This window comes from Ranitomeya variabilis, chromosome 1, assembly GCF_051348905.1.
Source record: "Ranitomeya variabilis isolate aRanVar5 chromosome 1, aRanVar5.hap1, whole genome shotgun sequence".
Lineage (NCBI taxonomy): Eukaryota > Metazoa > Chordata > Amphibia > Anura > Dendrobatidae > Ranitomeya > Ranitomeya variabilis.
This window is the reverse complement of record NC_135232.1, coordinates 447,248,200-448,401,632: the sequence shown is the minus strand read 5'-3', so window position 1 is coordinate 448,401,632 and position 1,153,433 is coordinate 447,248,200. Positions and strand designations below refer to the sequence as shown.

Genomic DNA, 1,153,433 nt, shown 5'->3' with positions numbered 1-1,153,433 from the left:
GGTTTCCTTTCCCTCATGTGACTGTGTCTATGCACCATAACTCCACCTAGTCCGCTGAATATATTTTTTTCTGTGGGTGTGAGGAGGAGATGGCTCAATTAGGAACTTTGTTGTAGGGCAGCATGATTTTTATATCCATCCCTGATTAATACTACTACAGTATATAATACTACCATTGTGTCTATTCTATATCTAGAAATGGCTACTGCTTTCTTCTTACTAGGGACTCATAATTTAACTGACCTTTAATGCTGTAATATATTGCTATGTAGTGTGTTACTAGACAAAGCAAAATGTAAAATATTAGTAAATACTTGAAAAGTAATAATATGCCTTTAAGTGTTTAGACATGACTGACAAAAGTTACAAGACAGAAACCGAGGCTTCCTTCTGACATAAGTACATTACGTCACATTCCATGGCATGTCTGAAAGGGCTTTACTTTTTAGCTGAAAAGCTTCTTATAATTGACGAATATATCTGAATCAGGTTTTTCCAACAAATGTGTTATAACATGAACCTATTGTTACTTTTTATGGAAAGGGTGGTAACATGTTAACTGTGCGGTGTAACTAATTTATCCTCTCGTCTTCTATTAAGAGATTCCATTGAGAACTCTTAGCTTTCTCTTGGTTTCAGTTTTCATAATAGTTTATGGATAAGTTGCTATTTTTGTATTTTTGTCATGAAATAAAGACCTCTCTGTTCTTAATATGTTTATAATTTGCTGCATTAGAGCTAAAAGTCCTCCAACTGTTACATTATAATATAAACCACTTCCTTCCGAGCGGTAAATATCAGACAGACAATACTGAAACAGTAGTCGTAAGCATAAACATCATACAGTCTATTTTCAACTATTCCACTTATTTTGTTATAGTTAGAAGGTAAAAGTGGCTGAATATAATAGTTTGTTGAACTAAATGACGTGTTCCATCATTGCATAATGCGAGCATGGCATGCAACCTCATCTGTAGCATTTATAGTAGCGGATTTAGTCTGGGGGTTTCCACTGAGGTTCTGGAATATAAGGGTAGATTCAATAATACTGTCTTAAATGATCACATTTAGAGCTCATGCAGAAGACTGTATTTTCGGTCTGACATAACATTTGGGCCTTGCACATGTCCGCAGCATACACTATTTGCATCCGGTATTCGGATAACACTTGGCCATGCAAGCCAATGGGGTCTGTCAAAAAAATCGGACGGTATTTGGATGACATCCTTGTGCATTCCGATCTTCACGGACTGACAGAATTGAGAAGATGGAGAATTTTTTTTCCCATCTTCTCCACATGCAAGAAAATTGAATCACACTGTGATCACAGTCTGATCAAACTCTGATCAGCATAGTCAGACTGATTTTTCTAAACGTTAGACACTTTTGCTTTCCTAACACTACCACTTTGCTGCCATACTTTAGACCAATATTCTGCAACAAAATTTTGAAGAAAACTTGCAACAATTTGCCATGTTTTATGCTATGTGCACTTTTAAGGCTTAGATCTCTTTTTAGGCAGCCTAGAGAAGCATCAAAAGTGTATAAAACATATATAATAAATCTAGTCCAAGGCATGCGCTTCATTGTTTTGGCACAATATGAGCCAGTATTCTCAAGCATTTCTCTTACTATGATAACCCTCCCCATTTTCTCCTTTTAATGAAATGTTAATTGTTGCACAAGTAAAAGGTTTTAGACAACAGCTCACTGTCAATAAGGTATGGGATCTATATTTCCTGACATTCCTGTTGCACAATTATAAATTTTTGCTCTCAGACTGATTTTCGTAAAAAATGGGGATTGAATCCTATTTCACATATGGTCCATGCAAAAATGCAATTTTCTGTTTCAACTCATATATTTGGCTTATCTATCACATTTGTAATAATTCAGTGCATGGCCATAATGATTCATTAGATATCAGCAGATCCAACCAAGTTTGAACAAATCTACTAATAAAAGTCCACCGCAAACATATATTAGACACACATTGTACAAAAAATTGGGTCTACCAAGAACCGATTAGCATGGACTGGTATATGAGTTTTGTTCTTGTCCTGTCAAACATACTGCTGTATTCTATCATTTTTAAATACTTCGGACAATTGTAATGCAGGTGATTTTACTTTTATCGGCTAATATCAGATCATTTCTATCCATTAAGAAATGAATTACATTGAGAATGAGACCTCTAGTCAACACAGAAGAGTCTACGTGAATTGGCAGCAGTCATGTGATGCAGGAGCGGACCGGAGCAGCAGTATTTTCTTTATTCCAAAAAAATGAAAGGGAGCACATATTGCCAGAGATCTCCAATCACCCCGGTCAAAAATGTTAAAATACCCAGAGCACTTAGACTTGGTAATGGTGCTGACCGCAAAGATATTGCAGACAATTTTATCTAATACACATTGCAACAAATTTCCCTCCTTACCAATGAGGCAGGTACATAATCAGCAGGAGACTTAATCACTCAGAACTTCATTTAAATGGGCTAAAAGTATAAGACTAGGGTATACAAATTTAGAATATTGCCAATACATACTTGCTTTTCTATCTTTACCTTGAGCAAGACCCAGCATCTTGATTAGGACCTGTGATGGAGCACGCAACCCATGGGGGCATCAGACCACAGAACATGAGCAGATTTCTTATTTCTGAAAATTAGTGATGACAATGTCCTGTATCGTACTGCTCCTTCTATACAGTAATGTTTATACCAAAGAAAAGTTCATGGCTTCTTAATCAGCTGCAAATGTGGTACAGCATGTCGAGTTAAAGAAGTCTAGAGCCTTGACGATATGATCATTTGGGTGTCTTTATGCACGTGCCTAATAACTGTTAAACTGCTCTGCCAGCTTTCCAGAGCCAAGTTCTCTTCCAGGAGCCTCTCTGTCTTCAGGAGTATTTCCTGCTATTTCCATTACAAATTATGATGCTCCTATTTTTTTAAGACATATAAGGTTACAAATGTAACTCAGACCTATTAGACCCCAGGGATACATGCATTTAAATCTTACAGAAATTTGATATTTTAAGTGTTCATGTCTCTTGAATCAATTTCAGATTAAAAAAAAATATAATATTGCAAAGAGAATTAAATAGTGATTACTACAGAGGGTCACTTTATGTTAACATAACAAAGCAAATATTTATATATTATAGAAATAATGGAAATATAAGCACCCTAAGCCTTGGAATGCATAAAGCCACAACCAACATCTGACGACCATTTATAATCGCAGACCATATTACTGGTCTGTATGTTAGATTGTGGCAGAAACAACTGTGATACATTTAGGATTTCATACACCTATAGAATATGCAAATTGTTTATTCAGAGAGGAAGAGGACTCTAGTGCCACCTATTGGAAGTAGCATTCGTACAAGTCAATATCAACCCTTTAGAGAGCCTTGTCACATGACTTAGAATAAAAGCCAAACCAGAATCCCAATTTGTAGACACTGTGGTTCAGGGTATTGCCCCTCATCAGTGCCAGGTATGAGATCTAGTTTGGCCTAGGTGAGAGGCTAAAACTTGGACCTAAGGGGTAAGGTTTCTCCTTGTGGAAAGTGACAAGTCAGGTCTGGCATGCCAATATGAGGAGATTTATATGCCATTCATACACCTCTGGTAAATTAAATGTTGGAACCAGCAATCCTCCAAGTCATTATTGACCCTTTAATGAGCCTTGCAATATAACTTAGGATAAAAGCCAAACCAGAATCCCAATTTGCAGACACAGTGTTTTGTAACTATTAGTAGTGAACCATTACATTTTGACAGGGTTTGTATAGTTAGAAAGGATCTGCTACTCATGTCCATAGGTAGTATGCGGCATTGCTGTTCAATCCCATTTATGTAAGCAGATATAGTACCTCCAAATGAACAACCTCACCTCATAACATTGCTGGAGGTTAGGAAGGGGTTTGGGTTTTGTAATTTATTAATTACTTGATTAGGGTTATTATTACTGGTCTCATAAAGAAACATTATTCTAAAAACTGCACCCCTCAATGTGCACAAAACCGTATTCAAGAAGTTTATTAACTCTTCAGTTGCTTCATGAGAACTAAAGCAATGTGGAAGGAAAAAATGAGCATTTTACTTTTTTACACAAAAAATTCACTTTGGAACCAAACCTTTTTATTTTCACATGGGTATCAAGAGAAAATGGACCCCAAATTTGTTGTGCAATTTCTCCTGAGTATGCCGATACCCCGTATGTGGGGGAAAGCCACTGTTTGGGCGCATGGCAATGACTTGTGCCATGTCATGTTTGGAGGCCCCCTGATGTACCTAAACAGTGGAAAGCCCCCAATTCTACCTTCAGCCCTAACACAGTCCTAACCCCAACCCTAAATCCAACCCTAACTATAACCCTAACCACAACCCTAACCCTAGCCCCAACCCTAACCCTAGCCCCAACCCTAGCCCTATCCCCAACCCTAACCCAACCCTAACCCTAGCTCTAACCCCTAACCCTAGCCCAACCCTAAACCTAGCTCTAACTCCAACCCTACCCTATCCCCAACCCTAACACTAGCCCCAACCCTAATCCTAGATCTAACCCTAACCCCAACCCTAGCCCAACCCTAACCCTAGCTCTAACCCCATCCCTAACCCTAGCCCAAACCCTAACCCCAACCCTAACGCTAGCTATAACCCCAACCATAACCCTAACCTTAGCCCTAACCCTAACCCCAATGGAAAAATGTAAAAAAATACATTTTTTTATTTTATTATTTGTACCCAAATAAGGGGGTGATATAGAGGGGGTTTTACAATTTTTTTTTATTTTGATCACTGTGAAAGGGTCTATCACAGTGATCAAAATGAACCAATAAGAAAAATCTCTTATTGTTGCCAGGTGCCGGTTGGCAGATCTCGGCAGGCGCAGTGCGCATGCGCCCACCATTTTCTTCCCTGAAGAAGACGTCGAGGGCCGGGGGACACAGTCAGAGGGACCGGGGCACACTGGAGGTACTGGGGAGGGCTCGGGTGACCCCATTTCTCTCTCCTTTGATGTGCTAATTCATATCAGAAGAGAGAGAAATAAATAGGACTTTTTCTCTTTTCTTTTGCGGTCTCCATTATTCCGTGAATAACAGTGATCGCAACACTGAGGTCGGTAAAAACGAACCAAATCATGTTCCAACGCTGGGTTGCGCTATAACCTTATTCTTTAAAGCCGTTAAAATACGGTGCTGAGGAATAGGTACCCTTAACTGCCGCCATTAAAAGGCATATCAGCAGTCATTAAGGGGTTAATAAAGTTAGTTTAATTCACCAAAAATTCATGGTTGCGTATTTTGCCGCATTTTTGCACTTCCTCATTGCGTTCTATGGTCAAGAAACGCTGCAAAAACACTAAAAGAAGTGACACGCTGCAGTTTTCAAAAAATAAACCGTTTTCCAATTTAGTCAGGGAAAAAAAAGCAATTCTGTGCCTGAGATTTCTGAAATCTCATTGCTTTTGCTGGTGCTGTAAAAAAATAGTTTTTAATTTGCATAAAAAAGGCATTAAAAAATTTTGCCAAAACTCAACGTGTGAACATACCCTTATACTCACATCTGAACTTGGCCAAGTTAAGGTCTATTTACGCTAGCCAACTGGCAGTACTATAGGACCACTGAACTCATTTGCTGATCGGCTGTCATTTAATAGCCTGTTTACACAGACAGACCACGCTTCAGGTGTGCATTGAACAATCTGGGATAGATTGTTCAGTGCACATAAGCTGCCATTGCTCTGTGAAGTGAAATGAAAAAGCTTGGATCAGAACAGATGCAGACTGTATTACGTCTGTACCTCACCTGGTATCAGAATTATGAAGCTTGTGTCACTAGCTAGAACTAGCCAAGACAAGAATGGCGTTTTAAATCTGCATGTGTCTATATTTTATATATGTGTCTCCCTTATTAAAGAGATGACTTGGAATCCAGGAGAAAATGTGAGATCACATATACATAATCAAAGAATCATATTAAAGCTATCTACAACACTTTGGAGTCATAATTAAAAATTAGATATATTTATTTGGAGATGTTTGCCCAGAATTCTGTATGGATATCAATCAAAGAAAATTAGACTAAGTCAAAATGTCTCTAGTGACCTGAAGCCATCTGGTAACCCAGGGTTCACCCTTTCTGTAAAAGCTCTTTTCTAGTTCAGAAAGTGGTGACAGAGAACTGGCTGTAGACTGGGCCTAAAAGCCTGTTTGAATAATTCACTATGCTACAGTTTGCATATAGTAAATGTGCTCTTTCACGGGAATCAGCTTGGAAGGACATTGTTCTCCAAAAAGAATTTCGCTCTTCAAAAAAATGTCTTTACAGCTACTATTAAACACATTTAGATAATTAACATGTACATACTGCAACATATGGTACAGATATATCACTGGCAGTGCTTGAGTTACATTTCCAAGAACACTTAACTCTAGTCAACACCAGTCAAGTGTAATGGTGATGTATTGTTTAGGTTACCCATCTTCTGTTCTAGATCTGTTCTTTTAGGGAAGATTAGCAGAACTGTCTCTGCAAGCTCTCTGCTATTTGGCAGGCAGCTATCTCTCCCAACTATTCCATGTACATGAGCACTCGATCGGGATTTCATTCAATTTCAGAGAGAGGAGATAGTCACTTCTAACCCATGCATTATAATGTAGCATCTGAAACCCCATTCACAAGCATCTGAAAGTTTCTCCTAGTTTTAGAATCTTCTCATGTGGGTGTGCCCTTCTCAGTATTACATGCTAAGGGTACGCTCATACTGGTGTTGATTCTCTCGTGAGAAAAGCGGGTCGATTATACAACTTATACTCAGCTCAAACTCTCTTGGAGTGTCGTCTTAGTGTGTTCCAATTCTCTTGCATGAGAGAATCACATCAGAAGTGTGGAGAAGATGGAGAACTAAATTTAGCCATCTTCTCCATTGACTGCTCTCTGATGTCTTACACAAATCCATTGACTTGTATGGGTGTGTGTGGTCCGAATATTGGAAAATTGGCATGAGAAAATAATCACAGATCTGCACCGCCCCATAGTATAACATTGTAGTATAACATTGGGTCGAGTGCTATACGATAAAAGATTGGATAGGACTCGACCTTGTCAACCGACATTGTGGGCGTACCCTCAGTCTGAGGTCTGTGTTTCCATCCTCTAGCTCTCATCTACCAATGTACCCCAGATCTTTTAATGTACCCTTTGAAGTAAAACTGACTATTACTGAAGTATTTTTGTTCAACTTTGATTCAAGTTAAACGGATACTGGCAAGTTAAAGAAAAGTTGTGATGCAGCAGCAGCAGTACAGTTTCTATAAATTGTAATCTAAACCGAAATTTGGTCTCTGTAAATTGAAATCCAATGACAGCATAGTGTCTAGAAATTGTAATCTAGCAGTAGCACAGTTTCTGAACATAGCTAACACTGAACAATTGTCTGAGTACTTGTTTGACCCTATCTCAGTCTTTAATGGTGGTCCCTCATAGAACAAATGCACGTTATTATTGACCCTTGAAACAACTACTAACTTTCTGTGCATAGCCTTTACTTTTTATATTGCACAAAACTGAACAGCTCTCATGATGAGATAGAATGTGGACATCTGAATGAGACATAGCACAGATAGAAAAGAGAGGGGTAGCAGAGAGAGGACACAAGCAGGACCAGTGTTCTATCAGATTTGTGTCAGAAGCAGCAGGATAACCATCTATGTGAAGTAGCTACACAGATGCTACAATAACAAAACAGCATATTTTAAAGGTAGGCTACTTAGAAAGTTGTTAATTTTGCATTTAGGAAGCAAATAAACAAGCATATTAAAGGATATGGGATACCTTCCAGGAATATAGTAATATCACAAGATATGGTTATTGGATGGATGGAGATGGGTCATTTATCTAGGCTTTTATTTGTAATATACCTATGTTATTTATTTAGGGATTGCTCTGAAGGAATTTTTATCTCTAAGTTGAGGAAAATTGTCTTCTGCGTCATGACATCACAGCACTACAAAATACCAGGCTGAATTGGAAGGACTTGCCAGTTATTAAACAATGTTACTATGTCCCAAATGATAATAGTGGATAGATTGCTCACTATGACTATTAAAAATCTTCTTTCTTTAGGATCATTTTTACTGTACAAAGGATGTTCAAAGGGAATTCAAGAGTTAACTTGAAGAAAATATTTTTATTAGCTATTTTTTAAATAGCTGTTTTACATCATAATGATTATTAGTTGACAAATTAAAAAATAAGTGACTTAAACATAAGGACATGTGATAGTGTTTATTTCCATAACTGTATGTACTTATGACCTGAAAGCGAAATGAAGTTTCTACTGTATTATGGCTGGTGCTCCATATTATGGCTCAGCAGGGTATTAAACTCTAAACCCTTTTTTCAGTAGCTCATAAGTTTGAGGAAAATGTATAGGCCTGGAAGAAAATTACTAGCTTTAAATTGATCCTATAATCATAGGTGAGGCTAAGGAAATGAACTGGGTTGCATTTTGGGCTTATTGCAAAAAAAGGAGGGGGCTAACTTGTGGGTTTCAATTATGGTTGATCAAGGTTCCGAGACTCTTACCAAAGGACCTCTCTGTTTGATTTCACTTATATTTATTTCCCTAGTATGCATGTGTTATTAATGTAGAAAATCTTTAAAGTCATTACATTTTCTTGGCTTATTGTTGCATACGCTGACAATTACATATTTTTCTATTTTTTTCTTGAAGGCTTAATCCTTAAGAAAGTTATAGGTTGATTACGTGAAACATCATGTCAGAACATATCTCAGTTATAGCATATTAATCCTTCTATGAAATAAATATGTCATATTTACCAGTGCACAGAATATAGTTTGACAAATTAACATTCATTATATGATGTGTTATTTGGGAGATAAATGAAAAAATAGGGGGATGTGAGAGAACAAAGTGGTGTAAAGTGCTGAGTATCAGATAGGAAGGTTTTAAATGTATAATAAATAGAACATGCTTAGTGTTTTCAAATAACTGCAGACAATGGATTGGTAATGTGGTTTTTTAGCCTCATAAAAAAAATGCTCAAATAAGCTAAATATACTTTAAAATTAGAATCGAATTTAGGTTTTCCTTCACCCAGGGCAAAAATTCAGTAAGGCGCCACCTCCTATGCACAGCTTAAGCGGTTTGAGTAGTTGTCATGTGACCGCTCATATGTGATTTGCATGCTTAGTCACATCCTGACCAGCTTCTATTCCTGATTCTCTCAATATTTCAATGTTCAGCGAAAACCACCGTGCCTGCTTCATTGAGAGAAGCAGCAAGAGAAGTTAGTTGGCATGTAACCGTATGTGTGAAAGGTGAATGGTGGTGTGGTCACATGATGACTGCTGGAATCGACATGCAGAGCCGAATCCTGACAGGAGCATATTACACACTTTTAGGGGAAAGGATGAAGAGAGCGGCACTTCTATGTGGTAAGTAAAATTCAATGATGCTTTGTTCTTGATCCATTAAAATGATAAACAAGGATTAAAAAACTGTCGCGTTTCAGGCATGTTACACGCCCTTAATCATGGTGTATTAGACAAATAGCAGTAGTCTCGTTTTAAACTAAATGGAACCAATCACAGTAAACCTATGGGTGGCGCATGTACAACCAATAGTAAAGACATGTACATTGTTCATACACTTAGACAATAAGTCAAACATAAAAGTTTAGAATATATAGAATAAATCATATCTATAGTTCATTCCTCTCGGGTAATCAAGATTTAAAACCCAGAAGGTTTCCTACAGTATGAGGCGTTTCTGCCAGCTGGCTCCTCTGATAGGGTAAGTGACTTTTTCTATCCCCAAAAAAATTGAAATGCATCATGTCACCTCTCATAAATAGTCATTTGGACAGTGTTCTGATTCTCACGCCATCTGTATTATCAGCCACCCAGATCGAAGTTCTGGCTAAGGTCTTCATTTTGTCCCTAGCCAGAACTTTGATCTATTTCACACTATACAGGGTGTGAACAAATTTGTCCATAATCTAACAGTCAACAAACATTTCTTCAAGGAGGTTGATGACAATTTTGATTCCTTAAATGTACCATATAGGAGCAATACATTTTCCAACTTGTCTTTCCAGAAACAAAATGCATCGGTTTGTCTACTGCAATTACAAACAGAAAACCGTAACATAGACAGTATACAAGATATTGATGTGACATTCAAAATAAAAAAAAAACAACATATTATCAAGAATCAAGAACTTCAGCCCTAGATTGCTTTCAAACTTTGGTTGAACAAGACTCAAAAAGTCTTGATGCCCAACTGACAAAATCAACCATACACAAAAATCTCTCTATGGACAGCTCTCTAGTTCACAGCTATCAATCAAATTTGTTTTAATTCCAATCTAGTAGTCTGACAATTGCACAAGGCAGGCTGTGTGGTAGTCCTGGATGCTGCACTTTATGTGAAACAAGTTCTATCCATTTTGGACGATACTAGTACATGTAGGAAACTTATAGATTGCCAAAAGTATTAGTTGAGGGAGTTGTAATGGGTATTATAAATAATTATTACTCACAGATCATCCCATAACCCTCATATTCCATGGTTTGCCAAAAACCTATAAAAACATGTTTCCTTCCACTCTATCATCTCAGGGATTGGATCACTAAAGGAGAGTCTCATTGATTAGTTAGACAACTATTTACAACCATTAACCACTAAGATACCGTGTTATTTGAAAGACAGTTCATCTGTCATGCATTTTTTTGATAATTTCAGTTATAAGTTCATTACATCTGAGGTAGTTAACCTATATTCTTCCATCCCCCACACTCTTGCACAAACATCACTTGGAAAACTATCATTCCATTATTTGTTAAAACACTATTTTTTATGTTTAACAAAGATTTTTTTTACAAATTGTCTATATTTTCGCCTTCTTTAGCTATCCTGTTTTTGACTTGGTGGGAGGAGAAGTTTATTTTCAATCCAATTAACTATTATATTACTCACATCAAATGGTATGGGTGATATGTAGATGACCTCATTGTGGTGTGGGGTGGCAAGCTATCTGATGTTTCAAAATTCACTACATATCTCAATAATAACAAATTTAAGTTACAGTTTATTGTTAATTCTCTAACAACTCAAATTCCTTTTCTGGATATCCTACTTACAGGTGATAATGTCAAAGGGCAAGTACACACATCCCAATATAGAAAAAGTATATCTGGAAATAAGATTTTACAGTCCACCAGCTGTCATCCAAAACACACTACTAAAGCCATCTCATGCAACTAATTTATCCGGGCAAGATGTATCTGTTCAGATGATAGTAGTTTCATTGCTGAAAGTGCCAATATTCATAATAGACGACTACCTAAAAGGGGTTACAGGAATCAGTCCGTGTTGCATTTAGGAAAGTCAAATATAAACCAAGGAATACAGTATTAAAGGATAATGTGGATATTTACCAAATGATAAACCCTCCTTACCTATCACCTTTTCCACACCCTATAGCCTACAATTATCCAGTTAAAAAATATTATTCAGAAGAACCTTTCTGTTGTCAGTCAAGAGTAAGACGACACTTTAAGGAAAATTATATCAAATGGATGTAGACATGTAGCGAGAGGGGGATGATCCCTTGGTAACATGTTATCATCTAGTTTGTTCCAAAGTTCCATCAACAGAACAACCTGGTTGCAAACAAAAGATGTCTTCAAATGTGCGGGAAGTAGATGCAACATGCTGCGGATAAAATCAAGTTTTTTTCACAATCACAGTGTCAATCATTTTATTAATGAGTTCATAAATTGTGAAAGTCATCAAATTGTATATTGCAGTGAATGTGATCTATGCAAGATAAGGTAGGCTGCACAGCCACAAAAGTAAAACAATGGATTTCTGAACACCTAGCTAATATTTCAAACAATAACAGCTCTTTGTCTGATGCAAATAAACATTTTGTCACTGTACACATTGGCGACATGATGCATTTCAAATTTTTGAAGATAGAAAAAGTCACTTACCTTATCAGAGGTGACAGCTGGCAGAAACTCCTCATTCTGCAGGAAGCCATCTGGATTTTAAACCTTGATACTTGAAGTACCAGAGAGGAATGCAATGCAGAAGTTACATCAGCAGTGTGATCACGTGACCGTATCATGCTTTTGTACGTTGCCTCAACCCCAGAATTGCCAGTGGTCAGAGATTCAATTGTATTCACAATTACAATTCAATACATAGACTCATCCTTTTACCTGTTCTCCGAGCTGGCGAAATGTTGCCTCATGGGAGAAACCCAGACTGACATTTGAGATAACCTGAAAGTGCCTTCTTGCTGGCAGCACCCAGGGTACATGCCCTGCAGGCCACTGAGATAAGTCCTTGGTTATAACAATAAAATAAGAATCTCCCACTGCTTAATACCAACCAAACCCTAGGGCATGAAGATAGTTGAGTGCTGCACTCGGTAATATTTGGTAATATTTGAGCTTGACATGCTCCCTACCAAACGATTTATCTCCAGGAAAGAAGCAGAGGTCAGACCCACTGTAAATCTGGTAATCAGTGGGATCCCAGTGGACTCACACCTCACGATCTTATAGTTATCACCTAAACACATACCTAGTTATTAGTCACCTACCGTTGAAAAGAGGTGCTGTTAGAGTGGTTACCACTTTCGTAGACAAGCCTATCAATGCACAACCTGGTTGAAAAACCAAAACTGTGGTAGCATGTTGCGCCTGGTTGTGTCGTATTTAAAACCTGGTTGTTTTTATAGAACAACCCCTTATCACAGCACCTGAAAAGGAATGATTTAATTACACCTTAGTTTCCCTACTGTCACATCTGTGTCTGAACACACTGTTACTTTGGCCTGGTCGTTAGGCAGTATCACACTAATACCACTGTTATTACTGGTCACTGGCAGTGAGTGGTATTTTTGCTTTTAGATTGCTGAGGCTAGTTGTCCCTTTCCTGTCCATCTGTGTTTTGCTGCAGTGAGCTGGTGTGTAATTAGCTCTCAGCTGAAAGCCATGGGTGGGGCTCCATTCTAAATAAACCCCAGAAATCAGTTTGTAGCTGTCAGTTATTTACTGTAGTTGGTTCAGTTAGATCTGGTCAATCTGATCCTTTGTTCCTGTGTGCTATTTTGTATATCCTGTTTTCAGACCTCTGCTTGTATTTCAACCACCTGCTTGCCTGATTTTGTCTCTGATATGACTTCTTGGTTTTGACCACACGTGACAACTCCTAATGCTTCTACTTCACTTCTTCAGTCAGCAGTCCTTCCATTTAAGTAAAAACTATAGACACAACCCAGGAGTTGTAGCAGTAGCCATACACATCCACATTTTCTGCCTTAAAATAGATGTAATTTCATGAGAAGTTGACAAGATATAACAGAGAAAAGTGCTTTCATACTGCGCTGGACTTTTATCCTTCCATAATTGACCTACGGAATCCTACTACAACATGAATACAGCTAAAGGGTTTGACCTCCAACTAGTAGCCAAGTGGATGGAATCATTTTTTTTTCTTTAAATGGAAGAAATATTGCTTGTTCTATCTCACGCTTCCATATCCCAACAGCACAGCATGGATACTCCAAGATGATATGAGTTCTGTTAAAACATTTCCTTCTCTGCCAGTTCACAGCTGCACCTCAAAAGTACTAAGGAAAAATATATGGTCCATGTATCCTAATAAAAATATACAGTCTCTGGCATTGTGCATGTTCTCATAATGCTGCTAAATCACTGTTCAGTGAACTCTGTAAAGTTCTCTGCTTAGTGGAAGAATTGTTTGGCCCTTGTTATTGTATTTTTTCTTACTTAAATACTCCATAAATGTGCCAGTAATTTCCAGTTTACTATTAGTTTTTCAACTTTGTGCACTTATCCACTAAAAAACAACTACACCGATGCCAAAAATTCAGTTGGCCAAAAAACTATACTTTGTATATAATACTAAAAAATCAATGCTGTTGTTTTGTTTTATACACTTATGAAATCATGTGTGACCTTTTCTCAATTTTACCACGTTTTTATAGAAAACTTTGAATTTTAGTGTGTAACACTCATTAGTAGTGTTGAGCGATACCTTCCGATATCGGAAAGTATCGGTATCGGAAAGTATCGGCCGATACCGTCAAAATATCGGATCTAATCCGATACCGATACCCGATCCCAATGCAAGTCAATGGGACGAAAATATCGGAATTAAAATAAACCCTTTCTTTCCTTGTAGGTTAATTCTACATGAAGGAAAACAACTAAGAATAATGTAGGCTGTATTGGGGGACGTGGCGGAGACATTAAAGGCACAGAGGTTTAGCCCAATCTAATAGAGTAGCAGGATTTTTTTTTTTTTTTTATGACGTTCGGCGTTAGAAAGATTTTGACTATGTTAATTTTTTTTTTATTTTGTCAGATATTGATGTTTCACTACTTCCACGCCCTTCACCTTCTTTTTTACTTCTCCCACACTTTCTTCTTCATTATCCTCATCATCAGCTTCTTTGACATCAACTTCTTCACCTTATTCATCTTCTTCTTCATCTTCTACCTATTATTTTTTGGGTTACATTGTTCATATTCTTTTTATTTTACTATTATCTTCATCATATTCTACTTCTTCATCATATTCTTATTTGTGTCAGGCATTCCCGTAGTTGTTATCTTTAAAAGTTTGAAGATTACACCTTCCGTTCTGCCTGTCACAAAACAGTTACATTTGTCCGCGTTCAGTTTGGCCTGCAGCATCAGGCTTTATCCAGGGGCACCACGAGGAGGAACGGACTCACCCCCATACACTGCTTAGTCTTCTTCTGCTTATAATTTAGATAATATTTTTTGCTCTGATATTTAGTGTTATGCTTAATGATCTTCTGCTCTTTGTTCTGCAGCCTCTTGTTCTTCTGCTTCTCGGTCTTCCAGGTCGTCGTCGTCTCCAGGGTTGTCGTCTCTGGGGTCGTCGTCATCGGGGTGGTCTTCAGGGTCGTCGTCTCCGGGGTCGTCGTCATCGGGGTGGTCTTCAGGGTCATCGTCTCCATGGTCGTCGTCATCACGGTGGTTGTCGTCTCTGGTGTCGTCGTCATCTTAGGGGTGGTCTTCCGGGTCATCGTGTTTAGTCTCTTGAACTTGGAAATGTAGCAGAAGGTACAAGAAGGCTGAGAAAATGCCGAGAACCAGCTGATGGAACTGGAACTCGGATGGCTACCCGAAGGTCCAAGAGCCAATGGAACTACGAAGGACCAGCTGACGTTACTGGAACCCGGTTACTAAGCAGGAGGTACCCGTGCCTGAAAGCACTACCAAGGACCACCTGACGTTGGTGGAACTCGGATACCCAGAGGGAGGCACCTAAGCCAAAGGCTCTGCCCGGAACCAGCTGACGGTACTGGAACCAGGATGGGGAGCAGAAGGTACAAGAGCAAAAGACACTGCCGAGAACCAGCTGACGGTGCTGGAACCCGGATGGGTAGCCGAAGGTCCAAGAGCCAATGGAACTACCGAGGACCAGCTGACGTTACTGGAACCCGATTACTAAGCAGGAGGTACCCGTGCCTGAAAGCACTACCAAGGACCACCTGACGTTGGTGGAACTCGGATACCCAGAGGGAGGCACCTAAGCCAAAGGCTCTGCCCGGAACCAGCTGACGGTACTGGAACCAGGATGGGGAGCAGAAGGTACAAGAGCAAGTGTCTGCGTGGCTTTTGCAGGACACGATGCCGGCTGCACAGCAGGGGAACAGCTGGCGGTGCTGAACCCCACTGACACATTGGCTGGTGTTTTTCTCTGTGCAGCTAGCAGTCCTGGGCCCCAACTGGCGGTGTTAGAGCCGGGGTCAGCAGGAGGAGGAGATGGAGCAGAGTGTAGGCCGAAGCCTGCACTGGCGGCAGCTTTGGGTCTGTTGTGCCTGCGTGGCAGTTGCAGGACACGTTGCCGGCTGCACAGCAGGGGAACAGCTGGCGGTGCTGAACCCCACTGACACATTGGCTGGTGTTTGGCTCTGTGCAGCTAGCAGTACCGGGCCCCAACTGGCGGTGTTGGAGCCCGGGCTTTGCAGGGGGAGCAGAGTGTAGGCCGAAGCCTACTTGAACCAATTTCAAAGGTAACCTTTAACCCCCCCTCAGGGGTTACAAAGTAGAAGAGCCACAGCTTATGCAGCAGTAGTGCTGCACAAGTCAAAGGTTGCTCTTTTAATTTTGCTCCTTGCACACGCTGAATGAAACACGTATAACATTTAGCCCTTTATACAGTCAAACTGTGTTGGAGGCGCGAGTTCCCTTTGTAATGAGACGCAGCACAGATGTCGAGAATCCCACCTTGGTGCTGGGTGCAGCCTCCTGAGCGTTGTTATTTGCTGTACAGGAGTCTGCGCTGTCGTGTTATCCCCTGGCCTAGCGCTGTTAGCGCTGCCCATCTTCTGACATCATTTAATGTCGGCCGGTGCGGTTCGCGATGACCATGAATCCCAGCCCCGCAGTGTCTTAACATTGTTAAAACCCTGCGGGGCTGGGATTCATGGCCTGGCGCAGCACATATGTTCGCCTCTCACACTCGGGTCCTTACACCCGCTTCAGACTGTGCGGCGTCAGCTGATCCCTTATCGCATGCCACGGCCATGAAGCCGCACAGTCTGAAGAAGGCGGAAGGAGATGAGGGACAGGCGAAGTGATGCACTGCTCATGCCCATCAATCACACCCTCGCAGTCCCAAGAAATAAGACACCGAGGGGCGTTGTGTGGGTCAGGGCGGCCGCAGAGGCGCAGGCAACCAAACAATGATGCCAGAAGACGGGCAGCGCTACCAAGGGGGTTGCAGCGTGTCATTACAAAGGAAAGTCACACCACCGAGACGGTTAAATGGTCACACAGAGGACACATTTTAGACGTGTTTTCAGTTCCACATGTGCGAGGAGAATACGTTTATGAGCCACCTTGCACACATGCAGCATTACCGCTGTACAAGGTGGCCTTAAAAACGTACAAACGCCTGGGGGAGGGGGGACAGGTTCCCTTCAATTTCAGTTCTTGTGTCTGCGTGGCTTTTGCAGGACACGATGCCGGCTGCACAGCAGGGGAACAGCTGGCGGTGCTGAACCCCACTGACACATTGGCTGGTGTTTTTCTCTGTGCAGCTAGCAGTACCGGGCCCCAACTGGCGGTGTTAGAGCCCGGGGTCAGCAGGAGGAGGAGATGGAGCAGAGTGTAGGCCGAAGCCTGCACTGGCGGCAGCTTTGGGTCTGTTGTGCCTGCGTGGCAGTTGCAGGACACGTTGCCGGCTGCACAGCAGGGGAACAGCTGGCGGTGCTGAACCCCACTGACACATTGGCTGGTGTTTGGCTCTGTGCAGCTAGCAGTACCGGGCCCCAACTGGCGGTGTTGGAGCCCGGGCTCTGCAGCGGGAGCAGAGTGTAGGCCGAAGCCTACTTGAACCAATTTCAAAGGTAACCTTTAACCCCCCCCTCAGGGGTTACAAAGTAGAAGAGCCACAGCTTATGCAGCAGTAGTGCTGCACAAGTCAAAGGTTGCTCTTTTAATTTTGCTCCTTGCACACGCTGAATGAAACGCGTATAACATTTAGCCCTTTATACAGTCAAACTGTGTTGGAGGCGCGAGTTCCCTTTGTAATGAGACGCAGCACAGATGTCAAGAATCCCACCTTGGTGCTGGGTGCAGCCTCCTGAGCGTTGTTATTTGCTGTACAGGAGTCTGCGCTGTCGTGTTATCCCCTGGCCTAGCGCTGTTAGCGCTGCCCATCTTCTGACATCATTTAATGTCGGCCGGTGCGGTTCGCGATGACCATGAATCCCAGCCCCGCAGTGTCTTAACATTGTTAAAACCCTGCGGGGCTGGGATTCATGGCCTGGCGCAGCACATATGTTCGCCTCTCACACTCGGGTCCTTACACCCGCTTCAGACTGTGCGGCGTCAGCTGATCCCTTATCGCATGCCACGGCCATGAAGCCGCACAGTCTGAAGAAGGCGGAAGGAGATGAGGGACAGGCGAAGTGATGCACTGCTCATGCCCATCAATCACACCCTCGCAGTCCCAAGAAATAAGACACCGAGGGGCGTTGTGTGGGTCAGGGCGGCCGCAGAGGCGCAGGCAACCAAACAATGATGCCAGAAGACGGGCAGCGCTACCAAGGGGGTTGCAGCGTGTCATTACAAAGGAAAGTCACACCACCGAGACGGTTAAATGGTCACACAGAGGACACATTTTAGACGTGTTTTCAGTTCCACATGTGCGAGGAGAATACGTTTATGAGCCACCTTGCACACATGCAGCATTACCGCTGTACAAGGTGGCCTTAAAAACGTACAAACGCCTGGGGGAGGGGGGACAGGTTCCCTTCAATTTCAGTTCTTGTGTCTGCGTGGCTTTTGCAGGACACGATGCCAGCTGCACAGCAGGGGAACAGCTGGCGGTGCTGAACCCCACTGACACATTGGCTGGTGTTTTTCTCTGTGCAGCTAGCAGTACCGGGCCCCAACTGGCGGTGTTAGAGCCCGGGGTCAGCAGGAGGAGGAGATGGAGCAGAGTGTAGGCCGAAGCCTGCACTGGCGGCAGCTTTGGGTCTGTTGTGCCTGCGTGGCAGTTGCAGGACACGTTGCCGGCTGCACAGCAGGGGAACAGCTGGCGGTGCTGAACCCCACTGACACATTGGCTGGTGTTTGGCTCTGTGCAGCTAGCAGTACCGGGCCCCAACTGGCGGTGTTGGAGCCCGGGCTCTGCAGCGGGAGCAGAGTGTAGGCCGAAGCCTACTTGAACCAATTTCAAAGGTAACCTTTAACCCCCCCCTCAGGGGTTACAAAGTAGAAGAGCCACAGCTTATGCAGCAGTAGTGCTGCACAAGTCAAAGGTTGCTCTTTTAATTTTGCTCCTTGCACACGCTGAATGAAACACGTATAACATTTAGCCCTTTATACAGTCAAACTGTGTTGGAGGCGCGAGTTCCCTTTGTAATGAGACGCAGCACAGATGTCAAGAATCCCACCTTGGTGCTGGGTGCAGCCTCCTGAGCGTTGTTATTTGCTGTACAGGAGTCTGCGCTGTCGTGTTATCCCCTGGCCTAGCGCTGTTAGCGCTGCCCATCTTCTGACATCATTTAATGTCGGCCGGTGCGGTTCGCGATGACCATGAATCCCAGCCCCGCAGTGTCTTAACATTGTTAAAACACTGCGGGGCTGGGATTCATGGCCTGGCGCAGCACATATGTTCGCCTCTCACACTCGGGTCCTTACACCCGCTTCAGACTGTGCGGCGTCAGCTGATCCCTTATCGCATGCCACGGCCATGAAGCCGCACAGTCTGAAGAAGGCGGAAGGAGATGAGGGACAGGCGAAGTGATGCACTGCTCATGCCCATCAATCACACCCTCGCAGTCCCAAGAAATAAGACACCGAGGGGCGTTGTGTGGGTCAGGGCGGCCGCAGAGGCGCAGGCAGCCAAACAATGATGCCAGAAGACGGGCAGCTCTACCAAGGGGGTTGCAGCGTGTCATTACAAAGGAAAGTCACACCACCGGGACGGTTAAATGGTCACACAGAGGACACATTTTAGACGTGTTTTCAGTTCCACATGTGCGAGGAGAATACGTTTATGAGCCACCTTGCACACATGCAGCATTACCGCTGTACAAGGTGGCCTTAAAAACGTACAAACGCCTGGGGGAGGGGGGACAGGTTCCCTTCAATTTCAGTTCTTGTGTCTGCGTGGCTTTTGCAGGACACGATGCCGGCTGCACAGCAGGGGAACAGCTGGCGGTGCTGAACCCCACTGACACATTGGCTGGTGTTTTTCTCTGTGCAGCTAGCAGTACCGGGCCCCAACTGGCGGTGTTAGAGCCCGGGGTCAGCAGGAGGAGGAGATGGAGCAGAGTGTAGGCCGAAGCCTGCACTGGCGGCAGCTTTGGGTCTGTTGTGCCTGCGTGGCAGTTGCAGGACACGTTGCCGGCTGCACAGCAGGGGAACAGCTGGCGGTGCTGAACCCCACTGACACATTGGCTGGTGTTTGGCTCTGTGCAGCTAGCAGTACCGGGCCCCAACTGGCGGTGTTGGAGCCCGGGCTCTGCAGCGGGAGCAGAGTGTAGGCCGAAGCCTACTTGAACCAATTTCAAAGGTAACCTTTAACCCCCCCCTCAGGGGTTACAAAGTAGAAGAGCCACAGCTTATGCAGCAGTAGTGCTGCACAAGTCAAAGGTTGCTCTTTTAATTTTGCTCCTTGCACACGCTGAATGAAACACGTATAACATTTAGCCCTTTATACAGTCAAACTGTGTTGGAGGCGCGAGTTCCCTTTGTAATGAGACGCAGCACAGATGTCAAGAATCCCACCTTGGTGCTGGGTGCAGCCTCCTGAGCGTTGTTATTTGCTGTACAGGAGTCTGCGCTGTCGTGTTATCCCCTGGCCTAGCGCTGTTAGCGCTGCCCATCTTCTGACATCATTTAATGTCGGCCGGTGCGGTTCGCGATGACCATGAATCCCAGCCCCGCAGTGTCTTAACATTGTTAAAACACTGCGGGGCTGGGATTCATGGCCTGGCGCAGCACATATGTTCGCCTCTCACACTCGGGTCCTTACACCCGCTTCAGACTGTGCGGCGTCAGCTGATCCCTTATCGCATGCCACGGCCATGAAGCCGCACAGTCTGAAGAAGGCGGAAGGAGATGAGGGACAGGCGAAGTGATGCACTGCTCATGCCCATCAATCACACCCTCGCAGTCCCAAGAAATAAGACACCGAGGGGCGTTGTGTGGGTCAGGGCGACCGCAGAGGCGCAGGCAGCCAAACAATGATGCCAGAAGACGGGCAGCGCTACCAAGGGGGTTGCAGCGTGTCATTACAAAGGAAAGTCACACCACCGGGACGGTTAAATGGTCACACAGAGGACACATTTTAGACGTGTTCAGTTCCACGAGTGCAAGGAGAATACGTTTCTGAGCCACCTTGCACACATGCAGCATTACTGCTGTACAAGGTGGCTGTAAAACATAGAAACACCTGGGGGAGGGGGGACAGGTTCCCTTCAATTTCAGTTCTTGTGTCTGCGTGGCGGTCGCAGGACACGTTGCCGGCTACACAGCAGGGGAACAGCTGGCGGTGCTGAACCCCACTGACACATTGGGTGGCGTTTTTCTCTGTGCAGCTAGCACATCTGGGCCAAAACTGGCGGTGTTAGAGCCCAGGGTCAGCAGAAGGAGCAGGGGGAGCGGAGTGTAGGCCGAAGCCTGCACCGGAGCAAGTTGAAAGGAAACCTTTAACCCCCCCCCCCCCCCCCAGGCGTTTGTAGCTGAAAGAGCCATTGTGTACAGCACTAATGCTGGAAAAGGTAAACTTAGCTCTTTTAATTATGGTCCTTGCACATGCTGAACCTAACACTTATGAAATGTGTCCCCTCACAGCGTTAAACCGTCCGGTAGGTGGAACTTTCCTTTGTCGTGTGACGCAGCACAGCCATCATTTTTACCCCCTTGGCGCCGTGCGCCGCCTCCTCAGCGTTGTTTGAATCTGTCCCGGAGTCTGCGCTGTTAGGTTAGCCCTTGGCCATGCACACATTTTGCGCTGCCCGTCTTCTGACATCATTTGGTGTCAGGCTGGCTGCGCCTGTGCGGGTGCGCTGGCCGAGATCCCGCCTCGCAGTGTCGTCTAATGTAATCCCACCGCGGGCCTGGGATCCGTGGCCATGCGCAGTGCATATCCTCGCCTCTCACTCCCCTCCCTACGGCTTCTTCAGACTGTGCGGTGTCACGGCCGTGGCATGCTATTAGGGATCAGCTGACACCGCACAGTCTGAAGAAGCCGTAGGGAGGGGAGTGAGAGGCGAGGATATGCACTGCGCATGGCCACGGATCCCAGGCCCGCGGTGGGATTACATTAGACGACACTGCGAGGCGGGATCTCGGCCAGCGCACCCGCACAGGCGCAGCCAGCCTGACACCAAATGATGTCAGAAGACGGGCAGCGCAAAATGTGTGCATGGCCAAGGGCTAACCTAACAGCGCAGGCTCCGGGACAGATTCAAACAACACTGAGGAGGCGGCGCACGGCGCCAAGGGGGTAAAAATGATGGCTGTGCTGCGTCACACGACAAAGGAAAGTTCCACCTACCGGACGGTTTAACGCTGTGAGGGGACACATTTCATAAGTGTTAGGTTCAGCATGTGCAAGGAGCACCACGAAAAGAGGCACTTTTTCCCTTTGCATCATTACTGCTGCACAAGGTGGCTCCTTCAGTAACAAACGCCTGGGGGGGGGGACAGGTTCCCTTAAATTTAACTTGTTGTGCCTGCGTGGCGGTCGCAGTACACGTTGCCGTATACACAGCAGGGGAACAACTGGCGGTGCTGAACCCCACTAACACATTGGCGAGGTGTTTGGCTCTGTGCGTACAGCACTTCTGGACGGCAACTGGTGGTGTTGGAGCCCAGGGACAGGTGGAGGAGGAGGAGGTAGGAGGAGGTAGGAGGGATTGCCACACACACAGCTGGGGAACAGCTGACGTTACTGAACCCCAATAACAGAGGAGGGACTGTTGACTGTGCGTACAGCACTTCTGGACGGCAACTGGCGGTGTTGGAGCCCAGGGACAGGTGGAGGAGGAGGAGGTAGGAGGAGGTAGGAGGGATTGCCACACACACAGCAGGGGAACAGCTGACGTTACTGAACCCCAATAACAGAGGAGGGACTGTTGACTGTGCGTACAGCACTTCTGGACGGCAACTGGCGGTGTTGGAGCCCAGGGACAGGTGGAGGAGGAGGAGGTAGGAGGAGGTAGGAGGGATTGCCACACACACAGCAGGGGAACAGCTGACGTTACTGAACCCCAATAACAGAGGAGGGACTGTTGACTGTGCGTACAGCACTTCTGGACGGCAACTGGCGGTGTTGGAGCCCAGGGACAGGTGGAGGAGGAGGAGGTAGGAGGAGGTAGGAGGGATTGCCACACACACAGCAGGGGAACAGCTGACGTTACTGAACCCCAATAACAGAGGAGGGACTGTTGACTGTGCGTACAGCACTTCTGGACGGCAACTGGCGGTGTTGGAGCCCAGGGACAGGTGGAGGAGGAGGAGGTAGGAGGAGGTAGGAGGGATTGCCACACACACAGCAGGGGAACAGCTGACGTTAGTGAACCCCAATAACAGAGGAGGGACTGTTGACTGTGTGTACAGCACTTCTGGACGGCAACTGGCGGTGTTGGAGCCCAGGGACAGGTGGAGGAGGAGGAGGTAGGAGGAGGTAGGAGGGATTGCCACACACACAGCAGGGGAACAGCTGACGTTACTGAACCCCAATAACAGAGGAGGGACTGTTGACTGTGCGTACAGCACTTCTGGACGGCAACTGGCGGTGTTGGAGCCCAGGGACAGGTGGAGGAGGAGGAGGTAGGAGGAGGTAGGAGGGATTGCCACACACACAGCAGGGGAACAGCTGACGTTACTGAACCCCAATAACAGAGGAGGGACTGTTGACTGTGCGTACAGCACTTCTGGACGGCAACTGGCGGTGTTGGAGCCCAGGGACAGGTGGAGGAGGAGGAGGTAGGAGGAGGTAGGAGGGATTGCCACACACACAGCAGGGGAACAGCTGACGTTACTGAACCCCAATAACAGAGGAGGGACTGTTGACTGTGCGTACAGCACTTCTGGACGGCAACTGGCGGTGTTGGAGCCCAGGGACAGGTGGAGGAGGAGGAGGTAGGAGGAGGTAGGAGGGATTGCCACACACACAGCAGGGGAACAGCTGACGTTACTGAACCCCAATAACAGAGGAGGGACTGTTGACTGTGCGTACAGCACTTCTGGACGGCAACTGGCGGTGTTGGAGCCCAGGGACAGGTGGTGGAGGAGGAGGAGGTAGGAGGAGGTAGGAGGGATTGCCACACACACAGCAGGGGAACAGCTGACGTTACTGAACCCCAATAACAGAGGAGGGACTGTTGACTGTGCGTACAGCACTTCTGGACGGCAACTGGCGGTGTTGGAGCCCAGGGACAGGTGGAGGAGGAGGAGGTAGGAGGAGGTAGGAGGGATTGCCACACACACAGCAGGGGAACAGCTGACGTTACTGAACCCCAATAACAGAGGAGGGACTGTTGACTGTGCGTACAGCACTTCTGGACGGCAACTGGCGGTGTTGGAGCCCAGGGACAGGTGGAGGAGGAGGAGGTAGGAGGAGGTAGGAGGGATTGCCACACACACAGCAGGGGAACAGCTGACGTTACTGAACCCCAATAACAGAGGAGGGACTGTTGACTGTGCGTACAGCACTTCTGGACGGCAACTGGCGGTGTTGGAGCCCAGGGACAGGTGGAGGAGGAGGAGGTAGGAGGAGGTAGGAGGGATTGCCACACACACAGCAGGGGAACAGCTGACGTTACTGAACCCCAATAACAGAGGAGCGACTGTTGGGACTGTGCGTACAGCACTTCTGGACGGCAACTGGCGGTGTTGGAGCCCAGGGACAGGTGGAAAAGCAGAGGAACACAATGTAGGCCGAAGCCTGAGAAAGTCGAAAGGGAACCTTTAAACCCCCCCCAAGGCGTTTGTAGCTGAAAGAGCCAGCTTGTGCAGCACAAAAGATGCAAAAGGAAAAGGTGGCTCTTTTCATCATGCTCCTTGCAAACACAGAACTAAACACTTATAAAATGTGTCCCCTGAAACCGTGAAACCGTCCCGGAGGTGGGACTTTCCTTCGTAATATGACGCAGCACAGCCGTCATTCCTACCCCCCCGGCGCCGTGCCCCGGCTCCTCAGCGTTGTTTTATTCCGTCCCGGAGCCTGCGCTGTTATGTTATCCCGTGGCCAGGCACACTTAGCGCTGCCCATCTTCTGACATCATTTGGTGTCAGGCTGTCTGCGCCTGTGCGGCCGCGCTGGCCGAGAGCCCGCCTCGCAGTGTCTTCTGATTTAATCCCACTGGGGGCCTGGGATCCATGGCCATGCGCAGTGCATATCCTCGCCTCTCACTCCCCTCCCTACGGCTTCTTAAGACTGTGCGGTGTCACGGCCGTGGCATGCTATTAAGGACCAGCTGACACCGAACAGTCTGAAGAAGCCATAGGGAGATGAGTGAGAGGTGGAGGTTCAGATATGCACTGCGCATGTCCATGGATCCCAGGCCCCCAGTGGGATTAAATCAGAAGACACTGCGAGGCGGGCTCTCGGCCAGCACGGCCGCACAGGCGCAGCCATCCTGACACCAAATGATGCCAGAAGACGGGCAGCGCTAAGTGTGCCTGGTCACGGGATAACATAACAGCGCAGGCTCGGGGACGGAATCAAACAACGCTGAGGAGCCGGGGCACGGCGCCAAGGGGGTAGGAATGACGGCTGTGCTGCGTCATATTACGAAGGAAAGTCCCACCTCCGGGACGGTTTTACGGTATCAGTGGACACATTTTATAAGTGTTAAGTTCTGCGTGTGCAAGGAGCTAAACAAAAATAGCTACCTTTTCCTTGTGCAGCATTACTGCTGCACAAGGTGGCTCTTTCAGTAACAAACGCCTTGGGGGGGGGACAGATTCCCTTACATTTCAGTCGTTGTGTCAGCGTGGCGGTCGCAGGACACATTGCCGGCTACACAGCTGGGGATCAGCTGACGTTACTGAAACCCAATAACACTGGGTCGTATGTTTTGACTGTGCAGACGACACTTCTGAGCCTCAACTGGCGGTGTTGGAGCCCAGGAATTACAGTTCAGGTGGTAGAAAGATGAACACAACAGGAGACCTGGATACTGTAGACAGTCACCTAATTATTTAATCAGGAAGAGGAGTGGCAAATTCCTGCGAGATCCAGGCCTTGTTCATTTTCAGGAAAGTAAGCCGGTCAACGTTATCGGAGGATAGTCGCATGCGACGGTCAGTTAGTACACCACCTGCAGCACTAAAGACACGTTCCGATAATACACTGGCCGCAGGGCAAGACAGCACCTCCAATGCATACTGGCTTAGCTCTGGCCATGTATCCAGCTTTGAGACCCAAAACTTGAAAGGGGAAGAGCCGTCTGGGAGTACAGCAAGAGGGCAAGACATGTAGTCTGTCACCATCTGACTGAACCGTTGCCTCCTGCTGACTGGAGCCGTCTGTGATGGTGTAGACTTTTGTGGCGGGCACAGAAAACTGTGCCACAGTTGGGCCATACTGGTCTTGCCTTGGGCAGAGGCACTGCTTCTGCTCCCTCTTTGTGCAGAGCCTCCACCACTGCCTGGACGCACTGAGCTGCTTTGGAATGCACTAGCAGCACTTCTCTCAGTTGGAATGGAGAAGATGATGGAATTGACCAGTGTGTCTTGGTACTCCCGCATTTTTCGCTCCCGGTTCAACGGTGTGATGAGGCTTTCTACGTTGTCCCGGTAGCGAGGATCGAGGAGGGTGAACACCCAATAATCAGACACGTTGAGAATGTGGGCGATGCGGCGGTCGTTTCTCAGGCACTGCAGCATGTAATCCACCATGTGCTGCAGACTGCCAACTGCCCAAGAAACGCTGTCCCCTGCTGGAGGCGTGATCTCTGCCCGCTCGTCATCACCCCACCCTCGCTGTACACACTGAGTACTGGACAATTGTGTAAATCCCTCCTCTGGACGGATGTCTTCCTCCTCCATTGACTCCTCCTCATCCTCCTCACAAACTGTCCCCTGCCTACGCGTTTGTGAGGAACCACGTGGCGCTGACTGTCCAGAAGATGATGGAAATGGTGAATCCTCATCCTCCACTTCTTCCACAACATCATCCCTTAGCGCTTGCAGTGATTTTTCAAGCAGGCAGATAAGGGGGACAGTCATGCTGACTAGTGCATCATCTGCACTCGCCATCCGCGTGGAATAATCAAAGGGACGCAAAACCTGGCAGACGTCATTCATAGTGGCCCACTCTGTGGTTGTGAAGTCTGTACGGCGCTGACTGCGACTTCTTTGCGCCTGAAGCAGCTGGTACTCCATTACAGCTTGCTGCTGCTCACACAACCGCTCCAACATATGTAACGTGGAATTCCACCTGGTAGGTAGGTCACATATGATGCGATGTTCCGGCAGGCGGTATCGGCGCTGCAGAGCCGCAATGCGTGCTTTTGCCGTGCTGGAATGCCGCAAGTGAGCACACTCTAGGCGGACCTTGTGCAGCAGTGCATCAAGATCCGGATAGTCCCTCAAAAAGCTCTGCACGACCAAATTGAGCACATGTGCCAGACATGGGATGTGAGTGAGGTTGCCGAGGCCCAGAGCTGCCACCAGATTTCGGCCATTATCACACACTACCATGCCTGGCTGGAGATTCGCTGGCACAAACCACACATCGCTCTCCTGCTTGATGGCATTCCAGTGCTCCTGCGCTGTGTGGCTATGATTCCCCAAAAAAATTAATTTCAAGACGGCCTGTTGACGTTTGGCCACGGCTGTGCTCATGTCGGTCGTAACAGGTACACGTTCATCACGGGTCCATGTGGAGGTGGACTGTGACGGCTCCTGCAGCGATGATTCTGAGGAACTGGTGTAAGAGGAGGAGTCAATGCGTACAGAATGGATTCCTGCAATCCTTGGAGTGGGCAGGACACGTCCTGCGCCACTCGCACGGTCTGTACCCGGCTCAACGACATTAACCCAATGGGCAGTGAGGGAAAGGTATCGCCCCTGTCCATGTTGACTGGTCCACGCATCGGTGGTGAGGTGGACCTTGCTACTGACGGCGTTCAGTAGCGCGTGTTTTATGTGTCCCTCCACATGCTTGTGCAGGGCAGGGACGGCTTGCCTGCTGAAGTAAAAGCGGCTGGGCACATTGTACTGTGGGACTGCCAATGACATCAAGTCACGGAAGCTGTCAGTCTCCACCAGCCTGAATGACAGCATTTCCAGTGACAGAAGTTTGGCAATGCCTGCAGTCAGAGCCTGTGCTCGTGGGTGGTTTGACGAGAAAGGCCGCCTTTTCTCCCATGCCTGTACTACCGATGGCTGTAGACTGGGCTGGGAGTGTGTGGATGACTGGGAAAGTGGTGCTGCGGGTGGAATTACAGCGGGTCTCTGGACAACAGGGCCAGAGGTTCTTCCACGGCGATCCTGGGAGGAAGCCGAACCAGCTGCGTGTGAGCTGGAGGAAGAGGCAACACGAGCTGAAGAGGTGGTAGCTGCCGCTGTTCGTTGGCCTAGCTCTTCAGTGTGTTTTTCTAACTCCGCTGGGTGCCTGGTGCGCACATGTTTCCACATGTTGGAGGTATTGAGGTTGCTGACATTTTTCCCTCTTTTGACTTTTTGATGACACACCTTGCATCTGACATAGCAAATGTCATCTGCAACTGTGTCAAAAAAGGACCAGGCACTGCAAGTCTTGGGAGCGCCCTTTTTGGCTTTTGGAAGAGACATGCTCCTAACGGGTGCCAAAGCGGAGGCTGCAGGATCCGCAGTCTTCCCCCTCCCTCTCCCTCTTTGGGCCGTACGGGGAATCTCTTCCTCAGAGCTGCTCCCACCACCTTCCTGTCCCTCACGCCAAGATGGGTCAAGGACCTCATCATCTACACTACCCTCTGCCCCCAACTGCTCCTCCTGGGTAGTCTCAGCAGCAGAGCACGCACCAGTAAGTGGCACCTGAGTGTCATCATCAGCTGATGCGGCCTGCGATGTGGTGACCGGAGCCACTGGCCCACCCGCCTCTTCAGAGGAAGAGAGAAAAAGCTGTTGGGCATCACTGCACCCTGCCTCTTCTTCCATTTCTCCAATGCTGCTTGGCTGGCCCCCTGTTTCCAAGCCAAGAGATTCAGAGAACAGAAGTAGAGATGGCTCCTGCCCTGGGCTCTCTGTCTGCCTGGGCAATTTGGCAGGTGGTGAAGAGACAGATGGCTGCTCTCCAGTGCTCTGTGTCTGAGAGGATGTGGCACTAATTGAAGTTGATGCATTAGCTGCCATCCATCCGACAACGGCTTCAATTTGTTCTTCACGCAGCAGCGGTGTACGGCGCTCTGACACAAAGCTGCGCATGAACGACTGTTGCCTGGTGAAAGTGGGTGCTGATGAGTCACCGGTGCCCGCAGCAGGCACAGAATCCCCACGTCCCCTCCCTGCTCCGCGCCCACGCCCACGTGCCTTACTCACTGCCTTCTTCATCTTGGTTGACTGATAAAGATAAGCAGAAAAGTACTAACGGCTTTGTGTGCTTATTCCTGAACAACTCCTCCTAACAGGTATAAGAAACACTAATTTTCTAAAGTGTGGACTAGACTTTAATATGAGCTAATGTGGCCTACACAAATGTAAAGTGGTGTAACTGGTGTGTTTGGTGAACTTTATTATTTATTTATTTTTTGGGGGCTGAACTGACAACGGATAGAGCTGCAGTCACACGGAGACCGTGCAGACAGCCGTAAACGGCGCTGCAAGGCCCAAAAACCCTCCTCTACGTTATCCTATCTAGTGTTTTTCCACAAATTAGCTGGAGACGGGTGGAAAGACACTAATAGGAATTTTTTGAAAAAATGTGCAGCAGCCTGTGCACTACTTAAAACAAAATGAAAATTGATTTGGCGGTATGACGCAGTGAACAACCCTGAGCTGGAGACAACCAGGCTATGGCTGCTCACAGACTACAGGGCGAGCTGCAGTCACACGGAGACCGTGCAGACAGCCGTAAACGGCGCTGCAAGGCCCAAAAACCCTCCTCTACGTTATCCTATCTAGTGTTTTTCCACAAATTAGCTGGAGACGGGTGGAAAGACACTAATAGGATTTTTTTGAATAAATTAGCAGCAGACTACACTACTTGGAAAAAAAAAAAAAAAGGACAGTATGAGGCAATGAACCACCCTCCCTGAACTGAATACAACCAGCTATGGATGGCCTATGTGGCTGCACTCAGACTAGAGAGTGGGCTGCACTCACACACACACACACACACACAGACCTTGCAGATCGCTGTGAAAACAGCGCTACAAGGCAAAAGCAAGGTGAATAGTAGGTGAACACAGCGGTTGCTAAATTAGCCTTTGGAAAGCACAAAGAAGCAAATCGCTATCTCTAAATTGGCCCTCAGTCAGCAAACAGCGTCCTGTCACTAACTGAATTCACAGCAGAGTGATCGCAAAATGGCGCCAGCGATTTTTAAACTGCATCATGACATCATTTCAGCAGCCAATCACAGCCTTGCCAGTAGTTTCATGCCCTCCATGCTGAACAGGATGTGCCCACACTTGAAATCATTCTCATTGGCTGAATTTCTGCATTTTGAATCTGGGAACTTCCGATTCCGGTATCCGATACGCGGCAAGTATCGGAATCCCGGTATCGGAATTCCGATACCGCAAGTATCGGCCGATACCCGATACTTGCGGTATCGGAATGCTCAACACTACTCATTAGGTTACAGTAAAACGGAGGTATGTTTGTTTGCCAGTTGAACATAGGGCTAGTCAGCAAGGTCCATTCATAAAAATAGGACACTTTTTTGCCCTGTCCGTAAAAAAAAGCGAAGGCGTCTATGATTCTTTTGAAGCGAAAGAAACTTGGACAGATTATTTTGACTGTAATTATAATAATTTTTCAGTTTACAGTGAATGCCACTTGTGTCTTCACATCAGAATTCTGGGTTGTATCATTTGTAATCATAATGGTTTATTGTAGTTTTCCAATGTGTCCGTAAAAACTATTGTCTGTCCAGTGTGCCAATACAGTTGCCTTCTGCGGCAGAGCAGGGGGAATCAATCTCCCTGCTCTGTCGCCCGCTATGGGGCACTGAGCAGGCCGGGGGAGGGCTCGGTGTCAGTAGTGGGCCCCCTGCCCGTCACCGCACTGATGAGGGAAGGAGCGCTGCGCTGCGCTCCTTCTCCCATCATCCCCTTGTCAGCATCTGGTGTCACCGACGCTGACTGTGGGCGCGATGATGTCACCACCCGGCGCCCACTGTCAGAAGATGAGCAGGAGGTCGGAGCACCGCTGGAACAAGAAGGATGAGAGGGGAGTATTTATTTATTGTTTTTTATGGGGGCTGCCTTATACTTCAGGATCTGCCTATAGGGGTGCTATCTTATACTTCAGGATCTGCCTATAGGGAGGCTGCCTTATACGTCAAGATCTGCCTATAGGGGGGCTGCCTTATACTTCAGGATCTGCCTATAGGGGGGCTGCCTTATACTTCAGGATCTGCCTATAGGGGGCTGCCTTATACTACAGGATCTGCCTATAGGAAGGCTGCCTTATACTTTAGGATCTGCCTATAGGGGGGCTGCCTTATACTTCAGGGTCTGCCTATAGGGGGCTTCCTTATACTTCAGGGTCTGCCTATAGGGGGCTTCCTTATACTTCAGGATCTGCCTATATGGGGGGCTGCTTATACTACAGGATCTGCCTATGGGGGGCTGCCTTATACTACAGGATCTGCCTATAGGGGGGCTGCCTTATACTTCAGGATCTGCCTATAGGGGGGCTGCCTTATACTTTGGGATCTGCCTATAAGGGGGGGCTACCTTATACTTCAGGATCTGCCTATAGGGGGTCTGCCTTATACTTCAGGATCTGCCTATAGGGGGGCTGCCTTATACTTCAGGATCTGCCTATAGGGGGGCTACCTTATACTTCAGGATCTGCCTATAGGGGGGCTGCCTTATACTTCAGGATCTGCCTATAGGGGTTGCCTTATACTTCGGGATCTGCCTATAGGGGGTTGCCTTATACTTCAGGATCGGCCTATAGGAGAGCTGCCTTATACTTCAGGATCTGCCTATAGAGGGGCTGCCTTATACTTCAGGATCTGCCTATAGGGGGCTGCCTTATACTTCAGGATCTGCCTATGGGGGGCTGCCTTATTCTTCAGGATCTGCCTATAGGGGGCTGCCTTATACTTCAGGATCTGCCTATGGGGGCTGCCTTATACTTCAGGATCTGCCTATAGGGGTTGCCTTATACTTCGGGATCTGCCTATAGGGGGTTGCCTTATACTTCAGGATTGGCCTATAGGAGAGCTGCCTTATACTTCAGGATCTGCCTATAGGGGGCTGCCTTATACTTCAGGATCTGCCTATAGGGGGGCTACCTTATACTTCAGGATCTGCCTATAGGGGGCTGACTTATACTTCAGGATCTGCCTATAGGGAGGCTGCCTTATACTTCAGGATCTGCCTATAGGGGGGCTACCTTATTCTTCAGGATCTGCCTATAGGGGGTCTGCCTTATACTTCAGGATCTGCCTATAGGGGGCTGTCTTATACTTCAGGATCTGCCTATAGGGGGCTGCCTTATACTTCAGGATCTGCCTATAGGGGGGCTACCTTATACTTCAGGATCTGCCTATAGGGGGCTGACTTATACTTCAGGATCTGCCTATAGGGGTTGCCTTATACTTCGGGATCTGCCTATAGGGGGTTGCCTTATACTTCAGGATTGGCCTATAGGAGAGCTGCCTTATACTTCAGGATCTGCCTATAGAGGGGCTGCCTTATACTTCAGGATCTGCCTATAGGGGGCTGCCTTATACTTCAGGATCTGCCTATGGGGGCTGCCTTATACTTCAGGATCTGCCTATATAAGTGCTGCCTTATACTTCAGAATCTGCATATGGGGGTACTGCCTTTTACTACAGGGTCTGCCTATGGGCTTCTGTCTTATACTACAGGGTCTGCCTATGGGGTGCTGCCTTTTACTAGAGTCTGCCTATGGGGTGCTGCCTTATACTACAGGGTCTGCCTATAGGGTGCTGCCTTTTACTAGAGTCTGCCTATGGGGGGCTGCCTTATACTACAGGGCCTGCCTATATTGGTGCTGCCTTATACTACAGAGTCTGCCTATGGGGTGCTGTCTTATACTACAGGGTCTATCTATGGGGTGCTGTCTTATACTACAGGGTCTGCCTATGGTGGTGCTGTCTTGTCCTATAGAGTCCGCCTATGGGTTCTGCCTTGTGCTATAGAGTAGGCCTATGGGGAGTGCATTATACTATATGGAGTCCTATGGGGAGTGCATTATACTATATGGAGGCTTATGGGGAGTGCATTATACTATATGGAGACCTATGGGGAGTGTATTATACTATATTTAGGATGATCTGGTGCATTATACTATATGGAGGCCATCTAGTGGGCCATCATACAGTGTGGAGATTACAGTGAAGGGACCATCATACAGTGTTGGAGCCATCAAACAGTTTGGGGGCTACTAAGGGGTCAGTATACTGTGTGGATGGTACTATACAGTGAGGGGGCATTATACTGTATAGGGGAGCTGTACAGGGGGGTAGGCTCGGGGCATTATTAAATGTAAAGTGGGCACTTCTTGTTATAGGGGATCTCAGGTTACTGTGACTATCAAAGGGGCACGCATGGCAATATTACTTTGTAGGGAGCAAAATGTGGGCACTGTTTTCTAGGGCACTTGTTCCCGGCATTACTATATTATAGAGGGGTGCTTTGGAATTTAGAAGGCACAGAGCACCACACAGCAGGTGTAGTAATGGAGCGCCCCCACACCGCCGCAGGGCCGAGGGGGTACCCGGAGCCGGGCCTCTAGGTCTCAGTCCTGGGGTTGTCACGGTGGCTAGACCCGGTCCGTGGCCCTGTCTGTCAGTGGGGGACGTCCGGTGCAATAAGTGGTGTTGTAACGGTGCAGTTGTGGGGTGCAGGTCGCGGTAAATAACGAGGACACCAGGTTGCAGTCTCTTTACCTCTTTACTGGAGATCTCTGAGTCCTCAGTCCAGAATACGGTTCACCAGGCTGCGCAAGTCCGGCCGGTCCAATGGCACTTCCAGAGTTCTCTTCACAGGTGGAAATCGGTGCCTTCCTTCTTAGCGCTATGTGTTGTAGTCCTCCCCTGCTGTGCTTACGGAAAGTACCCCACAACTGTTGTGTCTGTTTCTTAAGTTCCCTCACAACTCGATTAAATGATGTTCTTCTAATCGTCCGTCCCTCCCTGATGTTACGGTTAGAACGGCACCCGTTTGTCGGGTAGGCCTGGAGTTCTTCCGGGACCCTAGAGACGCCCCTCTCCCGCAATTGCCTCCCAAGACTTCATAGGTGATATGTGTTAGACAGCCCGCCTTAAACTGACTGTCCTGCTGCTGTTTAGAGTATTGCTTGAAGCTGAATGTTATAATACTCCCTCGGCGTTCCGGCCACCGGTAGTGCGCCTCAGTAGGGTGTTGCTTCGGTCTTACAGCACGACCCCTACTGGAATTCTCCTATTGCTTGATCTCGTTTCTCACTCAGCACAATCTATCTCGCTTCTAGTCCTTTCTTGAATCCCGCCGCTTCCCGGAGCTGGCGCGGACCCGTTACGTTCTTTCCAATGCCAAGCCTCTGCCAGGATCCCACCCCTGGCAGAGACCCTACTGTCTCTTCCTCCACAACACCCTCTGCCACCAGGTGTTGCTTCATTCAATCCAGTCAGCTTTCTCTTCTAACTTCCTGCCTGACCCCCAGTTTACCCACTATGGTGGGGAGTGGCCTAATGAATAGAACCCTTAGCTCCCCCCGGAGGCCCGGCTGTGAAATGTATTGGTGTCTGTGATACCTGATCAGATGAACTCCTTCAGTGCCATCGGACGCACCATGGCTCCCCATAGTGGCGGAGCCACAGTACTGCAACGACCAGGACTCTGGGGCGCTGCACTCCCCCCTGGTTAAACACAGTACTCCGGGACTGGGAAGAAAACAACAATACAGGTTAGCAAAAAGACATACAATTTTTGTTGAGTGCAAAACAATAAGTATACTTGAACAGGCTTCCCTTTATGGGAGGTGAGGACACTTTAACGTTACAAACATAATTAAATATCATAGCAACAGGCTACAATTAACTCTCATTACCCAACCGGGTATTCTACCAAGTGCAATTTAATGAACAATAATTTAACATTGCCTTCAAGGAACATACACTCTTAGCTCGCTAAAGGCCTTCCCATAATCACATTACAGGGCAAGTTAACTTTTCATTCTCCTACTTTGAACCTGCAGGACCGCCTGTCCCTATGGCACCAGACCTACTGCCTCTCCTTTCTTTTACAGGACCGCCCCGTTCAGCCAGGGCCTACTGCCTTTCTCTACTATACATGGTATAGACATAACATTCCTTTCAATTAGAGAACATGGAGCCGGCTCTACTTGGCTCCTATTAGGACTTACTCACTAACCCCTACGGGTTCACTTTCTGTCCTTAGTAACACATTATTAACTTTCTATGGGGACTCAGGGTTTACCTTCTATCCTCACCTTCATTATTACTTTCTTACTTTCACTTAAGCAGAACTCTAAATCTACCCCTACGGGCTTTCTGCATCTTTCTTTTTCAAAGAACATTATCTAGATTTCACATTTTAAACAAATTGAACACACATAACTTTCCTATATGCAAAACAGTTACATTTCTTCCAGAGCATCATCATCAGTATTTCTTTACATTTAACTAGTTAAAACACATACAACTTTTCTCATTCCAACATTACCATGGCATTCCTGTTCTTAAAACAGTATCTCTCGTAAGTACGCTGTTGGACATCCCCTTTAAAAGAGGATCAAGTCTTTCTGAGGTAGCTCGTCTTCTCAGCCTACCAGTCTTTGTTCAGCAAAGGTTCCAGAACGGTATCTTCGCAAAGAGTCTTTAAATAAAACCAGTAGGAAGCGCCTTTAATAAGGTGCAAACTATTTACAAGAAAGTTTGGATCATGCACTGTTCATGATTTCTCAGTTTGTAAAACTTGTGCAAACTTGTAGAAAAACAAACAATAAGGATCCCGGGTCAACTAAGGGATCCATAAAAAGTTAACCCTGGACGGGTTTAGCAGCAAACAGTAACCAAACAGTTAAAAGGAGAACTATTTACATTTTCAAAAGAAACAGTAAAACCTTACTGTGGTGAAGCGGAAGGTGGTCTCCTATCCGGCCTCACCAGGCCAACAGATCGCACTGGTGAGCCAGGACGCCGTTCCGGTCCCAGCAGTGATAAAATCCCTCGCCGGGAGGCCCTTCTTACTGGCAGGCGCACACGTTCCTCCGGGGCACGGCGAGGTCGGGCTTCTTGTGGTTCCGCGGGGCCGGGCTCCGCTGCTTTTCCCTTGGGATCACCTTCTTCCGGTGCTTCAGCAGCAGCCTGGAGGGCGATGCACCGCTGAACACCTCGCGCCACCCAGCCAGCTTCTCCCATAGCCCTCCTCCATCGGGTGTACGTCACCGCATCACCTGGCTCCAGGTCGCGGGGAAATCTTCCGCTGCAGGGCTCCACTTCTTCCCGTTCCACGTGGATTTGCAGCGGCTCCCCAATCTCCTGGATGACCCCGCGTCCATGTTGGGGGTTGAATGAGACCACTACCCCCCAGTGGGATGAAGGAACCTCCGCGTTGATGGTCAGGTCAACCTGCACGGCCGGCTGGGGTCGGGTTCGCCATGCAGTCATCAAGCGCCGCAGGTGTTCGGCCGCGGGCATTATCTTCAGGCCTGATGTCTGCAGCGCATTTTCAGCCGCGGCCGGGTTGGGAGAAGCAGAGGACACTGGAGCCAAGCAGATCTCCGTGGGCTGGCCCAGCCTAGCAACCACGCGGGCATCGGCCTCCAGGCGGGCGCCAATCTGCCGGGCCTCGGCCGCGGCCATGCTCTCTTCCGACGGCGGCCGGGGAGGTCGGCCCATCGTTGGTCCTGCTAGGGTCAGTCCCCGCAGCGACGGCGTACCCTGGTCTACATTGGGCTGTCCAACCTTTCTCCGCGCCCGATCCTTCTCATGCGGGGCTTCTCGTGCGGCCATCTTTGTCGCTTCTCCCGCGTCTTCTTCCCGCGGTCTCTTCCGTGGGCGGCCCCGTCCCCATGGTCTCCACCCTCCGACCAGGATCAGGAGGCGGACCTCGGCTGTTGACGGGCACGTCCTCAGGACACAGAAATACTTAGACTGGGCGGCCATTGCTGTTCGCGCTCTCCAGCTTGCCTACGCCCCCTTCACGCCCCTCTTCTCTCCCTGCGCTCTCCTCAGCGCTACAATGGCGGCGGATTTTGGCGGCAAATGGCACAACACACAGTCCTCTTAATAAAGTACAGTCCAAGCACAACAAATCACAGTCTCTAGGCACACATGACCTGATTCTTCAGGCTTAAGTAGATCCTGTTCGTGACGCCAAGATTTGGAGCGCCCCCACACCGCCGCAGGGCCGAGGGGGTACCCGGAGCCGGGCCTCTAGGTCTCAGTCCTGGGGTTGTCACGGTGGCTAGACCCGGTCCGTGGCCCTGTCTGTCAGTGGGGGACGTCCGGTGCAATAAGTGGTGTTGTAACGGTGCAGTTGTGGGGTGCAGGTCGCGGTAAATAACGAGGACACCAGGTTGCAGTCTCTTTACCTCTTTACTGGAGATCTCTGAGTCCTCAGTCCAGAATACGGTTCACCAGGCTGCGCAAGTCCGGCCGGTCCAATGGCACTTCCAGAGTTCTCTTCACAGGTGGAAATCGGTGCCTTCCTTCTTAGCGCTATGTGTTGTAGTCCTCCCCTGCTGTGCTTACGGAAAGTACCCCACAACTGTTGTGTCTGTTTCTTAAGTTCCCTCACAACTCGATTAAATGATGTTCTTCTAATCGTCCGTCCCTCCCTGATGTTACGGTTAGAACGGCACCCGTTTGTCGGGTAGGCCTGGAGTTCTTCCGGGACCCTAGAGACGCCCCTCTCCCGCAATTGCCTCCCAAGACTTCATAGGTGATATGTGTTAGACAGCCCGCCTTAAACTGACTGTCCTACCGCTGTTTAGAGTATTGCTTGAAGCTGAATGTTATAATACTCCCTCGGCGTTCCGGCCACCGGTAGTGCGCCTCAGTAGGGTGTTGCTTCGGTCTTACAGCACGACCCCTACTGGAATTCTCCTATTGCTTGATCTCGTTTCTCACTCAGCACAATCTATCTCGCTTCTAGTCCTTTCTTGAATCCCGCCGCTTCCCGGAGCTGGCGCGGACCCGTTACGTTCTTTCCAATGCCAAGCCTCTGCCAGGATCCCACCCCTGGCAGAGACCCTACTGTCTCTTCCTCCACAACACCCTCTGCCACCAGGTGTTGCTTCGTTCAATCCAGTCAGCTTTCTCTTCTAACTTCCTGCCTGACCCCCAGTTTACCCACTATGGTGGGGAGTGGCCTAATGAATAGAACCCTTAGCTCCCCCCGGAGGCCCGGCTGTGAAATGTATTGGTGTCTGTGATACCTGATCAGATGAACTCCTTCAGTGCCATCGGACGCACCATGGCTCCCCATAGTGGCGGAGCCACAGTACTGCAACGACCAGGACTCTGGGGCGCTGCAGTAATAGGGACACATACGGCAGCAGCGGCTCAGTATTGGGGTATCAGGGGCAGTAATAGGGACACATACGGCAGCAGCTCAGTATTGGAGTATCAAGGGCATTAATAGAGACACATATGGTAGCAGCGGCTCAGTATTGGGTATCAGGGGCAGTAATAGGGACACATACGGCAGCAGCGGCTCAGTATTGGGGTATCAGGGGCTATAATAGGGACACATACGGCAGAAGCAGCTCAGTATTGGGATACTGAGGAGCAGGATGAGGAGTTTGTGCAGGTTGGGAATAGATGGTGATGGCTGGAATATGAGAAGTGAAATGTGTCTTTGTTGTATTCTCTGCAGACGAGTCCTGGCTGGAAGAAGTTGTCATGTCGGTCGTTGCCAGATGGAAAAGACGGGAAAAGTGAACTATTCCATCAGAGAACATCAGCAGTAAGTCATTATCTGTAACTGTGCTGTGGCCTCTTATATGTTCTGTAGGGCTGGTATTTACCACTGACCATATGGCGGTGATATCCATGTTGGTCGTTATATAGAGATTATTTTCAGTAACAGCGCGGTCATCTAATGAGGTTCTCCTCCACTATTAGGGGGCGTCACCGAATTGTAATGAAGGTTACTTGGTTAGGGGCCCACTCAGAAGCTTCACCCCCTTGAACCAAAACCCTAGCTACGCCTCTGTATACCATACATAATAGGAATAATATAATTTATTTTATTACGGGTTTTTAACTGGGAATACTGTAGATTTTGGAAAATCTAGTGATACTGAGCTGCTCTCATATCCCATTTTAGCAAGTAAATTGTATTACATGATATTTGAATTTTTGGGACGTGTAGGATCATGCTATATCTTATTGCATGACTTATTCTGATCGAATATGTCTTATCAATATTCGATCAAAAAATATCCGACTCTTGGCATCCCTGTTAATCAGCTGTTTGATGGGAGCACTGTACTGACATGTTTTAAATGCTCAATTAATTGGTTTCTTGAAAATACAGCCAGTATTGCAAGTGCCATAGACCTTCCTAATAACAACATAATACTATCTGCTGCTGATACATGTGAGTGCACAGAGACCTGAACATACGAGTTACATGAGGTTAGATTTTCCAAAGTATGTGATTATGCCGTCTATGTGTTTTTACTATGTAAAATTATACAAAATTGGTGCAAATTTGTGGGGAAAACTAAATTTGTTTGTAATTTCAGATAGTTTTTAATGTTCAGGAATAATTATTTTCTTATTATGATTAGACTGCATATAGGCTCCATAGTGTATTCATTGATTTCACTAGCTTTGATCATAAATTACACCACTCTTTTCTACATCCAAAATGACAACATAGTTATAGAGTAGCAATTTATATGTGCTACTTAGCAATTATGACATTCAGCATAATAATCAAATCATACCATTTATGTTCCACATGACAGGGACATTTATTCCAAAATGTTAACTTCGCAGTCAGCCCAGTCATAGGCATTTACAATTCACTGAGCAACATTTTTGCCAACAGTAGTTTAAATATCACGCTTTCACATAAAACCAAAGGGTCACAAAGACTATGTAGACTTAACCCCTTAACCCCCAAGGGTGGTTTGCACGTTAATGGCCAGGCCAATTTTTACAATTCTGCCCACTGTCCCTTTATGAGGTAATAACTCTGGAACGCTTCAACGGATCCTGATGATTCTGACACTGTTTTCTCGAGACATATTGTACTTCATGATAGTCATAAAATTTCTTTGATATCACCTGTGTTTATTTGTGAAGAAAACGGAAATTTGGCAAAAATTTTGAAAATTTCACAATTTTTCAACTTTGAATTTTCATGCCCTTAAATTACAGAGATATGTCACACAAAATACTTAATATGTAACATTTCCCAAAAGTCTACTTTACATCAGCACAATTTTGGAGCCGACAGTTTTTTTGTTAGGGAGTTATAAGGGTTAAAAGTTGACCAGCGATTTGTCATTTTTGCAACACCATTTTTTTTTAGGGACCACATCACATTTGAAGTCACTTTGAGGGGTCTATATGATAGAAAATACCCAAAAGTGACCCCATTCTAAAAACTGCACCCCTCAAGGTGCTCTAAACCACATTCAAGAAGTTTATTAACCCTCCAGGTGTTTTACAGTAATTTTTGGAATGATTAAAAAAAATTAACATTTAACTTTTTTTCACAAAATTTTACTTCACATCCTAATTGTTTTATTTTACCAAGGGTAACAGGAGAATTTGGACCACAAAAGTTGTTGTGAAGTTTGTCTTGAGTATGCGATACCCCATATGTGGGGGTAAACCACTGTTTGTGTGCATGGCAGGGCTCAGAAGCGAGGGAGCGCCATTTGACTTTTCAATGCAAAATTGGCTGGAATTGAGATCGGATGCCATGTCGCATTTGGAGAGCCCCTGATGTGCCAAAACATTGAAACCCCCCAGAAGTGACCCCATTTTGGAAAGTAGACCTCTAAGGAATGTATCCAGATGTGTGGTGAGCACTTTGAACCCCCAAGTGCTTCACATAAGTTTATAATGTAGAGCCGAAAAATAAAAAATCACATTTTTTTTCCAAAAAATGATATTTTTGCCCCCAATTTTTATTTTCCCAATGGTAACAGGAGGAATTGGACCCCAAAAGTTGTTGTCCAATTTGTCCTGAGTATGCTGATACCCCATACGTGGGGGTAAATCACTGTTTGGGCACATGTCGGGGCTCAGAAGGAAAGTAGTTGTGTTTTCATATGCAGACTTTGATGGAATGGTCTGCAGGCGTCATGTTGCATTTGCAGAGCTACTGATGTGGCAGAGCTCGGAAGGGAAGGAGCGCCGTTTTCAAATGCATGATATAGAAAATGTTCAGCACAGCCTAAAAGAGGAGGTACATAGATATAGGTTCTCAAACCTTAATACGTGGAATAGTTACAACTAGCACACTCCAATGTGATGCAAAAACGGGGGTTTTTAATATACATACAGTAGTCACAAACATTTCGGTCTGCAATGGACCTTCATCAGTGTGCTAAATATAGCGTGAATGGTATACAGTATATAGTAGAACCCCGGTAGGAATTAATTGATTCGCATCAAAATGTAAGTTTCACTGGAAAAATTGCACTGAAAACAGTTTTGAATGGTAGGTCAGTCCGGCTAGCGGGAGAGGAAGAGGCACGAGAGCCACGCGGTATCCGCCCCCCTTTTTGCATCACATTGGAGTGTGCTAGTTGTAACTATTCCACGTTTTCAAATGCAGACTTTGATGGAATGGTTTGAGGGCGTCATGTTGCATTTGCAGAGCCCTGATGTGCCTAAACAGTAGAAACCCCCCACAAGTGACCCCTTTCTGGAAACTAGATCCCCCAAGCAACTTATCTAGATGTGTTGTGAGAACTTTGAACTCCCAAGTGTTTTATTAAAGTTTATAACGCAGAGCCGTGAAAATAAAAACTCATTATTTTCCCACAAAAATTATTTTTTAGCACCTAATTTTTTTTTTTTCGCAAGGGTAAAGTTGTTGTCCAATTTGTCCTGAGTACACTGAAACCCCATATGTGGGTGTAAACTGCTGTTTTAAACAGCTGACATGTGCTTGCAATATACGTGGGTGGAATCGCAATCCACCCACATCTATTAACCAGTTAAATGCCTCTGTCAAACTCTGACAGCTTCATTTAAATCGTGCTTCCGGCAATCGCGCCGGAAATACGCACACCAGTGACCCCATCACATGATCGCGGGTCACCGGTGTGTTGGCCTGAGGTCTCCTGGAGACCTCTATGGTTGTCAGTGCCAGCTTGCTGTCAGCTCCACCCAGTGGTCAGCGCTCATAGCAAGTGAGTAAATCTGCTATATAGAGGCGATCTGAACATCGCCTCTATGTAGCAAAGCTGATCGGGTTGTGGCATCTTCTAATGTCCTATGGAAACTATTGAAGCAGGCCAAAAGTAAACAAAAATGTTTTTTAAAAATATTAAAAAATAAAAAAATACAAAAGTTCAAATCTCCCCCCTTTCGCCCCATTCAAAATAAAAAAATAAAAATAAAATCAAACCTACACATATTTGGTATCGCTGCATTCAGAATCACGCAATCTATCAATAAAAAAAAGTATCAACCTGATCGCTAAACGGCATAGAAAAAGTCAAAATGTCAGAATTACGTTTTTTTGGTTGCGGTGGCATTGCATTAAAACTCAATAACGGGCGATTAAAAGATTGTATCTGCACCAAAATGGTATCATTACAATCATCAGCTCGGCACACAAAAAAATAATTCTTCAACCAACCCGAGGTCACGAAAAATGAAGACGTTATGGGTATCGGAAAATGGCACAATTTTTTTTATTTTTTTTCAAAGTTTGGCTTTTTTTTTTCACCACTTAGATAAAAAATAACCTAGACACATTTGGTGTTTATGAACTCGTAATGACCTGGAGAATCATAATGGCAGGTCAGTTTTAGCATTTAGTGAACCTAGCAAAAAAGCCAAACAAAAAAACAAATGTGGGATTGCACTTTTTTTTTGCAATTTCACCGCACTTGGAATTTCTTTCCTGTTTTCTAGCACCCGTCATGGTAAAACCAATGATGTTGTTCAAAAATACAACTCGTCCCCCCAAAAAAACAAGCCCTCACATGGCCATATTGATGGAAAAGTAAAAAAATTATGGCTCTGGGAAAAGGGGAGCGAGAAACGAAGATGCAAAACCTAAAAAACTCCAGGGGTTAAGGTGGCCACACACATGCAATAATTGTCAGTCAAACACTTTTTTAATTGTCAGCTATCTCCCAATAATCCCCACAACAGCGTTTTGCTTGGCATGACTGGGAATAGAGGAGAATGCCCCTGTCACAATATGTAACAACCCAATAGGGGGTCGGTCAGCGGATGGTATAGGGATGGAATGGGATGGTATAGGGAAGAAGAAGGCCCTACCAATAGGAAACGAGGGATAGTCACCTGCTGCTCAAACCTGAGCATGTCTATTCACTCCCCTAAGACCCTAAGTGGGTCCTTCCCCCCACTGCCATCAGGAACCTTGTCCATCACTGCCACCTAGCACTGCCCTGACTAGTGCACTGGCCCACAAGGGTGCTAGCCTCACCACTGCAAATGGTACAACACAGGGGATAGTGACAAACATGAGACAGACAAGTAATAGAAACAACACTTAGCTTCCAGACTCCGCTGCCAAGCTCCACACCACAGATGACACAGTAACAGAACTCCAAACTACAGAAGTAGCTGACACCAGACACTTGCAACTCCAAGGCTGGTCTCCATAGAGAAACTCTATCACCAACAGACAGCTGATGCATCACATTTCTATTTAATGGATGGTGGGAGTGGTCACCACCCACATCAGCTGACCTAGCAACTCTGCAACTCCAGTTCACAGCCAGCAAGGGAAACTGACATTACCCCCTGCTGGCCTGAAAAGAAAAAGCAACATTTAAATCATAGTGGAACCAGAGCTGCCACGCATCCAAAAATGGATCGTGACAGCCCCTGGCAGAAAGCTACAGCAGTTTCTGATCTCGCAGAGAACAAAATTGTTGGAAGTTTGAATTCAAACCTCCCAATCATCATCTTACACTACATTATCTGTCAGGGAACAGACCTCCATACATATTAGATGGTCTGCCAATCTCACCTATATCAGTGTGTTTAGAGGACTTTAATCTCATTTATTTTGGGGCCTTTACTCCCACTTCTCACTGAGGGGTTCATAAATTATCAGATAACCACCATAAAGCTAGAACTAGATAATAATGCTGATGGTGCATTCTTACTTTTTTTTGAATTGCATTGAATTTGCATTGAAATTGCATTGAATTGTTGCAAAAGTGTGATTAAATCAAAGTAAGCTTTTGCTAAATTCTGCAATTTGCAATTGTTTAAAGGGCATAAATCACCAGGTTTTTGCTGACTAAGCTGAGCTCGGCGTAATGCAGAGGCAGAGACCTTGATTCCAGTGATGTGTCACTTATTAGTCTGAGTAATGTAGTTTTTATAAAATCATTGTTTTATTAGCAGGACATTATCTTGAGAGGAAAACTTGGCCTTCTGTCATGTAGTCCTATCACACCCCTATCACTGATTGGCAGCTTTCTGCTTATGCATAGTGTACAGAGAAAGCTGCCAATCATACACTGCTCAGTATTTAGAAAACTGATAGATCTGCTGCAGTTCTTCATCAAAAGAGCAACAACCAGTAAAGTTAGTGGTACATCAGTGGAATCAGGGTCTTTGCCCCATGAAGCTCTCAGATGGGGTAGAAAAAACCTTCTGTCACATATTCGCTTTCAGTTGTAGCCCCTGAAAGTTGAGCACAATATTGTGTGATGCTAGCTGATGATTTATTGATATTTTCTACCTACATTTTTACCTTCTCACCTATTTGTAAAAAAAAAAAATTGTTAAAAACCAGCATGTAATTTGAGACTTACAATTCAATGTAAATGAATGGATGGGAACAACCAGTGTTTATATCTTGAGCCTTTTAAACTTTTTACAATTTTTGCATCCCCCACATGGCTATAGTGACAGAAAAATAAAAAAGGTATGGCTCTGGGAAGAAGGGGAGCAAAAAACAAAAATGGAAAATCACAAGGTGGTGAAGGGGTTAAAAATAATATAATTTTCAAATCCATATATATATATCTTGTAGACTGTAGCAGATTTACATTGAGATACAACTGGCATGTGCAGTCTCTTCTATTTTAGCCATGGCAGCTTGTAACTCTTTGGTCTGTTGGTGGCCTTCATCACCTTCCTTAGCTTACAAGGTCAGGAAGATTGAAAACAAAGTTCCCTACAAAGATTTATAGCTGTGCCATATTCTTGTTCAATGCTTCACTTGACTCTGAAGCTTCTGTTTATCTCCTGACCAGTACTTATTACACTAACTTTATCACTGAGTTCATTCATTGTTTGTTTGTTTGTTTTTTAGTATTGTTTTAGCCAGCAGTAAAATCTTTTATTTTTTATTAATTTAGCACATTTTCAGCTGTTACCACATTACTTTATTTTTAATCTCGGATAACTTTTTCATGATATTCATGTTCTTGTATCTTGTTTGTATTCCAAACTAAAGCATTTAAGATGTTTGATCGCACTTATTTCTCCCATACTGCTGCAGAAAGCTTGAGTGAATTGTATCTTTGGTGACATGAGAAGCTATTGCACCACTTACTTCTGTACCAGGGAAATAGCAATGTACTATGGTACATCACACTGTCTTACGAAATAGAGAAGTCAATAGTAGTGTTGAGCATTCCGATACCGCAAGTATCGGGTATCGGCCGATACTTGCGGGTATCGGAATTCCGATACCGAGATCCGATACTTTTGTGGTATCGGGAATCGGTATCGGGATTAATATCAATGTGTAAAATAAAGAATTAAAATAAAAAATAGGGATATACTCACCTCTCCGGCGGCTCCTGGACTTTACCGCCGTAACCGGGAGCCGTTGTACCTAAGAATGCGCGCTTGAAGGGCCTTAGATGAGGTCACTGTGCTCTGATTGGTCGCGTAGCGGTCGCGTGACCGCTACGCGACCAATCACAAAGCAGTGACGTCACCTAAGGTCTTTCAAGCGCTTGAAATACCTTAGAAGACGTCACTGCTTTGTGATTGGTCGCGTAGCGGTCACGCGACCGCTACGCGACCAATCAGAGCGCAGTGACCTCATCTAAGGCCCTTCAAGCGCGCATTCTTAGGTACAACGGCTCCCGGTTACGGCGGTAAAGTCCAGGCTGCGTCGGAGGGTGAGTATATCCCTATTTTTTATTTTAATTCTTTCTTTTACACATTGATATGGATCCTCTCCTTCAGACCCTGGGAACCATACAGGATACCGTCCGATACTTGATGTCCCATTGACTTGTATTGGTATCGGGTATCGGTATCGGATTAGATCCGATACTTTGCCGGTATCGGCCGATACTTTCCGATACCGATACTTTCAAGTATCGGACGGTATCGCTCAACACTCAACAGTGTTCTTAACACTCAATTGGTGTCCGTGTGCGCCAGTCCTCCAAGAAAAATGTTGAATACTTTGAGTAATTAAATTACTAGCATTTGCTGTGAATATATTAAAATTATTTTCTCTGAATTGTTTGTCATTTCTACACACACACATATATATACAGCTCTGGCAAAAATTAAGAGACCACCACCTCAAAACCCTGTCATGGGCAGCCCAATCTCCAGACCTGAACCCCATTGAAAACCTCTGGAATGTAATCAAGAGGATGATGGATAGTCACAAGCCATCAAACAAAGAAGAACTGCTTACATTTTGCCAGAAGCAGTGTGAAAGACTGGTGGAAAGCATGCCAAGACGCATGAAAGCTGTGATTAAAAATCATGGTTATTCCACAAAATATTGATTTCTGAACTATTCCTGAGTTAAAACATTAGTATTGTGGTTTCTAAATGATTATGAACTTGTTTTCTTTGCATTATTTGAGGTCTGAAAGCACTGGGGGGGGGGGTTATTTTGAACATTTCTCCTTTTCAGAAAAGAAATACAAAATTTATTGCTTGGAAATTCGGAGACGTTGTCAGAAGTTTATAAACTAAAAGAACAATTTACATTTTACTCAAAAATATACCTATAAAGAGAAAAATCAGACAAACTGAACATTTTGCAGTGGTCTCTTTAATTTTTGCCAGAGCTTTACATATATATACAGTATTAGACTCAGACTACACCAATAAGTAATTCAAAAGTTATTTTCACTCTCCCTCTCCTGTGTATGCAGCACGGTGGGTCAGTGGTTAGCACTGCAGCCTTGCAGCACTGGGGTCCTGGACTCAAATCCCACCAAGGACAACATCTGCAAAGAGTTTGTATGTTCTCTCAGTGTTTGTGTGGGTTTCCTCCGGGTTCTCTGATTTCCTCCCACACTCCAAAGACATTCTGATAGGGAATTTAGATTGTGAGCCCCATCGGGGACAGAGGTGATAATGTGTGTAAAGCCCTGTGGAATTAATTAATTAATATGGGCAGCACGGTGGCGCAGTGGTTAGCACAGCAGCCTTGCAGCGCTGGAGTCCTGGGTTCTAATCCCACCTTGGACAACATCTGCAAAGAGTTTGTATGTTCTCTCCGTGTTTGCGTGGGTTTCCTCCGGGCACTCCGGTTTCCTCCCACATTCCAAAGACATACTGATAGGGAATTTAGATTGTGAGCCCCATCAGGGACAGTGATGATGATGTGTGCAAACTGTAAAGCGCTGCGTAATATGTTAGCGCTATATAAAAATAAAGATTATTATTATTATAATTAATGGCGCTATAAATGCAAGGCATAATAAATAAGAAAAAAGTAATATATGCAGCATATTAACACTGAAAGAGAGGGAGAGACAGTGAAAAACACCTGAATTACTTATTATTGTGGTCTGAGTCTGATCTGTACTGGTTTCTTTGCATGTTATGCCAGTGATATGACTAACAAGACCTGAAGGCCTCACTTCTCACAGCTTTTAGGACATCCTCTTCCTCCTCTGTTTCTCTCATTTCCAGTAATACCCTGGATGGTTTTTGTCATGACTGAGAAGGTTTTTGAGCAGTCGAGTCTGGGGCAGTAAAAGGAAACTACTATCTGCTGAAGAAGATGCTACTTCTGATTAATTATTTGCTATGTATTGTAATAATAATAATAATCTTTATTTTTATATAGTGCTAACATATTCCGCAGCGCTTTACAGTTTGCACACACATCATCACTGTCCCTGATGGGGCTCACAATCTAAATTCCCTATCAGTATGTCTTTTTGAATATATATATATAATATATTACAAATAAGTGCTAAAAAGTATAACAATAGAATCAGATTAGAAATATTTGTAGAGCAACATATCAAGGGCCCTCTTCTGTTTGTGTCCACCATATGCATGACCACAAATTAGTGAAACAAGGTAGTTTCCAACTTAGCACTTTTCAACTGGTGATGGTGACCTTTTCCTTCTCGGTTGTCATGCTTGACTAGTGTGACTGGTGTATTGTGTATGAGTCTTTAAGGTGATGGAAATGTCACAAAATAAATGCTGACATCATACAGTAACCCTTTAGCATCTTGCACAACCTAATTTAAGACCCCCCAAAAGCAGCCGCATCTCAGCACAGTCAATGCTTAATTGTATCTATCACTCGAGAGATTTCTATTGTGGATAACATGGTACTTTACATACAGAAGATATTTATATATGAGCTATGTCAATAAATACCTTTTAGGCTGTGTGCACACGTAGCATATTTTTTGCGTTTTTTTAGCGGTTTTTCGCTATAAAAACGCTATAAAACCGCGAAAAAAACGCTACCATTAAGCATCCTATGTAATAGAATGCATTCCGCATTTTTTGTGCACATGCTGCATTTTTTTCCTGAGCGGAATCGCATTCCAGAAAAAAACGCAGCATGTTCATTAAAATTGCAGAATCGCGGCGATTCTGCACCCATAGGAGTGCATTGATCTGCTTACTTCCCGCACGGGGCTGTTCACACCATGCGGGAAGTAAGCAGATCATGTGCGGTTGGTACCCAGGGTGGAGGAGAGGAGACTCTCCTCCACGGACTGGGCACCATATAATTGGTAAAAAAGAAAAGAATTAAAATAAAAAATAGCGATATACTCACCTTCGATGTCCCCCGCAGTCTTCCGGCCTCTCCGCTGCACGCTGCCGCTTCGGTTCCTATAGCTGCTGGGCAGTGAAGGACCTGCGATGACGTCACGGTCTTGTGTTTGGTCGCGAGACCGCATGTGACCGGTCACGTGACCAATCACAAGATCGTGACGTCATCGCAGGTCCTTCACCGCCCAGCAGCTATAGGAACGGACGCCGCTGAGGTCTGCAGGTGAGTATAACCATGTTTTTTATTTTTTTATTATTTTTTTAACATTCTACCTTTTACTATAGATGCGGCATAGGCAGCATCTATAGTAAAAAGTTGGTCACACTTGTCAAACACTATGTTTGACAAGTGTGACCAACCTGTCAGTCAGTTTTCCAAGCGATGCTACAGATCGCTTGGAAAACTCTAGCATTCTGCAAGCTAATTATGCTTGGAAAACGCTAGTTTTCTGCGGGTATATGCATGCAAATTCTGCATGCGATATACCCTCGGCAGGAGGCACAGAATTGCCGCAGAAATTTCCGCGGCAATTCTGCAACGTGTGAACTTAGCCTTAGGCAACTTTGACGATCTGACAACATATGCATCTGTCCACTCAGTATATAAGATTCACAAGGCTTTATTATGCTAGCTTGCAATCGTAATACATACTATATGTTAAGGGGATGTGAATTCTTTTAGGTTGTTTGTTTCCTCTATGTGATATGTGGGTGGTAGAAACCAATTGAATTAATAGCCTGACAATGCAAAATATTCCTCTTAAGGAGCAATAAGGAAAACAATAAGGCATGGAAGAAAAGGCAAAGTAGCTGTTCACAGTAATAATGGTAAAGCATTGCACGCTATATCGCCCGTCTGCAAAGTGAAAGTGTAATAATAATACAGCAGAAGGGATAAAATGCACTTATTAAAAGTTACAACAATCTGCTTCCTCTTTAGGATACAGTATTTTTGCCAATTGCCATCAGCTTTATACTTATGTTGTGCCAGCAAATAATTGTGTCAAACTGTTTACTTACAATTTGCCTTTGATCATTCTATATTAATATACATTCTTCTGATGCTAGGGAGGTAAGCTTGACTTTCCTCCTTCACAGGCAACATGACATTATTAAGGCACAAGTTTTTCATTTTCTTTACTACTATACGGATGAGATTAAAGAATTCTATTCTTCATTGCTGAAACTGTTAGGTTTTTCTTGGCAAATTTCCCTAAAGTGAGAAAATATAATTGAAAGTATGATTTATACTTTGATCAACCTATCCATTTTTCATATTCTTGTTTTCAGAGAGCTGAAATTTTAGGCTCCAGTTCAGTCTGAGATATTTATTGTTCTAACTGTTCTAAGGGCCAGCTCTTTCAAGATGGCTACCTCGGTCATTTTGCAACATACCCACGTGGGTTTATAGAACTCAGTGATCCCATAAGAGAAACATACTTTACAAAAATTAGAATTTTGCACATTACATTAATTGGACTTATGATCAAAGTAGGTACTTTCAAACGCTACTTCCAATAGGTGGCACTATAGAGTTCAAGGCCTCTAAAGAGGTAATTTGCAGATCAAAGTAGTTCTCACCCAATTTCTCAAAAAGTACCATGTGAAGAAACCCATCATAGAGCTTAATATCTTCATCTAACAGCAAACACTTAAAGGAGAATAAAATGTTATCACTTATAAGGAAGGTAGCTCTTCGTTGGATGAAAATTTTATGTAGCTTTTCCTGTTCTGATGCATGAAAAGTAATTTCATAATTGTCAAATTACTATCAATGAAAGGCAGATGCAGCTTGATGTAAATCAGCAGGTTACTGCAGCCCGTCTTATACTTACACTCTACAGGAGAAAGAGACAGAGGGTCTTGCTAACTATAAGAGCTTACACACTACAGGAGAGAGAGGACTCTGCTGATCATAGGAGCTTATACTCTACAGGAGAGAGAGGGGACCTCGCTGACCACAAGAGCTTACACTCTACAGGAGAGAGAGAAGACCATGCTGACCATAAGAGCTTACAATACAGGAGAGAGAGAGGACCCTGCTGACCATAAGATCTTACACTCCTGGAGATAGAGAGAACCCTGCTGACCATAAGAGCTTACACTCTACAGGAGAAAGAGAGGACCCTGCTGACTATAAAAGCTTATACTCTACAGGAGATAGAGAGGACCCTGCTGACCATAAGAGCTTACACTCTACAGGAGATAGAGAGGACCCTGCTGACCATAAAAGCTTACACTCTACAGGAGAGAGGACCCTGCTGACCATAAGAGCTAACACTACAGAAGAGAGAGAGGACCCTGCTGACCATAAGAGCTTACACTCTACAGGAGATAGAGAGGACCCTGCTGACTATAAAAGCTTATACTCTACAGGAGATAGAGAGGACCCTGCTGACCATAAGAGCTTACACTCTACAGGAGAGAGAGGACCCTGCTGACTATAAAAACTTACACTCTACAGGAGATAGAGAGGACCCTGCTGACCATAAGAGCTTACACTCTACAGGAGATAGAGAGGACCCTGCTGACCATAAGAGCTTAAGGTACCGTCACATTAAGCGACGCTGCAGCGATAGAGACAACGATGCCGATCGCTGCAGCGTCGCTGTTTGGTCGCTGGAGAGCTGTCACACAGACCGCTCTCCAGCGACCAACGATGCCGAGGTCCCCGGGTAACCAGGGTAAACATCGGGTTGCTAAGCGCAGGGCCGCGCTTAGTAACCCGATGTTTACCCTGGTTACCAGCGTAAAAGTAAAAAAAACAAACAGTACATACTTACATTCGCGTCCCCCAGCGTCCGCTTCCTGCACTGACTGAGCGCCGGCCCTAACAGCAGAGCGGTGACGTCACCGCTGTGCTGTACTTTAGGGCCGGCGCTCAGTAAGTGTCAGGAAGCAGACGGCGGGGGACGCGAATGTAAGTATGTACTGTTTGTTTTTTTTACTTTTACGCTGGTAACCAGGGTAAACATCGGGTTACTAAGCGCGGCCCTGCGCTTGGTAACCCGATGTTTACCCTGGTTACCAGTGTAAAACATCGCTGGTATCGTTGCTTTTGGTGTCAAACACAACGATACACGGCGATCGGACGACCAAATAAAGTTCTGGACTTTATTCAGCGACCAGCGACATCACAGCAGGATCTAGATCGCTGCTGCGTGTCAAACTAAACGATATCGCTAGCGAGGACGCTGCAACGTCACGGATCGCTAGCGATGTCGTTTAGTGTGACGGTACCTTTACACTCTACAGGAGATAGAGAGGACCTTGCTGACTATAAAAGCTTATACTCTACAGGAGAGAGAGAGGACCCTGCTGACCATAAGAGCTAACACTACAGAAGAGAGAGAGGACCCTGCTGACCATAAGAACTTACACTCTACAGGAGACAGAGAGGACCCTGCTGACCATAAGAGCTTATACTACAGGAGAGAGAGAGAACCTCACTGACCACAAGAGCTAACACTCTACAGGAGAGAGAAAGGACCTCGCTGACCACAAAAGCTTCGACACTACAACAGAGAGAGGCTTAGTCAGTGACACTAGAGATAGAAAATGACTCTGCTGTACAAACTGTGCTACACTCAGAACCACTGATCTTTGATGGCCCAGGTATTGACCAGCACTAGTGGGTATAAGATATGAAAATCTACTAGATGCCATAGCTGCATACCTGCCATTACAGGAAAATCTCCTCTCTCTGTTGCTGCAGCAGTGTGGGAAATGGTGCTGGGCAAGGTTTTTCTTTGCAAATCATGAAATTGAATATCAAAATGTTGGAATTCACATGAAATTGCGAGTTTCAGTAAATTTGAATCAAACTTGATCCTCAGTGGACCTATCTGCTTATTTGTATTGCTAGGGCAAACAGCATTACCTACACTGATTTTTTGAGCTGAGATGTAGTATGCAAGCTATTTACAGAGATCTTGATTTTTCATGTGCAATGGTGGACAATGGTGATTCAGTCTCAGTTTTTTGGTATGCTGAGTAAAGTGGGAACTATGGGGTCATCCAGAAATGTATTCATAGAGCATATAGGATAGTGAACTGTGTGCCTACAGTTCTTTACTAAGAATCAATGTTCTGTCAAATTCTGTGATGAGCAAATAGAAATAAGCTTCTTGTCTCATGAATTTGAGGCATCGAGAGGTACAGTGTAGTCCCAAAAGACTTCTATGCATACCCTGTAAGCTGTAATACCCTCTGTATGTATAAAAATTTCTGCTTTGAGGCATTTAACTGATCACTGCCCTTATACTATGTATTTTTTATTTGCTTCCTATGTATGATGTGTGCAAAATGGAGAAATGAAACCCTCATTTTAACTTCAGAATATATTTACATCTGGCTCCTTTCTGTTTTGTTCCTTGACATGCCCAGATTTGCGATCCTGTTTAGGAACAGTCTTAGGTTCCACCTGATAGAATGAGCTACAAGTCTGACACTTGTAATTCTCCATCCTTCATATACATATTGTTATGTGAAAACATTTAAATTTTTGAGACTAATGTGTGTTAGTAATAAAATCTGATGTTATTTCCTCCGAATTTCACTGGAGAAAACCAATGACTTTATTGGCTAACCTATGTTTGTAGATGCACGCTGTCAGGAACACTTATTTCTCCAGATTCCTGAGTAAAAGACCTCTGGGATACTGAAACCTTGCACCTTCCAGCATCTGTTAGTCATTAAACATATTATCCTTATCCAAAACAAGTTGGTTTTCTCCTGACAAGATATATGAAAAATCCCTAACTTCTAAGGGGATAAAAGAGTGATCAAACATTGGTTGTTCTGAATTAAATATAGTATGAAGAAGAATTCCCAAATCTGAAAATATTCATATGTCATACTCAAAATAAACCAGTAAACATTTATTAATATAATGAGAATGCAAGGTACAGTTGTGACCTCACATAATGGGAACATTTTGCATCTGCCCTTGTTTTGAGAATAGATTGCAGGTCTATCGATGACAGTCACCTGAACAATAGCCATTTTGACCAGTTTAGCTATAAAAAACAAACCCGGCTAAAATTAGGTACGTTTGGAAAAAAGCAATCAGACTACATGAAAATGTTGTAATTATAATAAATAAATGCTTGTAGGTAGGAAGACATTCATTGCGGAAGTAATAGGATGTGTTTGACCTGCTGCACGGACTACATTTCAGCTGTGCTCTGGCTTACCATAAATAATTGACCCTCTGGGGTTACGTGAAAAGGTTAAAACTTAAGGGACCTTGAGTATTCTTGTCTAACATATTATGTAACTATGCACACAAAAAAAGCTTTCCTTAGAATGATTTTCTCTATGGATACTTTACAACTGCATTACTCATAACAGGTTATGTAATGCAAAGATTAAATAATATTAATAATAATGATTATTCTAATCCTTCTCCCTAAACACCCCAAAAGCTTTGTGTTTTTCATTTGAACCTCTCTGTCTCCTATTACACAACTGGATTGACACTTTTGTATCAAATGTTTTTAGAGACAGTAAATCCCTGCTTTAGGGTCATTGCAAACAATACTTTAAAAAGACTTTACAGTACTAAAACTAAAGGGATCGTTAAGGTTTTCATAAAAGATGCTCACATATCTAAACGTATAATAAATGCAAGATATTATATGCTAAAATTGTCTCGAACGTGGGATGTGCTTATTTCTAGGTCTACAAGTCCATTTAAAAGTTTATATGGGCATTGGGCACAAAATACAGATTGATCTCCATACATACATCACATCTATGTAGCCTGTTAACTGATGTGAGCTTTGTAAGCATTGATATTTTACATTCAAGTGGAAAATAGTGATGTGTTCCAACTCACGTATTTTAGATTATTGAATTATCTAATTGTATAATAATTAAGTATTATTTATATTAAACTTAAAAAAAACTGCTATGCATTGATCTGTATGCAGAACTATAGAGTGATGGTGTTTCCCTACAAGCCAGTGCATCTCAAAGTATGAGACTGGCCTCACAAGTGATGTACCCCCTAGTTGTTGGAGAGGCAGTTGTCATAGAAATCATCATATTGTGCACAGACCTTTCCATGATTTCATGGTTTGGAAGCATAATTAGTTTCAGGAATGAAACTAAAGAAAATCAACATAGTTTTAATTTTTTCAGGGACTTCTGCTTCAGATGGTGATGTCCATGTACTACTCAGGTCTGTCTGACGAAGGCCAGCATTATATGAGTCAGTCTGGTTAGGCCACGGTAGAAAAGTTTGAGAAGCCATGCTATAGGTGATAGTCTCAGAGGTAATTTAGTGCCAAGAAAAGAAAAAGAAATCCAACAAGGGCGCCACATTGTGAAGTCAGATAACCTCAAACAAGCTATAGGAATATTTATCTGCTCACCTTTGGAGTTATGCATACTATATCAAATTTCAGGTGTGCTGGTGTCTCACCCTTCACCAGACACCTTTGTGTGCCATAAACTTGGACAATGGCGCGGGGCTAACATATTGGCTGTAACGCTATCAATGTATCAATGCTTGGAAGCAGGGGGAAAGACTCAGCGATGAATCTGGAAAAGGTTCATTAGTGCCTTCAGAGTTTTTTTAAACAAATTGCAGGCCAAGAATGGGAGGTTTCAAAAACTGGAAACCCGCTTAAATATCCATTTGCAACATTTTGAGCAGCTATACAGTAGGGATGATATGTAAAATGTAAATAAAACAAGAATGGAATTATTTGGATATGGATGCTTGGGATCAATGGGTGATTGCACTGCATTAAAAACAGGCATGATATGCTCATGGGCTCAGGAATACTTCCAGAAATAATTGTCCGTGAACACAGTTTGAAGTGTAATCAACAAATGAAAGTTTAAACTCTTTCATGCAAAGAGAAAGCCATATATCAACACAATCCAGAAATCAGGCCAAAGACTTTTCACCAACAGAATGCATTTGACACATTATGAAACCAAAAATACAGTGGGGGAAGAAAAGTATTTAGTCAGCCACCAATTGTGCACGTTCTCCGACTTAAAAAGATGAGAGAGGCCTGTAATTGACATCATAGGTAGACCACAACTATAAGTCAAAATTGAGAAAACAAATCCAGAAAATCATCTTGTCTGATTTGGCAAGATTTATTTTTTCAAATTATGGTAGAAAATAAGTATTTGGTCACCTAAAAACATGCAAGATTTCTGGCTCTCACAGACCTGTAACTTCTTTTTTAAAAGGCTCCTCTGTCCTCCACTCATTACCTGTAGTAATGGCACCTGTTTGAACTTGTTATCAGTATAAAAGACACCTGTCCACAACCTCAAACAGTCACACTCCAAACTTCACTATGGTGAAGACCAAAGAGCTGTCAAAGGACACCAGAAACAAAATTGTAGTCCTGCACCAGGCTGGGAAGACTGAGTCTGCAATAGGGAAGCAGCTTGGTGTGATGAAATCAACTGTGGGAGCAATAATAAGAAAATGGAAGATACACAAGAACACTGATAATCCCCTCTATCTGGGGCTCCACTCAAGATCTCACCCGTGGGGTCAAAATGATTACAAGAATTGTGAGCAAAAATCCCAGAACCACACGGGGGACTTAGTGAAAGACCTGCATGGAGCTGGGACCACTGTAACAATGGCTGCCATCAGTAACACACTACGCCGCCAGGGACTCAGATCCTGCAGTGCCAGACGTGTCCCCCTGCTTAAGCCAGTACATGTCCGGGCCTGTCTGAAGTTTGCTAGAGAGCATCTGGATTATTCAGAAGGGTATTGGGAGAATGTCATATGGTCTGATAAAATCAAAGTAAAACTGGTAGAAACAAAACTCATCGTGTTTGGAGGAGACTGAATGCTGAATTGCATCCAAAGAACACCATACTTACTGTGAAGCATGGAGGTGGAAACATCATGCTTTGGGGTTGTTTATCTGCAAAGGGACCAGGATGACTGATCAATCTAGATGAAAGAATGAATGGAGCCATGTATTGTGAGATTTTGCGTGCAAACCTCCTTCCTCAGCAAGGGCAATGAAGATGAAATGTGGATGGGTCTTTCAGCATGATAATGATCCCAGGCACACCACCAGGGCAACAAAGTAATGCCTTTGCAAGAAGCATATCAAGGTCCTGAAGTGGCCTAGCCAGTCTCCAGATCTCAACCCCATAGAAAACCTTTTGAGGGAGTTGAAAGTCTGTGTTGCCCAGCGACAGGCCTAAAACATCACTGCTCTAGAGGAGATCTGCATGGAGGAATGGGCCATCATACCACTAACAGTGTGTGCCAACCTTGTGAAGACTTGCAGAAAACATTTGACCTCTGTCATTGCCAACAAAGGATATATAACAAAATATTGAGATTATTTTTTGTTAATGACCAAATGCTTACTATCCACCATAATTTGAAAAATAAATCTTTCCAAATCAGACAAGGTGATTTTCTGGATTTGTTTTCACAATTTTGACTTTGTGGTGTACCTATGATGTCAATTACAGGCCTCTCTCATCTTTTTAAGTGGGAGAACTTGCACAATTGGTGGCTGATTAAATACTTTTTTTCCCCCACTGCATGGCTTACACTGTATATACAGTGCTCAGCATAATTGAGTACACCCCAACAAATTTGTCAGAAAACCTTTAGTTTCCTTTCATAATCAACATTCAGGACCATGTTAAAAAAATGAGTACTCCCTATTGAAAGTCTTAGGAGCAAAGGTAAAGTTTAGACTACAAAATACTAATTAATAAATTATATTATTAACCTTACCTTCATGTGGTTAAAACATGTTCTATGAAACTCAGTGTTATCAAAAGTTTGGAAATTGCTCGTTTGTTCAATGAGATATTGATTTTCATCATACTTTTCAAAGGCAGTGTACTCATTTATGGTCTTTTAAACTGAGCACTATTAACCCCTTAAGCCCCGAGGGTGGTTTGCACGTTAATGACCGGGCCAATTTTTACAATTCTGACCACTGTCCCTTTATGAGGCTATAACTCTGGAACGCTTTGACGGATCTTGGCGATTCTGACATTGTTTTCTCGTGACATATTGTACTTCATGTTAGTGGTAAAATTTATTCGATATAACTTGCGTTTATTTGTGAAAAAAATGGAAATTTGGCGAAAATTTTGAAAATTTCGCAATTTTCCAACTTTGAATTTTTATGCCCTTAAATCACAGACATATGTCACGCAAAATACTTAATAAGTAACATTTCCCACATGTCTACTTTACATTAGTACAATTTTGGAACCAAAATTTTTTTTTGTGACGGAGTTATAAGGGTTAAAAGTTGACCAGCAATTTCTCATTTTTACAACACCATTTTTTTTTAGGGACCACATCTCATTTGAAGTCATTTTGAGGGGTCTATATGATAGAAAATACCCAAGTGTGACACCATTCTAAAAACTGCACCCCTCAAGGTGCTCAAAACCACATTCAAGAAGTTTATTAACCCTTCAGGTGTTTCACAGGAATTTTTGGAATGTTTAAATAAAAATGAACATTTAACTTTTTTTCACACAAAATTTATTTCAGCTCCAATTTGTTTTATTTTACCAAGGGTAACAGGAGAAAATGGACCCCCAAAGTTGTTGTACAATTTGTCCTGAGTACGCTGATACCCCATATGTGGGGGTAAACCACTGTTTGGGCGCATGGCAGAGCTCGGAAGGAAAGGAGCGCCATTTGACTTTTCAATGCAAAATTGACTGGAATTGAGATGGGACGCCATGTTGCGTTTGGAGAGCCCCTGATGTGCCTAAACACTGAAACCCCCTACAAGTGACACCATTTTGGAAAGTAGACCCACTAAGGAACTTATCTTGATGTGTGGTGAGCACTTTGACCCACCAAGTGCTTCACAGAAGTTTATAATGCAGAGCCGTAAAAAAATAAAAATCTTATTTTTTCACAAAAATGATCTTTTCGCCCCCAATTTTTTATTTTCCCAAGGGTAAGAGAAGTAATTGGACCCCAAAAAATGTTGTGCAATTTGTCCTGAGTACGCTGATACCCCATATGTGGGTGTAAACCATTGTTTGGGCGCATGGCAGAGCTTGGAAGGGAAGGAGCGCCATTTGACTTTTCAATGCAAAATTGACTGGAATTGAGATGGGACGCCATGTTGCGTTTGGAGAGCCCCTGATGTGCCTAAACATTGAAACTCCCTACAAGTGACACCATTTTGGAAAGTAGACCCCATAAGGAACTTATCTAGATGTGTGGTGAGCACTTTGACCCACCAAGTGCTTCACAGAAGTTTATAATGCAGAGCCGTAAAAATAAAAAATCATATTTTTTCACAAAAATGATCTTTTCGCCCCCAATTTTTTATTTTCCCAAGGGTAAGAGAAGAAATTGGACCCCAAAAAGTGTTGTGCAATTTTTCCTGAGTACGCTGATACCCCATATGTGGGTGTAAACCATTGTTTGGGCGCATGGCAGAGCTTGGAAGGGAAGGAGCGCCATTTGACTTTTCAATGCAAAATTGACTGGAATTGAGATGGGACGCCATGTTGCGTTTGGAGAGCCCCTGATGTGCCTAAACATTGAAACCCCCTACAAGTGACACCATTTTGGAAAGTAGACCCCCTAAGGAACTTATCTAGATATGTGGTGAGCACTTTGACCCACCAAGTGCTTCACAGAAGTTTATAATGCAGAGCCGTAAAAATAAAAAATCATATTTTTTCACAAAAATAATCTTTTCGCCCCCAATTTTTTATTTTCCCAAGGGTAAGAGAAGAAATTGGACCCCAACAAATGTTGTGCAATTTGTCCTGAGTACGCTGATACCCCATATGTGGGTGTAAACCATTGTTTGGGCGCATGGCAGAGCTTGGAAGGGAAGGAGAGCCATTTGACTTTTCAATGCAAAATTGACTGGAATTGAGATGGGACGCCATGTTGCGTTTGGAGAGCCCCTGATGTGCCTAAACATTGAAACCCCCCACAAGTGACACCATTTTGGAAAGTAGACCCCCTAAGGAACTTATCTAGATGTGTTTTGAGAGCTTTGAACCCCCAAGTGTTTCACTGCAGATTATAACGCAGAGCCGTGAAAATAATTTTTTTTTTTTCTCAAAAATGATTTTTTTAGCCCCCAGCTTTGTATTTTTACAAGGGTAACAGAATAAATTGGACCCCAAAATTTGTTTTCCAATTTGTCCTGAGTACGCTGATACCCCATATGTGGGGGGGAACCACTGTTTGGGCGCATGACAGAGCTCGGAAGGGAAGGAGCGCCATTTGGAATGCAGACTTAAATGGATTGGTCAGCAGCCGTCACGTTGCATTTGCAGAGTCCCTGATGTACCCAAACAGTACAAACCCCCCACAAGTGACCCCATATTGGAAACTAGACCTCCCAAGGAACTTATCTAGATGTGTTTTGAGAACTTTGAACCCCCAAGTGTTTCACTAAAGTTTATAGCGCAAAGCCGTGAAAATAAAAATTCTTTTTTTTTTTCACAAAAATGATTTTTTAGCCCCCAGTTTTGTATTTTCACAAGAGTAACAGGATAAATTAGACCACAAAAGTTGTTGTCCAATTTGTCCTGAGTACGCTGATACCCGATATGTGGGGGGGAACCACTGTTTGGGCGCATGACAGAGCTCGGAAGGGAAGGAGCGCCATTTGGAATGCAGACTTAAATGGATTGGTCAGCAGCCGTCACGTTGCATTTGCAGAGTCCCTGATGTACCCAAACAGTACAAACCCCCCACAAGTGACCCCATATTGGAAACTAGACCTCCCAAGGAACTTATCTAGATGTGTTGTGAGAACTTTGAACCCCCAAGTGTTTCACTACAGTTTATAACGCAGAGCCGTGAAAATAAAACATCTTTTTTTTCCCACAAAAATGATTTTTAGCCCCCCAAATTTTTGTTTTCCTAAGGATAACAAGAGAACTTGGACCCCAGAAGTTGTTGTTCAATTTGTCCCGAGTACGCTGATAACACATATGTTGGGGTAAACCCCTTTTTGGGCGCAGGGGAGAGCTCGGAAGGGAAGGAGCACTGTTTTACTTTTTCAACGCAGAATTGGCTGGAATTGAGATTGGACGCCATGTCGCGCTTGGAGAGCCCCTGATGTGCCTAAACAGTGGAAACCCCCCAATTATAACTGAAACCCTAACCCAAACACACCCCTAACCCTAATCCCAACGGTAACCCTAACCACACCCCTAGCCCTGACACACCCATAATTCTAATCCCAACCCTAATCCAAACCGTAAATGTAATCCAAACCCTAACCCTAACTTTAGCCCCAACCCTAACCCTAACTTTACCTCCAACCCTAGCCCTAACCCTAACCCTACCCCTAACCCTAAACGTGACTGAAATACGTGGCACTGAAATACGTGGCACTGAAATACGTGGCACTGAAATACGTGATACGTGGCACTGAAATACGTGGCACTGAAATACGTGGCACTTAAATACGTGGCACTTAAATACGTGGCACTGAAATACGTGGCACTGAAATACGTGGCACTGAAATACATGGCACTGAAATAATGTGGCACTTAAATACTTGGCACTGAAATACGTGATACGTGGCACTGAAATACGTGGCACTGAAATACGTGATACGTGGCACTGAAATACGTGATACGTGGCACTGAAATACGTGGCACTGAAATACGTGGCACTGAAATACGTGATACGTGGCACTGAAATACGTGGCACTTAAATACGTGGCACTATGACTGTCAGAAAATGTTCATTAAACGGTTAGGGGTGAGGTTAGGGGTAGAGTTAGGGTTAGGGTTTGGATCTCTATCACCTTGATGGTGGTGGGTGGCTTTTCAGTGTGTTTTCTGTTTTTTTTTCGATAAAAACGCATGCGTTTTTAACGCAAACGCATGTGCTTAAAAACGCAAGAAAATACTGCAGGTTGTATTTCTGAAAATGAACGCATGCAGAAAAAAACGCATGCGTTTGAAAACGCGACCAAACGCGTACAAAAAACGCATGCGTTTTCAATGTTAAATATAGGGAAAAAACGCATGTGTTTTTTGTGCAAAAAACGCTGCAGACAAAAACGCAAGTGTGAAACCAGCGACGCTTTTTATAGCAAAAAAGTTTTTGCGTCTCCACATTTTGAGACCTATAATTTTTCCACATTTTGCTCCACAGAGTCATGTGAGGTCTTGTTTTTTGCGGGACGAGTTGACGTTTTTATTGGTAACATTTTCGGACACGTGACCGTTTTTGATCACTTTTTATTCCAATTTTTGTGAGGCAGAATGACCAAAAACCTACTATTCATGAATTTCTTTTGGGGGAGGCGTTTATACCGTTCTGCGTTTGGTAAAATTGATAAAGCAGTTTTATTTGTCTGGTCAGTACGATTACAGCGATACCTCATTTATATCATTTTTTTATGTTTTGGCGCTTTTATACGATAAAAACTATTTTATAGAAAAAATAATTATTTTTGCATCGCTTTATTCTCAGGACTATAACTTTTTTATTTTTTTGCTGATGATGCTGTATGGCTGTTCGTTTTTTGCGGGACAAGATGACGTTTTCAGCGGTAACATGGTTATTTATATCAGTCTTTTTGATCGCGTGTTATTCCACTTTTTGTTCGGCGGTATGGTAATAAAGCGTTGTTTTTTGCCTAGTTTTTTTTTGTTTTTTCTTACGGTGTTTACTGAAGGGGTTAACTAGTGGGGCAGTTTTATAGGTTGTGTCGTTACGGACGCGGCGATACTAAATATGTGTACTTTTATTGTTTTGTTTTTTTTATTTAGATAAAGAAATGTATTTATGGGAATAATATATATATTTTTTTTATTATTTATTTAGGAATTTTTTTTTTATTTTTTTTTACACATGTTGAAAATTTTTTTTTTTACTTTTTTACTTTGTCCCAGGGGGGGACATCACAGATCATTGATCTGGCAGTGTGCACAGCACTCTGCCAGATCTGCGATCTGCTGTGCAGGTCTGCAGGCTTACCAAGTGTCTGCACTGAGCAGACACTCGGTAAGCCACCTCCTTCCCTGCAGGACCCGGATGCCGCGGCCATCTTGGATCCGGGACCTGCAGCCAGGAAGGAGGTAGGAGACCCTCGCAGCAACGCGATCACATCGCGTTGCTCCGGGGGTCTCAGGGAAGCCCGCAGGGAGCCTTCTCCCTGCGCGATGCTTCCCTATACCGCCGGTACACTGCGATCATGTTTGATCGCGGTGTGCCGGGGGTTAATGTGCCTGGGGCGGTCCGTGACCGCTCCTGGCACATAGTGCCGGATGTCAGCTGCGATAGTCAGCTGACACCCGGCCGCGATCGCGTATGACGTACTATCCCGTCACCCGGAATTAAGTCCCAGGTCACCTTGACGGGATAGTACGTCATACGGGATTAAGGGGTTAAACTGTATAAATTAGGATGCATAGTATGTCAATTTATCACCATTATTATTATTCCTATATGTTAAAACCTTCCCCGATCGAAGATACATTAGCAATAAAACATGAATTTTATATCTTTAAATAACCTACTTTAAACATATATCCAAGTTTAAATCCTAATATTATGTGTTGGGACTGGAGGTGCCAAAAACTACTGTGACCTTTTTATAAATGTAATCTTATTTTTTACAACTTCATTGCGAATTTCCTTGGTAGACATATTTGTGCTGCTTACGTTCAGCCGTGCATACCACCAAATAGAGTTGCACTGTGTTCATCAGAATCCCAAGCATGTACGTGTGGACACTCGTTCATTCTACAAGTTCCTGTTAGCATCAAGGCATTATTCAGCTGCCTAATACCTCAATGAACTGTAGAAAGATACACTGATACAAATCTACCGTCAAAGCAGACTGTGTGTGCCAAGCCAAATTTACATCACGTTTTTATCCACTGCTACTGTTGCATGACCAATCCAGGTATTTGGCTTCAATTTGGAGAGCATGACTGTTTAGTCATTTAACCCATTTGTTCTAAAAGTCTGTAAAGGTCCTGTAGATAATATGGCGTACTTTGGTCTATTGGCGCAGCTTGGGTCAATCCATTGCATTTTCCTATCATCACAATAAATCATCACCTGTACATTTCTCCACCACAAATCCAAATGGCTTAATGAAACTTGTCTTCCTGTTTGGATAAAATGCATATAAAGGATGAGAAAAAAGACAAACTTCCAGTGTTTAACCTAATCCTCCTAAGACCAATCTTATCTGTCATCATCAACTCTTAAGAAATGTGGTCAGAGGATCCAGCGTGTTACATCATAAAAATAATGATGAACAAATGAAAGAGGCTTCTTAGCAGAAAGGATCCTGAATTTACATGACTTACTAGCAGGTGCAAGTGACATATTCCAAAAGTAAAGGAATAGGAATGAGCCACGTGAATGGCTCTAATTATATGCTTATCCTTTTCAAGAACAAGCTCTTCTTAGATAATAGATTTTTTCCCCACAAACTAATTTTTTATAGACACTAACTAGCAAAAAGTCAGTGACATCAGTGGTGTCTGTTTTAACTGTAAAATTTAGGAACAAACACAAATTGGCAAAATCTGTTTTGGCACTGCTGAAGATGGGCGATTTTCTGAGCCATCACACGGTACACTTTGAAGTTTCTATAATCAGGAAAGAAAATCTTACCATGTTCCATCAGAAATTGTATTACATAGTCACTCTTTGAAGATACAGGACCAAGTAACAGCACACAAAGTACCTATAGGTCTATAATTGTATGTATGTGCTGCTATACAGTGTGCATGCACTCTTCATGTGTCCTTTGTTCCTCCAGTATTTGACTTTATCAACCGTAGAAATATATATTTTTTTACTTTAACTAGGCCTTGGTGTTGAAATAGGGTTAGGGTATTAAAATATGTTGGAACTCAATGAAAAAAAACCTAGAGGGCCAAATAGCAATCCATACCAATATGGGTGTACATTAGGGTGTGTATAAATACAATTAATGTGCTTTAGAAAGATTTATACTTCTTTATTTATGCTATGGTCAATAGAGTAATGTCAAGCCATTTCCACATTTTCGAAAATGTAATTCTGCCTCAAATGGAAAATAATGTTTTGAACTTTTAACTTTCGGGCTTCATATCTGATTATCCACTTCTGCTTTGAACTTGAGACTACCATTATATAGACAATCATCTTGGCTATCTCATGCATAAATGTGACTTGCAACTATTTTGCTTATGATTAGTTATGCAGATTCTCGTCATGTCACAGCATTGTTAAGGTACCTTCACATTAAGCGACGCTGCAGCGTTACAGACAACGATGCCGATCGCTGCAGCATCGCTGTTTGATCGCTGGAGAGCTGTCACACAGACCGCTCTCCAGCGACCAATGATGCCGAGGTCCCTGGGTAACCAGGGTAAACATCGGGTTACTAAGCGCAGGGCCGCGCTTAGTAACCCGATGTTTACCCTGGTTACCAGCGTAAAATGTAAAAAAAACAAACAGTACATACTTACATTCGCGTCCCCCGGCGTCCGCTTCCGGCACTGACTGAGCGCCGGCCCTAACAGCAGAGCGGTGACGTCACTGCTGTGCTGTACTTTCACTTTCACTTTACGGCGCTCAGTCAGTGTGGGAAGCGGACGCCGGGGGACGCGAAGGTGAGTATGTACTGTTTGTTTTTTTTACATTTTACACTGATAACCAGGGTAAACATCGGGTTACTAAGCGCGGCCCTGCAGTGTAAAACATTGCTGGTATCGTTGCTTTTGGTGTCAAACACGACGATAAACGCCGGTCTGACGACCAAATAAAGTTCTGAACTTTGTTCAACGACCAGCGATATCACAGCAGGATCCTGATCGCTGCTGCGTGTCAAACTAAACGATATCGCTAGCCAGGATGCTGCAACGTCACGGATCGCTACCGATATCGTTTAGTGTGAAGGTACCTTTACTGTTTTGCTCCTAAAAATCTAAATTTTAATTTAAATTTTATTTTTAATTATTTAGTTAGTATTTTGCAAATCCACCTTTAGCTTTCAACACTATATGAATCACTTTGGGCATGCTCTCCATCAAATTCAAGCAGGTCTCAATTGAAATTTGACCCCACAGCCAATGTCAGCACCTATAACATTATTGACTGCAGAAGAGTCTCAGAATAGCACATAGTAGGTAAAGTGGAAGGAAAGATGAGGCCATTGCAACTGCAATGCGAGAAACTTGCCTCAACATCCGGCACTGCCGCCGGCAGTTCGGACCGGAGCATTCAGCTGCATAGAAATACATGCAGCCGCACGCTCTGGTCCTGAGTGCCAGTGGGAGTGCTGGGTATTGAGGCGCGAGTTTCTCGCATTGCAGTTGCAAGTGTGACTCTGACCGGAGAAACTGTGTGGGCAATGATTTAACTACCTTGAGACTCTGTAGGAGTCCCAGGATATGCTTTGTAGGTGGAGGGGGTGGGCACCGAGGGTCGGTGAGACACATACAGCTCTGCTTCTTGAGAAATTGAGTAGTTTACTGGCACAAGTTCAGGATGTAAACAATAACAGACCACAGCGATAGCTATTTGAAGCTGAAAGTGGGTTAAAATAGGAAAACAAAGGTTAGAGGGGTGTTGGAGGCCTCATTACACAAACAGTTGGATCATTTTTTTGTGCCCAAAGAACCCTTTAAGGAAACAATGCGAATGATATAAATCACTGTTCAGTATTGCACCTTATGTTGGTGCTATATAAGCAAGAGGAATGATAAATTAAACATGCATGTTGCATATTGTTGTTCCAGAAAATACATTCACAACATTCTGTGACAAGGAGATTGCCAAGAACATTGTAAATTCTTTCAATGGATAATAGTAATATAAGGACATTTCAGATCTCTAAACATTTTCTGTAGGCTAAATAGAAGCAGCTGTGTGAAGACATTCTCATGACATAGTCTTATCCTACCCTGTTTTCCATGAAATGCACACACCTGCTCTTTTTTAATAGTACATCAGCATCTACAGCGTGTTTTAGCCAAAAGTTTTCATATAGAAAAATAAACATTTCAAGCGATTAATAACATTTTTATTCATAGGGCCTATTTAACACGTCTATGGACATCTGCAGTTATATCCTAGAAATTCTAATAATTCCAAGCCAATTCCCTACTTGTTCCAGATTTCAACTTCCAGCAGAATCACCGGCAGACATTTTGTTAGAATGAACAGCTTTACTTCAGACGTACAGCAATCATTATCTGCATCACCAGCATTACATGAGAAAACTGACAGAAGCAGGAACTGAGAGGTCATACAATACAGTCTTCAGGAGCTACTGCACATATCAATAGATCAATTAACACAGTGCTATCTACTGTCCCTCCACCAGAGCTGCAGCTGTTGCTATTGGTCCCCACTACAGTGAAGTCTGAAATCTGGTAATCTACTATATTTGCGTTTCTTATATGACAGTTCCTGAAATGATGTATTTTTTCTCAATATTTGACAACCAATGTATGAGTGGGGCTCCCTAGAAAATGACACAGATGTTACTACAGAACAAATTACTATTTATTGGCCAAATGCAGTTTTTCTACTGTGGCCTTAAAGCAATAACACAGGCCAATAAAGTAGAGGTCCAAGCCCTTTAATAATTGTGTAGTCTTTTTTAACCCCTTTCTGACCTCGGACGGGATAGTACGTCCGAGGTCAGAAGCCCCGCTTTGATGCGGGCTCCGGCGGTGCGCCCGCATCAAAGCCAGGACATGTCAGCTGTTTTGAACAGCTGACATGTGCCCGTAATAGGCGCGGGCAGAATCGCGATCTGCCCGCCCCTATTAACTAGTTAAATGCCGCTGTCAAACGCAGACCGCGGCATTTAACTACCGCTTCCGGCCGGGCGGCCGGAAATGAGCGCATCACCGACCCCGTCACATGATCGGAGGTCGGCGATGCTTCTCCATTGTAACCATAGAGGTCCTTGAGACCTCTAAGGTTACTAATCGCCGGTAGCTGTGAGCGCCACCCTGTGGACGGCGCTCACAGCACACCTGCAATTCTGCTGCATAGCATCGAACATCAGATCGCTGCTATGTATCAGAGGCGATCGGGTTGTGCCTCCTTCTAGCCTCCCATGGAGGCTATTGAAGCATGGCAAAAGTAAAAAAAAATGTGAAAAAAATAAAAAAAATATAAAAGTTTAAATCACCCCCCTTTCGCCCCATTCAAAATAAATCAATAAAAAAATCAAATCTACACATATTTGGTATCACCGCGTTCAGAATCGCCCGATCTATCAATAAAAAAAAGTATTAACCTGATTGCTAAACAGCATAGCGAGAAAAAAATTCGAAACGCCAGAATTAAATTTTTTTGGTCACCGCAACTTTGCATTAAAATGCAATAACGGGCGATCAAAAGAACATATCTGCACCAAAATGGTGTCATTAAAAACGCCAGCTCGGCATGCAAAAAATAAGCCCTCAACCGACCCCAGATCATGAAAAATGGAAACGCTACGGATATCGGAAAATGGCACATATTTTTTTTTTTTAGCAAAGTTTGGAATTTTTTTTCACCACTTAGATAAAAAAGAACCTAGGCATGTTAGGTGTCTATAAACTTGCTATGACCTGGAGAATCATAATGGCAGGTCAGTGTTAGCATTTAGTGAACCTACCAAAAAAGCCAATCAAAAAACAAGTGTGAGATTGCACTTTTTTTGCAATTTCACCGCACTTGGAATTTTTTTCCCGTTTTATAGTACATGACATGCTAAAACCAATGATGTCGTTCAAAAGTACAACTCGTCCCGCAAAAAATAAGCCCTCACATGGCCATATGGATGAAGAAATAAAAAAGTTATGGCTCTGGGAAGAGGGGAGCGAAAAACGAACACGGAAAGACGGAAAATCCCAAGGTCGTGAAGGGGTTAAAGAACACCTAGCACCAGTCTGGGGCTGCCCTTTTAATTCAATAAAAGAATGGGTATCCCCAGGCTGATGATTTTATTAAATATAAAGTAGTGTCAAAAGCGCTCATAAGTGTTAATCATAACTCTGAAAGGGCCCGATTTTCTTTAATAGTTAGGTCAGAAGTTCTGGGGTGTGGAATCCCAGCATGCAGCTCTCGAATCTCGATCCCTCAATCCTCCACAGCTCTCCTCACAGTGAAAGAGTGAGAAATGTATTTCAGGTGGCATTAAGAGCATTTATGAATGTTTATTCAGAACCATATATTTAACTCTTTAAGCACTGTACAGACAAACAATTAACATCAATAAAAATGAATTTTATAAATTAAATTTGGAAGTGCAGAACTTTTTGCTCTTCACATAAGACTTTTATACAAAGCTTGATCTCACCACTAGGTGTTTCTTGACCACGCTCTTTGTGGTCTCACAAACAACCTGCCTCCTTTCCTTTATTTCAGCCACTCATGTTCTTTCTACTTGAAGTATTGTAAGCGGAAGAGGTGCTGCATCTCCTTCATCTACTTCCCCACTGGCTAAGATCATGTGATAACATCGGAGCCAACAAGCGCCACTGACAGAATGACAGCAATGCTCATTCTCTCTCCTGCCAAAGCTCAGAGCAGGAGTTGTTTGTTCACTTTCTGAACGCAAGGGACTTTCCTACACCTCTATTTCTTCTGTGCTCAGAGAGTGATGTGCAGTTTATCCCCTTAGTGCAAAATAGCGTTCATGTACTTTAGCACTGGGCTGAGAGTGTGTGGAGGGGGTTCAGGAACAGAGATTCACAACCTGCATCCCTCAAAGCTGTTCATTGAAACGCCAAACCATATGGTCATTGACAAGCTTATCTGTGTCTGTTGGCTTCTGACGTGTATTCCTTTCGGGAGAGAAGAGACACAGTGTAGTAAAGCAAAGGTAGATAAGTACATGTGGTTAACTATGTGCCCCTCTCTTGAACCCCAAAATATTAGCTAATCGGGGTCTCCCGACAAGTGTTTAGCTCCTCAGAAAAGAGTTTATGCGGAAAGGTTTGCCATACATGAATAAGGATCTCTTCAATGTAGTATTATGGGAATAGTGAAACCCATTTTTACAATTCACATGAAGTACAGTATGGCGAGCAGCATATCTTTATCCATGACTAAAAAGCATTTAATAACATCAAAACTATAATGAGACAGGTAGTGTCATGAGACTATTTCTTTTACTATGATTTTTTTAACCATGGATTTTAATCTTATGAAATAAAAGATTGAAACCTGTATCAATTGCACCTGTTACATGTATAAAAGACACCTGTCCTCACACTCAAACAATCACACTCCAGTCTTGCCACCATGGCCAAGACCAAAGAGCTGTCTAAGGACACCAAGTAGCTTGATGAGAAGGCAACAACTGTAGGCACAATTACTAGAAAATGGTAGAAACACAAGATGACTTGTCAATCTTCCCCAGGCTGGGGCTCCTTTCAAGGTCTTGCTTCATTAGGTAAATATGATTCTGAGAAAGATCAGGAATCGTCCCAGAACTTCACAGGAGGATCTGCTCAAGGTCCTGAAGAGATCCACAGACCACAGTCTCAAACATTATCGTTAGTAACACATTACACTGTCATTGATTAATGCCTTAACGACCAGGGGTATTTCAGTTTTGCATTTTTGCTTTTTGCCCCCCTTCTTCTCAGAGCCATACCTTTTTTATTTTTTGGTCAATATGGGCATGTGAGGGCTTTTTTTGTGGGACAAGTTGTACTTTTGAATGACACCATTGGTTTTAACATATCATGTACTGGAAAACAGGAAAAAAATAACAAGTATGGTGACATTGCAAAAAAAGTGCAATTCTACAGTTGTTTTTAGTTGTTTTTTTTACCATGTTTACTAAATGCTAAAACTGACCTGCCACTATGATTCTCCAGGTCATTTTGAGTTCATAGACACCAAACATATCTACGTTCTTTTTTATCTGAGTGGTGAAAACAAATTCCAAAGTTTGTTAAAAAAAACATTGTGCTATTTTCCAATACCCATAGCGTCTCTATTTTTCGTTATCTGGGGTTGGGTGAGGGATTATTTTTTGCGTGCCGAGCTGATGTTTTTAATTATACTATTTTGGTGCAGATACGATCTCTTGATCACTTGTTATTGCATTTTAATACGGCATTTTGACTTTTTTTCTCACTACGCCATTTAGTGATTGGGTTAATTCTTTTTTTATATTGCTAGATAGGGTGATTGTGAATGTGGCGATACCAAATATGTGTATAATTGATTTTTTTATTGTTTCATTTTGAATAGGGAAAAAGGGGGGTGATTTGAACTTTTATATTTTTTAATTTTTTTATATTTTTAAAAACTTTTTCTTACTTTTTGCATGCTTAAATAGTCTCCATGGGAGACTAGAAGCTGCACTGCTTCAATGTCTCTGCTACACACAAGCAATGATCAGATCGCCTGTGTGTAGCAGAAATGCTCACTTGCTATGAGTGCCAACCACTGGGCGGTGTTCATAGCAATCTGGCAATGATAACCATAGAGATCTGCTGGAGACCTCTGGTTGTCATGCTTACCCATCGGTGACCCGAGATCATGTGATGGAGTCACCGATGGGCAGGATAATGGACATGCTTCTGGTAAGCGCAAGTTAAATATCACTGTCAGAAATTGACAGCGGCATTTAACTAGTTAACAGCCGTGGGTGGCTCGCGATTCCACCCGCGGCTGTTGCATGCACATGCCAGCTGTATAGATCAGCTGATATGTGCCCAAAAAGGTGCGGGTTCAGCGCCAGCGCCCGCACCAAGCAGGGGAGTCTGAAATGGGTGTACTATTATGCACAACATAGGAAAGGGGTTATAATCCTGCAGGGCATACAAGGTTCACCTGCTTACGCTAGCACATTTACAGGCCTGTTTGAAGTTTAACAATGACCATCTGGATTATCCAGAGGTGTCATGGGAGAAGGTCATGTGGTCAGATGAGACCAAAATAGAACTTTTTGGTATCAACTCCTGTTTGGAGGAAGAAGAATACAACCCCAAGAACACAGTCCCAACCGTAAAGTGTGGTGGGGGAAAAAATCATAACGTGGGGGTGTTTTTGTAAGGGGGACTGTTATGATCCTTAGTGGTTGAGGATCACAAATTACTCCAGCTAAGTAACAAACATAGGACAAGCTCTAGGGAGGTGGCAAACTGGACTGACCGCAAATCTGAACCTATCCAAACACACTAGAAGTAGCCGGTGAACGTGCCTAAAAATCCTAGACGTCTCAAGCCAGCCTGAGGAACTAACTACCCCTAGAGAGAAAGAAAGACCTCTCTTGCCTCCAGAGAAATAATCCCCAAAGATATAGAAGCCCCCAACAAATAATAACGGTGAGGTAAGAGGAAGGCACATACACAGGGGTGAAAGCAGATTAAGCAAATGAGGCCAACTAATACTAGATAGCAGAAAATAGAAAAGAGAATCTATGCGGTCAGTAAAAAACCCTTACAAAATATCCACTCTGAGATTTCAAGAACCCCCGCACCAACTAACGGTGTGGGGGGAGAAACTCAGTCCCCTAGAGCAACCAGCAAGCGAGGAAATCACATTTTAGCAAACTGGACAAGAAACATGATGAATGCTGATAATCAAAAAATGAACAAACAAAAAATTAGCTTGTCTTGGAGAGACTGGGAGCAAGGTAGTCACAAGGAATCTGAAGAGCACTGAATACATTGATAGACGGCAAGGAACTGAGTATCCAGGTGAGCTAAATAGGAAACCAACCAAGGATAACGAACCAGCTGATGCAGCCAACCTGCAGAAAGACAACACTACACAGTACCGCTTGTGACCACTAGAGGGAGCCCAAAAATAGAGTTCACAACAGTACCCCCCCCTTGAGGAGGGGTCACCGAACCCTCATCAAGACCCCCAGGGCGATCAGGATGAGCTGATTTGTGCTCCCGCAAACGCCGATCAACCTGAATGCTAAAGCCATAGAATCACTCAGACTTGTAGGGGTGGGAAACCCCACCATAACATTCTTAACCGGCTCAGAAAGACCTCTGAAATTTGCAGCCAGGGCACACTCATTCCATTGAGTAAGCACCGACCATTTCCGAAATTTTTGACAATACACCTCTGCTTCATCCTGACCTTGAGAGATAGCCAGCAAAGCTTTTTCTCCCTGATTCTCAAGATTAGGCTCCTCATAAAGCAGTCCAAGAGCCAGAAAAAATGCATCTACATTAAGCAATGCAGGATCTCCTGGCGCCAGAGAGAAAGCCCAATCCTGAGGGTCGCCACGCAACAAGGAGATAACAATCTTAACTTGCTGAGCGGAATCACCAGAGGAACGAGGTCTCAGAGATAGAAATAACTTACAATTATTCTTAAAATTTAGAAACCTAGATCTATCTCCAGAAAACAACTCAGGAATGGGTATCTTTGGTTCTGACAAAGGGCTATGAATAACCAAATCCTGAATACTTTGCACCCGTGCAGTAAGATGATCCACACTAGAAGTCAGAGTCTGAACATTCATGTCTGCAGCTGAGCTCAAAACCACCCAGAGTTCAAGTGGATGAAAGAAGCTAAACAGACTGCAGCAAAGGAAAAGCGGGAGGAAAAAAAAAATGTACTCAGGTCTTCTTTTTATCCCACTTCGGCGATGCATTAAACACTTTTTGGCCTGCTATACTGTTATGATCCTTAGTGGTTGAGGATCACAAATTACTCCAGCTAAGTAACAAACATAGGACAAGCTCTAGGGAGGTGGCAAACTGGACTGACCGCAAATCTGAACCTATCCAAACACACTAGAAGTAGCCGGTGAACGTGCCTAAAAATCCTAGACGTCTCAAGCCAGCCTGAGGAACTAACTACCCCTAGAGAGAAAGACCTCTCTTGCCTCCAGAGAAATAATCCCCAAAGATATAGAAGCCCCCAACAAATAATAACGGTGAGGTAAGAGGAAGGCACATACACAGGGGTGAAAGCAGATTAAGCAAATGAGGCCCACTAATACTAGATAGCAGAAAATAGAAAAGGGAATCTATGCGGTCAGTAAAAAACCCTTACAAAATATCCACTCTGAGATTTCAAGAACCCCCGCACCAACTAACGGTGTGGGGGGAGAAACTCAGTCCCCTAGAGCAACCAGCAAGCGAGGAAATCACATTTTAGCAAACTGGACAAGAAACATGATGAATGCTGATAATCAAAAAATGAACAAACAAAAACTTAGCTTGTCTTGGAGAGACTGGGAGCAAGGTAGTCACAAGGAATCTGAAGAGCACTGAATACATTGATAGACGGCAAGGAACTGAGTATCCAGGTGAGCTAAATAGGAAACCAACCAAGGATAATGAACCAGCTGATGCAGCCAACCTGCAGAAAGACAACACTACACAGTACCGCTTGTGACCACTAGAGGGAGCCCAAAAATAGAGTTCACAACAGGGGACAAGACGACTGCACTGTATTGAACTGTGTATGGATGGGGTCATATATGGCAAGATTTTTGTCAACAATCTACTTCCCTCAGTAAGATCATTGAAGATGGGTTGTGGCTGGGTCTTCCAGCGTGACAATGACCCAAAATACACAGCCAGGGCAACTAAGTAGTGGCTCCGTAAGAAGCATTTCATGGTCCTGGAGAAGCCTAGCCAGTCTTCTGAATCCAATAGAAAATCTTTGGAGGGAGCTTAAACTCAAATTTGCCCAACAACAGCCCCAAAACTTGAAAGATCTGGAGATCTGTATGAAGGAGTGGGCAAAAATCCCTAGTAAAGTGTGTGCAAATTTGGTCAAGAATAGAACTACAGGAAACGTCTGACCTCTGTAACTGCAAACAAAGGTTTCTGTATCAAATATTAAGTTCCTTTTTTCTATTGTATCAAATACATATTTCATGCAACAAAATGCAAATTAATTATTTAATAATCATACAAGGTGATTTTCCGGATTTTTTAAAAGATTTTGTTTCTCACAGTTGAAGTGCACCTACGATAAAAATTACAGACCTCTCGTTTCTTTCTAGGTGTGAAAACTTGCAAAATTGGCTGTGTATCAAATACTTATTTTCCCCACTGTATAAGCAGCTTGTCAGGGTGGAATGCATGGACAGACTCCCTTTAAAACATGTAGTGGTCACAAGCCTCAGGTTGCCAGTCCTTCTGTTCAAGTCCTTCAGTAGTTGTGGCAGACCACACAGATTGCACAGCCCATAGGGCAACCCTATGCTTACAGAAACTTAATTTAGATCATGGAAACTGGATTCCTAGATGTGCATGTTTATGTATATATTATTTTTAGATACATTATTAATCAATTATAGAATGTATTTTTCTAAAGGTTACATGCAAAATGATTTACAGTATTTTCACAAAACATTTTCACAAGTGAACAAATGGTCTTAATGAATGGGACTTCTTTTCCTCATCAACTCGTCAACAAAAATCCCATATTGACCTCATTTGCTTTTCCTGTGGAAATACAAGTCAAGTGAACTGTGGTTTACATTTTCATAATGAAACAGAACTGTTAAGTGAAATTTGCTGGAGGATACTTTCTAAAAATGCAATTTAATTTTAAGGTTCAAAGGGTAAAGTTGTTGCTGTAATGCTTGCTAATGGTGACAGTCTGACTATGATAAGAATCATATGGTGCTACTGGGATGCCTCTGTGCATGTGCTGGGAACATACTTGTTCCAAACCTCTTATAAAGTTAAAGGAACACTAAAGCCAATTTCCCAACGGTGCTGTAGTACTGATCATGTTGAAGATGCATTAGTCACACTGCAAGAATGGTTCAATGTATGATCATCTTAACTAGCAACCTGCAATAAATGTTTCATGAATTTTTCACCATGTTATTGCGGTAATGACAGCTCTTATATGTGACCTTGTGAAGACTTATTAGAGAAGGACAAATCAGTTTGAGGCTAATTTAATTTGCCTCTTTTTTTCAAAATAAAATGAAATCTACTGAAGTTGAATTTTTTTGGGGATTCACTTTGTATGAATTCAGCAAAATGGCGCTACCACGGCCCACTACTTAGTACTGTCTTTGGCATTAGTTAATCTAGTCACAACATAATGATGCATGTCATGTGAGGTGCTGCCTAGGACATAATATCAGAGACCTACTCCATGCTGGAAGCCCCAGTTCTGAGTGAAGATGCCAGAAGACTTTCACTTGATCTTCATGGCCAAATTCAAGCAAACTACGGAATTAAAATTTTGGCAGATTTGTTGATTGTCATTTTAGTCCTAAAGCCTGAGGCTCCTCTACTGAGAGATCCAATGACTACATGCCCCTCCTTCTTTCTGCAGTATTGTCAGTGTCAGTTGTGTGAATTCAAATAATCAGATATAACAAAACAGATATGTCCTTTCTTCCATTTGCTCTTGGCTCACCCGTAGCCAGAGATGAGTGGTGCAAGTTGAGCAGCTTTGACAAAGAAAAATTATTTTTAAATACTAGGACTGATTGTGAGATGTCAGGGGAGGTTTATGCAGTAGCAAGACTTGAAGCCTTGGGTCCCAAGAAAAAAACCTGCAACAGAGTCTTGGACAGGTCAAACATGTTACCCTAAAGTGTTGAATTTATAGCTTGGGGAATTCAAGTTCTTAATAGGCTATACCCTGTTATGTTAGGGCTAGCGGAACGCACCTAATGAATGTATATATTTTATTAGGATAGATGCGTTCGCAGCCCGGGGTCCACTGTGCAGGAGAACCAGCTGCTAGCGAATAGCGGAACTAAAAGGCGGTGTTAGCTAACTCTGTTACTTCACAGAGCAGCTGCGAACTCAAAGCACTGTGCCCTGTTAGACTCCACAGAGGCACAGGCTAACTGTCTAAACAAGAACAGTCAGTGGTCTTGCATGCACATGAAACTCCTCGCCGGAGGTGCCAGCATTCTAGGGGCTTATTTCGGCCAGGTCCCTGAATACACAAACATACAAACTCCTCGCTGGAGGTGCCAGCATTCTAGGGGCTTATTTCAGCCGGGTCCCTGAACTCACTCATACAAGACCACACTGGCGCAAAGTACATAAATGAAAGCAATACTAGCGCATGGCCGTGCGGCCATGAGAGCCTTAAATAGTTGCACCACGTACAGGGCCTTCCAAGAAGGACCAATGAGAGGCTGCCACAGAGCGTGAGCACCTACACGACCTTAGCTGCAGTGTCTGATCATGTGACCCTCGATCTCCACTGAGAGATCTTACTCTGGGCATGCTCAGAACGAGAAAAGCAGGACTTAGTCCCAGAAGCATCCGCTCGCTGCTGCCCAGCACTGACTTCAATGGCAGAAGCAGGAAAAGCAGCAGCAACTCTCTGTACAGAGTCAGACTGAGCGAGACGCTGGGACCGACGTCTCCGCTGAGCAGACTCCACTGCAGCAGGAGAAGAATGGGAGACCGCAGCGGAGATGGCCCGAGATTCCCTCTGTGCAGAGATGGGAACTTGACCCCTAACATACCCTTCATCAGAAGAATCAACTATCCATAAAATAGGTGCTAACTTGCTGATCGGTGGAGGCCCCAGCACTTGTATAGTGCTGTAATTGACTTTCTCTTTGGTCTCTTAGAGAATGAATGGAGCGACGATGTACATGTCCGGCAACAGCTCCATTTTGTAAAGCCCCATTCTAAAGGTTATTGGGGGTCCCAGAGGTCAAACCACCAATGATCAGCAAACTATAATCTATCCTTTAGATAGGTGAAAACTTATAAATTTGCTTGGAATATTAATAAATAGGGATGAGTGGACTCATGGAATTTCGGGTTCTGGTACACGACTGAAACTTTTTCCCAAAGTTTGGTTCAGGTACCGAACTATCCTCGAACGTGAACCAGAACCCAAACCCCATTGAAAACAATGAGGAACCAAACTAGTGAGCTAGAAAAATTATCTCTGGCTCTCTTTCTCTGCAGTAGACTTCCCCTGAAACTCCGAACATTGCGATGGACTTCCGGAAGAAGTCCGTGTTCAACGTTTAGCACCAGATACTAACTGATCAGTACAAGCTCCAAACTCTAAGTTTGGGTTCGCTCATCTCTGTTAATGAACTTAGAGGTAAGGTAAGGGTGGACAAATCTCTATCTAGATCCTACACGATTTGAATGGCGTCAGGGGTATTTGTATGTGTGAGGACACTGCTGATTGAAGAATTCAAGAGAAGAAATATCAACAGAGTCTCTATATACTGAACAGATCATTTTAAAATTACTTTTTGTACAGATGACTGTAAAGTTTGCTAGTGCTGCTAAATTCATAAAAACTCTCCAGATTTTACCAGCAAAGATCTTATACTTTAAAGGGATTATCCGGTTGTGGGCTACAAGTCTGCAGTCACACTAGGTATGCGAGCACTGTCATGATTCCCCTCTGCCAGCACCAGGAGCAGCCAGTCATGTCACCGCAAGTATGTGATTTGCATACTTCCGCCCACAGTCCGACTAGACTACACTTGCATTGAGTGAGGCCACGCATGTATATTCGGTACATGATCGCATGTTTGAAAATCTCATACTTTCAGTCACACACCCATGGCTTCTGCCATCGGCACATAGACTGACTGCAGACTTGCCAGACAACCCCTTTAAGAAATACATGAACTGATTGGACTAAACAGAGTGGACCTCAACGATGATATATTACAAGATTCTTCTATATTATTTACGTTTTTTAAAATCTAAACTCATTAGACCTTTATATGTCTGTAAGCCTGTACAGCATATATCTACCTGATTATTTGATGGCATTAAAACTTCACATACCTAACGTTAAAAGCTATTAATGTAAGATGTTTGAAGTAACAATGGAGTCAAGTTACGTTGGGTATCTGGTTTCAGTATAGCAGCACCTGTTGCAATTGAAGAACATTGGATAGGAGCCATGAAGGTGATATACATTGTTTACATTCCTATATAATTAGTTAGGGTATTGATAGTGAGGATTTTTTTGCATTAGTCAAAAAACAATGTACATATTTAACCTAACTATGACCCTTCAGGAAAGAAACTCTACGATTTATCCATTACCATTTATAATATGCATAACTAGAATTTGAAGACCAAACAGGTGGAGTTTCATATGCTATCTTGACATGTATACTGTTGGGAGGTTGATCTAATTATCTAAAGTATCATCGTGAAGCATGTGTGGTCCAATTCTTTTGTGGGTTCCTGTTCATTGTCTATAAATATTGTAGGTCTGTATTCAGTACATGTTGTGATTGTGATGATGTTCTCCAGTTTGAATATGATTTGTTAAGTAAAGGGATCTCAGGGCACCACCAGTGATCATGGGAAGGTCACCGTAAGCTACACATATGAGCGTTTATAAATGTCCTGTCCTTACTGTAATGTGCTTCCTTTCTGTTTTTATAGTCTTGTCATTTTATATTAGTTTCAAACACGTTACAACCATATTTGGAGCTGAATAGTGAATACTGAATACATGTACAGACCTGACCCAGAATATTTATTACATTGAGCACTGACCTACAGATGCTGTGCGGTATTTCATAGAAATGTATTTTTCTCGTGAGAGATGTGGGAGAAATTTCTTGGGGACATTACATAAACCTGATATTGGAGAGGGTATTCCATAACTGTTAGGAAGTCACAAAGGGGATTTCTCTCATCCTAATTAAACTGTTGCTGTACTGACACAACAGTAAAAAGTTAAGTATTCTGTTAAAAAGAATAATACACCCTCCCAAACAAACTGCAGTGAACTTGTGGAGAAAGTCACATGTCAAAATGGAAATGGTTCAAAAAAGTGAACTCTGTATTTCTAAAGTGTAGAAGACAGTAGGAATACATTATTTTAAAAAATATATATATATCTAAGCACTTTCATAAAAAAGAGTATGTATAACACTTCTGTCCTCTAATATAGTAGAGTGACCCTTGGGCTACCTTAGGCCCTAGAGAACAGGCACAACTTCTGTCTCATTTCCTTTTAGTTAGAGATGGTGAAAAAAGAAACACATGTCTATCAAGTTCAATCAAAAGATGTTAGATGATATAGGGAAAGGACATAGGTAAAGGGAAGCAGTATATGATCGCTCCTATTTCAGCTAGGGTCACACAACCATCTATTCTCTCATCCGAAAGAATCAAGTAAATTATCCAAATCACACCCTAATCAAATTCTAGTCACAGTTTGATCAGAGTGTGATCATAGTGTGATGTGTTTCTCTTGGATGAGGAAAAGATGGAGAAAACATGTCTCCATCTTCTCCATTGTTGTCATCTGAGTGCAGTCCAATGTTTTCCACTCACTCTTTGACTTGCTTGGCCAAGTTTAATCCAAATATTGGATAAAACTCATTTGCTTACTTGGACTGGCTCTGTCCGAGGAAAAATCGGACATGTACACAGCCCCAATAGCATTACATTGGTCCAAGTGCAATCCAAAGTTTCAGATCACACATGGTTATGTGACTGAGCCCTTATGTGGCACCCCAGGAGTTCAGGTACCACAGTGGTATTGCCTTCCTCTCGGGGAGGGTAATGCCATGCCAGGAGACAGGAGGAATCCCTTTGGCAGGTAACCTTACATGCAACACATTCTGACTCCAGGCCAGAAGGGGGAGCTCTACACCCAACTTGAGGGGAGCTGCTCTCTCTGGTCGGGAGGATGAGTCACTTGCTAGGCAGTTGCTAGGCAGACAAACAGACAGTTGACAGTTGGTAGCAGATAGTGAAGGAGCACAGACGTACTTAGGAGCTGGAGAAAGACTGCTACTGGGCCTCTCTAAGCTGAGCACAGAAACCGGGTACCGAGAGCCCGAGGCTGAGGGGGACTGCAAGCCCTACGGCAGAACCGGATGGCAGGAAACTAAAAGGGACTTGCCCACATAATACCTGAGGTACAGCAGCAATCAGAGTCCAGAGTCACCGTGAACAGAGACCCAAAAGAGACGGCTCAATTTGCCTACCATGCAGGTACTGTCCGTGGACAGGGAAGAAAGAAGAACTTGTTAGATAACTACAGGCAGCAAGGGACCACAGACCAGCGCATAGTGGAAGGCTCCCAAACTGACCTGTCAAGGGGATTTCCACCTGTCTTCAGGCTGCCTGGACTCCAGCTACACCTGTTACCGGTACCCTGGACTGAGGCTCAATACCATCTCAGTAAACCAGGTAAAGACTGCAACCCTGTGTCCTCCAATTATTTGCGGCATTCACCATCCCTGCCAAATACACCGGGAGCCCTGGGGACACTGCTTCACCTGTGGGAAGCGACACCATCTTTGCTGCAGCACCATCACCCCAAGAGAACCCCTTTAAGCAGCGTCGGTCACCTCTGACCGAGAACCACAGGTGGCGTCACGAACTTTCCTTATTTCCACAACCCCTTTAAAGACCGTCCCTTTTACTTGGGCGCCCAGGGCCACGGACCGGGTCGCTGCCACCGTGACCACCCCTTTAATTAAGTACCGGACCCATTACCAAGTACCCCACGACCCTGACAGTCGACTCATTTAGACACGTTCATTTTTTTGTAAATAACTCTTCTAATTTTGCTGTATATACACTACGGTTCCAAAGTTTAGGGTCACCCAGACAATTTTGTATTTTCCGTGAAAACTCAAACTTTTATTAATCAAATGAGTTGCCAAATGAATTGAAAATCTAGTCCAGACATTGACAAGGTTCGAAAAAAAATTTTTTTATTTGAAATAATAATTTTCTCCTTCAAACTTTGCTTTCGTCAAAGAATGCTCCCTTTGCAGCAATTACAGCATTGCAGACCTTTGGCATACTAGCAGTTAATTTGCTGAGGTAGTCTGGAGAAATTTCACCCCATGCTTCCAGAAGCCCCTCCCACAAGTTGGTTTGGCTTGATGGGCACATTTTGCGTTCCAATACGGTCAAGCTGTTCCCACAACAGCTCAATGGGGTTGAGATCTGGTGACTAGTGTTGAGCGATACCGTCCGATACTTGAAAGTATCGGTATCGGAAAGTATCGGCCGATACCGGCAAAGTATCGGATCCAATCCGATACCGATACCCGATACCAATACAAGTCAATGGGACTCAAGTATCGGACGGTATCCCTGATGGTTCCCAGGGTCTGAAGGAGAGGAAACTCTCCTTCAGGCCCTGGGATCCATATTAATGTGTAAAAGAAAGAATTAAAATAAAAAATATTGCTATACTCACCTCTCCGACGCAGCCTGGACCTCACCGAGGGAACCGGCAGCGTTGTTTGCTTAAAATTCGCGGGTTTACTTCCTTACGTGAAGTCCCGGCTTGTGATTGGTCGCGTGCCGCCCATGTGGCCGCGACGCGACCAATCACAGCAAACTGTGACGTAATTTCAGGTCCTTCAGGATTTTAAAATTACGTTCCGGCTTTGTGATTGGTTGCGTCGCGGTCACATGGGCGACGCGACCAATCACAAGCCGTGACGTCATGGGAGGCTGGACACGCGCGCATTTTAAAATGCGCGCGTGTCCTGCCTCCCGTGACGTTCCGGCTTGTGATTGGTCGCGTCGCCCATGTGGCCGCGACGCGACCAATCACAGCAAGCCGTGACGTAATTTCAGGTCCTTCAGGATTTTAAAATTACGTTCCGGCTTTGTGATTGGTCGCGTCGCGGTCACATGGGTGACGCGACCAATCACAAGCCGTGACGTCACGGGAGGCTGGACACGCACGCATTTTAAAATGCAGGTCCTGAATGCAGAAATAGGCATCAGGACCTGAAATTACGTCACGGCTTGCTGTGATTGGTCGCGTCGCGGTCACATGGGCGGCACGCAACCAATCACAAGCCGTGACGTAATTTTAAAAATGCACGCGTCTCCTGCCTCCCGTGACGTCACGGCTTGTGATTGGTTGCTTCGCCCATGTGACCGCGACGCGACCAATCACAAGCCGGAACGTAATTTTAAAATCATGAATGCCTAGTATTAGGCATTGAGGACCTGAAAATTACGTCACGGCTTGCTGTGATTGGTCGCGTCGCGGCCACATGGGCGGCACGCGACCAATCACAAGCCGTGACGTCACGGAAGGAAGTAAAAGCGCGCATTTTAAGCAAACAACGCTGCCGGTTCCCTCGGTGAGGTCCAGGCTGCGTCGGAGAGGTGAGTATAGCAATATTTTTTATTTTAATTCTTTATTTTACACATTAATGTTGTTTCGATACCGATACCACAAAAGTATCGGATCTCGGTATCGGAATTCCGATACCCGATACTTGTGGTATCGGAATGTGGTATCGGAATGCTCAACACTAATAGCCTTCCTTATTCAACATCCCTTTTACCTTGCACAAATCCCCACTTTACCAGCACCAAAGCATCCCCAGACCATCATATTACCTCCACCATGCTTGACAGATGGCGTCAGGCACTCTTCCAGCTTCTTTTAGTTGTTCTGCATCTCACAAATGCTCTTCTGTGTAATCCAAACACCTCAAACTTGGATTCATCTGTCCATAACACTTTTTTCCAATCTTCCTCTGTCCAAGGTCTGTGTTCTTTTGCCCATATTAATCTTTTCCTTTTATTACCCAGTCACAGATATGGCTTTTTCTTTGCCACTCTGCCCTGAAGGCCAGCATCCTGGAGTCTCCTCTTCACTGTAGATGTTGACACTGGCGTTTTGTGTGTACTATTTAATGAAGCTGCCAGTTTCAGACCTGTGAGGTGTCGATTTCTCAAACTACAGACTCTATTGTACTTGTCTTGTTGCTCAGTTGTGCAGCGGGGCCTCCCACTTCTCTTTCTACTCTGGTTAGAGCCTGTTTGTGCTCTCCTCTGAAGGGAGTAGTACACACCGTTGTAGGAAATCTTCAGTTTCTTGGCAATTTCTCACATGGAATAGCCTTCATTTCTAAGAACAAGAATAGTCTGTCGAGTTTCACATGAAAGTTCTTTTTTTTCTGGCCATTTTGAGAGTTGAATGGAGCCAACAAAAGTAATTCTCCAGATTCTCAACTAGCTCAAAGTAAGGTCAAGTTTATAGCTTCTCTAATCAGCCAAACTGTTTTCAGCTGTGCTAACATACTTGCACAAGGGTTTTCAAGGGTATTCTAACCATCCATTAGACTTCTTACACAGTTAGCAAACACAAAGTACCATAAGAACACTGGAGTGATGGTTGTTGGAAATAGGCCTCTATACACCTATGAAGATATTGCATTACAAACCAGATGTCTGCAGCTAGAATAGTCATTTACCGCATTAACAATGTATAGAGTGTGTTTCTTCATTGGAAAAAACTGTGTTTTTCTTAAAAAAATAGGAAATTTCTAAGTGACCCTAATCTTTGGAATGGTAGTGTACTTAATTGATATTATTTTTCTATTACTGGTAGTTATTGAATGCACAGCAGATCCAGCAAGCAATAGAAGACACAAGCACAGATGTGCTAATTTGTAGTTGATTGCCCTCAATCTAAGCGAAGGCTAAACTTTCATTCTGTGTACAGAATATCATTGTGATAATAAGTTCTTTACAAGCGAGTATTACAATGTCTAAGGAAGGGATTAAATCATGCAACCCTATTTTACGCATAATTTATTGTGTGTTGCATTTTGTGTCATGGAACTCATAAAAATGGTTAAGAAAGGAAACTTAAAAATTCATAGGAATTACCAAGCTTTACCACACCGGTCTTTAAAATGGGCTAGACTATTGTAAAGTGGATGAATGAAATATGAAATATCTTATTACAATCCTCGTTTTTTATGATAACTATAAAATATAGCACATTAATCTTTAAGTCTCCCAAATGAAGTAACATTGTATCATTCACTTGAGAAACAATTAAACTGACCTAAAGAAAAACTAATAGGCTTCAGTGTTAGCAGCGATACTATTTCAGTCACCATAAAAGTAGGAGATTCACTACTCCTTAGTGGACGATTAGCAGGAATTTGGCCGAGTGCCTACCACTGCCGGCAACCATCCCAATGTGTGCCTTCCTGATTATATTAAACATTTATTTGCCTTCTAAAGCTGCAAATCATCACATTACTTGTTTTATGGAATTACAGGGATAGGTAGATTAGAATTGGATTTTTGTACCGTATCATTTGGCTTCACTGCTGTTCTGTTCAAATATCGTATTACATACATGTTTCAACATATTTCAGCAAGTAATTTGGTGTGATGTAGTTAGGCCTAGAAGCCACTGATTATTGTATCCTTATAGTGACTGTCCAGCCCTTTGACTGTAGAATAATTATGGACCCCCAAAGTATACGCTAACCACTGATAGTGATAAAATATATATATGCACCTAGATTGGAGTGATCAGGAAAATTACCATTTATTGCTACTTGTTCTATTATTTTAGACAGGATTAATATGAAGTACAGGTGTCAAGATACAGTTACACCTCTGGATTCCCCTGGGAAAAGGCGCTAAAGATAGCAAGAGCCATATATGAATTAGGTAATGAAAGCAACTTTCTACCAGTTGAGTGGACCCACATTCCCCAGAATAGAGTACTGCCAGATGACAGATATTCTTTAGGTTAGAGTCACACAACCGTATATTTTCTCATGAGAGTTTGATCAGAGTTTGATCAAAGTGTGATCATGGTGTGCTCCAATTCACACAGGTGAGAAGATGGAGAAGAAAATGTCTCCATCTTCTCCATTGTGTCAGTCCGTAAAAATTAGACTGCACTCAGATTTCATTCGAATGAAGTCCAATGGTTTCTATGGACTTATTGACTTGCCTGATTCAGTACTACCCAAATACTGGATCAAATTAGTGCTTGCTTTTTTTTATTGACTCTGTCTGAGGAAAAAATCTAACATGTGCTTAGCCCCATAGACTAGCATTGGTCTGAGTGAGAGCCGATGTTTTGTCGGATTGCACTCAGATCGATGATACGGTCGTCTGCACAAGCCCTTAAACGGGTATCCCCATCTCCAAGATCCTATTCCAATATGTAGAAGGTGTAATAATAATAGTAATATTAGCAAATACCTCCAATTATAAATGTAGTATAGTTCTTCTAATAAGCTATGTCGCTTACCCCATGTAGGGCATGGCAGTAGCTTAGGTATCCATGGTTACAACCACTCATAAAGTGACAGTTAATTTAATTGTTAGTGGTCGTAACCGTGGATACCTAAGCTACTGCAATGCCCTGCACAGGGCAAGTGACATAGCTAATCAAGAGAACCATATTACATGTCTAACTGGAGGTATTTACTAATATTATTATTATCACACCTACTACATATTATGATTGTATCTTGGAGATGTGAATACCCCTTTAAGGGTATGATAAACATTGCAAAGAAGGCAGTCCCAGCTGAGCGTGATTTGTGACTAACCCATGCCATAATGCCAAAGTCACATATATAATTGTATGCAAATCATACATGTAGCCCATTTGAATTCCATAACTACAGCTATATTTTCGAAATGCTGTCGATAATTCTAGAAATATTGCCGAAAAGAATCTCTAAATGCATGTAATATTTAGCAGAGAGATCATTGTGTAAATTTCAGTAGTAGATGAAAAACATTTGTCAAGAAAACCACAACAATGTCAAATATTCGAATTGCTTTCTAGTCCTTTAAATCTTTATTACTGAAGAACACCGATTCCAGCCTTGTGTGCATGTTTTTAATTATGTAGAGGTCTCATCTAATTAAAAACTTATCATAATCCCATTTCCTTCTTCATGTCTGGCCTTAAAAAAGGTTACCAGACATCTCCTTTAAAAGATTTTTTTTTCATGAAATTATGTATGATCAAACCATTTTACTTAATTTTTGATGTAATGATTAGGCAGACGCAATTAGTGTCATCAAGAAGCTGCCAATTATAGAGGCCAGTTGAGGCTTATGTGAAGCAAAGGGGCCATTGCCTTTAGCCTCTGAATCCTTCCTTTCCTAGGCCATGTTCTACTGTGTTTATAATAGTGGAATAAAGGAAAGTATTTTTTCAGCCCTCACAATCTTGCTTGTTTTTGGGGTTTTTTCATGAAAGCTTGTGCACCATTGTGTCTCTTTTCATCCCCATTAATGCTAATCACAATCAGCTCCTTTGGGATTAGCTTTTTAGTTGGTATTGAGAAAAAGGACTAGGATCAAACACAAGCTAAAAAGAAGAGAAGGGGGTGACAATGTCATGGTGGGAAACAGTATACTGTATGTTTAATTTTTCTATCTGTGAACATCTGATGTGCCTTGCCAAAAAGTTCCATTTTTGCCTCATCTGTCCATAGGACATTCTCCCAGAAGCTGTGTGGCTTGTCAACATGTAGTTTGGCAAATTCCAGTCTTTTTTATGATTTTTTTCAACAATGGTGTTGTCCCTGGTCTTCTCCCATGAAGTCCACTTTGGCTCATACAACGATGGATGGTGAGCAGGGTTGAGCGACCTTTACATTTATAGGATCGGGTCGGGTTTCACGAAACGCGACTTTTTCAAAAGTCGGGTCGAGTGAAATCGGCCGATCCTATAAAAAAGTCGGGGTCGGGGTCGGCCGAAACTCGAAACCCAATGCAGTGCATTGGGTTTCCAATGGTTCCCAGGGTCTGAAGGAGCGGAAACTCTCCTTCAGGCCCTGGGATCCATATTTAAGTGTAAAATAAAGAATTAAAATAAAAAATATCGCCATACTTACCCTCTGATGCGCCCTTGTACTAAGCGGGAACCTTCCTTCCTTAGAATCAGCCTTCCAGGACCTTGCGGTGACGTCGCGGTGACGTCGCGGCTTGTGATTGGTCGCGCGGCCGCCCATGTGACCGCTCGCGCGACTAATCACAAGCCGCAACGTCACCGTGACATCACCAAAGGTCCTGGAAGGGCTGATTCTTAGGAAGGAAGGCTGCCGGAAAGAAGCCGAGGGTTAGTATATTCCTATTAGGTATATACTCACCCTCGCACGCGCCCTGCTTCTTTCCAGCAGCCTTCCTTCCTAAGAATCAGCCCTTCCAGGACCTTCATGGATGTCACGGTGATGTCGCGGCTTGTGATTGGTCGCACGAGCGGTCACATGGGCGGCTGCGCGACCAATCACAAGCCGCGACGTCACCGCGACTGCGACCGCGACGGAATCGGTATCGGAATTCCGATTCCAGATTCAGAAGATCGCCGACTTCATGGCCGACCCCACACAGGGGTCGGGTCAGGTTTCATGAAACCCGACTTTGCCAAAAGTCGGCGACTTCTGAAAATTGCCGACCCGTTTCGCTCAACCCTAATGGTGAGATCTGACACTAATATTCCTTGAGCTTGAAGTTCCACTTTAATCTGTTTAGAAGTTTTTCTGGGCTCTTTTGTTACCATTCGTATTATCCGTCTCTTTGATTTGTCATCAGTTTTCCTCCTGCGGCCACGTCCAGGGAGGTTGGCTACAGTCCCATGGATCTTACATTTCTGAAGAATATGTGCAACTGTAGTCACAGGAACATCAAGCTGCTTGGAGATGGTCTTATAACTTTTACCTTTAACATGTTTGTCTATAATTTTCTTTCTAATCTCCTGAGACAACTCTTTCGCTTTCTCTGGTCCATGTTGAGTGTGATACACACCATGTCACCAAACAGCACAGTGAGTATCTGTAGCCCTATATACAGGCCCACTCACTGATTCCAAGATTGTAGACACCTGTGTTGCTAGTTAGTGGACACACCTTGATTTAACATGTCCTTTTATCACATTATTTTCAGGGGTACCATCATTTCTGTCCAGACTTATTTCATGAGTTTTATTTTTTTTTAATTCTGTAGTAGCATGGTTGAAAAGCAATGTCTGACTTTCATTTGTTCATTTTCATAGATCTTTTATTTATTATTACTTTTGTCAGATTCAAGTTATTTCTGTGACCATTGTGGGTTTTTCTGTCATTAAACGAGGGGTACCAACAATTTTGAACACGTGTGTAAATCCTCAGTATAACAACCTATTGCAATGTTATAGAATTCATCATCGTCAGAGAAGACGACCATACTGCCAGATATAAGGTGGGCTTAACCCCTTCGCGACATGCGCCGTACTAGTACTGCGCTGCCGGCACTGCATTTGTGCCAGCAGCAGTACTAGCACGGCGCATCGATCACCGTGGTCTCGCGCTGAGCGCCGCGGTGATCGGGTGCAGGTGTCAGCTGTATATGACAGCTGACACCCCGCAGCAATGCCCACGATCGGCGCTATCGCCGATCGCGGGCATTTAACCCCTCTGATGCCGCTGTCAATAGTGACAGCGGCATAGAGGGGGATCGCGCAGGGACGGGGGCTCCCTGCACTCTCCCACCGGAGCAACGCGATGAGATCGCGCTGCTCCAGTGACCTGGAAGGAGTCCCCGGATCCAAGATGGCCGCGGGACTCCTTCCGGGTCATGAGATGACCTAGCTTGCCGGCGCCTGCTGAGAGTTCCTAATAGCAGGCCCCGGCAAGCCTCTGCCCTTGCCTGTCAGATCGGTTATCTGACAGAGTGCTGTGCACACTGTCAGATCACCGATCTGTGATGTCCCCCCCTGGGACAAAGTAAAAAAGTAAAAAAAAAAATGTCCACATGTGTAAAAAAAATTAAAAAAAATTCCTAAATAAAGAAAAAAAAATAAAAATATTCCCATAAATACATTTATCTAAATAAAAAAAATCACACAATAAAAGTACACATATTTAGTATCGCCGCGTCCGAAACAACCCCACCTATAAAACTATATCACTAGTTAACCCCTTCAGTGAACACCGTAAAAAAAAAAAAAAAGAGGCAAAAAACAACGCTTTATTCTCATACCGCCAAACAAAAAGTGGAATAACACGCGATCAAAAAGACAGATATAAATAACCATGGTACCGCTGAAAACGTCATCTTGTCCCACAAAAAAAAAGCTGCCATACAGCATCATCAGCAGAAAAGTAAAAAAGTTATAGCTCTCAGAATAAAGCGATGCAAAAACAATTATTTTTTTATATAAAATAGTTTTTATTGTGTAAAAGCACCAAAACATAAAAAAATTACATAAGTGAGGTATCGCTGTAATCGTACTGACCTGAAGAATAAAACTGCTTTATCAATTTTACCACACGTGGAATGGTATAAACGCCCCCCCTAAAAGAATTTCAGGAATTGCTGGTTTTTGTTCATTCCGCCTCCCAAAAATCGGAATAAAAAGCGATAAAAAAAGTCATGTGCCCGAAAATGGTACCAATAAAAACGTCAACTCGTCCCGCAAAAAACAAGATCTCACATAACTCTGTGGGCCAAAATATGGATAAATTATAGCTCTGAAAATGTGGTGATGCAAAAACTATTTTTTGCAATAAAAAGCGTCTTTTAGTGTGTGATGGCTGCCAACCATAAAAATCTGCCGAAAAAACGCTATAAAAGTAAATCAAATCCCCCTTCATCACCCCCTTAGTTAGGGAAAAATAATAAAATTTAAAAAAATATATTTATTTCCATTTTCCCGTTAGGCTACTTTCACACTAGCATCGGTACGGGGCCGTCGCGCTGCGTCGGCCCGACGTACCGACGCATACTGTGCAAGCGCCGCACAACGGGGGCAGCGGATGCTGTTTTTCCACGCATCCGCTGCCCCATTGTGAGGTGCGGGGAGTTGGGGGCGGAGTTCCAGCCGTGCATGCGCGGTCAGAAATGGTGGACCGTCGGCACAAAAAAAGTTACATGTAACGTTTTTTGCTGCCGGTGGTCCTCCACAACACGACGCAACCGTCGCACGACGGTTGCGACGTGTGTCAATACATCGCAATGCGTCGCTAATGTTAGTCTATGGGGAAAAAACGCATCCTGCAGATGACTTTGCAGGATGCGTTTTTTCGCCAAAACGACGCATTGCGACGTATGCAAAAAACCGCTAGTGAGAAAGTAGCGCTAGGGTTAGGACTAGGGTTAGGGCTAGGGCTAGGGTTGGGGTTAGGGCTAGGGTTAGGGCTGGGGTTAGGGTTGGGGTTAGGGTTTCAGTTAGAATTGGGGAGTTTTCACTGTTTAGGCACATCAGGGGCTCTCCAAACGCGACATGGCATCCGATCTCAATTCCAGACAATTCTGCTTTGAAAAACTAAAACAGTGCTCCTTCCCTTCCGAGTTCTCCTGTGCGCCCAAACAGTGGTTCCCCCCAACATATGGGGTATCAGCGTTCTCAGGACAAGTTGGACAACAACTCTTGCGGTCCAATTTGTCCTGTTACCCTTGGGAAAATAAAAACGTGGGGGCTAAAATATCAGTTTCGTGGAAAAAAAAATTTTTTTATTTTCACGGCTCAGTCAAATGGCGCTCCTTCCCTTCCGAGCTCTGCCATGCGCCCAAACAGTGGTTTATCCCCATATATGAAGTATCAGCGTACTCAGGACAAATTGCACAACAACTTTTGGGGTCCAATTTATCCTGTTACCCTTGGGAAAATAAAAAATTTGGGGCAAAAAGATCATTTTTTGTGAAAATTAATATGAATTTTTTTTTACGGCTCTACATTATAAACTTCTGTGAAGCACATGGAGGTTCAAAGTGCTCACCACACATCTAGATTAGTTCCTTAGAGGGTCTACTTTCCAAAATGGTGTCACTTGTGGGGGTTTCCACTGTTTAGGCACATCAGGGGCTCTCCAATTGCGACATGGGTTCCGATCTCAATTCCAGCAAATCTTGCATTGAAAAGTCAAATGGCGCTCCTTCCCTTCCAAGCTCTGCCATGTGCCCAATCAATGGTTTACCCCAACATGTGGGGTATCGGCGTACTCAGGACAAATTGTACAACGACTTTTTTGGTCCAATTTCTCCTGTTACCCTTGGTAAAATAAAACAAATTGGATCTGAAGTAAAAATTTTGTGAAAAAAAAGTTAAATGTTCAATTTTTTTTAAACATTCCAAAAATTCCTGTGAAGCACCTGAAGGGTTAATAAACTTTTTGAATGTGGTTTTGAGTACCTTGAGGGGTGCAGTTTTTAGAATGGTGTCACTTTTGGGCATTTTCTGTCATATAGACCCCTCAAAGTCACTTGAAGTGTGAGGTGGTCCGTAAAAAAAATGGTTTTGCAAATTTTGTTGCAAAAATGAGAAATCGCTGGTCAACTTTTAACCCTTATAACTCCCTAACAAAAAAAAAATTATGTTTCCAAAATTGTGCTGATGTAAAGCAGACATGTGGGAAATGTTGTTTATTAACTATATTATGAGATATGTAACTCTCTAATTTAAGGGCATAAAAACTAAAAGTTAGAAAATTGCTAAATTTTCATAATTTTCGACAAATTTTTGTTTTTTTCACAAATAAATGCAAGTCGTATCAAAGAAGTTTTACCACTATCATGAAGTACAATATGTCACGAGAAAACAGTGTCAGAATCACCAGGATCCGTTGAAGCGTTTTAGAGTTATGACCTCATAAAGTGACAGTGGTCAGAATTCTAAAAATTGGCCCTGTCACTTAGGTGAAAACAGGCTTCGGGGTGAAGGGGTTAATGGTTCTTGAAAACTTCTTGTAAGCTATGAGATCTCCCCAGAGTGGCTTAATGATATTGAGGTCAGGAGACTGAGATGGCCACTCCAGAACCTTCACTTTGTTTTGCTGTAGTCAATGACAGGTCGACTTGGCCTTGTATTTTGGATTGTTGTTATGTTGGAACATCCAAGTACATCCCATGGGCAGCTTCCGTGCTGATGAGTGAAAATTTGCCTTCTGTATTTGCTGATAACATGCTGCATTCATCTTTCCTTCAAATTTGACCAAGTTTCCTGTGCCTTTGCAGCTCCCACATCTCCAAAACATCAGCGATCCACCTCTGTGCTTTACAGTAGGAATGATGTTCCTTTCATCATAGGCCTTGTTGACCTCTCTCAAAATGTAACGTTTATGGTTGTGGCCAATAAGTTCAATGTTCAATTTTGGTCTCATAACTCCAAATTACCCTGTTCCAGATGTTTTGAGGCTTGTCTCTGTGCTGTTTTGCATATTGTAGGCGAGATACTTTGTGGCATTTGCGCAGTAATGGCTTTCTTCTGGCAACTCGACCATGCAGCACATTTTTCTTCAAGTGCCTCCTTATTATGCATCTTGAAACAGCCACACCGCTAGTTTTCAGAGAGTCCTGTATTTCAGCTGATGTTTTTTGTGGGTTTTTCTTTGCAACCCAAATAATTTTCCTGTCACTTGTGGATGACATTTTTATTGGTCTACCTGATCGTAGTTTTGTTTTTACAGGGCCCCTGATTTTCCATTTGTTAATCACAGTTTGAATGCTGCTGACTGGCATTATTAATTCCTTGGATATCTTTTTGTATCCATTTCCTGTTTTATACAGATCAATTACTTTTTCCCGTAGATCCGTTGGCAATTCTTTTGCTTTCCTCTTGACTTATAATCCAGAAATGTCAGTGGCTGGATGAAAGATGCAAGAGTCTATCTGGATCCCAGAAACTCACTCAGCTTTTATGCACACACACTGATTACAAGCAAACAGGTCACAGGTGAGGATGTTACCTTTAGTAGCCATTGAAACCCATTTGTGTCAACTTCTCTGCATGTTATCAGGCCAAAATCACCAGTGTATGTAAACTTTTGATCAGGGTCATTTGGATGTTTTGGGTTGTCATTATGATTTAAAAAGAGAAAAACACAGTACTTTGACAATAAATGACTTCACCCAACCACTAGCCATGAGTGGAGAAAAAGTTTTTGTGTTATCATTCATATTCTCTAAAAAATAGGGCAAGAAAGCAAAAATTCTGCCGGGGTATGTAAACTTTTGAGCACAACTGTACAATGTAGACTTGTAAAGCTGCAATGTTCATAGAACCACACTGTGTAAGTCAATACATCAAAAGAGACTGGATAAGATGGGCAATCAATAGAGTACTTTAGTAAGGTACTAATTCCACCCCTCCGCTTCATGCAGAACATACTATACGTATTTTGTCATTGTCGACATGGTGTCAAAGTCCAGATATGTCAAACTCTACTTTCTGAATATTTCTAAACATATTGTCCCAATGGAAAGATACCCTCTCTTTCTATTTTAAAATGTCTGCCTGCAGTAACTTCACATAATGTACAAAGTTGCTCAACGAATCAGGTCTCAAAATGTACTGGTATCTTGGGAACATATATTAAAATCTTTATTCTTTTCCCATTAAAGGAGAAAAATGTCGCTGTTTTAAATATTCACATGAAATTTATAAGGTGTCTCTTTGGTGTTGCTGAACTTTAACAAATCCTTTGTGGTAGAACAGCTTTTCTCAGCATTCAAACTTGTTATGCGGTAGAGCTTTTTCATTACTATCTTTTCTTTTTTATACACAAAAATCACTGGCTACTAAACTAAGTAACAAAACTATTATGTGCTTGTTTTCAGTTCACTAAAGACTTATTAAGCATTTTTTCTGTTACTGAATTACACTTTTCCAATCTGTCAGCAGGTTTTAGTATTTAATCTAAGAGCTGCATGATATAGGAACAGAGACCCTGATTCCAGTGATGTGTCATTTACAGGGCTCCTTGGTGCAGTTTTAATAGAATCCCTGTTTTATCTGTTGCAGGTGTACCAGTGGTCAGAATGCTGAGCTGTGTATAACCCCGCACACACCACTGATTGGCAGCTTCCTATGTACACTGAATTATCAAAAAGCTGCCAGTCAGTGGTAAGGGCGGGGTCAACCAGATTAGCCTGAGTGGCCTTCACATGAGACCTAGTAAGGAAGGAATAATCTCATGCTGATAAAATGCTGATGGCATTGATGCTATAACACACAGCCTAGTAAGTACCATATTCCTGGAATCAGGCACTCTTGCCTTATATTTTGCTACTCTCACCTTAAATGGTAAAAACCTGCTGACAGATTCCCTTTAAGACTGGATTTGCACATAACATTTAAATGCAGTTATTGTGGTGCATTCATTAGTTTTTCTTAGTTTAAAAAAATGCTGCAGGTAGACATTACCTAAGGTTTAAAGCCAATATGTGTTTTTTTTCTTGTATGTGGATAAAATGGACAAAATATCATCAGATTTTCATTAATGTTTGGTCAGTTTTTACCATCAGTGATTTTCTCGTAAGCCAAAAACTTGCAAAGCTCCTCCTACATATTACAAAGTTAAAGAAGGACAGTATACGGATCGTACATAGATACCATCTGTGTGCTGTCCATGATTTTCCTCAACCCGCAGACTAATATGGGTAACTTTGTTTAATTTATGTGACCAACATTATAGACTCTAATAAGTATGTGTCATGTCGGACGCTATTCACACTAGGGCGTCCGACAGACAGCGGTAATTCCACTGACGTCCACTATACGCTCAGTGGCGCTGGCTAGATTTTATCCAGGTTGTCCGGGGTTAATCTGGCTGGTACTCGGGTTAAAGGTTGGGTCACTCCCACGGCCTTTAATTAGTCATGCTGGATTTTGGGCGTCGCCGATTATAGCTTGTGCCTCATGCCTAGTGTTTCCGGTCTGGAGTGGTGGAGTATCGTATCTGGTGGTGTTTTATCCTTTGTTATAGTTCTCCTTCCTATATTTGTATTTGTTTTGCCCTGAGCACATTATTGTGTTTTCCAGTTCGTCAGCGGCGTGTTGCGTTTTTAGTTTTCCCTGTCTGTGCTTTCTGTGGTAGTTGGTTTGTTATCTCTTCTCTGGGTGGCGTGTGGCGGTTTCAGCATAGGGTTGAAACAGGAGTTATGGCCAGGCCTGGTGGCCCAGACAAGCCCACCATTAGTGTAAATTCTGGGAGAGGGACAGACAGGGTTTCCCCTAGTCTGAGGGTTATCGCAGGGTCCCGGGTAATCAGCCTAACTTCCCTTGGCTTTCCGTGACATTATAATCGGCCCCTATTCTAGTGCAACCGGATGTATCAAAACCATTTACCGTGGAAGTCGATGCGTCTGAGGTTGGAGTGGGGGCGGTGCTGTCACAAGGCTCATCTTTGGGCGAGTTGCGTCCATGCGCCTATTTCTCCAAGAAGCTGTCGCCCGCCGAACTTAACTACGATATCGGCAACAGGGAGTTGTTGGCTATCAAGTTGGCTTTTGAGGAATGGCGACACTTCTTAGAGTGGTCGGTTCACCAAGTTACAGTTATCACCGACCATAAAAATCTTTTTTATTTGGAGTCAGCCAAGCGTCTGTCCCCCAGGCAGGCTCGCTGGGCATTGTTTTTCACACGATTCAACCTTTTTGTTACCTACCAACCTGGGTCTAAGAACACTAAGGCGGACGCTTTGTCCAGGTGTTTTCCGGGGGGAGAACCTCGGGAAGATCCGGTACCCATCCTCCAAAAGGGTGTTGTGGTCTCGGCTCTCACGACCGAGGTTGAGGCTGAGATTACCGAGGCTCAGGAGGAGGTTCCACCAGAGCTTCCCATTAACAAATCATTTGTACTGCTCCATCTTCGCCTAAAGGTGTTGGGTGAGCATCATGATGCTGTCCTGGCGGGCCACCCAGGGGTTAGGGGTACCTTGAAGTTGGTGTCGCGTCGGTTTTGGTGGCCCAAAATCCGACAGGACGTGGTCTCGTACGTGTCAGCATGCACCACGTGTGCTAGGGCTAAGACGCCCCGCTCCCGTCCTGCTGGCTCATTACATCCTCTTGGGGTACCCAGTAGGCCATGGACGGAGATCTCCATGGATTTTATCACAGATTTGCCTTCCTCAGCTGGGAACACGGTCATCTTGGTGGCTGTTGATCGGTTCTCAAAAATGTCACGGAAAGCCAAGGGAAGTTAGGCTGATTACCCGGGACCCTGTGATAACCCTCAGACTAGGGGAAACCCTGTCTGTCCCTCTCCCAGAATTTACACTAATGGTGGGCTTGTCTGGGCCACCAGGCCTGGCCCTAAATCCTGTTTCAACCCTATGCTGAAACCGCCACCCGCCACCCAGGGAAGAGATAACAAACCAACTACCACAGAAAGCACAGACAGGGAAAACTAAAAACGCAACACTCCGCTGACGAACTGGAAAACAAAAATAATGTGCTCAGGGCAAAACAAATACAAATATAGGAAGGAGAAATATAACAAAGGATAATACACCACCAGATACAATACTCCTTCTACCAGACCACCACTCCAGACCGGAAACACTAGGCACAAGGCACAAGCTATAATCGGCGACGCCCAAAATCCAGCACGACTAATTAAAGGCCGTGGGAGTGACCCAGCCTTTAACCCGAGTACCAGCCAGATTAACCCCGGACAACCTGGATAAAGTCTAGCCGGCGCCACTGAGCGTATTGTGGACGTAAGTGGAATTACCGCTGTCTGTCGGACGCCCTTGTGTGAATAGCGTCCGACATGACAGTATGTGCTCTATAAATGAAAAACATGGATAGAACATTCAGCTCTAGTAAAAATTAAAAGACCACTGCACAGTTTTATATAAATCAGCTTCTCTACATGTTTGACAGCCATTTCATTTCAGTGTCAGTTGAATTCCAACCAGAGTACATACACCTCATTCTACTTAATGTGCTTCTGATTAGGTGATCACCTGAACCAAATCTTATTTAATGAAGGTAAGTATAAAAAATACTGCTGTGGTGTTCACAATACTGTTGCAATAGGACAAGCTGGATGGCAAAACAAGTGCTAGTAATATCCCAAAAGTGGGGACACAGTGAGCATCATGTTGCCTCCATTCTTAAAATTTCTAAGATGGCACTCCATTACAACAAGGTCAAGCGGCAGACATTGGGGACAACGAAGCTACAGACCGGCAGAGGGCAAAAACGACTCTCCTTTGACCGGGATGACCGTGATCTTATTCAAATGTCACTCAGCAACTGTAGGATGACATCAAGTGGCCTACTAAAGGAATGGCAAATGGCAGCTGGGTTGAAGTGCATTGCAAGAACAGTTCATAACAGGCGCCTAGAGGGAGAATTCAAGTCATGTAAAGCTAGAAAAAAGCCTTTCACCAGTGAGAACCAAAGGAAAGCCAGGCTGAAGTTTGCCAAAGACCATAAGGATTGGACCATAGAGGACTGGAGTAAGGTACTCTTCTCTGATGAGTCTAATTTTCAGCTTTGCCCAACACCTGGTCTTCTAATGGTTAGACAGAGACCTAGAGAGGCATACAAGCCACAATGTTTTGCACTCACTGTGAAATTTTGTGGAGGATCGGTGATGATCTGGGGATGCTTCAGCAAGGCTGGAATTGGGCAGGTTGTTCTATGCAAAGGACGTATGAATCAAGCCGCATACAAGATTATCCTGGAAAAACAGTTGATTCCTTCTGCTCAGACAATGTTCCCCAACTCTGAGGACTGTTTTTTCCAGCAAGACAATGCGCCATGCCACACAGCTAGGTCATTCAAGGTGTGGATGAAGGACCACCACATCAAATCCCTGTCATGGCCATCCCAATTTCCAGACCTGAACCCCATTGAAAACCTCTGGAATGTAATCAAAAGGAAGATGGATAGTCACAAGCCATCAAAGACGAACTGCTTACATTTTTGTACCAGGAGTGGCATAAAGTCACCCAAAAGCAGTGTGAAAGACTGGTGGAGAGCATGCCAAGATGCATGAAATCTGTGATTAAAAATCATGGTTATTCCACAAAATATTGATTTCTGAACTCTTCCTGAGATAAAACATTAGTATTGTTGTTTCTAAATGATTATGAACCTGTTTTCCTTGCATTATTTGAGGTCTAAAAGCACTGCATTTTTTTGTTATTTTGACCATTTTTCATGTTCAGAAAATAAATACAAAATTTATTGCTTGGAACTTCGGGGACATGTTGTCCGTAGTTTATAGAATAAAGGAACAATTTACATTTTACTCAAAAATATACCTATAAAGAGAAAAATCAGACAAACTGAAATTTTTGCAGTGGTCTCTTAATTTTTGCTAGAGCTGTATAGCTTAAAATTTCTTTTGTAGCCCTAACTTGCATACAGCACTCACCCAAGTACCAGAGCAGCCCAAAGACTGTCACCCTCAGGACTATTTAAGGTTCTTTCTAGAAGAAAGTATGTCAACTCCCAAAGGGACATCACATACGCGAAAAAGCAAATATGTAACTACATATATATCAGCCCCTAAATGGCAGTTAGGACCAGACATAAAGTACAGTATATGATGACTGTTGCATAAGAGTAAATAAAACAAAAGAGTTTTTTAGAGGGAATAACAGCTCTCCCAGTGGGTAGGAGTAAACAGTTTTGTCCCACTGTGTAGAGGTCACTCCCAGGTCCTGCAGATCAGCTCCTATACAAATGAACAAGAGCTGATCTGCAATATAAAGGAGCAACCACTGCCAGGGTGACCACTTCGTACACTGTTAACATCTGGCAGAGTTGGAGTTGGTAGCAGTTGATAAGTGGGGTTATTAGATGTTGGACCCACACTCATCTGATACTAATGGACAATTTCAAGAATAGGTCATCAATATCATAGTAGTAGAAAACCCTTTAAATTCATTCTACCATGCAATATTTTGTAGGATTTTCAAGTCATGGTCTGATGAGATTCCCTGAAAGCATTACATCAATACACTAGCCTCAATCCAATGGAAGGTAATATGTTTAATTCACTAGCATGATTATTCTCCTTCTACTCCATATCGTACCACTAATTTATAGGCAAGGCATGGACAGTTCTTGAGAGGAGAGCTTAGCGGCAAATCAGCAGAGTCTTCTCTATTTGTCCTTGCAAAATTAGTTCTGATGCAACAGGTCCATTATGTATGTTTATCTTTTATTTGCAAATTGGGAATAAATTACAATTCTCTAATATTGTGCAGTTATTATTACACAAATCATGCCGAGTGGTATTTTTTATAACTGCCGTTGGTTTCTTGAATTGCCTTCACAAGCGCAAATTTAATAGTTATGTATTTGTTAGCGTTTTTTGAGTCTGTAGATGGTTCTTAATGACTCTGATTTTAGAAATTATACTGTCTGGAATAACATGCAATAAATTGGTCTCTATTATGTGGTTCATGCGAAGAAAAAAGGATAACGTTTATGTGGTGTGACAACCTGTACAAAAATGATCAGCGTTACTTCGTGATTTTGTTTCCAGAATAGAAATATTTCACTAGGAGAGGTGTTTTTCTAAGGCATCTGCCAGTGTTTGTCTAGAGGATATTAGAAGTGTCAGGTCAAAGCTATTGGTTTGGAGCACATGGCCACTGTGCTGCCTGTGAAAATAAAACCTTGATTTAAAGGTTGGTGAAGTCATACTCATGGGAGATGACATTGTGGCTGACACGAGGAATGCATGTGTCTATGTATTTAAACTATTAAAGCCAATATAACATATACTGTATATGTCTGCTTTTAACATTCTGATAAAAACTTCAACTAACTGTTGTGTATAGAAAGACAGCAAGAGCTTTGAGCTATGACCTATGGCTGGGTATTTCCTCACTGAGGCAAAGACTTGGTGCCCCCCTATCTATATGCACACAAAAACAAGCACGGATAAATAAAGTTAATGGGGTTGTTTACTTTTAAGAAAGCCCCAAACTTTGTAAAATATCTAAATGAACAACCTCCGCAGGTAGTCACGCTCCCTCGTTGTTGCTCGTCTCAGTGTTTTGGCCGTAGCAGTCACGTCATGTCAACAGCACCTATCTCCGCTCTATCTAATGACTGAAGTCAGTGGATGTGCCAAGGTTTACACTGCACCAGCCGCTTAGCTCAGTGATTGGCCGGAGCAGTGATGAGCTCTGTTCGTGGGATGGCACTAGAGTTGAGCAAAGTTTTCAAAATTCGGTCCTGATTATGATCGGCGGATAATATTGTTTTTGCAGTATTCACCGAACACAGCTGAACGTCATTGGGAGTAGAAATGGAGGAATATGTCCCGAACCGATAATCAGACATAAATTCAGCACGAATAGCATACCAATAAGGCACGAATATGGTAAATTCAGATTTGGCAACCGATTCCGAACATATTCGCTCAACTCTGGACGGCACCACTATTGCCAACACACTGAGACCAGAGCAACTGGTGCTGGAGCCAGAGAGGGAGAGGTAGTTATTGTAAGTACTTTGCAAAGTATGTTGCCCACTTGTAAGTAGACAATCCCTTTAGCTCAATTTGTCTTTCTATAAAATGGACTGCATATACCTTATATATACAAATTATCACTATGCCATATACATATTACCTCTATACCAGGCACAAGCAATTCTGTCATACCACTCACCTATGTATTTCTATACACACATATGATACACATATTGCTTACGCTGAAACACATTACACATGTGTTATTATTATTTATTATTATAGCGCCATTTATTCCATGGCGCTTTACATGTGAGGAGGGGTATACATAATAAAAACAAGTACAATATTCTTAAACAATACAAGTCACGACTGGTACAGGAGGAGAGAGGACCCTGCCCGCGAGGGCTCACAATCTACAAGGGATGGGTGAGGATACAATAGGTGAGGGTACTGTGTACATGCACATCATAAACACATGCAAACACTGACAGACACACGCATTACACACACATTACACACGTATACATACACAAATCATTACTGATAACTGCAGAGGAGCCAGGATGAGCCTCTCCACAGACTTTCCCCTCTCCCTCTTTTGTTCACCCTGACAGAGGTACTTCCTTAATCAATTTGCAACAAGTAGGAAGTTTCAGTTGCTGCAACTTAAAGAGGACATGTCACAAATCAAAACTGTGCAGTTTTTGCTATTCTTTTATTCCTGCTTTTATTCCCCTGAGCATCCTGGTTTTGTATTTTTTTAATCTTTCATATAGTTCCAGAGATATGGGCCTTTTTATTTTCTGCTGCTTATTATGGTCTTTACCAAGAGGGCATGGGTTACAGGATTAATAATAATAATTTGTATTTTTAATAGCACCAACTTATTCTGCAGCACTTTACCATTTTAGAGGAGACTTGTACAGCCACTAAAAGATTTTAGAGAATAACACATAACTCAGATACCAAAAGGAGTGAGAACCCTGCTCGCGAGGAAACAGGGAAGACATGAAAGGTAAATGGTAAAATGTGCTTATGTTGCGCGATACAGCCATAATACACTCATAATAATAATAATTTTTATTTATATAGCGCCAACATGTTCCGCAGCACTTTACAATTAAGCGGGGACATGTACAGACAAATTCAATACAAGTTAAGACAATTTAAACAGTGACATTAGGAGTGAGGTCCCTGCTCGCCAGCTTACAGTCTACAAGGAAATGGGGGGGACACAATAGGTGAAAAGTGCTTGTTATTTCAGGTCTGGCAATTATAATACATAGGGATTTTTATATAAAGCTGCATGATCCGGTCATCAGCCCGTGTGTTTAAGTGCAATAGTCAGGTATCAAGTGCAGTTATCATGTGCATGGAGGGTGTGGAACTAAATAGGGTATGCACATAATGCTGCATGAACCGGTCACGAGCTAGAATGTGTAAAGTGCAGACACAGAGGGCTATTAAATGCAGGGAGGGTGTGCGTACACGTGCTACGGGAGTCCTGATTTTGTAGAAAATTTTGTATGTGCAAAAGGGGGGTAGTTAGATAAGTGAAGTGGGGTGATAAGCCAGTCTAAAGAAATGCGTTTTCCGCAAATACGGTGTTCCGTTGGTGGTACCGTGCAAGAGGCTGCCTGAGTGTGTGAGTGTTTGAGTGTGAGAGTGTGAATGTGAGTGTATGAGTGTGAGTGTTAATGTGAGAGTATAAATGTGTGAGTGTGTGAGTATAAGTGTGAGTGTGAGTGTGAATGTGAGTGTAAGTGTGTTAATATGAGTGTGAATGTAAGTGTGTGAGTGTAAGTGTTAGTGTGTGAGTATGTGAGAGTGTGAGTGTGTGAGTGTGTGTGTGGTGTGTACGGCATATAGAGTGTGTTTCTGTGTGTGGTGCGTACGGCATATAGAGTGTGTGTGTGTGTGTGTGGTGCGTACAGCATATAGTGTGTGTGTGTGTGGTGCGACTGTGTTCCGCTGGTGGTACTGCACAATAGGTTGGTCCCACCAGCAGTTTCCATATTGAGACACCCATCACTTGGGTGTCCCAATATGGCGGTTGGTGAACTTCCTCCACTTGGAATTCTGGGATACGGTGACATCTGGACAGAACAGGAAATTAAATCATTAGAAGGCTCGATTGAGAATAGGGAAAGGGTATCCTCTCTTATTAAACCGGTTTGCGTTTTTGAAATATCACTTTCCTTTATGTAATGTTGCGCATTGGAACATGCACGATGTCCCCTTACATATTCCCCAATAGGTAGATTTCTAGCAACACGATCAGGATGTCAGTTGTCAAAATGTAACAAGTACTTATATTATGACTCACTTGGTCAACAAACAGAAAAGGTATAGATGTGTTTTCAGATTATCATTATTTGAATTGAAATTGAGAAATGTCTCACACTGTGAGAAAGTGCTCAAAACACCACTCCAAATGAACCACAGATCATCTATATACCTCCATACTATTGGTGGAAAGGGTCAGATGATTCTTCTCCCACCATATCATATATAAATTGGAAAACTAGGGGGAAAAACAAGAACCCATCAGGCAACCACATAAATGCAGAAAAAAAACGAAAAAAAAACCCAATGTGTTAGTAAAAAATTGGTAACTGCTAATATGTATTCTTTGAGCTCAGAAGAATAATTATATCTAAGAATATGGCAAGATAGAGCTCATAGTGCTTCACAATGAGGAAACGTCTTGTACAAAGAACTAATGTCACATGTAACGCAGCAAAAATTATTTTCCCAGTGTAAGTTTTTTACAGTTTTCAGTAATTTTTTATTATCCCTAATAAAGCCTGGTGTATATGTCACCATGGGTTGTAATAGACTATCCAACCAACTACTAAGACATTCAGTTAGTGATCTGAAGACATCTATACGTATTAAGTTCATCAAGTATATAGTATATCTCTGTTACATAAAGAGATATGCCCAGTACAGTGATGGACCCCCTTGTCTAATGGATATACGATAATAAGGACTACACCAAGCAGCCTAGTAAGTGACTCATTGCTGGACTCAGGGTCTCTGTACCTATACCTACTTGTAACAAATGAAATTAAATGTGCTTGAAGCAAGCTAGCACAATATTTTTTACAAAAAATAAAACTAAAATCAGTGACAGTTCGCACAAGAAATGAAAAAATAATTACAAGTAAGCAATCTTTTTTGTGAAGGGGAAGGAATAATTGTTTTTAAAAAATACAAAGGAAAATTTCCCAAAATATTGACATTTAACTGCGACTGTCTACCTCAGAAAAAAATTTTTTGCACATTTGTTTTGATACTCAAAATATACATCCGTACATGCCACACCAATACAGCAATCTGTTGCAGGAGATGGCTTTTTTAATGCGTATCTGCCTATCATTTCTTTCTCATCTTTTGGAAATGGGGAGAATTTGGTTAAAAAAATATGAATGAAAATTTTAAAAAGTAGAACTGTAAAAGGCTGTTTTTAAACATTTGACAACCATACATGCCAGGCCTATACCGCAATCTGCTGCCACATTTTGCTTCCTGTAAGTGTACTTTACCTTCCTACTTTCCATTGCTTGTTGTGTTCTTTTTGGCATTGGTTGAATAATTGGGTTGAAAAGATTGTCAAAACTTAATTATTGTGTTGTACAAAATGTCTGGTAAAGGAAAAAATGAAAGTTGCAGGTAGGTTTAAAAAAGATGCCATTTCATAGGCTCAGAGATCTTATAAGCACAGCCACCAGTACCGGGTAGTACTAACCAAACACAGGTCACAATTGGAGAGGAGATGAAGGAAGGGCATTATGGAATACTAGATGGTAGCCCGATTCTAACGCATCAGGTATTCTAGAATATGTATGCAGTTTATTTATGAAGATTTTAGAATAATACATTGAATACACAGGATACGGCCAACCGCGACAAATTAACGAAGCGTGGTTCAAATCCTGCGCCAAGTCGCGGCCGACTGCGCCTGTCGCTGATTGTTTGCAGCCGGCCACGTAGTATATAGCACAGCCACGTAGTATATAACAGCCCACGTAGTACATAGCACAGCCATATAGTATATTGCACAGCCACGTAGTATATAGCACAGCCACGTAGTATATAACAGCCCACGTAGTAAAAAGCACAGCCGCATAGTACATAGCACAGCCACGTAGTATATAGCACAGCCCACGGAGTCTATAGCACAGCCCATGGAGTATATAGCACAGCCACGTAGAATATAACACAGCCCATGGAGTATATAGCACAGCCCATAGAGTGTATAACAGCCCACTTAGCACATAACACAGCTCACGTAGTATATAACAGCCCACACATGCAGTATACGCATGCAGTATATAACACAGCCCATGTAGTGTATAACACAGCCCAAGTAGTGTATAACACAGCCCATGTTGTGTATAACACAGCCCACATAGTGTATAACACAGCCCACGTAGTATAACACAGCCCACATAGTATATAACAGTCCACGTAGTATATAGCACAGCCCATGTAGTATATAGCACAGCCCACCTAGTATATTACAGCCCATGTAGTGTATAACACAGCCACGTAGTATATAGCACAGCCCACGTAGTATACAGCACAGTCAACGTAGTATATTGCACAGCCCACGTAGTATATTGCACAGCCCACGTAGTATATTGCACAGCCCATGTAGTATATTGCACAGCCCACGTAGCATAAAGCAATGTGGGCATCATATCCCTGTTAAAAAAAAGAATTAAAATAAAAAATAGTTATATACCGTATATACTCGAGTATAAGCCGAGATTTTCAGCCCACTTTTTTGGGCTGAAAGTCCCCCTCTTGGCTTATACTCGAGTGATACCCAGGCGTCGGCGGGGGGGGGGAATCAGGGGCTGTCTAAAATACTCACCTAGTCCAGGCGCAGTCCCTGGCTACCCTGGCGCCAGCAGCAGCAGCTTCAGCTTCTTCCTGTACTGAGCGGTCACATGGTACCGCTCATTATGGCAATGAATATGCGGCTCCACCTCCCATAGAGGTGGAGCCGCATATTCATTACTGTAATCAGCGGTAATGGTGACCGCTTAGTACAGGATGAAGCTGCGGCGTCGGGGAAGCAGGGACTGCACCGCGCCAGGACCAGGTGAGTATATGGGAGGGGAGCACAGCACGATAGTCACCTTTCCTCGTTCCGGGCGCCGCTCAGCAGCAGTGACTCTCAGGTCAGAGGGCGCGGTGACGTGGTTAGTGCGCGCCCTCTGCTGAACGTCAGTGCTGAGCATGGAGTGGCGCCGGAACGAGGTGCAGGCGACTATTGAAAGTGCCGGGGGCCTGAGCGACGGATAGGTGAGTATGTGATTTATTTTTTTTATCGCAGCAAATGGGGCAAGTGTCTGTATGGAGCATCTATGGGGCCATAACATTTGTGCAGCACTATATAGGGCCATAAAGTTTGTGCAGCATTATATGGGGCATTATATGGGGCCATAACATTTGTGCAGCACTATATGGGGCCATAACATTTGTGCAGCACTATATGGGGCCATAATGTTTGTGCAGCACTATATGGGGGCCATAACGTTTGTGCAGCACTATATGGGGCCATAAAGTTTGTGCAGCATTATATGGGGCCATAACATTTGTGCAGCACTATATGGGGCCATAACATTTGTGCAGCACTATATGGGGCCATAATGTTTGTGCAGCACTATATGGGGCCATAATGTTTGTGCAGTACTATATGGGGACAAGTGTCTGTATGGGGCATCTATGGGGCCATAACGTTTGTGCAGCACTATATGGGGCCATAACGTTTGTGCAGCACTATATGGGGCCATAACATTTGTGCAGCACTATATGGGGCAAGTGTCTGTATGGGGCCATAATTAACGTTTGTAGGGCACTACGGTATATGGGGCAAGTGTCTCTATGGAGCATCTTATAGGGCCATAATCAGCATTTGTGCAGCATTATATTGGGCAAATGTGTCTATGGAGCATCTTATGGGGCCTTTATTAACCTTTATGCAGGATTATAAGGGGCATATTCTAATATGGAACATCTTATGGGGCCATCATAAACTTTATGGAGCATTATATGGGGCTCCTGATTCAATATGAATATTCAAAAACACTTAACCTACTGATGTCTCAATTAATTTTACTTTTATTGGTATCTATTTTTACTTTTGACATTTACTGGTAGCTGCTGCATTTTCCACCCTAGGCTTATACTCGAGTCATTAAGTTTTCCCAGTTTTTTGTGGCAAAATTAGGGGGGTCGGCTTATACTCAGGTCGGCTTATACTCGAGTATATACGGTACTCACCTTCCGTTGGCCCCCGGATCCAGGCGAAGCGTTTACCGATGCTCCTCGCGTGCTCCGGTCCCAAGAGTGCATTGCGGTCTCGCGAGATTATGACGTATCGGTCTCGCTAGACCGCTACGTCATCATCTCGCGAGATCGCAATGCATGGAGCGGTCACTGGAGCGTCACGAGGAGCGGGAAAGGCCTGTTCTAGATCCGAGGGGCCGACAGAGGGTGAGTATATAACTATTTTTTATTTTTTTATTATTTTTAACATTAGATCTTTTTACTATTGATGCTGCATTAGATGTCGGTTTTGCAAGCCTGCGAGAAAATCACGCAGTATGGATGCCATACGGATTACATACGGAGGATGCCATGCGCAAAATACGCTGACACACCCTGCCTATGGATGACATACGGATCACTATTTTGGGAACATTTCTGCGTATTACGGCCGTAAAAAACGGACCGTATTGTCTTACGCCTAGTGTGACGCCGGCCTTAGGGAAAGCCCAACAAAGGACTGCCTGGGCAGGTGTTGTTGTTATGGAAAAAAATTGTAAATGTTTAGAAAATTTTTGGTAGTATATTATTTTGTAAATTAGGATTATATTAAATTTAAATTACTGCAACTCATGGGATGCATATACTGGTCTACAAAGTATTGATTCATTGGTTGTTCGGTTCCTTTGAAGTTGCCTTTATGACTAATTTATGAGGTGAAAGCTGAGATAATCTCTGTTGTAATCAACTTTGCAAGAGGACACAATGAGGAGTAATGCAGAATGCTGATTGGTGATCACCCCAGACCAATCTTAAACTGCTTAACCAACATTCTTTGGAGAAAAGTCGATTTATATTTCCTTCAGACCTTTTGTTCTTCTTTCTTCAGCTAATCAAATGACTCCCTTAAAATATTTATCTGACCTATTTTTGCCATGACCTCGTTAGATAGAATGGTGCTCTGAAGTAGTGGTGAAGAATGCTCACCAAAGAAATGCTAATTCTAAATGAAAAAATTGATCTACTGGGTTTGCACATTCGCACTCTTTTATCAAAGGCTCTGATCTTTTCATTTCAGTTTATCAATAGAGATGCAGATATTCAAAAGGCACCAGCCTATGAGGCCATGAGAGCCGAATTTCTTTGCTTGTCATTTCCGAGAGATTGGAAGAAGTGCTCCACAATTTACAATATTCGATCAATGTAATCAACAAATGAGTATTTAAATATTTTTTCTTATTGGTTTTAGTTGGCCTCTACATTTAAAGTTTTAAATTGGTCTGCATGTATACAGCGCCTCTTTATTTGCTACTAGAAATAGACCCGATGCTATCGCATCGGGAGTGCGGTGAAATTAACATCTGTGCATGCTTAGTGGTGCTGACAGGAACAGCGGACATGTCTCACACCGTTTGCGCTTTCCAACATACAGTATTTTTCAGATTATAAGACACTCCGGATTATAAGACGCACCCCAAATTTTGAGGAGAAAAAAATATTTTTTAATAAAATGGTGGTGCTTCTTATAATCCTTCCATCTTATTGCTTACCGGGGGTGGTGGCTGTGGTGAATCGGGGTCCCAGGGTCGCTGCTGGAGGAGGCAGGAGTTGGGTGATGCCGCAGGCCACAGGCAGGGATGAGGGGGCTCAGCTGTGCGGCGCACTCCTGCGGGGGTCTTGTGCTGCTGCGGGGGTCTTGTGCTGCTGCTGGGTGTCTCCGGGTGCCAGGCGGTTGCTGGCCGGTGCTGCGGATGTCTCCGGGGCCCAGCGGTGCTGCGTGGGTGTCCGGCGCTGCCCGGGGTTCTGCCGACTTATTTCGACAGGCCGAACCCTGACACTTCCATGGTTCCATGTGCGGTGGTCTCCGGGAATACGGCCGTCAACGGGGGCGGCGCATGCACAGATGGTGATCTTGGGACCAACATCTCGAAAAATGAGATCTCAGCTCTGAAATCTCATCTCTCGAGATCTTGGTCTCGAGATCACCATCTGTGCATGTGCCGCCCCTGGCGGCTGCCTTATTCCTGGAGACCACAGCACATGGAACCATGGAAGTGCCGGGGCTCTGGCCTGACGCAAAATGTCGACAGAGCAGAGCCACGAACTGCGCCTGCATAAGTGACAATGCTGCGGTGCCTTATGGGATTCAGGGACAGCGACCCAACTGGTGATTATTATATAGGATTACTAGTAGATTCATGAATTTGGCAAGGGGAAAAACTGCAACATATTATATGAAATAACTTGATATTTACATTTGTCAGGATCCTGTAAGCATAAATGAGGTATGTTTTTTTTCTTTTTAACATTTCGCTGGCCACTAATGTCTGTGATGGGGCTTCCACCCACAACTAGGCCCTAGGTTCACGGCGCACACATGCTCTGGAGATTGTGCCTGGCCACAAATCTAGTCCAAGAGTGTACATTGGGCCGCAACGTCTGGCTGCAGGCCTCAGTGGTCACTGCACTTAACTTCAGGGCCTTCTCATGGCTGTTAGCCCAGATGTAGAGTGAACACTTGGCCAAATATGCAATACAATGGAGGTGTGGAGGACTGGACAGCAGGCTGGTAGCTGGGGGAGCAGCCATAGAGGTAAGCAGTAAGGTAAGTATATGGATTCATGTAGTTTTTTACATTTTACATTTATTGTGTTCTGGGGTCACAGACCCCAGTGCATGATACCAGACATTTTTTTTCACATAGAATAACTTCTCTGCAAATCTTTCCAGTAAAATTTGCACAAACTGGTGAATTTGAATTTTGCCAGATCCACTCAACTCTATCTAATACATAATTAATAAAAATGAAGCAGGCATTTTTTTTTAGTATTTATTTGTTGTTTCCTCGTTAAAATGGGATCCTATCTTTGGAGAAAAACAGACAATAAATATAACTGTATAAAGAAACTCAATTGCTGGTGCACTTTTTAATTAGGTTATGAGTAAATTCAGTCCCTCTTCTAATTCCCTTGAAGGCTTTATGGTATGTCTAAATTCTACAGATTTCTGTAATTGTTCACTAAAACTTGGAAACTAGTAATATGGATATTAGCAACTCATGGTGTGTCTGCATTTCACTCCACTCTATGGCATATCATATAGGAATTGTCTGATTTGGTTACTGCTAACCTCTATCAGACTCAAATATCTTCCAGGAACCCACTTTAATTAAATTTTCCAGGGCGTTTCACTGGTGACCTAAAGGCTCACTGGGACTTTATGTTCAGGAATACATCTGGCCCTTGGCCAAAATGTGGATAGTAGTTTATTGCTAAATGGAAAGAAATTAGTCTCAGCTCAATTTAGAAATAAAGGTACATCAAGTGGTTTGTTCACAACCAAAACTATAGCCATACGTGCATTTTAATACCAGACATGAGGTATTAAACTGCAATTGGATTGGTAGACTAAGCCTGTCAGAGCATGTTGTACTTTCACAACAGCTGGAAACATTCGTTTATACTTGTGTATAAGCCAAGTTTTTCAGCACATTTTTTGTGTTGAAAATGCCCCCCTTGGCTTATACATGAGTCACGGTCCAGAAAGCCAGCGGGGGAGGGGGGAGCGGCGGGTCACAGAGGCAGGAGCCGCCGGCTTCCAGCACACATCATACTCACTTACCTGCGCGCCCTCGGTGCTGGCACTGCATTTCGTTCTGGCCACCAGCGCCTGCAGCTCTTGCTGCCAAGTGATCACGTGGCCTGCTCATTAAGGTAATGAATAAGCACGCATCTCCACTCCCATAGGTGTGGAGCGCATATTCATTACCTTAATGAGCGGGGCCACGTGATCGCTCGGCAGGAAAAGCTGCAGGCACCGTCGGCCAGAACAAGATGCAGTGCCAGCACCAAGGGCGCGCAGGTGAGTAAGATGTTTGTTTGTTTTTTTCAATAGGAAACATACAAACAGGGATAGGGGATAAGGAGGCATGCATACAGGGATGGGATGGGGGACATGCATACAGGGACTGGGAGGCATGCATACAATGACAGGGAAGAGGGAGGCATGCATACAGGGACAGGGACGGGGAGGCCTGCATACAATGACAGGGAAGGGGGGGGCATGCATACAGGGACAGAAACGGAGAGGCCTGCATATAAGGACAGGGACGGGGGAGCCATGCATACAGTGACAGGGACGGGGGAACCACGCATACCAGGACAGGAATGAGGAGACAATGCATACCCAGCTTATACTCGAGTCAATAAGATTACCCAGTTTTCCGTGGCAAAAGTAGGTGCCTCGGCTTTTACTGGGGTCGGCTTAAACTCGAGTATATAAGGTATATATTAAAGACCACTATACCCCATTCCAAATTATTATGCAATTGCTATTTTTTCTCATTTTCTTAAATGATCGATGCAAATCAGTCAGTATGATGTTCAAATCGTCAACCGTTAGAGTATAAATCAAATTATATAGGACAAATCTCCCAATGATAGCAGTATTTTTTCTAAACTAAAAAAAGTCAAAATGCACCGTTCAACCATTTTATAGGGTGTAAAAATCTGAAAGTGGTAGCATTAAGAGGTCAAAATTGAAAGTCTAAGTTTTGGATAGTTTCTGCTTGACTTTCTTTGCATGAAGTCAGAACAGTCTCCCAGAACTGCTGTTTTGATGTGAACTGCCTCCCAACCTTATAGATCTTTAGCTTGAGGATACTCCAAAGGTTTTCAATTTTGTTGAGGTCAGGAGAGGATGGTGGTCACACCATGAGTTTTTCTCCTTTTATGCCCATAGCAGCCTATGACGTAGAGATAGTCTTTGCAGCATGAGATGGTGCATTGTCATGCATAAAGATGATTTTGCTACTGATGGCTCTTTTTTTGTCAGAATCTCTGTATACTTTGCCAAGGTAATTTTCACCCCTTCAGGGATCCTAAAGAGGCATACTAGCTCTCTCCCTTTGATTTTGGCCCAATACATGACTCCGTCCATCTTTGCTGACGTCGCAATCTTGTTGGGACATAGTGGCCATCCACCACCCATCCACTACTCCATATACGAGGGGCGATCCAAAAGTAATGATAATCAATACTAAACACAATGAATATAGTCCAAATTTTTTTTTATTTTTCTACATAGTCTCCTAACAAGTCTATATATTTAGTCGATCTCTTTTCTAAACTTAGAATTCCCTTCGAAAAAAATTCTTGATCTTGACCCTCAAAAAAATCCTCAACAGCGGTTATCACGTCGCTATTGTCGTCAAATTTCTTGCCCCGGAGGTGTTCCTTGAGCCGAGGAAAGAGAAAGAAGTCACTGGGGGCTAGATCTGGTGAATAGGGGGGGTGTTCCACCAGTTCAAAGCCCGCTTCTTGAATGGTAGCCATGGCAACTGCAGCTTTGTGAGATGGCGCGTTATCTTGGTGAAACAGCACTCCAGCCTGCAGTTTGCCACGCCTTTTCTCCTTGATAGCCTCCCGCAATCTTCTTATTTGTTCTGCATAGTAGGAGCCCATAATAGTGGCTCCCTTCTCCAAATAGTCCACCATAATAATTCCTTCAGCGTCCCAAAAAACGGACGTCATAACCTTCCCTGCTGAGCTTGACACTTTGAATTTCTTCGGCGTCGGTTCGTCGGATCGTTTCTATGTCATCGATTGTTGTTTAGTTTCGGGATCAAAGTGGTGGATCCAGGTCCCATCCATGGTCAAAAAAAGTGACAAAAAATTTTCCTTGTCTGCTTGGAACTTTTCGAGATTTGCTATTGAAATGTCAACTCGTTTCTTCTTTTGCTCGTCGGTTAACATTTTTGGCACCCAACGCGAGGAGACCTTTCTCATATGCAATTCTTTTGCAAGGATTCTTTGAATATTGCCATATGAGATCCCTGTGACCTCAGCTACATGCCTGATAGTCACTCTTCGATCTGCCAATACAACTTCTTCAACTTTTTTCACGTTTCCTTCATTGAGGGACGTGGATGGGCGTCCTTCACGATGTTCATCTTCCATCGATGTTCTTCCCAGCTTAAATTCCTTGGCCCAGCATGCAACTGTGGAATATGGAAGAGAAGAGTCCCCCAATGTTTCCACCAAGTCGCTGTGTATGTCTTTGGTAGTCATTTTTTTCAAGCAGAGGTATTTGATGACAGTTCTGAGCTCGTTTTTTCCATTTTGATGTTCACTCCTTGGCAGTTCATATTCAAATGAATGTAGCTCCCGGGAATCGTGGTCTATTTAAGTGATTTTTTTTTCCTGGACTAGTGGGTACCTAAGAGAGAAGAAAACATTTTATTTTAATTTCTGTGTGCATTAGAAATAACCGATTATCATTACTTTTGGATCGCCCCTCGTTTATGGACCATCCAGAGTTGCATGTGACAAATCAGTAAAGAAGACAGTTTTAAAATTAGTCTTCATGTACAGTATGTCTAGGCCCACTGCAACCATTTCTGCTTGTGAGTAGGGTTGAGCGACTTTCATTTTTTTAAGATCGAGTCGGGTTTTGTGAAACCCGACTTTGTCCAGAGTCGAGTCGAGTGCAGTCGGCCGATTATCGCTAAAAGTCGGGGATCGACCGAAACACGAAACCCAATGCAAGTCAATGGGGAAGCATAGTCGGCAGTGAGTGGAGGCCAGGAAAACACCTACAGTGCCCATTTTAATGCCAAAAACATCCATTCTTGTTTCTGAAGCTTGTCAATCTTAATTAACTTTATAATAATAGTTGTTCAATGGAACTTGGGGGTCATTTGGCAAATTTGTGGGGGGTAGGGCTGGTTCAAGGTTTTAGTGGGCCCAGGAATCGTGGACTACGTCACGGCGGTGGAGCAGGGAGAGGAAAGTATTTCAACGTTGCAAGTGCTGTGATCCTGAGCAAGCAGGGGGGCACACTTGTTCGCACTGGCACTGGCACAGGGCCCCTCAAAGTACAGCGGTGTGTTTGCACGGCAAGGGCGCCTCCCACCAGCAGCGACACTTTTGCGTACTCTGAGGGGCCCTGTGCCAGTGACGTCGCCAACGAGTATGCCCCCCCACCTGATGAAGGAACCTGCACTTTCATCTGCACCTTCCTCTTTGTCCCTGTGTAAGGTGGTATAACATGCGGGAAGGGGAACCTTACTTTCAGCAGGGTCAGATTCTGGCTGTGTAGAGTGCAAGGGAAATGTAGTGGTCTAGGTCAATGTACCAGCAGACTCATCTAGCAGTGGCTGGGCAATGGGCAGGATGAGGAGGAAACAGATATAGGGCCAAAGAATAAAGTAGGCTAAATGCAGTTCAAAATTGGTAACAGGACTAAACAGGCGGCATTGCTTTGTTCAGTGGAGTAGCAAACCCAGGAGCAGCAGACACTGTTTTAAGGGCCCAACCACACTAGTAGGCCAAATGCAGTATAATATCTGCTACTGTAGGCCAAAAGCCAGAAGGTTGAAGCTCAGCTTTATTCAGTTGAGGACAAACACCAGGGAGGGGCAGACACTGTTAGTAGGCCGTAACCAAAGTTGAAGGCCAAATGCAGTTTAATATCTGATACTATAGGCCGAAAGCCAGAAGGTTGAAGCTCAGCTTTATTCAGTTGAGGACAAACACCAGGGAGGGGCAGACACCGTTAGTAGGCCATAACCAAAGTTGAAGGCCAAATGCAGTTTAATTTCTGATACTATAGGCCGAAAGCCAGAAGGTTGAAGCTCAGCTTTATTCAGTTGAGGAAAAACAAACAACAGGGAGGGGCTGACACCGTTAGTAGGCCCTAACCACCAATTTTTTTAAAAACAGCACTTAATGAGAGCCAGAAGGTTGAAGCTCAGCTTTATTCAGTTGAGGACAAACACCAGGGAGGGGCAGACACCGTTAGTACGCCGTAACCAAAGTTGAAGGCCAAATACAGTTTAATATCTGATACTATAGGCCGAAAGCCAGAAGGTTGAAGCTCAGCTTTATTCAGTTGAGGACAAACACCAGGGAGGGGCAGACACCGTTAGTAGGCCGTAACCAAAGTTGAAGGCCAAATGCAGTTTAATATCTGATACTATAGGCCGAAAGCCAGAAGGTTGAAGCTCAGCTTTATTCAGTTGAGGAAAAACAAACACCAGGGAGGGGCTGACACCGTTAGTAGGCCGTAACCAACGTTGAAGGCCAAATGCAGTTTAATATCTGATACTATAGGCCCAAAGCCAGAAGGTTGAAGCTCAGCTTTATTCAGTTGAGGGCAAACACCAGGGAGGGGCAGACACCGTTAGTAGGCCCTAACCACCAATTTTTTAAATAACAGCACTTAATGAGAGCCAGAAGGTTGAAGCTCAGCTTTATTCAGTTGAGGAACAACACCAGGCAGGGGCAGACACCGTTAGTAGGCCGTAACCAAAGTTGAAGGCCAAATGCAGTTTAATATCTGATACTATAGGCCCAAAGCCAGAAGGTTGAAGCTCAGCTTTATTCAGTTGAGGGCAAACACCAGGGAGGGGCAGACACCGTTAGTAGGCCCTAACCACCAATTTTTGAAAACACAGCACTTAATGAGAGCCCGAAGGATGAAGCTCAGCTTTATTCAGTTGAGGACAAACACCAGGGAGGGGCAGACACCGTTAGTAGGCCCTAACCACCAATTTTTAAAAACACAGCACTTAATGAGAGCCAGAAGGTTGAAGCTCAGCTTTATTCAGTTGAGGACAAACACCAGGGAGGGGCAGACACCGTTAGTAGGCCCTAACCACCAATTTTTAAAATAACAGCACTTAAAGAGAGCCAGAAGGTTGAAGCTCAGCTTTATTCAGTTGAGGAAAAACACCAGGCAGGGGCAGACACCGTTAGTAGGCCGTAACCAAAGTTGAAGGCCAAATGCGGTTTAATATCTGATAATATAGGCCCAAAGCCAGAAGGTTGAAGCTCAGCTTTATTCAGTTGAGGGCAAACACCAGGGAGGGGCAGACACCGTTAGTAGGCCCTAACCACCAATTTTTGAAAACACAGCACTTAATGAGAGCCAGAAGGAAGAAGCTCAGCTTTATTCAGTTGAGGACAAACACCAGGGAGGGGCAGACACCGTTAGTAGGCCCTAACCACCAATTTTTAAAATAACAGCACTTAATGAGAGCCAGAAGGTTGAAGCTCAGCTTTATTCAGTTGAGGAAAAACACCAGGCAGGGGCAGACACCGTTAGTAGGCTGTAACCAAAGTTGAAGGCCAAATGCAGTTTAATATCTTATACTATAGGCCCAAAGCCAGAAGGTTGAAGCTCAGCTTTATTCAGTTGAGGAAAAACACCAGGGAGGGGCAGACACCGTTAGTAGGCCCTAACCACCAATTTTTAAAAACAGAGCACTTAATGAGAGCCAGAAGGATGAAGCTCAGCTTTATTCAGTTGAGGACAAACACCAGGCAGGGGCAGACACCGTTAGTAGGCCGTAAACAAAGTTGAAGGCCAAATGCAGTTTAATTTCTGATACTATAGGCCGAAAGCCAGAAGGTGGAAGCTCCGATTTAGACAGTGGAGGACAATTTGAATTAGGGACTGCAGACAAACTTAGTAGGCTGTCCCCTGTGGACCATGCATCCAACACATTAACCCATTGCGCCGTAATGGACACGTAATCTTCCGTGGCCATGCCTACAGGTCCATGCGTCTGTTGTCAGGTGCACCTTTGTACTCACAGATTGCCAGAGTGCATGGACAATGCGGTCTTTTACATGCTGGTGGAGGGTTGGGATGGCTTTTCTCGCAAAAGAGGTGTCGACTGGTTAGCTTGTAGCGTGGTACAGCGTAGTCCATCATGGCCTTATTAATAGTAAATAAAATATATAACTAGGCTCTATGAATTTTTAAATAGGTTCCAGGGGTACACGGGCAGCATTGGTGTGGTCAGTGGAGGAGTATTGCAAGTAGGGGCCGCAGACAGGCTCACAAAGGGCTAAAATAACAAACAGTAGGCAGTCATTGCAGTTTTACATCGGTTACATGGATACACAGGCAGGCACTCCAGGCAGCATTGTGGTCAGTGGAGGAGTATTGCAAGTAGGGGCCGCAGACAGGCTCACAAAGGGCTAAAATAACAAACAGTAGGCAGTCATGGCAGTTTGAAATCGGTTACATGGATACACAGGCAGGCAGCATTGTGGTCAGTGGAGGAGTATTGCAAGTAGGGGCCGCAGACAGGCTCACAAAGGCCTAACATAACAAACAGTAGGCAGTCATGGCAGTTTTACATCGGTTACATGGATACACAGGCAGGCACTCCAGGCAGCATTGTGGTCAGTGGAGGAGTATTGCAAGTAGGGGCCGCAGACAGGCTATCAAAGGCCTAAAATAACAAACAGTAGGCAGTCATGGCAGTTTTACATCGGTTACATGGATACACAGGCAGGCACTCCAGGCAGCATTGTGGTCAGTGGAGGAGTATTGCAAGTAGGGGCCGCAGACAGGCTCACAAAGGCCTAACATAACAAACAGTAGGCAGTCATGGCAGTTTTACATCGGTTACATGGATACACAGGCAGGCACTCCAGGCAGCATTGTGGTCAGTGGAGGAGTATTGCAAGTAGGGGCCGCAGACAGGCTCACAAAGGGCTAAAATAACAAACAGTAGGCAGTCATGGCAGTTTTACATCGGTTACATGGATACACAGGCAGGCACTCCAGGCAGCATTGTGGTCAGTGGAGGAGTATTGCAAGTAGGGGCCGTAGACAGGCTCACAAAGGCCTAACAACAAACAGTAGGCAGTCATGGCAGTTTTACATCGGTTACATGGATACACAGGCAGGCAGCATTGTGGTCAGTGGAGGAGTATTGCAAGTAGGGACCGCAGACAGGCTCACAAAGGCCTAACATAACAAACAGTAGGCAGTCATGGCAGTTTTACATCGGTTACATGGATACACAGGCAGGCACTCCAGGCAGCATTGTGGTCAGTGGAGGAGTATTGCAAGTAGGGGCCGCAGACAGGCTCACAAAGGCCTAACAAAACAAACAGTAGGCAGTCATGGCAGTTTTACATCGGTTACATGGATACACAGGTAGGCAGCATTGTGGTCAGTGGAGGAGTATTGCAAGTAGGGGCCGCAGACAGGCTCACAAAGGCCTAACATAACAAACAGTAGGCAGTCATGGCAGTTTTACATCGGTTACATGGATACACAGGCAGGCACTCCAGGCAGCATTGTGGTCAGTGGAGGAGTATTGCAAGTAGGGGCCGCAGACAGGCTCACAAAGGCCTAACATAACAAACAGTAGGCAGTCATGGCAGTTTTACATCGGTTACATGGATACACAGGCAGGCAGCATTGTGGTCAGTGGAGGAGTATTGCAAGTAGGGGCCGCAGACAGGCTCACAAAGGCCTAACATAACAAACAGTAGGCAGTCATGGCAGTTTTACATCGGTTACATGGATACACAGGCAGGCAGCATTGTGGTCAGTGGAGGAGTATTGTAAGTAGGGGCCGCACACAGGCTCACAAAGGCCTAACATAACAAACAGTAGGCAGTCATGGCAGTTTTACATCGGTTACATGGATACACAGGCAGGCACTCCAGGTAGCATTGTGGTCAGTGGAGGAGCATTGCAAGTAGGGGCCGCAGACAGGCTCACAAAGGCCTAAAATAACAAACAGTAGGCAGTCATGGCAGTTTTACATAGGTTACATGGATACACAGGCAGGCAGCATTGTGGTCAGTGGAGGAGTATTGCAAGTAGGGGCCGCAGACAGGCTCACAAAGGCCTAAAATAACAAACAGTAGGCAGTCATGGCAGTTTTACATCGGTTACATGGATACACAGGCAGGCACTCCAGGCAGCATTGTGGTCAGTGGATGAGTATTGCAAGTAGGGGCCGCAGACAGGCTCACAAAGGCCTAACATAACAAACAGTAGGCAGTCATGGCAGTTTTACATCGGTTACATGGATACACAGGGAGGCACTCCAGGCAGCATTGTGGTCAGTGGAGGAGTATTGCAAGTAGGGGCCGCAGACAGGCTCACAAAGGACTAAAATAACAAACAGTAGGCAGTCATGGCAGTTTGAAATCGGTTACATGGATACACAGGCAGGCAGCATTGTGGTCAGTGGAGGAGTATTGCAAGTAGGGGCCGCAGACAGGCTCACAAAGGCCTAACATAACAAACAGTAGGCAGTCATGGCAGTTTTACATCGGTTACATGGATACACAGGCAGGCAGCATTGTGGTCAGTGGAGGAGTATTGCAAGTAGGGGCCGCAGACAGGCTCACAAAGGCCTAAAATAACAAACAGTAGGCAGTCATGGCAGTTTTACATCGGTTACATGGATACACAGGCAGGCACTCCAGGCAGCATTGTGGTCAGTGGAGGAGTATTGCAAGTAGGGGCCGCAGACAGGCTATCAAAGGCGTAAAATAACAAACAGTAGGCAGTCATGGCAGTTTTACATCGGTTACATGGATACACAGGCAGGCACTCCAGGCAGCATTGTGGTCAGTGGAGGAGTATTCCAAGTAGGGGCCGCAGACAGGCTCACAAAGGCCTAACATAACAAACAGTAGGCAGTCATGGCAGTTTTACATCGGTTACATGGATACACGGGCAGGCAGCATTGTGGTCAGTGGAGGAGTATTGCAAGTAGGGGCCGCAGACAGGCTCACAAAGGCCTAAAATAACAAACAGTAGGCAGTCATGGCAGTTTTACATCGGTTACATGGATACACAGGCAGGCAGCATTGTGGTCAGTGGAGGAGTATTGCAAGTAGGGGCCGCAGACAGGCTATCAAAGGCCTAAAATAAAAAACAGTAGGCAGTCATGGCAGTTTTACATCGGTTACATGGATACACAGGCAGGCACTCCAGGCAGCATTGTGGTCAGTGGAGGAGTATTGCAAGTAGGGGCCGCAGACAGGCTATCAAAGGCCTAAAATAACAAACAATAGGCTCATGGCAGTTTTATATCGGTTACATGGATACACGGGCAGGCAGCATTGTGGTCAGTGGAGGAGTATTGCAAGGAGTGTCTGACACAGTTAGTACTCAAAAAAAATAAATAGATGTTAATGTCTCGCAAAACAACTATAAGTAAAAAAAGGGTGGCATGCTTAGGTACAGGGGTGGGCTCATCTGCAGAGTTTATGACAAAGTAATTTGGCAGTAAATTAGTATTTACTGGTGTCAATATAGGACACTGACCCAGACTACTTTAACTAGCATCATAGATGCAAACAAATTTGTATTGTTTGTCAGTGCCAGGCATTGAATGATGTCAGTGCATAGACTAAACATTGGTGGAGCTGTGCGAGATAATTTTGCACGTGGTAGAGCACAGTTTGAGCTGGGGGGGGGGAACTCTCTTGTGGCCGGCGGTACCGCCCCAGGGCCCCTCATGTTACAACGGTGTGTCTGACGTTGGGTGCGCACCACCACCGCCAGAGACACTACATTGTACTATGAGGGACCCAGTGGCAATGCCGTCGACCAAAAGCGGGCACACCCGCCTCTTCAGACAATCAGCACTGTAACGGGTGCTTGCGCCAAGTGGCGAGACAACGGCCCCGTGGGGGGATTTTTCCCATTGGGGGAGGTGTAAACATGTCGTATGCTGGACAAACAGCTGCTGCAAATTAACAGATTGGAACACTCAGTAAGACCAGTCCACAAGCAAGACCTTTTTATAGGAAAGCTAGGTGTCAGCCGGGAAAGGTGGGGCAAAATAATTTGAAATCCAGGAGTGGTTCATTTTAATGAAGGTGAGATCATCCACATTTTGGGTAGCCAGACGAGTCCTTTTTTCGGTTAATATTGAACCAGCAGCACTTAATACTCTTTCTGATAGCACACTAGCTGCTGGGCAAGCAAGCTCCTGCAACGCATATTCTGCCAATTCAGGCCAGGTGTCTAATTTTGATGCCCAGTAATCAAATGGGAATGACAGTTGAGGGAGAACATCGATAAGGGAAGAAAAATAGTTAGTAACCATACTGGACAAATGTTGTCTCCTGTCACTTTGAATAGATGCTGCAGTATGCAGTGTCTGCGGTCATTGCGAAATCACTCCACAACCTGGTCAGAAAACCCCTCTGTCCAACGCCACTTCTGATCTGTGCACCTCTAACACCTCTGCCATGTAGCCCCCTGCAGCTTGTGTGAGAACCATCACCGGCGCTGTGTGCTGGGAATGCCTGAATCAAACGGTCTACAAGAGTAGCTTGTTTGGTTGCTAAGATTTGTTCGAGGTTCTCATGTGGCATAATATTTTGCAATTTGCCTTTATAGCGAGGGTCAAGGATGCAGGCCAACCAGTAATCGACATCGCTCATCATTTTAGTAATGCGTGGGTCCTTTTTGAGGATACGTAAGGCATAATCCGCCATGTGGGCCAAAGTTCCTGTTGGCAAATCTGCGGTTGTGCTGGTTTGAGGGGCAGTTACAGGCACATCTACGTCACTTGTCTCCCTTAAAAAAACAGAACCCGGCCTTGCAACGCCACTAATTTCTGTTGGCCCAGGAGAAGCTTCCTCATTAAAAAAGTACTCATCCCCATCATCCTCCTCGTCCTCCTCCTCCTCTTCGCCCGCTACCGCGTCCTCTACACGGCCCTGACCAGACAATGGCTGACTGTCATCAAGGCTTTCCTCTTCCTCGGCTGCAGACGCCTGCTCCTTTATGTGCGTCAAACTTTGCATCAGCAGACGCATTAGGGGGATGCTCATGCTTATTATGGCGTTGTCTGCACTAACCAGCCGTGTGCATTCCTCAAAACACTGAAGGACTTGACACAGGTCTTGTAGCTTCGACCACTGCACACCTGACAACTCCATGTCTGCCATCCAACTGCCTGCCCGTGTATGTGTATCCTCCCACAAAAACATAACAGCACGCCTCTGTTCGCACAGTCTCTGAAGCATGTGCAGTGTGGAGTTCCACCTTGTTGAAATGTCGATGATTAGGCGATGCTGGGGAAGGTTCAAAGACTGCTGATAGTTCTGCATACGGCTGGAGTGTACGGGCGAACGGCGGATATGCGAGCAAAGTCTGCGCACTTTGAGGAGCAGGTCGGGTAACCCCGGATAACTTTTCAGGAAGCACTGCACCACCAGGTTTAAGGTGTGAACCAGGCAAGGAATGTGTTTCAGTTGGGAAAGGGCTATGGCAGCCATGAAATTCCTTCCGTTATCACTCACTACCTTGCCTGCCTCAAGATGTACAGTGCCCAGCCATGACTGAGTTTCTTGGTGCAAGAACTCGGACAGAACTTCCGCGGTGTGTCTGTTGTCGCCCAAACACTTCATTGCCAATACAGCCTGCTGACGCTTGCCACTAGCTGTCCCATAATGGCACACCTGGTGTGCAACAGTGGCAGCTGCGGATGGAGTGGATGTGCGACTGCGGTGTGTGGACGAGCTCTCGCTTCTGCATGAGGAGGAGGAAGAGGAGGAGGGGGGGCGAACACCTACAGCCAACTCGTTCCTTGACTGTGGACTAGGCAAAACTGTCCCAATATTGCTGTCCCCTGTGGACCCTGCATCCACCACATTCACCCAGTGTGCCGTGATGGACACGTAACGTCCCTGGCCATGCCTACTGGTCCAGGCATCTGTTGTCAGGTGCACCTTTGTAGTCACAGACTGCCTGAGTGCATGGACGATGCGGTCTTTAACATGCTGTTGGAGGGCTGGGATGGCTTTTCTCGAAAAGAAGTGCCGACTGGGTAGTTCGTAGCGTGGTACAGCGTAGTCCATCAGCGCTTTGAAAGCTTTGCTTTCAACTAACCGGTAGGGCATCATCTCTAATGAGATTAGTCTAGCAATGTGGGCGTTCAAACCCTGTGTACGCGGATGCGAGGATGAGTACTTCCTTTTCCTAACAAGAGTCTCATGTAGGGTGAGCTGGACTGGAGAGCTGGAGATCGTGGAACTAGCGGTGGTGCCGGTGGACATGGGTGTCATGGTTCCCAATGGCAGGGACTCAGGCAAAAATGGACTAGCTCTAGGAATGATGGAATCTCAGATGACCGCGACGCTGAACCTAACACGCAACTAATAGTAGCCAGGGGGTGTGCCTACGATTATCCCTAGACACCTCGCACCAGCCGGAGATCTAGTTACCCCCTAGTAGAGGAATACACAGACCTGGCTTGCCTCCAGGGAAACCCCAAAAGTGATAGTAGCCCCCCACATATAATAACGGTTAGGTAAGAGGAAAACACGTACGCAGTATGAATATAGATTCAGCAAAGAGAGGCCCTCTGACTAGATAGCAGAAAATACAAAAGAGGACTTCGCGGTCACCTCAAAACCCTAAACAACCATCCTGAAATTACTTTAACTCCGTTATCAACTCATGACACCGGAGTAGTAATTTCAGATCACTAGAGCTTCCAGCAGCAAGAGAAATATAAATGCATGCTGGACAAACAAACACAAAAAATGCCAAAGATCCAACTTAGCTGAATTGCAGACTTGGAGCAGGTAGCAAGCAACAGAGGTGCTCTGGTAACATTGATTGCCGGCACTAGAATGACTGAGAAGCCAGACTAAATAGGAAACTCCCAGTTTCCTGATGGGAACAGGTGCAAGACAAAAGTCAGCCAGTACCACCAGTAACCATCAGAGGGAGCCCAAAAACAGAATTCACAACAGTACCCCCCCTTAAGGAGGGGGCACCGATTCCTCATGAGAACCACCAGGGCGATCTGGATGCGCCCTATGAAAGGCGCGAACCAAATCAGAGGCATGAACATCAGAGGCAGTCACCCAAGAATTATCCTCCTGACCGTATCCCTTCCATTTAACCAAATATTGAAGTCTCCGTCTGGAAACGCGAGAGTCCAAAATCTTCTCCACAACATACTCCAATTCACCCTCCACCAGCACAGGAGCAGGAGGCTCAACAGAAGGAACAACCGGTACCTCGTACCTCCGCAACAACGACCGATGGAAGACATTATGAATGGTGAAAGATGCTGGTAGGTCCAAACGAAAAGATACAGGATTAAGAATCTCCAAAATCTTATAAGGACCTATGAACCGAGGTTTAAACTTAGGAGAAGAGACCTTCATAGGGACAAAACGAGAAGATAACCACACCAAGTCCCCAACGCGGAGATGATGACCCACACGACGATGACGATTAGCAAACTGCTGAGTCTTCTCCTGAGACAACTTCAAATTGTCCACCACATGACTCCAAATCCGGTGCAGTCTATCCACCACCGTGTCCACTCCAGGGCAATCCGAAGATTCCACCTGGCCAGATGAAAAACGAGGGTGAAACCCGGAATTGCAAAAGAAAGGAGAAACCAGAGTGGCAGAACTGGCCCGATTATTGAGGGCAAACTCTGCCAACGGCAAAAAGGCGACCCAATCATCCTGATCAGCAGACACAAAACACCTCAAATAAGTCTCCAAGGTCTGATTAGTTCGCTCCGTCTGGCCATTAGTCTGAGGATGGAATGCAGACGAAAAAGACAAATCAATGCCCATCCTGGCACAGAACGCTCGCCAGAACCTAGACACAAATTGAGACCCCCTGTCAGAAACGATGTTTTCCGGGATACCATGTAAACGAACCACATTCTGAAAAAATAAAGGAACCAACTCAGATGAAGAAGGCAATTTGGGCAAGGGTACCAAATGAACCATCTTAGAAAAACGGTCACACACCACCCAAATGACGGACATTTTCTGAGAAACCGGGAGGTCCGAGATAAAGTCCATAGAGATGTGCGTCCACGGCCTCTTCGGAATAGGCAAGGACAACAACAATCCACTAGCCCGAGAACAGCAAGGCTTGGCCCGAGCACAAACATCACAAGACTGTACAAAGGCACGCACATCCCGAGACAGGGAAGGCCACCAGAAGGACCTGGCCACCAAATCTCTGGTACCAAAAATTCCAGGGTGACCTGCCAACACAGAAGAATGAACCTCCGAGATGACTCTACTGGTCCATTCATCTGGAACAAACAGTCTCCCAGGCGGACAACGATCAGGCCTATCAGTCTGAAACTCCTGCAAAGCACGTCGCAAGTCTGGGGAGACAGCAGACAAAATCACCCCATCCTTAAGGATACCCGTAGGCTCAGAATCACCAGAGGAGTCAGGCTCAAAACTCCTAGAAAGGGCATCTGCCTTCACATTTTTTGAACCCGGCAAGTATGAAACCACAAAATTAAACCGGGAGAAAAACAACGACCAGCGCGCCTGTCTAGGATTCAGACGCCTGGCAGACTCAAGGTAAATCAGATTCTTGTGATCAGTCAAGACCACCACCTGATGTCTAGCACCCTCAAGCCAATGACGCCACTCCTCAAATGCCCACTTCATAGCCAAGAGCTCCCGATTACCGACATCATAATTTCGCTCGGCGGGCGAAAACTTTCGAGAGAAGAATGCACATGGTCTCATCACTGAGCAATCGGGACTTCTCTGCGACAAAACCGCCCCCGCTCCAATCTCGGAAGCATCAACCTCGACCTTAAAAGGGAGCGAAACATCAGGCTGGCGCAACACAGGGGCGGAAGAAAAGCGGCGCTTAAGCTCCCGAAAGGCCTCCACAACCGCAGAGGACCAATTGGCAACATCAGCACCCTTCTTAGTCAAATCAGTCAGAGGTTTAGCAACACTTGAAAACCCAGTTATAAATCGACGATAGAAATTAGCAAAGCCCAAGAACTTCTGAAGACTCTTCAGGGAAGTAGGCTGCGTCCAATCACAAATAGCCCGAACCTTGACAGGATCCATCTCAACAGAAGAAGGGGAAAAAATATACCCCAAAAAGGAGATCTTCTGAACCCCAAAAATACACTTTGAACCCTTTACAAACAAAGAATTGGCCCGCAAAACCTGAAAAACCTTCCTAACCTGTTGAACATGCGACTCCCAGTCATCCGAAAAAATCAAAATATCATCCAAATACACAATCATAAATTTATCCAGGTATTTACGGAAAATATCGTGCATAAAGGACTGAAAGACTGAAGGAGCATTAGAAAGACCAAAAGGCATTACCAAATACTCAAAATGGCCCTCGGGCATATTAAATGCAGTTTTCCACTCACATCCCTGCTTAATCCGCACCAAATTATACGCACCCCGAAGATCAATCTTAGAGAACCACTTTGCCCCTTTAATACGAGCAAATAAATCAGTCAATAGTGGCAAAGGATACTGGTATTTGACTGTAATCTTATTCAACAGGCGATAATCAATACAGGGTCTCAGGGAGCCATCTTTTTTACCCACGAAAAAAAAACCTGCTCCTAAAGGGGATGAGGATGGACGGATATGTCCCTTTTCCAAGGACTCCTTAATATACTCCCGCATAGCAGCATGCTCAGGCACAGACATATTAAACAAACGACCCTTGGGAAACTTGCTGCCCGGAATCAAGTCTATAGCACAATCACAATCCCTGTGAGGGGGGAGAGAACTAAGTTTGGGCTCCTCAAAAACATCACAATAGTCAGACAAAAATGCCGGAATTTCAGAGGGAGTAGATGAAGCAATGGAAACCAAAGCTACTTCCCCATGAGCCCCCTGACATCCCCAGCTTAACACAGAAATTGTTTTCCAGTCAAGGACTGGATTATGAGTTTGCAACCATGGCAATCCAAGCACTAAGACATCATGCAAGTTATGCAACACAAGGAAGCGAATCACCTCCCGATGGTCAGGAGTCATACACATAGTCACTTGTGTCCAGTATTGTGGTTTATTCCTAGCCAATGGTGTGGAGTCGATACCCTTCAGAGGGATAGGAACTTCCAAAGGCTCTAGGCTAAACCCACAGCGTCTGGCAAAGGACAAATCCATAAGACTCAAGGAAGCGCCAGAATCCACATAGGCATCCACAGTAATAGATGATAATGAACAGATCAAAGTTACAGACAAAATAAACTTAGACTGTAAAGTGCCAATTGCAAAAGACTTATCAACCTTTTTTGTGCGTTTAGAGCATGCTGATATAACATGAGCAGAATCACCACAGTAGAAGCACAACCCATTTTTACGCCTATAATTCTGCCGTTCACTTCTGGACAGAATTCTATCACATTGCATAATCTCCGGTGTCTGCTCAGAAGACACCGCCAAATGGTGCACAGGTTTGCGCTCCCGTAAACGCCGATCAATCTGAATAGCCATAGTCATGGATTCATTCAGACCTGTGGGCGTAGGAAACCCCACCATGACATCTTTAACGGCGTCAGAGAGACCTTCTCTGAAATTCGCCGCCAGGGCGCACTCATTCCACTGAGTAAGCACAGACCATTTTCAAAATTTTTGACAATATATTTCAGCTTCATCATGCCCTTGAGAGAGGGCTATCAAGGCCTTTTCAACCTGAATCTCCAAATTAGGTTCCTCATAGAGCAACCCCAGTGCCAGAAAAAACGCATCCACATTGAGCAGCGCAGGATCCCCTGGTGCCAATGCAAATGCCCAATTCTGGGGGTCACCCCGCAACAAGGAAATCACAATTTTAACCTGCTGAGCGGAGTCTCCAGCGGAGCGAGATCTCAGAGAAAGATACAATTTACAATTGTGCTTAAAATTCAAAAAACGAGATCTATCTCCAGAAAAGAACTCAGGTATAGGAATCTTGGGTTCTGACATAGGAGCATGTATAACATAGTCTTGGATATTTTGAACCTTAGAAGCAAGAGCACTCAGGCCTGTAGCTAAACTCTGGATATCCATTTCTCAACAGCTGAGATCTGAGCCATTCAGGGGTTAAGAGGAGAGAAAAAAGCAGCAGATTGCAATTATGGCTAGACAGAACTTCTGAGTAAAAAAAAAAAAAGTGTCAGAAACTTCTTCTTTTCTCTCTTTCTTCAGCCAATACCTTTAATACATTTATGGCCGGCAATACTGTCATGGTTCCCAATGGCAGGGACTCAGGCAAAAACGGACTAGCTCTAGGAATGATGGAATCTCAGATGACCGCGACGCTGAACCTAACACGCAACTAATAGTAGCCAGGGGGTGTGCCTATGATTATCCCTAGACACCTCGCACCAGCCGGAGATCTAGTTACCCCCTAGTAGAGGAATACACAGACCTGGCTTGCCTCCAGGGAAACCCCAAAAGTGATAGTAGCCCCCCACATATAATAACGGTTAGGTAAGAGGAAAACACGTACGCAGTATGAATATAGATTCAGCAAAGAGAGGCCCTCTGACTAGATAGCAGAAAATACAAAAGAGGACTTCGCGGTCACTAGGGTTGAGCGACTTTCATTTTTTTAAGATCGAGTAGGGTTTTGGGAAACCCGATTTTGTCCAGAGTCGAGTCGAGTGCAGTCGGCCGATTATCGCTAAAAGTCGGGGATCGACCGAAACACGAAACCCAATGCAAGTCAATGGGGAAGCATAGTCGGCAGTGAGTGGAGGCCAGGAAAACACCTACAGTGCCCATTTTAATGCCAAAAACATCCATTCTTGTTTCTGAAGCTTGCCAATCTTAATTAACTGTATAATAATAGTTGGGCATAGGGAATTGGGGGAAAGTTGTGGGGGGAGTAGGGCTGGCTCAAGTTTTTCGTGGGCCCAGGAAATGCGGACTACGTCACGGCGGTGTTGCAGGGAAAGGTAAGTATTTAAAAGTTGCAAGTGCTGTGATCCTGAGCAAGCAGGGGGGGGGCCCACTCGTTCGCATTGCCACTGGCACAGGGCCCCTCAAAGTACGGCGGTGTGTTTGCATGGCGGGGGCGCCTCCCACCAGCAGCGACACTTTTGCGTACTCTGAGGGGCCCTGTGCCAGTGACGTCGCCAACGAGTATGCCCCCCCACCTGATGAAGGAACCTGCACTTTCATCTGCACCTTCCTCTTTGTCCCTGTGTAAGGTGGTATAACATGCGGGAAGGGGAACCTTACTTTCAGCAGGGACAGATTCTGGCTGTGTAGAGTACAAGGGGAATGTAGTGGTCTAGGTCAATGTACCAGCAGACTCATTTAGCAGTGGCTGGGCAATGGGCAGGATGAGGAGGAAACAGATATAGGGCCAAAGAATAAAGTAGGCTACATGCAGTTCAAAATTGGTAACAGGACTAAACAGGCGGCATTGCTTTGTTCAGTGGAGTAGCAAACCCAAGAGCAGCAGACACTGTTTCAAGGGCCTAACCACACTAGTAGGCCAAATGCAGTTTAATATCTGATAGTATAGGGCGAAAGCCAGAATGTGGAAGCTCAGCTTTGTTCAGTTGAGGACAACACCAGGGAGGGGCAGACACCTTTAGTAGGCCGGAAAAGCCTATTGCATTTTTTAAAATGGTAATTTGGAGCAGAAGGTTGAAGCTCAGCTTTATTTAGTTGAGGGCAACACCAGGCAGGGGCACACAGACAGACACCTTTAGTAGGCCGGAAAAGCCTATTGCATTTTTCAAAATGGTAATTTGGAGCAGAAGGTTGAAGCTCAGCTTTATTTAGTTGAGGGCAACACCAGGGAGGGGCAGAAGCCGTTAGTAGGCCCTAACCACCATTTTTTTTTTTAAAACCACATAATGAGAGCCGGAAGGTTGAAGCTCAGCTTTATTTAGTTGAGGACAACACCAGGGAGGGGCAGAAGCCGTTAGTAGGCCCTAACCACCATTTTTTTTTTTAAAACCACATAATGAGAGCCGGAAGGTTGAAGCTCAGCTTTATTTAGTTGAGGACAACACCAGGGAGGGGCACACAGACAGACACCTTTAGTAGGCCTGAAAAGCCTATTGCATTTTTCAAAATGGTAATTTGGAGCAGAAGGTTGAAGCTCAGCTTTATTTAGTTGAGGGCAACACCAGGGAGGGGCAGAAGCCGTTAGTAGGCCCTAACCACCATTTTTTTTTTTTAAAACCACTTAATGAGAGCCGGAAGGTTGAAGCTCAGCTTTATTTAGTTGAGGACAACACCAGGCAGGGGCACACAGACAGACACCTTTAGTAGGCCTGAAAAGCCTATTGCATTTTTCAAAATGGTAATTTGGAGCAGAAGGTTGAAGCTCAGCTTTATTTAGTTGAGGGCAACACCAGGGAGGGGCAGAAGCCGTTAGTAGGCCCTAACCACCATTTTTTTTTTTAAAACCACATAATGAGAGCCGGAAGGTTGAAGCTCAGCTTTATTTAGTTGAGGACAACACCAGGGAGGGGCAGAAGCCGTTAGTAGGCCCTAACCACCATTTTTTTTTTTAAAACCACATAATGAGAGCCGGAAGGTTGAAGCTCAGCTTTATTTAGTTGAGGACAACACCAGGGAGGGGCAGAAGCCGTTAGTAGGCCCTAACCACCATTTTTTTTTTTAAAACCACATAATGAGAGCCGGAAGGTTGAAGCTCAGCTTTATTTAGTTGAGGACAACACCAGGGAGGGGCACACGGACAGACACCTTTTGTAGGCCTGAAAAGCCTATTGCATTTTTCAAAATGGTAATTTGGAGCAGAAGGTTGAAGCTCAGCTTTATTTAGTTGAGGGCAACACCAGGGAGGGGCAGAAGCCGTTAGTAGGCCCTAACCACCATTTTTTTTTTTAAAACCACATAATGAGAGCCGGAAGGTTGAAGCTCAGCTTTATTTAGTTGAGGACAACACCAGGGAGGGGCACACAGACAGACACCTTTTGTAGGCCTGAAAAGCCTATTGCATTTTTCAAAATGGTAATTTGGAGCAGAAGGTTGAAGCTCAGCTTTATTTAGTTGAGGGCAACACCAGGGAGGGGCAGAAGCCGTTAGTAGGCCCTAACCACCATTTTTTTTTTTAAAACCACATAATGAGAGCCGGAAGGTTGAAGCTCAGCTTTATTTAGTTGAGGACAACACCAGGGAGGGGCACACAGACAGACACCTTTTGTAGGCCTGAAAAGCCTATTGCATTTTTCAAAATGGTAATTTGGAGCAGAAGGTTGAAGCTCAGCTTTATTTAGTTGAGGGCAACACCAGGGAGGGGCAGAAGCCGTTAGTAGGCCCTAACCACCATTTTTTTTTTTAAAACCACATAATGAGAGCCGGAAGGTTGAAGCTCAGCTTTATTTAGTTGAGGACAACACCAGGGAGGGGCAGAAGCCGTTAGTAGGCCCTAACCACCATTTTTTTTTTTTAAAACCACTTAATGAGAGCCGGAAGGTTGAAGCTCAGCTTTATTTAGTTGAGGACAACACCAGGGAGGGGCACACAGACAGACACCTTTAGTAGGCCTGAAAAGCCTATTGCATTTTTCAAAATGGTAATTTGGAGCAGAAGGTTGAAGCTCAGCTTTATTTAGTTGAGGGCAACACCAGGGAGGGGCAGAAGCCGTTAGTAGGCCCTAACCACCATTTTTTTTTTTAAAACCACATAATGAGAGCCGGAAGGTTGAAGCTCAGCTTTATTTAGTTGAGGACAACACCAGGGAGGGGCACACAGACAGACACCTTTAGTAGGCCTGAAAAGCCTATTGCATTTTTCAAAATGGTAATTTGGAGCAGAAGGTTGAAGCTCAGCTTTATTTAGTTGAGGGCAACACCAGGGAGGGGCAGAAGCCGTTAGTAGGCCCTAACCACCATTTTTTTTTTTAAAACCACATAATGAGAGCCGGAAGGTTGAAGCTCAGCTTTATTTAGTTGAGGACAACACCAGGGAGGGGCACACAGACAGACACCTTTTGTAGGCCTGAAAAGCCTATTGCATTTTTCAAAATGGTAATTTGGAGCAGAAGGTTGAAGCTCAGCTTTATTTAGTTGAGGGCAACACCAGGGAGGGGCAGAAGCCGTTAGTAGGCCCTAACCACCATTTTTTTTTTTAAAACCACATAATGAGAGCCGGAAGGTTGAAGCTCAGCTTTATTTAGTTGAGGACAACACCAGGGAGGGGCACACAGACAGACACCTTTTGTAGGCCTGAAAAGCCTATTGCATTTTTCAAAATGGTAATTTGGAGCAGAAGGTTGAAGCTCAGCTTTATTTAGTTGAGGGCAACACCAGGGAGGGGCAGAAGCCGTTAGTAGGCCCTAACCACCATTTTTTTTTTTAAAACCACATAATGAGAGCCGGAAGGTTGAAGCTCAGCTTTATTTAGTTGAGGACAACACCAGGGAGGGGCACACAGACAGACACCTTTTGTAGGCCTGAAAAGCCTATTGCATTTTTCAAAATGGTAATTTGGAGCAGAAGGTTGAAGCTCAGCTTTATTTAGTTGAGGGCAACACCAGGGAGGGGCAGAAGCCGTTAGTAGGCCCTAACCACCATTTTTTTTTTTAAAACCACATAATGAGAGCCGGAAGGTTGAAGCTCAGCTTTATTTAGTTGAGGACAACACCAGGGAGGGGCAGAAGCCGTTAGTAGGCCCTAACCACCATTTTTTTTTTTTAAAACCACTTAATGAGAGCCGGAAGGTTGAAGCTCAGCTTTATTTAGTTGAGGACAACACCAGGGAGGGGCACACAGACAGACACCTTTAGTAGGCCTGAAAAGCCTATTGCATTTTTCAAAATGGTAATTTGGAGCAGAAGGTTGAAGCTCAGCTTTATTTAGTTGAGGGCAACACCAGGGAGGGGCAGAAGCCGTTAGTAGGCCCTAACCACCATTTTTTTTTTTAAAACCACATAATGAGAGCCGGAAGGTTGAAGCTCAGCTTTATTTAGTTGAGGACAACACCAGGGAGGGGCACACAGACAGACACCTTTAGTAGGCCTGAAAAGCCTATTGCATTTTTCAAAATGGTAATTTGGAGCAGAAGGTTGAAGCTCAGCTTTATTTAGTTGAGGGCAACACCAGGGAGGGGCAGAAGCCGTTAGTAGGCCCTAACCACCATTTTTTTTTTTAAAACCACATAATGAGAGCCGGAAGGTTGAAGCTCAGCTTTATTTAGTTGAGGACAACACCAGGGAGGGGCAGAAGCCGTTAGTAGGCCCTAACCACCATTTTTTTTTTTAAAACCACATAATGAGAGCCGGAAGGTTGAAGCTCAGCTTTATTTAGTTGAGGACAACACCAGGGAGGGGCACACAGACAGACACCTTTTGTAGGCCTGAAAAGCCTATTGCATTTTTCAAAATGGTAATTTGGAGCAGAAGGTTGAAGCTCAGCTTTATTTAGTTGAGGGCAACACCAGGGAGGGGCAGAAGCCGTTAGTAGGCCCTAACCACCATTTTTTTTTTTAAAACCACATAATGAGAGCCGGAAGGTTGAAGCTCAGCTTTATTTAGTTGAGGACAACACCAGGGAGGGGCAGAAGCCGTTAGTAGGCCCTAACCACCATTTTTTTTTTTTAAAACCACTTAATGAGAGCCGGAAGGTTGAAGCTCAGCTTTATTTAGTTGAGGACAACACCAGGGAGGGGCAGAAGCCGTTAGTAGGCCCTAACCACCATTTTTTTTTTTAAAACCACATAATGAGAGCCGGAAGGTTGAAGCTCAGCTTTATTTAGTTGAGGACAACACCAGGGAGGGGCACACAGACAGACACCTTTAGTAGGCCGGAAAAGCCTATTGCATTTTTCAAAATGGTAATTTGGAGCAGAAGGTTGAAGCTCAGCTTTATTTAGTTGAGGGCAACACCAGGGAGGGGCAGAAGCCGTTAGTAGGCCCTAACCACCATTTTTTTTTTTTAAAACCACTTAATGAGAGCCGGAAGGTTGAAGCTCAGCTTTATTTAGTTGAGGACAACACCAGGCAGGGGCACACAGACAGACACCTTTAGTAGGCCTGAAAAGCCTATTGCATTTTTCAAAATGGTAATTTGGAGCAGAAGGTTGAAGCTCAGCTTTATTTAGTTGAGGGCAACACCAGGGAGGGGCAGAAGCCGTTAGTAGGCCCTAACCACCATTTTTTTTTTTAAAACCACATAATGAGAGCCGGAAGGTTGAAGCTCAGCTTTATTTAGTTGAGGACAACACCAGGGAGGGGCACACAGACAGACACCTTTAGTAGGCCTGAAAAGCCTATTGCATTTTTCAAAATGGTAATTTGGAGCAGAAGGTTGAAGCTCAGCTTTATTTAGTTGAGGGCAACACCAGGGAGGGGCAGAAGCCGTTAGTAGGCCCTAACCACCATTTTTTTTTTTAAAACCACATAATGAGAGCCGGAAGGTTGAAGCTCAGCTTTATTTAGTTGAGGACAACACCAGGGAGGGGCACACAGACAGACACCTTTTGTAGGCCTGAAAAGCCTATTGCATTTTTCAAAATGGTAATTTGGAGCAGAAGGTTGAAGCTCAGCTTTATTTAGTTGAGGGCAACACCAGGGAGGGGCAGAAGCCGTTAGTAGGCCCTAACCACCATTTTTTTTTTTAAAACCACATAATGAGAGCCGGAAGGTTGAAGCTCAGCTTTATTTAGTTGAGGACAACACCAGGGAGGGGCAGAAGCCGTTAGTAGGCCCTAACCACCATTTTTTTTTTTAAAACCACATAATGAGAGCCGGAAGGTTGAAGCTCAGCTTTATTTAGTTGAGGACAACACCAGGGAGGGGCAGAAGCCGTTAGTAGGCCCTAACCACCATTTTTTTTTTTAAAACCACATAATGAGAGCCGGAAGGTTGAAGCTCAGCTTTATTTAGTTGAGGACAACACCAGGGAGGGGCACACAGACAGACACCTTTAGTAGGCCGGAAAAGCCTATTGCATTTTTCAAAATGGTAATTTGGAGCAGAAGGTTGAAGCTCAGCTTTATTTAGTTGAGGGCAACACCAGGGAGGGGCAGAAGCCGTTAGTAGGCCCTAACCACCATTTTTTTTTTTTAAAACCACTTAATGAGAGCCGGAAGGTTGAAGCTCAGCTTTATTTAGTTGAGGACAACACCAGGCAGGGGCACACAGACAGACACCTTTAGTAGGCCTGAAAAGCCTATTGCATTTTTCAAAATGGTAATTTGGAGCAGAAGGTTGAAGCTCAGCTTTATTTAGTTGAGGGCAACACCAGGGAGGGGCAGAAGCCGTTAGTAGGCCCTAACCAAAGTTGAAGGCCAAATGCAGTTTAATTTCTGATACTATAGGCCGAAAGCCAGAAGGTGGAAGTTCCGATTTAGACAGTGGAGGACAATTTGAATTAGGGACTGCAGACAGACTTAGTAGGCTGTCCCCTGTGGACCATGCATCCACCACATTAACCCATTGCGCCGTAATGGACACGTAATCTTCCGTGGCCATGCCTACAGGTCCATGCGTCTGTTGTCAGGTGCACCTTTGTACTCACAGATTGCCAGAGTGCATGGACAATGCGGTCTTCTACATGCTGGTGGAGGGTGGGATGGCTTTTCTCGCAAAAGAAGTGTCGACTGGTTAGCTTGTAGCGTGGTACAGCGTAGTCCATCATGGCCTTATTAATAGTAAATAAAATATATAACTAGGCTCTATGAACTTTTAAATAGGTTCCAGGGGTACACGGGCAGCATTGGTGTGGTCAGTGGAGGAGTATTGCAAGTAGGGGCTGCAGACAGGCTATCAAAGGCCTAAAATAACAAACAGTAGGCAGTCATGGCAGTTTTACATCGGTTACATGGATACACAGGCAGGCACTCCAGGCAGCATTGTGGTCAGTGGAGGAGTATTGCAAGTAGGGGCCGCAGACAGGCTATCAAAGTCCTAAAATAACAAACAATAGGCTCATGGCAGTTTTACAGCGGTTACATGGATACACGGGCAGGCAGCTTGGTGGTCAGTGGAGGAGTATTTAAAGTAGGGACCGCAGACAGGCTATCAAAGGCCTAAAATAACAAACAATAGGCTCATGGCAGTTTTACAGCGGTTACATGGATACACGGGCAGGCAGCTTGGTGGTCAGTGGAGGAGTATTTAAAGTAGGGACCGCAGACAGGCTTCAAAGGCCTAACATAAGAAAATGGGCTGGCTGTAGGCACTTTATAATTGGTTCCAGGGGTACACGGGCAGCAGTGGTCTGGTCAGTGGAGGAGTATTTAAAGTAGGGACCGCAGACAGGCTTCAAAGGCCTAACATAAGAAAATGGGCTGGCTGTAGGCACTTTATAATTGGTTCCAGGGGTACACGGGCAGCAGTGGTCTGGTCAGTGGAGGAGTATTTAAAGTAGGGACCGCAGACAGGCTATCAAAGGCCTAACATAACAAACAATAGGCTCATGGCAGTTTCACAGCGGTTACATGGATACACGGGCAGGCAGCTTGGTGGTCAGTGGAGGAGTATTTAAAGTAGGGACCGCAGACAGGCTATCAAAGGCCTAAAATAACAAACAATAGGCTCATGGCAGTTTTACAGCGGTTACATGGATACACGGGCAGGCAGCTTGGTGGTCAGTGGAGGAGTATTGCAAGTAGGGGCCGCAGACAGGCTATCAAAGGCCTAAAATAACAAACAATAGGCTCATGGCAGTTTTACAGCGGTTACATGGATACACAGGCAGGCAGCTTGGTGGTCAGTGGAGGAGTATTTAAAGTAGGGACCGCAGACAGGCTATCAAAGGCCTAAAATAACAAACAATAGGCTCATGGCAGTTTTACAGCGGTTACATGGATACACGGGCAGGCAGCTTGGTGGTCAGTGGAGGAGTATTTAAAGTAGGGACCGCAGACAGGCTTCAAAGGCCTAACATAAGAAAATGGGCTGGCTGTAGGCACTTTATAATTGGTTCCAGGGGTACACGGGCAGCAGTGGTCTGGTCAGTGGAGGAGTATTTAAAGTAGGGACCGCAGACAGGCTATCAAAGGCCTAACATAACAAACAATAGGCTCATGGCAGTTTCACAGCGGTTACATGGATACACGGGCAGGCAGCTTGGTGGTGGTGAGTGGAGGAGTATTTAAAGTAGGGACCGCAGACAGGCTTCAAAGGCCTAACATAAGAAAATGGGCTGGCTGTAGGCACTTTATAATTGGTTCCAGGGGTACACGGGCAGCAGTGGTCTGGTCAGTGGAGGAGTATTTAAAGTAGGGACCGCAGACAGGCTTCAAAGGCCTAACATAAGAAAATGGGCTGGCTGTAGGCACTTTATAATTGGTTCCAGGGGTACACGGGCAGCAGTGGTCTGGTCAGTGGAGGAGTATTTAAAGTAGGGACCGCAGACAGGCTATCAAAGGCCTAACATAACAAACAATAGGCTCATGGCAGTTTCACAGCGGTTACATGGATACACGGGCAGGCAGCTTGGTGGTGGTGAGTGGAGGAGTATTTAAAGTAGGGACCGCAGACAGGCTTCAAAGGCCTAACATAAGAAAATGGGCTGGCTGTAGGCACTTTATAATTGGTTCCAGGGGTACACGGGCAGCAGTGGTCTGGTCAGTGGAGGAGTATTTAAAGTAGGGACCGCAGACAGGCTTCAAAGGCCTAACATAAGAAAATGGGCTGGCTGTAGGCACTTTATAATTGGTTCCAGGGGTACACGGGCAGCAGTGGTCTGGTCAGTGGAGGAGTATTTAAAGTAGGGACCGCAGACAGGCTATCAAAGGCCTAACATAACAAACAATAGGCTCATGGCAGTTTCACAGCGGTTACATGGATACACGGGCAGGCAGCTTGGTGGTCAGTGGAGGAGTATTGCAAGTAGGGGCCGCAGACAGGCTATCAAAGGCCTAAAATAACAAACAATAGGCTCATGGCAGTTTTACAGCGGTTACATGGATACACAGGCAGCTTGGTGGTGAGTGGAGGAGTAGTGCAAGGAGTGTCTGTCCCAGTACTCCCAAAATATAAATAGATGTTAATGTCTCGCAAAACAACCAAAACAAAAAAAAAAGGTGGCATACTTAGGTACAGGGGTGGGCTCATCTACTGAGTTTCTGACATAGTAATTTGGCAGTAACTATTTAATGGTGCCAATATAGGACACAGACACAGACTACTTTAAGTTGCATCATAGATGTCTACAAATTTGTATTGTCAGTGCCAGACATTGAATGATGTCAGCGAATAGACTAAAGATTGGTGGAGCTGTGCGACATAATTTTGCACGTGGTAGAGCACATTTTGAGCTGGGGTAGGGGGGAACTCTCTTGAGGCCGGCGGGACCGCCCCAGGGCCCCTCATGTTACAACGGTGTGTCTGACGTTGGGTGCGCACCACCACCGCCAGAGACACTACATTGTACTATGAGGGACCCAGTAGCAATGCCGTCAACCAAAAGCGAGCACACCCACCTCTTCAGACAAACAGCAGTCTCACGGGTGCTTGCGCGAAGTCGCGATACCACGGCCCCGTGTGGGGAGTTTTGCCATTTAGGGAGGTGTAAACATGTCGTATGCTGTACAATCAGCTGCAGCAAATTAGACATTAGAAAAGTAATTCACAGGCAAGAGCTTTTCATAGGAAAGCTAGGTGTCGGCCGGGCAAGGTGGGGCAAAAGATTTCGAAATCCAGTTGTGGTTCATTTTAATGAATGTTAGATCGTCAACATTTTGGGTAGCCAGACGAGTCCTTTTTTCGGTTAATATTGAACCTGCAGCACTGAATACTCTTTCTGATAGGACACTTGCTGCCGGGCAAGCAAGCTCCTGCAATGCATATTCTGCCAATTCTGGCCAGGTGTCTAATTTGGAGGCCCAGTAATCAAATGGGAATGACGGTTGAGGGAGAACATCGATAAGGGATGAAAAATAGTTAGTAACCATACTGGACAAATGTTGTCTCCTGTCACTTTCAATTGATGCAGCAGTACCTGTCCTGTCTGCGGTCATAGCAAAATCACTCCACAACCTGGTCAGAAAACCCCTCTGTCCAACGCCACTTCTGATGTGTGCACCCCTAACACTCCTAGTCTGCTGCCCCCTGGAGCTCGTGTGAGAACGATCACGTGCGCTGTGTGCTGGGAATGCCTGAAGCAAACGGTCAACAAGAGTTGATTGTTTGGTTGCTAATATTAGTTCCAAGTTCTCATGTGGCATAATATTTTGCAATTTGCCTTTATAGCGTGGATCAAGGAGGCAGGCCAACCAGTAATCGTCATCGTTCATCATTTTCGTAATGCGTGTGTCCCTTTTTAGGATACGTAAGGCATAATCCGCCATGTGGGCCAAAGTTCCAGTTGTCAAATCTCCGGTTGTGATTGGTTGAGGGGCAGTTGCAGGCAAATCTACGTCACTTGTGTCCCTCAAAAAACCAGAACCCGGCCGTGACACGCAACCAAATTCCTGTGCCCCCGGGAAAGGTTCGGCATTAAAAATATACTCATCCCCATCATCCTCCTCGTCCTCCACCTCCTCTTCGCCCGCTACCTCGTCCTGTACACTGCCCTGACCAGACAATGGCTGACTGTCATCAAGGCTTTCCTCTTCCTCTGGTGCAGACGCCTGCTCCTTTATGTGCGTCAAACTTTGCATCAGCAGACGCATTAGGGGGATGCTCATGCTTATTACGGCGTTGTCTGCACTAACCAGCCGTGTGCATTCCTCAAAGCACTGAAGGACTTGACACATGTCTTGTATCTTAGACCACTGCACACCTGACAACTCCATGTCTGCCATCCTACTGCCTGCCCGTGTATCCTCCCACAAATAAATAACAGCACGCCTCTGTTCGCACAGTCTCTGAAGCATGTGCAGTGTTGAGTTCCACCTTGTTGCAACGTCTATGATTAGGCGATGCTGGGGAAGGTTCAAAGACCGCTGATAGGTCTGCATACGGCTGGCGTGTACAGGCGAACGTCGGATATGTGAGCAAAGTGCACGCACTTTGAGGAGCAGGTCGGAGAACCCAGGATAAGTTTTCAATAAGCACTGCACCACCAGGTTTAAGGTGTTAGCCAGGCAAGGAATGTGTTTCAGTTGGGAAAGGGAGATGGCAGCCATGAAATTCCTTCCGTTATCACTCACTACCTTGCCTGCCTCAAGATCTACTGTGCCCAGCCACGACTGCGTTTCTTGTTGCAAGAACTCGGACAGAACTTCCGCGGTGTGTCTATTGTCGCCCAAGCACTTCATAGCCAATACAGCCTGCTGACGCTTGGCAGTAGCTGGCCCATAATGGGACAACTGGTGTGCAACAGTGTCATCTGCCGATGGAGTGGTTGGCAGACTGCGTTCTGTGGAAGAGCTGTAGCTTCTGCAGGAGGACGAGGAGGAGGAGGAGGAGGGGGTGCGAACGCCTACAGCCAACTGTTTCCTAGACCGTGGGCTAGGCACAACTGTCCCTAAATTGATGTCGCCTGTGGACCCTGCATCCACCACATTCACCCAGTGTGCCGTGATGGACACATAACGTCCCTGGCCATGCCTACTGGTCCATGCATCTGTAGTCAGGTGCACCTTTGTACTCACAGATTGCCTGAGTGCATGGACGATGCGCTGTTTAACATGCTGGTGCAGGGCTGGGATGGCTTTTCTGGAAAAAAAGTGTCGACTGGGTAGCTCGTATCGTGGTTCAGCGTACTCCATCAGGGCTTTGAAAGCTTCGCTTTCAACTAACCGGTAGGGCATCATCTCTAACGAGATTAGTCTAGCTATGTGGGCGTTAAAACCCTGTGTACGCGGATGCGAGGATAAGTACTTCCTTTTTCTAACCAGAGTCTCATGTAGGGTGAGCTGGACTGGAGAGCTGGAGATCGTGGAACTTTCGGGTGTGCCGGTGTACATGGCAGACTGAGAGACGGTTGGAGACGGTATTGTTTCCGCCGGTGCCCTAGATGCAATATTTCCTCCTACAAAACTGGTGATTCCCTGACCCTGACTGCTTTTGGCTGGCAAAGAAACCTGCACAGATACTGCCGGTGGTGCGGAAAATGGTGGCCTTACAGTGACGGAAGGGATGTTGCGTTGCTGACTAGCTTCATTGGCCGAGGGTGCTACAACCTTGAGGGACGTTTGGTAGTTAGTCCAGGCTTGAAAATGCATGGTGGTTAAGTGTCTATGCATGCAACTAGTATTTAGACTTTTCAGATTCTGACCTCTGCTTAAGCTAGTTGAACATTTTTGACAGATGACTTTGCGCTGATCAGTTGGATGTTGTTTAAAAAAATGCCAGACTGCACTCTTCCTAGACTCGGATCCCTTTTCAGGGATTGCAGACTGAGCTTTAACCGGATGGCAACGCTGTGCTCCAACAGGTTTTGGCTTTGACACGCGTTTTGGTCCAGATACGGGCCCGGCAGATGGAACCTGTTGCGATGTTGATGCCTGCTGCGGCCCCTCCTCCACCTCCGCTTCTGAACTACTGCCGCCTGCACCCTGTTCCCCCAATGGCTGCCAATCGGGGTCAATAACTGGGTCATCTATTACCTCCTCTTCGAGCTCGTGTGCAACTTCGTCTGTGTCACTGTGTCGGTCGGTGGTATAGCGTTCGTGGCGGGGCAACATAGTCTCATCAGGGTCTGATTGTGGATCTGTACCCTGAGAGGGCAATGTGGTGGTCTGAGTCAAAGGAGCAGCATAGTACTCTGGCTGTGGCTGTGCATCAGTGCACTCCATGTCAGAATATACTTGTAATGGGCATGGCCTGTTAAATGTTTCACTTTCTAAGCCAGGGACGGTATGTGTAAAGAGCTCCATGGAGTGACCCGTTGTGTCGCCTGCTGCATCCTTCTCTCTTGTTGTAGTTTTTGCTGAGGAGGACAAGGAAGCGACTTGTCCCTGACCGTGAACATCCACAAGCGACGCGCTGCTTTTACATTTACCAGTTTCGGAAGAGGAGGCAAAAGAGCTAGAGGCTGAGTCTGCAATGTAAGCCAAAACTGGCTGTTGCTGCTCCGCCTTTAAAAGCGGTTTTCCTACTCCCAGAAAAGAGAGCGTTCGAGGCCTTGTGTAGCCTGACGACGAAACTGGCTCCACAGCTCCAGACTTAGGTGGAATATTTTTATCCCCACGACCACCTGATGCTCCACTACCACTACCATCATTACCAGCTGACAATGAACGCCCACGACGACCTCTTGCACCAGACTTCCTCATTGTTTTAAAATCTTAACCAAAGTAACTTTATTTGTTGCTGTCAAACAACTTACACGGTGAGCTATAACTTCAGTATGATTTCAATATCCCTTAACAGGTTGGTGAGACCACAAGGAAAATCAGGCACAATGTTACACACTCTGTTTTCTGTGGCACAAAATCACAGAGATGACACACACGCAGGACTGTCACTCAAGCACTAATGTCAATATTAATCTCCCACCTAATTTATTTATTTTTTTTTCTCAGGGAGACTTTAGAAACCAAATAATATTAAAAAAAAAAAAAAAAAAAAGGCTTTCTATGGCCCACAATTAGAGAGAGAGAGGTGGCACAACCAGGAGTCAAGACTGGCGCACAAGCTGAAAGGGCAATATTACTCTCCCACTGTTTTTTATGTTTTTTTTGTTTTTTTCAGGGAGACTTTAGAAACCAAATAATATTAAAAAAACCAAAAAAAAAAAAGGCTTTCTATGGCCCACTGAATGAGAGGGAGAGAGGTGGCACACCCAGGAGTCAAGACTGGCACACAAGCTGAAAGGGCAATATTACTCTCCCACTGTTTTTTTAGGTTTTTTTTTTTTTTTCAGGGAGACTTTAGAAACCAAATAATATTAAAAAAAAAAAAAAAAAAAAAAATAGGCTTGCTATATATAGCCCACTGAATGAGAGATAGCACACACAGCAGTGGCACACAAGCCCTGACTGAGGCCAATATTTTTCTCCCACTGATTGATGTAGTGTTTTTGTGTTGAGGTAGAATTTAGAACACAAATCACGGAAAAAATAAATAGGCTTTCTATGGCCCACTGAATGAAAGGGAGAGAGGTGGCACACCCAGGAGTCAAGACTGGCACACAAGCTGAAAGGGCAATATTACTCTCCCACTGTTTTTTTATGTATTTTTTGTTTTTTCAGGGAGACTTTAGAAACCCAATAATATTTAAAAAAAAAAATAAATAGGCTTTCTATGGCCCACTGAATGAGAGGGAGAGAGGTGGCACACCCAGGAGTCAAGACTGGCACACAAGCTGAAAGGGCAATATTATTCTCCCACTGTTTTTTTAGGTTTTTTTTTTTTTTTTCAGGGAGAATTAGAAACCAAATAATATTAAAAAAAATAAATAAATAGGCTTTCTATGGCCCACTGAATGAGAGGGAGAGAGGTGGCACACCCAGGAGTCAAGACTGGCACACAAGCTGAAAGGGCAATATTACTCTCCCACTGTTTTTTTAGGTTTTTTTTTTTTTTTCAGGGAGACTTTAGAAACCAAATAATATTAAAAAAAAAAAAAAAAAAAAAAAATAGGCTTGCTATAGCCCACTGAATGAGAGATAGCACACACAGCAGTGGCACACAAGCCCTGACTGAGGCCAATATTTTTCTCCCACTGATTGATGTAGTGTTTTTGTGTTGAGGTAGAATTTAGAACACAAATCACGGAAAAAATAAATAGGCTTTCTATGGCCCACTGAATGAAAGGGAGAGAGGTGGCACACCCAGGAGTCAAGACTGGCACACAAGCTGAAAGGGCAATATTACTCTCCCACTGTTTTTTTATGTATTTTTTGTTTTTTCAGGGAGACTTTAGAAACCCAATAATATTTAAAAAAAAAAATAAATAGGCTTTCTATGGCCCACTGAATGAGAGGGAGAGAGGTGGCACACCCAGGAGTCAAGACTGGCACACAAGCTGAAAGGGCAATATTACTCTCCCACTGTTTTTTTAGGTTTTTTTTTTTTTTCAGGGAGACTTTAGAAACCAAATAATATTAAAAAAAAAAAAAAAAAATAGGCTTGCTATAGCCCACTGAATGAGAGATAGCACACACAGCAGTGGCACACAAGCCCTGACTGAGGCCAATATTTTTCTCCCACTGATTGATGTAGTGTTTTTGTGTTGAGGTAGATTTTAGAACACAAATCACGGAAAAAATAAATAGGCTTTCTATGGCCCACTCAGTGAGAGATGGCACACACAGGGATGGCACTGTAGCAGAAATGCCAATCTTAATCTCCCACAAAAAAAAACAAAAAAAAAAAAAAAACTGTCCTACAATTACTATCTCCCTGCAGTAATGTAAGCCAGGTATGGCAGGCAGCAATAGGAGTGGACTGATGCACAAATTAAATAAAAAGTGTGGACAAACAAAAAAGTTAGCTGTGCAGAAAGGAAGGAACAAGAGGATATGTGCTTTGAAAAAAGCAGTTGGTTTCCACAGTGGCGTACACACAGCAATACAGCTATCACGGAGCCTTCTAGGGCAGCCCAATGAGCTACAGCGCTGAGGGGAAAAAAAAAAAAAAATAGCTTCCACAGTCCCTGCACACCGAAGGTGGTGTTGGACAGTGGAAATCGCTGCAGCACAAGCGGTTTGGTGGTTAGTGGACCCTGCCTAACGCTCTCCCTGCTTCTGACGAAGCGGCAGCAACCTGTCCCTAAGCTCAGATCAGCAGCAGTAAGATGGCGGTCGGCGGGAACGCCCCTTTATAGCCCCTGTGACGCCGCAGACAGCAAGCCAATCACTGCAATGCCCTTCTCTAAGATGGTGGGGACCAGGATCTATGTCATCACGCTGCCCACACTCTGCGTTCACCTTCATTGGCTGAGAAATGGCGCTTTTCGCGTCATTGAAACGCGACTTTGGCGCGAAAGTCGCGTACCGCATGGCCGACAAGCACAGGGGTCGGATCGGGTTTCATGAGACGCCGACTTAGCCAAAAGTCGGCGACTTTTGAAAATGATCGACCCGTTTCGCTCAACCCTAGCGGTCACCTCAAAACCCTAAACAGCCATCCTGAAATTACTTTAACTCCGTTATCAACTCATGACACCGGAGTAGTAATTTCAGATCACTAGAGCTTCCAGCAGCAAGAGAAATATAAATGCATGCTGGACAAACAAACACAAAAAATGCCAAAGATCCAACTTAGCTGAATTGCAGATTTGGAGCAGGTAGCAAGCAACAGAGGTGCTCTGGTAACATTGATTGCCGGCACTAGAATGACTGAGAAGCCCGACTAAATAGGAAATTCCCAGTTTCCTGATGGGAACAGGTGCAAGACAAAAGTCAGCCAGTACCACCAGTAACCACCAGAGGGAGCCCAAAAACAGAATTCACAACACATGGGTGACTGAGAGAGGGTTGGAGATGGTATTCTTGCCGGTGCCCTACATGCAGTGTTTCCTACTACTAACCTGGTGATTCCCTGACTGCTTTGGCCTGGCGACGAAAGCTGCACAGATACTGCAGGTGGTGTGGGAAATGGTCGGCTTACAGGGAGGGAAGGGATGTAGCGTTGCTGACTAGCTTCATTGGCCGAGGGTGCTGCAACCTTTAGGGACGTTTGGTAGTTAGTCCAGGCTTGCAAATGCATGGTGGATAAATGTCTATGCATGCAACTTGTATTTAGACTTTTAAGATTCTGACCTCTGCTTAAGGTTGTTGAACATTTTTGACAGATGACTTTGCGCTGATCATTTGGATGTTGTTTAAAAAAATGCCAGACTGCACTCTTTCTACTATCAGATACCTTTTCAGGCATTGCAGACTGAGCTTCTTTAACCGGATGGCCACGCTGTCCTCCAACTGGTTTTGGTTTTGCCACGCGTTTTTGGCCAGATACGGGCCCGGTAGATGGAACCTGTTGTGATGTTGATGCCTGCTGCGGCTCCTCCTCCTCCGCTTCAGAGCTACTGCCGCCTGCACCCTGTTCCCCCAATGGCTGCCAATCGGGGTCCACAACTGGGTCATCTATGACCTCCTCTTCTATGTCGTGTGCGATTTCGTCTGTGTCACCGTGTAAGCCGGTGGTATAGCGTCCGTGACGGGGCACCATAGTCTCCGCTGGGTTTGATTCTGCCTCAGTACACTGCGAGGGCAATGTTCTGGTCTGAGTCAAAGGAACAGCATAGTAATCTGGCTGTGGCTGTGCATCTGTGCACTCCATGTCCGATTCAACTTCTAATGGACATGGCCTGTTAACTGTTTCACTGTCTAACCCAGGAACGGTATGTGTAAAGAGCTCCATGGAGTAACCCGTTGTGTCTCCTGACGCATCCTTCTCTCTTGTTCTGGGTGAAGAAGACAGAGTCAGCAATGAAAGCCAATACTTGTTCCTGCTGCTCCGGCTTCAAAAGTGGTTTTCCTACTCCCAGAAAAGAGAGCGTTCGAGGCCTTGTGTAGCCAGACAAGGAACCTGGCTCAACAACTCGAGACTTAGGTGCTTTACTGCTTTTACCACGACCACCTGATGCTCCACCACCACTACCATCATTACCAGCTGACAATGACCGCCCACGGCCACGACCTCTTCCACTAGACTTCCTCATTGCTTGCAAAATGTAACCAAAGTAACACTATTTGTTACTGTAAAACAACTTATAAGGTGAACTCAAACTTCTGTAGGATTTATATATACCTTTATAGGTGCCTGACACTGAAAGGAAAATCAGGCCCAATGTTACACACTAGGTTTTCTGTGGCCCAATAATTTGAGACAGATGGCACACACAGGCCCAGCACTCAAGCAGAAATGCCAATCTTAATCTCCCACTATTTTTTTTTTTTTTCTGGGAGAATTTACCCTAAAAAAAAAAAAAAAAGGCCCAGTATTACACAGTGTTTTCAGTGGCACACAATGAGAGAGAGATGCCACACACAGCAATGGCACGGAGGCAGACTTGACAATATTTCTCTCCCACTAATTTTTTTTGGGGAAAAGGTAGAATTTAGAAAAAAAAAAAAAAAAAAGGCCAAGTATTACACAGTGTTTTCAGTGGCACACAATGAGAGAGAGATGCCACACACAGCAATGGCACGGAGGCAGACTTGACAATATTTATCTCCCACTAATTTTTTTTGGGGAAAAGGTAGAATTTAGAAAAAAAAAAAAAAAAAAGGCCAAGTATTACACAGTGTTTTCGGTGCCACACAATGAGAGAGAGATGCCACACACAGCAATGGCACGGAGGCAGACTTGCCAATATTTATCTCCCAATAATTTTTTTTTTATTAAAAGGGAGAATGTACCCCCCCCAAAAAAAATGGCCAAGTATTACACAGTGTTTTCGGTGCCACACAATGAGAGAGAGATGCCACACACAGCAATGGCACGGAGGCAGACTTGCCAATATTTATCTCCCAATAATTTTTTTTTTTTTTGAAAAGGGAGAATGTACCCCCCCCAAAAAAATGGCCAAGTATTACACAGTGTTTTCGGTGCCACACAATGAGAGAGAGATGCCACACACAGCAATGGCACGGAGGCAGACTTGCCAATATTTATCTCCCACTAATTTTTTTTTTGGAAAAGGGAGAATTTAGAAAAAAAACAAAAAAAGGCCAAGTATTACACAGTGTTTTCAGTGCCACACAATGAGAGAGAGATGCCACACACAGCAATGGCACGGAGGCAGACTTGCCAATATTTATCTCCCACTAATTTTTTTTTGGGAAAAGGGAGAATTTAGAAAAAAAAAAAAAAAAGGACAAGTATTACACAGTGTTTTCAGTGCCACACAATGAGAGAGAGATGCCACACACAGCAATGGCACGGAGGCAGACTTGCCAATATTTATCTCCCAATAATTTTTTTTTTTTTGAAAAGGGAGAATGTACCACCCCCCCAAAAAAAATGGCCAAGTATTTCACAGTATTTTCAGTGGCACACAATGAGAGAGAGATGCCACACACAGCAATGGCACGGAGGCAGACTTGCCAATATTTATCTCCCACTAATTTTTTTTTTGGAAAAGGGAGAATTTAGAAAAAGAAAAAAAAAGGACAAGTATTACACAGTGTTTTCAGTGCCACACAATGAGAGAGAGATGCCACACAGAGCAATGGCACGGAGGCAGACTTGCCAATATTTATCTCCCAATAATTTTTTTTTTTTGAAAAGGGAGAATGTACCCCCCCCCAAAAAAATGGCCAAGTATTTCACAGTATTTTCAGTGGCACACAATGAGAGAGAGATGCCACACACAGCAATGGCACGGAGGCAGACTTGCCAATATTTATCTCCCACTAATTTTTTTTTTGGAAAAGGGAGAATTTAGAAAAAAAAAAAAAAAAGGACAAGTATTACACAGTGTTTTCAGTGCCACACAATGAGAGAGAGATGCCACACACAGCAATGGCACGGAGGCAGACTTGCCAATATTTATCTCCCAATAATTTTTTTTTTGGAAAAGGGAGAATTTAGAAAAAAAAAAAAAAAGGCCAAGTATTACACAGTGTTTTCAGTGCCACACAATGAGAGAGAGATGCCACACACAGCAATGGCACAGAGGCAGACTTGCCAATATTTATCTCCCAATAATTTTTTTTTTTTTGAAAAGGGAGAATGTACCCCCCCCCAAAAAAATGGCCAAGTATTACACAGTGTTTTCAGTGGCACACAATGAGAGAGATCTGCCACACACAGCAATGGCACGGAGTCAGACTTGACAATATTTATCTCCCTCTAATTTTTTTTGGGGGAAAAGGGAGAATTTAGAAAAAAAAAAGGACAAGTATTACACAGTGTTTTCAGTGGCACACAATGAGAGAGAGATGCCACACACAGCAATGGCACGGAGGCAGACTTGCCAATATTTATCTCCCACTAATTTTTTTTTGGGAAAAGGGAGAATTTAGAAAAAAAAAAAAATGCCAAGTATTACACAGTGTTTTCGGTGCCACACAATGAGAGAGAGATGCCACACACAGCAATGGCACGGAGGCAGACTTGACAATATTTATCTCCCACTAATTTTTTTTTCGGAAAAGGGAGAATTTAGAAAAAAAAAAAAAAAAAAGGACAAGTGTTACACAGTGTTTTCAGTGCCACACAATGAGAGAGATGCCACACACAGCAATGGCACGGAGTCAGACTTGCCAATATTTATCTCCCACTAATTTTTTTTGGGGAAAAGGGAGAATTTAGAAAAAAAAAAAAAAAGGCCAAGTATTACACAGTGTTTTCAGTGCCACACAATGAGAGAGAGATGCCACACACAGCACTGGCACGGAGGCAGACTTGCCAATATTTATCTCCCAATAATTTTTTTTTTTTTGAAAAGGGAGAATGTACCCCCCCCAAAAAAAAATGGCCAAGTATTACACAGTGTTTTCGGTGCCACACAATGAGAGAGAGATGCCACACACAGCAATGGCACGGAGGCAGACTTGCCAATATTTATCTCCCACTAATTTTTTTTTTTGGAAAAGGGAGAATTTAGAAAAAAAAAAAAAAAAGGCCAAGTATTACACAGTGTTTTCAGTGCCACACAATGAGAGAGAGATGCCACACACAGCAATGGCACGGAGGCAGACTTGCCAATATTTATCTCCCAATAATTTTTTTTTTTTTGAAAAGGGAGAATGTACCCCCCCCAAAAAAAATGGCCAAGTATTTCACAGTATTTTCAGTGGCACACAATGAGAGAGAGATGCCACACACAGCAATGGCACGGAGGCAGACTTGCCAATATTTATCTCCCACTAATTTTTTTTTTGTAAAAAAGGGAGAATTTAGAAAAAAAAAAAAAAAGGACAAGTATTACACAGTGTTTTCAGTGCCACACAATGAGAGAGAGATGCCACACACAGCAATGGCACGGAGGCAGACTTGCCAATATTTATCTCCCAATAATTTTTTTTTTGGAAAAGGGAGAATTTAGAAAAAAAAAAAAGGCCAAGTATTACACAGTGTTTTCAGTGCCACACAATGAGAGAGAGATGCCACACACAGCAATGGCACAGAGGCAGACTTGCCAATATTTATCTCCCAATAATTTTTTTTTTTTTGAAAAGGGAGAATGTACCCCCCCCAAAAAAAATGGCCAAGTATTTCACAGTATTTTCAGTGGCACACAATGAGAGAGAGATGCCACACACAGCAATGGCACGGAGGCAGACTTGCCAATATTTATCTCCCACTAATTTTTTTTTTGTAAAAAAGGGAGAATTTAGAAAAAAAAAAAAAGGACAAGTATTACACAGTGTTTTCAGTGCCACACAATGAGAGAGAGATGCCACACACAGCAATGGCACGGAGGCAGACTTGCCAATATTTATCTCCCAATAATTTTTTTTTGGGAAAAGGGAGAATTTAGAAAAAAAAAAAAAAGGCCAAGTATTACACAGTGTTTTCAGTGCCACACAATGAGAGAGAGATGCCACACACAGCAATGGCACAGAGGCAGACTTGCCAATATTTATCTCCCAATAATTTTTTTTTTTTTTTAAAAGGGAGAATGTACCCCCCCCAAAAAAAATGGCCAAGTATTACACAGTGTTTTCAGTGGCACACAATGAGAGAGAGATGCCACACACAGCAATGGCACGGAGTCAGACTTGACAATATTTATCTCCCACTAATTTTTTTTTTGGAAAAGGGAGAATTTAGAAAAAAAAAAAAAAGGACAAGTATTACACAGTGTTTTCAGTGGCACACAATGAGAGAGAGATGCCACACACAGCAATGGCACGGAGGCAGACTTGCCAATATTTATCTCCCACTAATTTTTTTTGGGGAAAAGGGAGAATTTAGAAAAAAAAAAAAAAAGGCCAAGTATTACACAGTGTTTTCGGTGCCACACAATGAGAGAGAGATGCCACACACAGCAACGGCACGGAGTCAGACTTGACAATATTTATCTCCCACTAATTTTTTTTTGGAAAAGGGAGAATTTAGAAAAAAAAAAAAAAAGGCCAAGTATTACACAGTGTTTTCGGTGCCACACAATGAGAGAGAGATGCCACACACAGCAATGGCACGGAGTCAGACTTGACAATATTTATCTCCCACTAATTTTTTTTTTTGGAAAAGGGAGAATTTAGAAAAAAAAAAAAAAAAGGCCAAGTATTACACAGTGTTTTCGGTGCCACACAATGAGAGAGAGATGCCACACACAGCAATGGCACGGAGGCAGACTTGCCAATATTTATCTCCCTGCAGTTATCTCAGAAAAGTATGGCAGGCAGCTGTAAAAGGACTGCTGCACACAAAAGTGTGGACAAACACACAAGATAGCTGTGCAGAAAGGAAGGAAAAACAGGATTTGTGCTTTGAAAAAAGCAGTTGGTTTACACAGCGGCATACACACAAAGCAACGCAGCTATCAGGGAGCCTTCTAGGGCAGCCCAATGAGCTACAGCGCTGAGGAAAAAAAAATGTAGCTTCCACTGTCCTGCAAACAAAAGGTGGTATTGGACAGTGGAAATCGCTACAGCACAAGTGGTTTGTAGCTTTATGTACCCTGCCTATCACTATCCCTGCTTCCGAAGAAGCTGCAGCAACCTCTCCCTACGCTCAGATCAGCAGCAGTAAGATGGCGGTCGGCGGGAACGCCCCTTTATAGCCCCTGTGACGCCGCAGAAAGCAAGCCAATCACTGCAATGCCCTTCTCTAAGATGGTGGGGACTGAGATCTATGTCATCACGCTGCCCACACTCTGCGTCCACCTTCATTGGCTGAGAAATGGCGCTTTTAGCATCATTGAAACGCGACTTTGGCGCGAAAGTCGCGTACCGCATGGCAGACCCCACACAGGGATCGGCTCGGTTTCATGAGACGCCGACTTTGCCAAAAGTCGGCGACTTATGAAAATGAACGATCCGTTTCGCTCAACCCTACTTGTGAGCACTAATTAGGGGTGGCCAAATAGTAGGATTATGCACAACTGCAAGCCACTGGAGGATCCTATACCTAGAGGTTCACAGGACCTCCATAAATCTACTAGCATAGTAATGGAAAATGCAAATAGTGACCTTATTGGTCAGTGCTGACAAGTCCAAGTCTATTTTTACCTCGGGTATTCTGCTCATTTGGCTACAGAGAATAGTTATCAGAATTTTCTTCAGACTTTCACAATGGAGTACATTTTTGCCAGTATATGATCACATCATTTTTAAGATCCACTTCTAGGGGAAATCATATATCATCAAATGTATATTCAATAGAGTTGAGCGGATCAAACTGCAAATGATCAAGTTTGAGTTGAATTTTCTAAAATTTGCGAATTCATAAGAATTTAAACACTTTGAGATTTGCAGTTTGCAAAAATAAAATATTTCCAGTCACTATTTCCCACATTGTTGAAGCATCAAAGAGTGGGCTAATGTCTTTTTGCATTACCGCACGGGCTTCCCAATGACATTCAGTTTTGACATCTAGTGGATTATCATCATTTTTACAGTGGTGGTCAGTACCTGTGCCATCACAGATCAGTAGTTCCTAGTCTAGTACAGTTTGTACAGTAAAGTAGCTTTTTCATCTCCAGAGTTACTGGGTAAATCTCTCTCATTTGTAGAGTGAAAGCTCTTAAGATGAATAGGGTACTCTCTCTCCTGTAGAGTGTAAGCTCTTATGTTAAGATAGGAGTATACTCTCTCTCGCTCCTATAGAGTATAAGCCTTCATGGTCAGCAAGATCTTCTCTTTCCTGTAGAGTGTTAGCTCTTATGATCAGCAGGGTCCTCTCTCTCTCCTGTAAAGTGTAACTCTTAATATCAGCAGGGTCCTCTCTCTCTTGTTCTCTCCCTCCCACCCTCTCTTCTGTAGTGTGTAAGTTTTTATGGTCAGCGTGTCCTCTCTTTCTCTCTTCTGCAGTGGGTAAACTCTCATGGTCAGCAGGTCCTCTCCCACTCTCTTTCAGTTGTAGGGTTTAAGCCGTTAGGGTCAGCAGGATTCACTCTCTATCTATCTTTATCCTATAGAGTGTAAGCTCTTATTGATCAGGGAGGTCATCTCTCTCTCTTTCTTGCCTGTAGAGTGTAAGCTCTTAGGGTCAGCAGGGTCCTCTCTCTCAGTTGTAGATTGTAAACCCTTAAGGTCAGCAGGGTCCTTTCTCTCTCTCTCTTGCCTGTAGTGTGTAAGCTCTTAGGGTCAGCAGGGTCCTCTCTCTCAGTTGTAGATTGTAAACCCTTAAAGTCAGCAGGGTTCACTCTCTCTCTTTCACACAAAGAGTGTAAGCTCTTATGATCAGGAAGGTCATCTCTCTCTCTCTCTCCTGTAGAGTGTTAGCTCTTAAGGTCAGCAGGGTCCTCTCTCACTTTCCTGTGTACACGCTTATGATTAGTGGGGTTCTCTCTATCTCCTCTCCCTCACTTGTATTAGTCTGAGAAAATACAGCTTGAGGTATGCACAAATGTATTTGCTGTTGATGGAATTTTGGGGGAAAATTTGGCAAAGTTGGTCAATTTGTACTTCAGACTATGCATTCTAATATCCATTGTCAATGTTTAATTAAAAATATTATTTACGTGAGAGATGTTTCATATATATATACATATCTGAGCAATCTATGTATACAAACCTTGAACTCTACTCCTATGAGCTTCTTTTCACGACTATTTTAACTTTTTTCAGGAATGTTTTTACTTTTGAAGTGCAGTATATTTAAAGCATTTAAGTTTGACATTATGGAAACTGTAGTAATGGAATGATGGTTTTTAGCTTCAAGGTTACAAAGTGTACAGTAAATAATCAAGAATGTGTCTCTTAAATTCCCTAAAGCAATTTCCTGTGTGATTTTTGGGCACAGTCATGTCACCATCTAAACAATTCCTAAGATCTTACCATTCATAAAATCACATATCTTAAATTCCTTTCATGTGATATAGCTACCTCTAAAAATCCCTTTCATTCTAAAACAAGAAATGTGGAAAATCGAACACGAGCTCTCAGTAACTGTTAAATATATCACCAGAATGGAAGAGAAATTGTTACATTATAATTGATTAACCAGTTTTCTGCTTTCTTGCAAAAACAGTGCCACATCTGTCTACAGCTTGCATGGGGTATTGCAGAAGAGGCAAAACTAAATCAACAGAGTAGTGTGGCAATATAAAAAACAACCCATGGTAAGGGTAGTGTCCCTCCTAAAAGAAAGCAGCTTTATTTTTGTCAATTTTTGTGTAATGTGAAATGAAATGCCATTAATGTTCATTTATTTTCTATCTCTACTTTCCTTCAAGGATTAATATAGCTATGTGATTGCAACACAAAGTAAACTGAAAAGTAAACAACCTATTCCTCATTACTACAAAAGATTATAGCATCAGTGTATATGACAAGATATTATGGACTCACCAGGTGAGGAGTACTCTGTAAGACACAGACTAGGGTGAGCTTCGTGGACTGAACTTGCAGAGGAAATTGGATTTCCAGACAGCATGTGGATCAGAGTAGACCAGGACCGTAGAGAATATAGAAATTGCAGATGGGCAAGCAAAGCTAGAAACAGTAGATGCAGCTGGAGGGTAATTACATACAGAGACAACACAGAAGATTATGCAATTGAGTATCTTGCAGCAGGGATATGGTTAACCAAAGGAATAGGAGAGACATTTATGCAATCAAGAACTGGCAGCATATATAGGGATATAGTTAACAACAGGAATAGCAGAGATCTACTGTATATGCAATCATGAACCTGTAACAGGAATACAGCTATTCACAAACATAGCAGAGAAATATATGCAATCAGTCACTTGCAGCAGGCATATAGTTAACCGTAGGAATAGCACAGATGTAAATGCAATGTCAGGACTCTGAACATTTTTTATTACCTTTTGTGCATTACTGCCCTTTTCCAAGATGGCGTCTTTGGTCTCATGTGCACTGTGTCTTCCTGCTATAAAACTCCACCCCAGCCTTCTGTGTGTGCTAGAGTATTCTGCCTTGCATCCAGCTCCTGACATCTGATTACTCCCTGGCTATATACCTGCTCCTGTAAACCTGTGTGGTGATCCTGCTACTCTGCTCTGATTTCCTGCTGCATACACCAGTTTCCAGTAATCCTCCTTCATCTGCTGCTCGTGTTTACTTCCATTTGCATTTGCTGGACATGTAAGCTGTTGCTGCTCTGCAAAAACCTGAGACTATTACCCAGGCCTCCCTGGTTGAGCTAAGATATGATTTGAACTGCCTTATAAGCTTATCTATCTGTGTTTGGACTAAGACAAGAATTTATTCGTGTCAAGTATCCTCAAGAATAACTGTGCTTCATAGACTTTCTGCTTGATTGCATTTTCCTCTGAAGTTTCCTATAGACTGCTAACCTGCGTTTATTATTTGCACCAAGTGTTGTTTGACTTGAGTTTCTCTCTGCACCTGTTTGAATCACCGTGTGATAATATAGACTTTACCACTTATAAAACTGTGTCCTGTAGTTGTCTTGTTCCACGCAAAGAGTCTCCTGAGTTATCCCCTATAATTATTACATGCAACCATGTACAGTGATATCAGAAATTAGTTTTTAACTTGTAGATTGATTCAGCAAAACTGAGAGAGCAATAGCAACAAGATTCACTTGATTGACCAAGGAGTTAGTAGTTTGATCCTGAAAAGCAGTCAGGAGTTACAGGAAGGATAATTAGCTTACTGGTTGCAGCAAAAGTCAAAAGGAAGATGAGGCACTAATTTCTGCAATACCATGTCGTAGAAATGTACTTTACTTTCCGAGAAGCACATGCACTAATGGATGCCTGAGTTAGCCTTAAAAGAGTTTGGACAATGACATTAGAGATGCTTGATGGGGTGGCAAAATAACCTGGAATAGACTAGTACAGAGAAAGAAACAGTTAAAAAAAGAAGGAAGCAAAGATGAGCTCTAGAGCCAGGATAGGTGAGTAACACCAGGCGTCTTCTTACCTAGTAAATTACACCACCAGAGCATGGAAGTTTAGATCCCATCATCTTTTGTGAAACCAGATAGTTCAAATAAGCAAAACTGTGCTCCCTATGCACAACAGTGACACCCCTGACCTTCTGCCTGTTTTACCTGCTGATTGGCTTGGACTATCTTTGCTAGGTACTAACCTAAGCATGCCTGTAGTACCTAAAAAGACCTGTGATTTTGGAGATGCTCTGACCTAGTCATGTAGTCCTAATATGGCCCATATCAAAGGCACTTAGATTATTACATTTGCCCATATTTCATGCTATAAACTGACTGCCTAATAGAACCCACCCAATGACAGGTTTTATTCAGCAGATAATAAATGTAATTCACTTCACCTGCTCATGGTTTTAATATTATGGATGATGAGTTTGGTGTATGTTCACAGCAAAGACATGGTTTGAGTACATAGCAGTTGGTGCTTCTGTCTGCAATAAAACAGTTTAGAAATTTACAAGGTTGAAATATAGCAAATAGTTTACATTGTAGCTATGTAAAATGCTTGACAGCTATTTTATTGTTTGACCATCTGTTTATAATGCATTTTTTGTCCATAGTAGCTCTTTAAATTCCTATAGAAGCTGGTGGCTTTATAGTATGGGTGCAATATAGTTAATCAATAAGATGAGCTCCTAGTACTTGCAATATTTGTTCACTACAATAAATAAATTCAGCATTTTTCTAGCAATATGCTCATTTTATGTTTCATTCAGATGATATTGGTTTAAGCAGTTTTATATTGTCTAATGAATGGTCCTGTAAATTATTTAGAGGTTGAATATCTTATATTATACATTGATGCCTAAGGAGTACTAAAGTGGATGTTTGGGTTTGTCAGGTTTTGCCGAACTTTTAAAAAAAGTCATTTCGGGTACCAGAACTCAAACCCAAACCTGGACCCTATTCAAATGAATGAAGGGCTTGAACACCCGGCATTTCCCATACAGTCATCTGTGTGATAGCACGGAAAACACCAGCTCTAATCAGTGGTGACCTTTCACGGTACTGCCGGTCAGAGAACTGCTATTCCTATGCTGTCACACAGATGACAATGTGTGAGCCAACAGCTCTGACCGGCGGTGAAAAGGTTACCACCGATCAGCCAGTGGCTGATGAGAGTCCTACTCTCAACAGCCTCTGTCTGTCTAATTGACTTTTTTCTGTGTTTCTTTCTTACTTTTGATTATGGAGTTAGTGATGCAGTCGTCTGATAGACATCAGCGGACATAAAACAGCTGACATCAACTCCAAAACTATTGCCCCACTTGTCATCGCACCAGGGCAAGGGGGAAGAGCCAGGCAAAGCACCAGAATTAGCGCATCTAATCGATGTGCCTTTTCTGGGGCGACTGTGGACTGCTATTTTTAGGATGAGGATTGCCAATATACATAGCCCCTTCCCAGTCTGAGAATGCCAGCCTCCAGCTGTCTTCTTTAGCTTGGCTGCTTAAATGGGGGAACCCCATGCCTTTTTTAGATTCTTTTTATTTAAATAATTTAAAAAATGTCCTGGGTTACAAGCGATCGCATCGCTGGATCGCTGTCACACACAACGATCCAGCGATGACAGCGGGAGATCCAGCGACGAAAGAAAGTTTCAAACGATCTGCTACGACGTACGATTCTCAGCAGGGTCCCTGATCGCAGTAGCGTGTCAGACACTGCGAGATCGTAACTATATCGCTAGAACGTCACGAATCGTGCCGTCGTAGCGATGAAAATGCCACTGTGTGACGGTACCCTTACACTGAACAGCTTGCTCTAAGAAATGGTGGGGGCATGTTCTTATCTCCTTTGAGTGTTGCTATCTGATTAAGATTGGTCAGCATCATACAGGGCACTCTCTTGCTGACTTGTCACCTCTCTTTCCAATCAATGAGGGAATGCACTGTCAATGTGCAATTAAAGTATCACATCAGACGGCAGGAAAAGCATAATGAGCATGCACTGATATTGACATTCGGTGCAGGCTTAGTACAGAAGGAAATAGTCCAATGCCTGAAAGGATTGTCCCTGATTATGATTTGTTTCAGGGTTGGGGATAGCAGCTGAAGCAGTGACTGCAGCACCAGCCCCTGATGTCTTGCTTGAGAACGATATGTCAACGTATATAAGAATAAAAAATACAGATAGGAAGTTACAATACAGATGGAAAGGTAGGGAATTGCTAATTGAAGTATATTGGAAAATTGTTTAGTTTTTTAAATAGACAGAGATTATTCAATTCAGTTAGGATTTGGACAGTCCTTTTCAAAGGAATTTTCTACTTCTCAGACAACTCCTTCTCAATCGCTAAGTTCCCTCTTTATAAATTAATAACATCTACACTCACCTCTGGTGGAGGTGCAGTTCTGATGGCGTCCCACTGACATCATGTCACGTGAGCCCTGCAGCCAATCAGCAGCTGCTTCAATATCCCTGCCTTCTGACAAATCAGACATCTGGAGCAGCCACAGTTCTCAGTTCCTGGCTGATTCGTTCGAAGGACGGGGAAGAAAATGGTCATGTGACACAATGTCACTGAAGCCCTGGAAGAACCAAGGAGTCACCACTGCAACAACACCTGTAGCGGAGTTGAGTATAGATGTTATTCTTTTATATGAGAGTAACATAGTGATTGAGAAGTAGTTGTACGATCCCTTTAAATTCAGAATTAAGTCATCCATAAAAAAGGAATAGTGTATACTGCAGTTTATATTTTATATTTTGACATTTCACTTTGATTTGTAACAAAGAGTCAGAGATTGCAAACAGCTTTTTCCATTGCATCCCTACTCCGTGTGACCATTGACAAGACTATGTTAGGGTAAAGCGGGCCATGTTCCATTCACAAGGTGAATAGAAACACTTAGATACCAACATGTTCAGGACTAGTGCCAAGCAGCATTCTAAAAACAAATCCTCTAAGAATTATTTTTTGAGATGGAGAATGCAGGCATTTACTGAGATATGTCAGATGAAGTTTAACTAAGGGGCTATGTAATCTCAGGCACTATTCCAACGTCAGAGTGGTCCATCTTGCCGTGTTGACTAAATAGTCTACGTTGAGCTTGTAGTTTGATATTTTTCATTCAACATTTTAATTTACAAAAAAAAACAACTTAATCATCTGTAACTTGAATAATGATTAACATATTTTAACTGTAAATGAGAAATACATTAATTCCAAAAGCCATCTTTTTAAAGTGTGCCCTTCATGGATGGCGCAGTCTGCAAGCTTTTAACCTGCAACTTGAGAAACTTTCCAACCATGCAAACTTTGCCAAAATTAACTTCTGAATGACTTCTGCTTCCAGTATTATTATCTGACTCAGGGGATTGAAAAACGCAGTTTTGATGGAAATAAATGGAGTATGCCAGACTTAGGTTCTTCTGAGGCCAGCAGACAAGCAGACGGCTCTCTACCAGTACTACGCTGAAGCTGAGTTAATTCAGTGTTACAGCTGTAGGAAAAAGAAAGAATCCCTTACCTTTAATCTCATATATCGTTTACATAACCTTTAAATATACATACATTTTCTACTATGGTTATATATTGTTGTTTAATGGAACAGGAAAACTAAAACTGTATTTACATCTTAGCTGAAAATATCCTAAAGTCTAAATGTGTCGAGCTCAATGTGTAACAAAGCTCACAGAGATCACCGCTTCGCCGTTAGAATGAGAGGTGTTAAGCTTGAATTGTTTGGCGCCGGTGAGTTTTAAGTTGTCTTCCGAACGTTTTGCAAGATTTTAGCACCAGTGAAATAAAAAGAGAGCGGAATACAGTTCCAGAGGCAAAAACGGGAAAGGTGCCATTTCGAATATTATTTCAGCTTGTTCATATTCACTGTGCACTGGTAGTCTGTACATTAGAAACACATGGAGGAAAGCCAGCTACATAGACTTTCTCTTTTGGAGAGAGTAGAAGTAAAGGTCACATATAAGTAGGATAATGTTATCAGTGATATTAATTGCTACTCAATGAGCATTTCCTTTCACTCGGAGTGCACATAAGCCCTGGCCATGATAGGAAAAGCATTTTATAAATGCCAGCTTAAGTGCAAGTACATGACATGTCATCTCTGCTGAGCGGCAATACATGATAAACCCTGAAAGGTAATAGTAACATTCAGCCTGGACCCTTATTCAACCTCTGAGCTGTTAGTGAAAATATAGAACGGTTAGAGAATATATGTGTGAATGTGTATTTGGTCATTTTATTTATTACCCTTAATTGATTTACCACTAATTTGGGCTTTTGAACATACATAGGACATTACAGGCAATAAGTTTGAAAGTAAACATATGTAAAACATGCACATACGTAAATTCTCACTTAAAAAGGACATCTATGTTACATAATTAGACCTCAAACATGGCATTACCACTCTATACAAACTAAGAGTTAATGCAACGCCGATAGTACGCTGTAGGGCCATGCTGTACTTCTATATGCCTCCAGCCTGATTTCTGCAGGATCGACTGACCATCTACTGGGTAATCAAGGCTTATCTACTGTCCCCGGACAAATTGTGGCAAAGAACATAAGTATTAGATGGTTGGAATTCATTGGCCAATAATTTTTCTTGTTGGGCAGATAAGCTGTTATCAGATGGCTCTGGTAGAGGCTCTCTATAGAGAACACAGGAACACAAGCCGAGCCAAGGACAAAAGATAGAAATTCATCCCACAGATGTTAATCTAAAAGCTATCTAATGTGTATCGCCATCTTTTTGACAGTGACCTATTCTTAATCATAGCCTGCTGCTTAGCAAGTGCCAAGGGCCAAACAGCATGAAGCAAATAGTTGTGTAATGGATATTAACAAAAATAAAAATATCTGACGATAAAAGAAACTACAACCTAATAATATTGAAAATCAAAGGGAGAACACCGAACATATGGTCCAAAAGGAAGAAATGTGGAACAAATGATGGCAGGATAAAAAACCTTTATTAGACAAGAATGGTATACGGTAGCACTACATGCAAGAAGGTGCCCGCACTTGCATAAATAGACAAAAATACATACACAAGATAAAAATATAACAACAAAATAAAACTGGACCACTAGATGGAAATATAAAGCAATTCATATATGTCTTGTAATAAATATAGATATAAATGTAACACAGTGGATTATAGGATTCACCAGATCAAGACTGAATAACGTGTGCCCATTGCCTGGGAAGAAGAGGGAAGGTGGTGTGTCCCGCAAAGTAGGATAAGAGCACCCTTCACAAAGGAAAATATACAGTACGTGAAAGGGTGAAGTGATAAATATGTTGCATGTAACAAAAATGGGTATCAGCCAAAAAAGTCAGCTAGATGATGAGTGAATATCCAAACACGGACCCAGAATACGAAAAATTGTGAATATATTGTAAACAATGTTACTAAAAAAGGCAATAATGATATATATCTAAAAAAAAGCATGGGTCAAAAACTGGCCAAACAGACTAATGCAAAATCGTACAAAGTATATTTGCAAATAACTAATTAGAAGTCAACTCAGAGTGTAAGAAATATGCAAATTGCCTCTTCAGAGAAAAAGAGGACTTGAACTCTATAGCGCCACCTGTACCAGAGCTCAGTGTAAGAAATAGGCATTACACATAATGCAAACACATAATATGTATGATAATATGTACGAGTGTTTGAAGAATTGTGGAGCTCCAACCTGGAATATGTATAACATAATGGGGTGTGCTCCGCACTTGGAAGTTCCTGAAGTACACTGCTAAAGAAGGTTATTATCCCTTGAGAAAGGTGCTGGTCTGGCAGAGAAACGCGTTGGTATTAATAAAAACCGTTTTGTAATCCCAAGGCTCTTTGTTGCCACAGCACAGCCCACCTAAACATGCCAGGTTCCATTTTTGCAATTATACCTCTGGAAGAATCTTTTCCTCCATCTACGGGGCAGCAGCAGTGGCTTTCCATGCCTTCATAGGTGTTATGCCTGCACCTTTTGATGAGTGCAATCATTGATTATACCTATCCCTTAACAGACTTTATTACCCTATTTTGTGTGCACTTCTGTCCCTCTGTCCCTGCGCTTCTCAATTTTTCCCACCTGGACTTCAGGGCGAAGTCTGTATGGCTACTGCACTAGCAGTTCACGGGAACACCAGCAGCCCGAGGGAGCACTACAGCTACAACTGGTACATGGACTATTTTCGCAATCAAGCTCTCCAGTGTGAGAGACTCATTTAACAGTATGTAGGCACTTCTGATTTGCCAACAGAGGATAATTTATTTGTCTTTACACCTTATACTGACGAAGACACCAACCAAATGAAAGATCTATTCCTTGACTTTGAGAATGCACTTAAGGAAGAGCTCCATTTTAACATTGATGCCCGTTTCCTTCCCATTTACATCGAAGAGAACATCTGTCCTGGAGGATTTAGAATTGTCTATTCTTCACCCTTTCCTGATGATCTTCCCTTTTATTGATACAATGATAAGTAACATACATAATCTTATACACAAAAATTATTGAGGAAGGAAAAGATAGGATCCACAATAGAAGCCCTGGGAATAAGGGGTAGGGGTAAGAGGCAGTTCCACAAATTACATAAGTATACAGTATTGGAAGATCATGTAAACATATACTCTCCTAGTCCAAATGTAGTAATATTGCAACAATCATAAAGTGTTTGTGCTGAGAGGATTTACCATTAATTATAAACTGACAATGTGGAAAGCAGGGGCATGAAGTAAATGTTCTATCCGTACCCAAGTTATAAGGGTTGTATACACTTACCCATGTTGTAAAGTGCTGGTGCACAGACCACAGAATTCCTAGGGGCCGACCACAGACGCACGTTTCGCGTAAGTTTTTTCAATGGGGAATGGGGATTTTTTTGCAAAAAATGAAAACACAAAAACAGAAAAACTCAAGGTGGTCCATGAGTTAACGTAGCTTTTAATACTGAGACCTATGGAAAACAGATGTGGCTCTTTCACTGAACAGTAGGTATGTAAAAAAGGAACTGTGTCATGTAGCAGCCATGTGTATGAATCCCTTAAAGCGCCACTCCAGCATTTTTTTTTTTATTTCAGATCTGGAGTGGTGCCTCTAATGAAAGTTCTCTGCCCCTAGTATTACACTTACCAGCAACCGTCTTCAGCTCTTCCTGGTGCCTCTCCGGTCCCACACTGCTATCTTTTGACAGTAATTTATGGCTGACCAGAAGTCAGAGGTAACTGTCAAGCTCTTACTGTAAGATTGAGCCTTGTTCTGGCCTTGTTCTGGCTCTCAAATACTTACACATGAGTTGTGACTACCGGATCATCCACCAAACAATTAAGTTATTAAGTAAGTCATATACTGCTGGAATCCCATCAGAACGGCACTAATAAAAGATGAAGATGGTGGCAGGCGAGTATAATACTAGGGGCAGAGAACTTAGATTAGTAGCACCACTCCAGCGGTAAAATGATAAAAAAAATGCTCAAGTGGTGCTTTAACAAGTAAAAAAGCTCTAAAATCATAGTTGTGATTTCAGTAATGTGCTTAGAAAAGACCTGTCACCAGACAGCAAAGGGCCCATATATTGTTCTTGTGCAGCGGCCCTCTTCTGTCTGTCTCCGCCAGTGCTGATGACAAATATTGTGGAAATGATTTGTCATCCATGGACACAACATGCCTATCTAGGATTTTTGCTCATGTAATTTAATTGAAGGTTTTGAAGTTCTGATTGCTCATATAGAATAATTCACTGTATGAAATGAAATGTAACCATTTATTTTGCTTTGAGAATCTATAATCTCCTACAGTATGTGTTTATTTTATATGGACAGACTACAGTATATGCTTTGTTATCCACAAAGTAATGGATATTTACATTTCTGGGAGTTATTTTCTTCAGTCATACACTGCCTCTCTTGCGTCCTCAAACTTTCTGTCGCATCTTGGTTATCGGGTGACCTGGGACCAGGGGCACCTCCCCTGTCCCTAACGCTAGGGGGCACCCTAGTTCGCTCTGTTCCCGGGTTACTTCTGAAGGTGCAGATGCTGGGGCCACGAACCGTGCCTTATCTCCAGAATCTGCCCTCCGTCTGTACCCTTCCCCCATCCAGGGAAGAGGGAAGTAGTTGTGCATCGTAGTACACCAACCAGACGAACAAAGTAACATGAGCAGGGGCAAAGGAAAATACCAGGTATACAAATATTCACTCACATATAACAGAGGAATGCACAGGGGAGTGGAGGATGGGGAAAAACACAAAATAGGAGAAGGAAAGGGAATTATCACACTTAGTAAACCAAGCAACAGTCACAGATAAACCCACCAAACGCCTATCCTCCCAGCCATGCAGCATAAGCTATCTCTGATGATGTGAGTCAGTCAGGACCCAGATTATATAGGGGATGGGAGTGGCTAACCATGCTCAGCTGAGAGCCCTGGCTCCTAGGGCTCTGAACATTGGCAATTAATCCCTGTACTGCCAAAAGAAATTTACACCATTTAAAAAGAAGGTGAAGTGCTTCTTTTCAGCGGATTACTAAGAGCAATCAGACACTGCGGTCTTCTGGCTTCTCTCTGTCGCAGTAACCCCGTGACACTTTCTGTTTATTTCCATTAATTATTATATGGTAATTATAGATGTTTTGTGGAAAGGACACAAGTCTGAGGTGTTCTGTAGAAGTGGTTGATTTAGCTAATGTAACTTTAGTTGTATTTGATTATCATAATGTTATGATTTTAATACTTTTTTTATGTAAGCGTCCTATATTTAAAATATATTTAGCTAGTGTTTTAGTTGCAAAGATGTATCTATTAAATAAGATATTGGGGCCTATTTTTGGGATAGGCCCACTGATTAGTAGAATGAAGGTGCCACATCTCCTTCATTATATTCATTTTGGTAGTGTCTAGAGATGATCAGAATGATTCGCAGACTGTCAAGTTGGAGCTGAATTTCCTGAAATTTGCATTTTCACATGAATTTGAACACTTTGAGATTCGATTGTTGATTCACAGAAAAAAAACCTTCCCCAGAATAATTTCCAAGACTGGTGAAGCATCAGAGTGGGATAATGTCATTTTACCTGGCCGTGTGGGCTTGAGCATTATCATCCCAGTTTATTAAGTGGCTTATCATATCTTGTACAGTGGTGGCCAGTACACCACTGGGACATCGGAGATCAGTGGTTCTCAGTGGAGTACAGTCAGGCTCAGGACTGGTAGTTTGTACAACAAAGTTGGATTCCATCTCCAGATTCACCGGGTAAGTGAACCAGACAGATCACATGGAAACAAAATGTATTGTTCTTGTGGTCTGTCTCTTGCCTCTCCACTCCAACCCACAAATTGCATTTTTGTGGAAAATTCAGTAAAGCCAGCGAATTCCAAATTCACAAAATCTGCTCATCTCTAGTAATGACTGTATCTGATATTGCAGCTTAAGGTACCTTCACACGAAACGACTTTGTAACGATATCGCTAGCGATCCGTGACGTTGCAGCGTCCTCGCTAGCGATATCGTTTAGTTTGACACGCAGCAGCGATCAGGATCCTGCTGTGATGTCGCTGGTCGCTGAATAAAGTCCAGAACTTTATTTGGTCGTCCGATCGCCGTGTATCGTTGTGTTTGAAAGCAAAAGCAACGATACCAGCGATGTTTTACACTGGTAACCAGGGTAAACATCGGGTTACCAAGCGCAGGGCCGCGCTTAGTAACCCGATGTTTACCCTGGTTACCAGCGTAAAAGTAAAAAAAACAAACAGTACATACTCACCTGCGCGTCTCCCAGCGTCTGCTTCCTGACACTTACTGAGCGCCGGCCCTAAAGTCACCGCTCTGCTGTTAGGGCCGGAGCTCAGTCAGTGTCAGGAAGCAGACGCTGGGGGACGCGCAGGTGAGTATGTACTGTTTGTTTTTTTTACTTTTACGCTGGTAACCAGGGTAAACATCGGGTTACTAAGCGCGGCCCTGCGCTTAGCAACCCGATGTTTACCCTGGTTACCCGGGGACCTCGGCATCGTTGGTCGCTGGAGAGCGGTCTGTGTGACAGCTCCCCAGCGACCAAACAGCGACGCTGCAGCGATCGGCATCGTTGTCGCTATCGCTGCAGCGTCGCTTCGTGTGAAGGTACCTTTAGTCTCATACTAGTCTGATAATGACATTTCTTAAAATCTAGCCATCAATATAAGATTAGTCGGTCTTCAATGTGATTTTAACATTTCTCCATCTTACACACTGTTTACACAATAGCTACTGTGTTGTCCTATTGAAATGAATGAGATACAATCCTAAAGACGGGCAATCAGTATTGTGTTAGTAGAAAAACATCTTAATTATGCTACTGTATATGTTGAATCTTCACATTTATTCACCAGAAATAAATAGTTTATGCATATTCAATGAAAAACCATAAGTTCCTACAAGCTTGTGCGCCTTATTCACACATAGTTTTATCTGGGCATTAGTTGACCTATTGAGCACAGTAACTTATTTTGTAATTGATAGGGTCATTTTTACTTTTGCCACAGAGCAGTTTATGCCAGTTTTTAGCTGCGCTGTGCTCTGCTGAGATGTAGCAAATGATTACCTCTGACAAAGTTTTCGGTGCTCGCCAAGTTTGGATAGTGACAAGAAAACTTGGATGTACTTTACAACATATTTATTTAGTACAATGTTTAGAAATTGTGATAACTTTGGCACAAATATACCCCTGCTCAGAGCACATGTACATTTAATTTTCTTACAGGCGCAACTGCCTCCTTCACCTAAGATGGCCATATATATGATGACTGACAGCAGTATGTTCATTTTGCCAACAGCTATCTCTCTTGATTCACCCATAAATATGAATATTTGGCCTGACCATATGGTATTTTGAGTGAAAAGAGTGAAGAAAGCCGCTGACCGAAAACAATATGGTGGGGCATTTAAATTAAAAAAGGAAATTTTTTAAACTGAATCTGTTAGAACAATCCTCCCCCTAACTATGGGTCATGTGGTTGACTGAAAGATGTCATCCACACCTTTAGGGCGCAGTCAGATGGCTGTATAACACGGACAAAGATTGCATAACCGTGCACGGACTGGCTGGTAGCTATTCTGACCCAAGCGTGACAGCTACATAGAAATCCATGTGGTCCCACTCAGGACAGGAGAGCCGCCAGCCAGTCCGAGCACTGTGATGCGATCGTCATCAATGTTATACTGCCATCTGACTGACATCTAAACTGACTGCGCGTTTACTAATATCTGTTGCTCCCCATGTTAGGGCTAGCGGAACACACCAAATGGATATAGAGACTTTATTATAATATATGCGTTCGCAGCCCAGGGTCAACCGTGCAGGAGAACCTGCTGCTAGCAAATGGCGGAACTAAATGGCGTTATGAGCTACCTCTGTTACTTCACAGAGTAGCCGTGAACTCAAAGCACTGCGCCCTGTTAAACTTCACAGTGGCACAGGCTAACTACCCAAATGAGAGCAGTCAGTGGTCATGCATGCACACAAAACTCCTCGCCGGAGGTGACAGCATGCTAGGGCCTTATTTCAGCCAGGTCCCTGAATACTCAAACACATAAACTCCTCGCCGGAGGTGCCAGCATTCTAGGGGCGTATTTCAGCCGTGCGGCTATGCGAGCCTTAAATAGTTGCAGCACGTACAGGACCTTCCTAGAAGGACCAATGAGAGGGTGCCACAGAGCGTGAGCACCTACATGACCTTCCTGAAGGACCAATGGCCTTAGCTGCAGTGTCTGATCATGTGACCCTCGATCTCCACTGAGAGATCTTACTCTGGGCATGCTCAGAACGAGAAAAGCAGGACTTAGTCCCAGAAGCGTCTGCTCGCTGCTGCCCAGCACTGACTTCAATGGCAGAAGCAGGAAAAGCAGCAGTAACTCTCTGTACAGAGTCAGACTGAGCGAGACGCTGGGACCGACGTCTCCGCTGAGCAGGCTCCACCGCGGCAGGAGAAGAATGGGAGACCGCAGCGGAGATGGCCCGAGATTCCCCCTGTTCAGAGGCGGGAACCTGACCCCTATCATTACCCCCCCTAGGGCCCCCCCCCCTGGGCCTCGCTACATTCGAAGGCAGCAATGAGCTGCGGAGCCCGAATGTGCTCAGCAGGCTCCCAGGACCTATCCTCAGGATCGTAACCCTTCCAGTCCACCAAATAAAATCTTTTGCCACGAACCACCTTGCACCCCAAAATAGCGTTCACCTCGTACTTGTCCGTAGATGAACCCGATGTCCCAGCGGATGACTCAGAAAACCGGGACATGTATACGGGCTTAAGGAGGGACACATGAAAGGTGTCGGTGATACCTAGGCGTGGAGGAAGGGCTAGGCGGTAGACCACAGGGTTAACCTGTTCGAGGACCTTAAAGGGACCCAAGTAGCGAGGTGCAAACTTAGTGGACTCAACACGCAGCCTGATGTTACGGGCGGAGAGCCACACTAAGTCGCCAGGAGCAAAGGTCGGGGCAGGGTGCCGATGTGCATCGGCGGAGGACCTCATTCTCTCCTTGGAGGCCTGGATAGCATCCTGAGTGCGGTCCCAAATGTCTCGTACCTCCACTGCCCAGCCTGCCACCCTGGAATCAGCAGAGGACATGGGCATAGGCACAGGAACCCACGGATGTTGGCCGTAATTAAGGAGGAAAGGAGTCTGACCAGTGGAGTCGGCTACAGCGTTGTTAAGGGCAAACTCAGCCCACGGTAACAAGGATGCCCAGTCATCCTGCCTGGCAGAAACAAAATGTCGTAAATAAGTGACCAGAGTCTGATTGGCCCTCTCAACCAACCCATTTGTCTCGGGATGATAAGCCGAGGAGAGATTTAACTCAATACTGAGTAGATGACAAAGCTCCCTCCAGAATCGAGACAAAGACTGGGGACCCCAGTCACTGACAATCTTGTCTGGCATACCGTGTAAGCAAAAGATATGCTTGATGAACAAGGCTGCCAGAGCCCGTGCAGACAGTAGCCGTGGAAGAGGCACCAAATGTACCATTTTGGAAAAATGGTCGGTGATCACCCAGATAATGGTGCAGTTACGAGACTTGGGTAAGCCCACCACAAAGTCCATCCCGACCATCTCCCAGGGCCTGTCCGCCACCGGCAGAGGATAAAGCAACCCAGCTGGCCGTTGCCGAGGGGACTTGTTCTTGGCGCAAGAGACACACGCCCGAACATAGTCTGCGACATCACGAGCCATATGCGGCCACCAGTATGTCCTCGCCAGTAACTCAGATGTCCTTTTGGAACCAAAATGTCCACCCACCCTGGACGAGTGTGCCCAAGAGAGAACCTCCGGTCGCAAACTGGATGGCACAAAAGTCTTTCCCGGAGGCACAGACTCTAGCGAAACCGGGGCCACGGTTCTCAGGCTCTCAGTGGGGACAATAAGCCGAGGCTCCTCTTCCTCCTCCACAGATGACACAATGGAGCGAGAGACAGCGTCGGCACGAATGTTCTTTTCCCCAGAAAGAAAATGGAGGGTGAAATGAAACCGGGAGAAGAACATAGACCATCTGGCCTGGCGAGAATTTAACCACTGGGCTGTCTGCAGGTACACCAAATTTTTATGATCTGTGAAGACTTGGAATGGAAAACGAGCTCCCTCCAAGAGATGTCTCCACTCCGAGAAGGCCAACTTCATGGCTAGCAACTCCCTGTCCCCGATGGAATAATTCCTCTCTGCTGGTGAGAAAGTCTTAGAAAAGAAGACGCAAGGATGCTTCCGACCTTGAGCATCCTTTTGGAAGAGGACTGCTCCAGCACCAACAGATGAGGCATCCACCTCCATGATAAATGGCTTATCTACATCGGGGCGATGTAGGATGGGAGCGCTAGCGAAGTGTGACTTTATGGAGTTAAAGGCCTTGGAGACCTCCTCCGACCACAATTTGGGATTTGCCCCCTTCTTGGTGAGGGCAACCAAGGGAGCTACCAAAGTTGAGAAGTGCGGAATGAATTGGCAATAATAATTAATGAACCCCATAAAGCGCTGCACCGCTTTAAGAGAATGGGGTTCCTGCCAGTCCATCACGGCCTGTAGTTTGGCAGGATCCATAGCCAATCCCTGGGTGGAGATGATATAGCCTAGGAAAGGTAAAGACTCCTGCTTGAACATACACGTCTCCAACTTGGCATAGAGGGAGTTTGCCCATAGGAGGTCGAAGACTTTGCAAACATCTCTCCGGTGGGAGTCAATATCTGGAGAGTAGATGAGAATATCATCCAGATAGACTACAACCGAGGTGGTGAGCATATCCCGGAAGATGTCGTTCACAAAGTCTTGGAAAACGGCTGGGGCATTACAGAGCCCGAAGGGCATCACCAGATATTCATAGTGCCCATCCCTGGTGTTAAAAGCCGTCTTCCATTCGTCTCCCCCACGGATGCGGATCAGGTTGTAAGCAACCCGCAGATCTAGTTTAGTAAACACCCTTGCCCCCCGAAGCCTATCGAAGAGCTCAGATATCAAGGGAAAAGGATACTTATTCTTAACGGTGATGGCGTTAAGACCCCTGTAGTCTATGCATGGACGCAGTTCCCCATTCTTCTGTACGAAGAAGAACCCAGCCCCAGCAGGTGACACTGACTTCCTGATGAACCCTCTTGCCAGATTCTCTTGAATGTACTGAGACATTGCCTCTGTCTCTGGGAGAGATAACGGATAAACTCGACCCCGGGGAGGCTCAGCACCAGGCAAGAGATCAATAGGACAGTCATAGGGGCGATGGGTCGGAAGGGTCTCTGACGCCTTTTTGGAGAATACGTCTACATAAGACCAATATTGCTTGGGGAGAGAGGATAGATCTGCAGGTACCTCTGTTGTAGCAACCTTAACGCACTCCCTCTGACACCTACCCCCACAAGATTCACCCCAACCCAAAATTCTGCCTGAGGACCACTCGATATGAGGAGAGTGGTACTGTAGCCATGGTATCCCCAACAGGACCTCATCAATTCCCTCAGGAATGATGAGCAGAGATATAATCTCCTGATGGGATGGCAACATGCACAGAGTAAAAGGGATGGTCTGGTGTGTTTTCTGTTAGGGCAGTGTCGACCCATTCACCACTCGTACCGTTACTGGTTGAGCTAGCATAACCAGGGGTATTGCGTGACGTTGGGCGAAGGCTGAAGACATAAAATTGCCCCCCACCCCAGAGTCTACGCAGAGCTCTACCAAGTGGGAGGATGAGCCTATAATTATTGTCCCCTTAAAGGACAATTTGGAGGCAAACGTCGCCGTGTCTAGTGTACCTCCACCTACTACCACTAGACGCTGACGTTTCCTCGACCGCTGGGGACATCTGGTGGCAAGATGTCCTGACTGCTGGCAAACATGACAGACCTTGAGTGCACAAGTGGTCCGGGACTTAGATCCCTCACGTGACACTTCCATGGCCTCATGTGACTCAGGAACCAGGACCGGAGATTCCAGAGGTTTGGCAAAGGTGGGAGTCAGCCGAAACCTCTGCCTACACTGGGCTTGCTCTAACCTCCGCTCGTTAAAACGGAGGTCAATACGAGTAGAGACGGATATTAACTCCTCCAGTGTGGCAGGAATCTCCCTAGTGGCCAGAGCGTCCTTAACGTGATCAGCCAGCCCCCTCCAAAATATGGAGATAAGGGCTTTATCCGACCACTCCAGCTCAGAAGCTAAAGTACGGAAGTGGACATCAAATTGTCTGACCAAGGACTCACCCTGAGTTAATGCCAGCAGTTGGAGCGCCGCGTCATGGGTGACTCGAGGTCCTAAAAAGACCTGTTTCAGAGTGCTCAGGAACAGCAGAGCACTCTGCACCACATGATCGCCACGCTCCCACAGCGGTGTAGCCCATTCCAACGCCCTGTCTGACAAGAGGGACACAATAAATGCCACCTTAGCTCGCTCTGTGGGAAAACGTGCAGCCAGGAGCTCGAGGTGAATAGAGCACTGACTCACGAATCCCCTACAGGATTTGCTGTCTCCAGAAAATTTCTCTGGCAGCGGAAAGCGAGATAATGTTAGAACAGGAGTGGCAGTGGACAAGGTTGCTGCAGACACGCTAGCAGCCTGTACAGCAACTGCGGTAACATCCACAGCTGAGGTTGAGCTCTCGAGAGCCGCCAACCTACCCTCCAGCTGCTGGATATACCGCAGTGATTGCTGAATGTCCGCCATTTACTAGCCAGACCCTGGTGCTAGTATTATGTTAGGGCTAGCGGAACACACCAAATGGATATAGACTTTATTATAATAGATGCGTTCGCAGCCCGGGGTCCACCGTGCAGGAGAACCTGCTGCTAGCAAATGGCGGAACTAAATGGCGGTATGAGCTACCTCTGTTCCTTCACAGAGTAGCCGTGAACTCAAAGCACTGCACCCTGTTAAACTTCACAGTGGCACAGGCTAACTACCCAAACGAGAGCAGTCAGTGGTCATGCATGCACACAAAACTCCTCGCCGCAGGTGCCAGCATGATAGGGCCTTATTTCAGCCAGGTCCCTGAATACTCAAACACACAAACTCCTTCCCAGAGTTGCCAGCATTCTAGTGGCTTATTTCAGCCGGGTCCCTGAACACAATCATATGTGACCACACTGGCGCAAAGTACAACATAGAACAATACTAGCGCATGGCCGTGCGGCCATGCGAGCCTTAAATAGTTGCAGCACGTACAGTACCTTCCTAGAAGGACCAATGAGAGGCTGCCACAGAGTATGAGCACCTACAGGACATTCCTGAAGGACCAATGGCCTTAGCTGCAGTGTCTGATCATGTGACCCTCGATCTCCACTGAGAAATCTTACTCTGGGCATGCTCAGAATGAGAAAAGCAGGACTTAGTCCCAGAAGCATCTGCTCGCCGCTGCCCAGCACTGACTTGAATGGCAGAAGCAGGAAAAGCAGCAGTAACTCTCTGTACAGAGTCAGACTGAGCGAGACGCTGGGACCGACGTCTCCGCTGAGCAGGCTCCACTGCGGCAGGAGAAGAATGGGAGACCGCAGCGGAGATGGCCCGAGATTCCCCCTGTGCAGAGGTGGGAACTCGACCCCTAACACCCCGACTGACTGTTTTAATAAATATGTAAATGAGGCTTATTTAATTTGGGTGATGTAAAAAAATTTATTTAGTCCCCTTTCATCTGCATTACTGACAGCTCACTGAGTGTGTGGTCAATTCAATGAGGAGTCAGAGAAGCAGAGAAAGGTGAGAGAGGGTCAGGAAGGCAAAGGCTTGAGAAGTGCTTGGACACTACCAGAGCACTTAAGCCTCATTTGCATATGAATTAAAACAACCATTTTTCAGTCAAGGAGAAACAGATTGCATCAGTAGAAGTGTAGATGACATGGTAAGACAAACCTCAAACAGAAATACATGCTGAAATAATACATTGAATAAAGAACACAGACATCAAAGTATGGAGGAAATAGGCCACAATGTTTATTAATGAGGTAACCCAAAAATAAAGCATGAGTAAATATAACTCAAACTTGGTCCTTTTTGGAAGTGCATTTGAACAGCAAGGTGGCTTGTTGTTGAAGGGAAATAGAGGAAAAAAAAATAAAAAATCTTTAAATCTTCAGCATAGCGAGTGTGAGCGAGCTGAGTGTGACCTGAGTGTAAGTGTGGACGACGGTAAGTGTGACTTGTGACTCAGTGACTTTGGAATCAGGGAGTTTCCAAGGGAGGAATTGCTGTTCCAAGTGTTAATTAATACTTTGTATTTATTTTTATTTAACGTTTCTGTCTGGTGCAATCCCCATTAGGAAATGTGCTCCACAGTTGTTAATGCCATCCAGTGCACATCTTGCCACATGTATGCAGTCCTTGATCAGCCGGTCGAGGGTGCATACTGCTGTGCGAGATGTGAGCACGTTGTGCATTTGGAAACCCATATACTGGATCTAAATGTGCAGCTGGCAACACTGAGATCCATAGACAATATGGAGAGGAGTCTTCTGCTCACAGAGCAGACGCTCAATGGGATAGATGAGGAGGGGGATGGTAGGATGGAGCTGCAGGACAGTGAAGTAGGTAGCTGGGTGACATTCAGAAAGCGGGGTAGAGGGAAGAGTGCCAGGGAGGCTAGTCCTGATCTTTCACACCCCAATAAGTTTGCTAAGTTGGCAGATGAGGGGGGTGCCAGTACAGGGGTAGCACTGCTGCAGCCAGGCATGTCCTCTGAAAGCCGGAGGAGTGACTGCTCCAGTAAAGAGGGAAATAGGAGAGCAGGGCAGGCCAGACAGGTGCTGGTAGTGGGGGACTCAATTATTAGGGGAACAGATAGGGCAATCTGTCACAAAGACAGGGATCGTCGAACGGTGTGCTGCCTACCTGGCGCTCGAGTCCGACACATCGCTGATCGGGTGGACAGATTACTGGGAGGGGCTGGTGAGGACCCAGCGGTCATGGTGCACATTGGCACAAATGACAAAGTTAGAGGTAGGTGGAAGGTCCTTAAAGATGATTTCAGGGAATTAGGCTGCAAGCTGAAAGCAAGGACCTCCAACGTGGTATTTTCTGAAATACTGCCTGTACCACATGCCACGCCAGAGAGGCAACGGGAGATTAGGGAGGTTAATAAGTGGCTCAAGAATTGGTGTAGGAAGCAGGGGTTTGGGTTCCTGCAGAACTGGGCCGACTTCTCAGTTGGCTACAGGCTCTACGCTAGGGATGGGCTGCACCTCAATGGGGAAGGTGCAGCTGTGCTGGGGGAGAAAATGGTTAGAAGGTTGGAGGAGTGTTTAAACTAGGGAATGGGGGGGAGGGTATTCATTTTATAGGAGGGGAAGATAGTGCAGATAGAGACCTGGGCACAAATAAGGAAGTTTTGGGTGGCGGAGGCATGGGGGGTGGGGTTAGAACAGTTAGTAATTTAAGAAAGAATAGAGGTACAGAGAGGAACATCAAGTGCATGTATACTAATGCCAGAAGTCTCGCCAACAAAATGGACGAATTAGAACTAATGTTGTTGGAACATAATTATGACATGGTGGGGATATCTGAAACATGGCTGGATGAGAGCCATGACTGGGCTGTTAACTTGCAGGGCTATAGCCTATTCAGAAATGACCGTACAGATAAGCGAGGGGGTGGGGTGTGTCTGTTTGTAAAATCGACCTTAAAACCCATCCTGCGTGATAATATAGGTGAATCTAATGAAAATGTAGAGTCCCTGTGGGTGGAGATAAGGGGAGGGGGAAAAAATAATAAATTACTGATAGGGGTTTGTTATAAATCTCCAAAAATAATGGAAGCAATGGAGAATATCCTTGTAAAGCAAATAGATGAAGCTGTGACTCAAGGAGAAGTCATTATGGGGGACTTCAACTACCCTGAAATAGATTGGGGAACAGAAACCTGCAGTTCCAGTAAAGGTAATCGGTTTTTGACAACTATGAGAGACAATTACCTTTCACAACTGGTTCAGGACCCAACAAGGAGGGGGGCACTGCTAGACCTAATATTAACCAACAGTCCAGACCGCATATCAAATATAAGGGTTGGGGGTCACTTGGGGAATAGTGATCAAAAAATAATAAGTTTTCATGTCTCCTTTAATAAGATGTGTAGTAGAGGGGTGACAAGGACACTAAACTTCAGGAGGGCAAATTTCCAACGGATGAGAGAGGATCTTGGTGCAATTAACTGGGACGATATCCTGAGACATAAAAGTACACAAAGAAAATGGGAGACATTTATTAGCATCCTGGATAGGACCTGTGCACAGTATATACCATATGGGAATAAACATACTAGAAATAGGAGGAAACCAATATGGCAAAATAAAGCTGTAAGGGGCGCAATAAGTGACAAAAAGAAAGCATTTAGAGAATTAAAGGAAGTAGGTAGTGAGGAGGCATTAAATAAATACAAAAAATTAAATAAATTATGTAAAAAGCAAATAAAGGCAGCAAAGATTGAGACAGAGAGACTCATTGCTAGAGAGAGCAAAAATAACCCCAAAATATTCTTTAACTACATAAATAGTAATAAACTAAAAAATGATAGTGTTGGCCCCCTTAAAAATAGTCTGGGTGAAATGGTGGATGAGGATGAGGAAAAAGCCAATATGCTAAATGACTTTTTTTCATCAGTATTTACAAAAGAAAATCCCATGGCAGCCAATATGACTAGTGATAATAATTCCCAATTTAATGTTACCTGCTTAACCCAGCAGGAAGTACGGAGGCGTCTAAAAATCACAAAAATTGACAAATCTTCGGGCCCGGATGGGATACACCCCCGAGTACTGCAGGAATTAAGTACAGTCATTGATAGACCATTATTTTTAATCTTTAAAGAGTCCATAATAACAGGGTCTGTACCACAGGACTGGCGTATAGCAAATGTGGTGCCAATATTCAAAAAGGGGACAAAAACTGAACTCGGAAATTATAGGCCAGTAAGTTTAACCTCTACTGTGGGTAAAATCCTGGAGGGCATTCTAAGGGATGCTATACTGGAGTATCTGAAGAGGAATAACCTCATGACCCAGTATCAGCATGGGTTTACTAGGGACCGATCATGTCAGACTAATTTGATCAGCTTCTATGAAGAGGTAAGTTCCGGTCTGGACCAAGGGAACCCAGTAGATGTAGTGTATATGGACTTTTCAAAAGCTTTTGATACGGTGCCACACAAAAGGTTGATACATAAAATGAGAATAATGGGGATAGGGGAAAATATGTGCAAGTGGGTTGAGAGTTGGCTCAGGGATAGGAAACAAAGGGTGGTTATTAATGGAGCACACTCGGACTGGGTCACGGTTAGTAGTGGGGTACCACAGGGGTCACTATTGGGCCCTCTTCTTTTTAACATATTTATTAATGACCTTGTAGGGGGCATTCAGAGTAGAATTTCAATATTTGCAGATGACACTAAACTCTGCAGGGTAATCAATACAGGGGAGGACAATTTTATATTACAGGCTGATTTATGTAAGCTAGAAGCTTGGGCTGATAAATGGCAAATGAGCTTTAATGGGGATAAATGTAAGGTCATGCAATTGGGTAGAAGTAATAAGATGTATAACTATGTGCTTAATTCTAAAACTCTGGGCAAAACCGTCAATGAAAAATACCTGGGTGTATGGGTGGATGACAAACTCATATTCAGTGGCCAGTGTCAGGCAGCTGCTACAAAGGCAAATAAAATAATGGGATGTATTAAAAGAGGCATAGATGCTCATGAGGAGAACATAATTTTACCTCTATACAAGTCACTAGTGCGACCACACTTAGAATACTGTGCACAGTTCTGGTCTCCGGTGTATAAGAAAGACATAGCTGAACTGGAGCAGGTGCAGAGAAGAGCAACCAAGGTTATTAGAGGACTGGGGGGTCTGCAATACCAAGATAGGTTATTACACTTGGGGCTATTTAGTTTGGAAAAACGAAGACTAAGGGGTGATCTTATTTTAATGTATAAATATATGAGGGGACAGTACAAAGACCTTTCTGCTGATCTTTTTAATCATAGACCGGTGACAGGGACAAGGGGGCATCCTCTACGTCTGGAGGAAAAAAGGTTTAAGCATAATAACAGACGCGGATTCTTTACTGTAAGAGCAGTGAGACTATGGAACTCTCTGCCGTATGATGTTGTAATGAGTGACTCATTGCTTCAATTTAAGAGAGGACTGGATACCTTTCTGGAAAAGTATAATATTACAGGGTATATATATTAGATTCCTTGATAAGGCGTTAATCCAGGGAACTAGTCTGATTGCCGTATGTGGGGTCGGGAAGGAATTTTTTTCCCCTGATGGAGCTTACTCTTACCACATGGGTTTTTTTTGCCTTCCCCTGGATCAACATGTTAGGGCATGCTAGGCTATGGGTTGAACTAGATGGACTTAAAGTCTTCCTTCAACCTTAATAACTATGTAACTATGTAACTATGTAACTTTAATTAAATAATTAATTAAACATCCAAACCTTAAATCAATCAATAACCAAGTCCATCCAACACAGCTAAGCGACAAATATTGTGACAAAAATAAAAAAATGGGGGCTGGAGGGTTGGTGCTGATGTTCTTATTTAGTCAAGACTGGTACAAAACCCCTCAGCACAAGGTATTTAAGGATAAATTCTTACCGACGATTTTCACTGGACCAATCGATGAATAGATGACAAAAAACATCTGCTCTGCTACCAAGGGCTAAAACTAGAACCTGCTCCTGTCAGTGCACAGCTGACCCATCCAAACCACCAAAAGGGGGAGGTGAGTAGAAGAACAATCACCATCAAATATATCAGATGCCAATAGCCATCAAATATACCGTATGGCACTGTGATACCATGTGTTCCCCTAGGCTAAATGCCAAAGCGGAGGGGCTCCATCATTAACTTTCAGAGAGTAATAAGAGCATGTTAGTTTGGAAAGGTGGATCATGCTGACAGATTTTCTTTAATAAATACAATAAACACTAAAAACAAAACAAAAACAATAATATGACACTGGTCACTACTCACGGACAAGCTGTGAGGATGGGTAACCGAGAGGTCAAAAGCTAAAAGTCAGAAGGGTATGACATAGACAGAGAGATGACAAAGGCGTAGCCAGATCACAGTCCGGGGTCAGAATTCCAAGAAGGTAACAGATAACGAAAAAAGGGCTACGCAAATGGTCAAAGGAAAATCCAAGGTCGAGCAGCAAAGATCAGAATACCAGACAAGGAGCACAGAGCAAGCACACACCTCATGAGCAATGCTACAATTGGCAGCAATCAAACAAAGAGAATTGGCTGAATAGCCAGGTAATTACTCTGGACAAGAGACATATTAATGAAGCCCCGGCACACCCTGGTCCTGATTGGACAGCAAACCTGTCAGGCAAGACACTAGCACGCCCTAGCATCCGATTGGACGGCTGAGCTGTCCATCATCATACTGACAGCTCAGCACTCCCCATTCCCATTCCTAGATTGGATGGCAGAACAGTCATTCACTGCGCCCAGACACACCGATAGGCAGAATTGTGACAAATAGGTCATTTTCTGAGACAATCTTTGTAATAGATATGGAGCAATGAGTTGAAAGTCTTGCACCAAGAGCATGCTGTATCTCAATAGAAAGCTATAATTTTGAATATGTATGAAAAAGGAACTTGTAAGAATGCTGAAGACATGCCCATACAAAACCCTGTACGATCCCGACCCTGTGAATAATAGGCTCCATAATAAATATAAATCTTCCATTTTGAAGTCTGTTTTGTATAGAAGTGCTCATATTGTGCAGGTTACTCATGACTGCAGAACATATTCCCACATCAAGCATTGACTGCAGCAGAGGAAAGGTTTTGACCACAATTACACAACAGGTTCCAAAAATACATGTGTAGACAGAATTATAATCCTCTTCCTCAATCCAATAAAACATGTTAAAAGTCATACCTTCCAGGGCCAGCATTATATCAAAGCGAGTGAAAGGAGTCAATTTTATTGTGCAGCAGTATTTACTTTAATAATAGGAACTGCGTGCTTAATGCACCATGAGGAGAAGCAAGCATGTAATTTCTGTTAGAGTGTTGCCTAACAAGATCCAGATTCATAATACACTAGGGCTCTCGATTATAGAGATAAAATCAGCCTGATGTAGCAATGCACATGGAAAGTGAAAGGCTGGGACGCCAACATCTGTCCTTTTTACAAAAAAAAAAAAAGTTTCTCTTCATTTGAATGATTTTGGATTCTGTTGCAAAAAAATTAAAAAAATGCTCTTTATTGAGATAACATAGGTCAATATTGTCTTCTATATACTGCTCGACATTCACCTAAAAGTACTAAAATGGTTATGTTGGATGAAAAGAGCCTGATATATATATGCATGATCAAATAGAGAATACTTAGAGAATGTTTGTAAATTACAGTATTACAGTAGTATGTATGGCTCCATAGTAAAACTTTACCATTTTATACATGAATCCTATCATACATACTAATCATACTAAGGCTGTGTTCACATAGCATTTGCCACTACGTTCAGTGGTTCCATCAGATTTACAGCTGAAAAAAAAATTGGATGCATGTGTTGATTTACACCCTCAAACCAAAATTCGAGTGTATATGCTGATGTGGTCATTGACTATAATTATGCAAACAGAGTCACAAAGAGCTTTGTCATGCACCATTTATGTCCGTATATGCCTTTTGGGGGCAGGTAGCAAGACATAGTTGACCACATCTTGCTGCCACATCAACTAGTCAAAAATGATGCACGACAGGGCACACAGTGACCCAATTACACATAGTTCAACAATTCAAGCAAGAGGAGTGAGCACAAGAGCTTAAAATTTATAAATAAATAGGGGAGACACAAAAGGTAAAAAGTGCTTGTCATGTATGGTCCAGACATCTCTATAATAAATAAGGCATGAACCAGTCACCAGTCAGTAGGGATGAGCGGACCCATGGAAGTTCGGGTTCTGGTACCCAACCAAACTTTAGTCCAAAGTTTGGTTCAGGTACTAGAACTGTACCCGCTTCTCTCTCGCTCTCTTCTCCCTAGACTCACAAACTGTAAAACTGACTTCCAGGAAAAGTCTGTGTTCGGATTTGAGCACCGAACAATAGATGCCCTGTACGAGCCTCGAACTTAACAGTTTGGATTCGCTCATTTTTACTAGTCAGCATCTGTATGTATACAGATGTGAAGTGCAAAGAGGGTGTCTGTCCAGAATGATGTATAGTCAGGGTACTCTTAAATATGTGTACAATGGCAATTTACTGATTGTCTAGGGTGGTCCATTCCAGAACAATGGTGAAGTTTGAGAAAGTCTTGGAGACTGTGTGTGAGGTTCAGATTAAAAAGGATGTCTGTCAGTCTTAATAATAAACTCTATATTTAAATAGTGTTATCATATTCCGCAGCACTTTACAGTTTGCACACATTATCATCCCTGTCCCAATTGGGGCTCACAATCTAAATCCCCTATCAGTATGTCTTTGGAATGTGGGAGGAAACCGGAGAACCCGGAGGAAACCCACGCAAACACAGGGAGAACATACAAACTCCGTGCAGATTTTGTCCTTGGTTGGATTTCAACCCAGGACTCCAGCGCTGCAAGGCTAATTACCAGATGGTGAGCACAAAAAGGATGATACACAGATATGAGTGAGAAAAAGTAGAGCAGTACAGCACTGTAAAGAGTTATCTAGGTGAGTGTAATAGGTTTATGTTCTATTATATTTTGGATAGGCAACCAGTACAATGACTGCAACAGGGTCAGAATTTTTTAGTGCGTTTAGTAGCTATGTTTTTTGCTGTTTTTTTGTTGCATTTTAACATTGCAAGTCATGAGATTCATAGATGATGTAATTATTTAGAATCTCATGATTTTTAATGTAAAAATACACCTCCACAAATGCAAGACACATGCAAGTTCTAACAAAGGGAATAAAAACAAAGAAGGTGAAGGGGAAAAAAAATTGGTTCAAACATACATAGAGCATGCAGGGTTTTTGTAGAAAGTCAGAAAAACAAATATACAAGTACAGTTAAAAAAAGAAAAAAAAGAAACACCCTAAAAGGTAATGTATATACAGTATTGTGTTCTTGTTGATTCAAAGTATCTGATTTTTTGGCAAAAAATTACAGGAAAAAGAAACACAAGAACAAAAGCCAAGAAATGATTTCTTCTCCAAAAAAGCCTTTAAGGCATCCTAAATCCTCAAAGATGTGTTAAAAAGAAAACAATATCTGGAATGTTCTTAGTAGGACTCCATGTTTGCATTAACTAAGATTCTCCAAACAGTTTATACACGTACTGTGAAAAAATTTACTAACGGTAAATTGCCATTTTAGAGTAAACTGTCATCATGTATAGCACTTTCTTACGTCCAGTAGACTAGTCTTCCAATAGCTGGTGGGTAATTACTCAGCAGACAGCTCTTTCGGCACAGTGGCTGCTCAAGCATATGCTTGCTTTCCAGCTGATTTGATTCATAGGTGTAAATCCCTCAATGCATCTGGGAGCTAACTCTTAAACCATGTTGGCTAAGGTTGTCCCTGACGACCTGGGGCCATCTGCTAACCCTTCTAATTTATAAACCGTCCTCTGACCTGTTCTGCAGAGAGCTATTTGCAGCACACCAAGAATGTAAGAGATATTTATTTTTTCTCCGCTGTTAATTTCACCTTTGGGACATATGTGTGTACAGTACTAAGACAAACATTGGTACTTTAAGCACTTGGGTGTTAACAAACGTATAACACACATAGATACAGTGTAAAATATATCATTATAGACACTAACCCATAGTGTCACTTCAACCATGAGCACTAACTTTGAGTTTAAAGAAATTTTTGGAATTTCACATTTAAATATACAAATTCATTTATAGTAGAATATGTAAAAATACCGTATACAGTATATTTATACAGAAATACGGTATACGAGCTAAGATATAGATGCAATGTTTGTACGTATACAAGCAACAGCCATTATAGTAAAGGATAGGCTTGAAGCCACTTTAAATATTATTTTTGGAATTATAATAATATAAATTATTAAAGGCAGTGGGAGTTATACTGATTAAATATAAAATTCCAATGATTGCATTATTACCTGTCACTACCACCAACTGTATATAGGCCCTGTGTAAGGCATCCCATCATTTAAGTTAAGGCCTGTTGTTTCTCCTGGATCTCTTTGCCGCATTTGACACTGTGGATCACGAGCTCTTACTCACTATGCTCCGCTCTTATCGGCCTCAAGGGCACCATCCTCTTCTGGTTCTCCTCCTATCACTCTTACTGCTCCTTCATGATATCTTTTGCCAGTTCTTCTACCTCTAATCTTCCCCTTACTATCAGGGTTCCTCAAAGCTCAGTACTAAGCCCCCTACTTTTCTCCATATAAACTGCCCCTATTGGGCAAACTATCAGCAGATTTGGTTTCCAGCATCATCCTTATGCTGATGACACCCAACTATACACCTCTTGACCTGACATCACCCCCACTTTAATACAAAACAGCAGAGATTGTTTGTCTGCTGTCTCTAACATCATGTCCTCCCTCTATCTCAAACTGAATCTCTCCAAAACTGAACTTTTTGTGTTTCCTCCCTCTACTAAGCTACATATAACCGACTTTGCAATTTCCTTGGGTGGTGCAACCATAACTCCCAAACAGCACGCTCGCTGTCTTGGTGTCATATTTGAACCAGAACTTTCCTTTATTCCTCATATCCAATCACTCACTGGCTCATGTCACCTGCACCGTAAAATCATTTCCAGAATCCGACCTTTTCTCACCTTTGAAACTGCAAAAACTCTATCTCTCTCCAATTCGTTCTAAATGCAGCATCCTGGGTTGTATTTCTATCAGGCAGCTTCACCGACGCCTCTACTCTGTGCCAGTCATTGCACTGGTTACCCATCCGCTACAGAATACAATACAAACTAATCTCTCTCACTCACAAAGCTCTCCATAGTTCTACACTACCCTATATCTCACCACTCATTTCTGTCTATCACCCTTCCCATGCTCTCCGTTCTGCAACTGATCTAAGACAAACATTATCCATAATCCGAACCTTGCACCTTCATCTCCAAGACTTCTCCAGCTGTGCCTGTTTTCTGGAATGAACTACCCAAAACGATCCAACTAATATTTATCTCATAGGTTTTTAAGCATGCTTTAAAAACACATCTATTTAGACAAGCCTATCACCTGAACTCACTAACTAAACTCTCCCCTGTTCCCTCCAAAATGTTAATCATAATCTGCTCCTGCCTATTCATCTATCTCCATATCCTCCATGTACCCAATAGCACACGATAACTGCACTCAGAGAGATCATGGCTTATGATCGAATCATGCAACTTAATATGAAATCCCTTATCACCAAGGCACTTATGCTCTTGTGAATAATATATAAAAAGCGATACATCAATTCAATGCAGGATACTCATTGAAAAGTGACTATCCCCTAACATTTATGTGCACTGGCAACACAAATTAGTCAGCAATCAGCTATGGATAATGAAGGAGAGCAGAACCTCTCTATCAGCTCAACATGTCTAATAGGACATTAACATAAACTAGTTATTCATAAACAATGAAAAAAGTTGTCAGAAATAGTCTGAAAAATGCCTTCTGTTCCATCAGTGGCTAAGGCGGCTGCTCTACCACCCTCGTGTTCTGTACAGTCAGGTGATAGAAATCTAGCAAAATCTCATCAGTAAATTGATGCATGATAAACAGATTTCACTTAAGATCCCAAAGGATAAAGATTTTGGTGGAACAGGCCAAACCATTCAATGTGTATGTTGGCCTCTCAACTCTCCCACGACAGATGATGTTAGGGAAAAAAATAGATCAAGCATGTTGAATTTTGACATCTCATTGTTTTATTCCTCTTGTATGTTAGTGCCTGTGGAGACATGGGGGTTCAGCAGGTGGCCTGGTTTGCTATCCAAAACCGTATGAACCAAATCCCACCGCATGCCTGCTCTCCTTTCACTGTGGGCATAACGCTACTCAGAGAACACAGGGTGAGGGTAAAACAGTGTGGCAATACTTTATTGAACCACAAAACAGGAAAATAACACATAGAACAGTCACAGCAATATACCCAAGATGCTGAACATTACAGTCTCACCCTTCCCTTGACTTGCCGAGATAAGAGCAGCTGTGACTTCAGTGCTTCCAGAGCCGAGTACCCCTTCTGTGGCAAGCACAGAGAGGAGGTAACAACAAGCTTAGGAAGATGACAGTCCATTGAGTTACAAGGCCAGTTGACTGGAGGATCACAACCTGGCTTCTCCAAACATCTCCATGGAGCCAGGTGACCAGCGGGGCCCATTCCTGGCCACCACAAACGTATCCATGGGGCTCAGGTGACCAATGGGTCCAAATCCTGACTACTCCAAATGTATCCATGGATTCACAATAGTCAATGGAGCAGATCTGTATTCTTCCAGCTGCCCCTAAGCTGGCATCCTGTAGAATAATAAATCTGTGTCCCTTGTGATGGAGCCATGATGTCTTGGCTGCTGTCCTATAGAGAGTCTCTGGTTCTTTAGATGTTTGGATGTCTTGGCTGAATATCTGTCTTCTGTTACAGAGGGGTGCGCATCGTTTGGATTTGGTGACGCCGGCAAAAGGTACAGGAATTCCTAAATTTCCCTTCCACTATTCCCTTGCTGTATCATATACAGCCTTTTGTACTTTTGGCACCTTGGTTTTTTCTGCCACTGGATTGCACATTGCACTTTGCACTTTTTTATGGTGTATGTTTAGAATAATTGCTCATATTGTGGGCCATATACATTTTTACCTCATAGGTTCTTTGACCCCATACACCCCTACTATATATTTTTTATATTTTTTATATCTTATATATAATTTTTTTAGCACTTGTGGCACACACTCCTTTATTTTTTATTGGTCTTTAATAGGATTCCTGAGATTAACCCTTCCTTTCATGGCGTACCTTATACCTATTTATTTTTTTATATATACTGGTCATTTTATGTATTATATCTTTTATATTCTCCAAACATGTGCACATGTAATATGTTGTTACCATTACAAATAAAATAAAGTAATATTTTGATAATACGTATGTCCGTGCCACTTTCTTCTTGGAATTAGGTCTATAGCTCTGGTGGTTGGTTTCTATTCTTCTGTTACAGAGGCATATAACCTCTGTTTATAGTTAGCAATTGTCATTCATTGAGTATTCACAGATAAAGGGGAAGAATGGTGATAAGACAAACTCACATTGTTTGAGTATGTAATCTATTTGCATAGTTTTTCCTACTCTATTTTAAAAATCAACAAACTGGCTGGTCTGGACAATGTGTAATCAACATGTCAGCAAACATCATTGTTCCATGACCCTGTATCTACAGTCATCCACGGTAAGAGCACAATATATTTCAACAAATTGTCAACTTACAAATCAATATTACAGGCTTACATGAACAAAAGTTTTTTTCTTTACCAACCAGAAAGAAACACATAAATTCAAAAGTCAACATATAGATAACAGTCTATTCCTTCTGGCTTACTGGAAATAGACGTCTGGTTAATTAAGATAAAATGCTGTGTTGTCACAGTGCATTAATCCTCTTTCCCTGCTGAAGACACATGCATACTCTATTGAACTGAGCATGCATGTGCAGCGCCCCAGAGTCCTGGTCGTTGCAGTACTGTGGCTTCGCCGCTAAGGGGGGCTATGGTATGTCTGATGGCACTGAAGGAGTTCATCTGACCAGGTATCACATACACCAATACATTTCACAGTCTGGCCTCCAGGGGGAGCTAAGGGTACTATTCATTAGGCCACTCCTCACAGTCTGGTAAAACTGGGGGTTAGGCAGGAAGTTAGAGAGAACGCTGACTGGGTTGGAACCAGGCAACACCTTGTGGCAGAGGGTGTTGTAGGGGAAGATTCGGTAGGGTCCCTGTCAGGGGTGGGATCCTGACAGAGGCCTGGCAAACGGAAAGAAAGCTACGGGACCGCGCCTGCACTTCATAGCGGCGGTGCCCTAAGAAAGGATAAGAAGCGAGATTTATTGTGCTGAGTGAGAAACGAGATCAACGCAACAGGGAGAAATACCAGTAGGAGTCGTGCTGTTAGACCGAGGCAACATCCTACTGAGGCGTAAATAACCGGTGGCCGGAACGCCGAGGAAGTACAGAGCTCTAAGCATTACTTTAAACCAACGGCAGGGCAGAGAGCTATAGGCTGGCTGTCTCACCTACATCACCTACGCAGACATAGGGGGCAACCTTTGAAGAGGGGCGACTCTAGGGTCCCGGAAGAGCTCCGAGCCTTCCCGTCATACGGGTGCGTCCTACCATAAGATCTGGGGGGCGAGAAGAAGAAGAACATCAGAATCGAGTTGTGAGGGAACACGAGAAACAGACACAACAGTTGTGGGGTACTATCCCGTAAGTACAGCAGGGGAGGACCACAACACACAAGCGCTAGAAGGAAGGCACAGATTTCCACCTGCAACGGGAACTCTGGAGGTGCCATCGGACCGGCCGGATTTGCGCAGCCCGGTTAACCGTATTCCGGACTGAGGACCCAGAAGCCTTCAGTAAAGAGGTAAAGAGACTGCAACCTTGTGTCCTCGTTATTAACTGCGACCAGCACTACACCGCACCACTACCACCCACCACATCTATTACTGTACGCCCCTCAGCAGGGTCACGGACCGGGTCTAGCCACCGTGACAACCCCAGAGCAGAGACTCAGAGGCCCGGTACCGGGTACCCCTCGGCCCTGCGGCAGTGGGGGCGCTACACATGTACAAGGGATAGATGGGAGGAATAGCTATTAACTTGTTCAGTCAACAGCTATTGAATGCGTGTAGTGACCTTTGCAGGCCATAATAATTATGCACTCAGCAAATAAATCACTATTTAGAACAATAAGACTTATTGCCACACAAACACACAAAACAGGTCTCAGTAATAGGAGGATCTGGAACTTATTTTTAAGTTATATAAATGGCAAAAATCAAAGTCACTGGCATAATGAGCTAAGCTCTATTTAAATAATGTTCTGAGCTCATAAAATATAGTAAAACATTTCATGATTTTTGACATATTCTTTGATCCATAGCAAAAAATAAATCCTATTTACTGAATTATCTAAAGGCATATGGCAAATATCAATTTTATTTCTTTAACCTAATGAAAATATGGAAAAAATGTACATTTGTTTTCTGCTAGACTATCTGGCTTTATTTACTTACAGATGTATTCATCATTCTAACACTTATCCTTAGCTTTTCATCTATTAAATTTTGTGTGATGGGAATGATATAGGGCTTGTTTGTAAACGATCAAGAGATTGCATTCAAACAGCAGTTACATCTAAGACTTCCTTCTGATGCCATAGATTTAGATGTACAGTATGTATCCATAGAACACATACAGCGTATCAATGATCATTCGTTTGGAGAAGATCTGTCACACATGGGTGCAAGTAAACTTAATAATGAAACAGTATCCACATGACTCATACATTTCTTCTCAACTCATCAATACCAGCCAGGGTAGGAAAAATTACTAAAATGTCTCTAGTACCTTGTAGTCTAAAGAAAAGACAGAGTAAATATATGTGCATTGGGTATTACCCAACAACATTACAAATCTTTAGATAGGGGATTGCTAATGGAGCGCCCCCACACCGCCGCAGGGCCGAGGGGTACCCGGAGCCGGGCCTCGGGGATCTCAGTCCTGGGGTTGTCACGGTGGCTAGACCCGGTCCGTGGCCCTGTCTGTCAGTGGGGGACGTCCGTTGCAAATAGGTACTGTTAACGGTGGTATAGCGGTGCAGTTGTGGGGTGCAGGTCGCGGTAAATAACGAGGACACCAGGTTGCAGTCTCTTTACCTCTTTACTGGAGATCTCTCGGTCCTCAGTCCAGAATCCGGTCCACCAGGCTGCGCAAGTCCGGCCGGTCCAATGGCACCTCCAGAGTTCTCCTCACAAGTGGAAATCAGTGCCTTCCTTCTTAGCGCTTTGTGTTGTAGTCCTTCCCTGCTGTGCTTACGGAAAGTACCCCACAACTGTTGTGTCTGTTTCTTAAGTTCCCTCACAACTCGATTAACTGATCTTCTGCTAATCTTCCGTCCCTTCCTGATGTTACAGTAAGAACGGAACGTTTGTCAGGTAGGCCTGGAGTTCTTCCGGGACCCTAGAGACGCCCTTCTCCCACAATTGCCCCCCAAGACTTCATAGGTGATATGTGGTAGACAGCCCGCCTGAGACTGACTGTCCTGCCGCTGTTTGGAGTATGGCTTAAAGCTGTATCTTATTCCACTCCCTCGGCGTTCCGGCCACCGGTAATGCGCCTCAGCAAGGTGCTGCCTCTTTCAACAAAACCCCTGCTGGTATTCTCCTTCTGCTCGATTTCGTTTCTCACTCAGCACAATCTATCTCGCTTCTAATCCTTTCTTAGGGCACCGCCGCTATTCTGAGCAGGCACGGTCCCGTTACGTTCTTTCAATGCCAAGCCTCTGCCAGGATCCCACCCCTGGCAGAGACCCTACTGTCTCTTCCTCCACAACACCCTCTCTCACTAGGTGTTGCTTCGTTCGATCCAGTCAGCTTTCTCTTCTAACTTCCTGCCTGACCCCCAGTTTACCCACTATGGTGGGGAGTGGCCTAATGAATAGCACCCTTAGCTCCCCCCGGAGGCCCAGCTGTGAAACATATTGGTGTCTGTGATACCTGATTGGAGGAACTCCTTCAGTGCCATCGAACGCACCATGGCTCCCCTTAGTGGCGGAGCCACAGTACTGCAACGACCAGGACTCTGGGGCGCTGCACTCCCCCCTGGTTAAACACAGTACTCCGGGACTGGGAAGAAAACAACAATACAGGTTAGCAAAAAGACATACAAATTTGTTGAGTGCAAAACAATAAGCATACTTGAACAGGCTTCCCTTTATGGGAGGTGAGGACACTTGAACGTTACAAAACATAATCAAATATCATAGCAACAGGCTACAATTAACTCTCATTACCCAACCGGGTATTCTACTAAGTGCAAATGCTGGAACAATAAATTAACATTGCCTTTAAGAAACATACACTCTTAGTTTATCAAAGGCCTTCCTATAATCACATTACAGGGCAAGGTAACTTCACATTCTCCTACTTTGAACCTGCAGGACCGCCTGTCCCTATGGCACCAGACCTACTGCCTCTCCTTTCTTTTACAGGACCGCCCCGTTCAGCCAGGGCCTACTGCCTTTCTCTACTATACATAGTATAGACATAACATTCCTTTCAATTTGAGAGCATGGAGCACACTCTGCTTGGCTCCTATAAGGACTCACTCACTAACCCCTACAGGTCTACTTTCTGTCCTTAGTAACGAACTAACTTTCTATGGGGACGCAGGGTTTACCTTCTATCCTCACCTTCATTATTACTTCTTTACTTTCAGTTAAACGGAACTCTACATCTACCCCTACGGGCTTTCTACATCTTTCTCTTCAAAGAACATTATCTAGGTTTCACATTTTAAACAAATTAAACACACATAACTTTTCCATGAAAAACAGTTACATTTCCTTCAAAGCATTATCTTGACATTACTGTTCTAAAACAGTATCACTTTCAAGTTCAATTCTAACCTCCCCTTTAAGAGGAGATCAAGTCTTTCTGAGGTAGCTCTTCTTCTCAGCCTACCAGTCCATGCAAAGGCTCCGGAATGGTATCTTCGCAAAATGTCTTTAAACAAAACCAGTAGGAAGCACCTTTAAGAAGGTGCAAACTATTTACAAGAAAGTTCAAATCATGCACAGTCCATGATTTCGCAGTTTGTGTAACTTTGTGCAAAACTTCAAGAAAACAACAATAGTGACCCCGGGTCAACAAAGGGGTCACCTTTTTAAAGTTTACCCTGGACGGGTTTAGCAGCAACTTAAAGAACAAACAGTAACTATTTACATTTTCAGGTTTCCGAGGTTTACTCTTGCTCAGGTGGCTTGGGCTCCTGCCCCCCGGCCACTGTGGTGCCAGTGTCCGCGGTTCGAACGTGCAGATGAACTCGACTGGCCAACTCGGTGGCCGCTACCAGGCGCACCGTTGCGATGGTGACAAGGTCGGGTGCTCCTGGGACCAGGTCCGAGGTGGTAAGGGTCGCGGCTCCAAACATACACCGCCGAACATTCCGTGCATACCACCCGAGCGGGTTCTGGTGGCGGCTGTAGGTCACCTGATCCCCCTTTTGCAATGGTTCTCCACTTCGGCCACAGCAGGGAGCCCTCACGTTACAGTGCGCAACAAAAACGTCAGTATCCAATCCCGGCTCGTGTATGAGGCCCCACCCCCTTCTTGCATGGTAGGCCAACACAGTGCCCCGCCTTATCACGTCTCTGTCATCCCATGCCGGAGGGGATTGTTGTATTTTCGATGGACCCATCGGCTCGGCCTCTTTCCGGCCTTTCCACTGTAGAATCAAGCACTGTCTATATTGTTCCCACGTAAGCACCGCAAGAGTGGACCCGTTCTCCTGGGATCCATCTGTCCCAACCCAGGGGCTGTCCCACCGAAGAACTACTCCATCTAGACTCACATCCACGGGCTCTCCCACTCTAGTCGACAGCAGTGGCACCATCCTCCCCAGGTCACCAGGGGATAACACCATTAACCCTGCCGAGAAGGGTCGACCTTTACTGAGATGGAGGTGGGTCGTGGAAGCAGACTCGTGAGGGGGAGCAGGGGCGTCTTCCGTACCTACGCCTGATGTGGTTCCACCGATGTCGATCCGGTCCGCTGACAAGAACGCTGGAGTCGGCTGCTGCTCGGACCGCGGCTCTTCCGATGCGGCCCCCGAACGCTGCTCCGCTCGCTGTGGTTCCTCCTCCACGGACTCCAAGGTCAGGGTTGGTGGACTCAGCTCTGCTATCTGTTCCAGGAGTTTCAGGTCCTCCGGCTGCAGGGGACATAAGTCCGTCTCCGGTGAAGAGGGGCAAGCCGGAGTCGCATCTTCCTCGCTCAGGCACTTGCTGTTCATCATCGCTGCCTGATAGTCGGTGGCAGTGCATGCACCTGACTCCGCCATTTCTCCGAGGTCGGGCTTCTCCATCTCCTGCTTCCCGCCGTTGCAAATCAGGAGGTTGTCTTCTGCTTTGGGGCAGGTCATCTCCTTGCAGCCCGAAGCGCAGAGGGCGGTATCCATTTCTCGCGCCATTCTGGTAATCTCCTCCCATAGCACGCCCTCCTTCTTCTCCAAAGTAGCAATGGCGGCGGCTTTTGGCGGGAACTTCTATTGGTCAGTGGTAGCACACAGTCTCTCAATAAAGCTACAGTTCATGCACAACAAATCACAGTCTCTAGGCACACATGACCTGATTCTTCAGGCTTAAGTAGATCCTGTTCGTGACGCCAAGATTTGGAGCGCCCCCACACCGCCGCAGGGCCGAGGGGTACCCGGAGCCGGGCCTCGGGGATCTCAGTCCTGGGGTTGTCACGGTGGCTAGACCCGGTCCGTGGCCCTGTCTGTCAGTGGGGGACGTCCGTTGCAAATAGGTACTGTTAACGGTGGTATAGCGGTGCAGTTGTGGGGTGCAGGTCGCGGTAAATAACGAGGACACCAGGTTGCAGTCTCTTTACCTCTTTACTGGAGATCTCTCGGTCCTCAGTCCAGAATCCGGTCCACCAGGCTGCGCAAGTCCGGCCGGTCCAATGGCACCTCCAGAGTTCTCCTCACAAGTGGAAATCAGTGCCTTCCTTCTTAGCGCTTTGTGTTGTAGTCCTTCCCTGCTGTGCTTACGGAAAGTACCCCACAACTGTTGTGTCTGTTTCTTAAGTTCCCTCACAACTCGATTAACTGATCTTCTGCTAATCTTCCGTCCCTTCCTGATGTTACAGTAAGAACGGCACCCGTTTGTCAGGTAGGCCTGGAGTTCTTCCGGGACCCTAGAGACGCCCCTCTCCCGCAATTGCCCCCCAAGACTTCATAGGTGATATGTGGTAGACAGCCCGCCTGAGACTGACTGTCCTGCCGCTGTTTGGAGTATGGCTTAAAGCTGTATCTTATTCCACTCCCTCGGCGTTCCGGCCACCGGTAATGCACCTCAGCAAGGTGCTGCCTCTTTCAACAAAACCCCTGCTGGTATTCTCCTTCTGCTCGATTTCGTTTCTCACTCAGCACAATCTATCTCGCTTCTAATCCTTTCTTAGGGCACCGCCGCTATTCTGAGCAGGCACGGTCCCGTTACGTTCTTTCAATGCCAAGCCTCTGCCAGGATCCCACCCCTGGCAGAGACCCTACTGTCTCTTCCTCCACAACACCCTCTCTCACTAGGTGTTGCTTCGTTCGATCCAGTCAGCTTTCTCTTCTAACTTCCTGCCTGACCCCCAGTTTACCCACTATGGTGGGGAGTGGCCTAATGAATAGCACCCTTAGCTCCCCCCGGAGGCCCAGCTGTGAAACATATTGGTGTCTGTGATACCTGATTGGAGGAACTCCTTCAGTGCCATCGAACGCACCATGGCTCCCCTTAGTGGCGGAGCCACAGTACTGCAACGACCAGGACTCTGGGGCGCTGCACTAACCTGAGAGTCTTACATTACATGCACGACAACCCAGAGAGTGTATCAGTCCTTTAGAGAGATGATGCAGTCTCACCAGATTCCGGACATTGGATGGAATGGCCGGACACATGCAAAGGAAAAACAACCACCTTGTTCGACTCTGCTTCCCCAAATGTAGGAAATGCAGAAATGCATTGTAACCACAGTAAAGGAGACCTTTGCGGTACTCTACTTGCATTTTCTATATTTAATGAAACACTGCCAAAAAAAGTTTTTGTTTGTTTCTATGTATGTATTCAGTATCTTACAGCCATAGCTTAACTCTACTGTATGTGGTTGTTGCACAGTTTTGCAGTAGTAACTTCTTTTTCTGCTCCCTAAAAATAAATGTTTTTGATACAATAAGTATTTCAAAAACAATTCAGAAATGAAATCTAATTTTTGTGCTTCTCATGCCCCTGACTTCACTATTCCTCTCTGTATCCACTGTGATAGAAGAACTTTAAAGGTAATAACCTTCAATAATAGAAAAAGGAAGGATATCCACATACATTTGCGAATATAGCATATCAATATTGCTTTACACGTTTGTATGTACTTTTTTGTAACCCCAAAACATACAACGTTTTCAAGAAATAAGGCATTATAAGTGGTTTTCTTCACCTGAAAACTTTGCAGATTTAAAAAGAAAACAATATACCATATATACTCGAGTATAAGCCGACCCGAGTATAAGCCAAGACCCCTAATTTTGCAACAAAAAACTGGGAAAAACCCCCCATAAGATGCTCCATATAACAATGTGCCACATATAATGCTCCATACAGTTCTTGATGGCCCCATAAGATGCTCCATATAACAATATGCCACATGTAATGCTCCGTACAGTTCATTTTGCCCCATAAGATGCTCCATATACCAATGTGCCACATGTAGTGCTCCATACAGTTCAATATGCCCCATAAGATGCTCCATATAACAATGTGCCACATGTAATGCTCCATACAGTTCATTATGCCCCATAAGATGCTCCATATAACAATGTGCCACATATAATGCTCCATACAGTTCATTATGCCCTATAAGATGCTCCATATAACAATGTGCCACATATAATGCTCCATACAGTTCTTTATGGCCCCATAAGATGCTCCATATAACAAAGTGCCACATGTAATGTTGCTGCTGCAAGTTAAAAAAAAACAACATACTCAGCTCTCGTCACTGCCCGCTACTCCTCAGCGTCCTGTCTTTCCGCAGTGACTGTTCAGGCAGAGGGCGGCGCGCACACTAATACGTCTCGTGTCCTCTGACCTGAACAGTCATTGCAGAGGACGCGGAAGACAGGGCGGCGGTGGAACGAGGGAAGGTGAATATGAAATACTCACCTGCTCCTGGCGTGGTCCTTGGCAGCTTCTCCTGGAACGATGGTCTCTGGGAGCCAGCAGCTTCTTCCTCTGTTCAGCGGTCACATGGTACCACTCATTACAGTAATGTATATGCAGCTCCACCCCTATGGGAATCATAAATAGACTTGTCTGGCATGTAGTGTAATACAAGTACGGTGTTAGGTGTCGAGATCCCGCCTCTGCACAGGGGGAATCTCGAACCATCTCCGCTGCGGTCTCCCATTCTTCTTCAGCTGCAGTGGTGTCTGCTCGGCGGAGACGTCGGTCCCAGCGTCTAGCTCAGGCTGATACTGGATGACTGGTTACTGCTGCCTTTCCAGCTTCTGCCATTGTAGCCAGTACTGGGCAGCGGTGAGCAGACATGTTTGGGACTAAGTCCTGCTCTTCCCTTTCTGAGCATGCCCAGGGCAAGATCTCTCGTTGGAGATCAAAGGTCACATGCTTAGATACTGCAGCAAATCCCATTGGTCCTTTAGGAAGGTCCTGAAGGTGTTCTTCTTCTGTGGCTGACTCCAATTGGTCCTTCTGGGAAGGTCCTGTTCTTGCTGCAGCTATAAAAGGTTTTCATGGCCGCACGGCCATGCGCTAGTGTACATTTGCAATCGTTTGTGTGTTGATGAGTGCAAGTCATTCTTTAAAATCCCCTCCCTTGTGTATGACTGTTCGCAAAAGGTGGATGCTTGCTGTCTAGCGCCCGACTAAGCTGTCAACATGAAGACACACGATACAGCGTCTATTGCTGTAACCGCCAGTGCGGGGCTGTGCGCTTATAGAGCGCTTTCCTATCCCAAGTCTGGGTGGTTAGTGGCGTCCGCCAAAGGGGCACAGCACGCACTCTTGTGCTTTAAGTTATATTTTCTGTTACTTTGACACCCCAGTTGCGGTGTCGAGCACAAGTGGTCTGAACGTACTCTAATCCTGTGTTTTGGGATAGAGTCCTGAGACTCCTTGCTTGCGCTCTTGGTGCGGTACTGTGGCCCTGTGACGCAGCGGGGTTTGCTTACTGCGCACGGGGTGAAGTTAACCCGTGTGTGTATCCACATTGTACCGCCATATAGTCTGTCATTACTTAGCAGCAGGTTCCATCTCTGCACGGTGGACCCCGGGCTGCGAACGCACCTTATACCATCTCTCTTATAATTTGGTGCGTTCCGCTAGCCCTAACATATGGAGACTGTATGGCAGTCAACAGAGCCTGTTGGGATGAAACGAAACTGCCATACTAATTCTGACACCTATGCATGGAGATATTCTAGTCTATAAGCAATGCTTCTCGTAGATGATATCTCTCTACATACAGAATTTGATAGATCATTCTATGACAAAAAATGCTATTTATAAATTTGCATGAAATCCGAGGCATATAGCAGTACAGTAGAGGCTTAATTCACCTTTGTGATAGCCCTATTACTTCTCCATGCATACTAAAGCCGTAATCCGGCCATATACACAAGCCCTGTGTCTGTAGAACTTCCAGTTATGGATGTCCCAATTTCCCCCATCCTATAAAAAATGCTGCTTGATTTGACCTACAAGTGACCCTCTGAAGTTATAAAACTGTGCTTAAGTTTAAGTATAGGTTTGACTGAGTCGTCTGGAAATCACCATTTGTTTTTCCATCTTTCTAATTTTATTTTATACAGAAATTAAAGAGGAGCACATCTTAGACTAAACTAAAGCACCATTTGGCAGACGCATTTCCTCTCTAGCTATATGAGACATAGCATGCGTCGCTAATGGTGCTTCACTCCTAAATATGTCTCTAGCAGTGCTTGGACGGTGCTGTAGTGCAAAGAAAAGTTTAACAGATTCCTTAAAAAGTTATTAAATATATTCAACGGAAAATAAAAGCAAAGGGATGCAGATTGCAACAGACAGAAGAAATCACAGGTTCTGTCTGGTGTAGTAGGTAAGGAGTAATACATTCTTCAAACATATCTATAGTATGCAGTGTAGTAAGAAATCCAGGATGTATCCCAAAGCATCAGATTCTAAACCCATAGCAGGTTATTGCTACATTGCAGGGAGCCTGTGAAATCCTAATTATGCATTCCATTATGACAGATTGACTTTTAATATCCATGTTGACATACGTTCACCATACTGCAAACAGTGTAATGCGTCCAAGATAACACTGCAAAGGTTTCTTTAAACATATTTTGCAAATGAGAAATTTGATATAGATCTACTATAGACCACCATTCATGGTTTTATACCACTATAGCCCTATTTTCAGTAGTTTACTGTGCTGTCATAAACACATTCCTAATTCAGCAAGAAAGGGATTTGGGAAAGTGAACGTTAAATAAACAAGATGAGGAAAATGTGTGCAAATGGTTATGGCTGTCGTGATGTCATTATTTAAGTTTGTCATCAGGAGCTCCAATATTACTGTGTGAGATCTTGTGTGGCTTCAGAAAAAGAGCCGTTCAACTTGGAAAGATAAAGAACAGGCATAGGTTATACATATACACACATATACAGTATGTACATGTGTGTAGTTATTATATATATATATATATATATATATATATATATATATATATATATATATATATATATATATATATATATATATATATACTAGCTGTACTACCCGGCTTCGCCCGGGGTAATAACTGCTGTTAGCAAAATAGAATGTTTTAACAAAAATGTATTCTGCACAAAAAAACCACAAAACAAATAGATAGAAATGTAATTATTAAAAGGCAAAAACTAAGCTAATAGAAGCATTTTACAACATATATTTCAACACCACAGATATTCCACACCGATTTAACTAAATTGGCAAAGTAATGTGAAGTAATCTTCTACTACTTATTCGAGAGCCTTTTGATAAACGACATTCTTAGTTTTTCCTTCAGGTGCAAAGACAAACAGATTTTTGGCTGTTCCAACTCTTGAACAGGCCACATAAAGTTGACCATGAGAAAAGCATGGAGATTGTAAATCTAAGCTAGCTGAAGAGCCCGGCGTTGCCTGGGCATAGTAAATATCTGTGGTTAGTTATAGCACCTCACTTCTCTTATTTTCCCATCACGCCTCTCATTTTCCCCATCACATCTTTCATTTTCCCCCTCACATCTCTCATTTTCTCCCTCACACCTCTCATTTTCCCCCTCACTCCTCTTATTTTCCCCCTCACTCCTCTTATTTTCCCCCTCACTCCTCTCATTCCCCCCTAACACTTGTCATTTCGACCTCACATCTGTCATTTTCTGATCACTCCACTATTTTCCCTCACTCCTCTCATTTTGCACTCACACCTTTTCATTTTCACCTCACACCTCTCATTTTCACCTCAGTATATACATGTTTGTCATCTCCCTTATATATAGTATACACCTGTATGTCATCTCCTGTATATAGTATATACCTGTATGTCATCTCCCCTGTATATAGTATATACCTGCTGTGTGTCATCTCCCCTGTATATAGTATATACCTGTATGTCATCTCCTCCTATATATAGTATATACCTGTATGTAATCTCCTCCTGTATATAGTATATACCTGTGTGTCATCTCACCTATATATAGTATATACCTGTGTGTCATCTCCTTCTGTATATAGTATATACCTGTATGTCATCTCCTGCTGTATGTAGTATGTACCTGTATGTCATCTCCTCCTCTATATAGTATATACCTGTGCGTCATCTCTCCTGTATATAGTATATATCTGTGTGTCATCTCCTCCTGCATATAGTATATACCTGTGTGTCATCTCCCCTGTAAATAGTATATACCTGTGTGTCATCTCCTCCTGTATATAGTATATATCTGTATGTCATCTCCTCCTGTATTAGACCTCGTTCACACGTTATTTGGTCAGTATTTTTACCTCAGTATTTGTAAGCTAAATTGGCAGCCTGATAAATCCCCAGCCAACAATTAGCTCACACATACACATAATAGACTGGTCATGTGACTGACAGCTGCCGGATTCCTATATGGTACATTTGTTGCTCTTGTAGATTGTCAGCTTATTAATCAGATTTTTATTTTTGAAGTATAATACCAGACTTGTGTGTGTTTTAGGGTGAGTTTCGTGTGTCAAGTTGTGTGTGTTGAGTTGCGTGTGGCGACATGCATGTAGCGACTTTTGTGAGATCAGTTTTGTGTGGCGACATGCGTGTAGCAACTTTTTGTGTGTCGAGTTGCATGTGACAGGTTAGTGTAGCAAGTTGTGTGCAGCAAGTTTTGCGCATGGCGAGTTTTGCGCGTGGCGAGTTTTATGTGTGGTGCCTTTTGAGTATGTGCAAGTTTTGTGTGAGGCAACTTTTGCATGTGTTGCAACTTTTGTGCATGTGGCAATTTTTCCGCATGTGCAAGTTTTGCGTGTGGCGAGTTTTCCATGAGGTGAGTTTTGCACGTGTGGCGAGTTTTGCATGTGGAGAGTTTTGCGCGTGGCGAGTTTTGAGCGGCGACTTTTGTGTTTCAACTTTTATGTGGCGAGGTTGGTGTATGTGTGGTGAAATGTGCGCTGAGGGTGGTATATGTGTTTGAGCACATGGTAGTGTGTGGCGCATTTTGTGTGTGTGTTCATATCCCCGTGGTGGTGTGGTGATTATCCCATGTCGGGGCCCCACCTTAGCAACTGTACAGTATATACTCTTTGGTGCCATCGCTCTCATTCTTTAAGTCCCCCTTGTTCACATCTGGCAGCTGTCAATTTGCCTCCAACACTTTTCCTTTCATTTTTTCCCCATTATGTAGATAGGGGCAAAATTGTTTGGTGAATTGGAAAGCGCGGGGTTAAAATTTCACCTCACAACATAGCTTTGACGCTCTCAGGGTCCAGATGTGTGACTGTGCAAAATTTTGTGCCTGTAGCTGCGACGCCTCCAACACTTTTCCTTTCACTTTTTCCCCATTATGTAGATAGGGGCAAAATTGTTTGGTGAATTGGAAAGCGCGGGTTTAAAATTTCACCTCACAACATAGCTTTGACGCTCTCGGGGTCCAGACGTGTGACTGTGCAAAATTTTGTGCCTTTAGCTGCAACGCCTCCAACACTTTTCCTTTCACTTTTTCCCCATTATGTAGATAGGGGCAAAATTGTTTGGTGAATTGGAAAGCGCGGGGTTAAAATTTCACCTCACAATATAGCCTATGATGCTCTCGGGGTCCAGACGTGTGACTGTGCAAAATTTTGTGGCTGTAGCTGCGACGGTTCAGATGCCAATCCCGGACATACATACACACACACATACATACACACATTCAGCTTTATATATTAGATAGAGAGAGAGAGAGAGAGAGAGAGAGAGAGAGTATATATATACAGTACAGACCAAAAGTTTGGACACACCTTCTCATTTAAAGATTTTTCTGTATTTTCATGACTATGAAAATTGTACATTCATACTGAAGGCATCAAAACTATGAATTAACACATGTGGAATTATATATTTAACAAAAAAGTGTGAAACATATGACATATAACTGAAAATATGTCGTATATTCTAGGTTCTTCAAAGTAGCCACCTTTTGCTTTGATGACTGCTTTCCACACTCTTGGCATTCTCTTGATGAGCTTCAAGAGGTAGTCACCGGGAATGGTCTTCCAACAATCTTGAAGGAGTTCCCAGAGATACTTAGCACTTGTTGGCCCTTTTGCCTTCACTCTTTGGTCCAGCTCACCCCAAACCATCTCAATTTGGTTCAAGTATGGTGACTGTGGAGGCCAGGTCATCTGGCGTAGCACCCCATCACTCTCCTTCTTGGTCAAATAGCCCTTACACAGCCTGGAGGTGCGTTTGGGGTTTAATCCTTGCTTGGCTCCCGTCAGAAACATTATTCTGGCATGGCATGTTCAGTAGTATATAAAAGGGGTTAACAATGAACTCACTACCATCCTACAGATATTAAAGAGAACCTTTTCCACTTTTTTCATAGTCAAAGTTATACTGAAAAGGGTCGGGACAAGAACACAGCCTTGTTTTACGCCATTTGTAACTGGGAAGGCCTCAGATTCATCTCCATCATTTAGGACCTTCACCATTATACTATCATGAAGCTACTGGACAATTGTGATGAACTTGCTTGGACAGTCAAACTTTGCAATGATTTTCCACAAATCTCTTCTGCCTGTGTCGAAAGCCTTGGTCAAGTTGACAAAGGTTATGAAAAGGTCGCTATGTTGCTTCTGTGTCACAGGAAGACTAGGTGGGCAAGAGCTAATAACCCGGGCCCCTGCAATTTCCCTCAGACTAGGGAAATCCTGACTGACCCTCTACCTACAGTTTACAATGATGGTGTGCATGTCTAGGCCTCGACCCTCGCCCTGTCTCCTCTTTCAACCCTAGGCTGAAACCACCGCCCACCACCCAGTGAAAACATAATACACCAATACCCACAGTTAGCACAGACAGGGATAACGGAAAATATACACCACGCCGCAGTCACTCAGGAATACACTATAAATGCACAGGGCAAAATGAATACAAATATAGGAAGGAGTAAATAAGACAAAGGGAAATACTCCACCAGCAATGATACTCCAACTACTAGCTCACCACTCCAGACCAAGATAACAACGCACAAGACAGAAGCTATAATCGGCGACGCCCAATGTTCAGGAGAACTATTTAAAGGCAGTGGGCATAGCCCAGCTTCCAATCCGATCACCAGGTAAATTAACCCCGGACCAGCTAGATAAAATCTAGCCGACGCCAGTGAGCGCATAGTGGACAAAAGCGGAATTACTGCTTTCTGTCGGACGACCTGGTCTGAACAGCGTCCGACATGACAGTACCCCGCCTTCTACGAGGGACCCCAGGGCCCTCACGGCTTATAGGACCCGGCTTGTCCGGATGGTGGCGGTGAAACAATCTGACCAGCCGATCCGCATGAACGTCCGAGGCTGGTACCCAGGACCTCTCCTCAGGCCCATAACCAAGCCAGTGTACCAAGTACTGTAAAGTGTGGCGCACTACACGAGAGTCAACCACCTTGGAGACTTCAAATTCCAGGTTACCATCCACCAAGACTGGAGAAGGCATTGGTGTCGGCTCCACAAGACCCACCACCTTCTTTAACAACGATCTGTGGAACACGTTGTGTATTTTATACACCATAGGAAGCTCCAACCGGTACGCTACTGGATTAATGACAGTGGCGACCCTAAATGGACCAATAAACCGTGGACCCAATTTAAGGGATGGTATTTTGAGTCTTATGTTTTTTGTGGATAACCACACCCAGTCATCCACACTCAGGTCCAGACCTGGCACACGCCTACTGTCAGCCACACGTTTGTACCTAGCACCCACACTCAACAGGCGCTGTTTAACTCTCCTCCAGACAGATGATAATTGTGCTCCTAACTGGTCTTCCTCCGGGACGCCGGAAGAGCCCCCCTGACTCAAAGTACAACATTAAGGATGAAGCCCGTAAACACAAAAAAATGGAGACTCTCCAGACGACTCCTGGCGGTGATTATTGATGGCATACTCAGCCAAAGGAAGGAACTTCGACCACTCCTCCTGGTTATCCGAAACAAAGCAGCGTAAGTACTGTTCCAAATTTTGGTTCATACGCTCGGTCTGACCATTTGACTGAGGATGAAACGCCGAAGAATGAGACAACTTGATCCCCAGCCGTGAACAAAATGCTTTCCAAAATTTTGCCACAAACTGAGACCCCCTATCAGAAACGATGTCAGATGGAACCCCATGAAGTCTGACCACCTCCTGCACAAATACCTGAGCCAGAGTCTTAGCGTAAGGCAATGAAGGCAAAGACACAAAATGCGACATTTTTGAGAATCGATCAACAATCACCAAGATGACCATGTTCCCAGCTGAGGAGGGCAAGTCAGTGATAAAATCCATGGGGCTTTCCCGTCCATGGCTTACTAGGTACCTCGAGAGGAAGTAGTGTGCCAACAGGACGGGAGCGGGGCGTCTTAGTCCTAGCGCACGTGGTGCAAGCCGACACGTATGAGACCACGTCCTGTCGGATCTTGGGCCACCAAAACCGACGTGACACCAACTCCAAGGTACCCCTAACCCCTGGATGGCCAGCCAGGACTGTATCATGATGCTCCGCCAAAACCTTTAAGCGGAGATAAAGCGGTACAAACGTTTTGTTGATGGGAAGCTCAGACGGTACCTCCTCCTGGGCCTCGGCAATCTCAGCCTCAACCTCGGTAGTGAGAGCCGAAACCACAACACCCTTTTGGAGGATGGGTACTGGATCTTCCCGAGGCTCTCCCCCCGTAAAACACCTGGACAGGGCATCCGCCTTAGTATTTTTAGAACCAGGTCTGTAAGTGACAACAAAGTTGAACCGCGTGAAAAACAATGCCCAGCGAGCCTGCCTGGGAGACAGACGCTTGGCAGACTCCAAATAAAGCAAATTCTTATGGTCGGTAATAACAGTAACCTGATGAATCGACCCCTCCAAGAAGTGTCGCCATTCCTCAAAGGCCAATTTGATTGCCAACAACTCTCTGTTGCCGATATCGTAGTTACGGTCGGCGGGCGACAGTTTCTTGGAAAAGTAGGCGCATGGACGCAAACCGCTCAAGGATGAGCCTTGTGACAGCACCGCCCCCACACCAACCTCAGACGCATCGACTTCCACCACAAAAGGTTTCAATACACCTGGCGGCACCAGAATGGGGTCCGAAACAAACCTGTTCTTAAGAGATTCAAATGCGCGCACAGCAGCCTCAGGCCAAACGGAGAAATTGGTACCCTTTTTAGTCATGTCAGTTAGCGGTTTAGCAATGATGGAAAAATCCTTGATAAATTTCCTATAGCAGTTAGAAAACCCAAGGAACCGCTGAAGTGCTTTCAGGTTATCAGGCCGTTCCCAATGCAACACCGCTTGCACCTTAGCGGCGTCCATTTTAAAACCAGAAGCAGACACAATATAGCCCAAGAAAGGCAACTCCTGTACCGAAAACACACATTTCTCCAGTTTTGCATATAGCTTATTCTCTCTGAGAAGCTGTAACACCTGCCTGACATGATCTAAATGAGTATCACGGTCGCAAGAATATATGAGGATGTCATCTAGGTACACAATAACGAATTTCCCCAAAACATGCGAGAACACATCATTTATGAAATGCTGAAACACTGCAGGTGCGTTTGTCAACCCAAATGGCATCACCAAATTTTCAAAATGACCCTCAGGGGTATTAAAAGCCGTCTTCCACTCATCACCTTGACGGACTCTTATGAGGTTGTACGCCCCCCTGAGGTCAAGCTTGGTAAACCACTTAGCACCTGCCAACTGGTTAAACAAATCCGGTATCAATGGCATAGGGTATGGATCACGAATCGTAATCTGGTTTAACTCCCTGAAATCCAGACACGGCCGTAGTCCACCATCTTTCTTCTTAACGAAGAAGAACCCTGCTGCCACAGGTGAGGATGAAGGCCTGATGTGCCCTTTGCTCAAACTTTCAGCAATGTAATCCTTTAGCGCTTGTCTCTCCGGACCGGAGATGTTAAACATCCTTGCTTTAGGCAATTTAGCCCCTGGTTTAAACCTGATAGTACAGTCATAGGGGCGATGTGGTGGCAACTCTGAACAACCCTTCTCAGAGAACACATCCGCAAAATCCAGAAGTGACTCAGGAACGCTTGAAGTCACAGCAGCAACACATGTGGCCAAGCAATTCTCCTGACAGAAATCACTCCACTGAATTATGTCCTGAGTTTTCCAGTCAATCACCGGGTTGTGTGTAGACAACCATGGAAAACCCAGAACCAATTGTGCCGGAAGACTCTTGAGCACCTTACATGTAACCTGCTCGAAATGAAGAACCCCAATGTGGAGTTTAATCTCAGCCACAAACTCAGTAATCTCCCCCTGTGGGAGAGGAGCAGAATTGATAATGACCACGCGGATAGGATGAGGCAGTTTTTCGATCTTAAAACCAGCAGTGCGCGCAAACTCCTCATCAATGAGATTTGTGGCAGAACCACTATCCACAAAAGCAGTGATTGGCAGCTCTCTGCCAGCGACAACAACTTTGGCAGGGAGCATGCACTGAGAAACCATCATGGAGGATATACATAAGCTCAGATTGGACTCCTCCACACCCTCTGAGCTTAGAAGTTTTTCCGCCGTTGCATTTTTCTTTGACAACAGAGGACAGATATTAATAAAATGACCAGTTTTACCGCAGAAAAAACAGGCTCCCTGCTTCCTGAGTACAGGAGTACGATGCTTAACATGTGATACCCCTGCGATTTGCATAGGTTCCGTGGGCTCACCTGCAGCAACCCCATGTGAACCTAAACCTCCTCCCACAGGCGGCGTCTCATGCTCCCCCAGACGCAAACGGCCATCAATGCGGACAACAAGACTCATAGTGGAATCTAGTGAAGTAGGAGTCTCGTACATCAGGAGGGTTTTTTTAACCCTATTAGAAACTCCATGAATAAGGTGACTCCGCAGCGGGAATCATTCCACTGAGTGTCGACCACCCAGCGGCGAAATTCAGAACAGTAATCCTCTGCAACTCGCTCCCCCTTGCGAATAGTGCGTATCTTCGATTCTGCTAGAGCCATTCTGTCAGGTTCATCGTAAATATTTCCAAGAAAGGAAAAAAAACTCTCCACAGAGTCAAATGCAGCAGAATCAGATGGCAAAGAAAACGCCCATGCTTGGGGATCCCCGCTTAATAATGACAACACCAGGCCCACACGCTGAGCCTCATTGCCGGAGGAGATCGGACGTATCCGAAAATACAGTTTGCAAGCTTCAAGAAAAGAAGCAAATTTACTGCGTTCCCCAGCAAATTTTTCAGGCAAAGGAAACTTAGGCTCAGCAACTCTACCTGTCGCTCCAGCTTGCACATTAGATACTGCTAGTCCCTGTTGCTGCACTGCCCCCCTCAACTCAGTGACCTGTAGGGACAGCGCCTCCAACTGGCGGGTTATGGAAGTCATGGGATCCATGACAAAACAAAAAAAAGGAAACCTGTTTTTTTTTGTTTTTAAGGCCGATTATAATGTCACGGGAAGACTAGGTGGGCAAGAGCTAATAACCCGGGCCCCTGCAATTTCCCTCAGACTAGGGAAATCCTGACTGACCCTCTACCTAGAATTTACACTGATGGTGTGCATGTCTAGGCCTCGACCCTCGCCCTGTCTCCTGTTTCAACCCTAGGCTGAAACCACCGCCCACCACCCAGTGAAAAGATAATACACCAATACCCACAGTTAGCACAGACAGGGATAACGGAAAATATACACCACGCCGCAGTCACTCAGGAATACACTATAAATGCGCAGGGCAAAATAAATACAAATATAGGAAGGAGTAAATAAGACAAAGGGAAATACTCCACCAGCAACGATACTCCAACTACTAGCTCACCACTCCAGACCAAGATAACAACGCACAAGACAGAAGCTATAATCGGCGACGCCCAATGTTCAGGAGAACTATTTAAAGGCAGTGGGCATGGCCCAGCTTCCAATCTGATCACCAGGTAAATTAACCCCGGACCAGCTAGATAAAATCTAGCCGACGCCAGTGAGCGCATAGTGGACAAAAGCGGAATTACCGCTGTCTGTCGGACGACCTGGTCTGAACAGCGTCCGACATGATATTCTGACACTTTTTCTGCAGTTGATGCCACAAAGACCTTGACCAATTGTAAGAAGGCAGTGACATTCAGGACAGGGGGGAAAGAAACCGCCCATGAGAAAGTTAGAACAAAGATTTTTAATATGATGTGGTACGATTCATTTGTCTAACCTTAAGTGATGAGCGAATATTCTCGTTACTCGAGATTTCCCGAGCACGCTCGGGTGTCCTCCGAGTATTTTTTATTGCTCGGAGATTTAGTTTTCTTCTCCTCATCTGAATGATTTACAGCTATTAGCCAGGCTAAGTACATGTGGGGGTTGCCTGGTTGGTAGGGAATCCCCACATGTACTTATGCTGGCTAGTAGCTGTAAATCATTCAGCTGCGGCGAAAAAAACTAAATCTCTGAGCAATAAAAAATACTCGGAGGACACCCGAGCGTGCTCGAGAAATCTCAAGTAGCGAGTATCTTCGCTCATCACTACTAACCTTATCACACTGTGATTCCATCACTCCCTTCTCTTACTGGTATTGTAGTGTTAAGAGAGGAGTAGCGTCATTAAATACAATTCTCTGCATCTATCCAGATTATTGTATTTACAAAAACTGCGTGCATGTTGCAGGTCTTCTGCCACCACTGACATGCCATTATGTTATGAATGGCATGTCTGCGCCGGCAAGGGAGAGCTGCAGCATGCAAGAAGCATTTGTCACAAAGAGGTGAAATAAATGATAAATACAGTGTTTTATTCAGCTCTCACTATCCCCTGGATTATAAAGTAGCCAGTTTAACATGCCAGAAGAGATTAAATGCTCTTTAAAAGGAATTTAAATGGACACTCATGCTGCATGAATCACGGGCAGCATGAATCAAAATCAGCTGCATTATTTTAGCCAGGAATGATTTACCCTAAAAGCTTGAAAATGAGGCATTAAGTGCTTTGGACATGACAGAGCACTTCCTGAGGCCTTTTCCTCCCGAGGTTCTTTCCCTGCCTTTTGCCAACCTCTTTAGCTTGATTGATACCTCACTGCCTGTGTCATGCCAGGCGCCAGGCAAGAAAATCAGACAATGAGCCATCAATAAATCTAAAAAGCCTGGTGCAAGATGGAGAAAGTCTTATGAGGTTGAGGCTCAGGAAGTGCTCTGTTGTGCTTAGAGCACTTAACACCTCATTTGCATATTAATTAGCATGGTGATCTCTCAGGAATGTAGCAAGGCATAAAAGATGCAAAGTTGTGCATTAATTTAGCTGTCAAAGCCTTACATGATCATATATGTGGTTTTGAAAGTGTTGATCTTATAGATTCCTTTTAAGAGTTAATGCACTGAGTAGCCAGTGATATAGGTGGGAGTCAGGTCAGTATTAGTATGGATGTCCACGCCTCTGATAGTGTGCCCAAAGAATAAGTGATCCGGTTTCTGGTCAGTAGAAGTCAGACACAAGCAGATAGAGTGAACAGACAATAAGGAAAAGAGTCCAGCAAGCTAGAAAGTGGGAGCAGGTAGCACTTTTTTATTGAGGTGCACTCTTAAAGAGTGAAAGGTCCACTCTTAAAGAGTGAAAGGTCCTGTAAAGGAAATTGCCAGCTACTGACATATATCACAAATACAATTTAAGTGTAGTAAATGTGAGTCCATTGCTGCGTACCAACTGTTTAGCTGTGTTCAAGCCTGTTGCCTCTTGTGAGATTATGTCCCCTTCATGGGTGACTCTGTAACTATCAAGATTGTTGTCTTCTTGTAGGTAGAGTTGTGTATGCCAGCATTTCTTCCACCATTATTCATCCTACCATGAGAATTGTATTTACATTTTTTAAATGGGCATACCACCACACCGTGTTTATTAAAGGGACACTCCGTCATTCACCAAAGTAAACCAATCATTTTACAGGTAAACTATTGAGACCCCGCTAAACAACATATACAGTACATTTGTACATCTGAGAGTGCTTGACTGAATCTCACATCAATTACAATAGAGATTTATAAGAGTATATGTGGATCTTTTATTGGTTATTACTTGCAAAATTTCTTAAAGGGGTAACCATTTACCATCTTTATCCTAACATTTTGGGCAGTACTTTGCTGCTATTTGCCCCTATCTAGGGAATGTAACTTCAGGTTGTGTAACTTCATCCATGTAGCTTCATGCATGAAGTGTGGAATGGATCTTGCACACTAAATCAGAAGAGGCAGAAATAGTTTTCTATGTGAGAACACGGGTTAATCACCGCTAAGGCAGACCATTCTTTAATTTGCATATTATTTTATGATTTAATATTTTTGGATCTTAAAAAATTTGGTCCTAAACTGTAAACTAGAAACTATTCCATGTGGAAAACTAAATGTAAAATATACATCTTTTACCCAATAAGCCAGGAATGTCCCTCTTTGATCATCTTTAAAGTTGGCCGGATTGAAGTTATTTTGCACCAACTACTCATGAAATTCCCAACTCTTGTTTGTAGATTTTCATAAGTAAATGTAATCTAAGAAAACTATGATAAGGGTAATTTGCCAAATGCAGGATATACAATATAATAGAAATACAAAGAGATTGACTTCTCCCTTCCTTATATTTTTAACTTGACGGCTCCCCGGCATTTAGTGCCAGCAAGAGGTTAGAGTCTGTTCATCAAACAGAACCAGATCTCCTGATTTCAAGGCAAGTGATTACTGTGGGTTAAATAATGGCTCAATCAAGGTAATTCAGTGAAACACTCCAAGCAGCAATAAAGCTAATGACATAGTCTCAGGTTGTCCGATCCAGCCAAACACACTGCTTAACTGTCATAGCAACTTAATGAGTCACACAGTAAAATCATTGATGACTATCACAGATGCGGATGTCAATGTATGGACTCAGCCAAGAGGTCTCAGTAGTATAGAAAAAGGTGACAAAACACCTTGGTACCACAATATGGTGCTATTAAAGCAATTTGTTAACCCTCCTGCAGCAGACCCTTTCCCCATTGGATATATTGTACATAAGAATGCCAAATTGAAGTATTCATTCCACACATGGTCCCAATTTGAAATTTTAATTGTAATACCTATTTACCATAGGGATGAATGAGGGGTGACCTCTGTAGGGTAAAAGAAAATTAATCATCAGTTCAAAATACAGTAAGATCTCATTAGAACCAAGTCCTGTACATTGCAAGCCATTAGGAATTCCCAATTACATATCACCAGAACCTAGAATCGCAGAATGTTTCTTTATTCGAGAGCATGTTCATAAGATCAGAATTATATTCTCAAAAATGAGAGTAGCTTTTAAATGTATCATGCCAAAAAGCATATCAAAAACACCAAGGGGATCAAAAAATAGAGTAAGCTTCAAACCCTGTTTAGAATTTACACTTAATTACACCATCATAATAGAGGAATGAAAAACACAAAAATTGAGCGTGGATTAAGTTAGTATACATGCAGCACATAAATGCATGTTCACATTGGCCATAAAGCACACAAAACCTACAAGAAACAAAATGAGTGAGCAAAAATCCTGCTGTAACTAAATAAGGAAAAAAGCTAAAGTGCATTTAAATAACACAGGGTTCTTAGTAATACTTTTTTTGATCAAAAATAGCCATCCCACCTCGACATGGTGACCTTGATCGGGACGGTCCTACGCTGTCTAATATTAAAAACCTTACCATGTGTCAGAGTTGACCTCAGTGTGTGAATAAGATTAGAGAAAAGGACCGGATCCCAATCTATGGACACCAGTCTGGGGAAGCATTTAAATGTAGTTACCAGCTCAGAAAAGGGAGGCCACGCCCCGGCTTGCACAAAATGCAAAAATACAATGAAAAACACAAAAATTTAGCTTGGACTAAGTTGGTATACTGTACATGCAGCACATAAACGCATGTTCACATTTAGAATTTTACATTTAATCACACCATCGTAATAGAGGAACGAGCGTTATCATGAAATGTGTGATGAAAAGTGTAGGATGTACAGGCTTCGTGCTGGTGTGAATAAGCCCTTAAAATGTGTTATTCCTAATTGAATTATTAGATTTTACTTATTATATGTTCATTTTAGGTTTCATACACTCTTAAACAATTCCTAGTTTAGTAGAATGGTGCCCTGATAAAAAGATCATCATAGATGACTCTCAGTGAACAGTTGTAATCTAAAGAATGTTATAACAAGAACATAATTTTCCAGTTTCACCAATATTGGAAATAAACCTTATACAGTGCACAATTAGATCAATAGGTTGTTCATGTCATACACAGATATGTTGGCCGCTCTAAAGTGAAAGACATTATTTGTAGCTATTATTTGCTTAGGGTAATGGCTGAGGATTGTAAAAGGTTGCTACATCGATCTCCTGGACATTTTTTTTGAAGAATGGCTTAATGCGGTATTCTAAAGTTGTCTCTTGAGCAGCTCAGAGCTATGCAGTCTCCATACTGTATGACTTTTGAAGGGACAGGCATCCCCTCTTGAGAGACAGTTCTGGTGATTTGAAGAACTGGGGTATTAGTAGAACTATAAAGCTCAGCACAAGTTCTGATGTAACACATTCAGATATCAATGGCCAGAATTGAGCTTTCATAGGGCTTGACAAAATTATTGACAACTTGCCAAAATTGTGGGTAAACATAATTGTTTCAAGCATGTGATGCTTGTTTAAAGTCACCTGTGGCAAGTAACAGGTGTGGGCAATATGAATATCACACCTGAAACCAGATAAAACGAGAAGTTGACTCAACCTTTGCATTGTGTGACTATGTGTGCCACATTAAGCATGGAGAACAGAAAGAGAAGGAACTGTCTGAGGACTTGAGAACCACAATTGTTGTAAAATATCAACAATTTCAAGGTTCCAAGATAATCTCCAGAAATCTGCCCATGTTCCTTTGTGCACATCGCACAACATAATCAATACATTTACAGACCATGGCACTGTAACTAATCTCCCTGGACGTGCAGAAAAAAATTGATGAAAGATTGCAACTCAGGATAGTCCAAATGGTAGATAAGCAGCCACATTCAAGTTCCAAAGAAATTCAAGCTGTCCTACTGGCTTAGGGTGCATTAGTGTCAGCATGAACTATCCATCGACATTTGAATGAAATGAAACACTATGGCAGGAGACCTCAGAGGACCCCACTTCTGACACAGAGGCATAAAAAAATTAGACTACAGTTTGCCAAAATGTATGTGAGTAAGCCAAAATATTTCTTTAAAAGCGTCTTTTGGACAGATGAGACCAAGATAAAGCTTTTCGGTAAAGAACATCATTTAACTGTTTACCAAAAACTAAATGAGGCCTACAAAGAAAAGAATACAGTACCTACAGTCAAATATGGTGGAGGTTCAAAGATATTTTGTGGTCATTTTGCTGCCTCTGGCAGTCAGTTCCTTGACTGTGTGCAAGGCATCATGAAATCTGAAGATTACCAAAAGATTTTGGTTTGCAACGTAATGCCCAGTCACAGAAAGCTTGGTTTGTGTCCTAAGTAATGGGTCTTCTAGCAGGACAATGACCCCAAACATACTTCAAGAAGCACCCAGAAATGGATGGAAACAAAGCATTGGAGAGTTCTGAAGTTTCCAGTAATGAGTCTGGATTGAAATCCCATTGAACACCTGTTGAGAAATTTTAAAATTGCTGTTGGAAGAAGGCACCCTTCAAATATGAGAGACCTGGAGCAGTTTGAATGAAATGAAAAGAAGAGTAGTCCAAAATTCCAGTTGAGACGTGTAAGAAGCTTGCTGATGGTTATAGGAAACAATTGATTGCAGTTATTTATTCCAAAGGGAGTGCAATCAAACAAAATTTTGCCTGGCCCTTTTTGAAGCTTCGTGTGAAATTATGTCCAATTTGCCTTTATAACAAAATTTGTGCAATTGCAATAATTTCCTTAGAGGAATTCTTCATTTTCTGGAACAATTTCAAAGGTGCAAACACTTTCGGCCATGACTGTATGCATGTAATGTAGTGTGAGTGTGTTAATATACTCACCACCGCCAGTCTCTCTTGTGTCCAGCGCTGTTCTTCTCCTTTTTTCAGTGACATCACCACTTTGCAGGCTCTCCAGGTCACACTGCGCTCTGTAAACCTATGGAGTGTCAGAATGAGGCTCCATAGCTTTCACTGAAAAGAGACTTCACAAATAGAACATAGAGTGAGCCAGATAGTCTGAATTGCGGTGATGCCACTGAGAAGCAGAGCAGAATGGCGCTTGATCCCGGAGAGAGCGGTGGTTGGCGAGTATATTAATTCACTCACACTACATTACATGCACATATACACACATTTAGTAAAAAAAAGTATAGATGGGAGTACTCTTTTAAATGGAGCCCTTGCTGTTGCACGCACCATCTCCCATCAGTCCCCTGTGATTCCATAGCGGGATAACCATGGCTACCATCTTGGTATACCTGTGAAGCCCAGCTATAGGCTGAGCTCCAAAGGAGACTGCAATTTAAACTATATATTACAATACATTTGTTGTACTGCAGTATATACTACAATCGATCAGATGATCCCAGATTCTAGTTCCCTAAGGGGACTAAAAAGAGCGTTTAAAAAATATTTTATAAATGGATAAAATTCAAATCCCTTCACTCCATTATAAAAAAAATAATTTGGTATCACCGCATTTGTTAAAGTCTATCAAATATAATTAATTAACCCATTTGGTAAATGGTGTAAATAGAAAAAGAATTGAAACTCTAAATAGCTGTGGGTTTTTTGTTCACACCTCTCTAAAAAAATACAATAAAAACAGATCAAAACACTGTATGTACCCCAAAATGGAATTAATTAAAGCAGCACCTCACTACGCAGAAAACAGACCCTCACGCAGCTCTATCAACTGAAAAATATAACATTATGGGTTTCAGGTAAAGGTGTCACAAACCCTGGTGTCACAAACCCAATTTTTTTTTCTAAATAAATTCTGAATTTTTTGCACAACTTAAATAAAAAAAAAATATTTACAAATATGGTATTCTAGTTTTTGTACTAATCTGGAGAATTATGTTGTCAGGTCATTTAGTGTACATAATGGCACAATTTTTTCACCATTTATCAGTACATTATATGGTAAAAAGAATGCTTTAATTAAAAATGACACCTCATCATGCAAAATAACAAGTCTATAAATGAGTATGTCGATGAAAAACTAAAAGAAAATTATCTTGGAAAAACAGACCCAAAAGGGCTAAAATGTAAAATTGCCTGGGAGAGAAAGGTTAATAAATTATGCATGAACATACTAATATTTGGTCTATATGTTTTAGCAGAACCATGCAGATACTTGCTTTTATAAAGTATGTTCACACATTCAAATTTCTGTGGAAATCTTCAGTATACCCTCTGCCCTCGGCAATAACAACATTTTGCTGCCATTTGACCATAGGTAACATATGGATTTATTGTAACCAGCATTTATGAATTGTTCGCTGCTGGTCTATTGCACACATAGCTTATGTTCAGAGGATTTTAGGTGGGTATGTGGTGCCAAATATGCGATGCAATATGCTAATGACAGTCGGCTCAAGCTCTGCTGCAAGTGTGATCTGAGTGTCAGTGCTCTGTGCTCAGATTCTCACATGAGAGAATCGCAGCACAAGTGCGGAGGAGACGGAGAAACTAATTTCTCCATCTCCTCCATGGCCTGTTTTGGCGTATACTGGATTGCACTGGGATGACATTCAAGTGCAGTCCGATGTTTCACAAGCACCCATAGACTTGTATGGGTGTGAGTGAGCCGAGTCTTGCTGCCAATCACAGCAGGCTGCCATTGTTCTCTCATGCCGATTCGGCAAGAGAAAATAATCGCAGATGTGAGCTGGCCCATAGTATAACACTGGGCCAAGTGCTATGAGATGTTTTATCGAAAAATAGTTGACTGTGTTATATGGTAGTGTGACTCCAGCCTGGAACTAAGTCTCTCTACTCCTGTTACTCTCGTCAATAAGGTGTTGTTCCACTAATTCTGGAACCTTTTTTCTTTTACTTCTATGTCCCTTCTTTAGAAAGTGATGCCGCCTTAGTAAACCTGCATTTTTTTCCTAATTCATTGGGTGTATGCCACAAAACTTCTCTATGGAAAAAATCTGTGGTATACACCCAGCTGGTTGAAGGGCAAATTTTTATCTTCATTTCCAGGTGCCATAACTTTGGAATGGAGGGGCACAGGAAAAAAAAAACTGTAGGAGGAGGTGGTGTGTTGTGAATTTGGTTTCTGGGCTCCCCCGGTGGTTTCTGGTGGTACTGCACTTGTGTGCTTCATCTCCTCTGTTCACCTGTTTTCCATCAGTATGTGGGAGTTTTCTATTTAGCCTTGCTCCTCAGTCATTTCTATGCCGGCCAACAATGTTACCAGAAGCCTTTCTGTTGCATGTTCCTGCTCCTAGACTACTATCAGCTAAGTTGGACTTGTTGTCCTAAGTTTGTTTTGCATTTTTGTTCCAGTTCTCTGTGATTGAATATTTCTGAGGCTGGAAGCTCTTGTGAGCTGAAATTGCCACTCTGGTGTCATGAGTTGATGTTAGAGTCTTAAAGTAATTTCAGGATGGTATTTTGAAAGGGTTTTCAGCTGACCGTGAAGTTCCCTTTTCTGTCTTCCTACTATCTAGTAAGCGGACCTCAATTTGCTAAACCTATCTTCATACTTCGTATGTCATTTTCCTCTAAAATCACCGCCAATATATGTGGGGGCTACTGTCTGCCTTTTGGGGAAAATTTCTCTAGAGGTAAGCCAGGTCTGTATTTTCCTCTGCTAGGGTCAGTCAGTTCTCCGGCTGGCGCTGGGCGTCTAGGGATAAAACGTAGGCACGCTACCCGGCCACTGTTAGTTGTGCGGTAGGTTTAGCTCATGGTCAGCTCGAGTTCCCATCTTCCAAGAGCTAGTCCTTTTGTATGCTTAATTACGTTCTCTTGCCATTGAGAACCATGACAGTGGTGCTTGGGTGGGAAATACAGCTGAAGTAACAGAGGCTTCAGGTCTTCAATAGCTCTTCAGCCTCATTTACACATCAATTCAAACTCTGTTTTCTAAGTAATGGATTGGCCACATAAAGTATATTCTCATATAAATATAAATTGATATGGTGTTTCATCTCCAAACATTATGTACTTTCTATGATTGTGGCTCCATGTATCATCTGAGTCGCAGTGGTCTTAGGTGTCTGACCCAGCAACAATCTGATATTGGTGACCAATCCTAACACTGCCATACACATAAGACAGCTGGCAAACTATCATTTAATAAAAAAAATTATCTCTCTAGGCTTCACCATACATAGCAATGTTTGGCTTGGCCAAGCACTTTTGTGACATCTGTGAGTGAGCCACTGCCAGACTCCTCTAGTAGCTACATGTGGTGAGGGAATATACTCGTTACTCGAGATTTCTTGAGCATGCTCGGGGGTCCTCCGAGTATTTTTTAGTGCTCGGAGATTTCGTTTTTTTTGCTGCAGCTGAATGATTTACATCTGTTAGCCAGCATAAGTACATGTGGGCGTTGCCTGGTTGCTAGGGAATCCCCACATGTACTTATGCTGGCTAACAGATGTAAATCATTCAGCTGCAGCAAAAAAAACTAAATCTCCGAGCACTAAAAAATACTCGGAGGACCCCCGAGCATGCTCAAGAAATCTCGAGTAACGAGTATATTCGCTCATCACTAGTAGCTACTTATCACTCTACTGAATAGAAGGACAGGGTAATTGAATTTCAATCTCCCAATCCTTATAACCCTTGACATAATGAATAACGATGAGCAAACATGCTTGGTGATATTCGGATAACACTTCAGTATCTGGGTGCTCAGATGTGCTCAGTAGGGTTGAGCGACTTTTATTTTTATAGGATCGGGTCGGGTTTCACGAAACCTCTCAAAAGTCGGGTCGAGTGAAATCGGCCGATCCTGTAAAAAAGTCGGGGTCGGGGTCGGGGTCGGCCGAAACACGAAACCCAATGCAGTGCAATGGGATACTATGGTTCCCAGGGTCTGAAGGAGAGGAAACTCTCCTTCAGGCCCTGGGATCCATATTAATGTGTAAAATAAAGAATCAAAATAAAAAATATTGATATACTCACCCTCGGACGCGCCCTGGTACTAACCGGCAGGCTTCCTTCCTAAGAATGAGCGCGTGAATGACCTGCAGTGACGTCGCGGCTTGTGATTGGTCGCGAGCGGTCACATGGACAAGCCGCGACGTCATCTAAGGTCCTTCACGCGCTCATTCTTAGGAAGGAAGGCTGCCGGAAAGAAGCAGGGCGCGTCCGAGGGTGAGTATATTCCTAATAGGAATATACTCACCCTCGGACGCGCCCTGCTTCTTTCCGGCAGCCTTCCTTCCTAAGAATGAGCGCGTGAAGGACCTTAGATGACGTCGCGGCTTGTCCATGTGACCGCTCGCGACCAATCACAAGCCGCGACGTCACCGCAGGTCATTCACGCGCTCATTCTTAGGAAGGAAGCCTGCCGGTTAGTACCAGGGCGCGTCCGAGGGTGAGTATATCAATATTTTTTATTTTGATTCTTTATTTAACACTTAAATATGGATTCCGATACCGATTCCCGATATCGCAAACATATTGGAACTCGGTATCGGAATTCCGATACCAGATTCAGAAGATCGCCGACCTCATGGCCGACCCCACACAGGGGTCGGGTCGGGTTTCATGAAACCCGACTTTGCCAAAAGTCGGCGACTTCTGAAAATGGCCGACCCGTTTCGCTCAACCCTAGTGCTCAGCACTCAAGGACCATTGGCTGGTGCTCGGATTTGAAGCTTGAATCCTTGCCCAGCATGTTTACACAGCCAATAAGTATGCAAGAATTTTGCCTGCCAGTCACTGTAGTGCCATAGCCATCTTGGTAGTGTCATTACTGTGATTGGCTGGCCATATTACCTCATCAGAGGTTATAAGAAGACAGGTGCCACCACGCTCAGCTCACTGATGCCAATGCTCTGCTCAGAGACAGTTCTGATTGGAGGGAGAGAGCAGTAATTCAGACCTGTATGTGCACAGTTTAACTAATCAGAGTCCTCTAGTGTGGATAATGGTGCTGATGCTGAACCATCATACTAATGGTCCTTCTAAGGGCTAATCTTGTGCTTTACTGTTTGCATCAGATACATTCTGCATTTAGCCTAGGGAGAGATGCAGGTGCAGGGAGAGTGACAGAATACAGCGTCTAGGCTGGGGTTAGGGCTTTGCAGTCCATTGATACATATACAGCTGCTACACGTGACCACATTCTTCTTTTTGGGGGTGAAAAAATGTACTATATAGTCATCCATAGAGTATTACATGCTTCGTGTTACATTATGGTGGTTTATAACACTCAAAAACAACGTTCAAAATGTTTTCTAGATTCAATTAGTCATTCATAGAGTAATACGTGGTTTGTGTTACATTTCAATGGTATATAACACTCAAAAAAACATTAAAAACTTTTTATGGATTCAATTAATCATCCATAGAGTATTGCATGCTTTGTGTTACATTTTGGTGGTATATAACACTAATTGGATTGAATTAGTAATCCATACATTGTAACATTCTTAGTGGGTGACAAGGTGACAAAGATGGCAGAATCCTTCGAGACTCCTGAGGGAGTGACCAGAGAAATATCGGAGCCAAACTAAGCTGGCACGACAGCCGTGGTGGCAGGAGCCTGTGGTGTGGAACCGGCCACTTTCCCAGAACCACCAAGTCCTGAACCCAGGCTGCAGCCTTCACCGCTGGGGTCCTTGCTGACTGCGGACTGGAGAGCCAGGATCCTGCAACTAGTGAGCAGACTGTGGAGCCTAGGTTGGTTGGAAGAGAGAAGGATGCAATCCAGGTCCAGGGTTGGAGACCTGCTGGCAGGCCCGCTAGCTGCAAGATACCGAGAGTTGGCACCCCTGGGATAGGTTGTTATGTATGACTGGTAGCGGAGATGTCCAAAGAAGACCAGTTTCGGATCAGTCATCACATCTTACTCAACCAGCGGGCAATAGAGACTGAACACTTACCTCAAAGGCTGCAAGAGCTGATGGCTGGAACCAGGGTCACGTTCCTCAAAATGGAGGGGCAGCATCGCTGGTATGTGGTGGGTGTGATTTGAGAAGGGAGCAGGTTTAACCTATCTTACAAATTGAATTAGCCTAGGAGAGGCTTCTCGAGGCGGCTCAAGACAGGGCTACCATTCCCAAGAGTTCGGACTGTCCTTGGGGTTCCCCACCTTCTATGTGGGAGCAGGCAATGATGCAGGTGACACAAGGGGCTGTCGCCCATTTCTACATGATGAAGGCTTTGGCACTACCCGAAGCTGGGTCACTTATCGCCCAGGCAACTATGAATTCGGCTTCAGGAAGGAGGTTTGGAAGTCCACCCAGCCTACCCAAAGAAGGAGAGGAAGAAGAGGATACCTGATGATGATTACTGTATTACCCTCTTATCATTTTCTCCTGGCTTTGCACTTTGTGAAAAGCCTTAATGAGTGTAGGAGTACATCAATTACACGTTCAAAATATTTGAATGAGGCCTGCAAGTTGTTACCTTCAAGGGTCTATGGATGACCCTCCTTATATTTTGTTTCTGTGTGCAAAGCATTAATGAGTGTAAAAGTGCCACAACTTCACTTTCTTAACATTTTTATGAGGTGCTACATTTGGTGCCTTCAAGGGTGTATGGATGACCCTACTTATAATTTTTTTCTGGCTTTGCACTGTGTGCAGAGCTTTTATAAGTGTATGAGTACCATATTATTTTACAGTTGGTGCCTTCAAGTGGGTATGGATGACCCAGCTTGTAATTTTTGGCAGGCTTTGCACTTAGTGCATAGCCTTTATAAGTTTAGGAGTTCCACTACATGACAATTTGAACATAATGTGTATGAGGCCCTCCTTTATATCTAATACAGAGTGTATCCGAGTCCATCTTCCATCTAATTTTTGGCAGTTCTTGCTTCAGTCATGAATTGCACTGAAGTTTCCAATTTTTAAATAAAAAACTAATAAAAATTAAATTAATAAAAAATTCTATTTAGGTATACTTTTTTAATTTTGCCTTATATACAAGGCATTATACAGGAAATAATGTATCTGAACATTTTTTCCTGTAAACTCTCTTCAATTTTGAATGATTTATTGTCAGCCCTTAACTTCTTCTTTTTGCAATTTTCAAACTTTTATTTTTTTAGAGCCTTAAATCAGAGAGCCACGTCACACAAAATAGTTAATAAATATCATTTCCTACATGTTGTCTACTTCACATAAGCACATTTTTTGAAACATAATTTTTTGTTAGGAAATTATAAAGGTTAAAATTTGACCATCGATTTCTCATTTTTCCAACAAAATTTACAAAATCATTTTTTAGGGACCACCTCACATTTGAAGTAAGTTTGAGGGGCCTATATGACAGAAAATATGCAATAGTGACATCATTGTAAAAACTGCACCCCTCAAGATGCTCAAAACCACATTCAAGAAGTTTATTAACCATTCAGGTGCTTCACAAGAGTTAATGTAATGTGGAAGGAAAAAATAAACATTTAACTTTTCTTTACAAAAATTTTATTTAGGCCTAGTTTTTTTTACTTTCGCAAGGGTGACGGGAGAAATGTACCATACAATATGTTGGGCTATTTCTCATGAGCATGCTGATACCCTATATGTGGAGGAAATCCACTGTTTTGGCGCACAGCTGGGCTCGGAAGGGAAGGAGGGCCATTTCACTTTTAAATGTCAAATTTGCTGGTATAATTAGGGCAATGACGTGTTTGGAGAGCCTCTGATGTGCCTAAACAGTTGAACACCCCCAAGTGACACCATTTTGGAAACTAGATGCCTCAGAGAACTTATCTAGATTTGTGATGAGCACCTTGAAACCTCAGGTGCATTACAGTTTATAATGTTGAGCCGTAAAAATAAGAAAATCACATTTTTCCCCCCAAAAAAGATTTTTTGCTCCAAATTTTGCATTTTCATAAGGGTAACAGAAGAAATTGCACCATATAATTTGTTGTGCAATTTCTCCTGAGTATGCTGATACCCAGTATATGGAGTAAAACTACTGTTGGGACACATGCAAGGGCTTGGAAGGGAAGGAGCGCCATTTGACTTTTTGAATGCAAAATTTGATGGAATAATTAGCAGACGGCATGTCGCATCTGGAGAGACCCTGATGTGGAAACCCCTCAAAAGTCACATCATTTTGGGAATGAGACCCCTCAGTGAACTTATCTAGCTGTGTATTGAACACCTTGAACCCCCAGGTTCTTCACAGAAGTTTATAACAATGAGCTGTGAAAATAAAAAAAAAACACATTTTTCCACAAAAATGCTTTTAGCCCCAAATTTTGCATTTTCACAAGGGTAACAGTAGAAAATGGACCCCAAAATGTGTTGTGCAAATTTTCCTGAGTACACTGATCCCCATATATGGTCAAAAACTACTTTTTAGGCACAGTGCAAAGCTCAGAAGGGAAGGAACTCCATATAACAGTGCAGATTTTGCTGCACTGGTTTGAGGGTGCCATGTCACATTTTCAGAGTCCCTGAGGTGCCAAAACAGCAAAACCCTGAGTAAGTGACCTTATTTTACAAACTACACCTCTCATTGAATTCATCTATGGGTGCAGTGATCATATTAACACTACAGGTGGGTCACAGAATTGTATATCATTGGGCAGTGAAGAAAAAATAATTTACATTTTTATCAACAAGATTGTGTGTTAGCCCCAAGTTTTACATTTTCATACTGGGAAATGGGTAAAAATGACACTAACATTTTTCCCACAATTCCTGCTGAATGTAGAAATACCCCATATGCGGCTGTACAGTACTGCTTAACCCCAAGATGAGACTCGGTAGTGGCGGACTCCCATTTGCCTCCTGGAGTGCAGATTTTTCTAGAATAGTTTGTGGACTCCATATTCAGAGCCCCTAAGTGCTAGAAGAGTAGAATCACCCCTCAAGTGACTCCATTTTGGAAATGATACCCGTTTGGGAATTTATCTACAAATGTAGTGACGATTTTGACTCAATGGGTGTTTTACAGAAACAAGCAGTAGTGGATGTTGCTGAGTGAAAATTGCAAACTGCCATTGTAGTGGCCAGTCAGAGAAAAGAGGGAGACACAAAAGCGCAAATAGTTGCCCACCAAGAGAACTACTCACCTGGTGAGATTGAAGGAAGGACATATATTACTGGCGGCTGCTGCAGATCCACAGGTCAGTGCAGGACCTGATTGAAACACACACTTAGGTAGGAAAAAAGGATCATCCCCGCGCTGCCGCAAGAAGAATTCCAAAAATTGTAGAGGTTTCAACGTGGTTTATTCTATGCGTTTCAGGGTTCAGGTGACCCCTTCATCAGGACGTACCACAAACATTGACAATATTTGTGGTATGTCCTGATGAAGGGGTCACCTGAACCCTGAAACGCGTAGAATAAACCACGTTGAAACCTACAATTTTTGGAATTCTTCTTGCGGCAGCGCGGGGATGATTGTAGTGGCCAGTATGTTGACGTGACCAGTATGTTGAAGTGACCAGTACATTATGACCAGCTCATTCTTCTGGAGACATGCACCTGAAAATTAGGTGGGCTCTCATCACTACAGAAATGCCAAATATATGGACGCTAAATGTTGTTTAGACACACTGGCGCTCAGAAAGGAGGGGACCATTTGGATTTGGGATCACAGAATTTGCTGAATTTCTTTTGAGGGGCGAGGAGCCATTTCACTTTTCCAGAGTCTTTGTGCTACCAGTAACGTGGAAGCCCCCTATATTTCCATTGACAGATGACGGACCTGAGTGGGGACTTGCTTTTTTTGTGGATTGAGTTGAAGCTTTTATTGGGAACACTAGATGGTGGCCCGATTCTAATGCATCGGGTATTCTAGAATATGTATGTATGTACATCGCTCTGTGAGTGGGGGTTAAATTCCGCACCAGATTTGAACCACGCTTCGCGCCCGGCTGGCCGATCAGCGAAGCGTGGTTCAAATCTGGTGCCAATTCACGACCGGACTGCGCCTGTTGCTGATTGGTCGCGGCCGGCCGGGCACGACCAATGACTGAAGCGGTGTTTAAATACCACGCCAATATCGCTGATTGGTCGCGGCCGGCCGTGAGCTACCAATGACTGAAGCGGTGTTTAAATCCAGCACCAATATCGCTGATTGGTTGTGACCAGCCAGGCACGACCAATGACTGAAGCGGTGTTTAAATACCACGCGAATATCGCTGATTGGACGCTGCCGGCCATGAGCAACCAATCACTGAAGTGGTGTTTAAATCCAGCACCAATATCGCTGATTGGTCGCGGCCGGCCGGGAACGACCAATGACCGAAGCGGTGTTTAAATACCACACCAATATCACTGATTGGTCGCGGCCGGCCGTGAGCAATCAATCACTGAAGCGGTGTTTAAATTCCGTGACGATATCACGAAGTGTGGTTTAAATCCTGCTTCAATTCGCGGCTGGACTGCATCTGTCGCTGATTGGTCACAGGATGTCGGGGGTTCAGGGTGCAGGATATAGTACAGCCATGTAGTATATAACACAGCCACGCAGTATATAGCACAGCCACGTAGTATGTAATATATAGCACAGCCACGTAGTATATAGCAAAGCCATGTAGTATATAGCACAGCCACGTAGTATATTGCAGCCACGTAGTAAATAGCACAGCCCGTAGTATATAGCACAGCCACGTAGTATATAGCAGTCACATAGTATATAGCACAGCCATGTAGTATATAGCAGCCACATAGTATATAGCACAGCCACGTAGTATATAGCACAGCCACATAGTATATAGCACAGCCACGTAGTATATAGCAGCCACGCAGTGTATAGCACAGCCCGTAGTATATAGCACAGCCACGTAGTATATAGCAGCCACGTAGTATATAGCAGCCACATAGTATATAGCACAGCCATGTAGTATATAGCAGCCACGTAGTATATAGCAGCCACATAGTATATAGCACAGCCACATAGTATATAGCACAGCCACGTAGTATATAGCAGCCACATAGTATATAGCACAGCCACATAGTATATAGCACAGCCACGTAGTATATAGCAGCCACGTAGTATATAGCACAGCCACGTGGTATATAGCAGCCATGTAGTATGTAGCACAGCCTGTAGTATATAGCACAGCCACGTAGTATATAGCACAGCCACATAGTATATAGCAGCCACGTAGTATATAGCACAGACACGTAGTATATTGCACAGCCACATAGCATATAGCACAGCCACATAGTATATAACACAGCCCATGTACTATATAACACAGACAGCCACATAGTATATAGCAGAGCCACGTAGTATATAGCACAGCCACATAGTACATAGCACAGCCACATAGTATATAACACAGCCCACGTACTATATAACAGACAGCCAAGTAGTATATAGCAGAGCCACGTAGTATATAGCAGAGCCACGTAGTATATAGCACAGCCACGTAGTATATAGCAGCCACATAGTGCATAGGCAGCATCAATAGTAAAAAGTTCATCACACAGTGTTAATAGCAGCGTTAACAGACAGCGTTACACCGCATTATGCCACAGTGTAAAGCAGTCGGTTTAACGGACTGCAAAAACGCTAAGTGGGCGGTGGGCGCTGACTGGGAGGGGAGTATGGAGGGGGCACTGACTGCAGGGGAGTAGGGAGTGGCCATTTCGCGGCCAGCCTGTGCCCATCGCTGATTGGTCGCGGCCGGCTGGCCGTGACGAATCAGCAACTTGGGATTTCCGTGACAGACAGACAAACAGACAGACAGACAGACAAACAGACAGACAAACAAACAGACAGAGAGACAAACAGACAAACAGACGGAAGTGCCCCTTAGGCGATTATATATATAGATTTTACATAACATTTAGGATCACAATTATCTGACGTTCTACGCTGACCAATTTCATCGGGGTTTACATCTAAATCTCGGAGTAACGTAATTCAGATGAAACCCCAGAGGGTTCCATTCACTATAATAAGGCAGCAGAGTGACTCTGAACTCCGCCTGACCTCTGTTTAGCGTTGTCCTTCTTTTCAGAAGTGCACAAAACTGTCGTCAACCGTGCTTTTATGCTTGCCTAAAATGACAGACACCATCCGGATCACAGATCCTACGGCATCCACAGTGCCTCCATGTGCCTTATTATAGGGAATCTTCCACCGGGGGTTCTGTCTGAATCACGTATTTCAGAGATTTACAGGGAAACCCCGCAGTAAATGCATTTTCAAATTTTTTGTTCATTTGTCTTTTATACTGTCCCGCGTGGGGTAAAATTGATAGGGCAGCTTTAGTTTTCTGGTCAGTACGATTACAGTGATACCACATTTATATTGTTATTTTTTAATGTTTTGATGCTTTTACACAAAAAAAACTTTTATAGAAAAAATTATTATTTTTGCATTGCTTTATTCTGAGAGCTATAACTTTTTTATTTTTCCACTGATGGAGCTTTTTGGCAACTTATTTTTTGTGGGACAAGATGATGTTTTAGCGGTAGCATTTTTATTTCTATTTGTCTTTTTGATTGCATTTTATTCCACTTTTTGTTTGGCGGTAAAGCATAGTTTTTTGCCTTTTTTTATTGATCTTTTTGACAGTGTTCACTGAAGGGGTAAACTAGTGAGACAATTTTATAGGTCGGGTCATTCCAGATGCGATGATACTAAATATGTGTACTTTTATTGTTTTTTTGTTTTTTATCTAAAAATATAAATTTACTGGCTTAATATTTTTTCATTTCTTTTTTCTTTTTTATTTGGTGATTTTTTAAAAAAAAATATTTTTATACTTTCAATAACTTTATTTTTACTTTTTCACATTGTCCCACTATGGGACATCATCCTCATACTGACAGATCATTGATCTGATACTCTGCAATGCTTCTGAACTACATAGCATCGGAGCAGAGTCTGACAGGCAGAGAAGGAGGTGTGTCAGCTCCTCCTCTCAGCAGGAGGAGCTCATAAGCCACCTTCCCTGCAAGACCCAGAAAGACCCCATGGCCATCTTGCAGCTGGGGGTCCCCATGGAAGCACAGAAGGAGCCCACTCTCTCAGCGATGCTCCTTGATGTCGCTATCACCATTGACAGTGGCATCAGAGGGGTTAAACACCTGCAGTTGGTGCTAGAACTGAGCAAGGGTGTTACTGCGGGGTGTCAGATCTCACATAGAGCTGACACCCGCACCTGATTACGGCAGTGCTCAGCGTGAATCCCTGTGATGGCGGCTCCATACATGTACTAGGCTTTGGGGGAACGCAGCTCCCACAGCACCATACCTGTACAGTGCATGTCAGGAAGGGGTTAAATAGAGTAAAAGTGTGACAGAGATGCTTCCAGGGGTCTTCCCCATGCTGTTCTCCTTCTGTTCAGCACTTTTTCCATCCATTTCAACCTTTTCGCTGTCCTCAATACCTCCTTGTAGGGTCTGTGGGAAAAATGCTCAGATTTCCCATTGACTCCCATTATACTGGCTACTTGAAATGAGCATCCGAGCATTAGGAATTGCTTGGTTCATGTAATGAGCATCCAAGCATTTTAGAGCTCGCTCATCCCTAATAATGACATAATATGCAGGAAGCAGTCAGGAGGCACCCATACTGCGCATTCTAGATGGTTGGGCAATCTTAACAAAATTGCTGGGTTCAAACAACTTTTATCTAACATGAAGAGTGAGCTTAAAGAGGTTGTCTGTATCCTTGTCAACTACTTTTTAATGAAGTAGCCACCCTTGTAAAATAAAAATAAACAGATACTCAACTTATACATCGTTCCAACGATGTTGGCGCCAGATTTTCAGTTTTCATGGAAGCCATGCTGCCAATAAGAGGCCGCTATTAGTCTTCCGTGCTCTCACTTACTGTACTTGTCTGACGTTTTTCCGAGGGAAGTGAGAACATAGCAGCCCAATTGTGACCTCTGATTGGCTGTAGGGCTTTATAACAATGCCACACAAATCTCAGCAGACCTAGCGCCAACATCGCTAGAACAGCTCCAGTGTGGGAGGTGAGTATATATGTTCTTCATTTTACAAAAGGGACTACTTCATTCAAAAAATAGGTTGCTTAAGTAGAGGACAAACCCTTTAAGGTTAGGTCAACAACAGATTAGTCTTGGACAACCCCTTTGCGCTGACAAAAATATTAGTAGAAAGACAAATAACACATCGTTGGCTGACCCAACTAAACATGCATATAACATTAAAATAATAAGCAATATATTCTTCATATTAGTTTGAATGTAGAGTTGATAAATTATACACATAAAATAATATATCCTGTCCTATAAACCATTTTACATGGAAACCATATGCCACAAAAAGGCTCTTAAGGGTCATTGACTTTCAAAATGCTGAACTGAAAGCAATAATAAGCTGAATCTAAATTAAAAATTCCAATATTAGGACATTTCAGTGGGCTTTAGGGAGATGCTGTCATGTAGATATTATCGCCGATTTCTAATAGTAAGAGGAACCAAGCATAATTCCTCCAGGATCATGTGATTACTTGACATGACATCACTGCTCCATAAAAGTTATTTACAATGAGACTGAGATGAATATGTTGCCGAACAGATATGGATGCAATCAATACCTTGTGTTCTTCTCAGGTCCCCAGCTGTACCCTTGCTTTTTTTTCACTTACAGATGTGAAAGCAAACTTTAGAGCTTCAGCTGACCATGGTTCATATTAAGCTGTGAGTACAAGAAGAACCCGGGGCTTACAGCTCAATGGCATACATGAAGGTTGCAACATTACTTGTCACTTGCTTGGCAATAAATAACACTGCAATTACTTGAGGAGCTGTTAACATAAGGATATGTGCAGTCTACCAATCTGTCTGAGGCTTTCCAACTTTCCTAACTTTCCATATGGCATAATGGAGGTTTAAAGCTTATCAGTAAAATCTTCTTTCTGTCTACAGTAAAGAATGCACATATAAAAGGGTTTTTCCAATTCTATCATACTGATGAGCCATCCTTAGAATAAATCATGCAAATTGACCCTTCAGAAAGGAAGAGGACTTGAACTCAATAGCGCCACCAGTTGGAAGTAGCGATCCTACAAGTCACTTTAACTAGCCATGCAATATGACTTAGGATTAAAGCCAAATCAGTCCTCTTCCTCTCTGAGGAGGCAACTTGCATATTTAATTTCCCATAGGAGCATTGCACGGTGAATAAGTCTCCTTACATTGGCATGCGACGGCCGGTATGTCATTCTCCACAACGAGAAACGTTACCCCTTAGACCTTGAAATAAATGATGAATTTCTGATCAGTGGGGGTCTGTCTAACGGCACCCCCACAATCAGCTGTTACCAGCTCCAACAGCATGCAGATGCGTACGGAGTTGGCACATGTAGCATGCTTAGTGGAAACTGCGGGTTACTGCAGATCAGCTTCAGCTCAAATAAAAAACCCTGTACAAAGAAAGGGCTGTTCTGCAGCTTCTTTCTCTTAGGGTGCATTCAGATTTGTTGGAGAAATTTCTGCAACTCTCCTATTTATTTGAATGGATCGTGAAAAGAATCCATAGTCTTTAATGGTAAAACAACACCATTCAGTCCAATGGAAAAAGATTTGGTGACTAGTAAAGCCAGGCCAAGATAACCACTATTTTGCATAGCTTATTCATCTGAATTAACATTTGTTTTTCTGTGCAATTCCAATCTTGCAGGGTCGGTTAAACTGTGGATTCAAAGCATCAAAGTAAAAAAATCCTATGGAGGTTGATGAACACATGACCAAACCGCACAAAATATTCTAGCAGGATTCAGTAAAACTGGACAATGTCTAGTTGGGTGACTTTGGTTTATTTGGACGTATACTGTACATGAAAGCAGAAGGTTCCTTGAACATTCCTTCTTGAGAGATGCAGTGGAAGCCAACTTGTGGCTCTTCAGCTGTTGTGTAACCACAAATTCCGATAGCCTGGCTTGGACTAGTAGTTCTGAAATACCTGGGAGAAGCAGGTTGGAGACCACTGGTCTTAGAGTTGCTTATAATTAAGGATGGTTAGGATGATTCAGAGAAACTGCCTAGCACATAGACTAGAAATACACATAAGGTAGTACAACGATATAGGCTGTTTACCAGCTGTTTTCAGATTCTTGAAAAGAACCGAAGAGGAGTGTGAAATTGGATCAGTTGTAAAGTTTTACACTAAATCATAGGGACAACATTACAAGTCATTATGAGGTTGTGTTTATAGAGGTTAAAATCCTGAGAAAGAACTGTGTGTACTTTGAAACGCGTTGTCTAAGAAAACAAAAAAATACAGTTCATGGCTTTGGATCCTCATTTCCCCATATCAGCAGCGTGGGAAATCCATGTAGTCTTGCCTTTTTCCAATAAAATTTTTTGTAGTCTTCAAATAGATGTAGTTTAGTAAATAAAAAAGAAGCAAATCTACATCTGCTCATAGCGGACACATCATTTTGAGCCTGTTTTAGTAGGCTGATGATTCTACTACAAGGGAGAAAGTTGTATTTAATAAATTAAATCACTCTAGAAAATTCTGGTGTTAGTAAAGAGGGGTCTACCACTTTCAAGATCATGGACCTCAAACCTTTTTATACTATCTAAACTAACGAACAGAGCAAGTACTCACCCTCCCCAGGTTCCGCTACGCCTGCCCACCTCTGCTTGGGTGTTGGGTATTTTGGGTGCAGCAGTGACGTCATGTCCACAGCGCACATCACCGCTTTAGCTAATCACTGAGCTCAGTGGCTCAAAAGTAGATGGCTCAAGCCGCTGAGCTCAGTGATTGGCAATGGCAGTGGTTCACTCTGGTAACATGTCATCACTGCAGCCAAAACATCAAAAACAGAGCAATGGTGAAGAACCAGCGATGGACACAGGGCTGTTGAGTACCTGCTCTGTTATTTTAGAGACTTAAGGGATTTTAGTGTGCTTAGAGTCCATTTTCCTGAAAGGGGAAATCTGCTTTAATATGGATAATTTTAGAAGAAAAACCTACTGTATGTAATACAGCATACAGTAATGATTAGATCATAAAATGTGATTTTTGCTAGAGGACTCCAATCTATATTTCATAAACAAAATAACACGAGTATACTGAAAGTGTTTCACTTAGAGACAAAAAAGGTTATAGTCTGCTGTTATCCATGTCAAATACATGACACTTAAGTAACCGCTGTGCTCTGCTTTACTGCCGGCGCTGACACAGTCAGTGCAGGAAGCTCTGAGCAGCAGCGCATAACCCTGTGGACGCCGGGGGACGTGACAGACATCAGAATGTGAGTATGTACTGTTTTTTTTTTTTACTTTTACAATGGTAACCAGGGTAAATATCGGGTTACTAAGCGCGGCCCTGCACTTAGTAACCCGATGTTTACCCTGGTTACTCGGGTGCTGCAGGGGGACTTCGGCATCGTTGAAGACAGTTTTAACGATGCCAAAGTCATTCCCCTGATCGTTGGTCGCTGGAGAGAGCCGTCTGTGTGACAGCTCCCCAGCGACCACACAACGACTTACCAACGATCATGGCCGGGTCGTATCGCTGGTCGTGATCGATGGTAAGTCGTTTAGTGTAACGGTACCTTTACTCCTTTATCTGACTTATATTGGAGAAGAAATTGCAGTATAGAAAAAAGTATGGCAATTCTCAATGGGTAGAACATCCAAAAGATAACTACTGTACTGTACTGCAACCAGTATATAAGAAAACAAACTGGGAGACACAAATATAGCAGCAAAATGTCTAGACTAGTGATGAGCGAGTATACTTGTTGCTCGGGTTTTCCCGAGCACGCTCGTTTGGTCTCCCTAGTATTTGTGACTGCTCGGAGATTTCGTTTTCCTTGCCGCAGCTGCATGATTTACGGCTGGTAGCCAGCTTGAGTACATGTGGGGATTCCCTTGCAACCAGGCAACCCCCACATGTACTCAGGCTGGCTAGCAGCCGTAAATCATGCAGCTGCGTCAACAAAAACTAAGTCTCCGAGTAGTCACAAATACTCGGACACCACCTGAGCATGCTCTGGAAAACCCGAGCAACGAGTACACTCGCTCACCACTAGTTTAGACATATCGCTAAAAGCAATGATAAAATTCCAAGGTGTCAGATTAGAACTAGGGATGACCTCAAAGTTGGTTACATACAGGAAAGACCAGTAACCAATGATGTCTGAAAGGGACAAAATACACTTAATATTTTTGGGAGAGGCACTCCTGCAAGAATAAAATCTTCAACTTGGATTGGGCTGCAAACTGCACATTGGGGTATCATTAATAATCTTTATTTTTTATGTAGCGCTAACATATTACGCAGCTCTTTACAGTTTGTACACATTATCATCGCTGTCCCTGATGGGGCTCACAATCTAAATTCCCTATCAGTATGTCTTTGGAATGTGGGAGGAAACCGGAGTGCCTGGAGGAAACCCACGCAAACACGGAGAGAACATACAAACTCTTTGCAGATGTTGTCCAAGGTGGGATTAGAACCCAGGACTCCAGCACTGCAAGGCTGCTGTGCTAACCACTGCGCCACCGTGCTGCCCCTATCATAAAATAAATGAAGGAATGAAGATTGCAAACTTAAACTGAAGACTAAAGTGAAAATTTTAAAACTAAGACTAGCCATTAAGAGATGAAAAAATATATTTTTTTCAATGTAAAGGTATCCATTAGAGATAAGCTTTTCGATTTCGCCGGTTCATGTGGGTTTTACCAGGAAATTCAATTCATAGAGACCTGTTGCAAACACCCCCTCCTCCCGAGGCAATCCCCCTCTCTCAGCTGACTGTAGTGTAGGGGTCTGAGCTTCATGTTTCAATGGTCCATTATCCTACTTTTTTATTTCTGTCTTTCCATTCCCTTCCATATTTACATTAAATTCTCCTAGCTAGTAAATCTTGTGATTCTTCCAATGGGATGAATATAGTCTTTTCCCTGACAGCTGTGCTGTCACAGCAAACCCGATGTTAAAATGTTCCACTCAATTCTTTTCACTGGATCTATTATTTTCATGGAAATATTCATGCGGTTCACTTCATTTCAGAGGAAACTTGAAAACGGAAAACATTCAGAAGACAGTAAAAACATTTATAGACTGATACATTCTTAATGTATCAGTCAAGAATGTAAACATTTGGCATATTGTAGACTCTGTGCTCCTTCCATCCATTATTGCATATCGATGGCATACATTTTCCCACGCCAGCAGGTGCATACAAACATCTTGCAGAAAAGCTATCTCCACGGTGATAAGGATTGTGGATATAATTTGCACAATTCCATAGTGATGCACTAGAAAGTTGAAACAAATGAATCACCTAAAGAAATGGTATCACAATATAATTCATGCTGCGGCGTTAAATTGGTGACCCTAAGAAGAAATTTGTGATGTGACTTTTTTCCCCCTATTGAAGAAAATGCACAGATAAAACCATGCCCCTCAATAAAACGTTATCCTACTCACGTACTCCATTTTCTGGCTTTATTAGGAGCCTGACTCATTTTTCTGACCATTTGTTGTTTTTTCCCTCTTAGAAACTGATGCAAAAGCTAATCCCATAGGTTTCTATTGGATCATTCCTGGCATCCAGCACATTAGTTGTTGTGATAGATTCATTAAGTAGCCGAATTAAAAAAAGCATTGCATACAGCATTTTTCTGTCAGGCTATGAACACACAACGCACAGCTAGTTTGTCAGGGAACAGCCAAGAAATCACGCAGATATTCTGCCGCTGCCACCAATTTGTCAGGAACCAATGCTGATTGGCAAAGAGCACGGTGATGTAAGTAAATGCGTTACATTCGCCACTTCATTACGGCAAACGAAAATATGTCTCCCATAACTATAGGACCAATACTGGTCACAAAAAAAAACAATATTTATAACTGGAATCTGGCTCCAAAGAGTCTGCTTGTAGTTCTTTTGAAACTAGGAAGACTTATCTCTGTAGGCGATAAATTTATCACCGCCCAGCCTCTTGTATACACTGAGACCGGACTTTGTGTCTGCTCTCCAGCAGATAACCCACTTCAATTACCTGTTCACAGTGTTATCTGTTTTTCCTTTCAAGTTATGATGAAGCCATTCTTCAATCCTCAGTATGAGGGTGACATGTTTCTTCTCAAGAGATGGTTTAAATATTGTTCCCATTTTATCATTACATCTATGACATAGTTCATCAAATGTATATGTCTGAAGCTTAAAGGAAACTGGTCAGCTTACTGATGCTGTCCAAACCACCCATTCCCCACTGTCTTCTTCCTACTTGCTGACCTAGGCTGTAATGTATCTCCCTACGTACAGTTACGTCCATATATATTTGGACAGAGACAACATTTTTCTAATTTTGGTTCTAGACATTACCACAAATTGTTTAAACAAAACAATTCAGATGCAGTTGAAGTTCAGACTTTCAGCTTTCATTTGAGGGTATCCACATTAAAATTGGATGAAGGGTTTAGGAGTTGCAGCTCCTTAACATGTGCCACCCTGTTTTTAAAGGGATCAAAAGTAATTGGACAGATTAAATAATTTTAGATAAAATGTTCATTTCTAGTACTTGGTTGAAAACCCTTTGTTGGTAATGACTACCTGAAGTCTTGAACTCATGGACATCACCAGACAGTGTGTTTCCTCCTTTTTGATGCTCTGCCAGGCCTTTTCAGTTGCTGTTTGTTTGTGGGCCTTTCTGAAGTTTAGTCGTTAACAAGTGAAATGCATGCTCAATTGGGTTGAGATCAGGTGACTGACTTGGCCATTCAAGAATATTCCATTTCTTGCTTTAACCCCTTCACCCCCAAGGGTGGTTTGCACGTTAATGACCGGGCCAATTTTTACAATTCTGACCACTGTCCCTTTATGAGGTTATAACTCTGGAACGCTTCAACGGATCTTGGCAATTCTGACACTGTTTTCCCGTGACATATTGTTCTTCATGATAGTGGTAAAATTTCTTTGATATTACCTGCGTTTATTTGCAAAAAAAATGGAAATTTGGCGAAAATTTTGAAAATTTTGCAATTTTCCAACTTTTAATTTTTATGCCCTTAAATCACAGAGATATGTCACACAAAATACTTAATAAGTAACATTTCCCACATGTCTACTTTACATCAGCACAATTTTGGAACCAAAATTTTTTTTCGTTAGGGAGTTATAAGGGTTAAAAGTTGACCAGCAATTTCTCATTTTTACAACACCATTTTTTTTTAGGGACCACATCTCATTTGAAGTCATTTTGAGGGGTCTATATGATAGAAAATACCCAAGTGTGACACCATTCTAAAAACTGCACCCCTCAAGGTGCTCAAAACCATATTCAAGAAGTTTATTAACCCTTCTGGTGCTTCACAGGAATTTTTGGAATGTTTAAATAAAAATGAACATTTAACTTTTTTTCACAAAAAATTTACTTCAGCTCCAATTTGTTTTATTTTACCAAGGGTAACAGGAGAAAATGGACCCCAAAAGTTGTTGTACAATTTGTCCTGAGTACGCGGATACCCCATATGTGGGGGTAAACCACTGTTTGTGCGCATGACCGAGCTCGGAAGCGAAGGAGCGCCATTTGACTTTTCAATGCAAAATTGACTGGAATTGAGATGGGACGCCATGTTGCGTTTGGGGAGCCCCTGATGTGCCTAAACATTGAAACCCCCCACAAGTGACACCATTTTGGAAAGTAGACCCCCTAAGGAACTTATCTAGAGGTGTGGTGAGCACTTTGACCCACCAAGTGCTTCACAGAAGTTTATAAAAATAAAAAATCACATTTTTTCACAAAAATTATTTTTCGCCCCCAATTTTTTTTTCCCAAGGGTAAGAGAAGAAATTGGACCCCAAAAGTTGTTGTACAATTCGTCCTGAGTACGCTGATACCCCATATGTGGGGATAAACCACTGTTTGGGCGCATGGGAGACCTCAGAAGGGAAGGAGCGCCGTTTGACTTTTCAATGCAAAATTGACAGGAATTGAGATGGGACGTCATGTTGCGTTTGGAGAGCCACTGATGTGCCTAAACATTGAAACCCCCCACAAGTGGCACCATTTTGGAAAGTAGACCCCCTAAGGAACTTATCTAGAGGTGTGGTGAGCACTTTGACCCACCAAGTGCTTCACAGAAGTTAATAATGCAGAGCCGTAAAAATAAAACAAAAATTTTTTCCCACAAAAATTATTTTTTTAGCCCCCAGTTTTGTATTTTCCCGAGGGTAGCAGGAGAAATTGGACCCCAAAATTTGTTGTCCAAGTTGTCCTGAGTGGGATGATACACCATATGTGGGGAGAACCACTGTTTGGGCGCATGGGAGGGCTCGGAAAGGAAGGAGTGCCATTTGGAATGCAGGCTTAGATGGAATGGTCTGCAGGCGTCACATTGCGTTTGCAGAGCCCCTAATGTACCTAAACAGTAGAAACTCCCCACAAGTGACACCATGTTGGAAAGTAGACCCCCTAAGGAACTTATCTAGATGTGTGGTGAGCGCTTTGACCCACCAAGGGCTTCACAGAAGTTTATAATGCAGAGCCGTAAAAATAAAACTAAAATTTTTTCCCACAAAAATTATTTTTCAGCCCCCAGTTTTGTATTTTCCCGAGGGTAACAGGAGAAATTGGACCCCAAAAGTTGTTTTCCAATTTGTCCTGAGTGCGCTGATACCCCATATGTGGGGGGGAACCACCGTTTGGACGCATGGAAGGGCTCGGAAGTGAAGGAGCGCCATTTGGAATGCAGACTTAGATGGAATGGTCTGCAGGCGTCACATTGCGTTTGCAGAGCCCCTAATGTACCTAAACAGTAGAAACCCCCCACAAGTGACACCATGTTGGAAAGTAGACCCCCTAAGGAACTTATCTAGATGTGTGGTGAGCGCTTTGACCCACCAAGGGCTTCACAGAAGTTTATAATGCAGAACCGTAAAAATAAAAAATCACATTTTTTCACAAAAATTATTTTTCGCCCCCAATTTTTTTTTCCCAAGGGTAAGAGAAGAAATTGGACCCCAAAAGTTGTTGTACAATTCGTCCTGAGTACGCTGATACCCCATATGTGGGGATAAACCACTGTTTGGGCGCATGGGAGACCTCAGAAGGGAAGGAGCGCCGTTTGACTTTTCAATGCAAAATTGACAGGAATTGAGATGGGACGTCATGTTGCGTTTGGAGAGCCACTGATGTGCCTAAACATTGAAACCCCCCACAAGTGGCACCATTTTGGAAAGTAGACCCCCTAAGGAACTTATCTAGAGGTGTGGTGAGCACTTTGACCCACCAAGTGCTTCACAGAAGTTAATAATGCAGAGCCGTAAAAATAAAACAAAAATTTTTTCCCACAAAAATTATTTTTTTAGCCCCCAGTTTTGTATTTTCCCGAGGGTAGCAGGAGAAATTGGACCCCAAAATTTGTTGTCCAAGTTGTCCTGAGTGGGATGATACACCATATGTGGGGAGAACCACTGTTTGGGCGCATGGGAGGGCTCGGAAAGGAAGGAGTGCCATTTGGAATGCAGGCTTAGATGGAATGGTCTGCAGGCGTCACATTGCGTTTGCAGAGCCCCTAATGTACCTAAACAGTAGAAACCCCCCACAAGTGACACCATGTTGGAAAGTAGACCCCCTAAGGAACTTATCTAGATGTGTGGTGAGTGCTTTGACCCACCAAGGGCTTCACAGAAGTTTATAATGCAGAGCCGTAAAAATAAAACTAAAATTTTTTCCCACAAAAATTATTTTTCAGCCCCCAGTTTTGTATTTTCCCGAGGGTAACAGGAGAAATTGGACCCCAAAAGTTGTTTTCCAATTTGTCCTGAGTGCGCTGATACCCCATATGTGGGGGGGAACCACCGTTTGGACGCATGGAAGGGCTCGGAAGTGAAGGAGCGCCATTTGGAATGCAGACTTAGATGGAATGGTCTGCAGGCGTCACATTGCGTTTGCAGAGCCCCTAATGTACCTAAACAGTAGAAACCCCCCACAAGTGACACCATGTTGGAAAGTAGACCCCCTAAGGAACTTATCTAGATGTGTGGTGAGTGCTTTGACCCACCAAGGGCTTCACAGAAGTTTATAATGCAGAGCCGTAAAAATAAAACTAAAATTTTTTCCCACAAAAATTATTTTTCAGCCCCCAGTTTTGTATTTTCCCGAGGGTAACAGGAGAAATTGGACCCCAAAGGTTGTTGTCCAATTTGTCCTGAGTGCGCTGATACCCCATATGTGGGGGGAACCACCGTTTGGATGCATGGGAGGGCTCGGAAGGGAAGGAGCGCCATTTGGAATGCAGACTTAGATGGAATGGTCTGCAGGCGTCACATTGCGTTTGCAGAGCCCCTAATGTACCTAAACAGTAGAAGCCCCGCACAAGTGACCCCATTTTGGAAACTAGACCCCCCAAGGAACTTATCTAGATGTGTTGTAAGAACTTTGAACCCCCAAGTGTTTCACTACAGTTTATAACGCAGAGCCGTGAAAATAAAAAATATTTTTTTTTTCCCACAAAAATTATTTTTTAGCCCCCAGTTTTGTATTTTCCCAGGGGTAACAGGAGAAATTGGACCCCAAAGGTTGTTGTCCTATTTGTCCCGAGTACGCTGCTACCCCATATGTTGGGGTAAACCCCTGTTTGGGCACACGGGAAAGCTCGGAAGGGAAGGAGCACCGTTTTACTGTTTCAACGCAGAATTGGCTGGAATTGAGATCGGACGCCATGTCACGTTTGGAGAGCCCCTGATGTGCCGAAACAGTGGAAACCCCCCAATTATAACTGAAACCCTAATCCAAACACACCCCTAACCCTAATCCCAACAGTAACCCTAACCACACCTCTAACCCTGACACACCCCTAACCCTAATCCCAACCCTATTCCCAACCGTAAATGTAATCTAAACCCTAACCGTAACTTTAGCCCCAACCCTAACCCTAACTTTAGCCCCAACCCTAACTGTAGCCTTAACTCTAGCTCCAACCCTAGCCCTAATGGGAAAATGGAAGTAAATACATTTTTTTTTTCCCTAACTAAGGGGGTGATGAAGGGGGGTTTGGTTTACTTTTATAGCGAGTTTTTTAGCGGATTTTTATGATTGGCAGCCGTCACACACTGAAAGACGCTTTTCATTGCAAAAAATATTTTTTGCGTTACCACATTTTGAGAGCTATAAATTTTCCATATTTTGGTCCACAGAGTCATGTGAGGTCTTGTTTTTTGCGGGATGAGTTGAAGTTTTTATTGGTAACATTTTCGGACATGTGACAGTTTTTGATCGCTTTTTATTCCGATTTTTGTGAGGCAGAATGACCAAAAACCAGCTATTCATGAATTTCTTTTGGGGGAGGCGTTTATACCGTTCCGCGTTTGGTAAAATTGATAAGCAGTTTTATTCTTCGGGTCAGTACGATTACAGTGATACCTCATTTATATTATTTTTTTATGTTTTGGCGCTTTTATATGATAAAAACTATTTTATGGAAAAAATAATTATTTTTGCATTGCTTTATTCTCAGGACTATAACTTTTTTATTTTTTTGCTGATCATGCTGTGTGGCAGCTCGTTATTTGCGGGACAAGATGACGCTTTCAGCGGTACCATGGTTATTTATATCTGTCTTTTTGATCGCGTGTTATTCCACTTTTTGTTCGGCGGTATGATAATAAAGCGTTGTTTTTTGCCTCGTTTTTTTTTTTTTTTCTTACGGTGTTTACTGAAGGGGTTAACTAGTGGGCCAGTTTTATAGGTCGGGTCGTTACGGACGCGGCGATACTAAATATGTGTACTTTTATTGTTTTTTTTATTTTATTTAGATAAAGAAATGTATTTATGGGAATAATATTTTTTTTTTTTCATTATTTTGGAATTTTTTTTTTATTTTTTTTTTACACATTTGGAAATTTTTTTTTTTACTTTTTTACTTTGCCCCAGGGGGGGACAATACAGATCGGTGATCTGCCAGTTTGCATAGCACTCTGACAGATCACCGATCTGAGAGAAGTGCAGGCTGCTTCACAGTGCCTGCTCTGAGCAGGCTTCTGTGAAGCCACCTCCCTCCCTGCAGGACCCGGATCCGCGGCCATCTTGGATCCGGGTCTGGAGCAGGCAGGGAGGGAGGTAAGACCCTCGCAGCAACGTGATCACATCGCGTTGCTGCGGGGGGCTCAGGGAAGCTTCCCTGCACCGCCGGCACATCGCGATCATGTTTGATCGCGGTGTGCCGGGGGTTAACGTGCCGGGAGCGGTCCGTGACCGCTCCTGGCACATAGTGCCGGATGTCAGCTGCGATAGGCAGCTGACACCCGGCCGCGATCGTCCGCGCTCCCCCCGTGAGCGCCGCCGATCGCGCTGGACGTACTATCCCGTCCGTGGTCATGGGGGCCCACCCCACCTCGACGGGATAGTACGTCCGATGTCAGGAAGGGGTTAATAAACTCCTGGGTTGATTTGGCTTTATGTTTTGGGTCATTGTCCATCTGTAGTATGAAACGACGACCAATCAGTTTTGCTGCATTTGGCTGGATCTGAGCACACAGTATGTCTCTGAATACCTCAGAATTCATTCAGCTGCTTCTGTCCTGTGTCACATCATCAATAAATACTAGTGACCCAGTGCCACTGGCAGCCATGCATGCCCATGCCCTCACACTGCCTCCGCCGTGTTTTACAGATGATGTGGTTTGCTTTGGATCATGAGCTGTACCACGCCTTCACCATAATTTTCTCTTTCCATCATTCTGGTAGAGGTTGATCTTGGTTTCATCTGTCCAAAGAATGTTCTTCCAGAACTGTGCTGGCTTTTTTAGATGTTTTTTAGCAAAGTCCAGTCTAGCCTTTTTATTCTTGATGCTTATGAGTGGCTTGCACCGTGCAGTGAACCCTCTGTATCTACTTTCATGCAGTCTTCTCTTTATGGTAGATTTGGATATTGATACGCCGACCTCCTGGAGAGTGTTGGTCACTTGGTTGGCTGTTGTGAAGGGGTTTCTCTTCACCAGGGAGATTATTCTACGATCATCCACCACTGTTGTCTTCCGTGGGTGCCCAGGTCTTTCTTTCTCAGGATGTACCAAACTGTAGATTTTGCCACTCCTAATATTGTAGCAATTTCTCGAATGGGTTTTTTCTGTTTTCGCAGCTTAAGGATGGCTTGTTTCACCTGCATGGAGAGCTCCTTTTACCGCATGTTTACTTCACAGCAAAACCTTTCAATGCAAGCACCACACCTCAAATCAACTCCAGGCCTTTTATCTGCTTAATTGAGAATGACATAACGAAGGGATTGCCCACACCTGTCCATGAAATAGCCTTAGAGTCAATTGTCCAATTACTTTTGGTCCCTTTAAAAACAGGGTGGCACATGTTTTGAAAGGCCTTTTCTTAACAATCCTTTCAAGGCTGCGGTTATCCCAGTTCCCACTTTTTCCTTCCACTCAACTTTCCATTAATATGCTTGGATACAGCACTCTGTGAACAGCCAGCTTCTTTAGCAATGACCTTTTGTGGCTTACCCTCCTTGTAGAGTGTGTCAATGACTGGCTTCTGGACATCTGTCAAGTCAGCAGTCTTCCCCATGATTGTGGAGACTGCAGAAACAGACTAAGGGACTGTTAGGGCTAGCGGAACGCACCAAATAATTAGAGAAAAGGAATAAGGTGCGTTCGCAGCCCGGGGTCCACCGTGCAGAGATGGAACCTGCTGCTAAGCAATGACGGACTATATGGCGGTACAATGAGAATACACACACGGGTTAGCTTCACCCTGTGTGAAAGAAGCGAACCCTGTTGCGTCACAGGGCCGCAGTACCGCACGTAACGGAAATAATAAAGTAGCACGAGAGTGCATGCGATGCCGCACTGACGGACGCCACTAACCACCCTGACTTGGGTTTGGAAAGCGCTGTGAACGGCACCACACTGGCGGTCACAGCAATAGACACTGTTTGTGTACTATGCTGGTAAAGTCGGCGCTAGATTACAATCATCCTCCTTACGCGAGCATTCAAACACAAGGGAGGGGATGATTAAGGAGCGACTTTCACTCACAACACACACACATAAACAAGTGTATACTAGCGCATGGCCATGCGGCCATGCAAACCTTTTATAGCTGCAGCAAGTTTAGGACCTTCCTGGAGGACCAATAGGAGCTAATGCAGTACCTGAGCATGTGACCCCCGACCTCCACTGAGAGGTCTTCCTTTGGGCATGCTCAGAAGGGGAAAAGCAGGACTTAGTCCCAGAGACATCTGCTCGCCGCTGATCAGTACAGGCTACAATGGCAGAGCCTGGAAAGGCAGCGGTAACCCATTGCACAGAACCAGACTGAGCGAGACGCTGGGACCGACGTCTCTGCTGAGCAGGCTCCACTGCGGCTGATGCAGAATGAGAGACCGCAGCAGACATGGTTCGAGATTCCCCCTGTGCAGCAGTGGAAACTCGACTCCTAACAGGGACTTTTTTAATGCTTAGGAAGCCTTTGCAGGTGTTTTTTTGTTAATTATTCTAATTTACTGAGATAATGACTTTCGTGTTTTCATTGGCAGTAAGTCATAATCATCAACATTAATAGAAATAATCACTTGAAATAGATCACTCTGTTTGTAATTACTCTATATAATATATGAGTCTCTTTTTGTATTGAATAATTGAAATAAATGAACTTTTTGATGATATTCTAATTTGTGAGAAACATAGATACTGTAGATAGATAGATAGATAGATAGATAGATAGATAGATAGATAGATAGATAGATAGATAGATAGAAAAAATAAGATAATATAAAAATAAAAGCAGCACTCCATCAAGAATTTAGGAAAAACTTAAGACTGTGATTTAAATCACAGCTTCTCTTAAATTCTTAATGGAGTGCAGCTTTTTTTTCTGGAGGCTTGGTAATTGCCTGAAAGATTGTGCACCCATATTGACTTTATATTACCTGCTAGTTCTGCTTTCATTTTTTAGATAGATAGATAGATAGATAGATAGATAGATAGATAGATAGATAGATAGATAGATATTTTCATGGCCTTTGCTTGGAATGACTGAAGACAGAAAGTGAGTTCTTAACTGCTTCTTTGCCACTAGATGATTACAAAACCAATGCATTCCTTACGAGCCTAGGGATTGATGGAAAGAAAAACAGATTTTGAATTGTATTATTTTGGTGGTACATTTGGGACATGTAGATTATAATTTAATGAATTGGGAATAAGTGGAGGAGTTGCAGTTTCCTGTTGAAACCCACATGTACAGGTTTTCAGGTAGGTCTCTGTCAGCTGGTGAACCTGTTAAAGTTTTCTTCTGTTTGTAGCTTACTTTAGAATTTTTCTTTCCCCTTGCTAACCCTCAGCAGAAGTGCAGGAGGCTTTACAGCTGAACCCAACTCTCTGTTTAATGAGTAGCATATAGATGTATATCCCAGACCCGTGCTATAGGCCTTCACTAGCTATAATAGATATGGGTACAAGGTTAGCTCTCGCTGTATGAAAGATCCAAATATGTAGAAAGTCAGAGCTGTAGGAATGATTTGTGCTTACCCTACAGTATGAGGCTCGTGTAAGAAGTGAGATAGGCACGCTGTCTTTACATATACTTGCACCTTGCGTATAAAGCAATTTACAACATTCTGTATCTTGTTCTGACACATCCAACAAAACCTTTTTTGAAGGTGTTGTCTCTTGTGCAAAGTATGCATATAACATTTACAACATTTTCAGTGAAACAAGTGTTGAAAAAATGCATCGCAGCACATAGAAAAGTCTCGAAAGTGGTCCAATGGGTGACATCATCCACAAACATTCTGCAACATTTTATGTCCAAGTGCTTTGGCTGAAATAGTAAGTCAGCCCAGATCCCTGTACCAAGGTTGCTGCTTTCTTCCCTGCACAGACGGAATGTGATACCTGCGTTTTTTTGCTGGCACATGGGAAGGCTGCCATGGATGGTTTGATTGCTTTTGCTCTTCCCTTCAACCCAGATTATTCCTTCTATAAAATGGAGCAATTTGGCTGCCATGGCCCATGAATCCAGACTGTTTTCCGACCTACTGTCTGCAGTACCAGCCTACAATTATTTTTTAATAGTAACTATGATGTACCATAGAACACGAAGCAGGAGAATAAGGGTGTATAGCTGTCTTTTAGGGCTTCATCTCTTGACCACACTTTGAGCTTACCCAAAAAGAGTGAGGTTGTATGGTAAAAAGAATTCTAGTCTACAACAACCCAAAGCATAATTTTTCCCTTTGTTAGAGACCATGACATTGAACATGCCCTAAGAGAGTGATGATGGTTACTGAGGGTTAATGATCTACTCATCTAATCATGGTAATGGAAAAAATATTATCACAGTTAATGCTCCAAAAATTAAGAGCCTATCACATCACCCCACTAAGATAACATTTCTCGCTTCCCACATTTTATCTCAGCATCTGGTCCTTTCTATCGTGTGTTCCCATCCCCTTCATGCACTCAATAACTCTTTGCAGGTGGACATATCCAGAACATATACAGATACTGAAAAAAATAGGGAAAAAAGCCAATTTATTAATATCTGGAGCACGAAGCAAAACGTCACTGCCAGAGACGATAACAATCAGCTAAATCGTCAAGAGTAGAGATGAGCAAATTTTGTTTGGCTCCCTCCTTATTATATCGGTTACCAAATAAGCTGCAGAGCCCAACAAACAGGCTCTCCATGCATGTGTCGTGACTGTGACACAGCCGCCAACATGCACCTGCGGCGCCAGATGACTGATCAGCCGGTGCGCTCCATGTATGCAGGTTACCTCTGCAGCTTATTCGGTAAGCATTGTACCTTGCCAAATAAGGAGGGACCCGAACATATTCATTCATCTCTACTCAGGAGATCTAGCTCAACGGAGTTAAAAATCTTCAGCTTTATTGGTGCATTGTTAAAATAACTTCACATGCATCTGTAGTCCATAAATTAGAACATCAACGCGTTTCTGGTGCCTCTGCATCCTTCTTCCTCCTCACCCCTTCCCTGCATGATGAAATTCATGCATATTAGATCCAAATCACAGAAAAACAGATATAGGTGCCAACAAAAATCAACTAATTCACCGACATAAAGCACTATTTAAAGCGATAAAATAAATGACCACATTAAAACTTAACATTTACTAATATTTTAAATAAAAAATACACAATACAACATACACACAACCTAAAAACACCTGCGGGTCTAGGATGGACATTGCTCCCCACTGCAGTCTAGGGCACACTGCTCCAGTGTGATTCATCCCCTTTGTTCAGATAAGTCTCTTTCAATCCAGATTGTTATACTATACTGTTATATGAGTATGTCTCCTGATGAACCGATCTCAGGGAAACGCATCGAGATGAACATACTTAGAGAATTGGAGTATTTATACTAAGAATCTTTATGTGAATTTTGAATCGTCACGAGTGTGGTTTTCTGGGCACTGTTGCCTTGTACCTGCATTAGTCCGACAGGGTGTTTTAGGGTCAGACGACGGGAGCGGGGCGCCATTCGCGCAGGATTGTAGGGTGCCAACCCCCGCAGGTAGGCAGGTTGTATCTAGGCACAGTGCAGGAGTTTACAATAACTATATAAAATATGTGCAATAACTAGTGAACATGCGATAACTGTGATATCAGTAAACGCATTTGTTTGCATGGGCCATTGGGGATATGTGCAATAATTAAGTGTGCAATATCTTTATAAATTAATGAAGCACACTTTCTGCACAGGCCCTTTTGCAATATAAAAGCACATTACTTTTTAGTGACGATTCTACACATGTGTTTGTCTGAATTGCATGGTCTGCTGTTTGATCTGTTTTTCTACACGATAGGGCCTATTAGGGTCAGTTAGAGAGAGCCTACGTTGAGCGGGGGTGCCACTGCGCAGGATTTAGGGTGCCAACCTCTGCGGCAAGGTAGGGCACAGATAGTTGGTGTATCAGGGATTTCGTGCACCCTGTATCTTGGCAGCCATACGTGTTTTTAGGTTGTGTGTATGTTGTATTGTGTATTTTTTATTTAACCCCTTCGTGCCATGCGCCGTACTAGTACGGCGCTGCCGGCACTGCATTAGTGCCAGCCGCAGTACTAGTACGGCGCATCGATCACCGCGGTCTCGCGCTGAGCGCCGCAGTGATCGGGTGCGGGTGTCAGCTGACACCCCGCAGCAATGCCCACGATCGGCGCTATCGCCGGTCGCGGGCATTTAACCCCTCTGATGCCGCTGTCAATAGTGACAGCGGCATAGAGGGGGATCGCGCAGGGACGGGGGCTCCCTGCGCTCTCCCACCGGAGCAGCACGATGAGATCGCGCTGCTCCGGTGACCTGGAAGGAGTCCCCGGATCCAAGATGGCCACGGGACTCCTTCTGGGTCATGAGATGACCCTGCTTGCCGGCGCCTGCTGAGAATTCCTCATAGCAGGCGCCGGCAAGCCTCTGTAACGTGCCTTCTAAGATCGGTGATCTGACAGAGTGCTGTGCACACTGTCAGATCACCGATCTGTGATGTCCCCCCCTGGGACAAAGTAAAAAAGTAAAAAAAAAAATGTCCACATGTGTAAAAAAAATAAAGAAAAAATTCCTAAATAAAGAAAAAAGAAAAAATATTCCCATAAATACATTTCTTTATCTAAATTAAAAAAAATCACACAATAAAAGTACACATATTTAGTATCGCCGCATCCGTAACGACCCCACCTATAAAACTATATCACTAGTTAACCCCTTCAGTGAACATCGTAAAAAAAAAAAAAAAAACCGAGGCAAAAAACAACGCTTTATTCTCATACCGCCAAACAAAAAGTGGAATAACACGCGATCAAAAAGCCGGATATAAATAACCATGGTACCGCTGAAAACGTCATCTTGTTCCGCAAAAAAAAAACCACCATACAGCATCATCAGCAGAAAAATAAAAAAGTTATAGCTCTCAGAATAAAGCGATGCAAAAACAATTATTTTTTTATATAAAATAGTTTTTATTGTGTAAAAGCGCCAAAACATAAAAAAATTACATAAATGAGGTATCGCTGTAATCGTACTGACCTGCAGAATAAAACTGCTTTATCAATTTTACCACACGTGGAATGGTATAAACGCCCCCCCCCCTAAAAGAATTTCAGGAATTGCTGGTTTTTGTTCATTCCGCCTCCCAAAAATCGGAATAAAAAGCGATCAAAAAATGTCATGTGCCCGAAAATGGTACCATTAAAAACGTCAACTCGTCCCGCAAAAAACAAGATCTCACATGACTCTGTGGGCCAAAATATGGATAAATTATAGCTCTGAAAATGTGGTGATGCAAAAACTATTTTTTGCAATAAAAAGTGTCTTTTAGTGTGTGATGGCTGCCAACCATAAAAATCCGCCCAAAAAACGCTATAAAAGTAAATCAAATCCCCCTTCATCACCCCCTTAGTTAGGGAAAAATAATAAAATTTTAAAAAATATATTTATTTCCATTTTCCCGTTAGGCTACTTTCACACTAGCGTCGGTACGGGGCCGTCGCGCTGCGTCGGCCCGACGTACCGACGCATACTGTGCAAGCGCCGCACAACGGGGGCAGCGGATGCTGTTTTTCCACGCATCCGCTGCCCCATTGTGAGGTGCGGGGAGGTGGGGGCGGAGTTCCAGCCGCGCATGCGCGGTCGGAAATGGTGGACCGTCGGCACAAAAAAGTTACATGTAACGTTTTTTGCTGCCGGCGGTCCGCCACAACACGACGCAACCGTTGCACGACGGTTACGACGTGTGTCAATACGTTGCAATGCGTCGCTAATGTTAGTCTATGGGGAAAAAATGCATCCTGCAGATGACTTTGCAGGATGCGTTTTTTCGCCAAAACGATGCATTGCAACGTATGCAAAAAACGCTAGTGTGAAAGTAGCGCTAGGGTTAGGGCTAGGGTTAGGGTTGGGGTTAGGGCTAGGGTTAGGGCTGGGGTTGGGGTTAGGGTTTAAGTTAGAATTGGGGAGTTTTCACTGTTTAGGCACATCAGGGGCTCTCCAAACGCGACATGGTGTCCGATTTCAATTCCAGCCAATTCTGCTTTGAAAAACTAAAACAGTGCTCCTTCCCTTCCGAGTTCTCCTGTGCGCCCAAACAGTGGTTTCCCCCAACATATGGGGTATCAGCGTTCTCAGGACAAGTTGGACAACAACTTTTGCGGTCCAATTTGTCCTGTTACCTTTGGGAAAATAAAAACGTGGGTGCTAAAATATCAGTTTCGTGGAAAAAAAAATATTTGTTATTTTCACGGCTCTGCGTGATAAACTGTAGTGAAACACTTGTTGGTTCAAAGTTCTCACAACACATCTAGATAAGTTCCCTGGGGGGTCTAGTTTCCAATATGGGGTCACTTGTGAGGGGTTTCTACTGTTTAGGTACATCAGGGGCTCTGCAAATGCAACATGACACCTGCAGACCAATCCATCTAAGTCTGCAATTCAAACGGCGCTCCATCCCTTCCGAGCTCTGCCGTGCGCCCAAACAGTGGTTCCCCCCCATATATGGGGTATCAGCGTACTCAGGACAAATTGGACAACAACTTTTGTTGTCTAATTTCTCCTGTTACCCTTGGGAAAATAAAAACGTGGGGGCTAAAATATCATTTTCGTGGAAAAAAATATATTTTTTATTTTTGCGGCTCTGCGTTATAAACTGTAGTGAAACACTTGTTGGTTCAAAGTTCTCACAACACATCTAGATAAGTTCCCTGGGGGGTCTAGTTTCCAATATGGGGTCACTTGTGGGGGGTTTCTACTGTTTAGGTACATCAGGGGCTCTGCAAATGCAACATGACACCTGCAGACCAATCCATCTAAGTCTGCATTTCAAACGGCGCTCCTTCCCTTCCGAGCTCTGCCGTGCGCCCAAACAGTGGTTCCCCCCAATGTATGGGGTATCAACGTACTCAAGACAAATTGGACAATAACTTTTGTGGTCCAATTTCTCTTGTTACCCTTGGGAAAAAAAAAATTGCGGGCTAAAACATCATTTTGTGGAAAGAAAAAATGATTTTTTAATTTTCACAGCGCTACATTCTAAACTTTAGTGAAACAATTGGGGGTTAAAAGTGCTCACCACACATCTAGATAAGTTCCTTAGGTGGTCTTATTTCCAAAATGGTGTCACTTGTGGGGGTTTCCACTGTTTAGGCACGTCAGGGGCTCTCCAAACACGACATGGGTTCCGATCTCAATTCCAGCCAATTTTGCATTGAAAAGTCAAATGGCGCTCCTTCCCTTCCGCGCTCTGCCATGCGCTCAAACAGTGGTTTATCCCCATACATGAAGTATCAGCGTACTCAGTAAAAATTGCAAAACAACTTTTGGGGTCCAATTTCTCCTGTTACCCTTCGAAAAATAAAAAATTTGGGGCAAAAAGATCATTTTTTGTGAAAATTAATATGAATTTTTTTTTATGGCTCTACATTATAAACTTCTGTGAAGCACTTGGAGGTTCAAAGTGCTCACCACACATCTAGATTGGTTCCATAGAGGGTCTACTTTCCAAAATGGTGTCACTTGTGGGGGTTTCCACTGTTTAGGCACGTCAGGGGCTCTCCAAACATGACATGGGTTCCGATCTCAATTCCAGCCAATTTTGCATTGAAAAGTCAAATGGCGCTCCTTCCCTTCCGAGCTCTGCCATGTGCCCAAACAGTGGTTTATCCCCATATATGAAGTATCAGCATACTCAGGACAAATTGCACAACAACTTTTGGGGTCCAATTTATCCTGTTACCCTTGGGAAAATAAAAAATTTGGGGCAAAAGGATCATTTTTTGTGAAAATTAATATGAATTTTTTTTACGGCTCTACATTATAAACTTCTGTGAAGCACTTGGAGGTTCAAAGTGCTCACCACACATCTAGATTAGTTCCTTAGAGGGTCTACTTTCCAATATGGTGTCACTTGTGGGGGTTTCCACTGTTTAGGCACATCAGGGGCTCTCCAATCGCGACATGGGTTCCGATCTCAATTCCAGCAAATCTTGCATTGAAGTCAAATGGCGCTCCTTCCCTTCCGAGCTCTGCCATGTGCCCAATCAATGGTTTACCCCAACATGTGGGGTATCAGCGTACTCAGGACAAATTGTACAACGACTTTTTTGGTCCAATTTCTCCTGTTACCCTTGGTAAAATAAAACAAATTGGATCTGAAGTAAAAATTTTGTGAAAAAAAAGTTAAATGTTCAATTTTTTTTAAACATTCCAAAAATTCCTGTGAAGCACCTGAAGGGTTAATAAACTTTTTGAATGTGGTTTTGAGTACCTTGAGGGGTGCAGTTTTTAGAATGGTGTCACTTTTGGGCATTTTCTGTCATATAGACCCCTCAAAGTCACTTCAAGTGTGAGGTGGTCCGTAAAAAAAATGGTTTTGCAAATTTTGTGGCAAAAATGAGAAATCGCTGGTCAACTTTTAACCCTTATAACTCCCTAACAAAAATAAATTATGTTTCCAAAATTGTGCTGATGTAAAGCAGACATGTGGGAAATATTGTTTATTAACCATATTATGAGATATAACTCTCTAATTTAAGGGCATAAAAACTAAAAGTTTGAAAATTGCTACATTTTCATAATTTTCGACAAATTTTTGTTTTTTTCACAAATAAATGCAAGTCATATCGAAGAAGTTTTACCACTATCATGAAGTACAATATGTCACGAGAAAACAATGTCAGAATCACCAGGATCCGTTGAAGCGTTTTAGAGTTATGACCTCATAAAGTGACAGTGGTCAGAATTCTAAAAATTGGCCCTGTCACTTAGGTGAAAACAGGCTTCGGGGTGAAGGGGTTAAAATATTAGTAAATGTTAAGTTTTATTGTGGTCATATTAGATCCACCAGAAATTTCATTGTTTTACTTTGGCTTCAGGCTAATTTGTAATTTAACAATCAATTGCTTCATGATTTTGGTTTCCGGGAGCTATTCATATGTCATTTTGTTCTGAAGTAATTACACAATTTAGATCAGTAAAGATTTTCAACTTTTTTGTTCATCGAGATCGAATGTGTGATTTGGGTTCAGTTCATTTTTTCACAATGGTACAGTACTACTATAAGTATCCTAATCTTTCAGTTTGAACTAAGCAAAATTATATTGAAAATGTATATGACAATCAAATATAAAAAACATGCTCATATATAGTTCAAATGCCTACAGAATAATTTGGGAGCACTATTTAAATATGCAGTCACATGCAATAATCATTCTCATTTGTATTATTTCTCTTGACAGATTAACAGGAAAATACAGCAGAAAAGTAGAAGGAGATATTATAACATGCATGTCTAATAAATTAGCAGAGTACATGAGTCACCGGTGGGCGATTTGGGGTGACATACCTTATAAATGAAAGCATTATAATTTATAATTTATGATGCCCAATTAAGTTTTATGAGATTATTCATGCTTAAACAATTTTGGAGGATCTTACTGGAAACAGTTTATATAATAACTTCTATCTTACACTGTTACTACTTACGTGGAAGACTTATTTGGTTTAGCAGAACTATATGCCAACCTAATATTTACCTGTTCTCTACACAAAGTTTGACCTAAACTTCAGTTGCTGTTGTTGGATTCTGATTGCCAAAGGCCTACAGGATTGTATTCTAGGCAGCATCGATCCAAACATGGACCCTATGTGAATACAACATTGAGGATGAACGGATCCAATCTTTAAAGTTGGTCATTCGTACTGCGGAACATAGACTTTCCCTGGATGTTCTGAGTTCGTTGGAGAGAGAAAGAGAATTTTCCTGTTCAAAAATGTGGGTTCCCTTTGTTTTCACTGAGGTTCGGGTTCTGGTTCAAGATCAGGTACATTTCTGGTACCTGAACCAAACTTTATAATAAAGTTCAGGTCGGCTACCAGAATCCGAACTTCCACAGATGCGCTCATCCCTATACAACATTTGTCAGAAAATCATAGGCACATAGATTTTGGTCTCTCACAAAGGGAACTAAGGCTATATGAAAGCATACAGAGTCACATTCTATGTATATATTTATTACGTGTCTGTTCAGCACCATGTTCCAGAGATACAATCTTTTTAGGTGAGACTATATCTCTGAACCAGCATCAAATTTGCTTAATGATTAATGAAAGAACATTTTCTTTTTCTAGAAACTCTTCAAGATATCAGTATTTAAACATTCATTCTAAAATTCCCAGTTTGCACTAGTTAGTAGAATCTCATATTTTTACAGATTTTATTCCCTCCCACTGAAACGATTAAGACATTCCAAGTGTTTTTGTGTAGGATACATTTAATAATTTTTAAATTAGAAACTCACACCTTAAGTGAGAGCAGAATCTTATGACAGAGTGCTTTGTATTAGTTTTAATTTGTTTTTACCTCCATCCAAAATGGGGATAAATAGTATATCATATAATGCCCAAACTATATAATATGATTTTTTCAGTAGTCAATGGGTATATTTCACTTGAAAACCCTCAGCAGGTGAATACTAGGATTCTACAAGTTACTAGCATTTCGTGTACACATGGCGACAAAAGCAAAAAATTTTTCATACAAACTTACAAATGTTTTTTAACCACTTAGATAAAAAAAACTATGAGTGCTTGGTATGGCTTGCGCTAATCCTCTTGTCTCTTCCTGTAATCCCATACAGACGGGATGTTGAAAGTAGCGTAAGGGTTAATTACAGTTTACTGTATTGTTGGAGATTTGTGATGTAATATATGATCTGGCCAGTAGAGGGCAGTGGCACAAGGCATGAGTAAGAGCAGGAGAGTTTTGGCAGTTGGTGAGTGGTTGAGCAGAGGTGAAGAAGAGACCGGAGGGAAGTGAAGGTGCTGATCCTTGGGATAAGCCTGGATATAGCAGTGCGACTCTGGATCTGTTGATGACTCTGGGATGCATTGTTCAACTTGACATTAGCCGACTCGGTGAGGACAACCAAGTACACAGCATCTTGGGCTAGGCCATGTGAGGCCTTATCTCTAAGAACTTAGGGAGGCACTGTATTGGAGAGATCGGCATTCCGTTAGAGCTTCAAGATGGCGTTTCTGATAATTTGGGACTCAGCCCAGCAAGGAACCTTATACTTCAGTCTCAAGATATACTGGTGCCATCTTACATCTGAATATGTCTGCACATATATAAATAGCCTTATAAAGGTCTAGTTAGTTAGAAAAAAAAGCCTCTTCTGTAAGAGACATTTCAAAAACTTCTCCGAATTGGCGATTACCAAAGTACTGGCACAATACTGTTATTGTTTTATTGAATTATGCATAGAATTGACTGTGTTGTATTTTGCTCACATATATCTATTAATTTATTTAATTGTACCTGCGTATACTTTTAGTTGGTATTATTTCGAGGAACTGCTGTCATTGTATTTGTTATTTATACACTGTCACCTACCATCCTTTCCTTTCTTTTATAAACTGGTTAGTAAATATTTATGTCATATTATCTAATCTTTGTGCGTGTCTGCTGATTGTTGCTGTACCCCTTGTCCTGTGTCCATCCGTTGTCCACATTTCAGTAGGGTCCTGTTGGGGCCATATCATCAATTCCAGGACTTCTTGTGCTACAGCTCTTTGGTGAACAAACTGCCGTCTGTTAAAGCCAAATATTTCAGATTTTGACTCATCAATAGAGCATCTGTTGCATTTTCTACACTCCAGTGACTATGTTGCATCACTTGGCCATGCTTCCATGTTGATTGTATGTTTTTTGCCCTCAATTCTTCTATGAAAGCCAATTCTAGCCAAACTTCTCTGAACAGTAGATATATCTTTGTCCAACTGGTTGCTTAGTGAACATGTATCCATTTAAAAATACTTTTTATTTCAAAATGTATAAAATACACCACCCAGTGTTTTTGGCAGAATAAACTGCCTAGTTTAAAAAGACCAAGGTCTAGCGCATACCCTATACTAGTCCTTCCTGACCCCTACCTAGCTGTGGAGGTTGGCACCCTAGCAACGATTTTTTGGCGCCCCCACTCAACGTAGGCTAGCCCTCTCTGCCCTATCTCACCCTAATCAATACAGGTGAGAAAACAATAGCATAAGAACAGAAATGAAGGAAGACAAAAAAATGGTCAAATTAATAAAAAAACTAAATATAGCAAACCTAGCAAAAAAGGTAACAAAAAAAGGGGGTGGAAGGCAGTTGATAGGAAGGAAATATCATTTCCATATAGGAACTATTTTAGCAATTGAAATAATACCAAATGCTATATTCCAATGGGTATGCTACCAGATACACCATACAAATATTATATTAGGCAAAAAATGCTACTCATCTATGGCATCTGCTATCAGTAATCCTTTTTGACAGGCCTCCTGATGAACCGGAGAGCGGGGAAACGCGTTGAGGCGCAACACATTGCGATAAGTAACATGCAATAGTGTGGACTAGTCACAGAGTACCGCGTTAAGCTATCATGCAAAACTGTGGATATTATTAACATACTCTTAAATCTGGCTAAATGTATTTTCATGTGGGTACCTGATGCTGCTGGGCGCAGCAGACTGTGGTAACTAATATGCGAGGAGTATTAAAGCATTGTGATGAATATTAAGCACTATGAGGGATGCTATTGTTCAGAGGTAATCTGACTCATTAGTGTGTAGGTACTATACATTGACTAAGAGCGTGGTCAGCTGTTAATAAATGAATGGGCAGATACGTATGACACAGACTATATTGTATAATACATATGGCTGATAGCACTATTTTTTTGATATATTAAATCTGTGGTGCTGGTGCTAGTCCAAAAAGGTAGACATTTTTTGCCTAATATAATATTTGTATGGTGTATCTGGTAGCATACCCATTGGAATATAGCATTTGGTATTATTTCAATTGCTAAAATAGTTCCTATATGGAAATGATATTTCCTTCCTATCAACTGCCTTCCACCCCTTTTTTTTGTTACCTTTTTTGCTAGGTTTGCTATATTTAGTTTTTTTATTAATTTGACCATTTTTTTGTCTTCCTTCATTTCTGTTCTTATGCTATTGTTTTCTCACCTGTATTGATTAGGGTGAGATAGGGCAGAGAGGGCTAGCCTACGTTGAGTGGGGGCGCCAAAAAATCGTTGCTAGGGTGCCAACCTCCACAGCTAGGTAGGGGTCAGGAAGGACTAGTATAGGGTATGCGCTAGACCTTGGTCTTTTTAAACTAGGCAGTTTATTCTGCCAAAAACACTGGGTGGTGTATTTTATACATTTTGAAATAAAAAGTATTTTTAAAGGGATACATGTTCACTAAGTTTTGATAAATTATTCCCAATATGTTAAAATCCTTTCAAAAAAACGATCCAACTGGTTGCTGACAGTTCTGAGCTGATGACACTGCTTGACATCTTCCGATTTCAAAGGCAAGTGGGCATGATGTGTCTTTCATCTGGTACACAAAGTTTTCTTGGCTAACCACTTATTTTATGGTCCACAACTTTTCCATGCCCACTTCTTGGTGCTTCTTCAAAGGACCTTGAACAACACATCTTGAGACTCGAGTCTGCTTTGAAATTTTTACCTGGGAGAGACCCTGCTGATCCAGTATAACTATCTTGTGTCTTATTGCTCTACTCAGTCTTGCCATGATATATGACCCATGTCATGATAGAAGAACAAAGTACTGGAAGTAATGATATGGCAGCAAAGACTTGATCACAACATCATTGAGTATGTCGGGAATTACAGGTAGAGGCCAAAGGATTTTTGAAATCCACAGACGACCTGTGGATTGTTCTCCGGGAAGTTTGGAACCACCTCCCTGCCAATTTCCTTCAAAAACTGTGCAAATGTATCTAGAACTATTGATGCTGTTTATGAAAGCCTCCCTTTTGTTCATTCACTTTCTATTTTGTTAACTAGTGTTGAGTGATACCGTCCGATACTTGAAAGTATCGGTATCGGAAAGTATCGGCCGATACCGGCAAAGTATCGGATCCAATCCGATACCGATACCCGATACCAATACAAGTCAATGGGACTCAAGTATCGGACGGTATTCCTGATGGTTCTCAGGGTCTGAAGGAGAGGAAACTCTCCTTCAGGCCCCGGGATCCATATTAATGTGTAAAAGAAAGAATTAAAATAAAAAATATTGCTATACTCACCTCTCCGACGCAGCCTGCACCTTACCGAGGGAAGCGGCAGCGTTCTTTGTTTAAAATTCGCGCTTTTCTTTCCTTACGTGAAGTCCCGGCTTGTGATTGGTCGCATGCCGCCCATGTGGCGGCGACGCAACCAATCACAGCAAGCCGTGACGTAATTTCAGGTCATTCAGTATTTTAAAATTACGCTCCGGCTTTGTGATTGGTTGCGTCACAGTCACATGGGAGACGCAACCAATCACAGCAAGCCGTGACGTAATTTCAGGTCCTTAAGGATTTTAAAATTACGTCCCGGCTTTGTGATTGGTTGCGTCGCAGTCACATGGGCGACGCAACCAATCACAAGCCGTGACGTCACGGGAGGCTGGACACGCGCGCATTTTAAAATGGGCGCGTGTCCAGCCTCCCGTGACGTCCCGGCTTGTGATTGGTTGCGGCGCGGTCAACCAATCACAAGCCGGGAGGCTGGACACGCGCGCATTTTAAAATGGGCGCGTGTCCAGCCTCCTGTGACGTCCCGGCTTGTGATTGGTTGCGGCGCGGTCAACCAATCACAAGCCGGGAGGCTGGACACGCACGCATTTTAAAATGTGCGCGTGTCCAGCCTCCCGGCTTGTGATTGGTTGACCGCGCCGCAACCAATCACAAGCCGGGACGTCACGGGAGGCTGGACACGCGCCCATTTTAAAATGCGCGCGTGTCCAGCCTCCCGTGACGTCACGGCTTGTGATTGGTTGCGTCGCCCATGTGACTGCGACGCAACCAATCACAAAGCCGGGACGTAATTTTAAAATCCTTAAGGACCTGAAATTACGTCACGGCTTGCTGTGATTGGTTGCGTCGCCCATGTGACTGCGACGCAACCAATCACAAAGCCGGAGCGTAATTTTAAAATACTGAATGACCTGAAATTACGTCACGGCTTGCTGTGATTGGTTGCGTCGCTGCCACATGGGCGGCATGCGACCAATCACAAGCCGGGACTTCACGTAAGGAAAGAAAAGCGCGAATTTTAAACAAAGAACGCTGCCGCTTCCCTCGGTAAGGTGCAGGCTGCGTCGGAGAGGTGAGTATAGCAATATTTTTTATTTTAATTCTCTCTTTTACACATTTTTACATTAATGTTGTTTCGATACCGATACCCGATACCACAAAAGTATCGGATCTCGGTATCGGAATTCCGATACCCGCAAGTATCGGCCGATACCCGATACTTGCGGTATCGGAATGCTCAACACTATTGTTAACTGATAAAAATAAACTATTAACACTTTGATTTTTGAAAGGATTCTTACGAGAATGCATTCGTACTTTACATGTTTTCCACATCTGCCTAAAACGTTTGCATGGTTCTGTATGTTTCCATATACCAGTCTCATGGGGGCCTAAAGGCCACACTTTTAACTTTTGTCACATAAATGAGGGCATATAGATATATCTGATGTATGGACCTGTTCATCTGTTCATCAATACCTGTAAACTGATCCGCAGTACCCAGTAGTGGCCACTAATCAGCGTGACAAGGCTGTGGTATTCCACTCCATACAGTTTACATCTGGCCGCTGCCAGAATTGGTAACAGCTGATTGGTGGGGATGTTGGGTATAAGACCCCCACCGATCTGATATTGACAGCCTATCCTAAGGATGGGTAATTAATACCTTAGTAGTGGAAAACCACTTTAATGTATGTTGCTGACATGACGTAAATTCTAGTACAGACAGAGCAGATTAAAATATGTCATTAAACTTGTTTTATCACTAGGTTTATATGCAGTTCTATGTAACACCACAGATAACACATTGTGATACTTCCAGGAGTTGTGCCAAATGATCCACTCTGTTCTACAATATTTCACAAACTCAACCATCAGGCTGTTAAAATGAGAAGATAAAACATATTTATCTAAAGCTTACACCCTGGATAACAAACCCAGTGACATCAAATAGATGATGTGCTATGTGTCATCCTTGTCTGGCCCCTGTCTGAATGAGGGACAAGCCAAGAACAACCAAGAACATGTGTCCTTACACTAATGGGATAAAAGCAGGCAGACCTCTAGAGATCTTAGAGACCTCTATATCATGGAAGTGGTCAGCAGTTTTAGAACAGCTTTTGACAAAATGTTTCATCTCCCATTTGTTTAGGTCAATTAGCTTGTCTTACTCATACAGAATGACAGCTATTGAAATACAAACAATTGAAAATGATGTCAAAAAGTAAGAAAAATATGATTATTTTATAATTATAATAATAATAAAAAAATAAAAACAGAGCTTGAGCTATTTTTACCCTGGTATCATCACTGCTGATTTTATAGTTATGCGCTCTGATTATATTGCATAATAATGGCTCCATTATGTTTCTGTTTCTACTTGCTGGAAAGCATAAGGCAGTGTGTGGTTAGATCCTGGCAATATACCAGTGGAAGACTGACATAAAAATAATAATTTAACTGTAAAGACATAGATTTTCAAGACTAAAAATATCAGTTAACAACTATAGGGTTCAAATAGTATAGTTTGCTCCAACAAGAACTAATTGTTTCCAACATCAGATTCTTCAGATTAGGGCTTCCTTATATATTACATGACCATGTGATACCTCTTCTTACATTCTTGGTTTAACGACCAGGACATGACAAAACTTCAAAGGCTACTATGTTAAAGGTCAAATTGAAGGGAGTCCAGGAGTCCAACAATGAATGTCCTGCACAAATGGTCCTGGTACTGTTAAGAGAAGCAATACTGATAGCCCTAAACCACATTAACTACATTCTAGAGTAGAATAACCCTTTAAAAATTCTACTTATATACTTTAAGGAACAATGGATAGATAGATAGATAGATAGATAGATAGATAGATAGATAGATAGATAGATAGATAGATAGATAGATATGGGATTGATATATAGATAGATAATACATAGATATGAGATAGATAGATCTTATATACTTTAAGGAACAATGGATAGCTAGCTAGATAGATAGATATATAGATAGATAGATATGAGCTAGATAGATCAATAGATAGATCGATAAATATGAGATAGATAGATATTAGATAGATAATAGATAGATATGAGATAGATAGCTATTAGATAGATAATAGATAGATATGGAATATATAGATAGATAGATAATAGATAGATAGATAGATATGAGATAGATAGATAGATAGATATTTAGATATTAGATAGATAATAGATAGATATGAGATAGATAGCTATTAGATAGATAATAGATAGATATGGAATAGATAGATAGATAGATAGATAGATAGATAGATAGATAGATAGATAGATAGATCTATAGATATGGGATAGATAGATAGATATGAGATAGATAGATAGATAGATAGATAGATAGATAGATAGATAGATAGATAGATATGGGATAGATATAGATAGATCTATAGGTATGGGATAGATAGATAGATAGATAGATAGATAGATAGATAAGAGATAGATAGATAGATAGATAGATAGATAGATAGATAGATAGATAGATATGGGATAGATATAGATAGATAGATCTATAGATATGGGATAGATAGCTAGATATTAGATAGATAGATAGATAGATAGATAGATAGATAGAGAGAGATAGATAGATAGATAGATAGATAGATAGATAGATAGATAGATAGATATGAGATAGATTGATAGATAATCAGAAAAAAACAGGCAGCACTCCAAAAATTAATTGAAAAATTAAAGTGAAAAACCGTAGCTTTATTGATCCATGAGCAGCAACGTTTTGGCAGAATTCTCTGCCTTTCTCAAGCTGAAACGTTGCTGCTAATGGATCAGTAAAGCTACGGTTTTTCACTTTAATTTTTGGAGTGTTGCCTGTTTTTTTTCTCATTTTCTATTTTGGAAGTTTGGACATCACCTTTACAGGTTTTATTGCACCAGTTTTTTGGTAGTGCTGCCAAATTTTCTTTAATTAGGTAGATAAATAGATTGATAAATAGATATTAGATAGAGTGGGGAAATAAGTATTTGAACTCTTGCTGATTTTGTAAGTTTGCCAATGAAAAAGACATGAAAAGTCTATAATTTTAAGGGTAGGTTAATTTTAACATTAAGAGATAGAATATCAAAAATAAAATCCAGAAAATCACATTGTATAAATTATATAAATTTATTTGCATTTTGCAGTGAGAAGTAAGTATTTGATCCAACCATTAAGAGTTCTGACTTCTACAGAGCACTACTTATATACTTTAAGGAACAATGGATAGATAGATAGATAGATAGATAGATAGATAGATAGATAGATAGATAGATAGATAGATAGATATGAGATAGATAGATAATAGAGATATATGAGCTAGATAGACATACAGATAAATAGATATTTGATCGACAGCTAGATAGATATGAGATAGATACATATTTGATTGATAGATAGATATATATGGGATAGATACATAGATATGAGACAGATAGATATTTGATCTATAGATATATATGAGATAGATAGATAGATAGATAGATAGATAGATAGATAGATAGATAGATAGATAGATAGATAGATAGATGAGATAGATTGATATATGAGATAGATATTAAATAAGAAATTAGATAGATAGATAGATAGATAGATAGATAGATAGATAGATAGATAGATAGATAGATAGATAGATAGATAGATAGATAGATAAAGTAGATAGCTGGATAGATAGATATTAGATAGATAGATAGATAGATAGATAGATAGATAGATAGATAGATAGATATGAGAGATAGATAGATATGAGATAGATAGATATGAGAGATAAGATAGATATGTAATAGATAGATAGATATGAGAGATAGACATGAGATAGATAGATATTAAATATGAGATAGACAGATAGACAGATAGATAGATATGAGAGACTAGATGGTGGCCCGATTCTAACGCATCGGGTATTCTAGAATATGTATGCGTAGGGTATAGCACATGCCACATAGTACATTGCGCAGCCCATGCAGTACATTGCGCAGATCACGCAGTACTACGTTGCGCAGACCACGCAGTACATTGTGCAGACCACGCAGTACATTGCGCAGTCCACGTTGTACATTGCGCAGCCCACATACTACATTGCGCAGACCACACAGTACTACATTGCGCAGCCCATGTAGTATATTGCGCAGCCCACGTAGTATATTGCGAGCCCACGTTGTATATTGCGCAACCCACGTTGCATATTGCACAGCCCACGTAGTGTATGACACAGCCCACATAGTGTATAACACAGCCAACGTAGTGTATTGCACAGCCCACGTAGTATATTGCACAGCCCACGTAGTATATTGCACACAATATGGTCCGAATCCAGGGGGCGGTGCAATGTTGGCACCGAATGAAGCAAACGCATGAGAACTGTTGATGCTTCTGATATTTTCCATGAAATTTCTACTGTGTTGATGCATTCCTTTCATTAACTGCTCAAACAGATCTGAGTAGTGAGGTCTCGGTAGCATAACTTTTCCTTTTTGGCAGCATTGAGTAAACTGATCGTCAGATGGTTTTTCATCAATGAAATTCAGAGAGTTGCATTTAGAGCAAACTGCATTCATATTCCCACAGTAGTGTTCATGAATTGTACTTTCATTGTCTGTTACGTAATGTGCAAGTTGTTGAATATTGTCCTGGTCGTGCCTTAGTTGGTAGAGCATTTGTTTTTTATGAATCTGGCGATCATGTTGTTCCTGTCATACAACAGTTTGTTGTGGTGTCTCCGGTTGGCGACGGTGTCTGTGAGATTTCACATCCTGGGCTTGTCTAGCAGCAGTTTGTTGTGGTGTCTCCTGTTGGCGACGTTGTCTGTGAGATTCCACATCCTGGGCTTGTCTAGCAGCAGTTTGTTGTGGTGTCTCCTGTTGGCGATGTTGTCTGTGAGATTCCACATCCTGGGCTTGTCTGGCGTCAGTTTGTTGTGGTGTCTCCTATTCCCGATGTTGTCGTTTTCTTGCTGCTGCTGCTGCTTTTCTGTCATCCTCATTGGCGTATTTTCCTTTACGACCCATTCTAAGATAGAAACACAGAGAGATGCCGCCCATACAGGGAGACGCAGACACACACCCTACACAATGGCGGCACTTGACAGCAGTGGAGGCCAATGATGATTCCAGAATTCGCGGCAGCCTGTGCCCGTCGCTGTTAGACAACACAATGGCGGCACTTGACAGCAGTGGAGGACAATGCCCGTCGCTGATTGGTCTAGGTCGGCTGGCCTCGACCAATCAGAGACTGTGCCCGTCGCTGATTGGTCGAGGCCCAGGCAGCCTCGACCAATCAGAGACGCGGGATTTCCAGGACAGACAGACAGAAAAACCCTTAGACAATTATATATATAGATAGATATGGGATAGATAGATATGAGGTAGAGATAGATAGATAGATAGATAGATAGATAGATAGATAGATAGATAGATAGATAGATAGATAGATATTAAATATGAGATAGACAGATAGATAGATATGAGAGATAGATAGATAGATAGATAGATATGAGATAGATAGATATGAGATAGATAGATACAAATCCAGAAAAAAGGGAGGCAGCACACCGTTTTGTAGTGAAAAGGAGCTATTTAATCAGCCCAGAAAGCTTTCAATCTTATCATGACTCCCTACTGCCAAGACATCACAAATCTCTCCTGATGAACCCGGTTGGGGAAAACGCATCGAGAGTGTGTCTTCTTCATCTGAGGAGCTATATTATCGTAGTTTCCAGCCGTTTGCATGCAACACCGCTCTGGAGCAGATAAGTACAGTTTGTTTGGGGAACTATTCCCTTTGTGCTCTCAGTGTATTATCTGACAAATTGCAGTTTTTTGTTATGCAATGCCATTTGTGGCTATGGTTATTCATTTGGTTTATCAATGCCATGCAGTATTGTTGCTGGAATATCTATTAGAGTCATTATATGTCAGCACCTACTTAATCCCTGAAAATTGAGAAGGTTGGATTCTTTTTATAGTGAAGTGCTGTTATGGTACCTAGATATTTATCTATAACCCTAATTATATCAGTTATGAGTGATCTAGATTGAATGCACTGTTTCTTCTGTTTTACATATGCACATCTTACCCTTTTACTAGTTATTATGTGCACATTGTTATCAATCTAGTAGTGCATGATATAGTCAATACAGGCCATCTGGCCCTCTGTTTCTTATCTTCGGTCTTATAGGGTTTAATAGGAGTGCAGGGACAGCCATCGCATGAGCGGGGGCGCAAGTCTCGTGTTTCTTAGGGTGCCAACCTCCACACCTAGGTAGGCACTCAGACAGAGCTGATATATAGGGACAGGTCACTCATTTCCACACACCGGCTGAGTGAGCTTGTTGTGACATAGCAGCACTTTCATACCATCACTTTTTAAGATGTCATCAAATTTGGTGCTGTCAGTTGTTCTCTACGAGGTATAATACTGGGCGTACCTCTCACTATATATACAGTATATATATATATATATATATATATATATATATATATATATATATATATGTAGGTATCTATGATGGAGGTATTTTGAAGGAGGTTTTTTCATTATTATTATTTACTAGTCAGTTTGAGAACATAGGGTATTTCACTGATCTTTCTTCCCTATTATCTCTCAGCCTGGTATATATAGGCATTTTTCACTGAGTGGGATTTTCTCTATTTTATCATAGATATAATGAAGCGATGGCCGGGGTCGACCGCTGTGCAGGAAGACTACTGTACACAAGATGAGGTGCAAACAACAAAGGGTAGATTTATTGGGAGGCAAGGAATGAAGGGAATAAGGAAGATGCAAACAGGGGTTAACAATAGCAAAAGACAATATAAATGAGTAATCCTGTCCGGAAAGTAGCACGGTGCTCAAACAATTACAGACTCAGAATTTGTCTCACAAGCAACTTTAAACAATAAAACCAATAACGATGCTACTCTATGTATAACCTCCCTGGCCCTTACTAAGCAGGCCACACGGCTCCCGTGTTCTGACTACTGAAGCCTGCACTAGGCCCTAACAGGTGCACCATACAGGAACAGACTCACGGTGATGTTGGGGACTCAGGTCCAGTCCCAGGGGGCCCCCAGCAGTCTATACGGTGGTGCGCACAGCTTTCTGTCAGCTCTGTGAAGCGTGGTCTTCTCCTTGCTTCCGGATCCTAGGAATGCTCCTGGAAACTGCAAGTCCCTTTCTCAGTATCTTCGTGGCTTCACAAACTAGCACAGAACAGCCACCTTTGCGGTAACCCAGAAAAGTCTTGCAAATTTCAGAAGTACACTCTGTCCCAGCCTGGGATCTTTCTTGTAGCAAACAGCAAGCAGTTCTTTTTCTCTAGTAGTCCATGAGCCGGGCCAGATATCGGTACCACCCGGAGTGACTAATTTTCTTTGGTATTTTTAGGTAGATGCATGTCTGTAGTTTATTTTTTGATATGATAGCCCTTACATATACGTAGCTTATTAACCCCTTCAGCCCTAGGCCTATTTGTACCCAAGTGCCTAAGCCAATCTGACCTGTGCCACTTCATGGGCTAATAACTTTGGAACGCTTTCACCTATCCAAGCCATTCTGAGATTGTTTTCTCGTGACATATTGTACTTCACGTCAGTGCTAAATGGGAGTCAATATATTTTACCTTTCTATATAAAAAAATGCTAAATATTCGGAAATTTTGGAAAAATCGGCAATTTTTTAACTTTGAAATTCTCTGCTTTTTACAAAAATACTGATACCCCCCATAATAGTTATTAATTTACACTCCCCACATGTTTACTTCATATTGGCATCATTTTGAAAATGAAACCTTATTGTTTTACGACGTAATAGGGCTTATAGTTTTATGCGCAATTTTTCACATTTACAGCAAAACCCACTTTTCAAAGGACCAAGTCACTTCTGAAGTCACTTTAAGGGGCTTACATAACAGAAACCACCCATAAATTACCCCATTTTGCAAACTACACCCCTCAAGCTGTTCAAAACTCATTTTTAAAAACTGTTAACCCTTTAGGTGTTCCACAGGAATTTTAGCAGAATGAAGGCGAAATTTCAAAATTTCATTTTTTTTCCAGATATTACATTGTAATCCAATTTTACCTGCAACCTAGCAAGGGTTAACGGCAAACCCAAACTTGGTTACCCTAATTCTGCAGTTTATAGAAACACCCCACATGTACTCGTAAACTAAAGTATGGGCACACAGCACAGCTCAACACGGAAGGAGCGCTATGTGGTTTTTGGGTGGCGGATTCACTGGAAGAAATCTAGGGGGCCATGTCACATTTGAAGGCTGCCTGAGGTACCCCCACAGTGGAAACCCCAAAAAGTGACCCTATTTTGGAAACTACACCCCCAAGGAATCTTTTAGGGGGTATAGTGACCACTTTGACCCAACCAGTGTTTCACAGTAGTTGGAAACACTTGGTTGAGAAAATGGAAAAAGTGCATTTTTTACATGAAGGTGTCATTTTAGGCTCATTTTTTTATTTTTAAGAGGTGTACCAGCAAAAAATGCACCCCACTATTTGTTCACCAATCTCTCCCGAACACAACAACACCCGATATGTTGTCGTACACTGCAGTATTGGGGAACGGCAGGCCTCGGAAGGGAAGGAGCGCCAAATGACTTTTGGAGTGCAAATTTTACTGGAAGAAATCTAGGGGGCTATGTCACATTTGAAGACACCCTGAGGTGCCCCAACACACGCACACACACTGACACATACACGTTCTGTGCTGAACATCAGTGTGTCGCAGGGATCCTTCGAAAAGCTCTTGGATAATGAATCTTGCACACTTACCCTGAAGCTCTTTCAAGTTTATCTTGAGACCCTCAGAAATGAACAACTCTCAGCATTCTGGATGTCATACTTGGACATGGTCGAGACCATGCTGGCCCTGGTTCGAGCTTCAAGAGAAGGCAACTGGATGCTTCACCTAGGAGCAATCCGACAGATGATACCATGGTGTTTTGCCTATGACAAGGTCAACTATGCCCGATACCTAACCTATTACTATGCCACAATGTCTCGGCTGCCCATAGAACACCCAGAGGTCCATGAATACTTCATGCAAGGTGGCTTTTCGGTCCAGATCGGTAGCAAGAATCCTTTTGGACGAATTCCTGTGGACCAGACCATTGAAGAGACAATCAACAAAGACACCCAGACACCAGGGGGCACAAAAGGCTTCAGCCTCAAAGTTGGAGCTGTTTCCAGGTTCTACCTGACATCAGAGTACCGCAGTATGTACTTGAGGCAGCTGAGGGCCCTGGTAGGCCAACAATATACTGACTTCAGCCATTCAGACCTACAGGTGTCTAGGATTAGAAGAGATGAAGCCGATGTCCAATCTTTCGTTCAACTGCTGGAGACAGGTTGGGTGAACCCCTTCAACAAAGAGCATAATGGTGAACTTATCAGTTTGTCAACAGCGACTGTAGCACCACCAGATGTAGCCAAAGACCTTCAAGGGGCATACAGTATAGGAGAGGATGCATATCAAACATTCAAGGATGAGCGTTTGGGTACCGATAAGCCAACTACATTGTTTCATGACAAGATGACGAAGAACAAACTTAAAACGTTCTCTAACATCCAAATGAAGACACGCAGACAAGGTCTTGGCAAGGAGGTAATTTTGAAGGCTGACAGAAACCTATTTGGCCAGATGATACTTGTAGCTGAGAACAGAAAGCTACAAATGAGTGATGTCTTGACTCATCCCCTGGGTCCATTGCCATGGGCACTTGCCAATGGTGATGGGTCTATCCGCAAGACCAACAAGGCTGCCCTCGCAAGGGAGTTGGAGAGGAATGCTCGTCCTGCAGAAGTGATCCCCGAGCCCTCTGCAACCATCATTGATGGGATGAGCCTGGTTCAGAAACTGAAGGGAAACAATGCAACATTTGGCCAGCTAGCAGGCACAGCAATGAGTCGCGCTATCCATGAGGGTGCTAAGAGCAAGCGCATTGATATTGTCTTTGACGTCTACAAGGAGACATCCATCAAAGATACAGAAAGAGTCAACAGATATGAAGGCACAGGGATCCATTTCAAGAACATTCAACATGGGCACAACATCCAGCAGTGGAAAAAGCTTCTAAGTAGTTCCTCCAACAAGGCAAGTCTCATAAAGTTTCTGGTAGAAGAATGGAAGGCGAAACACCACAGGGAGAAGCTTGAGGAGAAGGAGCTGTATGTCACATGTGAGCAGCTCTGCTTTAAGATCACCAAAGAACAGTGGGAAGAGGCTGCTGACCTTAAGTCAAATCAAGAAGAAGCAGACACACGCCTCCTTCTCCATGCTCTTCATGCAGCAGAATCTGGTTACAAGTCGGTCATCATCACTTCGGAGGATACTGATGTCATGGTCCTGTGTCTGGGCATGTGCCACAAAATCCCATCCCACCTGTTCCAGAAATGCGGTACACAGAACCGGACAAGATTCCTGGATATCACCACTCTGAGCCGAACATTGGGAGGCAGCGTATGTGATTCATTGATTGGTATGCATGCATTTACAGGCTGTGACACCGTCAGTGCATTCGCTGGCCGTGGGAAGATGACGACACTCAAGCAGTTGAAGATGAACAAGACATACCAGGATGCCTTTCAGGAAGTTGGTCGTTCATGGGAAGTGTCTACCGAACTTTTTGAGAAGTTACAGGAAATCACCTGCCACATGTACCTGCCAACTACCCAAACAACTGAGGTAAACAGGCTCCGTTATCAGCTGTTCTGTGCCAGACGTGGAGTGGTAGAGTCAAGTCAACTCCCTCCTTGCCAGGACTGCCTTTTCATGCATGCACTGCGTGCAAACTACCAGGCTGCGATCTGGAGGAGAAGTCTGCAGAGCCAGCCATGGGTTGCAAACCCAACAGACTGCGGTTGGATGATAGATAACGACGGAAAGCTTGTTGTCAAGTGGATGCAAGGGGCACCAGCACCAGAAGCTATTATACAGCTACTGTCCTGCAAGTGTGTGCGGTCATGTGAACTTCCTCAGTGTACTTGCCTCAGCAATGGCCTGAAGTGCACAGACATGTGCAGATTACAGACATGCCAGAACAAGGGTACTGAAGACGAGCCAGTAGAACAACAGTCAGATTCAGAGTCCGATGTTGAAGATATTATGGAGTAACATATATATATATATATATATATATATATATATATATATATATATATATATATATATATATATATATATATATATATATGCACATGACATGTTCAGTGTGTATTTACATAACTTGGATTAAATTTTGTTACAAATACTACATCTAGTCACTCCGGGTGGTACCGATATCGTCATATTTGGTTCTTGGCTCATGCTAAAATTCCTGTGGAACACCTAAAGGGTTAACAGTTTTTAAAAATGAGTTTTGAACAGCTTGAGGGGTGTAGTTTGCAAAATGGGGTAATTTATGGGTGGTTTCTGTTATGTAAGCCCCTTAAAGTGACTTCAGAAGTGACTTGGTCCTTTGAAAAGTGGGTTTTGCTGTAAATGTGAAAAATTGCGCATAAAACTATAAGCCCTATTACGTCGTAAAACAATAAGGTTTCATTTTCAAAATGATGCCAATATGAAGTAAACATGTGGGGAGTGTAAATTAATAACTATTATGGGGGGTATCAGTATTTTTGTAAAAAGCAGAGAATTTCAAAGTTAAAAAATTGCCGATTTTTCCAAAATTTCCGAATATTTAGCATTTTTTTATATAGAAAGGTAAAATATATTGACTCCCATTTAGCACTGACGTGAAGTACAATATGTCACGAGAAAACAATCTCAGAATGGCTTGGATAGGTGAAAGCGTTCCAAAGTTATTAGCCCATGAAGTGGCACAGGTCAGATTGGCTTAGGCACTTGGGTACAAATAGGCCTAGGGCTGAAGGGGTTAATAAGCTACGTATATGTAAGGGCTATCATATCAAAAAATAAACTACAGACATGCATCTACCTAAAAATACCAAAGAGAATTAGTCACTCCGCTTGGTACCGATATCGTCAAATTTGGTTCTTGGCTCATGGACTATAGAAACTTCTGCTCACACACGAAGTCCAGGCTCAACTCCTCCCCTCAAGCTAAGGCAGTTCATCTTCACAGCCTAAAGCAGGGGAAAAGCAGAACATTCCATCTCACACCAGACAAGGGGGTGCAGTCTCTTAGCAGCACCACTCTCTTACAACAACAATAAAGGTTATATTTTATAAGAGGGGCTTCTCTTTTGGTAAGCTGATTAAATAGCTCCTTTTCACTACAAAACAGTGTGCTGCCTCCAATTTTCCTGGATTTTTATAATTGAGGTTTGGTATTTGCCTGGGGGGCTCTGCAGCCGGACTCTTTCTTTGTGCTGCTCTAATTCTCTTTCTGATAGATAGATAGATAGACAGATAGAGCTATAAATAGATAGATATTAAATAGTTAATAGATAGATAGATGATAGATAGTTAATAGATATATATGAAACAGATAGATATTAGATATCTATGGTTACTTCTTGCCACTCCTCCATAAAGGCCAGATTTGTGGAGTATTTGTCTCGTGGACAAATTCTCTGACCTGAGCTGTGCATCTCTGCAGCTCCTCCACAGTGACCATGGGCCTCTTTGCAGCTTCTCTAATTAATGTTTTACTTGTTTGTGATGTCAGTTTAGGTGGACGGTAGTGATGAGCGAATATACTCGTTACTTGAGATTTCCCAAGCACGCTCAGGTGTCCTCCATGTATTTTTTAGTGCTCGGAGATTTAGTTTTTCTTGCCGCAGCTGAATGATTTACATCTGTTAGCCAGCATAAGTACATGTGGGGGTTGCCTGGTTGCTAGGGAATCCCCAAATGTAATCAAGCTGGCTAACAGATGTAAATCATTCAGTTGCGGGGAAGAAAACTAAATTTCTGAGCACTAAAAAATACTCGGAGGACACCCGAGCGTGCTCGGGAAATCTCAAGTAACAAGTATATTCGCTCATCACTAGTGGACGGCCATTTCTTGGCAGGTTTGTAGTTGTGTCATACTCCTTCCATTTTTGAATGATGGATTGAACAGTGCTCCATGAGACCTTCAGTGCTTTGGCTATTTTTTATTTCATAGTCCTGCTTTACTCTTCTCCACAACTTTATCCATGACCTGTCTGGTGTGTTCCTTGGTTTTCATGATGCTTTTTGATCCCTAATGGGGCTTGCAGAGAACAGCTTTAGTTATACTGAGAACAAATTATGCACAGGTAGACTTAATTCAATAATTATGTGACTTCTGGAGGCAATTGGTCACTCAGTATTTTATTTAGGAGTATCACACTACAGTGGGCTGAATACAAATGTACGTCACAATTTTCAGATTTACTTTTTTTAAATACTTAGAATTTTGTATTGTCGGTGTAACGAGAAAAAATGTGGAAATGTTCACAGGCAATAAATACTTTTTCAAGGCACTGTAGATGTTTATTATGATTAGGGGAAGTACTGCTGGATTTGAGGTAGCTGAGTGGATCCTAGTGCAACAATGTAGATTTTACCATAAAACACCTTAATGGCATTGCAATCAGAAAAACATAGGTCTCAGTGCTGATATACTTAGAGAATCGATTGCACATTTTTTATCACAGTCTTTTAAGCTTTAGAGATATGAATAGCTAAATACCATACCTGTAAATAAGCTAAATTATTAGTTATGAATAATTTACATTATTTCCATACTTCTTTCTTTTCATCTTGGTCCTATTTTTAAAACAAGCTTGTAACAGGATTCTCTAATTTCGGGTCATATAATAACAGGTCCAAAGTCTTTAGCCCTTGAATAGGTTTTATTTAGCTTGAGACGCAGTTTCGATGAGTGAGAGGCTGATGCTTTTGCTGGGTTTAGACTGCCTGCCTTTAGTTATGTGGCAGGCATGTTGCGTATAGCTGCATTCCTGGGTAGATATTTCCCTCTAGAATACAACAGTGCTCAGTTACAAAGAAAGCTACTGTTCTGACAGAACAAGGGGAGGAGGGTGGAGGCTCTGCTCTAAAAGAAATGATAACCACCAAGTCAAATACTTGAATACTTTTCATTTTCAACCAAGTTTCTTACTTTTTCTACATCGGAATGTATTTTGCTTAAAGTGGATCCTTCACCATAGTTTTGTGCTTTGTAGACATATTGAAGCAACTGTCCTAATGTGTGCTCAATGTATGCCCTAAGCCAAGATGTCCATTCTTTTGGTCTAATGGATGATGAACCCATGATATACTGTATGTGCTAGAATTGCCTTATATCACAATTTTGTCATCGTGCACCACGCATGCCATACAATTGTGATGCCACATGCCACCTGGCTGCCACAACGTATTTGTTGAGTGTCGCTTGCGCTTTCCATGTTTGTGAGAGACCTACTGCCAGCCTATACATCATCACTCTCATAGGATATTTTTAGACTGAAGATACAACTATTAGCATACCTACACCGAGGCAGTGGCATGTGAGCCAGTATAAGGGTGAACTGGAGGAGCATAAGGGTATATTAAGTCCTTGTGGCTTGATATTGCTACAGGGTAGTCACTCCATGTGCCATTGTTTGGCATGCTGACTAATTTTCCAAATCAACAATCCAGAAGAGGAACCATTAGTGACATGCAACACCACCTTTACTGAACCCACAGATTACAGCCCTGCACACAGGTGTCATGATGGTTCAGAACTCCTTCTGGATCCAAATTCAGCAAGACACACACACAATCTACAACAGATCAATGTCTCTAGGTTGTCATCATCTTCAGGACGTAGGTCCGGAGCTTTTATACTGACATTAGCCATATTTTATGTGGATCTGCGAGTGATGTATCTAATAAAGACAAACACTTTGTGAAGCTTTCTTTGCTTTTTCTGATGCACCCTTGGAAGTATCTTTCCTCTTTCTCATATGATTTAGAGAACTTGGGGGATAGGGAGTCATGTGGTTACTGACATTTTCTGCTTTTCTGGGTACATAATGGTATAATCTGTGAGAAAAGAACTGTACAAAATACTTTTGCTTTAAAATGACAGTTGAATATATTCACAGGGAACTGATGCTGATTACAGAACGTAGCATCCACAAGATGGAGTACTTGCTTCTAAAAGTAAATGGGCCTCAGCCCTATAATTGTAGGAATCAAGCAGAACAAAAGTCACTAGACAGAGGACCCATCCCAGCCAACTTTTTATAAAAGGGCATTTACTATGGCATGCAACAAATGAGATAGAGAGATAGATAGATAGATAGATAGATAGATAGATAGATAGATAGATAGATCATTTTATTTTTTTGCATGTTGTGCTGCTTCATTTTTGTCTATTTAGATAGTTTTGAGATGGATGTATAGATAGAAAGATATTACATAGGTATGGAGATAGATAGATAGATAGATAGATAGATAGATAGATAGATAGATAGATAGTGCAATACTTCCTGAATAATGCGGCTGTCCAACGCAAAATATAAATTAAAAAAATTAGGCAGTGCTCCAGTTCAAGGAAAATTCAGGACTTTAATCCAGCACCAAGTGGTGCAACGCTTCGACCTCACAACACGTTCTTTGTCAAGCCCCATTGCTTGACAAAGACCGTGTTGTGAGGTTGAAACGTTGCACCACTTGGTGCTGGATTAAAGTCCACGGTTTTTCTTGAACTGGAGTGCTGCCTGATTGTTTTCTATTTAGATAGATATATAGATAGAGTGATATACTGTAGATAGATAGATAGATAGATAGATAGATAGATAGATAGATAGATAGATAGAAAGATGGATGAACAATTTGAATTGTGCTGCCTTTATTTGGACTCCAGTACAGTCTTCACTTCTGTGCCTGGATAGATAGATACGAGGGGTGTTCACAGGAAGATTTACCTGGCCCACTTCCTGTGGACTGAAAGCAATGAAACTTGGCACAGTTATTAGATCTTCTCTACGTAGGTGCCACCTAGAGACACACACTTCTCCTATCTCTTTAAGCAACTGTAAACACCTCGCTTGTAGAAGTCGACAGGTTGCTCCAAGAGCCACATTGTGACTTCAGAAATCAAAGTCTCGTCATCTGGAAAATGCTTACCCTTCAACAATAACTTCATTGCTGGAAAGAGGTGGAAGTCCGATGGTGCGAGGTCGGTTAATAAGGGGATGCGGTAGAATTTCAAAGCCACAGGAGCATGCTTCCATTTGGGCAACATGTGAGTTGTGAACTGGTGCACTGTCTTGCAGAAGGTGGACACCTTTGATAAACATGCTACGTCTCTTGGTTTTGAGGGCCTCCTGCAATTTCTGCAGCAGTGAAGCATAGTATGCCCCAGGGATCATGGTACCCTTTGCTAGGAAATCCATCAATACTACTCCGTGCTGGTCCCAAAATACCGTGAGCATGACCTTGCCTGCCAATGGTTGGGCACATGCCTTTTTTGGAGGTGGTGAGTCATGATGCTTCCATTGCATCGATTGGACTTTAGTCTCAGGATCATAGTGATGGGCTCAGCTTTCATCCTGTGTGATCAGTCTGTTGAAAAAGTCCTCCTGGTTTCCATGGCATATGGTCAATAGAGCCTGAGAGTATGCAACTCATTGTTGCTTCTGGAAAGGTGTGAGCAGCTGGAAAACCCTGCGAGAGGATACCTTATGAATGTGAAAATGGTCTTGGAAGAATTTTTCCACAGACCCCACACTAATCTTGACATTTTGGGCTGGGTGGCGAATGGTTATGCGGCGATTTTCCAAAATGGCGACCTCCACTTGCAGGATGGTGTGTTCATCAATAGCAAAGTGGGGTCGCCCTGGAATTGGAGCTGTTTGCACCGAAGTCCGACCAAATGTGAATTGATGATGCCAGTTCTTGACTACATCATATGATGAGGAATCATCACCATAAACCTTTTTCATCTCATTGAATGTCTCCTTTGGTGTGCGACCTTTCAAGTAAAGGAACTTGATGACTGCTCTGTATTCCGCTGGGTCCATTATCAAACCTCTCACCACTTCAGCATCTGTAAAATCAAGACCGCTATCAGTTCTGAGTTGCAAATTGGCACGTAACCTATAGAGACTTATATCATTACACATGGGCAGTTTCAGCGTCCTGTGATAAACAGAAGCGAGTCATGGGAAATCTTTAATGAACGGCTATCGTAGATTAGGAGACAGAATAGAACCCCTGGGTAACAACAATATATGGGGCTGCTGGAGTCCAGTAGCTGATCATATTATACAACTCTACCTGCTTTGAAGGTGGAAGTGGACCCTCCGATGTCTTGGTATGTCCACCCTTGAGATAGATCTGATTGATGTGTGATAGTCTGGGGTTGTTTTGCTGCTTCAGAACCTGGAAGACTTGCTGTGGTAAATGGAACCATGAATTTTGCTGTATACCAAAAAATACTGAAGGAGAATGTCCAGCTTTTTGTAAATGACCTCAAGCTGAAGTGCACTTGGGTTATGCAGCACAACTATAGATAGATAGATAGATAGATAGATAGATAGATAGATAGATAGATAGATAGATAGATAGATAGATAGATAATGGAATACATAACTCCATATGTATTTCAGGTGAAAAAGTGGATTTATTCAGACGCACATGGCGTGGCGACGTTTCGGCTCATATTGAGCCTTTTTCAAGCAGCTTAGCACTTTTTCACCTGAAATACATAAGGAGTGCTGCCTTCCTTGTTCTTCTTTGTGGACTTTTGGCAAGTATCGGATGAATTACTGAGGAGGCCTGAGCATCTGCTAATGTAGTGTCGTGCTGTTCTATTTTTTTCAATATACTGTAGATAGATACAGTTGTGTAAAAAAGTGTTTGCCCCCTTCCTGATTTCCAATTCTTTTGCATATTTGTCACACTTACAGTTAGGTCCATATATATTTGGACAGAGACAACATTATTCTAATTTTGGTTCTAGACATTACCACAATAAATTTTAAACAAAACGATTCAGATGCAGTTGAAGTTCAGACTTTCAGCTTTCATTTGAGGGTATCCACATTAAAATTGGATGAAGGGTTTAGGAGTTTCAGCTCCTTAATATGTGCCACCCTGTTTTTAAAGGGACCAAAAGTAATTGGACAGATTAAATAATTGTAAATAAAATGTTCATTTCTAGTACTTGGTTGAAAATCCTTTGTTGGCAATGACTGCCTGAAGTCTTGAACTCATGGACATCACCAGACGCTGTGTTTCCTCCTTTTTGATGCTCTGCCAGGCCTTCACTGCAGTGGTTTTCAGTTGCTGTTTGTTTATGGGCCTTTCTGTCTGAAGTTTAGTCTATAACAAGTGAAATGCATGCTCAATTGGGTTCAGATCAGGTGACTGACTTAGCCATTCAAGAATATTCCACTTCTTTGCTTTAATAAACTCCTGAGTTGCTTTGGCTTTATGTTTTGGGTCATTGTCCATCTGTAGTATGAAACGACAACCAACCAGTTTGGCTGCATTTGGCTGGATCTGAGCACACAGTATGGCTCTGAATACCTTAGAATTAATTCGGCTGCTTCTGTCCTGTGTCACATCATCAATAAACACTAGTGACCCAGTGCCACTGGCAGCCATGCATGCCCAAGCCATCACATTGCCTCTGCAGTGTTTTACAGATGATGTGGTATGCTTTGGATCATGAGCTGTACCACGCCTTCGCCATACTTTTCTCTTTCCATCATTCTGGTAGAGGTTGATCTTAGTTTCATCTGTCCAAAAAATGTTCTTCCAGAACTGTGCTGGCTTTTTTAGATGTTTTTTAGCAAAGTCCAGTCTAGCCTTTTTATTCTTGATGCTTATGAGTGGCTTGCACCGTGCAGTGAACCCTCTGTATTTACTTTCATGCAGCCTTCTCTTTATGGTAGATTTGGATATTGATACGCCGACCTCCTGGAGAGTGCTGTTCACTTGGTTGGCTGTTGTGAAGAGGTTTCTCTTCACCATGGAGATTATTCTGCGATCATCCACCGCTGTTGTCTTCCGTGGGCGCCCAGGTCTTTTTGCATTGATGAGTTCACCAGTGCTTTCTTTCTTTCTCAGGATGTACCAAACTGTAGATTTTGCCACTCCTAATATTGTAGCAATTTTTCAGATGGGTTTTTTTCTGTTTTCGCAGCTTAAGGATGGCTTGTTTCACCTGCATGGAGAGCTCCTTTGACCGCATGTTTACTTCACAGCAAAACCTTCCAAATGCAAGCACCACACCTCAAATCAACTCCAGGCCTTTTATCTGCTTAATTCAGAATGACATAATGAAGGGATTGCCCACACCTGTCCATGAAATAGCCTTGGAGTCAATTGTCCAATTACTTTTGGTCCCTTTAAAAACAGGGTGGCACATGTTAAGGAGCGGAAGCTCCTAAACCCTTCATCCAATTTTAATGTGGATACCCTCAAATGAAAGCTGAAAGTCTGAACTTCAACTGCATCTGAATTGTTTTGTTTAAAATTAATTGTGGTAATGTCTATAACCAAAATTAGAAAAAGGTTGTCTCTGTCCAAATATACACTCACCGGCCACTTTATTAGGTACACCATGCTAGTAACGGGTTGGACCCGCTTTTGCCTTCAGAACTGCCTCAATTCTTCGTGGCATAGATTCAACAAGGTGCTGGAAGCATTCCTCAGAGATTTTGGTCCATATTGACATGATGGCATCACACAGTTGCCGCAGATTTGTCGGCTGCACATTCCAAAGATGCTCCATACAAGGCAGGATGGATCCATGCTTTCATGTTGTTTACGCCAAATTCTGACCCTACCATCCGAATGTCGCAGCAGAAATCGAGACTCATCAGACCAAGCAACGTTTTTCCAATCTTCTACTGTCCAATTTCGATGAGCTTGTACAAATTGTAGCCTCAGTTTCCTGTTCTTAGCTGAAAGGAGTGGTACCCGGTGTGGTCTTCTGCTGCTGTAGCCCATCTGCCTCAAAGTTCGACGCACTGTGCGTTCAGAGATGCTCTTAGGCCTACCTTGGTTGTAACGGGTGGCGATTTGAGTCTGCCCATTCTCCTCTGACCTCTGGCATCAACAAGGCATTTCCGCCCACAGAACTGCCGCTCACTGGATTTTTTTTCTTTTTCGGACCATTCTCTGTAAACCCTAGAGATGGTTGTGCGTGAAAATCCCAGTAGATCAGCAGTTTCTGAAATACTCAGACCAGCCCTTCTGGCACCAACAACCATGCCACGTTCAAAGGCACTCAAATCACCTTTCTTCCCCATACTGATGCTCGGTTTGAACTGCAGGAGATTGTCTTGACCATGTCTACATGCCTAAATGCACTGAGTTGCCGCCATGTGATTGGCTAATTAGAAATTAAGTGTTAACAAGAAGTTGGACAGGTGTACCTAATAAAGTGGCCAGTGAGTGTATATGGACCTAACTGTAAATGTTTCAGATCACCAAACAAATATAAATATTAGATAAAGATAACACAAGTAAACACAAAATGCAGTTTTTAAATGAAGGTATTATTAAGGGAAAAAGAAATCCAAAGCTACAAGGCCTTGTGTGAAAAAGTGATTGCCTTCCCACCTTTAAAACATAAATTAACTGTGGTTTATTACATCTTTGGGAAGCTGAGTTTAAATTCCCTAACCACACCCAGGACACACCTGTTCTCAACAAAGTGACAAAGTGAATTAGACCAAAAGTTCCTCGAAACATAGACAATATGCCGCAATTCTGAAACAAACGAGAAACAAAGTAATTGAGATATAAGAGACAGGGCAAAAATGGCCTGCATGGCAGAGTTCCAAGATGAAAACCACTGCTGAGCGATAAGAACATAAAGGCTCATCTCAGTTTTGCCAGAAAACATCTTGATGATCCCCAAGACACTTGGGAGAATACTGTGTGGACTGACGAGACAAAAGTTGAACTTTTTGCAAGGTATATGTCCCATTACATTTGGTGCAAAAGTAACACAGCATTTCAGAAAAGGAACATCATACTCACAGTAAAATATGGTGGTGGTAGTGTGATGGTCTGGGGTTGTTTTTCTGCTTCAGAACCTGGAAGACACTGTGGTAAATGGAACCATGAATTTTGCTGTATACCAAAAAATACTGAAGGAGAATGCCCGGATTTTTGTAAATGACCTCAAGCTGAAGCGCACTTGGGTTATGCAGCACAACTATAGATAGATAGATAGATAGATAGATAGATAGATAGATAGATAGATAGATAGATAGATATGGGATAGATAGATCTATAGATAGATAGATAGATAGATAGATAAATAAAGTAGATAGATAGATAGATAGATAGATAGATAGATAGATAGATAGATAGATAGATAGATAGATATTAAATGGATACATAGATACAAGATATTCCTCGGCTCTGTTGGAAATAGGCCGTCGTGAGACAGGGCTGCAGCCTCAGTCCAATGCTCTTCAACATTTGCATCAACGAGATGGTGGTGGCTCTGGAGTCCTCCTCAACACCAGGACTCAGCCTCCATGACACAGAGGTGAAATTTCTGCTGTATGCTGATAACCTTGTGCTTTTATCACCAACTGTGAAAGGCCTCCAAGATAATATGAAAATCCTAGAGACCTTCAGCACCACATAGGCACTGCCAATCAAATGGAAGAAAGCTAATATCCAGAAAAGAAAGCAAAAACCTGCTGGCCAACCCTCCTTCATAATAGGCAACTGTTCACTTACGGAAACCAACTAGTACATTTACCTGGGGTTAGAACTCAATCAGGGAACTTTAAGCAAGCCATACAGTTGCTGAAAGACGAGGTGTACAAAGCATTCAGAAGACAGCTGTACCATCTTAAGGCACTTGTAACTGTCTGGCTAAAAATCTTTGGTACCATCGTTGCCCCAATCCTTCTGTATGGCAGCAAAGTCTGGGGTCCAGTCTCATACTCAAATTGGTCAAAGTGTGATGCTGGGCCAAAAGAAATATTCCACCTAGAATTCTGCAAACACCTATTCCAAGTCCATCGGAGCACATCAAACAGCGCCTACAGTGCAGACCTAGGCAGATTCCCACTACGCCTTGCGATGCATAAGAAGGTGCTATAATTCAAGGCTCATCTACAAAGTAGTAGTCCCAGCTCTTACCATCACGTAGCCTTGCTAGACCAGGAAGCCCTAGGAAAATGAAGCCCCCCAACACAAATGCCCCAAAACCAGCCTGACCAAGCCACCAACCTGCATGGCCTGACAAAAGGCGTAATCCAGAAGACGGTACACAAAGGCTAAGAGAAATATTTCAGCTCCTGGAGGAATTGCATAAACAAATCACAGAAACTTGATGATATACCAGAACCTACATAGGGAATACAAACTGGCAATATATCTTGAGAAACTAGCAAACCCCAAAGAACGACAAATCCTGAGCAGATACAGACTGAGCACCCACAGCCTACTCATTGAATCCAGGCGACACCGACAGGACTACAAGCCCCGAGAGCAGACTTCGCCAGCACTGCCCCCTGGAAGCCATGGAGGATGAGGCCCATTTCTTGCTGAGGTACCCCAAATACTCCGCATTGAGGGACACTCACTTCAGGAGACTGTCTGATCTCCTCCCAGACTTCACCTACATGGAGGAGGAAGAGAAACTGCCGATAATACTGGGGGAAGAGGAAAGTGCATGGGTCATAGCAGCGCAAAATGTCAGTGCCTGCCGCAGGCTAAGAGGAGCCTGATATGTAATTGACCCAGATACCCCACCCTGGATGCATCCCTATCCCCATCCCAATATTATACCACTTGCTTTGGCAATGCTAGCATTTACTTAGTCCTGCCAATTATCCCATTTGTATTTAATAGATACAGGTGCTTCTCACTAAATTAGAATATTATCAAAAAGTTCATTTATTTCAGTTCTTCAATACAAAAAGTTAAACTCATATATTATATAGAGTTATTACAAACAGAGTGATCTATTTCAAGTGTTTATCTCTGTTAATGTTGATGATTATGGCTTACAGCCAATGAAAACCCAAAAGTCATCATCTCAGTAAATTAGAATAATTAACAAAAAATTACACCTGCAAAGATTTCCTAAGTGTTTAAAAAGGCCCCTTAGTCTGTTTCAGTAACTCCACAATCATGGGGAAGACTGCTGACTTGACAGATATCCAAAAGGCAGTCATTGACACACTCCACAAGGAGGGTAAGCCACAAAAGATCATTGCTAAGGAAGCTGGCTGTTCACAGAGTGTTGTATCCAAGCATATTAATGGAACGTTGAGTGGAAGGAAACAGTGTGGTAGAAAAGGTGCACAAGCAGCCAGGAAAACCACAGCCTTGAAAGGATTGTTAAGAAAAGGCCATTCAAAATGTGGGGGAGATCCACAAGGCGTGGACTGCTGCTGGAGATATTGCTTCAAGAGCCACCACACACAGATGTATCCAGGACATGGGCTACAAGTGTCACATTCCTTGTGTCAAGCCACTCATGACCAATAGAAAAGGCCAGAAGTGTCTAAGGCCGGTTTCACATTAGCGTTTGTAGCAGCTGCGGACTTCCTCCGTGAAGTCCCGCCCTCGGCCGCACCTCCGCCGCTAGCTCCACCTACTTCTGCATGCGGCCTGCGTACCTATCTTTAACATTAGGTACGCAGGTCGTGCGGCTGTATGCGGATGCTTCCGCATGCATCGTTTTGACGATGCGGCGACCAGCGTAGGATGCAGCTTGTAGCAATTTCTTTTTTTTCTGCATCGTCAAAACAACGCATGCGGAAGCATCCGCATACAGCCGCACGACCTGCGTACCTAATGTTAAAGATAGGTACGCAGGCCGCATGCAGAAATAAGTGGAGCTAGCGGCCGAGGGCGGGGCTTCACAGAGGAAGTCCGCAGCCCTCCGCAGCTGCTACAAACGCTAGTGTGAAACTAGCCTTACCTGGGCCAAGGAGAAAAAAAACTGGACTGTTGCTCAGTGGTCCAAGATGTTGTTTTCAGATGAAAGTAAATTTTGCATTTGATTTGGAAATCGAGGTCCCAGAGTCTGGAGGAAGAGTGGAGAGGCACACAATCCAAGCTGCTTGAGGTCTAGTGTGAAGTTTCCACAATCAGTGATGGTTTGGGGAGCCATGTCACCTGTGGGGGAAGGTCCACTGTGTTTTATCAAGACCAAAGTCAGCGCAGCCGTCTACCTGTCCACACTGCCAAAAGTACCAATACCTGGTTTAACCCCTTCAAGACGCGGCCCTTTTTCGTTTTTGCGTTTTCATTTTTTCACTTCCCTCCTTCCCAGAGCCATAACTTTTTTATTTTTCCGTCAATATGGCCATGTGAGGGCTTAGTTTTTGCGGGACGAGTTGTACTTTTAAACGACACCATTGGTTTTACCATGTCTTGTACTAGAAAACGGGAAAAAAATTCCAAGTGCGGTAACATTGCAAAAAAAAAGTGCAATCCCACACTTGTTTTTTGTTTGTCTTTTTTGCTAGATTCAATAAATGCTAAAAATAACCTGCCATTGTGATTCTCTAGGTCATTATGAGTTCATAGACACCTAACATGTCTAGGTTATTTTTTATCTAAGTGGTGAGAAAAAATTCAAAACTTTGCTTACAAAAAAAAAAAAAAAAAAAGCGCCATTTTCCGATACCCGAAGCGTCTCCATTTTTCGTGATCTGGGGTCGGGTGAGTGCTTATTTTTTGTGCGCCGAGCTGACTTTTTAATAATACCACTTTTGTGCGGACACGTTCTTTTGATTGTCCATTATTGCATTTTAATGCAATGTCGTGGTGACCAAAAAAATGTAATTCTGGCGTTTCGAATTTTTTTCTCGCTACGCTGTTTGGTGATCAGGTTAATGCTTTTTTTTAATTGATAGATCGGTCGATTCTGAACGCGGCGATACCAAATACGTGTAGGTTTTATTTTTTTTTAATTGTTTTATTTAGGATGGGGCGAAAGGGGGGTGTTTTAACCCCTTAATCCCGTATGACGTACTATCCCGTCAAGGTGACCTGGGACTTAATTCCGGGTGACGGGATAGTACGTCATACGCGATCGGCCCCCCGTGAGCGCGGCCGATCGCGGCCGGGTGTCAGCTGCCTATCGCAGCTGACATCCGGCACTATGTGCCAGGAGCGGTCACGGACCGCCCCCGGCACATTAACCCCCGGCACACCGCGATCAAACATGATCGCAGTGTACCGGCGGTATAGGGAAGCATCGCGCAGGGAGGGGGCTCCCTGCGGGCTTCCCTGAGACCCCCGGAGCAACACGATGTGATCGCGTTGCTGCGAGGGTCTCCTACCTTCTTCCTCCCTGCAGGTCCCGGATCCAAGATGGCCGCGGCATCCGGGTCCTGCAGGGAGAAAGGTGGCTTACCGAGCGCCTGCTCAGAGCAGACGCTGGTAAGCCTGCACCGATGTAAGTGAGATCGGTGATCTGATAAAGTGCAGTGAACACTATCAGATCATCGATCTGTGATGTCCCCCCCTGGGACAAAGTAAAAAAGTAAAAAAAAAATTTTTCCACATGTGTAAAAAAAAAAAAATCCTAAATAAATAATAAAAAAAAATATATATATTATTCCCATAAATACATTTCTTTATCTAAATAAAAAAACAAAACAATAAAAGTACACATATTTAGTATCGCCGCGTCCGTAACGACCCAACCTATAAAACTGCCCCACTAGTTAACCCCTTCAGTAAACACCGTAAGAGAAAAAAAAAAAAAACGAGGCAAAAAACAACGCTTTATTACCATACCGCCGAACAAAAAGAGGAATAACACGCGATCAAAAAGACTGATATAAATAATCATGGTACCGCTGAAAATGTCATCTTGTCCCGCAAAAAACGAGCCACCATATAGCATCATCAGCAAAAAAATAAAAAAGTTATAGTCCTGAGAATAAAGCGATACCAAAATAATTATTTTTTCTATAAAATAGTTTTTATCGTATAAAAGCGCCAAAACATAAAAAAATGATATAAATGAGGTATCGCTGTAATCGTACTGACCCGTCGAATAAAACTGCTTTATCAATTTTACCAAACGCGGAACGGTATAAACGCCTCTCCCAAAAGAAATTCATGAATAGCAGGTTTTTGGTCATTCTGCCTCACAAAAATCGGAATAAAAAGTGATCAAAAATGGTCACGTGTCCGAAAATGTTACCAATAAAAACGTCAACTCGTCCCGCAAAAAACAAGACCTCACATGACTCTGTGGAGCAAAATGTGGAAAAATTATAGGTCTCAAAATGTGGAGACGCAAAAACTTTTTTGCTATAAAAAGCGTCACTGGTTTCACACTTGCGTTTTTGTCTGCAGCGTTTTTTCCCTATATTTAACATTGAAAACGCATGCGTTTTTTTGTACGCGTTTGGTCGCGTTTTCAAATGCATGCGTTTTTTTGTACGCGTTTGGTCGCGTTTTCAAACGCATGCGGTTTTTTTGTACGCGTTTGGTCGCGTTTTCAAACGCATGGGTTTTTTTTCTGCATGTGTTCATTTTCAGAAATACAGCCTGCAGTATTTTCTTGCGTTTTTAAGCACATGCGTTTGCGTTAAAAACGCATGCGTTTTTATCGAAAAAAAACAGAAAACACACTGAAAAGCCACCCACCACCATCAAGGTGATAAAGGGATCCAAACCCTAACCCTAACTCTACCCCTAACCTAACCCCTAACCGTTTAATGAACATTTTCTGACAGTCATAGTGCCACGTATTTCAGTGCCACGTATTTCAGTGCCACGTATTTCAGTGCCACGTATTTCAGTGCCACGTATTTCAGTGCCACGTATCACGTATTTCAGTGCCACGTGTTTCAGTGCCGCGTATTTAAGTGTCACGTATTTCAGTGCCACGTATCACATATTTCAGTGCCACATATTTTAGTGCCACATATTTAAGTACCACGTATTTCAGTGCCACGTATTTCAGTGCCACGTATTTCAGTGCCACATATTTCAGTGCCACGTGTTTCAGTGCCACGTATCACGTATTTCAGTGCCACGTATTTCAGTGCCACGTATTTCAGTGCCACGTATTTCAGTGCCACGTATTTCAGTCACGTTTAGGGTTAGGGGTAGGGGTAGGGTTAGGGTTAGGGCTAAGGTTGGAGGTAAAGTTAGGGTTAGGGTTGGGGCTAAAGTTAGGGTTGGGGGCTAAAGTTAGGGTTAGGGTTTGGATTACATTTACGGTTTGGATTAGGGTTGGGATTAGAATTATGGGTGTGTCAGGGCTAGGGGTGTGGTTAGGGTGACCGTTGGGATTAGGGCTAGGGGTCTGTTTGGATTAGGGTTTCAGGTAGAATTGGGAAGTTTCCACTGTCCAGGCACATCAGGGGCTCTCCAAACGGGACATGGCGTCCAATCTCAATTCCAGCCAATTTTGCGTTGAAAAAGTAAAACAGTGCTCCTTCCCTTCCGAGCTCTCCCATGCGCCCAAAAAGGGGTTTACCCCAACATATGGGTTATCAGCGTACTCGGGACAAATGGAACAACAACTTCTGGGGTCCAAGTTCTCTTGTTATCCTTGGGAAAATAAAAATTTGGGGGGCTAAAAATCATTTTTGTGGGAAAAAAAAGATGTTTTATTTTCACGGCTCTGCGTTATAAACTGTAGTGAAACACTTGGGGGTTCAAAGTTGTCACAACACATCTAGATAAGTTCCTTTGGAGGTCTAGTTTCCAATATGGGGTCACTTGTGGTGGGTTTGTACTGTTTGGGTACATCAGGGGCTCTGCAAATGCAACGTGATGCCTGCAGACCAATCCATTTAAGGCTGCATTCCAAATGGCGCTCCTTCCCTTCCGAGCTCTGTCATGCGCCCAAACAGTGGTTCCCCCCCACATATGGGGTATCAGCGTACTCAGGACAAATTGGACAACAACTTTTGGGGTCTAATTTATCCTGATACCCTTGTGAAAATACAAAACTGGGGGCTAAAAAATCATTTTTGTGAAAAAAAAAAAAGAATTTTTATTTTCACGGCTTTGCGCTATACACTTTAGTGAAACACTTAGGGGTTCAAAGTTCTCAAAACACATCTAGATAAGTTCCTTGGGAAGTCTAGTTTCCAATATGGGGTCACTTGTGGGGGGTTTGTACTGTTTGGGTACATCAGGGGCTCTGCAAATGCAACGTGACGGCTGCTGACCAATCCATTTAAGTCTGCATTCCAAATGGCGCTCCTTCCCTTTCGAGCACTGTCATGCGCCCAAACAGTGGTTCCCCCTCACATATGGGGTATCAGCGTACTCAGGACAAATTGGAAAACAAATTTTGGGGTCCAATTTATTCTGTTACCTTTGTAAAAATACAAAGCTGGGGGCTAAAAAATCATTTTTGAGAAAAAAAAAATATATATATTTTCACGGCTCTGCGTTATAATCTGTAGTGAAACACTTGGGGGTTCAAAGCTCTCAAAACACATCTAGATAAGTTCCTTAGGGGGTCTACTTTCCAAAATGGTGTCACTTGTGGGGGGTTTCAATGTTTAGGCACATCAGGGGCTCTCCAAACGCAACATGGCGTCCCATCTCAATTCCAGTCAATTTTGCATTGAAAAGTCAAATGGCGCTCCTTCCCTTCCAAGCTCTGCCATGCGCCCAAACAATGGTTTACACCCACATATGGGGTATCAGCGTACTCAGGACAAATTGCACAACATTTTTTGGGGTCCAATTTCTTCTCTTACCCTTGGGAAAATAAAAAATTGGGGGCGAAAAGATCATTTTTGTGAAAAAATATGATTTTTTATTTTTACGGCTCTGCATTATAAACTTCTGTGAAGCACTTGGTGGGTCAAAGTGCTCACCACACATCTAGATAAGTTCCTTAGGGGGTCTACTTTCCAAAATGGTGTCACTTGTAGGGAGTTTCAATGTTTAGGCACATCAGGGGCTCTCCAAACGCAACATGGCGTCCCATCTCAATTCCAGTCAATTTTGCATTGAAAAGTCAAATGGCGCTCCTTCCCTACCAAGCTCTGCCATGCGCCCAAACAATGGTTTACACCCACATATGGGGTATCAGTGTACTCAGGACAAATTGCACAACATTTTTTGGGGTCCAATTTCTTCTCTTACCCTTGGGAAAATAAAAAATTGGGGGCGAAAAGATCATTTTTGTGAAAAAATATGATTTTTTATTTTTACGGCTCTGCATTATAAACTTCTGTGAAGCACTTGGTGGGTCAAAGTGCTCACCACACATCTAGATAAGTTCCTTAGGGGGTCTACTTTCCAAAATGGTGTCACTTGTAGGGAGTTTCAATGTTTAGGCACATCAGGGGCTCTCCAAACACAACATGGCGTCCCATCTCAATTCCAGTCAATTTTGCATTGAAAAGTCAAATGGCGCTCCTTCCCTTCCAAGCTCTGCCATGCGCCCAAACAATGGTTTACACCCACATATGGGGTATCAGCGTACTCAGGACAAATTGCACAACATTTTTTGGGGTCCAATTTCTTCTCTTACCCTTGGGAAAATAAAAAATTGGGGGCGAAAAGATAATTTTTGTGAAAAAATATGATTTTTTATTTTTACGACTCTGCATTATAAACTTCTGTGAAGCACTTGGTGGGTCAAAGTGCTCACCACACATCTAGATAAGTTCCTTAGGGGGTCTACTTTCCAAAATGGTGTCACTTGTAGGGGGTTTCAATGTTTAGCCATATCAGAGGCTCTTCAAACACAACATTGTGTCCCATCTCAATTCCAGTCAATTTTGCATTGAAAAGTCAAATGGCGCTCCTTTCCTTCCGAGCTCTGCCATGCGCCCAAACAGTGGTTTACCCCCACATATGGGGTATCAGCGTACTCAGGACAAATTGTACAACAACTTTGGGGGTCCATTTTCTCCTGTTACCCTTGGTAAAATAAAACAAATTGGAGCTGAAATAAATTTTGTGTGAAAAAAAGTTAAATGTTCATTTTTATTTAAACATTCCAAAAATTCCTGTGAAACACCTGAAGGGTTAATAAACTTCTTGAATGTGGTTTTGAGCACCTTGAGGGGTGCAGTTTTTAGAATGGTGTCACACTTGGGTATTTTCTATCATATAGACCCCTCAAAATGACTTCAAATGAGATGTGGTCCCTAAAAAAAAATGGTGTTGTAAAAATGAGAAATTGCTGGTCAACTTTTAACCCTTATAACTCCGTCACAAAAAAAAATTTTGGTTCCAAAATTGTACTGATGTAAAGTAGACATGTTGGAAATGTTACTTATTAAGTATTTTGTGTGACATATGTCTGTTATTTAAGGGCATAAAAATTCAAAGTTGGAAAATTGCGAAATTTTCAAAATTTTCGCCAAATTTCCATTTTTTTCACAAATAAACGCAAGTTATATCGAATAAATTTTACCACTAACATGAAGTACAATATGTCACGAGAAAACATTGTCAGAATCGCCAAGATCCGTCAAAGCGTTCCAGAGTTATAGCCTCATAAAGGGACAGTGGTCAGAATTGTAAAAATTGGCCCGGTCATTAACGTGCAAACCACCCTCGGGGCTTAAGGGGTTAAACTTTTATATTTTTTATATTTTTTTCATATTTTTAAAAACATTTTTTTTTTACTTGTGCCATGCTTCAATAGCCTCCATGGGAGGCTGGAAGCTGGCACAACTCGATCGGCTCAGCTACATAGTAGTGATCATCAGATCGCTGCTATGTAGCTGAAATGCAGGCTTGCTATGAGCGCCGACCACAGGGGGGCGCTCACAGCAGGCCGGCATCAGTAACCATAGAAGTCTCAAGGACCTCTATGGTTACTGTCCTGACACATCGCCGACCCCCGATCATGTGACGGGGTCGGCGATGTGCTCATTTCCGGCCGTGCGGCCGGAAGCGGTAGTTTAATACCGCTGTCAGCGTTTGACAGCGGCATTTAACAGGTTAATAGCTATACAAAACAGCTGACATGTCGCGACTAGTGTTGAGCATTCCGATACCGCAAGTATCGGGTATCGGCCGATATTTGCGGTATCGGAATTCCAATACCGAGTTCCAATATTTTTGTGATATCGGAAATCGGAAGTTCCCAGTGTATGGTTCCCAGGGTCTGGAGGAGAGGAGACTCTCCTTCAGGCCCTGGGATCCATATTCATGTAAAAAATATAGAATTAAAATAAAAAATATTGATATACTCACCCCTCCGGCGGCCCCTGGACCTTAGCGATGTAACCGGCAGCCTCCGTTCCTAAGAATGCAGTGAGTGTAGGACCTGCGATGACGTCGCGGCTTGTGATTGGTCGCGTGAGCGGTCACATGAGCGGTCACGTGACCAATCACAAGCTGCGACGTCATCGAAGGTCCTTCACTCCTCATTCTTAGGAACGGAGGCTGCCGGTTACATCGCTAAGGTCCCGGGGCTGCCGGAGGGGTGAGTATATCCATATTTTTTTATTTTAATTCTTTATTTTTTACATGAATATGGATCCCAGGGCCTGAAGGAGAGTTTCCTCTCCTTCAGACCCTGGGAACCATCCAGGACAGCTTCCGATACTTGTGTCCCATTGACTTGCATTGGTATCGGGTATCGGTATCGGCGATATCCGATATTTTTTGGATATCGGCCGATCCCATTCGATACCGATACCTTTGAGTATCGGAAGGTATTGCTCAACACCAGTCGTGACTTGATGTGGTCTCACCGCCGGAGCTCACATCAAAAGGGGAGACACAACATGCGCCGTAATAGTACGGCACATGTCGTGAAGGGGTTAAAAAACAACAGTATCACTGTGCTTGATTGGCCAGCAAACTCACCTGACCTTGACCCCATAGAGAATCTATGGTGTATTGTCAAGAGGAAGATGAGAGACACCAGACCCAACAATGCAGACAAGCTGAAGGCTGCTATCAAAGCAACCTGGGCTTCCATAACACCTCAGCAGTACCACAGGCTGATCGTCTCCATGCCACGTCACATTGATGCAGTAATTGATGCAAAAGGAGACCTGACCAAGTATTGAGTGCATTTACTGAACATACATTTCATTAGGCCAATATTTTGGATCTTAACCCCTTCCCGACCCATGACGCCACGTAGGCGTCATGAAAACCCGTGCCAATCCGACCCATGACGCCTATGTGGCGTCATGGAATGATCGCGTCCCTGCAGATCGGGTGAAGGGGTTAACTCCCATTTTACCCGATCTGCAGAGACAGGGGGAGTGGTACTTCAGCCCAGAGGGGGTGGCTTCACCCCCCCGTGGCTACGATCGCTCTGATTGGCTGTTGAAAGTGAAACTGCCAATCAGAGCGATTTGTAATATTTCACCTAAAAAACTGGTGAAATATTACAATCCAGCCATGGCCGATGCTGCAATATCATCGGCCATGGCTGGAAAACCTGAAGTGACCCCCCCCCACAGCCACCGATCGCCCCCCCAGTCCTCCGTTATGGGGTCCGGTCCCCTCCGTCCGCCTGCCGGCTCCCCCGTCCTGCTGTCCGCTCCCCCCTGTGGTCCGATCACCCCCCCTGTGGTCCGATCACCCCCCCTGTGCTCCAATCCACCCCCCCACCACCCCTTCATACTTACCGATCCTCCCGGTGTCCGGCCGTCTCCTCGCTGGGCGCCGCCATCTTCCAAAATGGCGGGCGCATGCTCAGTACGCCCGCCGCATCTGCCAGCCGGCAGATTCCTTACAAGTACATTTTGATCGCTGTGGTAGGTTCTACCACAGCGATCAAAATAAAAAAAATAATAAATAAACCCCCCCTTTATCACCCCCATAGATAGGGACAATAATAAAATAAAGAAAATATTATTTTTTTTCTTTTTCCACTAGGGTTAGGATTAGAACTAGGGTTAGGGTTAGAACTAGGGTTAGGGTTACGGGTAGGGTTAGGGTTAGGGGTAGGGTTAGGGTTACAGGTAGGGTTAGGGGTAGGGTTAGGGTTATGGCATGTGCGGATTTGGCCGCGGATCCGCAGCGGATTGGCCGCGGATCCGCAGCGGATTGGCCGCGGATCCGCAGCGGATTGGCCGCGGATCCGCAGCGGATTGGCCGCGGATCCGCAGCGGATTGGCCGCTGCGAATTCGTAGCAGTTTTCCATCAGGTTTACAGTACCGTGTACACCTATGGAAAACCAAATCCGCTGTGCCCATGGTGCGGAAAATTCCGTGCAGAAACGCTGCGTTGTATTTTCCACAGCATGTCAATTCTTTGTGCGGATTCCGCAGCGTTTTACACCTGTTCCTCAATAGGAATCCGCAGGTGAAATCCGCACAAAAAAACACTGGAAATCTACTGTAAATCCGCAGGTAAAACGCAGTGCCTTTTACTTGCAGATTTTTCAAAAGTCGTGCGGAAAAATCTCACACGAATCCGCTACGTGGGCACATACCCTTAGGGTTAGGGTTGGAATTAGGGCTAGGGTTGGAAATAGGGTTAAGATTAGGCTTGTGGTTAGGGTTACGGATAGGGTTAGGGGTGTGTTGGGGTTACAGTTGTGGTTAGGGTTGGGATTAGGGTTAGGGTTGGGATTAGGGTTAGGATTAGGGTTGGAATTAGGGTTACGGGTGTGTTGGGGTTATGGTTGTGGTTAGGGGTGTGTTGGGGTTAGGGTTGGGATTAGGGTTATGGCTACAGTTGGGATTAGGATTAGGGGTGTGTTGGGGTTAGTGTTGAAGTTAGAAATGAGGGGTTTCCACTGTTTAGGCACATCAGGGGTCTCCAAACGCAACATGGCGCCACCATTGATTCCAGCCAATCTTGCATTCAAAAAGTCAAATGATGCACCCTCCCTTCCAAGCCCCGACGTGTGCCCAAACAGTGGTTTACCCCCACATTTGGGGTACCAGCGTACTCAGGACAAACTGGGCAACAACTGTTGGGGTCCAATTTCTCCTGTTACCCTTGCAAAAATAAAAAATTACTTGCTAAGACATAATTTTTGAGGAAAGAAGAATTATTTTTTATTTTCACGGCTCTGCGTTGTAAACTTCTGTGAAGCACTTGGGGGTTGAACGTGCTCATCACACATCTAGATAAGTTCCATGGGGGGTCTAGTTTCCAAAATGGGGTCACTTGTGGGGTGTTTCTACTGTTTAGGCACATCAGGGGCTCTGCAAATGCAACGTGACGCCCGCAGACCATTCCATCAAAGTCTGCATTTCAAATGTCACTACTTCCCTTCCGAGCCCTGACGTGCGCCCAAACAGTGGTTTACCCCCACATATGGGGTATCACTGTACTCACAGCAAACTGGGCAACAAACATTGGGGCCCAATTTCTCCTGTTACCCTTGTGAAAATAAAAAATTGCTTGCTAAAACATCTTTTTTGAGGAAAGAAAAATGATTTTTTATTTTCACGGCTCTGCGTTGTAAACTTCTGTGAAGCACCTGGGGGTTATAAGTGCTCACTATGCATCTAGATAAGTTCCTTGGGGGGTCTAGTTTCCAAAATGGGGTCACTTGTAGGGGAGCTCCAATGTTTAGGCACACAGGGGCTCTCCAAACGCGACACGGTGTCCGCTAACGATTGGAGCTAATTTTCCATTCAAAAAGTCAAATGGCACGCCTCCCCTTCCGAGCCTTGCCGTGCACCCAAACAGTGGTTTACCCCCACATATGAGGTATCAACGTACTCAGCATAAATTGCCCAACAAATTTTAGGATCCATTTTATCCTGTTGCCCATGTGAAAATGAAAAAATTGAGGCTAAAAGAAATTTTGTGTGAAAAAAAAGTACTTTTTCATTTTTACGGATCAATTTGTGAAGCACCTGAGAGTTTAAAGTGCTCACTATGCTTCTAGATAAGTTCCTTGGGGGGTCTAGTTTCCAAAATGGGGTCACTTGTGGGGGAGCTCCAATGTTTAGGCACACAGGGGCTCTCCAAACGTGACATGGTCTCTGCTAGCGATGGAGATAATTTTTCATTCAAAAAGTCAAATGGCGCTCCTTCCCTTCCGAGCCTTACCATGTGCCCAAACAGTGGTTTACCCCCACATATGAGGTATCGGCGTACTCAGGAGAAATTGTCCAACAAATTTTAGGATCCATTTTATCCTGTTGCCCATGTGAAAATGAAAAAATTGAGGCTAAAATAATTTTTTTGTGAAAAAAAAGTACTGTTTCATTTTTACGGATCAATTTGTGAAGCACCTGGGGGTTTAAAGTGCTCACTATGCTTCTAGATAAGTTCCTTGGTGGGTCTAGTTTCCAAAATGGGGTCACTTGTGGGGGAGCTCCAATGTTTAGGCACACGGGGGCTCTCCAAACGCGACATGGTGTCCGCTAAAGATTGGAGCCAATTTTTCATTCAAAAAGTCAAATGGCGCTCCTTTCCTTCCAAGCCCTGCCGTATGCCCAAACAGTGGTTTACCCCCACATATGAGGTATCAGCGTACTCAGGACAAATTGGACAACATCGTTTGTGGTCCAGTTTCTCCTTTTACTCTTGGAAAAATAAAAAAATTGTTGCTAAAATATCATTTTTGTGACTAAAAAGTTAAATGTTCATTTTTTCCTTCCATGTTGCTTCTGCTGCTGTGAAACACCTGAAGGGTTAATAAACTTCTTGAATGTGGTTTTGAGCACCTTGAGGGGTGCAGTTTTTAGAATGGTGTCACTTTTGGGTATTTTCAGCCATATAGAACCCTCAAACTGACTTCAAATGTGAGGTGGTCCCTAAAAAAAATGGTTTTGTAAATTTTGTTGTAAAAATGAGAAATCACTGGTCAAATTTTAACCCTTATAACTTCCTAGCAAAAAAAAAATTTGTTTCCAAAATTGGGCTGATGTAAAGTAGACATGTGGGAAACGTTATTTATTACCTATTTTGTGTCACATAACTCTCTGGTTTAACAGAATAAAAATTCAAAATGTGAAAATTGCGAAATTTTCAAAATTTTTGCCAAATTTCCATTTTTTTCACAAATAAACTCAGAAATTATCGACCTAAATTTACCACTAACATGAAGCCCAATATGTCACGAAAAAACAATCTCAGAATCGCTAGGATCCGTTGAAGCGTTCCTGAGTTATTACCTCATAAAGGGACACTGGTCAGAATTGCAAAAAACGGCCAGGTCATTAAGGTCAAAATAGGCTGGGTCATGAAGGGGTTAAAATCATTTTTTCAAACTGGTGTTATAAAGTATTCTAATTTACTGAGATAATGACTTTTGGGTTTTCATTGGCTGTAAGCCATAATCATCAACATTAACAGAGATAAGCACTTGAAATAGATCTCTCTGTTTGTAATGACTCTATATAATATATGAGTTTCACTTTTTGAATTGAAGAACTGAAATAAATTAACTTTTTGATGATATTCTAATTTTGTGAGAAGCACCTGTAGATATGAGATAGATATATAGTAGATAGATATGAGATAGAAAAGAGAGATATAAGGTAAATAGAGGATAGATATGAGATAGCTGAGTGTGAGAGAGACTAGAAGAGAACCATGAGGATGGATGGATCTATAGATGACAGGCTTTGTGAAAACTCCTGCTAGGACTATGTATAACGTTGTTGCCACTTGGGCTAATAACAGTCCCCCCATTCATGGAGTGCAGCCCGCTTTTTCTATAGAGAGGTGTCTCCTGACGCCACACAGGTAACCCCCACTATGTCGGTGTCCAGAAGTTGCCCACACCCCGGTGGCACGGTGCAGGAGCCGGCGGCAAGGCTGCTGTGCCCCTCTCCCCGGACTAGCCGCCTCGGTTGTTGTGCCTGGGATTAGCAGCGCGCTGATTGGCTGGCTGCCTGCTCCGGGAGAGATTCCTGTGAGCCCCCCGCCACACGCCCCTTGGCTGAGGAGCAGTGAGCAGAGCCGGTGTGTGTGGAGGCTGCCCCGCAGTGTGCGCACAGAGCCGGTGTGTGGAGGCTGCCCCGCAGTGTGCGCACAGAGCCGGTGTGTGTGGAGGCTGCCCCGCAGTGTGCGCACAGAGCTGCTGGATGTGACAGCCGTCCTGGGCACCTCCTCCGGCGCTCAGTCATGGAGTGCTGCTGCCGTGGGGCACTGACTGGCACGCTGATGCTGGCCGTGGCATGCGTCCTCCTGGTAAATACTTCTCCTTCCTTGCTCTTCTGCTGGCACTTGTGGTGCCAGGCTAGCCCTGGCATTGTTGTGGTAGGGCTCTGTGCAGACTGGCATGCAGCAGGATCTCGGTTTGGGAGAGTTTTTCGTTAGTGAAGGTGCTGGGTTCATCTGCTGTGACTATTAGTCCTATTATCTATACTAGTCAGGGTTGCTGGGATCTGTAGTTCTTTGTGCGCTGATAAACTGCATTGTTTTTCTGTTGTGGGACTACACCTCCCAGCATCCTTACCTGGGTACCTGCCTTTTACTTTCCCCATCTATTGTGAGAAGTTCTTGGAACAGTATGTCTTTGCTGGCAGTTTTAGGACTACAAGTCCCAGCTTACAGGGCCAAGCTGTGTTGCTGGGGCTTGCAGTTCTCCTTAAGCTGACCAAGCACAAGCTATTTATTCACCTTTTCCTTTATCTGTTGACTACAGTCTTCCTGGCACTTGTAGTTCCCCTGCGGCTGTTCTGCACCTGTGGGCTCTTTCTTATTGTCACAGAATTGGCTGATTCTAAAGTGATCTTTCTCTTGGTTCACCTTCTGTGGAACTAGAAGTCACAGCATGCAGTGACAATGAGTGGTCTTTTAAACAGACTATAGCTTACAACTCTTTTTGGAACATATCACACCACAAGATGTTTTTTCTGGGAATTGTAGTTCCTCCTGATCTCTTCCAGATTAGATTTGGATACAGTGTGAGTGTTATTTCTGGGTTTAATAAACATTTACTATATGTGTCACTATTTGTAAAATATTCCCGTCAGCAGAGGATTGTGATCTTATGCTGTTACTTTAGATGGGCATCGCTCAAGTAACCCACGGGGATTAGGATTGCTCATTGCTAATCATCTGCGGCACATTATCCTGCAGCTATCCTCTGGTCATAGGGGAAAGTCATCGGGAGCTGCCAAACGCATGTGCTATGCTTCTCATATACTAAAGAAGCAGTCTAATGCCCGGTATGGCCAGAATCAGAAGGGTGGGCTGGCAGCACAGGTGCCCCCGTATGTTAGCTGAAGGGGCCATGCCATAGATGTCTGCCTGAGATTCACTTGTTTGCTGGATTTGTTCCGGGCTCTGGGGACAATCAAATAATCCGTCCCTGGGGACAATCTGCGACAATGACCATTAGTGTCAGACAGTGAAAATACACCAGACATGTACATGGCACCAAGACCGTGGCAGAACTGGCTGCACCTACCCAGTGTTTACAGAACCGCAACTTGGGGGGTTTTATTGCATCAACAAATTTCTAAAAATCTGCCACTTTTTGTTATTTACCAGTTGTGTGATGAATTCATAAATATTCAATGACAGCCTGATGCTATATATATATATATATTCATTCAATATATAAGGCCCCATTTAGATTAGCGTCATGCAATCAGTTGATATCAGATTCATGATATCCATGAAAGATGTTCTTTTTCTTTTTCAAGCATATATTAATCCTGCTAGATCCCCAGATACAGTGCTGCAGACTTTAATATTCTTGCCATCAAAAACTGTAAAAAAAAAACCCAGAAAGTCTGGGTTAAAAAAATAAAGTTAGTGTGAACAGAACCTAAGGCGAGGAGCTTCAGTGTCGCCTGTGGCCAGAGCTGTGTATGTTATGGCATCTGTAACATACCCTAATCGCCATCTGTGAGCTGTAAAGGGCACACTATTGTACATCCAGCACGTGCTTCCTGTTGGCCCAGGAGTTTGGGAGGCCCTTCAGTGGGTGACAGATCGTTCCAGGCAGGGAAGTTTATAGGGATTTTCCAGGAGTTCCCGTAAGTCCCATGTGGGCATGAAATGCTATCTTTTCAATGTACTTACCGCACTGATTCGGATTCCCTCCTGCAATGCCAGACTGCTGACACCTAAGGAGCTGGGCAGTGCTGGAAGACTATGAATCCGTAGTCTTTGAATAGAAACAGTTTTTACGTTACTGTTTGAAGATCAGATTGTTCTCATAGTAAAATTCTGATGCACATTCAGAAAATGGAGTTAAAATGTCTTATGCCTGATGCAGATCCTTCTTTCCCCTGACGCTATCTGTTGGGGGAGAGAAGGATTCCTAGAAATACTTAGGATACATGGTAGTTGGCCTGTCCTGCCAAAATCAGCGGCTGATTTTTATCTAATAGATGTGGGGGTCTTAAAAGGGTTGTGCCACAATCACATCTCATCGCCATAGGCTAAGTTTACATGGATGTTGAATTTCGTGGACCAGTCTGCAATATACAGACGTGGCTGGCTCCATATGCAGCTCCGCATGCTCGTCTGCACAGCTGACGGGTGTTTTGCATGCTCTAGTTGTTGCGTTTTTGCTGCGTTTTTTTTCTGCAGGCAAAACCTGCTCTCTGCTTACAACTAGCAAGTTTTGCTGCATTTTTCAGGATCCCTAAGTTCAACTTTGCTTCCACCACAGAATCATGAACACAGGTCACCAATGCAAGACATATGTGAGACCATAAAACCATTTTAGAAAAAAGGGCAATTTGATCAAATTATTTAGTGGAAAAAGATTTTTATGTCTGAAAAAATAGTGACTATTCTGAACAAAAAAGTTGAAAAAATACACAGTTACTACAAATGTAACAGTGAGGGGAGGTGAACTGGTTGGGAATAGTTTACCTAAGCCATTGGCAGAGCATTGAGTTTGTAGGACAAGGTTTACACTTGAGTTCATCAGGTATTATTTAATTTCACACCTTGGTCAGCCGAAGTTTACTTTACACACATCACTAGTTTAATTAAACTGTACTAATCCTGACTGCCATTCTCAGGTCATTCAAACTGAGATATTAAGATCCGTCCTTCTGATTAGTGAGATTTTCCAGCATGGAGATCCCCAGAAATTAACAGATTGCCACATGTCCTTGAGCTGTCCTCTTTTACCAAACTGTTAATTTTCTACTTCACCAATTCTTGGCTATAACTGATTATTTAAAGCGCTGCAGAATATGTTGGCGCTATATAAATAAATATTATATTATGGGCAACCTTGGATAAAGCTTTATCATCGAACTTTCCCAGTTTCGAAATTTACCAATGAGTTTTTATGGATATAACGAGTGTACGGAACGGAAGAGCACAGCTCCGAACACCGTGTAATGACCATTGCCGACCGCCGCAGATCAGTTGAATTTCAGGCATGTGACCTGTATGGTGAAAGCCTTCCCCGATTTTTTTCACCAGGCTGCACATATTTAATAATACGGTATATTCCTGGTGTAAAAGTGACTGTAAGGTTCCGCACGCTCTCATTTGGGAAATATTAATTTCCTGGGGAATGTTGGTGTGGCTCTGGTTCATGGCTAGTTTCCTAGCCTGCTCTCTAGCTTGAAAGGATGTTAAAGTTGAATGGGTGCCAAGTAAGAATACCAGCAAGCAATTATGCTATCTAGTAACTGTTAAGTGGCGTTAACTACAGCCTAGCATGTGGCATAAAGCAAGCTTGTAGAGGGAGCCTCTAAGTATTGGAGAGCAGACAAGAGCCCTAGATGGTGTTTGCTGATTGAGGCTGCATTACAGGGACAAGTTCCCCAATGTGACAGCTAATGAGCGCCCATTACTACATATCAGTGTATGCGTGAAGTTCCCTGCAGCAGACAGCATGCCGCATTTACATTGAAAATATTGTTATTACGTATTGTTCTGCCTGTTGGTAGACATAACAGTGTATCTAGTGACTTATCACAGCTTGCATGAAGGGGCAACCTTGGCCAAAGCCTTTGCACGATACAGTTTAACCATTTCATCAATAGACAGGAGAGGGTTGGAAACCTTGTTTGTTTAGAACTTCTTGTTTTCTCTCTCTTTTTTTTAAGCTGTTACATTTTCATGTAACTACTTTATCAGCCACTTTTGTGACAAGCTTTTATTTGGAAAGGGTTAAAAAGGAGTGAAGATTGGTGGCATCACCCTCACTGGTATTCTCAGCCTACTGCTAAGTGAGTGCCAGTGCTCTCAGTTGTGCTGTATGACGGTTGTAAGTAGAAAAAAATGTATACCAGCTCACCAATTGTTATAGTCCAGTGTGCAGGAAAATCACAATCCGAATATTCATGTGACGATGAAAATAAATAGACAAAAGATATTTCCAGCTCCTGGTAACATTTCTTTAAACTTTATTCCATCGTAGATTAAAAAATATCATTCTGATACAAAGCGGAAGTGCAAAAAGCGACGCGTTTCAAACCGATGCAACAATTCAAAAGTCGATTTCTGCATTTCTGCTTTGTATCGGAATGATACTTTTTAGCGTATGAAGGTTGTCATCACTCACTGTCTGTTCCTGTCCCCAGTGGGGCCTACACTGTAATCTCCCTAATGACTCCTGTACATGTGTGCAATGTATGGAGTGCACTATGGATCCGCACTGTATATTGCAGTCCGTGAGTCACTAGGTAGTGCTTCTGGACACTCTATTCTCCCCTGAAAGAGCTTCCACAAGAGTATCTCCAGATTCAGCACACACTACGGCATTTTTATATTCATATGTATAATTCTATAGGTGCTGTATTTAGGCTTCTTGAAGTTTGAATACTACATTTTTGTTAGTGATATGGGCATGAGGCTTTAATTTGGCCATACACATTACATGTACAAATCCATCAAACCAGACCGTTTAGGTGGGACCAGTTGACTAATGTTAGCCGACTCCATTGGCAGCTAAGGTTAGTAAGGATCAGGCAGATGGATTTTAGCTGCCCAGTCATTTTGCTTCTGCTATATAAAGGAGTGTGGCACCTTTTTCCCCTTTTCCTACTGAGAACATGCGTCCTCTTTACCAAACCAATTAATAGTACCGTATATATGTGTATAGATAGATGGTAACCAAACGAGCTTTTGACCCACAGCTATCTAATGTGTATGATCAGCCTAGAGGCCCCTATAGAGATGAAAGTTGGCCTATCCCTTCTAATATCTAGTAAGTATTAAAGAGAGAATCCTTCACTCAGATGCAAGAAGAAAAACTTAAATCCGGAATTTGTAACATTTCGGTCAGACACGCAGGCCTCATCAGACTTTGCTGTTGAACAAGTAGCGTGCATTGATAGCACAATATGGATAAGGGTAACAGCCCAATGGATGTGTGCGAATGAGTGAGATGAGTGGCCATCAGATACCACTTGAGCACTCATCCTCATAAAAAACACTTTTTTCATTAATTTAATCTGAATCTAACTCATCTAACCCTTGCTGTGTAGACGGATGTACAGTACTATGGATCCGATCACATTTATCCAGTTGCATTGACAAGTATGTAATGAGTATGGCCAGCATTGGCTCTTATTTTCACAAGAAGCGTAATGTGACATTCACATGTCAAGATTCCCATTTCTTCAGAAAAGTTACAAATGGCATCACCATGGTTGTGCCAGCAAGTCATTCATTACTAGCTGGAGCCTGGCATGAAGCGGAGTCTATCACGCGGTGGGTTTTCTTTCACGTTTTTGGTTTGTTTTAAGGCAGGACTAAATCTTAAAGGAGGGACAAGTATATAGGAAAGGATAGCTGCACTTTTGCAGATTTCCAACATGGACCTCATTCTTTCAGTTGCTCCTTAGCGCCAGAATACAAGCTTCTGCAATGTTGTCATGTATGGCTCCTGACTAGGAAGGAACGTGGGCATCCTCTGTGAACGCGAAGCTGTGCTCTACCTTATTTGTACCTTCTTTAGGAAAGAAATCATAGACAGCTGGCTGGAGAGAAACTGTTGGGGTTTTATGAATCTGTTTTAAAACTAGAAACCCTGACTAGCATGGCTGGAATATGTGAGCCAAGCAGCACGATGCCGGTGCCAGGACAATTACATAAAGCTTTGCAGAAATGCCTTCATGGAAATGACAGGCCTCAAGCATGGATCCCCTGTCTACCAGTATGCTCAGCGGTGACTCTGAAGACTCATCCATGAGGACACTCCTGTTTTGCTGCACGTGTAACCTCCAGGGATCCACTCATAGCTCTGGGCTTAATCTAAAATAAAGTCTGTTCTAATTTAAAGCAGTTTATCCTGGGAGACTTGTATGATCATCTACTGGCTCGGCTCCTATCTTTCTGGAAAAGATTAACAAAATTTACGCCAGAAGCACTGAGCACTGTCAGGTGTCCACATGGGTAGTGTGTCTCAATTTCCACTCTCCGATTACTTCTTTCATGTCTGTGTTGCTTTGTGGGAAGGTTTATGCCGAGATTTGCACTGTATACTGTATATCTAATAAATGTATAGGCTTTTGTTTTCTGATTGCTAATCTAATGCAATCTTGGTAATCTGCATTTGTAATGACCAAAGTAGTCCAGTTTAATATTGGTGGTATCCAGTGATATCTAACATGTATGGGGCTGTCCAGCAGTCCCATGACAATAGAAGTTGGGGGGGGAATACAAATCCTACTTTCTTAAAGGGGTTGACCGGTCCAAATCGATAAGTCTGTAGTCACTCTGGGTGATGGCAGACTTATGAATCCTCCGCAGCATGCATGGTACACTGTAGGGATTCGCTGGTTTTTAAACTGGGTTCGGAGGGTATGTATGAGTTATACATATTCCCAGCCAGTGGGCGCGACCTCGCTTCCATACACTTGTATTGCGTGAGCTTGCTCCCTCTAGTTTGCCACGTCCACTGGATGGCCACGTCAATAAACAGCGCGCGGTCTCGCTCAATACAAGCGTATGTAGTGAGGCCATGCCCACTAGATGGCTTCTGCCCTGGAGCATGTATAACTCATACATACCCTCTGGTCCCAACTCAAAAAACTGTGAATCCCCTCTTGCCTGGGGGGACTAATAAGTCTGCAGTCACTGTGTGATTGATTTGGACCGAACAACCCCCTTAATTTTTCTTTTTTGAGGGCTTTGTTAAGATGCTAACTGAAGTGTCTGACAGCTGCTTCTTGGAAATAATCATCCTCATGTAAGGAGATGTGTATATGAAGTGCGGGATATCTCAGTGCAGGGGAATGTGTGGGATATAGAAATAACAATTGTATCTATACAGTCTAATAAAAGGGGGTGGTCTCAACAGAAAACCCCTTTGACATGGCAGTAACAAAGACTATCAGCTGATAACGGAGTTGTGCGTCCAGCATCCCACAGCAACTGCTGTACAAAAAATATATGGTGGCTAATCAGATGAATACATGATGGCGCCTTATTAGTTGTCATACATGGATGGCTTAAGTACTTTGTAAAATACAGTGTATAAAAATATGAGATATTGAAGAATGACATAGGGGTTTGTTGGAAAACTAGTATTTTATTCATTGAGATCCCTAGTGTTTATACTGTATGCAAGAGTCCAGTGGGCGTTCCTCCTCAATGATTGACAGCTATCACTGCATGCACAGTCATTCTGCAGTCACCAAAGAGTTCAATGAATAAAATGCTGCAAGACTTAATTTTTTTTTTCCACAAAAATGTATATCTGATCAGCTTCTCCTGCTCTATAAGAATCTTCCTGCCCATCAGATACCATTTTCACCATGATAGGTGCACTTTAAAGGGAATCTGTCCCCAGGGTTTTGCTGTCTAATGTGAAGACAGCAGTAGATAGGGGCTGAAACACTGATTTCAGTGATGTGTCACTTATCAAGCTGTTTTACCTATAATGAAGATTTTATCACATGGTGATTATTATTGTTTGGAATACATCAGGATTGTGCTTGCCAGTCAAACTCCGCCCCCTCCTGTGATAAACAGCTCACCATAAACAGTGTACACAGCCTGGTGTGGGCGGGGCTAGGTGTCTCAGCTCTGCTTCATGCTAAATGTAAAAGCTCTGATTGCATCAGAATTGCTGCACCCATAAATCTAAGGGATACATTGTTGGACTCAAGGTCTCTTTGCCTGCATTATTCTGCTCTCAGATGAGATAGAATAAAACTGCTGATGGATTCCCTATAAGCAGTAGTGCCTTCAAAGTTATCTATTAATTCCAGTCATAAAAGAAATGATTGGAATATCTCTACCACGTGAGACTTTTCTAAAGTAGAAGTGCATGTATTAACTATTATACACATTCTGCCATGAATTATGAGGATAAATAAAGCACCAGCTACCTACCGGGTAGTGGTGGTCTAGTGGTATGCATGCACCTAGCACTTGAGAAGATCGTTCATTTTCAGGAGCAGGAGGGGAATATGAATCAGTGATCATAGTTAACTTCAGGTCAAGTTCCAACAGTTCTTGGAACCGCTGCAGCTAATGAACAGGGTTCACTTGCAGTTAAAAACAAGCCATTTAACCATTCCAAGAACACTGCGCTATATATGATGAAGTCATGGCAATTATATCACGTTTTATTCCTATATTTGTACATTATCGTAACAGTTCTTTTCCTGTGTGGTGAAAAGTGCTGCAGCTTGAAGCTGATATTACAAATTTATATCTTCTCATAGGATGAGGTCAAATTCAAATTAGACACATATTGCCTAAATCTTGAAGAAAACAGATGGTTAAGATGAAACCTACCTAATAAAGCATTTTGCTTTTAGCACTGAGCCATAAGCTTTGAACAATGGATAGCCTAGTCCTGGCTGTTATGGCATGTTGGGAGTTGTAGTTTCACAACAGCTGGAGTGATCCCTTGCCTAGTCCAATGGTACCACAGGTATTCAGGTTTTGAATGGTCCCAATTTTTCTTTAAAGAGGCCTTTGCTCAGATCTGATTAGATATGTTGAAGGTGTTATGTATGCTGCAAAGTTCCTTTTTTCCTTTTCCTTTGTAGCGCAGTGCTAGCTTTAAAGGGAACCTGTCACCCCCCCCCCCCCCCAGGCGTTTTTAACTAAAAGAGCCATCTTGTGCATTCTGTGCTGCATTCTGACAAGGTGGCTCTTTTAGTTCTGGGTGGTGTAACTGCCGAAATAATCAGTTTTGTAATTTGTCCTAAATACCTTTTCTTCAGTCCTGGAGGCAGGCCTTTCCCCCCCTGCTGCAGACGCCACACAGCCGTCACTCAAATCTTCTTGGCGCCGCCTCCTCACCGCTGTTTTGAAATGAGCCGGCGCCTGCGCTCTTTTCTCCTGCCTTGGGCAGGCGCAGTGAGCACTGCCCGTCTGTCCTCATATGCAGTCCGGCTGACTGTGCCTGTGTGGCCGCCCTGCCTGTGAATCCCAGCCCCGCAATGTGAATAAATCAGAAGACACTGCGGGGCTGGGATTCATAGGCAGGGCGGCCGCACAGGCGCAGTCAGCTAGACTGCATATGAGGACAGATGGGCAGCGCTCACTGCGCCTGCCCAAGGCAGGAGAAAAGAGCGCAGGCGCCGGCTCATTTCAAAATAGCGGTGAGGAGGTGGTGCCCGGCGCCAAGAAGACTTGAGTGACGGCTGTGTGGCGTCTACAGCAGGGGGGAAACTCCTGCCTCCAAGACTGAAGAAAAGGTATTTTGGACAAATTACAAAAAGGATTATTTCGGCAGTTACAGCACCAATAACTAAAAGAATGCAGAATGTCAGAATGCAGCATTACTGCTGCACAAGGTGGCTCTTTTAGTTAAAAACGCCTGGGGGGGTGACAGATTCCCTTTAATGTATTCAGTCACAGGTAAAGTTGCTGAAAATCCTACAAAGTGGTTCATTTAAGTGCTTTTGACTGAAAACTGGGCTAAAACACTTGAAAAAGTCGCAAAATGTTGGGACTTTTGGCCAGTTTGAAGCAGCTCCGCCAAAATGGGCAGAGCTGGGGAGAAGCCGAAACGAGGTGTGGCTACACCCGCCTTCCAAATTAATCAAAAGTACCAGTCTTATCAATTCCAGTAATGTGCCATTGAGAAGATGCATGCCTCTTAATGATTTTGACTCATTGTACTCCATCAAGCACTTTATTAACGTCAGTCTATGTATCAGCCCAATAGTGCATAGACTGGGCAAGGAGGCTTGACAAGATGTAAATCACATCTTTTGCCCTAACTTACTGTCACATATAACTCTATGGATATCTGAGAACAAACTGTCAATGTTAGATATTAGATTTTTTAAATGGGTTTGGAAAAATGAAAGCCGACTTGTGGTTGGTTGGTATGCACAAGAAGGCCTGTTTTAGTCTTAAAGCAGTTGTCCAGTGAAAGTTATCAAATATTCTCTGAATAGGTGATAACATATTGATCACTGGAACCTATACCAAATAGCAGATGGGGGAACATGCACCCCTTAAGATGGAGCAGCAGAGTTCATGCTTGGCCAGTGCTACATTCATTCTGTAGGAGGCTGCTGAACGATTTGCTCTTTTCTTTTTGGCAGCCCTGTAGAGCATTCTTGGGCGTCCGACCTGCCAAGCCATTTTGTAATGGGGATATAAAGTCCCCCATCAGAGACAACCAGGATAATCGATGCAGATCCCACCAATCATTGGGATAGGGGATAACTTGTTTTAACTGGACACCATCTTTAAGCAGTTTTCATAAACCTGCTCTTTACATTAATACGTATATCCATAGATCCCTTCCCATGTATATATCTGATGCGCTTGATACAGCATCTATGCCATTCTCATACGTCACTGTAAGTGCCTAATTATCATATTAATACAGATGATTTACATCTGAACACATGCTGCTTATATTCATTGGTTACATTTTTCCTTCCACAGGTTCTCTTCTCTCCGGGCTGCTTATAGACACAAATCTACCGGGACTATGGATAAACCTAGCTGTTCATATGACATTTCCAGCTCTTTCCTGTTTCACATAAAGCCTTGCAGTACATTCTGACGTTAGTTGCAATATGAAATATTAAATTCATATCGAGCAAATAAAGCTCAGATGAAGCCTCTTTCTCCCAGCATTGAGCTGCTCATTCATATATGGTGCAGCTGTTCAGTAGTAGCCTGCCATATGTAGTAGGTAGAAAGGAAATCAGCCTTGTGACTGATCATCATGAGCTTTTATGATGTTTTCCTCTGTAAAAGGTTGTAACCTCATATCCAGGGAACATCTCCCTGTTCCTCTTCTTTGTGACGTCAGAATGAGTAACACAGATCCTCTAGTCAGGCAAGGTGGAAATCAGAGCTATTTCCCATAGATGTCCTGATAGGGGTTCATCAAGTTCACATTTTCGAGGAGTTTTTGGAGCTGCTTCTAACACTTTGCCGGATGGACACTTTAACATATTTTCCTTCTGTTACATTTTTTAATAAAAAGCCAATAAAAACAATCTGACTCTCATTTACGCTAAATAGAATCCAGCTGACATTACGACCTGCCCCTGACATCTGCGTGCTCATCAAGAGCCAGATTCAGCCCACCTCCATTCAGTCTTGTTGACTCATTTCTGTGCTTCTTCTGCACCGCTTTGTTCTATGTGATGCTGATGCTAAAATCAAAGCAAGTGCAGGTGGAGCATTCAAGAGCTTTCTCGGCCATTTCTTACGTAGAGCAGGCACAGACAGAAAGCTTTTCTCTTGCTAACATGTGGCACTCAGCCCTTGCTTTTATTTCAGTGGGCTCTTTATAGCGTATGACCACAGGTCTAAGTGGAGCCATTGTATATAGAGAATAGATAACTCTTTGGACCTCAGCCATGGCAGCAAGGCTTTCAAGCAAGGCGTTCACTCTGAGTGCTTAGATCACTTTAGTCATCTATTTAGAGACAGCAAATTCATTTACTGAGTCTTCTAAGGTCTTGCTGCATAATTGCAGTGAACAATGACTGAAAGGAAAAAATAATTGCTGGTAATGAAGTACTGTATCTCTGGCTGTTATAAATGAAGAAAAATATTGCTCAATACAATTTCTACATATGCCTTTCTGCCATTTTATGTTGTAGTGTTATCTATTTACACTCTTGAATTTGACCCTTTATGTAAATTGAATAATAATAGGACCTACTCTTTAGGCTACGTTCATATCACGTTTTCTCCTATGTTCAGTGGTTCTATAAGGGGCTACGTCTGGACCCCCATAAAACAGGATTAGGGCATATGTGCTTGTGGAGCTTTTGACCATAATGATGCAGATCATTTTCGACCATATACACCTATTGGAGGCGACCATTAAGACGTAGTCAACTGGGGCTTGCTGCCTGCCTCAACTATGGCTGAAAATTCTGTAACAAAGAGACCCCTGTGACTCAGTCTGCATCATTATAGTTAATGGCCCTGTCAGCACATATGCCCTCATCCCATTTTGCCGGGGTATGGACCTGTTGAAGCGCAATGTAAGCGTGAAACGATCGTCGTCTGTATTTGCTCCACTGTTTTATCTGCCTGCTGTTGGTATGATGATGCCACAATAAAGGATTTTGTTGCACGGGACGGTATGTGCCAATCCGCTTTCTGTTCTATAGGAAACAAACTACAAACTTTATTTTTTATAGCCTTTCCTTTTTTAAAATTTTTTATCGTATCTTGGAATTTTTCAAAATGCCTCATGCTCTAAGTATGGCCTTTTCTTCCATTTTTCCCATGGGCTTCTCCCTATAGGACTTTTTTTTAACAAAAGCCAAGCAGAGCACCTTTTACATACATATTTAAAAAAATACTAAAATGCTTGTGAAATACAGTGAAAAATATAAAGAATTAATGGCCCTGAAATGCTGAAAAAAGTGTGTGTGAAGGAGGCCTTATGCCTATTTTGGTTTAACTATTTTATGCCATAGAAACTATGGTTATAAACTATTTAATATAGTATAGAAGGGATTTTTAAGTATTATTATAATTAATTTTAAAGGGGTTCTGCAAGTGGTGTATAGTGGTATGCCTGATATAATCCTAGTCACGTGTCAGTAGGGGCTGCATACTGAAGACATAGCTGCTGAGACCTGTGTGCCAATTGACGAGTTCTCTCACACATACCTGAGTCTGCAGGGAGCAGGGCTGCCATAGATGAAGAAATGTTTTAACCCACATTGTGCTCAGGGAGTAGATCTCCAGCTTCATCCTCCTCCTCCTCCTTTGTCAGTCTGATAGCTCTACAGCAGTGCTCAGAGACTCACTGCTCCCACAAACATTGAGAAGGATGAAGCTGGAGATAACTACTGTTGTGCTCAGCGAGGAATAGATATATTTCTTCACATATCACAGCCCTGCTCCACGACGACTGAGGTGTGTGATAAAGCTGTTGTCATTGGAGACACACGTCTTAGGAGCTGTATGTCTTCAGTCTGCATCGTGTCTTGACATGTGACTCGGAAGGGCTGCAGTTTGAATTATGCCATGGATGACATTTTATCTAATTTCTTGAGAATCCCTTTGAAGCTAACCTGTCAGTAGGATCTACCCTCCTCTGCAGTCTATATAGGCATGCAGGTCATAGGAAGCTGAATAAAATGATATCTTGATATATTTGCGATCTGATGTCTTAAACCAGAGAAATCCACTTTTTTCTTATGTAAATGAGCTGTTCAGGACTATGGGCTGGACATAGATCTGCATGAGAATCTGCCTCCAGAATTTATGTTCTATGAAAGGGGGAGATAGCAGTGTGATGTATAATGACTGCTCTCCTGATTTTATTTAGATTAAATGCTGGAGGCAGATTCTCATGCAGATCAGGATCCGGCCCATAGTCCTGAACAGCTCATTTACATATTGGAAAATCATGGATTTCTCTGGAAGAAGACATCGGATCACACCAGGGCCGGACTGGCCATCGGGCACTTCTGGCAAATGCCAGAAGGGCCGGTGCCAGTAGTGGGCCGCTCGATCCGCCTCCCTCCCCCCCTCGCCGTCGCATTCAACTATACTGGCGTATAGACGCCGGTACAGTTGAATGCAATGATGGAGGAGAGAGGGCTGTGCTGTATATATTGCTCTGTGGGCTGTGCTGTATATAGTACTCTGGGCTGTGCTGTATATAGTACTCTGTGGGCTGTGCTGTATATAGTACTCTGTGGGCTGTGCTGTATATAGTACTCTGTGGGCTGTGCTGTATATAGTACTCTGTGGGCTGTGCTGTATATAGTACTCTGTGGGCTGTGCTGTATATAGTACTCTGTGGGCTGTGCTGTATATAGTACTCTGTGGGCTGTGCTATATATAGTACTCTGTGGGCTGTGCTGTATATATTGTTCTGTGGGCTGTGCTGTATATAGCACTCTGTGGGCTGTGCTGTATATAGTACTCTGTGGGCTGTGCTGTATATATTACTCTGTGGGCTGTGCTGTATATAGTACTCTGTGGGCTGTGCTGTATATAGTACTCTGTGGGCTGTGCTATATATAGTACTCTGTGGGCTGTGCTATATATAGTACTCAGTGGGCTGTGCTGTATATAGTACTCTGTGGGCTGTGCTGTATATAGTACTCTGTGGGCTGTGCTGTATATATTACTCTGTGGGCTGTGCTGTATATATTGCTCTGTGGGCTGTGCTGTATATATTACTCTGTGGGCTGTGCTGTATATATTGCTCTGTGGGCTGTGCTGTATATAGTACTCTGTGGGCTGTGCTGTATACTACTGTTTGGTCTGTGCTGTATACTTCTACATGGGCTGTGCTGTATACTACTGTGTGGTCTGTGCTGTATACTACTCTGTGGTCTGTGCTGTATACTACTGCGTGGTCTGTGCTGTATACTGCTGCGTGGGCTGTGTTATCTACTACACGTGCTGTGCTATATTATGCAGGCTGTGCTATATACTATACGGTTTGTGCTATATACTATGCGGGCTTTGCTATATACTATGGGGAGTATATTATATTCTATGGGGGAGGCCATGTTATGTACTATGTGGCTGTGTTATATACTATTGTGGGGGTATATTATATTCTATGGGGGAGGCTGTGTTATATACTATGGGGGAGGCTGTGTTATATACTTTGGGGGGCTGCATTATATTCTATGGGGGGATACATTATATATTATGGGGAGGTGGGCTGTATTATATTCTATGGGGGGTTACATAATACTCTGTGGGGTGGCTGCATTATACTCTGGGGTGGCTGCATTATACTATATGTGGGCTGCATTATACTGTATCGAGGACTATGGGGAATACGTTATACTATATGAAGAACTATGGGGTGCATTATACTATGGGAAGTGAATTGTAGTACATGGATGACTATGGCGGTGCATTATACTATATGGAGCACTATGAGGAGTGTATTATACTATGTGGAGGACTGAGCAGTGTATTTTAATATGGAGGACTATAGGAAGTGTATTATACTATATGGAGGACTGTGGAGCTCATTATAATATATGGAGGACTATGGGGTGTATTTTACTAAACAAGTAAAATGCTGCATATTCAGTTTTTGCCGGAACAAAAATCATTGTTCTCAGCAGCACATCGCGGGTGTAAACTGTAGATGTGCTGCTTATAACATGATACTGTATGGTGATCTGTTAGTGATCTATTAGTGATCGTTCTGTCCCATCATTATTCCTCAGTTGGTGGAAAGAGGCTGGGAAACAAGCGTTGAACAACTTCCTTATTGTCGATCAAACTCATTTAGCGGCCTGAACTCAGCGCACGTAAATACAACAGAAATGCTTTTGTGTGATGTGCAATATGTTAGCATTTGGGGCCCCATTTTAAACTTTACCTAAAACCGGCCCTGCCTACAAGTGTACAAAGATATTATACAGTCACCATGTGACAAGTGGGCCTGTGTAACTTCAAATGCCAGGGCTGAATTTTAGTCCCAGTCCGGCCCTGGATCACACATATCAAGGAATTTTATTCAGCTTCCTATGACCTACATGCCCATATTGATGGCTTAGGAGGGTTGACAGATTCCCTTTAAGTCTGTTGTTGGGGGAAGAAAAGGAGTGAAGTGACTGTTAGAAGTTTTCTGTCCTTGCTATACTGGGTTCATAGACTTGATACATATACAGTGGGGCAAAAAAGTATTTAGTCAGTCAGCAATAGTGCAAGTTCCACCACTTAAAAAGATGAGAGGCGTCTGTAATTTACATCATAGGTAGACCTCAACTATGGGAGACAAACTGAGAAAAAAAAAATCCAGAAAATCACATTGTCTGTTTTTTTATCATTTTATTTGCATATTATGGTGGAAAATAAGTATTTGGTCAGAAACAAACAATCAAGACTTCTGGCTCTCACAGACCTGTAAATTCTTCTTTAAGAGTCTCCTCTTTCCTCCACTCATTACCTGTAGTAATGGCATCTGTTTAAACTTGTTATCAGTATAAAAAGACACCTGTGCACACCCTCAAACAGTCTGACTCCAAACTCCACTATGGTGAAGACCAAAGAGCTGTCAAAGGACACCAGAAACAAAATTGTAGCCCTGCACCAGGCTGGGAAGACTGAATCTGCAATAGCCAACCAGCTTGGAGTGAAGAAATCAACAGTGGGAGCAATAATTAGAAAATGGAAGACATTCAAGACCACTGATAATCTCCCTCGATCTGGGGCTCCACGCAAAATCCCACCCCGTGGGGTCAGAGTGATCACAAGAACGGTGAGCAAAAATCCCAGAACCACGCGGGGGCACCTAGTGAATGAACTGCAGAGAGCTGGGACCAATGTAACAAGGCCTACCATAAGTAACACACTATGCCACCATGGACTCAGATCCTGCAGTGCCAGACGTGTCCCACTGCTTAAGCCAGTACATGTCCGGGCCCGTCTGAAGTTTGCTAGAGAGCATTTGGATGATCCAGAGGAGTTTTGGGAGAATGTCCTATGGTCTGATGAAACCAAACTGGAACTGTTTGGTAGAAACACAACTTGTCGTGTTTGGAGGAAAAAGAATAGTGAGTTGCATCCATCAAACACCATACCTACTGTAAAGCATGGTGGTGGAAACATCATGCTTTGGGGATGTTTCTCTGCAAAGGGGCCAGGACGACTGATCCGGGTACATGAAAGAATGAATGGGGCCATGTATCGTGAGATTTTGAGTGCCAACCTCCTTCCATCAGCAAGGGCATTGAAGATGAAATGTGGCTGGGTCTTTCAACATGACAATGATCCAAAGCACACCGCCAGGGCAACGAAGGAGTGGCTTCGTAAGAAGCATTTCAAGGTCCTGGAGTGGCCTAGCCAGTCTCCAGATCTCAACCCTATAGAAAACCTTTGGAGGGAGTTGAAAGTCCGTGTTGCCAAGCGAAAAGCCAAAAACATCACTGCTCTAGAGGAGATCTGCATGGAGGAATGGGCCAACATACCAACAACAGTGTGTGGCAACCTTGTGAAGACTTACAGAAAACGTTTGACCTCTGTCATTGCCAACAAAGGATGTATTACAAAGTAATGAGATGAAATTTTGTTTCTGACCAAATACTTATTTTCCACCATAATATGCAAATAAAATGATTAAAAAAACAGACAATGTGATTTTCTGGATTTTTTTTTTCTCAGTTTGTCTCCCATAGTTGAGGTCTACCTATGATGTAAATTACAGACGCCTCTCATCTTTTTAAGTGGTGGAACTTGCACTATTGCTGACTGACTAAATACTTTTTTGCCCCACTGTACTTGGAGTGCAGCGGCATTGCACACTGTCTAATAATATAGAACATGTGTATACTCAACACTCCAGCCCACACCTTTGAAGAAGACTGCTTCCATTTAGCCACAGTGAGCAAGGAATAAGCTATTCATCCGCTGTATCCTGTCATCAGGGTATCTTTCTCTGCACTATTACAAGTACAGCTGTCTATAGGAAGGAAATTGAGATATGCTCCGGTCTTGTTGGTCAAGCATCTATCATCAAATGAATATATTTTATTTTCTGTCAGGAAAGTATTCCCTTATTTTTTGTTATCAGGTCAGATAGTGGAGCTGGTTCTCTCTTGATCTGGAGCATATATACTCTAGGTCTGGTTCTCATTTACAAAATGATAATTACCGGTATTTCTCTCTGTGGACACTAGGGGGCTCAGTTGAGCTCTTTTTTGATTTGGTACTGTACATTTATGTTATATTTTTTTTGTTATATTTTACTGTGATGTACAAATCTCTCCTTCATTTATGTCTCACACTGGTAAGCTTACCCATCTGTGGCAGTCTGGTTACCCCTGTGGCAACACCCCTTCTCTGCAATGTGTTTCATTGTTTACCAAGTAGCAAAACGCTCCCATACACATTACACTAACGTCAGCCAACAGTCTAATCTGTATAGGGGCTCCCGACATCATCTGTCGCTGGAGTTAAAGGGGTATTCACATCTCCAAGACTCTATCTCAATATATCCTAGGTGTAATAATCATAATATTAGCAAATACCTCCAATTAGAAATGTAGCCTAGTTTTTCTGATTCGCTAAGTCTCTTTCCTCATGTGGAGGCATTGCAGGACCTTAGGTATCCATGGTTATGTCCACTAATAAAGTGATAGCTAGTTGCTAGTGGTCGTAACCAAGGATACCTAAGGTCCTGCAATGCCTCCACACGAGGAAAGAGAGCGAATCAGAAAATCATGATTGGGCCGACAGCGATCTAAATTTACATATGCTGAAAAACTCCCATCTCTAGGTAATGTGATGGGGCAGTGATTACAGGTAAAGCTGTTTCTTATGAATGCTGTACAAATCAAACACTATGAATATATTCAGTTTACATGCAGCATGAGCAATTTATTGCCTTGCTTTGTAAATAAATTGTGACTGGTCATTTACGATATATTAAAAATTTATACATACTGTAGATCATGCTTTCTACAGAACATAAAACAATTGAGTCTTATTTATTATTTTTTTCCCATGTATTATGTTTTTAAGTCACTTTTCCCTTTAGATATGGTGGGTATAACAGGTCTATTTTCTAGGGAATGTCCAAAAAAATCCTTGCAGAATCTATGGAGTGTCTGTCAAGGACCCAGTATTTTTAACAGCAAAATTAGTACTACGCTGTTCTGGCTGACAAAAATTTCTGAACTGAAAAAAAAAAAAAAATATATAATATTGTGAACAGAACTATATATGGAGAGTAGAGATGAACGGATCTATTGAAATTTGAATTTGTCATCTTCTGCAAAAATTATAATTGGGGCAAATCAATTTATGGCAAATCGCAAGTTCTTCAGTTGCCTCTCTGAGGTCTTCTAGGACTGTATCCAACCCCTTTCAAGATTTTCCATGCAAAAACAGCCTTACAGCCCTCATACAAATTAGATTAACGTCAGTCAGGCAGTCTAATGTCTGTGGCAGACTCCGACTCTGATAGTTTGATTTTGAATTAACGATGCTCTTGTTCTTAGGGAGTTAAAGGGAATCTGTCACCTAATTTTGCCCTATAAACTGCGGCCACTGCCATTAGGGGCTTATCTACAGTATTCTGTAATGCTGCAGATAAGCCCCCGATGTAACCTGAAAGATAAGAAAAACAAGTTAGATTATACTCACCTGGGGGTGGTCCAGTGTGGTCTGGGTCCAAAAGTGCGTCGCAGGTCCGGGTCCGGCGCCTCCCATCTTCATACAATGACGTCCTCTTCCTTGCTGCTGTTGCGGCTCCTGCGCAGGCGTAAATATCTGCCTAGTTGAGGGCAGATCAAAATACTGCAGTGCGCAGGTGCCGGGAAATGTCAGATGCCCAGCACCTGCGCACTGCAGTACTTTATGCTGCCCTCAACAGGGCAAATCAGTACGCCTGCGCAGGAGCCGCGACAGAATCAAGAAGGATGACAGCATCGTATGAAGATGGGAGGTGCCGGACCCGGACCTGCGACGCCCATCGGACCCGGAACGAACCGAGACCGCCCCTGGGCGAGTATAATATAACCTGTTTTTCTTATCTTGCAGGTTACATCGGGGACTTATCTATAGTATTACAGAATGCTGTAGATAAGCCCATAAATGCGGAGGCCTCAGTTTATAGGGCCAGAATGAGGTGACAGATTCCATTTAATCCGCTGCCAGGAGATCCCAGAGCTGTCTCATAAAGAACACAGGAGAGCTCGGCAGAATGAGCATTCTTGTGTATGGGAAAGTTAGACAAAATAGCTGCTTACTAAATGATAGATGGATATCTTTTGTGTATTGGGCTCCATAGTAATATCAAAGTGATCACAACACATATGGCTATGTGTAAACCAATGGTAAGCGTTCTTTACTTCTGTGCTGTCCCACACTATAATGTTTACCCAGTGTTTTTTATGGCTTTGGCTCCCTATTTCTTTTGCTGAACTGTGATATCCTCTCACTATTCAGATTCACCACAATATGGCTGCTAGATTCCCTGCTGCTACTTTTATACAGGCTTTAATAGTTATTCCTCATTGGCTGTGCAATATTATGTGATTTGATAGCTTGAATGTATTATGGGGAAGCCTGCCTGACAGCGCCTGCGGTCATTTCTGGCTGATGCAGTCTTCTATAAGGTGTAAAATAGTGGTGACAATTTTAAGTGATTTTCACAAATTGTTTGAATTCGATGGCTTCAGAGTCTTCCTTAAATGTCTACTCAAATTTGATTCACATTGAATCAATTCGCTCATCTTTAATGGAGATACTTATTAAGGATGTCTTTGGGAATTTCATAAAGTTTACATATGGGTATGTCAGGAAAAGACAAGCTGTATGTTATGACAGTCTGTTGTCTGAAACTGACCTAAAGACACTGGTTATCATAACCTAAAACATTATTGCAAGCTATTGCAATAAAGTTGTTATCAATCATGAACATATTTAATATCAATTTAAGATTATATTACTGGTCATGCCAAGTGCAGTTTTCGCAAAGGCTGACAAAAAATGACACAAATACACTATGGTATTATGGCTGAAGAACATGGTCATCAATGTCAACTGGGGATGAAAAGGAAGCATCTAAGTTAGTTTCACACTAGCGTTCAGCAGGGCTGCGGATTTCCTCCTTGAAGCTCCGCCCACTGCCGCGCCTCTTCATTCAGCTCCACCTACGGCTGCATGCGTCCTGCGTACCTTAACCCTAACATTGGATACGCAGGCCATGCGAATGTATGCAGATGCCTCTGCATGCGTCGTTTTGATGGTGCTGCGACCACACCAAATTGCAACTCGATGCGTTTGGCGCAGGTCGCCGCACCGTCAAAACGACGCATGCGGAGGCATCCGCATACATTCGCATGGCCTGCGTACCTAATGGTAAAGATAGGGTATGCACTGTTGTGAATTTGCTTTTTGCTCCCTCTAGTGGTTACTAGTTTTTTGACTCTGGTTTTTCTGTCATTCCTTTTATCCGCACCTGGGTCGTTAGTTAGGGGTGTTGCTATATAAGCTCCCTGGACCTTCAGTTCAATGCCTGGCAACGTAGTTATCAGAGCTAGTCTGCTGTGCTCTTGTCTACTGATCCTGGTTCCAGTTATATCAGCTAAGTCTGCCTTTTGCTTTTTGCTATTTGTTTTGGTTTTGTATTTTTGTCCAGCTTGTTCCAAATCTATATCCTGACCTTTGCTGGAAGCTCTAGGGAGCTGGTGTTCTCCCCCCGGACCGTTAGACGGTTCGGGGGTTCTTGAATTTCCAGTGTGGATTTTGATAGGGTTTTTGTTGACCATATAAGTTACCTTTCTTTATTCTGCTATCAGTAAGCGGGCCTCTCTGTGCTAAACCTGGTTCATTTCTGTGTTTGTCATTTCCTCTTACCTCACCGTCATTATTTGTGGGGGGCTTCTATCCAGCTTTGGGGTCCCCTTCTCTGGAGGCAAGAAAGGTCTTTGTTTTCCTCTACTAGGGGTAGCTAGATTCTCCGGCTGGCGCGTGTCATCTAGAATCAACGTAGGAATGATCCCCGGCTACTTCTAGTGTTGGCGTTAGGAGTAGATATATGGTCAACCCAGTTACCACTGCCCTATGAGCTGGATTTTTGTATTCTACAGACTTCCACGTTCCTCTGAGACCCTCGCCATTGGGGTCATAACAGTTTGCCAGGCCAATATTAAATGTTTAATGCATTGCAGAAGAGGGATTATAAGAAAGAAGATTCTGAGTTTTTTTTTTCTTCTTCCCCTTTACCTCAGAGTGGCTATGCTTGCTGCAGACATGAATGTCCAGACCTTGATTACAAGTGTGGACCAGCTGGCTACTCGTGTGCAGGGCATACAAGACTATGTTATCAGAAATCCTAGGTCAGAACCTAAAATACCGATTCCTGAACTGTTTTCCGGAGACAGGTTTAAGTTTAGGAATTTCGTGAATAATTGTAAATTGTTTTTGTCCCTGAGACCCTGTTCATCTGGAGATTCTGCTCAGCAAGTAAAAATTGTTATTTCGTTCTTACGGGGCGACCCTCAGGATTGGGCTTTTTCGCTGGCGCCAGGAGATCCGGCATTGGCTGATCTTGATGCGTTTTTTCTGGCGCTCGGTTTACTTTATGAGGAACCCAATCTTGAGATTCAGGCAGAAAAGGCCTTGCTGGCTATGTCTCAGGGGCAGGACGAGGCTGAAGTGTATTGCCAAAAATTTCGGAAATGGTCCGTGCTGACACATTGGAACGAGTGTGCACTGGCCGCTAATTTTAGAAATGGCCTTTCTGAAGCCATTAAGAATGTTATGGTGGGTTTTCCCATTCCCACAGGTCTGAATGATACTATGGCACTGGCTATTCAAATTGACCGGCGGTTGCGGGAGCGCAAAACCGCAAATTCCCTCATGGTGTTGTCTGAACAGACACCTGATTTAATGCAATGTGATCGCTTCTCCAAGATGGTCCATTTGGTTCCTTTGCCTAAGCTGCCTTCCTCTTCCGATCTGGTTCCTGTGTTTTTCCAGAACGTGGTTCGTTTGCACGGCATCCCTGAGAATATTGTGTCAGACAGAGGATCCCAGTTCGTTTCCAGGTTCTGGCGATCCTTTTGTAGTAGGATGGGCATTGATTTGTCGTTTTCGTCTGCTTTCCATCCTCAGACTAATGGACAGACGGAGCGAACCAATCAGACTTTGGAGGCTTATTTGAGGTGTTTTGTCTCTGCTGATCAGGACGATTGGGTGACATTCTTGCCGTTGGCTGAGTTTGCCCTTAATAATCGGGCTAGTTCCGCCACCTTGGTTTCGCCTTTTTTCTGCAACTCTGGTTTCCATCCTCGCTTTTCTTCGGGTCATGTGGAGCCTTCTGACTGTCCTGGGGTGGATTCTGTGGTGGATAGGTTGCAGCAGATCTGGAATCATGTGGTGGACAACTTGAAGTTGTCACAGGAGAAGGCTCAGCGCTTTGCCAACCGCCGCCGCGGTGTGGGTCCCCGACTACGCGTTGGGGATTTGGTATGGCTTTCTTCCCGCTTTGTTCCTATGAAGGTCTCCTCTCCCAAATTTAAACCTCGTTTTATTGGGCCTTACAAGATATTGGAAATCCTTAATCCTGTATCTTTTCGTCTGGATCTTCCTGTGTCGTTTGCTATTCACAATGTATTTCATAGGTCCTTGTTGCGGCGGTACATTGTGCCTGTAGTTCCTTCTGCTGAGCCTCCTGCTCCGGTGTTGGTTGAGGGCGAGTTGGAGTACGTGGTGGAGAAGATCTTGGATTCTCGCCTCTCCAGGCGGAGGCTTCAGTACCTGGTCAAGTGGAAGGGCTATGGTCAGGAGGATAATTCCTGGGTGGTCGCCTCTGATGTTCATGCGGCCGATTTAGTTCGTGCCTTTCATGCCGCTCATCCTGATCGCCCTGGTGGTCGTGGTGAGGGTTCGGTGACCCCTCACTAAGGGGGGGGGTACTGTTGTGAATTTGCTTTTTGCTCCCTCTAGTGGTTACTAGTTTTTTGACTCTGGTTTTTCTGTCATTCCTTTTATCCGCACCTGGGTCGTTAGTTAGGGGTGTTGCTATATAAGCTCCCTGGACCTTCAGTTCAATGCCTGGCAACGTAGTTATCAGAGCTAGTCTGCTGTGCTCTTGTCTACTGATCCTGGTTCCAGTTATATCAGCTAAGTCTGCCTTTTGCTTTTTGCTATTTGTTTTGGTTTTGTATTTTTGTCCAGCTTGTTCCAAATCTATATCCTGACCTTTGCTGGAAGCTCTAGGGAGCTGGTGTTCTCCCCCCGGACCGTTAGACGGTTCGGGGGTTCTTGAATTTCCAGTGTGGATTTTGATAGGGTTTTTGTTGACCATATAAGTTACCTTTCTTTATTCTGCTATCAGTAAGCGGGCCTCTCTGTGCTAAACCTGGTTCATTTCTGTGTTTGTCATTTCCTCTTACCTCACCGTCATTATTTGTGGGGGGCTTCTATCCAGCTTTGGGGTCCCCTTCTCTGGAGGCAAGAAAGGTCTTTGTTTTCCTCTACTAGGGGTAGCTAGATTCTCCGGCTGGCGCGTGTCATCTAGAATCAACGTAGGAATGATCCCCGGCTACTTCTAGTGTTGGCATTAGGAGTAGATATATGGTCAACCCAGTTACCACTGCCCTATGAGCTGGATTTTTGTATTCTACAGACTTCCACGTTCCTCTGAGACCCTCGCCATTGGGGTCATAACAATGCACGCCACATGCCGACGTAGGTGGAGCTGACCGGAGGAGGTGCGGCAGTGGGCGGGGCTTCACAGAGGACATACACAGCCCTCCATCCGCAAATGTGAAACCAGCCTTAGGCTGGATCTAAACTAATATTGCAACTGTAAACAGTTTGTTTTCCAAAAACTGGACAGCTGAAGCCTACATGTATGAGGAGCATGAAATCATGATTTAAGACCTGTCTGGGATTAACGGCAAACAGGCCAATGAGGGGAAATGTGATAAAATAATAAAATAAATATTACATCCCTGTAAATCCCCGTCTGGACCAGTGCCACTGCTCTAGTGCGATTATGCCACTGAGGTCATTGATTGGCTGCAGTCATCTTGTGTATAAACAGCACATCATCATTACTGAAGCCAAGTAACCAAAGACTGTCAGGCACGATAAAAGAACAGTGGAGGATTAAACAAGTAAGAAATGCTTCTTCTAAAATTCTGTCTCCTCCCTCCACCCCTCTTGGCCTGTTGATCCGATAACCCTCTTAATTATTATTTCAAGCTGTGCATTATCTTGAGATTGCTTGCCAACTTTGGCCGTATGATAGTAAGATTGCAATATGGCAAGGCTAAAATTGCAATTATTGATAGGGAATGAGGTCATGTCGAAATCCTGCAGGCTTTGATTTCTGGATAAAATAACATCACAGATAGCTGGGCGTTATCTTGTTGAAAACACATCCTCCCCAAAAAGGGTGGTGCCAAGCAACATAGTATCATTAGGTAGTGTGGTGGTCTACTAGAGAGTTGTGAGGACCCCTGGTCCTGGTGTGGCCAGTGTCCTGAACCTGAAGTTCCTGGTCCTTGTGCGGCCAGTCCTGAACCCTGAAGCCGCTCCGACGGTATCTGAATCTTTATCCAAGACCTGTGTGTCCGAACTTGTGCCTATCTGAGTGTTCCATGTATCCGGACTGCTAAAACCAGTCTCCAAATTAACCCTGTCTGAGTCTCTGTGTCAGTAACCGTTCTGCAGAGGATAATGAAACTAGTAGTCTGAATGGAGCCCGAGTTCGTGTCCATGTCAGTAACCATTCTATCCGAGGATCCTGAACCCATTAGTCTGAATGTAGCCCGAGTCCATATCCGTGTCTGCGTACCTGACCCCTGGGTTCAGCAGCTGCAGTACCGGGGACTACCTAGGAGTGGTACTTGGTGGCTACCTGCAGCTCAAGTCTGACTCCAGTATCAAGATCTCCAGTGAACATCAGGTAGCCGCTTAGCTACGCTCCTCCTAAGCAATGCCAGCCCGTGGCACAGTGGGTATATGAACCACGTGCGCCACCTGCATGCGTAACAATCGTATAGTATACTTGTAGCGGAAACACAAGCAAACACAGCATCTAGTTAACCAAAAACAATGGAATGTTGAAATAACCTGCATTATTAAATGCTAGTATTTCCAAATGTAACCTTATTAATGTGTGATTTTTGGCTGCAGGCTAATAACACCATATTGTTTACTGATGTGATCGAGCGGTTGTGTTCAGAACTCTGTATTTTGTGGCTGATTTAAAACAGGAGCAAATAGCAAGAAAGCGTTCTTTCTAGAAGCCAAAGTGTGAGGAGTTTAAAAAGAACCATTGTCAATACAGTAAATTCAGAAGGTGCAAAAGATTTAAGAGAGGGAACTTAGAGCAGTCCAAGCAAGCCTGGAGCTTTGTTTTATTGGAGCAGTGAGGGTCATGGGACGCATAATGTCTTTCCCACATGCCATTTCTTTGATGAAGTAAGAAAAAAGAGATGACTATACATGCCACCTGCAGTTATTTGTGTTGCAGGTGGCATGACACTTACTTTCAGGACATGTACTAGTGATATAGGAGGCATATATTCATATGAAATATAAAATAGACAGACATAGATAGCTGTGGGATATACAGGTAGATACAGTAGATCAGATAGATAGTAAGATAGATATGAGATTTGATAATAGATAGATAGATATGAGATAGATAGATAGATAGATAGATACGTATAGATAGATAGATAGATAGATAGATAGATAGATAGATAGATTAAAGGGAACCTGTAACTAGATTTATAGATTGGAGGTATGTTTTATTTCAGGGAAAATATAGGGAGGGACCTGACCGGCTCCAGTTGATTGACAGGTCTCCTGTGTGTGTACAGAGGGAGAGACCTATCAGTTAACTAAAGCAATGCAGAGAGAAGCCAGCTGGGAATGTCATTGGACTGGTAAAGTCTCTGGATATAGTCCATGACCAGCTTTTCAAATTATGTGTTTTCTGAAATGTTGCAGCATTTAGGCTAAGTTCATACTAGACGTTTTTGCTGCTTTATTTATGTGTTTTTTATGCTAATTTTCAGCTGTGTTTTACAGTACCAGCAAAGCCTATGAGATTTCAGAAATCACATGTGCACACATTGTTTTTTTTGTCATCAGTATTTTGTGCTTTTCATGGTTTTTTGGACATGGAGCTTGTCACTTCTTTCAGCATTGTTTCAGCGTTTTTTACCCATTAAAAAGCTGCAAAAATGCAGGTATCAGGTTTTGCAGAGTTTTTAATGAAAAAAAAATCAAGTACAGCAGTATATGAAACCCATTTATTTTTGTGACTTTTCCAGGTTTACCATCTTGTCTTGGTCACCTGAGATGGCAGTTTGGATTAGTACAGTTTAATTAAATTAGCGATTCGTAAAAAGTAAATATTGGCCAACAAAGGTGTGAGATTGGGTGATGTCTGTGGCTGACCAAGGTGTGAGACTGAACAATGCCTGAGCAACTCAATGGCAGACCAAAGTGTGAAAGTTAAAGTGTCCTACAAACTCAATGCACTACCAGTGTTTTAGGTAAATTATTCCAGACCAATTCATCTCCCACAGCTGTTACATTTGTATGTGTATTTTTTCATGAACATGTGTCTTGTATTGGTGACCTGTAGAGATGGGCGAACCTGAACAGTAAAGTTTGGCGTCTGTACCAAATACCTATTGTTCAGGGACAGACACCAAACATAGACTTCACTAGGAAGTCCATGTTACTGTTCGGGTTCGGCTGCCTGTACACTGGGTGTTGGTTGCGTGGAAACTCCGCTTCTGATTGGCACTGGAATCAAATCCGCCGCTCAGACAGCCGCAGTTCTCACGATGTCAAAAGACAGCGTGAGCTCGCACCTGTGATTGGAGGTATAAAGTTCACCTTTGGTAAGTGATGTCAGCTGATGGGACTAAAGCTCCCATCAGCCGACTCCTGCTGCCGCTAATAACAGTGAGAGCAGGAGCAGGTGATGGGATTATTCATCTGCCGGCTCCTGCGCTGTAAATAAATAATAATAATTAAAAAAAAACGGCGTGGGTTCCCCCGTATTTTTTTTATAAACAACCAGGCAAAATTCACAGTTGGGGGCTGCAGCCCTCAGCTGTCAGCTTCAGCAAGGCTGGCTATCAAGAATAGGAGGATCCGCACACTGTATTTTTTAATTATTTAAATAATTTAAAAAAATGGTGTGGGGTGCCCCCATTTTTGACAACCAGCCTTGCTAAAATAGACAGCTGGGGGCTGGTATTCTCAGGCTAGTAAGGGGCCATGGATATTGCCCCCAGCCTCAAAATAGCAGCCCACGTAGCAGAAAAGTGCATATATATTAAATGCGCTAATTGTGGTGCTTTGCCTGGCTCTTCCCACTTGCCCTGTAGCGGTGTCAAGTTTGGTTTTCTTCTGCAGTTCCTAACCTTTCCCTGTACTTTCTGATAATCCTAGTCCCAAAGACATTCCTTCCTCCCTTGCCCTTAGGTACACTGGATTCAGTCGATCTTCCGTTCAACTTCCATTGGAAGAAGCAAGAGGCATCCATAATTCTGCCTAGTCATAGCCATAGGCCCTGGATAATCCCAGAATGACCACTGAACTGTAAAGTGATCACTCGCACGCTGCTTGTTCTTGGGGTCCCGTTTATCTTTTAATCCTCTCCAGCCCCTTATCTGTCTCATCTCCTCATATCCTCACCAAGCACACTGATCTTTATGAGGACGTTCCTACACTCAAGTACACTACACCCAATTCTTCTAGCTCATATTTTAAAAATATAAATCTGAAAATTGTGTTGTGCATTTGTATTTAGACTCCTGTAGTCTGAGTCTGATACCCCTAAAAAAATACTGGGTGACCAATTGCTTCCAGATGTCACATAATTAGTAAAGTGAGTACACCTGTATTTATTTATTTTATTCAGTTATATAGCGCCATAAATTCCACAGCGCTTTACAGACATTATAGGCACTGTAGCCATTGGGGCTCACAATATAGGTTCTCTACCTGTATGTCTTTTGGAATGTGGGAGGAAACAGGAGAACCCGGAGGAAACTCACGTAAACATGGGGAAAACATACAAACTCCTTGCAGATGTTATCCTTGGGGGGTTATGAACTCCGGACCGCAGTGCTGCAAGGCTGCAGTGCTAACCACTGAGCCACAGTACTGCCCATATATGTAATTTATTCTCAATATAACTACACCTGTTCTGTGAAGAACCCAGAGGTTTGATAAAGAACATTGGGGATCAAAGGACATCATGAAAACAAAGGAACACACCGGACAGGTCAGGGATAAAGTTGCAGAGAAGAGTAAAGCAGGGTTAGGTTATAAAAAAATAGGTCAAACTTTGAACAACTCACAAAGCACTGTTTTATCCATCATACAAAAAATGGAATGATTATGGCACAACTGCCAATTTACCAAGACATGGCTGTCCACCTAATATGGCATCCCAAGCAAGGAAAGCACTAATTAGAGAAGCAGCCAAGAAACTCATTGTCAGGCTGCCGTCACACTAGCAGTATTTGGTCAGTATTTTACATCAGTATCTGTAAGCCAAAACCAGGAGTGGGTGACAAATGCAGAAGTGGTGCATATGTTTCTGTTATACTTTTCCTCTAATTGTTCCACTCCTGGTTTTGGTTTACAAATACTGATGTAAAATACTGACCAAATACTGCTAGTGTGACGGCAGCCTCACTGTGGAGGATCTGCAGAGATCCATAACTATAGTAGGAGAATCTGTCCACAGGACAACTATTAGTTGTATACTCCAAAACTTGTCTTTCTGGAAAGGCAGTAAGAAGAAATCAATTTTTGAAAGCAAGCCATTCAATTTTTTGTTTGCAGTTTGCAAAGAGCCACGTAGGGGACACAGCTAATGTGGAAGAAGGTGCTTTGGTCAAATGAGACCAAAGTAGAACTTTTTGGACTAAATATAAATTCCTATGTGTGGTGGAAAGCTAACACTACACATTACTCTGAAAACACAGTCTCCACCATCAAGCATGGTGGTGGCAGCATCATGCTGTTGGGATTTTTTTCTTCAGCAGGGACAGGGAAGCTGGGCCCAATGAGGGTGACAAAGAGCTCCTCTGTTTAACCGCTCAGATGGCATTGTCGTTGTTCACATTGGCATCTAAAGATGTCAGAGGGATTCATTTGTTTCATTCTAATGTTTCTTTCTTACAGATTTTATAAAAGAAAGCTAGATAAAATACGTTTTAATGGTAAATGTGTATGGAAAATAACAGAAGTAGAAACAGTGCAAAGCAATCTATAATCATGTGTTACAACAGACTTTTTCAGTTAAAATAAACTATCCTTATTCCAATCTTCTTTTCCGTTTTATTTAACTTTTATTATGATTGGCAGACATGACAGCGTGAATATTTTCTTACACACGTGAGGTACAGCATATATGCACAAACAAAGCAGACTAAAAGAAAAATAAACCTAAAAGGGCGATTTTTATACAGACCTGATCTGACTGACTCTTCAAATGTACATATAAATAGAATAATAAAATGGCTCACAGATTTTAACGATATTTTGAATTAAAAGGAACCATTAATTAAAGTATTAAAAGTATCTGTGCTAACAGATATGAATTTACTAGACAGACTTCATAGATTTCAGTAATTAACTGTAGGCTAACTTTCAACTGTATACTGAATTGATGATGTTGCCTGTTTGAAGAAATAAAACGTGGCAAATGCTATCAGGAAAAAAAAACAGTATTCACAGGTTTGATCATCAGGCAGTTCTCCACTGGTCATTGTTTGCTGCCATCAGGGTGTATCGGCATGTGATCTCTTCAGCCAGTGACTTTAGGGGTCTGATGCTGAACTGGTCGTCACAATGCAGTATGGTCACAAGCTAGTAGGGCACATCATATATTGCAGCTTGTAACCAAATACCAGCAGGGGACGTCTGAAGTGCCAATAACCTCTTTGAAGTTTGCTCAGTCAGGGCTCTGTTTATTCATATACACAGACATTGATCAATATGTCTTGACACTCCTCATCATTCTCGTGCCCCTTTCAAACTCAAAATTCAGAAGTGTCTTAAGTCTAGCCAACTATCTCAGTACCATAGGGTCTGAACATAGGTGCTGTTTTCTGTCCTCCCAGGGCTCCAGTGGTTTTAATATGAATAGCATAGTCTGAAGGGATTTTCTCAAGATTAGAACACCAGAAGACCAACCAAACAGACCCAAAATATGTCAATAGATTTCATAAGAATCATTACAAGTCAACTTGATAAACATCCAAGACCCTCATGCCAGTTTTTATTTTTGTAACTTTGCTTCACCACTTCAGACAGTTAATAAATCAACTCTTGCACTGCGTTTAGTATTGTACATTTGAATATATTGGGCAGATATTCAGATCTGACATATATACAGTTTCAGAAATGGTGTAAAATGATTTACAGGAACAAGAGCCATGCAAACCGCCTCCTACCTGACAACATTCCTGGCTCCTCTTTTGATTAGCCAGCCTGGCGTGACCTCATCGTTGAGCAGGACACACATGTGACATCACACCTTGTCAGCTAATCAAAAGAGGCGCTGGGGTTGCTGGTAGGTAGGAAGCAGATCAATTGGTTCCCATCTAACACCACAGATTATTGTCGTGGCCACTGGACTGGTTCCTACTAATCAAATTGCACCAGCTCTATACAGTATACATTAATTAATACTTGGAGTCTGCCCCCTCTAATACTACATATAAACAATATTAAATGTAAACTTCACATAGTAAGCACATACAGTCTGTGATTAAACCCCTGTAATGCAATGGCAGCACTGTACTCCATGCCAACTGTTCTGATTTGTCTTGGTCAGAATGCTTTTGTTTCCATTGTTTCTCTTGACTTGATGTATATCATGTGTGGATCTGTACAATGATGGGTTGCTACATTTTATGAAGTGTTATTATAAATGTTTCAACATTATGAGGCCTAATAAATGTACTAGTGAACAGTTCAACACGCTGAGGTTTGGAGGGGTTTGACTGCCAAAACCCAACTTGGCTTATTCATTTCTTTTTCATTGCACAGTTCCTATCAACTTTTCACACAATGTAGAGGCCAGCCAAACAATCTGCAACCGGACCTCAGCGTTGCGTGACACATGTACAGACACACAAGTCACAACTTTAAAGATTACTTTCTGGAGGTGTGAAATAGATTAGCAGGGTTTTATTTTTACACTGTTCTATTGTAGCAATGACAACACACACGGCACCTCCAGTAAAGCATCAACATTTTATCCATTAGTGTATTTTATATGGGTTTACATACTCTATATAAATGCAACGTATCTGTTAGGAAGTGGTCCTAGTATGGTCTGATGACATTTCTAAAGACTACAAATAGAGTTTTATATTTCCATTCTATCATAAACAAGACCAAAGCTAGAAATATAGTCATAGAAAAGAGAATTTACACAATTCAGAAACAAGGCAGAAGAGAATAAGTGCACCATATAATTGAGTAATGGGCAGCCGCTTTCTTTAGTAGCAGTAGTTCCTGTGGGATATCTGTAGGAGTAAAGGTTTTCTGAACTGACTATTGAGACATGTTAGACTACAGTGACAGTAACCACGTTATGTTACTTCATTTATGGTTTGGGGACTCATTTATGTACAGTATGTCCTAAAGGTGTTGTTCACTTCAAATTGCCATAAGCTGTAATGTTTGGCACATACAACTATAACTGACTTATTCTTTACCCCAGCTCTAAAACTGAATCCTCCCTCCTCCATATGTATTAACAATGTAAACACTTAAAGGGGTATTCTAAAGTTAGAAAGTTATTCCCTGTCTATGGGATAGGATACAACTTCCCAATTGGTGTTCCAGCCACTGGGACCCCCATGATCCATGAAGAGCCCTGTGTGAATGAAGTGGTGGTCAATCAAGCGCAGTTCTGTTCTATTCATTCTTATGTGATTACCAAAACCTGACGACCCCAGTGCTTGGCTGTCTCCAGCAGTCCCATTAAGAATGAATGGAGTGGCAGTGCAAATGATCAACCGCTGTTTCATTCACACTGGTTATGATGATGGGGCATGCTGGAGTCAATCGCTCCTGATGCAGGAAGAGGTGCATGCCTCTTCATGAATATGGAGCATCTGAAGAGTTGTGTTAGTCTTTGAGCACTATATCAGAAATCTCATTCTAGTCAAGTAACCGGAGTGGGATTTCTGGCATATGGAACACCACAGCTCATCATTAATTAAATGAACTGTGGGGTTGTGCCCCTGGCCATTTTAGCGGGTCAGGGAGATATTTGAGTAAAATGGCATAAGTCACAAAATGTAGGCTCAAATCCAAGTTGTGCCTAAATTTTGCGACTTTTCAAAGCTTTTATGCTAGAATTTTGGTGTGAAAGCTTTGGTGAATCGGGACCTATGTATGCAGGTGCATGGTCAATCCAGCATCAGTATCTGAGGGATTGGGGAGTTAGGTCAGGCAGTGCTCCAAATCGAGTGCTTCCAATCACCATGATGGAAGGGGCCTAGTATCATAATTAAGGGGGCAGAAAGGTGCCTGAGCCCTTGGCCATGCCAAGGTTGCATCAATGCCCCCGTCATTTTTATATGTCAAACTGTTTTTCTCTAAAACACATTTACAAACAGACTAAATGTAAAACCTGCAACCATATGCATTATTATTAATAGAGCTCTAATCTGTTATGGGAGTGTTCCTTGTCCAATGTCCCTTTAAGTAAGCTTTTGAGAGGTTAGTAAATTAAAGAATAAAAATAGGGTTTATTATACTATCTGGAAAATGTCATTATACATTCCTGTTAAGTCCCAATGTTTGTATAGCAATATATTCTATAAACAATGAACTTGTATTCAACGATAATGTTATTTCAGGGTAACACAATCAATAAGATATAAAAACACTACATACTGGGTAAAATTCCTCACCATGTTGCTGTATTTTTTCAGAAGTAAGTCATCTGGCTGTAAAAGAAACAATCACAGGAAAGTTGTTCTTGTCATAGATGCAAGCATGCCAATAAAATTTATTGTGAATATTTGTGTAGGGTGAGATAAGGTCTCAATGCAAAGTTTGTGTTCTAAGGGAAGCTCGGTGATGACTGATTGGATATAAAACATCACCTCTGCCATAATGTAAGGTATTTGTCAAAGCATTGGATGAAGTAACAGTACATTTAAGTAATTGCCTAAAAATATTTGACTTACTGCACTCCGACTCCATCTAATAAGTGATGGTGTACACTTTTTTTATTGTGTTTTTATTGGTTATACCTTAAAGGGTTGTCTATTATGTGCACAACCCCTTCTCAATTACAATATACCCCAAAGTAGAATAAAGACATATTAAACTCCCATTCAGGGCCAGTGGTCTCGCCGGGCTCATGTGACGTTATGTCACGTGAGCCCTTCAGTCAATCAGCAGATGGTAATGGGCAGCTTTGTTCTCACTTCTTTTGGACAAAACTGACAACTGGAACAACTGAGAACTGCTTCTGCTCTCTGACTTCTTCCAGATCTCAGTTTTGTATGATGGAAGTGAGAAAGAAGTGCCTTCTGAGTGGCTGGAGGGCTCACATGACATAACAACATCACACAAGATCTGGGAAACTGATCATTGACATTGCTGCAATGGTGCCATCACCATAGGTGAATATAAGGTGTCTTTATGTGGGAGAATATTGTAATTAAGGTGGGCTGTCCAAGTAGTGGCCAACCCCTTTATTAAGCCATGTCGGCTAAAGAGCTAATTTTGATGAGACGTGCCAACCATGTAGTGTCCTTTGGAAACTCTTACGTCTCCCACAAGATACAGTATGATGTTGGGGGAAAGAAGTTTGGACATGTTGAATTGAACTGCTCGATCCATTTTTGTTTTGTAACATTGCACTACATGAGATGAAGTTATGCCTTTGTACAAGAGATCTTGAGCTGTGCTCTTAATCTTCTAGGCTATCATATTACATTGAAGGCATGATATCGTACATAGTACTTGCTATAGAAAGGTTGTGTTGGGGTTAGAATATTTCATCTATCAAATTCCAATCATAATTTTGCAGTTGCTCAACAAGCTGTCAGGATGCAGTCTCACCATGAACTTTTACTTTTTCTTTATTCATCATATAAAATAAATTCTATTGGCTGCAAAATAATATTTCATCTTGCTTTCCAAAGAAATGCCTAATGTAGTCCAAGCAAGCTTTTTCTTCCAAGGCAGTCATCCAGCCATAATCTTGGATACATTCTTGGAGACACAAGTCTTGTATTGTAAACTTGACTCTGTATTGAAGAAAGGTTACCTTTAAGATAGGAATGTATTCTAATATTTCTGCAATTAAAGTTAATTTGTTTGCAGTCTCTTACAGGGTAACTGTATTTTCAATTATATTTTCAGAATAAGTTGTCCTGCTTGTGTATATGAGGAATAACATTATATTTGGCCATTATATAAATTGCTTGCTGCATTTTTCACCAGTTTTCACCTCTGTATTAGTGTTGAGCATTCCGATACTGCAAGTATCGGGTATCGGCCGATATTTGCTGTATCGGAATTTCCGATACCGAGATCCGATACTTTTGTGGTATCGGGTATCGGGTATCGCAACAACATTAATGTAATAATGTGTAAAAGAGAGAATTAAAATAAAAAATATTGCTATACTCACCTCTCCGACGCAGCCTGGACCTCAGCGAGGGAACCGGCAGCGTTGTTTGTTTAAATTTCGCGCTTTTACTTGGTTACGTGAAGTCCCGGCTTGTGATTGGTCAGGGCGGCCATGTTGCCGGGACGCGGACCAATCACAGCAAGCCGTGACGAAATTACGTCACGGCTTGCTGTGATTGGTCCGCGTCCCGGCAACATGGCCGCCATTAACCAATCACAAGCCGTGACGTCACGGGAGGCTGGACATGCGCGTATTTTAAAAAGCGCGCGTGTCCAGCCTCCAGTGATGTCCCGGCTTATGATTGGTCACGGCGCCATGTTGCCGGGACGCGGACCAATCACAGCAAGCCGTGACGAAATTACGTCACGGCTTGCTGTGATTGGTCCGCGTCCCGGCAACATGGCCGCCATTAACCAATCACAAGCCGTGACGTCACGGGAGGCTGGACATGCGCGTATTTTAAAAAGCGCGCGTGTCCAGCCTCCCGTGACGTCACGGCTTGTGATTGGTCCGCGTCCCGGCAACATGGCCGCCATTAACCAATCACAGCAAGCCGTGACGTAATTTCGTCACGGCTTGCTGTGATTGGTCCGCGTCCCGGCAACATGGCCGCCCTGACCAATCACAAGCCGGGACTTCACGTAACCAAGTAAAAGCGCGAATTTTAAACAAACAACGCTGCCGGTTCCCTCGCTGAGGTCCAGGCTGCGTCGGACAGGTGAGTATAGCAATATTTTTTATTTTAATTCTTTATTTTACACATTTATATGGATCCCAGGGTCTGAAGGAGAGTTTCCTCTCCTTCAGACCCTGGGAACCATCAGGAATACCGCGATACTTGAGTCCCATTGACTTGTATTGGTATCGGGTATCGGTATCGGATTGGATCCGATACTTTGCCGGTATCGGCCGATACTTTCCGATACCGATACTTTCAAGTATCGGACGGTATCGCTCAACACTACTCTGTATACTCTATCTCTTACTTTTCAATTAACTATAACCTGGTGGGTGGAAACAAGCTGCTATGATCTCTCCAAAACTCAGTGAGATGGAGTCTGCTCTTCATTCCTTAGCACATAGACAGAAGCCGTACCAGCATGGAGGAAATTATACAGCAGTACAAAACAGTATAGTTGTAAATCCAGCTCTGGGGTGAGGTAAAAGACTTATTAGAAAGCTCAACACAATCATTCTGTATCTCACTCTGCCTGTTTTCTCACTATGTTCCTTACTTCTACATCTTCCGCTCTCTACTGGTCACAGAGTATAATAGGAAGTGTAACAACATAGCAAGCTTGGCTTGCGCAAGATGTTTTTTTCAAAGTGGTTCAGAAAAGGTTCACTAAATGAAGGGAGAAGTGACTGCTAAATACAGAAAGAAGCAGATTTTATAAGATATATTACAAAGTTTCTTATAGTTGTTTGTACTATTTATTTTATGCAATGTTTGTTGTAAGTACAGTTCCCTTTTAACACGTGCTGGTGGGTGAACCATAATGCAGTAATGAATTGCAATATTAAAAAAAAAATAAGAATTTGTCACCCTTTTTCATTTATGTCACCTTGTTGTGTAAAAAAAGAATTACAAAAACATCTGATCAAGAAGTGATGTCTTGGGAACATTGATACAAAAACTATCTTCACATAGACCTTGTAATCTCATTTTCCATTTATATTAAAGCCAAAATAGATTGGGTAATAATCTATTGACCTTCAATTTAAGATAGATAGATAGATAGATAGATAGATAGATAGATAGATAGATAGATATGGGATAGATATGAGATAGATAATAAGATGGATACATAGATATGAGATGGATGAATAGATAGATACAGTTGCGGCCAAAAGTATTGACACCCCTGCAATTCTGTCAGATAATACTCAGTTTCTTCCTGAAAATGATTGCAATCACAAATTCTTTGGTATTATTATTTTCATTTAATTTGTCTTAAATGAAAAAACACAAAAGAGAATGAAGCAAAAAGCAAAACATTGATCATTTCACAAAAAACTCCAAAAATGGGCCAGACAAAAGTATTGGCACCCTCAGCCTAATACTTGGTTGCACAACCTTTATCCAAAATAACTGCGACCAACCGCTTCCGGTAACCATCAGTGAGTTTCTTACAATGCTCTTCTGGAATTTTAGACCATTCTTCTTTGGCAAACTGCTCCAGGTCCCTGATATTTGAAGGGTGCCTTCTCCAAACTGCCATTTTTAGATCTCTCCATAGGTGTTCTATGGGATTCAGGTCTGGACTCATTGCTGGCCACCTTAGAAGTCTCCAGTGCTTTCTCTCAAACCATTTTCTAGTACTTTTTGAAGTGTGTTTTGGGTCATTGTCCTGGAAGACCCATGACCTCTGAGGGAGACCCAGCTTTCTCATACTGGGCCCTACATTATGCTGCAAAATTTGTTGGCAGTCTTCAGACTTCATAATGCCATGCACACGGTCAAGCAGTCAAGTGCCAGAGGCAGCAAAGCTACCCCAAAACATCAGGGAACCTCCGCCATGTTTGACTGTAGGGACCGTGTTCTTTTCTTTGAATGCCTCTTTTTTTTCTCCTGTAAACTCTATGTTGATGCCTTTGCCCAAAAAGCTTTACTTTTGTCTCATCTGACCAGAGTGCATTCTTCCAAAATGTTTTAGGCTTTTTCAGGTAAGTTTTGGCAAACTCCAGCATGGCTTTTTTATGTCTCGGGGTAAGAAGTGGGGTCTTCCTGGGCCTCCAACCATACAGTCCCTTTTCATTCAGACGCCGACGGATAGTACGGGTTGACACTGTTGTACCCTCGGACTGCAGGGCAGCTTGAACTTGTTTGGATGTTAGTCGAGGTTCTTTATCCAACATCCGCACAATCTTGGGTTGAAATCTCTTGTTAATTTTTCTTTTCCGTCCACATCTAGGGAGGTTAGCCACAGTGCCATGGGCTTTAAACTTCTTGATGACACTGCGCATGGTAGACACAGGAACATTCAGGTCTTTGGAGATGGACTTTTAGCCTTGAGATTGCTCATGCTTCCTCACAATTTGGTTTCTCAAGTCCTCAGACAGTTCTTTGGTCTTCTTTCTTTTCTCCATGCTCAATGTGGTACACACAAGGACACAGGACAGAGGTTGAGTCAACTTTAATCCATGTCAACTGGCTGCAAGTGTGATTTAGTAATTGCCAACACCTGTTAGGTGCCACAGGTAAGTTACAGGTGCTGTTAACAACACAAATTAGAGAAGCATCACATGATTTTTCGAACAGTGCCAATACTTTTGTCCACCCCATTTTTTATGTTTGGTGTGGAATTATATCCAATTTGGCTTTAGGACAATTCTTTTTGTGTTTTTTCATTTAAGACAAATTAAATGAAGATAATAATACCAAAGAATTTGTGTTTGCAATCATTTTCAGGAAGAAACTGAGTATTATCTGACAGAATTGCAGGGGTGTCAATACTTTTGGCCACAACTGTAGATAGATATGGGATAGATAGATAGATATGAGATAGATTAATAAGATGGATACATAGATATGAGATAGATGAATAGATAGATAGAGAGATAGATATGAGATAGATAGATATTAGATAGATTGATATGAGATAGATAGATAAATAGATATGACATAGATATGGGATAGATAGATAGATAGATATGGGATAGATATGACATGGATGGATAGATAGATATGAGATAGGTAGGAAGATAGATATGAGATAGAGATAGATGATAGATATGAGATATATAGATATGAGATAGATAGAAAGATAGATATGAGATAGATAGATGGATAGATATGAGAGATAGATAGATAGATAGATATGGAGATTGATAAATAGATATGAGATAGATAGATAGATAGATCATGAATAGTATGACCCATACATTACATTTATCCACAATATTATAAAACTGCGTAACCAGACTACAAAAGGTTCTGTGTATCCCACTAATCCATATAAACCCGTCTTTAGCACCTATTACAGCTAAAATCAGATTAAGGGAAGCTCCTTAATCGTAATGATCTAAGCAATGTACTGTATAATTCTACTCTATTGAGAAAACACCTTATCCAGAAGTTCTCCAAAACTATACATGATAGCTGACTAGAGAATTTCTGGACTATATCACATTGCTCATACCATGATTATCTAATATAGCCTGTCACAAATACATGAAAGCATACTGTATCTGTCAAGAAGCAAATCACAGCTGTTTGAAAGTACCCATAGATGTTATGAATATTTTCCACAATTTCAATTAATTTTAGTATCATATTCTGATAAAGTTATATTTATTGATATTATGTGTCAATTGTTTCGTATAGAAAAATAGGAGACAAAAAAAGCGCAAATAGGGTCTTATCCCCAGGATTGCTTCTAATCAATTATGAGAGAACTGCTCACCTGGTGGTACAAAGTAAAGGCGTGCAGTTTGTCAGCTGCTGCAGATCCACAGGTCGGCGCTGCGACCTCTTAGAGACGTTATAATAGATGAATGTGGATAAAATCCACGCTGCTGTGACAAATAATGGATCCAGATATAGTTGTAAGGTGTTCGGGTGGTTTATTCAAGGCGTTTTGAAGCTCATGGCTTCTTCAGGAAGTTTCCACACAAAGATATCATTGTTATAATTGTTTCGTGACATTGCTACAATATTGGAGCCTGATCTCAGAACCATCAAAAGTTTTGTTGCTAATAGTCAAAAGTCACAAAAAAACATGTGAGAAAAAAAGATGCACATTAACTGCCAAAGATTTAAGAAGAATCAAACATGAAGCGATGGGAACCCATTTTCCTCCAGTGCTGTCATAGTCCAGAACTTCAACCTCCCTGGAATGTCTTGAGTTACAAGGTGTTCTTTTCTCCGATACATGCCCATTGTAAACAAGGCTGAAACTCAACCACCACTGAGAAAGACACATAAGATGAAGCAACAAGATTAGGCTAAGAAATATCTGAAGACATATTTTTCATAAGTTTTCAGGACTGATGAGATGAGTGATTCTTGACACACCAGTTGTATGGACCCTTGGCTGGATCAGTAATGGTCACAGACCTCCACTTTGACTTAGACGCCAGCAAGGTGGAGGTAGGGTACTTCTATGGGCTGGCATTATTAAAGATGAACTACTTGGACCTTTTTGGGTTGGACTCAAATTGAACTGCTCATTTTTACAACACACTTCTAGCATGTTTCAAGAAAACCTTGATTTTTATGCAGGACAATGCTCCGTCGCATTCATGCAAATCCTATGCTGCTTGGCTAGATAGGGAAGGCCTTAAGGATGAAAGACTAATGACATGACTGCCTTCCTCACACAACCTAAACCCTGTTGAGAACTTGTAGGCCCCTCTTAAACAGGAGATTAACCAAGAAGGAAAACATTACACCTGAACAGTGTCTGGGTCTGTGGTTGGTGCTGCCCAAAAAGTTCATCGACAACTGATTAAGAAACTGACATACTCCCATGTATGGAAGGCTTATGACTTATTGAAAAGAAGGATCACTATATTTTTCACTGATATTTTTGTTTACATATTAGAAATGTATTTTTGTACATTTTGAGTTGTTTGGTTATTATTCTTACTTTAACAGATGAAAATAAACAATTGAGATGGGAAAATTTAAATTTTTCATTTAGTTGCATAATAATTCTGCACACATACCGTATATACTCGAGTATAAGCCGAGATTTTCAGCCCAAAATCTCGGCTTATACTCGAGTCACGGTCGGCGGGTGAGGGGGAGAGGGCGCTGAGGCATACTTACCTGCTTCCGGGGCTCCTGGCATGTCCCTGCAGTCCCACGGTCTCCGGGTGCCGCAGCTCTTCCCCTGTTCAGCGGTCACATGGGACCGCTCATTAGAGAAATGAATATGGACTCCACTCCCATAGGGGTGGAGCCGCATATTAATTCCTCTAATGAGCGGTAACGGTGACCGCTGATAGAGGAAGAGGCTGCGGCACCGAAGACCAGCTGTCCGGGGGAAGGAACGGGACGCCGGGAGCAGGTGAGTATTTCATATTCACCTGTCCGCGTTCCACACGCCGGGTGCCGCTCCATCTTCCCGGTGTCTCTCCGCACTGACTGTGCAGGTCAGAGGGCGCGATGACGCATATAGTGTGCGCGCCGCCCTCTGCCTGACAGTCAGTGCAGAGAGATGCCGGGACGCTGAGGAGCTGCAAGCAAGAGAGGCGAGTATGTCTTTTTTTTTTTTTATTGCAGCAGCAGCAGCAATGGCACAGCTTTCTATGGTACATCTATGGGGCAATAATGAACGGTGCAGAGCACTATATGGCACAGCTATGGGGCAATAATGAACGGTGCAGAGCACTATATGGCACAGCTTTCTATGGTACAGCTATGGGGCAATAATGAACGGTGCAGAGCACTATATGGCACAGCTATGGGGCAATAATGAACGGTGCAGAGCACTATATGGCACAGCTATGGGGCAATAATGAACAGTGCAGAGAACTATATGGCACAGCTTTCTATGGTACAGCTATGGGGCAATAATGAACGGTGCAGAGCACTATATGGCACAGCTATGGGGCAATAATGAACGGTGCAGAGCACTATATGGCACAGCTTTCTATGGCACAGCTATGGGGCAATAATGAATGGTGCAGAGCACTATATGGCACAGCTATGGGGCAATAATGAATGGTGCAGAGCACTATATGGCACAGCTTTCTATGGTACAGCTATGGGGCAATAATGAACGGTGCAGAGCACTATATGGCACAGCTTTCTATGGTACAGCTATGGGGCAATAATGAACGGTGCAGAGCACTATATGGCACAGCTATGGGGCAATAATGAACGGTGCAGAGCTCTATATGGCACAGCTATGGGGCAATAATGAACGGTGCAGAGCACTATATGGCACAGCTATGGGGCAATAATGAACGGTGCAGAGCACTATATGGCACAGCTTTCTATGGCACAGCTATGGGGCAATAATGAACGGTGCAGAGCACTATATGGCACAGCTTTCTATGGTACAGCTATGGGGCAATAATGAACGGTGCAGAGCACTATATGGCACAGCTATGGGGCCATAATGAACGGTATGGAGCATCTATTTTTATTTTTGAAATTCACCGGTAGCTGCTGCATTTTCCACCCTAGGCTTATACTCGAGTCAATAAGTTTTCCCAGTTATTTGCGGCAAAATTAGGGGGGTCGGCTTATACTCGGGTCAGCTTATACTCGAGTACATACGGTAGATATTTTCCGAAGAAAGACAAAACCTCAGTTTTGCTTTTGTAAATAAAGGTTTATTAACCTTTTGGATTGACCGACACCACTGTAGTTGTTTAAAAATAGAATTAATCATTAAAATTACAAATTGCTTAATAATTGTGCGCACAGGTTACACCTTTCCTATTTGTCTGTTGCACATCATTCCACTGGATCACTGTGGAGTAATATCAATTTTTCTTCTGGATATTTAAGGATCCTGGAATCCTTCCAAGGAATATCACTAACTGACTGGAGTGTTGAACTTATCAATATCATTAAGAGGGAACTTTAATTGTAATCACCTTTGACAACGGGCTGACATGAGTAATAACAATTTCTCATTGTGCCACTAATACGTTAGTGCTATGCAAGCTGCGAGAAATAGATAACGCAAAATTAGTAAGTGATATATTACTATTCACCACCCAAACATGATTCCTCCAGTGTAGCCAGAATGCTGAAGAGTTTTGGATCATTTTGAGATTTGTACATGTGTTTTAACACATATAATATTTCATTCCAGGAAGTCATATTTAATGTTAGGACATGATCTTACACTATGGACTAGAGGAGTTCTGCGTTTCTTGTTTTCCTAATGCTCTGGAGCTTTTGCAGGGTATGTTAAAGTGTGGTGAACACTTCTGAAGTCCATCGATGATTCATTAATGACAGCTTTATTCGTTTATTAAGAATAATTTAGCAGCATAGGTTAATCCCATATCTGGTACGCAGCTGTGCTGTCATGGGAGTATGTGTCTTGGTTTTGTTGGATTATTTTTTTAATCGTAAACACGTATCTAGTCACTTTATCCCATGGAAGAATAAGACAATCTGTAGGATTGGGATTTATGTTTTAATGTAAAGCTACATAACATGACTGTGAATCATAGTTTTCAGTGAGAACTAGGGCTTGGTCATTTTTATTTGAAATTGCAAAGAACAATAATCTGAGCAATAAAGACATGAAAATACAATTGTGTTTGCTTATAAAATGGTTAAATCACTATCAGTGCTCCATAATACTAATGTTCGTCATGGTGATTTCACAAGCATGTGAAATGTACCCATGCTATTATTGTTTGAAGCCTGGATTGATTGACAACTTGACACCCTCTGTAATGGCTAAGAGATTTCTTCTGACCCAAGCTGTTTAACCTTTGGATGCTGAGGTCGGTAGAGACCACAACATTTGCGGCGATTGTCCAAGGGAAAGGACACCAATTGGCACCATATAGATAATTACTATGGCAGCAGGTCTAGGGAAAGCTCTAACATGTCTACTATAGCATCTACCAGTATCTTTGATCATTGGATTACTTTGAAGCATTATGTAAGGAACCTGTACTGTGCATGGTGACTGATATAGGTGAACTTGGTGTGGTCTTGTGTGTTGGCTCTTGCTTTTGCTGCCAAACCGGTGTGTGTGTGCCAAGCAAGAATATTAATGTATTTAAACATGTAAGTAAAGGTCATGCTAGCTGGCCAATCACTAACATCTGACGTTAATGACTAGCTTCAGTCAGATAACCAATAAGGGCTCGCTCACACCAGCATATACATTGGACAAGTGCTACTTTATATTTCATCGTATAGCAAACTTACCCATGTTTTTAAATGGGGCAGTGCTCATGTATGATTCTTTTCCCAGATATTCTCAGACTCGCAGAATGGAGAAGATATTTTGTTCTCCATCTTCTCACACTGTGCTCCAGTTCTCTCGGATGACTATGCTAATACTCATCAAACTCTGATCAGAATGTAATTTGCATAATCGGCCCAATTTTTTTCACATGAGACGATCTACGACAGTCTGACCATAGCCTAAAAACAGTGCAAGTTCAATGGTCAGAAGTGGTGGTCAGTATTTAGGTCTCCACTATTCCCCATTTACTATACTTGCCACTACTAGATTCCACCTCTTGATTTGTTCCTCTCTCAATTGCATAGTCACTTGTTTTGTGTAACTTCTCAGTCTCTGGCTGACCCTCTGGATTTGAACTTGGCAATAACCTGAACATGCTTTTGGAATCCAATTTTGTTGTTGGCCTTGCATCTCTGGTTCCCATCACTCTGATCATTCTTCCTTTCACTCGTTCCACCAGAAGGCAGCTACTCTGTTCATCTGCCATACATGGGCCACTGCATTGAAGCTAGATCCCTGTTTAGGCAGGAAATGGTGAACACCAGGTACCTTGGGACTTGCTAAGCATAGTGAATAGTGCCAAGACTATCTTTAGAAGCCATCTTTTAGTTGACAGATGCATAGCACAGGCAAGTTCTGGTTGCCACCTTTTTGGGCTACGAAGAAAAGGAGTAAAGCTACATCTAGGCTATCTCCACACAACTTCTTTTAGATGCCAGCACACTCTTGGGGTTTTTTAAGGCAAAGCCGCTTCAGGAAAGCATTGTCGGTACTTTTCCAAAAGCGGCTTAGGAGATTGGGCAGGTCATTTATACTTACTGCTTCAGGGTTTCAGAACCCTGAAGTGGTTAAAAGAAATGAGATAAGGGAACATGTGCACAGCAATGTCGTTTTGATATTGCTCTGCGTTATATTGATTTTATGAGGAGCTGTTGTGGAATCCAAGATCTGAAAAAAGACGCTGTATGCATGTACCCTTAGGCTACGTTCACACTTTGCGGGTTTTGACGCGGATCCGCAGCGGATTTAACACTGCGGATCCGCAGCAGTTTTCCATGCAGGGTACAGTACAATGTTACCCTATGGAAAACAAAACCCGCTGTGCCCACGCTGCGGATTTCCGTGGAAAAAGCAGCGCGGCTTTTCTGCGGAAAAAAAGGAGCATGTCACTTCTTGGTGCAGAATCGCAGCGATTCTGCACCCATAGAAATGCATTGATCCTCTCACTTTCCGCATGGGGCTGTGCCCACGTTGCGGGAAGTTAAGCAGATAATGTGCAGATGGTACCCGGGGTGGAGGAGAGGAGACTCTCCTCCAGGCCCTGGGAACCATATTTTGGTGTAAAAAAAAGAATTAAAATAAAAAATGATGCTATACTCACCTCTCAGCGCTGCCCGCGGCGTCCGGTCTCAGTTGCTGTGCGAGCAGGACCTGTGGTGACGTCGCGGTCACATGACCGTGATGACGCCGCGGTCACATGACCGTGACGTCACGAAGGTCCTTGTGGGCACAGCCGCCTGCAGCACCGAGGAGATCCGGACATCAGAGGGTGAGTATAACCAATTTTTATTATTTTTTACATTACTATTGATGCTGCATATTGCTGCATATGCAGCATCAATAGTATAGGCGGAAACCCGCAGTGGAAACCGCGGAACTAACCGCGATAAATCTGCAGGGATAACCGCAGTGGTTTTGCCCTGCAGATTTATCAATTCCGCTGCGGGATTAACCCGCAGAGCAGGCCGCAAGGTGTGAACGTGGCCTTATACTGTTTATTGAAAAAATCTGTTTAAAAATAAATATTTTACTTTACAAAAATAGTTTAATCTAAAAAATACATATTTGTTGCTACTGCAATTGTATAGACACATAGAATAAAGTTGAAGGCGTTATGCCACAATCACACCCTACTACTAAACCACAATGTTGTGTTAAATGACAATACTTGAATCCCTATCACCAAATGTGTGCAAGGTTCTGCAATATGTTCTGTATCTGTTCATAGCCTGTTAGATCATATGGTCTAGTAGCTGCTGTGCTCTGCATTACTCTAACAATTTTTGTGTTAATGGGGTTGGCCACTTTATCTTTGTTATAACTATTGTCTTGTGGATGTGATTTTGTGGCACTTACTAATATATAAATGTTGCAGATTCTTCTCCTACACTTTTTTGTGCAGCCTTTTAATAGTAATTAATAACTTATTTATATAGAACCAACAAATCCCACAGCACTTTACATTTAAGCTTTTATACTTATATATTAGCAAGTAACGCAAAATTAACTGCCAAAAACTTTTGTTATAATGAAGATAGTGGACAACCCCTTTAATGAAATTCTATACAGTGGGAACACATGGACATGATTATAATTTATCACACATTACCTATTGTCCTTGCCATTGTGGTTCTGATACATCTTGCTGACAACTCTTCCTTTAACTCCTTCCACAGGACCTAGCCATACTGTAAAGATGATAACTCATGATCCAGCCATACTGAGTAGATGGATTTCAACTTTGGTCTAAAAGTAATGAGGATATTCTGAATAACTAAGCCCGAATTGTCTTGCTGTATGGCAATATTTCTTGTAGAGAGACCATAGACATAATAGAAAAAATGTTGTATAAATGATCAAGTCTAAATGACATCTGGAAAAGGGTTGACTTGTTGTCACCAAATTCATTGATTACATTATACTAGGGTGCTGGAAAACAAGCTGCTTCCCAACTTGTCAGCGACACAAAGGCGCTTATTAATTGCAGAAATATGTGAGCATGGAGATAGAGTTGACAGAAGGAGTGCCAGGAAACACATTATGGTATTCTTATAACTGTGTCTCCATGCAGTACTTCATGTTGTTACCAAACCACTAGAGACTGGTGATTGTACTTGACATGGGTCAACTGTTCCATAACAGAAATATATTGGATAAAAAGAAAAGGGCGCACTCACGCCTTCTGTACTTATTCCAGATGCAGAGTGTCATTACACATCTAGGTATGTGAAATCTGCAACTTTTTCTATTAGTAATAACTGAGAAATACCTAAGGTATTACTAAAAGGTGGAGGGGGCATATTGCTGATCTCAAGCCTCTTACAAAATGCAGCATGTCAAATATTTGTAAAATATCAGCAGAAACTAATCAGTACAGATAGATATACTTTAAAGGAAATCTGTCAGCAGCATTTCACCCCACTATTTATATGCGTATCTAGGTCTTATGGCCAGTCTGTTCTTTCATTACTGAAAAATCAGCGTTTGAATTGATATGCAAATGAGGCTGAAGATGTTAAACCTCTGTCACTCCAGCTCTATTTCTTGCCCAGCAGCGGCTCCTCCTGGTACCTCCTCTCCCATTAATTTGTGCCACTGAAATAGTAGATGAGTCTTGTCTTTATGTAAATAGCATGGTGGCAAAAGGATAATACCATAATTTATGGCCTAGATTGGTGAGGACTCCACAATCGCTGGTATGCAGTCTGAAACTGCCTATTTCCTAATCTGCTTGCTAGCTGATTTGTAGTAAGGTTGAGTTTCAGTTAGTGACATATGCACGTGAAGAAGAAATGAAGCACAAATCTCATTTCATTCAATTCACTTCTCCCTTATCATTTTTTATCACTATCGCTGGCCGTAAATATACTCTATAATTAGCAGAATGTGACTGAGCAACCATTTGTTGGATCACTCGTACAAGCGATTCTACCATCAACGTACCAGGCTAAAATGCAAGATTGTAGATGCAGTTTAAAAAAAAAAAATAAAGTGGGCTCATGCGAAATGGTGAATCATCAGCTGTATTTGACTGGCACACTTTCCAAAGACTAAGGCACAAAAAATCCAACCTTACAAACATTGTTTTTGGCACAGAGTACTTTACTAATAGGTATCACAATCACTCACAAATAATTTCCATGCAATGGTTAGCTGAAATAGTCATCCATAGACCAACTTTTATCTTTGTCTATGGGTTACTTATTCCCAGCTCCCACAGAATACATTGCTCTTTGGCGGTAGTCTGACCACTGGGATTCCCACGAGACTGAAGATTTGAAAAGCCTTTTTATAATGGTGCAGTGCTCATATATGTGGGCCCCGCTCCATTCATTGTCTATTGATTGCCAGAGACAATGGTATAACTTCTAGGTAATGAGCCCCAATGCATAATATCAAATGGGGCCATCTTCACAGGTTTTTAATAGTGATAGATTTTTTTTTATGGGCCAAAAGAACCTTTTGCTCCTCTGTAGGCCCCAGGGATGGGAGGAAAATGGAAGGAACCCCTGCACTCACTATAGTTACATCCCTGGCTGGAGATAACTCCATTCTATTAAGAAAGATATATATCTTGGTACCGTGTTAGCCAGTAGATAGAAAAATGTTTAGCATTACGAGTCCTCAGTGGTTGATACCATTTAATGGCTGACTGAAAAGATGGTAACAAATTACAAGCTTTCGAGACTACACAGGTCTCTTCATCAGGCATAGACTAATACAAATTCTGAATAATCACATATTTATGCACAACATAGCACAGAACAAAAAAAACAAAAAAAACAAAACATGGATAAGACAGGTGGCATGGAAAAAAATGTCGCTGTCCATTTGTCCATTTCCATATGCCATCTGTCTTATCCATGTTTCTTTTTTGTTTTGTTTTTGTTCTGTGCTATGTTGTGCATAAATATGTGATTCTTCAGAATTTGTTTTAGTCTTTGCCTGATGAAGAGACGTATGTAGTCTCGAAAGCTTGCAATTTGTTACCATCTTTTCAGTTAGCCATTAAAAGGTATCAATCACTGAGGACTCTCAATTCTAAATATTTTTCCATTCTATCAAGACATTTTGGAGCACAATTCTGGAGATTAGTGGAGGTCCCACAGGTTGGTTCCCAGCATTCACCAGGTAACCACCTATCCTGTTAGGAGATCACTTGCCAAGATGGTAATAACCCTTTACGTTTCCACATATTGTGCCATCAATACATTTAATGAGGATATCTATGTGGCCCAATTTTCATTCACGTGTCATGTATTGTATATTGTTATTTTCAGCTTTCTATTCTTGCTGATAATGTGCAATTCTTTGATGATTTGTCCCTCTTGGGAATGATATGCAACAAAATCTGCTAAGTGCAGCAATTATATCTAGCGTGGTCTGCTAGCCAAGGTTTATTGCTTGGCTCCAGTATAAAACATTTTTTATTACCTGGTTATGGTTCATAGATCTATGGCGCTTGTTTATAACAATTCTCCCCTATTAATGAAACCAAATCTGCCTTTTTTCTTCACTGAGTGCATTCATAAGTGTTTGTGGGATCATAACACCATACAAAGCTTATGTAACCGTTCTGTAATAAGGCAATCATTCATGTCAGCGCTGACTTTATCAGAAACCACAAAGACATAACGTGTCCATAATAGCTTGTAAGGGAAAAGTTAAAGGATTTACTCTGTGGGAATTATTTTGTGAGAGTAGATATATGGACTCCTTTGCATTAAAAAAAAAGGAATAAATACGACTATATATCCTGAAAGCACTAAGTATGAGTTATTATGTGAAAGCCAATCCATCCTTACTCACTTCCTTTCAGATTTCTGATCCATAACTCCAGTGACATATATGTTGATGGATAAAGGCGTTAAATGGCTTCACCATTCACAAGTCACCCAAAAGTCTTTGGTTTTGGCGTCTCTGTTTTTTATCTTTATCCCTGATCTAAGGGCACTTTTCATAGGCGGCTAAACTTATAAGGCATTTCAAAAGTATGTAGTCTTTCTTTAAATACATCACCTGATGCAAGCAATAACCACAACTCTAAAAGGGAAAAATCTTGTTTGAAGCGTTTCCAGACCATATGCCGTGTGTTACTTCCATATCACTCAGGGCCAGGTGTTGTGAGGTGCTGTTATCAATTTGACATCCATTCTCCCTCATCTGAATGTGTTCATTACCGGATGCACGAGTATCTCACAGTATCCACCCCAACATTTTACATGCCTGAATATTTCAAATGTTTCTTGCAGATAGATACATTTAACATTTGAATTCAAAGCCAAAGTGTTGGAATGGAAGCTGAAGCCACAGTGCAGTGTATCATATTCAGTCTGTGTGGTCACTAAGGTCAACGTGTCTGGCTCCAAAATTCTACAACTAAAATTAGATTATGATGGGTCATCTAGGAAAACTATATAAAGGATACCACCTCTGACCCAAGGCTCAAATGCAGTCTGAACAAAGTCTGAGCAGAAGAAAAACGTCCTCACAAAATAGTCTGAAGGAGTTTCTGGGAGCTCCTTAAACATTCATGCTGAAACTTTGGAGAGAGCACACCTGATCATTTCTTCTAATTGCTCCCATTTTTATCTGTTGGCTTGATGTCCCTCGTCTCCACTGTTCACACAGCAGTGATCCAGCTGCCACCTATTGCTTTGAAAAGAACCTGTTACATTGACCATACAGTCTGAACTGTCAGCATATTGTTATATACCACCAAGAGCTGAGCAGAAAACTTTGTGGGAAACTTGTAATTTATTTAGTTACTTAAATCCCTACTTATTTGTGGCTTAGGAGTCCAGTGGGCTGACTTACTTAGTAACTGACAGCTATCTTAGTATGTATAGAAAGTAAGACAGCCAACTGGACTCCAAAGGTCCATAATTAGTTGGAATTTCAATAAATAAAGCCCAAGCTCTACTGAATATATCACCTCATATGCTATATGTGTATCAATCTGCTATCTTGCTCTTACAACATGCTGCCTGCAGGTTAGATAGCGTGCTCAATGTGACAGGTTCCTTTTAAAGCCAGAGTCAGGTCTGATCTAAAACATAATAGATAATTAAACACATAACAAACCCGGGCATAGCAAAAACTAATAATAAGCTTTATAAATATGATGAACTATAAAAACCCTATGCCAAAAAAATCCATGTAGGAAAAAGGCGGACCATCAAATCAGGATAAGTCGCTATCACATATGAAACGAAAAAACTATGGGTAGAAAACCCAAAAAAACGACCAAAGAATCCAAATAATGATAGAGTATATAAAAATATAAACTTTATTATGCACAAATATTATACAGAACCATCAATAATAGGAAATAGGTGAGGCAAAGTACCACAGGGTGTGCACAGACACCACTAAAGAAACATACACAGGGCGCACGGAGGCGGGATCCCAACACTCATCCATAAATATAAATAGTGGGCAAAAAGAAGACCCATATTGTTATGCTGCAGGCAGGCTAAACTGTGCACAAAAGCATCCACATAATCAAATCAGGGCTAAAGTGCCGATAGTGAAAGTGAAGATATGCACATTACCTTAATAGAGGCAGCCAGGTGAAGTGGATCCAGGGTCCGTGCGCCCTCCCCGACGCACGTTTCGGTAAAACAACCTTCCTCAGGGGGATGAGGAAGGTTGTTTTACCGAAACGTGCGTCGGGGAGGGCGCACGGACCCTGGATCCACTTCACCTGGCTGCCTCTATTAAGGTAATGTGCATATCTTCACTTTCACTATCGGCACTTTAGCCCTGATTTGATTATGTGGATGCTTTTGTGCACAGTTTAGCCTGCCTGCAGCATAACAATATGGGTCTTCTTTTTGCCCACTATTTATATTTATGGATGAGTGTTGGGATCCCGCCTCCGTGCGCCCTGTGTATGTTTCTTTAGTGGTGTCTGTGCACACCCTGTGGTACTTTGCCTCACCTATTTCCTATTATTGATGGTTCTGTATAATATTTGTGCATAATAAAGTTTATATTTTTATATACTCTATCATTATTTGGATTCTTTGGTCGTTTTTTTGGGTTTTCTACCCATAGTTTTTTCGTTTCTGATCTAAAACATGTGAAGAACATGCTCAAATAGCTGATTTTCTGGATACACATACATCATTTCTGTCTACATTTGTTACATATACAATTGAAATATGACAGCAGTAAGATCAAAGGAAAAGACAGTCAAACTCACCTACATTCCAATGGTCAAAATTGGGACCACCTGGACCCACCAGTAAACCAATCAGAGTTTCCCTAACCCAGCCAGCTTATTTTCTGGCCCCCAGGACTGTCCTGTAATGTGAACTGTAAGTAGCTAGTAGCTACTGTTCGGGTCAAAAAATAAGTTTGTGAAGCTGCAGATTATTTATTATGAGGATCTGCAAATCGTGATTAGATAAATTTGTGTCACAAAACAGCTGTCGGGTGACCCGGGACCAAGCGCTCTTTCCTTGTCCCTAACACTAGGGGGTGCCCTAGCTCACCCTATTCCCCAGGATACTTCTGAAGGCTGCGGTCTTCTGACTCCACACTGTCTCGGTAATCCCGTGACAATTTGTTTATGAATTGGTCTTGTTATTATGATTGTTTTTTTATTTTATTTTTTGTATGAAATAATGATTGTTACATACAGTGGGGAAAAGAAGTATTTGATACACTGCCGATTTTGCAAGTCTTCCCACCCACAAAGAATGGAGAGGTCTGTAAGTTTTATTATAGGTACACTTCACCTGTGAGAGACAGATTATTAAAAAAAAGAAAGAAAATTACATTGTATTTGATTACCTACCAACCAGCAAAAATGCTGTCTCTCACAGAACTGTTAGTTTTTCTTTAAGAAGCAATCCCAGTCTGTACTCATTACCTGTATAAAAGACACCTGTCCAGACAATCACACTCCAACCTTTCCACCATGGCCAAGGCCAAAGAGCTGTCTAAGGACAGTTACTGCAGATGGATGGGCTTTGAGTGCAGGTCTGTTTCCCTGTAGTATATAAGCAAAATATATAAATTATATATATAGCAATAATATATATTATAGTTGCTAAACTAGTGTTTGCTGTGATATTGTTGTTTATTCATATAGAGCTATTTTATTCTACAACACTGATTTTACCCCGCAAAAGTCGTGAGTGTGCATTATTTCGAAAGTTGGATAAAAATGTGGCAAAGACGTCCATTGAGTGAAGCTGAATTGTAAAAGCTAGCCAGCACTTCAGATTCTGAAGAAGTTATCCAACTGGAGAAAGTGTCCGAAGATGAGATCACATAAGTGGCCGGGAAAGTGATTACGAGAAATTTCTAGTTGAATCTGATGAGGCACAATAATAGTAATAATCTTTATTTTTTATATAGCACTAACATATTCCGCAGCGCTTTACAGTTTGCACACATTATCAATACAACTAGTCCGATGCAAGCAAGTCAGTCTAAAAACAAAAATGTAATGTGGAAATGGCAGCCTTCTGCCCAGCCAGGAAAAATTTCCTTTGCTAACATCAGTTAGTTTTCTAATAACTAGCCGCTATTAGAGAAATTTGGGATAAATGGATACAGATTCTTCCAAAATTTTACAATACTGGTGAAAATGTCACTGAGGATGAACAACTCATGGCATTTCGAGGTAGGTGTCCATTCAAACAATATATTCCGAGTAAGCCAGCAAAGAACAGTACTAAGATATGGTCACTGTGACAGCAGCAGATCATACTCTCTAAACGATCAGGTATATACAGAAAAAAAGCCTGAAAACAATCAGGGGAATGCTAGTCGTTTCAGATTTTCCATAGGACTAAGATGACAAAATATGACATGTGACAACAACCCTTTTACATCTCACCAACTGGGGCAGCTGTTGCTAAAATGAAAACTTACAATGCTGGACACCATAAGAAAAAGCATGAACTGCCGCAAGGTATCCTCGGTAAAAGAGATGTTCATAGTTCAACGCTTTACTAGAGATACGACAGTGGTTTCTTACTTTCCCGAAAAAAAAGGCAAGCGGGTCATTCTGATGAGCACGATGCACCCTGACACTGCAGTAAGTAGTCGAGATGACAAAAACATTGTGGATGTATCAGCTTACAATGCATTTGTTGTATGAATGAAATGAACCCAAACTGGAAACCCAATAAACTTCATAAACGAAGACTCTTTTTGGAAAAATTAGGAAAGTCCCTTGTTATGCCTTCCATTTTAGGAAAAAAAGTAAAACCCCGAAGTGAAGCAGCAGCAGCCATAGTGACCCTTATCCAGCAGCTCAACAACAGAAACCCACGGCCTCCACCAGCACTGGAAAAAGCCTAAAAAGGAAAAAATGCAGCATTTGTCCATTTTCCTGTGATAAAACAAATATTACATGTTCTAGTTGTAATATTTATGTAAAGCATTTGTGAGTTATTTTTGTGCAGAATGTAAGAACTTCTGAATATAGCAATAAGTGAATATGTCCTTTTCTAAAGAGAATACAGCAAACTGAAGTTTTGATTTTCATTTGTTTGTGACCAACCACGTTCACATACTGTTAAATAATGCAACTAGTATTCAAATAATACGTCTAGCGTAGCTAAATGTCAAAATTAACAGACTTTTATAGCCAATAAAGTGTTAAAGATGGAATTGCTGAGATATTTTTTATAGTTATTATTAGTGATGAGCGAGTGTGCTTGTTACTCGGGTGTCCTCCGAGTATTTTGGCGTGCTTGGAGATTTAGTTTATGTTGACACAGTTGCATGGTTTGCGGCTGCTAGACAGCTTGAATACATGTGTAGATTGCCTGTTTGTTAGGGAATCCCCACATGAATTCAAGCTGTCTAGCAGCCGCAAACCATGCAGCTACGTCAACATAAACTAAATCTCCAAGCACGCCAAAATACTCAGAGACCACCTGAGCATGCTCGGAGAAACCCAAGTAACAAGTATAGTCACTCATCACTAGTTATTATATGAATATGAATGGCTTCCTAGCAGGAACCAGACATCATTTTGAGCCTACTTATATTAATTACTCCAAAGCTCATTCTTTCCTAGAAGGCGTATAATTCATGTTTATCAAGGTTATTTTATCCTCTTCTATAGTAAAAATAACAACACTAGCTGTAACTTACTGCAGTTTATACAGTAATTATTGTCTAATGAATTGATGATTGACATGAACTATGATAGCCTCACACACTAGTGTTCAAAATAATAGCAGTCCAATATGACTAACCAGATTAATGGTCTCCAATGCTTTAAAATGGAAAGCTAAACCAGAGAGACATGGAAGAAAACGGAAGACTACCATTCCAATTGACGGAAGAATAGCCAGAATGGCAAAGGCTCAGCCAATGATCAGCTCCAGTATGATCATAGACAGTCTGGAGTTACCTGTGAGTACTGTGACAGACGACGCCTGTGTGAAGCTAAGCTCTTAGCAAGAAGTCCCCACGAATTCCCACAGTTAAAAAAAGACATGTACTGAAGCGGGTACAATTTGCCAAAGAACACATCAACAGGCCTAAACAGAAATGGAGAAACATTTTGTGGACTGATGAAAGTAAAATTGTTGGGCTGGAATAACAGGTGACAGGGGCCAGAAGTTGGTTGACTCTATAAAACATAGATATGAATCAGTTCTAAAAAACAGTGGGTACACAACTAAATATTAGGCTAGTGATTCACAGGAATGCTAAAACCACAAAAAAAATACATATTGTGAGTTTGTAAAGACAAATGCAGACAATGCTATTTTTTAGTGCAGCCAAATGTAAATTTTTTGATATTTTCTGTAACGTAGTTAGAAATTATATACATTTCTCTTAATGTTTTCAATTAGAAAACAATGTGCAATGTTCCCAATGCATGGAAATAAAAACTAGTATAAATATTTTTTTTATTAACTCGTTTTTAACACACTGCTATTATTTTGAACACTACTGTAACAAATCATTTTGGTAAAGAGCTGGAACAAACAAATTCCTAGACAATCCAAAAAAAAGATTTCATGTGTCCATAAAATTTTTTAAAGGTCATCTGTCAGTAGAATCAACCCTCCTAATTCGTCTATATGGGTATGTAGGTCATAGGAAGCTGAATAAAATGACACCTTGATATCTGTAATCCAATATCTATTCCAGAGAAGTCCACCTTTTTCTTATATGTTCTTATATGAGCTGTTCAGAACTATCAGCTGGATATTGATCTGCATGAGAATCTGCCTCCAGAGCTTATTTAAATGAAATGTGGTGCTACCATTGTGACATGTAATGGCCACTCCCTTCTCTATTAATCTCACTGCAGGGCTGTGTGTGATTATACCTGATACTTCTGCATTTTCTTGTCAGTGCTTCAGCTTCCATCTCAAAGGCAGTCAGTGTTGCAGTACAGCAGAGCTGTGAGATCTGCAGCAAATGTGCTCATAAAAAGACAAGGTTCAGTTCTGCAGCACTGTGATAGTTACACATTTCACACAGGTAACTCCCCCTTTCATTTAACATAACCTCTAGAGGCAGATTATCATGCATTTAGTGCCCGGCCCATAGCCCTGAACAGCTCATACATTTAAGCAAAAAATGGATTTCTCTGGAATAAGACATGAGATTGCATATGTCAAGGTATTGTTTTACTCAGCTTCCTATGACCTACTGTACATGCCCATATTGATGGCTTAGGAGGGTTGATCCTACTAACAGATTCCCTTTAAGATGGAGAAACTTTAACAGATTATTATGATGGTACATAATTATGACTGTACATAATTTTTGATAAGCCGTTTCAAAAAATAATAAAAGATGAGTTAGAAAACCTGCTTGCAATCCCGTTCTATGTGGCTCCAACTATCTGGACCCAGACATACTAGGTCTAAATTTAATGGATGCTAGCATGTATTTTCCATGTCAATAAGAAGAATGGAACATTACACTAGAACAGGAATAAGTAAGTAGAAAATGTTCACTGTGTGGTTGTAGGGATGTGGACTGTCTTACCCTGTTCCTGCCCCTGAAGACAACAGACACACTATGTGAATACTGTTGTGCGGTGGTTTTATGTGTGAAAGTAACATGTGTCTAATGTAATGTGATATAATGTATTATGGTGATGTACAGTATGTAAAGTGTTAGTGCATAATGTGAATATAGCATAAGGATAATCTATGGACAGCATAGCATATAGAACAGGTTAGCATGTACATAGGAAATGGATAATGTTAGGTTTAGTCCAGTGGGTGGGCACTAGCGCTGATAAGGTAATGGGCAGTTCTTGGATAGAGTGAGTTCAGTGTCAGCCAGTGAAGTGTGTAGGAGAGTTCACGTTCAGGTGGTGGACTTGCTAGGGGCAGCATGGGCCAAACGTTCATGGCAGTTGGGCAGCCAAACGGAGATCCCTGATGGACATTCCAACAGCGTCCAGAGCCTAGGGCTCAGGCCAGGTGCCAAGAAGCGGGCTTGGTCTTCCAACATCACAAGGTCGGTGGACATGGAGTTACATGGGGCATAACCTGGGTGCACTACTGGAGTGTACAAAGAATCCTCGAGGCTGATGGAGTCAGCGAGCTTAAGGGTAGTCCAGAATGAATGTGTGGCAGAAGAGGAGTTGTACTAAGGAGGAAGGAATTTACCAAGATAAATTCGACCAATAATTATATATGGTGTACTACCACAAATACATATAACCAAAAGAAAAGGGAAGTACCACTCAAAAGAATAATAAAATATACAATATTTTATTGAAGACAAAACCAGAAAAATAGCAAAAACATTTTTTACAAAACAAGGGTGTGAAAACCAGGCAGAGTGGCCCCACAACAGTCCGTATAAAGATTAAACGGCCAAGCATATACAAGAAAATGGTTTAGGTTATATTAAGTATATGGTAAGACTCCATGCAGCAGCAGGTTCAGGATTTGTAGTAACACGTGTTGATATAAGCACAAATTGTATCAAAGAAATTCTATATACAAAAATATCACAGCTCGTAAAGACGTGTAGGTCAGTCCCATAGAGAATATATAAAGCGCATGAATTAAAAAATCTAAGGACATAGCCACACCAAAAGATGGGTGGAAAACTAATAAGGTGTCAGTGCAAATACAGAGTTAACTACAAGTTGTAGTGCCAGTATATTAGTATATATAAATAACATGCAAGTACTGAGTGTACATTACTAGGCAAAAGCCTATGCGCACTAGTAAAAGGACAGGGAGGAAATGATAAAGCAGAGCATTAGATGTCATATAACTACCTGCTGGTGGAGGGACTGCCGTGTGGAAATGAACCCCGACGTGCGTTTCGCAACATAGCTTCTTCCTGGGGGTCGTGAAGGAAGTCTGAATTGCTGTGCCCTATCTCACCTGTATCCAACTGATGAACTAGGACTGTTTAGTAAAAGTTAAACTGTTACAAATAACATCGTGTCCCGTGCATTGTGTTCAGTGGCTCCTGAGGACGAGAGCCTGGAGGCCACGGAGACCTGCGGCCTACAAGTGAGTGTTATGCATACCACACCCTACAGCACACTGGTTCTGGGACAACCCTTGTCTGTAAAGTAACAGAGCGCAACCCGGCAGCAGCTTGGTAGCGACTACCGCTCTACAGCAGCCATTTACATGGTCATTGCTAATTCTGGGTTTGGGAACATATTGAGAGTGAAAATGTATGATTTTTGCAGTTACATTTGTATTATAACTACTGAAACAATTTTATATCCCCTTTATCATGTGTGCAATGTGTTTATTTAGGATAATAACATGATCAGAGGTTTCCTTCAGTGCACAGTCTGCCAAAAGTAGCACAACTGGATCAGAAGTTCCAGGGTGGGTGAATACTGCTGTAATAGATATGAGCATGGTTGCACATCCAAAAGCTTGTATTAGAAATCTGCAAATGCAATTCTGAGTGTGATTGATAACCTTGAGAGAAGTATGCTTCTCACTGAGCAAGAAATTAGTGGGGAGACATGAAGGGTGGTGAAGTTGGTCAGGAGTAACAGTCATGTAGCTGGATTAATGTAGTTACTGTGAGTGGAAAGGGGTCTAAGAAAAGGGTGTCCATTCCTGTTTTTGTATGTCCAAGCCAAATTAAATTACCAAATTGTGTTATGATACAGAGGTGTGAGTCTCAGAAATGGAAACTCTAGTGGATACTGCTCTTCCTAACAGAAGGGAGAAGAGCCCAGCTAGTAGCCAGGGTATAGTAATGTAGGTAAGGTAAGACAATTAATGATTTTAGGGAATTCTGTAATCAAGAAGATAGAATAATTTGTTGCCAAGACTGCCTCAACTGTCATGATCTCCATGGCTAGAGAACATAGCATAAGCCTATATAGGAACAAGCTCTTGGAAGATGGGAACTGTACTGACCATGAACTAAACCTACCGCACAACTAGAAGTAGCCAGGTAGCATGTCCTACTTTTTATCCCTATATGCCCAGCGCCGGCCGGAGAACTAAATAATGCTAGCAGAGGGAAATATAAGACCTGGCTCACCTCTAGAGAAATGCCCAAAAAGGAGACAGAGGCCCCCCACATATATTGGCGGTGATTTTAGATGAAATAACAAACACAGCAGGAAAATAGTTTTAGCAAATTTGAGGTCCGCTTTCTAGATAGCAGAAGACAGAAAGAACACTTTCATGGTCAGCAGAAAACCCTAACAAAACACCATCCAGAAATTACTTTAGGACTCTGGCATTAACTCATAATACCAGAGTGGCAATTCCTGATCAACAAGAGCTTTCCAGACACAGTAACGAAACTGCAGCTGTGAACTGGAACCAAAAAGCAAAAACAAACATGGACGAAAGTCCAACTTATCTAGTAGATGTCTGGGAGCAGGAACAAGCACAGAGAGGCTTCTGATAACATTGTTGACCGGCAAGCAACTAACAGAGAAGCCAGATTATATAGCGACACCCAGATCTGATGAGAACAGGTGAACAGGAAAGATGATGACACAAGTTCAATTCCACCAGTGGCCACCGGGGGAGCCCAAAATCCAAATTCACAACAGTACCCCCCCCTCAAGGAGGGGGCACCGAACCCTCACCAGAACCACCAGGGCGATCAGGATGGGCCCTATGAAAGGCACGAACCAGATCGGAGGCATGAACATCAGATGCAGTGACCCAAGAATTATCCTCCTGGCCGTATCCCTTCCACTTGACCAGATACTGGAGTCTCCGTCTGGAAACACGGGAGTCTAGGATTTTCTCCACAACGTACTCCAACTCACCCTCAACCAACACCGGAGCAGGAGGCTCAACGGAAGGCACAACAGGTACCTCATACCTGCGCAATAACGACCGATGAAAAACGTTATGAATGGAAAAGGATGCAGGGAGGTCTAAACGGAAGGAAACAGGGTTAAGAATCTCCAATATTTTATACGGACCGATGAACCGAGGCTTAAACTTAGGAGAAGAGACCCTCATAGGGACAAAACGAGAAGACAACCACACCAAATCTCCAACACAAAGCCGAGGACCAACACGACGGTAACGGTTGGCAAAAAGCTGAGTCTTCTCCTGGGACAACTTCAAATTGTCCATCACCTGCCCCCAAATATGATGCAATCTCTCCACCACCGCATCCACTCCAGGACAATCCGAGGACTCCACCTGACCGGAGGAAAATCGAGGATGGAACCCCGAATTACAGAAAAACGGGGACACCAAGGTGGCAGAGCTGGCCCGATTATTGAGGGCGAACTCCGCCAATGGCAAAAAAGCAACCCAATCATCCTGGTCAGCAGACACAAAACACCTCAGATATGTCTCCAGGGTCTGATTAGTCCGCTCGGTCTGGCCATTAGTCTGAGGGTGAAAAGCAGACGAAAAAGACAAATCTATGCCCATCCTAGCACAGAATGCCCGCCAAAATCTAGACACAAATTGGGTTCCTCTGTCAGAAACGATATTCTCAGGAATACCATGCAAACGAACAACATTTTGAAAAAACAGGGGAACCAACTCGGAAGAAGAAGGCAATTTGGGCAGGGGAACCAAATGGACCATCTTAGAAAAACGGTCACACACCACCCAGATGACAGACATCTTCTGGGAAACAGGCAGATTTGAAATAAAATCCATCGAGATGTGCGTCCAAGGCCTCTTAGGAATAGGCAAGGGCAACAATAATCCACTAGCCCGAGAACAACAAGGCTTGGCCCGAGCACAAACGTCACAAGACTGCACAAAGCCTCGCACATCTCGTGACAGGGAAGGCCACCAGAAGGATCTTGCCACCAAATCCCTGGTACCAAAAATTCCAGGATGACCTGCCAATGCAGAAGAATGCACCTCAGAGATGACTCTACTGGTCCAATCATCAGGAACAAACAGCCTATCAGGCGGACAACGATCCGGTCTATCCGCCTGAAACTCCTGCAAGGCCCGCCGCAGGTCTGGAGAAACGGCTGACAAAATAACTCCATCCTTAAGGATACCTGTGGGCTCAGAGTTGCCGGGTGAATCAGGCTCAAAACTCCTAGAAAGGGCATCCGCCTTAACATTCTTAGAACCCGGTAGGTATGACACCACAAAATTAAACCGAGAAAAAAATAATGACCAGCGCGCCTGTCTAGGATTCAGGCGCCTGGCGGTCTCAAGATAAATCAAATTTTTGTGGTCAGTCAATACCACCACCTGATGTCTGGACCCCTCAAGCCAATGGCGCCACTCCTCAAACGCCCACTTCATGGCCAAAAGCTCCCGATTCCCAACATCATAATTCCGCTCAGCGGGCGAAAATTTACGGGAAAAGAAGGCACAAGGCCTCATCACGGAGCAGTCAGAACTTTTCTGCGACAACACTGCCCCAGCTCCGATCTCAGAAGCGTCGACCTCAACCTGAAAAGGAAGAGCCACATCAGGCTGACGCAACACAGGGGCAGAAGAAAAACGGCGCTTAAGCTCCTGAAAAGCCTCCACAGCATCAGGGGACCAATTAGCAACATCAGCACCCTGTCTAGTCAAATCGGTCAATGGCTTAACGACATCCGAAAAACCAGCAATAAATCGACGATAAAAGTTGGCAAAGCCCAAAAATTTCTGAAGACTTTTAAGAGAAGAGGGCTGCGTCCAATCACAAATAGCTTGAACCTTGACAGGATCCATCTCAATGGAAGAGGGAGAAAAAATATATCCCAAAAAGGAAATTCTCTGAACCCCAAAAACGCACTTAGAACCCTTGACACACAGAGAATTAGACCGCAAAACCTGAAAAACCCTCTTGACTTGCTGGACATGAGAGTCCCAGTCATCCGAAAAAATCAGAATATCATCCAGATACACTATCATAAATTTATCCAAAAAATCGCGGAAAATATCATGCATAAAGGACTGGAAGACTGAAGGGGCATTAGAAAGACCAAAAGGCATCACCAAATACTCAAAGTGGCCCTCGGGCGTATTAAATGCGGTTTTCCACTCATCCCCCTGCCTGATCCGCACCAAATTATACGCCCCACGGAGATCAATCTTAGAGAACCACTTGGCCCCCTTTATGCGAGCAAACAAATCAGTCAGCAACGGCAATGGGTATTGATATTTAACCGTGATTTTATTCAAAAGCCGATAATCAATACATGGTCTCAAAGAGCCGTCTTTTTTTGACACAAAGAAAAAGCCGGCTCCTAAGGGAGATGACGATGGACGAATATGTCCCTTTTCCAAGGACTCCTTTATATATTCTCGCATAGCAGCATGTTCAGGCACAGACAGATTAAATAAACGACCCTTTGGGTATTTACTACCCGGAATTAAATCTATAGCACAATCGCACTCACGGTGCGGAGGTAGTGAACCCAGCTTGGGTTCTTCAAAGACGTCACGATAATCAGACAGGAACTCAGGGATTTCAGAGGGGATAGATGATGAAATGGAAACCAAAGGTACGTCCCCATGAGTCCCCTTACATCCCCAGCTCAACACAGACATAGCTCTCCAGTCAAGGACTGGGTTGTGAGACTGCAGCCATGGCAATCCTAGCACCAAATCATCATGTAGATTATACAGCACCAGAAAACGAATAATCTCCTGGTGATCCGGATTAATACGCATAGTTACTTGTGTCCAATATTGTGGTTTATTATTAGCCAATGGGGTGGAGTCAATCCCCTTCAGAGGAATAAGAGTCTCCAAAGGCTCTAAATCATACCCACAACGATTGGCAAAGGACCAATCCATAAGACTCAAAGCGGCGCCAGAGTCGATATAGGCGTCCGTGGTAATAGATGACAAAGAGCAAATCAGGGTCACAGACAAAATAAACTTAGACTGTAAAGTGCCAATGGAAACAGACTTATCAAGCTTTTTAGTACGCTTAGAGCATGCTGATATAACATGAGTAGAATCCCCACAATAGAAACACAACCCATTTTTCCGTCTAAAATTCTGCCGCTCGCTTCTGGACAGAATTCTATCACACTGCATACTTTCTGGCGTCTTCTCAGTGGACACCGCCAGATGGTGCACTGGTTTGCGCTCCCGCAGACGCCTATCGATCTGAATAGCTATTGTCATGGACTCATTCAGACCCGCAGGCACAGGGAACCCCACCATAACATCCTTAATGGCATCAGAGAGACCCTCTCTGAAAGTAGCCGCCAAGGCACACTCATTCCACTGAGTAAGCACAGACCATTTACGGAATCTCTGGCAGTAAATTTCAGCTTCATCTTGCCCCTGAGATAGGGACATCAAAGTTTTTTCTGCCTGAAGTTCCAAATGAGGTTCGTCATAAAGCAACCCCAAGGCCAGAAAAAACGCATCTACACTGCGCAACGCAGGATCCCCTGGTGCCAATGAAAAAGCCCAGTCTTGAGGGTCGCCACGGAGCAGAGAAATCACAATCCGAACCTGCTGTGCAGGGTCCCCGGCAGAACGAGATTTCAGGGACAAAAATAACTTGCAATTATTTCTAAAATTCTGAAAACCAGATCTATTCCCCGAGAAAAATTCCGGCAAAGGAATTCTCGGTTCAGATACCGGAGCATGAACAACAAAATCTTGCAAATTTTGTACTTTCGTGGTGAGATTATTCAAACCTGCAGTTACACTCTGAAGATCCATAATAAACAGGTGAACACAGAGCCATTCAAAGATTAGAAGGAGAGAGAAAAAAAAAGAAAGACTGCAGCATAGACAGACTGGCAAATGATCCAATTAAGAGCACAAAAAAAAAAAAAAAAAAAAACTCTCAGCAGACTTCTTATTTCACTCCTTTCTCAGCCAAGGAATTAACCCTTTAGTGGGCCGGTCAAACTGTCATGATCTCCATGGCTAGAGAACATAGCATAAGCCTATATAGGAACAAGCTCTTGGAAGATGGGAACTGTACTGACCATGAACTAAACCTACCGCACAACTAGAAGTAGCCAGGTAGCATGTCCTACTTTTTATCCCTATATGCCCAGCGCCGGCCGGAGAACTAAATAATGCTAGCAGAGGGAAATATAAGACCTGGCTCACCTCTAGAGAAATGCCCAAAAAGGAGACAGAGGCCCCCCACATATATTGGCGGTGATTTTAGATGAAATAACAAACACAGCAGGAAAATAGTTTTAGCAAATTTGAGGTCCGCTTTCTAGATAGCAGAAGACAGAAAGAACACTTTCATGGTCAGCAGAAAACCCTAACAAAACACCATCCAGAAATTACTTTAGGACTCTGGCATTAACTCATAATACCAGAGTGGCAATTCCTGATCAACAAGAGCTTTCCAGACACAGTAACGAAACTGCAGCTGTGAACTGGAACCAAAAAGCAAAAACAAACATGGACGAAAGTCCAACTTATCTAGTAGATGTCTGGGAGCAGGAACAAGCACAGAGAGGCTTCTGATAACATTGTTGACCGGCAAGCAACTAACAGAGAAGCCAGATTATATAGCGACACCCAGATCTGATGAGAACAGGTGAACAGGAAAGATGATGACACAAGTTCAATTCCACCAGTGGCCACCGGGGGAGCCCAAAATCCAAATTCACAACACTCAACCAATTGTCATCTATCTTGGTGCCAGGGTTCAGCATGTGGTGGAACGACTTGATAAATTGCTGTTTGGGGCTCGTGATCATCCAACTGTCATGTTCCATATGGCAACCAATGACAGAATAAGTGGTAGGTGGTGGATAGTAAAGAATAATTTTAAAATATTAGTCTGCAAGGTGAAGAGAATGACCTCCAAGGTGTAGTATTCTTTGGTATAATGCCTGAGGCAACTGCAACACAGGTGAGACAGGGCGAACTTACGTCTTTGTACAGAGCTAAAGGATTTGAGTTCCTAAAGCACTCTGCTGACTGTTCATTGGGGTACAAGTTATATTATGCAGATAATTGCACCTGAATGGGAGGGGATCTGTGCTGTATATAAATAGTGGTACCTATAAAGCTTACTAATGTTTGGAGCATGGGATCCATTTCAGCTTTTAGCTACAGCCATTTCTAAGAAGTGCAAAATCTCTATGGACAAGCAGCATCATAAGTGTGGCATGACCTAAAAACCTTAGTGTCTTTCAGTGTCTCTTAGGCTAAGTTCACATTAGCATTCGGGGCTTTGCGGAGGGCTGCGTACGTTCTCCGTTAAGCCCTGCCTACTTCCGCATACTTCTGCATACGTCCTGCCTACTTCCGCATACTTCTGCATGCGTCCTGCGTACCTATCTGTAACATTGGGTATGCAGGACATGGAGATGTGTCATTTTGATGCACCTGCCGACCGCACGGGAATTGTTGTGAATTAGACTTTTTTGGCTCCCTCTAGTGGTTACTAGTGATATGACTCTGGGATTTCCTTCCCTCTGTCTGCACCCAGCTGGGTCGTTACTTCAGGGGTGTTGCTATATAAACCTCCTGGAACCTTAGTCCAGTGCCTGGCATCGGTGTTATCAGACACATTCTGTTTGCTCCTGTTTGCTGGTCCTGGTTCGTGCTAAATTAAGCTAAGTCTTGCTTCTTTGTTTTTTGGGTTATTTGTTTGCTATCATTTTTGTCCAGCTTGTACTAAATGTTATTCCTGTCCTTGCTGGAAGCTCTAGGGGGCTGGTGTTCTCCCCCCGGGCCGTTAGACGGTTCGGGGGTTCTTGAATTTCCAGTGTGGATATTTTTGATAGGATTTTTTGCTGACCATATAAGTTATCTTTTCTATATTCTGCTATTAGCTAGTGGGCCTCTCTTTGCTAAATTCCTAGCTCATTCTTATGTTTGTCTTTTCCTCTTACCTCACCGTTATTATTTGTGGGGGGCTTCTATCCAACTTTTTGGGGTATTTCCTCTGGAGGCAAGAAAGGTCTTTCTTTTCCCTTCTAGGGGTAGTTAGCGAGACGTCTAGGATCAACGTAGGAACGTTCCCCGGCTGCTGGTATTTGTGGTGCTAGGATTAGTTATATGGTCAGCCCAGTTACCACTGCCCTATGAGCTGGTTTTCTGTACTTACTGACTTAGCATTATTCCTGAGACCCTCTGCCATTGGGGTCATAACAGTATGCCAGGCCAATATTGAATGTTTAAAGCATTGCAGAAGTGGGATAATAAGAAAGGAAATTCTGAGTTTTTTTTTTTTCCTTCCTTCTCTTCCTCCCCTTTACCTTTGAGTGGCGTGTGCTTGCTGCAGACATGAATGTGCAGACCTTGATTACAAGTGTTGACCAGCTGGCAGCTCGTGTGCAGGGTATACAAGATTTTGTTACCAGTAGTCCTATGTCTGAACCTAAAATACCTATTCCGGAATTGTTTTCTGGAGATCGATTTAGGTTTAGGAATTTCAAGAATAATTGTAAATTGTTTCTTTCTCTGAGACCCCATTCATCTGGAGATTCTGCTCAGCAAGTTAAAATTGTTATTTCTTTTTTACGGGGCGACCCTCAGGATTGGGCTTTCTCGCTAGCGCCAGGAGATCCGGCATTGGCGAATATTGATGCGTTTTTTCTGGCGCTCGGATTGCTTTACGAGGAACCCAATCTTGAAATTCAGGCAGAAAAAGCCTTGCTGGCTATTTCTCAGGGTCAGGATGAAGCTGAAGTGTATTGCCAAAAATTTCGGAAATGGTCCGTGCTTACTCAGTGGAATGAGTGTGCTCTGGCCGCTAATTTCAGAAATGGCCTTTCTGAAGCCATTAAGAATGTGATGGTGGGTTTCCCCATTCCTACAAGTCTGAATGATTCTATGGCGCTTGCTATTCAAATTGACCGGCGTTTGCGGGAACGCAAAACCGCTAATCCTCTGGTGGTGTTGTCTGAACAAACACCTGATTTAATGCAATGTGATAGAATTCAGACTAGAAATGAACGGGAAAATCATAGACGTCAGAATGGGTTTTGTTTTTACTGTGGTGATTCTACACATGTTATATCAGCATGCTCTAAACGCCTAACAAGGGTTGTTAGTCCTGTCGCCATTGGTAATTTGCAACCTAAATTTATTTTGTCTGTGACTTTAATTTGCTCTTTGTCTTCTTACCCTGTTATGGCGTTTGTGGATTCAGGTGCCGCCCTGAGTCTTATGGATCTGTCATTTGCCAAGCGCTGTGGTTTTGTTCTTGAACCGTTAGTAAATCCTATTCCTCTTAGAGGTATTGATGCTACGCCATTGGCGGAAAATAAACCGCAGTTTTGGACGCAGGTGACCATGTGCATGACTCCTGAACATCGGGAGGTGATTCGTTTTCTTGTTCTGCATAAAATGCATGATTTGGTCGTTTTGGGTCTGCCATGGTTACAGACCCACAATCCAGTCCTGGATTGGAAGGCAATGTGTCATGATTCCCAATGGCAGGGACATGGGCAAAAACGGACTAGCTCTAGGAAGATGGTATCTCAGGTAACCGCGATGCTGAACCTAACACGCAAATAAAAATAGCCAGGGGGTGTGCCTACGTTGTATCCCTAGACACCTCGCGCCAGCCGGAGAGCTAACTACCCCTATAAGAGGAATACACAAACCTGGCTTGCCTCCAGGGAAACCCCAAAAGTTATAGTAGCCCCCCACATGTAATAACGGTTAGGTAAGAGGAAAACACAAACGCAGTATGAATATAGATTCAGCAAAGTGAGGCCCTCTGACTAGATAGATGAAAATACAAAAGAGGACTTCGCGGTTACCTCAAAACCCTAAGCAGCCATCCTGAAACTACCTTAACTCCGTTATCAACTCATGACACCGGAGTAGTAATTTCAGATCACTAGAGCTTCCAGCAGCACGAGAAATATAAATGCATGCTGGACAAAACAAACACAAAAAGCCAAAGATTTCAACTTAGCTGAATTGCAGACTTGGAACAGGTAGCAAGCAACAGAGATGCTCTGGTAACATTGATTGCCGGCACTAGAGTGACTGAGAAGCCAGACTAAATAGGAAACTCCCAATTTCCTGATGAAAACAGGTGCACTGGAAACACAAGACCAAAGTCAACCAGTACCACCAGTAGCCACCAGAGGGAGCCAAAAACAGAATTCACAACAGCAATGTCTGTGTCAGGTTGGGGCTGTCAGGGAATTCATGCTGATTCCCCGCCGGTGTCTTTTGCTTCCTCTACTCCTTCGGAAGTTCCTGAGTATTTGTCTGATTATCAGGATGTATTCAGTGAGTCCAGATCCAGTGCTCTGCCTCCTCATAGGGACTGTGACTGTGCCATAGATTTGATTCCAGGTAGTAAATTTCCTAAGGGAAGATTATTTAATCTGTCAGTACCTGAGCATGCCGCAATGCATTCATATATCAAGGAGTCTCTGGAGAAGGGGCATATCCGTCCATCCTCTTCCCCTCTTGGTGCGGGATTCTTTTTTGTGGCTAAGAAGGACGGATCTTTGAGACCTTGTATTGACTATCGGCTACTGAATAAAATCACTGTAAAATTTCAGTATCCTTTGCCTCTCTTGTCCGACTTGTTTGCCCGGATTAAGGGTGCCAAATGGTTCACCAAGATAGATCTTCGTGGTGCATACAACCTTGTGCGCATTAAGCAAGGTGATGAATGGAAGACTGCATTTAATACGCCCGAAGGTCATTTTGAGTACTTGGTGATGCCTTTTGGGCTTTCTAATGCTCCCTCAGTATTTCAGTCCTTTATGCATGATATTTTCCGGAAGTATCTGGATAAATTTATGATTGTTTATCTGGACGATATTCTGGTTTTCTCTGAAGATTGGGACTCACATGTGGAGCAGGTCAGGATGGTGTTTCAGGTTTTGCATGAGAATGCCTTGTTTGTTAAAGGCTCAAAGTGTCTCTTTGGAGTACAGAAAGTTCCCTTTTTGGGGTTTATTTTTTCCCCTTCTGCTGTGGAGATGGACCCAGTCAAGGTCCGAGCTATTCATGAGTGGACTCAACCCACGTCAGTTAAGAGTCTTCAGAAGTTCTTGGGTGTTGCTAACTTCTACCATCGTTTTATCGCTAATTTTTCTAGCGTTGTTAAACCTTTGACGGATATGACCAAGAAAGGTTCTGATGTTGCTAACTGGGCTCCTGCAGCCGTGGAGGCGTTCCAGGAGTTGAAGCGCCGGTTTACTTTGGCGCCTGTTTTGTGCCAGCCTGATGTCTCACTTCCCTTTCAGGTCGAGGTGGATGCTTCTGAGATTGGGGCAGGGGCCGTTTTGTCACAGAGAGGCCCTGGTTGCTCGGTAATGAGACCATGTGCTTTCTTCTCTAGGAAGTTTTCGCCTGCTGAGTGGAATTATGATGTGGGCAATCGGGAATTACTGGCCATGAAGTGGGCATTTGAGGAGTGGCGTCATTGGCTCGAGGGTGCTAAGCATCGTGTGGTGGTCTTGACTGATCACAAAAATTTGATGTATCTCGAGTCTGCTAAACGCTTGAATCCTAGACAGGCCCGCTGGTCATTGTTTTTCTCCCGTTTTGACTTTGTGGTCTCGTATTTACCAGGTTCAAAGAATGTGAAAGCTGACGCTCTTTCAAGGAGCTTTGTGCCTGACTCTCCTGGAGTCACAGAACCTGTTGGTATTCTTAAAGAAGGAGTTATTTTGTCAGCCATTTCTCCTGATTTGCGACGTGTGTTGCAGAGATTTCAAGCTGGTAGACCTGACTCTTGTCCACCTGACAGACTGTTTGTTCCTGATAAGTGGACCAGCAGAGTCATTTCCGAGGTTCATTCCTCGGTGTTGGCAGGTCATCCGGGAATTTTTGGCACCAGAGATCTGGTGGCTAGGTCATTTTGGTGGCCTTCCTTGTCACGGGATGTACGGTCATTTGTGCAGTCCTGTGGGACTTGTGCTTGAGCTAAGCCTTGCTGTTCCCGTGCCAGCGGGTTGCTCTTGCCCTTGCCTGTCCCGAAGAGGCCTTGGACACATATTTCCATGGATTTCATTTCTGATCTCCCGGTGTCTCGGGGTATGTCTGTCATCTGGGTGGTATGTGATCGCTTTTCAAAAATGGTCCATTTGGTGCCTTTGCCTAAGCTGCCTTCCTCTTCCGATCTGGTTCCTGTGTTCCTTCAGAATGTGGTTCGTTTACACGGCATTCCTGAGAATATTGTGTCTGACAGAGGATCCCAGTTTGTTTCCAGGTTCTGGCGATCCTTTTGTGCTAGGATGGGCATTGATTTATCGTTCTCGTCTGCCTTTCATCCTCAGACTAATGGACAAACTGAGCGAACTAATCAGACTCTGGAAGCTTACTTGAGGTGTTTTGTTTCGGCAGATCAGGATGATTGGGTGACCTTCTTGCCATTGGCTGAGTTTGCCCTAAATAATCGGGCTAGTTCCACTACTTTGGTTTCGCCATTTTTCTGCAACTCTGGTTTCCATCCTCGTTTTTCCTCGGGACATGTGGAACCTTCTGACTGTCCTGGAGTAGATTCTGTGGTGGATAGGTTGCAGCAGATCTGGAATCATGTGGTGGACAACTTGAAGTTGTCACAGGAGAAGGCTCAGCGTTTTGCCAACCGCCGCCGCGGTGTGGGTCCCCGACTTCGTGTTGGGGATTTGGTGTGGCTGTCTTCTCGATTTGTTCCTATGAAGGTCTCCTCTCCTAAATTTAAGCCTCGCTTCATCGGTCCTTACAAGATATTGGAAATCCTTAATCCTGTGTCCTTTCGCCTGGATCTTCCGGTTTCGTTTGCCATTCACAACGTGTTCCATAGGTCTTTGTTACGACGCTACGTTGTGCCTGTGGTTCCTTCTGCTGAGCCTCCTGCTCCGGTGTTGGTTGAGGGCGAGTTGGAGTATGTGGTGGAGAAGATCTTGGATTCTCGTCTCTCCAGGCGGAGGCTTCAGTATTTGGTCAAGTGGAAGGGTTATGGTCAGGAGGATAATTCCTGGGTGGTTGCCTCTGATGTGCATGCGGCCGATTTGGTTCGTGCCTTTCACGCTGCTCATCCTGATCGCCCTGGTGCTCTTGGTGAGGGTTCGGTGACCCCTCCTTAAGGGGGGGTACTGTTGTGAATTAGACTTTTTTGGCTCCCTCTAGTGGTTACTAGTGATATGACTCTGGGATTTCCTTCCCTCTGTCTGCACCCAGCTGGGTCGTTACTTCAGGGGTGTTGCTATATAAACCTCCTGGAACCTTAGTCCAGTGCCTGGCATCGGTGTTATCAGACACATTCTGTTTGCTCCTGTTTGCTGGTTCTGGTTCGTGCTAAATTAAGCTAAGTCTTGCTTCTTTGTTTTTTGGGTTATTTGTTTGCTATCATTTTTGTCCAGCTTGTACTAAATGTTATTCCTGTCCTTGCTGGAAGCTCTAGGGGGCTGGTGTTCTCCCCCCGGGCCGTTAGACGGTTCGGGGGTTCTTGAATTTCCAGTGTGGATATTTTTGATAGGATTTTTTGCTGACCATATAAGTTATCTTTCTATATTCTGCTATTAGCTAGTGGGCCTCTCTTTGCTAAATTCTTAGCTCATTCTTATGTTTGTCTTTTCCTCTTACCTCACCGTTATTATTTGTGGGGGGCTTCTATCCAACTTTTTGGGGTATTTCCTCTGGAGGCAAGAAAGGTCTTTCTTTTCCCTTCTAGGGGTAGTTAGCTCTCCGGCTGGCGCGAGACGTCTAGGATCAACGTAGGAACGTTCCCCGGCTGCTGGTATTTGTGGTGCTAGGATTAGTTATATGGTCAGCCCAGTTACCACTGCCCTATGAGCTGGTTTTCTGTATTTACTGACTTAGCATTATTCCTGAGACCCTCTGCCATTGGGGTCATAACAGGGAATGTAACAAGTTGCGACCCGTGCTGCTGTTAAAAAACGGACATGTCAGAATGTTGTGCCTATGGATACATGGTCAATGGAAACAAACTGACATGTGCACAGACCCATCCATTTGAATGGGTCTACCTGTGTAAGTGTCTTCGGTACATGTGAAAATTGTCACCACACGTACTGGAGACACTGACATGTGAAGGAGACCTTAGAAAGACTTTGTCTGGAGTGATAGCTTGTACTTTATCATCTTTGAATCAGGTGGACAAATGTATGTTTGGCAGATGCCAAAAGTTCAGTGAAAAGTTGGATGTGGAGTTGGAATAATAGTCTGCCCTAATTTTCATGATTTGGATTGGATCTTTTATTTGACATACATTCCCATGCCCATGGTTCAACTATAAAGGAAAACCTTCCTAGAAGGGTGGTAGAGAGCAGCAAATGAGGGTAGGGGTAATGCCTCTAATTTTGTATCCAAGGTTCTTCTCAATAATTATATAAAGACTAGATTGTGGCCCGATTCTAACGCATCGGGTATTCTAGAATATGCATCATGTCCCCGTAGTATATGGACAATGATGATTCCAGAATTCGCGGCAGACTGTGCCCGTCGCTGATTGGTCGAGGCAACCTTTATGACATCATCGTCGCCATGGCAACCATTATGACATCTACGTCGATACTGTGCCCGTCGCTGATTGGTCGAGGCCTGGCGGCCTCGACCAATCAGAGACGCGGGATTTCCATTATGACATCATCGTCGCCATGCTGTGCCCGTCGCTGATTGGTCGAGGCCTGGCGGCCTCGACCAATCAGAGACGCGGGATTTCCAGGACAGACAGACAGACAGACAGAAAGACAGAAAGACAGACAGACAGACAGACAGACAGAAAGACAGACAGACAGACAGACGGAAAAACCCTTAGACAATTATATATATAGATGTTTGGGTGTACATACTTTAATATTTGCCCCATGTTTAGTTGACTTTAATTTTATCAGAAAAAGGACAACAATGAATGAATGAATGGAATATCATCAATACATCATTCAATGTCTTCTCATACATTAATGTACATTGTAAAAGTATTAACAGCCAATATGTCTACATTGACCAAAAATGCTTGTGGAGTCAGAGTACGTGCTGGGTGGTACTGTAATTACGAGGGTCAGCATAGGGTTAGGTGTGTATTTCATCCCTGGGAAGAAAGGTAAAAGTTGTATTAAGTGATTACTGGCATGTCACATTTATATGGAACTATTCATTTAATAGAGGCTGTGAGTTAATTCCATACAGGGAGGTCATTTTAAACAAGAAAAAGTGTATCATTTCAATAACCTAATTTAGGAAAGATCTTTTAGGCAACAGATAAAAGGAGAAATGTTTATATATTTTCTGCACATGGAGTAAACTTGCGATTGGGAGCACTTGTTTCTATAATAAGGATGAAAGAAGGCGGCATGTGAAAGGAGAACGTCCTGCTGGGTTTAAATACTTTTCCATCAAAGCATGCCCATGCACACAGTATTGCTTATATATGGCTAGCACAATGTTGTTCTTTGTCATTGGCAGAGACTACTTCAGAGTAAGCCACGTCTCAGAAAAATGCCAAATTGAAATCGTAACTAACTCGGTGGTACATGACGATCTTTCTTTCTTGATGCAATCCACAACCTGTTCTGCTTAAAAGGGTTTTATTTATCCGACTTTTAACTAATCATACAGACAGCTCTGTACTAATGCATTGCTGAGGTGGCTGTCTGACAGCCATGACTGAAAGCCCAACGCTGCTAGGAGGAATAAAGTCTATTTCCTCCCGGCAGCCAAGCTTTCAGTGCGGTAGCCGCACGGCTTCTGAATATTTTTTCGCATAACAGGTTCTCTTTAAAAGTCTCTTCTTATTCAATTCCTTTGTAAAGGAATGTAAGGTTTTTCTAGGCATAGTTGCTTCAAGAAAAAGTCTGCAGTCTTTTTCCTGAAGCAGCTTTGCTACTAGTTTTGCTGTTGTTTTTGCGCCACCCCATCTTTTTTCTATAGATTAAACTATAACTAGCATAATAATGAACATGCTAGTTCTTTTAACCACTTTACGTTTTCTAAACCCTGAAGAGTAGTTAAAAGAAATGACAAAAGACAGAACACACACACTGTGCATTCACTTTTTACAGTGGTTTTGCGGCATTTTTGTCAGGTGGAGTCTTCATGAAAAACATGTTATCCTAGTCAAAGCCTCTTCAGGAAACCGTTGTTAACAATCTTTTTCCTGAAGCAGCTTTCTAGTGATTTTGTAGTGCTTTTTCAGGTGAGTCTGCATTAAAAGATGTGTGCACATAAAACTATTTGCTTTTTATAGGTTTAGTATTTTCAGTGGTTTTCTTATGCTTCAAATTTTGAAAAACACTGTGTGACTGCAGACTCATGAATCCCCCCATCGCATGCACTGTGCACTGTGGGGATTCTCCGGTTGAGCTGGGAATGGCGGTGATGTATGCGTTATACATACCCCCGGCCAGGACCCGTCTAGCGGGCTTGGCCTCACTCCATACACTCCTATGGAGTGAGGCCGCGTCCCATCTAGTGACGAGGCTGTCCAGCGGCCTCACTCCATGGAAGTATACTTATCGATTTAGACCGGACAACCCTTTTAAATGGGTAATATTGCAAAGAACAAGCAACTTTGCAATATAGTTCTTATTAAAAAAAAATCCTTTTTGTTCTAAAGAGCAAAGGGATTTTTAGTTCTATAGATTACTGTTTTCTGCACAGATTAACAGGCTTTGCTTCAGTCTATGTAAGGGGGTCAGTGTCCTAGTCAAGAAGTACTGGGCAGTTTTAGTCCCCCTGAGTGCCTCCGATGTCTTAGAGTCAACGTTGTCTCTTCTTTCAGCAGGGAAGATGTCACAGTTTGAGCACAACCATGGTCCGAACTGTCAGTCATCAGGAGTGCACCGCTCCCCAGCAGGTAGCCTGGAGGCTGAGGAGCAGTGCACTCTTGAAGACAGAAGATAAGCCCTTTAATGTCTCAGAAACGAATGCCAACTAGGCGCAAATGTTGATGATTATGATATAATGTTAAACTCCTTACTCTGAGACCTCAGAAAAGACATATAGCAAGTCAAATAGGGGCACATATAATTACAACTCTTTAATTGAAGCATCAGATGTTTTATTCAGCGATTGCTATTAAAATGTAGAAAACTTTATATAGATATGCTTCTACAGTCTTTTCTATAGTGATTGGGAGCAGGGTGAGACTAAAATTATTGTTGCGCATGCATCCTCGCAGCCAAACAATGATGAGAAAATTGTTCTGAGTGACATTGTTTTACATCATTGTGAGGGAGATGTGAATGATAGTTCATTTACTGACATGGTAGTGATTTGTTTACTCATATAGAAACAAACCCAAGGCAAAGTCTGATGAGATGGAATTAGGCATGGACCAGATTAGAGAGAAAAAGGGATATGGCTGATCCATTACATCATCTAGTTTCACCATCGGGTGTGTCTGAGCCAGCATCTTATACAATGTCTTTTTTATTGTAGTAGGACACTGTTGGGTTACGTGCCCACGATGAGCTTTTATCAAGTTTGTGATGCTGCATATTTTTAATGCAGCAAAAATGCAGCATTTCACAGTACCAGCAAAGTGGTTGGAATTTATAGAAATCTTTTTTTCCAATCCACAGCATGTCAATTTGTCTTGCAGCTACATTGGGTTTTCTGTGTGGAATTTCACGATAGACTTGCATTAGATGCGGAAAATCCGCAGGTAAAAAAAAACACATAAAAACCGCATGTAACCCACACCTAAGAATGTCAATACCAGGAAGTTTCAAAACAAAGTAGCTTTATGTAAAGCATGACACCGAACAGAGAGAAAAAACGCAGCGTCTAAAACGCACACAAAAACGCAATGAAAAAAGCACAGGTAAATTATGGTGCAGAAATTCTGCAGGGTCAGAAACTCAACAAACACTGATCGTGGGATGCAGTCTTACTGCTAGAACAATTTTTTTTTACTCAAATAATAAGTTAGGAACAGAAAGAGTATCTTTCCCCAGTCTGGTCTCACACAAATTTAGGCTACATTCACACATCCAGTCCCTATGAACTGGCCGTTGGGCCTTCTGACAAAATCTCAACAGACTCACAGGTATATATGAGACTGTTTGGGATCAAGAGACCTATGGCTGGCATGTTCATCCTCAGATCTCGACACACGGATATGTTCAAAGTCCGAAGCATTTTAAACTTTGTGCACTAAACACCATAAAAAGTGACCATAATCTTATGTACAAATCCATTTAATTGCATATTGTAGCTTAAAGAGTAACTATCCTTTTAATTTTTTAATTTTTTTTTCATAAAAATAAAAAATCATAAATCAATAGTACAGTTGAAAAAAAAATTTTTTATATTATTAAAAAATAAATTAGCTTCTTTCTGAACATGAACTGATATTTAATTCTAAAAATTCTCGATTTATGCGTAAGATCTGTCTTCAGCGAATACAGATTTCCCCATTATTGAGATATGAGATCATAGTTGGAGCTCATAAATTTCTATGGAGAACTGTAAGTGTCGTTTCAGGAGAACTTGCAGCAGAATGTAGGTGTCTGCCTCCTGTTCCTCTCCTCTCCATAGAATCTTATGAGCACCAACAATCATCTCTTGTCTTGATAACAGAAAAATCTGTCTTCACTGAACACAGATTTTACTTATGAATTGATGGTGAAAGATCAATACAGGAAGAGAAAGAAGAACATTTCTTTGTTTTCATGTGTACTGTTGATTTAGTAAATTTAAAATTGACGGGTTAGTTACTCTTTAAGTAACAGACACAGTAGGCCACAACTTTCAATTCAGCATAGTGGATATACCTGTTTGACAGAATATGCTAGCCTTGGACTAAATGAGTAAGTATATTGGCCCTCATTCATAAAGACTGCCATTTTGTACATCAGTCTTTATTTAAAAAAAAAAGTGCACTGGAGTAAACTACATCAAATTATTTTTGTTCCCTTCTTAATAATTTGGTGCATCCTTCATGTGCCATGCTCCAACCCAAGAGATGTACTCCAGTCAGGACTGACAATTTCGTGGCATAAATTTTGATGAATTTGGTGGCTGTGCCCGGCCCTGCATTCTTGAATCTAAGCTTTGCACACTTTTCAAAAATGTTGGCTGAGCTGATCAGGAGTTTCGTAAAAATGCTTAAAGTCTAAAAATGTTTGGGCAAATACAAGTTGTGCAAAAATGTTCTGGATGTTTTATGGCAGAAGACTGGTGAAAGCTGTTTGATGAATCTTGTGGAGAGTTCCTGTAGCAGATGATGTTCTATATCAGCATTCACCAGCACACTGAGCAACATCCTGCTGGAGTAATAGAACTTTGGCCCAACCAATATTCTCTTAGACTCACCATGATTCTGAACTCCCATCCTCACGGCCCCACAACTCATCATTTTTTCAGGATTTCCTTAGTATTGTATAGATGATAATATTATTAGCTAGGAATCAGAAATTGTCACAGGTTCTCTCTATGACCTATTTGAGGACCTTGAGATCTAGACTTGAGATACACTGAACATTATTAAGTGTGACCAACCATATTCTAGAAATGCTACTCCTTACATATCCTCACTGCATACTTCCTCCTTTACTTCAGCGTTCTCCAACTCCCGTCCTCAATTCCCACCCGCATATCATGTTTTCAGCATTCTCATAGTATTGTACAGACGATTCCTTAGTACTGCACAGGTTATAACTTCATCACATGTGCAATACTAAGGAAATCATGATCATGATCTGTTGGTGGGTTGACGGGCATTGAGGACTGGAGTTTGGGAACACTGTATTACATGATGACCTAGGCTGCAGCCTTTTTTAAGGTCATCTGAATGGATAAGGCTTCTTCAGTGGGATCTTTTGCTGGTTTAATTTTCTCGGGTCTGAAGATAATCTAAGCTACTATTTTAATATATGTCAAGAAAAATGTAAAACTGTCCAAATGCCCAAATCTAGCTCCCAGCTCAGATATATGGGCTGATTTAATAACATTTTCTATGACAGTATTGATGAAGAGTCTGCAGAAGTATGATATGCCAAATTCATTAAAAGGCATGCGCAAAGATGTTGCAACATTTCGGACAGTTTCATACAAGATTTCTGCCATAAACTGGCCCCATAGAGTTTCAGTAATAAAATTCCCTATAGTTTTACTGCTTTACATAAAGAGGAATGAATATGTGGGGTGCTGGCTGGAGCTGTTGAAATGTTTGCAAGCCGTTATTTTGGTGGGAAGTCATAAGGCCCATTCTTTTTCAGTTAGCTGAAGCTGATTTACAGTGGTCTTATTCGTACTGCTTTGTAATTCAGAGCGGGCAAGACAATAGTACACTTTGTAAGCTGTGCGGCTGTAGAATATAGTCACTTTTAATGCTTTCTTGGCAATACGCCCCATTCTTCCAACCTATAAGACTTATTTATTACCTGCTAAGTTTGTTAACTATTATTGCCGCCTAGCAGACAGACTTAACCATCTGCCGCTTTTCACAAGATAAAGCCATTTCATTTTTTTCACGTGGTAATATTACTTATTTTGCCTCTGCAATAGTAGTTAAAAACAAATTACTGGCAGTGTCGACTATCAGATTGCCATTTTTCCTCGAGTGGCATTAATTTATGAGTTCTATTTTTGACAATGGATTATGACACGTAGACCTCTGGTTTATACTTGAGTCTAATGAATGAAGGTCTGGAAATTGCATCACACACTATATGCCCTTTTACTCTTGGATTACTGACACAGGAGGTGATTTCACTACCTCCTTGGATAAACACCTTTGTGCTGTTCCTCCTCTTCAGTTGTCCATTTCACCGACAGAACACTGGGGCAGATCCTACTCTTGATTGCTGTGTGGAACGCTTGATGTACCAAGCTTCCTGCTCCAATTAGTGAGAGTTTATTTGCCATGGCAAAATGAATGGCTAATTCTGTATACATTTTCCTAAATGATCCCTTCAGATGTGTTTGCAATTACAAGAAAACCTTAAAAGTTGTATAAAGCCTTTCCTCTCTTTCCATTGCTGTCGGAAACCCTGAGGGTGCCATTCTGTTACTGTTCTATTCATATTACCCAAGGGTTATACTAATTAACTGAAAACAGACTAGTAGAAATACATTATAGTCAAACTTAAAGATGTATTATGTTTTGAGTGATAAAGCTAACTCTTTATTTTGTTTTTTCTTACTATAGAGCTCTCGTACTGCTCGATCAGAGGAGGACCGTGACACTTTATGGGATGCTTGGGGGTCTTGGAGTGAATGCTCGAGGACATGTGGTGGGGGAGCCTCATATTCTCTACGGAGGTGCCTTAGTAGCAAGTAAGTTATACCATCTTATCTTTATATAGAAGCTATTTTGGTTGCTCCAGTTGATAGTGAGTAAATAAATATGGCTGTTCTCTTCCAGCCTTCCAGAAACAAGTGTTGGGGCAGTGTTTTTTGAAGAGACTTTCTTTTTTATGCTGTTAGCTTGGCCAGACTACTCCATTTGCAAGCTTAGGGCAGCTGCTAACACATTGAATTAAAACAACTACACAAATAGCAAAGTATCAGGCTAATGACATACGGTATTGTTTATATCTAGTTCATCTCAGTTTCCTTGGCTCAAATGTCTCACAAGCTTTTGGATATTATATTAATAATTTTCACTATTATTGAAAACATAGTCATTTCTTATTGTGGGTTGTTCACAATTAAAATATGGAACACATATCCCTACAGTAACTTTTACACATTAAAAGGATGGTCTGAAGTCTAAATTAGTTTACAGGGGGGGGAATAATTATTTGATCCCTTGCTGATTTTGTAAGTTTGCCCACTGACAAGACATGAACAGTCTATAATTTTAAGGGTAGGTTAATTTTAACATTGATAGATAGAATATCAAAAATAAAATCCAGAAAATCACTTTGTATAAATTATATAAATTTATTTGAATTTTGCAGTGAGAAATAAGTATTTGATCCCTCTTGCAAAAAAAACTTAATACTTGGTGTTAAAACCCTTGTTGGCAAGCTCAGCAGTCAGACGTTTTTTGTAGTTGACGATGAGGTTCGCGCACATGTCAGGAGGAATTTTGGCCCACTCCTCTTTGCAGATCATCTCTAAATCATTAAGATTTTGAGGCTGTCGCTTGGCAACTCGGAGCTTCAACTCCCTCCATAAGTTTTCTATGGGATTAAGGTCAGGAGACTGGCTAGGCCACTCCATGACCTTAATGTGCATCTTTTTGAGCCACTCCTTTGTTGCCTTGACTGTATGTTTTGGGTCATTGTCTTGCTGGAAGACCCAGCTACGACCCAGTTAATAAATGTGCTTTATGTTTTCCTGATAAGTATAAAAAAAAAAAATCAATTTTAAAATGGCACCCGCTGCGTCTGCGCAGTAGCAGCTATTGTATATAGAGGCGATCGCTGATAGCTGCTACTGCACAGTCACGCGCGGGGCCATCTTGGAGGAGGACATTTTTGTTTTCTTCTCTAGCAATATAGCATTGCCAGTGCATGCGCAGTAGCAGTTATCGGATCCCCTCTATATACAGTTATGCTCAAAAGTTTACAAGCACAGTATCACCTGTATAATGAATATAGACTGCTGTATATACAATATATAGGTGATACTGCCGTATATATATAGCGACTATAAACTGCAATCACAGTATTACCTGTGTAATGTTTATAGACTGCTGTATATACAATATATAAGTGATACTGCTGTATAAAATCACTGTATCACCTATATAATGTATGTACAGCAGTCTATATACATTACATAGGTGAGACTATGACTGCTGTGTATATATGTTATATAGGTCATACTGCTGTATAAATACTGCAACTATACACTGCAATCACAGTATTACCTGTATAATGTATAGGAGCACAAATGGGTCCAGAAAAACGCAGTCACAAGTCCAGATTACAAATATACAAAAAAACTTTATTTAAATATTTCAAGTGTAAAACAGCAGATTGGGAAATCCTCCTGTGCCATCCGTAGCACGTATAGTCGGACAGAGAGAGGAGCACACATATGAATCATAAACAATAAATCATAGTAGCTTCTTCCTGTATGAGCGGTCACGTGGTACCGCTCATTACAGTGATGAATATGCGGCTCCACCCCTATGGGAGGTGGAGCCGCATATTCATCACTGTAATGAGCGGTACCACGTGACCGCTCATACAGGACAAGCTGCGGCGCTGAGAGGAAGCATCGAGGGAGCTGGGTGAGTATTTTATTTCCAGCGGGCGCACAGGGTGTGGGAGGGGGGAGGTGACAAGGATCTTTATTTTAAAGACAAAAATAATAAAAAAACATTGATTTTTCATTCCTTCTCTCCAGCGAACGCTGCTGGAGAGAAGAAATGAATGGTGGTTTCAGCACCCCAAGCTGGGGGGACAGCGCTTACTGTAGCGCTGTCTCCTGCACGGCACACGGACTGCACACGGACAGCATCCATGTGCGGTACGTGTTTTACATGGACCCATTGACTTTAATGGGTCCGTGTGATACATGCGCTCCCATGAACACTGACACACGGTCCGTGAAAACACGCTGACATGTGCAGAGACACATTGATTTTAATGTGTCTACGTGAGTCAGTGTCTCCGGTACGTGAGGAAACTGTCACCACAAGTACCGGAGCCACTGACGTGTGAAACCGGCCTGAGATGGTTCTACTCCTTCATTGGAGTCCAGCTGTGTTTAATTAAACTGATAGGACTTGATTTGGAAAGGCACACACCTGTCTATATAAGACCTCACAGCTCACAGTGCATGTCAGACCAAATGAGAATGATGAGGTCAAAAGAACTAGCCAAGGAGCTCAGAGACAGAATTGTGGCAAGCAAAATCTGGCCAAGGTTACAACAGAATTTCTGCAGTACGCAAGGTTCCTAGGAGCACAGTGGCCTCCATAATCCTTAAATGGAACAAGTTTGGGACCACCATAAGTCTTCCTAGATCTGGCTGTCCAGCTAAACTGAACTATCATGGGAGAAGAGAATTGGTGAGAGATGTAAACAGGAACCCAAAGATCACTGTGGCTGAGCTCCAGAGATGTAGTTGGGAGATGGGAGAAAGTGCCAAAAAGTCAACTATCACTGCAGCCCTCCACCAGTTCGGCCTTTATGCCATAGTGGCCCAACGGAAGCCTCTCCTCAGTGCAAGACATATGAAAGCCCGCATAGAGTTTGCTAAAAAAAGACATGAAGGACTCTCAGACAATGGGAAATAAGATTACCTGGTCTGATGAGATGAAGGTAGACCTTTTTGGTGATAATTCTATGTGTGGAGAAAACCAGACACGGCTCAACACCTGCCCAGTACAATCCCAACAGTGAAACATGGTGGTGGCAGCATCATGCTATGGGGGTGTTTTTGAGCTGCAGGGACAGGACGACTGGTTGTCATTGAAGGAAACATGAAAGGGGCTAAGTACAGAGATATCTTGGATGAAAACTTCTTCCACAGTGCTCTGGACCTCAGACCTGGCAGAAGGTTCACCTTCCAACAAGACAATGACCCTAAGCTCACAGCTAAAATAACAAAGGAGTGGCTTCAGAACAACTCTGTGACCATTCTTGACTGGCCCAGCCAGATCCCTGACTTAAACCCAATTGAGCATCTCTGGAGAGACCTGAAAATGGCTGTCCACCAATGTTCTCCATTCAAGCTAACGGAACTTGAGAGGATCTGCAGGAAAGAATGGCAGAGGATCCCCAAATCCAGGTGTGAAAAACTTGTTGCATCGATCTTAAGAAGTCTCATGGCTGTACTAGCTCAAAAGGGTGCTTCTACTTAATACTGAGCAAAGGATCTGAATACTTATGACCATGTGATATTTCAGTTTTTCTTTTTTAATAAGCTCCTTTAAGAGGAATGTTGAGGGGCACGACAAAGTATAGCAAAATACACTGATCGGGTGTGGGGGGAGTGTTATAGTATGTGGGCTGGTGGGGTTTGTGTGGCAGGGCTGCTTTTTTGTCCCAGTCCGGCCCTGTCCACCCTGACAGAATATTGATCAGCTTCAGCCATGTCACATTACCCTCCGTCAACAGCAGTGCCGACATTGCTAGAGTGATGTCACTGATGGAGGGGAGTATTCATTATTTGCATTTTAACTAGGATCCTAAAATGATTATGGGAACTTGTCATGCCAGATTATGCTATTTACCTGCAGATATGTGGTTAATGTGCAGGTAAATAGCTTTAGGCTATGTGCCCACGATCCGGACATTGCAGCACTTTGGAGTCTATTGAACACAGGTGAATCTGCATGTGATCACTGAACTGTGTGGATTTGTAAGGGGGTTGCGGGATGCAGTGACAGACAGAAGACAGAGCAAGAGTTAACAAATGTAACAGTTTTAATTTAACAGGGGGTTAACTCCTCGCAGAGAGGTGCAGGGTTAAATGGGGAGAATAACAGTCCAATTGTAAAGGATATGCAGAGTTAAGGAACAATGAATCAGATAACGGCAGTTCTTGTGAATGCTGTGGGGGAGTCAATAGCACCAACAACGGCTGGCACGGTGCTTGTACAAGAAGGTTCAGCTGGTAACGGTGGCCCGTCTTCTGGCAACAGCGGTCGGCGTCCGGTACCTTGCGCTGAGCCCCTAGTCCATGAACATATGTGGCCAGAGCAAACAAGGCCACAGCACGATCAGGGTCCCCCGTGGGCGGGAAGGTATATGCTGGTAAGGTGGGCTGAAAACGTCTGTCCAATACCCGGTTCTCACTTTGCGGCACGTGCGCTGTACTCACGGTCAGGAAGCACACGGCACCTCACTCTCTGCCAGCTATCAGGTGGGATGCACTTCTATCTCTGTGCCGCGCGCTGCTTGTTCCCGCCAAGTCTGTAGCCCCGACAACAGCTGGCGCAACGTTTCTCCAAAAAGGTCCTGTAGACAACGGTCTGACGACAAGGGCAGCGGCGAACAGTTCTGAACTCTGCCCTGATGTGCGGTGCTTAGCTGAACAGGGCTCCCGGCTCTTTCTCTGTTACTGCGGTGGGCTCCGGGAGCATCCCTGCATTGGATCGGCTGCGTGTCATTGCAGCCTGGCTGCGCACCCCCCGGAGCCCGCTGCGCACGCATGTTGCCCAACATAAAATATATATATATAAAAGCACACCCATCTTCCAGGTCAAGGGACCTGTCCAGGCCTTTTCGCCTTCCCTCGGACAACAAGAGACACAGCCTCACTAGTTCCGGACCCGGTCTGACACAGGTACCCGCCCGCAGTCCGGTCTTCCTCCTTACAGATTCAGCACGTCCAATACATTGTATTGATGTAATTTCTGTTATGGAGGCTCGCGTCTCTGCAAGACAAATTGACATATTGCGATTCTGAACGACTCGCCACATGTCAGTGTCAGCGTGTGATCCACGGGTGTCTGTGGACGCATAGTAAACATGGGATTTCTTAAAAATCCATCCACTATGCTGTAACATCTGGCCACTGTGGTTTTGAACCTGCTAAAGAATGCAGCGTCAAACCCACAGCTATTACTCATTGTCTGCACGTACCTTTAGTAAGCCGTTCAGCTGCTACACTGACTGCCCAGCAACCGGGAAGAAATTAACTTTATTCCTACCGGCAGCATCTGACATTCAGTCAGAGACGTGGCTTCAGTCACTGATCAGTATATGGTGAGTGGCAGATGTAAGGAGAGAGAGAGAGACTTTTTGAATGGATCCTGCAAAAAAACAGATGAAACGTCTGGCCATCAGGCACAAGCCGGCGCTAATACAACTCTATGGGAAAAAAACGGATCCGGCGTGCACAAAACTGGATCCGTTTTTTACAAAAAGTGCCAGATTGTGCCTGACACAAAAAGCCTGATGTGTGAAAGTAGCCTAAGCAGTACAGCCACGTGTGTACTGATGCACTGCAAAACAAGCTGTCAAAGTTTCAGGACATGCTTACAGCCACCGCTCTCCAAGTACTGAGCTGTGACACTGTAGCCGTATCTCAGGCTGAGGCTGCCGGGAGGATTAAGTTCATTTCTTCCCATAGCTGAGATTTCAATGCGACTACACAGCTGTAGAACACTATTAACCTGCAGATTAAACCTTTATTTGCAGGTCAATAGCTTTTACACATTATGAATGTCAGTTATGTACATGTGCCTTATTTAACCACTTCCCATACATTTACGCCGATGTCAGACCTCCTCCCTTTGAGGTGGGCTCCGCCGGTGTGCCCACATATTTCCTGGCACATATCAGCTGTTTTGAATAGCTGACATTTTCCCAGAACAGCCGTGGATGGAATCGTGATCCAACCGCAGCTATTAACCTGTTACATGCCGCCGTCAAACGCTGACAGCGGCATTTAACATGCATTTCCGGCAATCGTGCCAGAAATCCATCCACCCGCATCACGTGATCGTGGGTCACCGGCGGGTTGGCATGACAACCAGAGGTCTCCTGGAAACCTCTATGATTGTCACTGCCGGCTTGGTATGAGTGCCACCGGTGGTCGACGCTCATAGCAAGCGAGCAATTCTACTACATACAGGTGATCTGATCATCTCCTGTATGTAGTATGCCAAATGGAGACTATTGAAGCATGCCAAAAGTGTAAAAAAATGTTTTTAAAAATATTTAAAAAATTAAAAAAATATAAAAGTTCAAATCACCCCCCTTTCGCCCCATTCAAAATAAAACAATTAAAAAAAAAATCAAACATACAGATGTTTGGTATCACCACTTTCAGAATTGCCCGATCTATCAATAATAAAAAGGATTAACCTGATCGTTAAACGGCATAGCGAGAAAAAAAGTCAAAATGCCAGAATTGCGGTTTTTTTGGTCGCCCTGACATTGCATTAAAATGCAATAACGGACGATCAAAAGATTGTATTTGCACCAGAGTGGTATAATTAAAAACATCAGCTTGGTCCGCAAAAAATAAGCTCTCACCCAACCTGAAATCACGAAAAATGGAGACGCTACGGTTATTGGAAAATGATGGAATTTTTTTTTTTTAACAAAGTTTGGAATTTATTTTCACCACTTACGGTACATAAAAAGAACCTAGACATGTTTGGTGTCTATGAAGTCGTAATGGCATAGAAAATCATAATGGCATGTCAGTTTTAGCATTTAGTGAACCTAATAAAAAAGCCAAACAAAAATCCAGAGTGGGATTGAACTTTTTTTGCAATTTCACCTCACTTGGAATTTTTTTCCTGTTTTCAAGTGCATGACATGGTAAAACCAATGTTGTTGTTAAAAGTACAACTTGTCCCACAAAAAACAAGCCCTCATATGGCCATTTTGACCAAAAAATCCTTATGCTTATGCCCCTTTGAATCCTTATGCTGGAAGCACAATGGCCGCTCTGCCACCTCTGAATCCTTATGCTGGCCACACCATGGCCGCTCCGCCTCTTCTGAATCCTTATGCTGGTCACACCATGGCCGCTCTGCCTCCTCTGAATCCTTATGCTGGCCGCACCATGACCGTTCTGCCCCCTCTGAATCATGGCCGTTCTGCCCCCTCTGAATCCTTATGCTGGCTGCACCATGGCCACTCTGCCCCCCTCTGAATCCTTATGCTGGCCGCACCATGGCCACTCTGCCTCTCTCTGAAACCTTATGCTGGCTGCACCATGGCAGCTCCGCCTCCCTCTGAATCCTTATGCTGGCCGCATCATGGCCGCTCTGCCCCCCTCGGAATCCTTATGCTGGCCGCATCATGGCTGCTCCGCCCCCTCCGAATCCTTATGCTGGCCGCATCATGGCCACTCCGCCTCTCTCTGAAACCTTATGCTGGCTGCACCATGGCAGCTCCGCCTCCCTCTGAATCCTTATGCTGGCCGCATCATGGCCGCTCTGCCCCCCTCGGAATCCTTATGCTGGCCGCATCATGGGCGCTCCGCCCCCCTCGGAATCCTTATGCTGGCCGCATCATGGCTGCTCCGCCCCCTCCGAATCCTTTTGGCAGCCACACCATGGCTGCTCCACCCCCTCTCAATACTTATGTTGGCTGCACCATGGCCACTCCGCACCCTCTGAATCTTTCTGCTGGCTGCACCATAGCCGCTCCACCACCTCTGAATCCTTATGCTGGCCGCTTCGCCTCCCTCTGAATCCTTATGCTGGCCGCACCATGGCCGCTCCGCCTCCCTCTGAATGCTTCTGCTGGCTGCATCATGGCTGCGCCGTCCCCCCTGAATCCTTATGCTGGCCTCATCATGGCCACTCCGCCCCCCTCGGAATCCTTTTGGCAGCCACACCATGGCTGCTCCACCCCCTCTGAATACTTATGCTGGCTGCACCATGTCCACTCCGCACCCTCTGAATCTTTCTGCTGGCCGCACCATAGCTGCTCCACCCCCTCTGAATCCTTATGCTGGCCGCATCATGGCCGCTCTGCCCCCTCGGAATCCTTATGCTGGCCACATCATGGCCGCTCCGCCCCCCTCGGAATCCTTATGCTGGCCGCATCATGGCTGCTCCGCCCCCTCCGAATCCTTATGCTGGCCGCATCATGGCTGCTCCGCCCCCTCCGAATCCTTATGCTGGCCGCATTATGGCCACTCCGCCTCTCTCTGAAACCTTATGCTGGCTGCAGCATGGCAGCTCCGCCTCCCTCTGAATCCTTATGCTGGCCGCATCATGGCCGCTCTGCCCCCCTCGGAATCCTTATGCTGGCCGCATCATGGCCGCTCCGCCCCCCTCGGAATCCTTATGCTGGCCGCATCATGGCTGCTCCGCCCCCTCCGAATCCTTTTGGCAGCCACACCATGGCTGCTCCACCCCCTCTCAATACTTATGTTGGCTGCACCATGGCCACTCCGCACCCTCTGAATCTTTCTGCTGGCTGCACCATAGCCGCTCCACCCCCTCTGAATCCTTATGCTGGCCGCTCCGCCCCCTCTGAATCCTTATGCTGGCCGCTTCGCCTCCCTCTGAATCCTCATGCTGGCCGCACCATGGCCGCTCCGCTTCCCTCTGAATGCTTATGCTGGCTGCATCATGGCTGCGCCGTCCCCCCTGAATCCTTATGCTGGCCTCATCATGGCCACTCTGCCCCCCTCGGAATCCTTTTGGCAGCCACACCATGGCTGCTCCACCCCCTCTGAATACTTATGCTGGCTGTACCATGTCCACTCCGCACCCTCTGAATCTTTCTGCTGGCCGCACCATAGCTGCTCCACCCCCTCTGAATCCTTATGCTGGCCGCTCCGCCTCCTCTGAATCCTTATGCTGGCCACACCATGGCCACTCCGCCTCCCTCTGAATCCTTATACTGGCTGCATCATGGCCGCTCCGCCCCCCCTGAATGAATCCTTATGCTGGCTGCACCATGGCCGCTCCGCCATCTCTCCGCCCTCCTCAGACTTCTCACTACACGCTGAATTGCTTCCCAGCCCACCCACTCTGGAGCATTTGTTCTAGTCTGTTTGCCTGTTCCTGTCCACGGGCTCGGCCAGATGTGGCCTGTGGGCCACAGTTTGCCCAGCCCTGTTTTAAAGCATTCTTACTTTGCAGCATTTGTTCTCACCTGCATAAAACTTTTGCGCAGTACTGTATATTTATGTATATGATCCTGTTCATCCATATATGCATCGCATTATATAGCAGATTGCAGGATACATTACTATAATGGTGGGTCCATCAGAGAGCTCCTTTTACTGCAGGGTTTATAGCGCTTATCTTTCTACTCCTAAAGTCCTCTTATCTAAAGTATGACCACATTAAAGTTAATCTTAACCCCTTAACACTCAATGACATGCAGTGTCCGTCAAACATACCTCCCCATGTTTCATGCGGACTCCGAAGATGAGCCTACACCTTTTCCGGGACATGACAGCTGATCTGATCAGCTGTCATGTGCAAATAATAGCCACAAGTGTAATCACGATCCACCCCCGGCTGTTAACATGTTAAATTCTGTGTCAATCACTGCGCTGGAAGCGCGTCGCAAACCTCGTCCATCGAAGCCTTTGGCACAAGACCGCGAATCACCAATGGGTTGACATGACAACCCAGGATCTGCAGCAGTGTGGTTGTCATAGCCGGATTGCTATGAGCACTGCCCAGCGGTCTGCCTAGCTACATAGGTTCAACAGAAGATATTTCCTGTAGTGTATATTTCACTACTTTAAATTTCATTAAATGTATATATGTATTTTTTTTTTATTTGTTTTAAATATGCTAATTAGCGATCTTTGGTACACTATTGTTGTGGCCAATGGCTCAAGGCACAATTTGGCCAGCCCTCACTTAGCATCCTCTGCACTTGATTGACAGAACTCGCTTCGAATAATGCCTGAATTGAATCCCCAGCCTTGCACACACTGACACTCCAAGAGCCAAGTGCATACACAGTGTTAGTGTGAGCTTGATCTCTCTCCTGAGTGCCGAGGCCACCTGCTTTTGTGTCATTCTATGTGCTGCAAGCTGACACTGTGTGTTCTCATTGCTCCTACAGCATCAGTGTGGTGCACTGTCACCCCTCTCTCCTGTCTGCACAGGATCACGCTGCAGACAGGAGAGAATTCTACCAGTTATTTCATTCTTTGACCACTAGAGATCATCTCGCATAGCTCTAGGCTTCATATGAGCTCAGTTTGTTTTTATGAGCCTCCGTGCTGCAAGCGCAGTGATTGAATTGTTATGTGGATGTGCGTCCTTGGTTACCTGGAGTTTCCTAAACAAAATGTGGAAGACACATACCCTGTCCTGGCAGCAAAATGTCCTTTGTAATTTTTTTAAATTTGTTTTTACCCTTGATTGACTGTCCCAAGCTTTTTCTTACCTGTAATAAATATGTATATTATTGAATCATCAATATTTCATATTTAAAGCCCTATTTGTATCAACTTTGTAATTGATTATCTGATTGGATATCGGTGATTTGTGAGTGTATATAAGGAAGTGCTGTTCACATGTATCACTATGCTTGACAAAGAAAGTTCAGGTTGAAACGTTGCATATTGATGAAAAAAAACCCACCTTGGATGAAATTGGAATTCTGCGGACAGAAGAGAGGGATGAGAGCGCTTCCGCACTGACTCTTTGGGCATGCTCGACTTCTGCGGCTCTATGTATCACATTTGCAGCAGGGTATGCCAATTGTTACTTCACTAAATACTAAAAATGATTGTCCTGAAGCAGCTTAATAATTCTGAGAAATTGGTAGTCATTAAAAGTGACATGTGTTAAATTTAGAGAATCCGATTGTTACATTAGTTGTATTGGGCTATTTGCATTCATCTTGTTTGATTGATTTATTGCAAAAGGCAAAAAGTTTTGATAATAATTATAAACCTAATTTGCAATTATGGTGGAATAATTTTGATTGCAATTGTACCAAGGTATACTTAGATTTACAAGCTTCGGGTTATTTTATAATATAGGTGAAACATTATCTTATTTAACTTTAAAAAGTCAGATCCACAGCTTTGACTCCAGAGCGTAAAAATCATGTTAACTTTGTTTTTTATAAAATGAAACTCCTATTCATCTTTGCACTGATTCACAGGAGATGTCACTTTCACAAATGTGATAAATTAACTAGTTTCTGTCTATTTTAAAAACCATTGTACGCTTGAATAAAAAAGGTCCCAAGGTCATGTGTTAATCTATGGGTGGGTTCATCAGATCGTGGTCACATGTGACAACTCAAAAGCCAACATAATCCCAACATGGTAATTACACAGGATGCTTAGACTTTCGCACAAAGATTTCCTGAGAAAATTAAAAGGTTCAAGTGCATCCATTCATAAGGCTATGTTAATTAGACACAAGTACTTTGAAGCATGACAGTCCATGGCTTACAATCATGGTTTCCACCTTCAGTGATTGATGTTTAGGTCTAAATCTGAACACATATAATATTAATTAAGACTCTTTTATACTTTTATAAAAAATGGTGGCTACATTTTATACATTTGTACCATTTGATACACAGACATAATTGTCTTGCCAAACCAATAAAAATCATAAAAAGAACAAAAGTAATATAGCATCGGGATCTGATAGGTGCATTAATACATACGGTAATTAAATTTTTAGACAGAAAAAAAATATTAATCCCAAGGAAATTCAAATACTTAATATTGCAGTCCAGTATTAATAAGAAGAGCAAGCGACACTACTCTGTCCTCTTTCTCTTGACCTGTCTTCTGCCTTTTACACTGTGGACCACTCCCTCCTGCTACAGATTCTCTCATCTCTTGGCATCACACACTTGGCCCTATCCTGGATCTCATCATATCTAACAGACCAAACATTCAGTGTCTCCCTCTCCCACACCACCTACTCACCTTGCCCCTGTCGGTGTTCCCCAAGGCTCAGTTCCACAATGTCTGTGCTATTTCAGCTTTCTTTTCTGCTCGCTTTCTAAAACTGAACATGGACAAAACAGAATTCATCATCTTTCCCCCTTCTCACTCTACCAATCCACCAAACCTATCCATCAATGTCAATGGCTGCTCACTTTCCCCAGTCCCGCAAGCTCCGTGGCCTCGGGGTGATCCTCGACTCTGCCCTCTCTTTCAAGCCTCATATCCAAGCCTTTGCCTCCTCCTGCTGACTCATACTCAAAAATATTTCCCGGATCTGTGCATTCCTTGACCATGAAACCACAAAAGCGCTATTGCAGGCCTTATCATCTCCCGCCTCGATTACTGCTACCTCCTACTCTCTGTTATCCCCTCCAGCTCTCTGGCACCACTCCAATCCATCCTAAACTCTGCTGCCGACTAATCCACCTGTCTCCCCGTTATTCCCCAGTCTCTCCTCTCTGCCAAGCCCTTCACTGGCTTCCTATTGTCCAGAGGCTCCAGTTCAAAACCCTTACTATGACATACAAAGCCATCCACAACCTGTCTTCTCAGTACATCTGTGACATGGTCTCCCAATACTTACCCACACGCAACCTTCGATCCTCTCAAGATCTCCTTCTCTACTCCCCTCTTATCTCTTCTTCCCACAACCGCATACAAGACTTCTCCCGTGCTTCCCCCATACTCTGGAACTCTCTACCCCAACACATCAGACTCTCGCCTACCACGGAAACCTTCAAAAGGAACCTGAAGACCCACCTCTTCCGACAAACCTACAATCTGCAGTGATCCTTAGTCTGCTGAACCGCCGCACACCCAGCTCTACCCTCTCCTAGTGTATCCTCACCTATCCCCTGTAGACTGTGAGCCCTCGCGGGCAGGGTCCTCTCTCCTTCTGTACTTGTGTGTGCCTTGTATTGCTCATGTTTATTGTATTTGCCGATTTTTTACATGTAAAGCGCCATGAACTAAATGGCACTATATAAATGAATAATAATAATAATAATAATAAAAATAATAAAAGTTCCTGATTAATAGATGTTATGTGTTTCAGACACCTGTTGTTAGAAATGGCTATATAATGACATTACAAGTACAAAAGTGAAGAGTGGTCATTAATGTCAAGTTACCTTTGAACTGCATTAAGTCGAAGATTTCTCAAAATGAGTTGAAATTGTAAGAAATAGATTACATATATGCAATCCTGAAGTCATTCTAGTTGTAGATAAAGAAAGTAAAATAATAAATAATCCAGGGGCCCAGTTTTGGTCTAGAGTGTGATTTAATATTCTCTCTTTTATATATTGACTTGACTTCCCTAAAAATACATGGGAAGCCATTTTACATTTTAAAACAACCAAAGTTACAACCTTCCAATTCAAACTTCTTTCCTATGTGCTTTTGATCTGCTAAGCAAAAGATTACTAAGTCATGGAAGAAATACGTTCGTCAAAGTTTTTGGCCAGATAACTGGCAAAAAACACATTGAAAAGCTGTAAATTTTACGACTTTTGGCATTTTAGGCTTGTTTCGAGCAATGCTGTCAAAATCGGTGGTGCTAGGGAGGAGCTGGGGTGGGAACGAGGCCACACGCGCCTGTCAAATCCTTCAAAAGTGGTGGCCCTTCTTCTAGGCATTTGCCACTGGCAAGATGCGTCAAATTCATTAAGTGGCGTGTGCTTTTTAATGAACTTAGCACATCTTATTCATGTACACCCTTTATAAAAACCAGTGTTTTTGGTGTTACTGTACCTATTTGTACCACCTCTTGTCATTGACGTCAAATATAATCTGATTGTCGATAGCTGTAGGATGCTTTGATGAAAAGATGACCTGTACATTAAATGATATTTTTTCAAGGTTGGCTCCTTAGATATTTCATAATGCATATAACATCATATAACATGATACCGCAATATATTTTTTGACGTACTCTTTTATCATAAAGTCATGTCAGGTGGGATATAGAAGGCCTTGGTCTTGTCCTGGTCTTAGCATAGGTCAACACTGGAGCTGATTAAATAGTGATGATCTATATAATGTGATAGAAAAAAAGAAGTAACAATGTGCAGTACTCTATAGAAACTTTTAATGCCGAATATGTACAGAGCATAAGTAAGGACAAACAGTACATTTTCTTCCATTTCTTTCCAGCACCCTAATTAGAATCAAATTTCTGAAGCTGTCCGATATTGTTTTTCTTGGAAATATAGATATGTTCACATTTAAACGTGCTAAGCATTTGTGGTTAGATAAGCAGGGTGAGGATAAAACCTTTGTAGGTTATGTAGGGAGCCTTATATGACTACATGGCCTTATGACTACCATTTTTATTGGACACCTTCCAAGGTCTTTTTAGCTGCTTACCTTTAGTTTGGTTTCACTGGAAAATAGTCACAGTATAATTTACTTGAAATAGCTATTCTCATTTTACGCAGAATATGCATCTTTATTGTGGAGACTCATAAAGATATTAGTAAATTTTAGTTATCATTTAACCTAAAAGTAAAGGCTGGTTTCTGCAAAAGTATAAAAATCTTTTAAAAAAGTTACATGCACTCTTCTGTATTTTCAGAGCGAGAGCTGTCTTTGGAAAAACATTACTGCACATGGACAGCACTTGGACCAATGTTATTCAATTGAACTGTTCAGACGACTATTTTTTTTATTCAATGTCCACCTAAAAAATTGCCACTTACACTAGTCCCTTGCATATTTTCAATATGAGACTCCCCTATCAAAGTGTATGGGTACACAAACAAAATTGGATACCTTACATATCTACTGTATAGCATCCATTATTTATGGATGCCATTATTAACATAAGAAACTGTTTTTGGTCTTGTACAATTTTTTCGCTGCTGACTAGAGATGAGTGGATCTATCTATCTAGCCCTGCAGCTATGACATCTTACAATTTATCATACCATGTGCAGTGGTGGTCAGCACCTGGGCCTCCAGAGATCTACAGTTTCCTGAGGAGCACAGTGTGTACAGGAAAGTCATCTTCTATATCTAGCGTCACTGGGTAATGCTCTCTCTCCTGTAGAATGTAGACTTTTATGGTCAGCGGGGTCTTCCCTTCCTCTTTCCTGTATAGTGTAAGTTCTTATGATCAACGTTCTTGTTTCCCTTTCTCTCTGGTCAGATGTAAGCTCTAATAGTCATAGGGGTCTGTTCTCTCACAGGTAAAGAGTAAGCTTTTATGGTCATTGGGGTTCTCTCTTGCTCTTCTCACCCCTACAAGTATTTTCTGAGCAATTACAAGATTTGCAGTATTGCGACTAGCTCAAACTTATTCTCCGCAAATCAAATTTTTTTTAGAACATTTGACGAAATAGACAAATTTGAATTTTAAAAGATTTGCTCATCTCTACTACTGAAGATGAGCAAACCTTCCAAGGTTCTGATCGGCGAACATCCTGATGACAACACGCTCAGGAGGGCCAAAAAGCTGCCAAAACAGCTAAAATTAGGGGCGGACACCAGGAAAAGCTGAATCAATTGATCCATCAATTGCATTTTAAATAAATTATAAAAAAAACTGACAAGGGTTTTCCTGTATATTTGATAAAAAGCCAGGCAAAACTGTCAGCTGTGGGCTGCAACCCTTAGCTGTCTTATAGATGCCTCTCCATTACTTAGTCATGGGCTTGATGTCACCAAATACAAAGCTGACATCAACCCCACAAATATGAACCCCACTTGCCACCCTCACAGGGCAAGTGGGAAGAGCCAGTCAAAGTTCCAGAATTGGTGGATCTAATAGATGCGCTTTTTCTGGGGCGGCTGTGGGCTGCTATTTTTATACTGGGCAGGTCAATTCCCATGGCCCCTTACAAGCCTGAGAATACCAGCCCCCAGCTGTCATCTTTAGATAACCCCCATAGGATAGGGACCCCTCTATTATTGATAACAAGTCTTGATGAAGCTGACAGTTGAGAGTTGCAGCCCATAGCTGTCAGTTTTGCCTGGCTAGTTATCAAAAATACAGGGGAACCCCACATAATTCTTTGAGGGCTCCCCTATTTTAATAACCAGGAAAGGCTAAGTATACAGCTGTGAGCTGATACTAATAGCCTGGGAACCTTAATTAATATTGTCTCTTTCCTAGAATATTAACATCAGCCCCCAGCCATCGGCTTTCCTTCAGTTGTTTATGAAAATTTTGGGGGACCCCACTCCTTATTTTTATTTAACTTTTTTTTTTATTAACAAATACAGTAAAATACACACCCAAGGTACCCCTAGTTTATAGCCTTCAGGTGTTCCAGCAGCTGGAAACTTCAGTAACCTTATCACCTACTTGCCACAGCCCTTTTTCGGTTTTGTTTTTCTGTTTTTCGCTCCTCTTCTTCCCTTAGCCATAACTTTTTTATTTTTATGTCAATATGGCAATGTGAAGGCTTGTTTTTTGCGGGACGAGTTGTACTTTTGAACGACATCATTGGTTTTACTATGTCATGTACTCAAAAACGGGAAAAAAAATTCCAAATGCGGTGAAATTGCAAAAAAAAAGTGCAATTCCACAACTGTTCTTTTTATTTTTTTTTTACCATATTCAACAAATGCTAACACTGACCTGCTATTATGATTTTCCAGGTAATTATGATACCAAACATGTATGGATTGTTTTTTATTTTAAATGGTGAAAAAAAATCCAAAATTGTTAAAAAAAATTGTGTCATTTTCCGAGACCCATAGCATCTCCATTTTTCGTGATCTGGGGCTTGGTGAGGTCTTATCTTTTACGTGCCAAGCTGATGTTTTTAATTATACCATCTTGTGTGGATTCAATCTTTTGATCGCCCGTTATTGTTGCATGATGCGACTATACAGCCTGCAGTCCAGTAGAGACATTCAGCACCATCTGCTACCGTTGCTCAGTTTCTTGTGGTGAACTCATATGACCTGACTGACGTTACCGCGAGCATGAGAAAGTTCTCCTGCTCACGGTGCCATCAGAAAGGTCCTGGGATTTGACAGCCAATGAACTCAGTGTAACTCACTGATGTCAGCGCGAACATAGTTACAACTTTTCCAGTTCAGATGATAATACGGATTCAAAATGCTCCATTTTTTTCTGGTTGTAAATCTGACTATTGTGTTTTATATACTCATGTGAACGTGGCAAAATTTCTATAATAAAATTGGTTTTCATTCACAGAAATTTCTGCAACAAATCTTCTGCTTGTGAGTAGAGATGTGGGGACACCCGGATGTTCAGGTCCGGCGGGTTCGGCCGAACAGTTACAAAAAGTTCAGGTTCAGGTACACAGCCCCAAACCCGAATCCTGACCCCATTGACTTGAATGGGGGGCCCAGACATTCAGTGTTTGCTGTCGCGTGCATGACAGCAGCCGGCAAACACCGCTTTTGATCAGCGGGACCCCACGCCTTTTTTTTAAATGATCTATTTAAATAATTTAAAAAACAGCGTGGGGAACCCTCTATTCTTGATAAGTAGCCTTGCTGAAGCTGAGAGCTGAGGGTTGCAGCCCCCTACTGTGAGTTTTATCTGGCTGGTTAGCAAAAATACAGGGGAACCCACGACGTTTTTTTTTAAATTATTTATTTACAGCACAGGAGCTGCTAATGAATACTCCCATCTACGGCTCTTGCTCTCGCTGTTATTAGCGGCAGCAGGTTTCGGATGATGGGAACTGTAGTCCCATCAGCTGACACCAGTGAACGAAGGTAAAGTTTATACTTCAGATCACAGCTGAGCGCTCCCGCTTTCATTTGACAGCGTGGGGACCGCGACTCTCTGACCGACGGGGATGACTTCCCTGCCGATCAGAAGCAGTGTTTGCTGCACTGCCATGCACATGACAGAGCGACAAACACACGGTGTTCAGGTAGCCGAACCTGAACAGTAACACGGGCTCCCTGGTAAAGTATGTGTTCGGTGTCCGAGCCCGAACAGTTAGGTGTTCGGTACGGACGCCGAAATTTACTGTTCTGGTTCGCCCATCTCTACTTGTGAGTATACATTGAGGAACATTTTCGGACTTTCTTCAAATTTTTTATGTTGTGCTTGGACAGAGGATGTAATAGTGGTTGCAGATCAGAATAAAACATTATTTTTAATATTTGGAGGTATGCAGTAGGGGGCGTATTGCTCTTTCCTTGAACGTTGCTACTGCTTATGATTGGTCAGCATCATACAGGGAGTTTCACTGCGGGCGTGTACTTCTTCTATCTTGTAACACCCATTTGGACTTCAAAATTAATTATGTGCCAAATACTTTGATTGCTAATCTAATATCTCCGCAACGGAGAAGCAAAATTAAAAAATAAAACGAACAATTTTTTTTTCTGCTCAGCAGCTAATATTACATCCTGTATCCAGGTCAACATTAAAAAATGTGAAAGGTCCATTTTAACAGTAATGTTACTGATATTCAAAATAAATAAATAAGTAAATAATTTTATTTTATAAAAACCAGATTCATCTTTCCATTTGCTCTTTTTCTGAAGTTTATTTTATACCTTATGTCTGTTTTTTAGTTGTTTGTTTTCCACTGTGGGCATGATTCATCATTTGCGATTTGTACCAGAATCTTCTCCTACACCAGAAATCTTTGAACATTTCTTTGATATTTTATAAAACATGTAGCTTTTGGCCCCCCAAAAATCACTAAAATGGTTAAAAACAGAAACAGAGACTATTTTTTTTTACTTTTCATGAACTGGGTGCACTATTTTGATGAATTTGATTCAAAAAAGTCAGCAATAACCACAAGATAAAATTAGAATAGTGACTTAAAAAAACACAAATGATGAATTGGGCCCTATGTGTCAATCTGCAATCTTCATTCCTTCATTCTTTTTAAGACTCCTTAAAATGCAGTTAGCAGCCTGCTCCATGTTTCAGATTTTCCCACATTTTTGTGGAAGTGTCCCTCTCAGCAATAAAGGCTGGTTGTGAGTTATGTGTGTAAACAGGGTACTTCTGTCTTCATTAGCCTATATATCAGCACAGCTCCAATACTGTTCTTATTTCTTCCTCATATGTTTTCTTCATTATCTTTGACTTGTTTTCTCTGCTCTCTCTGAGACTGTAGATACTGTCCTCACTTTCCATTATTGAGATCTGTGTACATCCTATTTCCCTACCTTCTGTTATTTGTAACATTGAGGGAAGGGAAGGGAAGAGCATGTAGAGCTGTCAAAACTGGCCAGGGTCTTTGACGGATTGGTAAATGTTTTGTGATCTCTTTTTAAAAAGTTGCTTATCTTTGCATTTAGGAAGTAAAAACCAAAAGTATCTGTGCAAAGGATCACATAACCTCTAAGGCTGCCCTGCTTTGCTACCATTATGAAATGTCACATATACAGGTGAAGTAATATTGGCATCGACATCACACTGATCCATAGTGGGGTCATTTTCCTGCATTGAACCATGTCTTCGAACAACGAATCTACAATATTGAGGCTCAAAACTTTGTAAATCATCTGACTGAGATCAGATCACTTTCATTTGACTTATGTGGAAAAGAAACTGGTGATCCATGTTGAGGGTGGGATAGAAGCCCCCTTCCCACTAGCTGTGCAGATGAAAGTGTGACAAGACAACTTTGGCAAAAGCAGCATTAAGGCTAGGAGGTATGTTGACTCGCTGATGCTGGAGTGGGAAAGCCTTCCACTCCTTTACACGACAATGTTCAGTCAGTATTGTAGAATAGCTTTATTCTGCATCCTTAATTTAAGTATCTCCCACAATCTCCTTGGCTCCAATGAGTTCAGCCTATCAGTCATGATCCTTGGATCTATTACACTTTACTTTATGCATTTGATGAATTTTAAGCAATGTTATTAACAGTAGAGTTTCTGATCATAAGTGTAAGGCTAAGGTCACATTATAAGTATTTGGTCAGTATTTTACATCAGTATTTGGAAGCCAAAACCAGGAGAGGAACAATCAGAGGAAAAGTATAATAGAAACATATGCACCACTTCTGTATTTTTCACCCACTCCTGGTTTTGGCTTACAAATATTGATGTAAAATACTGACCAAATCCTGCTAGTGTGACTGTGTGACTGCAGCCTAACAGTAAAGATTTCTGTCTTACCAGAGATGTCATGACTACACAGATTACTCCCTGTTATGACAGATGATCACTAAGAAGTCAGAGCTACTCTGATGGTTGGGTACCGGAGTGACCTTACCATATGAAGGGATTTGGGGGATAGTACCTTCCTTTAGCCCCCTCACCCCAGGGCTATTTTCCATTTTCTCGTTATTGTTTTTTCTCCTCTTCTTTCAAGTGCCATAATGTTTTTATTTTTCTGTCCACATAGCCATGTGAGGGCTTGTTTTTTTGCAGGACAAGTTCTGCTTTTGAATGAACCATTAATTGTATGATGTGATGCACTGGAAAGTGTAAAACTAATTCAAAAGTGCGTTGCAATTGTAAAAAAAAAAGTTCAATTCGACAATTTTTTTTTCTTGTTTGCTATGTTCACTGTATGGTAAAACCGACCTGGTAATATGATTTAATAATCTGTGGTTGATCAATCATCATTTGTTCAGTCTGTACATTATTAACATTTACAGTATAGACCCTCAACCTTCCCTATTTGTAGGAAAGTATTTTTTGGTTTTGTGTTCTTTTTAATCATTAATATTAAACGTTATTTTTTAGGGTTCTGTGTTTTTCTTTTTGTTTTTCCTGTTATCAAGACCCTTTGCATCAACTTGTTGGTTTTTCTGGTAATATGATTCTCCAGGTTAGCATGAGTAGGCAGGTACCAAACATGCATTTTTTTATATAAGTGGTGGAAAAAAAATTGGGATATTTTTAAGAAATTTGCATTTGTTACCAGTTTACGAGACCTGTAACCGTTTTCATTTTTTTGGGACACGCGGTTATGTGAAGGCTTATTTTTTTCACCCTGAGCTGACGTTTTTACTGATACGTTGTTTTGATCACCTCCTATTGCATTTTATTGCAATTGCAGTGGTCAATAAAAGCAATTCTGGCGTTTAGATTTTTTTTTGTTATGACATTTACAGATCAGATTAATTTACTTTGTTTTGATAGATTGGACTTTTTCGAAAGCAGCAATGCCAATTATTTGTATTTTCTGCTTCACCCGCAGCTGCTGAAGGAACTTAATGGCCTGCATCAAAGTCAGGGACACAACAAGTGCATCAAAACTCATGAAGAGCTTAACTTGATAAATCACCTTCTAAGGATATGACAACAGATTATCATCTAAAAATGAGCATAGGTGTTAGGTTTTTTATGTTAAAAATCATTTATTTTTGCTGTCATTTAGAATTTTCAATGTCACAATCTGTGTTAAAGGAAAATGCTAAAATCTTGCAGTTTTTTTTAATTTGCATTGATCCACATAATAGACTGATCCTTCCTAATAGTCATTCCATTATCATCGCAGACAGGATTATAATAAAAGGTAAAATCTATACACAAAGACACAGGATTCACCATTTACAATAGTTGGTGGTCACAGCTCCCCTCCTCCCTCTCCCAGCACAACGAACCCTATACTATGTTGTGTACAATTAGTTAAAATTGCCATTTTTGTCTGTTTTTATCACATATCGGAGAACACTCAGTAACCTATCACTAGTAACATCATGAGCATTATTGGAATTACTGTGAACTTAAATGGTTAAAAAAATCAATGTAAAACCACAAACCGTAACATTGTTTTACAGTGGAACATGAAATATCCTGATATAAGATAAAAGTAATTAGTTATATTTTTTGTTAATGTTAAAAGCACATACAGTGCAGTATTTTTCAGTTGTTTTCGATGGTTTGAGCATAAACTCTATTAGTGTCCAGCCATGAATTCCTTAGCATCCAGTCAGGGCCGGCATCAGCACCCAGCGTACCCGGGCAAGTGCCGGGGCCCTGGTGAGACGAGGGGGGCCCATTGACGGTGAGGCTCCTGGGGGCCCCCGCAGCCGGACTACATCCCCTGTCCCCTGTAATACACAGTACAACTCCCAGGACTCGGAGCACATCCCCAGCAGCAGGTAGCACAGAGCTCTGGGAGTTTCGCAGCTGCTGGAGAGCCATGACGCGTTGCCGTTGATTAGCAGTCTCACCATGGATGCGCAAAGTGACTTCCGGTCTGTGTCGTCACTTCCGGGTGAGAGTGAGGACGAACTCTTTATCCTCAGAGCGGTCCGTCCTGCCCTGGGAATCCTCATCGTCCAGCGGCGCGCGGGGTCCGACCGTCCAGTGCCCAGAGTATGAGCCACGCAAGCAGAAAGACGAGCAGCAGTGCAGCACCTGTGGGTGTCCGTGACGGTGAAAGGTAAGCAGTCTTCCTGGAGCAAAGGCAGACCTACAGTATGGCATCTGAGTGAGTGATGCTGGGACTTGTAGACTACTGTCTGTATATACTACACTACATGGCTGTGTTATATACTAGGTGGGCTGTGCTATATAGTACATGGGCTATGCTATATAGTACGTGGGTTGTGCTATATACTACGTGGCTGTGCTATATGCTATGTGGGCTGTTATATACTACGTGTGCTGTGCTATATACTACGTGGGCTGTTATATACTACGTGGGCTATTAATCTGGCATTGTACTACACCTATATTTCTCTGCTGTATATGTGCATCATGAATCGTGGTTTGTGTTAAAGGGGGGGAGCCACTGAGACTTTTTCGCCTGGGGCCCTCAAAAACCTGGAGCCGGCCCTGCATCCAGTTATTTAGTATAAGCATTTTGAGCTAAGGTGAAAGCCATAAAGCAGACAGACATATAAAACACACGAGTTTCATTTTTTATTCTGCAATTTCTTGCAGTCTCGGGTCGGAAACATAACCTGTATGAGAGCTGACATTGAACTAACTGTGCTCACACAATGATGTAATAATATAATTGCGGTGTCTCCTTAAGTCCAGTACATTTTATGACTTGGAAGTCAAACAGTCTGCCATCATTTAGTTTCGATCTACAGCAATGTACTGTATAGTCTAAAAACGATTTAGCGAGCCCAACAAAACGTAGGAAGGAAACCTGCAGTACTTGGATTTTTATATTTTATGGATGGAAGCAGGAACTTCTAACTTTTATAGGGAGGCGGAGGCTAGAATGCCGAGAGGTTATTCAGTGTTTGAAACGCACAAAGAAGAGAGAAAAAAAAAGTTGTTCCATTAAAAAAAAAGCAAAATGGCACAAGACTGCTAATAAAGATGTGGATTTAACCAAATGGGAAATCCCTGTATACAGATGTTTTAGTGTGTGAGCGCAAGAGGTCAGAATCCATGAACGTTTTTGTTTCCTATAGGAAATCCTGCATTAACTCCAGGACAGGGTGAAGCTCAGGGCGTGTATGGTTGAAGAGTGTAAAAAGTGAATGTCATCCTGCCAAATCATATCTTAAAATACTTAAAAAGATTTTTGCATGCGGAGGAGGGTTTGTTCTGGCTAAGGTAACAGAAAGAGGTCTGAAACAAATATTAGCAGTTATCTAAGGGATAATTCATCTGCAGCTGTTTGTGCATTATTAGGACCAGAAACAGACAGCTTAACGTAATAGTAACCAGTTCACGGCAAATGGCTCTGAGTAGTGTCATGATCTTATTATTCATATGAAATCTCCGTGCTGTATCGCCTTAGTCTATGCCTAATTATATTTTATTTTTTTCTACTTACATCTACATTTCGAGCCCAAGAGAAACATTTTGAAGTTGATCTTTGGCTTTTCGGCTGTTCTTTGCTTTAGTCGAAAAATTATAGGAAGTCACTTGTGTGCGGCAGTCTTTACAGCTAAATGTAATATGCAGTAAACTGAAAAGGTCTTTAAAGGGTCATTTCCATTTCTACTATTCATGGTTGAGATGGGAATAACTACTTGAAGGTCCTAGCCACCACAGGCAGGGTACAAAAATAGACAGGTACAGCTGTGTCACTCCGTTTGTGCATCCCCTTAGTAATGAATGGAAGTTATGGAAACAGCTTGGCTGAGTGAGCGACACTGTTTCAGAAACTCAGGAGTTACGTCAACCGCATAGATCACTTTGCTATGCTGTGTCCATATCTACCATTCATTAATTGGAGTTGCAAGCAGATCATAGCACAGCTGCTCTCAGCTATTTTTGTGACCCCGTTTCTTAGTGGCTAGGATCTTGAAGGTGACAAAAGGCAGAGCTGAGAATGGCTTTTTAATTGAGTAATCTCCCATGTATCAAAACTTTTGGCTGCTTATTTATGGGGCCTTCTGGCTGCTTATTTCAATAGCTAAGCCAGCCCTCTTCTCTGTCTATAGACAGACTGTGTAATAGAAGGGGGAGGGCCTGACTTTGAAATAAGAAATCAGCCATCCACCTTCGCACATTGCTATCGCCACATTGTGACACAGTAATCTCTGTGTTGAGCACAGGACTCAGTGTGAAGTCACCAGTGTGCAAGATGGTGGCACGCAACCTATTTGCACAAAACTAGTAAGTTATGTAGCTCACTCTTTAAAATTGATTTATGAATATTTGTGTTTGGCATTAAAACCCCTTTGATCCTCTTCTTTATTGACATCTGGACTATTCATGATGAAAGAGTTTATGAAAAGACTGTTGACTGGCCTGCAGTAGTTGACAGTGGACATGCACTTTTGTCGTAAGATAGGATGTATCCTGATGGGGCTTGGCATCCTCAAAATAGTCCATAAGAAACTAGGCCACCATGATTGCCTTAGTGGGTTAACTTCTGTAAATGGTCCATAAACATATAGACTAAGTTTAAGGCATCTATGTTCTAATCTAGGGCATCCACCAGAAAGCTTCTGTAATGCTTTATTTTTCCTATATTGGCTCTACAGTAAGCGTAAACATTTGCCTCCTTACATATTCATCTATACAAACATTCTGGAATGCTTTTTTGTAACTCCTTACTGACAGAGCCAAATAAATACATAAAAAATATCAGAAATTTGACAAAATTGCAAAAAAATAGCAATTTTCAAACTTTGAATGATTATCCCCTTAATCCAGATAGTCATACCACAGCAAACCATTAATAAATAACATTTCCCACATGTTGGCTTTACATCAGCACCATTTGTAAAATGTTATTTTATTTTGTTAGCATTTCGGAAGGTTTAAAAATGTAGCAGTAATTTTTAATTTTTCCAAGGAAATTTACAAAATATTTTTTTTAGGGACCTATCCAGGTTTAAAGTGACTTTGAGGGTCCTATATATTTGAAACCCCCCAAATGTGATACCATTTTAAAAACTGCACCCCTTGACATATTGAAAATTGTTGTCAAGTAGTTTATTAACCCTTCAGGTGATTTTCAGGAATTAATGCAAAGTGACATGACAGGAATGAAAAAGTGTGTTTTTACCACCTAAATGTTGCTAAAGGCCGCTATAGCCGGCAGATTCTAAAGCCGCTATTTAGTCATGAACTGCCATGGCAAACATCAGGACCACATAATTATGATCTCTGGGTGCAGATGAGGTTAAATCAGAAGCCCCCACACGCTGTTAACCATTTATATAATGTAGTCACTATTAGCAGCATCTTAGGGGATAAACAGATTTGGACGGTGACAACACTGATCGTGGCTGGTGCAGTAAGTTTTCGGCTATAGTGGACAGCCGATAACTGCTGGATTGTATCCTGTATGGGGATGCTAGTCTCTTCTATCGCAGGTCAGTAAAATAACGTATTGGTGGTCATTAATCATGGGGGCACAGAAGAATGGTTATCCCCAACTGACAATTTCTTGATGCACTTCCAGGATGAATAACAGAGTGAGTGTACATTACAGAGTTCTTAGAAAAGGTCCTTAGAATTGTTATTTTATTGGGAAATCAAGAGTTTACTAAAACAGGTGTCTCATACAGTTAAAATAATAATTCAGTTGCATGTGTTTTTGATCTTTCAAAGAGAAAATCTATCACTTGATAGGCTTTATTGAATATCCATAAATGTACTGTGGTCAGTGACAAATCGAAATGGTACAATAAAGAAGCACTTTCACAAAATGTTATGTATTAAATGTATGTGAGCGCATGTTGTGTTGTGTGAGTGTAGTAAAAAACTCACCTATCGCTGCCGTCTCCGGTATCGCCAGCTGCTCACTTACGTCACTGTAATTCTGATTAGCAAACTCCTTCTATGCATGAGCCGGAAGTCAAATTTACAGTGAAAGCCTATGGAGCCTTGTTCTGACGCCTTGTTCTGACGCTCCATAGGCTTTCATTGTAATAGAGATGTCCGGGTCATGCAGAGCTCAGCATGACCCCGGCCAGCCTGCACAGTTGTGATGTCATTGAGCAGCAGAACAGAACCGCGCTGGATACTGGAGACAATGGTGATAAGTGAGTATATTACTACTCACATTACACTACATGCATATACACACACATTTAATACATACAAAATCTTGTGAGAGTGATTCTTTAACCGACGCGTTTCGGAACACTTGTGATCTTTAGTTGTAAATTTGTCATTGTGTATCAAAGTCCATCAGAATTTGAAGGCTATTGGTGCTGGCTTTTCTCTTTGCATTTTTGATCCATTGCCTCATGTTTCATGCACCTGCGGGTGGTGAGTAAGCTGGGATTTACTATATCTTTTATAAATTAGATGTTGGTTACATTTGCCAAAGAAGCACAGTATAAGACCCCTCTGCTATAATGGAAATTATCAGGCCAATGTAGCGCACAATCTGCAGTGTTGACCACTTGGCGATTTCTAAAAATTAAGCAAATAAATTCATAAAGTGTCTAGAATCTAGAAATAAGATATGGTTGGGTTTCTGTGCTCACAGATATCGTGGCTCCTGACATACGGGATTCCATTTCTACACCCATTTCTTATTACTGTAAATAGCTTATTATATATTACTGGCAAGATAATGAATAGTTATGAAATAAATGATGGTAATATCACTCCCACATTTTCTAACAATATATGGATTTAATTACTGGAGCCTGCAACATGTTAGCGATGGAATGTCCATGTGTCAGTGTCAGCAGCCGAGATATGATATAGCTTGTGGAGGTTGTTTTATGTTGTTGTTGGCGTGGTTTTTCTCATACCTGGAGACACATTTAAATGATTTCAGAATATACTGAGATAAATATACTTTTGTGTATTGTACGTTTTGGAAGGAAAATGCATGTCACTGAACCGAGGTGATTTATACAAGCTATGTTTCGATTGTGCATGTGCCAAATTCCAAATCTGTACTTGCATTGCTTCCTGTAGAGCAGCACAAGTCAGTTTCTCTCTGGATGTATTATATAGGAATTCTAATAAGTTGCTAACAGGTGGCTTGGGATCTTCTGGTGCAGCTCTTTATAGGAGTGGAGGAAGAAAAGCAGTTGCCACCTTTTCTAGATAACTGAATGTGGCATGTTATTGGGTCAGAAAGAAACAAGAAAAAGACTTGTATAACTAGATTACAGTGTGCATGCACACATTTACACATTCATCACAGTGTGCGTACATGATTAATCAGATTTCTATATCTAGTCAAAACGCCTCTCCCATATCAATTATGGTTTGGCAATATATGATGTATTGTTCACTATTTGATGGTTATTTCCAGTAAATTTGTAAGCGATGTACCTCCACACATCTCAGCTCATGAATCCACTCACTCGCTAATGAAATCTAGGTTCACCTCTTACATCACTATGGTCTAGTTATAGAAAGTTTTTGCTATGATTAGCATTCCACTTGTCTTTGACCTTGGGCTCTGGCCTGGTCAGGCCTTATTACACACTAGCCTACTACACTACACCTTGCCTGGTATCTCAGTCAGCCAACAGTTATGTCTCTTAACTCCTCTCTACACACATCCACACTTGGCCAGTCATGCATTGGGAAAGTGGAGTAAGAGGCTAGGAGACATCTATGGCAGCAGCTTATCTCTTTGGGAAACAAAAGGACTAGGCAAAATAGTTGATCATACTGATTACTGATCCTTCTCACCCTGAAGCCCACACACATTAGTGGGTCATTCAGTAGTCCCGCAGACTTTAATGTAATGTGTATGAGGCACTTCGGTTATGTTCTGATGGAGTTTTTTGAGGAGTTCAAAAACTCATATAGACACTGCTTCAGGAAATGCTCCTCTTTAGCAACGTTTTTTGAGTTTTTATCCCTTTTGGTTTCTTTAATAGATATTTTTAAGCTTTTTTTTTTATATTTTTTTTGTACACTTTTGACTTGATTTGTCAAATTTGGAACAGATTCCAGGAGGAATCCAATCTCAAAGATGTGATATATGTTTTTACCTTTAATAGGTACTTTTAAATTTCTGAAGTGGAAACAAGAGCTAAAGAGCTAACATATGAGCAGCCAATGGATTAACATTGAAATGAATAAGAAGAGGGTTATTTTAAGTTATTGGAACAGATATGCTTAAAAAATACTGTCTTAATATATACTCTAAGAATATTGTCACACAACCACGGAATAAATGCTTATACTATTTCAATTAATTATCCAAGGAATTCTGTGCATTTCCCTTCTCCATTTATCCACTACAGTTTTTGGTATAATTGGGGCTAGTCACCTGGGAAAAGGTGGTTTAAAAATCAAATGGCTCTCTGTGCTCCTAAGAAAACTGTTGTGAGTAAAGCAAGACGTAGTGGGTCTTTAAGTAATCAATCAAGCCAAGAGCACTTAACGCCTTATTTGCATATGATTTAAAAAGCTAATTTCTTGTGAATGCAGCAACAAATAGAAGATATAAAGGTGTCCATGGACTTCAATTTCAAATACCTGCATACATACGGTTTGGAGGGTTGATTTTACTGACCGATAACTTTTAAAAAAGAACTAGATGGCAGTAAAGTGGAAGCAGGACTGCACCTAAACAGAGCTGGTCTGCAGTGCAGCAGTGAGGCTACCACGAGAGGCAGCAGAATAGTAAAACAAGCCAGGTCAGATCCTAGAATATAGCGCAGTAGCAAAGGAATAAGCAAACTCACCGTCAGAAACAAGCCAGGGGATCAGTAACGGTCAGGAGCGGATAAGCCAGAAGACCAAAGACAGAAGCAGGTCAGGATACAAGCCAAGTCAAAACCAGGGAGTCAATACACTAAAGGGAAACATAGAGTCAAGACGGGAACAAGGGAAAACAGAGACACTGGTTCAGACAGCAAATGCAGCAGGACAAATCGGAGCAATCAGAGTCAGCTACAGCAGCACTAGGCAAAAAACTATAACTGACATCGCCTGCAGGTAGCAGTGGCGATAAATAGCCAACCTGAGCCCAGACTGAAGCTGGAAAAGGTTAACTCTTGACATGACCAGATCAGGAAAAAGGGAAAACAGGACTCAAAACACGGTCTGGATCATGACAAGAACTATCAGTTGGCAATTAAAAAAATAAAATAATATTAATTCTTGCTTTAAAATATGGTGTTCAACACTCTTTAACAATCTCAATGATATTTTATGACTACAGTAACTAAGTTAATTATACTAAAATCACTTTATTTTCTTTATTTTTCTGTTATACGACTGAAACATTTTCATTGTTTTGCAATGACTTTTATTAGGGATGTCTTTCCCACTTAGGACATTCTGGTAATGAGACTCACCAGGAACTGGTTAACATTATAGCTCAGTCTGGACTCTAATCTGACTGAAGAACCCTAAACTTTAACCTACAATCATTTGAGGGAGAATCTTGACAAATAATTCACAGTTAGAACCCAAACTTGGATTTCTGCTCCTGTTTATAGTTCCATGCTGTAATGTGACCAACATGTTTTTGCTCCTTTTCACAGACTAAACAATGCTTCATGAAGTACACTAACACTTTTTCGACTTTTACATTATTTTGCTTGTTTTTTTAGAATTAAATGAACATTTTAAATGGTTGAATGTGTATCAAACGATTTTGACTGCTTTGGCAGCAACTGGAAGACCGAAATTAGATTTTAGTAATGATTTACCCTGGCTCCAGTGTTGACTGGTGATTTTTATATAGGCTAGTCATAAGTATATTTGTTAAAGTGAAAAACAAAGCTGCGCTGTGATGCTTCCAAAATCATGTTAAAGAAATATGGACTAAATTGCTTTTCATGTAAGTAGATTACACTGACTATAAGCTTCACATACAAGTTACTCAGCTGTAAAAGTGCAAAATAAGGTAAAAATATGGGTAAAGACTTAACTGTCATGATCCAAGGTATATAGACTTACAGGCTCGGACTCGCCCACTGGAGAACAGGAGAATCCGGTGGGCCCCTGTGCATACCTCTTACAAATATATTGTGCCAAGTACTGCTCATGTATCACTATGTACAGACAAAGGCAGCATCTTATTCATTTAACAATCAGCCCCATTCATTGTTATATAAATTTGTGAATGAGAAAAAGGTCACATTTGCTTGTAGCTAAAAAGTGGGCCCTTGAAATTGATGTTACTGGTGGGCCCTTGGCACCTCAGTCCGATTCTGCAGATGTATAGAATCAAAAATATTAAAGTGGTAAATGTCTATGGAGAGTCCAGAGTCAGATATTTATCAGGTAAGTTTAGATCCCAAGTTACAGAAAAGCATAATTTGTATCATACTGGTAGAGGCGCATCGAAAAGAGTACCCAAAAGAAGCAGGAATCTAGTGGGTGGGGCGCATGTAGTGTAGGTTAGCTGAATGTTCAGTATACCAGCCGGCATTATTTGGGACGGTTTGATTTGACTGTAATGATTTTCTTTCAACTTATTCAATACTTCACTGATTTTCTGATGGTTTATTCACACCAACAGCGTGTAGGTATTAAGTTTTGTTTCTTTTTGGGAAAAAAGCCTCGGAAACAGTTATTACAAAGGGGTACCCCAAATAAACTGGATTTTTTTTTAATAGTTTATTTATTTGTACTTTTTTAAAATGCTGAGTCTTCTTAAAAGAGCTCTCCACTCTCAGACTGGTGATTGTCCGTCTGATCAGGGGTGAGCAGGCAAGGCACACATTTTGATGCAACACGTTTCATGTCCAATCCCAAAATTTGCTGACAGGAACTCCATGAAATCTTAGTCAACTCCACAAGTTCATCTATGAGCCGGTGGCAAGCATCCAAAATGACACATTTTCATCAGTTTGGGCAGTAAATTAAATAAAAACAGCAAAATAGGCGAAAGATTGAACAACAGGTTGAAAAATTTAAAGTAATAGTTCAAAATACAACCTTAACCAACAATGTTGACTAGCATACAGACTCCGAAGAGTTCCACAAACATTCACTAAGTCTGAACTACAAGCAGAAAATGATTCCTGTTTTTTGGATACCCCTCATAAATTATATCCGCTGCCTGTCGTAATTCTATCTTAACCCCTTCACGACCTTGCGATTTTCCATATTTTGTTTTTTGCTCCCCTTCTTTTATTTATCTGTCAATATGGCCATGTGAAGGCTTGTTTTTTTGTGGGATGAGTTGTACTTTTAAACTTCACCATTGATTTTACCATATAATGTACTGGAAAATGGGAAAAAAATTCCAAGTGCGGTGAAATTGCAAAAAATTCCACAATTGCAAAATGTGCAATTCCACAATAGTTTTTTTAGTTTTTTTCACCATGTTGACTAAATTCTAAAACTGACTTGCGATTCTTCAGGTCAATACGAGTTTGCAGCTATCAAACATGTATAAATTCTGTTTTATGTAAGTGGTTAAAAAAAATTAAAGTTAAAAAAAATTAAATGTTTGCAGAAAAAAACAAAAATGGCGCCATGTATCGAGACCCGTAGCGTCTCGATTTTTCATGATCTGGGACTGGGTTAGGGCTTATTTTTTGCACGCCAAGTTGATGTTTTTATTGATATCATTTTGGGACAGATACAATGTATTGATCGCCTGTTACTGCATTTTATTGCAATGTTGTTGCAACCATTAAAACTAATTCTGAAGTTTTGAATTTTTTTTCTTATTACGCCGTTTACCGATCTGATTAATTCTTTTCATATTTTGATAGATCTGGCATTTCTGAACAAACTTATACCAAATATGTGTATCTGTTTATTGTTTTATTTTGAATGTGGCAAAAGGGCTGATTTGAAGTTTTATTTTTATCTTTTTCTTTTTATATTTTTTAAAGCTTTTTTTCTGCTTTTTACTTGCTTCAATAGTCTCCCTAGGAGATTTGAAGCTGCAGTTCTATGATCGTTTGTGCTACACATAGCAGGGCTTCATCCCTGCTATATGTAGCAAATATCATCATCACAGGCCGGCATTCATAGGAGATCTGCAATGACAAGCACGGGGGTCTTCTGTAGAACCCCAGTTGTCATGCCAATCCACCTGTGCCGCGCGATGATGTGACAGGAGCGCTGATGGGTGGGGTTTGTGGCTCACTTCCTGTAAGCACTAGTTCAATGTCGCTGTCAGAGATTGACAGCGGCATTTAACATGTTAGCAGCAACAGGTGGATCGCCATTCCACCCGCACCTGCTAGGGGCACATGACAGCTGATCAAATCACCTGTCATGTGCCAGAAAAGATACATCATAGGTCGTGAAGGGGTTAAAAAGAAAATAGCTGTACTTACTTCTCTCTGCTTCACTTTAAGTAACAAACTATTAAAATGGTTTTCCAAAATTAAAAATGTACAAGATCTAATTTATATTGTAAAAGTTGAAAGGTTTTAATGTACTTTTAATTTCTAAAAGTGTGCAGGCTTCTAGTTCTGACTCTGGGTGACCTGATGTTGCCTACAGTGCTGCTTTCTGTTTCTTCCATTAATTGCTACAACCATGAGTCCAAATACAGAAGTTTACTATTGACATCACATACAAGGGGTGAGAACTACCATTTGATAGCCTCCTATGGTGTACCTGCCTTATAAGTTAACAAAAAATAAAGAACAAAATACAAAAAAACTCATTTGTTTATTTTAATGTATATTATGCGTTTAGAGCAATTGCCGATTTTTCTGGTTCCCAGCCAAACCCACTTTAAACCCATAACCCCAGAAGCATTTTCGTTTTTTGCTCCCCTTCTTCCCAGAGCCACACCTTCATAACTTACCAGAAGCGTGTGTTAAATGCCGCTGGCAGAGTTTGACAGCGGCATGTAACTAGTTAACAGCCGCAGGTGGATCGTGATTCTACCCACGGCTGTTAGAGGCACATGTCAGCTGTTCAAAACAGCTGACATATGCCAGAAAGATGCAGGCTCACTCCCAGAGCCCATATCAAAGGGAGGGAGTCCGACATCGGTGTACTATAACGCCCGATGTCGGAAAGGGATTCATGATTGGCATCTTATAATTACTTGTTTATGTAAATTACACAATATTGAAGGCCTTTACTAGAAAGTATTTCTTCTGTGCTTGGCTTTGCAATAGATCCATCATTAGGTGGGAATGAAATTCATCTCAAAGCATCACTAAGAAGATCTTTAGGCATATTAATTGTCCTAATACTGTTAATTATGGTATTTAGATGTGTATAATTTGATCTGCATTTTAGCTGTTTTTCTCTCTGCACTCTAAACATTTGATCCATCATTGCCTTTGTGCCTGTTTTTTGTCTAGTTTCATGAGTTTAGCACCTGTTTTTTTGCACCTAATTCATTATTTTATTTTGTGCCTTTTTTGAATGCTATTTAATATGGGCTTGACTTTTTGTTTGGTTTTTTTTGTATTTTTTCGCTTTGTTGGCGGATTGTGGCAATTCCAGATGTTTTAGCCTGATACATCAATTGCGCCTTTTTAAAAGGTCACAGAATTTGCCACAATTATACTCTAGTCCCCGCTGGTGTATTTTTCAAAAACCAAAAAACAAGGAAAAGGAAGCAAAATGTCATAATATACAAATTTTATTGATACAAATTAATTAAAAGTGAATAAAAACATGACAATGTGTAGAGACAAGAATGCAAAAGTAAGCCGCTTTCAAAAAAAGGGAATACACCACAAATAAACCAAATGTTGTTGGAAAAGTTACCCTTAATGCTTGACTCAGTTTGGGCTCCAAAAAGGCTTATATAAAGGATATAAAGAGAAATAAAAAAATTCAACAAAAAGTATGTTGAAGCCTATGGACTATACAAATCCAGTTGAAGAGCCCAAAAGGAGTGAAAAATCAACATTCTCAATAAATACACAAAAAAAATGGGTATACAAAAAATGGAGATAGGTGATTTATTTCACCAATATCTAATACTGAAGAGGCTTCCTAAAAAAAGGTTGTACTAAAAAGTATCACATGTGAATTATATTAATATAGTAGGTAATCACCTTTAAATATAGCATAAAAGTAAGAGCTTTAAAATAAGGCAGTATATAATCTCCATTAGTGCATGTGTATCATGTAGTCAATAGAAAAACCCATATATTGAATGTACAAGTGGTAACATTAGCAGAGTTAGTCAATAAGACATAATTCAAAACATGCAGGAAGGGTAAATTCACGGTCGGACTGGCATGGCGGGGTAGCGGGTAAATGCCCGGTGGGTCCCGGGGTCACGGGGGGCCCTTTAAAAATGCAGGCTCTTTAAAAGAGCTTCCGAAGTTTTTGCAGTGTCGCGCGCACGTACCATGATACCTCCAGGCTCTGACCGCGGCGACGCTGGCTCCCTCACTGTCGCCACAGGATAAGGACCTTGATGTTCTTTGTGGGCGGTGAAACGCACCGCGCTCTGCTTTCTTGCTCTGTTGGTGACGCTGCGGCTGCACTCTGCTCTCCCACCTCCCTCCCGGCTCCTGCTGTGTTCTGCTGTGCTGGCTGCTGCTGTGTGGTGAGTAGAAGTAGTCGGTCGGTGGCTAACTTCACTCTGCTCTCCCGGCACCCGCTGTCCTGCCGCCGTGTGAGTGAGTCGTGACTCTGTGAATGAGCCTGTGGCATAAAGTTTTAAGAAGGGGATTATAACTGTACAGTACATTTTAGTAAGATGCTGTATATGAATTGCATTGCAGCGCTTATACTGCACTGAGGTAATATTTTGCTGGGGCTACTCTGCACCTTTGGCCATAATTCAGCGTGCGGCCAATAATCCCATCATTCTGCAGCTACAATGCGCTATAATGTAAGGGAATGTGGCTGCATTGTATCCGGCAAGTTTTCTGGATCGCGGCACACAAGTGTAAAAAAATCATTTTGACCACCATGATCCTGAGAATCAGCGCTCTGTAGAGCACCAAGTAAGCAGCTGTGGTCGATCATACCTACTGCGCCGCCATTCACATGTGACTCTTCAAATATCTCCTTTAAGAGAGTGGTGAGGGGCAGAATCAAGTAAAGCAAAATCCACTGATCGGGGGTGGGGAGTGTTGTAGTATGTGCGCTGGTGGGATTTGTGTGGCAGGGCGGCTTTTTTGTCCCAGTCTGGCCCTGTATGTGGGCCTGCTGGGCATCCTGTGCCATTGACAGTGTGACCCTGGCCCCAGCCTCCTGACATGTACTTTCTCTGCTCCCTGCTTCTCGATCATGAGGCAGACAGTGAGGACCCCCACGGCCCACCTCCAGTCTGCAGAGCGCAGCGACAGGCTTTCACTGTGTGTGATCCTGGCTGAGGAGAAAGGTACATGCTTCAGGCAAGCCGGACTGCTGCCATACTGAGAGATCCTATTGCTAACCTTACCCCCCTGAAAATTACAACTCCCAGCATGTCCTGGTAGATTTAAACCTTCAGGGCCTGCTGGGAGTTGTAGTTTTGTTACTGCAGTGAAGATGCTGGGACAGGTGCTGCATCTGAACCCGCAGTATCTAAAGTCATTCACACTGTAAGGCTACATTCACACTTGTGTTGTGAAATCCGTCAGGCTTGTCTGTCTAGGAAAAGCCAAATGGAATCCACAGGATCCAGCACTTTCCTGATACAGCCAGATGCTCCTATTGACTATAATGGGAGGCCGGTCATGAGCCAGCAAAACAGGTGGCTGGACATCACACCATGCTGAGGTTTGGCCGTTTTGCTGGCTCAATGCCGGATCCAGGTGGTCTTGCCTTATAGTCAGTCGGAGCATCTGGCCATCACGCGGATCCTGTGAAATCCATCCAGCGTCAGGTCTCCCAAGACCCCAGAACCACCAGCAGTTGTGTCTGCATATGTAAGTTCCCTGCCTAACAGTCCCTTTCTTACATTACACACATAAACAGATCTTTAGAAAAGTATTTCCAAAGTCCATTTATGATATGTAAATGATTGCTTTGACAAGTCAATGGGGCGTTAGTGTCCCCAAACTAATCAGCCCACTTAGATGTTATCATGCCCCTGTGGATGTGATAACATGACTTACAAGCACCGGCGTCATCGCCAGCTCTATACTTACCTCGCTCATGCGCGGCTTCTCCTTACTGTATTGATCCTCTCAACTTGGATTTACGTGTTTCCGCTTCAGAGAGACGCACTGAGCACAGAATACTGGTCAAAGCCCTCATTTACATATCATAAACAGACTTTACAAATACTTTTTCTAAAGCTCTGTTTATGTATATAAAGTATTGGACTGTTAGGCCGGGGTCACACTTGCAAGTGCAATGCGAGAAACTCGCGCATCAATACCTGGCACTGCCACCGACAGTCTGGGCCGGAGCGTGCAGTTGCACTTATTTCTATGCAGCCGCACACTCCGGTCCCAAGTGCCGGCAGCAGTGCCGGGTATTGATGTGCGAGTTTCTCTCCATTGCACTTGCAAGTGTGACTCCAGCCTTAGGCAGAGTGTTTATATATGCAGACACAACTGTGGTGGTTCTGAGGGCGCCGGGGACCTGTAAATTGGCTGAGAGACTGGGTAGGTTACCTAGGACAAGGAATGTCCATGTGTGCAAAAATTACTGATTGTAAATAACAGATTCCATTATCAAATACAATAAATAAGTTGCTTAACAAGAAACACTTTGATATAGTGCAGTGCACAATACAGTTCTCTTTTGCACACTGTATAGTTTGCTAAAAGGCTCACGTTTTAGTGACAGAGGTCAAAAAATGAACAAGTAGTAAAACCGTTTATGGTAGCCATAGGGTGGGCCCCTAGAGTCAATTCCACTGGTGGGCCATAGGCACCCCAGTCCGACCCTGGGTAAATTGACCTGGTATATTACCTCAAGACTGCTGACAGACCCCGACTCACGTTTCGCGCTTAGCTCTTTCCCCTGAGGTTTAGTTTTTGTACCTTTTGGAAGTGCCACAAATCTAGGATATTCTTTGTGGTGTTTTATGGTGTATTTTTTGGTATGCCTGCACATTGGTGCGTTTTTTGCAACTTTTTGCTCCAAAAGTGTCAAAAAAATTTGAAAACGGAAAGAAAGCCCATTTTGAGTATGTGCCAAATTCATGGATCATGTGTGCCATTTTCATGAATTTGGTGCCAAAATCAACAACTAATACCACATGTTAAAAAAATAAATTGACTTTAAAAAGATGGAAATAATGAATCTGGGCCTAAGTTTCACCAATTTCTCTTTTTGCCTTATTTTGCCTCAAGTTTCCTCCAGTCCTCCTCTCCCTAGACTCTCTAGGTCACAGATGTAATGTCAACCCTTACAGGAGACAGATTTGTAGACAGATTTAAATAGATTTAAATAGTTTTGAAAGTGAATATTTTGTGCAGGCATACAAGAAGTGTCTGATTAGTGTAGAAAGAAGCATTTTTAGATACAGGTGCTTCTCACAAAAATAGAATCTCATCAAAAAGTTAATTTATTTCAGTTCTTCAATACAAAAAGTAAAATTCATATATTATATAGTCATTGCAAACAGAGTGATCTATTTCAAGTGTTTATTTCTGTTTATGTTGATGATATGGTTTACAGCCAATGAAAACCCAAAAGTCATTATCTCAGTAAATAATTAACAAAAATCACCTGCAAAGGCTTCCTAAGCGTATAAAAAGGTCCTGTAGTCTGTTTCGGTGGGCTCTACCATCATGGGGAAGACTGTTCTCTTGATAGCTGTCCAGAAGGCAGTCATTGACACACACCACAAGGAGGGTAAGCCACCAAAGGTCATTGTGAAAGAAGCCTTAAGGGTACTTAACCCCTTTCTGACATCGGACGGGATAGTACGTCCGAGGTCAGAAGCCCCGCTTTGATGCGGGCTCCGGCGGTGAGCCCGCTTTAAAGCCGGGACATGTCAGCTGTTTTAAACAGCTGACATGTGCCCGTAATAGGCGCGGGCAGAATCGCGATCTGCCCGCGCCTATTAACTAGTTAAATGCCGCTGTCAAACGCAGACAGCGGCATTTAACTACCGCTTCCGGCCGGGCGGCCGGAAATGATCGCATCTCTGACCCCCGTCACATGATCGGAGGTCGGCGATGCTTCAGAATAGTAAACATAGAGGTCCTTGAGACCTCTATGGTTACTGATCCCCGGCAGCTGTGAGCGCCACCCTGTGGTCGGCGCTCACAGCACACCTGCAATTCTGCTACATAGCAGCGAACATCAGATTGCTGCTATGTAGCAGAGCCGATCGAGCGGTGCCTGCTTCTAGCCTCCTATGGAGGCTATTGAAGCATGGCAAAAGTAAAAAAAAAAGTTAAAAAAAAATGTGAAAAAAATAAAAAAAAATATAAAAGTTTAAATCACCCCCCTTTCGCCCCAATCAAAATAAATCAATAAAAAAAAAATCAAACCTACACATATTTGGAATCGCAGCATTCAGAATCGCCCGATCTATCAATAAAAAAAAGCATTAACCTGATCGCTAAACGGCGTAGCAGGAAAAAGATTAGAAACGCCAGAATTACGTTTTTTTGGTCGCTGCGACATTGAATTAAAATGCAATAACGGGCGATCAAAAGAACGTATCTGCACCAAAATGCTATCATTAAAAACGCCAGCTCGGCACGCAAAAAATAAGCCCTCACCCGACCCCAGATCATGAAAAATGGAGACACTACGAGTATCGGAAAATGGCGCAATTTTTTTTTTTAGCAAAGTTTGGAATTTTTTTTCACCACTTAGATAAAAAATAACCTAGTCATGCTAGGTGTCTATGAACTCGTACTGACCTGAAGAATCATAATGGCCGGTCAGTTTTAGCATTTAGTGAACCTAGCAAAAAAGCCAAGCAAAAAATAAGTGTGGGATTGCACTTTTTTTTTGCAATTTCACCGCACTTGGAATTTTTTTCCCGTTTTCTAGTACACGACATGGTAAAACCAATGATGTCGTTCAAAAGTACAACTCGTCCCGCAAAAAATAAGCCCTCACATGGCCAAATTTACGGAGAAATAAAAAAGTTATGGCTCTGGGAAGGAGGGGAGTGTAAAACAAACACGGAAAAAAGGAAAATCCCAAGGTCATGAAGGGGTTAAACTACTTAATTAACGGCGCTGTGGACAAAGTGTATAGCACCCCCAAGAGTCGGAATTTCTCTGATGTCTCAGCTGCTGGGGGTAGCTGAGACCCCAGAGAACATGATTCTGGTCAGTTGTTACTGACCCCGGAGTTGCGATCGCCGTTATTATACGTATAACTGTGACCGCAAAAAAAAAGTGCGATTTGCCATTTCATTTCTCTCTCCTCTGATGTGATCACACATCAGAGGAGAGAGAAATAGGGTCCCCGATCAACCCGTACTTCACGGTGTTTTCCCCTGGTATGCCTGGGCACCATCGGCAACAGTAGGGAGATTTTTCCTATTGGTTAATTTTGGTCACTGTGATAGATTCTATCACAGTGATCAAAATAAAAAAAAACTTAAATAATCCCCCTTATCACCCCCTTAGTTAGGGAAAAATAATAAAATAAAGAAAATATATTTATTTCCATTTTCCCATTAGGGTTACAGTTGGGCTAAAGTGAATTGGGCTAAAGTTAGGGTTAGGGTTGGGATTAGGGTTTGGATTAGGATTGAGATTAGGGTTAGGGTTAGGATTAGGGTTAGGTTTGTGGTTAGGGTTATGGTTAGGGTTGGGAATAGTGTTAGGGATGTGTTGGGGTTAGGGTTGGGATTAGGTTTAGGGTTGGAATTAGGGTTAGGGGTGTTTTGAGTTTAGGTTTGTGGTTAGGGTTGGGATTAGGGTTGTGGTTATGGTTAAGGTTGGGGTTAGGGGTATGTTGGGGTTATGGTTGTGGTTAGAGTTATGGTTAGGGTTAGGAGTGTGTTGGGGTTATGGTTGAGATTAGGGTTATGATTAGGGTTGGGATTAGGTTTTGGGGTGTGATGGGGTTAGGGTTGTGATTGGGATTATGATAGGGTTGGGATTAGGGTTAGGGGTGTATTGGAGTTAGGGTTGGAGTTAGAATTGGGGGGTTTCCACTGCTTAGGGACATCAGGGAGTCTCCAAATGTGCCACCATTGATTCCAGCCAATGTTGCATTAAAAAAGTCAAATGGTTCTCCCTCCCTTCTGAGCTCTGCCATGCGCCCAGACATTGTTTTACCCCCACATATGGGGCATCAGTGTACTCAAGACAAATTGTACAACAACTTTTGGGGTACCATTTTTCCTTTTACCCTTGGGAAAATAGAAAATTGGGGGCTAAAAAATCATTTTTGTGGAAAAAAAAGATTTTTTTATTTTCACGGCTCTGCATTATAAACTTCTATGAAGCACTTGGGGGTTCAAAGTGTTCACCACACATCTAGATAAGCTCCTTGGGTGTCTATTTTCCAAAATGGGGTCACTTGTGGGGGGTTTCTACTGTTTAGTAACATCAAGGGCTCTGCAAACGCAACATGACGCCCGCAGACCATTCCATCAAAGTCTGCATTCCAAAATGTGACTACTTCCCTTCCGAGCCCCGACGTGTATTCAAACAGTATATTTCTACCACATATGGGGTACCAGTGTACTCAGGACAAATTGTACAACAACTTTTGGTTTCCAATTTTTCCTGCTACCTTTCTGAATATAAAAAATTGGGGGCTAAAAAAATCATTTTTGTGGAATAAAAAATGATTTTTTATTTTCACGACTCAGCGTTATAAACTTTAGTGAAACACTTGGGGGTTCAAGGTTCTAGATATGTTCCTTGGCAGGTCGTTTCCAAAATGGGGTCACTTGTGGGGGGTTTCTACTGTTTAGGCACATCAGGGGCTCTGCAACACAAAAAATGATGCCCACAGACCATTCTATCAAAGTCTGCATTCCAAAATGTCTCTCCTTCCTCTTCGGAGCTCTGCCATGCGCCCAAACAGTGCCCCCCCCCACATATGGGGTATCAACTTACTCAGGACTAATTGCACAACAACTTTTGGGGTACAAGTTTTCCTGTTACCCTCGGGAAAATAAAAATTTGGGGGTGAAAAAATAATTTTTGTCGAACAAATATGATTTTTTATTTTCAAGTTTCTGCATTATAAGCTTCTTTGAAACACTTGGGGTTCAAAGTGTTCACCAAACATCTAGATAAGCTCCTTGGGGGGTCTAGTTTCCAAAATGATGTCACATGTGGGGGTTTATACTGTTTAGGTACATCAGGGGTTCTGCAGACGCAACATGACGCCCGCAGACCATTCCATCAAAGTCTACATTTTAAAACGTCACTACTTCCCTTCCGAGCTCTCCCATGCGCCCAAACAGTGGTTCCCCGCAACATGTGGGATACCTGCATACTCAGGACAAACTGGACAAAAACTTGTGGGGTCCAATTTCTCCTGTTACCCTTGTGAAAATAAAAAAATGCAAGGGACAAAAATGATTTTTTATTTTCACTTCTCTGCGTTATAAACCTCTGTGAAGCACTTGGAGGATCAAAGTGCTCACCACACATCTAGATAAGTTACTTAAGGGGTCGAGTTTCCAAAATGGTGTCGCTTATGGGGGGTTTCCACTATTTAGGCACACCAGGGGCTCTCCAAACGCGACATGGTGTCTGATCTCAATTCCAGCCAATTTTGCATTGAAAAAGTCAAACGGCGCTTCTTCCCTTCCAAGCTCTGCCGTGAGCCCAAACAGTGGTTTACCCCCACATATGGGGTATCGCGTATTCAGGAGAAATTGCACAACACATTTTGTGGTTCATTCTCTCTTTTTACACTTGTGAAAATAAAAAAAAATTGGTTCTGAAGTAAAATGTTTGTAAAAAGAAGTTGAATGATAATTTTTTCCTTCCACATTGCTTCAGTTGATGTGAAGCACGTAAAGGGTTAATAAACTTCTTAAATGTAGTTTTCAGCACCTTGAGGGTTGCTGTTTTTAGAATGGTGTCACTTTTGGGTATTTTCTGTACACCCCTCAAAGTGACTTTAAATGTGAGATGGTCCCTAAAAATATGGGTTTGTAAATTTTGTTGTAAAAATGAGAAATCGCTGGTCAACTTTTAACCCTTATAACTTCCTAAAAAAAAAAATTTGTTTCCAAAATTGTGCTGATGTAATGTAGACATGTGGGAAATGTTATTTATTAAGTATTTTGTGTGACATACTGTATCTCTCTTAAGGGCATAAAAATTACAATTTTGAAAATTGCAAAATTTTAATTTTTTTTGCCATATTTCCTTTTTTTTCATAAATAAATGCAAGTAATATCGAAGAAATTTTACCACTAATAAGAAGTACAGTATGTCTCAGAATCAGCGGGATGAGTTAAAGCATTCCAGAGTTATAACCAGATAAAGTGACAATTGTCAGAGTTGTAAAAATTGCCCTGGTCATTAAGCTGCAAATTGGCTTTGTCACTAAGGGGTTAAGAAAATATGTATAACAGAAAGGAGAAAAACTCTAATTGCCACAAATATTAAAGTGTATATTTAAGTTCTCCAATTTTCTTTGCACTTTGAGCACCTGGTGTGTGAGAAAGACAGTTAATTTAAGACCTTGTCTTACTTTTGTGGTGGAATATGTCATTACTGCTGAAATTTTATTAGGATGGACATGCTCACCCATTTTGAATATTTCTTGCAGAAGCTGTGATGGACGGAACATACGATACAGGACGTGCAGCAATGTGGTAAGCTACATTCTGTCTTTTCTATGGTATTCTTCAACAATTGTGTTTTATATTTAAATTGCTTTGTAAAATTGTACTTTATTTACAGCTGTGATATACAAATTTCATTAATTACGGTAAACTAACATCCATTAGATGGCATTTTATTCATTTATCACACATATCACTGGAAGGTTGGTGCCCATCAGTGGGAGATGTAGGAAGCCAACTAGTAACATATTGTATAGTACTGTGATAAACCCTAATAATTTTCTATTAAGTGCGTGTACAACATATCTAGTCTTGCTGTGATTTGCTTTATGCCATCTAAATTATTTTAGTTCCTTAGCAAAATGCCACAAGCTGCCATTTGCTTTTAGTGACCCGGCACTCATTAAGGTTCCCCCCAAATGATGAGTTGCAAATAAATAATAGTCATTTTGCCTCTGTTTCTCACTGCTTTAGTATTACGTAGACAAGTATATGCTAGTAAATTACTTCACCGTTTGTGCCCAAGAATAGGATAAAACTGGACTAGACCGGTGGAAATTGCTCCAAATGTGTACCAATGGCAAACACAAAATAATAATAATGGCCTCATTTTGCTGGCGACTTTACGCAAATAACCTGTCAATGACCATTAATAAATATTAAAAAATATCCAAAAAAGAAAAGAGCCTTGGAGCAATATAAGAATTAATAAATAGTTACTTTATTGTAGACATTACATAGACAGTGGTAATTAAAATACATACAATTGACAGGGATAGTGACACCTGAGTGCCACGTCCGATGAGGCTGGTATACAATGCAGATAGCAATAGCAAGGGTCAATCAACACCAAAACCCTAGTGTAGCCTTCAAGAAGCCATTTACTAAAGATATTAGAGAGAGAAATATCCTAACAAAACAATTTCAATTAGGAAAATGCTGCATAAAGACTCAATAGTGCAAGTGCACAAAACTATAATATAAACAAATGGTTCAAACACCAATAAGCACATGCAGACAATAAAATATTGTACCAAGTTGTAGCCAAGTTGCTCAATGCCTATGGTGAATCCATTGTTATAAAGCAACATAGTATCCAATGAGGATAGTTCCTGCTGTATGGTATCTAATGGGGGGATATCCTGGTGTTTGGTATCAAGGGAGGAGAGCTACTGCTCTATGGTGTCCAATAGAGAAGTTCCTACTGTACAATATCCAATGAGGAGAGCTCCTGGTGTATGATAATCAATGGAGATAGCTCCTGTTATATGGTATCTAGTGGGGAGAGCTCCTGGTGTATGGTACCTAGTTGGGAGAACTCTTCGTGCATGGTATTCAATAGGGATAGCTCCTGGTGTATAGTATCCAATGAGGAGAGTTCCTGCTGTATGGTATCCAATGGGGAACCTCCTGGTGTATGGTATCCATTGGGAAGAGCTCCTGGTGTATAGTATCAAATGGGGAAGCTCCTATTATATAGTATCCAATGAGGAGAGCTCCTGGTGTATGGTATCTGTTGGGGAGAACTCCTGTTGCATGATATCCAATGATAGCCAACGGAAAGAGCTCCTGGTGTATTGTACCTAATGGGGAGAGCTTCTGGTGTATGGTATCCAATGCTGAGAGCTTTTAGTGTATGTTATCCAATGAGGAGAGCTCCTGGTGTATGGTATCCAATTGGTAGAGCTCCTGGTGTATGGTATCCAATGGGAAAGCTCCTGGTGAATGGTGTCCAATGGGGAGATCATATCCATAGGCCGTCATTCACCCATTAGAGACCAAAAGACATCCAATTTAGCTTCTGTCTGGATTGTATATGCCTGTGCATCTTTATATATTCTATATTAAGTAGTGCAGTATACAGAAGAATCAAGTAAAAAACATGCAGTTTAGGGTTGTTTTAATTTTTAACGTGAGATATATACAGAGGTGTATATCAGGATATATTGTCCCTCAGAATATCCTATCGACTTAGGCCTTGCTTAGCTTCTGCAAATGCAAAGCACTGAAAGTTGATCTTTCGTGGGAAACTTTCTTTCTTACCATGTCAGAGAATGTTTAACATATGACATACAAACCATTGCCAACCAGGAGATCGAATCCAGATCTTGTAAGCAAAAAAAAAACAAAAAAAAAACAGGCAACCTCAAATTTCACAACTATGTGGTGTCATTTTATTTCAGTGATACTGTGCAGTACAGTTTATCTTCTAAATGAATCTATGTAGCCAGGTGCTTTATAATCTAAAGGAAGCATCCCATGACCAATTGCCACTCATCATTTACACCGTTGTTTCTCTAGCATTGCTTTGTATTCAGCTTTTGCGGAGTGACAAAGCTGTAGATCTCGAAGTCAGGAGACTAGATGCAAGAAGTTGTGCAGTTTTCTGAAACAGATTGGCAGGACATGAAGTCACATTATAAATTGAGGCGTAAATGGGCTTTTAAACAGCCATAGAGCAAAGACTTATGGAAAATGACAACAGCGCATTTATTCACTCTTATGCCTGAATCACAGCACTACCACCACCTGATGAAAACGGTATTTCCGTTGAAACGCGTTGTGGCTTAACCCTATCCTGGTGTCAGAGTCTTCTTTCTGCGCTCCTTAGACTGAGCTTTCTTTTTTTTTTTCTGTAAAGTTAGTGACACATTTTTGGAAACCTGGGAACAGATTTTCCTTAACAGTTCTCTATGTCAGTAAGGAAAGCTTGTGCCTCCAGAATAGAAAGTGGCAGTATTCATATGGGTACTGATTGAAATCTCAAAATGGCACCATTATTAAAAAAAAAGTAAAACTGTACTGAAAAACTGGTACCTATGATTAGTGGCTATTGGTCACGTATTTTAGACAGTTTTAGTACATGGCCATGAAGCCCATGTTATTATGGTCTGTAGAGTATTGTTGCGTGATTGGTCATACTGTGGGTTATCCATAGTATAAAACAAAGTTTTAAGAAAGTTATTTAATCCACAATGAATTTCCCTAACTCTGAAGGGAAGAGTATCTTGCGTAAAACTTGCAGACTGCAGATGTCTCTGACATGCTTATAGTTCCCACCCACGTATATAAAATAAATCAGACTTTTGAGCTGTTCTTCTACTCACTGTTATATCATGGAGCCAGTGTTCCAGATGGAATGGAGTCAATGTGATCTCCGTTGGGGACCGACACTGATCACATCATAGTAGGACACAGCAGTTATAAAAATGTGAACTCATCTGTATATTCTACAGGGAAGAGACTTGGACAAGGTTTACCTAAGACTAGAACGATAATAACTATATTTCAGAATACTCCACCGTATTCACCTCTGTGATCTGTTTCCCGAACCTCATCTATTTCATATTGTGTCTATTATGTCTGCTGCTTTGGTAATAGCCTGTTTTCCAGGATGGATGGGCTTATAATGAGGTTAGAAAAACAATCTTCCCATTACATTCATCTATCCTTATCTATATTAGTATTCTCTGTATGGCAAAATATAAACATTTCTCTTTGATCAGTGGAGACACTGCGGAGTCTGTATTCGTTTTCCATTATCTATCGGACTTGAATTGTATATAGAGCATAAATGGTAAAGACAGAAATATTTTGTTCTCATTTTATTTGTCACCAAGTAAGTATATAAAATTGGTCTTTATATAAAGCATGTCCATTGCCCAAATAGAATTTGCTAAATATAGATATCCCATACATGCAGCTTTATAGATTTCAATGCAAAAATCTTTACAGTTATTACACTGTACACCATAGTAAACTTCACACCTGCTATGACACAATGTACTTATTGACCAGACTGGTCTTCTTGTCATGTCTCAGCATTTTATACAATGCATTGACTTATGAAGCAGAATATTACTTCAATAATGGCCATGATGTAGCCCATAGTTATTCATATTGTTCAGTTTAAAAAATGTTCCAGCTTATGCTTATTTGTTATAGTGCCCCCTGATGTATATTGATTCCTTTTCAGAACATCCTTTGTTCTGTGTCTAGTTCTGGTCACACATGCTCAGTAGCTAAGTGCAATTTCGCAGATCCTCTTCTTTACAGACATATGAGTAAATCCTGTTATTTTGCAACATAGCAAGCTATACACATTATTATTTTATTATCTAATATATAATTGCCTAGAATACTACTTCCTGCAATTTGTGCCAACTTCCGTGGCTTTGTCCGGAGCTATTGTCCGGAGCTAATGTCCGGAGCTAATGTCCGGAGATAAGTGACGTCACCAGTGTCCTACACCCAGGCAGAGCACAGTGGCCCCAGGCAGAGCACAGGGGCCCCAGGCAGAACATGGGGCCCCAGGCAGAGCACAGGGGCCCCAGGCAGAGCACAGGGGCCCAAGGCAGAGCACAGGGGCCCCAGGCAGCATATGGGGCCCCAGGCAGAGCACAGGGGCCCCAGGCAGCATATGGGGCCCCAGGCAGAGCACAGTGGCCCCAGGCAGAGCACACACCAAATCGGAGGCCGAGGGGCCCCGCCAACCAAATCGGAGGCCGAGGAGCCCCGCCTACCAAATCGGAGGCCGAGGGTCCCCGCCCACCAAATCGGAGGCCGAGGGTCCCCGCCCACCAAATCGGAGGCCGAGGGTCCCCGCCCACCAAATCGGAGGCCGAGGGTCCCCGCCCACCAAATCGGAGGCCGAGGGTCCCCGCCCACCAAATCGGAGGCCGAGGGTCCCCGCCCACCAAATCGGAGGCCGAGGGTCCCCGCCCACCAAATCGGAGGCCGAGGGTCCCCGCCCACCAAATCGGAGGCCGAGGGTCCCCGCCCACCAAATTGGAGGCCGAGAGTCCCCGCCCACCAAATCGGAGGATAAGGGGCCCCGCCAACCAAATCGGAGGCCGAGGGTCCCCGCCCACCAAATCGGAGGCCGAGAGTCCCCGCCCACCAAATCGGAGGATAAGGGGCCCCGCCAACCAAATCGGAGGCCGAGGGGCCCCGCCAACCAAATCGAAGGCCGAGGATCCCCGCCCAACAAATCGAAGGCCGAGGGGCCCCGCCCACCAAATCGGAGGCCGGGGGTCCCCGCCCACCAAATCGGAGGATAAGGGGCCCCGCCAACCAAATCGGAGGCCGAGGGTCCCCGCCCACCAAATCGGAGGCCGAGAGTCCCCGCCCACCAAATCGGAGGATAAGGGGCCCCGCCAACCAAATCGGAGGCCGAGGGGCCCCGCCAACCAAATCGAAGGCCGAGGATCCCCGCCCAACAAATCGAAGGCCGAGGGGCCCCGCCCACCAAATCGGAGGCCGGGGGTCCCCGCCCACCAAATCGGAGGCTGAGGGGCCCCACCCACCACATCGGAGGCCGATGGGCCCCGCCCACCAAATCGGAGGCCGAGGGTCCCCGCCCACCAAATCGGAGGCCGAGGGTCCCCGCCCACCAAATCGGAGGCCGAGGGTCCCCGCCCACCAAATCGGAGGCCGAGGGTCCACACCCACCAAATCGGAGGCCGAGGGTCCCCACCCACCAAATCGGAGGACGAGGGGCCCCACCAACCAAATCGGAGGCCGAGGAGCCCCGCCCACCAAAAGTAAGTGCGGCCCCAAAAGTAAGTGCGCCCCCGGGTGCAAAAGTAAGTGCGCCCCCGGGTGCAAAAGTAAGTGCGCCCCCGGGTGCAAAAGTAAGTGCGCCCCCGGGTGCAAAAGTAAGTGCGCCCCCGGGTGCAAAAGTAAGTGCGCGGGTTTTGTCATTCTCCCCATATTAGGAAATGACTGTTTTGCAACGTTGTGCTGTGTTTTGCACTTTTAAATGTTTTTAGTTTTGGTTTCTGTATGAAATGTGTTTTCTATGTTATTTAATAAAAACTAAATTTTTGGTACATATGCAGATATATCTTTCTTGATATTTATTTGTGGTGCTCCCACATATATGGACATGATCTTTTGTTCTTTTTGATTACTACCCGGGTGCAAAAGTAAGCGCGCCCCCGGCCCCGGGTGCAAAAGTAAGCGCGCCCCCCAGTCCCGTGTGTGAAAAGTGCTGCTGTAAAGCTGGTAGCGCTGTTCAAGCACCATGTATTTCCTTCAGGAAATGCCCATCTAATATATAATTGCCTAGAATACTACTTCCTGCAATTTGTGCCAACTTCCGTGGCTTTGTCCGGAGCTAATGTCCGGAGATAATGTCCAGAGCTAATGTCCGGAGATAATGTCCGGAGCTAATGTCCGGAGCTAATGTCCGTAGATAAGTGACGTCACCAGTGTCCTACACCCAGGCAGAGCACAGGGGCCCCAGGCAGGATATGGGGCCCCAGGCGGCATATGGGGCCCCAGGCAGAGCACAGGGGCCCCAGGCAGCATATGGGGCCCCAGGCAGAGCACAGTGGTCCCAGGCAGAGCACAGGGGCCCCAGGCAGCCTATGGGGCCCCAGGCAGAGCACAGTGGCCCCAGGCAGAGCACAGGGGCCCCAGGCAGCATATGGGGCCCCAGGCAGCATATGGGGCCCCAGGCAGAGCACAGTGGCCATAGGCAGAGCACAGGGGCCCCAGGCAGAACATGGGGCCCCAGGCAGAGCACAGGGGCCCCAGGCAGAGCACAGGGGCCCCAGGCAGCATATGGGGCCCCAGGCAGAGCACAGGGGCCCCAGGCAGAGCACAGGGGCCCCAGGCAGCATATGGGGCCCCAGGCAGAGCACAGGGGCCCCAGGCAGCATATGGGGCCCCAGGCAGAGCACAGTGGCCCCAGGCAGAGCACAGGGGCCCCAGGCAGAACATGGGGCCCCAGGCAGAGCACAGGGGCCCCAGGCAGAGCACAGGGACCCCAGGCAGCATATGGGGCCCCAGGCAGAGCACAGTGGTCCCAGGTAGAGCACAGGGGCCCCAGGCAGCCTATGGGGCCCCAGGCAGAGCACAGGGGCCCCAGGCAGCATATGGGGCCCCAGGCAGAGCACAGGGGCCCCAGGCAGCATATGGGGCCCCAGGCAGAGCACAGTGGCCCCAGGCAGAGCACAGGGGCCCCAGGCAGAACATGGGGCCCCAGGCAGAGCACAGGGGCCCCAGGCAGCATATGGGGCCCCAGGCAGAGCACTTCAACCAGAAAACCTTAACGGTTCATAAAAAACTTGACTGTTCAGGATATGATAAAAGTCATAGTATTCTGAATCTTTAACTTATAAAGATACCTTTACATGGGGTGATTATTGGTTCCAGAGAGGCTTTCGGCCGATAATCGTACACATGGCTGGTGACAGGACAATACAATATAAACGTTCAAAGGTAAACACTGATAACATTAAAATCTAATATATAATTGCCTAGAATACTACTTCCGGGAATTTGTGCCAACTTCCGTGGCTTTGTCCGGAGGTAATGTCCGGAGATAAGTGACGTCACCAGCGTCCTACACCCGCTCAGGGTGGACAAAGATATATGCCTTCGTGGTGCACGGCACTTTTCTGATTGGTTGCCGCCTGCCGCGATCAGAAATGTGCCGTACTGTCAAGAATTGTCAAGAGCTGGTGAGTGCAGCCATTTTTTGTTCTTTCTTACTATTATTTATTAATTGTATTATTCTTACATTTGAATAAATAAAGTATATATGGATTCTAGACTCCCGATTCTTTAGAATCGGGCTGCCATCTAGTTATTATTATACATTTTTATAGCGCCATTTATTCCATGGCGCTTTACATGTGATAAAGGGGGCAAATATAGACAAATACATTAAACATGAGCAAATAACAAGGCACACAGGTACATAAGGAGGGAGGACCCTGCCCGCGAGGGCTCACAGTCTGCAGGGGATGGGTGAGGATACACTAGGAGAGGGTAGAGCTGGTTGTGCGGCGGTTCAGTAGGTTGAGGATAACTGCAGGCTGTAGGCTTGTCAGAAGAGGTGAGTCTTCAGGTTCTTTTTGAAGGTTTCTATGGTAGGCGAGAGTCTGATGTGTTGGGGTAGAGAGTTCCAGAGTATGGGGGAAGCACAGGAGAAGTCTTGGATGTGGTTGTGGGAAGAAGAGACGAGAGGGGAGTAGAGAAGGAGGTCTTGAGAGGATCGGAGGTTTCATGTAGGTAGGTACCGGGAGACCATGTCACAAAATGTATGGAGGAGATAGGTTGTGGATGGCTTTGTATGTCATTGTGAGGGTTTTTAAAAATCCAAAAGAAATTATTAAACCGCACCCTATACCCATATGGCTTCCATAAGCATAAAAAAGAAGACAGCGCCACAATGATCAGTGAAGAAATGACTTACAGATTTAATCTGCCATCTGCGGCGACGTTTCGGTATAACAACCTTTATCAAGCAGGGTTTTGTCATTGTGAGGGTCATTGTGAGGGTCATAAGGGCCATTCATCAAGACTGACATAGCGCATACTTACACTATGCCTCTCTTGATAGAGTAGAAGGGCATGTTTCCATGTTCAGGAAACGCTGCATGTTTGACGCTGCGTAGAGCTGCACGTCAAACACGCAGCATCCAGATGTTACAGCATAGTGGAGGGGATTTCATGAAATCCCGTCTCCACTATGCATTAAAAGACGCATGCGGCAGACCCGCGGAAACGGACATGCGGCGCGTCTTTTAAGAACGCAGCATATCCTTACATTGCTGAAACAAAGCAAAAACAACGCAGGTGACCTGCCAGTGACCTCAGGTGCAGATTTGGTCAGGATTTTTCCTGCGTAAAATCTTGACCAAATCCTGATGCAATCCTGAACGTGGACACATACCCGAAGAGGTGCTGAATTCATTAACGGGCACACACCAATTAATGAATTTTGGTTCCTCATCTGAGTAGCCTCTGAGGACTGGAGTAAAAACCATTTCTGGAGTAAAAAATGCCAAAACATTTTAGAAATTGGATGTAGAGGCATGGACACGCCACCATTCCACCATGGCTGCGCCCCAGCTCTGCCCCTTTTGGCAGAGCTGATCCAAAGTAGTGTGAACACGGCAAAAACCCCAACTCCACTTTGCACAAAAAGTGTGAAACTTTTCAAAGCTTTTACGCTACTTTTGTGGCATAAAAGATTTGATGAATCGGCCCCATAGAATTTTTTTTTTTTACTTCAAAATTATTATTTAACTATATTTTGTAACAAGACAGAAAAATGGGAAAATCACGTAAGTCTATGAATTGGACAATCTACTATATAATTGTCTAAGGGGTACTTCTGTCTTTCTGTCTGTCCTTCTGTCTTTCTGTCACGGATATTCATTGGTCGCGGCCTCTGTCTGTCATGTAATCCAAGTCGCTGATTGGTCTCGCCAGCTGCCTGTCATGGCTGCCGCTACCAATCAGCGACGGCCACAGTCTGATTAGTCCCTCCCAACTCCCTTGCAGTCAAGTGCCCGGCGCCCGCTCCATACTCCCCGCAGTCACCGCTCACACAGGGTTAATGTCAGCGGTAACGGACCGCGTTATGCCGTGGGTAACTCACTCCGTTACCACCGCTATTAACCCTAAGTGACCAAGTTTTTACTATTGATGCTGCCTATGCAGCGTCAATAGTAAAAACATCTAATGTTAAAAAAAATTAAAAAAAAAAAATTATTATATATTCACCTTCCGCCGCCTTTCCCGAACCTCGCGATGCTCCGGTGAACGCTCCATGCAAGCGGCAGGTTCCGGTGTCAAGGATGGTCTGCGAGAAGGACCTGCCATGACGTCACGGTCATGTGACCCCGACACCGGTCATGTGACCGCGACGTCATCACAGGTCCTGCGAGCCTGCGCAAGAAGGAGGCGACAGGAGTACAAGGGGCCCTCGGAAGGTGAGTATATGTTTATTCTTTATTTTTTAACCTGTGACATACGTGGCTGGGCAATATACTACGTAGCTGGGCAATATACTACGTGACTGGCCAATATACTACGTGGCTGGGCAATATAATATGTGGCTCTGTGCTGTATACTACGTCGCTGTGCAATATACTACTTGGCTCTGTGCTGTATACTACGTCACTGGGCAATATACTACGTAACTGGGCAATATACTACGTAACTGGGCAATATACTACGTGGCTGGGCAATATACTACGTCACTGGGCAATATACTACGTAACTGGGCAATATAATACGTGGCTCTGTGCTGTATACTACATCGCTGTGCAATATACTACGTGGTTGGGCAATATGCTAATTGGCTGGCCAATACACTACGTAGCTGGGCAATGTACTACATGACTGGCCAATATACTACGTGGCTGGGCAATATACTACGTGGCTCTGTGCTGTATACTACGTCGCTGTGCAATATACTACGTGGCTCTGTGCTGTATACTACGTAACTGGGCAATATACTACGTAACTGGGCAATATACTACGTCGCTGGGCAATATACTATGTCACTGGGCAATATACTTCGTGGCTGGTCAATATACTATGTGGCTGGTCAATATACTACGTGGGCTGGGCAATATACCACGTGGGCTGTGCAAAATACTACGTGGACATGCATATTCTAGAATACCCGATACGTTAGAATCGGGCCACCATCTAGTTCAATATAATTGTACAGGCTAAGTCGATTATATAAATAAGTTTGTGTGTGTGTGTATATGCATAACAAAAGAGAGAATAAAATGGTTGAGAGCCTGAATAATTTCCAATACTATACCTGTTTCAACCAAGATGCTTCCCATATAGAGGAAATAACTGATAACACAGTGTAGACTCTGGTGACCCTTTTATCTCCTTATTACCACATACAATAACATAGAGGAAATCCTTATAATACCAAGAAGTGACCACCAGGTGCACTGTGCAGGGTTACAGTGGAAACCACTGCCTACAATAGATGAAAAGCAATGCAATACAGTGTAGATACAAGATAGAGACACCTATACACCCATGGGAATTGTGAAATATATCTTTTATTTAATGGAATCAATAGTATCAAACAAATTTATTAAAACATACATAGATATTAAAACCGCAGGGTAAAAAAACCAAATCCTAGCTTAGTCCCCATACAAATGCGAAAAAAATTGCTTACAAGTTATTGCTGCAATTTGATAATGCACGTGGAATATATAAAAAAATATAAAATAGATAAATAGGGGACTAAGCTAGGATTTGGGTTTTTTACCCTGCGGTTTTAATATCTATGTATGTTTTAATAAATTTGTTTGATACTATTGATTCCATTAAATAAAAGATATATTTCACAATTCCCATATAGAGGAAAGTATATGCGCATTGCAGTTTTGAGAACAAAAGCAGGTAGAAGGAAACGTGGATATTAACCGTGTTGCTGTAGAAATCACAATCCTAGTACATGGATAAAAAATTGGTATTTTATTCACTATTCTCTCTACGCATTTCGAAGTTCACATAACTTCTTTCTCAGTGAACTTCGAAACGCATAGAGAGAATAATGAATAAAATACCAATTTTTTATCCATACACTGGGATTGTGATTTTTTCAGCAGCGCGATTAATATCCACATTTCCTTCTACCTGCTATTGTGAATTGGTCACATGGTTTGACTTGTGGATCTGTGGCAGTTGTTGGCTCTGATGAATTCTATGTGCTCTTACAATAAGGAAAACTAGGTGAGCGCAAACTAATACTTATTTTGAAACTATCATCGGATAAGACCCTATTTGCGCTTTTCTCTTCTAGAGTGGTTCTGAGTTTTGAGAACAAGCAATTTAGCCTCATAGTGACGGAGCTAATTTTGACCTTCCTGACCAGGCCAAATTTTTTAAATCTGACCAGTTGTTAGGGCTTGAGGAACGCATCAAATAATTATAAGGATGGTATAAGGTGCGTTCGCAGCCCGGGGTCCACCGTGCAGAGATGGAACCTGCTGCTAAGTAATGGCGGAGGGAACGCTTGCTCACACGTGGGTTAGACCTCACCCAGTGTGAGTAGAAATTAACTCTGTTGCTTCACAAAGTCGCCAAATAAATGCTGCGCCCTGTTAGCAGTCACAGGGTGCAGCTGAAAGACACTTGTGGGATCCCTATGAATCACCCCCACTAAACTGGTGATTGAACTCGCTCTGACCCTCGGTGGCTTTTGAGCTCGCGCCTGAGGATGCCCTGAGTCAGATGCAGAGTCCAAGCGGGAATTCCCACCCTACGTGCGTACAGCGCAGCACTGGCGGACGCCACTATCCACCCTAACTAGGGTCAGGAAAGAGCACTGGTCGGGCATGGTGTTGAACTGACGGTCGCTGCTGATTTGATGCAGTAAAGTCATGCTTCTGTGTAGGATAGCACTGTCAGGCGCTAGGTAGCTCTATCATTCGCGAACATCCAACATCACTAGGAATGGGTATGATTAAGGAGCATTCACCAGAACAGGCATACATCCAGACACACACAATAACAGGTTTATACTAGCACATGGCCTTTCGGCCATGTGAACCTTTTATAGCGGAAGCTCTCCGGGACCTTCCTAGTGGTCCAATAGGAGCTGCTACAGGACCTGAGCATGTGACCCCCGACCTCCAATGGGAGGTCGACCCTTGGGCATGCTCAGAAGAAGAAAAGCAGGACTTAGTCCCAGGAGTGCCTGCTCGACACTGATCAGTACTGGTTACGATGGCTGAGCCTGGAAGGACAGCAGTAACCAGCCGCACAGTATTAGTTTGAGCCAGACGCTGGGACCGACATCTCTGCTGAGCAGGCTCCACTGTGGCTGGAGGAGAATGGGAGACCGCAGCGAAGATGGTTCGAGATTCTCCCTGTGCAGCGGTGGAATTCGACACCTGACACCAGTGTCATTTTTATCTGGTAATAACTTTGGAAAGCTTTAATGGATCCCACTGATTCTGAGATTAATCTTTTGTGACATATTGTACTTAATGATAGTGGAAAAATTTGGTCGATATGATTTGCACATATTTATGTAAATATCAAAAATTGGACAAAAAATGTGAAAATTTTGCAAGTTTTAAACTTTAAATTGTTATGCCCATAAATCACAGAGATATGTCACACAAAATAATTAATAGATAACATTTCCCACATGTCTACTTTACATCTGCATAAAGTTCACATGTACATCATGTCAGAAGAAAGAGAAATTATTTTAATAACGGGCAGATTTTTGTTTACGTGATTGAGGACCATAGTATCCATCCCGTAACATATTATCCAGGGTCTTAGCTATCCTTGGTAGCCAAGACGCAGGAGACTTTCGAACTCTTGGGGGCGCTTTAGGCTTATTCCCAATCGCCGTTTTAAAATGGCATTGAGGGAATAAGCAGCCCCCTTTTTATTGCGTATTGGGGGTCATTAAGGGGTTAATATAGTATTATACCATGAAGGATTCAGTGTACAGTAAGGTTAGGAAGATTGCAAGATAGACTAATAAAACCGATTGGCGTACCTGTCAATCTCTTTATGGCTCTGCAGGAACTTGAGAAACATTTTTTATAAATAGTTCTGAATGAAATCTCATCTTCTTGAGCATATGTTTTTTATCTCCGACTCAATCAATTTTATGCTATTCATTATCAGTGGCCTTGATATTGACAGCCCATTTGGCATTATATTATCATATAAATGATGATGTTGACTGTCACGATTCACACTGTGACTGTCAAGATCCCTTAGCCGTGGCCAGCAGTTTGTCACAAAATCCTCAGGGATTCCTGACCACTGCCACCAATATGTCACGGATTGGGGTGACTTTAGACCAACAGACGGCTATCACATGTGCAGGGGGCGTATCTTAGTTATCCCTCCACTGCCACAATGTGATAAAAAAAACACACACAAGTTTAATGACCTCTTAGGTTACAGCAGGGGCTTATTTTAGGTATCCCACTGCTCTTCAATATACCATGAACTGCAGGGATTTGTGTATCCCGCTTACAGTTCCACTTAAACCTTGCAGCTCTCTGGCACCCCCCTTACTGTCAGGTCAGATTAGGTACTGCACCTAGGGTAATTAGTCGCCAGAAAGGCTGCCTGCTATGTACTGGCTATTGGGCACGCTGCAGCGAGGCGATAACTACTCCCGCTCGGGCAGGAACAATAATTATCAAGACGCAGTCGCTGCAGTGACACCCAACAGCCTGTACACGGTATTGCTGCCACCAGCTCCGATTAAACGGGTCCGGAGCTAACCCAAAAACAGTAGCGTAATTTCCCTTCGAGAGACAGGGTACGTTTTTAGAGCATAAAGAACAAACTAGTATTAAATATTATACTCCAGAAAGGTTAGGCAGTGCTGTATCAAAATATTTTACAAAGATGTTACAAATGAGACAATTGAAAATATGTACAAGGTAATTATGAAAATAAAAGGATTAAATGAAGAAAAGATAACACTCACATATTCTCAGATCATTGCATTGCAGGCAACCATACGTCCCAGCTCATTGGACGTGCTGCGGGCACTTCAGGAAAAGACAAGAAGCTCAAAACTGATCTCTTGGACGCCTGCCAGCACTTAAAACCTACAGTCTGTGACCTCACAGAAAGGGCTGGCTTTTCCAACCCCTCCTACTTCTTCTGCTAACTGATTTTTCCCTAACCTATATCTAATTTCTATAACTCCGCGACACAACATGTCATAGTTGTGACAAACCCAGCATTCATCTGGGATTAACGTGGGCTTTCTAATGAGATCAAATATGTCCTATTATTTACAGAGCAATCCCTACTTCTTCACCCGATGGAGTTAGACGTCTGTGTTTAGAGTGATGGGTAGATGCTTCGATGGAGATCAAGGATATGTATTTATCATTCTCCTATCTTAAATAGTTTGCCTAATATCTCACAATAACAGAACAAAGGACTTTCAGATTCTAGAAGTTTCTAATCCAGTTAAAGCTGGGCACTTTCTACTACAGGAAATGCCGGTCGTAAATACCTTTCGTCAATAAAACTCTCTTCCCCCATGTACATTGACAAGGCAGCTCTTGGCTGAGTGAAAGGGAAGGGGTTTTTTTTAGCCCACAGCTTGCTAGCAACAGAACTAAACTTATATGATATTTCATACCATATCGTGACATTGACTATTGTTCTTTGCTTCACAAATGATGAAAAATGCAACCTATTTTATAGGTTTACCAATTTTTTTACCATGTGCAGTTGTAACCAAATGTAATTTTCACTGCAAAATATTCTTATGTAATATATATATATATTTGCTTTCTGTCCAACAGGATTGTCCAGTAGAATCAGGAGATTTTCGAGCACAGCAGTGTTCTGCTCATAATGATGTGAAATATCAAGGACAATATAGAGAGTGGCTTCCGGTTCACAATGACCCTGAAAATCCTTGTTCTTTGAAGTGCCAAGCAAAAGGGACAACTCTTATTGTGGAGCTAGCTCCTAAAGTTTTGGATGGTACTCGCTGTTACACTGAGTCCTTGGATATGTGCATAAGTGGTCTATGCCAGGTAAGTTCATTTGAAGCAATATATTAAATAATAAATTTCCCCTTAAGTTTTGATGCTTATTTTCCTTCTCATTGGTTAAAAAACTGGCTGCTAACTGCTGAGAGTTGAACTCAGGATCCCAGTTTTGCAAAGCTACAGTGCTAACCACTGAGACACTGTGCTGAAGGCTGCATTTTTGTTTATACATTATTGGTGTCATTTGTGATTTTCGTGAGATGGAATATGTTAAAGTATGTAATATCGAGATAAAAAATATGCAGTTGAAACCATAAGTTTACATAAACTATATAAAAAGACACATATGCATGTTTCTCTCAATATCTGACTGACATGACATCAGAATAAAACTTTCCCGTTTTAGGTCAATTAGGATTACCATAATTATTAATATTTGCCAAATGCCAGAGTAATGAGAGAGAGAGAGAATGAGAGAGACATTTTTTTAAGGCATTTTTATTACTTACTGCAAAGTCAAAAGTTCGCATACACTAAGATTACTATGCCTTTAAACAATTCTGGACTGCCCATATGACGATGTCATGTGTTTGCAAGCTTCTGAGTTTTTTGGCAACATCTGAGTTAATTAGAGACACATTTGTGGATATATTTTAATGCACACCTGAAACACACTGCTTCTTTGTGTAGTATCATGGGAAAGTCTAAAAAAATCAGCCAAGATATCAGGAAGAGAACTGTGAAATTGCACAAGTCTGGCAAATCCTTGGGTACAATTTCAAGATACCTGAAGGTGCTTTGTTCAACTGTGCAAACAATTATACGCACGTACAAACAAGATGGGAATGTCCAGCCATCATAACGTTCAAGAAGGAGAGGGGTTCTGTGTTCCAGAGATGAACGGGCTTTAGTCCAACATGTGAATATCAACCCAAGGACATAAGCAAAAGACTTTGTGAAGATGATGGCGGAAGATGGTAAGATTGTGTCAGTATCCACAGTGAAACGAGTACTGTATCAACATGAGCTGAAAGGCCACTCTGCCAGGAAAAAGCCCTTACTCCACAAGAAACTTAAAAAGCCAGATTAATGTTTGCAAATACACACAATAACTCAGATGTTAATTTTTGTATACATGTCCTGTGGTCTGATGAAACTAAAATTTAACTTTTTGGGCATAATTACCATCGTTACGTTTGAAGGAAAAAGTGAGAAACTTGGAAGTCTAAGAACACCATCTCAACTGTGAAACATGTTGGTGGCAGCATCATGTTGTTGGGTTGTTTTGCTGCAGGAGGGACTGGTGCACTTCAGAACATAGATGACATCATGAGAAAAAGAAGATTATGTAGCAAATCTGAAGCAACATTTCAAGCAGCCAGGAAGTTAAAGCTTGGGAGGAAATGGGTCTTTCAAATGGACAGTGGCTCGAAACATACTACCAAAATGGTAACAAAGTGGCTTAACCCCTTAGTTGACAGTGCCAATTTGGTACTTAATTACCAAGCCAATTTTTACAATTCTGACCACTGTCACTTTATGTGGTTATAACTCTGGAACGCTTTAATGGATCCCGCTGATTCTGAGATTGTTTTTTCATGACATATTGTTCTTCAGGTTAATGGTAAAATTTCTTCGATATGCCTTGCATTTATTTATAAAAAAAAACAGAAATGTAGCGAAAATTTAGAAAATTTTGCAATTTTCAAACTTTGAGTTTTTATGCCCTTAAATCAGAGCGATATGTCACACAAAATACTTAATAAATAATATTTCCCACATGTCTACATCAGCACAATTTTGGAAACTATTTTTTTTGTTAGGAAGTTATAAGCGTTAAAAGTTGATCAGCGATTTTGCATTTTTCCAACAAAATTTACAAAACCATTTTTTTAGGGACCACCTCACATTTGAAGAGAGTTTGAGGGGTCAATGTAACAGAAAATACCCAAAAGTGACACTATTCTAGAAACTGCACCCCTCAGGGTACGCAAGACCCCATTCAAGAAATTTATTAACCCTTCAGGTGCTTCACGAGAACTAAAGCAATGTGGAAGGAAACAATGAAGATTTTACTTTTTTCACAAAAAACTTACTTTGGAACAAAAGTTTTAATTTTCACAAGCTATCAAGAGAAAATTGACCACAAAATTTGTTGCGCAATTTTTCCTGAGTACGCTGATACCCCATATGTGGAAAAAAGCCACTGTTTGGGCACATGGCAGGGCTCAGAAGAGAGGGAGCACCGTTTGACTTTTTGAACACAAAATTGGCTGGAATCAATGGTAGCGCCATGTTGTGTTTGGAGACCCCCTGATGTATCTAAACAGTGGAAACTCACCAATCCTAACTCCAACCCTAACCCCAACACACTCCTAACCCTAATCCCAACCATAACCCTAACCACAACCCTAACCCCAACACAACCCTTATCCCAACTCAAACAGCAAACCTAACCCCAACACACTCCTAACCCTAATCCCAACCTTAACCATAACCCTAACCACAAACCTAACCCTAACACACCCCTAACTCTAATCCCAACTCTAACCGTAATTCCAACCATAACCATAACCACAACCCTAACACTAGCCCAACCCTAACCCTAACTTTAGCCCAACCCTAACTCTAACTTTAGCCCAACTCTAACCCTAATTTTAGCCCAACTCACTTTAGCCTAACCATAACCAAACTTTAGCCCAACTCACTTTAGTGCAACTCTAACCCTAATGGAAAAATGGAAATAAATATATATTTTTTATTTTAATAATGCAAAAAACATGGCATCATGCAACAGTCATTTATAGGTGCCCAAGTAGGGTATCCAGACAGTCATATCAGCAGTATAGAAAAAACTTGGCTCTCAAGAAGTGAAAGAAGAGGGTTCCATTTATTTGCATCCAGACAGTAAATCATTATGAACGTTTTCGGTCCAAAATAGGACCTTCATCAGAACAGTCTTTTATCCGTATGGAGGGTATACATACAAATGTAAAAGATACAAGAGCAAAAAATACATGTCAGACAATGCAAAGCTATAAAATCAGATAATTCCATAATTAATTTAACATGTCAAGAAAAAGTACATAGAATATGGCACTTGCCATGGCTATCATATCCCACGGAGAGAGCATCAAGTTTAGGAAAAAAGCAGAATATTACATATGAGATAATATTTATATATCTAGTATCAAAGCAGTAAGGAAAAATTAAAGTAGAGCTGAAAAGGCGTATATAGAAATAATTGTACTGATTATAAACCAATAGGAAAAATCTATTGTTGCCGGATGCCGGGCGGCAGATCTCGGTGGGCGCACTGAGCATGCACCCACCATTTTCTCCTGGAAGAAGACGCTGGCGGCCCAGGGGACTTCAAGGGGGGTTGCAGGGACAGCGGAGGTACCAGGAGTGGATCGGGGGACCCTATTTCTCTTTCCTCTGACGTGCGATCACATCAGAGGAGACAGAAATTAAATGGAAAATCGGACTTTGGTTTTTTTTTTTGCGGTCGCCATTATAACATTAATAACGGCAATTGCAACACCGGGGTCAGTAAAGACTAACCTGAATCATGTTCTCTGGGGTTTCAGCCCCTGGTAGCCGAGACCACGGAACAATTCCGACTCTGGGGGGCACTACACCCTTATTCCTTATTCCTGTTGTTTAAATACCCTTAGGTGCTGCCGTTAAAAGGTGTATTGGCAGTCGTTAAGCGGTTAAGGATAACAAATTCAATGTTTTGGAGTAGCCATCACAAAGCCCTGAATCTCAATCCAAATGAAAATGTATGGGCAAAGCTGAAAAGTCAGGTGCGAGCAAGGCCACCTATAAACCTGGATCAGTTACACCAATTTTGTCAGGAGGAATAGGCCCAAATTCCGACCAACTAGTGTGAGAAGCTTGTGGAAGGATATCCCAAACGTTTGACTCAATTCATTCAGTTTAAGGGCAATGGTACCAAATACTAATGAAATGTATGTAAACTTTTGACTTTGTAGTAAGTAATAAAAATGCCTTAAAACAAACATTCTCTCTCTCTGTTAGGGTTGGCGGATCGCAATAAATATATATTATCATGAAATGCGATCGCAACCCGGGGTCCACCGTGCGGAGATGAAAAACTGCAGCTAGTAAACAATGGCGGAAGAGTGCGGCAAGCGATCTTAAAAACACACAGGGTTAAATGTCACCCTTTGTGAATTGTAACTAAGTACCCAACTCTGTTAGCTTCACAGAAGGGCAGAGAAAGAAATACAACTGTCCCTAGACAGTATGGCACAGCTCGATGCCACCCTAGTGAAAATAGCGCTACGTGAAATCCCCTGTTACTTCACAGGTGAGCGCAACCCTTTCAGGGGCAAGGAAACATGTAGAAGACACAGTCACAGTGTACACACTCACACGAACTCCTCTCCAGAGGTGCCGGAATTCTAAAGGCTATATGCCTGCCCTGAGCACACAGACAAGTCCACACTACCGTAGTGTTCCACACACCTATAACATAAATGATCTTATCACACTGACAGGCATGCCAAAGATCCTTGTATAGACTGTGCCAATCAGACAGGACCTTGCTCGCGGGCCAATCCGGAGCCGGCATGCTGACAACCGACCACCAATGAGAGGTCGCTACCTCACGAGCATGCTCAGTAGAGTGAATCTTGGACTTAGTCTCAGGAATGAATGCTCGCTGCTGTCTGTTGTTAGTTACCATAGCTAAACCTGGAGAGGCAGCGGTAAAAATGCGCACAGCCCGAGTCTGAGCAAGACGCTGAGACCGAAATCTTTGCTGAGCAGCATCTAGTGTGATCGAGACTGAATTAGAGACCGCAAAGGAAGATAAGGCTTGGGATCTATACCATGCAGAGGAAGAATCCCGGCGCCTAACGCAGTCTCTCTCTCTCATTGTGGCATTTGGCAAATATTAATAACTATGGTAATCCTAATTGACCTAAAACGTGAAAGGTTTATTCTGATTTCATGTCAGATATTGAGAAAAACATGCACATGTGTCTTTTTATATAGCGTATGTAAACTTCTAGCTTCAACTGTATATCTGTATGTACAGTAATTGTCAGAGCTATTGATCTGACATTGACACACAATAATGTGCGTGAATTTAACGGTCACTCAGTGACTGGTTGCTGAGAATATACTGTATGTGGTCATTTCACCCAATAGAAGATAGGGAGACAAGTCATTGCCAAACACTTATTTTCCAGCATAATAAGGAATTGCATTAGTTAAAATAATCTTTCTATTTGTTGATGTCAATACATACAAGATTTGTGGTGGATTTCACCCACTTTGTATCTGAAGATATTAATCTTACTGTATGTTTCCACGTTCTGTAAAGGCAGCGCTTTGGATGGAGCAGATACCCGCTCTGTCCAAAGCGCTACCAGCTTATGTACAGAGCAGATACCCGCTCTGTCCAACGTGCTACCGGCTTTTGTACATGTGGTGATTCTGCTTGTGTTCATTGAACCATGTGGAATCACCGCATCCTATACATAGAACTGTGCTATTTGTCTTGCAGAGACTGAGTGTCTCCACAAGATAAATAGACATGCTGCAGTCTAGAAAGACGCGCCGCATGTGCGTATACGCAGGTCTGCCACCTGCATCTTTGAACGCATAGTGGAGATGGTATTTCATAAAATCTCATCCACTATGCTGTAACATCTGTGTGCTCCGGATTGAACGCTGCAGCCGCAGTGAATACTGAACGTGGAAACATACCCTCAGGGTAGGTTCACATGAGCATATAAGTTGGTCAGAGTTTCATCCAGAAAAGTGGGACAATTTTTCTCTCACTTGTCATCTGTGTGCAGTCCGTATGCAAGTCATTTTAATACTCAGCAGCTATTAATCACTTACAGGACCATTTGCAGTTTTATGTTACAGAATAACCATGTATCCGTAAAAATCTGATGTTACTCTGTGACTCCGTATGACATCCAATCTTCTTTTACACATCCATAGACTTGAATGGGTGATTTCCATCCGATTTATAGAAGAAACTAAGGCATGCTGCAATTTTTTTCACATGCAGATTTGGTTAGTGAAAGAAATTGCTCATATGTGCTCCCCCATTGAATAGTATTAGTCTGAGTGCTGTCGTTTTTTTTGACAGTCAGCACTCGGATCAAAAATACGGTCATGTGCACAAGCCCTAAGTTGCATAGCCAACTTTAATTTTTCTACCATGGAACTCACGGGATGGTTTCCAATTGAATCATTTATATCATGCCTTTAAACCAGTTTTACTTCTATCTTTCTCTGCACTTGAGTGATATGTACTTTACGAAGTAAGATAATGCAGACCTTTGTCCTATGTTTCTTAAGAAGTATCACTTTACATTACTTGAGCATTCGAAGTAAACATTATTTAGAGTGTAGAAATATAGAGGGGGGGGGGGGAATAAGTATTTGATCCCTTGCTGATTTTGTAAGTTTGCCCACTGACAAAGACATGACCAGTCTATAGTTTTAAGGGTAGGTTAATTTTAACATGCAAATAAATTTGTATAATTTATACAATGTGATTTTCTGGATTTTATTTTTGATATTCTATCTCTCAATGTTAAAATTGACCTACAATTAAAATTATAGGCTGTCTCTGTCAGTGGGTAAACTTACTGAATCAGCAAGGGATCAAATACTTTTTTCCCCCACTGAATGCTAGTACACATACTAAATGCTTTCACAAAGAAGCATGATATTTGGTCAGACACTGCATGCATGTACAGTATTTATGTAGGAGTGCTAATACAGACTATAAATCGGAGGGCTGCTGTACATTGTGTAACTATGTAGTGAAGCTTACTAAAGACACTTGAAGATCTTGGGAAATGCACAAAGGGTGTATTACAATTCCAAGTACTTTCTGATTGACAAGGTCATTTCTAGGAATGCTGCCATTTTCGTAGACTGGCGCCATGCATATTGTGAGTGGCCAGGTCCATGGTGTTCACGTTAGTGTGACTTTTGAAATATTTTGTCTAATGGTACACTTTAACTTTTTGGCATTCACATTACATGTGTGTTAATATCTGAAATATTGTATCTATTTATATGCTTTTAGTTTTTTTAGAAGTAATTGAAATGTAATTCAGAAACATAAGTATTTTTTATTTTTATTCATTCTGATAGCTAATACTATAATGGATTTTAAAGAATGCCTTAAAAATGAATATTGTGAACAAATCAAACATAAGATGTTGTAATTTATGAAATCTTTTATTGACTGGCATGGGCAACTCCACAACCCTTTAGCTTCCTACAGTTCATTCATGGCAAACCATAGGTTCCCGATTCTTGACAAACTGATAGGGAGTCTGTTGGTTGGCGGAGATTATAACTGAGTAAATTAAACATGGAAGCCATTATTATAGCAGTATAGTAGAGTGTTGCTTTTTAAGCAATTGCATATTATATGGTGCTAACACTTTTAATATTCTTCCCAAGTCCAGAGATCACTATATATGAGCATAGACTGTTCTGACTAGTCAGTTTATAACATTAACATGATAAAGTCTGTTTGTTAAAAAGAAAATAGGAGTGTAATTGAGTCTTCAGTGTTTTCAGGCGAACGGCGTTTGTAGATTTTGTATGGCTGTCAGCATCTGTCTAGTTTCGAGATTATCTGGGCATTGACTCCTGTGAAATGAGATTCCCTGCAGTTCTGCACCACTGTTTAATATGGAAATGAGCCCCCAAGTTGTTATTTGTTTTTCTTCCCGCTTCATTTCCCTTGGCATTGGGTCTCTGAGCTGAGCCAACACTGCTGGCCCTTTTGTGTAGGAAGAAAAATTCTTCTGGCCGAATCTAAATTGGCAGTGTAAAGCTACGGGTAAGCAATATACTCTAACCTTGTCCTTTGCGTACTTTAAATCCACTGGGGCTTATACCTCTTCCACCACCACTTTCCTAAATAGTCCCAAGAGCTTGGCTTGGATGGCTAACATGTTTTCTTTATTCCCCCTCTTTCTTTTCAAGGAGAGAGAGAGAGTGCAGGAGCCAGGTTAAACAAAGACTCGTAGTAGGAGAGAGTGAATATTAAAAACAAAACATGTTTCATGCTGGGTCTCAGGACTCTCCGTCTCCACTGTCTGATGCTCCCTTGGTTCAGAATGGTAGCCTAGCCTGTTAGGGGGCATTGCCCAGCAATGCCTCTTTGGCAGCAAAGTCTTGTACATATCAGCTTGCATTGAATGAAAGAAGTCACAAAGCCAAATCAGAGTTACTAAATCATTTCTATCTAGAGAAAAATTGTTAGCAGCGAATGGACCTCATTTGCATATGTTAAGAGTTCCAATTAATTTTTAAAATAAATGTGAACTATAGCTTTATGTCACAGTTCACTCAGAAACACCCAAACTCTTTGTGTCTTTATTAACTTAGACCATCTATCTTTTTCATGGGCACAGAAATCTTGGCAGAGTTCGTATAGCTTCATTTCTTTGTAACTCTTTCTAGTTACCAATGGTAAGTAGTGAGAGGATTAAAGGAATTTGCTAAGAGTATAACATAGAATACCACATATAAAATGAGATTGTACCAATACACTCTATAATGAAACAATGGCAACTGTGCACTGGAGGTGATAATATGAACTTATCATCAAATGGTTAATGAGGGAAACTCCCGGGAGACAAAAAAAACCAAGAATTCAGTTGCAGTTATATCACTCAGGACAACATGACATTTTTACTGATCAGGGCAAAAAAATACATCCAAAAATGTTGCACATTGGTTGCTTGGTTGACCCAGTTTAGTATAGCAGGGCTGGAATATCAAAGAGCAAAAAAATGTAATTCAACACCACTGGTCGATGGCTTTTGTATTGATAGGTTTTAATTGAGACAACCTTAAAAACTAATGAGATGATGTGTTGTGAGTCAAGATAGCTATTGCTGCATCAGTACATGTTGTAGTTATGTGTGAAAAATGACACTTTGTAACGGGGAGACTAGGTGGGCAAGAGCTAATAACCCGGGCCCCTGCAATTTCCCTCAGACTAGGGAAATCCTGACTGACCCTCTACCTAGAGTTTACACTGATGGTGTGCATGTCTAGGCCTCGACCCTCGCCCTGTCTCCTGTTTCAACCCTAGGCTGAAACCATCGCCCACCACCCAGTGAAAAGATCATACACCAATACCCACAGTTAGAAGAGACAAGGATAACGGAAAATATACACCACGCCGCAGTCACTCAGGAATACACTATAAATGCGCAGGGCAAAATAAATACAAATATAGAAAGGAGTAAATAAGACAAAGGGAAATACACCACCAGCAACGATACTCCAACTTCTAGCTCACCACTCCGGACCGAGATAACAACGCACAAGACAGAAGCTATAATCGGCAACGCCCAAAACTATTTAAAGGCAATGGGCATGGCCCAGCTTCCATTCCATTCAGGTAAATTAACCCCGGACCAGCTAGATAAAATCTAGCCGACGCCAATGAGCACATAGTGGTCAAAAGCGGAATTACCGCTGTCTGTCGAACGACCTGGTCTGAACAGCGTCCGACATGACACACTTGTCTTGAGAATATAACATCTTTGTGGCTTAAGGGTCAATGTCTCTCCTTGTCGAGACAAGCCTGGCTTATCAGTGTAAGGAGACTTATAGGCAATGCACTGCTCCTGTAGGAAAATAAATATCCAAATTGCCTGTTCGGAGAGGAAAAGGACTTGAACTCTAGTGCCACCATTGGAAGAAGCAATGCAACAAGTCAATATTGACCCTTTAACAAGTCTTGCTCATGACTTAGGATAAAAGCCAAACCTGAATCTCTATTTGCAGACACGTGTTTCAGGGGTCTCTTCCTCTTTGAAGAGGCAATTGGTATAACGTCTTTGGGAAACTTTCATCATCACAGTCAAGATACCATGCTGTGATGGTTCTGAGAAACATAAAAGTAGAAGTTAGTTATATTAGGGTAAAGAGCGAATTAACATTTATTAAAATGTAATAAAGATGACATAAGACGACGTACATTTTTTTCATTTAATATTACCGCATTCCTTTTAGAGACATCTGTTCTGTATTGACACACATTATAGCTATTCCATGTGTGATGACATATCATGTAATAATATGACTAAAGAGAGCATAAACAAAAATAAAGAAGGAAACCAGCAAAACAGTATGGAGCCGATACATAATAAACTGCTTCTGTGCCTTGCGGGAATATAGACCAGGAAAACAATTAAAAGCTATATACTGTATTTAAGTTTTGTTTCCAGTTATTACACTGTGTAAATACAAAACCAATAGCCTAAAATATTGTATTAGAATGACAGCTTCTAACATAGAATTATAATGGATTCTATCATAAAAGACAATTTCTTGTTTATGGTTAGTGAAAATGCCTTATGTAGCTCACTTGTCAGCTTTTCTATATAGACTGGGACAGAGTCAGTTGAGTCATCTCATTAAAATTAGAGCTATTATCAAGGAATATAGTGGAATATATCCACGCTGCCAGACAATTCAGAATACAAAATATAGTTAAAGGATGATGGTGGTTTATTCTGCGCGTTCCAAAGTCATCATGACTTCTTCAGGAAATACCACAAAGTCTTTGTGGTATTTCCTGAAGAAGAAGTCATGATGACTTCGAAATATGACTTTGGAAATGTTTCACAAATTGTTATTTCCATTGTGCTCTCTCATGCCTCTAATAGTACACCTAAAGGCCCCGTCTCACATAGCGAGATCGCTAGCGAGATCGCTGCTGAGTCACAAGTTTTGTGACGCAACAGCGACCTCAGTAGCGATCTCGCTATGTGTGACACGTACCAGCGATCAGGCCCCTGCTGCGAGATCGCTGGTCGTGTCGGAATGGCCTGGACCGTTTTTTGATCGTTGAGGTCCCGCTGACATCGCTGAATCGGTGTGTGTGACACCGATCCAGCGATGTCTTCACTGGTAACCAGGGTAAACATCGGGTTACTAAGCGCAGGGCCGCGCTTAGTAACCTGATGTTTACCCTGGTTACCAGCGTAAATGTAAAAAAAAAAAAACAGTCCATACTCACCATCTGATGTCCGTCAGGTCCCTTGCCGTCTGCTTCCTGCTCTGACTGAGCGCCGCAAAGTGAAAGTGAAAGTACAGCACAGCGGTGACGTCACCGCTGCGCTCTGCTCTCACTGTACGGCCGGATCTCAGTCAGAGCAGGAAGCAGACGGCAAGGGACCTGACGGACATCAGATGGTGAGTATGTACTGTTTGTTTTTTTTGGTAACCAGGGTAAACATCGGGTTACTAAGCGCGGCCCTGCGCTTAGTAACCCGATGTTTACCCTGGTTACCCGGGTGCTGCAGGGGGACTTCGGCATCGTTGAAGACAGTTTCAACGATGCCGAAGTCGTTCCCCTGATCGTTGGTCGCTGGAGAGAGCTGTCTGTGTGACAGCTCCCCAGCGACCACACAGCGACAAAACAGCGACGCTGCAGCGATCAGCATCGTTGTCTGTATCACTGCAGCGTCGCTGTGTGTGACGGGGCCTTTACTCTCTATGATTTAAAAGAATTGGACTCCCACTGCCCTCCCCCTCCCAATACCCTACCTTCCCCTGCACCCATTAAATTTTTCTGATGATTTGTTTGTTCGTTATAAATTGTTGCATGTCCCATAATTTATCCTCTACAGGTTACCATGTCATTTTATTACTACTAACATTTTTTTATTTTACAGTACCTGACCAATTTACTGCCTGTACCTGTGAACAGATTATTGTTTAATTGTAACCTTCGTTGTTATCATTTTATAAAATCATAATAAAAAGAATTTTAAAAATAAATAAAAAAATTCAGTATATTTACAGAGGTACACCTAAAAATGATGTACTGTAGAAACTACCGTTGAGTTGGTTCATTTTTTTAAGTGTTTTAGTGATGATAATTTAGCTGTACTACTTTTGTATGGCATTACAAATTTGCCACAGAAGTTGTATACTGGTATTTTCTGAGATAGAGCTTGCATTTTCAGATTTTTATTAGAGAGTAAAAAAAAATAAACAAAAAGAAGTTTTACTGCAATTCATATCCTCAAAGGAATAAGATACAGTTAAGCAGAATAGCCAAAGTCTAAAAGCCTTACCTGGTTTTGGAGCCACAGTCTTTTGGTGTCGGACTTAGAGGACCCAGGCAACTTTCCCAGTGGAGCTCGGAAATGTTTGACAAATTGTTATTTCCATTTCTTATCACTTACCTGATCTTAAAAATATTGATCTGGGTTAGAGAAATCACTTACAATTCAGTTAATTTACAGAGCTATGCTTAAATTCCTTTAGGATTACTCAGTGTTTACTAGTATAAAGCAAAATGATTACATACATGCAGTTAAAGTACCCAAATATCTTTTAGACACTACTGTCTACTTCCACTTATCAATTTCCGCATCACTGTTTGAGTCAGAAAAGTCTGAATCTGGACTTACATTTTAAATAACAGGTCCTCTATTTATGAACTTCACCGTTTTGGGGGATGGAGGCTTTACTTGCACAGGACTACATTAAGATTACTATTTGATTATTTGCTATTCTAGTTCTTGTTTGTTAACAGGTCTAAGCATTGCTGCAGTTTTCAGTTTTTTAAGTACTGCAATTAACATACCGTATTTTCCGGCGTATAAGACGACTGGGCGTATAAGACGACCCCCCAACTTTACCAGTTAAAATATAAAATCTTCTTAAAAGTCGGGGGTCTTCTTATACACCCTATGTCGTCTTATAGGGCCGGTGAATATGTGCCTTTTGGGGGGGGGGGGAGTGATCCTGATGACGAGGGGGCGTCTCACAGGAAAGTGAGTATCCCCCATTACCTTATCGTAGCGGTGCAGCGTGGGGGTCTCAGTGCTGGGAGTGGCGGCGGCGGCTGCTGTGCTCTGGTGCGGCGGCTGCTGTGCTCTGGTGCGGCGGCTGCTGTGCTCTGGTGCGGCGGCTCCTCTTCTGTGTGGGGCCTCTGTGCTGTGCGGTGGCGGCGGCATATCTTTATCCAGTTGGGGCTCCTCCGGCATCTCCTTAGCCCTGGAGGCCCCGCCGCAACTCCATGAGTGCAATGCAGCGGCCATTTTCCCGGAGGCAGCTCAATAGGTGCGATGCGGTGGCCTCCGGGAAAATGGCCGCTGCTCAGATTCAGATCTCGTCCCGAAATCTCGGGACACGAGATCTGAATCTGAGCAGCGGCCATTTTCCCGGAGGCCACCACATTGCACCGATGGAGTTGCGGCGGGGCCTCCAGGGCTAAGGAGATGCCGGAGGAGCCCCAACTGGATAAAGATACGCCGCTGCCGCCGCCACCGCACAGCACAGAGGCCCCACACAGAAGAGGAGCCGCCGCACCAGAACACAGCAGCTGCCGCCGCTCCCAGCACTGACACCCCCACGCTGCACCGCTAGGATAAGGTAATGGGGATTACTCACTTTCCTGTGAGACGCCCCCTCGTCATCAGGATCACTCCCCCTCCCCACCCACCATATACACCGGCGTACAAGTCGATTCCCGGCGTATAAGACGACCCCCGACTTTTAAGAAGATTTTCGGGGGTTAAAAAGTCGTCTTATACGCCGGAAAATACGGTACCTAAACTTTTTAAAAGGACAAATGTTTGTATTCAGTGCTCCAGATTAATGGACTTACTAATGTTCTCCTGCTATGTATTTACCAAAATAAAGCTGAACTTTCCAGTCCCTGCCCCAGAGCAACTGCATTCTGTAAGAGGGCTCCTGAAAGTGTTTCTCTATAAACAGGCTTTCCCAATCTGTATTATCAGACACATTACTGACATTTGTAGAACAAAACAATCTCGTGTTTTAAGGAAAGAAAAAAACTCTTGGAAATAAATACTGTTTTGTTCCTACATTTAAATGTGATTTCGAAATAATATTGACTAACGCTTTTTTGTTGTTTACAATTATGAATTGTGTAATCTACCTGTCGTTCTCTTGTGGCCTGGTTGGCCAAAAGATTTTCCAAGAAGAAAATATTGCTTACATTATGAAGGCTTCCAACATGCCACAAAAATGTGACCAGACTCCAAACTATTAACAGTGAATTGAACATAAGGAAAGCACCAAGTTTGCCCAGTTTCTCCTATCACTCAGTGAACTAAGAGTTAGACTAAATGTCTAGCATTTACTAGTAAGCATCACTGGAGAATAAAATCCCCCGTCTCCACCAAGCCTAGCTAGACAGTTAATGCTCAGATTATAATAAACAGAGAGAGTATGGAATGTGACATGGAAAACACACAAGTGTCTTGTAAACAGTTATGCTTGTAATTTGCATAGTGATTCAATAAACTGCCTTTCCCAGGCTTTCTAAGGCAATAAATGAAAAGTGGCAAACACAATATACATATCTCATATAACCATAAAGGTCATTCTAGGATTGCCTAGATTGAAATGTTTGCATTACAACTATTCATTGTGTAGAAGGCGCTCATCATGCATCATGTTTTAATCTTATTTAAGATGCTACAAAACCAAATATTATTGTACAGCATTTTGAAGCCAACATATGGAAGTGTGATGTATTCTAAATTTCAAACTATTATATTTATACAACTCCTCAATATAATCTTTAAAGGAATTCAAAGTTGGAACTTTATGTTAACTCTATGAAAGTTTGAGGTTACAAAATATTGGCCATTTTTTCTATAACCAGTGCTACTCTGGTTCAAGGGTAGCATGTGGTAAGACAGCTCAGCCTGATTCACTCACTTAAGTTAAAATGCATATTTAAAGGGAAACTGTCAGGTTCAATAATGGTATTACCCTTTAGATATAGGGTTAATCTGCGGGCTAAGGGCTCGCTCTCATCTGCGGATTAAAAATCGCTCCAATGCTACTTCTGAAAATTTGGATGAGTGTCGTGTGAGTACCCTGCAATTTTTCTCAACTAGTATCCATATGACATATGCATGACATGCAAAGCGTTTTTAACATCAGCTTAAAGTAGTAAGTACATAGTAATTCCCTATGTAATTTAAAACTAATTTACAAACTAATAAAGTAATCTTATATACAGATATAGATTGAATAAATAGGACAGATGTTCTGTAGATATTTAATGTCACAAGCCCCCTACATATAATAAACTAGCACCCTGTAGCCTTTCATGTGGCACTAAAGGGTGCTTAGCCTTATTTAGACTATTAAATAAATAATTAATCTAAAAAATGGTATGGGATCCCCCTTATTTTTAATAACCAGCTAAGGCAAAGCAGGCAGCTGTGACCTGGTCTTATTAGTCTGGGAAGGGGCTAATAAACATGGAGCTTCTCAGTCTATTATTATTATTATCTCACAGCTGTTTGCTTAGCCTTTGCTTTTTATTAAAAAGGGTGGATTCTCCCCCAAAAAATATGTAGGGTACCCCCTATTTTCAACAACCAGCAAAGGCTAAGCAGACAGCTTTGGGCTGATATTAATAGGCTGGGAAGGGCCTCGTCCCAGCCTAATAAGGCCAGCTCTGTCAGACACCCCCATTACTAACCCCGTAGTCAGAAGAAATAAACACACACAGAATAGTCCTATAATTTTAAAAAGCACTCCTCAACAATGACCCTGTTTTAACCATTTATTAATCACAAAAATTAACCACTGGGATCTGCCATAATCCATAATTTGGAGGTTGCACAACGATCCCCGTCTTTGTTGTCCAATCTATGGAGTTCTGTTTAGGGATCGTAGCTTCATAGACTAGAGCAGCAGCCCCTGCGGGGTCTCGCGCTGCGCAGCATGAGAACACAGCTGCTGTGATGAGCAATGACGTTAATAAGGTTACTGTCACCGCTTGCAGTGGGAGAACTTACTGCACAGAGAGAGAACCAGCAGTAACAGCAGACACCTCTCCACTACTGAGCCCTGGGCTTGATGTGATTGGACATTACACAGCTGACATAAACCCCAAACCTATTACCCCGATTGCTACCTGGGCAGTCAGAAAGAGCCGAGGCTAAGTGCCAGATTTGGCGCATCTAATGGATATACCATTTCTGAGGCAGCTAAGGGTTGGTTTTATTAGGGGGACCCCACGACATTTTTTTAGGGTCTCCTCTTTTTAAATACCAGTAAAGGCTGTGAGCTGATATTAATAGGCTGGAAGCTCCATGGATATTGTTCCCTTCACAGACTATTAAGACCATGTCAGAACTGTCTGCTTTCCTTTAGCTGGTTATTAATAATTGGGGGGATTCCACTACATTTTTTTCATTTATTAGCTAAATCCATGTACAGTAAACTACATATGCATCATATATCGCACTGACATATTTCTATGTATTTATTCTATCTATATATCTTAAAGTAACCAACAGCAGAAAAAACGCCGTAGCACTCACCAGGTCGGCAGTTCAGATTTTCTTTATTAAATCACACACAAAGAGGCATCTTCATGGCACGGGGATGTGGGGGAGTGCAGACATAGCAGATGAGACGACGGCCGTTTCGCGCTAAGAGGAGCGCTTCCACGGGTCTGCCTGAGAGGAAGTGACGCCGCAATAAGAAGGTGAGTAATTACATCACTCCTCCTGCGTCAATTTCCAATCAGGCGAAAAAGTGCACAGTGCTATTAAAAACATTTAAAAACAAGCATCAGAGGTATACTGATCAAGAATACAAAATGTAGAAAAGTACATTTCCAAGAAAAGGGACATAGATAATAACCCTAGAGTGCAAAAATCACAGCGAAAAAAATGAATAAAGCACCAATAACAATAACAAATAGCGACTATTAAGTAAAATACAAATGCGGTCAGACTGGATTATCGCGGGACCTGTAAAATGAAAGGAAACCATTAACACACCACGTCTATTCACGTGCATAAACTGATGAATACCACTAACTTAATGCGGGAGTGGCGTATCTAAGGTTATAAGAAAATGGACATGTCCACTCTATCATTCATACCGGCTGGGCCGGTGGCTCGTGTTCGCAAAATCCATTTAGCCTCCTGTCGTAACAGTATTTTATGGAGGTCGCCTCCCTGTGCGGGGAGAGAGATTCTCTCAATCCCCGCAAAGGTCAATACATCAGAATCCCCTCCGTGAATTTCTCTAATATGCTCGATCAATCTCGGAGCACCCTTTCCTGAAAGAATGGATTTGGAATGTTCTCTGAACCTTACATACAGCTTACGAATAGTTTTGCCAATATAAAATCTTCTACATGGGCAAAATACCACATAGACTACATACTCTGTTTTGCAAGAAATAAATTGACGAACGGTATGTACAATGGGACCAATGTTCAGTATTTGCCCGGTTATGTGAAAACGGCAATAGTGGCAATGGCCACATCGATAATTCCCTTTTGGGATACTTCGTTCCAGCCACGTAGTTCTATCCTTGGTCACCCGATTATGAATTAGCATATCTCTAATACGAGTCCCTCGTCTGTTAGATATTAATGGACCACCTACAGTTTTACCTACTAATTCTCTGTCTCTCTCCAAAATATGCCAATGCTTTCGAATGGTAGATCTAATTTCCCGATCTAACGGACCGTATTGAAAGCAAAACGTGAATTGCTGATCAGACATATCATGCCGATTATCTCTTATACCCTGTACTCTAGTCTCCACCCGGCTAGCTGCAGACTCTAATATTGCATCAGGATAGCCTCTATCACGGAGCCTAGAAAAAAGCTTCAGATTGTAGCTTAAAACCCAAGGAGGGAAATTTAGACAACGTAAGCGGCGTTTTAATAAAAAGAAAAAATCTCATCCATTTAACAGCAGAGATTATTTAACAACCGAATCCGACTCCAGCTTAAGTGAGAGCCTGTCCACCAATATGGACTCCCCAGGAGAGACTTCCCTCGGGGCTCAAGCTACTGCACCAACCCCTTTAGGAGGAAAACACGGAGGGGCAAACGGAAACACCGGCCCCGAATGGCGGCGCAAGAGAAAATTTGTCTCATGGAGGCAGGAACGATATTAGAATTTTCTCCTAATGACTGCGTAGCTAATTTAACTCACCGAGTATTGAACTCAGCCCAACTATCCTTACTCTCTAAGGGCTTGAATTACTGTGTGCCTGACAGTTTTGATTTTGTTTCTTTCCAAATAGATATGTTTAAGGCTATAAGAAAAATGCATCTTTATAAGTTCTTTCGTTCCAGTACTACAGAGTCCAGCAGTTTGGAAGGAGAACGCCCTTGTAAGGTGGGTCCTCTGGGCTTCATGGTTAATGCACAAAATGAAGCACTTGCAGACTTGTATGATGATGCGAGATTTTTATTAAGCCTTAATTACCCGGATGTGGACAATAGTATTCCTGTGCCCAGTGGTAGTAAAGTCTCCCCCTTTTTGGGTGGGGTACCTTCCTCATATATGCCCCCAACATCACCGGGCAACATGATTGACTTATTCGAAACCCTTGTCCTGAAAGACATGGAAGCCCTAGTGTATAAAAAAGCTGCCCCTAATTTAACAAATGAGGAGACCAAAGCCCTAAAAGAAATAATCAGCTGGACTGATGTAATCATCCGTCCCGCTGATAAAGGGGGAAAAACCGTTATTTTGCCAAAGGAAGCCTATTTGGCTGAAGCTAATCGGCAGTTGTCAGATACATCAATTTACGCTAGGTTGCAAGGTGACCCGACTTTGAAATATAAAGGTGAATTGTGCACTTTTCTTAGAAGAGCAGTAGAAAATGGGGTAATTCCACAAAGGAAGGCAGAAAAGTTATTTCCTGACTTTCCTACTAAACCCCATTGGTACTATCTTCCCAAGATCCACAAATCCATGACTGCTCCCCCTGGGAGACCAATCGTGTCTGGAATTGGCTCTTTAACAGAGCCTTTATCCCAGTACATTGACTGGCTCCTACGCCCCCTCCTCTCTGACGTGCCGTCCTATATTAAGGACACTAACTCATTCCTGAATCAGATACAGGGCTTTGAATGGCAGCCGGGGTTCTCCATGGCCTCCATTGATGTGGTCAGTCTGTACACTAACATCCCCCAGAAGTTGGGAGTAAACACTATTAAACGTACATTGGAGACTACCAATAACAGTCAGGAGTACATAGATTTTGTGTGTGGAGGATTGGACTTTATTTTAAGCCACAATGCCTTCACCTTTCTTGACATCTGGTACAGGCAGACCACTGGGACCGCCATGGGGACCCCGGCTGCATGTACATTCGCCAATCTGTATATGGCTGTCTTCGAAGAAGACTACATTTATTCACATAATAACAGGTTTTTGAGACATATAAAACTTTTCGTTAGGTACGTCGACGATTTGTTCATGGTATGGGACGGCACGGAAGTTGAATTTAATTTATTTGTGGACTACCTTAATTGTAACAACGTAATGGGCATGTCTTTTACCCACAAATTTGGGGGCACGAGTTTAGAATTTTTGGACGTTTTTGTGGAGGTTATAGAAGATAGGCTATGTACATCTATATTTCGTAAACCTACTGCAGTAAATTCAATTCTACACTATAATAGCTTTCACCCTAATCATGTCAAAAAGTCACTGCCATATAGTCAATTATTACGAACCCGACGCATTAATAATACACAAGAAGGTTTTAAGCTACAATCTGAAGAGCTTTTTTCTAGGCTCCGTGATAGAGGCTATCCTGATGCAATATTAGAGTCTGCAGCTAGCCGGGTGGAGACTAGAGTACAGGGTATAAGAGATAATCGGCATGATATGTCTGATCAGCAATTCACTTTTTGCTTTCAATACGGTCCATTAGATCAGGAAATTAGATCTACCATTCGAAAGCATTGGCATATTTTGGAGAGAGACAGAGAATTAGTAGGTAAAACTGTAGGTGGTCCATTAATATCTAACAGACGAGGGACTCGTATTAGAGATATGCTAATTCATAATCTGGTGACCAAGGATAGAACTACGTGGCTGGAACGAAGTATCCCAAAAGGGAATTATCGATGTGGCCATTGCCACTATTGCCGTTTTCACATAACCGGGCAAATACTGAACATTGGTCCCATTGTACATACCGTTCGTCAATTTATTTCTTGCAAAACAGAGTATGTAGTCTATGTGGTATTTTGCCCATGTAGAAGATTTTATATTGGCAAAACTATTCGTAAGCTGTATGTAAGGTTCAGAGAACATTCCAAATCCATTCTTTCAGGAAAGGGTGCTCCGAGATTGATCGAGCATATTAGAGAAATTCACGGAGGGGATTCTGATGTATTGACCTTTGCGGGGATTGAGAGAATCTCTCTCCCCGCACAGGGAGGCGACCTCCATAAAATACTGTTACGACAGGAGGCTAAATGGATTTTGCGAACACGAGCCACCGGCCCAGCTGGTATGAATGATAGAGTGGACATGTCCATTTTCTTATAACCTTAGATACGCCACTCCCGCATTGAGTTAGTGGTATTCATCAGTTTATGCACGTGAATAGACGTGGTGTGTTAATGGTTTCCTTTCATTTTACAGGTCCCGCGATAATCCAGTCTGACCGCATTTGTATTATACTTAATAGTCGCTATTTGTTATTGTTATTGGTGCTTTATTCATTTTTTTCGCTGTGATTTTTGCACTCTAGGGTTATTATCTATGTCCCTTTTCTTGGAAATGTACTTTTCTACATTTTGTATTCTTGATCAGTATACCTCTGATGCTTGTTTTTAAATGTTTTTAATAGCACTGTGCACTTTTTCGCCTGATTGGAAATTGACGCAGGAGGAGTGATGTAATTACTCACCTTCTTATTGCGGCGTCACTTCCTCTCAGGCAGACCCGTGGAAGCGCTCCTCTTAGCGCAAAACGGCCGTCGTCTCATCTGCTATGTCTGCACTCCCCCACATCCCCGTGCCGTGAAGATGCCTCTTTGTGTGTGATTTAATAAAGAAAATCTGAACTGCCGACCTGGTGAGTGCTACGGCGTTTTTTCTGCTGTTGGTTACTTTATGATATACTTTTATATCCACGCAAGCACCTCCAGGTTTGCCTCGGACATCCAGCTGGTTTTTTTATTTCACGATAATTTATGACTCTAGTATTGGAGACAGTGCGGCTCTCTGGTTGCTGGTATTTTGGACTATCTATATATCTATTCTATCTATTCTATTCTGGCGGTTTGGGCTGTGAATTTACTGTACTTGGCTGATGAAAGGTCGGGTTTCCTTTGAAATGCATGTGTAAATATCTGACCGCACACATATGGTCCGTGTGCTGTTCAATTTAATTCTCGCGCCGATTGACTTGAAGTCTCATCCGATATATGCATCTGCTTGCATCATGTTGTGATTTTTTTTCTCATCCAGATTCCATCTGAGAAAAAAATCACAGATAAGCACTGACTCATTGAATAACATTGGTACAAGTGCAATTTCACTCAGCCAACTTATATGCAGATGAGAGCGAGCCCTAATGGTGTTATGAATGTGCCTGGCTGCTAAACTGAAAGTATGGTAATAAAGAGAAAATGAACTTTATATCTCCTGGGAGCTACCGGATTTCAGTCATGCTGGCAAGCCTGGAGCAATTATAGTCACTGCTCATAGCACTGAGAGCGGAACTGTATGTATATCCCAGTCCTGACTGACAGCCCGCTCTGCAGTCAATCAGTGGAGAGCGATCTATCAGTCAGTGTCGGGCATGCTTATAACTGCCCCCTTCAGTGCTGTGAGCGGTGACTATAATAAGTGTAGGCACATCTGCTTGACTGAAAGCCGGTGGCTTCATGGAGAGATAAAGTATTTTCTCCTGGATAACGCACTTTCAGTACAATGGCCAAGCACCTTCATAGGACTATTATGGATATTAGTGAACATGACAGGTTTCCTTGAACAACTATTCAATTAGTTTGTGTAAACCCTGTCCAAATGATTGCCCTGGAAATGGCACAAAAAAGGGGGGTTCATGTAATATCTACCCCTTTTTGATCTGGGACATGTCCCAATTCATCAAACTTATTTCAGGACAGTCCTGGGAAATTTTTGACTGTTGGCAACTGTTAGATTGACAGACTGATTTCAGTCTGTTCAAAGATGAAAGACAAATCATTCAACACATATTATCCAGAAGGTGGCAATGGTTGAATATTCTGGAAATCCATGGGAGGACAAATATTTTTCTAGGTTTCTCCAATTGTAAATAGTTTGTCGATCATTATATTCCTGGTCATCGAATTGTTTCATTTCTCCTTGGTGTTCACTGAAAGGAAACAAATGACAGAAAAAAATGTTTGCTTTCTCTTTCTGGACCCTGGCCAGAACTGATTGCTGTCATTATATTGGGAGTGTGTCATTCTTATCCATGTCTACACACAACTCATTTATTGACTCTTAATTTTCAGATTCTGGTTTTCACCTGTTTCGTTTCCATCACTACTGTAACTTTTTTTCATTACTTAAAATATATCTTCACTTGCAGATAGAGGTGAACAGTTAGGAATTATTCCCTTATGCTGGCTAGCCAGGTTGTCCTGAATGTCAGAATCATTTTAGATGCTTATGGTTAACATATGTTATGGCAGGGGAATATTTCTACATGTACACTGCTTACTATTGTGGCTTGCTTTTGGCACTGGTATATGTGCTGATTCACCAAATATTCCAGAAACCTAAGCTGTCATTTTAGAAACTCTGGATTGGATCACTTGGAGGAATTCTGTTGGGCTACGGTTTTACACCTGTTTTTCAAGTATTTGTAACTAGATTTCATTTTGGAGGAATCCGAATCAAGGTTTTGTCATGTCAAACCTGCTGAAAAACTATAGAATGTAGTTAACAAACAAACCTATTAAAAGTTACTTGAGAGTGTTCAAGAAGATAATTTCGACAAAATTTGTAAATTGTGCTGTGCTGGAGACTCACACTTAACAAATTCCCAACTATCTCAGAACAAGAGAACCACTCTCAGATTTCCAGAAGAGTTAGGGTACCGTCTCACAGTGGCACTTTGGTCGCTACGACGGCACGATCCGTGACGTTCCCTGCGATATAATTACAATCTCGCTGTTTGTGACACGCTACTGCGATCAGGGACCCCGCTGAGAATCGCACGTCGTAGCAGATCGTTTGAAACTTTCTTTCGTCGTCAGATCACCTGCTGTCATCGCTGGATCGTCGTGTGTGACGCCGATCCAGCGATGTGTTCACTTGTAACCAGGGTAAATATCGGGTTACTAAGCGCAGGGCCGCGCTTAGTAACCCGATATTTACCCTGGTTACCATTGTAAAAGTTAAAAAAAAAAAACACTACATACTCACCTTCTGATGTCTGTCACGTCCCCCGGCGTCCACAGGGTTACGCGCTGTAACCGAACCCTCACCAGAGCCCCCAGGCCGATCAGGACGAGCCAGATGAAAGGCATGGACCAAATCAGCAGCATGGACATCAGAGGCAAAAACCCAAGAATTATCCTCCTGGCCATAACCCTTCCATTTAACAAGGTACTGAAGCCTCTGCTTCGAAAAGCGAGAATCCAAAATCTTCTCAACCACATACTCCAACTCCCCATCAACCAACACAGGGGCCGGAGAATCAACAGAGGGAACAACGGGCACCACATATTTCCGCAATAAAGATCTATGGAAGACATTATGGATGAAAAGAAGCCGGAAGGGCCAATCGAAAAGACACCGGATTAATACAGTAATCTCAGAAATCCTATAAGGACCAATAAAGCGAGGCTTAAACTTAGGGGAAGAAACCTTCATAGGAACATGACAGGGAAGACAACCAGACCAGATCCCCAACCCGAAGCCGGGAACCAACACACCGACGACGGTTAGCAAAACGTTGAGCCTCCTCCTGAGACAATACCAAATTGTCCACCACATGAGCCCAAATCTGCTGCAACCTGTCAACCACAGAATCCACACCAGGACAGTCAGAAGGCTCCACCTGCCCCAAAGAAAAACGAGGATGAAAACCAAAATTACAAAAGAAGGGCAAAACCAAGGTAGCCAAACTAGCCCGATTATTAAGGGCAAACTCGGCCAATAGCAAGAAAGCCACCCAATCATCCTGATCAGCAGACACAAAGCATCTCAGATAAGTTTCTAAAGTCTGATTAGTTCGCTCGGTCTGGCCATTTGTCTGAGGATGAAATGCGGAAGAAAAAGACAAATCAATGCCCAGCTTAGCACAAAAGGCCCGCCAAAACCGAGAAACAAACTGGGACCCTCTGCCGGACACAATATTCTCCGGAATACCATGCAAATGAACCACATGCTGAAAAAACAACGGAACCAAATCAGAAGAGGAAGGCAATTTAGGCAAAGGCACCAAATGGACCATCTTAGAGAACCGGTCACAAACAACCCAGATGACAGACATCTTCTGGGAAACCGGAAGATCAGAAATAAAATCCATAGAAATATGCGTCCAGGGCCTCTCAGGGACCGGCAAAGGCAAAAGTAACCCACTGGCACGGGAACAACAAGGCTTGGCCCACGCACAAGTCCCACAGGACTGCACAAAAGAACGCACATCACGCGACAACGAAGGCCACCAAAAGGACCTACCAACCAAGTCTCTGGTACCAAAAATACCAGGATGGCCAGCCAACACAGAACAATGAACCTCAGAAATCACTCTACTAGTCCATCTATCAGGAACAAACAGTTTCCCCACTGGACAGCGGTCAGGTTTGTCAGCCTGAAATTCCTGAAGAACCCATCGTAAATCAGGGGAAATGGCAGAAAGGACCACCCCTTCTTTCAGAATGCCAACCGGTTCAAGGACCTCAGGAGAATCAGGCAAAAAACTCCTAGAGAGGGCATCAGCCTTAATATTCTTAGAACCCGGAAGATACGAGACCACAAAATCAAAACGGGAAAAAAAACAAGGACCATCGAGCCTGTCTAGGATTCAGCCGCCTGGCAGACTCGAGGTAAATCAGATTTTTATGATCGGTCAAGACCACAATACGGTGCTTAGCTCCCTTGAGCCAATGTCGCCACTCCTCACTTCATAGCCAACAACTCCCGATTGCCGACATCATAATTGCGTTCAGCGGGCGAAAACTTACGGGAAAAGAAGGCACACGGTTTCATCAAGGAACCAACAGGATCCCTCTGAGACAAAACGGCCCCTGCCCCAATCTCAGAAGCGTCAACCTCAACCTGAAATGGAAGAGAAACATCTGGTTGACGCAACACTGGGGCAGAAGTAAATCGGCGTTTAAGCTCCTGAAAGGCAGAGACAGCCGCAGAGGACCAATTCGTCACATCAGCGCCTTTCTTCGTCAAATCGGTCAAGGGTTTAACCACACTGGAGAAGTTAGCAATGAAACGGCGATAAAAATTAGCAAAGCCCAAAAATTTCTGAAGGCTCTTCACAGATCTGGGTTGAATCCAATCATGAATGGCCTGAACCTTAACCGGATCCATCTCTATAGATGAGGGAGAAAAAATAAAGCCCAATAAAGAAACCTTCTGCACTCCAAAGAGACACTTAGACCCCTTCACAAAGCATTATCACGAAGGATCTGAAATACCATCCTGACCTGTTTCACATGAGACTCCCAATCATCGGAAAAAATTAAAATGTCATCCAAATATACAATCATGAATTTATCAAGATAAGTCCGGAAGATATCGGGCATGAAGGACTGAAAAACAGATGGAGCATTAGAGAGCCCGAATGGCATCACAAGGTATTCAAAATGGCCTTCGGGCGTATTAAACGCAGTTTTCCATTCATCACCCTGCTTAATACGAACAAGATTATATGCCCCCCGAAGGTTAATCTTAGTAAACCAACTAGCCCCCTTAATCCTAGCAAACAAATCGGAAAGCAGAGGTGAAGGGTAGGGTTGAGCGAAACGGGTCGACCATTTTCAGAAGTCGCCGACTTTTGGCAAAGTCGGGTTTCGTGAAACCCGACCCGACCCCTGTGTGGGGTCGGCCATGAGGTCGGCGATCTTCTGAATCTGGTATCGGGATTCCGATACCGAGTTTCGATATGTTTGCGATATCGGAAATCGGTATCAGAATCCACATTTACGTGTAAAATAAAGAATTAAAATAAAAAATATTGATATGCTCACCTCTCCGACGCAGCCTGGACATCGCCGCTGGTAACCGGCATCTTCCGTTCCTAAAAATGGCGCTTGAAAGACCTTTCGAATGCTTCACGGCTTGTGATTGGTCGTGGCGGCCCACGTGACCGCTGAGCGACCAATCACAAGCCGGTGACGTAATTCTCAGGTCCTGTTCTGGTTCTCAGGTACATGAGAATTACGTCACGGCTTGTGATTGGTCGCTGAGCGGTCACGTGGGCCGCCGCGACCAATCACAAAGCCGTGACGTCATCGGAAGGTCCTTCACGCGTTCATTCTTAAGAAGGAAGGCTGCCGGAAAGAAGCCGAGGGTGAGTATATTCCTATTAGGTATATACTCACCCTCGTACGCGCCCTGCTTCTTTCCGGCAGCCTTCCTTCTTAAGAATGAATGTGTGAAGGACCTTCCGATGACGTCATGGCTTTGTGATTGGTCGCGGCGGCCCACGTGACCGTTCAGCGACCAATCACAAGCCGTGACGTAATTCTCATGTACCTGAGAACCAGAACGGGACCTGAGAATTACGTCACCGGCTTGTGATTGGTCGCTCAGCGGTCACGTGGGCCGCCGCGACCAATCACAAGCCGTGAAGCATTCGAAAGGTCTTTCAAGCGCCATTTTTAGGAACGGAAGATGCCGGTTACTACCAGGGTGCGTCAGAGGGTGAGTATATCAATTTTTTTTATTTTAATTCTTTATTTTACACGTAAATATGGATCCCAGGGCCTGAAGGAGAGTTTCCTCTCCTTCAGACCCTGGGAACCATAGTATCCCATTGCACTGCATTGGGTTTCGCGTTTCGGCCGACCCCGACCCCGACTTTTTTATAGGATCGGCCGATTTCACTCGACCCGACTTTTGAGAAAGTTGGGTTTCGTGAAACCCGACCTGATCCTATAAAAATAAAAGTCGCTCAACCCTAGTGAAGGGTATTGAAACTTGACCGTGATCTTATTCAAGAGGCGATAATCAATACAGGGTCTCAAGGAGCCATCCTTCTTAGCAACAAAAAAAAATCCTGCTCCCAACGGCGAAGAAGATGGCCGAATATGTCCTTTCTCCAAAGACTCCTTAACATAACTCCGCATGGCGGTATGTTCAGGCACAGACAGGTTGAAAAGTCGGCCCTTAGGAAACTTACTGCCTGGAATCAAGTCAATCGCACAATCACAGTCCCTATGCGGTGGAAGGGAACTGGACTTGGGCTCATCGAATACATCCTGAAAATCAGACAAAAACTCTGGAATTTCAGAAGTGGAAGAAGAGGAGATTGACATCAAAGGAACATCATTGTGAACCCCCTGACATCCCCAACTAGTCACAGACATAGACTTCCAATCCAACACAGGATTATGTGCCTGCAACCACGGAAAACCCAGCACGATAGCATCATGTAAATTATGCAACACCAGAAATCGACAATCTTCCTGATGGGCTGGCGCCATGCACATGGTCACCTGTGTCCAGAACTGGGACTTATTTTTAGCCAAAGGTGTAGCATAAATGCCCCTTAAAGGAATAGGGTTCTGCAAAGACTGCAAGGGAAAACCACAACGCCTGGCAAACTCAAAGTCCATTAAGTTCAAGGCGGCGCCTGAATCCACAAACGCCATGACAGAAAATGATGATAATGAGCAGATCAAGGACACAGATAATAAAAATTTAGGTTGTACAGTACTGATGGTAAATGAACTAGCGATCCTCTTTGTACGCCTAGGGCAGACTGAAATGACATGAGAAGCATCGCCACAATAAAAACACAACCTATTCTGACGTCTGAATCCCTGTTTTTCCGCTCTAGACAGAATCCTATCACACTGCATTGACTCAGGCATCTGCTCTGAGGACAACGCCACAGCGCGCACAGTTCTGCGCTCCCGCAAACGCCGATCAATCTGAATGGCCAGAGACATAGAATCACTCAGACCGGAAGGCGTGGGAAACCCCACCATAACATCTTTAACGGATTCAGAAAGACGCTTTCTGAAAATTGCCGCCAAAGCATCATCATTCCATTTAGTCAACACAGACCATTTTCTAAATTTCTGATAATACAATTCTGCTGCTTCTTGACCCTGAGACAGGACCAACAAGGTCTTCTCTGCTTGATCCTCAGAATTTGGTTCATCATATAATAATCCTAAAGCCTGAAAAAAGGCGTCTACATTAAGCAAGGCCAGATTCCCAGATTCCAGGGAAAATGCCCAATCCTGAGGATCACCACGCAGCAGGGAGATGACAATTTTAACCTGCTGAATGGAATCACCAGAGGATCGAGGTCTCAGAGCAAAAAACAGTTTACAGTTGTTTTTAAAACTCAAAAATTTGGACCTGTCCCCAAAACACAAATCAGGAGTAGGAATCTTAGGCTCTAAAACTGGAGTCTGAACAATATAATCAGAAATACCCTGTACCCTAGCAGCAAGCTGGTCTACACGAGAAGCTAATCCCTGAACATCCATGCTAGCACAAGACTCCTCAGCCACCCAGAGAAAAAGAGGGAAGAAAAGACAAAGCAGGCTACAGAAAAAAAATGGCTCTTTCTTCCCTTCTTCTGAGATGCATTTAACTCATTGTTGGCCAGTTGTACTGTTATGATCCGGTGACCCTGGAGCCGCATGAGACTTTCTCAGGAGTAGGTGGAACCTATACTGACCGCAAACCCTAAACTGTCACCGCAACTAGAAGTAGCCGTGGGGTGTACCTAACACATCCTAGACACCTCGACACAGCCGGAGGACTAAATACCCCTATAGGAAGGAAATATGAATGCTATCTTGCCTCAGAGCAGAACCCCAAAGTATAGGCAGCCCCCCACAAATATTGACTGTGAGTATTAGAGGAAAGACACACGCAGGCAGAAATCAGGATTTAGCAAAAGAGGCCACGCTATCTAAATAGGAAAGGATAGGACAGAATACTAAGCGGCCAGTATTAAAACCCTAAAAATATCCACAGCAGATAATACAAAAATTCCACCATCTAACTAAAGATATGGAATGTATATCTGCATCTCCTGAGAATCCAACTTGACAGAAATATCCAAACACAGTCTAAGCTGGACAAGAAAAAACTTTGAATAGTACTGAATTGTAAAGCACACAGCATGTGTGCTGTAGAAACAAAAGCAGACACTTATCTTTGCTGATTTGACAGCAGGGCAGAAGGAACCAGACAGAGATGCAAAACCTCCAAGAACAATGGACAACTGGCAAGGGCTAATGAATCCTGCACACCTAAATATCCCAGTCAGAGCTGCAATCGGACACCTGCCCAGGATTGCAACCCAGGGACAACTGCATTACTATCAACAACCACCGGAGGGAACCCAAAAGCAGAATTCACAACAGACTTTGGCATCGTTGAAGACAGTTTCAACGATGCCGAAGTCGTTCCCCTGATCGCTGGTCGCTGGAGAGAGCTGTCTGTGTGACAGCTCCCCAGCGACCACACAACGACTTACCAACGATCACGGCCAGGTCGTATTGCTGGTCGTGATCGTTGGTAAGTCTTTTAGTGTAACGGTACCCTTAAGCTCCTAAAACCTGCCAGATTCCAGTGATTCCAGGTTTCTTGTAGGACATAGAGATCAATGCAGTCTACAAATCCAGTAAGTAAAAATGGTTACAAAAAATGATGCAAGAATTTTCAACTTCATCAAATCCGTGAAAAAAAGTTTTCTTTATTCACAAACTTAAACATGGAGGATACAAACTTCAGCACAAACCATATGGGTAAGAATCTCAACGCGTTTCTGGAGACTAAGCTCCCTTAATGATGACAATCATGTTGTCATGATTAATTAGTCTCCAGAAACGTGTTGAGATTCTTACCCATATGGTTTGTGCTGAAGTTTGTATCCTCCATGTTTAAGTTTGTGAATAAAGAAAACTTTTTTTGACGGATTCGGTGAAGCTGGACATTTTCTTCTTTTGGATTCTACACGCCTGGACACAGCGAGTCCGTACTTCCGAAACTCAGCTTATGCATCACGGGTGAGCTGGTTTATATTCCTTCTCTTCAAAGAATTTTCCACCCCAATTCTAAAAAAGACCTACCAGCTGTTTTACATTATTTATCTAGCCTTTTGTTAACCTGTCCTGACGTTTTTTGAGATATTTTGCTGCCATCAATTTTTAAATTAATAAATTTTTTTCTAATTAAATTGAAAAATGTCTTTCAACTTCTGATCTGTGTTCTATATTCTGTTATTAATAAATTGTTTCTCTAGCAGACTTCCAAATCATTGTTTTCTTGTTTACTTTACATTTTACACAGTGTCCCAACTTTTTTGTAATTGTGGTTGAATAGCCAGAACAGAGACTATAAAGTTTGGCCAATATCACATTAGAAAAGTACTGTTTGTTGATTTCTTCAGGATTAGCAGACATTGTAATATGTATAGGGCCTGTTCAACTCTCCCATCTACAGTTGAGGGACTCACAGTTCAATTTTAACATGACTTTTTCAAGTGTTCTAGTCTAAAGAGGTTTTCCACTTTGACAATTACTACCTTATAGCAGTAATCACAAAGTGTCCGTTTGCTGGGTTGCCCAATAGTCAACTGTTTACTGTGAGGAAATCTGGTAGTAAGTGTTCAGCGTGAGAGACCCCCTTTTGTTGCTGGTCTCACTACTGGCCAAGAAATTGTGATCCTTAATGGGGAACCACCACTATTTTAACTCAATTCTAAGAAAAGATGCTCCAAATTGTTCAGTTTCATACAATACTGTCAAAACTTTGAGTCCAATTTAATGTCTCCAACTAACAACATTAATTTTGTCAGCTTGGATTAGTTGTTATCCTCCTAATTGTTTTTTAGTCTTTGTTCGTAACAGGAGTACAGTGTGCACACTGAACAGGCATTAATCCAATAAACATTCAATAGTCATATGCATTTTTTATCCTTGGCCAGATTTTCTTTTTCCCACATGACCCTTTAACCCACCCCTATCCTTTCTCTTAGATAGGCATTTCTGTATAATTCATTACTGCTAATTCCTCTTTTGCCAGAGGGCTTCTAATGTATATTACCCACCAACACTGGGTGGGAAATGTCAGAGAATAACAATGATGACATTGATTACACTTAATGTAGACAGGATAACATTCATGGCAAGAAGACCTTTTTTCTATGAGTAGTTAATAAAATTATTTTACTCCCTTGCACTGTTCTCCACCCCTGGGAAGGTAGATGCGCATAAATACATACTTCAGTAGGGTGAGCCAGAACAATGTGTGATTTAAGCCTGGATTTTTCAAGCAGCTTTCACACACTGATAAGTATGTTTGGATACACACTGCTAATTCTGTAGTAAGAAATCTGCTTTTCAATACTTGTAGTTATAGGTGATTCAATTAAATAACATACACTCCTGCATTGTACTGGGAATAATGGTGGCTTTTATTTTTCATCAGCGCTATTTATCAGTGTTTCTAATTTTTTAATTTTTTCTTAGACTGTATTGTGAAAAAAGTTTCCTGGCTAACTTATGCCCTTTTGTGCTTACTTCAGTTTTTCGAGCAATATTTAAAGCAATGTTAGATTTTTTTTGTAGCACAACTTAGAATTTTGTTTAATCTCTCTTACTTTATTGTTACATTCTATACTGGTTACTCAAAAGTTTGTTTACCATTGCAAACACCTTAAATAAGAATGGTGCATGAGCGTGGAGCAAAGTCCTAAAGTTGTCACCGTTTAACCCTCTTGTATCTGACACTTGCTTTATATGGGACAGTGTAATGGTATGGTTTCTCAAAGAAGGCGCAATTTTGACGGTAACACCCAAGAGATTGGCAGAGAGCTTGATGGTGACACCACAGCAGAGATTCAATTCTGAGGCAGTGATCTTTTTGATTACAGCAAACAACAAAAATACATACAGCAAACGGTTTCCACAGGCAAAAAATACAGACCTTGTGCTTTGGGAGTTAGTACTATGTACCTGCTAATATAAAGTATTTTACATACTTGGCTTTGTCCTCTTGTTGGACCTTCTCGGAGTTAGTAATGGAGTATGATTGTCTTGTCATCTTGTATAAGGAGCGCAAGTTAATGATCTCAGAACATCAGAATGTCCTCCTGTTTGGAGCTATGTTGACAGTTTCACGTGTTATATCTTTTTGTAAGATGTCCATGTTTTTCAGTCTCTGATTGTTCTTTCGTTATAGTGCACATTATCAATGTATTAACCAAGGCTAGCATTTTATACAATGTTTTCTTTTGCATTTGGACTCAGAAAGATTGTCATTCTCAGTCCAAATAAATGTCACATATTCTATGTACTGCAGGTGTGATGATCTCACAAGTGTAAGTTTAGAAGCAATTACCTCCAGGACCCTCTATAACGCAATCATTCATGATATATGTATATACACAGTGTCACTGCTATGAAAAAGAACATTTAAAACAAATTGTTCCTTGGTCAGAGTGAGAGACACGTGACATGATGTAGCTAGGAGGAATCAAGGAACACACTGTAAAACAAAAGTTGTGTTTATATTACGATTTCAGACTCAGGGCACACGCGTTACACAGCATGATAAATAACACTTCTGAATACAATCAAAAAGACACTGTTTTCGCTCAGGGATGCTAATTGCATTGAATCCCCATGTGCCACTGCCTCATCCTTCTCCTTGCCTCATCATCTCCAGTTGCATAAGGTCAGCCAAGGTACAGCAGTAGCAAAGATGTTGGAGTGCCTGAGGCTAAGAGGAATGAAGACCTCTCGCTTGAAAAGAAAGAGTCAGGCCTTAAAAAAGGCAGTTAAACAAACGTGCATAAAAACAACTGTGGGTAAAGTATACCGTTAAATGTTTGACACAAATACAAATGAAGATGTTTAATCAAGTGGCAAAAAAACTGTCTTTGGAGGTCTGCTCCTCTGGAGGCATGCAGTGCTATGCTTTGTGCCTTCTGGCTATGATCTCATTACTAGTGACAGCTCAGGTTTTAAACCAACATTTTTTTGCACTGCCAGGTGTATTTTTATATTGTGTTGATTTAAAATATATATTCGAGCTCAGGGAAATGATAGAAAAATATACAGAAAATCTTTAAATAAAGGAAATGCATACATGTGCCATAGTAAGCTGATGGAGGACCAGCATTTTATCCCAGACCCCTGGCATGTCTTCCAATATTTCTGATTTCTGTTGCAAGATCTTGATTCCTGGTAGATGAAAAGGTATTGTAAATTTTGTATCCGGGAGCAATGATCATAAATAATATTTTGTTATGGATTAATCCAGGCACAATGTAAAGATGGCCTTTTCCCAGTTTTAGCCACACCATAGGATAGCCGCTGCAAACCTGAACAAAGCACCATTATTTTTTAATGTTCATCTCTGTTGCTGAGGTATTAGCTAGTAAGTTTATATGGTATTTTCTCCTTCAGCCAAGGGGGCGTTTCCAGAGATTTGTTTACTCTTTACCTTCCACGATGTTGACCAATCATAAACAGCAGTTGTCATGCAGGTAAAAAAGAAAATGCCCCCCTGAGAATGTCAGAACTGTCTCCACTGATCATACCACCAGTTCATACTGTGATTAGAAGAGGTGGAGTGGAGTAGAGCAGAGCTGTGTGTCATTACAAACACCTCTGCATCTGTAGCTCTCCTCTCACTGCATTGTCAGCTATTTTCTACCATCTCTCTCCCCAGACTGACAGTGCCATGAGATCGGAGCTGCAGATGTAGAGGTGCTTGTAATGACACAAAGCTCTGCTCTCCTCACTGATCTTACTGCAAGTACCTGCTGTCATTGCAAGTGGGACAAGGCAAATAGAGCAGAGCTGTGTTTCCGTATTTCATTACAAATGCCTCTGCATCTTCAGCTCTCATCTCACGTTACTGCTGGTTCTGACTTTGGAGACATTTTCTTTTCTCTTTTTTTTAAACCTCCCCAGAGACAAATCGCTGCTAACACTGACTTTGTTGAACAGGTAATTTGCATGCAAACTTTACAATCTGATCTCTCCACAACATAGATGAGAAATAAAAAAATCAGCCCTGCAGCCACTATTCCATGATATGGCCAGTTTAATATGCTAAAACTGATGAAAGGTCCCTTTAATATCTTGTGTGCATACAGTTTGGGTATGTTCAGCCTTATATGTTCACAAATTTCACTATGCACATATTTTATTACAGGGACCAAGGCAGAAATGTGAGTTTTAGTATTTCTACATGTGTAATGTGGAGTGCCATGAACTCTTGTACTGGCCTTTCTATGTGGAATCAATGGAAATAGATAAAATAATAATAGGTTAAAATAGACTTGTGCTGAAGAAACCAACTGTTAAGGGAGAATTAGAACTTTTACTGATGCTAAAATACAAAAAGGAAAAAGAATATACACACATAAAAGTACTCAATAAAAATAATGCAAATACAGCTAGTCGGATCCGGCAAAAAAACAGATCTGTCACATCAGTTTTTCACAATTTGCGACAGATCCGTTTTTTTCAAAATTCGCTGGATTGAGCCTGACGGCAAAAAACTGATGTGTGAAAGTAGCCTGAGCGATACAGTTAATGTTTGCACGATACCTCCAGTAGTCAGCAAGTGGTCCGGTCACCTTGATTGTGCTTGCATGCGGTAATCCGCCATGGGACCAGCGCTCCTTACAGCTTTCTCTTTCCGGCTTCCCACGGGCATAGTGTATTTAATGTTGATTATTGTGTAATATACACTCCAGTAAGGATCACCCCCATTTCTACAATCTATAATGGGCATAACACAATATTGTTAACACGTGTGGATTTCAGAAGTATTTGCATTCTTTTTATTGAGTACTTTTATGTGTGTGTATTCTTTTTCCTTTTTGTATTTTAGCATCAGTAAAAATTCTATTTCTCCCTTAACATTTGGTTTCTTCAGCGCAAGTCTATTTTAACTCATTATTAGATTATACCCGATCCCTTTGTGGTTGGTTTTTTGACTTGCGGCAGCAGGGGCGCTGCTATTATATGGCAAGTTGAATACTTTGCCTCAGGAGGCGGAGCATCCTTAAAGACAGGGGGTGGCAGAGCGGCAGTCAGAACACGTGGTGCAGACTCTCCCTGTAATCCCTGCTCTGACACTTGCTGACAGTGCAGTGTCACAACAACCTAACGTGCAGCGTGCCTGGCAGGTGACTGTTACTTACCCGGGCTGAGGTGCAGAGGTAGGGCTCAGTCTCCTGACCTGCTGGGACACACACATTGCTGGGAGTCGGACTAGTCGCAGAGCAGTAACCAGCAGTAAGTAACTGTAAAAAACATCACCCGCCAACGCCGCCCCCCATCAGCCCCACATGCTGCTGCTGCACACCTCTGTCATGGTTCACAGCTTCCCTCCATCAGACTGTCAGAAGTAGATAAGCTATATGAACCAGCTGGGGATTTCAGATCTGAAAGCAGTAAGGAAGTGGGATATAGCAGAGTTGGTGTGTGTTACCCTCTGTGGATGAGCTGAGGTTGTCAGATACGGTCCTGCTAAGACTTATTTGTACTGATTTTACTACGTGGCGGGCACCGTTTTGCAGTTCGCCTCAGGCAGCAGAGAGGCTAGGTTCACCCCTGTGCGGCAGCTGTAAACCCCTGTGCACTAGCGCCACTATAACACTAATCATTTAAATAGATAAAATACAGCTTATTCTTGTAGATCTTTTCTGAGCAGAAATTTTCTGGGGGCCAAAATTCGGACACATCATTCTCATGTATAGGATTTGAATTGTCACCTAATTTTAGATGGAAATTTGCTACACATACTACCTCTGTGATCCTAGCCTGTATTGGTGTGGAGATAAATCATGCATTTCATTTTTTTATTTAAAAAGAGAAAGTGATGATTTAATTTGCATAGACTAGTATGAAGGTCTTCTATTGAGTTATTTAGTTGAATGGAAAAATAGTATACGATCCATTATGTGAGAGTTTGGTACAATGTTTCGAAAGTTCAGGCCACCTGCAGAATCACAAACACCTGCAAATATGTTCCTCTAATTTCTTACTGCATATTTCAATATCCTGTCTGCAAAAACAATACCTGATGTAACAATTCTGGCACCTAATCCCAATAATGACTGTGTGCTATAATGATTGGCAAAAAAATGACGGTTGTCTGGATATCTGCATTATATGGCCCACCTATGATAGAAAGAGCCATTTGAGCAAGACGGAAATCTGAAAAAGGAATAGTTATTATATAAATGTATCTTGTCTGTTGCACAAATCTTGTGACATTTGTGTTAAATTAATGTGTGTTTTGCTTTATACTCTCTTTTTACCTTTAAATTACATGAACTACTAGTGCAAAATTTTCGCACATTGGTTGTTGGGGGCTCAGGCAATTTCAGGAAAATTAAGCGGGTCAGATGTAAAGGTATTTAGTGAGATGATGAACACAGAGAGGTATGTGTCTCACTGATTATATATATATATATATATATATATATATATATATATATATATATATATATGTTTTCACGAATATTTGAGCCCATGGATCCATTATATGTCCATTTTGCAAGCCGGCGAGAAAATCTTGCCATACGGTTGTCATACGGATGTCACACGGATGCTTACATGCAAGAAAATCGCACCCTCGCACTGCCCACGGATGACATATGGATCACTGTTCAGGGAACATTTCTGCTATTCTCATCCGTGAAAAACGGACTGATTTTTTATACGTTGTGTGTGACTCCAGCCTAAAGGAGATCCCCCAACATTAAACATAATGGTATTTTACTTACTGATCAAAGGGGTCTGATTGTCAGGACCTTGCAAAAGAACAGGGGCAGCAGCATTTTTTCCCCTCCACAGCAGCACTGCCATCTATCTGCAGTGTAGGGAAATGCAACACAGCCCTATGTATGTAAACAGAGCAGCTCACTTTTATTCTACTTCCACATATGTAGCAAATATTTTATATGTACCTGCCTGAAATCGGCTGGGCAAGGAGTTCGGCAAGCTGGAAAGCCCCCAAGGCAAATGTTAGGATTTGTTTCATCTTTGTATTAGTATGGTTTGGGGTTGTGTGGTACCACCTGCAGGTAATTTTTCCTTACTGCAGGTTTATAAAAAATTAATGTTTAAAGTGTATTTTGTGATCACATCGTGGATCTGTGGTTTGTTTGGCTATTTTCTTGCTGAAGGGGGCAAGTTTACCTTTCAAATGTTGTATCATTTGTGTGTGTGGGTGCAGTATGAACGGAGATACAAAGGCATCACTGAAAAAGAGTGTTTTGAAATAATTTAGAAGGATTGTTTTAACACTGACTTTTACTTTTGCTTTGTAGCATATTTTGTTCCTTCCTTACTGATATTTTCCAGGCAAATTTCAGAGCTTTTATATGGTTGTAGAAAAATGTTTGAATTCCATTAATTTAGAACCATGTATATGAGCTATTTGTTTCTGGTTATGGAATATCATTAATTCAATGTGCTCAGAGCATAGTTATTTTTAAGTCAGAATATATAGAAATGAACAAAAAAATATGCTAATATAATATATATTAGGATATCTGTTTTTAAAACTGCATTCTCTGACCATCGTGAATTCACATTTGTGTATTTTATGCATCAATCTTCAGTATATATTGATTTTCTCTTACTTTGTGCTGTTTTCACATACAGTAATCTGTCCCAGGGAGCCAATGAAGGGTTATCTGTGACATCCAATAAAACAAGACTATGTATTTTTATTTGCTTTGACAAGACCATTTACTACATATAGAACATTTTACAAAGTATTCAGTGGAAACATACCTTTTGAGGTCAAGCAAGCTACTTAGTTTGAGTATGTGCCAAGGTCTACAGGTCTTAGGTGGGAGTAATTTACAAAAACATAAATAACCTGAGCACTAAAATTTATACACATCTTTTTTTGACAGATCGTTGGTTGTGACCACCAGCTGGGAAGCACTGCAAAAGAGGACAACTGTGGAGTTTGCAATGGAGAAGGGTCAACATGTCGGTTAGTTCGGGGGCAGTACAAATCACAACTTTCTGCAAATAAGTGTAAGTGACACACTTTAATTATCATGAAAAGTCCAATGCTGCATGACTACATGAGCTGTGCAGTAGTCTATACAAGAGGTCGTACAAATCAAGAAATGCAGAGCTGCAAAAAAGTCAACGTAAATGTGATTTACAGTTATCTGTTTTATCTATGAGGGCAGTTTACTTTTCATGTTACATACTGTAAAATTTGCGGTAGCTTTTAGTGACTTTTAATCATTTGGAGTTATATTGTATTTTTCACAGCATGATTTGCTTTCTGTTGGTGGATACACTGGTGCTTCAACCCTTCCAAATTTTCTACATTTCTGCATACATTTGACCTAAAACTACATCAGATTTTCATGCAAGTCCTAAGAGTAGATAAAAAGAACCAAATCAAACTAATGAGTCAAAATATTAGACTTAGTCATTATTTTAATTAGGAAAATGATCCAAGATCACATTTCTGTGAGTGGCAAAAGTATGTGAACCTTTAGGATTAGCAGATAACTTGAATGGGAAATTAGTTTGTGTTTTCAGTCAATGGGTTGACAATCAGTTGTAAGTGGGTGACATATTTTATTTAAAGGAAAGGTGCCGCAATTTTGTTTTTGTATTAAAAATGATTGTTTATATAAACAATTATCTTTAATACAAAATTATTTTTTTTAACCTTAATATCTTTTTTATTATTAATAATTTTTGCAGCCACTGGGCGCCGCCATTTTGCTTTGCAGGAGTGTAAGAGTCCCAGCACGACATTTCCACTCTGCATTTACGGCAGCCCTGTGCATAGGACTCAGCAGTCGGGAGCCCACCGCGTTATCTCCTGCTCTGATCTGGCCACGCCCCCTGGGCTGTCTCCACATCACCGCAGAGGCAGGAGGTCGGCGCCATGTTTCTTCAGCCCACAGTGTGTGAGCTCCACTGTGACTGAGAGCTGTGCTGTTGGAGGGGCAGCTCCAGCTGCCTCTCCTCTCACACTGTCAGCAGTCGGCCGTTCCCTGTCCTCTGCTGCCTGGTGCCCTGGCTCAATCTCTAGAATCGCTAGAGAGGGTGAAGTGCTGGGGTCTGATGTCCTCTATCAGGAGCTGCAGAGAGGTAACAGGGGGGGAGGGGGAGAATCTCTGTGCTGCTCCGACCCGACCCTGCCTCTCACTGCAGCCACTGATCAAGGACATCAGACCGTGTATCTATCACTACACTGTGCTGAGCCATGTATCTAATCCTCTCCTGTATGATAGTCTGCTGTGCCATGTACCTAATCCTCTCCTGTGTGATACTGTCTGCTGTGCCCTGTACCTAATCCTCTCCTGTGTGATACTATGCTGAGCCGTGTATCTAATCCAATACTGTGTGATACTGTCTGCTGAGCCATGCATCTAATCCTATACTGTGATACTATGCTGAGCCATGTATCTAATCCTATACTGTGTGATACTGTCTGCTGAGCCATGCATCTAATTTTATACTGTGATACTATGCTGAGCCATGCATCTAATTCTATCCTGTGTGATACTGACTGCTGAGCCGTGTATCTAATCCTCTCCTGTGTGATACTATGCTGAGCCGTGTATCTAATCCTATACTGTGTGATACTGTCTGCTGAGCCATGCATCTAATCCTATACTGTGATACTATGCTGAGCCATGCATCTAATTCTATCCTGTGTGATACTGACTGCTGAGCCGTGTATCTAATCCTCTCCTGTGTGATACTGACTGCTGAGCCGTGTATCTAATCCTCTCCTGTGTGATACTGTCTTCTGAGCTGTGTATCTAATCTTATCCTGTGTGATACTGACTACTGAGCCGTGTATCTAATCCTATCCTGTGATACTGTCTGCTGAGCTGTGTATCTAATCTTATCCTGTGTGATACTGACTGCTGAGCCGTGTATCTAATCCTATCCTGTGATACTGTCTGCTGAGCCGTGTATCTAATCCTATCCTGTGTGATACTGACTGCTGAGCCGTGTATCTAATCCTCTCCTGTGTGATACTGTGCTGAGCCGTGCATCTAATCCTCTCCTGTGTGATACTGACTACTGAGCCGTGTATCTAATCCTATCCTGTGATACTGTCTGCTGAGCTGTGTATCTAATCTTATCCTGTGTGATACTGACTGCTGAGCCGTGTATCTAATCCTATCCTGTGATACTGTCTGCTGAGCCGTGTATCTAATCCTATCCTGTGTGATACTGACTGCTGAGCCGTGTATCTAATCCTCTCCTGTGTGATACTGTGCTGAGCCGTGCATCTAATCCTCTCCTGTGTGATACTGACTGCTGAGCCGTGCATCTAATCCTCTCCTGTGTGATACTGACTGCTGAGCCGTGTATCTAATCCTCTCCTGTGTGATACTGACTGCTGAGCCGTGTATCTAATCCTCTCCTGTGTGATACTGACTGCTGAGCCGTGTATCTAATCCTCTCCTGTGTGATACTGACTGCTGAGCCATGTATCTAATCCTATCCTGTGTGATACTGTCTGGTGAACCGTGTATCTAATCCTCTCAGGCACTCCTCTCCCCCCTGCATATCTTTCCCCATTACACACACAACTCAATGCATGCGATAACAGGAGCTGCAGGGGTCATGCTGTATTATGGCATTATGTGAGATCTATATGACGGTATTATGTGATCTGTATGGTGGTGATTATGCTTGATCAGTATTGTGAGAATTATACGGTGGTATTGTGTGTGATCTATATGGTGGTATTATGTGAGAACACTGGCAGTATTATGTGTGATCTATATGGCGGTATGTGAGAACACTGGCGGTATTATGTGTGATCTATATGGTGGTATTATGTGAGAACACTGGCAGTATTATGTGTGATCTATATGGCGGTATGTGAGAACACTGGCGGTATTATGTGTGATCTATATGGTGGTATGTGAGAACACTGGCGGTATTATGTGTGATCTATATGGTGGTATTATGTGAGAACACTGGCAGTATTATGTGTGATCTATATGGCGGTATGTGAGAACACTGGCGGTATTATGTGTGATCTATATGGTGGTATTATGTGAGAACACTGGCAGTATTATGTGTGATCTATATGGTGGTATGTGAGAACTGTATGATGGTATTGTGTGTGATCCATATGGCTGTATTATGGCAGGGGGCCCCCATAGACCAGCACACTGCTCTCCTGAAATACTCTGCGCTGCTGTCACCCTGCTCCCTCCACCACATATCTCCCAGAATCCTTGCTGGCTGCCATCCTCGGTGACTGTCTACTTGTCAGTGTAAGGCTGCTTTCACACTAGCGTCAGTACGGGCCCGTCGCAGTGCGTCGGGCCGACGTACCGACGCATGCTGTGAAAGAAATGCCCGACGTGGTAGCGGATGTAGTCTTACGACGCTTCCGCTGCCCCATTGTAAGGTCCGGGGCGGAGTTTCGGCTGCGCATGCACGGTCGAAAATGGCGGACTCGACGCACAAAAAAACCGTTACATGTAATTTTTTTTGTGGCGGTGGTCCGCCAAAACACGACTCAACCGTCGCACGGTGGTTGCGACGTGTGGCAATACGTCGCAATGCGTCGGTAATGTTAGTCTATGGGGAAAAAACACATCCTGCAGACAACTTTGCAGGATGTGTTTTGCAGGATGTGTTTTATCTCCTGAACGACGCATTGCGACGTACAGCCAACAACGCTAGTGTGCAAGTAGCCTAAGGCTGCCGTCACACATTCAGTATTTGGTCAGTATTTTACCTCAGTATTTGTAAGCCAAGACCAGGAGTGGCTGATAAATGCAGAAGTGGTGCAGATGTGTCTGTTATACTTCTCCTCTAATTGTTCCACTCCTGGTTTTGGCTACAAATACTGAGGTAAAATACTGACCAAATACTGATAGTGTGACGGCAGCCTTACTCTGCAGTCACCAACAAAATGGCTGCTCACTGGGTTCCTGAATATCATCCTCTTATCCCTTAGCAAACACCCAGAAGGGGAGGAGAGGATACATCACACACGTCAGCAGACTCCGCCCATAATTACTGCAGTGCTGTAATGTGAGCTTGTTGTACACGAGGTTTTTCTGAAATTTCAGCAGCTGCTCCCCCTAGTGTTTAAAAGTGGAAATTCCAAAACTTTTCAAATTATTTTTCATATTTTACTAAATTATAAATAAATGATAATAATTTTTAAGAAAATGTAAACATTAATTATTTACATTTTTACAATTTCTGTAAAAAAATTTTTTTTGATGGCACCTTCCCTTTAAAGAATAGGTATCATTTAAAGTCTCTTCTACATAACACATTTCATGAACTGTTGATTAGTCCTGCTCATCATCAAGGAGGAATTTTAGACCATTCCTCCCTTAGAAACAGGTTTAGCTTTTGTATTGGTGGATTTCCTCCTATGAGATGCTCTTATCCAGCCAACAACATTTCTACAAATTTCTATAGGATTAAGGTTAGTACGTTGACTTGGCCATCACAACATTTTAACTTTATTCTTCATTAACCATTTCTTTGTAGAACGACTTGTGTGTTTTGGATTGTTGTCTTGCTTTATGTCCCACATTATCTTGAGATTCAGCTCATTAACAAATATCCTGATATTTTACTATTTCATTGTCCCATTTATGATGGCAAGTTGTCTTGGCCCATATGCTGACAAACAGGCTCAAACCACGATTGTTTGATTTAGTTCTCTTTATTCACTTTTAAGACTTATGTAAAAATCTGATGTAGTTTTAGGTCAAATTTGTGGAAAAAACTAGAAAATTCTGTAGGCGTCACAAACTTTAAAGCACCACTGTTTTTAATATGCAAGATAGCTACAGGTTTAAAAAGCATTGACTGATCATCCCTGTTTTTCCAGAAATCAGGGACCCATAATGAGGTTCCACGATTTGCAGGAAATTAGGTGTTGGTAAGTGAAGTTCTAGGTAACAGCATCCCTTTGATAAAGGGTGGTGATTGATGACAGCTTGTTATTTGCAGTGCACACATTTCATTTCTTATTAGCAATCACAAAAACCCAACTTATAGTGCAACAGTATAAGTGCTTTTCCACTTCTAAATGTCTTGTGGAGACTTCAGTTTGTACTCTTTTATGGGTTATGTTTTATTCATTAAACTATAAGAAGCAGTGTGAATCCATCTGGCTGTAATTGCACTCTAGTGTGGCTTATAGTTTGCTGAAGTGTGACTCAGAAAAAGCAAGAGCCTTGTAAGGTGTGTTTAGCCGCAAATATTTTTCCTAGAAATCTTTCCAAGAAATCGCATTCTATTATGGACCCCACATCTGTTTACTCTCCTACAAACAAAGCTTAGGTGTGAAAACACAAGTAGTTGTTCTCTGTTTTCCATAATGTCCAAAAATCCGTAATTCTACAAGAAAACTGCACAATACTTTTATAATACTTAGTAAGTTTCCATAGTCAGGTAGAGCCTCCAAACCATCCAAAGACGCCTTATTTCTTGGATTTTTGATGATCTACTATAAGATAGCAATCATACAGCTAGCATTATCTGTAATTTATGTACGCATCCATATGTCTATATCTTCTCCCAAGTGATTATAGCAAACTGAGCTTTTCCATGCCATAAGGTAGACAGAGTTGCTGCCTTCATACACTTTATAACACATAGGAAAAGGTATGGACTTTATACTACTTAGAAATATACTTTATACAATTTATTATACCTAAGGATTGTAACGTACCTCTATTTGTGATAGTCTGGCAGCTCTTGTGCTAACCACTATCAGGTCTTAGATGAACTCTGGCCTTCACCCTTCAGTGCCTGTACAGGAATCTGTAAAACATAGTCAGTAAAAGGCAGACTCTTTAGGAGAACTGGATAGGTAGCCCTAGTGAGGGGAGGGCGCACAGTCCCCCCCCCGCAGCTCCAGCCGAACACCTCTGAAGGAGGACAGAAACAGGAAAAGGGTGAAACTCGGTCAAAGGAGCACCAAAAGGAATCTCTGACACCAGAATGGGGTTTAAGCCACAACGCATTTCAACGGAAGTACCGTCTTCATCAGGTGGACATTTGATGAAGACGATACTTCCGTTGAAACACGTTGTGGCTTAAACCCCATTCTGGTGTCAGAGTTTCCTTTCGGCGCTCCTTTGACCATGTTTCACCCTTTTCCTGTACAGGAATCTGGACTTACACAGAGCCGCCTGGGTTGGATCCATGGAGGGTTTGCTGGCTGTGGGGCAGTCTGGTAGAAATAAGTCTCATAAACTAGGTAAAAAGGAAGTAACCCCCAAGCTCTCTGCCTGTCATCCCGCATCACCTACAAACAAGCGGCACCCTCTGATGACAGAAGAAGAAGCAGAAGGAGTAAGCACAGCCATGGATGTAACTGAGGTACACTTTACATATAGGGGCATAGCTACCAATACTTTATAAAATTTAGAAAGTGTAAACTTAGACTTGACTGTCTTAAAATCTCTGCCTGATTTATCAAAGTAGTTCATGTTGTTTGATAAAGGTGCAATATTTAAATTGTCTAGTTTAAGTTTTTGCCACCTAAGATCATTTTTTAAGGCTGGCAAAACCTCTTTATATGAAAAGAGATAAAGACTAAATAGACTGGAATTTTTCAGCGTGTCAGCGTGACCTCATCTACAATATGCATGCCAATTCTGGTCACCAGCGCATGAAGAAAAAAAAAAAAAAGCCAAGAAAGGCACTGCTATTGGGAGAACTTTGCCTATGTTTTCATATCTCCTATACTTACAAAATACATATTAATAAACTAAGGAGACTATTTAAATAGTTAGGTAGCTGCTTATTTTGAGGCTCAGGGTTGATGCTATCATAATTCTACTTGCAATAGTAGGATAGGAAGATGAGGCGATGATACACATCAACCAGGCCTGAGAAATGCAAGTCAAAAAGGGAGAATTTAATATGTGCACGCTTTCCCAGGACTCTTGGCTATGGCAGGGTCTGCTTCCCTTTTTATCTGCAATTGTATAGAATTCTTTGAAAGTGTAAATATTTGTGGGATGCAATTGTGACTATACTGTGTGCCAGTTTCATGCTTCACTTGCTCACAAACAGCCAGGCCAGCCTGATTGAAGGACGACCAGAAAATGTTTTCCAGACCTTCTTAGAGCTAAAGCCCCATGAACCTTCCTAGTTCTCTTTAGCTTCTTTTATTTCCCCTCACTATTTCTTTTCTTTACCTTGTAACTGGAACTGCAAAGTCTGCAAACAAAAGTTTACAATGAAAGAAAAAATATATACCCCTGACTTGGTGAACATCAATGGGTCATTCAGAGAGGTTATTAGTCTTACAAATAAGAGAGAGCCTGCAATTTACTGTATAAAACACATCAGTAAATCATTATTCAGTTAGAATGTTTTTTACATTCTATAATTAAAATCCCCAATGTGTAATGTAAGAAATACAGAAATTGTGTTTGTTAAAAGCCCCAGACAGCCAAATGTGTCCTTAATGTACATAAAAAAGATGCCCTGAAGTTTTACTTACCTCCTTGTCCATACATTCCACATTCATGGTGAATTTGCAGGAAGAGGCAATCAATCAGATATCACCTGTACATAAAGAAAACTTGTTTCTCAAGAGCATTGCTGTTATCTCCTTATTTAATTGCAAAAATGATTCATATATATGTGCAGTTTGTCAGAGAAGACTATATCCAACACATGGGGAGTTGACATAACGCATACCCACTGGTGCAGAAAGACAGAAGAAGGCCTCTGTGCAAGAAGAACCTTTGCAGTTCAATAGATCATCACAATACATGATATTCCACATGTTTTAGAGGTGGAAATGGGCTTCCCTACCTCTTGAGTCCCTGTGAGTTAAGTCAAGGCCATTGCTGATACAGGCTAAACCTGGCCATTCACGAGATATTTATCTAAAGATCATTGGCAGATCCAGCCTATTTTAGATGTATCTTCTGTAAAGGACCAATATACATTAGGTGAAAGTTGACCAAAGTCACCGAATGGAGTGGGATTGTCTAACACTCTGATGTGTATGGCTTGACAGAGTGTTTGGGCAGTTGGGTTTTCAGTTCTTTCCAGGCTGGATAAGTTGCTGCCAGAGTTGTTTAGTAGTAGCTTTCTCTGTTCTCAAAGAAAACACATGAGCATTCAGTGAACCAAGTGCTTTTTATGGGGAAGTCAGTCTAGATAGCTGTCTGTTGATCCAATCTTTAGCCACAGCAATCTCATATGTAAGGCCATCTTTATTCCTATGTGTATGAGTTCCACAGATGCCAGATTAGATGGACCTGCCACTGATCAGCAGATACATGTCTCATGTGTATTGCCAGCACTTGGCAGCTTCAGTTTGGGTGTCCGTTTTGTAAAAAATGACTTGCTTATTAAATGTGTTTAAAAGTTTAGAAAATGCTTCAAATGTGGTAAAATATAAAAAGAAATATTAACCATCACTGCTTCTGTTACCAGAGCTGATGGTCTGGCGGTTATTTCAAATTATTGTTTACAAGAGGTCAGTCAATCGGTGGCTTCAATGGTCATGACTACTGTCATCATGGCCTCCATTGCTGATTGGGGAGAGGGGCTAAGTAAAGAAACTTATACGCAGTCCTTGGTCAACTTGTACAAGAAAATTGTTGTGAATTCTGCTCTTGGGCTCCCTCCGGTGGTTGTAAGTGGTAGCGCTGCTGTCTCTGAATCACAGCATTTATCAGGTGTTTTCACTTTTTGCAATTTGGACAGGGCTATTTAGTCTTGCTTCACCCTTTAGTCAGTGCCAGTTGTCCATTGTTCCTGGAGGATTCACATCCCTGCCTGGTCTCTTCTGCTTTGCTGTCCACATGCTGTGGTCTTATTGTTCAGTTACTTTCCATGTTTTGTCTTGTCCAGCTTGGTCTGTATAAAGATTTGTTTAGCCAAGCTGGTATCTCTGGAGATGCAGATATACCCTCCATGTCTTTAGTTAGCTGTGGAGTTTTTGTATTTTCTGTGGTGGATATTTTCTAGTGTTTTAATACTGACCGCATAGTACTCTGTCCTGTCCTTTCTATTTAGTTAGAAGTGGCCTCCTTTGCTAAATTCTCATTTCAGTCTGTGTATGTTTTTTCCCTCTCCTCTCACAGTCAATATTTGTGGGGGGCTGCCTGTTCTTTGGGGATTTTCTCTGAGGCAAGATAGTTTTCCCTTTTCTATCTCTAGGGGTAATTAGTCCTCCGACTGTGTCGAGATGTCTAGAGAGCGCTAGGTACATTCCACGGCTACTTCTAGTTGCGGTGTTAGGTTCAGGGTCTGCGGTCAGTACAGGCATCACCTTCTCCAGAGTACGTCCCATGCTGCTCTTAGGCCACCAGATCATAACAGTACAACTGGCCAACAATGAGTTAACCGCATCTCAGAAAGAAGGGAAGGAAAGTGCTGAGCCATTTTTTTTCTGTAGTCTGTTGTGTTTTTTTTTTCTCTTCCCTCTTTGCCTCTGGGTGGCTCAGGAGTTCGGTGCTGGTATGGATGTTCAGGGATTGGCTTCTCGTGTGGATCAACTTGCTGCTAGAGTACAGGGTATTTCCGATTATATCGTTCAGACTCCAGTTTTAGAGCCTAGAATTCCAACTCCTGATTTGTTTTTTGGGGATAGGTCCAAATTTCTGAGCTTTAAAAATAACTGTAAACTGTTTTTTTCTCTGAAACCCCATTCCTCTGGTGATCCCATCCAGCAGGTTAAAATTATTATATCTCTGCTGCGTGGTGACCCCCAGGATTGGGCATTTGCCCTGGAACCTGGGAATCCGGCGTTGCTTAATGTAGACACCTTTTTTCAGGCGCTTGGGTTATTGTATGACGACCCTAATTCAGTGGATCATGCTGAGAAGACCTTGTTGGCCCTGTCTCAGGGTCAAGAAGCGGCAGAATCATATTGCCAGAAGTTTAGAAAATGGTCTGTACTGACTAAATGGAATGAGGATGCCTTGGCGGCAATCTTCAGAAAGGGTCTTTCTGAATCTGTTAAAGATGTTATGGTGGGGTTCCCCACGCCTGCTGGTCTGAGTGATTCTATGTCTCTGGCCATTCAGAATGATCGGCGCTTGCGCGAGCGCAGAGTTGGGCACACTATGGCATTGTCTTCCGAGCGGAGTCCTGAGCCTATGCAGTGTGATAGGATTGTGTCTAGAGCTGAACGACAAGGTTTCAGACGTCAGAATAGGTTGTGTTTTTACTGCGGCGATTCTGCTCATGTTATTTCTGATTGCCCTAAGCGTACCAAGAGAATCGCTGGTTCTGTTACAATCAGTACTGTACAACCTAAATTTCTGTTATCTGTGACCCTGATCTGCTCATTATCGTCATTTTCTGTCATGGCATTTGTGGATTCAGGCGCCGCTCTAAATTTAATGGACTTAGAATTTGCCAGACATTGTGGTTTCCCCTTGCAGCCTTTGCAGAGTCCTATTCCTTTGAGGGGCATTGATGCTACACCGTTGGCTAAAAATAAACCTCAGTTTTGGACACAGCTGACCATGTGCATGGCACCAGCCCATCAGGAAGATTGTCGTTTTCTGGTGTTGCATAATTTGCATGAGGCTATTGTGCTGGGTTTCCCATGGTTACAGGTGCATAATCCGGTATTAGATTGGAAATCTATGTCTGTGACTAGTTGGGGTTGTCAGGGGGTTCATGGTGACGTTCCTGTGATGTCATTTGCCTCCTCCCCCTCTTCTGAAATTCCTGAGTTTTTGTCAGATTTCCAGGATGTATTCAATGAGCCCAAGTCCAGTTCCCTTCCACCGCATAGGGACTGTGATTGTGCTATTGACTTGATTCCAGGCTGTAAGTTCCCTAAAGGCCGACTTTTCAACCTGTCTGTGCCAGAACATACCGCCATGCGGAGCTATGTGAAGGAGTCCTTGGAGAAGGGGCATATTCGGCCATCTTCTTCACCATTGGGAGCAGGTTTTTTCTTTGTTGCCAAAAAAGATGACTCCTTGAGACCCTGTATTGATTATCGCCTCTTGAATAAGATCACGGTCAAATTCCAATACCCTTTGCCTTTGCTTTCTGATCTGTTTGCTAGGATTAAGGGGGCTAGTTGATTTACTAAGATTGACCTTCGAGGGGCATATAATCTGGTTCGTATTAAGCAGGGGGACGAATGGAAAACTGCGTTTAATACGCCCGAAGGCCATTTTGAATACCTTGTGATGCCATTCGGACTCTCTAATGCTCCATCTGTGTTTCAGTCCTTCATGCATGATATATTTCGGAATTATCTTGTGGTTGACAGGTTGCAGCAAATTTGGGCTCATGTTGTTGACAATTTGGTGTTGTCTCAGGAAGGGGCTCAGCGTTTTGCTAACCGTCGTCGCTGTGTTGGTTCCCGGCTTCGGGTTGGGGATTTGGTCTGGTTGTCTTCCCGTCATGTCCCTATGAAGGTTTCTTCCCCTAAGTTTAAGCCTCGGTTTATTGGCCCTTATAGGATTTCTGAGATTATCAATCCAGTGTCTTTTCGTTTGGCCCTTCCAGCCTCTTTTTCCATCCATAATGTTTTTCATAGATCTTTGTTGCAGAAATATGTGGTGCCCGTTGTTCCCTCTGTTGATCCTCCTGCCCTGGTGTTGATTGATGGGGAGTTGGAGTATGTGGTTGAGAAGATTTTGGAATCTCGTTTTTCGAGGCGGAGGCTTCAGTATCTTGTCAAATGGAAAGGTTATGGCCAGGAGGATAATTCTTGGGTTGTTGCCTCCGATGTTCATGCTGATGATTTGGTTCGTGCCTTTCATTTGGCTCGTCCAGATCGGCCTGGGGGCTCTGGTGAGGGTTCAGTGACCCCTCCTCAAGGGAAGGGTACTGTTGTGAATTCTGCTCTTGGGCTCCCTCCGGTGGTTGTAAGTGGTAGCGCTGCTGTCTCTGAATCACAGAATTTATCAGGTGTTTTCACTTTTTGCAATTTGGACAGGGCTATTTAGTCTTGCTTCACCCTTTAGTCAGTGCCAGTTGTCCATTGTTCCTGGAGGATTCACATCCCTGCCTGGTCTCTTCTGCTTTGCAGTTCTTTTCAACAAAGATAAGTTCTGGCCTTGATTTTGCTGTCCACATGCTGTGGTCTTATTGTTCAGTTACTTTCCATGTTTTGTCTTGTCCAGCTTGGTCTGTATAAGGATTTGTTTAGCCAAGCTGGTATCTCTGGAAATGCAGATATACCCTCCATGTCTTTAGTTAGCTGTGGAGTTTTTGTATTTTCTGTGGTGGATATTTTCTAGTGTTTTAATACTGACCGCATAGTACTCTGTCCTGTCCTTTCTATTTAGCTAGAAGTGGCCTCCTTTGCTAAATTCTCATTTCAGTCTGAGTATGTTTTTTCCCTCTCCTCTTACAGTCAATATTTGTGGGGGGCTGCCTGTTCTTTGGGGATTTTCTCTGAGGCAAGATAGTTTTCCCTTTTCTATCTCTAGGGGTAATTAGTAGGGTTGAGCGAAACGGATCGTTCATTTTCATAAGTCGTTGACTTTTGGCAAAGTCGGCGTCTCATGAAACCGAGCCGATCCCTGTGTGGGGTCTGCCAAATGGGACGCGACTTTCGCGCCAAAGTCGCGTTTCAATGACGCTAAAAGCGCCATTTCTCAGCCAATGAAGGTTGACGCAGAGTGTGGGCAGCGTGATGACATAGATCTCAGTCCCCACCATCTTACAGAAGGGCATTGCAGTGATTGGCTTGCTTTCTGCGGCATCACAGGGGCTATAAAGGGGCGTTCCCGCCGACCGCCATCTTACTGCTGCTGATCTGAGCATAGGGAGAGGTTGCTGCAGCTGCTTCAGAAGCAGGGATAGTGATAGGCAGGGTACATAAAGCTACAAACCGCTTGTGCCGTAGCGATTTCCACTGTCCAACACCACCTTTTGATTGCAGGGACAGTGGAAGCTACATTTTTTTTTCCTCAGCGCTGTAGCTCATTGGGCTGCCCTAGAAGGCTCCCTGACCCTGATAGCTGCGTTGCTGTGCCTGTGTGTACGCCGCTGTGCAAACCAACTGCTTTTTTCAAAGCACAAATCCTGTTTTTCCTTCCTTTCTGCACAGCTATCTTGTGTGTTTGTCCACACTTTTGTGTGCAGCAGTCCTTTTTATAGCTGCCTGCCATACTTTTCTGAGATAACTGCAGGGAGATAAATATTGGCAAGTCTACCTCCGTGCCATTGCTGTGTGTGGTATCTGTCTCTCATTGTGTGCCACCGAAAACACTGTGTAATACTTGGCCATTTTTTTTTTTGGGGGGGGTACATTCTCCCTTTTCCCCAAAAAAAATTAGTGGGAGATAAATATTGGCAAGTCTGCCTCCGTGCCATTGCTGTGTGTGGCATCTGTCTGTCATTGTGTGGCACCGAAAACACTGTGTAATACTTGGCCATTTTTTGGGGGGGGGTACATTCTCCCTTTTCCCCAAAAAAAATTAGTGGGAGATAAATATTGGCAAGTCTGCCTCCGTGCCATTGCTGTGTGTGGCATCTGTCTGTCATTGTGTGGCACCGAAAACACTGTGTAATACTTGGCCATTTTTTTTTGGGGGGGGTACATTCTCCCTTTTCCAAAAAAAAAATTAGTGGGAGATAAATATTGGCAAGTCTGCCTCCGTGCCATTGCTGTGTGTGGCATCTGTCTGTCATTGTGTGGCACCGAAAACACTGTGTAATACTTGGCAATTTTTTTTTTTTGGGGGTACATTCTCCCTTTTCCCAAAAACAAATTAGTGGGAGATAAATATTGGCAAGTCTGCCTCCGTGCCATTGCTGTGTGTGGCATCTGTCTGTCATTGTGTGGCACCGAAAACACTGTGTAATACTTGGCCCTTTTTTTTTTTTTGCTAAATTCTCCCTTTTCCAAAAAAAAAATTAGTGGGAGATAAATATTGGCAAGTCTGCCTCCGTGCCATTGCAGTGTGTGGTATCTGTCTCTCATTGTGTGCCACCGAAAACACTGTGTAATACTGGGCCTTTTTTTTTGGGGGGGGGGGTAAATTCTCCCTTTTAAAAGAAAAATAATTAGTGGGAGATAAATATTGGCAAGTCTGCTTGAGTGCTGCTCCTGTGTGTGCCATATGTCTCAAATTATTGGGGCACAGAAAGCCTAGTGTGTAACATTGGGCCTGATTTTCCTTTCAGTGTCAGGCACCTATAAAGGTATATATAAATCCTACAGAATTTTGAGTTCACCTTATAAATTGTTTTACAGTAACAAATAGCGTTACTTTGGTTATGTTTTGCAAACAATGAGGAAGTCTAGTGGAAGAGGTCGTGGCCGTGGGCGGTCATTGTCAGCTGGTAATGATGGTAGTGGTGGTGGAGCATCAGGTGGTCGTGGTAAAAGCAGTACAGCACCTAAGTCTCGAGTTGTTGAGCCAGGTTCGTTGTCTGGCTACACAAGGCCTCGAACGCTCTCTTTTCTGGGAGTAGGAAAACCACTTTTGAAGCCGGAGCAGGAGGAACAAGTATTGGCTTTCACTGCTCACTCTGCCTCTAACTCTTTCGCCTCCTCCTCGGAAAGTGCCAAATGTCAGAGCAGTGCATCGTCAGTGGATGCTCCCGGTCAGGAACAAGTCGCTTCCTTGTGTCCTTCACTAAAAACAACAGTGAAGGATGCGTCAGTCGACACAACAGGTTACTCCATGGAGCTCTTTACACATACCGTTCCTGGGTTAGACAGTGAAACAGTTAACAGGCCATGCCCATTAGAAGTTGAATCGGACATGGAGTGCACAGATGCACAGCCACAGCCAGATTACTATGCTGTTCCTTTGACTCAGACCAGAACATTGCCCTCGCAGTGTACTGAGGCAGAATCAAACCCAGCGGAGACTATGGTGCCCCGTCACGAACGCTATACCACCGGCTTACACGGTGACACAGACGAAGTTGCACACGACATAGAAGAGGAGGTCATAGATGACCCAGTTGTTGACCCCGATTGGCAGCCATTGGGGGAACAGGGTGCAGGCGGCAGTAGTTCAGAAGCGGAGGAGGAGGAGCCGCAGCAGGCATCAACATCACAACAGGTTCCATCTACCGTGCCCGTATCTGGCCAAAAACGCATGGCAAAACCAAAACCTGTTGGAGGACAGCGTGGCCATCCGGTTAAAGAAGCTCAGTCTGCAATGCCTGAAAAGTTATCCGATAGTAGAAAGGGTGCAGTCTGGCATTTTTTTAAACAACATCCAAATGATCAGCGCAAAGTCATCTGTCAAAAATGTTCAACTACCTTAAGCAGAGGTCAGTCAGAATCTTAAAAGTCTAAATACAAGTTGCATGCATAGACATTTATCCACCATGCATTTGCAAGCCTGGAATAACTACCAAATGTCCCTAAAGGTTGCAGCACCCTCGGCCAATGAAGCTAGTCAGCAAAGCTACATCCCTTCCCTCACTGTAAACCCACCATTTCCCGCACCACCGGCAGTATCTGTGCAGCTTTCGTCGCCAGGCCAAAGCAGTCAGGGAATCACCAGGTTTGCAGTAGGAAACACTGCATGTAGGGCACCGGCAAGAATACCATCTCCAACCCTCTCTCAGTCTGCCATGTCCACCGGCACCACCGCTAGTTCCACGATCTCCAGCTCTCCAGTCCAGCTCACCCTACATGAGACTCTTGTTAGGAAAAGGAAGTACTCATCCTCGCATCCGCGTACACAGGGTTTGAACGCCAACATTGCTAGACTAATCTCATTAGAGATGATGCCCTACCGGTTAGTTGAAAGTGAAGCTTTCAAAGCGCTGATGGACTACGCTGTACCACGCTACGAGCTACCCAGTCAGCACTTCTTTTCTAGAAAAGCCATCCCAGCCCTCCAACAGCATGTTAAAGACCGCATCGTCCATGCACTCAGGCAGTCTGTGACTACAAAGGTGCACCTGACAACAGATGCATGGACCAGTAGGCATGGCCAGGGACGTTACGTGTCCATCACGGCACACTGGGTGAATGTGGTGGATGCAGGGTCCACAGGGGACAGCAATATTGGGACAGTTTTGCCTAGTCCACGGTCAAGGAAAGAGTTGGCTGTAGGCGTTCGCCCCCCCTCCTCCTCTTCCTCCTCCTCATGCAGAAGCGAGAGCTCGTCCACACACCGCAGTCGCACATCCACTCCATCCGCAGCTGCCACTGTTGCACACCAGGTGTGCCTTTATGGGACAGCTAGTGGCAAGCGTCAGCAGGCTGTATTGGCAATGAAGTGTTTGGGCGACAACAGACACACCGCGGAAGTTCTGTCCGAGTTCTTGCAGAATGAAACTCAGTCATGGCTGGGCACTGTACATCTTGAGGCAGGCAAGGTTGTGAGTGATAACGGAAGGAATTTCATGGCTGCCATAGCCCTTTCCCAACTGAAACACATTCCTTGCCTGGCTCACACCTTAAACCTGGTGGTGCAGTGCTTCCTGAAAAGTTACCCGGGGTTACCCGACCTGCTCCTCAAAGTGCGCAGACTTTGCTCGCATATCCGCCGTTCGCCCGTACACTCCAGCCATATGCAGAACTATCAGCGGTCTTTGAACCTTCCCCAGCATCGCCTAATCATCGACATTTCAACAAGGTGGAACTCCACACTGCACATGCTTCAGAGACTGTGCGAACAGAGGCGTGCTGTTATGTTTTTGTGGGAGGATACACATACACGGGCAGGCAGTTGGATGGCAGACATGGAGTTGTCAGGTGTGCAGTGGTCAAAGCTACAAGACCTGTGTCAAGTCATTCAGTGTTTTGAGGAATGCACACGGCTGGTTAGTGCAGACAACGCCATAATAAGCATGAGCATCCCCCTAATGCGTCTGCTGATGCAAAGTTTGACGCACATAAAGGAGCAGGCGTCTGCAGCCGAGGAAGAGGAAAGCCTTGATGACAGTCAGCCATTGTCTGGTCAGGGCCGTGTAGAGGACGCGGTAGCGGGCGAAGAGGAGGAGGAGGACGAGGAGGATGATGGGGATGAGTACTTTTTGAATGAGGAAGCTTCTCCTGGGCCAACAGAAATTAGTGGCGTTGCAAGGCTGGGTTCTGTTTTTTTAAGGGAGACAAGTGACGTAGATTTTCCTGTAACAGCCCCTCCAACCAGCACAACCGCAGATTTGACAACTGGAACTTTGGCCCACATGGCGGATTATGCCTTACGTATCCTCAAAAGGGACACACGCATTATTAAAATGATGAGCGATGACGATTATTGGTTGGCCTGCATCCTTGACTCTCGCTATAAAGGCAAATTGCAAAATATTATGCCACATGAGAACCTCGAACAAATATTAGCAACCAAACAAGCTCTTGTAGACCGTTTGATTCAGGCATTCCCAGCACACAGCGCTGGTGACGGTTCTCAGTCTCACACAAGCTGCAGGGGGCTACATGGCAGAGGTGTTAGAGGTGCACAAATCAGAAGTGGCGTTGGACAGAGGGGTTTTCTGACCAGGTTGTGGAGTGATTTCGCAATGACCGCAGACAGGACAGGTACTGCAGCATCTATTCAAAGTGACAGGAGACAACATTTGTCCAGAAGGGTTACTAACTATTTTTCTTCCCTTATCGATGCTCTCCCTCAACCGTCATTCCCATTTGATTACTGGGCATCAAAATTAGACACCTGGCCTGAATTGGCAGAATATGCGTTGCAGGAGCTTGCTTGCCCAGCAGCTAGTGTGCTATCAGAAAGAGTATTCAGTGCTGCTGGTTCAATATTAACCGAAAAAAGGACTCGTCTGGCTACCCAAAATGTGGATGATCTCACCTTCATTAAAATGAACCACTCCTGGATTTCAAATTATTTTGCCCCACCTTTCCCGGCTGACACCTAGCTTTCCTATAAAAAGGTCTTGCTTGTGGACTGGTCTTACTGAGTTTTCCAATCTGTTAATTTGCAGCAGCTGTTTGTCCAGCATACAACATGTTTACACCTCCCCCAATGGGAAAAATCCCCCCACGGGGCCGTTGTCTCGCCACTTGGCGCAAGCACCCGTTACAGTGCTGATTGTCTGAAGAGGTGGGTGTGCCCGCTTTTGGTCGACGGCACTGCCACTGGGTCCCTCATAGTACAATGTAGTGTCTCTGGCGGTGGTGGTGCGCACCCAACGTCAGACACACCATTGTAACATGAGGGGCCCTGGGGCGGTACCGCCGGCCACAAGAGAGTTCCCCCCCCAGCTCAAACTGTGCTCTACCACGTGCAAAATTATCTCGCACAGCTCCACCAATGTTTAGTCTATGCACTGACATCATTCAATGCCTGGCACTGACAAACAATACCAATTTGTTTGCATCTATGATGCTAGTTAAAGTAGTCTGGGTCAGTGTCCTATATTGACATCAGTAAATACTAATTTACTGCCAAATTACTTTGTCATAAACTCTGCAGTTGAGCCCACCCCTGTACCTAAGCATGACACCCTTTTTTTACTTATAGTTGTTTTGCGAGACATTAACATCTATTTATTTTTTTGGAGTACTAACTGTGTCAGACACTCCTTGCAATACTCCTCCACTGACCACAATGCTGCCTGCCTGTGCATCCATGTAACCGATGTAAAACTGCCATGAGCCTATTGTTTTGTTATTTTAGGCCTTTGATAGCCTGTCTGCGGTCCCTACTTGCATTACTCCTCCACTGACCACAATGCTGCCTGCCTGTGTATCCATGTAACCGATGTAAAACTGCCATGAGCCTATTGTTTGTTATTTTAGGCCTTTGATAGCCTGTCTGCGGTCCCTACTTGCATTACTCCTCCACTGACCACAATGCTGCCTGCCTGTGTATCCATGTAACCGATGTAAAACTGCCATGAGCCTATTGTTTGTTATTTTAGGCCTTTGATAGCCTGTCTGCGGTCCCTACTTGCATTACTCCTCCACTGACCACAATGCTGCCTGCCTGTGTATCCATGTAACCGATGTAAAACTGCCATGAGCCTATTGTTTGTTATTTTAGGCCTTTGATAGCCTGTCTGCGGTCCCTACTTGCATTACTCCTCCACTGACCACAATGCTGCCTGCCTGTGTATCCATGTAACCGATGTAAAACTGCCATGAGCCTATTGTTTGTTATTTTAGGCCTTTGATAGCCTGTCTGCGGTCCCTACTTGCATTACTCCTCCACTGACCACACCAATGCTGCCCGTTTACCCCTGGAACCTATTTTACAGTGCATAGAGCCTATTTTTTTATTTTATTTAATATTAATAAAGCCATGATGGACTACGCTGTACCACGCTATGGGCTACCCAGTTGACAATTCTTTTGCGAGAAAAGCCATCCCACCCCTCCACCAGCATGTAAAAGACCGCATTGTCCATGCACTATGTCAATCTGTGAGTCCAAAGGTACACCTGACAACAGACACATGGACCTGTAGGCATGGCCACGGAAGGTTACGTGTCCTTTGTGGTGCAATGGGTTAATGTATTGGATGCATGGTCCACACAGGGGACAGCCTGGTAAGTCTTTCTGCAGTCCCTAATTCAAGTTGTCCTCAAATGAATAAATCTGAGCTTCAACCTTCTGGCTCTCATTAAGTGCTGTTGTTTAAAAAAAAATTGGTGTTTAGGGCCTACTAACGGTGTCTGCCCCTGCCTGGTGTTTGTCCTCAACTGAATACAGCTGAGCTTCAACCTTCTGGCTTTCGGCCTATAGTATCAGATATTAAACTGCATTTGGCCTTCAACTTTGGTTACGGCCTACTAACGGTGTCTGCCCCTCCCTGGTGTTGACCTCAACTGAATACAGCTGAGCTTCAACCTTCTGGCTTTCGGCCTATAGTATCAGATATTAAACTGCATTTGACCTTCAACATGGTTACGGCCTACTAACGGTGTCTGCCCCTCCCTGGTGTTGAGTCTGACCTCAACTGAATACAGCTGAGCTTCAACCTTCTGGCTTTCGGCCTATAGTATCAGATATTAAACTGCATTTGACCTTCAACTTTGGTTACGGCCTACTAACGGTGTCTGCCCCTCCCTGGTGTTGAGTCTCACCTCAACTGAATACAGCTGAGCTTCAACCTTCTGGCTCTCATTAAGTGCTGTGTTTTTAAAAATTGGTGGTTAGGGCCTACTAACGGTGTCTGCCCCTCCATGTTGTTTGTCCTCAACTGAATAAAGCTGAGCTTCAACCTTCTGGCTTTTGGCCTACAGTAGCAGATATTAAACTGCATTTGGCCTACTAGTGTGGTTGGGCCCTTAAAACAGTGTCTGCTGCTCTTGGGTTTGCTACTCCACTGAACAAAGCAATGCCGCCTGTTTAGTCCTGTTACCAATTTTGAACTGCATTTAGCCTACTTTATTCTTTGGCCCTATATCTGTTTCCTCCTCATCCTGCCCATTGCCCAGCCACTGCTAGATGAGTCTGCTGTTACATTGACCTAGACCACTACATTCCCCTTGCACTCTACACAGCCAGAATCTGACCCTGCTGAAAGTAAGGTTCCCCTTCCCGCATGTTATACCACCTTACACAGGGACAAAGAGGAAGGTGCAGATGAAAGTGCAGGTTCCTTCATCAGGTGGGGGGGGCATACTCGTTGGCGACGTCACGGGCACAGGGCCCCTCAGAGTACGCAAAAGTGTCGCTGCCGGTGGGAGGTGCCCCCGCCATGCAAACACACCGCTGTACTTTGAGGGGCCCTGTGCCAGTGCCAATGCGAACAAGTGGGCCCCCCCTGCTTGCTCAGGATCACAGCACTTGCAACGTTGAAATACTTACCGCTCCCTGCTCCACCGCCGTGACGGAGTCCACATTTCCTGGGCCCACTAAAGCCTGGAACCAGCCCTACCCCCCACAACTTTTGCCAAATGACCCCCAATTTCCTATGCCCAACTATTATTATAAAGTTAATTAAGATTGACAAGCTTCAGAAACAAGAATGGATGTTTTTGGCATTAAAATGGGCACTGTAGGTGTTTCCCTGGCCTCCACGCACTGCCGACTATGCTTCCCCATTGACTTGCATTGGGTTTCGTGTTTCGGTCGATCCCCGACTTTTAGCAATAATCGGCCGACTGCACTCGACTCGACTCTGGACAAAGTCGGGTTTCACAAAACCCGACTCGATCTTTAAAAAATGAAAGTCGCTCAACCCTAGTAATTAGTCCTCCGGCTGTGTCGAGATGTCTAGGGAGCGCTAGGTACATTCCACGGCTACTTCTAGTTGCGGTGTTAGGTTCAGGGTCTGCGGTCAGTACAGGTACCACCTTCTCCAGAGTACATCCCATGCTGCTCTTAGGCCACCAGATCATAACAGAAAATGCTCAAGTATATCAGAAGAAGAGCTGTCAGAATAATCATGAACGAGAAACACATAGGCCTACAAATGAAGAATAAATATTGTATATGTACAGTATGTTAGGTCTTGTGTCCAGTTATACATTTTTCTGTGTTGCCTGAAATATTTATTGAACTGTATGAGAGAATTGCAATTTGTTACTTACATTTTGAGATTAACATGGCGCAGCAGAAGGGTTGAATGTATACCTTACTACCAAACTGCAAAGGCTAAAGTAAAATTATCCTGCTAAATCTCTATAATTTTTTTATGCAACTTTGAATTTTAAATAAAAAAATTCATAGTTCACAGCTGTTCAGACAGTCTTGGATTACTTTCGAAGTCTCTCCAAGCCTCACATGTTCAGTCTGTTAGGATCAGCGAACTCAATTGTTTTTTTGGGAGATTGTTTATTTACCAGCATTTGTTACAATCATTTTCTAGTCAATTTAGAAAAATGAAAAGAAATATATTTTCTCATGGAACATTTTCCGTTTTGTCATGCAAACATTTTAAGCACTTAAGCATTTTAAGAACAGAGGTCTCAGTTTTATTTGTGTTTGATTTAGAGTACTAAACAGTTAACTTTGTCCTTTAGGCTACTTTCACACATCAGTTTTTTGCCGTCAGGCACAATCCGGCGAATTTTGAAAAAAACGGATCTGGCAAAAGTTGCTGATGGATCCGTTTTTTTTCTCATAGACATTAATTAGAGACAGATGGCATCACGTTTCATCCGTTTTTCGCCAGATCAGTCGAAAATTGTTTTTCCGGCGGCCGGAAAAAACTGACATAGTAACGTTTTTTGTGTCCGTCGAAAAAACGGACAGCAACGGATCCGGCGCCATCTGGTGTTTGCTAGAATGGAAGCCTATGGTGCCGGATCTGTCAAATTATGGAATCCGGCTACGGATTCTGTTTTTTTAAACTGAGCATGTGTTTTCCATTCTGGTCTCTCTCTCCCCCGGACTAGCTAGCCGGGTTTCCGGACCAGCTAGTCGGATGCAGTGAAAAAACGGATCCGTCGCATCAGTTTTTCACAATTTTTGCCGGATCCGTTTTTTTAAAAAATTCGCCTGATTGAGCCTGACAGCAAAAAACTGATGTGTGAAAGTAGCCTAAGACACATCATCCAATGAATGTCAAAAACTGCCAGTCATTTTAGACTTTTACACCTTTAATCTGTTGAAGACAACCTAGGAAGATTAATGGATAGACGCCCCTGTGTCATTTCTTTTGAATGGTGACATTGCCAGCGACATGTTTTATCGTGAACTTCCACACTAGCCCATTCAAGTGACCATGCAATGAGGTTACCTGGGCAACTTGTAAATTTGACCTAAATAGTGATGAGCGAGTATACTCGTTGCTTGGGTTTTCCCGAGCACGCTCGGGTGGTCTCCGAGTATTTGTGAGTGTTCGGAGATTTAGTTTTTGTTGACACAGCTGCATGATTTGAGGCTGCTAGACAGCTTGAATACATGTGGGGATTCCCTAGCAACCAGGCAACCCCCACATGTACTCAGGCTGGCTAGCAGCCGTAAATCATGCAGCTGCGTCGACAAAAATCTCCGAACACTCACAAACACTTGGAGACCACCCGAGCATGCTCCGGAAAACCCGAGCAATGAGTGTACTCACTCATCACTAGACCTAAACAATAACTAAACTGTTCATATGTTATATAACATTCTCTTTTTAGTACAGAGTGTATTATTCTCATTGCCATTACATAATGGTCATGTTTTGTTAGTCGGACAAGTGCTTTAATAATAATGGTTAATATTGAATTTTATATGGAAATACTGTGAAGACATGCGGGGTCTTTGGTCAATATTGTTGTCTGGATGCTGTACTGTGGTGCCACACAGCTTTGTTTCTAGAGAGGAATCTAGTCTGTGTGAGTGCTGACTGCCCACCTGTAGTAATTGGGGGTCTGCCAATGTGGATCTGCAGAGTTTCTATGTGGCTGACTAGACATGGGCCATTTCAAGCATCTCTGTGGATAGAAGCCTGATCTGTGACATCATACACAAGTTAATGACCTAAGTCTTTACTTGACTACTTTGTGCATAACTGTAGACACCAATTTACATTAATTGAATCCAGATGAATACTGAGTGATGTTATTTATGAGGAACCTAGATGTGTTTTTATTATGGCTATAAGAGATATAGTGTGTACAGGACGATAACAAAGAATTTCCAGGTTGTTTTTTCCTCAGTTCGAAAAGTAATTAAGAAATGGCAGTTAAAAGATACAATGAAGGTCAAGATAAACTCTAAAAGACCAAGCAAAATTTCAGTTAGAGCTACTCATAGGATTGCTAGAGAGGCAAATCAGAATCCCCGCTTGACTGCAAAAGACATTCAGAAAGATTAAGAAGACTCTAGAGTTGTGGTACATTGCTTATTTGCTCAGAGACACCTGCACAAATATTACCTTGATGGAAGAGTTATCAGAAGAAATCCTCTCATGAATCCTCACTATAAAATTCAGCAGCAGAAGTTCATGATCTTGGGATTTTCCATTTTTCCGTGTTCGTTTTTCACTCAACTCCTTCCCAGAGCCATAACTTTTTTATTTTTCCGTCAATATGGCCATGTGAGGGCTTATTTTTTGCGAAACAAGTTGTACTTTTGAACGACATCATTGGTTTTAGCATGTCGTGTACTAGAAAACGGGAACAAAATTCCAAGTGCGGTGAAATTGCAAAAAAGTGCAGTCCCACACTTGTTTTTTGTTTGGCTTTTTTGCTAGATTCACTAAATGCTAAAACTGACTTTATGATTCTCCAGGTCATTACGAGTTCATAGACACCAAACATGACTAGGTTATTTTTTATCTAAGTGGTGAAAAAAAATTCCAAACTTTGCTAAAAAAAAAAAATTGCGCCATTTTCCGATACCCGTAGCGTCTCCATTTTTCATGATCTGGGATCGGTTGAGGGCTTATTTTTTGCGTGCCGAGCTGGCGTTTTTAATGATTCCATTTCGGTGCAGATACGTTCTTTTGATCGCCGGTTATTGCATTTTAGTTTCAATAAACTTTTATTTTCTGAAAAGAATATAGCAATAAGTTTCCCATGCAAGGGAGGATTACACATTTTAAATCATGAAGAATCATATAGAATAGACATAAGTCGAAAACGACTAAACTTAGACAGAATAAACATTTAAAACTGTAGGACGCAGACAAAGGGGGAAAGTACATGAGGGGGGGGGGCAAAATAGCAGTTTCACACAGTGTAACAGGATTGAACACATACAAAAACAAGAATGTCACAGGGATAATATAAAGGTCTGACCCAGATTTACATTAGTGTACAATTCCATCCAGGGTCGCCAAGTCTGGTAGAAGATGTCCCATGTGTCGTTCCTTGTGGCTTGAATTTGTTCGTAAAGTAAAATGGTTTTCATTTTATCCATCACTAACGACATAGAGAGCGAAGGATTCCTCCACCTCGACGCAATATGAAGCTTTGCTGCCATGCAGAGTTGGTTGACTAAATTGTGGAGCTTATTAGAGACGCCTGGAACTCTGGTTCCCAGAAGAAAGACGGAAGGGCTCAACGGGATCGTATTGCCATACATTTTCTCCACAGTGGATTGAACCTTCCGCCACAAAGTCGAAACCACTGGGCACTCCCACCAAATATGTTTCAAGTCACCCCGTGCCCCGCATCCTCTAAAACAACGATCTGAAATATTCGGATATATGGTGTGTAGCTTACTCGGGACTTGGTAGGTCCTATGTAAGAGTTTAATGGATGTCTCAGCCAACGAGGTCTGACAGCTACCCCTGGAGAGTGTATTGCAACTTTTGTGCCATTCCTCCAAAGACCTCAACATATTCAGATCTGCCTCCCACTGTTGCATGAATGTAAGCTTTTCACCTCCCTGAGTGTTATTTAAAGATGAGTAAATAAGGGATATGGTTCCTCTACCCAGGGGATCTGCCAAACATTTCTGCTCGTAATTGGTGGGGCGTGGGGGAACTTTATGTTGTAGAATCTGGTTAGCGAAGTGGAAAATTTGACATATGCGTAGTGTCTCTTCGGCCGGGGGTGAGAGTTTTTGAATAAATTCTTGTCGGGAAAGTAGTGTACGGGAGGGGGTGCAGAGTTGCTTCAAGGTGGTTATGCCATTAGAGGTCCACCAAGAGAAAGGACGGGGGTCCAGCCCTGGTATAAAATCGGGATTATGGAAGAAGTGGGTTAGTAGGGAGGGTCTAGATTGTAAGTCATGCTTAAACCTCACTCTTCGCCAGATGATCAGGGAGTGGAAAGAAAATGGTGCTGTAATATGAAGACCTTTTGGAAGTTTTTGCATAGACCAGAGCAAACCTGGTAAAGAAAAAGGTTTTATAAGGAAAGATTCCAGACCAATCCACTTGGGCTGATTATCTTTGTCAGTACAGGTAGTAATTAATTGGGCCAGTTGAGCCGACCTGTAATATAACATAAAATTGGGCAGGGACAATCCCCCGAATCTTCTGTGCATAAATAAGGTTTTCTGTCGAATCCGGGGTTTCTTACCCTGCCATAGGAATTTTGAAATCATGGTATGGATCTCGTGCAGAGTCTTGGATGGTAACGGGATAGGTAGAGATCGGAAAAGATAAAGGAATTTTTGGAGGGAGACCATCTTAATGGCGTGCAACCTACCGAGCCAAGAAAGAGTCATGGAGGACCATCTGGCGAGGTCTGACTGGAGGCTTTTTTATTAATGGGAGGTAGTTCCATTTAAAAAGGGATGACCTATGGGAGGTCAAGTTAACTCCCAAGTAGGTCAGATAGTGTTCTTTTTTAGAAAATTTAAATTGGGAGACTATGTTAGTTTGTGCTTCTTTTGGGGTATTGATAAACAGGGCTTCCGATTTTTCTACATTAATTTTAAGACCTGAAATTAGCTCGAATTCGCGAAGGACAGTGAATAGATTCGGGAGTGTGGTAATTGGGTTGGTGAGGGTCAAAAGTAGGTCATCTGTGAAGAGGCTTGTCTTATATTGCTCTCCCAGGTCTCGAGGTCCGTGGATATTAGGGTTGACTCGAATGGCTTCTGCCAGGGGTTCCATAGCCAGGGCAAACAAAGCTGGCGATAACGGGCAACCCTGCCTCGTGCCTCGCTGTATGTCAATGGGTTTAGGTTGGTTGGAAGGTAATTTTAAATAGGCCGTAGGGCTATCATATAGTAATTTAAGGCTCGATATAATACTTGGTGGGATGCCAAATTTTGTTAAGACTTCAAATAAGTAAGACCAGGAAACCGAGTCAAAAGCTTTTTCTATGTCGAGAGCCAATACCAAGAGGGACTGTTTGTGGTGGTTAGCTGAGTGTATGAGATTCAGTTTCCTTCTAATGTTGTCTGGGCCCTGCCTTTTAGGTATAAAAGGTCCTACTTGATCACGGTGAACCAATGTAGGAAGGATTGTATTGAGCCTGGCTGCAATGATGGATGTAAATATTTTTAGGTCTAGGTTCAAGAGGAAGATAGGCCTGAAATTTTTGGGGTATAAATGATCTTTCTTAGGTTTGGGGATTATTGTCACATGAGCAATATAAAATTCGGGTGGCATTTGAGTCCCGTTTAAAAAGGCGTTACAGAAGTGTTGAATGTGAGGTGCGAGTATGTCTTCAAATTTTTTATAACACAGTGCCGTGAGGCCGTCTGGTCCAGGGGCTTTACTTTTCTTGAGATTCTTAATTGCTGACGTTACCTCTTCTGCGGTGATGGGCGTTTGGAGGTAGTCAATGGCTGAAGTAGATACTTTAGGGAGTGTCAAACCTTCCAAGAAGGACTGGAGGCACTGCGGGGGGGGGGCGGTATAAAGTGTTTGGTAATATTGGTGGAATGTATTGTATATAACTTCGGGGTGGGCTGTGATTTGGCCAGTTGGGTCTTTAATAGAGGGGATACTGTTTAGAAGTTCCTTATTTCTGAGCTTACGAGCTAGCATGTTGCTAGGTTTGTTAGCATGTTTATAAAAGGATGACTTGGTCCATGCTAATGCTTTTTCAGTTCTGTTCGTTAGTAACGCATTTAATTGTAATTTAGAGTCATGGATCTGTTTGGTTAAGTAGAGTGATGTGGTGATTTGGTTTGCCTGTTCCAACTTAGAAAGTCTGTCTTCCAGATGTAACTGCTGCTCTGATCTTTGTTTTTTCTTGGTGGATGCAATTTTAATTAATGACCCGGTTATGAACTTTTTATGTGCCATCCACACAGAACCGGGGGAGACGTCACTAGGGGTATTGGTTTCAATGTAAATATTCAGGTCTTTTTTGACGCTTGTTAAAATAGAGGGGTCAGTAAGTAGGGATTCATTTAGTCTCCATTTCAAGAGTATAAAAGAGATGGTGTTGAATTTGAACACCGATAGGACTACATTGTGGTCTGACCATGATGAAGGAATATGCCGGGAGAATAGAACCGAGGGGAGCGTTGCAGCAGAGGTTAGGTGAAGATCTATTCTTGAGTAAGATTTTTCGGCTGGAGAGTAGTAGGTATACCCCCTTGTGGGCCCATTCATTTCTCTCCATTTATCTGCAATATGATATTCTTTCATCAGCTGGAGGATTTTTTTCCTATCAGTTTTTGTTATGTCTGTTCGTTTCAGGGAACTGCTATCAAGTGTTGGGTTTATGGTAAGGTTAAAGTCTCCACACCAAACAAGGTGGTGGTATGTGAGTGAGGCTAGTTTTGATAAAATTAGTTGGAAGGTGCGGGTCTGAGCAGTTACGGGGGAATAGCTATTGACGATGCATATATTGAGGTCTTGGGACTTTCCAAGAAGGATGATGAATCTACCCTCGGAGTCCAAGTATGTGCTAGTGTGGTGGAATGGGAAGCTATTTTTGATAAATATGACTACACCTCTCCTCTTGCGGTCCCAGGACGACAGGTAATGTTGTGAGTAATGGGTATCAAAGTACCTGGGATACGAGGAGTTGGTGAAATGGGTCTCTTGTAAGCATATAATATCGGGCTTATGTTTCTGGTAATCAAGGAAGGCCTTTTTACGCTTTAGCGGCGAATTGAATCCCCGGACATTGTTAGAGAGGACTCTACACATAATTAAATATATAACTATTGCTAATAAGAGTGATGCTAAGGGCTAGAGTCATAGCTAAAAACATCCTGTCACAGCATTTGAATAGTCTGTAATCAAAATAGTTACTAGTACAAGGTAACAATAGGTGAGAGACAAACGGGGGGAAGACAACAACAATCAGAACAAATAACATTTTCAAAAGGACATTGAGTCCAACAAAGATGGCGATCTGGGTTCCCATATTAGATAGTAGACCAGGGGTCGCCAGTTCTGGGCAGCATGTCATATACCCGAAAGCTCCAACCCCTGATATAATAATATAAATAAGAAAAAAAAAAAAGGGGGGGGGGGAGAGGTGGGGGGAAAGAAAGGAGGGAGTAAGGGGGAGGGGGAAAGGGGAAAATATGGGAGGATGGGGGGAAAGCGAGGGACGAAGGGTGGTGTAAGGGGGGAGAAGGGGTGGGAGGGGGTAGTTGGGGTTTGGGTGAGGGTGGTAGGCTTGTGAGAGATAAATCAGGCACAGATTGGTTAAATACTCATCTGGATCCAACATATATTAAGCAGGAAGAATTCAGGTAATAAGGAGGTCGCAATTTTCAAGGAGGACGACCTCGTCAGATGTGATCTTCTTTTATTTTACTGTTCAGACGGGTCAGGTGATCCGAACATTTTGACTTCTTGTTCTGGGGGAGTCTTTCCATTCCCTTACCGGTCTAGGTCTTCTTTGGGGAAGAGAAGGAGTATCGACAGTGATCGATAATCCTGCTTTGGCTAGTGCCTGTTTTCCCTCCTCCAGTGACCGGCAGGTGAAGGATTGGGAGTTAGCTGTGAAGTTTAGGGCGAAAGGGAAACCCCAACGGTATTTAACCTGGGCCATCTGGAGAGAAGCTGTGATGGGTCTGAGGGATCTCCTCCTGGCAAGCATTGCTGTTGCAATATCAGCATATATATGTACGGAGTTTGGTAAGCCAGGTAAAGAAGGGTGGTTTCTGGCCGCCATCAGGATCATATCCCGCGTTTTCTCATAATGCAGCTTTAATATTACATCTCTAGGTATGTCATTAGAGCGAGGCTTACCCGGGGCCCTGTGGATTCTGGTGATGTGGAGGAGGGTCGGGTCCAATTCAGGCACAAGTGCTGTAAAGAGAGCGGCCACTGTATCTTTGAGAGCAACTATACGCTCAGGGAGCCCTCTTATTCTTAAATTACTCCTACGGGACCTATTTTCGTAGTCTTCGCATCGGAGTTCCAGTTCAGAGATGCGGTCTGTGTGACGCTTGAGTGCGTCATGATCTTCTTCTAAGGCGTCTGTCATGGCCTCCATTTTCTCCTCCAGGCTGTTTGTGCGCTGCATGATGTCTTGCAGCTGTGACGCTATGCCCTGCATAGCAGAGGAGAGCTCTGCCCGAAAGGTCTCCTGCAGCGATTTTGTGAGCGCCGCTGTGCATATCATAGCCTCCATGTTGGAAGCAGTTTCTTCCTGCTCTGCGTCCCCCTCGGCTTGTAGTGCTGTGGCTGGGGGTGAGAATGTTGCGGCGGTCATCTTGGGTGTATTGCCGCTCAGAAGAAGATCCGTGATGGTGCGGCCTGTAGGCTGAGTTGTGCTTCCCTTTTTCGGCATCACCGACGGCGCCACTCCTGGGGATATAGGAGATCCGGTGGTGGTGAGTTTGCTGTGCTCTGACCACTAAATGGGGTTGTTTGGGATCGTTCGGGTAGTGGAGCTCAGCACGACATGTCCGTCGCTACCGAGATCCGTGCATGCGCCGGTTATTGCATTTTAATTTAATTTAATTCTGGCGTTTCAAATTTTTTTTCTCGCTACGCTGTTTAGCGATCAGGTTAATGCTTTTTTTTATTGATAGATCGGGCGATTCTTAACGCGGCGATATCAAATATGTGTAGGTTTGATTTTTTTTTATTGATTTATTTTGAATGGGGTGAAAGGGGGGTGATTTAAACTTTTTTTTTTTTTTCACATTTTTTTTACTTTTTTTTTTTTTTACTTTTGCCATGCTTCAATAGCCTTCAGTAGAAGCTGGCACAACTCGATTGCCTCTGCTACATAGCAGCGATCATCAGATCGCTGCTATGCAGCAGAAATGCAAGTGTGCTATGAGCGCCGACCACAGGGTGGCGCTCACAGCTACCGGGGATCAGTAACCATAGAGGTCTTAAGGACCTCTATGGTTACTATACAGAAGCATCGCTGACCCCCGATCATGTGACGGGGGTCAGCGATGCGCTCATTTCCGTCTGCCCGGCTGGAAGCGCCGGTTAAATGCCGCTGTCAGCGTTTGACAGCGGCATTTAACTAGTTAATAGCGGCGGGTGAATCGCGATTTCACCCTCTGCTATTGCGGGCACATGTCAGCTGTTTAAAACAGCTGACATGTCCTGGCTTTGATGCGAGCTCACCACCGGAGCCCGTATCAAAGCAGGGGTTCTGACCTCGGATGTGCTATCCCGTCCGAGGTCAGAAAGGGGTTAAAGACACTGCTGATGTAACGTTGATTTTTTATCCCGTGTGAAAGCTCTTCCACAGTGCGCTAGTTATCAGCTGCAAGCTTTGAGAATAGTATATACACACAAACCTACATTTATGTGATTAAATCTGCACTTAAGGTATAAACTGCTCAAAAAATAAACGGAAAACTAAAATATCACATCCTAAATATCACTGAATTAAATATTCCAGTTGCAAATCTTTATTCATTACATAGTGGAATACGTTGAGAACAATAAAACATAAAAATTACTGGATTAAAGCTTCAGTCAACTCCTGGACAATCTGTGGGGCAACACAAAGTTGGTTGATGGAATGAGACATGATGTCCCAGATGTGCTCGATTGGATTCAAGCCTGGGGAATGGGCAGGTCAGTCCATAGCATCAATGCCTTTCATCATGCAGGAACTGCTGACACACTTCAGCCGCATGAAGCCTAGCATTGTCATGCATCAGAAAGAACCCAAAGCCCACTGCACCTGCATATGGTCTCACAAAGGGGCTGATGATCTAATGCCGGTACCTAATAGCAGTCAGGGTACCTCTGGCTAGCAAATGGAGGGCTGTGTGGCCATCTAAACAAATGCCTACCCACATCAATACTGACCCACTGCCAAACCGGTCATGCTGAAGGATGTTGCAGGCAGCAGAATATTATCCAAGGAATTTCCAGACTCTGTCACATCTGTCACATGTACTCAATCGCCCTGCATGGTGTTGAGCTGTAGGCACAACACCCACTTGTGGATGTTTGATCCTCATATCACCCTCATGGAGTCTGTTTCTGATAGTTTGAGCAGACACATGGATGTTAGCGACTGCTGTAGGTCATTTTGCAGGGCTCTGATGCTGCTCCTCCTTTTCCTCCTTGCACAAAGCAGGAGGTAGCGGTCTTGCTGTTATGTTGCTGCCGTCCCACGGCCCCCTCCAAGTCTCCTGGTGTACTGGCCTGTCTCCTGGTATCTGCTCAATGCTGAAGACAATGTGCTGACAGACACCACTACTATTCTTGCCACAGCTCGCATTGATGTGCCATCCTGTATGAACTGCACTACCTGAGCATATTCCGTGGGTTGTAGACACCACCTCATGCTACTGTACAGTACCTCTAGGGGTGAGACCAATGACAAAATACAAAAGTGACCAGAACAACAGCCAAAATGAATGAGAACAGAGAAATGGTCTGTGGTCACCCCCTGTAGAACCACTCCTTTATAGGGGTCGCCTTGCTAACTGCCTATCATTTCTACCTGTTGTTTGTTTCATTTACACAACAGCAAGAGAAATTAATTCACAATCGGTGTTGCTTCATAAAGGGACAGGTTGATTTCACATAAGTGTGATTGACTTGGAGTTACATTGTTTTGTTTAAGTGCTCCATTCATTTTTTTGAGCAGTGTGTATATATATATACACTCACCGGCCACTTTATTAGGTACACCATGCTAGTAACGGGTTGGACCCCCTTTTGCCTTCAGAACTGCCTCAATTCTTCGTGGCATAGATTCAACAAGGTGCTGGAAGCATTCCTCAGAGATTTTGGTCCATATTGACATGATGGCATCACACAGTTGCCGCAGATTTGTCGGCTGCACATCCCAAAGATGCTCCATACAAGGCAGGATGGATCCATGCTTTCATGTTGTTTACGCCAAATTCTGACCCTACCATCCGAATGTCGCAGCAGAAATCGAGACTCATCAGACCAAGCAACGTTTTTCCAATCTTCTACTGTCCAATTTCGATGAGCTTGTACAAATTGTAGCCTCAGTTTCCTGTTCTTAGCTGAAAGGAGTGGTACCCGGTGTGGTCTTCTGCTGCTGTAGCCCATCTGCCTCAAAGTTCGACGCACTGTGCGTTCAGAGATGCTCTTAGGCCTACCTTGGTGGTAACGGGTGGCGATTTGAGTCACTGTTGCCTTTCTATCAGCTCGAACCAGTCTGCCCATTCTCCTCTGACCTCTGGCATCAACAAGGCATTTCCGCCCACAGAACTGCCGCTCACTGGATTTTTTTTCTTTTTCGGACCATTCTCTGTAAACCCTAGAGATGGTTGTGCGTGAAAATCCCAGTAGATCAGCAGTTTCTGAAATACTCAGACCAGCCCTTCTGGCACCAACAACCATGCCACGTTCAAAGGCACTCAAATCACCTTTCTTCCCCATAGTGATGCTCGGTTTGAACTGCAGGAGATTGTCTTGACCATGTCTACATGCCTAAATGCACTGAGTTGCCGCCATGTGATTGGCTGATTAGAAATTAAGTGTTAACAAGAAGTTGGACAGGTGTACCTAATAAAGTGGCCGGTGAGTGTATATATATATATATATATATATATATATATATATATATATATATATATATATATATATATATATATATATATATATACATACATACATACATACATACATACATACATACATACATACATACATACATACATACAGCACAGACCAAAAGTTTGGACACACCTCATTTAAAGATTTTTCTGTATTTTCATGACTATGAAAATTGTAAATTCACAGTGAAGGCATCAAAACTATGAATTAACACATGTGGAATAATATACTTAACAAGACAGTTTGAAACAACTGAACATATGTCTTATATTCTAGGTTCTTCAAAGTAGCCACCTTTTGCTTTGATGACTGCTTTATACACTCTTGGCATTCTCTTGATGAGCTTCAAGAGGTAGTCACCGGAAATAGTCTTCCAACAATCTTGAAGGAGTTCCCAGAGAAGCTTAGCACTTGTTGGCCCTTTTGCCTTCACTCTGCGGTCCAGCTCACCCCAAACCATCTCGATTGGGTTCAGGTCTGGTGACTGTGGAGGCCAGGTCATCTGGCGTAGCACCCCATCTCTCTCCTTCTTGGTCAAATAGCCTTTACACAGCCTGGAGGTGTCTTTGGGGTCATTGTGTTTAGAAAGAATATCACGCATTGCATCCCATTGGGATTGATATTCCGTAATTAACCTAACTTTAATGTCTTTCTGTGGTTTATGTGTTGGAAAAATTAAACTCTCGCGTTCTGTCTTCATGGCACGATAGTAGGCCTTCTTTATGCATCTATGGCTGGACCCTCGATCAATTAATCTCTTCTTCATATCATCAGCTCGCAATTTAAAATCATCAAAAGATGAGCACAAATGCTGGAGCCTCAAGAATTGCCCAGTAGGGATAGCATTGATAACATGTTTAGGATGTGCTGAAGAAGCATGTAAAAATGAATTTACAGCTGCTTTTTTACGAAAAATATCCGTTTGTAAAGTACCAAACCTATCACGTCTGATAGTAACATCTAAAAAATCAACGTGATTAAAATCAAAATGGCATGTCAATTTTATATTGAGTTGATTGGAATTCAAAATATTAATAAAATTTAAGAGATCGTCAGGAGTACCACGCCAAATAAAAAAGATATCATCATTAAAACGAGTCCAGAAAACAACTCTTTTCATGGTATCCGTAGAAAAAAGCTCCCTCTCCCACAGCCCCAGGAACAGATTTGCGTACGGCGGTGCGCAAGTTGCACCCATAGCTGTCCCCTGGAGCTGCAGGAAGAAGGAGCCATTAAAAGTAAAAAAGTTATGAGTTAAAACTAATTTTAAAAGTAAAATAATAAAATTAATTTCCTCAACATTAAAATTTAACATGCTTAAAAAATATCTTGATGCTTTAAGGCCATCTTCATGTTTGATACTTGTATATAGCGCCTCTACATCACAAGTAACAAGTATCATCATGTCATCATCAATAACCATAGACTCTATTTTCCGAAGTAAATCAGCAGTATCACACAGATACGACGGTAGCATCTCAACAAGAGGTTTCAAATGAGTCATTGTAACGGCAAACATTTTCTGTTAAACCACCAACACCCGAAATGATGGGCCTACCTGGGGGGGGGGGCACGTGGAATCTTTATGTATCTTTGGTAATAAATATATAGTAGGTATAGATGGCCCTTAATATTAAGCAAATCCTGTATCTCTTTAGTAATAAGATTAGAGTCACGTGCAGTTTGTAGTAATCCCCCAAGTTGAGCTCTATATGATAAAAGGGGATTAAAAGTTAGTTTCTTTTAACATTGCCGGTCTTTTAACAGCAGGTTCATTTCCTGTTCATACATTGAACAGGGCCAGACCACAATATTACCCCCTTTATCAGCGGGTTTAAACACCACATTTTTCTTTTTCTTAAGGGAATTAAGAGCTGTACGTTCTTCCGTTGTTAAATTATCTGAATAAATATTTGATGGAATTTTGCCAAGTTCCTCAGATACTATGCGGACAAAAATATCTACACTCGGACAGGCCGATAACGAGGGAAATTTCTGAGATTTCTGTTTCAGGGATAAAGGAACCTTACCCAAAGGTATCGCTTCATGTGCTTCCTGTAGTTGTTCAAGTATTTCAAGCACTTCCTGTTCATCTGATGTAGAAAGATTTTGTTGTTTTTCTTTATTATGGAACCACTTTTTGAAGATTAATGATCTTGCAAAAATATTAAGATTTTTCATAGCTGTAAAATTTTCAAATTGAGAGGCAGGTGAGAACGACAGTCCCTTTGCTAATAAAGAAATCTCAGTATCAGACAAAGATTCATTAGATAGATTAATCACCTTGGGTGTATTCTTTTTTTCATCCACCGTAACTTTCCATTTATTATAGCCAGGTTTCCTATCCCACTTCCTTTTTTGTTTACCAAAGTGAGTAGACATCATATTGGTTGAGGAATCAGAGAATTCACCGGAAGAAGAGACAGATGAGACCGAAACCGATCTTTCACTGTGGGGGGCCATGTTTGAACGTTTCCATCTATAGACCTTCTTTTGTTTGTAATTATTCGTGTCTCTTGATAATTTTTTGAAATGTATATCTTGTATCTGTGCTTCCCACTCATGAAAGTGTTTATTCATTCTCAATGAAAATGCACTCAGATCTTCACTATAGCAAATGTTAGGGGTCGAGTTCCCGCCTCTGCACAGGGGGAATCTCGGGCCATCTCTGCTGCGGTCTCCCATTCTTCTTCTGCCGCAGTGGAGCCTGCTCAGCGGAGAAGTCGGTCCCAGCGTTTGGCTCAGTCTCACTCTGTGCATAGGGTTACTGCTGCTTTTCCAGCTTCTGCCATCGAAGCCAATGCTGGGCAGCGGCGAGCAGACGCTTTTGGGACTAAGTCCTGGTTTTCCCCTTCTGAGCATGCCCAGGGCGAGATCTCCCGTTGAAGATCGAGGGTCACATGCTCAGATACTGCAACCACAAGAGAGAGAGCACCCTGTTTTCATGACCTATACAGGGGTGCGCCCCTTATATATATAATTATATGCTCAGATACTGCAGCAGATCCCATTGGTCCTCCAGGAAGGTCCTGAAGGTGCTCAACTTCTGTGGCAGCCTCCCATTGGTCCTTCTGGGAAGGTCCTGTACATGCTGCAGCTATAAAAGGTTTGCATGACCACACGGCCATGCGCTAGTGTACATTTGTATACGTGTGTGTGTTGATGAGTGCAAGTCGTCCTTAAATATCCCATCCCTATTGAATGACTGTTCGCATATGGTGTATGGCTGCTATCTAGCGCCCGACTAAACTCAGCGTGATAACACACGAAACAGCGTCCACTGCTGTGACCGCCAGTACGGCGCCACACACCAGTAGAGCGCTTCCTTAGCCCAAGTCTGGGTGGTTAGTGGCATCTGCCAGCACGGCACAGTTCGCACTCTTGTGCTTAAAACTACTATTTCTATTTTCCTCTTACACCCAGTAGCGGTGTCGAGCGCAAGTAGTATAGACGGACTCAAATCCCGAGTCTAGTGACTGAGTTCGGTGACCCCTTTCTTGTGCTCTTTTGTGCAGTATCGCCGCCCTGTGACTTAACAGGGTTCGCTTCCACCGCCATATAGCGCTTCCAGGTTCTCACCTGCACGGTGGACCCCGGACTGCGAATGCACCTAATATTATCTCACCTTTTACTTGGTGCGTTCCGCCAGTCCTAACAGAACACTAGCGCCAGCGTCTGGCTAGTAAATGGCGGACGATCAGCGTCTACAGCGGTACATCCAGCAGCTGGAGGGTTGGTTGGCGGCTCTAGAGCGTACAACCTCAGCTGTGGGTGTCACTGCTGTCACTGTTCAGGCTGCAAGTGTAGCTGCAGCCAGTTTGTCCGCTGCCACCCCTGCTCCGACTATATCCTGTCTCCCGCTTCCAGACAAGTTTGCTGGTGACAGTAAGCTATGTCGGGGATTCGTGAGCCAGTGCTCCATACACCTTGAGCTCCTGGCGGCACGTTTTCCTACGGAATAGGTGAAAGTGGGATTTATTTTATCTCTTTTGTCGGGCAGGGCGTTGGAGTGGGCAACGCCGCTTTGGGAGCATGATGATCGTGTGGTACAGAGTGCTCCTCTTTTCCTGGACGCTCTGAGGCAGGTCTTTTTGGGACCTCGTGTCACCCACGATACCGCGCTCCAATTGTTGACAATTACTCAGGGTTCGTCCATGGTCAGCCAGTTTGCCGTCCAATTCCGGACTCTAGCCTCTGAGCTAGAATGGCCAGATAAAGTCCTTATTCCGGTGTTCTGGAAAGGACTGGCAGACCATGTGAAGGACAACTTGGCCACCAGGGAAATTTCTGCCACACTGGAGGAGCTCATTTCAATATCTACCCCATCGATCTCCGTTTTAACGAGCGGAGGTTAGAGCGGACCCAGTGTAGGCAGAGGTTTCGGCTGGCTCCCACCTTCGCCAGAGCTCTAGAATCTCCTGTTCTGGCGTCCAACTCCCATGAGGCCATGGAGGTTTCTCGAGCGGGACCTAAGTCTCAGACCGCTCGAGTACCCGTGGTTTGTAAAAATTGCCAACAACTAGGACATTACTCTAATAAATGTCCACGGCGGTTGGGAAACGATCGCGTCTAGTAACCATTGGAGGAGGTTCACTAGACACAGCGGCATTTTCCTCCAAGCTGTCCTTTAAAGGGACAATCCTGTTAGGCTCATCCACTCTTACAGTCGAGCTTTGTGTGGATTCAGGAGCAGAGGGAAATTTCATGTCCTCTGCTTTTGCTCTGCGCCACACAATACCTCTGGTGATGCTCGCCAAACCAGTAACTGTTAGAGTAGTGAATGGGTCGACACTTCCATTACAAATCACACACCAGACTGTCCCTTTCACTTTATCCATGTCCCCTTCCCACCAGGAGATTATTTCCCTTCTTGTCCTTCCCGAGGGAATGGATGAGATTCTGCTGGGAATAACCTGGCTCCGTTTCCACTCCCCACATATTGAGTGGACCTCTGGGAGGATATTAGGTTGGAGTGAGTCTTGTAAGGGCAGATGTGTGAGAGAGTGCATACAGGTTTCCACTACCGAGGTACCCGCAGATCTTTCTTCCCTTCCCAAGTGCTATTGGTGCTATGCAGACATCTTCTCCAAAAAGGCTGCAGAGACCCTTCCGCCTCATCGCCCCTATGACTGTCCTATTGATCTCATGCCTGGAGCTGAACCTCCTTGGGGACGGGTCTATCCCCTCTCTCTCCCTGAGACGGCTATGTCTCAATACATCCAGGAGAATTTGGCAAGAGGGTTCATTAGAAAGTCAGTGTCACCTGCAGGGGCGGGGTTCTTCTTCGTGCAGAAGAAGAATGGGGAATTATGTCCATGCATCGATTACAGGGGTCTTAATGTCATCACCATTAAAAATAAGTACCCGTTGCCCCTGATTTCTGAGCTCTTTGACAGGCTAAGGGGAGCAAGGGTATTCACCAAACTAGATCTGCGGGGTGCTTATAACCTGATTCGCATCCGTGAGGGGGACGAATGGAAAACGGCTTTTAATACCAGGGATGGGCACTATGAGTATCTGGTGATTCCCTTCGGGCTCTGTAATACCCCAGCCATTTTCCAAGACTTTGTCAACGATATCTTCCGGGATATGCTCTCCACCTCGGTCGTAGTCTATCTGGATGATATTCTCATCTTCTCTCCAGATACTGACTCCCACCGGAGAGATGTTGGCAGAGTCTTCGATCTCTTATGGGCAAATTCACTTTATGCAAAGTTGGAGAAGTGTGTGTTTGAGCAGGAGTCTTTACCTTTCCTGGGCTATATCATCTCTGCCCAGGGATTGGCTATGGATCCTGCCAAACTACAGGCTGTGATGGACTGGCAAGAACCAAATTCTCTTAAAGCGGTGCAGCACTTTATGGGGTTCATTAATTACTATCACCAGTTCATTCCCCACTTCTCAACTTTGGTAGCTCCCTTGGTAGCCCTCACCAAGAAGGGAGCAAATCCCAAATTGTGTCTGAAGAGGTCTCCAAGGCCTTCACTTCTATTAAGTCTCATTTTGCTAGCGCTCCCATCTTACATCGTCCCAATGTTGATAAGCCATTCATAATGGAGGTGGATGCCTCATCCGTTGGTGCTGGAGCAGTCCTCTTCCAAAAGGATGCTCAAGGTCGGAAGCATCCTTGCTTCTTCTTCTCCAAGACCTTCACACCAGCAGAGAGGAATTATTCCATCGGGGATAGGGAGTTGCTAGCAATGAAGATGGTCTTTTTGGAGTGGAGACGTCTTTTGGAGGGAGCTCGCTTTCCCTTCCAAGTCTTCATGGACCACAAAAATTTGGTCTATTTACATACAGCTCAGCGGCTGAATTCCCGTCAGGCCAGATGGTCCTTGTTCTTCTCCCGGTTCCACTTCACTCTCCATTATCTCGCCGGAGAGAAGAACATTCGTGCTGATGCCCTCTCTCGCTCCATTGTGTCATCTGAGGAGGAGGAAGGGGAGCCTCGGCTTATTGTCCCATCTGAGAGCCTGAGAACTGTGGCTCCGGTTTCGCTAGACTTTTGTTCCCATTAATTTGCGACCGGAGGTTCTCTTTTGGGCTCATTCGTCCAGAGTGGGTGGACACTTTGGGACAAAGAGGACATCTGAGCTGCTGGCGAGAACGTACTGGTGGCCACATTTGGTCCGTGACGTCGGAGACTATATTCGGGCGTGTGTCTCCTGTGCCAAAAATAAGTCTCCTCGACAACGGCCAGCTGGGTTATTATATCCCCTGCCAGTGGCAGACAGGCCCTGGGAGATGGTCGGGATGGACTTTGTGGTGGGTTTGCCCAAGTCTCGTGGCTGTACCATCATTTGGGTTATCACCGATCATTTTTCTAAAATGGTGCACTTGGTGCCGCTTCCACAGCTACCTTCTGCACGGGCCTTGGCAGCGTTGTTTATAAAACACATCTTCCGCCTACACAGTATGCCGGACAAAATTGTCAGTGACCGGGGTCCCCAGTTTGCGTCTCGGTTCTGGAGAGAGCTTTGTCATCTTCTCAGTATTGAGTTAAATCTCTCTTCTGCGTATCATCCCTAGACGAATGGGTTGGTAGAGAGGGCCAACCAGACCTTGGTCACATATCTGCTACATTTTGTCTCAGCCAGGCAGGATGACTGGGCATCTTTGCTATCATGGGCAGAGTTTGCACTGAACAACGCTGTAGCTGACTCCACTGGACAGACTCCATTCCTCCTTAACTATGGTCAGCATCCGCGGGTACCTGTGCCCATGCCCGTGTCTTCCGCCGACTCCAGGGTGGCAGACTGGGCTGTGGAGGCACGGGACATTTGGGACCACACTCAGGATGCCATTCGGGCCTCCAAGAAGAGAATGAGGTCCTCCGCCCTGCTCTGACCTTTGCTCCTGGCGATTTAGTGTGGCTCTCCGCCCATAACATCAGGCTACGAGTTGAGTCCACTAAGTTTGCACCTCGCTACTTGGGTCCTTTCAAGGTCCTCGAACCGGTTAACCCTGTGGTCTACCGTTTAGCCCTTCCACCACGCCTAGGTATCACTGACACCTTTCATGTGTCCCTCTTGAAGCCCGTATACATGTCCCGGTTTTCCGAGTCATCTGCTGGGACATTGGGTTCGTCTACGGACGATTACAAGGTGAATGCTATTCTGGGGTGCAAGGTAGTGCGTGGCAAAAAATTTTATCTGGTGGACTGGAAGGGTTGTGGTCCTGAGGACAGGTCCTGTGAGCTTGCTGAGCACATTCGGGTTCAGCTCATTGCTGCCTTCGAGCGTAGTGAGGTCCAAGGAGGGGGGGTCTTAGGAGGGGGGGTAATGTTAGGGGTCGAGTTCCCGCCTCTGCACAGGGGGAATCTCGGGCCATCTCTGCTGCGGTCTCCCATTCTTCTTCTGCCACAGTGGAGCCTGCTCAGTGGAGATGTCGGTCCCAGCGTTTGGCTCAGTCTCACTCTGTGCATAGGGTTACTGCTGCTTTTCCAGCTTCTGCCATTGAAGCCAATGCTGGGCAGCGGCGAGCAGACACTTTTGGGATTAAGTCCTGCTTTTCCCCTTCTGAGCATGCCCAGGGCGAGATCTCCCATTGGAGATCGAGGGTCACATGCTCAGATACTGCAGCAGATCCCATTGGTCCTCCAGGAAGGTCCTGAAGGTGCTCAACTTCTGTGGCAGCCTCCCATTGGTCCTTCTGGGAAGGTCCTGTACATGCTGCAGCTATAAAAGGTTTGCATGACCGCACGGCCATGCGCTAGTGTACATTTGTATACGTGTGTGTGTTGATGAGTGCAAGTTGTCCTTAAATATCCCATCCCTATTGAATGACTGTTCGCATATGGTGTATGGCTGCTATCTAGCGCCCGACTAAACTCTCAGCGTGATAACACACGAAACAGCGTCCACTGCTGTGACCGCCAGTGCGGCGCCACGCGCCAGTAGAGCGCTTCCTTAGCCCAAGTCTGGGTGGTTAGTGGCGTCTGCCAGCACGGCACAGTTCGAACTCTTGTGCTTAAAACTACTATTTCTATTTTCCTCTTACACCCAGTAGCGGTGTCGAGCGCAAGTAGTCTAGACGGACTCAAATCCCGAGTCTAGGGACTGAGTTTGGTGACCCCTTGCTTGTGCTCTTTTGTGCGGTATCGTGGCCCTGTGACTTAACAGGGTTCGCTTCCACTGCCATATAGAGCTGCCATTTGCTAGCAGCAGGTTCTCACCTGCACGGTGGACCCCGGACTGCGAACGCACCTAATAATATCTCACCTTTTACTTGGTGCGTTCCGCCAGTCCTAACAGCAAACTGATTTCAAATTGGTCTGAGCCTTATCAATCTGAGAGTCTAATGCTATCAATGATTTAGTATTCAGCCCAATCAACAGCTCCATAAATTTAACAGAGCTCTGGGAACAAACATCTTTCCAGTCAGATATAAAAGCTGCATCATCAACTGGAAAAGATGGGAATACTTTATTCCGTAACCCTCTGGGTATCAATTTGAGTCTAATATAATTCTCCAAAAAAGCTTTATTCCAATAAATTTTCATTCGTTTATGTAATAATTGCTTAATGTTATTTTGGAGTTCAAAAGATTTTCTCTGATCATCAGAATCACCATTACCCTGTTTGAAATTGAAAACACCAGTCAGCTGGTTCTGCCACGATGCTTCTCTGGCCTTATAATCCATCATACAATAAGGTTAACAAAATCTGTGAAAACACAGAAAGCAACAATTCAATCAAAAGAGAAACCAATTGTATGTACAATCAAATTTTGTCCTGCACCAATTAACAAAGAAATCCTCCCAAAAATTTGTGCAACAAAAGACAATATTCTCATAAATAAATTGATATTTTATTGAAAATGATAATAGTGTATTTAAAATTAATTTACAGCTGATAATAGAAGCACATATAATAAAGGTATAAGGAAAGCCCAACAATTAATAATATAATATAATATATCATGCTAGGTAGTGCATAAAAATTGTGTAAATATACACTCACCGGCCACTTTATTAGGTACACCTGTCCAACTTCTTGTTAACACTTAATTTCTAATCAGCCAATCACATGGCGGCAACTCAGTGCATTTAGGCATGTAGACATGGTCAAGACAATCTCCTGCAGTTCAAACCGAGCATTAGTATGGGGAAGAAAGGTGATTTGAGTGCCTTTGAACGTGGCATGGTTGTTGGTGCCAGAAGGGCTGGTCTGAGTATTTCAGAAACTGCTGATCTACTGGGATTTTCACGCACAACCATCTCTAGAGTTTACAGAGAATGGTCTGAAAAAGAAAAAAAATCCAGTGAGCGGCAGTTCTGTGGGCGGAAATGCCTTGTTGATGCCAGAGGTCAGAGGAGAATGGGCAGACTGGTTCGAGCTGATAGAAAGGCAACAGTGACTCAAATCGCCACCCGTTACAACCAAGGTAGGCCTAAGAGCATCTCTGAACGCACAGTGCGTCGAACTTTGAGACAGATGGGCTACAGCAGCAGAAGACCACACCGGGTACCACTCCTTTCAGCTAAGAACAGGAAACTGAGGCTACAATTTGTACAAGCTCATCGAAATTGGACAGTAGAAGATTGGAAAAACGTTGCTTGGTCTGATGAGTCTCGATTTCTGCTGCGACATTCGGATGGTAGGGTCAGAATTTGGCGTAAACAACATGAAAGCATGGATCCATCCTGCCTTGTATGGAGCATCTTTGGGATGTGCAGCCGACAAATCTGCGGCAACTGTGTGATGCCATCATGTCAATATGGACCAAAATCTCTGAGGAATGCTTCCAGCACCTTGTTGAATCTATGCCACGAAGAATTGAGGCAGTTCTGAAGGCAAAAGGGGGTCCAACCCGATACTAGCATGGTGTACCTAATAAAGTGGCCGGTGAGTGTATATATATGTGTATAAAATTGTGAAAAAAAATTATCCTAAAAATGTCATACACTATAGTGCATGATTATGTGACAAATATTAAATAAATCCTGTCAACATGTGCAACAGTGCAAAAAATGTGCAAAAAAGTGCTATTGCCACAATTCACAAGGTGCAAACCAAATCACAAAGTGCAATAGTGCTAAAAATAACATTCACAATAACAATAACATTCACAACATTCACAACATTCATAACATTCACAATAAGTGTATCCCAATTAAGAGTCATTTATACCAGGCACCACCGAGAACCAAATAAAGTGCCGTAGTGCTAAGATAATCAAATATGCATACACCTAGCAGGTAAGTATTATCAAATATATGCAGGGCTCCTCATACGTAATGTGCTCCTGATCACTACGCGCGTTTCGGCATTTGCCTTCTTCCGGGGGGCGTATACAATCTAACAGAGGGCGTGCATATTTATACAGCCATTGGCCAATCAATGCCAAACATTGCACGCCGGGTGATGCGATGCCAGAGTGAAAAATTTAAAGGGATCTCAATACTATCCGTACCCACTGTATATTTTGTACATTTGTTTCTATGTGTGAGGTAGTCCATTGTTTAAAAAAATACACGCATACTCATTAGTAAGACTGCCTAGTGCAGTCAAAAAGCATCGACTGGGTCATGTCTACCATGTACATTTTTCTTTTGTATGCACTATAATTTCTTTTGAAAAATAAAAAGAAAAGGAAAATCCAGTCCTGTTTCCCATCGTTTTAGCACTACTATTCGAGAAAAGATATCACACATCCACAAGAACACTGCAGCCAGTAGTACGTCCAAGCATCACTCCTGAGGCCAATAATTGGCTTCAGTGGACAAGTGGATGTATGGCATGTTATAGTGGAGTAAGTTGGTTCACAGAATCCTGGCCCAGCTGCCACATCTCTAGTCCATAGCCATTGGACCAGAGCCCTGCAATCTCCTTCCTACCTGAAGGAATCCTGGACACATTTTCTGATTAATAGGCAAGGAATCCTGGACACATTTTCTGATTAATAGGCAAGGAATCCTGGACACATTTTCTGACTAATAGGCTCTGCAACAGCATTGTTACAGCGCAACATACATATGACATTGTGCCAGGCCCAATCAGAAAAGGTGCTGGGGATGCCAACAGGAAGAGGATCACAGGGCTCTAGTCTGGCAATAACAGACCACCAACATGGTCACTGGACCAGGGTCATGCAGATCTTTTTGTTTATCTTTATTGCACATGATCACTGCAACAAAGTTAGCAATGATCAGCTAGGACTATTGGCGGTGTTGGGCCCGAAAGTTAATTCACAAGTATTTCATAAGATATCATTCCATTCTGTCTGAAAAAATGAAATCCGAGACAACTCCAGTAAAGGGGTTTTCCACTACTGGAACAACCCCTTCTCAATCAATATGTTTTCCCCATTTAAAATAACATGTATACTCATCTCTGTGGCAGTGCCTATCCTGTGAAGTTGACACCTAGTCTTCCAGTGGTCGCGTGACATAGTTATGTCACCTGAGACCTGCAGCTAATCAGTGGCTTTTTCATTCTCACTTCCTTTGGACTAAATGAGCACCCAGAAGAAGTGAAAGCTCCGCATGTCAGTTACTACCAAAGTGAGAGGGAAGAGGCTACTGATTGGCTGCAGGGCTCATGTGACATAACAATGTCACACGACCACTGGGAGACCAGGTGCCAACATCACAGGAACGGCACTGCCACCAGAGTTGAGCATAGGTGTTATTATATGAGTAAAACATAATGATTGAGAAGAGGTCTTCCCAGTAGTGTAAAGCACCTTTAAATTAATACTATACTTGCAAAATTCTCCCAAAATGCACAGGGGAGTCCCAGTAAAAGAGATCTTGTTGCCTAGGGCAGCACTAACTATAAATACAGCCCTGATTGTTATCCATAGCTGCGTCATAACTTGGTATACATAGTCAGTCACTGCTGATCACCATAATTGTGGACTGTGATCATGATGGAGCTTGCAACGAGTTGGAGGTCACTGAGGGGGATAGTGCAGATGTGTCACAGGGTTACCGCATCAGAGAAGAACCAGAATACCACAGCGTCTGATTGTTCGTACTCCTACACTGAATAGAAGCACTTCACCTTCTTTTTAAACACCGTCTTTTGGCACTACAGGGGTTAATCTGCCATGTTGAGAGTTCCAGGAACTAAGGCTCTCAGCTGAGAAGGGTTAGCCACTTCTATCCCATATATAATCTGAGTCCTGACTGACACACATTGTCAGAGCTACCTTATGCTGCATGGCTTGGAGGATAGTAGCTTGCGGTTATAAGAGTAGGCATTTGGTGGATTTATCTGTGATTGTTGCTTGGATTTTTGAGTGTGATAATTCCCTTTCTTCTCCTACTTTGATTTTACCCCATGCTCCACTCCCGGTGCATTCCTCAGTTATATGTGAGTGTTTATTTGTATGCCTGATATCTTCCATTTCCCCTGTTTGTTATCTTCTTCATCTGGTTGGTGTACTATGGTGCACTGCTACTTCCCTCTTCCCTGGGTGGGGGAAGAGTACAGTGAGAGGGCGGATTCAGGACATAAGGCAAGGTTTGTGGCCTCGGCATCTTCACCTTCAGAAGTAACTTGGGAAACAGGGCAAACTAGGGCACACCTAGTGTTACGGAGAGGGAAGGAGCCCCTTGTTCCTGGTCTCACAACAACAGAGTTGTGGCAAGGGGAGTATAAAAGAATTAGGAAGTTAGGCAAATTAAAAATTAAAAAATACTAATATTATTTTACTATATTATGCTCTTTACAGCCTTATTTGTTATATTTGGGAAATCTTTTAATTGCTCAGACCACATCTTGTATTATAAATAGTATGGCAGTAGGATATGTTTTTGAATTAGCACATCATTGACAATCTTTGCTGGGAAGACATTCTATTGGAGAAAGTTTGTTTAAATTCAACAAAGCTTAGCATTCATCATTTTTATTCAAACAAAGTGGTTGGTTGTTGAACACATCTTACGGCATAAAACCTAATTTGCCATTTGCGATATTCAGCTTGCTAAAGCATTCCTCAGCAATCAACGGTCAGATGCCAAACTTGTGATGGCTATTGTAAACTATTCTAATACCCTGAGTATAAACAAAGGTTATGTGTAAATGGTACATATTAGTAAGTGCTTTCACTTAATTATTTTCAAATAAACATTGTACTCAGAAATGTACTCTAATCACACCACAGAATGACGGACTTACTAAATGGTTTAGCACTTTGTGTCAGAGCGATTTGGCAGTGGTTCAGGATATGGTCCCCAGTGTGTCAGAATAGCCCACATCTTTCCAATGCAAAGCAGACAGATTAACATAAAAAGATGGAATACAAAGAAATTAAGATAAAGTTTGTAGTGACCATTGCTTTTGTACCATAAAAGTAAAGCTGCTTGTATTGCTCTGTACAACCTCTGGAATATAGCAACAAGTGGAACTAATGACACTTTATACAGTGAGTGAAACAAGTATTGAACATGTCAACAATTCTCTAAGTAAATATATTTCCAGAGGTGTAATTGACATGAAATTCTCACTAGTTGCCGGTAACAATCCATCCAATCTATACAGGCAAATAAATCCAACCATAGATATCCATAAATTAAGTTATGTGTAATAATGAGAAATGACACAGGGAAAAAGTATTGAGCACATCAAGAAACAGAGGTGCAAAAAGCCATGGAAAGTCTTGATGCCAGGTGAAATGTATCAGTAATTAGAAAGCAATTCTGCCAATTAGTAAAAAATAATATCAGGTGGTTCAACTGATGGCCTTCAAAAAGGTGTCTCATTACTAAGGTGCCACACAAGAAAAATCTAATTCTAAGTAAAACCAGTGCGCTCTCTCAAGACTTTCTCAACCTTATTGTTACAAATCATACTGATGGCATTGGTTACAGAAGAAATTAATAACTATTGAATATATGTTCAAGTACGTTTACAGTTGCTCAACAACATTTAGACAAGCCTGTGAAATACTGAAATAATTTAGTCTGGATAGAGAAACATATATGCAAGACAATGAAATCACAAAGTATTGTCAATTAATGCTCTTAGTTGTGGGCTCAAAGGGGTTCGTTCATAAGCGATTATTGTTTTATGGTACCGTTTTTTCTTAAACATATGTTCTCTACTGACATCCCCCCACCATGTCTCCCATTCACGCATGCACACTACCACTCCATTCAAGGTCTGTACATTGCTATTTCTGTCAGTTCTGTTGACAGTGAGTTATGTGGCAGATGTGTGACAACGACTGTTTGTAAAGCAGGAACTGGGAGCCTTTTCTCCTGGTTGGTGGTATTCCCATTGATCATACATTCATCACCTTTCCTGTGAATGGGTGATAAATGTTGTCGATAGTCTAACTCTTATATTCCAATCACATAATTTTACAGGATACAATTAGAATATGCCATAACATTACTATCAAAGGCTGTCTGATCTCTGATCCCATGATGCCATGTCATTTCTCAGTCCTCCGATGTGATTGCACATCAGAGGAGAGCGAAATAGGGTCCCCAATCCCTCCCTGGTACCTTCCGGTGCTCCTCGGCTCTCGTCCTTCCCCCCCCCCATTGGCGCCACCATCTTCAACTGGGAAGAAAATGGCAGGCGTAGGCACAGTGCCCCTGCCGAGATCTGTCGGCCGGCACCCGGCAGATCTAGGGGTCTCGGCTTCCTGGGGTAGCCGAGACCCCAAAGAACATGATTCAGGTCAGTTTTTACCGACCCCCGGGTTGCGATCGCCGGTATTACCTGTATACCAGCGACCGCAAAAAAAAAAGTTTGATGTACCATTTAATTTATCTGTCCTCCGATGTGATTGCACATCAGAGGACAAAGAAATAGAGTCCCCGATCCCCCCGGTTCTCCTCGGCTCTCCTGCTTCCCCCCATGGGCGCCGCCATCTTTTTCTGGGAAGAAAATGGCGGGCGCATGCGTAGTGCGCCCACCAAAATCTGCAGGCTGGCACCCAGCAACAATAGGAAGATTTTTCCTATTGGTTCATTTTGGTCACTGTAATAGACCCTATCACAGTGATCAAAATAAAAAAAAATAGTAACTAACCCCCCCTTTATCACCCCCTAAGTTAGGAAAAAATAATAAAATAAAGAAAATGTATTTATTTCCATTTTCCAATTAGGGTTCAGTTTGTGGTTAGGGTTATGGTTAGGGTGGGGATTATGGTTAGGGGTGTGTTGGGGTTAGGGTTTTGATTAGGGTCATGGTTAGAGTTGGGATTAGGATTAGGGGTGTGTTGGGGTTAGGGTTGTGATTAGGGTTATGGTTAGGGTTGGGATTAGGGTTAGGGGTGTATTGGGGTTAGGGTTGTGATTAGGATTATGGATAGGGTTGGGATTAGGGTTAGGGGTGTGTTGGAGTTAGGGTTGGAGTTAGAAGTTTCCACTGTTTAGGTACATCATGGAGTCCCCAAACGCGACATGGTGCCACCATTGATTCCAGCCAATTTTGCATTCAAAAAGTCAAATTGTGCTCCCTTCATTCTGAGCTCTGCCATGCACCCATATGTCAGCATACTCAGGACAAATTGGACAACAACGTTTGTGGTCCAATTTCTCCTGTTACCCTTGGGAAAATAAAAAATTGGGGGATAAAAAATAATTTTTGTTGAAAAAGATGATTTTTTATTTTTACGGCTCTGCATTATAAACTTCTGTGAAGCACTTGGGCATTCAAAGTGCTCACCACACATCTAGATAAGTTCCTTGGGGGGTCTAGTTTCGAAAATGGGGGCACTTGTGGGGAGTTTCCACTATTTAGGCACATTAGCGGCTCTGTAAACGCAACATGACACCAGCAGACCATTCTAGCAAAGTCTGCATTCCAAAATGGCACTCCTTCCCTTCTGAGCTCTGCCATGCGCCCAAACAGTGGTCCCCCCACATATGGGGTATCAGCGTACTCAGGACAAATTGCACAACAGCTTTCATGGTCCAATTTCTCCTGTTACCCTTGTGAAAGTATAAATTTTGGGGTGAAAAGATCATTTTTGTGGAAAAAAAATGATTTTTTATTTTCACGGCTCTGCATTATAAACTTCTGTGAAGCACTTGGGGGTTCATAGTGCTCACCACACATCAAGATAAGCTCCTTGGGTGGTCTAGTTTCCAAAATGGAGTAACATGTGGGGGGTTTCTACTGTTAGGTATATCAGGGGCTCTGCAAATGCAACATGACGCTTGCAGACTATTCCATCAAAGTCTGCATTTTAAAACGTCACTACTTCCCTTCCGAGCCCCAAAGTGTGCCCAAAAAGCAGTCCCCCCACATAAGGGGTATCAGCTTATTCAGGACAAACTAGACAACAACCTTTGGGGTCCAATTTCTCCTGTTACCCTTGTGAAAATTTAGGAACATAAAAAGATTTTTTATTTTCATGGCTCTATGAAGCACTTGGTGGTTCAAAGTGCTCACCACACATCTAGATAAGTTCCTTAAGGGGTCTAGTTTCCAAAATGGTGTCACTTGTGAGGAGCTTCCACTGTTTAGGCACATCAGGGGCTGTCTAAACGCGACATGGCATCTGATCTCAATTCCAGCCAATTTTGCATTGAAAAAGTCAAACGGTGTTCCTTCCCTTCCGAGCTCTGCCATGCACCCAAACAGTGGTTTACCCCCACATATGGGGTATCAGTGTTCTCATGACAAATGGCACAATATCTTTTGTGGTCTAATTTTTCCTGTTACCCTTGTGAAAATAAAAATTTTGGGGCGAAAAGATCATTTTTGTGGAAAAAATACAATTTTTTATTTTCACGGCTCTACGTTATAAACTTCTATGAAGCACTTGGGGGTTCAAAGTGCTCACCACATATCTAGATAAGTTCCTTAAGGGGTCTAGTTTCCAAAATGGTGTCATTTGTGAGGGGATTCCACTGTGTACGCATATCAGGGGCTCCCCAAAAGCGACATGGCGTCCGATCTCAGTTCCAGCCAATTCTGCATTGAAAACGTCAAACGGCGCTGCTTCCCTTCCGAGCTCTGTCATGCGCCCAAATAGTGGTTTACCCCCACATATGGGGTATCGGCGTACTCGGGACAAATGGCACAATATCTTTGGTGGTCTAATTTCTCCTGTTACCCTCCTGCTAATAGCTGTATCAACTCGCATCGACCTTCGTTTTAACGAGCGAAGTTTGAAGCGAGCACAGTCTAGGCAGAGGTTTCGGCTGGCTCCCACCATCGCCATGCCTCTGGAATCTCTGGTCCAGGCATCCGAGCCACATGAGGCCATGGAGGTGTCATGAGCGGGATCTAAGTCTTGGACCAGTTGTGCACTCAAGGTCTGTCATGTCAGTCATGTCTGCCGGCGGTCAGTACATCCTGCCTCCAGATGTCCCCAATGGTCGGGAAAACATCAGCGTCTAGTGGTTGTAGGAGGAGGTACACTAAACACGGCAACATTTTCCTCCAAACTGTCCTTCAAGGGGACAATTTCCATTGGCTCATCCACTCTTAAGGTAGAGCTTTGGTTGGATTCCGGAGCAGAAGGCAATTTTATGTCATCTGCCTTCGCCCAACGGCACGCAATGCACTGGTGATGCTCACCAAACCTTTGACCGTACGAGTGGTAAATGGGTCGACACTGCCCTCACAGATAACACACCAGACCATGCCATTTGCTTTATCCATGTCTCCATCCCATCTGGAGATTATCTCTGCTAGTCATTGGGAATTGATGAGGTCGTCTTAGGGATACCATGGCTACGCTGCCACTCTCATCATATAGATTGGTCCTCAGGGAGAATTCTGGGATGGAGTTAATCTTGTGAGGGTAGATGTCTAAAGGGGTGCGTTCAGGTTGCTACAACTAAGGTAACTGCAGATCTTTCCTCTCTCCCCAAGCACTATTGGCCCTATGCTGATGTGTTCTCCAAGAGGGCTGCGGAGACCCTTCCGCCCCACCAGCCCTATGACTGCCCTATTGATCTCTTGCCTGGTTCAGAGCCTCCCCGGGGTCGAGTCTATCCCCTATCTCTCCCGGAGACTTAGGCGATGACCCAATACATCCAGGAGAATCTGGCAAGAGGATTCATTAGGAAGTCAGTGTCACCTGCAGGGGCGGGGTTTGTCTTCTTGCAGAAGAACAGAGAACTACGTCCATGCATAGATTACAGGGGTCTTAACGCCATCACCGTTAAGAACAAATACCCTCTGCCTCTGATATCTGAGCTATTCGATAGGTTGCGGGGAGTGAGGGTATTTACTAAGCTTGATCTGCGGGGTGCTTACAACCTGATTCGCATCCGTGAGGGGGACCAATGGAAGATGGCATTTAACACCAGGGAAGGACACTATGAAAACCTGGTGATGCATTTCGGGCTCTGTAATGCTCCTGCCATTTTCCAAGACTTTGTGAACGATATCTTCCGGAATATGCTCACCACCTTGGTCGTAGTCTATCTGGATGATATTCTCATCTACTCTCCAGATATGGACTCCCACCAGAGAGATGTTTGCAAAGTCTTCGACCTCTCATGGGCAAACTCCCTCTATGCCAAGTTGGAGAAGTGTGTGTTTGAGCAGGAGTCCTTGCCTTTCCTGGGCTATATCATTTCTGCCCAGGGATTGATTGGCCATGGATCCTTCCAAGCTACAGGCTGTGATGGACTGGCAAGAACTCCATTCTCTTAAAGGGGTGCAGCGCTTTATGGGGTTCATTAATTACTATCGCCAGTTCATTACCCACTTCTCAACTTTGGTAGCTCCCTTGGGTTGCCCTCACCGAGAAGGGAGCAATTCCCAAATTGTGGTCGGAGGAGGTCTCCAAGGCCTTTCTCTATATTAAGTCACACTTCGCTAGCGCTCCCATTCTACATCGCCCTGATGTTGATAAACCATTTATCATGGAGGTGGATGCCTCTTCCGTCGGTGCTGGAGCAGTCCTCTTCCAAAAGGATGCTCAAGGTCGGAATCATCCTTGCTTCTTCTCCAAGACCTTCACACCTGTGAAGAGGAATTATTCCAACGGAGACAGGGAGTAGCTAGCCATGAAGTTGGCCTTCTCGGAGTGGAGAAACCTCCTGGAAAGGGCTTGCTTTCCCTTCCAAGTTTACACCGACCACAAAAATTTGGTATACCTACAGACTGCCCAGCGGCTAAATTCTCACCAGGCTAGATGGTCCCTGTTCTTCTACTGGTTCCATTTCACTCTCCATTTTCTCTCCGTGCCGATGCTCTCTCCCACTCCGTAGTGTCATCATCATCAGAGGATGAGCCTCGTCTTATTGTCCCTTCAGAGAGCCTGAAAACTGTGGCTCCGGTTTCGCTAGAGTCTGTGCCCCCGGGCAAGACTTTTGTGCCATCTAATTTGTGACCGGAGGTTCTCTCTTGGGCTCACTCGTCCAGGGTGGGTGGACATTTTGGGACCAAGAGGACATCTGAGCTTCTGGCGAGGACGTACTGGTGGCTGCATATTGCCCATGACATCAGAGACTATATTCGGGCATGTGTCTCTTGTGCCAAGAATAAGTCTCCTCGACAACGGCCTGCTGGGTTACTTTACCCTCAGACGTTGGCTGATAGGCCCAGGGAGATGGTCGGGATGGACTTTGCGGTCGGCTTACCCAAGTCCCGTAGCTGCACCATTATTTCGGTAGTCACCAACTATTTTTCCAAAATGGTGCACTTGGTGCTTCTTCCATGGCTACCTTCTGCACAGGCCTTGGCGGCGTTGTTTATTAAGCACGTTTTCCGCCTACATGGTATGCCTGACAAAATTGGTTTTGGAGAGAGCTTTGTCGTTTACTCAGCATCGAGCTGAATCTCTCTTCAGCATACCATCCCGAGACGAATGGGTTGATAGAGAGGGCCAACCAGACCCTGGTCACATACCTGTGACATTTTGTTTCAGCCAGACAGGATGACTGTGCATTCTTGCTACCGTGGGCGGAGTTTGCACTGAACAAAGCCGTAGCCGACTCCACTGGGCCGACCCCATTCCTCTTTAATTACGGCCAGCATCCGCGGGTTCCTGTGCCCATGCTCGTGTCTTTCGCCAATTCCAGGGTGGCAGACTGGTTTGTGGAGGCACGTGACATTTGGGACCGCACACAGGATGCCATCCGGGCCTCCAAGGAGAGAATGAGGTCCTCCGCCGATGCACGTCAGCGCCCCGCTCCAACCTTTCCTCCTGGCGACTTGGTATGGCTCTCCGCCCGTAATATCAGGCTGCGAGTTGAGTCCACTAAGTTTGCACCTCGTTACTTGGGTCCCTTCAAGGTCCTGGAACAGGTTAACCCTGTGGTCTACTGTCTGGGCCTTCCTCCATGCCTAGGCATCACCGACACCTTTCATGTGTCCCTCCTAAAGCCCGTTCACATGTCCCGGTTTTCCGAGTCATCTGCCGGGACATCGGGTTCGTCCACGGTGGTACGTGGCAAAATATTCCATTTGGTGGATTGGAACGGTCATGGCCCTGAGGACAGTTCCTGGGAGCCTGCTGAGCACATTCGGGCTCTGCAGCTCATTACGGCCTTTGAGCATAGCGAGGTCCAATGAGGTGGGCCCTAAGAAGGGGGGTAATGTTAGGTGTCGAATTCCCGCCGCTGCACAGGGGGAATCTCAAACCATCTCCACTGCGGTCTCCCATTCTCTTCCAGCCGCAGTGGAGCCTGCTCAGCAGAGACGTTGGTCCCAGCATCTGGCTCAAGCTGATACTGTGCGGCTGGTTACTGCTGTCCTTCCAGGCTCAGCCATCGTAACCAGTACTGATCAGCAATGAGCGGGCGCTCCTGGGACTAAATCCTGCTTTTTTTCTTCTGAGCATGCCCAAGGGACAATCTCCCATTGGAGGTCGGGAGTCACATGCTCAGGTCCTGTAGCAGCTCCTTTTGGACCACTAGGAAGGTCCCGGAGATCTTCCGCTATAAATGGTTCGCATGGCCGCACGGAAAGATCATTTTTTGTAAAAAATACGATTTTTTATTTTCACGGTTCTACATTATAAACTTCTATGAATCACTTGGGGGTTCAAAGTGCTCACCACACATCTAGATAATTTCCTTAAGAGGTCTAGATCAAAAATGATGTCACTTGTGGGGGGTTTTCACTTTTTAGGTACATCAGGGGTTCCCCAAAAGCAACATGGCGTCTGATCTCAATTCCAGCCAATTCTGCATTGAAAATGTGCGAACGGCACTCCTTCCCTTCTTAGCTCTGCCATGCACCAAACATTGGTTTACCCCCACATATGGGGTATCGGCGTACTCAGCACAAATGACACATCATCTTTGGTGGTCTAATTTCTCCTGTTACCCTTGTGAAAATAAAAATTTTGGGGCGAAAAGATAATTTTTGTGGAAAAAAATACAATTTTATTTTCACGTCTCTACGTTATAAACTTCTGTGAAGCACTTGGGGGTTCAAAGTGCTCACCACACATCTAGATAAGTTCCTTAAGGGGTCTAGTTTCCAAAATGGGGTCACTTGTGGGCGGTTTCCACTGTTTAGGCACATCAGGTGCTACACAAAAGCGACATGGCGTCCTATCTCAATTCCAGCCAATTCTGCATTGAAAAAGTCAAATGGCACTCCTCTCCTTCTCTTCCAAGCTCTGCCGTGCGCCCAAACAGTGGTTTACCCCCACATATGTGGTATCGGCGTATTCAGGAGAAATTGCACAGCAAATTTTGTGGTTAATTTTCTCTTTTTACACTTGTGAAAATAAAAAAAAAAAATTGGTTCTGAAGTAAAATGTTTATAAAAAGAAGTTGAATGTTAATTTTTTCCTTCCACATTGCTTCAGTTGCTGTGAAGCACGTAAAGGGTTAATAAACTTCTTGAATGTGGTTTTGAGCACCTTGAGGGGTGTAGTTTTTAGAATACCCAATGTCACTTTTGGGTATTTTATTTTTTGTACACCCCTCAAAGTGACTTTAAATGTGAGATGGTCCCTAAAAAAATGGTTTTGTAAATTTTGTTGTAAAAATGAGAAATCGCTGGTCAAATTTAACCCTTATAAATTTCTAACAAAAAAGTTTGTTTCCAAAATTGTGCTGATGTAAAGTAGACGTGTGGGAAATGTTATTTATTAACTATTTTATGTGACATATCTCTCTGATTTAAGGGCATACAAATTCAAAGTTTGAAAATTGCAAAATTTTTAAAATTTTCACCATATTTCCATTTTTTTTCATAAATAAACGCAAGTAAAATCAAATAAATTTTACCATAACGTACAATATGTCACAAAAAAACAGTCTCAGAATCAGCGAGATCCTTTAAAGTGTTCCTGAGTTATAACCTCATAAAATGACAGTGGTCAGAATTGTAAAAATTGGCCTGGTCATGAAGCTGCAAATTGGCTCCGTCACTAAGGAGTTAAAGCTTAGTGTATATACCCTTATTGATATGTATAATATGAAAATTATCAAAATTGTATGTAACAATATCATAAGATTTGACATATCATATAAATAGCATCAGCCCAAAATGATTATATAGTACATGGAATTGCCTACAAACTATGTACACATATGAATAGACGTATCTTGTAGAATGCAGACTTGTTTTGGCCTGGTACCACAGATAAGATCATTATATAGAACATAAATATAGTGTTGTTGCTTTTCTGGACAGTTTATTTAGTTTTGCATTATGTACTTGACTGTATCCAACACAGGAAGAAGTAAACAGCCTGTTTCTTGTTCACATTGCGCCTAATGTAAACCTTGTGAACAGTTATTTTTATGTTCCTCTAATCTAAGACAAATGCAGGGACCTCAAAACTGGAAGTGTAAAATAGAAAAGAGCATGAAATGCCCAGAACTCTTAAGCAGAATAAATCTTATGGGAGCCTTGTATGTAACACTAATAACTGTAGCTCTCAGACAGCAAAAACGTTTTTATTTCGGGACTCGATTGACCTTTCAGGGTCAGAATATTTTACCTAAAGATGCTTTTAATTATACTATTTCCTTATGTGATTATAATATATCCTTCCATGTCAACAAAAGTAAAGAAATATATTGGGTTTTGCAAACTTATAGACTGCGTTTTTACAAGATTTTATATATGATATATTTATTAGTTTATTTAGGAGATACATTTTGGACACCCCTTTCTAAAACCCATTAAAGCCAGCATTAATGGATCTTTTGCCAAAATCCAAAATTTTAAACTGTACAAACTGTTGTGTAAGATGTCCCCATCTTTCATATTGTGCAATATGGAGCTTTAGGGGATTACTTATAATCTATTGAACAGATCAAGCAAGGGTTAAGGAGTGCTTACTTCAGCTGACATTGTGGTATTAAACAATTGCTGATTGGTAAATGGTTACCGATCAGCTGTAGATTAAAATCCTGTTTTTACGGGTAGACCATGCTTCAAATGCACCCTGAATGATCTGAAATTGTCTCTGTGTAAGAAGAGGGACCGGAAAAGGGGTACTTCTCTTGCGCCGGGTCCTGAACTGTCTGGGCTCTCTCCTCTGTTGTCCGGGGGAATGCTTAAGAACCTGGACCTTTGCACTTGACAGCAGGGGGCGTGACTAAGCTAAAAAGGCCAGAGCGCGCCCGGAAGTAGTCAGTCCTGGCGGGAACAAGCAGCATATAGCAGGGAACAGTTGGTGCTCCATCCTCTGAGCACCGTGACAGTACAGGCCTGCGTGATAGACTTCCTGCGACCAGATACAGAGACTGTGACAGGAAACGTGCTGTGTGCCCGGTGGCTCCTCCAGCTGAAGGTGCCAAACACTTTGGGCCAGTAAGTTCTGCACGCGCCGCCTTGGAAGGATTGGGTGACTCACCAGTAACTGTGCCTCATCTCACCCGCTTATTTCTCTCGAGCTATGTTAAGCTCCGACGAAGTTGGAGGTTGGAGATTGTACTTCATACCGCACAATGAACCCTGGACTCAGGACCCCATCCAAGACGACAAGGACCCACCATCACTGCCAGAACCCGGAGCATCAATGCCTTCAGTACATCTTTGGACTCATTACGTGCTAACTGCCTTGGCACCACCGTCTGAGCCTAAGACTTTACAGTCAGGAAGCTGCCATACCGATAAGTTAACCCTTAAAGAACTGCTTCATTACTTGTTGTTGTTTAACTCTCCCTGCATATCATTTGTTTTTATACCACCTGCTATACTTCTAGTTACCCCTTCCTCTCCCTGCGTGGAGTAACCCCCTGTTCCAGTAAAATAAATTTAACCTTTGCTCTGCCTCCTGTCTGTTACTGCATCCCGAAACCTGCTGACATCTGCAGCACAAGTTCTGGTTACACAGGATGAAATGCTGTCTAGATTGATGATAATTTGGACCAACCAAAAGATCATTGTATCCGACGAACGAACATTTTGCTCATACATTGGGTGGTCAACAGACTGTTAGATTGCATTCCTATGCTCCTATGAACTCTTATTCACAATAATCAAGTAGTGTAAAAACCTCTGTAACAAGTTATCTAAATGGTTCGTTGTGAGTACTGATGACAACTTAGCATGTGAATAGAGCCTGATCAATTCCATTCCATTCCTACTCTGGTGCGACGTTCAGTTTGGTCCTCAGTGGAAGCCGGTCTTGAATTCTATGCCCAACATCTTCATCCCCTCATCATGGGCACCTCTTTCTCTATCCACGCTCAGCATTGTCTTGATCTTCTGCGTTGTAACGCAACATCATAATGCCACAAGGCTTAGAAAGTGCCAGAGGTACCGAGTATACTGGGCACAAAGGTGAAGTCTGGCTACCATGGTGGACCAGACTTGTCATTGGGTCAGCACAGGATTAGTTGAATTACTTATCTCTAGTTGTGAGCCATGATAAGCTTTACATCTCTTTCTCTCACAATATAGTGGGAAGTCTAGCAGCAGGAACAGGACACTTCCTACTTAAGTGCACCCTGCAGAACAGACCTCGGGTGGTCCTTGCTGTGGATTAACAGCAAAATTGTAAAAAATTTTGAAAAAAATGCAAGATTTTGCAGTCTAATCATTGAGAAAAATGAATAAACTGCAAAGTCCTGCACTATAACACTTTGGGCATCTTGAAGTGTGTAGTAATTTTCAGCAAATGTTATGAGGTTAGTAATACATGCAATCTACGGCTAGTGGAAGTCACACAGAAATTAGGGGATTCCGCTTTTATGTACCTAAAGTGGAATCATTGCGTAAAGAAAAATATTGCTGCCTTATGATTAATTTTGTGTTAAAATTCTCACCTTGTGTTAATTTTGTGTTAAAGATCTCTGGTTGCCTTCAAGAGTTTTATTTACGTGTTATCATGCAGAGCGCTTGATTAGATGCATCAGATACGCTGCAGATTTGCCACCCACAGTGTATAAGATTTTACCAAGAAAATGACCTGCAGTCTGGATTTTAAATCTGCAGTATGTCAATTTTTGCTTCGAATTTCAGCCCAAATTTAGTGCAGACAACTTGTATCTGTGACCGCATCATTACTGTGCTCAGACCCTCAACTGCACTTGGGCAGTCCTTCAAGTGGATACCGTAATAGTCTGTCTGGGACCTGCTAGCACAAGAACATCTGCTCATACTTGGCATAAACATGGAAGAACAGCGTAACTTTGCATTAAGTAATAGATTGGAAAAGACTAGTGTGTAAAGAAGACCATGCATCCAACTTTTGTTTAGTCTTTACATTCCTGTACAGTTTCTTGGACAAATTGTTATTGTAAAGAAATTTTGATTGTATTCTTTTTCTTTTTTAATTTTTCTTTACTTTATTTTTTTTTTTAGTGGATGACACTGTGGTTGTAATACCTTTTGGGAGTCGACACATCCGGCTGGTTCTTAAGGGCCCTGATCACTTGTGTAAGTATACACATAGATATTTTTAGCTGGAATCAAGGTCTCTGTCCCTGCATCATGCTACTGTCAGATTACTGTTAGATTCCCTTCAACCTACCATGACTATACTGAATCCAGAAGATAGAGAAAGAGGATGGTAATAACAGTAATGATGAAGATACATCACTTCTTACAATTTACAAGTTAAAGGTAGGTTCACATGACCGATGTCTTCAAATTCGAGAAATAAAAATCTGATTCTTCTGGTCAGACTTTGATCAGAGTGGCATCATTTTTTATGTGGAGAGAACAAAAAGTTTCCCCATCTTCTCCATTTTGTCAGTCCATGAAAATCGGACTGCACTCAGATGTCATCGGAGTATGGTCTGATTTTTTTTTTTACGGACCTATGATTTTGCATTTCCAATTTTGATGCAACACTCAGATCAAATTCAGACATGTCCCACTCGGTCTTAGGAAAAGAGTTGAACATGTACACAGCTCCATATACTATCATAGGTACGAGTGCTGTCCATGCAAACCACGCATAGCACTCATCCAAGAAAATCGGTCTCGTGCATGAGCCCAAAGTGGCACCCCATATTTTTACTCAGCTTCACTAAAGACTTGCTCTTTTTTATTCCATACATTCTGGCTAAGTATTGTTCTATGGTCACTAAGTCTATTAAGAAGTGACAACCATGTAACTGACCTCTGCGATAGGACAACATACACAGATAGTATGGCTGCTAGTGATTTAGTGAATAGGGAGGTAAGGCACCCATTCCTCACAAGGACAGTAAGAAATCACTGTCCGTACTGTCATAGCTGGCACAGGTCTGTGTCAGGGAAGAACAACTGTTCACCCTTAAAGTAACAGTACTTAATTATTAAACTGCGAGCAATGCATAAAAATGCTGCCTACGTGATCCTGTACTTACTAGAAAAGAGCTTTCCAAAAACAATTGGTGCTAGTGTTACCTCCTCTGCCAGTATAAGTAGGAAGGAAATGGCTTGTAGAAACAGGAAACCTAAGGCCTCTGGGGGATCTACTGCATATGGATTTTAGCCCTGTACATCATTAGAGTGCTGGTAGGTGACAACATTTTTCTGAAAATTATTCTGTGTTTACATTTTAAAGTACAGAGAAAAAAAAGTCAAAAGAAAAGCATTCAATAGACCAATACTCACGTCATAGCGCAATCATGAAGGGAAATGGATGAGAATGGGGGAGGGGTGTAACTGGTACATAACTCTTCGGAAACTGCCTGATTCCTTCTGGCACTGAATGAAATGTAAGTGTAGTATATCTGCTAATGGCAGCTGTTAGATTTATGCCTTCATTTACTTTTGGCTTTCTGGAATAGAACATTTTGTAGGGATTAGCACCTTGTAATCACTTGACTCTGTCAGATAGCTGTAAGGAAAGCGTTCGGTGCTCCATCAGGCTCCGTATAGCAAACATCACTCAGCGGGTCCCCTGCTCCAGTGTCACTTTATACAAGTCCTACGAGTAAGGCCGGCCTCACACTGGGCGTAAGACAATACGCCACGTATTATACGTCCGTACTACGGACGTAATACTGAGAAATGTTCCCAAAATATTGATCCGTAGTCAGGGTGTCAGCGTATTTTGCGCATGGCATCCTCCGTATGTAATCCGTATGGCATCCGTACTGCGAGATTTTTGCGCAGGCTTGCAAAACCGACATCTAATGGATTTATGTGCTCAAATGTTCGGGAAAACATATATACAGTATATATATATATATATATATATATATATATATATATATATATATATAATATGTCATTGAGACACATATATATATTCTGTATTTAGATTTCATTCAGCGCGATATCTGTGAACAGCCGGTAATTCAATTGCCGGCTTCTCATTTCTCCTGCACAAACCCGACAGGATATGAGACATGGTTTACATACAGTAAACCATCTCATATCCCCTTTTTTTTTGCATATTCCACACTACTAATGTTAGTAGTGTGTATGTGCAAAATTTCAGCGATGTAGCTGCTGAAATAAAGGGTTAAATGGCGGAAAAAATTGGCGTGGGCTCCCGCGCAATTTTCTCCGCCAGAATGGTAAAGCCAGTGACTGAGGGCAGATATTAATAGCCAGGAGAGGGTCCATGGTTATTGGCCCCCCCTGGCTACAAACAACTGCCCCCAGCCACCCCAGAAAAGGCACATCTGGAAGATGCGCCTATTCTGGCACTTGGCCACTCTCTTCCCACTCCCTGTAGCGGTGGGCTATGGGGTAATGAAGGGTTAATGCCACCTTGCTATTGGAAGGTGACATTAAGCCAGATTAATAATGGAGAGGCGTCAATTATGACACCTCTCCATTATTAATCCAATTGTTGGAAAGGGTTAAAAAACACACACACACATGATTTAAAAGTAGTTTAATTAAATAAACACAGCGGTTGTTGTAATAATTTATTGTTCTCTCAATCCATCAGGAACACCCTCGCTTGGAAAAATAATAAACGCACAAGATACATACCTTCTGGTGAACCGTCTCGTCCCACGAAGTAATCCATCTGAAGGGGTTAACTAATATTACAGGCAGGAGCCCTGCTAAATGCAGCTGTGCTCCGTGCCTGTAATCCCCGGCGAATGAAGGAAATGTAGGTCATTGACCTACATTTCCTTCAGTCGCGGTGAGGCGCCCTCTGGTGGATGTTCTCATGAACTGCAGCCTGGGAACTTTTTCCCACGCTCCAGGTCATATGAGGACATCCACCAGGGGGCGCATCACCGCGACTGAAGGAAATGTAGGTCAATGACCTACATTTCCTTCATTCGCCGGGGATTACAGGCACGGAGCACAGCTGCATTTAGCAGGGCTCCTGCCTGTAATATTAGTTAACCCCTTCAGATGGATTACTTCGTGGGACGAGACGGTTCACCAGAAGGTATGTATCTTGTGCGTTTATTATTTTTCCAAGCGAGGGTGTTCCTGATGGATTGAGAGAACAATAAATTATTACAACAACCGCTGTGTTTATTTAATTAAACTACTTTTAAATCATGTGTGTGTGTGTTTTTTAACCCTTTCCAACAATTGGATTAATAATGGATAGGTGTCATAATTGACGCCTCTCCATTATTAATCTAGCTTAATGTCACCTTCCAATAGCAAGGTGGCATTAACCCTTCATTACCCCATAGCCCACCGCTACAGGGAGTGGGAAGAGAGTGGCCAAGTGCCAGAATAGGCGCATCTTCCAGATGTGCCTTTTCTGGGGTGGCTGGGGGCAGTTGTTTGTAGCCATGGGGGGCCAATAACCATGGACCCTCTCCTGGCTATTAATATCTGCCCTCAGTCACTGGCTTTACCACTCTGGCGGAGAAAATTGCGCGGGAGCCCACGCCAATTTTTTCCGCCATTTAACCCTTTATTTCAGCAGCTACAGCGCTGAAATTTTGCACATACACACTACTAACATTAGTAGTGTGGAATATGCAAAAAAAAAGGGGATATGAGATTGTTTACTGTATGTAAACCATGTCTCATATCCTGTCGGGTTTGTGCAGGAGAAATGAAAAGCCGGCAATTGAATTACCGACTTTTCACTAACAGCGCTGCGTATTTCTCGCAAGTCACACTGCAGGTCCGTGTGGAATCCGTATTTTTCTCGCCCCCATAGACTTTCATTAGCGATTTTTTTTGCGCAATACGCTGACAAACGCAGCATGCTGCGATTTTGTACGGCCGTAGAAAGCCGTATAATACTGAACCGTAATATACGGCTAATAGGAGCAGCCCCATTGAGAATAATTGTGCCGTATGTAATGCGAGTTTTACGGACGTAGTTTCTGCGCTCTTACGTCCGTAAAACTCGCCAGTGTGACGCCGGCCTTACAATCTGCCTTAATGGTGTTCTTTCACATTTTGTACTATATTAAAGCTTAGGCATGTGTGTATAAATAAAATGCTACAAGGTAAGAAAGTTTTCACACCAAATATTGACTCAATTTACATTTCGATTTTTATTTTTTCACTAACTTTGCATGATTAATAAAATAATTAATAATCTATTAACCCTTTCATGACGTGGCCAATTTCCATTTTTGCGTTTTCACCTTCTTCCCAGAGACATAACTTATTTTAATATTCCGTCCGCACAGACATATCAGAGCTTGTCTGTTTGCAGGACGAGTTGTACTTTTGAATGACACCATTCATTTTACCACATGGTGTGCTGGAAAACTGGAGAAAAAAAATTCCAAGTAGGGAGAAATTGTGAAAAAACCTAATTCTGACCTTGTTTTTTCGGGAATTCTTTTTACAGTGTCCATTTTGTGGTAAAAAGGACTATATTATACAGCTTATCAGTATGATTACGGTGATACCAAACATGTCCAGTGTTTTTATTATTTTAGTGGTGAAAGAAAAATCAGAGATTTGAAAAAAAAAAAATTGGGGGGTTGTGTCGCCATTTTCCGAGATCCATAATATTTTCATTTTTTGGTTTGAGGGCTTATTTGTTGTGGGGCAAGATGTTTTTATTGATACCAGTTTAGGATAGATATGACATATTGATCACTTGTTGCAACATTTTTTTGAGATCTTGAATTTTTTCAGTTTACGGTGTTTACCGATCACGTTATTCATTTTTATATTTTGATAGATCTGACTTTTCTGAACGCTACGATACCACATATGTGTATTTTTTATCTTTACTTTTAATATGAGAAAAAGGGAGTGATTTGAACTTTTGTGTTTTTTTACTTTTCACTGTACTTGTTAGGGGACTTGAACATGCGATCATCTGGTTTGTGCTATATACATCAGTACCACCACTGGCGTAGCTAGAGCTTTTGCCGCCCGGGGCTGTTCCCAAGTTTGGCACCCCCCCCCCATTGCCGTCACTCAACGCAGGGCGCCGCCCCCTCAGCGCTGTTTACCCATGAAATCCGGCACCTGCGCTGTGTATCGCAGTTTGGTGCAGGCGTAGAGAGCTCTGGCCGTCTGACGTCACAGCCAGGCTTGCAGACTGTGCCTGTGCGGCGAGTGCGGCCACCCACCTTGGTAATCCCAGCCCCGCAGTGTGTTATGCATTATGCAGAGTGCAGGGCTGGGATTCACAAGCAGGGCGGCCACACAGGCGCAGTGTCCAGCATTGCCTCAGTGTGTCCAGCAATCTGCCCCAGTGTTCAGCATTGCCCCAGTGTTCAGCAATCTGCCCCAGTGTCCAGCATTGCCCCCAGTGTGTCCAGCATTGCCCCCAGTGTGTCCAGCAATCTGCCCCAGTGTCCAGCATTACCCCCAGTGTGTCCAGCAATCTGCCCCAGTGTTCAGCATTGCCCCAGTGTGTCCAGCAATCTGCCCCAGTGTTCAGCATTGCCCCAGTGTGTCCAGCAATCTGCCCCAGTGTCCAGCATTGCCCCCTCTGTGTCCAGCAATCTGCCCCAGTGTCCAGCATTACCCCCAGTGTGTCCAGCAATCTGCCCCAGTGTTCAGCATTGCCCCAGTGTGTCCAGCAATCTGCCCCAGTGTCCAGCATTGCCCCCAGTGTGTCCAGCAATCTGCCCGTGTGTCCAGCAATCTGCCCCAGTGTCCAGCACTGCCCCCAGTATTCAGCAATCTGCCCCAGTGTCCAGCATTGCCCCCAGTGTGTCCAGCAATCTGCCCGTGTCCAGCATTACCCCCAGTGTGTCCAGCAATCTGCCCCAGTGTTCAGCATTGCCCCAGTGTGTCCAGCAATCTGCCCCAGTGTCCAGCATTGCCCCCAGTGTGTCCAGCAATCTGCCCGTGTGTCCAGCAATCTGCCCCAGTGTCCAGCACTACCTCCAGTGTTCAGCAATCTGCCCCAGTGTCCAGCATTGCCCCCAGTGTGTCCAGCAATCTGCCCCAGTGTCCAGCACTGCCCCGAGTGTTCAGCAATCTGCTCCAGTGTCCAGCATTGCCCCCAGTGTGTCCAGCAATCTGCCCCAGTGTCCAGCACTGCCCCCAGTGTTCAGCAATCTGCCCCAGTGTCCAGCACTGCCCCCAGTGTGTCCAGCAATCTGCCCCAGTGTCCAGCACTGCCCCCAGTGTGTCCAGCAATCTGCCCCAGTGTCCAACATTGCCCCCTGTTATGATCCTTAGTGGTTGAGGATCACGAATTACTCCAGCTAAGTAACAAACATAGGACAAGCTCTAGGGAGGTGGCAAACTGGACTAACCGCAAATCTGAACCTATCCAAACACACTAGAAGTAGCCGGTGAACGTGCCTAAAAAATCCTAGACGTCTCGAGCCAACCTGGAACTAACTACCCCTAGAGAGAAAGAAAGACCTCTCTTGCCTCCAGGGAAATAATCCCCAAAGATATAGAAGCCCCCAACAAATAATAACGGTGAGGTAAGAGGAAGGCACATACACAGGGGTGAAAACAGATTCAGCAAATGAGGCCCACTAATACTAGATAGCAGAAAATAGTAAGGGGTCTGTGCGGTCAGTAAAAAACCCTAACAAAATATCCACACTGAGATTTCAAGAACCCCCGCACCAACTCACGGTGTGGGGGGAGAACCTCAGTCCCCTAGAGCAACCAGCAAGCGAGGAGATCACATCTTAGCAAGCTGGACAAGAAACATGATGAATGCTGATAATCAAAAAATGAACGGACAAAAACTTAGCTTGTCTTGGAGAGGCTGGGAGCAAGGTAGTCACAAGGAATCTGAAGAGCACTGAATACATTGATAGCAGGCAAGGAACTGAGTATCCAGGTGAGTTAAATAGGAAACGAACCAAGGATAACGAACCAGCTGATGCAGCCAACCTGCAGAAGACAACACTACACAGTATCGCTTGTGACCACTAGAGGGAGCCTAAAAATAGAGTTCACAACAGCCCCCAGTGTGTCCAGCAATCTGCCCCAGTGTCCAGCACTGCCCCGAGTGTTCAGCAATCTGCCCCAGTGTCCAGCATTGCCCCGTGTTCAGCAATCTGCCCCAGTGTCCAGCACTGCCCCCAGTGTTCAGCAATCTGCCCCAGTGTCCAGCACTGCCCCGAGTGTTCAGCAATCTGCCCCAGTGTCCAGCATTGCCCCCAGTGTTCAGCAATCTGCACCAGTGTCCAGCACTGCCCCGAGTGTTCAGCAATCTGCCCCAGTGTCCAGCACTGCCCCCAGTGTTCAGCAATCTGCCCCAGTGTCCAGCACTGCCCCCAGTGTTCAGCAATCTGCCCCAGTGTCCAGCATTGCCCCCAGTGTGTCCAGCAATCTGCCCCAGTGTCCAGCCCTGCCCCGAGTGTTCAGCAATCTGCCCCAGTGTCCAGCATTGCCCCCAGTGTGTCCAGCAATCTGCCCGTGTGTCCAGCAATCTGCCCCAGTGTCCAGCACTGCCCCCAGTATTCAGCAATCTGCCCCAGTGTCCAGCACTGCCCCCAGTGTGTCCAGCAATCTGCCCCAGTGTCCAGCATTGCCCCCAGTGTGTCCAGCAGTCTGCCCCAGTGTCCAGCACTGCCCCGAGTGTTCAGCAATCTGCCCCAGTGTCCTGCATTGCCCCCAGTGTTCAGCAATCTGCCCCAGTGTCCAGCACTGCCCCGAGTGTTCAGCAATCTGCCCCAGTGTCCAGCACTGCCCCCAGTGTTCAGCAATCTGCCCCAGTGTCCAGCACTGCCCCCAGTGTTCAGAAATCTGCCCCAGTGTCCAGCATTGCCCCCAGTGTGTCCAGCAATCTGCCCCAGTGTCCAGCATATTACCCCCAGTGTGTCTGAGTCAGACATAGAAAAAAAAAACAGTAAAATCCTCACCTCTCCCGTTCCCAGCGCAGGTCCGATGCACTCAGCGTCTCTCCGGCTCTGCAACGCTCGGGACAGAGAGGCTGAGCGCGCAGTGATGACGTCATCGCACCCTCTGCCCTGAGACGTCGCAGAGTCAGAGGGCGCAGAAGACGCTGCAGCTGCCGCAGGAACCAGGAGAGGTGAGTATTAGAACGGGGGCCCAATGCCAGCGCTGGTATCGGGGGGGGGGGGGGGAGGCCCTGGTCGTGGCGGCGGTCGGCGCCGCCCGAAGATTTAAAGGGCCCGCGTCTCTTTTTCTTTTTTTTTTCTTCCTCCTCCTCCTCTCTGGGTCGGACCCGCCCCCGGCATTGTGCCGCCCGGGGCGGACCGCCCCCCGCCCCCCCCTTCCTACGCCACTGAGTACCACAGTATTTCTGCATATAGTAAAAATTACGGGCACATGCAGAAATTCAAGGGAGTTCCATAATGACAAGCAAGGAGTCTTCAATAGACCCCCAGCTGTCATAGCAACTCATCGCCAATCCGGGATCATGTCACGGGTATGCTGATCCTCATAGAATGATTCACCCCTCCTTGTTGATGAGTTTGATAGTGACATTTAACCAGTTAATCGAGGGCAGCACTTCACACCACCCGCGATTTTTAGACATGGGTTCTGGTTGCAACTCACAGCCATTGCCTACCGGGTATAGGGCTCATGTACGGCGCATGTCATAAAGGGGTTAAGACACTATTATTAGTGCATTGTTACTTTGCAGCATTTTTGTACACATGCCTAATACTGTTGCATAGTAGTGTAAATTAGGTAAAATTGTGTGAAAATAACAATATTATAAAGCTATACCTTAATGCTTCACACATGCGATAGCTTAATGTTATATATTTTTTTACCTTTGTATTTTATAGAACATTTTGGATACATGTAAAACAATGTGACATACAGTATTAAAAAGGTGCTGTGTGTTCTTACGGCTTGTGTATGTTATTTCAGTGCTCCAAACTGGGTGCATATAGACAATGTCATAGGCAATAATGTTTGTGTTTGTCAATAAATCAGAATATTTTCAAACTGAAAAGATTTGTGATTAAATTACGCTTTGTCCATGGGATAATATGATGTTTAACATAATAATAATATGCTGATCACGTGGGTTCCCACTAATCATCATGAGAACAAAGTCCCACGACCACTCACATATTCTGTCTAACATTTGCAGACTTGGAAACTAAGACTCTTCAAGGTGTGAAAGGTGAGAACGGACTTAGCAGCACAGGCTCATTTCTTGTGGACAACACTACTGTGGACTTTCAAAGGTTCCCTGACAAAGAAATCCTTCGGATGGGTGGTCCTCTTTCTGCAGACTTCTCTGTAAAGGTATGCTAAAAGTAGCAAGATTCTTGGCTGCACTGGATAGTTTTCTAATCTTTGTTTGCAATGATAGGTTACCAGGAGTTAGTCAGTGAAATATAGATCAGAGTCTACAGGTCAACTTTAGATATAGATACCTAGTTAGAGAAAAACTGGGAGTAAATTTCCTAAGCAAACATGTCCAAATTCTTACACCATTTATTACAAAAACTGACATACAGGGGTTGGACAAAATAATGGAAACACCTAACGTTTTGGCATCATAATCTTTGAACATGTGATAAACATGCAAACCGTGACATAGTGACATATGGTAATGTTTTGCAGTTGATTATTTGTGTTATGTGATATGTGTATGTAAATTAACTGTTTGTTTTGCATAATTGTAAGAACATTGATGAGAACCTGATACCAATGGCAGACCTCTCGGATTTTCAAAGAGGCCAAATTGTTGGTGCTCGTATGGCAGGCGCTAGTGTAACAGAAAGTGCCCGAATGCTTGGCGTGTCAAGAGGTACTGTCTCCAAAGTAATGACTGCTTTTGAAAGAGAAGGAAAAACGTCCGCAGCAAAGCACAGGTACGGCCGAAAGTCAAAGTTGACTGAGAGAGACTGTCGGACTCTAAAGCGAATTGTAAGAGAGGATCGCAAGACCACAGCTCCGAAAATCACTGCTGAGCTCAATGAACACCTACAGAACCCAGTTTCCACAAAAACTGTTCGTCGGGAGCTGCACAAATCTGAATTCCACAGAAGAGCTGCAATTAGAATACCGCTGCTCTCAATGACAAATGTTTCCAAGCGTTTAGAGTGGTGTAGAAACCTCCAGAATTGGTCCCTCGAGCAGTGGAAACGTGATATTCTCAGACGAATCATCGTTTACCCTATTTCCAACTTCCGGCCGAGTGTACGTTTGGAGACAGCCGAAAGAAGCATTCCATCCCGACTGCCTTCTCCCAACCGTAAAACATGGTGGAGGTTTTGTGATGATCGGAGGTGCTATTTTGTGGAGATCCGCCGGGCCAATGATATCCCTTCATGGAAGAATTAACAGCCGAGATTATTTAGGCATTTTGGGCGACCAAGTGCATCCAATGGTTCAAGCACTGTTCCCGGAGGGGAGCGCCATCTTTCAGGATGATAATGCATCAATTCATACAGCTAAAATCGTTAAAGCATGGCACGAGGAACATTCTAATGAAGTTGAGCATCTCATCTGGCCCCCACAATCCCCAGACCTCAACATTATTGAGTATTTATGGTCGATTTTAGAGATTCAAGTTAGACATTGATTTCTGCCGCCATCGTCGCTCAAAGACCTGGAGGGTGTTTTAACTGCAGAATGGGCTAAAATTCCTTTGGAAACAATTCACACCTTGTATGAATCCATACCTCGGAGAATTAAGCTGTAATCGCAGCAAAAGGTGGACCTACACCATATTAAACTAACTTTTGTTAATGTTTCCAGGTGTTTCCATTATTTTGTCCAACCCCTGTACATGCCATGTGCCATGTGTATATGTGTCAAGCCAACTTTTTGTTCCTCACTAGACAATTTTTTAGAAGTATCAAGAAAACGGGGGTCTTAAGAGAGTCTTCAGAAGCACCAAGCTGTGCCAAAATTGTGCCACAATTTAAGAATGCCAACCGTATAGATTTAGGGCAAGTTGGTTCACGTGTCCCATTCCATCAGACACAAAAGCAGCGTGTGGTTTCTGGACAAGAGAGGGAGTACCGCTTCTTACATGATGGTGTCTGCAGCTCTTCTTTTGATTAGCTGGCCTCGCATGATGTTATCCTTGCTGCATAACGCAAATGTAACATTTCACCGGCTAAGCAAAAGTAGAGCCTCGGAAACTGCTAAATTGGAGGCTGCACTCCCTGTTCCATCCAGTTGCCACAGACCACGGTCATCATGGGCGATGGAATAATATATGCAAATAAATTTGCATCAACTCTACAACCAAGAGATGTAGTGAGGAAGATAAGTGTCAAAAACAAAACATGCAAAATGGATCAAATCTGGATGGATCAACACTGTTATAAATTTGGCACTTTTGCCTGACATGTCTAGTTTTGATCTGTCAAAACTTAAGACAGTAATAATAGATTTTCCCCAATATCTCTTATTTTGGAAAATTCCTGTGATAGGTTCTGTTCTCTGTAATAGTGTTCAAGTAATGCTCATAAGTACATCAAATCAACCCAGTTAATCATATAATTAGATTAGTTGATCACTGAAATGGGAATATTTGTATCTCTGCAGTAGTCTTGGGTAGCAGGCGTTGTAGAAATGGTTAAGCATGGACGAGTGACACTGTTCCCATACTCCCACTTGAAGATGCACTCCCATCAAAGTTTTTATCCTCTTTAATATATTGCAGTCATCATATTATATAGCACTATGTACTTACAATTGCTCATTTTGCCTTTCTACCCAGCTAATTCCACCGTTTTCTCTTTTCTCTTCTCTAAGAAGAAACTGGAAGTTTCTTGTCCATGCATGAATCATCCCCTCCTTCAACTCTTGATCCAGCTGCTCCTTCCTCCCCCTGCCAGGAACTTTTGAAGTGATGACTCATGCACGGAAAAGAGACTCACTGTTTCTACATAGAGGTTAGAAGGATTCAGTCAGTCAGTCTTTAATCATGTGATGTCATAGACCTAATGGAAAAAAAAAAGAATTAGCTGGGCAGAAAGGCAAAATGAGCAATTGTAAGTACGCAGTGCTATATAATATGATGATTGCAATGTATTGAGAGGATAACAATTTTGATGAGAGTGCTTCTTTAAAGACACATATCTCCATTTTACTATGAATGGCCAAGATGGGAATTCCTCTTTTATATGGCAGGTCCATTGAGGATAGTTACAGCTAAATTTGTTCTGTCTTGCACATACTAGTACAAAAGTCCCGATGGGGTAGAGTTCCCCCAAAATACAATCTAGATTTTTTCCATTCAAATGGCAGGGGGTCTAAATATGGAATTAAAAATACCAATCGTACAAGATCATTGCAGAAGCCTTTGGAACTTAACATTAAACTACTCTGATTATAGGAAAAACGTATTTTTCTGGATCACCATATGGCATTTAATATAAACCTATGTCCTGAATGCCGAGCTTAGCAGAACAGGTCCTTTTTATGTTTCACCCTGAAATATATGTAGCATTGTATTCCAGGAATAATCATTTTCGGGTTTCTTTAACGCTTAGTTGATGAAGGCTCTTTGGAAACATTTTGGGATAAAGAACAGTCCACCCTGAGGTTTGAACAGATGATATTTTGCCTGCCATGAACACTGAGCGATCTCTCTCAGGCAATACTTACTAGCGACATGCAACTTACATGATTTGCATGAAATTAATATTCAACATGGCAAAATGAATGTATTGATTAGCTTTTCCCAAGACATCGGTAGGCACATTGAACTTTCAACTAATATGTGTGCACTGACAGATGAAACAGCACAATTTCCCACTCGGTACATGGTTTTCGGCTGTTTGAGATAATGTAAAACACATTGCTGGAAGTAATACTTGCCTTCTTTTAGAACCACAAGAAAAATATAGCATTTGGGAATCACAATAAAATGAAAGCTTTTTAAGAAGGTCATAAAGACCTTGAGAGGCCCTTAGTCACATAACTGTAAAGTGCTACTCTGAATCCAAGACTTTTCGGTAGCGTCAAGGGATCCAAAGTCAGTTGGTGTGCTACCCATTACAAGGGGCTATGTGGCACAAGTATGCTATATATGAAACAGCATCTAATTCATTATTACCCTAGCATTTATTTCAGATATGACTTATTAAAATAATCAGAATTATCTGTTACCGTATTTCATAAATATACAACTCAACGTCGAGCTTTTTGTGCGGGTGGGCGATTAATCCAGGTTTTACAAGTTAATGGTTATGGAAGTCCAGTTCCCAACATTCCATATTTCACTCATTTTAGCCACCCTAAAATGATACTCTGTAAAATATTTTTGATCCAGTGCCAGTTGCTCAGAATTCTTCATATATGTGAACCGTGAACTTTCCGACATCTGCTGCCTCATTAGCGAGATTACTACAGTATATTTATTTTACTGCAGCCATAAGGTAGACGTTTGCAGTTTTTTGTGAAATGTAGACAAAAGATCTATTTGTTTTTAATAAATAAAAATAAGGATATATTTGGACTTATCTTTTTTAGGAAAATAACTACACATATATAAATGTACAGCATCACTTATAAAATAACTCGCCTCCTAAAGTTGTCTAGAAATAAATATTGTAGTAATTAAAACATATCTGTTAGGAGTTTTAACAATGCAAAATCTATACTGTCCTGAATTTTATAAATCTCATACCTGATGAGGCTGGCGTACAGTCAGAATGTCTATAGGTTTAGCTGAATCTTTTCCCAACTGATATTAAAATAGTATTAATATAGAATGCCACTCTATTTATTTAATAGTGTAAAATACTCATTTCAGTATCAGAAGAGAAAACTATAACATACTGTTATACAGCCATTTTGCCATGGATTTTTAAAGTAAGTACATCAGCATCATCCGGTTTTCGAGATGTTTTGAATAAAATTTGCAGTTTGTATTGTGAAATCGAATGAGAAATTCTCTATAGAGTTACAATAAACCTACACATCTATTTTTAGTATAAGAATATAGATATAGCAAAGCTGAGTTTGTAACTTGGGAAAACTTACATTATATTGCAACACATAATCTGTGTTTTTACATAATATTGATCTCAAGAGTTTAAGCGACCTAAGACCTTGTGACTAAAAAGTGACTATACAGTTCACATATACAGTCACGCTTTCTTGTAACCTCTGTTTAGCTTCCGCTGCTTGTTCTGCACAGAACAGCGAACATTGTTCCTGCTTCTAGAATTGTCACCACTGTGCATGGAGATTGCTGGGGTAGGTCTTAAATCATAGCTCCCTGCCTTTCCTTAAGGCTTGTTTTAGACTTACTACTACACTCCTCATTCTAATGAGACAGTCATCCTGGAAGCAGGAGGAATGGAATGTTGACCTGAGCAGATGAGACAGGAAAGACCGGAGCGAGCCGTACCCCTCCCCCCATGGCGTAGGCGGAGGCCTGCATGACAATGGGTGGAAGAGGGGCAGTATCTAGGATAATTAGTGGGGAGGGAAGCTTTGGAGCTGGGGACTATATGTCGGGTTGTGTGGGTGGGATCTATCACTTCCCGCTCCTTTGGATCGCGAGCAGTACCTCCATGGCTAGTGTGGATGCGATCCTTGAGGGCCTCAGGGCCGCGGCAGCTTTACAACCCCCCAGGTGGCTGGAAGCGCAGGTCGCCCACATCATGTCCGCAGGAGCATGGCCGTCTGTTGTTGCTGCGGCGGTCTCGGAGGACGCGGCCCCCCGAGCGCCTTTCACTGGACTCCGGTCCTCGAGTCCCCCGCAGGCGCAGGAGCCCCTTACGGGACCCTCCAGGCCGGGCGCCGGTAAGTAAAGCAGTCAGGCGGCCCCGGCCTGGGAGGAATCCGAATGCCAGACGGGGCTCAGCAGCGGTCGCGAGTCCGGCACCTCGCAGTGCAGCGAGGGCGGAGCCTCGGTGCGCCGGTCAGCGCCTGGGGCCTGTGGGAGCGGGAGGCCGCGGCGGTGAGGCTCCTGCCGCGGGGCCTGCCTCGGCCTGCCTCGGCCTGTGAGGGTGGTGTCTGGTGCAGGCGATGTTGGGGCGGGCGGTCCGAGGCTGGATGGAGCTTGCTGGCCCTAACATCGGCGGCAGGGAGCTCTCCTGCATCAGGTCGGCGGGACAGTGCTTTTTCATCGGCGGCTGGCGCTGGGACGGATGTGAGCTGGTGCGCTGCAGGCCCCTCCACGCAGGCACCTTTCTTCCTGGCGACGCAGAGTCCAGGCCTCCTACCTTCCGTGCCTGTGACGGTGCAGGGCACGCAGGCCAACTTCCTGGGGTTCCGCCATCCGCCGGATTTGGGTAGGTCTGACGGGGACGCCGTGAGTCAAGGTCGTCTGGATGCCAGCACTTCGGCTGGAGGGACCACAGATCCCTTGCAGCCCGGTGAGTATACGTCCATGTCAGGTCTTTGTTCTCCTAATGTGTCATCACCCGCTTTTATGGGTAGTCAGGGGGTTGGTAGTGTTGAGAGGGTGGCGGGTGATAGGGGTTCGGCGGGGGTCCGAGAGCTTTTAGGTAGTATGCAGGATTTGTTGTCCAGGTTGGAGCAGGGTATGTCCGCTCAGAGGCATTTGGGTGCTTGGTTGAGCCCGCAGTTGGGGCCTGTTGGTTCAGTGGTGGCGCCGGTGGCGGCGCCTGCACCGATATCGGTCTCGGTGCAGACGGAGAAGGAGTGTAGGGTGCATTTGGATGATAGGGCTCATGGCGAGGTTTATGTGTGTTTTGAGGGTCCTTTAGGGGCACATCTTAAAAAGGAAGTTAGGGAGAAGATTGCGAAGGACGAATACGTTGAAATTTTTTCATTGCTCCCGTTGGTGAAATTCAATTTGGATAAGAAGAAGAAGGAGGAAGTAAAAAAGGAGGATGAGGAAAAGCGGCGGTGGCGCTTGATTCCTCAGACGTTTGCTAACTGGCTGCAGGCTTTTGCCATTCTGGCCAGCGTGATTGGGGAAAAGGCGCCCGAGAACTGCTCAGGTCTGTTCTGTTATATGGATTCCATTAGTGAGGCCCACAGGGTTTATGGTGGTCAGGCGTGGCTCAGGTATGATGAGCAGTTCAGGCAGAGGAAAGCGGTTCGACCGGCCATTAGGTGGGATCGAAAGGACATTGGTCTATGGTTGCGGGTGATGGCGCAGTACAAGTTCGGCCATCCCTTTCACGGAGGGGCCGGAAGTTCCGGCCAGGGTTTTCAGTCCAGTTCCGCAGGGTCCTCCAGTTCCACTGGGCAGGCAGGGGGACAAAAATTGGGTGTCTGTTGGCAGTTCAACGAAGGGCAGTGTAGATTCGGAGTCAATTGCAAGTTTAAGCACTTGTGTTCTCATTGCAGCGGCTCCACTCATGGGGCCGCAAAATGCTTTAAAAAGGGTAGAGCCAAGCCGGGAGGTGGTAATACCCATGGGGGTGACACCAGTGAAGTGGGAAAAGATGGTCCCCTATCTAAGTAGATATCCAGATAGGGATAAAGCGGCCTTGCTGTTGTCTGGCTTTCAAGAGGGTTTTGTAATCCCGGCCCCTTTGTTTGCGGTTCCTTGTGTTAGGAAGAATTTGCAGTCAGCTTTGTTACACGCCGACGTGGCTTCCGAAAAGTTGCGGAAGGAGGTTTCGTTGGGTCGGATGGTGGGCCCTTTTGAGTCCCCTCCTTTTGAGGATTTGGTGGTTTCCCCTTTGGGGGTTGTGCCTAAGAAAGAGGAAGGGAAATTTCGTCTGATTCAGCATCTGTCTTATCCTAGAGGTATGTCTGTGAATGACGGGATTGACCCCGGGCTTTGCTCAGTGGTTTATGCGTCTTTTGATACAGCGGTGGAATGGGTGCAAAAATCAGGAAAAGGGACTCTCTTAGCTAAGACAGATATAGAATCGGCTTTTCGTTTGTTGCCAGTTCATCCGAATAGCGTTCGGCTGCTGGGTTGTTTTTGGGAGGATCGTTTCTTTGTTGACAGGTGTTTGCCCATGGGATGTTCGTTATCTTGTGCATTGTTCGAGGCGTTTAGTTCCTTTTTGGAGTGGGTGGTTTGGGATGTTTCGGGTTGCGATTCTGTCATTCACTACCTGGATGACTTTTTATGCATTGGCCCGGCTGGGTCTGATCGTTGTAATTCGATCTTGAGAGCAATTGAATGGGTGGCACACCGTTTTGGAGTCCCTTTGGCGCCGGGCAAAACGGAGGGCCCTAGCACGTGTTTATGTTTTCTTGGTATCGTAATTGATACCAGTCTGTGGGAATTTAGGTTGCCCATCGAGAAAGTGGTGGTTTTGCGTGAAGAAGTGCTGCAGGCTTGTTGTTTGAAAAAGCTGTCATTAAGGGATTTGCAATCGCTTCTTGAAAAACTTAATTTTGCTTGCTGCGTTATGCCCATGGGCAGAGTTTTTTCTAGGAGATTGGCCATGGCTACGGCAGGAGTTCGTGCTCCCCATCACTTTGTAAGGTTGTTAGTGGATCACAAAGAGGATTTGGCGGTGTGGAGTAGGTTTTTACAGAATTACAATGGCCGGTCTTTGTTCATTGAGGGAGTGGTGGATAACGAGTCGTTGGATTTGTTTACGGATGCAGCCGGAGGGTCAGGTTTTGGTGCGTATTTTCGGGGGCAATGGTGTGCAGCAACATGGCCTGCATCGTGGATTTCTTCTGACCTGGTTCGGAATATCGCACTCTTGGATATTTTTCCCATTTTGGTGGCGGTGCATCTGTGGCAGGAAGTTTTTCGGAACAGACGCGTTCGGTTTTACTGCGACAACTTGGGGGTGGTTTGTGCGATAAACAATTTGTCGGCTTCGTCTCCCCCGGTTGTGCGTGTGTTGAGGCAGCTGGTCTTATTGTGTTTGAATTTGAACGCGCAAGTCACTGCTACGCATGTTCCTGGCGCTCATAATTCCATTGCCGATTCTCTCTCTCTCATTCACAGTTCGAGCGTTTTCGGTTTCTGGCTCCGGATGCGGAGGTCGTTGGGCTGGAATGCCCTGCAGAACTTTGGCTTGTGGTGTCCGAGATGCAGAGGCGCTGATCAAGTCGTCGTTGGCTCCCAGAACGTGGGAGGCTTACCAGGCTATTTGGCTGGATTAGGTGGAATTGTTGCATGCTGCTGGGTGTGGGTCGAGCGAGCAAGAGCAGGCTGGGGTGTTGTTGTCTTGGTTGAGTCGGGGAGCTGCAGCAGGTTGGTCTTCCGCCAAAGTGTCGCGAGTCTTGTCAGCCTTGGCTTTCGGCTTTAAATTGCGCGGTCAAACGGATTTGACCAAGATTTTTCTGGTTAAGCAAGCGGTAAAGGGTTTTCGGTGGCGACCGGGACGCATAGATGCGAGATGTCCGGTTTCTTTCAGCTTGTTGGAAAGGTTGGGGGGCATTTTGCCTTCGGTGTGTGTGTGTCAGGTTTTGAATTGTGTTTATTTCGTTTGGCTTTTTCTTTAGCCTTTTTTGGTGCATTGCGCGTTGGTGAGTTGGTTTCACCTAGCAAGAAAGTTATGGGGGGTTTGTTGGCTTGTGATGTGTTCTTATCGGCGGGCAGGATTGAGTTGTGGTTGCGGCGTTCGAAGTCTGATCAAGAAGGTAGGGGTAGCAGGATTGTGTTGGGTTCGGTCCCGGGGTCGGTTATGTGTCCAGTTTCCTGTCTAAAAAAATTTTGGGATTTTTGGCCCAGTCGAGACCGGTCGTTACTATGCCATATGGATGGTTCCTCATTGTCCCGGTATCAATTTAGAGTGATTTTCAGAAAGGCGATCAGGCTTTTGGGCCTGGACGAGGCTTGTTTCGCTCCTCACTCTTTTAGGATTGGGGCAGCGACGGAGGCAGCGCTGGGGGGACTGGGGGTTCCGGAAATTCAGCGCATTGGTAGGTGGCGGTCAGATAGATATCGGAGCTATGTGCGCCCTTAAGGTGCGGGCTGATGGTTGTGTTGGCAGGTGGGGGTGCTGTAAGGCCGCTGTATTGGGTGTGCTGATTTTGAGTTTCTGCTTTGTATTTTTTCAGGTCCCCTGCCTTTGTTGGTGTGGATTTTTGGCCATTCGTATGTCCATTGGGGAGCGCTGCGTGCCGACGTGCGGAACGACGGGAGACAATTGGGTTTTGATCGCGAGGTAGCGGTAATTCGTTGGTTGGGTTTTAGGGGCATGGTTTGGCATAAAGTTTTAAAGGAGATCAATAACAGTGTCCAGTTGGACAGGGTTCCTAATATTTTAGTTTTGCACGTCGGGGGTAATGACTTGGGGGCCCGACCCTTTAGGGACTTGATAAAAGATATCAAACAGGATTGTTTGCGTTTATGGGTCCTGTACCCGGGTTTGACCATTGTTTGGTCAGAAATCGTACCGTGGAAACGATGGAGGAACATGACCGAAGGTGAACAAAGCCCGGATAAAGGTTAATCGGGCGGTGTCTGGATTCGTGGCCAGGAATGGAGGTGTTACGGTGCGACATTTTGAGCTGGAATCAGGGGAAGGGGCCTTTTGGTTGGCCGATGGAGTTCATTTGAACGCGGTGGGAATGGATTTCTGGGCCCTTGCTATTCAGGAGGGCATTGAGCAGGCCATATTTTTTCGGTGTGGTGGGGTCTCAGGCCTTTAAGGGGTTCAAAGGCCTCTCGTTGTGGCGGCTGGGGGGAGTCCTCAGAGTTGGTGGAAATTGGTTTTGGGGATCCATTTTGGCATATGACTCCTCTGTTTTTGGTGGTAATATCTTTTGAATCTGGTGAATGGTGGTTGGGGAGTTTCGGCAGGGGTGGTCGGATCTCCTGGGATTTTTACCGTGAACTGTGAACCCTCTTTTGGGTTTTTGGTGCTCCCGAGCCAGGGGTTTTGAACGGCTGGGAGTAAAATTGGCGTTTTGTACGTTCACGGTATGGTTTGTCAATCACCTGATTCTTGGGGCTCTGAGGACTCCTTCTAGTCTTTAAAAAATGTTATTACTTTGTTATTTATGTATTTATTGTTATATGTTTAATAAAAAAGGCTACTGTGGCCTATATCATTCCAAGGAATTTAACTTGGTCGTGTTTTTATTGGGTAGAAGGGGGTTGGTTGGTGGGCCACGGAGTGGAGAGGTATGAAGGGGTGGGGGTGGTTATTCTGCCAGATAAACTACACCTTCGACAATACCAGGGTCAAGGAAAGGCCGGAGCAAGCCGCACCCCTCCCCCCACGGCGTAGGCCTGCATGACAATGGGTGGAAGAGGGGCAGTATCTAGGATAATTAGTGGGGAGGGAAGCTTTGGAGCTGGGGACTATGTCGGGTTGTGTGGGTGAGATCTATCACTTCCCGCTCTTTTGGATCGCGAGCAGTCCTGCCCTCCCGCCCTTAATTTTGGGGTTCGGTATAGGGGGTTGTAGGGTTTTTGTTTTTTTTTAATGGCAAGGATGTTTTTTCCTTTTTGGGTCATTGTGGCCGGGGCGGCTGGGGGGAGTCCTCAGAGTTGGTGGAAATTGGTTTTGGGGATCCATTTTGGCATATGGCTCCTCTGTTTTTGGTGGTAATATCTTTTGAATCTGGTGAATGGTGGTTGGGGAGTTTCGGCAGGGGTGGTCGGATCTCCTGGGATTTTTACCGTGAACTGTGAACCCTCTTTTGGGTTTTTGGTGCTCCCGAGCCAGGGGTTTTGAACGGCTGGGAGTAAAATTGGCGTTTTGTACGTTCACAGTATGGTTTGTCAATCACCTGATTCTTGGGGCTCTGAGGACTCCTTCTAGTCTTTAAAAAATGTTATTACTTTGTTATTTATGTATTTATTGTTATATGTTTAATAAAAAAGGCTACTGTGGCCTATATCATTCCAAAGAATTTAACTTGGTCGTGTTTTTATTGGGTAGAAGGGGGTTGGTTGGTGGGCCACGAAGTGGAGAGGTATGAAGGGGTGGGGGTGGTTATTCCGCCAGATAAACTACACCTTCGACAATACCAGGGTCAAGTGGTGGTGGGCAAGTGGAAGGCACCAGGTTAGGTGACTGAACTTGTGAATTGTAGAGACATTTTTCAGTCCCATATTAGAGGATCTCTTAAATGTCATTTTAAGGACTCACTCACACTGGTGAGTAGCCAGCATGTAACTTGGATGAGTGCTATGTGATGTGTCATTGGATAGCACTCGCTCCAATGTTATACTATGGAGCAGTGCCAACTATGCTGCGATTGGCAGCATATTTTTGATGGCGTGCAGCCATACAAGTCTATAGGTGTGTGCAAAACATCGGATGTCATTCAAGTGCTGTCCGACTCACACAGAGTGTGAGAGATGTGGAGAAGATGGAAAACTTAAGTTCTCCATCTTCACCACACCTGTCATTTGATTCTCTCATGCAAGAGAATTGGATCACAGTTAAATAACACTCAGCACACGCTTGCCGCAAAATTTGAGCTAAGGGTCATTTGCATATAGTATCTGATTGTCTCGTATGAGAGAGTCATTGGATGCCACTCGACCAGTGTGCGCAAGCCCTAAATACACTAATCTTTAGAAATATTACAGAAGCAAGACTTCCAATGCGACCAAAAAGTATGAACTGTTTCAATAAGCATGGCATTAGCAGGGTTGGACCCATAGAAGCGTCTTTGACGCGAAACGTCCGTCGTCCTTCCCCACATTCCTCCTGCACCTGTCTGTCCCATGAACTTTGTCTACAGATCCACAATGGTTTAATAAAGGACTTTGTTGAAACAGTTCATGAGTGAGTGCTGCATCTTTTCCGCTCTTGCACATTTATTAGCAGGGTTGAACCTACAATTTATGTGAAAGAAAGCCCTACTGTGGCTACTGCGGGAAGGCAGAAAGTCCCCATGTGGCTACTGTGGGAAGGGATAAAGCCCCGCTGTGGCTACTGTGGGAAGGGAGCAAGTCCCGCTGTGACTTCTGTGGGAAAGGAGAAAGCCCCGCTGTGACTACTGTGGGAATGAAGAAAGTCCTGCTGTAACTATGGTGGGAATGGAGAAAGTCCTGCTGTGACTACTGTGGGAAGGGAGAAAGCCCTGCTGTGACTACTGTGGGAAGGAAGAAAGCCCTACTGTGACAACTGAGGGAAGGGTGAAAGCCCTGCAGTGACTACTATCAGAAGGGAAAAAGCTCTGCTGTGACTACTGTGGGAAGGGAGAAAGCCCTGCTGTGACTACTGTGGGAAGGAAGAAAGCCCTACTGTGACAACTGAGGGAAGGGTGAAAGCCCTGCAGTGACTACTATCAGAAGGGAAAAAGCTCTGCTGTGACTACTATGAGAAGGGAGAAAGCCCTGCTGTGACTACTATATGAGAATAGAAAGCCCTGCTGTGACTACAATCAGAAGGAAAAAAAAGCCTTGCTCTGACTACTGTGGGAAGGGAGAAAGTCCTGCTGTGACTAATATTGGAAGGGAGAAAGCCCTGCTGTGACTAATATTAGAAGGGAGAAAGCTCTGCTGTGACTACTGTGGGAAGGGAGAAAGCCCTGCTGTGACTACTGTGGGAAGGGAGAAAGCCCTGCTGTGACTACTGTGGGAAGGAAGAAAGCCCTACTGTGACAACTGAGGGAAGGGAGAAAGTCCTGCAGTGACTACTATCAGAAGGGAAAAAGCTCTGCTGTGACTACTGTGGGAAGGGAGAAAGCCCTGCTGTGACTACTATATGAGAATAGAAAGCTCTGCTCTGACTGCTGTGGGAAGGGAGAAAGCCCTGCTGTAACTAATATAAGAGGATAGGAAGCCATGCTGTGACTACTATATGAGAATAGAAAGCCCTGCTGTGACTACAATCAGAAGGAAAAAAAAGCCCTGCTCTGACTGCTGTGGGAAGGGAGAAAGTCCTGCTGTGACTAATATTAGGAGGGAGAAAGCCCTGCTGTGACTTATATTAGAAGGGAGAAAGCCCTGCTGTGACTACTGTGGGAAGGGAGAAAGACCTACTGTGGGAATGGAGAAAGCCTTGCTATAACTACTGTGGGAAGGGAGAAAGCCCTGCTGTGACTACTATCAGAGGTGAAAAAACTCTGCTGTGACTACTATATGGGAAGGGGGAAAGCCCTGTTGTGACTACTATGAGAATAGAACGCTCTGCTGTGACTGCTGTGGGAAGGGAGAAAGCCCTGCTGTAACTAATATATGAGAATAGGAAGCCCTGCTGTGACTACTATGGGAAGGGAGAAAGCCCTGCTGTGACTACTATGAGAATAGAAAGCCCTGCTGTGACTGCTGTGGGAAGGGAGAAAGCCCTGCTGTGACTAATATATGAGAATAGGAAGCCCTACTGTGACTAATATATGAGAATAGGAAGCCCTGCTGTGACTGCTATATGACGATATAAAGCCCAGCTGTGACTACTATATGAGAATAGAAAGCCCTGCTGTAGGCTACAATATGATAAATGAAAGCCCTGCTGTGGCTGCTGTGGGAAAGGAGAAAGCCCTGCTGTGACTACTATATTAGAATTGAAAGCCCTGCTGTGGGAAGGGAGAAAGCCCTGCTGTGACTACTGTGGGAAGGGATAAAGCCCTGTTGTGATTACTGTATGATAATAGGAAGCTGTGCTGTGGCTGCTGTGGGAAGGGAGAAAGCCCTGCTGTGGCTGCTGTGGCTGCTGTGGGAAGGGAGAAAGCCCTGCTGTGACTACTGTGGGAAGGGAGAAAGCCCTGCTGTGACTACTGTGGGAAGGGAGAAAGCCCTGCTGTGACTACTATATGAGAAGTGAAAGCCCTGCTGTGGTTAGGCTACGTTCACATTTGCGTTGTGCGCCGCAGCGTCGGCGCCGCAGCGCACAACGCAAACGAAAACGCGGTAAAACGCTGCGTTTTGCGCCGCATGCGTCGTTTTTGGCCGCAAGTTGGACGCAAAAAAAAATGCAACTTGATGCGTTTCTTGCGTCTAACGCTTGCGGCCATGCGGCGCTAAACGCAGCACAACGCATGTCCATGCGCCCCCATGTTAAATATAGGGGCGCATGACGCATGCGGCGCCGCTGCGGCGCCCGACGCTGCGGCGCTGACTGCAAATGTGAACGTAGCCTTAGAGATCTGCAAGGGAATGTGTAATCTGAAGAGGGGATGTACTGATGTGACTAATGTGGGAAGGACGGCACTAGCTCAACTACAAGTGAGATGTCCTTCCTGTATGTTGTCCTTGAGAGAGCTTCCTTGTTGCTTCCAGTCTCTGTAAAATTTCACAGCTCTTTACATGGTATAGAACCCGTGCTGTCATGTAGAGTAATGAGGAATATAAACTGGGCAATCTGAGAGCTCCTAGGAAGCGGAAGCCCCATACAGTAAACTGCCTGTGAGATGCAGTTTTCTCTTTCTAGCCAGCGTATTCCACAGTGCGTTACTCTGGGGCTCACAGTCTACATCCATTATCAGTAGGCCTCTGGAGTGGAGGAGGAAACCCATGCAAACATCAGCAGAACATGCAAACTCCCTGCATGCTTAGATCCTGTAGTTATTCAAAAGAGCACATAAATATGATTTGGGACATGTTGTAGACGCTTATCATTTCATATGAGCAATTGGTTGATTCAGTCGTTCTGTTATGGCCTCATACCTCTAGATGAGACACCTAATGAGCACCTTATTTAGTCTGATGGCTCTGTCATTTCTAAAACGCACATGGTTAGGATGTAGGGTATCATGTCAGAGAGTCAGAATACCGTGAACCAGGTCTCAGTGAATCCCATGTTAGGGACTGCTCTGGCTGTAGAAATAGCCCTGAGGTCAGAGATGATTAGTAAGATTTGTGATTTTCCTCCAAGAACACTTTAATATTGTTCTATGCAAATTCCGTTGGAATGTTCCTGTTGTGGGCAGCATGACCTGGAAGTGCCCGGGCAGCAGGAGGTAGAAAAATAAACTTTCACAGCTGGCACGGAAGGACCCATCCAGTTAATTAATAGATGCACTACTGAACCTATTATTATTAACTATTTGTGGTCGCCATGATCTCTACTCATGTTGGTACTGTATTCCACTAGCCATATAATTGTTTGTAGCCCACTATATACAACCCTACATGTAGTGTACATGTAGAGTCAGATACACTGTTTTATGCAATCAGTGCCACAATAAACTACATTAACAATATTATGGCGACTACAACTAGTCTAAGTAGTTGTGATCATTGTGATATTTTTCATGTAGTTTATTGTGACATTGCTTGCATTTTTTTTTACAATGACATTTAGGGCTAATTCAGATTAGCTTATTTTAGGTACGTGTGCTGTCTGTATGTAAAGCATGTTGAAAGCACACAGACCAATGCAAGGCAATGGCCTAATGGCTGCCATTTTTTTACAAATCCATTTCAATTATTAACATAGAGAACTGTGTATGGCTTATTATTATTTTAGATTATTAATGTGCAAAACAGATGATTCTACACAGTCCAACTTTTCTGGATGAAAAACGGCCGATTTTATATACACACAGGTGAACTCAGCTTGGTTAAAACTTTATGTGAGCTTATGAAATAAAAAACTGGTCAATAATAAGATAATAATTAGTTTTGAAAAATCAGTGACTCTCATGGTTGGTGTCTAGAAGTCTGGATTCACCTATAGAAACAATTGTAGGGGTCAGAGAAATAACCACTATGCAGCAGTCCATTCTGAGACTTGTACCTCCACTTTCACAGGCAAATAATTCTAGTGTAAGACTGCACTATAATCATTTTATTAAATCACTCTGTTAGCAATTTAGATGATAATTAGTGATGAGCGAGCATGCTCGGATAAGGTGTTATCTGAGTGTTGTAACCGAGTATCTTCGGCGTGCTCGAATAATGTGTTGGAGTCCCCACGGCTGCATGTCTTGCGGCTGTTCTACAGACACAACACATGCAGGGATTGCCTGTTTGATAGCCAATACTTGCATGTGTTGTGTTTGTCGAACAGGCGTGAGACATGCTGCCGCTGGAACTCAAACATATTTTGATGGCACACTCAAGATGCTTGGTTAGCTACAATTAATTTCTTATCGATATGATTTTAGGGTGCTTGCTGTCACACTAAATACCGTAGAGAAGGGACGAGCAGGTAGCAGCTTAATTAGTTTACTGTGATGGGAAGGAGAATCACTGGTAGGAGTTACAGCTCTCCGCCGGCAGAGATCAGCACCAGGCAGGTACTTAGCATCGACCTACCTATTAGGTCTTAGCCCCATACACAAAAACAAAAAAAATTAACCCTTTTAAATAATTCCTCTAAAAGTAAGACCACATACCATTTTAAAAGGCTTTGGGCATTTTTTCATATCCCACAGCTGCCGTATGAAAGGGCCTTAGAAATCTGACAGTAAACCGAGCAGGGATTACCAGGAGGAGATCTGTTCAATTTGTTGATTTTATATGTTTTATCTTGATACCTTTCACTCTAGAATTTCTAAAACTGTTCCCTGAAACCATTACCCTACCGACGAAATATCTTTATCACTGTGAAAGTGAGAAGCACATCTTAAATTAGCCTACAAGCTACTTACTACATGCCTTACTAGTTTGTAATGAGTGTGACAAATGAGCACCTAATGAATAAACGATAAGCTATCAGAAGTGTGCGGCTCTACTCGCACATTAAGATACTAGCGTGTTCCCCTGGCCGTTTTTATTTTTCTATGTAATAAGAGGTCAGCCTTACATTTGCCAGATGTTATTCATATACATTCTTCGCATGCTTTCCAATTTGAGGATATAACTTGTGCTTGTCCTTGCTTTTTCCAGAACCTGCCAATCATTTCCTAACCAGTTTCCACCTCTAGGATTTATATGGTCTAAATGTTTAAATCATTAGATTTAGAAATGTGCTACTTATATAACGAATATACATATTATATGCAAAGTGTAGATGAATCGTACGTCCTCAGTGTATATAGAGGCTGAGCTTGAAATTAGAAACAGAATAGCTATTTAGCTTGGATCCAATAGTAAAATGAGTTTTCCTAAATATGTGCAGATTCGGGGAATGTGTAATATACTAGGGAAAGGGGGAGTGTGACTATTTAATGCTCACAGAATGCACTTAATTGCATTTTATGTTCCATCTTTATGTAATGAAAAGTTATGCAATTTTCTAATATACATTGTTTTCAGTCCCTCGCCATTTCTTTGCAGCTGGACTAGATCAGGATGTGTTTTCAGTCTCTGAATGAAGACAAGAATGTTTCCATTCACAGACAGGCTCTGTTCAGACCCGTTCTTTGAGATCCGAATCCATGTTCCGCTTTACCAAGGAACTCATATAGAAAATTGATCTGTTGCAAAACCCGAAAAAGAAAGGACTTGTTCACTAGAATTGGGGCTGTCTGGTTTTCATTTTGCATCCATTTCAGAAAACATCATTTGTTCCCTTCAATGAACAGAAATAAATAGAAACCAGTCAGGCCCCATTATACTCAATAGGGCCTTTCTGCTTTAGTTTGAATCCATTTTGTATTGCATCTTTTTTCCCATGAATTCTGTTCCTAAACTGTAACTTAACTCAAAACACTCAAAGTTGATATACAATGATAAATACACTCTTCAGCATTGAAGGAAAAATCTAGAAGTTGTAGAAATATGGAAATCACATGATGGATAGAAATATTAATGATATGGAAATTATGAAAAAATTGAATCAAAATAATCAAAGCATCTCAATTTATTCATTATCAAGTTTAAGTGCCATGTGAAGAAATACACCTACTTACATGATGCGGCATGCTATCAATGAGGTTAGTAATGATTGTCAGAAGAATAGAGCAATAGAGTGCCACACTGAATGCATTTGTGTGTGCAAATCAAGGTCTGCTGCTAAAAGGTCCCTTTGCATTTGCAGACCAATGATGTACCAGATGTGCTGGATGGGAGATGAGTCTGGTGACTTTGCAGGCCATGATAGCATGTTTCAAACACAAAGGCTGCTCATAGTAGCACGGGCAACTTGCGTCCTAGCGTAATCATATAGAAAATTGGCTTTTGGGACACTTTGGAGAAATGGTCATGCCACTGGTTCCACCAACAAATTAATGTAACACCAAGCTGTTTGTGTACCTAGAGTAAAGATCAGAGGGGTCTGGCTACTGTACATTAGGCCACCCCACACCATAATCCCAAAAGAAAGACTGGTGTGATGTTCCCTAGTGAAGGCTCCTTCATGGCGTTGCCCATGTGGTCTTGTCAGATTTGAAGAATCAAATATAAAGCAAATATGAGATGTCATTGCAATTACAATGTGAGCTACCAGGAGTGAATCTTGATGATTTACATGCCTAAGTGCATTAAGAGCAGCAGAACATTCCTTAGTCAACCATTAATAACCTCATTGATAGCAGCCAAGGCACGTGAGTGTGTATTTCTGCACGCGGTGCTCATGCTTGATATTGAATAAAATTAGATGCTTAGAATTTTTTTTGCCATTTGATGAGTTTCATAATGCCACCAATTTTCCTTCTTGATGTTGCAATTTCAATTTCATTTATTAGTTATTAATACCTGGACAACACTTTTTTAAATTAAATAGTAAAATATACTCACCCCTTGTACCGCCGCTGTTCCAGCGATGTCGGCACAGGAGACCCGTGGCTCATGTGACATTGTTATACCACGTGAACCCTGTGGGCAATCAACTGCGCTATTACTTTATTCGGAACAGCCTCGGACAAGTGGAAGAAGGAGCGAAGAAAGCCAATAGCGGCTACTGATTGTCCGCAGGGCTCACTTGGCATAATAATGTTAAACGACACCCGTGAGACCCAATGTCAATATAGCTGGAATGGCAGCAGTATGGGAAGTGAGTAAATATAATATTATTTTTATTTTACAAGGGTTACTATTTAATTTAAAATGAGGTTGTCTAAGTGGTAATCATTAGTTAATGAAAAGATTTTTTAAATTCTACCGTCCTTAACATTAAATATAATGTTTTTAGATTACAAAGAACACTACTTCTTATATGAAGGTGTTTACACCATCTTTAATTTTCCATGAGTCAAAGGAAACATTTAAACTTTTAAGTACATGATTAGGATGTTGTCTAAGCTGTTGGTTTATTTTTCAGGTTCATTACGCAGGTGCTGCTGATAGTGTGGTGCAGTTTATCTTCTACCAGCCTATCATACATCGCTGGAGAGAAACTGACTTCTTTCCATGCTCAGCATCTTGTGGAGGAGGTAATTAAAGACTAAAATTTATACTAAGTTGGCATTCAGGGTTTCTAACCTAGTTGTAACAACTCTGCTGGCATCACGGCATGGCCTCGCATCTCTCACACTATCTTACCCACTGCTTCAGGTCATGATGTGGTTTCTGTTTCATGCCAGCTCGAAGTTCTGTGTCTCTGCTCTCTGCATGATTCATGGCTGTGTGTATAGGGCGCCTGAACTCTCTGGATCTTATAGGAATCAGGTGCATCTGTCTAATCTGTTCCTGACCAATTGCCAGGAGGCCTCCAGTATTTAGTGCAGCTCCACCCAGTGGTCTGGTCCTGTGCAATGTGTTTGCTCAGTTAGTGTTTAGCTGCTGAGTTTGCCAGGTCTTGCTCTGAGTTACTCCCTCTCTGGAGGCTTTTCTCTGTGCTATTGCCTTGGTCTTGTTGTCCGCCCTCCAGGAGGCAGAATATCCTGGTCCCTGTGTCTTTGTCCTTGTTTCTTGTCTTGTTCCATTTCCTTGTCTGAACTTAGTCTTATCTCGGTCTCCTAGTCTGTGGCTTCCTTACCTGCTGTGTCTTTCCTCGTGTTCTCAGTCTGCTTACACTCCGCACTCTTGCGGCTCTGCCTGCTCTGTACCTTTGTGGCTTTACCTCTGCTCCACACTCCTGCGGTTCTGCTCCTTTCTACTCTGCTTATCTTCTGCTGCTGCAGTTATCCCTTGCTGCAGCTCCTCTCCACATTCTTTGTGGCTCCGCTCTGCTTTGCTGCAGAAACCTCTCGCTGCAGCTCCTCTCCGTATTCCTTGCGGTTCTGCTCTGCTTAGCTTTTGTTGCTACACTATCTCTTGCTGCTCTACCATTCCTATCCACAGCCTTGCGGTTCTCTTCCTGTGTGAACAGGTCCCAACCTGTTCCTTCATTCTTCTTTCCTTCTGACTTGTTTCCGTACCTACATCTCCTGTGTGAACAGGTCCCAACCTGTTCCTTCATTCCTCATTCCTTTCTGCTTGTGTCCTTTCCTGCACCTCCTGTGTGAACAGGTCCCTACCTGTTCCTTCATATTTCATATCCGTCCCTGCACCTCCTGTGTGAACAGGTCCCTACCTGTTCCTCCACACTACATATCCGTACCTGCACCTCCAGTGTGAACAGGTCCCTACCTTTCCTTCATAAACCACATCAACCAGTCCTGTGTTCTCTGCCGTGCCTTCCAATCCAGTGTTCCTGCCGTGCCTTCCAGTCCTGCTGTTCCTGCCGTCGTAGCCAGTCCTGTGTTTCCTGCCGTCCCTGCCAGTCCTGTGTTCTCTGCCGTGTCCCTGCCAGTCCTGTGTTCTCTGCCGTGTCTCTGCCAGCCCTGTGTTCTCTGCCGTGTCTCTGCCAGCCCTGTGTCTCAGCCGTGCCAGCCTACTCGTCTGAGTTTCAGCCGTATTCTTCTGCCAGTCCTGCCTGATGACCGCACCAATCCTGGTGTTCCTGGCTCCCAAGTGGGATCAGCAGCCACAACCAGACACCACCCTGGAGTAGCACCTGGCAGCTGCCTGCTGCACAAGCCTGACCTCACCATCAGAGGCTCCAGTGAAAACCCAGGCAGCTGTCATAGTCACGCCCCTTCCAGGGTAGTCTGGTTTGTGGCAAAGTGGGGCCACAAACCCCCCGAGCTCACGCCCACCAGTCAGGGCATGAGCGTGACACTAGTATTCACATTTTTCTGCACAACTGATCCAAACTTCACAGACAGTCCCAAATTTTTACAGACATTTTGCCATGCCCCCATAAATATGAAACCCCCACAAAGACCATGCCCCATAACAACATCCTGAATACAAGATACTAAGAATTACACCCAATATATAGGGCAGAATTGGTTCTGTGCAGTGTATACATACAGAATATACAGATACTGAGGAATACACCCAGTATACAGGACAGGAGAAGTGGTACTGGCTGTGCAGTGTATATGTACAGGACAGGAGGAGCGGTACTGTGCAGTGTATATATACATATACAGGACAGGAGGAGTGGTACTGTGCAGTGTATACATACAGGACAGGAGGAGTGGTACTGTGCAGTGTATATACAGGACAGGAGGAGTGATACTGTGCAGTGTATATACACAGGACATGAGAAGTGGTACTGTGCAGTGTATATATATACTGGACAGGAGAAGTGGTACTGTGCAGTGTATATGTACAGGACAGGAGGAGTGGTACTGTGCAGTGTATATATACAGAATAATACAGGTACTGAAAATTACACCCAGTATACAGGACAGGAGGAGTGGTACTGTGCAGTGTATATATACAGAATAATACAGATACTGAGGGTTACACCCAGTATACAGGACAGGAGAAGTGGTACTGTGCAGTGTATATATACAGAATAATACAGATACTGAGAATTACACTGTGCAGTGTATATATACAGGACAGGAGGAGCGGTACTGTGCAGTGTATATACACAGGACATGAGAAGTGGTACTGTGCAGTGTATATATACTGGACAGGAGAAGTGGTACTGCGCAGTGTATATGTACAGGACAGGAGGAGTGGTACTGTGCAGTGTATATATACAGAATAATACAGGTTCTGAAAATTACACCCAGTATACAGGACAGGAGAAGTGGTACTGTGCAGTGTATATATACGGAATAATACAGGTACTGAAAATTACACCCAGTATACAGGACAGGAGGAGTGGTACTGTGCAGTTTATTCAGAATAATACAGATACTGAGAATTACACCCAGTATACAGGACAGGAGGAGTGGTACTGTGCAGTGTATATATACAGAATAATACAGATACTGAGGATTACACCCAGTATACAGGACAGGAGAAGTGGTACTGTGCAGTGTATATATACAGAATAATACAGATACTGAGGATTACACCCAGTATACAGGACAGGAGAAGTGGTACTGTGCAGTGTATATATACAGAATAATACAGATACTGAGAATTACACCCAGTATACAGGACAGGAGGAGTGGTACTGTGCAGTGTATATATACAGAATAATACAGATACTGAGGATTACACCCAGTATACAGGACAGGAGAAGTGGTACTGTGCAGTGTATATATATACAGAATAATACAGGTACTGAGAATTACACCCAGTATACAGGACAGGAGGAGTGGTACTGTGCAGTGTATACATACAGTATAATACAGCTACTGAGAATTACACCCAGTATACAGGACAGGAGAAGTGGTACTGTGCAGTGTATACATACAGAATAATACAGGTACTGAAAATTACACCCAGTATACAGGACAGGAGAAGTGGTATTGTGCAGTGTATGTATACAGAATAATACAGATACTGAGAATTATACCCAGTATACAGGACAGGAGAAGTGGTATTGTGCAGTGCATATACAGAATAATACAGATACTGAGATTTACACCCAGTATACAGGACAGGAGAAGTGGTATTGTGCAGTGTATACATACAGAATAATACAGGTACTGAGAATTACACCCAGTATACAGGACAGGAGGAGTGGTACTGTGCAGTGTATACATACAGTATAATGCAGATACTGAGAATTACACCCAGTATACAGGACAGGAGGAGTGGTACTGTGCAGTGTATACATACAGTATAATACAGCTACTGAGAATTACACCCAGTATACAGGACAGGAGAAGTGGTACTGTGCAGTGTATATATACAGAATAATACAGGTACTGAAAATTACACCCAGTATACAGGACAGGAGAAGTGGTACTGTGCAGTGTATATATACAGAATAATACAGGTACTGAGAATTACACCCAGTATACAGGACAGGAGAAGTGGTACTGTGCAGTGTATATATACAGAATAATACAGGTACTGAGAATTACACCCAGTATACAGGACAGGAGAAGTGGTACTGTGCAGTGTATATATACAGAATAATACAGATACTGAGAATTATACCCAGTATACAGGACAGGAGAAGTGGTATTGTGCAGTGTATGTATACAGAATAATACAGATACTGAGAATTATACCCAGTATACAGGACAGGAGAAGTGGTATTGTGCAGTGCATATACAGAATAATACAGGTACTGAGATTTACACCCAGTATACAGGACAGGAGAAGTGGTATTGTGCAGTGTATATATACAGAATAATACAGATACTGAGATTTACACCCAGTATACAGGACAGGAGAAGTGGTATTGTGCAGTGTATGTATACAGAATAATACAGGTACTGAGAATTACACCCAGTATACAGGACAGGAGAAGTGGTACAGTGCAGTATATATATACAGAATAATACAGATACTGAGAATTACACCCAGTATACAGGACAGGAGAAGTGGTATTGTGCAGTGTATATATACAGAATAATACAGATACTGAGAATTACACCCAGTGTACAGGACAGGAGAAGTGGTACTGTGCAGTGTATATATACAGAATAATAGAGATACTGAGAATTATACCCAGTATACAGGACAGGAGAAGTGGTACTGTGCAGTATATATACAGAATAATACAGCTACTGAGGATTACACCCAGTATACAGGACAGGAAAAGTGATACTGTGCAGTGTATATATACAGAATAATACAGATACTGAGAATTAGACTCAGTATACAGGACAGGAGAAGTGGTACTGTGCAGTGTATATATACAGGATAATACATATACTGAAAATTACACCCAGTATACAGGACAGGAGAAGTGGTATTGTGCAGTGTATATGTACAGGACAGGAGGAGTGGTGATGTCATGATTAAGGGAGCTTAGTCTCCAGAAACGTGTTGAGATTCTTACCCATATGGTTCATGCTGAAGTCTGTATCCTCCATGTTTAAAGTTTGTGAATAAAGAAAACTCTTTTTTACGGACTCGGTGAAGCTGGACATTCTTTTCTTTTTTGCAGTTTATATGCACAGAATAATACAGATACTGAGAATTACACCCAGTATACAGGACAGGAGAAGTGGTACTGTGCAGTGTATATATACAGAATAATACAGATACTGAGGATTACACCCAGTATACAGGACAGGAGAAGTGGTACTGTACAGTGTATATATACAGAATAATACAGATACTGAGAATTACACACAGTATACAGGACAGGAGAAGTGGTACTGTGCAGTGTATATATACAGAATAATACAGATACTGAGAATTACACACAGTATACAGGACACGAGAAGTGGTACTGTGCAGTGTATATATACAGAATAATACAGATACTGAGGATTAGACTCAGTATACAGGACAGAAGAAGTGGTACTGTGCAGTGTATATATACAGAATAATACAGATACTGAGAATTACCCCCAGTATACAGGACAGGAGAAGTGGTACTGTGCAGTGTAAATATACAGAATAATACAGATACTGAGGATTACACCCAGTATACAGGACAGGAGAAGTGGTATTGTGCAGTGTATATATACAGAATAATACAGGTACTGAGAATTACACCCAGTATACAGGGCAGGAGAAGTGGTACAGTGCAGTATATATATACAGAATAATACAGATACTGAGAATTACACCCAGTATACAGGACAGGAGAAGTGGTATTGTGCAGTGTATATATACAGAATAATACAGATACTGAGAATTACACCCAGTGTACAGGACAGGAGAAGTGGTACTGTGCAGTGTATATATACAGAATAATAGAGATACTGAGAATTATACCCAGTATACAGGACAGGAGAAGTGGTACTGTGCAGTGCATATACAGAATAATACAGCTACTGAGGATTACACCCAGTATACAGGACAGGAAAAGTGATACTGTGCAGTGTATATATACAGAATAATACAGATACTGAGAATTAGACTCAGTATACAGGACAGGAGAAGTGGTACTGTGCAGTGTATATATACAGGATAATACATATACTGAAAATTACACCCAGTATACAGGACAGGAGAAGTGGTATTGTGCAGTGTATATGTACAGGACAGGAGGAGTGGTGATGTCATGATTAAGGGAGCTTAGTCTCCAGAAACGTGTTGAGATTCTTACCCATATGGTTCATGCTGAAGTCTGTATCCTCCATGTTTAAAGTTTGTGAATAAAGAAAACTCTTTTTTACGGACTCGGTGAAGCTGGACATTCTTTTCTTTTTTGCAGTTTATATGCACAGAATAATACAGATACTGAGAATTACACCCAGTATACAGGACAGGAGAAGTGGTACTGTGCAGTGTATATATACAGAATAATACAGATACTGAGGATTACACCCAGTATACAGGACAGGAGAAGTGGTACTGTACAGTGTATATATACAGAATAATACAGATACTGAGAATTACACACAGTATACAGGACAGGAGAAGTGGTACTGTACAGTGTATATATACAGAATAATACAGATACTGAGAATTACACACAGTATACAGGACACGAGAAGTGGTACTGTGCAGTGTATATATACAGGACAGGAGGAGTGGTACTATGCAGTGTATATATACAGGACAGGAGGAGTGGCACTGTGCAGTGTATATACAGGACAGGAGGAGTGGTACTGTGCAGTGTATATATACAGGACAGGAGAAGTGGTACTGTGCAGTGTATATGTACAGGACAGGAGGAGTGGTACTGTGCAGTGTATATATACAGGACAGAAGGAGTGGTACTGTGCAGTGTATATATACAGGACAGGAGGAGTGGTACTGTGCAGTGTATATATACAGGACAGGAGGAGTGGTACTGTGCAGTGTATATATACAGGACAGGAGGAGCGGTACTGTGCAGTGTATATATACAGGACAGGAGGAGTGGTACTGTGCAGTGTGTATATACAGGACAGGAGGAGTGGTACTATGCAGTGTATATATACAGGACAGGAGGAGTGGCACTGTGCAGTGTATATACAGGACAGGAGGAGTGGTACTGTGCAGTGTATATATACAGGACAGGAGAAGTGGTACTGTGCAGTGTATATGTACAGGACAGGAGGAGTGGTACTGTGCAGTGTATATATACAGGACAGAAGGAGTGGTACTGTGCAGTGTATATATACAGGACAGGAGGAGTGGTACTGTGCAGTGTATATATACAGGACAGGAGGAGTGGTACTGTGCAGTGTATATATACAGGACAGGAGAAGTGCTACTGTGTAGTGTATATGTACAGGACAGGAGGAGTGGTACTGTGCAGTGTATATACAGGACAGGAGAAGTGGTACTGTGTAGTGTATATATACAGGACAGGAGGAGTGGTACTGTGCAGTGTATATACAGGACATGAGAAGTGGTACTGTGCAGTGTGTATATACAGGACATGAGGAGTGGTACTGTGTAGTGTATATATACAGGACAGGAGGAGTGGTACTGTGCAGTGTATATATACAGGACAGGAGGAGTGGTACTGTGCATTGTATATATACAGGACAGGAGAAGTGATACTGTGCAGTGTATATATACAGGATAGGAGAAGTAGTACTGTGCAGTGTATATATGTAGGAGGAGTGGTACTGTGCATTGTATATATACAGGACAGGAGAAGTGGTACTTTGCAGTGTATATATACAGGACAGGAGAAGTGGTACTGTGCAGTGTATATATACAGGACAGGAGAAGTGGTACTGTGCAGTGTAAATATAGGACACGAGGAGTGGTACTATGCAGTGTATATACTGTATACAATACAGGAGGAGTGGTACTGTGCAGTGTATATATACAGGACAGGAAGAGTGGTACTGTGCAGTGTATATATACAGGACAGGAGAAGTGGTACTGTGCAGTGTATATGTACAGGACAGGAAGAGTGGTACTGTGCAGTGTATATATACAGGACAGGAGAAGTGGTACTGTGCAGTGTGTATATACAGGACAGGAGGAGTGGTATGGTACTATGCAGTGTGTATATACAGGACAGGAGGAGCGGTACTGTGCAGTGTATATATACAGGACAGGAGAAGTGGTACTGTGCAGTATATATATACAGGACAGGAGGAGTGGTACTGTGCAGTGTATATATACAGGGCAGGAGGAGTGGTACTGTGCAGTGTATATATACAGGACAGGAGTGGTACTGTGCAGTGTATATATACAGGACAGGAGGAGTGGTACTGTGCAGTGTATATATACAGGACAGGAGGAGTGGTACTGTGCAGTGTATATACAGGACAGGAGGAGTGGTACTGTGCATTGTATATATACAGGACAGGAGAAGTGGTACTGTGCAGTGTATATATACAGGGCAGGAGGAGTGGTACTGTGCAGTGTATATATACAGGACAGGAGTGGTACTGTGCAGTGTATATATACAGGACAGGAAGAGTGGTACTGTGCAGTGTATATATACAGGACAGGAGGAGTGGTACTGTGCAGTGTATATATACAGGACAGGAGGAGTGGTACTGTGCAGTGTATATATACAGGACAGGAGGAGTGGTACTGTGCAGTGTATATATGCAGGAGGAGTGGTACTGTGCAGTGTATATATACAGGACATGAGAAGTGGTACTGTGCAGTGTATATATACAGGACAGGAGGAGCGGTACTGTGCAGTGTATATATACAGGACAGGAGAAGTGGTACTGTGCAGTGTATATATATATATATATATATATATATATATATATATATATATATATATATATATATATATACAGGACAGGAGGAGTGGTACTGTGCAGTGTATATATACAGAACAGGAGAAGTGGTACTGTGCGTGCAGTGTATATATACAGGACAGGAGGAGTGGTACTGTGCAGTGTATATACAAGACAGAAGAAGTGGTACTGTGAACTGTATATGTACAGGACAGGAGAAGTGATAATGTGCAGTATGTATATAAGGCTACTTTCACACTAGCGTCGTACGACGCACGACGAATTGCGTCGTTGCGAGGTACCGACGCAAGCAGTGAAAGTGCCGCACAACGGGGGCAGCGGATGCTGTTTTTCAACGCATCCGCTGCCCGATTGTGAAGTGTGGGGAGGAGGGGGCGGAGTTCCGGCCGCGCATGCGCGGTCGGAAATGGTGGACACGACGCACCAAAAAACGTTACATGCAACGTTTTTTGGTGCCGACGGTCCGACACAACATGACGCAACCATCGCACGACGGTTATGACGTATGGCAATGCGTCGCTAATGTTAGTCTATGGACAAAAAAACGCATCCTGCAAGCAATTTTGCAGGATGCGTTTTTTAGCCACAACGATGCATAGCGATGTGCAGTGCACGACGCTAGTGTGAAAGTAGCCTAATACTCAGGTACAGTAGTGACAGGAGCCATCTGCTCAGAGATTACAAGCAGTGATTAGTGGCAGAGCTCCATGCATGGTCCAAGCAGTGGACTGACAATCACTAATCACTGGAGTTTCGAAATGAAATCAACATTATTAAAAAAAAAAAAATGATGCAGGCCCTGAATCACGTTGCATAGCAACTGCCCCGGTGGTGTATATTCTGTATAGTGTGAGGTTACACCATGTAGTATGTACACCGCACACTCCGTTATTCTCACCCAGCGCTGGTCACGAAACTTCAGCACAGGACTGGGCTGCTTTGGAGATCCAGCGCGCTCAACGGTGATTGGATCTTCTCTCCGACGTCCTTCTACCGGTGAGGTCCTTTTTGTACAGTGCATGCGAAGTTCAAAGACTGTGCTGCGGACGGCAGAGAAAACTACCATATTTTTTTTGGACTGTCTGTAAATTTGCTGACAGATGGCAACCCAAGTATTATTAGGCCACCGTGGTTGATCGAGTATTCATTTTTATATTTTGATAGACACTGATGAGGCGCCCTATAGTTTTGGTTAATTAACTTAATTTTTTTTTACCAATGTTTCGGTCTTTAACCTAAGCTAAAGACAAAAAAGATTGGCATAGTCAGTGCAATTAAGACCATGGAAGTGCTTAGATTGTGCTGTTATATTTGCAGGATACCAGCTGACGTCGGCTGAATGTTATGACATGAGAAGTGGCAGGGTAGTGGCAGATCAGTATTGCCATTACTATCCAGAAAACGTGAAGCCCAAACCCAGGCTCCAGGAGTGTAACATGGACCCATGCTTAGCAAGGTTTGCCTTTTTTTGCATTATCTGCTAGATGTTATCTGCAATGCTGCTTGTAATACATTTGCATGTACTGTAGACTTAGGGTACTGTCACACAGTACCATTTTGATCGCTACGACGGTACGATTCGTGACGTTCTAGCGATATCGTTACGATATCGCAGTGTCTGACACGCAGCAGCGATCAGGGATCCTGCTGAGAATCGTACGTCGTAGCAGATCGTTTGGAACTTTCTTTCGTCGCTTGATCACCCGCTGACATCGCTGGATCGTTGTGTGTGACAGCGATCCAGCGATGCGTTCGCTGGTAACCAGGGTAAACATCGGGTAACTAAGCGCAGGGCCACACTTAGTAACCCGATGTTTACCGTGGTTACCAGCGTAAAAGTAAAAAAAAAAAACCGTACATGCTCACCATCTGATGTCCGTCCGGTCCCTTGCCGTCCGCTTCCCGCTCTGACTGTCTGCCGACCGGAAAGTGAGAGCAGATCACAGCGGTAACGTCACCGCTGCACTCTGCTCTCACTGTACGGCCGGATCTGTCAGAGCGGGAAGTGGACGGCAAGGGACCGGACGGACATCAGATGGTGAGCATGTACGGTTTTTTTTTTTTTTACTTTTACGCTGGTAACCACGGTAAACATCGGGTTACTAAGCGCGGCCCTGCGCTTAGTAACCCGATGTTTACCCTGGTTACCCGGGGACTTCGGCATCGCTCCAGCGCCGTGATTGCAACGTGTGACCGCAGTCTACGACGCTGGAGTGATAATCATACGATCGCTGCGACGTCACGGATCGTGCCGTCGTAGCGATCAAAATTGCACTGTGTGACGGTACCCTTAGGCTGGAGATACTCGGAGACGTGACGCACCACAGCAATCCTCTGAAATGGTGCGCAACTAAACCATTAATGCAACTTGTCTGTGACTTGCTGGTGCACAGTTATTTTAGAGCTGTGATTTTGCTGTAAATTTAGCAACCACTTGTTACATAGTTAGTAAGGCCGAAAAAAGACATTTGTCCATCCAGTTCAGCCTATATTCCATCATAATAAATCCCCAGATCTACGTCCTTCTACAGAACCTAATAATTGTATGATACAATATTGTTCTGCTCCAGGAAGACATCCAGGCCTTTCTTGAACCCCTCAACTGAGTTCGCCATCACCAGCTCCTCAGGCAAGCAATTCCAGATTCTCACTGCCCTAACAGTAAAGAATCCTCTTCTATTTTGGTGGAAAAACCTTCTCTCCTCCAGACGCAAAGAATGCCCCCTTGTGCCCGTCACCTTCCTTGGTATAAACAGATCCTCTGCGAGATATTTGTATTGTCCCCTTATATACTTATACATGGTTATTAGATCGCCCCTCAGTCGTCTTTTTTCTAGACTAAATAATCCTAATTTCGCTAATCTATCTGGGTATTGTAGTTCTCCCATCCCCTTTATTAATTTTGTTGCCCTCCTTTGTACTCTCTCTAGTTCCATTATATCCTTCTTGAGCACCGGTGCCCAAAACTGGACACAGTACTCCATGTGCGGTCTAACTAGGGATTTGTACAGAGGCAGTATAATGCTCTCATCATGTGTATCCAGACCTCTTTTAATGCACCCCATGATCCTGTTTGCCTTGGCAGCTGCTGCCTGGCACTGGCTGCTCCAGGTAAGTTTATCATTAACTAGGATCCCCAAGTCCTTCTCCATGTCAGATTTACCCAGTGGTTTCCCATTCAGTGTGTAATGGTGATATTTATTCTTTCTTCCCATGTGTATAACCTTACATTTATCATTGTTAAACCTCATCTGCCACCTTTCAGCCCAAGTTTCCAACTTATCCAGATCCATCTGTAGCAGAATACTATCTTCTCTTGTATTAACTGCTTTACATAGTTTTGTATCATCTGCAAATATCAATATTTTACTGTGTAAACCTTCTACCAGATCATTAATGAATATGTTGAAGAGAACAGGTCCCAATACCGACCCCTGCGGTACCCCACTGGTCACAGCGACCCAGTTAGAGACTATACCATTTATAACCACCCTCTGCTTTCTATCACTAAGCCAGTTACTTACCCATTTACACACATTTTCCCCCAGACCAAGCATTCTCATTTTGTGTACCAACCTCTTGTGCGGCACGGTATCAAATGCTTTGGAAAAATCGAGATATACCACGTCCAATGACTCACCGTGGTCCAGCCTATAGCTTACCTCTTCATAAAAACTGATTAGATTGGTTTGACAGGAGCGATTTCTCATAAACCCATGCTGATTGTTGCATATGACTTGCATACAAGTGACTAATCATAGGAAATGCAGCACATTTGGAAGCGTTTACATCTCTGTCTTAGATGCAGGTCGCAGCGTGTCACCGTAGGTGGCCAGTACATCCAATGCTGCAATGTGCCATTGTGTTTTCAGTGTTTTCAGAGACATACTTTTACTTTTTCTAAGGGTTTTTATATCATCAGTGTACTCGAGACGTATTCTCTAAACCTATGTAAGCTAGAGTCAAATTGAAAACTAAACCACTGTAACTAAATGTGATTTTTCTTCTCAGACTTGTCTTAAATACATATCAGAAAATCACTATAAGATTACCAATGCTGGACAACTGTATGCTATATGACTAGATAGATAGATAGATAGCTAGATAAAAAAAACCTGACCTTCACCTCCCAAGTGTGAATAGGTGCAAGCTTTAGTGACTACTGCAAAACAAGTATAAAAAAGCACTGCAGCACTCTGTGAATGCCAAGACATATGGTGAATGTAGAAGAATGCAAGTCCGCAAGGACAGGGTCCTCTCCCCTCTGTACCAGTCTGTCACTGTAAATTTGTTTACTGTTAACGATATCTGTAACCCTGTATGTAACCCCTTTTCACATGTACAGCACCATGGAATTAATGGTGCTATATAAATGAATAATAATAATATGGTGTCAATGGAAATAACAACTTCCAACCACATTGTCACTCAGCAACATGTACTTACATAACAGCTAAGGTTCTTAGCGCATAAATTGGCTAATTCATGTGTGCCCATCAACCACTGCAAGGTGACGCTTCTCTGATGGGTCCTAACAAGTGTCACCTTGCCGTGGTTGATGGGCACACATGAATTGGCCAATTTTTGCTCTATGAACCTTCGCTTTTTTGTAAGTACATCTTGCTGAGGGACATTTCGGTTGGAAGTTATTTCCATTGACACTATATGTCTTGGCATTCACAGAGTGTAACTTTCATACACTTTGATGCAAAAACTCAGGGAAAAGAAAAGCACTAAGGTTTTGTCATTTGTTACTCCACAAGCTGGCTTGTTTTCTCTTTGTATCAGATTTCCACAGGTTATTAGAAAAACACTACAGCAGAGAATAACCCATGCAGAGATGGATGCTGTTTTGGCACTCGGGGGATTTCTGCCTTTTCTTCTCTCTAAAGTGCCTGTGAGCTTTCTTTTATTTTGATATTTTTGCAAACTATTACCTCTTAGCGCTTGTTGAAACAGGCTGCAAAGAATCCCCACCCAGCTCTACTTTCCTCACCTTCAGACAAGCCGGGCTGCCATAATAATGAATTGCTCTCTGAGGTTGAATGAGGCTAACCTTTCACTTTTTCACTGGGGTGAAATTTGTCCACAGTGATATTTGGACAAGTCATTAACTCTTTAACTTTTCAGAAGCAGACAGAGAACATTCAGCACTTGTAGCCTGCAGCGTCTCATTAGATCTCTCTTCTGCTACGTTTTTCTTTTTTTTTCTATATCATGGGCTGAGAGACATATTATTTCAGATTGCAATTTGCAGTGTGTCTGGTGGTCGTTTCATGCACATAGTATATGATTGCTGATCATAGAAACAATTACGGTATATATTGATGAGAAGAATTCTGCTACTGCCATTATATCCCAAACTAATACAGGTTTGATTACTGGACATTTTTTCAGGCCAGGAACACTGCATGGGTAAATCCTAAAAAAATTGATTGAGCATATTTCTCTCGTAGTTCAGTGAAATATTCTGTACAATGCATGGGCTGGTTTTCATAAACTTATCAGTCTTACAAAAACTCAATATGGTGGTAAATGGGATATTTTTGGCAGTGTATATTTGTGCCCAAAGAGACCTTACCTTAATGTACCGTATATAGAATTCAGGCCTGGAAAAACAGCCAGAAACAAAAGAGCATTAGGTGTAATGGCGGTACAAGGCCAAAAATGCTAATACCATGATCTCGTGAAGCCACATACAGGGTGTTTTACTCTTGCCATAGAGTGTGCATGTGGACTGGATCCAAGCAATCCCAGCAGGGAGTTGTGGCTGCACATGGACTTTATTAAAATTGTCAGATTAAACTTTACCGAAAACCAAGTTCTCAAAGTAAAAGCATGGAAAAGGATATAAGAAATATCCCAGGAGGATAGGATTAGTAAGGTCATTTCATTACCTAGTGAAATGTCAGATGTTCGTAATGCTACTCTTTGAACAGATAGTAAATAAAATATTCTGCAGATGGCGCAAAACAATTTATTGAGTTGAGTAAGTATATAGATGAGTGTACAAAGTCAAAGTAGCAGTGCATAGTATATGGAATTGCCTTTAACAATGTAAAAAAGGTAAAATTATTAGTTTAGTAGATTTTTTTAATGTATTTTTCTATTACTTAAAGAGGACCTGAGTAGTCCGCTTTTTGTTTTTCTTAAATCCACCTTACGGTTCCAGAGATATAGGCCTTTTTCTGTAAAGATGATTTTTATGGTCTTTCCAAGGGGGCGTGGCTCATAGAATTCTGTGGGGACGTGCCTTTAGACTGCTCTGTATAATTACTTTTGAACCACTCTCCCTTGAAGAAATCATGAAAAGCAACACTAAATAAAAAGACCACCTCTGAAACAATATATACAAGATTTTAAAAACTCAGTGGAGAAGTGGGAAAAAATAAGAACAAAAGGTGGCCAATTTTAACCAGGTGACAAGTCACCTTTAAATCCTGCCATCATATTCTCCTGAACTATAAACAGAGTAATTAATATGGTTACTTGTGTCCATGTGGTGCACACTGCCTTTTTCACTATGACCTATACATGTTGTATGTTTGGGCTTTGAGAGAAAAATGGAATACCAAGAGGAAGCTTACAGGTGTGTTCTTTCGAAGCTTTCCTTTTGGTTAGAACAACATTTCCAAAGATGAGTGGCGTGCAATGATTAGCTATTCATAGTTGCTTTTGCACCTATTTCTTGTCTAGTTTTGTGTGTTTTGTACCTTTTTTTTTGTTTGCACCAGTTCATTATTCTATTTGCACCTTTTCTGAAGTCTACGTTATATGTACTTATGTGCTCGCCTACCTTTTAGTTTTCAACTGTGGGGACAGAGTCTAGCAATTCCAGAAGTTTTTGCCCGATTCAGAAATTTCGACTTTTTAAAAATAGAAAAAAAATATACACAACTTCACTCCATTCACCCCCTGTGTATTTTTGAGTATACTAGTATTTTGGCACAATCTTCTTCCTTTTTGCATAACATGTAACTTTTGACACCAAATACTTAGACTTTTACTGCCAAAAAAACAGTTCAGGACAAAAAAAAAATATTTTTTTTACTTTGCTACAAATTCATGAATCACGTGCACCATTTTGTAGAGATTGGCACCAAAAACAACAACTAACACCACAGGACAAAAAATAAAAAGTGACTTAAAAAAACACAAATGATCAATTGGTTGCCTCTGTGTCTATTTGTGGCCACTCAGTGGTTAGGATGTGTGTTGCAGCTTGTTGAGAGTTTTGTTAGCAATCTATAATATATTGAATTTATACTGTGAGAATTTTTTGAAAGCAAAGAGTGGAAAAAGTATAGGAATCACATACAGTCTCCTTAGTGAAGTTGTCTTGGTCAGATCTAGGTATAGGGTATTGAGAGGTACTTAGTATGGGAATTGACCCTTGTGCCACATAAGAAAAGACTGGTATTATAAAAGGCACATTTAGTAATCCAGTTGCTATATGGTCATGGCTTTTATGGTGGGTAAGTCAGAGATGGGCAGTATGCCCACCCACCATATCTCCACCTCCAGGGTGTGTCTGGAGGGAGTTAAATGTCCACTTAGTTTTTTTTTCTCTGTGTTGTGTGGAGGAAGGAAGCCTCCAGACTGCTATCTCCTGCAAGAGGTGCTATATGTGTGGTCCCAGAGGCACTGGGCAGGAATGTGTATTAACTTTTTATTGGAACTTGAGCCGGACAGGCTTTTTCTATTACCAGTTTGGGGTTTTGGTTTATGAAGTAATAAACCATCCACAGACTTTAACGAAGTGTGGTCCTGTGTCTACCTCGAGGAGCAGCTAAGTGAGCCAACCTTCCACAAGTGGTGTTTCGGATGCGGGCAGTGTTCCAGGAACACGGGTAGTAGTGGTGGATAAACTATTTGTCCTGGGTGAAGGCGGCTACAGGGTTGGAACAGTGGTCGGACAAGATGGAGGAGCTACGCAAACACCTGATCCTGAGCCAACAGCAGCAGCAGCACAAGGTACAGCAGGAGTCTAATAAACTCCTGATGCAGCAGATTCAGCAACAACAAGGGCAAATGCAATCCCTGGCGGGAGATTTCCACAGCGGAGAATCCACCACTCCCCCACGTCAAGGTGATTACTCCTGCATCCGGGAAGCGGTAAGACGAGCCATGGAAAAGATGACCACAGGGGATGATATAGAGGCGTTTTTGACTGTGTTTGAGCGGGGTAGTCAGAGATTTACTACACCTTGTGATAATCGGGCAGGCCTTCAGCCTGTTCTGTGACTTGTGGGGGAAAGCAGGAGTGCCCAGTGTCTCAGGCAGGAGCCAGCGCACCCCTGATGATTACCCGTCGGAGGTGGAGGAGTTCCCCTTGTGTGTCCTAGCTGGTGATGAGGAAGAACCGGTGACCAGTGAGGCCGAGGTTCCTGAGCTGGGGGTTTCTGGGGAAATTTTTGGGACTGCTCAAAAGTGGGATCTTACCCTAAAAGGTGCCTTTGAAAATGTGTTTGTGATTGATTGGGTTGCTCAAAAGCCAGGGGCTGACACCAGATTCTCACACTTTGCAGTCAATAGCGAATTGTTGTATCGAGTGACCACACTGAGGGGAGGTGAAATAGAGGAGCAGCTGTTGGTTCCAGGTCCATAACGGCGGAGGGTTCTAGACATGGCCCATTCACATGTTTTGGGGGTACATGTGGGGTGTGGAAAACGCAGGAGAGAATAATGCAGAGGTACTATTGGCTGGCATGTTACCCTGAGATCCTGAATTGTAGGTCGTGCCCCACCTGCCAGATAACCGATCCCTCTTCTCACTTCCGAAGTCCTCTGGTTCCATTACTGGTAATAGAGATCCCGTTCGAGCGAATTGCCATGGACCTAGTAGGTCCTTTAGTTAAGTCTCTGCGATGGTACCAATATATTCTAGTGGTCATGGACTATGCGACCCGGTTCTCTGAAGCAGTACCACTAAGGACCTCTTTGGCTAAAAGTACGAGAACTTGTCCATATTTTTGCTAGGACAGGCCTCCGAAGAAGATTTTGACAGACGAGGGAACCCCATTCATGAGCAAGGTATTTAAAAACTGTGTAGGGTCCTGCAGATTGCCCATCTGCGAACCTCTGTGCACCAGTCACAGACCGACGGCCTAGTAGAACTCATCAATAAAACCTTGAAAGCTATGGTCAAAAAGGTCATTGAGAAGGCCTTTCAAGACTGGGATTACCTGCTTCTGTTTTTGCTCTTCTCCATCAGCGAAGTTCCCCAGACCTCTACTGGCTTCTCTCCGTTCAAGCTCTTGTATGGTCAACATCCGCGAGGGCTCCTGTACATCGCCGAGGAAACGTGGGAAGCTGAGGTCACGCCACACTGGAGCATCATTGAGCATGTTGCCCAGCTGCAGGAGAGAATGACAAAAGTGATGCCTATAGTGAAGGAGCATCTTCCCCAGGCACAGGAGGCACAGGCAAGGGTGTATAACCAATCACCGAGGCTGATGCAGTTCCAGTCAGAGGACCGTGTGCTAGTACTTATCCCCACGGTGGAGAGCATGTTCCTAGCCAAGTGGCAAGGAAGCAGGAACCTGAAGCAGGCTCTTTGTAAACATCCTGTTCTGGTAGCACCAGACTTCAGCAAGGAGTTTGTGGATGCCTTAGAAGTTGGGTTGGGAGCCGTGCTGTCTCAGGAAATAAATGGGGAAGAGCATCCCATCCTGGATCTGAGCCAGAAGATCTCATCATGCGAGAAAAATTATGCCACTGTGGAGGAGTGTCTAGTCATAAAATGGGCCGTGAATACATTGAGGAATTATCTACTAGGCTGGAAGTTTAAATTTGTGTCCGATCATGCCCCTCTGAGATGGTTAAGGATAAGAATGCCCGGGTGATGAGGTGGTTCTTAGGACCAGGATTTCAGGTTCCACATAGAACATAGACCTGGGAAGTTACACAGGAATGCAGATGCCCTCTCCCGAATTCCCTGTTTTGTGTCCGAAGGTGCCGAAGCCCCCAGCTTTTGGCAGAGGGGGGATATGTGACAGGGTCACTGGTGCCGTACATGAAGGGAGATATATGTCACAAAAGTTGCTTTCCTGCGTGAATGGAAAGCCATAAGTGTTTTATCCAGCATGATATGTGCTGAGTGCAATCCAGTTGCTATATGGACATGGCTTTTATGGTGGGTAGGTCAGAGATGGGCGGGACGCCTACCTACCATATCTCCACCTCCAGGATGTGGCTGGAGGGAGTTAAATGTCCAGCTAGTTTTTTTTTTTTCTCTGTGTTGTGTGGAGGAACGAAGTCTCCTGACTGCTAGCTCCTGCAAGAGCTGCTATATGTGTAGTACCAGAGACACTGGGCAGGACTGTGTATGAACTTTTTATTTTCATTTGAGCCAGACAAGCTGTTTTTTCTGTTACCAATTTGGAGTTTTGGTTTATGAATTAATAAACCACCCAGAGACTTTAGCCAAACGTGGTCCTGTGTCTACCTCGAGGAAAAGCTAAGTGAGTCAACCTTCCACACTGGCTATTATGAATAGCCAACATCAGTCAATAAGAAGCAATGCAAAATATTTCCTTTGACATTGATTCTGATTTTTTACATACATTGTGTAAATGTTTAATATTCTATCTTAGCGGTTTATCGTATCCAGTTACTGAAGGGCTGATCATAGCAACTGCTTCTATGTGGTCTCAAGGTTGGCTGAAATCTGTCTGTGTTTAGCATCTGTGCATTATCAGACCTTATCGGACTGCACAATCTCTACCGATGTCAGTCACATTGGTTTCAAATCAGTTTTTCAAATGCCAGAACTCTCGAATGGTTTCCTGGCTTGGCAAAGACCTCTTCCTATCTACAATGATAATGAAGGAGGGTCTCCAGTGGTTTGTTGTCTTTTATTGTTTCAGATCAAACTAACTGCATGGCTCAAGTGTTTCTTGTACAGCCCAAGAGAGGAAAGTTATACAGAAAGTGGAGTCTGTATTGTAGGTTTTATCAGGGTCTGGTTTTATGTGATGACTAAATTAATGTTATCATGAACTTTCTGACTAAGTCTCAGAGGTTGTTTCAGTTCACCCAGAAATTGGCAGATTTAACAGGATGTTGCCAGCAGTTTTTACTCTTAATCTGTCACCACTTTTGTTTAAGCAATTCACTTGATTAGGTTTCTAATACAATAAGTCCTGTACTCTAGTCCTTTCTTTCACGAAAGATGTCCAACCTAAATTCTATTCATTGTGTTTGAGCTGAAGTTTGGTGTCATACAAAATGTGTGTGTTTTACTAATGGTATATTGTTTAGGACCTGTTTAAACTGACACCGTGGCTTCTGCTTATATATTGACATTGACAAACCCTATTAAATTTATTGGGGGCCATCATTGTTCGAGGTGAAAATAGACATAAAAATAATGGGTAATACAACATAAAGCCCTAGTGAGTGAGAAGAGTCCAGCATCTCCTGAAGAAAAGCATGATAAATGAATAATACTCTGTTCCTTTGCATTTGTATTTATTCAATTTTTTTATTACTTGCAGTGATGGCTACAAACAAATTATGCCTTATGATCTCTATCATCCTCTTCCCAGGTAAGACTGCTAAAATGTGTTACCCTTGTGGTCACAGTTATGATTTTATATTGAGTTGTTGAGATGGGTATTGAATTGATTCGGGTGAAAACCACATTTTTAACCACCCATAGTGGAAATTTTATACTAATACCAGTTTTGATCCACAATAACCCAGCGAAAAAATGCATCATTGTCCCTGTTGTTCATAGAAGGGTAAATTTATTTTCCTACACATCTAACATAGTAACATAGTTAGCAAGGCCGATAAAATACATTTGTCCATCCAGTTCAGTCTATATTCTATCGGAATAAATCCCCAGATCTACGTTCCTTCTAAAGAACCTAATAACTGTAAGATACAATATAGTTACGCTCCAGGAAGACATCCAGGCCTCTCTTGAACCCCTCGACTAAGTTTGCCATCACCACCTCCTCAGGCAAGCAATTCCAGATTCTCACTGCCCTAACAGTAAAGAATCCTCTTCTATGTTGGTTGAAAAACTTCTCTCCTCCAGACGCAGAGAATGCCCCCTTGTGACCATCACCTTCCTTGGTATAAACAGATTCTCGGAGAGATATTTGTATTGTCCCCTTATATACTTATACATGGTTATTAGATTGCCCCTCAGTCATCTTATTTCTAGACTAAATAATCCTAATTTTTCTAATCTGTCTGGGTATTGAAGTTCCCCCATCCCCTTTATTAATTTTGTTGCCCTCATTTGTACTCGCTCTAGTTCCATTATATGCTTCCTGAGCACTGGTGCCCAAAACTGTACACAGTGCTCCATGTGCATTCTAACCAGGGATTTGTACAGAGTAAGTATAATGTTCTCATCATGTGTATCCAGACCTCTTTTAATGCACCCCATGATCCTGTTTGCCTTGGCAGCCGCTGCCTGGCACTGGCTGCTACAGGTAAGTTTATCATTATCTAGGAGCCCCAAGTCCTTCCCCATGTCAGATTTACCCAGTGGTTTCCCGTTCAGTGTGTAATGGTGATATTGATTCCTTCTTCCCATGTATATAACCTTACATTTATCATTGTTAAACGGCATCTAGCACCTTTCAGCCCAAGTTTCCAGCTTATCCAGATCCATCTGTAGCATAATACTATATTCTCTTGTATTGACTGCTTTACATAGTTTTGTATCATCTGCAAATATCAATATTTTACTGTGTAAACCTTCTACCAGATCGTTAATAAATATGTTGAAGAGAAAAGGTCCCAACACTGACCCCTGCAGTACCCCACTGGTCACAGCGACCCAGTTAGAGAATATACCATTTATAATCACCCTCTGCTTTCTATCACTAAGCCAGTTATTTACCCATTTACACACATTTTCTCCCAGACCCAGCATTCTCATTTTGTGTACCAACCTCTTGTGTGGCTGTAAGGGGGTTGACTAAAGCCCTGAAATATGTTATGGATATTTAATGTTTATTTATGCTTTTAAATATTGTATTTTTTCTAATATGTATTAGGGAGAGTGTAGTACCCTAGTTGGCCCACTAGAAGGGGGTGGAGTGTAAATAGTTAAGTGGGAGGAGCTAACGACCATTAACCTGGGAAATATCTAGAATTTGAATCAGTTGGCAGGGCAGTTAGCTCTGTAACGTTTTAAGACAGGAGCCCAGCCATCAAGAGCCACAGGCCACGACAGCAACAGGCCAGGAAAACAGCAAGAGAGAGCTACAGTGAGATACAGCAGTGTGGTGCAGAAGCTGAAGGAAAGGCCAGGAGAGTACAGGGATGCAGGAGACTCAGAGAGGATGCTGCATTACCATTAAAGGCAGTAGGTCCCTGTAATGTACTGAAGGCCATAAGAAGTACCACAGGAAAAGCTATGGCAGTACAGAATGGCAGGTCACTCGCTGTGTGACAACTGACTTTGGGTACAGATGATCTGACATCTGGGGTGAAACAGACAGAAGAATGTCTGCAGAGGCAAACAGGGAGGACGCTGAGAGACTGTCTGGGACGGTCCAACCCGGACACGTGCTGCTTAGCCATGAGATAAGCACAGGGAAAGATGACGAAAAGTGTATTGTGCAACCTATAATAAAAGCTGTGGAGTGCAAGGATGTCCTGTGTAAAGAAACTAGTAAAGTCGTTCATTTAAAAGTTGCAATGGACTGTGCCTCAGTTTGTGTGAAATCGTCTGTAGAGAGTCCCCTGCAGAAGAGAGGAGACTCTGAAGGAGTTGGACCTGGAGACACAGGTACACTTACTAATGGACATTATGTTTATGTGAGGGGAGGCCAGGGTGTGATGGAGCAGAAGTCCTCAGTCACGACTACTGCCCTGACCCACCCTCACATGACACAGTATCAAACGCTTTGGAAAAATCAAGATATACTACGTCTAATGACTCACCTTGGTCCAGCCTATAGCTTACCTCTTCATAAAAACTGATTAGATTGGTTTGATAGTAGCGATTCCTCATAAACCCGTGCTGATGTGGAGTTAAACGGTTATTCGCATTGAGATAATCCAAAATAGCGTCCCCCAGAAACCCTTCAAATATTTTACCAACAATAGAGGTGAGACTTACTGGCCTATAATTTCCAGGTTCACTTTTAGAGCCCTTTTTGAATATTGGTACCACATTTGCTATGTGCCAGTCTTGTGGAGCAGACTCCATCGCTATAGAGTCCCTAAATATAAGAAATAATGGCTTGTCTATTACATTACTTAGTTCTCTTAGTACTCGTGGGTGTATGCCATCCGGACCCATAGATTTATCTACTTTAATCTTATTTAGCCGGTTTCGCACCTCTTTTGGGGTTAGATTAGTGACCCTTAATATAGCGTTTTCTTTGTCTCTAACTAAGCTGGAACATTTTTTTAATCCTTATTCTTTTCCTTTGATTCAAGAGTGTATTCATTTGGTTGCTAATGTTGCAGTGCTTTTTGAAAGGAACCCACACCTTTTTGCCAATAGCCTAGAATGGGAGAACTCTGCAATAGCGGCATTTATGGTATATGATGTACATCCTATATAATAATCGCCAGTTGGGACTTCCGGCCGCTGTCCCCGAATCCCATAAGGCACCACGGCAGTGTTACTTGCGCAGGCATGACCCGGGCGCCCTGAATAGAGAGGGCGAGCTACGGCTGGGGAAGGAGGGCTCAGCACTGTTGACACACAAAGGAGTGTAGCACGATGCTGTGTGTATATACATGTCGCAGGCGGCGGCCCCACCTCACAGCAGCAACTCTTCCACAGTAACATTTTCTCCTGTGGCCGCAAGGCCACGATCTGCGCCTGCACAAAAATACAAAAATGCAGAGGGATGATATTGAACAGATATGTTGGAAAGCGCAAACGGTGTGAGACATGTCCGCTGCTCCTGTCAGCACCACTAAGCATAAACAGATGTTCATTTCACGCAGTCCTGATGTGATAGCATCGGGCCTATTTCTAGTTCTTTATAATAGTTACTCTGCCTTTTATATATGAAAGAGTGTTGAAATGGCGTCTTCTATTCTTTTGCACAAATTAAGAATTTGTACTTTCCAAACCCTACCATCGTGTTCTGGGCTGTCAAGGACTCTCTGCCATTGATTGTTCTCAGCCGTACAGAAACACCATCTGACACCGATGGCATACTAGAGGTCTGAGGGACACTCTTTAGGATCGATGATTGCATTGCATGTAAGATGATGGTGCCATGGCTGGGTCAAAAGGCAGCATTGGCTCTGGACATGTGGGGACCAGCGGACAGTGTCTGCATCGTAGCTAGCTAGATGTAGACATGAGTAGCTCTCACTATATATGGTGGGCAATCCCGGGGCTAAAGTAGGGGACATGGAAGAGCAAAACAGGATGTTTCAGCTTGTACTTTCCTCCTTGTAGCCTATCCCAGATGGGGCTAAACCACACACCTACATGAGAGAGTGCCACCATTATTGGCACCATTAAAGGTTGAGGATGTCCACCACGGAAAAGAAAAGAAAAACATATTTTTGTGAGCGAAGAGTGAATCCGCTAGATAGTAGAGTGCCTGTGAATGAAGAGGTTTGTTACCAAAGATACAGCAGAGAGAATATTGTATGAATGTGAATGACTGTTATGAATGTGTGATTTAGCCCTCTGAGTGCACAAATATGCTATTACAGGCCATTGCATTACTGTCAGGAGGGGAGACAAGGAGTTGAGCGTAAGAGTGCTGTGTTGTAAAAGGAGTGACAGAGACTGTGCAAGAAGAGCTGCAGAGGAGAATTCCATCAGATTGTATGAAATATTGAAAGTGCAAGCCCACCAACAATCAACTGCCAATCATATGCCTCAGGTTAAGTTGTTCCCTTATGTCATAAACTTTGTAACTACCATGCTTGTTGCCTTTAAAAAAGACTATTGAACTATCAAACTTTATGCCTCCTCTTGAGTAGAGTTTTATTGAACTGTTGCCATTGTGTGCCTGCACGCTTAAAGGGGTTGTCGTTCAAAATCGATAAATCTGCAGTGTGACTGCAGACATATGAATCCACCCAGCGCTCGCACGGTACACTGCAAGGATTCACTGGTTTCGAAGGGTATGTATGAGTTTCAGGGCTGGGGGGTATGTATGAGTTATAGATACTCCTGGCCAGTGGTTGCAGTCTCGCTTCCGTACAGTTGTATGGTGCAAGACCGTGCCCTCTAATCTGCCACACCTACTGGACGGCCGTGTCACTAGATGGGGCGTGACCTTGCTCAATGTAGCGAGGCCACACCCGCTAGACGGCTTCAGTCCAGGAGTATGTATAACTCATTCATATCCTCCGGTCCCTACTCAGGATTCAGAAGTCTGCAGTCACACAGAATGAAGGCAGACTTATCGCTTTGGACCAGACAACCCCTGGCGGGGCCACCATCATCAAATATACTATCTTCTTTTACAAATATGTTAAATAAGGACATTTTGTATCAGCAAGCATCCTTATTAGAAATCCATGACCATCTACAGGTGCTTCTCACAAAATTAGAATATCATCAAAAAGTTAATTTATTTCAATTCTTCAGTACAAAAAGTGAAACTCATATATTATATAGAGTTATTACAAAAAGAGTGATCTATTTCAAATGTATATTTCTGTTAATATTGATGATTATGGCTTACAGCCACTGAAAACCCAAAAGTCATTATCTCAGTAAATTAGAATACTTTATAATACCAGCTTGAAAAATTATTTTAAAATCCGAAATGTTGGCCTACTAAAATGTATATTCAGTAAATGCACTCAATACTTAGTTGGGGCTCCTTTTGCATCAATTACTGCATCAATGCGACGTGGCAGAGGCGATCAGCCTGTGGCACTGCTGATGTGTTATGGAGGCTCAGGTTGGTTTGATAGCAGCCTTCAAAGGAATCTGTCACCTCATTTTTCGCATATAAGCTGCGGCCACCGCCATTAGGGGCTTATCTACAGCATTCTGTAATGCTGTAAATAAGCCCCCGATATAACCTGAAAGATAAGAAAAAAAAATTAGATTATACTCACCTAGGGGCGGTCCTTTGCAGTCCGGGTCCGATGGGCATCGCATGTCCGGGTCCAGCGCATCCCATCTTCATATGATGTCGTCATCCTCCTTGCTTCGTGTCACGACTCATGCACAGGGGTACTGATCTGCCCTGTTGAGGGCAGCGTAAAGTACTGCAGTGTGCAGGCGCTGGGCCTCTCTGAGCTTTCCCAGCACCTGCGTACTGTAGTACTTCGATCTCCCCTCAACAGGGCAGAGAATTACGCCTGCGCATGAGCCCCGACAGGAGCAAGGAGGATGAAGAATCGTATGAATTTGGGAGGGGCCGGACCCGGACCTGCGACACCCATTGAACCCAGACCGCAAAGGACCGCCCCTGGGTGAGTATAATCTGACTTGTTTTTCTTATCTTTCAGGTTACATCAGGAGCTTTTTTACGGCATTACAGAATGAGTAGATAAGCCCCTAATGGCGGTGGCCGCAGCATATATGTGAAAAATTAGGTGACAGATTCCCTTTCAGCTCTTCTGCATTGTTGGCACTGGTGTCTCTCATCTTTCTCTTCACCATACACCATAGATTCTCTATGGGGTTAAGGTCAGGCGAATTTGCTTGCCAATCAAGGACAGTGATACTGTTGTTTTTAAACCAGGAATTGGTGGATTTGACATTGTGGACGGGTGCCATGTCTTGCTGGAGAATGAAATGTCCATCTCTAAAAAGTTTGTCGGCATGAAGTGCTTTACAATTTCCTGGTAGATGGCTGCACTGACTTTAGTCTCGATAAAACGCAGTGGACCTACACCAGCCAATGACATGGCTCCCCAAACTGTCACTGATCATGGAAACTTCACACTAGACCTCAAGTAGCTTGGATTGTGTGCCTCTCCACTCTTCCTCCAGACTCTGGGACCTTGATTTCCAAATGAAATGCAAAATTTACTTTCATCTGAAAACAACACCTTGGACCACTGAGCAACAGTCTAGTTCTTTTTCTCCTTGGCCCAGGTAAGAAGCTTCTGGCATTGTCTATTGGTCATGAGTGGCTTGACACAAGGAATGTGACACTTGTAGCCCATGTCTTATATACGTCTGTGTGTGGTGGCTCTTGAAGCAATGACTCCACCAGCAGTCCACTCCTTGTGAATCTCCCCCAAATTTTTGAATGGCCTTTTCTTAACAATACTTTTAAGACTTTGGTTATCCCGGTTGCTTGTGCACCTTTTTCTACCACACTTTTTCCTTCCACTCAACTTTCCATTAATATGTTTGGATGCAACACTCTGTGAACAGCCAGCTTCTTTAGCAATGACTTTTTGTGGCTTACCCTCCTTGTGGAGTGTGTCAATGATTGTCTTCTGGACATCTGTCAAGTCATCAGTCTTCCCCATGATTGTGGAGCCTACTGAAACGGACTAAGGGACCTTTTTAATCGCTTAGGTTGTTAATTACCGTATTCTAATTTACTGATATAATGACTTTTGGGGTTTCATTGCCTGTAAGCCATAATCATCAATATAAACAGAAATAAAACACTTGAAATAGATGACGCTGTTTGTAATGATTCTCTCTAATATATGAGTTTCACTTTTTGTATTGAAGAACTGAAATAAATTAACTTTATGATGATATTCTAAGTTAGTGAGAAGCACTTGTATGGTGGGAAAAAGATCAAAATTGACAGAAAGAAATCAAAATTGACAGAAATAAATTCTAGATCTGGAAAGTAGACTTTCACAATATCTACATGTGTTATTTGTATCTATATATGCTCTACTTATTTATTCAGGTAAGGTATTTTGAAAATATATTCTGTATTTAATTTACTCTGTTATGTAGCACCATCATATTCCGCAGTGCTTCACAGACATTATTATCACTGTCCCCAATGGGGCTCACAATCTAAATTTCCTATCAATATGTCTTTGGAGTGTGGGAGGAAACCGGAGTGCCTGGAGGAAACCCACGCAAACACAGGGAGAACATACAAACTCTTTGCAGATGTTGTCCTTGGTGGGATTTGAACACAGAACCCCAGCTCTAACCACTGAGTCACCGTGCTGCCCCTATGTGCATGATGTACATGTGCTATCTACACTGGCAACACCATTTCTTTTAATATTATTCTTTCAGTATATATTACGTGGATATGATGGATTATACATTTGTAATATATTGTGATTGCACTAATTACATATATTTTTATATAATAAAGTATTCACACAAATACATGCAAATTGTCCCTGCAGCATGTTATTAACCTCTTCTGTGTCTAGTTCATTGCATTTGATCACCTTGTAAAAGAAAATTTATTTTATGTGAGCTTAACCCTTATTCTGCTGGTCATGTGTTAATTCATATGAGTTAGTGTTTCACAAAGGAGTTAAATAGAAGTCATTTCTTAGTAGAAGCCCGAGTGGTTTTGAAAGTAACATGATTCCTACTTTGCTTCTGCTTCTGAAATCATTTTTTTAATGACCTCAGCTTCCAGCCTGGCTACTCATGAGTGTGAAAATATTAGTTTTAAGTCTCATTTTACAGGTCTAAAGTCAGGGCTGCCTTAATGATCGAAAGTGAGTCCCCGACCATCTCCCTTGGAAACCGGATGCTTACTATTGTTTCTTGCATAATAACCTGTATAGAAAGTCCACAGTAGCAGTGATATTCTGAGTTCACGTGTCACTTTCCTTTTTCTGTTTTTCTTTTTTTTTTTTTCAGCTTTCTCTAGCACATTATATAATCTGAGCGTCCAGAGATCTGCTGCAATACTTTTTGCATAGGAGGATAAGTTACAACTAACTTTGATGTGCTGCCCTATACTACTAGAAGCCTCTTTCACAACCTAAACAAATGCAGTTCCGTGATATTAAAGTGTGTCGATGAAATAAGCAGATGGACATTTGTAACACTCTTTTTATTGCTTTTCCGTATTCTATAACTCTTGAACTTGTCATATGTACTATTTTCTCTATGGGAAGTCCTGGCAGGATGACTAATATGTGAATGTAAAAATTTTAGACATAATGTGCAAATCATAATAGGTGTCAAAAATCATTATTATTCTTAAAATTATTCCTAATATATATTTTTTTTTTATTGTTTTCAAATCCTTACATTTGTTAAACAGTGTGTTCAGTGAAGTTTAATGTTTAGGGGATACTGTGAAACATAGAAAGCACTGACTTATTTCTAGGATATAGCAATAAGAGCACCGATCATAGGCTGGAACCTAGCAACCACACCAGGACCTATTCTGATTGGTGCAATCAGACAATTATGTCAATGGCACCAGAGGGCAGAGACGCGATTTGAACTCTCAGTGACCACTCTGTACTTTCTCATTCCGGCTTCCAGACGTGAGGAGATCAGTCACTTAGAGTTCTGTCACGTTGTGCTGGGCCTTGTGGTGCCACAGACTTTACAAACCTGTGCCACTACTGCTGGTGTTCCTGCTGCTGCTGAAGAAAAAAGAAGACGTTCCTGATCCTTCCCTGATCTGTTAATGATGAACCCTGATTTTCCTAATCCGCCCCCAATCCCCCTCTCACACCTTTTTCCCCTGTTTTCTCCTCTCCCCCACCCCCCTTCTGCAACCGAGCGCTGATCTGTAGCACAAATCACTGATCCGCACACCTGGCATCTGTATAAAAGATTGCTTCAAACTGTATCACACATCCATGAACTACTAAATTAATTTCTGACTTACACTAATGTATGCCAACCTGACGTACACTACACAACTCACGTATCCCAACCTGACGTACACTACACAACTTACGTATGCCAACCTAAAGTATACTGCACAACTCATGTATGCCAATCTGATATACTCTACACTATTCATGTATGCCAACCTGATGAACTCTACACAAATTACAAATGCCACTACATTATAAAATTCAGCAATACCAGGAAACACTAGTTCAGTTCCAAAATGGTGTCACTTGTGGAGTTTTTCCACTGTTTAGTCACATCAGGAGCTCTCCAAACCCAACATGACACCCGCAGACCATTCCATCAAAGTCTGCATTGCAAAACGTCACTCCTTCCCTTCCGAGTCCTGCCAAACAGTAGTTTTCTTGTACATATGGGGTATCAGTGTGCTAAGGATAAATCGTGCAATAGATTTTGGAATCCATTTTTTCCTCTTACCCTTGCAAAAAAAAAAAATTGGAGGCTAAAAGATAATGTTTGTGGAAAAAATTTAATATTTAATTTTCATGGCTCAAAGTTATAATTTTGTGTGAAGCACCTGGGGTTCAAGATGCTCACCACAAATCTAGATAAATTCCTTGGAACGTCTAGTTTCCAAAATGGGTGCACTTGTGCGGATTTCAACTTTTTAGAAATATCAGTGACTCTCCAAACATGACAAGACTCCCACATACTATTCCATCAAAGTCTGCATTCCAAAATGTCACTTCCCTTCAAGCCCTACCGTGCACCCAAACAGTAGTTTTCCGCCACATATGGGTTATCATACCTGTTCCCCTTGCGAAAATAAAAAATTTGGGGCTAACAGATCATTTTTGTGGAAAAAATTTTTTTTTTTTTTATTTTCATGGCTCTATGTTATAAACTTCACCCCTTCAAGCCCTAGCCTGCTTTCATCTTCATGACCAGGCCAATATTTTCAATCCTGACCAGTGTCACTTTATTAAGTAATAGCTCTGGAATACTTCAACGTATTCCAGTGATTCTGAGTTTTGTTTTTTTCATGACGTATTGCACTTCATTTTAGTAGTAAATTTAGGACAGTATTTTTTGCGTTTATTTGTGAAAATATTGAAAATTTGGCAATTTTTAATCTTTTAATTCTTATGCCCTTAAATTAGAGAGTTATATCACACAAAATAGTTAATAACATTTACCATATGTCTACTTTCTAATTTTTCCAACAAAATTTACAAAACCATTTTTTTGGGGACCACATCACATTCTAAAAACTTTACCCCTCAAAGTGCTTGAAACCATATTCAATTAGTATATTAACTGTTCAGGTACTTTATAGGAATTAAAGCAATGTGGAAGAAAAATGTTTCCTTTTTCCAACAAAAGCGTTACTTTAGCCCCAAATTTAGCATTTTCACAAGATTATTAGGAGAAAATGCACAATGCTGAGTATGCCGACACGATACCTCACATGTAGTGGAAAACTACTGTTTGGGGCACAGCAAAGTTCTGAAGGGACACAAAAATGGTTTGAAACTATAGCGGACACCATGTCGTGTTTGGAAAGTCTCTGATGTGCCTAAACAGTGGAAATCCCCACAGGTTACTCCATTTCGGAAACTAGACCCCTCAAGGAATTTATTTAGATATGTGTAAGCACCTTGAACTCCCTGGTGCTTCACAGGATTTTATAAGTATGAGCCGTGAAAATAAAAAAGTCAAATTTTTGCCCAAAAATGTTCTTTTACCCCATATTCTTTATTTCCACAAGTGCAGTTGCAAAAAATGGAGCTTAAATGTGATTTGTCACCCAAAAATGTTGCTTTAGCCCCACATTTTTTCAATTTAACAAGGGTAGGAAGAGAAAATGGACCCCAAAATTTGTGCAAAAAGGTGGACTTTCCCCTAAGTGATCCCATTTTTGGAAACTACACCCATCGAGGAATTATCTAGAAGCATAGTTATAGTAGTTATGGTTTTGGTTTTACTGGTTCATGAATTTATAATGTGGTGGTATGTGTAAGTCGTGCGGAATACATCAGATTATAAAAATGTGTTGTGTTAACAGGGTAATACCAAATTTTATCAATTTATGGATGTGTGATGCGCTTTGAAGCAATCCTTATGGCCGGGTTTCTCAGATTTCATTATGGTAAATTGTGTGATTTTGTGTTCCCCTCCTGGAGCATACTCTTTTTTTTTTTTTTTTTATCTCTTCCTAGCAGTTTGGGGAACCTCCCTGGGAAAATGTTGTCGTGGTATAATATGGGCACCATCAGATTCAGATGTACTGGGACCTTGACTTTCTTGACTGCCAAACATTAGTGCCTTGATAACTACATCCTGAAATTGAAGGAAGCTCCCTGTATTGTCTGCACATTGAAAAAGCACAGATGTATTGTACAGTGCCATCTTTACAATGTGCACAGCCATCTTTTTGTACCATACTTTTGTTTTTCACATGGCACTTTATGGTTTGAGAACCTAATCTGAGAGATCTACCCCCCCCCCATGAATTTATTATAATTCGTTATATAATCTGGCTTTGGGACGTCTGTTGTGGTACCTCAGACAGTGACAAGGTAGCTGTGGTCACATTGTATGGTGTTCAAGATAAGGACATCTCTCTTGTCCTTATACTTGACCACAAGCCTGTTGTTTCTGTATTGGGCTCTACTGTCACCCTTTCTCAGCAGTTGCAGAATTAGCTGCTTAGGCTACGTTCACATTTGCGTTGTGCGCCGCAGCGTCGGCGCCGCAGCGCACAACGCAAACAAAAACGCTGCAAAACGCACGCTAAAACGCTGCGTTTTGCGCCGCATGCGTCCTTTTTGGCCGAAAGTTGGACGCAAAAAAAATGCAACTTGAAGCGTTTCTTGCGTCCAACGCTTGCGGCCATGCGGCGCAAAATGCAGCACAACGCATGTCCATGCGCCCCCATGTTAAATATAGGGGCACATGACGCATGCGGCGACGCTGCGGCGCCCGACGCTGCGGCGCTGACCGCAAATGTGAACGTAGCCTAAGGGAGACCTCTCTGATTTCTTCACATGGTGTTGCATGCAACTGTACCTCAGAGAGGGTCTTAAAGACTGGGATTTAAAAGTGATCTATCTAGACATGATAACGTTTATCCAGCATTGGGTGTATCAATTTCCTCACAATTTTCCCACTCACCCCCCAGACAGTAGGGCATTCAGAGGGGTCAATCCAGGTGTCCCTCCCTTGGTAGACCCTAAATCTGTGGGTGAACCATGAGCTACTCTCGCACAGCTTGTAAAGCTTAAAGTTTTACTCTGGGGAGGTAAAAAAAATGTTCATTCTCTGCCCTTATGGACTATAAAGATGAGATGCCCAGTGCACTTACTTATCTTTATAACACATGTAATTCCGTATTGTGAGGAAAGAGGGAGACACAAGCACAAAATAGTGTCTTATCCCACAAATAGAGTAAGCGGTTTGACAAAAAACTGCTCACCTGGTGTTAGGTATTCAAAGTATGTGTAGATAAGGGCTGCCACAGATCCACAAGTCGGTCACCGACTACATGAAACAGAACTCTGCAAAGGAATACGTGAATTTCGTCCGTGCTGCCCAAATGATGAGATTCCAGAAAGTTATTAAAGTTTGACAGTGGTTTAGTCTATGCGTTTCAAGGTTTTTTGCAACCTCTTCTTTACAGGGAATACCACCCTGGTAATTGTTTGTTGAGTAATAGGCAACTGTTTCTATTGGCTAATTATCGAGCATGAAATCTTTTTGTCGACAGTTGCCAACTGTAAGTGCACGTCAAGAGATTAAACTTCTAGCCTAAGTACTAGCATAGATATATATTTTATGTTTCTTGCTTAGGTGGGAAAGCACACCCTGGACTGCTTGCTCCTCATCTTGTGGTGGAGGGATTCAAAGCCGAACAATCTCCTGTGTGGAAGAAGACATGCAGGGACAAATTAGTTCTGTGGAAGAATGGAAATGTATGTACACACCAAAGATGCCTATAGTCCAACCATGCAATATTTTTGATTGTCCAAAATGGTTCGCTCAAGAATGGTCTCCGGTGAGTGTCACATACTACACATTTTTCATCACTTAGCAAATTGATAATAGTTAGAGATAACATAAGTAGTGATTATAATTCTGTATGTGAATGAAATACTGAAGTAAGGATGACAAGTTACAAGACTGAATAAATGGGAACATTTGCTTATAAATTGTCTTCTAGTGCACTGTTACCTGTGGTCATGGACTGAGGTACCGAGTAGTTCTTTGCATTGATCACAGAGGCATACATACAGGGGGCTGCAGTCCTAAAACAAAACCTCACATCAAGGAGGAATGTACTGTACCTATACCTTGCTTTAAGATCAAAGGTAAGTTATGCCATGCACTATGTATATAGCACTTTAACTAGAAAAGATTAATAGAGACTTTTTTTTATTTAACATGGAAACCAAGTTTTTATTTTTAACAAACCAGTCTTTAATCAGTAGAAGACATACCTATGTCTTTCAACACTAATTCAACCCTAAGCTTTTAGATCTCACTGTAGTTCCACCCTAAATGTTCAAGATTTTTGGAAAACTATGCTGTATGACTCTGAATTAAAGTAGATCATGATCAAAGTAGCAGGGACTACCTATGATTAACAAGGACACTCAGGACCCTGTACTTTTTCAAATTGTGGTTAGTGATTGGATTGAGATTGTTTGTAAATACAGGTCTTTTTTCATTTATTGTTTTTAAAATGATTTGGAAACTTGGATATTTGTCTATAGCTAGATTTGAAGGGATCCTCTAACCTACAGAAAATTGAAATATAAAGGGTTTTGACAACCGATACCCTGCCGATTGAGGCCTACTAGTTAGAAAGTTACCACTGATTTAATTTAAGTCCCTAAACAGGCTTAACTAATTAGAATGTGGTTAAGCATGGCATGCAGGTATGTCTCTCACTTTCTGCTGTTTAACATGGCGCTAGACAAGGTTCAAACACAAAATTTATGTAGCTTCAATTACAATCTATATGTTTGTGTTTATGCATTAGGGAATTTTCCAGATTTGCTGATCTGTTTATATCTTACTTGAGTTATAGTATATACAGGTAGTAGTAAATCTCATTTGGAAGCTTTTCCAATAGTAATGCATTAGTGCGGAAGGCACACAATGTTTATATTATAGTACTTATGTGGCATGTATTGGTACTATAGTTACACTGAGAGTTAAAAATTAGAAAATCAACAACGTTTCTTTTAGAAAACCCAAGGATCAAGATCAGACATTGATAGCTAAGGGCCCCTCTGCATGACTTGTGTTTGGATCACCACATGTAAACTCTCACATACAGAGGTGTAGCTAGGGTTTTAGTTCGGGGGGTGGCAAAACTTCTGAGTGGTCCGCTTACCAGGTAACCCTGATTATTACTATAATGGTGCACCCTAATAGTGGATGCAGAAGAATCTCAGCAGATGACTGCGTGGTTACTAAAAAAAATTCTAAACAAAGACCAACACTGATATTACCATCATATAGTGACCATACAGTGGTAGATACCAGTCCTGCAGAAGATACATGAGATTACAGTACAGTTAAAAATAGTAACTTACAGCTGTATAATGCACCCCATAGTCCTCTGTATAGTATAATGCACTCCTTATAGGCCTCTATATAGTATAATGTACTCCCCATGGGCCTTCATATAGTATAATGCAAACCCCATAGGCCTCTATATAGTAAAATGCACTCCCCATAGACCTCTATATAGCAGTGCACTCCCCATAGGCCTTCATAGAGTATAATGCACTACCCAAAGGACTCTATACAGTATAATACACTCCACAAAGGTCTCTATATAGTATAATGCACTCCCCATAGGCCTCTATATAGTATAATGCACTCCCCAGAGACCTCTATTTAGTGTAGGGCACTCTCCTTTATCCTCCATACAGTGTAATGCACTCCCTATAAAAAAATATAATACTTACCTCTCCTCCTCATTCCCCCACTGCTCCGAGCACCTCCTTATCTCAGCACAGTGGGTGCCATGTACTGATGTCATCATGCCCGCTGTCGGTGTCTGCATCCTTGTCAAGAGACACAGGAGGAATGATGGGAGAAGGAGCGTGTAGCTCCCTGTCTCATTATTGCTTTCAATTGGATTGGCATTAAGCTGATACAGTTGAACTTGCAATGACAGATGTGGGGCCCAGCGCTGGCACCGGGCCCCCCTTCCTGCTCAATGTCCCCACAGCGGCTGGTTGGCAGTGCAGGGAGATCGATTTATCACTAAAAACTCTTAGGACCTCAGCTCATTGTTTTATTATTATTATTATTATTATTATTATTATTATTATTATACTACAGGTATAAAGGACATAAGAATGAAAGTTTGATTCACCCAAGAAGGTTGTAAATTGGGTGCAATATGTGCAACACACTTACTTACAGTGTTCCGCATAAATAAGAACACCACTTTTGAAAAGTATGATTTTAATCAATATTTCACTGAACACAAAAACAATCTCCCAAATTTTGCAAGACTGAGTTTCATAAAAACTTTTTTTAACCCATAACATGAAAGTAGTGTTAGTAGTATAACTTTTATTACAAAATCTTCCATTTTAGTCAAATTAGGTGATACAAAAATGAATGCACCCTACATCAAAAACAATTATATCTAGTATATTTTATGACCTACATGATTTTTAAGGAAGCACCATTTTCTGGACATGGAATGAACTAGTTGTTGACATATTGTAACATCTACCTTTTTCCATTCTTCAAAAATGACCTCTTCTAGTGCCTGGATGCTGGATGGCGACTGATGCTTAACTTATGTCTTCAGAATTACCCATAGATGTTTGATTGGGTTAAAATCAGAAGACATACTTGGCCACTGAATCACTTTCACTCTGTTCTTCAAAAATGCAACAGTGGCCTTAAATGTTTGTTTTTGATAATTGTCTTTTTGGAAAAGTGTACAAGGGCACAGTAGAATCTTCTCTTCCAATGTAGATCAGTACATCTGTAAATTCATGATGCCGACAATGAAATGTAGCTCCTTGACACCAGGAGCGCTCATGCAGCCCCACATAAGGACATGTCCATGATCATGTTTCACTGTAGGCACCATGCATTTTTATTTGTATCTCCTCACCTTTGCAATGCCATACAATTTTCAACAAATCAGTTCCAAAAACCTTTATCGTCACTGCAAAGTATGGAGTCTTCATATTTTTCATCAGGGGCCCTGACAATTTGTAGGCAGGCTTTTTGAGCATGGACTATAGAAAAGGCTTCCTTCGGGCATGACACTCATGCATTCCATTCCTCTAGCTTTTTTAATAGGATTTCACTGACATTTTCTTAGTTACATTAGTTGCATTTTTAGTTGCTGCAACAAAGGGATCACATTTTTGATAGTTATCGGTAATGAGAAGGATATAAAAAAATTCCAAGGCATTAGATGCACAGTGGAACACTGTAAAGAGGGTCATTAAAAAGTGGCTCAAATTTGGCAGAAGTCTTTTCTTACAGAAAGAAAACATTCAAGCCTGGGTATGTTCTACCAAAACCTGCATCATGTCTGCCAAAAGCAAAATTAAGGTCTGATGAGACCAAGGTTGTACTTTTTGGCCATAATTCTAAAAGGTATGTTTGGCACCAAGCCAAAAACACATCACCAAAAGAACATACCGAGAATGAAGCATGGTAGAAGCAGGAAAATGCTTTGGGACTGGAATTTGAGGTTTAGTTAAGGTAGAAGGAATTATGAATAGTTCCAGATATCAATGAATTTTGGATCAAAACATTTGGACCTATACTAAAAACCTGAAGAGGAATTTTACACCTCCAAATCAACAAAGGAATAGCTTTGCCAGAAGAAGATCAAAGTTTTGGAATAGCGCATCCAGATCCGAGACCTGAAATCAATTGAAAATCTGTGGGTTGACCTGAAGAGGGCAGTATATAGGAGATGCACTCGCAATCTGCTGTTGTTCACAGATTGTGAACCTCTGATAATCTTTTTTTCTGAGTGGCTCCATTTCTCTAAGATGCTTTTTAATACACTGTCAAGTGATTTGGGTAATAATTGACCCTCCAGTTGTTTTTCATTAGTATCACTTACTTTTCTAGACTTTTGTTAACCGTGTTCCCATTTTTTGAGATGTGTTGCTGCCATCAATTTCTAAATTATGTTTATCTTTTTAAATAAAATTGAAAAATGTCTAAGGGTACTGTCTCACAGTGGCACTTTGGTCGCTACGACGGCACGATCCGTGACGTTCCAGCGGTATCCATACGATCTCGCTGTGTATGACACGCTACTGCGATCAGGGACCCCGCTGAGAATCGTACGTCGTAGCAGATCGTTTGAAACTTTATTTCATCGCTGGATCACCCGCTGTCATCGCTGGATCGGTGTGTGTGACACCGATCCAGCGATGTGTTCGCTTGTAACCAGGGTAAACATCGGGTTACTACGCGCAGGGCCGCGCTTAGTAACCCGATGTTTACCCTGGTTACCATTGTAAATGTAAAAAAAAACAGTACATACTCACCTTCTGATGTCTGTCACGTCCCTCGCCGTCAGCTTCCCGCACTGACTGTGAGCGCCGGCCGTGAAGTAAAAGCAGAGCACAGCGGTGACGTCACCGATGTGCTGTGCTTTACGGCCGGCACTGACACAGTCAGTGCAGGAAGCTGACGGCGAGGGACGTGACAGTCACCGGAATGTGAGTATGTAGTGTTTTTGATTTTTTTACATTTACAATGGTAACCAGGGTAAACATCGGGTTACTAAGCGCGGCCCTGCACTTAGTAACCCGATGTTTACCCTGATTACCCGGGGACTTCGGCATCGTTGGTCGCTGGAGAGCTGTCTGTGTGACAGCTCCCAGCGACCACACAACGACTTACCAACGATCACGGCCAGGTCGTATCGCTGGTCGTGATCGTTGGTAAATCGTTTAGTGTAACGGTACCCTAACTTTCAAATTCTGATACATGTTTGTGGATAAAGTATGGTGATAAGAGATTTTTCAATCATTCCATTCTTATTTTATTTACATTTTTAAGTGTTCCATTTTTTTTCAAAGTAGGGTTGTACTAAATATAGAAAACTTAGTAAATTAAATCCATATTTCATTATCATACTCATTACCTCAACTGTCCATAAGCTTAAGTCATCTTTAAAATGGTTTAAAAAGTTTACACTTCGTGAAGAAAAAGGACTTTCTAGCAATTCTGTTTAAAATTTGTAAAACCCTGAGAATAATGAGCCTGGGGTCAAGCCGGGTGGCTTGCCACATATAAACATCTACCAACTTTCTGCTTTGTGTCTTTACCTTCTGTTACAGATGTGAATTGACAACGCTTTAGCATACCTTGCAATTTAGCAGTTCCCACACAGGGCCAATGTGCTTTCAGTATATAGCTTCTCATACCATGACATAGAGGACAATTAAACCTGTATCCATATGTGAGGAAATTATAGATACAACAGTTTGCCATAACATTGGATCAAGATCAGTCACCCTTGTCAGCAAATGAATTCCTTGCACGGATTTCACTACCTTGAGAGCAAAAATCTGAGAATTATCGTTGGCTAATTGAGGGAAAAATGAAATGAACTGGAGAATAAGACAGTGTGTTTGACATTTTATGTCCTGTTTTTCATCAGTAATAACTAAACAAAATATGTTCTTCATTCTTGAAGTGTAACTCCATCGATGAGCTGATAAGATGTGTTTTGTCCTTTTTATTGTACTTTCTTTCTTTCCTGCTTAAAGTTTTCAAGTACAGATTTCATCTTAAAGCTTACATATTCTACCTTTTTATGACGTTTTACGCAACAACTTGATTATCTTCGCAGACACCATCTTGGGTCTCATATTACTTTTGTAAAGCTTCTTCAGAACTTGTGGGCCCAGTTTATTTTATTGGTTTTCTCGACATAGCTATTTCTTGCTTCCAAACTGTTTGTTATCTCTTTAACATGTGTTTTCAGGGATAGGCGAGTCACTGTATTAAATTATGTTTTATTTAAAAAAGAGGAAACTATATTATCTTTTCAACTGCTCGGTCAGCTGTAACACAACCACTCTTTATCATACACGTCTTTCTGCTGTACTGCAAGTTAAAATCTTTCAATTTTTATGTTTCCATTACTGAAACTAACAGCATGTATCATTATAAGAATAATGCATCTTATTATAGTCTTTTGCTGATCTGTTTATTATAACTGGTTCTTCTATATAGGACCTTTTATATAGCTATCACCTACGAATATTGCAAGTCAGCAGAAAGTATTCTGCAATTTCCAACTGCCTTATTAACCAATGTAATGTCAAAATTGTGTCTATTATAAGTTGTGCTCACTGGGGGAAGGGACTCTAAGGAAACAGACTGAGAAACTATAGCAATTTCTAGGTCATTTGAGTTCAATGGGTGGAATTTGGTGGCTTTCCAGTTGTGATGCATAATAGGAAGCACTGCTAAGGAGGCCAAATTTTACCATGACTTATTTAATAAAATCCACCCTAAAGCAAAGCAATTAGAAAGTGGTTACTTGTGAAAATATAAAACACTATGAAATTGATATTGTTTCTTTTAAATGAAAGATTAGCTGCTTTATTACCCTGGGGTAAGTTTAGTATTCTACGTTTTTCATTACCAGGCCACAGAACGGTCCATGAGGGAGCAACGGTTATGCAGCATTATATGTACTGTATATTGACTTAAGGTGCATGTATATTGAAGAATATGAGAGTGAAAGTTTGATTCACCCATCAAATACTAATGTTAATGGTGACTGTTTCTCATATATGCAATTGTTTAGTAAAATCATGTTAGGTGTATGTAAAAAGATATTTATAATTACTAAACACATAAAAAAATGATAAATTAAATCCATATTTCATCAGTATTCTCATTACCTCAACTGCCCATAACTTTAAGCTATCTTTAAAAAGGCTTAAAATGTTTCTAAAACAAGAAAAAACAAACTTTTTTAGCAATTTTGTTTAAAACATGTAAATTCCGGAAAATAATGAGCCTGCAGTCAAACTTGGAGGCATGCCACTTATGACCATCTCCCATTTCTCTGCTTTGGGTCTTTACCTTCTATTACAGATCTGAATTAGCTAGGATCGCTCATTTCTCAAAACAGGCTGCTGGTCACCCGATGAACAAGCAACACTTTTGCTCAACAGGTGAAATGATCTTTGGTGCTGCATAAAAGATCATCGTTCTCAGCAGTACTTCTGTAAACTGGACTTGGCAGCCTATGTGATTGCAGATTGCTCAATGTGCACCGAAAGTGCGTTCTTTCTGTGTAAACAAGCTATTAAACAGCCGCCAATCGGCAAATATTTACTGATTTGGGGCCGTTTATTGTCTCAATCACAATTAAAGAGGTTGTCCACCATTGGGACATTTTATTTTCTTATCATTCAAATATCATTTTTGCAAATGAGTTACATTAATAGTTTTGCCTCCTCCGCTATCCGCTGTATTACACTGGCTGTTGCTGGAGAGCTGCGAGGAAAGCAGCACTAAGAGCAGGATGAGGACCTGGCATACCTATATAATAGTGTCACAAAATCATTACCATAATAAATCTGTTAAATAAAGATAATTTGGCCAACCCCATTGACTCACTCTGCTGCCAGCAATTATCCATGTAATACAGCGGCTATAGGAGGCAAACAGTGTAATAAAATACAATTGCAAAAATGATTTTTAGCATCAATTGCATGTATTTACATGAAAAAATTATGAAGTAAGATCCCAGGCGTGGAGTAAGGTAAACATAAGAGAGGGAAGAGATAGGGAAAGAGTAAAAAAAAATGGAAAAAAGGGTAAAGAGGGAAAGAGAGTCATGTAAATGAACCATAACATCCTCTGGGTCAGAGGAAGGGTCCCCTTCACCTAACATGAATACAGTCTTTTGAGAAACTAATTGGGGAGCAAAATGAAATTTTATTTCTAATGGAAAAAGCAAGGTCTTTTATAGTGTCATTCATTTTAAAGGGATTGGAGAAGCTGCTTTTCATAAACTTTGTCACAACTGCAGTCACATACAGAATAGTCACTTCTGGTCTCCAAATTACAGTGGATGCTTGAGGTGGGTTGGAGGAAGCTTCCTTCTGTGAAGACTTTTCATTAAGGATGAGCGGACCCATCGAAGTTCGAGTTCTTGTACCTGACACATACTTTAGTCCAAAGTTCGGTTCGGGTACCAGAACTTAACTTGAACTTGAAAAAAATCTCTCACTCACTCTATCTGCAATGGAGTTACCCCAGAACTCAGGACATTGAAACGGACTTCCGGAATAAGTCTGTGTTTGGTATTTAGCACCGGACACTAACTGTCCGGTACAAACCGGAGACAGCAGGCAGAATAATATCTTGTTGTTACTTTAGAGTTTAGCTTTTCGTGAAAACATGACGTATTTTTTTATCATACAGAAAAACTACCCGTGGAAGCCAAGTTGCCATGGTACAAGCAAGCACAGGAGTTGGAGGAGGCCACAGCAGTATCTGAAGAACCTTCGTAAGTTTTAGCTACCTGCAATTGATATTTTAATATTTTGCTTTGATTTATTTGTTTTTATCCATGACTATTTGTTACTGAATGAATCTATACATCAGTCATTAGACATTACATCCTGCATATATCTATATATGTTAGTCATCTTATTATGCATTTGTTTGTGTTTATAGATATTTATCTCACTTCTGCTTGTCCCTATGTAGAGAGATCATATAACTGTTTCAAAGGGGTTTATGATCCATGTAGACCTGGACATTTGTTTATCTGATCACTACATTTATTGTGTCCTGCTGTCTCAACTGAGTTAGATTGATTGGTAATGAGAAAAAAAAAAAGTGAGATCTAAGAGCTGGCCTTCTACAAATGTAGACACACTTTGGGGATGCATTCATGCAGGGGTGCATTCGTGCACTATTATTCGTGTACTTTTATTCAAAGTATTTTTTTCTAAGTATTCGGCAGTTATAACATGACAGTTAGACAGGGCAGGAGACAGGTAAGACAATCTAAATCTATTCCCTATTCATTTGGAACAGGACAAATACTCACCATATGTACCGTATTTTCCGGCATATAAGACGACTGGGCGTATGAGACGACCCCCCAACTTTTCCAGTTAAAATATAAAATCTTCTTAAAAGTCGGGGGTCTTCTTATACGCCGTATGTCATCTTATAGGGCCGGTGAATATGTGCCTTTTGGCGTGAGGAGTGGTCCCGATGACGAAGAGAGGGGGCGTCTCACAGTAAAGTGTGAGTGGAGTATATCCCCCTATTACCTCATTGCGGCAGCGTGGGGGGTCTCTGTGCTGGGAGCGGCAGCTCCTCTTTGTGCCGTGGGTGCTCTGTGCTGTGGGGCGGCGGCGCATCTTCGTGCCGTGGGTGCTGTGGGGCGGCGGCGGCGCATCTTCTTGCAGCGTCGGGGCTCCTCCGGCATCTCCTCCAGGCCCCGGAGGCACTGGCAGCCCCATTGCTGTGATGCGGTGGCCTCCGGGAAAATGGCCGCTGCTCAGATTCAGATCTCGTCTCCCGAGATCTCGGGAGACGAGATCTGAATCTGAGCAGCGGCCATTTTCCCGGAGGCTGTGATGCGGTGGCCTCCGGGAAAATGGCCGCTGGGGGCGGCGCATGCTCAGATTCAGATCTGAATCTGAGCAGTGGCCATTTTCCCGGAGGTCACCGCATCACAGCAATGAGGCTGCCAGTGCCTCCGTTCTTGGAGGAGATGCCGGAGGAGCCCCGACGCTGCAAGAAGATGCGCCACCGCCGCCCCACAGCATTCACGGCACGAAGATGCGCCGCCGCCCCACAGCACAGAGCACCCACGGCACGAAGAGGAGCTGCCGCTCCCAGCACAGAGACCCGCACGCTGCCGCAATGAGGTAATAGGGGGATATACTCCACTCACACTTTACTGTGAGACGCCCCCTCTCTTCGTCATCGGGACCACTCCCCCCCACCCACCATATGCATATTTTATCTGTACCCGGCGTATAAGACGACCCCCGACTTTTAAGAAGATTTTGAGGGGTTAAAAAGTCGTCTTATACGCAGGAAAATACGGTATTTGTATTATCTATATCCTGGCTGCTGCATTCACTCACAGTCACCGCCCTTGCATAAACTCTTTACACTCCATCCATATCGGCCCCTCTGTCCTTGCCTCTCCTATGTATAGCACTCATGCTCTGTTCACATTTCTTAACAGCGCAGATATATTCAGTCCCACCATCCAACACAAGAGACGCTCTCACAAATCACTTAACCATCTGCTCACTCTTTCTATCCTCCTTCTCCTAGTCACTGGAGACATCTCTCCAAACCCCGGCCCCCCATGTTATAGCCAGTCAAACCTCCCAATTGCTACACCCAGAAACCCCTCTAACCTTATTAATATTCCATGCATGCCTTCTGTCTCTTTCAATTGTGCCCTTTGGAATTCTCGCTCTGTGTAATAAACTCTCCTTCATTCATGACTTTTTCCTTTCTAACTCTCTTAATCTCCTGGCTCTTACTGAAACCTGGATCCAGCAGTCATACACCACCGCTGCTGCTGCTCTCTCATATGGTGGACTACACTTTTCTCATACCCCAAGATCAGACAACAGAGCAGGTGGAGGCGCTGGTCTGCTCCTTTCACCCAAATGTACCTTCCAAGTTATCCCCCAAGTACCCTCACTTGTATTCCCTTCCTTTGAGGTCCATGATGTCAGACTCTACGTCCCCTTCTCCATGCGAGTGGCGGTGGTGTATCGTCCTCCTGGCCCCTCTCATCAGTTCCTGGATCATTTTGCCACCTGGCTTCCACACTTTCTCTCCTGTGACACCCCCACCCTTATCATGGGTGATTTCAACATCCCCATTGCTTCTCCCCTCTCCCCATCTGCTTCTCACCTTTTATCTCTAACCTCCTCTTTCAGCCTCTCGCAGCATACTAACTCTCCAACGCATGAAGATGGAAACTCCCTTGACTTGGTCTTCTCCCGGCTTTGCTCACTGGATGATTTCACAAACTCCCCTCTCCCGCTCTCTGACCACAACCTTCTTTCATTCTCTATCAAGAACTGCCATCCCGCTCAGGTCACCCCCACTTTCCACACTTATAGAAACATAATACCAAAACAAGGCAACATACTAGATACTAGGAGGGGTGAGATAGCGCTAAATAGTGCCAAACTACCCCTCACCATAAGAAACCAACTCCATATAGGCCATAGAAGAAAAGGAGAGACTTTGGAGTATATAGGTAATAAATACTTTATTGATATAAATACATAACAATTAATCCGTGTAAAAATGGATAATTAATAAAATACACAACCAGGATGGTAAAAAGAATGAGTGGGGATCACCAGGTGTGCGTCACCTATGGAGCCAGCATGCAAACCATACTTGGTAAGAGACCTATTGCTATAATAGCATGTGAGTCTATAAGCCAACCTGGCGTGAAAGTGACAGATAATAAAGGTAACTCTTACCGCTGCTGAGCACCAGAGTGGCGCACACCCGGACAGATCCTTAGGCACAGTCCCCGACGCGCGTTTCGCCCACGATTTTAAGTTGCTTTATCAAGGGGAGATGCCCCTGAGCGTACCCGCCATCTTTTAAATGTGGCTGACCTGACCCCATGTGACCGGTCACATGTAGTGCGGCAGCCAATAGAAGCTGGATGTGTCGGCGCGTGCGCACGCCGCACGCCGAGTCCCATGCCGTAGAGGGCGTCATGCATCGCAGGCGCGCCTGGGACCGAAGACCCAGAGCGCACGCGCGAGGCAGGGGAGACGCCGCCACGGGAGAGGACAGGGAGAGAGGCGGCGCACGCGCACTCCAGCAAATCAGTCAGTATGTATACCACCGCAAAGAAAAACATATAACAGCAATATGAGACATCAAAGTTGAAAGACAAATCGAGTCCATTTTGTTGTGGAGCGGTGGAGCTTGCAATATGCTGGAAATCATTCTGTTGCGGCCAGAGATGATATACATACAAGATGGTGCAAGACACACTCAGACATCAATACGTTAAAACTGCAAGAAATAAATATATAATCAAGGAAAAGAAAACCATTAATGAAAAAATAAAAACAGATAAAATAACCATACTAGGATCCTACGTGGATACCCACCCACGGGGAAAGATGGTACAGAGGGCACAAAAATGGTGGAGACGACAAGAGCATAATTGAAAACACAATACTACTTAATATATACTTGACCAGAATATGTCAAAGATTTTACAGTAATGGTACAAAGTACCACAAACCAAAGCCTTCACAAGAAGGAGGAAAAGAATAGAAACATACAGGCCATTAACACCCAGAAACTTATGAAGAACTTGCAGTCCTCATTGGCCCCAATCTTCTCCATCTCATGTCCTGATTCTGCTCTGAAGCATTACAATGAAACCCTGCAAAGTGCCCTGGATGAAGCTGCACCTCCTATACATAGAACCACTCGACACAGACGGCGACAACCGTGGCACATGCTGCAAACACATTTCCTGCAGCGGTGCTCCAGGTGCGCCGAATGTCTGTGGAGAAAATCTAATCTACCCGAAGATTTCATCCATTATAAGTTCATGCTAAAAACATACAACTCTGCCCTTCACCTCTCCAAACAAACCTATTTCAACACCCTCATCACCTCGCTGTCCAATAACCCTAAACGTCTCTTCGACACTTTCCAGTCCCTACTCAACCCAAGAGAGCAGGCCCCAACCACAGATCTCCGCGCTGACGATCTGGCCAATTACTTCAAAGAAAAAATTGACCACATTCGACAGGAAATCATCTCCCAATCTCTTCATACCATGCACTGTCCTCCCTCCCCCACTGCATCAAGTTCACTCTCTGACTTTGAACCAGTTACAGAAGAAGAAGTAAGCAGGCTCCTTGCATCTTCTCGCCCGGCCACTTGCGCCAGTGACCCCATTCCGTCACATCTCCTCCAGTCCCTTTCCCCGGCTGTCACCTCTCACCTAACAAAAATATTCAACCTTTCCCTCACTTCCGGTATTTTTCCCTCATTTAAGCATGCCATCATACATCCATTACTTAAAAAACCCTCCCTCGACCAAAATTGTGCTTCTAATTATAGACCTGTCTCTAATCTTCCCTTCATCTCTAAACTCCTCGAACGCCTGGTCCACTCCCGTCTTACCCGCTATCTCTCAGATAACTCTCTTCTCGACCCTCTTCAATCTGGCTTCCGCTCTTTACACTCTACTGAAACTGCCCTCACTAAAGTCTCTAATGACCTACTAACAGCTAAATCTAATGGTCACTACTCCATGCTAATTCTGTTGGATCTCTCAGCAGCATTCGACACTGTGGATCATCAGCTCCTCCTCACTATTCTCCACTCCATCGGCATCAAGGACACCGTTCTCTCTTGGTTCTCCTCCTATCTCTCTGACCGATCCTTCACTGTATGTTTTGCTGGTTCCTCCTCCTCTCACTTCCCCTTACTGTTGGGGTTCCTCAAGGATCAGTCCTAGGCCCCCTCCTCTTCTCTTTGTATACTGCCCCTATTGGACAAACAATCAGTAGATTTGGTTTCCAGTACCATCTCTATGCTGACGACACCCAATTATACACCTCTTCTCCTGCTTTCACGCCGACCTTCTTAGAAAACACCAGTGATTGTCTTACCGCTGTCTCTAACATCATGTCCTCCCTCTATCTGAAACTGAACCTGTCAAAAACTGAACTCCTCGTGTTCTCTCCCTCTACTAACCTACCTTTGCCTGACATTGCCATCTCTGTGTGCGGTTCAATCATTACTCCAAAGCAACATGCCCGCTGCCTTGGGGTCATCCTTGATTCCGAGCTTTCATTCACCCCCCACATCCGATCATTGGCTCGCTCTTCTTATCTGCATCTCAAAAACATTTCTAGAATTCGCCCTTTTCTTACTTTCGACTCTGAAAAAACTCTTACTGTCTCACTTATTCATTCTCGTCTGGACTATTGTAACTCTCTACTAATCGGCCTCCCTCTTACCAAACTCTCCCCGCTCCAATCTGTCCTGAATGCTGCTGCCAGGATCATATTCCTCACCAACCGTTACACCGATGCCTCTACCTTGTGCCAGTCATTACACTGGCTACCCATCCACTCCAGAATGCAGTACAAAACTACTACCCTCATCCACAAAGCACTCCATGGCTCAGCACCACCCTACATCTCTTTGGTCTCAGTCTACCACCCTACCTGTGCCCTCCGCTCCGCTAATGACCTCAGGTTAGCATCCTCAATAATCAGAACCTCCCATTCCCGTCTCCAAGACTTTGCACGTGCTGCGCCGATTCTTTGGAATGCACTACCCAGGTTAATACGATTAATCCCCAATCCCCACAGTTTTAAGCGTGCCCTAAAAACGCATTTGTTCAGACTGGCCTACCGCCTCAACGCATTAACCTAACTATCCCTGTGTTGCCTGTTCTCATACACTTTATGCAGTTAATAGCACTCTGTGTCTGTACTGCTACATACTTAGGCTGTTAACTTTTTCATGCAGCTTTACATGAACACCCGAGCCTTACACTATGGCTGGTCCAAATAACTAAAGCAATTGTTACCATCCACCTCTCGTGTCTCCCCTTTTCTTCATAGGTTGTAAGCTTGCGAGCAGGGCCCTCATTCCTACTGGTATCTGTTTTGAACTGTGATTTCTGTTATGCTGTAATGTCTATTGTCTGTACAAGTCCCCTCTATAAGTTGTAAAGTGCTGCGGAATATGTTGGCGCTATATAAATAAAAATTATTATTATTATTATTATTATTACATGTCTTATTTATAGGTTTTCTAATGACTGCACAGAATTCTAACAGTCAAACCAATTTTCAGCCACCTACCAGAACTATCATGTATCTAATATTACTATATGCCATTACTAATTATTAGCTTCTTACTAATAGCAAGTTACATACCGTAGTTATTATTATGGTTGAAAGAAAGACACATATAATCAAGTTCAATGCTAAGAGATGGGTGATATGTACAAAATATTGAAATACGGTAATCCCTCTATTTTTTGCTACATTTCTACAAGATCATGTGTCTGCAAAATTTTCCGCATGATCCTAAAATAAGTAGTGTGTGCAAGATAATCTTTTTGTAGTTTTCTCGTTAATTTCTAGTTTCTAAGGAAACTGCTGTAAAGTCTTTCTCAATGTACAGTAAAATTAATCTAAAAAAAGGGCAGTGTAAAAATTGTAAAATTACAAATTTTGTTTTTTAATAAAGATCATGATATGAAAAAATATAGCAAAAATGTTTTTAAAAAACAGGTATAACACAAAAACATAATCAGTTTAAGGGTGACCTTTGAAAGCTTTTAACCCCTTCCCGACATCGGTCGTACTATACCGTCCGATGTCGGGTCCCCTGCTTTGATGTGCGCTCCGGCGGTGAGCGCACATCAAAGTCGCGACATGTCAGCTGTTTTTTACAGCTGACATGTGCGCGCAATAGCGGCGGGTGAAATCGCGATCACCCGCCGCTATTAACTAGTTAAATGCCGCTGTCAAACGCAGACAGCGGCATTTAACTACCGCATCCGGCCGGGCGGCCGGAAATGAGCGCATCGCCGACCCCCGTCACATGATCGGGGGTCGGCGATGAGTCAGGAAGGTAACCATAGAGGTCCTTGAGACCTCTATGGTTACTGATCGCCGGTGGCTGTGAGCGCCCCCCTGTGGTCGGCGCTCACAGCACACCTGCATTTTAGCTACATAACAGCGATCTGATGATCGCTGCTATGTAGCAGAGCCGATCGGGCTGTGCCTGCTTCTAGCCTCCCATGGAGGCTATTGAAGCATGGCAAAAGTAAAAAAAAAAGTTAAAAAAATGTGAAAAAAATAAAAAAAATATAAAAGTTTAAATCACCCCCCTTTCGCCCCAATCAAAATAAATCAATAAAAAAAATATCAAATCTACACATATTTGGTATCGCCGCGTTCAGAATCGCCCGATCTATCAATAAAAAAAATCATTAACCTGATCGCAAAACGGCGTAACGAGAAAAAAAATCGAAACGCCAGAATTACGTTTTTTTGGTCGCCGCGACATTGCATTAAAATGCAATAACGGGCGATCAAAAGAACGTATCTGCACCGAAATGCTATTATTAAAAACGCCAGCTCAGCACGCAAAAAATAAGCCCTCACCTGACCCCAGATCACGAAAAATGGAGACGCTACGGGTATCGGAAAATGGCGCAATTTTATTTATTTATTTTTTTGCAAAGTTTGGAATTTTTTTTCACCACTTAGGTAAAACATAACCTAGACATGTGAGGTGTCTATGAACTCGTACTGACCTGGAGAATCATAATGGCAGGTCAGTTTTATCATTTAGTGAACCTAGCAAAAAAAACAAACAAAAAACAAGTGTGGGATTGCACTTTTTTTGCAATTTCACCGCACTTGGAATTTTTTTCCCGTTTTCTAGTACACGCCATGGTAAAACCAATGGTGTCATTCAAAAGTACAACTCGTCCCGCAAAAAATAAGCCCTCACATGGCCAAATTGACAGAAAAATAAAAAAGTTATGGCTCTGGGAAGGAGGGGAGTGAAAAACGAAAATGGAAAAACGAAAAATCCCACGGTCATGAAGGGGTTAAAAACCACTGTAGCATTGTATAAACCAAATTATTGTTTTTAGCTTGTTTTTATTTATTTTTTTACATATAACTACTTTTCCTTTTGCTGAAAGAACAAGGCGCAATATGTCGTTGTTTAGAATATTTCATTTTTTCCATAGTTTGCTATTAGTAGCTTTCCCTTTTCTCATTTAGTAAGTGTAAGATTCCGAATATATTACTGCTCAGGACTGTCCTTATATTGTTAAAAAAAAAGCTAATGGAAAACCAGAGGCGTGAATATGATTTGTGAAAAATTATAAAATGTGATGCTCCTACAGGTAATTATTCAGGTGAGGTTTTCGGAAAGTCATTGAAAGGATATGAAGCTAAAGTACTCAGCACAGTAACCACAGAGTTTCTGTAAGGAAACTAGAAATGCTATTATTAATATGCAGCTTATGTCGATTTCCCGTTGCAGCGTGATTAATGGGGGCTATTTACAGCTTTGATCTGTAGAGTTCCCTGTTCTCTATGCTGGAGCTTATGGGGCTGAAATTGAAATCTTAATGTAGTCAAATAAATTTTCCTTTCAGAGGAGTAGAATTACCATGTAGGGCTACTTAATATACACTGTATTATATTGCAAATGAAGCCCATGTGGCGAGCTACTACATTGCTGGGATCTATTTTTCTATATAACACACATTAGCAGGCAGAATGAATATGACGCTAGGCTTTGCGTTCTCCATTTTACGACTATACCTAACAAAGGCCCTAGTGTCATGTATTATATTATAATACTAATATTCAGGCTTGGCTTGCTCTGAAACCATTCACATTCAGGTGTAGTAATATGTGCACACATAAAATTCTATATGTTACCCAACGGGATGGCTGGTAGGAGGCATTCACCACTCCAGCTGCTGCTACATCAGACATGCATTCATTATATCATTAGCACTTGCCATATGAGTGTTATGCCATTTTGCTCTCTTTAGCCCAATTATTTCTTGGGTTCTATCAGTTTGCCACCATTCATAATTGCTACTTTCTTGTGAAATTAACTTTACACTTGACCATTTAAGATTTTAACTTGATCATAGCCATATTGCAACTTAGTTTTTTTTTCTTATGGCTATAACTATGCTGTTGGCCAGAGCCTTGTTCAATTTTACCTGGCTCTACCATAAACATGCAGCCTTGGCCGAGCATGCGTGTTTATTGCATATTGTCTCCTGTGGGAACAAAAAATAGGACATGCTGAAATCCTACACTTCTGACTCTTCTTTTCTCCATCATATGAAATCAGGAAAAGTTCCATACACATTAAATGCTTCCAACATTTTTACATTTGGTCAACTTTTATCTCCCCCTGTTACTTGTTGTTTGTAAGCACAGGTAGGCATGGTACTATTTCCCTCTGTGTCAGTCTGTCACTGTCAGGTCTTGTTTATTGTACTTGTCATGTATTTTATGTATCCAAACTTACAGCATCCTGGAAATAGTGGTACTATATGGCAGGCTTTATAATTAGCTGCAAATATGAAATTATATTTTTTCCATTTGTGTTATAAAAGTACCTTTAAATGGGTTTGTCTGGTGTTAAACTACAATTCTGCATTCACTCTACGTGACTGCAAATTTGTGGACATAGCACGCATTGCACACTGCGAGGATTCTCCAGTGCCAGCGCTGGGGGGCTGCAATCTGGTGACCGCATGTATGTGATATGCATATTCCCAGCCACACTAGACTAGATGGACGCGGTCTCGCTCAATACAAGTGTATTGAGTGAGGTCAAAAAGAGTCTAGTCCGAATGTTACCAGAAGTATGCATGTCGCATACCTACAGTCACCAGACCGCCGCCCACAGCCATATCACATACTTGTGGTCACATGACCGCAGCGCCCCAGCACTGCCACCGGAGAATCCTTGCAGTGCGGAATGAGAGGATTCACAACTTTGTAGTCACATAGAGTAAATGCAGACGTGTAGTTTAAGACTGAACAACCCCTTTAAGCTACAATTGTGCTGTCTTTAAAAGAGATTTTGAAATTTCTAAAGCAAAGTGGATGAAAACTGGGAATGGGATGAATTACATAATAAAACCTAATGTCACTGCTTGAATCCCTCACCTCTGTAGTATGGCTGATCCGATTGTCTTCAGCAGTGTTGTTTACTTCATGTAGTGACCACACTATCAATTATCCATGTGAACTACGTAGCCAATTGCTGTGGTAATACCACCGTGAATCTTTTTAAATTTAACCTATACCCTACTCTTGGCCTTTTCATAAACTCAGAAAAATCCCATTTAATTATGTCATCATCTCTAATACAAGGTTCCAGTGACTAACGCCTACAGGATCTACAGGACACAACTCAATCACAAATTCACTATGCTGCACTTTTGGTGGGAATGTATAAATTGAATTGAGATGGATATTGATTTTGTGACTTAATTTACAGGGTTTTTTTACAGCTTTTTGCTTAAATTATGAATAGCCTAAGAAAGGTGAATGAAGATTTATGTGTCAAATTGTTAAAAATGTAGTGAAATATTACATAAAGTTTCAAGTAAATTTACAATGAGATTCTGTTCACTAAGTTGATATCTAACCTGAACCTTTCTCTTGTGACTATACAAAGGTGCTCAATGTCTGTTAAGAGATTATCTAAATGATCTTAATGGTATATTCATACTATTTATCTTCATATTTATTATGTCATTTTTGTGTGACAAGACAGTTTCTCTCCCCATTATATGATTTTATGGGCCTGTCTTAAAGAAAGTATTTGATGGACTGAGGGCAGTATTTTACAATCAGCAATTTTACTTCAGTCCAAATGAGAGGAAATTATTTGTCATAACTAGAAAGGGGTTTTATGTTCCAGAAGAGGCAGTCTAAATGAAAGCCTGTATTCAGTCCCTCCATAAGCAAAAACTATTGGGACTAGTAAAGTCTGGATGGAGAATGAATATACTTCTGAACTTTACCTTATTTCACTCATTAAATCAATATATACAATCTATATACATTGATCTATATATTTGTTATAGGTCTCATGTGCAGACACTTCATTAAGTTGAAGCAGTTCTCAAATTTTTAAACATTTCATGGTAAATAAAGGGAGGACTCTCTTGAGTAAGTTTTTTGTACCCTTAGATAGATTTTTTCTATACACCTTATATAAGCTGTTATGCTAGAATAGAAGAATGACTATAGTCTGCCAGAAGTTGCCACCAGCATCACAACTCTGCTTTATTTTCATTATTTTAGTGTCCATTTTGTCCTTTGTATACTGATTCTGGGTCTTTAGTCAGATCTTTGACTGTATGGTGGACCCAGGACCTAATTTATTACTTCTGAAACAATTACTAGATGCTTCTATTTGTGCTCTTTTACAGATTCATTCCAGAACCATGGTCCCCATGTAGTGTTTCCTGTGGGGCAGGTGTTCAACAAAGAAGTGTAAAGTGCCAAGTGCTCTTGTCATTTGCACAGACAATTGCTGATCTGCCTCTAGATGAATGTGAGGGTCCACAACCGGCCAGTCAAAGAACGTGTTATAGTGGATCCTGTGATGGTGAAACAACAGAATTCAACACTGATGAAGAGGAACTGGAGAATGGAGGAATAAAGGATACTGATGAACTCTATGACTGGGAGTATGAGGGCTTTTCTGAGTGCTCTGAATCTTGTGGTGGAGGTAAGTGATTCCCTATATTGATGATTTACCTGAATTTTCAGCTTAAAAAACAGTTTTGTGAATTTTGTCTGCATCCAAGGGCAGATATCTAGATAATCAGCTGAAGCATCATTTGGCCGGCAGCCTTCTAATTTGTATGGCCAGCTTTAGCATTGTAGAGAAAAAAATGTTTTTAAATTTCCCAAAGCTAGTCTCAACCTGGCAAGCACTCCAAAACTCCTTAGTAAATCCTGTCCAATTCCTCTCATTGAAGGCTCCATCATTCATTGACATTCACTGAAATATCACACATGCGTCTTGTGTTCTTGATCCAATGGCTCTACAGTACTCTCTTCATCACTGGTGTACTACGCAAATGCATAGCTTGTGCCATTACTGAGACTGAGCTCAGGGCACTTCCAAACTCATTTGCATAATCAAAGTTAATTTTCTCAACAATAATATTTTTAACTTGTAAATATACCATTGTGAATCACATAAAATCCATCTACCTGAGGCTTTTAGTAGTTTAGTAGGCATTAACAGACTTTTGTAGATGGTCATAGAAAGTCCAAGAGTTTCTAGTGTTTTGATAAGCTGGAAAGTCCTGCAGTCTTTAATTTAATCGTTCTGCAAATCCATAACTATGACTGCTTGTGAACTAGGCCATACTTTTCACTGTTGAGGTCGTTTGACACTTTTTGACTGTGCGTGGTTTGTAACAGCATATATAGTTCAATGAAGTAGCTGGTGTTGAATAATGGTGGTTTAATCAGGTTGACCTTAGCTTCTTGTGGTTAGGAAAACAAACATTTCTGTGTGGAGTCTTTTTGCATCCATGGAAATTGAGGTGCCGAGTGCTTTTATTATTCATCAGGAACTATTTTCTGGCCCATGAGTGTGTTTTATTCAAGTTCCAAGTTCTTACATAAATGTTTTTCCATGAGCATATGTGTGTAGTTCATGAGATCTGCTCAATCAGCTTTCTTTTCGAGAAACATGACCTTCCAAGGTTCAGAGACTGTCTCTGACACCATCTTGTTTACATATATGTAGTAGACACACTCAAGTAGTTCCGTCATTTCAGGAACCAGATTGCTTTCCATGAAAAACTAAAAACTTTAGTTCATTAATTTTGTATTATGGACAACAGAGTTTCTTGGATTTCTAATTAAAGATAAACATAGAACCATGATTGGGGTTAAAAATGTATGCTTGTTTGCAATACACTATTTTTTATGGCAAATGTTAAGTGGACAGCTAGCTTTTTTTCCAAGTTTTACCATGGATGGCATTTCAAAGCAGGATTAGTCAATGTCCAACCACCAGGAACCCTACTTAACAGGAGAGTAACCTTTTCACTGAAGTATTTGACACAGTGTTACACTTGTTCATGTGGAGCGTAGTCACATTTCTGTCTTGTTCACTTGAAGGGAGATGAGCTGTTTACCACATAGCAACATCCTCATTTTGAGACTTGGATTCAAAATGACCCTGCTTTCTGCTAATCAAGTATCATCATAGAAGTTGGATACCAACCACCCAAACCATCATTTTATTGATAACAGAATTTAGACTATCAGTGTTAAAACCTGAAATACATGTAGTATAATAAGTGACATCATATTACCATTTTCCTTATATAATTTTGAAAATCAATATACTTTTTTTGTATGAAACACATAAATGAACATATTACTTATTTTCTAGCCAAACATACTCTGAAAACAATATTAGTAGTACTAGTAATATACCTTGTAGGAAAGAAAAAGCGCAGATAGTGTCTTATCTCACGATTTAAAGGAAGATTCACCAGTAATGTAACTGCTCACCTGATGTAGAAGATTCATAGGCATATAGTGCCGGCTGCCGCAGATCCACCGGTCGACACGCGCCGTAGCTAAAACGCTGAATAGGAGGATTTGTGGGTTATGATCCGCGCTGCCAGCTCATTCAGAAACAGACAAAATGTACAAATGAACAGTGGTTTATTCTGAAAACAATATTAATATGCTCTGCAATATAGCATGGATAGTCATTGTAAAGCACAGTTATTTCCTGCTCATACTATAGACTCCACTTTGTATTTTCTGTAAGAGTTTCTGTACAATTTAGGGAAGCTGAGTGTACTTTTCCCAGAAGGAATAGCAACGTCTGTAAAATGTCTGTTATAAGGCCCTTTTAAAAGCCACTTTTTATGAGTTGTCTTTTGAAGCCGTGCTTTGGTAGTTTAATCATTTTTACCTCTTCCTTACTTTTAAGAAGCCAAAAGTCTTTGCAAAGAATGGAATTACCATTTGTAGCTGCAGACTATATTCACATGTGTGTAAGTGTGACTATATAGGCTAAGTTCTGGCAATGATGTTAGAGATTTAGTAAAAAAAAAACACTTTTTACTTGGTTCTGGATGAGTGACTTTTAAATCTCCTCAGAATCTTCCCACTATACTGAGGCACAGTAGCTTGCAATTTCTCGCAACGCAAAGTCCTTGTGTCCGATGCTGCTAGCTCTCAAGGAACATTCCGTAGCTGTAAATAGTGTGTTCTAAGCAGGTGATTCCGTGTGGTGCATATGGCAAAGTACAAAAATACCTTGTACAAGTTTCAGAATGTTTATTTTATATGGACAGCTGGATGCCATGCCTGTGACCTCATTTAACACGTTTCACTCAATCTACATTGTTACTGAACTGGAACAGGTCATTTCCAGTAATAATATGATTTTGCTTTCTTAGCAGCACGGTTCCACAGGAGTTAAAACACTAGAAAATGTCTGTAATTTTCTAAATAGCAAAAAAAAGTTAAATCAACCCGAGCATGGTTTATAAACCAAATATTCTGAGTATTTTATTTTACGTTTCTTTTCCTCCCTTCCCTGTATTATAAGACAACTTTTTCACAGTGGGGTTCCTGTTTGCTTTTTTTGCCCAAATATTATAAAAATGCATTACCAGATATTAACCCCTTAATCCCCATATGACGTACTATCCCGTCAAGGTGACCTGGGACTTAATTCCCAGGGACGGGATAGTACGTCATAGCGATTGGCCGCGCTCACGAGGGGAGCGCGGCCGGGTGTCAGCTGACTATCGCAACTGACATCCGGCACTATGTGCCAGGAGCGGTCACGGACCGCCCCCGGCACATTAACCCCCGGCACACTGCAATCAAACATGATCGCAGTGTTCCGGCGGCATAGGGAAGCATCGCGCAGGGAGGGGGCTGCCTGCATGCTTCCCTGAGACCCTCAGTACAAGGCGATGTGCTCACCTTGTACCGAGCATCTCCTCCCTGCAGGCCCCGAATCCAAAATGGCCACCGGGCTACATCCGGGTCCTGCCGGGAGGTGGCTTACCAAGTGCCTGCTCAGAGCAGGCGCTGGTAAGCCAGGAGCAGTACACGTCAGATCACTGATCTGACATAGTGCATTGCAAAGTGTCAGATCAGCGATCTGACCTTATAACATGATGCCCCCTGGGGCAATGTTCTAAAGTAAAAAAATATATATATTTAAATGTGGTAAAAAAAAGAAATTCCTAAATAAAGAAAAAAAAATATTGTTCCCATAAATACATTCCTTTATCTAAATAAATTTAAAAAAAACAAGAAAAGTACACATATTTAGTATCGCCGCATCCGTAACAACCCGACCTATAAAACTGTCCCACTAATTAACCCCTTCAGTGAACACCGTAAAAAAAAAAAAAAACGAGGCAAAAAACAACGCTTTACTATCATACCACCGAACAAAAAGTGGAATAGCACGCGATCAAAATGACAGATATAAATAACCATGATACACTAAAAACGTCATCTTGTCCTGCAAAAAACGAGCCACCATACAGTGTCATCAGCGAAAAAATAAAAAAGTTATAGTCCTCAGAATAAAGCGATGCAAAAAAATAATTCTTTTTTCTATAAAATAGTTTTTATCGTCTAAAAGCTCCAAAACTTTAAAAAAATTATATAAATGAGGTATCGCTGTAATCGTACTGACCCGAAGAATAAAACTGCTTTATCCATTTTACCAAACGCGGAATGGTATAAACGCCCCCCCCCCCCAAAAGAAATTCATGAATAGCTGGTTTTTGGTCATACTGCCTCATAAAAATCGGAATAAAAAGCGATCAAAAAATTTCACCTGCCCGAAAATGCTAACAATAAAAACATCAAATCGTCCCGCAAAAAACAAGACCTCACTTGAGTCTGTGGACCAAAATCTGGAAAAATTATAGCTCTCAAAATGTGGTAATGCAAAAGAATATTTTTTGCAATAAAAAGCGTCTTTTAGTGTGTGACAGCTGCCAATCATAAAAATCCGCTAAAAAACACGCTATAAAAGTAAATCAAATCCCCCTTCATCACCCCCTTAGTTAGGGAAAAATAAAAAAATTAAAAAAAGTATTTATTTCCATTTTCCCATTAGGGTTAGGGCTAGGGTTAGGGCTAGGGTTATGGCTAGGGTTAGGGTTGGGGCTAGGGTTAGGGTTGGGGTTAGGGTTGGGGCTAGGGTTAGGGCTAAAGTTAGGGTTAAGGCTAGTGTTAGGGTTAGGGTTGGGGCAAGGGTTAGGGTTGGGGCTAGGGTTAGGGTTGGGGCTAGGGTTAGGATTTGGATTACATTTACGGTTGGGATTACGGTTGGGCGTGTCAGGGTTAGGGGTGTGGTTAAGGATATAGTTGGGTTGGAGGTAGGGGTGTGGTTAGGGTTGGGTTTAGGGGTGTGATTGGGATTAGGTATGTGTTTGGGTTAGAGTTTCAGTTAGAATTGGGGATTTCCACTGTTTAGGCACATCAGGGCTCTCCAAATGTGACATGGCGTCCGATCTCAATTCCAGCCAATTCTGCGCTGAAAAAGTAAAACAGTGCTCCTTCCCTTCTGAGCTCTCCCGTGCGCCCAAACAGGGGTTTACCCCAACATATGGGGTATCAGCGTACTCATGACAAATTGGACAACAACTTCTGGCGTCCAATTTCTCTTGTTACCCTTGGGAAAATAAAAATTTGGGGGGCTAAAAAAAAAACATTTTTGTGGGAAAAAAATGATTTTTTATTTTCACGGCTCTGCGTTATAAACTGTAGTGAAATACTTGGGGGTTCAAAATTCTCACAACACATCTCATCTAGATAAGTTCCTTCGGGGGTCTAGGTTCCAATATGGGGTCACTTGTGGGGGGTTTCTACTGTTTAGGTACATCAGGGGCTCTGCAAATGCAACGTGACGCATGCAGACCAATCCATCTTGCAAGTCTGCATTCCAAATAGCACTCCTTCCCTTCCGAGGTCTGCCATGCGCCCAAACGGTTCCCCCCCACATATGGGGTATCAGCCTACTCAGGACAAATTGGACAACAACTTTTTGGGGATCAATTTCTCCAGTTTCCCTTGGGAAAATAAAAAATTGAGGGCGAAAAGTTCATGTTTGCGAAAAAATATGATTTTTTTATTTTTACGGCTCTACATTATAAACTTCTGTGAAGCACTGGGTGGGTCAAAGTGCTCACTACACATCTAGATAAGTTCCTTAGGGGGTCTACTTTCCAAAAAGGTGTCACTTGTGGGGGGTTTCAATGTTTAGTCACATTAGTGGTTCTCCAAACGCAACATGGCGTCCCATCTCAATTCCAGCCAATTTTGCATTGAAAAGTCAAACAGCGCTCCTTCCCTCCCGAGCTCTGCCATGCACCCAAACAGTGGTTTACCCCCCCATATGGGGTATCAGCGTACTGAGGACAAACTGCACAACAACGTTTGGGGTACAATTTCTTCTGGTAACCTTGGGAAAATAAAAAATTGGGGGCGAAAAATTCATTTTTGTGAAAAAATATTATTTTTTATTTTTACGGCTCTACATTATAAACTTCTGTGAAGCACTTGGTGGGTCAAAGTGCTCACCACACATCTAGATAAGTTCCTTAGGGGGTCTACTTTCCAAAATGGTGTCACTTGTGGGGGGTTTCAATGTTTAGTCACATTAGTGTTTCTCCAAACGCAACATGTCGTCCCATTTCAATTCCAGCCAATTTTGCATTGAAAAGTCAAATGGCGCTCCTTCCCTTCCGAGCTCTGCCATGCGCCCAAACAGTGGTTTACTCCCACATATGGGGTATCGGGGTACTCAGGACAAATTATACAACAACTTTTGGGGTCCATTTTCTCCTGTTACCCTTGGTAAAATAAAACAAATTGGAGCTGAAGTAAATTTTGTGTGAAAAAAAAATTAAATGTTCATTTTTTTTTAAACATTCCAAAAATTCCTGTGACACACCTGAACGGTTAATAACTTCTTAAATGTGGTTTTGAGCACCTTGAGGGGTGCAGTTTTTAGAATGGTGTCACACTTGGCTATTTTCTATCATATAGACCCCTCAAAATGACTCCAAATGTGATGTGGTCCCTTAAAAAAAATGGTGTTGTAAAAATGAGAAATTGCTGGTCAAATTTTAACCCTTATAACTCCCTAACAAAAAAAAATTTTGTTTCCAAAATTATGCTGATGTAAAGTAGACATGTGGAAATGTTACTTATTAAGTATTTTGTGTGAAATATCTCTGTGATTTAAGGGCATAAAAATTCAAAGTTGGAAAATTGCGAAATTTTCAAAATTTTCGCCAAATTTCAGTTTTTTTCACAAATAAACGCAGGTAATATCAAAAAAATGTTACCACTATCATGAAGTACAATATGTCTCGAGAAAACATTGTCAGAATCACCAGGATCCGTTGAAGCGTTCCAGAGTTATAACCTCATAAATGGACAGTGGTCAGAATTGCAAAAATTGGCCCGGTCATTAACGTGCAAACCACCCTCGGGGCTTAAGGGGTTAAAGTGCTTGCCATCCTCATACTTCATGCAGAAATTATATTAACTTTTAGAAAGATGTTTTCGTTTAGTACACACAATTAAATTAGTTTTGCAGATTTATCCTATATAAGGCTCAGTTCACTCCTGCGTTTTGGAATTCCATTTCCTTCTTTTGGATTCCTACACCTGTTACATGACAGATGTAAAAGAAAGAACCCCATTGACTATGATGGTGTCCATGTTTACTTTATGATATTTCTTCTTTTTCTATTTTTCTAGTAACATTTTTCATTTAAATAGCATCCTTTTAACACTAGCTATATATATACAGTACAGACCAAAAGTTTTGCCACACCTCCTCATTTAAAGATTTTTCTAATTTTTCTGTATTTTAATGACTATGAAAATTGTACATTCACACTGAAGGCATCAAAACTATGAATTAACACGTGGAATTATATACTTAACAAAACAGTGTGAAACAACTGAAATTATGTCTTATATTCTAGGTTCTTCAAAGTAGCCACCTTTTGCTTTGATGACTGCATTGCACACTCTTGGCATTCTCTTGATGAGCTTCAAGAGGTAGTCACCGGGAATGATCTTCCACCAATCTTGAAGGAGTTCAGTTGTTTCAAACTTTTTTGTTAAAAGGAACCTGTCACCCCCCCCCCCCCCAGGCGTTTTTAACTAAAAGAGCCACCTTGTGCAGCAGTAATGCTGCATTCTGACAAGGTGGCTCTTTTAGTTCTGGGTGCTGTAACTGCCGAAATAATCAGTTTTGTAATTAGTCCCAAATACCTTTTCTTCAGTCAAGGAGGCAGGCCTTTCCCCCCTGCTGCAGACGCCACACAGCCGTTACTCAAATCTTCTTGGCGCCGGGCACCACCTCCTCATAGCTATTTTGAAATGAGCCGGCACCTGCGCTCTTTTCTCCTGCCTTGGGCAGGCGCAGCGGGTGCTGCCCATCTGTCCTCATATGCAGTCTAGCTGACTGCGCCTGTGCGGCTGCCCTGCCTGTGAATCCCAGCCCCGCAGTGTCTTCTGATTTATTCACATTGCGGGGCTGGGATTCACAGGCAGGGCATCCGCACAGGCGCAGTCAGCTGGACTGCATATGAGGACAGACGGGCAGTGCTCACTGCGCCTGCCCAAGGCAGGAGAAAAGAGCGCAGGTGCCGGCTCATTTCAAAACAGCAGTGAGGAGGCGGCGCCCGGCGCCAAGAAGACTTGAGTGATGGCTGTGTGGCGTCTGCAGCAGGGGGGAAAGGTCTGCCTCCTTGACTGAAGAAAAGGTATTTGGGACTAATTACAAAACTGATTATTTCGGCAGTTACAGCACCCAGAACTAAAGGAGCCACCTTGTCAGAATGCAGCATTACTGCTGCACAAGGAGGCTCTTTTAGTTAAAAACGCCTGTGGGTGGTGACAGGTTCACTTTAAGTACAGTACAGACCAAAAGTTTGGACACGCCTTCTCATTTAAAGATTTTTCTGTATTTTCATGGCTATGAAAATTGTACATTCACACTGAAGGCTTCAAAACTATGAATTAACACATGTGGAATTATATACTTAACAAAAAAGTGTGAAACAACTGAAATTTTGTCTTATATTCTATGTTCTTCAAAGTAGCCACCTTTTGATTTGATGACTGATTTGCACACTCTTGGCATTCTCTTGATGAGCTTCAAGAGGTAGTCACCGGGAATGGTCTTCCAACAATCTTGAAGGAGTTCCCAAGGATGCTTAGCACTTGTTGGCCATTTTGCCTTCACTCTGCCGTCCAGCTCACCCCAAACCATCTCGATTGGTTTCAGGTCTGGTAACTGTGGAGGCCAGGTCATCTGGCTTAGCACCCCATCACTCTCATTCTTGGTCAACTAGCCCTTACACAGCCTGGAAGTGTGTTTGGGGTAATTGTCTTGTTGAAAAATAAATGATGGTCCAACTAAACACAAACCGGATGGAATAGCATGCCGCAGCAAGATGCTGTGGTAGCCACGCTGGTTCAGTATGCCTTCAATTTTGAATAAATCCCCAACAGTGTCACCAGCAAAGCACCCCCACACCATCACACCTCCTCCTCCATGCTTCACGGTGGGAACCAGGCATGTAGAGTCCATCCGTTCACCTTTTCTGCATCGCACAAAGACACGGTGGTTGGAACCAAAGATCTCAAATTTGGACTCATCAGACCAAAGCACAGATTTCCACTGGTTTAATGTCCATTCCTTGTGTTCTTTAGCCCAAACAAGTCTCTTCTGCTTGTTGCCTGTCCTTAGCAGTGGTTTCCTAGCAGCTATTTTACCATGATGGCCTGCTGCACAAAGTCTCCTCTTAACATTTGTTGTAGAGATGTGTCTGCTGCTAGAACTCTGTGTGGCATTGACCTGGTCTCTAATCTGAGCTGCCGTTAACCTGCGATTTCTGAGGCTGGTGACTCGGATAAACTTATCCTCAGAAGCAGAGGTGATTCTTGGTCTTCCTTTCCTGGGCCAGTCCTCATGTGAGCCAGTTTCTTTGTAGCGCTTGATGGTTTTTGCTACTGCACTTGGGGACACTTTCAAAGTTTTCCGAATTTTTCGGACTGACCGACCTTCATTTCTTAAAGTAATGATGGCCACTCGTTTTTCTTTACTTAGCTGCTTTTTTCTTGCCATTATACAAATTCTAATAGTCTATTCAGTAGGACTATCAGCTGTGTATCCTCCAGACTTCTTCACAACACAACTGATGGTCCCAACCCCATTTATAAGGCAAGAAATCTCACTTATTAACCCCTTCATGACCTTGGGATTTTCCGTTTTTCCGTGTTCGTTTTTCACTCCCCTTCTTCCCAGAGCCATAACTTTTTTATTTTTCCGTCAATTTGGCCATGTGAGGGCTTATTTTTTGCGGGACGAGTTGTACTTTTGAACAACATCATTGGTTTTAGCATGCCGTGTACTCGAAAACGTGAAAAAAATTCCAAGTGCGGTGAAATTGCAAAAAAAGTGCAATCCCACACTTGTTTTTTGTTTGGCTTTTTTGCTAGGTTCACTAAATGCTAAAACTGAGCTGCCCTTATGATTCTCCAGATCATTACGAGTTAATAGACACCTAACATGACTAGGTTCTTTTTTATCTAAGTGGTGAAATAAAATTCCAAACTTTGCTTTAAAAAAAAAAAAAAAAAAAAAAATTGTGCCATTTTCCGATATCCGTAGCGTTTCCATTTTTCATGATCTGGGGTCGTTTGAGGGCTTATTTTTTGCGTGCCTAGCTGGTGTTTTTAATGATACCATTTCGGTGCAGATACGTTCTTTTGTTCGCCCTTTATTGCATTTTAATGCAATGTCGCGGCGACCAAAAAAACGTGATTCTGGCGTTTCGATGTTTTTTTTCGCTACGCTGTTTAGCGATCAGGATAATGCTTTTTTTATTGCTAGATTGGGCGATTCTGAATGCGGCGATACCAAATATGTGTAGATTTGATTTTTTTTTTTTATTGATTTATTTTGAATGGGGCGAAAGGGGGGTGATTTAAACTTTTATATTTTTTTCATATTTTTTTTTACTTTTTTTTTTACTTTTGCCATGCTTCAATAGCCTCCATAGGAGGCTAGAAGCTGGCACAACGCGATCACCTCTGCTACATAGCAGCGATCTTATGTTCGCTGCTATGTAGCAGAAAATCAGGTGTGCTGTGAGCGCCGACCACAGGGTGGCGCTCACAGCTACCATGCATCAGTAACCATAGAGATCTCAAGGACCTCTATGGTTACAATGGAGAAGCATCGCAGACCTCCGATCATGTGACGGGGGTCGGCGATGCGCTTATTTCCGGCCGCCCGGCCAGAAGCGGTAGTTAAATGCCGCTGTCTGCATTTGACAGCGGCATTTAACTAGTTAATAGGCGCGGGCAGATCGCAAGTCTGCCTGCGCCTATTACGGGCACAAAACAGTTCAAAACAGCTGACATGTCCCGGCTTTGATGCGGGCTCACCGCCGGAGCTCGCATCAAAGCGGGGCTTCTGACCCCGGACGGGATAGTACGTCCGAGGTCAGAAAGGGTTTAAACCTGACAGGGCACACCTGTGAAGTGAAAACCATTCCCGGTGACTACCTCTGGAAGCTCATCAAGAGAATGCCAAGAGTGTGCAAAGCAGTCATCAAAGCAAAAGGTGGCTACTTTGAAGAACCTAGAATATAAGACATAATTTCAGTTGTTTCACACTTTTTTGTTAAGTATAAAATTCCACATATGTTAATTCATAGTTTTGATGCCTTCAGTGTGAATGTACAATTTTCATAGTCATGAAAATACAGAAAAATCTTTAAATGAGAAGGTGTGTCCAAACTTTTGGTCTGTACTGTATATTATACAAAGACCACTACACAGTATATGAAGCCATACTGTTCTGACTATTTACACAGTTCACATCTGGTTGCATCTAATAACAGCTGATCAGTGAGTGTGTAGGATAGTGGACCACTATGAATCTGATTTTAAAGAGGATTACAGGGAATCTGTCACCACACTTGATCGATCTGACCTTTTAGTATGTGCATAGAGGTTATAGTCTGCTGAAAAAAAGTCCTACCTATGTGCCTCATATCAGATACCTTGTTGTGGAAATATCATCTTTTATCACTTTATGTAAATGTGCTCTTCCAGGCTATGGGGTGTACACTGCCCAGAAGATAATGCTCCCTCCTCAATATATCATCCCATTTTTCTCCTCCCACACTGTGTCCATGTGACATAAGGTGCGCGGATGGAAATCCCGCGCCTTCACATTCCAACTGTTGTCACTCCTCTTCACTGTTCCGTCCTTCTGTGGGCATTGGCTTCACTTTTGTTGTGCACAAGCGTCAGAGAGTCACTGTAACGTCCACTGCCAGTGTTCTCCAGCATGCAGAAAAGGTGTAAATGACATGCTTTTTATGCAGGGCAGGAGGAAGGAAGCCAGGAGTGCGCCTTTTCTGCGCAATGGGAGTGAAAGTTACAGGGACTCTCCTGCGTTTGCACATAACAAAAGTGAAGCCAAAACCCACAGAAAGGCAGAGCAGTAAAGAGGAGCTAGAGCAGTCAGAATGAGCGGGTGCAGGATTTCACACCTGATGTTACAGGGACAGAGTGACAATGTGGGAGGAGAAAGATGAAGGGAGAAGGCAGAGTTATCTTCCGGGCAGCATACGCCCCATAGCCTGGGAGAGGTCATTTATGTAAAGCAATAAAAGATGATTTCTCAACAACAAGGCATCTGATATGAGACACACAGGTGGGACTTTTTTGTCAGCATTCTACAACCTGTATGCTCATATTAGTAGTTTGGACAGGTCAAATATGATGACAGATTCTCTTTAAGTATGTCATGAAAATGTCAATTGTGGACAACTCAATTTTTTCTTATTCTCCATAATTATGTACTAAAAGGTTTTTCCCATTTTGTAAAGTGATAGCTTGTCAATTAGATATGTGATAACTTAATGACTGATGTGCGTCCGACCTACTGATCCTGAAGTCATGAAGGAACAAGGGAATGCAGCTCTGCATCTCTTCCACATTCTTTCCCTGCAAATTGGCTCCTGCATGTTAGAAAAATGAAATGTTTTTTGTTGCCTATTTAGATAAAGGTTCACTTTATTCACTTTAATGTGTGCATTTATTTGAAAAATGTTTAAAATTGAGAGTCCTCAGTGGTTGATACCTTTTAATGGCTAACTGAAAAGATGGTAACAAATTGCAAGCTTTCGAGACTACGCAGGTCTCTTCATCAGGCAAAGACTAAAACAAATTCTAAATGATGATCATTTCTCTGATGAAGAGACCTGTGTAGTCTCGAAAGCTTGCAATTTGTTACCATCTTTTCAGTTAGCCATTAAAAGGTATCAACCACTGAGGATTCTCAATTCTAAACATTTTTCTATCTACTGGCTAACACGGTACCAAGATATATTTCTTTTCTGCATTTATTTGATGACTTTTAGCAAACAGCTTGTTCTTGTTATTGGCCGGTTACATCTTTAGAGAGCATAAAGCTATATCCCAACTCTAAGACTTTTGGAATAAATACTTAGTAAAGAGATGGGGAGAAGAAATGGTTCATTAACAATCCACCTGCACTTGTTTGGATATGCTATAAAATTTTTATATTCAGAGAGGGATTTAATGTGCATTTTTTTCAGTTCTCTTATACTGGCCATGGATCACTTTACATGTAGAATATACTGAAATAATTGGGGCAAATATAAGGAAAATAGTCTGTAAAAATAGGACAGTAAGTCTACAGACTTTATTTCCTTGCACCTTCATTTGGAATTTCCTAAAGCAGACCTGAGTAGAACCACTAGTAGATTGAATTTACACATAGATATAATGAAAAGGACTGAGTCCCAGGGCTTGGAACTCGTCTTCAATAATCTTTTTGTTAAGAATTTAAACAGACCAGTAAGAATATTCAAGGTAATTGTATTGTTTTTAGCGTCTCGAGAGATGAAACTGGATCATCATACCCAGAACCTTTCACCTTGTAGAAGTAGCAAGCAGAAGGAGCTAGTTAGTATTTTAGCCTGCTGTTAGCTTCACGTTTTCCCAATGCTGTCATCAAATAGCATGTAACAATTATGCCATTCTCTACGATATAAGCATTGCTGGGTTTTGTTTTGTTAGACAATTGTAGATCCACATAGAATTTGTCACTTCGCCCATGATTTATGGCCCCCTTCACCTTCCACTCCTACATTCATTCTTTTTCTTTCATTAATATCCTATTCAGGGAAAATATTTCTTAGTAAGAAAACTGCATGGACAGTGTCGTATTCTTTGATTAAATTTGCACCTAAAATAATTTTTCATTGTCGTTATTCTATTCTTGCTGAAAGGTTAGAGAGTTAAGCAAGCAGTCTGCAAGTGGTACATTCAGATTTAAAGCATAGGCTAACGGCAATCATTGCTTCTACTCATCACGTGTCCTAATGAATGGCCCATATGCAATGGAGTAATCTTTTTTGTCCACTGATCATAAGCACATTCATTACAAAAGCAGCATTTTTAACTTTAACCCAGTGATGAATAGCTTTGTCATGGAGAAGGTCCACTATCGATAGAGGTCAGTTGTGTTACATAGCTATCTGCCTCTAACAGTAGCGATCTGAGGGAGCTCCTTTTGCAGCTATTAACCACTTTAATGCCCTGTCAGTCACTGAAAACAGCATTTAAGCTGCAAGATCCTGCCCGGCGTCCAGTTGGAGCACACATAGCCAAGATCATAGATTGCCAATGGGTTGCCTTCTGAAGTCCCCCATGGCTGCTATTTTGGCACTTCTATAAACGCAGCCTGTGGACTGTTGAGATCTATATATGCAAAACTATTGCAGGAAATATTACAAGTGATTAGTGATGAGTGAGTGCGCTCGGATAAGCAAACAAACAATCCCTGCATGTGTTGTGGCTGTCGAACAGCTGCGAGATGTGCAGCCATGGCAACTCGAACATATTATTCAAGCACGCCGGAAATACTCTATTAGCCCATGAGCATGCTAGAATAACACCTTATGCGATCACACTCTCTAATCACTACAAGTGATCAAATGATCACAGGTTCAAATTTCATATGGCATAAAAAAGCGAAAATAAAAGTTTTTTAAAATAAAAGAAATACAAAAAATAATTGAATGGCGATCAGTTGTTAAAGGCAGCTGTGAAAATCTCACTTGTGGAGCTGCTCCATCTTTTGCTGCAGGGTACTACACATCCATCAGAAGACAGTCAAATCTGCAAGTGGGTATTTCTGGCCATTGGCCGCCACCACCTGCACCGATATCAGTTAATCGGCAAGGCCGCTGAGTGTTAAACCCCAAACAATGAGACATTGATGACCTATCCTAGCGATAGGTCATGAATGCTAAAGTAGTGGACAACCTCTTTCTGAATTTTTAAGCCACAAAAATAATAAAAAATTTTTTTTACATATTTATACCATCAAAATCATAATCACATGAAGAATCCTGGTTCCAGGTCATTTCTACTTCACAATTAATGCCGTAAAAGCAAAAGCTACACAATCATGGCTGAGTGGTGATTTTTTTCACCATTTCTCCTCATTTTACATTTTTCCTCATTTTCAGTACATTATATGGTAAATTAAATGATGTAATTCAAAACTACGACGCATTCAGAAAAAAAAAATGCCTTTATACTGCAATGTCTACAGAAAAATAAAAGAAATTTAAGACTCTTTGAATAAGGAAGGGAAAACTTAAATGGAATATTCAGGACATTTGATAGGATGGTCCTACTGGTGTCATGCTGATTGACAGCCTGCTCTCCGCTTCCAGTTGTCAATCAGCATGAAACCAGTAGTCCCACCCTCTCAATAGGAAGAGAAACTGCTGCTCTGTTGAAAGGAAGCAGTTGAATCTCTGGCAGGAGTGGTCAACGACCGGCACTGGGTACAACAGACAGGTTGTTACCTCAGTTAGCAACTACATGCCTTTTTTTTTAAGTCACAGAAATCCCCTTTATGGGGAAGAGAAACTGTCCTTATGATACATCTCCAATTTGTCTTGAAGCAACCTGTGTCTGATTTTAAAGGGATAAATATTTATTAAGGCATTTCTGCCTGTACAATTCTATAATATATACTAGATGGTGGCCCGATTCTAACGCATCGGGTATTCTAGAATATGCATGCCCATGTAGTATATTGCCCAGCCACGTAGTATATTGCCCAGCGACGTAGTATATTTCCCAGCGACGTAGTATATTGGCCAGACACGTAGTATATTGCCCAGCGACGTAGTATATTGCCCAGCCACGTAGTATATTGCCCAGCCACGTAGTATATAGCCCAGCCACGTAGTATATAGCCAAGCTACGTAGTATATTGCCCAGCCACGTAGTATATTGCCCAGCCATGTAATATATTGCCCAGCCATGTAGTATATTGCCCAGCCATGTAGTATATTGCCCAGCCATGTAGTATATAGCCCAGCCACGTAGTATATAGCCCAGCCACGTAGTATATTGCCCAGCCACGTAGTATATAGCCCAGCCATGTAGTATATAGCCCAGCCATGTAGTATATAGCCCAGCCACGTAGTATATAGCCCAGCCACGTAGTATATTGCCCAGCCATGTAGTATATAGCCCAGCCATGTAGTATATTGCCCAGTGACGTAGTATATTGCCTAGTGACGTAGTATATTGCCCAGTGACGTAGTATACAGCACAGAGCCATGTAGTATATTGCCCAGCCACGTATGTCACAGGTTAAAAAATAAACATATACTCACCTTCCGATCCGAGGGCCCCTTGTAGTTCTAACATACTCACCATACTTGTAGTTCTGTCGCCTGTGCGCGGTGCAGGCGGCAGCTTCCGGTCCCAGGGTGTGATGACGTCGCGGTCACATGACCATGACATCATGGCAGGTCCTTCTGCCATATGATCTTTGCTACCGGAACCTGCCGCTTGCACAGAGCGGTTACCGGAGGGTGGCGAGGAGCGGGAAAGGCGGCGGAAGGTGAGTATATAATGATTTTTTATTTTTTTTAATTATTTTTAACATTAGATCCTTTTAAAAATTGGTCACAGGGTTAATAGCGGTGGTAACGGAATGAGTTACCCGCGGCATTACGCGGTCCGTTACCGCTGGCATTAACCCTGTGTGAGCCGTGACTGCGGGGAGTATGGGGCGGGCGCCGGGCACTAACTGCAGGGGAGTAGGGAGGGACTAATCGGACTGTGCCCGTCGCTGATTGGTCGCGGCAGCCATGACAGGCAGCTGGCGAGACCAATTAGCGAATGAATAACCGTGACGGAAGTTGCCGACAGACAGAAAGACGGAAGCAAACTGCATTCATATTCCGACAGTAGTGTTCATGAATTGTACTTTCATTGTCTGTTACGTAATGTGCGAGTTGTTGAATATTGTCCTGGTCGTGCCTTAGTTGGTAGAGCATTCGTTTTTTATGAATTTGGCGATCATGTTGTTCCTGTCGTACAACAGTTTGTTGTGGTGTCTCCGGTTGGTGACGGTGTCTGTGAGATTCCGCATCCTGGGCTTGTCTAGCAGCAGTTTGCTGTGGTGTCTCCTGTTGGCGACGTCTGTGAGATTCCGCATCCTGGGCTTGTCTGGCGGCAGTTTGTTGTGGTGTCTCCTGTTGGCGACGTCTGTGAGATTCCACATCCTGGGCTTGTCTGGCGGCAGTTTGTTGTGGTGTCTCCTGTTCCCGATGTTGTCGTTTTCTTGCTGCTGCTGCTTTTCTGTCATCCTCGGTGGCGTATTTTCTTTTACGACCCATTCTAAGATAGAAACACAGGGAGATGCCGCCCATACAGGGAGACGCAGGCACACACCTTACACAATGGCCGCACTTGACAGCAGTGGAGGACAATGATGATTCCAGAATTCGCGGCTGGCCTCGACCAATCAGCAAGGCGGGATTTCCGAGACAGACAGACAATTAGACCCTTAGACAACACAATGGCGGCACGTGATAGCAGTGGAGGACAATGCCCGTCGCTGATTGGTCGAGGCCGGCTGGCCTCGACCAATCAGAGACTGTGCCCGTCGCTGATTGGTCGAGGCCTAGCAGCCTCGACCAATCAGAGACGCGCGATTTCCAGGACAGACAGACAATTAAACCCTTAGACAATTATATATATAGATAAGTCCAGCCATTCTACTTATCTATGGTGAACCTACATTGTAATGTGTCATCATTTTTACAATAATACATTGAAGAAATGCATAGTTTCCTTTGTTGTACCTATTTTCTATGTGACTTTTATATATCCCTTTTAACCTACTATTTCTATCTGTTACGTATGAAGATTAAAGTAAAATATAAACTCCTCTGAGCTTTGAATGTATAGTTTTTGGTGAAGCGCTTTGATTCAGAACCCCATGGGTGGTCACATCATCAGCATCATAAACAGTGTGCTGAACAAAAGAGCTGCAAGCATATATTCTGTTTCACTAGCCACATACTAATTTGTCTGTGGATGACAAAGAAACCTTTCTTAAGACAGACAAATCGCACTCATGTCATTTTGGTTGTAGAACAGTTGAATACCTCCCAGATTTCTTAATTCACACAGTGCGAAAAGGAAGCCAAGCTGAGGAGTTCTTGAGACTTCGATATGCATCAAATGCTGCTGATAAATGTTCCCTTTTATGCCGTGTGCCAAAAACAAAAGTGACCACAGTCTGCGTGTATTTATCGTGTTGTCAATATACGCTCTCCAACTATTGTTGGACTGTAATTTCCAAAGTACATGCCAGATCAAGAGGCAGCAGATGATTTGAGTTGTGGTCCAGTAACAGCTGGAGATGCTGGCCCTCTGCTCTGTAGTCTACAATACGCTTAAGTAGGAAATATCTAACGTTAATGAGATTTGTCCAAGGTGTCCTTGCCAACACTCACAAAGCGTCCAACATGCCTATGGTAGGCTCCGTCACCTGAATACACACATGGTTCACAGGCAGATTTTCATCTCTGGCTGAACGTTGAAAGGAGCGTAGTAGCTCCACCGCCAATGTAAAAACTTACTGCTCCCAACTTCCCCTTCAAGTAAGTAAATATCCTGCTGATTAAAACCAAACATATGAACGTCAAAACGTCTCTCTCTTCTTAAAGCACACATTGCATCCCACATTAAATTACGCTGTTAGAGACCGGTCCGTTATGACATCTGGTGACGTTTTTAGAGGTTTGTTGGCACAAGAGTGTTTCCTTTCACTTCAGCTTGGCTTCAGTTTATGTGCCTTGACTGCCAAAATTAGGTGAAATATAGAAAGTTACACTCTCCCTTTTGCTTTCTGCTGACTGCCCCATACACTGGGGATCATTTATCTTATACCATGGCAAGGCTGATGCAAATTTAGCTGGGCCAGTCCTGTCCTTTAAGGTTTCACCATACAGCATAGTCTCTTACAAAGTATTTGCTAAACTTTCTTTTTTTTCTTTATTTAATTAAGACTACTGACTTTTCTGTTGAATCTAATTTTTTCTTTGCCAGTGTATAATAGTTTGAGTTTCTGCATTGTTCTTCAGGTATGCAGGAAGCAGTAGTGGTTTGCTTGAATAAACAGACAAGGTCCTCAGCAGTGGAATCCCAGTGTGTGGCCAGTAGACGTCCTCCGCCACTCTTAAAGACCTGCAATATGGAAGCATGCCCCCCAAGGTAAGAATGTTAAAAATCCAATTACCAAATATATATTGTGTATGATTAGAATATCAGTAAAATATCTTGTAGCCCATAGTTAATCTCTACAAATAAGTTCTAGGAACTTGATTTAGTCCTATATGTTGCCTTAAATGGGGTAGTCAAGCCCATCAAACAAATTGCTAAATAAATGTTAAGTACCAAGTTAGATAACTTAAGGTACCTTCACACTAAGCGACGCTGCAGCGATACAGACAACGATGCCGATCGCTGCAGCGTCGCTGTTTAGTCGTTGTGTGGTCGCTGGAGAGCTGTCACACAGACAGCTCTCCAGCGACCAACGATGCCGAAGTCCCCGGGTAACCAGGGTAAACATCGGGTTACTAAGCGCAGGGCCGCGCTTAGTAACCCGAAGTTTACCCTGGTTACCAGTGTAAATGTAAAAAAAAAAAACACATACTCACATTGCGGTGCCCGGCGTCCGCTTCCCTGCACTCCTCCTGCATCCTGTGTCAGCGCCGAACATCTCCGGCATCTCCCACAGAGCAGAGCGGTGACGTCACCGCTCTGCTTTATGGCCGACACTTACACAGGATGCAGGAGGAGTGCAGGGAAGCGGACGCCGGGCACCGGAATGTGAGTATGTGTTTTTTTTTCTACATTTACACTGGTAACCAGGGTAAACATCGGGTTACTAAGCACGGCCCTGCGCTTAGTAACCCGATGTTTACCCTGGTTACCAGTGAAGACATCGCTGGATCGGTGTCACACACACCGATTCAGCGATGTCAGCGGGAGATCCAGCGACGAAATAAAGTTCTGGACTTTCAGCAACGACCAGCAATATCACAGCGGGATCCTGATCGCTGCTGCGTGTCAAACACAACGATATCGCTAGCCAGGACGCTGCAACGTCACGGATCGCTAGCGATATCGTTGTAAAGTCGCTTAGTGTGAAGGTACCTTAACTTATATACTATTATTAACTCTTGTCCTCTAATCCGATGATCTTGATCTTACTGCCACTATTCTTTGCTAAACACAGGACAATGCTTCATGTGTCAGCAAGTGACAGGAGCAGTGAAGTGAAGGGGGTTAGCTGACTGCTAATTTTAATAGCTAAGCTAGCCCCCTTCTTCAATGCATAGACAGAGAAGGGAGTGGGCTTAGCTGTTAAAATTAACACTGAGAATACTCCATTCATGCCCAAAACAGAAAATACTTACTGACCTATGTCAAGCACAAGATTAGAATCACATCGACAAGGACAAGGGATTGGAGTAGCCACCTATGATTCAGTGAAATGGGGCTAATAGGAACATGCTACATAATATACTTACTATTTAATGTTCATTTGGCCATAATTTTGATTTTCTTTAAATCTTCTTTATGGAGGATTATTATATGGATAAGCTGTCGATCTTACCCTGGTAGGCCCGATCAGTCCATGTATTACACAAACTACCTTCATGTACCATGGATACCTAAGCTACTGCAATGCTCTGCACATGGGGTAAGAGTCATAGAGAATCAGAAAAACTATACTACATTTCTAATTGAATGTCTATGATAATATTTTTATTATTACACCTACTACATATTGGAATAGGATCTTGGAGATGGGAATACCCCTTTAATGCTTTTTTTAATGAGCTGCTCCTTTCTGTAAAACAAAGTATTTATCCTTGATCAAGGCTGGCCCTCCAGGAATGATTTCTGTAGAGGTACATAATATAGTGCAATGCAGTAGTTCTGATGAGAATTTTACTGTTCCTGATGTAGAGTTGTTCCTAATGTTTTTTTAGAAGAGTTGGTGGATCTAAAGTACAGTATTGCTAACTTTCTGAGTACAGCGCAAAACATAGAAATTCAGAAGGTAACCTTTCTGCTTAAATCATAAAACATGCAGAAACTATGTGAGTAATCTATTAACAGAGTTTCTTGTTATTTTAAATGCTCAAACATTTGTAGGCTTAAGAGTTTTCATCTGCTCCAAATAAACTCATGAAACCTAGGAATTATATAAAATTTTCTTCAAAATGTGTTTTTTTATTACGAGCTCTTGGGTAAGGAAGGTTGCCTTTGAAATAAGTTTCAGATTTACAGTGAATGACAGTGGATCTAAGACTAGTGAATGTTTTTTTTGTTTTGGAAGACTACAAAAGTTTGCATGTATTAATTTTTATATCTTTTTGAGTTGAAAAAGAAGTAAAATAATGTGGTTGCATAAATATGCATACACTCAACCTAATATTTTGTTGAAGTACACTTTGAATTTATGACAACATTTAGTTTTTTTGGGGGTAGGCATCTGTCAGCATGGCACAACTAGAATTGCAATCTTTGCACACTCATCCTTGCAGTATCACTCCAAATCTATCAGATTGGAAGGACATCACCTGTGTACAGCCCTCTTTGGGTCAACGCACAAATTTAGAATTGCACTCAGGTCTGAGATCTGGTTGGGCCATTCTAAAACTTTGATCTTATGGCAAAGCCATTTTTTTGTTGATTTGGAGGTATGCTTAGTATTGTTTTTGTTCTAATACGTAAAATTCATATTCATCTTCAGATTTTTAGCAAAGGCTTGAAGGTATGGCGCAAAATTGACTGATATTTGAAACAGTTCAGAATTTCCTCCACATTGACTAAATCTCGAGTTCCATCTGCTGAAAAACAACCCCAAAACATAATACTGCCTTCATCATGCTTCACTATGCTTCACATGCTTCATCATGCTTCACTCAACAATATTACATTTTTGCACATGCATTTGGCAGACTTGATGTAGGTTTTGAAAACACATACCTGGGCTTGGATTTTTTTTCTTCATGAAAAAGGTTTACATCTTGCCACCATACCCCACAGGCCAGACATACGAAAAATGTTGGAGATTGTTGTCACATCAGTACATTCCAAGTACTTGAAGAAATTCCTGCAGCTCCTTTATTGTTGTTGTAGGCCTCTTGGTAGCCTACAGGACCAATTTTCTTCTTGTCTTTTCATCAATTTTTGTGGAACATTCAGTTATAGGTAATGTCACTGTGGAGACACAAGAGTCAGTGGGTCCTCTCATCCGTTGGCCTGGATGTCTTTCTAAAGACTACATGGACCAAGGCTCTTCCCATTGAACACATAACACACTACAGTAATAATTTATTGGATCACCAACAGTTAACATATAGTACAGTCCCAGCAAATACACAAGATGATGTAAATGACAGAGTCTCACCTGTCCGCTAGCTTGCTGGGAATTAGAATATCTGCGACTTTGGCACTTCCTGGGTCAATTACCCCAACCAGTGGCACTCCGCTTTTGGCGAGCACCCACAGAGGGTTCAGTAATGGTCAATGGAGCAGATCTGTATTCATCCAGTTGGTGCCATGGTACCTTTGTTGCTGTCCTCTACAGTCTATGTGGAAACAGAGGCAGATCCCCTTTTATACTTCCCAGCTCTTATTCAGGCATTTTTCCACAGGATTGGGGGAAGGTGGGAGAAGATAATCCCTCATTGTTCCAATGTTCAATTAACCTGCTTTTTTGTCCTCCAAGGTTATTTAGAAGAATACTTTGTAGGGGCTGATACAATAGATACAGTTGTGGCCAAAAGTATTGACACCCCTGCAATTCTGTCAGATAATACTCAGTTTCTTCCTGAAAATGATTGCAATCACAAATTCTTTGGTATTATTATCTTCATTTAATTTGTCTTAAATGAAAATGCCCCTGATGGTGGTGGGCTTACCTCATATACGATTTTTGGGGTGACAGATTCCCTATAAATCTGAATGGCTAATTCTGAGGACAACCACTTCCCCAATTATAAGATTTATGCAACCACATGATTTTAGTTTTGTTATTCTTATTTTCTTATTTCTCCCCATCCCCAAATAATTTCAGTTTATTTCTCAATGGATTTGTGCAGATTATAGGTGACATTAAAGGTGGACATACCATTTTATACCTGCTATTGTGATTAAACTTTTACTTGACCATCCTGGTATTATTTGTTTCGGGCTGGTTTCAGACATATCAACCCCACAAAACCACAAATTATTTCAGACACTTTTTTGCACCGTTTTGCAGGTGTAATTCCCAACCCGACTACAGTACTAATGTAATAACCCAAACTAACAGTAACTAGCATTCTTATGATATTGCTAGCTAAGCATTTAAGGCTTGCATTCACACAATTGTAAGCTTGTGTGTATGCAACCTCAGTACCAACAGTAACATTGTATTTGCCCCAATCCCTAGAAAAGACCTTAACATTTTTTAACTAAATAATATTTTTTTATTAAAATTGAATCTGATTTGTCACCAGATTTCACAATATAAACTCCTTGCATTATAAAATAGATAGTTTAGACCTGAAGAGACTTATGTATTTACTTTGATATTCCATGTCAGAATGGCTTTGGAATCATTTTTGAAAGTTTTCCATGCCTGATATTAAAATTAACATTTCACAAAATGCTTTCCTCAAAGCTTTTTTCAAAGTAAGCTCACCAGTCTCATCAGGTCTGAGATTTTTTTCATAATGCATGAAATTTGTATTGTAAAGCTTGATGACAGATCTGCTTTAATGGAAGTGTGGAAGGATTTTTTTGTCTCCAAGGGTTCCAATGCCTAAGGTGCAGTAATATTTTTTGGACAGCAAATGTCAACTATACAGTTTGCAATCCAAGCATTTAGAGTTTGGAATAAACCAGACTATTTATAAAAGAGCTCCATGAGGCACATAGTGGTGAAGGTTAAAGGTTTACTAAAATCATGTTGGTTTACCACTGTACTGCCACATTGCTGTTTCCTTCCAGTTAGCCCTAAAAGTAATTGCATGTCACTTAGAATACTGTACATGTTTTAAAGCGACTATACCAATTTATGACAATACACTATAATAATAATTATAACAATATATAATAAAAACACCTTTAAAATAGTGTAAACTGCTTTTTTTTACAGCCAATAATTTGCTGTAAAAAAGAAAAATACGGTAATAATTCAGCAAATATGGCCGTATGAAAACATTGCTTCATTGGGAGTAGGATTTGGGTTGTGGTATATAAACATTCATCTGCCATGTACAGAAATAGAAGACCACAGCGGCTCCATCACTCAGCGTGGGTTACTGTGCGAAAAGAATTTGTGAGATGTGTGAGGGGATCGGGAAATAAAGAAATAGAAGCCAGATGGCTGCTTACTTCTTTCCTCTGTACTTTATACAAATACTTTACTTTTTTTATGGAGTTGAGAATTTTAGAACATAATTAACATCTACCTATCCTATAGTGAAATGAGTTAGAATTCTCAATTCTCAGAAAATATGGTGGTGTCGGCGAGCCCTAAATCTGTAAGTGAAATCTGCAGCAAATCTCCAAGGTGTGAACAAACTTTTACTGCTAGGTTTACTCACAGATTATAGCTGATTAGAAACTCAAAGAGCTGGAAACCCACTGATTTAAAGCATTATTTTATTGCAGTGCTTGAGAGGTGCCAATAAAGTAAGTCCTCTGCACTTGGTCTTATAATTACTATCTGCCGTCTTCTGTGGTTATCTGCGCTGCTCTGTTCCCACGCCGCCATTTTGTGACCACAGCTTCTTACTCAGTATGAGGGCAGAACAAGGCTCTCATAGACTTGCATTGAAAAGCGACGTCCAGCAAACATTGGAGCTATCCGACCGGTCACAAACTGCTGGAGACTGACCGAAGTGGCGTAGATAGAATCGGAAGACGGTGGCTGGTAAGTATAAGTCTAAGTGCAGGTGCCTTACATTAGTAGCACCACTCCAGCACTGCAATAAAATAAAGCTCTAGAAGTGATTTCAGTCCTCCTAGTTATATGAGCTGTATCCTTTTAACATTCACATTATGTCACAGCAGTAGAACTTGGCTTTCGTGTTTGCTCAGATTTCTAGATTCATAGCTTCAGATGAAATATTGAGAAGAAGGAAGTGGCCCTAATACAAGAATGCATGTAAGATCCTTAAGGCAAGACCGCAGTCAACAGATCGATTGTTTGAAATCCAAACAAGAACGAATCTTTGTATGCTAGCCGACATCTACACTTAAAAAGAGAAGAACTTCAAAGAAAGTCATGAGATTCCTTAAATTATTTTGCACGTACGTCAGGGAAGTTGACTTGTTAATTTAGCCTGGTTTCTTTTATGACTCAATTCAACACTTAGCTGTAACACTGGGCAATATATTGCCATTTTCGTGAATCACAGTATTCAGAGGTGATGCAATGTGTTTTTTAAACTGAATTCATAAGTGGTCCACAATTAGTTATGCACACAGTATGTATATGTATATATATATATATATATATACAGTGACATGTAAAAGTTTGGGCACCCCCGATCAAAATTACTGCTATCTATACAGTTAAGCAAGTTGAAGATGAAATGATCTCTAAAAGGCCTAAAGTTAAAGATGACACATTTCCTTTGTATTTTAGGCCAAAAATATATATATTTTTTCATCTTTTACTTTTTAAGAATTACAAAAAGGAAAATGGGTTAATGCTAAAGTTTGGGCATCTTCGGAGATTTGTGTGCTTAGATAACTTTGACCAAAGTTTCAGAACTTTATTAGCCTGTTAGGGTTATGGCTTGTTCACTATGATCTTTAGGAAACACCAAATTTCCCAGCTTTATAAAAACCCGGCCTCCTCTAACATCGTGCCAAAAACCAGCAGCCATGGATTCTTCTAAGCAGCTGCCTAGCACTCTGAAAATGAAAATGGCCCAATAGCAAGAGAAGGCTATAAGAAGATAGCAAAGTGTTTTCAAATTGTCCTTTCCTCTGTTCATAATTAATAAATGGTAGTTAACAGGAACAGTGGGGGTCAAGATAAGATTTGGAAGACCAAGCAAAATTTCAGTGAGAACCGCTTTTATGATTGTTAGAGAGGCACATTAGAACCCTTGCTTGACTGCAAAACACATTCAAAGATATTTAGCAGACTCTTGAGTTGTGGTACATTGTTCTACTGTTCAGAGACACCCACACAAACATGACCTTCATGGAAGAGTCATCAAAAGAAAATCCCTTTTGCATCCTCACCATAAAATTCAGTGTCAAAACTATGCAAAAGAATATATATATATATATACAGAACAGACCAAAAGTTTGGACACACCTTCTCATTTAAAGATTTTTCTGTATTTTCTTGACTACGAAAATTGTAAATTCACACTGAAGGCATCAAAACTATGAATTAACACATGTGGAATTATATACTTAACAAAAAGTGTGAAACAACTGAACTTATGTCTTATAGTCTAGGTTCTTCAAAGTAGCTACCTTTTGCTTTGATGACTGCTTTGCACACTCTTGGCATTCTCTTGATGAGCTTCAAGAGGTAGTCACCAGAAATGGTCTTCCAACAATCTTGAAGGAGTTCCCAGAGATGCTTAGCACTTGTTGGCCCTTTAGCTTTCACTCTTCAGTTCAGCTCACCCCAAACCATCTCGATTGGGTTCAGGTCTGGTGAGTGTAAAGGCCAGGTCATCTGGCGCAGCACCCCATCACTCTCCTTCTTGATCAAATAGCCCTTACACAGCCTGGAGGTGTGTTTGGGGTCATTGTCCTGTTGAAAAATAAATGATGGTCCAACTAAAGGCAAACCGGATGGAACAGCATGCCGCTGCAAGATTCTGTGGTAGCCATGCTGGTTCAGTATGCCTTCAATTTTGAATAAATCCCCAACAGTGTCACCAGGAAAGCACCCCCACATCATCACACCTCCGCCTCCATGCTTCACAGTGGGAACCAGGCATTTAAAGTCCATCCTTTCACCTTTTCTGCCTTGCACAAAGACACGGTGGTTGGAACCAAAGATCTCAAATTTGGACTCATCAGACCAAAGCACAGATTTCCACCAGTCTAATGTCCATTCCTTGTGTTCTTTAGGCCAAACAAGTCTCTTCTGCTTGTTGCCTGTCCTGAGCAGTGATTTCCTAGCAGCTATTTTACCATGAATGCCTGCTGCACAAAGTCTCCTTTTAACAGTTGTGGTAGAGATGTGTTTGCTGCTAGAACTGTGTGTGGCATTTACCTGGTCTCTAATCCAAGCTGCCGTTAACCTGCGATTTCTGAGGCTGGTGACTCGGATAAACTTATCCTCAGAAGCAGAGGTGACTCTTGGTCTTCCTTTCCTGGGGAAGTCCTCATGTGAGCCAGTTTCTTTGTAGTGCTTGATGGTTTTTGCAACTGCACTTGGGGACACTGTGTATCCACCAGACTTCTGCTCAACACAACTGATGGTCCCAACCCTATTTATAAGGCAAGAAATCCCACTTATTAAACCTGACAGGGCACACCTGTGAAGTGAAAACCATTCCCAGTGACTGCCTCTTGAAGCTCATCAAGAGAATGCCAAGAGTATGCAAAGCAGTCATCAAAGCAAAAGGTGGCTACTTTGAAAAACCTAGAATATAAGACATATTTTCAGTTGTTTCACACTTTTTTGTTCTATACACTGCTCAAAAAAATAAAGGGAACACTAAAATCCCACATCCTAGATATCACTGAATGAAATATCCCAGTTGTACATATTTATTCATTTCATAATGGAATGTGTTGAGAACAATAAAATCTAAAAATTATCAATGTAACCACACAACTAATTTCCCACGAAGGTCTGGAGTTCGAATGATGCTCAAAATCAAAGTGGAAAATGAAGTTACAGGCTGATCCAACTTCAGTGGTAATGCCTCTAGACAAGGAAATGATGCTCAGTAGTGTGCGTGGCCTCCATGTGCCTGTATGATCTTCCTACAATGCCTGGGCATGCTCCTGATGAGGCGACGGATGGTCTCCTGAGAGATCTCCTCCCAGACCTGAAGTAAAGCATCCGCCAACTCCTGGACAGTCTGTGGTGCAATATGACAGTGGATGGCGTGAGACATGATGTCCCAGATGTGTTCAATCGGATTCAGGTCTGGGGAACGGACAGGCCAGTCCATAGCTTCAATGCCTTTTTGCAGGAACTGCTGACACACTCCAGCCACATGAGGTCTGGCATTGTCCTGCATTAGGAGGAACCCAAGGCCAACTGTACCAGCATATGGTCTCACAAGGGGTCTTAGGATCTCATCTCGGTACCTAATGGATGTCAGGTTACCTCTGGCGAGCACATGGAGGGCTGTGCCACCCCACACCATTACTGACCCACAGCCAAACCAGTCATGCTTAAGGATGTTGCAGGCAGCAGATCGCTCTCCATGGCATCTCCAAACTCTGTCACGTCTGTCACATGTGCTCAGTGGGAACCTGCTTTCATCTGTGAAGAGCACAGGGCATCAGTGGCGAATTTTCCAATCCTGGTGTTCTGTGGCAAATGCCAAGCATCTTGCACGGTGTTGGGCTGCGAGCACAACCCCCATCTGTGGACATCGGGCACTCAGACCTTCCTCATGGAGTCATTTTCTAACCGTTTGTGCAGACACATGCACATTTATGGCCTGCTGGAGGTCATTTTGCAGGGCTCTGGCAGTGCTCATGTTCCTCCTTTCACAAAGGCTGAGGTAGCAGTCCTGCTGCTGAGTTGTTGCCCTCCTATGGGCCCCTCCACATCTCCTGGTGTACTGGCCTGTCTCCTGGTAGCGCTTCCAGCCTCTGGACACTAGGCTGACAGACACAGCAAACCTTCTTTACACAGCTCGCATTGATGTGCCATCCTGGATGAGCTGCACTGCCTGAGCCACTTGTGTGGGTTGTAGAGTTTGTCTCATGCTACAACGAGTGTGAAAGCACAACCAATGTTCAAAAGTGACGAAAACATCAGCCGGAAAGCATCGGTACTAAGATCTGGTCTGTGGTCCCCACATGCAGAACCTCTGCTTTATTGAGTGTGTCTTGATAATTGCCAATTATTTCCATCTGTTGTCTATTCAATTTCCACAACAGCATGTGAAATTGATCGTCAAACAGTGTTGCCTCCTAAGTGGACAGATTGATTTCTCTGAAGTTTAATTTACTTGGAGCTATAAAATACTGCAGTGCGCAGGCTCCGGGCCTCTCTGACCTTTCACGGCGCCTGTGCACTGCAGTACTTCGCTCTTCCCCTTAACAGGGCAGACAAAGAACGCCTGCGCCGGAGCCACAGCGTGAAGACAAGAAGAGGACGTCATCGTAAGAAGATGGGAGACCTGACCGCGACACCCATCGGACCGGACCACAGCGGAACGCCCCTGAGTGAGTATAATATAACCTCTTTTTCTCATCTTTCAGGATACATCGGGGGCTTATCTACAGCACTACAGAATGCTGTAGATAGCCCCTGATGCTGGTGGGCTTAGCTCACCTTTGATTTTGGGGGTGACAGGTTCCCTTTAAACTCTTTCATTTGACCTCATGAGCAGCTCTTCCTCTTCTAGTCTACTCTGTAGACGGGTGTCACTGCTGACATCATGCTGATTGACAGCCATCTATCTGCATTTAGAGAGTGGTTAGCCGATTGTCAATCAGCATGACATTGGCAATGATACTCCATCAACAGAGCAGAGGCGAAAAGAAGAAGTTGCTCTAGCGACATGGCGTCACAGGAAGTGATAGAATTGCTGACAGGAGTGGTTCGTGACTGCTCTGAGCTAGCAGAAATTAGCGCTGGGAAGAACAGGAAGGTAGTTAGCATCTACTCGCCTGTAAGTTCTTAGCCCCATTGGGGAAAAGCAAACACATCCTGGGAACACTATTTAATATTAATGGTAGCATTTTGTGATCATGGCATTTTGCTTGGACATCTACAAAAACAAGATTAAGATAGTACTGGCCATAAAATATGTACATTTTATATTGAATCTTACAGTATGGCACTCCACATTACTTCCTACTGAGGCTTATATCACATTACTTAGTTGTTTATCTTCCATCTCTAATTTTTAAGTTTACATGGGTATTAAATTTCTCACACCAGTCACATCCTGACATGATTGGTTATGAGTGCTTGGCTGCATAGCATACGAGTGTAGGAGCTACCTGCTAGGAGACGAGCACATGCTACAATTATTGGTTGCATCATTCCATGAAATTCAGGGCTTTTGGAGCTTTGAAATTCTTATGGGCATGATACCTAAAGATTCCCATACTCATTAGGTAGCTGCTGCTCTATTGATTGTTTGGCTGACAGTTATCTCTCCCTTCTCCCCCATACATAGGAACACATGGCTCATCTAAGCACTTCTCTGTTCTCTATGATAGAGCCATAGTCAGATGACTTTGGCAGCGGCTTATCTCCCTTCAAAATAGATGGATCAGCTGCTAAAAGTCAGCAGGCCGGATTCTTCTCTCCCCTGACATCTTCTGTCAGGGTAGAGGTGGGAATCCTCCATACAGATTAGACTCTCAGCTAATCCCGCTGATATTGGCATTTTTGGCACCTTGTTTTTGGAAACACTACAAGTTTTTAAGAAAAGAAATAAATATAGCAAAGCCCATGTATGTATACATGAAGCCTAATGTAACTGGAATGGTACACTTGAGATTAAATAGTATATTGTTTTCAGTGCATGTATAATGCACATTGCAAGAGAGTAATCAATATTTTTAGTCTCATAATACCATAGTCTGCTGTGTTCATTTATCCATGATTAAAGCAATTTTGGAAATAAACTACATATTTATTCTGCTTTGCTTATATAGTGCCATGGTATTTTGCAGCACTTTATATATAGCATCATTACTGTCCCAATTGGGGCTCACAAATATATTCCTTGTCAGTATGCCTTTGGAGAACCCAGAGGGAACCCATGCAAACTCTTTGAAGATGTTGTGTTTGGTGGGAGTTTAACCCAGTCTCTCAGCCAGTGGTGCCAACCACTCAAATTCCAAGAATGGCCTTAAAACTAGCGCACTTTATTGAGTTGTCCGTAAAAAAAACTGTAAGGTGTCAGTGATTTTTTTTAAATCTGGAAAAACTTAAACAGATTATTTTGACAGTAATTGTCATCAGTTTACAGTGAATGCTGCTGATTATCTGTCTTCCGGTCAGAATTATGAGCTGTAGACATGTATCTCTTACAATCATGATGATTTATTATAATTTTCTGTGTCTGTAAAAAAATATTGTCTGCCCGTGATTTTTTGGTCAGCTGTCCAGAACAAAAAGTCATGTTGGTAACCCTGCCCTTAGCGCTGCAAAGTAACAGCGCTAACCACTGAGCCACATCCAACCCAAATGTCTCAGGGCAGCATGGTGGCTCAGTGGTTAGCACTGGAGTTCTGGGTTCTAATCCCACCTTGGACAACATCTGCAAGGAGCCTGTATGTTCTCCCTGTGTTTGTGTGGGTTTCCTCCGGGTTCTCCGGTTTCCTCCCACATTCCAAAGATATACTGATAGGGAATCTAGATTGTGAGCCCCATCGGGGACAGAGGTGATAATGTATGTAAAGAACTGCCAAATATGTTAGCGTTATATAAAAATGAAGATTATTATTATTATCATAACAGGTCCATCAAGGATCATGAAAAAACTAAAGCCAGTTGAAACAGAAACTTATTAGTTTTTAATAACTCCCTCCCGTCCCAATTTCTTTTGTTTAGTTATTATAGGAAAGTTCTGTATTTGGAAATTCCTGACACAATGCAGAGTGGATTCCATATGCTTAGCACTTGTGTGAGCAGCTCGAAATTAAGCTTAAGACTATTTGGTTTTCTCATAATCCTGTCTCACACTGTGCTGCCATTTTGTTCAGCTCACAATTGAATTGAAGTAAATGCATTAACGGTATTAAATCTACCCGCTCAAAATCTTTATTATCCACATGAACAATCTGTCTTGCCACCTGACTAAATAACCAACCGCTCCAACTTTATGAGCCCTGTAATAGAGTTAATGAGGTACTTAGGGCATTTGGTCGGTGGTTTCTGTGTGGCATTAATCATTATTTAATTTTGTAAATCTCTTATACTGTTAATTCTTTATTTAAGGTTATACACTGTTAGATGGTCACAAATCAGCCCCAAGCTGAGCGTGACAACATCAATAAGTCACTGTGCACTATCCAAATTTTTTCAGACAGCCCCTCTCTTTAATTGTTTTTCCACTTGCCTAGTGAATTTGGTCTTATTATACTTTAGCTTCCTTGCACAATGTCCTTACTGTTGGTTAAAAGTCACATTTTGACAGTAGATCAGTCTCTGGCTCCATGTCCAGCCTCAAATTTAACCAGCTTAACCGCAACACTGTCACTGCAGGAAAGTGCTTGTTACCAAAATAAGGAACCCTGCCCATGCCAATTTAGCAATTTCCTGCCTGTTGTAGACTTGAACTTGTACAACTTATTTCTGAATTTTGTTTTAATGTAAATCTGAAGTTCTTACATTCTATTTCTTGTATTGTGCATTTTTACACTAATTTAAAAATATAAGAAAAAAGTGCAAATTCTTGTAAACATAAATTTTTCAGATATGTATTTTGTCAAACTGGATAAGCTTGACCCTTTCTCGGAGAGGTTGAGCTGTTGGATATCCTTTTGACATTGTAACCACAGTTGAAGGCGATAATGCATTATGTTACTATTTACAGTCACAATCCTTGAAATTAGCAGCCAACAGTATCTTTATTTTCACATCATCTCAGAATAGAGCGAGTACAATAATTCAGCTTGTGCCTTGCTGGTAGAATGACATTGTACATTTTTGTGCTATGAAACTTGGAAGATTTTCAAAGCACAAGCTAAACAAAGTGGACCGCTTACTATTTCCTGCAGATTTTGCCAAGAAGGAAAAAAACAGTGAGCTCAAAGAGAGAACTAGAATATTGTAGATTGCTGCAAACTTTAGGAAACCACTCAGCCAGGAGATTTAGCTGCATAAAAGCAAAGTGTACATTCCAGGCTAATATCAGATTGGCCTGAAAGAGTTTTTGTGCATTTGTTCCCTTCTAATTTGTTTGCAAATGGCCATGAGTACTTTATTTTGCTTTGTTTCATGTTTGTACAAGCCCTTTCTTTTTGATTGTTGCAGTGATTAAATGCTGCACTTCTAGAACTTTGTAAGAACACATTTTTGAAATTCTGTACAAATTTTCTGTTGTGTGGTTAAATAGTTGGCAAATTAATGAAAGCTAGCAGAATGTTTTACAAAAAAATAAAATGATCACACAGCAATTTTTGTTGAGTTCTTTTAGAACTTTAACTCCTTTTTGGAAAATGCTGTAAAATTGGCTCAAAATAAAAAAAGTCCCAGATCTCTGGAATCATATGATGGATTTAGAAAATAAAAATAAATAAATAATACAATGGATTACTTAAATTGGTTGTCCAGGACTTAATTTTTAGGCCATTAGTAAAAACAAAATAAAACAGAGTTCTGCCTGTTCTACCTGGCACCTGCTCTTGCCAGCGATTCAGCTGATCCTTGTCATCAGAGCAGCTTTTCAGTTTCCAGGCTGCTTTGTCGATGGGACATGACTGCTGATGTCATGACTGACATCCAGCCCCCCGCAGTTGGGCATTAGGGAGTCGGATGTCAATCAGAACAGAACTTCAGAACAGAACTGAAGAGAAGCCCATCCTCTATTCATGTGATGTCATCTAAAGCCGCTTAATTGAGAGCAGGAGCGGTCGGTGCCGGTCACAACAGGCAGACCCATAGTAAAATAAATTAAATAGTGCTGGCTAACCCATTTAGGAGCAGAGAGAATAATATGAGAGCGAAAACCTGTAACTTTTGAACCGTTGACAGGTCCTCTTGAAATAACAAAAAACTCTGCTGACTGGTTAATTTAATATGTAAGGTTGGAGCTTAGCTGTGATTTTGACCACAGCAACATGTCACATGGCTAAATACTAATGACATGGTAATAAATAGAGTGGATGTCATGTTTCAATCTTTTAGTCACCAGAAATTAACTAAATGTGTGTTCCAGAAATTCAGAAAATGCGTGACGTTTGTTTAATCCCAGTCTAAAGCTGGACAAGACCATACATTTTGCTATTAGACAAATAATATTATATGATATATATGCACATACATAACTTATATAAGTAATACATTTTCATCAGCTTATTTGTTACTGCTTTATGCATTTACTGTGCACATGACAATTGTTGTACTAATTGCATTGGAATATGCAGAATGTAAGGATTAATGTATGGGCTAATATAAATGTGAGTCACGCACCTTCCTGTGCTACATTCAGGAGATATCAAAAAAGCTTTGAAACTTTCTCTGACTACTTACAAAACGTTGTCTCATATTGTGAAATGTTAAAGGATTTATGGGCTTTTATTACAAAGTATAAAGGTGCTATACCTAAATGTAGGCAATAGTAGAAAGAAAATTCTCTTTTGAGAGCAGAGTAGAATATGGTCGATATATTATGTATACAGTCAGTAGATTTGTCCAAGGCAGGAAACCCTTTCTGAAGTTTACAAGCAGATTAGAGTCTCGCTTCACTTTTGTTAAACCATTAAAGTGCAACATGCCACAAATTAGTTGGTAAACCTTAAAAACGATAGGTCAGTTCATAATATGCTGGAACATTGTGCAGAACATACAGCTGCAGCACAGAACCTAAAACACTCATGTATGTCTCTCCTAGTTTCAACTGCCTGGGACAGTATCCATGAAATGTGTGATCCAGATGAACGATGTGCACCCATATTTTATTACATGTCATGTGTTATGTGTATGTCCATATTTTATATTTGCTTGTTTCCATGTGTGCCTAATGTGAATACACATGTGTTAGGGCTAGCAGAACGCACCGAGTAAATATAGATGTTATTATTGGTGCGCTTGCAGCCCGGGGTCCACCGTGCAGGAGGAACCTGCTGCTAGCAAATGACGGCACTATATGGCGGCTTAAGTGAACTCTGTTACTTCACAGAGTCGCACGGAAACAAGATGCTGTGTTGTGAATTAGACTTTTTGGCTCCCTCTTGTGGTCACTAGTGGTATGACTCTGAGATTGTCTTTCCCTAGTTTGGCACCCACCTGGGTTGTTAGTCCAGGGGTGTTGCTATATGAACTTCCTGAATTCTTGGTCTGGTGCCTGGCATCGTTGTAATCAGTCCTTTCTGTTTGCTCCTGTCTGCTGGTCCTGGTTCATGCAAAATTAAGCTAAGTCCTGCTTCCTTGTTTTTTGGTAATTTGTATTGCTCTTATTTTTTGTCCAGCTTGTACTAAATGTGATTCCTGACTTTGCTGGAAGCTCTAGGGGGCTGGTATTCTCCCCCCGGGCTGTTAGACGGTTCGGGGGTTCTTGAATATCCAGCGTGGATATTTTTGATAGGGTTTTTGCTGACCGTATAAGTCATCTTACTATATTCTGCTATTAGTCAGTGGGCCTCTCTTTGCTAAATTCCTAGTTCATTCTTACGTTTGTCTTTTCTTCTTACCTCACCGTTATTATTTGTTGGGGGCTTGTATCCAACTTTTGGGGTATTTTCTCTGGAGGCAAGAAAGGTCTATCTTTTCCCTTCTAGGGTTAGTTAGTTCTCCGGCTGGCGCGAGACGTCTAGAACCAACGTAGGCACGTTCCCCGGCTGCTGCTATTTGTGGTGCTAGGATTAGCTATACAGTCAGCCCAGTTACCACTGCCCTATGAGCTGGTTTTTTGTGTTTGCAGACTTGGCATTTATTGCAGAGACCCTCTGCCATTGGGGTCATAACAGTATGCCAGGCCTAAGTTGAATGTTTAATGCATTGCAGAAGTGGGATAATAAGAAAGGAAATTCTGAGTTTTTTTTTTTTTCCTCTCTTTCTTCCTCCCCTTTACATCTGAGTGGCTTAAGCTTGCTGCAGACATGAATGTCCAGACTCTGATTACAAGTGTGGATCAGCTTGCTGCTTGTGTGCAGGGCATACAAGATTTTGTTACCAGTAGTCCTATGTCTGAACCTAAAATACCTATTCCTGAACTGTTCTCTGGAGATCGATTTAAGTTTAGGAATTTCAGGAATAATTGTAAATTGTTTCTTTCTCTGAGACCCCGTTCGTCTGGAGACTCAGCTCAGCAAGTTAAAATTGTTATCTCTTTCTTGCGGGGCGACCCTCAGGATTGGGCTTTCTCGCTAGCGCCAGGAGATCCGGCATTGGCGAATATTGATGCGTTTTTTCTGGCGCTCGGATTGCTTTACGAGGAACCCAATCTTGAAATTCAGGCAGAAAAAGCCTTGCTGGCTATTTCTCAGGGCCAGGATGAAGCTGAAGTGTATTGCCAAAAATTTCGGAAATGGTCCGTGCTTACTCAGTGGAATGAGTGTGCTCTGGCCGCAAATTTCAGAAATGGCCTTTCTGAAGCCATTAAGAATGTGATGGTGGGTTTCTCCATTCCTACAAGTCTGAATGATTCCATGGCGCTGGCTATTCAAATTGACCGGCGTTTGCGGGAGCGCAAAACTGCTAATCCTCTGGTGGTGTTGTCTGAACAAACACCTGATTTAATGCAATGTGATAGAATTCAGACTAGAAATGAACGGAAAAATCATAGACGGCAGAATGGGTTGTGTTTTTACTGTGGTGATTCTACACATGTTATATCAGCATGCTCTAAACGCCTTACAAGGGTTGTTAGCCCTGTCGCCATTGGTAATTTGCAACCTAAATTTATTTTGTCTGTGACTTTAATTTGCTCATTGTCTTCCTACCCTGTTATGGCGTTTGTGGATTCAGGTGCTGCCTTGAGTCTTATGGATCTGTCGTTTGCCAAGCGCTGTGGTTTTGTTCTTGAGCCATTGGTAAATCCTATCCCTCTTAGAGGTATTGATGCTACGCCATTGGCGGAAAATAAACCGCAGTTTTGGACGCAGGTAACCATGTGCATGACTCCTGAACATCGGGAGGTGATTCGTTTTCTTGTTCTGCATAAAATGCATGATTTGGTCGTTTTGGGTCTGCCATGGTTACAGACCCATAATCCAGTCTTGGATTGGAAGGCAATGTCTGTGTCAAGTTGGGGCTGTCAGGGAATTCATGGTGATTCCCCTCCGGTGTCTATTGCTTCCTCTACTCCTTCGGAAGTTCCTGAGTATTTGTCTGATTATCAGGATGTATTCAGCGAGTCCAGGTCCAGTGCTCTTCCTCCTCATAGGGACTGTGACTGCGCTATAGATTTGATTCCGGGTAGTAAATTTCCTAAGGGAAGATTATTTAATCTGTCTGTACCTGAGCATACCGCAATGCGTTCGTATATCAAGGAATCTCTGGAGAAGGGGCATATCCGTCCATCCTCTTCCCCTCTTGGTTCGGGATTCTTTTTTGTGGCCAAGAAGGACGGATCTTTGAGACCTTGTATTGACTATCGGCTTCTGAATAAAATCACTGTTAAATTTCAGTATCCTTTGCCTCTGTTGTCGGACTTGTTTGCCCGGATTAAAGGTGCCAAGTGGTTCACCAAGATAGATCTTCGTGGTGCGTACAACCTTGTGCGCATTAAGCAAGGAGATGAATGGAAAACTGCATTTAATACGCCCGAAGGTCATTTTGAGTACTTGGTGATGCCTTTTGGGCTCTCTAATGCTCCTTCAGTGTTTCAGTCCTTTATGCATGATATTTTCCGGAAGTATCTGGATAAATTTATGATTGTTTATCTGGATGATATTCTGTTTTTTTCTGATGATTGGGACTCGCATGTAGAGCAGGTCAGGATGGTGTTTCAGGTTTTGCGTGAGAATGCTTTGTTTGTTAAGGGCTCAAAGTGTCTCTTTGGAGTACAGAAGGTTCCCTTTTTGGGTTTTATTTTCTCCCCTTCTGCGGTGGAGATGGACCCAGTCAAGGTCCGAGCTATTCATGATTGGACTCAACCCACGTCAGTTAAGAGTCTTCAGAAGTTCTTGGGCTTTGCTAACTTCTACCGTCGTTTTATCGCTAATTTTTCTAGCGTTGTTAAACCTTTGACGGATATGACCAAGAAAGGTTCTGATGTTGCTAACTGGGCTCCTGCAGCCATGGAGGCTTTCCAAGATTTGAAGCGCCGGTTTACTTCAGCGCCTGTTTTGTGCCAGCCTGATGTCTCACTTCCCTTTCAGGTTGAAGTGGATGCTTCTGAGATTGGGGCAGGGGCCGTTTTGTCGCAGAGAGGCCCTGGTTGCTCTGTAATGAGACCATGTGCTTTTTTCTCTAGGAAGTTTTCGCCTGCTGAGCGGAATTATGATGTTGTCAATCGGGAGTTGCTGTCCATGAAGTGGGCATTTGAGGAGTGGCGTCATTGGCTCGACGGTGCTAAGCATCGTGTGGTGGTCTTGACTGATCACAAAAATCTGATGTATCTCGACTCTGCTAAACGCCTGAATCCTAGACAGGCCCGTTGGTCATTGTTTTTCTCCCGTTTTGACTTTGTGGTCTCGTATTTACCAGGTTCAAAGAATGTGAAGGCTGATGCTCTTTCAAGGAGCTTTGTGCCTGACTCTCCTGGAGTCGCAGAACCAGTTGGTATTCTTAAAGAGGGAGTAATCTTGTCAGCCATTTCTCCGGATTTGCGACGTGTGTTGCAGAGATTTCAGGCTGGTAGACCTGACTCTTGTCCACCTGACAGACTGTTTGTTCCTGTTAAATGGACCAGCAGAGTCATTTCTGAGGTTCATTCCTCGGTGTTGGCAGGGCATCCGGGAATTTTTGGCACCAGAGATTTGGTGGCTAGGTCCTTTTGGTGGCCTTCCTTGTCACGGGATGTGCGGTCATTTGTGCAGTCCTGTGGGACTTGTGCTCGAGCTAAGCCTTGCTGTTCTCGTGCCAGCGGGTTGCTCTTGCCCTTGCCTGTCCCGAAGAGGCCTTGGACACACATTTCCATGGATTTCATTTCAGATCTTCCGGTGTCTCAGGGCATGTCTGTCATCTGGGTGGTATGTGATCGCTTTTCCAAGATGGTCCATTTGGTATCTTTGCCTAAGCTGCCTTCCACTTCCGATCTGGTTCCTTTGTTCTTTCAGAATGTGGTTCGTTTACACGGCATTCCTGAGAATATCGTGTCTGACAGAGGATCCCAGTTTGTTTCCAGGTTCTGGCGATCCTTTTGTGCTAAGATGGGCATTGATTTGTCGTTTTCGTCTGCCTTTCATCCTCAGACTAATGGACAAACGGAGCGAACTAATCAAACTTTGGAGGCTTATTTGAGGTGTTTTGTTTCTGCGGATCAGGATGATTGGGTGACCTTCTTGCCGTTGGCTGAGTTTGCCCTTAATAATCGGGCTAGTTCCGCTACTTTGGTCTCGCCATTTTTCTGCAACTCTGGTTTCCATCCTCGTTTTTCCTCGGGACATGTGGAGCCTTCTGACTGTCCTGGGGTAGATTCTGTGGTGGATAGGTTGCAGCAGATTTGGAATCATGTGGTGGACAACTTGAAGTTGTCACAGGAGAAGGCTCAGCGTTTTGCCAACCGCCGCCGCGGTGTGGGTCCCTGACTTCGTGTTGGGGATTTGGTATGGCTGTCTTCTCGATTTGTTCCTATGAAGGTCTCCTCTCCTAAATTCAAGCCTCGCTTCATCGGTCCTTACAAGATATTGGAAATCCTTAATTCTGTGTCCTTTCGCTTGGATCTTCCGGTGTCGTTTGCCATTCACAACGTGTTCCATAGGTCTTTGTTGCGGCGGTACGTTGTACCTGTGGTTCCTTCTGTTGAGCCTCCTGCTCCGGTGTTGGTTGAGGGCGAGTTGGAGTACGTGGTGGAGAAAATCTTGGATTCTCGTCTCTCCAGACGGAGGCTTCAGTATCTGGTCAAGTGGAAGGGCTATGGTCAGGAGGATAATTCCTGGGTGGTTGCCTCTGATGTGCATGCGGCCGATTTAGTTCGTGCCTTTCACGCTGCTCATCCTGATCGCTCTGGTGGTCTTGGTGAGGGTTCGGTGACCCCTCCTTAAAGGGGGGGTACTGTTGTGAATTAGACTTTTTTGGCTCCCTCTTGTGGTCACCAGTGGTATGACTCTGAGATTGTCTTTCCCTAGTTTGGCACCCACCTGGGTCGTTAGTCCAGGGGTGTTGCTATATGAACTTCCTGAATTCTTGGTCTGGTGCCTGGCATCGTTGTAATCAGTCCTTTCTGTTTGCTCCTGTCTGCTGGTCCTGGTTCATGCAAAATTAAGCTAAGTCCTGCTTCCTTGTTTTTTGGTAATTTGTATTGCTCTTATTTTTTGTCCAGCTTGTACTAAATGTGATTCCTGATTTTGCTGGGAGCTCTAGGGGGCTGGTATTCTCCCCCCGGGCCGTTAGACGGTTCGGGGGTTCTTGAATATCCAGCGTGGATATTTTTGATAGGGTTTTTGCTGACCGTATAAGTCATCTTACTATATTCTGCTATTAGTCAGTGGGCCTCTCTTTGCTAAATTCCTAGTTCATTCTTACGTTTGTCTTTTCTTCTTACCTCACCGTTATTATTTGTTGGGGGCTTGTATCCAACTTTTGGGGTCTTTTCTCTGGAGGCAAGAAAGGTCTATCTTTTCCCTTCTAGGGTTAGTTAGTTCTCCGGCTGGCGCGAGACGTCTAGAACCAACGTAGGCACGTTCCCCGGCTGCTGCTATTTGTGGTGCTAGGATTAGCTATACAGTCAGCCCAGTTACCACTGCCCTATGAGCTGTTTTTTTGTGTTTGCAGACTTGGCATTTATTGCAGAGACCCTCTGCCATTGGGGTCATAACAGTGCTGTGCCCTGTTAACCCCACAGGAGTTCACAGCTAACTGCTGAGCTGAAAACAGTCTGTGTTCACGCAAACATACAATCTCCTCACCGGAGGAGCTGATATTCTAGGGGCTTATTTCAGCCGGGGCCCTAAATCCACGCACACAATCTCCTCGCTGGAGGTGCCGGCATTCTAGGGGCTTATTTCAGCCAAGTCCCTGAACACACATAAATGTGACCACACTGGCTCATGCACATAACAGATTTGATACTAGCGCATGGCCGTGCGGCCATGCGAACCCTTTATAGCTGCAGCAGGTACATGACCTTCCAAGAAGGACCAATGAGAGGCTACCACAGAGCCTGAGCACCTTCAGGACCTTCCTGGAGGACCAATGGGTTTTGCTGCAGTATCAAAAAATGTGACCCTCGACCTCCAATAAGAGATCTCACCCTGGGCATGCTCAGAAGGTGAAAAGCAGGACTTAGTCCCAAAAGCGTCTGCTCGCCGCTGCCCAGCACTGGTCTTAATGGCAGAACCTGGAAGAACAGCAGTAACCAGGTGCAGAGTATCTGCCTGAGTCAGACGCTGGGACCGACGTCTCCGCTGAGCAGGCTCCACTGAGGCTGGAGAAGGATGGGAGACTGCAGTGGAGATGGCTCAATATTCTCCCTGTGCAGAGGCGGGAACTCGACACCTAACACACATGTCAATGTGCTTGAGTGTACGCAGATGGGGCATGGCCTTGCGGGTAGGAGCAGTTGGCAAGGCAGGGTCCTTCGCTGGCAGTGTCCACCTCTGTGCCAATATACTAGTATCTGATTACATTGGGGAAAAGCCTTTAGGTATCAGGTCTTGGCACGTCTACAACAACAACACTTATAAGTGAGTTTTTGGAAGAGCTACATAAAATTCCAATATGGGAATTGCTGTATTGTATGATGTTTATGGCGTAGAGTGTATGATTTATGCTGTACATGATTCTCTTTCTTACTTTTACTAAAACTATATTTCTGTTCTAGTAAAAGCTAAGGTCATTCTTTAGCTCTCACAATTTGTGACGTTTCTTGCCCATCCTTTTTGGATAGATACATTCATAAAGTTGCCCACAAGCCATGGATCTCCTTTGTGTGATTCTGTTGCAGATTAACTTTTGTCACAATGAATTGTAAATAGCCTCTCGGGATTGGAGCTGAAGATATAAATGCTCTATATCAAGAATAATCTCCTTTTACAATGCACTAACCCATCACAGTCCCATTACCTAATCTACTTTCAACCATGAGGTCGCGGAATTGCTTTTTTATTAGTGTTATCTTTATTTCGTTATACATTTCAGTGTGCACTGTCAAGTCTCCACCATTATATTGTGAAATTACTGTAATCCATTTGTACAATTGGTTGCAATTTCCTCCACTTTAGTCCTGATATTTACTTATTCTTTGCACATGTTCCCAGTCACCTAAATGAACAGTGTCAAGAAAGTAGTGCTAAGTTCACTCGTGCTCACATATGTGAGGGATTAATAATCATGAATGCTCATTTTTAGGATATTCTCTCCTTTGTGGACCCCCCAAATATGACACTTGCTCTGGCTGATAAGGCTAGCTATGATTACTCGGCTTTACATTTCTTTCTAGAAAGAAAATTTCTCATTGACATGGAATTTCTATCTGGCAGTGATAACAATTGGAGCTGTCATGAAAGTCATGACCACCAGTTTGTAAAATACATCAACTATCTGTTTCCTTGCCTAATCTTTCAGCTATTTCATGGGAGTCAAATCAACAAATTGTTTTATAATTGGGTATACTTTAGAATGACTCTGATATATGTGGTGTAACACTTTCTGTTGACATTAATCTGCAGCAGCATTAAACTCAGTATTTTCATTGTGATGTAAAGTTTTCTTTCAGAGCCTTCAAAGTTGACCGATAGGTTTTTCTATTAGCTTTTCCATTCTCTCTTTCTGTTTTTAAATTAGATTACGTAAGTAAATATACATGTAGATATCATTAATTGTAGTTTTATGATGAAGACAGAACCAGTTTCAAGCATTTATCACCTTTGCAAAGCAAGGTCAGACTTTTTTCCAAGAACACTGTGGCAGAAATCAATTTAATTCAAAATCTTAATTAAAGATTGCTTATATAGAATCTAAAAATCAGCCCCCCCAAAAAAATATACTACACGGTAAAGCATGATTTACTCTTTATTAATAAATATGTAGAAAACTCATGATTTGTGATATGAAATTAAACAACCACTAACAGGACAATACAGTGGAAAGACCCCCTAAAAAATCCCCTAAAAACTTTGGAGGAAGTCCCAAGCCTAGGCATAACCATGCATAATATAAGCACCCAAGTTTGATGCACAGATAAATCCTTAGATGGAATCAATGATAGAAAGCAGTGTTACTGAGAGCAATAACCAAAGCATAAACCAATAAGTAAAAAGCTTCACATGTAGCACTATCCTAATTATTACCTGCGGTCATAGTGGGTCGGGAGTTGGGCAAGCCGCACAAGCACCTACGTACGTGTTTCACTTCTTCAGCTTTCAGTTTATATTTATCTACTTCTGCTGTGTTAAACCAGGCCATGGTATTTCACGGTAGGTAGAAGAAAGGTCAACTTTGCCCATTTTGTAAGTACTTATGAGATTTTATAGGATAGAGTATTAGATTAAAGGGGTTGTCCGATCTTAAGATACAAGTCTGCAGTCACTCTATGTGACTGCAGACTTATGAATCCTCACATCATGCGCACTACACACTGAGAATTCGCCAGTGTTCAGAGCAAGCAGTTATATGACTGTAAGTATGAGATTTGTGTACTTCCTACCACATTACAACTAGACTGTGTACAACCTCACTAAATACACTTGCATTGATCAAGGCTGCACCCAAATAGTTGGCATGTGACCGCATGTATGCAAATCACATACTTGCGGTTACGGTCCCGCCGTGCTGGCATCGGAAGATCGTCACAGTTCATGCAATGTGAGGATTCTCAAGTCTGCAGTCCCATAGAGTGACTGCAAACATGTAGCTTAAGACTGGATAACTCCTTTAAGGTATGTATAAACATGTACAGACAAATATCGGAATGTTTTTGTCTAAGGTGTTTAGTGATATGGTAAAGATGTCTTCATTTGACTAAGGTGCAAAGAATCATAGGTTAAAAAAGACAAATGTCCCTCAAGTTCAATTAATTGCTAATGTAGATTTAGAGCAAGCCAAAACAACCACAATGTTACAACTGATATATTTTATGGAAGCACTACAAAATATAGAAAAACTGAATAAATGCCAGGATCAGTAAGCCATGTAAGCAATCCAATACACATAACTTGTAAAATTCTATTATCGTAGAAAGGTATTTACCAACTGTGAATTCATCTGGCAGAGAGTTTAATGATCTCACTGCTCTTACAGAAAAGAATCTATGTTAATAGAGAAAACTTCTCTCTATGATCTTCCATAGATAAAGAGATAGGTCATGGTCAGACTGGCGCATTTCACAATGCACATATGGACTGCAATGCCTGGCTAATCGCAGGTCTCCTGACCCAAACTTACAGCCTGATAGACACATATGAGGCCGTACGTTTGATCGTGAGACCTGCAGCCATTATATCAGTATACCCACCAAGAAATATGCCCATTTGAACCCAGCCATAAGCAGACCAAATTATCTGAAATGGAATATACAAATATACAACAGATTGGCACTGCTACCTACTTGACCAAGCTACAAGAAGATTATGGCTTCTGGACTTGTCTTTGGCATGACCATTCAAATGAGCTTCCAATCATTCAAAAAAAGAAATAATTGATTGTAATACATTTTTTCTCTTAACTAGGTGGGAAATTGGAAACTGGAGCTCATGCAGTTTAACTTGTGGAGTGGGATTACAAACCAGAGATATATTTTGCTCCCATCTCCTATCACGAGAGACAAATGAAACTGTGGTCTTAGGCGATGACTTCTGCAAACAACCTAAACCAACTTTGGTGCAGGCCTGTAATCGCTTTGACTGTCCGCCAGCATGGTACCCTGCAGAATGGAAACTGGTAAGACTAAAAGGCTTAATAGTTTAATTAGAATTATCTAATGGTAAAATATACTTATCGTATAACCCTACTTGGGAACTTGGCAAGCTATAATGTGTTTAAAGTGTATGTGTATGTGTATATAAATATATATACACTGCTCAAAAAAATAAAAGGAACACTTAAACAGTAGAATATAGCTCCAAGTAAATCAAACTTCTGTGAAATCAAACATCAAACTGTCCACTTAGGAAGCAGCACTGTTTGACAATCAATTTCACATGCTGTTGTGCAAATGGAATAGCCAACAGATGGAAATTATTGGCAATTATCAAGACACACTCATTAAAGGAGTGGTTCTGCAGGTGGGGACCACAGACCACATCTCAGCACCAATGCTTTCTGGCCGATGTTTTGGTCACTTTTGAATGTTGGTTGTGCTTTCACACTCGTGGTAGCATGAGATGGACCCTACAATCCACACAAGTGGCTCAGGAAGTGCAGCTGATCCAGGATGGCACATCAATACAAGCTGTGGAAACAAGGTTTGCTGTGTCTGTCAGCATAGTGTCCAGAGGCTGGAGGCGCTACCAGGAGACAGGCCAGTACACCAGCAGATGTGGAAGGGGCCGTAGGAGAGCAACACCCCAGCAGCAGGACTGCTACTTCAGCCTTTGTGCAAGGTGGAACAGAAGCACTGCCAGAGCCCTGCAAAATGACCTCCAGCAGGCCACAAATGTATGTGTCTGTACAAACGGGTAGAAACCGAATCCATGAGGATGGTCTGAGTGCCCAATGTCCACAGATGGGGGTTGTGCTCACAGCTCAAGACCGTGCAGGATGCTTGGCTTTTGCCACAAAAGACCAGGATTGGAAAATTCGCCACAGGGGCCCTGAACTCTTCACAGATGAAAGCAGGTTCACATTGAGCACATGTGGCAGATGTGACAGAGTCTGGAGACACCAGGGAGAGCGATCTGCTGCCTGCAACATCCTTCAGCATGACCGGCATGGCAGTAGGTCAGTAATGGTGTGGGGTGGCATTTCTTTGGAGGGCTGCACAGCCCTCCATGTGCTCGCCAGAGGTAGCCTGACTGCCATTAGGTACCGAGATGAGATCCTCAGACCCCTTGTGAGACCATATGCTGGTGCGGTTGGCCACACACACTACTGAGCATCATTTCCTTATCTTGAGGCATTTCCACTGAAGTTGGATCAGCCTGTAACTTCATTTTCCACTTTTGATTTTGAGCATCATTCCAACTCTAGACCTCCGTGGGATATTAGTTTTGATTTACGTTGATCATTTTTAGGTTTTATTGTTCTCAACACATTCCACTATGTAATGAATAAAGATTTACAACTGGAATATTTCATTCAGTGATATCTAGGATTTGGGATTTTAGTGTTCCCTTTATTTTTTTGAGCAGTGTACATTGTGGTAAAACGACTCACTCGGCTGCTTAAAGAGGTGGTCAGAGAAACACTTTCCATTTAAGTTTTTCAGCTGGTTTATTTAAAAAAACCTACTTCATAAACCAGTCCAAACACGGCCCTTCTGGCATAATGGGAAAACAAAGTCACATACAGTACAGTGTGTGTGGCTGCAGGGATCCGCCCGCTCACGGAAAAAAAACGTTCAGTGTTCACAGTTTACACAAGCACAACACTGGAGATCTCATCTCCAGACACATCAAACAGTCCAAAGGCACCACATTTATCTTCTGGACCACACCTTGGGGTGGAGATATGGTGAACAGCCTCCCAACCACTCTTCACCTGTGTGCAAAACCTAGCCCTTAATATGGCCGATTAATTCCTCTCTGCGCATGGAGTGCTGGAGCATTTTTACAGGTTCAGGCTAACATCCTCAGTGACACATATCTCCCCTGCAGTATTTTACCAGTGACAGTCTTACTATATATATATATGTTCTTAATAAATGTCATCCAATAACACTCTCTTCTCCAGCTCTGCAGATTCTCTTTTAGTTTTGGTGTGACACAAAAAACAGTTTCCTTTTTTGACACATTACCAGTGCTATGGGTGAAGGTGGTTGTTTGGCTGACTGATTAAAGCGATATTGCCATTTCATGAATTTAGCGCATATCCACAAGTTGTGGCATAAGTTAGATGTGGATATTACCATTGGGACCTGCATGTATCTCAAAAATGGGCCCCTGATGTGTGCTGGTGTCATTGCAGAGGTGGCTTTGAATTCTCATTAATTTGTATAGGAATGTCAGCCACCTCTCCACTGAAAGCAGTGAATAGTGAGATCCTGTTCATAATATACAGTAGATACAGGTTCCTTTGGTACGGCATTTATGACATATTCACCAGATATGCCATACAAGAAGGAAATGCCCCTTTACTTTTAATAGCTTAGTCAGTCTCTACTTACCAAGGTTAAGAAGGGAGAAGGGGCAGACTTACCTATTGAAATGAGCTAGCCAATAAACCTCATACACATGACCAGTCACATGCCGACATCTAAAGATATCTACTGCTTCATACCCATGCCAAAAGTAGAGCTGTCAGTGGCACTGATATTGGGACATCAGTGCACGTTTTTTGATGACAGAATATGTGTATGTGTTGTATGTAGTTAATTTTTAAACATCTAAAAAAAATGTTTCTACGTTTTAAGGGAGTTTTTCAGCCTAAACCAACCGTATAAATAAAGTGCATAACCTTGTTGCCCCCATAAGGGCCTCTTGTGTTCAAATCACTGACTTAATTACTCTGCAAAATTATAGTTTAATAAAACATTGTAATTAAGGTACTTGGTGCATCCATGGAGTTGCCAAGAGGCTCATTGCACTAAACAACTTACTAGTTTTGTATGTACCTGCCTCCCTCAATGGTGATTGACAGCACTGGAAAGCTCAATCAAGCCAGAGTAATTAATCACCAGTGAGGGAGATGCAACATGCAAAACCAGTGGGTACATCAGTGCAGTGAGACATTCAGCCACACCAAGGGTGCACCGAGCACCTGATTAGTATATTTAAATAAACTTCAGTTTCTGTAGAATGGAGGCACCGACACTAATAGGTTCCATTTTTATATCTACAATGTTCCCTACAAGACTTTGTGCTTAGTTTATACCATAGGTTCTGGCCAACAGGCTCCTTTTAATTTATTCACAAACTTACTTTTATCAAAATCCTTAGTGAACGAACAATTTAATAAGCCAGAGAAACAAATCTTTGAACTATTCAGTAGCCTGTTTTTAACTAGTTGAAGATATTTTTTGGTAACTAAGGATTAGAAATCCCTTTCTCCTGTTAGCTATCAGAAATCAAACTGCAGGTGTTACAGCTCATTAAAAGAGTTGTCCAGATTAATAATTTCAACCATTGCTGGAACGGTGCCGCCACACGAGGTGAGCATAGATTGTTTCCTTATGTTAGGTCATCAATATTTGATCGGTGGGGGTATCATACCTGACACCCCCGCCGATCAGCTGTTCCTAGTAGCAGCGGTGGCCAAAAGTGCTCAGCTGTGCACAGCACACCTCCATCAATTGTACTGTACATGTGGCCCTTATCCAAAACGGCACCAGGAACACCTAACCCGTGGATGGGGTGTCCATTGCACCCCCACCAATGAGATATTGATGACCAATCCTAAGAATAGGCCATCAGTACAAAAGTCTAGGAGAAAACCCTTTAAGTTGAGGTTTTCCCGTACTCGACAACCTCTTTAACATTGTTACAACAAATGTTAAAAAAAGATATATTGATGTTATCCATTTTTCTTTTCACTTTTAAATATTTTATAATGTCTATTTTACTCACTCTGAAGACAGAATAAAATCTCAAATATAGGCTAAAAATGTATCACTCTTCTCTTTTTATCTTAAAATTATTTAAATGTAAAATCCCCACAAGCAGGTGAAAGACCACACCTTAACCAATTTTACTACAAAGAATTCTAAATGAAATTCTGAAACTCTACTTAAAGAATTGAATAACTAGGAGAAAGAAAAAAAAAGCCTGGATGAGTTTAAAAGCTTTCTATTTTTTTGGCAGTTGAGTTTATTATAATCAAAGCTTATATCCTTCAAGTTGATAAAGAAGAAGCAGCATAAATTTAAAGCTCTATTTATTTAAAGATGGCTAGTTCTTGTGATCACGCCAGCAAAAAAGCTCATCTTGTTTTCAGCAGCTTTTTTTTATAGGGGAAGCCACTCTGCCAAAAATGACACAAAACAGAAAAAATGACTAAGTTAACTTTTGTCAGTGCAAACTGTTAACGGATGGCAGGATCGAGTAGATAGGAAGTTTTTCAGACATTACTGTTATTGTTTTACATTATACGGAGTCCCAAAAGTATTTAAAGGAATAATTTTATTAGAAATTATAGGGACTCTATCAGTTTAGTTGTGCTGCATAACGTAGTGAAATGCATACTGATTTCAGCGATATGTCACTTATGTGTTAATGTTCAGCAGTTTTTGAGAACTTACCGTATTTCGCGGACTATAAGACGCACCGGACCATAAGACGCACCCCAAATTTGGGGTGAAAATTGCAGAAAAAAAGATTTTTTATAAGATGGGGGTCCGTCTTATTGTCCGAATTTACAGTATCTTACCTGTGGGCTGGTGGTGGCAGAGCAGGGTCACAGGAGGCATGGTGTCGGCAGAGGTGGGGTGAGGCGGTACGGCGTGCACCTGAGCAGGGTCCCTTCCTGCTTAGGTGGGCGACGCCACGGCCTGGTGTCCATGGGAGGGTGGCAGCAGTGGTTACCGGCAGAGGTGTTGGGATGAGGAGGCACAGTGAGAGGTATGGCGTTAGAGGGGTCCCTTTCCCCGGTGAGGTGATGCAGCAGCCCGGTAATGCAGCAGAGCCGGGTGAATCCTGTTGTTACCGCGGTGGCAGAGGTGTGGAGACGAGGAGGCGCAGTGAGCGGGGTCCCTTTCCCTGGTGAGGTGATGCAGCAGCCCCGGTAATGCAGCAGAGCCGGGTGAATCCTGTTGTTACCGTGGTGGCAGAGGTGTGGAGATGAGGAGGCGCAGTGAGCGGGGTCCCTTTCCCCGGTGAGGTGATGCAGCAGCCCCGGTAATGCAGCAGGGCCGAGTGAATCCTGTTGTTATCGGTGTGCGCGGCCATCTTCCTGAAGCCGCGCGTTCGCAGATGGAGCTCTGCTGCCCGGGGCTTCAGGAAAATGGCCGCCGCGATCCCCATCTGCGCACGCGCGGCATCCCGCGGCCATTTTCCTGAAGCCCCGGGCAGCAGAGCTCCATCTGCGAATGCGCGGCCTCAGGAAGATGGCCGCGCGCACCGATAACAACAGGATTCACCCGGCCCTGCTGCATTACCGGGGCTGCTGCATCACCTCACCGGGGAAAGGGACCCCGCTCACTGCGCCTCCTCATCTCCACACCTCTGCCGCCACACCTCTGCCGCCGCACCTCTGCCGCCACGGTCCACGGTAAGCCTGCATTGCGAATATAAGACGCACCCCCCATTTCCCCCCCTTTTTTTGGAGGGAAAAAGTGCGTCTTATATGCCAAAAAATACGGTACGTTTAATATTTTTGCAGCTCTGAGGCATTGAGTCCCATGTATTCAAGATATGCAAACTAATTGTGGGCTACAGTCACTGATTGACCACTTTGTTGTCTCTATTATTGCAAAAGACTGAGAGCTGTTATTAGTCAGCAAGAGGGCAGGGGAGTCTGCATTTCATCTGCCACGGGGATACCGCGACAAGAGGGACCATAGGATTGTGGCGTCTGGCTACACGAACCCCTGTACTGATTAGATCTGCTTCACCTTCCCATTAGCAGTGCAGGCTTTCCTTGCTCTGTTACTGCAAGGGTTAGTCAGTTCTGTCTATCTCCTGGAGCTCTCAGTCCTGAATTATTTCAGCTATTCTGTGTTGGCCACTCCCCTGGTGTATATATGCTTACCACCTGCACTTGGGAATTGCCAATGATAGCTCATACTTCCTGGTTTGGAGTTGAAGGAGAGTTAAAAATTAGTATCAGTCGGTTGGTGTTGTTTTCAGATTTCTGCGTGGTTTTGGTTTCTATGTTTATCCTAATCCTCTTCCCATTTGGTTTGTCCCGCCTACTGTTCCCTTGCTTTCCACTTGATTGTTTTGTGAGTGTATTTGTGTGATTGTGGTTTTCTTTTATCGCTGTCTGTTTTCCCTGTCTGTCAGGTTTTTGTTAATCTATACACTTCAGTCGCATACATCCGTATGTAGGGGGATTAAACAGTTAAGCATGCATATAGGAGCATAGCAAGGTATGAGACACCGGCATCCCCACTATCAGGGGTATTGTAGGCAACAGGGATAACCTAGATTCCTCCTTGCTTGAGGGACAGCGAAGGAGCCATTTGCCCCTAGAAATTCTTATACAGCATCGTGACACCATGACTACATCAGTTTTCTCCGTTACACTGGACTGCTATTTGGCACTGAAAAGATTAAGATCTAATTTTTTAAACATTATTGAACATTATCACATAAGGTCCCTGATATCAGTGCAGCTGTCACTTATTTTTTCTGCCCTCAGACAGCAGCAAAACCAAACTGAAAAGTTCCCTTTAATAAGCAGAAGGTATGACTGACTCACATATTATTTAGCTTAAACTAACTTGAGCGCTGAATCAATCAAAAACTAATATGGTATAGCTTTAACCCTAAGGCATGGAAAATGACTGGAGTCATCCCAACAGAAAATAGTTAGTAATATATGTAATGATGGAATTTTTCCATCTACAGTGAGACCACTATATACTCACAACATCTACAGTTATTTTTTTTAAATGTCCATTCTTTGCTAACCCATTCTTACAAGAAAAAGAAATGTTAAAACCTAATTGTAATGGAATATTGATCTCACTTGTACGTCTCATTTGTTGTCTGAATACCGTAAAATAGTCATATAAGAAACCTTCTAATTGTGGGATGCAGCATGATTTACACAATATTACCGTATGCTTTCAGATGTTTTACTCATTCTTTTACAGTATACTCAATTGACATAACTGATAATTGACAGCTTTGGTTAGCTCACTTGTATGTTTTATAGCCTGGAGTCTCCCTGCTGTGGACTCAAATGGTTATGCTCTCATCTCATACTGTGCTGCTGCTACTTTGGATGTGCACATATTCTATATATTTGTTGGCTTTAGTAACTTTGGAGGTAGTATCAGGATGTCACATGCCATTTAAAATTAATTTTCATTGGTCTTAGCTACAGACCACAAATTGTCACTTGCTGTACCGATATGGAAAAGCTTTATCTACACTTCACATATTGTGCATTTGCTTCGTCTGGGCAGGGCTCTGCCCATTCCAGTTTGGCTGCTGCACACTGCTGTTCTTCATGTCAGGCTTTATAAATGGTTCAGCAATCCTCCATGACATCATCTCCCTAGGCCTTTTAAGGTATGTGCACACGTTGCAGATTTGCCTGTGGAATTTTCTGGGCAGATTCTGCATCTCTTGGCAGAAAACGCAGTTAAAAATCCACGCGTTTTTGATGCAATTTGGTCCGGATTTTCATGCATTTTTGTCAGCTAAATAAAGATATATTATTTAACAAAAAAAAAAGAATTGTGATGTCATTTCCTTGTCCAACCTCTTCTTTTACATACTCCATTGAAGAATAATGTTTATACACACAGATAGATCTATAGATAGATAGACCTATAGATGGATAGATCTATTTATCTATCTATCTATAGATCTATCTATCTATAGATAGATCTATAGATAGATGAATAGATATATCTATAGATAGATAGATAGTACCTATCCCGATGTTTAGTAATAAACATAATAAAATTGTACATAAAGAGTTAAATAAAGACACATACACACAAAATATGTGTTAGGCCGGGGTCACACGTGCGAGAAACTTGCACAAGTCTCACACCTTTGTACCCGGCACTGCCGCTGACACTCGGACCGGAGCGTTCAGCTGCATAGAAATACATGTAGACGCACACTCCAGTCCCGAGTATCGGCGGCAGTGCCAGGTATTGAGGTGCGAGACTCGTGCGAGTTTCTAGCAAGTGTGATCACAGCCTTAAACGCAATATCTGTTTAATTTAAAAAAAATTTGAAAAAGAAATGGCGTGGGCTGCCAATACCCATGGAGCTTCCCAAGCTATTAATATCAGCCCGCAGCTGTATATTTAGCCTTTACTGGCTATTAAAATAGAGGTACCCCCCCAAAAAAAAACAACGCGTTGTCCCCATATAGTTAATAGCCAGAAAAGGCTATGCAGACAGCTGCAGACTGATATTCATAGCCTAGGAAGGGGCCATGGATATTGGTCCCCGGCTTCAAACACCAGCTCACAGCCGTACCAGAAATGGTGCATCTCTAAGATGTGCCAATTCCGGCACTTAGCCTCTCTCTTTCCACTGCCCTGTAGTGGTAGCATATGGGGTAATATTTCTGGTGTTGAAGTCACCTTTGTATTGTAAGGTGACATCAAGCCAGCTTAGTAATGGAGAGGTGTCAATAAGACACCTGTACATTACTAATCCTATAGTTGTTAAAAGGTTAAATAAACACACAGCCAGAATAAAATATTTTAATGAAATAAATCACTAAACACATTTTTCCCATATTTATTGTACTGCTATAATCCATGCGACGCCCTCGATCTCCTGCCTGCAAATAAACAATATAATAAACCAACACAAATACTCCCTGTTACGATGTAGTCCATTTAATATCGAGTGTCCCATGACGATCTCCCCTATAGAGCAGTCACATCAGGAGATGTGACTGCTCTATAGTCCTCCCGCGATGCACTGACAGGAGGTAATGGCTCCTGCAGTGCATCACTGAAGAGGTTACCGGAGTTCAGGCTCTCACTTTACGGTAACGCTGCCTGAGAATTTTCTCATTCCAGCATTGCCAGTGACAGCATGAATGAACTCCGGTAACCTCTCTCCTGGCAGCGGAGGATTATCTCTGCTCAGTGCATCGCCGGAAGGCCTTGTAGAACAGTGACATCTCCCAATGTCACTGTTTTACACGGGAGATCGTCATGGGACACTCGTTATTAAATGGACTACATTGGAACAGGGAGTATACTGTTGGTTTATTATTTTATTTTTGTTACAGGAGAACGAGGGCGTCGGGACTAAGTGATTGGTGAGTATGTACTGTATGTTGTATGTTGTTTTTTTTACTATTGAACACATGCATCGTCTGATGGAACTACTGTCCCATCATCGGCAATGCTGTCACTGTCATATGTGACAGCATTCATAGCCCGATGGGAGCAGTAGTCCCATCAGGCAATGCCCGGCTACACAGACCCGCACACACAAACAGAGACACACACAAACACCCGCACATAGACACACACAGACCCGAACACACACATACACGCAGACCCCGCAGACAGACATGCACATAGTCCCCGCCTACACACTCTTCCTCCTCCTGACCTGCAGCTTTTCCCACACACAACTCCGCAGCAAAACCGCAGATCTTTTTAAACCTGCAGTTTTGCTGCGGATTTGACTGAATCAGTGGAAGTCAATTGGTGCAGAAATGCTGCAGATCAGCAAAAAGAATAATCAGCTTACAAACTACAATGGAAACAACTAATTTAATGAAAACCTTGTGTTGTCTTTCTTACAGTTATAGAGGTACCTTTTTCAAACTTAAAATGTCCAAAAGTTTTATCATATGAAAATGAATCATCACTAATTACCCACTGTTGCTCCAGTATTGCCTTCCCAACAGTCTTTGTTGACAAGGCTGCAGTGGTGACATCACATAAGCAAGTAAGCACTGCAGCCAATCACTGAGCTCAGACTTCTCAGGGTGTCTATCTCTGCATGGCCACTAAGCCCAGTGATTGGCTGCAGTCATCATGTACGCTCATTGTGCTTTCAGCAATGCAGCCATGTCAAGAAGGACTGACAGGAAGCAGCGGAAAGTCAGTACCGGAGAAGAGGAATGAAAAAAATGATGATTTTGTCATTTTTGTGCAGATCAAGCTTTTGGACATTTTAAGAAACCAGAACATCCTTGAAGTTACATACTGGTTAGAGACTGGAACCACAAATCCCTAACAAAGTGATTAACCTACTTTTGATAACAATCCGACATATTTGGTGATTAGCAATGTTGGGCCTAGAAGAACAGGTGTGGGCAGCAAATGCAAATCTCACTTTCTATGCAATGGATATTTGGAGGTTTTGCTTTGAGAAAAATGTAGAAGGGAAGCCGCTGGCTGATAGCTTCCACTCCATGCTCCAGTGTATTGTAGAAGTCACATATTTTTACTATACACTGTGTTCCAAATTATTATGCACATAGAGTTTAGGAGTGATAAGGTTAGAATTTTTTTGTTTGTCATTTAAACTCATTGATGGTGATGTGTGTCAGGGCTCTTTATATCACTGAAAGCAATTGCAGATACCTGTGCAAATTAGTTTGGCAGGTGTGTCCAAATAAAGGCAAGACTACTTAAGAAGGCTGTTCCACATTATTAAGCAGCCTACATTTTTTGCCAAAATGGGAAAGAAAAAGGATGTGTCGGCTGCTGAGAAGCAACAAATTGTGGAGTATTTAGGTCAAGGCATGACTACAATCAACATTGCCAAGACACTTCATCGTGATCATCGCACAATCAAGAAGTATGTAGCTGATTGCCAGCACACACGTGTGCGTGCTGATAAGGAAGAATTGAGGACTCTTTCCAACAGGCAATTGCGTAAGGTTAAAAGAGCAGCTGCAAAAGTGCCTTGTCATAGCAGCAGACAAGTTTTTGAAGCTGCTGGTGCCTCCAACGTCCCCAGAACAACAAGATGCAGGGTCCTTCAGAGGTTTGCAGCTGTGTGTAAGCCATCCTGTCGACCACCTCTATCCACTGCAACAAGCAGAAACGGCTCCAGTGGGCCAAACGATACATGAAGACTGACTTCCAAACTGTTTTGTTCACCAATGAGTGCCGTGCAACGTTCGATGGTCCAGATGGATGGAGTGGAGGATGGACACCCCATGAAAACACGGCTAAGGCACCAAAAAGGAGAAGGTGGAGTAATGTTTTGGGCTGGAATCATGGGGAGAGAGATTGTCGGCCCCTTTATGATCCCTGAAGGGGTAAAGATGAACTCCATAATCTATGTGGAGTTTCTAAAACAACACTTCCTGCCATGGTTCAAGAGGAAGAACCGTGCTTTCCGCAGCAAGATCATTTTCATGCATGATAATGCACCGTCTCATGCTGCAAAAAACACATCTGCATCTCTGGCTGCTATGGGCATAAAAGAGGACAAACTTATGGTGTGGCCACCATCTTCCCCTGACCTCAACCCCATTGAGAACTTCTGGAGCATCATCAAAAGGAGTGTCTATGATGGCGGGAGGCAGTTCACATCTAAGCAACAGCTCTGGGAGGGTATTCTGTCCACATGCAAAACAATTGAAGCAGAAACCATCCAAAAACTGACAAATTCAATGGACGAGAGAGTTCAGAAGCTTCTTTTGAACAAGGGGTCCTGCGTGCAAATGTAACATCACCTAGAATAAAGTTTTCACTTGAAAACTGTTTGATTTCATTTTGTAATAAGCTGATAATGCTTATAACTTCACAATTTACCATTTTTTTGTTCAAAATTAAAAAAAAAGGTTGAAAACTCTGCTGTGCATAATAATTTGGAACATGCATTTTGAGTGTTTATTTTTTTTAAAAAGATACTGTTTTCATAGGCAGTTTTTTCCAAAACATTGCAAATATACTAGAATAGTAGATGACTGGAAAATAACAATGACTGCAATTCAGATAGGTAATTTAGAGAAAATATGAGGAAATATTATTTGCATAATAATTTGGAACACAGTGTAAAGCAATGGTTTAATGGTTGGTTGGTGATACTAATGTTTAAATGGCTAAAATCACTTCAATAAATCCAAGAGACCACCTTAAAATGCACAGGAATCCACCAAAAATGCCTCCTTTGGGTAGTATAACATAAACAGCCCCTTTTGTGGTCTGGTTAGCAGGATTGTCCAGACATAATCATGACTGTTGGCACAAAATAAAGCAGCACCTGCAAGTTCAGACTTACTATATGTAGAGGGAAATGAGAAAGTGCTGTATTGAGAATATATTCGGAATTAACCTGTCCTTGATAATTGTTAAAATCTGTATGGGCCACTATAATTTGCAGCCCTAACTGATTATCCACTCATTTGCAGTGCTCACAGTCTTGCGGGGGTGGCGTACATACTCGGGATGTCCTCTGCAAGCAAAGGCTTTCTGATGGCAGCATTCTAGAGCTGCCAGAAACATTTTGTTCACCTCCAAAGCCAACATCTGAAGAAATGTGTGAGAATGAAGATTGCCCACCAGAGTGGTTTTTAACTGACTGGTCTCAGGTATATTCCAAACTGTACTTTCATAATAATAATGTCTTGTGATTTTCTAGTACATTGTTAACAAATATGGCCACGTCTAAAATTCAGTAGAATGGCTTTACGACAAATAGGCTCTGATTCAACAACAGTGAACAATGGCGGCCTTGATAAGGAGGCGTGCTGGAGTGAGAGCTTCCTGATTCATTAAGAGGTGCGACTGCAGTGTGGTGTGCCTTGCCACAAATCCTACTGGAGTAAGATTTTCTAAATTGTCATTAATTGAATGAGCTGTTTTTGCTTTAACACAAAGCTTACTCCAATCAGGAACTGGAGTAAGATGTAAAGTGTGCCACAGCTCATCATAAATTTGATAAGCCGTGGCGTCATGCCGCCACCCTGCCCCAGCTCCACCCATTTTGGCCTAGTTGGTCGAAACTGGCATGAAAAACGCCAAAAGTCTACAAAATACATTTTTGCGCAATTCTAGGTTGCGCGAAAAGCAACTTTTCAAAGCAATTTATGCCAGATTCACTTTGATGAATTGGGGCTTAGCTCTTCATCAGGTGTAGACATAGCCCAATCATGTGAAGATTAGGACATTATATAGGAATATGGGCAATTCAATGTGTAAATTAAATAAAAAGTAAAGGATTGTCAGTAAAGCATGTCATGAGTGACGAAGATTTTTGGCTGAATTGGGCAATTAATTCATTGGTAATCCATTAATATTGTTATTATTAGGGAATGTGAACACATAATGCTTTTAATGTTTTTTTTTTACAATTTTACAATAAACACAGTAAAAATTATTTTTTATGTATTTTTTGGTGCATTTTTTTTGCTGCGAAACCTTTTTGATCTAAATAGGGAAAAGGTGCAGTAAAGATGCTAAAAGAATTGACATGCCAAAACTCTCGAGGAAACGAAACACATCATGTGCGTAAGATAAGATTTTAGAAATCTCATTTGATTTTTCAGTTATTGTAAGGCCGGCGTCACACTGGCGAGTTTTACGGACGTAAGAGCGCAGAAACTACGTCCGTAAAACACGCATTACATACGGCACAATGCTTCTCAATGGGGCTGCTCCTATTAGCCGTATATTACGGTTCAGTATTATACGGCTTTCTACGGCCGTACAAAATCGCAGCATGCTGCGTTTGTCAGCGTATTGCGCAAATAATACGCCAATGAAAGTCTATGGGGCGAGAAAAAAAAGGATTCCACACGGACCAGCAGTGTGACTTGCGAGAAATACGCAGCGGTGTTAGTGAAAAGTCGGTAATTCAATTGCCGGCTTTTTCCTTCTCCTTCACAAACCCGACATGATATGAGACATGATTACATACAGTAAACCATCTCATATCCCCATTTTTTTTGCATATTCCACACTACTAATGTTAGTAGTGTGTATGTGCAAAATTTGTGCACTGTAGCTGCTAAAATAAAGGGTTAAATGGCGGAAAAAATTGGCGTGGGCTCCCGCGCAATTTTCTCCGCCAGAGTGGTAAAGCCAGTGACTGAGGGCAGATATTAATAGCCAGGAGAGGGTCCATGGTTATTGCCCCCCCCCCCGGCTACAAACATCTGCCCCCAGCCACCCCAGAAAAGGCACATCTGGAAGATGCGCCTATTCTGGCACTTGGCCACTCTCTTCCCACTCCCTGTAGCGGTGGGATATGGGGTAATGAAGGGTTAATGCCACCTTGCTATTGTAAGGTGACATTAAGCCAGATTAATAATGGAGAGGCGTCAATTATGACACCTATCCATTATTAATCCAATTGTAGGAAAGGGTTAAAAAACACACACACACATGATTAAAAAGGATTTTAATGAAATAAACACAGCGGTTGTTGTAATAATTTATTGTTCTCGCAATCCATTTGCAAACCCTCGCTTGGCTAAATAATAAACGCACAATATACATACCTTCTGATGTCAGATCACGTCCCACGATGTAATCCATCTGAAGGGGTTAACTAATATTACAGGCAGGAGCCCTGCTAAATGCAGCGGTGCTCGTGTCTGTAATCCCCCGGCGAATGAATGAAATGTAGGTCATTGACCTACATTTCCTTCAGTCGCGGTGAGGCGCCCCCTGGTGGATGTCCTCATATGACCTGGAGCGTGGGAAAAAGTTCCCAGGCTGCAGTTCATGAGAACATCCAGCAGGGGCGCATCACTGCGACTCAATGTAAGTATAGATCACTGCTTTCCTTTCAGCACCCGGGGATTACAGGCACGAGCGAGTGGTTTATCGCAGCTCGTGCCTGTAATATTAGTTAACCCCTTCAGATGGATTACTTCGTGGGATGTGATCTGACATCAGAAGGTATGTATCTTGTGCGTTAATTATTTTGCCAAGCGAGGGCCTGGAAATGGATTGAGAGAACAATAAATTATTACAACAACCGCTGTGTTTATTTCATTAAAATCCTTTTTAATAATGTGTGTGTGTTTTTTAACCCTTTCCAACAATTGGATTAATAATGGATAGGTGACATAATTGACGCCTCTCCATTATTAATCTGGCTTAATGTCACCTTACAATAGCAAGGTGGCATTAACCCTTCATTACCCCATATCCCACCGCTACAGGGAGTGGGAAGAGAGTGGCCAAGTGCCAGAATAGGCGCATCTTCCAGATGTGCCTTTTCTGGGGTGGCTGGGGGCAGATGTTTTTAGCCACGGGGGGGCCAATAACCATGGACCCTCTCCTGGCTATTAATATCTGCCCTCAGTCACTGGCTTTACCATTCTGGCAGAGAAAATTGCGCGGGAGCCCACGCCAATTTTTTCCGCCATTTAACCCTTTATTTCAGCAGCTACAGCGCTGAAATTTTTCACATACACACTACTAACATTAGTAGTGTGGAATATGCAAAAAAAAAGGGGATATGAGATGGTTTACTATATGTAAACCATGTCTCATATCCTGTCGGGTTTGTGCAGGAGAATGAGAAACCGGCAATTGAATTACCGGCTGTTCACAGATATCGCGCTGAATGAAATCTAAATACAGAATATATATATGTGTCTCAATGACATATATATATATATATACTGTATATATGTTTTAATGAACATTTGAGCACATAAATCCATTAGATGTCGGTTTTGCAAGCCTGCGCGAAAATCTCGGATTACATACGGAGGATGCCATGCGCAAAATACGCTGACACACCCTGCCTACGGATCAATATTTTGGGAACATTTCTCCGTATTACGGCCATAGTACAGACGTATAATACGTGGCGTATTGTCTTACGCCAAGTGTGACGCCGGCCTAACTCATTGATTTTTCTGCTTTCTGTTTTTCCTCCGCCAAAAAAGGGGGGCAGAAAAAAAAACAGATCAAAAATGCTTTGTGTGAACAAGCGCTCATTGTGATTGCACAACAAGTTCAACTTGTATTTGAAGATGTTTATCAGCTTTATCAGATAATTCATATATTTATTTCACTATACGGATTTAAAATCTAAAAGTGACTAAATCATCAGCTTTTATGGATTTTTCTTGCTGTGATTTTTTTTGGGGAAAAAATTGTAAACATATCCAAAATGACAACACAATTACAAAGTGTGAATGCGGCCTTAAAGTGATGACTTGAAAAGCTGATAATGTGGAATCACTTGTTCCTTTCTAGTGCTCAGTGTCTTGTGGAGACGGAACCCAGATCCAAGGCGCAGCTTGTAGGAAGAAAGTGAAGACTGGGGAATATGTTGTGGTGAATTCATCTATATGTGCTGGATCAGTTCTTCATCAGATGACCCGCCCTTGCATACTTGCACCATGCACTAGTAATATCTATAGCTTTAGAATGACAATTTACCAAGATGTTTTGTATCACATTGTCTATAACAATATTTCTTAACATTATAATTATAAAAGTTTTTTTTACTTCAAAAGGGAGTCCATGGAAATCCCTGTACTGTGCTGGCAACAGAGCAGTAAAGCTTTGAGGTGGGGATGCAATTTGCTTACCCCATTTCCATTGCAGTACATAGGGGTTTTCTAAGATTCACTTGAAGGAAATCTGTCATCAGGTTTTTGCTACCTAATCTGAGAACAGCATTATGTACAGCCGGAGACCCTAATGCCAGCAATGTGTCACTTATTAGGCTGCATGGTGTAGTTTTTGTAATATCATGGTTTTGTCAGCAGGATTAATAAAACTGCTGCTAGGTAGTCTAACCCCGCACCCACCACTGATTGAAAGGTTGTTTCCTGTGGACAGGGTACACATAAAGCTGCCAATCAATGGTGTGGGCGGGGGTATACAGGGCTCAGCATTGAGAGAGAGAACTGGTAGATCTGTAGCAGATAAAATCATTTTTTAATCAAAACTGCAACACTTAATAAAATAAGTGATACATTGCTGGAATCAGAATCTCTGCCCCTACACTATGCTGCTCCCAGGTGGGTTTGGAAAAAATTGGTGACAGATTTCCTTAAAGTCTCAGAATAGATAGATAGATAGATAGATAGATAGATAGATAGATAGATAGATAGATATGAGATAGATACAGTAGATAGATAGATAGATAGATAGATAGATAGATAGATAGATAGATATGAGATAGATAGATAGATAGATAGATATGAGATAGATAGATAGATATGAGATAGATAGATAGATAGATAGATAGATAGATAGATAGATAGATAGATATGAGAGATAGATGTGAGAGATAGTGATGATAGAAAAAATGATAATTTGTGATCGATGAGGGTGTAACATCTGCAACCTCCCACCAATCCTAATAATGAAATACCGTAGCTTAAACTATGGTTTACTCCTGCATACTTTTCTAAATTATCCCTGCACAACACACCTCACATAAATGGGGCCTGTTGCAGTTCCCAGCACAGAGAGTGGCCAGGGTTCTACTGTGCATAGAAAAACAGTGAAGAGGCTTTTGCAATAAATTGATTCTGTGGACCATTTATTCCCAGGATTGTAGGGGTCTTTGAAGTCAATACAATCGCTTTATAAATAATAATAATAACCCTTTCAATTGTCTACCTTTATGAATTAGTATTGTATTTGTTTTTTTATTTTTGTATATTTTACATTTTAGATGTTTTAGTATTGGATATGGCATTATCTGCAGGATGCACAAACTATGAGGTTTTGAATTATAGGGTGGGAGGAAAGTGGGAAAAGTAATTGAAGGAAGAATCAGAGTTTAGGAGAAACGCATCAACTAAATGAAATCCAGTGAGGACTATATTTTGAAATGTAAATAATCTGAAGATTAGGTTGAGTGCATGCAGTTTTTAACAATTACTCTAAGTTTTACAATTGATAATTACCGTATTATATTTTATTGTTTTGTTATCTTTATATTCAGGTTTTGTGCCCTAAATATTGCTATTTTTTTGTTTTTAAGGACAACGGCTTGGTCAGAAAACGAACCCTCAAATTACAGGTCTGAGAAAATTATATATCCAAACAAGAAAGCAGAAGAAGTTACAGTTTGTTGTTGGTGGATATGCATACCTCCTTCCAAAGACCTCTCTAGTGCTTAAATGCCCCGTGCGTCGATTCCGTAAACACCAGATTATATGGGAGAAGGATGGCAAGCATTTGATAAGTTCAGAGCACATTACTGTTGCACCACATGGGTATATCAAAATTCATCACCTCAGATCTTCAGACACAGGAGTGTACACATGTATGGCTGGGCCAAGCCAAGAACATTTTGTTATCAAGCTCGTTGGAGAGAACAATAAAATTATTTCTCAGGCTTCTAGAATAAGAGATGATGAAAATATTAAGAAAATCAAAAAGAATGAGGCCTATAATCGTCCAGAAAAACATCAAACTGCTAATCTATTTAACAGAAGCAAGACTGAAAAACAAATTCAAGTCTCGGATGCAAGTAGTCATTATGATAATATAATCTCAAGGCTACTAGCCTTAAAACCTTGGTCGGAATATTATGTTGATCCTGCTGAACCTCAAGAGTCATTTGAAAGGAACATCTCCTCAGAGGAGGACCATCTTGTGGAGCAGTCTTTACCAAACACTGTGGTCATTGACATCAAGCGCGTAGATGATATCATTCGGTCTTTGTCTCAACAACCCGTCGAACTCCATGACAACAACAGCAAATACCTGTTATCTCAATTAGCCCATGAGTTAGCAAGGAGCTATCTAGAAAACCATGAACCACCTGTTTTCAAAGCAGAACATAAACAGCTTAGCCCTGGAAGATCAGAGCATTCCTTTTACAAACCTGTTTCTGGTTTCTCCAGTTCTTGGAGATCATCATCAGTGGAGTCAGAAGTAGTAGAACCTCATGAAATAATTCCAGATCATTCTTTAAGGAAACCAGTAATTCGTAGAAAAATATCGGCTGCTCAACATTTTTCCGCTTCGGAAGTTGTAACCCATATCGGACAGACAGTGGCATTGGCTAGTGGAACACTCAGCGTACTTTTGCATTGTGAAGCTGGTGGAAACCCCACACCAGTTATTAGCTGGGCTAAGAATGGAGAAGAAGTAAAATATAGTAACAGGTAAGAAACCTGTATATAAATTGCTTAGAATGGTGTTTTATAGTATAGTACTATAGTCGCTTCATTGGTGATTAGTCAACATATTTTAGGGTCGCTCTGACCCGTTTGTCAGGACCCTGGGATGCATCGACTAATTTTTACCAATAACGCTTCTGTTTTCATAAATTGTGGCACGGGAATCTCTATTTTTATCTTTATATCCTGCACAGGATATATGAATGGAACAAGGTTCTGGCACGAGAAGCACCAGCAACAGCTCCAGGCTGTTACTTTCACCACTGGTGGACCCAGACAGAAAAGGGCCCCTGTGGAACAACAATATATGGGGCCTTTGCAGTCCAATAGCTCATCATAATGCACAATGCCACCTGCTGTGGAGGTGGAAATGGGCACCAATGATATCCTGCTTATCGATGTGTTGTGTCCCATACATGACTTCACAAGGTGAACGGCCCAACATTGGGGGATCCACAGGGATTCACGAACAACCTTGATTCAAATGGTGTTGTCCTATGAATAGCTGTTTTTACACCCAAATGTATAGGTAATGCTTTTGGAGGACAGACAATAAACCCAGATATTATTATAGGTTGTACCTAAGAAGGAGAATTTAAGAGCCTTTAGAAACTGTACTCTACGAAACCAGTTACCTGTTTTGGCTGACATTTATGTCATATTAATGCTACACATGCTTTAGGTATCATGAAATAGGGCAAGATTATAGGCAGAGATCTGCATTTTTGTCTCCCTCTCCCCCATTACTTTTTCTGTTTGATAAAGTAATTACTTGTTGAATTTTTTTAGTTGAAAAAAGCCAAACTATTTGAAAATATTCCAAATATAGTTGAAATATATGTATAATAATATATACATATGTGTAACATTATCAAACAGTGCAAAGTTAGTAAAATGCAAAAAAATATTATACCAATGTAGTGTTTCATTCATTGTCGATCATTGATGTCATACAGTGTTAAGAGGTCAGATGACAGATTCAGAGAATAGGTTTCATGTAACAGGAACTCTAGAAATCCTCCCATTTTGCTTTATTAAACATGATTTGCATCTCTTATCACAGGATCCTTCTGAAGTCAGATGATTCCCTGGAGATATTAGAACCAGTTGAAGCTGATGTTGGCTTCTACACCTGCAATGCCACCAACTCGCTCGGCTCTGCATCAGTGTCAATTGCCATTACTCTTGCAGGTAGGTGATTAATGCATGTGCTCTTCCTAAAGACTTAGAAATAGCTTTCCACTGACCCTTGCAGAAGTAGGTTAATTTGATTGTGATATATGCCTTTTTTCTGCACTTAGGTTGTGTGAGCCGTACTGAAGGGAAAGGAAAGCTTTCTGACCGATTAACTTGAAAAGACTTTCTCATTAGATACAAGCAACTGATAAAATATCGGAAGAGACGTTTATCATATGTACATAATTCAATCAACCTAATCAAATAGAGTGTAGAGAAAGAATAATATGAACCAGATGATCAGTTGAAATACAAAGAAGGAAATATTATTAATAGCATTATTATAGTCTAGTAAAAGAATGAGCATTTGACATCAGTGGGGGGCACATATGTTATTATAAGAGAAATACAGAGGAATCTTTTCAGAAAGTGTAGTGACCTGCTCCTGGCTCTCACCAGTAAATTAGAATTTTTCCATTAATACTCATTCTTTCTGACACATGAGAAAGTCTTATGAAGCCATATCTACTGAGAGACACTTTATATGTCTTTGCTAATACAAGTACGGTATATGCAATTTAAGGGAACATTCATCTAGAAGGTCATATATACAGTCCATGTATAAAAAACACATTGATGACATCTGTGCTTTATAAAATAAGAAAAGAGAAAAAAAAAGCTAATTGGACAATTTTCTATTCTGACATAAACTTTTGTGTCTTGTTCCAAGAAGGGTGTAATTTAACCTTCTGCCTAGGCCTATGGAGTGGGCTGTAAGGGTTGAATGTGTCATCCTTCCACCCATAGGAATGAAAATAATGGCGATACGGATTTTTCAGTAACTGCATATGGACAGGTATTTTTGCTATGTAACTTGTTGTAGTAGGTCCCTTTAAGTTGCACTGTATTATTATTATTATTATTATTATTATTATTAACTTATATAGTACCATTAGTTCCATGGTGTTGTACATGAGAAAGGGGTTACATACAGAGGTACAGATATAGATCACAGTAAACACGTTTACAGTGACAGACTGGTACTGAGGGGAGAGGACCCTGTCCTTGCGGACTTACATTAGAACTCATACCTCTTTTGCATAGCATAGAAATTTGTGTTACTGAAAATCTAACACAACTTTCTAATCAACAGTCTATTCCAGTTAATCGCACAGTGTATAGGATTGTGTCCTGTTTCCAGCAAGAGAAATTAAGGTTCAGAGCCAAAAAAGTATGATTCTATAGAGCCGTTGTCTCATAAGGGATTGAGAGGGAGCTTGTTAAGGCTGGTTTCACATTTGCGTTTTTTGCCGCTGCGTTTTAGCGCAAAAAAACGCATGCTTTTTTTGGTATGCGTTTTGCCGCATTTGACGACGCATGCGTCTTTTCTATGCTTGCGTTTTGTTGCAGAAATGCAACATGTCATTTCTAGAGGCTTTTTTGCGGCAAAAAAACGCATGCTTTTTTTGCGGCAAAAAAACGTATTGCTGTCTATGTAAACGCATGCGTTTTTAAGCACATGCGTTTGGTTGCGTTTTAAACGCATGCGTTTCAATAGAAAAAAACAAGAATACACACTGATAAGCCACCCCCCACCATCAAGGTGATAAAGGGATCCAAACCCTACCCCTAACCCTAACCCTAAAGCCGGTAATTCAATTGCCGGCTTTTCATTTCTCCTGCCTAAACCCGACATGATATGAGACATGGTTTACATACAGTAAACCATGTCATATTCTCCTTTTTCTTGCATATTCCACACTACTAATGTTAGTAGTGTGTATGTGCAAAATTTCGGCCCTGTAGCTATTAAATTTAAGGGTTAAATGGCGGAAAAAATTGGCGTGGGCTCCCGCGCAATTTTCTCCGCCAGAGTGGTAAAGCCAGTGACTGAGGGCAGATATTAATAGCCTGGAGAGGGTCCTTGGTTATTGGCCCCCCCTGGCTAAAAACATCTGCCCCCAGCCACCCCAGAAAAGGCACATCTGTAAGATGCGCCTATTCTGGCACTTGGCCACTTTCTTCCCACTCCCGTGTAGCGGTGGGATATGGGGTAATGAAGGGTTAATGTCACCTTGCTATTGTAAGGTGACATTAAGCCAGATTAATAATGGAGAGGCGTCAATTATGACACCTATCCACAGGGGTGGGATTCAAATTTTTAACAACAGGTCCTCTAAGTCGCGGCGGCCGGAATTTTGGCCACGCCCATTTTCAATAACCCCGCCCATACTAATAAGCCACGCCCAGTTCAATAGACAGACCAGACACCATATCACCACAGTGACCTATAATACTATCTACAAGGCACAAATACCGCCACACCATGACCAGATGACATATTACCACCACAGTGATCGAATAATATCAAATACAAGGAACAAATACCACAACATCATGACCAGACCACATATTACCACCACATAGTGACTGAATACTACAATACTGATCAATAATAAAAAAAAACACAATACTATCACCATAAGTGCCATTATACACAGGAGATCTGTACTTAGTATGCAGCGTCTGTGTATAGGTAATACAGTGATCACCGGTGACATACACAGGACCTCAGTATATAGTATACAGTGTATAGTGTCAGTGTATAGGTAACACACTGACTCACCAGTGACATCTCTAGGTGAAGTCCTTCATCTTTCATCCCGCAAAGACCGCCATCACTTCATCCAGCCAGGACTCGTCTCTGCAGGAAATAACACAGTTATCACGAGTTCCACTTGCAGAACACATTACTTAATTTTCCCAACTTCTACATTACATCACATGAAGAAGGCGACATAGTGTCACTCTCACAGTAATAGGACCGCCCCTCCATTTAAAACAGTATACTCAAAAAATAAAATAAATACATCACTGCAGTAATAATATCCCTTAATTAGCCCCTATGGTAATAATATTCGCCATCCTGGCCCCCGTGTGTCTCATTCCTGGCGTCAGCCATATATTCTCCCATCCTGCCCTAATGAGTATCTATCCTGCCCCATATGATCTTCCCATCCTGCCCCATCTGTCTCCATCGTATCCATCCTGCCCCATGATCCTGCCCCATCTGTCTCCAATCCTGCCTCCAGTGTCTCCAGTCATGACGCCATGTCTGTCATCCTGCCCCGTGTCTCCATTCTGCCCCTGTGTCAAGCATTCTGCCCCTGTGTCCAGCATTCTGCACCAGTGTCCAGCATTCTGCACCAGTGTCCAGCATTCTGCCCCAGTGTCCAGCTTTCTGCCCCAGTGTCCAGCTTTCTGCCCCAGTGTCCAGCTTTCTGCCCCAGTGTCCAGCGTTCTGCCCCAGTGTCCAGCGTTCTGCCCCAGTGTCCAGCTTTCTGCCCCTGTGTCCAGCTTTCTGCCCCTGTGTCCAGCTTTCTGCTCCTGTGTCCAGCTTTCTGCCCCAGTGTCCAGCTTTCTGCCCCAGTGTCCAGCGTTCTGCCCCTGTGTCCAGCTTTCTGCCCCAGTGTCCAGCTTTCTGCCCCAGTGTCCAGCTTTCTGCCCCAGTGTCCAGCTTTCTGCCCCAGTGTCCAGCGTTCTGCCCCAGTGTCCAGCGTTCTGCCCCAGTGTCCAGCGTTCTGCCCCAGTGTCCAGCTTTCTGCCCCAGTGTCCAGCTTTCTGCCCCAGTGTCCAGCTTTCTGCCCCCGTGTCCAGCGTTCTGCCCCCATGTCCAGCGTTCTGCCCCCGTGTCCAGCGTTCTGCCCCCGTGTCCAGCTTTCTGCCCCAGTGTCCAGCTTTCTGCCCCCCTGTGTCCTGATTTCTGCCCCCCTGTGTCCAGCTTTCTGCCCCCCAGTGTCCAGCTTTCTGCCCCCCTGTGTCCAGCTTTCTGCCCCCCTGTGTCCAGCTTTCTGCCCTGCCCCCCCCCGATCGCCGCTCTCAATAATAATAAAAAAAAACAAACAAGTTCTTCTTACCTGACCGCGATCCTGCTCTATCTGCTTATCGGTGGGGGCGGCCATCTTCCTGAGGCCGCGCGTGCGCAGGTGGAGTGCTCTGCTGCCCGGGGCTTCAGGAAAATGGCCGCGGGATGCCGCGCATGCGCAGATGGAGATCGCGGCGGCCATTTTTCTGAAGCCGAGATGCGAACAGGTAAATTCTGCGCCACCGGCGACCCGCCCCCCGCATTGTGCCGCCCCCCACATTGTGCCGCCCGGGGCGGCCCGCCCCCCCCCGCCCCCCCCTTCCTACGCCACTGCCAGGGGGGGCCCGATGACCGGGGGCGTGGTAACCGGAACGCTGGCAGATGGAAATTTTAGAAAACGGCTGCCCCGTACCGGGTCGTACCGGCTGAATCCCACCCCTGCCTATCCATTATTAATCCAATTGTATGAAATGGTTAAAAAAACACACACAATATTGCAAAGTATTTTAATGAAATAAACACACAGGTTGTTGTAATATTTTATTGCTCTCTCAATCCACCTGAAGACCCTCATTCTGTAACAAATTAAAAATAATAAACCAACAATATACATACCTTCCGTAGATCTGTAACGTCCCACGATGTAAATCCATCTGAAGGGGTTAAAATATTTTACAGGCAGGAGCTCTGCTATAATGCAGCTGTGCTCCTGCCTGTAAACCCCGGGGAATGAAGGTAATGTGGGTCAATGACCTGTAGTTACCTTCATTCGCGGTGATGCGCCCCCTGCTGGATGTCCCTCGAACGTGGGAAAATATTCAGAAAAGTTACCAGATTCGAGGTCATATGAGGACATCCAGCAGAGGGCGCATCACCGCGAATGACGCTAATGTAGGTCAATGACCTGTAGTTACCTTCATTCGCGGTGATGCGCCCCCTGCTGGATGTCCTCATATGACCTCGAGCCTGGTAACTTTTCTGAATATTTTCCCACGTTCGAGGGACATGCAGCAGGGGGCGCATCACCACGAATGAAGGTAACTACAGGTCATTGACCCACATGACCTTCATTCCCCAGGGTACAGGCACGAGCACAGCTGCATTAGCAGAGCTCCTGCCTGTAAAATATTTTAACCCCTTCAGATGGATTTACATCGTGGGACGTTACAGATCTACGGAAGGTATGTATATTGTTGGTTTATTATTATTAATTTGTTACAGAATGAGGGTCTTCAGGTGGATTGAGAGAGCAATAAAATATTACAACAACCTGTGTGTTTATTTCATTAAAATACTTTGCAATATTGTGTGTGTGTTTTTTTAACCATTTCATACAATTGGATTAATAATGGATAGGTGTCATAATTGACGCCTCTCCATTATTAATTTGGCTTAATGTCACCTTACAATAGCAAGGTGACATTAACCCTTCATTACCCCATATCCCACCACTACACGGGAGTGGGAAGAGAGTGGCCAAGTGCCAGAATAGGCGCATCTTACAGATGTGCCTTTTCTGGGGTGGCTGGGGGCAGATGTTTTTAGCCAGGGGGGGGCCAATAACCGTGGACCCTCTCCAGGCTATTAATATCTGCCCTCAGTCACTGGCTTTACCACTCTGGTGGAGAAAATTGCGCGGGAGCCCACGCCAATTTTTTCCGCGATATAACCCTTAAATTTAATAGCTACAGCGCCAAAATTTTGCACATACACACTACTAACATTAGTAGTGTGGAATATGCAAAGAAAAAGGGGGATATGACATGGCTTACTGTATGTAAACCATGTCTCATATCATGTTGGGTTTAGGCAGGAGAAATGAAAAGCCGGCAATCGGCTTTTCTGCTATATCGCGCTGAAGTAAATATAAATATATATATATATATATATATATATATATATATATATATATATATATATGTATGTGTCTCAATGATATATATATATATATATATATATATATATATATATATATATATATATATATAAAAAAAAAACGAAACCCGACTTTGCCAAAAGTCGGCGACTTTTGAAATTGGCCGATCTGTTTCGCTCAACCCTAATTTTGATGATTGGCAGCTGTCACAGACTTCTCAGCATGTGTTTCAAAAACGCAAACGCAGGAAAAAACGCATGTAAACGTGGCAAAATGCCGCTTTTTTTTTCTGCATGCAAAAACGCATGCGTCTAAAAAACGCAGCGTTTGCACGCGTTTACATGCGTTTTTTCACCACATGCATTTGCGTTAAAAACGCTGCGTTTTAAAACGCAAATGTGAAACTAGCCTAACACTGTTGTGTCCCTCAAACAATTTTGAAAGGGTTTTTGTTGTTTCTCCAGGAGCGCACTGCTCCTCTGCCTCCTGACCTCCTGCTTACTGGAGGCTGTGTTCAGACCAATAGCATAGTCATGACTTTGGTCCAAACTGACTGCTCTGCCATGCTACCAGAACAGGAAGCTTGACCACTGGAGCAAGGGGGAAGATTTGGAAGACTGAGAACTGAGAATGGTCAGATCCAGCTATCTAACAAGCTTCAGAGTGGTGGAAGCAGGCTCTAAATTGATATACTCTCTTCTAGGTAACTGGCCACTCTGAGTCCATAGGGTGGCCAGTAACCATGGCATCAAGCGGTACACTATCAATTGCCTTATAAATTTACCGATTTAAGAAAACAAATCGTTTAAGAGACAAATCGTTAAGGCTAAGTTCACACTAGCGTTGTGCGCCGCTGCGTCGGCGACGCAACGCACAACGCACGCCAAAACGCGGCAAAACGCACGCAAAAACGCTGCGTTTTGCGACGCATGCGTCGTTTTTTGCCGAAAATCGGACGCAAGAAAAATGCAACTTGCTGCGTTTTTTTGGTCCGACGCTTGCGGCAAAAAAGACGCATGTGTGGCACAACGCAACAAAAAAAAACGCATGCGTCCCCCATGTTAAGTATAGGGGGCGCATGACGCATGCGTCGCCGCTGCGTCGCCGACGCAAACCCGACGCACATTAGCTTAACGCTAATGTGAACGTAGCCTAACCTTGATATAGTTGCTGGAGAGATCTTTCTGAACAAACCTTTATCTTGTTTGTACAATAATCTCTTAACAGCAAAAAACTTATGTATATGCAGAAAAGATGTGAAGCAGCATCAAATACTGTTCTGTTTCCATTGTCCTATTCTATCTGACAAAATACAACACGTCAATCAAAGGAAGCTGGACAGGATTAAACCCAAGATCACCAGACATTTTTGTGCCACACAGGGGTGTGTTGCTCTCTAGGATCTATATCATAATTACATCAGCTTACATGGCATAAGACTGCTGAAAGGTTTCTTTTAAGCCATCACATTTTGTAAATCAGTGTTGATCTGGAATGCCGGACTATATCAGCATCATCTTCTCTTATGTAGCTATGACATTTCAGAGAAGGTTTTGACTGTATTTCCCATTAATGTATGGTAACAGTAGAATGGAAATCTAAACTCTTTGCTTTTTTCTTACTACTAATCAGGGGTGTAACTATAGCGGGTGCAGGGGTTGCAGTTGCATGCAGGCCCTGGAACCCAGCGGGATCCCAAAAGACCAATGCTAAAAAGATCCATGATAGTGTGGAGCCCAGTTTGAGATATTTATTTGGGTCCACGAGCATCAAGATACTACTGCTAAGCAAAGACCAATTCTAAAATGATCTATGATAGTTGGGGGCCATGTTTGAGATTTTTCTTTGGGGACCATGAGCATCAAGTTGCTACTGTTAAGTCACTCAAAAACCCAAATATGACACAGAAACTAAAAAAGGAAAAGTATGTATATACTGGAATCACTTCTCATCTAGTATTACTCGATTAGATTTTCTGTTGGTATTGTATACAAAATACAGTGATAGTTCAGTTAATGTAGATCTCCGTTTTTGGAAGGACTTTTTAATTACCGTAATTATTTTTGGACACTACTTACTGCTTGCAGTTTACTTAAACTTTAGGCAGACAGAAGGTGACCTTGTGTACTTCCATCTTATGAAATGTGCTTAGTGACTCGTGCATATATATTATAGGATCGCTCTTATTTTGTTACCTGAAGGACCACATACGTTTGTTTTCTTTATGTGGCAATGAAATGTTTAAAGTCATTACCCTGCGATCCTCCAGTAAAACTGTCGCTACCTGCTCGTATATGGCTGGTTTGTTAACATGCTTGTTAACGGATAATGTTTCCCGTTACTTTTTGACTGGCAAGCTTTTGCCTATTAGTTCAATGTCAACAGACATAGTTTGTGGTGTTGTGTATTTTAGGACCACAGCGATTTTTCCAATTAAAGAAGCATATAGTTACATTTTCCTAAGTCTGAGGTGACTAACACACGCTTGATTGCTAAACATTATAGTCTTTTCCCGCAGTGAAAACATAAACACTTATCCCATATCCATTATAATGCTTAAGCTCAGTCTTGCCCTTGGACGTAAAAATCAAAACATCTGTTAAAAATATTTTTTATTTTCAGTAGTATTTACTTGTAGAAAATGTGTTGGAATTGGCCAGGAGTTTGCTTTTCTTTTTATGGATGATAGGTACTTCTATTTTACACATGTCAAAATCAAAGTTCATAGCTCCAAGGAGGTAGTAGGACACGCCGGCGTATTGTAGAAGGGAATAAAAACCATGTGTCAATCAATGAATAATCCTGCTCTACCAACAGAAGAGAGAGTGGACAACTGCAGTACATATTGTCCCATATGTGATCAATAATGCCATCAAGGAGTGTGTCAAGTTCACTGAACATTAAATAATTGAATGGTACAAATCTTCAGTCCTGGATAGGCTCAGATTTCCATAGGTTTGTGGGAAAAGGAGTCATATCATTATAGATCTGTTTTTCATATTTTGCTTTAAATAGTTTTTAGTAGCTATTTAATATTAGGGTTATTTGGCATACTATGCACAAAAGAACTCTCAAGTTACTGGTATGTATTAGACATTAATAGTGTATGTCACAAGTTATTGAATGCCTGACCTTACTTCACTGACCTTTGAAGGTTTGCAAGTATTTAAGCTTTGCTTGCTCTCTTGCGGTCTCTTCCATCCATTCTTGATTATCCCAGATGGTTTATAGCATGCTTTGTATGGGCAGCCTGTCGCAGAACAGCAGGTTTTCTCTTGGCGCCTGCTCTTTGCATCTCTGCTGTATCAGGTGTCCATGATGTATTGCTTTCTATCTCCAGGGAAACCATTAATAAAGACCTCCAGGACTGTGCTTATCAACATGGATGCGCCCTCAATAGCTGTCGACATTGGTAGTTCTGTGAAGACCATTCATGCGACAAATGTTACCATCCATTGTCAAGTAGCAGGTAAGTCAAGATGTGTGTTTGGACGCATATACAGTCCTGATCATCTTTATTGGCACCCATAAAGTTTCAGTAGATAATGTGGAATATGTCCGAAAAAAAATGAATCAAGTGAAACATTTTTTTTTGTATAAACATTTTTGATAAACAATATTTTACAGCAAAAAACAGTGGGAGGTAAAAATAGAAAAACCTAAAGCTTGCTGTGACAATGTTATTGGCACCCTTTACATTAAGTTAGTATGGAAGCACATTTTGACTTGTCTGTGGTAAATCACAAATGAGAATCACCAGTAATTAATTGTCGATACCCATGTAACAAGAATTAGCCAATGAATGATGACTTCAGTGTTTTTAAAAGCCACATGGTAGGCCCTGTTCCTTTGTCACAATGGTGAAGGCAAGGAAGCTGTCTGAGGGCATCAGAACGGCTATTATTAGCAAACACAAGACTTCCAAAGGGAATAAGGCCATCTCCAAAGACCTTGGTATCCCAGTTTCAACAGAGCGCAATGTTATTAAGAAGTTTGCCAAGTTTGGAACCGTCAAGAACCTCCCTGGAAGCGTGGGAAAGAGGAAAATTGACAAGAGATGTCTTTGAAGGTTGGTGCGAATGGTGGAAAAAACACCACATCAGACTACCAATGACCTGAAGGCCAACCTGGAGCAGTCTGAGGTTATGGTTTCAACAAGTACCATATGCCACACACTAAACCAAGCTGAGCTTTTATGAGCGAATGCCAAGGAATAAACCATTACTGAAGAAAAGACATGATAAGGAACGACTGATCTTTGCCAAAGAGTACCTTGCCAAACCACAATCTTTCTGGAAAAATGTTCTGTGGACAGATGAAGTAAAAATAGAGCTTTCTGGCAATGCAAAGTAACAGTTTGTTTAAAAATGGTGCAACCAAGCTTATAAGGAAAAGAACACCCTACCAACAGTTAAGCATGGTGGAGGATCCATAATGCTGTGTGGTTACTTTGCTTCGTCTGGTACTAGCGGCCTTGACCATATCACAGGAATCATGAAATCAGAGAATTATTAAGAGATTTTAGAGCGAAATGTTGTACCCACTGTAAGATATTGGGTCCTCCAGCAAGACAATGACCCAAAGGGCACATCCAAAAGTACCCAGGAATGGTTGAAAAAGAAAAAAAATGGACTGTTATAAAGTGGCCAACAATGAGTCCTGAACTCAATCCCATTGAAAATGTTTGAGGTGAGCTGAAATCTGCCATTGGGAAAAAGAACCCTGCAAACATTAAAGAGCTTGAACAAACTGCAAAGAAAGAATGGGGAAAAATACCAGCTGAGAAGTGCAAGAAGCGTATAGATGGCTACAAGAAACATTTGGAGGCTGTCATCAATACCAAAGGGTGTGCAAAATATTAATTAGGGGTGCCTTTATTGTTGCTCATGTTGTTTATTCAGTTTCTTCTTTGAAATTGCAACAAGTAAGTTGAAAACAATGTTTTATTGTACTACTTTGGATAACTAATTTAAAAAGCCTGAGGATATAACTTTGGTAAATTTACATTTATTTCTAAAAAATATTGTACAGTCTATGAAAAAAATTAAGGGGTGCCAATTGTTAGGGCTAGCAGAACGCACCAAATCATTAGAAAGATAGAGTAAGGTGCGTTCGCAGCCCGAGGTCCACCGTGCAGAGATGGAACCTGCTGCTAAGTAATGACGGACTATATGGCGGTACAATATGGATTCACACACGGGTTAACTTCACCCAGTATGAAGAAAGCAAGCCCTGTTGCGTCACAGGGCCACGGTACTGCACAAAGAGCGCAAGCAAGGAGTCTCAGAACTCTATCCCAAGACTCGGGATTAGAGTACAACTAGACCTCTTGCGCTCGACACTGCAACTGGGGTGTCAGCGTAACCAAAGTAATAATTTAGATGCACGGGAGTGCGTGCGGTGCCGCTCTGGCGGACGCCACTAACCACCCAGGCTTGGGTAGGGAAAGCACTGTGATAGCGCACGGCGCCGCACTGGCTGTTTTGTGTGTTCAAGTGTTGATAACAAAGTTGGGCGCTAGATAGCAATCATCCACCTTTCGCGAGCAGTCAAACACAAGGGAGGGGATAATTAAAGAGCGACTTTCTCTCATCAACACACACTTTCACATGTGTACACTAGCGCATGGCCGAGCGGCTATCCAAACTTTTTATAGCGGCAGTGCTACAAGACCTTCCAGATGGACCAATTGGAGCCGCAACAGGATCGGAGCATGTGACCCCCGACCTCCAATGGGAGGTCATCCCATGGGCATGCTCAGTAAGGGAAAAGCAGGACTTAGTCCTAGAAAGACCTGCTCGCTGCTAAACATTGCTGGCTACAAGGACAGAGCCTGGAAGGGCAGTAGTAACCAGTCGTCCAGTATCAGCCTGAGCTAGATCCTGGGACTGACGTCTCCGCTGAGCAGAATCCACTGCAGCTGGAGAAGAATGGGAGACCGCAGCGGAGATGGTTTGGGATTCCCCCTGTGCAGAGGCGGGAACTCGACACCTAATAGCCAATAATGGTGACCAGGACTGTAGTTATATAAAACCAAGTATCTAGCACTACATTATATAATATAGTCAATGTTTTGAAGAGTCATGGCTAAATCTCCTTATGCCAACCTGCACTCTCCACAAGGATAAACACTACCCCTTACAGCTGATGTCAGTCTCTCTCTCAGCCAAATGGCGATTCTGTTTTGTACTGATGAGTAGGGTTGAGCGACCTTAACTTTTATAGGATCGGGTCGGGTTTCACGAAACCCGACTTTCTCAAAAGTCGGGTCGAGTGAAATCGGCTGATCCTATAAAAAAGTCGGGGTCGGGGTCGGCCGAAACCCGAAACCCAATGCACTGCAATGGGATACTATGGTTCCCAGGGTCTGAGGGAGAAGAAACTCTCCTTCAGGCCATGGGATCCATATTTAAGTGTAAAATAAAGAATTAAAATAAAAAATATTGATATACTCACCTGTCCGGCGGCCCCTGCAACTTACCGAGGGAACCGGCGGCCTGCTTTGGTTAAAATGAGCGTGTCCAGGGCCTTCCGTGACGTCACGGCTTTGTGATTGGTCGCGACGGCCCATGTGACCGCCACGCGACCAATCACAAGCCGCGGACGTCATTCTCAGGTCCTAAATTCCTAGAATTCTAAATTCTAGGAATTTAGGACCTGAGAATGACGTCCGCGGCTTGTGATTGGTCGCGTGGCGGTCACATGGGCCGTCGCGACCAATCACAAAGCCGTGACGTCATCTTAAGGTCCTTCACGCGTTGATTCTTAGGAAGGAAGGCTGCCGGAAAGAAGCAGGGCACGTCCGAGGGTGAGTATATTCCTATTAGGTATATACTCACCCTCGGATTCTTTCCGGCAGCCTTCCTTCCTAAGAATCAGCACGTGAGGGACCTTAAGATGACGTCACAGCTTTGTGATTGGTCGCGACGGCCCATGTGACCGCCACGCGACCAATCACAAGCCGTGACGTCACCGCAGGCCATTCACGCGCTGATTCTTAGGAAGGAAGGCTGCCGGTTAGTACCAGGGTGCGTCAGAGGGTGAGTATATCAATATTTTTTATTTTGATTCTTTATTTTACACTTAAATATGGATTCCGATAGCGATTCCCGATATCGCAAACATATCGGAACTCGGTATCGAAATTCCGATCCCAGATTCAGAAGATCGCCGACCTCATGGCCGACCCCACACAGGGGTCGGGTCGGGTTTCATGAAACCCGACTTTGCCAAAAGTCGGCGACTTCTGAAAATGGCTGACCCGTTTCGCTCAACCCTACTGATGAGGGACAAACATCCCAAAACATGTGTCTGCAAACGGAGTTTTAGGTTTGGATTCTTATTCTAAGTCATGTGGCAAGGCACTTTAAAAGGTTGCATCTATATATATATATAATTGTCTAAGGGGTACTTCCGTCTTTCTGTCGGCAACTTCCGTCACGGAAATCCCGCGTCGCTGATTGGTCTCGCCAGCTGCCTGTGATGGCTGCCGCGACCAATCTGTGACGGGCACAATCCGATTAGTCCCTCCCTACTCCCCTGCAGTCAGTGCCCGGCGCTCGCTCCATACTCCCCTCCGGTCACCGCTCACACAGGATTAATGCCAGCGGTAACAGACCACGTTATGCCGCGGGTAACGCACTCCGTTACCGCTGCTATTAACCCTGTGTGTCTCCAACTTTTTACTATTGATGCTGCATCAATAGTAAAAAGATCTAATGTTAAAAATAATAAAAAAACAAAAAGCCTGCTATTCTCACCTTCCGTCGTCCGACGATGTGCTCGCGCCTGCCGCCATCTTCCGTTCCCAGAGATGCATTTTGAAATTACCCAGAAGACTTAGCGGTCATCTGGGTAGTTTCGCAATGCATCCTGGGAACGGAAGATGGCGGCAGCCGCACGGGCATCGCCAGAGCTTCGCTGGATCCCGGCGGGTGAGTATATAACCATTTTTTATTTTTATTATTTTTTTAAACAGGGATATGGTGCCCACGCTGCTAAATACTATGTGGGCTGTGTTATATACCGCGTGGCTGCTATATACTACATGGGCAGTGTTATATACTACATGGGCAGTGTTATATACTGCGTGGGCAGTGTTATATACTGCGTGGGCTGTGTTATATACTGCGTGGGCTGTGCTATATACTGCGTGGCTGCTATATACTGCATGGGCTGTGTTATATAGTACGTGGGCAGTGTTATATACTGCGTGGCCACTGTTATATAAAGCGTGGCCTGTATTAACACATCGGTATTCTACAATATGTATGTATATAGCAGCCACATAGTATATAGCACAGGCCACATATTATTTGTCTACTATATACTACATGGCTCCTATATACTACGTGGCCTGTGCTATATACTATGTGGCTGCTATATACATACATACATACATATTCTAGAATACCCAATGCGTTAGAATCGGGCCACCATCTAGTGGCTTATAAGTCTGCTTGTATCAATATAGCATTCTCCATACGGAGAAAAGTTACCCCTTGATCCGCTGTCACAGCTTCTGACCCAGCCAAACTGTTACCCTGTTTTGCACTGATGAGGGGTAAACATCCCCAAGCATATGTTTGGAAGTGGAGTTTCTGGTTCTGCTTCTTATTCTAAGTCATATGACAAGGCTTTTTAAAGGGCCGATATTGACTTCTAGAATTTCTAAGTCTAGTAGATGGCACTGGAATTCAAGTTATCTTCCTCCCTGAAGAGATTGTTTTCTTTTTTTGCTGTTTAAGCATTTTTCACAATTACTGATATCATTCTCCAAATAAATATAGCTTTGTGAATGTACAGCATACCAAGATTCTCTGAGCTGCTTAGTAGCATCCATTAATGATCAGATAAATTGTCAAACGTAATCTTTCTCTTGTATTAGTACAAAGGAGATGATTCACCGCTTGCTCACAGGCACGTGCATATTCAGAGTCTGGCATCTTTGAGTACAATTATTCCAGTTTGCGGAAGAGAATTATAGCTTTTATTTGATCATAAAGACAGACCTAAATGCCTTCGAACATGCTGGAAAATCATTTTGAAAGACAGTTATTTAAAACAGATGTTATCAACGCAATCATTCTCCATTGTGACACAGGACATTTGTAATATGTGTACTACTGGTTAAAGTAGATAAGATCAGAAACAACAGCATTTTATCACAAGGAATTTGGTACTATCGATCATACCCTTTAAATGGAGAGAAAGATTGCTTGTATTCGTACATATAAGCTTTGTGCATCACCAGCTTGATTATTGGTTTGTCACATTGATTTATCTTTTCATTGTATCACATTCAATTACTACTTGTCCAATACTTCAGCAACCCCAGCAAAGGCTTTCCATAAAAATTCTTGGGTTTTTCATGGACACTTATTTGGACACTTATAATGGTGCACTACTATAAGGCCGGAGTCAGACGCAACGTATAAAGAATCAGTCCGATTCTCTCTCCTGAGAATCGAAGCAATGTTTTCCGTATGGTGATCCGTATGTAATCTGTTTGCAATGCGATTATGCAATTTCCTTGCATCTAGAATCGTTATTACATCTATATGCAATCTGTATGCAATGCGATTTTAACATGAGCCTTTACATGCAGCTGTTCTCTGTCATTGACACATCGTTTCAAAACTAAATATTCTTCAAAATATATATATTACAGTGTAATCACAGAGTGACAGGCTACAATAGAACAGATAATAAATATATATATATATATATATATATATATATACATAGAATAAATATATATTTCATAGAGAGATAGATAGAAGAATAGCCGGTAATTCATTTGCCGGCTTCTGCAAAGTCACTGCATGAGCCGACAGGATATAAGACATGGTTTACATACAGTAAATAGATGCAGAATAGGTAGATATATAGATGTCAGTGACCAATCCAATTAGTATTGTGTGTGTGCAAATTAGAGGACATGTATGTAATTAAAACAAGTTTCTTTTTGGAGAAAAAATGGCGTGGGCTCCCATGCAATTTTCAGAACTGGCAGATGGAAAGCAAATGACTGGGGGCAGATGTTTATAGCCTGGGAAGGGGGTAATACCCATGGAGCTTCGCAGGCTATTAATATTATCTCACAACTGTATACTTAGCCTTTACTGGCTATTAAAATGGGGGACCCCCCAAAAAAATGACGTGGGAGTCCCACTATATCAAATAGCAAAGGCTATGCAGACAGCTGCTGGCTGATATTATTAGCCTAGGAAGGGGCCATGGATATTGCACCCCCTGGCTAAAAACATGAGCACTCAGCCACCCCAGAAAAGATGCGCCAATTCTGGCACTTAGCCTTGCTCTTCCCACTTGCCCTGTACTGGTGGCAAGTGGGGTAATAGTTGTGGGGTTGATGTCACCTTTGTATTGTAAGGTGACATCAAGCCCACGGCTTAGTAATGGAGAGGTGTCAATAAGACACCTCTGTGACACTTATGGCATATCGAAAGTATATACTATAAATGATTGATAGGTACAAATTCTGCTGTACACCACCAATCAGCACACTAAGGCTGTGTGCACACGAAGAGTTTTTCTGCGTAAAAAAATGCAGTGTCTCACTGTTCCAGCAAAGTGGATGGTATTTATAGAGAGCTCATACACACTGTGCATTTTTTTACTCAGAGTAAACTGACCTGCCGTGCATGTTTCAAATTTGTAACATTTCAATTTCTCTTTCAAGTAAGGCCATGTTAACATGTTGAATATTTGGTGAGTTTTTTACCTCAGTATCAAAACCAGGAGTGGGTGATAAATGCAAAAGTGGTAACATGTTTCTATTATACATTTCTTCTGACTGTTCTACCCCTAATTTTGGCTTACAAATACTGAGGTAAAAACTTACCAAATACTGAATGTGGCCTAAGGCCAGCGTCACACTAGAGAGTTTTACGGACGTATGAGAGGGGCAAAAACTAGGCATTGCACATGGACCAATGATTCACTATGTGGCAGCTCCTATCTGCCGTATATTTCTCAGCTGTATTTTACGGGCATAGAAAATCACAGCATACTGCGTTTGTCAGCGTATTGAGCAAGAAATCCGCCAATGAAAGTCTATAGGGGCGAGAAAAATACGGATTACACACGGACCATCAGTGTGACTTGCGAGAAATACACACCGGTGTTATAGAGAAAAGCTGGTAATTCAGCGCGGTGTACAGTAAAATCACACTGACAGGTTAAAATAGATAAAATAAATGTCTACACATAGTATAGGGAGATATATATATATATATATATATATATATATATATATATATACATATATATATATATATATATATGTCAGTGAGACACACATATATATATATATATATATATATATATATATATATATATATATATATATATATTTATATTTCATACAGCACTAGATAGCAGAAAAGCCGGTAATTCAATTGCCGGCTTTTGCTATCTCCTTCTTAAACCCGACATGATATGAGACATGGTTTACATACTGTAAACCATTTCATATCCCTTTTTTTTGCATATTCCTCACTAATAGTGTTAGTAGAGTGTGTGTGCAGAATTTGGGGGCTCTACCTGGTAAAATAAAGGGTTAAATCGTGGAAGAAACTGGTGTGGGCTCCCGCGCAATTTTCTCCACCAGAGTGGGAAAGCCAGTGACTGAGGGCAGATATTAATAGCCTAGAGAGGGACCATGGTTATTGGCCCCCCTGGCTAAAAACATCTGCCACCCCAGAAAAGGCACATCTGTAAGATGCGCCTATTCTGGCACTTAGCCTCTCTTTTCCCGAGTAGTGTTGGGATATGGGGTAATAAAGGGTTAATGCCACATTGCTATTGTAAGGTGACATTAAGCCTGGTTAATAATGGAGAGGTGTCAATAAGACTCCTATCCATTATTAATCCAATAGTAGTAAATGGTTAATAAAACACACACATTAGGAAAAAAATATTTTATTGAAATACACAGGGTGTTGTAATAGTTTATTATACTCTCAATCCAAATGACGACTCTTGTTCTGTAAAAAAGGAAAAATAAAAAACAACAATATCCCATACCTTTCCGCCGTTAGTCATGTCCCACGCTGTAAATCCATCTGAAGGGGTTAAATAATTTTACAAGCAGGAGTCTGCTAATGCAGCCGCCCCTGCCTGTAAAAACTGGGGAGTGAATGGGAAGCAGGGGAACGTAGCTACCTAGACTTGCGGTGCTGCGCCCCCTGCTGGCATAACCTCATATGAACTGTAGCGTGGGAATTTTTCTGAATATTTTCTCACGCTCAAGTTCATATGAGGTTATGAAGAAGAAATTTAGTCTAAGAAGAGGTTTCACAGGTACCCATTCAGATGAAGACTGTTGTGAACTCTATTTTTGGGCTCCCTCTAGTGGTCACAAGCGGTACTGTGTAGTGTTGTCTTTCTGCAGGTTGGCAGCATCAGCTGGTTCGTTATCCTTGGTTGGTTTCCTATTTAGCTCACCTGGATACTCAGTTCCTTGCCTGCTCTCAATGTATTCAGTGCTCTTCAGATTCCTTGTGACTACCTTGCTCCCAGTCTCTCCAAGACAAGCTAGGTTTTTGTTTGTTTATTTTTTGATTATCAGCATTCATCATGTTTCTTGTCCAGCTTGCTAAAATGTGATTTCCTCGCTTGCTGGTTGCTCTAGGGGACTGAGTTTCTACCCCCACACCGTTAGTTGGTGCGGGGGTTCTTGAAATCTCAGTGTGGATAGTTTGTAAGGGTTTTTTACTGACCGCACAGACCCCTTTTCTATTTTCTGCTATCTAGTATTAGTGGGCCTCATTTGCTGAATCTGCTTTCACCCCTGTGTATGTGCCTTCCTCTTACCTCACCGTTATTATTTGTTGGGGGCTTCTATATCTTTGGGGATTATTTCTCTGGAGGCAAGTGAGGTCTTTCTTTCTCTCTAGGGGTAGTTAGTTCCTCAGGCTGGCTCGAGACGTCTAGGATTTTAGACACGTTCACCGGCTACCTTTAGTGTGTTGGATAGGTTCAGATTTGCGGTCAGTCCAGTTTGCCACCTCTCTAGAGCTTGTCCTATGTTTTGTTACTTGGCTGGAGTGTTTTGTGATCCTCAACCACTAAGGATCATAACAGAAGACGTTTATTCTCAGCGAGGAAAGGAAAGTTTAGGACCTGGTATACGAGAGATGCATTAATGTGGCACCAAGATACACACGAATTGGCCAATTTATGCTCTAAACGCTCTTATTTTTTCATATTTCTAGTGCAGTAATGCAGTATAATTTTCATGTTTCATGTTTGCATGTTTTAGCGCCGCAGTGTGCTGCCTTATTTATTTGACTGTATACGAGTTGGTGACTCTAAGTTCAGAACCTATTCACACTTAGTCTATGTTTGGATGTGACGGTCAGTTTTTTGAAATTTGCTCACATTTAGTTAACCTGTCAGTCAAGCCTTTTTTATGTCCATATGGTTGGGGTCGTAAAAAATGGCATCATGGACCGCATTTGGCCCCCTGGGTCACAGCTTATGCACCAGTCCTTTAAAGACATCAAGAACCACATGGAATCTAATTGCTGAATCAAAGAACACTGTAGGAATGATCCTTTATAAACCCAGGGGCAATTTGAAGTCAGGGGCATTGAGCATGTTCAGACCTTTCAGGGGAGCAGGACTCAGCACATGAACATAACCCATGGCCAGTAGTGATGAGCGAATATACTCATTACTCGAGATTTCTCGAGCACGCTCGGGGGTCCTCCGAGTATTTTTTAGTGCTCGGAGGTTTAGTTTTCATCGCAGCAGCTGAATGATTTACATGTGTTAGCCAGCATAAGTACTTGTGGGGGTTGCTTGGTTGCTAGGGAATCCCCACATGTACTTATGCTGGCTAACAGATGTAATTCATTCAGCTGCGGCAAGAAAAACTAAATCTCCGAGCACTAAAAAATACTCGGAGGACCGCCGAGCATGCTTGAGAAATCTCGAGTAACGAGTATATTCGCTCATCACTAGTGGCCAGAGCTGCAAGATGCCAGAGAAATGGGGTGGCAAGAAGAAGGTCACCTCTGAAAATGAGTCAGTGTCTTGCTACAATTGCTGCTAAATACGTGTAGAGTAGCATAATAACTGGATCACTTCACTTACCATATGATGTAAAGTTACTTAGTGCCCATGAGGTTTCCGTATTTCGTTCTTTCCATAATGCAATTTTATTATTTTTTTTTTATCATTATACGTTATTAAATATAGTTTTTATATTTCTTCTATCATTTTAATTTCTGTTGTCTTTATCTGGGTAGAAGGCTTTTGCACGTGTGCGTGTTGTATTTCAGTTATTCTAGAGTCTGATTTATACACAATCAGGCCCCACAGAGCAGAAGCAGGACAAGTCTGTCTGGGGCATCTCGATGTGATATTTCCCAGAGAATGATCTGTTGGATCTCTTCATTAGCATTTCCCAGTTCAGGTTAAGGCCTCATTACTTCATATTTCTCGGTGTCACACTTGCTGCTGGAAAAAGAAAGCAGTGGCAGAGTCTGCAGATTACAATCTACGTGTCAGACAAATCTGCTCATTTCAAATGTCAATCTGATTTCATAGATCAGGTGCTCCTGCTGTTTATGGGGAACCTGTCAGGTCCCCTGAGTGCTTACAGTTATAGCAGTTTTATTCTTCTTCTTTGCGTGTGCAAAATAAAATAATCCTTCTAATGGTAGGACTGCTGGAAATCTCCTGAATATTGAATGCAGGGTGTCAACTGCAGCCAGAGAGGCGTGATTAGAGGATCCCAGGCAGGACTAGTCCAAGGAAAGAAACGCCCTTTGGGATTAGTCATGCCTCATTTGCATATGCAAAGTTGCAGAATAAAAGTTCATTATTAAAGGATGGGTAAGTTACTGTGTAACATTATTCACCCTATCACGATACACAAATCTGCATCCATATCGCTATAGTAGTGGTACGGGACAGTAGAGTTGGAAGGTTCCCTTTGAACATACTTCTGGAAAAAAAAAAGAATATTGATAAGTTATTAAAGGGTCATGATGCTTTTATACCTTAGATTAATGACGTGTGTACAGATGCTTTCATGCTGATTAAACCCATACCTTAACTGTAGATATCCATTTTGCAGTTTATTTGAAGTCCAGCATTTAAATCTTATGCAAGTGAGCTTCAAGTACTTCGGAGTGGGACATTGCACTTGCAGCTCTCCTGCCCTGGCTCCCAAGTTCCCACCTGTCTCCTGCTAACTATCAAGTCATTCTTGGTTCAATTACTTGCCTCCCCTGACCGAGGTCTGTCGCAACAGCCAACAGTACCTGGAGAGGCGCAAGCACAGATTGATACACTGGGCCTAGTGAAGTCATGAAGACCTTACTGCACATGGACCATCTCGGGCATTGACAGCACTTGTGCCAGATCTCGACAGGGGATTTCTACAATCAAGATATGGATATAGTCAGCATGAAAGGATCTGTACATACAGTAGATGCTATTAGTTTGAGGTATAAAATGCTCTTGACAGGATCTCTTTACTGACAAAACACATACAGTATATCTCCAATGATGAACTTCCACAAAACCTAATTCAAAATAGTATATTATAATATCACCATGACTTTACAATGCTTTTGTTAGATCGTGAACAACAGATGCAACTTTATTGCATCACAGCATGTCATTGTATATTGTAGTCATTGTATATGGCCACTATAGCCATATGTCTGGTTGGGCCACCTCGGGCAAGAGCCATTTTGTAACCACAATGTAGAACTATGAGACACTACCATAAAGATGGCACGAGAATGCAATATATGAACACTGGTACTATCCTCATAACACTGCTCCTTGTAGTTTTCACATACTGTCGGCGAAATTAATGTACTTTTTTCATACTTCAGAAGCATATTCCATACCGAAAGGGAGAGGTCAGAGATAGGATCATCGGCCACAAACCCCAAAAATACTTTATGACATTAATCCCTACTGGATGTGGCCTTTAGACCTTAGAATACAATATCGCTGAACACGAAGGATGAGTTGGGCGTGCAAGTGTGACATTGGGCTCCTGCCGGTGATGCCAGAAGACACTGGAATAGGCTGACTGCTGACAAGCTTTGATAAGCGGCTGCTGAAAATTACTGTAGTAATAATGATGGCTCCAGAAGATAACAGTAATACACATTCCATACAATGTCACAAGGCATTTGGCTGGCTCTTATATACGGCATAACAAGCTTTCACATTATAATTCAGCCATGTTTCTGAAATCCATGCTGAAGCTGAATCCAAATTCACAGTATTCACTGACATCTGCAAATCTGTCGTCAGCTTGACAACACTGGTACTATTTTACTGCTTAGAAACATGATCACAAGAGGAAACCAGATATAATTTGTGTTACATGGCACTAGAGTCTTAATTAACACAAATGAGCCAAATCAGCATTTAAACAGCCTCATATTGTTGTTATTCTGCTTTCTTTTCATTTTTCAATATCACATCTTCTATGACAATGGTGAAAACATATGTGGAAAAAATACGCTCCTATATATAACTGAGATACAAATCTTCTTTTGCCACCTAGTGGTGGAGAATTGTATAGCCCAATTGATATGACAGGATGTTGTAGTATTTCATTCTTTTCTAATACCTGCAGAATCAGATAAATCCAATCATATTATACATAGCAATCAGTTTTATCATCTAAATTAACTTTGCTGGTCACCTGCTATACATTATATATTGGGATTTTCCAAGTACTGATTTAGAAACTAAACATAAATCTTGATGAACCAGTGAGATTAAATATCTAGGCTTTCAGGTATTGTTCTGGTGTTCAGTAATTTACCTAAAAATGTCTGTACCAAATTTTATAACTGTATTAGGCCATATATATATGTATATACAGTTGAAACTAGAAGTTTACGTACACTATATAAAAAGACACATTCATGTTTTTATCAATATCTGACATGGAATCAGAATAAACCCTTACCATTTGAGGTCAATTAGGATTACCATAATTATTGATATTTGCCAAATGCCAGAATGAGAGAAAGATTGTTTTAAAGCATTTTTATTACTTACTGCAAAGTCAAAAGTTTGCATACATTAAGATTACTATGCCTTTAAACAGTTCTGGACTGCCCATATAATGATGTCGTGTGTTCGGAAGCTCCTTTGGCAACATTTGAGTTAATTACAGACACACCTGTGGTTGTATTTTAATGCACGCCTGAAAGACACTGCTCCTTTGTGTAGCATCATGGGGAAGTCTCGAGATCAGTCAAGAAATGAGGAAGAGAATTGTGGACTTTCACAAGTCCGGCTCATCCTTGGGTACAATTTCAATATACCTGAAGGTGCCTCGATCATCTGTACAAACAATTTTACACAAGTACAAACAAGATGGTAATGTCCAGCCATCATACCGCTCAGGAAGGAGATGGGTTTTGTGTCCCAGAGATGAATGTTCTTTGGTCAGACATGTGCATATGAACCCAAGGACAAAAGCAAAAATCCTTGTGAAGATGATGGCGGAAGCTGGTAAGATTGTCAGTATCCACAGTGAAATGAGTACTGTATCAACATGGGCTGAAAGGCCACTCTGCCTGGAAGAAGTCACTACTCCAAAAGAAACCTAAAAAAGCCAGGTTAATGTTTGCAAATGCACACAGGAACAAAGACTTAATTTTTTGGAGACATGTCCTGTGGTCTGATTAAACTAAAATTGAACTTTTTGGGCATAATGACCATCGTTACGTTTGGTGGAAAAAGGGAGAAGCTTGAAAGCCTAAGAACACCATTCCAACTGTGAAACACGGTTGTGGCAGCATCATGTTATGGGGTTGTTTTGCTGCAGGAGGGACTGGTGCACTTTACAAAATAGATGGCATCATGAGAAAAGAACATCTCAAGACATCAGCCAGGATGTTAAAGCTTGGGCAGAAATGGGTCTTCCAAATGGATAATGACCTGATGCATAGTTCCAAAATGACAACAAAGTGGCTTAGGGATAACAAAGTCAATGTTTTGGAGTGGCCATCACAAAGCCCTGATCTCAATCCTATTGAAAATTTATGGACAAAGCTGAGAAGGCAAGTGCGAACAAGGCGACCTACAAAGCTGGATCTGTTCCACCAGTTTTATCAGGAGAAATGGGCCCAAATTCCGACCAACCTTTGTGAGAAGCTTTTGGAAGGATAGCCCAAACGTTTGACCCAAGTCATTGAGTTTAAAGGCAATGGTACCAATTACTAATCGAATGTATGTATGTAAACTTTTGACTTTGTAGTAAGTAATAAAAATGTCTTGAAACTTTCTCTCTCATTATTCTGGCATTTGACAAATATTAATAATTATGGTAATCCTATTTGACCTAAAATGGTAAAAGTTTATTCTGATTTTATGTCAGATATTGAGAAAAACATGTAAATGTGTATTTTTATATAGTGTATGTAAAATTCTGGTTTCAACTGTATATACGTGTGTGCTAGAATATGCAGACATAGAGAGAGCTAGACATAATATACATAGGTAGATTTATAGATAGAAATATAGCTTGATAGATAGATAGAATGTGTCGCAGAGTGCGAAGGTTTTTGGTAGATATGGAAAGAATGCCACAAAGTTAGAAAAATTGTAAGTTATTAGTTTTTATCAATTAAAAAAATGCAATGTGAGTGAAAAAAAGAGAAATGTAAATCGAATCGGAATTTGGTGTGAACACTCTTTACCTTCAGAATATCATTAATTCTTCCAGATACACTTGCACAAAGTCAGGGATTTTGTAAGATTATAATCAGGTATATGAGAATCCAGTAGAGATGAGTGAACCTCGAAGTTCAGGTTCTGGTACCAGACCTAAACTTTATGCCAAAGTTCGGTTCACGTACCATAACTGTACCCGAACATGAACCAGAACCTGAACCCCCACTGAAAACAATAGCGAGCCGAACTTTTGAGCTGGAAAAATTCTGTCTCCTTCTCTTCCCCCAGAACTCTGAACATTGCAACAGACTTCCTGGAGAAGTCTGTATTTGGCGTTTAGCACTGGGCACTAACTGTCCGGTATAAACCCTGAACTTTTAAGTTCGGGTTCCCTCATCTTTAGTAGCCAATTATGCAAAATATAAAGTGGTAATTATCAACATTTACATATGTAGGTTCAAACAGCCATTGATTGAAGCAGAAACAGCTGTGTAGGAGGCTTTATCTGGGTGAGGAACAGCGAAACTCTGGAACAAAGGTGAGGTAGTGAAAGACAGTTTTAATGTCACAGGTCATACACTACGGCAAGACTGAGCACAAGAACAAGATACAAGGTACTTATACTACATCAGCATGCTCTCTTCCATTTCAAAGCAAACTAGGGTTTCAAGATGTGCTGTTAAAATGCTTTAGAAGATGCACCAAGAAATAGGCAATGTTATGGATTGTAGACACAGTGGTTGGCCAAGGAACTCAGTGCAGCATATGAAAGACACATCATTCTTACTTACCTTGGAAATCAGAAGATGTGCAGCAGTGTAATCAGCACAGAACTGGAAGTAACCAATGGAACCTAGCTATACCCATTTGCTGTTTGGCTAAAAGTGGTCTTCATGGAATAAGTGCAGCCAAAAAACATACAGTTGACATAAAAAGAAGACCAAGCAAGAAATCTAGACCAAATCAATATTTGTTGTGACCCCCTTTTGTTATGATCTGGTGGCCTAGGAGCAGCATGGACGAGCTCTGGAGTAGGTGGCCTCTATACTGACCGCAGACCCTGAACTTAGCACATCAACTAGAAGTAGCCGTGGGATGTTCCTGTCACTCCCTAGACACCTCGTCACGGCCGGAGGACTAATTACCCCTAAAGAAAGAAACAGGAATACTATCTTGCCTCAGAGAAAATTCCCAAAGGAAAGGCAGCCCCCCACAAATATTGACTGTGAGAGGAGAGGGAAATTACAAACGCAGACTGAAAACAGAATTTAGCAAAGGAGGCCACGCTACCTAGAAAGAAAAGACAGGACAGAGTACTGTGCGGTCAGTATAAAAAATACTACAAAATCCACCACAGAGAATACAAAAATCTCCACACCTAACTAAAGGCATGGAGGGTAACTCTGTGACTCCAGAGCTTCCAACTTGGCTGAATAAATCTTTACACAGACAAAGCTGGACAAAAAAACATAGCAATTCAAAGAACTATTAAGTCCACCGCATGTGGACTGCAAAAACAGAGCCAGGACTTATCTTTGATGATTTGGACAATCCAGAAGGAGATACCAAGCAGAGATGTGGATCCCTAGAAAAACAATGGACAACTGGCACTCACTAAAGGAAGGAGCCAGACTAAATAGCCCCGTCCAAAGTGGAAGCAGCTGATGACTGTTGTGAAGGACAAACAGCAGCACTACCACTTATAACCACCGGAGGGAGAACAGAACAGAATTCACAACACTCTTTGCCTGCAAAATAGCATCAATTCTTCTAGGTACACCTGAATATAGTTTTAAAAGAGGGAGGGTGTTCCAAAAATCTTGGAGAATTAATACGAGTCTTCTGAGTATGTAGGCTTACTCAAATCCTTCTGTCTCTTCTTATAATCCCAGACAGACTTGATGATGTTATAATCATGGCTCTGTGAGGGCCATATCATTACTTCCAGGACTCCTTGTTCTTCTTTACACTGGAGATAGTACTGAATGATATTGCTGTAGATTGTGAGTCATTATCCTACTGCAGAATAAATTGGGAGCAGATCAAAAGCCTCCTTGATGGCATTGCATGATAGATAAGTATCTTCCAGTATTTTTCAGCATTCAGTGTACTGTCATTAACATTTCTTACTTTACTATGTGACCAAGTGAGTTGTGATTACTCTTCTCAAATGACACATTTCTAATAAGATTATGGAAGCAGCCATTTATAAAGAGAACTAGATTGTGGCCCGATTCTAACGCATCAGGTATTCTAGAATATGCATGTCCCCGTAGTATATGGACAATGATGATTCCAGAATTCGCGGCAGACTGTGCCCGTCGCTGATTGGTCAAGGCAACCTTTATGACATCATCATCACCATGGCAACCATTATGACATCTATGTCGATACTATGCCCGTCGCTGATTGGTCAAGGCCTGGCGGCCAGGACCAATCAGAGACGCGGGATTTCTACGTCGATACTGTGCCCGTCGCTGATTGGTCGAGGCGAATTCACGGCAGACTGTGCCCGTCGCTGATTGGTCGAGGCAACCTTTATGACATCATCGTCGCCATGCTGTGCCCATCGCTGATTGGTCGAGGCCTGGCGGCCTCGACCAATCAGAGACGCGGGATTTCCAGGACAGACAGACAGACAGAAAAACCCTTAGACAATTATATATATAGACTAGATTGTGACCCGATCCTAATGCATCGGGTATTCTAGAATATGCATGTCCCCGTAGTATATGGACAATGATGATTCCAGAATTCGTGGTAGACTGTGCCCGTCGCTGATTGGTCAAGGCAACCTTTATGACATCATCGTCGCCATGGCAACCATTATGACATCTACGTCGATACTGTGCCCGTCGCTGATTGGTCGAGGCGAATTCGCGGCAGACTGTGCCCGTCGCTGATTGGTCGAGGCAACCTTTATGACATCATTGTCGCCATGCTGTGCCCGTCGCTGATTGGTCGAGGCCTGGCGGCCTCGACCAATCAGAGACGCGGGATTTACAGGACAGACAGACAGACATAAAAACCCTTAGACAATTATATATATAGATATAGATTAGAATGCAGCCTATTTATTTCTTAGCAGTGACATCACTTGGATTGCTAATTTTTTTGAATGTCGTGTTAAACATTTACTTCATTTAGGTCATATGTTCACTATCCCATAGTAATGTTGGTAATAAATTAATATTTCTTAATGCTGAATTTGTGCTTCTTGCAGGTCTTCCTGAGGCAGATGTTACATGGTACAGAAATAAAAGTCGCCTGCATCATGTGCCCCGCCACAGTGACACTTCTTTGATTATTGGAAATATAACCTATTCCGACCAGGGACAATATACTTGCAAAGCAGTCAACAAACATGGGGAGGTTTCTGAATCAACACAACTCCAGATTATAGGTGAATGCATATAATGATGGGATGCAGCAGTCTACAGGTGGCCATATATGTTAGTCTAAGGCTGACAAAAATGGATGATTCCAATGAAAAGGAATGTTTGTTCAGAAAAATTTAAGAAAAAAGTATCATTTTTTTGGCTGATGATATACAATCAGAAAGAAGTCAGCCATGTTAAAATTTAGCTAACGACCAAACAAATCAATTCCACAGAAAAAAGAAACTCCCCTCTACTTGAATGTTACTTCATTAGCAATGCCTCATTGTGAACTTCGTTCCACAGTTAATCGCTAGCTCTCGTGATTGAAAGTTCAATATGGAAAAAGTAGGCTGGTGGTATCATTAAAACATTCCAATTATTATTGAATCTTCATTAAAAGAAGTAACATACAAGAAAGCTGGCAAAAACATATTGAAGTGTCTCCAACCAAATCTGTGCGGTAGTTGGAGGCATTACTGAACAGGGAAGCCTTTTAGATATTAAAGCTTAATGCTTTCTCTCCTAATGGTATGAATTATCACACCGATTTAACGTATATTTATTAGTTAATGGAGAGATGATTCCAGTGTAATTTGTGTAATATGGATTTTGATATTTTGCATTTGCATACATGTACATACCATGTACTAAACTCAGGATGTCAATGGAATGGGAGTGGCTTTTTGTTTTTGAATTGAAGTGTTTGTATGCTATGATATGCTATGATTGTATGATAATTAAGTCTGGTTCATGGTCGAAACACAGCAACATGTTTTTTGCCAATTTCCTTGGACAATACTTCTTTTAATAAAGATTTTCTAAAAATTGGGTTATATTAAAGATGCCACGAGCCTACTTTCCAATATTAACATTTAACTACTAGTCCACAAGTGATCTTTCCATCAAATGATGTTTTCAGATTATTCCTATAAAGAGCATGCACTTTGTTCAATGTCATTGGCCATATATGGCGAGTTTGAATGACTGTAACCTCCAATCTAGACTAAAATAGGTATGGCTGCGTCAGGAATGTATAGCCATTTTTATAATAGATATCCTGTGACCTGCCCCTGTTTTAAGAGAGGATCAGATCTGGATAATCCATCAGTTTTTATAGATCTGTTCCAAAAGTGATCATGATAAGCTGTAGCAAATGCTGCTTTACATTCCCACTTTATAAAATGATGGTATATTGCTAGGGTATGCTATTATTTATGATCACAATGGTTCCTAACTTTTGGGTCTTGATTTGAGACCGAAGTGTCAATAGTTCTGTTTTAGTACAACATTCCCTTCAATGTTTGTCCTGCACAGAGATGCTCCCAACCTACAGCTATGCCCATTCCCTTGAACTGAGCCATGCTGTAACACCCTACATATTGAGTGGCCTTCGCACAGGTGTGAAACGAAGAACAGTGAAGTGGAATCAGCATTAAATCAGCACTCCTTTATTCAGAATCAGTTATAGACCTTGAGGTCTGACCCCACTGAACATTTAAAGACTGTATCTGTGTCTTCTTGATTTGCCACTTATTTATAAGATAGGAATATCCTTTAAAGGTTAGTAATTTATAGACGTTTACTTATAATTTTTGGACATAAACCTTTATATCATCTTGACATGCAATGTTTCTTGTAATAATGTTATTTTTATACAATCTGTTCAGACCCTCCTCTGGATACTTTTGGAATTGAAAGATTAGGAATGTTGTTTGCTGAAATTGGTCCAGAAACACCTTTTGTAATGACATCTTTGACCGGAAATAATCTGTTGGTGAACACTGGTGGATCAGCTTTGATAGGTAAGTTAACAGCTATTGTACAGTAGATCAAATCATTTTTATATAATATATTTTATTAAAATTGACAGTTCTGATGATAACACTTTCACTGTAAGGGAAAATTATATTTTTCAAACTTATTTTCTCTGCAAAGCTTTTATGACCTCACATATTGGTAGTAGGGTTGAAAAAAAAGATTTGGGCTTCCTCAGTCTGTCATTTAGTCTGGTCTTCTGTGGCAGCTGGGCCAGGGCAGTCTTTGCTTTTGCTAAGGACATCCTTTGCCTGGCATTCTGGGCCCATCTTGCGCTTATTATCCCCATGAAGTGAGGTCAATTGGCTAAGGCCCATGCAATTTAATGACATTCGTTATGATATGACATCACCATGTCAAGGACCTAGCAAGCGTACGAGGTGCCCTAATTGACAGGCTTAAGAATGCTGAGCACCATGCAAAGCTGAACCGGATGTGTTGATTCTAGCTAAATAACTACTGGATGAGGAAGATAGTAAGTCCTTCATGACTTCTATGTAACCTAGGAAGCCTAATGCCAATATAAAATGAGTGTAATAGAACTGCAAATCCATATGACAATATAGAAGAAAAATTTACCAGTATTATATACATGTACATCTGGACTAAGTACGATGCTAGGAGCAAATTTTCTTTGGTCTTTGGTTTGATCAATGCAAGTTGAAGGTTTTTTCTTTAGAGTGTGAGGCGAATCCATGGGGCCATCACACTGACACTATTGAGCTGAACTTCTGTTTTTATATATATTTTAAAACTGATTTGGTGGAAAATGGTAAAAAGTAACATGGAAATTGAATAATGTACCCTTAATAATATATTTTAATTTTATCATTAATCTCAAATTTTAAAAACAATATGACAAAAATCTGTGGTAATATAGTGTTCCATAGTTAAAAGAAGAATATAATTTGTAAATGTTTTTATGTGTACTCTATTGACTTGAACCCAGTTATTTGGTATATTGAACTCCAGACTATATGTCAACCTTTTTGTTTTTAATACTGTCCCTTATATGTTGACTTCTGATGCTCCAGAACCACCAAAAAAAACTACCTTCACACAAGGTCAATAAAACACAAGTGTATAAGTCAATAATCACATAATAGTTACCTATGGAGTGTTCCTGGGGACCCACCAAACCCGACGCACGTTTCGCACTGAAATGCTTCATTCAGGGGTGGTTAGGTACTGGCCAGTGATAGTATATATATCCATAAGGACCAATAGGAAAGGTACTTAGATTGATTGAACAATGAAAAACTCCTTTGTCCGCATGCGCAACTAGAGTCTATAGTCACCGAAAGAGTGACACACCCACTCACAAAAGGGGTGGAAAAGGAAAAAAGTAGCGGCGCGTGCGCACCACATCAATAGCCAGCATGAAACCGTGGTTACCATCTCCATGGATGCCGGATGCTAGACCCCATCTTCTGATGCTCCAGCCAAACACTTTGACTTGCATTAGCCTACACCCATTCTCTGTGATTAACTTCAGGCTTCACATGAAAAATTATATTTATTTTTTAAATGCCTACTAAAGTAAAGTAAAGATGGGTATAATTATTGAGGCACTTGAAACAAAGCCTATCTTTGTATGTTTTCATTAAGCTTGTTGTGTTTTTATTTTATTATTATTTTTCCTAGGAGTTGACATCTGTGTCAGTTTCTCATGGTTCTTGCAGCGTGTGGCTGAGACTTTGATATCAGCTTGCACCTCGTTTATGTAGATCATAGCAGTGGGACACTCCTTAACATTTGTTGCATTAGAAAATGTTCCATAAATCATAGTAAGATTCATCCTTACTCAGTTTTCAAATTAATTCTTCTTAGAGGTGAAACGTTTTATTGCAGAAAATGAACTGAAAAGGAAATGTCCTAACTAAATTATAATCTTGGTAACAATTCTAAACTAGTATTTTAATAAATATGAGGGTAAGTCAAAAACGTACGCACTGTATATATTAAAACTTTTGTTAGTCGAACTGTCTTTATCGAGTCCGATGTTCCCCCAGTCACTGTTGCACAGGTTTAAACGTTTTGCATCAGTGGATTTGTGACTGCAATGTGAGAAACAATGGCTGTTCCACTTGTGATTTACACATAAGAGAAAAAGCATGCAGTGATTTGTTTTTTTAGGTGTGAGAGTAGGTCTGGTGTTGATATTTATCAAAGAAATTGTCCACAGTATTTGAAAAGTGTTTTATCTCGAAGAAGTGTGCATGGAAAAAAAGAGTGGTTCAAAAAAGGTCACACAAGTGTCAGCCGTGAAGAAGGATTTTGACGCCTGTCCATCTGCATGACTGATGACAACATTGAGCATGCACGTGAACAGGTTCTGTTGGATAGACGAGTGACAGTTTACTACATGGCAAATCATTTGCAAAGATTCACATCTGAAGAAGAGGTGAAGGCAGGGTTGCGTTTGTGGCTTGAAGCTCTGCCTAAATATTTTGCTGTTGACAGTTGGACAAAGTGTATAGAAAAGCAGGAAGAATACATCGAAAAATGATGTATTTATCTTTTCGAAAGCTGATAAAAATTCTACAGCCAGAGTGCGAATAACTTTTGACTCTACCTCATAGAAACTCATTCCTACCGTATACCCAACAACTTGATACAAAAAATGTTAGTATGGCTGATTTTCATCTCTAACTTGAAAGTAATATCCTTTTCAAAATGAAGGATTATTATTTCTTTAGAGTTTAAGTCTAAAATGTAAACTGGTTCTTAAAAAATATAAAAAAATGTTTTCTTTTGGGGAAAAAAGCATTGCTGACCTATCTTAAAAGGGTTGTCCCAAGATTGACACTTTTCACCAATTAGCAGGATAGGTGATAGGTGTTTCTGATGGATATTGGCCCCATCAGTGCGATTCGCTCACTTCATGGAAATGCGGTTCCCATGTATCCTGTTTGAATGCAGTTACCAGCAATCAGGCACTTATCACCAATCTTATCCTGTTATATTCTGTGACAGCTGCTGTTACTATTCCATACAACCCAGTTTAATTGGATGTAATAGACATACCTGCACATATAGGTGAACCACTTTGTGGCTCGTGCTACACTCATCTAGCTGAATAAGTCTGAACTGCAGTACCAGACACAGCTGCACATTGGAGATCTAAGTCTCTTTTACCACTAATTGGTGAGAGTCAGACCCCCACATTAAAGACTTTTAATAAAAATAATAATCTTTATATAGCGCTAACTTATTCCGCAGCACTTTACAGTTTGCGCTCATTATCATCGCTGTCCCCGATGGGGCTCACAATCTAAATTCCCTATCAGTATGTCTTTGGAATGTGGGAGGAAACCAGAGAACCCAGAGGAAACCCACACAAACACGGGGAGAACATACAAACTCCTTGCAGATGTTGTCCTTGGTGGGATTTGAACCCAGGACTCCAGCTCTGCAAGGCTGCAATGCTAACCACTGAGCCACCGTGCTGCGACTTTTCCTTAGTAAAGGTCATCAATGTGTAATTCCAAAATCCCTTTTCCTTGAGTGTGATGCATTGCTTAGTATATTGAGCATGCACATATAAAATATATCCATTTCCCTCTACTGGCTGATAACACTTCTTAAGAATATGTCCAAACTGTTCTCTTTGGAAATCTGGAGATTTTTACTATCAGTTCAGGAATCTATCCGAACTAAATGACATTCACTGCATAAAACATTTAATAAAGAATGCTTTTACTTGTTGCATTATGTGGTTGCTAAAAGTTAGATATTTACTGATAATATTCTAGATCCATCAAGCGTCCTTTTACTTGAAGAACAGTGCCTGTGTGTTAGCACGTGGTCTTTCATCACATGTTTCATTTGACCAAACTATTTTCTTTCTGGATAATTAGAATATGTACTGTCAGGTCACTGGGAATCATCAATTTACTCTGAATATGCACAAGTCGTGGAATCCAGCTTCCTCCTGTCTGGCTAGTAATCATTAGACTCACCTAATGTCTTCTGTGGACCACATGCATAACACATGGCATTCCTTTTCTACGCTTAATGGTAAAAACAGTAATTGTAATCACATACATGGCTGAATGGAAAAACAGATCATTCCACGGATTGATCACAGAAAACAAAATGTTGGCAATGCTAATAATACTGATCTTTACTGGTGTAGTCATTGTTACAGACTCATACATGTCTCAGTTCATAAGGGTAGACATCATCTACATTAAATTGTATTGACATGACCATTTTGAATACCGTTACATAACATTTGTTGTAAATATGTGACATTGAATTACTTTTATATGAATGTTATCTGCATATAAACTGCATGAAAGCTTTTATTGAAGAGCTTTCACCAGGAAAACTGTTTTAATTGAAAAATTAATACCAAAAAAATTGTTTAAACTTAAAGGGCCACTGTCACCCCCTCCAGCCATTATAAACTAAAAGAGCCACCTTGTGCAGCAGTAATGCTGCATTCTAACAAGGTGGCTCTTTTAGTTTTTGGTTCAAGTGTTCCAAAAATAAAGCGTTTTGAAACTTAGTCAAAATACCTGTCTTTAGCCAGGGAGGCGGGTCCTCACTCCCCAGATTGAACCGCTACTCTGCCGTCACTCAAATCTTCATGGGCTTTCGGCGCTGCCCCCTCAGCGCTGTTTACTCTTCAAAACCGGCGCCTGCGCTGTGTACTACTGTGCTGCGCAGGCGCAGTAAGCTCTGGCCGTCTGACGTCCCAGCCAGGCTTGCAGACTGCGCCTGTGCAGGCAGTGCGGCCACCCACCTTTGGAATCCCAGCCCCGCAGTGTGTTATGCATTATGTATACTGTACACTGTATACTGTACACTGTATACTGTATGAGGAGGCACGATCAGCTGAATACAGTATACAGACGCTGTAAGGCGAGGGACCTGGGTGACAGGCTGACACACGCAGTGCGCATGCCCAGGAATCCTAGCCCCGCACTCTGCATAATGCATAACACACTGCGGGGCTGGGACTCCAAAGGTGGGTGGCCGCACTGCCCGCACAGGCGCAGTCTGCAAGCCTGGCTGGGACGTCAGACGGCCAGAGCTTACTGCGCCTGCGCAGCACAGTAGTACACAGCGCAGGCACCGGTTTTGAAGCGTAAACAGCGCTGAGGGGGCGGCGCCGAAAGCCCCTGAAGATTGGAGTGACGGCAGAGTAGCGGTTGAAGCTGGGGAGTGAGGACCTGCCTCCCTGGCTAAAGACAGGTATTTTGGATAAGTTTCAAAATGCTTTATTTTGGGAATACTTGAACCAAAAACTAAAAGAGCCACCTTGTTAGAATGCAGCATTACTGCTGCACAAGGTGGCTCTTTTAGTTTATAACGGCTGGAGGGGGGTGACAGTGGCCCTTTAAGTAATTACATTGTTGGGGCGCCATTACGTTATGCCAATCTCTGCTATCAGGTAGGGACAGACCAGAGACAAAGTAGGGCTTTTACCAGTCTGAACACGATCGGTCATATTCAGGTTTTTGTCCTCCTAGTTTGTTCGCTACACTTATGCTTTTGCAGTCATAACATAGACCAACTGTTAACCCCTTCCCGACCTTAGACATACCCAGTACATCTTGCATGGTATGTAAAACTTGCATTTTCAGTGTTTCAGGCAGTTAAATTGCCTGAAAAACTGATGTCCAGAATACGATCATAGGCTAGCAACGCTGGCATGACCAGGGTCAGCTGTGATTGGTGCGATCAACAATGATATTGATCACACCAATCAGATTGCACAGACGCCAACTGACCCCACAGTGAGCACCCTGTACTTCTTCATTCTACCTGCAGACTTGTACAGGGTGGTCACTGTGTCATTCTGAGTGCTGTGCTGGGCCTTGTGCTGCCAAACACTTTTTCAAGCCTTTGCCATCACTGCTGGTGATCCTGCTGCTGAAGATTTTCCTGATCCTTCTCTGATCCGTTCCTGATCTTTGCTAATCCACCCCAATCTCCCCGTCTCTCTCCCTTCCTCCTTTTTTCACCTGATCGCTGGATTTTTGGCAGGTTTTTTCTTTTTTGTGCTTCCTGCAGCTGCCAAGCAGTAATCAGTGACTCAGATCACTCATCTGCACAAGTGCTCACTGTTTTCCAGGACTTTTTTGTGCATGTAAATTTTTCTCCCCTCTTTGCACCACCTCCGTGCTTGCACCAAGTGTTTATCAGCAGCACAAATCACTGATCTGTTCTTGCTGTTTTCCACAACTTTTTTTCCTTTGCTATTTTTCCTCCCCCACCCACAGTTTGCACCATTTCCATGCATGCATCGTACAGCCACAGAGCCGCTGATCAGATGCACATGACTGATTAGCACCAGTGCTTGCTTTTGGCAACAACTTTTTTTCTCCTGTCTATTTTCTTCATCCCCTTTTTGCACCACATCTGTGAATGTGTCCTACAGCTGTCGAGTGCTGGTCAGTGACTAACATCACTAACCGGCCTCCAGTTGTTGGGCTTTTTTTGTGTGAAAAAAGATTTGGATAGAAAGAAATTTAGTTTAGTTGATAGAACTAGATTAGGGACAGTAAAAATATACCATAGTAATCTATGACTTCTACAGTATTTTTTACTGAATTGAATCAGGGTTAGTGTCCAATTGTAAAGCGAAAAAAAGAAGCAAAACACATAAGTTAGATTAGTTGATAGGATTAGATTAGGGACAGTAAAAATATGCCATATTATCTGTCATCTACTACAGTATTTGTTACTGAATTTAGTCAGGGTTAGAGTCTGAGAGCGCAGAAAAAAGGAATCACATCCATGCATGCATCCGACAGCCAACGAGCGCTGAGACACATCACTGATTGACCTCGCGTTGTTGTTTTGTTTTGTTTTTCTGTGAGAGAAAGAGAATTAAAAAAATTATTTAGAATAGGGACAGTAAAAATATACACTGCTCAAAAAAATAAGGGGAACACTTAAACAACATAATATAAGTCCTAGTAAATCAAACTTCTGTAAAATCAAACTGTCCACTTAGGAAGCAACACTGTTTGACAATCAATTTCACATGCTGTTGTGCAAATGGAATAGACAACAGATGGAATTGATTGGCAATTATCAAGACACACTCACTAAAGGAGTGGTTCTGCAGGTGGGAAGCACAGGCCACATCTCAGTACCAATGCTTTCTGGCTGATGTTTTGGTCACTTTTGAATGTTGGTTGTGCTTTCACACTCGTGGTAGCTGAGACGGACTCTACAACCCACACAAGTGGCTCAGGTAGTGCAGCTCATCCAGGATGGCACATCAATGCAAGCTGTGGCAAGAAGGTTTGCTGTGTCTGTCAGTGTAGTGTCCAGAGGCTGGAGGCGCTACCAGGAGACAGGCCAGTACACCAGGAGATGTGGAGGGGGCCAACAACCCAGCAGCAGGACCGCTTCCTCTGCCTTTGTGCAAGGAGGAACAGGAGGAGCACTGCCAGAGCCCTACAAAATGACCTCCAGCAGGCCACAAATGTGCATGTGTCTGCACAAATGGTTGGAAACCGACTCCATGAGGATGGTCTGAGTGGCCGACGCCCACATATGTGGGTTGTGCTCACAGCCCAACACCATGCAGGCAAATTTGCCCTGTGCTCTTCACAGATGAAAGCAGGTTCACACTGAGCACATGTGACAGACATGGCAGAGTCTGGAGATGACGTGGAGAGTGATCTGCCTGCAATATCCTTCAGCATGACCGGTTTGGCAGTGGGTCAGTAATGGTGTGGGGTGACATTTCTTTAGAGGGCCGCACAGCCCTCCATGTGCTTGCCAGAGGAGGTAGCCTGACTGCCATTAGGTACCGAGATGAGATCCTCAGACCCCTTGTGAGACCATATGCTGGTGCGGTTGGCCCTGGGTTCCTCCTAATGCAGGACAATGCCAGACCTCATGTGGCTGGAGTGTGTCAGCAGTTCCTGCAAGATGAAGGCATTGGAGCTATGGACTGGCCCGTCCGTTCCCCAGACCTGAATCCGATTGAACACATCTGGGACATCATGTCTCACACCATCCACCAACGTCACGTTGCCCCACAGACTGTACAGGAGTTGGCGGATGTTTTACTCCAGGTTTTGGAGGAGATCCCTCAGGAGACCATCTGCTGCCTCATCAGGAGCATGCCCAGGCATTGTAGGGCGGTCATACAGGCACGTGGAGGCCACACACTACTGAGCATCATTTCCTTGTCTTGAGGCATTTCCACTGAAGTTGGATCAGCCTGTAATTTCATTTTCCACTTTGATTTTGAGCATCTTTCCAACTCCAGACCTCCGTGGGATATTAGTTTTGATTTACGTTGATCACTTTTAGGTTTTATTGTTCTCAACACATTCCACTATGTAATGAATAAAGATTTACAACTGGAATATTTCATTCAGTGATATCTAGGATGGGGGATTTTAGTGTTCCCTTTATTTTTTTGAGCAGTGTACCATACAATTCAGCATCTACTATACTACAGTATTTTTTGCTGAATTTAATCCGGGTTAGTGTTGGACAACAAAGCGGAAAAAAAGAATCACATCCATGCGTGCATCCTACAGCCATCAAGCGCTGTTCAACGACACATCACTGATCGAAATGCGGTTGTTGTATTGGGGTTTTTTTGTGTGTGAAAAATAATTTTTAAAAAATAATTTAGATTTGTTGATAGGATTAGATTACATTTTTTTCTCTTCTAAATAACAAAGTTTACACCAAGCACTCTCACACTCACCTGAATAAAGTTGGGTACACATACAAACACCCCATACCTGAAGAAATGTTCCGCTCGTTCCAAACATGGTATTCAGTGGAGAAGGCATATGCTTTCTTTGCTTCCGACACAGTAAGGGAGAGGATCCCACTTTTCTTAATTTTTCTGACTCCTCCTCTTCTTCAAGTGACACCGAATCACCACTTAGAGGCCCCAGGACAGTAAATGAACCAGTGTCCACCTTTTCTTACCCCATGTGCACCTCACCCAACAAAGATTATGAACAACAGATTCCTGATTTTGTGGTGCAATCAGTTATCAAATTTGACACCACTGGCCTCACAGAAATAGAATTTTTCAAAGTCTTTCTCTCTGAGGATTTTGTAAACCTCATGGTGACCGAGACAAATTTGTATGCCCTGCAATTTTCGACACAAAACCGCCCTTCGTCAATTTCTAACTGGACCCCTGTAGAAGCAGTAGAAATGATGCTTTGGGGCCTGGTTTTTCACATGGGGTTAGTGAAGAAGCCATAACTTTGGCAGTATTGGAGTGTTAATGTTTTATACAACACTCCAGTATTCCTCATGGCCATGACCCGTAAGACGGCCAGGTACAGAATTAAACTCTACAAGCTGTGCAGGAGTACCTCAGGGTACACTCACAGGTTTAGAGTTTATGAAGGTAAGGACATCCAGATTCAACCTCCTGAATGCTGCCCCTTGTCCTGGGAGTGAGTGGGAAAATCGTGTGGGATTTTGTGCACCCACTGCTGGATCAAGGTTATCACCTTTATGTAGATTACTTTTATACCAGCATACCACTCTTCAAGTCCCTCTCTGCATGAGCTACCGCAGCCTGCAGTACCGTCCGCAAAAATCAGAGAGGCCTCCCTTGGATGCTAATTGGGCAGATTCTCAGACAGGGTGAGAGCAGAGCCCAATGTGGTGACAAAATGCTGGTGGTTAAGTGCAAGGACAAGAGGGATGTTCTTTTCTTGACCACCATATATGGTGATGGCAGCACTCCGACCACTGTACAAGTTCTACACAGGTCCACAAGCTAAACTGTGTACTAGGGTACAACAAGAACATGGGGGAGTTGTTCTCTCTGCTCAAGTCCTCCAGCTGTAAAGTGCTATGAGAAAATCCAAGGTATGGTACAAGAAGCTGGCCGTGCACATCGTACAGATGACAATATACAACGCTTTTGTGTTACCATGATGTGCAGGTTAGACCGGTATGTACCTTCAGTTCTGGGAGGTAGTTATTAAGGCCCTAATTTTTGGCAGTCAGGATAAAGCTGGTCCCAGTACTTCCCTGACTGAAAGTGCTTATATCGTACCAGGACAACATTTCCCCATTGAGGTCCCTCAAACCTCAAAGAAAGGAAAATCACAAAAAATGGTGTCGAGTGTGTCACGGCAGGGGAATAAAAAGGACACTATTTGGCAATGAAACACCTGCCCCAACAAACCTGGCCTGTGTATAAAAGAATGCTTCAAACTGTACCACACATCCATAGATTACTAAATTCATATCTAACTTACACAAGTCATGTATACCAACCTGATGTACACTACATAACTCACGTATGCTAACCTGATATACACTACACAACTCACATTTGCCAACCTGACGTACACCACACAACTCGCATATGCCAACCTAATGCACTCTACATAACTTAAGTATGCTACTACATTATAAAATTTACAAACCAGGAAACACTGAATCAGTTCCAAAATGGGGTCACTTGTGTGGGGTTTACATTGTTTAGGCATATCAGGGGCTCTCCAAACGCAACATGATTCCCTCAGACCAATCCATCAAAGTCTGCATTACAAAATGTCACTCCTTCCCTTCTGAGCCCTGCTGTGCGCTGAAACACAAGTTTTCCTCCACATATGGAATATCAGTGTACTCAGGACAAATTTCTCAACAGATTTGGGGTCCATTTTCTCCTGTTAACCTTGTAAAAATGAAAAAATGTGGGGCTTAAACATTTTTGTGGAAAAAAATTAGATTTTTTTTATTTTCATGACTCAAGGTAATAATTTTCTGTGAAACACATTGGGGGTTCAAGGTGCTCACCACACATCTAGATATATTCCTTATGAGGTTTAGTTTCCAAAATGGGGTAATTTGTGGGGGATTTCCACTGTTTAGGCACATCAGGGTCTCTCAAAACGTGACATGACGTCTGCAGACCATTCCATCAAAGTGTGCATTCAAAACCGTCACTCCTTACCTTTTAAGCCCTGCCGTGCACCCAAAATATATAAAAAATTGGGGGCTAAAAGATAATTTTTGTGGGAGAAATGTGAATTTTTATTTTCACAGCTCTACATTATAAGCTTATGTAAACACCTGGGAGTTCAGGGTGCTAACCACACATCTAGAGAAGTTCCTTCAGGGTTCTAGTTACCAAATTGTGGGGAGTTTCTACTGTTTAAGCACATCAGGGACTGTCCAAACACGACATGGCATCCACTAATTATTACAGTTAATTTTGCTTTCAAAAAGTCATATAGTGCTCTGTCATGGTTCCCAATGGCAAGGGAACGTCAGAGAACATAAATAACAGAACAGCTCTTGGGTGATGGAATCTCGAGCTGACCGTGAGCTAAACCTACCACACAACTAACAGTGGCCGGGTGGCGTACCTACGTTTTATCCCTAGACGCCTAGCGCCAGCCGGAGGACTAACTAACCCTAATAGAGGAAAAGACAGACCTGGCTTACCTCTAGGGAAATTCCCCCAAAAAGGAGACAGAAGCCCCCCACATATATTGACGGTGAGTTCAGAGGAAAAGACATACGCAGTATGAAGGTAGGTTCAGCAAAGCGAGGTCCGCTTACTAGATAGCAAGAAGATACAATAGGGAACTTCACGGTCAGCTGAAAACCCTATTAAAGTACCATCCCGAAAGTACTTTAAGACTCATGTGTCAACTCATGACACCGGAGTGGCAGTTTTGGCCCACAAGAGCTTCCAGCTACAGAAAAATAACATAACTGTGAACTGGAACAAAAATGCGAAACAAACTTAGGACTAAGAGTCCAACTTAGCTGATAGTAGTCTAGAAGCAGGAACATGCAACAGAAAGGCTCTGGTTACATAGATGGCCGGCACTAGAATAACTGAGCAGCAAGGCTAAATAGGATACACCCATATCCTGATGGAAACAGGTGAACAGAGAAAGTGAAGCACACAAGTCCAGTACCACCAGTGGCCACCGGGGGAGCCCAAAATCCAATTTCACAACAGTACCCCCCCTCAAGGAGGGGGCACCGAACCCTCACAAGAACCACCAGGGCGATCAGGACGAGCCCTATGAAAGGCACGGACCAAATCAGAGGCATGAACATCAGAGGCTGTCACCCAAGAATTATCCTCTTGACCGTAGCCCTTCCACTTGACCAGATACTGAAGTTTCCGTCTGGAAACACGGGAGTCCAAGATCTTCTCCACAACGTACTCCAATTCACCCTCAACCAACACCGGAGCGGGAGGCTCAACGGAAGGCACAACCGGTACCTCATACCTGCGCAATAATGACCGATGGAAGACATTATGGATAGAAAAAGATGCTGGGAGGTCCAATCGAAAGGACACGGGGTTAAGAATCTCCAAAATATTATACGGGCCGATGAACCGAGGCTTAAACTTAGGAGAAGAAACCCTCATAGGGACAAAACGAGAAGACAACCACACCAAGTCCCCAACACGAAGACGAGGACCAACACGACGACGGCGGTTAGCAAAATGCCGAGTCTTCTCCTGGGACAACTCCAAATTGTCCACCACCTGTCCCCAAATCCGATGCAACCTATCCACCACAGTATCCACTCCAGGACAATCCGAAGACTCCACCTGACCGGAAGAAAAACGAGGATGAAACCCCGAATTGCAAAAGAAAGGAGAAACCAAAGTGGCAGGACTAGCCCGATTATTGAGGGCAAACTCCGCCAACGGCAAAAAGGCAACCCAGTCATCCTGATCCGCAGACACAAAACACCTCAAATAAGTCTCCAAGGTCTGATTAGTTCGCTCAGTCTGGCCATTAGTCTGAGGATGGAACGCAGATGAAAAAGACAAATCAATGCCCATCCTAGCACAGAACGCCCGCCAAAATCTAGACACGAACTGGGTCCCCCTGTCAGAAACGATATTCTCCGGAATACCATGCAAGCGAACCACATTTTGAAAAAACAGAGGAACCAACTCGGATGAGGAAGGCAACTTAGGCAAGGGCACCAAATGAACCATCTTTGAAAAACGGTCACACACCACCCAGATGACAGACATTTTCTGAGAAACAGGGAGATCAGAAATAAAATCCATAGAGATGTGAGTCCAAGGCCTCTTCGGAATAGGCAAAGATAACAACAATCCGCTAGCCCGAGAACAACAAGGTTTGGCCCGAGCACAAACATCACAAGACTGCACAAAAACTCGTACATCTCGAGACAGGGAAGGCCACCAGAAGGACCTAGCCACCAAATCCCTGGTACCAAAGATCACCTGCCAACACAGAAGAATGAACCTCCGAGATGACTCTACTGGTCCAATCATCAGGAACAAACAGTCTACCAGGCGGGCAACGATCAGGTCTATCCGCCTGAAACTCCTGCAAAGCCCGTCGCAGGTCTGAGGAAACAGCAGATAATATCACCCCATCCTTAAGGATACCTGTAGGTTCAGAATCACCAGGGGAATCAGGCTCAAAACTCCTAGAAAGGGCATCCGCCTTCACATTTTTAGAACCTGGTAAGTATGAGACCACAAAATTAAACCGAGAGAAAAACAACGACCAGCGCGCCTGTCTAGGATTCAGGCGCTTGGCAGACTCAAGATAAATCAAATTCTTGTGATCGGTCAATACCACCACCTGATGTCTAGCCCCCTCAAGCCAATGACGCCACTCCTCAAAAGCCCACTTCATAGCCAAAAGCTCCCGATTACCAATATCATAATTTCGCTCGGCGGGCGAAAATTTTCGAGAAAAGAACGCACAAGGTCTCATCACGGAGCAGTCGGAACTTTTCTGCGACAAGACCGCCCCAGCTCCGATCTCGGAAGCATCGACCTCAACCTGAAAAGGAAGAGTAACATCAGGCTGACGCAACACAGGGGCGGAAGAAAAGCGGCGCTTAAGCTCCCGAAAGGCATCCACAGCAGCAGGGGACCAATCAGCAACATCAGCACCCTTTTTGGTCAAATCAGTCAAAGGTTTATGTTGTGAATTTACCTTTTTGGCTCCCTCTAGTGGTTACTAGTGATTTGACTCTGGGAATGTCTGCCATCCCTTGTATGCTCACCTGGGTCGTTAGGTCAGGGGTGTTGCTATATAAGCTCCCTGGACCTTCAGTTCAATGCCTGGCAACGTTGTAATCAGAGCTAATCTGTTGTGCTCTTGTCTACTGATCCTGGTTCCTGCTAGATTAAGCTAAGTCTGCTTTCTTGCTTTTTGCTATTTGTTTTTGTTTGCATTTTTGTCCAGCTTGTACATAATCTGTATCCTAACCTTGCTGGAAGCTCTAGGGAGGCTGGAGTTCTCCCCCCGGGCCGTTAGACGGTTCGGGGGTTCTTGAATTTCCAGTGTGGATTTTTGATAGGGTTTTTGTTGACCATATAAGTTATCTTACTACATTCTGCTATTAGTAAGTGGGCCTCTCTTTGCTAAACCTAGTTCATCTCTGTGTTTGTCATTTCCTCTTACCTCACCGTTATTATTTGTGGGGGGCTTGTATCCAACTTTTGGGGTCTATTCTCTGGAGGCAAGAGAGGTCTTTGTTTTCCTCTTCTAGGGGTAGTTAGTCCTCCGGCTGGCGCGAGACATCTAGCGACCTACGTAGGCATGTTCCCCGGCTACTTCTAGTGTTGGCGTTAGGAGTAGATATATGGTCAACCCAGTTACCACTGCCCTATGAGCTGGATTTTTGTACTTCGCAGACTTACTTGTTCCTCTGAGACCCTCGCCATTGGGGTCATAACAGTTTGCCAGGCCAGTATTAAATGTTAAATGCATTGCAGAAGCGGGATTATAAGAAAGAAAATTCTGAGTTTTTTTTTCTCTTTCTCATTTTTTTTTCTTTTCCCCTTTACCTCTGAGTGGCTTGTGTTTGCTGCAGACATGAATGTCCAGACCTTGATTACAGGTGTGGACCAGCTTACTGCTCGTGTGCAGGGCATACAAGATTATGTTATCAGAAATTCTATGTCAGAACCTAAGATACCGATTCCTGAACTGTTTTCCGGAGACCGATTTAAATTTAGAAATTTCAGGAATAATTGTAAATTGTTTTTGTCCCTGAGACCCTGTTCATCTGGAGACTCCGCTCAGCAAGTTAAAATTGTTATTTCTTTTTTACGGGGCGACCCTCAGGATTGGGCCTTCTCGCTGGCGCCAGGAGATCCGGCATTGGCTGATATTGATGCGTTTTTTCTGGCGCTCGGTTTGCTTTATGAGGAACCCAATCTTGAGATTCAGGCAGAAAAAGCCTTGCTGGCTATGTCTCAGGGCCAGGACGAGGCTGAAGTGTATTGCCAAAAATTTCGGAAATGGTCCGTGCTGACCCAGTGGAACGAGTGTGCATTGGCTGCAAATTTCAGAAATGGCCTTTCTGAAGCCATTAAGAATGTGATGGTGGGTTTTCCCATTCCCACAGGTCTGAATGATTCCATGGCCCTGGCAATTCAAATCGACCGGCGGTTGCGGGAGCGCAAAACCGCAAATTCCCTCATGGTGTTGTCTGAACAGGCACCTGATTTAATGCAATGTGATAGAATCCTGACTAGAAATGAGCGGAAAATTCATAGACGCCAGAATGGCTTGTGTTACTACTGTGGTGATTCTACACATGTTATCTCAGCATGCTCTAAACGTCTTACTAGGGTTGTTAGTCCTGTCGCCATTGGTAATTTGCAACCTAAATTTATTCTATCTGTAACTTTGATTTGCTCACTGTCATCGTATCCTGTCATGGCGTTTGTAGACTCAGGTGCTGCCCTGAGTCTGATGGATCTGTCATTTGCCAAGCGCTGCGGTTTTGTTCTGGAGCCATTAGAAAATCCTATCCCTCTTAGGGGTATTGATGCTACGCTTTTGGCAAAAAATAAACCGCAGTTTTGGACACAGGTTACCATGTGCATGACTCCCGAACATCGGGAGGTGATACGTTATTCTGGATTATCTCAATGAGAATAACTGTTTAACTCCATATCAGCATGGGTTTATGAGAAATCGCTCCTGTCAAACCAATCTAATCAGTTTTTATGAAGAGGTAAGCTATAGGCTGGACCACGGTGAGTCATTGGACGTGGTATATCTCGATTTTTCCAAAGGGTTTGATACCGTGCCGCACAAGAGGTTGGTACACAAAATGAGAATGCTTGGTCTGGGGGAAAATGTGTGTAAATGGGTTAGTAACTGGCTTAGTGATAGAAAGCAGAGGGTGGTTATAAATGGTATAGTCTCTAACTGGGTCGCTGTAACCAGTGGGGTACCGCAGGGGTCGGTATTGGGACCTGTTCTCTTCAACATATTCATTAATGATCTGGTAGAAGGTTTACACAGTAAAATATTGATATTTGCAGATGATACAAAACTATGTAAAGCAGTCAATACAAGAGAAAATAGTATTCTGCTACAGATGGATCTGGATAAGTTGGAAACTTGGGCTGAAAGGTGGCAGATGAGGTTTAACAATGATAAATGTAAGGTTATACACATGGGAAGAAGGAATCAATATCACCATTACACACTGAATGGGAAACCACTGGGTAAATCTGACAGGGAGAAGGACTTGGGGATCCTAGTTAATGATAAACTTACCTGGAGCAGCCAGTGCCAGGCAGCAGCTGCCAAGGCAAACAGGATCATGGGGTGCATTAAAAGAGGTCTGGATACACATGATGAGAGCATTATACTGCCTTTGTACAAATCCCTAGTTAGACCGCACATGGAGTACTGTGTCCAGTTTTGGGCACCGGTGCTCAGGAAGGATATAATGGAACTAGAGAGAGTACAAAGGAGGGCAACAAAATTAATAAAGGGGATGGGAGAACTACAATACCCAGATAGATTAGCGAAATTAGGATTATTTAGTCTAGAAAAAAGACGACTGAGGGGCGATCTAATAACCATGTATAAGTATATAAGGGGACAATACAAATATCTCGCTGAGGATCTGTTTATACCAAGGAAGGTGACGGGCACAAGGGGGCATTCTTTGCGTCTGGAGGAGAGAAGGTTTTTCCACCAACATAGAAGAGGATTCTTTACTGTTAGGGCAGTGAGAATCTGGAATTGCTTGCCTGAGGAGGTGGTGATGGCGAACTCAGTCGAGGGGTTCAAGAGAGGCCTGGATGTCTTCCTGGAGCAGAACAATATTGTATCATACAATTATTAGGTTCTGTAGAAGGACGTAGATCTGGGGATTTATTATGATGGAATATAGGCTGAACTGGATGGACAAATGTCTTTTTTCGGCCTTACTATGTTACTATGTTACTATGTTTTCTTGTTCTGCATAAGATGCATGATTTGGTTGTTTTGGGTTTGCCATGGTTACAGACCCATAATCCAGTCTTGGACTGGAAGGCAATGTCGGTGTCAAGTTGGGGCTGCCATGGAATTCATGGAGATTCCCTGCCCTTGTCTATTGCTTCTTCTACGCCTTCGGAAGTTCCGGCGTATTTGTCTGATTATCAGGATGTCTTCAGCGAGTCTAAGTCCAGTGCACTGCCTCCTCATAGGGAATGTGACTGTGCAATAGATTTGATTCCTGGCAGTAAGTTTCCTAAGGGGAGACTGTTTAATTTGTCGGTACCTGAACATACCGCGATGCGTTCATATATCAAGGAGTCTCTTGAGAAGGGGCATATCCGTCCTTCTTCTTCCCCTCTTGGTGCGGGATTCTTTTTTGTGGCCAAAAAGGACGGATCTTTGAGGCCTTGTATTGACTATCGGCTTTTAAACAAGATCACTGTCAAATTTCAGTATCCTTTGCCGCTGTTGTCAGACTTGTTTGCCCGGATTAAAGGTGCCAAGTGGTTCACCAAGATAGACCTTCGTGGTGCGTACAACCTTGTGCGCATTAAGCAAGGCGATGAATGGAAAACCGCATTCAATACGCCCGAAGGTCATTTTGAGTACTTGGTGATGCCATTTGGGCTCTCTAATGCACCTTCAGTTTTTCAGTCCTTCATGCATGACATTTTCCGGAAGTATCTGGATAAATTTTTGATTGTTTATCTGGATGATATTCTGGTTTTTTCTGATGATTGGGACTCGCATGTGGAGCAGGTCAGGATGGTTTTTAAGATTTTGCGTGAAAATTCTTTGTTTGTTAAAGGCTCAAAGTGTCTCTTTGGTGTACAGAGGGTTCCCTTTTTGGGGTTCATTTTTTCCCCTTCTGCTGTGGAGATGGACCCAGTCAAGGTCCAAGCTATTCATGATTGGACTCAACCCTCGTCAGTTAAGAGTCTTCAGAAGTTCTTGGGTTTTGCTAACTTCTACCGTCGTTTTATCGCAAATTTTTCTAGCGTTGTTAAACCATTGACGGATATGACCAAGAAAGGCTCTGATGTAGCTAACTGGGCTCCTGCTGCCGTGGAGGCTTTCCAGGAGTTGAAACGCCGGTTTACTTCGGCGCCTGTTTTGTGCCAACCTGACACCTCACTTCCCTTTCAGGTGGAGGTGGATGCTTCGGAGATTGGGGCAGGGGCCGTTTTGTCGCAGAGAGGCCCTGGTTGCTCTACTATGAGACCTTGTGCCTTTTTCTCCAGGAAGTTTTCGCCGGCAGAGTGAAATTATGATGTGGGCAATCGGGAGTTGTTGGCCATGAAGTGGGCATTTGAGGAGTGGCGTCATTGGCTCGAGGGTGCTAAGCATCGTGTGGTGGTCTTGACTGATCACAAAAATCTGATGTATCTCGAGTCTGCTAAACGCCTGAATCCTAGACAGGCCCGCTGGTCATTGTTTTTCTCCCGTTTTGACTTTGTGGTCTCGTATTTACCAGGTTCTAAGAATGTGAAGGCCGATGCTCTGTCTAGGAGCTTTGTGCCTGATGCTCCTGGAGTCGCTGAACCTGTGGGTATTCTTAAGGAAGGAGTTATCTTGTCAGCTATTTCTCCTGATCTGCGGCGTGTGTTGCAGAGATTTCAGGCTGGTAGGCCTGACTCTTGTCCATCTGACAGATTGTTTGTGCCTGCTAAATGGACCAGCAGAGTAATTTCCGAGGTTCATTCCTCAGTGTTGGCAGGGCACCCGGGAATTTTTGGCACCAGAGATCTGGTGGCCAGGTCCTTTTGGTGGCCTTCCTTGTCAATGGATGTGCGGTCATTTGTGCATTCCTGTGGAACTTGTGCTCGAGCTAAGCCTTGCTGTTCTCGTGCCAGCGGGTTGCTCTTGCCCTTGCCTGTCCCGAAGAGACCTTGGACACACATCTCTATGGATTTCATTTCTGATCTTCCGGTGTCTCAGGGCATGTCTGTCATCTGGGTGATATGTGATCGTTTCTCCAAGATGGTCCATTTGGTTCCTTTGCCTAAGCTGCCCTCCTCTTCTGATCTGGTTCCTGTGTTCTTCCAGAACGTGGTTCGTTTGCACGGCATTCCTGAGAATATTGTGTCGGACAGAGGATCCCAGTTTGTTTCCAGGTTCTGGCGATCCTTTTGTGGTAGGATGGGCATTGATTTGTCGTTTTCGTCCGCTTTTCATCCCCAGACTAACGGACAAACGGAGCGAACTAATCAGACTCTGGAGGCTTATTTGAGGTGTTTTGTCTCTTCTGATCAGGATGATTGGGTGACCTTCTTGCCGTTGGCTGAATTTGCCCTTAATAATCGGGCTAGTTCCGCCACCTTGGTTTCGCCATTTTTCTGCAACTCTGGTTTCCATCCTCGTTTTTCCTCGGGACATGTGGAGCCTTCTGACTGTCCTGGGGTGGATTCTGTGGTGGATAGGTTGCAGCGGATCTGGAGTCATGTGGTGGACAACTTGAAGTTGTCACAGGAGAAGGCTCAGCGTTTTGCCAACCGCCGCCGCGGTGTGGGTCCCCGACTTCGCGTTGGGGATTTGGTATGGCTGTCTTCTCGATTTGTTCCTATGAAGGTCTCCTCTCCCAAATTTAAGCCTCGCTTCATTGGTCCTTACAAGATATTGGAAATCCTTAATCCTGTATCCTTTCGCCTGGATCTTCCGGTGTCGTTTGCCATTCACAAATTATTTCATAGGTCCTTGTTGCGGCGGTACATTGTGCCTGTGGTCCCTTCTGCTGAGCCTCCTGCTCCGGTGTTGGTTGAGGGCGAGTTGGAGTACGTGGTGGAGAAGATCTTAGATTCTCATCTCTCCAGGCGGAGGCTTCAGTACCTGGTCAAGTGGAAGGGCTATGGTCAGGAGGATAATTCCTGGGTGGTCGCCTCTGATGTGCATGCGGCCGATTTGGTTCGTGCCTTTCACACCGCTCATCCTGATCGCCCTGGTGGTCTTGGTGAGGGTTCGGTGACCCCTCACTAAGGGGGGGGGTACTGTTGTGAATTTACCTTTTTGGCTCCCTCTAGTGGTTACTAGTGATTTGACTCTGGGAATGTCTGCCATCCCTTGTATGCTCACCTGGGTCGTTAGGTCAGGGGTGTTGCTATATAAGCTCCCTGGACCTTCAGTTCAATGCCTGGCAACGTTGTAATCAGAGCTAATCTGTTGTGCTCTTGTCTACTGATCCTGGTTCCTGCTAGATTAAGCTAAGTCTGCTTTCTTGCTTTTTGCTATTTGTTTTTGTTTGCATTTTTGTCCAGCTTGTACATAATCTGTATCCTAACCTTGCTGGAAGCTCTAGGGAGGCTGGAGTTCTCCCCCCGGGCCGTTAGACGGTTCGGGGGTTCTTGAATTTCCAGTGTGGATTTTTGATAGGGTTTTTGTTGACCATATAAGTTATCTTACTACATTCTGCTATTAGTAAGTGGGCCTCTCTTTGCTAAACCTAGTTCATCTCTGTGTTTGTCATTTCCTCTTACCTCACCGTTATTATTTGTGGGGGGCTTGTATCCAACTTTTGGGGTCTATTCTCTGGAGGCAAGAGAGGTCTTTGTTTTCCTCTTCTAGGGGTAGTTAGTCCTCCGGCTGGCGCGAGACATCTAGCGACCAACGTAGGCATGTTCCCCGGCTACTTCTAGTGTTGGCGTTAGGAGTAGATATATGGTCAACCCAGTTACCACTGCCCTATGAGCTGGATTTTTGTACTTCGCAGACTTACTTGTTCCTCTGAGACCCTCGCCATTGGGGTCATAACAGGTTTAGCAACATCAGAAAAACCAGTTATAAATCGACGATAAAAATTAGCAAAGCCCAAAAATTTCTGAAGGCTCTTAAGAGAAGAAGGTTGCGTTCAATCACAAATAGCCCGAACCTTGACAGGATCCATCTCAATGGAAGAGGGGGAAAAAATGTACCCCAAAAAAGAAATCTTTTGAACCCCAAAAATACACTTAGAACCCTTCACACACAAGGAATTAGCCCGCAAAACCTGAAAAACCCTCTGTTGGACATGAGAATCCCAGTCATCCGAAAAAATCAAAATATCATCCAGATACATGATCATAAATTTATCCAAATATTCACGGAAAATGTCATGCATAAAGGACTGAAAGACTGAAGGGGCATTTGAAAGACCAAAAGGCATTACTAAATACTCAAAATGGCCCTCGGGCGTATTAAATGCGGTTTTCCACTCATCCCCCTGCTTAATTCGCACCAAATTATACGCCCCACGGAGATCAATCTTAGAGAACCACTTAGCCCCTTTTATTCGAGCAAACAAATCAGTCAGCAGTGGCAGAGGATACTGATATTTGACTGTAATTTTATTCAAGAGTCGATAATCAATACACGGCCTCAAAGAGCCATCTTTTTTAGATACAAAGAAAAAACCGGCTCCTAAGGGAGATGAAGAAGGACGAATATGTCCCTTTTCCAGGGACTCCTTAATATATTCTCGCATAGCCGCATGTTCAGGTACAGATAGATTAAATAAACGACCCTTTGGAAATTTACTGCCCGGAATCAGATCTATGGTACAATCGCAATCTCTGTGAGGAGGTAGTGAACCAAGCTTAGGCTCCTCAAAAACATCACGATAATCAGATAAAAATTCCGGAATCTCAGAGGGAATAGATGACGAAATGGAAACCAAAGGTACGTCCCCATGAGCCCCCTGACATCCCCAGCTTAACACAGACATTGCTTTCCAGTCAAGGACTGGGTTATGAGATTGTAACCATGGTAATCCGAGCACCAAAACGTCATGTAGATTGTACAACACAAGGAAGCGAATCATCTCCTGATGGTCTGGATTCATACGCATAGTCACTTGTGTCCAGTATTGTGGTTTATTACTAGCCAATGGTGTAGAGTCAATACCCTTCAGAGGTATAGGAACTTCCAGAGGCTCTAGATCAAACCCACAGCGCCTGGCAAAGGACCAATCCATTAGACTCAAAGCGGCGCCAGAGTCGACATAGGCATCCGCGGTAATTGACGATAATGAACAAATCAAGGTCACAGACAGAATAAACTTAGACTGTAAAGTGCCAATTGAAATAGACTTATCAACCTTTTTTGTACGTTTAGAGCATGCTGATATAACATGAGTTGAATCACCACAATAGAAGCACAACCCATTTTTTCGCCTAAAATTCTGCCGTTCGCTTCTGGACAGAATTCTATCACATTGCATATTTTCTGGAGCCTTCTCAGAAGACACCGCCAAATGGTGCACAGGTTTGCGCTCCCGCAAACGCCGATCAATCTGAATAGCCATTGTCATGGACTCATTCAGACCTGTAGGTGCAGGGAACCCCACCATAACATCTTTAATGGCATCAGAGAGACCCTCTCTGAAATTCGCCGCCAGGGCGCACTCATTCCACTGAGTAAGCACAGACCATTTACGAAATTTTTGGCAGTATATTTCAGCTTCATCTTGCCCTTGAGATAGGGCCATCAAGGCTTTTTCAGCCTGAATCTCTAAGTTAGGTTCCTCATAAAGCAACCCCAAAGCCAGAAAAAACGCATCCACATTGAGCAACGCAGGATCCCCGGGTGCCAATGCAAATGCCCTGTCTTGAGGGTCACCCCGCAGCAAGGAAATTACTATCCTAACCTGCTGTGTGGGATCTCCAGCGGAGCGAGATCTCAGGGAAAGAAATAATTTACAATTATTTTTGAAATTCAGGAAACGAGATCTATCCCCGGAGAAAAATTCTGGTATAGGAATTCTAGGTTCAGATATAGGAGCATGAATAACAAAATCCTGTAAATTTTGAACCTTCGTAGCAAGATTATTCAAACCTGTAGCCAAACTCTGAGGATCCATTTTAATCAGGTGAGATCAGAGCCATTCAAGGATTAGAAGGAGAGAGAGAGAGAAAGGCTGCAATTAGAGCAGAAATGCAACTAAGTCAACTATAGAGCAAGCTCAGAGGAAAAAAAAAATAAAAATCTGCAGACTTCTTTTTCTCTCCTTTCTTCTGCCAACGGTTTTAACACTGGGCCGGCCATACTGTCATGGTTCCCAATGGCAAGGGAACGTCAGAGAACATAAATAACAGAACAGCTCTTGGGTGATGGAATCTCGAGCTGACCGTGAGCTAAACCTACCACACAACTAACAGTGGCCGGGTGGCGTACCTACGTTTTATCCCTAGACGCCTAGCGCCAGCCGGAGGACTAACTAACCCTAATAGAGGAAAAGACAGACCTGGCTTACCTCTAGGGAAATTCCCCCAAAAAGGAGACAGAAGCCCCCCACATATATTGACGGTGAGTTCAGAGGAAAAGACATACGCAGTATGAAGGTAGGTTCAGCAAAGCGAGGTCCGCTTACTAGATAGCAAGAAGATACAATAGGTAACTTCACGGTCAGCTGAAAACCCTATTAAAGTACCATCCCGAAATTACTTTAAGACTCATGTGTCAACTCATGACACCGGAGTGGCAATTTCGGCCCACAAGAGCTTCCAGCTACAGAAAAATAACATAACTGTGAACTGGAACAAAAATGCAAAACAAACTTAGGACTAAGAGTCCAACTTAGCTGATAGTAGTCTAGAAGCAGGAACATGCAACAGAAAGGCTCTGGTTACATAGATGGCCGGCACTAGAATAACTGAGCAGCAAGGCTAAATAGGATACACCCATATCCTGATGGAAACAGGTGAACAGAGAAAGTGAAGCACACAAGTCTAGTACCACCAGTGACCACCGGGGGAGCCCAAAAACCAAACTCACAACAGTGCTCTTTCCTTTCCGAGCCCTACCGTGCTCCTAAACAGTGGTTTTACCCCATATATGGGGTATCTGCGTTCTCAGGAGAAATTGCACAACAATTTTTGGAGTCCATTATCTCCTCTTACCATTGTGAAAATAAAAATCTGGAGACTAAAAGATAATTTTTGTGGAAAATTTGTGATTTTTATTTTCACAGCAATACATTATAAACTTCTGTAAAGCACGTGGGGGTTCAAGGTGTTTGAGGGGTTTAGTTTCCAAAATGTCACCACTTATGGGGGGTTTCCACTGTTTAGGCATATAAGGGGCTCTCCTAATGCGCATGGCATCCGCTCTCTGTTCCAGTCAATTTTATATTAAAAGAGTCAAACGGTGCTCCTTCCCTTCCAACCCCTGCCATGCGCCCAAACAGTGGTTTTCCCCCACATATGAGGTAACAACATACTCAGGAGAAATTGAACAACAAATTTTGGTGTTCATTTTATCATGGTACCCTTGTGAAAATAAAGAAATTTGGGTCTAAAGTTACATTTTTGTGAAACAAAATTAAATGTTTAAAAAAACACCTGAAGGGTTAATATAATTCTCGATTACAGTTTTTAGAATAGTGTCAATTTTGACCTTTTTTTCATATAGGCCCCTCAAAGTCACTTCAAATTTGATGCAGTACTTAAAAAAATGGTTCTGTGAAATTGGTTGGAAAAATGAGTAATCGCTGATCAACTTTTAACCCTTCTAACTTCCTAGCAAAAAAAAATATGTTTCAAAAATGATGTGATGATGTAAAGTAGACATTTGGGGAATGTTATTTATTAACTATTTTGTGAGACATAACTTTCTGGTTTAAAACCATAAAAATTAAAAGTTTGAAAATTGCTTAACTGTCGCCAAATTTCCAATTTTTTCACAAATAAACACAAGTCATATTGAACAAATAGGGCTATACCACTGTCAATTCTGGAACAATGGGGAATGAAAGAGGTTAACATAATATGTTCTTTTTAGGCTTGCATGGCTGACATTATTTTTTTTAAATCTGGTAAAGCCCTCTTTGTAAAGGTGAGCAAAATGATGAAGGCACCACTTTGATTATCAAACATGCTATGTATGATACAACTCCCGGGTCAACATTTTCCAATTAGGATCCATTTTTAGAAGAAGAATCTGAATGGATTCTATTTGATTTCCAGTGTGTCCAGCATGTGCAACGCAATAAAATAAAGTTATGGATGTCTTCTCTAATCTTGTCAGTTATATATACTGGATTCATGCTGATGTATCTTGTTAAACATTTGAATTTTAAATTAGTCTGGAGCCATAGAAAATCCTTTTAGGTTCACATATGGTCACCAGGCCACACATTGCCTCCTTTAAGTTTCAAACTCCTGACTAAAGTACTTATGTAACGCCAAATCCAGTGTTAGTCATAAAAAATGTTTTTGAAAAAATGTTAATGGCTTTTTTGCGCTAGTTCACAAATCATTATATTTTACAAATAAAACATGTATTTATTGTTTGAAGAAACCAAAGGAGACTGATAGCTGGCGGGACACCACGGTGCCTTCCTCAAGAAAGTGCTATAAACGATTCCCCTGACTTAGAGATAAATTTGTTCTTTACATTAATGTAATGCAGATTGAACCCTAATGCTATAGTTCATCATATACATATTCAGAATTTTAAAGGTTTATCATCTCTAAGGATTTTAAACTCTCTATTAATAAGAGGCCGGTGGGAGAAATAATGAGAACCATGACAGGAATGGTCTCAACATTTTATCGTTCCATTTTTTTCTCTCTTTTTTCTCTAGCACATGTTTGGAAAGAAAGTTTCTTACACAACAGAATTTGGGGAACAGCACCGTTATGAAGTTGTCTATTTGCAGAGTTCAGCTGAATTTTTAATTAGTTGAAGTTTATTGTTTAAAATCACAACACTCAAGCAGGAGTAATTCATAATAGTCCAAGATACACCCAGCCAAAAAATGCTGTGGAAGCAAACGTGCGTTCCCGGATAATCGTAGCTCAGTTGGCTGCTGCAATGTATATTGAATTTCCCGCCTCTGACCCATATTCATTAAGGATTCTGTATAGTTCCAGTGCCAGAAATTCCCATTTATTAAACGCTGGTTTAAAACGTTGTTCTTTGTCTTTGTATTGTACAATTACTGCAGTTAGAACTTACCTGAGGTATTTAAACATGGCCACAGATAACTGTGTTCCCTTTAAGCTTTCATAGGGGTTGTCCATTGGAAAGCTATTGTTTCTCCTAAAATGCTGAAAATGAGTTAGGCTAGTTTCACATTTGCGGTTAAGTCTGCAGCGTATTGTCCGCAACTGCAAACGCATGCAAAAATGCATGCAAACGTCTGATGACGCAGCGTTTTTTATCCGCACATAACTTACACATGATGGTAAAAAAACGCAGCGTTTGCATGCGTTTTTACATATGTTTGCGCTTTTTATGCGCATGCGTTTGATATTTTCCAGAGGGTGTGTCTTTAATGGGCATGTCTAAATCAGTTCCTGGACATGCGCAGTCCGAAGTGCGCAAGCGCATCAAACACATGCGTACGCATGCGTTCCCATAGACAGCAATGTGTTTTTTTGCCGCATTCCTAGCGCTAACATAATACGTTTCTAGGCGGCAAATTGACACCTCTAAAATTACTACATGTAGCGTTTACTGCGCCAAGCTGCAGACGACGAAACGACGCATGCGTCGTCAAACGCGGCAAAACGCAATCAAACGCAGACACATGCGTCCCTAATGTTAAATATAGGAAAACGCAACGCATGCGGAAAATTGCGGCATAAACGCTGCGGACACAACCGCAAATGTGAAACCGGCCTTAATAACAAACACAAAAATATTTACTCCCCTCTGCAATGCCTGAGCCTTCATAATCTGAGGTTGTCCAGTACCCTACTAGTGTCTTCTATCAGCGGATCACTCTGCTTTTCTCCTGGTACAGCAAGTAAATTGCTGTAGCCTAAAGGGGTGAATTACTCTCTGAATATGAACATTAACACTTCTACTGCCTACCACCAAGACATTATTATTTATATGCCCTAGACCAGTGGTCTTGAACACAGCTGGATATATGGCCTCACTTGCACCAGGCTGGAAAGACTAAATCTGCAATAGGCAAGCAGCTTGGTGTGATGAAATCAACTGTGGGATCAATAATAAGAAAATGGGAGACATACAAGACCACTGATAATCTCACTTGATTTGGAGCTCCACTCAAGATCTCACCCTGTGGGGTCAAAATGATTACAAGAACGGTGAGCAAAAATCCCAGAACCACACAGGGGGACCTATTGAATGTCCTGCATAGAGCTAGAACCACCGTAACAAAGGCTACCATCAGTAACACACCAAGCCACCAGGGACTGAGATCCTGCAGTGCCAGACATGTCCCCCTCCTTAAGCCAGTACATGTCCAGGCCCATTTGAAGTTTGCTAGAGAGCATTTGGATTATCCAGAAGAGTATTAGGAGAATGTCATATGGCAGTGTTTTTTAACTCCAGACTTCAAGACCCCACAACAGGTCATGTTTTCAGGATTTCCTTTATATTGCACAGGTGATAATTTCATCACCTGCTCAAGCATTAATTCCATCGCCTATGCAATACTAAGGAAATCCTGAAAGCATGACCTGTTGTGGGGTCTTGAGGACTGGAGTTGAGAAACACTGTCATATGGTCTGATGAAACCAAAATAGAACTGTTTGTTAGAAACAAAACTTTACGTCTTTGGAGGAGATAGAATGCTGAGTTGCATACAAAGAGCACCATACCTACTGTGAAGCATGGGAGTGACAGCATCATGCTTTAGGGCTGTTTGTCTGCAAAGTGACTGGGACGACTAATCCGTGTACATGAAAGAATGAATTGGGCCATGTATTGTGAGATTTTGAGTGCAGTCCTCTTTCCATCAGCAAGGGCATTGAAGATGAAACATGGATGGGTCTTTCAGCATGATAATGATCCCAAGCACACAGCCAGGGCAACGAAGGAGTGGCTTCGTAAGAAGCGTATGGAGGTCCTGGAGTGCCCTAGCCAGTCTCCAGATCTCAACCCCATAGAAAACCTTTGGAGAGGCAGTTGAAAGTTCATGTTGCCCAGCGACAGGCCGAAAACATCACTGCTCTAGAGGAGATCTGCATGGAGGAATGGGCCAACATACCAACAACAGTGTGTGCCAACCTTGTGAAGTCTTACAGAAAAGGTTTGACCTCTGTCATTGCCAACAAAGGATATATAACAAAATATTGAGATGAACTTTTGTTGATTACCAAATACTTATTTTCCACCATAATTTGCAGAATAAATCTTGCCAAATCAGACAAGGTGATTTTCTGAATTTGTTTTCTCAATTTTGACTCTCATATCTGTGGTCTACCTATGATGTCAATTACAGGTATATCTCATCTTTTCAAATGGGAGAACTTGCACAATTGGTGGCTGATTAAATACTTTTTTTCCCCATTGTACTTTTCCGCTGATTGTTCCTCTCCTGATTTTGGCTTACACATACTGAGGTAAAATACTGACCAAATACTGAGTGTTGGACTGTAGCCTTAATAACATTCTTTTCATGGAAAACAAGTGTGTGAAGAAGAATTTTAAAAAAAAATCTACATCTTTCTCTTTTTTTCTCTTTTTCTTTTTTTTTCAGTGCGATTTATAGCTTTTCATTATTGTGATATGGTGCTTTACCCACCAATTGCTAAATATGGTTTTCAGCAGTAAATGACTGATGTCTCATCATTAAATAGGGCAGAATTGTCATCACTTGCTATAACTTAAAAACATTGTGTCTGAGTTACAGTGGTCTTAAAAGGAATGTCCATGTATTATCAGTTCAGCCATAACTAGAGCGATTTCGTTAGTTTACTGTATGTTGTATTATTTACCTCTATGGATAAATGTCTATGGAGAACTGTCTGTTCTTACGGATTCAGACAGCAATAATGTAGCACTACTGGCAGCAGCATGTGACTAAAAGTGAACTTGTCACTAAATTTATAATACCCGAACCATCGGCAGCATAAATCATAGCCTGTCCGTGTGATTGGAGTCAGTAATGTTTTACTCTGACAAGTCTCTCTCATGTGTGTTCATTAGGAGATCTGTCAATTATCTAGAGCAGGGTGGGAAGAAGCCAGGCGGGGGCTGTACTATTCAGGTCTTTGCCTATAGTCCCTGCTATGTTTTCTGAATTGTTGCACCATTTCAGAGTAAAACTTAGCTTGCTGCAATCACACAGCCAGATTCTGATCCATGCTGACTGTGGATCGGGCAGTATAAATCTAGTGACAGGTTCCTTGTAAAACATATCTGTCATCCTTGCCCCAAATTGCAGTTCCAAGTTTGTTCGTCTACAGCTTTTTAACTGTGCAAAAAGAAAAAAAAAAAAAAAAGAGCATGAACCGCACATCCCAAAATCATACGTTGATCTAAAGCCGCCTGGCAAAAATTTATATACTGAACATGAGGTTTTCAGTTTAACATTCTGATCAGACTGTATGAAGCCCACTGCCACTTCACGGCAAACCTCGTAGTGGGTCCTACCGCCCTAACGGAGCGGAGCCGTGCAGCGACCACCGCCGCAGCGGCCATGCACCAGCAGGGCGGACGGCCTGTTGCCCCACAGCACCCATGCTGCGAGACTGAGCCCCCATGACTCCAGACCGCGCCGCCCCACCAGCACAAAGCCACAGCAACAATGGCCGCCACACAGCACCAGCACCAAAATGAAAGGAGCATTTAAACTCACCTTCCTCCAGCTCTTCAGTGAGAGCAAAAATGGGCTAGACCCCTTACTTTGAAGTCTCCTGCTAATTAAAATCACCTGTGCCAAATGGGAGGAGTGCTGGTCCAAGAAAGAGACAAGAACATGCTTTGTGCAAAAAGAAAAAAAAAAAAAAAAAAAGAGCATGAACCGCACATCCCAAAATCATACGTTGATCTAAAGCCGCTAGGAAAAAATTTATATACTGAACATGAGGTTTTCAGTTTAACATTCTGATCAGACTGTATGAAGCCCACTGCCACTTCACGGCAAACCTCGTAGTGGGTCCTACCGCCCTAACGGAGCGGAGCCGTGCAGCGACCACCGCCGCAGCGGCCATGCACCAGCAGGGCGGACGGCCTGTTGCCCCACAGCACCCATGCTGCGAGACTGAGCCCCCATGACTCCAGACCGCGCCGCCCCACCAGCACAAAGCCACAGCAACAATGGCCGCCACACAGCACCAGCACCAAAATGAAAGGAGCATTTAAACTCACCTTCCTCCAGCTCTTCAGTGAGAGCAAAAATGGGCTAGACCCCTTACTTTGAAGTCTCCTGCTAATTAAAATCACCTGTGCCAAATGGGAGGAGTGCTGGTCCAAGAAAGAGACAAGAACATGCTTTGTGCAAAAAGAAAAAAAAAAAAAAAAAAAAGAGCATGAACCGCACATCCCAAAATCATACGTTGATCTAAAGCCGCTAGGCAAAAATTTATATACTGAACATGAGGTTTTCAGTTTAACATTCTGATCAGACTGTATGAAGCCCACTGCCACTTCACGGCAAACCTCGTAGTGGGTCCTACCGCCCTAACGGAGCGGAGCCGTGCAGCGACCACCGCCGCAGCGGCCATGCACCAGCAGGGCGGACGGCCTGTTGCCCCACAGCACCCATGCTGCGAGACTGAGCCCCCATGACTCCAGACCGCGCCGCCCCACCAGCACAAAGCCACAGCAACAATGGCCGCCACACAGCACCAGCACCAAAATGAAAGGAGCATTTAAACTCACCTTCCTCCAGCTCTTCAGTGAGAGCAAAAATGGGCTAGACCCCTTACTTTGAAGTCTCCTGCTAATTAAAATCACCTGTGCCAAATGGGAGGAGTGCTGGTCCAAGAAAGAGACAAGAACATGCTTTGTGCAAAAAGAAAAAAAAAAAAAAAAAAAAGAGCATGAACCGCACATCCCAAAATCATACGTTGATCTAAAGCCGCTAGGCAAAAATTTATATACTGAACATGAGGTTTTCAGTTTAACATTCTGATCAGACTGTATGAAGCCCACTGCCACTTCACGGCAAACCTCGTAGTGGGTCCTACCGCCCTAACGGAGCGGAGCCGTGCAGCGACCACCGCCGCAGCGGCCATGCACCAGCAGGGCGGACGGCCTGTTGCCCCACAGCACCCATGCTGCGAGACTGAGCCCCCATGACTCCAGACCGCGCCGCCCCACCAGCACAAAGCCACAGCAACAATGGCCGCCACACAGCACCAGCACCAAAATGAAAGGAGCATTTAAACTCACCTTCCTCCAGCTCTTCAGTGAGAGCAAAAATGGGCTAGACCCCTTACTTAGAGGTTTGCCGTGAAGGGGCAGTGGGCTTCATACAGTCTGATCAGAATGTTAAACTGAAAACCTCATGTTCAGTATATAAATTTTTGCCTAGCGGCATTAGATCAACTTATAATTTTGGGATGTGCGGTTCATGCTCTTTTTTTTTTTTTTTTTTTTTTTTTTTCTTTTTGCACAAAGCATGTTCTTGTCTTTCTTGGACCAGCACTCCTCCCATTTGGCTCAGGTGATTTTAATTAGCAGGAGACTGCAAAGTAAGGGGTCTAGCCCATTTTGGCTCTCACTGAAGAGCTGGAGGAATGTGAGTTTAAATGCTCCTTTCATTTTGGTGCTGGTGCTGTGTGGCGGCCATTGTTGCGGTGGCTTTGTGCTGGTGGGGCGGCGCGGTCTGGAGTCATGGGGGCTCAGTCTCGCAGCATGGGTGCTGTGGGGCAACAGGCCGTCCGCCCTGCTGGTGCATGGCCGCTGCGGCGTTGGTCGCCGCACGGCTTTTTCTCCGTTAGGGCGTTAGGACCCACTACGAGGTTTGCCGTGAAGGGGCAGTGGGCTTCATACAGTCTGATCAGAATGTTAAACTGAAAACCTCATGTTCAGTATATAAATTTTTGCCTAGCGGCATTAGATCAACTTATAATTTTGGGATGTGCGGTTCATGCTCTTTTTTTTTTTTTTTTTTCTTTTTGCACAAAGCTTTTTAACTGTGTCCTCATATCACCCGTGGAGCTTAGCATACACTAGGCTTGTGATTAGCACCGATCAGAATAATGGGTGGGACTAGCCCATCCACAGTGCCTTGTGTATCAGACTTCTGCTCCACAGCAATAGTGCCAGACAGCTCGTTGTGGATGATATAGGGAAAGTCATCATCATTGATCAGTGTAAATATGATAGGAGGCATAAAAGATGGTCCGGCCTGCCCATTTCTCCATCCAGCGCTGATTTGTATATGTGTAATAATTATAGGGGATAACTCCGGAAACTCTTTGCGTGGAACAAGACAACTACAGGACACAGATTTATAAGAGGTAAAGTCTATATTATCACACGGTGATTCAAACAGGTGCAGAGAGAAACTCAAATCCACAACACTTGGAGTAAATATTAAATGCAGCTTAGCAGTCTATAGGAAACTTCAGAGGAAAATGCAATCACGCAGAAAGTCTATGAAGCACAATTATTCTTGAGGATACTTGACACGAATAAGTCCTTGCTTAGTCCAAAACACAGATAGATATGCTTATAAGGCAGTTCAAATAATATCTTAGCTCAACCAGGGAGGCCTGGGTAATAGTCTCAGGTTCTTGCAGAGCAGCAACAGCTTACATGTCCAGCAAATGCAGATGGAAGTAAATACGAGCAGCAGATGAAGGAGGATTACTGGAACTGGAGTATGCAGCAGGAACTCCGAGCAGAGTAGCAGGATAACCCCACAGGTTCACAGGAGCAGGTATATAGCCAGGGAGTAACCAGAGGTCAGGAGCTGGATGCAAGGCAGAATACTCTAGCACAGACTGAAGGCTGGGGTGGAGTTTTATAGCAGGAAGACACAGTGCACATGAGACCAAAGACGCCATCTTGGAAAAGGGCAGTAATGCACAAAAGGTAATAAAAAATGTTCAGAGTCCTGACATTATGGTCCTTGAGAGCTAGAAGTTCTGGGCTGTGGGGATAAATGAGGACACAATTAGAAAGTGAACAAAGCAGTGGCAGCCGTTTAGAACAGTGAAATAATAACTGCAAGCTTATTAATAGGTATAATTAATATTGCTACCACGATAGAAGGGTTTTACGTTAAAATGTATTGAGGATATAAATTGGTAACTGACATAATATCCCAGCACTTTACACTTTATTATACAGGATTACCTGTTTGTGATGGGTAAAATTAAAGTGAACCTGTCACCAGGTTTGGCTGATATAAGATATACGGCCATCACCTTTCAGGCCTTATATAGAGAATTCTATAAAGCTGTATATCTGCCCCCAACCTGCCCTGCAAGAGAAGAAAAATAAAAATCTTATTATACTCAGCTGTCTGGTCTGATGGGTCTTGGTCCAGTGCCTCCTATCTTCTTACGTTCCCCGTCCTCCTGCTTGCTTCTTGTGGATGATGCGTCCCTACGTCATCCGCACAGTCTTTTCAGCACAGCGCTCCTGTGCAGGTGTACTTATCTGCCCTGTCGAGGGCAGAGCAAAGTACTGCAGTGCGCATGCGCCAGGGCTCTTTGACCTTTCCCGACACCTGTTCACTGCAGTACTTTGCTCTGCCCTCAACAGGACAGAGAAGTATGCATGTGCAGGAGCGCTGTGCCGAGAAGATGTGTCATCCACATGAAGCAAGCAGGAGGGCGGCATCGCAAGAAGGGAGGCGCCGGACCAAGAAGAGCGACACCCCTCAGACCGGACTTTCCGCAGGTGAGTATAATAAAAGTTATTTTTCTTCTCTTGTACGTCGAGTTGGGGGCAGATATACAACAATATAGAATGCTGCATATAAGCCCTGAAAGGTGATGGCTGTATTTCTTATCAGCCAAACCTGGTGACAGGTTCCCTTTAAAGGAACCATCCTTGCCTAATATTTTGGGCTCATAAGGGACATTCTAAATGTACATCCTCAATGTGTATAAATACAATGTACCATTGGTTTCCTGTGCTGCCTCGCTATTCAGCTGTATCTGTTTTGTATATTCAGGCAACCCATTGAACTGATAGTCTTTATGGATGAGTAATGCATATGAGATTCATCAGCATACTGACAAGTTTGTCCCAGGGAGAAGTGAGCACACAGGTCAAGTGGATTATCGTTCACTTTGTGTATAGAGCATTTTCTAAGAACCACATGTTGTTCCTCTTCTGTATACACAAATATCTTCTTAGCAGGGATTGTGGATGAATACTATGCTATATTAACTCTTTCCATATAGTCATCCTTCCTAAAAACTGTGTTTCATATCAAAGGAAAGTAATAAGAAAAATGCATACCTAAAAATGTCTCACCTGGTTTCAAAGATATAGCTCTACCTTGAAAGTTATATACAGTATTATTATTTTGGTAGTGCAATTTATAATGAAATATATAACCAGGAAAAATGTTGGTATTGTTAAGTCCTTCTCAGTCCCTGGCTTACTGGAGGTAAGCTTCCAGGTAAATGACACGCAAACAAAGTATTGTGTGATCATATACAGGGGAAGCTCAGGAGCGCGTCTGACTCTCTGGGCTTTACCCCTCCTTTATAAAGAAAAAGAGTTATGCATTTGCAGACATGCGCACAAGCGCTCATTATTTCACATTCTCTTACAAAGCTTATCTATACTGTGAAATTTACAACCTCTAGTATGTAGGTAAAAGGCTATAATAACAGAAGGAATGCGTGCATAAAAAGGAAATGTCAACTTGCTCAAGTTTCTTGATATGAGCCAGATGTTTCAGGAGAAAGATACAATGGATTCTTTCAGTCTAATCTCTACAATTCCCCCCTTTGACATATTCCTTTTATTTATTACCACAGGGCCAAAGACAAAGCCTTTATTTTTGGTATTACACATACACACACTTATATTATTAATAAGAGAATCAAATCTAGTATTAATTCTTCTATTGCAAATTATTTTCTTCTTTAGCAGTATACTAAAATATAAAAACAAAAATTAGTACAGTAATGTTAATTAGAATCACTAGAAGATAACATAAGAGAAGAAAAAAACTTTATACTCTTGCATCGATTACACAAAGTTTATCTGTGCATACTGAGATACCCTTGAGCACAATCTGGAATAGTACGTATATGACTATTATAAGCTGATTCTGTACAGCTATACTAGTGTTTAGTATATCCAATATATCCCAAATCTGATCATCTAAATAGTCTGTGGCCCTAACCAGTTTATCCCACATCTGTGTTAACATTATTAACATCAATATCATGAGTTTTGTACTGCTTTTTTGCAGTGGCTTGCATGTATCCATGATGCCTTTCCTTCTAGCTTGACTGATGTAGGTGTTGTCAACAGGACTTGGAAGGGTCCGTCAAACCTTGGTTCTAGAGCCTTTCTGGTGTGTCTTTTTACATAGACTTGATCACCTGGTTCCAACTTGTGACTTCCTTCAATGTTGTCAGGATCTGGAAGAGAAGCAAAAACTTGTGCATGCACCTTAGTTAATTGTTTCTGGAGGTTTTGCACATAAGAAGTCAATGACTCAATATTTAACACAAGTTGTTGTGGAAAATATCATCCTAAATTGGCAGTCCTGCCAAACAAAATTTCATATGCAGACAGTTTAGTCTTACCCCTTGGGGTATTGCGTATTGAGTAAAGGGCCAGTGGAAGGCATTCTGTCCAAGGCTTTCCTGTTTCAGCCATGGCTTTCTGTATTTTTAATTTTAAAGTTCCATTCATGCGTTCCACCTTACCAGAACTTTGAGGATGGTATGGAGTGTGTAACTGACTTTCAACACCCAACATTTTCAGTACATTTTGAAATATTTCTCCAGTAAAATGAGTACCCCTATCTGACTCGATCACTTCAGGGAGACCGTAACGGGGTATCAGTTCGGCAACTAGCTTTACAGCAGTGTTTTTAGCTGAAGCCTTCCGAACTGGATAGGCCTCTGGCCACCCCGAGAACATGTCCACACACACCAACACATACTCATACCCATTACTTTTTGGCAGCTGGATAAAGTCTATTTGTAATCGCTGAAACGGATAGAGAGGTCGGACGTGGTGCTTCATAGGGGTCTTTGTTGTCTGTCCGGGATTATGTGCCAGGCATATAACGCATGCAGCACAATAGTCTCTTGCGTAATTGCCAAAACCTGGAGCCAACCAGACTTGCTTTGCCAGTAGTGTCATTGCATTTGCAGACACATGAGTAGGGTGGTGTAGTCCACCAACTACAATCGGGTACCAGGCTCTAGGTAGACATATTAGTCCATCTTTCTTCCAAATTCCTGCTTGTTCTTCTGCCCCTTCCTTTTTCCACCTGTCCCTCTCCTCTTCTCCTGCATCTTCCTGTGCTTGTCTCAGTCTATCTTCAGTATTTTCTGTGGGGTTTACAGTATGAACCTGCTGTAAGGGTTTGACCGCTGCTGCCTTGGCTGCTTTATCAGCCCTATCATTTCCCCTAGATTCCCTAGTGTCGAGTCTCACATGTGCAGCTACCTTAATTACTGCTACTTCTTTTGTTTCTTGTGCAGCCTCTAAGATCTGTTTGATCAGAGAAGCATGTTTTACAGGTTGGCCTGACTCTGTCATGTAACCTCTAGCTCTCCAGATTACTCCAAAGTCAAACACAATACCATGTGCATACCTAGAATCAGTGTATATATTAGCTGTCTGATTCTCAGCTATTTTTAGCGCTTCAATTAATGCTGTTAGTTCTGCTTCTTGTGCAGACTGTTTTGGTGGAAGTGGTTCTGCTTTGAGAGTTTCAGATTCTGACACAACTGCATACCCTGTATGGAAGTTACCTGTGTCATCTGCAAACCTACTACCGTCTATAAACAGCTCTAAATCTGGATTTTGAAGTGGTGTTTCGGATACATTGGGTAAGCCTACCGTTTCTTGTAAAATGAGCTCTGTACAATCATGTGTGTCTGTAGGGAAAAAATTTGCGTGTGGATCAGTGTCCTTATTCCCCCCTTCAGACTCGAGAGGTAGCAGTGTTGCTAAATTGAGAGTCTGAAGCCTTGCAAATGTGATAGTAGAGGGGAGCAACAAAGAACACTGTAGCCGCAAATGTCTGGCCATGGAAATGTGTTTTGGTTGTACCTGGTTTAATATCCCATAAACATCATGTGTAGTTTGAACTGTGAGTGGATGCTCTAGGACAATTTCTGATGCTTTGTCCAACAATAGCGAGACAGCAACAACCACACGTACACAGGTTGGCGCTGCCCTGGCTACTGGATCTAACCTTGCTGAAAGATATGCAATTGGTCTTTGTTTCCCTGCATGCTTCTGGGTAAGAACTCCTGTAGCATGAGAATCAACTTCTGCAGCCATAAGCTGAAATGGTTTGGTGTAGTCTGGTAGCCCTAACGCTGGAGCTGAAACAAGGGCATCTTTTAATTGTTGGAACGAAATCTGACCTTCTTTTGTCAACAAGTAAGGTTCACTTTTTACACAGTCATACAGTGGTTGCATTAGTTGACTGGCATGTATAATCCATTGTCTACAATGAGACACTATTCCTAAAAATGCTCGTAGCTGTTTATGATTTCTAGGCTCATTCATCTGTCTTATTGCTTCAGTTCTTTGAGGTGTAAGATGCTTTTTACCTTGAGAAATGCAATGACCTAGAAAGACCACTTTGATCTGACAAACTTGTAGCTTTTGTCTATTCACTTTACACCCTTCTTTTTCTAGAAAACATAGTAAACTCACAGTGGACCTTTCTGCAGTTTCTAAATCTGGGCAGCAAAGTAGTAGGTCATCCACATACTGCAAAATTACTACCTGTGGTTCAGGTTCAAACCTCTGGAGGACTGTTTGTAGGGCATTTGAATAAAGAGTAGGGGAGTGTATCATTCCCTGTGGAAGGCGTGTCCACGCCAACTGTTTGCCCTTAAATGTAAATGCAAACAAATGCCAACTATCTTGGTGTAAAGGAACCGAGAAAAATGCATTTGAAAGATCTATTACAGTAAACACTTGAGAACTGGCTGGTATCTGTGATAGTAACGTATGAGGATTGGGTACAACTGGGGTGATTGGATCTAGAACTTTGTTTATTTCTCTTAGATCATGTACCATACGATATTTGGGCATAGAACTCTTATCAAGAGTTCTCTTCTTGACTGGATACAGAGGAGTGTTAGCAGGTGATTGTATCTCTACCAAAACTCCTTTCTCTCTATATCCCTCTATCTGTTTTGTAATTGCTAATTCCTGCTGGGCACTCACAGGGTATTGTCTGAGCTGTGGGAGAACAGTTCCTGGTTGCACAGATAATTTTACAGGAGAGATATGCAATAATCCCACATCAGTATCTCCCTGTGCCCACAGTGTTTCTGGGACCGTTGAGAGGTCTAGATCTGTAGTGTACTCTTTTTCTTCAGTATAATCCTCAAAAGCCTGAATTCTGACATATTGTTCTAATGTTTCTGCATCATCAGGGATAGTCAGCATAACTGTACCATCTTCCCTAAAATTGATGTTAGCTTCTAATTTCTTTAGTACATCAGTTCCTAACAGACATGTTGGGGCACCTCTGGCATACAAAAATCTGGATGCAAAACATTTAGGTCCTAATGAGACCTCTAGGGGCACAGTATATGGCAGTGTTCGAATTACCCCATCATAACCCTCAGCAAAAGTTGTTTGTTCTGAAATATCTTCCGGATTCGGAAGAAAATCTTGATTCAAAATTGAGGAAGTTGCACCTGTATCTATCAAAAATGGAATCTCTCTCCCCCCCACATTCACCTGTATCATAGGTCTTCTAGCTGGTAGGGAAGTTTGTAACACATCGAGTCAATCTGAATCTGGTATGGGACCATCTATGATGGTAGATTTCTGCTGGTTGTCCGTTTGGGGAGGGTTATTTCTGGGAACAAATTTGCCTGACTTTATATCTGCCAACTTCTTCCTGCACTCTCTTTGGAAATGACCTGGCTTTTTACAGTAGTGGCAAAGAAAATTGTGTCTCACTCTTCCTCCTGTATTAGCTTGTGCTATTCTAACAGGCTTACTATTCTCTCTCATATCCATGGCTATTCCTAAACATCGTTGTTTCACAATATTTGGTTGTTCAATTGTTCTCCAATCTGGAGTAGAGGATTTAAATTTTTCTCTGATTTTCGGATCTAGCCCCTCTATTAATTGTTTTGTAAAAAGTCTCCTTACTGAAGCATCAGTCAAATCCAATCCTTCATCCCTAAAGCTATTTTCTAGTTCTTGACTATATTCTTCAATACTTTGCCCAAATTTCTGCATAATCACACCTGTAGACCCCCTTTCCCTCTGTTTTCCTCTCATGAAAATTATTAATGCCTCTGTGAACTGGGTACCTGATGCTTCTGTCTGTAAGGCACCCCCTTCTGCCACTGGTCTATTGGGCTGTAGGTGTGTCAATAATTCCTGAAAAAGTCCGGGGGACATTTTCATTCTACATAATTCTTCCCCGTCCGCCCAGACCCCAGCATGAGTCTGCATGATTTGTTGTATATACTGCGCAAATCGGATAGGATATTGAGTGGGATCAGGCGCATTATGCAGGAGGGACATACCCTCGGCAGGGGACCAAGGAAAGTATTGTCTGGTCTGATGATATCTGGTGTTCATTACCCCGTCAGCACCAGCTTCTCTAAAAGGTCTTGGTACTACCCTAACAGGGGCAAGTACAGCGCCATATCTAGGTGTACCACAGGCTAGGCAATCATTTCTCCAATCTGGATTTTGTTGTCCACAGTGTGAACATTCCCATCCTCCTACCCCACCAAGATTGGGATACAAGGCTGGAAATTGTTTTCCTCCTTCTGCTCTTCCAGATGGTACAAATGATTGAGCTTTTGGATCTAGGTAAGGTGGCGGGATTATGTCACAACTTTTTCCCTTCCCCATGATCCATTTGGAAGTGTCTGGATCATACTTCCAATTCTCCTCTTTAGCTGTTTTTGAGACCTCTATCATACAATGTATGATTTCTTCCCACCCATTGTCTTTGATAATTCCACCTCGTTCTTTACTCAGTCTTTCCCATTCTGTACTGAACATAAGTGCTTCTGAAATTCCCAATTTTCCTCTTACCCTTCTAATCTGCCTTCTGACTGTCTTTCCACATCTTTCCTGTATGATATCTGCTGCTTCCACTTGTCCTAAGACGGTTTTTGGTCTGTTTATTTCCCATTTTTCTTTTCAATATTAGCTATGACTACCCTAGGTGACGTTTGGACAATCACTTACTCTATGGTGATGTCTCGTTGCCTTCTCTCCTAGGGAGCTAAAATATTGAAGGGCTTGTCTGCTCCGTTTCTTCTAATATGCAGGACGTACTTAAGTGCTATTATGCACACAAACAGACCCAGCAACACCATACAGATCACAAAACTTTCTGCGTCAGTTAGCATACTTGTCCCAGGCTCATGAAAACCCGCGTCCTGGGCTCATTCTATCACACCTTATCCAGGGAATGTAGAAACAAGTTCTATAGGAGAGTCAAGCATGGGCAGAGGTCTCCCCAAAAGGACACAACCACATGACCCAGTTAGGCTGACTTCACCAATAACCTTGTTCTAACAATCGTGGCTTATTGTTCTACGCACTTTTGCTCTTCTTTCACAACATACCACAACCTTCACACTGTTCACACACTGCCAGGGACAGGACTCATAAGTCTATACAATATGGTAACCCGAGTTTTATAGGTATCTAATCACTACTAGACTAACCCAGCGTGACACGGCTCATAGAGATCTTTCGGATAATACAGGGCAGATAAAAGAGAACTAATAATGTCTCTTACCTGGCCAGGTTTTTCAGTTCATTTGCCGTCCATTATCCCAGATCTCCGTTGTCCGTATCCGCAGGTAAATCTCGAGCAAATACTCTTATCTCAGGTCCCTGTTCGGTGCGCCAAAGAAATGTTAAGTCCTTCTCAGTCCCTGGCTTACTGGAGGTAAGCTTCCAGGTAAATGACACGCAAACAAAGTATTGTGTGATCATATACAGGGGAAGCTCAGGAGCGCGTCTGACTCTCTGGGCTTTACCCCTCCTTTATAAAGAAAAAGAGTTATGCATTTGCAGACATGCGCACAAGCACTCATTATTTCACATTCTCTTACAAAGCTTATCTATACTGTGAAATTTACAACCTCTAGTATGTAGGTAAAAGGCTATAATAACAGAAGGAATGCGTGCATAAAAAGGAAATGTCAACTTGCTCAAGTTTCTTGATATGAGCCAGATGTTTCAGGAGAAAGATACAATGGATTCTTTCAGTCTAATCTCTACAGTATGATCCCAATATATTTGCTCTGCTTCCATCAATGAGAAAGAGTGTTCCTTGCTACTTAATTCAAATTCTGTGACAAAGCTTCTATCGCTCATGTGACTTGCGTTGGAGTTGTTGCCCTATTTGTCACTTGAAGGGGTCGCTCACATGAGCATAACACAATGCCGAGTGCTATCTGATAGCACTCTGCCCAATGTTATACTATGGTGCAGTGCAGAGCAGTGATTTTTTTTCTAATGCCGATGGGTGCGTGTGAAACATCGGTCTGCATTCAAATGTCATCCGAGCGCAGTCCGATTACTGCAGACACAGAGAATGTAGAAGATGGAGAAGTGAAGTTCTTTCTGAGAGAATCAGATCACACTAAAGGGAAACTTTAAATAAATGCTGACAGAGTTTGATCCGAGTGCCATTAGCATAATTGGCCCGATTCTCTCACATGACTCCAACCTAAAAGTGCCATGCCAATTACTTGCACATGGATCAAGGATTGTAGCTTTAACCTTTGGTCTAGTCCTTTTAGAATTTATGTCTGTTTATTTGCTTTCCATATTGTAGTCTCTCTTTTTAAGTGTCCTTGTTACTGGTACCTGAAACATGCTCGAGTTTCCTTCTTATGTGAGCTTCTATCTGCCGCTTTAAGAATTATTCCACGGTCACCTTCTTAGGAGTCCTGCACATGAATCTTCGCTAATGTTTTTATACTAGCCTAGTAATTACAAATTCTAGTTAGGTCCTTATCACTAGTGCATTAATCAGAGTATTGTATGTGTCAAGTAAACTGCATAGCAGTATGGCTGTTTTTTCAATCCTCACGCACTGACCTTTTTTCTTCTCTCTATTCTTTTCTTTGCCGAGTTTAGTTTTTCTTTACAGATATAACTTGCTGTTTAGACTGGAATCTTTTGGTGATTTTGAGGTGCATTCCACATGCCTTTACCACTTTTTTCATTTCTGATGTGGATCATTTGGTTGTTCTTTACTAATAAGCTTAGAATTTCTCTTGCCTGTCTGCTTTTCTTGTCCCATTCATGAATAGCACTAATCTGCGGTCTGTTATTCAATTACCTCCCACAAATCATCTTTAGAAAGTAACATTTCTGCTTCAAACTTGCATAGCTGACATATGTCATTATTCAATTTGGCCACTGTAAAAATAAAGGGGTTGGTCGAAATTAACAATTTCACTTAATAATCCACCATCTTTTCTAATGTACCTCAATCTTAAATCCCCTACCATTCCCTCTCTATTCTAACTTTCAATCTGTGTTTTTATTGTTACTTCCGGTGACGATTCCATTGATTCTCACAGCATGCAATGGGGATTCTCAAAAGGATCATCATCTAGGGGCTGAGGTTGCGGTTACTCCTACTGCTTCCTTTTCCACCCTGAAATTAAGTGCTATCAGGGGGTGGTGCTGATTTCATTTACCACAGCATTTGCCACTGCCATTTCGTGATGTTGACTTGTTTCAGTAATGGTGAAGAAATGACTACAGTTTCTCTCACGCCACCATACATCTACCACACATACTTGCAATAGTGAGTTATTTACTTGCATACAGGAGATGAGATCCTCTGCAAGATTCCTTGTATCCATCTGTTTACCTAGATGGTAATTACCGGTAGCTGTCCTGTTCCACCAGCTGGCTCCTAATTTATTGCAGATTTCAGCTTTCAGCAGAATAATGGTCCACTCAAACATTGTGGGAAAATGAACTTTCCTACTTGGAACATACTGAAACATGCCGCAATCATTATATTCATCATCACAAGATGGAGGCGTACAGGAGAAGAACTGACACTAGTAAACCAAAGAGGTCACATATGACAGTGTCCAGGAATTACAGTGCCATCTGTTACACATTCAACATAGTCCCCTTAGCATAAGCCTGCAGCTGTTGTACAATCAAGTAGGAAGCTCGGTATGTCACTTTCCTATCTCCATGTTAGACAAGTGTACTGGCTAATTCTGAACAACTGCCTTTCTACTGAGACAAAACTGTATTGTTTACCTTCCTTAACAGTTTATTCACTTTGCCACTGATCCTTGACTGTAAAGATTGGTACTGTGTATCCTTTATGTGTTGGTAAAACCATACTTGTGAGCATCACTGAAATCGTTGCTGTAAGCTGGAGGTATACTTTGGGTATTTCTTTAGATGTCAACAGTTCTTTATGTGACGTGTCATAGAATGACTTTACAGTTCCCTTAGCCTACTGTTTAGATACCTGAAGGTAATTACACACTAGGTCATTTTCTAATCACAAAGATAAACTGACCTGGTTTTTGTGATCAGCAGCCAGTGAACGGAAATATTTCCTTTACACAATGGGCGTTTGACGTTAAGCAATCAGCCTGTTAAATGTTCTGTAATTACCATGCCTTGTCTAGGTAATACTCTCATAGTCAGTTCTGAGGGTCTGTTTTACTGAAGTCTGATGTAACCATGCATCCTCATAAACAAGATTTCATATCATCTGTAATACTTCAATGCTCTAATGGCAAGTTTCAGTTTCTTCTCAATTTCAACAAATCCCAAAAAACTATATGTAAATTGAATTCATCTGTCTGTTACACCCTGGCATTTGCTAAACTCTGTGTCTCAGAGGAGTTGGGATTATGATTTATGCATTAACTAGTGACTGATAACTTCCATACAGCGTGTTATAAAGGCTCTATTCCCAACAATTTGTCCCTACTCACTCCTAAACCCACTGATTTAGCCTACACCCAGTGCAAGAATCTCTAAACTGATAATTTCTAAAGTTAAAGGAGAAATATAGCGACAACCACACATTTCTGATATTAAGACCTCATCTTTGATGTGTAAGTCTGCAGCTTCAATGAAGATTCTTTAACTTTCATAATTAGATTTCTTAGCAAAATTTGCTAACTTTGTTTTGCAAAAAAACAAACAAGAACAATTTAAATAGCTCAACACAACTAATAAAACAAGGCCTTTCTCCAAATTCAGCTCAAAATGCCCTTATAATATAAACTGCAGTCTCCGAAATATTCAACTTCTCACGATGATTGATTTTAGTACTTAGAGCACCTTTTGCTGTTACGATCTGTTACAGAAGTGAGGCATTGTGGTATACTAGTTTTTGACTATGTTATGGAGGATTCATTCTTCGTTGGTTAATAGTTTTTATTATGTGTGTTGCAACAGTGGTCTTCAAATTCCATTAAAGGGGTTGTTCACTACTTGGACAATCCCTTCTGTTTCCTCATGTTTGGCCCCGTTAAAATAAAATCACCTATACTCACCTGCCGTGTCAGCACCATTCCAGAGGTGTTGGCACTCACTTTCACGGGGCTTACGTGAGGTTGTCATGTAATGCGAGTGATATGCCCAATCAGTGCTGGCATCATCACTATCCCTGCCTTCGGACATATCGAACTTCAAGAGGAAGTCAGAGAGCAACCACAGCCCTGGCTTCCTGTGGATACCCCTTTAAAGATTTTCTATGGGGTCCAAGTCTGGTGGCAGCTCCAGACTCTATGAGGGCTTCTAATACCAAGACCAGAACTGTGTTCACAATTTTGCTGTTTGCTATTGGAAAACAATAAGATTGTTGACAGTCATGTTGCCAAAAGTTTATCAGAGCTTTTATAATACTGCAGTACACAAAGTTTTTTCTATATAGTTTGGGGAGCTTACAGTATCGTGATGGTAGGAGAATAATCAAGGCTGTAAATCAGGAATAGTAAAACAAAAGTAAAGCAATGTATTTAGAAAAGTTCTCAAATTTTATGGAGATGTATTCTATCATGGACTCGAAACCCAGACAATAAACAAACAAGACAAAAGAAAAATCGAAGACTTCAAAATGTGGTGCTGGAGAAGGATGTTGTCAATACCATGGATGGCAAGAAGAACAAACAAATCAATTTTGGTACGAATCCAGCCACACATGTCAGCCATATGCGGCTAGCCTACTTTGGACACAACATACGAAAACAGCACTCACTGGAGAAAGACATCACGGTCGGAAGAATAGAAGGAACAATGTGAAGAGGAAGACCAGCAACCTGATGGCTTGATACTATCAAGATAACAGTGGAGAAGCCCGTGGTGGACCTATCCAGGCTTGCACAAGATCGAACTTCCTACAGTCCATTCATCCATCAAGTCACCATGGCTCGCAATCGAGCAGAAGGCCGTTAAATAAACAATTAATGATAAACATTCTGTAGCTAAATTGTGGAAAAAAATATGTAAACATAGACTAGTTTTCAGGTGCGCAAAGTATCTTATTTTTGAAAAACCATAAATGGAAGTATATACCCTTTGAGACAGCATTAGACTGCATGAACTTTGCATAAAAGCTGCTTCAGTATTACAATGACATTTTCACCCCAGAATATGTCACTCTGGAATGTTCTGGGTACAATAAATTATTCAAATTTGTACTCTGATTCCAAAAATACTCCAGGCAAGAAGTACCATTGGATTGAACTATTACCAGATGAACTTTCTGGGTGAAGTCAGTTTCCGTTTCACATAATAAAACTAAGTAGAGTGACCTTCAAACTTAAAGGGAATCTGTCAGGAGAAATTCACCCTCCAAACATTTTATGTGCGCATGTAAGGCTTTCAAAGACAAGTCAAGCAATATTTTTACATGACAAGTCCGTTCCTCCATTAGTGAAATCAGCATTTGACTTCATCTATTTGTAGATCTGAAACCTCTGTCACACCAGTACTATTCCTTGCCTAGCACTGCCTCCTCCTGCTTGACTGACAGCCCCTTTACTTGAAGTCCCACCACAACATAGAGGCTGGCAGTCAAACAGGAGGCTGTGGCGCAGTGCGTGAAATATAACGAGTGACAGAGGCTTCATATCTACAGCATTGTTTGCATATCAAGTAAAACGCTGATTTCTCATTAAATGGAGAGACAGTCTGGCCATGTAAAGGTATTGCTGGACTTGTCTCTGAAAGAGCTACATGCACATATATAGTTATGGGATGAAATAATGCTGACAGATTCCTTTTAATCAGTTTCATTTTTTAGCATGAGCAATTTAAGGAAGTCATTCTATAGAAAACTGGTAATTTGTTCCAATTCAGCTAAAATCTGAAACCAAACTAGACAAAAATGAAATTAAAGAAAAATAACCTCATAATTAACACACATAAAGTAAAACATGCTAGATATGTGTGTGAACATGACTTATTAATCTGGGACTGTTTTGAACTTCGCCACATAATAATAATAATAATAATAATTTTTATTTATATAGCGCCAACATATTCCGCAGCGCTTTACAATTGTATGAAATACAATTTTACTTGTCATCCGCTATATCCTCATTGATTTTGAGAAACTATAAGCAATGGCTTCATTTTTCTCACTTGAATTGTTTTTTTTTTCTTTTACCCCATGAATAATATATGGTGTTTCAGTTGCAGACAATAAGAGTTCTTACAAGTAGCTGTATAAAAGTGCAGACAGCTACTTGTAAGAACTCTTATTGTCTGCAACTGAAACACCATATATTATTCAAGGGGGAAAATTGTGCAACTTGGATTTATAACACATGGGCAGTCATTTCCATAGGGTGGTTTTGTGCTAGAGTATTCTGACATATGTCCACAATTCTGAGAAACAAAATTAATTTAAGATCGTTACGCAAAATTTCATTTTAAAATTTGGCTATTCATATTAACAGTTGTGCTCAAAAGTATACAGATTTTTTGCTTTCTTGTCCTTTTTTCAGAGAATATGAATGATAACACCAAAACTTTTTCTCCACTCATGGTTAGTGGTTGGGTGAAGCCATTTATTGTCAAACTTCTGTAGTTTCTCTTTTTAAATCATAATGACAACTCAAAACATCCAAATGACCCTGATCAAAAGTTCACATACACTGGTGATTTTGGCCTGATAACATCATGCACAGAAGTTGACACAAATGGGTTTGAATGGCTACTAAAGGTAACATCCTCACCTGTGACCTGTTTGCTTGTAATCAGTATGTGTGCATAAAAGCTGAGTGAGTTTCTGGGATTCAGACAGACTCGTGCATCTTTCATCCAGCCACTGACGTTTCTGGCTTGTGAGTCATGGGGAAAGCAAAAGAATTGTCAGTGGATCAACGGGGAAAAGGTAGTTGAACTGTAAAAAAACAGGAAAGGGATGCAAAAAGATATCCAGGGAATTGGTAATGCTAGTCAGCAGCATTCAAACTGTGATTAACAAATAATACATTACAAACACCAGATCTTACTAAATCATTTTTTCTTTCTTAACCATGTCATTTGATTTATATTATAGGGTGTCCAGTGAAAGGTGATTCTATTCCCCTTATCAGTTGGTTTCATGGAAGTCAACCAGTAAACGGCGCAACAAAGCTGACATATGAAATACTAGAAGGCGGGCAGATCCTTCAGCTAGCTAACATAAGCAAGGACCATCATGGGGAATATCGATGTGTTATTCAGAGCAACCCATCTGACTCACTCACGCAAAAAGCTTTTCTGTCACTTCAAGGTAGATCAAACTTCAGCTGACTTTAACAATGTCTGTCTGTCTTGGATAAAATGCACAACATATTCTATATCGTTCTCTTAAACTAAGTATGAGTAAGCATGAAGTCTGTTCTCATTTTCCTTTAAGGGGTTTTCCCAAAAATAAAAAATATCACCAATTCACCTCCCGTTTCTTCTCTCAACTCCTCACACTGTGCTATGCACAGTGCTCTGTAATTTTCTTCAGCATCCTAGACAATAATGCAGTTGCCCAGCCCAATGTACACATGCACACTGTTGAAGTTCGAGGAATTTGGGACCCTTTTTCTATTGAAGCATGGGACCCAAGTAATTGGATCCTTATTTCCCATCCTGTGGTGTCAGTTGGGAGAAAAATGTTTGAAAAAAGTTTAAATGCATCATAAAATGATTTCTCTTCCTCAATTCAACATATATGAAATAGGTTGTTATAAAAGTTGACTGTAGGAGCACAGATAACAGAAGATGGCGGCTGGTAATTATGATGCTACTTTCAGGGAACTGAGATTAGTGGTAAAAAAAGGTAATTAGCAAGGAATCCTAGCATACAAGCCCCGATTCATCATTTGAATTTCTTAAGCTCTTTTTTTTGTTCATGTCTTGCAGTATTCGTTGCCTGTTTTTTTTGTGCCATCATTTTTTAAAATGTGGATGTGGTTCATGAATTTTGTTTTTTTTGTCTTTGACCTATTTTGTGACATTTCAGTGCAAAAAAATAATTTGTTTCATAACATACATAACAACATAATTGTCCTATATCAAATCACTTGCAGGGGCAAGTGGAGCATATTTGGGACAAATTTTGTGACGACCATACTCCAGCCATAATGGCAACAAAGCAAAGATGCATGTAAACACATAAAAATAACATGTAAACCAAGCAATATAGACTTCCAAAGCAAAACAAAAAATTAAGCACAAATGAAAAACAGGAGTAAAAAAGACAAAAACTGGAAAAAACTGGAAAAATACCTATCAGTGGATTGTCTGTGTAATGCAGAACAGGACTTTTGTTAGCTGCCCTCTGTTCTGGCTAAGAGATGAGGAATCATAGCACAGTCGATCCCCCTATGTTAACTCAATGTATAGTATTAGAGGCTCCCATATGCTGTAAATTGAATAGAAGTAGGCCAATAAGAACTGTCCTGACCCTTTTGATCTCTGGGAGATAAGCTGTCACCAGGTTATTGTTGAAAACACTTGAACAATCGACCAAGTGTACAAGTGTATGGAGGCGTTGGGAGAGATATTTGTAGGCTAAATGATTGTTTAGTCTGTCGCATATACTGTATATGGACAGTTTTAGATATGAAATGGGTTTTCTAAACTGACAATCCCTTTGAGCTATATATCCTTGTCAACATAAAACTATTGCAATAAGATTCCCTATAGTAAATATACTGGATTTACAGAAGTATTATTCTGACTCCATAACTAGGCTGAATGTATGGGGCGCTTGAAAGACCATTTATCTGGCTATGTACTGTTACTCACAAAGTGATTTCATCAGATAGCTTGAACTCGATTGCAGAAGGCACTTGTGAAGATTCCAGAAAAAAATTTATTTTCCTGCTGAAGTCTTGTAGTTATGCACAATTGCAGTAGATAAATATAGACACGTGTACTTCTTAACATAGGTGATATATATAATGAGGAAGTGAGAGGATACTGACATCAGTACAACATCAGAGTCACATGGAGAGAGGGATGGCAACTTCTAAAAGGCGAAAACCCTATTGCAAAGCAGCATAGCAACAACACAGTGATAATACAATACTGGCTGCATGATTCCTATATCATGGGACATGAAGGGTATTTTTTGTGTACAGAATTTTTTAAAGGGAGTCAGTCAGCCCCTAAATTCAATATCAAATGATCTATACAGTGATATAGGGGACTTAGCCCCTATAAAAATCATGCTAGTACGATACCTGTTAGTGGTATAGAGCCTGAGAAAAATACTGGGAAAACAATGGATGCGAGTGCACAGTGTCAGCGCTAATAAGCACACAATATGGGTGGCAGGTGGGCACATTCAACTTCTTGACGTCTCTTTTCAGTTGCCATTTGCTACATTTCTGCTTACCCTAGTGTAGTGAGAAGTGTCATGGTGGAGAATGCGCAATCCATGCTGTGTAGTAACACTGATACTGTGTGCATGGCAGGGCTCAGGCAGCGCCAGCGCCAGCCTGCATGTGTCTCCAAGTGCACGGAGTTCAGACAGGGCGCGTTCTGGGAAGTGAGCAGTGTCTATCACAAGTGTGGGAATTGCCTCAAAATGCAAACTGCAGGGTGTAGCTGTGCACTGAACTCTTGGTCATGACAATGGTGCACTGAAGTGCCTTCTTTTGGATGCAAATGAAAAGTATTTATTTCAAGCACTGTGCAACTAACAGGAGGAGTGCTGGTATTATTTTTAGAAGGTTAAGTCTTTTATTTCACTGTATTAATTGTTTATTATTGCTTTTGGGGTGACAGACTCTTTAAAGTCTATGTGAATGCAGACTTAAGGATCCTTACAGCAGGCACCAGGAACAGGTAGTCATGTGACTGCCAGTATGTAATTTAAATACTTTCGGCCACATTCCAACTAGATATGTTCAGCCTTGCTGAATACTTATGCATTGAGTGAGGCCACACACGTCTAGTTGGCATGTGATCGTGTGTATACAAATCACATACTTCTGCATTCACCAGAGAATCCTCAAAGTACTCAGTGCACGCGATATTAGGACTCACAAGTCTGCAGTCACATAGAGTGTCTGCAGACTTGTACCCTAAGGCTGGACAACCACTTTAATTTCTTAATTATAACTAGACCGTTAAGCTTTATCAAACATGTCAATCCCCATGTTTTAATCTTTTGGAAGTGTGAAAATACAGTGTTTTGTGATTGTTTTGTAATATAATCAATTCTTACAATTTGTTTCATCAACAGATTATCAGTGGTCTTTGGTCGGTCACCTGCCATGTACAACATCCTGTGGTAATAGAGGCATCCAACATCCACAACTGAGGTGTGTTCTCGACAAGCAAGAGGTCAATGTCAGTCACTGCCAAGAGAAGCCCAAACCTTCCGTCAATCCTGCTGCATGTAACAGGAGGGACTGTCCGCCAAGGTTTGTATTGGATGCATGTTTTTCTATCAGTAGTGATGCATAGGAAACATGTTGGATTGGCTTGGTCTGTGCCCTCCAAAATAAACATTTCTGAGACTGTACAATCAAAGTATTCTGAAAGTATGGTTGAACATAGTAGAGTCACGGAATTGGCCATTTCTAAGGGAACAACTTCACATACCATCATGTTTTTCCAAAAGTTCAGTAATTTTGTCCTGGCCAATAAAAGACTCATTTTAGTTTCTTAAGAAATCACTTGTAATGAATATGTTATCTGCTTTTCTGCTTTTTGTTTTTTCCTTCCACTTCATTTCTGCCAGAGATCTGTCTTTTTGAGCAATTTACTCTGCATGTAAAAACTAACCTCATCTATATCAACATTTCCATGTGTAGACAGGAGATTTCAACCAGAATAATTTGTGTCTCTGCCCCTTTTTTGAGGCACCAGAAAGCCTTCAGCTATATGTAACCCCAGAGAGTTCTCCTTCACACTACAAATAGGTGGGATTTCAGTACACTTTGGTCGCCAAAATAATGGGTGTCAACCAGAAATGCACATTAGAAGCTAAAATGCCTTTTCTATTGACAATGACCCTGCCATGAGGATTGTCTGAGGAGTATATAACATAATGATAAATGACTCGCCTCCTACACCTGCTTCCTATTGCCAAATCCATAATTCCTTGCGTCAAACCAAAGGGTGGCACTGAAAACACACAAACTTGGTGATATCACTGATAGCTTATTTACAGGCAGTTTGCTACAGCCACGGACATATTCATCCAAGGAAATAGCTTGCATCACAAATAGTGTTGAAAGGGTCAATGTGATCATGTCCTGGCTTGACCCATCCTCAAGGAATAAAAAAAAATAGTACACTCTGCTTTTCAAGGACCTGGATAACTGTGTACAGCTTTCAGATGTAAGACCTGGCCAACTCCAAGATGTGCTGGAACTTGTTCATTCATGTTTCATCACCTCCTGTGATCCCATGAACATCATGGACTGCCAGTTTCTGCAGTACTGATATTTTTATATATGTATGTTTTACTTGTTTTTGAGTATATTTGGTAGCTGAGGTAACCCTATAAATAGGTATAGAGAACCTCCGCACAAAGCAAATTGTCTGCAAATGTTTTGAGACTGCAAACAAGGGGTGTTTTAGTTATTTTTCAATTGCATAGTTCCAGAAGCTAGTTTCTTCTCCCACATGTACGCCAATGACACTTGGATTGCACACAGGCATGCTCCGATAACACCTTACTCAAGCACGTTCGCTCATCACTATTGCCTATATAGCCGTGGCCAAGATAACCGCTGTCAAAGGAAACTTTCCCTGGGGCTGCAGAGCCTTAGGGCCGCACTTTTTGTGGTGTAAATCCTGCCTACTCTACCTAGTAAAAGTTATTCCTGACTATTTTTTTTTTTATTAAAAATAAAAGGTGTACTTAAAAATGTAGAAATAGATATAATAAATTCAGATGCATAATATAATTTCTATATCTCAAGATTAAATATTTCATAAATAAATCCCCTATCCTCTCCGACCTTGAAGTGCTCTGTGGTCATCAAGTCCATATTGTGGTTCATGGATATGCAATATAAAGAAAGTATATGAAGTTATTTTACATTATATGGAATGTAACTTTCATGACACAACACCTCCCCATAAATATTCCGACTAAAAAACACAGCTGCAGTTTGTAAAAAAAAAAATCTGTTTTTTTTCTCACTCTCCCTTGGTCCAGTAATGAGCCTCCATTGTCTGTTATTGTCTGCAGCACTATTGTTAAATCAACTGTGCTGCAGCCAATAACTGAGCTCAATAGCTCTGTCCAAGTTGACATTACAAGCCGCTCAGGATAGATGAGCTCACTGATTGGCTGCAGCCCTGTCAGTGCTGCAGATAATAACACACACACCTGCAAAAGTGTAGGTGACTCAGCGGTGGACCCAAGGAGAGTGAGTAAAGCTCAGACTGTTTTTATTACAACAAACTTCAGCCGGCAATAAGGTTTTTCCAAAACTGAAAAATCCCTTTAAGCAGCTGGTAAAATGATATATGATAAAATGAATATACAGTCTAATGGCATATACATTTTATTTGCTTGTGTTGATTATCTTATATTAGCATGTCTTAGCTTTCCAATTTAAACATATTGTAATGAATGGAAGCGGAGGCACAGGTGATGAAGTTCACATTTTTTGAGTGGAACCTCGGGACCTCGGTCCGGGGGGGGCTCCGAAAGGGGCGTAACTAGTGAGCCCCAGGTATCCATAGTAAGATCCCTCGAACAGGACCAGAATGGAATACCTGGGGAACACAGGTGCAACCCCCAGTTAGACCCCCAACACGTGGCAGCTGTCCCAGGGGGACAAACGGATAAACAGATATAAACAGATATGATGGAGCTGACCGGCAGACACCGGGTATGAGATATAAAGCTGGCTCTGGCGAAGGACGTCAGATTCCAGGTAGATAAGAGGAAGATGGCTCCAGCACTTTTAGCATAGTCCAGGGGATCAGATGGCGAGTGGCGGAATGGGATGGCACTTGAGTATAAAATTAGAGGTGTCGTCTTAGGTTAGCCGAACCACTGGTCACTGATATTCTGCGGAAACAAACTGTATAAGAAGAGTGCAAAACGGAATGCTATAACAGCGCAGACAGAACAGGAACAGAACCGTAAATAGCAAGAGTAGATACTTGTTGCTCCGGCACTCTCCCTATGATGGAGGGGCCAGAAGTAGTAATCAGTGTGCTGTCATTGGTTGATTGAAATTTTTAAAAAATGCGCGCTGTCCCTTTAAGAGACTGGAGGTAAGCGCGCTTGTGTCCTAAGCACTCTTCCGGGAGGATTGCTGGCAGTGTGCCAGGAAGTGGGGGAGAGAGAAGCAGCAGGATGTCGAGGAACAGACAGAGAGCGAGGATCAAGACAGGGACCTCGCAGAGGTACAGGGGCAGCCTCGGGAGCAGGTGAGGGACCAGAACTGGGGGCAGCGCTAAAACCGGGTGCAGGGCCAGAACCAGGTGTAACACATATTCTTTGGAAGGGTCCTGTAGTTATTTATCCTTCTCTGAAATAGTTAAGCAGTGTTTGCCAGAACCTATAAGAAACTTCCATAAAATAGTTTACACCTTGTAATCCTTGAACTCATTGGCCTTCTTCTGCTCACCTAACTATTAGTGAACTGTAGTTCAACCGTAACACTAACGTGATGATACATCTCCAAGGAAATAGCTACTTTGCCAGACCGAAGGAAACTATAATGGGAACGTTCCATAAACTCAGAAGTGTTCGACATCCTGTTTTCATTTCCACCTGAGCACTGATTTAGGCTGTTTGCAGTCTATGGAGGACATATGGTGGACAATTCTATATGAGAGTAGAAGTTAGCCTATGGGAATTAGACAAGGCAGAACACGTCTGGGAAGCAGTGGTTTGTTCTTCCACTTGTCTCTCTAGTATGGATGTGTTGACCCATCAAAAAGCACTTCCCTCCTCTTCTCAAAGGTAAAAGTGATACAGCTGTGCAGATATAGGGTGTTGGGTGTATAATGAGCTGGTGGTCTTTCCTTATAGAATAATCTAATGATTCATATATGACCAATGTAAAGGTTTTTTCACCCTGCCTGAGACACTTTGAGGATTTAATACTATTCATTTTTTTCACCAAAATTACTGGTATATAACATCCATGAAAACATTACATTTCATTGTAATGGCATATCGTGCTACATTCTTCACCCCAGACTAAATTGGACTGAAACATATCAGTCAGCAGACATGATTGTGACTCTCAATTAGTTTAGTATACAAATGAGACAAGCAATACGAGGATATGTTCATATACAGATAAAAACAATATTGGAAAGTTTGACACCTGTTTTGTGTTTTGGAGAAACTTCTGGTTTTGATCAAAATACTGCTGAGTGAATGAGGTCTAACACAGGTTGCTTCTTAATAGACTATGGATTCTTGCTGAGCAGCAGCCGAAAGCAGGTTCTTAGGTAGTTTGAACTAAGCAGTTAGAACAGCACTGCGGCAAAAAATACTTATAATAAACTCTGCTTTCAGTTTGTCGTACTCCTTGGCATCCTGCATGGCAAGGTCATAATACGCCTGCTGTGTTTCCCCAGTAAGATACGGCACAAGGACCGTATCCATTGTTCTGGGGACACTTGGGATTTCTGCCCTCACTCTAAGCACCAATTGGAGGTATTCACTTGCTTTCAGGCCACCGGTACGGTAACATTCACACAAGCAAGGAGTTTCTTGTCCAAATAGGAAGGTTTATTAACTCCACAAACTTCCAGCAAAAATGAAAAACAAAGAGTATACAGCAGTATAAGAAAACCTCCACTCTCAGACAAGGAATGAACAACTCCGCTGCCTTTTAAACCAGCTGCACCTCCTAAATTGGGGGGTGGGAATGGCTAGTTCCGCCCATCTCAACTAATCATTCCTAAAAAACTTGGGTCCATATATTGGTCCTATTAAACCTCTCATCACCTTCTATCCAGGATTCTGCCAGCTGCTTGTCTGCAGTGCTACTGACATGAAATTCTCATTCTCTATATTACATATAACTTAATTTATGGACATCTATAGTTTGATTTTTTTTGTCTGTGTTGATTGGATGGGTTGTTTCCGACATCTGGAGAGAATATCATGGCAATAGCACCTTTAGAATTATATTTTCTTAGAAAATTGGTGACTGTTAAATAGTTATTTCACCCACTGCATTAAAAAGTGTGGCCATACAATGTGTACACCAAGAAAAATGAACACGTAGAATAAATGAAATATAAACTGCTTTACTGGCACACAGAATATACTTATAAAATTGAGGTACTTGGCATACATATTGTATGTTCTCCTTGTGTTATTGAGTTTCCTCCGGGTACTCCAGGTTCCTTCTACACTCCAAAGACATACCGATAGTGAATTTTATTTTGAGCCTCAATGGAAACAGTGATAGTAATGACTGTAATGCATTGTGGCATATAATTTTGTTAATATTTTCCTTACAGGTGGATGGTAACATCATGGTCAACATGTTCACAAAGTTGCGGAGGGGGTGTCCAAACGCGTCGCGTGACTTGTCAAAAGATGACTGGTGGAGGCATCCAGGTCCCAGTTTCAAATGATGTCTGCATATCGTCTACAAAGCGTCCTGTTGATAGTCAAAGCTGCAGTAGACAACTCTGTGTAGAGTGGGTCACATCTTCATGGGGACAGGTAAGAAGAGGGATAGGATCTATAAATTGAGAACTTGTAGAATCTACATTGTGACTGTGTAATAGCAATATTTCTAAAGCTGCTTGCAATGCCCATGAGTGAGAGTTTTACTATATAGTGTGATGGATTTCTATACTGCGGACTATAAAATGTTAGAATGGGGCTTGCTAACGGCCATCTAAATACAGAGTCCTTTTCATAGCACAATATTCATCAGAGTGATCCATGCCAAGTGTAAACATTCAATCATCGAATTTACTGCATCTTTTACGGCAATGTAAAAATCTTGGTTTTTCAGCAGCGCTTTCGCTACTGTAAGCAGTAAAGTGAATAGGGGAGAGAGCAAACAAGGTAGCAAGTTGAATAGGATTGGTTCTCATATAGTATGATTTTCATGTTAGGCCTGTATCACACATCCGTTAAATACAAACTGTTCTCATATCAGAAGGCCGCTCAGTTAGCACAAGTTGGAGGACCTGGCGGGCAGGCTGTGTTGCCAATGTGCAACCGGTCCTTGTTTCACCAATGTGTGAAACTAGCCTTACAACTTATCAGAAGGCCAGACTGCTCAGTTAGCTCTGGTTAGGAGACCTCCCATCAGTCATCCATGTTTCACAGATATGTGAAACTAGCCTTACACTTCTCTTACATTTTTGGCTTTATTTCCCATAAAGTGAAAAAATTAGGATATCTCTAACAGGAAAATCATAGGATATGAATACAGATTGGCTTTCAATAGTGAAGATTGGCACTTGTTACAGGCAAGTTCTCTGCCTGTGTAAAAGGATGTTAATGCTTAACATTAATCAGTATGAGGCAGAGAACAAAAAGAACACATTCAAGGCACCCAGCCACTAAGCGTCTTCAATATGTCAGATTTAGTGTACAATGTAAGGGAATTTTCAGATGAGGAATAAAAGTATTTTAATTGAAAACATAAATATACATATATATGTGCGCTGTCAAATGTGCATTTCTTATCTGCTACAGAGTAGCCTTTTATGTTCCAAACTATGCCCTCAGGCATTTTGGATGCAGTTTGTTGTTACTAGACTGTCTTTTATGTGTTCTTGAGCCAACCACACTGACAGAGGCATCACAAGGTGTCACATGAGCCATGGATCTATGGTCCTTCATGTGCTGTGCATGTGTTCTTATGCACTGCTTTACACTGTCCTCTCATGTGATCTTGACTTATTTCCCATTGCAAAGTAGGTTAATACGTAGCCATTCAATACGTAGCCATTCCCAGAGTAAAATCTTAACTTCAGTGTGCCGAATTCGTCAGTATAATGCAGGATGAAAAAAGGTTTATTACATTTTTTGGGTCAACACTGAAATCAAAATTATGCAGAAGTATTACAGCTCCTGTAATGAGCCACCATAAGAGACAAACTGTATATATTTTACCAAAGTCTACTTTCCTAGAACATTGCTTCTAAGTGTAAAAATATCCCTAATACAGGACTTTACAAATGCACCATGTTGCGGTTTATAGAGGGACTGTGACTTTGCAACTGTGCGTGCCCTGACCATAAGATTTGTGTTAAGGCCCCCAAACCTGCTGTTTCTGCTGTTTTCAGCAACAGTTGATGTCAGGGAAAAAAAGGATCAATCTTGGAGAATGTTAACAGGTAGTGACTTACTCTCTTCTCTCGACAAAACACATGGCTGAGCTGAGCATGTATGGGTAAGCTGGGAGAATTAACTTTAACAATTCTCTAAGTGTCCAACATGTTTAGGCCAGGCATTTGTGTTTGCTTTGAAGGTTCCATCTGAAGCCCTAAAAAATGGAATTTATATGTGCCCCTGATTAGAACAGGCATAAGGAGTCACTTCATAATCTGTCTGGCCTACTTTCTGGTGAAGTTCTTTTTACAGCCTTTAAAGCAGAAGCCAAAGCTCAGCCCAAAACTACAAAGGAGGACCTAGTCAATGAACTGAAGAGAGCTAAGACAACAGTCTCAACCATTACCATTAGTAACACACTATGCCGTCATGTATTAAAATCCTGCAGGGTGTGCAAGGTCCCCCTGCTCACGCCAGCACATGTTCAGGCCCTTTTAAAGTTCACCAACAATCAATGATCAACTCGCCGTGTTTGGAGGAAGAAGCAGGATGAGTACAACCCCAAGAACACTGTACCAATCGTGAAGTATAGTGGGGGAAACATCACACTTTGGCAGTGCTTTTCCACAAAGTGTCAGGATAACTGCACTGTATTGAAGTGAGGATGGATGGGGTCATGTATCGCAAGATTTTGGCCAACAACCTCCTTCCTTCAGTAAGAGCATTGAAGATGGGTTGTGACTGGGTCTTCCAGTATAACAATGACCCAAAACACACTGGGCAACTGAATGGCTCCATAAGAAGCATTTCAAGGTCCTGGAGTGGCCTAGCCAGTCCCCAGACCTGGACCCAATAGAAAATCTTTGAAGGGAGCTGAAACTAAATATTGCAGAGCAAAAGCCCAAACCCTGAAAGATATGTAGAAGATCTGTATGGAGGAGTGGGCCAAAATCCCTGCTGCAGTGTGTGCAGACTCTGTCAAGAACTACAGGTAACGTCTGGCCTCTGTAATTGCAAACAAAGGTTTCTGTACCAAATATTAAGTTCTGTTTTTCTATTGTATCAAATACTTATTTCATGAAGTAAAATGCAAATTATTTATGTAAAAATCATACAATGTGATTTTCAGGTTTTTTGTTAAGATTCTGTCTCTCACAGTTGAAATATACCTATGATAAAACTTACAGACCTCTCTGTTCTTTGTAGGTGGGAAAACTTGAAAAATCGGCAGTGTATTAAATACTTATTTTCTTCACTGTAGTTATAAAACATATTGCCTGTTTAACTACATATTTATTATTTTTTCTTTTACTCTGCTTAAACATAAGCGTCCCTTTACTTTAGATTTTTACATGTGATTACGTTATTAGCCTGGGAGTTAACACAGTCATTATAGAAGGAAGGGAGCAGACCTGTGGATTGCATATTCTGAATTTTGCGTCATGGCAAATTACATAAATGAGATTAAAATCCCAGTGGTAATAAGATTGATGCATTTGCTTCTAAATTAAAATGAGCAGATTGCCTTACCCCACCCCTGCAGTGCATTACTAGAAAGTGATAGGAGACAGACTTTCCAAAAACAAGTGTTTTGTGTTTTTAACATAGGTCCATTAATTACATAGCGCTTTAGTTACATTATTAGCACTGTCCCCATTAAGGCTAACAATCTAGATTACCTATCAGTATGTCTTTAGAGTATGGGAGAAAATCGGAGAACCCTGAGGAAGCCCACACAAACATGAGGAGAACATACAAACTATTTAAAGATGATTTTTTTGGTGGAATTTAAGCCCAGAACCACAACTCTGCAAGGCGGCAGTGCTAACCACTGAGCTACTGTGCTACATTTTAAACATTTCCACATAAATTCTTCAATATATTAAAATGATACCTTTGCTTATTTGTTTAGTGTCATGGACCGTGTATAGGACCACGAACAGCTTTACAGCATAGACAGGTCTACTGTCAAACTCGAGATGGAACCATCATATCTCCAGAACAGTGCCAGATCTTACCCAGGTAATCTAAGATCACTATAACTATTTTCTACTGCTAAATAATCAATAGAAATGACCAATATGAATATTTTCTACTAATAAATTATATTACACCTTAGCATTTTGCAAGTCATTTGTCACAGGGTAAATACTGAAAACTGCCCAAATTTTTTCATCTTAGTTCAACACTATATATGCACATATTAACATATGTCCTATGTTTTTGACATTATTACACTAGAATATCTGTTTTAAATTGCCCTGTAAATGAACCTTGAATAGGATAAGCATGCTCAATTTCATCTAGTGATTTCCTGAGGAAAATGTTGGGATGCTTTAGGTTTCTTAGCAATCAGACTGTAAGCTCTTTAAGCCTCCAAGCCTATAAGGTAATTTGCTCATATCTTGAGTTCCAGTGTTCAACTGTATATATTTGTGTCTATAATTTAATGTGATCGTATTATAATATTGTTTTCATCAATCTTAAGAGTCTGGATTGTAATGAAAGGAAGTATGATGTGTTTAGGTAAAGCATAGTAATATACATCCAAAGCTCGTCCTAGAAAGTTTGCAGCTCTAATAGGATAGAAATGATTACCCTAGTTTGTAGCTAAATATAGGCAAGAAAGTAACAGGGATGCAGAATCCAGTAGCAGAATTGAGTTTATTTACTTTATTATGTTATTTTAGGTAAAATTTTCCAAGTTGTATGGTGGTAGATAATAAGAATCCAGGTACTCCACTTATATTTAACTCCTGTAGTCTTATACCTAGGTCTTTTCTGCTGGATATGTCTTAATATCTCTTAATTTCTAACTGATTGCATACAGCCCAACAATATCAATGAATAGCCAGGATCCAAAGAGGGGTATGATGTCCAAAAACTGGTCTTGAGTAGAAGAAAATGAAAGACAATAAACAAACAAGTGTCAAACTTTAAGACAGGGTAAACATACCTAAATACATTATAAATACCACTAGGTTGGAATGTAAACCTGTTCTTTCATCACCGTAACTATTAAACACATTCAAGCATCATACAAGCTTCATATCTGCATTATTGTTTTGGTATTGTCAGGCTAAATACAGACTGATGCCTTATCGCCTGAGTGCTTGCCTCTATTTATATATATATATAGTTTCTGGTAAGAAAAATATATTATGTGTTTATAGAACACTTGACCCTATGGTTTGGTGAATCACGAGTCACATGTAATTGGTTGATATTAGTAACAACAGCCATTAGCCACCAAAGGTGGCCAATGCAGATCTACATGATCTGCGATGTTAGCAAAATTTCCTTTCAGTAGTGAACTTTTCTTGGAGACTTGTTAAATAATTGTGACAAATTGAGTGATCTTCTAACAGCTATTTTTTTTTTCCTTTTACCCAGGCCGCTAAATACACAAAACTGCATGGCAGATATGTGCAGTGTACAGTGGAGAGTATCCCCTTGGACGTTATGCACAGCCACTTGCGGCAGCTATGGTTTCCAGTCTAGACGTGTTGAATGTGTTCATCATCGAACTGGCAAGTCTGCTCAAGAGCATATGTGTTCCTGGAGACCTCGGCCTTCCAACTGGCAACGCTGCAACATGGCACCTTGTGAGAACGGTATGAGCTGTAAGGGCTGGATTTACTAAGGTACGATTTAAGTGGGTTTCAAGGTGACGTAATTCCTCAAATTACTGGTAAATGATGGACAGTATTGTGTGGAAAATGCCCAGTTTTACATCAGCAGTCTGTCACGATTCCTCCCCTCAGTGTGTCATGGGCACAGTGACTGACAGCTCAGTCATCAAATCGGGTGCAGGGGTGTGCTGAGCTGTCGGTGTGTTGATAGATAGATAGCTAAGTCGTCCAATCCAGTGCAGGGGAGTGCTGAGATGCTGATGCTTTGATTGCCAGTTCAGCCATCCAATCCAAGACTGAGAGCTCAGCTCTCCTTAAAAACAGGGAGCACCTGCAAGAAGCTCAGCACCTCCCAGTCTCAGGTTGGGCACATCCTTGCACTGTATTATATGATCGAGCTGTCTATCAAAACACTGACAGTTCAGCACACTCCTGTACCTGATTGGATGACTGAGCTGTCACTCACTGCACCCGTATCACACTAAGGGGAGGACTCCTGACACAGTCTTTACCTTAGTGTCATCACCACTTACACAGTGTCAGTGGTCATGTTTGTGGCACACAGTTGTCTGGTGATTTGCTGTCAGTTTGTCTACAAATTGTCTGCATTGCTGCATTTTCACATCCCACCAACATCGCACCTTAGCAAATGCAGCTATATGTAAAGTCATTGTTGCTATTTTATTGAGTTTGACTTGTGCTAAGTTCTTATAGATGTGTTGTACATTAATCATTTAAGATTGTATGCCAAAAAGTACAAATTCCTACACTCTGACCCTTACTTAGGATCTGAGATTTGGAGTATTATATTCAGAAGGTTGATTTAAAGGCAATCTAACAGGTCCCCAAGCATGCTAAATTAGCACTAAAGCGTTAAATTGGTTTATTACCCTCATTACAACACAATCCTTGGAATCTTACAAAAAGATTTCTAATGTAAAAATAAACTTTTTGGAGTCCTTTGCTTTATGCAAATTTGCCAGGACTAGCCTGGCAGTGTATGTAGAAAAGCCACGGAGACACCATCACGTGTTTCTCAACGCAAGCAATGAATAGCCAGGTCTTTCACCGGGAAGGAACAACCACGGGAAGGGCAGCATCCAAAAAAGGAAAACCGCCTATGCCAAAACATGGTATCCATCCACAGACAGCTGTTTCGGGGTGTTTGCCCCTCATCAGTGTGGAGTAGGAAACTGGCTATTAGGAGCAGTGCCTTGTGAAAAGACTATAAACATAAGGATGAATGACCTCGGGGAGATCAACACATCCAACACCGTGGAGACACCATCACGTGTTTCTTAACGCAGTGATCCAGAACACTGCCCCCATCCCTTATGGGAAATATGCAAATGCATGTAGAAAAGCCGCGGAGACACCATCACGTGTTTCTCAACTCAAGCAATGAATAGCCAGGTCTTTCACAGGGAAGGAACAACCACGGGAAGGGCAGCATCCAACCAGATCACTGTGTTGAGAAACAAGTGATGGTGATGAGGGGCAAACACCCCGAAACAGCTGTCTGTGGATGGATACCATGTTTTGGCATAGGTGGTTTTCCTTTATTGGATGCTGCCCTTCCCGTGGTTGTTCCTTCCCGGTGAAAGACCTGGCTATTCATTGCTTGCCTTAAGAAACACGTGATGGTGTCTCCGCGGCTTTTCTACATGCATTTGCATATTTCCCATAAGGGATGGGGGCAGTGTTCTGGATCACTGCGTTGAGAAACACATGATGGTGTCTCCGCGGTGTTGGATGTTTTGATCGCCCCGAGGTCATTCATCCTTATGTTTATAGCCTGGCAGTGTGTCACTTCCCCCAGACTAGGGGAAGCCTTAGATCCTGTAAATACGTCGAGAGAGGTATGATTGAAATCTCCTGCACAATCCACGGCATGTTTGAACTGGCAGAAATCGTGCCTGCTTCCTACCTGGAATTGTGCAATGAAAGCAGGTGTAAAATCCCCTGCTTCATCAGCCCATTGTGCATGGCCAATAAGGCACAGTGACGCTATCTCTGTCAGTCAGCAGCTGTAGAGGAGAAATCTAGCATTTCAATGTGCACTCAGGGTCACTATGTCTTCCTGGGTGAGCAAAGTTGGCCAAGAAAGCCAGGGTAGGTACAGCCAGCTTCATTGCACATGTGCAGACAGACAGGATATGGGTACGTTTTCTGCCAGTGCTAAGATGCCATACTGTGGAGAATGACATTGATGCTCTCTGAGTATGATTACAAGATTAAGGGCTAATATGGTAAAAGTGATTGGGCTAGTGCTAATTTGCATATGAAGAACGGTGCATAAAAGGTTGATGTTTACATGATAAAAACATGTTTATGGGACATCAAGGACTTTGCTGTAATGTAAGTACGAGGCATTTTAACATTACAGTGGCAGTTTGGAAAGCTTGGGATACCTGACAGGTTGCCTTTAACATACTGTTTACTTGCAGAAATGACATGGAGTGGACAAGCTAGTCAACTAACAAAATAGTCGCTCTGCCTGGTTAAAGGAAAGTATTTTAGACTCCGTAATCTTGCAAAGCCATAGACAGTGGTACAAAACATGGGATAAATGAGATATAACATGCATAGATATTAATTATTCTTAGTTTAATGAGATACTAACACATTTAAAGGGTTCTAGTCATAAAGGAAAAGAGAACTTTAAACAACTTGTGAAAGTTTCTCATAGGCTCCATTTTCTCTCCATCTGAGAAAAACGGTCTGATTATAATGCTAATCACACTCTAATTAGAGTTTTATTCACGTTTGATCTGATTTTCTCAGAGGTGGAGAGAAAAAAAAGTTTCTCCACCTTTTCCATGTACTAGGTCTATGAAAATGACACCAGAGTATGGTATTTTTATCACAGGCCCATAGATTGAATGAGCGAGTGCCATCCGATTGTCAAAGGCAAATCATGGATACTGTAATATTTTTTTCAGACCACTTGGTGCTGGGGAAAAAATCAGACATGTGCACAGCCCCATAGAATAATATGGGTGTGAATGGTATCTGCCAAAACCAAGGATAGCACTCGTCCAATTTATATAATCGTGTCGCAAGCCCATAAAGTGATAAACTAGTGGTCAGTAAGAGTGGCTACATCGCATTAAACTCAGGAACGCTACACAGAATTTGGTTACCATTCAAATTTAATTTTGGGTTAACTTAGTAGAATGGGTGCCTTGCCTGTCAGCCCAAGAGAGCCCTAATTGACACTGGTTAGCCAATTGTTTCCAACACATCATGCTACTCTAGAATTTCACTATCCTGCCATTTAGTTTAGCTGATGGGCTTAGTACATAATTGCCCTTCATCAATACAAGTACCCTACAATCAATAAGCTTCTTGCTGTGAATTTACTATTAATATATTCCCACTTTATGACTTTTAGAACTGCAAAAGGTGAGTCTAAAAATCATCTAATCTAATACTCTGCATGGTCGACATGTTTTTAGACCTTATAAAATGCATAAAAGTTAATCAGTGGTATGTGTTCAGTTTCTAGAATGAGTACAGTATCGTCATAAAAATTCTATAATAGCAAACACTATATTAAATAATGGATTAAATGCTTAACTAAAAAAATGGCCTTTAACAGAAATCAGTTGTACATAAGTTATTAGGATCCACCTCTTCAATAAACTTCGGAAAATCTCCCGCAGCATAAGGCTGCACTTATAAGAGAGCCGCTAATATTACGTAGCAAATAAAATGCACACACGCTGACATGATGTCTTATTGGATGTTCCTCCATTTTTATATTGCTATACAACTTTCAGAATTATTACATTCTGCCAATGATTCATACTAAAACAAATACATATTGCTACCAGATGAAGCATTAAATCTCAGATTAAGATGTGTTCCTTTACTAAAACCCAAAACATTGAGGTGGTTCACATTGTGCTGTTTTTGTTATTACACATACCACAACATATGCCACTTAGGTCTCCAGTTCAGGCACTAAGATAGGAGAACGTCTAATTTGCCCCTGGTGTTAACATTTGTGCACTTTACTTGCCAGTTACAGTATTTTGGACCTAAGGTGACATGTTTTTTCTGTTTTTTTTCTTTTAGTTGACTGCAGAGATACAACCAGGTACTGTGAAAAAGTGAAACAGCTGAAGCTTTGTCAGCTTGCACAGTTTAAATCTCGCTGCTGTGGGACTTGTGGGAAAGCATGACGACCCATTCAGAAGCCCATCTTTACTTTAGCTAGGTAAGGAGACGTGAATAAGAACAGGACTGATCCGCAAGCTTGTGGTGATCCGGTGATTGTATTTACTTGTGCGCTGGTTAGTCCTTAAAATGAACTCAACAAGGTGGTCCTCTGCCGGAAGACAAGACGTGCCTGACTCTCATTATCTGAACTGGGGTAATGAGATAAGGACACCAAGCACATATATTTTTGGTTGCGTCATGGACCTCATTTCGGAGGATGCTGCGGCCTATGAAAGAATCTTCAAGCAACATAGGAACAAAGGGATTATGATGGGACACAAATTATTTGGTGACAATGGACACCTCTGGATGTACATGTATTTTTGTAATTTTTTAATTCTATTTTTCTATTGTTCTTTTTCTGCCACCCTACAATGTAACACAGAGCACTGCACAATGACGCACACTACAGGAATTAAAAGCTGGGACCAATCATCTACTGGAATAAATGGAACCAAATTTGAGAGACTGAAGATTTCCAACAATCACGGGAAGAGCAGTCGTGTTGCTTACTAGTGAGCCTATCTCTCGCACAGATATAACTTTGATGACAAGGGTTATAGGCATAACCCACCATGTAATGATTTGTGAAGTCCATAAATCACATGTCCCCAGTACAAGTTATATGGAAATGGTGACTACCAATATAAAGCAGGTTTTGCTATTTTCACCAGCACTTTAAGAGTGTGATGCTTGAGAACGACAAACAAGGCAAACAGAAATGTGCAAATTTAAAGAGAATAGGAAATGTTAATAGGAAAGAAGATAATTATTTAAGCTTTTATTAGCACTTTGTTACTTGTACATTTTGATGCCACTGGGCTAGATTATTTTATTTTTTAAATTCTTCAAGGGTTTTTCCACTAAACCTAAACTGTGAGTTACATCATTAGCTACATATTGGTGTTAATACAAAATTGCCATTCAGATGATACAGACAGACAAAAAAGGGTAGACAGCGGAAAACAACCAGTATGTTGTCTCGCAAGTAACTGATTTAGAAGAACCCAAAGCAAGCATAATACATACTTTATAATAATATATAACTCAAAAGAAACTATCTGACCCTTTTATAATGGTCTCCTTATATGCCAATACAGAATTCAATATGTAATAAGCACCTAAGATTCCCAACTTATGGTTCTGATTAGGAGAAAAGCCAAATATTATGTTATTATTTATAATTTAGTCTTATAAAATCCATGCCATTGGCTTAAAGCCATTTGACCTCATTATATGGACAGAAGAATCCAGAGGGAACATGTAAATGCCATACATATGTAAATTGACTTTACGGCCCCAGCATGGTCACCATATTGACCACTGGCCTCCGTGAGTTCTAGTGTGCTGTTGTGCGTAGACTTCAATGTACAATGTTGGCTGTGTATACCAAGCTTCTGATTGCGACATCAACTGACTTGTATTAAAATGCAGACTAAGACCCCAGGGAAATATAGCCGGTGATATTTTAACTAAAATGCAGCATTGAAGCTGATGGGGGAATTCACCCACCTATATAGGTTCATTGACTGATCTAGTTGCTGGATCAAATCAGTTGTGGTCATGAATAATTAAAAAAATATATATATTCTTATATTCATAACAGCATTTCTTGGCAGAACAGAAAAATCCATGAAAAAGGTTGCAAAAAAATGGTGTTCTCCCAAATAACTTTTTCGCATAAAATTCACATTTAAGAGGAAATAAACTTCTCTGTTTATTATTGATAAGTCTTAGTAAAGTTATGAATTTTTTAAAACACTTCCTTACCCTATTTTGCCCCTTCTCTTCCAAACACCATGCTGCAGTGCTGTTTTAACTGCCTACTTCAAACTCCCTAAAAATCCACTTTCAATGTGCTAAGCAACAATCCACATTCTATTTGCAATCGGAGTTCAAGAATTTCCCTGTCTGAGCCTCTCTGTCCTTTCCCCAAATTTAGACAGAGACAGTCCCTAACACAAGTTGTTTGTAAGTAGACTATGGATTCTCGCTGAGTAGCAGCTGAAATCAAGTTCTTAGGTAGTTTGAACTAAGCATTTAAAACAGCACTGCAGCATAGTGTTTTTAGGGAGGAGGCAAAATAAGGTAATAAAGTATGGTATATTACGAAAATTCATGCCTTTGCGGTCTGATCAATAATTAAATTAAAAAAAGTTTAGTTAATCTTCCCATAAGGCCGGTATTATGAATGCTAGAGTAATAATGTCCAGTTTTTATACTAGCAAGTGCATAACTATAGGGTGTAAAAATAGGTGCTTAAAATGATAAAATGAGCAGCAAAAGTCCATTTGGCACATGAGAATCCAACAGCATTAAAATTGGTCTGAAATCATATCGATGTGCCCCTCCTTATCATTTTTCTTGGCCAATATCCCAATAATAGTGACACAACATTACTAGCTAAAAGAAAAACTTTTACATTACTCTTGTGTTGTAAATCATGCCAAAAGTTTTTTGGAAGTCCTATAAGGTATAATCCCTTTACTTATGTATCTTTATTAATATTTTTACTCCCAAAAAATCCAGTTTTTGCATGTTTGTTTCAACCAAAAATCATTGTCTGGTCCAATTGAAGTATCTGCCTTTCTTTTCCTGACTGCTACATAAATTTATAGGAACGTAGCAATAAATAAAAGCCCTATTTATGTTGTATCTCTGTAGAATGTGGTTTGTAGGTATATAGAAAAACTGGCTCACAAAGAAAATACCTTTAAAATATAACTTTTAATAACTATACACAAAAATAGAATATACAGTAACAAATCATCTAAAGGGCATCTGACCAGGCCAGAAAAATGGTCAAATACTGTTTATACTGATGACTAATTCACCCTATCATTCCCTAATGCACCCCTTCCTATCAGCGCAGGTTGGCACCCTATCTTGATCGCAAATTGATGCCCTCGCTCACTGATGGCTGACCCTAGATGCACCCTGTTAACCCCTAACTGGCCAGAAACAATGTGTGGTCAAACACAGTCGGATATCGTACCACAAAATAGCCTAAATCCAACTGAATAACATATAGGGGGTGTGGTTAAGAGATAGAGGGCAAAATGGGAGAAGGTTAAAACATGCAGGGGTAATTATAACCAGAAATGATGGAGGACCCCTATCACAAAAAGATATATAACAAAATACAAAAAGTGCCATACAATAAATGACCACAGGCAAACCTTGCCACTGAAATTGATATCATCTCTTTCAAGAATAAGACAGATGAATCACTTCAGGGATTGCCTGTGGGTTAATAGTCTAGCGTAACTTTCCCTGAGACTTCCCTCATCAATTGTCCCTTCCTTGCTGTGGAGTTTGGCACCCTAACTTGTATGCAAAAATGGCACCCCGTCTCAACGATGGCTAACCCTCACCTCCTCTATATACTCTCCCTCTGGCTGTCTACCAGCTCAAAAGCAAGAGAGGGATTAGGGGAGAGTTGGAGGAAAGGAAAATGGCAGCAGGGACATTAAAAACGATAAATAGAAGCATGGTATTTCTCATAAGATAATTCCAACGAAACGTGCCAAAGTGCATATGACAGTCAATAGGAGAGATCAATAGTCATCTCAGCTGGGGTATTGCACTATTCCCTACAAAGTCACACAACTTATAATCTAGTGTCTGACGTAGTATCAATTACCACATTGAAACCATCTGCCGCACACTTTTTTAGGTTATAAGGGCGATACACATAAGCCCAAAGTGATAATTCACCACCTATTGCACTATTCCCAAAGAGAATACCATATCAAAGATTCAATTATTCAAATGTAAGAGACTTATCTGTCATTCATTAAAGACGTCACAATCGCCTTGACGCGTTTCCGTCCCATGGTATGAGTTCATGTCCAGAATCTATTGACATTGATGGTTCCATTTGCCTCCGGATGAACTCATACCGTGGGAGGGAAATGCATTGAGGCTATTGTAACGTCTTTAATGAATAACAGATAAGTCTTTTATATTTGTCTTTAGCTGATTTGTTACTGTGTATTCTATTTTTGTGTATAGTTATTAAAAGTTCTATTTTAAAGGTATTAATTTTCTTTGTGGGCCCCTATTTATGTTGTAATTATCATTACAGGATTACAAATGATTGCCTCTGAAACCACTTTAACAAGTTTCTTTACCCTTCTCTTATTATGAATGCACATAATACGGCCACTTTGTAAAAGACGTTCTGTGCGTAGTGTGTTGCCAAGATACATTATTATTAATAATATAAAATGTCTATGTATGTATAGCTTTTGTTTGTATTTATTAGAATTTCCTGTACAAAAAAGTGCAATATTAATAATTGTACATTGTTTTCCAGATAAAATTATTTTTGGGACTTTTTATGACTTGGTGTTGTTACAGTTATTGTGTTTTGGGTGAACAAATTAGAGTCCAAAAAGAAAGTCCACGCAGTTCATATGGATTCCTTTATCGATATTTTTAGCCTTTCTATCTAATGAAAAGCAGAGCAGATCTCCGTGAATAGATAAAACATCTTCATCTGTTGGTTATTACAAAGTTTTCTCATTAGCTCAGCATTCAGAAGAAGATGGTGGTTGTGATAAATCTGGTGTACTATAGAAATTACTTACTTGGCACATGCTCCGCAAAATTCTCCATTTGTATAAGTGACTGAAGTGCAACTGGAGGAATGATAACGCTGTGGAAAAATAATCATATTTAATAGAGGATTGAGGTTGGAGCTATCATAAATAAGCCAGAATCATGAGTCAGCCTTTAATCTGGGATTGCAGTTGCAAAGGTCATTTTGGCCCGTAGAGAAAATTATTGCTTTTAAGAAACCATATGATAGTTGGGGATTTTGCATTGGGGACCAAAATCTTTATAAGATGGGCATATTAATGCGTTTGAGGGATCTACGAAAATAAACTTGTGCATTCTATACAGCCGTCTGTTATATACAGAAATTCTGGGAATACCACTAGAAAAATTTTAATGTAGTTGGGAAGTCTAATTTTCCTATAAGCAAAGTACACCGGTTGCTACAAGTGGCTTTGGGCTAAGAGCATCTGATGATGGCAAATTCACATGTACAGTATGGAAAATACAGTTGTGTATAAAAGTGTTTGCCCCCTTCCGGATTTCCTATTCTTTTGCATGTTTGTCACTTTAATGTTTGAGAACATCAAATACATTTAAATATTAGACAAAGATAACACAAGTAAACAGAAAATGCAGTTTTTAAATGAAGGTCTTTAATATTTAATTAAAAAGAAATCCAAACCTACAGGGCCCTGTGTGAAAGAAGTGATCGCCCCCTAAACCTAATAACTGGTTGGGCCACCCTTAGCAGCAACAACTGCAATCAAGTGTTTGCTATAACTGGCAATGAGTCTTTTACAACACTCTGGAGGAACTTTGGCCCACTCATCTTTGAAGAATTGTTTTCATTCAGATACATTGGAGGGTTTCCAAGCACAAACTGCATTTTTAAGGTCATGTCACAGCAACTCAATCAGATTAAGGTCAAGACTTTGACCAGACAACTCCAAATTAATATTGTTTTTCTTAAGCCATTCAGAGGTGGACTTGCTGGTGTATTTTGTATCATTGTACTGCTGCATAGCCCAAGTGCACTTCTGTTTGAGGTCACGAACAGATGACCGTACATTCTACTTCAGGATTTTTTGGAAGACAGCAGAATTCATGATTTAATTTACCACAGCAAGTCTTCCAGGTCCTAAAGCTGCAAAGCAACCCCAGACCTTCACACTACCACCACCATATTTTACTGTAGGTATGATGTTCCTTTTCTGAAATGCTGTGTTACTTCTACACCAGATGTAATGGGACATACACCTTCCAAAACGTTCAACAGAGTAGCCCACAGAGTATTCTCACAAAAGTCTTGGGGATCATCAAGATTTTTTTCTGGCAAAGCCTAGTTGAGCCTTTATGTTCTTATTGCTCAGCAGTGGTTTTTGTCTTGGAACTCTGCCATGCAGGCCATTTTTGACCAGTCTTTCTTTTGGTGGAGTAATGAACACTGACTTTAACTGAGGCAAGGGAGGCCTGCAGTTGTTTGGATGTTGTTGTGGGGTCTTTTGTGACCTCTTGGATGAGTCATCACTGCGCTCTTGGGGTAATTTTGGTCCGCCAGCCACTCCTGGGAAGGTTCATCACTCTTTCATGTTTTTGCCATTTGTGGATAATCGCTTTCACTGTGGTTTGCTGTGTCCCAAAGCTTTAGAAATACCCTTTTCCAGACTAATAGGTCTCAATTACTTTGTTCCTCATTTGCTCCAGAGTTTCTTTGGATCGCGGCATGATGTCAAGATTTTGAGATCTTTTGGACTATTTCCCTTTGCCAGGCAGGTCCTATTTAAGCGATTTCTTGCTTGAGAACCAGTGTGGCAGTAATCAGGCTTGGGTGGGGCTGGGGAATTTGAACTCAGCTTCCCAAAGATGTGATAAACCAGAGTTAAATCATGTTTTTTATGGGGGGGGGCAATCATTTTTTTCACACAGGGCCCTGTATGTTTGGATTTCTTTTCCCCTTAATAATAAAGACCTCCATTTAAAAACTGCATTTTGTGTTTACTTGTGTTATCTTTGTCTAATATTTAAATGTGTTTGGTGATCTGAAACATTTAAGTGTGACAAACATGCAGTAGAATAGTAACACAGGAAGGAAGTAAACACTTTTTTACACAACTGTAAGTATTTGATACACTGCCGATTTTGCAAGATTTCCCACCTACAAAGAATGGAGACGTCTGTTTGGCTCCAGAAAGCTTGCGCTGGTGCATGTACAATAGCATCTATCGGTAAGCGATAGATGTTACTGTGCAGGTGCCGCTGCTGGCACCATTTTGCTGGAGATAAAAAAACTGGAGATAAAAGACCACAATATTAACTGCAATATTTAAAGTAGGATGCAGTTCACTGAAGGTCCAGTGACCTGTCATGTAAGACATAATGATGAAGATGAGGCCAGAGCACCAAAGAAAGACCCACCCACAGCACCACCCTGAAACAGGAGAATCTCATTACCTGAACACTGCAAACAACATTATACAATATAAAGTCTGCCTATGGGGGTGCATTATACTCTGTAGAGTCTGACTATGGGGGTGCATTATACTAAAGAGTATGCCTATGGGGAATGCATTATACAATATAGAGTCTGCCTCTGGGGGTGCATTGTACAATATAGAGCAGTGTTTCCCAAACTCCAGTCCTCACGGACCCCACAGGTCATGTTTTCAGTATTTCCATAGTGTTGCATAGGTGAGAGAATTCCTGATGGCTTGATGAAACTTCCACCACCTGTGCAATACTAAGGAAATCCTGAGAACATGACCTGTGGGGGGGTCAATGAGGACTGGAGTTTGGGAAACACTGATATAGAGTATGAAACCAAGAAAAGATGCGGCAGCACTCACCAGAAGGTGTGGTCCAAACTTATATTGAAGCATGTTCACAGCCACATCTTCATGGCTCGGGGGAGTGCAGGAGAACGGAGGTGAGCAGGAGTGACGACGATCGTTTCGCGCTGAAGCAGCGCTTCAACAGGTCTAAGGCACCTGCGTGACGCCGACAGAAATAGGTGAGAAAACCCACCCACCGCCATCACCCGCCCACAATTCAGGTGCCTTAATACAATGAATATTTAAGACAAGACACATAAACAACAAAAGTACAATCAATTAAAAACAAAAGCTGGCGGAGCATACCTATGAATGCAACAGAATGCGGACCTAAAGCCATCAGAAAAAGGGAAGTATTATAAATACTCATGTACATGTACAACTGAGTACTGTCAAATTCATATACCACAATAAATGATGGACACAAAACACGGTTTTGGGGGGCAGATAATAAGTGAATAGTATGAAAAATCAAGCAGGGGAAACCAGACAAACAAAATTTATAAAAAGACCGACATATCGATCCGGTCATTAAAACCGGCAGGACCCATAGCCCGCGTACGGATGATCCACTTAGTTTCTTGTCTTAATAGTAATTCATGCAGGTCCCCTCCTTGTACTGGTAAATCTACCCTCTCTATTCCTGCAAAAGTTAGAACCTCAGATCTACCTTCGTGAAAATCCCTAACATGATTGATAAGTCTAGGGACCCCTTTGCCCGTCTGAATGGATCTGGCATGTTCTCTGAAGCGTATATATAATTGGCGTATAGTTTTACCTACATAGAACCTCTTGCAGGGGCAGAAAAGTACGTATACGACATAGTCAGTTTTGCACTAAATAAACTGTTGGACCGTGTGCTTCACAGGGCCAATGTTCATGGTATGTCCAGTGATATGATAGGTACAAAAATGACAACGTCCACAACGGTAGTTGCCCTTTAGTGTTGATGATTCCAACCATCTTACCTGAGGACTTGGGGTCCTGTTATGGACCAACACATCCCTAATGCGCGTACTGCGTTTGTTCGAGATTAAGGGACCCCCAGCCGCCCTGTCCGAGAGCGCGTCTCTCTCCAGGAGATGCCAGTGTCTCCTGATTGAGGCCCTTATCTCCCGATCCATAGGACCGCACTTAAAACAAAAATTGAAACGCGGTGCCGCTGGAGTGTCTCTACCCAAATTCTGCACATGTGAACGGACGTCAACCCGATGTTTGTATATAAATACTCATGTACATGTACAACTGAGTACTGTCAAATTCATATACCACAATAAATGATGGACACAAAACACGGTTTTGGGGGGCAGATAATAAGTGAATAGTACGAAAAATCAAGCAGGGGAAACCAGACAAACATATAATACTTCCCTTTTTCTGATGGTTTTAGGTCCGCAGTCTGTTGCATTCATAGGTATGCTCCGCCAGCTTTTGTTTTTAATTGATTGTACTTTTGTTGTTTATGTGTCGTCTTAAATATTCATTGTATTAAGGCACCTGAATTGTGGGCGGGTGATGGCGGTGGGTGGGTTTTTCTCCTTAGACCTGTTGAAGCGCTGCATCAGCGCAAAACGATCGTCATTACTCCTGCTCACCTCCGTTCTCCTGCAGGTGAAGGTGTGGTCCAAACTTTTATTGAAGCATGTTCACAGCCGCGTCTTCACGGCTCGGGGGAGTGCAGGAGAACGGAGGTGAGCAGGAGTGATGACGATCATTTCGCGCTGAAGCAGCGCTTCAACGGGTCTAAGGCACCTGCATGACGCCAACGGAAATAGGTGAGAAAACCCACCCACCGCCATCACCCACCCACAATTCAGGTGCCTTAATACAATGAATATTTAAGACGACACATAAACAACAAAAGTACAATCAATTAAAAACAAAAGCTGGCGGAGCATACCTATGAATGCAACAGACTGCGGACCTAAAACCATCAGAAAAAGGGAAATATTATTTGTTTGTCTGGTTTCCCCTGCTTGATTTTTCGTACTATTCACTTATTATCTGCCCCCCAAAACCGTGTTTTGTGTCCATCATTTATTGTGGTATATGAATTTGACAGTACTCAGTTGTACATGTACATGAGTATTTATATACAAACATCGGGTTGACGTCCGTTCACATGTGCAGAATTTGGGTAGAGACACTCCAGCGGCACCGCGTTTCAATTTTTGTTTTAAGTACGGTCCTATGGATCGGGAGATAAGGGCCTCAATCAGGAGACACTGGCATCTCCTGGAGAGAGACAAGGAGCTCTCGGACAGGGCGGCTGGGGGTCCCTTAATCTCGAACAAACGCAGTACGCGCATTAGGGATGTGTTGGTCCATAACAGGACCCCAAGTCCTCAGGTAAGATGGTTGGAATCATCGACACTAAAGGGCAACTACTGTTCTGTCTCCGCCATCTAATTTGTTACCTCCAATTATCTGTTTGCATAATTTGCAGTTTCTCAGCCAGTATACAGGACTTGATATATTCATACCTTTATTTGTAGTGCTTTGGCTCCCTCTAGCGGTCAGAGTCATGTTGACAGTTGTATTTTTCTGTTATGTATTTTTTATGTCTGATTCTCCTCCTCCTTTGCAATGCATTATGGTAGCTCAGCCTACATTTCCCTCCATTATCATTTCACTTCCAGTTTGCCTTCCAGGAAAGAAGCTTACACTTCATCCCCCTTGCGATTGCATTGCCGGTATGTCTTTATGCTCTCTGTAGATATTTCTGCTCTATATTAGCCTAGCTTAACCAGTTGCACTCCTAGTTCAGTTACTAGCCTTCTAAATGTAATGCATAACGTTTATCATGTGTAGTATGTATTTGTTCCCTACCATGCACTGATTCTATGTATAACATTGTTCACAGTTTCACCGCATCAATATACCACTACGTTTAATAAAGCACAGACTCAACCACAGTCTCCTTATTGGACCCCGGTATAGCGGTTTAGCTGACTGGATAGCTACTTGGGCCTGTCTCATTTAGTGAGGACAGAACAGTGAAACGGCAGCCATCCAACTAGTGGGATTCAAGTCACCGGCTACTCAGAGACTAAATACAGCTACAGCAATCTCTGCACAGCCAAGCACTTTCCCAAGATACCATGTCTCACAAATCGCATAGAACAAGATCTGTTACTTCCATCTCCTCAAAGACAACATCCATCAGCAGCGCGGTCGCCATTGCCCGCGCAAATGCTGAAGCCGCCAAAATACGAGCAAGCTTTGCTGACCAAGAGATGCAACTTAAATTAGAAAAAACACGCCTAGATGATGAAGAGAGAAGGTCACGCTTAGAGAGAGCACGCATAGATGATGAAGAGAGAAGGACACAGTTAGAAAAGGCACGTGTGGATGCCGCCTTAGAAAGCTTAGCAGCAAAAAGGGAAGCTGCCGCAGCCCTCGCTGAAGCGGAGTCGCTAGAAGCCGCGCAAAGTCCCAAGCTGCATAGCCAAAGCAGTATGTCGAGTCTGGAGTTTCCACTACAAGACTCACCACAACGCACATCTCAGTATGTTAATGAACTTCCTGATCCAAACTATAACCCTGAACCAGCACCAAAACAAGAATACGACGTCTCCAGCGAAGTGAGCGAGAGTCATCACGAGGCTCAGCTCCAGGACAGAAACAAACTCGAAAACGTGACACAAAACAACTCTGCTAATGACTACCTTGCCCCTCACCAGGTAACCAATGTGGATCACCCTGCTGACACACCGTACGTCAGACCGAAGCAATACGACACCGGCTGGCGCCACCCTGAGGACACTAACAGGTATGAACGCACCTCACATCACTATCAGGGCGACCCATCACCAGCTTACTCTGATGACAACCGGTTCACGACAGAATTTGCCAGGTTCTTCACACGACGTGAACTGGTTGCCAAGGGGCTCATGAAATTCACTGACCAAGCTGAAGGATACAGAGCTTGGAAAGCTTCCTTCCAAAATGTCATTAGAGACTTGGGGCTACAACACAGGGAAGAGATAGACCTGTTATTGAAATACCTGGGAGAAGAGTCAGTCAAACACGCAGTAAGAATCAGAGACATTAATATAAATCGCCCGGAGACTGGCCTCAGAGAGATCTGGAAGAGGCTGGATGAGTGTTACGGTTCGGCAGAGGTAATAGAAAGAGCCTTGTTCAAAAGAATCGATGACTTTCCTAAAATTTCTAACAAAGGTCTCCAGAAACTTAGAGAGCTAAGCGACCTACTAAAGGAAGTCCAAGTTGCCAAATACGAGGACGACCTACAGGGACTTGCATTTCTCCACACAGCCAGAGGTGTTAACCCTATAGTCCAGAAGTTGCCTACAATCTACAGGAGAGGTGGCTCACACATGGTTCCACGTACAAATACAAACACAGTGTTCCATTTCCCCCCTTCTCCGTTTTTGTAGACTTTATACACCAACAAGCGAGAATTAGAAACGATCCCAGCTTTGACTTTGCAATGCCATATGCCACACCGTCACCACCTGCGAATCCACGCAGAACATCTGTGGCAGTACACAAGACTTATGTTTCTTCTCCAGGTTCTAATTACAGGTCTGCTGGCTGCTCCCAATCAGAGACAAAGGTGCAGGACCCTGACAAGCAGTGCCCACTTCATCAGAAGCCTCATCCTCTCCTGAAATGCAGAGCCTTCAGAGGAAAATCTATGCCAGACCGCAGAAGCTTCCTGAAAGAGAACGGTATCTGCTACAAGTGCTGCTCGTCCACAACTCATCTCGCCAAGGACTGCAAGGTCAGTGTAAAATGCACAGAATGTGGCACCACAGACCATAACACTGCTCTACACCCAGGCCCAGCTCCATGGAGTGCACAAAATACGCCAGCTGACAGTGAGCATGGCGGGGAGGAAAGGAACACTGATACAGCTACGCCAGAGATCACTTCACAATGTACCGAGGTCTGCAAAGGGACAATAGACAGTAGGTCCTGTTCAAAAATATGCCTTGTCAGAGTATACCCAAAAGGCCATAGAGGCCAGGCTGTAAGACTGTATGCTATCTTGGATGATCAAAGTAATCGATCCTTGGCAAGATCAACATTCTTTGACCTATTCAACATCAAAGGGCCAAGCACTCCCTACTCATTAAAGACGTGTGCAGGTACTGTGACAACAGCAGGCAGGAAAGCTACAGACTACCAAATCGAGTCATTAGACGGACAATTCTGCCTACCACTACCTACGATCATCGAATGTAACCAGATCCCAGACAACAGATCTGAAATCCCTACGCCAGATGTAGCAATCCATCACGCTCACTTAAAGCGAATAGCACACCTTATACCGGAACTCGACCATCAGGCCCAGATAATTCTGCTGTTGGGGAGAGATATCCTGCAGGTTCATAAAGTGAGACGTCATATCAATGGACTCCACAATGCTCCCTATGCCCAAAAGCTAGACCTAGGATGGGTCATAATTGGCAACGTATGCTTGGGACGCATGCACGCCCCATCTTCTGTGACAAGCATGCTGACAAATACATTGGAGAAAGGACGACCATCTCTGTTTCAACCTTGTATCAATGAGTTCCATGTCAGGGAACTGCCACACAGCATCCAACTGCCCAACCATTTAATAGACTTTACTCACGACAGCAGTATAGTTTCGGGAAGCTATGAGGATCAGTTAGGGTGCACAGTCTTCCAGAGAACTAAGCAGGACAACCAAGTGGCAATGTCGGTAGAGGACAAGTTGTTCTTGGAGGTAATGGACAAGGGACTCGTTAAAGATGAGACCAACAACTGGGTCGCACCTCTTCCCTTCAAAACCCACAGACCACGTCTACAGAACAACAGAAATCAGGCATTACAACGTTTCTCCTCTCTCAAACGTAATCTGCAAAAGAAACCAGAGATGAAAGATCACTTTTTCTCCTTCATGTCAAAGATTTTTGAAAACTGTTACGCAGAACTAGCTCCCACTGTCAAAGACTCTGAAGAATGCTGGTTCCTACCTATGTTCGGAGTATACCACCCTAAGAAACCAGGCCAGATTAGAGTCGTGTTCGATTCCAGTGCCAAATTTAATGATGTCTCCCTAAATGACGTTCTACTAACAGGACCAGACCTCAATAACAAACTGCTGGGAGTACTTATGCGCTTCCGTAAGGATTCCATTGCCTTCATCGCTGACATCCAGCAAATGTTCCATTGTTTCCTTGTGAGAGAGAGAGACAGGAACTTCCTAAGATTCTTCTGGTACAGAGACAATGATCCTACTAAAGAAGTCACAGAGTATCGCATGAGAGTGCACATCTTTGGCAACAGTCCTTCCCCTGCAGTCGCCATTTATGGACTCAAAAGGTCGGCTCAGGAAGGAGAAGCAGAATACGGAGCAGATGTTAGACAATTCATAGAAAAGGACTTTTATGTCGACGACTGTCTGAAAGCCATGCCTTCAAATGAGACTGCCATCAGTCTTCTCAGGAGAGCCCAGGACATGGTTGCCTGCTCGAACCTTAGGCTTCATAAAATAGCCTCAAACAGCCAAGAACTCATGGAAGCGTTCCCTTCTCAGGACCTATGCAATGGTCTCAGAGACCTGGACCTGGGGTCAGACCCCGCACCAATGCAACGCAGCCTTGGGCTTCTCTGGAATCTACAGTCAGACACTTTCACCTTTCAGGTCAACCAGGAAGAAAGGCCTTTCACATGTAGAGGCGTCCTGTCTACCATCAACAGTCTGTACGATCCCTTGGGTTTCGCAGCTCCTGTTACTATACAAGACAAGGCCCTACTAAGAGACTTAACTAGGGAAACATCTGACTGGGATGCACCTCTGCCACCTGATAAGAGGATCCAGTGGGAAGAGTGGAAGAACTCGTTAGCGGCACTCTCCAACCTGAATGTGCCAAGACCATACGCCCCTGTGCCATCTACTGAAATACAAAGCCAAAGACTGTACGTATTTGCAGATGCTTCTGTCAAAGCGATTGCCGCTGTTGCCTACCTGAGAACTGTAGACTCCAAAGGTCAGTGCCACATTGGTTTCATTATGGGGAAGGCCAAACTCGCACCACAACCAGAGCACACTATACCCAGGTTAGAGCTTTGTGCCGCAGTCCTAGCCATTGAGTTAGCAGAGTTCATCACATCCGAAATGGATATCGACCTGACACAGGCCAAGTTCTACTCAGACAGCAAAGTAGTCCTGGGATATATCCACAACGAAACCAGGCGATTCTACGTTTATGTCAATAACAGAGTGCTACGAATCAGGAGATCAGTTCATCCAAAGCAGTGGCATTACATACCCACAGACCAGAATCCTGCAGATCATGCAACTAGAGCAGTTGACGCAAGTCGACTAGGAAGCACAACGTGGCTGTCAGGACCAAAACTATTGTACATTGAGGAATGTTTTCCAGACACCTTTGAAGTAGTAGGAGAGGACTCAGATGCTGAAATCCGCCCTCAGGTGTCTACACTTCATACAATGACCTCTGTTATCCAGCTTGGATCTTGCAGGTTCGACAGATTCTCAAGTTGGAAGTCACTTACTCGAGCTATTACCTGCCTGACTCATATAGCTCGCTCATTCAAGACCACCAGAACTTGTGGCACAGAAAAATGTAAAGGTTGGCATCTTTGTAAAAATACCTATGTTACCTCCAACTTAGAGTTCTCTAGAAATCACATCATCCTCACTGTTCAAAGAGAAACCTACTTTGCAGAAATCCAATGTCTTATCAACAAAGCTCCAATACCAGTGAGCAGCGTATTGAGAAAACTCGACCCATTCATCGACAACAGTGGCCTACTGAGAGTAGGAGGCCGACTCAAAGAAGCTGAGATGGAGTTTGTGGAGAAATTCCCTCTTATACTTCCCGGAAAATGTCATGTCGCCTACCTAATCGTACAACATTACCACAATCTGGTCAAGCACCAAGGAAGACTATTTACGGAAGGAGCCATCAGGTCTGCCGGTGTGTGGATCGTCGGTGCAAAGAGACTCATCAGTAGTGTCATCTACAAATGTATTACCTGCCGTAAGCTTCGTGGTTCGACTCAAACTCAAAAGATGGCTGACCTACCAGCAGATGTGACCAAGGTTGCACATGGTCATTCAACCCACCTCATTCTTCACATACGTGAGGATCTTGGGAGCGAATGATTGGTCTAGTACGGAGAATTCTTGACTCCACTCTTCTTCAAGAAGGAGCAGCGAGGCTCACCCATGAAAGCCTCATCACCTTCATGGCAGAAGCTGCAGCTATAATTAACGCAAGACCCCTGGTTCCAGTTCCTAACGACCCTGAGGAGCCCTTGCTATTGACTCCAGCTACTCTACTTACCCAGAAAACGGGACTGTCCAGTGCCCCTCCAGGAGGATTCGACGCTAAGGACCTCTACAAGCGCCAATGGAGACAGGTACAAAGTCTTGCAAATACTTTCTGGGACAGGTGGCGCAAACAATATTTGTCTACCTTGCAGCCACGTACGAAGTGGCAATCTACTAAACCTAATCTTAACGTAGGTGACCTTGTTCTTGTGAAAGACTGTCAAATTCACCGGAACCAGTGGCCACTTGGTCTAGTTACCGCAACATTCCCGAGCAAGGACGGCAATGTCTGCAAAGTTGAACTAAGGATGACCAAAGGGAATGAACCTAAGACATTTTCCAGACCGGTATCTGAACTGGTCCTATTGTTGCCTTCGGAAGAAAGGAGTAGTGACATCCGTTGATGTCAGACGGGGAGTGTTCTGTCTCCGCCATCTAATTTGTTACCTCCAATTATCTGTTTGCATAATTTGCAGTTTCTCAGGCAGTATACAGGACTTGATATATTCATACCTTTATTTGTAGTGCTTTGGCTCCCTCTAGCGGTCAGAGTCATGTTGACAGTTGTATTTTTCTGTTATGTATTTTTTATGTCTGATTCTCCTCCTCCTTTGCAATGCATTATGGTAGCTCAGCCTACATTTCCCTCCATTATCATTTCACTTCCAGTTTGCCTTCCAGGAAAGAAGCTTACACTTCATCCCCCTTGCGATTGCATTGCCGGTATGTCTTTATGCTCTCTGTAGATATTTCTGCTCTATATTAGCCTAGCTTAACCAGTTGCACTCCTAGTTCAGTTACTAGCCTTCTAAATGTAATGCATAACGTTTATCATGTGTAGTATGTATTTGTTCCCTACCATGCACTGATTCTATGTATATCATTGTTCACAGTTTCACCGCATCAATATACCACTACGTTTAATAAAGCACAGACTCAACCACAGTCTCCTTATTGGACCCCGGTATAGCGGTTTAGCTGACTGGATAGCTACTTGGGCCTGTCTCATTTAGTGAGGACAGAACAACTACCGTTGTGGACGTTGTCATTTCTGTACCTATCATATCACTGGACGTACCATGAACATTGGCCCTGTGAAGCACACGGTCCAACAGTTTATTTCGTGCAAAAGTGACTATGTCGTATACGTACTTTTCTGCCCCTGCAAGAGGTTCTATGTAGGTAAAACTATACGCCAATTATATATACGCTTCAGAGAACATGCCAGATCCATTCAGACGGGCAAAGGGGTCCCTAGACTTATCAATCATGTTAGGGATTTTCACGAAGGTAGATCTGAGGTTCTAACTTTTGCAGGAATAGAGAGGGTAGTTTTTCCAGTACAAGGAGGGGACCTGCATAAATTACTATTAAGACAAGAAACTAAGTGGATCATCCGTACGCGGGCTATGGGTCCTGCCGGTTTTAATGACCGGATCGATATGTCGGTCTTTTTATAAATTTTGTCTGGTTTCCCCTGCTTGATTTTTCGTACTATTCACTTATTATCTGCCCCCCAAAACCGTGTTTTGTGTCCATCATTTATTGTGGTATATGAATTTGACAGTACTCAGTTGTACATGTACATGAGTATTTATAATACTTCCCTTTTTCTGATGGCTTTAGGTCCGCAGTCTGTTGCATTCATAGGTATGCTCCGCCAGTTTTTGTTTTCAATTGATTGTACTTTTGTTGTTTATGTGTCTTGTCTTAAATATTCATTGTATTAAGGCACCTGAATTGTGGGCGGGTGATGGCGGTGGGTGGGTTTTCTCACCTATTTCTGTCGGCGTCACGCAGGTGCCTTAGACCTGTTGAAGCGCTGCTTCAGCGCGAAACGATCGTCGTCACTCCTGCTCACCTCCGTTCTCCTGCACTCCCCCGAGCCGTGAAGACGCGGCTGTGAACATGCTTCAATAAAAGTTTGGACCACACCTTCTGGTGAGTGCTGCCGCATCTTTTCTTGGTTTCATACATTGATTCATTGTTTCCATGCGAGCACCTCCAGTCTTCACGTCGGACATTCCATTATACCACATGTGAACTACGGCTCACTCCAAGGCAGATAGGCTGTGCAGCGCTACTTTTTTCTCTTTTTTTGATTGTTACTGATATAGAGTATGCCTATGGGGGGTGCATTATACTATTTAGAGTCTGCATATGGAGGTACATTATACTACATAGAGTCTGCCAATGGAGAGTGCATTATACAATATAGCATCTGCCTGGGTCGTGCATTACACTATATAGAGTCTGCCTATGGGGGGTGCATTACACAATATAGAGTCTGCCTATGAGGGTGCAATATACGATATAGAGTTTGCCTATGGGAGGTGTATTACACTATATAGAGTTTGCCTATGGGGGTGCATTATACAATATAGTCTTCCCATGGGCGGTGCATTATACAATATGGAGTCTGACTATGGGGGTGCATTACATAATATAGAGTCTGCCTATGGGGGTTGCATTATACAATATAGAGTCTGCCAATGGGGTGCATTACACTACATAGAGTCGGCCTATGGAGAGTTCATTATTATATATAGTCTGCATATGGGGGTGCATTATTCTATACAGAGTCTACCTATGGGGAGTGCATTATACAATATAGAGTCAGACTGTGGGGGTGCATTATACTATATAGAGTCTGACTATGGGGGTGCATTATACTAAATAGAATCTGCCTATGGGGAATGCATTATACTATATAGAGTCTGCCTATGGGGGTACATTATACAATATAGAGCCTGCCTATGGGGGGAGCATTATACTATAGAGTTTGCCTATGGGGAATGCACTATATTATATGGAGGCCTATGGGAGTACAATATACTACATAGAGGCCTTTGGGGAGCTCATTATACTATACTAAGAACTATCTGGTGCATTATATTATATAATATCTATCAAGGGGGCCACCATACAGTGTTAAAGATTACAGTGATTGGTCATCATAGTGTTTGAGCCTACTAAACAGCCTATTAAACAGTTTGGAGGCTACTAAGGGGTCAGTATACTGTGTAGGTGGTCCTATACAGTCAGGGGCCATTATACTGTGTATAACAGAGAACCATACTGTGTAGAGGGGAACTGTACAGGGGGAGACTCTGGAAATTATTAAATGTAAAGTATGCCCCTGTATGTATTGTTATGGGGGAACTCCGGTTACTGTGACTGTCCAAGGGGCACGCAAGGCATTATTACTTTCTAGAGGGAAATATGTGGGCACTGTTTTCTAGGGCACTTGCACAGGGCATTAATATATTCTAGAGGTTTGTTTTACCAGCTAGAGGCACATAGTACAACACAGCAGATGCAGTAATAGGGGCACATACAGCAGCAGTGGCGCAGTTTTGGGTTATTAGCAGGACAAGGAGTTTATGCAGGTTGGGGATAGATGGGGATGTACTGAAAATAAGAGAAGTGAAATGTGTCTTTCTTGTAATCTCTTCAGCCGAGTCGTGGCTGGAAGAAGTTGTCATGTCAGTCTGGGCCAGATGGAAAAGTGAATGATTCCATCATAAAGAACATCAGCAGTAAGTCACTATATATAACTATGGTGTAATCACTTACAGGTGCTCATCACAAAATTAGAATATCATGAAAAAGTTAATTTTTCAGTTCTTCAATACAAAAAGTGAAATTCATATAGTACATAGAGCCATTACAAACAGAGTGATCTATTTCAAGTTTGTTTTTTTCTGTTCTGATTATGGCTTACAGCCAATGAAAACCCAAAAGTCATTATCTCAGAAAATTAGAATACTTTATAACACCAGCTTTAAATGATTTTAAAATCAGAATTGTTGGCCTACTGAAATGTATGTTCAGTAAATGAACTCAATAATTACTCAGTGCTCGTTTTACATTAATTACTGCATCAATGTGACGTGGCATGGAGGTTATCAGCCTGTGGCACTGCTGAGGTGTTATGGAAGCCCAGGTTGCTTTGATAGCAGCCTTCAGTTCATCTGCATTGTTGGGTCTGTTGTCTCTCATCTTTCTCTTGACAATACCTCATAGATTCTCTATAGGGTTAAGGTCAGGTGAGTTTGCTGGCCGATCAAGCACAGTGATACTGTTGTTTTTAAACCAGGTATTGGTACTTTTGGCAGTGTGAACAGGTGCCAAATCCAGCTGGACAATGAAATTTCCATCTCCAAAAAAGCTTTTGTCTTGATAAAACACAGTGGACCTACACCAGCAGATGACATGGCTCCCCAAATCATCACTTTGTGGAAACTTCACACTAGACCTCAAGTAGCTTGGATTGTGTTCCTCTTCACTCTTCCTCCAGACTCTAGGACCTTGATTTCCAAATGAAATATAAAATGTACTTTTATAAAACAACACTTTGGACCACTGAGCAACAGTCCAGTTCTTTTTCGCCTTGGCCCAGGTAAGACGCTTCTGGTGTTGTTTATTGCTCATGAGTGGCTTGACACAAGGAATGTGACACTTGTAGCCATGTCCTGGATACGTCTGTGTGTGGTGTCTCTTGAAGCAATGACTCCAGCAGCAGTCGACTACTTGTGAATCTCCCCCAAATTTTTTAATGACCTTTTCTTAACAATCCTTTCAAAGCTGCAGTTATCCTGGTTGCTTGTACACCTTTTTCAATGACACTTTTTCCTTCCACTCAACTTTCCATTAATATGCTTGGATACAGCACTTTTTAAATGCTTAGGAAGCCTTTGCAGGAGTTTTTTGTTAATTAGTCTAATTCAATAATATAAAGATTTGGGGGTTTTCATTGGCTGTAAGTCATAATCATGAACATTAACAGAAATAAATACTTGAAATAGATCACTCTGTTTGTAATGACTCTATATAATGTATGAATCGTACCTTTTGTATTGAAGAACTGAAATAAATTAACTTTTTATGATATTTTATTTTTGTGAGAAGCACCTGCACATGTTCCGTAGGACTGGTATCTACCACTGACCATATGGCAGTAATATCAATGTTGGTCATTGTATAGAGATTATTTTCAGCAACAGGGTATTCATGTGCTGAGGTTCTCCTACATCCACTACCGCCAAGCAGGTTACGCCTGTGTCTAGATCTACAGTACAATGGAAGTTATTGCAGCCATTCTTTATTCTGCCTTTAATCACACATCCAACTGATTTAGACTATAACAATTGCTGTTGTGGAAGGAAAGTTTAGAACATGGAACCAATGGTTTAAGCCCAATAAAAAAAGGGGAAAATCAGCTGCAAGCCTCATGTTTTCCTATATTGTGAATTTATTGGCCTTTACTAAGGAATAGCATCTCTTTACTGCCAAAAGGTGATAAAAATACCACCAGTGAGTCTTTATAACCATAAGGTGATGCTTTCTATTAACTATTTTATAGTTGTGTACATGAAACACGCACTAACGTACGAAATATACGACGCTCATAAAGCCCGAGGGAATGGTTCCCAATCAATAGGAAAAACATGCATTTAGTCTCTGTTTTCCTCTTTGCACAGCAGCTGTAGAGTGAATCAGCTGCAGTTATTCAAGCGGAGCCATATTATTTCACAGAGGCAGGTGAGTAATTGCTAGTACAGAACTACCGACCCAGTCTACAGTACTCAGTGTCAGGAGTCGAATATCAGTCATTTCCAATAAGTTTCAGTATTAACAAATTGTGCAAGCCTAGATGAAAAATCTACTTTTTTACATTATTGGCTAACTGCTCTCATATTTATCAAACCTTTTTACTTTGATCTAGTCGTATAACGTGATCCAGTAAACAACATTCTATACTGTATTGGAGTCAATATGCATATTCTTTAACCCCTTCATCTCAATGCCTGTTTTCACCTTCCTGAACAGGCAAAATTTTACAATTCTGACCAGTGTCATTTTATGTGGTAATAACTCTGGAATGCTTCAATAGATCCCACTGATTATAAGACTGTTTTCTCATGACATTTTACTTCATCATGGTAGTAAAATTTGTTCAATAAGACTTGCATTTATTTATAAAAATATCAGAAATTTGTCAAAAATTTGGCAATTTTTTTTCAAATTTTCATTTTTATGTCCTTAAATTAGGAGAGATATGTCACACAAAACAGTTAATAAATAACATTTACCACATATCTACTTTACATCAACACAATTTTTGAAACATACATTTTGTTAGAATATTATAAGGGTTAAAAATTGACCAGCGATTTCTCATTTACAAACTTTACAAATCCATTTTTTTCAAACATCACATCACATTTGAAGTGACTTTGGGGGATCTATATAACAGAAAATACCCAAAAGTGTCACTATTCTAAAAACTGCACCTTTCAAGATGCTCAAAACCATACTCAATAAGTTTATTAACCCTTCAGGTGCTTCACAGTAATTAATTAAATGAACAATTAACTTTTTTCACCAAAAAATAATTTTATAACCCAATTTTTGTTTTATTTTTGCAAGGGTAACAGGAATAAATAAACCCCCAAATTTTGGGGGCAATTTCTCTTGAGCAAACCGGTATCCCATATGTGGGGGAAAACCACTGTTTGGGCACGCGGCAGAGCTCGGAAGGGAATGAATGCCATTTGACTTTTTGAATGTTGAGTTTGGAGAGCCCCAGATGTGCCTAAAGTGTGGAAACTGCTCACAAGTTACAACATTTTGGAAACTAGTCCCCTCAGGGAACTTATCTAGATATGTGGTGAGCATGACTTGAAAACATGCATAGTGTAAAGGCATGTTCATGCTGGCCATAGAAACAAGCAAAACCAAAAGAAAACAATGTGTGCATATACCCTAATAAAAATAAATAAGTAAAACAAGTGCATTAAACAACATAGGGTATTTAGTAAACACTATTTTTGATCAAAAAAAGTATAAAGCTGTCCCGTCCGTGACAAGGTATAGCCAATTGGGACAGACCTACACTCTCTAATGTTAAAAACCTACCTAGTGGTGTAAACAGTGGCATAGAGTCACCGCGTTCCAAACAGACACCCAGCTTTGGAAAGACTAAATATGAACTGCCCAGCTGAGCGAAAAGGGGGCCACACCCTATTTTGTACTAAATACAAAAACACTAAAGAAAAACAAAAAACTGTGCTGGAGTATGACTTGAAAACATGCATGGTGTAAACGCATGTTCACACTGGCCATAGAAACAAGCAAAACCAAGAGAAGACAAAGTGGCATCAATTTCCACAGAGTAGAAACAGTATAATAGGCATCTGACACACCTTCTACTACAGGCAAACCACCAGATGGAGACCCAACTTCGAGTCTCCACATTTCAAAAACTTGTTTGTAACATCAGAAGCAGTAGCAACAGCAGGCACAGAAGCCACGATAAATGTGTCACTGACTGCAATAACTTGAGATCAATGCATGACACTAAAAACAACATAATCGCCTAATCTTTGGGGTTCAGAAGTCATTGGAGATCCATGACTTGTTCATTTTGATGAAAGATAGCCTGTCTACACTTTTAGGGGACAGCTGGATGCCCTTATTCGTCAGGACGCCACCAGCAGCACTGAAGACACGTTCTGAGAGAACATTGACTGCTGGGCATGACTAAACCTCCAAGGCATGACAGGCGGCTCAGGCCACTCTTCCATTTTTGAAGACCAAAATGCAAAAGGGTCCAAATCTCCCGACGGCATGGATATTGAGCTCCAGATATTCCTGCACCATCATCTCCAGTCATTCACAATGTGTCAAACTTGTACTCTGTTCTGCTGGTGCACAGGCTGGTGTAAAAAAATTGTGAAACAACTCCCAGACATTACTTATGCCACTTACACTGCTGCTAATATTTTTGCAATGACGTCTTGACGTTCCCGGAGTTGGATGTCTAGAAATGGGATGCACACTGTGTGCCTCACTGCTGTCTTGGGGAAAACCACTCTTAAGATTGTCTACAAGCGTGTCTCAATACTCCAGCATGCTGACGTCCTTTCCATGGGGTAAGCATCTGGCTAAATTTGCTCTTGTACCGTGGATCTAAAAGAGTGGCAACCCAGTAGTCAGTACTATTTCTAACCCTAAGAATAAGGGCATCATGTTAAAGATAGCTCAGTGCGCAGGCGCTGGGCCTCTCTGACCTTTCCCAGCGCCTGCGCACTGCAGCACTTTGCTCTGCCTTCAACAGGGCAGAGAGGTACATCTGCGCAGGAGAGCGATTCTGGGGAGCCTGTATGTATGACGCAGGGAAGTGTCATCCACATGAAGCAAGCAGGAGGACGGGGATCGTAAGATGATGGGAGGCGCTGAACCAAGAAGAGCGACGCTCGTCGGACTGGACCGCCCCCCAGGTGAGTATAATAAAAGTTATTTTTCTTCTCTTCCAGGTCGGATCAGGGGCTTATATACAGCATTATAGAATGCTGTATATAATACATGAAAGGGGGTGGTCGTAACTCGTAACAGGTTCCCTTTAAGTTATTAAAGAAAATGTAAAAAAAATAAAATAAAAAAATGAAAAAAAAATTACACTCTGCAGCTCCTCTGACCTAAACACATCCACCCACTAATCATACAGCACCACTATCCTAGCCAAAGTCATAACAAAAGCATTAGTGGAAATGCAGTGATTTACCGAATTGTGAACGTATTTTGCTGAACACAAATCCGAATGTGCTACATTTGTGACGAATTTGAGATTGGCGAATGTTTTCCAACAATTTCGCTCATCTCTTCTGTACAGTACTGCTTAGCCATATGCAGAGACTCGGGAGGGACAGACTGTTATTAGTCTCCAGGAGCGCAGGCTTTGCTAGAATAGTTTGCTGACTTTTTATACACAGCCCCTAAGTGCTTATTTTGGAAATTTTTCCCCTTTGGGAGTTTACCTTCAGATGTATTGATGATTTTAACTCCATAAGTGTTTTCCAAAAAACAAACAGCAGTGGATGTAGCTGATTGAAAATTGCAAACTGCGATTGTAGTGCCCAGTAATTTGTAGTCACCAGTATGTTGTAGTGCTCAGCTTATGCTTCTGGAGACATGCACCTGTAAATTAGGCAGGCTGGCATCTCTGCAGAAATGCCAAACATGTAGTTTAGGCACACTGTGGGGCTCAGAAGGGGGAGAGCATTTGGATTTGGGAGAGCAGAATTTGCTGAATTTCTTTCGGGGGCGAGAAGCTATAGCGCTTTTACAGAGCCTTTTTACTACCAGTAACGTGGAAGCCCTCTAAATTTCCATTAACAGATGAAGGACCTGAGTGGGGAGTTTTTATTGCGTACATTGTACATAAAATTGGGATCACATTTATCCGGCGCTCTATGCTGAGCAGTTACATCGGGGTTTACATATAAATCTCTGAGTGACGTGATCCAGATGAAACCCTCAAAGGATCCATTCACTGTAATGAGGCTGCAGAGTTACTCTGAACTCCATCTGGCCTCTGTTCAGTGTTGTCCTTTTCAGAAGTACACAAAACTGTGGCGGAATGCGGTGTTATGCACACCTAAAAAGACAGTCACCGCCAGATCACATGTCAGACGTCACCCACAATGCCTCTATCTTCCTCATTATAGGAAATCTTCCATCGCGGGTTCTGTCTGAATCATGTATTTCAGAGATTTACACAGAAACCCCAGTGTAAGCGCTCAGCACAGAGCACAGGATAACTGTGAGCCAAGCCTTACTGAGATCTTTGGGAGGCTGGTGAAGAATTGATTTTAGTTATTTTTTTCCTGGTGCTCTATAAGTGATTTGATGACTTTATTCTTTGGGTTGGTACAACTACAGTGATACCAGATCTATATCGAGTTTTTATGTTTAGCTGCTGTCACACACTAAAAGGCACTTTTTATTGCAAAGGCAAGTTTTTGCATCTCCATATTTAGATAGCTATAATTTTTCCATATTTCTGCCGACAGACCCATGTGAGGACTTGTTTTTTGCGAGACAAGTTGATGTTTTTATTGATGCCATTTTTAAAGAGATGACATTTTTTAATCTCTTTCTATTCCGACTTTTGGGAGGCAGAATAACCAAAAACCAGCAATTCAGGAATTGTTCTGGGGATTTATTGCGTTCCGTGTATGGTAAAATTGATAAGGCAACTTTATTCTTCGGGTTAGTACAATTACAATGATACCAAATTTATATATTTTTTTTGTATTTTATAGAAAAAATATATATTTTTGCATCGCTTTATTCTGAGAGCTATAACTTTTTTATTTTTCTGCTGACGGAGCTGTATGACAGCTTGTTTTTTTGCGGCATAAGATGATGTTTTCAGAGATACAATTTTTATTTACATACCGTGTTTTATTTAACTTTGTGTGCGGCGGTATGATGATAAAGCAAAGTTTTTTGCCTTGTTTATTTTTTGTAAAGGTGTTCACTGACAGGGTTAACTAGTGGAACAGTTTTATAGGGCAGGTTGTTTTGAATGCGGCAATTTTTTACTTTTACATTAATAAATACATTTATAGAAATAATATTTTTTCCTTTTTTTGTTCTTTATTTTGTGATTTTTACTTTAAATATTTTACAATTTTTATTCACCTTTTTTTTACTTTTTAATCCTGATCTAATACTCTGCAATGCTTCTGCATTGCAGAGCATTATATCGGCATCTCACATGCAGGGAGGAGGTGTGTCAGCTCCTGCTCTGTGCAGGAGCTTACAGGCCACCATCACTGGGTGACTCCACAGCCATCTTTCGACCATGGAGACCATCTGCACAACGCAATCACTATCGCGTTGTGCCAATGGGAGCACAGAGGGAGATTCCTTCCTCTGTGATGCCCGCAATGTCGTCGTCACTTTTGACAGCGGCATCAGAGGGGTTAAACCTCCACGATCGGTGCCAGCACTGATCGTGGGTGTTGCTGCAGGGGTGTCTGCTCTCCTATACAGCATTTGATTACAGCGGTACTTAGCGTGAACCCGGGCAATCGTGACGCCTTATATATACGGCGATTTGCGTGAACAATTTGCGTATACCTATGGTGCCTTTTGGGAAGGGGTTAAAGCACAAATCCAGCTTTTTATTTTTATTTATTTTACCGCTGTACTGGTGCCACTGATGTAAGTTCAGTGTCACTAGCATTATACCAGTCACAGTCATCATCTGTTAATGGCGCTGCTTTGGTTATCTTCAACAAGTTGTGTGTTACCTGCCGGATTGCTTCAGTGTTTGCTGGGCGAGCCTAAAGTCACTACAAAAAGAATGTTGGTTCCAAAATTGTGCTGATGTAAAGTAGATGTGTGGGAAATGTTGCTTATTAAGTAATTTGTGCGACATATCTCTGTGATTTAAGGGCATGAAAATTGCAAAATGTTTAAAATTTTCACCAAATTTACGTTTTTTTCACAACTAAGCCAAGTCATATCAAAGAAATTTTATGACTATCATGAAGTAGAATATATCACACAAAAACATTCTCAGAATCACCGGAATCCATTGAAGCGTTCCAGAGTTATTACCTTATAAAGGGACAGTGGTCAGAATTGTAAAAATTGGCCCGGTCATTAACATGCAAACCACCCTGGGGGTAAATGAGTTAATATATACACACAGACAATATAAAAAAAAATCTGGGGAAAATGAGACACCCCATGTATAAATAAAAATAGGGGATACCTGCAGATCAGAGATTAATCCTTAGTAGGAATGTTGCTATCTTATATTTAAGTCACAAAGGAGTAAATTTGGATGTGGGTAAAACAAAAATAATAAAGTGAAATATAGGTTAGTGTTATAGGAAGTAAGGCAATCGATAGTGTCATATCTCAGCAAACCTCCTATATAGAATGAGCATAAAAAGTGTAATCAAACTTAACAAGGAATGATACAGTCATGGCCAAAAGTTTTGAGAATGACACCAAAATTATATTTTCACATGATCTGCTGCCATCTGGTTTTTATTAGTGTTTGTCTGATGTTTATATCACATACAGAAATATAATTGCAATCATATTATGAGTACCAATAGGTTATATTGACAGAATGAGTTAATGCAGCAAGTCAATATTTGCAGTGTTGACCCTTCTTCTTCAAGACCTCTGCAATTCTCCCTGGCATGCTCTCAATCAACTTCTGGACTAAATCCTGACTGATAGCAGTCCATGCTTGCATAATCAATGCTTGCATTTTGCCAGAATTTGTTGGTTTTTGTTTGTCCACCCGTTTCTTGATGATTGACCACAAGTTCTAAATGGGATTAAGATCTGGGGAGTTTCCAGGCCATGGACCCAAAATCTCTATGTTTTTTTCCATGAGCCATTTAGTTATCACCTTTGTTTTATGACAAGGTGCTCCATCATGCTGGAAAAGGCATTGTTGGGTGTTGTGAATTCTGTTGTGGGTTCTGCTCTTGGGCTCCCTCCGGTGGTTATAAGTGGTAGTGCTGCTGTTTGTCCTTCACAGCAGTCATCAGGTGCTTCCACTTTGGACGGGGCTATTTAGTCTGGCTTCACCCTTTAGTGAGTGCCAGTTGTCCATTGTTTTCTGGGGGATTCACATCTCTGCTTGGTTTCTCCTGCTGGATTGTCCAAATCATCAAAGATAAGTCCTGGCTTTGTTTTTGCAGTCCACATGCGGTGGACTTTATAGTTCAGTGAATTGCTATGTTTTTTCTTGTCCAGCTTTGACTGTGTAAGGATTTATTCAGGAAGCTCTGGAGTCGCAGAGTTACCCTCCATGCCTTTAGTTAGGTGTGGAGATTTTTGTATTCTCTGTGGTGGATTTTTGTAGTATTTTAATACTGACCGCACAGTACTCTGTCCTGTCTTTTCTTTCTAGGTAGCGTGGCCTCCTTTGCTAAATTCTGTTTTCAGTCTGCGTTTGTAATTTCCCTCTCCTCTCACAGTCAATATTTGTGGGGGGCTGCCTTTCCTTTGGGAATTTTTTCTGAGGCAAGATAGTTTTCCTGTTTCTTTCTTTAGGGGTAATTAGTCCTCCGGCTGTGACGAGGTGTCTAAGGAGTGACAGGAACATCCCACGGCTACTTCTAGTTGCGGTGTTAAGTTCAGGGTCTGCGGTCAGTATAGAGGCCACCTACTGCAGAGCTCATCCATGCTGCTCCTAGGCCACCAGATCATAACAGTTGGGCGCCAAACTGCTCTTGGACGGTAGGGAGAAGTTGCTCTTGGAGGACATTCTGGTACCATTCTTTATTCATGGCTCTGTTTTTAGGCAAGACTGTGAGTGAGCCGATCCCTTGGCTGAGAAGCAACCCCACACATGAATGGTTTCAGGATGCTTTACAGTTGGCATGAGACAAGACTGGTGGTAGCGCTTACCTCTTCTCCGAATAAGCTGTTTTCCAGATGTCCCAAACAATCGAAAAGGGGATTCATCAGAGAAAATGACTTTGCCCCAGTCCTCAGCAGTCCACTCCCTGTACCTTTTGCAGAATATCAGTCGGTCCCTGATGTTTTTTCTGGAGAGAAGTGGCTTCTTTGCTGCCCTCCTTGAAACCAGGCCTTGCTCAAAGTGTCTCCGCCTCACAGTGCGTGCAGAAGCACTCACACCAGCCTGCTGCCATTCCTGAGCAAGCTCGGCACTGCTGGTAGTCCGATCCCGCAGCTGAAACAGTTTTAAGATACGGTCTTGGCGCTTGCTGGTCTTTCTTGGGCGCCCTGGAGCCTTTTTGACAACAATGGAAGCTCTCTCCTTGAAGTTCTTGATGATGCGATAGATTGTTGACTGAGGTGCAATCTTTGTAGCTGCGATACTCTTCCCTGTTAGGCCATTTTTGTGCAGTGCAATGATGGCTGCACGTGTTTCTTTAGAGATAACCATGGTTAACTGAAGAGAAACAATGATACCAAGCACCAGCCTCCTTTTAAAGTGTCCAGTGATGTCATTCTTACTTAATCATGACTGATTGATCGCCAGCCCTGTCCTCATCAACACCCACACCTGTGTTAATGGATCAATCACTAAAACGATGTTAGCTGCTCCTTTTAAGGCAGGACTGCAATGATGTTGAAATGTGTTTTGGGGGTTAAAGTTCATTTTCTGGGCAAATATTGACTTTGCAAGTACAGTAATTGCTGTTAAGCTGATCACTCTGACATTCAGGTGTATATGCAAATTGCCATTAGAAAAAATGAAGCAGTAGACTTTGGAAAAATTAATATTTGTCTCATTCTCAAAATTTTTGTCCATGACTGTGCATACCAACATATCGCAAAGACTGCTGCAAGCCACCCAACGTGCGTTTCTCAAGGAATGCTTCGTCCACCCCTGGAAATCTGAACAGCAAGGTTGGTTGCCTTGATACGCGCCCGCCCAATTTTGTGACGTCACTACCTTAGCCACGCCTCCCACACACACTGCTACTGCTCCGGCGTTGCTTCCGGCCGGGGCACGCTAGGAGTGAGCGGTTCCTGTCCCTTCCTAGACGTCCAGCGTTCAGCCACTTGTCTGGGCACAGCCGGTTCTGGATTTCCCTGCAGGCTACGATCCAGCCCGGCACAGCAGCAGACAGGATACAAGGACTTCCTTGATCATCTTCACTCCCAGAACTAGTAAGTGTACATTCACGCAATCATTGCAGGGAGTCAGTATCACAGAGTGCAGTCGGCTCTGTTTATTCTAACAGCAGGCAGTGCTGTAGTGTATGGAACAATCTTATTTCCTCACAAGCGCAGGTGGGTCATTGTTATATTTTAGTACATTATATAAGATGCACATCACCATTCACATTACATGTAAAACTGCATGACCCTGTACACATAGTGTGATTATTGTCTTCAGGGGTAGGAATGCAGCAGAGTAGTCCATCATTATTACATTCCTCCCCTATTTGAACATGGTTGTCCTCGACCATTCTGGAACCTGGGAGACAACACGCAGCATATAAAATTCACATGAAACACATAAGACAGTAGTCTCCTCTTCTGGGGTAGGGCTTCTTCTAACTCACCTACCTGTTTATTGGGAGTCTCTGCCCATTCTCTATTAACTTGCTGCAACAAGCGGGGTTTCTTCATATTGCGCCACTTCCGTTGGGAGCAGTAACCACTCATTACAGTCCAGCCTCTCTGGACAAGTCACTTCCCAGGCTGATTGGATTTTCACGCTCTTTCACTTCTCTCATGCCAACGATGGGTGAGTCTGTCTTGCCATTTCGCGCCACTCACCGCCATCTTGCAGTCAGTGCTCAGCGCCATCTTTCCTTTCACTGGATCCTTCCCTGCATCTGTCAGGTTTTCTTGATACGTGACCGATTCTGCCTACTATGTCAAATGTAACGTGGCCAAGAGCGGTAGTCATGACCGAGCTGCTGTCCGGTTATGCTCTGCCACTTTACAGACAAACGGTGTCCCAGAGTGCTGTCAAGTATGGTGTGCATAACACTCAGTTGTAGGCTGCAGGCCTCCTCCATCTTCAGGCTTCCATCCTCAGGAGCCACCGCACACAATTCAGGGGACACCAGGTTCATTGCAACAAGCAAACATTTACTAATCAGTTCAAGTTCATCAAGTGGTAACACGTGGGATAAGGCACTGCACTTCATATTCCTTACTTTCTTAGCACAACACATCTTCAGCCCTACCATTCGTTCCTCCTTGAGCATCCCTTAGCCCACTGGCTCTGTTAGCCCCAGGCATCTCCCTTCCCGTTCAGCAGTGCACCCGGTATCCATTACCTTATGTTTTGGTGGCCCCTGTCTATCTTCCCTTGTACACTAAATTACACAATGTGCCCCTCAGCCCCTAAGTCAGTCCGCTCGGGATTTTAGCATGGCGTCTCTCTACCTCGAATGTTAGACACATGCTGACCCTAGCAGCCCACTGGACTTGTCACTGCAATTCTCTATTTCTCTTACTATCAGGAAGTGCCCACCTTTTATTAACACTAATTCCCACCCTCTGGACTAATTCTATTAACTATGTCCTATCCTGTAGACTAAACCGATTGTTCTTATCCAATATCCTATGCTGTTGCTAACCACTTACTTTATAAACAGTACTTATCTTATCCCTAATCTAATCCTGTGCTTACCCTGCACTATTCACTACCCACATTATACATTAACACTTTACATTACTTACATGCTGTACATTACCATAACACATTATATAAGATGCACATCAATATTAACATTACATGCAAATCCGCATGACACTATACACAGAGCATGGTTGTTGTCTTCAGGGGTAGGAAAGCAGCAGTGCAGTCCACCATTATTAGACAAACACCACTCAAAGAGCCTCTCAGAGTCCAGCAGTAGCTTTCAAACATATACAGTTAGGTCCATATATATTTGGACAGAGACAACATTTTTCTAGTTTTGGTTATAGACAATACCACAATGAATTTTAAACAAAACAATTCAGATGCAGTTGAAGTTCAGACTTTCAGCTTTCATTTGAGGGTATCCACATTAAAATTGGATGAAGGGTTTAAGAGTTTCAGCTCCTTAACATGTGCCACCCTGTTTTTAAAAGGACCAAAAGTAATTGGACAGATTCAATAATTTTAAATAAAATGTTCATTTTTAGTACTTGGTTGAAAACCCTTGGCTGGCAATGACTGCCTGAAGTCTTGAACTCATGGACATCACCAGACGCTGTGTTTCCTCCTTTTTGATGCTCTGTCAGGCCTTCACTGCGGTGGTTTTCAGTTGCTGTTTGTTTGTGGGCCTTTCTGTCTGAAGTTTAGTCTTTAACAAGTGAAATGCATGCTCAATTGGGTTGAGATCAGGTGACTGACTTAGCCATTCAAGAATATTCCACTTCTTTGATTTAATTAACTCCTGGGTTGCTTTGGCTTCATGTTTTGGGTCATTATCTATCTGTAGGATGAAACGACGACCAATCAGTTTGGCTGCATTTGGCTGGATCTGAGCACACAATACGGCTCTGAATACCTCAGAATTCATTCGGCTGCTTCTGTCCTGTGTCACATCATCAATAAACACTAGTGACCCAGTGCCACTGGCAGCCATGCATGCCCAAGCCATCACACTGCCTCCGCCGTGTTTTACAGATGATGTGGTATGCTTTGGATCATGAGCTGTACCACGCCTTCGCCATACATTTCTCTTTCCATCATTCTGGTAGAGGTTGATCATGGTTTCATCTGTCCAAAGAATGTTCTTCCAGAACTGTGCTGGCTTTTTTAGATGTTTTTTAGCAAATTCCAGTCTAGCCTTTTTATTCTTGATTCTTATGAGTGGCTTGCACCGTGCAGTGAACCCTCTGTATTTACTTTCATGCAGTCTTCTCTTTATGGTAGATTTGGATATTGATACGCCTACCTCCTGGAGAGTGTTGTTCACTTGGTTGGCTGTTGTGAAGGGGTTTCTCTTCACCATGGAGATTATTCTTCTATCCCCCACCACTGTTGTCTTCCGTGGGCGCCCAGGTCTTTTTGCATTGATGAGTTCACCAGTGTTTTCTTTCTTTCTCAGGATGTACCAAACTGTAATTTTTGCAACTCCTAATATTGTAGCAATTTCTCGGCTTGTTTTTTTCTGTTTTCGCAGCTTAAGGATGGCTTGTTTCACTTGCATGGAGAGCTCCTTTGACCGCATGTTTACTTCACAGCAAAACCTTCCAAATGCAATCACCACATCTCAAATCAACTCCAGGCCTTTTATCTGCTTAATTGAGAATGACATAACGAAGGGATTGCCCACACCTGTTCATGAAATAGCCTTGGAGTCAATTGTCCAATTACTTTTGGTCCCTTTAAAAACAGGGTGGCACATGTTAAGGAGCTGAAACTCCTAAACCCTTCATCCAATTTTATTGTGGATACCCTCAAATGAAAGCTGAAAGTCTGAACTTCAACTGCATCTGTATTGTTTTGTTTAAAATTCATTGTGGTAATGTCTATAACCAAAATTAGAAAAATGTTGTCTCTGTCCAAATATATATGGACCTAACTGTATGTAATAGTCTATGTTTGACTATGTCACAATCTGCTGTATACCACTCTCCTATCAATCCATTAATTCCTGAAGTTTTCCCAGAGGGTAGTGACTTGATGGCCTCCTTTATGTCAGCCTCAGTGATCAGGGCATCTAATGCTACCACCTGGGCCTCAGTAAAAAGCCAAAGAGAAAAGTTTGACAAAGAATATTTTCACATTTTCTTCTTTATAAATCCTTGTAAAATATTTGAACTACTTTATTGGTATCTCTTGGATTAGTACAGAATAATTTGTCCGAGTTGTGAACACATGGAATAGAGACATCTTTCTGCATGAGCCAGATAAGAGGGGAATCTAACATTTTTATAACCAAGCTCAAAAATTGCCGCCTACATGGCCAGCAATTTTTTCCTTGTTTTCTCTTTAGCTACCAAAAATAATTCCGTCTGAGCTTGGGTCCATTGACATTTATGAGTGGGCTGGGATTCATTTATATAGACCTTTTGCCCTCTGAACTTCCAGTGTCCAGAAATGTTATTTTTTTCTCTAAGTAAATATCTCCCTAATTGTGGTTTTATGTATGCATCTCATTTAACCACTGGGTCTGGGTGATCAGAAGCATGGACACAAAAATCAATCTGCGTTATGTGAATCACAGTTATTACTGTACTACTTTTTAATCTAAGATAAAAGCAAAATGAGCAATACCCTTTAATAAGTAAATAGTAAGTAATAGTACTTGTAAATAACAAAGTACTTAACCCCTTAACGACCGCCGATACGCCTTTTAACGGCGGCCGCTAAGGGTACTTAAACCACAGCTGTGGAAAAAGTGAATAGCGCCCCCCAGAGTCGGATTTTCTCTGGGGTCTCGGTTGCCGGGGGTAGCCGAGACCCCAGAGAACATGATTCGAGGGTTTTTTACCGACCCCCGAGTTGCGATCGCCGGTAATTAACCGTTTACCGGCGGTCGCAACAAAAAAAAAAAACGCGATTTGCCATTTAATTTCTCTGTCCTCCGATGTGATCGCACATCGGAAGACAGAGAAATGTGGTCCCTGATAGCCCCCGATAGCCCCCCAATACTCACCTACCTCCCCCGGTGCTCCTCGTGGCTCCCGATGGGCGCCGCCATCTTTTTCCGGGGAAATAGTGCGCCCGCCGCCCAGCACCCGGATGTTCTTTGGGGTCTCGGCTGCCGGGGGTAGCCGAGACCCCAAAGAACATGATCGGGGTCGGTTTTTACCGACCCCTGTTTTGCGATCGCCGGTAATTAACTGTTTACCGGCGACCGCAAAAAAAAAAAAAAAAAAAGCGATGTCATTCTCTGTCCTCTGATGTGATCGCACATCAGAGGACAGAGAAATAGGGGGATTCGGGGACCCTGTTATACTTACCGGTGTCCCTGGGTCCTCCTGCTTCTTCTGCTGGCCGCCGGCTTCTTGCTCCGGTAAGAAAATGGCGGGCGCATGCGCAGAGCGCCCGCCATGATCTGCCGGCCGGCAAAAGAAAATTCTTCCTCTTTTTTTATTTTGGTCACTGTGAGATCCTATCACAGTGATCAAAATTAAAAAAATAGTAAATAACCCCCCCCTTTATCACCCCCTTAGTAAGAAAAAAATAATAAAATAAAAAAAATGTATGAATTTCTATTTTCCAAATAGGGTTAGGGGTAGGGTTAGGGGTAGGGTTAGGGGTAGGGTTAGGGTTAGGGCTAGGGGTAGGGTTAGGGTTAGGGGTAGGGTTAGGATATGTGCACACATAGAATGGTTCTCTGCGGATTTTTCCGCAGCGGATTTGATAAATCCGCAGGACCAAAACGCTGCGTTTTTCCTGCGGATTTATCGCGGATGTACCGTGGTTTTTGTGCGGATTCCACTGCGGTTTTACACCTGCGGTTTTCTATTATGGAGCAGGTGTAAAACCGCTGCGGAATCAGCAGAAAGAATTGACATGCTGCGGAATGTAAACCGCTGCGTTTCCGTGTGTTTTTTTCCGCAACATGGGCACAGCGTTTTATGTTTCCCATAGGTTTACATTGTACTGTAAACTCATGGGAAACTGCTGCGGACCCACAGCTGCGGAAACGCTGCGGATCCGCAGCAAAATCCGCAACATGTGCACATAGCCTTAGGGTTACGGTTAGGGCTTGGGTTAGGGTTAGAGCTAGGATTAGGGTTAGGGCTAGGGTTGGGGCTAAAGTTAGGGTTAGGGTTGGGGCTAGGTTTAGGGCTAAAGTTAGGGTTTGGGCTAAAGTTAGGGTTAGGGCTAGGGTTGGGGCTAAAGTTAGGCTTAGAGTTGGGATTAGGATTTGGATTAGGGTTGGCATTAGGGTTACATTTGGGATTAGGGTTAGGTTTGGGATTAGGGTTAAGGCTAGGGTTGGGATTAAGGATAGGGGTGTATTGGGATTAGGGTTAGGTTTTGAGGTTAGGGTTGAGATTAGGATTAGGGGGTGTTGGGTTTAGGGTTTTGATTAGGGTTATGGTTAGCTTTGGGATTAGCGTTAGGGGTGTTTTTGGGGTTAGGGTTGTGATTAGGATTATGGATCGGGTTGGGATTAGGGTTAGGGGTGTGTTGGGGTTAGGGTTGGAGTTAGAATTGGGGGGTTTCCACTGTTTAGGTACATCAGGGGGTCTCTAAACGCCACAGCCAATTTTGTGCTCAAAAAGTAAAATGGTGCTCCCTACCTTCTGAGCTCTGCCGTGCGCCCAAACAGTGGTTTACCCCCACATATGGGGCATCAGCGTACTCGGGATAAATTGGACAACAACTTTTGGGGTCCAATTTCTCCTGATACCCTTGTGAAAATAAAAACTTGGGGGCTAAAAAATCTTTTTTTGTGGGAAAAAAAAATATTTTTTATTTTCACGACTCTGCATTATAAACTTCTGTGAAGCACTTGGGCATTCAAAGTTCTCACCACACATCTAGATAAGTTCCTTGGGGGGTCTAGTTTCCAAAATGGGGTCACTTCTGGGGGGTCTCTACTGTTTAGGTATATCTGGGGCTCTGCAAATGCAATACCCCCCACATCTGGGGTATCAGCGTACTCAGGACAAATTGGACAACAACTTTTGGGGTCCAATTTCTCCTGCTACCCTTGAGAAAATAAACAATTGGAGACTAAACGATCATGTTTGTAGAAAAAATAGGATTTTTTATTTTCACACCCGGGCGTTATAAACTTTCGTGAAGCACTTGGGGGATAAAAGTGCTCACGACACATCTAGATATGTTCCTTAGGGGGTCTAGTTTCCAAAATGGGGTCACTTATGGGGCGTTTCCACTGTTTAGGCACATCAGGGGCTCGCCAAACACGACATGGCATCCAATCTCAATTCCAGCCAATTTTAGCTTGAAAATGTCAAAGGGCGCTCCTTTCCTTCTGAGCCCTGCCATGCGCCCAAACAGTGGTCCCCCCCACACATGGGGTATCAGTGTACTCAGGATAAATTGGACAACAACTTTTGGGGTCCAATTTCTCTTGTTACCTTTGTGAAAATAAAAATTGGGGGGCTAAAAAAATCTTTTCTGTGAAAAAAATATTTTTTTTTGTTTTCACGACTGCATTATAAACTTCTGTGAAGCACTTGGGCATTCAAAGTTCTCACAACACATCTAGATAAGTTTCTTGGGGGGTCTAGTTTCCAAAATGAGGTCACTTGTGGGGGGTTTCTACTGTTTAGGTACATCGGGGGCTCTGCAAACGCAACATAATGCCTGCAGACCATTCTATCAAAGTCTGCATTCCAAAACGGCACTCCTTCCCTTCCGAGCTCAGCCATGCGCCCAAACAGTGGTCCCCCCCACACATGGGGTATCAGTGTACTCAGGACAAATTGGACAACAACTTTTGGGGTCCAATTTCTCTTGTTACCCTTGTGAAAATAAAAATTGGGGGGCTAAAAAAATCTTTTTTGTGAAAAAAAAAATTTTTTTTTGTTTTCATGACTCTGCATTATAAACTTCTGTGAAGCACTTGGGCATTCAAAGTTCTCACAACACATCTAGATATGTTCCTTGGGGTGTCTAGTTTCCAAAATGAGGTCACTGTTACCCTTGAGAAAATAAAAATTTGGGGGCAAAAAGATCATTTTTGTAGAAAAAATGCGACTTTTTTATTTTCACGGCTCTACATTATAAACTTCCGGGAAGCACCTGGGGGTTTAAAGTGCTCACCACACATCTAGATAAGTTCCTTAAGGGGTCTAGTTTCCAAAATGGTGTCATTTGTGGGGGGTTTAAACTGTTTAGGCACATCAGTGGCTCTCCAAACGCGACATGGCATCCGATCTCAATTCCAGCTAATTCTACATTGAAAAAGTAAAACGGCACTCCTTCTCTTCCAAGCTCTGCAGTGAGCCTAAACAGTGGTTTACCCCCACATATGGGGTATCAACGTACTCAGGAGAAATTGCACAACAACTTTTGTGGTCTAATTTCTCCTGTTACCCTTGGGAAAATAAAAATTTTGGGGCAAAAAATCATTTTTGTAGAAAAAATTTGATTTTTTATTTTCACGGCTCTACGTTATAAACTTCCGTGAAGCACCTGGGGGATCAAAGTGCTCACCACACATCTAGTTAAGTTCCTTATGGGGTCTAGTTTCCAAAATGGTGTCACTTGTGGGGGTTTCCACTGTTTAGGCACATCAGGGGCTCTCCAAACGCGACATGGCGTCCGATCTCAATTCCAGCCAATTCTACATTGAAAAAGTAAAACGGCACTCCTTCTCTTCCAAGCTCTGCGGTGCGCCCAAACAGTGGTTTACCCCCACATATGGGGTATCAACGTACTCAGGAGAAATTGCACAACAACTTTTGTGGTCTAATTTCTCCTGTTACCCTTGTGAAAATAAGAATTTGTGGGCGAAAATATCATTTTTGTGTAAACAAATGCGATTTTTTATTTTCACGGCTCTACATTATAAACTTCTGTGAAGCACTTGGGGGCTCAAAGTGCTCACCACACATCTAGTTAAGTTCCTTAAGGGGTCTAGTTTCCAAAATCGTGTCACTTGTGGAGCGTTTCCACTGTTTAGGCACATCAGGGGCTCTCCAAACGTGACATGGCATCCGATCTCAATTCCAGCCAATTCTGCATTGAGAAAGTCAAACGGCGCTCCTTCTCTTCCAAGCTCTGCGGTGCGCCCAAACAGTGGTTTACCCCCACATATGGGGTATCAGCGTATTCAGGAGAAATTGCACAACAAAATGTATGGTTAAATTTCTGTTTTTACACTTGTGAAAATAAAAAAATATGGTTCTGAATTAAAGTGTTTGCAAAAAAAGTTAAATGTTCATTTTTTCCTTCCACATTGTTTGAGTTCCTGTGAAGCACGTAAAGGGTTAATAAACTTCTTGAATGTGGTTTGAGTACCTTGAGGGGTGCAGTTCTTAGAATGGTGTCACACTTGGTTATTTTCTGTCATATAGACCCCTCAAAATGACTTCAAATGTGATGTGGTCCCTAAAAAAAAATGGTGTTGTAAAAATGAGAAATTGCTGGTCAAATTTTAACCCTTATAACTCCCTAACAAAAAAAAATTTTGTTTCCAAAATTGTGCTGATGTAAAGTAGACATGTGGGAAATGTTATTTATTAACTATTTTGTGTGACATATCTCTCTGATTTAAGGGCATAAAAATAAAAAATTTGAAAATTGCTAAATTTTAAACATTTTCACCATATTTCCATTTTTTTCATAAATAATCGCAAGTAATATCGAAGAAATGTTACCACTAGCATGAAGTACAACGTGTCACGAAAAAACAATCTCAGAATCAGCAGGATCCGTTAAAGCGTTCCAGAGTTATAACCTCATAAAGTGACAGTGGTCAGAATTGTAAAAATTGGCTCGGTCATTAAGTACCAAATTGGCTCTGTCACTAAGGGGTTAAAGCTAACATTGTTTTGATTTAAAAAAATGTAAAAGCTAACTCACTACGACAAGGTGTACCCAGTCGGGACGGTACCTAACTCTTGTAGTTCAGCTCACTATGTGTCAGCAGATGTAAAAATAGATAAGGTCAGAGTAGGACCTGGGTCATTGGTAGGTGTCTGATCTGAACAGTCAGGACCCAGGTCCTTCTTTGCCCTAATCTATTTTTATGTTTCCTTGGCTATATTTTTTTGAGCATTGCTCTCTATATATTTTAGAGTTGTATGTGAAATTCCTAAGAGCAGTTTCTAAAGAATCACAATCCATCCAATAATCATTACATGTTCAAGATCCTTTATCTTCTGTATTCTGCTGCTTGATCTAAACAGGAAATCACTGATAATTAAATAAATTAAATTACCATCTTATTACCATTTATGAATCAGTGGTTTTGGTTCTGCAAATGTTTCTTGCATTTTACTTCCCAACTGCCTGCAGAAGAGTCAAAAACCTTTTTGGTCCAAACGCTGCTCCGTAGCTTTGTGACGTCACACCTGAGCACACGCGAGCAGGTACTGGCAGCCATTTTTTCAGCTGTATCCAAGGACGCCTTCGGCCGGGGCTCCTCTGGTGCTGTACAGCTGTGGTGCTCCCCGCTTCCTACCGTTAACAAGAAGCAACCTACATCCGACCCCCTGCATATTGGAAACCGCACAGCCAGAAGGAGCTCCGTGGATCTTTGACACGGACAGAATATACCGCAATTAGGGTAAGCGCTAAAACCGCATATACCTATGTCATTATATTTACAGAACACTGAGGGGTGGTTTTTGTCAATGTGATTCTCTTGTACACCTTTCATCATGTCTTTTTATTCACAAGAACAATACCCAGCTTCATGATTGAAGTAGGTAATTAAGCAACCAGGTCCACCGGTTCATTCTTTATTTTGACACCTCGGATAGTTTACCCCCAAGCGCGGCATCATATACTGTGGTATAGAGTCAAAAACCTTATCAAGAACAACTAGGATAAAAGCCATAGCCCCTTAAAAGTAGTTTGTGACCTACAAAAAGTCAGGGTCTGTTACTGTAAAGTGTACCTACAAGATGTTTTTAACCTTAAAGGGATTGTCTGGCTTCAGGAAACACTATACAGGTGCCATGGATGTGTTGTAATTAACAAAATGATGTATGCATGCCTGCCATCACCACTGTGGATCCCGTGAAGGCTTACAGTGACACTAGAAGCCATAATGGCATTGTTATCCTGCAACAGAAATGCTGAGACCTATTATTGTCTGCATTGGTCAGGTGACTAGGTGCAAGCACTTTATTTTACCTTTTTTGTCTCCAATATTTCCTCATAGATTGTAAGCATACTAGCAGGGCAATCACTCCTCTTGGTATGGGTTGCACTAAGTGTTACTCTTTAATGTCTTACCTTGTTTGTTCAAGTCCCCTCTGAACTGAAAAATGCTGCGGAATATGTTGGCGCTCTTCTCGCCTCCAAAACTCCATCCCTCCCCTGACAGGGGAGGCCAAATAATCCAAATATATTATATCCAGATATCCCAAACAGCATAATTATACTGTGTACATTAACGGCAGAGAACAGTATGCAGGCCATGTGACTATCTCCTAAAAGCATGAAGAACCTAGGACCACTTTTACTACAGGTTTAGAACCCAAGGTAAATAAGCAGCGGAAATAAAGACTTCCACAAAAATATATTGAGAATATTTCTAGCTGTTGTGGAAGAACATTAAAAAAAATATTGTTCCGTTGGATATCTCCAAAGTGAAACGTGACTTTGGAATGCTTTATATTTTTCGCCAACACACAGGCCTTAGTGTTTAATATAATTACTCATCCAGCTACACAGTAAGCGGATTTTATAGGATTTTCCTGACATTAATAAATGAGAAAAGCACAAGAATTAATTGCAGACATCTATTAGCCCACACACTGAGGTCATTTTAAGGTTTTTGCTTGGTACTGTGCCACATTGGAAATAAAACAAAGCTTGGCATGCAGTCCACTATCCTCAGAACAGAACTGATATCTTTGTATTATTTCTCAGCTTTGAAGTTTCCTATCATGAATCAATTGGAAATAGAAGGGTATTTGTTTCCATATGGTGGTGAAAGGTCTGTCATCTAGCATTGCAATATATTAAGGCTCCAGCGTTTCTGTCTCCATGCATTCCTTCTGTAGTAAAAAGACCAGGTCAGAGATATAGGAGTCTCAGCTAGGTAATACAAACTGACATTTCAATATAAATAATCTGGGTTGGATTAATTGTAGATCTCTGTCGGATTTGTATATTGGTATTAATGTTGGAATTGTGTCGTTTGAAGCAGGGGAGAGAAGTTGTGAGATGCCATCTGCTTAGGCAAGAGAGAGTATACCCGAAGGCCGCTGTCAATTTATTAAGAAATCTTTGGGAGGGACAACATATCTGTTTGCTGTCAGTGAATTAGAACTATCCATAGGAGATTTACAATGAGAAGGGCTGCAGAAAGCACAGATCTATCGTATAGAAGAGTGTATGGTACAATTGTTTTTAATCCAAAGTAAACCTGACAAAGCGGTGGCAAATTAATTTTCTAGATAGGCCGTCAAATGAGAGCAAAAGAGACCACATTCCTATACCACATGGTAAAAGTAAATTAATGCTATTTAGTACTCTATATCAGACCTGGGCAAAGTGCAGCCTGTGGGCCCATTCTGACCCTCTGTTCCAGTTCGGTCCTGAGAAATCACTGACCCACAGGCCACACCATGTGGTCACCCTCCCCTGCCCAGCGTCAACGCTATCTGCATCCTCTTGATGAAGGTGGCGGTAAATCTAATCGTGGAGGAGGGAGCTGCTGGCTCCTTCTTCCACCATTCAGTGTATGCGACTGAGACAGCAGACGCGATGATGTCACTACATTACGTCTTTGGTGCTGAGCGTGGGTGTACAAAGCAAAGACCGGAGCAGAGAGCCAGGGGAACGAGAGTGAGGTAAATATGTGTTTTGGTGGTTTTTTAACCCCTTTACCCCCGAAGGTGGTTTGCACGTTAATGACCAGGCCAATTTTTACAATTCTGCCCACTGTCACTTAATGAGGTAATAACTCTGGAACGCTTCAACTGATCCCACTGATTCTGAGATTCTTTTTTCGTGACACACTGTACTTCATGATAGAGGTACAATTTCTTTTATATGAATTGCATTTATTTGTGAAAACAAATGGAAATTTGGCAAAAATTTTGCAATTTTCCAACTTTGAATTTTCATGACTTTAAATCACAGCGATATGTCACACAAAATAGCTAATAAGTAACATTTCCCACATGTCTACTTTACATCAGCACAATATTGGAACCAGCAATTTTTTTTGTTAGGAAGTTGTAAGGCTAAGTTCACACGTTGCAGAATTGCCGCGGAAATTTCCGAGGCAATTCTGCGCCTCCTGCCGCGGGTATATCGCATGCAGAATTAGCATGCATATACCCGCAGAAAACTAGCGTTTTGCAAGCATAATTAGCTTGCAGAATGCTAGAGTTTTCCAAGCGATCTGTAGCATCGCTTGGAAAACTGACTGACAGGTTGGTCACACTTGTCAAACATAGTGTTTGACAAGTGTGACCAACTTTTTACTATAGATGCAGCCTATGCAGCATCTATAGTAAAAGATCGAATGTTTAAAAATAATAAAAAAAATAAAAAACATGGTTATACTCACCTGCAGACCTCAGCGGCGTCCGTTCCTATAGCTGGAGTGCAGTGAAGGGCCTGCGATGACGTCACTGTCTTGTGATTGGTCGCGTGAGTCACATGAGCGGTCACGCGACCAATCACAAGACAGTGACGTCATCACAGGTCCTGAACCACATCATCTATAGGAACGGAAGAGAGATCATGCAGCGGAGAGGCGGGAACACTTCGGGGGCCATCAGAAGGTGAGTATATCGCTATTTTTTATTTTAATTCTTTTATTTTTTACCACTTATATGGTGCCCAGTCTGTGGAGGAGAGTCTCCTCTCCTCCACCCTGGGTACCAACCGCACATGATCTGCTTGCTTCCCGCATGGTGTGCACAGCCCCGTGCGGGAAGTAAGCAGATCAATGCACTTCTATGGGTGCAGAATCGCCGCGATTCCGTAATTTTAATGAACATGCTGCGTTTTTTTCTGGAATGCGATTCCGCTCAGGAAAAAAATGCAGCATGTGCACAAAAAATGCGGAATGCATTCTATTACATAGGATGCTTAATGTAAGCGTTTTTTTCGTGGTTTTATAGCGTTTTTATAGCGAAAAACCGCGAAAAAAACGCGAAAAATATGCTACGTGTGCACACAGCCTAAAGGTTAAAAGTTGACCAGCAATTTCTCATTTTTCCAACAAAATTTACAAAACCATTTTTGTTACGGACCACATCATATTTGAAGTCACTTTGAGGGGTCTATATGATAGAAGTTACCCAAAAGTGACACCATTCTAAAAACTGCAGCTCTCAAAAACCACATTCAAGACGTTTATTAACCCTTCAGGTGCTTCACAAGAATTTTGGGAATGTGTAAAAAAATGAACATTTAACTTTCACAAAAAATTTTCTTCAGATCCAATTTGTTTTATTTTGACAAGGGAAACAAGAAAAAAATGGACCCCACAATTTGTTGTGTAATTTCTCCTGAGCATGCCGATACCCCATATATGGGAGAAAAACACTGGTTGGGCGAACGGTAGAGCTCAGGAGCGTCATTTGACCTTTTGAATGTAAAATTTCCTGGAATAATTAGCGGATGTCATGTTCCATTTGGAGAGCCCCTGATGTGCCAAACAATGAAAGACCCTCACAAGTGAATCCATTTTGGAAACTAGACCCCTCAAGGAATGTATTTAAATGCATGGTGAGCACCTTCACTGAAGTTTATAATGGTGTGAAAATAATAAAATCACCTTTTCGTCACAAAAATGTTATTTTGGCCCCAAATTTAGCATTTTCATAAGGGTAACATGATTTTTGCACCATAACATTTGTAGTGCAATTTCTCCTGAGTATGCCATTACCCCATATGTGGGGGAATACTACTTTTCAGGCATAGTGCAAAGCTCAGAAGGGAAGAGGCGCCATATTGAAGATCAGATTTTGCTGTAATTGTTTGGGGGTGCCATGTTATATTGGCAGAACCCCTGAGCTGCCAGAACAACAGAAACCCCCTATATGTGAGTGCATGTTACAAACTACACTCCCCAATGAATTAATCTAGGGGTGCAGGGATCATATTGACCCCACATGTGCCTCACAGACTTTTATACCATTGAGCGATGAAGAAAGAATAAATTACATTTTTACCACTAAAATGTTGTTTTACCCCCAAGTTTTTAATTTTTCTAAGTGGCTAATATGAATTTTTTTTACAACAAACTGAGGTGCATTTTTTCCTGAGTGCGCCAATACCCTACATGTAATCGGTAAAAAAAATTTAAGCACACTGCAAAGGTCAGAAGTGAAAGGAGCACCAGATTTTACTGTTATGGTTTGCATGTGCCATGACCCACTGGGAAAGCCCATGAGGTGCCAACACAGCAGAATCCCCCCCCCATAAGTGACCACATTTTACAAACTACACCTCTCAGTGAATTCATCTAGGGGTGCAGTGATCATATTGACACCACGGGTGTTTTACAGAATTTTATACTATTGGGCAGTGAAGAAAAAATAACTAAATTTTTACCACCAAAATTTTGTTTTAGCCCCAGATTTTACATTTTCACAGAAGAAGTGGGTAAAAATGGCACCAAAATTTGTCCCACAATTTCTACTAAATGTGGCAATACCCCATATGTGGCTGTACAGTGCTACTTAGCCATACGAAGAGACTTGAAAGGAACAGAGCGCTATTTGCCTCCTAGAGCGCAGATTTTCCTAGAACAGTTTATAGACTCCATATACAGAGCACCTAATTGCAGAGGAGCAGAATCCAACTTCAAGTGACCCCATTTTTGAAACTATTCACCTTGGGGAATTTATCTACAAGTGTAGTGATGATTTTTGACTCCATGGATATTTTTCAGAAACAAGCAGCAATGAATGTTGATGTGTGAGAATTGCAACTTGCCGTTGTAGAGACCAGTACACTGTAGTGACCAGTATGTTGCCGTCACCAGTATGTTATGCCCAGCCCATGCTTCTGGAGACATGCAGCTTTAAATTAGGAGGGCTCTCATCTCTTCAGAAATGCCAAACCTGGACGTAATATGTGGTTTAGGTACACTGTGGGGCTTAGAAGGGAGGGGGCATTTGGATTTGGAAGTGCTGAATTTCTTTTGGCAGGTGAGGAGCCAGTTCACTTTTCCAGAACATTTGTACTATCAGTAACGTGTAAACCTCTTATATTGACAGACCTGAGTGAGGGCTTACTTTTTTGTGAACATTTATCCGGCGCTCTACGCTGAGCACTTACTTTGGGGTTTCCATCTAAATCTCTGAGTGTCGTGATTCAGATGAAACCCCCTAGCGATCCATTCACTATAATGAGGCAGCAGCATTACTCTGGACTCCGTCTGGCCTCTGTTCAGCGGTATCTTTCTTTTCAGAAATGTACAAAACTGTGGCCGATGGCACTTTTATGCAATTCTAAAAAGAAGGATACCACCGGATCACAGGTAAGACGGCGTCCACAGTGCCTCCATCTGCCTCATTATAGGGAATCTTCTGCCAGAGGTTCCGTCTGAATCACGTATTTCAGAGATTTACATTGAAACCCTGGTGTAAGCGCTCAACGCAGGATAAATGTGCACCGAGCCTTACTGCGATCTTTGGGAGGCAGAATGAAAAAATCAACAGCAGGTGAAGAATTGATTTTATTTATTTTTTATTCCATTCCTTGTGCGGTATAAGTGATTAGGCAACTTTATTCTTTGGGTCAGTGCGATTACATTGATACCAGATTTATATCGGGGTTTTATGTTTGGCTGCTGCCACACACTAAATAACACTTTTTATTGCAAAAAATAGTTTTTCCATCACCATATTTTGAGAGCTATAATTTTTTCATATTTTAACCCACAAAGTCATGTGAGGGCTTGTTTCTTGCGGGATGAGTTGACGTTTCTATTGGTACCATTGTTGGGCACATGACATTTTTTGATTGCTTTCTATTCAGATTTTTGGGAGGCAGAAAGAACAAAAACTAGCAATTCAGGATTTTTTTTTTGGTCGCGTGTTATTCCACTTTTTGTTCGGCGGTATGATATGATAAAGCATTGTTTTTTGCTTTGTTTTTTTTATGGTGTTCACTAAAGGGTTTATCTAATGGGACAGGTTTATAGGTCAGGTCATTGCAGACGCAGTGGTATTGTTCACAATAACAGTGATTTTGACCAGGGGTGCCCAAACTTTCACATACCACTGTGTATATATAGAGGCGGACACCGCGTTGTGTGGCGTTACAACTCCTAACATATGGGCACACTCCCTTTATGGTACGTCCCACTCCAATTCCACATGGTACTTGGGATTGCAGCGTTATAGACGCTTACATCTTCCTGTGGCTATAATATATGCATTATATATGGTAAAGCCTTCACCTACTGGGCTACCATATCCTATTTTTACCCAAAAGAGTTGCACAATCCTGCCGCATATTATCTACACATTGTTACTGCCAACAGCCACGCTATACCATATTGGAAATCTACGACCTATAAACAACACTACCCTTTAAACTAAATCTGGGCGACCATTTTTGTCCCCTTTATGGTCCACAAGTATTCCCATATACAAGGATCTACGCCATATCCAGAGACACCTCTCACACCTATCTCTTGAGCAGTCGGTTTACTGAAGAAGGTCTATGGCAGACCGAAACGTCTATTATATTGGGACTGCTATTTGAAATAAAAAAGCATATTCAATATTACCAACATAACCAAGTTGAGTGCCAAGTTTCTTTACTTTATTTATGTCTACTGGTTTGGGGAACCTATCTTGTGCACCAACACAGTAGTGCCACGATATACTTCACTATACTTCACTAGAGGACTAGTAGACCTGCTGTTAGGTCATCTTCTATATTCATGAGCTCTGCTTAATCCTGCCCCTAAACTGCAGATTGGTAGCTTTCTGCCTATGCACAGTGTACACAGAAATCTGTCAATAGTGGTGTGGGTGGGGTTATACAGAGCTCAGCAGAGCTTAGAGAACTGGTAGATCTGCAGCAGATAAAACAGAGATTTTATCAAAACTGCAGTAAGTAGCCTAGTAAGTGACACAAGATTTGAATAAGGGTCTTTGCCCCTACATCAAGGTGCTGTTAGATGGCGTAGAAAAACTTGGTGACAAATTTGCCTTAAGAAGAAATCTGACTGAGGTTGTGTTGATGATGTTTATTTATTCACCATTATTATCGCTATAGCTGGGATCTTCTATTAGGGTGCAAAATATGGGGCTTCTTCTCACTGGGATATTACATCTGTTGATGTTTATACTGTTCTTTAGGGGGTCATTGTTAGTGGGTGTTTTACAACTGTTGCTGTTATTAGGGGTACGGTGATGGGGTGCATCCAATTCTAGATTTTAAATAATCTTGTGGAGTACCCGAGACTGTTACTGTTTTCCGGAACATTGCGGCTGTTGAAAAAAGCAGACTCTTTTTTTTTTTAGAGATACCTTCCTTAAAGGGACTCTGTCACCTGAATTTGGAGGGAACAATTTTCAGCCATAGGGGCAGGGTTTTTGGGTGTTTGATTCACCCTTTCCTTACCCGCTGGCTGCATGCTGGCTGCAATATTGGATTGAAGTTCATTCTCTGTCCTCTATAGTACACGCCTGCGTAAGGCAAGATTGCCTTGTGCAGGCGTGTACTATGGAGGACAGAGAATGAACTTCAATCCAATATTGCAGCCAGCATGCAGCCAGCGGGTAAGGAAAGGGTGAATCAAACACCCGAAAACCCCGCCTCTATGGCTGAAAATTGTTCCCTCCAAATTCAGGTGACAGAGTCCCTTTAACAACCAAGGAAATTAGGACAGATATAATAAATCTGCCACTGATGTATTTGATTCACAAAGGATCATGGAGCTTGGTACAAAAGAAATGCTGAACCAGGCCTATACACTTCACGAGGCAAAACCTAGAGTTGCAGAATGAAATGTTAAGTATTATGTCCTGATATGCCTTGATCACTTGAAGAGAGGTGATTGGCAGTTCTGCACGGTTGGTGGTCAATGGTCTGCGATAATGTATACATTATTATCGAAAATTGTGTGAAAAGCATACCGTGCAGGTGTCTCTCATGGGGTATGAGAGTTAATCCAGATTTTCCATGTGATGTACACATACTACTAACTTGGATTTGGCAGCATTTTCAAAAGCTTTAATCTCTCTCCCTTGAGCCAAGACTTTATGAAACAATATTTTATAATCACATTTAACAGTTCTGAGGTGTGTGATCATGATGCAGGTGCACTAACAATCAAGAATGGCATGCACCCAGTCTGGCCTAAATTAAAAAGCATAGACCGTAACTTTAGATGTGTCAATTTCCGTCACATTGGAAGTGCATAGTAAGTAAGAACAACTTTGCACAGGATTAAAAGGGGTGTCGAGTATTATGTTTGGTTGCGAAGTGAGATATAATAGAAAATTCAATCGTTAGAAATACATATTGGAACAGAAACAGTATATTTAAATGGACTTTCCAGGAATAGAAAAAAAAAGTATTAAGTAAAAGAAATGTCATTATAAATAAATTCCTAAACATCCTTAATTAATAAATCATACTTGTCTTGTCTAGGGCAGAGACGGACATATGGCAAGTACAGCCAGTGCGGCTGCAGCGGAGCCCGAAGGTGAGGGGGACCCCTGCAGGGTGTCTAACACTGAGGGCAATGCTCCGCTTCCTACAGGAGACAATGGCAGCGGAGCAGAGCTGGAGGGATCCATCCTGCTTCCTGCCCACACTTCCTGTCTGACACAGCAGCGCGGCTGGATGACGGCAGCATTCAGCATGCCGATGACGAAGATGCTGCAGCTGCGGGGAACATGTGTAGAGGTGAGCAGTGTGTGTGTCTGCGTACGAGTGTGTGGCTTTGGGGGAACATGCAGAGAGGTGAGTGGTGCTCTTTGTATGTATGTGTGTGTGTGGCTGCAGGGGAACGTGCAGAGAGGTGAGTGGTGCTGTGTGTGTGGCTGCGGGGCAACATGCAGAGAGGTGAGTGGTGCTGTGTGTGTGTGTGTGTGTGTGGTGGAGAGGGCAATGATGGGTATGGTGGGGAAAAAGCAATGATGGAGGTGGGGGAAAGGGCAATGGTGGGGGTGGTGGGGGAGAAAGTAATGATGGTGGTGGTGGGAAGGGCAATGATGGGGGTTTTGGGGAGAAAGTAATGATAGAGGTTGTGGAAAAGGCAATGATGGTAGTGGTGGAAAGGACAATGATGGTGATGTTGGAAAAGGCAATGATGGGGTGGTGGCGGAGAAGGCAATGATACAGGTGGTGGAAAGGAAATGATGGGGGTGGTGGGAGAGAAGGCAGTGCCGGAGGTAATGGAAAAGGCAATGATGGAGGTGATGGAGAGGGAAATGATTGGGGTGGAGAGAGCAATGATGGAGGTGGTGAAGAGGGCAATGGTGGGGGTAGTGGAGAAAGCAATGATGGAGGTGATGGAGAGGGAAATGATGGAGGTGGGGGAGAGGACAATGAGGGATGTGGGGGATTGGGATGGGAGGAAGGTGGGTTTATAATAGACTTACGAACAGGGGGAGGAGGAAGTTAGATATGGATGTAAAATGAATTTGGTGGTGGTAGAGGGTACTAAACCCCTGATAGCGTTCTCCCCATCTCTCAATTCATTGTGATGCTATAAGGGTCTTAAAATTTATTGTGGAGTGGAAGAGGAGGCGATAAGTTGTATAGGACACTTTATAATGAACTGAAAGGTGGAAGAAGTCTCTGTCAGGGACTTGTAATGAATTGGGTGGTCACAGAGGTTGCTCAGTACCTGATCACATCTTCTCCCACCCCAAAATTCATTTTGATGCTATCAAGCACTTATAGTGATTGGGGAGGTGGACACAGGACAGGGACTAAGGCTATGTGCAGACATTCAGGATTTGCAGGAGAAAATTCTGCTGCATATCCTAATGCAGGGGCCAAATACGGCCCTCAATGACCTTTTATCAGGCCCCCGAGCAGATTCTCAGGGACCGCATTCTTGGGCAGGGAGGTGTATTCTGATTATAACCAGCTCATTAATTTCTTCTTGCTCTGTTAGCACGCACGCACGCACGCACACACACACATTGTTCACTACTGAACACTGAAGGGCATGCAATGAAAGATTACGTCCTGACACCAGTACCAGAGTCAGGATGTACTTTGTGGGCGGCCCCCGAAGGATGGTATAAATATCCAAATGGCCCTTGGCAGAAAAAAGATTCCCCACCCCTGTCCTAATGTGTTGGCAGGAAGATATTTGCCTAAAATACATTTATTTTTTTCACATTTTTGCGCCATATTCAGTTCCCCGCAGCATCTCCATTTTTTGTCATCTCAGGTCAAATGAGGGTTTATTTTTTGCACGCTGACCTGACATTATTAATTATACCATTTTTGTGCAGACACAATATTTTGATCACCTGTTATTGCGTTTTAATGCAATGTTTTTAATGCAATGTCACGGTGACCAAAAAACATAGTTCTGGCGTTTTGACTTTTTTCTCACTACGCCGTTTAGCGATCAGATTAAACCTTTTTCTTTCTTGATAGATCAGGCGATTCTGAACGTGGCAGTACCAAATATGTGTATGTTTGATTTTATTTTTATTGTTTTATTTTGAATGGGGCGAAAGGGGGGTGATTTGAACTTTTATATTTTTTTATTTTTTTAATATTTTTAAAAACATTTTATTTTACTTTTGGCATGGTTCAATAGTCTCCATAGGAGACTAGAAGATGCCACAACCCTATCGGCTTTGCTACATAGAGGCGATGTTCAGATCGCCACTATATAGCAGAATTGCTCACTTGCTATGAGCGCCGACCACTGAGTGTTGCTCACAGCAAGCCGGCACTGCCAACCATAGAGGTCTCCAGGAGACCTCAGGTTGTCATGCCAACACACCCGTGACCCGTGATTACATGACAGAGGTCACCGGTGTGCGTATTTCCGGCATGATTGCCGTAAGCACAATTTAAATGCTGCTGTCAGAGTTTGACAGCGGCATTTAAATGCTTAACAGTCACCGGCGTATCGCGATTCCACCCGTGGCTATTGCAGGCTAATGTCAGCTATTCAAAACAGCTGACATGTCCCCAGAAAGATGTGGGCTCCCCACCAGAGCCCACATCAAAGGGAGGAGGAGCCCGACATCGGTGTAAATGTACACCCAATGTCGGAAAGGGGTTAATCTGCTGCAAATCTGCAAGGAAAACTTAAGCAATGTGTGCATGAGACTTCTGGGACCTCATTCAATTTTGCTGTACTGTAAAATCTTGCATATATTCCGTGTGCACATAGCCTTACAGATAATTGGGGACAGTCACAGACTTATAATCTATATTATTGGGTGGCAGTGAATATAGTTAATGGGGGACACAGTGCTGCTTATCACTTTATATTTTTATTGGTGCGTGGTTTATAGTATATTAATGGTGGGGTACATATCTGTATTCAGGGGGAGACACATGTAACAAATGTATGTATACAATGTATGTGACCTTGTTATTTTAAGGGTGCGATATGAAGGTCTGTCCAGATGGAGAAAAAACAGGAGAAAGTGGCTTTAATCAGACAAAATGTCAGCGGTAAGTGCCTGGATCTAGATATTATTCTGTATCTGCACTGTGACGTGGAGTGATAATGTTTTTTGTAAAATCCCTTATTCTACATTCTCACATTTGTGTGAAATGTCCGTGTGTTTTCAGGTTTTTTTATCGGATGGCACACAGACTCATAGCGTTTTATAGGTCCATTCACACATACGTGAAAATCTCAGATCTCATTCCGTGAGGGTCAGAGAATGTTTTGTTCTGATCTGATTTTGAGGATCAGAATAGGACATCCTCAATGCATCTGTAAGAGTGGGCAGCACACCAACACTGAACATAAATAAAGGAATGTAGCCTTATTATTTATACTCATTATGTATAGCACAGTCCCTTAGTATACAGTGTACTCACTTAATATGTATAGCACAGTCCCTTAGTATATAGTGAACTCACTTATTAAGTATAGGGAAGTCGTTTAGTCTATAGTGTACTCACTTATTATGTATAACACAGTCCCTTAGTATATAGTGTAATCACTTATTATGTTTAGCGCCATCCTTAGTTACATAGTTTCCTCTTTTATTATGTATAACACCATCCCTTATTACATACAATCCTCTCTAGTTATACAGTATATGGTGTCATCCCTTACAGCGTCCTCTGCTGTTATGTACAGCACTGTCTCTTACATAGTGTATTCTTGTTGTTTTTATTATTCGCAGCACCCTCTTTTATTACATAGTCCCCTCTCTTCTTAGATATGAAATGACTACTGATGGAGCAGCTGGTGACCAGATGACCTATCCATCAGTTCCTCTGTTAGAAAAGATGCTTTCCCATGCTTCATCAGTCACTGTTGCATTGTACATCTAAGGCTGGGGTCTCACTAGAGAGAAATATGGATGAGGGAGAGGCGCAAAAACAACGCATTGCACACAGACCAATGTTTCTCTATGGCCGAGGTCACACTAGAGAGTTTTACGGACGTATGAGAGGCGCAAAAACTACACATTGCACACGGACCAATGATTCTCTATGGGGCAGCTCCGTATATTTTGCAGCCGTATTTTACGGGCATAGAAAATCACAGCATACTGCATTTGTCAGAGTATTGCGCAAAAAATCCGCCAATGAAAGTCTATGGGGGCCAGAAAAATACGGATTACACACGGACCATCAGTGTGACTTGCAAGAAATACGCACCGGTGTTCTATAGAAAAGCCGGTAATTCAGTGCGCTGTACAGTAAAATCACAGGTTAGAATAGATCAAATAAATGTCTACACATAGTATAGGTATATATATATATATATATATATATATATATATATATATATACACTCACCGGCCACTTTATTAGGTACACCATGCTAGTAACGGGTTGGACCCCCTTTTGCCTTCAGAACTGCCTCAATTCTTCGTGGCATAGATTCAACAAGGTGCTGGAAGCATTCCTCAGAGATTTTGGTCCATATTGACATGATGGCATCACACAGTTGCCGCAGATTTGTCGGCTGCACATCCCAAAGATGCTCCATACAAGGCAGGATGGATCCATGCTTTCATGTTGTTTACGCCAAATTCTGACCCTACCATCCGAATGTCGCAGCAGAAATCGAGACTCATCAGACCAAGCAACGTTTTTCCAATCTTCTACTGTCCAATTTCGATGAGCTTGTACAAATTGTAGCCTCAGTTTCCTGTTCTTAGCTGAAAGGAGTGGTACCCGGTGTGGTCTTCTGCTGCTGTAGCCCATCTGCCTCAAAGTTCGACGCACTGTGCATTCAGAGATGCTCTTAGGCCTACCTTGGTTGTAACGGGTGGCGATTTGAGTCACTGTTGCCTTTCTATCAGCTCGAACCAGTCTGCCCATTCTCCTCTGACCTCTGGCATCAACAAGGCATTTCCGCCCACAGAACTGCCGCTCACTGGATTTTTTTTCTTTTTCGGACCATTCTCTGTAAACCCTAGAGATGGTTGTGCGTGAAAATCCCAGTAGATCAGCAGTTTCTGAAATACTCAGACCAGCCCTTCTGGCACCAACAACCATGCCACGTTCAAAGGCACTCAAATCACCTTTCTTCCCCATACTGATGCTCGGTTTGAACTGCAGGAGATTGTTTTGACCATGTCTACATGCCTAAATGCACTGAGTTGCCGCCATGTGATTGGCTGATTAGAAATTAAGTGTTAACAAGAAGTTGGACAGGTGTACCTAATAAAGTGGCCAGTGAGTGTGTATATATATATATATATATATATATATATATATATATATATATAGTATAGGTATATATATATATATATATATATATATATATATATATATATATATATATATATATACACTAGATGGCAGCCCGATTCTAAAGAATCGGGAGTCTAGAATCCATATATACTTTATTTATTCAAATGTAAGAATAATACAATTAATAAATAATAGTAAGAAAGAACAAAAAATGGCTGCACTCACCAGCTCTTGACAATTCTTGTTATTTAAGGTACAGTTACACAGGATCCATGAACATGCTTATGAGGGGAGTGATGAAAGACATCAGACAACAACTTTGCGTGTTGTGGCAAATGCCACAACAACGGTTCTTTGCTTAAGAACAATAATGTAAATAATAAATAATATGTATCAATAACTATGTATATTGGTATGTTCTTTCTTGGCACAAATTGCAGGAAGTAGTATTCTAGGCAATTATATATTAGATGGGCATTTCCTGAAGGAAATACATGGTGCTTGAACAGCGCTACCAGCTTTACAGCAGCACTTTTCACACACGGGACTGGGGGGCGCGCTTACTTTTGCACCCGGGGGCGCACTTACTTTTGCACCCGGGGGCGCACTTACTTTTGCACCCGGGGGCGCACTTACTTTTGCACCCAGGGGCGCACTTACTTTTGCACCCGGGGGCGCACTTACTTTTGCACCCAGGGGCGCACTTACTTTTGCACCCGGGGGCGCACTTACTTTTGCACCCGGGGGCGCACTTACTTTTGCACCCGGGGGCGCACTTACTTTTGCACCCGGGGGCCCACTTACTTTTAGGGCCGCACTTACTTTTGGTGGGCGGGGCTCCTCGGCCTCCGATTTGGTTGGTGGGGCCCCTCGTCCTCCGATTTGGTGGGTGGGGACCCTCGGCCTCCGATTTGGTGGGCGGGGATCGGCCTCCGATTTGGTGGGCGGGGACCCTCGGCCTCCGATTTGGTGGGCGGGGACCCTCGACCTCCGATTTGGTGGGCGGGGACCCTCGGCCTCCGCTTTGGTGGGCGGGGCCCCTTGGCCTCCGTTTTGGTAGGCGGGGTCCCTTTGCCTCCGATTTGGTGGGCGGGGACCCTCGGCCTCCGCTTTGGTTGGCGGGGCCCCACAGCCTCCAATTTGGTGGGCGGGGTCCCTCTGCCTCCGCTTTGGTGGGCGGGGCCGCTCGGCCTTCGATTTGGTGGGCGGGGCTCCTCGGCCTCCGATTTGGTTGGGGGGGCCCCTCGGCCTCCGATTTGGTGGGCAGGGACCCTCGGCCTCCGATTTGGTGGGCGGGGACCCTCGGCCTCCGATTTGGTGGGCGGGGACCCTCGGCCTCCGATTTGGTGGGCGGGGACCCTCGGCCTCCGATTTGGTGGGCGGGGACCCTCGGCCTCCGATGTGGTGGGCGGGGCCCCTCGGCCTCCGATGTGGTGGTCGGGGCCCCTCAGCCTCCGCTTTGGTGGGCGGGGCCGGGCCCCTTGGCCTCCGCTTTGGTGGGCGGGGCCGCTCGGCCTTCGATTTGGTGGGCGGGGCTCCTCGGCCTCCGATTTGGTTGGCGGGGCCCCTCGGCCTCCGATTTGGTTGGCGGGGCCCCTCGGCCTCCGATTTGGTGTGTGCTCTGCCTGGGGCCACTGTGCTCTGCCTGGGGCCCCATATGCTGCCTGGGGCCCCTGTGCTCTGCCTGGGGCCCCATATGCTGCCTGGGGCCCCTGTGCTCTGCCTGGGGCCCCTGTGCTCTGCCTGGGGCCCCATGTTCTGCCTGGGGCCCCTGTGCTCTGCCTGGGGCCACTGTGCTCTGCCTGGGGCCCCATGTTCTGCCTGGGGCCACTGTGCTCTGCCTGGGGCCCCATAAGCTGCCTGGGGCCCCATAAGCTGCCTGGGGCCCCTGTGCTCTGCCTGGGGCCCCATATGCTGCCTGGGGCCCCTGTGCTCTGCCTGGGGCCACTGTGCTCTGCCTGGGGCCCCATATGCTGCCTGGGGCCACTGTGCTCTGCCTGGGGCCCCATATGCTGCCTGGGGCCCCTGTGCTCTGCCTGGGGCCCCATATGCTGCCTGGGGCCCCTGTGCTCTGCCTGGGGCCCCTGTGCTCTGCCTGGGGCCCCATGTTCTGTCTGGGGCCCCTGTGCTCTGCCTGGGGCCACTGTGCTCTGCCTGGGGCCCCATATGCTGCCTGGGGCCCCTGTGCTCTGCCTGGGGCCCCTGTGCTCTGCCTGGGGCCCCATATGCTGCCTGGGGCCCCTGTGCTCTGCCTGGGGCCCCTGTGCTCTGCCTGGGGCCCCATGTTCTGCCTGGGGCCCCTGTGCTCTGCCTGGGGCCACTGTGCTCTGCCTGGGGCCCCATATGCTGCCTGGGGCCCCTGTGCTCTGCCTGGGGCCCCATATGCTGCCTGGGGCCCCATATGCTGCCTGGGGCCCCTGTGCTCTGCCTGGGGCCACTGTGCTCTGCCTGGGGCCCCATAGGCTGCCTGGGGCCCCTGTGCTCTGCCTGGGACCACTGTGCTCTGCCTGGGGCCCCATATGCTGCCTGGGGCCCCTGTGCTCTGCCTGGGGCCACTGTGCTCTGCCTGGGGCCCTATATGCTGCCTGGGGCCCCTGTGCTCTGCCTGGGTGTAGGACACTGGTGACGTCACTTATCTCCGGACATTAGCTCCGGACATTAGCTCCGGACAAAGCCACGGAAGTTGGCACAAATTGCAGGAAGTAGTATTCTAGGCAATTATATATTAGATAGTATTGTATAGGTATATATACACACACTGGCCACTTTATTAGGTACACCTGTCCAACTTCTTGTTAACACTTAATTTCTAATCAGCCAATCACATGGCGGCAACTCAGTGCATTTAGGCATGTAGACATGGTCAAGACAATCTCCTGCAGTTCAAACCGAGCATCAGTATGGGGAAGAAAGGTGATTTGAGTGCCTTTGAACGTGGCATGGTTGTTGGTGCCAGAAGGGCTGGTCTGAGTATTTCAGAAACTGCTGATCTACTGGGATTTTCACGCACAACCATCTCTAGAGTTTACAGAGAATGGTCCGAAAAAGAAAAAAAATCCAGTGAGCGGCAGTTCTGTGGGCGGAAATGCCTTGTTGATGCCAGAGGTCAGAGGAGAATGGGCAGACTGGTTCGAGCTGATAGAAAGGCAACAGTGACTCAAATCGCCACCCGTTACAACCAAGGTAGGCCTAAGAGCATCTCTGAACGCACAGTGCGTCGAACTTTGAGGCAGATGGGCTACAGCAGCAGAAGACCACACCGGGTACCACTCCTTTCAGCTAAGAACAGGAAACTGAGGCTACAATTTGCACAAGCTCATCAAAATTGGACAGTAGAAGATTGGAAAAACGTTGCTTGGTGGAACGGGAGATTCGCATCAGGGATGTGCAGCCGACAAATCGGCTATATACACTCACTGGCCACTTTATTAGGTACACCATGCTAGTAACGGGTTGGACCCCTTTTGCCTTCAGAACTGCCTCAATTCTTCGTGGCATAGATTCAACAAGGTGCTGGAAGCATTCCTCAGAGATTTTGGTCCATATTGACATGATGGCATCACACAGTTGCTGCAGATTTGTCGGCTGCACATCCCTGATGCGAATCTCCCGTTCCACCACATCCCAAAGATTTCATGTTGTTTACGCCAAATTCTGACCCTACCATCCGAATGTCGCAGCAGAAATCGAGACTCATCAGACCAAGCAACGTTTTTCCAATCTTCTACTGTCCAATTTCGATGAGCTTGTGCAAATTGTAGCCTCAGTTTCCTGTTCTTAGCTGAAAGGAGTGGTACCCGGTGTGGTCTTCTGCTGCTGTAGCCCATCTGCCTCAAAGTTCGACGCACTGTGCGTTCAGAGATGCCCTTAGGCCTACCTTGGTTGTAACGGGTGGCGATTTGAGTCACTGTTGCCTTTCTATCAGCTCGAACCAGTCTGCCCATTCTCCTCTGACCTCTGGCATCAACAAGGCATTTCCGCCCACAGAACTGCCGCTCACTGGATTTTTTTTCTTTTTCGGATCATTCTCTGTAAACCCTATAGATGGTTGTGCGTGAAAATCCCAGTAGATCAGCAGTTTCTGAAATACTCAGACCAGCCCTTCTGGCACCAACAACCATGCCACGTTCAAAGGCACTCAAATCACCTTTCTTCCCCATACTGATGCTCGGTTTGAACTGCAGGAGATTGTCTTGACCATGTCTACATGCCTAAATGCACTGAGTTGCCGCCATGTGATTGGCTGATTAGAAATTAAGTGTTAACAAGAAGTTGGACAGGTGTACCTAATAAAGTGGCCAGTGAGTGTATATATGTCATTGAGACACATATATACATATTTATATTTAATACAGAGCTAGATAGCAGAAAAGCCGGTAATTCAATTGCCAGCTTTTGCTATCTCCTTATCAAACCCGACAGGATATGAGACATGGTTTATATACAGTCTGGCGGAGAAAATTGTGCAGGAGCCCACTCCAGTTTTTTCCCTGATTTAACCCTTTATTTTAACAGCTAGAGCCCCCACATTTTGCACACACACTCTACTAACACTATTAGGCCGGCGTCACACTCAGTGTATGTAAATACGGTCCGTTTTTTACGGCCGTAATACGCAGAAAAGTCCCCAAAATAGTGATCCGTATGTCCTCCGTAGGCAGGGTGTGGCAGCGTATTTTTCGCATGGCATCCTCCGTATGTAATCCGTATGGCATCCGTACTGCGATATTTTCTCGCAGGCTTGCAAAACCGACATCTAATGGATTTATGTGCTCAAATGTTCGTTAAAACATATATACAGTATATATATATATATATATATATATATATATATATATATATGTCATTGAGACACATATATATATATTCTGTATTTATATTTAATTCAGCGCGATATATGTGAAAAGCTGGTAATTCAATTGCCGGCTTTTCATTTCTCCTTCACAAACCTGACAGGATATGAGACATGGTTTACATACAGTAAACCATCTCATATCCCTTTTTTTTGCATATTCCACACTACTAATGTTAGTAGTGTGTATGTGCAAAATTTGGGCGCTGTAGCTGCTAAAATAAAGGGTTAAATGGCGGAAAAAATTGGCGTGGGCTCCCGCGCAATTTTCTCCGCCAGAGTGGTAAAGCCAGTGACTGAGGGCAGATATTAATAGCCTAGAGAGGGTCCATGGTTATTGGCCCCCCCTGGCTACAAACATCTGCCCCCAGCCACCCCAGAAAAGGCACATCTGGAAGATGCGTCTATTCTGGCACTTGGCCACTCTCTTCCCACTCCCGTGTAGCGGTGGGATATGGGGTAATGAAGGGTTAATGTCACCTTGCTATTGTAAGGTGACATTAAGCCAGATTAATAATGGAGAGGCGTCAATTATGACACCTATCCATTATTAATCCAATAGTACTAAATGGTTAATAAAACACACACATGATTACAAAGTATTTTAATGAAATAAAGACACAGGGTGTTGTAATATTTTATTAGACTCTTAATCCACCTGAAGACCCTCGTTCTGTAACAAAGTAAAAAAAACAAACAACAATATTCCATACCTTCCGTTGTTATGTCCCACGATGTAAATCCATCTGAAGGGGTTAAATCATTTTACAGCCAGGAGCTGTGCTAATGCACTCGCTCCTGCCTGTAAACCCCCGGGTACTGAAAGGAAAGCTGGGTGACCTGTAGTTACCTTGAGTTGCGGTGAGGTGCCCTCTGCTGGATTGAATTACCGGCTTTTCTCTCTAACACCGGTGCGTATTTCTCGCAGGTCACACTGCTGGTCCGTGTGTAATCAGTATTTTTCTCGCCCCCATAGACTTTCATTGGCGATTTTTTTGCGCAATACGGTGACAAACGCAGCATGCTGCGATTGTGTACGGCCTTACAAGACCGTATAATAAGGATCAGTAAAATACGGCTGATAGGAGCTGGGACATAGGGAATCATTGGGCCGTGTGTTATGCGTATTTTACGGACGTAGTTTATGCGCTCATACGTCCGTAAAACTCGCTAGTGTGAGGCCGGCCTTAGTGAGGAATATGTAAAAAAAAAAAAAAAAGGGATGTAAAATGGTTTACTGTATGTAAACCATGTCTCATATCCTGTCGGGTTTGATAAGGAGATAGCAAAAGTCGGCAATTGAATTACCGGCTTTTATGCCATCTAGCGCTGTATTAAATAGAAATATATATATATGTGTCTCACTGACACATATACAGTCTATATATATATATATATATATATATATATATATATATATATATATATAGACTGTACATATGTTTTTACAAATATTTGAGCCCATGGATCCATTCTATGTCCATTTTGCAAGCCGGCGAGAAAATCTTGCTGTAGAGATGCCATACGGATTACATACGGAGGTTTACATGCGCAAAATACACAGCCACACCTTGACTACGGATGACATACGGATCACTGCTTTGGGATTATTTCTGCATATTACGCCTGTAAAAATGAACCATATTTCCCTACGCTAAGTGTGACCCCAGCCTATGGGGCAGCTTCCATCAGCCGTACATTTTTCGGCCGTATTTTACAGGGTGAGAAAATCGCAGCATGCTGCGATTGTCAGCGTATTCCCACAAATATATGCCAATGAAAGTCTATGGGGGTGAGAAAAATACGGATTACACACGGACCATGCGTGTGACTTGCGAGAAATATGCAGCGGTGTTCTATAGAAAAGCCGGTAATTCAGTGCGGTGTACAGTAAAATCACACTGACAGGATAGAATAGAATAGATAAAATTTAATGTCTACACATAGTACAGGAAATTGTAAATTCACACTGAAGGCATCAAGACTATGAATTAACACATGTGGAATTATATACTTAACAAAAAAGTGTGAAACAACTAAAAATATGTCTTATATTCTAGGTTCTAGGTTCTATATTCTAGGCTGTCACTGCAGACAGCCAGATCATTTTAATACAACAGCGTGAAAATCCAGCAATTTAAAATGGCTTTGTCCCGTCCCAGGCATCGCATCTGAGTGCGCAAAAAATTCTGGCCTTTTTTGTGGTACTGTAGTATTCTTTGGAGTGTCTTACAACATTTTTGTACACCATTTTGCTGACAAAAAAATATTTAGCTGGCCAAAAAATATTTAGCTACCGTTCATATATTTATCATTGTTTTGTACACCACATGCATCTCATATCATTGCACTAAATATTTAACACTCCAACAGTTTTGTTTTTTAGTGTCATAGCTTACTTATTGGCACAATTTTGGTGGCCCAAAAAAAATCCAGGCCACATATTTAACAGTGTTCTACCTCTGTCAGACGCCAGATCTATCTGTGGTCTAAAAATTGTGGCATTTCTGGCCTATATTCCACTGTTTTTGCTGCCTGTTACCCTAGGTCTATACAGTATTCTGGGGTAAAAAAAAAAAGTAAAAAACCTCCATGCCACATTTTGAACAGTTTGTTATCTCCGTCAGATGCCTGGTCTATCTGTGCTCTATAAATAGTTGCTTTTCAGGCCTACATACATTCCACTTTTTTTGCTGTGTTTCCCTAGGTCTATACAGTTTATCGGGGTAAAAAATAATTTAAAAAACTCCAGGCCACATTTTGAACAGTCTGTTATCTCTGTCAGACGCCTGGTCTATCTGTGCTCTACAAATAGTTGCTTTTTAGTTCTACATTCCACTTTTTTTTGCTGTCTGCTACCCTAGGTCTAGACACTATTTTAGGGTAAAAAAAATTAAAAAAAAATCCAGGCCACATTTTGAACAGTCTGTTATCTCCGTCAGACGCCTGGTCTATCTGTGCTCTACAAATTGTGGCATTAGATTAGAGGCTTGCATTCACCCTTTTTTTTAAAAAAATGGGTAAGGCGCGTGGGAAGGGACGGGGAAGTGGACATGATGGTGATGGTGCATGCAGAGGTCGAGGCCATGGGCAAGCTGAAAGTGGGCCACAACAAACACTCACATCTTATCGCTTGACCTTCTTGTCCCAATTGCTAGGGGACCGCAGCAGCACACCACTATTGAAGCCAGTTGAAAAGGTTGTTGGTTGGATAGTGGATAATACTTCCAGTTACTTTGCCACCACCACCAGCACCCTGTTATCCACACGGTCAAGTCTGAGTAGCCGTGAGACTGGACCACATATACCTCACCCTGATCCTCCTTCCTCCCACCATGCTGAGTGCCCTGAGACAACTGATCCAACACTTGGACATTCCAATAAGCTGTTCACTTTTCCATTTATCGATTCGGGCCTCTCAGCTGGTCCACTTGAAGTGGGCAAGATGAGATTCAATTTAGCGAAGGTGACGGTGGGAACGTGTCACAAGAGGTGGATGATGATGAGACACAATTGCCAGAAACTCAGGAGGAGGACCAGGGTGCGGAAGTGAAAGAAAAGGCAGAGCGAGGACAGCAGCACACATGGGGAAGGAGGCGTAGCACCCCAACAGGCAGGAAGAAGCAGTGTGGTGGCCTCAGACAGAAGGCGGGCAACCGTTCCCCGCAACACCAACATGACGGAAGTTGCCAGTCCAACTGTAAGGTCTTCCCGAGTCTGGTTGTTTTTTAAAGACTCTGCCGATAACCCCAAACAGGCCATTTGCACCACCTGCCATGCCTGTATCAGCAGGGGTAGAAAACCTACCAGCCTGACAACCAAATCCAGCAAAGCCAGTCACTAAATCTTAATTAAAACTTAACATTTAATATGCATACCTAAAAGACATAAATACACCATAGAAAAAGTGCTCATGGTTCCCAGTGTACTATATAAAATGGCACAATCTCACCGAAGTTGTTGTTTCCTGGCACTCAGGAGCTTCCCACAGCGTAATGGTGTCCGAGACCAGGAGATGGGGAGAGAAGAAAAAAGACCGCAGGGGGGGGGGGGATTGAGACACTGGGGCCTATTTTCCCTGTCGTGCCCTCTGTAACCAACTCCCGCCCTTACAAGGGCAGTACCCAAGTGTGAGCCTGTTTTGTGATGCCCATGATCAAATATAGCCACCCTGAAAAAGTGTCTTCCCTACGCGTTTCCCCTCCCATTTGGGGGGTTCATCAGGGGAAGTTATCCAGGCTACAAATCGAAGTCTCCACTTTTTTTCCTCACACAGAGGATTTTGATATATAGAGAAGTCGTATCCTGCCACTGCAGTAGACTTCGCTTTGTAGCCTGGATAACTTCCCCTGATGAACCCCCCAAACGGGAGGGGAAACGCGTAGGGAAGACACTTTTTCAGGGTGGCTATATTTGATCATGGGCATCACAAAACAGGTGAGATTTATATAGTACACTGGGAACCATGAGCACTTTTTCTATGGTGTATTTATGTCTTTTAGGTATGCATATTAAATGTTAAGTTTTAATTAAGATTTAGTGACTGGCTTTGCTGGATTTGGTTTATATTTAAGAGTCAGATAGATTCAGATTATACTCTCTGGATTTTTGATTTGCTGTAAATTCAGCCTGACAACCACCAGCAAGATCAGGCACATGGCAGCAAAGCACCCGACTTTGTGGGCTGAACCACAGGTATCATTAATTCACCCCCGGAGCTTTGTCCGTTTTTTCATTTTCGGTTTTTGCTCCCCTCCTTCCCAGAGCCATAACTTTTTTATTTTTCCGTCAATATGGCCATGTGAGGGCTTATTTTTTGCGGGACGGGATGTACTTTTGAACGATACCACTGGTTTTACCATGCCGTGTAACAGAGAACGGGAAAAAAATTCCAAGTGTGATGAAATTGCAAAAAAAGTGCAATCTCACACTTGTTTTTTGTTTGGCTTTTTTGCTAGGTTCACCAAATGCTAAAACTAACCTGCCATTATGATTCTCCAGGTTATTGCGAGTTCATAGACACCTAACATGTCTAGGTTATTTTTTATCTAAATGGTGAAAAAAAAATTCCAAACTTTGCTAAAAAAAAAAAAAAAAATGCGCGATTTTCCGATACCCGTAGCGTTTCCAATTTTCGTGATCTGGGGTCGGGTGAGGGCTTATTTTTTGCGTGCCAAGCTGGCGTTTTTAATGATACCATTTTGGTGCAGATACGTTTTTTTGATCGCCCGTTATTACATTTTAATGCAATGTCGCGGCGACCAAAAAAACGTAATTTTGGCGTTTTCATTTTTTTCTCGCTACGCCATTTAGCGATCAGGTTAATCCTTTGTTTTTATTGATAGATCTGGTGATTCTGAACGCGGCAATACCAAATATGTGTAGGTTTGATTTTTTTTTTATTGTTTTATTTTGAGTCGGGCGAAAGGGGGGTGATTTGAACTTTCATATTTTTTTTATTTTTTTTATATTTTTAAACACTTTTTTTCTTTAGTTTTGGCATGCTTCAATAGCCTCCATAGGAGGCTAGAAGCATGCACTACACGATCGCCTCAGCTACATAGAGGTGAAGTACAGATCACCTCTATGTAGTAGAAATGGCGGTGTACTTTGAGCGCTGACCACAGGGTGGTGCTCAAAGCAAGGAGACCTCTGGTTGTTATGGCAATGCACCGCTGACCCCCGATCATGTGACGGGGGTCAGCGGTGCGAGCACTTCCGGCCGCGCGGCCAGGAGCGCTAGTTAAATGCCGCTGTCAGCGCTTGACGGCGGCATTTAACTAGTTAATGGGCGCGGGCGGATCGCGATTCCGCTCGCGCTCATTGCGCGCACATGTCAGCTGTACAAAACAGCTGACATGTCGCGGCTTTGAGGTGGGTTCACTGCCGGAACCCACCTCAAAGCGGGGGATCTGCCAGCTGACGTACTATTCCGTCAGCTGGCAGAAAGGGATTAACAGTGTCTGTGGGTAATTTTACTTCTTCTTCCACTGTTGTGCGTGAAAGCCAATCCCCTGTCCATGGTGCATGTGAAAATGCCTCCTGCCTTGCACCTGTCATTACCCACCTTACACTACACTTACCATACACTTAGTGCATGGGCATTACAAGTCTAGGAGACCCGCTCCTTTAAATTGGGCCTAGTTTTAAATGAGGCCTTCCTCCACGTCACATCATTTCCGCCACTAGATCACCAGGGTTAATGTGTTCCTTTCTGCTACAGCCAGTCAATTTTTTGGCAAAGGTGACTATGATCCCCATAAAATATTTTTTTAAAATGTACCCCCCCATGGGGAAATGTTTGTCAGCCCATGCACTTAGAGTTTGGGCATTACAAATCTAGGAGACCCGCTCCTTTAAATTCGGCCTAGTTTTAAATGAGAACTTCCTCCACGTCTCATCATTCTCCACCACTAGATCAGCAGGGTTAACGTGTTTGTGTGGAACAAGACAACTACAGGACACAGTTTTATAAGTGGTAAAGTCTATATTATCACACGGTGATTCAAACAGGTGCAGAGAGAAACTCAAGTCCACAACACTTGGTGTAAATATTAAACGCAACTTAGCAGTCTATAGGAAACTTCAGAGGAAAATGCAATCAAGCAGAAAGTCTATGAAGCACAGTTATTCTTGAGGATACTTGACACAAATAAATCCTTGTCTTAGTCCAAACACAGATAGATAAGCTTATAAGGCAGTTCAAATCATATCTTAGCTCAACCAGGGAGGCCTGGTTAATAGTCTCAGGTTTTTGCAGAGCAGAAACAGCTTACATGTCCAGCAAATGCAGATGGAAGTAAACACGAGCAGCAGATGAAGGAGGATTACTGGAACTGGTGTATGCAGCAGGAACTCAGAGCAGAGTTGCAGGATAACCACACAGGTTCACAGGAGCAGGTATATAGCCAGGGAGTAATCAGAGGTCAGGAGCTGGATGCAAGGCAGAATACTCTAGCACAGACTGAAGGCTGGGGTGGAGTTTTATAGCAGGAAGACACAGTGCACATGAGACCAAAGACGCCATCTTGGAAAAGGGCAGTAATGCACAAAAGGTAAAAAATGTTCAGAGTCCTGACAACAGTATGGGATTACAAAATGAATAATATGAAGTGGATTTTCCTGTGGCCATCCAGTACCTGGGTCCAAAGGCTTATTGGGGTAAATATGACTTAGTAGCATGGCAGGCCTTGCAGTCAATACATAGAAAACAGTATGGGATTACAAATTGAATTATGTGAAGTTTTGTTTCCTGTGGCCATCCAGTATCTGGGTTCAAAGCCTTATTGGGGTGCATATGACTTGATAGCAGAGCAGGCCTGGCATTCAATGCAACATTTTTTCAGGAAACCCTCCTGTACCTCTTGTGAAAGGGGTATCGGGATGTGTTATAATTCTTGGCAGCCCAGCCACTTGCTGCATAGGCAATAACAGCATAGGAGGCCCACTGTTTAGTAATGGCCCTTTAGGAAGATTAATGCCGCCTGATGCACCAGTAAAAATAGGCTCTGTGACTTTAAGAGTCCCTCCTTCATAAATGAAACAAGATGGGTCTGCTTATGTGTCACACACCACATGGCCGGCTAGGGGTGTTAAATGTTACAATGACATTTCCCAGTGAATGCATTTGTAGTGGTTGAAAGCAATGTTAAAGTTGAAAAACACTTCAAAAACGCGTCTGAACCGAAGCCTTAGTGGGGGATTAAATTTTCGGTCTGGGGTTAATTATTTGGCCTTACAGGCAAGTCATTAACCTGCAAAAGATGTACCTTGACATATTTCCCAGCAAAATCCATTTTGGTTTCGTTTTAGTGTGTTTTTTGTTGCAGCGGGAAAAATGGCATGAATCTCAGAAAAAAATGTTTACAGCAGTGAACTAGGAGTCAAGAATGCTTCCAGGGGCGATCCCCATGATGTCCCTGTGTCATTTGAGCAGTGTTTCCATCATTTTCAGACGGTTTTAGACCTTAAAAGGACCCCCGGGCGGGATCACGGTAAAAATACTCGGGTCTCCCATAGACTTACATTGGGCTCGTTTGTCATGTCGGGCGCTGTTCAGACCAGGTCGTCCGACAGACAGCGGTAATTCCGCTTTTGTCCACTATGCGCTCATTGGCGTCAGCTAGATTTTATCTAGCTGGTCCGGGGTTAATTTACCTGGTGATCGGATTGGAAGCTGGGCCATGCCCACTGCCTTTAAATAGGTCTCCTGAACATTGGGCGTCGCCGATTATAGCTTCAGTCTAGTACTTGGCTATCTCGGTCTGGAGTGGTGAGCTAGTAGTTGGAGTATCGTATCTGGTGGTGTATTTCCCTTTGTCTTATTTACTCCTTCCTATATTTGTATTTATTTTGCCCTGCGCATTTATAGTGTATTCCTGAGTGACTGCGGCGTGGTGTATATTTTCCATTATCCTTGTCTGTGCTAACTGTGGGTATTGGTGTATGATCTTTTCACTGGGTGGAGGGCGGTGGTTTCAGCCTAGGGTTGAAACAGGAGACAGGGCGAGGGTCGAGGCCTAGACATGCACACCATCAGTGTAAACTCTAGGTAGAGAGTCAGTCAGGATTTCCCTAGTCTGAGGGAAATTGCAGGGGCCCGGGTTATTAGCTCTTGCCCACCTAGTCTCCCCGTGACATTATAATCGGCCAACATTATTTCCATGGATCCCATGATTTCCATAAACCGCCAGTTGAGGGCGCTGTTCCTACAGGTCACTGAGTTGAGGGGGGCAGTGCAGCAACAGGGACTAGCAGTATCTAATGTGCAAACCGGAGTTACAGGTAAAGTTGCTGAGCCTAAGTTTCCTTTGCCTGAAAAATTTTCTGGGGAACGCAGTAAATTTGTTACTTTTCGTGAAGCTTGCAAACTGTATTTTCGGATGCGTCCGATCTCCTCCGGTAATGAGGCTCAGCGTGTGGGCCTGGTGTTGTCATTATTAAGCGGGGATCCCCAAGCATGGGCGTTTTCTTTGCCATCTGATTCCGCTGCATTTAACTCTGTGGAGAGTTTTTTTCCTTTCTTGGAAATATTTACGATGAACCTGACAGAATGGCTCTAGCAGAATCTAAGATACGCACTATTCGCCAGGGGGAGCGAGTTGCAGAGGATTACTGTTCTGAATTTCGCCGCTGGGCGGTCGACACTCAGTGGAATGATTCCCATGAGTTTCTGATAGGGTTAAAAAAGCCCTCCTGATGTACGAGACTCCTACTTCACTAGATTCCGCTATGAGTCTTGTTGTCCGCATTGATCGCCGTTTGCATCTGGGGGAGCATGAGACGCCGCCTGTGGGAGGAGGTTTAGGTTCACGTGAGGTTGCTGCAGGTGAGCCCACGGAACCTATGCAAATCGCAGGGGTATCACATGTTAAGCATCGTGCTCCTGTACTCAGGAAGCAGGGAGCCTGTTTTTTCTGCGGTAAAACTGGTCATTTTATTAATATCTGTCCTCTGCTGTCAAAGAAAAATGCAACGGCGGAAAAACTTCTAAGCTCAGAGGGTGTGGAGGAGTCCAATCTGAGCTTATGTATATCCTCCATGATGGTTTCTCAGTGCATGCTCCCTGCCAAAGTTGTTGTCGCTGGCAGAGAGCTGCCAATCACTGCTTTTGTGGATAGTGGTTCTGCCACAAATCTCATTGATGAGGAGTTTGCGTGCACTGCTGGTTTTAGGATCGAAAAACTGCCTCATCCTATCCACGTGGTCACCATCAATTCTGCTCCTCTCCCACAAGGGGAGATTACTGAGTTTGTGGCTGAGATTAAACTCCACATTGGGGTCCTTCATTTCGAGCAGGTTACATTTAAGGTGCTCAAGAGTCTTCCGGCACAATTGGTTCTGGGTTTTCCATGGTTGTCTACACACAACCCGGTGATTGACTGGAAAACTCAGGACATAATTCAGTGGAGTGATTTCTGTCAGGAGAATTGCTTGGCCACATGTGTGTCCGCGGTGACTTCAAGCATTCCTAACTCACTTCTGGATTTTGCGGATGTGTTCTCAGAGAAGGGTTGCTCAGAATTGCCACCACATCGTCCCTATGACTGTACTATCAGGTTTAAACCAGGGGCTAAATTGCCTAAAGCAAGGATGTTTAACATCTCCGGTCCGGAGAGACAAGCGCTAAAGGATTACATTGCTGAAAGTTTGAGCAAAGGGCACATCAGGCCTTAATCCTCACCTGTGGCAGCAGGGTTCTTCTTCGTTAAGAAGAAAGATGGTGGACTACGGCCGTGTCTGGATTTCAGGGAGTTAAACCAGATTACGATTCGTGATCCATACCCTATGCCATTGATACCGGATTTGTTTAACCAGGTGGCAGGTGCTAAGTGGTTTACCAAGCTTGACCTCAGGGGGGCGTACAACCTCATAAGAGTCCATCAAGGTGATGAGTGGAAGACGGCTTTTAATACCCCTGAGGGTCATTTTGAAAATTTGGTGATGCCATTTGGGTTGACAAACGCACCTGCAGTGTTTCAGCATTTCATAAATGATGTGTTCTCGCATGTTTTGGGGAAATTCGTTATTGTGTACCTAGATGACATCCTCATATATTCTTGCGACCGTGATACTCATTTAGATCATGTCAGGCAGGTGTTACAGCTTCTCAGAGAGAATAAGCTATATGCAAAACTGGAGAAATATGTGTTTTCGGTACAGGAGTTGCCTTTCTTGGGCTATATTGTGTCTGCTTCTGGATTTAAAATGGACGCCGCTAAGGTGCAAGTGGTGTTGCATTGGGAACGGCCGGATAACCTGAAAGCACTTCAGCGGTTCCTTGGGTTTTCTAACTACTATAGGAAATTTATCAAGGATTTTTCCATCATTGCTATACCGCTAACTGACATGACTAAAAAGGGTACCAATTTCTCCGTTTGGCCTGAGGCTGCTGTGTGCGCATTCGAATCTCTTAAGAACAGTTTTGTTTCGGCTCCCACTCTTGTGCAGCCAGATGTATCGAAACCTTTTGTGGTGGAAGTCAATGCGTCTGAGGTTGGTGTGGGGGCGGTGCTGTCACAAGGCTCATCCTTGAGCGGTTTGCGTCCATGTGCCTACTTTTCCAAGAAACTGTCGCCCGCCGAACGTAACTACGATATCAGCAACAGAGAGTTGTTGGCAATCAAATTGGCCTTTGAGGAATGGCGACACTTCTTGGAGGGGTCGATTCATCAGGTTACTGTTATTACCGACCATAAGAATTTGCTTTATTTGGAGTCTGCCAAGCGTCTGTCTCCCAGGCAGGCTCGCTGGGCATTGTTTTTCACGCGGTTCAACTTTGTTGTCACTTACACACCTGGTTCTAAAAACACTAAGGCAGATGCCCTGTCCAGGTGTTTTCTGGGGGGGGAGCCTCGGGAAGATCCAGTACCCATCCTCCAAAAGGGTGTTGTCGTTTCGGCTCTCACTACCGAGGTTGAGGCTGAGTTTGCCGAGGCCCAGGAGGAGGTACCATCTGAGCTTCCCATCAACAAAACGTTTGCACCGCTTCATCTCCGCTTAAAGGTTTTGGCAGAGCATCATGATACCGTCCTGGCTGGCCATCCAGGGGTTAGGGGTACTTTGGAGTTGGTGTCACGTCGGTTTTGGTGGCCCAAGATCTGACAGGACGTGGTCTCATACGTGTCGGCTTGCACCACGTGTGCTAGGACTAAGACGTCCCGCTCCCATCCTCTTGGTACACTACTTCCTCTCAAGGTACCTAGTAAGCCATGGACGGAAATCTCCATGGATTTTATCACTGACTTGCTCTCCTCAGCTGGGAACACGGTCATCTTGGTGATTGTTGATCGATTCTCTAAAATGTCGCATTTTGTGTCTTTGCCTTCGTTGCCTAACGCTAAGACTCTGGCTCAGGTATTTGTGCAGGAGGTGGTCAGACTTCATGGGGTTCCGTCTGACATCGTTTCTGATAGGGGGTCTCAGTTTGTGGCAAAATTTTGGAAAGCATTTTGTTCACGGCTGGGGATCAAGTTGTCTCATTCTTCGGCGTTTCATCCTCAGTCAAATGGTCAGACCGAATGTATGAACCAAAATTTGGAACAGTACTTACGCTGCTTTGTTTCGGATAACCAGGAGGAGTGGTCGAAGTTCCTTCCTTTGGCTGAGTTTGCCATCAATAATCACCGCCAGGAGTCGTCTGGGGAGTCTCCGTTTTTTTGTGTTTACAGGCTTCATCCTCAATTTTGTACTTTGAGTCAGGGGGCTCTTCCGGCGTTCCGGAGGAAGACCAGTTAGGAGCACAATTATCATCTGTCTGGAGGAGAGTTAAACAGCGCCTGTTGAGTGTGGGTGCTAGGTACAAACATGTGGCTGACAGTAGGCGTGTGCCAGGTCCGGACCTGAGTGTGGATGACTGGGTGTGGTTATCCACAAAAAACATAAGACTCAAAATACCATCCCTTAAATTGGGTCCATGGTTTATTGGTCCATTTAGGGTCGCCGCTGTCATTAACCCAGTAGTGTACCGGTTGGAGCTTCCTACGGTGTATAAAATACACAACGTGTTCCACAGATCGTTGTTAAAGAAGGTGGTGGGTCTTGTGGACGCGACACCTATGCCTTCTCCAGTCTTGGTGGATGGTAACTTGGAATTTGAAGTCTCCAAGGTGGTTGACTCTCGTGTAGTGCGCCGCACTTTACAGTACTTGGTACACTGGGCCTGAGGAGAGGTCCTGGGTACCAGCCTTGGACGTTCATGCGGATCGGCTGGTCAGATTGTTTCACCGCTGCCATCCGGACAAGCTGGGTCCTATAAGCCGTGAGGGCCCTGGGGTCCCTCGTAGAAGACGGGGTACTGTCATGTCGAACGCTGTTCAGACCAGGTCGTCCGACAGACAGCGGCAATTCCGCTTTTGTCCACTATGCGCTCATTGGCGTCGGCTAGATTTTATCTAGCTGGTCCGGGGTTAATTTACCTGGTGATCGGATTGGAAGCTGGGCCATGCCCACTGCCTTTAAATTGTTCTCCTGAACATTGGGCGTCGCCGATTATAGCTTCAGTCTAGTGCTTGGTTATCTCGGTCTGGAGTGGTGAGCTAGTAGTTGGAGTATCGTATCTGGTGGTGTATTTCCCTTTGTCTTATTTACTCCTTCCTATATTTGTATTTATTTTGCCCTGCGCATTTATAGTGTATTCCTGAGTGACTGCGGCGTGGTGTATATTTTCCGTTATCCTTGTCTGTGCTAACTGTGGGTATTGGTGTATGATCTTTTCACTGGGTGGAGGGCGGTGGTTTCAGCCTAGGGTTGAAACAGGAGACAGGGCGAGGGTCGAGGCCTAGACATGCACACCATCAGTGTAAACTCTAGGTAGAGGGTCAGTCAGGATTTCCCTAGTCTGAGGGAAATTGCAGGGGCCCGGGTTATTAGCTCTTGCCCACCTAGTCTCCCCGTGACATCGTTGTTCTGGTCGAGTATTCCAATCTGCTCCACGCGAACCATGAGCACTCGAGCATTTTAGTGCTCGCTCATCACTAATCCACATTCAATGATAGTTTCGGGAGCCATGTCATCTGCTGGTGTAGGTTCACTGTGTTTTATCAAGTTTTTTCCTTTTTACATTTTTTTAACATAATTAACTATTTGTATTTTCCTCTGGTCTAGTATGTGGCCTGTTATGCCCACTTGAACAGTACAATGTCGACTGAATGCTAGACAAATTTATATAAAACAATTCACAGGACACAGCCACATAGGTACTTCTTGGAAGCCTGATCAGAGTACTACAATCTTTATACTTCTTGCTGTCTTTCTGGATACCTTTTCTAATTAGCTAATTAGTAATCCCCAAGATGTCATGGCTTTGCAACGACGAGCATTGCTTAAAGTAGTCATGATGACACAGGAGCACACTAATTAGAAGGAGCTCCCATGACGATGCCAGGTAGTAGGAAATTCACAGTGCTCTAGTCCAGTGGCCTCGGAGTACCAACGTGTCTGCTGGATCAAGGGTCCTGTGAATTGTTTTGCTCAACTCTAATGTTAGATCACACTATTATGCTACAAGTGTGCAAAAAGTTTGCTATATGTACTACAAGCTGTGAGAGTATGGGTGACAATTGCTTCATAAGACCCTTTAGGTTACTTCCAGAGTGATTTTAGACATGTGATCTCGATTTAGCAGAGATTAAAATCCGAAAAATGTGATTTAAAACATGCAGTGTATTGCACATGTCTGTCCTATGTCGCTCTTTTCCATTTCCTAAAATTGGTCAGCATGCTTTAAGGTTATCTATACCGAACTTTCTAACATTTATCATTCATTTAATACCGAAAAATTGTAGGCTTTTAATAATGTAGCAATTATGAGCAGATACTGAAAATGCACATACACACGCTAGTTAAAATACTGGCAAAGCATAAAGGTTAATTTTAGTCATGTTTTTCACATTTAAAGCCATCCTTTATTGTGGTTACAAGTAAAATCCAGTTTCTTTTTTGGGGGTCTAACACTTTTACTTTATCATGCAATATATATTATTCTTGAAAGCAGCTCAAACAGATGCCGCAGATGTGAGTTCCTGATTCCTATGCAAGATTCTACAATTAGAAAGAATGATAATCTCAGTGGCGGCCACACCACTAGTAAGGGGACCAATACAACCTCCAAAGCAGGAAACATCTTCTGTAACAGATACATTATTGGACTGCAAAGAGCCAACATACAGTTTTTTCATTGCCAGATGGCCAATCCGGCACTGGTTGTGTCCACTTTTCCAAAGATGAGCAATGACGGGCAGAATTCTCATCACCCTAGCCAGTTTGCTATTTAGCTGCAATGAGTTAATTAAATACATCAAGGTTATATGAAAATTGTCTGTAATTTTCAAGCATCTGTACCAATAGACTGGAAGTAACCACCAAGCATCTGCGCCATCTTAGGTTACTTCTGAGTTTCTGTACCTTATCCATAACCACTAAACTAAGTGCCACAGTTGTAACTATTAAGCTCCATAATGGGTATAGTTAAAGTTAATTTAAATGTGCTGAGTACTGTTTGCTTCACTGTGCTATTGCAAAGTGACCGAGGACGATGGACAGCTACTGTAAAAGAAAACTAAGAACCTCATGTTCAGTTATATATATTTTTGCCTAGCGGCATTAGATTAATGTATGATTTTTGGACGTGCTGTCCAATCTCTTTTTCAGCATATAGCATGATCTGTTCTTTATTTTTCTTTGGATGAGCACTCCTCCCGTTTTGCACAGGTGATTTTAATTAGCAGAATACTGCAAAGCAAGGGGTCTAATCCATTTCTGCTCTCACTGGAGAGCCTGAGAAAGGAAAGTTTCAATACTTCTTTCATTTGGTGTGGGTGCTGTGTGGCAGCCATTGTTGTTGTGGTTTTGTGCCTGGTGGAGCAGTGCGGTTTGGAGTCATCGGGACTTAGTCTTGCAGCATAGGCGCTGTGGGGCACCGATGCATTGTTGGAACACTGCTCCACTCCGTTAGGGTGATAGGGACCCACTAATAGGTTTTCCGTGACATGGCAGTGGGCTTCATACAGTCTGATCAGAATGTTAAACTAAGAACCTCATGTTCAGTTATATATATTTTTGCCTAGCGTCATTAGATCAATGTATGATTTTTTCTCAGCATAACCATATATACAGTGGGTACAGAAAGTACTCATATCTAGTGATGAGCGAATATTACTCATTACTCGAGATTTCTCGAGCATGCTCGGGGGTCCTCCGAGTATTTTTTAGTGCTCGGAGTTTTAGTTTTTCTTGCCTACAGCTGAATGATTTACATCTGTTAGCCAGCTTAAGTACATGTGGGGATTCCCTAGCAACTAGGCAACCCCCACATGTACTTATGCTGGCTAACAGATGTAAATCATTCAGCTGCGGCAAGAAAAACTAAAACTCCGAGCACTAAAAAATACTCGGAGGACCCCCGAGCATGCTCGAGAAATCTCGAGTAGCGAGTAATATTCGCTCATCACTACTCATATCCCTTTATATTTTCACTCTTTGTTTCATTTTCTGGTAAATTCAAAAAAGTTCATTTTTTTCTCATTAATGTACACTTTGCACCGCATCTTGACTGAAAAAAGCAGAAATGTAGTAATTTTTGCAAATTTATTAAAAAAGAAAAACTGAAATATCACATGGTCATAAGTATTCAGACCCTTTGCTCAGTATTGAGTAAAAGCACCCTTTTGAGCTAGTACAGCCATGAGTCTTCTTGGGAATGATGCAACACATTTTTCATACCTGTATTTTTGGATCCTCTGCCATTCTTCCTTGCAGATCCTCTCCATTTTCATTAGGTTGGATGGTGAACGTTGGTGGACAGCCATTTTTCAGGTCTCTCCAGAGATGCTCAATTGGGTTTAGGTCAGGACTCCTGCTGGGCCTGACAAGAATGGTCACAGAGTTGTTCTGAAGCCACTCCTTTGGTATTTTAGCTGTGTATTTAGGATCATTGTCTTGTTGAAAGGTGAACCTTCGGCCAAGTCTGAGATCCAGAGCACTCAGGAAGAGGTTTTCATCCAGGATAGCTCTGTACTTAGTATTTATGTTTCCTTCAATGACAACCAGTCGTCCTGTCCCTGCAGCTGAAAAACACCACATAGTTTGATGCTGCCACCACCATGTTTCACGGTTGGGATTGTACTGGGCAGGTGATGAGCAGTGCCTGGTTTTATCCACACATACCACTTAGAATTATCACCAAAAAAGTCTATCTTTGTCTCATCAGACCAGAAAATCTTATTTCTCATAGTCTGGGAGTCCTTCATGTGTTTTTAGTAAACTCTATGCAGGCTTTAATATGCCTTCCACTGAGGAGAGGCTTCCGTTGGGCCACTCTGCCATAAAGGCCTGACTGGTGGAGGGCTGCAGTGATAGTTGACTTTGTGGAGCTTTCTCCCATCCTACTGCATCTCTGGAGCTCAGCCACAGTGATCTTGGGGTTCTTCGGAACCTCTCTCACCAAGGCTCTTCTCCCTTGATTACTCAGTTTGGCTGGACAGCCAGGTCTAGGAAGACTTCTGGTGGTCCCAAACTTCTTCCATTTAATGATTATGGAAGCCACTGTGCTCTTAGGAACTTTGAGTACAGCAGAAATTCTGTTGTAACCGTGGCCAGATCTGTGCCTTGCCACAATTCTATGTCTGCGCTCCTTGGCCAGTTCCTTTGACCTCATGATTCTCATTTGGTCTGACATGCACTGTGAGCTGTGAGGTCTCACAGCTTGCCTTTCCAAATCAAATCCTCTCAGTTTAATTAAACACAACTGTAGTCCATTGAAGGAGTAGAACCATCTTAAGGACGATCACATGGAAATGGACAGCATGTGATTTAAATATGAGAGTCTGATCAAAGTGTCTGAATACTTACGACCATGTGATATTTCAGTTTTTCTTTTTATTAAATTTGCAAAAATTTCTACATTTCTGTTTTTTTCAGTCAAGATGGGGTGCAGAGGGTACATTAATGTGAAAAAAAAATTAACTTTTTTGAATTTAACAAATGGCTGCAATGAAACAAAGAGTGAAAAATATAAAGGGGTCTGAATACTTTCCGTACCCACTGTACATTCAGGTCATCCAGACAGCCAAGAGATCTGGAAATCCAAAGAACTAGAGACTCTTTACAAGACAGCAGCCAAAACATCATGGCTCCATCACGATGGACACAGATTTGACATTCTACAGGATGCCAGCTTAGGGGAACACAGCCCCAGCTAAAAGAATACAGATCTGCTCCATTGACCATCGCTGAACCATGGATACATTTGGGGTAGTCAGGATTTGGACCCACAAGTCACCTCAGCCCCATGGATAAATTTGTTAAAGCCAGGCTGTGACTCTCTAGTCAACTAGCCTTGTACCTCAATGGACTGTCAGCTACCTAAGCTTTTTGTTACCTACTCTCTCTGTGTGTGCCACAGGTGGGGTAGTCAGCACCGGAAACTTTGGGGTCACAGCTGCTCTTATCCTGATGAGTCAGCGGAAGGGTACACCATCTTGGGTATTTTGCTGGGGCTATTCTACCACACTGTTTTACCCTCACCCTTTGTTGTCTGAGTAGTGTTCTACCCATGGGAAAAGAGAGTGGATGATCCCTGGTCCATGTGGTTTCGGCTAGCGGACCAGGTCACCCGCTGACCCCTGTGTCTCTACATCTGCAAAAATAAAAAACTAGGCAAAAAACAATGCTTTATCATCATAGTGCCGAAAAAAGTGGAATAAAACATGATCAAAAAGATAAATGTAAATAAAAATGGTGTAGCTGAAAACGTCATCTCGTCCCACAAAACCAAGCCACCATACAGCTCCATCAGCTGAAAAATAAAAAAGTTATAGCTCTCAGAATAAAGCAATGCAAAAATTATTTTTTCTCTAAAAATGTATTTATTGTGCAAAAGCGCCAAAGCATAAAAATAAAATATAAACATGTAGTATCGCTGTAATCGTACTGACCAAAGAATAAAGCTGCTTATGAATTTTACCACATGCGAACCGACATAAAAAAAGCTATTCTTGAACTGCTGGTTTTTGTTCATCCTGCCTCCCAAAAGTTAGAAAGTTATCAAAAAATGTCATTTGTCTGAAAATAGTACCAAAAAACAAACTCATCCTGCAAGAAAACAAGCCATCACATGACTGTATCGGCTGAAATATGTAAAAATTATAGCTCTCAAAATATGGTGCTGCAAAAACTAGCTTTTGCAAAAAAAAAGCATTTTTTAGTGTGTGACAGCAGCCAAACAGAAAAACTCAATATAAATCTAGCATCGCTGTAATCGCACTGACACAAAGAATAAAGCCATCTAATCACTTATACCGCATGAGAAACTGCATAAAAAATTAATAAAACCAATTCTTCACTAGCTGTTGATTTGTTAATTCTGCTTCCCAAAGATCGCAGTAAGGTTTGGCTCGCATTTATCCTGCGCTCTGCGCTGAGTGCTTGCATAGGGGTTTTCGTGTAAATCTCTGAAATACATGATTCAGATGGAACCCCCTACAGAAGATTTCCTATAATGAGGTAGATGCAGGCACTGTGGATGCCATCTGGCCTATGATCCAGCGGTGTCTGTCTATTTAGGCATGCATAAAAATATGGTCTGCTACAGTTTTGTGCACTTCTAAAAAAAAAGACATTGCAGAACAGTGGTAACTCTGCTGCATCCTTATAGTGAATGGATCCTTCAGGGGTTTCATCTGAATCACGTCCCTCAGAGAATTAGATGGAACCCCCAAAGTAAGTGTTCAGCGTAGAGCACAGGATAAATATGATCCCAAATGTTATGTAAAATGTTCCCAATAAAATCTTAAACTCAGGACCATCATCTGTCAATGAAAATATAGGTGATTTCCATGTTACTTGTAGCACAAAGGCTCTGGAAAAGCAAAATGGCTCCTCGGCCCACAAAAGAATTTCAGCAAATTCTGCACTCCTAAATCCAAATGCCCCCTGCCTTCTAAGCCCCACAATGTGCCTAAACCACATTTAACGTACACTTTTTGGCAATTCTGTTGCCCGACTAATTTACAGGTGTGTGTCTCCAGAAGCATGAGCTGGGCACAATGCACTGGTCACTCCAATATACTGGGCACTACATTGTACTGGTCCCCAAAACAGCAGTTTGCAATTTTCACTCAGCAACATTCTTTGTTGTGTGTGTGCAGAAAACATCCACGGAGTCAAAATCATCACTACACCTGTAGATAAATTTCCAAAGGGGTATAGTTTCCAAAATTGGGTCACTTGAGTAGGATTCTGCTCTGCTAGCACTTAGGGGCTCTGTATATGCAATCCACAAACTATTCTAGGAAAATCTGCCCTGTGTCTTGCCATGTGGCTAAGGAGTACTGTACAGCCATATATGGGGTATTTCTATATTCAGCAGAAATTGTGGGAAAAATTTGGAACCATTTTTACCATTTCCCAGAGTGAAAATGTAAAATCTGGGGCTAAAACAAAATTTTGATGGTAAAAATGAAATTATTTTTGTTTTCACTGCCCAATGGACTGGGTCGCGGTTAGCAGTGGGGTACCACAGCGGTCAGTATTGGGCCCTCTTCTTTTTAACCCATTTATTAATGACCTTGTAGGGGGCATACAGACCAGAATTTCAATATTTGCAGATGACACTAAACTCTGCAGGGTAATCAATAAAGAGGAGGACAATTTTATATTACAGGATGATTTATGTAAACTAAAGCTTGGGCTGACAAATGGCAAATGAGCTTTAATGGGGATAAATTTAAGGTCATGCACTTGGGTAGAAGTAATAAGATGTATAACTATGTGCTTAATTCTAAAACTCTGGGCAAAACCGTCAATGAAAAAGACCTGGGTGTATGGGTGGATGACAAACTCACATTTAGTGGCCAGTGTCAGGCAGCTGCTACAAAGGCAAATAAAATAATGGGATGTATTAAAAGAGGCATAGATGCTCATGAGGAGAACATAATTTTACCTCTATACAAGTCACTAGTTCGACCACACTTAGAATACTGTGCACAGTTCTGGTCTCCGGTGTATAAGAAAGACGTAGCTGAACTGGAGCGGGTGCAGAGAAGAGCGACCAAGGTTATTAGAGGACTGGGGGGTCAGCAATACCAAGATAGGTTATTACACTTGGGGCTATTTAGTTTGGAAAAACGAAGGCTAAGGGGTGATCTTATGTTAATGTATAAATATATGAGGGGACAGTACAAAGACCTTTCTGATGATCTTTTTAATCATAGACCTGAGACAGGGACAAGGGGGCATCCTCTACATCTGGAGGAAAGAAGGTTTAAGCATAACAGAGGCGGATTCTTTACTGTAAGGGCAGTGAGACTATGGAACTCTCTGCCGTATGATGTTGTAATGAGTGATTCATTACTTAAATTTAAGAGGGGACTGGATACCTTTCTTGAAAAGTATAATGTTACAGGGTATATACACTGGATTCCTTGATAGGTTTATTGAACCAGGCAACTAGTCTGATTGCCGTATGTGGAGTCGGGAAGGAATTTTTTTCCCCAATGTGGAGCTTACTCTTTGCCACATGGGTTTTTTTTGCCTTCCTCTGGATCAACATGTTAGGGCATGTTAGGTTAGGCTATGGGTTGAACTAGATGGACTTATAGTCTTCCTTCAACCTCAATAACTATGTTACTATGTTACTATGTTACTATGGTATAAAATGTTGTGACCCATTTGTAGTGTCTATATGATCACTGCATCCCTATAAAAAAATTCATTGAAAGGTGTAGTTTGTAAAATGGTTCTGCTATTCTGGCATCGGGGCTCTCACAGCACAACATGACACCTGCAGACCATTCCATCAAAATCTGCATTCCAAAACGACACTCCTTCCTTTCTGAGCCCTACCCTGCACTCAAACAGTTGTGTTTTTCCCCACATATGGAATATCTGCCTACTCAGGAGAAATTGAACAACACATTTTTAGTCTATTCTCTCCTGTTACCTTGTGAAAATAAAAAAAAAATTGTGGGAAAAATTAGAATTTTTTTTATTTCCACGTTACAATGTTATACACTTTTTAGAAGCACCTTGGGGTGCTCACTACACACCTAGATAAGTTCCCAGAGAGGTCTAGTTTCAAAAACGGTGTCACTTGTGACAGCAGGTGCACTCCAAATGCAACATTGCGTCCCCTAATTATTCCAGCAAATTTTGCTTTCAAAAAGTCAAATGGTGCTCCTTCCCTTCCGAGTCCTGCCATGCACCCAAATAGTGATTTTCCACAACATGTGGGGGTGGGGTATCGACGTTCTCAGAAGAAACTGGACAATAAATTGAACTTCTGAGAAGCACCTGGGGATTCAAGGTGCTCACCACACATCTAGAAACATTTTTGAGGTGTCTTGTTTCCAAAATAGGGTAAAAATGGGGTAATTTATTGGGATTTCCACTGTTTAAGCGCTCTTTCCCTTCCAAGCCCTGCCATGCGCCCAAACAATGCTTTTTACCCCACATATTAAGTATCGTCATGCTCAGGAGAAATTGCACGACAAATTTTGAGGTCCATTTTTTCCTTTATCCTTATGAAAATAAAAAATTGTGTTTAAAGTAAAATTTTTGTGAAAAAAGTTAAATGTTCATTTTTTCGTTTTACATTCTAAAAATTAGTGTGAAGTACCTGAAGGGTTAATAAACTTTTTGAATATGGTTTTGAGTACCTTGAGGGGTGCAGTTTTTAGAATGGTGTCACCTTTAGGTATTTTCTGTCATAAAGATCCCTCAAAATAATTTCAAATGTAATGTAGTCTTAAAAAAAATGTAAATTTTATTGAAAAAATGAAAAATCGCTGGTCAACTTTCAACCCTTATAACTTCCCAACAAGTAAACATTATGTTTAAAAAATTGTACTGATGTAAAGTAAACATGTGGTGTGGAAAAAGTTATTTATTAACTATTTTGTGTGACATAACTCTGACATTTAAGGGCATAGAAAAGTTTGAAAATTGCAATATTTTCAAAATTTTTGCCAAATTTCAGTTTTTTTCCACAAATAAACACAACTCATATAAATGTTTTTACCGCTATCATGAAGTACAGTATGTATCATATCAGTAGGATCCATTGAACCATTACAGAGTTATTACCCTATAAAGTGAAACTGGTCAGAATTGTATAATTTGGCCTGATCATGAAGGTAAAAACAGGTTGAGGGGGTAACCTATGTCTGTCCCTATGTCTGTAGCTGACAGATATTATTTTACAAACATTATGCATGCCATTTAAACATAATTAGTGATGAGCGAGCATGCTCGGAAGTGCTCGGTGCTCGCCTGGGCATCTCGGGGGTTGTTCGGCAGAAGTTCGGGTCACCGCTCTGCATGTTTGGTGCTCTTTAAAGTGCCAATCAACATGCAAGGATTGTCTGCCACACACTGTAATGCTGCAGCCATGTTGTGGCATTACAGTGATTGGCTGGCCGCAGAGCGTCATCAGGCCTATATCAGACCTGGCGCCGCCCTGCTCCTCACAGTCAGCTCCGGACTTAGGCATTGTAGGGAGAGGTGCTGCTGAGATAGGGACAGATTTGGTTGTGTATAATTTAATGTAGGTATACCATATTGAAAACACAAATCCATCTAAACCAGCAATCCTTCTGAGGACTAATTACGGTGTATATAGGTATCAGTGGTGTATATAGGTATCAGTGCTAGGCAGGCATTATATGTGGCATACTTCATTGCATACAGTAAGAGGGTCCATTCCATTACTGTCTGATGCTGCTTATTACAGATATTTACTGTATATACTGCACATAGCCCCAGGTATCAGTGGCCAGGAATAATTTTTTTTGCGTCTTAATCCTGATTATATTCTTCAAAAGCAATCAAGAGCACATGGGTTTTTTGCTCCATTTGCTTGTTGGCAGTGCAGAATGCAGCCAGATCCTTTCCATATTACAGCGTGAAAATCCAGCTATTTCAACCAGGATTTTGGCCATCACAGAGTTCACATCTGAGTGCACAGAAAATTCTGCCATTTCTGTGGTACTGAAATTTTGTTGGAGTGTCTTATGCAAGTTATTGACACCAGTTTGCTGAAAAAAAAATAGTTACCTACAGTACATTTATTTGAACCAGAGGTTTGTCCGTCACAGGGTTCACATCTGAGTGCGCAGAAAATTCTGCCATTTCTGGGCTACTGTCAAATTTTCTTGGAGTAGCTTCTACAAGTTATTGACACCAGTTGCTGAAAAAAAATTAGTTACCTACAGGCCAGCTATTTTAAACAGGGGTTTGGCCGTCACAGGGTTCACATCTGAGTGCGCAGAAAATTCTGCCATTTCTGGGCTACTGTAAAATTTTGTTGGATTGTCATATACAAATTATTGACACCAGTTTTCTGAAGAAAAAATAGTTACCTACAGACCAGCTATTTTAAACTCAGCCATTTGTAGTGACCATGCAAAATATGGTCCTCAATTTAAAATGGGTAATGCGCAAGACAAGGAACGTGGAACTGGATGTGATGGTGATGGTGCATCCAGAAGCTGAGGCTGAGTGCAAGCTGAAATTGTGCCACAACAAACACCTAGATTTTCTCACCCGACCTTCCTGTCCTAATTACTAGGGGACTGCAGCAGCACACCACTATTGAACCCAGAACAGTGTCAAAAGGTTGTTGGTTGGATAGCGGATAATGCTTCCAGTCACTTTGCTGCCACCACCACCACCCTTTCTTCCACATATTACTCACCCTGATCCTCCTTCCTCCCACCATGTGGAGTGCCCAGAGACAACTGATCCCACACTTGGACAATGAAGAGCTGTTCACTTTTCCATTTATAGATTCAAGACTCTCACCTAGTCCAGGGTGTGGAAGTGGAAGATGAGGTGGTAGATGATATAGATGATATAGTAACTGACCCAAGCTGGCAGGAGAACATGCAGAGTGAGGACAGCAGCACACAGGGGGAGGGAGACATAGCACCACAACAGGCAGGAAGAAGCAGTGTTGTGGCTGCAGACAGAAGGTGGACAACCGTTCCCTGTAACACCAACATGACGAAAGTTGCCAGTCCAACTGTTAGGTCTTCCTGAGTCTGGTTGTTTTGTAAAGACTCTGCCGATAACCCCTGCCAGGCCGGGTCAGTTCGGTTACAGCAATACCAGATTTATATCTGGTTTTTATGTTGCTGTCACACACTAAGGCCGGTTTCACACGTCAGTGGCTCCGGTACGTGTGGTGACAATTTCCTCACGTACCGGAGACACTGACACACGTAGACACATTAAAATAAATGTGTCTCTGCAGATGTCAGCATGTTTTCACGGACCGTGTGTCCGTTTGGAAAACATGGAGACATGTCAGTGTTCGTGGAAGCGCACGGATCACGCGGACCCATTCAAGTCAATGGGTGCGTGTAAACACGTACAGCACACAGATGCCGTCCATGTGCTGTCCGTGTGCTTTTTTTAAAGTCATAGGGTTAAAATTGAAACAAATTGTTTCAATACACGGACACAGACACACGGACAGCACACGGATGATAAACACGGACACACGGATAGCATAAGGATGACACACGGATGGCCTACGAGCACACACGGATAGCTCCGGGACCGTTTCTTCCGGTACCGGAAATATCTGGGCGTGTGAGACTGGCCTAAAAGACGCTTTTTATTGCGAAAACTAGTTTTTGCATCACCATATTATGAGAGCTATAATTTCTTCATATTTCAGCCGACATAGTCATTTGATAGCTTGTTTTTTGCGGCATGAGCTGATGTTTTTCTTGGTACCATTTTCTGTTACATTATATTTTTTAATCGCATTCTATTCTGATTTTTTGGAGACAGAATGAACAAAAACCAGCAATTCAGTAATTGTTTTCTGTTTTTTGCTTTTTTTATACCATTCTGCGTGTGGTAAAATTGGTAAGACCGCTTTATTCTTCGGGTCAGTATGATTACAGTGATACCTCATTTATATATTTTTTATGTTTTGGCGCTTTTACACAATAAAAACTATTTTAAAGAAAAAATTATTATGTTTGCATCGCTTTATTCTGAGCACTATAACTTTTTAATTTTTCTGCTGACGGAGCTGTATGGCAGCTTGTTTTTTGGCGGGACAAGATGACGTTTTCAGCTTTATCATGTTTATTTACATCCGTCTTTTTTATCACAATTTATTGCATTTTTTGTTCAGCGACATGATGATAAAGCATTGTTTTTTGCCTCGTTTTTTTATGGTGTTCACTGAAGAGGTTAATTAGTGGGACAGTTTTATAGAGCGGGGCAGTACAGATGTGGCGACACCAAATATGTGTAATTTTATTGTTTTTTTAATTTATATAAATAAATGTATTTATTGGAAAAATATTTATTTATTTTTATTTAGGGATTTTTTAAAAAATATTTTTACACTTTGTAAAAAAAATTTTAAACTTTTTTACATTGTCTCATGATGGGACAGCACTGTATTATATCAGATCGCTGATTTTTTTTATTGTTTTATTTTGAAATGGGGGTGATTTGAACTTTTATATTTTTTAATTTTTTTTATATTTTTAAACACTTTTTTTTAAATTTTGACATGCTACAATAACCTCCATGGGAGGCTAGAAGCATGCACTACTCGATCGCCTCTGCTGCATAGAGGTGATGCACAGATCACCTCTGTGCAGCAGAATTGCAGGCTTGCTATCAGCACTGACCACAGGGTGGCGCTCATAGCAATCCGCCATCAACAGCCATAGAGGTCTCAAGGAGACTTCTGGTTGTGATGGCAATGCATCGATGACCCCCGATCACTTGACAGGGTCAGTGGAGCGAGCATTGCTGGCCGCGCGGCTGGGAGCGCTTGTTAAATGCCGCTGTCAGAGTTTGACACACAGTTCCCCACAATCAGTATTAGGCAGCGATTTGGTCGCAGCGCATGTCTGCTCCGTCCAAAGTGCTGCCGTCTTTTAAACACAGGTGATTCCACATGTGTTCATTGAACCATGAGGAATCACCGCGCCCAATACATTGTACGGGTGATATTTATCTTGCGGAGACTGAGCTTCTCCACAAGATAAATAGACATGCTGTGGTCTGGAAAGATGTGCCACATGTCCGTCTCCGTAGGGAAGCCGGAGCCGTCCGTGCACTCCTAGTGGAGATGGGATTTCTTGAAATCCCATGCACTATGTTGTAACATGTGGCCGCTGCGAGATGGATGCTGTGGATGTATGCAGCGTCCAACCCGCAGTGGTTACTGATCATGAGAACATAATGATGTAACGTGCCCGCCAGGGTAGTGGGGTACTCGGTACCGGGTCCGGTCTTAAAGGGGATGTCACGGTGGCTGCGACCCGGTCCGTGGCCCTGGGCACCTAATTAAAGGGGGAAAAGTTCTTTTAAAGGGGTTTTGGTATTGAGTCTATTTTTGTGATGCCACCTGTGGTTTTCAGTCAGTAGGGACCGACGCCACTTAAAGGGGTCCTCTGGGGTGAAGGTTTGGCGGCTGGATGGTGATGCTTCCCACAGGTGAAGCAGGGTCCCCAGGGCTCCCAAGGTGTGTGGCAAGGATGTTGTATGCCGACGAATAAGTGGAGTACACAAGTTGTAAAGTCTTTACCTGGTTTACTGGTGGTAGTAGTCCACAGTCCAGGGTACCAGGCACAGGTGGTGATGTGGTCCGGCCAGCTTGGAGGCAAAGGTGAGGTCCGTAAGCCTTTCCTACTTGCGCTAAGATGGTGAGGCCCCTGCTGCTTGTAGCTTACTGGCAAGGTATCCTCTCTCTCCTGTCCTGGGACAGCTTCCTGCATGGTAGGCAGTTTGAGACTTTTTATAGGGTCTCTACCACGACCCGGGCTCTTAGAGTACTGCTGTACCTCAGGCTTGGTGTGAGCAGTTAACTTGTAGTTTTGTTCCCTTCGGTTCTGCAATGTGTTTTAGAGTCCCACAAAAGCCCCGGGCTCCCGATAGCCGGATTCTGCGCTTCGGCTCTGAGGGTGCCCGGTCACAGTTTCCCTCTGAGCCCTTTTTCCACTCCTGTGCGCCTTTATTCAATGCTCCACTGCATACAACAACCCTTCAGATTCTCTTCCTTCCCAGGAGCCGCAGTGTTGTGAATTCTATTTTTGGGCTCCCTCTAGTGGTCACAAGCGGTACTGTGTAGTGTCTTTCTGCAGGTTGGCTGCATCAGCTGGTTCGTTATCCTTGGTTGGTTCCCTATTTAGCTCACCTGGATACTCAGTTCCTTGCCTGCTATCAATGTATTCAGTGCTCTTCAGATTCCTTGTGTCTACCTTGCTCCCAGTCTCTCCAAGAGAAGCTAAGTTTTTGTTTGATCATTTTTTGATTATCAGTGTTCATTATGTTTTTAGTCCAGCTCGCCAAAATGAGATTTCCTCGCTTGCTGGTTGCTCTAGGGGACTGAGTTTCTCCCCCCACACCGTTAGTTGGTGTGGGGGTTCTTGAAATCTCAGAGTGGATATTTTGTAAGGGTTTTTTACTGACCGCATAGATTCCCTTTTCTATTTTCTGCTATCTAGTATTAGTGGGCCTCATTTGCTGAATCTGCTTTCACCCCTGTGTATGTGCCTTCCTCTTACCTCACCGTTATTATCTGTTGAGGGCTTCTATATCTTTGGGGATTATTTCTCTGGAGGCAAGAGAGGTCTTTCTTTCTCTCTAGGGGTAGTTAGTTCCTCAGGCTGGCTCGAGACGTCTAGGATTTTTAGGCACGTTCACCGGCTATTTCTAGTGTGTTTGGATAGGTTCAGATTTGCGGTCAGTCCAGTTTGCCACCTCCCTAGAGCTTGTCCTATGTTTGTTACTTAGCTGGAGTAATTTGTGATCCTCAACCACTAAGGATCATAACACCGCAGCTTGGTCCTGGCTGCACTGCTCTGCTGTCTGCCTCACAGACTTCCTTTTGTCTCAGTCTCTCTCTGACTGCTCTAACTCCTCCAGACAAGGATACTTAAAGTTGGTGAAGCACCCTTGAATCCGGGTCCTGACCTCCCGCTCCAGGCCTGGATTCAGAATGTGTTGCATGTGTGTGCTTACCTGATAAAGAGAATCGTCTTTGCCTCCATGCATGATATCACCCTCCCCGAAAGGAAGGTAACATCACTGTAACAACCGGTTACCTGGGGTGTAACAGATGCATCATCCACCTGAAGCAAGGAAGGAGGACTGAAATTGTGGGAAGAAAGGAGACACCAGATCAAGACTAGAGACACCCACCGAACCGGACCGTGCCATATGGGGTATAATAAGAGGTCTTTTTTATGCTATGCAGAGAATTGGGGACTTACATACAACATACTAGAATACTGTAAAAGAGGCAGTAAAGGTGGTTGTATTTTATATTGGGAAAATGTGGTGATAGGCTACTTTTAAGCTAATGGCCATATTTGACATTGCTATACTTGAGAGACTTGACATAACAATTATCGGGGCACATGTCTCCAGAAGCACAAGCTGGTCACAATGTATTGTGCACTAAGTTGGCATATTTGCAAATTTCAACTCTGCAACACCAACTACTTACTTATTTCTGGAAAACACCTGTGGAATCAAAATGGTCACTGCATTATACACTGGGGCAAAAAAGTATTTAGTCAGTCAGCAATAGTGCAAGTTCCACCACTTAAAAAGATGAGAGGCGTCTGTAATTTACATCATAGGTAGACCTCAACTATGGGAGACAAACTTAGAAAAAAAATCCAGAAAATCACATTGTCTGTTTTTTTATCATTTTATTTGCATATTATGGTGGAAAATAAGTATTTGGTCAGAAACAAAATTTCATCTCAATACTTTGTAATACATCCTTTGTTGGCAATGACAGAGGTCAAACATTTTCTGTAAGTCTTCACAAGGTTGCCACACACTGTTGTTGGTATGTTGCCCCATTCCTCCATGCAGATCTCCTCTAGAGCAGTGATGTTTTTGGCTTTTCGCTTGGCAACACGGACTCTCAACTCCCTCCAAAGGTTTTCTATAGGGTTGAGATCTGGAGACTGGCTAGGCCACTCCAGGACCTTGAAATGCTTCTTACGAAGCCACTCCTTCGTTGCCCTGGCGGTGTGCTTTGGATCATTGTCATGTTGAAAGACCCAGCCACGTTTCATCTTCAATGCCCTTGCTGATGGAAGGAGGTTTGCACTCAAAATCTCACGATACATGGCCCCATTCATTCTTTCATGTACCCGGATCAGTCGTCCTGGCCCCTTTGCAGAGAAACAGCCCCAAAGCATGATGTTTCCACCACCATGCTTTACAGTAGGTATAGTGTTTGATGGATGCAACTCAGTATTCTTTTTCCTCCAAACACGACAAGTTGTGTTTCTACCAAACAGTTCCAGTTTGGTTTCATCAGACCATAGGACATTCTCCCAAAACTCCTCTGGATCATCCAAATGCTCTCTAGCAAACTTCAGACGGGCCCGGACATGTACTGGCTTAAGCAGTGGGACACGTCTGGCACTGCAGGATCTGAGTCCATGGTGGCATAGTGTGTTACTTATGGTAGGCCTTGTTACATTGGTCCCAGCTCTCTGCAGTTCATTCACTATTTATTTGGACTATTTTTTGCAGCCTATTGTCCACACACTGGGTTCTTTTAAACGAGACACATCCCATCTTATCCAACAACTGGAGGGTTTGGAATTACCAGAGAATACCACCCTTGCTACTTTGGAATTAAGGTATTACTGCAGTCTCATATTTTTTGGACCATCATACTACCAGGAACAGAGGGCATGATTCAGTTGTCCTGGAACTGTTAAAATTTGTGCTAGAGAAAAATTATTTAATTTTTGAAAGGGTTTTCTACAAGTGTCTGGGACGGCTATGGGGTCAAGATGTGCACCCTCATACGCGAACCTCTCCATGGGGTGATGGGAGGATACCTATGTACTTGGACTTTCGCCTTTCCAGTCCCATGTACTACGACCCCATTTTGGAAATTATACCTCTTTGGGAATTTATCTATAGGCGTAGTAACGAGTTTAACTCCATGGGTGTTTTCCAGAAACAAACAGCAGTGGATGTTGCTGAGTGAAAATTGAAAACTGCCGTTCTAGTGACCAGCACGCTGTAGTGACCAGTATGTTGCAGTCGCCAGTACATTATTCCCAGCCGTATTTTTGTAGACATGCACCCATAAATTATGTGTCCTCTCATCACTACAGAAATGCCAAACATGTGAGAACTATATGTAGTTTAGACATACTGGGGCTCAGAATGGAGGGGGGGTCTAGATTTGGAAGTTCAGAATTTGCTGAATTTCTTTTGAAGAATGAGGGCCATTTTGCTTTTCCAGAGCCTTTTTGCTACCAGTAAGCCCCCTATATTTCCATTAACAGATGACAGACCTGAGTGGGGATTTGCTTTTTTTGTGGATTGAGTTGAAGTTTTTATTGGGAATATTTTACATAACATTTGGGATCACATTTATCCAGTACGCTACTCTGAGTGCTTACTTCATGGCTTTCATCTAAATTTCTTAGTGGTGTGATTCAAATGAAACCCCCGAGGGATCCATTTACTATAATGAGGCAGCAGAGTTACTCTGGACTCCATCTGGGCTCTGTTGAGTGCACAAAACTGTGGCCAATGGCACTTTTATGCAATCCCTAAAAGACGGACACCATTGGATCACAGGTCCTATGGCATCCACAATACCGCCATCTGCCTCATTATAGGGAATCTTCCACCAGAGATTCCACCAGAATAACATATTTCAGAGATTTACACGGAAACCCCGGTGTTAGCTCTCATCGCAGAGCACAGCATAAATGTGCACCGAGCCTTACTGCGAGCTTTGGGAGGCAAAATGAAAAAATCAACAGCAGATGAAGAATTGGTTATATTTATTTTTTACGCCATTTCTCATGCAGTGTAAGTGATTAGGCGACTTTATTCAGTGCGATTACAGCGATATCAGATTTATATCGGGTTTTTATGTTTGGCTGCTCTCACACACTAAAAGACACTTTTTTTGCAAAAACTGGTTTTCGCATCCACATATTTTGAGAGCTATAATTTTTCCATATTTTGGTCGATAAGTCATGTTATGGCTTGTTTTTTTTTCCAGAACGAGTTGACATTATTTATTATTTCGGGCACAAGACATTTTTTTTATAACTTTCTATTCTAATTTGTGGGATCAGAATGAACAAAAACAGTCAATTTAGGAATAGTTTTCTTTTTTATGTTGTTCCGCGTGTGGTAAAATTGATAAGGATGCTTTATTCTTCGGGTCAGTATGATTACAGCGATACCCCATTTATACTGTTTTTTTTATATGTTTTAGTGCTTTTACACAATAAAAACTATTTTATAGAAAAATTGTTAAAAAAATTATTTTTGCATCGCTTTATTCTGAGAGCTATAACTTTTTTATTTTTTTGCTGATAAAGCTGTATGGCAGCTTGTTTTTTGCAGGACAGGATGACATTTTCTGCAGTACCATTTTTATTTACTTTCATCTTTTTGATCTCATTTTATTGTACCTTTTGCCCAGCGGTATGATGATAAAGCATTGGGGGTTTTTTTTTGTTTTTTTTACGGTGTTCACTGAAGGGGTTAATTAGTGGGACCGTTTTATAGAGCGGGTCGTTACGGATGCGGTGATACCAAATATGTGTACATTTTCCTTTTTTTTGTTTTTTTTTGTACATAAATAAATGTATTTTGATGGAAAAATATTTGTTTCTTTTTTTGTTATTTATTTGGGGAATTTTAACCCTTATCCGGCTGAATAGGTACAATTGTAACTATTCCGTTTTAAAATTGCAATAACTTTTTTTTGAAAAGACGTAGAGGGCTGAAATTTCGTGACATCTCTACATTTTTGGTCCAGAATATATTGGCCAAATTTCAATAAAATATCTCCACCTGCTTCCGAGATAAGGGGTCGAGATCTTTTTGCATCCATAACAAGCTGCATAGGTACAAATGTACCTCATATATTTTGAATGAAGATAATGCAAGGGAAAAAGCATAAATTTTTTTTTAATGATAATGCTATTTAACTATTATAAACAAGTAAAAAACTGTTCATTTACATTATAAAAGAAAATGTAAGAAACTTTTTTTTATTGATTTTCTTTGCAAGTAATGCATGTTGGCTTTGCTACAGAGTGTTCATCGCAAATGGGTTTCACACAAACCACACAAGACTTTCTAGTCTTGCGTTGTTTTCGCCTCAGGTCTCTGCAGACATAGCAACTACCAACAACAGGGGAGGGTCCACGACTACCATGAGGTATGTTGGGGCCAGCTGCTGGCTGCGATGCTACCACAATGCATCGTCCAAGCACCATTTCTACTGCACCTCGAAGAAAATGGTTTCTCATTATCATTTTGTTTGTACTACGATCTTCAATTGCAATCATACACAGCTGATTTGCGAGATCTTTCAGGAACTTTCTTCGTTGATCCTTTGCCCTGAAGCTTGGATTGTGTTCTCTGTAGATGATGTAGGATGCTAACCCACTGACATCAATCATATTGTAGAAAAATGCCAAAGTCCAACGTGATGTTCGTCGTTTCACAGTGTACTCTCCCAACATTTTATCCATAACATCAACGCCACCTTTTGTTATGTTGTAGTATTTTATTATCTCTGGCTTGGCTGCTAGTGTCTCTTCAACTTCTCCCGTCATGTGCATAGATGATAGAAGCACGACTGATTTGTTCTTCTTTGGTACATATGAACAGACTGTTGCATCATGATTGTAGGCAAAATTTGTCGAGTTTACAGGCCTTTCTTTGGCAGGCTGCATGTTGTTAGGTAGGAACCTTTTGTTTTTTCTCACTGTACCAACTAGTGTCATGTTCCAGGAGTTCAATACCTTAGCTAGTTCCATGGTTGTAAAGAAGTTATCGGTGGTGACATTTCTTCCAGAGCCTTTATACGAGCTCACTAGGTCCAATACTGTTCGTTCTCCAATGTTTACTTGTCGAGGACCATCAGTTGGTTTCCCAGTGTAGAGCTGACCTTGTAAAGGGTAGGCATTTGATGAGTCACAAGCCCAGAAAATCTTTATGCCATATTTAGCTGGTTTTGAAGGTATATACTGGGTAAATTTAGTATGACCTCTAAATGGAAATAATTGCTCGTCGACGGTGATACAATGATATGGCTTGTAGGCTCTCTCCAGATTACTGTTCAGCATTGTCCAGATGTCCCGTATTGGTGCAGCTTTATCTGTTTGCACACGTTCTGCACGTGTATTTTCGTTGTCAAACCTGATAAATCTGAGTATCATCTTGAAGCGGTCACGAGACATGGCTGCACGTATAAGAGGCAGAGCAGCAACATTCCACATTTCCTCCAGATTCTCTTTGTTGGCTCTGTGCACACCAGCAGCAATCAGTATGCCCAAAAATGCATGAAGTTCAGTTTCAGTAAATTGCTTGAATGTTTTTTGTGGTGGCCGTTTGGAAGAATCAGGAAAACGTTGTACCAGTTCGTTTGTAAGCATCACAAACTCTCTTGGCCTTTCGATTCGTTTCCCGTAATATGATGTCACACATCTCGGGAGCCATGATGGACTTGAATAGCTCTTTTGCTGTATATAGGTTGCTGATTGCTGCAGGGCCACCTCTTTGTCGTAGGACATTACGAGATTTTGTTTGTGCATTTGGCAGTGGATTACTGCACCATTGAGTTTCATCCTTAGCAGTCCAAATGTCGCCTGCACTTTGAGGCACAGAATCATCCTCAACACTTTCGTCTGATTCGTATTCATTTTCATGCTCTATGACCATTTCTTGTTCAATGTCTGAATCTTCTTCAGTAACATCCACTTGTGGTACATAGTTTTCATCATCAGATGCAACATATGGTTCATCCTCATGCTCAGAATCAGATTCTTCTAGCATTCGCATTATTTCGTCAGACGTAAATCTGTAAATATGAAAAAATGTAAAATAAATAATTTTCCGAAATACTACATTATTGGCTTTTCACAAAATTATACTAACCTGCAAACACGTTTTCTTGGATTATGGCGGAAACTAGATCCAGCATTACTATCACTCATGATGACTTGCTAGATGAATTTTGGCTTCGTATTTTGTGCTGAATATAAATAAAACATCGTAAAACAATATGTAGATACTAATTATTATCCATTTTTCGTCTAAAAATTATACCTATAGTGATAAGTTTCATACAAAATATATGTAAGCCAAGTCCAGGCTGAAAGACAATTTGACTGTTCTGTCCCCACATAATGAGAATAAAGGTATAACTGGCTGTTAGATGCTGTGAGACTTTCCTACCTTCGTTTCCAAGAAATTGAAGACTTCACAAGCCTAGAAATGTGTGCTCACAGCAATGAGATGAACAGCAAAATGGCTAATGAGAGGAGGGAGGCAGGAAGACAAGTAGAAGCCACTCCCAGTTTGAATTAACTTAATTGACAGCAACATAAGTGACCAGTAACAACACTGAACAATAGATATCAGCATAACATTTGTAGCTGAATGAACTTTAGTTTCTGAAACCAAGTAAAGTCTTCCCACAGTGGAGGTATATGTGAAGGTACAATTGTACCTATGCAGCCTGTTAAGGTTGTAAAATTATGCAGCCTGACAAGGGTTAAAAAATATTTTTACACTTGCTAATGATTTTTTTAAAACTTTTTTACATTGTCCCAGTATGGGACATCACTGTATAGTATCAGATCACTAATACTCTGCAATACTGTTGCACTGCAGAGTATCACATCAGCATCTGACAGGCAGGGAAGAAGGCAGGGATGGAGGCATGTCAGTGCCTGCTCTCAGCAGGCGCTCACAAGCCACCTTCCCTGCCGGACCCCGTGGCCATCTTAGGGCCTGGGGTCTCCATGAAGACCATCAGAACACAGTGATCAAATTGCGCTGTGTCAGAGGGGTTAAACTCTCTGGGCATTGCTGCAGGGTGTCAGCTTTCACACAGAGCTGACATCCGCACCCCATCGCCACGCGATCGCTGTGCCATACCTATACTGCGGTTTAATTGCTGCTAAAGATTTGAGCCTTCTAACATCGTAGCAAAACAAAAAACACATTTCAAAATGTAACCTGACGTAAACTAGGCATGTGGTAAATGTTACTTATTATTTATTTTGTTCACTATGACTATGTTCAAGAGGCATAAGAATTCAAATTATGTTAATTATTCAAAATTTTGTCAAATTGCATATATATTTATAAATAAATTCCAATCATATCTATCTAAATTTACCAGTAGCATAAAATATAACATGTCAGGAAAAAAAACAAATATTCTCAGAATCACTGGGATATGTAGAAGCGTTCTAGAGTTATTATCTCTTAAGTTGACACATGTCACATTTAAATTTTTTTGTCTGGTCCGGAAGGTGAAAGCAGGCTTTGGCAAGAAGGGGTTAATTACGCTTTATTGTATTGTTTGCACAAGTTATTTTCAGAGGCTCCATTTAAAGAGTGCTGTATAATCTCAAGTTCAGTAATAAATGACATTTAATGATTTACAGCTCCCAGGAGAACGCATGAATGCAGTTTCCTTTGTTTCATCCAAGATTTACTGAATTCCCCAAAAACTTTATTTAGCAGCAAGCTTATATTTTCCAGCATATCACATCTTGAATGTATTACTGTGTTAAAATGAGATAACATAAACATTTTATATGGCTGCAGGCAAACAAACTGCCACTAGTATATATCTAATATATAAAGCTGAATGTGTGTGTGTGTGTGTGTGTATGTTGGGGATTGGCACCTGCACCGTCACAGCCACAGCCACACTTCTGGACCCCGAGAGCGTCATAGGCTATGTTGTGAGGCGAAATTTTAACCCTGCGCTTTCCAATTCACCAAACAATTTTGCCCCTATCTACATAATGGGGAAAAAGTGAACGGAAAAGTGTTGGAGGCGAATTGACAGCTGCCAGATGTGAACAAGGGGGACTTAAAGAGTGAGAGCGATTGCGCAAAAGAGTATATACCGTACAGTTGCTAAGGTGGGGCCCCGACATGGGATACTCACCACACACACAAAATGCGCCACACACTACCACGTGCTTGAACACATATACCACCCTCAGCACACATTTCACCACACATACACCAACCTTGCCACATAAAAGTCGAAACACAAAAGTCACCGCTCAAAACTCGCCATGCGCAAAAATCGCCACATGCAAAACTCACCACATGCAAAACTAGGCTCACGCAAAACTAGCCACACGTGCAAAACTCACCTCATGGAAAACTCGCCACACGCAAAACTTGCACACGCGGAAAAATTGCCACATGCACAAAAGTTGAAACACATGCAAAAGTTGCATCACACAAAACTTGCACATACTCAAAACGCACCACACATAAAACTCGCCACACGCAAAACTTGCTGCACACAACTTGCTACACTAACCTGTCACATGCAACTCACCACACAAAAAGTTGCTTCACGCATGTCGCCACACAAAACTCATCTCACAAAAGTTGCTACATGCATGTCGCCACACAAAACTCATCTCACAAAAGTCGCTACATGCAACTCAACACACACAACTTGACACATGAAACTCGCCTTAAAACACACACAAGTCTGGTATTATCCTTCAAAAATAAAAATCTGATTAAAAAGCAGACAAACTACAAGAGCAACAAATGTACCATATAGGAAATATGGCAGCTGTCGGTCAAATGACCTGTCTATTATGTGTATGTGTGAGCTAATATATACTGCCAGGGGGGAGGGCTTCCTGTTGGCTGGGGATTTATCAGGCTGCCAATTTAGCTTACAAATACTGAGGTAAAAATACTGACCAAATAACGTGTGAACGAGGTCTAATACAGGAGGAGATGACATACAGATATATACTATATACAGGGGAGATGACACACAGATATATACTATATACAGGAGAGATGACACACAGGTATATACTATATACAGGAGGAGATGACACACAGGTATATACTATATACAGGAGGAGATGACACACATATATACTATATACAGGGGAGATGACACACAGGTATATATGCAGCGCCCCAGAGTCCTGTTCGTTGCAGTATTGTCGCTCTGCCACAAGGGGGAGTGATGGTACGTCTGATGGCACTAAAGGAGTTCACCTGACACCAGGTATCACAGTCACACACTACACTTCACACTCAGGCCACCAGGGGGAGCAAAAGGTTCTATGTATTAGGCCACTCCTCACACTCTGGTAAAACTGGGAGTCGGATAGGAAGTTAGAGAGAAGCTGACTGGGTTTTGCCCAGGTAACATCTAGTGAGAGAGAGCGTTGCTTGGGAAGATTCAGGGAGGTCCCTGTCAGGTGTGGGATCCTGGCAGTGTCCTAGCATGGGACAGATCATTACGGAGCCATGCCTGCACCTCATTGCGGCAGCATCCTAAGAAAGGACAAGAAGCGAAGTATATTGTGGAGAAGTGAGAAAGTTAGCAGTGCTCTGGATTGCGGATGCCGAAGCCTTCAGTAAAGAGGTAAAGAGACTGCAACCCTGTGTCCTCGTCATTTACTGCGACCTACACCATTACCATCTACTGATCAAGGGAAGCCCTGGGGACATACTTCACCTGTGGGAAGTTACAACATCTAGCTGCCATTCCATCACCCCAGCGGACCCCTAGCAGCGTCGGTCACCCTGACCGATTACCACAGGTGGCGTCACGAACACTTGACAAACTTTCACCTACACCTTTATTTGGGCGCCCCTTAGCAGGGCCACGGACCGGGTCGGGCCACCATGACACCCCTAGAACCGAGACCAAGGGACCCGGTACCGAGTACCCCGCTGCCATGCACTTGGGGGCCGCTCCATATACTACATATAGAAGGAGATGACATACAGGTATATACTATATACAGGAGCAGATGACACACGTATATGCTATATACAGGAGGAGATGACATACGGGTATATACTATATAAAAGAGGAGATGACACATAGGTATATAGAGCAGGAGATGACATACAGCATGTATATACTATATACAGGGGAGATGACATACAGGTTTATACTATATACAGGAGATGACATACAGGTATATACTAAATATAGGAGGAGATGACATACAGGTATATACTATATACAGAAGAGATGACATACAGGTATATACTATATACAGAGGAGATGATATACAGGTATATACTATATACAGGAGATGATATACTGTACAGGTGAATACTATATATAAAGGAGATGACAAACATGTATATACTGAGGGGAAATGAGAGGTGTGAGGTGAAAATGAGAGGTGTGAGGTGAAAATGAAAGGTGTGAGGTGAAAATGAAAAGGTGCGAGTGCAAAATGAGAGGAGTGAGGGAAAATAGTGGAGTGATCGGAAAATGACAGATGTAAGGTCGAAATGACAAGTGTTAGGGGGGAATGAGAGGAGTGAGGGGGGGAATGAGAGGAGTGAGGGGGAAAATGAGAGGTGTGAGGGAGAAAATGAGAGATGTGAGGGGGGAAAATGAAAGATGTGAGGGGGAAAATGAGAGGCGTGATGGGAAAATAAGAGAAGTGAGGTGCTATAACTAACCACAGATATTTACTATGCCCAGGCAATGCTGGGCTCTTCAGCTAGTATATATATATATATACTGTGTATATATATATATATATATATATATATATATATATATATATATATATATATATATATAGGATGTGGACCTTTCTCTCTCTCTCTCTCTCTCTCTCTCTCTCTCTCTCTCTATATATATATATATATATACTCTTATAGTTCTCTAAAATAGAGACTTACTTCTATTAGCCTTATCCCCTTATCCCAGGAAAACTAAGAAGTCATCCTGACAACATTATAAAGTACTCAAGCCTCACAGATACACATGGACCTTTAGCTTTTCCAAATAAAGTGTAGGAAGTTCATCTCACACACAGCTGCTTTTACAATCCAACTTGTTCTCCATTAGTTTTCTCTTATTGGATCCATATATCACAACTCTGCTCTGCCCATTTATCCTTTAGTGTCACAAGTCACATGATAACACACAGAGGATGCCGCCTTGTTATCACTATTACTTCAAAACCAGGACACCAGGGTGCAAATAGAATTCATAGGCCCCAAAATACAATGTAAAATGGGTACCACCCAACTCAAAGCTTCAACAGATTTCTGGTATTTTGCTACATTATAGGGACTGTCCCACCATTAAATATTGTATTTATTGTACGGATCGTAAATTATTAATAATGGTTTCTGTTTACATGCTGTTAAAATGATCCAATGAGTTTAAAAGTATGGTGCCAAACTGAGCCCAAAGTGTATAGTAATGTGCAGATCACTGATGGACGTACATGCTCAGTTACTCTCCCCAAAGCCAGTTATCCCTATCTCTTTCTGTCTTGCTTGTCCAGGATGATGTGCAGCCTCTGTAGAAGCATGCCATTATATCTGAAAAGTCTTTCAACAGTAGCAGGCCCAAGCTGAGCATGAGATACTCAATTCAGCCCATCCTGTGCAGCGCAGACAGGAACCAGTACCAAGAAGGACATAAGGAAGGAAAATAATGGTTAGAATGGCATCTTCATGCACTGTAAATAACTTTGAGCAAATACTATTCCTGCTGTTCAGACTTAAAGAATCAGTGTTGTACTGCATAAGCGTTGTGCTGCTAGTACCCGATTCATCAACAGAATGCAAGGATTAAATGCTGCTCTTGAGAGTGGGCACCTCCCTATAATGATGATGGAGGCTATAATTGCAATCCTATTAAAAAAGGAAAAAGTTGAATTAGTGACAGAATCATACCATCTTATATCATTATTAAACTATTTTAAACTTTTAATTGAGATCCTAGTTGACCGACTGACAAAAGTGATCTCTACACTGTAATGTGATGATCAAGCAAAATTCATCCCTAATCCTTTCATATAATTATAAGGAGGCTATACCATAATATTTAGCAGCTTAAGGCATTGCAGGCCACTTGTCTTTAGATGCTGTTCAGGTGTGGAGTGGACTTTTTTATGGGCAGCATTGCATATATTCAACCTATGCCCTATCTTCATACGTCGAGAATTCAACATATAACACCCCTTCCCCCAAGCTAGAGTGAGTATAAATGGATGCCTCTCTGGTGCTCTTCCCTTGACCAGAGGTGCCTGCCAGTGTTGTGCTCTATCTCCTTTGTTGTTTACTTTAGTCATTAAAGAGAATCTTTCACCCCATTTTAGGCCTATAAGCTAAGGGTACCGTTACACTAAACGATTTACCAACGATCACGACCAGCGATACGACCTGGCCGTGATCGTTGGTAAGTCGTTGTGTGGTCGCTGGAGAGCTGTCACACAGACAGCTCTCCAGCGACCAACGATGCCGAAGTCCCCGGGTAACCAGGGTAAACATCGGGTTACTAAGCGCAGGGCCGCGCTTAGTAACCTGATGTTTACCCTGGTTACCATCGTAAATGTAAAAAAAAAAAAACACTACATACTCACATTCCGGTGACTGTCAGGTCCCTCGCCGTCTGCTTCCCGCACTGACTGTGAGTGCCGGCCGTAAAGTAAAAGCAGAGCACAGCGGTGACGTCACCGCTGTGCCCTGCTTTCCGGCCGGCACTCACAGTCAGTGCGGGAAGCAGACGGCGAGGGACCTGACAGTCACCGGAATGTGAGTATGTAGTGTTTGGTTTTTTTTACATTTACGATGGTAACCAGGGTAAACATCGGGTTACTAAGCGCGGCCCTGCACTTAGTAACCCGATGTTTACCCTGGTTACAAGCGAACGCATCGCTGGATCGGTGTCACACACACTGATCCAGCGATGACAGCGGGAGATCCAGCAACGAAAAAAAGTTCCAAACGATCTGCTACGACGTACGATTCTCAGCGGGGTCCCTGATCGCTGCTGCGTGTCAGACACAGCGATATCATATGGATATCGCTGGAACGTCAAGGATCGTACCGTCGTAGCGACCAAAGTGCCACTGTGAGACGGTACCCTAAGGCTACCGCCATCAGGGGATTATCTACAGCATTCTGTAATGCTGTAGATAAGCCCCCGATGTAACCCGAAAGAGAATAGAAACACGTTAGATTATACTCACCCAGGGGCGGTCCCGATGCGGTCCAGTCCGATGGGCGTCGCGGTCCGGGTCCGGCGCTTCCCATCTACATACGGTGACGTCCTGTTTTTGCTTCCAGTCACAGCTCCTGTTCAGGCGTACTTTGTCTGCCCTGTTGAGGGCAGAGCAAAGTACTGCAGTGCCCAGGTGCCGGGCCTCTCTGGCCTTTCCCGGTGCCCGGAAGACAACTTGGTCGATGATGAGGCCACTGATCCAACCTGGCATGTGCCTAGCGAGCACAGCAGTGCAGAGAGGGATGGATCTGTAGCAAGAAAACAGACAAGAAGAGGTAGTGGTTTGACCAAAGGGAGAACTCGGTCAACTGTTCCAAACAGCACACCACTCGGCTAGATAACAAGCAAAGGATGAGTTGCTCCCATGTATGGCAGTTTTTTCTGAAAGTCCTTCAGACAATACAACTGTAATTTGCAGCATCTGCCAAACCACGCTAAGAAGAGGCAAGAACACTGCCAGCCTGAGCACCATCAGCATGCAAAAGCACACGGTAGCCAAGCACCCCAGTAGGTGGGTGGAGCGCCTGGGTACACAATCTTTGTATGTTGGTGAAACCACTGCCCCTTTCCCTGTGTTAAAGCCTTCCCAATCTGCTGTCCATCAAGCAGGCGATGATGCCTCCTGCCCACAACCTACACAGACACAACAGTCAGCAACCACGTCCAGTTCATTGTCACAGCACAGTGTTCACTTGTCCCTGCCCCAGACGCTTAATAGTAAGCAGAAATATCCACCCACTCACAGGCCAAAACGCTAAACATCCACATTGCCAGATTGGTAGCCCTGGAAATGTTGCCGTTTTGACTTGTGGGAACTGAGTCTTTCTGCAACCTCTTGGTGGTGTGTTATGACCCCAGTGGACAGGGTCTCAGAGGAACGTGTAAGTCTGCGAAATACAAAAATCCTGCTCACAGGGCTGTGGTAACTGGGTTGACCAAATAGCTACTCCTAGCGCCAACACTAGAAGTAGCCGGGGATCATGCCTACGGTGATCGCTAGATGACTCGCGCCAGCCGGAGAATCTAACTACCCCTAGGAGAAGAAAACAAAGACCTCTCTTGCCTCCAGAGAAAGGGACCCCAAAGCAAGATACAAGCCCCCCACAAATAATAACGGTGAGGTAAGAGGAAATGACAAACACAGAAATGAACCAGGTTCAGCAAAGAGAGGCCAGCTTACTAATAGCAGAATAAAGCAAGATAACTTATCTGGTCAACAAAAACCCTATAAAAATCCACGCTGGAGATTCAAGAACCCCCGAACCGTCTAACGGTCCGGGGGGAGAACACCAGCCCCCTAGAGCTTCCAGCAAAGGTCAGGATACAGATTGGAACAAGCTGGACAAAAATACAAAACAAAACAAAAGCAAAAAGCAAGGAAGCAGACTTAGCTTGAAATACAGGAACCAGGATCAAGGACAAGAGCACAACAGATTAGCTCTGATTTCAACGATGCCAGGCATTGAACTGAAGGTCCAAGGCGCTTATATAGCAACGCCCCTGAACTAACAGCCCAGGTGAGGATAAAGAAAAAGACAGACGCTCCAGAGTCAATTCACTAATGACCACTAGAGGGAGCAAAAAGCAAAATCACAACAGTGGTGGCAGCCCCACGGTACTCGACTCCCATCAGACACTATTTTTAAGGTGTGCCATCAATGTGTTACATAAGCATGTGTTACACAATAGCAGCCGTGCTCTGGCCAATGCAGTCACAGGGAAGGACTACTTTACCACAGACATGTGGATAAGTTCTTGTGGACAGGGAGGCTACATTTCCCTTATGGCACACTAGCTGAACCTGGGTGTTATGAACTGGTGGCCTAGGAGCAGCATGAGGAACACTCTGGAGAAGGTGGTACCTGTACTGACCGCAAACCCTGAACTTAACACCGCAACTAGAAGCAGCCGTGGGATGTTCCTAACACTCCCTAGACACTTCGTCACAGCCAGAGGTCTAAATACCCCTAGAGACAGAAAAGGGAAAACTATCTTGCCTCAGAGAAAATCCCCAAAGGATAGACAGCGCCCCACAAATATTGACTGTGAGAGGAGAGGGAAATAACACACGCAGACTGAAATCAGGATTTAGCAAAGGAGGCCGTACTAGCTAGATAGAAAGGATAGAAAAGAGTGTTATGCGGTCAGTATTAAAAACACTAGAAAACATCCACCACAGAAAGTACAAAATCTCCACATCCAACTAAGGATATGGAGGGTATATCTGCATCTCCAGAGATACCAGCATGGCTGAACAAATCCTTGCACAGACCAAGCTGGACAAAACAAAACGTAGAAATGAACTCAACTATTAAGCCCACAGCATGTGGACTGCAAAAGCAAAGCCAGAACTTATCTTTGATGAAAGGAACAGCAAGCAGGAGAGACCAGGAAAGGATGTGAATCCTCGAGGAACAATGGACAACTGGCACTGACTAAAGGGTGAAGCCAGACTAAATAGCCCAGTCCGAAGTGGACACACCTGATGACTGCTGTGAAAGACAGACAGCAGCGCTACCACTTATAACCACAGGAGGGAGCCCAAGAGCAGAATTCACAACGGTACCCCCCCCCTTGAGGAGGGGTCACCGAACTCTCACCGGAGCCCCCAGGCCGATCAGGACAAGCCAAATGGAAGGCACGAACCAAATCGTTAGCATGAACATCGGAGGCAACAACCCAAGAATTATCCTCCTGGCCATAACCCTTCCACTTGACAAGATACTGAAGCCTCTGCCTTGAAAAACGAGAATCCAAGATCTTCTCCACCACATACTCCAACTTTCCATCAATCAACACCGGGGCAGGAGGATCAACAGAGGGAACCACGGGCACCACATATTTCCACAACAAAGATCTATGAAAAACATTATGGATGGAAAAAGAGGCTGGAAGGGCCAAACGAAAAGACACACAATTGATAATCTCAGAAATCTTATAAGGACCAATAAACCGAGGCTTGAACTTAGGGGAAGAAACCTTCATAGGAACATGACGGGAGGACAACCAGACCAGATCTCCAACCTGAAGCCGGGAACCAACACACCGACGACGGTTAGCAAAACGCTGAGCCTCCTCCTGAGACAACACCAAATTGTCCACCACATGAGCCCAAATTTGCTGCAACCTGTCAACCACAGAGTCCACCCCGGGACAATCAGAAGGCTCAGCCTGCCCTGAAGAAAAACAGGGATGAAAACCAGAATTACAAAAGAAGGGTGAAACCAAAGTGGCAGAACTAGCCCGATTATTAAGGGCAAACTCGGCCAATGGCAAGAAAGCCACCCAATCATCCTGATCAGCAGACACAAAGCACCTAAAATAAGTTTCCAAAGTCTGATTAGTTCGCTCGGTCTGGCCATTTGTCTGAGGATGAAATGCAGACGAAAAAGACAAATCAATGCCCAGCTTAGCAGAAAAGGCCCGCCAAAACCTAGAAACAAACTGGGAACCTCTATCGGATACAATATTCTCTGGAATGCCATGCAAACGAACCACATGCTGGAAAAACAACCGAACCAACTCAGACGAGGAAGGCAATTTAGGCAAAGGTACCAAATGAACCATCTTAGAAAACCGGTCACAAACCACCCAGATAACCGACATCCTCTGGGAAACCGGAAGATCTGAAATAAAATCCATAGAAATATGCGTCCAAGGCCTCTCAGGGACCGGCAAAGGCAAAAGCAACCCACTGGCGCGGGAGCAGCAAGGCTTGGCCTGCGCACAAGTCCCACAGGACTGCACAAAAGAACGCACATCACGTGACAACGAAGGCCACCAAAAGGACTTACCAACCAAATCTCTGGTACCAAAAATACTAGGATGACCAGCCAACACAGAACAGTGAACCTCAGAAATCACTCTACTAGTCCATCTGTCAGGAACAAACAATTTCCCCACAGGACAGCGGTCAGGTCTATCAGCCTGAAATTCCTGAAGAACCCGCCATAAATCAGGGGAAATGGCAGAAAGAACCACCCCTTCTTTCAGAATGCCGACCGGTTCAAGGACCTCAGGAGAAACAGGCAAAAAACTCCTAGAAAGGGCATCAGCCTTAACATTCTTAGAACCCGGAAGATACGAGACCACAAAATCAAAACGGGAGAAAAACAGGGACCATCGGGCCTGTCTAGGATTCAGGCGTTTGGCAGACTCGAGGTAAATCAGATTCTTATGATCGGTCAAGACCACAATACGGTGCTTGGCCCCCTCAAGCCAATGTCGCCACTCCTCAAATGCCCACTTCATAGCCAACAACTCACGATTGCCGACATCATAATTGCATTCCGCAGGCGAAAACTTTGGAGAAAAGAAGGCACACAGTTTCATCAAGGAACCATCCAAATTCCTCTGAGACAAAACGGCTCCTGCCCCAATCTCAGAGGCGTCAACCTCAACCTGAAATGGAAGAGAAACATCTGGCTGACGCAACACAGGGGCAGAAGTAAATCGGCGTTTAAGCTCCTGAAAGCCAGAAACAGCCGCAGGGGAGCAATTCGTCACATCAGCGCCTTTCTTCGTCAAATCAGTCAGGGGTTTAACCACACTGGAGAAGTTGGCAATGAAACGGCGATAAAAATTAGCAAAGCCCAAAAATTTCTGAAGGCTCTTTACGGAGGTGGGCTGGATCCAATCATGAATGGTCTGAACCTTAACCAGATCCATTTCTATAGATGAGGGAGAAAAAATAAAGCCCAAAAAAGACACCTTCTGTACTCCAAAGAGGCACTTAGACCCCTTAACAAACAAAGCATTATCATGAAGGATCTGAAATACCATCCTGACTTGTTTCACATGAGACTCCCAATCATCGGAAAAAATCAAAACATCATCTAAATATACAATAATGAATTTATCAAGATAATTCCGAAATATATCATGCATGAAGGACTGAAACACAGATGGAGCATTAGAGAGTCCGAATGGCATCACAAGGTATTCAAAATGGCCTTCGGGCGTATTAAATGCAGTTTTCCATTCGTCACCCTGCTTAATACGAACAAGATTATATGCCCCTCGAAGGTCAATCTTAGTAAACCAACTAGCCCCCTTAATCCTAGCAAACAAATCAGAGAGCAGAGGCAAAGGGTATTGGAATTTGACCGTAATCTTATTCAAGAGGCGATAATCAATACAGGTCTCAAGGAACCATCCTTCTTGGCAACGAAAAAAAAACCCGCTCCCAAGGGTGAAGAAGATGGCCGAATATGCCCCTTCTCCAAAGACTCCTTAACATAAGTCCGCATAGCGGCATGTTCTGGCACAGACAGGTTGAAAAGTCGACCCTTAGGGAACTTACAGCCTGGAATCAAGTCAATAGCACAATCACAGTCCCTATGCGGTGGAAGGGAACTGGACTTGGGCTCATCGAATACATCCTGGAAATCTGACAAAAACTCAGGAATTTCAGAAGAGGGGGAAGAGGAAATTGACATCAAAGGAACGTCACCATGAACCCCCTGACACCACCAACTAGTCACAGACATAGATTTCCAATCTAATACCGGATTATGCACCCGTAACCATGGGAAACCCAGCACAATAGCATCATGCAAATTATGCAACACCAGAAAACGACAATCTTCCTGATGGGCTGGCGCCATGCACATGGTGAGATGTGTCCAAAACTGAGGCTTATTTTTAGCCAACGGTGTAGCATCAATTCCCCTCAAAGGAATAGGGTTCTGCAAAAACTGCAAGGGGAAACCACAACGTCTGTCAAATTCTAAGTCCATTAAGTTCAAAGCGGCGCCTGAATCCACAAATGCCATGACAGAAAATGACGATAATGAGCAGATCAGGGTCACAGATAACAGAAATTTAGGTTGTACAGTACTGATGGTAACGGAACTAGCGATTCTCTTTGCACGCTTAGGGCAATCAGAAATAACATGAGCAGAATCGCCGCAGTAAAAACACAACCTATTCTGACGTCTGAATCCTTGTCGTTCAGCTCTAGACACAATCATATCACACTGCATAGGCTCAGGACTCCGCTCGGGAGACAACGCCACAGTGCGCACAACTCTGCGCTCAAGCAAGCGCCGATCAATCTGAATGGCCAGAGACATAGAATCACTCAAACCAGCAGGCGTGGGAAACCCCACAATAACATCTTTAACGGATTCAGAAAGACCCTTTCTGAAAATTGCTGCCAAGGCATCCTCATTCCATTTAGTAAGCACAGACTATTTTCTAAATTTCTGGCAATACAATTCTGCCGCTTCTTGACCCTGACTCAGGACCAACAAGGTCTTCTCAGCATGATCCACTAAATTAGGTTCCTCATACAATAACCCTAGCGCCTGAAAAAAGGTGTCTACATTAAGCAAAGCTGGATTCCCAGATTCCAGGGAGAATGCCCAATCCTGAGGGTCGCCACGCAGCAGAGAAATGACAATTTTTACTTGTTGGGTGGAATCACCAGAGGAACGGGGTTTCAGAGCAAAAAACAGTTTACAGTTATTTTTAAAGCTCAAAAATTTGGACCTATCCCCAAAAAACAAATCAGGAGTTGGAATTCTAGGCTCCAAAACCGGAGTCTGAACAATATAATCAGAAATACCCTGTACTCTAGCAGCAAGTTGATCCACACGAGAAACCAATCCCTGAATATCCATGCCAGCACCAAACTCCTGAGCCACCCAGAGGTAAAGAGGAAAAAAAAACACAACAGACTACAGAAAAAAAAATGGCTCAGCACTTTTTTTTCCTTCTTCTGAGATGCGATTAACTCATTGTTGGCCAGTTGTACTGTTGTGAACTGGTGGCCTAGGAGCAGCATGAGGAACACTCTGGAGAAGGTGGTACCTGTACTGACCGCAAACCCTGAACTTAACACCGCAACTAGAAGCAGCCGTGGGATGTTCCTAACACTCCCTAGACACCTCGTCACAGCCGGAGGTCTAAATACCCCTAGAGACAGAAAAGGGAAAACTATCTTGCCTCAGAGAAAATCCCCAAAGGATAGACAGCCCCCCACAAATATTGACTGTGAGAGGAGAGGGAAATAACACACGCAGACTGAAATCAGGATTTAGCAAAGGAGGCCGTACTAGCTAGATAGAAAGGATAGAACAGAGTGCTATGCGGTCAGTATTAAAAACACTAGAAAATATCCACCACAGAAAGTACAAAATCTCCACATCCAGCTAAGGATATGGAGGGTATATCTGCATCTCCAGAGATACCAGCATGGCTGAACAAATCCTTGCACAGACCAAGCTGGACAAAACAAAACGTAGAAATGAACTCAACTATTAAGCCCACAGCATGTGGACTGCAAAAGCAAAGCCAGAACTTATCTTTGATGAAAGGAACAGCAAGCAGGAGAGACCAAGAAAGGATGTGAATCCTCCAGGAACAATGGACAACTGGCACTGACTAAAGGGTGAAGCCAGACTAAATAGCCCAGTCCGAAGTGGACACACCTGATGACTGCTGTGAAAGACAGACAGCAGCGCTACCACTTATAACCACCGGAGGGAGCCCAAGAGCAGAATTCACAACACCTGGGGGAGTCTGGGACAGAGTCAGATTCTGGGACATAACACATCTTACCCACACCAAGAATAGCGGTCCCAACTTCCATCAGGGTTTCAGTCTCCTCGTATTACAGTTCCAAGGTATGGCATGTCAGCACACATTTCCGAAAGTCATCTCAGGCTTTTGCCGGATTAGCTTTGCTGCAGCAGCGCTTTAATATGCCTCCTCACCCACTGATTTGTGACCTGCCCACACGCTGTAATTCAACCTTCATAATAATAAATAATAATAATTTTATTTCTATAGCGTCAAAATATTCTGCAGCACTTTACATTTTAGACGGGACTTGTACATACAATAAAAGACATTACAGAATAACTAAAATCACATAAATTAAGATATCAAGAGGAATGAGGGACCTGCTCACAAGCTTACAATCTATGGAGAATTAGGGGAGACATGAAAGGTGGATGGTAACAATTGCTTTCATTGTTCTGACCAGCCATAATGTAATAAATCAGGTGTTCATGTAATGCTGCATGAACCGGTTAACAACCAGTATGTGTAAAAGTACAGACACAGAGGGCTATTAAATGCATAAAGCGTGTGAGAACATGATACAAGGATCCTAGTTCTGAAGAAAATTTTGAATGGGCAACACAGGGATAGTTACTGTAGATAAATGTGTTGAGGCGGTAGGCGGTTCTTATGTTTGCAAGGCTTATTGAGCAGCAGAGAGCAGTGTTTGAATTCCAGCCTCTCAATGCCCGTCAGAGTAAAACTCAGCCCCCACACATAACAACTGCCAAGTGGGTGTGGATCGATGACATATATGAGGTTTTTCAAAACTTTGAGTACTGCACCAAGATGGTGAGCCCTGATGACGCTATTGTCAGCGTAACCATCCTGCTGCTCTGTCTATTAAAATGTTTGCTGCAGAATGTCAAAGAAGAAGTTTTGAATGCCAAGCAGGTGGCTTTGGAGCAAGATTTTACAGTCACTGATACCACACAGTCCAGCCTCATTCAATATTCTCAAGTCACATTGGGTGATGATGAGGAACAGGAGGTGGATGATGAGGAGGAACAGGAATCTTTGGTCTGCTCTACAGTGGGGACTCACAATCCCAGCTTCATGCCTGTCCAGCATGGATGGCCTGAAGAGGAGGTTGTGCATTGTGAGGAGGAGAGGATGGATAGTGCTCTTCCTGGTGAGGACAATGAACGTTTGACTCTTTGTAGTCTGCCACACATGGCAGAGTTCACATCCAGATGCCTTTCCCAAGACCCTCGCATGAAAAACATTTTGTTCAACATGAAATACTGGCTGTGCACCTCTCTTGACCCACGGTACAAGGAGAATTTTCCTTCTCTCATGTTGACGGCAGATGTCCCATTTTCAGTGCATGCATGCCAGAGGGCCATTGTGGAAGAGTTGCTAAAAAGATTACCCTCAGACAACGCTGCTAGCAGAGGTACCGGCTCTGTTCAACCACAAGAATTACAGGAGTGGACCACATGCACCTGGTGCAACTCGGGGGGGGAAATGTCCACCAACTGGGCCATTTTCATGAGACCGTCACATCATGAAGCACTATCTGTGGGTGTAACTATGATAAAGAGGGAGAAGTTGACCAAGATGGTGAAGGACTACTTAAGTGACCATACCAGCACCCTTCCTTATTCTTCAGTGCCCTTTAACCATTGGTGGTCCAAGCTCCACATTTGGCCCAGGCTGACTCTTCTAAAATTTAACAAGGGCTGCATTTCCTCAGACTTTGTAAAGTGACACCATTCGAAAAACTGCACCTCTAAAGGTGCTCAAAACCACATTCAAGAAATGTATTAACCCTTCAGGTGCTTCACAGGAATTTTTGGAATGTGGAAAAAAAATAATATTTAACATTTTTGACAAGGGTAACAGGAAAAAATGGACCCCAAAATTTGTTGTGCAATTTCTCTTGAGTACGCCGATACCCCATATGAGGGAGAAAACCACTGTTTAGGCACACGGCAGGGCTCAGAAGGGAAGGAGTGCCATTTGACTTTTTGAATGTAAAATTTGATGCAACAATTGGCAGATGCCATGTCATGTTTGGAGAGCCTCTGATGTGCCTAAACAGTGAAAATCCCCCACAAGTGACACCATTTTGGAAACTAGACCCCTCAGGCAACTAATCTAGATGTGTAGTGAGCATAATGAACTCTCAGGTGCTTCACAGAGGCTTATAACATTGAGTCAAAAAAATAAAAAAAATCTAATTTTCCCCACAAATATGCACAAAATATTGCATTTTCATAAGGGTAATAGGAGAAATTGAACCATATAATGTGATGTGCAATTTCTCCTGAGTACGCCGATACCCAATATGAGGGATAAAACCACTGTTTGGGCACACAGCAGGGCCTGGAAGGGAAGGGCGTCATTTGACTTTTTTAATTTAAAATTTCCTGGATTCATTAGCGCACGATATGTTTCATTTGAAGAGCTCCTGATGTGCCTAAGCAGTGAAAACCTCCCACAAGTGACCCCCATTTTGGAATCTAGACCCCTCAAGGAATGTATTTAGATGCATGGTAAACACTAAAATGTTGTTTTAGCCCAAAATTTTTAATTTTTCTAAATGTTAATAAGAAATTTTTTATAACAAACTGAGGATCAATTTTTTCCTGAGTGCGCCAATATTCTAAATGTACCGTATTTTCCGGCGTATAAGACGACTGGGCGTATAAGACGACCCCCCAACTTTACCAGTTAAAAAATAAAATCTTCTTAAAAGTTGGGGGTCTTCTTATACACCGTATGTCGTCTTATAGGGCCGGTGAATATGTGCCTTTTGGGGGGGGGGGAGTGATCCTGATGAGGACGAGGGGGCGTCTCACAGGAAAGTGAGTATCCCCCATTACCTTATCATAGCGCTGCAGCGTGGGGTCTCTGTGCTGGGAGCGGCGGCTGCTGTGCTGTGCTGTGGCGGCTCCTCTTCTGCAGTGTGGGGCCTCTGGTGCTGTGGGGCGGTGGCGGCGGCGTATCTTCATGCAGTCGGGGCTCCTCCGGCATCTCAGCCTGGAAGCCCCGCCGGCAACTCCATCGGTACAATGCGGTCAGGTGGCCTCCGGGAAAATGGCCGCTGCTCAGATTCAGATCTCGTCCCGAGATCTCGGGAGACGAGATCTGAATCTGAGCAGCGGCCATTTTCCCGGAGGCAGCTCAATAGGTGCGATGCGGTGGTCCGGCCGCTGGGGGCTGTGCATGCTCAGATTCAGATCTCGTCCCGAAATCTCGGGACACGAGATCTGAATCTAAGCAGCGGCCATTTTCCCGGAGGCCAGCGCATTACACCGATGGAGTTGCTGGCGGGGCTTCCAGGCTGAGATGCCGGAGGAGCCCCGACTGCATGAAGATACGCCGCCGCCACCGCCCCACAGCACCAGAGGCCCCACACTGCAGAAGAGGAGCCGCCACAGCACAGCACAGCAGCCGCCGCTCCCAGCACAGAGACCCCACGCTGCAGCGCTATGATAAGGTAATGGGGGATACTCACTTTCCTGTGAGACGCCCCCTCGTCGTCATCAGGATCACTCCCCCCCCCCACCCACCATATACACCCGGCGTACAAGGCGATTCCCGGCGTACAAGACGACCCCCGACTTTTAAGAAGATTTTCAGGGGTTAAAAAGTCGTCTTGTACGCCGGAAAATACGGTAATTGAGAAATATTTTTCAGGCACAGTGCAAAGGTCAGAAGGCAAGTTTTACTGTTATGTCTTGCAGGTACCATGACCCACTGGGCGAGCCCATGAAGTGCCAGAACAACAGAACCCCCCCGTAAGTGACCCTATTTTACAAACTACACCTCTCAATGAATTCATGTAGGGATGCAGTGACACCACAGGTGGGTCACAGAATTTTATACCATTTGGCAGTGAAGAAAAAATTATTACATTTTTAGCATCAAAATTTAGTTTTAGCCCCAGATTTTACATTTTCACACAAGTGGGTAAAAGTGGCATCAAAATGTGCCCCACAATTTCTAATAAACGTAGCAATACCCCATTATAGCCATACAGAGAGACTCTGGAGGATCGTAGCGCTATTTGCTTCCTGGAGCGCAGATTTTCCTAGAACAGTTTGCGAACTCCATACCCAGAGCCCCTAATTGCTAGAACAGCAGAATCCCCCCTTAAGTGACCCCATTTTGGAAATTATATCCTTTTGGGAATTTACCTACAAGTGAAGTGCTGATTTTGACTCCATGGGTATTTTCCAGAAACAAGCAGCAATGAATGTTGCCTACTGAAAATTGCAAGCTGACGCTGTAGTGACCAGTATGTTGCAGTCACCAGTATGTTATGCCCAGCCCGTGCTTCTGGAGGCATGCACTCATAAGTTAGGAAGGCTCTAATCGCTTCATAAATGACAAACCTGGATGCTATATGTGGTTTAGGTACACTGTGGGACTCAGATTGGAGGAGGGCATTTGGATTTGGGAGAACAGAATTTGCTGAATTTCTTTTGGCGGGTGAGGAGCCATTTCGCGTTTCCAGAGCCTTTGTACTACCAGTAATGTGGAAGAACTCCTATATTTCCATTAACAGATATTTATCTGAGTGATGACTTGCTTTTTTGTGGATTGAGTTGAAGCTTTCATTGGGAATATTTTACAAAATGCTTGGGATCACAGTTATCTGGTGCTCTGAGCTGAGCACTTACTTTGGGGTTTCCATCTAAAGGCCCCGTCACACATAGCGATTTACCAACGATCACGACCAGCGATACGACCTGGCCGTGATCGTTGGTAAGTCGCTGTATGGTCGCTGGGGAGCTGTCACACAGACAGCTCTCTCCAGCGACCAACGATCAGGGGAACGACTTCAGCATCGTTGAAACTGTCTTCAACGATGCCGAAGTCCCCCTGCAGCACCCGGGTAACCAGGGTAAACATCGGGTTACTAAGCGCAGGGCCGCGCTTAGTAACCCGATGTTTACCCTGGTTACCAAAAAAAACAAACAGTACATACTCACCATCTGATGTCCGTCAGGTCCCTTGCCGTCTGCTTCCTGCTCTGACTGAGTGCCGCCGCCGTACAGTGAGAGCAGAGCGCAGCGGTGACGTCACCGCTATGCTGTACTTTCACTTTCACTTTGCGGCGCTCAGTCAGTGTGGGAAGCAGACGGCAAGGGACCTGACGGACATCAGATGGTGAGTATGTACTGTTTGGTTTTTTTTTACATTTACGCTGGTAACCAGGGTAAACATCGGGTTACTAAGCGCGGCCCTGCGCTTAGTAACCCGATGTTTACCCTGGTTACCAGTGAAGACATCGCTGGATCGGTGTCACACACACCGATTCAGCGATGTCAGCGGGACCTCAACGACCAAAAAACGGCCCAGGCCATTCCGACACGACCAGCGATCTCACAGCAGGGGCTGGGTCGCTGGTACGTGTCACACATAGCGAGATCGCTACTGAGGTCGCTGTTGCGTCACAAAACTTGTGACTCAGCAACGATCTCGCTAGCGATCTCGCTAGCGATCTCGCTATGTGTGACGGGGCCTTAAATCTCCGAGTGACATGATTGAGATAAAAGCCCCGAGGGTCCATTCACTATAATGAGGCAGCAGAGTTACTCTGGACTCTGTATGGCTTCTGTTCAGCGGTGTCCTTCTTTTCAGAAGTGCATAAAAGTGTGGCCGCTGAATCTCAAGCTAAACAGCGTCCATCTGCCTCATTATTGGGAATCTTCCGCCAGAGGTTCCATCTGAATCAAGTATTTCAGAGATTTACAAGGAAGCCCTGTGTAAGCGCTCAACGCAGAGCGCAGGATAAATGTCCGCCGAGCCGTTGGGAGGCAGAATGAGAAAACGAACAGCAGGTGAAGAATTGGTTTTATTTATTTTTTACGCCGTTCCTCATGCAGTATAAGTGATTAGGCGACTTTATTCTTCAGGTCGATGCAAATACAGTGATACCAGATTTATATCGGGTTTCTATGTTTGGCTGTTGTCACACACTAAAAAACGCTTTTTATTGCAAAAAATAGTTTTTGCATCACCACATTTTGAGAACTATAATTTTGCCATATTTTGGTCCACGGAGTCATGTGATGGCTTGTTTTTTGTGGGACGAGTTGATGTTTTTATTGGTACTATTTTCGGGCACATGAAATTTTTTGATCGCTATCTATTCAGATTTTTGTGAGGCAGAACGAAAAAAAACAGCAATTCAGGAATTTCTTTTGGGGGTTATGCTGTTGCATGTGTGATAAAATTGATAAGGCAGTTTTATTCTTCGGGTCAGTACGATTACAGCAATACCTCAGTTATATCTTTGTTTATGTTTTGGCGATTTTATAAAATAAAAACTATTTTATAGAAAAAAAATTATTCTTGCATTGCTTTATTGTGAAAACCATACCTTTTTTATTTTTTGCTGATGGAGCTGTATGATGGCTTGTTTTTTGCGGGACAAATTGACGTTTTCAGTAGTACCATGTTCCTTTATATCCGTCTTTTGATCGTGTTTTATTCCACTTTTTGTTTGGCGGTATGATGATAAAACATTGTTTTTTGCCTTGTTTTTATTTTTTTTATGGTGTTCACTAAAGGGGTTAACCAGTGGGACAATTTCATAGTTCGGGTCACTGTGATGATATGAAATATGTGTATTTTTATTTTATTTTTTTCGTTCAAATATTTATTTAGAGATACAATATCTTTTGATTTTTTTTAATTATTATTATTTTTATATATATATATTTTTACAATTATTTAAAAAATTATTTTACTTTTTTCTAACTTTTTTACTTTGTCCCACTATGAGACAAACATTTTTTGCAGGCTGATCCCTTCTACAGCATGAAGAAGCAGCATCTCCATGGTGCAGAAACTGTCAGCTCTGCACTGACAAAGTTGCTCATCATGCATTGGGCATGATCAGCAAGTTTGATAGGTCTGGTGACCCGGATGTCATCATGATGACCATGTCAACGATCGGGACTCCGCATCACGCTGCTGTCAGCTCTCTGCCGGCTTCCGGAATGCTGCAATTGTGTTACAGGGGTTAAAGTGCCAGGAGTGGTCTGTGACTGCTCCTGGCAGTTAGTGGCCGGGTGTCAGCTGTCAGAATCAGCTGAGACCTGGCAGCGATCACGTGCACACCCCCCGTGTGCGTGGGTGATCACAATGACATAATATTCCGTCCATGGTCAAATAGGCTCAGGTCACATGGAAGGAATATTACGTCCGATGTAAGAAAGGGGTTAAGCAATAGACAAGGAATATTATTTAGCAATTAGATTTTAAAATGGATGTTACTATATGCTGCCACTGAGGAATATTTTTTTGCGGTAAAAACAATTATAGGCTTCTACACAGGAATATTATGTAGCTCCCAAAAAAATGGTTTTGTATATGCTGTTACTGCCTAATATTATTTCCGTCTACAAATAGCTAATTTTTATACTTTGGTAGTGGATGAAACCCTCCCTATTTCACCCTAATCCCACAGTTTGTTCCTAATACTAACTACTGTACAACACAGTGGAAAATAGCAGAGATCTGCAGCATGTACTTGCAATGATGAGAACTCCCAGGTGCCTGCCTTTCACCCTCCCTCCTATTAAATCTCTCCCTACTAAATCCCCACCTGACAAACAAGTAATCTCTTCACAATCTTCAAAGAGCTTAAAAGAGATTTTTGGATTAATTATCGCTCACTATAACCTCCTATCATTCTCCCTACACTCCTTTCACTCTCCCTACGCTGAAACTACGCTCTCCCTACACTATTTCCGACTGCAAAGTGCGCAAGATGGCACTGGCAGCCTTTAAATAGTCCCTATTATGCTGAAAGGCCAGCCAAACACACTAATGCCGCACCAAAGATTGCGCTGGCATTGCTGTGATTGGCAAGCTAGCCCAGCATATTCATTGGCAGCAAATAAGGTGCCAAACATGCTGGGCGGGTCACTCAAGTATAGCAAGGCGAATACCTAATTACTCGCCGAGTAACAAATAGCCCGAATACCGTACTATTAATGCCTGTCCATTTCAATAATATAGTCCTCTTTCCGATCAGGCAGTCCTCAAAAAAAGTATTAACTGTTTCCTCAAATTGTTGACTGGGAATTTCTTCAGTAAGGCCACAGATGTGCAAATTGTTTCATCTATGATGATTTTCTATGTCATCTAAATGTGTTAGTAGGTCTGAAATCTGCATGGTGTGCTCAGACAAAATAAGATGATGTTCTTCCAATTTCTAAGATAAAGATGATGTATCCATCTCTAAATCATCCTATTACCTACTAGGTTGATGTTTTGTTTCACGGAAGCTTTAGCGTGGGTCTGATTTTCTTCTAACTTGCCAACCATGACCTCCAGGTACTGCTTCGTAGGTATGGAGAGTATGTGCTCTCTCCAGTCCCACTCATTGCCCATGGCCTGAGGGAGGGAATCCACTGATGTTGGAGCCACTTGAGCGGCCGAATGTTGGATTCGAGATTGCCACTATCTCCGCGCCTGTGACAGCTCTGACTTTGTGCTGTTTTCTTGCGTGAGAGATGCCATGTTTGATGGCATCTCCTGCAGTGAGGGAGATGGTCTCTGTCACAAATAGTGGGACCTACCTGCCTCCGAAAATGACAGACTTGTGCCTGAGGTAACGGATGACTTTCTTGCCTCCTTCACGGAGGTAGGTAAGGGCAGCAGGTACCCGATAACACAAAGAGTTCAGCAGGAGTTGGTCACAAGTGCATCATTATCACGCCATTGGCAAGCCACTCCCCTACTAGTCTTTTAAAACACAGTTGTGCAGACCTGTGTTTGGGGGACTGTGGTGGTCATCATTCTGTGTTTGAGGGCAGTGGTAGATAACACTTTTGTGGTCATCATTATGTCTTTGGGAGCTGTCAGAGATAATATTGGGGGACTATCATTCCTTATTTGGTGGGTATGGGGATCATATTGTGTTAAGGAAACAGTGAGTGATATCATATTGTGTTGGGGGTTGTGGAGAATCATTCTGTAGGGGTCATAATTCTGTGTTTGGGCTCAGGAAGAGCATTGAAGATGGGTCATGGCTGGGTCTTCCAGCATGAAAATGACCCGAAACACACAGCGAGGGCAACTAAGGAGTGACTCCGTAAGAAGCATTTCAAAGTCCTAGAGTGGCTTAGCCAGCCTCCAGTACTGAAAGCAATAGAAAATCTCTAGAGGGAGCTGAAGCTCAATGTTGCCCAATGACAGGTTCGAAACCTGAAAGATCTGTATGAAGACATGGGCCAAAATCCCTGCTGCAGTGTGTGAAAACTTGGTCAAGAGCTACAGGTACGTCTGACTTCTGTAATTGCAAACAAAAGTTTCTGTACCAAATATTAAGTTGTTTTTCTATTGTATCAAATACTTATTTCATGCAATGAAATGCAAATTAATTATGTAAGAATCATACAATGTGATTTTTGGGGATTTTTTTGTAGATTCTGTCTCTCACAGTTAAAGTGTTCCCATTCTTTGTAGGTGGGAAAACTTGGAAAATCAGCAGTGTATCAAATACTTATTTTCCCCATTGTAATACCTTAGAATTAGTGCTCTTGTTTTTTATATTCTATAACCTCTTAACCTTTAGGAATAAGAAATACAGATACATACTAGCAGATACAGACAGAAGAGGACCCCTATGCAAGAACAGTATATGGGTCCTTAGCAGTCCAATAACTCATCATAATGCACAATTCAACCTTCTTTGAAAGTTGAAATGGGCTCTCTCACCTCTTGTAGCCCTGTACGATTGCACAGGTTGTAGCAATAATATGTCTGCCCCTGCAGACACACCTATATTTGAAAAGTCATAATTCCAAATAAGGAATGGTGGGCTCTTGGCAAAGTTACCTTGATAAGTAGAAATTACATCCATTTGATCTTTGCATACTTGTCTACATTGCAGAGTTCTTTACACAACTGATGGTCCAATACAGAGGTGAGCAGTTCATTTTCACAAGGGGCCACATGAGAGACCGTGACTGTTGTAGAGGGCCGAACCAATAGGATGAAATTAATTCTGCTCAGTATTAATATTAACATATTCTATTATAATTATTATATATAAATATTAATTGTCTAATTTAATATTGAGCAGAATTAAGTATGCTGACATCCTCCTATATACTGTTTGAGCCCACACAAAGCCAAGTCTATAAATCGTATGAGCACACACACAACCCTTATATAACGTAAGAGCCCCCACATAGCATCAGCACGATCAGTATGAGACCCACATAGCCTCCCCATTATCAGCATGAGACCCATATAGCCTCCATATGATCAGCATGAGACCCACATAGCCTCTCCATGATCAGCATAAGACCCACATAGCCTCCCCATGAGGAGCATGAGACCCACATAGCCTCCTTATGATCAGCATGAGACCCACAAAGCCTCCCCATGATCAGCATGAGACCCATATAGCTTCCCCATGAATAGCTGAAGATCTACATAGCCTCCCCATGATCAGCAGGATACCCCAACAGCTTCCCCATGTCTAGCATGAGACCCCACATAGTCTCCCCATGTCCATAGGGAGACCCCACATAGCCTCTCCATGTCCAGCATGACACCCCACATAGCCTCTCCATGTCCTTCATGAGACCCCACATAGCCTCTCCATGTCCAGCATGAGATTCGCATAGCCTCTCCATGATCAGCAAGAGATCTACATAGCCTCCCCATGATCAGCAGGATACACCACATAGCTTCCCCATGTCCAGTATGAGACCCCACATAGTCTCCCCATGTTCATAAGGAGACCCCACATAGCTTCCCCATGTCTAGCATGAGACCCCCACATAGCGTTTCCATGTCCATCATGAGAGCCCACATAGCCTTCCCATGATCAGCAGGAGATCTACATAGCCTTCCCATGATCAGCAGGATACCGCACATAGATTCCCCTTGTCCAGTATGAGACCCCACATAGTCTCCCTATGTTCATAAGGAGACCCAACATAGCTTCCCCATGTCAGCATGAGACCCCACATAGCCTCCTCATGACCAGCATGAGACCCCACATAGCCTCCTCATGACCAGCATGAGACCCACACATAGCCTCCCCATGTCCAGTATGAGACCCCACATAGCCTCCTCGTGTCCAGCATGAGACCCCCACATAGCATCCCCATGTCCAGCATGAGACCCTACATAGCCTCCCCATGTCCAGCATGAGACCCTACATAGCCTCCCGATGTCCAGCATGAGAGTCCCATATTACAAAATGTTACCAAGATATACTGCAGCTGGCTATGAAAAAAACAAGCCAAGTTACAGCTCTGCAAATGAAAAATTGATGCAAAAAATATACACTGCTCAAAAAAATAAAGGGAACACTAAAATCCTACATCCAAGATATCACTGAATGAAATATTACAGTTGTAATTCTTTATCCATTACACAGTGGAATGTGTTGAGAACAATAAAACCTAAAAATGATCAACGTAAATCACAACTAATATCCCACGGAGGTCTGGAGTTGGAATGATGCTCAAAATCAAAGTGGAAAATTAAGTTACAGACTGATCCAACTTCAGTGGAAATGCCTTAAGACAAGGAAATGATGCTCAGTAGTGTGTGTGGCCTCCACGTGCCTATATGACCTCCCTTCAATGACTGGGCATGCTCATGATGAGGTGGTGGATGGTCTCCTGTGGGATCTCCTCCCAGACCTGGACTAAAGCATCCACCAACTCCTGGACAGTCTGTGGTGCAATGTGACATTGTTGGATGGTGCAAGACATGATGTCCCAGATGTGTTCAATCGGATTCAGGTCTGGGGAACCGGCGGGCCAGTCTATAGCTTCAATGCCTTCATCTTGCAGGAATTGCTGACACACTCAAGCCACATGAAGTCTGGCATTGTCCTGCATTAGGAGGAACCCAGTGCCAACCGCACCAGCATATGGTCTCACAAGGGGTCTGAGGATCTCATCTCGGTACCTAATGGCAGTCAGGCTACCTCTGGCGAGCACATGGAGCGTTGTGTGGACCTCCAAAGAAATGCCACCTCACATCATTACTGACCCACTGCCAAATCAGTCATGCTGAAGGATGTTGCAGGCAGCAGATCGCTCTCCACGGCATCTCCAGACTCTGTCAGGTCTGTCACATGTGCTCAGTGTGAACCTGCTTTCATCTGTGAAGAGCACAGGGCGCCAGAGGTGAATTTGCCAATCCTGGTGTCCTGTGGCAAATGCCAAGCATCCTGCACAGTGTTGGTCTGTGAGCACAACCCCCATCTGTGAACGTCGGGCACTCAGACCATCCTCATGGAGTCGGTTTCTAACCGTTTGTGCAGACACATGCACATTTGTGACCTGCTGAAGGTCATTTTGCAGGGCTCTAACAGTGCTCCTCCTGTTCCTCCTTGCACAAAGGCTGAGGTAGCTGTCCTGCTGCTGGGTTGTTGCCCTCCTACGGCCCCCTCCACATCTCCTGGTGTACTGGCCTGTCTCCTGGTAGTGCTTCCAGCCTCTGGACACTAGGCTGACAGACACAGCAAACCTTCTTGCCACAGCTTGCATTGATGTGCCATCCTGGATGAGCTGCATTACCTGAGCCACGTGTGAGTTGTAGAGTCCATCTTATTTTAACACGAGTGTGAAAGCACAACCAACATTCAAAACTGACCAAAACATCAGCCAGAAAGCATTGGTACTGAGATGTGGTCTGTGGTCCCCACCTGCAGAACCACTCCTTTATTGAGGGTGTCTTGACAATTGCCAATAATTTCCATCTGTTGTCTATTCCATTTGCACAACAGCATGTTAAAATGATTGTCAAAAAGTGTTGCTTCCTAACTGGACAGTTTGATTTCACAGAAGTTTGATTTACTTGGAGTTATATTCTGTTGTTTAAGTGTTCCCTTTATTTTTTTGAGCAGTGTATATTTTGGTTCAAAAGTGATTTTCTTGTGCATAAATAATAAAATAAAACAGAAAACCTGGGCCAGCACACTTGTTGGTATAAACCCTTTGGGCTGTGAATCTTGTCTATTTAGCTTTCCACAGGCAGGTGTAAAATAATCAGGCCCAGGTCCTTTGTTGCCCCCATATATTTTGAGGATTGGATATTACTGTAAGCGTATCAACCCGTACTGTAACATTTTATCATTATTTATCCCATAAGGTGCATGCCGTAATTTAAAAAAAATATGAAAATAAAACCAGAATTGCTGATTTTGTATTATACGGACTGTTAAGAAAAATGAAATAAAAAGTGATTAAAAAATATGTACCCAAAAATGGCTTCAATGGAAACATTAGCTTGTCTCTTCAAATAATTGTGTCACATAGATTTGTCATTAGTAAAATAACAACGTTATAGATCTCAGAATATAGCGAATCCACCAAAAATACTTTCTTAAAACAATTGATTCTTTTGTGTGAGTAGTTAAACATAAAAAAAATATATAAATTGTGAATAGTCATTAATGTTTCGACCTGCATCATAAGGTTAATATGACAGTTAAACAGAGTGAACAGTTTGAAACCTCCAATTGTTGTTTCTTATGTAAATTCCACCTCCAAAAAAGTGTAATAAAAAGTAGTATGTACCAGAGAATGGTAGCACTGAAAACTATCAGTTTAAAAATGGACAATTCTCTAGCCTGACAGAGCGTTAAAGGCAATCTGATGCCAGGTTTTTGCTATCCCATCTGGAAACAGCATAATGTAGAAGGAGAAACTCTAATTCCAGTGCTGTATCACTTATTTGGCTTCTCGTTGCAGTTTTGACAAAATCACTGTTTTATCTGCCGCAGATCTAGCAGTTCTCTGAATGCTGAGCTCTGTATAACCCCGCCCACACTCCTGATTGGCAGCTATCTGTGTACACTGTGCATAGGCAGAAAGCTGCCAATTAGTGCTGGTGGAGGGGGGATAATTAGAACCCATGAATATGGACTGCTACATGGCAGCAGATTTACAAGTCTTCTAGGGATAATCTCCTGCTAATTAATCTGCGATTTTATGAAAACTGCAGCAAGCAGCCCAGTAAACGATACATTGCTGGATTCAGGGTTTATGTGCCTACATTATGCTACTCTTAGATCAGGAGACAAAAACCTAGTGACAGATTCCCTTTAAAAGACAAGTAAAACATCACAGATGCTGCTGCTATAAAACCAAATGTAGTTATTACAAAGTCCTAAAGTGCAAACACTTGTTTATGTAGCACATTCAATTCAGAGTGACACCCCTATGTGTCATAGGCTATTGGGAGAAAACTCCCTTCACAGACAGTACAAATAATGAATAATGATGTAGCACAATGGTATTGTAAAAATGCCACATAGTGAGAATTTCACCCAGAAAGTAACCCTAGCTCTTCCCTTTGCCTCATACATGGGTGCAACCATTAAATAACAAGTGCATGCATCATATTACGACAAGCAGCATACTGAGAACTTCACAGCCAAGTGAAAACTAATTTACTCTCAATCAGACATATATGCATAGGTTCGCCAGATATGTTTGAGCACATAAACAGTCTCTCCTCTTGGCAAACCAGAATGACTATGGCTCTGGAGCAACAAGCAGGAATATCTCACCTGAAAGTTGTCAATGAAGCCATCTCTATTGGTGATTTGTATCAGCAGCATGAATAATGACATTTGCTCAAAGAAGGCAATAAAGGCTTAAAATTACATTTACTGATGTGCATATTTAAAGGGGTTGTCCAGTAAAAATAAGTTACAACTTAGTCATAGGATAACTGATAACTTACTGATCGGTGAGGGTCTGAGCGCTGGGACCTGCACTGATCTGCAGAATCGGGAATGTTTATCCCATTACAGGATGGAAGGGCAGGTCAGATGCCGCTCCACTCTAATTATATATACTATACTGGCAAGTGGTCTGGATCCCAGCTCCGTGCTGCAAATTTTACAATGCATTGTGGTAATTATTATTTTATACATGGTCCAAGGTGCAATGATCTACCATACTGTAAATGCAGAAAAATGTAAAACCACAGTACTAATATGCATACTTCCTCTACAAAAAAAATACAAATCTTTCAATTGTAGTTCTGTCACCTAAAGGAGGTTTCAGAAGGGTCGTGTTTTACAAACATGCTATATAAATTAGGATAAAAAAAAGAATGTATTATAATGCCAAAAATGCCCCACATATTTTCCTGATGTTTATCCTTGCCAAATATGTGCCACATTCAGATGTTGCTAATTTGCAACATAATCAATCTTCTACTTGGGTGTCCATGTTTAGCTATTTGGTAATCTCAGTGCTGAGGAGTAAAGACAAAGAAGCCGTTTCAATTAAATATTTGTAAAAAATAAGTAAATCGTAAATCAATATAGGTGGCAAGAAGTATTCATTTTGACAGATGCACGGATGCAACTGTGCAGAGAATGAGGAGACAGTGGAATTTAACCAACAACTATTTATTTGATTAACACCAGTGTATAGGTGCTTAGTGCCTACGGTACAATGAATTACAGTAAGTTAAGAACATGGTAATATAGCTATGGCAGGGTATTTATACAATATTATTTGCATGCTGTATTTACAACTAAATAACGTCTTTCTCCTAATTCCCTGACCTAGAATGTGTCACTATCACTAATGGGCCCATTGCCAACCCCACTCTTCAAGCAATATGAAGTGCTGTACAGGCCCCAACGAAAGTCTATGTTACTCCCCATTATGATGCAAGTCCTGTATAGATAGGTCACTTGGCAAACCCAACACACTGGCTGCCTCTTTTTCCTGAAGCACGGCCTGATCCTTTTTTACCTCCTTTTGCACGTTTGCACCATGAGGTTGCGGCTCATACAAATGTCTCTCTCCGGCAGCCCAATCGCCACACACTTTTCTGGCTCTGCTCACATGACTCAGATCACCCATCTTGAGTCTCATCTTTGGGTCTGGTCTCTTAGGTCTTCACTCAGGTCTGGTCTCTTGAGTCTTCACTCAGGCCTGGTCTCTCAGTTCTTCACTCGGGTCTGGGCTCTTATAATGGTGGTCATAAGCCAACTCCGCTGCTCATAAGACTCTCCTGCTACAGGTCCAAGCACCAAATTTTCCCCTACTTGGCCTTCCTGGGCCTTTAATAATTATTAACTGCACCACAGCTGTCACTTGACCTGGCGTCTCCTTCAATCTCATCCATCAGGGAATGTGCATTTCGCTCTTCAGTTCCTACTAATGTAGTTCTCTCTGCCTTCTCCTTTCTTATCATCTTTGGTTAGCAGATGGCGATATTCATTTGCAGAAATTTGGTTTAGGCATTACTATGTGTCTGTTCTCACTCATTTGTCCCCTTACATTCCACCCTTCTTTAAACTCGCCAGTGGCAAGAGAGATCACTTCTAACCTCATATGCCCCTTAAGGGCAGTCCCAGCATTGTTAATATCCAAGTGCACTCCTGCATTTCTCGCACATTGTATTGCCATATGATATCCTCTTTGGCGTACCCCCTGGGTGGGGCACATGGAATGGCATGCTATGAAGCCCCTCTTGGGTCATTCCTTCGGGGGTATTCAGGCCTTCTGATACTCCTCTCGTAGGTTTAGCACTTGTCCCCTTCTCAGAATCAGCCCAGGGTGGTGAAATTGCCTCTTTGAGCACTGCAGGTACAACCCACCATTCTTACTCATCATCCGAGAAACCTTCTTTATGCAGAACTCCTCTGCTCTTTCGGGGTTTCAGTTACTCACATTCAGACACACAGGGACAGAACATGTTGCAGTGCAGGCAGCCCCGGGAGTGTCTCCCTGCATCACAGCGCAGCGCCCACAGCGTCCGTGGCATCAGCGTTCTTCAGCGCCTCCCACCTTGCGAGTACCTCGCTTTTCCAGAGCGCTTCATACCTCTCCGCATGTTCCTAGGCGCCGCTGCGCTCCTGTTCCCTGGCTAGCAGTTTACCCAGAGTGTGACTTGCACACACCACCTATGGTCTCCAGCATTCACAACTGTATCTGATGAAGGTCTCATTTGTATAGACCGAAAACGTTTATATGTTGAGCTGGATGCACCAAAATAAAATTTAATTCTGAATTCTGCAACGAATTTCTCCTGAGTGCCAAGTAATTTTCAGTTACATTTGACGGGTTGGATTCCTAACTTGTGCACCTCCCAAGAAACCCTGAGTGCCGTGGTCACCATTTTCCATATGTTGCAGTGCAGCACACTTCTTGTGCTTTTTTTTCCCTTCAGGTCGAACTTGAAACACTGGATTCATGGGGCGAACTCTTCTAGTTACTCGGTGGGGAATCACCTCCCATCTGTAATCCAATTTGTCCCTGGGGTGCTTTGGTCATATTAGCACTCGATCTTGACCCATAAGAACATTGCACCAGGATGAGTACGTCCAACTAACTGCAAGAAGATCAGCATCAATTGGCTCAACTCTTGGAATTTTTTTCAATGAGGGGCTTCAGCATCTGAAATTGATGCTGCTTTTCTTGCACTCATCCTGGTGCACTCTTCTTATGGGTCAAGTACTAGCTCAGTTATTTTGCTGCTGTTACGGCCAAACAGCAGTGTGTAAAGCTGTGGAGATATGGGGGGTCAGTGGGTGCCCTAGTCCGCTAGCCGAAACTGCATGGACCAGGGGTCATCCCACCGAATGCCAGGTCTTCTTTTACCATGGACATAATACTACTCAGACAACACAGGGTGAGGCCGGCCTCACACTGGGCGTAAGACAATACGCCACGTATTATACGTCCGTACTACGGCCGTAATACGGAGAAATGTTCCCAAAATATTGATCCGTAGTCAGGGTGTGTCAGCGTATTTTGCGCATGGCATCCTCCGTATGTAATCCGTATGGCATCCGTACTGCGAGATTTTCGCGCAGGCTTGCAAAACCGACATCTAATGGATTTATGTGCTCAAATGTTCGGGAAAACATATATACAGTATATATATATATATGTTATTGAGACACATATATATATATTCTGTATTTAGATTTCATTCAGCGCGATATGTGTTAAAAGCCGGTAATTCAATTACCGGCTTCTCATTTCTCCTGCACAAACCCGACATGATATGAGACATGGTTTACATACAGTAAACCATCTCATATCCCCTTTTTTTTTTGCATATTCCACACTACTGATGTTAGTAGTGTGTATGTGCAAAATTTCAGCGCTGTAGCTGCTGAAATAAAGGGTTAAATGGCGGAAAAAATTGGCGTGGGCTCCCGCGCAATTTTCTCCGCCAGAATGGTAAAGCCAGTGACCGAGGGCAGATATTAATAGCCAGGAGAGGGTCCATGGTTATTGGCCCCCCCGTGGCTACAAACATCTGCCCCCAGCCACCCCAGAAAAGGCACATCTGGAAGATGCGCCTATTCTGGCACTTGGCCACTCTCTTCCCACTCCCTGTAGCGGTGGGATATGGGGTAATGAAGGGTTAATGCCACCTTGCTATTGGAAGGTGACATTAAGCCAGATTAATAATGGAGAGGCGTCAATTATGACACCTATCCATTATTAATCCAATTGTTTGAAAGGGTTAAAAAACACACACACACATGATTTAAAAGTATTTTAATGAAATAAACACAGCGGTTGTTGTAATAATTTATTGTTCTCTCAATCCATCAGGAACACCCTCGCTTGGAAAAATAATAAACGCACAAGATACATACCTTCTGGTGAACCGTCTCGTCCCACGAAGTAATCCATCTGAAGGGGTTAACTAATATTACAGGCAGGAGCCCTGCTAAATGCAGCGGTGTGCTCCGTGCTTGTAATTCCCCGGCGAATGAATGAAATGTAGGTCATTGACCTACATTTCCTTCAGTCGCGGTGAGGCGCCCTCTGCTGGATGTTCTCATGAACTGCAGCCTGGGAACTTTTTCCCACGCTCCAGGTCATATGAGGACATCCAGCAGGGGGCGCATCACCGCGACTGAGGGAAATGTAGGTCAATGACCTACATTTCATTCATTCGCCGGGGAATTACAAGCACGGAGCACACCGCTGCATTTAGCAGGGCTCCTGCCTGTAATATTAGTTAACCCCTTCAGATGGATTACTTCGTGGGACGAGACGGTTCACCAGAAGGTATGTATCTTGTGCGTTTATTATTTTTCCAAGCGAGGGTGTTCCTGATGGATTGAGAGAACAATAAATTATTACAACAACCGCTGTGTTTATTTCATTAAAATACTTTTAAATCATGTGTGTGTGTGTTTTTTAACCCTTTCAAACAATTGGATTAATAATGGATAGGTGTCATAATTGACGCCTCTCCATTATTAATCTGGCTTAATGTCACCTTCCAATAGCAAGGTGGCATTAACCCTTCATTACCCCATATCCCACCGCTACAGGGAGTGGGAAGAGAGTGGCCAAGTGCCAGAATAGGCGCATCTTCCAGATGTGCCTTTTCTGGGGTGGCTGGGGGCAGATGTTTGTAGCCAGGGGGGGCCAATAACCATGGACCCTCTCCTGGCTATTAATATCTGCCCTCAGTCACTGGCTTTACCGCTCTGGCGGAGAAAATTGCGCGGGAGCCCACGCCAATTTTTTCCGCCATTTAACCCTTTATTTCAGCAGCTACAGCGCTGAAATTTTGCACATACACACTACTAACATTAGTAGTGTGGAATATGCAAAAAAAAGGGGATATGAGATGGTTTACTGTATGTAAACCATGTCTCATATCCTGTCGGGTTTGTGCAGGAGAAATGAAAAGCCGGCAATTGAATTACCGACTTTTCACTAACACCGCTGCGTATTTCTCGCAAGTCACACTGCTGGTCAGTGTGGAATCCGTATTTTTCTCGCCCCCATAGACTTTCATTGGCGATTTTTTTGCGCAATACGGTGACAAACGCAGCATGCTGCGATTTTGTACGGCCGTAGAAAGCCGTATAATACTGAACCGTAATATACGGCTAATAGGAGCAGCCCCATTGAGAATAATTGTGCAGTTTATTTTGCGAGTTTTACGGACATAGTTTATGCGCTCATACGTCCGTAAAACTCGCTAGTGTGAGGCCGGCCTGAGTGTGAGAAAGTGTCAATATTTTATTGAGCCACAAAATAGACAAATAACACATAGAATAGTCCCAACAAAATACCCAAGATGGTGCAAAATTACAGAGTCTCACCCTTTCACTGACTCGTCGGGATAAGAGCACCTGTGACTTCAGACCTTCCAGGGCTGAGTATCCCCACCTATGGCACACAGGTGAATAGGCGAGGCAGGTAGGAAGCCTCCTTATGGGTACTAGACCCATGAGATAGTAGCTCCTTTCTGGACACCAAGTGACACTGTGGCACAAGGTTGTACCATTTACAAAAGGGGAAACTTGATATAGAAGGGTTAAGATTTTTCCTATCTGTTCTAGATTTTGTTTTTAATAATACACAGCCTTATAGTCTCAGTCAAGGATTTTATACTTCTTATCTCATATGCAATGTTTTTAAGATTCTGCAAAACCTTGTTATGGGTACAAGGTAAATAAAGTCATCATGACCTGGGTAACAGGTTAACAGGGGGCTACATGTAATACATTGAGTTACAGTTGTGCTCAAAAGTTTAGATACTCTGGCAGAATTTTTGCTTTCTTGGCCTTTTTTCAGAGAATATGAATGATAATTCCAAAACTTTTTCTCCACTCATGGTTAGAGGTTGGATGAAGCCATTTATTGTCAAACTACTGTGTTTTCTCTTTTGAAATCATAATAACAACCCAAAACATCCAAATGACTCGGATCAAAAGTATACATACCCAATTTCTTAATACCATGTATTCCCCCCTCTAACATCAATGACAGCTTGAAGTCTATGGTGGAAGTTGTGGATGAGGGTCTTTATTTTTTGAGATTGTAAAGCTGCCCACTTTTCTTGGCAAAAAGCCCCAGGTCCTGTAAATTTCTGGGCTGTATAGCATGAACTGTGCTCTTAACCCCTTCATGACCTTGGGATTTTCCGTTTTTCCGTGTTCGTTTTTCACTCCCCTCCTTCCCAGAGCCATAACTTTTTTATTTTTCCGTCAATTTGGCCATGTGAGGGCTTATTTTTTGCGGGACGAGTTGTACTTTTGAACGACATCATTGGTTTTAGCATGTTGTGTACTAGAAAATGGGAAAAAAATTCCAAGTGTGATGAAATTGCAAAAAAAGTGCAATCTCACTAGTTTTTTGTTTGGCTTTTTTGCTAGGTTCACTAAATGCTAAAACTGACCTGCCATTATGATTCTCCAGGTCAGTACGAGTTCATATACACCTAACATGTCTAGGTTATTTTTTACCTAAGTGGTGAAAAAAATTTCCAAAGTTTGCTAAAAAAAATAAAATAAAAAAAAAAAATCGCGCCATTTTCAGATACTCGTAGCGTCTCCATTTTTCATGATCTGGGGTCGGTTGAGGGCTTATTTTTTGCGTGCCAAGCTGACGTTTTTAATTATAGCATTTTGGTACAGATATGTTCTTTTGATCACCCGTTATTGCATTTTAATGCAATGTCGCAGCAACCAAAAAAACGTAATTCTGGCGTTTCAAATTTTTTTTCTCGCTACGCCGTTTAGCGATCAGGTTAATGCTTTTTTTTTATTGATAGATCGGGCAATTCTGAATGCGGCGATACCAAATATGTGTAGGTGTGATTTTTTTTTTATTGATTTATTTTGATTGGGGCGAAAGGGGGGTGATTTAAACTTTTATATTTTTTTTATTTTTTTCACATTTTTTTTAAACTTTTTTCTTTACTTTTTCCATGCTTCAATAGCCTCCATGGGAGGCTAGAAGCAGGCACAGTACGATCTGCTCTGCTACATAGCAGCGATCTGCTGTTCGCTGCTATGTAGCAGAAAATCAGGTGTGCTGTGAGCGTCGACCACAGGGTGGCGCTCACAGCTGCCGGAGATCAGTAACCATAGCGGTCTCAAGAACCTCTATGGTTACTATACTGAAGCATCGCCGACCTCCGATCATGTGACGGGGTCGGCGATGCCATCATTTACGGCCACCCGGCCGGATGCGGTAGTTAAATGCCGCTGTCTGCGTTTGACAGCTGCATTTAACTAGTTAATAGGCGCGGGCGGATCGCGATTCTGCCCGCGCCTATTACGGGCACATGTCAGCTGTTCAAAACAGCTGACATGTCCCGGCTTCTGACGGCTTCTGACCTCGGACGTACTATCCCGTCCGAGGTCAGAAAGGGGTTACGATCTCCCCAGAGTGGCTCAATGATATTTGAGGTGAGGAAAATGAGATGGCCACTCCAGAACCTTCACTTTGTTCTGCTGTAGAAAATGACAGATTGACTTGGCCTTGTGTTTTGGATTGTTGTCATGTTGGAACGTCTAAGTACTAGTGATGAGCGAATATACTCGTTACTCGAGATTTCTCGAGCATGCTCGGGGGTCCTTCGAGTATTCTTTAGTGCTCGGAGATTTAGTTTTTCTTGCCGCAGCTGAATGATTTACATCTGCTAGCCAGCATAAGAACATGTGAGGGTTGCCTGGTTGCTAGGGAATCCCCACATGTACTTATGCTGGCTAACAGATGTAAATCATTCAGCTGCGGCAATAAAAACTAAATCTCCGAGCACTAAAGAATACTCAGAGGACCCAAGAGCATGCTCGAGAAATCTTGAGTAACGAGTATATTCGCTCATCACTACTAAGTACGTCCCATTCGTAACTTCCGGGCTGATGAATTTGCCTTCAGTATTTGCTGATTACGTGCTGCATTCATCTTTCCTTTAACTTTGATAAAGTTTCCAGTGCCTTTGTAGCTCACACATCCCCAAAACATCTGCAATCCACCTCCATGCTTTACAGTAGGTTTCATCATAGGCCTTGCTGAATGTAACGTTGATGGCTGTGCCCAAAAAGTTCAATTTTCACTCCAAATTAACTTGTTCCAGATGTTTTGAGGCTTGTCTCTGTGCTGTTTTCCATATTGTAGGTGAGATACTTTGTGGCATTTGCGCAGTAATGGCTTTCTTCTGGCAATTCGTCCATGCAGCCCATTTTTCTTCAAGTGCCTCCTTATTGTGCATCTTGAAACAGCCACACCGCTAGTTTTCAGAGAGTCTTGTATTTTAGCTGCTGTTATTTGTGGATTTTTCTTTACATCTCGAACAATTTTCCTGGCAGTTGTGGATGACATTTTTGTTGTTCTGTCTGAGCGTGGTTTTGTTTTTACAGAGCCCCTGATTTTCCATTTGTTAATCACAGTTTGAACGCTGCTGACTAGCATTATCAATTTCTAGGATATCGATTTGTATCCCTTTCCTGTTTTATACAGTTCAACTACCTTTTCCCATTGATTCATTGACAATTCTTTTGCTTTCCCCATGACTCACAATCCAGAAACGTCAGTGGCTGCATGAAAAATGCAAGAGTCTGTCTGGATCCCAGAAACTCACTCAGCTTTTATGCACACACACTAATTATAAGAAAACAGGTCTCAGATGAGAATGTTACCTTTAGTGGCCATTCAAATCCATTTGTGTCAACTTCTGTGCATGTTATCACGCCAAAATCATCAGGGTATGTAAACTTTTGACCAGTGTCATTTGGATGTTTTGGGAGTAAACGTTTTAGTGTTATTATTTATATTCTCTGAAAAAAGGCCAAGAAAGCGAAAATTCTGCTGGGGTATGTAAACTTTTGAGCCCAACTGTACATTGCTGTAAATGGTATAAGAGACAGCATTCTTGTGTGAATAAACAGAAATTGACTTGCTCACAACAAGTGTGCATTCTATTGTCCGAGCACTCGTTATTTGAGGGCCTTATCTCTTAATTTGGCCTTACTGGTGATCCGACATATCTGACTTTGGGTCAGAACAAAAACAGCTACAACAGTCACAACCTGACTCCTCTGAACATTTCCATGGAGCCAGGTGACTGATGGGTCCCAATCCTGGCTTTCTCAAACATATCCATAGGGCTTAGGTGACCGTTGGGTCCAAATTATGACTATTCCAAATGTATCCATGGGTTCAGTGATGGTCAATGGAGCATATCTGTATTCTTTCATCTGGTGCCGTGGTTCCCTAAGCTGGCATCCTGTAGAATGTCAAATCTGTGTCCCTCGTGATGAAGCCATGATCTGCCAGCTATCCTGTAGAGTGATCCTGGCTGTGGTTTTCTAAAAAGTGTCTGTTTCTTTAGATCTCTTGGGATATTTGGATGTATATTATTACAGAAGCAAATCCCTTTTTATAGTTTACAACTGTTCTACAAGCCATCATTCACGGGTCAAGGGGAAGGGATGATGAGATTAACTCGCATTATTTGATTATTTATAGTTTAACCTTCAATTTTTGCAAGTCAACAAACTGCATTGCCTGGTATAATGTGTTATCAATAGTGTTGAGCGATACCGTCCGATACTTGAAAGTATCGGTATCGGAAAGTATCGGCCGATACCGGCAAAATATCGGATCCAATCCGATACCGATACCCGATACCAATACAAGTCAATGGGACTCAGGTATCGGACGGTATCCCTGATGGTTCTCAGGGTCTGAAGGAGAGGAAACTCTCCTTCAGGCCCTGGGAACCATATAAATGTGTAAAATAAAGAATTAAAATAAAAAATATCGCTATACTCACCTGTCCGACGCAGCCGGGACCTCGGCGATTGTAAGCGGCAGCGTTGTTTCTTTAAAATTCGCGCTTTTACTTGCTTACGTGAATTCCCGGCTTCTGATTGGTCAGGGCGGCCATGTTGCCGGGACTCGGACCAATCACAGCAAGCCGTGACGAAATTACGTCACGGCTTGCTGTGATTGGTCCGCGTCCCGGCAATATGGCGCCGTGACCAATCACAAGCCGTGACGTCACGGGAGGCTGGACACGCGCGCTTTTCAAAATAAGCGCGTGTCCAGCCTCCCGTGACGTCACGGCTTGTGATTGGTTAATGGCGGCCATGTTCCTGGGACGCGGACCAATCACAGCAAGCCGTGACGTAATTTCGTCACGGCTTGCTGTGATTGGTCCGCATCCCGGCAATATGGCGCCGTGACCAATCACAAGCCGTGACGTCACGGGAGGCTGGACACGCGCGCTTTTCAAAATAAGCGCGTGTCCAGCCTCCCGTGACGTCACGGCTTGTGATTGGTTAATGGCGGCCATGTTGCCGTGACGCGGACCAATCACAGCAAGCCGTGACGTAATTTCGTCACGGCTTGCTGTGATTGGTCCGCGTCCCGGCAACATGGCCGCCCTGACCAATCAGAAGCCGGGAATTCACGTAAGCAAGTAAAAGCGCGAATTTTAAACAAACAACGCTGCCGGTTCCTTCGCTGAGGTCCCGGCTGCGTCGGACAGGTGAGTATAGCGATTTTTTTTATTTTAATTCTTTCTTTTACACCTTTTTACATTAATGTTGTTTCGATACCGATATCCGATATTACAAAAATATCGGATCTCGGTATCGGAAATTCCGATACAGCAAGTATCGGCCGATACCCGATACTTGCAGCATCGGAATGCTCAACACTAGTTATCAACATAACAAACATTATTGTTGATTGACCCTGCTTCCCTGTTTTGTAAACAGTACAATAAACTGTATGAGCTGACATAAGAGGTAAATAACAACCATTCATCAATTTACAAATATCAATTCAACCTACAAGAAGAGTCAACATAAAGATAATAGTCTATGCCTCCTGGCTTACTGAAAATAGATGTCTGGATAATTAAGATTTAATGCTGTGTCATCACATTGCTCCCCACTCTTAATTAGCCAGATGTGATTATTACGATCATCCACCACTTATCGGGGACAGTCCATCAGCGTGTCTTTAACCCCTTTCCGACGTTGGGCATAATAGTACACCCATGTCAGACTCCCCCTATTTGATGCAGGCTCCGGTGCTGAGCCCGCACCTTTCAAGGCACATGTCAGCTGATCTATACAGCTGCCATGTGCCTGCAACAGCTGTGAGTGGAATCGTGATCCACCCGTGGATGTTAACTAGTTAAATGCAGCTGTCAATCTCTGAAAACAGCATTTAACTCTCACCCATCAGTCATGATGGGGTGCAGAATGTACATTAATTTGAAAAAATGAACTTTTTTGAATTTGCCAAATGACTGCAATGAAACAAAGAGTGAAAAATTTAAAGGGATCTGAATACTTTTTGTACCCACAGTGTATGACAGTCCTGATAACAGTGTGAAATGGCCCTGCTCCTCCTGCTCCTCTTACTCCTGTCCCACCACCTCATCCATCATGGCCTGAATTGTTTTTTCCTGCAGGTATATAAGTGGTATAGTAACTAGGGTTGAGCGACTTTTATTTTTATAGGATCGGGTCGGGTTTCACGAAACCCGACTTTCTCAAAAGTCGGGTCGAGTGAAATCAGCCGATCCTATAAAAAAGTCGGGGTCGGCCGAAACGCGAAACCCAATGCAGTGCAATGGGATACTATGGTTCCCAGGGTCTGAAGGAGAGGAAACGCTCCTTCAGGCCCTGGGATCCATATTTAAGTGTAAAATAAAGAATTAAAATAAAAAATATTGATATACTCACCCTCTGACGAGCCCTGGTAGTAATCGGCATCTTCTGTTCCTAAGAATGAGCGCGTCAGGGCCTTAGATGACGTCACGGCTTTGTGATTGGTCGCGGCGGCCCACGTGACCACTCAGCGACCAATCACAAGCCGTGACGTAATTCTCTCAGGTCCTAAATTCCTCATTCTAGGAATTTAGGCCATGAGAATTACGTCACGGCTTGTGATTGGTCGCTGAGCGGTCACGTGGGCCGCCGCGACCAATCACAAAGCAGTGACGTCATCTAAGGCCCTGAACACGCTCATTCTTAAGAAGGAAGGCTGCCGGAAAGAAGCAGGGCACGTACGAGGGTGAGTATATACCTAATAGGAATATACTCACCCTCGGCTTCTTTCCGGCAGCCTTTCTTCTTAAGAATGAGCGCGTTCAGGGCCTTAGATGACGTCACGGCTTTGTGATTGGTCGCGGCGGCCCACGTGACCGCTCAGCGACCAATCACAAGCCGTGACGTAATTCTCATGGCCTAAATTCCTAGAATGAGGAATTTAGGACCTGAGAGAATTACGTCACAGCTTGTGATTGGTCGCTGAGCGTTCACGTGGGCCGCCGCGACCAATCACAAAGCCGTGATGTCTTCTAAGGCCCTGAACGCGCTCATTCTTAGGAACGGAAGATGCCAATTACTACCAGGGCTCGTCGGAGAGGTGAGTATATCAATATTTTTTATTTTAATTCTTTATTTTACACTTAAATGTGGATTCCGATGCCGAGTTCCGATATCGCAAACATATCGGAACTCGGTATCGGAATTCCGATACCAGATTCAGAAGATCGCCGACCTCATGGCCGACCCCACACAGGGGTCGGGTCGGGTTTCATGAAACCCGACTTTGCCAAAAGTCGGCGACTTCTGAAAATGGTCGACCCGTTTCGCTCAACCCTAATAGTAACGCTGATGATGGCGTCATCAGCGCTGGTCATATTGGTAGAGTATTCAAAGCAGTGCAGTACAGCACACACGTCCCAAATGGAGGCCCACTCATTAGTGGTGAAGTGGTGTTGTTCTGCAGAGTGACTTACCCATGCGTGCTGCAGCTGAAACTCCACTATTGCCTGCTGCTGCTCGTACAGTCTCTTCAGCATGTGCATGCGATGTGGGATTTGTTCCTCAACCAGAGGAATTTAAGGACAGCCTGCTGTCGTTTTCCCTTTGCTTTGCTGAAGTTGGGGGTGCAGGTTTTACTGTGACTGGATGAGGAGGCAGTGAAAGTAGGAGGTGGAGGCAAGCTGGATAGAGAAATGACCAGCAATCCTCGGTGGTGGTAGGACATGAGCTAGAACGTCTTCCGCCTCTGGCCCAGCCGCCATTACATTTACTCAGTGGGCAGTTAGGAAGATGTTATGTCCCTGGACATGCTTACTTGTCCACGTATCGGTGGTAATGTTGACTTTGCCACTGATGGCGTTGCGTATTGCACACCTTTTGTCCTCAACATATACTGTATGTGTCATGTCGGACGCTGTTCAGACCAGGTCGTTTGACAGACAGCGGTAATTCCGCTTTTGACCACTATGTGCTCATTGGCGTCGGCTAGATTTTATCTAGCTGTTCCGGGGTTAATTTACCTGATCCTCGGATTGGAAGCTGGGCCATGCCCATTGCCTTTAGATAGTTCTCCTGATCATTGGGCGTCGCCGATTATAGCTTCTGTCTTGTGCTTTGTTATCTCGGTCTGGAGTGGAGAGCTGGTTGTTGGAGATTCGTTGCTGGTGGTGTATTTTCCTTTGTCTTATTTACTCCTTCCTATATTTGTATTTATTTTGCCCTGCACATTTATAGTGTATTCCTCAGTGACTGCGGCGTGGTGTATATTTTCCTTTATCCTTGTCTGTGCTAACTGTGGGTATTGGTGTATTACCTCTTCACTGGGTGGTGGGCGTAGGTTTCAGCCTAGGGTTGAAACAGGAGACAGGGTGAGGTTCGAGGCCTGGACATGCACACCATCAGTGTAAACTCCAGGTAGAGGGTCAGTCAGGATTTCCCTAGTCTGAGGGATATTGCAGGGGCCCGGGTTATTAGCTCTCGCTCACCTAGTCTCCCCATGACAATATGTGCAGGACAGGGATTGCCCACCTGGAAAAGTAGTGGCGGCTAGGACGAATGTACTGCGGGACAGCTGCCACCATCAGTTTTTTTAAACTACCCATCTCCACCAGCTGCAATAACAGCTTTTGAAAGGACATTATTTTGTAAATGCTGTCATTCAGAACTATGGCTTGTGGGTGGTTTGGGGGTATTGCCTCTTTCTCTTGAGGGTTTGGGGGATGGAAAACTGAACCCTTCCATGGGATTTTGTGGAAGTGCTCGGTGACACTATTGGTGGTGGCTGTGCTTAGGAAGGTTGATCCTACTGACAGATTCTCTTTAAAGATGTATGATCAAATTGTCCCTTGAGCGGTTCAGAGTAATGACATCTCCTTACAGTTTCCTTACTTCCTGGGTTCTACCTGGGCCAGCTCTAAAAATAGAAATATAGTATTAGTAGACCTGTAAGCTCAGCATATGTTCTGCTATATAACATTCAGCTCTCTGTAGTTTGTTCTGGAATGTACACTGTCACCATTGTATTTACACATAAAGATAACAGGGCACACAGCTACAGACAGCAAGAGCAGAGAGCTGAGATTAGGAGTATTGATGAGCGAACATGCTCGCCACTACTCGGTACTCGCCCGAGTATCACCATGCTCGGTGTACTCGGCGAGCACTGAGTATTTCCGGGATTAATCGACGGGAGCGTGGGTCTCCTCCTTTTAATTTTGGCACTTTTTAGAGAGTCAATCAACATGCAGGGATTGTCTGCCATACACTGTAACACCGCAGCCATCTTTGTTATGGTATTACAGTGATTGGCTGGCTGCACAGCGTCATCAGATCTATAAGAGACGTGGCGCCACCCTGCTCGCTGTATTCTGCTTTGGACTCAGCTAGTGTAGGGAGAGCTGCTGCTGAGATAGGGTCAGATTCTTACTTTTATTAATTAGTGTGGGTCTACTAGAGTTCAATCAACAAATCCTGATAAACCAACAGTCCTTTTTGGGGCTAATTCGGAGGTACATAGATTGCGGCGCTAGGTAGGCTGGGGAGTCTATGTGCACAAATCCACATTAGTGCAAGGCATGCAGGCACTGTATGTGAGTATATAGATCTCACTGCATACCTCAAAAAGCTCCATTACTGTCTGCTGCTGCGTATTTTATATATACGTAGCTTCAGGTATCCGTGGCTAGGGGTTTTTTGCACTTTATACCTGCTAATTTTATTACAAAGCAATCCAGAGCCCCCTTTTTTCTACATTTATTTCCTCGGTCACACTGCAGACTACAGCCAGGTCATTTCAATACAAGAGCGTGAAAATCTATACATTCCACTTTTTTGTCTGTCTGCTACCCTTGGTCTATTGTTATGATCTGGTGACCTTGGAGCCGCATGAAAACTTTCTCTGGAGTCGGTGGAACCTGTACTAACCGCAAATCCTAAACTAACACCGCAACTAGAAGTAGCCGTGGGGTGTGCCTAACAAACCCTAGACACCTCGACACAGCCGGAGGACTAAATACCCCTATAGATGGAAATAGGAATGCTATCTTGCCTCAGAGCAGACCCCCAAAGGATAGGCAGCCCCCCACGAATAATGACTGTGAGTAGGAGAAGAATAGACACACGCAGGTAGAAAACAGTATTTAGCAAAAGAGGCCACTCTAGCTAAATAGGAAAGGATAGGACAGATTACTAGGCGGTCAGTATTAAAACCCTTCCAAAAATATCCACAACAGATAATACAAAAAGTTCCACAATCTAACTAAAGACATGGAATGTATATCTGCCACTCCAGAGAATCCAACAAGACTGAGAAAATACTGACACAATCTAAGCTGGACAAGAAAACACAAAGAATAGCACTGAATTGTGAAGCACACAGCATGTGTGCCACAGGAAAAAAAAACCAGACACTTATCTTTGCTGATTTGGCAGAAAGGCAGGAGGAACCAAGCAGAGGTCCAACACCTCCCAACAACAATTGACAACTGGCAAGGACTAATGAATCCTGCACACCTAAATACCCCAGTCAGAACTGCAAACAGCAGACACACCTGACCAGGACTGCAACCCAGGGACAACTGCATTACCACCTACTACCACCGGAGGGAACCCAAAAGCAGAATTCACAACAGTCTATACAGTATTTTGGTGTTAAAAAAAATTAAAATAAATACAGGCCACATAATGAAGCAGTATGTTATCTCCGTCAGATGCCCGGTGTATCTGTGGCGTCCAAATCCTCGCTTTGCAGGCATACATTGCATTTTTTTCTGCTAGCCTTGGTCTATACAGTATTTTGTGGTTAAGAAAATAAAATAAAAAAAAAACAGGCCACATATTGAAACAGTCTGTTATATCCGTCAGACGCTTGGTGTATCTGTGGTGTCCAAATCCTTGCTTTGCAGGCATGCATGGCATCTTTTTGTCTGCTAGCCTTGGTCTATACAGTATTTTATAGTTAAAAACATACAGGCCACATATTGAAACAGTCTGTTATCTCCGTGAGACGCCCGGTGTATCTGTGGTGTCCAAATCATTGCTTTGCAGGTATACATTGCATTTTTTTGTCTGCTACACTGGGTCTATACATTATTTTGTGGTTAGAAAATACAGGCCATATATTGAAACAGTCTGTTATCTCCGTGTCAGACGCACGGTGTATCTGTGGTGTCCAAATCCTTGCTTTGCAGGCATGCATTCCATGTTTTTGTCTGCTACACTTGGTCTATCTCAATCAATGTCCTCCAAAAAATTATTTTGTCTACAATTCAACAAAGAAAACCCATCTGTTCCACTATAACCCCAATAACCATGGAATGGACAGAATAAACACAAAGTCCAAAATTTTGTCTTTAGAATTAACTAAACAAATTTTATTGACAATAAAATTTCATTACAAATCTATGAAAACCTCAAGTAATGAGGGACACTACATGCTAAGAACTCCTTTAAACATACCATGGAGTATATGGAGTGTAACACTTGACCTGGGACAACTCATAAAGTCTCATGGATTCCAGTATCACCTTTATGCTGATGACACTCAGATCTACCTTTCTGGCCCAGACGCCACTCCTCTGCTGTCCAGAATCCCGGAGTGTCTATCAGCCATATCCTTCTTCTTCTTCTCCTGCTTCCTCAAACTCAATGTGGACAAATCTGAACTCATCATCTTTCCTCCATCTCATAGATCTTCCTTACCTGACCTATCTATCACAATTCATGACATCAGGCTTTCCCCCGTACCGGAAGTCCGCTGCCTCGGACTAACCCTTGACTCTGCCCGGTCCTTCAAACCGCACATCCAAGCTCTTTCCACCTCCTGTCGCCTCCAGCTCAAAAATTTCTCCAGAATCCATCCTTTCCACAACGTCAATCTACTAAAATGCTTGTGCATGCCCTCATCATCTCCCGCCCTGACTACTGCAACATCGTTTTCTGTGGCCTCCCTGCTAACACCCTTGCACCTCTCCAGTCCATCCTTAACTCTGCTGCCCAACTAATTCATCTCTCTCCTCGCTACTCCTCTTCCCCCCTCTGCAAATCTCTTCACTGGATCCCATTTCTTCAGCGTATCCAGTTCAAATTACTAATACTAACCTACAAACCTGTCTCCTCCATATATATCTGAGCTAATCTCCCGATATCTTCCCTCACGTAATCTCTGTTCCTCCCAAGACCTCCTTCTCTCCTCCACACTTATTCGCTCCTCACCCATCTGCCTCCAAGACTTCTCCCAAATATCCCCCATCCTCTGGAATTCTTTGCCCCAACACTTCCGACTATCAACCACATTCGGATCCTTCAGACTGAACCTGAAAACCCACCTCTTCAGGAAAGCCTACAGCCTGCACTGACTCCGCTGCCTCCTCACCACTACTGAAGCTACCGCCTGACCAACACCGGATCTCCTGCAACCCTCAAAATATTGTCTCCTTCCCCACATCCTGTAGAATGTAAGCCCACAAGGGCAGGGTTCTCACCCCTCTGTATCAGTCTGTGATTGTTAGATTGCTTACTGCAAAGTTTACCTGTAATTTGTATGTAACCCCTTCTCGTGTACCACACCATGGAATCAATGGTGCTATATAAATAAATAAATAATAATAATAATAATAAATACTGTTGTTCTAGGGCTAATTATATTAAATTCATTAAATAACAATATACATAGAGGAGCCACATGATACTATATGTATATGGCGTCTTTTTACAAAATAACGCCTATAAACTGAACCCATCAGATATACAGCTCAGCGGTTCCACATTTTGTTATACATTAGCCGCAATTATAGATGTAAACAGTCTCACAAAATATTACTTACTCTTGTGTGTGGAGTTAGTGCTGTGTCCCTCCACCCCAATGCGCGTTTCGTCCACACTTCTTCAGGGGGCGTGTCGGGGAAGAGGGAGACCGGACAAAATATATTCCTTCACAACCAATGAAGTCTGCAAAAATCCATCATGTGTATCGCTGCAGACACCATGGAAACCCGGCGCACCATGCTCTTACTCCTCCCTCCAGGAAGTGACCCGTCACATCCGGTTAATGGAACGCGAGCACGCAGGTGGCCCCAGTAACTGCCATTATGCATACCAGCAAATTCTAATATGACAGGTCACTTCCACACTTCTTGAGGGGGCGTGTCGGGGAAGAGGGAGACCGGACATTATATATTCCTTCACAACCAATGAAGTCTGCAAAAATCCGTCATGTGTATCTCTGCAGACACCATGGAAACCCGGCGCACCACGCTCTTATTCTTCCCCCCAGGAAGTGACCCGTCACATCCGGTTGATGGAACGCAATTATGCAGGTGGCCCACAGTCAACCAGCACCATCATCAAGCCCATCCACGTCCTTGTCCCAGCACAGCCTTCGGTTGTCTATACCCCAGTCTTTGGAATGCAAGCGAAAATACCCAGCCAACGCCCCACAGGCCACATTACTAAATTGTAACATTTCTCATCTGCTTGTGCTCAAAATGTTGCCTTTTAGGCTTGTTGAGATGGAAACTATCCGCAACCTGATGGTGGCGGCCGTCCCAAGGTACTCGGTCCCCAGTCGACACAATTTCTCCCAGTGTGCCGTAGCGGCATTACACCAGCACGTGTCCCACAACAATACCCGTGCCCTCAACAATTCTGTTACAGGGAAAGTCCACCTAACCACGGACATGTGGACAAGTGCTTGTGGGCAGGCATGGTACATCTCACTGACGGCACACTGATTTAACATAGTGGAAGCTGAGACCCAGTCGGACCTTGGGATGGAACACAACCTCCCAATGCCGAGAATTGCAGGACCTACGGACCTAAATGAATAATGTGAAGTGGATTTTCCTGTGCCCATCCAGTACCTGGGTTCAAAGGCTTATTGGGTGCATATGACTTGGTAGCACAGCAGGCCTTGCAGTCAATACATAAGAATTATGGGATTATAAAATGACTAATGTGAAGTGGATTTTCCTGTGGCCATCCAGTATGTGGGTTCAAAAGCTTCTTAGGGTGCATATGACTTGATAGGGCAGGCCTTGCATTCAATGCAACATTTTTTTAGGAAGCCCTCCTGTACCTCTTGTGAAAGGGGTATTGGGGTGCGCCATAATTCTTGACAGCCCAGCCACTCGCTGCATAGGCAATAACAGCATAGGAGACCCACTGTTTAATAATGGCCCTTTAAGAATATTAATGCCGCCTGATGCCCTTCTAAAAATAGGCTTTGTGACTTTAACACTCCCTCCTTCATAAATGAAACAAGATAAGTCTCCTTATGTGTCACACACCACATGGCCAGCTAGGGTTGTTAAATTTTACAATGACATTTCCCAGTGAATGCATTTGTATTGGTTGAAAGCAATGTTAAAGTTGAAAAACGGATCAAAAATACTGCGTGTGAGCATAGCCCAAGTGGTGGAGGAACATTTTGGTCTGGGGTTAATTATTTTGCCTTATATACAATTCATTACCCTGGAAAGGATGTACCTTAATATATTTCCCAGCAAAATCCATTTCAGTTTTGTTTTTGTATGTTTTTTGGTGCACCTGTAAAAATGGCGTGAAACTCTGGCAACATTGCTTACAGCTGTGAATTAGGAGTCAGAAATGCTTCCGGGACGATCCCCATGATGTTCCTGTGTCATTTGAGCAGTGTTTCCATCATTTTCAGACGTTTTTAGACCTTAAAAGGACCCCTGGAGGGGATCACAGTAAAAATAATCGGGTTTCCCATAGACTTACATTGGGCTCGCTGCTCAGGTCAAGTACCCGAGTATTCCAATTTGCTCGACCCGAGCAACGAGCAACCGAGCATTTTAATGCTCGCCCATCACTAACTAGGAGACCTTTTGTGAAAGTTGCCATTTATTACAGCATCTCTTCAGACAATGAGCGGGAGAGGAGGGAGGAGGAGGCAGGTGAATTGCTGACTGCTGTATAGAAATAAATGGACTAAAGACCGCTGACTGTGATGTTAAGAGTTAACCCTTTTCATGTTATGTAACTACTGCCCACTCTCTACCAGGCAGCAGAGATCTCCCATTACAGGAGAAATACAGCAGATAGAAAAATTGCCAACTGCAAACTTACTAAAGTATATGCTGTCTCACAAATTATACAAACTGCTATTAAGGGGTGCACTTAGTCAGTAATAATTATTAGGTTGGATTGATGTATCAAAGTAACATCCACATAAATACCAGAACCCAATGATTTTCAGATAGGTCAATCATCACACTAACTCCTTAAGCTTGCCTTCTTCTCACAGTGCATATTATATAAATTGTGATGCAGTGACCCCTGTTACACGTAGGGGGCTCTGCATGGTCTTCCCGGAATACGCATGGAGGCGTATTGAGGCCATAGGAATGCATGGCAATCGCAGCCATAACTGTGATAATGAGACAAAGTCTGGCATTGTTGTGAATGGCCGGTATGTGTGTCGTAGTGGAAGATACTCTGCGCTGTCAGCTTAAAGCAATGTTGATGTTCTGGGACCTGTAGTCCCACAAGTAATTGTTTTGTTTGTATAATTGTGAAGGGAGGTTGGCAGGGCTAGTTATGAGATATGGGCAGGTCGAACTAGCCACACACACACTCCCATCTAGGAGAGTGGTTACAACCATATAATGTGCCTGAGGTCTGGTCTCTGAGTATGTGCAGCGCCCCAGAGTCCTGGTCGTTGCAGTACTGACACTCCGCCGCTAAGGGGAGTGATGGTATGTCTGATGGCACTTAAGGAGTTCATCTGACCAGGTATCACAGACACCAATACACTTCACAGTCTGGCCTCCAGGGGGAGCAAAGGGTACTATGTATTAGGCCACTCCTCACAATCTGGTAAAACTGGGGGTTGGATAGGAAGTTAGACAGAAGCTGACTGGGTTGGAACCAGGCAACATCCTGTGGCAGGGGGTGTTGCAGGGGAAAGATTCAGGGGGGTCCCTGTCAGGGGTGGGATCCTGACAGAGGCCTAGCAAACAAGACAGAGCGTTAAGGAGCCGCGCCTGCACTACATTGTGGCGGTATCTCAAGAAAGGACAAGAAGCGAGGTTTATTGTGGAGAGTGAGAAACGAGATCACAGCAAAAAGGAGATAACACCAGTAGGAGTCATGCCGTAAGATCGAGGCAGCATCCTACTGAGGCGCGTAGCCAGTGGCCGGAACGCCGAGGAAGTATTGGGCTCCAAGCATTACTTCAAACCAACGGCAGGACAGTTAATTATAGGTTGGCTGTCTCACCTAAATCACCTAAGCAGACATAGGGGGCAACTGTGGGAGAGGGGCGACACTAGGGTCCCGGAAGAACTCCAGGCCTACCCGTCATACGGGTGCGTCCTAGCCATATCATCTGGGGTACGGAAAAGAACATCAGAACAGATATAAGTTGTGAGAAAGAACATCAGAAACAGACACAACAGTTGTGAGGACTATCCAGTGGTGCTCAGCAGGGAAGTACTACAACACACAGGCGCTAGAAGGTAGGCACAGATTTCCACCTGCAAAGGGAACTCTGGAGGTGCCTTCGGACCGGCCGCTCTCAGCCAGCCCTGTTAACAGTACTCTGGATTGAGGATCCTGAAGCCTTCAGTAAAGAGGTAAAGAGACTGCAACCCTGTGTCCTCGTTATTCATCGCGACCTGCACCACGCACCATTATCTCATCTTTCATTGGACTCCCCTTAGCAGGGTCACGGACCGGGTCTAGCCACCGTGACGACCCCAGAACTGAGACAGAGAGGCCCGGTACCGAGTACCCCGCGGCCCTGCGTCTGGGGGCGCTCCATATGGATCTGAATTGTCTGTGCTGAAGGTCCTGAAAAAGCCTATATGTTGGGAGTGCTATCTCCCTGAATAGCACATGGTGGGGCTTTGGACCTGGTGGCCTGGGGTGTTTTACGAACATCCTGAATAGCACCTGGACAGGCCGCACGTCTGTGTGTTGGACGGTCTCACGTGGGGACTGACATCCTGAGTAGCACACTGGTGGCCTGGGGTGTTGGACAAACGTCCTGAATAGCACCCATACAAGCCACACGCCTGTGTGTTGGATGGTTCCTAGGTGGGGATGAACATCCTGAATAGGGCACTGTGGAAGGCCTCTGTGTTGGGAGGTCCTGGGATTAGAACTGGATTCCTGAAGAGCACAGAGTGACCGTGGACCTGGACAGTCTGTGTTGGAAGCTCCTGTGAGTGGAGACTTCCTGGAAGCACCTGGAGAGACCATGGTCCTGGACGGTCTGTGATGCCTTCTGTGCTGTGTTGGGGAAGCGACCGTCCTTCGGTGGCTCTGGACTGACTGATGTGTGCCTGCCAAGCAAGTTGGTGAACCCCGTAGGGCAGCTTTCCCAGGAGAGAGGACTGACAAGGAATCGGCAGGTGGAGCAGGAGCTCCCGTAAGGTACCATAGACTGTTGATGCTTATGATGTTTCATGAACTGTGCGGTCACCCATGGCAACTAGTCAGATAAGGATCAGCGTGTTTAGTGACGCAAGCTAATGATAAAAAGCCTGATATAAAGACTGTCCATCTGTTGTTGGTTTTGGTGCTTTATGCTGTAGAAAATAAACCCACATAGACTGTTTAATTGAAAAATCGTGCCCGTGTGCTTGAATCCCGTGCCAAACGAGTGTCTCCCAACACATGCAGTGAGTGCAACCTCACAAATTATATATGTATATTCAAAAATGTGTGTTATGGCACTTTGCAAGTATCATAGCATTATTCATTTTTACAATATATACACTCACCGGCCACTTTATTAGGTACACCTGTCCAACTTCTTGTTAACACTTAATTTCTAATCAGCCAATCACATGGCGGCAACTCAGTGCATTTAGGCATGTAGACATGGTCAAGACAATCTCCTGCAGTTCAAACCGAGCATCAGTATGGGGAAGAAAGGTGATTTGAGTGCCTTTGAACGTGGCATGGTTGTTGGTGCCAGAAGGGCTGGTCTGAGTATTTCAGAAACTGCTGATCTACTGGGATTTTCACGCACAACCATCTCTAGGGTTTACAGAGAATGGTCCGAAAAAGAAAAAAAATCCAGTGAGCGGCAGTTCTGTGGGCGGAAATGCCTTGTTGATGCCAGAGGTCAGAGGAGAATGGGCAGACTGGTTCGAGCTGATAGAAAGGCAACAGTGACTCAAATCGCCACCCGTTACAACCAAGGTAGGCCTAAGAGCATCTCTGAACGCACAGTGCATCGAACTTTGAGGCAGATGGGCTACAGCAGCAGAAGACCACACCGGGTACCACTCCTTTCAGCTAAGAACAGGAAACTGAGGCTACAATTTGTACAAGCTCATCGAAATTGGACAGTAGAAGATTGGAAAAACGTTGCTTGGTCTGATGAGTCTCGATTTCTGCTGCGACATTCGGATGGTAGGGTCAGAATTTGGCGTAAACAACATGAAAGCATGGATCCATCTTGCCTTGTATGGAGCATCTTTGGGATGTGCAGCCGACAAATCTGCGGCAACTGTGTGATGCCATCATGTCAATATGGACCAAAATCTCTGAGGAATGCTTCCAGCACCTTGTTGAATCTATGCCATGAAGAATTGAGGCAGTTCTGAAGGCAAAAGGGGGTCCAACCCGTTACTAGCATAGTGTACCTAATAAAGTGGCCGGTGAGTGTATATAATAGTAGCTCTTTCATATGATTGGACCAGAGCACCTTACCTTGGCTTCCTACCCACATGAATAAATCTTGGAAGTCCATGATCTTATTACCAGCCAGTTGTCTTTCATTGAACTCATGGTTCCAATGACTACATGCCACAGAATTAATAGCTTCACTATACTGCTGTTTACTGAAATGGGGGCAGCAGCTGTCACAGTCAGTCCCAACTTTCTGACGTAAGTCAGTGCTTTACTTCTATTGATTGACACTGTAGAGAACTGATATTATATCCCATTATCACTTTCTTTCTAAAGAGGGTTCTATGAATGTTCTTTCTAACTATTGATATAAACCGCATACAGCTCAGTATTTCCACAACCATGTATTTCCGAAAATATTTTACATTTACTCTAGAAGGGTATAGTTTTTCCAAATACTTACAATGAATTACAGTGACAGTTGTGGACCACCTGAGTGTCAATTAAACAGAATAAAACAATAGGAAATGTATAAAGTTGAAACCTACATATGTAACATATCAGCCCTTATCATTCTTCCAAAAGGTGAGAATAATAAGAAGAAAAATGAAAACACATTGTCAATGAATGTACAAGGAATCCAACACTCGTATCCCAAGATAGAAAACATATTTCAAATAAACTCAAACAACATATCAAAAAAGGCAACTACTCCCCGGGGAAGGTCGACTTGTGGAGTGTTTGATTGCAACTACACACAGAATTTTAATATGAAACCTCTTGCAGGTTGATTATAATTCCCACAAAGCTCAAAAGCTTTCTTTTCACTCGCATTCATGACGGTAATGTTACAATTTGGAGGCTGGATCTGGCTTTTAAGTTGGAACATTCTGAAATGTTCAAACATATGTCACAGAAAACAGTGGGAAAAAGACTACGGCTATTGATTTTTTTTGTTTTATTGTTAGTCACAGCGCACAAAGCAGTCAGTATCAGGTACAAATGTATAATGCAATCTTTTTTTCATTTTGGTCTTCTTCCAAATGACACAATGGCCAAATCTTTATCTGCGGAGCTGATGGGTTTCAAAGTCACTATAGAAGCTGTCACAAGTTACTGAAAATAAATCTGCAATGTGTAGAATACATGAAATTGAGAGGAGGATACAGACTGTAATGCCACTTTTACTACCTGAGACTATGGGGTCGCTGATAGGTCACCTTATCTTTTAGTTGGACCATATCAGTTACTCAGAGATCTACATTATCTAGAGAGGTATAAAGCCCCCTTCACACTAAGCGAGGTCGCTAGCGAGATCGCTGCTGAGTCACAAGTTTTGTGACGCAACAGCGACCTCAGTAGCGATCTCGCTATGTGTGACACGTAAAAGCGACCAGGCCCCTGCTGTGAGATCGCTGGTCGTGTCGGAATGGCCTGGACCTTTTTTTGATCGTTGAGGTCCCGCTGACATCGCTGAATCGGTGTGTGTGACACGGATTCAGCGATGTCTTCACTGGTAACCAGGGTAAACATCGGGTTACTAAGCGCAGGGCCGCGCTTAGTAACCCGATGTTTACCCTGGTTACCATCGTAAATGTAAAAAAAAACAAACACTACATACTCACATTCCGGTGTCCGTCAGGTCCCTTGCCGTCTGCTTCCCGCACTGACTGACTGCCGGCCGTAAAGTGAAAGCAGAGCACAGCGGTGACGTCACCGCTCTGCTGTTAGGGCCGGCGCTCAGTCAGTGCAGGAAGTGGACGCCGGGGGACGCGAAGGTGAGTATGTGTTTGCTTTTTTACATTTTACACTGGTAACCAGGGTAAACATCGGGTTACTAAGCGCGGCCCTGCGCTTAGCAACCCGATGTTTACCCTGGTTACCCGGGGACCTCGGCATCGTTGGTCGCTGGAGAGCTGTCTGTGTGACAGCTCCCCAGCGACCACGCAGCGACTAAACAGCGACGCTGCAGCGATCGGCATCGTTGCCTGTATCGCTGCAGCGTCGCTAAGTGTGACGGGAAACCAAGTAAATTGACAATGTGAAATCAGTTTAAGATCATTCTGGTTCCAGATAGAGAAAGGAAAGCAATTTTACATTACTCCAAGTACTAAATTTTCCATTTTGTTATATCAAAGAGGACATGTCACTAGGTCAAAAGAAGACAGTTTTTGCTCTTATTTTATCACTACTGCTCTCCTGAGTATTCCATTGTTATTTAATCCTCCATACTGTTTCAGAGATATGGACCTTTTAATTTATTGATATATTTTATGGTTTTTACCAAAGGGACGACTAGTCTGAATGTGGCCAGAAGCATGCAAACCAAATACTTGGGGTTACGTGACCGCCCACTGTCACTGGCAATCCAGTGAGTCACATAGAGTGACTACAGAGTTTTATCAAAAGATTGGTCTAGCAGACAAAATTAGGACAGAGGGATATTAAACTGCCATCCTTGTTTGCAGCATGTGAAGAATTAATTAAAAAAAAGTCTGTAGCAAAGGTACTGTTACAACACAGCATGTCACAGATTAGTCATTTCACAATCGCACTGACTATACAGGTACAGCACCTCCCTATATCATTTGGATCTTTGGATTATTACTTACAGACTGAGACTACCACTTCCATTTTAAAAGTGTTTCATCATTGCAGTAGGACACCACAGTCAGATTAGGCCTCTTGTATATGTATGTATAATGAACTGTGCTCTGACCTCCTATCTCTACATTATAAAACCTTTAAAAGGTGCAGCTCAGCCGCCTGTCATCTTTTACAGTCCCTGTGATAGCGCCCCTGATTGGCTATGCATGACCCTGTGAAGCCCACCTGGCAGCAGTTGACATCATTAGCTAGCTCTCTGAGTATTCAGTGTGTATAATGGAGAACGTTTTTTTAAATTTTCAATCCTCACAAATCAAATTGTAGATTGTTTGAATATTTGGGGAAATGCGAATTTCAAGAAGTTCAACTTGAAGTTGGTAATCTCGTATTGATCTGCTTGTTTCTACAAACAATAGCTGGGAATTTGATTTCCCTGCTGCATTTCAGCTACCTTTCTACTAAATATGTGAATTACCCTCATATACAAGCATTAGGCCTCATTCACAAGTCAGTTTTTCAAGTACAAGTGTTATCCATTTTTTTCAAAGATAGCATTCATACCTATGACAGTGTGTGGGGCAGTTCACATGTCAGATTTATTCAACAAACCAAGTGATCCATGCAAAATCGCAGTGACAAGTCTATCCAATATCTGAGTGTTGGATCAAAATTGGCAATACAAATCTGTGGGTCAGTGAAAAAATCTGAACAGCATTCAGATGCTATCTGTGTGCCGTTTTTTACTGATAGATAGGAGAAGTTGGAGAACTTTTTTTTTTCATCAGTAAAAAAAACAGATGAAACTCTGATCAAACTCTGATGAAAATCTGATGAAAATTGGATGACACTGATGAAAACCACTTGTGAAACGCAATCTATTTTTCTTGTACGTCAAAAGAACTGACAACTGAATGAGCCTTTAGAGTCCAATGGTAATCTTACACCTAAGCATGGCTTCATTAGAATGAATCAGGAAAACATTACAGCCTAAAGGAATTAAACCCAAAATTGGAGCTTTAAAATGTTAAAAGGGTTGATACCTATAATACCTTTATGACCTATTCATCACATCAGGGCTCACCCAAAAGGTACTTCTATTTGAACAGAAGAAATATTCCTCTTTATATATTTACACCATGGACTGGATCTGGAGACAATTTATACTGTAATTGGCACAGCAGCTTGTTATGGAAACTCTTTGGATTCACCTGTCTATCAATGTATAGTAAGCTTTCTAAGAAAAAATGTGGAATGCCGCAGGATGAAAACCATACTTGTGGGAATCTGGAATTTAAGTACCAGAAAGTTGGACCATAGAATATAAGCTGAAATGGAAGCTATAATAGAATATAAGCTAATGAAATAAAATACAGTATATTATCAGTTGTTTCATATCACCCCTATAACAGAATTCTAATGACCTGTAGAGTATTTAGCACTGGTATCTATAGTATTACTGTAGGATCATTAACTCTCTATGCTTGGTATATTGCCAGAAATGTTAATTTGAGGCTAATAGGCTAATAAATCATATCCTATAATCAATCGCATGTAGGAGAAGTTTACAGTTGTTTCTGAACTGCCTGGGCAACATTTTGGTAAAGTGATACGGCATGTAATTCAAATTAGTAGTATTGTAGATCAGTTGTTATGGTCTAAATTAAAACAACATATTAATAGTCGAGATATGAACATTTTAAACCTCTATGTAAACTCGAAGGGGTTGTATTTTCACAAATGGGTAAAATTGCAAAGTGTTTGTTAAAACAAGTAATTTTGCAATTTGCTCTTATTAAAAATAAAAAAAAAATTCTACTCGTGTTTTGCCAGTGAGTGAGGCAGTGGAGGGTTCTGGGATCCTGCTCTACAAGTTTTGACCCAACTTTTGCTAGAAAGTCTGGTCCTTTAAGCAGGGCCGTATTTGCCACTAGGCACTTGAGGGGCACGTGCCTAGGGCGGGGCGACGCGGGGGGGGTGGCACCTGAGCAGGTATGTGTTTTTGTTTTTTTAATAGAGTCCGGTGCGGCCGGGGTCACCCCCACCCCCACCCCCATCATGATACAATCATACTCACCTCACCTGCTCCAGCGATGCCTGGTCTGCTCTCAGTGACTGCACGCCCTCGCCTCGTCCTGTGTGAGCGGTCACATGGTACCGCTGATTAAGGTTCATGAATATGCATGCATATTCATGAACTTAATGAGCGGTACCACCTGACCGCGACGCTCACACAGGACGAGGGTGCTGCGCCGCCGCTGGGAGTCGGGACAGAGGTGGAGCCGGCCGGGATTCCGTTCTTCTGTGCAGTGTGAAGTGAGTATGATGATGACAGCCGTCAGCCAGGGAGGACAGGGGGAGCCGGGGAGGATGAAGCAGGACCGTGGATGCGAGGCAGCCGATGAGCCACGCATTGGGGGGGCGGGGGGGATGGGAGATGACGAGAGATGATGAGTCTAAGCCGCCCGCACCCATGCATACAGAGAGAGGGGGAGATGAGCCACGCATAGGGGGGGATGGGAGATGAGCCAGCCACCTATGCATACAGGGAGGGAGGGGGAGATGAGCCACGCATACAGCCAGGGAGGGGGAGATGAGCCAAGCATACAGCCTACAGGGGGGGATGGGAGATGACAAGCCTTAGCCACCCATGCATACAGGGAGGGGGAGATGAGCCACGCATACAAGGGGGGATGGGAGATGAGCCTGAGCCACCCATGCATACAGGGAGGGGGAGATGAGCCACGCATACAGGATGGGAGGGGGGGTGGGCCATTATACAGTATGCATGTAGCATCATATGTGGCTCTTATAAAGTATGGAGCGTCATGTGTGGTCATTATACAGTATGGAGCATCATGTGTGGCCATTATTGTTATATGATCTGGTGACCTTGGAGCCGCATGAGAGACTTTCTCAGGAGTAGGTGGTACCTGTACTGACCGCAAACCCTAATCTAACACCGCAACTAGAAGTAGCCGTGGAATGTACCTAACACGTCCTAGACATCTCGACACAGCCGGAGGACTAAATACCCCTATAGATGGAAATGGGAATTCTATCTTGCCTCAGAGCAGAACCCCAAAGGATAGGCAGCCCCTCACAAATATTGACTGTGAATATAAGAGGAAAGACACACGCAGGCAGAAAAACAGGATTTAGCAAAAGAGGCACTTCTAGCTAAATAGAAAAGGATAGGACAGAATTCTAAGCGGTCAGTATTAAAATCCTAAAAACATCCACAGCAGGTAATACAAATATTCCACATCTAACTAAAGACATAGAATGTATATCTGCATCTCCTGAGAATCCAGCATGACTGAAAAATCCAAACAAAGTCTAAGCTGGACAAAAACACAATAAATTGCACTGAATTGCAAAGCACACTGCATGTGTGCACAGAGACAAAAAACAGACACTTAGCTGAATTTGCAGCAGGGCATGAGGAGCCAGAGAGAGATGCAATCCCTCCAAGTACAATGGACAACTGGCACAGACTCATGGATCCTGCACACCTAAATACCTAATAGAGCTGCAATCAGCAGAAACACCTGCCCGGATTACAACCCCAAGACAACTGCACTACCACCAACAACCACCAGAGGGAGCCCAAGAGCAGAATTCACAACAATTATACAGTATTGAGCATCATGTACGGTCATTATACAGTATGGAGCATCATGTGTGGCCATTATTAAGTATGGAGCATCGTGTGTGGCCATTATACAGTATTGAGCATCATGTGTGGCAATTATACAGTATTGAGCATCATGTGGGGTCATTATACAGTATGGAGCATCATGTGCAGTCATTATACAGTATGGAGCATCATGTGTGGCCATTATACAGTATTGAGCATCATGTATGGTCATTATACAGTACTAGATTGTGGCCCGATTCTAACGCATCGGGTATTCTAGAATATGCATGTCCCCGTAGTATATGGACAATGATGATTCCAGAATTCGCGGCAGACTGTGCCCGTTGCTGATTGGTCGAGGCAACCTTTATGACATCATCATCGCCATGGCAACCATTATGACATCTACGTCGATACTGTGCCCGTCGCTGATTGGTCGAGGCAAACTTTATGACATAATTGTCGCCATGGCAACCATTATGACATCTACGTCGATACTGTGCCCATCGCTGATTGGTCGAGGCAACCATTATGACATCATCGTCGCCATGGCAACCATTATGACATCTACGTCGATACTGTGCCCATCGCTGATTGGTCGAGGCAACCATTATGACATCATCGTCGCCATGGCAACCATTATGACATCTACGTCGATACTGTGCCCGTCGCTGATTGGTCGAGGCAACCATTATGACATCATCGTCGCCATGGCAACCATTATGACATCTACGTCGATACTGTGCCCGTCGCTGATTGGTCGAGGCCTGGCGGCCTCGACCAATCAGAGACGCGGGATTTCCAGGACAGACAGACAGACAGACAGAAAGACAGACAGACAGACGGAAAAACCCTTAGACAATTATATATATAGATGGAGCACTGTGTGGTCATTATACAGTATGGAGCATCATGTGTGGCCATTATACAGTATTGAGCATCATGTGGGGCCATTATACAGTATTGAGCATCATGTGTGGCAATTATACAGTATTGAGCATCATGTGGGGCCATTATACAGTATTGAACATCATGAGGGGTCATTATAGAGTATGGAGCATTGTGTGGCCATATTTTTTGGGGGGTTATAATTGTATATGAAACAGTGTGATCAGCAGTGCTAAATGGGTGTGGTTGGGACTTGGATATAGGTGTGACTAGTTGTGAAATGGGTGTGGTCAGAGGCGTGGCCTAAAATTTGCCGCGGCGCCCTACGTGCGCCGCAACCTTTATGCCTCTTTCCCTTCAAGAGTTGGGATGTATGGTACCGCATTTGCCAGATCACAGCAAGTGCCGCAAATCCCATAGGGAATGAATGAAGCCAAACGCAGTGTTGCTGTAAGTGATCCGTTACGCGGCAGATGCGAAAAAAATGCCCGATCTGCTGCAAAAGGCTATTTTCACAACAGCGATTCTTGCCAAAGTCACTGCCTATAGTGTCATATTCACCAATGGGGGAGGCAAGCTAAAAGTGCCTAGGGCAGCAGAAACTCTAAATACGGCCCTGGCTGGGAGACATCTTGCAGGTAAACACACATTTAATTAAATGCCTTCCAGTAGCTGCTGGGAGATTTTACCATGTGTGTGCGATGCCCCTTTAAGAACGGGGAGCACACCACCGAAACACAACATGGCATGCACAGAGAAAGAAAGAAGCTGGAGCAGTAACTGTCTCTTTGATTCTTTACTCTTACTTATAAATGAGGTTACTGAGCGTCAGAAACCACCAAACATGATATCCATAAGGACTAATAGTGCATATGGAGAGAGGATGTCTTCCCTAGACAACCCTTTTAATGCAAGCATTTTATCATGTCTTATTTTTACATGAATTCAAAAAGGGCAGCTAAGCCGCATTGCATATAATTTGGTTTGTCCTTCTTGTTAAAAATATGATTAAATTACTCCAGAAATTGGAATATAAAAAAATTACTCCATTAAACCCATGGAGGCTATTGAAGCATGGCAAAAGTAAAAAAAATGTTTGAAAAAATATGAAGAAATAGAGAAAATATAAAAGTTTAAATCACCACCCTTTCGCCCCATTCAAAATAAAACAATAAAAAAATCAAACCTACACATATTTGATATCGCCGCTTTCAGAATCGCCCGATCTATCAATAAAAAAAAAAGCATTAAACAGCGTGGCAAGAAAAAAATTCAAAACGCCAGAATTAGGTTTTTTTGGTTGCTGCGACATTGCATTAAAATGCAATAACGGCGATCAAAAGAACGTATCTGCACAAAAGTGGTATCATTAAAAACATCAGCTAAGCACGCAAAAAGTAAGCCCTCACGCGACCCAAGATCCCGAAAAATGGAAAAGCTACGGGTATTGGAAAACTACGCAATTTAGCAAAGTTTGGAATTGTTTTCACCACTTACAGTAGATAAAAAAGAACCTAGGCATGTTTGGTGTCTATGAACTCATAATGACCTGGAGAATCATAATGGCAGGTCCATTTTAGCAAGTGTGGGATTGCACTTTTTCTACAATTTCACCACACTTGGAATTTTTTTCCTGTTTTCTAGTACAAGACATGCTAAAACCAATGATGTCGTTCAAAAGTACAACTTGTCCTGCAAAAAATAAGCCCTCACATGGCGATATTGACAGAAAAATAAAAAAGTTATGTCTCTGGTAAGGAGGGGAGCGAAAAATGAAAACGCAAATATGAAAAAGGGCTCCGTCTTGAAGGGGTTAAATGATAGTATTGAGATTGATCTATTTATGAAAGAATGTCAAATCTCCGTATTGCAGCACCTGCAAAATAAAACCTAAAAAGCATTTAATTGAATTATACAAGAAGAACATGGAAATCAAAACACAGGCGCATCCAAATTCTATCTTTACATTCCACTGTTTCAATTCAGCTGTGGCTAGAAGAAACCTCATTCTATATGGTATGCGAGAAAACAACAGAAACTAGTTTACATACATGACATGTCAAACACATATTCTCAGTATCACCTAGGGCAGATGCCTTTGATTATTCACATGATGCTTCATATCCTAAGGTACCTCCACTTTCAAACTTTGACTCAGCAGATAGTGACTCGCTGCCCTGCATTTTACTGTCATATACTACATGCTTCTTCATGCCTGTATTATGCGTGTTACAAGGTCAGATCATGTGTGTGTGTGCATATTGCACCAAGAGATGTAGGCTATGATAGAAACTAGACAGACCCCATTATCCAGTTCCGGTCCACTGCCTGTTTTTCCTGTGTCCATTTTTTCATAGTTAGTTATTCAAATAATTTTAGCCTCTTTTTTTTATTTAAGTCACTTTTATATTATTATATTTATTTTTTGCTAACATTGAGGGAAAATAAAAAGGTAATAAATAAAACAATAAAAATCATGGATAAAAACAGGTGATCGGCACAGCTGCACCGCTCCGGGAAATCAAGGTAACATCAACTCCAGGTACACGGGTGCCAACCATATGAAACAATGCTGAGTAAATGTTCAAATTCACCATTCAAGGAAGGAAATGGCACTCACTATCCCAAACAAATATCTTTTATTGTGGATTCACATAAAACAGAGGCAGGGAAGCTTACTGTTGGAAACATACTGGACGACGGCCGTTTCACACTAAATTGCGCTTCTACGGGTCCTAGATGGGGAGGAAATGACGAGCCTCATATACATGTATAGAGTCTCCCCTCCTTCTATGTTATCTGAATCAATGGAGACCTCCAACCACCTATTAATACTTAGTGAACAACAAAATATAAAAACAAAACAACATCTACAGAAAACACACACATTTTCTAATAAAAACATTTATTGAGTTACAAAAAAACAGACATGTCTACTTTGTCATTAAATCCTGAAGAACCTAGAGTGCGGGTATGTATAATCCACCTGGCTTCCTATCTAAGCAACATCTTGTGGAGATCTCCTCCTTGTGCAGGCAATTTCACTACCTCAATGCCCACAAACCGCAATACTTCTGGATTGCCAGTGTGGAGTTCTCTAATATGATTAATTAATCTAGGGACCCCTTTCCCAGAAAGAATAGAATTAAAATGCTCTCGAAAGTGGACAAAAAGTGGGTGGATGGTTTTACCAATGTAATGAAAACTACATGGGCACAAAAAATAACATATACAAGGTAACAAGTACGACACAAAATAAAATCATGTACTACATGTGAAACACCCCCTATATTCAAATATTTTGTGGTCAAATGAAAGGAGTAAAATGAGCAGTTCTCACATTTAAAATTACCCACTGGTATGCTCTTATTTTTTATTCAGCTCTGACCTGATTCTGCACTAATAGGTCTTTAAAATTTTTAGTCCTCCTATTTGTCACCAATGGACCTCCTGCAACTACATCTGAGATTTCAACCTCATGTTCTAACAGATGACAGTTTTTATTTATCGCTGTTCTAATTTGTCTGTCCATTGAACCAAAATAAATTTTCTATGGCCTCTGCATCAGGCCTCTATAACATACTAGATCGTACAAACAATTTGAAAATGAGATGTCCCCTACTGTATGACATTAATAACAGAAGAATTTTTTGGTGGCCCCTGTATCAGGCCTCTATAATAAACTAGAAGCTACAAACAATTTGAAAGTGAGAAGTCCCCTACTGTATGACATTAGCAGCAGAATAATTTTTTGGTGGCTTCTCGATCAGGCCTCTATAACACACTAGATACTACAAACAATTTGAAAGTGATGTCCTCTACAGTATGATATTTGTAACAGAAGAATTTTTCAGTGGCCTCTGGATCAGGGTTCAATAACATACTAGATGCTACAATCAATTAGAAATTGAGGTGTCCCCTACTGTATAATGTTAGTAACAACTATTTTGGGGGCCTGTGGATCAAGCCTCTAAAACACACTAGATGCTACAAACAATTTGAAAGTGAGATGTCTTCTACTGTATGATGTTAGTAATAGAACAATTTTTCTGTAGCCTCTGGATCAGGACTCTATAACACACTAGATGCTACAAACAATTTGAAAGTGAGGCCTCTGCATCAGGCGTCTATGACAAGAATAAGAATTTTTTGGTGACCTCTGGATCAGGCCTGTATAACACACTAGATGCTTCAAACAATTTGAAAGTGAGATGTCCCCTACTGTATGATGTTAGTAACAGAACAATTTTTCTGTGGCCTCTGGATCAGGCCTCCATAACACACTAGATGCTACAAACAATTTGAAAAGGAGATGTCCCCTACTGTATGACGTTAGTAACAGAACAATTTTGGGGGGGTTTCTGGAACAGGGCTCTGTAACACACTAGATGCTCCAAACAATTAGAAAGTGAGATTTTCCCTACTTTATGATGTTAGTAACAGAATAATTTTTTAGTGGCCTCTGTAACAGGGCTCTATAACACACTAGATGCTACAAACAATTTGAAAGTCTGATGTGACCTACTGTATGATGTCAGTAACAGAATAATTTTTGGGGGACCTCTGGATTAGGCCTCTATAACATACTAGATGCTACAAACAATTTGAAAGTCAAATGTCCTCTACGGTATGATGTTAGTAACAGAAGAAATTTTGGGGGGCCTCTGCAACAGGCCTCTATAACACATTAGATGCTACAAACAATTTGAAAAGTCAGGTCCCCTACTGTATGACGTTTAACAACAGAAAAAATGTTTTTGTTATGTGTGTGAGATCTGAAGAAAGCTTCATTTCAACCCTACAAAATGACAAAGTGGGATATGGTGGACTGTATAAAGTTTTCCAACAGAAAACGTATATATATATTTTTTTAATATTTTTAATATGCGTTAGGTCTGCAGACAGTTTCAAATCACCAGAGCACTAAATGACAAGGTGGAATACAGCAGGCTGTTTCACATTTAACTAGTGAAAACAAATGATTTAGAACGCTATACTCGGGCATGTAGCACAATGGAAGCTGTGCCCAACACACTTGCATGACATGTGCCCTGGTTTTGTCTGTGGACCCCAGTAATGGCAAAAAAAATACTGGAAGGTCAATTTTGCAGCCACACTGGACAGTAGCTAGCTAAACGATCTGACTGATAAACAACCACCTAGCTAACTAGCTAAAATCTTGCTGCTAACAGTGCCTGAGTCAGGAGCAGCCTCTCTGCACTATTACAGTGTCAAAATGAAGCTAAAACAAATGTCTGCTCTTTATATGGAGAGAGACATGTGATTTCAGCAGCCAATGACACAAGCCGTTGTGTCGGGACATTGTGGATGTTAGCCGCAATGTGCACACATAAAGTTAGGGAAAAAAATGTAATTGTTTACAAGAACGCCGCACCTCTGAGCTCTGCAAACCACCCCCCTCATCAAACATGTTCAAATGCTCATGGTACACCCCTATTATCATTGCTAAAGTGCTGAAAATACTTTTGTGGCAACGCAAATATTTTCTTGCAGTTTATAATGTTACCGATTTTTTCTGATTTTATAAAATGTTGCTTATGTTTCCGATCACAAATCTGAATGTGCCATATTAGTGCAGAATTTATGGTTGGCAATCGATTTCTGAACCAGTTCACTCATCACTAACAGAATCTAAAAATATACCCGGGGTTTTACAGGCACGAGCGAGTGCATTAGCACAGCTCCTGGCTGTAAAATGATTTAACCCCTTCAGATGGATTTACTTCGTGGGACGTGACAGATCATCTGAAGGTATGTATATTGTTGGTTTATTATTTTTCAGAGCGAGGGTCTTCAGGTGGATTGAGAAAGCAATAAAATATTAAAACAACCTGTGTGTTTATTTCATTAAAATACTTTTTAATAATGTGTGTGTTTTTTTAACCCTTTCATACAATTGGATTAATAATGGATAGGTGTCATAATTGACGCCTCTCCATTATTAATCTGGCTTAATGTCACCTTACAATAGCAAGGTGACATTAACCCTTCATTACCCCATATCCCACCGCTACATGGGAGAGGGAAGAGAGTGGCCAAGTGCCAGAATAGGCGCATCTTCCAGATGTGCCTTTTCTGGGGTGGCTGGGGGCAGATGTTTGTAGCCAGGGGGGGCCAATAACCATGGACCCTCTCTAGGCTATTAATATCTGCCCTCAGTCACTGGCTTTACCACTCTGTTGGAGAAAATTGCACGGGAGCCCACGCCAATTTTTTCCGCCATTTAACCCTTTATTTTAGCATCTACAGCGCCCAAATTTTGCACATACACACTACTAACATTAGTAGTGTGGAATATGCAAAAAAAAAGGGGATATGAGATGGTTTACTGTATGTAAATCATGTCTCATATCCTGTCGGGTTTGGGAAGGAGAAATGAAAAGCCGGCAATTGAATTACCGGCTTTTCACATATATCGCGCTGAATTAAATATAAATACAGAATATATATATATGTGTCTCAATGACATATATATATACAGTATATACAGTATATATATACTGTATATATGTTTTAACGAACATTTGAGCACATAAATCCATTAGATGTCGGTTTTGCAAACCTGCGAGAAAATATCGCAGTACGGATGCCATACGGATTACATATGGAGGATGCCATGCGCAAAATACGCTGACACACCCTGCCTACGGATGACATACGGACCACTATTTTGAGGACTTTTCTGCATAGTACGGCCGTAAAAAATGGACTGTATTTACATACGCTGAGTGTGAGGCCGGCCTTACCTGTATTAATTTCACCTGTTTGATCTCGTTACTAGTGTTGAGCATTCCGATACCGCAAGTATCGGGTATCGAACGATATTTGCTGTATCGGAATTCCGATACCGAGTTCTGATATTTTTGTGATATCGGAAATCGGAATCGGAAGTTCCCAGTGTATGGTTCCCAGGGTCTGAAGGAGAGGAGACTCTCCTTCAGGCCCTGGGATCCATATTCATGTAAAAAATAAAGAATTAAAATAAAAAATATGGATATACTCACACCTCCGGCGGCCCCTGGACCTTAGCGATGTAACCGGGAGCCTCCGTTCCTAAGAATGAGGAGTTTAGGACCTGCAATGACGTCGCGGCTTGTGATTGGTCGCGTGAGCGGTCACATGAGCGGTCACGCGACCAATCACAAGCCGCGACGTCATCAAAGGTCCTAAACTCCTCATTCTTAGGAATGGAGGCTCCCGGTTACATCGGTAAGGTCCAGGGGCCGCCGGAGGGGTGAGTATATCCATATTTTTTATTTTAATTCTTTATTTTTTACATGAATATGGATCCCATGGCCTGAAGGAGAGTTTCCTGTTGTGAATTCTGCTTTTGGGCTCCCTCCGGTGGTTGTAGGTGGTAATGCAGTTGCCCCTGCGTTGCAGTCCTGGTCAGGTGTATCTGCTGATTGCAGTTCTGACTGGGGTATTTAGGTGTGCAGGATTCATTAGTCCTTGCCAGTTGTCAATTGTTGTTGGGAGGTGTTTTACCTCTGCCTGGTTCCTCCTGCCTTTCTGCCAAATCAGCAAAGATAAGTGTCTGGTTTTTTTTCCTGTGACACACATGCCGTGTGTTTCACAATTCAGTGCTATTCCTTGTGTTTTCTTGTCCAGCTTAGATTGTGTCAGTATTTTCTCAGTCTTGCTGGATTCTCTGGAGTGGCAGATATACATTCCATGTCTTTAGTTAGATTGTGGAACTTTTTGTATTATCTGCTGTGGATATTTTTGGAAGGGTTTTAATACTGACCGCATAGTAATCTGTCCTATCCTTTCCTATTTAGCTAGAGTGGCCTCTTTTGCTAAATCCTGTTTTCTACCTGCGTGTGTCTAATCTTCTCCTTCTCACAGTCATTATTCGTTGGGGGCTGCCTATCCTTTGGGGGTCTGCTCTGAGGCAAGATAGCATTCCTATTTCCATCTATAGGGGTATTTAGTCCTCCGGCTGTGTTGAGGTGTCTAGGGTTTGTTAGGCACACCCCACGGCTACATCTAGTTGCGGTGTTAGTTCAGGATTTGCGGTCAGTACAGGTTCCACCGACTCCAGAGAAAGTTTCATGCGGCTCCAAGGTAACCGGATCATAACAGTACAACTGGCCCATAATGAGTTAAATGCATCTCAGAAGAAGGGAAGAAAGGTGTTGAGCCTTTTTTTTTTCTGCAGCCTGTTTTGTATTTTCTTCCCTCTTTATCTGTGGGTGGCTGAGGAGTCTTGTGCCAGCATGGATGTTCAGGAATTAGCTTCTCGTGTAGACCAGCTTGCTGCTAGGGTACAGGGTATTTCTGATTATATTGTTCAGACTCCTGCTTTAGAGACGAAGATTCCTACTCCTGATTTGTTTTTTGGTGATAGGTCCAAATTTTGGGGTTTTGAAAACAATTGTAAACTGTTTTTTGCTCTGAGACCGCAATCCTCCGGTGATTCCATTCAGCAGGTTAAAATTGTCATCTCCCTGCTGCGTGGCGATCCTCAGGATTGGGCATTTTCCCTGGAATCTGGGAATCCGGCCTTGCTTAATGTAGATTCCTTTTTTAAGGCTTTAGGATTATTATATGATGAACCGAATTCTGTGGATCAAGCGGAGAAAACCTTGTTGGCCCTGTCTCAGGGTCAAGAGGCGGCAGAATTGTATTGTCAGAAATTTAGAAAATGGTCTGTGTTGACTAAATGGAATGATGATGCTTTGGCGGCAATTTTCAGAAAGGGTCTTTCTGAATCCGTTAAAGATGTTATGGTGGGGTTTCCCACGCCTGTTGGTCTGAGTGATTCTATGTCTCTGGCCATTCAGATTGATCGGCGCTTGTGGGAGCGTCAAACTGTGCACGCTGTGGCATCGTCCTTAGAGCAAAGTCCTGAGCCAATGCAGTGTGATAGGATTTTGTCTAGAACGGAACGACAAGGATTCATACGTCAGAATAGGTTGTGTTATTATTGTGGCAACGCTTCTCATGTCATTTCAGTCTGCCCTAAGCGGACAAAAAGGATCGCTAGTTCATTTACTATCAGTACTGTACAACCTAAATTTCTGTTATCGGTGTCCTTGATCTGCTCATTGTCATCATTTTCTGTCATGGCATTTGTGGATTCAGGCGCCGCCTTGAACTTAATGGATTTTGAGTTTGCAAGGCATTGTGGTTTTTCCTTGCAGCCTTTACAGAACCCTATTCCTTTAAGGGGGATTGATGCTACACCTTTGGCTAAAAATAAGCCCCAGTTTTGGACACAGGTGACCATGCACATGGCGCCAGCCCATCAGGAAGATTGTCGATTTCTGATGTTGCATAATTTGCATGATGTTATCGTGCTGGGTTTCCCGTGGTTGCAGGTACATAATCCTGTGTTGGATTGGAAATCTATGTCTGTGACTAGTTGGGGTTGTCAGGGGGTTCATAATGATGTTCCTTTGATGTCAATCTCCTCTTCTTCTTCTTCTGAAATTCCAGAGTTTTTGTCTCATTTTCAGGATGTATTCGATGAGCCCAAGTCCAGTTCCCTTCCGCCGCACAGGGACTGTGATTGTGCGATTGACTTGATTCCAGGCAGTAAGTTTCCTAAGGGCCGACTTTTCAACATGTCTGTGCCTGAACATACCGCCATGCGGAGTTATGTTAAGGAGTCTTTGGAGAAAGGGCATATTCGGCCATCTTCTCCACCGTTGGGAGCAGGTTTTTGTTTTGTTGCTAAGAAGGATGGCTCCTTGAGACCTTGTATTGATTATCGCCTCTTGAATAAGATCACGGTCAAGTTTCAATACCCTTTACCTTTGCTTTCTGATTTGTTTGCTAGGATTAAGGGGGCTAGTTGGTTTACGAAGATTGACCTTCGGGGGGCATGTAATCTTGTTCGTATTAAGCAGGGTGATGAATGGAAAACTGCGTTTAATACGCCCGAAGGCCATTTTGAATACCTTGTGATTAGTGTTGAGCATTCCGATACCGCAAGTATCGGGTATCGGCCGATACTTGCGGGTATCGGAATTCCGATACCGAGATCCGATACTTTTGTGGTATCGGGTATCGGTATCGAAACAACATTAATGTGTAAAAGAAAGAATTAAAATAAAAAATATTGCTATACTCACCTCTCTGACGCAGCCTGGACCTCACCGAGGGAACCGGCAGCGTTGTTTGCTTAAAATGCGCGCTTTTCCTTCCTTCCGTGACGTCACGGCTTCTGATTGGTTGCGTGCCGCCCATGTGGCCGCGACGCGACCAATCACAGCAAGCCGTGACGTAATTTTCAGGTCCTTCTAGGCATTCAGTATTTTAAAATTACGTTCCGGCTTTGTGATTGGTCGCGTCGCGGTCATATGGGCGACGCGACCAATCACAAGCCGTGACGTCACGGGAGGCAGGAGACGCGCGCATTTTAAAATGCGCGCGTGTCCAGCCTCCCGTGACGTCACGGCTTGTGATTGGTCGCGTCGCCCATGTGGCCGCGACGCAACCAATCACAGCAAGCCGTGACGTAATTTCAGGTCCTTCAGGATTTTAAAATTACGTTCTGGCTTGTGATTGGTCGCGTCTCGGTCACATGGGCGACGCGACCAATCACAAGCCGTGACGTCACGGGAGGCTGGACACGCGCGCATTTTGAAATGCGCGCGTCTCCTGCCTCCCGTGACGTCACGGCTTGTGATTGGTCGCGTCGCCCATGTGACCGCGATGCGACCAATCACAAAGCCGGAACGTAATTTTAAAATACTGAATGCCTAGAAGGACCTGAAAATTACATCACGGCTTGCTGTGATTGGTCGCGTCGCGGCCACATGGACGGCACGCGACCAATCAGAAGCCGTGACGTCACGGAAGGAAGGAAAAGCGCGCATTTTAAGCAAACAACGCTGCCGGTTCCCTCGGTGAGGTGAGTATAGCAATATTTTTTATTTTAATTCTTTATTTTACACATTAATATGGTTCCCAGGGCCTGAAGGAGAGTTTCCTCTCCTTCAGACCCTGGGAACCATCAGGAATACCGTCCGATACTTGAGTCCCATTGACTTGTATTGGTATCGGGTATCGGTATCGGATTGGATCCGATACTTTGCCGGTATCGGCCGATACTTTCCGATACCGATACTTTCAAGTATCGGACGGTATCGCTCAACACTATTTGTGATGCCATTCGGGCTCACTAACGCTCCATCTGTTTTTCAATCCTTCATGCATGATATCTTCCGGACTTATATTGATAAATTCTTGATTGTATATTTGGACGATATTTTGATTTTTTCCGATGATTGGGAGTCTCATGTGGAACAGGTCAGGATGGTATTTCAGATCCTTCGTGACAATGCTTTGTTTGTGAAGGGGTCTAAGTGTCTCTTTGGGGTGCAGAAGGTTTCTTTTTTGGGCTTTATTTTTTCTCCCTCATCTATGGAGATGGATCCGGTTAAGGTTCAGGCCATTCATGATTGGATTCAACCCACATCCGTGAAGAGACTTCAGAAATTTTTGGGTTTTGCAAATTTTTATCACCGTTTCATTGCTAACTTCTCCAGCGTGGTTAAACCCTTGACTGATTTGACGAAAAAAGGCGCTGATGTGGCGAATTGGTCCTCTGTGGCTGTCTCTGCCTTTCAGGAGCTTAAACGCCGATTTACTTCTGCTCCGGTGTTGCGCCAACCAGATGTTTCTCTTCCGTTTCAGGTTGAGGTTGATGCTTCTGAGATTGGGGCAGGGGCCGTTTTGTCTCAGAGGGATTCTGTTGGTTCTTTGATGAAACCGTGTGCCTTCTTCTCCCACAGGTTTTCGCCTGCTGAACGCAATTATGATGTCGGCAATCGGGAGTTGTTGGCTATGAAGTGGGCGTTTGAGGAGTGGCGACATTGGCTTAAGGGAGTTAAGCACCGTATTGTGGTCCTGACCGATCATAAGAATTTGATTTACCTCGAGTCTGCCAAACGGCTGAGTCCTAGACAGGCTCGATGGTCCTTGTTTTTTTCCCGTTTTGATTTCGTGGTTTCGTATCTTCCGGGTTCTAAGAATATTAAGGCTGATGCCCTTTCTAGGAGTTTTTTGCCTGATTCTCCTGAGGTCCTTGAACCGGTCGGCATTCTGAAAGAAGGGGTGGTCCTTTCTGCCATTTTCCCTGATTTACGTCGGGTTCTTAAGGAATTTCAGGCTGATAGACCTGACCGCTGTCCTGTGGGGAAATTGTTTGTTCCTGACAGATGGTCTAGTAGAGTGATTTCTGAGGTTCACTGTTCTGTGTTGGCTGGTCATCCTGGTATTTTTGGTACCAGAGATTTGGTTGGTAGGTCCTTTTGGTGGCCTTCGTTGTCACGTGATGTGCGTTCTTTTGTGCAGTCCTGTGGGCAGGCCAAGCCTTGTTGTTCCCGTGCTAGTGGGTTACTTTTGCCATTGCCGGTCCCTGAGAGGCCCTGGACGCATATTTCTATGGATTTTATTTCAGATCTTCCGGTTTCCCAGAGGATGTCGGTTATCTGGGTGGTTTGTGACCGGTTTTCTAAGATGGTTCATTTGGTGCCTTTGCCTAAATTGCCTTCCTCTTCAGAGTTGGTTCCGTTGATTTTTCAGCATGTGGTTCGTTTGCATGGTATTCCGGAGAATATTGTGTCCGACAGAGGTTCCCAGTTTGTTTCTAGGTTTTGGCGGGCCTTTTGTGCTAGGCTGGGCATTGATTTGTCTTTTTCTTCTGCATTTCATCCTCAGACAAATGGCCAGACCGAGTGAACTAATCAGACTTTGGAGACTTATTTGAGATGCTTTGTGTCTGCCGATCAGGATGATTGCGTGGCCTTTTTGCCATTGGCCGAGTTTGCCCTTAATAATCGGGCTAGTTCGGCTACTTTGGTTTCGCCTTTTTTTTGCAATTTTGGTTTTCATCCTCGTTTTTCTTCTGGGCAGGTTGAGCCTTCTGACTGTCCTGGTGTGGATTCTGTGGTTGACAGGTTGCTGCAGATTTGGGCTCATGTGGTGGACAATTTGGTGTTGTCTCAGGAGGAAGCTCAACGTTTTGCTAACCGTCATCGGTGTGTTGGTTCCCGGCTTCGGGTTGGGAATTTGGTTTGGTTGTCTTCCCGTCATGTTCCTATGAAGGTCTCTTCCCCTAAGTTTAAGCCTCGGTTTATTGGTCCTTATAGGATTTCTGAGATTATTAATCCGGTGTCTTTTCGATTGCCGCTTCCGGCCTCTTTTGCTATCCATAATGTCTTCCATAGATCTTTATTGTGGAAATATGTGGTGCCCATTGTTCCCTCTGTTGATCCTCCAGCCCCTGTTTTGGTTGATGGGGAGTTGGAGTATGTGGTTGAGAAGATTTTGGATTCTCGTTTTTTGTGGCGGAGGCTTCAGTACCTTGTCAAATGGAAGGGTTATGGCCAGGAGGATAATTCTTGGGTTTTTGCTTCTGATGTCCATGCTGCTGATTTGAATTCAAAGGAATGGAGCACACTCAGCAAATCAGGTGGTGCAGGCTGTACTTGGGAAGAACCCAATACCAGTCAAATAAGCGAGAAAACAGCCGCACTCTCTCGGGTTATAGCTTGCAAAGTGGTGTATTTATTCACATGTGTTTGACATTCAAATATATGTACACATACAGCAGGAGAAGAAAAAAAGTGACGTTTCGACCCAGTTCCGGGTCTTTCTCAAACTGAGTAGCTGATGCTGTTTGAAAATTTGAAATTAGGTCCCAAAAGGGGCTCCTCTTGGTGTGGCGCTGGGGTATCCTGCTTCCTGGAAGTGTGGATACCCCAGCGCCACACCAAGAGGAGCCCCTTTTGGGACCTAATTTCAAATTTTCAAACAGCATCAGCTACTCAGTTTGAGAAAGACCCGGAACTGGGTCGAAACGTCACTTTTTTTCTTATCCTGCTGTATGTGTACATATATTTGAATGTCAAACACATGTGAATAAATACACCACTTTGCAAGCTATAACCCGAGAGAGTGCGGCTGTTTTCTCGCTTACATGCTGCTGATTTGGTCCGTGCCTTTCATCTGGCTCGTCCTGATCGGCCTGGGGGCGCTGGTGAGGGTTCAGTGACCCCTCCTCAAGGGGGGGTACTGTTGTGAATTCTGCTTTTGGGCTCCCTCCGGTGGTTGTAGGTGGTAATGCAGTTGCCCCTGAGTTGCAGTCCTGGTCAGGTGTATCTGCTGATTGCAGTTCTGACTGGGGTATTTAGGTGTGCAGGATTCATTAGTCCTTGCCAGTTGTCAATTGTTGTTGGGAGGTGTTTTACCTCTGCCTGGTTCCTCCTGCCTTTCTGCCAAATCAGCAAAGATAAGTGTCTGGTTTTTTTTCCTGTGACACACATGCCGTGTGTTTCACAATTCAGTGCTATTCCTTGTGTTTTCTTGTCCAGCTTAGATTGTGTCAGTATTTTCTCAGTCTTGCTGGATTCTCTGGAGTGGCAGATATACATTCCATGTCTTTAGTTAGATTGTGGAACTTTTTGTATTATCTGCTGTGGATATTTTTGGAAGGGTTTTAATACTGACCGCCTAGTAATCTGTCCTATCCTTTCCTATTTAGCTAGAGTGGCTTCTTTTGCTAAATCCTGTTTTCTACCTGCGTGTGTCTAATCTTCTCCTTCTCACAGTCATTATTCGTTGGGGGCTGCCTATCCTTTGGGGGTCTGCTCTGAGGCAAGATAGCATTCCTATTTCCATCTATAGGGGTATTTAGTCCTCCAGCTGTGTCGAGGTGTCTAGGGTTTGTTAGGCACACCCCACGGCTACTTCTAGTTGCGGTGTTAGTTCAGGATTTGCGGTCAGTACAGGTTCCACCGACTCCAGAGAAAGTTTCATGCGGCTCCAAGGTCACCGGATCATAACGGTTTCCTCTCCTTCAGACCCTGAGAACCATCCAGGATAGCTTCCGATACTTGTGTCCCATTGACTTGTATTGGTATCGGGTATCGGTATCGGCGATATCCGATATTTTTTGGATATCGGCCGATACTATCCGATACCGATACTTTCAAGTATCGGAAGGTATCGCTCAGCACTGAGTCATTACCTGTATAATAAGACACACTTAATTCACACACTTTATCAATCACACTCCAACCTCTATATTGTGGCCAAGACCAAAAGAACAAATAGCTATCTAAGAACACCAGGGACAAAGTTGTGGACCTGCACAAGGCTGGGATGGTCTACAGGACAATAGGAAAGCAGTTTGTGGGGAAGACAACTGTTGGCACAATTATTTGAAAATGGAAGAAACACAAGATGACTGTCAATCTTATTTGGTCTGGGGCTCCATGCAAGTTCTCGCCTTGTGGGGTAAGGATGATTCTGAGAAAGGTCAAGAATCAGCCCAGAACTACATAGGAGGAACTCGTCAATGACCTGTAAAGAACTGGGACCACAGTCTCAAAGATTCCATTAGTAACATACTACGCTGTCATGGATTAAAATCCTGTAGGGCATGAAAGGTCCCCCTGCTCACGCCATCACACATCCAGGCCCGTTTGAAGTTCGCCAATGACCATCTGGATTATCTAGAGGAGGCATGGGAGAAGGTCATGTGGTCAGATAAGATCAAAATAGAACTTTTTGGTATCAACTCCACTCGCTGTGGATGAGTACAACCCAAAGTACACTGTTCCAACCATGAAGCATGGTGGGATAAACATCACACTTTATGGGTGCTTTTCTGAAAAGGGGACACGATGACAATACCGTATTGAAGGAAGGATGGATGGGGTTATGTATCGCGAGATTTGGGCCAACAACCTCCTTCCCTCAGAAAGAGCATTGAAGATGGGTGGTGACTGATTCTTCCAGCATGACAATGACCCGAAACACACGTATAGAGCAACTAAGGACTGGCTCCATAAGAAGCATTTCAAAGTCCTGGAGTGGCCCAGCCAGTCTCCAGACCTGAACCCAATACAAAATCTTTTGAGGGAGCCGAAACTCAATGTTTCCCAGAGACATCCCTAAAACTGAAAGATCTGGAGAAGATCTGTATGGAGGAAAGGGCCAGAATCCCTGCTGCAGTGTGTGCAACCTTGGTTAAGAACTATAGGAAGCATCTGACCTCTGTAATTGCAAACAAAGGTTTCTGTATCAAATATTAAGTTCAGTTTTTCTATTGTATGAAATACTTATTTAATGCAATAAAATGCAAAAGAATTATGTAAAAATCATACAATGTGATTTTCTGGATTTTTTTAAGACTGTCTTTTACAGTTAAAGTGTACCTATGATAAAAGTTTCAGTCCTGTTCACTCTTGGTAGGTGGGAAAACTTGCAAAATTGGCAGTGTATCAAATACTTATTTTCCCCACTGTATGTGTATTAACTGAGAGCCGGCTGTCAATCAGCATGAGGTCGGCAGTGAAGCAACAGAGAAGACCAGAAGAGAAGGTTATAACTACCTGCCAGTAAAAGTTATTAGCCCTATAGCCGAAAAAAACCTCACAGTCCATTATAACCCCTTTAAGTATCTAGCATAGCTGGTAAGTAAACACTCACAATAAGGGCTCATACTCATCTGTGTTAAAAAAGGGGCAAGTGCAATCCAATAAAATATTCGATTGCACGCTGACTAATGTAAGTTAATGGTTATGTGTTCATCTGTGATTTTTTTTCTCAGCTCGGATCAGACTGAGAAAAAATTTGCAGCATGCTGTGAGTGATTGCGTATATCGAATGAGACTCACCAATGCAAGTCAATAGGTGTGAGAAAAAAATCTGATTTTTACGCACCCAGCTCCTAGAAAACCAAACATTTCATCAGCCGAGGACAGTTAAATCACAGTGTGACCCATCATAATAGAATAGATAGAATACATATATAGATAGAATAGATAGATAGATAGATAGATAGATAGATAGATAGATAGATAGATAGATGTCAGTGATATATGTAATCTTTTCAGTGCATGTGTAGTTTAATGTTCATGTATTTAGCTAATAATTCAATAAGCTAAAGAAAAAAATGGCTTGAGGTTCCCCAACTTTTTCTTAACCAGCTGAGGGAAAGCTGACAGCTATGGGATGATGTCTATAGCCTGTGAAGGGTGTAACAAACATGGAGCTTCCCAGACAATTACTATCAGCTCACAGCTGTCTACGTAACCTTTACTGATTATTAAATTGGGGGACCCCCAAAACATTACCTGGGGTCCCCATATTATTAATAACCAGCAAAGGCTAGGCAGACAGCTGTCGACTCATAATAGGCCTGGAAAGGACCATGGATACTGTCCCCCTCCCAGACTAAGAACATTAGCCCTCAGCCATCCCAGAAATGGTGCATCCATAAGATGCGCCAAATCTGGCTCTTATCCTCGCATTTCGCACTTGCCCTGGTGTGGTGGCAAGTGGGAAAATAGGGTTTGGGTTGATGTCAGCTTTATATTTTCAGCTGACATCAAGCCCAGGGTTTAGTAATGGAGAGGCGTCTATAAGACGCCCCCAACACTAACCCCGTAGTCATATTGTAAAAAATATACTGTGAGCTGATATTAATAACCTGGGAAGCTCCATGTTTATTACCCCCTTATCCGGCTAAAAACATCAACCCCCAGCTGTCGGGCTTTCCCTCAACTGGTTAAAAAAAAGTAGGGGGACCCCATGCCATTTTTTTCTTTAATTTATTGAATTATTAGCAAAATACATGTACACTAAACTGCACACACCCTGCCCTGATTATATGTCTCAATGACATCTATCAATCTATCCTATCTATCTTTATCTGTATCTAAGATTGTTTTATTAGTTAGTAAACTAGCTTTAAATGACAGAGAATTCCAGGTATGTCAAAAACGCATTGCATACGCATTTCATATGGATGTCATACAGATGCTAGGTGAGAAAAATCGCATTGTAGTCGCATGACACCCGGCTGACACTTGTCTGACTTTTCAGGACCAACATTGGACTGATTTTGTAAACATAGATGATTGTGAACCCATAGTAAACAGCTAGGATTGCCATAGCACAGCTTAATCCTAATTCTGAAGCTTGTATTTCCCTGTGAAGGACAAGAAAATGACCACTTGTAAAGGGCAAATAGTAACCACACCAAAGTTGTCTGGAAGCCAATATCTGAGCGTAAAAGGGAGTGCTACACCAGAGTTGACTAGTTGACAAGGGAACTAAGAAGAATTGTGGGTTGCAAGTGTGTACATGGTCACTTCTCTCAGGTATTATTACTAGTGATGAGCAAATATACTCGTTACTCGAGATTTCCCGAGTACGCTCGGGTGTCCTCCGAGTATTTTTTAGTGCTCGGAAATTTAGTTTTTATTGCCGCAGTTGAATGATTTACATCTGTTAGCCAGCATAAGTACATGTGGGGGTTGCCTGGTTTCTAGGGAATCCCCACATGTACTTATGCTGGCTAACAGATGTAAATCATTCAGCTGCGGCAAGAAAAACTAAATCTCCGAGCACTAAAAAATACTCAGAGGACACCCGAGCATGCTTGGGAAATCTCGAGTAATGAGTATACTCACTCATCACTAATTGTTACCTGAAAGAGGAGACCATTAATTTGTTATGACCAACACTAGTGTGTGTACTTTGCTGCTAGGTTTGTGATACAGGGAGTTAGAGACTTTTGCAGAATGCTGCGGATAAATGTGCCTACAAACTGTCTCAACAAAGACTATTACTGAGTGACAGAATTGCTGCTGAATGCTGTGCCAGCAGGCAGTCAAAGTGTCAGCTAAGTGTCGCAAGTAAGGACTAATTGTCATAAGTTTCCAATACCTATCTCTTTTTAAGCTAAATTGTTTCCTCATGTAAGTCTGTTGAAACCATCAAACTAGTTTCCTTTTGAAACGTTGTGTGCCGAAAAGCGTGCTGGCTCCTTGGGACTAAAGTTCTTTGTGTCTACCTGCATCCTTACATAATCTCCAAGTGGGGAACTACTGTGCTAACAAGGGCCACTACATTGTATTCTATTTAAAGGAGCATACAATTTTATGCCTCTTATTATAAAGGGGTTCTAAGCGCACACAGCACCAAATCAAACTATACTGTGATATCTCTGTGTGCACTATCCATGTATTTTAACTCTGCTGATTATAACTGCGCTGAGACATTATTGTGATGCTACTAGCTGTGACATCACTATCTTCATTACATTTATATTATTACTAGATGGTAGCCCGATTCTAATGCATCGGGTATTCTAGAATATGTATGTAGTTTATTTATGAAGATTTTAGAATAATACATTGAATACACAGGATTCGGCCAACCGCGACCAATTAGCGAAGCGTGGTTCAAATCCCACGCCAATTCGCGGCCGGACTGCGCCTGTCGCTGATTGTTCGCGGCCGGCCATGCAGTAAATAGCACAGTCACGTAGTACATAGCACAGCCACGTAGTATATAGCACAGCCATGTAGTATATAGCACAGCCCATGGAGTATATAGCACAGCCCACGGAGTATATAGCACAGCCACGTAGTATATAACACAGCCCACGGAGTATATAGCACAGCACACGGAGTGTATAACAGCCCACATAGCATATAACACAGCCACATAGTTTATAACAGTCCACGCACGCAGTATATAACATAGCCCATGTAGTGTATAACACAGCCCATGTAGTGTATAACACAGCCCACGTTGTATATAACAGCCCACCTAGTGAATTACACAGCCTACGTAGTATATAGCACAGCCCACGTAGTATATAGCACAGCCCACGTAGTATATAGCACAGCCCATGTAGTATATAGCACAGCCCATGTAGTATATAACAGCCCATGTAGTGTATAACACAGCCACGTAGTATATAGCACAGCCCACGTAGTATGTAGCACAGCCATGTAGTATATTGCACAGCCACATAGTATATTGCACAGCCCACGTAGTATATTGCACAGCCCACGTAGTATATTGCACAGCCCACATAGTATATAGCAATGCAGGCACCATATCCCTGTAAAAAAAAAATAATTAAAATAAAAAATGGTTATATACTCAGCTTCCGTTGGCCCCCGGATCCAGGCGAAGCATTTACCGATGCTCCTCGCGCGCTCCGGTCCCAAGAGTGCATTGCGGTCTCGCGAGATGATGACGTAGTGGTCTCGCGAGACCGCTGCGTCATCATCTCGCGAGATCGCAATGCATGGAGCGGTCATTGGAGCGTCGCGAGGAGCGGGAAAGGCCTGTTCTGGATCCGAGGGGCCGACGGACGGTGAGTATATAACTATTTTTTTTTATTATTATTATTTTTAACATTAGATCTTTTTACTATTGATTCTGCATAGGCAGCATCAATAGTAAAAAGTTGGTCACACAAGGCTAATAGCATCGTTAAAGGAGTGCGTTGCACCATGGCATAACGCGGTCCGCTAACGCTGCCATTAACCCTGTGTGAGCGCTAACTGCGGGGAGTATGGAGTGGGCACTGACTGCGGGGAGTAAGGAGCGACCATTTTGCTGCCAGACTGTGCCCATCGCTGATTGGTCGTGGCTCTTTTGCCGCGGCAAATCAGCGACTTGGGATTTCCGTTACAGACAGACAGAAAGACAGACAGACAGAAAGACGGAAGTGACCATGGTATATTGCCCAGCCACGTAGTATATTGCCCAGTGACGTAGTATACAGCACAGAGCCACATAGTATATTGCCCAGTTACGTAGTATATTGGCCAGTGACGTAGTATATTGCCCAGTGACATAGTATACAGCACAGAGCCACGTAGTATATTGCACAGCCCACGTAGTATATTGCCCAGCCACGTAGTATATTGCCCAGTGACGTAGTATATTGTCCAGTTACGTAGTATATTGCCCAGTGACATAGTATATTGCCCAATGACGTAGTATACAGCACAGAGCCACGTAGTATATTGCCCAGCTACGTAGTATATTGCCCAGCCATGTATGACACAGGTTAAAAAAATAAAAAATAAACATATACTCACCTTCCGCAGGCGCGTTGTAGCTCTGTCGCCTGTGTGGGGTGCAGTTGGCAGCTTCCGGTCCCAGGGTGTGATGACGTCGTGGTCACATGACGACGTCGCGGTCACATGACCGTGACGTCACGGCAGGTCCTTGTCATGCAGGACCTGTGATGACGTCGCGGTCACATGACCGTGTTGCGGTCACATGACCGTGACGTCACGGCAGGTCCTTTCCGCGCAGGCACTGATGACGCATTCCTTTCATTAACTGCTCAAACAGATCTGAGTAGTGAGGTCTCGGTAGCATAACTTTTCCTTTTTGGCAGCATTGAGTAAACTGATTGTCAGATAGTTTTTCATCAATGAAATTCAGAGAGTCGCATTTAGAGCAAACTGCATTCATATTCCCACAGTAGTGTTCATGAATTGTACTTTCATTGTCTGTTACGTAATGTGCAAGTTGTTGAATATTGTCCTGGTCATGCCTTAGTTGGTAGAGCATTCGTTTTTTATGAATTTGGCGATCATGTTGTTCCTGTCGTACAACAGTTTGTTGTGGTGTCTCCGGTTGGCGACGGTGTCTGTGAGATTCCGCATCCTGGGCTTGTCTAGTAGCAGTTTGTTGTAGTGTCTCCTGTTGGCGACGTTGTCTGTGAGATTCCACATCCTGGGCTTGTCTGACGGCAGTTTGTTGTGGTGTCTGTTGTGAACTCTGTGTTCAGGCTCCCTCTTGTGGTCACTGGTGGTATGGTGTGACTTTTGCTTTGGGCTCCCCCTGGTGGCTTTGTCTGTTATCCTGCTGGTCTCTGGCTATCAGCTGGTTCGTTATCCTCTGGGAGGTTCCTATATAGCTCTGTTTTACTTCCACTTGTTGCCGGCTGTCGATGTAATCAGTGCTACTCAGATTCCTTCTGACTACCTTGCTCCCAGTCCATCCAGGACAAGCTAAGTTTTGTTTGCTCATTTTTTGATCAGCAGTGTTTATCATGTTTTCTGTTCCAGCTTGCTAAAATGTAATTCCCTCGCTTGCTGGTTGCTCTAGTGGGCTGAGTTTCTCCCCACACACCGTTAGTTGGTGTGTGGGTTCTTGAAATCTCAGGATGGATATTTTGTAAGGGTTTTTTATTGATCGCATAGACCCCTGCTCTATTTTCTGCTTTCTATTACTAGTGGGCCTCTTTTGCTGAATCTGATTTCATCCCTATGTATGTGCCTTCTTCTTAATTCACCGTTAATATTTGTTGGGGGCTTCTATATCTTTGGGGATTATTTCTCTGGAGGCAAGCGAGGTCCTTCTTTCTCTTTAGGGGTAGCTAGTTCCTCAGGCTGGCTCGAGACGTCTAGGAATTTTTTAGGCACGTTCACCGGCTACCTCTAGTTGTGTTGTATAGGTTCAGATTTGCGATCAGTCCAGTTACCATCTCCCTAGAGCTCGTCCTTAGTTTAATCACTTGCTGGTCTATTTGTGATCCTCAGCCACTAGGGATCATAACAGGTGTCTCCTGTTCCCGATGTTGTCGTTTTCTTGCTGCTGCTGCTTTTCTGTCATCCTCATTGGCGTATTTTCGTTTACGACCCATTCTAAGATAAAAACACAGGGAGATGCCGCCCATACAGGGAGACGCAGACACACACCCTACACAATGGCGGCCTCGACCAATCAGAGATGCGGGATTTCCAGGACAGACAGACAATTAAACCCTTAGACAATTATATAGTAGGAGGATTCCTGTACGGTACATTAGCAGGCACACCATTATGTACAATAACCCTGTTCTGTTACTTTGTAATATGTATTCACAGTTGCATTATTCCCATATTGTGACATCACTGTGTGCCATAACTATTCCCTATAATTTTTTTTATTATCTAGCTATAATTGCATCACTGTGTTTAATGTCTTTGTACAAGGGTCTTTAGGTATACACATGGGTCCAAATTGCATTCTCACAGTGTTTATCACATCATCCCTCTGACCATGTAGGCCTACATACTTTATCCTGATATTACTACTAAAGCATCTAAAAAAATCAGTCAGTGAGACACAGCGGCTCTGATGATCATTGTGGTCAGTACCCAGCACCTAGAAATCATTTTACTGTTATTCAAAGTCATCGGAGACAGATTAGGGGAACGTAGACTACATCGGTGCTTCGTGGGAACTTTTTTGGTAATAAATTGGTGAACGAGGGACTGTCTCTTGTTTTTTATTTGTCTTTTTATGTTTTTCAAGTATCCACTTTGGGACTACATCGGATTCAGTGTATTACAACAGACCTGGAAGGGATTTTTTTAAATCTTTTTCAATAAATTAGTGAAGGACAGCGTGGTGGAGTGTTTACTCAAATAAAGTTTTTGCTCTGTGTGATGTTTGACAATTTACAGCTGTCATTAATACCAACTACCGTTACTTTGATTGCCACCATACTAGGGCAATCATGAAGATTCAAGCAAAGCGCCAGAATTGGCGCATCTAATGTGGTGTGCCAATTCTAGGGGAGCTGCGGACTTGTATTTTTAGGCTGGGAAGGGTAAAAAATAAGCAGGGACCTTCCAAGCCTGATAATATAAGCCCACAGCTGTCTGCTTTTCCTTTGCTGGTTATTAAAAATAGGGGGTCCCACATAATTTTTTTACATTATTTATTTATTTATTTAATAGGTTAACTAAGGCGAAACACCCTTTCATGAAAGGCACTATAGGGTGCGAGTTTGTTGTATGTAGGGGGCTTGTGATATTATATATCTACAGGGCATCTATCTATTATATCTATCTCTTTATATAAGATTGCTTTATTAGTTAGTAAACTAGCTTTAAATTGCATAGAGAAATACAGTATGTAAAACATTACGTAAAAAAAAAACACATTGCATACACATGTCATATGGATGCTATATGGATGCTGGGTGAGAAAAATCGCATTGTACTGGCATGATACTTATCCTTCTTTTCTGGATCAACATCAGAGCAATTTTTTTATACGGTCGCGTGACTTTGCCCTTGTTGCTCCTATGCTGTTCCCCATCACTGTTTCTCTAATATCACATCACAACAGAATACCATCAGTTTTAGAGGTATTATTAAAGGGAACCTGTCACCACGTTTTTGGAAGATGGGATAAAAATAGCGTTAAATAGGGGCAGAGGTGGGCATTACATTAGTGTGTTTGTTATGCGTTTATTACCCACCTAAGTTGCCGAAATACCTTTGCAAAGTCTCCGTTTTCGCCTGTCAATCAGGCTGGTCTGGTCAAAAGGGCGTCTTGTCTTCCCCCAGATTTTGCGTAGTTTTCCGTTGGTGGCGTAGTGGTGTGCGCATGCCCAAGGTCCCGAATCCTCTGCCAGGGGATTTAAAAAAGCGCGCTGTTCGTGATTTCATTGGTGATCGGTGGGCGCGGCCATCTTCCTTTGGCCGCGCGTGCGCAGAAGCGGCGCTCTGCTGGCCGCGGCTTCAGGAAAATGGCTGCGGGATGCCGCGCGTGCGCAGATGGATATCGCGGCGGCCATTTTCCTGAAGCCGCGGCCAGCAGAGCGCCGCTTCTGCGCACGCGCGGCCAAAGGAAGATGGCCGCGCCCACCGATCGCCAAGGAAATAACGAACAGCGCGCTCTTTTAAATCCCCTGGCAGTGGATTCGGGACCTTGGGCATGCGCACACCACTACGCCACCAACGGAAAACTACGCAAAATCTGGGGGAAGACAACGCCCTTTTAACCAGACCAGCCTGATTGACAGGCGAAAACGGAGACTTTGCAAAGGTATTTCGGCAACTTAGGTGGGTAATAAACGCATAACAAACACACTAATGTAACGCCCACCTCTGCCCCTATTTAACGCTATTTTTATCCCATCTTCCAAAAACGTGGTGACAGGTTCCCTTTAAAGAATATTCAAACAAAGGTACTTCTTGTCATGGCTGATGGGCTTTCATGAATAGGTCAATTTGTATGCTAAATACCTTCATTTGTATGAGTATATTCTATATAACAGTAATGTAGTTCAAGTTTCAGGTGTTCACTATTTGCATGCATCTTTGCACTTGCAGAGTGCTGCTGTATTCTTTTGTTTCTATATTATGCAGTTATGGCAGCTTGCACCTGTTCACACTTGCTTTATTCTGTTCAGAGATGCTGGTCAGTTTTTTTGTTTTTATAATCTATGAGGATATTTACATGCTTGTAATTTTTTGCCGACCAATTGTCCACACACAAAAAATGGAGACGTCTATTTTTGATCCAGTTTGCACTCCAAACTTGTCCATTCAAGCGAATGCGTCAGTCAGTAGAACAGACATTACTTGAAAATAAACTGTGTGTCATCACAGTGTTGACTTTTTTTTACTGTTTAGTGAGTAAGAGAAGCTTGAATTTTTTTTCTTGTTACGAGAAAAAAAATGCCACAATGATGTAAAAATGGACACACAATGACCAAAAATGGATGACATTGAAACCCAGGGCACAAATGGAAATGGTCAGTTATTTTCTCACACTCAGAAGAAAAGGAGTCTGAATGAGGACTTTTAATGGGAAAAAAAAGTCCCTAGTATTCCTGCCAATTCCATTGTACTTTATAGGGTTAATCAGAGCAGCCGTTTAATATGGTACTACAATAAAACAACATTGCAGATGGTTTCCATTAAAGCCTATGCATACTTTGGAAATGTAGCAAGGTGCGTGGCAGCTCAGGACAAATGTTTTGCCTTATTGAATGTGAAGTCTCTCCTGGTTCTTCACAATTTAATGAGTTAAATAACTTTCTGTCACTATAGATTTCATAGAAAATTTGTGTACAAACAATATAGTAACACTATTTCAGCCAGGAAACCACAAGGGCCGGTTTGAATTGAGGCCCTTTGAAGGAAATCCATGATTAACTGGGCGCAACATCAAATAAACAATAAAGGATTTAATTTGATGTAATTCCCATACAATAAAGGAATATTAGCCAGGAAACTCTTCAATCAAGTTTCACAGTTCTTAAACTTTCTATTTTCCTAGAAATTCTTTAATTGTTTGAAGTTTATGAGAGAGATAGCTATCACATGTTTCCTTACATTTTTGTGAAAACAAAAGTCAACTTAGGCTACTTTCACACTAGCGTCGTGCACTGCACGTCGCTATGCGTCGTTTGGTTGAAAAAACGCATCCTGCAAAAGTGCTTGCAGGATGCGTTTTTTCACCATTGATTTGCATTAGCGTCGCATTGCGATGCTTTGCCACACGTCGCAACCGTCGTGCGACGGTTGTGCCGTGTTGTGGCGGACTGTCGGCTGCAAAAAACGTTACATGTAATGTTTTTTGCTGCCGACGGACCGCCATTTCCGACCGCGCATGCGCGGCCGGAACTCCGCCCCCACCTCCCCGCACCTCACAATGGGGCGGCGGATGCACTGGAAAAATGCATCCGCTGCCCCCGTTGTGCGGCGCATTCACTGCTAGCATCGGTAACCTCGGCTCGACGCACTACGACGGGCCGAGTACGACGCTAGTGTGAAAGTAGCCTTAGTTCAATGTCTGCAACAATTAACATCTTTCTTTTCCACTGACCTGCTAACGTTGTGTTCAGTACCATCCACTGAACAAGATATTTTTTTTTACCTGTTAAAGGGAAGCTGTCATGACGATCAACCCCTCAAACCACTTTTAGTGTCATGTAGCTTTATAAAAGATTAGCTGCTTTGTACCTTTATTAATCTGTCCCCCATAACTGAAAAATCCATGTTTTAATTCACTTGCATATGAGGCTGAAGTGCTTCGGGCATGATCAGAGCACTTCCCAGGCCTTTTCTTCCCAGCCTAGTGTCACCACCTTCGGCTTCACTGACAGATCATGGCTCTGTAGTTACCAATGTGCGGTCAATTAAACAGAAGAAGGCAGTGTTAGGCTGCCGTCACGCTATCAGTATTTGGTCAGTATTTTACATCAGTATTTGTAAGCCAAAACCAGGTGTGGAACAATTAGAGGAAAAGTATAATAGAAACACATCACCACTTCTGTATTTACCACCCACTCCTGGTTTTGGCTGACAAATACTGATGTAAAATACTGACCAAATACTGATAGTGTGACCGCAGCCTTAGGCTGGGGTCACACATGCGTGTTTTACGTACGTAAGAGCGCAAAAACTACGTCCGTAAAACTCGCATTACATACGGCACAATGATTCTCAATGGGGCTGCTCCTATCAGCCGTATATTACGGTTCAGTATTATACGGCTTTCTACGGCCGTACAAAATCGCAGCATGCTGCGTTTGTCAGCGTATTGCGCAAATAATACGCCAATGAAAGTCTATGGGGGCGAGAAAAATACGGATTCCACACGGACCAACAGTGTGACTTGCGAGAAATACGCAGCGGTGTTAGTAAAAAGTCGGTAATTCAATTGCCGGCTTTTTCCTTCTCCTGCACAAACCCGACAGGATATGAGACATGGTTTACATACAGTAAACCATCTCATATCCCCATTTTTTTTGCATATTCCACACTACTAATGTTAGTAGTGTGTATGTGCAAAATTTGTGCACTGTAGCTGCTAAAATAAAGGGTTAAATGGCGGAAAAAATTGGCGTGGGCTCCCGCGCAATTTTCTCCGCCAGAGTGGTAAAGCCAGTGACTGACAGCAGATATTAATGGCCAGGAGAGGGTCCATGGTTATTGGCCCCCCCTGGCTACAAACATCTGCCCCCAGCCACCCCAGAAAAGGCACATCTGGAAGATGCGCCTATTCTGGCACTTGGCCACTCTCTTCCCACTCCCTGTAGCGGTGGGATATGGGGTAATGAAGGGTTAATGCCACCTTGCTATTGGAAGGTGACATTAAGCCAGATTAATAATGGAGAGGCATCAATTATGACACCTATCCATTATTAATCCAATTGTAGGAAAGGGTTAAAAAACACACACACACATGATTTAAAAGGATTTTAATGAAATAAACACAGCGGTTGTTGTAATAATTTATTGTTCTCGCAATCCATTTGCAAACCCTCGCTTGGCAAAATAATAAACGCACAAGATACATACCTTCTGATGTCAGATCACGTCCCACGATGTAATCCATCTGAAGGGGTTAACTAATATTACAGGCAGGAGCCCTGCTAAATGCAGCGGTGCTCCGTGCTTGTAATTCCCCAGCGAATGAATGAAATGTAGGTCATTGACCTACATTTCCTTCAGTCGCGGTGATGCGCCCCCTGGTGGATGTCCTCATATGACCTGGAGCGTGGGAAAAAGTTCCCAGGCTGCAGTTCATGAGAACATCCAGCAGGGGCGCATCACCGCGACTCAATGTAAGTACAGATCCTGCTTTCCTTTCAGCACCCGGGGATTACAGGCACGAGCGAGTGGTTTACCGCAGCTCTGCCTGTAATATTAGTTAACCCCTTCAGATGGATTACTTGGTGGGACGAGACGGTTCACCAGAAGGTATGTATCTTGTGCGTTTATTATTTTTCCAAGCGAGGGTGTTCCTGATGGATTGAGAGAACAATAAATTATTACAACAACCGCTGTGTTTATTTCATTAAAATACTTTTAAATCATGTGTGTGTGTGTTTTTTAACCCTTTCCAACAATTGGATTAATAATGGATAGGTGACATAATTGACGCCTCTCCATTATTAATCTGGCTTAATGTCACCTTCCAATAGCAAGGTGGCATTAACCCTTCATTACCCCATATCCCACCGCTACAGGGAGTGGGAAGAGAGTGGCCAAGTGCCAGAATAGGCGCATCTTCCAGATGTGCCTTTTCTGGGGTGGCTGGGGGCAGATGTTTTTAGCCACGGGGGGGGCCAATAACCATGGACCCTCTCTAGGCTATTAATATCTGCCCTCAGTCACTGGCTTTACCACTCTGGCGGAGAAAATTGCGCGGGAGCCCACGCCAATTTTTTCCGCCATTTAACCCTTTATTTTAGCAGCTACAGTGCACAAATTTTGCACATACACACTACTAACATTAGTAGTGTGGAATATGCAAAAAAAATGGGGATATGAGATGGTTTACTGTATGTAAACCATGTCTCATATCCTGTCGGGTTTGTGCAGGAGAAATGAAAAGCCGGCAATTGAATTACCGGCTGTTCACAGATATCGCGCTGAATGAAATCTAAATACAGAATATATATATATATATGTGTCTCAATGACATATATATATATATATATATATATACTGTATATATGTTTTAATGAACATTTGAGCACATAAATCCATTAGATGTCGGTTTTGCAAGCCTGCGAGAAAATCTCGCAGTACGGATGCCATACGGATTACATACGGAGGATGCCATGCGCAAAATACGCTGACACACCCTGACTACGGATCACTATTTTGGGAACATTTCTCCGTATTACGGCCGTAGTACGGACGTATAATACGTGGCGTATTGTCTTACGCCATGTGTGACCCCAGCCTTAGGCTGATGGTTATGAAGCTGGAAAGGCAGAGGTTCAGAAAGTGAACCCAATAGAGAACAAGGAAGGTACAAATATGTGAAAAGGTATAAATTTATTAAACCAACATGTATCAAAACATATACATATCAAATAGAACAGATTATAAATACATATACAATTACATGTCAATACCCTACAAACAGGGGAGGGATAAGGTAAGCTGTATATTAGAAAATTAGAGGTTCAGAAAGTGCTCCGATCATGCCCAGAGCACTTGATCCTCACTTTTATATGGACTAAAAAGTATTTTTTTCTATTACAAAGCAGGAGATTTTATAAATAAAAGCAAGAATTGGTTCAATGACAATATAAGCGGTTTGGGTGGGTTGATTATCTTGACAGATTCCCTTTACCATTGATTAAGAGAGTCTGTGAACTGGGGACTTTTTAAAAAGAAAGTTTTAATTTACAGAGTAAAACCTCATGAAGTATTAAGTTGCAATATAAAACCGTATTAAAATATACGTAAGGTAATAATAAAATGTTTCTATTTTAGCGACAAAAGCACTGACATCTAAGAACGGTGTAAGCTGCCTTCACACAACTGTGGATAGTCTCACTCCCACACACAGCTATAAGAGGAGACCCTGCGCCCTCCTTTTTCTCTTACACACACATAGAGGCACTATAAAGGTATGGGCACAGGTTAACCATTTGCTGCAGACTTTTCTCTTGGCGGGGAAAACGATACATAAACATTGTGCTTTTCTGCCGCACTTTTGATGGGGTTTTTTATGCATTTTTACCTTCGGATATTGTATTCAATTTGCTGTCACGGTGAAATTCTGCATTTTTCATTCCAAAAATGCGCGTAAAAAAATACGGAAAAAAGGCAGCAAATAAACAAAATGTGAACAACATACACTAAAGCAGACTCTTCTCTCTCCTCTTCTATCTCCCTCAGCCTCTTCCCAAGGTGGATCATAGCAAAAGAGTAAACATACTTTCTCAACATCTGTTGGCCTTACATTAGTAGCAGATGTAGCACTTGATTGTATTACTTAATAGAATATCAGTGATAAAATAGCTCTTGCTATAAATCTCATTTTGTGATGGAACTACACTAGTAGCTGGCAATAAAGACAAAGTATTTTATTCATTATAAGTTGGATAGATCAAAAAGGCTACAAAAAGTCAGTGTATGAAAATCAAATTATAGGTTGCTTACTGCCTGAATAGGGGTGGATATGCAGTACTCCACAGTGGCCACTACACTGTTGAGGGGACTGTGCTTTTTGGTTCTGTAATTGCTAACATTCAATTGCCTTGCAACAGTTGATCACTGGAAGTGCTGAATGTCGGACCCCCACTGGCCTAATATTGATGAGATGCAATATACCTCTGGCATACATTTCTGAAATGGCCACGTCCAGCCAGTACAACCATATATCTTCAACGTTTCATTCATAATGGTAGAAAAATTCCAAAATACATGAAAATTATACAATACAATCATAGCTAAACATTTTGAGACATTTCAGTCTCTATAGTGTTAATTTGCATTAATTCTAGATTGTTATGAAGAGTGATCAGATGGATTGCAAAAAATGCTAATTTATTCCTTGCCATAAAAATGATTTTAATCACAAAATTTCAGTTTACTCTGATTTTCAGTGCTGCCATAATATGACCTGATTACATAATTTCAGTGATCTTCTTAGCTCCGGAGAAAGTGTTGATGAGGACAAGGCAGCTGATATCACTCATTCATGATGACTGAATTATAAGAGCAAACTGGGAACTTTAAAAGGGATTCTGGTACTTAAAATCAATTTTTTCTGTTAACCATGGTTAAGGACATACCGCAAGTGCAGACAAACCAGGGCCCCTAGGTGAAAGGGGGGCCAGGCGACCTGTGTATCTGCAGCCTATAATGAGGGCAATCTGGCCCACCACTATGTGCCTGAGCCTCCAGGGGGCACAAGGCCAGATTGCCTTCATTGCATTCTTTTTCGTTTCCACTGGCGGCACGCATCACCGGTTGGTGATCATTCCAGTAACTCTTTTGCCGGTAATAGAAAGTAAATAAGCAGTGGAGCTGAGTTTCCTGCTTGTCACCTTCTCTATGACACAGCTGGTGCAATGATGTCACCATACCGACTGAGTCATTTAGTACCTACCTGCCAGAAGAGGAAGGAAATGACGCCATAAAGGATCATCTAGATAGGTGAATGAATTCTTTTTTTTAAATGTAGTGGGTAAGAGCTCAATGGGGGAAGGAAGGCTAGGACCTTATAATGAATTTGAGAGGGGGACAGGATAATACAAGACCTTATAATGAATTGGGGAAGGGAGAGGAAAATACAGGGCCATATAATGAAATAATGTAGGGGAAAACGGTAGTCTTACTGGTAATTGTATTTCCAGGAATCCATCCTGACAGCACCATTGGAGGACGTCCTTCTTACCCTCAGTGGGACATGAACAACAAGCGGTTAAAAGGACCCTCCCCACTCCACCCACCAGTGATTTTCTAAGTACCACATCTGGATGGATACAAAAAAGAGAGTTTATAAACAGTCATATACCAACGTTACATCACATTAGTCAATAGTATACACTTGCAGTGGGAGGGAACTAGTAGTGCTGTCAGGATGGATTCCTGGAAATACAATTACCGGTAAGACTAATTACCGTTTTCCAGTTCACCACCCTGACAGCACCATTGGAGAAATACCAAAGGATGTTAAACTAGGGTGGGACTACTGCATGTAATACTTTTCTACCAAAAGCTAACTGATCTGATGAGACATCTAATTTATAGTGTCTAGCAAAGGTAGAAAGACTGGTCCAAGTCGCCGCCCTACAAATTTGCTCAGTTGAGGCTCCCCCCTTCTCCGCCCATGATGTAGAGATAGCTCGGGTTGAATGGGCTCTAAGAATATCTGGGGGATCTTTCCCTTGGTCTGTATACGCTAGGTTTATCATGGTTTTGATCCACCTAGCAATGGTTGATTTTGCTGCCTTGCAACCTCTATTTGGACCCCCATACTGTATGAACAAGTTAGTGTCTCGTCTCCAACCTTCTTTCGCCCCCAGGTATTTTAGAACAGTCTCCCTAACGTCAAGGTTATGGTAGACCCCTTCCTTCGTGTTTCTAGGGTGTTGGCAGAATGAGGGAAGGATTATCTCCTGATTTATATTTTTTTGAGGACACTACCTTGGGGAGCAAGGCTGGGTTAAGTCTTAAGACTATCCTGTCATCAAAGATCTGAAGATATGGGTCCTGAGTAGAAAGAGCCTGCATCTCCCCCAATCTTTTAGCTGACGTGATGGCAATCAGAAAGGCAGTTTTAAAGGAGAGATTGGCTATGCTCATATCTTCTGATAACAAGTACGGGGTTCTACACAGGGCATTAAGGACCAGGTTTAAGTCCCAAGGAGGAGTTGATTTTCTCACAAGTGGTCTCATTCTCTGCGTGGCCCTGGAAAATCTTGCTATCCAAGGATGGGAGGCTAGTGACGTATCAAAAAAGACACTAAGCGCTGCAATCTGTACTTTTAAAGTACTAGGCCGGAGGCCCTTCTCAAAACCGAGTTGTAGGAAGTCGAGGATTCTGGGAATGTCAGGTTTTGAAGTATCCACAGAAACCTCTCCCAGAAAGGAACAATACCGCTTCCAGATTTTGTTATAAATCGCTGAAGTCACCGGCTTTCTGCTTGCCTGGAGTGTGGTAATGACTTCTTCCAACAGGCCTCTGGATCTTAGGGTTCACCGTTCAGGATCCAAGCAGATAGGTGAAGAGAGTCTGGGTCTTCGTGGAACACCAGCCCCTGTAGTAGTAGGTCCTGCCTATTCGGTAATAAGATTGGTCTCTCTGTTGACATTCTGGATAGTGGAGAGAACCAGCTCCTTTTTGGCCAAAAAGGAACCACCAGTATTACGGTTGCTCTCTCGTCTCGTATCTTCCTGAGTGTTTTCGGTATCAGAGGAAGAGGCGGAAAAGCGTACAGGAGACCTTCTCCCCAATACTGAGACAAGGCGTCTACTGCTGTGGCTCCGTCTAGAGGATTGAGAGAGAAAAATGCTCTGGTATTTGTATTTGACCTGGTGGCAAAAAGATCCACCTGAGGTGTTCCCCACTTCTGGCACAGACTGCTGAATATTTCTGGGTTCAGTTCCCATTCTCCGGGATGTACAGACGTTCTGCTCAAGAAGTCTGCTACTTGATTCTTGGCGCCTTCCAGGTGAACTGCCGAGATGGATTTGACAGATTTCTCCGCCCATCTGAAAATTTGGTCTGCTAGGTGTTGTAGCGGTGGATGTTTCGGACCTCCTTGGTGTCTTAGAAATGCCACTGCTGTGACATTGTCGGACAGTATCCTTATGTGTTTGCCCCTGACCTGTGACTGGGCCTGGTATAACACCTTCCAGATCGCATACAGCTCCCTGAAGTTTGACAACCTTGCGGCAATCTGAGGAGTCCATTCTCCCTGGTAATATGTCCTTTCTATATGTCCACCCTATCCGAATTGACTGGCGTCTGTGGTAACCGTAACACAGGGATCGAGGATGGAACTCCCTCCTTTAGGTTTTCCGGTGTGGTCCACCAGGTTAGGGATCTCTTTACTGACGGAGACAGAATCATCTTCTTGTCTAGGGAACTCTGCTTCCTGTTCCAAGATTTCAAAACCTCACTCTGTAATCCCCGCGAGTGGAATTGGCTCCATTTCACACAGGGTATGCATGCCGTCATAAAGTCCAGAATCCTCATTGCCTCTCTTATGGAGGGGGTACTCCTTCTGAATTGATGTATGTGCCTGATCAAGGCCTCCTGTCTGTCTTCTGGTAAAAAAGATCTTCTGACGTTGGAGTCTAATATGACCCCCCAAAATTTCATTCTGGAATTTGGGACCAGGCAAGATTTCTTCCAATTCACAATCCACCCCAGGTCCTGTAGGATGGAAAGTGTGAAACTGCAGTCTATTTTGAGAAGTTTCTCTGATCTCGCCATTATCAGAAAGTCGTCCAGATATGGCACTATGGTCACATTCTGGTTCCTTAGATAGGCCACAACTTCTGACATTAGTTTGGTGCAGGAAAGAAATATATCTTGGTACCGTGTTAGCCAGTAGATAGAAAAATATTTAGAATTGAGAGTCCTCAGTGGTTGATACCTTTTAATGGCTAACTGAAAAGATGGTAGCAAATTGCAAGCTTTCGAGACTACATACGTCTCTTCATCAGGCAAAGACTAAAACAAATTCTGAAGAATCACATATTTATGCACAACATAGTATAGAAAAAAAAAAAAAGGGAGAGGGGAAAAAAACCATGGATAAGCCAGGTGACATGAAGCAGAATTACCATGGGTGATAAACAGTTACGTCCATAAATATTTGGGCCAATTCTTAGATAAGGATTGTTTAATTGTCCTGTGATTAGGGTCTGTTTCTGTTGTGATGACCCCACATGGTCTGATGGGCAAGTTCATTAGTTGATGTAAAAAGACATAAATCCGTGTGACACATTCATTCCTGCATTTAGAGTGTCAAAGGTCGTCATCAGTTTATATTCCCAGACTCTCCTGTCTTTCTGCGATTTGAAGTTACCCTTTAATACAAGTAATTTCATGTCCATAATGTTATGATTTGGGAGACAGAAATGTATTGCCACAGGTATATCCATTCTTTTTTCTCTTATTGTATGGCGATGAGAGTTCATCCTTGTTCTCAGTTTCTGCCCTGTCTCCCCTACATACAGACCCCCAGTTGGACATTTAGTACAAATGATTAGGTACACCACATTAGAAGTGATGCAGCTGAATGTACCTGGTATCTTGTAGTCCTGATGTGAATTGGGGATCTTTATCTTGTCCGTGGTCATTATAAATGGACAGGTTTTACATTTTTTCTGGTTGCAAGGAAAGGTACCTGCAGCTGTTGGAGAGGACAGGGAGCTCTTGACAATGATGCTTCTTAGATTTGGGGGCTGCCTAAAACACAGTAGTGGGGGGTCTGGAAAAATTGCTTGTAGTCGGGCATCTTTTTGCAGTAAAGGTTGTAATTTCCGTGCAGCTCCCCGTAGCGCCTCCAGATTTGGATTGTAGGTGAATATTCTGGGCACCGAAGCAAGCCCGAAGGGGAGACATCTGAACTGGAAGTGATACATTATTCCCCTGTTCATTAGGGCAAATCTCAGAAACTTTTGGTAGGAAGTGTGTATTGGGACATGGTAGTATGCATTGCTTAGATCTAAGGTGCACATCACCATGTCCTTGTCTATGAGAGGCATTGTGGACTTTATAGATTCCATCCTGAAGCTTTTGTACCGGACCCACCTGTTTAGGGGTTTTAAATTTATGATCGTTTGGGAGTCCCCCGACGGTTTTTTTATTGAAAATAAGTGAGAGTAATGGCCCTTGCCTCTTTCTGAGATGGGTACTGGGATTATTGTGTCCAACTCTCAACTCCTGGATGTTTGTCCACATAGAGGAGTCTGACAGCGGACAGGGTCGGGTTACAACAAATTTTTCTGGGGGACTGCTGGAGAACTCTAGCTTGTACCCCTGAGCAATTACCTGCAGAATCCAAGGATTTGGGGATACTTTCTGCCAACCCCCTAGAAATTTTTGTAACCGACCACCCACCTTGATGTCATTTATTCGGCGCACCTGCACTTGGGAAGATGGAGTCTCTACCCTTTCCACCCTTGGGATAAGACCACCTCCCAGTCTTCCCTTTCCCCCTGTAGTCTGTCTTCTGACTAGGTCGGGATCTACGAAAGGGCTGGTACTTTTTTGTATTTTCCTCAGGGAACCCCTTCTTTTTATCTGAGGCTTTTTCTAAGATGTCATCTAGAATAGGCACAAATACTTTATTCCCTGAGAATGGGATTCCGCACAATTTATTTTTTGATTGGATATCCCCTGACCAAGTTTTTAGCCAGATAGCTCTTCTGGCCGCGTTGGATAAGGACTCACTTCTGGCGGCGAAGCGTACAGATTCTGCTGAAGCGTCTGCCATAAAGCCTGTTGCGAGCTTAAGTAACGGTAGAGATTTGAGAATAACATCTCTGGAAGTCTTAGCTTTGAGATGTCCCTCCAAATCATCTATCCATAGATGCATTGACCGGGCTACCGATGTTGCAGCTATATTGGCTCATATTATTGCTGCGGAGGATTCCCAAGTTCTCGTGAGCAGTCCATCTGCTTTGCGATCGATTGGATCCTTTAAAGCGGAGGAGTCCTCAAATGGAATTGAGGTCTTCTTCGCCACTTTTGCCAACGGAACATCAATCTTGGGAACTTCATCCCACACTTTAATGTCCTCTGAATTATAAGGCAAACGGAGTCTGAAATCTCTGGGTACTACTAGTCTCTTCTCCGCTTCCTGCCATTCTTCTAGAATCATGGAACGGATGTGATTGTTGACTGGAAAAATCTTTGTTACCTGGGCATGTAATCTGCCAAACATTTCATCCTGGATCGAGGTCTCCTCTGGCGTGTCCTGTAACTGCATGGTGTTACGAACTGCATGAAGAAGCTCATCTGTATCTGCCGCCGAGAAGAGATATCTCTTCCCTCTGCCCAATGATCCGTCTCTTTCCTCCTGGTCTGAATCCTCCGAAATCTCTCCTTCGGAAGAGGGACTAGACTCTCTTAGCCTTTTCCGTGATGTCTGCGGTTCCGACTGGCTTGTCTGGGGAAGATTCAAGCTTGAGATGGATACCTGAACCTCTTGACGAATCATTGTCCTCATACTGGCTAATAATGCAGTCTGCTCATCACCCACAATTTTAGATGTGCACGACTTGCATAGTGGCTTCCGCCAATTTTCCGGAAATTTAGCAGCACATATCGGGCATTTATTTTTCCCTGATTGTTTCCTTTCGGATGTGGGGATAGGAGGCTCTGCCTAGGATAGATAGAAATACATAGATAAACCTTGTAGATAGGGAAGTAGGGGGAGGGATGAGCATTGTGGTATGGCTTAGTATAGCCTACTCACGTGCCCCTGAAGCTGGTCAGTGCTCCTTTTGTCAGGATGGCCGGCGGCATAAAGACCCCCATAAGACGTTTATATAGGATTTACCTGGTTGATCCTGCCCTCCTTACCGCTGCTGTGGTTTACCGTGCTGTAATGCCCTGAGGCCAGCGCTGCTGCCGGCGCCATTCTCCCACGCTGCCGCCGGCACCATCGCTGCCACGACCAGAAGTGATGTGGCCATCGCGCCCGGAAGTGACGCGGCCGCTGGACCCGGAAGTGACCACCTGGAAGCTGACTCTGGGGAATGCTGCGGCCGCATGCTGGAACCGGCCGCCGCACTCACCCCCCGGAAGAAAGCGCCCGGACCGAGAGAAAGCGCCCGGACCGAGAGCCCCCTGAGCGGAGGAGACAGACCCGACCCCAGGAGCAGCGCTGCACTGGGGAGGCTGAGGGACCCCCCATAACAGGTATCAGCCGCAGATGTCTTGAGGCAGGGAAGGGAAAGGCTGGGCCCCCGATCCCCACCATCTGCACAGCACCATCGGAGGAAAAGCTTGTGGAGCGCCCCCACGTGTAGGGCAATGGTGTACTCTGTACCGGGTCTATCTCTCTCGGTTCTGGGGATGTCACAGTGGCCCGACCCGGTCCATGGCCCTTCTGAAGGGTGTCCAATTAAAGGTGTAGTTTGTCTGGTGTTCGTGACGCCACCTGTGGTATTCGGTCAGGGTGACCGACGCTGCTTAGGGGTCCGCTGGGGTGATGGAATGGCAGCTAGATGGTTTACCTTCCCACAGGTGAAGTATGTCCCCAGGGTTTCCCAGATGTGGAAGGTGGTGATGGTGGACGTTGTAAGGCGCAATGAATAATGAGGACACAAAGGTTGCAGTCTCTTTACCTTTTACTGAAGACTTCAGGGTCCACAGTCCAGAGTACCGTTCACAGGGCAGGCAGAGTCTGGCCGGTCCAAAGGCAAATCCAGAGTTCTCTTAACCAGTTGGAAATCAGTAGCTTTCCTACTAGAGCCTGTGTGTTGTAGTACCTCCCTGCTGAGCACCACGGGATAGTCCTCACAACTTTCGTGGATGTTTCTGATGTTCTCTCTCTCTCTGTCCCCCAGATGGTATGGATAGGACAACCCGTATGACTGGGATAGCCTGAGGCTTGTTCATAGGGACCCTAGAGACGCCCCGACCCCCACAATTTGCCACCGTGTCTTCTTAGGTATTAATGTCGGGCAGCCAACTTGGAATTGACTGTCCTGCCGGTGTCTGAAGTAATGCGTAGAGTCAATTACTCCCTCGGTGTTCCGGCCACCGGCTACGCGCCTCAGAAGGAGGCTGCCGATCTTGGGGCAGAACTCCTCCCGGTATTATCTCCTTGTGCTGTGTTGTTGTTTCTCACTCTCCACAATACACTTCGCTTCGTGTCCTTTCTTAGGATGCAATATACTAAGTGGTTGTGCTATATACTACGTGGCTGTGCTATATACTACATGGCTGTGTTATATACTATGTGGCTGTGCTATATATTACGTGGGCTGTGTTATATACTATGTGGGCTGTGTTATATACTGTGTGGGCTTTACTATATACTATGTGGGCTGTGTTATATACTACGTGGGATTGCTATGTACTACGTGGCTGTGCAATATACTACGTGACTGCTATATACTACGTGGCTGTGTTGATACTACGTCGCTGTGCTATATACTACGTGGGCTGTTATATGCTACGTGGGCTGTGCAATATACTACGTGGCTGTGTTATATGCAACGTGGCTGTGTTATATGCTACGTGGCTGTGCTATATGTTACGTGGGCTGTGTTATATACTACGTGGGCTGCGTTATATGCTACGTGGCTGTGCTATATTTCTCTGCTGTATCTGTGCATCATGAATCGTGGTATGTGTTAAAGGGGGGGCCCACTGAGACTCTTTCGCCCGGGGCCCTCAAAAACCTGAAGCCGACCCTGGCTTCACTGATTGGTCACGCCTGGATGGGCGCGACCAATAAGGGACAGGCGCGGTCTGGCCACGAATTGGCACGGGATTTTAACCATGCTTCGCTGATTGGTCACACCCGGCCGGCCGAATCCTGTGTATTCATTGCATTATTCTTAAATCTTCATAAATAAACTACATACATATTCTAGAATACCCGATGCGTTAGAATCGGGCCACCATCGGGGATGGGAGAGAAGATACAGGAAAATAATTTGCAATGAATTGGGTTGTGAGAAAAAGGGCACATGTCAGAGATTTGTAATGTAATTTGTAGTCCCAGATTCTAATGAAAGTATATTTATTCGATGGTGGAAAATTGGCTAATAATAGCTAAAGGTGGGCAAAGTGCTGGCTTATCAATTTATATTTTGAATTTTGCATGTTTGATTGTATATTGTTAGGGTAGGGTCTAGGGATTTTTTTTTTGTTCTGGAAACATGTATAAATACAATATATCTGACCTTGTTATTTTCAGGGCTGTGATGATCAGTGTGGTAACAGTAGTTATACCTGGTGAACAACTACATGAAGATATGACTAGATGGAGAAGAAACAACAGAAAACTAATCAGATGAGACATCTCCGGTAAGTTACTGTATGTAGATATCTATTCTGCATGTATACTGCATGGCTTGGAGAGATGATGGAAGTAAAACTCTCGTTTGTAAAGCAACCTCACTTACGTATATCAACCCTTAGTATATAGTGTGCTCTCTTGTTAAGTATAGCACTGCCCCTTATAAGGTAACTCAATCCCTTGTTATGTATAACGCTGCTTTGTTATTATAGAGCGTCCTCACTTTGTATCCATAGAGCAGTCCCTTAATAAAGGGAACCTGTCACCAGAAAAAACACTATTAACCTGCAGATATGGGGTTAATCTGCAGGTTAATAGCATTATAATGCTGTCCGGCCCCTGCATATGGCCTAACGCTGCGAGGAGAAAATTAACTTTTCTCCCCTCAACGTTAGGCTACGTACAGGTGCCGGCCAGCATTATAACGCTATTAACCTGCAGATTAACCCCATATCTGCAGGTTAATAGCATTTTTTCTAGTGACATGTTCCCTTTAAATAGCACTCTCTTGTTATGTATAAAGCCATCCCTTATTACATAGTGTCCTCTGTTACCTGCTGTTGGAGAGGCCTGTCATCAGATCAGTTACATATATAGTATGTGTAATCTGTAGTTTTTCACCAAAAAAGCAGAAGGGCCCAGACACATTTGTTGCTCAAGGGTCCCAAGCCATCAATGTTTCTCCTGCTCAAAATAAACATATGCAGTCATCATTGCGTTGCATCAACAGGGCATTACTGGCAAGAACATTGCTGGTTGTAAAATTGCACCTAAATGAACCATTTATTGGATCATCAAGAATTTCAAACAAAGAGGTTCAAGAGGTTCAGGGTGCCCAAGAATTTACAGCAAGAGCCAGAACAGCTTCTAACGAGCTACCACCATGGCGACTCCTAGGAGACAAGTAATCCCACACTCAAACACTCTGAGAAGGTGCAGCGCCCCAGAGTCCTGGTCGTTGCAGTAATGTCGCTCTTCCATCAGGGGGAGTGATGTTACGTCTGATGGTACTAAAGGAGTTCACCTGACCAGGTATCACAGTCACACACTACACTTCACACTCCAGTCCACCAGGGGGAGCAAAGGTTCTATCTACTAGGCCACTCCTCACACACGGGTAAAACTGGTGGGTTGGATAGGAAGTCAGTCAGAAGCTGCCTGGGTTAGACCCAGAGAGGACCTGTCAGGCAGACAGGGGGAGAAGGAGGAACATCTGAGCTGCAGACAGAGGGTCCCCGTCAGGGGTGGGATCCTGACAGAGGCCAAGCACGAGATAGAACGTACGGAGCTGTGCCTGCACTTCATTGCGGCAGTATCCTAAGAAAGGACACGAAGCGAAGTATATTGTGGAGAGTGAGAAACGAAGTCACAGCACATGGAGATAATACCGGGAGGAGTTCTGCCCCAAGATCGTCAGCCTCCTTCTGAGGCGCGTAGCCGGTGGCCGGAACACCGAGGGAGTAATTGGCTCTACGCATTACTTCAGAGACCGGCAGGACAGTTGATTCCAAGTTGGCTGCTCGACCTTAATACCTATGAAGACACGGAGGCAAATTGTGGGAGAGGGGCGTCTCTAGGGTCCCTATAAAATAGCTCCAGGCCTACCCCGTCATACGGCTTGTCCTATCCATATCATCTGGAGGGCAGAGAGAAAGAGAACATCAGAAACATCCACGAAAGTTGTGAGGACTATCCTGTGGTGCTCAGCTGGGAGGTACTACAACACACAGGCGCTAGTAGGAAGGCTACTGATTTCCACCTGCATAAGGGAACTCTGGATGTGCCTTCGGACCGGCCAGACTCAGCCTGCCCTGTGAACGGTACTCTGGACTGTGGACTCCGAAGTCTTCAGTAAAAGGTAAAGAGACTGCAACCTTTGTGTCCTCGTTATTCATTGCACCTTACAACGTCCACCATCAACACCTATACAACAGGGAAGCCCTGGGGACATACTTCACCCGTGGGAAGGTACATCATCTAGCTGCCATTCCATCACCCCAGCGGACCCCTAGCAGCATCGGTCACCCTGACCGAATACCATAGGTGGCGTCACGAACACTGTACAAACAACTACACCTTTAAGTGGACGCCCCTCAGAAGGGCCACGGACCGGGTCGGGCCACCGTGACATTCCCAGAACCGAGAGAGATAGACCCGGTACCGAGTACCCCATTGCCCTTACACATGGGGGCACTGCAAAGCTCTTTTCATTTCCATTTATTAATTCTGGCTTCTCTCGATGTTGGGGAACGTCAATTTGTGCCTCAAGAAGTGGGTGATGATGAGACAGAGTTGCCAACAAGTGATGTTGCTAGGTTTTCAAGTCAGGAGGGCCAGAGTGCAGAAGTGGAAGATGAGGTGGTGACTGCCGGTGGGTGTAGTTTACTTTCCCCCTCTACTATGTCATCTTCTGTAGTCATAGGTGATGGGGAAATACAGTGAGAGATGGCCCAGCTATTAAGGTGTGGAGCTGGCGGAGGTTTTTCTCTTTTGAATTTTGCCCTATATAGAAGTCATTAAAAAGGAAACAATTTTCCTAATATTTTTTCCTGTATAATCCATTTTTTCTATGGTTTTGTATGTTTTATTATCAGTCCTTAAAAGTGGAGTTATACTCTGACAACATTGTTCCCAGCAGTGTCTAGGCATTGTCCACATGCTGTTCCCATTCAATTTGAGTGCTGTTTACATCCATTTGAGTGATTTTCCTTCCTCCGCCCACAAGCCCTCCTGTTAGGGTCTTCTGGAAAAGTGCTCTAGCTTTCCATTGGCTTCCATTATATTCATTACTCAAGTTGAGCCCGTCCGAGCATCCGACCTGCTCGATAAGAGTACAGAGCACTCAAGCATTTTAGTGCTTGCTCATCACTACTCCTAATTCATTAAGAGGTGCATGCCTTTTAATGAATCTGAAGTGTTCGAAGTGGTGAACACCTTCGTGTATGTTGCCACAAATATTTTTTGGTGTAAGGTACGCAACAACTAATCATAATTAGACGAGCTGTGGTGTTCTGCCCCAGTCCAGCTGTGTGAAACTAGCGTGGAAACGCCAAAAGTTGCTAACTTTTTTAGCAGCATAACGTGGTGTAACGCAGTCCGTTAATGCCGCCATTGAGTCCAATGTTGGACTCATCGCTAGCGCACGCCCACAATGGGCGTGTGCTAGCAATGTGCCGTCATTGAGTGACGGACCCTGGGATGTGGGCTGCAGCGTTTCCGGGTCCATCACTGCTAGCGCAGATAGAGCATCTTCTAGCTCTATCTGTGCTAGCACGATGGCATGTCAGTACTTGCGTTAACAGAAGCCCGTTAACGCATGTGTTGAACAGGCTGCTGTTAACGCAATGTGAACCTAGCCTTATACTTTTCCTCTGATTGTTCCATTCCTGGTTTTGGCTACAAATACTGATGTAAAATATTGACCAAATACTGCGTGAGGCCTAAGGCAGGGTTCACATTTCATTTTTTATATTGGGTGATATGGTGCATGCGCCTTTTTGACATGAGCTTTTCTTTCAGACAGGATTATCTGCTAAAAAAATAGATGTGTCCTACTCTGATCCTTATTGCGAATCAAACGTACCAATGCAAGTCAATAACCACATTAAAAAATATATAAAAAGCACTAGAATGTCCTCCGTGTGTTGTCCGTATTGTAACGTTTAAGAGTAGGATTAGGTAAGAATTTTTTTTTCTTCCTATGAGAAAAATGAGTGCAACAAACATTGTAAAAACTGACCCGTAGACCAAAAATCATCTGGAACACTGACAAAAACATGTACCATTTTTCAAATCTAAGAAAAAGAATTGTGTGAAATCGTCTCTTCCAGTGTAAATATCATATGTTAATAGGTATGGAGAGACTTAATGTTAAAGTAGCTAAAAATGAATATTATTTCATTCTTAATGTATTTATTAAATAATGAGTTGCTTATTTCTTGCTACAATCTGATTCTTCTATTACACACATTATCCACATATCAAGTTAAAAGTCCATATACCACTTTGTAACTGAAAAAGACTGACATATTTATTAAAAGTCATCTTGTGGATCATAATTCAGTGGTAGGAAACAATACTCTTTCTACCCCTAACATGCAGATTATAGGGATAAGCAATCACTACTTATATAAACTATATTATCTGAGTATACTCTCCTCCCAGAGCGGATTACACCACTTTCCAGACATGTTTGACCTCAATACGTATTCCAACGCATCTGCTCGCACTGAAATTGATTACCCTGTCCATTTGCTAGTCTTATTTTGTCTTATTAGCTTTTACAAGTGCCCAAGAGCATCAGGTCATTACTCTATGCAATGGCCAAAGTTTTTCAGCATACAGTGAATCTGTCCAACAAAACCTTTAGCCAAACAAGCAATGTTCCATAGTCTGTCCCAGAACATATCTCCTCTGCCAAATGAATATGTGGTGATTCTTGCTCTTTAAAACAATAAACTTTACAAGATTTGGAAGAAACATTGTGATACCACTGTTTATGTCAATATGTATTGAATGTCCTTGAAACAGAATCAGTCATAGTCAAATTTTAGCCAAAAATGTTATGGCTATGTTATATTTAGCATCATAATAACAATTGAAAACATACAACTCATGTAACAACTATCTATATGCTATAGATACTACTATTCTACTACCATTGACTCCAATGATGTTCAGCTGTGTTCGGCGAATATTGCTAAAACAATATTCAGTGCCGATCATAATTGGAACCGAATTTTGAAATTTTTGCTCAACTCTATTAGTGATACATACATGTTGTATCCATTACTACAATCTCAGAGACATGAAGGCATTTTACCATCTTTGCAACCTTCAATGAATAACAAACCCCCCAAATTTAAAAAAATCTCTGCTTGCTCTCATTGATTAGGAATTGCTTCTTCACAGAAGAGAACAATCTCATCCATATGCTGCACAAATTTGATTTGAGGTGTGGATTCTTATTTTTGCCAATAAGTCATTTAACGATGCGGCTTTGTTGAAAAAGTCAAAATCTGCAACAAAGTCCAACAGTTGTGGATTTTGGTGAGGACTGCTTGCAGAAAAGTCCAGAGTTTAAAAATGTATATATCATAGACTACAGTGGTCACTTTTAACAGTACACTATTGGTGGAGGCTGGGTGTAGTGGCATGGAGATCAGGCTACTGATACTAGAAAAGCAGAGAGTGAGCACATCTGGAGGATCTATAAAAATTCCACCAAAATCCACATGATTTAAGTATTTTGTCAGTCTATATACAGAGCCATCCCATTCTTTATGGAACTCTGCTTCACTAATGCACCTTTCCCTACTGAGATACTTGTCGTTTTTACACAGGATTTAAGATATTTACTCAACGAGGACATGTTAAGAGGCCAAAGTAACCAGTTTTTGCTCTCACTTTCTTCCTCGTATCTCCCCTGAAGAAGAAACCAAAAGCGTGGTGACAGGAGCGCTGCCAAGGACGGGAACATCCAGAGGTATTGATAACAGTCTTTTATTCATGCAATGCATTTCAGAGTTGATATGTCTCCTTCATCAGGCATATAACATACAAAATGACTATACTGACCTTTTATAGAGGTCAGTGCATGTAGAGGTAACGTTATTGGTGCATCAGAGATTAACATAATTATAATAAGTAAGAAAGAAATTAGCTCCACAAATACAAAATACACATAAAAAATATTTCTCAACATCTCAATTGTAAAAGCAGTACATCATCTATTTACTTCAATCTAGTTGCAAACTTCAGTATATTAGTAGAACAATCCAGGCAGCACATAATAGGATGAATAGGCATTGCTAAAATATTAGGAATGCTGTAACAAACTGTAGCCTTTCCAGACCCTTTTTGATTGAACCCCAGAAAGAACCCACACATCTTCAACTAATTTTAATCAAGGAAATTCCAGAATATGCTCCTAATTGATATCAAAAACGCATTGATAGAGAATCCTACTATATCTTTAAATTGACCACTCTAACCCCCGAAGAGTTAAATGAGTGCATTGAAAATACTAAATAATTCTAGTCTCCTTCCCTCTTCTCATGTCTCTATTGTAGGTTTTTCCACATTACATATTTATGGGGATCAGTACATATATCATATTTTTCGGATTATAAGACACACTTTTTCCCAAAAAATCTTTGGGGAAGATAGGTGTGCATCTTATAATCCCAATTGTAGCTGCAGTGGAGCGCGACCCCAGCGTCGGAGGCAGGAGTCGGGCGATGGCTGCGGACCACAGGCTGATACGACAAGGTGTTTGGCGGTGCGTGACTCCACCAATTTTTTGTGAAAGCCCAGAGCCCCGCACTTTCCATACTCTTCTATGCAGTGGACTATGCATGCGCAAATTGAGATCTCGGCTACTGCATTCCCATGCTATACAAGAAATCAGCCTGAAAAAAAAGAAAGTGGGACAAAGTAAAAAAGTTAAAAAAAAAAAAGTATGCAAAAAATTGTAATCATATAAAAAAACGTATAATATTAATTTAAAAGAATCCAAATATATTGTACCCGTAAATAACTATTTTTATGAAAAAAAAATAAACAATAAAAGTACACATATCTGGTATTGCTTCGTCTCGAACAACACGACTTATGAAACTTTCCTGTGATTTAACCTCTTTAGTGAACACCATAAAAAAAGCCAGAAAACAATGCTTTATCATCATACTGCCGAACAAAAAGTGGAATAACAAGTGATCAAAAAGACAAATATAAATAGACGTGGTGCCACTGAAAACGTCATCTTGTCCAGCAAGAAACTAGCCATCATACAGCTCCATTAGCGGAAAAATAAAAAAAGCTATAGTTCTCAGAATAAAGCCATGCAAAATAATTATTTTTTCTATAAAATAGTTTTTATTGCGAAAAAGTGCCAAAACATAGAAAAAAAAAATGATTATATTGCTGTAAGTGTACTGACCTGAAGAGTAAATCTACCTTATCAATTTTACCACATGCGGAACGACAGAAAAAAACTCAAAAAAATCCTTAATTGCTGGTCTTTGTTCATTCTGCCTCCCAAAAATCAGAATAGAAAGCGATCAAAAAATGTCATGTGTTTGAAAATGGTACCAATAAAAACTTCTACTCGTACCGCAAAAAACAAGCCTTCACATGACTCTGTGGGCCAAAATATGGAAAAATTATAGCTCTTAAAATGTGGTGATGCAAAAACAAGTTTATGCAATAAAAAGCATCTTTTAGTGTGTGACAGCAGCCAACATAAAAACCGATATAAATCTGATATCGCTGTAACCGCAGAGAAGAATAAAGTCACCATATCACTTATACCGCATGAGGAGTGGCGTAAGGCCGAGCACACATTTATCCTGTGCCCTGCGCTGAGCGCTTACACTAGGGTTGCCATGTAAATCTCTGAAATAAGCGATTCAGACAGAACCCTCGGCGGAAGATTCCCTATAATGAGGCAGATGGAGGCACTGTGAACGCCATAGGACCTGTGATCCGGCAGTGTCCGTCTTTTTAGGATTGCATAAAAGTGCTGTCTGCTACAGGTTTGTGCACTTCTGAAAAGAAGGACAACGCTGAACAGAGGCCAGACAGAGTCCAGAGTAACTCTGCTGCCTCATTGTAGTGATTGGATCCCTCGGGGGTTTCATCTGAATTACGTCACTCAAAGATTTCGATGGGAACCCCAGAGTAAATGGTCAGCGTAGAGCACCAGATAAATGTGATCCCAAATGTTATATAAAATGTACCCATTAAAAGCTTCAACTCAATCCACAAAAATAGCAAGCCCTCATTCAGGTCTGTCATCTGTTAACGGAAATATAGGGGGCTTCCACATTACTGGTAGTACACAGGTTCTGGAAAAGTCAAATGGCTCCTCACCCCGCAAAAGAAATTCAGCAAATTCTGTGCTACCAAATCTAAATGCCCCTCCCTTCTGAGCCCTACAGTGTACCTTAACCACATATAGCATTCACGTTTTGTATTTCTGAAGTGATAAGAGCCTGCCTAACTTACAGGTGCGTGTCTCCAGATGCATGAGCTGGGTATACCGTACTGGTGACTACAATGTACTGGTCACTACAACGTAACGGTCAGCATACAGGTCACTAGGGTTGAGCGACTTTCATTTTTTTAAGATCGAGTAGGGTTTTGGGAAACCCGATTTTGTCCAGAGTCGAGTCGAGTGCAGTCGGCCGATTATCGCTAAAAGTCGGGGATCGACCGAAACACGAAACCCAATGCAAGTCAATGGGGAAGCATAGTCGGCAGTGAGTGGAGGCCAGGAAAACACCTACAGTGCCCATTTTAATGCCAAAAACATCCATTCTTGTTTCTGAAGCTTGCCAATCGTAATTAACTTTATAATAATAGTTGGGCATAGGGAATTGGGGGTCATTTGGCAAAAGTTGTGGGGGGAGTAGGGCTGGCTCAATTTTTTCGTGGGCCCAGGAAATGCGGACTACGTCACGGCGGTGTTGCAGGGAAAGGTAAGTATTTAAACGTTGCAAGTGCTGTGATCCTGAGCAAGCAGGGGGGGGCCCACTCGTTCGCATTGGCACTGGCACAGGGCCCCTCAAAGTACGGCGGTGTGTTTGCATGGCGGGGGCGCCTCCCACCAGCAGCGACACTTTTGCGTACTCTGAGGGGCCCTGTGCCAGTGACGTCGCCAACGAGTATGCCCCCCCCACCTGATGAAGGAACCTGCACTTTCATCTGCACCTTCCTCTTTGTCCCTGTGTAAGGTGGTATAACATGCGAGAAGGGGAACCTTACTTTCAGCAGGGTCAGATTCTGGCTGTGTAGAGTACAAGGGGAATGTAGTGGTCTAGGTCAATGTACCAGCAGACTCATTTAGCAGTGGCTGGGCAATGGGCAGGATGAGGAGGAAACAGATATAGGGCCAAAGAATAAAGTAGGCTAAATGCAGTTCAAAATTGGTAACAGGACTAAACAGGCGGCATTGCTTTGTTCAGTGGAGTAGCAAACCCAAGAGCAGCAGACACTGTTTCAAGGGCCTAACCACACTAGTAGGCCAAATGCAGTTTAATATCTGATAGTATAGGGCGAAAGGCAGAATGTGGAAGCTCAGCTTTGTTCAGTTGAGGACAACACCAGGGAGGGGCAGAAGCCGTTAGTAGGCCCTAACCACCATTTTGTTTTTTCAAAACCACTTAATGAGAGCCGGAAGGTTGAAGCTCAGCTTTATTTAGTTGTGGGCAACACCAGGGAGGGGCAGAAGCCGTTAGTAGGCCCTATCCACCATTTTGTTTTTTCAAAACCACTTAATGAGAGCCGGAAGGTTGAAGCTCAGCTTTATTTAGTTGAGGGCAACACCAGGGAGGGGCAGAAGCCGTTAGTAGGCCCTATCCACCATTTTGTTTTTTCAAAACCACTTAATGAGAGCCGGAAGGTTGAAGCTCAGCTTTATTTAGTTGAGGGCAACACCAGGGAGGGGCAGAAGCCGTTAGTAGGCCCTATCCACCATTTTGTTTTTTCAAAACCACTTAATGAGAGCCGGAAGGTTGAAGCTCAGCTTTATTTAGTTGTGGGCAACACCAGGGAGGGGCAGAAGCCGTTAGTAGGCCCTATCCACCATTTTGTTTTTTCAAAACCACTTAATGAGAGCCGGAAGGTTGAAGCTCAGCTTTATTTAGTTGTGGGCAACACCAGGGAGGGGCAGAAGCCGTTAGTAGGCCCTATCCACCATTTTGTTTTTTCAAAACCACTTAATGAGAGCCGGAAGGTTGAAGCTCAGCTTTATTTAGTTGTGGGCAACACCAGGGAGGGGCAGAAGCCGTTAGTAGGCCCTATCCACCATTTTGTTTTTTCAAAACCACTTAATGAGAGCCGGAAGGTTGAAGCTCAGCTTTATTTAGTTGAGGGCAACACCAGGGAGGGGCAGAAGCCGTTAGTAGGCCCTATCCACCATTTTGTTTTTTCAAAACCACTTAATGAGAGCCGGAAGGTTGAAGCTCAGCTTTATTTAGTTGTGGGCAACACCAGGGAGGGGCAGAAGCCGTTAGTAGGCCGTAACCAAAGTTGAAGGCCAAATGCAGTTTAATTTCTGATACTATAGGCCGAAAGCCAGAAGGTGGAAGCTCCGATTTAGACAGTGGAGGACAATTTGAATTATGGACTGCAGACATACTTAGTAGGCTGTCCTCTGTGGACCATGCATCCAACACATTAACCCATTGTGCCGTAATGGACACGTAATCTTCCGTGGCCATGCCTACAGGTCCATGCGTCTGTTGTCAGGTGCACCTTTGTACTCACAGATTGCCAGAGTGCATGGACAATGCGGTCTTCTACAAGCTGGTGGAGGGTTGGGATGGCTTTTCTCGCAAAAGAAGTGTCGACTGGTTAGCTTGTAGCGTGGTACAGCGTAGTCCATCATGGCCTTATTAATAGTAAATAAAATATATAACTAGGCTCTATGAACTTTTAAATAGGTTCCAGGGGTACACGGGCAGCATTGGTGTGGTCAGTGGAGGAGTATTGCAAGTAGGGGCCGCAGACAGGCTCACAAAGGCCTAAAATAACAAACAGTAGGCAGTCATGGCAGTTTGAAATCGGTTACATGGATACACAGGCAGGCACTCCAGGCAGCATTGTGGTCAGTGGAGGAGTATTGCAAGTAGGGGCCGCAGACAGGCTCACAAAGGCCTAAAATAACAAACAGTAGGCAGTCATGGCAGTTTGAAATCGGTTACATGGATACACAGGCAGGCACTCCAGGCAGCATTGTGGTCAGTGGAGGAGTATTGCAAGTAGGGGCCGCAGACAGGCTCACAAAGGCCTAAAATAACAAACAGTAGGCAGTCATGGCAGTTTGAAATCGGTTACATGGATACACGGGCAGGCAGCTTGGTGGTGAGTGGAGGAGTATTTAAAGTAGGGACCGCAGACAGGCTTCAAAGGCCTAACATAATAAAATGGGCTGGCTGTAGGCACTTTATAATTGGTTCCAGGGGTACACGGGCAGCAGTGGTCTGGTCAGTGGAGGACTAGTGGAAGGAGGGAGCGCAGAAAGGCTTCAAAGGCCTAAAATAACAAACAATAGGCTCATGGCAGTTTTACAGCGGTTACATGGATACACGGGCAGGCAGCTTGGTGGTGAGTGGAGGAGTATTTAAAGTATGGACCGCAGACAGGCTTCGAAGGCCTAACACAATAAAATGGGCTGGCTGTAGGCACTTTAAAATTGGTTCCAGGGGTACACGGGCAGCAGTGGTCTGGTCAGTGGAGGACTAGTGGAAGGAGGGAGCGCAGAAAGGCTTCAAAGGCCTAAAATAACAAACAATAGGCTCATGGCAGTTTTACAGCGGTTACATGGATACACGGGCAGGCAGCTTGGTGGTCAGTGGAGGAGTAGGGACCGCAGACAGGCTATCAAAGGCCTAAAATAACAAACAATAGGCTCATGGCAGTTTTACAGCGGTTACATGGATACACGGGCAGGCAGCTTGGTGGTGAGTGGAGGAGTATTTAAAGTATGGACCGCAGACAGGCTTCGAAGGCCTAACACAATAAAATGGGCTGGCTGTAGGCACTTTAAAATTGGTTCCAGGGGTACACGGGCAGCAGTGGTCTGGTCAGTGGAGGCCTAGTGGAAGGAGGGACCGCAGACAGGCTTCGAAGGCCTAACACAATAAAATGGGCTGGCTGTAGGCACTTTAAAATTGGTTCCAGGGGTACACGGGCAGCAGTGGTCTGGTCAGTGGAGGCCTAGTGGAAGTATGGACCGCAGACAGGCTTCGAAGGCCTAACACAATAAAATGGGCTGGCTGTAGGCACTTTAAAATTGGTTCCAGGGGTACACGGGCAGCAGTGGTCTGGTCAGTGGAGGACTAGTGGAAGGAGGGAGCGCAGAAAGGCTTCAAAGGCCTAAAATAACAAACAATAGGCTCATGGCAGTTTTACAGCGGTTACATGGATACACGGGCAGGCAGCTTGGTGGTCAGTGGAGGAGTAGGGACCGCAGACAGGCTATCAAAGGCCTAAAATAACAAACAATAGGCTCATGGCAGTTTTACAGCGGTTACATGGATACACGGGCAGGCAGCTTGGTGGTGAGTGGAGGAGTATTTAAAGTATGGACCGCAGACAGGCTTCGAAGGCCTAACACAATAAAATGGGCTGGCTGTAGGCACTTTAAAATTGGTTCCAGGGGTACACGGGCAGCAGTGGTCTGGTCAGTGGAGGACTAGTGGAAGGAGGGAGCGCAGAAAGGCTTCAAAGGCCTAAAATAACAAACAATAGGCTCATGGCAGTTTTACAGCGGTTACATGGATACACGGGCAGGCAGCTTGGTGGTCAGTGGAGGAGTAGGGACCGCAGACAGGCTATCAAAGGCCTAAAATAACAAACAATAGGCTCATGGCAGTTTTACAGCGGTTACATGGATACACGGGCAGGCAGCTTGGTGGTGAGTGGAGGAGTATTTAAAGTATGGACCGCAGACAGGCTTCGAAGGCCTAACACAATAAAATGGGCTGGCTGTAGGCACTTTAAAATTGGTTCCAGGGGTACACGGGCAGCAGTGGTCTGGTCAGTGGAGGCCTAGTGGAAGGAGGGACCGCAGACAGGCTTCGAAGGCCTAACACAATAAAATGGGCTGGCTGTAGGCACTTTAAAATTGGTTCCAGGGGTACACGGGCAGCAGTGGTCTGGTCAGTGGAGGACTAGTGGAAGGAGGGAGCGCAGAAAGGCTTCAAAGGCCTAAAATAACAAACAATAGGCTCATGGCAGTTTTACAGCGGTTACATGGATACACGGGCAGGCAGCTTGGTGGTCAGTGGAGGAGTAGGGACCGCAGACAGGCTATCAAAGGCCTAAAATAACAAACAATAGGCTCATGGCAGTTTTACAGCGGTTACATGGATACACGGGCAGGCAGCTTGGTGCTGAGTGGAGGAGTAGTGCAAGGAGTGTCTGTCCCAGTACTCCCAAAATATAAATAGATGTTAATGTCTCGCAAAACAACCAAAACAAAAAAAAAGGTGGCATACTTAGGTACAGGGGTGGGCTCATCTGCTGTGTTTCTGACATAGTAATTTGGCAGTAACTATTTAATGGTGCCAATATAGGACACAGACACAGACTACTTTAAGTTGCATCATAGATGTCTACAAATTTGTATTGTCAGTGCCAGACATTGAATGATGTCAGCGAATAGACTAAAGATTGGTGGAGCTGTGCGACATAATTTTGCACGTGGTAGAGCCCAGTTTGAGCTGGGGTAGGGGGGAACTCTCTTGAGGCCGGCGGGACCGCCCCAGGGCCACTCATGTTACAACGGTGTGTCTGACGTTGGGTGCGCACCACCACCGCCAGAGACACTACATTGTACTATGAGGGACCCAGTAGCAATGCCGTCAACCAAAAGCGAGCACACCCACCTCTTCAGACAAACAGCAGTCTCACGGGTGCTTGCGCCAAGTCGCGATACCACGGCCCCGTGTGGGGAGTTTGGCCATTTAGGGAGGTGTAAACATGTCGTATGCTGTACAATCTGCAGCAGCAAATTAGACATTAGAAAAGTAATTCACAGGCAAGAGCTTTTCATAGGAAAGCTAGGTGTCGGCCGGGCAAGGTGGGGCAAAAGATTTTGAAATCCAGTTGTGGTTCATTTTAATGAATGTTAGATCGTCAACATTTTGGGTAGCCAGACGAGTCCTTTTTTCGGTTAATATTGACCCTGCAGCACTGAATACTCTTTCTGATAGGACACTTGCTGCCGGGCAAGCAAGCTCCTGCAATGCATATTCTGCCAATTCTGGCCAGGTGTCTAATTTGGAGGCCCAGTAATCAAATGGGAATGACGGTTGAGGGAGAACATCGATAAGGGATGAAAAATAGTTAGTAACCATACTGGACAAATGTTGTCTCCTGTCACTTTCAATTGATGCAGCAGTACCTGTCCTGTCTGCGGTCATAGCAAAATCACTCCACAACCTGGTCAGAAAACCCCTCTGTCCAACGCCACTTCTGATGTGTGCACCCCTAACACTCCTAGTCTGCTGCCCCCTGGAGCTCGTGTGAGAACGATCACGTGCGCTGTGTGCTGGGAATGCCTGAAGCAAACGGTCAACAAGAGTTGATTGTTTGGTTGCTAATATTAGTTCCAAGTTCTCATGTGGCATAATATTTTGCAATTTGCCTTTATAGCGTGGATCAAGGAGGCAGGCCAACCAGTAATCGTCATCGTTCATCATTTTCGTAATGCGTGTGTCCCTTTTTAGGATACGTAAGGCATAATCCGCCATGTGGGCCAAAGTTCCAGTTGTCAAATCTCCGGTTGTGATTGGTTGAGGGGCAGTTGCAGGCAAATCTACGTCACTTGTGTCCCTCAAAAAACCAGAACCCGGCCGTGACACGCAACCAATTTCCTGTGCCCCCGTGAAAGTTTCCGCATTAAAAATATACTCATCCCCATCATCCTCCTCGTCCTCCACCTCCTCTTCGCCCGCTACCTCGTCCTGTACACTGCCCTGACCAGACAATGGCTGACTGTCATCAAGGCTTCCCTCTTCCTCTGGTGCAGACGCCTGCTCCTTTATGTGCGTCAAACTTTGCATCAGCAGACGCATTAGGGGGATGCTCATGCTTATTACGGCGTTGTCTGCACTAACCAGCCGTGTGCATTCCTCAAAACACTGAAGGACTTGACACATGTCTTGTATCTTCGACCACTGCACACCTGACAACTCCATGTCTGCCATCCTACTGCCTGCCCGTGTATCCTCCCACAAATAAATAACAGCACGCCTCTGTTCGCACAGTCTCTGAAGCATGTGCAGTGTTGAGTTCCACCTTGTTGCAACGTCTATGATTAGGCGATGCTGGGGAAGGTTCAAAGACCGCTGATAGGTCTGCATACGGCTGGCGTGTACAGGCGAACGTCGGATATGTGAGCAAAGTGCACGCACTTTGAGGAGCAGGTCGGAGAACCCAGGATAAGTTTTCAATAAGCACTGCACCACCAGGTTTAAGGTGTGAGCCAGGCAAGGAATGTGTTTCAGTTGGGAAAGGGAGATGGCAGCCATGAAATTCCTTCCGTTATCACTCACTACCTTGCCTGCCTCAAGATCTACTGTGCCCAGCCACGACTGCGTTTCTTGTTGCAAGAACTCGGACAGAACTTCCGCGGTGTGTCTGTTGTCGCCCAAACACTTCATAGCCAATACAGCCTGCTGACGCTTGGCAGTAGCTGGCCCATAATGGGACAACTGGTGTGCAACAGTGTCATCTGCCGATGGAGTGGTTGGCCGACTGCGTTCTGTGGAAGAGCTGTAGCTTCTGCAGGAGGACGAGGAGGAGGAGGAGGGGGTGCGAACGCCTACAGCCAACTGTTTCCTAGACCGTGGGCTAGGCACAACTGTCCCTAAATTGATGTCGCCTGTGGACCCTGCATCCACCACATTCACCCAGTGTGCCGTGATGGACACATAACGTCCCTGGCCATGCCTACTGGTCCATGCATCTGTAGTCAGGTGCACCTTTGTACTCACAGATTGCCTAAGTGCATGGACGATGCGCTGTTTAACATGCTGGTGCAGGGCTGGGATGGCTTTTCTGGAAAAAAAGTGTCGACTAGGTAGCTCGTATCGTGGTTCAGCGTACTCCATCAGGGCTTTAAAAGCTTCGCTTTCAACTAAACGGTAGGGCATCATCTCTAACGAGATTAGTCTAGCTATGTGGGCGTTAAAACCCTGTGTACGCGGATGCGAGGATAAGTACTTCCTTTTTCTAACCAGAGTCTCATGTAGGGTGAGCTGGACTGGAGAGCAGGAGATCGTGGAACTTTCGGGTGTGCCGGTGTACATGGCAGACTGAGAGACGGTTGGAGACGGTATTGTTTCCGCCGGTGCCCTAGATGCAATATTTCCTCCTACTAAACTGGTGATTCCCTGACCCTGACTGCTTTTGGCTGGCAAAGAAACCTGCACAGATACTGCCGGTGGTGCGGAAAATGGTGGCCTTACAGTGACGGAAGGGATGTTGCGTTGCTGACTAGCTTCATTGGCCGAGGGTGCTACAACCTTAAGGGACGTTTGGTAGTTAGTCCAGGCTTGAAAATGCATGGTGGTTAAGTGTCTATGCATGCAACTAGTATTTAGACTTTTCAGATTCTGACCTCTGCTTAAGCTAGTTGAACATTTTTGACAGATGACTTTGCGCTGATCAGTTGGATGTTGTTTAAAAAAATGCCAGACTGCACTCTTCCTAGACTCGGATCCCTTTTCAGGGATTGCAGACTGAGCTTTAACCGGATGGCCACGCTGTCCTCCAACAGGTTTTGGCTTTGACACGCGTTTTGGGCCAGATACGGGCCCGGCAGATGGAACCTGTTGCGATGTTGATGCCTGCTGCGGCCCCTCCTCCACCTCCGCTTCTGAACTACTGCCGCCTGCACCCTGTTCCCCCAATGGCTGCCAATCGGGGTCAATAACTGGGTCATCTATTACCTCCTCTTCGAGCTCGTGTGCAACTTCGTCTGTGTCACTGTGTCGGTCGGTGGTATAGCGTTCGTGGCGGGGCAACATAGTCTCATCAGGGTCTGATTGTGGATCTGTACCCTGAGAGGGCAATGTGGTGGTCTGAGTCAAAGGAGCAGCATAGTACTCTGGCTGTGGCTGTGCATCAGTGCACTCCATGTCAGAATCTACTTGTAATGGGCATGGCCTGTTAAATGTTTCACTTTCTAAGCCAGGGACGGTATGTGTAAAGAGCTCCATGGAGTGACCCGTTGTGTCGCCTGCTGCATCCTTCTCTCTTGTTGTAGTTTTTGCTGAGGAGGACAAGGAAGCGACTTGTCCCTGACCGTGAACATCCACAAGCGACGCGCTGCTTTTACATTTACCAGTTTCGGAAGAGGAGGCAAAAGAGCTAGAGGCTGAGTCTGCAATGTAAGCCAAAACTTGCTGTTGCTGCTCCGCCTTTAAAAGCGGTTTTCCTACTCCCAGAAAAGAGAGCGTTCGAGGCCTTGTGTAGCCTGACGACGAAACTGGCTCCACAACTCCAGACTTAGGTGGAATATTTTTATCCCCACGACCACCTGATGCTCCACTACCACTACCATCATTACCAGCTGACAATGAACGCCCACGACGACCTCTTGCACCAGACTTCCTCATTGTTTAAAAATCGTAACCAAACTAACTTTATTTGTTGCTGTCAAACAACTTACACGGTGAGCTATAACTTCAGTATGATTTCAATATCCCTTAACAGGTTGGTGAGACCACAAGGAAAATCAGGCACAATGTTACACACTCTGTTTTCTGTGACACCAAATCACAGAGATGACACACACGCAGGACTGTCACTCAAGCACTAATGTCAATATTAATCTCCCACCTAATTTATTTTTTTTTTTTTCTCTGTGAGACTTTAGAAACCAAATAATATTAAAAAAAAAAAAAAAAACAAGGCTTTCTATGGCCCACTGAATGAGAGGGACAGAGGTGGCACACCCAGGAGTCAAGACTGGCACACAAGCTGAAATGGCAATATTACTCTCCCACTGTTTTTTTATGTATTTTTTTTTTTATTTTCAGGGAGACTTTAGAAACCAAATAATATTAAAAAAAAAAACAAAAAACAAGGCTTTCTATGGCCCACTGAATGAGAGATGGCACGCACAGGAGTGGCACACAAGCCCTGACTGAGGCCAATATTTTTCTCCCACTGATTGATGTAGTGTTTTTGTGTTGAGGTTGATTTTAAAACACAAATGAAGGAAAAAAATAAAAAGGCTTTCTATGGCCCACAATTAGAGAGAGAGGTGGCACACCCAGGAGTCAAGACTGGCACACAAGCTGAAATGGCAATATTACTCTCCCACTGTTTTTTTATGTATTTTTTTTTTATTTTCAGGGAGACTTTAGAAACCAAATAATATTAAAAAAAAAACAAAAAAACAAGGCTTTCTATGGCCCACTGAATGAGAGGGACAGAGGTGGCACACCCAGGAGTCAAGACTGGCACACAAGCTGAAATGGCAATATTACTCTCCCACTGTTTTTTTATGTATTTTTTTTTATTTTCAGGGAGACTTTAGAAACCAAATAATATTAAAAAAAAAACAAAAAAACAAGGCTTTCTATGGCCCACTGAATGAGAGGGACAGAGGTGGCACACCCAGGAGTCAAGACTGGCACACAAGCTGAAAGGGCAATATTACTCTCCCACTGTTTTTTTATGTATTTTTTTTTTATTTTCAGGGAGACTTTAGAAACCAAATAATATTAAAAAAAAAACAAAAAAACAAGGCTTTCTATGGCCCACTGAATGAGAGGGACAGAGGTGGCACACCCAGGAGTCAAGACTGGCACACAAGCTGAAATGGCAATATTACTCTCCCACTGTTTTTTTATGTATTTTTTTTTTTATTTTCAGGGAGACTTTAGAAACCAAATAATATTAAAAAAAAACAAAAAAACAAGGCTTTCTATGGCCCACTGAATGAGAGGGACAGAGGTGGCACACCCAGGAGTCAAGACTGGCACACAAGCTGAAATGGCAATATTACTCTCCCACTGTTTTTTTATGTATTTTTTTTTTATTTTCAGGGAGACTTTAGAAACCAAATAATATTAAAAAAAAAACAAAAAAACAAGGCTTTCTATGGCCCACTGAATGAGAGGGACAGAGGTGGCACACCCAGGAGTCAAGACTGGCACACAAGCTGAAAGGGCAATATTACTCTCCCACTGTTTTTTTATGTATTTTTTTTTTTATTTTCAGGGAGACTTTAGAAACCAAATAATATTAAAAAAAAAAAAAAAAAAAGGCTTTCTATGGCCCACTGAATGAGAGGGACAGAGGTGGCACACCCAGGAGTCAAGACTGGCACACAAGCTGAAAGGGCAATATTACTCTCCCACTGTTTTTTTAGGTATTTTTTTTGTTTCAGGGAGACTTTAGAAACCAAATAATATTTAAAAAAAATAAATAAATAAATAGGCTTTCTATAGCCCACTGAATGAGAGATAGCACACACAGCAGTGGCACACAAGCCCTGACTGAGGCCAATATTTTTCTCCCACTGATTGATGTAGTGTTTTTGTGTTGAGGTAGATTTTAGAACACAAATGAAGGAAAAAATAAATAGGCTTTCTATGGCCCACTCAGTGAGAGATGGCACACACAGGGATGGCACTGTAGCAGAAATGCCAATCTTAATCTCCCACAAAAAAAAAAAAAAAAAAAAAAAAAAAAACAGGGACTGTCCTACAATTACTATCTCCCCTGCAGTAATCTCAGCCAGGTATGGCAGGCAGCAATAGGAGTGGACTGATGCACAAATTAAATAAAAAGTGTGGACAAACAAAAAAGATAGCTGTGCAGAAAGGAAGGAACAAGAGGATATGTGCTTTGATAAAAGCAGTTGGTTTCCACAGTGGCGTACACACAGGAATACAGCTATCAGGGAGCCTTCTAGGGCAGCCCAATGAGCTACAGCGCTGAGGGGAAAAAAAAAAAAAATAGCTTCCACTGTCCCTGCACACCGAAGGTGGTGTTGGACAGTGGAAATCGCTGCAGCACAAGCGGTTTGGTGGTTAGTGGACCCTGCCTAACGCTCTCCCTGATTCTGACGAAGCGGCAGCAACCTCTCCCTAAGCTCAGATCAGCAGCAGTAAGATGGCGGTCGGCGGGAACGCCCCTTTATAGCCCCTGTGACGCCGCAGACAGCAAGCCAATCACTGCAATGCCCTTCTCTAAGATGGTGGGGACCAGGACCTATGTCATCACGCTGCCCACACTCTGCGTTCACCTTCATTGGCTGAGAAATGGCGCTTTTCGCGTCATTGAAACGCGACTTTGGCGCGAAAGTCGCGTACCGCATGGCCGACAAGCACAGGGGTCGGATCGGGTTTCATGAGACGCCGACTTAGCCAAAAGTCGGCGACTTTTGAAAATGATCGACCCGTTTCGCTCAACCCTACAGGTCACTACAATGGCAACATTCATTGCTGCTTGATTCAGGAAAACACCCATAGAATCAAAATCGTCACTACACCCGTAAATTCCCAAAGGGGTGTAATTTCCAAAATGGAGTCACTTGAGGGGAGTTCTACTCTTCTAGCAATTAGGGGCTCTGTATATGGAGTTCGCAAACTATTCTAGGAAAATCTGCAATACAGGAGGCAAATAGCACTCCAGTCCTCCCCAGTCTCTTTGTATGATAAGCAGTACTGTGCAGCCACATATGGGGTATTGCCACATTCGGTAGAAAGTGTGGGACAAATTATTGTGGCATTTTTAGCCACTTCTTGTGTGAAAATGTAAAATCTGGGGCTAAAGCAAAATTTTGGTGGTAAATTTGTAGTTCTTTTTACTTCACTGCCCAATGGTATAAAATTCTGTGATACACCCATGGTGTCAATATGACCACTGCACTCCTAGATGAATTCATTGAGAGGTGTAGTTTGTAAAATGGGGTCACTTATGGGGGGTTCTGCTGTTCTGGAGCTATCCCAGTGGGTCATGACACCCACAAACTATAACAGTAAAATCTGCATTATAGTATGGCACTCCTCTTCTGAGCTTTGCATTATGCCTGAAAAATATTTCCCGATTACATTTAGGGCTTTGGCACACTCAGGAAAAATCGACCTCAGTTTGTTGTAAAAAATTTCCAATTAGCCTTAGAAAAATTAAAAACTTGGGGCTAAAACAACATTTTAATGGTAAAAAATGTAATTTATTCTTTCTCCACCGCTCAATGGCATAAAATTCTGTGAGGCACATGTGGTGTCAATATTATCACTGCACCCCTAGATGAATTCATTGGGGAGTGTAGTTTGTAAAATGAGTTCACATACAGGGGGTTTCTGTTGTTCTGGCACCTCAGGAGCTCTGCCAATGTGACAAGGCACCTTCAACCATTCCAGCAAAATCTGAATTCCAACATGATGTCTCTTCCCTTTTGATTTTTGCACTGTGCCTCAAAAGTAGTATTTGTTGGCAGATATGCAACAGATACAGACTTATTTGTGTGCAGGAAGAGTTTACACTTTTCTGACAGTAGATGGCGATGTTGTTACTGTTTAATGCTTAGTTGAATGTAATGCATATACTTGTGGTACTTTGGTTTCACTTTCTCTCTGGTTAAAGGTCTTTTAGACTTCCTGTTATGTTGTATTCAGCTGATGCATGTTCCTCATGTTCTGTGTAGATAAAAGTTGAATTACCCCATATAATCTACTCTCATAAGTTTCTTCTGCGACCAAACTATGCAACAGTATTCCCCACATGTGGGGTATCGGTGTACTCAGGAGAAATTGCACCTCAAATTGTATGGTGCAATTTTTCTTAACATTGTGAAAATAGAAAAAGGGGCTAAAATAACATTTTTGTTGGGAAATTGTGATTTTTTTTTTATTTTCACGGCTCAACGTTATAAACTTCTATACTTCTATAACGCACCTGAAGGTTCAAGGTGCTCACCACACATCTAAATAAAATCCTTGAGGGCTATAGTTTCCAATATGAGGTCACTTGTGGGAGTGGTTTCTACTGTTTAGGCACATCAGGAGCTCTCCAAATGGGACTGGGAGTCCGCTAATTGTTCCAGTAAATTTTACATTCAAAAAGTCAAATGGTGCTCCTTCACTTCCAAGCTCTGCTGTGCACCCAAACAGTGGTTTTACCCCACATATAGAGTATTGGCATGCTCAGGAGAAATTGCACAACAACTGTTGGGGTTATATTTTTCCTGTGACCCTTGTATGAAAAAATTTGGGTCTAAAGTAATTTTTTTGTGAATAAAATTTAAATGTTCATTTTTATTGACATTACAAAATTCCTGTGAAGCACCTGAAGGGTTAATAAACTTCTTGAATGTGGTTTTGAGGTTTGAGGTTTTTAGAATGGTGTCACTTTTGGGTATTTTCTATGATATAGACCACTCAAAGTCACTTCCAATGTGAGGTGGTCCCTAAAAAAAAATGGTTTTGTAGATCTTGTTGGAAAAAAAGAGAAAATGCTGGTCAACTTTAAGGCCGGCGTCACACTAGGCGTATGAAAATACGGTCCGTTTTTTACGGCCGTAATACGCAGTAATTGTCGCAAACCACTGTTCCGTATTCAATGCGAGGATGCGATTTTTACGCACAAATTTATCCGTGTGTCATCTTTATGGCATCCGTATGGCTTCCGTACGGCGATTTTTTTTGCGCAGGCTTGCAAAATGGACATATCATGGATCCATCGGCTCAAATATTGTTAAAAAATATATACAGTCTATATATATATATATATATATATATATATATATATATGTATATATAATATATAAAGCTGAATATGTGTGTATGTGTGTGTGTGTATGTCGGGGATTGGCATCTGCACCGTCACAGTTACAGCCACAAAATTTTGCACAGTCACACGTCTGGACCCCGACAGCGTCATAGGCTATGTTGTGAGGTGAAATTTTAACCCCGCACGTTCCAATTCACCAAACAATTTTGCCCCTATCTACATAATGGAGAAAAAGTGAAAGGAAAAGTGTGGGAGGCAAATTGACAGCTGCCAGATGTGAACAAGGGGGACTTAAAGAGTGAGAGCGATGGCGCCAAAGAGTATATACCGTACAGTTGCTAAGGTGGGGCCCTGACATGGGATACTCACCACACACGGGGATATGAACACACAAAATGCGCCACACACTACCACGTGCTTGAACACATATCACCTTCAGCACACATTTCACCACACATACATCAATCTCGCCACATAAAAGTCGAAACACAAAAGTCGCCGCTCAAAACTCGCCACACGCAAAACTCGCCACATGCAAAACTAGGCTCATGCAAAACTCGCCACACGTGCAAATCTCACCTCATGGAAAACTCGCCACACGCAAAACTTGCACACGCTGAAAAATTGTCACATGCACAAAAGTTGCAACACATGGAAAAGTTGCCTCACACAAAACTTGCACATACTCAAAACGCACCACACATAAAACTCGCCACGCGCAAAACTCGCCATGCGCAAAACTTGCTGCACACAACTTGCTACACTAACCTGTCACATGCAACTCGACACACAAAAAGTTGCTACACGCATGTCGCCACACAAAACTCATCTCACAAAAGTCGCTACATGCATGTAGCCACATGCAACTCAACACACACAACTTGACCCATGAAAGTCTGGTATTATCCTTCAAAAATAAAAATCTGATTAATAAGCAGACAAACTACAAGAGCAACAAATGTACCATATAGGAAATACGGCAGCTGTCAGTCACATGACCTGTCTATTATGTGTATGTGTGAGCTAATATATACTGCCAGGGGGAGGGCTTCCTGTTGGCTGGGGATTTATCAGGCTGCCAATTTAGCTTACAAATACTAAGGTAAAAATACTGACCAAATAACATGTGAACGCGGTCTAATACAGGAGGAGATGACATACAGATATATACTATATACAGGAGAGATGACACACAGGTATATACTATATACAGGAGGAGATAACACACAGATATATACTATATACAGGAGGAGATGACACACACATATATACTATATACAGGGGAGATGACACACAGGTATATACTATATACAGGGGGAGATGACATACAGGTATATACTATATACAGGAGGAGATGGCACACACATGTATACTATATACAGGGGAGATGACACACATGTATATACTATATACAGGAGGAGATGACACACAGTTATATACTATATACAGGGGAGATGACACACAGGTATATACTATATACAGGAGGAGATGACACACAGGTATATACTATATACAGGGGAGATGACATACAGGTACATACTATATACAGGGGAGATGACACACAGGTATATACTATATACAGGGGAGATCACATACAGGTATATACTATATACAGGAGGAGATGACACACAGGTATATAAAATATACAGGAGGAGTTGACACACAGGTATATACTATATACAGGGGAGATGACACACAGGTATATACTATATACAGGGGAGATGACACACAGGTATATACTATATACAGGAGGAGATGACACACAGGTATATACTATATACAGGGGAGATGACACACATGTATATACTATATACAGGGGAGATGACACACAGGTATATACTATATACAGGGGAGATTACACACAGGTATATACTATATACAAGAGGAGATGACACACAGGTATATACTGTATACAGGAGGAGATGACACACACATATATGCTATATACAGGGGAGATGACACACAGGTATATACTATATACAGGAGGAGATGACATACAGGTATATACTATATACAGGAGGAGATTACACACATATATACTATATACAGGGGAGATGACACACAGGTATATACTATATACAGGAGGAGATGACATACAGGTATATACTATATAAAAGAGGAGATAACACATAGATATATACAGGGGAGATGACACACAGGTATATGCTATAAACAGGGGAGATGACATATAGGTACATACTATATACAGGGGAGATGACACACAGGTATATAATATATACAGGGGAGATGACACAAGTATATACTATATACAGGAGGAGATGACACACAGGTATATACTATGTACAGGAGGAGATGACATACATGTACATACTATATATAGGAGGAGATGACATACAGGTACATACTATACACAGGGGAGATGACACACAGATATATACTATATGCAGGAGGAGATGACACACAGGTATATACTATATACAGGAGGAGATGACACACAGGTATATACTATACACAAGGGAGATGACATACGTATATACTAAATATAGAAAAACTGACTGAACAGCCATCTAGTCTGAACTGGTGCATAACCAAAAAGTCTTACATAGCAAATAGATAATGGCTGCACTCAATTTTATTGTGCTAAGGCAAGGAAATGTGCAATACATGAAATGTGAACAGCATAATGGCTTGTGAAATTTATGAAAAAACACATGAGATTCTTAGCACAAGATTTGGCCAAAAGTTGTGAGCCCATCCACCAAATGTCAAGGTAATCTCAAAACGGATGGTGTTGTGGATTCTGTTTGTGGGCTCCCTCTGGTGGTTACTGCTGGTACTGGGTGACTTTGGTGGGTTGCGGCCTTTGGTTTCCACCTGTCCATCAGAGGCTGGGTGTTTCCTATTTTACCTGGCCTTTCTGTCATTTCCCTTGCCGGCTATCAATGTGTTCAGATGTGCTCTGTTTGGTTCCTGCCTACCTGCTCCCAGATCTTTCAGGATAAGCTAAGTGCTGATTTTCAGTTGTTTGGTTTTTGGTCCAGCTTGCTTAGAATGTCTCTATGCTAGCTGGTTGCTCTAGTGGACTGAGGTTCTCCCCATGTGCCATGAGTTGGCACATGGGTTCTTGTAATCTCAGGATGGTTTTTTTGATTAGGGTTTTTTGCTGACCGCTCAGTCCCCTTTTGTATCATTCTGCTTTCTAGTTTTCAGCGGGCCTCTATTTGCTAAAGCTATATACATCATCTCTATGTGTGTACCTTCCTCTCATTTCACCGTCAATACATGTGGGGGGCAACTATACCTTTGGCGTTAATTCCTCTGGAGGCAAGTGAGGTCTTTGTTTTCTCTGCAGTACTAGTTAGCTCTTAGGCTGGTGCGTGGCGTCTAGAACCAACGTAGGCACGCTCCCTGGCTATCTCTAGTTGCGTTTGTCAGGCGTAGGGCAGCGGTCAGCCCAGGTTCCATCACCCTAGAGCTCGTCCGATATTTGTTATACTTTGCTTGTCCTGTGCTATCCCTCGCCATTGGGGATTCATGACAGTATAGCCGGCCCACAAAGTGTTAATTGTTTGGGCTGAAGCAGGAGAAAAAGAAGTGTTCAAGGGAAATTTTTTTTTTTTTTTTCCCTTCAGAGTTTTGCTGCCTAGCCCTTAATTGCTGTCTAGCTGCTTCTTACCTCCTCTTAACCCTTGAATGGCTCTGATCTTAGCTGTTTATCATGGATGTCCAGAGTTTGGCTTCCAGCCTGAGTAATCTCGCGGCAAAGGTTCAAAACATACAGGATTTCGTTGTTCACACTCCCATGTCTGAACCTAGAATTCCTATTCCAGAGTTTTTTTCTGGAGATAGATCTACCTTCCTGAATTTCAGGAACAATTGTAAATTGTTTCTCTCTTTGAAATCTCGCTCCTCTGGAGACCCTGCTCAACAGGTCAAGATTGTTATATCGTTCCTACGGGGCGACCCTCAGAATTGGGCATTTGCATTGGCACCAGGGGATCCTGCATTGCTCAGTGTGGATGCGTTTTTTCTGGCATTGGGATTGCTCTATGAGGAACCTAACCTAGAGATTCAGGCTGAAAAGGCTTTATTAGCCCTCTCTCAGGGGCATGATGAAGCGGAAATATATTGTCAGAAATTTCGGAAATGGTCGGTGCTTACTCAGTGGAATGAGTGCGCCCTGGCTGCAAACTTCAGAAATGGTCTTTCTGAGGCCATTAAGGATATTATGGTGGGGTTCCCTGCGCCTACAGGTCTGAATGAGTCTATGGCTATGGCCATTCAGATTGATCGGCGTTTACGGGAGCGCAAACCCGTGCACCAGTTGGCGGTGTCTTCTGAACAGGCACCTGAGACTATGCAATGTGATAGAATTCAGTCCAGAAGTGAACGGCAAAATTATAGGCGGAAAAATGGTTTGTGTTTTTATTGTGGTGATTCAGCTCATGTTATATCAGCATGCTCTAAACGCACAAAAAGGGTTGATAAATCTTTTGCCATTGATACTCTGCAGTCTAAGTTCATTTTGTCTGTGACTCTGATTTTTTCACTGTCTTCCATTTCCGTCGATGCCTATGTGGATTCAGGCGCTGCCCTGAGTCTTATGGATTGGTCATTTGCTAAACGCTGCGGTTTTAGTCTAGAGCCTCTGGAAGTTCCTATTCCTCTGAAGGGAATTGATTCTACACCATTGGCTATGAATAAACCGCAGTATTGGACACAAGTGACCATGCGCATGACTCCCGTTCATCAGGAGGTGATTCGCTTCCTTGTACTGTATAATTTACATGATGTACTAGTGCTGGGTCTGCCATGGTTACAAACTCATAATCCTGTCCTGGACTGGAAAACAATGTCTGTGCTAAGCTGGGGATGTCAGGGGGTTCATGATGATGCACCTCCGATTTCTATCGCTTCATCTACTCCTTCGGAGATCCCTGCGTTTTTGTCGGATTATAGGGATGTTTTTGAGGAGCCTAAGCTCAATTCGCTCCCTCCTCATAGAGAGTGTGACTGTGCTATAGAATTGATTCCTGGCAGTAAGTTCCCTAAGGGTCGTTTATTTAATCTGTCACTGCCAGAGCATACTGCTATGCGGAATTATATTAAGGAGTCCTTGGAAAAGGGACATATTCGTCCATCTTCGTCCCCTCTGGGAGCAGGTTTTTTTTTCGTGGCAAAAAAAGATGGTTCCCTGAGGCCTTGTATAGATTATCGCCTTCTGAATAAGATTACAGTCAAATACCAGTATCCATTGCCATTATTTACTGATTTGTTTGCTCGCATTAAGGGGGCTAGGTGGTTCACTAAAATAGATCTTCGTGGTGCGTATAATTTGGTGCGGATAAAACAGGGTGATGAGTGGAAAACCGCATTTAATACGCCTGAGGGCCATTTTGAGTATTTGGTAATGCCTTTTGGACTCTCCAATGCTCCGTCAGTCTTTCAGTCCTTTATGCACAATATTTTCCGTGAATATCTGGATAAGTTTATGATTGTGTATTTGGATGATATTTTGGTGTTTTCTGATGACTGGGAGTCTCATGTTCTACAGGTCAGGAAGGTGTTTCAGGTTTTGCGGGCCAATTCTCTGTTTGTGAAGGGCTCAAAGTGTCTCTTCGGAGTCCAGAAGATTTCTTTTTTGGGGTACATTTTTTCTCCTTCTACTATTGAGATGGATCCCGTTAAGGTTCAGGCTATTTGTGACTGGACACAACCTACATCTGTTAAGAGCCTTCAGAAGTTCTTGGGGTTTGCTAATTTTTATCGTCGGTTCATTGCTAATTTTTCCAGTATTGTTAAACCTTTGACTGATTTGACTAAAAAGGGTGCTGATGTTGCTGATTGGTCTCCTGCGGCCGTGGAGGCCTTTCGGGAACTTAAGTGCCGGTTTTCTTCTGCTCCTGTGTTGTGTCAACCAGATGTTTCACTTCCTTTTCAGGTGGAGGTTGATGCTTCCGAGATTGGAGCGGGGGCGGTTTTGTCACAGAGAAGTTCTAATGGCTCGGTGATGAAGCCATGTGCTTTCTTCTCTAGAAAATTCTCGCCCGCCGAGCGCAATTATGATGTGGGTAATCGGGAGCTTTTGGCCATGAAGTGGGCATTTGAGGAGTGGCGTCATTGGCTTGAGGGTGCTAAACATCGCGTGGTGGTCTTGACTGATCACAAGAATCTCATTTACCTTGAGTCTGCCAGGCGTTTGAATCCTAGACAGGCTCGTTGGTCGTTATTTTTTTTCTCGTTTCAATTTCGTGGTTTCATACCTGCCAGGTTCAAAGAATGTGAAGGCAGATGCTCTTTCCAGGAGTTTTGTGCCTGACTCTCCTGGAGACACTGGGCCTGCTGGTATCCTTAGGGATGGGGTAATATTGTCCGCCGTATCCCCAGACTTGCGACGCGCATTGCAGGAGTTTCAGGTGGATAAACCGGATCGATGTCCACCAGAAAGACTGTTTGTTCCGGATGATTGGACCAGTAGAGTCATCTCCGAGGTCCATTCTTCTGTGTTGGCTGGTCATCCTGGAATATTTGGTACAAGAGACTTGGTGGCCAGGTCTTTTTGGTGGCCTTCCTTGTCTAGGGATGTGCGTACCTTTGTGCAGTCTTGTGAAGTGTGTGCTCGAGCTAAGCCTTGCTGTTCACGGGCTAGTGGGTTGTTGTTATCATTGCCCATCCCGAAGAGGCCTTGGACGCACATTTCCATGGATTTTATTTCTGATCTCCCGGTTTCACAGAAAATGTCCGTTATCTGGGTTGTGTGTGACCGCTTTTCTAAGATGGTTCATTTGGTGCCCTTGCCTAAGTTGCCCTCCTCCTCTGAGTTGGTTCCTTTGTTTTTTCAGAACGTGGTTCGTTTGCATGGGATTCCGGAGAATATCGTTTCTGACAGGGGATCCCAGTTTGTGTCTAGATTTTGGCGGACGTTTTGTGCCAAGATGGGCATTGATTTGTCTTTCTCGTCTGCATTCCATCCTCAGACGAATGGCCAGACGGAGCGAACTAATCAGACCTTGGAAACTTATTTGAGGTGTTTTGTTTCTGCTGATCAGGATGACTGGGTTGCTTTTTTGCCACTGGCCGAATTTGCTCTTAATAATCGGGCTAGTTCTGCCACGTTGGTCTCTCCTTTTTTTTGTAATTCGGGGTTTCATCCTCGTTTTTCCTCTGGTCAGGGGGAGTCTTTGGATTGTCCTGGAGTGGACGTGGTGGTGGACAGGCTACATCAGATTTGGAATCAGGTGGTGGACAATTTGAAGTTATCTCAGGAGAAGACTCAGCAGTTTGCTAATTGCCGTCGCCGCGTGGGTCCCCGACTTCTTGTTGGGGACTTGGTGTGGTTGTCTTCTCGTTTTGTCCCTATGAAGGTCTCTTCTCCTAAGTTCAAGCCTCGGTTCATCGGTCCTTATAGGATCTCGGAGATTCTTAACCCTGTATCTTTTCGTTTGGATCTCCCAGCATCGTTTGCTATTCATAATGTGTTCCATCGGTCGTTGTTGCGGAGGTATGAGGTGCCCGTTGTTCCTTCGGTCGAGCTTCCTGCTCCGGTGCTGGTGGAGGGAGAATTGGAGTATGTTGTTGAAAAGATCTTGGATTCTCGTGTTTCCAGACGCAAACTCCAGTATTTGGTTAAGTGGAAGGGTTATGGTCAGGAGGATAATTCCTGGGTGGTCGCCTCCGATGTTCATGCGACTGATTTGGTCCGCGCCTTCCATAGAGCTCACCCTGATCGCCCTGGGGGTTCTCGTGAGGGTTCGGTGACCCCTCCTCAAGGGGGGGTACTGTTGTGGATTCTGTTTGTGGGCTCCCTCTGGTGGTTACTGCTGGTACTGGGTGACTTTGGTGGGTTGCGGCCTTTGGTTTCCACCTGTTCATGAGAGGCTGGGTGTTTCCTATTTTACCTGGCCTTTCTGTCATTTCCCTTGCCGGCTATCAATGTGTTCAGATGTGCTCTGTTTGGTTCCTGCCTACCTGCTCCCAGATCTTTCAGGATAAGCTAAGTGCTGATTTTCAGTTGTTTGGTTTTTGGTCCAGCTTGCTTAGAATGTCTCTATGCTAGCTGGTTGCTCTAGTGGACTGAGGTTCTCCCCATGTGCCATGAGTTGGCACATGGGTTCTTGTAATCTCAGGATGGTTTTTTTGATTAGGGTTTTTTGCTGACCGCTCAGTCCCCTTTTGTATCATTCTGCTTTCTAGTTTTCAGCGGGCCTCTATTTGCTAAAGCTATATACATCATCTCTATGTGTGTGCCTTCCTCTCATTTCACCGTCAATACATGTGGGGGGCAACTATACCTTTGGGGTTAATTCCTCTGGAGGCAAGTGAGGTCTTTGTTTTCTCTGCAGTACTAGTTAGCTCTTAGGCTGGTGCGTGGCGTCTAGAACCAACGTAGGCACGCTCCCTGGCTATCTCTAGTTGCGTTTGTCAGGCGTAGGGCAGCGGTCAGCCCAGGTTCCATCACCCTAGAGCTCGTCCGATATTTGTTATACTTTGCTTGTCCTGTGCTATCCCTCGCCATTGGGGATTCATGACAGGATGGGTAACTAACCTGTCTGCCTAGTGTGAACACTTACCTATGGCTAATAACATGGTGAAGCCTGCATTTGTAGGAAGGTTAGAACCAACTGTGTTTGGATGTAATTAAAATCACAGCATGGTGAAGGGCGGGGCGTTCAAGTCAGAAAAAGCAATACATAGTAAATATAGAAAAACTGACTGACAGCCCTTCACCATGCTGTGATTTTAATTACATCCAAACACAGTTGGTTCTAACCTTCCTACAAATGCAGTCTTTACCATGTTATTAGCCATAGGTAAGTGTTCACACTAGACAGACAGGTTAGTTACCCATCCGTTTTGAGATTACCTTGACGTTTGGTGGATGGGCTCACAACTTTTGGCCAAATCTTGTGCTAAGAATTTCATGTGTTTTTTCATAAATTTCACAAGCCATTATGCTGTTCACATTTCATGTATTGCACATTTCCTTGCCTTAGCACAATAAAATTGAGTGCAGCCATTATCTATTTGCTATGTAAGACTTTTTGGTTATACACCAGTTCAGACTAGATGGCTGTTCAGTCAGTTTTTCTATATTTACTATGTATTGCTTTTTCTGACTTGAACGCCCCGCCCTTCACCATGCTGTGATTTTAATTACATCCAAACACAGTTGGTTCTAACCTTCCTACAAATGCAGGCTTTACCATGTTATTAGCCATAGGTAAGTGTTCACACTAGGCAGACAGGTTAGTTACCCATCCGTTTTGAGATTACCTTGACGTTTGGTGGATGGGCTCACAACTTTTGGCCAAATCTTGTGCTAAGAATCTCATGTGTTTTTTCATAAATTTCACAAGCCATTATGCTGTTCACATTTCATGTATTGCACATTTCCTTGCCTTAGCACAATAAAATTGAATGCAGCCATTATCTATTTGCTATGTAAGACTTTTTGGTTATGCACCAGTTCAGACTAGATGGCTGTTCAGTCAGTTTTTCTATATTTACTATGTATTGCTTTTTCTGACTTGAACGCCCCGCCCTTCACCATGCTGTGATTTTAATTACATCCAAACACAGTTGGTTCTAACCTTCCTACAAATGCCGGCTTTACCATGTTATTAGCCATAGGTAAGTGTTCACACTAGGCAGACAGGTTAGTTACCCATCCGTTTTGAGATTACCTTGATGTTTGGTGGATGGGCTCACAACTTTTGGCCAAATCTTGTGCTAAGAATCTCATGTGTTTTTTCATAAATTTCACAAGCCATTATGCTGTTCACATTTCATGTATTGCACATTTCCTTGCCTTAGCACAATAAAATTGAGTGCAGCCATTATCTATTTGCTATGTAAGACTTTTTGGTTATGCACCAGTTCAGACTAGATGGCTGTTCAGTCAGTTTTTCTATATTTACTATGTATTGCTTTTTCTGACTTGAACGCCCCGCCCTTCACCATGCTGTGATTTTAATTACATCCAAACACAGTTGGTTCTAACCTTCCTACAAATGCAGGCTTTACCATGTTATTAGCCATAGGTAAGTGTTCACACTAGGCAGACAGGTTAGTTACCCATCCGTTTTGAGATTACCTTGACGTTTGGTGGATGGGTTCACAACTTTTGGCCAAATCTTGTGCTAAGAATCTCATGTGTTTTTTCATAAATTTCACAAGCCATTATGCTGTTCACCTTTCATGTATTGCACATTTCCTTGCCTTAGCACAATAAAATTAAGTGCAGCCATTATCTATTTGATACGTATATACTATATACAGGAGGAGAGGACACACAGATATATACTATATACAGGAGCAGATGACACACAGGTAAATACTATATACAGGAGGAGATGACACACAGGTATATACTATATACAGGAGGAGATGACATGCAGGTACATACTATATACAGGAGGAGATGACACACAGGTATATACTATATACAGGAGCAGATGACACACAGGTATATACTATATACAGGAGGAGATGACTTACAGGTATATACTATATACAGGAGGAGATGACATACAGGTATATACTATATAAAAGAGATGACACATAGGTATATAGAGGAGGAGATGACATACAGCAGGTATATACTATACACAGGGGAGATGACATACAGGTATATACTATATATAGGAGGAGATGACATACAGGTATATAGTATATACAGAAGAGATGACATACAGGTATATACTATATACAGGAGGAGATGACACATAGGTATATACAATATACAGGAGGAGATGACATACAGCAGGTATATACTATTTACAGGGGAAATGACATACAGGTATATACTATATACAGGAGATGACATACAGGTGTATACTATATATAAGGGAGATGACAAACATGTATATACTGAGGGGAAAATGAGAGGTGTGAGGTGAAAATGAGGGGTGTGAGGTGAAAATGAAAAGGTGTGAGTGCAAAATGAGAGGAGTGAGGGAAAATAGTGGAGTGATCGGAAAATGACAGATGTGAGGTCGAAATGACAAGTGTTAGGGGGGAATGAGAGGAGTGAGGGGGAAAATAAGAGGAGTGAGGGGGAAAATAAGAGGAGTGAGGGGGAAAATGAGAGGTGTAAGGGAGAAAATGAGAGATGTGAGGGGGAAAATGAGAGGCGGGATGGGAAAATAAGAGAAGTGAGGTGCTATAACTAACCACAAATATTTACTATGCCAAGGACACCGGGCTCTTCAGCTAGTATATATATATATATATATATATATATATATATATATATATATATATATATATGTCAGTGAGACACATATATATATTTATATTTATGTTTAATACAGCGCTAGATAGCAGAAATGCCAGTAATTCAATTGCCGGCTTTTCCTATCTCCTTCACAAACCCGACAGGATATGAGACATGGTTTACATACAGTAAACCATCTCATATCCCTTCTTTTATTACATATTCCTCTTTAGTAATGTAAGAAGTGTCTCTGTGTAAAATTTGGGGTCTCTACCTATTAAATTAAAGGGTTAAATCCCGGAAAAAAATGGCATGGGCTCCCGAGCATTTTCTCCGCCAGAGTGGGAAAGCCAGTGACTGAGGGCAGATATTAATCGCCTAGAGAGGGACCATGGTTATAGGACCCCCCTGGCTAAAAACATCTGCCCCCAGCCACCCCAGAAAAGGCACATCTGTAAGATGCGCCTATTCTGGGCCTTAGCCTCTCTCTTCCCACTCCCGTGTAGTGGTGGGATATGGGGTAATGAAGGGTTAATGTCACCTTGCTATTGTAAGGTGACATTAAGCCAGGCTAATAATGGAGAGGCGTCAATTATGACACCTATCCATTATTAATCCAATAGTACGAAATGGTTAATAAAACACACAAACATTATTAAAAAGTATTTTAATGAAATAAAGACACATGGTGTTTTAATATTTTATTATACTCTCAATCCACCTGAAGACCATTGTCACCTGAAATAAAGTTAAAAAAAAAACAACAACAATATTCCATACTTTCCGTCGTTCAGTCTTGTCCCATGCTGTAAATCCATCTGAAGGGGTTAAATCATTTTACACCCAGGAGCTCTGCTAGTGCAGCTGTGCTCTTGCCTGTAAAACTTCGGGAATGAATGGAGTGCAGGGGAATGTACTGTAGTTACCTCGAGTCTCGGTGATGCGCCCTCTGCTGGATGAACTCATATGAACTCGAGCGTGGGAAAATATTCTGAAAAGTTCCCAGGCTCGAGTTCATATGAGTTCATCCAGCAGGGGGCACATCACCGCGACTCGAGATAACTACAGTACATTCCAATGCATTCCATTCATTCACCAAGTTTTACAGGCAGGAGCACAGCTGCATTTTCTGCGCTCATACATCCGTAAAACTCGCTAGTGTGACGCCGGCCTTAACCCTTATAACTTCCTAACAAAAAAAATTGGTTAAAAAATTGTGCTGATGTAAGGTAGACATGTGGGAAATGTTATTTATTAACTATTTCACATTTGTGATTTCACAAATAAACACAAGTTATATCGAAAAAATTTTACCACTGACATGAAGTACAAAAAGATCTTGAAAAAGATCTTGTAGATCGAAACGTCGCCAAAGAGGGTAGAATAAAGGAATTGCGATTTTTCACCAACGTATGAGGCGCTGTCTTCATTCTCTATTTGAATGTTTGGATATTTTCCGGGAAGGACTCTCTGGAATTGACGTGCGCCTCTCTTGTGGGTAATAGTTAAACTATTTATTTGCTATGAGGTGCTGTGAATCGTTTATTCTTTGAATGAAGTAAAATATGTCACGAAAAAACAACCTCAGAATCAGTGGGATCCGTTGAAGCGTTCCAGAGTTACTACCTCATAAAATGACACTGGGCAGAATTGTAAAATTGCCCTGTCATTAATGTGCAAACCAACTTGTGGGGTTAATGCGATTAATACTATTATTATTTATATTTTTCATTTATTTTTATAAGTAGTAGCATCATTGTTATTTTAATCACTATAATTTCTCTTCCCCCACCCACTCTGCTTTTTTGTGTGTACACAGAGTACTACTCCAATCAGGATTAGCATTGGCGTTTGTCTGAATTCCTTTATACACAATCATGTTCTACATGTCTATTTTACACTAATGTTTGTTAAATATTTTAATATACATTTGTATATGTATTTTCAAATGTGTTTTGTAATTGTGGAGCAAATAATCTCTGATGTACCAATCATGTTACCTCAATATGGACTGACCTCTATAAAAGGTCAGGGTAGTCATTTTGTATGTTATATAGACTGTTATCTATATCTCTGGATGTTACCGTCCTTGGCAGCGCTCCTGTCACCACGCTTTTGTTTTTTTCTTCTTGGTTTACTATTTCCTGTTGGTGACCTCAGGAGTCTGTGGAGGTAGCTTCTGCCTTGGGGAGTGTAATCCATACAAGAATAGTGCTGTGCCTCGCACAAATGCTTCAGGTGAGTTTACTTTAATCACCTATCTTTCCAAACTGCTGGATATACTGCACTTAGGAGAGCTCTCCTTTCATTTCTTTTTCAGCTCCCCTGATGATTACGTTTTTCTTTTTTTTAAATTTGACATACAACCCCAGAGATGTGGGCCTTTTCATTTGGTGCTGTTTTAGTATGAGTTTTACTAAAGCGGTGTGGCTAACAGGGTGATTATGCAGAGGAACTCAAAGACACCCCCCCCCCCAAAGACTCTTGCAAACCAAGACCCCTTGTGGAAGACTATAACAATTAGCACAGAATAATAAGACTCATGTCTCTGTAACCATATGGAAGATTAACCCCTTCGCGACCTTGGGTTTTTCCGTTTTTGAGTTCCCGTTTTTTGCTCTCCTTCTTCCCAGAGCAATAACTTTTTTTATTTTTCCGTCAATATGGCCATTTGAAGGCTTTTTTTTTGCAGGACGAGTTGTAATTTTCAACAACACCATCGGTTTTGCCATATAGTGTACTGAAAAATAACAAAAAATAAAAGTGCGATGAAATTTAAAAAAAAAGTGCAATTTCACAATTGCTGTTGTTTTGCTTTTTTATCATATTCTCTAAAAGCTAAAACTGACCTGCCATTAGGGATCTCCAGGTCACTATGAGTTTGTAGATACCAAACATGTATAGGTTCTTTTTTATTTAAGTGGTGAAAAAAAATTCAAAGTTTCTAAAAAAAAAAATCACCATTTTATTTTTTGAGAGCCGAGCTGATGATTTTTATTGATACCATTTTGGTGTAGATACAAACTTTTGATCTCCTGTTATTGCATATGAATGAAATGTTGTGGCAACCAAAGAAACATAATTCTGGCATTTTGATTTTATTTCTCGTTACGCCGTTTACCGATCAAATTAATTATTTTTATTATTGATAGATTAGGCAATTCTGAACGTGGCAATACCAAATATGTGTATTTTTTTTATATTACTGCTTTATTTTGAATGGGGTGAATGGAGGGGTGATTTGAACTTTTATATTTTGTATCTGGCAATGACAACCACAGAGGTCTACTGCAGACCCCTGGTTGTCATGCCAAGCCATCGGCATCCTGCGGTCATGTGATATGGGCGCTGATGGGCGGGATTGGTGATGAGCTTCCAGCGCAATCATGTTAAATGCCACTGTCAGAGATTGACAGCGGCATTTAACATGTTAACAGCAACGGGTGGATCACGATTCCACCAGGTGATGTTAGGGGCACATGTTAGCTTATGAAATGAGCTAACATGTGCCAGAAAGTTTGGGGCTCGCAACAAACAAGAGGAGCCCACCTTAGGTGTAACTATATATTTACGGTGGGAAATGAGTTAGAAAAAACTACTCAGTGGAACAGCAAGACTTATAATAAGAGCAAAAACTGGTCACTTATGACCTGGTCACAGGTCTTTGTTAAAGGAAAACTGTCAGTAGGATCAACCCTTCAAAGCTGTCTACATAAGCATACAGGTCATAGGAAGCTGAATAAAATTATACCTTGATTATCTGTGATCCGATGTCTTAATCCTGACTAATCCACATTTTTAATATGTAAATGAGCTGTTAAGATCTATAGTATAGACATAGACCTCTCTGAGTATCTGCCTCCAGAACCTACCTTTATCAAACTGAGGCGTTACCAATGTGAGCCTGTATCGACTGACAATCTGCTCCTGTGTGTGTTCATTATCATAGAATCATAAAATCATAGAGTATTAGGCCATGTTCACACGCTGCGGTTTTTACCGCGGAACCGCCGCGATTTTGATGCTGCGGGTCCGCAGCAGTTTCCATAGCGTTTACATTAACATGTAAACCCTATGGAAACCGCAAACCGCAGTGCACATGCTGCGGGAAAAACCGCGCAGAAACGCAGCGGTTTACAACCCGCAGCATGTCACTTCTTTGTGCAGAATCGCTGCGATTCTGCACCCATAGAAATGCATTGAACCGCTTGCTCCCCGCATGGGGCTGTGCCCACGTTGCGGGAAGTAAGCGGATAATGTGCGGGTGGTACCCGGGGTGGAGGAGAGGAGACTCTCCTCCAGGCCCTGGGAACCATAAAATAGTGTAAAAAAAAGAATTAAAATAAAAAATGAAGCTATACTCACCTATCAGCGCTGCCCGCGGCCGTCCGGTCTCAGTTGCTGTGCCGAACAGGACCTGTGGTGACGTCGCGGTCACATGACCGTGATGACGCCGCGGTCACATGACCGTGACGTCACGAAGGTCCTTGTCGGCACAGCCGCTTGCAGCGCCGGGGAGATCGCGACGTCAGAGGGTGAGTATAGCCAATTTTTATTATTTTTTACATTACTATTGATGCTGCATATTGCTGCATATGCAGCATCAATAGTACAGCAGTAATCCCGCAGCGGAAACCGCGGAACAAGCCGCGATAAATCTGCAGGGATAACCACAGCGGTTTTGCCCTGCAGATTTTCAATTCCGCTGCGGGATTAACCCGCAGAGGAACCCGCAGCGTGTGAACATGGCCTTAGAGTTGAAAGGGACCCCCACGGTCATCATGTCGAACCCCCTGCTCAATGCAGGATTCTCGAAACCATCTCAGACAGATATCTGTCCAGCCTCTGTTTGAAGTCTTCCATTGTAAGAGAACTCACCACCCTTTGTGGCAGCCTGTTCCACTCATTGATCACTCTCACTGTCAAAAAGTTTTTTTTCTAATATGTATCAGTTTAATTTTGTTGCTTCTCATGTTTCCATGTGCAAATGAGAATAAGGATGATCCCTCTACACTGTGACATGCTTTCAGATATTTGAAGACACCTATTAATTCTGCTCTTAACATTCTTTTTTTGCAAGATAAACATTCCCAGATGCTTTAACCATTCCACGTGGGACATAGTTTGCAGTCTGCTAACCATCCTGGTAGCTCTTCCCTGAACTTGCTCCAGTTTTAAAATGTCTTTTTTAAAATGTGGTGCCCAGAAGTGGAAACAGTATTCCACATGAGGCCTGACAAAGGGAGAGTAGAGGGGGATAATTACTTCACGTGATCTAGACTCTATGCTTCTCTTATTACATCCCAGAACAGTGTTTGCCTTTTTTGCTGCTTTATCACACAGTTGACTTGCACAGTCTGTGATCTATTAGTATACCCAAGTCTTTTTCACACATGCTGTTGCTTAGTTCTATTCCTCCCATTCTGTAGATGTAATTTTTGTTTTTCTTGCCCAGATGTAGAATCTTGCATTTCTTCCCGTTAAATACCATTCCATTAGTCACTGCCCATTGTTCAAAGCTTATCTAGATCCTTCTGAATCCCTTCTCTGTCTTCTCTAGTGTTAGATATGTCTTTGCATTGTCTGCACATTTGATTAGTTTACCTTCAGTTCCCTTATATAGATCATTTATACAAAAAAAAAATATGGAACAACACTGGGGCTAGGACAGAGCTTTGTGGTACTCCACTTGAAACACTCTTCCAATTGGATGTACAACCATTTATTACCACTCATTGAGTACGATCACTGAACCAGTTATGAATCTATATAACAGTAGCCTTGTCAATCCCATAACTGGTCGGTCATTTTTTCAATAAGGATAGTAGGAGATACTTTATCAAATGCTTTTCTGAAGTTGATATATACTATATCTACCGCATTTTCCTGATCCGTCCAGTCAGTGATTCCATCATAGAAGGAAATTAGATTAGTCTGGCATGACTTGTTTGCTACAAACCCATGCTGGCTCTGGTTATCCAAGTACTTACATATGTGCCGTTTAATAATTTGTTCAAAGATCTTTCCTGGTATAGAAGTAAGGCTCACTGGCCTGTAATTTCTTGTCTCTTTCCTTTTTTGGAGATAGGGACAACATTTGCCCTTCTTCAGTCTTCTGGGACATCTCCCGTTCTCCAGGATATTTCAAAGATTCTGGCTAGTGGTTCTGTAATTTCCTCTGCTATTTCCTTCAGTACCCTAGGGTGTAATTCATCTGTACCAAGAGATTCAAATTCATTTAAATTAGCTAAGTGTTCCCTCACCATCTCTCTGTTTATAGATAGTGTGGATTCTTTTATTCCTTTGATAGCCAGTGAAGATCAGTTGATGTTACATTTGTTTTCTTAGAGTACACAGATGCAAAATAGGAATTAAAGTTTGGCCTTCTGAAAATTATCATTTTTGACCACTTCACCCTTTTCATCCTGTAAAAATCCTATAGCATGTTTGACTTTTTGGTTGTCCTTGAAAACCTCACTTCATTACTGGCTTTAGATCTTCTAACGCTTGCCCTGCATTCTCTGCAAACAGCACCATATTCTTCTTTAGATATGCCCCCCTCTTTCCACTTAATATACATTTTATTTTTCATTTTTAACAAGTATTTAAGTTCTGTGTTCATCCTGGTCTCTTTATCTAATACTAACATAACAATCTCATACATCTGTGCCTGATTGCAACCAACACTTCTTCATCAATCATCTTACAGTCAATCAATGTGGGGGAGGCAGGGCCGCCATCAGGGCATTACTGCCCTGACTGGTGTATGGGGCCCGGTGGGCAGAGGGGGGCCCGCATCGGGCCCCGTGTCATCTGCTCTCCGGGCCCCTACCGGCAGGCTAAACCGGGCCCTTAGCGGCGCTGCGGCAGTTTTTACGCTATTGACGTGCAGGCTCGCGCCTGCATGTCAATAGTTAACAGCCGCCAGCCAATCAAAAGCTGGCAGCTGACGTCAGCTGCAGCACGCACGTCGCCGGTGTCTAATGTCATTGTCAGTCGCCGGCGAGTGCGCGCTTCAGCTGCATGGAGGAAGCTTCACTCGCCGCAGGAGTGCAGCCAGGTAAGACGAACTTTTTAATTTATTTTTTTATTGAGAGCGGCGGGCCGGGCAGACTGTGAGACATGGGGACAGAATGCTGGACACGGGGGGCAGAATTCTGGACACGGGGGGCAGAATGCTGGACATGAGGGCAGAATGCTGGACATGGGGACAAAATGCTGGACATGGGAACAGAACGGTGGACATGGGGGCAGAATAGTGGACATGGGGACAGAATGCTCGACATGGGGACAGAATGCTCAACATGGGGGCAGAATGCTGGACATGGGGCAGAATAGTGGATATGGGGGTAGAATGGTTGACATGGGGACAGAATGCTGGACATGGGGCAGAATGGTGGATATGGGGGTAGAATGGTTGACATGGGGACAGAATGCTCGACATGGGGGCAGAATGCTGGACATGAGGACAGAATGCTGGACATGGGGGCAGAATGCTGGACATGGGGGCAGAATGGTGGACATGGGGACAGAATAGTGGACATGGGGGCAGACTGTGAGACATGGGGCAGAATGCTGGACATGGGGACAGAATGGTGGACATGGGGGCAGACTGTGAGACATGGGGGCAGAATGCTGGACATGGAGGCAGTATGCGAGATACGGGGCATGACTGGGGGCAGGATTGGAGACATGGGGGCATAACTGGAGACATAGGGGTCAGAATGGAGATACGGGCATGATTGGAGACACGGGGCAGAATGGAGATACAGGGCAGGATGAAAGACATGGGTACAGGATTGGAGACAGATGGGGCAGGATTGGAGACAGATGGGGCAGGATGGATATGATGGAGACAGATGGGGCAGGATGGGGAGATCATATGGGGCAGAATGGATACTCATGGGGGCAGGATGGGAGAACATATGGCTGAAGCCAAGAATGAGACACACGGGGGCTAGGATGGGGAATATTATTATCATAGGGGCTAATTAAGGGATATTATTACAGCAGTGATGTATTTATTTTATTTTTTTGAGTATACTGTTTTAAATGGGGGGTGGTCCTGTTACTGTGTAGAGTGAAACTATATCACCTTTTTTTCTTCATGTGGTGTAATGTAGAAGTTGGGAAAAATTAATTGTGTTCTGCAAGCAGAGCTCAAGATAACTGTTATTTCCTGCAGAGACAAGCCCTGGCTGGAAGAAGTAATGGCGGTCCGTGCTGGATAAAAGACGAAAAACAAAGATGAAGGACTTCACCTAGAGACGTCACTGGTGAGTCAGTGTGTTACCTATACACTGACACTATACACTGTATACTATATACATAGGTCCTGTGTATAATGTCACCAGTGATCACTGTATTACCTATACGTTATATACAGAGCTCCTGTGTATAATATCACCAGTGATCACTGTATTACCTGTACACAGACACTGCATGCTAAGTACAGATCTCCTGTGTATAATGGCACTTATGGTGATAGTATTGTATTTTTTTTATTACTGATCAGTATTGTAGTATTCAATCACTATGTGGTGGTAGTATGTGATCTGGACATGGTGTTTCGGTACTTGTCCCTTGTATGTGCTATTTGGTCACTTTGTGGTGGTAATATGTGGTCTGGTCATGGTGCGGTGGTATTTGTTTCTTGTATGTGATATTATTCGGTCACTGGTGGCAATATGTGGTCTGGTCATGGTGTTGTGGTATTTGTTCCTTGTATGTGATATTATTCAGTCACTGGTGGTAATATGTGGTCTGGACATGATGTAGCAGTATTTGTTCATTGTATGTGATATTATTGGTCATTTTAAAAATTTAAAATAAATAAAAATATACCTAAATTGTATTGCATATTTTAACAAATATTTAGTAGGTTACAGTAGAGTAGGGCCCGGCCAAAAGTATCTACCGTGTTATGGTGGTGGCATAAAAAATCTTTTGGCCAAAACAAAAGCTGCCGGCTATATGTGTGATCTCGTGATGGGAACTGTTAATGTGTGATAGGTTAGAAGTGGAGTTTTTCCAAGAGAGAGCGGTGGGACTGTGGACAGTTCGAGGGGTGGAGCCTGGGCAGAGTCTCAAGGGGGCCCCGAAAATTTTGCCAGTATGGGGCCCCGAAATTTCTAGTGGCAGCTCTGGGGGGAGGGAAGTACATCTGAGCTGACAGCACTGTGAGAGAGATACAGAAGTGTTTGTAATTAGACAAAGCTTCACTTTGAGTAGACTGTCAGTCATTACATATCAAAACCCTTTTTTTTTTTCAAATAAGCTCTGGAGCCAGATTATCAGGGAGATCTATGTCCAGCCCATAGATCTTAATAGCTCATTTACATGTTAAGAAAACAGAATGCAGATATCAATGTATCATTTTATTCAGATTCCTATGACCTACATGCACATAAAGATGTTAAGGAGGGTTAATCCTACTCACAGATTCCCTTTAAAGGGAACCTGTCACCACGTTTTTGGAAGATGGGATAAAAATAGCGTTAAATAGGGGCAGAGGTGGGCGTTACATTAGTGTGTGTGTTATGCGTTTATTACCCACCTAAGTTGCCGAAATAACTTTGCAAAGTCTCCGTTTTCGCCTGTCAATCAGGCTGGTCAGGTCACATGGGCGTGGTGTCTTCACCCAGATTTGGCGTAGTTTTCCGTTGGTGGCGTAGTGGTGTGCGCATGCCCAAAGTCCGGAATCCTCTTCCAGGGGATTTAAAATAGCGCGGTGTTCGTTATTGCATTGGTGATCGGTGGGCGCGGCCATCTTCCTTTGGCCGCGCGTGCGCAGAAGCGGCGCTCTGCTGGCCGCGGCTTCAGGAAAATGGCCGCGGGATGCCGCGCGTGCGCAGATGGATATCGCGGCGGCCATTTTCCTGAAGCCGCGGCCAGCAGAGCGCCGCTTCTGCGCACGCGCGGCCAAAGGAAGATGGCCGCGCCCACCGATCACCAATGCAATAACGAACACCGCGCTATTTTAAATCCCCTGGAAGAGGATTCCGGACTTTGGGCATGCGCACACCACTACGCCACCAACGGAAAACTACGCCAAATCTGGGGGAAGACAACGCCCATGCGACCTGACCAGCCTGATTGACAGGCGAAAACGGAGACTTTGCAAAGTTATTTCGGCAACTTAGGTGGGTAATAAACGCATAACACACACACTAATGTAACGTCCACCTCTGCCCCTATTTAACGCTATTTTTATCCCATCTTCCAAAAACGTGGTGACAGGTTCCCTTTAAGTAGAAAAAATTCTAGCAAAAAATAAATCACATGCAATATTGTGCTTTTTGAAGCAAACAATACTGGTATATTTTAGTCTGCTTTTATAATGAAGTCTTCACTAAAATATGGTTATTTTAGTTAAAGGTTTAGCTAAGTTGTTTTTGGAACTCGATAGAAGCAGAGAAACATTTTTGTACAGTCACTGCTTCATTAACAGGGAGACAGGTGTTGGTGCCTCTATTCTACAGATGGTGGAACCACTATTATTTATGGTGTATATTGTGGCTGGTCAGAGTGACTGCAGACTTGTCGGTTTTGACCGGACAACCTCTTTAACAGTAGGGACCGAACAGTACCTAATTACACACTTGTGAACAAGGTAATGGTCATTATGTTATTGTAGTCTCTTTGAATCCCTCGTTTAGATCCTACAAAAAAAGATATGGTGCCACAGCATCCCTTAGGTAGCTCATTATGGATTCTTATCATTGTAAAAGTTAAAATAAAAATATTTGCAATTTGTAGATCTCAAACTGTTGAAAAACTAGATAATCCATCCAGGGGCAAACACAGACAGAAGAGGGTACATGTGCAATATAGTCTCAGGAGTCTAAAAGCTCATCATAATTTAGAGTTGCACCTGCTTTGGAGATGCAAATGACCCGCCCTTACATCTTGGACTCCTAGTATGTCTGCCCTTGGATGCATTACTTTGGAGAAGTATTCACAACAACTAGGTATGCAAAAGACTATCAGTTACTTCAAAACCCGCTCATTTCTGTGCAGCCGTTTTATCATAGGTATAGTTTGCCACCAAGTGGGTTATAGTGTAAGTGCATGTTCAGTAAATGAACTGTGAAACATAAAAGATAAAATTCTAATGCATCTACTATATAATTGTCTAAGGGTCACTTCCGTCTTTCTGTCTGTCCTTCTGTCTGTCTGTCTTTCTGTCACGGAAATCCCAAGTCGCTGATTGGTCGTGGCAAAACAGCCACGACCAATCAGCGACGGGCACAGTCCGGCGGCAAAATGGCCGCTCCTTACTCCCTGCAGTCAGTGCCCGGCACCCGCTCCATACTCCCCTCCAGTCACCGCTCACACAGAGTTAATGGCAGCAGTAACGGACTGCGTTATGCCGCGGGTAACACACTCCGTTATTGCTGCTATTAACCCTGTGTGACCAACTTTTTACTATTGATGCTGCCTATGCAGCATCAATAGTAAAAATATCTAATGTTAAAAATAATTTAAAAAAATAAAAAATAGTTATATACTCACCGTCCGTCGGCCCCCGGATCAGGAACAGGCCTTTCTCGCTCCTCACGATGCTCCAGTGACCGCTCCATGCATTGCGTCCTCGTGAGATAATGACGTAGTGGTCTCGCGAGACCGCTACGTCATCATCTCGCGAGACTGCAATGCACTCTTGGGACCGGAGCGTGCGAGGAGCATCGGTAAACGATCCAGGGCCAATGGAAGGTGAGTATATAACTATTTTTTATTTTAATTGTTTTTTTTATAAGGGATATGGTGCCCACATTGCTATATGCTACGTGGGCTGTGCAATATACTACTTGGGCTGTGCAATATACTACATGGGCTGTGCAATATACTACGTGGCTGTGCAATATACTACATTGGCTGTGCAATATACTACGTGGGCTGTGCAATATACTATGTGGGCTGTGCAATATACTACATGGGCTGTGCAATATACTACGTGGGCTGTGCAATATACTATGTGGCTGTGCAATATACTACGTGGCTGTGCTATATACTACGTGGCCTGTGCTATATACTACGTGGCTGTGTTATACACTACATGGGCTGTTATATACTATGTGGGCTGTGCTATATACTACGTGGACTGTGCTATATACTACGTGGTCTGTTATACACTACGAGGGCTGTGTTATACACTACGTGGGCTGTGTCATACACTACGTGGGCTGTGTTATACACTACTTGGGCTGTGTTATATACTGCGTGCATGGGCTGATATATACTACGTGAGCTGTGTTATACGCTACGTGGGCTGTTATAAACTACGTGGCTGTGTTATATGCTATGTGAGCTGTTATACACTACGTGGGCTGTGCTATATACTCCGTGGGCTGTATTATATACTACGTGGCTGTGCTATATACTCCGTGGGCTGTGCTATATAATACGTGGCTGTGCTATATACCACGTGGCTGTGCTATGTACTACGTGGCTGTGCTATGTACTACGTGGCCGGCCACGAACAATCAGCGACAGGCGCAGTCCGGCCGTGAATTGGCGTGGGATTTGAACCACGCTTCGCTAATTGGTCGCGGTTGGCCGAATACTGTGTATTCAATGTATTATTCTAAAATCTTCATAAATAAACTACATACATATTCTAGAATACCCGATGCGTTAGAATCGGGCTACCATCTAGTACTGTATAAAAGGTCTTGTAAAGGAGAAACTGAAATTATTTAAATTATCACTATAGAAAAGATGGATTACATACAGTAAATACACATAGAATAGCTAGATATATAGCTGTCAGTGACATATAATAATAATAATTTATAATTATTTTATTTATATAGCGCCAACATATTCCGCAGGGCTTTACAAATTATAGAGGGGATTTGTACAGACAATACACATTACAGAATAACAAAAATCAGTTCAAAATAGATACCAAGAGGAGTGAGGCCCTGCTCGCAAGCTTGCAAACTAGGAGGAAAAAGGGGAGACACGAGAGGTGGATGATATACAATTAGTACAGTGTGTGTGCAGCTTACTGTACATATATTTAATTATTAGATTATTTTTCTGAAAAAAATTGCGTGGGCTCCTGCGTAATTTTGTTAACCAGCAAAGGGAAAGCCAACGGCTTGAGGCAGATGTTTATAGCCTAGGAAGGGGGTAATACCCACGGAACTTTCTGTCAGCTCCTGATGTGATTTTACATTACATGACTGCAGAATTGCCGGCTTTTAGTTTATCTATCTATCTACCATGTTTTTCAGACTATAAGACTCACTTTTTTCCTCCCAAAATGTGGAGGAAAATGGGGGGTGCATCTTATAGTCACAAAAATTAACCAAAACTAATACCATAAAAATACAAAGTTTATTAATCAAAATTCTTTACCAAAAAATAACTTTAGACAAAACAGGACTAAGCATACACAACACCCAACAACTTGAGTAAAGTGTGGGTCCATAAAAAACCTAGCCAGACATTTAGATGTGGATGGGTGGGGACATATATAAGTGTGTTATCACCCTGCTTATCCCTCCTTTCACCCTTCCTATCTGGGGAGGTTGACACCCTCTTGGACGCAATATGGCGCCCCCGCTCCTCGACGGCTGGCCCTGCCAACCCTAAGAGTCCCTCATAATGAGTCTAATCCACAATTCTTAACAATATAATTCAAAGCCTCCAATGCCTAAAAATCAAGACCCTAAGTCAATATAGGCGTAACCAACATAAGTCAATGCTAGGTATAAATCACCAATGTGTTAAACAACCTTTTATGGTCTGACAGTCCTGTCCGGCAGTCCTGCTCTAATAGCTGTTACACCCTAATGAATCCCTAGAAAGACATCGCTACCTGCCAGCGGAGGTTGGCACCCTCTTGAACGTAATATGGCGCCCCCACTCCTCGGCGGCTTGCCCTAGTGACCCTAATAGATCCCTTAATTACATAGGGGCACTACAGGGGGAGGTGCCTATGGGACTCACACTAGTGAATCACTACTACGGGCCCCTAGTGACAGTCAGACCATAACAATAAAAAAAACAAGAAAAAGCAAAACAGGGGTGGTGCAATAAATTCAAAAACACTTGGTAGAAATCCTGGGATCAATCAATAGGGTTTTTTTTCTCTCCTCAGACCCCCAGATAAGTACATGCCAGATACATAATTATTGCAGCATATCCTCAGTTCAAAGTGTCTCAATGTTGCTTATTGCACCATACCCAAACCAAAATTATAAATCCACACATGGTGATAAAATCCAGTAAACACTGGTACACTTATCTGTATTCATATCTCGCCTCGACGCGTTTCCCCCCATGATATAGTTCCTCAGGAGGCATATGGGAAGTTCTGTGTGTAAATCACATCAGAGATGTATGCAGCGTCTGGTTGCAGGTGTAGGGATTACAATGGCCAGGATGCCTTTAAATACCTGCAGTATCCCTCATGAGATTCAAGGGGCAAAGGGGTACCTATGTTTACTCACTATTATGCTGTCCTCATTCCCGGACAACCACTGGATGCCTGGGGAAGGCGCCAAGTCGCCATTCAGTGGGAACCCTTTTTGGCGTTCTCACACTGCGCATGCGCCGTTTTCAAACCCTAGAGGTCTATTTCCACATATACTCTACAGCACATGCGCTTGCAGTCCGCCATTTAGTAAAAGACATTTTTAGCGTTCCCGCACTGCGCATGGGCCGTTTTCAAACCCTAGAGGTCTATTTCCACATATACTCTACAGCGCATGCGCTTGCGGTCCGCCATGTAGTAAAAGACATTTTTAGCGTTCCGGCACTGCGCATGCGCCGTTTTCAAACCCTAGAGGTCTTTTTTCACATATACTCTACCGCGCATGTGCTTTCCGACTGCCTCCACTAATATGGTGCTTCAAGGTCTGCCGCAACGCACATGCGTCGTGTCCAACAGATACCAAAAGAACCTCAATACGCGTGCGCAGTCCTCCACTTGACTCGCATTAAGGCTAAGTGTCGGCCAACAGCACAGCCGCAGCTGTCACCTCCATGTAACCTCCTATATGTAGTACCATACCGACTATTGGCACCCAATCCTCTCAAAACCGGCCACAGCTTAGCCACATCAATATAAACACCCTATATTGCCTCCCTTTATCTGTGAGTCACTCTCTTGACGTACCTAAGGCTACTTTCACACTAGTCCATCAGTACGGGCCGTCGCAAACCGTCGGCCCGACGGACAGTGTGTTAATTAAGCACAACGGGGGCAGCGGATGCAGTTTTTCAACGCATCCATTGCCCCATTGTAATGTTCGGGGAGGAGGGGGCGGAGTTTTTTTGTTCCGACGGTCCGCCAAAACACAACGCATTCGTCGCACGACGGAGGCGACGTGTGACCATACGTCGCAATGCGTTGCTAATGCAAGCCTATGGAGAAAAAACGCATCCTGCTGGCAACTTTGCAGGATGCCTTTTTTTCTCCAAAACGACGCATTCCGACGTACAGCAAACAACGCTAGTGTGAAAGTAGCCTTAGACACACCGTAAATGTGAGGGCACTCCCATAGCAACTCACAAACTGCATGTACGCTGACAATAATATCACTTCCTCAAACTCAGGAGAGTGTGCTCCTGTTACCATCACTCCAAGCCTTGCACATGCACTTAGAAAAGTATGGAATCTGAATGCCACGCCACCGCCAATTACGCTAGTTCCAGTGGGCATTACACGTAAATGCTCCCAAAGTGTATTAAAATATTTCTTTACTGTCATGTACTGCAAGTTGCTTTCTCAATTTAAGTCTATGGGGCCTCATTCCCAGTCTGACTTACATTGGAACAGCAGCACCACCCTATAGCGCAGTGTTCCCCAACTCCGGTCCTCAAGAGCCACCAACAGGTCATGTTTTCAGGATTTCCTTAGTATTGCCCAGGTGATCATTGCATTACCTGGAAAGGCAAGAATTCCATCACCTGTGCAATTCTAAGGAAATCCTGAATACATGACCTGTTGGTGGCTCTTGAGGACCAGAGCTGAGGAGCACCACTATAGCGCAAGCCAGCAAAGCTTCAGTGGCCACGTGGGCCAGAAGATGACCAAGGCCGTGTTTGGTATTTTAATACTTATAGAATACTAGATGAGGCCCGATGATATCGCATCGGGAGAGTGGTAATGTCACGATGGGGGTTGGTATGCGGCGCTATTGTTACCTAATGGCATCCTGCGATAATCTAATGACTTTTGCATCAGGGGACTCGTGCTTGACGCCTACGCTTATATGCATTGTTTTTGTCCCAGTGATGCTGTTGCTCTTCAAGAGTCTCATTTGCCCTTTGTTGTCTTCGACGTTGTGCCTTTGCTGCTTTCCTTTCATTGTCATATTTTTTATGAAGAGCCATGGTGGCGTTGATATTTGCTTTTTAAAGGGGTTTTCCCACAAACAAAAGTTCATTTTAAAAACTGCTTGTGTCTGACCGTGTACCGAACATACCACAGCTCCTGGGCAGGGGAGGAAGCAAAAGACAATACTGACATTACAGCAGGAGATCGCAAAGGATACATTTTGTGAGGTAAAATATTTTTTAAAAACAGTCAGTAAAAATATTTTACCTCACAAAATGAATCCACTGTGATACGCCGCTATGTCAGTATTATCTTTTGCTTCCTCCACTGCCCAGGAGATGTGGTATGCTCTGTATACGGTCAGACAGTCAATTTTTTTAAATTAACTTTCGTTTGTGGGAAAATCCCTTTAATGTGACCGGCTTCCTCTGCCTCTAGACACAGCGCGCATCTAACGCCGGGATCAGCCCAATGGTTCGCATAACTCGCTCAGGTGCAGTAAATCAGACCACTGCCATCTTTGTGCAGTGGCGGTCACATTGAAACTGTGCATGCACTCCTCCTGTACAAAGATGGCGGCAGTCTGAATCATTCGGCTGATCACGGCAGCGGCATGTTCGCAACGGTGTTCCGCTGGTGGTACTGCACAAGAGGCTGTGAGTGCGTGAGTGTGAATGTATGAATGAGTGTGAATGTGAGTGTGAACATGAACGTGCGTGTGACTGTGAGCATGAGAGAGTGAACGTGAGTGTGTGTATGAGTGAGTATGAGTGTGAGCGTGAAGATGCGAGCGTGAATGTGAGTGTGAGAATGTGAGTGTGTGTGAGCGTGAGTTTGAGTGTGTGAACGTGAGCTTGTGAATGTGATTGTGTGAATGTAAGTGTGAGTGTGAATGTGAGTGCAAGTGTGTGTGAGTATGCCGTACGCACCACACACACACAGTGAGTGTGTGTGGTGCGACTGCGTTCCACTGGTGGTACCGTGCAATAGATTGGTACCAGCAGCAGTTTACATATCAAGACACAGGAACATCATGGGGATCGCCCTTGGAAGCATTTCTGAACCAAGGTCACAGCTGCGCAGTGAATCATTTTCCTACGGCTGCCCGGCGGGGAGGGTGCTCCGATGGTCTGGATCCAAGTGGCGGCCAGGATCCCAGCGGAGGCCTGGATCCCAATGGTGGGGAGGGGTCCTTGCAGCGTGGGGTTTTTGCGGCGGGGGAGTCCCAGCAGCAGGGGGTCCGACGATGACCCGCTGGTGGTACTGCGCAAGGGCCTGGTACCACCAGCGGGTGCCATATTGGAATACCCATCACTTGGGTATTCCAATATGGCGGTCGGCATACTTCCTGAGCGGCGCAGTGGATTGTGGGATTCGGGGACGTCCAGACGGAAGTGGATGACAGACAATTTAAGGTAATTATCTAAATAGATTGTATACTTAATTGGGGAGGTGTTAGGCAGGCTTTTTTTTTCCAGAGATCCATTTTAAATATGGGGCCTGAATTAGTTTGTTGCTCAGGAGGAATCAGAACCCTCCTATTACAATATATTCTGCACCTTCTTTGTGATGCCTTTTCTGTGACTGGTGGTGCTGTGACTATAGACATGGAACACAGTTTGGCAATAAAGTTCAGGGCCTAAGGTGTTATCCTGTAACATTACCACATTTATGGTATGTGCACACATCAGGATTTTAAGCGGAAATTTCCTGAGCAAAATCGGAGATTTTCCATATAAAATCCGCACACATTTTTCTCGCGGTTTTGTTGTGTTTTTTGCTCGGATTTTTCGCGTTTTTTTTCCGGAGCTTCTAAAAACAATAACATAGTTGAAAATTGAAAGATTCATTGAAAATGATAGGATGCATAATGTATGCATTTTTTATGCGTTTTTGCTGCGGAATACCGCAAAAAAAATGCGCAAAATCCACGAATAATCCGCAAAGTGTGCACATACCCTTAGGGTATGTGCACACGTCAGGATTTCTTGCAGAAATTTCCTGAAGAAAACCGGAAATTTTCTGCAAGAAATCTGCAATTTTTTTTTGCGTTTTTTTCCCGTTTTTTTCGCGTTTTTTTTAGCATTTTGCAAGCGAAATTAGCTTGCAGAATGCTAAAGTTTTCCAAGCGATCTGTAGCAGGTTGTGTTTGACAAGTGTGACATAGTGTTTGACAAGTGTGACCAACTTTTTACTATAGATGCTGCCTATGCAGCATCAATAGTAAAAGATAGAATGTTTAAAAATAATAATTAAAAAAAAAAAATGGTTATACTCACCTGCAGACAGCGGATCTCCTCAGCGGCGTCCGTTCCTATAGATGGTGTGTGTGTGCAGGACCTTCGATGATGTCGCGGTCACGTGAACGGTCACGCGACGAATCACAAGACCGCGACGTCATCGCAGGTCCTTCACACACCATCTATAGGAACGGAAGCGGCAGCATGCACTGATGAGAGGCAGGAAGGCTCCGGGGCCATCAGAGGGTGAGTATATGACTATTTTTTATTTTAATTCTTTTTTTTTTTACCAATTATATGGTGCCCAGTCCGTGGAGGAGAGTCTCCTCTCCTCCACCCTGGGTACCAACTGCACATGATCTGCTTACTTCCCGCATGGTGGGCACAGCCACATGCGGAAAGTAAGCAAATCAATGCATTCCTAGTTGTGCGGAATCCCCGCAATTCCGCAAATTTAATGAACATGTTGCTTTTTTTTCCGCAATGCGATTTTTTCGCGTAAAAAAATGCAACATTTGCACAAGAAATGCGGAATACAGTGTAAATAATAGGAGGCATATGTAAGCGTTTTTTTCGCGTTTTTTTGCGTTTTTATCACGTTTATATAGCGAAAAAACGCGAAAAATACTGAACGTGTGCACTTGGCCTTAAAGTTCCCACCTCTGCAGGATATTGCTAGTGGTGTTTGGATAAGCTTACAGTGAGTCATAAATTTAAACCAAGACAAAAATAGAATTAGACTTACTGGTAATTCGGTTTCTAGGAACCTTCCACGACGGCATACGGAGGTTGCCTCTTTGCCCTAATGGGGAACAGGAAATACGGAGAGGTTAAAAGGCCCTCCCACCTCCCAGTGACTTATAACTGAAATCCATAGCACCGGTTTACCTTGAGTCCCAGATTTTTATCCAGGAGTATAGGGAGGGAATTAGCGCCGTCGTGGAAGGTTCTTAGAAACCAAATTACCTAATTCTATTTTCTCTAGTCACCTTCCACGACGGCATACGGAGGAATACCAACTAATTTGGCGCTAGGGAGGGACAACGGCCTGGAGAACTTTCCGGCCGAAGACTAAATCTTTGTTGGGCAATATGTCCAATCTATAATGTTTGGAGAAAGTATGCAAAGAAGCCCACGTAGCTGCCCTGCAGATCTGTTCCGCGGAGGCGCCTGCTCTTTCTGCCCAGGAGACTGAAGTGGATCTGGTCGAGAGGGCCTTAATCCCCACTGGGGGTGTTTTGTTTTGAGCAAGATATGCTTCTGCTATAGCTTTCTTGATCCAGCTAGCAATAGTGCTTTTTGCTACTTTTTTCCCTTTATTTTGTCCGGAGGGATGGACAAATAGATTTTGATCAATTCTATAAGAGCTGGTTTGCTCTAAGTAGTATAGTACAACACGTCTGACGTCAAGAGTATGAAAACTTTCTTCTTTTGGATTTTCTGGATTTTGGCAGAAGGAAGGTAGGACAATTTCCTGGGAGCAGTGGAATTCAGAGACTACTTTTGGAAGAAAGGAGGGGTTGAGACGTAGTACTATGCAGTCATCCCTAATAGACAAGTAGGGCTCTCTCATTGACAGGGCCTGGAGTTCTCCTTCTCTTCTTGCCGAGGTTATAGCCACCAGAAAAATTGTGTTGTAAATTAGATTTTGTGGAGAAAAGGAGGATAAAGGTTCAAAGGTTGGACCTGTAAGCCCCTGCAATACTAAATTAAGGTCCCATAGGGGCACCAGCGATTGTGTTTTAGGCCATGTGCACACGTTCAGTATTTTTCACGTTTTTTTCGCGTTTTTTCGCTATAAAAACATGATAAAAACGCGAAAAAAACGCTTACATATGCCTCCCATTATTTTCAGTGTATTCCGCATTTTTTGTGCAAATGTAGCCTTTTTTTCCGCGAAAAAATCGCATCGCGGAAAAAAAAGCAACATGTTCATTAAAATGTGGAATTGCAGGGGATTCCGCACACCTAGGGGTCCATTGATCTGCTTACTTCCCGCACGGGGCTGTGCCCACGATGCGGGAAGTAAGCAGATTATGTGCGGTTGGTACCCAGGGTGGAGGAGAGGAGACTCTCCTCCACGCACTGGGCACCTATAAGTGGTCAAAAAATAAGAATTAAAATAAAAAATAGTCCTATACTCACCCTCTGATGGCCCCCGAAGTGTTCCCGCCTCTGTGCTGCACGCTGGCTTCGGTTCCTGTAGCTGGTGTGCGGTGAAGGACCTTGCCGAATGACGTCACTGTCCTGTGATTGGCCGAGACCGCTCACGTGACCGTGACGTCATGGAAGGCCCTGCGCGCACACATCAGCTATACGGAACGGACGCCGGTGAGGAGATCTGATGTCTGCGGGTGAGTATAAGCATTTTTTTTATTTTTTTTATTATTTTTAAACGTTCTATCTTTTACTATAGATGCTGCAAAAGCAGCATCTATAGTAACAAGTTGGTCACACTTGTCAAACGCTATGTTTGACAAGTGTGACCAACCTGTCAGTCAGTTTTCCAAGCGATGCTACAGATCGCTTGGAAAACTTTAGCATTCTGCAAGCTAATTACGCTTGCAGAATGCTAAAAAAACGCAAAAAAAACGAAAAAAAAACGCAAAAAAAAAAATGCGAATTTCTTGCAGAAAATTTCCGGTTTTCTTCAGGAAATTTCTGCAAGAAATCCGCAACGTGTGCACATACCCTTAGGGTTCATTGTGGAGGCTGACGTCATGAACCTCTTAATCCAGCGATGACCTGCCAGATCCTGGTCAAAAATAGAACTGAGGGCAGAGACCTGGACTTTTAAAGTGCTAGGCCTGAGGCCTATTTCTAAGCCTTTTTGTAGAAAATATAAAATTTGCCACAAATTCGGATTGAGGGGATCTGGTAGTTCAGGGAGACAGAAAGATGAAAATTATTTTTAAAACTTTATTGTATATAGCATTGGTTACTGGTTTTCTTGATTTTTGAAGTGTAGCAACCACTGAATCTGATAGCCCTTTAGCTCTCAGCACCTGGGCTTCAGTAATCATGCCGCCAGATTCCATTTGTGGGGATCCAGGTGATGAATGGGTCCCTGCGAGAGAAGGTCCTTTCCTACTGGTAACTGGACCGGGCCGTCTACCCGTAGGTCGATAATCAGGTTGTACCAGCTCCTTTTTGGTCACAACGGGGCTACTAATATAGTTGGTGTTTGTTCTTCTCGGATTTTCCGTAAGACCTTTGCTAAAATTGGGATTGGTGGGAATGCAAAGGCCAGGCGAAAAAACTCTTGGTGCAGAGGAGATTCCTAACGGAAGGACGTTGAATTGATAATGTTCTATCAGATGTTTCCCTTGTACCGCAAACTTGAGATATTTTCAGTGCTTTGTGTGAATTGGAATATGAAAGTATGCATCCTTTAGGTCGATAGTCGACATGAAGGAGTGAGGACTTATCAAAGGAATGGCAGTTTTTACCGATTCCATTTTGAACCTTTGGTATTTCACATGCTGGTTGAGTCCTTTTAGATTTATGATGATACAAGACTTGCCTGAAGGCTTGGGTACCAGAAATAGTCGGGAGTAATGTCCCAGACCTCTTTTTGATTCCGGAACTCGAGATATCACATTTGATTTTGTTAAATCTCTGAGACCTGCTAGCAATATTGTTTGGTCTCTTAGGGAGGTGATCTTTAGACCCCGACGAGGGGAGGAAATGAACTCTATCAACAGGCCCTCTTTGATGACATTGAGGACCCAGGGGCAACTGGTGAGTTCACACTGCATTAGCAGCAGCCCGTTCAGCACATACGCTAACGGGCTGCTGCTAGCGCAAATGCCGGCGTTTGCATCCCGCTAGCGCAGATAGAGCTCTGCTAGCTCTATCTGCGCTAGCAGTGACGGACCCGGAAATGCAGCAGCCCGCGTCTCAGGGTCCGTCACTCAATGACGGCACATCGCTAGCGCACGCCCATTGTGGGCGTGCGCTAGCGATGCGTCCGCCATTGCATTCAATGGCAGCGTTAACGGACTACGTTACACCGCGTTATGCCGCGGTGTAACGTAGTCTGTTAAACGGGTCACACTAACACAGTGTGAACCCAGCCATATTTTGCCACTGATGGAAAAAATTTGAGAGTCTCCCCCCACCAGGTCGAAGTCACCGCTTCTCCTGTTGAGACTGCTGATGTTGGGGAATAAGGATATTTTTCCCTCCACCCTTCGGATAGCTCCACCTCCCAGACTTGACTTTTCCTCTTTGAGAGGTTTGGGGCTGTGAGGGGCGAAAAAAACTTTTCTTAGGCTAGGTTCACATTGCGTTAATGTGTGCACGCTAACGGACAGCGTTGCACGGCGAAAATGTCGCAATTAACGCCGTGCAACGGGTCCGTTAGCGCACCCATTGACAGCAATGTAAATTTCGCCTGTAGCACATCGCTAGCACGTGCCTTTTTCGGCTCGCGCTAGCGATGTGCCGTTCTTTTGTGACGCGCCGCGGACGCTGCTTGCAGCGTCCGCGGCGCGCCCGAGGTCCGTTCCCCGCTCTCGCAGATCGGGGATCTGCGAGAGCGGGGACGTTAACGCGACCCCTAAACGCGGCCCCGAAAAAAAAACATTGCGTTAGCGCAATCCGCTAGCGCTAAACGGATTGCCCTAACGCAATGTGAACCTAGCCTTAGGGGTTTTATGTTCTGGAAGAGCTTTTTTCTTATCTGTTGCCTTTTCCAAGATCTCATCTAGAGAAGGCCCAAAAACATAGTCACCTTTAAAGGGTATAGCACATAATTTGGCTTTGGAGGTGATATCCCCAGACCACATCTTGAGCCAAAGAGCTCTTCTAGCTGAATTAGTTTGTACTGGAGATCTAGCGGCAACTCTGATTCTCCATGGAGGCATCCACCAAAAAAACAGTAGCTCTAAGAAGGCTGGGTAGACAGTCCAGCAGTTCACCCCTAGAAGTACCTTGAGATATATGGGACTCTAGCTCCCCTAACCAACGGAAGAGGGCTCTAGCTACACAGGTCAAAGCGATATTGGCTTTTAAGGCTACCGTAGAAGCCTCCCAGGATTTTTTCAAGAGACTTTCGATTTTCCTGTCCATTGGATCCTTCAGCTGTGAGGAATCTTCAAATGGAAGGGCTGTTCTTTTTACAACTCTTGCCACTTGTGAGTCGACCTTGGGAATGTCCCATTTGACCAAATCCCCTTCTAAGGCCGGTTTCACACGTCAGTGGCTCCGGTACGTGAGGTGACCGTTTCCTCACGTACCGGAGACACTGACACACGTAGACACATTAAAATCAATGTGTCTCTCCACATGTCAGCGTGTTTTCGCAGACCGTGTGTCCGTCTGGAAAACACGGAGACATGTCTGTGTTCGTGGGAGCGCACGGATTACACGGACCCATTAAAGTCAATGGGTCCGTGTAAAACACGTACCGCACACGGATGTTTTCCGTGTGCAGTCCGTGTTCCGTGCTGGAGACAGCGCTAAAGTAAGCACTGTCCCCTCCGCGTGGTGCTGAAGGCTTAATTCATCTCTTCTCCCCCGCAGCGTTCGCTGGAGAGAAGAGATGAAAGATCAATTTTTTCTATTTTTTTGTTAAAAATAAACTTTGGTGGTGTCCTCCCATCCTCAGTGCGCCGCCCGGCCCCTTGCAGATGCAGAGAAATACTCACCTAGCTCCCGCAATGTCTCCTCTCCACGCCACTGCGTCTCCTGTATGAGCGGTCACGTGGTGCCGCCCATTACAGTGATGAATATGCGGCTCCACCTCCCATAGGGGTGGAGCCGCATATTCATCAACTGTAATGAGCGGCACCACGTGACCGCTCATACAGGAAGAAGCTGCGGCGCTGACAGGAAGCAGCGAGGGAGCCGGGTAAGTATTTTATTAACAGCGGGCGGGCGCACAGGGGGTGGGGACAGGGATCTTTATTTAAAAAAAAAGATTTTTCATATCTTCTCTCCAGCGAACGCTGCTGGAGAGAAGATATGAATGGCGGCTTCAGCACCAGATGCAGGGGACAGCGCTTATCTCTAGCGCTGTCTCCTGCACGGTCCGTGTGGTACCCAGTCGGCACACGTGTGCCGCACGGATGGCCTACGTGAGCTCACGGACACGGATAACTCCGGTACCGGAATTATCTGGACATGTGAGACTGGCCTAAGGGGAATCTGCTTCATCTCAGAGGGAATGCAGAGGCATGTCAGTTATATTAGAGTGTACCGGGAATCCTACACGTTTCCCCTTGGTTATCCCACCAAACATCTGGTCCTGAAAGGACTGTGGTTCTGACTCCTCCTCCAGCCCCATAGTGCTGGGTACGGCAGATACTAGATCCTCAATCCAATCCGAGGAAAAAAGATATGTCATTCCTACTGGTATCTGTTTTGAACTGTGATTTCTGTTATGCTGTAATGTCTATTGTCTGTATAAGTCCCCTCTATAAGTTGTAAAGCGCTGCGGAATATGTTGGCGCTATATAAATAAAATTATTATTATTATTATTATATGTCCTGGTTTCAGAGGTTATAGGAGACATGGGTTCCTCCCGTCTACCTGAGGATGAGGCATAGGAGAGGTCTGATTCAGACTCAGAATCCTCAACCTGAATCTTTCTTTTCTTTGCTGGAGAAAGTGGTGGTGGGGGTGGAGGGGTAAAGGCCGCTAGGGAAGACTGCACCTCTTGCTTAACTAGCGAGCGGATTTCTTCCAAGCGGGAAGGCTACTCTGCTCTATTTTTTGTCAGTACATGATTGGCAGTTTTTTATCCCATAATGAGGGCAATATAATATTGCAGATGGCACATTTTTTCTTTATAGAAGCTTTAGGGGTAGACTTGTCTCTCTGAAACGAGAGGGAGAGTAGGGTCAGATAAACAAAAAACCCCTAGATTATCTAAGGACCCCCGTCCCTGCAACATTTACTATGGCAGGGGCAGCGCTAGGCTCTGCAGGCGCAGAGCAGGTTTTGCCTTCCATCAGGACAATCTTATCTGCGACGTTTTCAGGCAGGTTTTATACCGGACAGTAGGTCCCTGCCCCCAGCAAAGGTCAGTTCCCTCCTGGTCCTGGGGTAGAGGAACAGCGTCCTGCACGACGCCGGCGGAAGTGCTGTGTTTAGCAGCAGAAGAAACCGGAAGTGATGCGCGTGATCACTTCCTGGACGCCGGCAGAGCACGCAGAGGGAGAGATCGGAGAGCTCGTGGAGGACGCCGGTCGGGATCACTGGCCTGCTTTACCCTCGAGGTGGTGCTGGAAGGCCAGGAGGAGGTCCCGAGGACACCGCAGAGCAGCGTGACGGGAGCAGCAAGAAGGGGGGGGGGGGGGTGAGACACGACCCATGCTGCCCAGCCTTTAGCAGGCAAAGCCTAGTCAGATCCTGTAGTCACCAGCCACCACAGCACACGGAACCTCTCTCTGTCCCACGGGGGACAGGAAAGACACTGGTAAGTGGGAGGGCCTTTTAACCTCTCCGTATTTCCTGTTCCCCATTAGGGCAAAGAGGTAGACTCCGTATGCAGTCATAGAAGATGAATAGAGAAAACAGGAGCTTTATTCCAGTGACTTAAGTGGTTTTATTTCATATTGGGTGCAGTTGTACACCTTTTCAGCCCTCTCAGATCTTTATGACCTGGAGTTGCCCAAACTTCAAATTAACAGTTAGGTAAAAGCTTGACTAACGATGGAGTCGTAAGAGAAACCTAGTAAAGAGGCAGTGTGCTTGCTCATCGGGTTTGATACCATATGGACCACAAGTGATTTATAACCAAATTGACGGCGGGGGGGGGGGGACCACAAAAGACAGCAACTCAAGATATTGCAATATGGCCCTTGCTACTTCACATGAGGGGCAGACTACTAAGAGAAGGGAGAGATGATTACATTTTGATCATCATAAAATACATGGTACGGTGGCTCTATCCAATCCCGAGGAGAGAGTGTCAGACCAGACCAGTTAGTTACTCAGGTTAGACGTTTATGGCATATCAACAGGCCTCAGACCCAATTATTACAGCCGATGCAAGCAGACTGAAGTTATAATTGATCGTGATAAAATGCAATTTATGGAAACTGGAGAGAAAAGCCATAAGCCACCTCCGCCACTGATCCTGCAACTCCTTAAATCAGTGTTTCCCAAATTCCAGTCCACACGGACCCCACGGGTAATGTTTTCAGGATTTCCTTAGTATTGCGCAAGTAGTGGAAGTATCATCAAGGCATCAGGAATTCTCACCTGCGCAACACTATGGAAATCCTGAAAACATGACCTGTGGGGTCCGTGAGGACTGGAGTTTGGGAAATACTGGCTTAACCCCTTCATGACCCAGCCTATTTTGACCTTAATGACCTGGCCATTTTTTGCAATTCTGACCAGTGTCCCTTTATGAGGTAATAACTCAAGAACGCTTCAAAGGATCCTAGCGATTCTGAGACTTTTTTCATGACAAATTTGGCTTCATGTTCGTGGTAAATTTGTCAATTTTTGCATTTATTTGTAAAAAAAAAAAAAAAAAAAAAACGGAAATTTTGGTGAAAATTTCGCAATTTTCAAATTTTTATTCTGTTAAACCAGAGAGTTGTGACACAAAATAGTTAATAAATAACATTGCCCACATGTCTACTTTACATCAGCACAATTTTGGAAACAATTTTTTTTTTGCTAGGAAGTTATAAGGGTTAAAATTTGACCAGCGATCTCATTTTTACAACAAAATTTACAAAGCCATTTTTTTTTTTTTTAGGGACCACCTCACATTTGAAGTCAGTTTGAGGGGTCTATATGGCTGAAAATACCCAAAAGTGACACCATTCTAAAAACTGCACCCCTCAAGGTGCTCAAAACCACATTCAAGAAACTTATTAACCCTTCAGGTGTTTCACAGCAGCAGAAGCAACATGGAAGGAAAAAATGAACATTTAACTTTTTAGTCACAAAAATGAACTTTTAGCAACAATTATTTTCCCAAGGGTTAAAGGAGAAACAGGACCCCGAAAGTTGTTGTACAATTTGTCCTGAGTACGTCGATACACCATATGTGGTGGGGAATCACTGTTTGGGCACACGACAGGGCTCGGAAGGAAAGGAGCGCCATTTGACTTTTTGAATGAAAAATTGGCTCCAATGTTTAGCGGACACCATGTCGCATTTGGAGAGCCCCTGTGTGCCTAAAGATTGGAGCTCCCCCACAAGTGACCCCATTTTGGAAACTAGACCCCCCAAGGAACTTATTTAGGTGCATAGTGAGCACTTTGAACCCCCAGGTGCTTCACAAATTAATCCGTAAAAATGAAACACTTTCACAAAAAATGTCTTTTAGCCTCAATTTTTTCATTTTCACATGGGCAACAGGATAAAATGGATCCTAAAATTTGTTGGGCAATTTCTCCTGAGTACACCGATACCTCACATGTGGTGGTAAACCCCTGTTTGGGCACACGGCAAGGCTCGGAAGGGAAGGTGCGCCAGTTGACTTTTTGAATGAAAAATTAGGTCCAATCGTTAGCGGACACCATGTCGTGTTTGGAGAGCCCCTGTGTGCCTAAACACTGGAGACCCCATTTTGGAAACGAGAACCCCAAGGAACTTATCTAGATGTGTGGTGAGCACTGTGAACCCCCAAGTGCTTCACAGAAGTTTATAACGCAGAGCTGTGAAAATAAAAACTCATTTTTCTTTCCTCAAGTTATTTTTTATCCCGCAATTTCTTTTCACAAGGGTAACTGGACAACTTTTGGGGTCCAATTTCTCCTGTTTGTCCTGAGTAGCCTCATACCCCATATATGGGGGGGGGGGGGGGGGGGAACCACTATTTGGGCGCATGGCAGAGCTCGGATGGGAAGTAGTGACGTTTTGAAATGCAGACTTTGATGGAATGGTCTGTGGGCATCATGTTAAGTTTGCAGAGCCCCTGATGTGCCTAAACAGTAGAAACCCCCCACAAGTGACCCCATTTTGGAAACTAGACCCCCAAAGAACTTATCTAGATTTGTGGTGAGCACTTTAAACCCCCAAGTGCTTCACAGAAGTTTATAACGCAGAGCCGTGAAAATAAAAAATCATTTTTTTCCCCACAAAAAATAATTTGTTTAGTCCCCATTTTTTTATTTTTCCAAGGTAACAGGAGAAATTAGACCCCCAAAGTTGTTGTGCAATTTTTCCTGAGTATGCTTATACCCCATATGTTTGAGTAAACCACTGTTTGGGCGCACGTCGGGGCTCAGAAGGGAGGGAGCACCATTTGACTTTTTGAATTCAAGATTGGCTGGAATCAATGGTGGCGCCATGTCACGTTTGGAGACTCCTGATGTGCCTAAACAGTGGAAACCCCTCAATTCTAACTCCAACACACCCCTGACCCTAATCTCAACCCAAACCATAACCCTAACAACAAGCCTATCCCTAACCCCAACACACCCCTAACCCGAATCTTAACCCTAATTCCAACCCTAACTCTAGTTCCAACCCTAACCCTAAGGCTATGTGCCCACGTTGCGGATTCGTGTGCGGATTTTTCCGCACCATTTTTAAAAAATCCGCTGGTAAACTTGCGGATTTACCAGATTTCCAGCGTTTTTTGTGCGGATTTCACCTGCGGATTCCTATTGAGGAACAGGTGTAAAACACTGCGGAATCCGCACAAAGAATTGACATGCTGCGGAAAATACAGTGCAGCATTTCCGCGCGTTATTTTCCACACCATGGCACAGCGGATTTTGTTTTTCATAGGTTTACATGGCACTGTAAACGTGATTGAAAACTGTCATGAATCCGCAGCGGCCAATCCGCACAGTGTGCACACAGCCTAATTCTAACCCTATCCCTAATTCTAACCCTAACTGCAACCCTAACCCTAATTGCAACCCTAACCCTAATTGCAACCCTAACCCCAATTATAACCCTAACCCTAGTGGAAAAATAAAAATACATTTTCTTTATTTCAATATTTTCCCTACATATGGAGGTGAAAAAGGGGGTGTTTATATACTATTTTTTTTATTATTTTAATCACTGATAGAACCTAAAAAAAATAGTATATAAACCCCCCCTTTTTCACCTCCATATGTAGGGAAAATATTGAAATAAAGAAAATGTATTTATTTTTATTTTTGGCTGTTTCACTTTCAGCAGCCAATCAGAGCGATCGTAGCTACGTGGGGGCAAAGCCACCGTCCCTGGGCTGAAGTACCTCTCCCCCTGTCCCTGCAGGTCAGGTGAAATTTTAGTTAACACTTTCACCCGATCTGCAGGAACACGATCCTGCCATGACACCACATAGGCATCAGAGGTCGGATTGGCACAGACTTTCATGACACCTACGTGGCGTCACAGGTCGGGAAGGGGTTAAATCATGATCTTTGGGCATACTAACGGTAAGACCACCACTGATCATACACTACCTAAAACTATAGATATGTGTAGAAAGGATAGGAGAATGCAGAATATAAAATGCCACATCCATTATGACAAGTTGTGATTTGTTTCATTGGTCCATTAAGATTTATTTTTCCTTCACTATGTTGTGCAAGTATCTGTTTTTTGTTTTTCACAGAATAGAATACTGTAGCAGGTTACACCAACCACAGACTGAAAAAAAGCAAATGAAACATGACAAAGTGACTTCACATACCAAAACTTGAATGTTTTTATTTCTATTTTTAAAAACTACACAACAGGAAAACAATAAGTCAGCACTCACAACATATTATATTTATTGCATTGAACACAGCATAATAGCAGCTTTGTTGCACCCTTCATTTGTATGCAGATTAGAATATAACTGAACTCTGTTGCATGACTGGGAGTATCAGGAAAAAAGTTGCCTACTGCAACCAGATGCCCAAAAAGCAGAGGCCAAAGTATGGATTCAATAGAAGGCATTTGCTTCATAGCCTATGCTTTACTAAATCTGTACCCCATATGCAGAGCCATGCACAATTGATTGAGGTCTCAGGACTTGGACCCCCAACTGATCTGAAGGAAACTCAACAGCCTGCCAACTATGAAATATCAGGAAGACTGTTTATGACTTTTTATATTAAACAGTAACTAATTATTAGTTTCAGGACACAGGTAAGAGTTTAAAATAGCTGAGAAACAGTGCACTTCATATACATTTTGGAATTAGTTTACAAAAATATAGATATAACCTGATCAAATAAGCATCTATAAGAGGTGAAAAGTGAAAGGCAGGTGAGCGTGCAGATGCTAAATTGTCAAAATAGGGTGAAAAAAAGTATATCAGAAATTGCCATGGTAAGAATCCTATTGCACTGCATTATCCCAAGGTTTCTGTAGAAATCTAGATTGCTTCTTTTGTCAAATTCACTCACCTTTTTTTTTATTAAACAAAAAGTAGAAGCCTGAATGGAGAAGTAATACATCTATGATTCTCTACAATGTTATTGATGGAAATCTGTAAAATGAGAAGCAATAAGCCCGTCTACACACATGAAATGGTTATCCCCTACTCACATTCCACCATGAACTCGCCTAATGTCAGACATCAGGTAGATGCTCATCTCCGGCAGGATCAGACATGCATTTTATAGTACAACATCAAACACACGTACATTTAGAATGGATTTTTAGTCATATATTTGCTTCTAACTTTATCCTAATGGGAACAATTCAATACAGGACAGTCAACCAATTTCCAACTCGTTCACAGATGAATATGGCAGCCAGTATCCTGCCCATAGAATATCAGACTATTTATTGCATCCTAAAAGCATAATAGTTTGTTACAGCTGCCTGATAATGACCTTATTACAATTCTCAGCTCTCCAGTATTGCATCAAAACTGCTATTAGATCATAAAGTCCAAGATAATCAATCAGCAGTTAGGCTACGTTCACATTTGCGGTCAGCGCCGCAGCGTCGGGCGCCGCAGCGTCATGCGCCCCTATATTTAACATGGGGGCGCATGGACATGCGTTGTGCTGCGTTTTGCGCCGCATGGCCGCAAGCGTTGGACGCAAGAAACGCATCAAGTTGCATTTTTTTTGCGTCCAACTTTCGGCCAAAAAGGACGCATGCGGCGCAAAACGCAGCGTTTTAGCGTGCGTTTTGCTGCGTTTTTGTTTGCGTTGTGCGCTGCGGCGCCGACGCTGCGGCGCACAACGCAAATGTGAACGTAGCCTTAGGGAGAAATAGTTGTCAATTTATAGTGACATTACCATCACAAAGTGCAGACTAGTTGCACCTTCTTTCAAAATGAGCAAAGACTGTGAAAGTCACTTTAATATGAAGATTTTACCATTGTGTTGTCTTTTTCCAACACGATTTGATCCAATTCCAAAACATATCCTGTAAATAAGACCAATAATATCAAGCTAAAGGGTTGGACTGATGTTATACTGCCGAAATTGTATTGATAAATCTAGTTGCACACTTCCAGCCTTTCATTTGCACCCCAAGGGATACGTTTGATTGTGATCAGCTGGTGTTGCAGATTGAATTTTTGCCATTTGCACCTGGAACTAGTCATGTATGCAAGGTTTCGTTCTAAACAGTACATTCAAGACCCAACAGCTAATTCTCTAAGGACCAGTACATGTGTCATTTTAATTATTTATTTGCATTGTCTGTATTTAAGGATGCATCATCCCCAATTTGTGAGCTTGTTTTAACTCGCATAAGAAATCATATGGGTAATATTTATTAGAATACTTACATTTTTGGTTAATTCTTACTCTTAAATGTGTAAACTCCACACAAAAAAAAAAAACAACCCACCACACCTAATGTGCAATATCATCCAAGACCTTTGCTAAAGTACTTCCTTCTATACATAAAATTTTGCCTAAATTTGTAATTGTGGGCTCAACATCACATGCAATTTACGTTATGGCTAGAACAAAAAGTCATAATATACCATTGATCAGCCGACAATGCTATCTATGAAAGCAAATCTAGGACATTACCAGTGCTGCTAAATTCCTGCAATCGTGTCCAGTCTAAAGGTATATCAGTACAAAATGGGTAACGCAGTACATTTATTCTCCTTGCTGCTTAAACTTAATTTAGTGCTCATTTGTATTTTAATAATATCTATATGATTGACAAATCTATATCATTCTATAAGGTTTACTTTCAGAGGCTATAATGAAGATATGAGAAGCTCACTAGATTATATTTGTGATAAAGGGTTGAGAATTTTGTAAACTTAGAATTTTACCTACATAAAAATACAATGAATGCATACCAATTGTGGTGTGTTATTAACCCAAAAAGTGCCCCTGAATTCAACATTACAGATGTGTTTCCCCAACTGGGAACAAAGTTGCAGCACAATAGGGAGAACAGTTCAGAATTTTCTACAGTTAGTCAGTCAGTCTCAAAATATATGATGTCTGCAATCGCTTAGACTTATTACAGATAGTGTCCATCCACTTGAAGGATTAGGATTCTAGTTTTATTAACTGCCCCTCGCCTTCATCTGTGCATGTCTGAGGATCTCATTCTGGCGGAGGTAAGTCAATGGTCTCATTCAAAGCTCCAGGATCTAGAGGAAAGAGGGATAAATATAGTCTGATATTACATCTCAATCTCAGTGCAAAATGGAGAAAAAGCAAATAGTGACCATAAGGCATTGTTAATATTCACTTCATGGTTTCTAATTTTTAACAAACACTAGCACATATTGGGCCCAATTTATTAAAACTGGCACAGTGCCAGTCTTGAAGTGAACCTGTCAGCAGTATTGTGCACAGTAACCTACAGACTGTCAGGTTAGTGCAGTTATACAGATTACAATGCTACGTGGGTCGATGAAATCCATCTTGTGGTTGTTTAATCTGTATTTGTAGTTTGCAGTTAATTCTCGTGCTTCAGGTCGGGAGTGTGGGATCTTCATGTGGTGCTCAGCTTATGCGTTTCATTTTCATGGTTTATTAAAGGTCACCGAATCCTCAGGGACCAGCCTCAAATTTTACATATTGTATATCTTATTGTTTATAAGAAAATAAAAAATAAAAAAAAAAATACATTCATCATGCAAGCGAAAGCGCTGTAGCATGATAAACAATCTATAATATCCATATTTTCATTAGACTTTGCCCTAAAAATTTTAAAAAAATCTTACTCAAAATGGAGCAGGTGGCTGGGCCTGCGCAGTAGTAATTTGGAGCATTTGCTACAGAAAAAAACAAAAAACAAGTGTGTCAAGGTGTTGCCTGCATAGTAGCATCCATCGGATCACCAAAGTATGCTACAGTGCAGAGGCCATTTTGATTAAAATATTTAAGGTGGGGACCAACTGTATATTAATGTCTTTAAATTTAGAATGGGATGTCTAAAAGGAGCTTAATGTGTAGGTGCCCCAACACTTTTATCCGTATAGTGTATTTTGATCTGTATCAACAAGACTAGCACTGCACAAAACAATGGGGGTTTTTTCTTATCAACTATACTTTAAAACCCCTTCCCAACATGTGACGGAATAGTACGTCACATGTCGGGACCCCCGCTTTGATGTGCGCTCCGGCGGTGAGCGCACATCAAAGTCGCGACATGTCAGCTGTTTTTTACAGCTGACATGTGCGCGCAATAGCGGCGGGTGAAATCGCGATCACCCGCCGCTATTAACTAGTTAAATGCCGCTGTCAAACGCAGACAGCGGCATTTAACTACCGCATCCGGCCGTGCGGCCGGATATGAGCGCATCGCCGACCCCCGTCACATGATCGGGGGTCGGCGATGCTCCTCCATTGTAACCATAGAGGTCCTTGAGACCTCTATGGTTACTGATCGCCGGTGGCTGTGAGCGCCACCCTGTGGTCGGCGCTCACAGCACACCTGCAATTCTCCTACATAACAGCGATCTGATGATCGCTGTTATGTAGCAGAGCCGATCGGGCTGTGCCTGCTTCTAGCCTCCCATGGAGGCTATAGAAGCATGGCAAAAGTAAAAAAAAAAAGTTTAAAAATGTGAAAAAAATAAAAAAAATATAAAAGTTTAAATCACCCCCCTTTCGCCCCAAACAAAATAAATCAATAAAAAAAAAACCCAACCTACACATATTTGGTATCGCCGCGTTCAGAATCGCCCGATCTATCAATAAAAAAAAAGCATTAACCTGATCGCTAAATGGCGTAATGAGAAAAAAATTCGAAACGCCAGATTTACGTTTTTTTGGTCGCCACGACATTGCATTAAAATGCAATAACGGGCGATCAAAAGAACGTATCTACACCAAAATGCTATCATTAAAAACGCCAGCTCGGCACGCAAAAAATAAGCCCTCACCTGACCCCAGATCACGAAAAATGGAGACGCTACGAGTATCGGAAAATGGCGCAATTTTGTTTTGTTTTGTTTTTTGCAAAGTTTGGAATTTTTTTTCACCACTTAGGTGAAAAATAACCTAGTCATGTTAGGTGTCTATGAACTCGTAGTGACCTGGAGAATCATAATGGCAGGTCAGTTTTAGCATTTAGTGAACCTAGCAAAATAGGCAAGCAAAAAACAAGTGTGGGATTGCACTTTTTTTGCAATTTCACTGCACTTGGAATTTTTTTCCCGTTTTCTAGTACACGACATGCTAAAACCAATGATGTCGTTCAAAAGTACAACTCGTCCCGCAAAAAATAAGCCCTCACATGGCCAAATTGACGGAAAAATAAAAAAGTTATGGCTCTGGGAAGGAGGGGAGCGAAAAACGAAAACGGAAAAAGCTCCGGGGGTGAAGGGGTTAACTACAAAAAGTGGCTCCAAGCAGAGCAAGTGGCAGTAGTGAAAACACAAGTTTCCCCCCTAAAAAAAGATAAATAAAATTAATCTCCGAAATAAGGATTAATAAATTTAAGAGTTATAATCCCAACAAAGGCAATGGAAACTCACCTCGAGAATCAAACACATCTGCAAGTTCCTCTAGGCGCCTCACATGAACATCTTCAGCAGGAGAAAAACACATAAGCTGAGGGAGAGAAAGCCTTCTACCTTTTGGTGACTGGGTCACTGAATGTTCCAAGGTCAAGACTAAACCTTTGTCTAAAGGACTAAACGCATTCCCAGAGTCTGCAAGCAAATTAGATTCGGATTTATGCTTTCCAAACTTGCATAAAGGGACCTGATAATGATCAGTCTCATCGTCCAGTAAAGATGCAGAAAAAGTCTTTTTTAGAGCTTCATATCTGGAGCGTATTGAGTCAATGTCCAGTTTGCGGTTCATACTATTAGAATTAAACAGCAGTTGGTCACCTCTTGAAATGTTCTTGTGAGTTTCGGAAGTCTCAAGACTAGTTGTACTGTTCAAACTTACATTCCCAGCTCCTTCTGGAAGGGTTTCATGCAATATACCGAACTGGATCTCTTCATGACTCTCTAAGCAATTGTTATAATCTGCTGCAGTTGAGGAATTCCAAGATAGAGTTGTGTGTGCAGAAGCATTTTCCAGCTGAAGAGACGCTAGAAGAATTGTGCTGTCCATTATCTTTCTGGATGACTGGCTTTCCAATAAATGTGCTTGGTCCCTTTCTACAAGCGGAGAAAACATCCTTGATTGATCACTCTGCTTTAAGTTGTCATTTTCTGGCAGCAGTGCGCTTGTTGGTAAATGCAATGCACTTTGATTAAGAGGTGCCTCCTTTAGTGAAGTAGCCATTAGAGCACCAGTGGCAACTGGTGGGCCTGGTGACTCATTCTGTTCAGACAAATGCGACGTAGACAAGAAGCAAGCCATGCTAAGGTCTATTTGACTGCAGTGTGCAGATTCTAGTTCAGCAGGAGACTCTGTGTCCCGAACTTCCAATGGACTAGACACATCAGAAAATTCTTCAGTTTGGATAGCTTTTCTCCAAGATGTACGAATATCTGAAACTGAAACAAAAACAGCTTTAAACCCTAAAAGGATGCAGCCTGTTTGGGCTTTCATGACCAAGCCCGAGTTTTCAAGTTTGGCATGTGTCACTTTGGGGGTAATAAATTGGATTATGTCTACATAGCCAAGCAATTCAGAGGACAATTTCTCCCGAGTACGTCCATAATCCATGTTCCCACCAACTGCTGTTTGGGCACAGCAGGGCTTCGTAGAGTGCTAGTACCAATTTGTTATTAGAGCTCAGATTTTGCACACCTCATTTCACAGGAAACCCCAAGAAGTCACACCATTATGGAAATAAACTACTAAAAAGTTATTAATCTAGGGCAAACATGGGCAAAGTGAGACAGAGGGCTGAAAATCAGTGACCCATAAGCCGAACCATGCCCTCTCCCTGTGTCCTGATATCACAGCTATATGCAACCTCAGGATGCAGATAACAGTTGATACATTGATGAAGGATGGAGCCGCAGGGTATATTTTATCTTATATTACACTACATTTTCTTCTCCTCTACCTTGTACTGACATTTTCCGTCCCTTCGTCATCTCCTTGTTGTGATTGTCGTTATTGTGGCCACATCTAATGTCATTCTTTATTTGCAGCACAATCATTAGATCCGGCGCAGATCACAGTGACAGCCTGCAGCCCCTCCCACAGTATCGCACTCCTCTGCACATCACTGCAGGCACGCCAGACCGGAAGTGATGTCAGCGTTCAACACGTTCTTACGGCCTCATATACCCACACACTGACCTCAGAAACCAGGCACACAGCTTAACACTTCCTCAGAATCAGACACTTTAGGGCAATTGTCCTGGGCATCACATCCCTTTACCATACAGCGCCTTTAACAGTGTTCCTAGTGCAATCCATTAAGTCTACTTTTATGCTTCTGTCTCTGCAGGCTTAGCCGTGACTGTCTAACTCTTACCAGTCTCCAGTACCATGATCTCTTTGGTGCACACACCCACAGTACATCAATCTGGTTTCTCCTCCAATACTGCTCTCATTCTAACTTTATCCAATGGCTCCCTCTTGTGGTCTCATTTTATTACTACCCTATAGTTTATTCTGATGGTATTTGGTGAGGGATTATCCTACAGATTTTTTTCTAAAATGCCTCTCAGATGTGGCTACTGCATCTAAATTGATTTTCTGGTCATTTTCTAATGAATATACATGGGTACGCCCTCAGTGATGTTCTTTTAACAAGTCCCATAGTAAAACTCTCTAAATATATATGCATTTCCTTTGTATTAGTATTGATTCATTTTATGAACATGAAATGATGCGGGCTTGGGGAAATTAACATACAGGTTGGTTTGCTCAACCATTAATGAAATTGGTCTAAAAAAAAAAATAAAATCACATTTCCTTAAACCCTTTAGCGGTAATATGGATCTCTTTGTCAGCAGTAAATTTGGGCTTCCATTGACAACTGTGCACAAAATGAGTTCAGTTGAAGGAGGAAGGTAGTGAAGCATTAACCCTGCAGTGCCTTATGGTGTGTGTGTGTGTGTGTGTGTGTGTGTGTGTGTGTGTGTGTGTGTGTGTGTGTGTGTGGGGGAGGGGGGGGGGTTGGGGGGGTAGATTCTCACTTAATTGAGATTAGAGAATTTAATTTCCCCTTCTTACTCAGACTTCATGCCTTAGCAAACATTGCCATTCGCCTCTTCACCACGCAAATTTGTCAAGCCATACTTGAAGACATTTAATAGTTTTATCCGGTCAAAACAATACAATAAAAGATATTGTTTTTAAATACAAAGGCGGCATTGGGCTCACTGGGACAGCGATTGGTGGCACAGACTAGTGGAGGTGTTTATGAGTGGGGTGGGGTCACTTTGGGATTATGTACTGCTTGATGTGACTTAAAGAAGCTCCACGAGAATCAGGCCCTCTCTGATAAAACTGAGGTGGTCAGAGGGGGTGATGCATCTTACGACAGCTGGCATCACATTTATGTCAGCACTTCCTGTTACTACAGAGCTGGGAAGAGGAAGGGCACAGCAGCAGCAGAGTAAGGAGCGTCACAGGAGAAGCTCAGGACATTAGACCCACTACGGGTAATCTTCATGCAGTAAGGGAGGCATCTGTCTGCACAATCATTAGACAGTGTCCAGTGACCACACCGGGACAGTTCTGATGTTCACTATGGGAGGTTTTAGTCAGGACGGTCGGCGTCTACCAACTAGAAGAGTATGTTGACTTACTCAAGTTCTCTGGGGTCCTGGGAATCTCCTTTCTAGACAAAAAAGGATCCGAAGATAGCATGCCAATTAAATCCTCAAGCTCCGTTCCTCGATCCGATGCGGAATTTTGAGATTCGTCAACTATGTAATCTGCAACCTAGACAAAAAGAAAATGAAGTGAGTAGTTGAATAGTCACCAGAGCAATGCAACTGCAATACCTGTGCAAAAGCAGATTCTCATAAGGCAGAGTATCGGGCAATAGTTTTGAAATTTGACCAATTCAATTCCAACCTCCTTAAGATTCATCCACCTACAAAGCTACATCGTTGAACTACGATTTCGGTTGCATTTTGACTGGTATATAACCGCTAGTCACCTTCTCTAACATTTGTGAAACAATGGGTCATTACAAAGCGCCAACTAGAGCAGAACTGTAATAAGGGGTCACCATTGTGACAAGTTAGTTCATGAAACTCCTTCCACCCCAAGGTGTGTTGCTTTTTGGGGCTTTCTTTCTGCAGCCAAAACCTGAACATTTGGCAGTAAAATAAAAAGCTGCAGACAAAACAAGTTTTGTGGGCATTTTTGCTATTATCAGGATCCCAAAGTTGATCTTTGCTTCCACCATACAAGCATGAACACCACAAGGCTTTAAACATGTGACATTATAAAAACATTTTTTGGAAGAAAAAAAAAAGGATAATTTTATTACATTTTTTTATTAAATGTAGTGGAAGCAGCTCAAGGGGAACGCCTGGACTATCCACTCAGTTTCGCGCTTATTTATTTGGCTTTACATGTATGCCTTTAGTGGGGCTTAGTTTGACCCTTTTTGTGTCTACATCCGCAGAATTGTTAGAGGATGCCACTGGCACCTCTTCACCTTATTCACTCCTGATACTCTTTCCCACTTACACTTTATTCTTATGGCCGTCTTTTTTCCTATAGTAGATACTCCATTTAATAGCTCATTGTCTTTTAAACACTACAGTTGTCATACTTTTATGTTTTAATTGCCATTTGATCTAATTTACTGCACCAATCACTTTATTATTATATTCAGGATACTTATCCTGTTCACAAGGCTCTGGTATAGAATATTTTTACCTAGTATCTATTTTGCTGGGTAGTACTGGGGTTTCCCCTACAGGGTACTTTGTGTATGATCATCTTGTGGTTTTTACCATTTCTTATTTTTATGGATCATCAATACAATTATTTTTTTTTTATAGAGGAGTCTCTTCTCCCAGCCTGCTATTTTTATGAGTCTACTTTGAGTTTACTAATTAGCTGCGTAGGGCAGACCCGAGGGGGTCCATGTACGATTTTTATTGCTTGTGGTCACCTTGGATTGGTAGTACATTGTCTAAAGGCCCCGTCTCACATAGCGAGATCGCTGCTGAGTCACAAGTTTTGTGACGCAACAGCGAACTCCATAGCGATCTCGCTATGTGTGACACGTACCAGCGATCAGGCCCCTGCTGCGAGATCGCTGGTCGTGTCGGAATGGCCTGGACCTTTTTTCGGTCGTTGAGGTCCCGCTGACATCGCTGAATCGGTGTGTGTGACACCGATCCAGCGATGTCTTCACTGGTAACCAGGGTAAACATCGGGTTACTAAGCGCAGGGCCGCGCTTAGTAACCCGATGTTTACCCTGGTTACCAGCGTAAATGTAAAAAAAAACAAACAGTACATACTCACTATCTGATGTCCGTCAGGTCCCTTGCCGGCTGCTTCCTGCTCTCACTGACTGCCGGCCGTACAGTGAGAAGTGAGAGCACAGCAGTGACGTCACCGCTGCGCTCTGCTCTCGCTGTACGGCGGCTCAGTCAGAGCAGGAAGCAGATGGCAAGGGACCTGACGGGCAACAGATGGTGAGTATGTAGTGTTTGTTTTTTTTGGTAACCAGGGTAAACATCGGGTTACTAAGCGCGGCCCTGCGCTTAGTAACCCGATGTTTACCCTGGTTACCCGAGTGCTGCAGGGGGACTTCGGCATCGTTGAAGACAGTTTCAACGATGCCGAAGTCGTTCCCCTGATCGTTGGTCGCTGGAGAGAGCTGTCTGTGTGACAGCTCCCCAGCGACTTACCAACGATCACGGCCAGGTCGTATCGCTGGTCGTGATCGTTGGTAAATCGCTTAGTGAGACGGGGCCTTAAGGCTGTGTTTATGTAATTGGCTTTGGGAGTTCCCGGAGTGTCAGTGAGCACTACTGTCCTCATAAGTTTGTACTTATCCCTAGGTACAGTTGGCAGTTTTTGGTGAATTTGTGTTTGTATGTTTAAGAGAACCTTTGAATGACATGAGTAATGAGTATAAGGGACAAATAAGTCCTGAATGACAGGACATCCAACTCACATAGTTGAATCAGGCGCAGTGATATAAGGGATTCTGTGTAAAGCGAGAAATAGATCACTGAATGAGCACATATGAATCTTTATTACAGGCCATTCTGTGAAAGGTGTAGCAGGTTCCTCGGTGTAGTATGCAAAGGGGCTGAGCCCTACATGATTTTCATCTGGATGCCTGGTAACTGGACTTTCCCAATCATAGCAGTTGGGCCAGGACAGACAAGTTATAGATATTTTTATCTACACCTGAAATTACCGGACAATAAAGCCCATTCCGTAAACTGTATGACATTAGTCTGCTAAGAAGCCACCAGAGAGGGTTGCTTTTGGTTTCTGTGTGAGATAAGTGGTTATCTCTGTTAGCTGTTGGGAGGGGTGAAGCTGCTGTGAGCTTGTGCTGAGGAGAACTGAGAATGGTGTGCTGTACTGCAGCAGAAAAGTAATATTGCAAATTGAAGTTGGAAGCTGAAAGTAAAATATTGTGGATAATTTAGGAAGACTTGGACGTCTGGCCAAGCGTGTGTTTTTACCAGCTTCTAGTTGTGTGGCTGATGCACAGCTACTTAACCCCTTTCTGCCATTGGACGTACTATCCCGTCGAGGTGGGGTGGGCCCTAATTCCCAAGGACGGAATAGTACGTCCAGCACGATCGGCCGCGCTCACGGGGGGAGCGCGGCCGATCGCGGCCGGGTGTCAGCTGCCTATCGCAGCTGACATCCGGCACTATGTGCCAGGAGCGGTCACGGACCGCCCCCGGCACATTAACCCCCGGCACACCGCGATCAAACATGATCGCGGTGTGCCGGCGGTACAGGGAAGCATCGCGCAGGGAGGGGGCTCCCTGCGTGCTTCCCTGAGACCCCCGGAGCAACGCGATGTGATCGCGTTGCTCCGGGGGTCTCCTACCTCCTATCCCTGCAGGCCCCGGATCCAAAATGGCCGCGGGGCTGCATCCGGGTCCTGCAGGGATTACTTCCGGGTGCCGAGCAGGCTGCAGATGAAAGCTGCAGCCTGCACGGCTGTAAGTGAGATCGGTGATCTCACAGAGTGCTGTGCACACTGTGAGATCAGCGATCTGTAATGTCCCCCCCTGGGACCAAGTAAAAAAAATTCCCACATGTGTAAAAAAAAAATAAAAAAAATTCCTAAATAAAGAAAAAAAAAAAAATATTATTCCCATAAATACATTCCTTTATCTAAATAAAAAAACCCCAAACAATAAAAGTACACATATTTAGTATCGCCGCGTCCGTAACGACCCCACCTATAAAACTATATCACTAGTTAACCCCTGCAGTGAACACCGTAAAAAAAAAAAAAAAAAAACAAGGCAAAAAACAACGCTTTATTCTCATACCGCCAAACAAAAAGTGCAATAACACGCGATCAAAAAGACGGATATAAATAAACATAGTACCGCTGCAAACGTCATCTTGTCCCGCAAAAAACGAGCCGCCATATAGCATCATCAGCGAAAAAATAAAAAAGTTATAGTCCTCAGAATAAAGCGATGCCAAAATAATTATTTTTTCTATAAAATAGTTTTTATCGTATAGAAGCGCCAAAACATAAAAAAAATGATGTAAATGAGGTATTGCTGTAATCGTACTGACCCGAAGAATAAACCTGCTTTATCAATTTTACCAAACGCGGAAAGGTATAAACGCCTCCCCCAAAAGAAATTCATGAATAGCTGGTTTTTGATCATTCTGCCTCACAAAAATCGGAATAAAAAGCGATCAAAAAATCTCCCGTGCCTGAACATGTTATCAATAAAAACGTCAACTCGTTCCGCAAAAAACAAGACCTCACATGACTCTGTGGACTCAAATATGGAAAAATTATAGCTCTCAAAATGTGGTAACGCAAAAAATATTTTTTGCAATAAAAAGCTTCTTTCAGTGTGTGACAGCCGCCAATCATAAAAATCCGCTAAAAAACCCGCTATAAAAGTAAATCAAACCCCCTTTCATCACCCCCTTAGTTAGGGAAAAATAAAAAAAATTAAAAAAAATGTATTTATTTCCATTTTACCGTTAGGGTTGGGGCTAGGGTTAGGGTTGGGGCTAGGGTTGGGGCTAGGGTTAGGGTTGGGGCTAGGGTTAGGGTTGGGGCTAGGGTTAGGGCAGGGGCTAGGGTTAGGGCTGGGGCTAGGGTTGGGGCTGGGACTAGGGTTGGGGCTAGGGTTAGGGTTGGGGCTAGGGTTGGGGCTAGGGTTAGGGTTGGGGCTAGGGTTAAGGATACAGTTAGGGTTGGGGCTAAAGTTAGGGTTAAGGGTTGGGGCTAAAGTTAGGGTTAGGACTACATCTACGGTTGGGAATAGGGTTGGGATTAGGGTTAGGGGTGTGTCTGGGTTAGAGGTGTGGTTAGGGTTACCGTTGGAATTAGGGTTAGGGGTGTGTTTGGATTAGGGTTTCAGTTATAATTGGGGGGTTTCCACTGTTTAGGCACATCAGGGGCTCTCCAAACGCGACATGGCGTCCGATCTCAATTTCAGCCAATTCTGCGTTGAAAAAGTAAAACAGTGCTCCTTCCCTTCCGAGCTCTCCCGTGCGCCCAAACAGGGGTTTACCCCAACATATGGGGTATCAGCGTACTCGGAACACATTGGAGAACAACTTTTGGGGTCCAATTTCTCCTGTTACCCTTGGGAAAATACAAAACTGGAGGCTAAAAAATAATTTTTGTGGAAAAAAAATATTTTTTATTTGCATGGCTCTGCGTTATAAACTGTAGTGAAACAATTGGGGGTTCAAAGCTCTCACAACACATCTAGATGAGTTCCTTAGGGGGTCTACTTTCCAAAATGGTGTCACTTGTGGTGGGTTTCTACTGTTTAGGTACATTAGGGCCTCTGCAAATGCAATCTGACGCCTGCAAACCATTCCATCTAAGTCTGCATTCCAAATGGCGCTCCTTCCCTTCCGAGCCCTCCCATGCGCCCAAACAGTGGTTCCCCCCCACATATGGGGTATCAGCGTACTCAGGACAAATTGGACAACAACTTTTGGGGTCCAATTTCTCCTGTTACCCTTGGGAAAATACAAAACTGGGGGCTAAAAAATAATTTTGGGGTGAAAATGTTTTTGTTTTTTTTTCACGGCTATGCGTTATAAACTGTAGTGAAACACTTGAGGGTTCAAAACTCTCACAACACATCTAGATGAGTTCCTTAGGGGGTCTACTTTCCAAAATGGTGTCACTTGTGGTTTTTTTTTACTGTTTAGGTACATTAGGGCTCTGCAAACGCAATGTGACGCCTGCAGACCATTCCATCTAAGTCTGCATTCAAAATGGCGCTCCATCCCTTCCGAGCCCTCCCATGCACCCAAACAGTGGTTCCCCCCCACATATGGGGTATCAGCGTACTCAGGACAAATTGGACAACAACTTTTGGGGTCCAATTTCTCCTGTTACCCTCAGGAAAATACAAAACTGGGGGCTAAAAAATAATTTTTGTGGGAAAAAAATGTTTGTTTTATTTTTACGGCTCTGCATTATAAACTTCTGTGAAGCAGTTGGTGGGTCAAAGTGCTCCCTACACCTCTAGATAAGTTCCTTAGGGGGTTTACTTTCCAAAATGGTGTCACTTGTGGGGGGGTTTCAATGTTTAGGCACATCAGTGGCTCTCCAAACGCAACATGGCGTCCCATCTCAATTCCTGTCAATTTTGCAGTGAAAAGTCAAATGGCGCTCCTTCCCTTCCGAGCTCTGCCATGCGCCCAAACAGTGGTTTACCCCCACATATGGGGTATCAGCGTACTCAGGACAAATTGTAAAACATCTTTTGGGGTCCAATTTCTTCTCTTACTCTTGGGAAAATAAAAAATTGGGGGTGAAAAGATAATTTTTGTGAAAAAATATGATTTTTTATTTTTACGGTTCTGCATTATAAACTTCTGTGAAGCACTTGGTGAGTCAAAGTGCTCACCAAACCTCTAGATAAGCTCCTTAGGGGGTCTACTTTCCAAAATGGTGTCACTTGTGGGGGGTTTCAATGTTTAGGCATATCAGGGGCTCTCCAAACGCAACATGGTGTCCCATCTCAATTCCAGTCAATTTTGCATTGAAAAGTCAAATGGCGCTCCTTCGCTTCCGAGCTCTGTCATGCGCCCAAACAGTGGTTTACCCCCACATATGGGGTATTGGCGTACTCAGGACAAATTGTACAACATCTTTTGGCGTCCATTTTCTCCTGTTACCCTTGGTAAAATAAAACAAATTGGAGCTGAAGTAAATTTTGTGTGAAAAAAAAGTTAAATGCTCATTTTTATTTAAACATTCCAAAAATACCTGTGAAACACCTGAAGGGTTAATAAACTTCTTGAATGTGGTTTTGAGCACCTTGAGGGGTGCAGTTTTTAGAATGGTGTCACACTTGGGTATTTTCTATCATATAGACCCCTCAAAATTACTTCAAATGAGATGTGGTCCCTAAAAAAAAAATGGTGTTGTGAAAATGAGAAATTGCTGGTCAAATTTTAACCCTTATAACTCCCTAACAAAAAAAAATTTTGGTTCCAAAATTGGGCTGATGTAAAGTAGACATGTGGGAAATGTTAATTATTAAGTATTTTGTGTGACATATCACTGTGATTTAATTGCATAAAAATTCAAAGTTGAAAAATTGCAAAATTTTCAAAATTTTCGCCAAATTTCCGTTTTTTTTCACAAATAAACGCAGGTAATATCAAAGAAATTTTACCACTATCATGAAGTACAATATGTCACGAGAAAACAATGTCAGAATCACCGGGATCCGTTGAAGCGTTCCAGAGTTATAACCTCATAAAGGGACAGTGGTCAGAATTGTAAAAATTGGCCCGGTCCATAACGTGCAAACCACCCTTGGGGGTGAAGGGGTTAAGGATCAGCAGAGGGCGGGGAAGATGACAATATTTTACTTCCCACTGTCTATGGAGCTTTTCTAGTAGGCAAGAGGCACATCACACCCGGGCCTTGCTATGGTCAGCTCATTCTGACTTGCTAGAGTGTGGCCTGTGACCAAGGTCCAGGCACACAGAAGACATTGGCAGAAAGGTGAGCTGTGTGAATAAGCTGAAGCCATGAGCAACTTGTTCTGTGTGCAGTCAAGGACCCCAATGGGATCCAAAACAGCTATACAGATAGTTAAAGTCAGAAGGAAAGCAAGCAGTGAGGAATGTGGGAATAATACTGAAAAAGGCAAAAAACATGCCAGAGTGTGGATGTTTGGATGCACAAAAACAGCAGTTTCAGGGGAAAAGAATAAGGGCTGGATTAAAGACAAGGGAAGAGAATAAGTGAATAAATGGTGTTGTGTGGCTGAGACGAGTGCAACAGTAAGGATGTAAGGTGTATTACAGGGTCGGGAACCTATGGCTCGCGAGCCAGATGTGGCTCTTGATGGCTGCATCTGGCTCTCAGACAAATCGTTAAAAAAAAAAATAATGAAGGATAAGTTTGGTCCTTACTGCGCATGGTACCTGCGGCAGTCATGTGGACTACACGGGACCACTGACGTCACGCAGTCCTGCAGTCTCCGGTCACCATCCTACCACAGGACTCGACCGCAGCACCTGAACATCCACGCCTGCCCGGTAAAGCTTCACAGAGCGCCTGTCACCGGCCGAAACAGCGCTCCGCTCCTCTCCTTGCCTCATCTACTCCACAGCAATAGTTACAAAAGGCATCTCCTCAATGCTTCCGCACTGGTATGCATCCTCAAATCCGGAGAAAGGTAAGGGAAACACTGCTGTCTACCACACCATTGTGGCCAATATCAACACTAGCTCTCCCGGCCTCATCAGTTCAAACACTCGTGTACTGCTTTGACTGATTATTGACTTTGTTAACATTGTATGGCTCTCACGGAATTACATTTTAAAATATGTGGCGACGCTGGTTTATTTTGAATATTTTGATGCCCAAAAATCTAGGACCACCTCTGTATAACTACAGACTCAGACAAGACAGGTGGAATTGTAAACATTGTGGTCAGCCAAACACAGACTGGAGAGATACTTGTTTAGGCCGGGAGGCAGCACATCTCACACAAGTTATACTCAATCCTGTCCAGACAAGATCACATGTAGTGACAAAAAAAAACTGACAATGGAGAAATTTGACTTTTGGGGAGGAAGCTGACAGTAATCCTGAAAAGGAAGAAGATTTGAAGCATCACGCCACCTCCCCAGAATATCCAGTCACCACCATCAGACACCCATCCACATCAGAATCAAGGAGTGTTACCAAAATAAGACAGACAGGAGTATTATGTTGAAACTGTTGACTGCCCCCAAGAACCAACCTTTCCCATTCTAAAGACAATACAACAGGCGTATAAGGATATGTGAAGATTATGCAGAACTGGCAGTGCTTTGGACGCAGCACAAGTTCCCTGTGTCCAAATTGCTGCAGTCTACTGAATGCAGGAGCACCCACATGTGTTCAATGAACCGTGCGGATTCATTGTGTCCTATATATTCTATTGAGAAATTGACATGCTGCGGTCTGAAGAGATGCGCATGTCCATCTCAGTGAGTGAGCAGTGGGTGTCTCTGGACGCATAGTGGGCATGGGTTTTCTTAAAATCCCATCCACTATGCTGCAACAGCTGGATGGACACTGCACAAGTACGCAGCGTTCAAGCCACAGTGTTTACTGATCGTCTGCACATACCCCAAGTGCACCTGGGCAGACCTAGAGAGATTATTATTGGTGACTGCGAAGGTAGGCGATTTACTAGGACACATAATTAAGACTCATGGGCTATGAATGATCCATCTGTACAGTCTGGGGAGATGTACTGTGAAGCAATGAAAGAATGGGCTATTCTGAAAGGGCAGTCTGTACTCCTGACTGACGTGACAAAGCAAAAAGGCGAGAGTATAGAAACATACTTTGGGCGGTTAGAGCCGAAACTGACAGATATGGGGTACAGTGCCAGGAACCCTTTATAAAACTGATGTATTCATTGACTGTATGAACAAGTGCTTACGGAAGGCAGTGGAGACAGTCCTGAATGGAGAAACATGGACCCAAAAGACCTTTAGAAAGTGGCTAAAGGAGTTAGACAAGGATCAAGCAACCAGTCATGGAGCACAAGGAAACCGTGGGACACAGTAGGGGACAGAATGACCTAGCAATAGTATGGTGCTGAAATTGTGGGGAAAACGGACATTACTCCAAAACACAGCAAAAACCATAAAGGAGACTGATTTTCCACCTCCTTTGCCCCTAGGAAACTAGCAACCCAGTGACAAGTGTACCTAGTCATTGTTCACTTCTCAGGCAGAGAACGGGAAAAAAAAAAAAAAAAAAAATGTACAAAAACAGGAAGGGAAATATTTTACGTGTCAAACCCCCCCCCCCCCCCCCAAAAAAAAAACAAAAAAAAAACACAAGTTGTGCTGCAATGCCTATATACTCTTGCTTCTCCCCATCCAGGAGCTGTGGTATGATCAGACCATGCCCCGTACGGTCAGACGCTTAACTATCGTGTACCTAATTTTCATTCTAAGATCTGGTGAATAAAATGAACTTTTGTACTTGGGAAAACAACTTTAAAATTTTATAAAACCAGTTTGGGGGAAGGTATTTTTCTGTTCCAGTATATCTGTACCTTGATGCACAAAGCAAGGCCCATGAAGGAAATGTTGGGCGAGCTTGGTGAAAATTTGACTGGTCCACAAAATCCTGACTTATACACATTAGGTTTGACCCAGAACAAATATTATTTGTCAAGTCCTCGTCAATGAGTGCCTGACATCACAAAATTTCTTCTGGATATAAGAAAAAAAAATTCTCAGACACGTCAAAACCTAGAAATCCTTCCAAGAAAAGTGAAAGCTGTTCTAACCAGACCAACTCCACATTAAAAGAGGTCTCCAGCAATACAATGGAATGTTCTAAATGATCAAGTCGGTATACAATATGTAGAGGTTTCAAAACTTTTGCAACATCATATATATACGCACGGGTGCTTTAAAAAAATTTCTAACATTTAAAACTACACAATGTGTTTTGATTCCTGACTTGATCTTTAGAGTGTAACTACACAGTGTCTGCCTCCTGACAACCTTGATCGCTCAAACCATCAAGCTGAAGCATGTTCATGAGGGTACAATGGGTGTATGGACCTATACCCATCATCCCTTTATGCGACTTTTCCATAGGATCATACATAAACATTGGCAGTTACTTGGTATATCATATCCTGATATCCCAGAATTTTTCTCCTCCGCTCATGTGCCATAAGAAACCGCCTAACCTACGCATTCTCCTTGTTTCAGCTGATGTGGGTAGTTCTAAAAATGAAGTGAGAAACTCTTTTGGGCACAGTACGTAAGGGAACATTTCCCTGTCTACATTGTTTACAATGTTCGAACATTACTAGGGGAGATACATTTACCCATCCGAGATCTGGCAAACGTTTTCCTATCCGCAACTATTACAGTTGTGATTCTACTTATGTCATTTATCTCATCAAGTGTCCTTGCAATCTCGGATATGTTGGTGAAACCACCCAGCATATCCGAGACCGCATATCTCAGCATAAATCAACTATCCGATGCAAAAGGATGATGTTGCCCATTCCAGCCCATTTTATTTCACATAATCATAATATTTCGCAGCTTCGATACCAGGTCATCGATAATATACCTATTGCTAGAAGAGGAGGTAACAGAATACTGAAACTAAAGGAGAAAGAAGCCTATTGGATTCACACCCTTCAAACTTTAGAACCCAATGGCTTGAATAGGGAATATGAGCTATTTTATTGATATTCCTTTCCCTTTTCTATAGGGACCTATAGGTACTCGGGTATAGAATAGTTTGTTGGTTCTCTTTTGCTTTATTGTATTTATATTGTACACATTTTTATACAGATGGATACTCATTAACATATGGTCATATTTATTACTTATTTGTCGTATGATATTATATTATTTTTGATGGACATGCATATTTTATATATTTTTTCTCCTTTTTTAGACATAGTCCGGTGGATCTTCACAAGACTGGGTGTATGTCATTTCCCTACAGGTTTGTGGGTACTGTTCTCCTGGTTGTCCTTTTATGTTCCTCTCCCCCTCCTTTTCTTGTTTTAGTTCCTTTACAATTATGCGATCTTGAGCGCCGCTGCCCCACTTCCGTCCGTGTCTTCTTTACTGTGCATGCGCGGTCTGACGGCTTGGCGCGTGCGCTTTGGCCTGGTTGGCTTCTTTTCCCTTCTTCCTGCTTATGATTCTCTTTCCGGTTGGCGCATTGCGTCGCTACTATATAAAGACACCGGCACCCATATGCGATACACCTCTCCTTATGGCGGCTGTATCCTGGATCCCGCGTTCCTCATACTATTAGGTATGGTTATTCTGTATCCTTTTAGTTTCACTTCGGGCTGCCTCTGTTTCTCCATTTCTTTACATCACGCACTCCTGTTTACTTCGTTTTATCTTTATTGTATTTCAGTTTCCCTTCCTGTACCACCATACAGGTAATTCCATGTGTGTTTCCACTTTACTCTATAAGATCCACTCTGGATATGTCATTCATATTATATCACGCATTGATCTTCATGACCATATGTGATTACTATTATTTGATGATATGTTGATCACTTACTCTTCTTTGTATACTGTGAGGGAAGTTACCATCTGTATAATTTTCATTGCACTACCTTGTTTATACATATATTCTGTGCAGATTTATCATTTGAGTGATCAGGGATATAGACGTTCTGATCCCCTTCTGAATGATTGTTTTTTGACCAGCATATATACATGGATACTGGATGTATTTTCATATATTTTATATATGTATTAATTTCATCTTTTTGTTATTGTACTTTTGTAGATTATTGCCTTGATAAAGGCCAATTGTGGCCGAAACGTTGGCTTGTTTTGACTGTATGTTTGGTCTACAATAAACAAATATTTTGTTGGAAAATTGACTTTGATGTCCTCGGATTGATCTTTTATATTGGACCTATACACCTTCAGCTGAGTACTAATGCCTGGTGGACTTACCACCACCTACCGATCAATTAGCATTAGAAGGGAAAATATCAAAAGTCTTTTTACCCTTTCAATTGATTTTCAAGGAACATTTGCAGTGTCTCATTATCAGCTTACACTCTAGTATATACGGTAATTTATATTTTGCATTCCTATTCCTGGATAAACCCTTTAATAAAAACAGGACTCCAAGTATCAACAACTCTCATTAATATATTAAATATGCATTAAAAAAGAAAAATAATCATTTCTAGGGCTGATTATAAAGGGATAGAAGAACTGATATACAGGGGTTGGACAATATAATGGAAACACCTAACGTTTTGGCATTGTAATCGTCGAACATGTGATAAACATGCAAACCGTGACATATGGTAATGTTTTGTAGTTGATTATTTGGGCCAATGATATCCCTTCATGGAAGAATTAACAGCAGAGATTATTTAGGCATTTTTGGTGACCAAGTGCATCCAATAGTTCAAGCACTGTTCCTGGAGGGGAACGCCATCTTTCAGGATGATAATGCACCAATTCATACAGCTAGAATCGTTAAAGCATGGCACAAGGAACATTCTAATGAAGTTGAGCATCTCATCTGGCCCCCACAATCCCCTGACCTCAACATTATTGAGCATTTATGGTCAATTTTAGAGATTCAAGTTAGACGTCGATTTCCGCCGCCATCGTCGCTCAAAGAACTGGAGGGTGTTTTAACTGCAGAATGGGCTAAAATTCCTTTGTATGAATCCATACCTCGGAGAATTGAGGCTGTAATCGCCGCAAAAGGTGGACCTACACCATATTTTTCTTTTGATAATGCTTCCAGGTGTTTCCATTATTTTGTCCAATCCCTGTATGTGGTACAGTCCCGATATCCCATATATGTCAAGTTAGTGTGTGTGTGTGTGTGTGTGTGTGTGTGTGTGTGTGTGTGTGTGTGTGTGTGTGTGTGTGTGTGTGTGTGTGTGTGTGTGTGTGTGTGTGTATTTGATTACACACGAATTTGTTTTTGTTTTTTAATCCATTTATGGTTTACAAGGCTTATAGCCATCGCATGAGTTAATTTTTAATTTTGATGGTACTGCCATGCCCAGAAGTCCAGTCTGAGTAAAAAAAAACAAAACATTTTAATAGGGGAAAAGGAGGGGAAATTGTATTTACGATTTTAAGAACTTGACCATGCATATTCGTACTGTATAGATTGAAAATGAGCAAGGAGGGCTTTATCCCTCCAACAATGGTAACCTATTAAGCGTCGCAGAGGATAGGTAGGCGATAGCAGCTGGTGCGCATAAGTAGTGACAACTGTTTTATTTAAATGCTTCTGTCAGAACACAGATGGCATCTAGATGGTTAGTGTAGCAAGTGCAGCTCAGTTTAAGACACTGCTGCTAAACTCAAATGCTGTGCAGAGATTGAGTTCAGCTCTTGAGCCCCCACCGCATTTGCAATGGCATACATATAATTCACTTTAACCCCTTAGTGACAGAGCCAAATTTTTGAAATCTGACCAGTGTCATTTTATGTGGTAATAACTCTGCAATGCTTCAACAAATCCCAGTGATTTTGAAACAGTTTTTTCGTGACACATTATACTTTATGATAATGGTAAATTTATGTCAATATGTTTTGTGTTTATTTATAAAAAATATCAAAAATTTGAGAAAAATGTAAAAAAATTAGCAATTTTCTAAATTTGATTGATTATCCCTTAAATCCAGATGGTCATACCACAGCAAACCATTAATAAATAACATTTCCCCCATGTCAGCTTTACATCAGCACCATTTGTCAAATGTTATTTCATTTTGTTAGCATTTTAGGAGGTTTAAAAATGTAACAGCAACATTTTTCATTTCTTCAAGGAAATTTACAAAATTTATTTTTTTAGGGACTTATCCATGTTAGAAGTGACGTTAGGGATCCCATATATTGGGAAACCCCCAAACATGATACCATTTTAAAAACAGCACCCCCTTACATATTGAAAACTGCTGTCAGGTAGTTTATTAACCCTTCAGGTGCTTTATAGGAATTAATGCAAAGTGGTATGACAGAAATGAAAATGTGTATTTATACCACCTAAATGCCTCTAACTTCTGAACAGATTAGTAGATCTGTCAGACTGTAAGGCCGCTATTTGGACGTGAATTGCCATGGCAAACATCAGGACCAAAAAATCATGATCTGAGGGCACCAGTTTGGATAGAGGAAGCCCCACACTCTGTTAACCATTTATAATGATGTAATCACTATTGACAGCAGCATCTAAGGGGTTAAACAGATTTGGAAGGTGCAAATACTGATCATGGCTGATACAGCAAGTTGTCAGCTGTAGTGCACAACCAACAGCTGCAGGATTGTCACCTATATGGGGAGGCTATTCACTTATATCGCAGGTCAGTTAAAAGACGTATTGGCTGTCATTAAGGGGTTAAGCCAACAGGTTAAAATCACGGAGAGGTAAACATGCTTAGGCATGGCTACTGAAGACAAGACGCAAAAAGCAGAACACAGTAATTACATCTATGCTAACATCACAAGCAAATTAAAGAAAATAAGGTTTCAAACCTGTTGTGCAAGCTGTAGACATGCAGCACTCTTCGCATCCTGCTCACATGGTTTTGGAGTTTTCTGCAGTAAGCTGCTTGCAGGTGTTGTCCAGCTAGTGTCTGACCTTTTCTCTATTGTAGAGGTTGGAGTTCTTTCTACAAAACTATTTTCTCCAGTAGGGTTGGGTGAGAGAAGTTCCTGTGAAAGTTCAATTAGTTGATATACAGCATCTCACATGGTGATAGTACATTTATTCAAGCACATTAATAGTCACTGACAGCTCTCATGATTACCAAAAATAGTTTTCTATTTACTTGATGCAAAAGCATTAACTTGATAACTAGGGGCGTTAATAGGCCGAATTTAATTTATTTTTGTATTTTAAACCAGCACCCTGCTTTTTTCCATGGTCAGAACTGTAGACTTTAAAACAATCTTCAGTCACTTTCTGCATGTACATATGCAGCACAGCATATAAAATAAATACAAATCATTGAAAATATTAGAATCTAAACCGTAATTAAAAAAAAAAAAAACTTACCTTTTCATTTAAGGACAACCTACGCATATCAGAAGTCAGTTTGTTAGTAAGAGGTAGAGACTTCCTAGAGAGGGTAAAGTAACTCGTTACAATAATTCTCAATTAACATAGCAAACCTTTCAAGCAAAAAAATGAAATAAAGCAGAGGCACTTGGTCGAAAGTTAGGTGGACACTGCAGCAGTAGGTCTCAAACAAACTATAGAGACTGCATTTATGAAGGTAAACATTTGGATTTACAGGACAACCATCATATACTTATAGTATTTGCAATAATTACTTTAACCCCCGAAGCTTTTTCGGTTTTGCGTTCTCGTTTTTTACTCCCCTCCTTCCCAGAGCCATAACTTTTTTATTTTTCCGTCAATACGGCCATGTGAGGCCTTATTTTAAGCGGGACGAGTTGTACTTTTGAACGCCATCATTGGTTTTAGCATGTCGTATACTGGAAAGGGAAAAAAAAAATCCAAGTGCGGTGGAATTGCAAATAAAGTGCAATCCCACACTTGTTTTTTTGTTAGGTGTAAACGCTAAAACTGACCAGCCATTATGATTCTCCAGGTCATTACGAGTTCATAGACACCAAACATGTCTAGGTTATTTTTTATGTAAGTGGTGAAAAAAAAATTCCAAACTAAGCTTAAAAAAAAAAAAAAAAAAAAAAGAATTGTGCAATTTTCGGAGACCTGTAGCATCTCCTTTTTTGCTGGACCTCGGGGTCGGGTGAGGGCTTATTTTTTGTGCACCGAGATGGCGTTTTTAATTATACATTTTGGTGCAGATATGCTCTTTTGATCGCCCGTTATTGCATTGCAATGTCGCGGCGACCAAAAAAAAGTAATTCTGGGGTTTGGAATTTTTTTCTTGCCACGTCGTTTTTTTGTGATCAGGCGATTCTGAACACGGCAATACCAAAAATATGTTTGACTTTTTTTCATTGTTTTATTTCGAATGGGGCGAAAGGGTGGGTGATTTGAAATACATACATATATATATATATATATATATATATATATATATATATATATATATATATATATATATACACACACATACATACACACATATACACATATACACACATATACACACATATACACACTGTGTATATATATGTATATATATATATATATATATATATATATATATATATATATATACACACACACACATACATACATACATACCTCTCTCCACCTCTCTCTCTACCTCTATCTATATACATACATATATACATACACACACACTATATGGCTATATATTTATTATTGTTGTATAGATTACTTCAGTACATTTGGCTGCAGAGAAGCAGAATTAAAATGAACACAGGAAATGCATATATTAAAGGGAATTTGTCAGGTCCCCGTGCCCACAGAACCACCAGCAGTTGTGTCTATATGTAAATACCGTACCCTGCTTAAAAGTCCGTTTAGTAATAAAGGGAAATAAAGAAAAAAAAAAAAGTATTTCTAAAGTCCCTTTATGATATGTAAATAAGGCTTTGACTAGTCAATTGGGGTGTTGTGTCCTCAGACTAGTCAGCCCACTTAGGCTACTTTCACACTAGCGTCGTTTTGCATGCGTCGCAATGCGTCGTTTAGGAGAAAAAACCGCATTCTGCAAAGTTGTCAGCAGGATGCGTTTTTTCCCCATAGACTTACATTAGCGACGCATTGCGACGTATGGCCACACGTCGCATCCGTCGTGAGACGGATGCGTCGAGTTTTGGCGGACCGTTAGCACAAAAAAAAGTTCCATGTAACTTTTGTGTGTCGAGTCCACCATTTTCGACCGCGCATGCGCAGCCGAAACTCCGCCCCCTCCTCCCCGCTCATGACACTGGGCAGCGGATGCGTCGTAAGACTGCATCCGCTGCCCATGTTGTGATTAATTAGCACACTGTCCGTCAGGCCGACGGCCCGTACCGACGGACTAGTGTGAAAGTAGCCTTAGAGGTCATCACGCCCCTGACAGGTTCCCTTTAAATAGCAGCTCCGCTCAATCGACCACCCAATTGTCAACACCTCTTCTGGAGTTTATGTATGGACAGAATGTAAATGAAGCAAGGAGAACAGCAGGGTACCCAGCAGTACAATAAAAGCAGTAAAGGGATTGGCAAGTTTATATTTGTTATTTTAAACGCAATGTTGGACAGATACCTTTAAAAACAAAATATAGCCATGTTCTCCATCAGGTATAGCCATGCACCCCCCCTCCTTTGCTGTGAGTAGCTTAAATGCTATATGCAAACCTTGCAGATGCGCTTGTAGCTGAATGTCTTACATGCAGATTGTATCAATAATTTCATCCTATGCATTACTGAAAGGGGGAAGTACCGTACATCATGAACTCCATAGAAAGAATGTACATGCTGTGGAGTTTAAAATTCACACCACATGTCATTTTACAGTACTTGTTAAATAGATAAAATTAAACCCCTTATTGACCTTGGACGCACTGGGTATGTAATGGCTAAAATGTAGCAGTCACAGACTTTGCGTTAAGGTGCCTACTAGTGATGAGCGAATATACTCGTTACTCGAGATTTCTCGAGCATGCTAGGGGGGTTCTCCGAGTATTTTTTAGTGCTCGGAGATTTAGTTTTTCTTGCCGCAGCTGAATGATTTACATCTGTTAGCCAGCATATGTACATGTGGGGATTCCCTAGCAACCAGGCAACCCCCGCATGTAGTTATACTGGCTAACAGATGTAAATCATTTAGCTGCAGCAAGAATAAATCTCCGAGCACTAAAACAAAAATACTCAGAGGACCCCCGAGCATGCTCAAGAAATCTCGAGTAACGAGTATATTCGCCCTCACTAGTGCCTACTGATTCTCACAGAGAATCTGGGTTTATTCTTATCTTAAGGTACCTTCACACGAAACGACTTTGTAACGATATCGCTATCGATCCGTGACGTTGCAGCGTCCTGGATAGCGATATCGTTTAGTTTGACACGCAGCAGCGATCAGGATCCTGCTGTGATGTCGCTGGTCGCTGAATAAAGTTCAGAACTTTATTTGGTCGTCCGATCGCCGTATATCGTTGTGTTTGACAGCAAAAGCAACGATACCAGCGATATTTTACACTGGTAACCAGGGTAAACATCGGGTTACTAAGCGCAGGGCCGCGCTTAGTAACCCGATGTTTACCCTGGTTACCAGTGTAAAATGTAAAAAAAACAAACAGTACATACTTACATTCGCATCCCCCGCCGTCTGCTTCTCACACTGACTGAGCGCCGCAAAGTGAAAGTGAAAGCACAGCGGTGATGTCACCGCTGTGCCCTGCTACTGCCGGCGCTCAGTCAGTCAGTCAGTGCAGGAAGCGGACGCCGGGGGACGCGAATGTAAGTATGTACTGTTGTTTTTTTTTACATTTTACGCTGGTAACCAGGGTAAACATCGGGTTACTAAGCGCGGCCCTGCGCTTAGCAACCCGATGTTTACCCTGGTTACCCGGGGACCTCGGCATCGTTGGTCGCTGGAGAGCGGTCTGTGTGACAGCTCTCCAGCGATCAAACAGCGACGCTGCAGCGATCGGCATCGTTGTCGCTATCGCTGCAGCGTCGTTTCGTGTGAAGGTACCTTTATTCTATTCTAGTTTTGGACGTGCGCAGAGCGGTGAGGCCCCTTTCACACATCAGTTTTTTGCCGTCAGTCACAATCCATCGAATTTTGAAAAGAAAAAAAAAAAAATGGATTCGGCGACTGATGCCACCGGATCCGTTTTTTTCTCATAGACTTGTATTAGCAACGGATGGCCTCACGTTTCATCCGTCGTTCGCCAAATCCGTTGAAAATTGTTGATCCTGCAGCCGGAGATGACGGACAAAGTAACGTTTTTTTGTTTCCCATCAAAAAAAACTGACGGCCACAGATCCGTCGTTTGCTAGAAGGGAAGCCTATGGCGCCGGGTCCGTCAAATGACGGAATCCGGTGACTGATTCCATTTTTTTTTTTTAAACTGAGCATACTCCAATTTTTTTAGGATCCAATTAGCCGGATCAGCTAATCTGATGCGGCGAAAAAACGGATCTGTCGCATCAGTTTTTCATAATCTGCGACAGTTCCGTCTAACCAACGAATTGTGACTGATGGCAAAAAAAACTGATGTGTGAAAGGGGCCTAATACGGCCATTCTCAGCTGGGCCTTGTGGTGTAACAGACTTTCAAGCCTGTGTGTCACTGCTGCTGCTGTTGAAGAAAGACATTCCTGATCTATGAGCTTTCCTACTCCCCCTCACCTCCTCCCCCTTCTGCCACCAAGCGCTTATCACTATCAGTGCTTGATCTTGGGCAGTGTTTTTTTGTTAGGCTACTTTCACACTAGCGTCGTACTGTGCAAAAAAACCACAACGGGGCAGCGGATGCAGTTTTACAACGCATCCGCTGCCCCATTGTGATGTTCGGGGAGGCGGAGTTCTGGCCGCACAAGCGCGGTGGGAAATGGCGGACACGACGCACAAAAAACGTTACCTGTAACTTTTTTTGTGCCGACGGTCCGACGCATGCACGTATTTTGCAGGATGCATTTTTTTATCCAAAACTACGCATTGTGAAAGCAGCCTTAATGCTTCCCTACGCAAATCACTGCTCCTTGTTTTCCATGACTGCAGTCTTTGACTATCCCCCCCCCTCCACTTTGCTCCGCCTCAGTGTGTGCATCATACAGCAGTGAAGCGCAGGTCAGTGACAAATCACTGCTCGGCCTCAGTTTTATTTGTGTGTGAAAAAAGTGATTTTAAAAACAATAAAAAAAGGGATTAGTTGATCAGACTAAATTAGGGACAGTAAAAACATACTGTAGTAATCAGCAACTACAATATTTTTTTACTGAACATAATCAGGCTGTCAGTTGCATGAGCTCAGAAAAAAAATAAAAATTCTTGAGCACCCGCAACCAAGTTTTTTTTTTTTTTTTATATTCTTGATTGTTATTTTTCTTCCTAGATTTTTCCTCTTAAAATAAAACAATTTACAACACACCTGAGTAAAATTTAGTACACACACGTGAAGTGTCATCACGCTTGTACCAAATTTGATGTTAATGTAGGATTTTAATGGGAGTGAAGTCTCGTGACTGTACCAGTAACCTGAATGTGGGAAGGACAAACTGCCTTTAAAATTTCAGGCGGTAATGTACAAAGCTACACATTTTCTAGACCCCAATCCAAGAGTGAAAGCAGTATGTACATTTACCCTCAAATCAACTCTCCCCAGCAATTCCACAAACATCGCAGATTTTTATTTAAACTTTGCATGTGAATTTCTGTTTAGCCTTATTGTGCCTCTAAAAGCTCTGTGGTATAATGAGAACATGCCTGTAGAACTTTAGCTTTCATGGCTATAAACCCGAAAAAGTATTCAAAAATGAAGGAAACTTTGTAACACGGAATACTTGCCTTCCAGTCGGTGTGAACATTGGAGCATCCATAATATTCATGAAAGAATCACTGGGTTCTCGGTTCCTAAAGCTAGAATCATTGTTTGAGTATACTAACAATACAAAAGTACAGAAACAAAGGCATAAGTGCAGGCAATAGACTTCATTTGGCTCAGTGTATAAAAATTGCATCTCGCTTCTGTACCTGCAAATTTATATTGCAGATAAGCCAACAGGTAGTAGAAAAACAAAATAATATCTATATATGAGAAAGTGTTTGCCCCCTACTTTTTTTTAAATTTTTTTCCATGTTTGCCACACTTAAATGTTTCAAATCACCAAAGATATAAAATATTAGACAAAAGATGACAAGTTTAACACAAAGTGCAGATTTTAATGGAGGGTCTTTATTATTAAGGTAAAAAGAAATCCAAACTTACAGGGTTCTGTGTGAAAGGGAGTGCTATCGATACAAAAGTTGAACTTTTTGGAAGGTGTATGTCCCATAACATCTTGCGTATAAGTAACAGCAATTCAGAAAAGGAACATCATACCAACAGTAAAATATGGTGGTGGTAGTGTCATGGTCTGTTATGCTGCTTCAGGACCTGGAAGACTTGCTGTGGTAATTGGAACCAAAAATTCTGCTAGCTACCAAAAAAAACCCTAAAGGAGAATGTCCGGCCATCTGTTCATGACCCCAAGATGAAGAGCACTTGGGTTTTGCAGTAGGACAATTTTCCAAAACACCAGCAAGTCCACCTTGGAATGGCATAAGAAAAACTAAATTAAGACTCTGGAGTAGTCAAAGTCCTACCCTTCATCAGATTGAGAAGCTTTAGAATGACCTTAAAAAAGGAAGTTGATGTTCAGAAACCATCCAATGTGGCTGAATTACAATTCTGCAAAGACAAGCGGGCCAAAATGCCTCCAGAGCGTTGTAAAAAGACTCAACCAGTTATTAGGTTTAGGGGCAGTAACTTTTCACAAAGGTCCCTCCCTGTAGGTTTGGATTTCTTATTCCCTTAATAAAAGACCTTCATTTAAAAAACTGCATTGTCACGATCTCCACTCTGTTCCTGTCTGATGTTACTTTTTGTAGGGGTTGTGCTGCATCATGTGTTCCTTTCCTTGACTAGTCTACTTAAGCATGCTAGCTCCTTCACTGCGTCAATCGTACACTTGCTGCTGCCTGTGTAAGTCTGAGGTCTCTGTGATCTGCGCCTGACCAAGCCTGACTATTCCCTTCCTGGACTTGACTGCTTGTGACCCGACTTCTCTTTTGCCTGCTCCCTGTTAACTTTATTTGCCTTTCTGGTTTTCCTGTAGAATAGATAAAACCAGGTGCACTACTGTATCATTATATAGGGAGCGGAGATACCCAGTAGCAAAAATAATGAACCAAGAAGGGAAAGCATTACTGTAAGGTATGCACATTACACCAAAACTGAAATGAAAAAGTGAACTTTATTGGCACACAACACAATGGTGACTTAAAACATAAGTAAAAACAATTAGGTACAACCACTCAAGCCCCTTTATAAATCAATGATGTAACATATGAACATAGTGCATGTACATAAAAGAGATCAAGTATAGACCAAGCTCATGGTACAAATAAATAATAACCCCGACTGTTTAAAGTTTATCTGACATGGAAAAAGAAGATCTGTGAATGTATACAATAATTATGCGTCCAAATGCACCCACAATTATTCAAGAGATCCAAATAAGGGAATGGGACCCTGATATTGTAAACTGTGGCAGTAGTGACAAAGAGCCCCTATAAGAAGAAAGTGAAAATAGACCCAGACAATAAGAGGCCGTGCCGGATGCCAAAATGCACAAAAGGATAGCAACGTGGCAGAGACAAAGATCATGAACCTGTGACAGGGGAACCGCACAGTAGAAGACTATTGTACCGAGTTTCGGAAGTGGTCTTCTGAGGTCCTGTGGAATGACGCAGCTCTTGGTTGTCAATTCCTCCGTGGTCTTTCGGAGTCTCAAAAGGACGCTCTGGCTCTACCTGGTTGTTTGGTGGAGGCCATGACTCAGGCTATCCGCATGGATCGGAAGATGCGAGAGATGCGAGGTGTAACAAGAGGTTCCATCTTGTCCTACTGGTCCGATTCGTTCACCTGAGGTGGAGACTATGTTGGTTGGTGCTGCCAACTCAAGGATTAAGGAGAGGAGAAGAGGGGAACTTGGACTGTCTCTTGTGGCCAAATTGGACATTTCTTAAATGATTGTTTGGCATGACCTGCAGCAAACAAGCCGTCGGGAATCGGCTAAGTCTTGGTGATTGTCGAGGAGGTCACTCAGACTTACAGGTACCCTTTTACTCCTCAGATAAAGTGCTGTTGAATTCTTAAATTTTTCAAGATCAGTGTCCGTTCACATTTGCCTTTATTGACTTCGGTTCTGCTGCTAATTTCAATGATGCGGGGACTTGTTCTGAAGCTAGGATTAGGGACAGTTAAGCTAGAAAGACCTATGCAAATCTTGGCCATTGATGGAACACCGTCGCTCAAAAATCTGGTTGGGTTAGTTACGGTGGATTTCACACGGAATTGATCTCCTGATATGTTTTTGAGGATTTACCTGCTGGAATTGTGTTGGGTATTCCTTGGCTGTGTATGCATAATCCGATTGACTGGAATCGGAAAGATATTGTCAAATGGGGTCCTTATTGTATTGAAAAGTGTCTGAAACCTGTGCATGTTTGCTCCATTAGTCTGGAGAGTCTTCCAGAATACCTGAAAGACTTCGGAGATGTTTTTTGGGAAAAAAAAAAAAAAAAAAGTCTGAGATATTACCTCCTCACCGCCCCTATGGATGTGCTATAAGGCTATGTGCCCACGTTGCAGGATTGAAGCAGAATTTTCGGCTTCAAATCCGCACACCCTTGGCAGGAAAAACGCATGCGGATTTAGACGCGTTTTATATGCATTTTTGACGCGTAATTGACACGTTTTTCATATGCATGTCTATGGGTGCTGAATTTCCGCGATTCCGCAAAAATAATGAACATGCTGCGCTTACCGAGATGCATTTCCGCCGCGAAAAAAAAAATACACAGCATGGGCACATCAATTGAGGAACATTAGAAATTAATGGGATGCTGTTTGTAAGCGTTTAAGCATTTCCGCAGCAGAAAATCGCGGCAAAACGCTTAAAACGCAGCGTGGGCACATAGCCTTAACCCCTTCATGCCGCGGCCCTTTTTCGTTTTTGTGTTTTTGTTTTTCGCTCCCCTCCTTCCCAGAGCCATAACTTTTTTATTTTTCCGTCAATATGGCCATGTGAGGGCTTATTTTTTGCGGGACGAGTTGTACTTTTGAACGACATCATTGGTTTTACCATGTCGTGTACTAGAAAACGGGAAAAAAATTCCAAGTGCGGTGAAATTGCAAAAAAAGTGCAATCCCACACTTGTTTGTTTGGCTTTTTTGTTAGGTTCACTAAATGCTAAAACTAACCTGCCATTAAGATTCTCTAGGTCATTACGAGTTCATAGACACCTAATATGTCTAGGTTATTTTTTATCCAAGTGGTGAAAAAAAATTCCAAACTTTGCTTAAAAAAAAAAAAAAAAAAAGTGCAGTTTTCCGATACTCGTAGCGTCTCCATTTTTCGTGATCTGGGGTCGCGTGAGGGCTTATTTTTTGCGTGCCGAGCTGATGTTTTTAATGATCCCATTTCGGCGCAGATGCGTTCTTTTGATCGCCCGTTATTGCATTTTAACGCAATGTCGCGGCGACCAAAAAACGTAATTCTGGCGTTTCGGATTTTTCTCGCTACGCTGTTTAGCGATCAGGTTAATGCTTTTTTTTAATTGATAGATCGGGCGATTCTGAACGCGGGGATACCAAATATGTGTATGTTTTTTTTTTTAATTGTTTTATTTAGGATGGAGCGAAAGGGGGGTGATTTAAACTTTTATATTTTTAATATTTTTTTCACATTTTTAAAAACTTTTTTTTTTCACTTTTGCCATGCTTCAATAGCCTCCATGGGAGGCTAGAAGCAGGCACAGCCCGATCGGCTCTGCTACATAACAGCGATCATCAGATCGCTGTTATGTAGCTCAAATGCAGGTGTGCTGTGAGCGCCGACCACAGGGGGGCGCTCACAGCTACCAGCGATCAGTAACCATAGAGGTCTCAAGGACCTCTATGGTTACCTTCCTGATGCATCGCCGACCCCCGATCATGTGACGGGGGTCGGCGATGACGTCATTTCCGGTCGCACGGCCGGATGTGGTAGTTAAATGCCGCTGTCTGCGTTTGACAGCGGCATTTAACAGGTTAATAGCGGCGGGTGAATAGCGATTTCACCCGCCGCTATTGCGCGCACATGTCAGCTGTATAAAACAGCTGACATGTCGCGACTGATGTGCGCTCACCGCCGGAGCGCACATCAAAGCAGGGAACCCGACATGCGCAGTACATGTACGGCGCATGTCGCGAAAGGGTTAATCTCATTCCTAATGCCAAATTACCCAAGGCTCGTTTGTATAACTGTTCTGGCCCTGAGCAGTCAGCCATGAAAACTTACATTAACGAAAGTTTCCGAAAAGGTCATATTCGCTTTTCCTCATCGCCGGTAGCTGAGGGATTCTTTTTTGTTAAAAAGATGGATGTATCCGTCCCTGCCGCGATTTCCGAGAATTAAACAGAATAACGGTTAAAAATACTTATCCGCTTCCACTTATCCCCGTTCAAAAGTTTAGGGTCACCCAGGCAATTGTGTTTTCCATGAAAACTCATTGTTATTAATCAAATGGGTTGCCAAATGATTTTAAAATCTAGTCCAGACATTGACAAGGTTCGAAAAAAAAAAAAAAAAGTTTACTTGAAATAGTTTTTTTCTCCTTCAAACTTTGCTTTCATCAAAGAATGCTCCCTTTGCAGCAATTACAGCATTGCATTACCTTTGGCATTCTAGCAGTTAATTTGCTGAAGTAATCTGGAGAAATATCACCCCATGCTTCCAGAAGCCCCTTCCACAAGTTGGTTTGGCTTGATGGGCACTTTTTGCACACCATACGGTCAAGCTGCTCCCACATCAGCTCAATGGGTTTGATATCTGGTGACTGTGCTGGCCACTCCATTACAGATAGAATACCAGCTGCCTGCTTCTTTCCTAAATAGTTCTTGCATAATTTGGAGGTGTGCTTTGGGTCATTGTCCTGCTGTAGGATGAAACTGGCTCCAATCAAGCACTGTACACAGGGTATGGCATTGCATAATGGGAGTGATAGCTTTCCTTATTCAAATCCCTTGTACAAATCTCCCACTTTACCAGCACAAAAGCAACCCCAGACCATCACATTACCTCCACCATGCTTGACAGATGGCGTCAGACACTCCTCCAGCATCTTTTCAGTTCTGCATCTCACAAATGTACTTCTGTGTGATCCAAAACACCTCAAACTTGGATTCGTCTGTCCATAACACTTTATTTCCAATCTTCCTCTGTCCAATGTCTGTGTTCTTTTGCCCATATTAATCTTTTCTTTTTATTAGCCAGTCTCAGATATGGCTTTTTCTTTGCCACTCTGCCCTGAAGGCCTGCATCTCTGAGTCGTCTCTTCACAGTAGAAGTTGACACTGGCGTTTTGCGTGCACTATTTAATGAAGCTGCCAGTTGAGGACCTGTGAGTCAACGATTTCTCAAACTAGACTAATGTACTTGTCTTGTTGCTCAGTTGCGCAGCGGGGCCTTCCCACTTCTCTTTCTACTCTGGTTAGCAGGGCTGTGGAGTCGGTAGGCTAAATGTCCGAATCCAACTCCTCAATTTCCATGACAGAGTCTGAAACTCTGACCCCCTCATACCTGGCTCATGTTTAAGTTTAATTGACATTTACTGTGGTAAAATGGTAACATCAGGCTTTTAATCATTATGATACAATATATTTAGTGGAATACAACTTTAGAACAAAAAAAACAAAAAAACTTTCATATTTACAATTTATTATACAAAAAAGTTTAACAAAAACTTACTGAACAACATTTGTGAAGTCTATGAATTTATTCTGAGAAATGGTATCGCCTCCATCAGATCCTCTTATAGATGACCTCAAATCTGACTTTTTCTTTAAGGCTAGAGAACAACCTCTCTAAACTAACTTGGGTTGGTGGCAAAGCAGTATCCACATGGGCGACCTCTAACAATTTCAGGGTATAAAGGAATTGCCTCGTGCACAGTCAGTTTTGATGAACGATTGAACTCTTCTACTTTGAGAGCAAGTGAAAAATGTTGCTGAAATATGGTCAATCTGTTTTCTATGGGAGTGGAATCTTTTTCCGTGCAGCAATGCTTTGCCTGCTCCATGTCATCCAAATACTTGTCGAAATAAAACTCCTCATCTGATGAGGATGAAGGAACGGCAGCAGCGGCACTGGCAGGACTCGAGTCCTCTTGGCCGTCCTATAGCCCACTCATCCTAACCAGGGCTGTGGAGTCGGAGTCGTGGAGTCGGAGTTAGTTTTGGTTGGAGTCAGAGTCAATAGAAATGTACCGACTCCGACTTTAAAAAAAAAAAAAGTATTAATATTTCATAATTGAACTTTCATATGAATTTTATAAATGTTACTCAAAAATATATGTTCTAGCAAACTATGAACAACAGTGATAAGCAGTTCTGCTGGAGATAGAGACATTTCTTACTTCTTGTGTGTCACTGTTCTCCACTGCCCTTATCTAATCTTATACTTGGTTTACCTCATGGTGCCCCAACCCCCCCTACTTACAATGTATGAAACTGAAAATGTGTTGCAAATTCTTAGTAGTAAAGCTCCTCCTCTAGACTAGATGTTTATTAGGTGTGCGTCTTCCAAGCATCTCACAGCTGCTACTCAGAAGAGGAAGACTAAGTAGTATTATCCTTTCAACAAACTTTGCATCAGTTAACTGAGTACATGAGGAATAACAGTATTACTGACCACTATATCAGTTGTACGATCTGGCAATAATTTTGTACAATTGTTTTTAGGAAAAACAATTGTCATTTGGATTGTGAATGCAGAATTAAAAACCTGGGAATGTCAAAGAAGCGTCACATTAAATCAGCTGTATTTGAACATTTCACCACTCAAGATAGAAAAAACATTATGTCTGTCAGTGTATGACAAATTATCCAGACGAAAACAAATGCTGTGAAGCCAAGATCAGTGCATATTCAGACAAAGATAAAAATGCTCCTACCAGAGCTTCTAATCTAAAGAGACATTTACAGCGCTTTCATCCAGAAGTACTGAAAGCAGTGGATGAGAAAGACTGCATCCAAACCAATGAACCAGTGCCCAGCTCTTCCGGCCAAACAAAGGAGCAGAGAACTTTGCAGCCATCAGTTGCAAGATATGTCAGTGACAAAGTTACTGTGACAATGGCAGTAGATACATTTAAAAAACAGATCATAGAGCTTGTTGTAAAGGATAGTGTGCCTATTTCATTATTTTCACGACCAGCTTTTATGTGTCTGAATGGGGAAATGGCCTGCAAGCTTGGTGTTTCTCTGGAGAGAGAGAGAGAGAGAGAGAGAGTATTAGAAAATTAGTAATCGAAGAAGCTTTTAAACAAAAGGAAGAACTTAAAAAAAAGTCTCAAGGGACGCTTTCTGTTTCTTAAAATGGATGCCTGCACACGTCACAGAGTGAACTATTTTGCAATCAATGTCCGATTTGTTTGTGACAAAAATGAAATAGTTACCAAGACATTGGCATTAAAAGACACCGAAGCTCATCACACCAGTGAGTTTCTCCAGGTCTTGGTGGAAAAGGTTCTGCAAGACTATGAACTTAAAAAAGAGCAAGTTCTTTCTGTCATAACTGACAATGCTTCAAATATAAGTATTATAAGTACTATTAAGCTAATGAATGAGAGTAATGATGGTGACCAGCAGCTAGAAGAACATTCTGAGTCCACAGACACAAATGTTTGAAATAGAGGAACACAGTATTGTAACTGAGGAGCAAACTGAAGTTGCTTCAGATGAACAGCAACATGATAGTTTAGATGATCTTGTTGAAACTGTCAGTACGTTCTTTCATTCATCACATGCGCTGTGTTGTGCATACGCTACAGCTGGCTATAAGAGACAGTCTGCAAGAAGGACATGCTGCTGCACTGATTGGCAAGGTGAGAAAATTGGCTACTGTTGCCAGAACCCCTAAAGTTGACTCAATTTTGAAGAGACGTGCTGGAAAAGGGGCAATTATTGATCAAGCCACACGATGGGGCAGTACTTAATGATTCAGCGCTTGGTTTAACTGAAAACCTTTCTTGTAGACATGGCTAACCCTCAACTGACGCTAAATGAAAGTCAGTGGAATCAGGCGACTGAGCTGGAAAAATTGCTAGAGCACCCATTTACAGTGATTAAAAAATTACAAGCAGAGGACTTAACTCCAGGTATTTTCTTAAAGGAGTGGAAGAACCTGATGTTTCGCCTGTCCCAAAGAGGAGGGTTAATTGCAAGTGGCATTGCCACATCAATGAAACGGAGAGAGGAGCTACTATTACAAAATAACATTCTTTTGGCAGCTGTTTATGTAGACCCAATGCATCGGATTCTTCTAGATGATCAACAGTTAACTAAAGGAAAAGAAGCTCTGTTTGAAATAGCAGTAAGGATGAAAGGGTTGCAGAACAGTCAGGAGGAACAAGAAGAATTTGGTCGTCCTGCCACATCTTCACCCTCATCAACTGATGAATTTAATTTCGAAAAATATTTGAATCACAAGGACCGTGCAAAGCGTTCCCGCATAGAAGAGTCATCCCCATTTAAGAACACAGCCAGTACATTTCAGCAGAATTTTTCATGTGCACTAAAAGAAATTGAGAAATGTGACCGTTCATCAAAAATAACAGTGCAACAAGCGATTCCTCTGTATCCGGACATTGTCAGAGATGTTGCCCGAGTGGTTACTGCTTTGCCACCAATCCAAGTTAGTGTAGAGAGGTTGTTCTCTGCTCTCAAAATAATTAGATCAGATTTGAGGGCATCCATGAAGGAGGATCTGACAGAGGCAATACTTTTTCTGAAGACAAATTTATAGATTTCTTCTTAACTGCATAACAGTGTTTATTGCATATTTACTTACAAGAGTTTAGAAAAGTTTATAAAAGTTATTTGCTATATTCTAATAAATATAGTTTTTGCTCTAAGTGGTCTGATTACTTATAAGATGGTGAGAAACAATAAGCACGATGCTAATATTTTACAACAGTAAATTTGTTACGAATTGGCCATTTATGAAGGAGTCGGAACCTGATAAAAATCCACGAGTCGGAGTCGCAACTATTTCTTACCGACTCCACAGCCCTGATCCTAACTGCTACCTAAATCAAAGCTTTTCCTTTAGTAAGCTATTGATAATCCAGCAATATACGATGACTCGGGTCCACAAACAGCTGCCAGAATAATTTCATTTTTTAATAGTAGTCTCTCCCAGTTTCATTGAAGAAGCAGTGCCATCTGCGATTGAACCTCTTTGCGACAGGTAAAATAATAAGTTTTCACTCCTTTATAAAAATGCCAAGAGTTAAATCTCAGCTTGTAACTTGATAGTCACCGTAAATGGGCAATTAAGAAATTCCTTCAATTCAGCCACCTGTGTCCATTGACCTTCATGTAGTGTTACCTGTGGGTTGGCCATATCTACAAGGAAGGGTTTCAGCTCAAGCAATCGCTCAATCATTAAATAGGTGCTGCCCCACCGAGTGGCTTGATCCACAATTGCCCCTTTTCCAGCATGTCTCTTCAAGATGGAATCAATTTTAGGGGTTCTGGCAGCAATAGCCAATTTCTTCACATTACTAATCAGAGTTCGAGCATGTCCCTCTTACAGAATATCTCTTAGAGCCAGCGGCAGTGTGTGTACAACACAGCGCATGTGATGTACAGGAAAGAGGTGTGAAGCACCTTCAACAAGATCATATAATTGTAAAGAATCATTTTGCTGTTCTTCTGTAGTAATATCTGTTGGTTCCTCCGTTATGGGAACAGGACTGTGGCCTTCCATCTCCAACATACTGAATGTAAAATGTTCTTCTAGCTGCTGTTCACCTTCATTATTCTCATTCATCAGTTCAATTGTACTTATGTTTCCAGCATTATCAGTTACAATAGCAAAAACCTGTTCTTTTTTTGGAGTAATCTTGCAGAATTTTTCCACTAAGGTCTGAAGAAACTAGCAGCTGTGATGAGCTTTTAGTATCTTAATGCCAGCGTCTTTGTGACAACAAAAAAAATTGTTACTAACATATCGAAAGTTGATAGCAAAATAGTTCACTGACGTGTGCAGGCATCCATTTAAAGAAACACAAAGCGTCTCGAGTCTTTTTAAAGATCATCCTTATGGTTAAGGGCTTCTTCAAATCACTAATTTTCTAATACTTTCTCTTTCAAGAAAAACAAGTTTGAGGGATATTTCTCCATTAAGAGCTGTAAAAGCTGGTCGTGTAAATAATGATAATGGTACACTGTCCTTCTCAACAAGCTCTATGAGCTGTCTTTTAAACATCTTCTGTCATTGTTACACTAACTGTCACTAACAAAATATCTTGTAACTGATGTTTGAGACGCTCTTTCCTCCTCCTTTGCCTGTCTCTGGTTTCTTGATGCTGCTGTGATCTTTTTCAATCACAGCTTAGTAAACTTCTGGGTGGCAGCATTGTGAAGGTCTTCTTAGAAGCTCTTAAAAGAGCAATTTTATCACGGCCTGATTTTGGCATCACAGCATTTGTTTTCATCTGGGTCACTTATACACCGACAAAATGTTTTTTTATCTTGAGTCACCGTAAAATGCTCAAATACAGCTGACTTCATAAGATGCTTTTTAGACATTTTGTAATTATGTAAATTTGCTCTCAAAATAATTTTGTTCTGTAAAAAGAAGGTATATTGTAATTCTTGCAAGAATAGGGAATTATGCACTGTATAATTTAGGATATAAATAAAACAATCTGCATAAATCAATAGGACGGATAAGTATAAAGTTTGTAAAATATGTTAGAAAGCTTTATGCTGAACTTTCAATGTCAGGCTTGTCTCAGGGTACAGCTCACTAAATGCTTCACACATTTCTTCACAGTCTATGAAGAGGGGAGGAGGGAGGGAGCATGTTTGTGCCGAATCATATTGCAGAACACACAAACATATATATAAGTCTTCATCGATCCTGATACTGTATTTCTGAATTGGAGATGTTAGAAAACAGTATTTCCCCTTATATTCTATGTATGGTGTACATAAGTCATCAGGGCAGCTAATTTCTCCAAACATGAGGTAAGAGAAAACCGTTTTTTACGTACCGGTAATAGGATTTTACAGAGTCCACGACAGCACCCACAACGAGAGAGGGGATCCGCCCACCTTCCGGACAGGAACCTACAGGTTAAAAAGGGGCGACCCCCTCGCCCTCCAGTTTGTGTTCCAGAGTACAAGGGATACCGCCAATGAATCAGTACATGATAATATTATCTTAAACATTACTAAATACCACCACCTCTATAGAGTGATCTCTAAAGCACACCTTCCAACAGAGTGCAGGAATAAGTAACTAAATACGGGGGGGAATGCATGGGTGCTGTCGTGGACTCTGTAAAATCCTATTACCGGTACGTAAAAACCGGTTTTCCTATCGCCACGACAGCACCCACAACGAGAGACTTTCAAAGACTATTAACTGGGAGGGACCACAGCACTAAGTACTGAACGGCCAAATTGTAAGCTGGAATTAGCAGATAGATCAAGGCGATAGTGTTTATAAAAGGTGGAAGGTGATGACCAAGTTGCCGCCTTACATATCATTTCAATGGGGACATCTGCCTTCTCCGCCCAGGATGATGCCATGGCCCGAGTGGAGTGCGCCCTGATGCCTTCTGGTGGTGTTACTCCCTTGGCAGAGTAGGCAAGACATATCGCTTCTCTAATCCATCTGGCGATAGAGTTTTTCGTGACACCAGAACCCTTTTTCTGACTCTGGAAAGAAATGAACAGAGCCCTACTCTGTCTCCAGCTTTGTGTCCTATCCAGGTATTCTAATATTGCCCTCTTTACGTCTAACGTATGATATTTCTCCTCCTCCTCTGAACCTGGATTTTCATAGAAAGATGGTAAATAAATCTCCTGACTTCTATGAAATTTAGTTGCCACTTTTGGCAAGTATGCAGGATCAGGTTTTAAGACAATCTTATCCTGGAGAACTATTAAGTAGGGAGGATCTACTGACAGCGCATGTATATCACTGACCCTCCTGGCAGATGTTAATGCTAAAAGTAGAGCTGTTTTTAAGGTTAAATTTTTAATCGAAATAGATTCTAATGGCTCAAAGGGAGGTTCGGTCAATGCGTCAAGCACCAGATTTAGATCCCAAGGGGGTACTCTTACAATATGGATTGGTTTGGCTTAGAACGCTGACATGCCTTAATAAACCTAGCAACCCATCTATTACCAGCTATATCACTGTTGTACAGAGCTCCTAAGGCTGAAACATGAACCCTTAGAGTGTTGACCGCTAGACCCAATTCCCAGCCTTTCTGAAGGAATTCTAAAATGGCTGAAATCGGAGCATTATCTCCCAATGGTTTCTGATAAAACATAAGGAATTTTTTCCAAATTTTCGAATAGATTTTTGTTGTAACCTCCTTCCTGCTTTTCAATAAGGTAGTTATTAAAGCATCGGAGAACCCCCTCTCCTTCAGAAGCTCCCTCTCAAGTTCCACGCTGTTAAGTGAAGAGTCTCCAAGTTTGGATGACGAAATGGACCTTGAGAGAGGAGATCTGGAACCACTGGCAACACCCAGGGATCGGTGACAGACATTGTTTTGAGGAGAGAAAACCAAGGCCTCCTGGGCCAGAAGGGGGCGATTAAAATTACTCTGGCTCCTTCCTCCCGGATCTTCCTGAGAACTATCGGAATTAGACACATAGGAGGGAAGGCATATGCTAGCCGGAAGTCCCAACGGACGCGAAGGGAGTCCACTATGAGAGGTTGGTCTGCTATCTGTAAGAATGCGAACCTCCTGACTTTCCTGTTCTCCCTCGTAGCAAACAGATCTATTGTCGGCAATCCCCACAGGTTGGCTATCTGATTGAATATGTGCTGGTCTAGGGACCACTCTCCCTGACGAAGGGAATGGCGACTGAGGTAGTCTGCTTCTATATTGAGTTTCCCCTCTATATGAACTGCCGACAGAGACTGTAAGTGATCCTCGGCCAGAGACAATATCTGTGCTGCAGTGGTCATTAGGGATCGTGACTTTGTCCCTCCCTGATGATTGATGTAGGACACCACAGTCATGTTGTCTGTCTGTATTTGTACGTGTGAATTCTTCAGGGAAGGTAGTAAGCAAAGAGCCTGGTTGACTGCAGCCAGCTCTCTTAGGTTTGAGGAATTTTGGGACTCTAGAATTGACCAACGCCCCTGGGTTAGAATGTCTCCCATATGGGCTCCCCAACCGAACGGACTGGCATCTGTCGTGACCACGTTGTCCGGAGTGATGGTCCAGAGGACTCCTTTTGACAAATGTACTGGATTGAGCCACCATCTGAGGTCGTGAAGAGTGGCACGTGATATACTGAACTTCCCGCTCAGAGCACCGTGAAGATCCTTCTCTGCTTGAAGTACCTCGTATTGAAGCATTCGGGTGTGAGATTGAGCCCATCTCACCGCCGATATACACGCAGTCAAAGATCCTAGAAGAGACATTGCCTCTCTTAAACTTAAGTTTGGAGCTTTCCTTACGGCCGTGATCTTCTGAATGATCTTCTGCTTCTTTCCTTCTGGTAGAAAGGATGACTGATTTTCTGAGTCTAGGAGAACTCCTAGGAAAGATTGATGTCTTGTGGGTTCTAGTTTTGACTTTTCCCAGTTGATTATCCATCCGAGTCCCTGTAGGGATGATATTATGACATTTACCCTAGATGTACACTGAGCGATAGAATTTCCAATTATTAAAAAATCGTCTAGATAGGGCACTACCAGGGTTTCTCTTTCCCTGACATGGGCCATTACTTCCGACACAACTTTTGTAAAAATTCTAGGTGACATGGATAGGCCAAAGGGCATTGCTAAAAACTGGAAATGCTTAATCTGATGGTTTACCCATACTGCCATCCTGAGGAATTGCTGATGATCTCGGTGAACTGGAAGATGGTAATACGCATCTTTTAGATCCAACACTGACATGTAGCACCTAGGAAACAAAAGCTTAGTTGTTGATCTGATGGATTCCATCTTAAAAGCGTGGTACTGAAGATATTCGTTCAATTTACGTAAATTTATAATAGTCCTAAAGGACCCATCAGGCTTAGAGATTAAGAACAGCGGAGAATAAAAGCCCGTTTTCTCCTGATGTTTTGGTACTTCTTCAATAACTCGCTTTATAAGCAATTGTTGAATCTCTAATTCTAAGGCCGGTTGTTGGGCCGGAGTATCCAGCGATGTTACAATAAAATGATTTGGGGGAGTTCTCAAAAATTCTAATTTTAAACCTGACCCGACTACCCCCATTATCCAGGCACTAGAAGTTATCTTCTGCCATTCTGCTGAGAAGAACTTTAGTCTTCCCCCTACTGGCAGACCTGCTTTATCTGCGTCTCCGTCTTGAGAAAGATGAAGGGTTTTTATAGTATCCACCTTTCTTCTTCTGATCCGACGTGTCCCAGTCACGATTATATCCCTGCTGGTCTGACTGGAATTTCCTGAAGGGCATGCGTCTCCGGAAGGCGTTCCTAAAAGTGGGATTAAATGTTTTAGGAAATCCCTTCTTCCTATCCTCTGCCTTTGCAAGGATGTCATCTAGCACCGGGCCGAATAGGTACTCACCCCTACATGGAATAGAGCATAATTTGGCTTTTGCCTGGGCATCCCCCTTCCAGGTCTTTAGCCAAAGCGCCCGTCGGGCTGCATTTGAGAGCCCCGCCGATCTTGCAGCCAATTTCAGGGAGTCACAATTGAGGCATCTGCCAGATAAGCCGCTCCTTCTCTGACCTGAGACAGGGAGTTTAGCAATTTATCCCTAGGTGTTTTGGCTTTAAGCTGTTCTTCCAGCTGAGTCACCCAGACCATGATTGATCTCGCCGTACAGGTGCCTGCGATTGCAGGTTTAAAGGCTCCAGACGATGCTTCCCACACTTTAAGGAGCATGTCAGCCTTCCTGTCTGAGGGATCTTTAAGAAGTCCTACATCCTCTAATGGTAGTGAGGCTGTTTTTGAGGTAGAGGCTACTGCCGCATCCACTTTCGGGACTTTCACCCACTGAGATAAGGTGTCATCCTCAAAGGGGTACCTTCTTTTTGCGGCCGAAGGTAAGAACCCCTTATCCAGCTTGTCCCATTCTCGTCTGACCAGATCTTTAATGGTCTCTACCACGGGGAAAGCTTTGCGACTTCTCTGATTCAGTCCTGCAAACATGATTTCCTGGGTGGTTTTTGGCTCTTTGCTCTCTGCCACCCCCATAGTTGCCCGGACTGCTTTAATTAAAGTCTCCATATTATCAGTGGAGAAACAAGGCCTTCCTTCCTCATCTGAGGAGGCTGATGATGAACTCTCCGAGCACTCACCCTCTTGCAATGAAGGGCTGGAATTGGATATTATCTCCATGCTACTCTTCTCATGCCGTTTAATTTTAAGGGACGATTTTATTTCTTCCCTAATTACTTCCCTTAAGTCTGATACACGAAGGGGGGCCTCTTCCTCTAACGTACGGCATATACACAACTGACATAATTTCTTTAGATAGGTGTCAGGTAGTGGCTCCGTGCATAACGTGCACTGCTTATGCTTGGACTTTGAGGTCTTTTTTCCCTATAAAAAAGCATAGTACAGGAGACAATTTGTATCAGCCAATGGCTCAAATATCAAACTCACCACTGCTGATGAAACAATAGAGTACCGGTTTCTGAGGGGGTGAGATGCGACGTGACGTGCCAGGGTCCTGCTGCCCGCGTACCACATCTCCAGTGTGAGATCTGCTGCTGCTCCTTTGCTCACCTAATTGTCGGTGTTCGGCGTCTCCTGTAGAAGACATGTTGCCGCACACTACTCACCAAGCGCTGCCTTCTTTTCAAAGGTCCCGCGCTCTTCCTCCCGGCCTCCTCCGGAAGTCGTTCATCTACTTCCGGGTCATAAGCGCCGACGTGCCTTTGCAGCGTCGCGCGCGCGTGGACGACCCGGGGCGGCGCGCCTTCCCCCGGGAACGCCACCTCGACCGCTCAGCCATTCCTCACTGAGCTGGTCCCTGCCAGACGAGGGGGGAAGCTGAAAACAGGACTTCCCCCAACGCTGCTTCCAGGCCCCCGACTCTGCCGTTCTCACCCGGACACCGCACAGAGGCTTGGCGGACCTGGGTAAGCGAAACTGTAGGCTCCCGCCGTCCGGACAGGAACCCAAACTGGAGGGCGAGGGGGGCCGCCCCTTTTTAACCTGTAGGTTCCTGTCCGGAAGGTGGGCGGATCCCCTCTCTCGTTGTGGGTGCTGTCGTGGCGATAGGAAAAAAGAAACTAAAACATCAAGAATACGGAGACAACATATACTGGACTATTGATTTATGCACAGTTTATGGACAGTTTAGCTATGCTTTAAGAAGTACTTGCCTTAATCCTACTTTCCTGTTCACTCCAGAAGTTCTGAGATAAATGCAGGCATTCCTTCCCTGTGTGTTATTTTTCCCCCTATCTGTAGAGGAGATTCACTACTTCTCATGAACATAAGCAGCAGCACAGATTTATCTCAGCTAAAAGTCTAGACCTTAGATCAGGAATAGGACATTTCATAACTTTCCCAAATTCTTATGATAAATGCAGTTTGTGGTGAATATTTTTAACTACTGTACCCAATTTATTACATATTTTAGGAGTCGGAGACTGTCCATTTTATACAGACTCCTACTCTACCAAATGTGCTCCGACTCAGACTCCGGCTCCACAGCCCTGCTCTTTAGAGCCTGTTTGTGCTCTCCTCTGAAGCGAGTAATACACACCATTGTAGGAAATTTTCAGCTTCTTGGCAATTTCTCACATGTAATAGCCTTCATTTCTAAGAACAAGAATAGACTGTCGAGTTTCACATGAAAGTTCTTTTTTTCCTGGCTATTTTGAGAGAAAAATGGAACAAATGTAATGCTCTAGATTCTCAACTAGTTCAAAGGAAGGTCAGGTTTATAGGTTCTCTAAATCAGCCAAACTGTTTTCACCTGTGCTAACATACTTGCACAAAGGTTTCTAAGGGTATTCTATTAGCCTCCTTACACAGTTAGCAAACAAAGCACCATAACACTACTGGAGTGATGGTTGTTGGAAATGGACCTCTATACACCTATGAAGATATTGCATTACAAACCAGATGTTTGCAGCTAGAATAGTCATTTACCACATTAACAATCTATAGAGTATTTCTGAATGATTTAATGTTAGATTCATTGGAAAAAACTGTGCTTTTCTTTCAAATATAAGGAAATTTCTAAGGTACCCTAAACTTTTGAACGGTAGAGTATATGCCGTATATACTCGAGTATAAGCCGAGATTTTCAGCCCAAATTTGTGGGCTGAAAGTGCCCCTCTCGGCTTATACTCGAGTCACGGTCTGTGGCAGGGTCGGCGGGTGAGGGCGCTGAGGCATACTTACCTAGTCCCAGCGATCCTGGCGCTCCCCCTGCCCGTCACACTGTCTTCGGGTGCCGCAGCTCTTCCCCTGTACAGCGGTCACGTGGGACCACTCATTAGAGAAATGAATATGGACTCCACTCCCATAGGGGTGGTGCCGCCTATTCATTTCTCTAATCAGCGGTGCCGGTGACCGCTGATAGAGGAAGAGGCTGCGGCACCCGGAGACCAGCTGTCCGGGGGAAGGAGCGGGATGCCGGGAGCAGGTAAGTATCACATATTTACCTGTCCACGATCCACACGCCGGGCGCCGCTCCGTCTTCCCGGCGTCTCTCCGCTCTGACTGTTCAGGTCAGAGGGCGCGATGACTCAGTGTGCGCGCCACCCTCTGCCTGATCAGTCAGTGCAGAGAGACGCCGGGACCGGACACTGAGGAGCTGCAAGCAAAAGAGGTGAGTATGTGTTGTTTTTTTTATTGCAGCAGCAGCGTTATATATGGCACAGATTTATGTGGAGCATCTATGGGGCCAAACTGAACGCTGCAGAGCATTCCATATGGGGCAGCTTTATAATGAGCATCTATGGGGCCAAACTGAACAGTGCAGAGCATATATGGCACAGCTTTATATGGAGCATCTATAGGGCCATAATGAACGGTGCAGAGAATTGTATATGGGGCACAGCTTTATATGGAGCATCTATGGGGCCATAATGAACGGTGCAGAGCATTATATATGGCACAGCTTTATATGGAGCATCTATGGGGCAATAATGAATGGTATGGAGCATCTATTTTTATTTTTGAAATTCACCGGTAGCTGCTGCATTTTCCACCCTAGGCTTATACTCGAGTCAATAAGTTTTCCCAGTTTTCTGTGGCAAAATTAGGGGGGTCGGCTTATACTCGGGTCGGCTTATACTTGAGTATATACGGTAATCAGCTTTCCGGGGCCAAATGGTTTTCCAAAGTGGATCTCAGAGGGGCATATAATCTGACACGGATTAGTGATGGTGGTGATGAGTGGAAGACAGGATTTTTAACGTCTGAAGGTCTCTTTGAAAATTGCGTCATGCCTTTTGGTCTAACAAATGCGCCCGCGGTTTTTCAAATTTTTATGAATTATATTTTTTTCTGAATATATTGGGAGATTTATTGTGGTTTATTTGGACGATATTCTAATTTTCTCACCTGACCTGGATTCACATTATATACAGGTCCGTTTGGTTCTGCAAAGGTTGAGAGATAATTGTTTGTTTGCCAAAATGAAAAATGAACATTTTCTGTTCAAGAAATATTCTTGAGTTTCATTGTGTCTGCCTTCGGGTTTAAGATGGATCCTGGGAAAGTTCAGGCCATCATTGATTGGGTTCAACTCAGCGACCTCCAGGCTCTGCAGCACTTTTTAGGGTTAGCAAATAGTTACAGAAAATTTATTAAAGGATTTTCTCAGATAGTCAAGCCTCTAACGGACCTCACTCAAAGGGGCGGAGCTAAAAGTTTGGTCGCCAAACGTTCAGAACAGGGTCTAAGAACGTGAGGGCGGATGCCCTCGTTTCGTAGTCTTGACACTGTCTCCTCCAGAAGCTCCTTCCTCCATTCTTCCTAAGGGTATTGTCGTGGCCATGGTTTCCTCGGAGCTGGAATGTGAAATCCATACTGCTCAGGCCTTGGCTCTTTCCAATACCCCTGGATGCAAGCTGTTTGTCCCTGTGTATCTCAGATTATGCCTTTTGCAAGAATACCATGATTCTGTGTTGAGTGGTTATCCTGGCATCACTGCCACCAGAAGGCAGTTGCTAGACTCTTTTGGTGGCCCACTATTCATTAGGATATTAGAGATTGTCTGTTTGTGAACCTTGTGCACGCGCTAAAGTACAGCATTGCCGGTCGGCAGGGGAATTGGCTCTTTTGCCAATTCCAGAAAGACCATGGACTCATTTGTCCATGGATTTCATTTCATGGGGGAATGACTGCTACTTGGGTGGTAGTCGATCGCTTCAGCACACAAGCTCACTTAGTCTCATTATCCGGGTTACGCAATGCTGAAAAGCTCTCCAAACTGTTTATTATTCATGTGGTACGTTTGCATGGGATTCCTCTAAATATTATATCGGATAGGCGTGTAAAATTAGTCTCTAGATTTGGGAGGGCTTTCTGCAAAAGATTGGGGATTGATTTGTCCTTTTCCTCTGCTTATCACCCTGAAACTGACGGTCAGACAGGACAAATCAGTCTTTGGAGCAAATTTTAAGATGTTTTGTCGTCAATCAGCAGGACAATTGGTCATCATTTCTTCCTCTGGCTGAGTTTGCCTTTAACAGTCAGGTTATGCCCCTTTCACACGAGTTTTGTGCTGTCAGTCACAATCCGTTGGCTCGACAGATCTGTCACAGATTGTGAAAAACTGATGAGACTGATCAGTTTTTTGGACGGATCCGACTAGCGGATCTGGCTAATTGGATCGGAGCATGCTCAGTTGAAAAAAAAAAAAAAAAAAAACATTTGAGGGGTCCGGCGCCATAGGCTTCCATTCTTGAAAACGACGGTCGGTGACAGATCTGTCGCTGTCCGTTTTTTTGACGTACACAAAAAACCGTTACTTTGTGCGTTGTCTCCAGCCGCCAGATGAAACGTGAGGCCATACGTCGCAATCTATCGCTAATACAAGTCTATGAGAATAAAACGGATCCGGAGGCATCAGTCGCCGGATCTGTTTTTTTTCAAAATTCGACGGATTGCGATTGATGGCAAAAAACTGATGTGTGCTAGGGGCCTCAATCAATCCACAGGGACCTCAGCATTTTTCTGTAATTACGGTTTTCATCCTCATTTTGGGGAGTTCTCCAGGATAAGTTCTGGGTGTCCTGGGGTGGATTTCACCATTCAAGAGCTGGGGGATGTCTGGAGGAGAGTTTAAAAAAAAACCATTGGGGTGGCTCAGCATCAGCAGAAGGCCGAAAGGAGGCGCTCTTCAGAGGGTCGCCTTCAAAGTAGGAGATAACGTATGGCTATCCTTTAAGAATATTAGATTGAAGTAGCCCTCGCTGAAGTTGGGTCCTAGATTCATAGGTCCGTATGAAATTCTGGAGGTGGTCAATCCAGGTGCCTTCCAGTTAAAGCTCCCTCAGTCTTTCCGTATTCCCAATGTGTTCCATAATTCCCTCTGTTATGTCTTCCCCGCCCCTGCCTCCTCCAGTGTATTGAGGGAAGCTTGGAATGTGAGGTACAAAGGTTCATTGATTCCCGAATGGTCTGAAATTCCCTTCAATATCCGGTACATTGGAAGGGGTATGGACCTGAGGAAAGATTTTGTGTTCTTGCTCATTCTGTAAGGACTGATCGGTTGGTCCAGGTCTTTCATCAGAGGTTTCCTGGGGGTCCGGTGCCCCCCCCCCCCCATCCTGTTTTACTGCACTACTTCCTGGACCCGACCTTGGATCGTTTGACCTCCCTTTACTAATCCAGTAAGTAATATTATATTACCGTTTGTATTGTAGTCTTTCACTCCATTTTTTTCGGAACCTACCGTATTTTCCGGCGTACAAGACGACTTTTTAACCCCTGAAAATCTCCTTAAAAGTCGGGGGTCGTCTTGTACGCCGGGAATCGCCTTGTACGCCGGGTGTATATGGTGGGTGGGGGGGGGGGGGGGGAGTGGTCCTGATGACGACGAGGGGGCGTCTCACAGGAAAGTGAGTATCCCCCATTACCTTATCATAGCGGCTGCAGCGTGGGGTCTCTGTGCTGGGAGCGGCGGCTGCTGTGCTGTGGTGCGGCAGCTCCTCTTCTGCAGTGTGGGGCCTCTGGTGCTGTGGGGTGGTGGCGGCGGCATATCTTCATGCAGTCGGGGCTCCTCCGGCATCTCAAAGCCTGGAAGCCCCGCCGGCAACTCCATCGGTGTAATGCCGTGGCCTCCGGGAAAATGGACGCTGCTTAGATTCAGATCTCGTGTCCCGAGATTTCGGGACGAGATCTGAATCTGAGCATGCGCAACCCCCAGCGGCCATTTTCCCGGAGGCCACCGCATCGCACCTATTGAGCTGCCTCCGGGAAAATGGCCGCTGCTCAGATTCAGATCTCGTCTCCCGAGACGAGATCTGAATCTGAGCAGCGACCATTTTCCCGGAGGCCACCGCATTGTACCGATGGAGTTGCCGGCGGGGCCTCCAGGCTTTAATGAGATGCCGGAGGAGCCCCGACTGCATAAAGATACGCCGCCACCCCACAGCACAGAGGCCCCACACTGCAGAAGAGGAGCCGCCGCACCACAGCACAGCAGCCGCCGCTCCCAGCACAGAGACCCCACGCTGCAGCGCTATGATAAGGTAATGGGGGATACTCACTTTCCTGTGAGACGCCCCCTCGTCGTCATCAGGATCACTCCCCCCCCCCCAAGGGCACATATTCACCGGCCCTATAAGACGACATACGGTGTATAAGAAGACCCCCGACTTTTTAAGAAGATTTTATTTTTTAACTGGTAAAGTTGGGGGGTCGTCTTATACGCCGGAAAATACGGTATTACTATAGTGACCTGCATCACATGCATGTTGTGTTTACTTATGTTATCAGTCTAATATACAAAGTCGTTTGGTAATCTGAAACATTTAAGTGACGAGCATGCAAAAGAATAGGAAATCAGGAAGGGGCAAACAGTTTCATGTAACTGTAAAATAAATTTATATATATTTTTAATACATTTTTTGACCAAACACTACTTCCAGTACGTCAAAAATATTGCTAATGGGAAGGTGTCTGAGAACTGCAGTATAACCATGATGTAATTGTGACAGCCCAAAAGATCACTCATCAATGTTTAGTAGATAGACGTCCAGTGGAATCAAATTCCTTCTGGCAGATACCTGAAGACCATGCCATTAGCATGGTAAAGGATTTCTCATAATCATAACTTGGAAAATGAAGGGGGGTGGGGGAGTTATTTACCTTTTAAAGGGAACCTGTCACCACGTTTTTGGAAGATGGGATAAAAATAGCGTTAAATAGGGGCAGAGGTGGGCGTTACATTAGTGTGTTTGTTATGCGTTTATTACCCACCTAAGTTGCCGAAATACCTTTGCAAAGTCTCCGTTTTCGCCTGTCAATCAGGCTGGTCTGGTCAAAAGGGCGTGTTGTCTTCCCCCAGATTTTGCGTAGTTTTCCGTTGGTGGCGTAGTGGTGTGCGCATGCCCAAGGTCCCGAATCCTCTGCCAGGGGATTTAAAAGAGCGCGCTGTTCGTTATTTCATTGGTGATCGGTGGGCGCGGCCATCTTCCTTTGGCCGCGCGTGCGCAGAAGCGGCGCTCTGCTGGCCGCGGCTTCAGGAAAATGGCCGCCGCGATATCCATCTGCGCACGCGCGGCATCCCACGGCCATTTTCCTGAAGCCGCGCCCACCGATCACCAATGAAATAACGAACAGCGCGCTCTTTTAAATCCCCTGGCAGAGGATTCGGGACCTTGGGCATGCGCACACCACTACGCCACTAACGGAAAACTACGCAAAATCTGGGGGAAGACAACACGCCCTTTTGACCAGACCAGCCTGATTGACAGGCGAAAACGGAGACTTTGCAAAGGTATTTCGGCAACTTAGGTGGGTAATAAACGCATAACAAACACACTAATGTAACGCCCACCTCTGCCCCTATTTAACGCTATTTTTATCCCATCTTCCAAAAACGTGGTGACAGGTTCCCTTTAATTAAAAAAATTAAAAATCTGTGCTCTCAAGAACATAGGACTTACTGTTCTTTGTCTAAATTACAGGCCACATCTGCAGTCCGTCAGCGGTTTCTTAGGCAAAGACCGCAGCAATCACAGGATCTTTGCTAAAGAGACTGGAAGGATTGCACTGAAGTGATTTGGATCACTAGATTCTACCAGCTTCAGTGCCGATGTCCTCAGATGCTGTAAAGGCAAATCTACCTCAGAAAGCAGCTTGGGAGAGGGCACAACTCGAATTAGTGGCACAGCCATGCTGATGGTCCGAACAGCGAGTCCTTTATAGGACATGAAGACTGCTAAGACGTAAGACATAAATAAAACTTCTCACCTGGGAGAGATGGGAAAAGATTATAAGGACTGTTTATGAAGTCTTCCTCTGTGGCAGGTTCAAATGAAAATAGAGGCAGGGGTGACTGAAATTGAAAATCCTGGGAGAGAATATGTAAAAAGGAGAAAAAAAAAATGGATAAGAACACCTGATAATCACCTATAAATGTATGACTCTTCCACCCAAGTTTAATGAAAGGTGTGCACGTTATTCTTAAATATATTCATGTTCATTTAAAAAGAATATATGAATAAAGATGTTTTTAAAAAATAAAAAAAGACCACCACACTTACTGGATTCAATGTCTTCGAGAGGCTGAATGGTGACTGGCCCAAAAACCTCTCCCATTTCTTATCCCATTCAATTTCTTTATCGCTTATCGATTTGTTAATGGACACCAGGTCCTCCCTTTTTATTTTATGCCTGAAATATTTAAAAAGAACAGCAAGATCAGATAATATTGAATTCATGAACTGACTACCAAAATTAAGCACAAAAACATGTCTGCCCCGTATCTGTCCGTTACGATTTCTCTCATTTCGTCCCGGTCATCAAAAGGCAGTGTTATTTTAGGGAGATTCTGTGACAAACAAGGCAAGTTTTCACTTTGTTTGTGTATCAGTCTCCCAATATTTAGCTTCTGCTCATCTTAAAGAAAAAAAAACCCTCACCTCATTTGCTTTATTCTTTGAAGAATTTCAGTTTCATACTTCACTTTTGCCAAGAGATACTGGAGGTCTACTACTTGGAATTCTTTGCCACCGTTGGGGACATTTTCTTCTTTAATCACCTTTAGGACTTCATTGAGTAATTGAATAACTGTGATAAAATTCACTTTTCCAGCTTCATACACATTTTCCAATTGCAACTGCATTAACAAGTAAAGACTTAATTAAAATAGTAAAGTTAGACTTAAGAAAAAAAATTTGCAGATCGGGGGCGCATATTGGTAACCAGAGGCCACCGCACTAGAGACCGGATAACATCCTCCTATAGCTGCTGCATTACACAGGCTATTGAGGGCTGCAGAATAATCCAACAGGGTAGGTCACATTAGCTTTATTTTACCAGATGTCTCGGGAACATGTTTATGTGGCACTTCTATAGGTAGGACAGGTTCTCCTCCTGCTCTTATTAGTGCATGTTTCCTCACACTGCACAACTCTCCTGTCCATACAATGTCTACTAGTGGAGGCGCCTGTAACCAGACCTGTCCAACAGCAAACCTCAAAAGTAAACTGCTTCTCCATTGGAGGAGACTGATGGACAGGACTGGTCACATGCTCCTCCACCAGCAGCCATTGTATGGACAGGAGAGCTGTGCAATCTGTGAGGAACCTGCACTAACAAGAGAAGAACCTGTCCTACCTACATAATAGGAAGTGCCATAAAATCATGTCCCCAACACATCTGAAAATAAAGAATGTTCAAAAACCCCAGCAACTAATTTGGCAGTCAGGAACAGACAATGTCATACATCGGCTATAGGAGGCAAATGGTGTAAAAGTTTTAATAAAACCTAATAAACATTTTTCAGCCCAAAATGAATGCATTTAACCCATTAAAAACCACAGATACGCCTTTTAACAGTAGTTAAGGGTACTTATTCCTCAGCGCCGCTTTTTAATGGCACTGAGAAATAAGGGTATAGCACCCGCCAGGGTCAGAAAATCTCCAGTCTCTGCTTATTCACCGAATAGCGGCGATAAAAAAAAAAAAAAAAGTGATTTAAAAATAATTTCTCTATCCTCTGTTATAATCTAGCTCATCAGAAAATAGAGAATTGTGGTCCCCCCCGAGCCCATGCATGCATGGTTAATCCATTTAGATACTTGTTATATGATATTCATTTTGTACTTTATGCTTTTTTGTAATCTGGATTGTGTTTTTTGAAATTATGGTAACTAATTTCTATAGGTGGATTAAAGTGAATCTGTCAGCAGATTACTTAGTGCAGCCATTCGGACACAGTTTTTAGATGTAGAATGCAGCAGAGTTGACAAAGCCAACCCTGCCCATACCAACCTCTATGTAAATTGTCTAGACAGTGATGGCTTATTAAAGGAGGGGGGCAAAGTCACAGTCGGAATTGCAAGCATATGCCAGCCAATCATAGCAATGATAAGCCGGTGAGAAAACCTTCAGAGTAAATAAACCGCAGAGGTCGACATGCGACAACCTTGATTTCCATGATTTCCATGTTTTAACCCCCCACCTCATGCATTTCTCAGATTACATAGCAAAAACCTGCTGACAAGATTCCCTTTAATTATGTTTTTTTGGCCATACAATTAACATTTCTTACTCGCTGTTGTATTATACAGTTCAGATGCCAGTCAAACTATTTTAGTGGTACAATAAACTACTATATCTTATCTGTTACAGGATGTGTGCCTAATCTTTAGGCCATGTGCACACGTTCAGGATTTTTCACGTTTTTTCGCTATAAAAACGTGATAAAAACACGAAAAAAACGCTTACATATGCCTCCTATTATTTACAGGGTATTCCGCATTTTTTGTGCAAATGTTTCATTTTTTTCCGCGAAAAAAATCGCATCGCGGAAAAAAAAGCAACATGTTCATTAAAAATGCGGAATTGCGGGGATTCCGCACACCTAGGAGTGCATTGATCTGCTTACTTCCCGCACAGGGCTATGCCCACCATGCAGGAAGTAAGCAGATTATGTGCGGTTGGTACCCAGGGTGGAGGAGAGGAGACTCTCCTCCACGGACTGGGCACCATATAATTGGTAAAAAAAAAAAAAGAATTAAAATAAAAAATCGTGATATACTCACCCTCTGACGGCCCCCGAAGTGTTCCCACCTCTCCGGTGCATGCTCTCTCTTCCGTTCCTATAGATGGTGTGGTTCAGGACCTGTTCTGACGTCGCTGTCTTGTGATTGGTCGCGTGACCGCTCATGTGACTTACGCGACCAATCACAAGCCGCGACGTCATCGAAGGTCCTGAACCACACCGGCATCTATAGGAACGGACGCCGCTGAGGAGATTGGCTGTCTGCAGAGGGTGAGTATAACAATTTTTTTAATTATTTTTAAACATTCTTTTACTATAGATGCTGCATAAGCAGCATCTATAGTAAAAAGTTGGTCACACTTGTCAAACAGTATGTTTGACAAGTGTGACCAACTTGTCAGTCAGTTTTCCAAGCGATGCTACAGATCGCTTGGAAAACTAGCATTCTGCAAGCTAATTACGCTTGCAGAATGCTAAAAAAAAAGCGCAAAAAAACGCAAAAAAAAAAATGCGGATTTCTTGCAGAAAATTTCTGGTTTTCTTCAGGAAATTTCTGCAAGAAATCCGGACGTGTGCACATACCCTCAAACAGTTTTTTTTCTGACATGATTAATCCCCATGACTAGTTAGGTCATTTAACTTTGTTCCCTGCTCAAGGTCTGTTCTCCCTGAAATACTGCAGCACTTCAAAGTGAAATTCTGTAAAACAAAGAAGAAAATCACCTCCGCACTGCTGCTGCGCGCTGACCCCAATGTGTACAACACCCTAAACCACACCGTCCGGTGCCGTAGCTGAAAATATCCTTTATAATACCAAAGGGGTGCTGCATCCAAAAACTGCATACATAGTCCATAGAAAGATAAAAGAAAATTGGAGCGCACTTACCCTGGTCAAATAGTCACCTTTTTATTAGGACTTGATACAAAAAAACAGAACACAGGGAGGGAAGTGGATGAAAAACGGACGACGGCCGTTTCGTGCAGCAAGGCACTTCAACGGGTCCTAAAGCTGAATGATCACCGGGAGGGTTTTGTAGACTGAATAAGCCACAAGCCCCGCCTCTCATTCAGCATATGGGTGGGGATAACCACCACAGATAGAAACAAACTTAAATGCATTAAAAACAACATACACAATTAAAAACAAACAATCTCTGTGAACAAGATCTAGAACAGAATCAAACATTACCTATAAGAGGATTAGCCAATCATAAGAACACTGCCATGTCGATCTTTTCATTCAGACCAAGCGGTCCTGCTGCGTCGGTGTGCAGAATCCACCTGGCCTCTCTGCACAAGAGGAGGCGGTGTAAATCTCCACCTCCCTCTGGCAGGGTCACCTGTTCTAATCCAGCAAACCGCAAGACCTGGACATTACCTGTATGGTGAGTTCTGACATGATCTATCAATCTCGGGGCCCCCTTTCCTGTCCTCACAGAATTAAAGTGCTCTCTGACGCGTACAAACATTGGCCGAATTGTTTTGCCAATGTAAAAAAAGCCGCAAGGGCAAAAAATAACATACCACATAGGTAGTTCTGCAGGATATAAAATCACGCACTATGTGCTGTACATGCCCTACTTTGGTTTATCCATGGTTTATCCATTTAGATACTTGTTATATGATCTTCATTTTGCACTTTATGCTTTTTTGTAATCTGGATTGTGTTTTTTGAAATTATGGTAACTAATTTCTATAGGTGGATTAAAGTGAATCTGTCAGCAGATTACTTAGTGCAGCCATTCGGACACAGTTTTTAGATGTAGAATGCAGCAGAGTTGACAAAGCCAACCCTGCCCATACCAACCTCTATGTAAATTGTCTAGACAGTGATGGCTTATTAAAGGAGGGGGCAAAGTCACAGTCGGAATTGCAAGCACATGCCAGCCAATCATAGCAATGATAAGCCGGTGAGAAAACCTTCAGAGTAAATAAACCGCAGAGGTCGACATGCGACAACCTTGATTTCCATGATTTCCATGTTTTAACCCCCCCACCTCATGCATTTCTCAGATTACATAGCAAAAACCTGCTGACAAGATTCCCTTTAATTATGGTTTTTTGGCCATACAATTAACATTTCTTACTCGCTGTTGTATTATACAGTTCAGATGCCAGTCAAACTATTTTAGTGGTACAATAAACTACTATATCTTATCTGTTACAGGATGTGTGCCTAATCTTTAGGCCATGTGCACACGTTCAGGATTTTTCACGTTTTTTTTGCTATAAAAACGTGATAAAAACGCGAAAAAAACGCTTACATATGCCTCCTATTTACAGGGTATTCCGCATTTTTTGTGCAAATGTTGCATTTTTTTCCGCGAAAAAAATCGCATCGCGGAAAAAAAAGCAACATGTTCATTAAAAATGCGGAATTGCGGGGATTCCGCACACCTAGGAGTGCATTGATCTGCTTACTTCCCGCACAGGGCTATGCCCACCATGCAGGAAGTAAGCAGATTATGTGCGGTTGGTACCCAGGGTGGAGGAGAGGAGACTCTCCTCCAGGGACTGGGCACCATATAATTGGTAAAAAAAAAAAAAAAAAAAAAGAATTAAAATAAAAAATAGTGATATACTCACCCTCTGATGGCCCCCGAAGTGTTCCCACCTCTCCGGTGCATGCTCTCTCTTCCGTTCCTATAGATGGTGTGGTTCAGGACCTGTTCTGACGTCGCTGTCTTGTGATTGGTCGCGTGACCGCTCATGTGACTTACGTGACCAATCACAAGACGCGACGTCATCGAAGGTCCTGAACCACACCGGCATCTATAGGAACGGACGCCGCTGAGGAGATTGGCTGTCTGCAGAGGGTGAGTATAACCATTTTTTTTATTTTTATTATTTTTAAACATTCTTTTACTATAGATGCTGCATAAGCAGCATCTATAGTAAAAAGTTGGTCACACTTGTCAAACAGTATGTTTGACAAGTGTGACCAACTTGTCAGTCAGTTTTCCAAGCGATGCTACAGATCGCTTGGAAAACTTTAGCATTCTGCAAGCTAATTACGCTTGCAGAATGCTAAAAAAAAAAAAAAAAAACGCAAAAAAAAAAATGCGGATTTCTTGCAGAAAATTTCCGGTTTTCTTCAGGAAATTTCTGCAAGAAATCCAGACGTGTGCACATACCCTCAAACAGTTTTTTTTCTGACATGATTAATCCCCATGACTAGTTAAGTCATTTAACTTTGTTCCCTGCTCAAGGTCTGTTCTCCCTGAAATACTGCAGCACTTCAAAGTGAAATCTGCTGGTTTGAAATGAAGGAGCCCACCTACAACTCTTGCTAACTGTTTAAGGCAGCTGAAAAGGTTCCCTTTAACATCCAATCACAAATCCTACATTGTACGCCTTACCCTGTTTGGTGCAGACTCCGGTGATAAGCCGCCCTCCCCCCCCCCCCTCTTCCGTCTCACTCCCCGTGTCTTTTACCAATCACTACACCAGGATGGATGCAACTCTTATTGATCTCTTACATACAAATGTTAGCTCACATCAGTTTCAGAATTCAGGGGAGGGATTGTAATGGTGCTGTCATGATGGACTCCTGGAATTATAATTACCGGTAGGTCTAATTCCTATTTTCCCAGGATGTCCCCCCTTATGACAGCACGACAGGAGAAATACAAATAAACGTCATTCTAGGGTGGGACCACTGCTTAAAGGACTTTCCGCCCGTAAGCCAACTGTTGACCTGACATCACATCTAGTTTGTAGTGTTTACAGAAGGTCGTTATATTAGACCAAGTTGCAGCCCTGCAAATCTGGCCTATGGAAGCCCCTGCTCTTTCGGCCCAGGATACAGAAATCGCCCTTGTGGAGTGGGCTTTAATTTTAAAGCAGGGGATCTTTTTTCACTGACTCATGTGCTAGAGCTATAGTTGACATGATCCACCTAGACAAAGTTAATTTCAAAGCTTTTTTACCCTTATTCTTCCCTGCATATTGTCTGAAAAGATTTGAATCTTGCCTCCAGGAAGCTGTGACCTCTACATAGCGAATCACAGCCCTCCTCATGTCTAATGTGAAACAGCCTCTCTCACTTTTTAGGGAGATGACAAAAAGATAGAAGAACTATCTCTTGGCTCAAAATTTGACTGAGACAACCTTCGACAAAAAGGAAGAGTCAAGCCTAAATATTAATCGATCCTCTAGGATCTGCAAATAGGGATCCCTGACTGACAGTGCCTGTAATTCACCCAAATGCTTTGCCGACGTGACTGCCACCAGGAATGCAGTTTTCACAGAGAAAGTGGATACTGAATTCCTCCTGGGGCTCATAGGAGGATCTGCACAACGTACCCAACACAAGGTTTAGGTCCCAAGGAGGAATGGTCTCTGTGGGTCTTAAGGTTCTCTCGAGCCATTACCAGGTTGCTACCCAAGGGTGGTCTGCTAAAGGAAAGTCCATGAAAGCACTAAGGGCAGAGATCTGTACCTTTATCGTACTTGGCTATAGGCCCATCTCAAATCCTTTCTGGAGGAAGTCCAATATTCTGGGAATGTCTGGGCGGGCAGTGCTCGAAGTAGATTCCCCCATGTAAGAACAGAACCTCTTCCATATTTTGGAATAGATCGCTGATGTTACTGGTTTCCTACTCACTTGCATAGTAGCTATCACCTTGTCTAACAACCCCCTAGAGCTTAGGATTTTCCCCTCAGGTTCCAGAATGTAAGGCACATTAGACAAGGGTCTTGGTGCCAGAGGGGACCTTGGGACAGCAGGTCACGTCTGTCTGGAAGAGGAACTGGGTCTCCCAAAGTCAAGCGATGCAATATTGGGAACCAACTCCTCTTAAGAAAGAAGGGAGATACCAGAAAGAAGGGAGATACCAATATCACTGCGGCCAGATCTTTAATTTTCCTCAGGATCCTTGGAATGAGGGGTAAAGCATACAGAAGACCTTCTTCCCAATTCCGAGATAGGGCATCCTCTGGGCTGTCACCTGGATTTATAGAGAAGAATCTTGCCACCTTCGTGTTCTACCGAGTCGCAAACAGGTCTATACATGGTGTTCTCCATCTCTGGGTCAGCTGGTGAAATACTTCCAGGTTCAGTTCCCACTCGGACGACCAAAGCTTTTTCCTGCTGAGAAAGTCTGCCTTTATGCTCTCGGAACCCTTGAAATGCACCACGGAGATGGATCGGATGTTTCTTTCCGCCCACCGAAATATACTTTCTGCTAAGTTCTGTAGGAGCTGGCCTCTTGGACCACCCTGACGCCGCAAAAAGGAAACTGCTGTGATGTTGTCCGACAGGACTTTCACATGACAATCTCTGACCGTATCCTGACAATGTTGCAGAGTCTCCCATCTGCCTTTAGCTCTCTGTAATTGGAGGATCTTTGGTCTTCCGGGCACCATGTACCCTGCAGGAAACAACCCTCCACCTCTGCACCCCATCCGTTCAGACTTGCGTCGGTGGTAACGCGGAAGTAGGAAGAAAGCATCCATGGAACTCCTCCTCCGAGATTGTCCCTGGATGTCCACAATGACAGGGAATGCTTTAGACTGGCTGGGAATCTCATCTTCCTGTCCAGGCCCCAGTGATGCCTGTTCCAGGATGTAAGGACCAAACTTTGAAGCCGTCTTGAATGAGCCTCACTCCAATGTACGCTTAGAATACAGGATGTCATCAGTCCTAGGTTCCTCATGGTGTATCTGATGGAGGTTGTCCTCTTCCTCTGTAATGCCCAGATCCTGCTTCTGATCTCTTCCTGTTTCACACAGGGCAGGAAAGACATCATGCGTTGTGAGTTGAGGAGGACTCCTAAGAACACCTTCTGGGTCCCTGGATGTAGGTCAGACTTCTCCCAGTACACTTGCCAACCTAGGCCCTCTAGAACAGAGGTCCCCAACCGCCGGTCCGCGGACCGAGACCGGGCCGTTGGGGTTTTTCAGCCGGTCCGCGGCGCCGCAGCTCTTCCCCTGTTCAGCGGTCACGTGGGACCGCTGATTAGAGAAATGAATAGGCTGCTCCACCTCCCATAGGGGCGGAGCCGCCTATTCATTTCTCTAATGAAGCGGTGCCGGTGACCGCTGATAGAGGAAGAGGCTGCGGCACCGAAGAGCAGCTGTCCGGGGGAAGGAGCGGGACGCCGGGAGCAGGTAAGTATGTCATATTCACCTGTCCTGGTTCCACACGCCGGGCGCCGCTGTCTCCATCTTCCCGGCGTCTCTCTCTCCTCACTGACTGTGCAGGCAGAGGGCGCGATGACTTATATAATGTGCGCGCCGCCCTCTGCCTGATCAGTCAGTGCAGGGAGACGCCGGGAAGATGGCGCCGAGGAGCTGCAAGAGAGGTGAGTATGTGTTTTATTATTTTTATTGCAGCAGCAGCAGCACAGCTATGGGGCAATAATAAACAGTGCAGAGCACTGTATGGCACAGCTATGGGGCAATTATGAACGGTGCAGAGCACTATATGGCACAGCTATGGGGCAATAATGGTGCAGAGCACTATATGGCACAGCTATGGGGCAATAATAAACAGTGCAGAGCACTATATGGCACAGCTATGGGGCAATTATGAATGGTGCAGAGCACTGTATGGCACAGCTATGGGGCAATAATGGTGCAGAGCACTATATGGCACAGCTATGGGGCAATAATGGTGCAGAGCACTGTATGGCACAGCTATGGGGCAATAATGGTGCAGAGCACTATATGGCACAGCTATGGGGCAATTATGAACGGTGCAGAGCACTGTATGGCACAGCTATGGGGCAATAATGGTGCAGAGCACTGTATGGCACAGCTATGGGGCAATAATGGTGCAGAGCACTGTATGGCACAGCTATGGGGCAATTATGAACGGTGCAGAGCACTATATGGCACAGCTATGGGGCAATTATGAACGGTGCAGAGCACTGTATGGCACAGCTATGGGGCAATAATGGTGCAGAGCACTATATGGCACAGCTATGGGGCAATAATGGTGCAGAGCACCAGGGAAACAAGCATGGTGCTCCCACTCATTCTGAACCTATGGTAAGTTGAATCACATTCTCATTATAAAATGTCATAATTATATGATAAGTATGCACTAAGCTCCATCCCTCCATAACCCCACCCCCATATGACCAAAGCCCCGCCCCTGCCCCACCCCCACCGGGCCATGGAAAACTGGTCTGGCTTAAAGCCGGTCCCTGGTGCAAAAAAGGTTGGGGACCTCTGCTCTAGAACATCGATAGTCTGGCTCAGCTGTTGATGGAGGTGGATAGCAGAGTCCACTACCAGCAGGATGTCGTCCAGGTAGGGGACCACGATAATCCCTTGCTTCCTCAGAAAAGCTGCCACCTCCATCATTATCTTCGTAAAGATGCGTGGGGCTGAGGATAGGCCAAATGGAAGGCATGTAAACTGGAAATGGTGGATTGAACCCTGACGCTGTAAAGCGAAACTCAAATATTGGAGGTGGTCTGGGTGAATCGGCACGTGATAATATGCATCTCTTAGATCTAAGGTGCACATGGCGTTCCCCCCCCCACTAGCTGGATGGTTGATTTTATTGTCTCCATTTTGAATCTTTTGCACCTGACCCACTGATTCAGGGGCTTTAGATTTATGATGGTCGAATACTTGCCTGAAGACTTTTTTATGGAGAACACGGAGGAATAATGGCCCTGGTCTACTTCCACAGTAGGTACCAGCTCGACTGCCCCCAACTTGAAGAGGTTCCCGACATCTGTCCAGAGCCTGCTTTGCCTGGCAAGGGTATGGGGATTGGCGATGCAAACCTGATGGGGTGGGAGTTTGGAAAAGTCTATCCTGTAACCTTCTCCTATGGTTCACAGGATCCACTTGTTGTTCATTATGGTTCCCTCAGAGGAAAAACTGCAGTTCCCTCCCCTCCTTACCTTCCTGGCGTCAAGACCTTCTATGTGCGGCAGAGGAGGACTGGGTGGATCTACCTTTATGTCCCTTGGGGTAACTCCACCTGCCCGATTTCCCCTTATAGTCCTGCCTAGGGGACTGATGTGGTCTACAAAAAGAACAAAATCTTTTGTCTTTTCTCTCCGGGAACCCTTTTGTCAGCGGCCCTCTCTAAAATGTAGTCTAGTACTTGACCAAAGCCATGTGTACCCGAGAAAGGGATTATTTATTATTATAGCGCCATTTATTCCATAGACCTTTACATGTGAGGAGGGGTATACATAAAAAACAAGTACAATAATCTTAAATCAATACAAGTCACGACTGGTACATGAGAGGACCCTGCCCATGAGGGCTCAATATACAAGGGATGGGTGAGAATACAGTAGGCGAGGGTAGAGCTGGTCGTGCAACGGTTTGGTCTATTGGTGGCTAATGCAGGTTGTAGAATTGATGTAAGAGGTAGGTCTTCAGGTTCTATTTGAAAGTTTCCACTGTAGGCGAGAGTCTGATGTGTTGGAGTAGAGCGCTCCAGAGTATGGGGGATGCATGGGAGAAATCAAGTATGCGATTGTGGGAAGAAGAGATAAGAGGGGAGTATAGAAGATCTTGTGAGGATCGAAGGTTGATTGCAGGTAAGTACCGGGAGACAAGGTCACAGATGTATGGAGGAGACATGTTGTGGATGGAGCAGAGCTTGCTTTTAGATTGGCTGTCCCCTGACCATGTTTTAAGCCAGATGGCCAGCCGCGTCGAGTTAGAGAGCACGTTACTCCTAGCTGCAAACCTTACAGACTCTGCTGAAGCATCTGCCATAAACTGTGTCGCCATTTTTAACATAGGGATAGATTCCGACAAAATCTAACACCCCTAGAGAGGTTATATCTGAGTGGACAGCTTGTCAATCCAGACACACATGGACCTAGCTACAGAGGTGGCTGCTATATTGGTGTTAATAATCGCCACCGAAGACTCCCATCTTCTTCTCAACAGTCCCTCTGCTTTCCTGTCCATGGCATCCCGCAGGCAGAGAGAGTCTTCAAATGGTATAAATGTATTTTTCGCTGCCCTGGCAATAGGTATGTCCACTTTAGGGATCTCCCCCCATTCCTTGATCTCCGAAGGGTCAAAGGGGAGAGGAGCCTTAAAGTCTCGAGGGATGACTAGGCGATTTTCTGTATCTTCCCACTCTTCCAGGATCATGGCTCTAATGTGCTGGTTGACCGGGAATAGTCTATTCCTTTGTGTTCTGTGACCACCAAACATCTCATCCTGAACCATGTGAGGGACCTTCGCTTCTTCATAGTTGCTCTCACTGCCTTCAATAAGTCGTCCGTATTTTCAGATGAGAAAAATAAAACTGATTACTTACCGGTAATACTCTTTTATAGAGCCACGACAGCACCCACGAGAGGGGATCCGCCCCTAGGAACAGGAAACCCGCCCCTAGGAACAGGAAACCCTATAGAGAGATAAAAAGGGACATTTCCCCCTGCTCCCACAGTTGGGTTACAGAGAATGAGAGGAACCGCCCACCAGTATTCGTAGGCAATGCAATATTATTTATATTTAGTTAACTTAAATATGAGTAACTAAAACTATTCACCCTTAAAAGTGCAAAACTAACTATTAGGGAGGGAAGTGAAGGGGTGCTGCCGTGGCTCTATAAAAGAGTATTACTGGTAAGTAATCAGTTTTTTTCTCTTCACCACGACAGCACCCACTTGATTGAGAGACTTACAGAGATAGTCAGGGGGGGGGGGGGGGGGAATCAAAGTGTTAAGAACTGATCTACCGAAAGATAAGTCAGTGGAGGAGGATAGGATTAATCTGTAGTGATCATAAAAGGTAGTAGGAGAAGACCAAGTTGCGGCCTTACATATTAGTTCTATTGGGACCTCCGCTCTTTCAGCCCAGGATGATGCCATCACCCAGGTGGAGTGTGCCTTTACAGTCTCAGGCGGATTTTCCCCTTTTGATGAATAGGCCAGGCATATTGCATCCCGAATCCACCGAGCTAATGTACCTTTAATGACTCCAGATCCTTTCTTATGAACCTGGAAGGAATCGAAGAGAGCCCTGCTCTTCCTCCAAAGGCTAGTTCTGTCTAAGTAAGCTTTCAGGGCCCTTTTTACGTCTAGTGTATGGTATTTTTCCTCTTCCTGATTTGCGGGGTTACTATAGAAGGAAGGAAGGAAAATTTCTTGAGATCTACGGAATTTGGTACATACTTTAGGTAAGTAAGAAGGGTCTGTTTTTAGGACAATTCTATCCTGGAGTATTGACCAAAAAGGAGGATCTACTGATAATGCCTGTATGTCACTTACTCTTCTTGCCAATACCAAGGCGACAAGAAGAGCTGTCTTAAGGGAGACGAGTTTTATGTGGGCTGAGTGTAGTGGCTCGAAAGGGTGCCCAGTTAAGGCTTCGAGGACTAAATTAACATCCAATGGTGGTATGTGGGGAATTTGGACTGATTATGACCTTTAGAACGCTGAAATACATCGGGCTACCCACATGTCTCCTGCAATATTGTGACTATATAAGGCTCCTAGGGGAGAAACCTGTACTTTCAAAGTATTAACTGATAGGCTTAAATCACGCCCCCTTTGGAGAAATTCTAAAATAGAATAGATGGGAATTTCGTTTGACAGAGCTGTTGGGTAGAAACTTAGAAATTTCTTCCACACCCTTACATATATAGATGAAGTAGATCTTTTCCTACTTAGTAGAAGGGTATCAATTACTTTATCTGAAAAGCCTATTAGTTTTAGAAGCTGCCTCAAATTCCAGGCTGTCAACCGTAGGCCCTTCACATGAGGGTGGTTGAAGGGACCCTGGAAGAGAAGATCCTGAACCTCTGGGAGAATCCATGGATCAGAGATTGACATGGCTCTGAGCCAGGAAAACCATGGTCTCTTGGGCCAAAATGGAGCTATTAGAATCACATTTGCTCTGTCCTCCCTTATCTTCCTGATCACGGTTGGAGGACGTATCAATGGGGGAAAGGCATATGCCTTTTGGAATGTCCATGGAACTTAGAGGGCATCGATGATATTGGGATTGTCGGTCAAAAATAGAGAAGCTTGTCTGTTGCTCCTTGTAGCCAAAAGATCTATTTCGGGTATGCCCCATTTCTCAGTTATCATTGTGAAGATATGACTGTTGAGAACCCACTCTCCTTGGTGGAGGGTGTGACGGCTGAGAAAATCCGCCTTTGAATTGTCCACGCCTTTGACATGCAGTGCTGATAAGGATAGAATATGTTTCTCGGCCATAGCTAGGATGTCGTCGGCTATAGACATGAGAGTTCCTGATCTTGTTCCTCCTTGATGACTTATGTATGTGACTGATGTCATATTGTCTGACAATATTCTTGTATGTGTTCCGTGTAGCTGCGGAAGGAATTTACACAAGGCATGATAGATAGCTTTTAGCTCCCTTTCATTAGATGAATCATTTGATTCCCTAATAGACAACTGACTGATCTCCTAGGTGTGCTTCCCAACCACTAGGACTAGCATCAGTAAAAATTGTTTTTGAGGGTTTAACCACCCAGGGGACCCCACTGACAAGGTGATTTGGCTCTAGCCACCAGGTCAGGGATTGGATTACTTCTGTTGGTTGGGATAATCGACCATCTAAATGACCCTGCAATCTTTCTTCTTCCTGTAAAATTGTATACTGTAATCGCCTAGTATGGAATTGAGCCCATGGGACAGCCGGAATACATGATGTGAAAGAACCAATAAGGTACATGCCTTCTCTTAGGGAAATTATGGGGTTATTAACCACTGATTGTACTTTGTTTCTAATTGTTAACTGTTTAGATTCTGGAAGAAAACATCTCTGGCTTACAGAGTCTAATAAGACCTAGAAACGTTTGGCGAGTTGTTGGAGACAATCTGGATTTTTCCCAATTAACCACCCCAATCCCTGCAGGGATGAAATTATATCAACCAGGTGTTGCCGACACTGTGAAGGGGAATTTCCCACCACTAACAAGTCATCTAAGTATGGTACTAGGATGGTGTCTTAACCTTAAATATGACATTACTTCTGACATTAATTTGGTGAAGACTCTGAGAACTATTGACAGTCCAAAGGGCATTGCTGTATATTGAAAATGACGTACTTGCCCCTTCATCATGATCGCCACACGCAGATATTGCTGATGTTCGATAAAGATTAGTAGATGGTAATACGCATCTTTTTGGTCTAGGACTGCAGAAGAAGGGAAGCAGAAGTTTTACAGTGGATCGGATAGACTCCATTTTGAAGGTTTGATTTTCTAAGAAGATATTTAATCTCTTAGGCTACTTTCACACACAGCATATTTGCTGCGTATTTTTACGCGCGCGTATTTTGCTGCTGCTTTACCTGCGTTTTTTTACGCAGGCAAAAAACGCAGCTGCTTTCACACACTGCGTTTTTTGCTGCGTTTTTTGCAGCTGCGTTTTTTTCAGCATTGTGTACTGAAAATAAAGTTTGTTTGAAAAAAAAAAAAAGGGGAAAAAAAAAAAAAAAAAAAAAAGAGTCATTGAGGTCATTTCCTGTCTTTATGACTCGGAATACAATACACACTGGAGTTAACATCATGTCGATTCTGCCAGCTGCAATGGCCTTGAGCCAAAGACGCCTCAGCAAGCGGAACAGACATCAGCTGGGGTGTACTAACCCCACTGTCACTAACCCCAGGTTACTAGGGCAGGCGTCAGTCAGACGCCCCCCCTCGTAACCCTGTACGGTAAGGGTATGTTCACACGATCCTGATTTCAATCCTTTTTTTTTCAGGACAAAAACCGCAGCTCTTGGCAGAAAACGCAGGTGCGTTTTTGGTGCGGTTTTTAGTGCGTTTTTTTATGCAGTTTTCTCTGCAGATTGTCTGTGTTTGACACAAATAAAGCTTTAACTGCAGTGGGGGAAAAAAAAAAAGAAATGATGTCATTTCCTTGTCCAACCCTTTTCTTCTTCCATCCTCCATTTTGGGACTAAACACCAAAATGAGTGGACGTGTTTTGAATGACAGCGCTCCGCAGAGTGCTGAGCGTAGGCCAGATCACAGCCCGCGGATCCAGCTCTATCCAGCTATTTAAGTCTACGTTCACATTTGCGGTCTGCGCCGCAGCGTCGGGCGCCGCATGCGTCATGCGCCCCTATATTTAACATGGGGGCGCATGGACATGCGTCGCACTTGCGTTTTGCGCCGCATGCGTCACTGCAGCGTACGCATCCGGCCGCAGAGAACGCAGCAAGTTGCATTTTTGCTGCGTCCAAAATCAATAAAAAAAAGGACGCATGCGGCGCACAACGCAAATGTGAACATAGCCTAAGTGCCACGTATTTAAGTGCCACGTATTTCAGTGTCACATATTTCAGTGCCACGTATTTCAGTGCCACATATTTCAGTGCCACATGCCACATATTTCAGTGCCACGTGCCACGTATCAAAGTGCCACGTGCCACGTATCAAAGTGCCACGTGCCACATATTTCAGTGACACGTGCCATGTATTTCAGTGCCACGTATCACGTATTTCAGTGCCACGTATTTAAGTGACACGTATCACGTATAAGTGCCACGTGTCACGTATTTAATTGCCACATATTTAAGTGCCACGTATCAAGATTTTCCATGGAGAACAGACACATCCAGAGATATGTCTGCTCTCCACGGCTGCAGCAACACACTGACAGGAGCCATAGTTCCTGTCGGTGTGTCACTGCGCATGCGCGAGCGAGTTTACCGGCGGTCATTGACCCCGGCACTCTCGCTTAACGGCAGTGCTGCGTTGGAAAGTTCAACGCAGCTGTACTGCTGTTAACCGAGACGCCGGAGTCATTGAACTCCGGGACAGTACGCGATACACTGCTAGGAGCTTCGCTCCTGGCAGTGTATCGCCGGAGAGCAGCCGATCGGCGTGGGACACTCGTTTTATGGATTCTGCGGACAGGGAGTATGGATTTGGTTTATTATTTTGTGATTTTTTTCCTGGAGGATCGAGGGCTTCGCCTACAAGTGTGCTGTTGGTGAGTATATACTCTGTTATGTGTTGTATGTACTGTACTGTACTGTGTGTCATGTATGTGTATTGTGTGTAGGTGTTTTGTGTAACTTTACAATTGTGCTAAGTCGCCGGACACAGGGACAACTCTCCCATCCTAATACCGGATGGGAGTAGTAGTCCCATACGGCGACTTAGCACAATGGTGGCACTAGCGTCGCATGGGGACACACACACTCCATGCTGCTTCACTGGGGGGCGGGGGCTTCCCTCTTCCTGTCCGACGTCACGTCCGGTCCTGGGTGTCAACCCCTCCGTACAAAGACGCCGACACCCAGGACAAAGGCGCTGTGTGTGGACGGTAAATATGGGGCCCTATGGGGATACGCAGACACGCCGCTGCGTAAAGAATTGACATGTCAATTCTTTTTACGCCGGCGTGTTTGCAGACAAAAGCGCCGCTTTTTTTGCGGTGTGTCTGAACGGCAAAGTGAATTTCTCATTCACTTTGCCGGCAGACGAAAATGACATTGCGCATTTTTGAAAAGCGCCCGCAAAATAGCGCTCAAAAATGCGCTATGTCTGAAAGTAGCCTTAAGGTTTATTATAGCGCTGTATGAACCGTCTGGTTTTGGGACCAAAAATAAAGGGGATTAAAATCCCTTTCCCTTCTGATGAAACGGGACTTCCACTAATACCCCTTTGGATAGGAGATTTATTATTTCCTGCTCCAAAGCCTCCTGCTGATTGAGATTTTAAAGAAGTCAATAGAAATGAGTCCGGAGGGACCCGGGCAAATTTTAATTTTAGGCCAGAAGTTATGAGGCTAGTTGCGCAAGAGTTGGAAGTTATTTGCCACTGTCTGAAGAAAAAAAAAAAAAAAGGACAATCTACCACCTACGGGTAGATCTGCTCTAACGGGGCTTGTCTTCTGTTTTAAATGGGCACTTCCAAAAAAATGCACCTTTTTGTTTGGTGTCTCTACTGGCCCAGCAGTCCTGGTTTTTAAAATCCTTTTATTAAATACTGGTTTCCGGAATGCTCTCCCTGGCATAGAAGGCCACATTAGTTTAGATTTTGTTTGGAGATCTCCTTTCCAACCCTTTAGCCAAAGAGCTCGGCATGCTGCGTTAGTCAGGCCTGCTGATTTAGCCGCTAACCGAATGGAGTCAGCAGATTAATCCGCCAAGAAGGCTGCAGCACCTCTGATCAAGAGTATAGAGATCAATTTATCTCTAGAGAGCCTGCCTTTTAACCCCTCCTCTAGGTCATTTAACCAGACTAACATGGATCTTGCCGTACATGTAGCTGATATAGCAGGTTTGAATGCCCCTGCACATGATTCCCATTCCCTCTTTAACAGGGAATCCGCTTTATGGTCCAGTGGGTCTTGAAAAGAACCTGAATCCTCTGACAGCAAGGTTTTTCTAGACGTGGATGCTACCGCCACATCCACCTTAGGGGCTTTTGTCCATGTTGATATATCTTCATCATTAAAGTGATAGCGTCTTTTTGATAATGGTAAACCTCTTTGCCCCAGGCTTTCCCATTCTTTTTTAACAGAATTTTTGATTGCTGCTATTACTGCAAAAGTTTTCCTTTTTGATAAGCCAGTGAACATTATGTCCTGTAGCGTTTTAGGGTCTTTAGTGTCTTCGATACCCATGGTGTTACAGACAGATTTAGCAAGATTATCAATGCTTTCTGACGGAAAGCACTTGTCTTGTTAACCCTCTGAGGAAACGTATTCCTGGGAAATGTCCGTATCTCTATCCTTAACATCAGTAGACTGGTCAGATTTTGGTGAGTCATATTTCCTCCCATTTTTATTTTCAGGAATACTCTCGGAACATCGTAAGGTTCGTAACTCATCTCTAATCATTTTTCTAAAGTCTTCCGACCTTACTCAGGATTCTTCACGTAAGGTGGATTCAATGCATGTGTGACACAGTCTTTTTGTATGAGTATCCGGGAGGGGCTGGGAACATAAAGCACATTGTTTGTGTTTCGTTTTTTCGGTTCTTTTTGCCTAGGGTGCACAGAAGAGGGAACAATGATCAGCTTAATAGGGTGGAATACACACTCATCCCAGTGAAGCTATATGCCAAGGTACCAGCTGAAGAGGAGGAGACGGAGACACAGGCTGAGGAATAGATCGGTCCGATCTCTTATCCTTGGTACTCCTTGTGGAGGACCTGCTTTGTTTGGAGCGTCTGCTGCTGCTTGTACGGCTGCCAGGCGTTTTTGCTGTCACTTCTACAGAAGGCACCGCAGGGTCCTGAGGGTATGCCATGTTGGACACCGGAGTATCTGCGCCAGTGTTTTTTTTTTTTTTTTTTTAATAATGTGGGCCACCATCTTCTTCCTGTTACACCCCGGTCTTCTTTGTCACTTCCGGGTCGCGGCCATACTGCGTACGCCTGCGCACTGCCACTGCTCCATGCGCAGGCGCCGTCCATCCTCCTGGTTCACCCCGGAAGTTTTTGCTTCGCTTCCGGGTGAAGATACACTGAGGCCCAACACCGCTCGTGCGCCCACCGAGGACGGCGCGACGACATGCTTACCTGCGTGCGCTTTGCACCCCGCAGGCCACGCGAAGATGGTGAACCTCCGTGAGCCAGGCGACTCCCCGGGCCTGGCCTCACAGCGCCTGCCAGCAGAGGGGGGAGCTGACGACAGGAACCCCCCCGACATTGCTTCCAGCTCTGGAACCCTTACCTTCCTCAAGGTAAACTGCGCAAGCGGCATCCAGGCTAGGCATCCTCTTCTCTCCATGAGTTCCCTTAGGAACAGGAAACCAACTGAGGGAGCGAGGGGGACCGCCCCTTTTATCTCTCCATAGTGTTTCCTGTTCCTAGGGGCAGATCCCCTCTCGTGGGTGCTGTCGTGGTGATGCCTATGCAGCATCGATAGTAAAAAGATATAATGTAAAACAAAACAAAAAAAAAAAAAAAATCACAATATTCTCACCTTCCGGCGTCCCATGAAGCGATACCGATGCTCCCGGCAGCTGCTGTTCCCAGTAATGCCTTGCAAAATGACCTGATTACCTCGCTGAAGACGAAGACGCATACACAACAGGTGCACAGCCTCGACGGGTCCTTCATAAAAACGGGTACAGTGCACCCGTTTTTTTTACAATCTGCACAGGATCCGTTATTTCAACATTTTGACGGATCCTGTGCAGACTGTAAAAACGTTAGTGTGATAGAGGCCTAAGACGCACTACTAAAATAAAATATATATTTGTGGCAAGTCCTCTTGTACGTAAAATATGGTACTTGCCGTCTTGTGTATAACCCTTTAATGGGAGTTGGGTATCTATTTTTACCAGATATGGGTGAAAGGAACACAAGGGGAGAGGGAGGGGGAAAGGGGAAAAAAAAACAAACAAAAAAAAAAACAGACAACCACATACCGTGTACATTTCATTCTCAATTCTAGTCACCAGTATGCTGGGAATTTTTATGGCAACATTGGATCCATCCAGAGAGAACTGATCCACATCTCCTCCAACAACAGAATCGACAACCTCAATTTCTTTTTCCAAAGCTTTTAAGATGTTCATTATGGTATCCCACATAGAACGAACCTTAACATAAAAAGACACAAGTATATAAAATGCCTTAAATTCTGTGAAGAAAATGAATTTAAATTTGTAAAACGTCAAAACTGCTTACCTCCATTATCTTGACATATCTCCTGGAATTCTCATTCTGTACACTTAGCGCTCTGAAAACAAAAGTATATATACTGCTTAGCACAGCAAGTTGAAAAAAAAAAAAAAAATGTAGTCTTAGGGCTCATGCAGACGTTCGTGGATCTGTCCAATCATGGACAGCAATGAACGGACTGGCCATGGGTCTCGACCAAAACACGACAGCCTCAGAAATATATGAAGCGGTCATGTTCCAGTCAGGAAACCCAAGGTCTGAATTGCGGTCTGTGATCGTACGTCTGCATTCTTATGGACTAAGTAAAAAAAAAAAAAAAAAAAAAAGAAGCTTTATGCTGGAATAACCTTTCAATAGTGCAACTATTTTGGGTCTCGAGATCACGATTATTTTAAAAAAATAAATAAATAAAATAGTTATCGCTAAATTGCAGTGTTTTTTTTTTTTTTTGTTTTTTTTTATATATATAGTGTTCCAAGAACCATAAAACTATTTGTTCCCACTGAAAGCATTAAGCTACTTACTGGTAGCGGCATTTTTCGGAGGCCCATGACAGCACCACGAGAGAGGGGATCCGCCCCTTAGGAACAGGAAACCCACAGATACAAAAGGGCGGCACCTCTCCCACGTATCAGTTGGATTACAGAGCCTGAGAGGACTACCGCAGTTAATGACAAGCAAACACAACATTATATACAGTTGTATACAATATCTTTAATAAAGTAACAATCCAGATACCACTCGTGAGAAAAAACTTTTTTTTTTAAGGATGTGCAACCCCCACGTGAATAGGGGGGGAACTAAGGGTGCTGTCATGGGCCTCCGAAAAATGCCGCTACCAGTAAGTAGCTTAATGCTTTACTCGGACTCCCATGACAGCACCACGATAGATTTACAGAGATGTAAGCCATTTTAGGGAGGGACCACAGCCTGCAGCACCCTTAACCCGAAGGTGAGATCTGAGGAGAACCCCCAAGTCCAACCGATAGTGTCTGAAAAAGGTGGAAGGGGATGACCATGTGGCCGCCTTACATATCTGGTCGATTGACACTCCAGACCTTTCTGCCCAGGATGATGCCATGGCTCGGGTGGAATGTGCCCTCAGATTCTGCGGAGCCGGACCCCCACCTGTCGTGTAAGCAAGAGAGATAGCCTCCCTAATCCATTTAGCTAGTGTGTATTTTGACGCTCTAAAGGTACCGTCACACTGACCAACTTTCCAACGAGAACGACAGCGATCCGTGACGTTGCAGCGTCCTGGATAGCGATCTCGTTGTGTTTGACACGCAGCAGCGATCTGGATCCCGCTGTGATATCGCTGGTCGGAGCTAGAAGTCCAGAACTTTATTTGGTCGTCAGATCGGCGTGTATCGTTGTGTTTGACAGCAAAAGCAACGATGCCAGAAATGTTTTACAATGGTAATCAGGGTAAATATCGGGTTACTAAGCGCAGGGCCGCGCTTAGTAACCTGATATTTACCCTGGTTACCATTGTAAAAGTTAAAAAAAAAAAAAAAAAAACTACATACTCACATTCTGATGTCTGTCACGTCCCCCGCCGGCGTCCACAGGGTTAAACTGCCTTCGTCAGGAGAGCTTGCTAATGCTGCGCTGCTGCCGAGAGCTTCCCTGCACCGACTGTCAGTGCCGGCCGTAAAGCAGAGCACAGTGGTGACGTCACCGCTGTCTGCGCTGACACATTCAGTGCAGGGAAGCTCTCGGCAGCAGAGCGTGCATTAGCAAGCGCTCCTGCCGAAAGCAGTTTAACCCTGTGGACACCGGCGGGGGACGTGACAGACATCAGAATGTGAGTATGTAGTTTTGTTTTTTTTTTACTTTTACAATGGTAACCACGTTAAATATCGGGTTACTAAGGGGAGAGGGGGAGGGGGAGAGGGGGAGGGGGAGAGGGGGAATTAAAAAATAATCCACATTGACTTGCATTGGGTTTCGTGTAGTAGAATCGGCCGATTTCACGCGATCCGACTTTCGAGAAGGTCGGGTTTCACAAAACCCAACTCGATCCTAAAAAAGCAAAAGACGCTCAACCCTAGTTGCTAGCAATATTACGTGAGAACAGGGCACCAAGCGCTGAAACCTGTACTTAGTGTGCTTGTGGAGAGATTCAACTCTAACCCCCTTTGCAGAAATTCTAATATTTGGCGTATCGGTACCCCTTCAATAATGTTAAATTCTGAGGAAGTTAGGAACTTCCTCCAGGTTCTAGTGTAGATTCTCGTTGTTATTGGCTTCCTACTTTTTAAAAGGGTATCAACCAAATTAGAGAAGCCTTTATTTTTTAATAACCGCTCAAACTCCAAGCCGTCAAATGAAGTCCCTTCACTTGTGGATGGAATACCGGCCCCTGGGAAAGTAGATTTGGGATGTCTGGTGGCACCCAGGGATCGCCTACTGACATTGTCCTGAGCCATGCAAACCAGGTTCTCCTGGGCCAGAAAGGAGCAATCAGAATGACTCTCGCACGATCTTCTCTGATTTTCATCACCACTAGAGGTAACAGGTTCAACGGTGGGAAGGCGTAAGCGAGAGTAAAATCCCATCTTATGGAGGAATGCATCCACTGCCAGTGGATTTTCCCTGGGATTTAGAGAACAAAAGTCTTTTGCTTTTTTGTTTTCTTTTGTAGCAAATAGGTCCACCACTGGCCAACCCCATAGGTGGACAATCTGCTTGAAGACATCTCCATTTAGAGACCATTCCCCTTGTCTTAGAATATTGCGGCTGAGAAAGTCCGCTTTTATATTCTCCTTCCCTGTGATATGGAGAGCAGTCAAAGATAGAAAATTCTCTTCTGCCATCCATAGCAGGCGATTTGTGATCTGCATCAGTCTCGGAACGTGTTCCACCTTGATGATTTATATAGGAGACTGCCACCTGGTTGTCCGAAAGGATCTTGACGTGGTGGCCCTGCAGATACATGAGGAGTTTTTTAACTGACAACTCAATTGCCAATAATTCTCTGATTGGATGAAGACGTTGAGTATGGTTCCCAGTGACCCTGAACCACAATGTCATCCATGTGAGCCCCCCAACCTGAGGAGCTAGCATCCGTAGTTATTACCCGGGATACCTCTATTATTCAGGGAACGCCTGCCGACAAAATTATCCCTATCCAGCCACCAATTTAGGGATTCAAAAAGAGTCGCCGGTTCTAAAGTTATTTTTTCCTCCAATACACCCCTCAAGATCCTGTCATTAATCAAAATATCTTTCTGAAGGGATCTAGAATGAAATTGTACCCACCTCACCGCTGGGATGCAGGATGTGAGGAACCCCAGCAGGGACATAGCTTGTCGAAAGATCATAGAGGGTGTATTAATTGCTTTTAATACCTGATGCTGAATCTGATTTAATTTATTTTCTGGAAGGAGACACTGTTGTGTAGTTGAATCCAATAATAACCCTAAAAAGTTGAGTTTTTTGGGGCTGCAACCGGGATTTTTCATAATTAATTATCCAACCCAGGCGTTCCAACTTAACTCTAGTCAGCTCTAATTGAGACAAACAGTGTTCTGCAGAGTTCCCTGCTATGAGGAAATCGTCAAGGTATGGGACAATGAGAATATTAGATTCCCGCAAATGAGCCAAAACCTTCGCATCTATTTTTGTGAATACTCTAGGGGCCGATGTTATACCGAAGGGAAGTGCTCTGTACTGAAAGTGGTGAACTACTCCCCCCATTAATACTGCTACCCTCAGGACCTGCTGGTAATCTTCATGAATGGGCACATGATAATAGGCATCTTTTAAATTGACTACCACCATAAAGCAACTTTTGAATAGTATTTTTATTGTTGAGCTGATAGACTCCATCTTAAAGGTATGTTTAACCAGATAACTATTAAGATGTCTGAGATTTATAATGGTCCTCTAAGTCTTATCAGTTTTCTGAATAAGAAACAGGGGAGAATAAAATCCCTTCCCTCTATCAGACTTTGGAACCTCTATAAGTACATTTTTTGAGCAAAGAGACCACACCTCTTCTAGAGCCGATTGTTCTAGGGGAGAGGAACGCAACGGAGTTAACTTAAAATTATCCAGTGGGGTACGGCAAAACTCAAGTGTGAGACCCTGAGAAATTGTGTTTTGCACCCAAACACTATTCGTGATCTCTGACCATTCTGAATAGAAATGTAACAGCCTACCCCCCACCGGGATTTCTAGTCATTTGTCCTCCTTTCTCTCCTTTGAGGAACGACGGAACATATATCCTGTACCTCTTCTACATCTATCATCCCATCTAGACCGATCTCTTATAGGTGAAAAGGCACGCTTTCCTCCGCGACCAAATCTTTTCTTATTAAAGGGACGATGATAGGACCCAAGCAGATTGGGGAACTTCTTTTTGTCGTCCCCTGCTTTCTCTAGGAGTTCATCCAAGGTGGGCCCAAATAAATACTCTCCTGTACACGGAATGGCACAAAGTTTTGACATCGTTTGTATATCACCTGGCCAACATTTTAACCATAGGGCTCTCCTGGCTGCAGTCTCGAGTCCTGCTGCTCTAGCAGCCATTTTAACAGTCAATGGAAGCGTCCGACAAGAAGGAAGCTGCTTCCTGAATTACCGGTAAGGCAGTCAGAAGAGAGTCCCGTGACGCACCCTCCTTCAACTGGGTCTCTAACTGATCCAGCCAGACCATCATTGATCTGGCTGTGCAGGTTGAAGCCACCGCAGGTCTTAAGGAACCGGCTGCCATTTCCCAGGTACCCTTTAGAAAGGTGTCCGCTTTTCTATCAAGGGGGTCCTTAAGGGTTCCCATATCCTCAAATGGGAGAGAGGCCCGTTTTCCCACCTTGGCTATTGCCGCATCCAATTTAGGGGCTTTGTCCCAATTGGTGACTGCCGTGTCATCAAAAGGATACCTGCGCTTCTGTGCTGGTGGTAAGGAACCTTTTTTCTCAGGCTTCTTCCACTCCTTATTAATAAGTTCTTGAATCTTTTCATTGAGCGGAAAAACCCTACGTTTTTTCTGCTCCAATCCACTAAACAATTTCCTCCTTGGAAAGCTGGGGTCTTGGTTCTGTTATGCCCATTGTTCCTCTGACCGCCTTGACCAACTTATCTATCCTCTCAAGGGGTAGACAGAAGCGAGCGGTATATTCGTCCGAGGAAGAGGACGATGCCGCTGAACCGGAGAAACCTTCCTCCTTATCCTCTTCCGCTGATGAATCGGAGAACAATGGAGCTTTATATTTAGAACCTCCCGCTTGAGAAAGACCCTTTAAGGATTGTTTGACCTCCATTCTGACCATCTCTTTCAAGCTTGCGGCCATAGTAAGGGATTCCTCCGCTACCTGAGGGGGTAAGTAAAGCAATCTAATCCATGTAGATATAATGCTCTCGCCCCCTCCCCCTTCCTGAGACCTCACAGTCTGCTGGATACAGGGGCCACATAATTTTTTAGGGCACGAATCAGGTAAGGGAACCCCGCAGATGCCACATTCTCTGTGTTTCGCCTTACCGACACATTTCTTCCCCTATAATAAAACATAAGAGGGGAATCATGTCACTGGGTGAACTTTCACGAAGATCACTTACCAGCGGCTGCCCAAAGAAATAACGGAATATGAGAGGGATTCCTCCTGGCTGATGCTCCAGACCCGTCTGGAGGAGCTTTTGCGGCCAGATTCACTACTCCTTCTGTCGCAATCCTTTCCTTGGGGCTTCTGGGATACCTCTTCCAGCAGCTGAGGCTGCTGTACATGCTCGTCCTCCATACTCACAATAATATGAGGCCAGAAGCAAGGAACCACGATCCGGAGTTCTTATAACCCCTCCTCCGGTCAGCAGTTGTGCCTAGCGCTCCCCTGATTTGTCATTTGGATCCCCCCAGGTGCAGGCGGTCATCTCTGGGGCTCAGAACGCAAGCAGCGCCATTACTGGTGGGCGCCGCCATCTTGGATACACTGCGCTTGCGCAGGACCCCGAAAACCCGGAAGTGACTGCCGGCTCCGCCCGACGTCACCCCGGCTCCCAGCGCTTTCCTGTCGGCGCCTAGAGCGGCGTGGGACGCCGGGCAGACCAGCAGTACACTGGGTGGCGCCCCCAAATGCGCCGCCGCATACAGAGACCTCAGCCACACCATCCCACCAGAAGGAGGACCCCAGGGGACATACTTACCCAGCGCTGGCCTCGGAGACAGGACACCACCGGCGACCGCTCCCTGCTGAAATGCCACCGACGTGCAGCCCTGCCAGGACCACAATGACATCTCCAGGATCTCTGCACCGGCCCCCCCACCCCCCCCCCGCTACCTGAGTCGGCCGGCTGGCCTGGGATCCTTTTGAAAATTCTGTAGGATCCCATCCCTTTAGGAACAGGAAACCAACTCATATGTGGGAGAGGTGCCGCCCTTTTGTATCTGTGGGTTTCCTGTTCCTAAGGGGCGGATCCCCTCTCTCGTGGTGCTGTCATGGGAGTCCGCGTAAAAACTAATTAAAACTTCAATTTTTTTTTTTAATTTTTTCCCCATACACAGAATATAGCCTTCATGAGAATATGGCCTAAAAAAGCTCAAGATAAAACACAGGAGAGAAAAAAAAAAAGACAAAACAAACACCTAAAGCAAGTGCAGACATTGAGTATTTGGTCAGTATTTTACATCAGTATGCGTAAGCCAAAACCAGGGGTGGGTGATAGAAACACGTCACCATCACCACTTATGTATTTATTATACTTTTCCTGACTAAGGTTGCGAGGAGGACACTCAACAGATGCCAAGAGGAGTGATTTGCAATTATTGTTATTCTGTAATGTCTTGTCTGCAGAAGTCCCCCCTAAAATGAAAAGAGCTGTGGAATATGTTGGCACTATAGAAATAAAATTATTATTCCTGATTTGGGCTTTCAAATACTGATGTAGAATTTTGAATGTATGCACACGGCCCAAGATCCAAGTGGTGACGTTTCTCCTTGCATAGAGTTACATGTCAAGCCTGACATGCCGAGATGAGACTTATGCCACAATGCTCCACTGGGAAATGTGCAAATTATCTCTCCAGAGAGGAAGGCGGCTACAACTCTAGCATCACTCGTGGGAAGAAGCAATTCTAAAAGTCAATAGGAACTCTTCTATGAGCCTTGTCACGTGACTTAGGAGAAAAGCCAAAACCAGAATCTCAATTTGCAGACACCGTTTCGGGCAACGTCAGTGCCAAGTGTGAGAGGCATCTGACTGGGACCCAAGGGGTAACATTTCTTCTTGTGTAGAGTGACATGTCACAAGGCCCAACACATCTTGCCATTTTAACCACATTTAAATGACCTCTTAACATCCAGACAATATCTGACCGAAGCTAGCTTTTTTGCATAAGTGGGGCATTTTTTTCTGAGAAATGTGCGAAACCACCCTCTTTTTTTTTTTTAATTTAGACTGGTCAATTTGCCACAAAGTCAGCATACCTGAATTTGGTCTGTAATGATGAAAATTCAGAGCGCATCTCCCTTATCTGTTTTACTAGCAACCTTGAAAAAGGAAAAAAAAACAAAAAACATTTTTCTTTAATATGTGTGACTACGTGCTTTTCTATAGTAACGTTTTCATTTGACCATCTGAATCATGCCCACATTCAGTTCAGATTTGCAATACACAATAAAAACAAACAACAAGTATAACCACCACTTCATTTTCTGTAGTTTGTCACCATTAGGAAAAACATCCTAAAACTTTGTATAGATGCCACATCTTTTCAAGTAAAATCGTACCCAAAACTGCATTTTGCCTTCCATTGAACACTGCAATGTTAAACTTTTTAGCAAAAATAGATAGACACTGCAAGCTATATCAACACTAACTGTGCTTTACTCTGATACTCCTCGATCACAAAGTTCTCCATTTGCAATGTCTGTAGGTATCTACGGTGAGCCACTAGATTGCGGGCCAGAGACTTCTGGGGGTCCTGAATTCTACTCTGCAGAGCATCAGGAATAAAGGAGTTTTCATCTGAAAAAGGGAAAAACAAACTAACATGAAACTAGTAATATAACTTCAGAGATATAAAAGGTAGCAGCAGATAACTCACCATCAACATCCCTTTTGATATGTTGCAACATAACATATTTAGCAAAATTGTACAGGAGTTGAATAAACTTAGGACCACCCGGAGACAGAAATATTGATGCCACAACTTGAGGAAAACTATTACCGACTTCTTCCTATTTGGAAATAAGCATCGTTAAACCATCACATTCTACAATACAATGGGGGGCTGAGACAGATTCAGTTACTTACTGAAATCTTCTTCAGCCATTCACATGATGCTTTCCTAAACTCTGCATCTTTCTTCTTGTCTAGCGGAGGCCAGCAATACCTATCAATATGGATAAAGTGTAAGCTAAAGGTACCTTCACACTAAACAACTTTCCAACGAGAACGACAACGATCCGTGACGTTGCAGCGTCCTGGATAGCGATCTCGTTGATTTTGACACGCAGCAGCGATCTGGAGCCCGCTGTTATATCGCTGGTCGGAGCTAGAAGTCTGGAACTTTATTTGGTCACTAGATCGGCATGTATCGTCATGTTTGACAGCAAAAGCAACGATGTCAGCAATGTTTTTACATGGAGCGTGAACGATAAGCGAGTCGCCATTACGTCACTGGATCGCTCCTGCATCGTTCTGGAGCTGCTGTGTTTGACGTCTCTACAGCGACGCTCCAGCGATCTAGTTTAGGTCGGATCGTTGTCTATATCGCTGGAGAGTCGCTTAGTGTAACGGTACCTTTAGGCTTTGACTAAACAAAATAGGTCAACAGGTTAAAAAAAGCTTCAATACCTATAACAATATGTAGTGGGTGTAGTAATATTCACAAGTACCTACAATTAGAAATCTAGCATTGTTCTTTGATTAGCTATATTGCTTACCCCATGTACAGGAATTGCAGTAGCTTAGCTATTCAGTTAACTGTTAGTGAACCCAACCATAGATACCCAAGCTACTGCAATGACCTGCACATGGTACACTAAACAGTATCAGAAGAACTATGATACATTTCTAATTGTAGGTATTTTCTAATACTATTACACCTATTAAATATTGGAAAAGGATCTTGGAGATGGGAATACCCCTTTAAATATAAAACCTACAATGCCCACATTTTAATTTATAGTTACGTCATATGGATGTTAGGCTTCAAAGAGGAGCCCACAGTATCAACAATGGGTGTTCGCTCTAACATTGAAGGGTTGTTTTCCCCCTTTTTACTAAAGTTGAGGGGAATGGGGCAACAAGAGGTTAACCTGCACTCTGACTCTGTGACGGTACCCTTAGTTACCACAGCCAAACAGTGCCATTTTCATCGCTACGACGGCACGATTCGTGACGTTGAAGCGTCGTATATTTATCGCTCCAGCGTTGTAGACTGCGGTCACACGTTGCAATACACGGCGCTGGAGCGATAATTTCATGACGTATTTGCGATGTAGAAGCCGTTGGTTACTGTGCGCACATCGTATACAACCTGTGTCACACGATGCAATCATGCCGCCACAGCGGGACACTAGACGACGAAAGAAAGTTTCAAACGATCTGCTACGACGTACGATTCTCAGCGGGGTTCCGGATCGCAGTAGCGTGTCAGACACTACGATATCGTAACGATATCGCTAGAACGTCACGAATCGTGCCGTCGTAGCGATGAAAATGGCACTGTGTGACGGTACCCTAAGAGGTTAGATTGGTGTAATCAGAGTAGTCTCAATTTGTGTAGGTATCAGGTGGGTGTCCGCTGTATAACATGACATCCACTCCACACAAAGTGACACATGTAAATTATTATTATTTTTATTATGGAAAGAGTGAAAGAGGGTTTCTATTTTTTCTCTCAGTTCCAGCATCATGATGTGCTATGGCCGTTATGGATAAACACTAATTGCGTGAAAACACAGTGCCAGCTCCATTCCTACCACGGTCGCTGACAGAAGATCGGCATGGCCAGAGATGCAGGGACCCATTTCAGTGGTCCAAGCTCTCTGATCGCAGTAATTGGTCTTTTTTTTAATGTAATTTTGTCTTTGTACATCCATCCGTCGTTGGCTTTAGTTAGGCATTTTAATGCAATGTCGCGGCGACCAAAAAAAGTAATTCTGGCATTTTGAAATTTTTTTCTCGTTACGCCATTTAGCGATCAGGTTAATCCTTTTTTTGTTTGTTTGTTTTTATAGATTGGGTGATTCTGAACGCGGCAATACCAAATATGCGTATGTTAGATTTTTTTTTATTGTTTTATTTTGAATGGGGCGATTTAAACTTTTATACATTTTTTTCATAATTTTTTTTTTTCTTCTCTTTTGCCATGCTTCAATAGCCTCCATGAGAGGCTAGAAGCTGGCACAACTCGATCGGCTCAGCTACATAGAAGCGATGCTCAGATCGCTCCTATGTAGCTGAATTCCTGCAATGCTATGAGCGCTGACCACAGGGTGGCGCTCAAAGCAATCCGGCAACAACAACCATAGAGGTCTCAAGACCTCTGGTTGTTATGCCGACACATCACTGACCCCTGATCATGTGACGGGGGTCAGCGATGAGCGCATTTCAGGCCCGATAGCCGGGGGCACTAGTTAAATGCCGCCGTCAGCCTTTGACAGCGGCATTTAACTAGTTAACCCCTTCATGACACAGCCTATTTTGACCTCAATGACTTGGCCGTTTTTTGCAATTCTGACCAGTGTCCCTTTATGAGGCAATAACTCAGGAACGCTTCAAAGGATCCTAGCGATTCTGAGTGTTTTTTCGTGACATATTGGGCTTCATGTTAGTGGTAAATTTAGGTCGATAATTTCTGAGTTTGTGAAAAAAATGGAAATTTGGCAAAAATTGTGAAAATTTCGCAATTTTCACATTTTGAATTTTTATTCTGTTAAACCAGAGAGTTATGTAACACAAAATAGTTAATAAATAACATTTCCCACATGTCTACTTTACATCAGCACAATTTTGGAAACAAAATTTTTTTTTTTTGCTAGGAAGTTATTAGGGTTAAAATTTGACCAGTGATTTCTCATTTTTACAACAAAATTTACAAAACCATTTTTTTTTTAGGGACCACCTCACATTTGAAGTCAGTTTGAGGGGTCTATATGGCTGAAAATACCCAAAAGTGACACCATTCTAAAAACTGCACCCTTCAAGGTGCTCAAAATCACATTCAAGAAGTTTATTAACCCTTCAGGTGTTTCACAGCAGCAGAAGCTGTGGGGGTAAACCACTGTTTGGGCGCACGGCAGGGCTTGGAAGAGAAGGAGCGCCATTTGACTTTTTGAATGAAAAAATTGGCTCCAATCTTTAGCGGACACCATGTCGCGTTTGGAGAGCCCCCGTGTGCCTAAACATTGGAGCTCCCCCACAAGTGACCCCATTTTGGAAACTAGACCCCCCAAGGAACTTATCTAGAAGCATAGTGAGCACTTTAAACCCTCAGGTGCATCACAAATTGGTCCGTAAAAATGAAAAAGTCCTTTTTTTCCACACAAAATTTTTTAGCCTCAATTTTTTCATTTCCACAAGGGCAACAGGATAAAATGGATCCTAAAATTTCTTGGGCAATTTCTCCTGAGTACGCCGATACCTCATATGTGGGGGTAAACCACTGTTTGGGTGCATGGCAAGGCTCGGAAGGGAAGACGTGCCATTTGACTTTTTGAATGGAAAATTAGCTCCAATCGTTAGCGGACACCATGTCGCGTTTGGAGAGCCCCTGTGTGCCTATACATTGGAGCTCCCCTACAAGTGACCCCATTTTGGAAACTAGACCTCCCAAGGAACTAATCTAGATGTGTGGTGAGCACTTTGAACCCCCAAGTGCTTCACAGAAGTTTATACCGCAGAGCCATGAAAATAAAAAATAATTTTTCTTTTCTCAAAAATTATTTTTTAGCCCACAATTTTTTATTTTCCCAAGGGTAACAGGAGAAATTGGACCCCAAAAGTTGTTGTCCAGTTTCTCCTGAGTGCGCCAATACCCCATATGTGGGGGAAAACCACTGTTTGGGCACAAGTCGGGGCTCGGAAGGGAGGTAGTGACGTTTTGAAATGCAGGCTTTGATGGAGTGGTCTGCGGGCGTCACATTCCATTTGCAGAGCCCCTGATGTGCCTAAACAGTAGAAACCCCCCACAAGTGACCCCATTTTGGAAACTAGACCCCCCAAGGAACTTATCTAGATGTGTGGTGAGCACTTTGAACCCCCAAGTGCTTCACAGAAGTTTAAAACGCAGATCCGTGAAAATAAAAAATAATTTTTCATTCCTCTAAAATTATGTTTTAGCAAGCAATTTTTTTTTTCGCAAGGTTAACAGGAGAAATTGGACCCCAATAATTGTTGCCCAGTTTGTCTTGAGAATGCTGGTACCCCATATGTGGGGGTAAACCACTGTTTGGGCGCACGTCGGGGCTCAGAAGGGAGGGAGCACCATTTGACTTTTTGAACGCAAGATTGGCTGGAATCAATGGTGGCCCCATGTTGCGTTTGGAGACCCCTGATGTGCCTAAACAGTGGAAACCCCTCAATTCTAACTCCAACACTAACCCCAACACACCCCTAACCCTAATCCCAACTCTAGCCATAACCCTAATCACAACCCTAACCCCAACACACCCCTAACCACAATCCTAACCCTAATCCCAACCCTAATCCCAACCCTAACCCTAATCCCAACCCTAACCACAACTTTAACCCCAACACACCCCTAACCCTAACCACAAGCCTATTCTTAACCCTATTTCCAACCCTAGCCTTAATTCCCACCCTAACTCTAATTCCAACCCTAAGGCTATGTGCCCACGTTGCGGATTCGTGTGAGATTTTTCCGCACCATTTTTGAAAAATCCGCAGGTAAAAGGCAGTGCGTTTTACCTGCGGATTTACCGCAGATTTCCAGTGTTTTTTATGCGGATTTCACCTGCGGATTCCTATTGAGGAACAGGTGTAAAACGCTGTGAAATCCGCACAAAGAATTGACATGCTGCGGAAAATACAACGCAGCATTTCCGCACGGTATTTTCCGCACCATGGGCACAGCGGATTTGGTTTTCCATAGGTTTACATAGTACTGTAAACCTGATGGAACACTGCTACGAATCTGCAGCGGCCAATCCGCTGCGGATCCGCAGCCAAATCCGCACCGTGTGCACATAGCCTAATCCTAACGCTAACCCTAGTTCTAACCCTACCCCTAGTTCTAACCCTAGTGGAAAAAATATATATTTTCTTTATTTTATTATTGTCCCTACCTATGGGGGTGATAAAGGGGGGGTTCATTTACTATTTTTTTTGTTTTGATCACTGTGATAAGTTTTATCACAGTGATCAAAATGTACATGGAACGAATCTGCCGACAGATTCGGCGGGCGCACTGCGCATGCGCCCGCCATTTTGGAAGATGGCGGCGCCCAGGGAGAAGACGGACGGACTCCAGGAGGATCGGTAAGTATGAGGGGGTGGATCGGAGCACAGGGGGGAGCGGACAGAAGGACGGGGGAGCAGACAGAAGGACGGGGGAGCGGACAGAAGGACGGGGGAGCGGACAGAAGGACGGGGGAGCGGACAGAAGGACGGGGGAGCGGACAGAAGGACGGGGGAGCGGACAGAAGGACGGGGGAGCGGACAGAAGGACGGGGGAGCGGACAGAAGGACGGGGGAGCGGACAGAAGGACGGGGGAGCGGACAGAAGGACGGGGGAGCGGACAGGCGGGCGGAGGGGAGTACGGGACAGAACGGAGGACTGGGGAAAAGATTGGTGGCGGTGGGGGGGGGGGGCAGATCTGGATTTCCAACCATGGCCGATGATATTGCAGCATCGGCAATGGCTGGATTGCAATATTTCACCATTTTCATAGGTGAAATATTGCAAATTGCTCTGATTGGCTGTTGAAAGTGCAACAGCCAATCAGAGCTATCGTAGCCCCCCCCCCCCCTGGGCTAAAGAACAACTCTCCCTGTCCCTGCAGATCGGGTGAAATTGGAGTTAACCCTTTCACCCGATCTGAAGGGACGCGATCCCTCCATGACGCATACGCTGCGTCACAGGTCAGATTGGCACCGACTTTCATGACGCAGCGTATGCGTCATAGGTCGGGAAGGGGATAATAGCGGTGGGTCGCGATTCCACTCGCCGTTATTGCACGCACATGTCAGCTGTACAAAACAGCTGACATGTCGTGGCTTTGATGTGGGCTCAGCGTCAGAGCCCACATCAAAGGGGGAGACACGACATGCGCCGTACTAGAACGGCGCATGTCGTGAAGGGGTTACACAGCTATAATTATTTCATATTTCGGCCAAGTCACATGAGGGCTTGTGTTTTGCAGGACGAGTTGACCTTTTTATGCGTACCATTTTCAGGCACATGTTTTGATCGCTTTCTATTACGATTTTAGGGAGACAGAATGAACAAAAGCCAGCAAATCAGGAATTGCTTTTTGTTTGTTGTTTTTGTTGATACTGTTCCACGTGTGGTAAAACTGGTAAGGCAGCTTTATTCTTCAGGTCAGTATGATTACAGCGATAGCCAATTTTTATAATTTTTTTTTTTTATGTTGTGGCACTTTTACACAATTAATATTTTATAGAAAAAATAATTTTTACATCACTTTATTCTGAAAGCTATAACTATTTTTCTGCTGATAAGCCGCCATACAGCGCTCTTTTGCGGAACAAGATGTTTTCAGGAGTACTAATTTACATTTATCTTTTTGATTGCGTTTTATGGCACTTTTTGTTCGGCGGTATGAAAGTATTGTTTTTTGCCTACTTTTTAACGGTGTTCACTGAAGAGGTTAACTAGTGGGACAGTTTTATAGAGCATGTCGTTACAGACATGGCGATACCAAATGTATATTTTTTTGTTTTTTATTTACATAAGTTTATTGGAAAAAAAAAAATTGTTTTTTATTTGGAGATTTTAATATATTTTTTTACTTTCTTACATTGTCCTAGGATGTGACATTACTGAATAGCATCAGATCGATGATCTGATGTGATGCTCTGAAGAGCAGGCAGGGAAGGAGGTGTCTCAGGTCCTGCTCTCTGCATCTAGTGGCCAGGGGTCTCCATGGAGACTATCGGGACAATGTGATTGCGTGCTCCACTGTTTAGGTCTCTTAGGGGCCCTGGAAATGCAACATGGTCACACAATATTTCAGCCAAATTTGGGTTCCAAAATTCAAAGGTTGCTCCTTCAGGGTCCTGCAGTTTGTCCAAATACAGTTACCGTATTTTTCGGACCATAAGACGCACCACAAATTTTGGGTGAAAATTGCAGAAAAAAAAAGATTTTTTATAAGATGGGAGTCAGTCTTATTGTCCGAATTTACAGTATTTTACCTGAGGGCTGGCGGTGGCAGAGCAGGGTCACAGGAGGCATGGTGTCGGCAGAGGTGCAGTGATGCGGTGGGCGATATGGCGTGCACCTGAGCAGGGTCCTCACCTGTTTAGGTGGGCGACGTCACGGCCTGGTGTCCATTGGGGGGGTTGCAGCAGTGATCGCGGCGGCCATTTTCCTGAAGCCGAGTTCGCAGATTTAGATCTCGGCTTCAGGAAAATGGCCGCCGCCATCTTCATCTGCGCAAGGGCGGCCTCCCGCAGCCATTTTCCTGAAGCCCCGGGAAGCAGAGCACTTCATCTGCGCACGTACGGTCTCAGGAAGATGGCCTCCGGCACCGATAAAGCCATGATTCACCCGGCTCTGCTGCTTACCTTTGATACCTGGCCGCTGCGTCACCTCACCTGTGGAAGGGACCCTGCTTACGCCATACCGCTCACTGCACCTCATCATCCCCGCACCTCTGTGGCCGCCACACCACTGACGGTAAGCCTGCATTTTAACTATAAGACGCACCCCCCATTTTCCTCACATTTTTGGGGGGGAAAAAGTGCGTTTTATAGTGCAAAAAATACGATATATGTGCTAATATACAGTGGGAGAAATAAGTATTTGATCCCTTGCCGATTTTGTAAAATTTATCCACTGACAAAAGACATGAGCAGTCTACAGTTTTAAGGGTAGATTAATTTTAACATTGAGATAGAATATCAAAAATATACAGAAAATCACACACACACACACACACACACTTCCTCTATGCCACTTATATATTAATGCTCTCACTGTGAAAAACAAGATACCAAACTCCTTTTTTTCTTTTTCTTACACGTCATGTAATGTATATTATATAACGACAGCTCTTGCAAACTATGTTATAACGCCCACAGGGGTGTGAGACCATGGAAAGAGGACTGACTTGTCTGGGTCAACTAACACCCCATCCACTAGTCAAAGCTCTCATTAGCAGTGATGAGCGAATATACTCGTTGCTCGGGTTCTCCTTAGCACGCTCGGGTGACCTCCGAGTATTTGTTACTGCTCGGAGATTTAGTTTTCATCTCCGCAGCTGAATGATTTACAGCTGCTACACAGTTTGATTACATGTGAGGATTACCTAGCAACCAGGCAACCCCCACATGTACTCAGGCTGGCTAGTAGATGAATCATTCAGCTGCAGAGATGAAAACTAGTTCTCCGAACACTAACAAATACTCGGAGGACACCAAAGCGTGCCCGGGAAAACCCGAGCAACGAGTATACTCGCTCATCACTACTCATTACCATAGAAAACAGACATTATAAATGCTTTTTTTTTTTTTTAAACCTAATTTGTACAGAAACACATTATACGGTGAATTTACTTATAAATAAATTGTTAGGTTTGAGGGCATGGGGGGCCTGACAGGTTCCCTTCAGTCATGGGAAAATTCCCTTCCATTCACTGTCTGCAATTTACAGTTCGGTCTATATTACACACTTCCCATAACAATTTGAGAATACCCCGTGCATGATGGGATACTCAAACGAATCGTCATCTGATAGCTGAAACTGCTGTCACTCCCTTTCCGCCCTGAAAAGAAGAAGAATCGGGAGGGTGGGTGGCACCAGAACAAAACAAAACAAAAAAATAAAAATGTTAAAATGTATTAATTGAAATTTGCTTTTGGGGGTTCGGATTAACCCTTTAATGCAATGATTTTACAAATAAAGCTTTACCTTTCTCCTACATGTCGGTTCTCCATGTACCATTAAGGGTTCTATGTAAATATTTCGGTGGAGATTACACTTTAGAGAGTGAATGCCCAAGCCGCCTGTACACTGCATGTGCCGTGCCTGGTCACCCACCCTCTTTGCTCACATACTTCTGTAACTGCTCCATCAAACCATGACCAATGGGTGAGGGCAATATGGAGTTTATATGGGGCTCTACATCTCCTACGTACGCCCCTGCGCGTACCCATGGAAGAGCAACAAGGACTATGCCACAGCAACTTGCACCCGCAGGGACCGTGCTCAGTCGCCAGGTGCCGGGGGCACCCACGCACGCACGCCAGGTGCCGGGGGCACCCACGCACGCACGCCAGGTACCAGGGACACCCACGCACGCCAGGTGCCCACTTACCTAAAGGCCTCCTTGCAGCGCGCACTGTCCAGACTGGCAAACAGGAAGTGGAAGACCACATAGAAGGCGTCCTTGTTCGGCTTATCAAACATGTTCCTAGAGAGAGAAAGGCAACATTACAGCAAACGCCACCATTCCCCACATGACCCTTCCCAGACACTGCGAGCACTAGGGAACTCACACTCCAAACGTAACATGGGCGAGGGACCGGCCAGCAGCGGCGGCCTCTGCTCCGGCCTCAAAGCCCAGAGCCTGCAGAGACAGCCAAACGTGCTCCTTGTGCCAGGACGGCTGGGAGCGGGGGGCGCTCTGCATGACGGCTTCCGTGGGCGCAAGTGTAGGTAGAACAGGGACAAAAGACTCGGCTCCACAAGCACTCGCCTTCCGCCGACCACCCACACGGGTTTACTCCGCAGCCACCAGGTTAGGCCCGGTGCGCTCACTGAACTCCATTCGGGAAAGAAAAAAGGCCGCCATTTTGGCGCCAAAACCACCTATTCATTTAGTCCAGTCACAACACTCTAAATGGCGTGACGATAGTTAGGGCAGTCGGGGCGGGCGTGGTCTTCAGAATCAACCAATGGTGAAGCTGAACAGCGCAGGTAGGCGGAGACTGGAACCACGTGTTTTTCCTATTAGGCGCTAGAGGCAAAACTGTGTGTACGCCGCCATAGTCCCGTAGTCGTGTATAGTACTGAGTGAGCTGCAGCCTGTTACCACAAGCAGGGGACAATGAGCCGTTTTCCTTCATCTAGACCTGGACGTGGTTCCTAAACAGAAGAAATCAGTTGTCTACTTTTTGCATACAGTACTAAGTTCGAGTGAAAAAATTATTATGGTAGGGTACAGCAACACGTTCAGTTAGCTGGTCAGTGTTATTTTTACCTCAGTTTCTGTAGGCCAAAACCAGGAGTGTGTGATAAATACAGAAGTGGTGACGGGTTTCTATTATACATTTTCTCTGCCTGTCCCACTCCTGGTTTTGGCTTAGAAATGCTGAGGTAAAATACTGACCAAATACTGAACGTGGCCTAAAGCCGGCATCACACTAGCCAGGGGCAGACAGACAGCTTAGGGCCCCCCCTCCATCGCGACCAAGCTACAGATATACATATTTTTTTTACAGTCTCCTCTCATATATATTGCCGCCCCTTATTACACAGTGCTCTCTCTTTATGTATAGCACCGTCCCTTATCATATAGTTCCCTCTTATTATGTACAGCACCGCCCCTTACATTATCAGATTCTCATTATTTTTGTTATTTATACCTCCCTGTACCTTATTACATATCATCCACTCCTGTTAGATATAAACTGAAATGATGGCTGATGGAGCATGGGAATGATGGGAAAGCTTCTTTTGTGATGGATGCGGCTGATGGACTCGTCTTCTGGTCAGATGCTGCTCCCTCAGCAGTCATTTTACAGGAGAGGACACTATGCAATAAAGAGAAGACGCTGTGAATAACAAAAATACTCAATGTAAGGGACGGTGCTGTAGATGACAAGAGATGATACTGTGTAATAATGAACGGCGCTCCACATAACAGGACACTATTAGTGATGAGCGAATATACTCGTTACTCGAGATTTCCCTAGCACGCTCTCTATTTATGTATGGTGCCGTCCTTTACTATATAGCGTCTAGTGATGAGCGAATATACTCGTTACTCGAGATTTCTCAAGCATGCTCGGGTGTCCTCCGAGTATTTTTTAGTGCTCGGAGATTTACTTTTTCTTGCCGCAGCTGAATGATTTACATCTGTTAGCCAGCATAAGTACATGTGGGGATTCCCTAGCAACCAGGCAACCCCCACATGTACTTATGCTGGCTAACAGATGTAAAACATTCAGCTGCGGTGAAGAAAACTAAATCTCTGAGCACGAAAAAATACTTGGAGGACCCCCGAGCATGCTCGAGAAATCTCGAGTAACGAGTATATTCGCTCATCACTAGACGCTATATAGTAAAGGACGGCACCATACATAAATAGAGAGGATGTTACGTAATAAGGGACGGGAGGGTACCGGTACCGCAGATGTGATTTCAGGATACGGACACCGCTGAAGCAGTCACAGGAAGCGAGCACTAATAACAGTACACAGGGTATGGGATATGGGATACTATATCAGACTAGGGATGGGGGACCTGGCAACATACAGTTTCATACACACCAACCACCTAACATGCTGTAACTATAGGGATTGCTCAGGCACCTCCCTACTGGGGAGGGTGCTTTTTATACAAGATGTCTCCACGCTTTTGGCTGGGAGACACGCTGCAAGTGAACACACATTTAACTAAATGCCTCCCAGCTGAGCATTTACCATGTGCACGTGCTGCCCCTTTTAGAACAGGGGAGTGCGCACACATGCACGCCATCGGGACACAGTGCAGCGTGCATAGTGGAGGAGCATGCTGGAGACAGTGCCATGGGCCTGTGAGTAAGCTGGCGTCCCTGCATGGAGGGAGGAGAGGACACCATGTCAGGCAGAGTGCTACATGCCCCTTTCTCTGATAATTTGTCTTGTTCTTCTGCACCACATGAAAAAAAACTCGATTCTACTCACCTTTCTCCGCTCCCACGCCACACGGCGTCCTCTTCTGCAACCGGCGCAAGAGCCGCCAGCTGACTTGTCGTCACTGCCATATGCCCCCCAGTCATGGACACACTGAGGTCAGATGCTGGATGCAAATTGGTCAGCGGCGTGTACTGCAGCGGAACTGACGGATCACCGGAGCTGCAATATATTTCAGCTGAATGTGTGTCCAAGGATGCAGATTGAGCTGAAATATTCGCTGGTGTCAGTGGCCGCACTCCACTTCTGGGCCCGATGCAGCTGCATTGGTGATTTGTCTGGCCCTGGGAATGCCCCGTTAAAGGGAACCTGTCACCAGGTTTGGCAGATATAAGATACAGCCAGCACCTTTCAGGGCTCATCTACAGCATTCTATAATGCTGTATATAAGCCTCCGATCTGACCTGCAAGAGAAGAAAAATAAGTTTTATTATACTCACTCGGGGGCGGTCCAGTCCGATGAGTGTCACAGCTCCGGGTCCGGTGCCTCCCATCTTCTTATGATCGCCGCCGTCCTGCTTGCATCATGGCTCCCCGGCATTGCGCTCCTGCGCAGTCGTACTTATCCGCGCATAGTACTGCAGTGCACAGGCGCCAGGAAAGGTCAGAGAGGCCCAGCGCCTGCGCACTGCAGGACTTTGCTCTGCCCTCAACAGGGCAGATAAGTATGCCTGCGCAGGAGCGTGATGGTGGGGAACCATGAAGCAACAGGAGGACGGCATCGCAAGAAGATGGGAGGCGCCAGACCCTGACCTGCGACACCCATCGGACCGGACCGTCCCCCCAGGTGAGTATAATAAAACTTATTTTTCTTATCTTTCAGGTCAGATCGGGGGCTTATCTACAGCATTACAGAATTCTGTAGATAAGCCCTGAAAGGTGGTGGCCGTATCTTATAGCGGCCAAAACTGCTGACATGATCCCTTTAAGTGATATTTACCCTTACACTTACTACCTACTGTGTCTCAGGTACTAATATATATATATTGTACATACATGCATAGATAACCAAAGTACACATCGATACATGAAAACACTTTTGGCCATGACTGTGTGTATGTGTGTGCATTATATGTAGCATATACAGTATACTGTATATATATATAATTATACACACACAGATAACTACTGTGCACTCAGGTTCTAATACACACACATACATCTATAATATAACGCTGGGAGCGTCACTCTGTCCGAAGCCTTTATAGACTGCACAAGCGCAAGCGCCGGCGCAGTCTGGACCCCACAGAGTGACGCAGCCCAGGAGATCGCGGTATGCGTAAGCACTGAACGCACACCGCGATCTCCAACGGAGAAGCAGGGACGTGCCAGGAGGGTGAGTATGCTATATTCACCTGTCCCGTTCCAGTGATGCGCGCTGCTCCGTCTTCCACATCCTCTGCCTGTGATGTTCAGTTCAGAGGGCGCGATGACGCGCTTAATGCACGCCGCCCTCTGACTGAACAGTCACAGCCAGAGGACCCAGGAGACGGAGCGGCACGCAGCACTGGATCAGGGCCAGGTGACTATAGCAAGTGTCGGGGGCCTGAGCTAGCGGCGACTCCGGCACCTGACCCTCACAGCGCGCCGGTGTCCCCGCCTGCTCAGGCCCCCCAGCACTCGGCGCCCAGCGACGATAGGTGAGTATGTTATTTTTTTTTTATTATTGCAGCAGCATACAGGGCATATAATACTATGGAGCATCTTATGGGGGCCATCAACCTTTATGGATCAGCATACATGGCATATAATACTATGGAGCATCTTATGGGGGCCATCAACCTTTATGGATCAGCATACAGGGCATTTACTATGGAGCATCTTATGGGGGCCATCAACCATAAATGGAGCAGCATATGAGGCATATACTATGGAGCATCTTATGGGGGCCATCAACCATAATGGAGCAGCATATGAGGCATATACTATGGAGCATCTTATGGGGGCCATCAACCTTTATGGAGCAGCGTATGGGGCATATGGATGGGAGCAGCAAATTACAGAACGGTGGCGCAGGATGGAAGCAGCACATTACAGAACTGTGGCGCAGGATGGGAGCAGCACATGACAGAATAGAGCAGCACATGACAGAATAGGGCAGCACATGACAGAACGGGGGTGCAGGATGGCAGCAGCACATGACAGAACGGGGGTGCAGGATGGAAGCAGCACATGACAGAACGGGGGTGCAGGATGGCAGCAGCACATGACAGAACGGGGGTGCAGGATGGCAGCAGCACATGACAGAACGGGGGTGCAGGATGGAAGCAGCACATGACAGAATGGGGCGTAGGATGGGAGCAGCACATGACAGAATGGGGCCGCAGGATGGTAGCAGCACATGACAGAACTGGGGCGTAGGATGGGAGCAGTACATGACAGAATGGGGGCTCAAGATGGGAGCAGCGCATGACAGCATGGGGGCACAGGATGGGAGCAGCACATGACAGAACGGGGGGTAGGATGGGAGCAGCACATGACAGAATGGGGGTGCAGGATGGCAGCAGCACATGACAGAATCGGGGCTCAGGATGGGAGCAGCACATGACAGAACGGGGGCGCAGGATGGGAGCAGCACATGACAGAACGGGGGCGCAGGATGGGAGCAGCACATGACAGAACGGGGGAGCAGGATGGCAGCAGCACATGACAGGATGGGGGCACAAGATAGGAACAGCACATGGCAGGATAAGGGCGCAGGATGGGAGCAGCACGTGACAGGATGGGGGCGCAGGATGAGAGCAGCACATAACCAAAATGGATGCGCAGGATGGGAGCAGCACATGACAGCATGTGGGTGCAGGATGCAAGCACTACATGACAGGATGAGGGCGCAAGATGGGAGCAGCACATGACAGCATGGGGGTGCAGGATGGGAGCACCACATGACAGCATGGGGGCGCAGGATGGGAGCACATGACAGGATGAGGGCTCAGGAAGAGAGTAGCACATGACAGGTGTCACGATATTGTATGAAATATCATATAAGTTTAGATTCTCTTGCTAGCCTGCTGTGGGCTAAGCCCCCCTTCTTGGAGTGATTCTGCAACTACCTTGCTATTAGCACATTCAAATTGATTGGTGGTATTATATTAGTGGTTTTGTTAATCAAGAGTGGCATGGCTGGTTTCCTGACAAAGGGGATTAATACTGACACTGGGTGGCGGAAGTAAAGGAGGTGTTTTCAGAGAAAACTTTTGTGCAACCAAAATATACCCCCTCCTATAGTAATGCGTTTAAGGAACTAACTAAAATTTATAAAAATAAAATTTCCAGCTGGTGGGAGGTGCAGAGCTCGGAAAACTACATTAGAGCGGGCATAGTCCCAAGACATCTAAGGATAACATTACAGCCAGGCTTTAGATATAGGGGATGTCCTCTGAGTGAACGGTGGGAGAAAGAGGCGACATCGAGCTCCCTGAGATTTATGAACATTCTTTTGGAGGAGGAGAAAAAGACCCTCTCAATTGCTAGTGATCTCCTGAAAGAACAAATTGAGATCACTAAGAAATTCTCAGCGGAGCCCGATTTCTCCTCAAAAGAAACACTTCTCCAGAATGTAATTGAGAGGTATCAGTACAATCTTAAAGAACGCAAGCACCGTAATTTTGTTCGAGATCTACAGGAATTTAAAGAAAATAAGGCTTATAATCTCCCAACTAATAGGAATTTTCCAGGTAACGGGAGCAGGAATTTTGAAACAGGCATATCGTCCACAGATACGGACGTATCAGACTCTGAAACACGAGTTAGGACCTCTAGAGGGAGACAGAGGGGCAGGGGAAACCAGAGAGGCAGACCAGGGGACAGGACAGCCAATACCCGTTTTTTAGACCAGGGGTACTACCTGAGGAACAGACCAGGACCGAACAATTAACAACAGTTGAGCCCAATCAGGTCATTAACCTATCAGGGAGAACACTGAACAACATAGAACTCCAAGTACTGAATAGGGGTCTAAATTTTGTGCCTACGTCCGACTTCCAATTGTTCGAAAGTGTAAAAGATCTCCACCTCTTTATAAGAAAACTAAAGTGGAGAAAACATTTTATTAGGGAAGACAAACGTACATGTTTGGAGATGAATGTCCCTGATACACTATTACCAGACATTAGGTTGCTTTATGGCTTGTCGGACGATATACCGGAACATACTGGCGAGGGTCCGTTCACTGATTGTAAATTAAAGAGTTCTAAGATGCCCCCTAATTCAGGCAACCAGTCTACACTGGACGTCTTTTTGGAAGTAGTAAGTAAAGATCTGGAGAAACTGGCCACTAAAAGGAAAGGGGGTACTAACTTTAACTTTTCGAGACAGGAGATGGAGGCACTGTTGAGTCTGGAGCAGGACCATAGCATTGTGTTTAAGCCCTCGGACAAGGGTGGGAACACGGTAGTGATGGACTATACAAAGTACCAACTTATGTGTGAGGATGTCTTAAACAACCGTGAATCCTATGAACAACTACCAAGTAATCCGACTCCCACTTTTGTCAGAACCTTGAAGGAGATTCTGGACAGAGGTCTTGCTAAATCACTCATTGATAAGAATGAATATCAGTTTCTATACCCGAAACATCCAACAATGCCAACTTTCTACTGTCTCCCCAAGGTGCATAAAGGTCTCTCACCTTTAAAGGGGAGACCAATAGTGTCTGGGGTTGAGAGCATTAGTCATCATGTTGGGGTATATCTAGATAAGGTATTGAAACCGTTTGTCCTAGCCCTTAACTCCTATACGAGGGACTCAACAGATCTCCTGCGTAAATTGGAGGACCTGACCCTTGACCCCCAATCCATACTATGTAGTATAGATGTGGAGGCCCTATATTCGTCCATCAATCATGTGGACGGAATAAGAGCGGTGAAATACTATCTAAAAGGCAGGGGCCAACAATGCCAAGGCCACAACCTGTTTGTTCTGGAACTACTTGAGTTTTGCTTGACAAAAAATATCTTTACTTTCAATGGCAAAACCTTCCACCAGCTCAGGGGCACTGCGATGGGCAATTCTTGTGCCCCGTCGTACGCAAATTTGCTCCTGGGCTGGTGGGAGGAGACAATTGTCTTTGGAGATCTGTATGACGTGGAATGCTCAAAGATAATGTTTTGGGCACGTTATATAGACGATGTCCTGCTAGTCTGGAATGGTGAAGTTTCGGAACTGAGAGATTTTGTAGCCAAACTAAACATAAATCCTCTGGGCCTAAAATTCACTTACGACCATCACAGGGAGAAACTCCCCTTTTTGGATATTTGTATCCAAAAGACCTCTGATGGACATGTGGATACAAAGACATACCGGAAACCCACTTCTACAAATGCCCTTTTAAGGTGGGAGAGTCACCATCCCCACCCTTTGAAAAAAGGTATCCCTAAAGGGCAGTACATGAGGATCCGTCGCAACTGCTCCTCAGAAGCTGACTATCAGGAACAGGCAACTGACCTTCGTCAGCGTTTTCAAAATAGAGGTTATCCTGACGGGATCCTCCGGAAAGCCTATAGGGAAACGAGAGGCATGAGTAGAACGGTCTTGTTGAATTCATCCCGCCAGAAAGAGGAGTCCATGAGGAGTCGATTTATTACTACTTTCAATTCAGGAGCAGACCAAGTGAGATCAATCCTTGATAAGCATTGGTCGATTTTAAGGATGGATGATGATATTGGAGACCTGGTGGGACCTCATCCCCTGATCACCTTTCAAAAAGGTAGATCAATAGGAGACAGAATTGTACACAGTCATTTCTCCCCCCCGAAAAGTGAAGTTTGGCTTACCAACAAGCTAAAAGGTTGCTACCGTTGTAGTGGATGTGTCGGTTGCCCTGTAATGGAGACGGGTCAGACTTTTAAAAGTAATGTCACCAAACAAGAATACAAAATTCGCCACTTCATTAATTTTCGGTCTAGAGGAATAGTGTATAAGGCAACATGCTCGTGTGGTATGGAGTATGTTGGAAAAACCATACGGGAGTTCAGGAGACGAGTGGGTGAGCATTTGAGAGACATTGCCCTCAAGAGAGATACACCATTGGCTAGACACATCACGATTGTACACAACGGGGATGCATCAGGCTTGAGGTTCATGGGGATTGACAGGGTAGTGACACCAGTAAGGGGTGGTAATTGGGACAGGAGGATACTGCAATGCGAGACAAAGTGGATATTTCGCCTTAAAACGCAACAACCATTGGGTCTCAATGAGACCCTCACTTTTGCCTGTTTTCTATAAATGATGGTTCTCAAATAACTACCCCACCTTCCCTGTGACAACCTCCCTAGGTGTTGACAGTAATCCTCCTGTATCTCTCCCAAAAACCTCCCCTCTTTTGTTCTTTTCTGTCTTTTTCATGGAGTTCCCCCTTCGGGCACTTAGTTAGATCATTTTTAAGCCAGGGATTACTAGGGCCTTATAGGGACAGCCGTCGTTGAGTTGGGGGCGCCTTCTCTCGTCTTTTAGGGTGCCAACCCCCACTGGCTAGGTAGGAATAATGTAGGGGGACCCCTTAGGGACAAGTAGGCTGCCCATGTCCCACTAGGTCTCCAGTTTGCATCTAATAACCAGGGATCTTTTATAGATATAATTCACTCAGTTTCCAACCCTATGAGCTATATAATAATGAACAACAGCCTTGTCTAAAAATGTCTAAAAATGTGGAATCCTCTTTGTCTTTACCATATTGTGCATGTATCCTTAATAAATGGTAAAGGTTTTTGCTATGGTTCCCATAGTTCTCTTTCCCAACGCCTTTAGGTAGATGTATTGTACCCCAAGTTTTGGAGACCACCAAGGTCTTATTTAATATCCTCCTTCCGAGGTATGGAAGTTGTAGGATATATACACTCACCGGCCACTTTATTAGGTACACCATGCTAGTAACGGGTTGGACCCCCTTTTGCCTTCAGAACTGCCTCAATTCTTCGTGGCATAGATTCAACAAGGTGCTGGAAGCATTCCTCAGAGATTTTGGTCCATATTGACATGATGGCATCACACAGTTGCCGCAGATTTGTCGGCTGCACATCCCAAAGATGCTCCATACAAGGCAGGATGGATCCATGCTTTCATGTTGTTTACGCCAAATTCTGACCCTACCATCCGAATGTCGCAGCAGAAATCGAGACTCATCAGACCAAGCAACGTTTTTCCAATCTTCTACTGTCCAATTTCGATGAGCTTGTACAAATTGTAGCCTCAGTTTCCTGTTCTTAGCTGAAAGGAGTGGTACCCGGAGTGGTCTTCTGCTGCTGTAGCCCATCTGCCTCAAAGTTCGACGCACTGTGCGTTCAGAGATGCTCTTAGGCCTACCTTGGTTGTAACGGGTGGCGATTTGAGTCACTGTTGCCTTTCTATCAGCTCGAACCAGTCTGCCCATTCTCCTCTGACCTCTGGCATCAACAAGGCATTTCCGCCCACAGAACTGCCGCTCACTGGATTTTTTTTCTTTTTCGGATCATTCTCTGTAAACCCTAGAGATGGTTGTGCGTGAAAATCCCAGTAGATCAGCAGTTTCTGAAATACTCAGACCAGCCCTTCTGGCACCAACAACCATGCCACGTTCAAAGGCACTCAAATCACCTTTCTTCCAAATACTGATGCTCGGTTTGAACTGCAGGAGATTGTCTTGACCATGTCTACATGCCTAAATGCACTGAGTTGCCGCCATGTGATTGGCTGATTAGAAATTAAGTGTTAACAAGAAGTTGGACAGGTGTACCTAATAAAGTGGCCAGTGAGTGTATGTATATATTGTTTATTGATTTTTTTGTAAAAATCCTTTCCCCCGATTTAGTAAGGTTTGCAAACCTGTGTTTAGGGTACCTTAGGGGTTAAAATTCACTGGTATCTTTGGAGACGCATTTAATGTTCATCTGCATGTAAACAACGCTACGTACTCCCCCGGGGGGTGGAGCCTTTCCTCCCCTTTGGACCGGAAGTGACGTTTGTGTGTCATTATGTGCTTCACGCGGACATGATCCTCTCTGGGGCGCCCTTACCCAGGAATCATGTGATCGCTTGAAAACCGGAACCCGGGCGCTGGTGTGAGTGCGTCACGTATGTAGTGTTAGTGGCGCGCTATATAAATGAAGGGGCCGCGCGCGGGTAAACCGACCCTCCTATGTGTGCCTGACGGATGACACACATCTAATATAAAAAAAACTTTTTGAAGTGGCTTCTCCCCTGATGATTGAGCCACGAGAAACGCGTTGGGAGAATTCAGAATGAGGGAGGAAGAAAGAATCGGTGGGATGAAATCCATAAGAGTGAGGTTTTGAATGGGCACGCAGAGCGCCACCTTATACGCATGGACATCCATACCACAACACGCTGTGAAGCAACCTATGTCTCGGGTGAGATTGTTCCTATATATTAGTAGCAATCATTAATGACTCCTTTTTGATCTGATATGCTACAAAGCTCACTATATACAGGTTGTGTGAGATAAGAAACTTCTGGTATAGTGTTAGTATCTATCAGAATAGGTGTCACTATTTGTCACCGTGCTGTGCTGGAGCTTTTCTTTCAGAGCTCACTGGGAGCATTTGTTATTATTATGTACGTTGTTTGTCATGTGGTTTTTATGAGTCTGATAGGCTCATTTTAATGGAGTGAATTAAAAGTTATTTTTTATTTTAACTACAGTCCTACCTTGCTATTAGCACATTCAAATTGATTGGTGGTATTATATTAGTGGTTTTATAATTACCCTTGTACATATTTGCAATTGTCTCCTTGGTAACATCCTTGTAAAATAACTTTTTATAAACACTGCCTAAAAATCATTTATGGAGTATAATATTTAATATACTAGATTCGTTCTCCCTGTTCTAAAACGTACCCTGTCTCCGGAAGGGAATTACGCTACTGTGTTGGGTTAGCTTCGGACACGTTTAATCAAAGCTGGTGGCAGCATACCGTGCAGGCCTTTGGGTGTTGTTGTAGCGACTGCGGCGTTGATAATTATTGTTCCTGCCTGAGCGGGAGTGGTTTATCGCATTGCTGCAGCATGCCCAATAGCCAGTACATAGCAGGCAGCCTTTCAGGCGACTAATTACCCTAGGTGCAGTACCTAATCTGACCTGACAGAAAGGGGGGCGCCAGAGAGCTGCAAGGGTTAAGTGGAACTGTAAGCGGGATATTCATAGATCCCTGCAGTTCATGGTTTATTGAAGAGCAGTGGGATACCTAAAATAAGCCCCTGCTGTAAACTAAGAGGTCAATAGCCTTGTGTGTGTTTCTTTTATCACATTGTAGCAGTGGAGGGATAACTAAGATAAGCCCCCTGCACATATGATAGCCGTCTGTTGGCCTAAAGTCACCCCAATCCGTGACGTAGGGGTGACGGTCACGGTGTGAATCGTGACAAATTGGTGGCAGCGGTCAGGGGTTCCTGACAACAAGATGGGGGCGCATGATGGTAGCAGCACATGTAGGATTGGGGTGAAGTATGGGAGCACCACATGACAGGATTGGTGTACAGGATGGGACCACCACATGACAGGATTGGGGTAAAGGATGGGAGCACGTGACAGGATGAGTGCTCAGGAAGACAGTAGCACATCACAAGATGGAGGCACACAAAACAGGATGGGGCTGCACATGACAGGATGGGGGCGCAAGATGGTAGCAGCACATGACAAGATTAGGACGCAGGATGGAAGCAACACATACCAGGATGGAGACCATATACCAATATAAATGCTCGCCACCCGGGCGTAGAATGGGTTCAATAGCTAGTATATATATATACATATATACTAGCTATTGAACCCGTTGTGGGCCCGGGTGGCGAGCATTTATATTGGTATATGGTCTCCATCCTGGTATGTGTTGATTCCATCCTGCGCCCTAATCTTGTCATGTGCTGCTACCATCTTGTGCCCCCATCCTGTTATGTGCTGCCCCCATCCTGTTTTGTGTGCTTCCATCTTGTGCTGTGCTACTGTGTTCCTGAGCACTCATCCTGTCACATGCTCCCATCCTGTACCCCAATCCTGTCATGTGGTGGTCCCATCCTGTACCCCAATCCTGTCATGTGGTGCTCCCATACTCCACCCCAATCCTGTCATGCGCTGCTACCATCATGCGCCCCCATCCTGCTATGTGCTACTATCTTCCTGAGCCCTCATCCTGTTATGTGCTCCCATCCTGCGCCCCCATGCTGTCATGTGCTGCTCCCATCCTGCGCCCTCATCCTGTCATGTAGTGCTTGCATCCTGCACCCACATGCTGTCATGTGCTGCTCCCATCCTGCACCCTCATCCTGTCATGTAGTGCTTGCACCCTGCACCCACATGCTGTCATGTGCTGCTTCCATCCTGCTCCTCCATTTTGGTTATGTGCTGCTCCCATCCTGCTCCCCATCCTTTCATGTGCTGCTCTCATCCTGCGCCCCCATCCTGTCACATGCTGCTCCCAACCTGCGCCCTTATCCTGCCATGTGCTGCTCCTATCTTGTGCCCCCATCCTGTCATGTGCTGCTCCCATCCTGTCATGTGCTGCTGCCATCCTGCTCCTCCGTTCTGTCATGTGCTGCTCCCATCCTGCGCCCCCGTTCTGTCATGTGCTGCTCCCATCCTGAGCCCCGATTCTGTCATGTGCTGCTGCCATCCTGTGCCCCCATTCTGTCATGTGCTGCTCCCATCCTACCCCCCCGTTCTGTCATGTGCTGCTCCCATCCTGTGCCCCCATGCTGTCATGCGCTGCTCCCATCTTGAGCCCCCAGTTCTGTCATGTGCTGCTACCATCCTGCGGCCCCATTCTGTCATGTGCTGCTCCCATCCTACCCCCCCGTTCTGTCATGTGCTGCTCCCATCCTGTGCCCCCATGCTGTCATGCGCTGCTCCCATCTTGAGCCCCCATTCTGTCATGTACTGCTCCCATCCTACGCCCCGTTCTGTCATGTGCTGCTTCCATCCTGCACCCCCGTTCTGTCATGTGCTGCTTCCATCCTGCACCCCCGTTCTGTCATGTGCTGCTGCCATCCTGCACCCCTATTCTGTCATGTGCTGCTCTATTCTGTCATGTGCTGCTCCCATCCTGCGCCACAGTTCTGTAATGTGCTGCTCCCATCCTGCGCTACCGTTCTGTAATTTGCTGCTCCCATCCATAAGCCCCATACGCTGCTCCATAATGGTTGTTGGTCCCCATAAGATGCTCCATAGTATATGCCTCATATGCTGCTCCATTATGGTTGATGGCCCCCATAAGATGCTCCATAGTATATGCCTCATATGCTGCTCCATTATGGTTATGGCCCCCATAAGATGCTCCATAGTATATGCCTCATATGCTGCTCCATTATGGTTGATGGCCCCCATAAGATGCTCCATAGTATATGCCTCATATGCTGCTCCATTATGGTTGATGGCCCCCATAAGATGCTCCATAGTATTATATGCCCTGTATGCTGCTCCATTATGGTCGATGGCCCCCATAAGATGCCCCATAGTATTATATGTCTCATATGCTGCTCCATTATGGTTGATGGCCCCCATAAGATGCTCCATAGTATTATATGCCTTGTATGCTGATCCATTATGGTTGATGGCCCCCATAAGATGCTCCATAGTATTATATGCCTCATATGCTGCTCCATTATGGTTGATGGCCCCCATAAGATACTCCATAGTATTATGTGCCCTGTATGCTGATCCATTATGGTTGATGGCCCCCATAAGATGCTCCATAGTATTATATGCCCTGTATGCTGATCCATTATGGTTGATGGCCCCCATAAGATGCTCCATAGTATTATTTGTCCTGTATGCTGCTCCATTATGGTTGATGGCCCCCATAAGATGCTCCATAGTATATGCCTCATATGCTGCTCCATTATGGTTGATGGCCCCCATAAGATGCTCCATAGTATTATATGCCCTGTATGCTGATCCATTATGGTTGATGGCCCCCATAAGATGCTCCATTGTATTATATGCCCTGTATGCTGATCCATTATGGTTGATGGCCCCCATAAGATGCTCCATAGTATATGCCTCATATGCTGCTCCATTATGGTTTATGGCCCCCATAAGATGCTCCATAGTATATGCCTCATATGCTGCTCCATTATGGTTGATGGCCCCCATAAGATGCTCCATAGTATTATATGCCCTGTATGCTGCTCCATTATGGTTGATGGCCCCCATAAGATGCTCCATAGTATTATATGCCCTGTATGCTGCTCCATTATGGTTGATGGCCCCAATAAGATGCTCCATAGTATTATATGCCCTGTATGCTGCTCCATTATGGTTGATGGCCCCCATAAGATGCTCCATAGTATTATATGCCCTGTATGCTGCTCCATTATGGTTGATGGCCCCAATAAGATGCTCCATAGTATTATATGCCCTGTATGCTGCTCCATTATGGTTGATGGCCCCCATAAGATGGTCCATAGTGTTATATGCCTTGTATGCTGCTCCATTATGGTTGATGGCCCCCATAAAATGCTCCATAGTATTATATGCCTTGTTTGCTGCTCCATAAAGGTTGATGGCCCCCATAAGATGCTCCATAGGATTATATGCCCTGTATGCTGATGCAATAAAAAAAAAAAATAACATACTCACCTATCGACGCTGGGCGCCGAGTGCTGGTGGCCTGAGCAGATGGGGACACCGGCGCGCTGTGGGGGTCAGGTGCCGGAGTTGCCGCTAACTCAGGCCCCCTGCACTTGATATAATCACCTGGCCCTGATCCTGTGCTGCGCGCCGCTCCGTCTTCCGGGTCCTATGGCTGTGACTGTTCAGTCAGAGGGCGGCGCACATTAAGCGCGTCATCGCACCCTCTGAACTGAACGTCACAGGCAGAGGATGTGGAGGACGGAGCAGCGTGCATCGGTGGAACGCCGGGACAGGTAAATATTGCATACTCACCCTCCTGGCACGTCCCTGCTTCTCCGATGGAGATCGCGGTGTGCGTTCAGTGGTTACGCATACCACGATCTCCTGGGAGCGTCACTCTGTGGGGTCCAGACTGCGCCGGCGCTTGCGTAGTCTATAAAGGCTTCGGACAGAGTGACGCTCCCACCGTTATATTATAGATATAGTGTACTGTGATTATCTTTGTGTCCAACAGAACATATGAGCACTGTGCATAGGTACATATACATACACTAGATGGTGGCCCGATTCTAACACATCGGGTATTCTAGAATATGTACGTATATTTTTACAATTATTTAAAAAATGTTTTTTACTTTATTCTGACTTTTACACTTTGTCCCACTATGGGACATTCATTTTTTGCAGGCTAATCGCTTCTATAGCATGCAGATGAAGCAGCATCTGAATGCTATAAAAGCTGTCAGCTCTGCACTCAGTGCACTGACACTGAGAGACTTCCTGATTATGCACTGCGCATGGCCAGGACGTTTCTTAGCTCTGGTGACCCGGATGACGTCACGATGACATCGGGTTACCATGGCAGCGATCGGGACCCCGCGTCACGCCTAAGGGTGTGCGTCCACGTTCAGGATTGCATCAGGATTTGATCAGGATTTGACGCAGGTAAAATCTGCACCAAATCTGCACCTGAGGTCACTGGCAGGTCACCTGCGTTTTTCATGCGTTTTTGACCCGTTTTTCATGCGACTTGACTCCTTTTTTTCATGCGGATTTGTGTGTTTTTGTAAGCTCAATAAAGATATACCAAAAAAAAGGGTGATGTCATTTCTTGCCCAACCTCTTCATTTACATACTCCATTGAAGAATACACACAGGCAGATAGATGATAGATAACAGATAGATCGATAGATCGATAGATAGATAGATAGATAGATAGATAGATAGATAGATAGATAGATAGATAGATAGATAGATAGATAGATAATAGATCTATCGTATCTATCGTATCTATCTATCGTATCTATTATCTATAAATATATCTATCTATAGATATATCTATAGATAGCTAGATAGATATATTGATAGATAATAGATAGATGATAGATAGATAATAGATAGATATGATAGATAGATAACACCAAGCCCGATGCTTAGTATATCTATGTATCTATAGATATATCTATCTATAAATATATCAATAGATAGATTATCCATCTATCTATATAATCATCTAAGGGGTACTTCCGTCTGTTTGTCTGTCTGTCTTTCTGTCTGTAACAGAAATCCCGAGTCGCTGATTGGTCGGGGCCGGCAGTCCGGCCGTGAATTGGCCCCTCCCTACTCCCCATCCGGACCAACTTTTTTACTATTGATGCTGGCTATGCAGCATAAATAGTAAAAAGATATAATGGTAAAAGTAATAAAAAAAAAAAAAAAAAAATCATGCTATTCTGACCTTCCATCGCCTCCGCAGCTTTCCCGCTCCTCCCGGTGCTCTCGGCAGCTTCCGTTCCCAGAGATGCATTGCGAAATTACACAGATGACTTAGCGGTCTCTGGCAAAGACCGATAAGTCATCTGGGTAATTTCGCAATGCATCTCTGGGAACGGAAGCTGCCGGCCGCATCGCGAGGAGCGGGACAGCTTTGGTGGACGATGGAAGGTGAATATATAACTATTTTTTATTTTAATTCTTTTTGTGGGCTGTGTTATTTACTACGTGGCTGCTATATACTATGTGGCAGCGCTATCTACTGCGTTGGCTGTGCTATATACTACGTGGCTGTGTTATATACTACGTGGGCTGCACTATATACTACGTGGCTGTGCTATCTACCAGGGCCGGACTGAGCATCGGACACTTCTAGCAAATGCCAGAAGGGCTGGTGCCTGTAGTGGGACGCTCGATCCGCCCAGGCCCAGATTGCCAATCTGCCACCTCTTGGGGGCCGCCAGCCCATTTTAAATTTTAAATAGGGAATATGAGGTCTTCTATTAATTTTCTTATTAACTCTATTATGTGCTGGATTTCTGTATGTGGGTCCTGTTGATGGTTTTCATCCTTCCTATGATGGTTTTCATCTTTTTTGTGATGGGTTCCAGTAATGGTTTTCATCCCTCTTTATATATGCCAAACCTAGACACTGTTGTGTATTGTTATTGAAGTCCTCCGCAGTTGTTCTGTATTCCCATAATGAAAGTCTATGAATTCTATTATCAGACCAGATATTGTGCCATAATTTCGTATAAGCATCTTAAATATATGGACCACTGTTTTTATAACGTTTTCTTTCCTCTTGTCTTACAGTATACGAGCGGAACTTAGAGTTCGGTCTTGGATTCCACTGCGCATGCGCACTGCTTTGGCTTTCTCCGGCTCCTTTCGTTCTTGTCGGCTTTACCTATACTTCCGGTGTTCGCGTCTCACTTGAGCTTTCACCCGGAACCACTCTCACCAAAATAAGGTAAATAGCCGCTCACACGTTAGCTCTCACACGTGCCTCCTACATAACGGTCACAGTTCCCCGGTCCTCCGTTCTGGACACCACGCTCACCAGAGACATCCTAACCAAGGTATCTATTTATGCGCACTCTTGGAGCATATGTATGCTGCCGGTGTATCGACGCTAACACGCAGTGTATTTTTGCATATTTACCTCAACAGTGGGTTTCCTCGCCCGGCTCTTCATACCAGCAAGTATGGTCTTCTCTTCTCTCTTACTAGTTTTCCTTACACTTTGTGGTGTGATTGCCAGTCTACTTTAAAATTATTGGTCTGGGTGTCTTATAACCATATATTCCTGTGTGCATTCCTGTGCACATATATATCCATTAGAATTTTTTATTCTAGGTATTTTTATTTTTTATTTTAGATATTTTTTGAACTTTTTTCTTCGATGTTCATTCTGAGGAGGCCGTCATTTCCTAAGACATATTTCATCTATACTAATATTATAAGCCTCTGAGAATTTGTTATTTGTCACAAGACAGTATTGTGGTTCGTTATAAAAAAAAAAAAAAAAAAGAAAAAAAAAAAAAAAGGGGGACGTGAGGATAATGTCCACCCTTGTCTTCCTTACTGCTTTTTCCATAGGACATTCTCTTGCATGATGTTTAATTATTCTTATTTGTAATTATTCTTATGTATTTTTCAGAGGGACATTTAATCTCTTGAAAAAGGCTTTTTTTAGCCGAAACGTTGAGAAAGAAATTGTATATGTCCAAAGTGTATTGAAGAATTATATTCATTTATTTCTATTTTTGGAAACCCTATATCCTGAATAAATTTGGAGAATGTTAAAAATAAACTTTGAAATTTTTCAATTGTAGTGTGCCGGAGTTTTTCTCATATATCTTTTGGAAGGTAGCTGAGTGAACTCTATCCTCTACCCCAGAGTGATTGTCTGCAGAATCCACAGATTTTTTGACGTTCCCAGGAAGTACCAAAGTCTCACTCCGACGCCCCTGGCATCATTGTCTGCTGGGTCTTGGTCCTTTGTCCTGAAAGGAGCCTCTTCCTCTGCCACCCTTGGGGTAGCACCACCTGCCCCTTCCCTCTATAGTCCTTCCTGGGATGAGCGAATCTTCCGAAAGGCCGGAATTCTTTTCGGCTTTTCTTCGGGGAACCCCCTATTTTTATCAGACACCTTCTCAAGCAACTCATCCAGGACTGGTCCGAACACATGTAGGCCAGAGAAGGGTATCAAGCATAGTTTTTTCTTTGACTGGGTATCCCCTGTTCATGATCTTAACCACAAAGCCCACCTTGCTGCAAACCAAACTGATTCTGCTAAATTGTCTGCCAACTCGTCCACCCATAGACTCATGGACCTGGCTACTGAGGTGGCTGCTATGTTTGTTTTTATAATAGCTGCAGATGATTCCCAGGCTTTAAGAAGGTCCTCTGATCTTTTGTCCATAGGATCCTTAAAGGCAGAGGAGTCCTCAAAGGGAATAGCTGTTTTCTTGGAGACCCTTACTACTGGTATGACAATCTTTGGGACTGTATCCCACACTTTGGTCTCTTCTGGATGAAAGGAAAGGTGGTATTTAAAATCTTTTGGGACAACCAGCTTCTTCCCACTCTTCCAGTATCATCACTGTAATATGATTATTAACTGAGAAGACTCTGTTCCTACGTGTCCTTAGACCCCCGAACATTTCATCCTGGGCCGTCAGTGGTTCAGCAGAGTCCACAACTTTCATTGCACCCCTGATAGCTTGTAAGAGCATGTCCGTGTTTCCAGAAGAAAACAAGTATCTCTTCTTTTCCTCAGGAAGCATGACGGAGGAACCCTCACCTGCTACTGTGTCAGGATCAGAATAGCAAGACGATTTTCCTTCCTCAGAGCCTGGGTCCATGTCCCATCTGGGTCTCTTGGGTCGAGGGGAATGGGACAGCATGAGAACAGAAACTGTACTCTGTACCTCTTTCCGAATCATGGTTTTTATGCTGGTTAGCAATGAGGTCTGCTCTTTCTTGTACTTTGGTAATGTAGCCTTCACAGAGCTTATCATAGCACTCTGGGAATCTGGCATTAGATATGGCACATCTGTTAGGGTATATGCACACGCTGCGGATTATTCCGAACTGATTTTGCTAAATCCGCACTGCGGATTTCCTGTGGAATTACCGTGATTTTTTTTTTGCGGATTTCACCTGTGGATTCCTATTATGGAGCAGGTGTAAACCACTGCGGAACCCACACAAAGAATTGACATGCTGCGGAATAAGCAACGCTGTGTTTATGCTATTTTTTCCCGTATGTGCACTGCGGAATTTGTTTTCCATAGGTTTACATGGTACTGTAAACTCAAGGAAAACTGCTGCGGATCCACTGCGTGTGCACATACCCTTAGCCTTTTTTTGGACACTGAGGTGGACCGGCTAGGTTTCTTTTTCACAAAAGACTATAGAAAAAAAAAGGCTCCTGTACCTATTTGGCTCTAGGGCCAGTGACGTGACCTAATACGCTTTACTCACATGATCCAAGGATAGCTCTAAGGACTGGATGTCAGAACGGCTAGCACTCTCCATACTAAGGCTGGAGTGCTGCCAGCTGTCCCTCACCCTTAAGTTATCTGCCTTACCTGACTTCGGGACATCTGATCCGTCAGCCTTCCGAGCCCCAGCTGCTGCCAATTCCAGGCAGTGTGTGCCCTGCAGGTGTTCGGTGGTACTGCCCATGCTCTGCCTGGAATGCACGCCAGCTACAGTAGAAACGCTGGCATCTGGCGCCATCTTCCCAGCCGGTCACCTGATCCCAATGTGTATTCCCCTTGGAAGTCACGTCAGTGGCACGCCCACCAATGACACAGTGTGCCGGAAGTTCACCTTGCAGAGCGCGCTGGCTGGAGGCCAACCCCACACGTGAGGCCTGAAATTGGCAGCCGATGTCCAGAGATCCCTAAAGAGAGATGCAGCTAATTCGAGGACTGCACAGCTTGACCAGATCCTGACAGACTGCTCCTGAAGAGAATAGCAGCAAGGCTCCCAGGTATACAGAGCCCTATTCCAAGAATCTTTGCTCATATGTGCTCCATCTTCCACATCTGTCCCTGATAAAGGACAGGGGGAAAAAAAAAAACTGGAGGGTGGCAGGGAACCTGTCAGGAAGGTTATGCCTAGTAACCTACACACTGTCAGGATGGCACATTATACTGGATAAAATGATATCAAGACTGGTTTCATCAACCAAGTTGTTTCTTTAGTTTTGTGTTATGAGATTCTCATGCTGAGAGGCAGGGCTACGTGGTGCTCTGATTGCATTATGAATATCTAGACTGCTGACAGGTCACAGATTACTAACTAGGGGCTGGGTCCCTGAGTTTTCATTATGCAATCACATACGGAATAAAAAAAAAAAAAAAGTGCTTCTGCAGACAGGTGCCAGTTGTGGCTCCAGCGCTGTAGCATAATCGCATGGTTATGTGTATTTATCCCTTTTGCAAAATTTGAGCAAGGAAATAAAAAAAAATTTTTTTAAAAAATGGCTGCTACTACACAGGTGCCATTTTAATTTTTTTAAATTTGCTTGCTTAAATAAATCTGCAAAAGGGATAAAAGTGCACATTAACCATGCAATTGTACTGCAGCATGGTGGCAATGGCTCGCACCTGGAAGCTTTTTTTAAATTCAGTATGTGATATTATGCATACTAAGGGGTGGTCACTGAGGGAGAGCACTATACATGAACCCCACCTTAGGGCAAAGATTCTCTAACACAAAAGTGAAAATTAAGAAGAAACAGCCACAAGACAGATGTCAACCATGGTATCATTTTATTCTGTTTAACGGTGCCGACCTCACACTGTAGGCTACTATGCACAATCCTGCTGACAGGTTCCCTTTAACCTGTGTTCCTGTCCCCATCAAGGATATAAATGACTAACTCCTGGTGGTGCTGTCAGGAGGGATATTCTGGAAAAATATATATCTTCAATCTCTTTGAGCTGCACTGGAAGAAACCTGTGTTTAAATCCAGATAAACCTGTCAGTTACCTGGAAGGCACTGGGAAAGTCGGGAGCAGTGCCAGATCTGCAAGAGGTTTCTCTGAAACACTAAATTTAAAGACTATACCAGACTGCCATTAAGCAGCCAGGCTGATTTAATCTGCCCAAGATCCCTTAAAGACTAGTCCCATCTCGAAGGTCCAACCCAAATATGTAGTGGGTATAATTGCAAATCCCTCCAATTATAAGTGTAGTATATAGTCTTGATAACCGATGATGCTTCCATAATGTGCAGGCCATTGCTGTAGCTCAGTTTATTATGGTTACAACATTTGCTGCGCCCCAGAATCCTGGTTGTTGTAGTAATGTTGTTCTTCCACCAGGGGGAGCGACATTACGTCTGGAGGCAATAAAGGAGATCTTCTGTCCAGGTATCACAACCACACACACACACACACACACAACACACTCCAGCCACCAGGGGGAGCAAAAGGTTCTACCTACTAGGTAAAACTGGTAGTTGGAGGGAAAGCATTAAGCTACTTACGGGTAGCGGCATTTCTCGGAGGCCCATGACAGCACGACGAGAGAGGGGATCCGCCCATCAGGAACAGGAAACCTACAGATACAAAAGGGGGCGGCACCTCTCCCCTGTATCAGTTGTATTTCAGAGCCTTGAGAGGACTACCGCGGTTAGTGGCACACAAAAATATACATTATATACAGTCTATATACAAAATTTTAACCAATATATTGGAACTGGGTATCATACGTGAGATATATACATTATAGGAGGTGCAACCCCCACGTGAATAGGGAGGGAACTAAGGGTGCTGTCATGGGCCTCCGAGAAATGCCGCTACCCGTAAGTAGCTTAATGCTTTACTCGGACTCCCATGACAGCACGACGAGAGAATTACAGAGATGTAAAACTTCCTTAGGGAGGGACTATGGCTTGTAGCACCCTTAACCCGAAGGTGAGATCAGAGGAGGCCCCCAAATCCAACCTATAGTGTTTAAAGAAGGTGGACGGGGATGACCATGTGGCCGCCTTACATATCTGGTCGATTGATACTCCAGATTTCTCCGCCCATGATGTAGCCATGGCCCTGGTGGAATGCGCCCTCAGATTCTGCGGAGTCGGACCCCCACCTGCAGTATAAGCCAAAGAGATAGCCTCCCTAATCCACTTCGCTAGTGTGTACTTTGATACCCTGAGTCCCTTTCTAGGATTTTGGAAAGATAAAAATAACGCATTATCTTTCTTCCATGTATCAGTAACAGAGATGTATTCTAACAGGCATCTCCTAACGTCTAGCGTATGGAGTAGTTCTTCCTTAGGGTTGGAGGGATTAGGAAGGAAAGATGGTAAAACTATCTCCTGTGACCTGTGAAACCGTGATGACACTTTTGGTAAATAGGCAGGGTCCGGTCTGAGGACTACCCTATCTGGCAGAAACTCTGTATAAGGGGAAATTCTGGAGAGAGCTTGTATGTCTCCTACCCTTCGGGCAGATGTTATCGCTACCAGAAATGCTGTCTTAAGGGATAAGGCCTTAATTGAAGCTGATTGTAATGGTTCAAACGGCTCTCTAGTCAATGCTGACAGGACTAGATTAAGATCCCAAGGCATAGATCTATCTTTATGTATGGGTCTAGCCCTACTAGATGCTTTAATGAACCTTGAGATCCAATAATTATTGGCGATGTTACAGGAAAACAGGGCCCCAAGGGCCGAGACCTGTACCTTTAGAGTACTAGTGGATAGATTTAGCTCTAAGCCCCTTTGCAGGAATTCTAAGATCTGTTTTATAGGTATTCCCTCTTCTAAATTAAAATCAGAAGAGGCCAGGAATTTCCGCCAGGTTCTAGCGTAGATTGTTGTCGTAATCTGTTTCCTACTTTTCATAAGGGTTTCAATTAAATTTGGGGAGAACCCTTTCTTTTTCAGTAACACCCTCTCAAACTCCATGCCGTCAAATGGAGACTCTTTACTTGAGGATGGCTGATCGGACCCTGGTGGAGTAAATCTGGGATGTCCGGAAGCACCCAGGGGTCCTCCACTGTCATGATCCTGAGCCAGGTGAACCAGGCCCTTCTGGGCCAGAATGGGGCAATCAATATAATTCTTGCCCGCTCTTCTCTTATCTTCCTGATTACCAGAGGTATCAGGCCTAGCGGGGGGAACGCATAAGCCAACCGAAAGTCCCAATTGATCAGAAAGGCGTCTACCGCCAGAGGATTCTCCCTGGGATTTAGGGAACAGAATTTTATTGTCTTTCGGTTGTCCCTGGTGGCAAATAAATCCACCTCTGGATGTCCCCATTTGTGGACAATCTGGTTGAACACGTGACTGTTCAGAGACCACTCCCCTTGTCTCAGGGTGTTGCGGCTTAGAAAGTCCGCTTTCACATTTTCTTTTCCTCTTATATGTAGTGCGGTTAAAGATAGAAAATGGTTCTCCGCAGTCTGGAATAGACGATCTGCCACTCTCATCAGTGATTCGGAATGAGTTCCACCCTGGTGATTTATGTACGCGACCGCCACCTGGTTGTCCGAGAGGATCTTGACGTGGTGACCCTGCAGATATATGAGTAATTTTTTAACTGAAAGTTCAATGGCCATTAACTCCTTCTGGTTGGAGGAGGCTGATGTTAGGGGGTTCCATAGACCCTGAACTATCATGTCATCCATGTGTGCTCCCCAACCTGAAGGGCTAGCGTCTGTTGTTACAATACGTGTCGTCTGTGTCACCCAGGGAACTCCTGCCGATAAATTGTCATTGATTAGCCACCATCTAAGAGATGTTAGAGTTTCTGGACCCAAAGTAATCTGACTCTGCAAAGACCCTTGTAAAACTCTATCATTAACCAGTACCTCGGATTGTAAAGGTCTGGTGTGAAATTGGGCCCAACGGACAGCGGGAATGCATGAGGTTAGAGACCCTAACAGTGACATAGCCTGTCTAAGGGTCATGGATGGTTTATCAATTGCTCTAGACACCTGTTGTTGGATGTGTAACAATTTGTCGGGCGGAAGACAACACTGTTGGGTTTCTGAATTTAACAATAGCCCTAAGAATCTCTGTATCTTCTGGGGCTGTAACCGGGATTTTTCATAATTCACAATCCACCCCAGATGCTCAAGCTTGGTTGTGGTTGTTTGTAGCTGAGAAAGGCAATGGTCTGCCGAACTCCCTACTATAAGGAAATCATCCAAATAGGGGACAATCAGGATGTCAGACTCTCGTAAGTGCGCCATGACTTCGGCCAATAATTTTGTAAACACCCTAGGAGCTGCTGATAAGCCAAAGGGAAGGGCTCTAAACTGAAAATGACGAATTTGTCCCCCCATTGACACCGCTACGCTCAGGAACCTCTGGAAGTCTTCATGTATCGGAACATGATAGTATGCATCCTTTAAATCTACAACTACCATGAAGCAGTGTTTAAACAACATTTTTATTGCTGAACTGATTGTTTCCATTTTGAACGATTCATTGGCCAGAAACTTATTAAGGCCTTTGAGATTTATGATCGTTCTAAACGATCCGTCTGGCTTCTTGATCAGAAAAAGAGGAGAGTAAAATCCCCTCCCTCTTTCTGATTCTGGGATTTCAATCAAAACATTCTTGGAGCATAAGTTCGTGACCTCTGCTTCCAAAGCTGCTTGCTCAAGGGGGGAGGAACATAAAGGGGTTAACTTAAATTTATCTCGAGGCCAGTGATCGAAGTCAAGTCTTAGACCTTTTGCTATAATGCCTCGGACCCATTTACTGTTCGTAATGTCAAACCAAGCTGAGGAGAATGCTGACAGTCTACCCCCCACAGGGATCGCTAGTCATTGGTCCGTTTTTTTCTGTTCTTTTGAGGAACGACGAAACATATAGCCCGTACCTCTTCCGCATCTATCCTCCCATCTAAAACTCTCTCTAGAGGGTGAGGACCCGCGTTTCTTTCCGCAACCAAATCTCCTTCTATTGAAGGGCCGGCGGTAGGATGCTGAAGACAGATTAGGAAATTTCTTCTTATCATCCCCCGCTTTCTCCAGCAACTCATCCAGAGTTGGCCCAAAGAGATATTCTTCTTTACACGGGATGGCGCAGAGCTTAGTTCTGCATTGAATGTCGCCTGACCAGCCCTTCAACCATAAGGCTCTACGAGCCGCGTTGGAGAGTCCTGCCGCTCTGGCCGCCATTCTGACCGAGTCCACAGATGCGTCTGACAGAAAGGCCGCAGCATTCTGCATTGTTGGTAGAGCCTTCAGAATAGTATCTCTGGAAGCGCCGTCCTTGAGCTGGGACTCTAACTGATCCAGCCAGACCATTAACCCCTTCCCGACCTTTGACGCATACGCTGCGTCATGAAAGTCGGTGCCAATCCGACCTGTGACGCAGCGTATGCGTCATGGAATGATCGCGTCCCTGCAAATCGGGTGAAAGGGTTAACTCCAATTTCACCTGATCTGCAGGGACAGGGGGAGTGGTACTTCAGCCCAGGGGGGGTGGCTTCACCCCCTCCTGGCTACGATCGCTCTGATTGGCTGTTGAAAGTGAAACTGCCAATCAGAGCGATTTGTAATATTTCACCCAAAAAAACGGTGAAATATTACAATCCAGCCATGGCCGATGCTGCAATATCATCGGCCATGGCTGGAAAACCTGAAGTGACCCCACCGATCGCCCCCCCAAGCCACTGATCTGTCCCGTAGTCCCCTCCGTCCTGTGCTCCGCTCCCCCCGTGCTCCTATGTCACACCCCCGTGCTCCGACGCCCCCCCCCCCCGTGCCCCGATCTCCCCCCCCCTTATACTTACCGAGGCTCCCGGTGTTGGTCCGTCTTCTCCATGGGCGCCGCCATCTTCCAAAATGGCGGGCGCATGCTCAGTGCGCCCGCCGAATCTGCCGGCCGGCAGATTCATTACAAGTACATTTTGATCGCTGTTGTAGGTTCTATCACAGCGATCAAAATAAAAAAAAATAATAAATAACACCCCCCCTTTATCACCCCCATAGGTAGGGACAATAATAAAATAAAGAAAATATTTTTTTTTCTTTTTCCACTAGGGTTAGGGTTTCAACTAGGGTTAGAACTAGGGGTAGGGTTAGGGGTAGGGTTAGGGGTAGGGTTAGGGTTAGGGGTAGGGTTAGGGGTAGGGTTAGGGCATGTGCACACAGTGCGGATTTGGCCGCGGATCCGCAGCGGATCATTGGCCGCGGATCCGCAGCGGATTGGCCGCGGATCCGCAGCGGATTGGCCGCTGCAAATTCGTAGCAGTTTTCCATCAGGTTTACAGTACCATGTACACCTATGGAAAACCAAATCCGCTGTGCCCATGGTGCGGAAAATTCCGTGCAGAAACGCTGTGTTGTATTTTCCGTAGTATGTCAATTCTTTGTGCGGATTCCGCAGCGTTTTACACCTGTTCCTCAATAGGAATCCGCACAAAAGAAAAACACTGGAAATCTGCTGTAAATCCGCAGGTAAAACGCAGTGCCTTTTACCTGCAGATTTTTCAAAAATCGTGCGGAAGAATCTTACACGAATCCGCAACGTGGGCACATAGCCTTAGGGTTAGGGTTGGAATTAGAGTTAGGGTTGGAATTAAGGCTAGGGTTGGAAATAGGGTTAAGATTAGGCTTGTGGTTAGGGTTACGGATAGGGTTAGGGGTGTGTTGGGGTTACAGTTGTGGTTAGGGTTGGGATTAGGGTTAGGGTTGGGATTAGGGTTAGGATTAGAGTTAGGGTTGGAATTAGGGTTACAGGTGTGTTGGGGTTAGGGTTGTGGTTAGGGGTGTGTTGGGGTTAGGGTTGTGATTAGGGTTATGGCTACAGTTGGGATTAGGATTAGGGGTGTGTTGGGGTTAGTGTTGAAGTTAGAATTGAGGGGTTTCCACTGTTTGGGCACATCAGGGGTCTCCAAACGCAACATGGCGCCATTGATTCCAGCCAATCTTGCGTTCAAAAAGTCAAATGGTGCTCCCTCCCTTCCAAGCCCCGACGTGCGCCCAAACAGTGGTTTACCCAAACATATGGGGTACCAGCGTACTCAGGACAAACTGGGCAACAACTGTTGGGGTCCAATTTCTCCTGTTACCCTTGCAAAAATAAAAAATTACTTGCTAAAACATAATTTGAGAGGAAAGAACAATTATTTTTTATTTTCACGGCTCTGCGTTATAAACTTCTGTGAAGCACTTGGGGGTTGAAAGTGCTCACCACACATCTAGATAAGTTCCTTGGGGGGTCTAGTTTCCAAAATGGGGTCACTTGTGGGGTGTTTCTACTTTTTAGGCACATCAGCGGCTCTGCAAATGCAATGTGACGCCCGCAGACCATTCCATCAAAGTCTGCATTTCAAATGTCACTACTTCCCTTCCGAGCCCTGACGTGTGCCCAAACAGTGGTTTACCCCCACATATAGGGTATCAGCGTACTCACAACAAACTGGGCAACAAATATTGGGGTCAAATTTCTCCTGTTACCCTTGTGAAAATAAAAAAATGCTTGCTAAAACATCTTTTTTGAGGAAAGAAAAATGATTTTTTATTTTCACGGCTCTGCGTTATAAACTTCTGTGAAGCACTTGGGGGTTCAAAGTGCTCACCACACATCTAGATAAGTTCCCTTTTGGGGTCCAATTTCTCCTGTTACCCTTGGGAAAATAAAAAATTGTGGGCTAAAAAATCATTTTTTTCTAGTTTCCAAAATGGGGTCACTTGTGCGGGAGCTCCAATGTTTAGGCACACAGGGGCTCTCCAAACGCAACATGGTGTCCGCTAACGATTGGAGCTAATTCTCCATTCAAAAAGTCAAATGGCACGCCTCCCCTTCCGAGCCTTGCCGTGCACCCAAACAGTGGTTTTCCCCCACATATGAGGTATCGGCGTACTCAGGAGAAATTGTCCAACAAATTTTAGGATCCATTTTATCCTGTTGCCCATGCGAAAATGAAAAAATTGAGGCTAAAATAATTTTTTTGTGAAAAAAAAGTACTGTTTCATTTTTACGGATCAATTTGTGAAGCACCTGGGGGTTTAAAGTGCTCACTATGCTTCTAGACAAGTTCCTTGGGGGGTCTAGTTTCCAAAATGGGGTCACTTGTGGGGGAGCTCCAATGTTTAGGCACACGGGGGCTCTCCAAACGCGACATGGTGTCCGCTAAAGATTGGAGCCAATTTTTCATTGAAAAGCTCCTTCTCTTCCGAGCCCTGTCGTGCGCCCAAACAGTGGTTTACCCCCACATATGAGGTATCAGCGTACTCAGGACAAATTGGACAACAACGTTCGTGGTCCAGTTTCTCCTTTTACCCTTGGGAAAATAAAAAAATTGTTGCTAAAAGATCATTTTTGTGACTAAAAAGTTAAATGTTCCTTTTTTACTTCCATGTTGCTTCTGCTGCTGTGAAACACCTGAAGGGTTAATAAACTTCTTGAATGTGGTTTTGAGCACCTTGAGGGGTGCAGTTTTTAGAATGGTGTCACTTTTGGGTATTTTCAGCCATATAGAACCCTCAAAAAGACTTCAAATGTGAGGTGGTCCCTAAAAAAAAATGGTTTTTTTAAATTTTGTTGTAAAAATGAGAAATCACTGGTCAAATTTTAACCCTTATAACTTCCTAGCAAAAAAAAAAAATTTGTTTCCAAAATTGTGCTGATGTAAAGTAGACATGTGGGAAATGTTATTTATTAACTATTTTGTGTCACATAACTCTCTGGTTTAACACAATAAAAATTCAAAATGTGAAAATTGCGAAATTTTCAAAATTTTTGCCAAATTTCCATTTCTTTTCACAAATAAACTCAGAAATTATCGACCTAAATTTACCACTACCATGAAGCCCAATATATCACGAAAAAAACAGTCTCAGAATCGCTAGCATCCGTTGAAGCGTTCCTGAGTTATTACCTCATAAAGGGACACTGGTCAGAATTGCAAAAAACGGCAAGGTCATTAACCCCTTTCTGTCATTAGACGTACTATTCTGTCCATGTGGGGTGGGCCCTACTTCCCAAGGACGGAATAGTACGTCATACGCGATCGGCCGCGCTCACGGGGGGAGCGCGGCCGATCGCGGCCGGGTGTCAGCTGCATATCGCAGCTGACATCCGGCACTATGTGCCAGGAGCGGTCACGGACCGCTCCCGGCACATTAACCCCCGGCACACCGCGATCAAACATGATCGCGATGTGCCGGCGGTGCAGGGAAGCATCGCGCAGGGAGGGGGCTCCCTGCGGGCTTCCCTGAGACCCCCGGAGCAACGCGATGTGATCGCGTTGCTGCGAGGGTCTTACCTCCCTCCCTGCCTGCTCCAGACCCGGATCCAAGATGGCCGCGGATCCGGGTCCTGCAGGGAGGGAGGTGGCTTCACAGAAGCCTGCTCAGAGCAGGCACTGTGAAGCAGCCTGCACTTCTCTCAGATCGGTGATCTGTCAGAGTGCTATGCAAACTGACAGATCACCGATCTGTATTGTCCCCCCCTGGGGCAAAGTAAAAAAGTAAAAAAAAAATTTTCCAAATGTGTAAAAAAAAAAAAAAAAAAAAAAATATTCCAAAATAATGAAAAAAAATATATATATATTATTCCCATAAATACATTTCTTTATCTAAATAAAATAAAAAAAACAATAAAAGTACACATATTTAGTATCGCCGCGTCCGTAACGACCCGACCTATAAAACTGGCCCACTAGTTAACCCCTTCAGTAAACACCGTAAGAAAAAAAAAAAAAAAAACGAGGCAAAAAACAACGCTTTATTATCATACCGCCGAACAAAAAGTGGAATAACACGCGATCAAAAAGACTGATATAAATAACCATGGTACCGCTGAAAACGTCATCTTGTCCCGCAAAAAACGAGCCGCCATACAGCATCATCAGCAAAAAAATAAAAAAGTTATAGTCCTGAGAATAAAGCGATACCAAAATAATTATTTTTTCTATAAAATAGTTTTTATCGTATAAAAGCGCCAAAACATTAAAAAAATGATATAAATGAGATATCGCTGTAATCGTACTGATCCGACGAATAAAACTGCTTTATCAATTTTACCAAACGCGGAACGGTATAAACGCCTCCCCAAAAAGAAATTCATGAATAGCTGGTTTTTGATCACTCTGCCTCACAAAAATCGGAATAAAAAGCGATCAAAAAATGTCACGTGTCCGAAAATGTTACCAATAAAAACGTCAACGCATCCCGCAAAAAACAAGATCTCACATGACTCTGTGGACTCAAATATGGAAAAATTACAGCTCTCAAAATGTGGTAACGCAAAAAATATTTTTTGCAATGAAAAGCGTCTTTCAGTGTGTGACGGCTGCCAATCATAAAAATCCGCTAAAAAAGCCGCTATAAAAGTAAATCAAACCCCCCTTCATCACCCCCTTAGTTAGGGAAAAATAAAAAAATTAAAAAATGTATTTATTTCCATTTTCCCATTAGGGCTAGGGTTAGGGTTAGGGCAAGGGTTAGGGCTAGGGTTGGGGCTAGGGTTGGGGCTACAGTTAGGGTTGGGGCTAAAGATAGGGTTAGGGTTTGGATTACATTTACGGTTGGGAATAGGGTTGGGATTAGGGTTAGGGGTGTGTCTGGGTTAGAGGAGTGGTTAGGGTTAATGTTGGGATTAGGGTAAGGGGTGTGTTTGGATTAGGGTTTCAGTTATAATTGGGGGGTTTCCACTGTTCGGGCACATCAGGGGCTTTCCAAACGGGATATGGCATCCGATCTGAATTCCAGCCAATTCTGCGTTGAAAAAGTAAAACAGTGCTCCTTCCCTTCCGAGCTCTCCCGTGTGCCCAAACAGGGGTTTACCCCAACATATGGGGTATCAGCGTACTCAGGACAAATTGGACATCATCTTTTGGGGTCCAATTTCTCCTGCTACCCTTGGGAAAATACAAAACTGGGGGCCAAAAAATAAGTTTTGTGGGAAAAAAAGGATTTTTTATTTTCACGGCTCTGCGTTGTAAACTGTAGTGAAACACTTGGGGGTTCAAAGTTCTCACAACACATCTAGATAAGTTCCTTGGGGGGTCTAGTTTCCAATATGGGGTCACTTGTGGGGGGTTTGTACTGTTTGGGTACATCAGGGGCTCTGCAAATGCAACGTGACGCCTGCAGACCAATCCATTTAAGTCTGCATTCCAAATGGCGCTCCTTCCCTTCCGAGCTCTGTCATGCGCCCAAACAGTGGTTCCCCCCCACATATGGGGTATCAGCATACTCAGGACAAATTAGACAACAACTTTTTGGGTCCAATTTATCCTGATACCCTTGTGAAAATACAAAACTGGGGGCTAAAAAAATCATTTTTGTGAAAAAAAAAAAGAATTTTTATTTTCACGGCTCTGCGTTATAAACTGTAGTGAAACACTTGGGGGTTCAAAGTTCTCACAACACATCTAGATAAGTTCCTTGGGGGGTCTAGTTTCCAATATGGGGTCACTTGTGGGGGGTTTGTACTGTTTGGGTACATCAGGGGCTCTGCAAATGCAACGTGACGCCTGCAGACCAATCCATTTAAGTCTGCATTCCAAATGGCGCTCCTTCCCTTCCGAGCTCTGTCATGCGCCCAAACAGTGGTTCCCCCCCACATATCGGGTATCAGCATACTCAGGACAAATTGGACAACAAATTTTGGGGTCCAATTTATCCTGTTACCCTTGTGAAAATACAAAACTGGGGGCTAAAAAATCATTTTTGTGAAAAAAAAAAAAGAATTTATTTTCACGGCTCTGCGTTATAAACTGTAGTGAAACACTTGGGGGTTCAAAGCTCTCAAAACACATCTAGATAAGTTCCTTAGGGGGTCTACTTTCCAAAATGGTGTCACTTGTGGGGGTTTTTAATGTTTAGGCACATCAGGGGCTCTGCAAACGCAACATGGCATCCCATCTTAATTCCAGTCAATTTTGCATTGAAAAGTAAAATAGCGCTCCTTCCCTTCCGAGCTCTGCTATGCGCCCAAACAGTGGTTTACCCCCACATATGGGGTATCGTCGTACTCAGGACAAATTGCACAACAACTTTTGTGCTCTAATTTCTTCTCTTACCCTTGGGGAAATAAAAAAATGGGGGCGAAAAGATCATTTTTGTGAAAAAATATGATTTTTTATTTTTACGGCTCTGCATTATAAACTTCTGTGAAGCACTTGTTGGGTCAAAGTGCTCACCACACATCTAGATAAGTTCCTTAGGGGGTCTACTTTCCAAAATGGTGTCACTTGTGGGGGGTTTCAATGTTTAGGCACATCAGGGGCTCTCCAAATGCAACATGGCGTCCCATCTCAATTCCTGTCAATTTTGCATTGAAAAGTCAAATGGCGCTCCTTCCCTTCCGAGCTCTGCCCTGCGCCCAAACAATGGTTTACACCCACATATGGGGTATCAGCGTACTCAGGACAAATTGCACAACAATTTTTGGGGTCCAATTTCTTCTCTTACCCTTGGAAAAATAAAAAATTGGGGGCGAAAATATCATTTGTGAAAAAATATGATTTTTTATTTTTACCGCTCTGCATTATAAACTTCTGTGAAGCACTTGTTGGGTCAAAGTGCTCACCACACATCTAGATAAGTTCCTTAGGGGGTCTACTTTCCAAAATGGTGTCACTTGTGGGGGGTTTCAATGTTTAGGCACATCAGGGGCTCTCCAAATGCAACATGGCGTCCCATCTCAATTCCAGTCAATTTTGCATTGAAAAGTCAAATGGCGCTCCTTTCCTTCCGAGCTCTGCCATGCGCCCAAACAGTGGATTACCCCCACATATGGGGTATCAGCATACTCAGGACAAATTGTACAACAAATTTTGGGGTCTATTTTCTCCTGTTACCCTTGGTAAAATAAAACAAATTGGATCTGAAATACATTTTGTGTGAAAAAAAGTTAAATGTTCATTTTTATTTAAACATTCCAAAAATTCCTGTGAAACACCTGAAGGGTTAATAAACTTCTTGAAAGTGGTTTTGAGTACCTTGAGGGGTGCAGTTTTTAGAATGGTGTCACACTTGGGTATTTTCTATCATATAGACCCCTCAAAATGACTTCAAATGAGATGTGGTCCCTAAAAAAAAAATGGTGTTGTAAAAATGAGAAATTGCTGGTCAACTTTTAACCCTTATAACTCCGTCACAAAAAAAATTTTGGTTCCAAAATTGTGCTGATGTAAAGTAGACATGTGGTAAATGTTACTTATTAAGTATTTTGCGTGACATATGTCTGTGATTTAAGGGCATAAAAATTAAAAGTTGGAAAATTGCGAAATTTTCTAAATTTTCGCCAAATATTCGTTTTTTTCACAAATAAACGCAACTTATATCGAAGAAATTTTACCACTATCATGAAGTACGATATGTCACGAGAAAACAATGTCAGAATCGCCAAGATCCGTTGAAGCGTTCCAGAGTTATAACCTCATAAAGGGACAGTGGTCAGAATTGTAAAAATTGGCCCGGTCATTAACGTGCAAACCACCCTTGGGGGTGAAGGGGTTAAGGCCAAAATAGGCTGGGTCATGAAGGGGTTAAAGACCTGGCTGTACATGTCGCGGCAACTGCTGGTCTGAGAGATCCAGCCGCCGTCTCCCAGGTACCTTTAAGGAAAGTATCTGCCTTTCTGTCAAGGGGGTCTTTGAGGGTCCCCATATCCTCAAATGGCAATGAGGCTTTCTTTGATGCTTTCGCCACCGCCACATCCAGCTTAGGGGCTTTATCCCACGTATCCACGACCGGATCATCAAAAGGGTACCTGCGTTTTAATGCTGGCGGTAAGGAACCCTTTTTCTCTGGTTTCTTTCATTCCCGGAGAATCAAGTCTTGGATCTTCTCGTTCACTGGAAAAGATCTATGTTTTTTACGATCCAATCCGCTGAACATCATATCCTGTTTTGAGGGCTGCGGCTTGGGTTCTTCTATACCCATTGTGCCTCTAACAGACTTGACGACTTTGGACGATTCTGTCTACCCCTGGATAGAATTGACAGACTCCTCATCTGATGAAGAGGAGGAAGGACTAGAGTGATAGGCACCCTCTTCTCTTTCTTCCTCCGAAGAATTAGAGTTCAGGGGGGTCCTATGTTTTGAACCTCCCGCTTGGGATAGGGACCATAGGGATTCCCTTACTTCCAAACGGATCATTTCCTTCAGGTTGGCCGCACTCACAGACTCGTCCGCTACCTAGGGGAGGACAATATAGGTGATAACTACTATCTGACCTAATGTCACTTCTACCCAACCACTCCTGTAGACCTCACCGTCTGTTGTATACAGTGGGCACATAATTTTTTGGGACAAGAATCAGGCAAGGGGACCCCACAGAGGGCACATTACTTATGTTTTGACTTGTCCGAGCTCTTCTTCCCCTAGAATGATAAAGTATAAGGGGCCTGCGTCACAGAGTGAACTTTCACGTAGATCACTTACCCGTGCGCCAAAGTAAAGTACCGGAATACGAGGGGGTTCTTTCCTAGCCGAAGCTCTGGATCCCTTCGCGGATGAGCTTCTACGACTGGACTGGTCGCTTCTGTCCTTGGGCTTCTGACGCACCTCATCCAGCAGCTGCTGCTCACCACCACTCTCCATGACGAATTTGCGACCAAAACAGGGTTCTGCAGTCATCACCTGCTTAAATCCCCCTTGGATCCGGTCAGCAGATAGGCCAGCGCTACCCTATTGGCTCAGGATACAGCAGGGAGGGTAGGAAGCCTTGTGGGAAAACCGGCGTTCAGGATGCGATGGGCGCCGCCATTTTGGATTGACTGCGCATGCGCAGACACCCGGCAGCGGCTACTAACTCCACCCCCTCACGTCAACACTCCAGCACACGCTGAGAGCGGTGCAGGATGCCGGGGACAGATCGCAGCGCTCCGGGTGTTCACCCACACAGTCCTGAGGCTGGCACCCCGCATTCACCGCACCGCTAATGGGATATACTTACCGGCGCTGACGGAGGCAGGAAATCCTCCGGACTCCGCTCCCTGCTGCGAACGCCACCACGTGCAGTCCAGCCAGGACCACTGTGGCGTCTCCAGGGTTCTCCGCACCGGCCGAGGTAGGAGACCCCCCCGCCACCAGATTCGGCCGGCCGGCCGGCCTGGGCTCCTTTAGATTCATCTGTAGGCACCCGTCCCTTTAGGAACAGGAAACCAACTGATGCAGGGGAGAGGTGCCGCCCTTTTGTATCTGTAGGTTTCCTGTTCCTGATGGGCGGATCCCCTCTCTCGTCATGCTGTCATGGGAGTCCGAGTAAAGTGAGAGTTCCTGGCTGGGGGACTGAGAGAGGTCTCCAGACCGAGCTGGCTGGAGTGATCTCCAGTCAGATCCAGACTGCGGTCTGAGGAGGACGAGGGTCCACGGAGCTGCACCTGCCCCACGTGCAGCAGCATCCAAAGAAAGACATTGAAGAGAAGTGTATTGTAGTGAGTGAGAAACGACGTCATAGCGAAAGGAGAGGAAACCAGAAGGAGTTCTGTCCTGTGAGAGGCTGCCTCCTTCTGAAGTGCAGGAATACCGGTGGCCAGAATACCGAGGAAGTAAGGATCTCTATGCTCTACTTCAGAGACTGGCAGGACAGTTAATTCTACGTTGGCTGCCCAACCTTTAATACACAGGAGACACGGTGGCAACTTGTGGGGGCCGGGGCGTCTCTAGGGTCCCTGTAAAAAGCCTCAGGCCACTAGTCATACGTGTTTTGTTCTTTCCGACCATGGGGAACAGTGAGAGGAGTAATAACAATGAGG

General features: G+C 43.2%; 2 protein-coding genes, 2 long non-coding RNA genes and 1 other non-coding gene across 14 annotated transcripts; 2 read left to right on the top strand and 3 right to left on the bottom strand.

Annotated features, from left to right (window-relative positions):
- The first annotated feature begins 291,152 nt into the window (after positions 1–291,152).
- ADAMTSL1 (ADAMTS like 1) lies at positions 291,153–772,885 on the top strand. 4 transcript variants are annotated; one of them, XM_077249770.1, is made up of 29 exons: positions 291,153–291,406; positions 370,778–370,905; positions 413,653–413,698; positions 428,755–428,991; positions 466,863–466,989; positions 526,244–526,318; positions 535,269–535,426; positions 555,043–555,154; positions 565,007–565,145; positions 575,188–575,238; positions 588,216–588,420; positions 588,586–588,733; positions 596,832–596,916; positions 608,413–608,714; positions 627,541–627,670; positions 653,090–653,300; positions 665,481–665,660; positions 669,289–669,442; positions 671,036–672,167; positions 673,246–673,373; positions 682,440–682,568; positions 701,013–701,192; positions 702,837–702,971; positions 750,565–750,780; positions 753,736–753,916; positions 758,952–759,159; positions 762,641–762,750; positions 764,122–764,342; positions 768,441–772,885. In XM_077249770.1, the coding sequence occupies exons 1-29, from the start codon at positions 291,341–291,343 to the stop codon at positions 768,545–768,547; spliced, it is 5,301 nt and encodes a 1,766-aa protein (XP_077105885.1). In that variant the 5' UTR covers positions 291,153–291,340; the 3' UTR covers positions 768,548–772,885. The 4 variants fall into 4 exon arrangements, with proteins under 4 accessions (XP_077105885.1, XP_077105895.1, XP_077105915.1 ...); XM_077249780.1 differs by having other exon boundaries at positions 764,122–764,372; XM_077249800.1 differs by lacking the exons at positions 750,565–750,780; positions 753,736–753,916; positions 758,952–759,159; ... (1 more) ...; positions 764,122–764,342; positions 768,441–772,885 and adding an exon at positions 728,761–729,090.
- On the bottom strand, positions 763,458–808,512 carry LOC143764391 (uncharacterized). Its single transcript, XR_013213178.1, has 3 exons — positions 808,408–808,512; positions 773,177–773,244; positions 763,458–763,617 (listed from the first exon to the last, which is right to left on the bottom strand). It is a non-coding gene; the product is annotated as an uncharacterized LOC143764391 (long non-coding RNA).
- A 98-nt stretch (positions 808,513–808,610) lies between these two features.
- Positions 808,611–1,046,865, top strand: LOC143764373 (uncharacterized). Of its 6 annotated transcripts, XR_013213174.1 has the most exons (10): positions 808,611–808,744; positions 817,768–818,025; positions 820,704–820,776; positions 867,667–867,821; positions 880,649–880,702; positions 962,460–962,569; positions 967,904–968,046; positions 998,161–998,238; positions 1,045,860–1,045,910; positions 1,046,337–1,046,865. It is a non-coding gene; the product is annotated as an uncharacterized LOC143764373 (long non-coding RNA). The 6 variants fall into 6 exon arrangements; XR_013213169.1 differs by lacking the exon at positions 867,667–867,821 and having other exon boundaries at positions 967,993–968,046; XR_013213168.1 differs by lacking the exon at positions 867,667–867,821.
- Positions 1,027,657–1,117,325, bottom strand: HAUS6 (HAUS augmin like complex subunit 6). Of its 2 annotated transcripts, none has more exons than XM_077249815.1 (17): positions 1,116,992–1,117,325; positions 1,116,811–1,116,906; positions 1,107,596–1,107,674; positions 1,107,387–1,107,519; positions 1,107,160–1,107,307; positions 1,106,767–1,106,829; positions 1,099,349–1,099,400; positions 1,099,087–1,099,260; positions 1,079,700–1,079,896; positions 1,079,322–1,079,451; positions 1,079,029–1,079,128; positions 1,055,381–1,055,474; positions 1,049,976–1,050,039; positions 1,049,453–1,049,632; positions 1,034,550–1,034,685; positions 1,031,355–1,032,332; positions 1,027,657–1,029,017 (listed from the first exon to the last, which is right to left on the bottom strand). In XM_077249815.1, the coding sequence occupies exons 1-17, from the start codon at positions 1,117,123–1,117,125 to the stop codon at positions 1,028,971–1,028,973; spliced, it is 2,805 nt and encodes a 934-aa protein (XP_077105930.1). In that variant the 5' UTR covers positions 1,117,126–1,117,325; the 3' UTR covers positions 1,027,657–1,028,970. The 2 variants fall into 2 exon arrangements, with proteins under 2 accessions (XP_077105930.1, XP_077105928.1); XM_077249813.1 differs by having other exon boundaries at positions 1,049,976–1,050,035; positions 1,055,377–1,055,474; positions 1,116,992–1,117,298.
- LOC143797472 (small Cajal body-specific RNA 8) lies at positions 1,079,527–1,079,657 on the bottom strand. Its single transcript, XR_013220495.1, has one exon.
- Positions 1,117,326–1,153,433: the final 36,108 nt, after the last annotated feature.

Coding starts and splice junctions, on each gene's coding strand:
- HAUS6 (XM_077249815.1), bottom strand. CDS start 1,117,125: ATGCAGAGCGCCCCCCGCTCCCAGCCGTCCTGGCACAAGGAGCACGTT. Junction 1,107,520..1,107,595: donor AATGGCTGAAGAAGATTTCA/GTAAGTAACTGA, acceptor ATTTCCAAATAG/GAAGAAGTCGGTAATAGTTT. Junction 1,029,018..1,031,354: donor AGATGTGTTTGATTCTCGAG/GTGAGTTTCCAT, acceptor TCTTTCCTCTAG/ATCCTGGAGCTTTGAATGAG.
- ADAMTSL1 (XM_077249770.1), top strand. CDS start 291,341: ATGGAGTGCTGCTGCCGTGGGGCACTGACTGGCACGCTGATGCTGGCC. Junction 291,407..370,777: donor CCGTGGCATGCGTCCTCCTG/GTAAATACTTCT, acceptor TTCTTACTATAG/AGCTCTCGTACTGCTCGATC. Junction 575,239..588,215: donor CTCTATCATCCTCTTCCCAG/GTAAGACTGCTA, acceptor TTTCTTGCTTAG/GTGGGAAAGCACACCCTGGA.